We start from the raw sequence: 1153433 nt of genomic DNA, 5'->3' as shown, positions 1-1153433 counted from the left end.
AAAACCATATAGTGCAACAAGGACTGTTCCAAAGTACCATCACAAGGACAGGGTGGAATAGAGCTCCTCGTGGTGGCATAGGAGCTAGCAAAACACAAAAGACACCATATAGTACTGGATCTAAATCAGAAGAGCAAAGATCTCTCCCAATGCGTTAATTCAAGCGAAAGGTTAACAGGCTTTAGTAAAATAACACAGGCTTTCGTGGTCTCAACTGCAAGTCTCTTGTCTTCACAGAACTGCAAACATAGGGGCATATTATCAAGGGGGTTTATCTCTGCTTTTTTGGCTTTAAAAGCCAAGAAAGCGGAGATAAAATTATCTCTCTATTACCTAGCTGTCGCTAACACCAGTCAGCGACAGCTAGTAGGAGATAGCGACCATCTTGGGCCCCACTTTGCATGTCAGTCATATTTATCACTAATGACATGCAAAGTGGGCGTGCCAAGATGTTAGCGACTGGAAACAGTCGCTAACATCGCTATCTCCTATTACCAACTTTTGGAGATATTCGCGCTAAGCGCGAATATCTCCAAAAGCTAACACCTGCTCAGAGCAGTTCTTAGCCATGTTATCCAATGGTAGGTGGATAACATGGCTAAGAGCATTAGCTCGGTAATGCATGAATATCGCGGACTTTTTAGCGATATTCATGCATTGCGGCCGTTTTTTATCGCATTTGCGATAAACCTTGGTAATACCAAGGTTTATCTGCGGTAAAAATCACCGCAGCTCTGCGGTAAAAGTTTGTCTCTAACCAAGCAATAGCGATAATTAGCGATAATTATCGCTATTGCTTGGTAATATGCCCCATAATTCCCTAACCCACAATTTATCCTCTTTCTTTATATGACAAGGAGAGGAGAAGAGAGAGGATAATCTCAAAGCCTTTAATGAACTTGATAAATAACTCAGCCACGGTAGTGCACATCCACTGTACAGGTCGAGACAGTCCAAAATAATGTCTGTACAAAGCTGGGCATGAGGCTCTACCCAAACGCTGACCAGAGGAACAGTTACCCAAATGGTCTGCTGGAGTAAAAAACCTACCTGAAATTCTGCTCGACATTGAAAAATTACCCAAACTGTACATTTAATGTTACAATTTTACGTTCTCCCTGAAATTACGCGATGTGTCTAAGGGTGTAATTTAGGGAATTCCACATAAATTGCATTACACGAAATGACCAAAATGACACTAATTGCACCAGCGTAATAACAAGTTTGCCCAGGCCTACTTCAGATCTAAGGTTAGGATTGAAGGTTTTGCATATTTTGGTCTTTGCACCACGGAGGATTGCCTGTATGTGCCATCCTCGTGTTGGTTCATTGATCAAATATACAGACGCAGAATGAAGATTTCTGCCATGGTATGCTCGAAGGAGTGTGTAGAGAACCATACGTTTGATTCTAGCATCGTCTGGGAGCTAGTGGAGTGCCTTTCAGTGCAGGTTTGATCTGGTCTTGCTTGCAGGGCTTTCAGCAGAATGTAGCAGCTTTCATGGGGAGACCAGTATAGATGAACAAAGCTCTTGTCATCTCAAGCTGGTGTTCGGTTTTGAGCATGTGTAGGATTTTGCAGAAAAAGAAGATAAAGGGAGATGGAAATTGGTGCCCATGACAACTGCATTGACGTGAGGTGCGCAAAAATGCTCTGAGTCAAAGGTGTCCGTGGATATCTTAGTTTCTCAGAGGATGATGGGAGTTTTAACAACTGCGTGCTATAAAGGGTAATAATGCAAGCTCAGCTGCCCCAATGACTCAGTTTGGGCTCTTTTTATACAGAGAAAGCAATCTTTCATCCACAAGAGAGCATGGTTCAAGCAGAAGTTGAAGGTTGTGGGAAATGCCACATTGAGGTGTGAAAACGTATAACTTAAAACCTGCCTGTATCATTTTCATATACACCTAAGCAGTACAATGTTAATCACCATGTATATTATCAAGAAAGTAGGTGAAGACCCCTCGACCTATAACATTACTGGCTGATCTCTCTACTGCCGTACTGGGCACAAATACTTGAGGCACACACAGCTCATAATCTCTGTCCTCCCTTGAGGATTCAGACTTCCAAAATCCCTGCCAAACGAGCTTTCACCCGGCTCACTCTGCAGAAGCAATTATTCTTTCGGTGGTGGATGATATGCAGGAGGATGCTGACAGAGACACTACTCAAGGCCTTGTCCTCTTCGGTGATGGATGATATGCAGGAGGAGGCTGACAGAGACACTACTCAAGGCCTTGTCCTCTTCGGTGGTGGATGATATGCAGGAGGAGGCTGACGGAGACACTACTCAAGGCCTTGTCCTCTTCGGTGGTGGATGATATGCAGGAGGAGGCTGACAGACACACTTCTCAAGGCCTTGTCCTCTTCCGTGGTGGATGGTATGCAGGAGGAGGCTGACAGAGACACTACTCAAGTCCTTGTCCTCTTCGGTGGTGGATGATATGCAGGAGGAGGCTGACAGAGACACTACTCAAGTCCTTGTCCTCTTCCGTGGTGGATGATATGCAGGAGGAGGTTGACAGAAACACTACTCAAGTCCTTGTATTCTTCTGTGGTGGATGATATGCAGGAGGAGGTTGCCAGAGACACTACTCAAGTCCTTGTCCTCTTCGGTGGTGGATGATATGCTGGAGGAGGCTGACAGAGACACTACTCAAGTCCTTGTCCTCTTCCGTGGTGGATGATATGTAGGAGGAGGCTGACAGAGACACTACTCAAGTCCTTGTCCTCTTCCGTGGTGGATGATATGCAGGAGGAGGCTGACAGAGACACTACTCAAGTCCTTGTCCTCTTCCGTGGTGGATGATATGCAGGAGGAGGTTGACAGAGACACTACTCAAGTCCTTGTCCTCTTCAGTGGTGGATGATATGCAGGAGGAGGCTGACAGAGACACTACTCAAGTTCTTGTCCTCTTCGGTGGTGGATAATATGCAGGAGGCTGACAGAGACACTACTCAAGTTCTTGTCCTCTTCGGTGGTGGATAATATGCAGGAGGAGGTTGACAGAGACACTACTCAAGTCCTTGTCCTCTTCGATCTCTCAGCGGCCTTTGACATGGTTGACTATGATCTTTTGGTTGACCATGTCAGGGCCACGGGACTACTGGACTCGGCATTTAACTGGATTGCCTCTTTTTTAGAAGACAGATCTTAATTGGTCGGACTCCCTCCCTTTGTTTCTTCTATAGCATATCTGAATCGCGGGGTGCCTCAAGGTTCTTCTATTCCTCCACAACTTTTCAATCTATACATCTACCCTTTGGTTCAATCTCTCAAGAACATGAAAATTAAAATATACATTTATGCTGACAGCTTGCAGCTTCTCTTCACAATAGACAATACCCATAATTCCAAGAGGCATTTCCAAGACTGCATGCAGTTCATCCGGGATTTGATGAACAGCAACCATGTGAAACTAAACTCTGATAAAACATAGATTGTGATTTCCAAAAACAAGTCCAGTCTCTGGAATCCTTCCTATTTGCGCACTGAAATGGTTATTTCCCCCTCTATAAAAAGTATTGAATTCACTATTGACAAGGATCTCTCACTGAAACTGCAACTTGGCTCTGTAGTATCCTCCTGCTTCTTCTAACTCTGCAGAATCAAGAAGATAAATAAATTCCTGACTATGGACGCTTTGCTCCATGTTAGAATTGCATTGGTTATGTCAAGAATTGACTACACCAATGACCATTATCTGGGCCTCCCCTACTATCTGACCTAAAGGCTCCAGCTGGTTCAAAAACAAGCTGCTCGATTGATCTAACAACTCCCCAGACACTGTCAAATTTCTCAAGTGACTAAAGATCTTCACTGACTTCCAGCTGCTCAGAAAGCCACACTCAAAGCAAGCTTTACATGAAAAGTACAGCTTTTATGAAATATTGTATCCAAAAGTACACCTCCATTAGAAATCTTATATCGACTCCTTTTCACTACCTAGTGATTGATCAATCCAATAGGAAAAGGACTGGGGAACCAGATTTTCAGTCATGACCTCTAGCATTTGGAACTCCCTGCCCTTGAAACTTAAACTACTTCAAACTGTTGGAAATTCAGGCAGATGTTGAGGACCTGGCTCTTCAAGCAAGCCTATTAAACAGTACCCTGTGTTGTGTTGGGTTAGTTAACTCAGCGCCAAGAAACCGTCTGGTGTAAGCGTGCTCTACAAGATAGAGTAAAATAACATAACTTATAAGTCCCTAGTAAAGTACTACTAGATGTACCCAGGCCCTATGAATTTAATGCTGCAAGTGGGTGCGCAGGGCTTTTTGTGCCACCCACGTAAGGAGTACTTTAAACATATCTGGGGGCTGTAATTTCAGCCCGTGGGTTTAGTTTTCAACTGACATGTCAGCCTGGCCAAATAAACCTTTTGCCAGGCCCAAACCTTCTTTTTCTTAAAGATATAACATATAAGTCACTCTTAGGAGAGACCCTACACAGTCCTGAGGGCAGGGTGCAGTGTACTTAAATAGTAGGTCTTTACCTTTAAGTTTGACAGGTCCTGGTAGTGAAAACGTATAAATTAAATTTTCACTATCGCAAGGCCTACTTCTACCATAGGATAACATTTGAGTTACCTTATTACATTTAATAAGCTAGAATATCCTAGAGTGAACAGATAACCAGTTCATGTATGGTGGCTTCGGAATTGTAATAAAAAATCCTAACTTATGGTAAAGTTTGATTTCGTTTAAGAAGACCTCCTATACCTAAATATGTAAGTCTTTGGGATGTCAAACTAATCCTTGTTCTTTCAATAACTGGCCTCTTAATACTCTCCTCAATGGAAATAAAAACTGTTCCATTAAGCTGGCTACTCTACTATGCCTAATCTCATGCAGAAGGGTCTCTGATGTCAAAGCCCTGGAGATTACAAATAGATCTTTTAACATTTTCGAAGTCAAATTTGAGATTTATAGAAGAACAAAGACTATGTCTGATTCAATCTTTTACCCACATTGTGATGTATGTCCAAAACTTTGCGTTGTGGACTGCATGAGAGAGTATGATCGCAGAATGTTTGCTCTTCCCCCTCAGGATGTTAAAGAATTACTTATATCCTTTGTTAAACCCCAGAAAGGCATAACCTCAACCTCTATTGCTAGATGGGTTAAGACTGTTATGAGTTTAGCAGGTATTGACTCAAAGAAATGTCAAGCTCACTCCCTTAGAGGGGTGCTATGGCCAGTAAATCTCTCTGGTCTGGAGGTAAGTTGGACGAAAAGAAAGACAAGGGTTGGAGACCGGTGATGAATCTCAGGGAACTCAACAAATTCATTGCCTATCGGCATTTCAAGATGGAGGGCATCCATCTTCTGAGAGACCTCTTACTAGAAGGCGACTGGTTGGTCAAATTGGACCTGAAGGACGCCTACTTTACAATTCCCATGGCAAATGAACATTCACCCTTTCTTCAGTTCCTTTGGAAAAACCATCTCTTTCAAATTCTGGCTCTGCCTTTCGGCCTCTCCTCTGCCCCATGGTGTTTCACCAAGGTATTGAGAGCAGTTGTCTCATGTCTAAGAGAAAAGAGGATTCGTCTCATCATTTACTTAGACGACATCCTGATTCTTTCTCAGGATTATACTCAGATCATCAAAGATCTCAAGACGGTTATAGACCTTTTAGAAAATCTGGGTTTTATCATAAACAGAGAAAAATCCATTCTAGTTCCCTCAAAGAAGATGGAGTTCCTGGGTTTCACAGTAGACACAACAAAATGTCTTCTCCTTCTCCCTCCCAAGAAGATTGCCAAAATCAGAAAGGAGATAAGACATGTATTGAAACAAGAAAATCTCTCCCTGAGAGAACTAGCCAGACTTTTAGGCCTTCTATCTTCTTCCATTCAGGCCATTTTTCCGGGACCACTGAATTATCGAGCCCTTCAGAGAATAAAAACAAGGGCTCTCAGGTCGGGCCTTTGGTACGGAGATCGTATTTCCTTAAACCAAGAAGCGATCTTAGAACTAACTTGGTGGTTAGACAATCTAGATGCATGGAATGGGAGAGCGATTTTTGGTTCAGCACCAGATTTTATTCTAGAATCAGATGCCAGCCTTCATGGCTGGGGTGCTTGTCTTCAGAATCAGAATACGGGATGAATTTGGTTGCAGGAAGAGTCCCTGCACCACATCAATTATCTAGAATTAACTGCAGGTCTTTATGCTCTAATGAGCTTCAAACGATTTCTTCAAGGAAGGTCGGTTATACTAAAAATGGACAACATGTCTGCTGTAGCGTACATAAACCGCTTAGGAGGGACCAAGTCAGAAGACCTCTCCAATCTAGCAAAGAAGCTTTGGTTTTTCTGCCTAGAACACAGAATCTCTCTCAGAGCAGAATACCTTCCCAGGAAATCCAATCTTTGCGCAGATTGGAATTCAAGATTCATCTTGGATTACAGCGACTGGAAGCTCAACACTTCTGTTTTCAACTCGCTCAATCATTTCTGGGGCCCTTACCAAATAGACCTATTTGCAAGCAGATTAACTACCCAATTGGTTTACTATTTCAGCTGGATGCCTGATCCTGGTGCTATAGCAGTGAATGCTTTTCTCCAATCTTGGCAAGGGATCAACGCTTATGCCTTCCCTCCATTCGCAATGATTCGGAGGCTTCTTCAGAAACTGAGACAAGAACAATCCTCAATTGTCCTAGTAACTCCGTTCTGGCCATCTCAAGCGTGGTTCCCAACAGTTCTGAAACTAACGTACGATTTTCCGTTCCTAATTCCTCCTCTGAAAGATCTTCTCACAGACGCAGACGGTCAAATTCACCCTCTGATACAGACAGGGAATTTGAACCTTCTTGCCAGAAGGTGTCAGGAGATCTAACGATCTCGCAAGACTTTCGTCAACAGCTTCAACTCTCCTTGGAGAGTCGTGGGCCCCTGGGACTCATTACAGGTACAACAACATTTGGAAAGTCTGGTCACGTTGGTGCTTGAAAAGGGACTTGGATCCCGTGGAGGCACCTATTGTTGATATAGTCAATTTTCTCGGAGAAGAATTCGATAGAGGATTAAGTTACAGATCTCTCAATTGTTTTAGATCTACTATTTCTGCTGGACCTCTCAAATTAACAATAAAACGGTAGGTAAAAATCCTATTATTTGCAGAATTCTTAAGAGTATTAGACTTGGAAGACCTCCTCGACCTAGATATCAATCTTTATGGGATGTTAATTTAATTATCCAGCTTTTCTGCAGTTGGCCTGTTAATTCTCTTCTTAGTAGGAAGAATCTTTCAATTAAACTAGCTACTCTTCTTTGTTTAATTTCATGCAGGAGAGTCTCTGATGTTAAAGCTCTGGATATTTCTTACAGATCTTATGATATGTTCGGAGTTAAATTTGAAATACATAGAAGAACTAAGACTATGTCTGATTCTATTTTCTATCCTCGCTTTGATAGTTGTACTAAACTCTGTGTTGTTCAATGTATGAAAGAATATGACGTTAGAATGAATTCTCTTCGTCCTTTGGATGTTTCTCAATTACTCATTTCTTTTGTTAAACCCCACAGAGGAATTTCTTCCTCCTCTATTGCTAGATGGGTTAAGACAGTCATGAAGCTTGCTCAAAATCGATCTGAATATTTTTAAGCCGCATTCTATTAGAGGCGCAATGGCCAGTAAGTCTTTCTGGTCAAGTGGTAAGTTAGATGATATTCTTAAAGCAGCTGATTGGTCTAATTCTAGAACCTTTGCTCATCATTATTGCAAAACTGTGTCTCATATGTCTGATGTTGTGTTACATGGCTACCAACATGCATAATGGTAGCCTCCGGTCTTGTAATGAAATTGCGATTCTCCTATTACCATGACCAGAGAATCTGGATTTCATTAAAGACACGGAGGCTAACATTATCCCTCCCACCCTTTCCCTGGGTGGTTGACTAATTGATTAAATATGCTCTTTTCTTTACAGGAAAAGTTGGTTACATGCTTATTTATTTTTTGCTGACAATCTTTCCATTCGCAGAAATGTGCTTTCATAATGTTGGGATTTATTAACATCCTTTCTTTTCTTTACAGATAATCTTTCTGGATGAATTTTCCATCTTTTGGATCATTCATGGATGGATGATGTTCTCGGTGTATTCTTTCTTCTTCTTCTTCAATTTTTGATGTTACTCTGGAGTTTATTGGACTTTTCCTTTCCTTTGTCACCACATTTAAAAGAGGCTGATTGCCTAGTGATACATGCTATTGTTGGTTCTTTTGTATTCTAAGTTGGAACTTTTGCTTTGTGACATATGTGGCTGTGCTTGGACTGCATTAAAAGTTGTATGCATAATGTTAGCCTCCTTGTCTTTAATGAAATCCAGATTCTCTGGTCATGGTAATAGGAGAATCGCAATTTCAAATCACAATTTTGAAAGTGACATTCTCAGAAAGTTGGTATTTTCCTGCCTTAGCCATTCAGTGCCTGTAGCTTATTCCTGGGTCACATGTCAGAGTGTAATTGACAGATGGGCTTTGTGAATTCTCCATTATTGCATCTTTCATAGATTCACACACTTGAATCTTCCCCATCGTCATGGTGGGAGTCTTACGCCATCTTTAAATAGCAGTATAGAAAGAAGTATCAAAGAAATCAATGCAAAAGAAATAGAACTTTTGTTAACCGATTGTCCTCTTTGTAAGGACCAACTTTCAACCAATAAGATGCCAGCCCTGAGACCAGAAGCCACTGCGGAGCCACCATGCCTCAGATTTCCAACCGCACGTCGTGTGAGAAGGAGTCTCCCTCAGCTTTGCTCAGTTTTCTTCATCTAGTGAACTTTTGACCTTGATGCTTCTTGTTCAGAATTATCTGGAAAGGAAAAGGTATTGTGCTTGGCTTCATTCTTATTTCTTGAAAATGTCTGGAGGATCTAAGAAAACAAAGACTACTTTCTGAAGATCCTCATAAGGACTGCCTTTACTGCTTACATCCCAACCATGTACCAAGGCATTGTAAATACTGCCGTACTTTCTCTGCTAAAACATTAAAGGACAGAGAGGCAAGACTACTGTTAGGTTGCAGAAGAGGAAGTCCAGATCCAAGTCTGGCACTGATATTGAAGAGGGTCGCGCTACTCCTGAGCGTAAAAGGAAACATGAGCCTTCCTCCTCATATAAGGCTGATTCCAAGAAAGCAGGAGTCAGTAAAACTCCTGAAAAAGCAGCCACTTTTAAACCTTCTACAAACGCTTCTCATAAGAAGGCTTCAATTCAACTTCTTCTTCATTACCTCATACTCCTCTAAAACCTGCTTTGGCAAAAAAGACTCAGTCGACAGACCCGTTGACGACAGCCCTCTTGACGACAGCCCCCTTGAGGAGAGCAGCGAAATCTTCCTTGCCAGTGGCAGTCAGTTCTGCACTGACGTAGTCAACAACGACGGAGACGACAATGGCATAGTTGACTAGAGGACTAGCAATGATTACTTTGTCTATGGCATCATCAATGGCCGCATCGACAATCACATCATTGACGGGGGTCCCGGCGATGACATTGTCAATGGCTGTTCCAAGACAGACCACGTCAACGACCTTGTCGACGACAGTTCCGTCAACAACAATGTTTAAGTCTCCTGAATGCAGGGATCGTCGATGACTATAACGATTAACCACAATCTGCAGTCAACGAAGGGGGGGGTACATCTGTAAGAGCTGTGGATTTGGGGACAACGGAAAGTGCAAGAGGCACTAATGCACATCAATTCCTTAGAGCTGAAGGTGGTCTTCTTAGGATTTCAAGCCTTTCTACCAAGAATCCGCGATTCTCTTGTTCAATTAACAAGGGACAACACTACTACGATATTTTACCTGCTCAAGCAGGGAGGACCGAGATCGCAAATACTATCCTCACAGGCTTAAAAAATCTGGCAGTGGCTTATAAAGGACAACATTGCACTTCACATGGAGCACATTCCCGGGGTCCACAACACATGGGCAGACTCCGTCAACAGGTCCTCAAGTCAATGCCACAAATGAGAGTTGCATCACCGATGGATCTCCCAAGTCTTCAAAAAATGGGTAACCCCAAAGTTGAACCTGTTTGCAACTCAGTAAAACAAAAAATGCGAAAGGTTTGCAAGCAGATTCCTACAGAAGGGTTCGTGGGGGAATGCTCTTCAGCTTCGTTTGATAGGTATGTTTGCCTATGCATTCCCACCTTTGCCTCTCATACCAAGAGTACTACGTAAGATGAAGTCGGAGTCGTGCTGTCTGATCCTAATAGCTCCAGCATGACAGAGACACTTTTGGTTCTCAGAACTACTGCGGATATCGGTATCCCCTCACACCCAGTTCTCACCCGTTCACGACCTGATATCCATGAATGAGTGGCAGGTGGTACACCCACAGATAGACTTTCTGAATTTGTGCACCTGGAACTTCATGACCAGGAGTTTGAATCCCTGAATATTCCACAAGACTGTCAAGACATCCTGATTAATTGGAGAGCAACTACCACTGATAAAAACGTATGCAGCAAAATGGAAGAGATTCTATCATTGGTGCATAGATCACTGGATACATCATTACAGTCCGCACCGGATCACATACTATCTTATTTGCTACAATTAGCAAAAGCGGGGCTGGCCCATTCCTCATTCGAGGTGCATTTAGCAGCAATCTCGAGATACCGGAGGAAACTAGGACAGATATCGATTTGATCTTCCAGGGTGATGAAGGAATTCAAGAAGGGGCTCTTTAGAGTGTTTCCACCTATGAAGCGTCCACCGATAGTTTGGAAATGAAATACAGTTCTAGCTCAACTGATGAGCTCACCAATTGAACCGATACATAAGGGAGGCATTAAATTTGTATCCTGGAAGACTGCTCTATTGCTGGCATTGACATCAGCCAGGAGGTTAAGTGAAATACAAGCTTTCTCAATATTGGACCTGTTATCTAATTCAGAAAGAACAAAGAGGTATTGGGGACAAATTTGAAATTCATACTGAAGGTACCACATTCGTTCCATGTAAATAATCCTGTTATATTGCCAAGGTCCTTCAGAGAGCCATTATCCCTGGTGGAGAGGTCTCTCCACTCGCTATATATCAGACGCTGCTTGAGATTTAACATTGAAAGGACAAAAACCTTTTAAAAATCAAACCAATTACTCATCGCCTTTGCATCCTCCAGGAAAGGATATGCTTTGTCTACAAGTAGCATATCCCGTTGGATATCTTCAGCTATTGCATTTTGCCACTACAAGGCGGGACAACCGCTGGCATGAAGAGTGACAGCCCATTCAACAAGGAAAATAGCTACCTCCACAGCGCTATTCCTGGGAGTATCGCTCCCGGACATTTGTAGGGCAGCGACATGGTCGAATGCCCATACTTTTACCAAGCACTACTGTTTTGGATACAGCATGGAAAGGAGATTCGGCAGTTGGACAAGCAGTGCTCCGTGGACAGTTTCATTTATTTACTACTTTTCCTATTTGAATATTGTTTATGTGTTTATGCATTATCAATTATATATATATTTACATACATACATGTATAAATATACATATATGTATGTATATATACATATTTATATATTTATTGTCAAAGGGAGACACTTAAGTATATTGTTATATGCATAAAAAATTTTATGAAAGTGTTCGCTATATATTCTGTACATTGTGACATATAGACTATATATTGTTTTCCTATAATATGGGTAAGACTTTTTTACCTTAAGAAAGGAAGGTGCCCAAGTCTACAAGTACTTTCTGAATGGAGTATGTACTGCTTACTATCCTGATTCAAGCTTGTGAATATATGAAAGAATCAATACTGGAGAAAAAATAAGTTACTTGCCTGTATACTCTGGTTCTCCAGTATTGACATCTTTCATAGGTTCACATGCTGCCCGCCTGCCCCCCTGTTCACACCTGGTCACTTTTACCTCATGGCACTTAGCTGCGACTCACACTTGTGCTTGAAATCTGAGGTATGATGGCTCTGCAGGTGCTTCTGGTCTCAGGGCTGGAGTCTCATTGGTTGAAAGTTGGTCCTTATAAAGAGGACAATCGGTTAACAAAAGTTATATTCCCTTTGCATTGATTTCTATGTACTTCTTCCTATTCTGCTATTTAAAGATACTGTGAAACTCCCACCATGATGACGGGGAAGATTCAAGCATGTGAATCTATGAAAGATGTCAATGCTGGAGAACCATAGTGTACAGGTAAGTAACTTGTTTTCTCCTCCTAGGCGGCCACACACAATAGAGAGCTGAGGTGTACCCGGATGACCCTTCACTAGCAAGTTGCGAGGGCAGAGCCCTACTTACACTTGAGTAGGCAGTGTCCTGCCTCCACACAAAGGGATGCATATGCCCTGTAGTTAGTCTAGAGCCAGAACAGGGAAGACCGGATGCCTTGGGACTTCAAAGGGAAACCTTTAGAAACTTCTCCCCACTCCAAAGGCACAACTGAGAATAAATACTGGACATCAGACACCAACTTTTCAGTACACTTCTGGACCTGTGGCTACTCTGCCAGGAAGAAGGGCTGCTGCTCTGAAGGTACTGCTGCCCTGCTGTGCTGACTTGCTGCCTGCTGCCCTCTTGCCTGGGTGCGAAGGACTGGACCTGCATCTGTGGAACCCAGTACTCCAAAGTGACTCCAAGGGCTAGTTGGCTGGCCTCCTGACCATACCATCAGGGACAGAAGGCTCCAACAAGCTTAAACCCAGCACAGCACATGGACTCTGTAATCCATGAGTTGTACCCTGTCAAGTGGTGCCTTCCCAGTCCTGGACCCTTGGAAGTAGGTCTGAAGGTGCTCTGCCAGCTCATCAGTGCCACAGGGAAGTGTTGCTAGTACTAAGGACAAGTAAGGAGAATGACAGTAAGAGAATGACATGTGTCACGACTTTTAACACTCGAAGCACAGAAATAAAGAAAATTATCAATAGTCACTGGCATTTGGTGGCAGAGGAAACTGGGGTACCAGATCCACCGATGCACGCCTTCCGGAAGGGAAGGAGCGTAAGGGACTATGTGGTTCACTATTTATTACAGAAGAAAAATGCTGACAATCAAACATCCCTGTGGAATATTCCCCCTTTGGTAGGGCATTATAAGTGCGGGGCATGCAAGGCATGCTCTATGACTGCGGAGATTAAACAATGTACATACAACAATTACACCCATACTCTGCGACATCACACTAATTGCAATACCATGGGGGTGATTTATGCTATTGTTTGCCCTTGTGGCTTTATGTATATAGGCCAAACTACGCAGAAGGCAAAAACTCGCATACTGCAGCAGTGCAGTAGAATACGCTGCAAGGTACAGGGGGCACCTCTGGTGGACCACTCTATCAGATTCGACCATCATCCAGAAAGTTTCAAATGGTGGATAATTGAGAAAGTGACACAGAACCCGCGAGGAGGCAACTTTGCAAACATCCTGAGCATTCGAGAATGTAGATGGATGCATTTTTTTTATACTGTCAATAAGGGATTGTATGAGCATGAGGAAGTCACCAGACAAATGGCTTCTATACACAATGGCTAACCTTGTATATGCCTACTGGACAATCAACATTATCATTGGATACTTCCTTCTATTGAATTTGTATTTATTTGAGAACTTTGGATATATGTTTTGAATTATCCTTGTGTATGATATATCGATCACATGATTTGTTTATAACATTGTATATATTTATGTATGTCATCATTTGTTTCTGTATAGTACGAAATCCTGTTTCATCGTAGTGTCATCTCTCTACAATTTTTCTAAATGTTTTCCATCTCGGTACTAAGTCTTTAAATAGAATTTTTATAGGTACCTGTAGCCCTCTAATATTTTTTTAGAGGCAACTATTTCTCTGTATTTATAATTGTTTAATTAGTATCCTTATGCTTTGCGTTTGGATAGTGGTACTCTCCCAACCCTTCCTCGTAGGGTTGTTTGAATGGCAGAGCGTCTTTCCTTTGGTAAATAGTATTTTGTGTAGCTTGATACCGGACAGACGTCTTTTCCAGCACCACGTGACTGCACGTCACGTGCTGATCGGACGCGCTCTTTTCAACCAAAGAAGTCGGTTGCCTTTGGCGGTGCTACTAAGTTTCGTCTTGCACATAGCCAAATATTGTCACCCGTGCTACTATCTAACAGGTATTCTGGAATTTCGTTAACAAAGATTAAGTTGAATTCTGCCAACGACCTGATTTTCAAGGTCCAATTAATAGAAAATGTAATATAATCTCATGGAACGTAAACGGGCTTAGGGTGAAAAATACAAGAAACAGAATTTTAGAGTACCTAAAGACATCAGATAGTGAGGTGATCATATTACAGGAAACACATCTCTTGAAAGAAGAATGGAGCCAGATAATGAAAAATCTCAGGTGGGTGGACACATATGTATGCACGAGTCAGAACTGCAACGTAAAAGGGATTGCTATTATTTTCAAGAAATCCCTCAAAATCAAGCTCGAATCTTCTGAAGTAGATAGCAAGGGTAGATGGGCAATAGCTAGGATAAGATCTGGAAATAATTTTTACACAATAGCAGGATATTATGGCCCAAATACAGATGACTCAGAACCACTACAAAAACTGTATACCCATTTGTTGTCAGCCACCTCTCCAATAATATTAGGAGGTGACTTCAATATAATCATGGACCCTAAAGTAGATAGATCCCCTCCGGGAAGGCATACAAATCTCCCAAATATGAGAGAATGGCTTGGAATCTACAAGAGAGATCTAAACTTATTAGATATTTGGAAATTAAAAGGGGATAACAGACAACCATTCACCCTACATAATAAGAAACTTGGACATAGGTCAAGAATTGATTATTTTTTAATTGATAGAAGCCTCTCAGTAGATGTAATAAAACTAGAACATCTTCCTGCTCACTAATCAGATCATTCTGCAGTCCAGCTTACGGTGCAAGGAACGGAAACTAAAACACAAAATAGAATGACAATCGAACGGGCTATACTGCTTGACCAACAATGCATACAAGAGCTTAGGGAAGAAACAGAACTCTTCTTTGAAAATAATAAGGTAGGCACAACAAGACAGATTACATGGGATACCTACAAGGCAGTCATAAGAGGTAAATTATTAAGCCAAGGAGCATTCAGACTAAAAACAATAAAACATAAGATAAGTGATCTGGAAAACTCAATAAAACTGCTGGACACACAAATATTGATTGAGCACCGAACAGACAAAAGAGAAGAGATGGAGAAGGAAAGACAAAGACAAAAATAATGCCTGGCTGATATCTTAGAAGATAGAGTAAGAACGAAGTGGGAAGCGAGCAAATTTGGCAAACGATGAGTATGGAAAAGGCTGTGGGAAACTTTTGGCCTGGAAACTAAAGTCAGATCAAGCCAGGAATAAGATAGTAAGTATACAACAAGACACCCAGTCACCTCCATCAATCGAAGAAACAGTAATTAGGCAGGAATATATAAAATTCTTTGCAGAGTTATACTCGGAAGATGTAAACCCTACGCAAGAACAAATAGAAGGCTATTTGAATACTCTACCCACCCTTGCCCTAACAGAGGAGGAGAAAAAAGTCCTTAATGAAGAATTCTCTAAAGAGGAAGTGGAAGAAACAATAAAGGGATTGAAAAAAGGGAAAGCTGCGGGCCCAGATGCCCTTCCAAATGAACTATATATGGCGCTTAGAGAAACGCTGTCGCCACAAATCACAGACCTACTCAATCTGGTATATAAACAACACGAAAAGATCCCAGACTCTTGGAATGATGCTATTATAACAATAATCCTAAACCCCGGGAAAAAGCAAACACTATGTGAATCATATCGACCAATCTCACTGCTTAATTGTGATTATAAGATCTGCACAAAAATCATGGCAAAAAGGCTGGGGAAAGTGATGACTCATTTGATTCATACTGACCAGAGAGGATTTATCGGAGGAAGACAACTTCAAGATCTGACTCATGAGTTATTTGGGGCAATAGACGTTGCAATCACCGAAAAAAAACCTCTTACAATTCTCACTTTTGATGCCGCAAAGGCTTTCGATCGGGTGAACTGGGCTTTCTTGAACAAGGTTATGAGAAGGAATAATCTGGGTGAATCCTTTTTACATACAGTCAACGAGATCTATAGAACTCCAAGATCAAAAATACTAGTGAATGGGTGTTTAACCGATAACATACGAATTGAAAGAGGCACCAGGCAGGGCTGTCCACTCTCGCCCCTACTTTTTAATTTGTACATTGAGCCTTTAGCAAATATGTTAAGGGGAAACGAAAAAATACTCCCATTCAAACATCAGGACTGGTCTAAAAAAGTGGCCTTGTATGCCGACGATTTAATGCTCTTCACCAACGACTACCAGTCCTCCATAACTGAAATCAAAATCACTCTAGAGAACTTTGGGAAAATTTCAGGTTACTTGGTTAATCCCTCTAAAACCGAAATCATGACATGGAATACAAATCTCTCCAATCCAAGTATCAAGAAAGAAATTAAATACTTAGGAATAACATTAGTTCACGATTTGGAAAAAATACCGCAGATTAACCTAAAAAGAGTGGCAGGCGAAACAAGAAAACTCTTAAAGACCTGGACTAGCCTCCCCTTAAGTTTCATAGGCAGATCAAACATTATAAAAATGTCTATCTTACCCAAATATACTTACCTTTTCCACACAATTCCATTAGAATTTAAAAGGACCTCACTAAAAAATTTTTTTATATGGGCTTCTAAGGGAACTAGAATATCGTGGAAAAAATCAGAAGTAGAAAAGAACACGGAGGGATAGCCAGCCCCGACCTGTGGGAATACTATAGAGCCTTTTTCTTTAAAAACATGAGACCACTGCTGAGAGTCCATCATTACTACCCTGAATATCTTCAAGCAATGACCATGAAAGTTGACCATTTCCTATATAAATTTGGCCACCCAAGATTTTTCCCTAAAATAAAATTGAAGGTTCTAAAGGATGCGGCCAGAGTATGGGTCCAGATCAGAAGCACTCTAAACATTTCATACTACAGCACCCTGGCTCCAATATGGGACTCCCCAGGAACCCCAGATTGCTTAAAAGATAGCCTGGCAAACCCATTAAAAACAGCTAACATAGTGCACTGGGGTCAACTACTAATTGGGCCATCATTGATTACTTGGGAGAATCTTCAAATTATCACTAACTCTACTATTTCCAAATTTAAATACTATCAGCTATCCAGCTGGGCAAAAACTATTACACTTCAGGAAAATGACACTGAAGAACTGGAGAAAGAAATGCAGAAAATATTACCCATAAAGAAAGAGATAGCCAGATGGTATTGGGCACTAATAACATCAGAAGATGAAAATGTTCAGACTGCAGAACTAATTTGGGGGAAGAACCTACAAATTCCAGACCTTGAAGGGGTGTGGCTAAAATCAATCGAGAAATGCTGGGCTACACTAAAATCAGCAGCTCTAAAAAGGAATCATATCTTCACGATCCATAGGGCCTATTGGACCCCTAAAAAACTGTCCAAATTTAAAGGTGCTCAAATTAGGAATTGCCCGAAATGTGGAATGGAGAAAGCAGATGACATACATATCTTTAAAGAATGCCCATTTCTCGACGAGTTCTGGTCTGAAGTGGGTAAGACTTTAAGTTCAATCCTTCAACAGCAACTAACTGTAAGTACTTCTCTCGTACTTTTTGGGATTGATAGCAATATAGGAGCGGGTAAGCTAACAAAAGAGCAAGAAAACTTTTTTTTGTTTTGATTCTTCTCGCAAGAAGAGAGATATGTATAAAGTGGATTGGTCCAGTACCCCCTACGTTTGGGGAATGGATGAATTCAGTTTTGAAAATAAACAAACTAGATAGAAGGGGAAAACATACTAATAGAAACAAATTTTGGGAAATATGGGAAAGTCATTTTAACCCTAACTAGTGGTCGAGGCGGAATGAAGATCCTATGATTAAGCGATGGTAATTTCTGTTGATGGGTATAATACTCATCGAGTAGTCTATGATGGCTATCTCTCCCCCATTAACGAAAAAACTGAAAAATTAATTATGTTATGGCTCCAAAGGGGATTCCACAGCAAACCGGATTGATTGGGAAACTCCCCTTGCTCACTCGTATTTGGGGGCAGTGCTGGTACCTTCATTGCAGAGGCTGAATCCCGGGAATTCCAAAAAACATAAAATCGCAATATGAGGATAAAAAATAAAATAAAAAAAGAAGTCGGTTGCCTTTGGCGGTGCTACTAAGTTTCGTCTTGCACATAGCCAAATATTGTCACCCGTGTTACTATCTAACAGGTATTCTGGAATTTAGTTAACAAAGATTAAGTTGAATTCTGCCAACGACCTGATTTTCAAGGTCCAATTAATTTCAACAACGGTTTCGGTTTGGCTTGCAAAACGTATCGCCACCTCTTCCCCATGACCTTGCATCTTTCTGGGTGCTAACTTTGGGTAAGTGAAGTTTTCAACTTCTGCAATAGAATGCACTTACTCACCATTTCATATAAACTGTACTTAGTTCCTTTTTTTTTTTCTTCGATTTTTTTCTTATCTTTTAGATTAATATTGGAAGTTGAACCCCCCTATTTTGGTGAAAATACCTTTTAATTGAACAATTACATTGAGACACTTATCGGTCAAATACTGGGCACATTACTGATGGGTGAGTGCTCATTTAGTGACCAATAGCGGTTACTTGAGAATGTACTATTGTGCCATGTAGAGATGGGCACTTAGCCAGATTTCCTTTGTTTCTTTAGGTTGCCCTCGTTTATTGTCGGGACACGACCTTCATATATAATCTCTTGGTAAAGTACCCAACTATTTTACCAGCTTTTTTTTTTTAGTTTAAAAGATTTTTATTAGGAGTTTTGAAGATACATTACACAAGCCATATGAAATCAGATGATGAACTACATAAAATAATACATGAGGCATATAATACAAGAAAACTGTGTAGTAAAAAGACGGGAAAAAGGATAAGAGGAAAGAAGAGAAAAAGAAGAAAGGAAGGAAGGAAAGGAAAGAAAAGAAAAGGAAGGGAAAAGGAAAGAGAAAAGGAATCAAATCAAGTATGAAGGAGAGAGTTGCAAGAAAGAAGAAGAGAAAATCATCGGAAGGGAGGTTTGGAAGAAAGATAGGTAGTAAAGGGAAGCCAAAGAAGATCGGATTTAATTTTTAAAGAAACAGAAATAGAGGAAACAGTCGCAATCCTATGTTCATCACAAATAAAATTCCACCAGGTAAGGAAAGACAGTTTAGAGTTATCCTTCCAAGATGATAAAATAACTTTAAAAGCTAAAGCAATGAAAAGATCAAGTAATCTTGCATTAGAAGGTACGATATCTAAATCAGGTGATAAAGAACCTAAAAATACATTCAATAAAGATAACGAAGTGGTAAAATTAAACATTTGCATGCAAATATTTCAAACAGAGTTCCAAAAGGATAAAACAGATGAACAATCGTACAGTTGATGCTTAAGCGTGCCCATTTCTTTAGAACACGACCAACAAAGTGGGGAGGAGGTGGGTGAGAATTTACAAATACTAATGGGGGTGATAATAACTCTATGATAAATAAAAAATAAAGATTGAGTAATACAAGCAGCAGCAGAAACTTTAAACAATTTAGACCATAGTTTATCCCAAGTTACAATAGATAGGGAAACGGACAGGTCATCTTCCCAAGCAATCTCAATAGTTGACTTAGAACGAACAATAATATTAGATAACAACAACTTATATACAAGTGCAGCTTTAGGTCTCTGAGTTGAAAATAAGGGGTACAACGGAGAAGTGGGAGTAAGAGAAAGTAATGTAGATGGTAATAAAAATGTAGATAAATGAGATTGTATGGCATTAGTAATGATAGTATATTCACATAAACAGGAGTCAGGTAATAGATATGTGATTTGTAAATCATGAAAAGGAATGATGGAATAGTTGGAGAGAAATTGTTGAACAAATAGGACATCCTTTTCTCTCCAATATTTGTAATGGAACGATTTGCCTTTGTATTTAAGAAATTTATTATACAACACAATAGAAGCTAAAAGGCACTGAAGAGGTGTAAAATATTTAGAAAATGTGTTATAAAGCAATGTTTGGGAGTATTTCAAAACAGGAACTTTGGCCAAAAAAGAACAGTTTGACATAAAAACAGCATGTTGAAAGGAAAAGTCTTTTAACAATCAGCGTTCAAAAATAACCCACCTAGGCACAGGGGTTTCCAAAAAGTCAAAGGCAAGAGAGAAAGATTGTTTGATCAAAAAAGCCGAGTGGTAAATTTTAAAGTTAGGGAATCGAACACCACCCTCATTTTTGGGGCAAATCAATTTACTGAGAGCAATACGAGGGTGTTTATGGTTCCATAAGAATTTGGTGCAAATAGAGTTTAAACGAGAAGAATAAACATTAGGAATTTTTATAGGGAGCATGGAAACAGTTTATAAAACATGTGGAGCAACCATCATTGTGATAGTGTCTAGCCTACCCCACCAGGAGAGATATAAGGGAGACCAAATTTGGAGGAGTGAGTGAAGTTTTTGCATGAGGGCATTAAAGGTAAATTTGAGCGTGGCAGTTAGGGATGATGAGAACCAGATACCAAGGTATTTGATTTTAGAGGGACACCAAGAGAAATCAGTATTATTAAACATATATTGATAAAAAATAGGATTCAAGGGTAGAACTTCAGTTTTGGAAAAGTCAAGCTTATTACCGGAAATAGAAGAATATAAACTAACCTCATCCAAAAAGTGGGGCAGAGAGTCAACCGGGTTAGCCATGTAGAGCAATATGTCATCTGCATAAGCAGAAATTTTAGTTTCAACAGAGGAGAGCTTGAAACCAGAAATTCGAGAGTTAGCCCTAATGCGTTCTAAAAAAGGTTCAAGGCAAAGGATAAATAATAAAGGGGAAAGAGGACAACCTTGCCTTGTACCTCTCGACAATGAGAAAAATCTTGAGAATTGGTTATTAACAAAAATACTGGCACGGGGGAGGAGTATAAGAGTTTAACCAATGAAATAAATGAGGGGCCAAAACCAAACCATTGGAGAGTTTTGAACATAAATTGCCAATTAATACGATCAAAAGCTTTCTCAGCGTCTAAAGACAGGGCTGCAAGAGGAGCTTTGAAGTGTTTGCCATCGGAAATAATATTGGAGAACATACGAGCATTATCAGACGCTAATCTGCCTTTTACGAATCCAACTTGGTCAGTTTTAATTCAGAGGGGAATAATAGAATCAAGGCGGGAGGCAAGTATTATAGCGAAAATTTTGCAATTATAATTGATTAATGATATGGGTCGATCATTTTTGCAATGGGAATGATCTTTGTCAGGCTTGGGAATAATGACTATCAATGCGTCCATAAAGGATCCAGAGGCTCGAGCATCATGAATAAATGAGTTAAAATATTTGCAGTAATTTAGGAGCAAAAACTGAACGGAAAGTAGAGTAAAACTCGACAGGTATCCCATCAGGACCGGGGCTTTCGATTTTTTCAAAGAATTAATGGCTTGAAACACCTCTTGCATAGAAATGTCCCTTTCCAATTGTTCAAATTCATCAGGAAGTGCTGGCGGCGAGGGGAGACCACTGAAAAAAGAGTTTAAGTTCGGGGGAGAGGGATGAGTATCATCAGTGTAAAGAGATTGATAATAATCATGGAAGACCTCGGCAATTTCTTCACCCGATGAAACTAATTTATGAGTGGACTCATTAAGAAAGGGGCCAACAGATTTACGTTCTGATTTGATTTTTAAATCATTTGCTAACATTTTCGTCACTTTATTTTGACCCCCATGATATTTAGACTTTATCTTGAGTAAAGTATTACATGCGTCAGTAGTGGCAATTTTATTGAGCTCAGTTTTTGCCGAAATTAGATCATGGAGAGCAACATTGGACTTAGAGATAAAATATATATGTTCTAAATTCTTAATTGTCTGTAGTTGTTTTTCATATTTAGTTTTATTTAATTTCTTTTTTCTAGAGACATAGGAAATAGTAAAAACTCGAAATGCAGCCTTAAAAGTGTCCCAATTATCAGGAATAGAGGTGTCAAACGGGTTATTAAAACTGAAAAAGTCATTAATAAAAACAGTAGCTTCCTGTATAAAATCCTTATCAGATAAAAGAAAGGAATTGAATTTCCAACGACTAAATGAGGTAGAGGATTGGGACAAGTCCAAAACAGTATAAACAGGTGCATGGTCCGAAATAAAAATATAACCAATTTCGGATTTCTGAATAGAGGGGAGGAGAGACTTACTAACCAAAATATAGTCAATCCTAGAGCGGGTATGGTGTACATTTGAAAAAAAAGTATATTCAAGGGAGTCAGGGTTACAGGTCTTCCAAACATCAAATAACGGACGAGAGGCAATGGCCGATTGGAAAGATTTACGTGATTTATCTGGTTGAAATTTACAAAAGGAGAGTCTATCAGAAAACGGATCTAACCATTGGTTGAAGTCACCAGCAACTACAATATTGGGACAGTCAATTGAGGAGATAAATATTTTAAGATCATTCCAAAATTTGGGGTCAGGTCGAACGGGGCCATAAATGTTTAACAAAACCAATGTCTTATTCTGAATGATAATCTTAGCCATTACCCTGCGTCCATCATCATCTTTTTGGGTAGATAATATTTGAACAGATAAAGCTTTATGGAATAAAATAGCAACACCACCTTTCTTGTTAGCAGTAGGAGAAAATACAACTTGGCCTACCCATTGCCTTTTCAATTTAAGAAATTCAACATCCGTACAATGAGTCTCTTGGAGGAAAACAATTTGAGAATTAAGTTTAGATAAATGAGACAATACCTTTTGACGCTTAATAGGGTGTCCAAGACTGTGAACGTTCCATGTTACAAAATTACACACGACGAGAGGCAGGGAGGGTGGGAAACAACTGGAGTTGAAACACTGCAAGGAGACAATTACAAAAAGGAACATAATAAACAGAAATCCAACATGCAGACGCACTACCCAAAACATGCACAGGAATACAGTACATTACTTCTAATACTATATTAGAGGACAATAAGAGATGTAAAGACTAAAAAGAATAGCATAGAGATCGTTCAGGAAGAGAACAGTAGAAAAGTACATAAGGAACAAGACAGATCCAGAAGAGGAAAAAGTATAGAAGGAAGAAAGACAGAGGAGAAGATAAAAGAATAAAAAGGAAGAAATAAGTGGACAGAGCAAGGCATAAAAGCCAGATTTGAGAAGAAAGGGAAAACGGAAGCAGCGGGAGTGCAATAACATCAAAGAAGAGACGGACTCCAGCAAGTGAGAAAAGGGAGATGAAAAAGCAGAACCTCTGAAAGGAACAGAGATACTTGTTAAAGTATTACAAAGAAGACAAAAAGATTACAAAAAAAAAAGAAGGAAAGAATCCCTGCAAGGAAAAAGATACATATCAAACGTTAGTGTCCATGCCAGATGGAGAGACATTCTGTAGGTATGAGTGGAGCTTTTGTGGATCATCAAAAGACCGAGTACGTCCGTTGTGTGTAATCTTACAAAAACATGGATGAAGAATGCCATACTGGATATTCAACTGTCTTATCTGTGGACGGAGATTCAAAAATTCTTTACGTCGGGCATTTGTCGCGTTGGAGAGGTCTTGGGAGATAAAGATGTTATGTCCAGACCATATGAGACGACGTTTGAGCTTAGCAGCCCTCATCACAGACATTAGTTCAGTAAATTCAAGGAAGAGCATAATGATGCCACGGGGTTTAGAGGCATTGGAATTGAGACGTCCTAGCCGATGAGCTCTTTCAATGTTGAGAGGATGTGATGTAGATTGAAGATCCAAAAGTTCAGGGAGAAATTTCTGGAGGAAAGATATCATGTCAGGCCCCTCAATATTTTCCGGAAGGCCGTATAGGCGTAGGTTATTCCGTCGGTTGCGGTTTTCAAGGTCCTCTGCATGAAGCTTCAGCTTGTGGTTCTCTTGTTCCAATAAGGGAACCTTTGAGGAGACATCTTGAATATCACTGACACGTTGTTCCAAATGCAACACTTTACACTCCATGACAGCCCATCTCTCCTCAATTTGTTTAAGTTTTTCATTGGTTGCCGACATCAAAGGTTGCAAACCACGCACATCTTCCAGGATGGAATCCAAAACAGGATTTGGAGAGGAGATGGGCCTTTTTGACTTTGCACCAGTTGTAGAAGACTTTGAACTACTTGAGTCATGCGCCATGATGAAAATGTGTGGAAAAGAAAACAGAATAAGCACGAAACTGGTATCTAGTGAGAGGAGAAGCTCCGCAACTACAAACGCTATTGGAATTGATGACCCAGGATGCAGCAGAACAGAGAAATACCAATATAGGCGCTTGAAAAGTTGTAATCTATATTAATTTCAAAATAGCAGTCACGAATGATATGGCATGAGGAAGAGAGATCATTCTTTGAGATTAGAAGTCAAGCGCAGACACAAGAAAAATGTTCTCCATAAAAAAAAATGTAGACACAGTATGCTGCTATTGAGAGAGGAAAGTCAGACATGGAAAATAGCATACAGCAGCCAGTAAGAACCAAGGTAGTCTCTGTAAAACATCCACATTGCATGTGAGATAGTATGCATGAATAGAAAATGGCGGCCGTAGTTTATGTGAGGGAGTGAAGAGAAGCACTATGCACATATAATGACGAAAACCGGCAAAAACATTGCGTTTTACACCACATGCAAAGCACAGTATGAATACCAAGTGGACACGCGATAAATGGCCACGCTAATGAAACATAATGCCGGCAAAAATGTGCAGAGCTGGAGACAAACGCGGGTTCAGCTGCACAAAATGGCGGTCGCCCGCGTTTGTAATGACGAGAAATTTACCATCTTTAAAATGTGGAGAAACGCACGTAAAAATGAGGGAACTGTGCGTCCCTCATGTGCAGGCCATTCTCCGACGGTAGAGAGTCATCAATAGGGCTCCACAAGGTGGCTGAAGAGGTCCTTAAAACGAAGCGGAGGTCCGCAACAGAGCGGAGCTCACCAGGAAGCCGCCATCTCTCTTCGGCGTCGAAGCCACGCCCCTATTTTACCAGTTTTAATAATACATTTTTTCGTATTACTGAGGTTAATCAACTCAATTTAAATTCCTTTTAGGTGCCTTCCCCGCTCTTCCCCTCCTAGTTCTGAAGATGACCCGCAGCAGAGGCGTTTATCCTCCCTTTATTGCGCCAGGGTCGAAACGTCGACGGTTGTACCCCCAATTGTTTGAGGCCTGCACCTTAGCTTCCCTGCCCCTTCCTTGCATTTTAACCAATGTAATTTTCCTGAATGGGTAGGCCTCCTTGTTTGTTCAACTAGAAACCAATGTAGTTATCCTGAATGGGTAGGCCTCCTTGTTTGTTCAACTAGAAGTATCGCAATTGTAGTTGAATATAAACTATGGAATTTGTATTTTGAACTACTTTCCTTTCCATTTCACTTGAGCACCCCCTTTTACACTCTTACTGCATCTCGCAGTCTCTATCCCTTTTTGTTTTGATAGCTGTAAATTAATTTGAAATAATTTTGATTGATTAATTAATAAAAATTGTTTCATTTATGTAAGTTGGGTACGATCCATTTATACAGAAGTCTGGCTGTTCAAAGAATTTCATCTCCTATTCCCTTGGGATTTATTTCCCCATATGTAAAAAATAATTGATGTATTTTGCATTTTAAAGATATGTCCAGGACCAATTTGTTGCTTTATATTAATTGATACCCAGGTCCATTGACTTATTGGGTTAACCCCATTGAATTAATGGTCATCTGTGGAACCAGCAGAACTGATGCATCTCCTTTGCTCCGTGGCACAACCCCAAACAGAACTAATACATTGCATCTGCTGCAAGTTTTCTCCTGACACAAAGTACACCGCATCGACCCCGAAGCTGCAATGGAATGGCTGTCTTTGTGAAGCTTATCCGAAGTAGACCGTCAAATCCTTTGTGAACAGCATCTTGAACGACAACGCAGGTTCTCACGTTACAGCCTTACAGCTCCTTGGATCTGATGCATCGCCTTGACTGGGTGATGCTTCCTTGACATTGGATTCTGCAAAGCAAGCCCTCACCATGGGATCCTCAACGATGATGCAGGACCTCCAAAAAGACGCATTGCATCAGCTGCAAATCGCATCCTCGGCACGGAACATCGGAACGGTATGCAACTTTGACCGAAGGTACTTTTTTCAGTGGGCCTAGCTGCGTCCCTGTAGCTGGTCCACGCTCCGTCGCAAGCAGCCTGATCCTGTGACTTTGTCCTGTTCTAGTGCAACCAACCAGATAGCTACCATTAGCGCTTTGCACTTTTTGACGCTATTTTCACTGAAATCATTAAACCTGCTTATCTCTGGTTCTACTGATTTGAGTTTTGTCATTTTGGTCTTGTTTTATCTATTGAAATTGCTCAATTTTTCTAAATATGGCGTAGGATCCTTTTGTGGTGTGTTACTATTTGAAGTGTTGCACACATTCTTTACACATTGTCTCTGAGTTAAGACTCATTGCTCTGTACCACACTACCGGAGGGTTAAGCACAGGCTACTTTAGGGCTTGCTGGAGACTTCACCCTGACAACGATTGTGGCTTCTGCTTGAGTAGGGTTTCACCCCCCTCAATCAGTTGCCCAATTTCTTACACTACAGCGGTGGGATTTGGACTTAAGTTTGTGCAGTGTCATACAGTAGTTCTTGTGTTATACTACCATCCCAAATACATAATTTGAGACCATTTTGAGTTTTTAAATTGTCCTTGATTGGCTTCTTTTTATTTTTTCAAATCTACCCTCATTTCTACTACGGGAATGTCTGAAATGATACCTGCAGTAATGGGGTTTAAGCTGGTCGACTTGGAAAGCCACACTGTGGCTGAGCGTAGCAGTTCTTCAAGTAAAGGGGACTACAAAAGAAGAAGGGCACGAAAAAGTTGGATCTGCAGAAAGCTCTGAGGGCATGGACAGAGGGGCACCAGTTTATAATAACCACAGAGGAACAGGATGATGAGGAGGATGTCAATGAGCAGGATCAGGACCTGGACATCGGCCCTGACATGCAGCCTTCAGTGGAGGGTTAGGACACATTCCCTGATTCTAAACTCCCTGCCAGAACAGGAATCAGTGTCTCCTCGCTTGTCCTGTCCCCAGAGGACCTGGCAGACAGGAAGGCAGAGAGGGAGTTTCAGCTGCAGTTGGGCGAATTAAAAATGGAGAAAGAACTGGCACTTGAGGAGAAGAAACTCAGGATTGTGGATAAACTTGCTTTGGTGCATTTAACTCATGAAAGAAGCTTTAAAGAGCTGAAACTAAAATGAAAGCAAACAGATTCCAGCAACATTGGTGGCAGCACTCACTCACTGTTTGAAGGAGACAAGAAGGTCTGTTTCCGCAAAGACCTAGTGCCCAGTTAGGTGATGGGAAATGACATTCATAAATGGTTTTCAGCTAATGAGGTGATCCTGAGAGCACACAAGATCCTAGAAGAGCAATGGGAGGGTGCCCTGTGGAAACATATGCCTCCTGTGGGGAGGAACCTTTTTCTGATCCTAGAAGTAGAGGGACAAACCAGGTGCACCTCCATGAACGCCATCCTCAGAGCTAAATTTGGGCTGTTCCAGAAAAGTATTGCTAGAGTTTCAGTGATAGTCTCAAACTCTGCAATCAGTCGTGGGTAGATTTCTTGGACTACTCTAACAAGGCACTGAATAGCTGGGTGGGGAGAAGCAAAGTTAATGATTGCAATGGACTGTACAACTTGATTCTAAGGGAACACATGCTCAGTATCTGGGCAACAGAGCTGTGCCAGCACCTAGTAGACAGCAAGCTGACTGACCCCAGGTAGCTTGCTGAGGAGGCAGATCTCTGGGACACCAGGGTGTCCACAAAAGCATCTGAGGGGAATTTCAAAAGTATAGTCAGGGGGTCCAACCAATAGAAAGTTGGGGGAGAAAAACGTAAAAGTAGGGAGTTGTCAAAGGGACCCAAAATAATTTCCGAAGAACAGTGATAACCAGTCCTAATCTGAACCAATGAAGAAAGGTTTCTTTGAAAACAGACAGGAAGGTTTGTCCCCCAATGTACCAATTGTTACAAGTATGGGAACTCCAAGGGAGACCACAAATGCCCAAGAGGACACAGCCCCTCACCGGTGGGCAGTCACCTGGGTTAACGATTGTACCGCTTGGGCAGGAGCTGTTCCTAGATAGGTGTGGGGAGCAGACAGAGGAGAACCCAGTGTCGCTGTGGGAATAAGAGATGGTGACAAAAGCCCATATGCCTGCAAATACTTATACATATAGGCAGTGGGTCACCATCAATGGGCAACAGGCGGAGGCTCTGAGGGACACAGGAGCCAGAATAGCTACCGTAAGGTGTCAATTGGTGTCCTCAGATTGGGTAGTCCTAAACACATTTCACCAAGTCATAGTCGCCAACAACTGCAAGAGTCATCTACCCGGGGGCTCTGGTTCCCTTTGAGTGGGGTGGGTCTCAAGTTCTCTGAAAGTAGCTGTGGACCCTGCCATGTCTGTTAGGCAACAACATAGAGCACACTATCTGGAAGGAGGTAGAGCTCAAGTCACACTTGGAGATGTTGGGATTGCCTGAATGTATCTGCATGACTGCAAGGTCCATGGCTACCCCGGAAGGGAGTCAAGCGCTCCTGTAGCCTGGAACAATGGCCCAGACAGCTGCCAAGAGAAGTAAGGGCAAGGGGGTGGGAACCCAACCCCTGAAGTTCCTGCATTCTAGGTTGACAGTGTACCTGAGGAGATGCTTCTGAACCTACCGGGGAGAATACCTCCAACCTGGGTGACCTGCCTGAGCTTGCTGGGTGGCAAGTTGACGGTGGGACCACCAGGGTGGAATTCTCCAAGTTTGGAGAGAGTGCGCACTCTAGACAGCTTTAGGCTGCACACTGAGGCCAGTAAGCCTAAGGTTCCTGGACCCGGGGCAGGCTGCATCCTGGTGGTCCTCCCAGCATTATAGGGCCTTCCTACTGGGGTTGGCTCATGACATCCCCTGGCAGGACATCTAGGTCAAGCCAAGACCTTCTCCAGGTTTGTTGCCCCCTTCTATTGGCCCAGGATGAAGACAGCCTCAGATGCATTCTGTAGGTCCTGTTTTACCCACCAGGACAAAGGGAAGTCAGAGAAAAAGCTCAAGGCTCCCCTGACCCCATTACCGGCCCTCGGCACTCCCATTGAAAGGGTGGGCATTGACATAATTCGACCCTTGGGCCCAAGACCGCTTAGCAGCAGGTTCATCCTGGTGTTGGTGGACCACAGCACTCACTACCCAGAGGTCAGCTCTCTGAGGTTGGTGACTGCACTGATTGATATTTTTACCAGTGTGGGGTTTCCCAAAAAGGTAGTGTCTGACAGAGGCACTAACTTCAAATTCATGATAATGGGCTTACCTGAGCCCGTGAGGCGTATGTGGGACGTCCTTCTTTAATGCCTTGTGTTTGCCTACAGGGAACTGCTCTATGACCACCCTGTTAGGAGACCTCTTAACCTTGTAAGAGAGTGGTGGGAGCAAGCTCCCCGGAAGACCCCTCAGGATGTAGTCAGCTATTTGCTGGTCCTCCGCAACCAAATACATCACTTCTGGAAAAAAGTAAGAAGCAATCTTGAGGCCAGTTAAGAAGTCATGAAATTGTGGTATGACTAGAAGTCCACTCTGGTAGAGTTTCTATTAGCCAGAAGTGTGGGTTATGGAGCCTGTGGAGCTCAGAGCTCTCCAGGGTCCCTGGACAGACCCCTACAAGATGAAGGAGCAGAAGGGGGAGTCCACCTACCGGATGTATCTCCAGACCCCTATGAACCCCATAGGTTACTCCACATAAACTGCCTCAAACCACACTTGAGAAGCCTGAAGTCCGCATGTTCCTAGTGACGAATGAAGAGGTGGAAGAGGAGAGTGAGCCTCTTCCTCATCTACTGTCTGCCCATGAGCAGGATGGTTCAGTAGAGGGTTTCAACCTCACCCGACTCTGACCTCAGAACAGCAGAGTGACTGCTACCAGTTGCTAAGACAGTGTTCCTTTCTGTTCTGCCTCACCCCTGGACTCACACACCTGTGCATCCATGGCATTGACACTGGAAACAGTCCACATGTTAAAAATATGATTTACATGCTGTCAGACATGGTGAGAACCAGTGTCAAGGACGATATCTGCAAGACGCTGTTGTTAGGGTTAATTGAGCCCTCCAACAGTCTCTGGACCAGCACTGTGGAAGTTTTACCTACGCTTTCCCCACTGAGCACAACTCTAGGACTTCTAGGTTCTGCGTGTACTACAGGGAACTCAAATCTGTGACAATGACTGATGCACATCACATCCCCTGAACTGATGAGCTCATCGACAGGCTGGACTGTGCCAACTTCCTGAGCACTTTTGATCTCACCTCAGGATGCTGACAGATTGCCCTGAGTTAAGGAGACAAAAGAAAGGTCTGCATTCTCGGCCCCAGAGGGTCACTTCCAATTTAGGGTGATGCTCTTTGGCTTAAAGAATGTCCCCTGCAACCTTTCAGGTACCTAACTGGAAGGAGCCATTCTGTGCCGGCTAGCTGGACGGCATAGCTGTCTTCAGTTCCAGTTGGGAGGAAACCCTGTACCATCTCCAGGAGGTGCTTTAGGGCCTGCAGCAGGGGGGCCTGACTATAAAGGCATGTAAGTACCAAATAGGGAAGGGAACCATGGAATAACAGTTCCACAGGGTGGTCTGGGGCTAGGGCAGCCCTTCCAGGCTAAGATTGAGACTGTCCTATCCTGGCAGCCCCCTAAAACTCAGACTGAGATGAGCCTTCCTGGGCTTCACATGTTACTATAGGAGGTTTTTTAGTGATATGGCACCATTGTGGACCCCTTAACAGATCAGACTCCAAAGCAGCATCCCAGAAGGGTGATCAAGACAGAGACCTCCCAGAAAGCCTTTGATACCCTGTAGGAGGCCATGTGTACTGCACCCGTTCTCAAGGCTCCTGACTTCTGTAAGGGGTTCATAGTACAGACAGATGCTTCAGAGCATGGCTTAGGGGCTGTCTTACACAGTTAGATGAGAAGGGCCTAGACCATCCAGTAGCCTTCATTAGCAGGAGGTTGCTTCCCCAGGAACAGAGGTTGAGTGCGATTGAAAGGGAGGCCTTTGCTGTCATCTGGGCACCAAAGAAGCTGGGACCATTCTTGTTTGTGACTCACTTCCGGGTTCAGACAGACCACAGGCCCCTCAGATGTCTCATGCAAATGAGGGGTGAAAATTTCCAAACTTTTGAGGTGGTCCTTCTCTCTACAGGGAATGGACTTTACAGTGGAACACCGTCCTGGGTCAGACCACGCCAGTGTTGATGGTCTATCTAGGTTCTTCTGCCTTTGTGAACTACCCAAGAGGTTGGGTAGTTCTCCTCACTTTCAGCTGGGGGAAGGCACATGTTAGACCTGCCAGCCTTAGGGCGGTCTTCCCCCAAACTGATTGCCTTCCACCTCCATTTTTGATGACCTCATTTTTTCTGGCCTTTGAATTCTGCACACTTTACCACTGCTGACCTGAGCTGAAGTGCATGTGCTCCCTCCTCGAAACATGGTAACTTTAGCTTATCCCCAATTGGCATAATTAATTTACATATGTATATCCCTAGTAAAGTGGTTCTAATGTACCCATGGGCCTTGTTGGACGTGGCCCTTTTGGCAGGTTCACCCCAAAACTTTTTGCATTTGCCTAGCCTGTTTCTGTAACCTGGTGTTGGTGATTTTAGGCCTCTGCGCACTTTTCCCTGTGGTCCAGTGTAAAGTGCGTGCGCTTTCTGTGTATGTGTGGTGAGAGTGGCCTGCCCTCCCATAGGAATGAATGGGGAATGTGTGTGACCATGGCAGTTCCTGATGTGTGGGGAGTGCAGGGTCGAGTTTGGTATGTGCAAACTCGTGAGATTAAATGCTGTGTGATGATGTGCGCGGATTTATTGTGTCTAGTGTGGAAGTGCCACTTGTAGAAGTTGGCATGTCTGTGCAGTAAATGTGAATTGACTGTCTGGCTTGTGATTGGCTGGAGCTGGCTGGTTTGCCTGGCTCCAGGAGTCAGGATGGGTCTATACCCGGTGGTGAATGGAGAGATCTGCATGTTGATGGGAGGGAGGAGTGCACCTGGGACCTGAATAGGGCAGACCCTTCCCTCCACAATCCTGGCTCTACCCCCTGTGGTGTGTCTGATGTCCCTGACCCATCCTGTGAATAGGCAGAGGGGCTGAGCAAAACAAAGTGCTCAAGAACCAGTTGCATCTGGTCCGCCCCTTGCCTGCACCTTTGGAGACAAAGGATTTCAGTGTATAAAAAGGGTTTGTGACCCCATAAAAAATGTTCTTGTTCCTACTTGAATCTGCCAGGGGCATGCTGCTGCTGGGGCCCAGGGGAAGGATTGCCTCCCTGGGCCCTGCCTAGCCCCTGGATGCCTGATAGACTTCTTTTGGACCTTTTACTGATTGCTGGAGGACTTCTTGGATCCTTTTTGTGTTTCCATTTTGCTAGCCTTATAGATTTAGGCTGCCCTAGTGCCCTGGGAGCGCTTTGCCTTCTTCCTTTGATTTGGACTCCCCCAGAAGAAGAGAACCTGGGGGCTGCGCAGCGCTGATGCTGCAAGCCCTGGTGAAGGAACCCCTCTCATGGGGATTCCCCCGTGATGCCAGCCTTGCGGGTGCCCACCCCGCTTATTTGATTGTTTTGGGTGCGCAGGTGCCCACCTTGCGTCTTCTTGCCTGGTGGGTGCTTAGAGCGATGGGTGCCTACCCCGCATTTTGCTATCTCTATAAGGTGCCCACACTGCTGGCATGCTTCATGGTCCTAGAGGGTGCCCACCCCGCTGTTTACTTTAAAATACGGGTGCCACCCCGTTTATGCCGCCAAAGGAATCACCGCCGCAGCCCGAGCTGCTTTGTACAAATATTGCCGGGCCGCTGCCTAACGCGACCCGGAAGTAGCGTAGGTGGGAGGGGTCGATGACGCCAAACAGAGCCTCACAGGCTCCACTTCCGCTTCACCCCTGGCCGGGGAGAAGCCGCGCAGAGCCCCGCAGGCTCTGTGTTCCAGTCCCGGTAAGGGTGACCGGGTAAAGATGCGTCCATGCATACCTAGCGGGGCTCCCAGGAGTGAGGAGAGCCCCGGAGACAGAGAGCCCCGCCCGCTGCACCATCAAAGCGCCCAACACGGGAGAGCCCCAGCACATCGCAGATGGAGGAGACCAGACCCAGAGCGAGTCCCGAGGGGTCAGTGCAGTGCCTGCACAAGGCACAGCCTAGTGGTGGCATTCAGAGCAGCCCAGGATGGCAGTGGCCGCTCCAACGTGCAGATGATTGCCTGGAGGGTCCCCGCGGGGGTCACGGTGTCCGTGGCCACATCAAGGCGTATTGTCAGCGCCTGGGCGGCCCCGCTTGCGAGAGGGTCGCCCCAACGAAAGGGGGCATATTTGTTTAAGGAGCCTAGGTAGCTCTCCCGCCCCCCATTATTTTACAGAGCCAGATGGCTCCAACGAGGCCACCCGTTATCGTAGAGTCCCCATGAGGGACTTTAGGGCATAGGTTGTTCAAAGCCCCAGTTATAGGGGGGCATGTGCATCTTAAGAGCCTCGTGTGGCTCCAACCTTTTGGGGCACATTTGTCCTAGAGCCTAGAGGGCTCCAATGTGTGCAGTATTCACTTCCAGAGCCAGAGAGCTCAGACGTTTGGCGCAGTTTTGTCTCAAGGGCCAGTGAGAACCCATGTCGCATTTATGACCTTCACAGCTGTCCAGCAAGTAGTGGGCAGCTGCACCGTTTAGGCGCAGTTCCAGTGAGAGACCCTGAGAAGGACAGAAGTGGCACAGTGGTGCCAGGCCTTCCACAGCTGCGCAGCACTTAGTGTCAGCTGCAGCGTTTAGGCCCTGTTATTGCTCTCAGGTGCCCAGCAAGTAGTGGGCAGCTGCAGCGTTTAGGTTTGCGCAGATCGCGCACCCCTGACTGGCGCTGCCTTAGCAGCGCGCCCAGACATTCTGGACACAGGGCATTTGAGCCCCTTCTTGAGATGGCCAGTTGGCCAGGGGGGGCTGGTTTGTGGATAGGGCGCAAGGCCCTAAATGTGATTTATGTGCTCTAAATGTGGCGCAAGGTGATTGCCTACTGTATTTATACTGGTTAGGCCTAATGTGATTTATGCGTAATGTGCAATGCCGTTGTGCCTGTGATACCTCTAGATGTGTTTTCATGCTTAGGAGGTTGTTTTGCCTAGTATAGTTTATACTAGTGACTTTATGTGTCCCTGCGTGATCTATGCCTAAGATTTTTAGTATTGCGTTGTGTGTACCTACCTGTTACCAGTAGTTACTGGTTGTGTCCTACACTTGTTATTTTGTGCTACAATTATTCTATGTTCTAGAAGTGCTATTTCTGCTAAGTGTTGATCCTGACAGTGGCCCACGTGGCCCTGTCCTGTGTAAATAATCCCTTGTGAAAATTGACCGTGCCAGTTGGCACAATGTATATTGTGTGATTACTATCTGTTGTGTTTTGAGAATACAAAAGTTATTTTTATATAACCTTGTGTGGAGTTCCTTTTGTGGTGTGCCTGGGATGTTGTTGCTGTGTGCGTGCGCAAGTGCTTTACACATTGCCTCCGGGATAAGCCTGACTGCTCGTGCCAAGCTACCAAGGGGGTGAGCAGGGGTTATCTTTGGCGTGTAACTCCCTTGCCCTGCCTAGACTGGTGTTTCTGCCTGGCTTTGCGCAAGCCTTAGCCAACCAGAAATCCTAGTTCTAACAGGCCTGTAAATGTAATGCTACAAGTGGGCCTCCAGCTCTTTTTGTGCCACCCACCTAAGTTGCCAGCCGTGGCCCGTGCAGGTAAGAGCGGTTGGGTGATGGGGCCGGGTGGGGGTGGGGGGGGACAATGATGAGGAAAAATTAAATAAAAACTACATTTTCCCTCATTGTCTGATGAAATCCCCCAATTTTGATAAATCACGACGAGGGAAAATTAAATAAATTATTGTTTTACGGGGCAGCATACATTTTCCTTCTTCATGACAAACATTGAAAGACTCCGAACACACACAGACGTAACGTCGAATGGCCGAAAACAAACGGCTTGAAATGCATGAACGACCTAAGAGAAACCAGTCTGAGTATCACAAATTTGACTGAAAATTTACATTGTCCTGTAAATGTTTTGGAGAATGTGCGTGTTAAAATCACTTATGGATTAGGACAGATTGCAGTACATATCATGCTTCTGAAATTTGAATGAGTATATGAATTCTCTTTGGCACTGAAGAAGCCCATAACTGGGTGAAACGCTTTGGCTACTCGGAACTGTTCTTTTCATTCAGAAGACTTTGAATAAAGAATCACAAAAATCAAGGAAAAGGCCTCTTGATTAATCTATTTTTGTCGATAATGTAGCATTTTGCTGTTACTTTTGTATTCTTTGAAGTTGCCTCTCTACTATTTAAAAAAAATTGAATTATGAATTGCTTAATTTGGTGGCTAGCCATCTGAGGAGGGCAATTATTATTTTTTTAATGAAAGAAGTAATAACACACGTGGTGGCGCGGCAAACTGGTCCCATTGTCGCCAATACTTTTTCGGCATATGTAAACAGGACACACGTTCTAGCATTATAGTTAACCATGATGTGGATCTGTTATAACAGTGCCTTAAATACAAGTATTGTGTGATAAGTAAAGCCAATTGGGCAAATTGTTATGTATTAAAAACAGTGTTCTTGACTTAAAGGGAGGTCCACAATGCGAGCGGATAACTCACTAAATGATCCACTAATGTTTGCTCAGCGGTACGGGCATAAAAACGTGTGATACTTCTATATAGCGCAGCATGAGGGTCAATGTTCTACCAGTGGCATAATTAAACTTGAGGGGGCCCCCCTGCAAGGCACTTGGAGGGGGCCCCTGCTCCGTATTTAATCAGGAGCTCTCGAGCCAGAGTACTGTGCTGAGGGAGCCCCCTAGAGCTCAGGCCACCCACGCACCGCGGTGGTTGCGGGGGCCTGTATTACGCCACTGGTCAACTGCATCAGAGTGGCCCAACCGGACTAGCTGTCACTGTGCCACTTTTACAAAATGACAGCAAATTAACTAGTCAAAAACAAAAGAGGGAGGTAGAGCGAAAAGTCTGGATTCTTGCTCCACGGGAATACTTAAATAAACACAGAGAATCCAACAACAATTGGAAGGGAGGAGAGTGATCAACGTGTGTTGAAGCACTCAGTGTTTTGTAAAATACCCCTCACACACCAAAAGGCCCCTTGGTGTCATGCTTCATCATCGGGGTCTTCGCACCCCTCTATTGGGATGCGACGTGCTGCGACCTACGACTACGCGGGAGCACTAGTAGTGATGACTATGTGTGGTGTTCGGTGTGTGGGGTGTATTTAGTTTAAGTGAGTGGTGGGATGTGGTGAAAAAAATTAAAAAATACCTGGCGCATGAGTTTGAGGAAAAATGTATTCTGAACTCTGGCTGGTATTGTTAAAAGAAGTGCAATGTGAGGTCAGGGCTGTTATATTAGGGAACAGGACCTCTGGTGTGCGTTGTCGACATGTTTCGGAGCAAAGCTCCTTCTTCAGGACGGGGGCATGAACCAGCGGAGCAGCGTGTGGGGGTAGACGGTGTCCATAGCGTCCTGTCATTATTGCAATAATAGCAACACCCCAGACGTTCTTTTTGCTCATGAAGCCCACAAGCAAGCTTCATAAGTCATTGTACTTGTAGCAGACCGCTGTAGGCACACTTAGCCTATTTTTTGCCACTTTTCTGTATAATACACTTTTTATTTAAAAAAACGTGAGTAAGGTGGGGAGGTCGTGCCCCCGTCCTGAAGAAGGAGCTTTGCTCCGAAACATGTCGACAACGCACACCAGAGGTCCTGTTCCCTAATATAACAGCCCTGACCTCACATTGCACTTCTTTTAACAATACCAGCCAGAGTTCAGAAAACATTTTTCCTCAAACTCATGCGCCAGGTATTTTTTATTTTTTTCACCACATCCCACCACTCACTTAAACTAAATACACCCCACACACCGAACACCACACATAGTCATCACTACTAGTGCTCCCGCGTAGTCGTAGGTCGCAGCACGCCGCATCCCAATAGAGGGGTGCGAAGACCCCGATGATGAAGCATGACACCAAGGGGCCTTTTGGTGTGTGAGGGGTATTTTACAAAACACTGAGTGCTTCAACACACGTTGATCACTCTCCTCCCTTCCAATTTTTGTTGGATTCTCTGTGTTTATTTAAGCAAATTAACTAGAACAGTGGTTCCCAAACTGGGGTTCGCAGACCCCCAGGGGTCCATGACACATTCCCAGGGGGTCCTCAGGCAGCAGTTTTAAAAGACCGCAAAGCTCCTTTTATAATCAGCAGTTTTTGGGCAGCAATAAAAGTGTCAAGATAACTCCCGTGATTAATGTACCTGCTGGAGAGAGATGGGGGATTTGTCCAGTCTCAGCCTCGACTCATCTAAGGAAGCACAGATGGTTAATATACCTGCTGCAAAGAATGTCTACCATGCATTTTAAAAAAACAGTACTTTGTTTTGTACATATCTCTGTGGGTTCCTGCTTTTTCCACAGAGATTCTTTTGTTATTGTGCAGTTCACAAGTTACAATAGTAATCTAGAACAGTGAGCTATGAACTGTCATCAAAGAGCTACATGCAAACTTCATGGTACAAGTTAGTTTTTTCCCAGATTTTCATTATCCCGATGGTGCTATAAAGGTTTGTTTGGGTAGAAATAAATCCTTATTATTAAAGTCAACGCTAACCACTGTCTTACGTTCTGAATCCTGAGTGTTAAAAAATGCCTACCAATATGGATGACATGTGAATCCTATACCTTGTAGTTCCCTTTGCCTTATGTAACTGTTTCTATTCACTGATTTACCCATTTATTATTCATTGTCTCTGTATGTGTGTGATGTAAAGTGTTCTGACACCCTACAGTGGCATGAGAGGTGCTATAAAACAAAATAAAGACATGTGACAGTGGGGCTATGGAGAGATGAGAGGCACTGTTGGAGGGTAGTAGTGAGGGAATCATTGAAGATTGTCAATCATTGAAAATTGACAAAAGATAGTTGTATCCTGGTGCATAGTAAGGTCATTATTTACTATGCTTTAAAAGCTAATACAATTCAATATATAATGACAAATGTGTTCTAAAATGCACCATTTTCTCCCAAATTTTCTTGGGTGAGAGCCCCCCCAATCCCCTTTTGTAATGGTCAGGCTCACTCGCTGCACTTGATGTGCACTGTACGGGGGATTGGTATGACAACATTTGCCAGAGCAGCTTTAGGTTACCAGTCCAGCCTTGGCAGGAACAGGAGCCTCGGGCTGCAAAATAAAACCAAACAATGAGAAGTTAGTCGCGAGATGCAGCACCAACCTTCCCATTAAGATTATTTGGTTTTTGCAAATATTTTTAATATAAAAATACTAACATCTTTAGTAATTCAAGTCTAGTCTTTGTTTGATGTGCACATGTGTGTGTTTCTTTTTTTCGAATTTCAGTTTTAATGTTTGATATTTAAAGCATACAAATTGCTTGGGGGTCCCAGGCTTCCAGTAGTGGCTCAATGGTGGTCCTCAGGAGTAAAAAGTTTAGGAACCACTGAACTAGAAAGTTTCAATACACTGCCTCGGCGCTGTTTGCTGGAGAATCATCAGAAGCACCCATTGTACAATGTTACTCTCTTCTTTGCCCCTCAATGGTGTCTAGTAGTGCAACCCTCGCTGCCAACCCCTGCCTGTGTCCCATGTCTCCCCCAATGTCCTGTTCTGCCTCTGACTGTGAAGCTCCTTGCTCTAAGCTTCTTGCTCTTGTCTCTCACCCCCTGCCTGTCTCCTGTTCTGCCCCTGCTTGTCAGAGTCCAGCCTTCCTCTGATGTAGCTCAATTGTGTTTGTTCCACCTAATTTTGCCTCGCAAATGGCTACAGTTGTGGAGTTGTATGACCTCAACATGATCAAAATGCGGGAAAGCAGTTATTAATCTCAAGATACAACTATCAAATTCACAGTAAGAGATAGCAGTTGAAATGCAGTCTGACTTCCTCTCTTTGAACCATGCACGTGATAAGCCCATCAGTATTCATTTATTAGTGCTGCCAGTGCATTCCTGTCTCCCCCCACCTTCAGAGGTTCCTGTTCAAGCACCTTCAGAACCATTCAAGGAAAAGTAACAGCAAAACTGCTTTGGGAACAATTCATGGGGAGCACTAGTACATTTAATCTGCATATACTGCTCAAGCGACTGTTACGGAAGTTCTCTTTTGTCCCTACAGATGCAATAATTAGGGACTCCAACTTGGTCCCTCCTTCACACTAGTTTTTGCTTTTTTGTAGATGTCCCTACTATCATAGGTCCTGATGAGACCCAACATTCCAAGTGGGTTGAAACGGCGTCGACACGATTGATGAAAGCGAACCACTCACGCAGCACCTATCATTGAATAGAGTTGCTGTAGTTACTGTATGACCAAGTTCCGTAACGGTCGCTTTCCTTGAAGATATAACCTGGGAAACCTTGTAAATATTGTCACCACATGTCACTCAACTGTTAGGTTCATATGACACTTGGGACCTTTATGTCAAACAACCCTTGGTGTTTCTGGCTCTCTCTCTTTGACATCCCTACAACCCTTGTATTGCGATTACGCTTCTGAGACTAATGCATTCTACAGTATTACTCCACTGGAACCATTTTTTCTTGTGTACAAAACAACATGGCTGGGCTGGGAGTTGCTTTTTTCTCTTTTTAAAAAGACACGCTGCATAGCTTCAGGTGTTATGTACATCATGGCTAGAACTATTGATGAAGGTTCTCCTAGGCAATACCTATTCGATTTGCCAATGTTTGTTTAGATATTCCCTTTACTGTGCTTCTTGCTGATCACTCACTAATTTCTGGTCTAGGCAAACAAGTCCTGAATGGTCCAGGATGGCAAGGTAGCTCTGGCAGGCTGGTTGAATGCACAGTTGGAGTGATGAGCAGGGAATAGTGACAATCATGGCAGGGGAGTGGTTCTGCTCTCCTACAGCAACTTTCATCGTAGTATACTGTAGTATTCTTGCATGATGTTTTATTCCCTATGTTTCTCTGTCCTAGCTGTTCAGCCTGTGTGTGTGTCTTATGTATGGAATGTTGGTGAATAGACCTTGAGTAGAAAGCCTGGGTGACTGGATGAGGAGTGACATTTGGTGGATGGGGCTGAGCAGCTAGCAGGCTGATGGGGCTGCCCTACAGGACTTATATACCTGTTAATGATGCCCTACCTGTTGATAAGAACTTATTAATACTACTTGTGAATAAACCTACTTGGATTACAACTTACCAACGTGTCCTCATTACTATATTAATTTTGACGACGAGTTGGAGACCTCCCCACGCACTGCATTTGGTACAAGAAGCTGCAAGATATTTAAAGATGACTTCTACAACATGTTGGGAAGGAGCTACAACAGGGAAAAGACGACAGGTGCAGACTACAGGAACAAGACGTAAAAAGGAGGTGCCACAAGATGAAAGAAAGAAACTTAAGGAGTCACAAAAGCAACAAAAGAACCTGGTACAGCACACTCTGCAGCCCGACCAGTGTCCTACAGATCGGACAGCCTAAACACAAGCGTGCTGAACCCTGTGGCCACATCAACAAGATCTGAGTTTTCAAGTAAAGTATGCTTCTACACTTATTTTATGGATGTTGCACACATTGACAGACAAAGGGAACAGCTTGTCAACATGTGTGTTGAGTTGTCACGTCGTAGACCGATCGTATCTGCCACTAAGGGATTTTGCAGTCAGTGGAGGTGAGTTTTTCACTCAACTGTGACATTCGTTTAGACGTGCTCTTGAATTGTTTAGCACCATATGGGGCCAAGACAGGTTAGACCTGTGAGACATATTTTGTCTCTTATTGTTAGGATCACTTGAGCCATCATTTCATCAATCCCAGTAAAACTGCTTTTTGAACATTTAAAAAAACTGAGGCACGTGTCACGTTTAGCGCGCTCTTACCTTTGCAAAGATTGTCTGTTATAATCTCACGTCATTCTTGCTGGTCAGCTCGAGGATTAGCCACAAGTTCTTCTTCACCTCTGATGAAGACCAAGCCTCAAGAACCTTTTTGATGTTCCAGCCGTCCAGTGCAGCAACATTGGGCGCACGAGCAGTCCATGAAAACACCCGGTGTTGGCGTGATGCTGTGCCGCCATCTTTGGTTTGGAAGCTGCAGGGATTCATAGTATTTTTTAAATGTGCCACCACGTTTTGTGTCGTTACAATAAAGATTATTGAAAGTTTGAGCCTCTTGCTCATAAGTAGATTGGGACACGCAGCGCTCTCAGTGTTGTCTTCAATTTCATGGATGTTGATGAGCTAACATTCTAGTCTATGGGTTACGCTGTCCCATGGTTCATACCAGCATGTCGAGGTGAGCCATGGTGACTTTAGGAATTGCCTGTAACCCGGTGTTCTCTGCTCAAGTGTCCTGGAAATATGGAAGATACTTTTTCCCATGTTCTTAACAATGCCTGTACACGCTTGGATCAATTGGTCTGAAAACATTGTCTGTGGGTCACTGTAGAGCCCGACCTCAAATGTTTTCCATTATGTATACAAACAATGGTTTTATCTGCATAGTATTATAGTGTGCCTAAGGATGTACAATTCGGGTGAGAAGTCGCTCACCGGCGTTGGTTACCATTTTTATTGGTATTTATTCGGAATGGTTTCTGCATGACTTTTGAACATTTTTGTGATTCATCTTACCACAGTTGGGAGTGGGTCTTATTCCCATTTCTCTTCTTTACGCTATTGTCACAATTTTTAAGCCTTTGTACCCTTACACGAGGGGTTGGCTTTAGGAGTGTTTTCTTGTCAAGTGGGTGTTTTTTTATTTTTTTTTAGCAGAATTGCAACGATGAGAGGTCGCTCACCGGTGTATTGTTCATCACAGTTTTAAATGGCATTTAAATCAGTTTTGTAATTGCATGTCTTTGGTTATGCTTCACCTTAGTTTGCTTGACTATGAATTTGTGTACGTGATGGTCTTTGTTTTCAATATTACAGGAGGGTTAGCCTCTCCATTTACATTAGGTTTAACCCTTATACAGGGTTGGTTTGTATGGGTCCTGTCCCACTACATTTGGTTATGGGTTATGGTTCAATTTACACTAAACATGTTGCAAGGAGACACTTTCCTTGCGTGCGTAAGACACCTTGTGCCGCACAATCAATTTTGATGCAGGGTTGGGTTCCCTGTGTGCATAAGACACCTTGTGCCGCACGTTATTTGTTTGCTGTTGCAGGGTGTTATCCTTGTGTGCCTCTTCAAACGGAGAGCATATATGTTTTTATTTCAGGTTGTCCTTTGTTTATGGTGGGGGTAGGACATTGGGTTTTAGTCCCTTTAGTCCACATGGCATTTCTTCTTACATTGAGAGAATACATTTTGACGTATATTTATTTTTCTTATATGAGGGGGGGGATGGGTATTATGTATCCATATTTCCTTCTTGTCTTGGGTTCCTTTCCCTCTAGTGATGCGGTGTTCCCGTTATCCCTGGGTCTGGGCTTTTGACTCTGTTTTAAATAGTTAATTTCCACTTTATGGTATGGGTGTTGTTTCCTTCATCTTTGGGTTGTGGACTAATTGCTATTGCTGTATTTTTAAGTTTATAGTTTAATGCATTGGTTTTGTTAATTCTTCTGTTCAATAGGGAAGAGATATGTAGTATTCTTGCATGGTGTTTTATTCCCTATGTTTCTCTGTCCTAGCTGCTCAGCCTGTGTGTGTGTCTTATGTATGGAATGTTGGTGAATGGACTTTGAGTAGAATGCCTGGCTGACTGGATGAGGAGTGACAATTGGTGGATCGGGCTGAGCAGCTAGCAGGCTGCTCCTGGTTGGGCTGCCCTACAGGACTCATGTACCTGTAAATGATGACCTACCTGTTGATAAGGCCTTACTGATACTACCTGTGAATAAACATACTTGGATCACAACTTACCAACGTGTCTTTATTACTACATATACCCAGTGTGAGATCCACTCACCTACATTCATCTGCACATCTGGGTGGGAATCTCTATATCTATGCCTGTTCAGTACCACAAACTTTAAACAAAATATCTCAGAATGGACAATCAAGTAAAGTCAAAAGCTAAGAGTACTATGATAACAACAGAATACAATAAAAAGACCTACAGAGCTGCCAGATTACTGAAAACCATAAACTGTGCACCACTTTCACAATTCTTTATCCATCACACTGCTAAGGGCTGTGTCCCATAACACGATAACCGTACCTCACGCACAACACTGAAACACTTCCTACATAGGATCAAAATAAAGACAACATACTTCCAGCCACACACCCCACGTGGTGTATCATGCTACTCATAAGGGTAGTAAGCGCTATATAAACATTTCAATACAATACTAAACTCTTCTGGGTACGCTAATGCAAGTTTCTTCCTATGTAGACTGAATTCCGGTTGCCTGCTGTCATTAGGTCACGCCGGAACCACCAACCACCTGCACCATAAGGAAACATTAACATAAGAAAATTCTGCTTTCTTGGAACAAGGTTTCTTTTTCTCAAGTCTGAAGACAAATCAGTAAAAGAGGTGAGAGCAGAGTGACGAAGAGACTCGTATGCGCCACTGTGACTATGACATACCTAGCCTTGCCTATTAGGACCGATCTGCCGGGGATACAGCATTACCGCGCACTAATATCCAGGGTGAGTTTATCGGCTGCCTCCGTTTTCTTTGTAAGAATGTGAAATAATATGCAGTTTCTGTCTTCTTGGCTGATAGAAGCACACAGTATGCCACTGTATGCTTTGCTTTTCTCAAACAAATTCCTCAGTGTGTTACCTGAGGGGAATTTTCGCAGAAATGCAAGCACAATCTCTCCTAACCTCAGAAAGTAGAATCAAGCACCACAAACACCAGTTTTGCTCACCTTCACCTTTGTTGCAGTTCTTGGAATGAGACGGCTGGAGTGGGATGATTTTTAGTGGAAGACTTTAAAACTAGCTGTTATGATATAAGTCTGAGTGAGTAAAAATGTAAAGTAACATCAGTATATATATATATATATATATATATATATATATATATATATATATTACCTACTGGCGGTCGCCAGTAGGTATATATAGTTAGGATTTTTTCTCTATGGGATTTTTGAAAATTCTATGTCTAATAACTTTGGCGTTTGTGGACGGAATTGGCTGAAATTTTCAGGAAAATGGAAAATTTTGTTTCTGAGCAGCCACTGAAATTTTGTGGGGGGGGGTCGTCAAAGGGGGGCCGAGAAAAAAGGGGGGTCCCAAAACGCGTTTTTCCCATGTTAATTTCCGTAGGGCGGTTGGCCTCACTTTTAGCTTGAACGGCTGAATGGATTTGCACGAAACTTGGCAAAATTGTAGGGACTGGTAGCCCGATGTGCCTTTGCTAGGTCTCAATATATGTGCTCCAGTGGATTTTGAGAAATTAACGTTCAAAAAAACATATATATCTGTAAGCGCGCTCCGGGCAGCGCCCCGGTTCGCGTACCTGACGCTTAACGGAACTTCGCCAAGCGAAGCTGATTGGCTCTCCGGTGTCTGTCAACATTCTAAACAGTCCGGAGCGGCCGCCATCTTGTCTATCGGTATGATCGAGAGACAAGAGGAGGCCAAAACAAAGGGGGAAATGACCATAAGGGGGCATAGTAGATCCTTCCTGACCCCCTAGGTTTGATGTGGAGGCTTTAAAAGGGCCCCGCGGGGCAAAAAAATAAATAAATTTTTTTTTGTTTTTTTTTGCGTGGGGAGCGCCCGGTACGCGCACCGGGAAGCGGTCCGGGGAGCGTACTATAAGGAAAAAAGAATGATAGACTATGATATTTTGAAATATTGTATGTTTATTGATTGTTCTTTTTTTTTTTATTTTTTTTATTGAAGTAGCAGTATTAATGATTATTCAATATAAATGTATTTTTGGAATTGTGAACAGTATACTATAAGTATGAATTTACATTATAATCAATTTGGTACTAGTTTATGAATTACATATAAAAATGATTAAAGACTCAAACAATTTTTTAATATTAAATATAATTTTATTTTTCGGATTGTTTTTCAAAATTTAATAGAACGTCTAACATTTGACTGTCCGATATGTCCTCTTGTTGAGTGAACATAACTTCCCACATTTGACCGTCATCATAATGAAGTAAACAATCCACAGATTCTACACATTGTAGAAGTTCATGGTCTCGTGATTCATCCATGAATTCCAAGTCAATGGGTTCAATTATTTCCTCATTGTTCATGTCTAGGACAATTTCAAAGGAAACGTTCTGTTCTCCTTGCATTTTTGTGCTGAAATTTGAATAAAAAATAAATATATCAGTAGAGATAGGGCACTGTTGAGTTTAAGTTCAGACAGGTACTTTTGAGGCATGAAGTAGTACTATTAAAAAGTGCCTGTGAAAAAAACTATGTAAATTCATAATTATACCACAGAAACCTAAATCAATCCATAATTATAATAAACAAGCCTTTCTCAATGTCTAACTGTTACAGAGGGATAGTATATAACTATCTGAAAATGTTTTCAAATTTATAAAATAACATCTTACCTTTTAAAAACAAGTTTAAGTTGTGAGTGAAAATGATCTTGCAATGTAGTTCAGGAAGTAGTAGTCAAAATGGCTGTGTTTTTCTTTCTTTTTTTATATATATTCAGGTACATAACCAATCAAATGTCAGGTAAAAAAAGTAGAAAATGAAAGTAACATTTTAATTGGTTGTCAATTCCAACACTTCAGATGTGTTTTGTGAAGTAATTTACCTCAGGGTATTTAGAGAGGTCTACAGGCTAAATGGCTAAATGGAATTCCAACCAAATTTGTGAAAATGGTAGGGATTGGTATGTAGTATGAGTTAATCTATATTTGGTGACATTGTCTCCAGGGTTTCTTCAGTAAATTACTTTCCCACCTTTTTTAATGGGGCGCTTCCCGGTGAGCGCCCCGGTACGCGAACCGGTAGCGTTACGGGAGTCCACCATTTTGTGTTTCGGTAGAATTGAGATACAAGATGGAGGGCAAATAATGTTCAGAATGGTTAGAAGGGGGCACGGTAGACGTATCTTGACCCCCTAGGTTTTCTGAGGGTGGCTGAGGAGGCCCATATGTGCGAAAAAAAAACATTTTTTTTAAAAATTTCGCACGGTTAGCGTCCGGTGCGCGTACCGGGTAGCGCTCCGGGGAGCGTACTTTGGTGAAAATTAGTGAAAAAAGTTAGAGTAAAATAATAATTGTGAGTGATCAGATGTAGGGTAGCTCTGAAAAGAGCTTTTGGGTCCTGTGGCTGATGTAGGTACCTACAAGTAGGTACCAATGCACAGTCTTAAATTGAGGATGAAAATTCTGTTCCCCTCATCTGAGAAGTGAACTCCATCTCCTCTGTAGATATCTTGCATGTAGTAACGCAAGTTATTGTTGTAGATGGAGCCCATTCCATGGTCTGTCATGTAAGCTGAAACAGACTTATTTACATGCTTCCTCGATTTCTCAATTTGTGGACAAAATTGGTTTGACCACCTCCATTTCTGTCTTTGGCATATATTTGAATATACCAAGGCAGTTTGAGGAAAAAGTGCCATCAATTGCTCAAAGGTGTCCTTTAAAAGCATTTCCAGACCTACCCCAGTCAAAGTGCCCAAGTCATTACCTCCACAGTGCACAATTAACAGGTCAGGTTTTGGCAAATGCAAAAAGGTTTTCACCAATGGTATCAATTGGTGACATTTTAATCCTCTGTGGGCAATCCACTTGATTTCCACATTTTGTAAATTGAGGTTAGGTAAATTTCTGTTATCAGCAAACCTTTGAGCCCAGTGGATATAACTATGTCCAACAATCCAGACAGAAAACATGGTGAGAGGAGGTTCTGCTGCAGTCAGATGAAGTGTGGCAATGAAATGGGAGTTGAAAAAATAAGAGTTTAAAATGAAAAAAACTGTGGAGTTTCTGTGTTAATGAAGCAGTAGCAGTGATTGGTGGATTTTGATTGCTGAAAACAGAAAGTTAGGGTGCATGGATGAGTTCTTTGAAAGATGTAATTTGAATGGTAAAAAAAAAATCATTTTATGAAAGATTGCACTGGATATGCAGGTGTACTGAGAGTTCAGAGTTCAATTGAAACATTGTTGTGTGAACTTGCAAACATGAGAGGTCTTTCAGGAGGTGGTTGTTATGCAAAAAAGGCAGAAAGGGCAGAGGGGGAAAGGGTGTTGATTTGAAAAAAGTGAGGGAAGAGTTTTGATTGGGTGACATGAGAGATATGTGTGATGAATTACAGCTGTTCTGTGCTTTTTATAGCTGCAGACTCTGGAGTGCATACCTTTTGCTCTGCTAAAGACAATTTGGTGTGTTTCTGAGACTGTTTTGAAACTCATAAAGTATTTGCTAAGGTGAGAAAAGATTAATTTAATTTAGATAGAGAATAGTATGGTTTAGGGAGAAAATTATGAAGAAAGTTGTGTATTTAAAATGTTGCTTTGTGTCAAGTGTTTTACAAATAGATTTTGTTTCTTTGTGTTACATAGCCATGTTAAAAGTGACGCAAAAAAAGTGCAAGGGTCTTACAAAAATGCTTTCATGTGTCTTAGGGTATTTTAACTCACTTCCCCATGAATGTATGAATATAATTGCTTTACAAGATGTGTTTAAAAACGTTTTTGAAATCAATTAGGTTTCTTGATATGTACTGCTAGAGTTTCATAGGTTGCATGGGGCATATTTTCAAGGCTTTTGAGTTCCTTTGATGTAATTTTTCCCATTTTAATTTAAGACCTTTCCCCGTGGTGCAAGGTCCTTGTAAATATGCCCCCATCTGTGCTTGGCAAATTTAGATTTTAATTCTTTGACTAACATAGCCATGTTAAAAGTGACCCAAAAATGTTGCAAGGGCCTTAAAAAAACGCTTTCATGTGTCTTAGGCCATTTTAAGTCATTTCCTCTTGAATGTAGGTATATAATTGATTTAGATGATGTGTTTAAAAACGATTTTTGAAAACAATTAGGTTTCTTGATATGTTCTGCAAGAGCTTCATAGGTTGCTTGGGGCATATTTATAAGGCCTTTGAGTCTGTCTGATGTTATTTTTCCCATTTTAATTTAAGACCTTTCCCTGTGGTGCAAGGTCCTTGTAAATACGCCCCCATCTGTGCTTGGCAAATTTAGATCTTGATTATTTGACTTACATAGCCATGTTAAAACAGATCCAAAAATGGAGCAAGGGCTTAAAAAAACGCTTTCATGTGTCTTAGGGCATTTTAAGTCACTTCCCGATGAATGTAGGTATATAATTGATTTAGATGATGTGTTTTAAAACGTTTTTTGACATCAAGTAGGTTTCTGGATATGTAGTGCTAGAGTTTCATAGGTTGCTTGGGGCATATTTATAAGGCATTTGAGTCTCTCTGATGTTATTTTTCCCATTTTAATTTAAGACCTTTCCCCGTGGTGCAAGTTCCTTGTAAATATGCCCCCATCTGTGCTTGGCAAATTTAGATTTTAACTCTTTGACTAACATAGCCATGTTAAAAGCGACCCAAAAATGGTGCAAGGGCCTTAAAAAAACGCTTTCATGTGTCTTAGGCCATTTTAAGTCATTTCCCCTTGAATGTAGGTATATAATTGATTTAGATGATGTGTTTAAAAACGATTTTTGAAATCAATTAGGTTTCTTGATATGTAGTGCTAGAGTTTCATAGGTTGCTTGGGGTATATAATATACCCCAAGCAACCTATGAAACTCTAGCACTACATATCAAGAAACCTAATTGATTTCAAAAATCGTTTTTAAACACATCATCTAAATCAATTAGGTTTCTTGATATGTAGTGCTAGAGTTTCATAGGTTGCTTGGGGTATATTTAGGCTTTCCTGTTTTCAGTTTCTATTTTTGGTAAATTCTGGTGGGGTTTTTTCAGTGTTTTTAATATCTTAAAAAACAGTTGTTATCAGTGGTTGCACATTTTTGCACCACTAAAAACAACAGAAAAAGTGTTTTTCCGGTGTTTATGGAACGTTTCGCTTTTATTATTGCTTGCTTTCTGCACTGAAAGAACATGGTATATAGACAGTGTACTTATAGTGTATATGAGGTCCAAATAGATTTTTGCAAATTAATCTTATTGTAGTACACCATACAATACTTCTTCAGTGAGTCTTTGGGTCATGTGCGCTCGCTCTTTCCTTCCCATGTAAACCATCAGCTAAGGGACACAGTTGGGATAACTCTTTCTTTGATGCCACATAAAGCATGAAATGATAAATATTTGCGATTTAGTTCCTGTGCATTAGAAACCAGTGCACCAGAATGGACTAAAAAGTCAATAGCATCCGACATTAACTCTTAAGATTATAAAGATGCTTTCAGCATACCATCCAACAAGTGGCAAGGATCTACTACAGCTAATCACTTCAGCTCGGGTATCAATTTTGACAGATCATCACACAACTTTTTTATATACGTAGCTGAATCACTGCAAATACAAACAATATCACTCCAATCTTTGTTTAACTTGGAAAGAACCTTTTTTGCAGAGCATTACAAGTGACACTGTGTTCCATGTTTTCCAAAAGTCTGGTGTCATGTTTTCACCACTATCCCAGATGCTTGGTGATATATACACTTGTCACTATACCTTGCATTGGATGTTTAAAGCCTGAGGTGTTGGCAATTCACCTATTATCAATACTGACCCACTAGAAACTATGGTCTGATGTATTAAGGGGTTTTACCCATTCTCTGTGGGTAAATGTGATGGCACATATTAGGAAAGATTTGTATGAAACCAGTCATTATACCTATCGGTGAAAGAATCAAATGCAGCCAAAATATCAAATATGAGTTTGATATTTCCTGATTCTCTATAGTTTATAAAATAATTAAACTAGACCTAAAACATGAAACTAAACCCTGCATCTTTAGACCAAAGGCCACAAAACTGAAAAAGTAAAAGGAAGAAACAATATTTTAGTGGCATCCCTAAAGAATGTTAGCCAGTCTTTCTTACTGCTACTTGTATAACAAAGTTACATTGTATTGACCCCTCCAGGAAGAAAAAAAGACTTTCACTCTCTTTTTCCTTTCTTTGAATGGCATTTAGTTTGTGGTTTTCCAGGTGTTTTTTCAGTGTTTATATGTTTTCACCGGTGAGGGCTATTTTTCTTTCAGTGGGGTTTTATCAGTTATTATAGGTTTAAACCTAAAACCCCACAGCCTAAATATGACCACTAAATCTTGCCAGATTTTCTTACTCTTTGTAGGTACACCATTAACTAGAATAACTAGAAGTTCCTCTTCTACATTTTCAATACCAATTGTCTCCATATTTTTTTTAAATCAAGTGGCAAATATACAACTCTACCCTTTAATCCTCTTTGTAAATCTGAAGGATTTAATTTCCCAGTCTTAGGCTCCATACGAACAATAGCCTGAAAAGGATGTACACATTGAATCAGAATAGTCTCATAAGTATTTAAATCCTTCAGTTCCAATGGAATATTTATCAACTCAAGATTATTATAGACAGCTCTAGCAGGCATTCTATTTTCATTTAATTTATTATAACAATATTTACAAATACGTTGCTCAAAACCCAAATCAAAATAGTTTTCTACCAGCAAATAAGTCGCAAACTCTTTCCACTGAGTATTATCTTCATCTTCACTTTTTAAATATAAATCAACTAACCTAGTTGGACTTTTGTAATGAATGCGTCGACAACACACACAAGTTAAATTTGGTTTTTCACCTGCAATGACCTTAAACTTTGTTATTTCCTGTTCAAAATCTTCAGTATTAAAATGTCCAACATTTTCTGACACATTTCCTTCTGTATCTATATCAGTTTCTGCATTGTCTTCATCTCAACCAAAATAACTTACCTCAATTTCTGCACAAATATTCTTCACATCTAATGCACATCCATGCAAAAGAGCACTATTTAACTCTTTAAGTTTAAGTGCTGGACTTTTTGCATAATACAACTTCTCACTAATTTTCTCATTTTGGTATGATGCACTGCTAACATCCTGAAGTGATGAAAAACACTCTGGCATATTTTTTTAGAAAGACAAGCCAGAGAATGGCGTTCCAAACCTGTTTTTTCTCTCACTCTGCAACGATCTAATTCTTGCAACATTACAATTTTTTTTTTTGGCTTTCCTTAGTGTACTTACGTAAGAAATTGCGAAAGAAATCAATTGAATCCTGTCGTACACTGCAAATACTGCTACAATTCCAACTATAAACAGGAGCATGAACACGTCGCTCTAAAACTTCTCCACCTATTTCCCCTTCTGGATTTCTAACCTCAATTTTCTCTTTCTCAATAGGACAGCCATCCTTCACTTCATACGCTCGACCACTGGTTTCAACTGCATGCAACAAATCGTTACTTTGAAAGTAACTCTCTTCATTAAAAAATGGCTCAGAATTTGAAGTATGCATCCATTTCCCAGAAAAGACTTTACAAAAATTAGTTCTATTTATGTGTCTCATCCATTTACTCTTAGCTTTTAAAACTCTGATTGCCTTATTTAGTGTATTTATTCTATTAAGTACTAAAATGAATAATTTTTTTTGTCTCAAACGCATGATCCACAACTTCCTCTATATATTTTTTCTTCTTATAAAAAGCAGATTTCCTTTTAGAAACTTTTTCCTTTTTTAATAAATTCAAAACTACTCTCTTATGAAACATACGTTTCCTTATTTTCGCAAACCGATTAGTACGTCTTTTACTGTACATATTTTCCTCACCACGGATTTCAGACACATTTTTCTTTTTTCTTCCATTTCTCCTTGTAGATACTGAAAACTGTTTTTCCTTTTGAACATTATCCAATTGACTTTTAAAAGGCATTTGAGTCCCTTTGATGTTATTTTTCCCATTTTAATTAAAGACATTTCCCCGTGGTGGAAGGTCCTTGTAAATACACCCCCATGTGTGCTTGGCAAATTTAGATTTTGATTATTTGACTTATATAGCCATGTTCCATACAGTTCTCACCTTCTGCGTAGTCTTACATATGCTAGACTCCATCTGCACTATGAGATACCTAAGCAAAGGAAACACAGGTGATGTGATTGTGAAATGAGGAAAAGAATCTCCACATTTTTCAATTACATCACCTGTGTTTCCTAAGTTTACGAATGACATTGTGCAGATGAGGTTTAGGCCTGTCCACGGACACAGAAGAGGTCTGGCCTTTGTTCAAGAGTGAAGTGGACATTACTTACTTCATTGGTAGGCCTTCACATGTATTATCTCCTCTGTACTCTTCAACAAGCGTAAATTTCATCTGCAACCCTGAGTAGGCCTCACCTTAAACAAACCTCTGGATAGGCCACACCTTATCGTCATCCTGAATCAATCATTTAAAATGTTAGGGACAGATTTATGATAGATGTATGCCTCTTTTGCGTCACTGTGCGTCACTTTTGTGACGCAGCGGCGGTGCAAAAGATTTGCTATGTGGCGACATATTTACAACTTGATGCATCTAGGCAGATGTGTCATGCTGTAAAGTTCCGTGCCACATGAAACCGATGCAGCAGTGATGCAAAAGATGCACCATGTTGTAAGACAGGCCTCACTTCATCTCCAACAAGATAAGAAGCTGAATCTTCTGTAAATGTCAAAATTGTTGTATACACTGCTGAACTTCTGTGTACTCTTTGATATGCTAGACTCCATCTGCACTATGAGATACCTAAGCAAAGGAAACACAGGTGATGTGATTGTGAAATGAGGAAAAGAAACTCCACATTTTTCAATTACATCACCTGTGTTTTCTAAGTTTACGAATGACATTGTGCAGATGAGGTTTAGGCCTGTCCACGGACACAGAAGAGGTCTGGCCTTTGTTCAAGAGTGAAGTGCACATGACTTACTTCATTGGTAGGCCTTCACGTGTATTATCTCCTCTGTACTCTTCAACAAGCGTAAATTTCATCTGCAACCCTGAGTAGGCCTCACCTTAAACAAACCTCTGGATAGGCCACACCTTATCGTCATCCTGAATCAATCATTTAAAATGTTAGGGACAGATTTATGATAGGTGTATGCCTCTTTTGCGTCACTGTGCGTCACTTTTGTGACGCAGCGGCGGTGCAAAAGATTTGCTGTGTGGTGACATATTTACAACTTGATGCATCTAGGCAGATGTGTCATGCTGTAAAGTCCCGTGCCACATGAAACCGATGCAGCAGTGATGCAAAAGATGCACCATGTTGCAAGACAGGCCTCACTTCATCTCCAACAAGATAAGAAGCTGAATCTTCTGTAAATGTCAAAATTGTTGTATACACTGCTGAACTTCTGTGTACTCTTTCATATGCTAGACTCCATGTGCACTATGAGATACCTAACCAAAGGAAACACAGGTGATGTGATTGTGAAATGAGGAAAACAAACTCCACATTTTTCAATTACATCACCTGTGTTTTCTAACTTTACGAATGACATTGTGCAGATGAGCTTTAGGCCTGTCCACGGACACAGAAGAGGTCTGGCCTTTGTTCAAGAGTGAAGTGGACATGACTTACTTCATTGGTAGGCCTTCACATGTATTATCTCCTCTGTACTCTTCAACAAGCGTAAATTTCATCTGCAACCCTGAGTAGGGCTCACCTTAAACAAATCTCTGGATAGGCCACACCTTATCGTCATCCTGAATTAATCATTTAAAATGTTAGGGACAGATTTATGATAGGTGTATGCCTCTTTTGCGTCACTGTGCGTCACTTTTGTGACGCAGCGGCGGTGCAAAAGATTTGCTATGTGGTGACATATTTACAACTTGATGCATCTAGGCAGATGTGTCATGCTGTAAAGTCCTGTGCCACATGAAACCGATGCAGCAGTGATGCAAAAGATGCACCATGTTGCAAGACAGGCCTCACTTCATCTCCAACAAGATAAGAAGCTGAATCTTCTGTAAATGTCAAAATTGTTGTATACACTGCTGAACTTCTGTGTACTCTTTCATATGCTACACTCCATCTGCACTATGAGATACCTAACCAAAGGAAACACAGGTGATGTGATTGTGAAATGAGGAAAAGAAACTCCACATTTTTCAATTACATCACCTGTGTTTTCTAACTTTACGAATGACATTGTGCAGATGAGCTTTAGGCCTGTCCACGGACACAGAAGAGGTCTGGCCTTTGTTCAAGAGTGAAGTGGACATGACTCACTTCATTGGTAGGCCTGGACATGTATTATCTCCTCTGTATTCTTCAACAAACCTAAATTTCATCTGCAACCCTGAGTAGGCCTCACCTCAAACAAACCTCTGGATAGGCCACACCTTATCGTCATCCTGAATCAATCATTTAAAATGTTAGGGACAGATTTATGATAGGTGTGTGCCTCTTTTCCGCTGCTGTGCGTCACTTTTGTGATGCAACGGCGGTGCAAACGATTTGCTATGTGGTGACATATTTACAACTTGATGCATCTAGGCAGATGTATCATGCTGTAAAGTCCTGTGCCACATGAAACCTGCGTCAGATTTCATATAGGTGTTTTGTTGCAGGGTATGCATTTATTTGCATGAAAGCCCTGTAAAACTAACACAGTGAAATTTAGAAGATTTCACTGAGTCAGCTTTATAGCATTGCTGAATCAAATCCTTACGTCTGTTTGAAACAGGCATAAGGAGTGATGCACCATGCAATGTGAGGCTTCCTCCTGTGCATTGCAGTAGACATGTCGCGCTTACGACGTGATTCCTGCAATGTGCTGCTTTTGCAGCACAGATGCGTGACGCATCTGTGCTGTTTTTGCTCAATGGTGCTCCACATTGTAAATGCGGCACACCATGGGTGGCAGAGCAGCGGTGCACATTAACTGGTGCATCCGTGGGGATGCGCCAGTTAACATAAATCTGCCCCTTTACATTTAAGTATGAGCAGGGGACACAGAGTCGGTGAGGCTTATCCAAGGTTAAGAAGAGATGAGTCCTGTTCACTGAAAACTTGGACATAGGCCTCACCTCCTCAGCATCGCTGGATATGGCTAAATAATAGCTGCAAAATGTTACTCTTGTTAAACAATTTCACTATTATAATCTCTGAGATTTGTCTCTTACTCTGCAACATCTCATTGTTGTTCTCTTTCTTTAAAGATAACGACAACATCAACCATGAGTGATAATGAGCAATCAGTTGATTTCGACCTTATCATTGAACTTGTAATTGAAACGTCAGTGGAAGTAGATCCCTTGGATGATTTAAATCCTGAGGATGATGAAGAACATGATGAGGATGCCGATTTGTCAGAATTGTATGACATAGGGTGGGAAGCTGACCTGCTTGAGCCTATGGAACTATAAACATTTTATTTTTAAAATGTACTTGAAATGAAAAGTAAAAATGTAAACCGTTTCATTTAAAATTAAACACAACTTCAAAAACAGGTTATGTGTAGTGTCTTTAATGAAATAGTAAAATATGCTCATAAAATTAGATCAGATTCACATATAAAACAGCACAGGTAAAATGTAGAAGCATTCCATTTCTTTGCTACTATTTGTGATTTCTAAATTTGCCAATGCACTAAAAATTATTCTATGTAAAAATAACAAGTAGTGTGTTAAATTTTTGATGACTGTTATTGATTTACTGTTTGCTAATAGTGGTTAATAACATTTTTTATTATATTTTACCACAGATTCAACTGCAGATCATTTCAAAATTAAAGAATGCCTTCGAAGGACAGAAGGCGAAAGGCTACCAAACATCAAAGACAGCAGCTCCAAAAAATATTGCAGCAGACCTCTACAATAAAAACTTGTCAAGTCACCAAGAAAGGTCCGGGTAAGATAAAGAAATCATTCATAAGAAATATTTGTAGAAAAAAAAGTAGTACTACAGAAAATGTTTTAGTCCAGAAAAAGAGAAGCAATTTAAACGGAAAGGGAAGGCTAATCAAAAATGTTACTGCTAGAGCAGGAGATAACTCTGTGCATGGTAGTAGAAGGAAAAACCAGTTTAGGGACATTCGTAGACGAATGTTCCGCAACAGGATAATTGGCAATTTGTTAAAAAATATTAAGAAAGGTCAGCAGAAAGTGGTTTTTTATAAGAGAAAAAAAAAATTGAGAAAGTTATTGATCAGGCATTTGAAATTAAGCGAAAGTTATTTATTTTGATAATCAATAGAATTAGGAAGCTAAACAAGGCAATTTATGATTTCAAAAGAAATAGTAGATGGAAGAGAACAGTTAATCGTAGTAATTTTTGTGAAGTTTTTTCAGGAGAATGGATGCATAGTTCAAGTTCTGAGGCATTTTTTAATGAGGAGAGTTATTTCCAGGATAATGATTTGGTGCATGCAGTTGACATCAGTGGTCGAGCTTATGAGGTGAAAGATGGTTGTCCAGTTGAAAAAGAAAAACTTGTGACAACAGAGGCAGAAGAGGTGTTAGGTAATGAGGTTTTAGGAAGACGTCCTAAGGGACCTGTGTACACCTGGAAGTGTAGTAGTATTTGCAGTGTGCGACAGGATTCCATCAATTTGCTTTGTGATTTTGTACGGACATTTAATAAGAAAAGTTTGAAGCAGAAAATGAAGTTGTTGCAAGAATTAGATCCTTGCAGAGTGAGAGAAGTGACAGGTTTGCATTGTCATTCACTGGCTTGTCTTTCCAGGAGAGTATGCCAGAGTGTTTTTCATCATTTCAGGATGCTAGCAGTGCATCATAATAAAGTGAGGAAATTAGTTAGAATGTTGTATTATGCTAAGAGTCCAGCAGTTATGCTTAAACAATTATGCACTGCTCTTTTGCATGGTTCTGAAATAGATGTGAAGAATATTTGTGAAGAAATTGAGTTTTGTTACTTTGGAAGTAAAGAGGAGAATGTTGAAATTGACCCAGAAGAAGAGGGTAATGTGGAAGATAGTGTACAGGTTTCCAGTACAGATAATTTACAGAAGGAAATTGCCACGTTTCAGGTGAAATCAAGTGAGAGGCCTAATTTCACTTGTGTGTGTTGTTGACGCACTTATTATAAGAATCAGACTAAGTTAGTGGATTTATATGCAAAAAGTGAAAGGGAAAATAATAGTGAATGGAAGGATTTTGCAACATACTTGATGGTAGAAAACTGTTTTGATTTGGGATTGGATCAACGTGTGTGTACTTATTGTTGTAACAAATTAAATCAAAACCAGATGCCTGCTAGAGCGGTTCATAATAATCTGGAATTGGTTGAGATTCCTTCTGAATTGAAGGATTTAAATACTTATGAATCTATTTTGATTCAAAGTATCCATCCCTTTCAGGCTATTGTAAGAATGGAGCCAAAGACAGGGAAATTGCCTCCATCAGATTTACAGAGAGGATTAAAGGGAAGAGTTGTTTATTTGCCTCTAGATTTGAAGAAAAACATTAATACAATTGGAGTAGAAAAAGTGGAAGAGGAACCTCTGGTTATCTTAGTTAATGGGGTTCCGACAAAGAGTAAGAAAATATGGTAAGATTTAGTGGATGTTAGGAAAGTCAAAAAGGCAACATTGTATTTGAAAAAAAACAATAAGTACTATAAGAATGTATATGTTGCAGAAGAGGAAGTAAGTGAAGAAGAGGATAGCGATTTGTGTGCTGGTCAAATTGAGAAAGTAGAACCCTCTAAAAGTGAAGAAATATATGAACATTATAGTGTTCATCCTTTGCATTCCAAGGAAGTCATGGGGAATGCTATTGAGTTGTTTCAAATGAAACAAGCCAAAGGGAGTCCCATTAGTGTTTGGGAGGAAAGTTTGGAAGCTCGGTGTTTCCCACAGCTATTTCCAACAGGTCAAGGAGGAAGATATGATGAGCGACCTCATCAAATTCCTGCTTCTGAATACTGGACTTTACGATTGTATGCAGAAGATCCTAGGTTTCGACAATGCATTCCCTATTTGTTTCATCTCCTGTTTGAAAGCGATCTGTCTGGACTGTCATATGCAGTGAACCACATCTTGAAAAGTGGTATACAGATGCAAAACATCTCGGCAAGTGACTTTATGGATAAAGTCAATGTGCAAGACAGTATTTTGGATTCTCACCTGATTAATCTCATGGCGTGTCAGCGTGGTACTAATGAGTACTGGTACCGTCGTCATGGTGATTTAAAATGTATGCTGAGGAACTTAGGAACTCCCACATGGTTCCTCACTCTCAGCTGTGCCGAGTATGGCTGGGAAGACTTACTTGAATTTCTACGAGAGGCAAATGGAAACATTGAAAATATCAAATTCAAGACACCCGGAGAACTGTGCTCTTTGGATCCAGTGAATGTATGCAGGTACTTCAATCATAGATTTGAAGCTATGATGTCTTTCATAATGAACAAGAGAAATCCACCTCTTGGAGAGGTGTTGGATTTCTTCTGGAGAAAGGAGTACCAAGCAAGAGGTGCTCCTCATATACATATGCTGCTGTGGATCAAGGATGCACCTAAATTTGGAACAGATCCAGAAGACTTAGTGAAGAGTTTCATAGAACAGTATTCTACATGTGCTGTTCCAAACGCAAAGGAGGACAAAAGCCTAAGAGAACAAGTTCTACGCTTCCAAAGCCATCGTTGCGGAAAGTACTGTCGTCGTAAATTCAGAAACGAGGACAAGTTCTACACCAAATGTCGTTTCGCCTTTCCACGACCGGTGATTTCTAAAGGAAGAGTGAACAGTTTGATGTCTTCGCTGCGACATAATGTGATGAAGAAATCACCTAAAATCACATACAATTTGAAAAGGAACGAAGAGTCCAAGTATATCAACGACTACAACCCAGTGATTTTGTCCATGTGGAATGCTAACATGGATATACAGTTCGTGGCTGATAACTGTATGGCTGTGGCTCGGTATGTGACATCTTACATCACCAAAAAAGAAAAGACAGAATTGAAGGATATGTGGGAGGACATTTCCCATGAAAAGAGCCTCAGTAAGAAGTTGTACAGTATCAGTCTGAAGATGTTGTCGCATCGAGAAATCGGAGCTTACGAATGTTCTGACCGGTTGTCTTCAGCAAGTCTCTATGCCAAATCCAGGAGTATCGTTTGGGCGAGTCTTGGTCTTGCTGCAACGCGTAATCGAGTTCTGAAACCTGTGCGGGAAATTGAGTATTTGGCGGAAAAGGAGCCAAACAGTACTGATATTTTGAAGACCAACATGTTGGATACATATTATCCAAATAGAAGCAGACACCTCGAGAATGTTTGTCTGAATGAGGTTCTACAAAATTACATATTCAAGAGGAACATCAAAGAAGATATTGATAAAGGAGTGTATGCTGTAATTGGAAGTGAGGGATGTCTCGTCAAGCAAAGAAAATGCCACTTGGTAAACCATCGAAAATTGAGTGGCGAATCTCCTGAAAAAAAAGAGTTTTTCTATTTAGCACTTTTGCAACTTTTCAAGCCTTGGCGTGCAGAAGAGGAACTGCTTGGAGATTTCCTCTGTTACGAAGACTCTTTCAATGCCGCCAAGGAGACCATAGAATGTCCTGTTTTTCTCAAATATCTAGAAATGTTGAATGCGGAAATTGAGCAGGAAGCAACGATTGCAACCGAGATTGCTAGAGACAGTTCTCAGGACAGTCAGAGTTCTGTTTCATTGAGTCAGGATCCACTAGGAGGACCAGTTATCGAAAATGAAGCTGCCACTGCCATGATTGAAGTGGAAAAAGCCATGGCACATGCTCAGGAGGATGCGGTTAACTTAGAAGACTTGGAAAGACAACTTAACGTTGAGCAGAGGAAAATATATGACGAAGTTACCAACCAAATTGATCATGGATTAAGTCATGAGAAGAAGGAGTGCTCATGTACGTCGTTGAAACCTGTCCGACTGTACGTGAGTGGAGAAGCGGGAACTGGAAAAAGTTTCCTCATTAAAGCAATTTCATGTTATTTGCAGAAAAGGACTGAGTCATCGCTGTCTTGTGTTGTCACCGCTCCAACTGGACTGGCAGCTCATAACATTAAAGGTATTACTTTGCATCGTCTACTGATGCTGCCAGTGGAGCATGATAACAAATTACAATACCACAAGTTATCTGGAGATGCTTGTTGTGAAGTTTCAAGAGTCTTGAAGAAAATGAAACTTCTTATCATTGACGAAGTAAGCATGGTTTCCAATGTCATGCTTGCCTTTGTGCATTTGAGAATGCAAGAAGTTCTCAAAACAGAGTATGATGTGTTATTTGGTGGCATACACATCATTGTTTTTGGTGATCTTCTGCAGCTGACACCAGTGAAAGGACAACCTGTGTTCAAAATGCTCACGCATGAAGATACCAGGAAGTGCCTAGGGAGCATTGGCAACGTTAATATATGGTTAAACTTCAATTATGCTGAACTGCATGAAAATATGCGACAGGCGAAGGATGAAGATTACAAGAATATTCTACAAGATGTTAGAATCTGAAAAGTGACCGAGCATGGGAAAGAAGCTTTACATGCACGATTACTGTCAAATTTGTATCCAGAACAAGACGTTGTGCCTGAGAATATTTTTCAGAAAATTACTGAGAAAAAATCTGGAATATGTTTGATGCCAACTCTTGCAGAATGTGCCATCTTCAACAACAAAATGTTGTATTTAGAAAACCAAGATATTGTGAAACTGGAAGCTATTGACAGAGTAGAGCATATGGGATCAACAATTATTTTGTCTGGGAATTTGAAATCAAAATTGGATTCATTAGAAAAGAGTATATCTAAAACTGCGGGTTTTGAAAAGACTCTGAATGTGTGCTTAAATTGCCGTATAATTTTAAGAAGGAATTTACATGTTGAAAGAGGTCTGGTAAATGGATCAATGGGTAATGTTGTTGATTTTGTGAAATACAGAAATAGGGATGAAATTGAATTTTTAAAAATTAAATTTGATGGCATTGAGGAAGTACAGCTAATTGGTCGTTGCTCTGCTAGGTTTTTGCTTGTGAAAGACTTATATGTTCGCCGTAAGCAGTTTCCTGTTTGCTTGGCATATGCGGGACAATCCATAAATCGCAAGGTTTGAGTGTAGACAGTGCATTGGTGAATATTGGCAGTTCTGTGTTCAAGGAGGGTATGGCATATGTGGCATTGTCACGAGTCAGAACTTTATCTGGATTGTACTTGATTGAGTGTGATGTCACAAACATTTGTGCGGATCTAGACTGTGTTAAGGAATACAATAGGTTAAGAAGAGAGTATGCGCCACATTTGCCTCAATATCCTTTGTTTGAGAAACATGTGGTAGGCCGGAAACGAAGAAATGTGACCAATAGTAGGGAGGTTGTAGCAAAAAGACGAAAAGTCGATGAACCAGAAATTATAAGCAGAAAGGAAAAGGATTTTGTTGAAGATGTTGTTGGTTTTCAATTTGAAAACAGTTCTGGTGTCAACTGCTATGCTAATGTAGTGGTTACTGTTTTGTTTTCTCTAGAAACTTTAAAACAAGAGATTGTGGTCAATTCGGATCAGAGATTTTGCAGTTTGTTGAATTCTGTGTTAGAGAAATGTAGCACTGATAGAACAAAAATAGAAAGTGTGTCTGAAATTCGAAATCTGTTAGACAGATGTTCAGGTCAAACACAATTCTCTCAAAATATTCAGCAAGATTGTCAGGAGTTTTTAATGTATATGCTTGATGTATTGCATGATGAAGGTGTAGATGTAGATCAACTGTTTGGGCTTTCTTATCAATGGCAGCATGACTGCGAGAACTTTATGGTATCAAGTACTACTAGTGTAGACTCAGAAAAATTTATATATTTAACTTTGCCAGACAGTAAATCAGTGTCCTTTAGTAAGCTAGTAAAAGCAGCTGATCACAACATGGAGTGTAGCCAATGTAAGTCTGAAATGTTGTCAACATTATTTATACGAACATATGGCCAGTATGTCATTTTAATGTTCCAACGATGTAGGCCTGATGGAACAAAATTGACAACTTTGATTAAAAATTTTGTGGCTTCACAGTTGTCAATATCAGGAAGGACTTTTATAACTGCAGCAATTATATATCATGACGGTCCTTCAATAACATCAGGACATTACACAGCTTATTTAAAGTCTAGAAATGGCTGGTCATTCTGCAATGATTCTGTTTTAACTTTCAAAAAAAATTGCCTTATGACCTTAAAAATTCTTACCTGGTGTTTTTAAAACCAAAATTTTAGGGAAAGAATCTCGGGATGTGCTCTGAGGAAATTCAAGAGGTTCTAATGGCTCCTACACAATTTGGCCTTGAGGACAAGTGTAGTACAGAGTCAAAAGTTATTTTTGAGTTTTAAATAGTTCCTGGAAAAAAAGAAGGTTTTCTTACAGAAAGTGGTGGGCACGGATTAGTTAAAGGACAACAGAGTATTTCCCAAAACAAACGGTGTTCTTACCATAACACTTGACGTCATGGAAAAATAACTGCACTTTGAATGAGTTCAGAAAAACTGTTTCTTTTTATAAGCTAATTCAAGCAGCCAATAAAAACATGGAGTAGAGGTAATGTAAGTCTGCAATGCTGTCTAGATTATTTGACCAAACTTTTGGTTATAATGTCATTTTAAAATTCCAACTATATAAACCTGATGAAAGTAAGTCTTCAACTTTAATTACAAATGTTGTGGCTACATAGTCGTTTATTTTAGGAAGAACATTTTTAACTGCAGCTAATATATGACATGATGGTCCTTTGACAAGATCCGCTTATTACACAGCTTATTGAAAATGTAAAAAAAGCTGCTGTTTCGTAAATGATTCCTATTTGACTACGATACAATGTTGCCTTTTTATTGAAAAATATTCTTACTTTCTGTTTTCAGAAAAGAGAATTTAGGGTAGGTAACTGGCCTATAATGATTCTAGGGGTTGATATAATTTTATCTACTGTTTTAAATTGCTTTGTGATTAAAAGTGATGTAGAGAATTAAATAATTGTAGTAGTCATAGAGGTAGTGTAAGTCTGCTTCATAGTAAGCAGTATCAGTGTCATAGGAAATGTGGAACATGAGTGAGCAAGAAGGGTGAGATATTACTAGTACAGGATTGTGAAAGTGATCTTGAACGTTTTCTTTCTGAAAGTTGCGGAAAAAGAAAATGACGGGATTTGCTTAGAAGAATTCCAAGAGTTATAAATGGCTCTTACACGATTTGGCCTTGTGGAAACGTGCGGTAGAGAGCGAGAAGTCATTTATTGTATGTAACATATTTTTCAAAACGATGGAGCTTTTCTTTCAGAAAGTGGCGGGCTGAAAATAATAGCAGCACAACAGAGTGTAAGCTGTTCATAGGATATCCTTCGACGTCATGGAAAGTAAGTTACTTTTCAGGAGTTCTGATTTCTGATTGGTTATGTTATATGTTTTTTTTAAACACAATCATTTTGATTGTGTTTTTTTTTCCCCGCTGTTATATGATGAATACCTTCAAGTCACTATTTTTAGTGAAATTTGATAAATTCTGAGAACAGCAAAAATAAACCATTTAACATGTATAATTAATTCTGTACTTTTTGTATTTATGATATACATTTAGAACTGTGTAGGAGGCATGGAGAAGCTGAGGCTTCTGTAAGTGTCAAAGTTGTTGCATACAGTGCTCACATTCTACGTAGTCTTTCATATGATAGACTACATCTAAACAATGAGATACCTAAGCAAAGGAAACACAGGTGATGTGACTGTGGAATGAGCAAAAAAAATTGCACGTTTTTCAATTAAATTACCTGTGTTTCCTAGCATTACACATCACATTGTGTAGATGAGGTTTAGGCCTGTTCCAGGAGACAGAGGAGGTCTCACATTTGTTCAAGAGTGCAGTGGACATGACTCACTCCGTTGGTAGGCCTGCACTTGTATTATCTCCTCTATACTCTTCAACAAGCCTAAATTTCATCTGCAACCCTGAGTAGGCCTCACCTCAAACAAACCTCTGGATAGGACACACCTTATTGTCATCCTGAAACAATCATTTAAAATGTTAGGGACAGTTTTATGATGGCTGTGCACCTCTTTTGCGCTGCCGTTGCATCACTTTTGTGAGACAGCAGCAGTGCAAAAGATGCACCATGTTGCAAGATAGGCCTCACTTCATCTGCATCAAGATACTGTTAGTTTAAAATGTATATTTTTAGGACTGTGTAGGGACATGGAGAAGCAGAGGCTTCTGTAAGTGTCAAAGTTGTTGAAAAACTGTTTGTCCTTCAATCTTTTCCCTTGTCTTTTCTAATTTTTAAATACATGTTTTAATATTTTTCAAATGTTTGTTCTCTCTTTCACAGATTGAAAGTATAAAAATAACAAGTGACTAAGTTAACGACAATTATAAGGTAAATGTTTTGTACTCTTTTCGTTACATTTCTATCACATTTAACTTCTATTAGTTTCACTGCTTCATTTCTTTAACCCTCACTTTCCTGCCTTTGCTACTTTCCTCATTCCTTTCTCTATTACTTCCACTATTTTTCTCAGTCCCTCTCTTCTCATACTTCCTCACTCTTGTTCACTCACTCCGTCTCTATTACTCTCACTGTCTCTGACTGATCACTCTTTCACTACTTGTTCATTATGCTTTCTCTCTGTAGTTCAAGCACACTAAGGGGCATATTATCAACACAGGCAATAAAATCATCGCTGCTTTTATCAGCAGAAAACTGCCGCAAAAGTAGCTTTAGCGGCAGTTTTCTTCCGCAAAAGCGGCTTTAGCACCAGTTTTCTGCCGATAAAAGCAGTCATTATCGGCAGAAAACTGCTGCAAAAGCGTCTTTAGCGTCAGATTTCTGCCGATAAAAGCAGCAAAACTTTTATCGCCTATGTTGATAATATGCCCCTATGTTATTTACATTTCTTTGCTGTTTCAATCATTCCTTTTCTGTTACTTCTTCTTTTCTGCATTGTGTTTTTTCTCTCTGTTATTCCAATGTTTTAATCTTAATTTAATCATTCAGTCACATTCTCTACTCTCCTTTTTTTCTTTCACTTCCTTATCTATTTTGTTTTTCTCAATCATACCCTCTTCCATCTTTTCTTCGGTAAATAGATCTATTAAACAGTATCTTTGGTTTAGTCCCTATAGCTGTCTTTCTTTCAAAATTACTCTCTGTTTCCTTCCCTTATACTTACTCTTCTTTTTTTAAAAAAAAATATTTTTGGTTCGCTCCCGGTTCGCGTACCGGCGAGCGAACCGGGAAGCGAACCAAAAGAAATAGAGGTTGGCAGAGTGCTAAATATTCTACCAATTTTTTTATAAAGGGAAGGTAGTTCTGATAAGAACTTTTTTTTAATTGTTTTTGTTGTTTTATATTTTTTTTATTTTTTTTCTGATTTTTTTTCACTTTTTTTGTATTTTTTGAACGGTTTTATATTTTTTGGGGTTTTTTTTGGGTGGGGGAAACGAAAACGATTCATTATAAAGGGCTCAACAGGAGCAACAAAAAAAAAAGAATTTATTCTCTGGGGCGGTTCGGACAATCATGATTGTCGATAGCTCTGTTGATCAGAGTGATGCTACTTTCTCTGTAGCAAATGAATTGGTTACAACGCACGCACACTTGTTTCACTTCCCCGAACCTCATCTGTATATTTGGGACCATCTCCCTCGCCTCTGGTCCCGTCACTTCCTGTACAACTGATCTTCTGGCCATAGAAGGGGGATTATCTTGCTGGTCACGTAACTGCGCAGCACTGTAGTTGATAGGGTGCCACCTCTGCATATGGCGATGCATTGTATAATTCCCGTAACTATATTTTTTATCTGTCCCTCTGGACAGACTTTCTTTACATATAAGGCAAGTTACGTACCGGGCATTGACTTTTTTTTGGCCCCGTGGATATTTGAAAAATTGCCAAATATAATTTTCTTTGACATGAGACCTCCTGGGCTCCTCACGCAAAAACTGCCTCTCTTCCTGCTCTTCCTCTTCTTCCTCTTCTTCCTCTTCTTCCTCCTCTTGCTGAATGATAACTTCAGCAGGTGGTCCTCTCTTCCTTGGAGGTGGTGGAGGTGGTGGGGAAGCACCAGCTGAAGCTACTAATGAAGCCATTGCTCAGTGATCACAAAAGGTCTTCCTCTCACAAAGATGAAAGTCAGAGTGAGGAAAGAAAGAGGGGTTTTCATCATTTGGGAAAAACAATAGTTCTAAACCAATGAAAAGTGTTACTTTTAGGTCACATGACCTAGTCTTACATCATTATGAAACCAAGAGAGAAATGAACCAATGAAAAGTGTTATTAACAAGTCACATGACCTGTTGTGTTTACGTTACGCGCTTTGGGCCGCGTCCCGGATCGCTTCCGGGAAGCTGCGCTTCGCGCCTCGTTCGCGTACCGGTTCACTTCCGGGTACGCTAACGCGGCGCGTCATATGACGTTTCACGCGACAACGCGATACGTCACGCTGACGCGACGCGTCACGATGTTGTTTTCTAACGCGGCAGTTGCGCAAACGGAACTTTACCGGTTCGCGGACCGGGTCGCGGCACCATTTTGAGCTAACGGGAAGCGACCCGGTTCGCGGACCGGGAGCGAAACAAAAAATAAAAATAAAAAAAATACATCATTTTTTTTATTAATAAACATATAAAATATATTTTTTGATTTAAAGAAGAATACATTTTAAAGCTTTTGATATTTGCTATTAAAAAACCATTGAAATTCACAGAGAAAACCATAGGTTATAGACCATATATAGTTAGGAATTAGCATTTAAAAAACCTTGAAAATTCACTGAAAAAACCATAGGTTATAGACCATATATAGTTAGGAATTAGCATTTAAGAAACCATTTTTTTACTCACACAAAACCATTGAAATTCCATATATAGTTAGTTGTACTAACTATATATCGCGCACCCGCAATCCACTGCTGATCATGTCACATATTACATCATCCATGACATGGTCAGTGACATCACTGATGACATCACTGATGACATCTCAAATGACATCACTGATGACATCACTGATGACATCTCAATGACATCACTGATGACATCACTGATGACATCTCAAATGACATCATTGATGATATCACTGATGACATCACTGATGACATCATTGATGACATCTCAAATGACATCACCGATGACATCACTGATGACATCACTGATCACATCTCAAAAGACATCACTGATGACATCACTGATGACATTATTCATGTGATAATACGATGAATCTCTTCAGACTCTAATAAAAACTTAGATACACTCAGTGTAAACAGACACTCACAGACTGTCACTCATCCATGGAGTTACTCACACACCTAGTCAGTCATGCAAAGAATCAATCTCACATCCATTTCCTCAACTATACAGTTATACACACCTTACTTATTCAAACATATACTAACACATATTTACTCTCTTATACAATCCCTGATACAAGTTCACAATGATCCATACAGCCACTCACACATTCACTGGCTCTTATGCATAGTTATTTATATATGTCAACTCTCACATGTACTGTGTTTTACATATCTACTTACTTTCACATGTAGCACTTAGATATCCATTCACTCACCAATACACTCATGCACACAGTCAACCGCCCATACAGCTGTTTCCACATGCACTTTTGAACCCATACATCTAGTGAATCAACTGCTCACACATCTGTGCACAGAGTTATGCACCTCCCAGCCACCCACACACACACTCAGTCTCCCATACAAATACTTAGGTAATCAACCAATAACCCATATAGTTACTCATATAGCTACTGATCAACACATGCAGCAGTTTACAGAACAACAGACATAATGATGTACAAATTAAGACAGTTTAGTCACTAACCCATGCACTCAGTGAGACACATTTAATCAGTGACTCATACAGTCAGTCATGCACCTAATAAATCCTTCATCCAGACACTTATAAATTCACTCATTCTTCAATATGTAAGACATATTTTAACTTTACAGAAACATACAGTCACTGGATGTTGTCATCAGTGATGTCATCAGTGATGTCATTTGAGATGTCATCAGTGATGTCATCAGTGATGTCACTGACCATGTCATGAATGATGTAATATGTGACATGATCAGCAGTGGATTGCGGGTGCGCGATATATAGTTAGTACAACTAACTATATATGGAATTTCAATGGTTTTGTGTGAGTAAAAAAAAGGTTTCTTAAATGCTAATTCCTAACTATATATGGTCTATAACCTATGGTTTTTTCAGTGAATATATATATATATATTCACTGAAAAAACCATAGGTTATAGACCATATATAGTTAGGAATTAGCATTTACAAAACCTTATTTTACTCACACAAAACCATTGAAATTCCATATATAGTTAGTTGCACTAACTATATATCGCGCACCCGCAATCCACTGCTGATGATGTCACATATTACATCATTCATGACATGGTCAGTGACATCACTGATGACATCACTGATGACATCTCAAATGACATCACTGATGACATGACTGATAACAACATCCAGTGATTTTTTGTTTCTGTAAAGTTTAAATATGTCTTACATATTGAAGATTGAGTGGATGTGTAAGTGTCTGGACGAAGGATTTAGTAGGTGCATGACTAACTGCATGAGTGAGTGATTAAATGTGTCTCACTGAGTGCATGGGTTAGTGACTAAACTGTCTTAATTTGTGCATCATTATGTCTGTTGTTCTGTAAACTGCTGCATGTGTTGATCAGTAGCTGTATGAGTAACTATATGGGTTATTGATTGATTGCCCAAGTATTTGTATGGGAGACTGAGTGTGTGTGTGGCTGGCTGGGAGGTGTGTGACTCTGTGAAGATCAATGTGTACTTGTATCAATGATTGTATAAGAAGGTAAGTATGTGTTAGTATATGTTTGAAAATGTAAGGTGCTCTATGTTTAACTGTATAGACAAGAAAATGGAAGTGTCATTGATTCTTTACATGACTGACTAGGTGAGTGAGTAACTCCATGGATGAGTGGCAGCCTGTGACTGTCTGTATAGGTGTATGAGTGCATATGATAGTGTTGTAAAGATGAGTGATTGTATGTATGAATGATTGTATGGGTGAATGAGTGAAGGTGTGTGTAGAGGTAGGAATCAGTGAGTGCGTATGTAGTAACTAGTATTGGTGTGTCAATGGTTTCAAAAATTATACTCTGTATTTAACACTGGGTGAAACAGAGGTTATATTAAAATGTGAGGAGATGCATTGTATTGTCACATGAATGATATCATCAGTGATGTGGTCATTGATGTCAAATGAGATGTCATCAGTGATGTCATCAGTGATGTCATTTGAGATGTCATCAGTGATGTCATCAGTGATGTCACTGACCATGTCATGAATGATGTAATATGTGACATCATCAGCAGTGGATTGCGGGTGCGCGATATATAGTTAGTGCAACTAACTATATATGGAATTTCAATGGTTTTGTGTGAGTAAAATAAGGTTTTGTAAATGCTAATTCCTAACTATATATGGTCTATAACCTATGGTTTTTTCAGTGAATTTTCAAGGTTTTGTAAATGCTAATTCCTAACTATATATGGTCTATAACCTATGGTTTTTTCAGTGAATTTCATTGGTTTTTTAACAGCTAATATCTGTAGCTGTAAAATGTATTCTTCTTTAAATCCAAAAATATATTTTATATGTTTATGAATAATTTTTTTTTTAAATATTTTTTTTTCTTCGTTCCCGCTTCGCGAATCGGGAAGCTTCCCGTTAGCTGACCTTGATGCCGCGAAATAGACCGCGAGCCGGTAAACGTTTCTTTACCGCAACTGCCGCGTTAGAAAACAACATCGTGACGCCTCCCGTCTGCATGACGTTTCGCGTTGTCGCGTGATACGTCATATGACGTGCTACGTTAGCGAACTGGTACGCGAAGCGAGTCGCAAAGCGCAGGTTTCTGGAAGCAAACCGGGAGGCCCTGCAAAGCGCTTAACGTAAACACAGCAGGTCATGTGACTTGGTAATAACACTTTTCATTGGTTCATTTCACTTTTGGTTTCCTAATGATGTAAGACTAGGTCATATAATCTAAAATGAACACTTTTCATTGGTTGAGAACTCTTGTTTTTCCCAAATGATGAAAATCCCTCCTTCTTTCCTCACTCTGACTTTCATCATTGTGAGAGAAAGACCCTTTGTGATCACTGAGCAATGGCTTCTTTAGTAGCTTCAGCTGGTGCTTCCCCACCACCTCCACCACATCCAAGGAAGAGTGGACCACCTGCTCAAGTTATAATTCAACAAGAAGAGGAAGAAGAGGAACAGGACGACGAGCACGAAGAGAGGCAGTTTTTGCCTGAGCAGCCCAGGACGTCTCACCGGAAAGAAAAGTTCATTTGGCAATTTTTTAAAATTCCCAAAGGTCAGAAAAAAGTAAATGCAAGATACGTAACTTGCCTTATATGTCAAGATAGACTGTCCAGAGGAACCGAGAAAAAATACAGTTTCGGAAACTACACAATGCATCGCCATATGACTAGGTGGCATCCTAACAACTACAGTGCTGCACAGTTTCGGAACGACCTAGATAATCTCCCTATTATGGCCAGAAGATCTGTTGTACCGGAAGTAACGGGACCAGAGGGCAGGGAGATGGTGCCAAATATACAAATGAAATTTGGTGAAGTAAAACACATCTGCGTATTTTGCGATGGATTCATTTCCTACGGAGAAAGAAGCATCACTCTGATCAACAGAGCTATTGACTATCATATGCAAGTTTGTACGAAACGCCCAAAATAATAAATACTTCTTTTTTTGTTTTGTTGCTCCTGTTGAGCCCTTTACAATGAATCGTTTTCATTGCCCCCTCCAAGAAAAACCCAAAAAAATATAAAACTGTTCAGAAAAATTCAAAAAAAGTAAAAAAATGTTCCGAAAAAAAATAAAAAAAATATAAAACAACAAAAACAATAAAAAAAAAAGTTCTTTTCAGAACTACCTCCCCGTTATTAAAAAATTGGTACAATATTTGGAACTGTGCCAACCTCTATTTCTCTTAGTTCGCTTCCCAGTTCGCTCGCCGGTACGCGAACCGGAAGCGAACCAAAAACAGTAAGTATAAGGGAAGGAAACAGACACTTATGTTAAAAGAAAGACAGCTATAGGGGAGTAAACTAGAGATACTATTACCCGTAATCCACTGCTGATGATGTCACATATTACATCATTCATGACATGCTCAGTGACATCATCAGCAGAGGATTGCGGGTTTTTTGGCAACGTGCCTTATCCACGGTTTAATAACGCTGCCTTTTGCTTTATATAAGTTTTCAAATTGTATGAAATATATACCAATAGGTCGTTATGAACCTTTAGGTAGTGCTTTTCTTCATGAGGTCTGGTCGCTTCCATACACATACAGATGTTTCAAAGATGATCAAGAAGTTTATCTGAATGGAGAGGAATGCACTGAGACGCCAGATCATTCACTAATGTGTAGGCACATACAGTTACACGGTTCATGCAACAAACACCGACCAAATATGGCTTGCGTGTTGCAAGGCACGCCAGTTCCTGCTATCATCCCCACGTTCAAGTTGTTGGAAAATGGTAGTTATTTGATGCTCAATAATGAAGATTGTTCTGGGTTAATTAAAAGTATTCCTTTTATCGTAACAGTAAGTGAACGGGTTATTTGCTGCAGAAATGTTCTATTTCCTCCCACACATGAACATAGGGAGTTTTCAATCTCGCCACAAATACCAACCTTGGGAGCAGATTTCAACGGCATGGCAAGAATAAGAGCTCTTTTGTCTCAGAGAGAGGTGGCCTTGAGTTCGGCCCGTGAAACTTTCGTGCTTCACATAGCGAACACCCATACAGAGGTGCAGACCCTTTTCAATTCAGATTTGCCTTTCCATTTCAGCAAGATGGTTCGGACTATCTCTAACGCATCCTCCACAAAGGCCCTGGCGCACTTTTTTAAAGTTGTTACCAGTGGTCTCGTGACTTCATTTGAGAAAATCTTTGGAGTCATCCCTGCTTTCTTTCATTGTATTTTTTCCACTCTGCTTCGTGGATTGCCATTTTTACTTGCATTACCAGCGGACGCTCTTGTGCTTTTTTACATTTTTAAATATGGATGTCCCTCCTATGCAACCTCCCGCCCTGCAGCTGCTGACACTGTTCCGCAATCGCATGCTAGAATATTATGGCACAATGCCGTTGGCGATATTAAGCACGGCATATGGATTATCTTTTCGATTCTCCTACTTCACCTGTGTCCAGCCTGTATTTCACTGCCTGACCTGTGATTTCGATTGGGCCATTGATTTGTGTCTCTGCGGACCGGTTTCTCCTGACGTCGACTTTAATCAGCTGATGACTCCTATCATTACTCATGAGTTGGTTTGTCCTGGCGAAAGGATTATGGCTGTGGCATTGATGCATGGACTAATTGGTCCCTGGAATTTACTGGCGGCAACACAGTCTTTCTTGGAACAGAGCTTTCTTGAAAACCCACCGAGCTGTCCTCTGATGGTGATAGAGGATCCGGTGCTGGGAGAGCACGTATGTTCTTTTCCGCTTTTAAATTGGATGGCTGAACTGTTTTCGGATGAAGACGGTGACTTCCTATTGGAGGCTGTTGCAGCTTATTTTGCATACACAGTTATGTCATAGACCTTTTTCATGTTTGATATGCTGAGTACTAGCATTTCATTGACAATTCATTGACTTATTTGTCAAGTTTTTATTATTTACCTTGCCTATTGGCTTAAGACTCGATAAAGTACTTGGCTGTTTTATTTTTCTTTAGCATTAAATTTTCCTAGTTTTTAATGCTTTACCTTGCGGACCGTCCACATATAAACTTGCAATCTGCTCTCATGAGATGGCACTTCTATTATCTTATTCAGTTCGTTTCCGGATCATGGGGAGGTGTCATCTACGTCCTGGATATCTTTACACCGTGTTAAGTTAGCATGGGCTCATTACCGGTTTAAACGCCATTTTTCCTTTTTTGCAACTTCTGCACACGACACTTAGTTGTTGCTTTAGCTTTCAACCTAGTAGTTCATCGTGGTTTACATGAGAATAAAATGTTATTGCTCTACTATCTGCTTTGCTTGTTAAACTATATCTGTACAGCGAGTGCTAAAGTTTCAAGAACAACACGATACAGAATTGTTATGAGGTCTGATCTCCACGACTTCATACTCATAACATAAGTGCAACTTCTGCCAATTCTGGGCATGAGGCGGGTTTTATATTGCTTTGCCGAACACACATACACAACACTTGATGCGGTTCACATGAAGAGAGAGCTGGTGTATGCTGATGTGATTCCTTCAAATCTAAGACACTAAAGTATGGGCACGCCCTAAACCAACACAAAGAGACCTTCTTAGCAAATAATATAATATGTGTATTAGGGAGGGTGAGATATAAGCAGCCGCGGGCCGTGGAGGGAGTTACGGTGAGGCAGGGAGGCGGGGAGGGGGAGAAGCAGGGTGGAGCCCTCTCCACCCTGCCCCTCCCCCTCCCCGCCTCCCTGCCCCACCGTAACTCCCTCCACGGCCCGCGGCTGCTTATAAGTGTTGCTAACTCTTATTCATTTACAGCATGTTAACATACTGTCACCATTCGCTTTTTATGTACTAGTAACTATGCTGGTAATTTTGCTACTGATAATATGTGTACTTTTATTATCTAAGATACTACGCCTGAGAAGACGGCATTAGTAAATAAACATTTCAAATACACATGTGTTCTTCTTAACTCCATGTACTGGTTTCTAAGAAATATATAACGACCGACTGTTCATGAGTTCCACGTATCCTGAGGTACTATAAGTTCATATTCTGGATTGTCTAAACATTGAGAGTTTGTTATATCCAATGTGACACTGTACCTAGCTTGCTAAGGGGTTTTTGATTACTAAGGTGAGTTTTGGGACACCCTAATTCGCCGAGGTTCCAATCCTCTGTCCACAGTTCTGTGTGAGAACAGAAACCCTGCGACAGGGGCACCCCCGACCCTTGCTGGAGCTTCATCACACTTGCGATACAACTCCAGCAATGCGCCACCTTTACGGCACAGATACATCACGCATCTGTGCTGTTTTTGCCCCATGATGCGCCGCATTGTAAATGCAGCACACCATAGGTGACGGAACAGCGGCACAGAATGACTAACACATCCCTGGTGATGCGCCAGTCATCATAAATCTATCCCTATGCTTCTTATCTTGTTAGAGATGAACCGCCATATGTATCATCAAAGTTTTTTGCATTTCCTAAATAGCGAACTTTAAGGAATAAATAGCGATTCTTTACCATTCCTAGTTTGCGATGAGCTATTTGCTAATTACAAATTACCCATTCATTTCCTTCATTTCCATAGGGCGGTTGGACTCACTTTTAGCTCGAACGGCTGAATGGATTTGCACGAAACTTGGCAAAATTGTAGGGACTGGTAGCCCGATGTGCCTTTGCTATGTCTCAAGATATATGCTCCAGTGGTTTTTACGAATATTAACTTTGAAAAATATATATTGGGCTACATTGGCCTATATATATGTTGGAACCCAAATGTAGCCCAATGTAGCCCAATGAAGCCCAATGAAGCCCAATGTAGCCCAATGTAGCCCAAAGATGGCCGCCAGAGACGAAAAAAAACAAATGTAGCCCAAATATCAGCCAGATGTAGCCCAACTATAGCCCAGTGACAGAATGACCAATCAGCGTCGCAAACCTCCGTTACGCGAAGCGGAGCGCTGTTACAGATATATATCTTTTTTTGAACGTTAATTTCTCAAAATCCACTGGAGCACATATATTGAGACCTAGCAAAGGCACATCGGGCTACCAGTCCCTAATATTTTACCAAGTTTCGTGCAAATCCATTCAGCCGTTCGATTATTATTATTATTTTTTTTTTTTGCCCCGCGGGGCCCTTTTAAAACCTCCACATCAAACCTAGGGGGTCAGCGAGGATCTACTATTCCCCCTTATGGTCATTTGCCCCTTCGCTTTCGCCTCCTCTTGTCTCTCGATCCTACCGAGAGACAAGATGGCGGCCGCTACGGACTGTTTGGAATGTTGACAGACGCCGGAGAACCAATCAGCTTCGCTTCACAAAGCTCCGTTGCGCGAAAAGTACGCGTCCTGGAGCGCTGCCCGGTCCGCTGTTACAGATATATATCTTTTTTTAAACGTTAATTTCTCAAAATCCACTGTAGCACATATATTGAGACCTACAAAAGGCACATCGGGCTACCAGTCCCTACAATTTTGCCAAGTTTCATGCAAATCCATTCAGCCGTTCGGGCTAAAAGTGAGGCCAACCGCCCTATGGAAAACTCAATGTTAAAAACACGTTTTGGGACCCCCCTTTTTTCTCGGCCCCCCCTTGACGAACCCCCCCCAAAATTTCAAGGGCTGCTCAGAAACAAAATGTGCCATTTTCCTGAAAATTTCAGCCAATTCCGTCCACAAACGCCAAAGTTATTAGACATAGAATTTTCAAAAATCCCATAGAGAAAAAATCCTAACTATATATACCTACTGGCGACATGTGTACTTGTATTATCTAAGATACTACGCCTGAGAAGACGGCATTAGTAAATAAACATTTCAAATACACATGTGTTCTTCTTAACTCCATGTTCTGGTTTCTAAGAAATATATAACGACCGACTGTTCATGAGTTCCACGTATCCTGAGGTACTATAAGTTCATATTCTGGATTGTCTAAACATTGAGAGTTTGTTATATCCAATGTGACACTGTACCTAGCTTGCTAAGGGGTTTTTGATTACTAAGGTGAGTTTTGGGACACCCTAATTCGCCGAGGTTCCAATCCTCTGTCCACAGTTCTGTGTGAGAACAGAAACCCTGCGACAGGGGCACCCCCGACCCTTGCTGGAGCTTCATCACACTTGCGATACAACTCCAGCAATGCGCCACCTTTACGGCACAGATACATCACGCATCTGTGCTGTTTTTGCCCCATGATGCGCCGCATTGTAAATGCAGCACACCATAGGTGACGGAACAGCGGCACAGAATGACTAACACATCCCTGGTGATGCGCCAGTCATCATAAATCTATCCCTATGCTTCTTATCTTGTTAGAGATGAACCGCCATATGTATCATCAAAGTTTTTTGCATTTCCTAAATAGCGAACTTTAAGGAATAAATAGCGATTCTTTACCATTCCTAGTTTGCGATGAGCTATTTGCTAATTACAAATTACCCATTCATTTCCTTCATTTCCATAGGGCGGTTGGACTCACTTTTAGCTCGAACGGCTGAATGGATTTGCACGAAACTTGGCAAAATTGTAGGGACTGGTAGCCCGATGTGCCTTTGCTATGTCTCAAGATATATGCTCCAGTGGTTTTTATGAAAATTAACTTTGAAAAATATATATTGGGCTACATTGGCCTATATATATGTTGGAACCCAAATGTAGCCCAATGTAGCCCAATGAAGCCCAATGAAGCCCAATGTAGCCCAATGTAGCCCAAAGATGGCCGCCAGAGACGAAAAAAAACAAATGTAGCCCAAATATCAGCCAGATGTAGCCCAACTATAGCCCAGTGACAGAATGACCAATCAGCGTCGCAAACCTCCGTTACGCAAAGCGGAGCGCTGTTACAGATGTATATCTTTTTTTGAACGTTAATTTCTCAAAATCCACTGGAGCACATATATTGAGACCTAGCAAAGGCACATCGGGCTACCAGTCCCTAATATTTTGCCAAGTTTCGTGCAAATCCATTCAGCCGTTCGATTATTATTATTATTTTTTTTTTTTGCCCCGCGGGGCCCTTTTAAAACCTCCACATCAAACCTAGGGGGTCAGCGAGGATCTACTATTCCCCCTTATGGTCATTTGCCCCTTCGCTTTCGCCTCCTCTTGTCTCTCGATCCTACCGAGAGACAAGATGGCGGCCGCTACGGACTGTTTGGAATGTTGACAGACGCCGGAGAACCAATCAGCTTCGCTTCACAAAGCTCCGTTGCGCGAAAAGTACGCGTCCTGGAGCGCTGCCCGGTCCGCTGTTACAGATATATATCTTTTTTTAAACGTTAATTTCTCAAAATCCACTGTAGCACATATATTGAGACCTACAAAAGGCACATCGGGCTACCAGTCCCTACAATTTTGCCAAGTTTCATGCAAATCCATTCAGCCGTTCGGGCTAAAAGTGAGGCCAACCGCCCTATGGAAAACTCAATGTTAAAAACACGTTTTGGGACCCCCCTTTTTTCTCGGCCCCCCCTTGACGAACCCCCCCCAAATTTTCAAGGGCTGCTCAGAAACAAAATGTGCCATTTTCCTGAAAATTTCAGCCAATTCCGTCCACAAACGCCAAAGTTATTAGACATAGAATTTTAAAAAATCCCATAGAGAAAAAATCCTAACTATATATACCTACTGGCGACCGCCAGTAGGTAATATATATATATATATATATATATATATATATATATATATTTTTTTTTTTATTAAAGGGGTAGTGAATTCAAGACCCACGTGCCGATGACAAATCAGGACATGGGCTGGAAAAGACCAAGACAGAAAGGTGCAGTTGCAGAAATAAACCTGTGGAATTTTAAATGAGAGTTTTATGGTTTTTAAGCCTTCAAATATGTGCAAGTGTGTATCAGGTGTCACTTCATCTTTCTGCCGCCTTTCACATGGTGCCTCATTCTAATAATCTCTCCACACTTTAAACTTGGAGTTTGCAATTGTGTGCGTAAATGTCTCCACTCCTGTCTTACATCTATAACTTAATCAGTCTCTTTCCCCTACTTTTCACTTGGGCTCTTCTACAATTACTTGCTAGGCCCATTGCCTGCGGCGCTCCTTACAGAGCCCCAATTTATTCAATGTCTGTCTGTCCTCACTCTAAATGCTGCAGTTGCCCACAATATATATGCATTACAGTCAACCAGATATTGCAGATGTAATAAGTCCACGTTCAGCGCAGTGCTCTCCAGATCCGAATCCCCACTTTACTGTAAGTCATGAACAGTGCTTCAATAACGAACTCTGAACTGACTTAATATTTCTAAGAATAAACTTTCAACAAACTACACTGTTCGACAATAAATGCCTACACACCCTGATAAAGTCGTCCTATTGCTTGTAACTTTGCCCTTCCGGAAGATTAGTTTTTCTAAAGGTTAAGGCGAGCTCCCTCCTGCGCCTTTTTATTGTTTCTGCGGGAATCGCTGCTGATGGGCCCGGGGACTCAGCTAAATGGCCTCCTTCTCTTTCCACAAAGATGCAACGTCACAAAGTCAAAGGTGATCAAAAAAAATCACTTGCATAAAAGAGAGGTGAACGGGGGTAACCATCACAAAGTCAAAGGTGATGAAAACCCGTTGCATAACAGAGAGGTGGATGTTTTACTTTTATTGCCGGCCAGGCACCACCATGATGCTCTCCCTGATTCCAAAATATCCGATTACCACCCCGCCATGCACTGAGACTCTGACGGTCCTCACCACTGCCCACGGACCAATCCTGCCTACTAGGCTTGGACGCAGACTCAAATGACCTGAGGGCTGGGCCTAAGGGACTGCAGCTTCAGAGGTAGGTGCGAGCGAGACGAGCAGGCAGCAGAAGGCAGAGACAGGGCAAGGCTAGTCAGGAAGTGGGGTTAGTAATAAATAATTTAAATTATGGCAGGTGATGGACGTGGGACAGTCCTTCTCAGTCTCTAGCGTAGGAGCATGGCTGGGTCGTGGGATGCCACTGCCACACCTCAGTCTCATGGGCACTTTTAATTGCGCGCACTCAATGCGCATGACAAATTCAATCAGGGCCTTGGTCACCAGCCCTGCCCCTACCCCACCCACGTTACGGAGACAACTGCGTGCCACACGTACTCACCCTGACCCACCATTTAATATAAAGAGCCTCAGAGGCCGGGCCAGGCCCGCTCACCATTTAATTAATGAAGGGGCTCAGAAGCCCGGCCGGGGCCCAGGCGTGTGTGTTGTCACCGTGCGTACCATTTAATTCATGATAAAGTGAGGGGCCCCCTGGAGCGCGGGGGGGCCGCAAGGCGGGGGCTGCGGGGCCCTGTGTTACGCCCCTGTGTTTTACACAGGACCCAACAGGTATGGAATTGATGCCTTCAAGAAGTACAACAAACGTCGCTAATGGAGGGAGAATGCCCTGAAGACAATCTCACAATAATTAATCTCACGTCAAAAACCCTTTCGAAGGAAGAGGAGTATGTGCTCAAGTTGGGATTGTCCTTCTGCCCGGATAAAAGACTGGAATATGTGCAAACGAAAATAGATTTGTTCAAATTCTCACGAAAATTAAAATTGCACAAATTTTACAAATTGCGTCCAAAGAAAACAACAAGAAATACGATCACAAGAGCCTCAAATAGGATGGACATTGTACAGGTTAAAGACCTGAACGCTCTCAGAGATCTAAAAAGTCTGGAAATAGAGGGGGCAAGCCAAGACATTCCAGACAGTATAGGAATAGAACAAGAAGGAGGAAACAGTCCATTCAGACCAGCATCCACTTTTATGCCACAAATGCCTCCAGATAACATAGATGTTTTCATAGACGTGGTAAGCAAGGAGTTGCTAAAATGGAGGAAAAAAGATGGATTTGGTATTAACAGAAAGGCTAACAATCTATCATTAAAACATTGGAAAGCAATTGAAGCAATTGAAAAGGATGATAAAATAATTGTGAAACCTTCGGACAAAGGGGGCAACATCGTTTTACAAAGCTATGAGTCATACAACAAGGAAGCGTTGAGACAATTAATGCCATTGTAGAACGATTTTGATGAATTATGAATTCACACAATGCAATGGGTGTATAATGAATCACATGGTTTATTAAATGTATGTGGGTGTTGAGACAGAATATTGAGTTGGAAATGTTGACTTACACAAATATCTTGATTCAGAAATGTCGACAGCAAGAATATCGTGATAAAGAATATCGAATTCACGGTAAGAAATATTGTTTTTTTTAAATATAGAAGTCATTCATATTTTTTTCAAAAATATAGTTGTTTAAAATATCAATTTTTTAATTAGTGTTATATATTTTAGTTTATATTTTAAATGTATATAATTTCGTTTTTTATATGTATTGTTTATGTTTTGTAATATATGTGTTACATTTTTAGTGGTTATCAATTTTATTTTAATTGCATTTTTCGTTTTTTAGTTCTGTAGCTGGTTGTGGGTTTATAGGGGAATAGGGTGGGAAGTAATTTAATTATAATAAATTAATGATTTATTTATTTATTTTAGATTTTATAATGTTAATTGTGGGAAGTAATTTATTTGTAATTAATTATTAATTGGTTGTTAATTAATAATAATTATTTGATAATTAATTATGGTAATTGTGTAATTATAATTAGATGCAGGTTGTGGGGTTTATAGGGGTAAAGGGTGGGAAGTAATTCATTTTTGACTAAATAATAATTAGTTGTTAATTTATATTATTAATTGATTGAAAACTAATTATGGAAACTGTGTAATTAATTTTAGGTGTGGGTTGTGGGGTGTATAAGGGTAAAGGGTGGGAAGTAATTTATGTTTAATTAATTAATAATTATTTGTTGATTTATAATAACTAATCAATTGATAATTAATTATGGTAATTCTGTGATTTTTTTAGGTGTGGATTGTGGGGTTTATGGGGGAAAGGGTGGGAACTAATTTATTTTTGATTACTTAATAATTAGTTCTTAATTAATAATAATGAATTGATTGAAAATGTATTATGGGAATTGTGTAATTAAGTTTAGGTGCACGTTGTGGGGTTTATAGGGGTAAAGAGTGGGAAGAAATTTATGTTTGATTAATAAATAATTAGTTGATTTATATTACTAATTAATTGATAATTAATTATGTAATTGTGTGATTTTTAAGGTGAGGGTTGTGGGGTTTATGGGGTTAAGGGTGGGAAGTAATTTATTTTTAATTATTCAATAATTAGTTCTTAATTATTATTGATTAATAATTGAAAATTAAATATGGAATTTGTGTAATTAATTTTACGTGTGGGTTATGGGTTTTATAGGGGTAAAGTGTGAGAAGTAAGTTATGTTCAATTGGTTGATCATCAATGTTAATTAATTCATTGATATTTAATTTGTGTAGTTTATATTTTTTGTGTGGGGAGAAAATTAATTTTACTTACTTTATAAATCGTTTTTATATACTATTAGTTTTTAAATTGGAAATAAGTTTTAATTGTGGAATTAATTTATTTACAGTTTCATTTTACCAGTGGTTTATGGGGATTGTAGGGGGAAAGTGTGGGAAGTTTATTAATATTTTTAAAATTAATAATATTTCTTTAATCAGTAATGATTATGTTAATTATGTAAGTACATTTTTTAAATAAAGTGTAGATGTGGGTTGTGAATTGTATGGTGTTATAGGGTAGGAAATACAAAAAAGTATATTTATGTAATAATTAATGTTTTTGATTCTGTATAATTTCTAATTAAAAATATTTATTTGTTTGAAAATTATTTTTTATTTTATTTAATATAATATTTGTAGATATTTGTCATATGCATTTGATATTAAAATATGTTTTTTAAATTTGTAATATTGAATGTATTTGTATTTTAATTTGTAATATATTTCTATATGTTTTTAATTATTTTGTTTTTTAAATATTTTTGCTGTTAATATTTTATTTGTTTTTACTTTTGAACTGACTGGAGTGAGAATATTAATTTTTACCCCTTTGCAATCCAACATTTTCCCTACTGCTGCACTGATTGGAGTGCAAATAGTAAATTGTATCTTGCCACTATCCAACACTTTCCCTACTGTTGCTCTCATTGGAGTGGGAATAGTTAATTTTATCCCTGCACTATCCAACACTTTCCCTACCATTGCACTCAAAGGAGTGGGAATAGTAAGTTTTACCCCTCCGCTATCCAACACTTTCCCTACTGTTGTACTCATTGGAGTGGGAATAGTCATTTTTATCCATACGCAATCCAACACTTTCCCTATTGTTGCACTGACTGGAGTGGGAATAGTAATTTTTACCCCTCTGCTATCCAACATTTTCCCTACTATTACACTCACTGGAGTGGGAATAGTATGTTTAACCCCTCCGCTGTTGAACACTTTCCCTACTGTTGTAGGCACTGGAGTGGTAATAGCAAGTTTTACCCCTCTACTATCCAATACTTTCCCTACCGTTGTACTCATTGTAGTGGGAATAGTAATTTTTACCCCTACGCAATCCAACACTTTCCCTAGTGTGGCACTCACTAGAGTAGGGATAGTAAGTTTTACCCCTCTGCTATCCAACAATTTTCCTACTGTTGCACTCATTGGAGTGGGAATAGTAATTGTTACCCCGACGCAATCCAACACTTTTCCTACTGTTGCACTGACTGGAGTGGTAAAAGTATGTTTCACCTCTATGCTATACAACACTTTCTCTACTGTTGCTCTCACTGGAGTGGGTATAGTAAATTTTACCCCTCTCCTATCCAACACTTTCCCTGTTATACTCACTGGTGTGGGAATAGTATGTTTTACCCCTCCGCTATCCAACACTTTCCCTACTGTTGCACTCACTGGAGTGGGAATAGTAATTTTTACCTATACGCAATCCAACACTTTCCCTATTGTTGCACTGACTGGAGTGGGAATAGTAATTTTTACCACTACGCTATTCAACGCTTTCCTTACTGTTGCACTCACTGGAGTGGGAATAGTAATTTTTACCCCTCCACTGTCCAACACCTACCCTACTGTTGCACTCACTGGAGTGGGAATAGTAATTTTTACCCCTCTGCTATCCAACACTTTCCCTACTGTTACACTGACTGGAGTGGTAAATTTAAGTTTAATTTTTTTTAAATATTTTAATGTTTTAATTTATAATAGAATGCTTTAAAAAAATCGATTTTATGTTATTGGTATATATATATATATATATATATATATATATATATATATATATATATATATATATATATATATATATATATATATATGTTTGCTCCTAATACACTTACTCCACGCACTCTTTCCTTCACGGGTGCTGTTAATGCGGAAAGTGTCGCCGCAAAATATTCTGCTCCTCGCCCTCCTGCCCTTTCAAGAAGACACAGCACTCACGGGGGGGAAGTCAATGGATTTATTTCAGACTTCCAAACGCAAACGCACCAGACGCCTTCAAGAAGTACAACAAACGTCGCTAATGGAGGGAGAATGCCCTGAAGACAATCTCACAATAATTAATCTCACGTCAAAAACCCTTTCGAAGGAAGAGGAGTATGTGCTCAAGTTGGGATTGTCCTTCTGCCCGGATAAAAGACTGGAATATGTGCAAACGAAAATAGATTTGTTCAAATTCTCACGAAAATTAAAATTGCACAAATTTTACAAATTGCGTCCAAAGAAAACAACAAGAAATACGATCACAAGAGCCTCAAATAGGATGGACATTGTACAGGTTAAAGACCTGAACGCTCTCAGAGATCTAAAAAGTCTGGAAATAGAGGGGGCAAGCCAAGACATTCCAGACAGTATAGGAATAGAACAAGAAGGAGGAAACAGTCCATTCAGACCAGCATCCACTTTTATGCCACAAATGCCTCCAGATAACATAGATGTTTTCATAGACGTGGTAAGCAAGGAGTTGCTAAAATGGAGGAAAAAAGATGGATTTGGTATTAACAGAAAGGCTAACAATCTATCATTAAAACATTGGAAAGCAATTGAAGCAATTGAAAAGGATGATAAAATAATTGTGAAACCTTCGGACAAAGGGGGCAACATCGTTTTACAAAGCTATGAGTCATACAACAAGGAAGCGTTGAGACAATTAATGGACAAGACGAGCTACAAAAAGATTGGGAAAGACATTTATCTGAGAAGCATCACAGATTGTCATCAACTGCTACGTGAATGGTATGACAAAGGACAATTGGTAACGGAGGAATATTTATATCTGCGGTGCATGAATCCCGTGACACCGAGTTTCTACCACTTACCTAAAGTTCATAAAAACAGCGAGACACCCCCAGGACGTCCAATCGTGAGTGCACAAGGAAGTCTTTTAGAACATTTGTCAGTTTATATTGACTACTTTCTCACTGATTATGTAAAAAGTCTACGTAGCTATATAAAAGACACTAAAGACTTCCTGAGACATATGGAAAATGTAGTGTGGAAGGAGGGAGATTGTATGGTAGTTATGGACATAGCTAGTCTATACACAAGTATTGCCCACACAGATGGCCTAGTGGCCATAGAAAGTTTCCTAGGAACGAGATCAGCGAAGTTTACAGAACACAATAGTATGCTACTAGAACTGCTATCATTCAGTCTAAAAAATAACATTTTTCTGTATGAAGAACAACATTACCAGCAGATAACCGGAGTAGCCATGGGCACATGTTACTCCCCGAGTTTTGCGAATCTCTTTGTGGGATGGTGGGAGGAGCATGTAGCCTGGGCACAAGGGAATGGAAAATGGAAAATGGACAGAGAAAATCGTAGCCTGGTATAGGTATATTGATGATCTCTTCCTTATTTGGAGGGGATCAATGGACACGGCAACCGACTATGTAGAGAGATTGAATGCAAATGAGTACAATTTAAAATTCACTGCAGAAATCAGTTGCACAAAAGTAAACTATTTGGATTTGGAAGTAATGGTGAGGGATGGTCAAATTGCCACGATATTGTACCGTAAAAGTACGGCAGGGAACTCAGTTCTACATTTCACAAGTAGTCACCCCCCTAGGTTAATCCACAGTATTCCCTATGGGGAATTACTGTGGATTAAACGGAACTGCTCCAAAGAGGAAGATTTTCTAGTCAGTGCTGAAGCCAGCATAGCCAGATTCAGGGCCAGAGGCTATAGTAAAAAGATTCTTGAAGAAGCCTTAAATAAAGTACAAAAAATTGAGAGACAAGATCTACTAAAAGAGAAGGATGCAGGCACGAAGGAAAATGCTATGGGACTAAGAATGATAACAACTTACTCCAAGGGGGCAGATAGATTACGGGGGATTATGCGAAAGAACTGGAATCTTTTAAAAACGGACCCAGTCATAGGGACAGACCTACCATCTCGACCCATGATAACATACAGAAGGGCCAGGGCATTGAAAGACACACTAACCAGGAGTCATTTTGTAAAACCAGTGATTAAACCTTTTGGAGACCATCCGCCAGGTTTCTTCCCTTGTGGAAGGTGCAAGGCGTGCAGGAACAGCAAAAAAACATTAACATACAAAGTAGGGGATAGGGAAATGAAAATAAGCAAATTCCTTACGTGCACGACGCCATATGTAGTTTATTGTTTAACCTGTCCCTGCGGGCTGAGATACATAGGGAGCACCATTCACCAAGCGAAAATTCGCATCTTAGAGCACTTAAGAGCCATCAATAAGGGGGATGTGAATTATCCAGTAGCACGACACTATCAGAAACATCATGGTAGTAACAATGAATTGATTTCCTATTTTGCACTGGATCAAGTACCCATGAGCGTTAGAGGGGGAGACAGGCTACAGAAACTACGTAGGCTGGAATCCAGATATATAGTAGATCTCTGTACAAAGGCGCCTAACGGGTTGAACAGCCATGAGGAGCTAGCAGTACACCTGGGTTAAAGGGCTCTTTGACCTAGGAATAATATTTTTGCTTCATATGTAAATAGTTGGATGTAGTCAAAGATGTATAATTGCTAAGATCTTAGTTTGCTGTGTAAGATAAATACAATGGAAATTTTTGAAGGACAATGGGTGGAAAATTGTAAAAAATTGTAATTTTGAATTTATTATTTGGGGAGCACGTTTAGTTGTTGAAACAACGGAGGACTCATGCAACAAAAGGCCCATTCAGGGCAAGATTGTAGTAGGTTTAAGCCCATACAGGGCTAGATCGGAATTAATAGCGAAAAATGCTATGATGTGGTGTATATGAACTCACACCATTATAAGATGGCGCTGGCACAATATGTGGAAGATAAATGTTGTGTCCTTTGTTTATGTTTATTATTTACGATTGAGCACATGTGTATATAAAAAACTGAAATGGCCGCAATACCCCTGTACCACAGAGGAAGGCGATAGCCGAAACGCGTCTGGTGCGTTTGCGTTTGGAAGTCTGAAATAAATCCATTGACTTCCCCCCCGTGAGTGCTGTGTCTTCTTGAAAGGGCAGGAGGGCGAGGAGCAGAATATATATATATATATATATGATGTGTATGCTGTAAACAGAAGCACCAATATGGCGCATTCAAAGTTGAGAAAGGCAGCGAGACTGCCGAAACGCGTCGCTGTTATGTCCATGTGTCTGCTGTAACCTATGCAATAAATGAGAGAACACCCACGATGAAGTGTGCTGGCTTCTCAATCTGATACGGTTGGGTACTATGTTGTACATTTCTAAGCGCAAGCGGTAGCGTCATCTTTCAAGCACCACCAACGATCTGGGAGCACGCCAGTACATCGCAAATTGGATTTTGTATGTGAGGCAGGTGTGCCCCCACGTAAGGAGTGCGACAATGGAGAAGAGGAGAAGGCATATGTGGAGGAGAAGGTTCAAACGCTGGGAGCCTCCTTTGGCGGGGACCGAAACCCCTCCGCTTAAGAGCACATCCTCACCCTGGTATAACCGTTCCTACGATGGAGCTGGGCACCGCAATTGGCACTAGCCAAGGGAGCGGTGGTCTTGTGGGACCAGACTGTTGCTTATTTAAATTGGTTGCACTAGACACCTGGATTTGAAGTTTGATGAATTCGCCACTGTGAGTCTTCCTCCTGTGTATTTAGACATTTGTATTTCAATAGTGAGCTGTTTCCGAGTAGAGAGCTGGCTGCCCTCAGAGACGCATGCACTTTCAAGGAGTTGATGGAATATGAAGGTGGGCAATTAAGCTTGAAATAGATTCATTTTAACTTGTAAAATGCGTGTGTTTGGATTTTAAAAAGACACTACGTAGATGCCTTTATCTGCAGCTGGAGGACTTGAAAAAATCCAGTCCAGGTTTTGCATGGAACATAATAAGGCATGATGGGAGCTTTTTTTGAAATAAGAAAAGAACTGGAGGGCATAACGCTAAGGTGCACAGAGAGTAAATAATCTTTAAGCAATTTGGTTTGCAGGTTTAACGCTGTTGCAGTTTCCTTCGAGCAAATGTGATTATGCTGGCTTGAAGAACTTATCAATAGCCCACATGCTTACATTTACCCAATAGCTGCGGAGTATAGTGCTTCTTCAGTTTTTATGATGAGTATGCTTTAAATAGAAGCACCAATATGGCGCATTCAAGGTTGAGAAAGGAGCGAGACTGCCGAAACGCGTCCCTGTTATGTCCATGTGTCTGTCTGCTGTAACCTATGCAATAAATGAGAGAACACCCACGATGAAGTGTGCTGGCTTCTCAATCTAATACGGTTGGGAACTATGTTGTATGTATATATATATATATATATATATATATATATATATATATATACATATATATATATATATTTAAATATATATATATATAACAAAAAGTTGCTCGGCTTCTTCCACCGCCCCCCCCCACAACCGTGGTAGTTGTAGCGCTGTGCCAGCAAAGCTTACCGGATGTAATTTCATGTAATGAGACAAGTACGTGCTCACTCAGGAGATCAGTTATCGAGCTGAGATTTTAAAACCTGATAACACGTTTTGGAGAACCAAGTCTCCTTGTTACAATCTGTGTTACATCAGTGTCGAAAATTACATCCTTGGCATCCATTTTGTAATGGCCCTTATAGTGTATAACATTGCATCATTGGACATGTAGCATAATAGTATAGTTAATTATACACAAACTGGTGGTGAGGGTGGCAAGCAAAGTCCGCACAGGTGTCTGTTCTGGGATACTTATTCTCAAAGTTCTGATCACGCTCTACTTTATGTGGTCCCACCACCACTGGACCACCAACAATAATTACAATCTATACAAAAGGAGCATGTGATTCAGCCAAATAATGATAGCGTTCCAAGTAGTGCGCTCATATATCGTCATTCTCTGTGTATCTAACCAAGAAAATCTAAAGGGAGTCTTGTTTAATTGGCAAGCCAATTCCGAATTTAATATTCAATCCAATTTTTCAACACAAAGGTACATTATCCGATTTATCCTGCCTCATAAATTGGATAATGGCTGGATAAACATTCCAATTCATGTTTCGTTATTTTAGAAATTTGCTTGAAAGGTTAATTTTTAGTGACTTAAGCACATCCTGATGCAAGAGTCATAACATTAAATAAATATTTGTAGAATACATGTGAACACCCAGAGAGGAATTTTGGTACTACACACTTAGAGGATGAAAGCCTGAGCAAAGCCTTTGGGAGCTGATTCTGTGAACGTGGCATACAACCCCAGCTACCTGGCATAGAAGAAGAAATGTATTGTATAGTTAATTAAAAAACCTTTTCAAAAAGATAAAAAGAAAGTAACCAGATGCAGATAAAACCAAGGATAGATATCACAGATGCCAATGACGCTAGTTCTGATAGGTCTTAATGCTTCTTTTGGAGCAAGCTCCTAAGGAGAGAGATTAAGCAAAAAACAGAAAAGAAAGCCTCAGACTTTATACAGAACAATGCATGATAAGTAACCAAGGAAGGTTGACAAGATTCTTTAAAAACTTTTAAAAACCAGTGTACGGAGTTCTTTCAACATAATTGAAGCAGCAAACAGAGCACAAAGTGAGCCCGACTTGACTGAGATGCTGAAGTAGTATTCATAGATGCATTGGGGCACGGAGCCTCTACCCCCATCTTGCAATCAGCTTCACTCAGCGATGAGACTAATAGTATCCTCTATAGCAGTCACTATGGGACTTAGGTTTTTTTGTTGGTTAAAGTCTAGTTGAACTCACTTATAACTTCAGTGCCTTAGATTGCTACCAAAGTGCCAACGCTACCATCTCAATCTGCACAAAGCAATGTGTTTCTCTGTTTCCCCTGGCACCGAGCCTTGCTGCATTTTCTCTTAGGTCATTCCAGCTATCCTATCACATCCTCTATTGCATTAGGAATCTTGAATCTCCAATCGAATCTTCAGTATAAACTGCTTTACAGAGATTAAATCATAGGTTTCTGTCGAACATAGGGTGTGTGCACACTTTAGGAGAGTCGACAGGCTTCAAAGCCTATGCTGAGTCCAGATGCAATCCTTTAGGACATAAAAGATACGTTTGTAAATTTGTTGCAATCCTAGTTTGTAATTTATAGCTGATTTTTATAAATGCATTTTGTTTATTTCATTTCGCCTGTCGGGAGCTTTGTGTGGGTGTATTTAATTTGTCTTTAGTTATTGTGAATTTTATTAGAAAGGGCTAAGTTAAGTCGATCTGTGTCTTTTTTACAGATACTCATTACATAACTAGTTAGTAGACTCTCTACCTCCAGTTTCTGCGTTTTCTAAAATCCTATCTGACACTGTCTCAACAAAAGAGGAGTGAAGAGATTAGCAGTAGGCAGTGCAAAATATAGTTTTTTTGCTTTTATAAAACTTCATAAATTTAGTGTGGAAACTTTACATATTGTATTAAGTTCCGGTTTTCCTCAGATTATTTTACTCACAAAAATAGTTTTTTGTGGCTGCTAAAACTTGAATATGTTTTATGTAGTGTGACACGGGTGGCAATGTATTGGAAAAACAAGGATTCATATACATCACATAACAACTACTAAACCGTTTCTCAATATATTTTTTATAAATTCTGTTTCTCTCTGCTAATATCATGGAAAAGGTGGCAGTGGTGTTGCATCAAAAGCGATCTAATAAACAGATTAACATGGATGTATTTACAAGCATAAACACTGGGGGCCCGATTCACAGAAGTAATCTGAGACAAAATCCTAACTTTACGACTTTCGGTATTCACAGAAGGCATTTGGGAGTACCAAAGTCAGGATTTTGTCTCAATTAAACTTAAGTTTTGGTCTTAAGTTAAATTTAAGACAAACTTAATTTTAACAGGGAAAAAATCCTATTCGTAAAGTTAGGATTTTGTCTCAGTTAAACTTGTTTGTCTTAAATTTAACTTACGACCAAAATTTAAGTTTAACTGAGACAACATCCTAACTTTAGTACTCCTAATGCCTTCTGTGAATACGGAAAGTCATAAAGTTAGGATTTTGTCTCTGATTACCTTTGTCAATCGGGCCTTGGGATTCTAAATATAATTTTCTTTGTTTAATGTTTCCAATTAACTATAAAACGAAGTACAAAAACTTTCCTAAATTAAGGCATTCACTCGGAATGACAGAAATATGTGTATATAACCCACAAGCCTTTTGCAAAAAAATGAAATCAAAAGGAATGGCGAAAGAAACATAAATACATTTAACTTATTTCATTTGCAGGACGTTTCTGGAGCTAGGATTATTTTACATGGCGAGGAAGCTAGCCCCACGCATTACACTCGGATCCAGGCATGGGATCAGCTATAAAAATACCCTGAGGCTGGATAGGTCACAAACTCCGCAAGACCATGTCAAACACCACCAGGCAAGCCCTGACCTGGAGCCCTCCCGTGAAAAGGCCAAGAAACACCGGGTTTCGAGACTGACTGTAAGGAGATGTGTTTACATCTGAAGTCATATTGAAAGACATGCTTAAGACAAAGACCAAGACAAAGGGTCCTGGTTGACGGCCTGTACCCCAGAAGGGGTAGTAAGCATAACTAAGTATTTCATTTGCAGCCCACTCACACCATGACATATTTACCGTCAGCCACATAGTAGGTCTGTCGAAAGTGTGCTAGGGGCCATAATACAAGAAATGAGAATGCCCTCATCCTATGGTTTTGGTAGTAAAAACAGCTGTAATTGGGGTGCATTGGGCCCCTCAGACTCGAAGGCTAGGTGCCACTGAATTTTCTGCACTATTAATAGCTGCGCACCTGTCTACACGGAAAGCACTTTTTAATGGATCCTATTTTAAAAGTACAATATTATTTAAGTTGTTAGATTACATTTCAACAAAGCCTTCAAATATGTTCCTCGGCTCCAGTATCTCTGTCACATGGCCTTCATCAAGATAGCAAGGACATTCACAACATCCCTGCGCAATTATGGTGGAGAAATGGTGTCTATATATGATCATAAAGAACTTAAATTACTGCGAATAAGGGACTTGTCAAATAATTTCACTTCATTCTTTTCAAACGATAATTACATATTGGTCCTTCCATTCTGAAAGATTAAAAATAAAGTGATGTTAACATGAGCTTGCCATCAAAACTACCTTTCTTGCAATGGTTTCTCAAGCTTAGTGTGGTACAAAGCATACTGAAGTGTGGCCACCCGATGAGTTAACCAATCCACTGACTTGTAAGTTAAATCATGGTCTCAAGAGATTGATCCTCGGATGTTACTGGCTAAATATATCACCTGAAGATATGCTGCATGGTTTCTTTTACAATTCAAAGAGAATTTCCCGTTTGTCAAATTGTTTTGTTCGTTGGAGGACTTTACAAAAATATTCTCGTAAATCACCAATGGAAAAGTTTGTTTTTCATTAATAATTTACAGGTTGTTCTTTCCTGTCTGAATGGATGATTGATACAGGAGGAGGCACTGGCTTTACTGTATTCCACTTCCTTTTATAACCTGAAACTGTCCAGTGTTGAATTGGACATTCTTTGGATAAGGATGACTTCCCGTGTTTCACCGTTTGTCCCTTTCATTTTCACACCCAAATAGGTACAGTTTTCCTTTACTACAATGAGAATAAATGGGAACTTCTGGGACTGCATTAGGGCAGGAGACAAAAAGTTGCCTATTGTTTCTAAATGCATTGGTGGAGGATTGAAGGGAATAGACTTGGAAGCTATTTTCTTTTGTTCTGTGCGCCAATGCCAATCTATTTTCACGTCTAGACACATACTTTCCAGTTTTTCTATAATTAAGCAGAGATGAGGGACGATAGGTTGTTTATCGTTTCTATAGTTTTGTTAGCCTGCTAGGAGCCTATATTCACCAGATCTGTCATGAGGATCAACATTGGCTAAGGTTATGTATCAAGCAGAAGTCAGATAGTTGAAGAGCAAAAAAAATCCTAGTGAAGTTTGATAAATCGGCCATTTTGAAAGACTCACTGCAAGGCGGCAAGCTGAAATGTTTGAAGGTAACCATACCAGGTAGCTGGCAATGGATATCCTCGGGTCTTCAGAAAGTGTTAAGAATACAGAAACAGATATTGGTACTCTCTTGACGAGCAAACAGAGCATTTGCGAGGGTATTCACAAAGAAAAGCTACTCCCGTCAGTACTTTACACTTGTAACTTTTCTTTTTTTTACACTTTGAGTAACTTTACTACTTTTGGCTATTTATAAAATGCGAGCGTAAAATTGCTCAAAAGTGTAGAGTGAACAAGTGGGTGCAGTCCTGTGTAGGATCTTTAGCTGTACAAGTCTAAACCCCGCTCGGATCGCCCCCTCCCTTGGGTGTCTACACATCTCTGCCCAGTCTTGGTCTTCCAAAGTGCCCAAATCCTTTTCCCACCGCTCTTTCCGTGAGAAGAAGAGTGGGGAGTACTGTAGTTCGTCAGGGTCCTGTAGATCTAGGATACAGCATGCCTGCATAGCAGGCTGCCAGTACTATACATTCCAAAGGGGCCTAGTCTTGTAGGGGCTCCCTGTAGCTTGCCAGAGCATGTTTCCATTTTAAGTATCTATGATGCTGTGTGCAGGACAGCTTATACTGTTTCTGTTGTTCCTCGAACAGCATGAATTCCTTGCTCTCCCACTCATTCCCCAGCTTTGAGATCCCTATTGTGTCCCATGGTTTCCGCCCCTCTAGTTCTCTCAGGTCTGCCAGTATCCATAATTCCCATAGGGGGGAGGGGATCACTCCCTTCCCATCCTCCTAGTTGGCTTCCTCCAGATTGTGATCACCACTTATGTGGGGGTTTGCCGGCGGGTACAATCCACCAATGCTATAGAGGTGAAGTAAATAGCTCCTTGGTCCAATACTAAGCATGTCTGCCTATAGGGTTGGCTACTGCTGGGTTTCAATGACCCACCCGTTGATAACCAGCAATTGGGTCACCCAATAGTACAGCATTTGGTTCGGGAGAGCAACCATTTCCTCATATGGGCTTCTGGTAAGTGTGTACAGAGCTGTACGTGGGGCACCAATATCTCAGAGAAGCAGTCCGGTCTTTACGTCTACCTTTTGGAAGAACTTCTCTGGCACCTCATGGAGGTTGTTCTGAAGCATATAAAGTAACTTGGGTTGAGTAAGCATTTTGTACAGTGCAGCTCTGCCCATCAGTGAAAGCGGAAGCATCTGCCAGTGACTCACTTTCATTTTATTGTCATGAAGGATTCTCCCCTAAATGTACTTATGGAATTCTGCCGAAACTAATGTTAGGTATATGCTGAGGTATTTAATCATCTCTTGTGACCAGCGTTACAGGCCCTCCCACCTCATGGGGGCTGCCACAGCACCAACAGAATGCTACTGATTTATTCCAGTTAAAGCACACTACTGAGTGCTTCCTGAATGGTTTTAGTATTTCTAAGATGTGAGGTATGGATCACGACGGGTCAACGAAGTAGAGTTAGATGTAATCAGCCTAGAGTTAGGTTATGTCTTCCCACCACTAGGTCCACCTATTCTTCTGATTGAGCATCCACCGATACCCAAATGGCTAGGGATTCCACCACCAGCGCGAACAGCAAAGGAGAGAGGGGAGGCCCCTGACTGGTCCCCTGCCATTGTAAGACTCCTGGGATGTCGTCCCGTTATTCTGAAACCCCACCTGTGGCTTGGTGTAGAAGAGGTGTACCCAAGCCAGGAACCCCAGACTGAATGCCATCGTCTCAAACACCAGTAGTAGGTACCCTGTTCAATTAAATCAAAAGCCTTCTTGGCGTTAAGTCCCAGTAGGACCTCAAGCTCCCCCAGGGACCCCCGCCTTTCCAGGTACTCGAATGGCCTCCTACGTTTGTGCCTCATGGATCTATGGAACATGAATCACAATTAATCTGGATGTATTAATTTATGTATGACCTGGAGGAGATGGTTTACCTAGTGAAAAAAAGTTATAGCTAGAAAGTGTTCTAAACAATTTCTCTCCTAAAGATTACCCTTCTGTGTCTAAGATATAGACATATATAGGACAAGCACTGTACGACAACATGATAAGCAAAAAGCACTTATATTGATCAGTTTATATATTTATTCTTTTTATATAAATTATTTTTTTCTTTTTTTGAATTATACAAAGTTCATATTTCAATCGATGAAACAATGGTTCAATTGTACATTTGAGAATCAAAATGATTACATGTGAATAAGTTCATACACAGTCAAAAGTATATACAAATCCATGTGATAGACGAAAACGTTGACTCAGGCAGTGCGGCAGATGTCTACAACGCGCGTTTCGGCATACATGCCTTCATCAGGTAGCCGTCCACTACTCATGAGGAAGATGATAAACAGTGATATACTGTAGTTTCAGCTCAGTCGATATATCATGGTGAACAGAGCTCTGTACAAATGTGTAAAGATATTATTAGATAAATCGATTTCACGGTATCTGCCCTTGGATTCGTGTTAAAAGAAAGCAACAGGCCCATATAAGTTCAATGTAGATGAAGATATAAAACACTCCTCGGGTGGGAATCCTAGATGGGCGGCGGCGCCTGATTCAAAGGTTCGTTAAAAAAGGGCAACTCAGACTGATCGAGTTTCGAAACTTGAATCTTGAATGGTTGAGTCTAAACGGTCTAGAAGTTGTCGCCGAGTGTTACATGTTGCGATTAAAGGCTGCCACTTTAATCTCCATTGACGGTATTTTCCTTGGATATTCGAAGAACGGTGCAGACAGCCTTCCGTTTGGATAGTACTGGCTCCAAATCGGCTCAGCGGAAAAAGATGTGAAATGGTTTACCTGCACCTTGGCCAAGATTTTCACTTCCAATTATAACAGGGGAATTGGTCAATAGGAAGCAAATTGGTCCTCTAGCTTACCCTCCTTATGGATCATTACTAATTTTGCAGTTTGGAGATTTTGTGGGAAGGAGTCCTCTCTTTTCACTGCATAGGAAATTTCCCTTAGGAGGCTAATCAGTTTACATCTCAAGTAGTAGCCAAATTCCAATGGCAAGACATAGGGGCCGGGGGCCTTCCCACCCTATAGCCACCATAATCTCCACATCTTCTAGGCAGCCATATAGCATCTCTCTATCCTCAGCATCAAGGATAGGGGTTGTGGTGTCCACAATGAACTCATGGCACTGTCTCCACTTCAACCCCGTCCTAGATTCATACAGATTCCTCAAATATAACACAAAGGGCTCCGCAATGTACTCTGCTGTGTATACCAGGTCTTCCTCTTCATTCTTTCACAGGGTATTCATCGCCTACCCTCTGTGCCAAAAAGGCCAGTAGTTTTCCTGCCTTATTCCCCACCTCATAGTGTTTGTGCTGTTTAGTCTTGTATTGCGCCCTCACCTCCTGATCCACCAGCTGTCTATATTCATCTCTGGAATGGCTGAATTTATGCATGAGATCTGGGTCAGGATTGTCCATGTTGTCTGCCTCCCACCTACAAAGGTTTGCCTCCAAAGATGCTATCATGTTCCTTTTTATTTCCCTGCTACATGGGAGATGAGGTGCCCCTTATCCCTTGTTTCATTGCTGCCCTTAGAAACTCCTTAGTGTACTATTCAGTTAAATCCCATGGATCAAGCTTTTAGTCCTAAGGTGTCCGGCGGATTGAGGCCAACAGTCGTGTGACCAGTTGGGAATGCTTGGAGGTACCTCGGCTAGCTATCGCAGCTGAACTGTTGTCTCTGTGGTCCAGGCGCTAAAAGGTCATCTGTATGGGACATGTAGTCAACTGTGCCCCATGTATGGGAGCATTGCCTGATCTAGTGGTTTTCCTTCTTCCATAAGTTGCCTAGTCCTACCCCGTGCCTCCATGAAGGTGTGTAAGCAGGTGTTGCCCTCTGGTGCCCTTTTGCCCTGTATTACTGTGTCCCAGTCACCCTGCATTGTAAGGTTGAAGTCTCTCCGACCAGCAATGTAGATGCTTGAGTTAGGCAGACAATCCATTGCCCCACCTGTTCTAGGATTTTCGACTGTAGTCCCAGTGGGAGGTATTAACAGGCTAGGAACTCTCCCTCATAGATTCAACTGATCACTACAAAACAATCCTCCCCAGTTCTGTTCACGCTTGCATGATTTGTAGAGGAAATGAATACATGCCATGATTTCAGACCGCATGATCCCGTTGTGAATCCCAAGTTTGTAAGAGATGTGTAGTGACCCCTTCCCAGTAACACGCATTTATTCCCCACCAGGTGTGTCTCTTGTAGTAGTATTATATCAGGGTTGCGTCTGTATATGTATTTTGATACCACCTCTCTTCAATTGGTACCTTAGCTGATTGACATTCCATGAGAGCATGGTAAACCCACATGTGTGCCCCTCAACCTGTTGCTATATAGCCATATGGGTTGCTCGTTAATGTCTTGCCTGTGTGTCCTCCTGGTCTGGACGCATGTGTGTGTCACTTTAACTTTAGTGTCCCCTTGCCCCAACCAAAATTTCCCCACGTTAATCCTCAAACTGTGGGTTTAATTCCCGCACCCCCAATCAATCCTCGAGGTGCCTGTCGCCGACCAACCCCCGTATTTACTATTGATTCAATCTTTTAGGGTCCAGATCTCCTTTAGTCACCAGAGAGGAGTGTCTCCAAGATCGTAGATGTTTCATGTCTCTGTTTTTTCCATGCTTCCACCAGCACTGCCATTTGTTTTCTAGCAGTTGGCCACTGTATACGCATGGCCCAACATTCAGGCAGAGAGTCTGTGGATCATTTTCTGCATATTTATTGGTCTTCAGTAGCTGTGCCCCCCTATGTCCGCCTACAGCTCCTTGTTGACCTGCCTTCCTAGTGAAACGCTTTCCGCTCCACCGGTCGCCAGCCTTCAAGTCACTCCCAGGCTTTCATCGGGGGTGTTGCATAATTAGGAGCACCCATCCACCAGCACTATACGCCAGGAAGATCATCAATTATTGCAGATTCTGTCTCCAGAGTTCCCCCCTCAATTTGTTAAAGCAGCTGCAACTTTGACTGGACTTCTTGGGTGTAGTCTGAGAAAATCATGAGTTTTTGGTTTTTAAAGTGCAGGGGGCTCTGCATGCGGGCCGCCCAGAGGATTACGTCCTGGTTTTAGTAGTTCAGGATGCAGGCCAGAAGGGCTCTCGGTCTGGCTTGGCACGGCCCCAGGGACCTGATGTGCTCTTTCAACAAAGAAGTGGGAAGATAAATCCTCTGGTTTCACCATGCGATGCACCAGTCCTTTCATAAAGCACTCTGCCCTTGTGCCCACTGCATTTTCAGATACTCCTACAATGAATATGTTGTTGCATCTGAAGTGGCCCTTGGAGTCTTCAGCACGAGCATGGGGTCAGGTGGTTTACCTCTTGATGCACCTCAGCCTGCAGGGTGCAGATGGCCTCTGTGTGATCCATGATGGTAATCTCTGCTGCATATTCTTTCTCTGAAATTTTCACATCTGTTCAAATCAGCATTACACCCACAGCCACTGTGTTAATCATGTGCTCTATCGCAGACTGGGTGTCCTGTATGATAAGGAGCATTTCTTGAAGGGAGATGTCCCTCTTTTCCCTCCGTTGACACTCCTGGTCTTGCTGCACCCTATCTGCTTCTTCTACCTCTCAGCTGTTAAATGCGTATTTGTCCAGTTTAATTACATGTGGGAGCTTCACAGCTTTATCTCGCACGATCTTGCTGTCGTGAGGGGTTGATTTTTTGGGGAACCCCTGGTGCGCTGTCACTGGATTTTGTGAAGGCCTCTGGGCTCTGATGGCCCTTTGGTTGTCACTGGGCCCGACTCTCCCTTGGGCCTACTCTGTCTTCTCACCTGTTGGTGGCCATTAGGAACAACCCCTCACTAGGTGCTGGATGATGTGGACTGCTGGTGCACACCCCTGGACAACTCATATGTCTCTGGCCATTACTCTGGGCCCAGTTTCATTCTTGTTCTTGGCCACTACCTGGGAGTCTCCAGCAGCCACTGGGCATCCAGGATCAGGCCCTGAACTGCTTTGCTCTAGGCATGTTCTCAGGAGGGGGGTATTCAGCTCAGAGACACCGTTTAGTTTAGGTTGACTCCAGCTTCTGGATCTAGGCACCTTAGTCTTGTCCACAATGCCCCCTACTCCCGGCATCCAGCCACTGTTGCTGGCCTTACGGCTGCCATCTTGGATCCTAGTCGCAGTCACCAGGCTCTTAGAATCGGGCCATGCCACTGACTGGTGTAGCCCTCCCAGTTGCTGCTTTTTGCCCCTGACGGCCTCAGCACCTTCCGCCTCCAGGGGGTGAGAATGTGGATATCAATGGAGCCACGCATTGTCAGCCAGAGCTCCACGCGTCACCCTTCCCTGGCGTTCAGGCCACGCCCGCCCTTGCATCCTTCATCATTGCTGTAAAGTGACCCCTTTTTGGAAGTTCATCCTCCGTTTTTCATATTTTTAGAGACTTGCCTGCTGGTAATCTTGAACTGTTGTGTAGTTCCTAAATAACCTATACAGGATCTGCGAGTTTGGATAACGTAAACTGTGGGATTGGTGGCAGACTGATTCCGTGCACCCCCACCGGGTATGTTAGCCTGTCTGTATCAGCTAGCTCACAGTGCCACTAGAATCTCTTCTTATCGGGGAGAGAATAGTCCTTGGCAACCTCAGTACATGACAACTCTGATCCCTCAGAATCGTGGAACCAATATACTACCTTTCGCTCAGTCACTCATGCTCACTTAGTTTGTCTCAGAGGTACACAGAATAAACAGGCTGGGCGTTTTCAATAAGTATTTATTGGACTGTTGTTATTCTAGTGTAGAATAGATGAGCTGCAACAACTATTAGACAGTAGCAGAGATATATCATTAGAAGTTCTATGAAAGTAAAAGGATAGTACAGTTCTACCATTTTGCAGTAATCATAAATATATACAAGTACATAAAATACATGATAAAAGGTGCATACTCCTACGATGCCTCCCTAACTAGATGTCCCTCAATGTACCAAGCATCTGTGTAGGTGTTATGCCAATGATCCCTATAGGACCTAGTCAACCCCTTTACCTGACAATGAGAGAATATGGGACCCCTTCCTGGGCTCGAGTTGGACACCCTGCGAGGCATGTTAGACCACTGCGAGCTGGAGTGTCTGCAGTGTCTTGTCACACGCTTGGCTTATCTGATACATCTACGAGGACGACAGCGAGTCAGGCTGCTCCTCTGATGCACTAGCTCTTTGATTGCCGAATCCCGAGCTTCGTTCCACCACGGCTGTGTGCCGATTGAGTGGAGAGCTCATGGGGAGGTAGGCGGACCAATCAGGGACATACCAGCAAGCCGGAGGGTGGAGACAGGAGCCCGCGCCTTCCGCTATTTCAAGCCGGCATCGGTGAGCGCGCAGCCTACCACTTTGAAGTCGCTGCTGCCACTGTGCGAGCGCTAGCATTTTTTAGAGTGCTTTTAGAATCCTGATGTCTATGTTTGTATTGTGACAAGTATTTTAATCAGCTATTGCTTATTTTGCACAATCATATCCTTTGCACTGAGGACGAGTGACAAGTATTTTTAATCAGCTATTGCTTATTTTGCACAATCATATCCTTTGCACTAAGGACGACAGCGAGTTAGGCTGTTCCTCCTTTTTTATGATTGTTATTGTGTATCTTGTCACACGCTTGGCTCATCTGATACATCTACGAGGACGACAGTGAGTCAGGCTGCTCCTCTGATGCACTAGCTCTTTGGTCGCCGAATCCCGAGCTTCGTTCCACCACAGCTGTGTGCCGATTGTGTGGAAAGCTCATGGGGAGGTAGGCGGACCAATCAGGGACATACCAGCAAGGCGGAGGGCGGAGACAAGAGCCCGCGCCTCCCGTTACCCACCTATTTATCACCATGTGATAAAGAGGGCGCAGCGGGCACGACGATGGCGCACCAAAGGTGCGCCTAAGGTAAGCCCGTCTGCGCCCGTCCGCGCCGGGATCGTGCCTAGGGCCGGCCCGGCTACCCCTTTAGTTCCAGACATCTCTAGCCCATTCACCTATAGTCGTGAAATCCTGCTCTCTTTCAACCTAGGCTCGCATGTAGGTTTACAAAGGTGCCCTCCGTGCCCTGATAGGGGATGGGAATGCAAGGATTGCAACTTCCACCTCCCCCCCTCCTAACACATTTGGCGCCTAAAGCCCAGAACGAGCCTTAAATTAAGGCTGCTCTCATCAATGCCCGTTCTATGGTGAAACATGCCGATAACATCTTTGAGCTCATCGGGGACAATAATCTGGACATTCTATTCGTCACAGAAACGTGGCTTAGCGATTCCTGTGCCCCAGTGGTAGAACTGGCTGTCCCACGTGGCTACCGCTTGGCTAGGGCCGATCGCATCTTAGGTAGAGGGGGCGACACTGCTGTAGTATTTAGGGAAGCATGGGCCTTCTCCTGTGATAAATCTTTGAGTGTGTTGGAGGGAGAAGCATTCGACTTCTCCTTCATTCTCTCCCCTCACTTTACCGTAGGAGGTACTTTGATTTATAGACCGCCGGGCCGATTGGTTCCTTTCTAAGCTCCTTTCTAAGCTCCTTAGGAGACGCACTAGCGGAACGCGTGTTACGCTTTCCGAAATTTCTCCTTCTTGGAGATTTTAACATTCACTGTGACTCCCCCGGTTCCCCAGACGTGCTGGCTCTTCAAGACCTTTTAGGTATAACGCACTTAACACAGTGGGTCTCTAAACCAACGCACTCCCGTGGACATGTTTTTGACCAAGTATGTTCCAACTTTACACTGGCCCTTTAAGATCCCCAACCGGTTACCTGGTCCGACCATGCTGTAGTCAACTTCTCCTGGGCCGTGGCACTACCATCTCGCCACTCTTCTCCTCTGGCAGGCCCCCCAGGTACGGAAAATTAATATCCCTGGGCTGGCTGAAGCCCTTACGCACTCCCAGATGGCTCTCGCTAGCAATCTAGAGGGCCAAGTGGACCTCTTCAATGCCTGGGTCAGTCGAGGAATAGAGGCCACTTCCAAACCTGCCTCGCAAATCCACCGACGCGTTCTGCCCTCTCAACCCTGGTATACGCCAGCGCTTAAAGAGCTAAAAAGGTCATGTAAAAAATCTGAGCGGCTCTGGAGGGCTGCATACTCTCCACAAGACAAAGCCGACCTCCGCCTAGTCCAAAGAGAATACTATACCGCAGTTAAGACTGCGAAAGGCGCCTACTATGCGACTAGAATCTTAAAGGCGGATAACAATGATAAGGAGATCTTCGCTATAGTCCAAAGCTTTCTGTCGCCTCTAGCGGAGCAAAAAAAGATTCCGGTTTCCGCAGACTGGTGTGAGGAGATCTCCTCCTTTTTCATTAACAAGATCAAGCTTATTGAAGAGGGATTTGCCTTGAGTGTTGCTGCCGCACTTCCGTTGGCGGAGACTTCCGGTACTCTCTCGAGCGATTGCCTTGCCAAATTTACTATGGCTGATCAATCGGACATTCTTGCTCTGCTGAAATCTCTTAAATCGGGCTCCCCCACGGACCTTTGCCTGGCAAGAGTTTTGACTGGAGTAGCAGATTGTGTAGTGACAGAAGTTACAGCTATGGTAAACTGGTCACTGCAATCTGCAACGGTACCTAGGCAGTGGAAGCAAGCAAAACTTCTGCCCCTCCTAAAGAAGCCTTCAGCAGACCCCCTTATCGCAGCAAATTACCGCCCCATCTCCTTGCCCCCGGCATTGGCTAAAGTCTGCGAAAAGGTGATCTTTCGGCAGTTGAACGCCTTTGTGGAGGAGTCTGGGGCACTTCACCCAGCCCAGTCGGGCTTCAGGGCCTCCTTTAGCACGGAGACAGCCTTGGTCGAGGTGGTGGAAGCCATCAGGGAGTGTACGGACAAGGGTGGCAGAGCGGCGCTAATTTTATTGGACCTCTCTGCCGCCTTTGATACGGTCCCTCATCAACTCCTCCTGGCTCGCCTCACTGACATCGGCCTCACTGGGGCTGTATGGTCATGGCTGGAGTCCTTCCTGGACTCACGGTACCAGCAAGTTTGGATGCCCCCACACTCCTCCTCGGCCAGGCTAGTTCAGACTGGGGTCCCACAGGGCTCAACATTGAGCCCACTTATTTTCAACATCTATATGACCCCGCTGATCTACTTGGCCGAGAAGCTGGGTGCAAAAATTATGGCCTACGCCGATGACACCCAGCTCCTGTTCACCTGGGGTAACTCACAATTAGAAACGGCTGCAGCACAAAGGTGCCTGGCGGCCGTATTTACTTGGTTGGCACAGGCCAAGCTTAAATGCAACGATGGAAAATCGGAGATTATACTATATGGCCACTTCCCAAACCAATTTACTGAATTGGTTTGGCCTCCCGATTTCCCCTGTCCCCTCTCTGAGGGGGGCCCTGCCAAGAATCTGGGCATTTGGTTCAATGAAGATTTGAGATTCTCAGAGCAGATTAAAAGACTGACGGGTGCCTGCTTTGGGACTCTTAAATCCCTGGGCAGATTCTTCCCTCTACTGCCCCAGCCGGCCAAAGAAACGGTCGCTAGAGCCCTCATATTGTCCCGCCTAGATTACGCTAATGCTCTCTATCTGGGCTACCCCTCCTTTTTGCTAAACAAGCTGCAGCTCATCCAAAATGCGGCGGCGAGACTTCTGCTGGGCATCCCCAAACGCATCAGCATAAGATCACAATTGGCCACACTCCACTGGCTGCCGGTGGCCCAAAGAGTTCAATTTAAGGCTCTGGTTCTCACTCATCGAGCCCTACACGATACTGGCCCAGCTTATCTCAGGGAAAGAGTGACGTTCCATGTGCCCAGCCGACACCTCAGGTCGGCTTCCCAACGCCGGCTGGTAACACCCCGCTTTAGGCGCACCAGACTGGGCGGTCAATCATTCTCAGTCAAAGCAGCTACACTCTGGAATGCCCTTCTGTTCACTCTCAGGGACTCCAGAGACCTTAGCTGCTTTACAAAGCTTCTTAAAATTCACCTTTTCAATCAAGCTTACTAAAATAATGCTGTGTTTCTTTTCTGTGATTTCTTTGTGGTACTGCTCCGCGCCAGGATACTCAAGAGTAGTCGTGCGCGTAATAAATACCCATATAACATAACATTCAGGAACCTCAGCGTATCTGGTCAGTGTGTCAGACGGGAAGTCTAAGTCTCCTCTGTCCTTCTAAGCAAGATGTGATGTATATATGCCCATAGGTCTCCCCAGGGGTCCTACCTTGCTGTGTTACAGTGTCGGCCTAAAGGATGACGTCGGGCCTGAACTTCATACAGAGATATTATACAGGAGATGATAGTCATGTTGTGATTCCAAGAAACCTCATGCATAATGTATGAGATTTGAACTAGGGAAAAACCTGCATTCTGAATGCAGCGTCATATCTAGGTAAAAGGTCAGTCCCTAAGAATTATTATGTATGTAATGTAGGGAAGAATATAGGTGAAAGGTTGCAATGTTACCTGTGCCTATATAGGCTACCTATATGGAATATAACAGAACTCCAACAGTGTAAAATCTGCAGTGAAACCTGCCAAAATATCTCTTTTTGACAGGTAAAGACCTCCCTTTTAAATATTAGTAAGTCACCATTATTTAGGTCTTGCAGCCCGCAAGGTGGGGTGCATGGTATTTAAAAGTAGAATGTGTAGAAAATGAATGTTACCATGTCCCTACAGTGACTGGGCTCCAAAAGTTATTTTCACTCTAACAAACCTAACTGTCTAATGTAGAAAAGCTGAGTGCAGATTAAAATAGTAATACTGCTATGTCAGGTATGGGACCAGATATGTAAATAATTAAGCCACTATTTTTAATAGTTATGAAGTCAGATTTTTAATAAATATTGGAGGAAAGTAACTTTATAAAGTAAGCTTTATCTGCCTGAGCCTTCAGGAATCTGATTAGTATTAACCTCTGACAACTGGTCAGCAAGTACTTAGCATAAATAAAATGTGACTGATGTGTGAGATTTTTTCCAGAAGCTACATGATAGACCTGTTTGATTGACAGGTCAACCTGAATGGGCAGTGATGACTCCTCTGAGCTCTGAAGAATATTCAGAGAGGGTTTTGTGGGCAGCCTGTGTCACAATATTGTCAAATTTCGTCTGAGGCCTTGATTGGGTCAGCTAGGAGCAGAACACAATATATGTGCATTCTCTGTCTGACTGCTGGAGGCTCCTGCTTTTGTTTGACTAGACCTCTGTCTCCTGTTTTGTTGTTGGTCCAGGGCCTGCTTCAAACTGGATTTTAGTGCTAGATATGAAGGGACAATGGGGATTTCCCTATGACAGTACTTCCCAAACTTTTTTGAACCATGGCACAATTTTTAGAATGACAAACATTCAAGACCCATCTAGCTTTAATGGACATGAGGTGTGCAAGTTTTTTGAGTAACTAAAGTATCATGTGATATCGCTCTCCTTTACAGACAGCATATTTTCCATTGAGCTGGCTACTGCATTTGCACAGATATACAGTTTTACTGATAAAACTAAATTGCACACCAATCATAATATATGGAAATCAGGTTTTAGTGGATAATTATCATTTGTGCATCATCAAGTAAACTGTCTGATTAGTTTTAATGTTAATGAAATATTTGTTTCCATCACACTTCAGAATTACAAACAAAATGTGCTTCATTTTTGCTTTCCTTACTGCTGTGTGTGTACAGTAGGCCTAGGTTTAAAATGCCCCTCCGCTCTGGAAGTTTGCAGCTAAACTCCACGCTACTTGGAAAACTTGGAGGTCCTGCTAAGTTCCGCTTACTGCCTTGTGGCTGAATTTCTCTTCGGTTAGCGCACTCGAGCTGTGTTTTTGAACACGCTGGCAAAACACGGTGATTCTTGCCAGGGGCTTGCGGGCGCTAACAAGATTTGTTTGCTGGCCACAACCGCCTGCTAGACTTGCTGGCCCCCCGAAGGTGCTTGTGAGATTTGATGGCTGCTAGCACAGGTTTAGACTGTGCCGGTGATAATGGCACCTTTCTTTGTATGATAGCTAGTGCGGGAGAGCAACAGCAATGCAACTGCGACTTTAGTAGCAAAGAGAAAGTATGGCTTAAACTGGTAGATTGGATCCAAAAACCTACGGTCCAATGATTAAGCCAATCTAGAGCTGTTGCAACTGCATCCTCGAGCAGATGTTCTCTCGAGAAGCCCTAAATCTACTGAATTCTTTTAGAGTTAATATTTTTCTCCAACGGACTATTCGAATTGTTTTTTTAGTTTGAGGAGCCTTTTTTTATTTTACTTTTCCTTTCAACAAGGAGGAAATGCCCCAGAGACTCCAACTTCCTATTCTTGTCTAGTAGGCTCCTCCCAGTGCATTGTCCATCTCCTAGTCACTTTTCCTTTAGATTTAGAGCGGGAAGGATCACTCTCTTTGTCTGCTGCATTTATACCATTGAATTTAAGGACTTTGGGGCTTATTAACAAGCCCTGGTGCCACCGGAACATCACTTTTATGTGATGTTCCTGTGGCACATATATCTTAGCCCTATTTACAAAGCCACGTACAGCAACCCTGCATTGCTTTTCATGGCCTTGTAGCTATGGAGTGATGCAACGCAGTGCAATTCATTGTGTTTCCTCACACACGTCAGGGAGGATTGCCATGGCATTGCAGTGGGTTCTCCCACGCAACTTCCGTAGGTTTTGGCATTAACCTCATACAATATGGCATGAATCTAGGAATGCGTTAAAATGGTGCACCTCCCCAGATTGGCGTAACGTAGAGCAATAACATTATTTCTCCTTGTTTTTTCCTCTTTCCAAGTGTGCCTCAGAATAGAAAGAGAAAAACGCCTCCAGTGATTGTTTTTGTGCAGGAAGGTGTCATGCCATCAACACAGGAATCTTTGCACCCTGGTGCAGGGGTGCCTGTGCTGGCGCACGGCTGCTAATTGTGCGCCGGCGCTGGATGAAAGGACAGGAATGCACTGTATCTTGTAAATACAGTGCATTCCTACTCTTTCTAATTGGTGTAGTGCAGAGCAGCAAAATGCCTTGCGGTGCTCCCTTTGCCAATTCCTTAGAATTAACCCCTTTGTTTTTGTGATATCATATCTAAATTCAAAAACGGTTGTCCAAGTGTGTTGTTTGTTTGATAGAGGGCATGCACCAGGTTTTTTTTTGTACTTTTATTTGATTAAAAAAATGATTGTGGTGGGTGTCCTGCGGTTTCAGTGCGGGCCTAGGTATTGTTTGTTTGCATTTATTTTTTCTTCTTTCGTAAAGGAAAACTGTTGCTCTGTTCAGTGCATTTGCTCCATGTGTTTCAATACATCTGCAATATTCATTTATTTTACTATGTGCCCTAGTCTGCCAATGGGCCACCCAGCCAGGAGGCCCAGTACTTTGCATGGGTGCATGAAACAACTTTTTCTGTGGTGTCTGTTTAATTGAAACATCATTTAGGCCATGGATTGGACTGGATTAATTTAAAAAAATGTGGGTTCTTTTGGGGTATTCACTTTTTTTTAATGCAAAACATATATAGGTGGGGTCATATATATTTAACACATTTGGAGGATATGTGTAATATTTACAGCTCAGTTAATATTCTTTTTTGGCATTACTGAATTAATGCTGTTTTCTTCAGTGCTAACATGCATCCTTTATCTGGCCGGTGTGTGAGTGTGTTTGTCATAGGCCATCATTTGTCTTTGTTCTCCATGCCATGTGGCCAAGGGCCATTTTGTATAATCAGTGCCCCCAGACCTGCATGTATTCAATGTTTTCCATGCCCCCGTGCATGTTGTTTGACCATGTGGCCGGTGGGCATTTCGTGCAGCCAGCCAGTGTTCTTTTGCCATATGCCTGCATGAGTTCTTTGTTGTGGCCATGCTTCCTTACTTACTGTTGCTCTTTGACCATGTGGTCAGTGACCATTTTGTGTAGCCAGCCTGTGTGCTTTTGCCATAGGCCTCCATGAGTTTTTTTTTTTGCGGCCATGATTCCTTGCTTGATGTTGTTTGACCATGTGGTCGGTGGTCATTTTATGTAGCCAGTCAGTATGCCTTTGCCATTGGCCTGCATGTGTTCTTTGTTGTGGCTATGTCTCCTTCCTGGTTGTTGTTGTTTGACCAATGTGGCCGATGGCCATTTTATTTTGCCAGCCAATGTGCTTTTGCCATAGGCCTGCATGTGTTCTTTGTTATGGCCGTGCATCCTTGCTAGTTGTTGTTGTTTGACCATGTAGCCGGTGGCCATTTTGTGTGGCTAGCCAGTGTGCTTTTGCCATTAGCCTACTCTTTGTTGTGGCCATGCTTTCTTGCTTGCTTTTGTGTTTGACCATGTGGTCCGTAGCCATTTTGTGTAGACAGCCTGTGTGCTTTTAATGTAGACCAGCATGAGTTCCTTTTTGTGGCCATGCCTCCTTGCTGGTTGTTGTTGTTTGACCATGTGGCTAGCAGTGATTTTGTGTAGTCCCCCTTTCTCCCAGTTTTCAAAGAGAGTTTGATATGAGAGGTCTATGCCTTTTTGTATTTATTTTACTTTTCCCTGATATCAGTTTAATATTATGCTTGAGAATCATTGTAATTGTTTTATATTTATTAACAGTTTTATATTATATGCATTCTGCACTTTTCACCTGCACCCCCTTGCTTCCCGAGGGATTTATCATCGTCCCCTAGTAAACCAGCAATTAACCCATTCTGTGCTTGCCGACGCAGCCCCGCCCACTAATTAAAACTCCTGCAGCGCGGCGGAATTCGTGCCGCGGTTAAGGAGTTAATTATTGTTGTTATTTTTATTTCAATCTTTTATGTAAACATTTTTATTTACATTTTTAACTGTGTACAATCCATCCACCGCATACCCACAGTAGATGAACAACCATACACAGCATACATTGTGTAAGATTATTCCATTTTCCCCTGCCCCTGCCTTCCATAGGTGCACAACAACACACACCAGCAATCATTCTTTTAGGATTATTCAATTTTACCCTGGATCCCCTTCCTGCCTGCTATAGAGTAGACACACACCACCAGCATTCATTTTTTTAAGTATTATACAATATTCCCCTCCACCTCTCTAGCTGCCACAGGTTTCTCCCTTAGATGCATGCATTGCACACAAAGCAGTTACATCTGTATTTTGTTCTCCTGCTTGGAAATTAAATATTATACTCTAGTGATGTGGTTTGACTTTAAAATACAATGTTGTTGTTAACTACTTAGGATAATAATGATAACTTAAGTAACCACACTAAATTATATTGTCTGTACCAGTTCAAATGGCGACAATGCCACTTTTCACAAAAAAATGTTCTTGCTTGTTTGCTTTTAGGTGCACAAGACACATCATCCTCAGTACTGTCAGACAGTCATGTGAGTCTTCCAATGTCTTCCGCTTGTGCAGCTAAGTGCTACTACCAACTAACAGCTTCAAGATGGCCCCAAAGAAAGGTGCTGCCAAGAAAGCGCCCCGTGGGAGAGGGGGGCGGGGGAGGGGGAAAGAAGTTGATTTACGCCACTGGAAAGCCAGCCAGAACTTTTTTTTTACAAACTCGTGTCAGCCACAACGGCTCCTGAGCAGCACTCCCTCATCAGTGTGGAAGCTTATACAAAGGAGACTGACATTGCCCCTCCTATTCAACCTGCTCCAAGGGATGTGACACCACCACCCCCCGCCTGCACCAGCTACCATATTTGCAAGGTCCACACTAAGACCTGCATCCACCACTAGCACTATAGAAGTTCTTACTTCAGGGAGCCAATCATTGAGAACGACACCCGCTAACCTCCAGTTCTTCAGGCATTGGCAGTGGCACCAGTGGCCTACAGAAAAGGTACTCCTCCACATTTTGGGACTTCTTTGCGGTTAGCAAGCAGGAGAACAACATTGCAATATGCTCAGTTTGCAATTTCAGTGTTCATTGAGGTAAGTTTAGTACAGACTATGGTACTGGAGACAAAGCGACCCATTTTAAAAACCATCACACACACTTCCCTGGGAGATGCACCTTAATCAAATTTCTGCATGTGGTGGTCAAGGTGATGTTGGAGAGGTATAGTCTTCGGAGCCTCCAATCAGAGTGGGGGGTGTAGGTGTTTTTGTTTTTTTCCTCATTCTGCCAAATTACTTGCTGGCAATACTCCCCCCTTCCCTGGTTAACCATGCCAGGTTGGAGTCCTTCCAATCAAGAAAGAAGCCGTTTCCATTCTCCACCATTCCCGGGAGTGCCCATAGCACGGAAGGAACATAGGACCAACAGCTCTACATTGACTTAATCATTGGACCTTAGGTTTTTGGATCCAATCCACCAGTTTAAGCCATACTTTCTCTTTGCTACTAAAGTCGCACAAAAGGTCCTGCTTACTTATATATATATATATATAGTACTTTTTTTGCAGTCCAGAAAATCGGGTGGAAAATTCACCTTCCATGATTTATGAATCTCCCTTTTTCCTAAAAGAATTACATAAAAAATAAATCTTGCCCACTGATGTTGATTGTGTTATCATGCCAAATTCCAAAGAAGACCAGGACGGGACTGACCCTTACAGTGATACCTGTAACCTCTGTTAAAAATTGGCACACCTCATACCAAAACTTCTCAATTTCAGGGCAAATTAGAAACATATGGAAATCATCGGCCGCAGGATCCTTACATCTCGGGAATTCAAAATTTTCTAATTTCGCCGGGGACCAATATACCCTATATACAGAGAAGAGGTGGTTACGTTTTAAATAGGCAGGTTTCACGGTTTCTCTTATCAGTGCAAAGGAGGCCATCCACGCTTCCCTCAAATCAATATTCAAAATTTCCTCCCCCCAAAGCCTCTGAATGTCCCTTTCTATATCATCTTCTGCATTTACCAGAGATTGATACGACAGATCTACCTTCTTCTTGATAGTACCCGTTTTAATCGCTTGGACTAGACACGTGTCATCCTCCTCTTCATTCCAGTTTTGATCCCCCCACCACGCAGAGAGATGATAGTACTTAAACCTGGCTAATTTGCCCCCTGCAATTAAATTCAGAGTTTCCCAACAGGCTAACTGAGTTCCCGATTTCAAATCCCCCCAGCAAGAAATACCAGAAACCTTTAAAGGGAGACTAAATGAATCTTTCAAACAATCAGGAGTCCCTGGGTACTCCCAAATCGGAGCCCTTGATGAATAATATGGGATTCCTAACTTTTTCCGAATGTAAACCCATGCTTTCAATACTCTCAATAAAATCTTCAACCTTACATTTTTGTAGAATTTTGGGTCTCCAAACTTAAACAAAAATTGATTCTGGCCCTCCCTTAATTCTCTAAGCATTGCCCCAAACAGGATGCCTATAGCAGAACTGTCAACCCTATTTAGAAGCATTCTACAGTTCTTAAAAAGCAAAGCGTACCCATACGTTGTCAGATCCGCCTAAGCCAGCCCCCCCCTTCTCCACTCTCCTCCTTAATCTCTTCCAAGAACTGCATGAGCCCTTGGAAGCCCAAATAAAGCTTCATAGCTTCCCTTAGAGTTCAGCAATTTTCCTTCTGTCAAATAATGTCAAATAATAATGGTATAGAATTAAAGAGAAATGTTATTTTAGGTAAAATAATCATTTTGATAAGATTTACCCTACTGTACACATTTAGAGGGAGATTGGCCCATCTAACCAGCAGTTTCTCTACGTCTTGCCTAATACTGTCCCAAATTACCTTAGTAACTTCAGCCAATTTTTGCGTAATTATAACCCCGAGATAGCGCATACTCGATTTTGCCTGTGGTTGTTGTACTAGTTGATTCCATTCCATGATTTCGGTCTAATTTTTATTCACTCTATATCCTGAAACCCTCCCAAATGCTTCCGCTTTAGCCATTAATATGGGAATAGACAGTTGCCGATTCAGGGTATAGAATAGAAGGTCGTCTGCATAGAGAGCTATCTTAACCTCAAGATTCTGATATCTGAAAGGAAAAATGTTGTGATCTTTTCTGATCCAAATCGCCAGTGGTTCAATGTACATATTAAATAAAAGAGGAGACATGGGGCATCCCTGCCTAGTCCTACGCAATATATTGACCCAATCGGTTAGCTCCCAGTTAACCAACACATTTGCTCTTGGTGAATGGTACAAAAGTTGAACGGCCTTTATTAAATTTGATGGAAATCTGAATCTCTTTAGAACTTCCCACAAATATGGCCAGTGAACCTGGTCAAAAGCCTTTGCGGCATCAACAGCCACCAACGTTACAGAGAGATTGCATGTTTCCGCTAGGTCTATTACTCCCAATGTTTGAAAGGTTAACTCATTAAGCTGCCTTTGCAGGAATAAAACCTTTCTGGTCTTCATGTATTATGGCCTTAATGATCTTCGCAATTCTAGTGGCCAAAATCCCCGCAAACACCTCATAGTCCGTGTTCAACAGAGATATGGCCCTATCTGAGTCAACCAAAAGGGGATCTTTATTAGGTTTCAAATATCAATATTACTGTTGCCTCGGCCCAACTTAAAGGAGGATCTTCCCCATCTCTTAGTATTAGATTAAAAAGTTACTTAAGCTCTAAAATCACCTCATCTAAGAGGGAGAGATACATCTCGGTTGGGAGACCATCTGGCCCTGCAGCGTTCCCTCTGGCCATTTTCCTAAACTGCTGCCAAATCTCCTCTTCTGTAATTTCAGCTGACAAAGTCGCCTTCTGGTCTTCACTCAAGTTTGGAAGATCGATCTTCTTAAAGAAACCTTCAATATTATCCCTCCCAGGGGAAGTATCTTCCTTATATAGTTTACACATATGTCTAGAGACCTCCAACCAAATTTTGGCGTTAGTATCCAATATGTCTCCAGTCATATGATCTTTAAGGCATTTTATTTGGTTACGTACCCTATCGGTCTTTGCTTTCCATGCCAACAAAGCACCACTTTTCTCACCATAAGCGAAATGCTGCAAATTACTGACCTTCCATCTTTCTGTTAATGTCTTATCCAGGCTCCTTGATATTTTGCTTGCAACAGTTCTAGTTGTTTCGTAAGATGGGCCACATTACCAGGGCTCTCAAGGGAAGCCTTTTGTACCTCTTGCTCTTTATTCTTAATGGTTTCCAAAAGCCTTTCTTCTTGGATCCTTTTACTGCGCTTTTTACCGACCATAACCCCAGTACCTATAGATCTTAAAAAGGCCTTAAAAGAATCCCATATAGTTTGGAGTTTAGCTGACCCCCTGTTTGCTTCAAAGAATATCACAGAATCTTCTTTCATTTTAAGAATTACCCCCTCATCCAACAGGATTGTCCTGTCCAGGGTCCACCTAGGTATACTCCTCATAGTTGGTATTTTTAATGATAAGAAGACAACCAAATGATCCAAAAGTATAGCAGGAACATGCTTAATTATTTCAACTCCCGATACCAGCTCATAATCCAATAAAAAATAATCAATTTGGGAATGATGCCTATACTTTTTGCTAAAGAAAGTGAAATCCCTCTTCTCTCCCATCTTATGTTTCCAAATATCAATTAAATTAAACTCTTTAATCATATTTTTAACTACTGCCATGGTTTTTTGTGGCGTTACATACTTAACTTTAGAAGTTCTATCCAAGATTTTATTTAACACTAAATTAAAATCCCCTCCAATTACTACTGGAATATTAGATAGCGTTAAGCATGATTCCATTTTGATAAGTGCATCAGGGTTGTCCTCATTGGGCCCATAATAACTAACAACGGCTACAGATGTTCCTTGTATTTTTATCTTAGCTAGGGCCCACCTCCCAGAAGAATCTGTCTGTTGACTTTCTATTATAATGCCTGCATTATTCCTTATGAGAATAGCCACCCCCCTCGTGTTGCTGCTTTGATCAGAGCAAACATTATCCTGCACCCAGGACCATTTTTTAAAGGCATTTACGCATTCATGCTTTGTTAGGTGTGTCTCTTGCAATAATATAACATTAGCCTCAGTTCTCTTCAGAAATTCCATCACTCGAGCTAACTTTTTTGCAGACATCAAACCATTTACATTCCAAGATACAAAATGCACTAAATTCTTCATCTTCTGTCTATCCTTAGAACCCTTCTGGTCCCTAGTGCATCTACATCAGTCTTGTATTGAACCACCCTTTGTGTACGAACACTTATGCGCAAGTCGGCATTAACTAACATGGACGACCCATCCTGTAGCAGAAAGAGGACCATATTTTTTAAATTTCTTCCAAATGCTCCCAACCCCCCGTGTCCCAACCACCAACCCACCTGAGGAACCCCCCACCCTATCTCTAAACCAAAAGGCCTTCAAGGTCTCGCCGTGCAAAAAAGAAAGAGTAAATCAAAACTAAAAAGACAAAAAAAAAAGTAAATATCTTATGCATTATAAATTCCTATGCTTTTGATACCCAATGTTTATCTCTTGCGTGTAGTGTGCCATACTATTCAGCTATGTAAACTCTCTATATATATCTACCTAGATCTATGTACATGTTCTATCCCTATTTTGGGTTTCCCATCTGTTTTAACAAGCCATCAACCTCCACTGGGTCCCTAACAACATGCATTTTGTTGTGCCACATTATCTTTAACATGGCAGGAAATTTCATTTGGACTTGGGCCCCCCTGGAGCATAGCTCATTCATTTTAGATCCAAGCTCCCACTGTCTCTGAGAGGCCCTTTTACCCAGGTCAGAATGCATCTGATAAGTGACATCTCCATATTTTAACTCTCGTTCCTTAAGCGCTCGCCCCAACACCAATTCCTTCACAGAGAAAGTTAAGAAGTTTACTAGGATTCTCCTCGGGGCCTTTCTCCCTGGGTGGAGCCTGTAGGGGTCTCTATGGACCCTTTGGAGTTCTTTGCCCCAATCAATATTGCTCCTATCCTGAAACAGATCTCCCAAAAGTTTACATAGAAAGCCTTTAATGTCTGAGCCTTCTGCATTTTCGTAAACCCCCAAAATAGGACATTGTTACGTCTGGCGTGAAGTTCCAATCTTTCTAAATCCTCTTGTAAGATCTTATTCTCTTCCCTAAGGGCCGCAATTTCCTTTAAATTTCCTGCAGTGGCCTCGCCCAACTCCTTTACTTTCACCGCCAATACTGCCGTATGCAAAGCAATCCCGTCCACCTTTTGTTCGAGAAATCCGCATTTTTCCTGTATATCCTTCTGATTTTGCTCGGAGGTTTCAAACTTAGACAGCATGTCCTGTCTTAAACTGAATAGAAGATTTGTCACCTGGGTTATCAAAGGGGATCCCTCTGAGGCAGCATTCTCGCTCCTTGCCCTTTCTTCATTAATCCCTAGCAACCCTTCAATGCGAAGGTTCCCCCCTTGCACAGGTTGTGATGTAGGCCTCGGCGTTCACACGGGTATAGGTGTCAGCATAGACATAGACGTAGGTGCAGACGTAGGTGCAGACATATCGGAGATTTGTACAGAGGTACTCAGAGCTCCTGGGGTACTAGATATAGGTTCATTCAAGCTCTCTTCCACAGTCTCCACTAGAGGGGAAAAGCGATTCTCCAACCTCAAAGGCTCACTCAGATCTGCCCTGCCTTTGTAGCTAGAGCACCTGCCCCCTTGCTCTTATCTTCTAGAGACTTCTTTGTCCTTTCTGAACCAGCCACTTGCTCTATAATTTTAAAATATGACTTGAACGAAGGTGGCGGCTTAGACAATAGAGTTGCTGCCTCTCTCTTACACCTTCTAACTCTGCCTCCTTTAGGAGGTTTCTTAACCGGAGTTATGGCTTGGGGTGTGGTAACTTGCCTCCCGATGGAGCTCTTCGTTTCTGGGACAGAACGCAAGAGATATCTGCTCCTTCCTGATGACAGAGGCTGTGCACCATTGTGGGCCTCTTCAGAGGGTCCAGAATTCCCAGGATCTTTGCAGGTGTTTGACGCCTTTTATGTGTATTACTCCTTCCCCCGTACTTGTTCTGTGTCGGGCCCCTCAATACCTTTCAATCCCACTGCTCTCTCAGTGCTCCAAACATTGAGGGGTAAATCTCGTGGTGCAGGGTCCTTCTCCATCCACTCCTGAAATTGAATATAAACCGGCTCATATGGTGTTACTAGGGTGGAAGAGGCTGCCAGAGCCCCCCAAACAATCTCTTTTATAGCCCCCCTTGTCCAGTTTTTTCCAGTACCCTGTATTAGCCACTTACGTTTGGCTCGCACCCCAGGGGAATCACAAACCGAGGGAGCCCAAACCCTCCTCTCCACCCCTCTAAAACCACAGTGTATCCTTATCACCGCCTGCTGCACAGTCTTTGCACAAGCAGCCGCCCGAACCCAGCTTCCCTGGGGGGCAGAGTCGCTTCCTGCTAGGAGCAAACAAGCACCGAGACCCATTCATGTGAAAGAAACACCAACGATCTAATCCTCAAGAAAATAACCTCAAAACCTCAAAAAGGCAGCACCCATCACTCGCGCTGCTGACTTGCCTTACTTTGTTGCAGCAAAATCCAGAGAGTTGGCACGATTCACTCTCGATTCACTCTTCTCCCACACGGCGATCCTCTCGACCGGCGCTAGCCGCCCGCCATGTTCCCCGTCATGTGACCCTTGAGGGCCTGCCTCCTTGTGGGTGGCGGGTATAGGTGGTGATGAGGAAGACCAGGGTGACATCCTTAAGCAAAGCATTCCTGTCCCCACCAGTATCCCCGGCCTCTGTAACCTGACAATGGCACAAGAGTCAGATGGAGACAACACAGGAACAGCATACAGTAGTAGCTTCCCCAAGACGTGCATTGAGTCTCCCACCTCCCCAGAAGTCCTCTCCAGAAGTCGCCTGCATCAGTGGCACAGCCAGGAAAAAAAAGGCAGGCCACCATTATGAGCATGTTTAGGGAGAAGGGGTCCTACGACTGCAACCACCCAATGGCACCGTTGTACAATGGGAAGCTGGCTAAAATGTTAGCGCTGGACATCCTCCTTTGTCTTTTGTGGAAGAAGTGTTTTTTTAGAGTTTCTGGTGGCCATCTGCCCGAAATGGAAGGTTCCCAGCAGGACCTCTTTGCCAGAGTGGCTGTTCCAGCGCTCCATCACTGTGTGCTGGAATTGGTTGGAAAAGCTTTGCAGCAGAGTGCTGTTCAGACTATCCTTCTGATGACAGACATGTGGACCAGTTGTCAAGCCACTGCTTACATGTGTATCATTGCACACTGGATCTCTTTTGTGGGGGTTGGGAAAAACCGATTCACAGGTCTCAGCACTGAAGAAACTTTTAAGGGTGTTTAGCGGCATGCAATAGTAGCCATGTTTGCCATTGAGAAATCCCATACAGCTTCAAAATGTCTTAGAAGACTTTAACAGTAACATGTTTGAATGGCTGTGACCTAGAGGTCTCAGATCTGGATTTGTTGTTACAGATAATGACAGAAATAAAGTTAAGGCCATGGCAGATGGTGGCAATTTCCGGGACCTGTGTTTGGCACACTGTATCAACATCATTGGGCAGGACTTTCTTAAAAAAGAAAACCTAGTCAGCAACTTACTGACCATCTGCATAAGAGTCTGCACTTATTTCAGCCACTCTCTTAAAGCCCAGTAATAGTTGAAGATTATTCAGTGTCTTACTAGAGTACCAGTTAGAGCTCCCATATGGGAGGTGCCAACATGTTAGAACTCAACGTATTACATGTTAAAACGTTTTTGCGAGCAGTACAAACAGATCAATGAATATGACATGCAAAGAGGAGGGGGTTTAGCTAAAAATAACCATTGGACTGGACACATGGAAACTAGCCAAATGCCTGACATAGATGCTACTTAATTTTAAGATTTTCATATGGGAAGTCAGCATGGGGAACAATACTATGGGCCAAGGTATCCCGTTGTTGTATCTGCTAAAGAAGCAGTTAAAAAACTTGTCTGACAGATTCACAGCTGTGAGCGATGAGTACGAAGATGCGTATACCTTGATTCAGAGCGTATTCCTTTGCTTGGCTGAGAATACAAGACTGCAAAGAAACATTGTGTCATCCAAAGAGTACATTTGTACTACAATACTGGATCCATGTTACAAAAAAATACTGGCCTCTCTCATTCCTTTTTCAGAAGGCGATGTTTCAAAACACAAGAAGTGGATTGTTGAGTGAACCAGAGTTTGGGAAGTTCTGGGGTACCGCCTTCAACTTTCCGACAGGGCAGTCCTATTGTCTCACAGCTGCCAACACCAGCAACAAGAACACCAACTGCAACAAGAAAAACAATAGGACAGACGAATCATCCACAACCTCTGAACTGACTTAGAATCAAATGGCAGGGCTTAGGCACAGTGCAGTGGAGAAGACAGAACAGGTCAACAAGTGACAGCAACAATGACCATTGAGAGGATGTTCAATGAGTATCTGCATTTCCCCAAAAGAGGTATATGTGGGTCAAAACTCATTGTTGGTATCCAAAGATGAACCAATGGTCTCAACTCAGCAGGCTAGCAATAAAGTATCTGCCTGTCCGATATCCAGTGTGTCTGCTGAGCAAGTGTTGAGTTCAGCTTGCGCAGTTGTCACTGCGAGAAGGATCAGTCTCTTGCCTGAAAACATGGAGAGATTGACCATGACTAAAAGGAACCAAAATTTTACAGTACCACATTACACTGTTCCTGAAAAACCACAGTATGAGAATGAGGGTGATTGCTCAGACTCAGATCAGAACGTGTAAGCTGACCAACTTCTGGACGAGCCACCTGAGTTTGAGGACGAACACTACTTCCCTGGCTGAGTAGGCCACCAAAGAATTTTTATTGCCGAAATTGCTTTGACAAAAAAATAAATGGATATATCTTAGGGAACATTATATTATTGACTTTGTTTTATGTGTCTGACTGACTTATGCAGCCCCAACTTTTTTGGGACATGTTTGGCCAGATTGGAGTTGGACCAGTGTGCAGTGAAAAAGCCTTCCTCTCATTCCCTTGAAAGATATTGGAGAATGCATGCCTATCTTTTTTTTCATCCACTAGCAGGACTCCCCCAGAACATTTGATTCACAAAGACTGGCCCAATGTGTGTTGTGTGCATCAAAGAGGATCGATAATTGTGAACCACCATACTTGGATTGGAACAGGTAATATATTGCACAAATGAGTAATATATGAGTGATTGTGAGTGATGACTCATGTGGTGGCTGACACTGAGGGAGGGTGTTTAACTATAAATTGTAATGTTCATTGTGATGATTTGGAATGTTTGTGGCCTGATGAGTGATTATGTTTCCTAAAATTGAGTGGCCCTTCCCATTTCACACTTAGCAAAATTTGCTTGCCTGGTTCACTCCTTTTTTTGTTCTGGTTCACAAATTAATCTTCAAAGACCTTTGCAGTCCATTTATTAAAAAAACATACATCTACACAAAAATAATTACTCACTTTTTCACCTTTTGTTCATCAGCAGCAGTGCGCTACAGGACAATCTCTTTCAATTGGGTCGCAAGTCGGAACAGAGTTGGACAGATTTGTGACAAGGAGTCAGGAGGATAATAGAAGAACTCAGTGTGGGACTACCTCAACAGCAGCCAGAAAAACATCAGGCAAACCAATATGATGATGACTCTAAGAGGGCTACTCAGTTCTGTGGACTGGTGAGAGATGTGTTAATTTGTGAAATGCAATACTGCTGAGTGTGTTTGCTGGCTCAAATTTAAAACGTATTTATTATGTGGTCAAGTTAGGTGGTGGGGCCTGTTGTTTTAAGTAACTGAAGACAGAAATGTGATGTTACAACATCATATTATGCATGCACTTGGCTAAATGTTATAATGACAGTTGTGAGATTGATCAACCCCCTACATGCAGCTACTTGTCTGTGACTGGTTGTAATTTGCTCTCACTTCTCAGGTAATCGATCACATAAGAGTCATAAAATGAAAGATTGCAGCAGACTATGCACTTGCTGTGCCTCTCTGAGTCTTCTTGGTACACTCCTCATCCAGCTTACCTTCTGTTTTGTCCTTCTCCTAGACCCTACAATATTGTTTCTGTTTTACAATTCACAGGCCTTCTCTTCTCCACAAAATACAAAATCTCAATTGCACTCCTGCTTATCTTACTGGACCGCTTCAGCCAGGCACTCAAGATTGACAGACAATCCAAGAAGAATGCAGATGCACCACCCAATTTGGCACTAAAGTATCATTTTTCATTTAAGAATCATTTTTTAGAACTGTGTTGGTTCATTTCACTCCTCCATAATTTGTATACTGATTCTAAAAAACCTTGATGACAGAACATTTAGATAGTCCTTCAGCCCCATACTTTGATTAACCCTACAGTTGTAGTTCACCCATGTGGGAGTGGGACCTCACTTGTGATTTCTTCTATGCTAGCTCGCTATCCTGCTCCTACTACCACCACCATGGCACCTTGGGAAACCCTGAAGTGTGAACACTGAGCGAGATAGCAGTCCTCGCTTTATCTATTGAGATAAGAGAACTATGGAGCGTTGGTGTAATACAGGCATTGGCAATCCCACCCAGTTGCCACGAGAGTTATAGATGGTAGTAGGACAAGGGTACTATATAACTTACTGGTATACACTTTTTAAAACAGGTTTATCTAAAAGGGAGCAGTACAAAGTAAAACACACCAAACATGGTTTGAGGTATAAATAAAGTAAAATATTGATGTATTACGTTATTACCTTTTTTAACAATAACCCCTAACTCTTCTCCCCGTCCCCAATCGATGTCCAACGAAATAGTTCAAGAAACGTCCAGTTGCAACACCCATCATTCCCACACTCTCTACACACAACAAATCCCTCCCAAGCAAAACAAATCTTAAAATGGGGTTAAAGAAGAGGGCACTACATGCAGGTCAGAAGCTTTTTGAGGTAACCCTCCATGCATCTGATCTGCTTTCAAGATGCACCAGCCTCAGCAGGACGTGACGCTGGAAAATATGGTCTGAATGCGAGGGGGGGCAGCAGTGGTGGTGTGATGTCATTGTTCTTGCCGGGAGCTTGGAAGCGCTGGCAGCTGGCTGGAGCTCTGGGCAGCAGCAGCTGCCTCCTCCTCCTCCTCCTCCTCCTCCTCCTCCTCAAGGTTCACCAGCTGCTAAAATTCAGCTCTTAATCAATCAATCATAGCATTTGAAAAGCACACTACTTACCCGTGAGGGTCTCAAGGCGCTGGGGGGGTTGGGGGATGCTGCTACTACTCGAAGAGCCAGGTCTTGAGGAGCGTTCTGAAGGACAGCAGGTCTTGGGTCTGCCGTAGGTGGATGGGGAGGGTGTGCCAGGTCTTGTTGGCGAGGTGGGAGAACGATCTGCCGCTGGAGGTTGCTCTTCGGGTGCGGGGGACTGTGGCCAGGGTGAGGTAGGCAGAGCGGAGCTGGCGGGTGGGAGTGTAGAAGCTGAGTCGGCTGTTGAGGTATGCTGGTCCGGTGTTGTGAAGTGCCTTGTGTGCGTGAGTGAGGAGTTTGAAGGTTATCCTCTTATTGATGGGGAGCCAGTGCAGGTCTCTCAGGTGAGGTGTGATGTGGCTGCGGTTAGGAATGTCGAGAATCAGGCGTGTAGAGGCATTCTGGATGCATTGAAGCCGTTTCAGGAGTTTGGCCGAGGCTCCTGCGTAGAGGGCATTTCCGTAGTCCAGCCTCCTGCTGACAAGGGCCTGGGTGGCCGTTTTTTTGTTTCAGTGGGGATCCACCTGTAGCTCTTGTGGAGCATGCGTAGGGTTTTGAAGCAGGAGGAAGAGACGGTGTTGACCTGCTTGGTCATGGAGAGGGTGGAGTCGAGGATGACCCCGAGGTTGCATGCGTGGTCGGTGGGTGTTGGAGCTGTTCCCAGTGCGGTCGGCCACCAGGAGTCATTCCAGGCCGAGGGGGTGGATCCAAGGATGAGGACTTCCGTCTTGTCCGAGTTCAGCTTCAGTCGGCTGTTCCTCATCCATTCGGCGAGGGCCTTCATTCCTTTGCGGAGGTTGGTTTTGGCGGTGTGGGAGTCCTTGGTGAGGGAGAGGATCAGCTGGGTGTCGTCGGCGTAGGAGATGATGTTGAGGTCGTGCAGTCGGGCGACGTGGGCGAGAGGTGCCATGTAGACGTTGAACAGTGTTGGGCTGAGAGATGAGCCCTGGGGTACGCCGCAGATGATATCGGTGGCTTCGGATCAGAAGGGGGTAGGTGGATGCTCTGTGTTCTGCTGGTGAGGAAGGAGGTGGTCCAGTCCTACCTTCTCTAAGATCCCGGCATTGTGGAGGTGTGTTTGTAGTGTGTGGTGGCAGACTGTGTCGAAGGCGGCTGACAGGTCCAGGAGGATGAGGGATGCGGTTTCTCCATTGTCTAGCAGGGTCCTGATGTCATCGGTGGCAGTGATGAGGGCAGTTTCAGTGCTGTGGTTGCTGCGGAACCTGGACTGTGATGGGTCCAGGGTGCTCTTTTCCTTGAGATAGCGGGTCAGTTGTTTGTTGACGGTCTTCTCGGGAATTGGAGCAGGGAGATGGACCGGAAGTTCTTGAGGTACCTGGGGTCTGCCTTGGGTTTCTTGAGTAAGGCGTTAATATTGGCGTGCTTCCAGCTCTCCGGGAAGGTTGCTGTCTCGAAGAAGATGTTGATGGCTTTCCGGAGATGAGGTGCAATGGCGGTGCTGGCTTTGTTGAAGATGTGGTGTGGGCAGGGGTCTGATGGATATCCGGAGTGGATGGTGTTCATGGCCTTGATGATGTTGTCGTCGTTGATGTCGGTCCAGGAGAGTAGGTGGTTGGTGCGGATTGTGGTCGTGGGGGTTTCAGTGGGTGTCGTGGCGATTGTGTTTTTGAAGCTGTCGTGGATGTCTGTGATCTTGCGATGGAAGAAGGTGGCCAGCGTGTCGCACAGGTCTTGCAAAGGTGGGATGTCGTTGGTGTTGGAGCTGGGGTTTGTAGAGTTCCTTCACTATGTTGAAGAGCTCATTGATGCTGTGTACGTTGTTGTCTAGGTGGTCTTTGAAGGAGGCCCTTTTGTCTGATCTGATGAGGTAATAGTGTCTGCGGGTGGTGTTCTTGTGGGCTGCGTAGTTGTCCGGTGTTCATTCACTGAGCCAGTTCTTCTCCAGCTTTTGGCAGGTTTGCTTGGATGCCTGGAGGTCTTCAGTGAACCAGCTGGCTCTCTTGCTCATGTGTCTGTTGGAGGGTTTCTTGAGTGGGATGAGGATGTTGGCGCAGTCATCGATCCACTTTCTGAGGTTGTGGGCCGCAGTGTCAGCGTCCGTGGGCTCGGGGGTGGGCTCAGGCCGAGGGTGGCGGTTAGCTGGTATTCGGTGACTTTGCTCCAGCAGCGGCGAGGCATCTGTTGGGAGCCGTGGTGCGAGGTGGGTTTCCGGAAGATGAAGTGGATGCAGCGATGGTCGGTCCAGTGGAGTTCGGTGGTGTGGTTGATGGAGACGTGGGGAGTTGCGGTGAAGATGGGGTCGATAGTGTGTCTGGCGGAGTGAGTGGGTGTTGTGACGAGTTGTCTGAGTCCAAGGTTGGCTAGGTTTTCGATCAGGGTGGTGGAGTTGGTGTCGTTGTTGTTCTCAAGGTGGAAGATCAGGTCCCCGAGGAGGATGTAGTCCGTGGAGGTGAGAGCGTGTGCGCTGATGAAGTTGGCGATGGAATCGGTAAAATGTGGTCGAGGTCCGGGGTTCTGTAGACAAGGGTTCCTCTGAGGGTGGTGTTGGGGTCAGTGTGGATCTGGAAGTGCAGGTGTTCCGCGGTGCTGAGGGTGTCGTTTGAGCTGGTCGAGGTTCTGAGGGTGTTCCTGGTGACCATGGCGATTCCTCCTCCTACTCCGTTGGTGCGGTCCCTGCGGGTGATCTTGTAGCCGTCCGGGATGGCTATGGCAATGTCGGGTGCCGAGGAGGGGCTCATCCAGGTCTCTCAGGAAGGCGACGTCTGGGGAGGTTGGGTCGAGTAGGTCCCAGAGTTCGACGGCGTGTTTGTGGGCGGAGTGGGTGTTGAGGAGGATGCATCTGAGGTAGTTGCGTTCTTTCCTGGTCGGTGGGTTGACAGGTCGGATGCTGGTGTAGCTCCAGTTCCGGCAGGAGAAGGGTCCTTGTGTGCGCTTCGGGGCAGCCAGACAGCAGGTGCTTGATCGTCCACCGTTGAGTGCATGGAAGGTGCTGGAGTTGTAGCGGAGTCGGGTGTTGTGGCATTTGTGAAGGCCAGGGGTTCTAGCGCTGGGCGTGGTCCAGGTGCGGACGGGTGCAGACGGGCTTGCCTTTGGTGCCACTTCGGCGCGCCAGCGGCGCGGCCACACAGCAGCCGCCATAAGAAGGGGAGGTGGGAAGGAGGAGCAGGTGGGAGCGGGTGAATGGGATAGCAGTGGGGCGGGCCGCATGGGCCGCAGCGGCGGGAACGGGCGGGCAGAGAACAAAATGGCCAACAATGGAGAGGGCACAGTAATGGTACAGCTGGGAGGGGGAGCAAAGACCAACAGTGAACTTACAAAGCACAACAGAACTTACAGAAAGCACATAAGTCCGACGGTGAACTTACAAAAAAAGCACAGGTTACAATGAAATAAAAAACAAACCACGATCAGGAGCAGGGGGTGCCTCGAACCCCTGACAGCAGCAGCGGCACCAGGTTGGGGCATGGGCACACAGGTGGAGCTGTGCGGTGTGGGCAGCGACTGGGGTGGACTCCAATTTCCTGTCTGGTAGGTGATCGAGCAGCAGGAGTAGCTATCTCAAGAAAGAAAAAAGAAAAATTGTAAACAATGCTCTCTGCCTATATAGTAGCACAGTAGTATTACATTGTTGATAGGGCCATTTAAATTTGATGTGATTATTGTCACAACCATTTTCAACCCACACATGAAAGAATTAAGGCCAAATTACTGCAAAAACTGTTATTTTTTTTCTTGTAAAGGGTTTCCTAGTAAACAAATAAATAGACACTTTGTGTGGAAAAACAAAAATAAATGACCTCTCATTAATGAGGAAGGCATTATGCACTATGGAGTTCAAGTATTCAGGTTGTGCTCCTTTAATGGAGGCATGCTAGGTAGTGATTCGGAAGTCGGTACTTTGCTGATCTGCAGTCTGCAACTAGGACAGCTATAATGGATAATTATCTTATCCCAATGGCTCTGCTCTTCTCCAAAATGCCTTTCAATTTTACAGTGACTCCAAGGCAGAGGAATAATAATGATACAATATCAAACATGTCACGCATAAAATGTGGATATCCTGTCTGTCATAAGTAGAAGGGGGAAAATTATGTACTGCAGTACAGGGAAAAGATTAAGGAGAGGGATATATAGATTATATTTGGCACTTTTGTCACATATTATCCCATACACAAACCTCAAGGGACTTAGTCCTACTTTACTCCCTAAACCCTCCCTCCTCCTCCACAGATACATTTGCTTGGCAGAATGGATAGGAAACTTAACTTACTCTACTTCAGGGTAAATTAGGGGGATTAGGCCGGGTATGTAGACGTTTTACTACAGAATAGTTGGGTGTCACTGAGCATCATTATGTGCCTAAACTTTGGCTTAATCAGTCAAATGCTGAAAGGGAAACATTTGAACAGGTGTAAATCAGCTATGAAAGCCGTGAAATATATAAATCACTTGGCCACAAAAATGTGTCCCATACCTAAAATGGATTTTTCAATTTTTTGGACAGGCCAGGACATAATTTAGGAAAGAAAAAAGGAGGAAGTACTAGTAAGTGATTGTTTGGGCACTGGGAGTAAAGGTTAACACTTTTCTTTGGCGTTGCAATGCATTGAAAAATTTGTAAATGCCACATTCACTGAAGCAGACACACTTTGCACAGCCAACACTGCAGTGCTGATTTGAACCACACAGCAGTTTTGTCATGGGTGGCACTGGTGAAATGCCATGTAAAGGGAAATGATGGATGGGATACATATCTGCCTCACTTAACAAATACAGTGAGTCAAGGGAGTAGACAGAAATACCCCACACTTTGAACCAAAGCTTTGGGAAAACCTTTCCAAACAAGTGAAGTAACTGTGCATGCACCTCTCCAGAAGAACTCCCTTGTTTCTTCATCCAATCAATTATCCATTCATCCTTTAATTGTTCTAGTATTCTTCACCCTTTGATACCCACCATTTAAGCTTTACATTCTCTTATCCAGTCTTTCACCATTGAAAACAATCCATCCTTACATATCCTTCCATTCATTCATTCACCTACCCACCATTCTTTCACCAATACATCTATTTACCCACCCACATACCCTTTCTCCCATTCATCCTTTCACCCATCCTGATTTAACCTGATTTAACCCACCGAAAATAATTCCTTTCACCCATCAACCATTTCACCCACTTAGGCAGGCATCCTTTCGCCCATATACCGTTTCACCCATCCTTTACCATGCATCCTATCCCCCACCTACGCATCCTTTCACCCTCACTCACCCACTCATCCTTTTACTCATATAGCATTTCAGCCACACTTTCTCCTTCCATCTTTTTTTCATTTTCCATCAACCCATCATTTTAGTGGGCATGATCAGCTTTTGTCTGCTGAGTTGCAGACAGAAGAGACAACTAACTAAATCCAGCTGTAGCTGATAAAGTGGGGGGTTCACAACACCCTCACAGTAAGCGTATTGGCAATTATCCTTCTTTCCTAATTTCCTAAACCTAAGCCCTAATCCAAATATCCTAAACTTCATTTGGAACTACTAATGCATTGCAACAAATGATCTTTGCTTCTCATCTCAATCTCAATCTCAACCCCCTTTGACGCCCCAACTCTGTCTCCCTTTTTTTCAAATCACAGATGGATACTACACATCACTGGGAGATTGTTCGTGAATGTGCGAGCTACATCAAGAAAGGCACAGAGAATGCTAACTCACTGATATTGCTACTACTACCACTATCTAAGTGATAGGACTGAGGAGTTTGCATGAATTATTGGATAATAAGCCCGAGCGAGCTCCAATGTGTATGATAAGGTAGCGCAGAACACCTGGTTGGATCACATAATATTTGTAGTATAAACTTAACCTACCTCTGAGTATAAGCAGCATGCTATTTAGGAAAATAAATATTAGAAAAGAAAGAACAAAACAAATAAATAGTTACTCATCGAGCCTCGCGACATCCGTGCAAAGCAGGTCGAGCAGGTTCTGCTCCCTGTTTTGCAGTGCGTCAACTAATGCATGGTGCATTTGACCCCAGAGCTCTGGTACACACACAGGTGCACCCTTCCCACAACAGCTGATGCTCCCCAGTTTGTACCCGCTGCCATGGCTGCCGCCTGCTAGAAGCATAGAGGGGAGGTGGCGCAGCACATAAAAAACTAATGCAGCCACGCCCAACTCTGAGAAAATGACATAAGACTGCCCACCTTTGCCGTGCAGATGAGTGCAAGGTGTGTGGCTAGAAGACGCTGCCACTTCCTCTCTTGCCATGATCTGCCATAGCACTGGGTGGTCCAAAAATTAAAAGTAAGGAAGAAAAGAAAAAATAAAGGCTTCTATGAGAAAACAAAAAAAAGTGCAAAAAGTCAGGAAAACCACATAACAAAAGACAAAAACGTAAAATACATAAACACCTAAACACACACTGATACAAGGGAAAATGAGGGGTGGGTGAGCCAGATAGGGGGAGGATTGGAAAGATTAAGGCTGGGTTTAAAAACAGGCCCCAACACCATGCACAGAACAGAAAACAAAATGGCTGCACCCATGCAAACCTCATAGTGGCATTTCTGCACAATTTCAAGCGCGAGTATTGTGCTTCCGAACGTCAAAAACATAGTGCGAACGGGTACGTGGAGCTGCTCCATCTACCCGTGGAATTCCGCAGAGACTCACTGAGTTTTTGGCCCGCTCCACGGAATTCCGGGTAACATACCTTTGCGAGCTCCACCCAGGCTTAGTGTACAGTTCATTTACAAATATTTACATTATGTTGTGTGTTACAAAAAATGACATCCGACCGCCTTTCCTTTCTCACTGCCTACACCCAGCAAGTGTCACATAACTCACTTTACTTTTCTTTCTCTGACTGAAAAGTGAAAAGAGTTTGTATACATGAATCCCCATTTTGAAAAATATAAGCAGCAATTTGGCAGAAGACATAGTCTGACATTTGAAGTATGTCTCTGAAGCCCAGCAAATATGACAAAATAAATACAGAATTTGAAGGCCTCTTTATTTATTGCTTGAACTTTCCCAACTCACCAAAAATCGGCTTGCGACCCACATTTTCGGAATCACTGAACTCCAAAATTCCCATACACACCCCAGCACTCAGTGCCAACATTAAGTGAAGCTGACGACTTTGGCCATCCTAGATTTGCCCAGACACCTTGTATTTTGGTAAGGTACACAGGAACTACAGGAAAAGTAGGTAGGCCAGGGCGTAGGAACATTTGCTCAATTGTCCAGAAAGAGACTGGGAGTGTCTTAGGGTGTTCCACTTGTCAGAGAACCCTACAAAGCCGGGCCATCACCCAGCCTTCCTCACAACATTTTCTGGACCTGTAGAAGATCAGAAGAGTACTGGACCTACTGTATTTGGCCACAGAGGAGCCCCAAAGGATTGGCCTTGACTACCAGTACAGAGAAGTGGACTCTAATGATCAGTTGGCTGACCTTCAGTGTGGCTAAAGGGACACAACAAACTGCAAAAAGCATTTCATTGAAATGTCCAACTGGCCAATGGCAACTTGTCCTGGCCTGGAGTTTGCTGTTGGTCAAAAGTTCCATCGGGCATGCAGGCAAAAGTATCTGACTGGCAGTTCCACAGTGCCGGACTCAATTTTAGCTTTGCCCCACTCAAGGCTCCCAGCAGCTCAGAAAAACATACTAAGACCCATTTAACATTGGTACTTAGAAGACTTACAGCAAGAAATTTCCAAAGCTCCAGAGCTCCAGTGGGACCAACCTGCCCCAAGTATTTGGCCTTTGATTCCACAGCAGTGGTAAAGGTTTCAGTGGTGGCCTGTCCTTAGAAGATATTTATTCGCAAAAAGCAACAAAGTCAGTTTCTGCATTGGGACTTAAAAGAAACCTCAACATTTTTATTCTGAAAACTAACAAAGGCTCTTTCTGCTTTGAGACTTTCACTGAGACCAGTCTATTTAATGTATCTGAACTAGTCTCCTCCACAGTTGGTCTGAACTTGCACCTTGGTCCACAGGTCTACTGCGTTCATCGACTTACATTGGACTTTTTCTTTTTCTTGATGACATTTTTACTTAAACATTTGAAAATTCATATCTCTGATGTCACTTATTGGATTTCTTTTCATTTTGGTTATATTTTACCCATATAATTGTTCTCTGTATGTTTATTGTGGATTTTTTTCTGCTTGTGTGACTTTTTCTACTACTTAAATACTTCACACTCTGCCTTTGACTCAAGCTTTACTGCTTTTTGTCTCGTGACCGGGGACTGAGCACAAATTTATTTAAGTTAATTTGTGTGACATCTAGCAGATGGTGAGCTTATCCTTAGAGGCGAATACTTGTCAACCCCAAATGATAAACCACTTTCCTGCAATCATTCCTTATTATGATGCTTAGTGTGAAAAAAACTTTAGAAATTGGAATACAATCAATTTACATAGCATAGCCTCACATTAGAGTTATTATAGCCCTTGACGCGAAAGCCTAAGAGCAAGGTGTGTGACTGTCTAATAGTTGTTTTTTTCATGGGGCATAGCACTATCAGGGTTCATAAAGAGCTCAAATCTATCGATTTCCAATAAGGGTTTTTTGACATACATAAGCCACTTACTTTTGTGCATCCCTGCCAGCCCCAGGCAATCAGACAAAAAGGACTGGGTCAGTACGGCTTCTGGCTTCAGGTTCAGTAATTTACCATTTGTCTGCCTCCAAGCTTACCCTGTTTAGTTCACAGCCCATGAAGCATCCATTGTGCAAGCAAGTTCCAATCCATGTTTTCACTCTCACTCCCTTTCTGTGGTTTACCCAGATCCATAAGTTAGTGTTTTTTTCCCTTCACTCACTAGCGTAGGTGTTCTGAGATGAAAGGGCTTTCAATTTCTTTGTTCGCCAAGAACGTTACACTTTACTGGAACCCTGTTTAGTTTTAGGCAAATATGTAATTTTTATTATGCAAATATAATTTGCAAACATCCTGCTTCTTGGGTCAACTGTTGTTAGTACGAGAATACCTCCTCCATGGTGTACAGTCATGTTGCCCGGCTCTAAAGTGTCTGACTGCAAGTATAGGCTTTTGATTTTGGCTCTAGCCTCAAACCAATCTAGTGTGTGAGTAGACTCATTGGCCTGTCCCTTGACATGAGTGGGGTCCTGCACCTGTGCTATGAACTGGAGAGCTGCACCAAGCGTGCCATCATTGCACTGTCAGTGGAATGTCCCTGTCATGGGTAACTACATAGAGTGGTGATGTTTTGTGCATCCATAGTTGTGACCAGACCGTTTTATCTGTGTCAATTGAATAGAGGCCTGCTGACCCATTCGTGTAAAGTTCTTCTACACGCTAACCCATATCTTATTGCTGTGCATGTTTATGTATGTGGCGCTCGTGCCTCATTGTTAGAATTGGGGGTCTCTGGTTGGCACAGGTAGGTACTTGTGACAAGCAGGGACCCTCTCCTCTAGCCAGGGCAAGGGAATTACTCTCTCAAAATAACCCCTGCTCACTCTCTAGGCGGCGTGGCGCGAGCAGTGAAGGCTTATTTCAGAGGCGATGTAAGTTAAGCAGTTGTGACCACATACAGTAACCCAGTGACAACACGACAAATGGACACCACACAAGGATTTATATAAAAAATAAGTATACTTTATGTAGAGTTATCACAAGACCAATAAACGACAAAAAGAATCCACAGTACTATTAAATCTCAAGAGTTCTGGTTAAAAAGGTGTAAATCAAAGTTCTGTGCGAGTCGGTAGCCTTGTCCGGCTACAGCGTGCTGAAAGAACACAAAGTCTAACAAATCCAGCGGACCGCGGCGGTCTGGGCCCACTCAAATGTCGACAGACTCAAACACAGTACCTTTTCCTTGGGGCGGCCGGCACGGATGTGCGAGCCGGTTCCGGTGATCATCGTGGTGCGGAAAGGAAAAGTTGCTGGTCGCGTTGTCACTCGATGCGGTACAGGCAGCGGCCCGTTGACAGAGTCAGTGGATCCAAGGCTTGCGTTGCAGGGCGAGACGGGGCTTCGATGCGGTGCTTGCAGCTTGCGGTGCGGCGAACGAGCCGGAGTTCGGGAGCTGGCGTCGAGCGGTTCGACGCGAAGCATGCGAGGCCGTGCCCAACTCCGGTGCGGTCACAGGACTCGAAGTCAGCTGTAGTGACCACGCCGCTCAGACCAGTTGGATTCGGTGTAGAGAGGCTTTGCACGTTGCGGTGCAGGCTACGGCTCGTTGACGGCGCCAGGACGGAGTCGATGAGTGCACAGTTTGCGTTGTTCAAGGCGTACGTTGCTTGGTGCGGTGCCTACAGGACACCGGGCCGGCCGTGACAGTCGGTTACAGCTCCTTGCCTCTGTAGCCACTTGTTTCCAGCAGCAATTCACAAAGGCTGGTGAAGTCCACTGGTCCTGGGACTTCGGTCAGGGGGCAAGCTCTCTTCCAAGCCCTTGGAGATCTTTGCACAAGTTGAAAAGAAAAGTCCACAAAGTCTTTCTCCTCCCTTTGGCTGCAAGACAACCACTGCAGGCCAATCCCCCAAGCAGCACTTCAGCTTGGGAATAGTCTCTCCTCAGTTTTTTTCAGGTTCCTTCTCCTCAGCAGAGGTTTCGGGTTGTCAGTTCCGGGAGTGATCTAATTTCATGGGATCAGGGTCCCAATACTTATACCCCAAAATCATTTGTTCTCTGAGGGGAGAGGGGCCTGTGCCCAGTTCAAGCCAGTTCTGAAGCACTCTTTTACCAGACTTCTCCTTCCCTTTCACTGCACAGGGCAGGCACATCAGATGCCCCACAGGAGGTGGAGCCAGCATTGTGGAAGGCAAGTACAGTCCTGGAGCATTTTGTTGACAGTCTTCCTCCTCTTCTTACAGTGTGCAGGGCAGAAACATCAGACACACCACCGGGGGTGGAGCCAGCATTGTAGAGGGAAGGCCTAGCCGTATTCAGGTCCCAGGTGCACTCCTCCCTCCCATCTGGATGCAGATCTTTCTATTCACCACTGGGCTGCCCCAGCCTGTCTCCTGGAATTCCCCAGTCCTGTCACACACAAGCCCAGACAAGGAATACACAACCTAGCAGAGGCGGGCTCAAATGGTTAGGCAAGCAAAAACCTACTTTCTAAAAGTGGTATTTGCAAACACAGAATATTAAAATAAACTTTACTAAAATATGTATTTTATTATTCTGAGTCCATGAATAATAAACTCGAATTTCTACCATGTTCTCTGAGTGTTAGGATTATAGAATGTAACAATTCTAACAGCCCATTCTGGCCTATGGAGAACAGGTAGCCTTGTAATAGTGAAACAAAGAAATGGCTGTAATTCACTATTAGGACATGCCACACACATCAGGGCTTGTCCTACCTTATATTTACAATGCACCCTGCCCTTGGGCTTACCATAGGGGCGACTAATATGAAGACAAGGGAAGGTTTAGGGACTGGCAAGTGGGTGCACCTGCCCAGTCAGCATGACAGTACCAGACTGCACGCAGGCTCTGCAATGGCAGACCTTAGACACATTTTACAAGGCCGCTTCTGTGAGTGGCACAATCAGTGCTGCAAGCCCAATAGCAAGAGAACGACACAACTGCCAATACTGGACATCACTTTCTAATATTTGTGACCTTTATGAGCAAAACATACCAGTCCATTTTTTGTTTTCCGTCAGTTTATTGGTTCATTTTTTCACTAGTGGAACATTATTTCTTCATAAACATATCACCAACTTTTTTGTGCATGTACAAACAAATATAAAACACTACAATTCAATACAACAACATTTCAATATACAATACATTTACAAATTTTCAACACATCCAACCCATATTCTGGCCAATCCATTCATCCTGCCCTCATACAACAAAACAAACATTTTGGTCCTATTGTCAGCGATGAATTATCTATCCATATAGATGGTTTGCACTTCTTAATTAGCGGTCTTATTTGCTCAGAAAAGTCATTTGGAAGCAAAGCCCTGTTATCTAAACAAAATTCTCTCTTTATTCTGATTGACAATAGGCACCAAACCAGGTCGACGCGTTTCGAACCCCCAATTGCGGGGTTCTCCTCAGGACCAACAGTCTCTACAAAACAGAAAAAACGCTGATTGTAAAACCACTTCAAACAGCAGACTTGAGTACTAACACTAGCACCACCCGTCAGCACCCATCTACCATACCTTATTAATGTGGAACGCAGTCCATTAATAAAGGTGAAGTTGAGTTGACACAGATCACAAAACACTCTAAACAAAAAACATAACACAAGCCACAGTCATCAATGTGTATAAATCGCGTATCCAGTGTGAATACATACAGCTCTGAAGAGCACTCACCTATTTAGTTGTGTGGGTGCATTTCTGGGGGAGAGAGAGGAATGGACAATACACGTGTTAGTCATGCTCGAGCCTACCAACATTGTCATTATGGATGCGGAGGAGAAACTACTGAAGGGGGCCTACTGAGTCTGGGTACAGCTTGAATCAGAGCCCAGTGGTAAATTGTTTGTTGCGGCGCGGGTTTCTTGAGTCACGCCCTGCAACAGGCCCGGAATGTAACTAAGTAAAAAAATCGACATACGGCGTGAACTTAGATGTGGGAAGGCGGAGAGCCATGTTACCTTTACTTCATTTGGTCGCTCCTCTCACAGTATCAGGGAGGTGTACTGCAGACGCAATCCTGCATTTGTTTTAGCTATTGGTTCAAGTGCCGGTCACATGACCGGATTGGGGTTGCAACCGGGAAATGCTTAAAGAAACAATAATATATTGTCTTCTGAAAGCATAAAAACTTTATTGAGTCCTCAATCAACATACAAAGCTACGCACAGGGCTAGTAAAGCGCTGCCGACTCGCAAGGGGAACAACCATACACACGCTATGCCCCCCCAGTTGTTCACTGCATCTGGTAAAGCAATGATTCATGAATTCCCTTTAAAAATCTCAGAAATCTCGTTCAGACCTGTTGTTGCTGTATTGTATTTCATTATCAATAGTGCTTCCCGCTGGTTGAGTTTCCCCTCAATGTCACCTCCCCGTGGATCTTTGTCGATTTTGGAGATAATGGTCCAGCGTAAGTCCTCCTCTTTATGTTTATTTGACAGCCAATGTTGTACCAGAGGAGCATTTAGTGTCTCCTTCCTTATTCTAGACTTGTGTTGCGTGATCTGCTGTTGTGCCTCCTGGGTGGTCTTTCCTATGTATAATTTGGGGCACGGACACATGATCCGATATACCACATTTTTTGTCTGACAATTTGTAAAGACTTCATGTTTCCAGTGGATCACATTAAACGTGAAGACTGCCCCTTCATTTGTCTGCGCGCAGCAAGAACAATTCCCACATCTATGGTGGCCTACTACCGGAGGTAGTTCCCATCATGCCCCTTAAAGTTGTTTTAGGAACAGGGCGCAATGCTGCCCTAACAATATTTTGCGCAACACTTTTTTCTTTTTTTAAAGGCAAAAAGTGGCGGTTCCTTGAAGTCACTGTGTAAGTCCTTAACCAGATGCCAATTTTGCATCACCAACTTGCGCAACTGGTTGGCATTGGGGCCAAACGTTGTGACACAAACAATTCTTTTTTATTCTGGTCGTATTTTCTTTTGTAGTAAAGTCTCTCTCGGTACCCACCAAGCACGTTTCAATGAGTGCATTAGCAGTTTCTTTGGGTAACCTCTTGCTAGCAATCGCTCAGCCAATTCATTTGCACGAAAAAAATATTCCTCCTTATTTGAACAGTTTCTCCTTATTCGAAGGAATTGCCCAAAGGGCAAGTTTTGTTTAAGGCTTCTAGGGTGATGGCTTGTATAATGGAGCGCTTTATTCCGGTCCGTTGTTTTCCGAAACAATGTGGTACCCAACGTGCCTTCCGATGCATACATTTTCACGTCCAGGAAAGTGATATTTTTATTGGAAGAAGTAAGGCTGAATTTGATATCTTCCATCCTTTGGTTGATCCAAGTCATAAATTCATCACATTTTTCTTGTGTCCCTGACCAAATCAAAAAAAGATCATCAATGTATCTCATATACTTTGTGATGTGTTCGGCATATGGGTTGTTGTTATAGATAAATTTGTTTTCATATAGGCCCATAAACAATACCACCAATTCCGGCGCAAAAGGGCAGCCCATGGCCACCCCCTTGGTCTGGAAAAAGAAATCCGTGTCAAACTGGAAATAATTTTTTTGTAACGCAAATTTGGCCAGTTGAGCTATGAAAGTCGTGGGGACTCTTGTTGGTCGTTCCCTTTGTTCTAAATAGAATGTAAGGGTTTCCAATGCCTGTTCCTGGGGTATCTGTGTGTATAAAGAGACTACGTCCATAGTCACTAGTAGTTGCCTTGTTTCGTCGAATTCTACCAATGTTATTTGGTTCAGGAATGCTGTTGTATCTTTTAAATGTGCCGGGATCTCTTCGACAAAGGGTTTAAGAAAAAAGTCAATGTATTTTGACACTGGTTCGATCAGTGACGCACAGCCCGAGACTATCGGGCGCCCTGGAGGGTCTATTTCGTCCTTGTGCATTTTAGGAAGGACATAGAACACTGATGTCCTTGGATGTTTGTTTTGGAGAAAAGTGAATTCTTTGGGTCCTAGGATTCCTGAGTCTAGACCTTCCTGAAGGATGGAGAAAAGCTCTTTTTGCAAATCATCCGTAGGATTTTTGTTGATCGTCCTATAACAGCTTGGGTCGTCCAGTTGGCGTCGGAATTCCTTTTTATATCTGTTAATAGCCCAAAGTACTACCGCACCACCTTTGTCCGCCTGTCTTATCACTAGCGATTTGTCATTTTTTAATGAAAAAAATAGCCTCTTTTTCTTCTTTGTATATGTTCTAGTTGACATAGCGTTTTTTATTTTCCAAGGTGGCTATTCCTGAAAGTAATGTTTTTTCAAATGTAGTTATTTCTTTGGGAGTTTTGAACCCAGGTGGACAAAAAGATGATTTATTGCGGAGTCCCGTGACCTCCATAGTTGTCTGTTCAGGTGCATCCTTAAAGAATGTTTTTAATCGGATTTTTCAGCAAAATTCCATAATTTCCAGCTTCATTTTGACAAAGTCAGTGGGTCGCACCGGGACATAGGATAGTCCTTTCTTTAAGATTGATGTTTCCGAAGCTGATAAAATTCGGTCCGACAAATTAAACAAAGGTGATTGTTCTAACTCCTGTAGTACTGGCGCCTGGTTCGCATTTCCCATGGTTGATAATTTGAGCGAGTACGTCCCCTTGTCCTTCTTTGGCCTCTGACTAAAAAAGGCTGAGGATTTTGTGGTTGGTTCTGCTGGTTTCCTCTATAATTCTGAATACTCCTTGTATCACTTGTATCTGTCTCGCCTCCCGACGACGAAGATGATGTGTCCGAGAACGTCAGATATTTATTCCGAGAGCGGCCTTGATTGTCCTGGAAGAACCGTCGTTGGGCTGGTCTCGAATAAAAGTCCGGTTGTAAATACGGGGTAGACTACCTCCAGTGAAAAGTTTTTTTGATCCTGATCGAATTTGCCCCCTTTCTGAGTCACCGTATAATCCTTAAGCTCAAGAATTTCTTTTTCTATCTTTTCCAACAGTCCTTTTGCGTCAGCAATTAGTTGGTTATTTTGAATTTCCGATTCCAAGACCGAAATCTCTGCTAGCTCTTTCAAGCAGAGTCTCTGGGCTGTTTCAACAGCAAGGACCATCAGGTCCCTGCTGCATTTGGTCTCAATCCCACTAAATCCCTTCTTATATTCCGGGTCGTCAGTGAAAACCATGGGAGTATTTCTAATTTGTAATCCAGTGGGTATTGTGCCCGACCGTAAATGTTGAAGTAAAAAGTGACCGTGCAGGTCTGTCCTAATCTGTTTTTTTCTTAACCTGATCAACCTGTCGGATTCATTTTGAGTCTTAGCTGTAAGACTTAGGGTAGTTGAAGAGAAGACCGGTGGTGCACTAATTAATTTTTGGATATGATCCTCGCTATACGAGAATGTATCCTTTTCAGACATACTATACAGGAGACAACACAGAAACACTTGACACTAGACTGAGACAAAACTTACAAACATGCACCTCACCCAAGGAACACACTGAGGGGCCGATTAGGATGGCGGACGGACTTGCGTCCGTCCGCCACCCCTGAGTAGGAGGGACCGTCCGCATGGGCAGCGGCGGTCCCTCCATGGCAATTAGGATGTGACCGCGACCCTGGCAGCCACATCCTGTATGTTTTACATTGCGGCGGGTGCTGCTTGAAGCAGCACCCGCCGCAATGTAAAAAACGAAAGCTGTGCATTTGCATGCACAAAGCGGCAGGCACCGCGCGGTGCCTGCCGCTTCGTGCACGCAAAGGCAGGGGGGTACCATAGGTACCCCCCATGTGCACACCCCACGCAACCTTCACCTAGGGGGCCCGCAACAGGCCCCCAAAGTGATTGTCCGTATGCTTTTCCACGGCGGAAAAGCCGCCGCGGAAAAGCATTACTTTCCCTACATCCTAATATGGCTGGCGGTGTCTGATAGACACCACCAGCCATGTTAGTGCTTTTCCGCCGTGGTCGCCTTCCGACCGCGGCGGAAAAGCGGCGGACACATTGTGAGACCCACCAGCCATCCTGATTTGGCGGTGGGTCTTTCAGGCCTCCTCGGCGGATTTCCCGCATACTCCGGGCCGGCGGTGGCTTCCGCCGGCCCGGAGTATGCGGAAAATCCGCCATCATAATGACCCCCTAAGTTTTGATGTCTCCCTAATTGGGAAAAGGTACACTTCTACCTCTGTAGACCTCGCGGACCAGTGCCTGCACTAGAACTAGGAAAAACAACACAGGGTCCTGGCTCTGACCCAGTAAGGCTAAGCCCAATGTAACAAGAGAACGACACAACTGCCAATACTGGACATCTCTTTCTAATATTTGTACTGACCTTTATGAGCAAAACATACCGGTCCGTTTTTTGGTTTCCGTCACTAGTTTATTGGTTCATTTTTTCACTAGTGGAACATTATTTCTTCATAAACATATCACCAACTTTTTTGTGCATGTACAAACAAACATCCATAATGACATTGTTGGTAGGCTCGAGCATGACTAACACGTGTATTGTCCATTCCTCTCTCTCCCCCAGAAATGCACCCACACAACTAAATAGGTGAGTGCTCTTCAGCGCTGTATGTATTCACACTGGATACGCGATTTATACACTTTGATGACTGTGGCTTGTGTTATGTTTTTTGTTTAGAGTGTTTTGTGACCTGTGTCAACTCAACTTCACCTTTATTAAGGGACTGCGTTCCACATTAATAAGGTATGGTAGCTGGGTGCCGACGGGTGGTGCTAGTGTTAGTACTCAAGTCTGCTGTTTGAAGTGGTTTTACAATCAGCGTTTTTTCTGTTTTGTAGAGACTGTTGGTACAGAGGAGAACCCCGCAATTGGGGGTTCGAAACGCGTCAACCTGGTTTGGTGCCTATTGTCAATCAGAATAAAGAGAGAATTTTGTTTAGATAACAGGGCTTTGCTTCCAAATGACTTTTCTGAGCAAATAAGACCGCTAATTAAGAAGTGCAAAACCATCTATATGGATAGATAATTCATCGCTGACAATAGGACCAAAAAGTTTGTTTTGTTGTATGAGGGAAGGATGAATGGATTGGCCAGAATATGGGTTGGATGTGTTGAAAATTTGTAAATGTATTGTTTATTGAAATTTTGTTGTATTGAATTGTAGTGTTTCATATTTGTTTGTACATGCACAAAAAAGTTGGTGATATGTTTATGAAGAAATAATGTTCCACTAGTGAAAAAATGAACCAATAAACTAGTGACAGAAACCAAAAAACGGACCGGTATGTTTTGCTCATAAAGGTCAGTACAAATATTAGAAAGTGATGTCCAGTATTGGCAGTTGTGTCGTTCTCTTGTTACATTGGGCTTAGCCTTACTGGGTCAGAGCCAAGACCCTGTGTTGTTTTTCCTCGCAAGCCCACTAGCAGCATTTGGATTTACACGCTCTGGGTACACTCAGTGCACTGTACTAGGGTCTGACAAGTAAACCAAATAGTCAATCATGGAATAACCAATTAGTACATCAATTTACAATAGGGAGAGCATATGCACTTTAGCACTGATCAGCAGTGGTAAAGTGCCCAGAGTCATAAAATAGCCAACAACAGGTCAGAAAAAATATTGGAGGGAGGCAAAAAGTTCAGGGATGACCCTGCAAAAAGGGCCACATCCAACACTCATGAATTGTACATATCAGAGAACCAGAGTCATGGAGGCCTGTGGGATCCATTTTGCATGCCCTGGCCTGGCCTTGTGCAGAAGTTGGAGGTGAGGTTATTGTCTCAGACGATGAAAGTACATTGCTGACATTCCTTAAGCTGGAGGGAGAGGTCTTAGACACTGAAGTGGAAAGAGAGGAGAAAAGGCTCCTTTAGAATTTCTATTAGGTCTGTTGCTGGTTAGTCTTCATGTAAAACTCCTATTTATATATAGTGGGTGTGAAGTGTGGGACTTCATTCCTAGTTGTTCACATTGAAATAGACCTCTTTTAGTCAAACCAGCCTTTTATCTTTCCTCTGATCACTGTTCAATATAGCTGATGACTGCCAGGTGCACAAAGCTTGCGCCTCTGTGACTTTGTTGTGGGTGCTGCAGTCTGGGGACCACCCTGCTGTGATAAGTAACACTCTCCACAAAGGCTGTGTCCAAAAGGATACTTGAAAAGAGAACAACATCTCCAGTATGTTTTTATTGTAGAAACATGGGAGCCACTGACCCTTGTGATGCTCCGGTTCCAACTTCTCTGTGACCTTGATAAGAAGTGCTCTGCATTGTATTCAGAGAACTGTTGTGCAATCGGAGCTGGAGTCTTCCTGATAGCCAGCTTCCTAGTAGTCAGAGGACATCACATGAAGTCTTGCTTTGCTGGAAGAAGCTGTTCATTTGACCTGAGTTGCCAAGAAGCGAACCTGTGTGCTGGGAGAGGGAAGAAGCCTGCCAACCCTGCAGAAGGTTTGGCTAGCCAGGAAGACCCAAAAGCAGTGCGTATTCAGTGCTGGTGGGGTCTGCCAGTGCCCCAGGCATTGGTGGGCATTACCCTCTTTGGGTGCTCTTCCAGAGACTGGTGATGTCCCGTTGTTCCTTTACATCATGACCAGTGTTTAGAATTGGGCTGGAGGGTGACAATGAAAATACCAACCAAGTAGGACCACCACAATTTCAGGTTATCTGTCATTCTTGGTAGATGGGCCTCAGAGGTCTGCTCCTGCTGCTGTCCCACAACCGCAGCAGAGCACAAGGAGACCATAAGTGCTTGGGAAGCAAGTTCTCTCCCAGAAGTGATAGAGAGGTGGAGTGATGTCACTGGCTGGATACAGGCCTCAGCCTATGCTTCAGTGACCCGTATCATGGTGAAATGCCAAAGACTAATAAGAACAGTGATAAACTAACTGCAGTAAATATACACAAAGGGGGTAACCTGCACCTCCATCTTGATTCATGCCAAAAGAGACATTCTTACAGATTGGAGAGAACCACATATATTAGCGAAGGAGCAGATAGTAGACAAAAGCGTGGTAGCACCAGCGCCCAGTAATTAAAGTGTGCCTGTTTGTATTCCACCAGAATATCAACTACAGCATAGAGTATTGCCAAACTATCATGGCAAAAATGTTGAGGACTACAATGCTGTGAAGCTAAGTTTATATAGGCAAGCATAGGTTTACTATACTTAACTCCCCTGATAAATATCCTAATGATACATATCATCCTGGCACATAGATGTTGAGTAACGAATAGTAAATCTATTCTTACCTTTATGCACTTTACAGTCTCAATATCTTGGTGTTTAATATTTTTGCCCCGTAATATTTTTTCATCAATAGTCTGTCATACAGCTATGCTTGTTCACTATTACTATGTGGTATACATTTTTTGTGTGTAATGACATGCTTTTCTGTTTTTAAAGTACAGAATGGATTGGACAATCAGTTTTTACACTGCTGAGTGATTGTTGAGTTCTGATCTTGAGCAACCCCACGTTGTCTACCTGAGAAGCCAGTGACTTCTTGCCATTTATTTCTATAACTGAGAATCAAGTACTGAAGGTGTAGTAATTATCCCAGTTTGCAAAGTCATATAAGACGGACCCCTGCACATCACAGGCATATGACCCCAATCCCCTCAGTAGAGCCCCAGCAGACCCTTTTTTGCCTTGTGGCTCGCTCGAACACGATCTGACACCTGTAGTGTCATAACTCCCAATTTTCTTCGCACATACACTGCTCGTGAAGCTTTCTCTCGCCAAAAAGTTGTCTTGAGCAGAAATTTATAATTAGAACTGTTGGTACAGTAATGCCCCCTACATTGTATACAGTCATCTCTACTGCCCTGCGTTCCTAACTGTGAATATCAGATTTTTTGTCTCTTCTTGATCACTGTCAGGTGTGGCTGTGATAATCAGGTTGAGACTGCTCACACTTCTTTGCACCTCTGTTGTGGTTACTCCAACCTGGCGATAACCCTGTAAAGAGCATTACTCAAGACAAAGGCTGAGTCTAGAAGACAGCCTGAAAATTACAAATGAAAGGAAAACTTGCTTAATCCGGTTCTATCTTGTGTACTTGTATAATAGTGGGAGCTGTTGATCCGCTTGGAATTGCAGTTCCAAGCTCTCCCTGGCAAAGAAGGGTATGCTCCACAGAGTATCCAGAGTGTGACTAATCAACTGCTCTTTACCTGACAGCTATCCAGTCATCACCAGCTGGATGGCGACGAGCTGCCTTAAACTAAATGAGAAGAAAAGAGAGGTCTTGGTAGTTGGAAACAACTTATTTTTATGGGACCAAAATACCTGGCCTCCACCCTTAGGAGATCGTCCACCACCCAAAACAGAAGCAAAAAGTCTAGGCGTCACTTGGACAGCCGTCTTACTATGGCCCTATAAGCGAACAGAGTAGAAGCGACATGCTTTGGCCTTCTTAGAGCCCTGAGGAAAAGAATCAAATGGCTCCCAATGGAGGTATGAAGAATAGTGGTACAGGGACTCATACTATCGTGCCTTGATTATGGCAATTCTTTGGTTTTAGGCAGTCCACTCTTAGTGGCTGACAAGCTGCAGATCATCCAGAACGCAGTGGCACAATGGTTGTTAGGTGTCCCCAGGTTCCAGTCAGCCCACCCAGCACTTGCCACACTGCACTGGCTGCCAATAAATAAAAGAATTCAATTTAAGGCATTCTATATTGCTCATCGTGTTAAAAATAAAGCTGCCCCACAGATTCTTCATCACCTTATTAACCCCTACAAGGCCAACAGAGAACTCAGGTCAACAAAGCTAGGTCTTTTCACAGTTCCAAGAATTAGGAGGGGCAGAGGAGGCAGCCGCTCCTTTTCCTACCTGGCTCGCAAACTATGAAACTCTCTCCCCATTAGCCTGAGACTTATGATAATTTGTTAACACCTTCGCTGCGGTGGCTATTCTGCCGCAGCGCTAAGGGGGCCGGTGGGCCGTGTGGCGCTCACACGCTGGTGACTGAACCGCTCGGTCACCAGCCTCGGGTGAGCTGTGCTGATGACGGAGCGGTTCCGTCATGGCCCCGCCCGCTCAATAGAACGCACCGTGCAGGCGTGAAATCAGCGCCACGCAGGCGCGTCGGGCGGGCCATGACGGAACCGCTCCGTCATTAGCACAGCGCCACTGCGGCTGATGACGGAGCGGTTCCGTCATCAGCATCGAAGAGGTTAAGTTCCAGACAGCAACTGCAAACGTACTTCTTTACATAATTGGTGTGTCTCCTGCAGGTATGGCTAATGCTGGGAAGCCCAATTCGGGTAGCCATGCGATCAATAAATGCTGTTAATAATAATATTCTTCCCAGTGGTGAGTGGATGTCACCATGAGTCTGATCTAGGAAAATAACTACCTGCCTGGTCCTGAAACGCCTCGACATTCCTGCTATTTGAGAAGGAAATGGGAAAGCAGCCATGCAGGAGGAGCTGACTGTTGGTGCGGGCACAAGCAGGTGACCCTGGTACTGGGGTCTGTCCACCAGAAATTCATGAAAGAGCATGACTGGCGTGCTTCCAGCTTGACACTGGTCATCGGACTACAAGGAAGAACCGTAGTGCTCCTCAGGGGCAGCTCCTCCGCTAAGGTGAAGAAGCGTCACCCCACAGGAAACATAAAATGATAATACCTGAATGTTATTATCATTTTATTTTTCAGTACTCCTCTGTAGTGGCGGGCTGGACAGCCCACACAGCAGGGGGAGGAATGGCGGGCACTCTCTAATGGCACATGCTGGTTTGGCCGGCCATCTTGGGCCGGCCAAACCTTCATGCGCTCTTGACATGTTCTCCACCAGGCTGTGTTGCACAGCTTGGGTGGAGAACATGCCCAGGCTCCAAGTCCCCTTCTGAGCACTGAATCACAGTGCTCAGACCAATTATGATGTTTCTCTCAGCAGCATTGTGATTGGCTAGGGGAGTCAGGAAGCCTGGCTGCTTCCTGCTCCTGCTTCCTGAGACAATAGAAGAAGAAGAGGACGGCGGAGAAGCGGCGGCCAGCAGGTCAGTTTAATTTTTGTTTACCTTCTATTTTTTTAACCCCTCTCCCACCCTCCCCCAGCACCACAGCTACTGATGCTCCATAAGGATGCCCAAACCTTTCCTGCCAACATCACCCCGGTCACAGTAGTGACACTTGTTCGAGTGTTTCTGGAGGGCCTGCCTGTCTGGACGGGATTGATATTGCACTGTGGCACCTGTTGGTGTGCCTCGAGTGACCGTTTGGCACTGGGCGAATCATGCCCTAGTGCTCTCAGCCACCAAAGAAGAATCCTGCAACCTATGGCGCCCAACCAGGCTCAGCCACTTATGCATCAAAAGTCCCCGAATCTGGCAGGTTGATGCCTGGGACCTATACCTGGAAGGAGGACTGACTTATTTCTAAATGACAGGGAAGTTCCAGCAACTGACATCAGAATTGACCAGTGCTGAGGAGGAAGTGGACCACTGTAACATCTAGGCCTAACTGATACCGATGGTATTAAGCCCAGAAAATGGCCCCTGTCTGCAGGCATCTGCCGCTGCCTCAAGGACACTGCTGCATGATCTGCATCCGCCCGAGCTGAGCGCAGCAGCTGTGTGACTCAACCATGTCTAGCATACTTCCGGTGAGCACGAGTGAATGCCACTGCCTGGAGACAGACAAGAAACTAAACTGAACTGCTACTATATTCTAAGTAGAGACCCAAAGATGCAAGAGGAAACTGCTGCTTACAACACTAATGGGCCCCAAGAATGTGGGAAAAAGGAGGAGGGGAGGAAAGAGTGAGAAGGGGCCAGCTTTTCTTGCTGTATTTGTTGTTCTGAGTAGTATTTTATCTTATAGTGTAAAATAATAATTTTCCCTTTTAAAGAAAAGCACTGCCCTGGACTATCATGTCATTGTGCTGCTGGGTGTTTGTTGACTTCTGGGCCTCTTTTATCCCCACATTAATTCCCATAAGAAGCCTGTGAATGTTTACCATCATTACCACTTAGACTCAGGTAGTAATATGGTTGTAGTTGGTTCATTAATGCAGAGTGATAGTAGGACAGATCCCAAGCAGCAGAGGCAAATGACCCGAGCCCGCGTGCCTGTGGGCCAGTAGGCCATGCCTGACCTTTACCCCTCTCCCCAAAAAAGAGGCCCTACATAAACTGTGAATCCAGATCGCTGTACATTGTTATGTTATGTTATTAAATTATTTATTAAGCGCACTAACACTGATTAGTTTCTTGGCGCTAGGTTTGATAGTAACACAACAGAGGTAGGGAAAGTAGGTTTTAAAAAGCTTGTCTGAAAAGTCATGTCTTCAGTGCTTTCCGAAAAGGTAGAAGGTCTTGACAGAGCCGAATTTCCAGTGGGAAGGTATTCCATAAGCTGGGGGCAAGTGTAGCAAACCTACGTCCACCAGAACGTTTGAGCTTGAACGGGGGAATCTGAAGAAGGCCTAAGTGGAGTGAGAGAAGGTTGCGGGGGGAACATATCTGGTAATTATTTGATTAATAAATTTGGGGCTTTTGCCATGCAGTGATTTAAAAATCATACAACCTGCCTTAAAGGCACAGCGTTGTGTGATCGGAAGCCAGTGCAGTTTAGTAAGAAGGGGGGTCGCTGCTTGCCACCTTGGTTGCTTCAATATCATCCTAGCAGCATAGTTCTGTACCATCTGGAGACGCTTGAGTAAAAAGACTGGGAGACCCAAATAGATGGAGTTCGCGTAATCCAGGTGGGACAGAACAGTGGCGATCACAACCTGGGTAGTGGCCTCTAGCGTTAGTAATCGCCAAACCTTCCTGATTTTTTTTAGTTGAAAGAAACACTTAGAAACCACCTGGCCCACTTGTGCCTTTAACGAAAGGTCACTATCCACAATGACTCCCAACGTTTTAGCCGATGGTGATGGTTGTGGAGCTTGACCCAGGTCTAAGGGCCAATAGTGAGGGCCCCAGTGTTTAGCGCTGTCCCCAGTCAATACCAGTTCTGTTTTCCCCGGGTTCAATTTCAATTGATTTTGATCCATCCAGGATTTAATAAACCTCATGGTTGACTGGAAGTGACTGACGGATTCTTCAGAGTTATCAATGGTGAAAAGTAATTGCAGATCATCTGCGTAGTTAAAAACTCTCACCTGTTTGTCCCTCAAAGTTTGTATCAGGGGGAGTATATATATATTGAATTCACTGTTCACTGTGTTATTTACAGAAAGTGGGCAGAAGACAATCAGAAGGGAAAGATAAGTAAGAGCACATTCATACTCTGAAGTGATGGTGAAAGGAGAGACCATATGAGGAAAAGTATTGTGAAGTTTGCTTTTCACACAGATGCCACCCTCAGCACATACAATACCCAACGTTCTTCAGAGAAAAATGATTTGCCATTTTCCTCCCCCCCAGTCAGTTTATCAGATGAGTTAATCTTAGTTTCATATTGTATGCCTCAGTGATATTCCTTACATAAGTCAGTACTAGGCCTTCATGATGAAGTGTTTTGTATGAAGCGTAATTCATGCCCACTGCCGCCTCACTCACATTCTCATAACAACTGGGAGCTCATTATGTGTTCAAGAGAGTTTTTGCCTTGCGTTACACACCAGTTCCATATGTGGGGCTTTCTAATTTCTACGAGGTCTAAACCTCACACCCTGTTCATGTCCACATGTTTAACCAGTTTCAATATACAGTAGGAAATCTGGGTCCAGAAGCAAATTATGACCAATATTTTTTTCGACCATTAAGGATTTTTGCTAACCAACCTATATAATAATATGTGGGTTTGTAAAATTCCTCAATGAGGTGGGTCACAATCCAACTTACCTCTGAAATATTAGGATGTAAGTTGCAAATGGCGATTCACTGTGATTAGAGGCCATTGCTGGAATGGTGGCCTGGTGGTGTCACCATGTCTGCGATCGCTTTTAAATTAAGCAGCATTTAATGCAGCCCATTTTCCATAAAGGAAAAAAGGATGCATTTAAAAACAAAAAAAAATTGTTCGATAGAAGACAGTGTTTCTGTGGATCACTGTCAATAGTGCCAATATTGGCAATACACCCCACCCGCAAACACAGCAATCTCCCCGTAAATAAACACACCAGACACCTTGTTTGTGGAGAAACATTGCTACAGGCTTACTTGCATAACAGGATATGCCAACATGGTGTGTCAACTTACGGGCGATCCATGGGCAGGCAGCGAAGACACCCCTAAGCTGCCCTGCCCACCTGAAGAGCCAAATGGCACCGTGGCCCAAACCAATCAGTGTTCACCGTTTTAGGGGATTACCCCTTACCACATGTGGACCACCAGTCCCCCCACTTACTCATGCCCCTTGAAGGGGTGGAGCATATCCAGCCAAGCCCCCGGTTGCTTAGGTTTACAACCGCCTGCAGGACTAACTGGGCACCGTTGTTCCTCCATGGTCCTGCCGTAAGGACTTCCCGGGCTATTTGGCATTTGCACCCTTGTTGTGCTCCTGAAGAGGGTACCCCTATGTACCATTCAGCCTCTGAATTGCCCTGTAACTCTGCCACAGCTTTGGGTGTTGCCCTGTCATACCAAGGGACCCCCACCAAAGCAGGCATAATTACTTACACCCAGCAGATTCTAGGGAGTCACCAAGGTCTAACAAGAACAGATCCAAGCCCACTCTTGACAGGTGGTGTTGTATAACTCCTATATATCCCTATATCGTGTTAAGTTAGCATAGGTACGTTTGAGATTTAAACGCCATTTTTCCTTTCGTGCAACTTCTGCACACGACCCTCATTTGTTGACTTAGCTTTCAACCTAGTAGTTTGCCGTGGTGAATGTGAGAATAATATGTTATTGCTCTGATATCTGCTTTGTTTAATAAAACATGTCTGCACGGAGAGTGCTGAAGTTTCAGGAGCAACACGATATGGAATTGTTATGAGGTCTGATCTCCACGCCTTCATAGTCATAACACAAGTGCAGCCTTTGCCAACTTGGGCTTGAGGCGGGATTGATATTGCTTTGCACGAGAATTGTTAACACACTTGATGCGGTGCACATGCAGAGAGAGCTGGTGTATGCTGATGTGATTCCTTCATGCTAGGACACTAAGGTATGGGCCCGCCCTAAAACAACCCAAAGAGACCTTCTTAGATAATAATATAATATATGTGTTAGGGAGGGTGAGATATAAGTGTTGTTAACTCTTATTCATTACAGCATGTTAACATGCTGTCACCATTCGCTTTTTATGTCTTAGTAACTATGCTGATAATTTTGCTACTGATAATAAGTATACTTGTATTATCAAAGATACTGCGCCTGAGAAGACGGCATTAGTAAATAAACATTTCAAATGCACATGTGTCTTCTTTACTCCATGTTCTGGTTTGTAATGATAATATAACGAAAGAGTGTTCATGAGTCCCACGTACCCTGAGGTACTGTAAGTTCATGTTCTGGTTTGTCTAAACATTGGGTGTTTGATATGTCCAATGAGACACTGTAGCTAGCTCGGTAAGGGGTGAGTTGGTTGCTAAGGTAAGTTTTGGGACATCCTAATTTGCCGAGGTTCCACTCCTCTGTGCACAGTTCTGTGTGAGTACAGAAACCCTGCAACATGGCGCCCAACGGTTTCGGTGGTCTTATATCATGACACTCGAGTAGTTTATCATTCATGCCTTAACCCCTTCACATCCGTTTCCGGAAAACGGGGTGTTGGTGAAACCTACCTATTTTTTGAAATAGGTCTTTATTCAAGCTTGATTCTTACTTAAACGGTTTCTTTGAATTACTACCCAGTTGTGCTACAAAGTATTCTTTGTGTTTTCTTGTTTCCAATTCTGTGATGGCGGCAGCGGTGGCTATTGCGCAGCATAGTCGCGTAGCGATACGCAACCATCTTCAGACGTACCAGGTCCCAGTAGATGGGATGGCTGTGATTTTCGTGGTGAGTGCGGATCCGGCGTTTCCTTACGAGTTGTTTTACTCTTGGGTTACGTTTCCGGCTGTGGACGCTAATTCTGGTTTGTACCACTCCTACACCGCCTCGGATGTCCCGGCTGAATATACGCCATACAGGGCATTGGAAATACCTATTGATCATTGGCAGCATCGAGTTTGGTTTGATGGCGCCCTCCCCCACTCTATGTCCCGTGCGAGGTTAGGTCCACTCTCGATTCCAGGTACTAATTGGCCTGCGTTGGGTGGCTTTACCCCGCACCCGAATCACGGGGCTTGTACCCTGGCAGAAATTCGCAGGCTACATGTAGTTTCCATTTCCGTGATTCGTGCTTTAGTGCAATACATCGGTCGACATCTTCCTGGTGGTCCCCAGGGGGGTGCGGCCGCTCCCTTGGAACGAGGCGGAATGCGTCTCAATCCGGTGATGGTAAATTCGGTTTTTGGTGCGCGTCCTGTTGACAACGATGACTTCCCATTCTGGCTAGCAGAGAAGTTTGATCAACTGGAAGCGGTTTTTCCGAATTCCACTCCTGCTGATAAACATAGAATGTTGACGATTACTCTCCCGAAGGATATTACTCCTGAACTTGCTGACTGTGACAGCTGGGGAAAAACATTTGCGGCAGTTTATACAAGGTGCTTCGGCACCCCGTCTATGACTGCCCTGCCTGAAATCGTTCGACGTGTTCAGAATGATCACGGTCCAGAGGCAGCGGTTGAATTGGGTATGCGCCTGTGTGGTTCATTTGAGATTGTAAGTGATCTCATTCTCTCCAATGTTAAAGGAGATGCAGTTAACTTTCAGGTGTCGAATGCTTTGGCTGCCCTGCCCGATGCCGACAAACCCCGCCAGTTAGCAAAGATTGTGGTGGCCGCTTATAAAACAATTGGCCGCACAAGTAGAGGTCTGAAATATTTTCCAGTGAAGGAGAAAAAACAACCACAGGGGCAATCTGCAGTGACAGATGCCCAGCCAAAGTCCAAGAAACAAAATTGGCCTAAAAAACAGACACAGGGGAAGCAGACAATGCAGACTCAGGGTTCTTTTCCTGCAATTGAAGCTCCTGCGCCATCCGAGAAAGTTTATGATTTGCGCGACCGCGCGATGATTAAATCACCTGATCGTTTTCAGGTTTCTGATCAACGCTCTCCTCGTTCCTTTCAGGACACATCGGCCCAGAAAACCGGTGGAGGAGGAGGGGGTGGACGTGGACGTGGTGGCCAACAAGGACGTGGTCAGTCCCGCCAGACGGACGGCGCAGTGAAGCAAGAGGATTCTACGCCTAGGCGTCCGCAGTTTGCGAAAAAGAAAGTCGCAGCCTTAACAGCGCATCGATATGCCACAGATAGTGAGAACGCGGCTTCGGAATCTGACGTGGGCTCTGACCTTGCTGGACAGCGCGGCGGAGATAACAATAGTCAGAGAGGCGCTGCGTCCACTACTGAGGGTGACAGCGACTGATGTCTACGTTGTGATAGAAACAGCGGATACGAGACTTGCTCCCCCTGAAAGACTATATGAAATCGTCCTGTTAATTGAAGGTGACATACAGCGTACCGTTAAAGGTGTATTTTGGGAGAATCTGTCTTCCACATATGATATTTTACTTTCGGAGGCTGACTGGCCCCCACCTTTTGTGCTCGCGGCGCCGCGAGGGGAGGAGGTAATCCTACCCAGTTTCGCGAACACTGTCTCGAAGGAGCATGCGCAGCATTTTGCAGAAGAGTGGGCTCGGGCTCTCGCGCCGGCTCTGTACCGTAACCAATGTGGTTGGGATAAATTGTCGCCTTGCCACGAAATTCCGTTGCGGTCTCAGCCGCAGCCTCAACCTCAATATCCCATTCGACGTGAAGCAAAATCTTCCGTCGCAGAAATCCTTGAACAATTGGAATATCAGGGAGTTATTGAAACGTGTGTGTCACCGATGAATAATCCCCTTTTTACTGTGAATAAACCTGACGGATCATATCGTTTGGTTTTGGATTACCGGCATTTGAACTCGCATTGCCGTAACTGTGCAGTACAGAATACCCACGGCTCTGCCCTAGTGGATAGTCTCGTGCGTAAGCGTTTCAAGACAACGCTTGACATATCCAATGGTTTTTATGCCCACAGATTGGACAGCTTTAGCTCCCAATGGACCAGTTTTACAAGCGCTGGAGTCCAAAAGCAATTCCGGCGTCTTCCAATGGGCTACAAGAATAGTCCTGGAGTATTTACCGCTCGAATTGTCTCTATTCTGGAGGCACTCGACCCTGATGCTTTTTCGTATGTGGATGACATATATCTCACAGACGACGATATTTGGGAGCATCTGTGTCGTGTGAATTCTCTTGTTTGCAACTTCGCAGACATGGGTTACAAATTCAACTTTGCAAAATCGCACATTGCTGAACATACAGTGTTGTTTTTGGGCTATGAGCTCAACAATGAAGGTAGAGGTTTGGCTCCTCACTTCTTGGAGAAGTGCGCACAATTGCGCGCACCAACAACACTGAAGAAATTACAATCCTTACTGGGCTTTTTGAATTTCGGCAGAACTTACATTCCGGAATATGCCCAGCGTGTCAAGCCTCTGTATGCTTTGATACAACCAACTTTCTCAAAATCATGCTGGCTGCCTGAGCATTCAGCCATTTTGCAATCCTTGCAGGCTGATCTGCTCGCTTCTAAATATTTACTGACTCGTGATAACCACACCAACCTGGTAATAAGAATAATTCCTGGGACGGTGGGTTTCACCTACCTTACTTTTAATGAAGGTGACACAGTACCTATTGCTTACAAGTCACACTTGTACACCTCGGCTGAGATGCGGTTTCCCACCATAGAAAAGGTTTTAACTGCTGTACAGATGGCAATTCTAAAAGAACGTGCTCTGTCACAGGGGAAACGCATGCTAGTGGTAACACCCTGTCCTCATTTGGAGGCAGTCACGAAAGCCAGTGTACCAAATTCAAAGGCTTTGCACCCTCGGTGGATTCAGTGGGCTGCCTCATTGTCTTCCGCAGATGTCATGTTTATTTTTGACGCCTCCTTACGGTCACAAGAGTACTTGCAGTATGAATTCGTTCATCCTGCTCCTCTGGCGATGCGACCTTTGGAGGACTTCCATTGCATCATTTACACTGATGGGTCGGCGCAGGTTGCGCATGGCTCTAAACATGCCTACGTTTCCGCATGCGCCATTGTGGTCGGTGCTATGTTGAATGACGAGTTCATTTCCAGGGAGGTACACACGTTGCCCCTGGGCGATTGCACTGCACAATTAGCAGAGCTTCGTGCTCTATTACTAGCTTTGGAGTACGCAGATCCAAGTGTTACTACTCTAATTGTAAGTGATTCTTACTACTGTGTCCAGTCTTACAATGAAAACTTGTTCTTTTGGATTCAAAATGACTTTCGTGATTCCAAGGGTAGCACAATAAAACATAAAATGATCTGGGTTCGAGTGGCAGAGCTTAAGGCTATGTTGCCGCTCGTTTATGTGATTCATACTCTCGGTCATCAGCGCGTGGGAGTACACGCTCTTGGCAACTCGCTTGCTGATGAAGCGGCGAAATCAGCAGTATCTACATACTTAGTTGCAGCAGTTACTAGGTCTAAAACCAAGATTGATAGCGACATCTTGGCAGCGGTTGCTGCCTCTGAGAAGGGAAGTACACATCCTTCGGGATTCCCTTCGAAGTATATATACCGCTTAAGTCCCGAAAAGGTTCCTTTTGTGACAATTCCTGATGTTGGGGAACGGCTGATTCCCAACTCGGATCGCAGAACAGACTTGATTACAGCGGCTCATGAAGGTGTGGCGTCTGCGCATGCGGGCGTCTCAGCCACTGTAACGCAACTACAACAACGTTTCTGGTGGCGGGGACTGTACAAACAGACGCGTGATTATGTCCTTCTTTGTGACATATGCCAGCAGATTAAACCTTCAACTGCTACGCGTCCGCCTCAGACTCAGTTGTACATTTCTAATAAACCACTAGGCTGTGTTTATTTAGATCACTGCGGTCCATTTTCATCTGATACTGCGTATAAATACATCTTAGTAGCAGTTGACTCATGCACACGCTTTGTGTGGTTATGGCCACATCGCAGCGCTGATTCCCGGACTGTCATCAGAGATTTGCGTATCTTTATAGGGATTTTTGCCTGTGGTACCTTCCATTCGGATCAGGGTCCGGCTTTCGCCTCTAAGGCGTATAAGGATGCCATGACTTCGATGGGGGTCCAAGTCAAGTTTTCGTCACCCTACAGACCCGAGGGTAATAGTGTAGTTGAACGAATGAACCGTGATTTAAAGCAATCTTTGACAGCCCGAGTTATAGGCACTGGCAGAAACTGGCTGGCCCACCTCTATGGCGTGCAGCGTGCTCTTAATAATCTCCCTAGAAGGTCTCTGGGTGGGCGGACCCCATACGAAATGCTCTTTGGCATCAAGATGTTCGTCCCTGACCTTGACGGTCTAGACTCGGTGGTTCGCGCCACTTCCTTTGACGCAGATGAACATTGCAATGTTTTACAGAATCTACAAAAGACGAGAGACACTCTTGCAAAGGAACATTTGCCCTCCACATCGGATGATGCGTTGCAGATCCCGGTAGTTGGCTGGCTACCCCAAGTTGGAGAACTGGTTCGAGAGAAGATCGACAACAAGAAAGAGTTTGGTCCCTCCTATCGAGCTCCAGTCCCAGTGCTTGGAGTGAAGGGCACAAGAACAGTCATTCTACCACCACTTCCAGGTCGTAAGGAAAACAGGTTTATTTCTATTGACAATGTCAAGATACACAGAGTGGCCGATTCTTCTTAGCATGACACCGGCTGTTTCCTGTCCTTCCATTGTGAGAAATTCAATTATGCCCACTGCTTCTAATAATGAACCTGAGGTGGCCATCGAATTACCTGCTATTTCCAGTCCATTATTGAATAACTTACCAGGAACTACCCTTGATGAGACAGACTATACATACCCCACTGATTTGTCCATGCCTGACCTGCAAGCTCGTTTAGCCACGGAATCCAGATTTTCATTTGACTCTGCTTCCCTTGCCTCGAAAAAACCCTCTAAAATTGCAGTATATGCCAGCCTGTTTAAAAAACATTTTTTGATACCTCCTTGGATATACATTTGGTTGGTCCTTTTTTCAGTTTACCTTTTTATGTCAATTGGTTTTGTGTTTTATTTTTTTCGGATTATGAATGGACACTATGTCGAGGAGAGAACTTGCATTACTCATTTGAATGGAACTTTGGCCCCACTTTCCTCTTCACATTCTACACACAGATTAAAAAGAGACTTGACTTTGGTTAACATCACAGCATGGCCTGTTCTGGATGGAATCGCGTGGGATGCAGTTCGTTTTCAGATTCATGGTCCAACGGAAGTCGTTAATGTCCCTAATGTACTAAGAGTTAATATGGGGGATGTGGTGAAACAAAACATTCGTTCTGATGATTGGGATGTTAATGCTGTGGAAAGTTTGTTTTCTGATTTGAAATATTATGCTGCTTTTGATGCTGAGGATTTATATTTAGAATCTGCTAATTATGGTGAATTGTTCTGTTACCAACATTATGGCAATCACTTCTTACACAAGACATCTTCCCGAAGGGATGCGGTTAATTTTACTCAGTGGGAACATTGCCCAGCACCAAAACAAGGAAGTTCAGAAACGTTTCTTAAAAAGTATACTTATTTCACTGACTTTAATCAGTCCAATCCCGAGTCATTTTATTTTAAATTTAACAAACAGCCACTGTCCAAGGTTCGACTTACAAATACAAAATTGTTATATTCAAAGGCCTTCCTGGATAAATTAGTTACTGGAGGGTATGAGTTATGGAAGGATACCATAGACCTTAAAGCAGTTTGGGGCTCAAGGGCCTGGCAGGTACAAGGCACTGAGGCTTTGCACCGTGCATGTCTCATCCCAAATCATATGTGGTTTTTAAATGAAACCATTTCCCAGACCACGTGCTTTGGATTGGCTACATCTAAAAGGTTAAACACCCCGTCTCTCCCGGAGTTGGAGGAATATGAGAATTGGAGTAATTTTACTAAATTGTCCATTAGAGAAATACAGGCTCTGCTTCTGAATTCCTCCTTTAACATTTCCAGTATGAACCCCAAGGGTTGGCTGCTTTGGCACCGTAGTGCTGATTCTTGCCAAAAGAGATTTTTAAATATGACTGACGGTTTTAGGGCTGTTAGATCTGATCCCCGTTTTGATTTGAGTCATACTGTCACCTCTTACTCTGTGGGCAAGTTGTGTCAAGCTTGGCTGAAACATTCAACTTTACCTGCGGTTAAATATCACCTTTCCAAACTGAATGCAGATGTGGATTTGAATGATTTCATTAAGGGCCCAGCTAGTGGCAGGTCGAAACGCTGGTTATATGGTGTTTACAATGAAATTTGGAAACTCTCACAAATTGAGGCTGCTTCACGCCTTAGGGCAATTGATCAGGCAAATCTTGAGAAAGTTCTTGCAGTTGTGGACAATAGCATTAACGTACTTTCCTCTAGAATTTACACATTAGATAATATTGTGTCGTCTGTTGTTGATATTGTGCATGATGAGGTGTCTGTATTATACCATGGTCAAAATCAATTACGTTCAATCATGCAGTTTGCATGGACACTACAGACTCTAAAAATGGGTAAAGTTCCTTGGGGATACATGAACGTTTCCTCTTTATTTGCACCGTTTAATTTGACAGACAAACAACGCTTGCTTTCAATGCGTGATGCTTCCTTTTCTATGCTACATATTGAAAGATTGGAATCTTTACCTTTCTCTGTGGCAGAGACCACTGCTGCTACGTGGCTTATCCACGGTTTAATAACGCTGCCTTTTGCTTTATATAAGTTTTCAAATTGTATGAAATATGTGCCAATAGGTCGTTTTGAACCCTTAGGTAGCGGTTTTCTTCATGAGGTCTGGTCACTCCCATACACATACAGATGTTTCAAGGATGAACAAGAGGTTTATCTAACAGGGGATGAGTGTACTGAGACGCCAGATCATTCTTTAATGTGCAGACACATACAGTTACACGGTTCATGTAACAAGGACCGACCGAATATGGCTTGCGTTTTACAGGGCACGCCAGTTCCTGCTATCATCCCCACGTTTAAATTGTTAGAGAATGGTAGTTATTTAATGCTCAATAATGAAAACTGCTGTGGTTTAATTAAAGGTATAGCTTTCATAGTAACGGTTAGTGAGCGAGTTATTTGCTGCAGAAATGTTCTTTATCCTCCCACGCGTGAACATAGGGAGTCTTCCATTTGGCCACAGATACCGACCTTGGGAGCAGAATTCAGCGGCATGGCTAGAATAAGAGCTCTATTGTCCCAGAAAGAGGTGGCCTTGAGCTCGGCCCGTGAAACTTTCGTGCTTCACATTGCTAACACCCGTACGGAGGTTCAGGCTCTTTTAAACACTGATTTGCCCTTGCATTTCGGAGCCATGGTCCGTTCAATCTTTAACGCATCCTCCACAACGGGCCTAGCACATTTTTTTAAAGTTGTTAGCGGTGGTCTCGTGACTTCCTTTGAGAAGATTTTTGGAGTCATCCCTGCTTTCTTCCATTCTATTTTTTCATCCTTGTTTGGAGGGTTCCCGTTTTTGCTTGCATTAGCGGCTGGCGCATTGGTGGTTTTCTGCCTTTTTAAATATGGATGCCCTTCATGTGCAAGACCACGCACAGCTACTACTGACGCGGTTTCGCAACCGCATGCTTGATTATTATGGCACACTGCCGTTAGCGACTCTAAGCACGGCGTTTGGATTATCTTTTCGGTTCTCCTATTTCACCTGTGTCCAGCCTGTATTTCGCTGTCTGACCTGTGATTTCCTTTGGGCCATTGATTTGTGTCTCTGCGGACCAGCATCTTCTGACGTCGATTTTGATCAACTGATGAGTCCTATCATTGCTCACGAGTTGGTTTGTTCTGACGAAAGGGTTATGGCCTTGGCGGTGGCACATGGACTAATGGGTCCCTGGGATGTGTTGTCGGCAGCGCAAAATTTCTTGGAACTAAGTTTTCTTGAGAACCCACCGAGCTGTCCTCTGATGGTTATAGAGGATCCGGTGCTGGAAGATCACGTATGTTCCTTTCATCTTTTAAATTGGATGGCTGAACTGTTTTCGGATGAGGACAGTGACTTCCTCCTGGAGGCTGTTGCAGCTTACTTTTCATATACGGTCTTATCATAGACACTGCCTCAAATTGACATGCTGATTGATAGCATTTCCTTGATTTTATTGACTTTTGGTCAAGACATTTTATTTTTTGCTTGCCTATTGGCTATTTTTTTTAGCATTAATTTTTATATTCATGCTCGCTTATAAATGGATTCTGCTCTCATGTGATGGCACTTCTGTTACCTTATTTAGTCCGTTCTCGGATCATGGGGGGGTGTTGTATAACTCCTATATATCCCTATATCGTGTTAAGTTAGCATAGGTACGTTTGAGATTTAAACGCCATTTTTCCTTTCGTGCAACTTCTGCACACGACCCTCATTTGTTGACTTAGCTTTCAACCTAGTAGTTTGCCGTGGTGAATGTGAGAATAATATGTTATTGCTCTGATATCTGCTTTGTTTAATAAAACATGTCTGCACGGAGAGTGCTGAAGTTTCAGGAGCAACACGATATGGAATTGTTATGAGGTCTGATCTCCACGCCTTCATAGTCATAACACAAGTGCAGCCTTTGCCAACTTGGGCTTGAGGCGGGATTGATATTGCTTTGCACGAGAATTGTTAACACACTTGATGCGGTGCACATGCAGAGAGAGCTGGTGTATGCTGATGTGATTCCTTCATGCTAGGACACTAAGGTATGGGCCCGCCCTAAAACAACCCAAAGAGACCTTCTTAGATAATAATATAATATATGTGTTAGGGAGGGTGAGATATAAGTGTTGTTAACTCTTATTCATTACAGCATGTTAACATGCTGTCACCATTCGCTTTTTATGTCTTAGTAACTATGCTGATAATTTTGCTACTGATAATAAGTATACTTGTATTATCAAAGATACTGCGCCTGAGAAGACGGCATTAGTAAATAAACATTTCAAATGCACATGTGTCTTCTTTACTCCATGTTCTGGTTTGTAATGATAATATAACGAAAGAGTGTTCATGAGTCCCACGTACCCTGAGGTACTGTAAGTTCATGTTCTGGTTTGTCTAAACATTGGGTGTTTGATATGTCCAATGAGACACTGTAGCTAGCTCGGTAAGGGGTGAGTTGGTTGCTAAGGTAAGTTTTGGGACATCCTAATTTGCCGAGGTTCCACTCCTCTGTGCACAGTTCTGTGTGAGTACAGAAACCCTGCAACAGTGGACATAATCCTCATCAAAACACCCAGTGGATTTTGCATGCAACAGGCCATGCCTAATAACACCAAAACCCCTCTGCTCAGTGGATTTGCGCATGGCACTGTTTACTCTCCTGCACGAGATTTCTACAGCCTCACCCGACCTCGCCCCTTGCCAAACTAAAGGTGGACCACCAAAATGTGCATGCCCCCAATTGGTTGCCTATCTTACACATGTCTGATTTCATCTCTTGCAGCAGGGCCTTCCTACCCAAAATAGTCAAATCATTGCCTCCCAAGTGTAAGACCAGAATGTTGGGAGGGGATTTGCCTCCTGCTAGTCTGTGCCGCAGCTTCCTTAGCAAGCTATGCCAGCACATGCCTGGGAACCCCAACCAGACTATCTCGGTGAGGGTAAACCCATGCCTCCACTTCCTGCTTTCCAACCATCGCACCACTCTCGAGATGTAAGAATGGCCAATCACCCAGACCTTTGATCCTGTCAAATATAAAGAAATGCAAGGTTGTCAAACACATTTATTGAAGCACGGCACACAATTCTATAAAACAACTCAAAATTGCACATAGTTTACACAAATTCCATACTGCACCCCACAAAAAGTATGTTGCTGCACAAGGTTGCAGTTGGTATACTCATGCTTCCAGCGCACTCCCCATGGTGGTCTATGGGCAGATATAATGCTTGAAACACTGGGATTCCCATCTCCTAACATGCATGATGCGGTCCTCTGACATGTCCACCTTAAACACTGAAGTATCTGCCCCTATCCTGAAAGAGTGACTGCAAAAGCGCTTGCCCGGACATGCATTGCCTGATAGTATTAAGCACGACTTCATGGCCTGCTCAACTTGAAATTTAGTAAGGGGTGTGCGGTCATCATGAATTAGTAAGTGGCCCTCCCCAGAAGGGCCAGGTAGACAATACAAGTATTGCCCACTAGGCGATACCTCTTATCCCCGAGTTGGTGCAACCAGATCATCTTCCCCTTCCCAACCTGGTCCGTTTTGAATCTTTTAACCAGGATTCTAAGGGATGCACCAGTTACCAATGTGTCCTGTCCCTATAATGCTGCTCCCGATGTATCTGTCTTGGACCTAGCCACTAATTTGCTGATCCTCAGGGCCCCAAAAAATGCCAGACTGACTGTTGCTAAGAAGTGAGCGGCTTCAAAAGAAGAAAAGGTTGCCTTGTGTACAATATCAATCATATCCTGCAATGTCCTAAACTCGATGGGGTACCTGGTGTCTGGAACCCGAGGTTCTCCCCGAGCCCAACCCTTTAGTTCCACCCTGATAAGGAATGACTTAGTGGGATCAGGCTGGCCACTCAACTTAGTGTAATGACTCACTGCTGGCCTGAGATCCAGGAGTGGCTCTTGCCCTGGTCCTTAGCCCACACTATAAAGGTCTAGACCTTGCGCTCCAAGGATGTGGACCCTTCCTCCCAGGCCCCCACCACCTTGCAGAACATGACAACACAAGCCTTGTAACGCTTCCCGATCCCTGGTGCTAAGGAAAGCTTGGCTAGTTCCCTCAGTTGTTGTTCCACTTGAGAAGGAACCAGAGGCGCAGTGGGAAAGGGGTAATCTCTCTCGCTCTCGGCCACACCTCCCGGAAACGGCGCCACTGAAAACGAGAGAGAGTATCAGCTGCTATGTTCTGCGCCCCCTGAATACGTCTTGCCCTGCATTCCACATTGCTGTATAGGCAAGCCCGCATCAGTTCCCTCAACAAGCGTAGCACCAAGGGACAATTTGCCATTAGCATATTTATAGCCTGCACCACCGCCATGCTATCTGACCAGAAAAGCACCCATTTGGCTGACAGTACCTTAGGCCAGAGATGGAGAGCTACAACTATTGGAAATAGTTCCAAAACAGTCACATTGGCCGCGATCTTTTTCTTGTGCCATGCATTCGGCCAACTTTCAGCACACCACTCACTCCCCAAAATTGCACCAAAGCCCTCCCTGCCCGCTGCATCCGTGAACAGGCATAGATCAGGGCTGCCAACCCAGGGGGCTCTCCAAATGACTGATCCATTCAAATTGGCTAAGAACTCTGCCCACATGGTGAGGTCTTTCCTCATTCCTTTGCTCATCTTAACAAGTGGTATTTCTTCTTGACTTTGACCGTGGCTCTGGCTCACCTCCTTGCAAAGTCGCTACCAGCTGGTATCACTCTTGCTGCAAGGTTCAATTTCCCTAACAGGCTCTGGATTGGTCCCAAGGTAACCTTGTCTTGTACCAGGGCTGCCTGAATATCCTGAGCTAACTCCTGAACCTTGTCTGCCGGCAGCCTAGACTCACCCGCAATTGTGTCCAATTCCATACCCAGGAATTTCAGGACCTGCGCCGGGCCCTCAGTCTTCCCTGGTGCCAGAGGTATCCCCAAATGTTTGGATAACCTTTCAAAATCCTAGAGAGCTTTCTTACATTACTGTGTGCCTTGCCCCCAATGAAAAGGAAATCATCAAGGTAGTGGGTAACCCCTTTCACATTGTAGGTCACATGGAGCGCCCATTGCAGGAAGCAGCTGAAAGCCTCTAAATACGCACAGGAGTCTGCGCAACCCATCGGCATTCATCTCTCATAGTAGTACCTGCCCTCCAATTTGAAGCCTAGTAGATGCTGGCCACTCGAGTGGACGGGCAGTAAGCGGAACGCAGATTCAATATCTGCTTTCGCTAATCAAGCCCCCTTCCGTGCCCTCCTGACTAAATCCAATGCTACATCAAGGGTGCAGTAAGACACAGAGCAGGTGCCCTCCTCCCGACAATTATTCACCAATTCACCTTCCGAGTAGGACAGGTGGTGGATCAACCTGAAAGCCTCTAGGTCCTTTTTGGGTACCACCCCCAGGGGGGAGAAAACAAAGTTATCCAGCGGGGGGCAGGGAAGGGGCCAGCCACCCTACTTAGCCCCTGTTCTTTTTCCACCTTGACGTGCACTACTGCTGGATGCTCCTTCCCAGACCTGAGGTTGTCTGCTTCATGGCTTGTCAGTGGGCCGATATAGGGGATCCTAAATCCTTAAGGAAAACCAGCCCACAGGAGCTGACCATCCTGCTTGTTGGTGTATTGGCTGAGTAATGGCATGAGTTTGTCCAGGGCTACCAGAGACAGGCCCTTGACTGCATACCAGGATGCTGCGATGCTGCCTGAGTGGGGAGGGGGGGTCATCCTGAATACGGGGGGAGGGAAAACAGGGAAAGAGCCGAGCAATGGCGCCAGGGGAGGTGGAGGTGGTGCGTGGGATGAGCACTCAACTCTCCTGCTTGAACTTGCCGGTTGGCTGCTGCTCATGCTTGCTATAACAGGACCCTGCCGGGTGGGGAGCCCCACATTTGTTGCAGGTGTGTATGAACTTACATGTATTGTCCCGGCTGCAGGATCCGGCATTAAACAACCTAAAAGTCCCTGACAACTTGTGTTTAAAACCACCCGTCTGGCTCCCTCCCCCGCACGTGCCCCGAAAGGACTGTTTGAAGTTGCGCCTCCCCACCTGAAACAAACGCCTTCCTGCTGAGTGCCCACCCTGGTATTTGGTGTGGTGATCCTTGCTCTGTGGAGCCCATATATTCCATTCAGTTGCCCATATGTTCCATCCAGAGTTGAACCTCTTTCTGGTCCGAACCCTTCTCAGAGCACATGGCCATCTTTTTTTTAAACTCCCTGTCGTAATTATACCAGCCCATGCCTCCCCAGTTGAGGGCCTCATTTTGAATGGTCCTAGAATACTGAAACAAACCTGGGCCCAATGCTGGGTGTTTCTCCATTGTAACCGCTGACAGTATGGAGAAAGCCTCTAGTCAGTTTTCAATTGTTTTGTCCGGCCAGGTTTGGTACTTAACCTTCTTTACCTAATCTTTCCCACCCATTTTCCTTGTATCCAGTCCATCCTGCCAATGCATTAAGAGAGTAAAGATATCGATTAAGTCCCACCGCCAAATCCCTTCCTTGGTGGCGGGGGGTCCTGCCATGCTAGGGAACGAGGACCAGACAACAGGGGTGCGACAGTGATGGGATGAGGGGTGATCGGTGGCGGCAGCGGTCCCTGCTGTTGGACCCCGGGGCGGCAGGGGGTGCAGAGCCCTGAGCAAGAATAGCAATGATTGCCGCAGAAGGGGGGGCGGCGTACCCTCAGTTGCTGCCGTTTGACCTAGAAGGGGTACTCGGGTGGGGCACTGGTGGGAGGTGGTACACTACTTTGCGCTCCTGTAGCTACTGTTGGTAACAACTGCCCCATTTGCTTGGCCCCATTTGCTTGACCCCATCTGTAGGATTTGCCGGATAGCCTCTGCTGGGACAACACCTAGTGTCTGGGGTTCGCTTGCCTGGTTCACCCACACTTCAGCAATTGCTTGTCCCCCCTCCCCACCAATGATTGGGCTGCTGCGAATTGGCAGGGGGCTGTGCCCTGCAATACTGGATTTAACTTCTGCCCTGAAATGCATCATTGTGTCCACGTTATAGCATCCGACCTCCGCGCCTCAGTATGGACGTTAAGGCACCGAGGTCGGATGCTATGACGTCGCTGCTACACACAGCGTGTCACTGACTGGCAAAATACGCCATTTTACTAGGACTCACGATACAACACATACGTATATGTGTCGGATCCGATAAGGACTAAGAAGCGGTGACTCTTCTAAAACAATTTCCCAGCCATATTAGGGCCAGGACGGAATTATAACCGGCCATAAGGCTCAACACATCTTCCTGAACACATAAAGCCCTGAGGAAGTTGCGGGTCTTATTCCCGATCGACTAAACACGTGTTGGCTGGAGAGACAACAAGAAAACATTAAATCCACCTATATTGGTCGTACTTGTTTACCTTGTCATAAGTTATTAACTACTTATATGTAAATACTGTCTGTATGTGTGCCAGGGCCTGATACGAATACCTGTCTCACCCACCAATGGTGCGCCGGAAATGACGCGGGATGCGCCGGACCCAGAGAGGGTCCCAAACACTGAAAAGTGCGTTGTGTGCCTTCATGTGGCACTGTGGTGGCCACCCTCCTATAGGGGCTCCCTGCGTGGGCTGCGGGCAGACACATTCCCCAACAAACTTTCTGTTTAATACGCAAAGGAGAAGGGTTACCAAAGGGAACCTCCCCTTTTGAGAATGGGTTCCCACCTCCTTTAAGGTATAAGTAACTTTTAATGCTTGAAAAGAAAATGTGGCCGCAAAATATTGATATATAGCATACAGATTCAGTATTTGGAAGGGGCGCCTACAACAGGCCCCTGCCAGATACCAAATTTGTGTCCAATCGCAATCCCATTTTAGGAGTCGGAAAAGCTATCAGTACATCTGAAAAAAACATTTTTACAGTTGCAAATACCAAATCAGAATATTTGCAATCACGTAAAAATCTAGTACTTCTGCCTCATTGTTTTTGGAAAAGGTGTCCTTTGATACATTGCATAGGTGTGTGAGGCAAAATGGGCTATTCGTTGCTCTCACTTGACACCCTTTAGAGACTTGACTGCGCCTCTCTGTTTAACCTGCTTACCATCTGTACGAAATCTACTGCTAAAGTGCTGCTAGTAAAATCATTTATATGGTATTATAGTCTCTTCCTGGAGATTTGTGGATCTATCATGAAACTTTCATCTGGGAAGGTCTGTGGGTGGTCTTCTGTGTTTTGGTAGCCAAATACTGGAACCTTTTCCTTATCAGTGTATTGTTAAAACCCAGATTCATGAAAGCCATAACTTCTGTGGGAATCATAAAAAGTTGTATATTGTGCTGTTTGAACATTAAAAAATAAAATCTTCCGAACCATAGTTTGCAACTTATTAGGTTTTGTTATACCACGGGCATCATTTTGAAATGACACATTAAATCAACAGAGATCATGATGAGCCTGGCTGTAGATGAACATCACCACGTCTAAGAGTGCGCTCTGGGGAACACAATGATCCACTAAGGAAGGAGGTGAAGAAAGTTCATCTAGGTCATTCCGAGGTCGCCTGTTGTTTAGAGAGGATTCGAACATCTCCTCAGATTAGAGTGACCAATGGAGTTGAAGGCTTTTAACGAAATAGGTAGTAGTAGTAAAGTTAAAATACTTTTATTCGGGATGTGCAGGAGAAATCCAACAATGCTGTTTAATTTCCCTTGTTGGATCAAAAACTAGGTTGCCACTCTTCAAGCCTATGGATACTTTCTGGGTGTTGTTGCAGCTATCGCTAGAACCTTCACCAAGAATAACTTTCAGTAGAGAGTTCTTAGGCCCAGCCATATCCAATGAAGTTTCTTAACCCCTTCGCTGCGGCGGCAATTCCGCCGCAGCGCTAGGGGACTGGGGGGGCCGTGCGGCGCTCCCATGCTCGTGACAGAACCGCTCCATCATGAGCCTCGGGTGCGCTGTGCTGATGACGGAGCGGTTCCGTCACGGCCCCGCCCGCTCATCAGGACGTCCAGCGCAGGCGCGGAATCCATGCCGCGCAGGCGCGCCAAGCGGGCCGTGACGGAACCGCTCCGTAATCAGGACAGCGCGTCCGTGGCTGGTGACGGAGCAGTTCCATCACCAGCATGGGAAGGGTTAAAAAAGGACTTGGTCCAGGCCACTGTCAGTTTGCTTGTGCCTGTCCAAAATTAGAGTTCATGGGAGTAGCATTGTGAAGCTAGTTTATGGATATTATAAGAATCTTGCTCTGACACGAATTGCTTCCAAGTTTCTATTTTAAGGTATTTTTTATCTGACGAGCCACAAAAGGTACTTAAGGACCTACTAAATTTCCAAATTACATTGGCTCAAACAGTATGGCAAATAAACATGTAGGAGCTTGCTTTATAAATCTTTGTCTGTGAGTAGTTGTACCCTAGTTCAGCCTTAATTAGAGATTACTCCCTAAAATTTCAGGACTGAATCACAAAGCTTTTTCCATGAGTAGCTGCATCTTTTGCAGAATTATATTTGTCTTATTGATGCATTTTCTGTATTAATAGATGCAAAGACATACTGCAACATGCTCGTCCTGAACCGATGTCTTTAGATGAGCTTCTCCCACAATCACACATGTGTTGTGAGCTGTCAGAGCAGGAATGATGGTATACGTGTTGCTGTGGTCTCAGTTAGAAGGGATTTCCACATTCATTGATTTTGGAGACTTAGCACTTTATTAGTATTTCTTGTGGAATGATTTCTCACAGTTAGATTGCCTTGAACTGTGATTCGTCATTGTTACCATGTATTGCTGCAGTGTAGCAGGTGACAAAAGTTTCACTCGGGGTTTCAATAAGCCCTTGAGCTTTTTCAAGGTGGCAGTGTTGTGTTTAGAAAGTATGCCGGATCAATTTTTAAATATCATGAATGACAAGCCTTGGAATAACTTATTCCATCTGTTATTCAGTCATCAGTGGTCATCCCTACGGTTCAGGGATAGTCTAAGGACTTTCCAGGCATTATTCATAACATTTAGGATTCTTCATGACATTATACTTTGTACTGGACATACTTTCTAGACTGCTGTTTTCTATAAGGGGCGTTGCTACGGCTAATAGGCAAAAGTTCCTCCATGTAGCTCCTCGGAGTTGCTTGTTACAAGTTATCTAACTGAGTATCTTTACCTGTCTTTACCCTCTCCTTGAAGGAACCATTTACACCAGAAGAAGGTCGCTGGTTTCCAAACCTCTCGACATGTAGGGTTACATACATTCAACAATATCGCAGTCATGGAGTTATATGATGAATTAATTCACTTTTTAACACACCTAAGGTGATCCACTGTTGGGCTGTCATGATGAGCCCACCACTCCTCGTGTCACTTGTAGGTGCAGGAACCTCACCCTGCCAACCTAATGGGAATCACTGTAGGAACTGTGGCAGAATGACATCCTGGAAGAGTGAATGGACAGCTGTGGGTAGAAAGTACAGGCAATCCTCAGTCTGTCAATTGCAGAGGTCGCACAAGATGTTGTAGTGACACAAGAATCAACAGAATACCATGGTGCCATGTTCGCTGGGTGCTGGGCTCCCTCTGTTGTGTCCACTTCTTAAATGCAGTGGAGCACAAGAGGAGATGACTATATCTTGCTTCACAACCTACAAATCCCTGAATAATGTTCTGAGGTGTCATCATACCAGTTTAAGAGATCACATTGCCAGAGGGACCACAACTTGTACAATATGGGCATCCAACATCTGAGTCTTAATGATGGCAGCCACGTTGAAACAAAAATGGCCATTTGCATATGTCACTACTCAACGGTCATTAATCTTCAGTTACCTTCCAAAACCGAAAATCAATTTTGCACCTAGTGATTTCAATTATTTATGTGCAAATAAAATATCGCTAGTTATAACAAAGACATTGCCTGGAACTATGAAGATTGGGCTTTGGGTCAGTCCTCTTCAATCATCACTCAGTTTTTCTCAATTCCTTTCACAATTTCATGAATAGAGTGTACTTCACATTTGGACCAGCCAGTATTAAGCAACTTAGTTGGTGGTCGATCAAAAAACAAGTATGTCTTTTGGATCTCCTATTAAAAAAACACAAATGGTGCAGTCATTTAATTAATGGCACATAAAGAAAATATTATGGGTGTGCAAAATGTGCATTTTTTGTGTTTGGGTTATTATGCAAATTAAAAAAATATGCATATTGAAGCATATTGCTTCTCTGACACAATGGGTTAAAAAATTATGCAGAGATGCATTTTGCATTAAAAAAATAGCATGAAACAGCAAAAAGTGTTGCTCAAGTGTGCTGTCATGTTGTTCAGTCTAGCTTGCTCCTGCCTAGTTATACCTTGTGTTCCTCTATTTCCTAGGACCATCCATCTCCATTTCCCCCGTTCGTGTTCACCTCAGCCCTTTTTTCAACCTTATTTTCATTTTATTTGCTTTTTGACTGCTCCTATGTGTTTATTTCTCATGTTTTGTCCTCTGGTGTGTCTATTTGTGTGTTATCATCCCTTTTCTTCTAGTTATGCCTATCCCCAGCTGCTATGGTAGAGACGGGCAGTGCTGTCATGCCCTCCGGGACTCCCTGTGGTTGACCACAGCACAAAGAAGTAATGCCAACCATATTTTGAATGAGTTGGCAGCACTAATCTTTTTTGCGCAGCACCACATCCCCCTCCCATGCTGATAGCAATTTGTAGGCTAGAAAATGAGTACATCTTGACTGAGCACGAGCTGTAGTGGGGGAGAGTGTAACACATCATGCACCACAACATAAAGGTCTCCTCAACCGTTGGGCTTGTTCCATAAATTACATCTTTGGCGCAGTTCTACAAGGTTTGCTTTTCCACCCATCGGTGGCACAAGTGAACTTAGTTCAATGCACCAGCGCTCAATGTGAAAAACTGGTTATTATAGCCCCACATAACCCTATCTAATCTATTGTTGAAGTAGAGTGAATGCTTTTGGCTTACTAACAATCTCTACGATGGGATCTGGGACACTGTGGTAACAGAAACAAACCCATTTCATTTTTCACTATATCACAAACACTGAAGAATAGACACTGTTAAATAAAAGCAAGTATTATGACAGGAATAACCTGTTTCTTTTAACGTCCGGTAGACCAACTGTACAGATATACCAATATAATTTATACTTATTTTCTTAAAAAGCCTCAGAACGGATTTACACCAAATCACAAAAAGAATGCTTTCTGCCAAATTTGGTTTAATTATGTTCAGCTTTGTTTTGCAGTAGTTCTGCCTAAAAACTCTATTGAATATGTGTGGGGAAATTTGGTTTTGCGACCCCCCTTTTTTCTCGGCCCACACTTGTTGGATCACTCCGAAACTATGTTTTTAATAGTTTAAAATGTTATACTTTACCTGACATTTTTACCTAACCATAATATTATCTTTCAGTCCCCTGCAGTTGCCAGCAAGCATTGGAATGCTAGCAGTGCATTGCAGACTGTAATGCTGCCACAGCTTTGAATTTACTTTTATACCCCTCGCTCCTTTACAGTACAGGCATGACACTCTGAAGCTTGCTTTTCAAATTCATAATTGTAACAGTGCTGAGGTGCAAAGTTGTTTCTATCGTTTAATCTCACTGCCATCTGTTCTTGTTCTCCCTCATGAAATCCACCAGATAAAGTTATTTCAAGTAACTATAACTCGTATTCTAAAGTAAGTATAACTCACAACTTTGCCATGCACAATGTTGTTATGAATGATAACATTTAAGATTGCATTAGGGATGTTATCAATGCAGTCATTCAGCATTTCAGACTATTAAACATAACTGATAATCTGGTTTTGGTTTATTGTAAAAGATTGGCTGATCGAGTGCGTTCCGTCTCTCACCAGGTTGGAAAAGGCGCAAAGGCCAGGCAGCTGGATCAAGCACATGATCTAAATTCAGAAGACTGGGAGGTGGTGAAGAATCACACCCGAGAGACGTGCTAGGCCCCCAGGTGGAGTACCCCAAAACAGGTTATACTGGTGACAACAACAGCAGTGAAATGTGCAGTGCAGAATTGCCTAACTGGATAAACACCAGCCATACCAAAAGAGTACCAGCTCCCGATATAAAAAAACAACAACAAGAAATCAAAGTTGAGGGTGCAGAAGGTTATGCAGTTGAAAAGTCTAGAATAACAAACTCCGGAGTAGCTGATCAAGAACAACCAATTCCCTAGTCAGGAGGATTGGGTACCAGAAATTGACATACCTGATGTGGAAATAAGAACCAGAAGCAAAACAAAATTAGAGAAGCTAGAAACTAGTAAGGACCAGACAGGTATAGAAGGTCAAGCTCAGGAAACAGAATACGAGATTGTTGAACCTGGGCAGGAACAGATGGGAATGAGGAGATCCTTCCTACTTAGACCCTGAGTTTCGTTAAATGCCTCATTAATGGTTTTAACTGGATACCCTCTATCTAAAAATCTCTTTTTGCTCTGCTGTTGGGCTTGAATCAAGTCTTCTTGGTTGCTACAAATTCTCTTTAAACGTAGCATCTCACCGTAAGGGATACTGTGCACGAGATGGCGTGGGTGAAAACTAGAAAAGTGTAACACCGAATTCCCTGCAGTTTCATTTCTGTACAACTTTGTCTCCAATTTGTCTTTGTTTACATAAACCACCACATCAAGAAAATTGATCTTACAGTTGCTAATGGTGGAAGTAAAGTTGAGATTAACATTATTTTCATTGATAAGTTCAACAAAGTTTATAGCTTGTTCCCACGAACCATCCCACAAAATAAACAAATAGTCAATGTATCTAAAATACAATTTTACATGATCATTGTAGATATTGCTGTGCGTGCCTCTGGGAACCAGCTCCTCCCACCAGCCCATGAATAGACAGGCGTAGCTGGGGGAGAAGCTGGCTCCCATTGCAACTCCCCGCATTTGTTGATAAAACATCTGGTTAAACAAAACAATATTGTTATTCAAGCAGAAGCTGATCCTATTCAATAGCATAGCATCATGTTGAGGGCAAGTTGTCTTATTTTTGTTAAAAAAGAATTCTACCGCCCGGAGGCCATATATATATATATATATGAATCACAAAGCCTTTTCCATGAGTAGCGAACAAGGGTACCTGTTACCCGAAACGCGTCTGACGGTGGCGGCTATTGAAATAAAGACCTGCTGAACCACAAACTGCTACGGAGTCCGTTCCCCATTTTTTCCTTGACGGGGAACGCTGAAAGAAGGGCGGGAGATTTCAAAAACATATATATATGAATAAAATGCTCTTGAGCAGCAAGAAGGCACACAGCAGTTCACCCACCATCCAGATACCGGATGGTGGGTGAACTGCTGTGTGCCTTCTTGCTGCTCAAGGGCGTTTTGTTCATTCATATATATATATATATATATATAAATATATATATATATATATATTCACTGAAAAAACCATAGGTTATAGACCATATATAGTTAGGATTTAGCATTTAGAAAACCTTATTTTACTCACACAAAACCATTGAAATTCCATATATAGTTAGTTGCACTAACTATATATCGCGCACCCGCAATCCACTGCTGATGATGTCACATATTACATCATTCATGACATGGTCAGTGACATCACTGATGACATCACTGATGACATCTCAAATGACATCATCTAGTGTCTGTGTGTTTTTGTAAAGTTTAAATACGTTTTACATATTGAAGAATGACTGGATGTATGGAAGACTGAGTGTGTGTGTGGCTGGCTGGGAGGTGTGTGACTCTGTGCATATCAATGTGTACTTGTATCAGTGATTGTATAAGAGAGTAAGTATGTGTTAGTATATGTGTGAAAAGTATGGTGTTCTGTGTTTAACTATAGATGAGGAAATCGAAGTGTGATTGATTCTTCACAGGACTGACTAGGTGTATGAGTGCATATGATAGTGTTGTAATAATGAGTGACTGTATGTATGAGTGATTGTATGGGTGAATGAGTGAATGTGTGTGTAGACGTAGGAATCAGTGAGTGCGTATGTAGTAACTGGTATTGGTGTGTCATGATGTCATCAGTGATGTCATTTGAGATGTCATCAGTGATGTCATATCAGATGTCATTAGTGATGTCATCAGTGATGTCACTGAAGTATGGTGTTCTGTGTTTAACTGTATAGATGAGGAAATGGAAGTGTGATTGATTCTTTACAGGACTGACTTGGTGTGTGAGTAACTCCATGGATGAGTGGCAGTGTGTGACTGTCTGCATAGGTGTATGAGTGCATATGATAGTGTTGTAATAATGAGTGACTGTATGTATGAGTGATTGTATGGGTGAATGAGTGAATGTGTGTGTAGACGTAGGAATCAGTGAGTGCGTATGTAGTAACTGGTATTGGTGTGTCATGATGTCATCAGTGATGTCATTTGAGATGTCATCAGTGATGTCATCAGTGATGTCATTTGAGATGTCATCAGTGATGTCATCAGTGATGTCACTGACCATGTCATGAATGATGTAATATGTGACATCATCAGCAGTGGATTGCGGGTGCGCGATATATAGTTAGTGCAACTAACTATATATGGAATTTCAATGGTTTCGTGTGAGTAAAATAAGGTTTTCTAAATGCTAATTCCTAACTATATATGGTCTATAACCTATGGTTTTTTCAGTGAATTTTCAAGGTTTTGTAAATGCTAATTCCTAACTATATATGGTCTATAACCTATGGTTTTTTCAGTGAATTTCATTGGTTTTTTAACAGCTAATATCTGTAGCTGTAAAATGTATTCTTCTTTAAATCCAAAAATATATTTTATATGTTTATTAATAATTTTTTGTTTTAATATTTTTTTTTCTTCGTTCCCGCTTCGCGAATCGGGAAGCTTCCCGTTAGCTGACCTTGATGCCGCGAAATAGACCGCGAGCCGGTAAACGTTCCTTTACCGCAACTGCCGCGTTAGAAAACAACATCATGATGCCTCCCGTCCGCATGACGTTTCGCGTTGTCGCGTGATACGTCATATGACGTGCTACGTTAGCGAACTGGTACGCTTACCGAGGCGCAAAGCGCAGGTTTCTGGAAGCAAACCGGGAGGCCCTGCAAAGCGCGTAACGTAAACACAGCAGGTCATGTGACTTGGTAATTACACTTTTCATTGGTTCATTTCACTTTTGGTTTCCTAATGATGTAAGACTAGGTCATATAATCTAAAATGAACACTTTTCATTGGTTGAGAACTATTGTTTTTCCCAAATGATGAAAATCCCTCCTTCTTTCCTCACTCTGACTTTCATCATTGTGAGAGAAAGACCCTTTGTTACCAGTGAGCAATGGCTTCTTTAGTAGCTTCAGCTGGTGCTTCCCCACCACCTCCACCACATCCAAGGAAGAGTGGACCACCTGCTGAAGTTATAATTCAGCAAGAAGACGAAGAAGAGGAACAGGAGGAAGAGCACGAAGAGAGGCACTTTTTGCCTGAGGAGCCCAGGACGTCTCACCGGAAAGAAAACTTCATTTGGCAATTTTTTAAAATTCCCAAAGGTCAGAAAAAAGTAAATGCAAGATACGTAACTTGCCTTATATGTCAAGATAGACTGTCCAGAGGGACCGACAAAAAATACAGTTTTGGAAACTACACAATGCATCGCCATATGACTAGGTGGCATCCTAACAACTACAGTGCTGCACAGTTTCGTAACGACCTAGATAATCTCCCTATTATGGCCAGAAGATCTGTTGTACCGGAAGTAACGGGACCAGAGGGCAGGGAGATGGTGCCAAATATACAAACGAGATTTCGTGAAGTAAAACAAGTCTGCGTACATTGCAGTGGATTCATTTGCTACGGAGAAAGTAGCATCACTCTGATCAACAGAGCTATTGACTATCATATGCAAGTTTGTACGAAACGCCCCAAATAATAAATTCTTTTTTTTTTTTTTGCTCCTGTTGAGCCCTTTACAATGAATCGTTTTCGTTGCCCCCTCCGAAAAAAAACCAAAAAAAATATAAAACTGTTCAGAAAAATTCAAAAAAAGTAAAAAAATGTTCAGAAAAATAATAAAAAAAATATAAAACAACAAAAACAATAAAAAAAAGTTCTTTTCAGAACTACCTCCCCGTTATTAAAAAATTGGTACAATATTTGGAACTGTGCCAACCTCTATTTCTCTTAGTTCGCTTCCCAGTTCGCTCCCCGGTACGCGAACCGGAAGCGAACCCCAAAATTTTTTTTTTCAAAAAGAACAGTAAGTATAAGGGAAGGAAACAGACAGTTATGTTAAAAGAAAGACAGCTATAGGGGAGTAAACTAGAGATACTATTACCCGTAATCCACTGCTGATGATGTCACATATTACATCATTCATGACATGCTCAGTGACATCATCAGCAGAGGATTGCGGGTAACAGTATCCCTAGTTTATTCCCTATAGCTGTCTTTCTTTTAACATGACTGTCTGTTTCCTTCCCTTATACTTACTGTTCTTTTTAAAAAAAAAAATTAGATCAGTCAGAAACAGTGAAAGTAATGAAATATAAAAGACTACGTAGAATATGAGCACTGTATGCAACAACTTTGACACTTACAGAAGCCTCACCTTCTCCATGCCTCCTACACAGTTCTACATGTACATCATAAATGCAAACAGAACAGAATTAATTATACATGTTAAATGGTTTATTTTTGCTGTTCTCAGAATGTATCAAATTTCACTAAAACAGTGACTTGAAGGTATTCATCATATAACAGCGGGGAAAAAAAAACACAATCAAAATGATTGTGTTTAAAAAACCCATACAACATAACAAATCAGAATTCAGAACTCCTTAAAGTTAACTTACTTTCCATGACGGCCAAGGATGTCCTATGAACAGCTTACACTCTGTTGTGCTTATATTACTTTCAACCCGCCACTTTCTGAAAGAAAACCTCCATCGTTTTCAAAAACATGTTACATACAATAAATGACTTCTCGCTCTCTACCACACGTTTCCACAAGGCCAAATCGTGTCTGAGCCATTTATAACTCTTAGAATTCTTTTAAGCCAATCCCGTCATGTTGTATTTCCGCAACTTTCACAATTAAAATGTTGAAGATCATTTTCACAATCCTGGACTAGTAATATCTTCCCCTTCTTGCTCAATCATGTTCTACATTTCCTATCACACTGATACTGCTTACTATGAAGCAGACTTACACTACCTTTATGACTAGTACAATTATTTAATTCTCTACATCACTTTTAATCACAAAGCAATGTAAAACAGTAGACAGCATTGCAGACTTACATTCCCTCTACTCCATGTTTTGATTGGCTGCTTCAATTAGCTTATAAAAAGAAACAGTTTTTCTGAACTCATTCAAAGTGCACGTATTTCTCCATGACGTCCAGTGTTATGGTAAGAAGTTATGTCTCTGTACTACACTTATCCTCAAGGCCAAATCGTGTAGGAGCCATTAGAACTTCTTGAAATTCCTCAGAGCACATCCCGAGATTCTTTCCCTAAAATTTTGGTTTTAAAAACACCAGGTAAGAGTTTTTAAGGTCATACGGCAATTTTTTTTGGAAAATTAAAACAGAATCATTGCAGAATGACCAGCCATTTCTACACTTTAAATAAGCTGTGTAATGTCCTGATGTTATTGAAGGACCATCATGATATATAATTGCTACAGTTACAAAAGTCCTTCCTGATATTGACAACTGTGAAGCCACAAAATTTTTAATTAAAGTTGTCAATTTTGTTCCATCAGGCCTACATCGTTGGAACATTAAAATGACATACTGGCCATATGTTCGTATAAATAATGTGGACATCATTTCAGATTTACATTGGCTACACTCCATGTTGTGATCAGCTGCTTTTACTAGCTTATTAAAAGAGACTGATTTACTGTCTGGCAAAGTTAAATATATAAATCTTTCTGAGTCTACACTAGTAGTACTTATACCCTACAGTTCTCGCAGTCATGCTGCCATTGATAAGAAAGCCCAAACAGGTGATCTACATCTACACCTTCATCATGCAATACATCAAGCATATACATTAAAAACTCCTGACAATCTTGCTGACTATTTTGAGAGAATTGTGTTTGGCCTGAACATCTGTCTAACAGATTTCGAATTTCAGACACACTTTCTATGTTTGTTCTATCAGTGCTACATTTCTCTAACACCGAATTTAACAAACTACAAAATCTTTGATCAGAATTGACCACAATCTCTTCTTTTACATTTTCTAGAGAAAACAAAACATTAACCACTACATTAGCATAGCAGTTGACACCAGAACTGTTTTCAAATTGAAAACCAACAACATCTTCAACAGAATCCTTTTTGTTTCTGCTTATAATTTCAGGTTCATCGACTTTTCGTCTTTTTGCTACAACCTCTTCAGTATTGGTCACATTTCTTCGTTTCCGGCCTACCACACGTTTCTCAAACAAAGGATACTGAGGCAAATGTGGCGCATACTCTCTTCTTAACCTATTGTATTCCTTAACACAATCTAGATCCGCACAAATGTTTGTGACATCACACTCAATCAAGTACAATCCCGATAAAGTTCTAACTCGTGACAATGCCACATATGCCATACCCTCCTTGAACACAGAACTGCCAATATTCACCAATGCACAGTCTACACTTAAACCTTGCGATTTATGGATTGTCACCGCATATGCCAAGCAAACAGGAAACTGCTTACGACGAACATATAAGTCTTTTACAAGCAAAAATCTAGCAGAACAACGACCAATTAGCTGTACTTCCTCAATGCCATCAAATTTAATTTTTAAAAATTCAATTCCATCTCTATTTCTGTATTTCACAAAATCAACAACATTACCCATTGATCCATTTACCAGACCTCTTTCAACATGTAAATTCCTTCTTAAAATTATACGGCAGTTCAAGCACATATTCAGAGTCTTTTCAAAACCTGCAGTTTTAGATATACTCTTCTCTAATGAATCCAATTTTGTTTTCAGATTCTCAGACAAAATAATTGTTGATCCCATATGCTCTACTCTGTCAATAGCTTCCAGTTTCACAATCTCTTGCTTTTCTAAATGCAACATTTTGTTGTTGAATTTGGCACATTCTGCAAGAGTTGGCATCAAACATATTCCAGATTTTTTCTCAGTAATTTTCTGAAAAATATTCTCAGGCACAACATCTTCGTCTGGATATAAATTTGTCAGTAATCGTGCATGTAAAGCTTCTTTCCCATGCTCGGTCACTTTTCCAATTCTAACATCTTGTAGAATAGTCTTGTAAACTTCATCCTTTGCCTGACGCATATTTTCATGCAGTTCAGCATAATTGAAGTTTAACCATATATTGACGTTGCCAATGCTCCCTAAGCACTTCCTGGTATCTTCATGCGTGAGCATTTTGAACACAGGTTGCCCTTTCACTGGTGTCAGCTGCAGAAGATCTCCGAAAACAATGATGTGTTTGCCACCAAATAACACATCATACTCTGTTTTGAGAACTTCTTGCATTCTCAAATGCACAAAGGCAAGCATGACATTGGAAACCATGCTTACTTCGTCAATGATAAGAAGTTTCATTTTCCTCAAGACTCTTGAAACTTCAAAACAAGCATCTCCAGATAGCTTGTGATATTCTAATTTGTTATCATGCTCCACTGGCAGCATCAGTAAACGATGTAAAGTAATCCCTTTAATGTTATGTGCTGCCAGTCCAGTTGGAGCGGTGACAACACAAGACAGCGATGACTCTGTCCTTTCCTGCAAATAAGATGAAATTGCTTTAATAAGGAAACTTTTTCCAGTTCACGCTTCTCCACTCACGTACAGTCGGACAGGCTTCAACGACGTACATGAGCACTCTTTCTTGTCATGACTTAATCCATGATCAATTTGCATGGTAAGTTCGTCATATATTTTCCTCTGCTCAACGTTGAGTTGTCTTTCCAACTCTTCTAAGTTAACCGCATCCTCCTGAGCATGTGCCATGGCTCTTTCCACTTCATTCATAGCAGTGGCAGCTTCATTTTCGATAAGAGGTCCTCCTAGTGGATCCTGACTCAATGAAGCAGAACTCTGACTGTCCTGAGAACTGTCTCTGGCAATCTCGGCTGCAATCGTTGCTTCCTGCTCAATTTCCACATTCAACATTTCTACATATTTGGGAAAAGCAGGACATTCTATGGTCTCCTTGGCAGCATTGAATGAATCTTCGTAACAAAGGATATCTCCAAGCAGTTCCTCTTCTGCACGCCAAGGCTTAAAAAGTTGCAAAAGTGCTAAATAGAAAAACTCCTTTTTTTCAGGAGATTCGCCACTCAATTTTCGATGGTTTATCAAGTGGCATTTTCTTTGCTTGACCAGACATCCCTCACTTCCTATTACAGCATACACTCCTTTCTCAGTATCTTCTTTGATGTTCCTCTTGAATATGTAATTTTGCAGAACCTCATACAGACAAACATTCTCGAGGTGACTGCTTCGATTTGGATAATATGTATCCAACATGTTGGTCTTCAAAATGTCGGTACTGTTTGGCTCCTTTTCCGCCAAATACTCAATTTCCCGCACAGGTTTGAGAACTCGATTACGCGTTGCAGCAAGACCAACACTCGCCCAAACGATACTCCTGGACTTGGCATAGAGACTTGCTGAAGACAACCGGTCAGAACATTCGTAAGCTCCAATTTCTCGATGCGACAACATCTTCAGACTGAAACTGTACAACTTCTTGCTGAGGCTCTTTTCATGGGAAATGTCCTCCCACATATCCTTCAATTCTGTCTTCTCTTTTTTGGTGATGTAAGATGTCACATACCGAGCCACAGCCATACAGTTATCAGCCACAAACCGTATATCCATGTTAGCATTCCACATGGACAAAATCACCGGGTTGTAGTCGTTGATGTACTTAGACTCTTCGTTCCTCTTCAAATTGTATGTGTTTTTAGGTGATTTCTTCATCACATAATGTCGCAGCGAAGACATCAAACTGTTCACTCTTCCTTTAGAAATCACCGGTCGTGGAAAGCCGAAACGACATTTGGTGTAGAACTTGTCTTTGTTCCGGAATTTACGACGACAGTACTTTCCACATCGATGGCTTTGGAAACGTAGAACTTTTTCTCTTAGGCTTTTTTTCTCCTTTGCGTTTGGAACAGCACACGTAGAATACTGTTCTATGAAACTCATCACTGAGTCTTCTGCATCCATTCCAAATTTAGGTGCATCCTTGATCCACAGCAACATATGTATATGAGGAGCACCTCTTGCTTGGTACTCCTTCCTCCAGAAGAAATCCAACACCTCTCCAAGAGGTGGATTCTTCTTATTCATGATGAAAGACATCATACCTTCAAATCTATGATTGAAGTACCTACATACATTGACTGGATCCAAAGAGCACAGTTCTCCGGGTGTCTTGAATTCGATGTTTTCTACGTTAGCATTTGCCTCTCGTAGAAATTCAAGTAAGTCTTCCCAGCCATACTCAGCACAGCCCAAAGTGAGGAACCATGTGGGAGTTCCTAAGTTCCTCAGCATACATTTTAAATCACCATGACAACGGTACCAGTACTCATTAGTACCACGCTGACACGCCATGAGATTAATCAGGTGAGAATCCAAAATTCTGTCTTGGACATTGACTTTATCCATAAAGTCACTTGCCGAGATGTTTTGCATGTGTATACCACTTTTCAAGATGTGGTTCACTGCATATGACAGTCCAGACAGATCGCTTTCAAACAGGAGATGAAACAAATAAGGAATGCATTGTCGAAACCTAGGATCTCCTGCATACAATCGCAAAGTCCGGTATTCAGAAGCAGGAATTTGATGAGGTCGCTCATCATATCTTCCTCCCTGACCTGTTGGAAAAAGCTGTGGGAAACACCGAGCTTCCAAACTTTCCTCCCAAACACTAATGGGACTCCCTTTCGCTTGTTTCATTTGAAACAACTCAATAGCATTCCCCATGACTTCCTTGGAATGCAAAGGATGAACACTATAATGTTCATATATTTCTTCACTAGTACAGGGTTCTACTTTCTCAATTTGACCAGCACACAAATCGCTATCCTCTTCCTCACTTACTTCCTCTTCTGCAACATATACATTTTTATAGTATTTATTATATTTTTTCAAATACAATGTTGCCCTTTTGACTTTCCTAACATCTACTAAATCTTGCCATATTTTCTTATTCTTTGTCGGAACCCCATTAACTAAGATAACAAGAGGTTCCTCTTCCACTTTTTCTACTCCAATTGTGTTAATGTTTTTCTTCAAATCTAGAGGCAAATAAACAACTCTTCCCTTTAATCCTCTCTGTAAATCTGATGGAGGCAATTTCCCTGTCTTTGGCTCCATTCTTACAATAGCCTGAACGGGATGGATACTTTGAATCAAAATAGATTCATAAGTATTTAAATCCTTCAATTCAGAAGGAATCTCAACCAATTCCAGATTATTATGAACTGCTCTAGCAGGCATCTGGTTTTGATTTAATTTGTTACAACAATAAGTACACACACGTTGATCTAATCCCAAATCAAAACAATTTTCTACCATCAAGTATGTTGTAAAATCCTTCCATTCACTATTATTTTCCCTTTCACTTTTTCCATATAAATCCACTAACTTAGTCTGATTCTTATAATAAGTGCGTCGACAACAGACACAAGTGAAATTTGGCCTCTCACTTGATTTCACCTCAAACGTCGCAATTTCCCTCTGGAAATTATCTGTACTGGAAACCTGTACACTATCTTCCACATTACTCTCTTCTTCTTGGTCAATTTCAACATTCTCCTCTTTACTTCCAAAGTAACAAAACTCAATTTCTTCACATATATTCTTCACATCTATTTCAGAACCATGCAAAAGAGCAGCGCATAATTGTTTAAGCATAATTGCTGGACTCTTAGCATAATACAACATTCTAACTAATTTCCTCACTTTATTATGATGCACTGCTAGCATCCTGAAATGATGAAAAACACTCTGGCATACTCTCCTGGAAAGACAAGCCAGTGAATGACCATGCAAACCTATCACTTCTCTCACTCTGCAAGGATCTAATTCTTGCAACAACTTCATTTTCTGCTTCAAACTTTTCTTATTAAATGACCGTATAAAATCACAAAGCAAATTGATGGAATCCTGTCGTACACTGCAAATACTACTACACTTCCAGGTGTACACAGGACCCTTAGGACGTCTCCCTAAAACCTCATTACCTAACACCTCTTCTATCTCTGTTGTCACAAGTTTTTCTTTTTCAACTGGACAACCATCTTTCACTTCATAAGCTCGACCACTGGTGTCAACTGCATGCACCAAATCATTATCCTGGAAATAACCCTCCTCATTAAAAAATGCCTCAGAGCTTGAACTATGCATCCATTCTCCAGAAAAAACTTCACAAAAATTACTACGATTAACTATTCTCTTCCATCTACTATTTCTTTTGAAATCATAAATTGCCTTGTTTAGCTTCCTAATTCTATTGATTGTCAAAATAAATAACTTACGTTTAATTTCAAATGCCTGATCAATAACTTTCTCAACTATTTTTTTTCTCTTATAAAAAACCACTTTCTGTTGACCTTTCTTAATATTTTTTAACAAATTGCCAATTATCCTGTTGCGGAACATTCGTTTACGAATGTCCCTAAACTGTTGTTTCCTTCTACTTTCATGCATAGAGTTATCTCTTACTCTAGCAGTAACATTTCTCACTGGCCTTTCCTTACCGTTTGAATTGCTTCTCCTTTTCTGGACTGAAACATTTTCTGTAGTAATATTTTTTTTACTACACATATTTCTTATGAATGTTTTTGTACTCTTACCCGGTGCTTTCTTGGTGACTTGACAAATCTTTTTGTTAGAGGACTGCTGCTTTTTTTCATTCACCTGCTGTCTTTGACGTTTTGCAGCCTTTCTCACTCTTTCTTTGCTTGGCATCCTGAAATCTTGAAATAATCTGCAGTTGAATCTGTGGTAAAATATAATAAAAAATGTTATTAACCACTATTACCCAACAGTAAATTAATAACAGTCATCAAAAACTTAACACACTACTTAACATTTTTACATAGAAGAATTTTTTGTACATGGCAAATTTAGAATACAGAAATAGCAGAAAAGAAATGGAATTTATATTCATTTTACCTGTGCTGTTTTATATATGAATCTGATCTAATTTTATGACCATATATTAATATTTTATTGAAGACACTACACATAACCTGTTTTTGAAGGTGTCTTTATTTTTAAATTAAACGGTTTACATATTTACTTTTTATTTATTATAAATTCATAAAATACATGTTTATAGTTCCATAGGCTCAAGCACGTCAGCTTCCCATCCTATGTCATACAATTCTGACAAATCTGCATCCTCATCACGTTCTTCTTCATCCTCAGGATTGAAATCATCCAAGGGATCAACATCCACTGATGTTTCAATTACGAGTTCAATGATGAGGTCGAAATCAACTGATTGCTGATTGTCGCTCATGTTGATGTTGTCTTTATCTTTAAAGAAAGATAACAACAATGAGATGTTGCAGAGTAAGAGACAAATCTCAGAGATTATAATAGTAAAATTGTTTAACAAGAGTAACATTTTGCAGCTATTATTTAACCATGTCCAACGATGCTGAGGAGGCAGCCGCGGGCCGTGGAGGGAGTTACGGTGGGGCAGGGAGGCGGGGAGGGGGAGGGGCAGGGTGGAGGGACCTAAAAACTGGCATATGAATAATTGCAGGTAAGTACACAATTTAATTATTCAAACGAATTTCGTAGCGCGCACAGCATCGCAAAATGCGATGCTGTGCGCGCTACGAATTTCGTTTAAATAATTAAATTGTGTACTTACCTGCAATTATCCATATGCCAGTTTTTAGGTCCCTCCACCCTGCCCCTCCCCCTCCCCGCCTCCCTGCCCCACCGTAACTCCCTCCACGGCCCGCGGCTGGAAGCAGGCATAGATCTTGACGCAGGTAGGCTGAAAGCTAAAGCAACAACTAAGTGTCGTGTGCAGAAGTTGCAAAAAAGGAAAAATGGCGTTTAAACCAGTAATGAGCCCATGCTAACTTAACACAGTGTAAAAATATCCAGGATTTACATCAGTTTGGGGTTCACGAACCTGGCAGGTACAAGGCACTGAGGCTTTGCACCGTGCATGTCTCATCCCAAATCATATGTTGTTTGTGAATGAAACAATTTCCCAGACCAAATGCTTTGGATTGGCTACTTCTAAAAAATTAAACACCCCTACTATCCCGGAGTTAGAGGAATATGATGGTTGGAGTAATTTTACTCGGTTGTCCAATAAAGATTTACAGGCCCTACTCCGTAATTCTTCCTTTAACATTTCCAGTATAAATCCAAAAGGTTGGCTGCTTTGGCAACGTGCCTTATCCACGGTTTAATAACGCTGCCTTTTGCTTTATATAAGTTTTCAAATTGTATGAAATATATACCAATAGGTCGTTATGAACGTTTAGGTAGTGGTTTTCTTCATGAGGTCTGGTCGCTTCCATACACATACAGATTTTCAAAGATGATCAAGAAGTTTATCTGAATGGAGAGGAATGCACTAAGACGCCAGATCATTCACTAATGTGTAGGCACATACAGTTACACGGTTCATGCAACAAACACCGACCAAATATGGCTTGCGTGTTGCAAGGCACGCCAGTTCCTGCTATCATCCCCACGTTCAAGTTGTTGGAAAATGGTAGTTATTTGATGCTCAATAATGAAGATTGTTCTGGGTTAATTACAAGTATTCCTTTTATCGTAACAGTAAGTGAACGGGTTATTTGCTGCAGAAATGTTCTATTTCCTCCCACACATGAACATAGGGAGTTTTTAATCTGGCCACAAATACCAACCTTGGGAACAGATTTCAACGGCATGGCAAGAATAAGAGCTCTTTTGTCTCAGAGAGAGGTGGCCTTGAGTTCGGCCCGTGAAACTTTCGTGCTTCACATAGCGAACACCCGTACAGAGGTGCAGACCCTTTTAAATACTGATTCGCCTTTGCATTTCAGCGACATGGTTCGGACTATCTTTAACGCGTCCTCCACAAAGGGCCTGGCGCACTTTTTTAAAGTTGTTACCAGTGGTCTCGTGACTTCATTTGAGAAAATCTTTGGAGTCATCCCTGCTTTCTTTCATTCTATTTTTTCCACTGTGCTTGGTGGATTCCCATTTTTACTTGCATTACCAGTGGACGCTCTTGTGCTTTTTTACAATTTTTAAATATGGATGTCCCTCCTGTGCAAGCTCCCGCCCTGCAGCTGCTGACCCTGTTCCGCAATCGCATGCTTGAATATTATGGCACAATGCCGTTGGCGATATTAAGCACGGCATATGGATTATCTTTTCGATTCTCCTACTTCACCTGTGTCCAGCCTGTATTTCACTGCCTGACCTGTGATTTCGATTGGGCCATTGATTTGTGTCTCTGCGGACCGGTTTCTCCTGACGTCGACTTTAATCAGCTGATGACTCCTATCATTACTCACGAGTTGGTTTGTCCTGGCGAAAGGATTATGGCTGTGGCATTGATGCATGGACTAATTGGTCCCTGGAATTTACTGGCGGCAACACAGTCTTTCTTGGAACACAGCTTTCTTGAAAACCCACAGAGCTGTCCTCTGATGGTGATAGAGGATCCGGTGCTGGGAGAGCACGTATGTTCTTTTCCGCTTTTAAATTGGATGGCTGAACTCTTTTCGGATTAAGACGGTGACTTCCTATTAGAGGCTGTTGCAGCTTATTTTGCATACACAGTTATGTCATAGACCTTTTTCATGTTTGATATGCTGAGTACTAGCATTTCATTGACAATTCATTGACTTATTTGTCAAGTTTTTATTATTTAGCTTGCCTATTGGCTTAAGCCTCGATAAAGTAGTTGGCTGTTTTATTTTTCTTTACCATTAAATTTTCCTAGTTTTTAATGTTTTACCTTGCGGACCGTCCACATATAAAGTTGCAATCTGCTCTCATGAGATGGCACTTCTATTATCTTATTCAGTTCGTTTCCGGATCATGGGGAGGTGTCATCTAGATCCTGGATATCTTTACACCGTGTTAAGTTAGCATGCGCTCATTACCGGTTTAAACGCCATTTTTCCTTTTTTGCAACTTCTGCACACGACACTTAGTTGTTGCTTTAGCTTTCAACCTAATAGTTCATCGTGGTTTACATGAGAATAATATGTTATTGCTCTACTATCTGCTTTACTTGTTAAACTATATCTGTACAGCGAGTGCTGAAGTTTCAAGAACAACACGATACAGAATTGTTATGAGGTCTGATCTCCACGACTTCATACTCATAACATAAGTGCAGCTTCTGCCAATTCTGGGCATGAGGCGGGTTTTATATTGCTTTGCCGAACACACATACACAACACTTGATGCGGTTCACATGAAGAGAGAGCTGGTGTATGCTGATGTGATTCCTTCAAATCTAAGACACTAAAGTATGGGCACGCCCTAAACCAACACAAAGAGACCTTCTTAGCAAATAATATAATATGTCATGTCATGTCATAAGCTTTTATTCGATATGCAAGATATCTTATAAGCACATTTGCAGTATAATCATTACAGTGTACAAAAAAAACATTGCTTTAAGAAGTCAGTATAAAATACATTTAAAAGGGATAAAAGGACATGAAGTGTCCATTAATAAATTAGCTAAAAAAGAGAATTAAACCACTACTGACAGTCTCTTGCTACGAATAAGCCAAAACTGTTTTAAAAATTTTGCTGTTCCACACACAATAGGGGGGGAAGTGTCTGTAATTAGGATGCGCAGGGCTACTAGGTGGCTACGTATACCCATATTTCGGAAGAGAGGTTTCAACCAGAAGCTCCTGGGCCTTGCATAGTCCGGGCATTCAATAGGACATGAGCAATGGATTCAACCTTGTGCGGACAACAAGCACAGTTAGGGGAAGATCGGGCCGCTGATGTCCACTTCGATACCACAGCACCTAGCGGGAGAGATCCAACTCTAAATTTAAAATAAAGAGCTCGGTCAAGGGGGAGGGTGATCAGGTCCAGGTAGGGTTCAAAGGCCACAAAGTCTTTAATTTGTAGGAAGGAGACAGTGGACTTACAGTGGTTCGAGTTTGTAATTAGGCGCTCCGCCGTCCATTTCCAGTAAAGCGTCTTGACCACTTCTTTTGGTGGGGCTGAACGCGATGACCAACAGTCCCCTAGACCAATCTTCTCCAAGAGCTTTTTAGTTTCCCTTAACCATCTGATCTTAGCCCAACCCCCCAGACTCATTATTTCCCCCAGACCCTCAGCGTAGGATTTTAATTCTTCACCCCTCCAGATAATATAATATGTGTATTAGGGAGGGTGAGATATAAGCAGCCGTGGGCCGTGGAGGGAGTTACGGTGGGGCAGGGAGGCGGAGAGGGGCAGGGTGGAGCCCTCTCCACCCTGCCCCTCCCCCTCCCCCTCCCCGCCTCCCTGCCCCACCGTAACTCCCTCCACGGCCCGCGGCTGCTTATAAGTGTTGCTAACTCTTATTCATTTACAGCATGTTAACATACTGTCACCATTCGCTTTTTATGTACTAGTAACTATGCTGGTAATTTTGCTACTGATAATATGTGTACTTGTATTATCTAAGATACTACGCCTGAGAAGACGGCATTAGTAAATAAACATTTCAAATACACATGTGTTCTTCTTAACTCCATGTTCTGGTTTCTAAGAAATATATAACGACTGAGTGTTCATGAGTTCCACGTATCCTGAGGTACTATAAGTTCATATTCTGGATTGTCTAAACATTGAGAGTTTGTTATATCCAATGTGACACTGTACCTAGCTTGCTAAGGGGTTTTTGATTACTAAGGTGAGTTTTGGGGCACCCTAATTCGCCGAGGTTCCAATCCTCTGTCCACAGTTCTGTGTGAGAACAGAAACCCTGCGACAGGAGCACCCCTGACCCTTGCTGGAGCTTCATCACACTTGCGATACAACTCCAGCATGGCGCCACCTTTACGGCACAGATACGTCACGCATCTGTGCTGTTTTTGCCCCATGATGCGCTGCATTGTAAATGCAGCACACCATAGGTGGCGGAACAGCGGCACAGAATGACTAACACATCCCTGGTGATGCGCCAGTCATCATAAATCTATCCCTATGCTTCTTATCTTGTTAGAGATGAACCGCCATATGTATCATCAAAGTTTTTTGCATTTCCTAAATAGCGAACTTTAAGGAATAAATAGCGATTCTTTACCATTCCTAGTTTGCGATGAGCTATTTGCTAATTACAAATTACCCATTCATTTCCATGGGCCAGGAGGCCCATAGGAATGAAGGTGCAATTTGCGATTAGCAATTACCTCATCGCAAATTACGAATTTTTCCGAGGGTGCAGGGGTGTCTCAAGAACACCCTGCTGCACCCCTGAAAAAGAAATTTGGGGGCATATGGCGCACATAAATTTTGAAAACATTCCTTTACCTCAAAAACGATTTTCAACTCATAATTTGAAAACACTGCACATGGGGAAATGACTTAAAATGTCCTTAAGACACATAAAAGCGTTTTTTGATTGCCTTTGCAGCATGTTTCGGTCACCTTTAACATGCCTATGTAACGCAAACATTCAAAATCTAAATTTGCCATGCACAGGTGGGAGCATATTTACAAGCAATTTGCTCCACAGACAAACTTGTTACATTGAAATGGGAAAAATAACATCAGAGACTCTCAATTACCTTATAAAGAAGCAGACACCATTATGTCCTTGTCATCAATATTAAAACCATTGCTTTTCCTCAAAAACGATTTACAAGTCATAATTTGAAAACACTCCACAGCTCCTATGCACATAAAAACCCTGTCAGTACTAATACTTCACATTTTCTCCAATTACAATTTCTCAAAGAAACAAAATCTATTTGTAAAACACTTGAGACAAACCAACATTTGAAAAACACAACTTTCTTCATAATTTTCTCCTTAAAGCACACTATTTTCTATCTAAATTAAAGAAATCTTTTCTCACCTTAGCAAATACTTTGAGTTTCAAAACAGTCTCAGAAACACACCAATTTGTCTTCAGCAGAGCAAAAGGTATGCACTCCAGAGTCTGCAGCTATCAAAAGCACAGAAATGCTGTAATTCTTCACACATATCTCTCATGTCACCCAATCAAAACTCTTCCCTCACTTTTTTTCAAATCAAAACCCTTCCCCCCTCTGCCCCCTCTCTGCTTTTTCTGCATAGCAACCACCTCTTGCAAGACCTCTGGTGTTTCCAAGTTCACACAACAATGTTGCAATTGAACTCTGAACTCTCAGTGCACCTGCATATCCAGTGCAATCTTTCATTTAATGATTTTTTCTTCGCCACTCAAAATACATCTTTCAACGAACTCATCCATGCACCCTAACTTTCTGTTTTCAGCAATCAAAATCCACCAATCACTCTTACTGCTTCATTAACACAGAAACTCCTCAGTTTTTTTCATTTTACACTCTCATTTTTTCAACTGCCATTTCATTGCCACACTTCATCTGACTGCAGGAGAACCTTCTCTCGCCATGTTTTCTGTCTGGATTGTTGGACATAGTTACATCTATTGGGCTCAGAGGTACGCTGAAAACAGGAATTTACCTAACCTCAATTTACAAGATGTGGAAATTAAGTGGTTTGGCCACAGAGGATTAAAATGTCACCAATTGATACCATTGGTGAAAACCTTTATGCATTTGCCAAAACCTGACCTGTTACTTGTGCACTGTGGAGGTAATGATTTGGGCACTTTGACTGGGGTAGGTCTGGAAATGCTTTTAAAGGACACCTTTGAGCAATTGATGGCACTTTTTCCTCAGACTGCCTTGGTATATTCAAATATATGCCAAAGACAAAAATGGAGGTGGTCGAACCAATTTTGTCCACAAATTGAGAAATCGAGGAAGCATGTAAACAAATCTGTTTCAGCTTACATGAGAGACCATGGAATGGGCTCCCTGTACAACAATAACTTGCGTTACTACATGCAAGATATCTACAGAGGAGATGGAGTTCACTTCTCAGATGAGGGCAACATAATTTTCACTCTGAATTTAAGACTGTGCATTGGTACCTACTTATAAGTACCTAAATGTACCATAAACCCAAAAGCTCTTCTCAGAGCTACCCTACATCTGATCACTCACAATTATTATTTTACTCTAACTTTTTTCACTAATTTTCAAGAAAGTACGCTCCCCAGAACGCTTCCCGGTTCGCGAACCGGGCGCACTCCACGCAAAAAAACTAAAAAAAGATATTTTTTTTTTTTGCCCTGCGAGACCCTTTTAAAGCCTCCACATCAAACCTAGGGGGTCAGGGAGGATCTACTATGCCCCCTTATGGTCATTTGCCCCTTCGCTTTGGCCTCCTCTTGTCTCTCGATCCTACCGAGAGACAAGATGGCGGCCACTACGGACTGTTTGGAATGTTTACAGACGCCGAAGAACCAATCAGCTTCGCAAAGCTCCGTAACGCGAAAAGTACGCGAAGCGGAGCGCTGTTACAGATATATATCTTTTTTTGAACATTTATTTCTCAAAATCCACTGGAACACATATATTGAGACCTAGCAAAGGCACATCGGGCTACCAGTCCCTACAATTTTGCCAATTTCGTGCAAATCCATTCAGCCGTTCCATTATTATTATTATTATTTTTTTTTTTGCCCCGAGGGGCCCTTTTAAAACCTCCACATCAAACCTAGAGGGTCAGGGAGGATCTACTATGCCCCCTTATGGTCATTTGCCCCTTCGGTTTGGCCTCCGCTTGTCTCTCGATCCTACCGAGAGACAAGATGGCGGCCGCTACGGACTGTTTGGAATGTTTACAGACGCCGGAGAACCAATCAGCTTCGCTTCACAAAGCTCCGTACCGCGTAAAGTCCGTGAACCGGAGCGCTGCCCGGTCCGCTGTTACAGATATATATCTTTTTTTGAACGTTAATTTCTCAAAATCCACTGAAGCACATATATTGAGACCTACAAAAGGCACATCGGGCTACCAGTCCCTACAATTTTGCCAAGTTTCGTGCAAATCCATTCAGCCGTTCGGGCTAAAAGTGAGGCCAACCGCCCTATGGAAAACTCAATGTTAAAAACACGTTTTGGGACCCCCCTTTTTTCTCGGCCCCCCCTTGACGAACCCCCCCCAAATTTTCAGGGGCTGCTCAGAAACAAAATGTGCCATTTTCCTGAAAATTTCAGCCAATTCCGTCCACAAACGCCAAAGTTATTAGACATAGAATTTTCAAAAATCCCATAGAGAAAAAATCCTAACTATATATACCTACTGGCGACCGCCAGTAGGTAATATATATATATATATATATATATATATATATATATATATATATATATATACACATATATATATATACACACACACACACATATATATATATAAATATAAATATATATATTACCTACTGGCGGTCGCCAGTAGGTATATATAGTTAGGATTTTTTCCCTATGGGTTTTTTGAAAATTCTATGTCTAATAACTTTGGCGTTTGTGGACGGAATTGGCTGAAATTTTCAGGAAAATGGCACATTTTGTTTCTGAGCAGCCCCTGAAAATTTGGGGGGGTTTCGTCAAGGGGGGGCCGAGAAAAAAGGGGGGTCCCAAAACGTGTTTTTAACATTGATTTTTCCATAGGGCGGTTAGCCTCACTTTTAGCCCGAACGGCTGAATAGATTTGCACGAAACTTGGCAAAATTGTAGGGACTGGTAGCCCGATGTGCCTTTTGTAGGTCTCAATATATGTGCTCCAGTGGATTTTGAGAAATTAACGTTTAAAAAAAGATATATATCTGTAGCAGCGGACCGGGCAGCGCTCCAGGACGCGTACCTTTCGCGCAACGGAGCTTTGTGAAGCGAAGCTGATTGGTTCTCTGGCGTCTGTCAACATTCCAAAAAGTCCGTAGCTGCCGCCATCTTGTCTCTCGGTAGGATCGAGAGACAAGAGGAGGCCAAAACAAAGGGGCAAATAACCATAAGGGGGCATAGTAGATCCTCCCTGACCCCCTAGGTTTAATGTGGAGGCTTTAAAACGGCCCCGCGGGGCAAAAAAAAATAATTTTTTTTTTGTTTTTTTGCGTGGGTAGCGCCCGGTCCGGGAACCGGGAAGCTTTCTGGGCAGCGTACTGCAATGAAAAATGAATGATAGACTTTTATTTTTTAAGGATTGTTTATTGTGTTTAATAATTTATTAAACTTTCTAACGCGGCGCGTCATATGACGCATTACGCGACAACGCAGGTCCAGAATATAGTGAAAATGTCTCCACCAACCAGCGGACGGCACACAACCCCTTTCAGCAGGCTAAATAGTTCTGTTAAATGACAACAGAAGGGACAGGCAACAAGAACCATCAGTCAAAGAGGGGAGGGCAAGTTCTTCTCTACCGGGTCACGTTGGAGCGCTACCGGAACTGATCGAATTGGTAGTCTACAGTGTTTCTGGATGTTTCAGACTGAAGCTGGCGTTAGCATGAGAGCACCACCATTTCGTAGCTCCGTCGTGGCCATTCCACGAGCAATCATGCTAGGCGCTCCCCACCAGAAGCCTGCGGGAGTCGGGGGCCCCCCAAGACTTTTGTAGAATCTTCAAGGATGAGGGGACGCTTTCGAGAATGGAGCCCAAGCTCTAGCAGACAAGCGTCCGAGTTCCAAGGTGTCGCAGGCCCATTTTAGTGGACCACGCCCAAATCTGAAGAGATGGCCGCCATTTTGAGAGTCCTGTGGCAGCCGCCTATCGCTGCGCCGCAAGAGCGGGAGCAACTCAAGTACATGGTGAGCGAGACGCTGTAGTCGAAAGAGCGGGCGGTAAACAGCTGAATAGCGGAAGAGGCACAGTGTAGCAAAAGCGGGCTGAATGGCAAATGAAACGGAAAAGGGGTGCCCCACTACAGCGTGTCTTTAGGTGAAACGGATTGTGGGACAAGGTGAAGAATGGAAGAGTCACCAAAAGGAAAAAAGTTCCGCTTGACCCCGGGAGCCGGCCACCTATGTCGGGGGCGATCTCAGGCCACACCAGGGCAACACGACTTGGGGAGGGGGCCGGAGCCAAGCGCCCCCTCCGAGTCCGCGACATGACACCGTCCCTCGGGGGCCTCCGTCAAGCGGTTCAGGGTGGCACCGCATCACAACAGCCCCCACTTACTTTAAGAATAGTGAAGATGAAGCAATTGCAAATAGGCTTCAGACAATGTTACAAGCACTCCTCAAAACTTTGAACTTTCAGAGTGCATGAGTTGGGACAGCGAGGGGTGATTTGGTTTCTCGGATTTGGTTTCTCGGACTGTTTTTCTGGTCTCTCACCACTGGCATAGTTTAACGTTTTCTTGTTTCTAGGACATTAATAGGTTTTATCATTACGTTATGTTATCGTTTCTTTGTTTGTTGTTTAATAAAAGTTCATGTTCATCAGTGGCCTACTGATTTTCGTTTTCCTATTTTTTTCTTTCCAGGTTGTTTCATGGTAAAGTTTCTGTTAACAGGATACAGTGATCACTTCGTTATTATTGCATATGTCCTTTTCACTAGGGGTGCTCTCTGGTCGGGCCAGATGACGTATCTCTAGTAAATGGTCCGGGTGAAAAAGGTGCATCAATCAGTGGGGAGTAGATAGGCATGACAGATTACAACGGGGGAGAAAGGTCCGCATTACGTACCCTTTCACTACTTGCAAAGATTTTCCTACGTTTATATGCAAACAGGGAATACCTCCAAAAATAACTAATTCCCAAACAGTCAATGTTCGGACAATCAATCAATCAATGAGGAATGAAATAGGTACGACGTGTTAAAGGCTTGCGTTACCTACCCTTCACTATCTGCAAAGGGAGAGAGAATATTCCTATTCTTCCTCGTTTGCAGGTAGAGAAGATCCTTAAGAGAATTAACTTCGAACAATTCAATGCTCGATTGATACAATCAACAAGGGGTACTGTGAACACAAATGAACGCCGCTTATGTACATACGCATTGCTATTTTCAACAGGTTGTTCCTAATGTTTCTATTTTAGCGAGGTCAAAAAGAGATCCCATTAGTGGCCTACTGATTTTGCTCGATTCCTTTTGTTTTTTTACACGATTTTTCGCTATCTGCAAAGACTAAACAGAGTATTGCGACTCTGTGCTTGTTTGTAAATAGAGAATGAACCAAAGAGAACAATCAATCAAATGGAGAGAGAAGCAGGCACGACGTATTACAAAGGGGGCAAAGGGCTGCGTTAACTACCCTTCACTATCTGCAAAGAGAGAGTACTCCTAATAGAAATGAGGGGTGGGGGGCAGTATTCAAAGCAGATCAGTGTGCATAAACACGAAAATGTTTTTACTTACCACGTACTTGACATTCGACAGCTTATGATATTTGCTATTAAAAAACCATTGAAATTCACTGAAAAAACCATAGGTTATAGACTATATATAGTTAGGAATTAGCATTTACAAAACCTTGAAAATTCACTGAAAAAACCATAGGTTATACACCATATATAGTTAGGAATTAGCATTTAAAAAACCTTATTTTACTCACACAAAACCATTGAAATTCCATATATAGTTAGTTGCACTAACTATATATCGCGCACCCGCAATCCACTGCTGATCATGTCACATATTACATCATTCATGACATGGTCAGTGACATCACTGATGACATCACTGATGACATCTCAAATGACATCACTGATGACATCACTGATGACATCTCATTTGACATCATTCTTGTGCTAATACGATAAACCTCTTCAGACTCTAATATAACCTTAGATACACTCAGTGTAAACAGACACTCACACACTGCCACTCATCCATGGAGTTACTCACACACCCAGTCAGTCATGCAAAGAAACAATCTCACCTCCATTTCTTCAACTATACAGTTAAACACACCTTACTTATTGAAACATATACTAACACATATTTACTCTCTTATACAATCCCTGATACAAGTTCACAATGATCGATACAACCACTCACTCATTCAGTGGCTCTCATGCACAGTTATTTATATATGCCAACTCTCACATGTACTGTGTTTTACATATGTACTTACTATGACATGTAGCATTGAGATATCCATTCACTCATCAATACACTCATGCACACAGTCAACTGCCCATGTAGCTGTTTCCACATGCACTCTTGAACTCATACACCTAGTGAATAAACTGCTCACACATCTATGCATAGAGTCACACACCTTCCAGCCACCCCCACACAAACTCAATCTCCCATAGAAATACTTGGGCAACCAATTAATAACACATATAGCCTCTCGTATAGCTAATGATCAACACATGCAGCAGTTTACAGAACAACAGACATAATGATGCACAAATTAAGACAGTTTAGTCACTAACCCATGCATTCAGTGAGACACATTTAATCACTCACTCATACAGTCAGTCATGCACCTACTAAATCCTTCATCCAGACACTTATACATCCACTCAAGACATATTTTAACTTTACAGAAAAATACAGTCACTGCATGTTGTCATCAGTGATGTCATTTGAGATGTCATCAGTGATGTCATCAGTGATGTCACTGACCATGTCATGAATGATGTAATATGTGACATGATCAGCAGTGGATTGCGGGTGCGCGATATATAGTTAGTGCAACTAACTATATATGGAATTTCAATGGTTTTGTGTGAGTAAAATAAGGTTTTTTAAATGCTAATTCCTAACTATATATGGTGTATAACCTATGGTTTTTTCAGTGAATTTTCAAGGTTTTGTAAATGCTAATTCCTAACTATATATAGTCTATAACCTATGGTTTTTTCAGTGAATATATATATATATATATATATATATAATACACACACACACACACCAAGGTGTATTGAAGTATAAGTGGGTGTATAAGTGTCTGAGTGGATGATTTAGTAGGTGTGTGACTGTATAAGTGAGTGATTACATGTGTTTTACTGAATGCATGGGTTAGTGACTAAACTGTGTGAATATCTTTATTAGTCTGTTAGTTGGTGTGTAAGGGGCTGCATGGCTTGGTGAGTAGCTACATGAGTGTCTATATGGGTTATTTACTGGTTGTCTGAGTATCTGTATGGGTGCCTGAGTGTCTTTGTGGGTGGGTGGGGGATCTGTGACTCTGTGCATAGATATGTGAGTGGTTGTTTCACTGGGTGCATAGGTTCAAGAGTACATATGGAAACAGCTGTATGGGTGGGTGAGTATGTGTATAGGTGTTTTGGTGAGTGAATGGATGTCTCAGTGGTGCAGGTGTGAGTAACTACATAGGTTTTAAAGCAGTATATGTGAGCGTTGGAGTATATAAATGACTATATGTAAGAGTGAGTGATTGCAAGAATATCTGTATGGATGAGTTTGTGTTTCTATGAGTGAATGTGTAAGAGAGTAAGTATGTGTTAGTATCTATATAAATAAGTGTGGTGGTGTGCGTACGACTGTATAAACAAGGAAATGGGTGTGTGATAGTTTCTTTGCATGACTGACCAGGTGTATGAGTAACTCTGTGGGTTAGTGACAGTGTGTGAGTGTCTATATGGGTGTATGAGTGGATATATCAGTGGCTATATAGATGAATGACTGTGTGTATGAGTGACTGTATGTGTTAGTGGGTAGATGTGTGTGTAGACTTATGAATCACTGAGCCGGTATGTACTAACTGCTATTGGTTTGTCTATGGTTTTGATATTGGTGGTCAGTATTTTAGAGTTGGTGTATCAAAGGTTTTATTAGGGTATGAGGAGGTGCATCAGATGATCATGTGGATTATGTCTTCAGTGATGTCATTTGAGATGTCATCAGTGATGTCACTGAGCATGTCATGAGGGATGTAATATGTGACATCATCAGCAGTGCATTGCGGGGGCGCGAGTTATAGTAGGGTCTACTAACTATAACGGCTGAATTTCTATAGTTTTGTACGAGTGAAATCTCCAACTAACTATAATGTCCCTGTAACCTATGCTTTTTTCAGTGAATTTATAAGGTTTTTTTAAATGCTAATTTGTAGCTATAACTTCCCTGAAACCTATGTTTTTTTCAGTGAATTTCAAAGGTTTTTTAAATGCTAATTTCTAACTACGCCTACAAAGGTAGGATATGTGAAGAAAGAGGAAGAAAAGCGCAGAAAGAAGCAAGACAAATGCAGAAAGAGGCAACAGAAGTCCAGAAAGAAGAAGAAAAGTGCAGGAATAAGAAGAGATGTGCAGAAAGAACCAACAGAGCAGCAGAAAGTTCTCCTGTGCCCCATTCTTTTTACTGATGGGTACTGGTGGTAACTGACTCTGACTAAACAGGCCTAGAGCCAGTGCTATGCTAAAAGACACTTAGAATACAGTGAAAACACCTACATACACTAGGATACACAATGCATTGGGGCACCCCTGTGATTAGCATAACCTCCTCTGTATTTGCCATGAGTTAATGCCTGGGTCATTGCATGAGTACCTGAGTAGTGACTGGGTGATTAGAATGCTACAAGGAGAGTGCATGGTGAATTTATAAGTGCTTATGTTTTGGTGGAGTGATTAGATAAGTACATGGTGCTGGCTGGGTAATGGGTACTGACAGGGCGATAGCTGGACTGCATGGGTAGTGCTCAGGGTAATGTAGCAGTGCATGTGTTAGTGACTAGTAACACATGAGTACATGGGTTTTGAGTGGATAATTAGGGTATTGTAGCAGCGCATGTATTAGTGCATGGGTCATTGCATAAGTGCATGGGTACTGACTGGATGATTAGAGTACTGCAAGGAGAGTGCATGGTGAATTTATAAGGGCTTGGGTTTTGGCGGAGTGATTGGATAGGTTCACACATGTCACATCAGTCCCGCCCCCTCCCTTCACCACTGTGCAAACGCACCCCCTGGCAGGTTTTAAGTTGGGGGATTAATTCCCCTTGAATCCGGAGGGTCCCTGGGGGCCAACTAGCCCACCAGGTACCTTCAGTAAGCGCCACAGAGTTGCGTTGCAGAGAGGTGGTTCAAGACACACCCCTTTTACACCTCTCTGCAATGCAGCTCCCTTGCACTTCCTGTAGGTACCTGGTGGGCTAGTTAGCCCCCAGGGACCCTCAGGATTCAAGGGGACTTAACCCCCTAACTTAAAATGCACCAAGGGGTGTGTTTGCACATGTCACACCAGGCCCCGCCCCCTCCCTTCACCACTGTGAAAACGTGCCCCGTGGCCCCCTTCTCTGCCCATTTTTGAGGCCCTGGGGACCCCATCCCCCAGGGCCTGACTCCTATTTTTAAAAATAAAAAAAAACGAGAAGGGGCCACGTGGACCCCCTTCAGAGGCCAATTTCAGCCTGGGGGCCTCTTTTTTTGTTATTCAGGGACTGGGCCACGTGGCCCACCGCCCAGGCCACTCATGGCCCCGGGGACCCCATCTCCCGGAGCATGGCCTTTCCGTTGGGGACGGTGGCGGTACCCCAATTCCCCCACGGTCCCACCGGCTCCCCACCTCCTGTGGGAGCTGGCATTGCTTTTCCACACAGGGAGCTGCTGACATGCAGCTCCCCTTGTGGAAAAGCAATCTGGTTTGGATTTTGTAAGCGAGAGCAGGGAAGAGAGCAGGATCTCTGCTCTCGCTTATAAAATCCAAACCAGTGTTTGCTATGACAGGGTGGGAGCTGCACGGCTCCCGCCCTGCCATAGCAAACAGCAGTGTCCCGGGGGTGGGCACCCCAGGACACTGCAGGAGCCGGCCCTGGGGGTGGGGGTCCCCAGGGACATCAAGGGCTCCAGGAGGGTTCATATTATCAATAGGTAATTCTCCCTGTTGCACCACCTGTGTTGTTGGCATCACTTGCTGTCTCAGAGATGCATTCATGAGAAAATGTTTCTTCAATTTTAGCATCCGTATATATTTAAAGTCTATTCTTGTCTGCACGTAATACAAGTCTGCCTCCGGGCAGAATGATAGTCACAGGCTAAGATTTTTTTTTCTTTTTCTGTGAGGACAACCTTGGTAAGATTGATGATAGGGGTTTTATTCCCATCCTCTAATCTTTGTTTCCTCTCTTTCTGCCCGGAGGCAGACTTGGATTACGTGTAGACAAGAATAGACTTGTTTAAATTTGAACAGATGCTAAAATATTAATCTGATGTTAGAATTAAGAGAACTAGATATTGAGAGCACCATGGATGGAGCTGTAGATGATGCGTCAACACTAGCTCAAGAGCAAGGCATTGATATAAGTGAGGAAGTGCCGACGAGTTTTGGACCCAACTCAAGATTTATTCCAGTGACAGCAAGGGATGTCACAGATGTGTACTGTGATTTAGTCATCAATGAACTTAAAAATGTATGTTCTCACATTAGCAAGAATAAAAACAGAAATAAGAAGTCAATCTGCACGAAGCAACAAAAAGCTTATCTTGTTCTGATTAAGAAATTGAATGAGAATGATGATTGCATAGTGAGAAATGCAGATAAAGGGGGCAATGTAGTCCTCTGGGAGACACAATTGTATCTGGTTGAGGCATATAAACAGCTGAACAACAGATTGTGCTATGTTAAAACCAAGGAGAACATAATGTTATCATGTTAAAAAAATTATAACATTGTATTGAAACAATGGTATGATCAATGTCCCTTGAACCATGACGAATATCTGTTTTTAAAAATTGCTAATCCAGTCACACCTGTTTTTTATTTAATCCCAAAAGTCCATAAGAATGCGGGAAATCCCCCAGGGCGCTCAATTATTTCAGCCATAGGGAGTGTGTTTGAACATACTTCTAAATAAGTGGATTCATTCTTGAGTAAAATGGTACAGTCACACCCCTCATATATACAAGATTCAGGAGAATGTATGATATGGGCGGAAAATTATTTACTAGTTACTATTGATGTGTCCACATTGTACACAAGCATTAGACATACTGACGGACTCATAGCTGTAAAACATTTTTTAGGAGGATGACCGATAAGATTGTGGGCATACACAGAGATGATTTTGAAGATGGTGGAAGTATGTTTGACAGGCAACTTCTTCTTATTTAATGAAGTTCTTTATCATCTGGTATGCGGTACTGCTATGGGCACCTGAATCACCCCCAGCTATGCAAATTTGCATATGGGCTGGTGGGAGGAGTAGGTGATCCGGATGCAGTACCAAGTGGAATGGGATGAGCATATTATGCACTGGAGTTGTTTCATAGACGATTTATCCGTGGTATGGAAGGGCTCAGAGGAGCAAGTGAGGATGTTCATTAATAAAATCCCAAAAAGTGAATTGAATTTAACCTTCACCAGTGATGTGAGCAAATCCAGTGTTAACTTTCATGACCTGACAATATACATTAAGGAGCACAAAATTGAAACAAAACTTACAGAAAACCATCTTCAGCTAATACGTTGCTTCAAGCTACAAGTTTCCATCTGACCAATTTAAAGCAGGGTATACCATTTAGAGAATGTCTAAGAGCCAAGCGAAACTGTAGTGAGGAGGTGGAAACTTAGATAGAACTTGATCATCTTACACAAAGGTTTCAAAGTCTGGGATACCCTGATGAGTGGATTAACACGGCAGTCTGGAAGGCATCCAAAAAGAAAAGAGAAAAAATTATATTTGGGAAAGACAAAACGAGAGCTAGAGACACAAGTACTCAGTGTCGAATGATATCGAAATTTCGCATACGACAAGATAAGTTGAAAAGCATCCTTAACAAATATTGGCATGTGATCAAGAATGACCCAGTCCTGGGAAGAGCGATAACACGGAGACCACAAGTAACTTTTAGGCTTGTCCGATCATTTAAACAGGCGTTTGTTAGGAACACTTTGAGGAAATGGCCAGTTAAGGAGACATGGGTGAGTAAGAAACCGGGGTTCCTTAAGTGCTCCAAGTGCAAGGCATGACTACACGGAACCAATACTGATCAATATAGATTGGGATTGTCCAATAAAATGAGAAAAATCAAAGGTAAATTTAATTGTAAGACAGATTTTGCTGTGTATGTGCTACAGTGCCCTTGTGGCCTGTGGTACCTGGGCAGGGCAATCCTAGAAGCTCGTAAAATAATTTTGCAATTTTAATTATGTTTTAGATCACAGTAGGGTGAACATAGCAGACAAAGTAGTGGTAGAGAAAATTCTCAATGTGAACAATGTGAGTAGATTCATTGTGGCAGGAATGATAAATTGTCAAATTATGTAACTTAATAAGGGTGAATAAACGCCCACTAGGGCTTGATTATAAGGAGTAGGATAATTGAAATATGCCTGGGCAAAATTCTGGAGCATTGGTGATTTTGATTTTGAATGTTAAAAGATGGTATAAACAGTGTCTTTAATAATGTAATTTAACATTGAATTTATGACATGAATTAAAATTTTGTCACTGATTTTAAATACGAAAATGGTCAAAATACATTATGCCTAATGAAATTTATTATGATGCCAACTGTTAGACGGGGACCCTGAGGGTCGGCCGGATACCGAGGGAGAGATCCCCGAGGGGGACCGTCTCCGGCGATCGTACAGACAAGTTACCTCCCTCCCCACAAACAGGCACCACACCAAGTCGAGTTCAAGGCTTTATATAAGGTTCTTAAGGCAAGGATATCAGCGATACAGGATATCTTGGACCCGGGGGTCCTCTCACTTCTAGTCTCTGTAGGGAAAGGGGGTAGCGGGACAGTCTTGGTACCGGATCGGTACAGGTAGTGGTAAAAAGGCGAGCTCACAATCCTCGAGCTGGAGTGTCTGTGGATCGGGCCGCGGCAGCGCCAGCAGGCCAAGGTGATAGTCTCATAAAGCAGAGGGCCGCGGCAGCGCCAGCAGGCCAAGACGATGGTTTCACGAGGCAGAGGGCCGCGGCAGCGCCAGCAGGCCAAGACGATGGTTTCACGAGGCAGAGGGCCGCGGCAGCGCCAGCAGGCCAAGACGATGGTTTCATGAGGCAGAGGGCCGCGGCAGCGCCAGCAGGCCAAGACGATGGTTTCACGAGGCAGAGGGCCGCGGCAGCGCCAGCAGGCCAAGACGATGGTTTCACGAGGCAGAGGGCCGCGGCAGCGCCAGCAGGCCAAGACGATGGTTTCACGAGGCAGAGGGCCGCGGCAGCGCCAGCAGGCCAAGTCACGGATGAGTTCTTCTCGGGTCTCTCGACTCCAGGATACAACTGCCTTCCTGGTCTGGTCCGGCCCCAGTTATAGGTCTGGTCCCCTTTGATGTCCGGACCCTCGCGCCTGGGGGCCGGGAGGTCGGGGATGAGGGAGTCCAGACACCCAGCAGGGGGGTGGAGCCAGCGCCCAGGCGGCCTGGGGTGATCGACACCTGGCGGGGGAGAGCCGTTGACGATTCCTTCTCCCATTGACTCGCCAAGTGGTCACTCTGCCTCCTGGGAGGATGGTGGGGCCTCGATGTCGGGGCTGGCCGGGCCCGGGGTTAGGGTCGAGTTGAGTCCACGCGGCCTCGTGCTGCAGTGCCCCAAGATGGCGGCCGGGTCGATGTCGTGGGGTAGATGGTGACCCGGGCCAGCTGGGTCCGGAGCTGGTGTCTTGTAGTGGAGGGATTGCAGGGTACTTCGGGTGGTCGTTTGTGGGCTCTGGCTGGGGATGCAGGGAGAGCCAGGGTCCTGGTCCCATTGCGGGGAGGGGGGACAGCTCGAACATGCGGCCTGTCCAACATGCGTCCCCCCCAGCTGAAGGCGGGGAGAGTCAGCCATCTTCCTGGGGACTCTCCTCGCTGAGGCGGAAAAAGCGTGACAGGCCGTCGGCGTTGGCGTGGTCCTGGCCTGGACGATGTTCCACCGTGAAGTCCATCCCCTGCAGGGAGATGGACCAGCGCAACAGCTTCGGGTTCTCCCCCCGCATTTGCATCAGCCATTGCAGGGGTCGGTGGTCTGTTTGCACCCGGAAGTGGGTGCCGAAGAGGTATGGCCGGAGCTTCTTGAGTGCCCAGACTACGGCGAAGGCCTCCCTCTCAATGGTGCTCCAGCGCTGTTCTCGGGGCAAGAGGCGTCTGCTGATGAAGACCACCGGATGGTCGACCCCTTCGGCGTTGAGTTGGGAGAGGACGGCCCCCACACCATGATCGGAGGCGTCCGTCTGCACAATGAATTCCCGGCTGTAGTTGGGAGCCTGGAGCACGGGGGCCGTGCACATGGCGGTCTTTAGCTTCTCGAAGGCTGATTGGCAGTCCGGGGTCCAGTTGACGGTTTTGGGGCTCTTTTTGGAGGTGAGCTCTGTGAGGGGCCCCACGATGCTGCCATAGTCCTTCACGAACCGCCGGTAGTATCCGGTGAGCCCCAGGAAGGCCCGGACCTCCGTTTGGCTCGTAGGGGGTTGCCAGGCCTGGATGGCAGCAATCTTGAGTTGGAGAGGGGCCACCAGCCCGCTTCCCACTTGGTGTCCCAGGTAGGTCACGGACCCTTGGCCAACCTGGCACTTGCTGGCCTTGATGGTGAGCCCGGCTTGCTGGAGGGCGTGTAGAACCTCCCGCAGGTGGCGGAGGTGGTCGGTCCACTGGTGGCTGTACACCGCAATGTCGTCCAGGTAGGCGGCGCTGAAGTCTTCCAGGCCCGCCAGTACCTGGGTTACCAGCCGTTGGAACGTTGCCGGGGCGTTTTTCATGCCGAAGGGCATGACTTTAAAGTGGTAGTGCCCGTCTGGGGTAGAGAAGGCGGATCGTTCTTGGGCCCTAGGGGTGAGGCCGATCTGCCAGTAGCCCGCTGTTAGGTCGAAGATGCTCAGGTAGCGGGCGGCCCCCATCCGGTCAATTAGCTCGTCTGCCCGGGGGATGGGATGAGCGTCGGTCCGGGTAACTGCATTCAGCCCTCGATAGTCCACGCAGAACCGGAGCTCAGGGGCAACGCCCGGGGCAGCTGCCTTGGGAACCAGGACGACTGGGCTCGCCCAGGGACTGTCTGAGGGTTCGATCACTCCTAGGGTCAGCATCTTGGACACCTCGGTCTGGATGCAGGCTCGTACCCGGTCTGGTACGCGGTATGCTCGGTGTCGAATAGGAGGGCTGTCCCCGGTGTCCACATCGTGGAGGCACCAGGGGGTGACTCCGGGGGTGAGGGAGAACAGGGAGGCGAACTGCCTCAGGAGCGTTTGGCAGTCTTGGCGTTGCTCCGGGGACAGGGCCTCGGAGAGCTGGACCCCTTCCACTGAGCCATCCTGCTCGAGGGCCCTCAGTAAGTCCGGAAGGGGTTCGGAGTCTTCTTCTGTCCCAGTATCGGTAGCCATCAGGAGGCTGAGTTCGGATCGCAAAAAAATGGGGTTTGAGCCTGTTGGCATGGAGGACCCGTAGGGGGTTCCGGGCAGTCTCCATGTCGATTAAATAGGTGACGGGCCCCTTGCGTTCGATTACCTTGAAGGGCCCGGACCATCTGTCTTGGAGGGCACAGGGCTCAACCGGGGACATCACCCAGACCTGTTGTCCAGGTTCGAACTCAATGGAGGACGTGTGCTGATCGTACCACCTCTTCATGTCCTCCTGACTGGCCTCGAGGTTGGCTTTGGCGGTGTCTCGGAACCGCCGGGTCTGGTTGCGGAGAGCCAGGAGATACCGGTAGATGTCCGGGGGAGTTTTCTGGGGAGGCTGCTCCCAACCTTCCTTGACTAGGCTGAGGGGGCCCCGGACGGGGTGTCCGTACAGTAGTTCAAAGGGGCTGAAGCCGAGGGACTTCTGCGGGACCTCCCGATAGGCAAACAGGAGGCATGGCAGCAGTACGTCCCACTGGCGTCGAAGGGGTTCTTCTAGACCCATAATCATCCCCTTGAGGGTGCGGTTGAATCTCTCGACCAGTCCGTTTCCTTGCGGGTGATAGGGGGTCGTGAATTTGTAGGTGACCCCGCATTGCTGCCAGAGGGACTTCATATATCTGGAGATAAAGTTCGTGCCCCTGTCACTGACGACCTCCCGGGGGAACCCCACCCGGGAGAAGATCCCCATCAGGGCCCGGCCCACCACGGGGGCCGTCACAGTCCGAAGAGGGATGGCCTCGGGATAGCGGGTGGCGTGGTCTACAAGGACCAGGATGAACCGGTGTCCTTGGGCTGTTCGAGGGTCGAGGGGCCCCACAATGTCTATTCCCACTCGTTCAAACGGGGTGGTGACGACAGGAAAGGGTTGTAATGGTGCTTTGATTTTTCGGCCACTTTTTCCGCTGGCCTGGCAGGTGGGGCAGGCCTTGCAGTGGTTGGTGACATCCTTCCGCATGTGGGGCCAGAAAAAATGGGTCACCAGGCGGTCGTAGGTTTTATCCTGCCCCAGGTGTCCGGCAAGGGGGACATCGTGGGCTAAGTTCAGGAGAAAGTCTCGGAAGCGAAGGGGCACCACCAGCACCCGACTGGCCCCTAGTTCTGCAATTTTCTGCTCGCTGTAGAGCAGGTCTTGGTCCCAGTAGATCCAGTGGGCCCCCGAGGTATCCCCGGTGCTCTGGGCCAGGGCTTGCTGCCGGAGTCCTTCGAGAGAAGGACAGGTTTTTTGCTCGGCCCGGAATTGTTCCTGCGTGGGGCCTCCCTCCTGCCGCCATTGTGCCAGGTCAGGGACGTCCCGAAGCTGGTCGGGTCCTTCTTCGGTTTGGGTCAAGGGAATGGCTTCTGGGGCGGCCTCCTCTGGGATGAGCGCGGGAGGAGGTTCTGGCCACTCGGGCTCTTCTGGGCTGGGGACCGCGCGGGCGGTCATGGACCGGGTCGTGACGCAGACCCATTCGGGGAGGCCAAGCATCCCCAGGTGCTCCCTCCGTTCGACAGCTGCCCAGGGAGAGCTTTCAAGGTCGTTTCCTAGGAGGCAGTCCACGGGGGCATCATCGCGGACAGTTACTTTTAACATCCCTGTTACTCCTCCCGACTCGAAGGGGACGTAGGCCATGTGGCATAGGCTTTCGGAGTTGTCGGCTGATCGAACAGGGCAAAGAATGTTCGGCAAGATTTGGTCTGGAGTGACGAGGTGGCGTCGGACCGCCGTTACACTGGCCCCGGTGTCGCGGAGGGCTTCCGCCCGGCGGCCATTGATGTTGACCCATTGACCGTACTTCTGTGTGTTGGCGGGAAGGGGGGCCCGCGGAATCATGTCTCTCTCCCCTAAGCAGACCAGTGCCATGGCGGCGGGTGCCCATTCAGAGGGATCAGTCTCGTACTCCTCTTGGTCTTCCGGGATTATTTCTTCCCCTAGGGCCGCCGCTGCAACTTGGCGGGGAGTAGTGTTCGGATTCTTTGGGCAGTTGGGATCACTGGCGTAGTGGCCGGGTCGCTGGCACCTGTGGCACGTAATGTTGGCCCGGAAACCGGCCCGGACGGCAGGGCTTCCCCGGCCAACCGGGGTCGAGGGGTTTCTGGGGGGTGACGAGGGGCCGGGGTCTCTCCCCCGACCCTGACTTCCTCCTCCCCCTCGGGGGCGATACGATCTGGATACTTCGCTGGGTGCGCTCCGGCCAACTCGGGTGCTTTCCCACCGGTCGGCTTCGGCGGCGAGTTGTCGAGGGTCGGTTAGCTTGCTGTCCAGGAGGTGTTGCCGGAGCTCCACGAAGCAGTTGTTCGACAGGTGTTCCCATACGATAAGGTCAAAGAGTTGTTCGTAGGTGGTTACTTTGTTGCCCTTGATCCACCCCTCGAAGGCTCGGCTAAAAAAGTTCACGTACTCCACCCAAGTTGTACCCGGAATCCGTTTGCAGTCGCGGAACCGTTGGCGGTACATCTCAGGTGTGAGCCCGTATCGAGTGAGGAGGGCGGCCTTCATGTGGTCGTAGGAGGTCATCAGTTGGTCCGGGAGTTGCAGCAGGGCGTCCCGCCCTTCGTTGACAAACCTCCCCCATAATCCGGCTCCCCAATCGCTTCGGGGAATCCGGTGGGAGGTCATTGCCACCTCATAGGCTTTAAACCACTGCTGGATATCATCGTTCTTGTGGTATTCCCGGATGACATCTTTGGGGATGTGAACCTTGGGTTCGGTCGAGGCAGACGGGGTCGGTCGTTCGGGGAGCCCGAGGTCTTTATTCTGTTTCTGGATCTCCAGTGCTTTGAGATTGCGCTCATGTTCGTACTCTAGTCTCTTTTCCTCTAGCTCCCTCTGTCTTTGCTTGTCTTCCCGCTCTTCCCTGAGCCGTAAGTGTTCCAGGGTTATTTTTTGTTCTGCCAGCTTGAGTTCCCCATCCAAGCGAAGTCGGGCAAGTTCTAATTCGTGGAGTCTGGTTTTTTCTCTTTCTCGGATCTCTTCCAGGGAGAGATCCGCTCTTTCTTTAGTTGGTGCGGGGCTCGTCTCGGTTGTTTGTGTTCGGGGTACGGCCGTACCCGTTTCCGCCCAAGCTTCTAGGGCTCGTTTGAAGTCTTCCTTTGTGCTAAGACCTGTGGTTGGAAGTCCAAGTTCTATGCAATATTGCTTCAGTTCCCGGTGGTTGTAGTCTTCCAATTTTTCCATCTGAAATTTTTTCGTTGTTCCGCTCTCTATTGACATGGTTGTTGTGTGTGGTGGGGCGAGTGACTTTCTGTACGATTATGCGTAGGTTCGGATCCCGTCGCTGGCCACCAATGTTAGACGGGGACCCTGAGGGTCGGCCGGATACCGAGGGAGAGATCCCCGAGGGGGACCGTCTCCGGCGATCGTACAGACAAGTTACCTCCCTCCCCACAAACAGGCACCACACCAAGTCGAGTTCAAGGCTTTATATAAGGTTCTTAAGGCAAGGATATCAGCGATACAGGATATCTTGGACCCGGGGGTCCTCTCACTTCTAGTCTCTGTAGGGAAAGGGGGTAGCGGGACAGTCTTGGTACCGGATCGGTACAGGTAGTGGTAAAAAGGCGAGCTCACAATCCTCGAGCTGGAGTGTCTGTGGATCGGGCCGCGGCAGCGCCAGCAGGCCAAGGTGATAGTCTCATAAAGCAGAGGGCCGCGGCAGCGCCAGCAGGCCAAGACGATGGTTTCACGAGGCAGAGGGCCGCGGCAGCGCCAGCAGGCCAAGACGATGGTTTCACGAGGCAGAGGGCCGCGGCAGCGCCAGCAGGCCAAGACGATGGTTTCACGAGGCAGAGGGCCGCGGCAGCGCCAGCAGGCCAAGACGATGGTTTCACGAGGCAGAGGGCCGCGGCAGCGCCAGCAGGCCAAGACGATGGTTTCACGAGGCAGAGGGCCGCGGCAGCGCCAGCAGGCCAAGACGATGGTTTCACGAGGCAGAGGGCCGCGGCAGCGCCAGCAGGCCAAGACGATGGTTTCACGAGGCAGAGGGCCGCGGCAGCGCCAGCAGGCCAAGACGATGGTTTCACGAGGCAGAGGGCCGCGGCAGCGCCAGCAGGCCAAGACGATGGTTTCACGAGGCAGAGGGCCGCGGCAGCGCCAGCAGGCCAAGACGATGGTTTCACGAGGCAGAGGGCCGCGGCAGCGCCAGCAGGCCAAGACGATGGTTTCACGAGGCAGAGGGCCGCGGCAGCGCCAGCAGGCCAAGTCACGGATGAGTTCTTCTCGGGTCTCTCGACTCCAGGATACAACTGCCTTCCTGGTCTGGTCCGGCCCCAGTTATAGGTCTGGTCCCCTTTGATGTCCGGACCCTCGCGCCTGGGGGCCGGGAGGTCGGGGATGAGGGAGTCCAGACACCCAGCAGGGGGGTGGAGCCAGCGCCCAGGCGGCCTGGGCTGATCGACACCTGGCGGGGGAGAGCCGTTGACGATTCCTTCTCCCATTGACTCGCCAAGTGGTCACTCTGCCTCCTGGGAGGATGGTGGGGCCTCGATGTCGGGGCTGGCCGGGCCCGGGGTTAGGGTCGAGTTGAGTCCACGCGGCCTCGTGCTGCAGTGCCCCAAGATGGCGGCCGGGTCGATGTCGTGGGGTAGATGGTGACCCGGGCCAGCTGGGTCCGGAGCTGGTGTCTTGTAGTGGAGGGATTGCAGGGTACTTCGGGTGGTCGTTTGTGGGCTCTGGCTGGGGATGCAGGGAGAGCCAGGGTCCTGGTCCCATTGCGGGGAGGGGGGACAGCTCGAACATGCGGCCTGTCCAACACCAACTGTGGAGATTATTATCAAACTTTACTCTCATCATGAGTGGAAAATGTTGAAAAAAACTACGAGTCTGTTTTCACTTTTCTTTATTTGTAGTTTTGGATGTGACAAGTAACGAGCACACATTTTGTGTTAAAAATGGCCGATCACACTGCTTCTATTTATCGTGAGCAAGGCTGCTGGGCAGCCGAAACGTGTTAGATGTAGGCTGAACAAAGTAATTCTACACAAAGAGTTGTCAGCCTTGTATGAGAGGATTTTTTGTGTGGAATATATATATATATATATATATATATATATATATATATATATATATATATATTCACTGAAAAAACCATAGGTTTGACACCAGTTATAGTTAGCTGGAAATTTTACTCGCATAAAACCAATGAAATTCCCACGTTATAGTTAGTTGGACTCACTATAACTTGCGCGTGCAATGCACTGCTGATGACGTCACATATTACATCACTCATGACATGGTCAGTGACATCAGTCATGACATCACTGATGATACTATACAGTGAATGTGTGTCTTTTTAAAAAATAAATATGTGTTATTTATGTATATGTAAAAGTTGATGGAAGAATAAATGTTTAAATAAGTGATTACTTGGATGTTTTTTTTTAATTGATTGGTTAACTGGTTTATTAAGTGTATCTTAGTGAATACATATATTAGAGAGTAATGTTTAAATATTTAAATATATGTATTAGTGTTTCACTTTGTGTATAAGTGGTTGCATGGGTTGGTGAGTAGCTACATGTGTATGGGTTATTAGATGTTTTTGTTAGTATCAGTATGAGTGTTTGTATGGTTTGGTGGGGGTATTACTTAAAACATAGATGCATGAATGACTGACTCTCTCTTTGTATGTGTTTTAAAGACAGCATATGTGCAGGACTGTATGGGTGGAAGAGTGTGTATATGTGTGTGTTAGTGAGTGAATGACTGTCTCACTAGTGTCTTTATCAGTAACTACATATGTTTTAATCTAATATATGTGAATATTGATGTATATAAGTGAGTATATGTGAGAGAAAGAGATTGTAAGAGTTCCTGTTTAGATAAGTATGTGTTTCTATAAGTGATTGTTTAAGAGAGTAAGTATGTGTAAGTTTCCATAGAAGTAAGGTGGTTGTGTGTGTATAGCTGTATATGCAAATAAATGGATGTTCAATAGTTTATTTGCATGTGTGAATATGTGTGAGAGTATCTTTTGGATGACTGTCGGTGTGTAACAGAATGTATAGGTGTATCACTACATATCATGAGTGAGTATATGTATGAGTGACTATATAGAACTGTTGATCAATGAGTGGATGTGTATATAGATGGTGGAATTATTGAATTGGTTGTTGTAACTGGTATGGGTATCTCCATTTTTTTTGAAAATTTTAGTTTCTATTTTTGAATATGTGTTTCAAGGGTTACATTACAGTGAAAAGAGGTCTTTCACTCTGTCACAAGGATGGTGTCATCAGTGATGTCATGACTGATGTCACTGACCATGTCATGAGTGATGTAATATGTGACGTCATCAGCAGTGCATTGCACGCGCAAGTTATAGTGAGTCCAACTAACTATAACGTGGGAATTTCATTGGTTTTATGCGAGTAAAATTTCCAGCTAACTATAACTGGTGTCAAACCTATGGTTTTTTCAGTGAATTTCATAGGTTTTGTAAATGCTATTTCCTAACTATAACGTGTAAAACCTATGTTTTTTTTAGTGAATTTCATAGGTTTTTTAAATGCTACTTCCTAACTATAACGTGTTTAAAACCTATGGTTTTTTCAGTGAATATATATATATATATATATATATATATATATATATATATATATATATATATATATATATATATATATATATATATATATATATATATATATATATATATATATAAAATTTCTATGGCAAAATGAAACCCCTCATTTTGTTCCTTTTCAAATTAAATGTATTAAGTGTTACCACTTTATTCCAATCAAGATGACTTCAGGTGTGCCATACTTTTGTCATAAGTAAGACTGTTAGCGTTCTAGTTGTTCTTTAGAACACTCTGGGACATTCTGTCATTGGGCTATAGTTGGGCTACATCTGGCTGATATTTGGGCTACATTTGGGCTCTTTTGTCTCTGGTGGCCATCTTGGGAGACTGCATATCAGAATTTTTTTAATGAAATATAAGAGGATTTGAGAAGTCACTCAAAATGTGCCCTAATTTTTCTTTCTTCAGCACTAATCATAATTTCTATGGCAAAATGAACCCCCTCATTTTGATCCTTTGCAAATTAAATGTTTCAAGTGTTAACACTTTATTCCAATCAAGATGACTTCAGGTGTGCCATACTTTTGTCATAAGTAAGACTGTAAGCGCTCTAGTTGTTCTTTAGAACACTCTGGGACATTCTGTCATTGGGCTATAGTTGGGCTACATCTGGCTGATATTTGGGCTACATTCATTTTTTTTTGTCTCTGGTGGCCATCTTTGGGCTACATTGGGCTACATTGGGCTATATTTGGGCTCTAACATATATATAGCCCAATGTAGCCCAATATATATTCTTTCAAAGTTAATTTTCTCAGCAACTACTGAACAGATTTACACCATTCAAAGAAAAGCGTATTCTGCGAGCCGGACTCTACCTTCCTACCAAATTTCTTATAAATCCATTCAGCCGTTCGAGCTGTAGCCGTGTCTAAACGTCCCTATGGAAAATAACATGGGGAAAACACGTTTTGGGACCCCCTTTTATCTCAGCCCCCACTTGACAAATCCCCCCCAAACTTTCAGGGAAGGAGCGGAGCGGAGCAGGCCATCTTCTTTGAGGAATTCACAAAGATTCGTCCACCGGCGCCAAAGTTATTCTCAATAGAATGTCGCAGATTTCCTATGGAAACTAGGTCCTAACTACTGTCATTGGGCTATAGTTGGGCTACATCTGGCTGATATTTGGGCTACATTTGGGCTCTTTTGTCTCTGGTGGCCATCTTGGGAGACTGCATATCAGAATTTTTTAAATGAAATATAAGAGGATTTGAGAAGTCACTCAAAATGTGCCCTAATTTTTCTTTCTTCAGCACTAATCATAATTTCTATGGCAAAATGAACCCCCTCATTTTGTTCCTTTGCAAATTAAATGTTTCAAGTGTTAACACTTTATTCCAATCAAGATGACTTCAGGTGTGCCATACTTTTGTCATAAGTAAGACTGTTAGCGCTCTAGTTGTTCTTTAGAACACTCTGGGACATTCTGTCATTGGGCTATAGTTGGGCTACATCTGGCTGATATTTGGGCTACATTAATTTTTTTTGTCTCTGGTGGCCATCTTTGGGCTACATTGGGCTACATTGGGCTATATTTGGGCTCTAACATATATATAGCCCAATGTAGCCCAATATATATTTTTTCAAAGTTAATTTTCTCAGCAACTACTGAACAGATTTACACCATTCAAAGAAAAGCGTAATCTGCGAGCCGGACTCTACCTTCCTACCAAATTTCTTATAAATCCATTCAGCCATTCGAGCTGTAGCCGTGTCTAAACGTCCCTATGGAAAATAACATGGGGAAAACACGTTTTGGGACCCCCCTTTTATCTCAGCCCCCACTTGACAAATCCCCCCCAAACTTTCAGGGAAGGAGCGGAGCGGAGCAGGCCATCTTCTTTGAGAAATTCACAAAGATTCGTCCACCGGCGCCAAAGTTATTCTCAATAGAATGTCGCAGATTTCCTATGGAAACTAGGTCCTAACTACTGTCATTGGGCTATAGTTGGGCTACATCTGGCTGATATTTGGGCTACATTTGGGCTCTTTTGTCTCTGGTGGCCATCTTGGGAGACTGCATATCAGAATTTTTTTAATGAAATATAAGAGGATTTGAGAAGTCACTCAAAATGTGCCCTAATTTTTCTTTCTTCAGCACTAATCATAATTTCTATGGCAAAATGAACCCCCTCATTTTGATCCTTTGCAAATTAAATGTTTCAAGTGTTAACACTTTATTCCAATCAAGATGACTTCAGGTGTGCCATACTTTTGTCATAAGTAAGACTGTAAGCGCTCTAGTTGTTCTTTAGAACACTCTGGGACATTCTGTCATTGGGCTATAGTTGGGCTACATCTGGCTGATATTTGGGCTACATTCATTTTTTTTTGTCTCTGGTGGCCATCTTTGGGCTACATTGGGCTACATTGGGCTATATTTGGGCTCTAACATATATATAGCCCAATGTAGCCCAATATATATTCTTTCAAAGTTAATTTTCTCAGCAACTACTGAACAGATTTACACCATTCAAAGAAAAGCGTATTCTGCGAGCCGGACTCTACCTTCCTACCAAATTTCTTATAAATCCATTCAGCCGTTCGAGCTGTAGCCGTGTCTAAACGTCCCTATGGAAAATAACATGGGGAAAACACGTTTTGGGACCCCCTTTTATCTCAGCCCCCACTTGACAAATCCCCCCCAAACTTTCAGGGAAGGAGCGGAGCGGAGCAGGCCATCTTCTTTGAGGAATTCACAAAGATTCGTCCACCGGCGCCAAAGTTATTCTCAATAGAATGTCGCAGATTTCCTATGGAAACTAGGTCCTAACTACTGTCATTGGGCTATAGTTGGGCTACATCTGGCTGATATTTGGGCTACATTTGGGCTCTTTTGTCTCTGGTGGCCATCTTGGGAGACTGCATATCAGAATTTTTTAAATGAAATATAAGAGGATTTGAGAAGTCACTCAAAATGTGCCCTAATTTTTCTTTCTTCAGCACTAATCATAATTTCTATGGCAAAATGAACCCCCTCATTTTGTTCCTTTGCAAATTAAATGTTTCAAGTGTTAACACTTTATTCCAATCAAGATGACTTCAGGTGTGCCATACTTTTGTCATAAGTAAGACTGTTAGCGCTCTAGTTGTTCTTTAGAACACTCTGGGACATTCTGTCATTGGGCTATAGTTGGGCTACATCTGGCTGATATTTGGGCTACATTCATTTTTTTTGTCTCTGGTGGCCATCTTTGGGCTACATTGGGCTACATTGGGCTATATTTGGGCTCTAACATATATATAGCCCAATGTAGCCCAATATATATTTTTTCAAAGTTAATTTTCTCAGCAACTACTGAACAGATTTACACCATTCAAAGAAAAGCGTAATCTGCGAGCCGGACTCTACCTTCCTACCAAATTTTTTATAAATCCATTCAGCCGTTCGAGCTGTAGCCGTGTCTAAACGTCCCTATGGAAAATAACATGGGGAAAACATGTTTTGGGACCCCCTTTTATCTCAGCCCCCACTTGACGAATCCCCCCCAAACTTTCAGGGAAGGAGCGGAGCGGAGAAGGCCATCTTCTTTGAGAAATTCGCAAAGATTCGCCCACCGGCGCCAAAGTTATTCTCAATAGAATGTTGTGGATTTCCTATGGAAACTAGGTCCTAACTATAACTACCTACTGGCGACCGCCAGTAGGTAATATATATATATATATATATATTACCTACTGGCGGTCGCCAGTAGGTATATATAGTTAGGATTTTTTCTCTATGGGATTTTTGAAAATTCTATGTCTAATAACTTTGGCGTTTGTGGACGGAAGTGGCTGAAAGTTTCAGGAAAATGGCACATTTTGTTTCTGAGCAGCCCTTGAAAATTTGGGGGGAGTTCGTCAAGGGGGGGCCGAGAAAAAAGGGGGGTCCCAAAACGTGTTTTTAACATTGAGTTTTCCATAGGGCGGTTGGCCTCACTTTTAGCCCGAACGGCTGAATGGATTTGCACGAAACTTGGCAAAATTGTAGGGACTGGTAGCCCGATGTGCCTTTTGTAGGTCTCAATATATGTGCTACAGTGGATTTTGAGAAATTAACGTTTAAAAAAAGATATATATCTGTAACAGCGGACCGGGCAGCGCTCCAGTACGCGTACTTTTCGCGCAACGGAGCTTTGTGAAGCAAAGCTGATTGGTTCTCCGGCGTCTGTAAACATTCCAAACAGTCCGTAGCGGCCGCCATCTTGTCTCTCGGTAGGATCGAGAGACAAGAGGAGGCCAAAGCGAAGGGGCAAATGACCATAAGGGGGCAAAGTAGATCCTCGCTGACCCCCTAGGTTTGATGTGGAGGTTTTAAAAGGGCCCCGCGGGGCAAAAAAAAAAAATAATAATAATAATCGAACGGCTGAATGGATTTGCACGAAACTTGGTAAAATATTAGGGACTGGTAGCCCGATGTGCCTTTGCTAGGTCTCAATATATGTGCTCCAGTGGATTTTGAGAAATTAACGTTCAAAAAAATATATATATCTGTAACAGCGCTCCGCGTCGCGTAACGGAGGTTTGCGAAGCTGATTGGTCATTCTGTCACTGGGCTATAGTTGGGCTACATCTGGCTGATATTTGGGCTACATTTGTTTTTTTTGTCTCTGGCGGCCATCTTTGGGCTACATTGGGCTACATTGGGCTTCATTGGGCTTCATTGGGCTACATTGGGCTACATTTGGGCTCCAACATATATATAGGCCAATGTAGCCCAATATATATTTTTCAAAGTTAATTTTCGTAAAAACCACTGGAGCATATATCTTGAGACATAGCAAAGGCACATCGGGCTACCAGTCCCTACAATTTTGCCAAGTTTCGTGGAAATCCATTCAGCCGTTCGAGCTAAAAGTGAGTCCAACCGCCCTATGGAAATGAAGGAAATTAATGGGTAATTTGTAATTAGCAAATAGCTCATCGCAAACTAGGAATGGTAAAGAATCGCTATTTATTCCTTAAAGTTCGCTATTTAGGAAATGCAAAAAACTTTGATGATACATATGGCGGTTCATCTCTAACAAGATAAGAAGCATAGGGATAGATTTATGATGACTGGCGCATCACCAGGGATGTGTTAGTCATTCTGTGCCGCTGTTCCGTCACCTATGGTGTGCTGCATTTACAATGCGGCGCATCATGGGGCAAAAACAGCACAGATGCGTGATGTATCTGTGCCGTAAAGGTGGCGCATTGCTGGAGTTGTATCGCAAGTGTGATGAAGCTCCAGCAAGGGTCGGGGGTGCCCCTGTCGCAGGGTTTCTGTTCTCACACAGAACTGTGGACAGAGGATTGGAACCTCGGCGAATTAGGGTGTCCCAAAACTCACCTTAGTAATCAAAAACCCCTTAGCAAGCTAGGTACAGTGTCATATTGGATATAACAAACTCTCAATGTTTAGACAATCCAGAATATGAACTTATAGTACCTCAGGATACGTGGAACTCATGAACAGTCGGTCGTTATATATTTTTTAGAAACCAGAACATGGAGTTAAGAAGAACACATGTGTATTTGAAATGTTTATTTACTAATGCCGTCTTCTCAGGCGTAGTATCTTAGATAATACAAGTACACATATTATCAGTAGCAAAATTACCAGCATAGTTACTAGTACATAAAAAGCGAATGGTGACAGTATGTTAACATGCTGTAAATGAATAAGAGTTAGCAACACTTATAAGCAGCCACGGGCCGTGGAGAGAGTTACGGTGGGGCAGGGAGGCGGGGAGGGGCAGGGTGGAGAGGGCTCCACCCTGCCCCTCCCCCTCCCCACCTCCCTGCCCCACCGTAACTCCCTCCACGGCCCGCGGCTGCTTATATCTCACCCTCCCTAATACACATATTATATTATTTGCTAAGAAGGTCTGTTTGTGTTGGTTTAGGGCGTGCCCATACTTTAGTGTCTTAGATTTGAAGGAATCACATCAGCATACACCAGCTCTCTCTTCATGTGAACCGCATCAACTGTTGTGTATGTGTGTTCGGCAAAGCAATATAAAACCCGCCTCATGCCCAGAATTGGCAGAAGCTGCACTTATGTTATGAGTATGAAGTCGTGGAGATCAGACCTCATAACAATTCTGTATCGTGTTGTTCTTGAAACTTCAGCACTCGCTGTACAGATATAGTTTAACAAGCAAAGCAGATAGTAGAGCAATAACATATTATTCTCATGTAAACCACGATGAACTACTAGGTTGAAAGCTAAAGCAACAACTAAGTGTCGTGTGCAGAAGTTGCAAAAAAGGAAAAATGGCGTTTAAACCGGTAATGAGCCCATGCTAACTTAACACGGTGTAAAGATATCCAGGACCTAGATGACACCTCCCCATGATCCGGAAACGAACTGAATAAGATAATAGAAGTGCCATCTCATGAGAGCAGATTGCAACTTTATATGTGGACGGTCCGCAAGGTAAAACATTAAAAACTAGAAAAATTTAATGCTAAAGAAAAATAAAACAGCCAAGTACTTTAACGAGTGTTAAGCCAATAGGCAAGCTAAATAATAAAAACTTGACAAATAAGTCAATGAATTGTCAATGAAATGCTAGTACTCAGCATATCAAACATGAAAAAGGTCTATGACATAACTGTGTATGCAAAATAAGCTGCAACAGCCTCCAATAGGAAGTCAACGTCTTCATCCGAAAAGAGTTCAGCCATCCAATTTAAAAGCGGAAAAGAACATACGTGCTCTCCCAGCACCGGATCCTCTATCACCATCAGAGGACAGCTCGGTGGGTTTTCAAGAAAGCTCTGTTCCAAGAAAGACTGTGTTGCCGCCAGTAAATTCCAGGGACCAATTAGTCCATGCATCAATGCCACAGCCATAATCCTTTCGCCAGGACAAACCAACTCGTGAGTAATGATAGGAGTCATCAGCTGATTAAAGTCGACGTCAGGAGAAACCGGTCCGCAGAGACACAAATCAATGGCCCAATCGAAATCACAGGTCAGGCAGTGAAATACAGGCTGGACACAGGTGAAGTAGGAGAATCGAAAAGATAATCCATATGCCGTGCTTAATATCGCCAACGGCATTGTGCCATAATATTCTAGCATGCGATTGCGGAACAGTGTCAGCAGCTGTAGGGCGGGAGCTTGCACAGGAGGGACATCCATATTTAAAAATGTAAAAAAGCACAAGAGCGTCCGCTGGTAATGCAAGTAAAAATGGGAATCCACGAAGCAGAGTGGAAAAAATAGAATGAAAGAAAGCAGGGATGACTCCAAAGATTTTCTCAAATGAAGTCACGAGACCACTGGTAACAACTTTAAAAAAGTGCGCCAGGGCCTTTGTGGAGGACGCGTTAAAGATAGTCCGAACCATCTTGCTGAAATGGAAAGGCAAATCTGTATTGAAAAGGGTCTGCACCTCTGTACGGGTGTTCGCTATGTGAAGCACGAAAGTTTCACGGGCCGAACTCAAGGCCACCTCTCTCTGAGACAAAAGAGCTCTTATTCTTGCCATGCCGTTGAAATGTGCTCCCAAGGTTGGTATTTGTGGCGAGATTGAAAACTCCCTATGTTCATGTGTGGGAGGAAATAGAACATTTCTGCAGCAAATAACCCGTTCACTTACTGTTACGATAAAAGGAATACTTTTAATTAACCCAGAACAATCTTCATTATTGAGCATCAAATAACTACCATTTTCCAACAACTTGAACGTGGGGATGATAGCAGGAACTGGCGTGCCTTGCAACACGCAAGCCATATTTGGTCGGTGTTTGTTGCATGAACCGTGTAACTGTATGTGCCTACACATTAGTGAATGATCTGGCGTCTCAGTGCATTCCTCTCCATTCAGATAAACTTCTTGATCATCTTTGAAACATCTGTATGTGTATGGAAGCGACCAGACCTCATGAAGAAAAGCACTACCTAAAGGTTCATAACAACCTATTGGCATATATTTCATACAATTTGAAAACTTATATAAAGCAAAAGGCAGCGTTATTAAACCGTGGATAAGGCACGTTGCCAAAAAACCCGCAATCCTCTGCTGATGATGTCACTGAGCATGTCATGAATGATGTAATATGTGACATCATCAGCAGTGGATTACGGGTAATAGTATCTCTAGTTTACTCCCCTATAGCTGTCTTTCTTTTAACATAAGTGTCTGTTTCCTTCACTTATACTTACTGTTCTTTTTTTAAAAACTAATTTTTGGTTCACTTCCGGTTCGCGTACCAGCGAGCGAACTGGGAAGCGAACTACGAGAAATAGAGGTTGGCACAGTTCCAAATATTGTACCAATTTTTTAATAACGGGGAGGTAGTTCTGAAAAGAACTTTTTTTTATTGTTTTTGTTGTTTTATATTTTTTTTATTATTTTTCTGAACTTTTTTTACTTTTTTTGAATTTTTCTGAACAGTTTTATATTTTTTGGGGTTTTTCTTGGAGGGGGCAATGAAAACGATTCATTGTAAAGGGCTCAACAGGAGCAACAAAATAAAAAAAAAGTATTTATTATTTGGGGCGTTTCGTACAAACTTGCATATGATTGTCAATAGCTCTGTTGATCAGAGTGATGCTACTTTCTCTGTAGCAAATGAATCCATTGCAATGTACGCAGACTTGTTTTACTTCACCAAATCTCATTTGTATATTTGGCACCATCTCCCTGCCCTCTGGTCCCGTTACTTCCGGTACAACAGATCTTCTGGCCATAATAGGGAGATTATCTAGGTCGTTCCGAAAATGTGCAGCACTGTAGTTGTTAGGATGCCACCTAGTCATATGGCGATGCATTGTGTAGTTTCCGAAACTGTATTTTTTGTCGGTCCCTCTGGACAGTCTATCTTGACATATAAGGCAAGTTACGTATCTTGCATTTACTTTTTTCTGACCTTTGGGAATTTAAAAAAATTGCCAAATGAAGTTTTCTTTCCGGTGAGACGTCCTGGGCTCCTCAGGCAAAAACTGCCTCTCTTCGTGCTCGTCGTCCTGTTCCTCTTCTTCCTCTTCTTGTTGAATTATAACTTGAGCAGGTGGTCCACTCTTCCTTGGATGTGGTGGAGGTGGTGGGGAAGCACCAGCTGAAGCTACTAAAGAAGCCATTGCTCACTGGTAACAAAGGGTCTTTCTCTCACAATGATGAAAGTCAGAGTGAGGAAAGAAGGAGGGATTTTCATCATTTGGGAAAAACAAGAGTTCTCAACCAATGAAAAGTGTTCATTTTAGATTATATGACCTAGTCTTACATCATTAGGAAACCAAAAGTGAAATGAACCAATGAAAAGTGTTATTACCAAGTCACATGACCTGCTGTGTTTACGTTAAGCGCTTTGCAGGGCCTCCCGGTTTGCTTCCAGAAACCTGCGCTTTGCGACTCGCTTCGCGTACCAGTTCGCTAACGTAGCACGTCATATGACGTATCACGCGACAACGTGAAACGTCATGCGGACGGGAGGCGTCACGATGTTGTTTTCTAACGCGGCAGTTGCGGTAAAGAAACGTTTACCGGCTCGGGTCTATTTCGCGGCATCAAGGTCAGCTAACGGGAAGCTTCCCGATTCGCGAAGCGGGAACGAAGAAAAAAAAATATTTAAAAAAAAAATTATTCATAAACATATAAAATATATTTTTGGATTTAAAGAAGAATACATTTTACAGCTACAGATATTAGCTGTTAAAAAACCAATGAAATTCACTGAAAAAACCATAGGTTATAGACCATATATAGTTAGGAATTAGCATTTACAAAACCTTGAAAATTCACTGAAAAAACCATAGGTTATAGACCATATATAGTTAGGAATTAGCATTTAAAAAACCTTATTTTACTCACACAAAACCATTGAAATTCCATATATAGTTAGTTGCACTAACTATATATCGCGCACCCGCAATCCACTGCTGATGATGTCACATATTACATCATTCATGACATGGTCAGTGACATCACTGATGACATCACTGATGACATCTCAAATGACATCACTGATGACATCACTGATGACATCACTGATGACAACATCCAGTGACTGTATGTTTCTGTAAAGTTAAAATGTGTCTTACATATTGAAGAATGAGTGGAAGTATAAGTGTCTGGACAAAGGATTTAGTAGGTGCATGACTGAATGTATGAGTGAGTGATTAAATGTGTCTCACTGAGTGCATGGGTTAGTGACTAAACTGTCTTAATTTGTGCATCATTATGTCTGTTGTTCTGTAAACTGCTGCATGTGTTGATCAGTAGCTATATGATTAACTATATGGGTTACTGATTGATTGTCCAAGTATTTGTATGGGAGACTGAGTGTGTGTGTGGCTGGCTGGGAGGTGTGTGACTCTGTGCAGATCAATGTGTACTTGTATCAATGATTGTATAAGAAGGTAAGTATGTGTTAGTATATGTTTGAAAATGTAAGGTGCTCTATGTTTAACTGTATAGACAAGAAAATGGAAGTGTCATTGATTCTTTACAGGACTGACTAGGTGTGTGAGTAACTCCATGGATGAGTGGCAGACTGTGAGTGTCTGTATAGGTGTATGAGTGCATATGATAGTGTTGTAAAGATGAGTGATTGTATGTATGAATGATTGTATGGGTGAATGAGTGAATGTGTGTGTAGACATAGGAATCAGTGAGTGCGTATGTAGTAACTAGTATTGGTGTGTCAATGGTTTCAAAAATTATACTCTGTATTTAACACTGGGTGAAACAGAGGTTATATTAAAATGTGAGGAGATGCATTGTATTGTCACATGAATGATATCATCAGTGATGTGGTCATTGATGTCAAATGAGATGTCATCAGTGATGTCATCAGTGATGTCATTTGAGATGTCATCAGTGATGTCATCAGTGATGTCACTGACCATGTCATGAATGATGTAATATGTGACATCATCAGCAGTGGATTGCGGGTGCGCGATATATAGTTAGTGCAACTAACTATATATGGAATTTCAATGGTTTTGTGTGAGTAAAATAAGGTTTTTTAAATGCTAATTCCTAACTATATATGGTCTATAACCTATGGTTTTTTCAGTGAATATATATATATATATATATATATATATATATATATATATATATATATATATATATATCTCCAAAGCACAGTTTGCCTGCAATGGAGGACCCACGAGCAAGGTGAGTTTTGGCTTCAAATCTTTATTGGGAGCAGCTGCGAAATGGATGCAAAAAATACAGCAATAGCATGTTCAGTCCAGCCTTACGCGTTTCGTGCATATCACTTCCTCAGAGGCGCGGACTTCAAATCAAAGGCACAGCAGTTTGTTGGCTTTAACATAGCAATTAAGCCCCCGGCTCAGTGGGCGTGGCCACCCCAGTGGCCTGATGGTACCTGTAGTGACATCTCTTCCTTCAGTGAGTTGTGTGCCTTTAAGAGTATTAGTCGATCATAAAACCACAGTGGGGTTTGCTGCAAAACACCTCACAACGTAGCTGTCTTTACCTTCCAACAAAAGCCCCTTGCTCCCAATGTCGGTGGCGTTGTAAAGCGTCTCCGTTGGTGGGCTGACACAGCCCCAGGGCTGACTCCGCGGCTCAGGCAGGCCGCAAACATCCAAAGCACAATTTGCCTGCAATGGAAGACCCACGAGCAAGGTGAGTTTTGGCTTCAAATCTTTATTGGGAGCAGCTGCGAAATGGATGCAAATACAGCAACAGCATGTTCAGTCAAGCCTTACGCGTTTCGTGCATATCACTTCCTCAGAGGCACGGACTTCAAATCAAAGGCACAGCAGTTTGTTGGCTTTAACATAGCAATTAAGCCCCCGCCTCAGTGGGGGCGGCCACCCCAGTGGCCTGATGGTATCTGTAGCGCCATCTCTTCCTTCAATGAGTTGTGTGCCTTTAAGAGTCTTAATTGATAACAAAACCACAGTGGGGTTTGCTGCAAAACACCTCACAACGTAGCTGTCTTAACCTTCCGACAGTAGCCCCTTGCTCCCAATGTCGATGGTGTTGTAAAGCGTATCCGTTGGCCGGTAAGACAATTCTTACCTTTCTCATGGGCCCCTCTATAACAGGCAAACTGTGTTTTTGGATATATATATATATATATATATATATATATATATATATATATATATATATATATATATATATATATATATATATATATATATTCCTTAGGCAAAGAACGGACCCAGCCGGGCTCCAGTACGCAGCCAAGCAGTCCAGATACACCACAGCACAAACGGGATCCAAAACGCAGTTTCTTCAAGTAAGTGTAATTTTTATTTTACAACACCATTTCGTGCAAACAAGGAGGACGGTCAACGCGTTTCGGCGATTGCCTTCAACTGGACCATAGAGTCCCGCAGTCCAAACAGTCCATTTAAAGTGATAAGTGCAGGGTTGCGTCCTGGCCCCCACCTTATTCTCTCTCTACATCAATGGCATAGTAGATTTCTTAAAGCAATCTCCGACTGATGCCCCAGAACTAAACGGGGAGCGGGTCCCAGTATTAATGTTTGCTGATGACACTTTACTGGTCTCGCGGACCCCAAGTGGTTTACAAAAGACAATCAACGCCTTTGGAGATTTTTGCCGGATTCTGGGCTTGGAACTAAATACGACAAAGACTACGTTTATGAACTTGAATCCAGCAAAGCAATTTAAGGGAAAAATGTATTTTAATGGGTCCATTTTGGAGGAAGTGAATGCTTTCACTTATCTAGGTATTTCTTTACAGGCCAACATGAACTGGAAATCTCATATGGACTCTGTGGTGTTAAAGTTCAACCAATTGGCTGGGGCTATAGCACAAAAACATAAATCTTCATTTGCAAAACATATCCAGCCTATAATGGAGATTTATAGCATGAAAGTGTTGGGCGCTTGCCTCTACGGATCAGAGCTATGGGGCTTCTCCAACTTGAACACTTTGGTTACTTCAGAAAACAAATTTCTCCGCAGATTGGTTGGTGCCCCACAGAGCACTCCCTCGATTCCGCTCCTTTATGACCTTGGGAGAAAGAAAATCGAGGATATGGCTAGACTGCGCCCTCTCTTATATTGGAAGCGCGTGAAGACTACCCCTGAATTGGGCCACTACGCATCTGCTCTCAAGGACATTATTAGCTCTGACCGGTTTCATAAAATAGCCTGGCTCAAAGAAATTAGGACTTTGCTCCAAAAAATGCACCTAGAACACTTATGGACTGTAGTTGAGCCTCATGCCTTTCCATCTAAGACACTATTGAAAAAGATGTATTGGGACATGATATACAATACTGCTCTGACTACTAGTCAACCGTCCATGTTGGCATCCCAGTTCCTGGATTCAAAAGTAATACCTAAATGTGAACAGTACTGGGATTCGATCACTAAACCCCTAGATAGAAAGCTGTATTTCCAGTTCAGAATTGGTTCCCTACCACTTAATGCTTTTACTGCTAAATGGTCCCCAGGCAACGTAAACACATGCTGTTATTGTAAAGATCATGTTGAGGACATCCCTCATTTCCTGTTTGCATGCCCGTTATATGCTGCCCTGAGAACTTTGGCGTTTGTGGAAGGAAGTGGCTGAAAGTTTCAGGAAAATGGCACATTTTGTTTCTGAGCAGCCCTTGAAAATTTGGGGGGGGGGTTCGTCAAGGGGGGGCCGAGAAAAAAGGGGGGTCCCAAAACGTGTTTTTAACATTGAGTTTTCCATAGGGCGGTTGGCCTCACTTTTAGCCCGAACGGCTGAATGGATTTGCACGAAACTTGGCAAAATTGTAGGGACTGGTAGCCCGATGTGCCTTTTGTAGGTCTCAATATATGTGCTACAGTGGATTTTGAGAAATTAACGTTTAAAAAAAGATATATATCTGTAACAGCGGACCGGGCAGCGCTCCAGTACGCGTACTTTTCGCGCAACGGAGCTTTGTGAAGCGAAGCTGATTGGTTCTCCGGCGTCTGTAAACATTCCAAACAGTCCGTAGCGGCCGCCATCTTGTCTCTCGGTAGGATCGAGAGACAAGAGGAGGCCAAAGCGAAGGGGCAAATGACCATAAGGGGGCATAGTAGATCCTCGCTGACCCCCTAGGTTTGATGTGGAGGTTTTAAAAGGGCCCCGCGGGGCAAAAAAAATAAATAATAATAATAATCGAACGGCTGAATGGATTTGCACGAAACTTGGTAAAATATTAGGGACTGGTAGCCCGATGTGCCTTTGCTAGGTCTCAATATATGTGCTCCAGTGGATTTTGAGAAATTAACGTTCAAAAAAATATATATATCTGTAACAGCGCTCCGCTTCGCGTAACGGAGGTTTGCGAAGCTGATTGGTCATTCTGTCACTGGGCTATAGTTGGGCTACATCTGGCTGATATTTGGGCTACATTTGTTTTTTTTGTCTCTGGCGGCCATCTTTGGGCTACATTGGGCTACATTGGGCTTCATTGGGCTTCATTGGGCTACATTGGGCTACATTTGGGCTCCAACATATATATAGGCCAATGTAGCCCAATATATATTTTTCAAAGTTAATTTTCGTAAAAACCACTGGAGCATATATCTTGAGACATAGCAAAGGCACATCGGGCTACCAGTCCCTACAATTTTGCCAAGTTTCGTGGAAATCCATTCAGCCGTTCGAGCTAAAAGTGAGTCCAACCGCCCTATGGAAATGAAGGAAATGAATGGGTAATTTGTAATTAGCAAATAGCTCATCGCAAACTAGGAATGGTAAAGAATCGCTATTTATTCCTTAAAGTTCGCTATTTAGGAAATGCAAAAAACTTTGATGATACATATGGCGGTTCATCTCTAACAAGATAAGAAGCATAGGGATAGATTTATGATGACTGGCGCATCACCAGGGATGTGTTAGTCATTCTGTGCCGCTGTTCCGTCACCTATGGTGTGCTGCATTTACAATGCGGCGCATCATGGGGCAAAAACAGCACAGATGCGTGATGTATCTGTGCCGTAAAGGTGGCGCATTGCTGGAGTTGTATCGCAAGTGTGATGAAGCTCCAGCAAGGGTCGGGGGTGCCCCTGTCGCAGGGTTTCTGTTCTCACACAGAACTGTGGACAGAGGATTGGAACCTCGGCGAATTAGGGTGTCCCAAAACTCACCTTAGTAATCAAAAACCCCTTAGCAAGCTAGGTACAGTGTCATATTGGATATAACAAACTCTCAATGTTTAGACAATCCAGAATATGAACTTATAGTACCTCAGGATACGTGGAACTCATGAACAGTCGGTCGTTATATATTTTTTAGAAACCAGAACATGGAGTTAAGAAGAACACATGTGTATTTGAAATGTTTATTTACTAATGCCGTCTTCTCAGGCGTAGTATCTTAGATAATACAAGTACACATATTATCAGTAGCAAAATTACCAGCATAGTTACTAGTACATAAAAAGCGAATGGTGACAGTATGTTAACATGCTGTAAATGAATAAGAGTTAGCAACACTTATAAGCAGCCACGGGCCGTGGAGGGAGTTACGGTGGGGCAGGGAGGCGGGGAGGGGGAGGGGCAGGGTGGAGAGGGCTCCACCCTGCCCCTCCCCGCCTCCCTGCCCCACCGTAACTCCCTCCACGGCCCGCGGCTGCTTATATCTCACCCTCCCTAATACACATATTATATTATTTGCTAAGAAGGTCTGTTTGTGTTGGTTTAGGGCGTGCCCATACTTTAGTGTCTTAGATTTGAAGGAATCACATCAGCATACACCAGCTCTCTCTTCATGTGAACCGCATCAACTGTTGTGTATGTGTGTTCGGCAAAGCAATATAAAACCCGCCTCATGCCCAGAATTGGCAGAAGCTGCACTTATGTTATGAGTATGAAGTCGTGGAGATCAGACCTCATAACAATTCTGTATCGTGTTGTTCTTGAAACTTCAGCACTCGCTGTACAGATATAGTTTAACAAGCAAAGCAGATAGTAGAGCAATAACATATTATTCTCATGTAAACCACGATGAACTACTAGGTTGAAAGCTAAAGCAACAACTAAGTGTCGTGTGCAGAAGTTGCAAAAAAGGAAAAATGGCGTTTAAACCGGTAATGAGCCCATGCTAACTTAACACGGTGTAAAGATATCCAGGACCTAGATGACACCTCCCCATGATCCGGAAACGAACTGAATAAGATAATAGAAGTGCCATCTCATGAGAGCAGATTGCAACTTTATATGTGGACGGTCCGCAAGGTAAAACATTAAAAACTAGAAAAATTTAATGCTAAAGAAAAATAAAACAGCCAAGTACTTTATCGAGTGTTAAGCCAATAGGCAAGCTAAATAATAAAAACTTGACAAATAAGTCAATGAATTGTCAATGAAATGCTAGTACTCAGCATATCAAACATGAAAAAGGTCTATGACATAACTGTGTATGCAAAATAAGCTGCAACAGCCTCCAATAGGAAGTCAACGTCTTCATCCGAAAAGAGTTCAGCCATCCAATTTAAAAGCGGAAAAGAACATACGTGCTCTCCCAGCACCGGATCCTCTATCACCATCAGAGGACAGCTCGGTGGGTTTTCAAGAAAGCTCTGTTCCAAGAAAGACTGTGTTGCCGCCAGTAAATTCCAGGGACCAATTAGTCCATGCATCAATGCCACAGCCATAATCCTTTCGCCAGGACAAACCAACTCGTGAGTAATGATAGGAGTCATCAGCTGATTAAAGTCGACGTCAGGAGAAACCGGTCCGCAGAGACACAAATCAATGGCCCAATCGAAATCACAGGTCAGGCAGTGAAATACAGGCTGGACACAGGTGAAGTAGGAGAATCGAAAAGATAATCCATATGCCGTGCTTAATATCGCCAACGGCATTGTGCCATAATATTCTAGCATGCGATTGCGGAACAGTGTCAGCAGCTGCAGGGCGGGAGCTTGCACAGGAGGGACATCCATATTTAAAAATGTAAAAAAGCACAAGAGCGTCCGCTGGTAATGCAAGTAAAAATGGGAATCCACGAAGCAGAGTGGAAAAAATAGAATGAAAGAAAGCAGGGATGACTCCAAAGATTTTCTCAAATGAAGTCACGAGACCACTGGTAACAACTTTAAAAAAGTGCGCCAGGGCCTTTGTGGAGGACGCGTTAAAGATAGTCCGAACCATCTTGCTGAAATGGAAAGGCAAATCTGTATTGAAAAGGGTCTGCACCTCTGTACGGGTGTTCGCTATGTGAAGCACGAAAGTTTCACGGGCCGAACTCAAGGCCACCTCTCTCTGAGACAAAAGAGCTCTTATTCTTGCCATGCCGTTGAAATGTGCTCCCAAGGTTGGTATTTGTGGCGAGATTGAAAACTCCCTATGTTCATGTGTGGGAGGAAATAGAACATTTCTGCAGCAAATAACCCGTTCACTTACTGTTACGATAAAAGGAATACTTTTAATTAACCCAGAACAATCTTCATTATTGAGCATCAAATAACTACCATTTTCCAACAACTTGAACGTGGGGATGATAGCAGGAACTGGCGTGCCTTGCAACACGCAAGCCATATTTGGTCGGTGTTTGTTGCATGAACCGTGTAACTGTATGTGCCTACACATTAGTGAATGATCTGGCGTCTCAGTGCATTCCTCTCCATTCAGATAAACTTCTTGATCATCTTTGAAACATCTGTATGTGTATGGAAGCGACCAGACCTCATGAAGAAAAGCACTACCTAAAGGTTCATAACAACCTATTGGTATATATTTCATACAATTTGAAAACTTATATAAAGCAAAAGGCAGCGTTATTAAACCGTGGATAAGGCACGTTGCCAAAAAACCCGCAATCCTCTGCTGATGATGTCACTGAGCATGTCATGAATGATGTAATATGTGACATCATCAGCAGTGGATTACGGGTAATAGTATCTCTAGTTTACTCCCCTATAGCTGTCTTTCTTTTAACATAAGTGTCTGTTTCCTTCACTTATACTTACTGTTCTTTTTTTTAAAAAAAAATGTTGGTTCACTTCCGGTTCGCGTACCAGCGAGCGAACTGGGAAGCGAACTACGAGAAATAGAGGTTGGCACAGTTCCAAATATTGTACCAATTTTTTAATAACGGGGAGGTAGTTCTGAAAAGAACTTTTTTTTAATTGTTTTTGTTGTTTTATATTTTTTTTATTATTTTTCTGAACTTTTTTTACTTTTTTTGAATTTTTCTGAACAGTTTTATATTTTTTTGGGTTTTTCTTGGAGGGGGCAATGAAAACGATTCATTGTAAAGGGCTCAACAGGAGCAACAAAATAAAAAAAAAGTATTTATTATTTGGGGCGTTTCGTACAAACTTGCATATGATTGTCAATAGCTCTGTTGATCAGAGTGATGCTACTTTCTCTGTAGCAAATGAATCCATTGCAATGTACGCAGACTTGTTTTACTTCACCAAATCTCATTTGTATATTTGGCACCATCTCCCTGCCCTCTGGTCCCGTTACTTCCGGTACAACAGATCTTCTGGCCATAATAGGGAGATTATCTAGGTCGTTCCGAAAATGTGCAGCACTGTAGTTGTTAGGATGCCACCTAGTCATATGGCGATGCATTGTGTAGTTTCCGAAACTGTATTTTTTGTCGGTCCCTCTGGACAGTCTATCTTGACATATAAGGCAAGTTACGTATCTTGCATTTACTTTTTTCTGACCTTTGGGAATTAAAAAAAATTGCCAAATGAAGTTTTCTTTCCGGTGAGACGTCCTGGGCTCCTCAGGCAAAAACTGCCTCTCTTCGTGCTCGTCGTCCTGTTCCTCTTCTTCCTCTTCTTGTTGAATTATAACTTGAGCAGGTGGTCCACTCTTCCTTGGATGTGGTGGAGGTGGTGGGGAAGCACCAGCTGAAGCTACTAAAGAAGCCATTGCTCACTGGTAACAAAGGGTCTTTCTCTCACAATGATGAAAGTCAGAGTGAGGAAAGAAGGAGGGATTTTCATCATTTGGGAAAAACAAGAGTTCTCAACCAATGAAAAGTGTTCATTTTAGATTATATGACCTAGTCTTACATCATTAGGAAACCAAAAGTGAAATGAACCAATGAAAAGTGTTATTACCAAGTCACATGACCTGCTGTGTTTACGTTAAGCGCTTTGCAGGGCCTCCCGGTTTGCTTCCAGAAACCTGCGCTTTGCGACTCGCTTCGCGTACCAGTTCGCTAACGTAGCACGTCATATGACGTATCACGCGACAACGTGAAACGTCATGCGGACGGGAGGCGTCACGATGTTGTTTTCTAACGCGGCAGTTGCGGTAAAGAAACGTTTACCGGCTCGCGGTCTATTTCGCGGCATCAAGGTCAGCTAACGGGAAGCTTCCCGATTCGCGAAGCGGGAACGAAGAAAAAAAAATATTTTAAAAAAAATTATTCATAAACATATAAAATATATTTTTGGATTTAAAGAAGAATACATTTTACAGCTACAGATATTAGCTGTTAAAAAACCAATGAAATTCACTGAAAAAACCATAGGTTATAGACCATATATAGTTAGGAATTAGCATTTACAAAACCTTGAAAATTCACTGAAAAAACCATAGGTTATAGACCATATATAGTTAGGAATTAGCATTTAAAAAACCTTATTTTACTCACACAAAACCATTGAAATTCCATATATAGTTAGTTGCACTAACTATATATCGCGCACCCGCAATCCACTGCTGATGATGTCACATATTACATCATTCATGACATGGTCAGTGACATCACTGATGACATCACTGATGACATCTCAAATGACATCACTGATGACATCACTGATGACATCACTGATGACAACATCCAGTGACTGTATGTTTCTGTAAAGTTAAAATGTGTCTTACATATTGAAGAATGAGTGGAAGTATAAGTGTCTGGACAAAGGATTTAGTAGGTGCATGACTGAATGTATGAGTGAGTGATTAAATGTGTCTCACTGAGTGCATGGGTTAGTGACTAAACTGTCTTAATTTGTGCATCATTATGTCTGTTGTTCTGTAAACTGCTGCATGTGTTGATCAGTAGCTATATGATTAACTATATGGGTTACTGATTGATTGTCCAAGTATTTGTATGGGAGACTGAGTGTGTGTGTGGCTGGCTGGGAGGTGTGTGACTCTGTGCAGATCAATGTGTACTTGTATCAATGATTGTATAAGAAGGTAAGTATGTGTTAGTATATGTTTGAAAATGTAAGGTGCTCTATGTTTAACTGTATAGACAAGAAAATGGAAGTGTCATTGATTCTTTACAGGACTGACTAGGTGTGTGAGTAACTCCATGGATGAGTGGCAGACTGTGAGTGTCTGTATAGGTGTATGAGTGCATATGATAGTGTTGTAAAGATGAGTGATTGTATGTATGAATGATTGTATGGGTGAATGAGTGAATGTGTGTGTAGACATAGGAATCAGTGAGTGCGTATGTAGTAACTAGTATTGGTGTGTCAATGGTTTCAAAAATTATACTCTGTATTTAACACTGGGTGAAACAGAGGTTATATTAAAATGTGAGGAGATGCATTGTATTGTCACATGAATGATATCATCAGTGATGTGGTCATTGATGTCAAATGAGATGTCATCAGTGATGTCATCAGTGATGTCATTTGAGATGTCATCAGTGATGTCATCAGTGATGTCACTGACCATGTCATGAATGATGTAATATGTGACATCATCAGCAGTGGATTGCGGGTGCGCGATATATAGTTAGTGCAACTAACTATATATGGAATTTCAATGGTTTTGTGTGAGTAAAATAAGGTTTTTTAAATGCTAATTCCTAACTATATATGGTCTATAACCTATGGTTTTTTCAGTGAATATATATATATATATATATATATATATATATATATATATATATATATATATATATATATATATATATATATATATATATCTCCAAAGCACAGTTTGCGCGCAATGGAGGACCCACGAGCAAGGTGAGTTTTGGCTTCAAATCTTTATTGGGAGCAGCTGCGAAATGGATGCAAAAAATACAGAAACAGCATGTTCAGTCCAGCCTTACGCGTTTCGTGCATATCACTTCCTCAGAGGCGCGGACTTCAAATCAAAGGCACAGCAGTTTGTTGGCTTTAACATAGCAATTAAGCCCCCGGCTCAGTGGGCGTGGCCACCCCAGTGGCCTGATGGTACCTGTAGTGACATCTCTTCCTTCAGTGAGTTGTGTGCCTTTAAGAGTATTAGTCGATCATAAAACCACAGTGGGGTTTGCTGCAAAACACCTCACAACGTAGCTGTCTTTACCTTCCAACAAAAGCCCCTTGCTCCCAATGTCGGTGGCGTTGTAAAGCGTCTCCGTTGGTGGGCTGACACAGCCCCTGGGCTGACTCCGCGGCTCAGGCAGGCCGCAAACATCCAAAGCACAATTTGCCTGCAATGGAAGACCCACGAGCAAGGTGAGTTTTGGCTTCAAATCTTTATTGGGAGCAGCTGCGAAATGGATGCAAATACAGCAACAGCATGTTCAGTCAAGCCTTACGCGTTTCGTGCATATCACTTCCTCAGAGGCACGGACTTCAAATCAAAGGCACAGCAGTTTGTTGGCTTTAACATAGCAATTAAGCCCCCGCCTCAGTGGGGGCGGCCACCCCAGTGGCCTGATGGTATCTGTAGCGCCATCTCTTCCTTCAATGAGTTGTGTGCCTTTAAGAGTCTTAATTGATAACAAAACCACAGTGGGGTTTGCTGCAAAACACCTCACAACGTAGCTGTCTTAACCTTCCGACAGTAGCCCCTTGCTCCCAATGTCGATGGTGTTGTAAAGCGTATCCGTTGGCCGGTAAGACAATTCTTACCTTTCTCATGGGCCCCTCTATAACAGGCAAACTGTGTTTTTGGATATATATATATATATATATATATATATATATATATATATATATATATATATATATATATATATATATATATATATATATATATATTCCTTAGGCAAAGAACGGACCCAGCCGGGCTCCAGTACGCAGCCAAGCAGTCCAGATACACCACAGCACAAACGGGATCCAAAACGCAGTTTCTTCAAGTAAGTGTAATTTTTATTTTACAACACCATTTCGTGCAAACAAGGAGGACGGTCAACGCGTTTCGGCGATTGCCTTCAACTGGACCATAGAGTCCCGCAGTCCAAACAGTCCATTTAAAGTGATAAGTGCAGGGTTGCGTCCTGGCCCCCACCTTATTCTCTCTCTACATCAATGGCATAGTAGATTTCTTAAAGCAATCTCCGACTGATGGCCCAGAACTAAACGGGGAGCGGGTCCCAGTATTAATGTTTGCTGATGACACTTTACTGGTCTCGCGGACCCCAAGTGGTTTACAAAAGACAATCAACGCCTTTGGAGATTTTTGCCGGATTCGGGGCTTGGAACTAAATACGACAAAGACTACGTTTATGAACTTGAATCCAGCAAAGCAATTTAAGGGAAAAATGTATTTTAATGGGTCCATTTTGGAGGAAGTGAATGCTTTCACTTATCTAGGTATTTCTTTACAGGCCAACATGAACTGGAAATCTCATATGGACTCTGTGGTGTTAAAGTTCAACCAATTGGCTGGGGCTATAGCACAAAAACATAAATCTTCATTTGCAAAACATATCCAGCCTATAATGGAGATTTATAGCATGAAAGTGTTGGGCGCTTGCCTCTACGGATCAGAGCTATGGGGCTTCTCCAACTTGAACACTTTGGTTACTGCAGAAAACAAATTTCTCCGCAGATTGGTTGGTGCCCCACAGAGCACTCTCTCGATTCCGCTCCTTTATGACCTTGGGAGAAAGAAAATCGAGGATATGGCTAGACTGCGCCCTCTCTTATATTGGAAGCGCGTGAAGACTACCCCTGAATTGGGCCACTACGCATCTGCTCTCAAGGACATTATTAGCTCTGACCGGTTTCATAAAATAGCCTGGCTCAAAGAAATTAGGACTTTGCTCCAAAAAATGCACCTAGAACACTTATGGACTGTAGTTGAGCCTCATGCCTTTCCATCTAAGACACTATTGAAAAAGATGTATTGGGACATGATATACAATACTGCTCTGACTACTAGTCAACCGTCCATGTTGGCATCCCAGTTCCTGGATTCAAAAGTAATACCTAAATGTGAACAGTACTGGGATTCGATCACTAAACCCCTAGATAGAAAGCTGTATTTCCAGTTCAGAATTGGTTCCCTACCACTTAATGCTTTTACTGCTAAATGGTCCCCAGGCAACGTAAACACATGCTGTTATTGTAAAGATCATGTTGAGGACATCCCTCATTTCCTGTTTGCATGCCCGTTATATGCTGCCCCGAGAACAAGATGGCTAAAACCGATCTGCAGGAATCTGGGGATTAGGAAATATCTAGAGGCACTAAGAATATTAAGATCAAACTGTGCCCCCAACCTTGCGATCGCTACAGCCAAATACCTGGGATGGGCCTGGATAATACGCACGCGCACTTTAAAATGTAACTAAATTATGTAAATTGAACTGCATAACCATGGGCACCACCTTAATTAGATAAGTCTCTGCACTGTGACTCAGAATTTTAAAAATATATGAATTTTTATAAATTGTAGTATTCGTCAGCGAATTGTAATTTGATGATGTTTAATATGTATTTTAAGTTGATCTTAAAAATTTAGAATAGTATTTATAATGTTTAGGATAGGGTAACATGCTTTTATGACAATGCTGTCGAATAAAGTACTTAAACTTGAACTTGATAAGTGCATTAGTCCCTTCTTCATTTCCTTTAAAAATAGACTAGACTGATAACCCCACTAATCTGCTCTTGTTCAGTGGCCATTTAAGACATACATTTTTATGGTAACTTTCTGAGGCAGAGAAACATAATGGTAAAGTACCCTATGTCATGAAAGGCAATTTAAAAGTGATTTTAACTTTCTCACAATCAATATAAAAAACATGTTTTAAAATTGCATGTGATTAAACATATCATAACATTTCTCATAAAATTTCATAAAAACAGAATTATGGGAAAGATGTCCAATGTGCAATCTTCATTTATCATAGGATGGAATGATGAAATTTATAACAAAAAGGAGAGGATAGGGAAGGATACGGAAGGAAAAGGAAGGGGAGAATGGGGGAAGGAAAGAATAACAATACTCTATCAGATGGATCAAAAAACAATTTTGCTAATAAAGTGCCATGTGCTTTGTGCAAAATACCATGTGTAAACATTTTATGTGCAAATATCTTTTATGTGAAAACATGCATTAATTGTTTTGATTTCTTAGAACCATCCTACAACCTTTTCCTTACAAAACCCATCCTTTCTATATATATATATATATATATATATGAGAATTTGCCATCTCCCTGTGTTCAATCATGCTAAAGTAGACGTTCAAGAAATAAACACAGAGAGTAACAAGTTTGATGGTTTTGAAACAAAAGAGTAATAAGTAAATAAACTTCCTTCAATCCTTCTATAAGCATAACCCCAACACAATGTTTTAACTCTATCTACACATCTTATGTTCCTATTTTCATCTTCCTAATTGCTTTTTTAATTTTAAATTATTATTAGATTTATCATAAGGGTATTATTACATGCTACATCTTATTTAGTTCAATTCCCATCTATTAACCATGTTCTTCTAGTGAAATCCAAAAAGAAAAGGTTTTTTTTCTTCTACAAGTGCACATGTAACTCAGCATCCAAATTATGTCCAAAAGGACTCTCTGTACCCAAAGCCAGAATGAACCTTGATTCTTCTCTTCTTAAGTCTAAGGTTCTATCTCCTCCTCTTTCATTTGGTTTTACCAATTTTGCACCAAAGAATTTAAGTTCCTGGTTCTTACTTGAATGTTTCTCCAGAAAGTGTTTGGGCATTGGATAAGAGAGGTCCTGATTCTTGATTGCCCTTAGATGTTGTAATATACGGAGTTTAAGTTTGTTTATTGAGCTTCCAACGTATAATTTGTGACATGGGCATTGCAGAACATATATTACAAATTTGGATTCACATGTTATATGGTCAATGATATTTTCCCTTTTTCCGTTTTGTAATTGACATGAGAGAGTATTATGGCCGTGCTCGCAGGCTTTACATTTCGAGCATTTCCAAAAGCCAGGTGTTGTTAGCCATGATTTTTTGCCTTTCTCATTGTTTGGATTACAGGTGGATAGATGACTTTGTGTGAGGATGTCACCCAACGAAGCTGTCTTTCTGTATGTTATTTGGGGGTTGGGTGGAAGTGTTTTTTTCAATGAGTCATCCAACATTAAGATTTTCCAATTTTTCTTTATGATTTTTTTCAGACTTCGGTTTTCTGAATTGAAGTCCATGATCATACGAGTTGTTTCTTCATTGTCCACCCTCTCCTATGTTTCCAGTAGTGTGGATCGTGGCCTTTCTTTGATTTTCATTTTTGCCTCTTCAAAAACCTCCATGGGATATCCTCTAGCCAAGAATCTTAAACTCGTGTCTTCAATGATCTGTTCAATATCCTTATCTTCCGAGCAGGTTCTTTTTACGCGGAGCATCTCTCCATATGGGATGCTCCACTTTAGATGTTCCGGGTGTCCGCTGCTGGCGTGAAGAACACTGTTGGTGGCAGTGGGTTTCCTATGTATTTTCGTACAGAGCCGTTGATTTTTAACAAAGACCTCCACATCCAAATAAGTCACTCTGGTTTTGCTACTTGACGATGTAAATGTTAAGTTTTGGTCATTGTGGTTTAGATCGTTTATAAATTCTGCCAAACAATGTTGGTCTCCTTCCCACAAGACAAGTAAATCGTCAATATACCTTATCCAGGTTTTTATATTGGACTTGTACCTACTCTGTAGTATTTTTTCTTCCCATACAGACATAAAGAGATTGGCGTATGTGGGAGCAACAGATGCCCCCATCGCAGTGCCCTGCTTTTGGAGATAAATCTCCCCATTAAAAAGAAAAACATTATGAGTAAGGCAGTAGTTCAACATTTCCATTAGCATTTCAGAGTGTTCAAGGAAACTTAGTGATCGCATGTCCAAAAATGTCCTCACAGCTGACAGTCCATTTTGATGTAGGATAGACGTGTACAGTGAGTTCACGTCTATTGTTACCATGATTAGATTCTCACTCTAAGTCATATTTTTCACTCTGTTAAGGAAGGCTGTTGTGTCCTTAAGATAAGATGGAAGACATTTCACATATTCCATTAAGAACACGTCTACAAAATGTGAGGTTTTCTCAAGTAGTGAACCCATAGAACTAACTCTGGGTCTACCTGGTGGATCAATGAGGGACTTATGTACTTTCGGTAGAAAATAAATTGTTGCTGTTATAGGGTTCTCCACCTTCAGATACATATATTCCTCAAAGTTTATGAGTCCTCTGTCTTTCCAGTTTAGAAGTAGCGTATGATATTCTTTAGTCCAGCGTTCTGTGGGATTAACCTCTAACTTTGTATAATGTTCTTGATTATTCAATTGTCGATAGGCCTCAGAGATATATTGCTCTCGATTTTGCATAACAATATTTCTGCCTTTATCTGCGGCCTTTATAATGATGTTTTGATTTTCTCTCAGTTCTTTCATGGCCTTTTGCTCTCCTATCGTGAGGTTCCATGATGTTTTATCATATTTTTTTTTCTTCTTTGTTAGATGGTTCATTTCCTCTACAACAATTTCGTGGAATAGATCTATTTTGTTGCCAGGCGGTAGTTGTGGGCAAAATTTTGATTGTGACTTAAGCCCACTATCTCCACCTTTATTAGTCTTGATGCCTTCCCTCTGGCAAATGTCGATGTCAGTTTCGTTTTCAGTGGACTCAAGAGAATTATTTCCTGTGGTGTCAGTCTGTAGATTTGACATTACCCGTAAGGCTGGTAATTCCTTTCGAGTCAGCAGGGATGTTTCAGTTGGTGTCATACGTAAGTTGGGTTTGGGGGGTCTCTCCTCAAAATGTTTCTTTAGTTTGGCTTTGCGACAGAATTTGTACAAATCAATGCGGAGGTTCGGGATATCCATTTTTGTATTGGGGCAGAAGGAAAGTCCTTTATTCAGGAGACTGATGTGATCCTTGTTCAAAATCATACTCGAGAGGTTTATCACCAAATCCTTATTTAGTGCAATTTTTTTTATTGTTGTTTTTTCTTTTCTTCTCCTCTTTTGGGCCTTGTTTCTTCTTTTGCTGCATCTGGTTGCGAGGGATTTGATCCCCTCACCCTTCCCCATGTCGTTCCTCGAGCTCTTCCTCTTTGTCGCGTCTCCATTTGGGCTAGCCTCATTTCCCCGCAAAAATCCAACTTTGCGATATCTGAGTCTTCATCTGTTGAGCTTGGGTCAGAGCTATCATAGACACCCAGATTATCATGACTGATACATCTATCCATAGCTGCTCTGTTTCTTAATGAGTCATATTTCCTGGCGAAGGTGTATATTCTGCCATTTGCATAATCTATGTGGTCTCGATTGAACTTACTCGCTTTCCTTTTTTCAACATCGGTTTCATGTTTGAGAATCTTTTTCTCCATGGTTTCCAACAATTCTTTTTTCTCCTCATTGTTGGGATATTTATCCAGCTCTTTTTCAAGTTTTTGAATTTTCTCTAGTACTCCCTCTAGCTTACGTTCAGCATGTATGATCAATGTTTTCATGAGCTTTAATGAGCATTGGTTGGTATCCATTTGCCAATGTTTAATTAAGTCCATGTCTAGGTCATTGAGGGTCGGCATGATTAAAATTCTCAAACCCCTCGGGACTCTTTTAAATTCAATATATTTTTCTAGGGTTGTTTTCTCCCACCACTTATTGACCTCCACAATTTTGGCCTGTTGTAGCTCTTTAATGATACTCAGAATTGATTTCTTTTTTGTGTCTGAAACTGTTGATGTACTTGTTGAGCTTTGGGGAGCTTGGGCCACCATATTATCATCCAACAATTCATTAGCTCTCTGCACACGATTTGTTATCCTTTCAGCCATTATTTCAATCTGGTTCTGTTATTTTAGGGTTAAAATGTTCTTAAGTGTTTGCACTCCGTGTTGTTGTATCTTTTTTTCCGTTTTTTTATCGTGTTTTCCTTTTTTCCGTATTGCTTCCGCTTTCTTGGCTTACTCGTCTTATAACTACGAGCAAGCCGGTCCGACGTAATGCCACTCGTCAGTTTCTCAATGCTCAGTAATCAGTCACGAAAACCACGGGAGTAATTTGGCTTCGTGTACCTCTCGAGCGGCTACTCGCACAGGCGGCTTTCAAGGGCTAACGGGTTCAACCCAGGCAACACACCCACCTTTGCTGCGCGAACAGCGAGATAGGCGGTTACACCACGCCTCCCACCGCTGCCCCGTACTCACCGCCCGGTTTTCGCAGCTCGTCGTTCCGATCACTATTTCGTCGGGTCTCCGGCTCTCACAGTTATCCTTTTCCTGCAAAAATTCACCGGGGACCGTGCAACTTCTACTGTGGCAGAAGCGTCAGCTTCAAACTTCCCTCTCTCGATCCGGGGCTGAAACAAGGCTGTGTAGCTGTATCGCCTCAGGTGCGAAGTGCTCGTGGAGTGCAGATCAACTGCTGCACCAATATTCCTTAGGCAAAGAACGGACCCAGCTGGGCTCCAGTATGCAGCCAAGCAGTCCAGATACACCACATCACAAACGGGATCCAAAACGCAGTTTCTTCAAGTAAGTGTAATTTTTATTTTACAACACCATTTCGTGCAAACAAGGAGGACGGTCGACACGTTTCGGCGATTGCCTTCAACTGGACCATAGAGTCCCGCAGTCCAAACAGTCCATTTAAAGTGATAAGTGCATTAGTCCCTTCTTCATTTCCTTTAAAAATAGACTAGACTGATAACCCTACTAATCTGCTCTTGTTCAGTGGCCATTTAAGACATACATTTTTATGGTAACTTTCTGAGGCAGAGAAACATAATGGTAAAGTACCCTATGTCAAGAAAGGCAATTTAAAATTGATTTTAACTTTCTCACAATCAATATAAAAAACATGTTTTAAAATTGCATATAATTAAACATATCATAAAATTTCTCATAAAATTTCATAAAAACGGAATTATGGGAAAGATGTCCAATGTGCAATCTTCATTTATCATAGGATGGAATGATGAAATTTATAACAAAAAAGAGAGGATAGGGAAGGATACGCAAGAAAAAGGAAGGGGAGAATGGGGGAAGGAAAGAATAACATTACTCTATCAGATGGATCAAAAAACAATTTTGCTAATAAAGTGCCATGTGCTTTGTGCAAAATACCATGTGTAAACATTTTATGTGCAAATATCTTTTATGTGCAAGAATGCATTAATTTCCTTACAAAACCCATGCTTTCTATATATATATATATAAGAGAGTTTGCCATCTCCCTGTGTTCAATCATGCTAAAGTAGACGTTCAAGAAATAAACACAGAGAGTAACAAGTTTGATGGTTTTGAAACAAAAGAGTAATAAGTAAATAAACTTCCTTCAATCCTTCTATAAGCATAATCCCAACACAGTGTTTTAACTCTATCTACACATCTTATGTTCCTATTTTCATCTTCCTAATTGCTTTTTAATTTTAAATTATTATTAGATTTATCATAAGGGTATTATCACATGGTACATCTTATTTAGTTCAATTCCCATCAATTAACCATGTTCTTCTAGTGAAATCCAAAAAGAAAAGTTTTTTTTTTCTTCTACAAGTGCACATGTAACCCAGCATCCAAATTATGTCCAAAAGGACTCTCTGTACCCAACGCCAGAATGAACCTTGATTCTGCTCTTCTTAAGTCTAAGGTTCTATCTCCTCCTCTTTCATTTGGTTTTACCAATTTTGCACCAAAGAATTTAAGTTCCTGGTTGTTATTTGAATGTTTCTCCAGAAAGTGTTTCGCCATTGGATAAGAGAGGTCCTGATTCTTGATTGCCCTTAGATGTTGTAATATACGGAGTTTAAGTTTGTTTATTGTGCTCCCAAAATATAATTTGTGACATGGGCATTGCAGAACATATATTACAAATTTGGATTCACATGTTATATACATTCATTTTGTCCAGAAGCTAACCTGGAATATGTACAAACTCGAATAGATCTTTTTAAGTTCATCCGAATGTTGAAATTGAGGAAGCACTTTTTGATGAACCCGGTATCTAGACAAAGTAGAATTTTGGGTGGTGAACTACATCAAAAAGGAGGTCTAGTGGTGGACGACATGGATTAATGTTGGAACTGAGAGCTATGGACAGGGAGACTCGTGATGAAGGTGCAGTTGTTAATGCTAGCAATGTTGCCCAGGGTGAGAACAGTGACATTTATCATGATGCACCAACGGGTTTCAGACCGAGTTCTAGGTTTACACCAATAGCGGCAAGGAACAACCGATGTGTATAATGACTTGGTACTAAATGAATTGAAGAAATTGGGCAAAGAATCACATCAAAATTGTAATAAATTGAGTAACAGCAAACAAAAAACTTATCATGCTTTGGTTAAGAAACTGTCTGAGTGTGACAACTGTATAGTTAGCAGCGCAGACAAAGGGGGTAATGTTGTCCTGTGGTACAGAGATAAATACCTAGTTGAAGCGTACAAACAGCTCAAAAACAAGAAATTTTATATAAGGGTTGATGAAAAACTGATGGTAGAGCGCAATAGCCAATTCAACAAGGAGCTGAAAGAATGGTATAATCAAACCCTCCTGAGTCATGATGAGTTTATATATTTAAAAATTGACCAACCAGTTACTGCGGTGTTTTATCTTATCCCTAAAGTCCATAAAGATGTCAATAATCCTCCTGGGCGTCCAATTATCTCCGCAATTGGCAGTGCTCTCAAACATATGTCAAAATATGTCGATTCTTTCCTAAACCCTCTGGTTAGAACACTTCCATCCTTTATACAAGACGCCGGAGACTTCCTTAGGAGAGTATAGGATATCCCTTGGAAAGATGATTATTTGTTGATAACGATTGATGTGGCTACCTTATATACGAGTATAAGGCACGTAGGTGGTCTCCGGGAGGTGAGGCATTTTCTAGGCACAAGGTCAATTAGTTTATGGTCACAAACCCAGATGATTCTCCGTATGGTAGAGAAATGTCTAATTAACAATTTTTTCTTATTCGAAAGTCAACTCTTCCATCAAACCTGCGGTACTGCTATGGGCACCTGCTTCGCCCCCAGCTATGCGAATTTGCATATGGGCTGGTGGGAGGAGAAGGTGATCCGGACACAGTACCAAAGGGAATGGGGCAACCGCATAGTACACTGGAGTCGTTTTATTGACGATTTGTTCCTATTGTGGAAGGAAACGGAATGTGGAGCAAAATCTTTCATCAGCAAACTACAAAAGAATGATCTAAATCTGTCCTTCACCAGTGAAATAAGCAGCGAAAGTGTAAGCTTTCTTGATGTGACAGTTTATGGAGAGGATGGGAAAATTCAAACTAAATTGTATAGAAAACCGACGTGTGGTAATAATCTCCTGCACGCTCAGAGCTTTCACCCTTTAAAATTAAAAAGAAGTATTCCATATGGGGAAAGTTTAAGGGTTAGATGTAATTGCAGTGTACCTGAGGAGACAAAGAAAGAATTGGGTGTTTTAAAGAGAAGGTTCAGGGACAGAGGATACCCTGAAGATTGGATCGATCATGGTATCAACAAGGCATTAAAGAAGAAAAGGGAGGAAATCCTGTTTGATGCCAGAGTGCAGAATGAGAAAAAAGATGAGAACCAGTGTAGGTTTATAACAACTTTTAGTAAACAGCAGTTGAGGTGAGAAGAATACTCAACAGGCACTGGCATATCATCAAAAATGACCCTGTGCTGGGCAAAAAGGTTACCAAGAGACCACAGATTACTTTTAGGAAAGCTAGATCTTTCAGAGAATCCCTGGTGAGCAATGTGCTAATAAAACCACGACCTAAAACAACATGGTTAAACAAGAAGGATGGGTTTGTCAAATGCTCCAGATGCAAGGCATGTATGCATGGAATTAACTGTGACAAGTATAAGATAGGCCTATCAAATAAGATGGAAAAGATCAGAGGAAAATACACCTGCAAAATGGACTTTGCCGTGTACATGCTGCAGTGCCCTTGTGGCCTGCGGTACATAGGGAGCACTATCCATGAGGTACATAAGCGCATCTTGCAGCACCTGAGAGCAATAAAGAATGGGGACAGATCATATCTGGTGGCAAGGCACTTTGAGCAAGTACACAATAAGGATACTAAAGGTCTCACTTACTATGTGATCGACTCAGTGTTGGTGAACATAAGAGGTGGGAACCGTTTGAAAAAACGGAGGAAACTTGAATCTCGCTATATTATTAAATTAGATTCTAAGCAACCAGGGGGTTTGAATGTGGAAGAGGACCTACACACACATTTATAAAATTTCTTGGAGCACTGCCGACGGTATATTGTACAGAAAAATAATGCGCATGGAAGTTTTGGAACAGACTATCAGAAATTGGGCAGAGGAAGTTACATTAGGTTTGGGGTTTGCTTTGCCCACTTGGGCGGTATGGAAAAGGAAAAATGTTGCAATGCCTTAATATGGTTGTAAGCTTTGTCCTGTTTAATATATCAGTATAAGCGCGGTTTCTCATTTAAATGAATGAGATGGAAGGCCCATAAGAATATTGGAAATTTGGGTCGAGCTTTGCTCACATGAGCTATATTTAAGACGCGAGAACAAATGAATAAGAAAATGTCAATAAAGTTGTATTGCGATTTTGCTCACTTGAGCTGTATTCAAGATGTGGAAACTAGCGCCGTATTAATTGCTTGACCAAATAGCTTTAATGAAATACTATGTGGGCGACTACTAATCTGAACACATTGTTTTAGAATTTAAACAAAGAGTGTATTTATTAGCACAACGATATTTTGAATATTTATTATGTATTAAGTATGAAATTGCAATGTTAATTTCCGAAAAGTTGTTATAAACTACGAGTCTGTTCTTTATGTTTATGGATGTGTAGTTGCAGGTACACGTCAAGGAATGTTTTAAAATGGCCGCTCTTTAAAATCCGTTTGTCCAGTGAGCAAGACTGCTTGGCAGTCGAAACGCGTTTGGCAGCGGCAAAATAAAGGTTTAAATATTGTACCCAGCATCGTCATTTTTGTATTTATATATATATATATTTTATTTTTTTTGTTCACCTTCAGCCGAAAATACGATAATATGACCAGGAAGGGAGTACAGGCCACTCTTGACAAAGTACATGCAGGCGCGGAATCGGAGGAAGAAGTTGCTGAAAGTGATGTCTCTGAGGACGGCCAAACACCAGTGACAAACAAGCCTGGAAAACCGACAAATTTTTGGCAGGAATTCAAACTAATGAATCAAACGGCACAACAACAGCACTGGCAAATAGACAGAGGCCGTGGAAAGGGCAAAGGATTCAGAGGAAGAGGCAGAGGCAGAGGAAATCTTGGAGAAGAAACCCCCAAACCAAGTCACAAACAAGGCGGGGCGGATGGAGCAAAAGGAAACACAACCCCAATGGGAGTGGAAACACGGGGTCAGAAAAGAAGAGAAAAATGAATATCAAGAACGTGGTAAATTTATCTTCACGTACTCTTTCTAAAAGTGAACATGATGTGTTACAATTTGGCTTGTCGTTCTGCCCCACCTCTAACTTTGTTTATTCGCAGGAACGCATAGACCTTTTTAAATTCACCCGTAAACTTCGTTTACACAAATGGAATAAACTTAAGGTGAAAAATACTGACAAAAATATTGAACAGAGTACATCAAATATCAGACTTGAGAACATAAGCATCAATGAAGTAGAATCATTGATAGCCCTTGACAGTTTGGAGCATGGCACTCCGGAGGGCGGATCAGGGAATGCGACATCTTTGGGTTATATCACCAATCTGAACTGTCCTAACCCTTTTAAGCCCAAATCAACATTTAATCCCTCCCTACCTACATGTAGCATTGATACATTTGAGTCTTTGGTCATTGCTGACTTTAAGGATTTGGCCAAACAGAGTTATTAGCCGAATGACAACTTGCTAAAATCCGAAAGACTTGCTATTAAATCTTTGGCGGACGATCACTCCATTGTCATAAGACCGTCGGACAAAGGGGGCAATGTTGTCTTAATGAATGTACATGACTATTTAGAGGAGGGTATGCGCCAATTGAATTGCATAGAATGTTATGAAGTGTCCTCATTACCTACTATTGAGAGAACTAATGAAATCTACTTCGAGCTCCTCAAGGAATGGAGGAGTAAGGGAATCATTGAGTGGAATGAATATGCTTATCTACTCAATAGAAATCCGAAGGTAGCGACAGTATACCTCCTGCCGAAACTGCACAAAAATGCCACCTCCCCACCAGGACGACCCATTGTGTCTTCTATGGGTTCTCTACTCGAGAACACATCGAAGTATATCGACTTCTTTTTACGTCCTTTTGTGGAAGGAGCCCCCTCCTATCTTAAAGATAGCAGGGATTTCATCAACAAAATACAGAAGTTTGTTTGGCTGGAAAGTTATCTGCTGATTACTCTTGACATATGTAGTCTATATACGTCAATAAGACGCAATGATGGAATCGATGCATGTACCAGGTTCCTTAAGACCAGATCCATTTCCTATCTAGAACACACAGAAATGATTATCCAGATGATGACTTTTTGCCTAGAAAAAAACTTTTTTGTTTTCAACGAGACCTACTATCGCCAAAAACAGGGGACGGCGATGGGAACTTGTTTTGCTCCCAGCTTTGCTAATTTGTTCATGGCTAGCTGGGAGAAACAAGTAGCGAGGACCCATCACCTATACCGCAGCCATGTGAAAATATGGTTGCGATATATAGATGATTTATTCATTGTGTGGGATGGCCCTAGAGAACAAGCTGAATCATTTATACGAGATCTGAATGATAATACTCTCAATCTGAGACTAGAAGGAAAAATCAGTAGCTCTGAAGCTACTTTTCTAGATTTATCCGTCGAGGTGGTCAACAAAACCTTGACGACAAAACTTTTCCGCAAAGAGACAGCCGGGAATACTCTGCTTCATGCAGATAGCGGACACCCTAAAACACTGATCCGCAGTATTCCATACGGCGAGTTCCTCCGAGCTCGGAGGAACTGTAGTCAGGATCAAGACTTTGCCAAAGAAAGAAAATGCATGAAGGAAAGATTTGAAGAGAGAGGTTATCATCCTAGAGTCATCGAAGAGGCATTTCAGAAGGCTAATAAGATCAGCCATGAATCTCTATTGAACCCTGAAAGAAAAGATAAAGGGCAGGATAAGGAAATCATCAGGTATATATCAACCTACCACTCCAAATCATGGAAAGTCCAAAAAAGTCTTGTCAGACACTGGAACGTGCTCAAAACAGAATCAGCTTTGTCTGACGTTTTGGGTGACAATCCCAATATGACATACCGGAAGGCAGACTCATTAAGAACTAAAGTGAGTCATAATGAAATTAGCACGATAAGATCTAAGACCAGTAACATCCAAGGTTTCTTTACATGTATGAAATGTAAAGCGTGCAAGTATAGCTCTAACGTGAAAAAGGTATTTTTCCCAGTAGAGGAGAAAGACAAGAACATCGGGAAACATCTAACATGTCTCTCTGAATATTGTGTATATATTCTGGTATGCCCTTGTCCCAAAAAATAAGTTGGGAGCACAATGTTCCCAGCCAAAATACGAGTCCTTCAACATATGAGGGCTATCCAGAATAAAGATCAAACCTCCCCTGTGGCTCGTCATTTTGAGGAGTATCACAAAAGCAATCGTGATCTCCTAAAATTCTTTGTCATTGACAAACTTCCGCCAATGCCAAGGGGAGGGGATAAAATCCGCAAACTGAGACAGTTGGAAAATAGATATATTATCAATCTAGATACCTTGATCCCTGGAGGCCTCAATTCTGAAGAGGAAATGATATGGCATCTGGGAGACACGTAGACTTTGCCTGACCATGTAGGATTTTTCAGTATTTGTCTGTTTATATCTCTTTCTGCATCATGTCTTCTGTATATAATGTAAATAGACTTACTTGAGTCTTCTGCGAGAACTTGTTTTTAAACATTTATCAATTGATTTATTGTTTTTCCCATGTTTAATTCATTTGGGGAAAGAATAGGGCACTGTTAGAAAGTCAATTTAAGTCACATTATAGGTGTTATGCACAGACATTAGCATTGACAGGCATATTTGCTTTGTCTTTTCCCCTTTTCTGCAGATAGCTGTGGAGGAGTTTGATTGCTGAGAGACATTCTTAAAGTTTGATTAATTTGGACATTGGCTATTACACCTTCCCACTGGGGCCGCAGGATGTTCTCAGACTCACTTCTTGTGGTCTGCTCAGATGTTTCTCTTTTTTCTTTAAATTTACAATTGGAGTTTATGATTTGCCTTGTTACCTAATCCACTGGGAATTTAAGCGATTTACACATATACATTGGCACTTGCGCTATAAAAATTGGTTGTAGATGCTAGGCATTTCAAGAGATTAGCTAATCTTGCATGGTATTTTGTATTTTTTATTTTTGAACAATATGACCAACTGGATAAATTAATGTGTATATAACGTTAATTTTTGAACTCATATAGATATTGTCTCCCATGAATTTCAGGTTCTGCAGCTAACCGGGGGCAAATACTACAGCAATTGAAATATTTATTTTCTTGAGCAAGTAAACACAGTATGGTTGACATTTTCTTTACATGTGTTTCAATAACATTTTACTATGCCTAAACACCACTATAAGATGGCCACCGCAATTTGACTTTTGTCCTTTGTCAATGTCTTCACTGAAGTAATCACGTGTGCATTAGTGTTTTTTTTTTAAACTTTATTTATATGTGTTTTGAACATCACTCAACTACCCGTGATCAGGGCGACTGGTTCGCTGAAACGTGTTGGGCTGTTTCATGTTTCTGTGTGTGGAACCGATGTAAAATAAATATCATCTTTGCAAGTACACCCGACTGCTCGAGTGATTGACGTGCCACCTGAATGGAGTGCATCGGCACAGCTGTTACTGTGCTTTGTGAACCACAAAATGTATGTATGTAGGTATGTATGTATATATATATATATATTCACTGAAATAACCATAGGTTATAGACCATATATAGTTAGGAATTAGCATTTACAAAACCTTATTTTACTCACACAAAACCATTGAAATTCCATATATAGTTAGTTGTACTAACTATATATCGCGCACCCGCAATCCACTGCTGATCATGTCACATATTACATCATTCATGACATGGTCAGTGACATCACTGATGACATCACTGATGACATCTCAAATGACATCACTGATGACATCACTGATGACATCTCAAATGACATCACTGATGACATCACTGATGACATCTCAAATGACATCACTGATGACATCACTGATGACATCTCATTTGACATTACTGATCACATCACTGATGACATCATTCATGTGATAATACGATGAACCTCTTCAGACTCTAATATAACTTTAGATATACTCAGTGTAAACAGACACTCACAGACTGTCACTCATCCATGGAGTTACTCACACACCTAGTCAGTCATGCAAAGAATCAATCATACCTCCATTTCCTCAACTATACAGTTATACACACCTTACTTATTCAAACATATACTAACACATATTTACTCTCTTTTACAATGCCTGATACAAGTTCACAATGATCCATACAGCCACTCACACATTCACTGGCTCTTATGCACAGTTATTTATATATGTCAACTGTCACATGTACTGTGTTTTACATATGTACTTACTTTGACATGTAGCACTGAGATATCCATTCACTCACCAATGCACTCAGTCAACCGCACATACAGGTGTTTCTACATGCACTTTTGAACCCATACATCTAGTGAATCAACTGCTCACACATCTATGCACAGAGTCATACACCTCCCAGCCACCCACACATACACACTCAGTCTCCCATACAAATACTTGGGCAACCAAACAATAACCCATATACTTACTCATATAGCTACTGATCAACACATGCAGCAGTTTACAGAACAACAGACATAATGATGCACAAATTAAGACAGTTTAGTCACTAACCCATGCACTCAGTGACACACATTTATTCACTCACTCATACAGTCAGTCATGCACCTACTAAATCCTTCATCCAGACACTTATACATCCACTCATTCTTCAATATGTAAGACATATTTTAACTTTACAGAAACATACAGTCACTGGATGTTGTCATCAGTGATGTCATCAGTGATGTCATTTGAGATGTCATCAGTGATGTCATCAGTGATGTCATTTGAGATGTCATTAGTGATGTCATCAGTGATGTCACTGACCATGTCATGAATGATGTAATATGTGACATGATCAGCAGTGGATTGCGGGTGCGCGATATATAGTTAGTACAACTAACTATATATGGAATTTCAATGGTTTTGTGTGAGTAAAATAAGGTTTTGTAAATGCTAATTCCTAACTATATATGGTCTATAACCTATGGTTTTTTCAGTGAATTTTCAAGGTTTTGTAAATGCTAATTCCTAACTATATATGGTCTATAACCTATGTTTTTTTCTGTGAATTTCATTGGTTTTTTAAAAGCTAATATCTATAGCTGTAAAATGTATTCTTCTTTAAATCAAAATTTTTTTTTTATATGTTTATTAATAATTTTTTTTATTTTTTTTTTTGTTTCGCTCCCGGTCCGCGAACCGGGTCGCTTCCCGTTAGCTCAAAATGGTGCCGCGACCCGGTCCGCGAACCGGTAAACGTTCCGTTTGCGCAACTGCCGCGTTAGAAAACAACATCGTGACGCGTCGCGTCAGCGTGACGTATCGCGTTGTCGCGTGAAACGTCATATGACGCGCCGCGTTTGCGTACCCGGAAGTGAACCGGTACGCGAACGAGGCGCGAAGCGCAGCTTCCCGGAAGCGATCCGGGACGCGGCGCAAAGCGCGTAACGTAAACACAATAGGTCATGTGACTTGTTAATAACACTTTTCATTGGTTCATTTCACTTTTGGTTTCCTAATGATGTAAGACTAGGTCATGTGACCTAAAAGTAACACTTTTCATTGGTTTAGAAGTATTGTTTTTCCCAAATGATGAAAACCCCTCCTTCTTTCCTCACTCTGACTTTCATCTTTGTGAGAGGAAGACCCTTTGTGATCACTGAGCAATGGCTTCATTAGTAGCTTCAGCTGGTGCACCCCCACCACCTCCACCACCTTCAAGGAAGAGAGGACCACCTGCTGAAGTTATCATTCAGCAAGAGGAGGAAGAAGAAGAAGAAGAGGAACAGCAGGAAGAGAGGCATTTTTTGCCTGAGGAGCCCAGGAGGTCTCATCTGAAAGAAAACTTTATTTGGCAATTTTTTAAATATCCTCGGGGCCAAAAAAAAGTCAATGCACGGTACGTAACTTGCCTGATCTGTAAGAAGGATTTGTCCAGAGGGACAGATAAGAAGTACAGTTACGGGAATTATACTATGCATCGCCATATGGAGAGATGGCATCCTATCAACTACAGTGCTGCACAGTTACGTGACCAGCAAGATAATCCCCCTTCTATGGCCAGAAGATCAGTTGTACAGGAAGTGACGGGACCAGAGGCGAGGGAGACGGTCCCAAATATACAGATGAGGTTCGGGGAAGTGAAACAAGTGTGCGTGCGTTGTAACCAATTAATTTGCTACAGAGAAAGTAGCATCACTCTGATCAACAGAGCTATCGACAATCATGATTCTCCAAAACGCCCCAGAGAATAAATTCTTTTTTTTGTTGTTGCTCCTGTTGAGCCCTTTACAATGAATCGTTTTCATTTCCCCCCCAAAAAAACAAAAAAATATATAAAACCGTTCAAAAAATACAAAAAAAGTAAAAAAAGTTCAGAAAAATAATAAAAAAAATATAAAACAACAAAAACAATTAAAAAAAAGTTCTTATCAGAACTACCTCCCCTTTATAAAAAAATTGGTAGAATATTTAGCAATCTGCCAACATCTATTTCTTTTGGTTCGCTTCCCGGTTCGCTCCCCGGTACGCGAACCGGGAGCGAACCAAAAAAAAATGTTTTTAAAAAAAGAAGAGTAAGTATAAGGGAAGTAAACAGAGAGTAATGTTAAAAGAAAGACAGCTATAGGGACTAAACCAGAGATACTGTTTAATAGATTTATTTACCGAAGAAAAGATGGAAGAGGATATAATTGTGAAAAACAAAATAGATAAGGAAGTGAAAGAAAAAAAGGAGAGTAGAAGAATAACAAAGAAGAGTTTCTTAGAGAATGTGAGTGAATGTTCAAAATAAGATTAAAACATGTGGAATAACAGAGAGAAAAAACAGAAAGCAGAAAAGAAGAAGTAACAGAAAAAGAATAATTGAAACAGCAAAGAAATCTAAATAACATAGGGGCATATTATCAACATAGGCAATACAAGTTTTGAAGCTTTTATCGGCAGAAATGTGTCGCTAAAGCCGCTTTTGCGGCAGAAAACTGCCGCTAAAACCGCTTTTGCAGCAGTTTTCTGCCGATAAAAACAGCAATAATTTTATTGGCTGTGTTCATAATATGCCCCTTATTGTTCTTCAACTACACAGAGAAAGCATAATGAACAAGTAGTGAAAGAGTGATCAGTCAGAGACACTAAGAGTAATAGAGACGGAGTGAGTGAACAAGAGTGAGGAACTATGAGAAGAGAGGGACTGAGAAAAGGAGTGGAAGTAGTAGAGTAAGTAAGTAATAGAGAAAGGAATGAGGGAAGTAGCAAAGGCAGGAAAGTGATGGTTAAAGAAATGAAGCAGTGGAACTAATAGTAGTTAAATGTGATAGAAATGTAACGAAAAGAGTACAAAACATTTACCTTATAATTGTCGTTAACTTAGTCACTTGTTATTTTTATACTTTCAATCTGTGAAAGAGAGAACAAACATTTGAAAAATATTAAAACATGTATTTAAAAATTAGAAAAGACAAGGGAAAAGATTGAAGGACAAACAGTTTTCAACAACTTTGACACTTACAGAAGCTTCTGCTTATCCAGGCCCCCTACACAGTCCTAAAGATATACATTTTAAACTAACAGTATCTTGATGCAGATGAAGTGAGGCCTATCTTGGAACATGGTGCATCTTTTGCACTGCTGCTGTCTCACAAAAGTGACGCAACGGCAGCGCAAAAGAGGTGCACAATCATCATAAAACTGTTCCTAACATTTTAAATGATTGTTTCAGGATGCCAATAAGGTGTGTCCTATCCAGACGTTGGTTTCAGGTGAGGCCTACTCAGGGTTGCAGATGAAATTTAGGCTTGTTGAAGAGTATAGAGGAGATAATACATGTGCAGGCCTAATAACGAAGTGAGTCATGTCCACTGCACTCTTGAACAAATATCAGACCTCCTCTGTCTCCTGGAACAGGCCTAAACCTCATCTACACAATGTGATGTGTAATGTTAGGAAACACAGGTAATATAATTGAAAAACGTGCAATTTTTTTTGCTCATTCCACAATCACATCACCTGTGTTTCCTTAGCTTCGGTATCTCATTGTGGAAATGTAGTCTATCATATGAAAGACTATGTAGAATGTGAGCACTGTATGCAACAATTTTGACACTTACAGAAGCCTCAGCTTCTCCATGTCTACTACACATTTCTAAATGTAGATCATAAGTACAAAAAGTACAGAATTAATTATACATGTTAAATGGTTTATTTTTGCTGTTCTCAGAATTTATCAAATTTCACTAAAAACAGTGACTTGAAGGTATTCATCATACAACAGCGGGGAAAAAAAACCACAATCAAAATGATTGTGTTTAAAAAACCCATATAACATAACCAATCAGAAATCAGAACTCCTCAAAAGTAACTTACTTTCCATGACGTCGAAGGATGTCCTATGAACAGCTTACACTCGGTTGTGCTGTTTTTATTTTCAGCCCGCCACTTTCTGAAAGAAAACCTCCATCGTTTTGAAAAATATGTTACATACAATAAATGAGTTCTCGCTCTCTACCACAAGTTTCCACAAGGCCAAATCATGTAAGAGCCATTTATAACTCTTGGAATTCTTGTAAGCAAATCCCGTCATTTTGTATTTCCGCAACTTTCAGAAAGAAAACGTTCAAGATCACTTTCACAATCCTGGACTAGTAATATCTTACCCTTCTTGCTCACTCATGTTCTACATTTCCTATGACACTGATACTGCTTACTATGAAGCAGACTTACACTACCTCTATGACTACTACAATTATTTAATTCTCTACATCACTTTTAATCACAAAGCAATATAAAACAGTAGATAAAATTATATCAACCCCTAGAATCATTATACGCCAGTTACCTACCCTAAATTCTCTTTTCTGAAAACAGAAAGTAAGAATATTTTTAAATAAAAAGGCAACATTGTATCGTAGTCAAATGGGAATAATTTCCGAAACAGCAAATTTTTTTACATTTTCAATAAGCTGTGTAATACGCGGATCTTGTCAAATGACCATCATGCCATATAATAGCTGCAGTTACAAATGTTCTTCCTAAAATCAACGACTGTGTAGCCACAACATTTGTAATTAAAGTTGAAGACTTACTTTCATCAGGTTTATATAGTTGGATTTTTAAAATGACATTATAATCAAAAGTTTGGACCAATAATCTAGACAGCATTGCAGACTTACATTCCCTCTACTCCATGTTTTGATTGGCTGCTTGAATTAGCTTATAAAAAGAAACAGTTTTTCTGAACTCATTCAAAGTGCAGTTATTTTTCCATGACGTCAAGTGTTATGGTAAGAACACCGTTTGCTTTGGGAAATACTCTGTTGTCCTTTAACTAATCCGTGCCCACCACTTTCTGTAAGAAAACCTTCTTTTTTTCCAGGAACTATTTAAAACTCAAAAATAACTTTTGACTCTGTACTACACTTATCCTCAAGGCCAAATCGTGTAGGAGCCATTAGAACCTCTTGAAATTCCTCAGAGCAAATCCTGAGATTCCTTCCCTAAAATTTTGGTTTTAAAAACACCAGGTAAGAATTTTTATGGTCAAAAGGCAATTTTTTTTTTAAAGTTAAAACAGAATCATTGCAGAATGACCAGCCATTTCTAGACTTTAAATAAGCTGTGTAATGTCCTGATGTTATTGAAGGACCGTCATGATATATAATTGCTGCAGTTACAAAAGTCCTTCCTGATATTGACAACTGTGAAGCCACAAATTTTTTTATTAAAGTTGTCAATTTTGTTCCATCAGGCCTACATCGTTGGAACATTAAAATGACATACTGGCCATATGTTCGTATAAATAATGTTGACAACATTTCAGACTTACATTGGCTACACTCCATTTTTTGATCAGCTGCTTTTACTAGCTTATTAAAGGACACTGATTTACTGTCTGGCAAAGTTAAATATATAAATCTTTCTGAGTCTACACTAGTAGTACTTGATACCCTACAGTTCTCGCAGTCATGCTGCCATTGATAAGAAAGCCCAAACAGGTGATCTACATCTACACCTTCAGCATGCAATACATCAAGCATATACATTAAAAACTCCTGACAATCTTGCTGAATATTTTGAGAGAATTGTGTTTGACCTGAACATCTGTCTAACAGATTTCGAATTTCAGACACACTTTCTATTTTTGTTCTATCAGTGCTACATTTCTCTAACACAGAATTTAACAAACTGCAAAATCTTTGATCAGAATTGACCACAATCTCTTCTTTTACATTTTCTAGAGAAAACAAAACATTAACCACTACATTAGCATAGCAGTTGACACCAGAACTGTTTTCAAATTGAAAACCAACAACATCTTCAACAGAATCCTTTTTCTTTCTGCTTATAATTTCAGGTTCATCGACTTTTCGTCTTTTTGCTACAACCTCCCTACTATTGGTCACATTTCTTCGTTTCCGGCCTACCACAGGTTTCTCAAACAAAGGATATTGAGGCAAATGTGGCGCATACTCTCTTCTTAACCTATTGTATTCCTTAACACAATCTAGATCCGCACAAATGTTTGTGACATCACACTCAATCAAGTACAATCCTGATAAAGTTCTAACTCGTGACAATGCCACATATGCCATACCCTCCTTGAACACAGAACTGCCAATATTCACCAATGCACTGTCTACACTTAAACCTTGCGATTTATGGATTGTCACCGCATATGCCAAGCAAACAGGAAACTGCTTACGGCGAACATATAAGTCTTTTACAAGCAAAAACCTAGCAGAGCAACGACCAATTAGCTGTACTTCCTCAATGCCATCAAATTTAATTTTTAAAAATTCAATTCCATCTCTATTTCTGTATTTCACAAAATCAACAACATTACCCATTGATCCATTTACCAGACCTCTTTCAAAATGTAAATTCCTTCTTAAAATTATACGGCAGTTTAAGCACACATTCAGAGTCTTTTCAAAACCTGCAGTTTTAGATATAGTCTTCTCTAATGAATCCAATTTTGTTTTCAAATTCTCAGACAAAATAATTGTTGATCCCATATGCTCTACTCTGTCAATAGCTTCCAGTTTCACAATCTCTTGGTTTTCTAAATGCAACATTTTGTTATTGAAGATGGCGCATTTTGCAAGAGTTGGCATCAAACATATTCCAGATTTCTTCTCAGTAATTTTCTGAAAAATATTCTCAGGCACAACGTCTTGTTCTGGATATAAATTTGACAGTAATCGTGCATGTAAAGCTTCTTTCCCATGCTCGGTCACTTTTCCAATTCTAACATCTTGTAGAATATTCTCGTAATGTTCATCCTTTGCCTGACGCATATTTTCATGCAGTTCAGCATAATTGAAGTTTAACCATATATTGACGTTGCCAATGCTCCCTAGGCACTTCCTGGTATCTTCATGCGTGAGCATTTTGAACACAGGTTGTCCTTTCACTGGTGTCAGCTGCAGAAGATCTCCGAAAACAATGATGTGTTTGCCACCAAATAACACATCACACTCTGTTTTAAGAACTTCTTGCATTCTCAAATGCACAAAGGCAAGCATGACATTAGAAACCATGCTTACTTCGTCAATGATAAGAAGTTTCATTTTCCTCAAGACTCTTGAAACTTCACAACAAGCATCTCCAGATAACTTGTGGTATTGTAATTTGTTATCATGCTCCACTGGCAGCATCAATAGACGATGCAAAGTAATACCTTTAATGTTATGTGCTGCCAGTCCAGTTGGAGCGGTGACAACACAAGACAGCGATGACTCAGTCCTTTCCTGCAAATAACATGAAATTGCTTTAATGAGGAAACTTTTTCCAGTTCCCGCTTCTCCACTCACGTACAGTCGGACAGGCTTCAACGACGTACATGAGCACTCTTTCTTCTCATGACTTAATCCATGATCAATTTGCTTGGTAACTTCGTCATATATTTTCCTCTGCTCAACGTTGAGTTGTCTTTCCAAGTCTTTTAAGTTAACCACATCCTCCTGAGCATGTGCCATGGCTCTTTCCACTTCATTCATGGCAGTGGCAGCTTCATTTTCGATAACAGGTCCTCCTAGTGGATCCTGACTCAATGAAACAGAACTCTGACTGTCCTGAGAACTGTCTCTGGCAATCTCGGCTGCAATCGTTGCTTCCTGCTCGATTTCCGCATTCAACATTTCAAGATATTTGGGAAAAGCAGGACATTCTATGGTCTCCTTGGCGGCAGTGAAAGAGTCTTCGTAACAGAGGAAATCTCCAAGCAGTTCCTCTTCTGCACGCCAAGGCTTAAAAAGTTGCAAAAGTGCTAAATAGAAAAACTCCTTTCTTTCAGGAGATTCGCCACTCAATTTTCGATGGTTTACCAAGTGGCATTTTCTTTTCTTGACCAGACATCCCTCACTTCCAATTACAGCATACACTCCTTTATCAATATCTTCGTTGATGTTCCTCTTGAATATGTAATTTTGTAGAACCTCATACAGACAAACATTCTCGAGGTGACTGCTTCGATTTGGATAATATGTATCCAACATGTTGGTCTTCAAAATATCGGTACTGTTTGGCTCCTTTTCCGCCAAATACTCAATTTCCCGCACAGGTTTCAGAACTCGATTACGCGTTGCAGCAAGACCAAGACTCGCCCAAACGATACTCCTAGATTTGGCATAGAGACTTGCTGAAGACAACCGGTCAGAACATTCGTAAGCTCCGATTTCTCGATGCGACAACATCTTCAGACTGAAACTGTACAACTTCTTACTGAGGCTCTTTTCATGGGAAATGTCCTCCCACATATCCTTCAATTCTGTCTTTTCTTTTTTGGTGATGTAAGATGTCACATACCGAGCCACAGCCATACAGTTATCAGCCACAAACTGTATATCCATGTTAGCATCCACATGGACAAAATCACTGGGTTGTAGTCGTTGATGTACTTGGAGTCTTCGTTCCTTTTCAAATTGTATGTGTTTTTAGGTGATATCTTCATCACATTATGTCGCAGCGAAGACATCAAACTGTTTACTCTTCCTTTAGAAATCACCGGTCGTGGAAAGCCGAAACGACATTTGGTGTAGAACTTGTCCTTGTTTCTGAATTTACAACGGCAGTACTTTCCACAACGATGGCTTTGGAAACGTAGAACTTGTTCTCTTAGGCTTTTCTTCTCCTTTGCGTTTGGAACAGCACACGTAGAATACTGTTGTATGAAACTCATCACTAAGTCTTCTGGATCTGTTCCAAATTTAGGTGCATCCTTGATCCACAGCAGCATATGTATATGAGGAGCACCTCTTGCTTGGTACTCCTTTCGCCAGAAGAAATCCAACACCTCTCCAAGAGGTGGATTCTTCTTATTCATGATGAAAGACATCATAGCTTCAAATCTATGATTGAAGTACCTGCATACATTCACTGGATCCAAAGAGCACAGTTCTCCGGGTGTCGGCACAGCTCGGAGTGAGGAACCATGTGGGAGTTCCTAAGTTTCTCAGCATACATTTTAAATCACCATGACGACGGTACCAGTACTCATTAGTACCACGCTGACACGCCATGAGATTAATCAGGTGACAATCCAAAATACTGTCTTGGACATTGACTTTATCCATAAAGTCACTTGCCGTGATGTTTTGCATCTGTATACCACTTTTCAAGATGTGGTTCACTGCATATGACAGTCCAGACAGATCGCTTTCAAACAGGAGATGAAACAAATAGGGAATGCATTGTCGAAACCTAGCATCTTCTGCATACAATTGTAAAGTCCGGTATTCAGAAGCAGGAATTTGATAAGGTCGCTCATCATATCTTCCTCCTTGACCTGTTGGAAATAGCTGTGGGAAACACCGAGCTTCCAAACTTTCCTCCCAAACACTAATGGGACTCCCTTTGGCTTGTTTCATTTGAAACAACTCAATAGCATTGCCCATGACTTCCTTGGAATGCAAAGGATGAACACTATAATGTTCATATATTTCTTCACTTTTAGAGGGTTCTACTTTCTCAATTTGACCAGCACACAAATCGCTATCCTCTTCCTCACTTACTTCCTCTTCTGGAACATATACATTCTTATAGTACTTATTATTTTTTTTCAAATACAATGTTGCCTTTTTGACTTTCCTAACATCCACTAAATCTTGCCATATTTTCTTATTCTTTGTCGGAACCCCATTAACTAAGATAACCAGAGGTTCCTCTTCCACTTTTTCTACTCCAATCGTGTTAATGTTTTTCTTCAAATCTAGAGGCAAATAAACAACTCTTCCCTTTAATCCTCTCTGTAAATCTGATGGAGGCAATTTCCCTGTCTTTGGCTCCATTCTTACAATAGCCTGAAAGGGATGGATACTTTGAATCAAAATAGATTCATAAGTATTTGAATCCTTCAATTCAGAAGGAATCTCAACCAATTCCAGATTATTATGAACCGCTCTAGCAGGCATCTGGTTTTGATTTAATTTATTACAACAATAAGTACACACACGTTGATCCAATCCCAAATCAAAACAATTTTCTACCATCAAGTATGTTGCAAAATCCTTCCATTCACTATTATTTTCCCTTTCACTTTTTGCATATAAATCCACTAACTTAGTCTGATTCTTATAATAAGTGCGTCGACAACACACACAAGTGAAATTAGGCCTCTCACTTGATTTCACCTGAAACGTGGCAATTTCCTTCTGAAAATTATCTGTACTGGAAACCTGTACACTATCTTCCACATTACCCTCTTCTTGTGGGTCAATTTTAACATTCTCCTCTTTACTTCCAAAGTAACAAAACTCAATTTCTTCACACATATTCTTCACATCTATTTCAGAACCATGCAAAAGAGCAGCGCATAATTGTTTAAGCATAACTGCTGGACTCTTAGCATAATACAACATTCTAACTAATTTCCTCACTTTATTATGATGCACTGCTAGCATCCTGAAATGATGAAAAACACTCTGGCATACTCTCCTGGAAAGACAAGCCAGTGAATGACCATGCAAACCTGTCACTTCTCTCACTCTGCAAGGATCTAATTCTTGCAACAACTTCATTTTCTGCTTCAAACTTTTCTTATTGAATGTCCGTACAAAATCACAAAGCAAATTGATGGAATCCTGTCGCACACTGCAATACTACTACACTTCCAGGTGTACACAGGTTCCTTAGGACGTCTTCCTAAAACCTCATTACCTAACATCTCTTCTGCCTCTGTTGTCACAAGTTTTTCTTTTTTAACTGGACAACCATCTTTCACCTCATAAGCTCGACCACTGGTGTCAACTGCATGCACCAAATCATTATCCTGGAAATAACTCTCCTCATTAAAAAATGCCTCAGAACTTGAACTATGCATCCATTCTCCTGAAAAAACTTCACAAAAATTACTACGATTAACTGTTCTCTTCCATCTACTATTTGTTTTGAAATCATAAATTGCCTTGTTTAGCTTCCTAATTCTATTGATTATCAAAATAAATAACTTTCGCTTAATTTCGAATGCCTGATCAATAATTTTCTCAACTTTTTTTTTTCTCTTATAAAAAACCACTTTCTGTTGACCTTTCTTAATATTTTTTAACAAATTGCCAATTATCCTGTTGCGGAACATTCGTTTACGAATGTCCCTAAACTGTTGTTTCCTTCTACTATCATGCACAGAGTTATCTCTTGCTCTAGCAGTAACATTTTGGATTGGCCTTTCCTTTCCGTTTAAATTGCTTCTCTTTTTCTGGACTAAAACATTTTCTGTGGTACTACTTTTTTTTTACAAATGTTTCTTATGAATGCTTTCGTTCTCTTACCCGGTGCTTTCTTGGTGACTTGACGATTTTTTATTGTAGAGGACTGCTGCAGTAATTGTAGAACCTGCTGTCTTTGACGTTTTGTAGCCTTTCTGATTCTATCCTTAGACGGCATTCTCAAATTTTGAAATGATCTGCAGTTCAATCTGTGGTAAAATATAATAAAAAAATTTATTAACCACTATTACCAAACAGTAAATCAATAACAGTCATCAAAAACTTAACACACTACTTGTCATTTTTACTTAGAATAATTTTTAGTGCATTGGCAAATTTAGTATTCACAAATAGTAGTAAAGAAATTGAATGCTTCTACATTTTACCTGTGCTGTTGTATATGTGAATCTGATCTAATTTTATGAGCATATTTTAATATTTTATTGAAGACACTACACATAACCTGTTTTTGAAGGTGTGTTTAATTTTAAATGAAACGGTTTACATTTTTACTTTTCATTTCTTCTAAATTTTAAAAATAAATGTTTATAGTTCCATAGGCTCAAGCAGGTCAGCTTCCCAACCTATGTCATATAATTCTGACATATCGGCATCCTCATCATAGTGTTCATCATCCTCAGGATTTAAATCATCTAAGGGATCCACTTCCACTGACGTTTCAATCACAAGTTCAACGATAAGATCAAGATCAACTGATTGCTCATTATCACTCATGCTTGATGTTGTCGTTATCTTTAAAAAAAGAGAACAACAATGAGATGTTGCAGAGTAAGGCACAAATCTCAGAGACTATAATAGTAAAATTGTTTAACAAGAGTAACATTTTGCAGCTATTATTTAGCCATGTCCAGCGATGCTGAAGAGGTGAGACCTATGTCCACGTTTTCAGTAAACAGGACTCATCTCTTCTTAACCTTGGATAAGCCTCACCGACTCTGTGTCCCCTGCACATATTTAAATGTAAAGGGGCAAATTTATGTTAACTGGCACATCCCCAGGGATGCACCAGTTAACGTGCACCGCTGCTCTGCCACCCATGGTGTGCCGCATTTACAATGTGGAGCACCATTGAGTAAAAACAGCACAGATGCGTCATGCATCTGTGCCGCAAAAGCAGCACATTGCACGAATCACGTCGTAAACACGACATGTCTACTGCAATGCACAGGAGGAAGCCACACATTGCATGGTGCTTCACTCCTTATGCCTGTTTCAAACAGGCGTAAGGATTTGATTCAGCAATGCTATAAAGCTGACTCAGTGAAATCTTCTAAATTTCACTGTGTTAGTTTTACAGGGCTTTCATGCAAATGAATACCCACCCTGCAACAAAACACCTATATGAAACCTGACGCAGGTTTCATGTGGCACAGGACTTTACAGCATGACACATCTGCCTAGATGCATCAAGTTGTAAATATGTCGCCACATAGCAAATCTTTTGCACCGCCGCTGCGTCACAAAAGTGACGCACAGTGACGCAAAACAGGCATACACCTATCATAAATCTGTCCCTAACATTTTAAATGATTGATTCAAGATGACGATAAGGTGTGGCCTATCCAGAGGTTTGTTTAAGGTGAGGCCTACTCAGGGTTGCAGATGAAATTTACGCTTGTTGAAGAGTACAGAGGAGATAATACATGTGAAAGCCTACCAATGAAGTAAGTCATGTCCACTTCACTCTTGAACAAAGTCCAAACCTCTTCTGTGTCCGTGGACAGTTCTAAACCTCATCTGCACAATGTCATTCGTAAACTTAGGAAACACAGGTGATGTAATTGAAAAATGTGGAGTTTCTTTTCCTCATTTCACAATCACATCACCTATGTTTCCTTTGCTTAGGTATCTCATAGTGCAGATGGACTCTAGCATATCAAAGAGTACACATAAGTTGAGCAGTGTATACAACAATTTTCACATTTACAGAAGATTCAGCTTCTTATCTTGTTGGAGATGAAATGAGGCCTGTCTTGCAACATGGTGCATGTTTTGCATCACTGCTGCATCGGTTTCATGTGGCACAGGACTTTACAGCATGACACATCTGCCTAGATGCATCAAGTTGTAAATATGTCGCCACATAGCAAATCTTTTGCACCGCCGCTGCGTCACAAAAGTCACGCACAGTGACGCAAAATAAGCTTACACCTATCATAAATCTGTCCCTAACATTTTAAATGATTGATTCAGGATGACGATAAAGTGTGGCCTATCCAGAGGTTTGTTTGAGGTGAGGCCTACTCAGGGTTGCAGATGAAATGTACGCTTGTTGAAGAGTACAGAGGAGATAATACATGTGAAAGCCTACCAATGAAGTAAGTCATGTCCACTTCACTCTTGAACAAAGGCCAGACCTTTTCTGTGTCCGTGGACAGACCTAAACCTCATCTGCACAATGTCATTCGTAAACTTAGGAAACACATGTGATGTAATTGAAAAATGTGTAGTTTCTTTTCCTCATTTCACAATCACATCACCTGTGTTTCCTTTGCTTAGGTATCTCATAGTGCAGATGGAGTTTAGCATATCAAAGACTACGCAGAAGGTTAGAACTGTATGGAACATGGCTATGTAAGTCAAATAATCAAAATCTAAATTTGCCAAGCACACATGGGGGCGTATTTACAAGGACCTTGCACCACAGGGAAAGGTCTTAAATTAAAATGGGAAAAATAACATCAGAGAGACTCAAAGGCCTTATAAATATGCCCCAAGCAACCTATGAAGCTCTAGCATTACATATCAAGAAACCTAATTGATTTCAAAAATCGTTTTTAAACACATCATCTAAATAAATTATATACCTACATTCATCGGGAAGTGACTTAAAATGCCCTAAGACACATGAAAGCGTTTTTTTAAGCCCTTGCTCCATTTTTAGATCACTTTTAACATGGCTATGTAAGTCAAATAATCAAGATCTAAATTTGCCAAGCACAGATGGGGGCGTATTTACAAGGACCTTGCACCACAGGGAAAGGTCTTAAATTAAAATGGGAAAAATAACATCAGAGAGACACAAAGGCCTTATAAATATGCCCCAAGCAACCTATGAAGCTCCAGCATTACATATCAAGAAACCTAATTGATTTCAAAAAACGTTTTTAAACACAACTTGTAAAGCAATTATATTCATACATTCATGGGAAAGTTAGTTGAAATACCCTAAGACACATGAAAGCGTTTTTGTTAAGCCCTTGCTCCATTTTTAGATCACTTTTAACATGGCTATGTAAGTCAAATAATCAAGATCTAAATTTGCCAAGCACAGATGGGGGCGTATTTACAAGGACCTTGCACCACAGGGAAAGGTCTTAAATTAAAATGGGAAAAATAACATCAGAGAGACACAAAGGCCTTATAAATATGCCCCAAGCAACCTATGAAGCTCTAGCAGTACATATCAAGAAACCTAATTGATTTCAAAAAATGTTTTTAAACACAACTTGTAAAGCAATTATATTCATATATTCATGGGGAAGTGAGTTAAAATACCCTAAGACACATGAAAGCATTTTTGTAAGACCCTTGCACTTTTTTTGCATCACTTTTAACATGGCTATGTAACACAAAGAAACAAAATCTATTTGTAAAACACTTGACACAAAGCAACATTTTAAATACACAACTTTCTTCATAATGTTCTCCCTAAACCATACTATTCTCTATCTAAATTAAATGAATCTTTTCTCACCTTAGTAAATACTTTATGAGTTTCAAAACAGTCTCAGAAACACACCAAATTGTCTTTAGCAGAGCAAAAGGTATGCACTCCAGAGTCTGCAGCCATAAAAAGCACAGAAAAGCTGTAATTCATCACACATATCTCTCATGTCACCCAATCAAAACTCTTCCCTCACTTTTTTCAAATCAACACCCTTCCCCCCTCTGCCCTTTCTGCCTTTTTTGCATAGCAACCACCTCCTGAAAGACCTCTCATGTTTGCAAGTTCAAACAACAATGTTTCAATTGAACTCTGAACTCTCAGTACACCTGCGTATCCAGTGCAATCTTTCATAAAATGATTTTTTCTTGACCAGCTTTCTGTTTTCAGCAATCAAAATCCACCAATCACTGCTACTGCTTCATTAACACAGAAACTCCACAGTTTTTTTCATTTTAAACTCTTATTTTTTCAACTGCCATTTCATTGCCACACTTCATCTGACTGCAGCAGAACCTTCTCTCACCAAGTTTTCTGTCTGGATTGTTGGACATAGTTACATCTACTGGGCTCAGAGGTATGCTGATAACAGAAATTTACCTAACCTCAATTTACAAGATGTGGAAATTAAGTGGTTTGGCCACAGAGGATTAAAATGTCACCAATTGATACCATTGGTGAAAACCTTTATGCATTTGCCTAAACCTGACCTGTTAATTGTGCACTGTGGAGGAAATGACTTGGGCACTTTGACTGGGGTAGGTCTGGAAATGCTTTTAAAGGACACCTTTGAGCAATTGATGGCACTTTTTCCTCAAACTGCCTTGGTATATTCAAATATATGCCAAAGACAGAAATGGAGGTGGTCAAACCAATTTTGTCCACAAATTGAGAAATCGAGGAAGCATGTAAACAAATCTGTTTCAGCTTACATGAGAGACCATGGAATGGGCTCCATCTACAACAATAACTTACGTTACTACATGCAAGATATCTACAGAGGAGATGGAGTTCACTTCTCAGATGAAGGGAACAGAGTTTTCATTCTGAATTTAAAACTGTGCATTGGTACCTACTTATAAGTACCTAAATGTACCATAAACCCAAAAGCTCTTTTCAGAGCTACCCTACATCTGATCACTCACAATTATTATTTTACTCTAACTTTTTTCACTAATTTTCAACAAAGTACGCTCCCTGGAGCGCTACCCGGTACGCGCACCGGACGCTAACCCGCGAAAATTGGAAAAAAAATGGGTTTTTTTCGCACATATGGACCTCCTCAGCCACCCTCGGAAAACCTAGGGGGTCAGGATACGTCTACCGTGCCCCCTTCCACCCATTCTGAACATTATTTGCCCTCCATCTTGTATCTTTATTCGACCGAAACACAAAATGGTGGACTCCCGTTACGCTGCCGGTTCGCGTACCGGGGCGCTCACCGGGAAGCGCTCCATTAAAAAAGGTGGGAAAGTAATTTACAGAAGAAACCCTGGAGACACTTTCACCAAATATAGATTAGCTCATACTACATACCAATCCCTACCAATTTCAGAAATTTGGTTGGAATTCCATTTAGCCATTTAGCCTGTAGACCTCTCTAAATACCCTGAGGTAAATTACTTCACAAAACACATCTGAAGTGTTAGAATTGACAACCAATTAAAATGTTACTTTCATTTTCTACTTTTTTTACCTGACATTTGATTGGTTATGTACCTGAATATATATAAAAAAAGTGAGAGAAACACAGCCATTTTGACTACTACTTCCTGAACTACATTGCAAGATCATTTTCACTCACAACTTAAACTTGTTTTTAAAAGGTAAGATATTATTTTATAAATTTGAAAACATTTTCAGATAGTTATATACTATCCCTCTGTAAGAGTTAGACATTGAGAAAGGCTCGTTTATTATAATTATGGATTGATTTAGGTTTCTGTGGTATTATTATGAATTTACATAGGCTTTCTCACAGGCACTTTTTAATAAGTCTCAAATAAGTCTCATGCCTCAAAAGTACCTGTCTGAACTTAAACCCAACAGTGCCCTATCTCTACTGATATATTTATTTTTTATTCAAATTTCAGCACAAAAATGCAAGGAGAACAGAACGTTTCCTTTGAAATTGTCCTAGACATGAATAATGAGGAAATAATTGAACCCATTGACTTGGAATTCATGGATGAATCACGAGACCATGAACTTCTACAATGTGTAGAATCTGTGGATTATTTACTTCATTATGATGACGGTCAAATGTGGGAAGTTATGTTCACTCAACAAGAGGACATATCGGACAGTCAAATGTTAGACGTTCTATTAAATTTTGAAAAAGAATCAGAAAAATAAAATTATATTTAATATTTAAAAATTGTTTGAGTCTTTAATCATTTTTATATGTAATTCATAAACTAGTACCAAATTGATTATAATGTAAAGTCAGACTTATAGTATACTGTGCACAATTTCAAAAATACATTTATATTTAATAATCATTAATACTGCTACTTAAATAAAAAAAAAACAACAAAAAGAACAATCAATAAACATACAATATTTCAAAATATCATAGTCTATCATTCTTTTTTCCTTATAGTACGCTCCCCGGACCGCTTCCCGGTGCGTGTACCGGGCGCTACCCACGCTTTTAAAGCCTCCACATCAAACCTAGGGGGTCAGGAAGGATCTACTATGCCCCCTTATGGTCATTTCCCCCTTTCTTTTGGCCTCCTCTTGTCTCTCGATCCTACCGAGAGACAAGATGGCGGCCGCTCCGGACTGTTTAGAATGTTGACAGACACCGGAGAGCCAATCAGCTTCACTTCGCGAAGTTCCGTTACGCGTCAAGTACGCGAACCGGGGCGCTGCCCGGAGCGCGCTTACAGATATATATATTTTTTTGAACGTTAATTTCTCAAAATCCACTGGAGCACATATCTTGAGACCTAGCAAAGGCACATCGGGTTAACAGTCCCTACAATTTTGCCAAGTTTTGTGCAAATCCATTCAGCCATTCGGGCTAAAAGTGAGGCCAACCGCCCTATGGAAATTAACATGGGAAAAACGCGTTTTGGGACCCCCCCTTTTTCAGTGGCTGCTCAGAAACAAAATGTTCCATTTTCCTGAAAATTTCAGCCAATTCCGTCCACAAACGCCAAAGTTATTAGACATAGAATTTTCAAAAATCCCATAGAAAAAAAATCCTAACTATATGTACCTACTGGCGACCGCCACATATATATGGAACCCAGTATACACTTGTGGGCTTGGGAAAATAAGTGTCAGGTAATAGTACCAACAAGGAGATATATATAGAGATGTGTTTAAATAAAAGTAACAATTGCTTTATAGATTTCAATTAATGATATTCACAAGTGGAATGCATACAGGGATCCCCGAGTTGGGTTGAGGCCATTACCTCTCTAAAATTCATCAATATGGATTCTTTAGTGCACCTATGTAAGTAAATTCTGTAACTTTTCTCCATTAACATTTCCTGCTTATTCATTCTGATTCTCTATCCAGGAGTCTTGGATCTTCATTTCAAACATCTTGTCCTGAATATGGTCTCATAGATTCACTCCAGAAGAGACATAAACGTCAACGCCCTAACGCAATTTCCTTTTAGTTTCTGTTAAGAACCTACTAAGGAGAATTTGATCCCATGTTTAAGACAGTCTCCATGTTGTTTGCTTTTGGTATTAGGTTTATGTGCATTGATGACTAGTGAAATCTAAGTGTTAAAGATTTGTTGTGATTTGTTATCAATGCCTTTGGTATATGTTCTTAATGTTGAGGCCAAAATGAAATCTTGTCTCTTTGAATACAAATAAATGAATTAAGAAATACACCGCTCTGTATTGTTTCATTCTTTTACTTGAATATATATACTCAGTGCTTTGTTTTTCATTAATTGTGGATGTCAATAATTGATATCGTTCAAGTAATTGTTAATTTTTTTAAAACACATTTCTAAATATAACCCTGGTTGGCACTATTACCATACACTTTTATGACTCCAAGGGATAGCAGGTTGGCCTCCTGATTAGAAGTCTTGGGGGCATAAGAGTCTTCCAACCTACCTGCTTTGGCACCTGGACTATGCGATCTGTGAGTCTGTCCTGCCAAGTGGTGCCACCCCAGTCCTGGACCCTTGGAAGAGGGCCTACGGTGCTTGCTCCAGCAAAACCCATGCATCATCGGTTGAATAGACACATTGTCACTGTTGTGTGGATCAGAACTGGCACATTGCTCCTGTTGCATGTATCAGAACCGGTGCATCGCTTCTGTTGCACGGACCAGAAATGGTGCATTACCTCTGCTGCTTGGATTGGCCTTGGTGCATTGCATTCAGAACTACCACTGCGCTACGCTCTTCCTGGCGCAAGGCCTTCACATCCCTGTAAATGGCATCCTCACTTCTGAGTATCTGCATCACAGATCTTCGCTCATCAGAGCCGAAGCATCGCCACAGCTACACGGATCAGGGTAGGTGCAATGTTGCAAGTGCAAGGATCAACACCGACGCATCGCTTCAGCTGCATGCCGTACATTCGACGTCGACGCAGTCAGAATTAAGGTAAATTTGTTCATTGGGCCTCTGTATCCGGCCAGTGCTCCATCGTGGTCGGCCTGAACTTTTGACTTTGTCTCAGTCCGGCGTGACCATATTTCCAAGTAAGCGATTTTTGCTTCCAAGTGCTATTTTCTAGTTTATTCTTTAAAAAAATCATATTTCCAGTTGATTTTGTTCTATTTATTAAATTAGGTTATATTTTTCTAACCTGGTTTGGAATTTTTTTGTGTGGTGTTTTCACTGTTTTATTGTTTGAAGTGTTGCACAAACACTTTACACATTGCCTATAAGTTAACCCTGACTGCTCTGTTCCAAGCTACCAGAGGGTGAGCACAGGTTAATTTAAGGTTTGCCTGCACCTTACCCTGACCAGGATTGTGGTTGCTACTTGATTAGGCCCCACACCCCAGTCAACCCACGACCCAATTTCTAACACCCCCTTTCCTTCCTCCAACTTAGCACTCCCCTTGATATTATTATATATTTCAATTGCTTTACAGCATATGATATTTGTTTCATTCATATCCTCATCAGTAGTTTTATTGCATACTATGCTATGCATTTCATATTTTTAACTTTTGGTATACTTCGTTATTATTTCTTTTAGTACTATCAGTTGTTGTTACCTATTCTAAATAAACTCAAACTTAAAAAAAATCTTCACATAATAGAAAGTTGGAGTGTTTAGAGGGCCTCACAAGCTATGATAACTCTGAAGACTGCGCATCACTGTCTCTCACATTTTACTCTCACAGTACGACCCATAAAGGCTGTCTTGTCTTCTGCACTTTGTTATATCTCACTGACCCGCGGCTCATCTCTTCAATCTCTAAGGAATTGGCCCAGACGCTGCGTTCTGCCGTTGGTTAGCCGTTAAAAACTTGCCTTGACACATACCGTTCGCCTGCTAAAGGGCGGCATATTACCTCTAATTCACTCGCGTTTTCAATGTGACACTTGTCAGTTCGCTTTCTCTCTCACCTCCCTCTGTGGCGCACTTTTGTTTCCAGCCTTTAATTCTCAGTTTCTCGGGGAGAGAGGTGGGCGAGGCGAATATATTGCTTTTATAGCTCGTTTGAGCAGCGAGGGCTTTTGTCTACTGCACTAATTAAGGCTTGCAGTTCCAGGAAGGTTACCGGGTGGGAACAGCTCGGCGCTAAATGTGAGAAATAATTGAAGTCACATCCCCGGCTGTACTTTGCGGCTCTCATTCGATGACATGAAAGGCCCGTGCTGCTGGTGAGACCCACTTAATCGTCCAAAGAGCAGACAGTGTTGTAGACGCTGTTCACATTTTCCAGGCGAGTAGGAAATGGCCGTCTGCATTTCACATGACACCGGGTACACTGGGAACGAACGGAGAAATAACTGCAGGCCGGCGTGGTTTGCCCGTGTGTGGACGATGCTGTACCTGGAAGGATTAATAAATAGCGTTTTATGTACCTACCGGCCTCATCTTTAACAATTGGCCAAGAAAGAGCTTGGAATTTGGAACAGGATGTAATCGAATTCCATTATCTGCCAATACGCATTTTAATTAAACATAAAGGGGATATCTGTGCACGTTCATTGTTAACACACCGTGTAAGTACCTCAGTAAGACCATTTTTCAGGAGAATGGCACGAGAGATATATTTCCAGATAGGCAATTTTCGTTAAGTGTTTTCGGGTTTGATCTACTGTGCCACAAAAGGAGCAGACGTTTTTCAGGGATTTATTGTATTATGATTATCTCATAGGAAGACGAGGTAGACGATGCAGGCAAGGGACTTTGTATTTCCTTTGGGGAGCAGCAAACAGTGCGATACTGTTGTGTGAATATCCGCTCCTCACTCACTTTCGCTTTTATATCAGTAGTGCAACTGCCTTGCAGTCTCATATCGCTGCAAATTAAATCGATATATATTAGCCAATAAACAGCATTCATCTTACCACCATTGGTACTATGAACACGGCTAGTCTAATTAACCCGCTGCTATTGAAACACACATTTTGCTACAGATAGAGCAGGTGCATTTACCTACTGAGCTGTCTTATGCAACACTGCCATCTGACAGGCATGCACAGGAAACAGGGTTGAGAAAGATTTGAGAGCGTTAGTAGGAGGGAACATCGGCATAACCCCAAATGAGCAGCCCTCACCCTATGCAACAAGCATTTGCAATACAATCGGTCTCGCCTTTGGGACCTTATATGTCTTTAGCTATGCAGCACATTAGCCTGGGTGCTGAAACATCTACTGTTCTTCAACATGGAAGGACAGTAAGCACCAAACTGCGTGACACACCAGGTATGGGAACACGTGGGGAGAAATATTGCCTTTCAGCGGGAAATTGTATAGTCTAAAGCTCTGTAGTACATATATTAAATTACTCCTAAAAGGGTAATCAACTGAAGTATACGCTGCAGCTTTATATGCACATTGCTCACACTGTGTGTCACACACTTCTAATATCTCTTTGCTAAGAAAGCAGAGCAGCTACTGAAGAACAAGTAAGGGGCACTGATTAATATTGTAAGAAGCTTGCTGGATCTATTCAACAATGATTCTGACTATTCTGCTGCTGGGCTATTACTAATTCCTAAATCAACGGTTGGCACACCGACACTTCTTCGAGACCTTCAAGTCCGCCCCTCTACACACACCAGAGTGCTCTCACTGGTTGCACACTTGGTTCAGTGATGCTTCATGATTCTGATTATTCGGCTGCGGCGCTATTACTAATTCCTAAATCAACAGTTAGCACACATTCACTTCTTCGAGAACTTCAAGTCCGCCCCCCTACACACACCAGAGTGCTCTCTTCTGCAGTTAGCACTACCCTCTGGTTCTTCTACTTTCCTGTTTTAGCCAGGTTTAGCAGATTGTCTGATCTACAGTAGATTTATATAGTCTGGTCCAATTGTATTAGGTATTATTTCCCCACCCTCCTTCAGCATGCCTACTTTCCTATCCAGTATCCAGTAGAGGTTTATTTTCTACCCACCCCTGCCACACCACCCAGCCTGCTATTATCTACCCACAAGCACCTCCTCAATGATTGTCGCTACCACGCCACCCAGCCCACTTCTTCCTACCCACAATCCCCTCTGCAGTGACTGTCTCCACATCTCACAGCCTGGTCCACATCCAGGTCCACTGTGACTCTTCCGTCTACAACTTCTCCAGGGACTGCCCTCGCTCCTCCGCACCGACCCTCCTCTTCCCACTCCTCCCTCATACCACTTTCCCCTTCAAGGCTCACACTCTCTTCACATATCTCCTTTTACCATCTCTCCTATTGTGCTGCCCTTATAATGGAACCCGCAGGCACACACTCCTACAACATCATTTACCCCTCTGACCTCACAAAAAAATCAGCCAAACGATTCAAACATAATTTCATAAAACGGCACCCCGAAACATTCTTTGCCGATCCTTATTTTTCAACACACAACAGGACTACAACCACAGACCTTATTCTCCATACAAAACGAAGAGCCCGATGGAGGAAAGCATTCCTCACTTCTCTCTCGATCTCTTCCTCGAGGAATACCGCGCATGGCATTAGCTTATATATTGCGCCCTCCCACTTGTTCCAAGCGACAGCAACCATTACCATTTACAATAACGGCATTATCCTTATCCAAGCCACATACCACAATCTTTCTCTTATTGGACAACATATTCCCTACCATCAATAACCTAGTGTCCAAACCTCATGTGGGTTCCCCATCTCTACTTCAATCTCCTTCCTGTACCCTCACACATGGAGCTTCCTCACTCAACCACTCTGACATCTTAGACCTCCAACCCCCCCGTCCCCTTCAGTCATGTCATTCCCGTCCACCTCTGGCGTCTGACTCTTACGTTATCCTCACCCAGGCGACCCCCTCTAACCTCACACTCCACAATACCCCAACAATCCCACTCATTCAGTCCCCTGATGCGACCGATTCAGCACTTGTCCCATCAACAGATACTGAACCCCTACATTACAAGACGATAGCTACCCCCCACCCTAACGCCAACACCTCTCTTAGCTCGACTCACTTGCGCTTTATTGCCACCCCTCCCAAGCTCTCACCCCGTATCAGCCTTCCCATGCAAAGCCATGCTTTGCCACATGTCCTGACTTCACAGGAACTTAACGTTAACTCACTATCTTCTGAGCTCCCCATGCCCTCATCTAACCTCACCACTCCTACATTACAGCCAGCCACCCCATCTTCTCAGCCACCTACATCCTCCAACATCCCGCCGGTCTCGGCACCGCTACCCTATATTGATTCTCATCACACGTATTTTCCCCTCAACATCCACCCCCTTCGAAGTCCTAATTCGCCACAGGTCATGTCCTCACACTACCGCGATGAGAATACACTACCGGACGATCACGCCCCGCCCCCTACTTCACCCTCCCCACCCACCATTCAACCACCCATCCCTTCAACTCAGACCGTTACAGCCCCCTCTCTCACAATATTACATCCAACTTCATCCTTACCAGCACCTTTGCAGCCATCCACATGCAGACCACAGACTCCTACCCCAGTCATAACTGACCCCGACCTTAGATTTGAGGAAATAATGTTGGCGCTTCTCCATATTAAAAAAGGAACTCCAATCTTTCAAGGATCTGATAGCCAACCAACCTTGGCGTAACTTTTCCTCAAGAGCCTCTAACCGGAATTATGTGTTGTGATCGGTAATTCCCAAACGGTGAACAACCTTTACAACAAAACTTTTACAACGCACTACCATTACAACGCGTCATTACAACGCAAACTATTACAACGCATTGCTCTGGGGGGCGCTCTAGGATAGGGAATAGGTTAATTTACTATCCAATAACCTTCCCTATTGTCCACGGGGACTGGAGTTGGAATAGTAAATTAAACTATTCACTATCCAGCACCCCAAAGCGCTATGCGTTGTAATGGACTGCGATGTAAAAACCGCGTTGTAAAGGCATGCGATGTAAAAGCATGCGTTGTAATGTCATACATCCTTCCCAAACCCCTAAACTTCTTCCACCCAATCGGAATTCAGTTCCCCTCCTCAATAGGCGTTCTCGTACTAAGCGAAGCGTCAATCCATTCTCTGATAGTGATAAACTATCTCTTCTTCAATCCTATGAACCCTCTCCCACTAATTGCATTGCCACAACTCAGTCGACCATCCCTACTCTCCACCCTAACCCACTCAGAGGGGCCAGACACAACAATAGAGGGATCGTCGAGAGCAACCTTAGCAACGTCCCTCGCACCCAAGACCCTCCTGCTCCCTCCTTACTCCCCGTCTCAAATACACACTCCTAAACTGTAGATCTGCTTCCAGACATGCTGCGGATATAGCTGAGCTCATCATCTCACAAGAACTAGACTTGCTATTGTTAACGGAAATCTGGCTAACTGATTCCTCCAACCCACTGATGGACATTCTAGTTCCCCCGAACTACGACATCATCAGATTAGATGTTATTAAAGTGATTAAAAAAATAACAGAACTCCTTCATCAAATTGAGAGAACATACCTGGTTTAACATGGGTTGAATTTTGGATTGGATTAGGTGTACTTTTTCTTCTGCTATGGCTCATTCTTGTTTTGAGTTTGGGACAAATGATAGATGGAAAATACAGTACAATGGACATAGCAAGTAAGAACATCAACTTGCTCCTTCAACCTTACAAGTCATCTCATCGTGAGCGAAGAGACCTGTCAACAGTGAACATCACAGCAGTTCCTATACCTGGTGGTATAGCATGGGACACAACTGAATATGACATGTATGGCCTGGTGGAATTGTTGAAAATTCCACACCAGTTTAAGGTTTCTTTAAGCGATTTTGTTTCATCAAGCACTTTTTCTGATGATTGGGACTTTGAAACTGTTAATAATATGATGTCAGACTTAGAAATGTCAGCAAAGTTTCAAAAACATGAACACCTAGAAGGTTCAACAAGTTATGAAGAACTGTATTGTTATAATCATTTTGGTCACAATTATTTGCACAAATCTATAAATCCTAGAAATGTTTTTACTTACAATCAATGGGAACATTGTCCAACGCCACCAAAAGGCAGCTCTAAAACATTTTGAGAAATTTCAATACTTTACAGGTTTTAATGTGACAAATCCAGAAACGTTTTATTTTAAAAATATAAAGAAGACAGGAATGAAAAACATGTTGACCAATACTAAACAAATTTATTCTGCGAACTTTTATGCTCAGCTGTCTACATTAGGGTTTAACTTTCGGAAAGACAACATTGAGACAAACACTGTCTGGGGCACACAAGACTGGCAGGTGCAGGGTTTAGAAGCCTTGTTCAGAGCCTGCATTATCCCAGAACAAATTATATTTTTAAATGATACTTTTCAACAAACATCATGTCTTGGCATAGCTAAGATAAAAGATTTAAACAAACCGTCAATACCTAAGCCCACGCCTGACAGTAATAACACTTCAGATGAGGAGGTAGACGTGAAACACAATAGAACCAATCCTGATTGGAAACAATGGTTAATCTGGCCCATAGACACGAACAACTGTCAAGATAGATTCATGAACAGAACACATGGGTTCCAAATGAATAGGCCAGATCCGAGATATTCCCAGAGACAACATCCAGGGATAGTAACAACATACAGTGTAGGAAAACTATGCCTTGACTGACTACAGAAATCCACACTTCCAGAAATTAAACAACACTTGACTTTACTTAAAGAAGGCGTTGAATTACAAGACTTCTTACTTGGGCCTCGTAAACAACGTAAAAAATGTTTCATATACGCCGGAATATACGAAGCGTACAACGAAGCTTGGAAAATAACACAAATGGAAACTGCTGAAAAAATACGTGAAATTGATCGTATTAATTTAGAGAAAGTACTCTCTGTAGTGGACAATGGGTTAATGACTCTATCCTCCAGAATTTATTCTTTGGACCTTTTGGCTATTCTTGAAATAGTTTGGCTTGTGCACACATATCTGAAATGACTTGTGTCTGCATACAGAGGAGCGTCAGTTGTGCATAGAGAGGATGATGCCCCTCAGGGCTTAGGCATCCAAAGATGTGCTCTGGACAGTCAGGAAGAATAGAAGCGATAGTGCCTGTGTACTTTTAAACTGATTTTGCAACCAGAGATGAATGAGCCTGTGCACAGAGGCTGACTTACCGTGATACAATGGTGCTACATTTCTCTACATACTGTTCTAGTCTGTGAGAGTTATGTCCAAATACCTTTTTCTAGTTTCCATTTTCTACGAGTGAGATTGTATGTGTTTATTTGTTTACGGCATCTACCTCTTTGATCACAATGGAACAACTCCCTCATGACCTCCTAATTTTTCAGGATTTAACCTCCAATTACATGGGCATAACCATACTGCAATAACACATTCATTTTTCTTTCTCATTTTTTTATTGAAATAATTTTCTCATTATACATTTTTTTATATCATTTTCAGTTTTAAAAGAATGTTCTCACCACAAAATACATTATCAGCAATACATCATAATACAAAATTCATTATTCCTACACCAATACATATACTAATACACATATCACCACACGTTTTGTTGATTTTCCTTCTATTGCCCAATATATAACCACTATAAGTGAAATCACACTAATTATAGTGGTTATATATTGGGCAATAGACAGAAAATCAACAAAACATGTTAACGAGCCCGGATATAAGAAGTTGTGATAGTGTATGAGTGAGAGAGAGTGTTGTGTTTGGTTTAGTTCTCTACCTGGTGATATGTGCATTAGTATTAGTCCCTTTTGTACCGCTTTTGGCCGCCATAAGTGTGGCAGGGTATGCTCAGACGTGAGTCCCTTGCTCACTTTGCCACTGGATTCAAGCAAGTCGGGCTGAAGACGGCTGTAATGCCAGAAACCGGTCCTCGGAAGCTTGTTTCCGGTCCAGGGAAGGCATGGCTTGGCAGTTCGGGCTGGACTGTTCCCATGAGGCACAGAGTCAGACTGATTTGCATATAGCCATGTCTGAACTGGGGTGGCAGAGTGGGCTAAAGAACGGTGATGGATTAAACCCAGATCTTTTGACTGGGTGTGAGTGCTTGATTGATTCAGATGCTCCGTCCATCACATCCCCTTTTGTACCGCTTTTGGCCGCCATAAGTGTGGCAGGATATGCTCAGACGTGAGTCCCTTGCTCACTTTGCCACTGGATTCAAGCAAGCCGGGCTGAAGACGGCTGGAATGCCAGAAACCGGTCCTCGGAAGCTTGTTTCCGGTCCAAGGAAGGCATGGCTTGGCAGTTCGGGCTGGACTGTTCCCATGAGGCACAGGGTCAGACTGATTTGCATATAGCCATGTCTGAACTGGGGTGGCAGAGTGGGCTAAAGAACGGTGATGGATTAAACCCAGATCTTTTGACTGGGTGTGAGTGTTTGATTGATTCAGATGCTCCGTCCATCACCACCCCCTTTTGTACCGCTTTTGGCCGCCATAAGTGTGGCAGGGTATGCTCAGACGTGAGTCCCTTGCTCACTTTGACACTGGATTCAAGCAAACCGGGCTGAAGACAGCTGGAATGCCAGAAACCGGTCCTCGGAAGCTTGTTTCCGGTCCAGGGAAGGCATGGCTTGGCAGTTCGGGCTGAACTGTTCCCATGAGGCACAGGGTTCGACTGATTTGCATATAGCCATGTCTGACCTGGGGTGGCAGAGTGGGCTAAAGAACGGTGATGGATTAAACCCAGATATTTTGACTGGGTGTGAGTGTTTGATTGATTCAAATGCTCCGTCCATCACCACCCCCTTTTGTAACGCTTTTGGCCGCCATAAGTGTGGCAGAGTATGCTCAGACGTGAGTCCCTTGCTCACTTTGCCACTGGATTCAAGCAAGCCGGGCTGAAAATGGCTGGAATGCCAGAAACCGGTCCTCGGAAGCTTGTTTCCGGTCCAGGGAAGGCATGGCTTGGCAGTTCGGGCTGGACTGTTCCCATGAGGCACAGGGTCAGACTAATTTGCATATAGCCATGTCTGAACTGGGGAGGCAGAGTGGGCTAAAGAACGGTGATGAATTAAAGGGTCTCAGCAACGCGGAGGGGACTTCGTCGCACCACGTCGTATCTCTAGGGTCGCTGTTGCAAGATAGTGCAATCTATCTACAGATTATCTACTTACGGGAGGCATTTTCACCGCTTTTAAAAAGATTAGGAAGTAACAGAAGCAAACTCCAACGTTGACCGCATCTCTCTGAGACCTTCTCCTTGATTACACGAAACAAAAGGCATACTTTATTTGGAATTCCCACCAAAACGGACACTTCACGACCGCCTTGTATCTACATGGAACATAGCGTCTTATCCATTAGATGAAGTTCTGAGGCTTATGAATTCAATACTGAATGGCGTGATGGATGCAGTGCACCTGATGTGATCTTTTTCTTGATCACAATTAGAACACGCTTTAGTGATAGGTGATCTCTTACATTGCCACTTTTGTTGTTTGATCCCCTGGTTTCTGCACAATACGATGAACAAGGTCCTGATGAAGGTGGCTTGATCCACCGAAACGCGCGTAGACCCGCTACAAGGGCCAACAATTACATCTTGGTGCCCTTGCATTACATTAGCTTTGTTACCTTGCTAATTGGAATCCAGTTCCTTCTTTCATCTATGTATGTGGTGTGTATGTAGTATGACTGGTAGCACGTGAGTGAGTTGCTTAGTATGATTGCTTTCCAGGGGTATTCTTTATTTGTTGTATTTTTATGATTCTCTTGTGTTTCTTATGAATTTTCTCAATTAACAGATGTATTGTCTATTGAATTTTTTGATTTACAACAGTATTTATATGAATGTATATTTATAAAAAAGAAAAATTAAATATTTTTTGAATAAACTTTGTTTATACTTTATCTCTTTCTGTCACTGCTTTTGGATACTTATAGATGTATACACACAATTGAAGTATATGGCCACTGTAGGAACTTCTTTCCTCTCGGTGATGAATTAAACCCAGATCTTTTGGCTGGGTGTGAGTGTTTCATTGATTCAGATGCTCCGTCCATCACCACCCCCTTTTGTACTACAGTCTGTGAACTGCCATGTCCTCCTGGTCAGTGTCCCCACTGACTAGGCCTAACCCTTTCCTTTCTGTAAACATTGGTCACCCCTATGGAAGGCCCGAGGGACCCCCTTGGGCAGGATGCAGTGTATGTGAAAGGTAGAGCATGTACTAGTGCAGGTGACATGCTCTGGTAGTGAATTACAGCCATTTTCGTTTTTCATTACTGTAAGGCTATCTTGCCCATAGGCTATCATGGGGAATGCTGGCTACAGTGGTTACCTGCATATCTTGACAAGGGACGGTCATGGCGCTAGCTTGCACGCATCTACTTACAAACAGAGCCACAATTTGATTATCAAAGAAGGGAAGGTGTGCACTTACAAAAGTAACTTTCTTGCTTCGCAAATTCGTCTAAAATGTGAGTTGCACCCCACTTGATTTAAAAGTTTGAAAAATAAGTCGTTGAAAAATTATCTCCCCGAAACTGCATTATAATCTCAGAGCTAGAGCAGACTGGTGACAACATGATTAACTATGGACTTCATACATGATCTGATCGAAAAAGAAATTCATTAGTGGGAAATGCGTTGCTTTTTTATCATTTTTTTATATTCTTTCACAACTATGATACGTTTATGCAAGCTGCGAGGATTTGTAACATTTTGTGTTCAATGTTTATTCATTGATTGTGACCGTGGATTCTGGGATGTTGTTATTTTCAGTTTAGCGCACAGGTTTCAATCATTGTAATAGTGGGTTATGGGAGAGTTCGTTTTTGCTTGACGAGCATTGTGAATGTAAGAGGTCACGGGGTTTGGAGACAATTAAGGGTTTTATTTAGTACACATGAGCGCGTGAGATCTAAGAAGAGTGTGGTGGTCGGTTTTTTTAATCACTTCAGCTACACATGCAAGAAGACACGTATATTTGAAGCCACTGGGTTTGGCAGCAAGGTAAAGGGAATATCATCGCATTCTGAAATATGTTAGAACAGCATGGGGAAAGGGGAGAGCATTAGGACAACATTGTGTCTTTTTTCTGTACAAAACACTGGGAGGGCAAATAGGACGCATTAGTGGGAAAAGTTGTTGACTTTATGTTTTTAGAGCATGAGGGTTAGGGTGAGGATTTCACATCTTTTCGTTTAATCACACATGGGAGTTGATCAGGGGAGTACAGTAGAGGGTGGGTCAGGCTAATGATTTTATTATTATTACTTTTTCATGATGATGGTTATTTATATTTGGATTATAATTTGTGCTTCAGTCTGATTGTTTATACAGTACTTTTTGATTCATTACAGTGCCCCTGAGGAAGAACCTATAAGAGTTCGAAATGCATTGGGCTTTTACTGTGCTGGATCGAAGGAATGTTAAAAGCACGTATCATTGTTTCAGCACGTTTGGCGACACATGATATTTGAAAACGCAGAATAAACATTCTCGTACCATCAGACTGTCTACGGAGTGAATTGATAAACTGGGATTACTTGGAACACTTTACTGGCTTACTTTGGAGTAAAATTGATTACTGGAAGAGACATGGTTTACGTTGGAAAAAAGTTTCCTCATTACCGCTGTGCAGCAGCGGGGGCATAAATGTTGCCCCTTTTGGAAATATTACCTGCATTTCTTCCCATAGGAACAAGATAGGACATAAAAGTCTGATATCCCTGAACTCAGACTTTAATAACACGCTTTTAGGAAAGGTGGTTTTTAAATCCTGTGTTTGAGAACAGCACTTTTAGAAAGTGGCTGTTCTCTTGTCTGACCTTTCTGTGTGCCTTCACCTGTTTGTGAATTGACTGTCTGGTTTGTGAGTGGCAGGGGCTGGGTGGCTCCCAGAGACTGAGTGGGCCATCCCTGGGCTGAATAGCTCTATCTGCATCTAGAGTGGTGGGAGGGGGTAGCACCTGGGCCTGAATAGGGCTGTGCCTGCCTCCCACAATGCTGGCTCCACCTCCTGCTGGGCGGCTGACGGCCCTGCCCCTCTCTCTGAAAGGAAAGGAGAGGCCAGGAAAACAAAGTGCTCAAGGAACACCCAGAACTGGTTCCGACCGGGCTCAGAGCCCTCCTGCACAAAGGGAACAAGGACTTTAAGGGGTATAAGTACAGGAGCCCTGACTGCAGAAAATTAGATCATCCTGGAATCAAGAAGGAACCTCTGCCAAGGAGAAAGCTGGAACACTGAAGAAGAAAGACTTTCCTGCTGTTGCTTTGCTGGACTGACCTGCAGTTGCTTTGCTGACAGGGAGAGGGGAAGGACTTTGCTTTGTGCTGTGTCCCCTTGCTTGAAGGAATCTCCAAGGGCCTGAAGAAGAGCCGGCTCCCTGTAAAGAAGTCCCAGGAACCAAAGGACATCACCCCCAGCTTCCCTGAACTCTGCTGAGAGAGTTCTGTCCTTCCTAGAGTGCTTGGGCCAGTTGTGGTGCGTCTGGAAGTTGTACCTGTGTTGGGAAGCTGGAAATCAAAATTTTAAAGACTTTCTGCAATTTTTAACGGATCTCTTGCTTGCGGAGCGCATCCCCGTCAGTACGAGGAAATTCCCGCTGCTACGAAGGCCGAGATCGTCGCAGAGCCTATTGCCGCTGCCAGAGTCATCGCATCCTTTGTTTGCAGGACGCACCAGTCCAGTGCGGGAAGATTACCATTGCTGCGAGTATCGTCGCAGAGCCTGTCGTCACTGGGTGAGATCGTCGCACCGCTTGCTTGCGGACCGCATCACGTCGCTGCGAGAGTCGTCGCAGAGCCATCGCATCGAGGGGCTGCGAGAGGAGAAGATCGCCTCTGAGCCGCGCATCATCACTGCACCGGAGATCGTCGCCGCCCCGAAGATCGTCGCAGTGTACCTTTTGCGAGCCGCTTCCATCGAAGCCTGTGCACCGGAATCCACGCAAGGTATTGCATCCCTCCCCATACAGATCTGAGTCACCGCAACATGCCCGCTACGTCCAGCGAGGTTTTTGCATCGCCTCCCCAGGGTCTCAGGAGTAACGCATCGCTTGCTTTTCAACGCTACAGCTTTCAATTGGAAATCTTTTGTCGCATCTAAAGGTACTGTTGGCTAAAATGTGACGCAACTGTGGATTATTTTAACGCAATCTTAAAAACTCATTTGAAACCATATTCTTGAAGTATGTATGTTGTATTTTTGTCATTTTGATCTTGTGTAGTTTAGATTAAATAGGGAGTGGGACACAGACTTGTGGCCCTAGCCATAGTACAGTGACCATTGCTCGAGGGAGGAATGGACGCATCTAATTTTGAGTTATATTATGCAGCAGTGCAGATGCTATGGCTGCTACGCAGGCTGGACGTGAATCCGGGTGCTGAACAAGCTGCTATCTGGTCGAGGCTGGACAGGATGAGTGTCCTCACCTGTCTGACTGATCGTACCTGTCCACCAAAAAAGAGTATCGAGTCTGATGATGACAGTGTTGGTTTTCTGACATTGGTTAGTGCACAGTTGGAACCCCATCCTCCCATACTCCCCATTATTCACCTTGGAACAACTGCCGCACATGTGAGAGATGGCTGACCAACTTGACCTGACACTGTGGAAAACGGTAGGTATTGACAACTTGGGTGATGAAATTCATGTCTTTCACGGACATAACGGACACATATACAATGGGTGTGGGCCACTTTCTAACCTATCATGCTGTAGTGTAGTTCCTATATTCTCAATAGGCTCTGCGCATTGGAATAATATATTCAGCAGTGTAGACGTAGGACTGAGGTTATCTAGGTCTCTACTGACTATATTAGACTTAAGGTTTGCCAGCTAGCTCAGAGGTCACTAGAAACTTTCTCGAATAAACGAGGAGGAGTTTAACCTCCCTGGATAGACAAGAAGGGATTAGCTTCTGACAACCATAAAACATGACAACTTTGCTCTCCCAGAATAAGAGTATATATCTAGAGTCGTGTGAAAACAAAAGACAGCTATTTCACTCAGTCAAATGTGTGCGTACTTAGTTTCACCAGAATGCAGAGAAAAGAGAGACGGGCGTTTTCAATAAAAGGTGTTATTTATTGAGCAGTCTTCTTCCTCATACAAGAGAAATGAATTGCCACGATTGTAATGCTCATGGTAAAGTAAAGTGTGTACAGTAAAAGGAGGATTATAAAATAATACTGTAAAAGCATTGATATGGTTTCTTAGCCATATGATACTTTAAAAAAGATAAAATATATACATACATATATACATTGACTAATCATACTCAACTGGTGCTTCTAAATACGCCTACCCCGGTGTACCTGACCTAAGCCTAATACGTGGGAGGGAGTAAGTAAGTAGCAGTTTAAGTTAAGTTTGTTTTGCCAAGAATCTGACTCTAGAATTCTCTGTAAGGGTTTAGTCAGTTCCGTACCTGGGTAATAGAAAGCAGGAGGTCTGGTATCTCTCTCTCAGGACTCGATATCCAAGCAACCCACAAGGGTAGGCTGGAAACGCCGGAGCTGGATTTCTCGGCAGGAGAAAAGACAGCGTCTTTCTCAGCGCGTCAAGGAGGAGGGGCAGCGTCCGTGGGCTCTCGCATCAGCTAGGCTTTCGGAAGTAGATAGCTGCTCTGCTCCAGAATTACCACTGTGTGTTTGCTTAAGGCAACGTTGGTATATTTATACCTGAAAGGTGCCTGGGTTTGACGTAAGGTTGGACATAAGACGTCAATAAAGATGTCACTAAGAACTGGCCGTTCTTACAGTGCTTTACTGGAGTTCTAGGACGAAATCAAAACAAAGGCAAGGGGGATTTCCCAGGTTGCTGGAGGCTTGGTTTTGTTTAGAGAACTCGGTGTGCTTACTAGGGGGCCGGAGAAGTAGCCTTGCTTACTGTGACAGCATGTGCTACGACTGAATTATGGATATGGTTATTATGCCGTTGTATGGATATTATTGATTATAACCGGACAAGGGCATAAAATAGGAATATCGATTAAGGTTTCCTAGATAACACACTACACCCACTCCATGAATTAATGTCCATCATTACTAAAACTTAAGCAATAGTAAACATAAAAGGTGCACGTGTATACCAACCCACCCCAAAATACATTTTTGCATTTGAAATGGTGTATGCGAAATACATGAAAATGATTATAGGTACTGTACGCTTTTCAAGCAGTGTAATCATTCATTAAAAAGTATGCATATATATATATATCAGCATGAATGATTTGCGAAATGTACACAAGAAATGGCTCTTAATACAGAAAAAAGGTGCATATAAATACAGTTGCTGTAAATGTGCTAGACATGATATATTGTCCTTAGAGTTCCTAAAATAGAAGTTCTGTTCTCTAAGAATAGTTCTACTTCGAGCAGAGTACATGTGCCAAAAAAAAGGTAAATATTTTGGAATCGGGGAAAAAAATAATTTCGCTTTCAGGAGAGAGAGAAACAATTATAGTTCCAAATATGTTCAGTAGCTTTTGTTTATCAAAGCCGAAGGCCGAATTCAGAGTTCAGGGAACGCTGTGTACTAGTTTGCTTTAAAGTTATTCTTTTTGTTCGGGGGAAAACAACATTTCAGACAGACTTTCAAAAAAGTGGTTTACTGCTTCAGGTGAAAGTTCGACCAAGTTGGAAAATGCCGCAACTGTGCAGTCGTGAGCATGATTGTTATCATCGATGACAGGATCAGCAGTGCTCACAGAAGGTCGTACCTGGGTGATGTTGCTCTCATCTCGTACTTCACTACCCTTTAATCGTAGTGGTGAAGTCTCAACGAATGCCCCCATCAGGATGGGTAACCGCTGGGGACAACACTATGCATGAGCCGTTACAGGACTTAGCAAAGTATCTGTATCCAATGGTACTTCTGATTGTAGTGTAAGACAGACGTCCAACACGCATTCCTCTCCGCATAGCATACATCAAAGCACAGGTAAGATACAATTCTGCCAGATGGGTCTGAATGAAAGAAACCAGGTCATATTCAGATCTCTTAGCCGGGCTAATCCAAGGACTTTAGTTATGCGGTCCCAATAGCGTATAGCTAGGATCGTTTCTTCCATTGTTGCAGGAGTCTTGTCTGCGTTTTGGCTTGCCATAACGAAGCAGGAGAATCAAAAATAAAATGCCTGCTACGAGTGCCAACAGGAGTGGTAGGCCACCAAAGACAGAATGGAGAAAATTAGGAAAAATGCCCAGAACTGTTGTGAAGGGCGTTAACAGTCCCGAAAAAATTGTCTTAAATACATGCGGGATACCTCCAGTATCGGACATATTTAGGATTTGGCTTAACATTTCTGCGAAATGTAGGGGGCAATTTGCTGATAAAAGGCTATGTATCTCTGCCGTTGTCCTTGCGACTTGCAGATCATACGTTTCGTTTGATGACGTCAAGGGCACAGTTGTCTGCAAAAGGACAGACTTTATTCTGCTTAAAGTATCAATTCGAATAGAAGAGATATTCAAAAATGGCCAAATATTTTCCTCCCTGTCTGGAGTGCTGTTTGGAAACAATACTTGCATACAGCAAGTGACCATGGAACTAACGCTAACTAGATAAGCTTTTCCTGGCAGCATATCACAACATCTGTGGTCCACTATTAGAATATAGCTCCCGTTAGAAAGCCGTCTAAAGAATGGATCTATTCGAGTTGCAGGTGTGCCATGCTGGTGACATGAAAGGTTATTTGAAGTCCCCTCACAGGCCCCATGCAGGTTAATACCTTAACACAGAAGTATACCACTTAGTTATCTTTTACAATTATTACCACTAAGAAATACATTTTGTTCCTTTTCACTATAACATGTGTGTGTGTAAGGTAATTTCCATGATGACTTAATGTACCCTTTACCCAACCTTTCATACTGGCCTGCTGGTATATATTCTTGACAGAATTTAAATTTGAAAGTTGTTATCGGAATAGTTATTATTCCGTGTATTATCCATTCAATGACAGGTCGTTCTGACATTGTCAATGGTAATCTCTCTAGTTTTTCAATGCTCAGAATTGTATATTCCGCTCCTTTCTGTGCCAAGCTGATTTGTGTATCAGTAAGGTTAAAGATAGAGAATAATGACGTTATGTTGATTAAACGCCAAGGCACGTAGCCTGAACGCAGATTTTGTAACGTCCAGCCAAGCTGTACAATAGAACGTAATTGCGACTGACCATGTTGTAACATTAACAAGTCCTGTTCTATTATATCTATAGCAGATGATACAATGCTGTCCAGTGAATATATTCTGGAAGACAGAGTCATTAACCCATTGTCCACAACAGAAAGTGATTTTTCCAAATTTATACGGTCAATTTCCCGTATTTCTTCTGCTGTTTCAATTTGCATTATTTTCCAAGCTTCGTTGTAAGCTGCATATATACCGGCCGCTATGAAACGTTTTTGACGCTGTTTGCGTGGTCCCATCATAAAATCACGCAAGTCAGCACCGTCTTTAAGTAAAGTCAAGTGTTGCTTAATTTCTGGCAGTGTGGATTTCTGTAGCCATTCGAGGCAGAGTTTTCCTACACTGTATGTTGTTACTATCCCTGGATGTTGTCTCTGGGAGTATCTAGGGTCTGGCCTGGTCAATTTGAACCCCTGTATTTTGTTCAGGAATCTATTTTGACAGTTATTTGTGTCTGTGGGCCAGATCAACCATTTCTTCCAATCAGGATGTGTTCTGTTTTGGTTAAAAATATGGGATACGTCTATCTCAACATCTGTAGTGCTATTACTGTCAGGTGTTGGCTTTGGAATAGACGGTTTGTTCAAGTCTTTAATTTTGGCTATGCCAAGACAGGTTGTCTGTTGAATGGTATCATTCAAGAATATAATTTGTTCTGGGATCATGCAGGCTCTAAATAAAGATTCTATACCTTGGACCTGCCAATCTTTGGCACCCCAGATTGTTTTTGTTTCAATATTGTTTTTCCAAAAATCAAAACCAAATGTAGTCATTTTTTCATAAAATGCTTCTGAATAGATTAATTTAGTGTTTGTCAGCATTGTTTTCATCCCTGTCTTATTTAACATTTTGAAATAAAAGGCTTCTGCTTCACTTGTGTTAAACCCTGAGAAGTATGGGAATTTCTCATAAAATGTTTTTGAACTACCTTTTGGTGGAGTTGCACAATGTTCCCATTGATTATAATTTAAAACATTTCTAGGTTGAGCAGATTTATGCAAATAGTGATGTGCAAAATGGTTGTAGCAGTACAATTCGTCATAATTAGATGAACCCTGCAAGTAATCATGTTCTGTAAATTTTGCTGACATTACTAAATCTGACATCATATCATTAATACTTTCAAAGTCCCAATCATCAGAGAATGTGCTCGGCTTTACAAAGTCACTCAATGAAATTTTGAACTGGTGTGGATACTTCAAGAGCTTGACCGGGCCATAAATATCGTAATCTGTTTTATCCCAAGCTACCCCACCGGGTATTGGATTGGCTGTGACATTCACGGATGATAGTTCTCTTTTCTCGATGTAAGATGACTTGTGTGGCTTTAGGACCAAGTTGATGTTCTGACTTGCTGTGTCCATTGTACTATATTTTCCCTCAATGAATTTTCCCAAACAAAGGACCATGATGAGCGAAAGCAGGAGGAAAAGTACACCTAACACAATCCAAAATTCAATCCATGCTGGGGTCTACATTTTAAGTGAATCTAGTCTTAAATAATATACATAGGGACGCATGTTTCCTGTTTAATCATGCGTATAGATAGCCTTATGCTTTCTACTAGGTGTTCTGGCACTACTTCGGCCGGTTCGCCACTGCGATCTCTGTTGCAGTTTTCACAATTCTTTGCAAATTTGTGATTATCCAAGCTCATTCCCGGCCACCAGTATTCTGATTGTAATTCTGTCAGAGATTCTTTGATCATCTGATGCCTTAGACCTAATCCCATATGTGCTTCTTGTATTAAGAAGATTCTCCTGTTCGTGTTTTGGAATTACTCTATCCCCCACTCCAGGGATTCGAGCAAAAGGAATGGAGTTTGCATTGATTATGTATGTATAATTGAGTGGATAGTTCACGGGTAATGCTGCACAGTCGCCTTTTGAAGACGTTTTTACCGCCAGCATGGTTTCCCCGTCTATGTATTTTTCTGAACGCTTTGTGGCTACGGAAGCCGGTTTAGTTGCTTCCGCTGTGGCTGTTTCAGCCAATGAATTCCCTGCAGCGTGAACGCCATCACGCTGGTGACTCAGTGTATGTATCACGTGAGTCTTTTGTAGTTCTTTCTTTACAAGAACTACTTGTTCCCAAAGCGATTTTTGCTTAATTGTGGCACCTGTGTCATCTTTGTAACCGTTTTCAACCCATTTCTGAAAGTCTTCATTGTATGATTTGGCGCAGGAATGTGAATCGCACACTATTAGTGTTGGGAATTCACGATTGGCAATGTCGAGCACCATATTTAAAGCTATTAATTCAGTTTGTTGACCTGAATTGTCTTTTACAGATTGTGACATTGTGACCAGTGGCATCAATTTACGTCCGCGCCACCGGCATTTGACAACCTCGCACGTAGCGTTATAAACTTGTTTCCCCAAACTGAGGGTTCTGCATAACTGTTTGTGTATATTACGCAGGCGTAAAGTTGTATGGGCAGAATGTCGTTAGGCAGAGGATATTCTCTTTTATATGTTAAATATTTTAAATTTTTCATTTCCGGGTCAAAATAGTATTTTACTTTTTCTGTAGCAAGAGAATTTTCCCATTGTATCCATTTTGGATCTAATGCCACGGTAGGTAAATTACATGGGCTTGTTAATGCCTCGAAGGCTGATTCTGCTGTTAACACAGTAATCCGTCTGCCTTGGGCCTGGGCTCTTTCTTTTGCTACAGCTGTTTGAACCGCATTTACAACATTTTTCGCAAGACTGAATGTTTTTTCAGCTTGTGAGTACAAGTGTGATTTGTATGCTATTGGTACCTTTTCTCCCTCATTAGAGGTCAGGTACGTGAATCCGCATCTTCCTGGGATGACTCGGATTACAAGGTTGCGTGTATTATCGCGAGTTTGCAATTTTGTTTTTGCTAACATGTCTGTTTGCAATGATCTCAAAATTTCTGTGTGTTTTTGAGTCCAATTGATTGGTCTAAAATCTGGTTTTATTAATTCATAGAGAGGTTTAACCCTCTCTGCATAATTTAGAATGTATGTTCTTCCGAAATTCAGGAAACCTAGTATTGATTGTAAGTTCCTCAGCGTTTTTGGTGCTTGGAGTACAGCACACTTTTCTAAGAAGTTGTCTGCTAGGCTTTTGCCTTCACTTGATAATTCATATCCTAAAAACAGGACAGTCAGATGGGCAATTCGTGACTTTTTGAAGTTGAATTTATAACCCTCTGCTGCGAACCCAAGTATTATGGTGTTCACTCTTTTCAAGTGAGTATCCAAGTCATCATCTGTTAGATAGATGTCATCGACATAAGATAATGCCTCATCATCATATATTTGTAGTAACTCTGTTACTCTCGCTGAGAATAATCCTGGGCTGTTCTTGAACCCCTGTGGGAGTCGACAGAAATTTTTCTGCGAGCCCATTATTGAGAAAGCGGTCAAATACCTGCTTTCAGGTGCAATGTTTTGACAAAAGAATCCATTAGAGATGTCTAATGTTGTTTTGTATTTTTTGCGCACGATGTTATTCATTAGTGCCGCACTGTGTGAGTTTTGTACTGCAAATGTCTTGCAACATGAGTTAAGGTGTCTGTAGTCCAAAACTAGACGATATGAATCGTCTGGCTTGGAGACAGGAAACAAAGGATTGTTCATTTGTGAGGTGCATGTTTCAATCACCCCCTGGTATTCAAGTTGATCTAAGGTCTCCCTGACTTGTTTTTTAGCTTCTTGCTTAATTGGGTACTGCCTTTTTGCAGTTGGTTGACATTTTAATTGGATTTTGTGAGGAGGAGAGTCCTCATCCCATCCTACATGATTTTTATATAAAGCAGGAGCTTGGGCTACTGCCCACTTTCTTGCAAGTGTATATTTTTTATGAATTGGAATGTGATTTGAGAAGGCAGGCATAATCATTTCTTCGCCACGAGGGCACTCCCTGACAAACTCTGGTGGCCAGTCCTTTTCAGCTAAAAGGATGTCAGAGCCTTTGGAAAGGTTATCCCAAAATAGACCCCTTACTTTCCTAGTCTTATCTGCCTCTATACGTAATGTTATCTCGTATATTTTATGAGGTTTGCTAACTCTGCTGTCTGCAGTTCCACTTGAATGTATTCATTCGTGTCCACTGTCTCCAGATGATTCATCAGGATCTTGCGAGCTATGGTCACTTCTGCTGCGCTGTCTAGCACTGTCTGGGCCCACTCTCTGTTTTTCAGCTGTGTCCTCAGTATCCTCGGCATGTTTTACTATTTTCCGATTTCTGCGAGGAAGTCTGAAAAGATCGAGAGGGACGTGTATCAATATCTTGATATCTATCAGGTTTCTTTAGATTATCCCTATTTCTAAGGTTGTATCTTTTCTCAGAGGGCTCCCTCTGGGGAGACTTGTGTCCTTGGTCCGGAGATCTTTCTCTCCGCCGAGGAGACTTTCCTCTGGACTGGAATCTTTTTTCTTTGGGAGTGGATTGTTTATTTCCATCCCAGCTCTTTTTTGGAGTGTTTAGATTATTTTTAATAAATATTTTTTCAGGATTTTCAGTTAGTTGGGGTTTTACGGGTTTCCCACCCAAACTATCTCTTCCTAGTTCTTCATAGGATCTTTCTATGATTCTGGCAAGTTCAAATGGTTGTTCTGCTATATCTGTTTCTTTCAATTTCTGGCGGATCGCCACAGATGCTGCTTCCCCTTTTATGTTGGCTAATAATATAGCCGAGATCTGCTTGAAGTCTTTTAGTAATTTCATACCCAGAATTAAAGCAGGTTCTGGACCATATTCATTTTGAATCTGTCTTAGCACATCTGGTATTACCGCCATGGACGGAACACCATGTGTTTTTGTGTAAATGGAGGCAAAGACTGTGCCCCAAGTGTCACAGTCCTCTACATGTGGTGCGATCCCCATTGGAAGACAGATAGTCAGAATTCTGTGTTTCTCGGTAGGGGTAGTATCCGGAAATACTGCCTCTATTTGAGTTATTTTTTGTGCTAACCAGAATGGAATTTGTTCCTATTTTGCGGGTACTTTACCCAGACATGATTGTATGTTCTGTGGTGTAATTTTGTTTGTGTTCCCCTGATGAGGGGTCAGCTGTGGAATGTTAATAGCTGGTTGGACTGTTGAAGTCCGCATTACATATTGGACTAATTGTCTATGTATTTTAATCAGTTGTTTTAGCTGTGCTAAAAGTTCTGGTATTGACATTTTTTCAATGTCTGGATGTGGTGTGTAGCTGGCTAGAACCGGCCACGTTGCTCCTGGTCTACCTAGTGGACCGAGCCTGGTGATGTGATTATTATGTTTTAGGGCGCCTTTAAACCAGAGCAGGTGCTCTTGGTATTTTAATGGGATTTCCACCTCCTCGAAAGGAGTGTACTCATCCGGTGGTTCCTCTATTTTGTAATAGTGGAACTCGTGTGTGACAGCGTTGGCTGCTGGAAAGTTTATCCATGAATAGAATACCTCTGTCTGCCGATATTCATGTGCCTCAATTACGAATACAACTATACCACCTCTCGATGTTAGTCCATTCTCTATTAGTTTAAGAGTTATAGTTTCTCTTATGTTGACCGGAATGAGTATAGCATTCGGGTCGGTCTGTAGGAGACTTGTGTCTTCCTCTAGGAGTTGAGCTGCTATTCTAGCTGCCTTCCTTTCTTCTTCACTTTCTGCCATTTTTACTGACAGAAAGGTTTTTGTTGCAGATCAGGTTTCAAGGAAATAAAGATTAGGTGCACAATATTTTTGGAACACTGTATCCTTCAATGTTGACTAAACCAGAAACTATACATAGAAATCTCCTCCTACTAAGTTCCGGCGGATTTTTAACCTTTTATCCACTCCAGACGTCTTTTGGAGTATTTACGGGAAAAAGGGTCTGTGTGAAAAAGCACGACTGAGTTACTCTAACGTCTTGCGTTAGATTTATCGCCTTACCAAACGTTGGGCGCCATGTAGTGTAGTTCCTATATTCCCAATAGGCTCTGCGCATCGGAATAATATATTCAGCAGTGTAGACGTAGGACTGAGGTTATCTAGGTCTCTACTGACTATATTAGACTTAAGGTTTGCCAGCTAGCTCAGAGGTCACTAGAAACTTTCTCGAATAAACGAGGAGGAGTTTAACCTCCCTGGATAGACAAGAAGGGATTAGCTTCTGACAACCATAAAACATGACAACTTTGCTCTCCCAGAATAAGAGTATATCTCTAGAGTTGTGTGAAAACAAAAGACAGCTATTTCACTCAGTCAAATGTGTGCGTACTTAGTTTCACCAAAATGCAGAGAAAAGAGAGACAGGCGTTTTCAATAAAAGGAGTTATTTATTGAGCAGTCTTCTTCCTCATACAAGAGAAATGAATTGCCACGATTGTAATGCCCATGGTAAAGTAAAGTGCGTACAGTAAAAGGAGGATTATAAAATAATACTGTAAAAGCATTGATATGGTTTCTTAGCCATATGATACTTTAAAATAGATAAAATATATACATACATATATACATTGACTAATCGTACTCAACTGGTGCTTCTAAATACGCCTACCCCGGTGTACCTGACCTAAGCCTAATACGTGGGAGGGAGTAAGTAAGTAGCAGTTTAAGTTAAGTTTGTTTTGCCAAGAATCTGACATAAGAATTCTCTGTAAGGGTTTAGTCAGTTCCGTACCTGGGTAATAGAAAGCAGGAGGTCTGGTATCTCTCTCTCAGGACTTGATATCCCAGCAACCCGCAAGGGTAGGCTGGAAACGCCGGAGCTGGATTTCTCGGCAGGAGAAAAGACAGCGTCTTTCTCAGCGCGTCAAGGAGGAGGGGCAGCGTCCGTGGGCTCTCGCATCAGCTGGGCTTTCGGAAGTAGATAGCTACTCTGCTCCAGAATTACCACTGTGTGTTTGCTTAAGGCAACGTTGGTATATTTATACCTGAAAGGTGCCTGGGTTTGACGGTAGGTTGGACATAAGATGTCAATAAAGATGTCACTAAGAACTGGCCGTTCTTACAGTGCTTTACTGGAGTTCTAGGACGAAATCAAAACAAAGGCAAGAGGGATTTCCCAGGTTGCTGGAGGCTTGGTTTTGTTTAGAGAACTCGGCGTGCTTACTAGGGGGCCGGAGAAGTAGCCTTGCTTAATGTGACGATTCAGAAAAGGGGGTGGTGATGAACAGAGTGTCTGAATTAAGCAGACCACTCTTACCCAGTCCAAAGATCAGGGCTTGATCCATCACCGTTATTTAGCTCACTGCCCCATCCCAGCTCAGAACCTGGCTACATGCAAATTAGTCTGTCCCTGGCCCAGTGCATCATGGGAACAGGGCAGACCAAACTACCAAGCCAATTCTTCACCAGAAAGGAGACAAGCTTCCGGGGACCGGTTTCTGCCATTTCAGGCGTCGTCGGCCCGGCTTGCTTGAATCCTGATGGAGCAGTGAGCAAGGGACTCATGTCTGAGTATACCCTGCCACACCTATAGTGGCCAAAAACGATTCAGAAAAGGGGGTGGTGATGAACAGAGTGTCTGAATTAAGCAGACCACTCTTACCCAGTCCAAAGATCAGGGCTTGATCCATCACCGTTATTTAGCTCACTGCCCCATCCCAGCTCAGAACCTGGCTATATGCAAATTAGTCTGTCCCTGGACCAGTGCATCATGGGAACAGGGCAGACCAAACTACCAAGCCAATTCTTCACCAGAAAGGAGACAAGCTTCCGGGGACCGGTTTCTGCCATTTCAGGCGTCGTCGGCCCGGCTTGCTTGAATCCTGATGGAGCAGTGAGCAAGGGACTCATGTCTGAGTATACCCTGCCACACCTATAGTGGCCAAAAACGATTCAGAAAAGGGGGTGGTGATGAACAGAGTGTCTGAATTAAGCAGACCACTCTTACCCAGTCCAAAGATCAGGGCTTGATCCATCACCGTTATTTAGCTCACTGCCCCATCCCAGCTCAGAACCTGGCTATATGCAAATTAGTCTGTCCCTGGCCCAGTGCATCATGGGAACAGGGCAGACCAAACTACCAAGCCAATTCTTCACCAGAAAGGAGACAAGCTTCCGGGGACCGGTTTCTGCCATTTCAGGCGTCGTCGGCCCGGCTTGCTTGAATCCTGATGGAGCAGTGAGCAAGGGACTCATGTCTGAGTATACCCTGCCACACCTATAGTGGCCAAAAACGATTCAGATGTGAGTCCCTTGCTCACTGCACCATCAGGATTCAAGCAAGCCGGGCCGAAGACGGCTGTAATGCCAGAAACCGGTCCCCGGAAGCTTGTTTCCTTTCCAGTAAAGAATTGGCTTGGTAGTTTGGTCTGCCCTGTTCCCATGATGCACTGGGCCAGGGCCAGACTAATTTGCATGTGGCCAGGTTCTGAACTGGGATGGTGCAGTGAGCTAAAAAACGGTGATGGATCAAGCCCTGACCTTTTGACTGGGTAGGAGTGTTCTGCTTAATTCAGATACTCTGTCCATCACCACCCCCTTTTTGAATCGTTTTAGCCACCACAAGTGTGGAAGGGTATGCTCAGATGTGAGTCCCTTGCTCACTGCACCATCAGGATTCAAGCAAGCCGGGCCAAAGACGGCTGTAATGCCAGAAACCGGTCCCCGGAAGCTTGTTTCCTTTCCAGTAAAGAATTGACTTGGTAGTTTGGTCTGCCCTGTTCCCATGATGCACTGGGCCAGGGCCAGACTAATTTGCATGTGGCCAGGTTCTGAACTGGGATGGTGCAGTGAGCTAAAAAACGGTGATGGATCAAGCCCTGATCTTTTGACTGGGTAGGAGTGTTCTGCTTAATTCAGAGACTCTGTCCATCACCACCCCCTTTTTTAATCGTTTTAGCCACCACAAGTGTGGAAGGGTATGCTCAGATGTGAGTCCCTTGCTCACTGCACCATCAGGATTCAAGCAAGCCGGGCCGAAGACGGCTGTAATGCCAGAAACCGGTCCCCGGAAGCTTGTTTAATTTCCCGTAAAGAATTGGCTTGGTAGTTTGGTCTGCCCTGTTCCCATGATGCACTGGGCCAGGGCCAGACTAATTTGCATGTGGCCAGGTTCTGAACTGGGATGGTGCAGTGAGCTAAAAAACGGTGATGGATCATGCCCTGATCTTTTGATTGGGTAGGAGTGTTCTGCTTAATTCAGAGACTCTGTCCATCACCACCCCCTTTTTGAATCGTTTTAGCCACCACAAGTGTGGAAGGGTTTGCTCAGATGTGAGTCCCTTGCTCACTGCACCATCAGGATTCAAGCAAGCCGGGCCGAAGACGGCTGTAATGCCAGAAACCGGTCCCCGGAAGCTTGTTTCCTTTCCAGTAAAGAATTGGCTTGGTAGTTTGGTCTGCCCTGTTCCCATGATGCACTGGGCCAGGGCCAGACTAATTTGCATGTAGCCAGGTTCTGAACTGGGATAGTGCAGTGAGCTAAAAAACGGTGATGGATCAAGCCCTGATCTTTTGACTGGGTAGGAGTGTTCTGCTTAATTCAGATACTATGTCCATCACCACCCACCTTTTGAATCGTTTTAGCCAACACAAGTGTGGAAGGGTATGCTCAGATGTGAGTCCCTTGCTCACTGCACCATCAGGATTCAAGCAAGCCGGGCCGAAGACGGCTGTAATGCCAGAAACCGGTCCCCGGAAGCTTGTTTCCTTTCCAGTAAAGAATTGGCTTGGTAGTTTGGTCTGCCCTGTTCCCATGATGCACTGGGCCAGGGCCAGACTAATTTGCATGTGGCCAGGTTCTGAACTGGGATGGTGCAGTGAGCTAAAAAACGGTGATGGATCAAGCCCTGATCTTTTGACTGGGTAGGAGTGTTCTGCTTAATTCAGATACTCTGTCCATCACCACCCCCTTTTTGAATCGTTTTAGCCACCACAAGTGTGGAAGGGTATGCTCAGATGTGAGTCCCTTGCTCACTGCACCATCAGGATTCAAGCAAGCCGGGCCAAAGACGGCTGTAATGCCAGAAACCGGTCCCCGGAAGCTTGTTTCCTTTCCAGTAAAGAATTGGCTTGGTAGTTTGGTCTGCCCTGTTCCCATGATGCACTGGGCCAGGGCCAGACTAATTTGCATGTGGCCAGGTTCTGAACTGGAATGGTGCAGTGAGCTAAAAAACGGTGATGGATCAAGCCCTGATCTTTTGACTGGGTAGGAGTGTTCTGTTTAATTCAGAGACTCTGTCAATCACCACCCCCTTTTTGAATCGTTTTAGCCACCACAAGTGTGGAAGGGTATGCTCAGATGTGAGTCCCTTGCTCACTGCACCATCAGGATTCAAGCAAGCCGGGCCGAAGACGGCTGTAATGCCAGAAACCGGTCCCCGGAAGCTTGTTTAATTTCCAGTAAAGAATTGGCTTGGTAGTTTGGTCTGCCCTGTTCCCATGATGCACTGGGCCAGGGCCAGACTAATTTGCATGTGGCCAGGTTCTGAACTGGGATGGTGCAGTGAGCTAAAAAACGGTGATGGATCATGCCCTGATCTTTTGACTGGGTAGGAGTGTTCTGCTTAATTCAGAGACTCTGTCCATCACCACCCCCTTTTTGAATCGTTTTAGCCACCACAAGTGTGGAAGGGTATGCTCAGATGTGAGTCCCTTGCTCACTGCACCATCAGGATTCAAGCAAGCCGGGCCGAAGATGGCTGTAATGCCAGAAACCGGTCCCCGGAAGCTTGTTTCCTTTCCAGTAAAGAATTGGCTTGGTAGTTTGGTCTGCCCTGTTCCCATGATGCACTGGGCCAGGGCCAGACTAATTTGCATGTGGCCAGGTTCTGAACTGGGATAGTGCAGTGAGCTAAAAAACGGTGATGGATCAAGCCCTGATCTTTTGACTGGGTAGGAGTGTTTTGCTTAATTCAGATACTCTGTCCATCACCACCCCCCTTTTGAATCGTTTTAGCCACCACAAGTGTGGAAGGGTATGCTCAGATGTGAGTCCCTTGCTCACTGCACCATCAGGATTCAAGCAAGCCGGCCCGAAGACGGCTGTAATGCCAGAAACCGGTCCCCGGAAGCTTGTTTCCTTTCCAGTAAAGAATTGGCTTGGTAGTTTGGTCTGCCCTGTTCCCATGATGCACTGGGCCAGGGCCAGACTAATTTGCATGTGGCCAGGTTCTGAACTGGGATAGTGCAGTGAGCTAAAAAACGGTGATGGATCAAGCCCTGATCTTTTGACTGGGTAGGAGTGTTCTGCTTAATTCAGATACTCTGTCCATCACCACCCCCTTTTTGAATCGGTTTAGCCACCACAAGTGTGGAAGGGTATGCTCAGATGTGTTTCCCTTGCTCACTGCACCATCAGGATTCAAGCAAGCCGGGCTGAAGGCGGCTGTAATGCCAGAAACCGGTCCCCGGAAGCTTGTTTCCTTTCCAGTAAAGAATTGGCTTGGTAGTTTGGTCTGCCCTGTTCCCATGATGCACTGGGCCAGGGCCAGACTAATTTGCATGTGGCCAGGTTCTGAACTGGGATGGTGCAGTGAGCTAAAAAACGGTGATGGATCAAGCCCTGATCTTTTGACTGGGTAGGAGTGTTCTGCTTAATTCAGATACTCTGTCCATCACCACCCCCTTTTTGAATCGTTTTAGCCACCACAAGTGTGGAAGGGTATGCTCAGAAGTGAGTCCCTTGCTCACTGCACCATCAGGATTCAAGCAAGCCGGGCAGAAGACGGCTGTAATGCCAGAAACCGGTCCCCGGAAGCGTGTTTCCTTTCCAGTAAAGAATTGGCTTGGTAGTTTGGTCTGCCCTGTTCCCATGATGCACTGGGCCTAGGCCAGACTAATTTGCATGTGGCCAGGTTCTGAACTGGGATGGTGCAGTGAGCTAAAAAACGGTGATGGATTAAGCCCTGATCTTTTGACTGGGTAGGAGTGTTCTGCTTAATTCAGATACTCTGTCCATCACCACCCCCTTTTTGAATCGTTTTAGCCACCACAAGTGTGGAAGGGTATGCTCAGATGTGAGTCCCTTGCTCACTGCACCATCAGGATTCAAGCAAGCCGGGCCGAAGATGGCTGTAATGCCAGAAACCGGTCCCCGGAAGCTTGTTTCCTTTCCAGTAAAGAATTGGCTTGGTAGTTTGGTCTGCCCTGTTCCCATGATGCACTGGGCCAGGGCCAGACTAATTTGCATGTGGCCAGGTTCTGAACTGGGATGGTGCAGTGAGCTAAAAAACGGTGATGGATCAAGCCCTGACCTTTTGACTGGGTAGGAGTGTTCTGCTTAATTCAGATACTCTGTCCATCACCACCACCTTTTTGAATCGTTTTAGCCACCACAAGTGTGGAAGGGTATGCTCAGATGTGAGTCCCTTGCTCACTGCACCATCAGGATTCAAGCAAGCCGGGCCAAAGACGGCTGTAATGCCAGAAACCGGTCCCCGGAAGCTTGTTTCCTTTCCAGTAAAGAATTGACTTGGTAGTTTGGTCTGCCCTGTTCCCATGATGCACTGGGCCAGGGCCAGACTAATTTGCATGTGGCCAGGTTCTGAACTGGGATGGTGCAGTGAGCTAAAAAACGGTGATGGATCAAGCCCTGATCTTTTGACTGGGTAGGAGTGTTCTGCTTAATTCAGAGACTCTGTCCATCACCACCCCCTTTTTGAATCGTTTTAGCCACCACAAGTGTGGAAGGGTATGCTCAGATGTGAGTCCCTTGCTCACTGCACCATCAGGATTCAAGCAAGCCGGGCCGAAGACGGCTGTAATGCCAGAAACCGGTCCCCGGAAGCTTGTTTAATTTCCCGTAAAGAATTGGCTTGGTAGTTTGGTCTGCCCTGTTCCCATGATGCACTGGGCCAGGGCCAGACTAATTTGCATGTGGCCAGGTTCTGAACTGGGATGGTGCAGTGAGCTAAAAAACGGTGATGGATCATGCCCTGATCTTTTGACTGGGTAGGAGTGTTCTGCTTAATTCAGAGACTCTGTCCATCACCACCCCCTTTTTGAATCGTTTTAGCCACCACAAGTGTGGAAGGGTATGCTCAGATGTGAGTCCCTTGCTCACTGCACCATCAGGATTCAAGCAAGCCGGGCCGAAGACGGCTGTAATGCCAGAAACCGGTCCCCGGAAGCTTGTTTCCTTTCCAGTAAAGAATTGGCTTGGTAGTTTGGTCTGCCCTGTTCCCATGATGCACTGGGCCAGGGCCAGACTAATTTGCATGTAGCCAGGTTCTGAACTGGGATAGTGCAGTGAGCTAAAAAACGGTGATGGATCAAGCCCTGATCTTTTGACTGGGTAGGAGTGTTCTGCTTAATTCAGATACTATGTCCATCACCACCCACCTTTTGAATCGTTTTAGCCAACACAAGTGTGGAAGGGTATGCTCAGATGTGAGTCCCTTGCTCACTGCACCATCAGGATTCAAGCAAGCCGGGCCGAAGACGGCTGTAATGCCAGAAACCGGTCCCCGGAAGCTTGTTTCCTTTCCAGTAAAGAATTGGCTTGGTAGTTTGGTCTGCCCTGGTCCCATGATGCACTGGGCCAGGGCCAGACTAATTTGCATGTGGCCAGGTTCTGAACTGGGATGGTGCAGTGAGCTAAAAAACGGTGATGGATCAAGCCCTGATCTTTTGACTGGGTAGGAGTGTTCTGCTTAATTCAGATACTCTGTCCATCACCACCCCCTTTTTGAATCGTTTTAGCCACCACAAGTGTGGAAGGGTATGCTCAGATGTGAGTCCCTTGCTCACTGCACCATCAGGATTCAAGCAAGCCGGGCCAAAGACGGCTGTAATGCCAGAAACCGGTCCCCGGAAGCTTGTTTCCTTTCCAGTAAAGAATTGGCTTGGTAGTTTGGTCTGCCCTGTTCCCATGATGCACTGGGCTAGGGCCAGACTAATTTGCATGTGGCCAGGTTCTGAACTGGAATGGTGCAGTGAGCTAAAAAACGGTGATGGATCAAGCCCTGATCTTTTGACTGGGTAGGAGGGTTCTGCTTAATTCAGATACTCTGTCCATCACCACCCCCTTTTTGAATCGTTTTAGCCACCACAAGTGTGGAAGGGTATGCTCAGATGTGAGTCCCTTGCTCACTGCACCATCAGGATTCAAGCAAGCCGGGCCGAAGACGGCTGTAATGCCAGAAACCGGTCCCCGGAAGCTTGTTTCCTTTCCAGTAAAGAATTGGCTTGGTAGTTTGGTCTGCCCTGTTCCCATGATGCACTGGGCCAGGGCCAGACTAATTTGCATGTGGCTAGGTTCTGAACTGGGATGGTGCAGTGAGCTAAAAAACGGTGATGGATCAAGCCCTGATCTTTTGACTGGGTAGGAGTGTTCTGTTTAATTCAGAGACTCTGTCCATCACCACCCCCTTTTTGAATCGTTTTAGCCACCACAAGTGTGGAAGGGTATGCTCAGATGTGAGTCCCTTGCTCACTGCACCATCAGGATTCAAGCAAGCCGGGCCGAAGACGGCTGTAATGCCAGAAACCGGTCCCCGGAAGCTTGTTTAATTTCCAGTAAAGAATTGGCTTGGTAGTTTGGTCTGCCCTGTTCCCATGATGCACTGGGCCAGGGCCAGACTAATTTGCATGTGGCCAGGTTCTGAACTGGGATGGTGCAGTGAGCTAAAAAACGGTGATGGATCATGCCCTGATCTTTTGACTGGGTAGGAGTGTTCTGCTTAATTCAGAGACTCTGTCCATCACCACCCCCTTTTTGAATCGTTTTAGCCACCACAAGTGTGGAAGGGTATGCTCAGATGTGAGTCCCTTGCTCACTGCACCATCAGGATTCAAGCAAGCCGGGCCGAAGATGGCTGTAATGCCAGAAACCGGTCCCCGGAAGCTTGTTTCCTTTCCAGTAAAGAATTGGCTTGGTAGTTTGGTCTGCCCTGTTCCCATGATGCACTGGGCCAGGGCCAGACTAATTTGCATGTGGCCAGGTTCTGAACTGGGATAGTGCAGTGAGCTAAAAAACGGTGATGGATCAAGCCCTGATCTTTTGACTGGGTAGGAGTGTTCTGGTTAATTTAGATACTCTGTCCATCACCACCCCCCTTTTGAATCGTTTTAGCCACCACAAGTGTGGAAGGGTATGCTTAGATGTGAGTCCCTTGCTCACTGCACCATCAGGATTCAAGCAAGCCGGCCCGAAGACGGCTGTAATGCCAGAAACCGGTCCCCGGAAGCTTGTTTCCTTTCCAGTAAAGAATTGGCTTGGTAGTTTGGTCTGCCCTGTTCCCATGATGCACTGGGCCAGGGCCAGACTAATTTGCATGTGGCCAGGTTCTGAACTGGGATAGTGCAGTGAGCTAAAAAACGGTGATGGATCAAGCCCTGATCTTTTGACTGGGTAGGAGTGTTCTGCTTAATTCAGATACTCTGTCCATCACCACCCCCTTTTTGAATCGTTTTAGCCACCACAAGTGTGGAAGGGTATGCTCAGATGTGTGTCCCTTGCTCACTGCACCATCAGGATTCAAGCAAGCCGGGCTGAAGGCGGCTGTAATGCCAGAAACCGGTCCCCGGAAGCTTGTTTCCTTTCCAGTAAAGAATTGGCTTGGTAGTTTGGTCTGCCCTGTTCCCATGATGCACTGGGCCAGGGCCAGACTAATTTGCATGTGGCCAGGTTCTGAACTGGGATGGTGCAGTGAGCTAAAAAACGGTGATGGAACAAGCCCTGATCTTTTGACTGGGTAGGAGTGTTCTGCTTAATTCAGATACTCTGTCCATCACCACCCCCTTTTTGAATCGTTTTAGCCACCACAAGTGTGGAAGGGTATGCTCAGAAGTGAGTCCCTTGCTCACTGCACCATCAGGATTCAAGCAAGCTGGGCAGAAGACGGCTGTAATGCCAGAAACCGGTCCCCGGAAGCGTGTTTCCTTTCCAGTAAAGAATTGGCTTGGTAGTTTGGTCTGCCCTGTTCCCATGATGCACTGGGCCAGGGCCAGACTAATTTGCATGTGGCCAGGTTCTGAACTGGGATGGTGCAGTGAGCTAAAAAACTGTGATGGATCAAGCCCTGATCTTTTGACTGGGTAGGAGTGTTCTGCTTAATTCAGATACTCTGTCCATCACCACCCCCTTTTTGAATCGTTTTAGCCACCACAAGTGTGGAAGGGTATGCTCAGATGTGAGTCCCTTGCTCACTGCACCATCAGGATTCAAGCAAGCCGGGCCGAAGATGGCTGTAATGCCAGAAACCGGTCCCCGGAAGCTTGTTTCCTTTCCAGTAAAGAATTGGCTTGGTAGTTTGGTCTGCCCTGTTCCCATGATGCACTGGGCCAGGGCCAGACTAATTTGCATGTGGCCAGGTTCTGAACTGGGATGGTGCAGTGAGCTAAAAAACGGTGATGGATCAAGCCCTGATCTTTTGACTGGGTAGGAATGTTCTGCTTAATTCAGATACTCTGTCCATCACCACCCCCTTTTTGAATTGCTTAATGTGACAGCATGTGCTACGACTGAATTATGGATATGGTTATTATGCCGTTGTATGGATATTATTGATTATAACCGGACAAGGGCATAAAATAGGAATATCGATTCAGGTTTCCTAGATAACACACTACAATGCATTTGGCACACAGTGAGAACAACATGGGGAGCTGGAGACGTGAAACAGTCTCAGTCGCCCATCCTACAGGTACTCCTCACACACGGCGGAACACATCGACCTATCTTAACCCTATATGTGGCACTGACAACTAGTGGTCTGTTGAATGTGAGGCAGGCACTGACCCAGTGGAACAAAGTTCTTCCTCAACCGATGGAAAAGGCCTGGGCACAAGCTCTTCAACACGTAAAGGAGATGCCCAGAAATCCCTGATTCCACTTTGCACAATCAATCATTCAAGCAGTATTTGTATAGCGCAGCTAATCACCCCAGTTGTAAGGGGGGCATATCCAAGCGCTGTGCTGCAGATATCAGTTGAAGAGCCAGGTCGTGAGTCTCTTCCTGAAGTGGTTCAGTGATAGGATGCTGAGATCGCAGTTCATGTTCCCTACACTACACATCCTGATAGTATCAGCCACTTGCACACAATCCTTGCTTAACTTTTAGGTTAATAGTTCTTTCTTTATAGGCTCTGTTTTTTAGGTCTAGATTTTCACAGTACAGTTGCCAATCAAACATATTGCTTGCTACTGAGAGTGGGTTAGAGTCCCTCACTGCCTCCTCTTTGTAGTCCCCTTTTGTTCTGCTTGTAACATCTTGTAACTTTGGTGATGCTGGTGGAAATACCATTGAAAATTAATTTTTCACAATTTTGCGAAACATTTTGTAAAAAAAAGTGAGCATAATGGCACTGGCACACCACGCCTTCATACATCCTTCCCACAACCCTCTGCTCCTGTGGGCTCTTCATTCTGCCACACACCACCATGTCATATCTCACTCCTGACCCTCTCTCTTCTGTTTGTACCTTGTTCCCCTGTCCACCTCCCCCCGACGGCTTCTCTTAAGAGCCGCGAGGAGTGGGTATTTTTATTTTTGTTTTATAGAAATGAATAGAAGGCTGTAATGCAATTTCCCTTTCTTTCAACACTGTCCTCGTTTTGTATCTATCTTGTACTTCTACTCTTTCTATGTCATAATAACTAAAGAAGGATTATAATTACCTTAGCATCTGACCTTTCTTTACAATGCAAAGAAAAAGGAGGCTTATTAAAGCCAAAGTTGCTTTTAACACTGGACAACTTTCATTTATTTTCTGGCTTTAATGTGCTTGCACTGCATGTGGTATCACATTTAATCGGTACCTATTTGCTTTGTCAATACTTGTTTTCTAGTCATAGGGAAATAAATCCACCGCAGCCTTTCTTGTAAATAAATTGCCTTTTAACTGTTTCTTTCTTATTGTGAATTTATTTTATATTCAAACCGATTGCAGAAATCAGTGCTGCAATAGAAAATACCAAAGCAGAGAAGAAACCAAAGGATCAGTTTAAATCACGTACTTTACTATTTTCGATCACCAAGATCCACCTTCTACTCAGTCTGAGCTTTTTCAGTTACACAAATTCTCTCCACTCTAAGATTCTACATCATCTAGTATGTGACACAATTGTAGGAATGCCCCCCACTTTTTGCCTGATGATGATATACTTTGACTGATTGTGCCCTGGGTTCCTGCCTATGTTCTTTCCCTAAACTTTACTGTTGCAAAACCAAATTGGCAACTCTCTGGCCACATGTAAGTCCCTTGTAAAAGGTTCCAAAGGCACTGTGACCAGGGAAGGCCTCTAAGGGCTGAAGCACTTATTGTGCCTCCCTTAGAGGCCCTGTACCTTTACACACACACACACTGCCACTGCCCTGGCATAGGTAAGCCACCCTTCAAGCTGGGTGCCCCATACCAGTGGTGAGGGTACAGGTGTGTCTAAGTCCATTCTTAGACATTATAGGTGACGTCATGCCATAAAGAGTGTATGGTCTGGGAGTTTGTCCTTACAGACTTCACATCTCCATAATGGCTTTACTGAAAACTGGAAATTTGCTATCAAACTTCACAGCACATTAAACCCACACTGATGCCAGTGTGTGTGGGATTTAAGGAAAAATGCACTTAGAGGGCATCTTAGAGGTGCAGCCTAAGGAACAACCTAACTCCAGTGTCCTGGCTGAGTGGCTGGTCACCCGCTGCTACCACCAGACAGGGTATTTGACCCCTGGGTGGAGAACCTGCCGCTCTCGGGATCCTGAAACAAAGCACATCTTGGGTCAAGGTGCCAAGCCTCCTCCCCCAGAATAGGTTGGGTCCAAGAAAGGGAAGCGTCAAAGGCTTGCTGCTTTTGTGAGCTACCCCAGCCATTTTCTGTTTCAAGCCAAGTTAGGAGGAAAGGTGTGCCCACCTTTGCCAACCCCAACCCTCAGGTCGGGGAGGCGGGGTGAAGCACAACTCTCAGTCCCCACCATCTTGCAGATGGAGGGACCCAGCCAAACAGAATGAGGCTTATGCCCCCTCACACTGTAGGGTGGCATAATAGGGGGTGTATCACACAACAAGAAGCTAAACTGACTCAGTGTCGGATTCTTTTTGAAGGATGAGGCACACAATGCCGGTAAACTAAGTGGTGTTGGGCATCTCAAAAAAATGTATGGACTGTCCTCACACACCACCTGGTGTCATGCTTCATCATCGCAGTCCTCGCTCATTAACAACTACGTTTGATAAAGAGCAGACCTCTACCTGGAGACAGGGAGGCACTTTTATAACTAAGTGGGGGCCCATGCTAAGAAAAGTGAGTGAGTGAGTGATTTTAAAAAGCAATGCAAAATACTGCGTGAAATTTTAATTGCGCAGAACGTGCTTGATATTAAAACTTAACGTGGGGACTAGCGGGTTTAGTAACCCATCCCCATCTATGTTGCCAACATGTTTCTGCCTAAACGGCCAGGAGGGTCCATAGCATTCATCAGGGCGTGGGTGCAAAAAGGGGGTCCTATCTCGTCTCTAAGAGACAAAGATAAATCCACTTTTGTAGGTTGGCTCTGGTCCAACTCTACCATGAAATTTTCAAAAAAACCTGTAAAGAAAACGTATTACAGCATGAGTGAACATTTTGACTCATGCTGGCAAGGAAAGAAACAGACTTAGAAGCATGCACAAGGTACATTGAAGTGCATGTTGTTGTGAGCACACGTGTCACTTCATACGTGGTGCTCAAAGATAAAAACAGTAGTGAGACCAGCTCACACTCTTACCCTAGATTAGAGATAGGGATGTTCCATAGGAAGGGAGGATTTGAGGGACCCCTGTAGTCACACCAAGGGCCAGATGTAGGTGTCCAAATAGCGAGCCCTAACGCTGAAATTCGCTATTTGGCTGCGAGCAATGTAGGTGATTTTAAACCTACTAGCAAAATAGGGAATAGCAAAATTGCGATTCCTTATTTTGCTCTTGCATTTAAGGAATCGCAATTTGCAATTCCTTAAATGCAATGCAAGTAGCACAAAAGAAAGTGCACTTTAGCCTTAAGGAATCGCTAATTACCACCCATTTCAAGTTGGTGGTAATTAGCGACTTCCATAAAAAAGCACTTTTTTGCTTTTTTTAAAGTGCCATGTGGCACACACTCATGCCCTTAGGGCATGTATGTGCTCCACATGTGCACACATACACATTTCAAGAGTGCAACAGGGTTTCCTTTTGACACGCTGGCACCTTTGAAATAGCGCCCGCTATTTGTGATTCTCTAATAGCGAATTGCAAATAGTGAATATCTTCCCATTCATTCCTATGGGCTTTCTAGCCCATAGGAATGAATGGTTAGGTATTCCTTATTAGTGAATCTCAATTTGTGATTCGCTATTAAGGACTATTAAGGATTCGCTACTATTTTAGCGAATCCTACCTACATTCAATTTTGCAAGTCCTTAATAGCGAATCGGTAAAATTCGCTATTAAGGATTCGCAAATTTGATTTTGTCTACATCTGGCCCCAAGTTTTTATTTTTTGGAGAGATCCAAACATGAGATACTGATAGTAAGAAAAAAGTTTTTTTCAAAGGTTTCAACAATGCATTCCCTCATATTAGCATTGGAGGCTAGCTCCATAAGTATTTAAAAGGCATCCATTCAACCCACTTACTACCTCAAGGTGTGTCCCTTGTGGTGCTCCTATGATCCGTCCCCGTTGCTTCCCTGCTGGTAATTGATTGGGGGAGGAAGCACAGTATATGTACAAGAGCAGAAAGGTAATTGATTGATTAGGTTGTGGGTGGGCACCACCCGAGTGGTTCACAAGTTGCACCTGGGGTTAATTGCTAATATAACGCGCCCACGTCACATGAGGCTGTATTTGCTCAACTCATCTCCGTTGTTCCAATCTTAGCCCGGTCTGTCATAAGTGCGCGGCTGATGAACAGAACCACTGTCTTGTGTGTTTGGCAGTGGGGAGGGGGCTTAGCAGACATGCGAGTCTGCTCGCAGTAGAGCTGTCTTTGTGTTCTGGTTTCCGCGCATGCGCAGTGCGGGAGAAGGCGGAAACACCTCCTTCATAGTGTCAATGACCGTGTTTGCAGTCACATAAATTTTTTCCCAAAATATGGTGGTCGGCTAGGGAGAACAAAATACAAATAATAATAGAAAACTCAAGTGGATTATTAAGTGGCATTTTCTAGCTCCCGGGCATTTTCGAGTGCGAGTGTAAATCCAGCCATAACTAGTGTGGGAATTACTATTTGGAGCATTCTATAAGTGATGTAAAATGCGAAATGGTTGCAATGCTTGTGGTTGGGCAAATGTAAGGGTCCGTATGCAATGGCACTATAGACAAAGGTGTTTTTTGTCATAGACACCAGTGTTGGTTGTCATACTTAATTTGCTATTCAGCGGAAGGACAATACTTGGCACATATTCCAGTGAGTATTCGATCAAGATGTGTCTTTATCTTTCTTTTGGTTTGACAGCGGTAATCCCCTTAAATAAGTTTGTCATATGGAGCCATGGTATCTCATTGCTCAGGCCATGGTCCCATGATTTAAGGCGATACACCGATGTATGTTTGGGATGCCAGGGTGCATCTTCCCCAAGACGACCCATTCCAGTTCTTTATCGCAATGTCCTTGTTCCAAGAAATGTCATGTTAGTTTAGTGTTATTCTTTTTGCACCTGATGGTGCTCCGGTGCTCATTAATTCTAACTTTGACTTTTCGAAGTGTCATGCCCATTTAAAGAAGGTTGCAGAGGCACCTAATCAGATATACCACATTTTCGCTGTTGCAATCTGTCAGGTTCTTCAGGACCCACGGTCTGTCTATGTTTAAGTCAACCTCGTTAGTTTGATGGGCGCACTGACATGCCACGCAGTTTCCAAAGGGGTCCCACTGAATCGATTGTGTCTGTGTTTCTTTTGGTGATATTTTGGATAGCACTAGTTTGTCCCGTATGTTTAAGTTTCTTTTAAAAGCTAAAATTGGTGCGGTCCATTATTTTCCTGCTCCATTCTGTATACGCCAGTGTTTTGGGATGATGTTCTGGACTTTGTTGGAGATTGGGGTGTATGTGGTAACACATACTATCTTGTCACTCTCTTGTTTCTCATGGTGCTCCAGTAACGCCTCATGGTAATTGTTCCAGGCTCTTTTCTTTGCCCTCTTGACAATTTTTCATGGGTAGTAGCATTGGATAGACTTGTCTTCCAGAGACTGGGGTTGGTTGTTGTGTGTTTCAAGTGATGAGCTGCTCCTCCTCATGTGGAGAAACTGACCCACCGGGAGATTCTGTATCAGTGCTCTTGGGTAAAACCTCTCGTATATGAGAAGACTGTTTTTGTCAGTTAGTTTGTTATGAACCTTAGTTCGCAATCCTTCTTCATCTAGGGAGATCACAAGGTCCAAGAAGACGGCTTAGTTCTTGCTGATATTGTATGTGAATTTAAGGTGCACGTCCATTGTGTTGACCTATTCGCAGAAATTGGTGGCTTGTTGATGATTTCCATGCCAGATTATGAAGATATCATCAATGTACCTGCACCATAACTTCAGTCGTTGTTTGAACGGATTGCCTTGGCTGTAAATGAAGTCTTCCTCGAACTGATGTACATAGAGGCATGCCATACTGGGAGCAAAGGTGCTTCCCATGGATGTGCCCCTGATCTGTTGGTAGATGGTGTCGTTATACTCAAAGACGTTTTCTGTCAGAGCCATCTCTGCGCATTCCATGATGAAACACGAGGTTTGAGGAAATCCCACTACTTTTCTTGAAAGATGTGTTCCACTACCGCCAGGGTGCCTCTCTGCGGGATGCTTGTGTATAGTGCTTTTATGTCCATCGTGATCAACCAGTCTTCTCTGGGGTCAATATCCATGTCTCTGAGGAGTACATCCTTGGTGTCCTTAAGGTATGATGCTGATGTTTGAACAATGGGTTTAAAAACCCAGTCGCTGAACTGTGATAAGGGTTTGAGTACCGAGCCGATACTAGACACAATAGGTCTTCCTGGTGGTGGATCTTTGTTCTTGTAGATTTTTGGTAGGGTATCAAATCTAGGTGTGCGTCGGAAATCACCAACAAGAAATTCGGACTTGTGTATCGTGATCCAGTGATTATCGATACCCTCCTCAACCATAGTTTTGATCTTGGTAGTGAGTCTTGGTGTCTGGTCTATTGCGACAACTTCATAGCTGTCCTGGTCTAATAGGAGACGCATGCACTCTGCATGGTATTTGTCTTGGTCCATTACGACAATTGCTCCTCCATTATCAGCAGAATTACCAGGAAGGTGTTTTTCTCCAGGTTCTCAAGTGCTGTCCTTTCTCTGCGACTCAGATTTTGAAAACCTTTGTTTTGTGAGCAGTTGGTGTTTACTTATTTCAGAACTGCTTGTTCAAAAGCATGGATGTGGCAAGGAACAGACTGTGCGGGGGTACAAAAGTGGACTTTTTTCTCAAGCCAGTGCTGTTCATAGTTTTTTCTTTGTCGTGATCTTTCCCTTTTTCTTAGGGGTGGGCACAAACCCTAACCCTTTTACGAGAAAATTCTCTTTGTCTTGAATCAAGGTGTGGTTACTGAGGTTCACGAGGTTCGGTGCTATTTGCTCGTTGATGGTCCCTGTTCTCTTGTAGTGTAGTTCCTATATTCCCAAGAGGCTCTGCGTATTGGAATAATATATCCTATAGATTTGACGTAGGACTTATGTCTACTATGTCTCTATCGAATATATTAAACTTAATTGTGAGTGCCAGCTAGCTCAGAGGTCACTGGAAACTTTCTCAAATAAACAAGAAGGGATTCGTTTCTGACAAGCGCATAAACATGACAACTTTGTTTCCCCAAGAAAAAATGTATCTTCAGAGTCGTGGAAACAATAGATAGATATTTTACTCAGTCAATCGTGCATGCTTTGTTTCATCAGAGGTGCAGAGAAATAGAGAGACGGGCATTTTCAATAAAAAAGATTTATTGAACAGTCTTCTTTCTCATGCAAGTAAAATGATCTGCTACAATCATAATACAGGCTGCAAAGTATAATGCGTACAGTGTGAAGAGTATTATAAAATAATACTGTAAAATCATTGTATGGTTTCTAAACCATAGATAAATACATACATGAATAACAAAGGCTAAAAGTACTCAACTGGTGCTTCTAAAATACGCCTACCCCGATGTACCTAACCTAAGTCTACTAAGCGTAGGTTTCGTTTATTTGCCAAGAATCTATCCAAGATTTCTCTTTAGGGTCTAATCAGTTCCATACAATAGTTTAGAATGAAGGAGGTCTGGTATCTCTGTCTTGGGACTCGATTTCCCAGCACCCTGCGAGGGGAACTTGGAAACACTGAAGCTGGATTCTCACCGAAAGAAAGGCAGCCTTTCCGATCAGTGCGTCAGCTGGAGGGTCGGCTTCCTTCGGTACTTGCTGTAGCGAGCTGCATCGGGCAAGTAGATAGTCAAGCTGCTCCGAACCACAGTCTGTTTGCTAGAGCAAGTGAAGGCATATTTATACCTTGAAGGTGCCTAGTTTGACGTAAAGTCGGGCATAATAATGTCAGTAAAGAACCCCGAGGGAATGGTAGTTTTTTGTAAACTCCATGAGTTCTTGGACAAATCAATATTCAAGCAAGGGGATGTCCCTGACTGCTGAAGCCGATTATCCAAGAAATCGTTGTGGCTTTTTGGTACGGGTGGAAGTAGCCATGCCTGTATTTGGACTGCATGGGCTATGTCTAAATATGGGTATGATTTCTATGCCTATATTAGAGCAATGTGAATTGTACCTTTATAAGGGAATGAATCTGGAAATTTCGCTCGGATCCTAAAGCCATACAACGCCCACTCCACTTTATTATGTTCGACATTACTAATTTCTAAGCATTTAAAACATATCTAAAGCATGATGTGTAAAAACCCACCCAAAATACATCAAATGCATTTGAAATAGTTGTACACGAAAAATGAGCATTTGTGTTGTACGCATTTTAAAAGCAATGTTTTCATTCAAAGCATATAGTATGACATTGGAAATGCTATCCAAATGAATCATGAAAGTACATTCATGAAATGGCTCTTAAATACAGAAGAAAAAAAGTCGAGACCATTCCATGACAGAATATATAAATTGTTTTAGTTGTAGACAAGTTCAAATATTGTCTCTTGGAAGTATTCAAAGATTTATTGTTCTCTATGAATAGTTCTACTTTAAGCAGATTACTTTGTGCCCAAAAAAAATTCAATTTTGGAAAAAGTCAAATCGTAGAAAAATGGAGTTCTAAAGTTAGAAGTTTTGTTTTGAAAAGTGAAGGTCGAAAACAGAGTCCCATAGAACGCTGTGTGCTAATTTCAAAAGTCAGTCTCATTGTTTGGAGAAAACATCAAATCTTCTAAGCTGGTAAAGAATTCATCTACCACAGTAGGTGAAAGTTGGACCACTTCGTTAAGTAGACCGATTGCACAAAAATGCAAAGTATCGCCGTCAGCGTTAGCCGCTTTAGCAATGTTCAATGTTCAATGGAGATGGTACCTGTGTGCCTGTTGATCCATGTATCTCACCGTCAGCAGATTGCGTCTGTGAGACCTCAATGAATGCCGTCATCAGGATTGGCAGCTGCTGGGGACAACACAATGCATGGGCCGTTACTGAACCAAGCAAAGTATCAACATCGGTTAGCAGGACTGATGGGAATTTTAGACAGATGTCCAACACGCATTCTTCTCCACATAGCAGGCATCGTAGAACAGGTAAGATGTAATCTTGCCAGATTGGTCGGAATAATAGAAACCACTTGGTATTCAGATCTCTTAAATGAGCCAAGCCCAGAATCTGTATCATGCACTCACGACACTTCATTGCCAGGAGAGTGTTCTCTATGGTAATCTGGGTGTCGCTGGTGACCGGATTTGCCATATCGGAGCAGAAGGAACAAGAATAGTATTCCTGCTACGAGCCCCAAAATGAGAGGAAGGCCGCCAAACACAGAGTGCATGAAGTTTGGAAATATGCCGAGGACTGCTTCAAAGGGTGATAACAGTCCCGAAAAAACTGTCTTAAATACATGTATGATACCACTGGTATCAGACATGTTTAAGATACGACCTAACATTTCCTGGAAATGTACAGGGCAGTTTGACGATAAAAGGGCATGTATCTCTACAGAGGACCTTGCAACTTCTAGTTCATACGTCTCTTTGGACGAGGTCAGTGGCACCGTTTTTTGTAAAAGAATAGCTTTCATTCTGCTTAAAGGATCAATTCGTATAGAAAAGATGTTCAGTGTAGGCCATAACGGCGACTCCCTGCCTGTCTTAGTTTTAGGAAACAATACTCTCATACAACAAGTGACCCTGGCTGACACAGTTACGAGATAGGCTATTCCTGGCAACATGCCACAGCAGCTGTGATCATTCAACATAATATAGCTTCCATTAGAAAACTGCCTAAAAATTGGATCTGTCACGGTAGCTGGAGAACCTTGCTGGTGGCAGGATAAGTTGGTCGAAGAACCGTCACAGGCTCCATGTAAATTAATACCCTGACATAAAAGTGTACCGATTAGTGCGCTTTTGCAGATTGTACGACTAAGAAATACTTCTTTTCCCCCACTCCAACATGTGTGTATATAGTAATTCCCAGGTTGACTTAATGTATTCTTTACCCAACCTTTCATACACGCCAGCTGGTATATGTTTCAAACAATACTGAAAATGGAAAATTGTGACAGGCAGAGTGATTGTTCCGTGTATTAGCCATTCTGTTGCAGGTTTTTCTGAAACAGTTAATGGTAATCTTTCCAGCTTCTCAATGCTCAGCACCGTATAGTCTGCTCGCTCCTCTTTGTGCCAAAGTGATTTGTTTATCTGTAAGGTTAAATACAGAAAACAATGACGTGGTGTTGATTAGACGCCATGGCACATATCCACAATGAAGATTTTGTAACGTCCAGCCTAAAAGCATTATAGACCGCAAGTGTGACTGTCCATGCTGTTGCATGAGCAAGTCCTGTTCCATTATGTCTATGGCAGAGGATACTATGCTGTCCAAAGAATACATTCTGAATGACAGAGTTGTTAACCCATTGTCAACTACAGAGAGAGCTTTCTCTAAATTAATACGATCAATTTCTCGTATTCGTTCTGCAGTCTCTGCTTGTGTCGCCTTTCAAGCTTCATTATAAATGGTATATATACCAGCGTATATAAAATGTTTATGATGCCGTTTCGCAGGACCTTGTAAGAAGTCCCTTAAGACAACGCCATCTTTAAGTAAAGATACGTGTTGTTTTACCTCTGTTAGTTTGGATTTTTGTAGCCACTCAAGGCACAGTTTTCCTACACTGTATGTTGTTACTATCCCTGGATGTTGTCTCTGGACATATCTTGGATCTGGCCTAGTAAATCTAAACCCTTGTGTCTTATTCAGGAATCTATCTTGACAGTTGTTTGTGTCTGTGGGCCAGATTAACCATTTCTTTCAATCAGGATCAGTACTGTTTTTATGTAAAATTGTTTTTACATTGACCACCCCCTCTGTTTGTTCTTACTATCCGGTGTAGGTGTAGGTATGGACGGTTTGTTTAAATCTTTTATCTTAGCTAGGCCAAGACAGAATGTCGGTTGTACAGTGTCATTCAAAAACATTATTTGTTCAGAGATAATGCAGGCGCGAAATAAAGCTTCTATTCCCTGCACCTGCCAGTCTTTTGTGCCCCAGACAGTTTTTGTTTCAATGTTGTCGCTCCAAAAGATAAAACCTAATGAGGACAGCTGGGCATAAAAGGCTGCAGAATAAATTGGCTTAGTATTAGTCAACATACTTTTCATTTCTGTCTTATTAATATTTTTAAAGTAAAATGTTTCCGGACTTGAGACATTAAAACCTGAGAAGTATGGACATTTTTCATATAATGTTTATGAACTACCCTTTGGTGGTGTTGGACAGTGTTCCCATTGATTGAAAGTATAAACATTTCTAGAGTTTGCAGATTTGTGCAAATAATGATGACCATAGTGATTACAACAGTACATTTGTTCATAATCTGATGAACCTTCTAAGTATTCATGTTTTGTACATTTTGCAGACATCTCTAAGTCTGACATCATAATATTAACAGTTTCAAAGTCCCAATCATCAGAAAATGTGCTAGGTGAAACAAAGTCACTCAAGGAAACCTTGAATTGGTGTTGAATCTTCAACAGCTCTGCAGGACCAAAGATGTCATCATCAGTTCTGTCCCAAGCTGTACCACCAGGTATAGGAACAGCTGTGACTTTCACTGATGTCAAGTCTCTTTTTTCACGATGAGATGATTTGTGTGGCTTGAGGAGTAAGTTGATGTTCTTACTTTCTGTGTCCATTTTACTATATCTTCCATTTATCAGCATTCCCAAACTTAATACAAGAATTAGCCAAAGTAGGAGAAAAAGTACGCCTAGCACAATCCAAAGTTCAACCCATGGTGAAGCCAGATAAGTTTTTTCAAGTTGCTGAAAAAGTTCCATTACTTGTTCTTTAAAAGTTTTATTTGCTGGCGTCATTTCAGGCTCACTGGGATCCTCGGAAAACGTATCAAAGTTAATAAAATAGCCAGAGGCAGTTCTGTCAATGGTAGGTTTTGCATCAGGATTACTTGAAATCACTGGAGCTTCTGGATCCTTTGTCATATTAGTATAGTCCGATGCTACATCATTGTAGACAGGAGTGTCTTGACGAACTGTTATTTAGGTCTCAAAAGGCACAAGTTCCTTTGCTTTATTGCATCGTCCTTCTTTTCGCACTGCAGATTCCTCAAAGGTGATGATCTTTCAGTTTGAACATCTTGGATAGTAGCAAAATTTGGTTGTCTGCTACATCTTTGGAGTCCACTGGGACTACTACTTATGATTGGTCACAAGGTGTGGTTTTACCAGGTCGATAGACACAAACCTGTTCTCCTTTCTTCCAGCAAGGGGCGGCAGTAACACTATTCTTGATCCGTGGATTGCTACCACAGGTACTGGTTGTCTGTAAGAAGGCTCAAATACCTTCTTATCCGCGATCTTTTCTCGGAGTAGATACCCAATCTTTGGAATCCAGGCAGGCCTTGCTGGGACGGTTGGTTCCCCTTCAATGGTCGTTGGCTTCTGTAATGTGTTGCTTTGACTTCTTGTTTCATTTAAGTCCTGCAAAACGGCCAAACGGTCTTTAATATCAAAAGGTTGTTGTTCTACCACTGAAGTGTGACGATCAAGGTCCTGGATAATCATTCTAGTACCAAAAAGGATTTCATATGGAGTGATTCCACCCAGAGAATTTCTTGACAGATACTATGTTGGACACTTATTAGATGTTTGACCCACCCCTCACCCAAGCCTAATACCCTAGCTGTTATAGATTACTTTATGTCCCGGTTTTTTCTCTCCACTACAGAATTTCCCTCAGGATGGAATGGACTAGAATACCGCAGTGCAACCCCCAGATTGGCCATGGCCTCCTTGTAGGCTTTGGAGCTAAACGCAGGACCCTGGTCAGAATGTAGCGTGCCGACAGCGTATGTGCCGATAAAGACTCGCAAATCTTTTATAACAGTCCGGGCGTGAGCCGAGCGCTGAGGCCACATCCAAATGAATCTTGAGCATGAATCCACTGTGACCATGATATATTTATAGTTACAATCCCTCTGTGGTCCAGTTAAAAGGATGCTTATCTGAAATTAAAAGGGGCGTCTGCGCTGGGCGTTTCACTGTTGAAACCTTCATTTTCTGGCAGATTTCACATTCCAAAACATAGTTTCTGGTCTGTTTCCTCATGCGTGGCTACCAGTATCTTTGTTTTAATAATGACACTGTGGCGGAAACATCTGCATGTGCAGAGGCGAGCCCTTCATGTGCTGCTAAGATTAGTCCTAATCTATGTTCCATGTTTGGAATTACTCTATCCCTCACTCCAGGGATTCGAGCAAAAGGAACATTATTTGCATCAGTTATATATGAGTATTTGAGTGGAAAGCCTTTTGGTATCGTTTTACCGCTGTCTTTGTTGGAAGCGGCGACAGCCTGAATTATTTCGCTGTTTATTTTTGTTTTTGAAAGAGTGATTGCAACTACTGAAGCCGTTTGTACAGCTGCCTTTGCGGCTTCATCAGCCAATGAATTACCTGCAATGTGAACACCATCACATGTATGGATCACATGAGTCTTTTGTAGTTCTTTCTGTAATTGAACTACTTGTTCCCAAAGCAACGTATGCTTGATTGTGCCACCTTTTGCATCTTTGAAACCGTTTTGAATCCAATTCTGCAAGTATTCATTGTAAGATTGAACGCAGTAATACGAATCGTAGACTATGAGTGTGGGATATTCGCGATCAGTATTTTCAAGCGCCATCTTGAATGCCTGTAGTTCAGCTCGCTGAGCTGTACAATCTCCGAGAGATTGCGTTTTTGTGACCATAGGTTTGAATTTACCATCGTGCCAGCGACCTTTGACGATCCTGCACGCAGCACTATAAGCTTTTTTACCCCCAATTGCGGGCTGTGCTGATCCGTCTGTATAAATTATACATTCATATATATAGGCAGAATCTCAGTGGGCAGAGGACATTCTTGTTTGTATTGTAGAAATTCTTGTGTTTTCAAATAGGGGTCAAAAACGCATTCAACGTCTGTTGCAGCAAGAGCGTTAACCCATTGTATCCATCTTGGATGTAAAGCCTTTGCATTCGGAATGCTTGCTTTTGTCACTGCCTCTAAGGCAGGTACAGGAGCAACGACCATTATTCGTTTTCCCTGTGTGAGGGCTCTCTCTTTTGCTACTGCAGTTTGAACCGCTGTCAGAATTTGTTCTGTAGAAGTGAATTTAATTTCAGCTTGTGTGTACAAGTGAGATTTATAAGCAATTGGTCCTTTTTCACCTTTATTAAAGGTTAAGTACGTGAATCCGCATCTTCCTGGGATTATTCTGATTACCAGGTTGCGTACGTTTACGCGTGTCTGTAAATGTGTTGTTGCTAACATGTCTGTTTGCACTGAACGCAAAATTTTTGTGTGTTTTTGAGTCCAATTAGTAGTTTTGAAATCAGGTTTGATTTATTCGTAGAGAGGTTTAACCCTTTCTGCGTAGTTTAGAATGTAAGGTCTTCCGAAATTTAGGAAACCTAGAATTGAGTGTAAGTTTTTGAGAGGTTTTTGAGGTTGGAGCAGCGCACACTTTTCTAAAAAAATTGGCTGCTAGGCTTTTGCCTTCACTGGATAACTTGTATCCTAGAAAAAGGACGTTGAGGTGGGAAATTCTTGATTTCTTAAAGTTGAATTTATACCCTTCAGAGGCGAATCCAAGTATAATGGTATTCACTCTGTTTAAGTGCCTGTCCAAGTCATCGTCTGTTAGATAGATGTCATCAACATAAGATAATGCCTCATCATCATACGTTTGTAGTAACTCTGTTACTTTAGCTGAAAATAACCCCGGACTATCCTTGAATCCCCGGGGGAGACGACAGAAGTGACTCTGTGTCCCCATAATTGAGAAAGCGGTCAAGTACCTTCTTTCAGGTGCAATGTTTTGATAGAAGAAACCATTAGAAATATCTAATGTGGTTTTATATTTTTTACGCACAATGTTATTCATTAGTGCTGCACTGTGTGCGTTTTGTACTGCAAAGGTTTTGCAACAAGAGTTTAAATGTCTGTAGTCCAAAACTAGATGATATATATTGTCTGGTTTGGAGACAGGAAACAAAGGATTGTTCATTGCCGAGGTGCATGTTTCAATCACCCCTTGGTATTCAAGTTGATCTAATATCTCCCTGACCTGTTTTTTAGCTTCTTGCTTTACTGGATACTGTCTTTGTGCAGTTGGTTGAGTTTTTAACTGGATTGAATGGTGAGGTGAATCCTCATCCCATCCTACATGCTTTTTATATAATGCTGGAGCCTGGGCTACAGCCCATTTTCTGCCATAGGTGTATTTTAAGTGAATTGGAATGTGATAGGAGAAGGCTGGGATAATGATGTCTTCGCCATGTAGGCACTCCCTGACAAATTTTGGTGGCCAGTCTTTTTCAGCTAGAAGAATGTCATAACCCTCAGAGAGCTTCTCCCAAAAGAGTGCTCTTATTTTCCTAGTTATGTCCCCCTCCATCCGGAGCGTTACTTCATATAACTTATGGGGTACACTAACCCTGGTATTGGCAGTTTCAACTTGGATGTACTCATTCAAGTCCACTGTCTCCAGATGATCCTTCAAGATCTTGCGAGCTATGGTGAATTCTGCTGTGCTGTCCAGCATTGTCTGGGCCCAATCCCCGTTCTTGAGTTGTGTCCTCAAGATCCTCGCATTTGTCTGATTTTTAGACCTGCTACCTTCTTTTTGGTGAATTGGGCTTTCTTATTTTTTGGAACGTGTTGATCGTCTTTGGACTTCACGCGTTCTTCCTTGTGTTCTGACCGTCCTCTTCTTTCCGATTTCTGTGAGGAAGTCTGAAAGGTATGAGAGGAATGTGTATCAGTATCTTGATATCTATCAGGTTTTTTCAAGTTATCCCTGTTCCTGAGGCTAGACCTCTTTTCAGAGGGCTCCTTTAGAGGAGAGCTTCCTCGGGACTGAGAACGCTTCTCTTTAGAAGTTTGTTTAGTATTCTCCCACTACTTTTTGGGAGTAGTGAGAGTGTTTTTAATAAAGACCTTTTCAGGACTTTCTGTTAGTTGGGGCTTGACTGGTTTCCCTACCTCTACCTAGTTCTTCATATAATTTTTCAATTATTCTGGCCAGTTCATATGGTTGCTCAGTTACATCAAATTCTCTTAATTTTTGGCGGAATGCCAAGGGTGCTGCCTCACCTTTATTATTAGCTAGTATTATAGCGAAGACCTGTTTGAAATCTCTCAGTAATTTCATACCCAGATTTAAAGCAGGCTCTGCCCCGTATTCATTTTGAATCTGTTTCAGGACATCTGGCATAACCGCCATATGTTTTTGTGTAGATTGCAGCAAAGACTGTATCCCAAGTCTCACAGTCCTCCAGGTGTGGTGCGTTCCCCATTGGTAAACAGATTGTTAAAATTCTGTGTTTCTCATGAGGGGTAGTATCGGGAAATACAGCTTCGATTTGAGTAACTTTTTGAGCAATCCAGAATGGAATTTGTTCCCTGTTTGCGTGCAATTTACCAATGACTGATTGTATAGTTGTGTTCCCCTGGTGAGGGGTTTGTTATGGAATCCTTATAGGAGGTTGAACTGTTAGAGTCCGCATGACATATTGAACCAATTGTCTATGTATTTTGATTAGTTGTTTTAGTTGAACTATTAGTTCCGCACCCATCATTTCTTCAATGGCAGGGTGTGGTGTATAGCTGGCTAGTACTGGCCATGTTGCTCCTGGTCTACCTAGTGGACCGAGCCTGGTAATGTGATTTTGATGTTGTAGGGCGCCTTTAAACCAGAGCGCATGCTCTTGGTAAGTTAGTGGAATTTCAACATCCTCGAAAGGAGTGTATTCCGTTGGAGGATCCTCTTCTTTGTAGAAGTGAAACACATGTGTTACCGAATTTGCTTCAGGGAAGTAAATCCATGAATAGAATACCTGTGTCTGCCGATATTCATGTGCCTCTATGACAAAAATTACCCTACCACCTCTTGGTGATAGGCCATTTGTTCTACGCTCTTTAGTGATGGTTTTCCATAAGTTGTCTGGGATGATTATAGCAGCCGGGTCGTCTTGTTGGAAACCTGTAATGTCTAAGCCCGCTTGAGTTGCAGTTGCTGCAGCTCCACCGGTTGCGTTATTGCCGTCGTTATTCGACATTGTTTAATGAAAGTTGCAGAGCAAGTTTCAAGGAAACTAAGATAAGGTGCACAATATTTTGGAACACTGTATCCTTCAATGTTGCACAAACCAAAAACTAATACATAGGATTTTCATCCTACTCAGTTATGGTGGATATTTTATCCTTTTACCCACTCCAGACGTCTATTGGAGTATTTTACGGGAAAAAGGGGTCTCTGTGAAAAGCACAACTGAGTTACTCTAGTCTAGTATCTAGCGTTAAATTAGTGCCTTATCAAACGTTGGGCACCATGTAGTGTAGTTGCCATATTCTCAATAGGCTCTGCGCATTGGAATAATATATCCTATGGATTTGACTTAGGACTTATGTCTACTAGGTCTCTATCGAATATATTAAACTTAATTGTGAGTGCCAGCTAGCTCAGAGGTCACTAGAAACGTTCTTGAATAAACAAGAAGGGATTAGTTTCTGACAACCGCATACATGACAACTTTGTTTCCCCAAGAAAAAATGTATCTTCAGAGTCGCGGAACAATAGATAAGTATTTTACTCAGTCAATCGTGCATGCTTCGTTTCATCAGAGGTGCAGAGAAATAGAGAGACGGGCGTTATCAATAAAAAGGATTTATTGAACAGTCTTCTTTCTCATGCAAGTAAAGTGAACTAGTACAATCGTAATACAAGCTGCAAAGTATAATGCGTACAGCGTGAAGAGTATTATAAAATAATACTGTAAAGGCATTGTATGGTTTCTAAACCATAGATAAATACATCCATAAATAACAAAGGCTAAAAGTACTCAGCTGATGCTTCTAAAATACGCCTACCCCGATGTACCTAACCTAAGTCTAGTACGAGGGAAGAAGTAAGTGTGGTGTAGCATAGGTTTAGGTTCTTTGCCAAGAATCTATCCAAGATTTCTCTTTAGGGTCTAATCAGCTCCATACCTTAGTTTAGAATAAAGGAGGTCTGGTATCTCCGTCTCGGGACTCGATTTCCCAACACCCCACGAGGGGAGCTTGGAAACACTGGAGCTGGATTCTCGCCGAGAGAAAGGCAGCATTTCGGATCAGTGCGTCAGCTGGAGGTACGACTTCCCTCGGTACTTGCTGTAGCGAGCTGCGTCGGGCAAGTAGATAGTCGAGCTGTTCCGAACCACAGTGTGTTTGCTAGAGCAAGTGAAGGCATATTTATACCTTGAAGGTGCCTAGTTTAACGTAAAGTCGGGCATAATAACATCAGTAAAGAACCTCAAGGGAATGATAGTTCTTTGTAAACTCCATGAGTTCTTGGACAAATCAATATTCAAGCAAGTGGATGTCCCTGACTGCTTAAGCCGATTTTCCAAGAAATCGTTGTAGCTTTTTGGTACGGGTGGAAGTAGCCATGCCTGTATTTGTACTGCATGGGCAATGTCTAAATATTGGTATGATTTCTTTGCCTGTATTAGGGCAATGTGAATTGTACCTAATTAAGGGCATGAATCTGGACATTTCGCTCGGATCCTAAAACGCCATACAACACTCTATCCCTTGCTTCTTGTCACCACTATGTTGGACGTTTGGTCTACCGAGTGTACTCGGGCTCCTTGTCTTTGGTTCTTTTGTCGTACTCTGCTGTGGTTTTGGCCTCTACATAAAAAGGCAGTTTGCCCCGTTGGTACAGGAAACCTTGTGGGTAAAAGGGTTGCTGCCAGTAGCTGAAGTGTGGCTTTGAGGTGGTAGTTGTGGTTCTTGCTAGAATTGCCTCTGTCCTCTCATTCATGTTCCTTTGTCTCCACTCTCAATGCTGCTCCTCTCATCCATGGAGCTGAAGGTCCAATCCATCGGGGTAGGTCTGGATCTCGGTTGTCTCTTGTTTGTTGTCTGATTCTGTGATCTCTCATAATACTCATCCGCCACATATGGGTATGTGGTCTCATGGCTGAATTTCTATACATCCTTCTTCAGTTTTGTCAATTTGGACAGAGTCAAATAATCCTTGTATTTGCTATGTTGGTTGCTGATTTCTTCCAACTTCTTCTTGAAGACCGATATGTGTACAGTTGTCTTCAAATTCTTTTCACTGGTTTGGATGTCCACTAATAGTAGGTCAGCTAGTTTCCTGGCCGTATTGATGATAAGTACGAGACAGTCTTTTATGTACTTCCATGCAATATATGAGAAGTTCTTCCTAAACTCTTTGTTGGTGAGAAAGATATGCGGTTCGTTGGGAACTATCAATCCCCTGGGTGCGCTGTTCTTTCTTAGATACTCGGTCATGAAGGTGCCATTGAGGTGGTGTGTGAGGACACTAAGTGAGTGTAGCTACTTGTTGTTTGATACATGTCACTGAAGGCCAGCTCACCCTGACCGCCCCATAGCCTCCTGTTCCCTCCCCTTTTGACTAAAAGGTTTTTGTGTGTATATATAATAGGGGGGTGTACCCACCCCAAGGAAGAGACCCATTATTCCCAACCGGTACCTACCGGTAACACCCCTAAATTTAGTATTTAGGGACAACCCTGAACCTTGCCTCCTCAGATAAGAAGAAGGACTGAACAGCTGCGCTGAAAGATGAAGAGGAGGTCACCCACTGACTTGGACCCAGCCCTACCGGCCTCTCCCAACCTCAGACTCTTCCAGCAAAACATTGGTGTGTCCTGCAGCTAGCAGCCCTCAAGACCCCAGAGGACCTGCCCCGCCTTCGACATCTAAAGACTTGTATCCCTTGAGCACCGGACTTGCTCACAACCAACCAACACTCACTCCGGCCGACTCCGTGAGTCTCCCACCACTCAGCCCCCGGCACCTGGAGCCCGAACTCGAGTGTACCAACACCCCAAGGAAGTCCACCCGGTAGACCTAGCCTGAGCTACAGTGACTCCTGAACCCCCGTATGCTTCTAACCCGAGCCTGCAGCCATATTCTGGGAGGTCCCCTCCAACCACATCCGAAGGTGACACCCCGACCGTCTCTGTGACCAAAGTGGTCCAAGGAGCCCAACTGCGATCGCCCGACTGACTCCGTCTGCGAGCAATTGCAGTTCCAAGGCTTCAATTCCCCAAGATCCGATTCGTCCACCCGGTCGCTGATGGCCTTCTAGGAATCCCCAACTTAATCTGCCGCTTGGACCAAGCCCTAAGCTCTCTACTGAGAAATCATGGGATCCCCGATGACCGCATCCTACACTGGGCTGCCTCTGTGCAGCTGGTGCTGTAGTTCTTGTGCCGGCCATTGGGACCTTCAGTGCTAACCCCGACACCAGGAGCTTTTTGTGTTCCATCAAACAGGTGGCCTGCTCGACCGCAGTCCTTGAACCAATGACTTTGCTTAGCCTGTTGGCTAATATTGGGTCCCTGTACTTGGCATCCGGCTGCCTCTGTGCTGCTGACGGTGTGAGCAGAGTGTCCATTTGACCGAATCCTACACACAGACCATAAGCTTGTTTTGTTCTTTCAGGACTAAAAAGGGTCTTGTGAGTAATTCTTAAAAAATTTACTTGTATTATAAAACTATATTTACTTGCCTTTATTTAGGAAGTGTCTCAGTGTGGCATCTAGGTATACCACGCTGTGTCAGAAAAGTAACCTACAAAGTGATATAAACAATGCTCACAAAGTATTTATAAGGTATATGTACAGTAATTCAACAGTTGCTTTTTACAAGTGATTTATCTGTAACCAAAATCAAGTATATAAAACGGCATTTAACTGTATGGCTTCTGCAATGTATCATTTCACTTACCTGTACCAGGCCTGGATTGGTTCTAGGAAATAAGTACAACTTAATAATATTTTTATACAAAACAAATTGGTCAGAGTTCAGTCCTTGAGTGTGTGAAAACATTTCTTGCCGGAGTGTGTACAACAAATGACTAACCCTGCCCTCCGATGAGGCCCACACTACCACAAATAGAGAGTAAGGTACCATCTACTTTTACCTCTGCCTACCTTTGGTGATCCACTGTACTCTGTGCACACTATACCTCACTTTGGTATAATATATACAGAGTCAGCTTCTTACAGCTATGGACCTCCATTTGGACACAGCTTTAAGACAGTCAGCCTCTGAGAGGATTGATCTCTATGTAACATTGCGTTGGCTTTGCCCAATTTCTCACCAAATGTTTTAGAAGGAAATGTTCTTCTATCTGACCCTATGGATCCTGACTTGTATACCGCTTCAAAACAGCCACCATTTAAGGGCTGAGCGCTATAAAATTGTGTGGTGCTTTTTAAGTGCACCGCACTTTATAGAACTGAGTGACACCAGTTTCTCACAAGTCGTTTTAAGTTTAAGGGGGAGCTTTTCCCTTCCAGAATATTTTGAGAGCTATTAAGCCAAATAATGTAATGTAGACTTCTATTTAAAAAATGCAGAAAAGTGACAGGTTTTATGTGCAGTTCTCAAAGAATAAAACTGTGATACTATAATGGTGTGCTAAGCAAATTTGATTCTCCACAAACACATGGTTGAAATGACATGGGTTTAACAGTCCGTTCAGATAAATTGAATATGTATTCTGACAAGACCTCCCATTCTCTTTAGGTTTTGCCTGTACAGCGCTTGCGGTTGAGAAATCTATTGTTTTTAATATAAACTTAAAAGGGACTTACATCCAGCCTCCTCTCTCCTGACTTCTCATTGGTTCCTATGTGTGCTGCTTTCTTTTCCTCCATTTCTATTGGTTGTAGCATATTTTCCTGCATTTACCAATGCTTTTTCCTCGTCAGCTTCTCTTATCTGTTTCCCATTACTAATCCATTTTGCGGGAACTATTTTCCCATAAAATATTGCCTCTTTTTGCTTTTGCCGCATATTTACATAACACAATTTATCACCAGAGAGATTAAGTGATTTGCATAGAATCCCAGGATGTTGCATCACTGAGACTCGACCGGGCTCCCCAGGTATCCAGTCAGCAGCTCTGTCCACTGTGCCACATTCTCCCCACTTATGTATTATTTGTCAAGGAGCTCTGTCCTTCTCCCGAACAATGACTGATCAAACAAGCATTTTCAATGCAATAGGTCTCGCATTTGTAAGAGTTTAAGCTATTGGCATTGTAAATGACAATGCCTTTCATTTATGTTTCAAAAACCAACACGTAAATAAAAGGCATTGCCATTTACAATGCCAATAGCTCCAACTCACACAACTGCAAGACCTATTGCATTGCAAATGCTTGTTTTTGCTAGGCGTGGGGAGATTAAGTAATTGGTCCAGGATGGTTGGGCCTCCCTGCCGAGAGTCGAACCGGGTTTCCTAGTTTTGAGGTCGGCCGCTCTAGACTTTAGGACACATCTTCCTCCATCGATTGACTTGCAAGTTGCAAGTAGGGCTACAGATAGCACACATCACAATAACTACATCACCAAGGAGCGTTTCCTAGGGAATGAGTTAATTGTAAGGATACGAGATGCAGAGATATGAGGAGTTGGCGTCCAGCTCAGGCAGACTCCAGTTCCCCGCCCCCCTTTTCAGGACTGCAGTTAAGACATCAACAAGTAAGTAAGCGGGCTAAACCTTTTACGTTTCATCAACACTTCTTGGTGGGGGGGGGTGTCTCCAGCTCGAAAGTGTTTAGAGTCATGCCAGTGCACACGGGGTAAACACAGCAGCAATCTGTCACTTGGGAAAAAGCACGTTTGTAACTCGGACACTAACACCAAAAGATCTGAGTCCATATGATCACTGACTCATGACTTGACGTGGGTAGGGACAGGACACGTGTTTTTCACAAAGTAAAATGTCCAAGATGAGGAAGGGGTACGGGTTCTGCAAACTAAGAATACACACTGAATTCATCATTATTTTTTGGTTATCTAGGGAACTATGGGGCATATTACCAAGGGCTATTATCGCCACATTAGCGGGACTTTTAACCGCTAATGCGGCGATAATTTTATCGCCCTATTACCAAGCTGTCGCTAACACCAGTTAGCGACAGCTTGTAGGAGATAGCGGCATTTAGGGGCCCACTTTGCATGCCAGCGATAATGATCTCTAATGACATGCAAAGTGGGCGTGCCAAAATGTCAGCGACTGAAAACAGTCGCTGCAATCGCTATCGCCTATGATCAACACAGGCGTTGTTTTGGAAATATTCGCGCTAAGCGCGAATATCTCCAAAAGCTAACGCCTGCCCTGACCAGTTCTTAGCCATGTTATCCAATGAGAGGTGGATAACATGGCTAAGAGCATTGTCGAATATCACTGTATTGACAGCGATATTCACGCATTTCGCCTGTTTTTTATCGCTCCTGAGATAAACCTTGCTTATAGCAAGGTATCTCAGCGATAAAAACAGGTGAAGGGCGGCGATAGAAATGTTCCCGCTAAGCCAACACAGCGATAATTATCGCTAGTTGTTGGTAATATGCCCCAATGACTCTAATGTAACAGGTACGAACCACGATGTGCACATAGGACATATGTTTTTATTTCAGCTTTTTAGCTGTCTTTGTCAGGCATAAGCAGTAGGTACTACATTGGCGCAAACATTTTCCTCTTTGCAGACAATTCTGTTTGCTTTGGCTTTCTTTGCCTAAATCAACAGCGTTACTATTAAGTGTGTACGTTTTTGCCTTTGCTCGCTTATGTGCACAGAATATGTGTATATAGGGACTCCTTAGGAAGAGCCTCTGGGACGAGATGCAGTGGGACCACTATAGTAAAAGGACATTGAATACATATTGTTTGACAAAGCATGACACAAGAGCTGGAACAAATATGTAAACAAGCCATAGTTGCTGCTTATTTATCTTTTGCAACTAACAACCATTGACAAAGCCAACAGTCCTGACTTCTTGTAGGTATGATGTTACTTGTTGTACCATATATCTGGATGTAATGACAGAAACAGCAAAACACAAGTAGGGCGCCACACTATGCTAAGCACAGGTTTTTAGCGTGCATGTTTTTAAGCCAACCCCTTAATTACATTGGCCATGAGTCTTTGAGAGACCCCCAGTTTTTTCATCCCACTTAAAGCCCTGAGATTAGGTAAGTCCATTTGAGTATCAGCCACAAAACTAAGGCCACACTCCTGCAGTCTCAACTCTTGCCTCATTACTGCTCCACGGATTTATTGCAGGAGGGCTCTAAAAGGTTTTTAGTTTAGTTTGTTTCTCGTGCTTCGACTGAGCTCATCAGCTTAGACGTCAGCAGGGTTTTCTGGCTCTGTTAAATTTGTGGTATGTATTATCACGCTTTATAAAAGACAGTGTTATACAGTGGAGTGAAATTCTCTTGAAATGCATACGGATATTGCGGTCCATTATGTGCGATGCCAACAAAATGGGTCTAGCATGACTGTAGCAAATGCGAAAAAGACTGTTTCAGCGTTGATTTCAGTTCCAAATGTGAGTGCATAGCTGGATTTTAAGAGCAGATCGAGTCTTGTTTGACAGAGCGTGAAGCCGGTACCCGTTCGCGTGGAAATGCTGAATGGAAACGCAAGGTTTCTTGCATGCTTTGTTTATTCTGAAGAGGGAGTCAGAGTGGGCACACCCTATATTTCTTATCGGATATATGTTCTTTTTCGTGACCCATCTGTGCTCCCGCCTCCTCGGCTCTGTGTAATTGCTAGAGGGCCTGCACCTCCTTGGATCCTGTTTACGCGCTCAGGTACCGTGAGATTCAGCCAGGAATGCGGCTGTGGGAGCCACGATGTTTATTTTGAGCGGGCGAAATCGGCGAACCGTAGGTTCGTGCTCGTCAAATAGCTAAAGAGAGGGCAGTGCATTAAGCATTTTTTTTAAAACAAGCATTCGCGATCGGTATTGTAAACAAGCGGGCAGGGAAGCAAAATGAAAGCGCGCGGCACAATAGCTACTCGTGCACACACGCTTATGTACTGAGCATGCGTGCTGCAAACCTTGCCTGGGACATGGGCGGGGATGGAGCGTGCAGCAGTGTCCGGGGCTACTGTGAGCTGAGGGAGCCCTGCGTGTTGCACCCTGCAGATTGAAGATCCACGGAAGCCCACCCCGCCTGGTAAGTGAGGCATGCTGTATGTGTGGAGCACGCAACCATTTAAAAAAATGCAATTGCAGGAGGCTGAATTGCCTCGGAAGCGGGACGTGAGACGTGCACACTGCGTGGCTCTACGTGCGGGTGCACCTGCTCAAATCGCCTATCGCTCTGCGCGTGCCCATCTCCTGTCCCACTTCTAAGGCAAGTCCACAACAATAGAGCTCGATGGCGACAGTGCATTGCGCTGCGTACGCCAGGCTAGACCTCACAGCTCTTTATTCATCACATAGGTGAACTTGATGCATTACCAATGTTTGTTTAATATGCACAATGCATCTGACTTCAATTTACTTTCATTTTAGCATATTGCCTTTTCGAAGTTGTCATAATTCCCCACTAGTTTGCCATCATCTCCAAATAATTATTGATGTCCTCAAATGCCAGGTTTCCTTTTCAAGCTGATCATTACTCGTCTGTAATTTCCGACAAGTGATTTGGAATGGGTTAGGGTGGAAAAATTAAACATTACACAGATGTCAGAGTCCCAAGCTATATGTTATGTTATTTCTACTTGGTATAGTGCAACACATCCTACACAGAAGTATATCTCTGCACTGAGCCAGCACAGAAACACCACAACAGTTAGAACAACCAAGTCTTCAACAGTTTTTTAAACTTGGCAAAGTCCGAAAGGTAGCGCAGATCGTACGCAAGTTGATTCGAGGCCACATGGCCAAAAAAGGAGAAAGGGCTACTGCCCTGTCTGGTGGCTCCTTACTGCTTGATCTAAGTGTTCTTGTAGGATGGTAGTAACTCATTTTGTTCTTTAGATAGGAGGGGGCACAACCCATCAGAGCCTTATGTGTAAGACAGAAGGCCTTGAAAATAATGCGGTTTCTGACCAGAAGCTAGTGCAAGGATCTTAGAGTAGGCTCCGGCGGAGGGAACCTGCTTGCAGATTGCAGACCAGCCAAACTGTAGTATTCTGCACTGTCTGGAGTTTGGTCAGTAAGATTTCATTAGTGGCCTTAAGCAAGGAGTTACCATAGTCAAGTCGACTTATAATCAAGGCCTGGTCCAAGGTTTTCCTTGCAGAAGATGGTAGACAGGGGAAGACTTTCCACAGTAGCCGCATGGTAGAAAAGCAAGCTCCACAGATTACAGATATGTGATCCTTCATGGACAATGTCTGTTCTAATGTGACTCTTAGGGCCTCATTTATGAAGTTTTGACTTAGGGCAGCTCCACAAGGAATCTTGCTGCACTGCCCTACGTCAAAACTAAAGGGCAGGAATACGTTGTATCTAAGTGATACACGCATTCCTGTCCTTTTCCCAGTGCCAGCGCAAAATGGGCTGCCATGTGCCAACGCACATGGTGCAAGGGTGCCTGCTTTCTGGGACTGATTGATTATCGGCAGGAATGGTCACCTTCCTGCACGAAATCAACCAATTCAGGCGATTTCCTTTTTGGGTCTCGCTGGAGCTAGCATCCGAAGGATGCGTCCAGCTAGGAGACCTATAGCCGCCCGTCTCGGGGGAATTAGGGACAAGAGGGTGTTACGAGCTTCTTTTGCAGATTTGGCTGGATTTGGCTGCGTGCACGCGCTTTTGTTTCCAGCTTTCCGGAGCTGTTGTGTTAGTGTGCTTTCAGTTTCGTTTACTGTCAGAGTACTTTTCACCCCATTCACTTACTTCTCTTCTGTACTTATTTATTTGGGCACAACAAGATTTCAGCTGCGTACTCCCCCTTTCACTTACTTTCCTTATGTACTTATTGATTTAGGCACAACAAGATTTCAGCTGCGTACTCCCAACTTACACTTACTTCCCTTATGTACTTATTTATTTAGACACAACGGGATCTCAGCTGCGTGCTCCCGACTTTCACTAACTTTACTTATGTCCTTTTGTATTTATGTAGGCCTTTAAATATACTGCACACTTTACCTGAACACGTTAGAGCGCTTCACAATAGGAACGAAAATGATACATGCTAAGAGCATTACACGAGAACTGATTACAAAAGCATACGTTCAGTTACATGGAAACGGGGGTACTAACAAGGGTACTATGGCCTCCTGGGCGTCGATGCAACTGCACTTGCTGCGCTATCGATGCTCACTGAGCGTCTGTGTACTGTTGTGCGTGTTTCTGGGCCCCCATCCTCCCCATGCCCCCTCCCAAGGTCGATCGAACACCCAGAGCGCGTCTAAGCAATATCATAAACTGCCACCGCCTTACCCCCTCCTAATTCTTTACGCTCAAATACATGCTGCACCCTACCTTCTCATCCCATCTTAACAAAGCAGACGTTAAGTTACCTGAAAACGTGGGTACTACTGCCTCTTGAGCCTCGGTACAACTGCACAACACCCAAAAGCTCGTCTGAGAAACATACAAAAAACAACTGGATTTTAGCTGCGTGCTCCCAACAATCACTTACTTCCCTTATGTACGTATTAATTTATTTTGGCACAACAGGATCTCAGCTGCATGCTCCCGGCTTTCACTAACTTTACTTCTGTACTTATTTATTTCAGCACAACGGGATTTCGGCTGCGTGCTCCCAACTTTCACTTACTTCCCTTATGTACTTATTTATTTAGGCACAACGGGATTTCAGCTGCGTACTCCCGACTTTCACTTACTTCCCTTATGTACTTATTTATTTAGGCATTTTTATATAGCGCGGACTTTACCCAAAGGCGTTAGAGTGCTGTACAATAGAAACAAAAAAAAATACATGCCAAGAGCATTACACAAGAACACATTACAAAAAAACAGACGTTAAGTTACATGAAAACGGGGGTACTATGGCCTTTTGAACTTTGGTGCACAGCTTTCCCCCAGCTTGCAGCCATTTACGGTAAGACTTCCTTTTTAGACCACATATTTCTACGTGCTTTTTACCCCATTTCTACGTTTGTATTAGTTTGCTTTCAACACAGCTTTCTCAAGCCTGCAGCCATTTACTTGCATTTAGGCAGTTCACGACAGCTTTCCCCCAACTCTGCATGCTATCAACACGGTTTACTCTTTCATTAGGTGCAGACTGTTACAAAGCACATGGACACTTCAAATGATGCTTAGAGGGCGCCTCCATGTCTGCTTTAAGTTTTATGTAATATTTGACCATATAGTAATGGCATGCATGTATAGAGTGCGCTTTCATACAAACAACATCAGTATATATTGCATTTACTTTTATTTTGATGCAACCGAAACTTACGTACGTTTCTCAGCATTTAATAGCATTACAAGAAACGAAACTGCTCCGACACTAACAGTCACCTTTGCCCTTTTCGTTTACATTGAAAAGAACCAGACATGCCTCTTCACACTTAGCTTATTTTCTCACTATCCCGATGTATTTCTTTGTCCTGTGAACGTTGCATTTTATTGCCTTTAATCTTTGCTATCTGATCTCAAACCATACTTAGGCAGGAAGGTTTACCAGTTGCTACACACATCTTTGCTTGCTGTGAACATCAACGAACGTTTGGATTTACTCTTTCGTGATTTCTCTACATAATTGACATTTATTTCAAAAAGGTAAGCTTGCTTTTTTCTTTCTCTGTCCCTAAAGGACATTCAATACACCTTACATTTCATATTAATCTGCTGCCTTTAGCTTACAGCTTTTATAATGCGTATGTTGCCATGTACGTTATTTTTGAAAGAATTTCTATTTAAATCAGTTAGTAAAATACCATACCACAAAACACTTACAAATACGCTACAAACAGTTACAAAAAGACTCTTTTAAAACACGCTTACTTTAAGCTTGTTACATGCAACTGCCTCGTACAGCACAAATATATTTGCGGTATTATAATTGATGCATTCTATCATTGCGTTTTCGTAATACAGTATTATTTGTAACATTACGAATATGTTATATTGCCCACAAAATAATCGTTTGAAACATTTATTTACAGCGTTCATTCCTTTCTTACAACACTGAACCGTTTATTTCAGCAGTCAACAAAGAAGACTGTAACCAATAAACTTCTGCAACAACAACGTAAGTGCACATAAATGTTTTTAGGTCTCGCGTCAGCGAAAGACCTATTGCTGCCGGCTTGCCGGGAATGTTGGACAGGGGATGTGCATGACCAAGCCCTCGGAGATTTCATCGCCTGCACGCGCACGTCCAGCACGGCGCCGTGCAAATCCCCTGTCCCACATTTAGAGCAAGTCAGACTTTTGACATCGCGCGCACACGCACACAGAGACAGACACACACACACATGCACATGCACAGCTACACACACGCACACACACACACAGCACGCACAGCTAAACACACGCACACACGCACAGCTACACACCACACACGCACCCCCCCACCACCACCACTCAGGCTCACACACATATCCCCCCCTCCACTCACCGGGCTCTTTTGTGTTTTCTCCGCCGCCTCACCACACGTGGGGCTTCCCTCACGCCTGGGAGCCCCGCGTCATCGTAGCTCTCCGTGGGACGGGCTTCGCGCAAAAATCGGAAGTCCTGCCCCACGACGTGACGCTCCCGAACTTCCGGTTTTAGCCAGCCAGAAGGTGAGACAGCAACTACGCAGGGAGCAGCTCAGACGAAGACGATATTTATTTATTTATTTATCCTGCCATTTGTGAGACAGTGATGACACCAGGGTTTAATTTCCTCTGTTGACTTCAGGGCACCGGTGCCACTACAGCCGTTTTCACCATAATCGTAACAATACTTGTGAAGGAAGGGAGGGGGGAGTTCCAGCCCGACCCATACAATTGTTGGCCTCCGTGCCAAAACTGCCGATAACAACCTCAACAGTCTAACACAAAAAGCAACCGGTTTGATCTCGCCCTACCCCAGCTCACAGAGAGGGCTTGCAGATACCAAACCCGTAGATGGAATTCGGGGCACTCTGGGGCCCGGGCCGAAGGTGCACTCACTGTCCTAACATACTCCGAGGCCCAGCCTTCGCTACGGCTGAATGCCCCCCCAGAGCTGGCAGCAGGTCCTGCGGGACCGCCAGGGATGGTCGGCGCGCGGAACAACCGCCATCTCTCCCCCCCACCCACCCCGCTCTCAGATCTGTAATAACCCATTAATACTCTGCCCAGAATCACCGGGTGTTGTTCAGCCACGCCAAGATCTAAACATTATTCCCAGGCTCCAACGTCGGCAGTTTTGAACACAGGGCCCCTCCGCTTCTGCATCCAACCACCAAATACCAAGCCAATGCTCCCGCAGCAGCCCCCCTACCCTCTAGAGCCAACCTTGCATGCCCAACCACGCTCCAGGCCCGTGAAAAAGCACCACAAGACCCGTCCTCCCCAACCCCAGGGTGCGCACCTTCCCACACATATCTCCTGCAATACTCTCCCTCCGTGCCCAGCAAGCCCACCACGAATTGCAAACTTCCACCACCAGGCCAGCACCAACACTCCAGCCCCTCCATGTCCATTAGCCCCACATGTTATTATTTTGCAAATCCTACTCTAAACTACACTCTATACTACTCACTTACATGCAGCACAATTCCACTTTATATATACACTCTCTCCTGCGACTTATACATATGCACGCGTTCCCCTCCACCCACCATATATCCTGCATGTGTAGCTAAAGCCGGGCCGCTGCTTGGATCCGCCTTCACTGTGGGCGGCCAAGGGAGCACAAACCACCCTGGCAGCAACACAGAGTGTAACATGCAGGAGAGCAAACAAACCAGCCTCCAACCGGACACACTGCCAGGGGAGACAACAACTATAGAGTCTGCAGGCTGCATCCCGTGCCTAGGGCACACTGACAGAGACTGCACCTCTGCCAATACCCCCCTCAGCATCCCAGGGTACCCTCCTGCGGACTGCCCCTTAGACACATTGCGCCACCCTCAGCATGTCAGGGTACCCTCCTGCGGACTGCCCATAGCAAGCCTATGCCACCCTCAGCATGCCAGGGTACCCTCCTTCAGATGCCCCTTAGCCAGCCTATGCCACCCTTAGCATGCCAGGGCAACCTACTTCAGACTGCCCCTAGGGCACACTGTGCAACCCTCAGCATGCCAAGGTACCCTCCTGCAGACTATACCACCCTCAGCATTCCTTCCTGCCAGTCTGCACGTCCAAGGTCCTCAACTGGTGCCCACCTCCAGGTCACCCGCAGCATTCCCAGGTTACCCCGAGTGAATGTGTAGATGTGCGCCCACCCTCTATATGTACCACCCATCGACGTGAACCATCGGGCCATAGAAGAACGCCACCCACACGCGGACTACATGGGAACAACGCGGATTACATAGTATTTAGAGACCGAAAAACCCAAGCACAGAAAAGAGGCGCAACGGGCACTCCTTTCATCGACTCATTAATGGTGAAAGGCTGAGCCCAGCACCCCCCCCCTGCATCTTTCCACAGCTCTCACACAAACCAGTATGCAGTTTTCCAAACCCTCCCTCGAGCCAATAAAGAAATCTAGTCTCTAGATGTCCCCTCCCCCACAAAGAAAAGACATCTGATGTGATAAAGTTTAATGAACAGGAAGCAAACGATGTGCTGTGAGCATGAGAGAGACGCTGCCCGGGGGGGGCATGAGACAGACACTGCAGGCAGCGAGGCTTTCATGCCCGGGGGAGGGGGGGGGAGACATGAGAGAGACGCTGTCGGGCAGTGAGGCTCTCCTGCCCCTCACTGCGGGGGGGGGGGGTATGAGAGATACACTGCCCCTCACTGCCCGGGGGGGGCATAAGAGAGACACTGCCCCTCACTGCCCTCGGGGGCTAGGTGCATGAGAGACACTGCCACTCACTGCCCTGGGGGGCATGAGAGAGACACTGCAGGGCAGTGAGGCTTTCCTGACCCTCACTGCCCTCGGGGGCGGGTAGCATGAGTGAGAAATTGCAGGGCAGTGAGTGAGTCTTTCCTGCCCCTCATTACCCCCGGGGCAGAGAGCACGAGACACTGCAGGGCATTGGGCGTTCCTGCCCCTCACTGCCCTGGGGGGTAGGGGTAACGGGAGAGACACTGCAGGGCAGTGAGGTTTTCCTGCCCCTCGTTGCCCTCGGGGCTTGGTGCAACCTCTCACCCCCTCGCAACCCCTCACGCTCGCACACCCTCACCTACCCTCTCACCTCACACACCCTCTCACCGTCACACCCTCTCACCGTCACACACCCTTTCCCTCACCCTCACACCCCTTCGCCCTCACACACCCTCACACCCCCTCACCCTCACACCCCGTCACACACCTCTCACCCTCACCCTCACACCCCCTCACCCTCACACCCCCTCACCCTCACACCCCCTACGACCCCTCACTCCCTCACACAACCCTCACACACCCCTCACCCTCACACCCCCTCACCCTCACACCCCTCACCCTCTCACACCCCCACACCCTCACACCCCCACTCCTCACACACCCCTCACCCTCACACACCCCTCATCCCCCCACACACTCACACACCCTCACACACCCCCTCACCCTCACACCCCCTCACACCCCCTCACCATCACACACACCCTCACCATCACACACCCCCTCACCATCACACACCCCTCAACCTCACACTCACACCCCCTCACACTCACACACCCCCTCAACTCACACCCCCTCACACTCACACCCCCTAACCCTCACACCCCTTCACACACCCACACACTCCCTCACTCACCCTCACACCCATCACCCTAACACCCCCTCACCCACCCTCACACCCTCTCACCCACCCTCACTCACTCACCCTCACCCTCATACCCTCACTCACCCTCACACACCCTCACCCCCCTCACCCTCACACACCATCACCCTCACACACCCTTACCCTCACACACCGTCACTCACCCACCGTCACTCACCCACCCTCACACACACACCCTCACCAGCATAGCATAACAAAACATAGCATAGCATAACAAAACACAGCATAGCATAGCATAACAAAAAAAGCATAGCATAACAAAACATAGCATAGCATAACAAAACAAAGCATAGCAAAACTCAACAATACATAGCATAACAAAACATAGCATAACAAAACATAGCATAACAAAACATAGCATAACAAAACAAAGCATAACATAACAAAGCATAGCAAAAGAAAACATAGCATATTATAACAAAGCATAGCGTAACAAAACGTAGCATAGCATAATAAAACACAACAAAACATAGCATACATAACAAAACATAGCATAGCAAAACATAACAGCACACCAAAACACAACATAACATAGCATAACATAACATAGCATAACATAACATAGCGTAGCATAACAAAACACAACATAGCATAGCATAACAAAACAAAACATAGTATAGCATAACAAAACAAAGCTTAGCATAACAAAACAAAGCATAGCATAACAAAACAGCATAGCAAAACAAAGCATAACATAATAAACTACAACAAAACATAGCATATCATAACAAAACAGCATATCGTAAAAAAACAGCATAGCATAACAAAGCATAGCAAAACAGCATAGCATAACAAAACACAGCATAGCATAGCATAACAAATCAAAGCATAGGATAGCAAAACATAGCATAGCATAACAAAGCATAGGATAGCAAAACAAAACAGCATAACATAACAAAACAGCAAAACACAACAAAACATAGCATAGCCCAAAAAACACAACAAAACATAGCATACATAATAAAACATAGCATAGCAAAGCATAGCAAAACATAGCATAGAATAACAAAACACAACATAGCATAGCATAACAAAACAAAACATAGTATAGCATAACAAAACAAAGCATAGCATAACAAAACAAAGCATAGCATAACAAAACAGCATAGCAAAACAAAGCATAACATAATAAACTACAACAAAACATAGCATATCATAACAAAACAGCATATCGTAAAAAAACAGCATAGCATAACAAAGCATAGCAAAACAGCATAGCATAACAAAACACAGCATAGCATAGCATAACAAATCAAAGCATAGGATAGCAAAACATAGCATAGCATAACAAAGCATAGGATAGCAAAACAAAACAGCATAAGATAACAAAACAGCAAAACACAACAAAACATAGCATAGCCCAAAAAACACAACAAAACATAGCATACATAATAAAACATAGCATAACAAAACATAGCAAAACACAACGAAACATAGCATAGCTTAACAAAACATAGCATAGCAAAACAAAACATAATAGCATAGCAAAAGTTTTAGACGCACCGTTAGAGGTGGCTAGCAAGCCAGTTAATGAGGAACAAAGCCGAGAAACAACAGCGGCAAGCAGGCAAAAAGGTCAAGTCTGGACAAAGCACAAGTATGCAATGTCAGGAGTCAAAGGCAAAGAGACACATTTCGTTTTATTTTGAGCGCCTCATGTTACCCTTCCTCTCCGCTGAAATACTTCAGTCATCCCCTTTCCTCCCCTTAGCCAAACCGAGTCTTGAGGAAATATCCATTAAGTAGGCAGACTTGACGTAGATTTCTGCATGGGAAACTTTTTAAGTCCAGATTCTGTACCAATACACATATGCCAGCGAGCCATTGTGAAATAAATCCTAAATATCTCACAGATCTAGATTCGTAAAACAATCTTAACACTGGCATTGATTATCATCCTTTGGGTGATTCTCGTACCTACTCACAAGATTCAATCATTCCAGGGGATACCAGAACACAGTAAAAATATCACAATGCATTGTACTATGGTTACCCGAGGTAACATGAAGCTGATTGCCTACTCTTAGTACCAACATTGCTCAACAGGACCTGAGCATCTTACCACTTCCATTAAGTGTACCTACTATATGAAAGGCATTAGCATAAATGAAGTGTTAAAACTTAAAAAAAGGACCATTACATACGTTTTTCGGGAGATCTAACCAGCTGATTATATTTAATTTTCGAGATCCACCCCCCATCTCGGTCGGAAATACGGGTCGACTGATATTGAGTCTCATAGCTCCAATCTTCTTCACCTCAGCAGGCTTGCTTGCTTCCTCCTTCTGCGCTCCACTGTGGGACCACAGCCGGTCCGCGCCACCTCTGTTTGCTCCCCTTGGCGCCTTCACGATTCGAACGACACTGGAGTGGACTGGCAGGTGGCAACCCCTCTCAGCCAATCCTGGTGCTGCCAGTAGTGCCAGGATTGGCTAAGGGCACAGTTACTACTCGCCCGCCTGCCCATTAGGAGACCGAGGTTTGAGCCTTTGCTCATCCCTCGCTCTCCTAATGGGCATGCGCCAGCAGAGCAGACTCTAATGCGCATGAGCGGGCTCTGTGCAAAAATGGGCCCTCCGTCCCCACTCATGCGCACTTGTGCTGCTGCCTGTTGCTCCTGCCTCCTGGTCTGACAATCATGTCAGTCAACATGACGTCGGACTGCCCACTCCCTTCAGACTCTGAAGGAGGTGGGCGGTCTGACGTCATGCTGACTGACATGATTGTCAGTTAGTTCTGCCTCGGGCCGGGCGTCTTTGAACTTAAGTAAACTGATTCAGTTTACTTAAGTTCAGAGACGCCAACGCTGTGGGCGGGGGGGCTATGCCCCACACCCCAATGGACGCACCGCGCCTGCTCTGATATTCCTTCTCTGTTCCTTTGTCCAACTACTTTTCTTAAACTCGTTTCCTTTCGAGTTAACTTTTACTAACTGAATAGCATTATCTTTGTTCTCACGTTTAGTAATAATATCCACACATTTCAAAGAATGTTCAATCTGTTTAGCAATGGATATTACCCCCTCAATAGTGGGTTCATCTTTTTGCCATAGATTACAACATGCTACTGGCAGACGGTGGGGAAAACGTCAACAGAGCCACTGGGTGGACTATATAGCTTACAATAAAACAGGTACTGATGAGGCTGATCCCATCTCCTACTAAAAAGAAACTTAGAAGAAAGTTAGTTCTACTTAGCCTACTTTTAGCAAAACATTGCATAGCTATAAAATGGTTGCTGGTGGTTCCTCAAGACATTCAGACTGGCATAGAGATGTTTCTGAATGGGCAACTGCTGAGGCGATATGTGTGTAGCATGTCTTCAGGGATAAAAAAAATTGTGAGCTGATTTGAGGGCATGGTCTGGTTTAAGAGAACCGCAGGAGAATGCCACCACAGGGGAGCCCACAGTATGATACACACAGGAGTCACACTATCACTATGGCAGAAGAGAGGGTGCAGGGTCCTGTTACGGGCAAGGTTGTCCCTAAAGATTAGTCACAGAATGTTAGTACGCAATACACCTTAGTATGTTTTTAGGGCCTGGCAAAAGACCAGTGGGGGTGGGGGGGGACTGTTGGGGATTTGTTTACCTGATCGTATTGAGGATTGCATCAAAATGTTGGAATGTAAATCTGTTGATTATTACAGCTGCATGTTGTATCCTATGGAACCTCAATAAAGATCACATAATTTAAAAAAGAGGAAACCAGTATGCAGCAAATACTCTCAAAATGGGCCTTATTGCAAGGTGAAAATAAGGTGTCAGTTCCCACACTGAAATATATCCTGTAGCTGGTGGCTATGGAAATATATACACCTGAGCTGGCTGGCACCAAAGATACCTATCCTTATCAAGAGAGCACGTTCTCAATTGGTATGGACCCTAAACTTCCAGCTTATTCCAGAGGCAGCCTTTCACTGTAGCATTAAAGCACCCTGATGAGGGAGAGTGAACCTACATTAAAGGAAGTGTTCAGTTGCGTGTGAGGGAAGTGTGCACTGGAATGTGCATGCGCTACCCCTCGAAAGAGAGTCTTGAGCTATGGTTGAGGACGCGTGGGTTACCATGTAAGAGAAGGTTGCATTCTCTCTCAAGAGAGGCTTCACAACAATAAAAGGTACGTGTTCACTAGTGAGTAAACAAAGCATGCAGAGGCACCTGCCGAACCTTGGGTTACGTGGCTACGCAAAGCAATTAAATCATTTTCTAGCAACGTGAAACCAGCACCTTTCACTCTTCCCAGACTCTGTTTACACAGGGAGGTGCAGGAGTACAGCTCTGGATTCTGGGTCAGGGGTTAGAGGAGCAGGTGGGTGGAGCCAGGCCTATTTTCTTCAGGGAGGCGCCCGATCTACAGGTTCCTGAGGCCAACCATGCTGCACTGGCACTAGGTACATCAGCGGTTCCCAACCTGTGGTTCGCAGACCGGTAACTGGGCATAATATCGACTTCAAAATATCGAATGGACAAAATATCGAGTCAAAAATATCGTTTGTATAGAAATATCGAAAGAAATTATATAGATGTAAAAAATATCGTTATAGTTTTCACTAACTAAATATCGAAGTAAAAAATATCGAATTAAAAATATCGTGTACTGTTAATATCGAATAGTTAGTGTAGTTTAAAATATCAAAATAATATATATAGAATGTAAATAATATAGAAAAAAACAATAGATAGGCAAAAATATCGAAAAATGTATATAATGTTAATAAAAAAAATATTAAGTGTCAATATTGTAGAATGTCTAAATTTTTTCTAATATTTTAAATTTAATAATTAATTTAGTTGTGTATTTTATGTTTATTTTTTGGAGCGGGATGTTGGGTTAATAGGGATAAGGGTGGGGAGTGTTTTAAAATAATAATAATAAAATATTAATAATTTTTTTTTAGAAAATTTAAGAATTTAATTTAAAATGTTTAAAATAATTTATTAAAAGTTTTATCAATTTTAGGAGCGGGATGTTGGGTTAGTAGGGGATAAGGGTGGGGAGTGTTAATATTGTTTTAATATTATGTTTATTATGTTTTAAAAAATATTTTAATTATATGCAAAATTTAAGTTTTAAATTGACATTAATTAAAAAAAAAATTAAAAAAAAAGAAATTATGGGGATAATTGTGTTTAAAGGTGATTATTGACCTGCAGAATATTTTCTTGTAGTAAATTTATAAATTTTACTCGAAATTTTACTAAATTTAAAAATGTGATTTTTTTTTAAATTTTGCTAAAAAAAGTATACATTTGAAATACATTTTTTAAATAAAAAAAATAGAAATGTAATTAAAAATTTAAGAAATTTTAATTATTTAATTTATAATGTAAAATAGAATTAACATTTATGATAATATAAAAAAAATCTTGGAATTTCAAATAATTACATTTTTTTAAAAATAAAATAATATAATACATCATTGTGAGGTTTGTTTAATATGGGTTATTAGATATAGATTGAGACTTTTTTTTTAAAGTACACTTATGGTATTAGGATTAGTAAAGTTGATATGATTATTATTCTGCACCATCTCAGAATTTAATTTGACTGGAGTGGAAATAGTAATTTATAATCTGTTTGTGTTCAGCACATTACTTGAATTTTACAATATTGGAGTGTGAATATTACATTAAATAGGGTTACTGTACAGCACCTTCCCTGACATTTATCAGGCTGGAGTTTGAATAGTAAATTATATATGGTCAGTGTCCAGCACCTTCCCTGTTTTTATGTAATTGGAATTGGAATAGCAAATTGTATATGGTCAGTGTCCAGCACCTTCCCTGTATTTCACCTGATTGGATTTGGAATAGTAAATTGTATATGGTTAGTGTCCAGCACCTTCCCTGTTTTTCAACTGACTGGAGTTGGAATAGTAAATTATATTGGATCACTGTCCAGCACCTTCTCTGTTTTTCACTTGACTGGAGTTAGAATAGTAAATCATATATGGTCAGTGTCCAGCACCTTCCCTGTCTTTCATCTGACTGGAGTTGGAATAGTACATTATATTGGGTCACTGTCCAGCACCTTCCCTGTTTTTCAGTTGATTGGAGTTGGAATAGTAAATTATATTGGGTCACTGTCCAGCACCTTCCCTGTATTTCACTTGACAGGAGTTAGAATAGTAAATTATATATGGTCAGTGTCCAGCACCTTCCATGTTTTTATCCTGACTGGAGTTGGAATAGTAAATTATATTGGGTCACTGTCCAGCACCTTCCCTGTTTTTCACCTGATTGGAGTTGGAATAGTAAATTATATTGGATCACTGTCCAGCACCTTCCCTGTTTTTCACTTGACTGGAGTTAGAATAGTAAATTATATATGGTCAGTGTCCAGCACCTTAACTGTTTTTCACCAGACTGGATTTGGAATAATAAATTATATTGGGTCACTGTCCAGCACCTTCCCAGTTTTTCACCTGATTGGAGTTGGAATAGTAAATTATATTGGGTCACTGTCCAGCACCTTCACTGAGTTTCACCTGATTAGAGTTGGAATAGTAAATTGTATATGGTCAGTGTCCACCACCTTCCCTGTTTTTCACCTGACTTGATTTGGAATAGTAAATTGTATATGGTTAGTGTCCAGCACCTTCCCTGTTTTTCACTTGACTGGATTTGGAATAGTAAATTATATAGGATCACTGTCCAGCACCTTCCCTGTTTTTCACATGACTGGAGTTGGAATAGTAAATAATATATGGTCAGTGTCCAGCACCTTCCCTGTTTTTATGTAATTGGAGTTGGAATAGCAAATTGTATATGGTTAGTGTCCAGCACCTTCCCTGTTTTTCACTTGACTGGATTTGGAATAGTAAATTATATAGGATCACTGTCCAGCACCTTCCCTGTTTTTCACATGACTGGAGTTGGAATAGTAAATAATATATGGTCAGTGTCCAGCACCTTCTCTGTTTTTCACCTGACTGGAGTTGGAATAGTAAATTATATATGGTCAGTGTCCAGCACCTTCTCTCTTTTTCACCTGACTGGAGTTGGAATAGTAAATTATATATGGTCAGTGTCCAGCACCTTCCCTGTTTTTCACCTGACTGGAGTTTGAATAGTAAATTATATTGGGTCACTGTCCAGCACCTTCTCTGTTTTTCACCTGAATGGAGTTGGAATAGTAAATTATATATGGTCAGTGTCCAGCACCTTCCCTGTTTTTCACCCGACTGGAGTTGGAATAGTAAATTGTATATGGTTAGTGTCCAGCACCTTCCCTGTTTTTCACCTGACTGGAGTTGGAATAGTAAATTATATTGGATCACTGTCCAGCACCTTCCCTGTTTTTCATTTGACTGGAGTTGGAATAGTAAATTATATATGGTCAGTGTCCAGCACCTTCCCTGTTTTTCACCTGACTGGAGTTGGAATAGTAAACTATATATGGTCAGTGTCCAGCACCTTCCCTGTTTTTATCCTGACTGGAGTTGGAATAGTAAATTATATTGGGTCACTGTCCAGCACCTTCCCTGTTTTTCACCTGATTGGAGTTGGAATAGTAAATTATATTGGATCACTGTCCAGCACCTTCCCTGTTTTTCACTTGACTGGAGTTAGAATAGTAAATTATATATGGTCAGTGTCCAGCACCTTAACTGTTTTTCACCAGACTGGATTTGGAATAGTAAATTATATTGGGTCACTGTCCAGCACCTTCACTGAGTTTCACCTGATTTGTGAGAAGTTGGCCTGATGTGCAGTGTTCACTATTCTAGTGATCACTATATATCAGTCCAAACAACCCTTATTGATGATTGGTTGTAAGTCAACCTTATAGACCAGCTATCCTAGTAGCGTGGATACGAGCAGTCTAAGGCTAAGACTCTAGAGGGCGTGTTAAGCCAGCTGTTTTACCATCACATTACCCCTTGAACACCCAGTGAAAGGACACCACACAAGTGTTATGAAAATAAACAGTGTATTTATTAGAATCACAACAACCCTGTACTCTTTATGAGGACAGGGTGCTAGGCACACAACAAAACTCTTACGAAAATACTTAAGTTAGCACGTTATACACAAATGCCCGAGGGGCACGAAAAACCATATACTTAAAAAGTGGAATGCGAATTACTAGCAGGTAAGTAACAGTTCTAATAGGCTTTGGAATCGCTAGGACTGGACTAGGGAATCGTTAGATTACTACTAGGAGGCCCAGGGGACTCGGGTGCAGAGTGTGCACTCTCACGCGGGATGCGGGACAAAGTCTATGGAAGCTAGAATTCACAAAGTTAGTGTTCACGGGCGAACCCGACCTGGTAGGTAGAAAACGACAGTGGATCCTGACCCTAGGATAGTGAGGCTATGCTGGGACACCGAAGTGCCGAAGTTACCTAGCCCAGGGGCTGCAGCTGCATAGGTCTGAAAAGACGTCGGGGATCTCGTTGCCGGACCAGGAGCCTGGAAGGAAGAAGTTGCTGGCAGGCGACCAGTGAAGGAAAGTTCGATGGATCCAAGCCTGGATCAAGGAAGAAGAAAACCTGAAAGCAGAGGGGACCAAGTTCTTGAATCACTAGCCAGTGATTAAGTGGGCACCAGGATGGCACCGGGCGAAGTCACCGCAGTCAGGTGAGTGGGCGCTGCTGGGCTCTGCAGTCTCTCGGACCAGGAGGCGTTGTCGGCGACCAGGATGTAGGTGCGAGCTGTCCCACGAAGGTTCTTGCTGTCGACGTCGCTGGACCCAGGATTGGGCAACAAGTCTTGGCAAATGCAAGGCCCACGCGGTGGACCTAAAATGGCGTCTTGAGTGGACCAGGAGGGTCCAGGGTACTTCTCCGATGGAGGGAAGCAAGGGCCAGTCTGGAGCAACCAGACCAGCAGCAGAAATGTCGTCGAGCGTCGTCAGGAAGGCCACAAGCCAGCGGGCTAGTAGCCAAACAACGCGGTGAGCAGTAAAAAGCAGAAGGGCCCCACGCAGATCGTGGAGATGCTGGGGGGCTGCTCTTCGGTGCTGGAGCTGCTCAGGGTGGGGGCTTCTCGGACCCCAAAGCACTCACCAGGAATTCACTCGGCGGGCTTGCTGGAAAGAAGTCGTGCAGTCTTGCAGATGGCCGGTCCCTTGAGGTCTCGTCGCACCCACGGTTCTCAGCTGGGCTGTAGAGGTGGGTAGAGGTCAGAGGTGCCAGGGAAGCCGGTTCTCGTCGAGCTGGGCAGTCGGATTCCGGAGGAAGGACTTACAGCAGACCGCAGTGTTCTTAGATGGTGCCTGCGGGTGCAGGGTGACTACTCCTTAGTCACAAGGGAGAAATCTTAGGAAGAAGTCTTGAGTTCCTTTCGCAGAAAGTAGTTTCAGGATCTGATTTGGAAGGGGGCCAGTCTCTACCTTTATCCTGTAAAAAGGGGCTGGCACGCGACTAAGTCCTGCCCTATGGGTGGGACTAGGAGGGGGGTGGTTACACCCACTTCCTTGGCGGGCTTTTCCCCAGCACAGGGTCTGGAGTGACCCTGGAACCGGTTCCAGCCAGCCTATGCACAGTGAGCACCGGGGTGCCACTTGCAGTCACCTTCCTCTAAAGCCCTGCCTACCTACAATACACAAAACCCTGTCTGGGACGGTGCTGGCACCGCCCCTGGCAGGAAACCCTTTGTCCTTATCTCCTGCTCTGGGAGGACTCCCAGCAGCAGGAGGGCAGACTTGTGTCTCGGTGGCAGCATCCATTTTGTGGATGCTAAGGCTCTGTCTGACTTTAACCGGGGTTAGGGGTTACATACATGTCGTGTCCCTCTAGAAGGGTGGAATGCTAACCCCGTCGCCAGAATTGGCGAGGGGTTAGTATTCCAATTCGTATGACACCTTACTCGACATGTTTTGATAAAGCGATACCAGAGTTGGCACATAACCGCGAGGATTATAATGCACTTAAGAGTATATGGTATGCGATATCATGGAAACGGCTAAGGGATGGATCCCGAACGCCGCAGACAGGCTCAGCTCATGCCAGATCACCATCTCACACGATTCCAAGCACTCTGCCTTCAGGATTGTTAAGGCCTGCCATAGGAGTGACTGATAGGAGATCTGTGTGTCCATTTTAGGGTTAGATATAGGTATACTATATCTAAAGCAAAGGGTGAGTACACCACCTTGCCCCAGCTGTCGTGCAGCCAGTTGTGTCAGTTTTAGTTAGTCAATCCAGGGGTGGCACAATACATGCTTCAGCCCCTGGGAGACTTCTGGGTGCACCTCAGCCCTGGGTACAGGGACTTGGAGAGGGCCCAGGGCCAATTCAGTACCTGAGTACAATTTGGATAGAGAGAACAGCTAGGCTGTGGGTCTGATTAGCAGGCCCACAGCCAGGGAAAGTCGTAAACCAGTGCAGCAAAAAGCAAAAATCTGGGTGATCATAGGATTGCAGACCCTACTCTCCTACATGACCCCCCCCCCAAACTTTGGGACAATAAACTAACCTTGACCAGGTGAGTCTTCTTGCTCTAAGTGGAAATACCTGGAGAGCCCATCAGCATTGCTGTGATCAGTCCCAGGTCTATGCTCCACTGTAAAATCCATCCCCTGTAGGGAAATGGACCACCTAAGCAGTTTGGGGTTTTCACCCTTCATCTGATTTAGCCACAAGAGGGGCTTATGGTCTGTCTGAATGGTGAAGTGAGTGCCAAACAAGTAGGCCCTCAGCTTCTTCAGGGCCCAGACCACAGCAAAGGCCTCCCTCTCAATAGCTGACCAATTTTTCTCTCTGGGTGTCAACCTTCTACTAATGAAAGCAATAGGCTGATCATTACCATCAAAATTCAGTTGAGACAGAACAGCTCCCACACCCAACTCAGAAGCATCTGTTTGGACAATGAATGGCTTGGAGTAATCTGGACTCTTGAGGATAGGTGCTGTGCACATGGCCTGCTTTAGGTCATTGAATGCTTTCTGACAGCTTGCTGTCCACTGAACTTTCTTTGGCATCTTCTTGCTTGTCAGGTCATTAAGGGGGGTCACTATGGACCCATAATTTCTGACAAACTTCCTATAGTACCCAGTCAGGCCCAAGAAAGCTCGAACCTGAGTCTGGGTGATTGGAGGAGTCCAGTCCTTGATGGCCTGTATCTTACTCTCCAGTGGCTGAACCTGGCCTCCACCTACAAGGTGGCCCAGGTATACAACCTGTGACTGCCCTATCTGGCACTTTGTGGCCTTGATAGTGAGGCCTGCCTTTTGCAGGGCCTCTAACACTTTCCTCAGGTGGACCAGGTGATCCTCCCAGGTGGAGCTAAAGACAGCAATATCGTCAAGATAAGCTGCACAGAAGTCATCCAGCCCAGTGAGGACTTGATTCACCAACCTTTGGAAGGTGGCAGGTGCATTTTTCAGTCCAAAGGGCATTACCACAAATTGATAATGCCCTCCAGGGGTAGAAAATGCTGTTTTAGGTTTGGCTTCCTCAGCTAACCTGATTTGCCAATACCCAGCTGTCAAATCAAATGTGCTTAAGAAGTTGGCAGAAGCCAATCTATCTATAAGCTCATCTGCTCTCGGTATTGGGTGGGCATCAGTCTTAGTGACTGCATTGAGGCCTCTGTAGTCTACGCAAAACCTCATCTCTCTCTTACCACCCTGGGTGTGAGGCTTTGGCACTAGAACTACTGGGCTAGCCCAAGGGCTATCTGAGGGCTCAATGACTCCCAGTTCCAACATTTTCTGCACTTCAGTTTTGATGCAGTCTCTAACATGATCAGGCTGTCTGTAGATTTTACTCTTGACAGGCAGACTGTCTCCAGTGTCAACATCATGGGTACACCAATCAGTTTGGCTGGGTGTCAGAGAGAACATATGTCGAAAGGATTGCAGAACTTGCCTGCAATCCTGTTGCTGATGTTCAGTGAGGCTGCCACAAAAGACAACACCATCAACTGACCCATCATCAGGATTCTGAGTGAGCAGGTCTGGGAGAGGGTCACTCTCTTCCTCCTGTCCCTCATCTGTGGCCATGAGCAAGCTCATGTCCTTCCTGTCAACATATGCCTTGAGCCTGTTAACATGGAGCACTCTGAGAGGGCTCCTGGGAGTTCCAAGGTCCACCAAGTAGGTAACCTCTCCCTTTTGCTCAATGATGGTGTGGGGCCCAGACCATTTGTCTTTCAGAGCTGCTGGGGCCACTGGCTCCAGCACCCACACCTTCTGTCCTGGCTGGTACACAGTCAGTACAGCCTTTTGGTCATGCCAAGCTTTTTGAAGTTCCTGGCTGGCCTCAAGGTTTTTGGATGCCTTTTCCATATACTCAGCCATCCTGGAGCGGAGACCAAGTACATAGTCCACTATGTTGGTTGCAGGCTTTTTGAGAGGTCTCTCCCATCCTTCCTTCACCAAACACAGGGGTCCTCTTACAGGATGCCCATACAGAAGCTCAAAAGGGCTGTAGCCAACCCCCTTCTGTGGGACCTCTCTGTAAGCAAACAAGAGGCAGGGGATCAGGACATCCCATCTTCTCCTAAGAGGTTCAGGTAGTCCATGAATCATCCCTTTCAGGGTCCTGTTGAATCTCTCAACAAGCCCATTGCATTGTGGATGATAGGGTGTGGTGAACTTGTAGTTCACACCACACTCTTTCCACATGGCAGTCAGATATCCTGACATGAAGTTTGTACCTCTGTCAGAAACGACCTCCTTAGGGAAACCCACTCTGGAGAACACTCCAACTAGGGCTCTTGCCACTACAGGGGCTGTAGTGGTCCTAAGGGGAATAGCCTCAGGATACCTGGTGGCATGGTCCACCACCACCAGTATAAACTTGTGTCCTGATGCTGTCTGGGGTTCCATTGGACCAACAATGTCAATCCCCACTCTTTCAAAGGGAACCCCCACCACAGGTAGTGGTATGAGGGGGGCCTTTGTTGTGCCACCTGACTTACCACTGGCTTGGCAAGTGACACATGAGCGACAAAACTCCTTGGTATTCTCATTCATATGGGGCCAGTGAAAGTGTGAGACAAGCCTGTCCCAAGTCTTTGTCTGACCTAAATGACCTGCAAGGGGAATCTCATGGGCCAAGGTGAGAAGGAAACCTCTCAGAGACAAGGGGATGACCAGCCTCCTGGTTGCACCAGGCTTGGGGTCTCTTGACTCAGAGTACAGGAGTCCATCTTCCCAGTATACCCTGTGGGCACCTGTGGCATTCCCTGCAGCCTCAGCAGCAGCCTGCTGTCTGAGGGGTTCAAGGGAAGGGCAGCTCAACTGTTCCTTCCCCAGGTCTGCTCTGGAGGGTCCCCCTGAGCCCAGAAACTCAACTTGATCAAGTTCAAGCTCTTTAGGCTCAGTTTCCCTCAGCTCTTCTAGATCAGCCTCCTCAGAGACTTGATCCTCAACCTGGGGCAAGGGAGAAGGCAAAGCCTTACCCTTACTGCTCTTCTTCTTGGGAGGTGTCTGGTCCATAATTTCAGGATCCAGCACCTGTTCAGTGGGGCATCTTCTGGCCTGTGACCTAGTCACAGCAAGCACATGTGCTGGCAAGCCTAACATCTCCATGTGAGTCCTCTGCTCCACTTCTGACCATTGTGATGACTCCAAATCATTGCCCAACAAACAATCAACTGGGAGGTCTGAACTGACTACAACTTTCTTTTGTCCCTTCACTCCACCCCAGGAGAAAGCCACAATTGCCACACTATGACTAGTAGTGACATTGCTGGCATTGGTCACCAGGAAATCAGTACCTGGCATGATCTGTCCAGGGTCCACAAAGTTAGGTGTCACCATGGTGACACTGGCACAAGTGTCCCTATAGGCCTGAGCCATCTTGCCATTAATCAAAGGTGTCTGCCTGTATTTGCCCAAAGTATTGGGACTTATTTCAGGGGACATATCCATATCCCCTGTACAGACAAGGACAGCCTGAGTGAGTGTGCCAACTAAGTTGTCAGACCCCTCAGTACCCAAGGTTAACCCAACTAATGCCTTGGGAGTGACACTACCACTACTGACTGTACTAGGGGGTGCAGTTGCTTTAGGAGCTGTAGTGGCAGGAGTTTGTCCTCCTCCTCTTTTGGTGCAGTCACTAAACCAGTGAGATTTACTTTCGCAGTACTGGCACCACCTTTTTGACTGGCCTTCTTGAGTCTTCTTCTTCTGGGAAGCCTGACCCCCACCCTCTTTGGTTTGTTGGGGACCTGGTGAAGACTTCTGGTCATTTTGCTCATTCTTAACATTACCCTTCTGGTCTGCTTTCTTCTGACCACCCTGGTTCTGGTTCTGGTTCTGCTTGATCCTTGTCCTGACCCATTTGTCTGCCTTCTTTCCCAATTCTTGGGGAGAGGTCAGATCTGAATCAACAAGGTGCTGGTGCAGCAACTGGTTCTGACAATTGTTCAAAATTTGTTCTCTCATCATTAGATTATACAATCCTGTGTAATCTGTAACCTTGCTACCCAGCAACCAGCCCTCCAAAGCCTTAGTGGCACAATCCACAAAATCAGACCAGTCCTGAGACTGAGTTTTCTGGGTGTCTCTGAACAGCAACCTGTACTGCTCAGTGGTTAAACCAAACCCATCAACCAGTGTATTCTTCAGGACCTGGTAATTGTTAGCATCCTCCACTCTTGTAGTGAGGAGCTTATCTCTACCTTTACCATCAAAGGAGAGCCACAGTATAGCTGCCCACTGACTCTGGGGAATGCCCTGCACAGTGCAGGCCCTCTCCAGAGCAGCCATCCATTTCTGGATATCATCCCCTTGCTTAAAGGGGGGCACTATTTTAGTCAGGTGTTTAGTATCTAAACCCTTCTCTCTATCTCTTGGGAGATTGCTGCCACCAGTGGGAGCTAGCCCACTCATCTGCTGCTCTCTTGCCAGGGCAAGCTTCTCTTTGGCCAGGGCAATTTCTTCCCTTTCAATCCTCAGTTCAGCTTGTCTCATCCTAGCTTCATGCTCCCTTCTCTGAGGGGAAGTAAACCTCCTCTGTGGAGGATTCCTCCTTCCCTGAGAAGAGGCATTAGAGTGCAGAGATCTATTGGAGTCCCTAGAAAGAGATCTATCTCTCCTAACTCCAAGGTTAGGCCCACTTCGGGTTAGTACTGGGGGGCCCCCAGATCCTAGCCCAAGTAAGTCTAAGTTGGTCCTGGTTAGCCTTCTGACTACCTCAAGACCTTTGTCTACCTCATCCCCAGAGAGTACCTCCTGATCCTCCTCCTCAACTGCTGAATCAGTGTTGGGGAGATCTGGATCCCCAGAGGTTCCCTCTAAGGCTGGCATGTTCTCATGTAACTGAGAAAGCTTTCTGGCATCATATGTCTCTAAGAGACCTATCAGAAAGGGAGTGGTGGGGTTAGACCCCTGCTTCAGTTTTCTGGAGACACAGATTTGTCTCATCTCCTGGAAACTGAGAGCTGCATATCTTGAAGTGACCTGTGGAGGGTCAACACTGACCAGGGGAGTCTCAGTAGATTCTCCCTGGGTAGACATGCTTTTCTAGTGAGGTGTAAGTGGTGCACTTACCTACACTATATGTTTGCCTACTGATCCCTTGCTAGAGTTGTAGTTTAGGGTGTGCTAGGCCCTAGGAGCTACAACAGCTGGTTCAGTAGAACTCAGAGTATTCTAAGCTAAGTTATATGTACCTTTAGTACTTATGTGATCTTTCACAAGATATTCTTAGGGCATGTGTGGTAAAACAACAGCAAGCTCAAATCCCAACCGCTGCTCACCAATGTGAGAAGTTGGCCTGATGTGCAGTGTTCACTATTCTAGTGATCACTATATATCAGTCCAAACAACCCTTATTGATGATTGGTTGTAAGTCAACCTTATAGACCAGCTATCCTAGTAGCGTGGATACGAGCAGTCTAAGGCTAAGACTCTAGAGGGCGTGTTAAGCCAGCTGTTTTACCATCACATTACCCCTTGAACACCCAGTGAAAGGACACCACACAAGTGTTATGAAAATAAACAGTGTATTTATTAGAATCACAACAACCCTGTACTCTTTATGAGGACAGGGTGCTAGGCACACAACAAAACTCTTACGAAAATACTTAAGTTAGCACGTTATACACAAATGCCCGAGGGGCACGAAAAACCATATACTTAAAAAGTGGAATGCGAATTACTAGCAGGTAAGTAACAGTTCTAATAGGCTTTGGAATCGCTAGGACTGGACTAGGGAATCGTTAGATTACTACTAGGAGGCCCAGGGGACTCGGGTGCAGAGTGTGCACTCTCACGCGGGATGCGGGACAAAGTCTATGGAAGCTAGAATTCACAAAGTTAGTGTTCACGGGCGAACCCGACCTGGTAGGGAGAAAACGACAGTGGATCCTGACGCTAGGATAGTGAGGCTATGCTGGGACACCGAAGTGCCGAAGTTACCTAGCCCAGGGGCTGCAGCTGCATAGGTCTGAAAAGACGTCGGGGATCTCGTTGCCGGACCAGGAGCCTGGAAGGAAGAAGTTGCTGGCAGGCGACCAGTGAAGGAAAGTTCGATGGATCCAAGCCTGGATCAAGGAAGAAGAAAACCTGAAAGCAGAGGGGACCAAGTTCTTGAATCACTAGCCAGTGATTAAGTGGGCACCAGGATGGCACCGGGCGAAGTCACCGCAGTCAGGTGAGTGGGCGCTGCTGGGCTCTGCAGTCTCTCGGACCAGGAGGCGTTGTCGGCGACCAGGATGTAGGTGCGAGCTGTCCCACGAAGGTTCTTGCTGTCGACGTCGCTGGACCCAGGATTGGGCAACAAGTCTTGGCAAATGCAAGGCCCACGCGGTGGACCTAAAATGGCGTCTTGAGTGGACCAGGAGGGTCCAGGGTACTTCTCCGATGGAGGGAAGCAAGGGCCAGTCTGGAGCAACCAGACCAGCAGCAGAAATGTCGTCGAGCGTCGTCAGGAAGGCCACAAGCCAGCGGGCTAGTAGCCAAACAACGCGGTGAGCAGTAAAAAGCAGAAGGGCCCCACGCAGATCGTGGAGATGCTGGGGGGCTGCTCTTCGGTGCTGGAGCTGCTCAGGGTGGGGGCTTCTCGGACCCCAAAGCACTCACCAGGAATTCACTCGGCGGGCTTGCTGGAAAGAAGTCGTGCAGTCTTGCAGATGGCCGGTCCCTTGAGGTCTCGTCGCACCCACGGTTCTCAGCTGGGCTGTAGAGGTGGGTAGAGGTCAGAGGTGCCAGGGAAGCCGGTTCTCGTCGAGCTGGGCAGTCGGATTCCGGAGGAAGGACTTACAGCAGACCGCAGTGTTCTTAGATGGTGCCTGCGGGTGCAGGGTGACTACTCCTTAGTCACAAGGGAGAAATCTTAGGAAGAAGTCTTGAGTTCCTTTCGCAGAAAGTAGTTTCAGGATTCAAAGATGATCTGATTTGGAAGGGGGCCAGTCTCTACCTTTATCCTGTAAAAAGGGGCTGGCACGCGACTAAGTCCTGCCCTATGGGTGGGACTAGGAGGGGGGTGGTTACACCCACTTCCTTGGCGGGCTTTTCCCCAGCACAGGGTCTGGAGTGACCCTGGAACCGGTTCCAGCCAGCCTATGCACAGTGAGCACCGGGGTGCCACTTGCAGTCACCTTCCTCTAAAGCCCTGCCTACCTACAATACACAAAACCCTGTCTGGGACGGTGCTGGCACCGCCCCTGGCAGGAAACCCTTTGTCCTTATCTCCTGCTCTGGGAGGACTCCCAGCAGCAGGAGGGCAGACTTGTGTCTCGGTGGCAGCATCCATTTTGTGGATGCTAAGGCTCTGTCTGACTTTAACCGGGGTTAGGGGTTACATACATGTCGTGTCCCTCTAGAAGGGTGGAATGCTAACCCCGTCACCAGAATTGGCGAGGGGTTAGTATTCCAATTCGTATGACACCTTACTCGACATGTTTTGATAAAGCGATACCAGAGTTGGCACATAACCGCGAGGATTATAATGCACTTAAGAGTATATGGTATGCGATATCATGGAAACGGCTAAGGGATGGATCCCGAACGCCGCAGACAGGCTCAGCTCATGCCAGAGCACCATCTCACACGATTCCAAGCACTCTGCCTTCAGGATTGTTAAGGCCTGCCATAGGAGTGACTGATAGGAGATCTGTGTGTCCATTTTAGGGTTAGATATAGGTATACTATATCTAAAGCAAAGGGTGAGTACACCACCTTGCCCCAGCTGTCCTGCAGCCAGTTGTGTCAGTTTTAGTTAGTCAATCCAGGGGTGGCACAATACATGCTTCAGCCCCTGGGAGACTTCTGGGTGCACCTCAGCCCTGGGTACAGGGACTTGGAGAGGGCCCAGGGCCAATTCAGTACCTGAGTACAATTTGGATAGAGAGAACAGCTAGGCTGTGGGTCTGATTAGCAGGCCCACAGCCAGGGAAAGTCGTAAACCAGTGCAGCAAAAAGCAAAAATCTGGGTGATCATAGGATTGCAGACCCTGCTCTCCTACATGATTAGAGTTGGAATAGTAAATTGTATATGGTCAGTGTCCACCACCTTCCCTGTTTTTCACCTGACTTGATTTGGAACAGTAAATTGTATATGGTTAGTGTCCAGCACCTTCCCTGTTTTTCACTTGACTGGATTTGGAATAGTAAATTATATAGGATCACTGTCCAGCACCTTCCCTGTTTTTCACATGACTGGAGTTGGAATAGTAAATAATATATGGTCAGTGTCCAGCACCTTCTCTGTTTTTCACCTGACTGGAGTTGGAATAGTAAATTATATATGGTCAGTGTCCAGCACCTTCTCTCTTTTTCACCTGACTGGAGTTGGAATAGTAAATTATATATGGTCAGTGTCCAGCACCTTCCCTGTTTTTCACCTGACTGGAGTTGGAATAGTAAATTATATTGGGTCACTGTTGTGGTTCCCAAAATCCGGACCCTGTGGTTTTCCCGATATCGAGGTCCAATACCCGTGTCACGAAACCTCAACGTACCGAGAAGATTTTGGTGTCTACGCACCGATAATGATTAGGACATCATTCCTATGTATTTGCGTTACAATCGAGGGTTGCCAACACCCCTAAATCACAGTTTCCGTCCCATCCCTTAAACTCCATTTTGTGAACGGCATCCATCTTGCATCTTGCCCTCATGATAAGTCAATTAAAGGTCGAGCTTGATCCAAATAGACACGTCCACCTTTCGTGACTTTCCCCTGACCTGTCCCAACTGACTCCACTGTCTTCGGCCAAACCTGTTTAGGCAGCTCCTTGCCCAGTGGCCGAATACGATAGCATCTACGCATAACATTCCACGAACCATTCACTACATACAGCCCATGTTTCCTTCAAACACGCACCTGTCCCCGTATCTTGTTTATGGCCCTTTTATGGCTGGGTTGTACCTTCCTTTATTGGTGGTTCATCTATATCTGATGGGAGTTCCCGATCCAACTGGGTAATCTATCAGCAAACTGGACATCTAAAATATGGGCTTGCTTACATGACTTCGCTCTTTGTATTGTTGTAGAAATATGTGTGTTGCCATACCATAAACTCAAGAATTCTTGCTTGAAGCCATATATTTGATATATAAGGAGACGGCTGGTTCTGTAAAAACGAACAGTCTCCCAAGAACCTACTCTCTGTGTGGTGTACTTCTGGGACACGTGTTACTTGGTAGCTACCAATAAAACTTGATCTTTGACTGCGACTAGAAGACTACGTGTTTCTGTGGTCCGGAACAAGGGAACTCAGAGGTCTTCGGGTGTTATCCCCTGACACCAGCGGGTTCCTAAAAACCCGTTACCTCAGTTGGCGCCCAACTCGGGGCGATATCAAGCGGTGACGGTCCAAGCCAGATGTTCGTGAGGAGCTTCGTGTGAAAATTCCAGAGGACGGCCAGCCACTTCAGCGACCCCTGTATGTCGACGTGGTTCCGAAGGTCTTTGCTGCGAGGTTCCCCGCGTCCCGACGGCTACGAAGGACTGCTGCCCTGACTATCGCCTTGTTTTGGACCCAGTGATCCTTGGTAGAGCGAAACGATAGACGAGTCTTCTAGCGACGTCATCGATCTTCAAATACTTCAGTTAAGTATAAGTGGAGCGTCTCCTAGTCCTTAGTTTGTTCTTAGTTTTTGGTATCCTTGAGATACGACTTGATTTGGAACTTGCAAGCCCCAAAGCCGAAGGACTCGTGTATTCACGAGAAATATCGTAACAGATAATCCTTTGAAGTTTGAAGCTAGACCAGTGAGCGAAGATGCCTGGTTTTAGCAAACTTGGAAACTTGTTTTGTCTTGGTTGTAGTAAGGACTCCCAGTTGGAAGATTCTTGTCCGGTTCCTCCAATTGGAACTCCAATGTATGAACTCTATGTGAAGCACGGCGTAGGTCCTATCACATATAACGAGGTATGGATAAAATACACCCGCAAGGATGGTGTTTTAAAATGGCCCCAATATGGTAGTTTCGACCAAGAAATATTAGATAACTTAGAGGTCAAATTGTTCAAGAAGAAAGCCCGGCCGGCAATGTTTGACTCTTTCCGCTTATGGCGCAAGGAAGCCAAACAGAAAGAAATAAGACTAGCAAAAAAGAATAAAAGAGGTATGTCAATGGTGCAAGCTGCCGTTGCATACAGAGATAACGAGGAAGAGCAGGAGAGCGAACAGATGTGTAGGAGCAAGAAACTAGCGATAGATAAATGTTACCCAATGCTGCCAAATAGAGGAAAAGGTCAACAGCAAGGATCCGAGAAAGATCCATTGATGTTCCACCTATTAAATTCTCCGCCACCCTATGCACAAAATGCCACAGCACCTCCGCAACCTTTCGTTGCACCTTTGGTAGCTGTAATACAGGCTCCTTTACCGCACTCACCAGCTACTCTTCAGCTGGCTCCTGTTTCTTTGGCACAGCCTCCTCAAGGCTCACCGATCACATCTATTTCTCCTACCGTTCCTTCTAAAATTTCGCCTAGCGCACCTTCTAGTCTCTCTGATACTCGTTCTACGAACATTTCTGTTTCTGCTTTGCGTGACTCTGTTCTACTACCAGCTATTCCTCCACTTTCACCTTTCGTCTGGCACAAAACGGCCAGCATTGTTACTAACTTTCCTTCACCACTTTTTCGGTCGCCTAAAACGACCCCTAACACGGAACGAAGACAATTGCGAAGCCAAATGCCTGATTATCAGGAAAGGGAAACATTGAATAAGTTAGCATGAAATTGGGCTATGGATACAGCGAGATATGATGTAGAGTCTGTCATGAACGTTTTCCGTCAATGGGATGAACCAACGCAAAGATACGTCTTTGAGCAGATGTGTGTTTTCCTGTGTGAGGATTTGGAAGATAATGGTCAGAAGAGCAACCTGCAGGAGTTGTGTAGGTTACGATTTAAATTTGGGGAGGGTATGATAGTTGGTCCCGACGTTGAAAGAGCAGTAGAGATATTATTATCACATCGAAGTACAGGTGGTAATTCTGGGTCATCCTCTGACAGTGGTACGTATAGTAGGAAAAGAGCGAGACAGTACCCCATGAGAGAGGTTCCTCCGGTCTGGAGGGAAGGTGACGCAACTGCAGTTCCACCGGTTCTGCCCCATTTCCAGCGTGTATGGGTACATGTCCCCTGGAAAAGATCTGAAGTTCTAGCACTCAAGCAGACACTACCCGATCCCCGTAAAAACCCGACTGGGTATTATAAGGAGTTGTCCCAAACTGCAAGCTCATGTATAATGAATTTAGCGGATATAGACATGTTGTTTGGGAACATTGTTCCACATCCTTTATGGAGTAAGATACGTCATACGGATCATGACCAAGAATTAGGTGACTCATGGGCAAACATTGCGACTACAGATGCTAGACAAATCGGTGGTTTCAAGCCTGAGCCGTTAATAGCTGCACTTCCTGGTAGAATTATCGCATACATGAAGACAATTATGCCTGAAGTACGTGTAAACTGGGACAAGCTATCCGCGTGCAAGCAGAAGAAAGACGAGAATGTGTCTGACTTCTTCACGAGATTTGAGGAAACCTTCACTGACCATAGTGGTCAGGATATGGCTACCGAGGGTGGCCAAAGACTGTTTGTAGACAAGTTTGTACACAATTTGCTTCCTGAATTGTGTGCTAAACTAAAAGACTCAGAAAGTGCTTGGGCTGTTTCTACGTCAGCGCAGATTCTAGCAACAGCCCAGTACTATGAAAATAGGCGTAAAGACGAGTTAGACAAGGCAGACAAAAAGACGAAAGATTTGAAAACTAAAGTTCTTCTCCAACAGGCCTATCAGCCTCGTATGGCTAGCCAGCCTAATTATCAACAGAATCTGCAGTACTCTAGAGACGCGCAAGGAAACGAGCTTTCCCATCAGCGTCCTACGTATGGCCTGAATCAATGTGCGTATTGCAAAGAAGAGGGCCATTTTAGGAATAATTGTCCGGCTCTTGCACGACGTTTAAACGGTGCACAAGGTGTAAGGGAAAGAGGTGTTCAGCATGCCTCTAGAGGAAGAGGCCGTGGAAATTTCACTCAGAATATAACTTCTTTTCCACCTCAGAAATCAATGAATAGCTTTGATCAACAGGGTAATTCATCGTCCAAGTCAGCTCAGTACTATGCTGACGACTATTACACCGAACACGACAATGAGGGTAACGATCGCTAGGACAGCCATGGACAAAGAGAGGGAGTTGTTTCAATTCCAGTAGATCAGGATGGACCTTATGTCGAGGTAATTACCTCAGGAGTGTCAGAGCCATTTCTGCTGGATACTGGTGCTACAAAAAGTTCTATTATGCACTCAAAACTTCCTGGCGCACCTTTGTCTGGCGAAATGAATGTCTCAGTAGGCTTCTCTGGCGCCCCTGTTAGAAACCCGATCTCTAGTCCTGTTTCCGTTTCTGTTGGCCCCTGTGAATTAGAAGCACCCCTCATTCTTACAACAGGTTGCGGTGAAAATTTGTTAGGATTGGATTTGCTAAAGAGGTTGTACGCGACTTTGTACTGTTCTCCCTCGGGAGTACAGCTTACTTTAGGGAGAAAAGTCATTTCTCCAATGTACTTGTCCAAAGAAGGTATCCCAACCGAATTGTCATCACTTCCAGATATACTATGGGCTAATGGTTCCAACGATGTAGGTCGTTTAGAGATAGCACCGTATGTCATAACTTTGAAAGCAAACGTCAGATTGCCACGTATTCCCCGATACAAAATTTCTAACGACTGCGAACAGGCATTGTTAACGATCGTTTATGATTTGGTCGATAAAGATGTTATCGAGGAAACAACAGGAAACATTTGTAACAGTCCAGTTTTACCGGTCTTGAAACGTACTGATCCTTCACAGCCCCCTGTGTATAGGTTTGTGATTGACCTCCGAGAAGTAAACAAGGTAGTTATACCACAGTTTCCAGTCGTCCCCGACATTACTGCTTTATTGACAATGGTTCCAGCTTCAGCAGCTTGGTTCTCGGTGATTGACCTGAAGAACGCTTTCTTCAGCATCCCGATCGCCGAAGAGAGTAGAGACCTTTTCGGCTTCAATTTAGGAGGACGAAGCTTCCGCTTCAAATGCGCTCCTCAAGGCTACTGCGAAAGTCCATCAATATTCAGTCAGGCTTTGAAAACACAACTAGACACAATTGTACTGCCAGATGGGTTAACATTGATTCAGTACGTAGACGATCTACTGATCGCTGCAGACACTGAAGAGATTTGCAAGGAAGCTACGTTGTCGCTATTACGTCACCTATGTGACATGAAGCACAAAGTCTCCCTTTCAAAACTGCAATTTTGTCGACAAGAAGTAACCTACCTAGGTCACATCTTGTCGAAGGAGGGAAGGAGACTGACACCAGAAAGAATACAGGCAATCACAGAACTAAGTGCCCCAAGGACACTGAGAGGTGTCCGAGCTTTTTTGGGCATTACATCGTATTGTAGACAATGGATACCGAATTTCTCACTACTAGCCAAACCCTTACTGTCACTACTCCGCAAAGACACGCCTAAACCTATGCCTTGGTCTGAAGATTGTCAGACGAGTTTCCGCGAGTTGCGCGATGCATTGTGTTCGGCTCCTGTGTTGGGAAACCCCAACTACAGTAAGCCTTTTACATTGTATGTCCACGAAAAAGAAGGTTGTGCATTATCAGTCTTAATGCAACTCTTTGGGGACAAACAGCGCCCATGCGCGTATTTTTCGGCAACTCTGGATCCAGTGGCTAAGGCACTGCCAAGTTGTCTAAGAGCAACAGCCGCAGCAGCTGTCTGCATTCGACAGTCTGCTGGATTAGTCATGAATAACACTCTGATCGTTATGGTTCCGCATGCAGTAGACATTTTACTAAATAGGACAAAGACACAACACCTTACTAGCGCTCGACTATCCAGTTACGAACTTACCCTGCTAGCAAGTCACATCCATATAAAGAGGTGTGATACACTCAATCCCGCTACGCTATTACCCATCCCGACAGAGACAGACAAGATTGACAAGCATGACTGCTGTTTCAGGACAGAGGAAGAGACAAAAGGGAGAGTAGACTTACAGGACACTCCCCTTCCCGAATGCAATGATACTCTATGGGTTGATGGTTCATGTTTCAAGTTGCAGAATGGTGATACGACTACAGCATATGCCGTAACGACGTTACACACCATTGTAGAGACTGCACGCATTCCCCACAGTTCTGCACAAGCTGCAGAGTTGATAGCGCTTACTAGAGCATGTGTGCTGGCGAAAGGAAAGCGAGTGAATGTGTACACTGACAGCCAATATGCCTTTGGTGTGGCTCACAGTTTTGGAGATTATGGCGTGAACGTGGGTTCCTTACGTCCCATGGTGCAAAGATACAACATGGCCAGCTAGTTAATGAGCTCCTTGAGTCACTCACCTTGCCCCTACAAGTCGCCATTATAAAATGTAGTGCACACAGAAAGATTCAGGATGATGTTGGCCGCGGAAATGCATTTGCAGATGAGGTTGCGAAAGGAACTGCAAGGAACACAATGAATCGGATGTATGTCATGGGTCCCGCTAGATGGACTGCTGATGTAGGAATGTGTGAGGACACCATTGAAAGCGTAAAATCAATACAAGCCGAGGCCACTGAGAACGAGATGAATGAATGGAGAGAAAGCACAGGTAGATTAGATGCGAATGGTTGTTGGGTCGAACTATCGGAACACCAGCGATGGTTACTACCTAATGCATACGTACTTGCAGTGGTAACGATGGCTCATGGAATGGCACACATCAATTCGAGAGGAATATGTAAACTATTGGCCCCAGTATGGCAGAATAGCAATATCCCAAAGTACGCAGAAAACGTGGTCAGAAAGTGTATGGTATGTTTGAAGTACAATCCCGGTAGGGGAACGCCAACTCCAGCTGGTCATTTTGCGCCTCCAACGTACCCGTTCGAGGTTTTGCAGCTAGATTTCATCCACATGGAGAGGTGCAACAACCTGAAATACGTTCTCGTTGTTGTTTGCGCCTTTTCAAGGTGGGTAGAAGCGTACCCCCTTAAGGACAACACCGCCTTATCGACTGCCAAAGCCCTTGTCAAAGAGTTCTTCCCTAGATTCGGTATGCCTAGAATTGTCTGGAGTGATAACGGAAGTGAATTCGTAGGATGCGTGATGAAGAGAGTGTGTGAGTGTCTAGGCATACACCAAAAATTCCACTCTGCGAATCATCCCCAATCGGCTGGATTAGTAGAATGCTACAACGGCACTCTGAAACTCAAACTAGCCAAAATCCAAGCCAGTACAGGTCTTAAATGGCCTGATGCCTTGCCTCTAGCACTTTTGTCAACCAGGACGACTGTCCACTCCAGGTTAGGACTTAGCCCCCATGAAATCGTGTTTGGCCGCCCAGCCAACGTCTGGGGAGTGCCAAGACCCAAGAAACTGAGCGAGATAGAGCACCCCGTACTGCTTGACTATTTGTGCGAATTGACAACTAAATTGCGTGTTTTACACCAACAGGTTCACAGTTCTTCTCCACCAGCCTCTGACGATCCAGGTCACCTCATCGAACCCGGTTCGTGGGTTCTGTTGCGGAATTTTCAGCGCACCAACAACGGACAACCGAGGTGGACCGGACCGCACCTGGTACTACTTTCAACAAGATCTGCTGTTCGGGTTGAAGGCAAGAAGAACTGGGTACATGGGACCCACTGCAAACGGGTCCCTCTACCCCTTCCATACGACCGGTGGGTCAACAAAGGACTTGCTGACTCTGAGACAGAATCCGTACCTCGCTTCATCCCTTTCAGCGATGCCCGTTTGAAAGAAACTAGCACCGAAAAGAAGAGTGATCATATTTTGCAAGGACTTGTGTCACCATCTATGCAATTGGACACTACTGACCCTGAAACGCTGTTTGAAGATCACACCGTACCTGGGAAACGACGATACAACCTGCGGTCTAGACAAAAGAACTAATAAAAGCTTGATCTCATGTAATTTCCTCTTCTCCCCTAAGAACTATTTTTGAATTTTCAGCTCTCTCGTCCCAAGGGATCTAGCTCATTTTTGATTTTTCGAACCGCCATCCGGTTCTGCTGCTAGGGTCGCGGTTGAAGTCTGGGGAGTGCAACTGGGAAGTTCTAGGTCCACGGTTCTGATTGGTCCACGGGAGTTACCCCGGACTGAGCAGAGCGCGCTCCCTGGGAGAATCAATCAACCACCGCGGGCAGCAACTAGAGGATGGAGTTTCCAAGGGTAGAGAGACCTGTCAGACTCACGAACTTCGAAAAACAGTTATGCACGATACTGTCCAGAAGAAGATTCCTGATATTATGTGTTTTAATGTTATGTAGCATACTTGTGTTTTTTATTGGTTATACCTTGTTCGTATTTAAAGTTACCTTTTCGAATGACACCCAGAGACCACCTCCTCCCACTATTTCCCCACACTACTTTCACCCTTTACCTGAACACGAGTCTGCCCGAAGACTCGAATTTGTAAACAACTCTTTCATCCAGCTTCTACACCAACACCAGTCCATAATGAACACGTCAAACTGTTGGATATGCGGACTTATGCCACACACAACCGATAAGGGTATCCCATACTTCGTTTTGCCATTTAGCTACTATGGTTCTCTGTGGGCTTTCCAGACCATGTTCCTATTCGCCCTAGAACCATACCCGACCCGTTCCGCTGCGAGCGACTCCAGTAACAAGGCACTAATTGCAGGGATAAGGAACATGAGTAGGGATATCGACACCTATCTGACAATCCCCAAAGATGAACTGAGTCCCTACACCCGTTGGAACGTGACCAAACATGGGGTTTACTTGGTCAAGAGCCAGGCAGCACAGAAATCTCGCCCAGTTTGGATAGTTCCCCACCGAGGTCACTTATGCTTACAGGGTATTGGTAGGAACCCCACAGCACAGTTAGGAAAGAGCATTTGCACGGAAACATATGTATTTGCTTCCCGAACTTCCCCGATACTCTTGGCAGCTAAAGGCACGTATTTCGTTTGCCACGACCAAGCCTACACGTGGTTGCCCCCTGATTTCTCAGGTATATGTTTCATTTCATTTCTGCTGCCTCCTACCTACACGGCCCGAGCAGATTACCACCGGACAAGGACAGCTAGAGGTGTCGTGAGTAAAGACGACACCGCGGGTCAGGAATTCGCTGACTTCGCAAAGGGTTTTCTGCCATTTTGGGGGCCTATGGTGAACAGCAGGAATATTCGCCAGTTAGCGAGGATAGTTGAATCCGCCGTGACCACAACGGCCGGAGCACTTGGCAATTTGACAACAGAGCTTCAGTCGGATCGACTTATGACCCTTCAGAACCGAATTGCCTTAGACATTATACTCGCCGATCGTGGTGGTGTGTGTAGAGTCATCCAATCCAGTTGCTGCATTTTCATCCCTGATAACGCACCAACAGTATACCAGGCCATCTCCAAACTACACGAAATATCTGGTTCCCTTCACATTGAAAAAGGGGATTGGTCCCTGCTGGGGTGGTTCTGGGAACTGATCACTGCCTGGGGATGGAAAACTTTGATTTTCATTGGGATGATCTTGGCACTTCTGTTCATGTTTTGCTTGTGTATACAGTGTGCTCCTGCACTATGTGGCCTCTGTGCTACCTCGTGTGTACGGAAGCCTGTGTCACAGGACGAGCTGAGTAGCAGAATGATGCTCCAGCAACATCTCCACGAATTTCTTCATACCGATTTGGACTCAGATTAGCATGAGTTATTGCCTTATATGAGGGCAAAAGGAGGGTCTGTGGTTCCCAAAATCCGGACCCTGTGGTTTTCCCGATATCGAGGTCCAATACCCGTGTCACGAAACCTCAACGTACCGAGACGATTTTGGTGTCTACGCACCGATAATGATTAGGACATCATTCCTATGTATTTGCGTTACAATCGAGGGTTGCCAACACCCCTAAATCACAGTTTCCGTCCCATCCCTTAAACTCCATTTTGTGAACGGCATCCATCTTGCATCTTGCCCTCATGATAAGTCAATTAAAGGTCGAGCTTGATCCAAATAGACACGTCCACCTTTCGTGACTTTCCCCTGACCTGTCCCAACTGACTCCACTGTCTTCGGCCAAACCTGTTTAGGCAGCTCCTCGCCCAGTGGCCGAATACGATAGCATCTACGCATAACATTCCACGAACCATTCACTACATACAGCCCATGTTTCCTTCAAACACGCACCTGTCCCCGTATCTTGTTTATGGCCCTTTTATGGCTGGGTTGTACCTTCCTTTATTGGTGGTTCATCTATATCTGATGGGAGTTCCCGATCCAACTGGGTAATCTATCAGCAAACTGGACATCTAAAATATGGGCTTGCTTACATGACTTCGCTCTTTGTATTGTTGTAGAAATATGTGTGTTGCCATACCATAAACTCAAGAATTCTTGCTTGAAGCCATATATTTGATATATAAGGAGACGGCTGGTTCTGTAAAAACGAACAGTCTCCCAAGAACCTACTCTCTGTGTGGTGTACTTCTGGGACACGTGTTACTTGGTAGCTACCAATAAAACTTGATCTTTGACTGCGACTAGAAGACTACGTGTTTCTGTGGTCCGGAACAAGGGAACTCAGAGGTCTTCGGGTGTTATCCCCTGACACCAGCGGGTTCCTAAAAACCCGTTACCTCACTGTCCAGCACCTTCTCTGTTTTTCACCTGAATGGAGTTGGAATAGTAAATTGTATATGGTTAGTGTCCAGCACCTTCCCTGTTTTTCACCTGACTGGAGTTGGAATAGTAAATTATATTGGGTCACTGTCCAGCACCTTCCCTGTATTTCACTTGACAGGAGTTAGAATAGTAAATTATATATGGTCAGTGTCCAGCACCTTCCCTGTTTTTATCCTGACTGGAGTTGGAATAGTAAATTATATTGGGTCACTGTCCAGCACCTTCCCTGTTTTTCACCTGATTGGAGTTGGAATAGTAAATTATATTGGATCACTGTCCAGCACCTTCCCTGTTTTTCACTTGACTGGAGTTAGAATAGTAAATTATATATGGTCAGTGTCCAGCACCTTAACTGTTTTTCACCAGACTGGATTTGGAATAATAAATTATATTGGGTCACTGTCCAGCACCTTCCCAGTTTTTCACCTGATTGGAGTTGGAATAGTAAATTATATTGGGTCACTGTCCAGCACCTTCACTGAGTTTCACCTGATTAGAGTTGGAATAGTAAATTGTCTATGGTCAGTGTCCACCACCTTCCCTGTTATTCACCTGACTTGATTTGGAATAGTAAATTGTACATGGTTAGTGTCCAGCACCTTCCCTGTTTTTCACTTGACTGGATTTGGAATAGTAAATTATATAGGATCACTGTCCAGCACCTTCCCTGTTTTTCACATGACTGGAGTTGGAATAGTAAATAATATATGGTCAGTGTCCAGCACCTTCTCTGTTTTTCACCTGACTGGAGTTGGAATAGTAAATTATATATGGTCAGTGTCCAGCACCTTCTCTCTTTTTCACCTGACTGGAGTTGGAATAGTAAATTATATATGGTCAGTGTCCAGCACCTTCCCTGTTTTTCACCTGACTGGAGTTGGAATAGTAAATTATATTGGGTCACTGTCCAGCACCTTCTCTGTTTTTCACCTGAATGGAGTTGGAATAGTAAATTATATATGGTCAGTGTCCAGCATCTTCCCTGTTTTTCACCCGACTGGAGTTGGAATAGTAAATTGTATATGGTTAGTGTCCAGCACCTTCCCTGTTTTTCACCTGACTGGAGTTGGAATAGTAAATTATATTGGATCACTGTCCAGCACCTTCCCTGTTTTTCATTTGACTGGAGTTGGAATAGTAAATTATATATGGTCAGTGTCCAGCACCTTCCCTGTTTTTCACCTGACTGGAGTTGGAATAGTAAATTATATATGGTCAGTGTTCAGCCCCTTCCCTGTTTTTCACCTGACTGGAGTTGGAATAGTAAATTATATTGGATCACTGTCCAGCACCTTCCCTGTTTTTCCCATGAGTGGAGTTGGAATAGTAAATTAAATATGGTCAGTGTCCAGCACCTTCCCTGTTTTTCACCAGACTGGAGTTGGAATAGTAAATTATATATGGTCAGTGTCCAGCACCTTTCCTGTTTTCCACTTGACTGGAGTTGGAATAGTAAGTTATATATGGTCAGTGTCCAGCACCTTCCCTGTTTGTAACTTTACTGGAGTTGGAATAGTAAATTGTATATGGTCAGTGTCCACCACATTCCCTGTTTTTTACCTGACTGGAGTTGGAATAGTAAATGATATTGGGTCACTGTCCAACACCTTCCTTTTTTTCACTTGACTGGAGTTGGAATAGTAAATTGTATATGGTCAGTGTCCACCACCTTCCTTGTTTTTCACCTGACTGGAGTTTGAATAGTAAATTATATTGGGTCAGTGTACAGCACCTTACTTAATTGTTATTTAAACGGAGTGGGAATATTAAGATATATATGTTTTAAATGTTTTCAATCAAAAGTAATGTAAATAACATATGAGGTAGTATTATAATAGTAGAATAAATATTTGTAATGCAAAAAGGTAGATGTAAATATAAAAATAATATTATTATAATCACAATTTAAAAATAAAATTTTATTCTTAATTTTAAAATAAGTAGACATGCAGTTTTTGAAATTTTTTATTGACAGATTGTATTTATAATATTTACAGTACGGTATACAAATGATGTAAGCTTTTTTATAAACAGTTAGATACATTGAATGTATTACATTACATTTATTTATATTCATAAATGTTTTACATTTCACATAAAAAAAATTTTTAACAGTATTTTTCAAAAAATATATACAGTCTTGTTTATGAATTTTTATAAGCTTTGTCAACAATTTTTAACATTTTATTCTTTTTTTGTAAACTTTTTTATTAAATGTCCATTAAATATTTAATTAATAATGTTAATATTTAATATATTAATTTTATTAATTAAATATTAAAATATTTACATGAACAGAAAATAATAAACAGGTAAGTATATATTTGCTACATTTACATGCTAAATATATATTTTGAATATTATTTATACATATTAAATACAATGTTCTTAATAATAATTAATATTTGTAATTCATTATTATTAAGTATATACTCAGCTTTTAAATACAAAAATAATCTTAATACAATATAAAATAGTAAATTAATTATATAGTTGCATACAATGTTTGGTATGTATTTTTAAATTATTTACATACATACATACTATTATTAATAATAATAAATAATATATTAGATTAATTATTATTATTATTAATTTACAAATGTAAATTAATTATTAAATATTTTAACAAATAACATAAACACATTTTGGAAATAATCACTTAAGTGTAAAATCGGATTAGTATTTATTTACAATATGTATACATAAATATGATTAATAATAAGAATAAATAATATTTATTATTTATTATTATTATTCATTTACAAATGTAACATATTTGTATAGTAACTTTAAAAATAAAACATAAATGTAAATAATATATAAACTCAAGTTTTATTTGTTATATGTATTTATTACAATGTTAATATATTAAATTAAGTATTAATAATAATTAATAATACGTTATTATTTATTATTAATTTACTAAGGAGATTTAATGTAAGATTATTTTTATAAGTGTTAGAATTTTTTTTATAACATTTGAAGTCTAGTAGTATATTTTATTTTTACTTAGAACATTATATTTAATATGTTTAAGTTTCTATTATTGTTTAAATGGGACTACTTTTTTAACCACGTAAGTTTATTTTGCTTCATTCAGGACTGGAGAAGCTCGCGGTTGGATGCTGCGTCGCGTTGCGAAAGGTAAGGTGAATTTTTATATTATATGTTATAGAGTAGTAGTGTTTGAGTGTATTTTGGAGCTGTGTAGTGTTACTGTGTGTGTTTAGTTGTGGCTTTGGTATGTTTTAGGTGTTACTTGGCTTTTACGGAGGTGTCAGAGTTTGATGTTAAAATATCTGTATTTTAATGTTGTATAGTAATGTTTAGGTATATTTGGAAATGTTTGGGGGCTTTGTGTGGGTGGTTTAGTTTTTGATATTTTTTATAGGTTCCCGGATTTCGCCGTTTCATTCCGGAGAAGGATGCGTTTTTTTTTTTTAGAAGAGATTGTATTACTTTATTAAAGTATTGTTTTTATACTCTCTCTCCTTTTCTCAAGGGTTCATGGAGCGATTTTTACTCTTTTTTACTATTTTTCGGGTTTTTAAGGGTTTCGATTTGGATTGGGAGAAGACCATGCGTTTTTTTTAAAGAAAAGTGTGTGTATGTTATTTTTATGAATAAACTTACCACACTTTGTTTTTCGGGATTTAATGGAGCAATTTTTAAATTTTTAATCTAATTTTCTGGATTACATAGATTTGGATTCGGGGAAGATTATGCGTTTTATTTTTAATAAAAGTGTGTGTATGGAACTTAAATTAATAAAGTTACCATACTTTCTTTTTTCTAGATTTCCTGGAGCGTTTTCCTATTTTTACTTGTTTTCGGGTTTTTGAGGGTTTCACTAATTGGATTTGTAATGGATTACCAGTGGAGTACACGAATTACAAGTGGTTGGATTACGTATTCTTCAGCAACATGAATTGTAAGTTTTTTAATGTTATGTTATTTCGGTGGGAAATGTGATTGTTATTATTATTGTTATATTTTATATTATATTAAATATTGCTTAATTGTCTACAATTCTTTTTTGGTACATACATATGTTTGACAATTATGGAATATTTATTATGATATAACATTTTTATGCTACTTATCACAGTTTTATTACATAAATGAGAGTATTGTTATTTGTGTGTAGATAATTCATAGTAGGCTTTTAGCTATTAAGGATAGATAGTCTAGGCCTCTTGTATAAAGATTTAGGGTGACTTGGCTTTGGAGTAGTCTAAACATTTGTTTTGTTTGTTTAGTTAGTTTTGGTCCTATTTGGGTTACTGATTGTTGTATACATAGCTCTTGGTAGCTCTGTTCTTTTTGTAAAGCTTCTACTAGTTTTTGGACAGTGAGTTTTCCTCTGCTAGTAGTAGCTTGAAATGCATTGTGCCATCCTTCGACACTGTTGTTAGTTTTAGCTTCTTGATTCAGTGTACTTAAATATACATTCCACCAAGCTATGTGAAATTTAGGTTGGCGTCTGTGTCCCGATCTATGTAGCCTTCCCACCCATGTATCTTCAAAGTAGTCTAGGAGTGATGCTAGGTTTTCCTCATATTTTTTGTAATATGGGCTATCGATTAGGATGTTATAATGTTCTGCTACGTCTGTAACAGGGACATATGATAGGGCAATTAATTTTTTGATTTGGTATGGAAAGGTGCTGTCTGTAGCATATTGTATGCTTAATGTAGATTTTTGGAGATGTCTCCAAATAGTTTGATTAAAATGATAATAGCAACCTTGTATTGCTGTGTGAGGAAAAGCTTTTAATATACTATTGATCATAGCTAGTTCGAAATCAATAATTATTTTCTGTGGAAAATAATTATTTGTTTCCTGTTTTATTGTGTTTAGGACTTCTGTGTAAGTATTTTGTTGTTTGTTGGGCAACAAGCAGTAAATAAATGGGATGTTAGAATGATGGTACAACCCATGTATGCTGTAGAGTTGGTAAAATGGTTTAGGACATGTTTTAAAAGTCCCATCCATCATCCAATGTTGGCATTCTTGTAATTGTCTTAGATTGTTAGCAGTACCAAACATTATAATTCGGTTGGTAGGGCATTTGTTGTCAAATAGTAAGAATGGTTCCTTATTATGTGTTATACTCAGTTCTGGGGAATAACACTTCTTCTAATGTTTTGGGGTTAGGTTGAGTAGTTGTTGTGACTCTTTTTTGTCTTGCAATTGTGCGTTTTAGGGAGTCAATTGAGGGGAGTTGGCCAGAAGCATGTTGAGGAACTTTTAAGAGTTCCTCTTTTAATATTTAGGTTGTTGGTTTGTCAGTCCCTGTACTTGCTTCTTTTATACTTTCAAGGGCATCCCTGACCTCAATTTCAGTTATATTAGGGGGTGATTGTGTTCCTTGGTAGATAGTACATTAGCTTTTTCTGTTGTAGCCCTACCATAACATTTATTAGAGTAGTATTTCCTACATTTCCAAAAAACGTTGCGTCCTGACTGTTTTTCCTGGGTATAAACATACCCCATATAACATAGTAAAAGCTTGTTTTTCTGTGACATATCAAACTCTGCACCTTCAGTCATATTTCTATTTGTAGTGCTAGGAAAGGTTAGAAAGAAATATATATTAAGTTTAAATACTGCTATACATGTTTTTAATGCATTCATATTTCTATGATTATACTTACATTTGTTCTTTGTTGTAAATCGAAATGTTGAGAAGGTGTTTTCAAGCTTTTTCTTGTATTTCCTTGTTATATTTCTGTTAGTAGAAAATGAAAATAATTAGATAATCTATCATTTATTTACATTTTGAGCGGTTTCTAGGGGAAGCTGTCTTGTAGTTAGCATTTTAGGCTTTTTAAATAATGCACAAAATATACTTACATTTTTAATTTGTGTAGTCTTCAGGTTTAATGGAGTAATTTTTTGGATGTCTTCGAAATTTCTGTTAAGAAGGTAGAATAAAGATAAAATGTGTATTAGAAATTTGGGTTTAATAAATGCAGTTGGTGTGTTAGAGAACAGTTAAAAATACTTACAATAAGGATTTTGTAGTAAGTAATCAGTTCAACTTTTATTGCTGTGTTTTGGAGATGTCTGTAGAAGAAATGTAAAAGGTAAAAAAAATATGTTATTTAAACTGTTTAGAGAAATTGTGACACTTTTAGCCTAGTAATTTGGCTTTATTTAAAAATTAGTTTAACTTACTTTAAGTATTTCTGTAGGAGTCTTGTCTGGAAAAGTAGTCTGCTCAGGAAACAGTTGGTCAGTGTCACCTTCTTTCTTTAGAGTTAGAAGCAGGAAATAGCAGTAGCAAATTAATCCTTTTATAGTGTGTATTTGATTAGTTACTTCATTTGATTGGATTATTTCAGAATGGGGCCTTTTCATTGGTTGGTTTGAATTTTTTAAAATTTAATTGCTATGTTTGGTGTTGTGGTAATGCAATTTACTTAATACTTTTGCAGTAAACCAGGTTTTTTTTTCTTCTATTTAAAATGTATGTAATAATATTTTGCACATTTATGTTAAAAGTATCCTATTTATTTATACATTCACTGCAATGTTTGGATGATATATTTTAAAAAGTTTTATTTTTATAGTATGTGTTTTAAAAAATATTTATTATTTGTATTATATATATTGTGGAGTGTATTATATATTTAAAATATATAGTTGTATTGTATTGTATTTAAAACGTTTTAGGTATTTTTTATTGAGTCGATATTCCTTTTTTTTCTCAATATTAGTGTCATCGATATATTTTGTTTCGATATTTTTGTTGTGTACTGTTTAACTTTTTAATAGACGATATTTGTTTATTCGATATTTAGTTTTTCGATATTAGTGATGTCGATAATTATTATATTCGATAATTAGTAGTCGATATTTTTGTAGTTTCTTAAATAAGTATTGGATGTCGATATGATGGTAGTCGATATTATGTCGCCGATATTTTTGTAACTCGATATTGTGATCGACGATAATATGTCAGTGATCCTCGCAGACCGTTAGGGGTCTGTGACACATTCCCAGAGTGTTCGCAGACAGAAGTTTTAAAAGCACTGAAAAGTTCCTTGTATAACCAGTAGTTTTTGGGCAACAATAAAAGAGTCAAGATAACTCTAGTGATTAATGTACCTGCTGGAGAGAGATGGGTGTTTTGTTTAGTGGCAGCTTTGACTCATCTATGGTAGCGCACATGCTTAATATACCTGCTGCAAAGATTGTGTACCATGCATTTTAAAGAACAGTCTTTTATGTGCCACGCTCAGTGGGTTCCTGCTTTTGTCAAAGAGATTATTTTGTTACTGTGCAGTTCATAAGTTACAAATGTAATCTAGCACAGTGAGCTATGAGCTGCCATTAAAGAGCTGCATGCAAACCGCATGGTATAGTTTAGAAAGTTATGTTTTTTCTTTCTTTATCCTAATGTTGCTTAAAAGGTTTGTGTGGGTAGAAATGCATTCTTATTAAAGTCAACTCTAATTACTGTGTTCTGTTCTGAATCCTGAGTTTGTGCTTCTCAAGACCAAGCACTTTCTTAAAAAACCTACAGGTATGGATGACATGTGAATCCTACACATTGTAGTCCCCTTTGCCTATGTAACATTTTCTATACACTGATTTACATCCGTATGATTCATTGACACTGTGTGTGATATAAAGTGCTCCGACACCCTACACTGGTATAAGAAGTGCTATAAAACAAATGAAATACATGTGACAGACAGGCTATGGAGAGATGAGAGGCACTGCTGGAGGGTGATAGTGAGGGAATCGTTGAAGAGCCCCAACGAAGATTGTCCTATCCTGGAGTATAGTAAGGCCATCATTCACTACGCTTTAAAAGCTAATAGGATTGACTATATAATGACAAATGTGTTGTAGAATGCACCATTTTCCCCCATATTTCCTTGGGGGCACAGCCTCCCAAAGCCCCCCTTTGCATATTTTTTCAAAATAAAATAATAAAATCTTTAGTAATTCGAGTATTTGTTTGGTGTGTACTCGTTTGTGTTTTTTTGAGAATGACTGCTTTAATGTTTGAAACATAAATCATACAAATTGCTTGGGGGTCCTGGCTTCCTATAGTGACCCAGTGGGGGTCTTCAGGAGTCAAAAGGTTGGGAACCAATGCTCTACATCATGTGACAGTGTCTGAGAGCCGTCTCACTGCTCTCTCGCCACTGAGGTCACAAGGAGTCATACTGAGACCATCACTGCTTATCTAAGGGGCTCTGAGCCTGGTGCCCGGGTCCCATCACGCCCACCATATTACAGCTCTCGAGTCCCTGCCTATAGCTAGGGCCACTAAAATTATGCAGCAGGGGAAGACAGAGTTATACAGCAGGGTTGACTAAATTAAGCAGCAAGAAAAGGCAACTCATGCAGCGTGATGCGGCCCATTTTATGATAGTATTTCTTCACAATTTTGTCATTTTAACTTATGGAGACACTGCCTGCAAAATATTTCACCTTATTAGCACCATTCAATCTAAAGTAGCAATTAGCAACTGATAGGGAACAAGTCAACCTTTGAGAAGGGACGTAAGCTGCGCAACAACACACGTTACCTAGTTTTAGTAACTTCTGATCGGTTGGAGCTAGGAAAAAATGTTTTACTTCAAATCTGCAGATTGTGCAGTAGATGATGATCGATTATGTGGCAAACACATACTAATCCCAAAACGCCACATCATCTCATTATTCCAGTGGACCTGCCTATAACTCACATTGGGCGGTTAATCGTAGAGACTGCACTCCCAGCCCCTATCTCTAACCACATCCCTTCCTCATGAAATCTTCCCAAGCGCAGTCCATTGCACCTTGATTTCTGATCCCATTATTTCAAACATGATAGCTCTTAAACATAGAAACCTGGTAGCGGTACCACCAGGGGCCCCAACCATTGAGCTTTTAGTGCTGCCTTGGTAACAGCGCCATAGAGGTGCCCTCTTGCTGCTAAATATTCAATATTTGTCCATTGGTCTCATGAACCTTATCCAAGTTGAGCCTAGAGGTCTAATTCAAGACCTCCCTCCCAGGCTCCCCACCGCCACCACCAATGAACCTTGAATTCTGACCCATTACACCTACAACAGGAGAGTCGGCATGCAACTACATATCAAAGCCTGCCCCGGTCCCATAAACCTATCAAATCGGAGACTCTAGTCTCCCCTCATCCCCTTCGAACCTTGACCCTGGGTAACTCAGTAGGTCCCCTTCACCCAAGAATTGATCTCATTATAGTTACCTTAGTAGCTCACTCCATTCACCTAGCCTCTCTGATCCCTAGTACAATTGCACGTACCTCGTTGGAACCCCGAGAGCATTGAGGCCCAATCCACATGCAACAAACATGTAACTTACCTCAGTGGACCCAAAAGGCACCAACTTATCGAACCTGACGCATTACACTACCTTATTCGACCATCAAGCACCACCCATGTAACGCCCACACTCCGGGTCCCGCACTTACCAGAGCACCGCTGCTGTACCCATCACAAGAGAGTGTACAATGGACACGGTGAGGTTCAGCCAGTGCCAGGTATGAGTCCGGTCTTTCTCCACCAGTTTGAGCATCGGAAGAGCACGGAGGAGCCTGCTAATGAGCAGGAAAGTCACAGCGGAGCCCAGCACCAACAGTGTGGGGGACTGAGCGAGAGACATGCTGCCCTAGCACCAGCCTGAAGGCAGCTAGCCGCTCACACGGGACACTCCCACTCAAGTCTCTACTCCTGACCACTCCTTTAGGACCCTGCTCCACTGTCACCTGCCCATCCCTCAGGTCTCTTCTTCCGCCCCAAGGTCACCCCACCCACTGAATGAGTCCCCGTTAGGACCAGGGACCCTCGTGTGGCTGTGGGACCGGGGATGCCGTGCTCACGTCCCTCGCTGTGAACTTATCGCTAGGATGGAGCTGTGGCACGCCCTTGTCCTCACAGGGGTTGGAATTGGCCGCGTGCTCCCGCCACTGCCGCGCCTCATGCTCCCGCCCGCTGCCGCGCCTCACGCTTTTGTGGTGCGGTTGCTGATCGCTCTCTGGGCTACAGTTCAGGGCTCTGCCCACTTCTGATATTTGTCTTCTTTGTCCATCGGATCGATCCTCCCACTCACAGAAGTCATTCTATTATTGCACACAATGTTTTTGGGGCTGCCAAACCCTTTTCAGCCACGCCTTCGGTTCTCCCAGCAGCTTTTAATCGAGAGAGGCTGGTTTGGCCTCCTTCTCACAGTACCAAAACACTGCGCAGCCTACGCCTACCGAAATCACATCCAGGTTTCATCGTATACTGTAAGTAGAAATCATCGTACTTCAACTTTTCTGGTGGCAATCTGATCTCCATGGCTGTACCACAGCTAATCACAAAGTCATACGTTTTTTGTACGGTGAAAAGTGTTTCCCAATATTCGTCGGGATATGACAGGTAAAGTACAGATAGCAGCAGTATGGAAAACAAATACAGCCAGCCCTTTAAGTGTAAATATTGAAGTGTAGGTATTCACTGTTCCAGAGTACCAGTGTGTTCCTGAGAAGTACCAAAAATCTCCCATTAAATGTATTGCAGAAGTGCTGAGAAGTCCAGTGACCCTCCCTTTAAATTTTATGAAGTGCGTACATTTCTCCACGTTGCCCCTCCCTAACGCTACCCCTGGGATGGCTTTAGATTCTGACACCTTCCCAGTTTACAATTTCTACTAAATCTGGGAATGTGTCCAATTCCATTGGAATACCCACAGCAACACCCATGTAACGTCCCTTTCAAGCAGTTTTAAGTGTGTAAGGGGCACATATTTATAAGGCCATGAAAAGCCACACAAAGTGGCTTTACGTGGTCTTATAAATATATGCCGTACCACATTGCGCCACCAGAACATCAAAAAAGTGGCATTCTGGAGGTGCAAAAGTGCTGGTAGGTTTTGAAGCCTAGATTTTTCACGATCAGCTTGGGGAAAGGGGCTGCACGAAGGTCTTGAGGCCACCACTCGGGGGGCCAAAGATCCTGGGCTTTGCCAAGTAGCAATATTTCTGTCTTATCAGACAGTTCGCTGTCATCAAGGTCTAAATAGTTCTAATGGTTCCCTTTCATTTCACTTATGTCTTTTCGCTACTTTAGAGCGGTGCCTCACTTTACCTGCGCTGTAGCCAGGTGAGGTGGGTCTTTCTCTCCTGCCAGTTAGGTAAGTGAGCAACTACAAATTTGGTGTTGTAAATAGAGATGTGTTATACGCACGCATAGGCGACCACATCTGACAAGCATTGATTATGACAAAAGGTTGTCTGTTTTTGTGCACTTACATTGTGGTCTGCACTTATAAATGTTAGTTTTTCTTCTGTTTTCTTTCTCTACATATATGTTTTTTGAATGGACCTGCTTTTGGCATATGAACACTATCAGCCAGTAGAAAGATGGTATCGCTACTTTGCAGGTGATATCCATTTACCTTTTTGTTTTCCCACTTATTCTTTGCACAAGCAGTAGCGTAATTTGGTCCTGAGGAAGCAGCTGGATACTGTTTGATCTGATAAGTCTGCAGAAACATGTCGACCTTTTTTCCAACGGTGGTTATTTGTTCAAACCACCACGCACTCCTTTCTTTTAATATTTAGGGAAGAAGCGAACTCTAATAAATTTCCTCTCTGCTTCTTTACCTAATTTTATAACCAGTTTTCACTATTCACTGTGCACTTCACGTTTTTTGCACTTAAAGCACTGCTTCAAGTCACCACCAAAATACCTATGTTCTCCCTCTCGTTGGTCCGCCACATGTAGGATTAGGCATTTAGACATCTGCCAATCCACTGTGGGTCTATACATCTGTGGCTTAGAGGGTGCAGGATCCCAGATGATGAAGGGCGGATCCGAGTGGTGACTGATGGGAATTCCCCCCTAGTGACAGGAGACCCTAGGTGTGATTTAATTGACACTCCTTTATATTTTGTTCTGTTTTTTCCTGTCTGTCTTCTTGTTCCGTTCAAGTGTCGTAGAGATTGAATTCAGTTAGAACTTTTGTCTTGACCCCTTACTATCTTGTGTTGTACTAAATAGTTCTTATACACTCCATGAAAAATGGAGCCTAACTCCTTCATAGTCTTGCTGGGTGTCATCTACATATGAGAGGACATCAAGCTCTAACATCAGCTATTGATATCATATGTTTCCCAGAGCTAGATAGAGCTCACAGGCATACACACAAGAGCTATAACTCAGATTATAGAAACCTTGCAGTTCCAGAACTCACACACCTCTCTTAGGTTAAACCGATCTTACAAGCGTAGGTGTAACATAGCAATCGTGAAGATAAATAATATCATGCAGCAATACACCCCTGCATAGATGATGAAATGCTTCAACTTGAGTTATGAAATAACAGCCATAGCGACAAGTGCTTTCTGACTCCAAGGCAAAAACTTCAGCAGCAAGGGTTCACATCTCAGTATGAATCATTGCTCAAATGTCAACTTTAAGTATATCTTGACAATGCATTACTTTGCCCAAAAATCACATTACCACTGCATTACAATGCACAACTTTCCAGCTTTTCAATTGGGTTAAATAAAAAAAATCCCTGAACAATAGCTTGTTATTTTATAAGTATACATGTATACAAGTAAAGAAAACCACTCTCTAAAAGCATGTCATTGCGTGTAAATATCCCTTTTTCTCCTGAAATGTCAGATTTGATTTCAGTAATTACAGGTTTTACCTCCAAACATCAGCTTGCCACACATTGAGAGAGTTACATTCCCTTGCATCACCATCACATGCCAGTGACTTCCACCATGAGCCAGGAGTATACACCAGATGTCAGAGATGGTAGGGCTGCCAGCAGAAGCTAGAAATGACCACCATATGCTGTGGATATTATTTTCTAAGATGGACACCAGTATGCTTTGGATGCCCAAAATGTATTCAAACTGTAGCCTCATACATGCCATTCATGGCTGCCCTTTGCCACGGTCATAAATATGCTTTGGATAACATCAATATAATTCGGACAGCCATCTTTCTGCCAAGGATGCCCACAATATTATTAGTACAATTTAGACCAGGGGGCTGGCTACAATTATACCCATAATGCAAAGAATGGCCAAAATATGACAAAGATTCCCACAATATACCAGGCATGCCCCTATGTCAGTGGCGGCCACCAGTTTACTAGGGATCTATCAAGTTGCGTAACGATAGCAGAATAGGGTGTTTTATTCAGTGCCAAGATCAGTCTCAGCACTATAATCTATAGCTCAGGAACATGGGTAGTTTGTTCAGAGATGCCCGTAATTCACTCTGTCTGGCAACGTTTTACTGATGTCCAAAGAGATGTGCCTGGAAATCCTATTTAGCTTTGAAGAGTGCACCATTTTATCAGAATGCACTAACGTGAATTCTAGATCCAATGGGGGCCGTTAACTTTTCTGCACTTCTCTTAATTTACAGCCAACCATACACAATACGAATATATTGGTTTGCAGCACTACCAGGGAAAGGTGAATGTGATAATAGATAAAACAGAGACACTGGATATCACCACTCTGACACTTTGCTGGTCGCTGAAGCGTACTCTGCTGGGCACTGACATCTACCGTGCCATAGTGGCTAGCCAACGACAAGAGTGAGATATATATTTTTGCTGTACAGAATCATGTACCAGAATATCTGTCTCTCAAATGGACTGTTTTATTGGTGAAACTCTGGCACTTCCTGACAGGGTAACGAAGAACATTTCTATTTTGTGAGTGCAGGCTACCTGTTTCTTATGCTAGCTTAACAATGTTACTTACATTTCTGATATAACCAAACATTCATCAGAATTATACAGATTAAATAGGTGAAGTACAATATATGTATTGTGGGTAAATATCCAGTTTTTAAAGAGATGAGGATCCTTTCCATCACTCAACTAATCAAGGGGCCGATTAGGATGGCGGACGGATTGCCACCGCCGGGCTGGCGGTAGCCACCCCCGGCCCGGCGGGGGCAATCCGTCCGCCATCCTCACTCAAATGACCCCCCGCCACATCAGGGAGAAGGGGGTGCACATCGTTTCAAATTACAACATGGCAGGCACCGCGCGGTGCCTGTCATGTTGTGCTTTGAAACGCACAACATGCATTTTTAGCATTGCGGCGGACGGTGCTTTCAGCACCACCCGCCGCAATGTTAAAAATGCGGGATGCACTCGCCACTGTGGCGGGTGCATCCTAATTCGACGCACGGGACCTCCGCCATTATGGCGGACGGTCCCTTGCCACGACCGTCCGCCATCCTAATCGACCCCCTAATGTCCAAATATGCGGCATGAATTTATACTTCACAAGTGCCATCTCTGAAGCAGCATGTTGAAGCATTAATGTTTGCTTCCACAATACGATTACATTTCTTTGAACACATCTCTAAATTCGGATTTGACATGCTTTCAAAATGTGAAAAGTGATCTTCAAGATATTCACTAGTTCTGGTAAAAAGTTCACTCTGAAACACAAGGAACTATCGGCCACATGCATCAAACGATTTTGGAGTCGCAAACGGTGCGAATCGGAAAATTCGGCCGTTTGCGAATCCAAAATCTCTTTTTGGTATGCATGAAACTATTTTTAATAAACCGCAATTTTTTGCATTTCCTAAAAATGCGATTGCATTTAAGGAATCGCATTTGTGCGATTCCTTAAATGCAATGCATGAATGTTTTAAAAAATGCGAATTTGCAAATAGGAGGTGCAAATTAACACGAGGTTGACCCTCGTGTTAATTTGCGAAATCTTTAAAAAATGCTCAAAAGGCATTTTTGAAAGTGGCATGTTACACACACACATGTCCTCTGGACCCCCCTCAGCACCCTTGAAATGCATCAACAACTTGTCATTCGCAAAATAAAATTCGCAAAAAGGCATTGATTCCTATGGGCCTCTAGGCCCATAGGAATCAATGTAATGCCATTCCTTAATTGCGATTCGCAATTAAGGAATCGCAAATACAGAAAATTAAGAAATCCTAAAAACGTTTAAGATTTCTTGATGCATAGGATTTTGCAATTCCTAAATTGCGATTCCTTGTTTTTCGCAATTTAGGAATTGCAAAATCCTACAATGATGCATGTAGCCGTAAGTTCGATAGCTTAAAAATGGCTGCTGTCATTTCCAAACAGTATGAGGTTTGTGTGGGTTTCATGGAAAATGTGGGGGCATATTTACAATAAAATGGTGAGCTGAGAAGGCTAACAAAACGCTTAGTCACTTTAGAAACACAGGGCAGCACCATATTTGCTAGAATATGGTGCAGCCCTGCGTTTCCGCCTGCACTGATGCTAGCTTTAGCTACTTAGCGCCAATGCAGGTACCCTTGCACCATAGACCAAAGGTGCCTGTGTTGAGGAAAAGATTGTTTATGTGCAGGAAGGTCCCCTTTCCTGCACATAAACAATCTTTAAATACCGTTTTGTAACTTCTCCTTAATGCAGCACACATGAAGTTTCAAAACAGCATTTGGACACAGCAAAAACAAAGATAAATAAAGACTTTCCCTTGTTTCTCACCTGTTTAAGACCAGGTTTTCCCTGATCCTAATTTTGGTGCTGCCTCCTATTTACGTTGCTCTTGTGAATAGGGGGCATCGTAAAAATCAATGGGTGTTGCAGTGAAACGCACACTGCAAAACACATTACCCTCCCCTTTCACGCTAAATACAGCGTGAAAGGGTGCCTTATTTAAAAGGCAGGATTGAGCCACGTTAAGTGGCTTAACATTGTCTTATAAATAAGGCGAGACCCCTATCGCCATCGCCATTACAATGTTACTGAAAGTGGTGTTGTGGTGGCAATATGGGCTTGTAAATGTGCCTCGTAGTTTTCTGAGCTGCACTCAGGCATCTTGTGTAGTAAATCCTCCAAAGATGCAAAACCTTTTGCCATGGTACCAATGTTCCAAGGGCGCTTCAAGTCATTCCTTCCTCTGAATAAGTGTCCCACTTGTGAATTTAGAGTATTGCACTTAATCACTTGCTGAGCGCAGAAAGTGTACTCATAGATCATGACATATTTCACCTATATCTCCCCAAAGTGATATCCTAATATAGACTATTACACAAAATTAACTTTTGCCTCCCATTACACAGCATCTTTAAAGAGAAATACGTAGTGATAGTATATAATTTCTAACTCTTTAAAGACCCGATGTAAGGAAACAGACTTTTTGCAGGTTTATCCCTCCCCCACTTTTTGCCCCCATTATAACTGCTAGGTATTGGTGTAATGGCTCTGAAAAGCCCTGAACCCTCCTAAACTGAACTCAGCGCATGTGTTTTGACCCTTAAAATTGTGCATGTTTAATTGGCTTGTTCTCAAATGTCATAGCCTAACATACTTATAAGTCCCTTGTATATGTTACCAGGAGTACGCAGGGCATACAAGTTAGAGTGCCTCCTTGGGACTGCAGCACTTGTTGTGCCATCCTGAGTGAGGCAGGGTAAAACATGGCTCCCATTCTGCCACTGCAGACTAGAAGGGCATTTTGTAAACTGCTAACTCGTCTTTGCAATTTAAAGTAATGGCAACGTTCAAGCTTCATTTTTTAATGTATGTGAGTCACCCCAATAGCAGGCCTAACAAGCCCTAAGGCAGGTTGTTGTATGTTAAAGGTGGTATTCTATGTTAAAAGGTGGAACATGTACTTTTCACATATTACAGCAGTAAAAACCCAAAATGTTGTTTTTACTGGAATATGCCCCTGCTGTTGCGGGCCAGGGTCCATGTTCTATCGCCCAGAGCAGGGAAGCCCATCAGGGTAGTGATTGGTCTCCTCTGCGTTTTGGCTGGAAGGGAGTTGTGATAGACTTGGTCCATTTTGCAGGGTCATCCCTGAACTTTTTGCCTTCCTCCTGTATTTTGCCTGACCTGTTTTTGTTGGGTTTTTGACTCTGGGCACTTTACCACTGCTGATCAGTGCTAAAGTGCATATGCTCTCCCTATGGTAAATTGATATATTGATTAGTGACTCCATGATTGGCTTATGTGGTTTACTTGTCGGACCCTAATACAGTGCACTGCATTTGCCCAGGGCTTGTAAATCATATGCAGCTGGTGGGCTTACAACACTGATTGTGCCACCCACCAGAGGAGCTTGCAAAGTGTGTCTCAGGCCTGCCATTGCAGAGCCTGTGTGCAGTCTGGTACTGCCATGTTGACTGGCAAGAGCACCCACTTGCCAGCCCCTAAACCTTCCCTTTTCTGCATAGTAGTCACCCCTATGGTAGGTCCAAGGGCAGGGTGCATTGTAGGTAAAAGGTAGGACAGGCCCTGATATGTGTGGCATGTCCTGATAGTGAATTACAGCAATTTTCGTTTTTTACTATTGCAAGCTATCTGTTTCCCATAGGCCAGAATGGGCAGTTTGATTATAACATCTTATAATCCTAACTGACCCAGGGAACATGGTTGAAATTCGGGTTTACTTTGCCTGAACTCAGAATGACAAAATACATCTTTTAGTGAAGTTGGTTTTAACATTCTGTGTTTGAAAATACCACTTTTAGAAAGTAGGTATTTTCTTGCCTAACTATCCAAGCCTGCCTCTGCTAGGTTGTGTATTCCTTTTCTGGAGTTTGAGTGACAGGGGCTGGGGGATTCCCGGAGACAGAATGAGTCAACACAGGGCTGAATAGAGCTATTCACATGTAGATGGGTGGGAGAAGTTGCCCCTGGGACCTGAATAGGGCTGTGCCTGCCTTCTACAATGCTGACTCCACCTCCTGTGGTGTGTCTGATGTCCCTGGCCCACACTGTCAAAGGAAAGAAGGAGTCTTATCAACAAAGTGCTCCAGGACTGCACAGTACTGGTTTGGACTGGGTACGGGACCCTCTGCCTTCAGAGGTCAAAGGATTTGCTAACATAAATATGGGGACCTATACCTCAGAACTTTAGATCACTTTTGGGAAACAAGAAGAAACCTTTGCTGAGGAGAGGAACCAGAGGAACTGATAAAGAGACTATCCCTAAGCTGAGTGCTGTCTGGGGGATTGGCCTGCAGTGGTTGCCTGACTGCCAAAAAAAGGAGAAAGGACTTTGTGCTACTTTCATTCAACTTGTGAAGGATCTCCAAGGCCTTGAGATAGAGCTTGCCTCCTGCTGAAGTCTCAGGGACAACAGACTTCACCCACCAGCTCCCCAAGAGTTCTTTTGAAGTGCCTGCTGTTGTGTTGGGCCTTCTGAGGGACTGCATGTCGCAAGGAGCTGGAAGCGCGACTCGCGAAGGAGAAGCGTGTCGCTCTAACAAAATCCAAAGACACCATGTAGGAAACTGGCTCTATACATACTACAACAAAATGGTAACTAGTCACAATATAGACAAAAAAATATCAACTGGACAGAATATCGAGTTTTTTATATAAAATGGACAGAATATCGAATTGGAAAAATATAGTGGTGCAGAATATCGAAATTCAGGTAAGAAATATCGATTTTCATAATATCGAAGTTAGTAATATTGACAGTCTTAATATATTTGTTAAAAATATTGCATTTTTTATAGTGTTTTAAGTGTTCGTATATGTGTTAAAACTATGTATTATTTTTGTAATGTATGTTTGAATTTTATTAAAGTAATGAATTTTATGTTATTTAATTTTTGTGTAATTTGATTCCGTACCGGGTTTGGGGTTTAAAGGGGAATAGTTATAGTAAATTAAATATACATTTTTCGGAATTATTAATTATTTTTAATTTAATTTTGCATTTTAGTTCTGTAGCGGGTTGTGGGTTTATAGGGGAATAGGGTGGGAACTAATTTAATTGTAATTAAGTAATTATTTATTTTTATTTATTGGTACTGATAATTAATTTATTGTTAATTAATAGGGCTCTGCCCTGAGCCCCACGCTATTTAATCTATATATGGCCCCTTTAGCAGAGATAGTGCAGGGGCATGGAGTTGGGGTCGTCTCTTACGCAGACGACACCCAGCTGCTGGTCTCCCTATCTCAAGCTCCGGAGTGTGCTGCATCCAACTTTAAAATCTGTATGCAGGATCTTGCCATTTGGATGAATGAGCACTGCCTCAAATTGAACGGTAGTAAAACTGAGGTTTTGGTGGTAGGGGGAAGTAGCAACAGCTGGTCGGCGGAGTGGTGGCCGTCGAGTCTTGGTCCAACCCCCATTCCTTGTAAGGAGGCCAAAAATCTGGGGGTATGGGTGGACCCAGCACTTTCCTATGAAGGACACATAGGTAAGGTGGCCGGCAAATGTTTCGGAGTGCTAAAGTCCCTGCGAGAGACCCTAGACTTGCTCCCGTTAGAGGCTCGCAAGACCATGGTTCATGCGCTTGTAACGTCGCGCCTCGATTACGCCAATATTCTATACTTAGGGGCCACTGAACATAGTCTTAATCGATTACACGTTCTGCAAAACTCGGCGGCGCGGCTTGTGCTGAATCAACCTAGGAGGGCGGCTTCTAAGAAAGCCCTTACCTCCCTGGACTGGCTACCCGTCAGACAAAGGATTATTTTTAAGTCTCTCTGTACCTGCCATCGCATTCTTAACAACGCTAGCCCGGACTGCTTAAGTGACTTGGTCACCAGATATGTGCCCCAAAGATCGTTACGGTCTGTCGGAACCAGAATGGTGGTCATTCCCAAGGTCAAGAAAGCCAGGATGGGTGGTCGCTCATTTAGATTCCGGGCTGCGCAGCATTGGAATAAGCTCCCTCTGAATCTCAGGCTGGAGGGCTCTGAACGGAATTTTAGAAGGTTGCTGAAAACTCACCTGTTCTCGTGCAGCAGATAGTTGCGTAAGGAATAGCTTTGTCTACCGTCAACTCACCCAGCACGAGGACACGCCGAGATGGTGGAACCATTGCGCTTTATAAATGCTTTGTTATTATTATAATTGGTAATTAATTTTTAGTAATTGGTAATTAATTTTGATTAATTGATTAATTGACAATTATATTAATTGTATTAATTTATTATTCGGGTCCCAGTTGTGGGTTTATAGGGGAATATGGTGGGAAGTAATTTAATTGTAATTAATTAATTATTGAAATTATTTTTGTGTATTGATAATCAATTTGTTGTTAATTAATTATTGATTGGTATTTTTATTATGAATTAATTGTTGGTATTGAACATTAATTTGTTCATTAATTGTTAATGGGTAATTAATTTTTAATAAATAATATTTATTGGTATTTATACATGATTAATTATTAAATATTGTGTAATTGATAATTGATTTTTTAAATTTGAAAATTAAATCATTAATTTCCCTACTGTTGCACTTACTGGAGTGGGAATAGTAATTTCTACCCCTACGCTATTCAACACTTTCCCTACTGTTGCACTCTCTGGAGTGGGAATAGTCATTTTTACCCCTACGCTATCCAACACTTTCCCTACTGTTGCACTCACTGGAGTGGAAATAGTAATTTTTACCCTACGTTATCCAACACTTCACCTACTGTTGCACTCGCTGGAGTGGGAATAGTAATTTTTGCCCTCCCGCTATCCATTGCTTTCCCTACTATTACACTCATTGGAGTGGGAAAAGTAATTTTTACCCTCCCGCTATCCAACGCTTTCCCTACTGTTGCACTCACTGGAGTGGGAATAGTAATTTTTACCCCTTCTCTATCCAACACTTTCCCTACTGTTGCACTCACTGGAGTGGGAATAGTAATTTTTACCCTCCCGCTAGCCAACCCTTTCTCCACTGCTGCACTCACTGGAGAGGGAATGGTAAGTTTTACCCCTACGCTATCCAACACTATCCCTACTGTTGCACACACTGGAGTGGAAATAGTAATTTTTACCCTCCCGCTATCCAACGCTTTCCCTACTGTTGCACTCACTGGAGTGGGAATAGTAATTTTTACCTTTCCGCTATCCAACGATTTCCCTACTGTTGCACTCACTGGAGTATGAATAGTAATTTTTATCCTTCCGCTATCCAACGCTTTCCCTACTGTTGCACTCACTGGAGTGGGAATAGTAAATTTTATACTCCCGCCATCCAACACTAAAAATATTGAATATTTTAAAATATTATTAAGTTAACATATAAATGTATTAAAAAATAAAAACGCATGCTTCTTTTTTTATTTACATTAATTATTTATGAATTTTAAGGTTAAGTATTTTTAAGTATGTTTTACTTAATTATATTAATTATTTCATTAGTTTACATTACTTTTAAGACATTTAAAAAATTCGATATTTTAACAAACTATATTATTTCTATATTTTGTCAGCGATATTCTGGCAGGTCGATATTTTCAGCGTCAATATTCTGTCAGTGATTCCACCAAAATTTGGTATATTGTGTATAGAGCACAGGTGACCCCAGAGGTAGGCAAAGTTAGTTCAAGTTAGATAGAACCTTACTCTCTATTTGTGGTAGAGTGGTCAAGCAGTAAGGCAGTATCAGAGGACAGTGTTAAGCATTTGTTGTACACCCTCAGTCAGCAAATGAATTCACACATTCAAAGCCTGAACTTGAGACCAATTGTTTTGGTACAAAAATAATATTCTTTTAGTTATTTTATTTCTAGAACCAAGCAAGCCTGGAACAGGTAAGCAATAAATACTTTACAGTAATAAATGCTGAATGTAAGACAGTTCATATGCAATTGTCAATGTACTATGGTTTGACTTATAGTATTGTTTCACAGAAATGCCATCACTTATAAATACAGTACATAGACTTGAATGGGATTTTCAGTAAAATAGCAGGTAAGTTACTTGTGGATTACTTTTCTTACTCAGTGCTGTACGCCTGGATGCAGCACTGGGACATTTCCTGTAAACAGGTGAGTGAAAGCATTTTTGTTAAATCGTACAATGTTAAAGAATTTCTTTAGGTTTCAAAACTCCACACTTAGAAATTTTTCAGGAAAAAGTGTCAATGTTTTCCTATGGAGGAAAATATGGTTATCCGTTTTTAGGTAAGTAATCGGTCTTTGGAGTTGAGGTTCTGGGGTTAGAACAAGGGTTCCCTCAGCGTCAAGGATGCACTCTTGTTACACCCTCAGCGGCACTAGGGCGGCCGGGTGCAGAGTGCTGAGGCTTAAAATGATCCAATGGGGGATAGGGGGCCTCCGGTTGGTGGCTGCTGGCAAGCATGCCACTGGGTTGTGGGAGCAAAGCTCCTGGACTTTAGCTCAGAGCAAATGTGGAAACAAATTAGCACCAAAGGTGCACCCTCATCGGCACTAGGGCGGCCGGGTGCAGGGTGCTGTTTCGAGGTCGGATGCCCTGTTCCCAATGGAGAACCTCCAGTTTGCAAAAGCGAGAGGTACGTTGCGAAGTTCGGTGTTGGTTAGGCACCATTGGTTTGGGCACACAAGGCCGTGGGGCGTCAGGTGCAGGGGTGCCTTTTGGGGATGGATCTTCTTACCAGCTTCTGGTTGCGGTTGAGGGGGTCTTCTGGATTTATACTGCAGGCGTCAGCTGGAAGTGAAGGCAGGAAGGTCTTTGAGGTTGCTGGCTGCAGGACACACCAGGATTTTGCAGGAGCAGGTTAGAGGGGGAGACAGACCAGTAGGGTTGGAGCCAAGTCAGTGGGTGTCTTCCTCTTGTTAGCTGCTGCACAGCTTTTTGGTCCTTCTTCTTCTTTTCTTCTTCTTTCTTGTCTGGATCTGAGGAAGCAAGGTACAGGGTGTCCCCTAAATACTAGATTTAGGGGTGTTACAGATAGGTAGAGGACAGGGACCAACGGGTCCCTTCCCTGGGGTGGGTATACCCGCTCTTGTGCCACCCTCCAGTGGGATGGGAGCAGGAGCCTGTCCCTGGTTGGTTGGGTTCCCCTATCCTCAAGATGGTGGTGACTCAGAGTTGTGCTTCACCTCGCCTCCCCCACCTGAGGGGTGGAGTTGGCAGAGGTGGGCACGCCTCTCTCCCTCAATTGTTTTTCCCGCCGGTTCTCCCACCCAAAGTGGGGGGCAAACCATTGGGGACCGGTTGCTGAAATGGGGAAGCTCACAAAGGCGGCACGCGTTTGAAGTACCCCCTCGTGAACCCTTCCCATCCTGGGGGAGGAGGCTTGGCACCTCGTCCCAGGATGTGCATTGTTTCAGGCCCCCGAGAGCAGCAGGCTCTCAACCCAGGGGTCCAGAAACATGTCAGGTGATGGCAGCTGAAAGCAGCCACTCAGCCTGGACACTAGTGGTGGATTAGTTTTCAGGGGGCATCCCTGAGATGCCCTCTGTGTACATTTTTCATTAAATCCCACACTGGCATCAGTGTGGGTTTATTGTGTTGAGAAGTTTGATACCAAACTTCTCAGTTTTCAGTGTAGCCATTATGGTGCTGTGGAGTTTGTAGTGATAAACTCCCAGCACCATATACTTTTAGAGGCAGCACTGCACTTACAATGTCTAAGAAAGGACTTAGACACTGTAGGGGTACAGGGCTCTTGCACCCGTATCCTCACCACTGGTATAGTGCACCCAGCTAGAGGGGTGACTGACCTATGCCAGGGCAGTGGTTTGTAGGCATGGCACACAGGGATGTGTGCCATGTCGACTCTTCACTTTGTTCTGCACCAACACATGCAGCCTGCAAAGGCAGTGTCTGATTGTGAGGGTACAGAACCTCTAAGGGTGGCACAATAAGTGCTGCAGCCCTTAGAGACCTTCTCTGGTCACAGTGCCCTGGGTACCTATGGTACCAGTTACCAGGGGTTGACCTGTGGCCAGAGATGCCAATTGGGTTAGTTTTGGGGAAAGAACCCAGGCCCTGGGAACCTGATTGGCAGGGACCCAGGGCACACCAAGTTAAAGTGCATCAGTAGTCTGGCAAAAAGTAGGGGGGTTACTGCAACAGAAACCCACTTTCCTACTCATCAGAAATGAACTGGTTACCTATTCCCATTTGCAGGTTAGAGCATCTTAAATGTAATAAGGTAATTTGAATGTTATCCTACATGAGAGACAGGCAAAAATGGCTAGGGGGTTGATAGTATTTTCGTCCAAAGTTCCACTTTGTAAATACATTGCACCCTGTCACCTGGGCGGTCCAGGGCCTACCCTAGGGATGACTTATATGTGTTAAAAAAGAAGGGTTGGGCCTGGTAAAAGGTTTATTTTTACAGATCAAAATAAGGTTTATTTTGCCAGATAGGTCAAAATGGCAGTTCAAAACTAGACACACAAGCTGCAATGGCAGACCTGAAACATGTTTAAATGGCTACTTAAGTGAGTGGTACAATCATTGCTGTCAGCCCACTAATAATATTTAATTTACAGGCCCTGGGCACATGTAGTTCCACCCTACTAGGGATGTATAGGCAAATGAAATATGCCAATTTGGAGATACGCCAATGTTGCCACATTTTAAGAGGTCGAACATGCACTATAGCATGGGTTAGCAGTAGCAAAGTGTGCAAAGTCCTATTGTCAGCAAAAACAAGATCAGCAAAAGTAAGAGGGGTGAAGGCAAAAGGTTTGAGGGAAGACCACCATAAAGTTGCCAGGTCATACATGTGTCCCACCAGCTGAAAGTGGGGAGAACTACCCAACCTCTTGGTAATTCTCATTACTAAGACGGAAAAACCCAGAGAGACCAGCAGCAATAGCTTGTTAGGATGGTGTTCCACCATAAAGTCCTCCCCCTCACGGAGATGGACCACCTCAACACTTTAGGATTCTCCCCCCTCATCTGTATCAATCATCTGAGGGGGCTGTGGTCTGTTTGAACCAGGAAATGAGTCACAAAAAGGTATGGTCGCAGCTTCTGCTGTGCCCAAACCACAGAAAAGGCTTCTCTCTTGATAGCACTCCACCTCTGTTCCCCCGGGAAGTAACCTTCTACTAATGAAGGCTAAAGGTTGGTCTACGACCTCCTCATTTGGCTGTGACAATACTGCACCTATGCCATGCTCTGCAGCATCAGTTTGCACACTAAATTCCTTGGAAAAGTCAGGGGCCTTGAGTTCAGGCGCTGTACACATGGGCTGTCATGCTGTTTAAAGATGTCAATGTCTGACAAGCCTCTGTCCAATTCACCTTCCTTGGCTGCTTCTTCGAAGTCAGCTTAGTCAAAGCTGCAACAATGGTGCCACACCCTTTGACAATCCTCCTGTAGTAACAGCAAGGCCCAGGAATGCACTAACTTTTGTCTGTGTTTGGGGGGGGGGGTCCCAGTCCAGGATGGTTTCTCTCTTGGCATGGAGGGGCTGCACCTTACTCCCACCCACCAGGTGTCCCAAGTGCACCATAGACCATTGCCTTATCTGACACTTACTGACCTTGATTGTTAGGCCTCCCTATGGCAGATCCTGAAGCCATTCCTGAAGATGAAAGGGGTGGTCCTTCCAGCTGCTTCTGAAGACAGTTTTGTCATCCACATAAGCAGCTCTGAAGACCTCCATTTCAGGACTGGGTCACCAGCCCCAGGAAGATGGCAGGAGCCTTTTGTAAGGCCAAAGGGCATTACCTTGAATTGGACCTGGCCCTCTGGCATGAAAAATGCAGACCTCTCTTTAGCCCCCTCAGTTAGGGCAATTTGCCAGTACCCTGAAGCCGGGTCAAAAGTACTCATGAACTTGGCAGTGCCCAACTGATCAATGAACTCATCAGCTCAGTGGAAGAGGTGATCATCAGTCTTTGTAACTAAATAGAGCCCACTCTAGTCCACACTGAACTAGAGTTCTGGTGTGGGGATGTATGACATTACAACGCATGCTTTTACATCGCATGCCTTTACAACGCTGTTTTTACAACGCATGCCTTTACAACGCATAGTGCTTTGGGGTGCTGGATAGTGAATAGTTTAATTTACTATTCCAACTCCAGTCCCCGTGGATAGTAGGGGAGGTGTTGGGTAGTAAATTAAATCTATTCCCTATCCTAGAGCGCCCCCCAGCGCAATGCGTTGTAATGGTTTGCATTGTAAATACCGCGTTGTAAAGGCACTGCGTTGTAAAAGTTGCGTTGTAAAGGTTGTTTACCCTGGTGTGGTGCCCAGTTGAACAACTGTTAGGACCAGCCCCGCTGGGCTGTACCAGGGACTATTGGAGTGCCCAATCACTCCCAAATTTAGCATTTTGGAGACTTCTTCCTTGAGGCGGCCCCCACCTTCTCTAACAGTTTTTTGATATTGTTTTTGACATGGGGACTATCATTAGTGTCAGTATCATAGGTACACAAATGTGTAAGCCCAGAGGGTGAGAGAGAAAAGAGAGGCGCACTGTTACAATAGCTGATAACAGTCCCTCAGCTGCTTTGGGGTCAGAATAGGGAAGAGGTTGACACCCTCCATTGATCCATATTTCTCCTTGCATAACAAGAGAGCAGTGAGAGGTTCATTTTCCTCCTGGGCTCCATTATCCGTCACTAACAGCATGGTGATCTCAGACCTCTCATAGTGGGTCTTCAGGCGATTGAGGTGGAGGACCCGTAGGGGGTTTGTGAAGGTCTTAAGGTCCACCAGGTAAGTGACCTAACCCTTCCTCTCAAACATCTTATGCCCAATGATCTTGATGGCTGCCAAACTAAGTGAATGAGAGCTAGATGCCGAGTCACAGCTTTTTCAAGGAAAGCGAGCGCAAACAATAAGGATTGAGGAAAGCGGTGCCCACATGGTCAGAAAGCGTTTACCGCTGCAACCGATTAGAACACGAACAGCCCAAGCGAGGAATCCCTCAGAGCAGGCTGTAATACAAGACTGAAAATTAACTCCCATTTGGTGGAAACGTAGGATCACGAGCATGATCCAGTAAGATCCCGAAAAGAAAAGAAACTCAGTCAGAACTAATACCTTACCCTTGACCGGCGGCTGCTGGTTCAACAGATATCCCGTATTAAGACAGAGCCCTGATGAGAATCCGTAGAGTTGACATACCGGATTCGAAACGCGTTGGCGTAAAAAGATTAGCCATTTATTGGTTGAATGGACTGAATGAATTTATTTGGAGTCTATTTTTCCTTATTTGAACTGCCTACATTCAGCTGTAGTTCATTGATTTATGATTGTCATCAAGTTTATACTTTTGACTCTGGTCTTTATGGAATTACGGATGATTTTTTCTTCATAGTATGAATATTTGAGTGTATATATATCAGAGCAATTCACTTTGTATAATACAACTAGTTATGTGTATGTGTATGTGTTTGTGTTGTAAATAATCGCGAATTGTAAATAATTGTATATAAGGTGTACAAACGATAAGGTGTCCCTTTCATACATCAATACTTTAAAAAAAAGACAAAAAATAAATAAATAATAAAAGGGTTTGAGTGATATACCCGAACGAACCAGGAAGTCTCTTATGGTTTGTTCCCTCAAAAATAGAGGATTTGAGTAAGTGTGTGGCTGGCAATTTGTGTACTTACAATGATCTTGGAGGGCACTTGGTTCAACAGGCTCTATCACACAATTCTTCTGGCCAGGCTGAAACTCGACCAGAGTGGTCTTCCGGTCAGGCCATTGCTTCATTACCTGCTGGCTAGCTTCTAACTTTGAGCTTCTTTCCTATCTTCTCATAAGCTTGGCAGGTAATATAAGTCCTACAGAAAGCATCTGAGGCTCTCCTTATCTGTGGGCCAATAAAAGTGGGTGGCGACTTGTCATAGGTCTTGTCCTACGCAAGATGTCCTGCTAATGGTATCTCGTTAGCCAGATCCAGTAGGAAGGCCCTTAAACACTGGGGTACTACTAGTACATGTGCTGCCCCATGAACATGTGCCTTAGGTTCACAGTATACGAGGTTGTTTTCCCTGTAAGTAAGGTGATCTCCAGAGGTGTCACCAGCTGTCTGGGCTTTGGCCTGCTACCTCAGCCCCTCTAGGGATGGGTACTCCCTCTGCACCTTGCAGAAAAACTCCCTGATGGGCCCACCCTCTACTTGCCACCCAGCAAGTTCAGACAGGCCACCTTGAGAGGCAATCTCCTCCCCAGTCGGCTCCGAAGCCGCCTCCTCTGGTGCCAGCAGACCAATGGAGGTTCATGGGGGGGTTGCCCATGCCTCCTAACTTTCTATTTTCTTGCAGCTGCTTGGCTATTCTTCCAGGCTGTCTTGGATCTCCTCCCGGGCAGTCAGGGACCAAGTGGTCGCACAGACCCACTGAGGAAACCCAAACATATCCAGGTGTGATCTGAGCTCCACTTTTTTTCCAGGCAGTGTGCTCCAAGTCATCCTCTAGCAAACAATTCACAGTTATGGCAGCTCTCACAGCTACCTTAAGAGAACCTGAGTGTGATGAGTTATAACGGGGTAGACCCTACAAACTATCTGACCTGGGTCAGTTGAACAGGTACGTATAAAGTGGTCAGAGTCTATTGCTTTACTAAACATCAAATGTCACAAATAAACATAGCATAACTTGAATTGTAATAGTTCATAGATCCAGTGCGTATTTTATTTTCATACATGGTTAACTGGATACTTAATATCAATCAATGGGTACCCAAAGTTATTGAGTTACACAGTCATATAAACAAGCATATCAATTATTTCATTGAATCAAATAGTCTTATAAGCATAAATGGAAAACAATTCATTTGTGATTCCTCATAAAGATAGCTTGAGATTGTCAAGAAACATCACATATTATTCACATGGTAATTTGACAATGCGCTCAAAGTGAACAGAGAAAAGGAGGTAGTTAGAAGGGATAGGTGTGATGGAATGAGGTGGGGACTGGGTAAAGGTGTTGTGATCATATAACAATCACAGTGAAATTCAGTGCAACCTTTACAGTCTAATTTAGATCAATAGTTCCATAAAACTCTTCAACATAGGATCCGTATTACTCCATAGTTTTCTCCTATGTTTAGAGAAGTGGCGTGGTCTGGTCGTCTACGTTTCGACCCCTGGTGTAAGGGTTAATGGAAACCTCCTGCTGGGGTCTTCATCAGGACACAAAAAGAACAGGAGCGCCTATGAATAATATAATTAAAATTAATATATCGAACTAATACCCTAATTCATTAGTTCAGTAGGGCTGGGCTAGGAATCAAATGCATACTTTACATAAGGCCATCCAGTGGCTCATCAGGGGTTCCTGTGTGGGAAGATATACCTGCAATTAATCAGAAGGATCGGTTTTAGACTGAGGTGGAGGGGGAACCTCCCCTGGATACATATGGATGGGAATGTTGACAGGGGGGACACTTACTGGGTCGTTGGAGCTTTCCAGTGTCTGTGTCTTTTATTAGCAAATTCGTCGCGTTCACACGATGGCCAAAAGGGTGCGCCGGACGTCACACTCGCACTGAATTTCACTGTGATTGTTATATGATCACAACACCTTTACCCAGTCCCCACCTCATTCCATCACACCTATCCCTTCTAACTACCTCCTTTTCTCTGTTCACTTTGAGCGCATTGTCAAATTACCATGTGAATAATATGTGATGTTTCTTGACAATCTCAAGCTATCTTTATGAGGAATCACAAATGAATTGTTTTTCATTTATGCTTATAAGACTATTTGATTCAATGAAATAATTGATATACTTGTTTATATGACTGTGTAACTCAATAACTTTGGGTACCCATTGATTGATATTAAGTATCCAGTTAACCATGTATGAAAATAAAATACGCACTGGATCTATGAACTATTACAATTCAAGTTATGCTATGTTTATTTGTGACATTTGATGTTTAGTAAAGCAATAGACTCTGACCACTTTAAGAGAACCTGAGGCATTCCCCCTATTGACAGGGAACCAGAGCCACAGGGTAGTGGCGTACACGGTTGTCTGCTGCTACAACCTGGTGAAATGTTGACTTGCTCCGAGGACACCATGTGACAACTGGCAGTAGTCATATTAGCTTCCATGTCTTTCAGAACCTCCGCCCTCTGCCCATTGAAGGTGACCTGCTGCCTATAAATGGAAGAATTGGTAGGCATATGTGGCTTAGGTACCATATCTCCATCATCCAGGGACACTAAGGTAACCTCAGCTGACGCCCCACACACATACTGGGACCATCTCCCCCCAAGAGCTACACCGGCCAACCCCTTGGACTGCCCACCCCAGTGGGGCTGTGCCCTCTAGGAGCACTTAGCATCTCCCTTGATTTGCCCATACTCGTAGCAAGTCAAGCAAGCTTTATTCGACGATTGTCATAAAAGCATATTCCATATGATAAAACCAGTTTTAAAATCAAGATTATAAAAATTCATAAAATACATAAATAAAGACATTCCATTAATATTACAAATATGGGAGATATTACTTCACAAATATTAACAAGGATACTTGGCCTACGAGGTTAGCTAATGTATTATGCTTTCAGGAGTCTGGCTCTAACGTCCATGCCCAACCTAGAAATTTCGCCACCACTATGTACACAAACATGTTAGGACTGGTGCAAATGATTCTGACTGCAATCATTCCTCTCCTCGTTCCCAGTAACTTACACATCGGTCGTAACCACTTTCGTCTCGGTGCTGCATACATTGGGCACTCAAACAGAAGATGGCCAATGGTTTCAGGAACTTCTGAGCAAGCCGGACAAGCCACCTTGCCCCCACTAGTCCATCTATTAGAGAATGCCCTTACCGGTAGGCTTCCCACTCTTAGCTGGAAGTAGAGCTTGTGGTCAAGGGGCTTTGTGATGACATCCCAGAATTCCTCAAGTTTGGGACAATCTTTGATTTCTAAAAATAGACCAACAAGAGAGTGTGAACGGGCGGTACTAAAGACCTTTGTAGCCACCAAGTTCCAGTACAAGTTCTTGAGTACCTTCTTTGGGGGGAACCTGGCATGCAATGGATCTTACCACAATTCCCCTAGGCCTAAATCAATCAAGAGATTCCGGATATGTCCCAACCATTTGACTTTCCAGGAACCGTCACTATTAACTACATCCAGCAGCCCCCTGGTGTATGTATCCAGTTACCGTGTAGTCCAAATCCGCCGCCAATATAGAATTGGGCGCAAGGATGCAATTAGAGCTATTGGTGTTATGCCCAGGTCATAAAATAGGGGATTCAGTGGGGTGCTTTGGGGTAACCTTATTAGTTTTCTAAGAAATGTATTTTCGGAAACAGCCATCCCCTTTAGTTTTTCATTTCCCCACATTTCCACACCATACAGAGTAGAACTAACTACCTTGCCATTATAAACCGATAACACCGGAGTTATTGGTCTAGTCAAGGACTTAGAATGCTCTAAGGTCAATGCTCCTGAGAGCTGACGATGCTTCAGGGTGGCCAAATCAATCTGCTGTCTCCAGGACAAGTCCTGTTGGATGCAGACGCCCAGATAGCTAAATGCCTGTACCCTCTCAAGTGGTAAAATTCTCCTGGTGAAGCTTTCTAATTAAAGACAAGAGTTCCCCAGGCATACCCATATCATTAAGCACTTTCCACAACATTTGGCGCGGGACCAAGTCAAATGCTGTCCTTACTCGTAGCACTTACAGCACTTCGGGACAAACTTACCAATATGTTTGTCTATGAAGCCTTTTTACTGGTGGCCAGATTGGTGTTAGGACCCCTTCCCCTGTGCACTATTTTGTGGGCCTTGTGGGAACTCTTTTTTGTTTTCATCTACACCTCCTTTTTTGATGGAGACCTTCATCTAGTGGACCTTTTGGGAGTACCCCCAGGTGCCTTCTTGGACACCCAGGTACTGACCCAGATGCCCTCCTCCTGAGTAAGCTTCCTGGGATCAATCAGCTTGCTATTAACCAGGTGCTGGCTCAGTTCTGTAAAGCAAACATTAAGCATGTGCTCCCTTAGAGTCAGATTGTACAGCGCATCATAATCATTAACTTTGCTGCCCCTCACCCCACCATTCAGTGCCTTACTAGAGTATTCTACGTAGTCTAGCCATGACTGGTTTGGAATTTTGTGACTGTCCCTGAACCTCTGGCAATATTTCTCAATGGTCTGCTCAATTTTTGATTCAATGATTGCTCTCAGGTGGGCATACTTGGTCGGGTCATCTACCTCTAGTGTGAGTAGTGTATCCCTCCCCACTTTAGGCATATGCTTCCAAAGCCAACCACTAGTGTTCCTCAGGGATATTGTGCACTTTCAGGGCTACCTCATATGCAGCAAGCCACTTGTCAATATCATCCCCCACCTCATAGTTGCGCACCAGGTCTTTGGGTATGCAGACCTTCTTGTCACCTTAAGACACTATGGGTAAGCTGCCACCATTGCTTTTGGATTGGGTGGTTTGTCTCACCTTAATACCCAGTTCCTCAGCCTTCTCTCACGCTCCAGCAGCAATTTTATTTTGTTTAGGTTACTCTCTGTGTAGCCTGAACTCCCTTTCTGCTTTCCTGTCTGCAAACTCATCTGGGAACAAATTACAAGCGGACACACTGCTTCCTGCCCTCATACTTTGCTCTCTGTCAGTGGGTATAGGACCGCCCTTCTCTGGGAGCTCTTGCTCAGGGTGCACAGCCAAGTCATCCTCCATTCCCAAATGAAGTCACCCCTCATCAGCGTCCTTAACATTAAGATCCTCATTGTCAGAACCCTCAGGCTGGGATTGTATCATAGTGACTTCATCGTAGCCATGGAGGGCTACTTGAATGTCCAGCTTTGTGGCATTCTTGCATGTAGCCCCCTATCCTTGCTAGGTTTCTGCTGCTCAGCCATGCTGCACTTATCCACACTGAGGGGGATATACTCACGAACGCGTGATAACTATTGCAAAATTAGCTTAATGCAACTTTCAACATCACAGTCTATTGCAGGAAAATTACACTGTGCTAACTAAGTATTCACAACACGGGGTAACATGCGATAGTCTCACGATAACGTGTCAAATGACAGCGTTATAACCAACGTGACGCTGCAAAAATGCAAAATACGAAATTAAAAAAAGTGGCAATGAGGCCAATTGCGTTGCAAAAATCAGCGAAAACCAGTGACAGACCTGCAATTCACACGTCAGGTGGGAAAAATCACCATAAAAGTAGAACAAAAACAGACTAACAAATGCCAAACAACAGCGTAGCACACTAGATTTTGCCGGAGCAAGTACGGAGGACAACCAGAACCCCACAAGAACCACGGAGGACCTGCCTGGCACCTCGGTGACAGGGAAGGCCAAGGAGAAGAAGGGTAGGAAGAAGGGGTTTAGTCCACAGGAAAACAGGAGCCTGATAACGGAGGTGTTAGAACACCATCAACAACTGTTCGTCAACTCCACTGTGTCATTGGCAACCAAAATGGACAATGGCAGTCCATCGTGGACAAGGTGAATGCAGTGAAAGTGCTGAAGAGGACAATGGAAGCAGTCAAGAGGTGCTGGAATGATGTCAAGTGCAAAACCAAGCTGAAACTCGCCAACAACCGGAAGGCAGCAATGCAGACTGGAGGTGGGAGTCCTGCGCCACAGGAAGAGCTGGACAATATGGTGTCCACAGTCATCAGTGGGGAGACGGTAGCAGGAGTTGGGATCGGACACTGCGCAACATGACCGGACATGACAGCACCAGGGTGAGTAACAACCAGGGACTGGGGGAGACAGTGGGAGATGGGCACAATGGCACACATGCACACATGTACAATTGAGATGAGCACATCTGTGGACAAACCATGCCCCAGTTCCCAACTCCCACCAAGAGACCAATGTACTCAAGTATGCAACATCTCAGCACTGAATAAGCACAGATGTCAAAGGCACACCACATAAAATAGAGAAGGGGCAGCAAAATCAGAGCTGCAGGGGCGACTGTCGGGTGAGGCCCGGTTTTTAGCCAGATTCCACAGGAGCGAAGCCAAATACCCCTAACTTCCAATAAACAGAAACAAGAATGCAATATATAACACACTCTTAGTAGCTGTTCTCTAAAATTATGGGGGAATAAACTAGGGAGTGTCCATCACTCTCCCCATACGTGGATGAATGCGCTGGTGGGAGGGGGTCTGTCAGGAGCAACAGGTACTGTAAGGAAATAGTTGGTATGGTAACAATAATACACAGTATTTTTAAAACACACTATACTCTATTATACATTGACATGTGTTCAGTTCTCATGCTCCAGTTACCACAAAGGTAGTCCTTCCAAGTCTTAAATGTCAGTAGCCACTGAAGATGTAACTCTGGCTGAAGTCTTCAGTTGTGGACACAAAAATAGGGGACTATCGAGAGAAGGTACACTCACACACCAACCACACCAGGGGAATGTAAGTGAAAGGGACAACTGAAATGAGGGATTTTTACTAAAGCAGAAAGTAGAAGTGAAACTCCCCAAAAGAGAATACTAAAATTGTCTCTGAGGGCAACTGGCGAGACAAAAAGGGAAAGGGAAGGGAATTGAAGTGTTCCGACCGGCTCCCAGAGGACTATGAGAGCGGAGCAGACACACACTCAAGAGGTGTGCCGTCCGGCTCTGGAGGGAACAGAGCGGAACAGCAGCACACTCGAAAACGGGCTACGAGGAGTTCCATCCGGCTCTGGGAAAACAGAGCGGAACTGACACAAACTCGTGGGGGGGTCAGGCAGGGCAGAAGACCTTACGGTCAATTGACAGAAATAATGCCACTAAGAAAGTTACGGAGCTCTGTCTTTTCTGTCTAAAAAAGGAAAGCAAATGCGGGGAAGAAATAAGCAACAAGCAGTAAGTAATGCGGCCAAATACCGGAGAAAAAGGAGTAAAGCCGAAGAGCCAAGATTCCTTGCAAACAGGAAAGCGTGAGGAGGCTCCGTAGAGGAAACACCACACGGGACAAAACCAGGAAGCAAGAAGGGGGCTTGGTCACAACAGGATCAGTAAGCCAAGCAACAGCTTGCGATGAGAGGCATCCCTTTAGGTGAATTAGGGAGCATCTCAAAATTACATTTTACAAAGGGAAGCCCGACTCTGAACACATGTCAATGTCTTCTCTGACATTGACGATCCCTACAGCGACTCCACCGAAATGCAGCACACACACATAACATGCAGAGCACATCAACACTAACACAATGTGGTACAAACTACAACACATCCACAACAGAACACAGGATACAACAGGTGCCTCTTTTGTGTAGACACTGGCCAATCACATTTGGCATTGCAGGGAAATGTGAGTTGACAATGTACTGTAGTGTAGTTCCTATATTCCCAATAAGCTCTGCGCATTGGAATAATATATCCTATAGATGTGACATAGGTCTGAGGTCAGTATGTCTCTCTCGAATACACTAAACTTAATTGTGAGTGCCAGCTAGCTCAGAGGTCACTAGAAACTTTCTCGAATACACAAGAAGGGATTAGTTTCTGACAACCACATAAACATGACAACTTTGTTTCCCTAGGACTGGAACAAATATCTTCAGAGATGTGGACAATAGATAACTATTTTACTCAGTCAATCGTGCATGCTTTGTTTCTACAGAGTTGCAGAGAAATAGTGAGACAGGCATTTTCAATAAAAGGATTTATTGACAGTCTTCTTTCTCATGCAAGAGAGGTGAACTGCTACAATCGTTAGACAGAATGCAAAGTATAATGCGTACAGTGAGAATAGTATTATAAAACAATACTGTAATAGCATTGTCTAGTGCTATGACATATAAAAATACATACATAAATAACACAGGTTAAAATACTCAACTGGTGCTTCTAAAATACGCCTACCCCAATGTACCTAACCTAGGTCTAGTACGAGGGAAGAAGTAAGTATTTGTCTTTAGCATAGGTTTTAATTTTTGCCAAGAATTGCCAAAGGTTTCTCTAGGTTCTAATGAGCTCCAACCTTTAGAATAAAAGAGGTTGGTATCTCTGTCTCGGACTCGATTTCCCAACACCCCGCAAGGGGAGTCAGAAACACTGGAGCTGGATTCTCGGCAGGAGGATGACAGCTTCTTGATCAGTGCGTCAGCTGGACAGTCGGCTTCCTTCGGCACTTGCTGTAGCGAGCTGCGTCTGGCAAGTAGGTAGTCGAACTGCACCGAACCACACCGTGCTTTTGCCATAGCAAGTGAAGGTATGTTCATACCTTGAAGGTGTTTAGGAATGCCAGCTTTGATGTAAAGTCGGGCATATGAACGTCATGGATGAACCCCTAAGGAATAATTGTTCATGCATAATAAATGAATTATTGGAGAAATCAATATCCAAACACGGGGAAGTACCTTACAGCTTAAGAGCCTGGCTTTCCAAGAAATCGTTCTGACGTAGATGATTGGATGGAAGTACCAATGCGTGTATTTGGGTAGCATGGGCTATGCCTAAATAGGGACTGGATTTCTATGCCTATATAAGGGCAGCGCGAATTGTACCTATATGAGGACATGAATCGGGAACATGCATTCGGAATCTAAAACGCCAAACAACACCCACTCCACATTCTTATGTATGACATTACTAAAATTCTAAACATCTTTAACATATCTAAAACATATCTACACATGAAGTGTGAAAAACCCACCCAAAATACATAAAAATGCAATGGTACTGGTTGTACACAAAAGAGCATTGTTGCTGTATGCATTTAAAGCAATGTTTCATTCTAAGCATATATGTTGACATTTGTAAATGCTGTCTGAATGAATCACGAAAATAATCATTTATGAAATGGCTTGTAAATACAGAAGAAAAAGGGCCAAAACCATTTCATGTCAGATTACATTAAACAGTTTGTGTAAGTGGACAAGTTCAAATATTGTCTCTGGAAGTGTTTTCAAAGAATTCTTGTTCTCTATGAATATTTCTACTTCAAGCGGATTTACTTGTGCCAAAAAAGAAAAATACAAATTTGGAGAAAAAAAATTAATCACAGGAAAAGAGTCCCAAAGTTAGGACTGTTTTTGAAAAATGAAAGTCAAATTCAAAGTCTCTCAGCACACTGTGTGCCAAGTCTGTAAAAAAGTCATCTATCATTGTAGGTGAAAGTTGGATTGCCTCGTTTAGAAGATTAACCGCACAGAGATGTGAAGCATCGCCGTCAGCATTGGTCGCATTAGCAATGTTCGTATTGGATGGTACCTACGCGCCTGTTCCTCTCGTACCTCACCGTCAGCAATTTACGTCTGTGAGATCTCAATGAATGCCGTCATCAGAATTGGTAGTCGTGGGGATAACACAGTGCATGGGCCGTTACTGGTTCAAGCAAAGTATTAACATCCGCTAGAATGACTGATGGGAGTGTGAGACATGAGTCTAACACACATTTTTCTCCACATAGCAGGCAGCGTAGAACAGGTAAGATGCAATCTTGCCAGATTGTTCTGAATGACAGAAACCATGTGGTATTTAATTCTCGTAGACGAGATAGTCCCAAAATGCGCTCACAACACTTCATCGCCAGTAGAGTTGTCTCCAAGGAGAACTAGGTGTCGGTGGTGAATTGGCTTGCCATATCGCAGCAGTAGGAGCTAAAATACAATGCCTGCAATGATTCCCAAAATGAGAGGCAGTCCGCCAAACACAGAGTGCACGAAGTTTGGAAATATTCCTAGGACTGCTTCAAAAGGTGCTAACAGTCCAGAAAATATGGTCTTAAATACATGTACAATACCGCTCGTATCAGACATGTTTAAGATACGACTTTGGCAGTTTGTAGTTAAGAGGGCATGTATCTTGGCAGAAGTCCTTGCGACTTGGAGATCATATGTCTCTTTGGCCGAGGTCAATGGCGCAGTTTGTTGCAAAAGAATGGCTTTCATTCTGCGTAACGTATCAATTCTTATCGAAGAGATGTTCAGTGAAGGCCATAACGGTGACTCCCTGTCTGTCTTGGTCTTTGGAAACACTACTTGCATGTAGCAAGTGACCCTGGCTGACACAGTTACTATATATGGTATACCTGGCAACATGCCACAGCAGCTGTGATAGTTCAACATGAGGTAACTTCTATTTGAAAGTTGTCCAAAAATTGGATCAATCACTGCTGCCAGAGAACCTTGCAGGTGGCAGGATAAGTTGGTAGAGGAACCATCCCAGGCCCCGTGTAAATTAATACCTTCACAAAGGAGAGAACCGCTTAGTGGGTTTTTATAATTTTTTACCACTAAGAAACACTTCCTGTCCCCCACTCCAACATCTGTGTGTGTACGGTAATTCCCAGGATGACTTGATGTATTCTTTACCCAACCTTTCATATGTGCCTGCTGGTATATGTTTTAGGCAATTCTGAAAGTGGAAAATTGTATCAGGCAGAGTGATTGTACCATGTATAATCCATTCAGTAGAATGGACAATCTTTCCAGTTTTTCAATGCTCAGCACCGTATTGTCTGCTCACCTTTCTGCCAATTTGATCTGTTTATCAGTGAGATTAGATTCTGAAAACAGTGACGTAGTATTGATTAAACGCCAAGTCACATAGCCTGAATGTAGGTTTTGCAACGTCTAGCCTAATAGCATGATAGAGCGTAATTGCGACTGACCATTGCGCAACATGACCAAGTCCTGTTCCATGATGTCTATGGCAGAAGACACTATGCTGTCCAAAGAATATATCCTGGACGACAGAGTCGATAACCCATTGTCAACTACAGAGAGAGTTTTCTGTAAATTAATACAATCAATTTCTCGTATTCTTTCTGCAGTCTCTGTTTGCGTAATCTTCCATGCTTCATTATAAGCAGCATAGATACTGGCCCATAGAAAATGTTTATGACGCGGTGTTCTTGGTCCTAGCAAAAATTCCCTAGAATCAGCACCATCTTTAAGTAAAGATAAGTGTTGTTTTACATCCTTGAGTGTAGATCTATGTAACCATTCAAAGCACAGTTTCCCTACACTGTATGTTGTTACTATTCCTGGATGCTGTCTTTGAACATATCTTGGGTCTAGCCTAGTGAATGTGAAACCCTGTGTTTTGTTCAGGAATCTATCTTGACAGTTGTTTGTGTCTGTGGGCCAGATTAACCATTTTTTCCAATCTGGATCTGTTCTGTTGTGATGCAAAATAATAGTATGTAGGTCGCCCTCCCCTCTGAAGTGTTACTGCTATCAGGTGTAGGTGTAGGTATGGACGGATTGTTCAGGTCTTTTATCTTGGCTATCCCAAGACAAGACATCTGTTGGACAGTGTCATTCAAAAACATAATTTGCTCAGGGATGATACAGGCTCTAAACATAGCTTCTATCCCCTGCACCTGACAATCTTTTGTGCCCCAGACAGTTTTCGTGTCAATGTTGTCTTTCCAAAAGTCAAAACCTACTTTAGACGTTTGAGCGTAAAAGGCTGCAGAATAAATCTTTTTGGTATTTGTCAACATACTTTTCATGCCTGTCCTGTTTACATTCCTAAAGTAAAACGATTCAGCATTGGATACATTGAACCCTGAAAAATATGGCATTTTCTTGCACATGTTTTTGAGCTACCCTTTAGTGGCGTAGGACAATGTTCCCATTGGTTATACATTAATTCATTTCTAGGACTTGCAGATTTGTGCAAGAAGTGATGACCATAATGATTATAACAATACATTTGTTCATAGTCTGGTAAACCTTCTAAATATTCATGAATTGTGAATACTGCAGACATCTCTAAGTCTGACATCATATTATTAACTGTCTCGAAGTCCCAATCATCAGAAAAGGTACTAGATGAAACAAAGTCACTTAATGAAATCTTAAATAAGTGTAGAATCTTCAACAGCTCAGACGGGCCAAAAATGTCATAGTCAGTTCTGTCCCAAGCTATACCACCAGGTATAGGAACAGCTGTGATGTTCACTGATGACAAGTCTCTTTGTTCACAATGGGATGATTTGTGTCGCCTGAGTAGTAAGTTGATGTTCTTACTTGCTGTGTACATTTTGACATATCTTCCATTTATCAGCATTCCCAAGGTTATTACCAGAGTCAACCAAAGTAAAAGAAAAAGTACACCCAACACATTCAAAAGTTCAATCCATGGTGAAACCAGATACGTCTTTTCCAGGTGATGAAAAAGGTCTGTTGCTTGTTCTTTCAAAGTTCTTTTTACTGGCATTGTTTCAGGTTCACTGGGATCCTCAGAAAAACAATCAAAGTTAATGAAATAGCCAGAGGCAGTTCTGTCAATTGTTGGGCGTGCATCAGGATTCGTTAAAATCGCTGGAACCACTTGATCACTTGTTACATTTGTGTAGTAAGATGCTACTTAATTGTAGGCAGGTGTTTCTTGACGAACTGTTATTTGGGTTTTAAGAGGTACAAGTTCCATAGCTTTGTTGCATAGTCCTTCATTTCGCACTGCAGAATCCTCAAAGGTGAGGTGTCTCTCAGTTTGAACCTCTTGGATAGTAGCTAGATTATGGCGACTGCTACATTGGCGGAGTCCACTGGGCCTACTGTTTATTATCGGCCACATGATGTGGTTTGACCAGGTCGATTGATACAAACCTGTTCTCCTTTTTACCAGCATGGGGTGGTAGTAATACTGTTCTTGATCCGTGGATTGCTAGGACAGGTACTGGTTGCCTGTAAGAAGGCCCAAATTCCTTCTTGTCTGCGATCTTCTCTCTGGCTAGATCCCCACGCTTAGGAATCCAGAAAGTCCTTGCTGGAACGGTCGGTTTTTTTTCAGTAGTGGCTGGCTTCAGGAATACGTTACTTTATTTCGTTCTTATTTTATTTAAGACCTGTATAACAGCTAAACGGTCTTTGATATCAAAATGTTTTTAGTCTACCTCTGAAGTCTGACAATCGAGGCCCGCTACTAACATTCTGTTCCCAAAAATGACTTTTTATGGAGTGATTCTCTTTAGAGAACGTCTTGGCAGATTTTTAAGCCTACGTTGGACACTTGTTAGATGTTTGAACCAGCCGTCACCCGAACCTAATTCCTTAGCTGTTATAGATTGCTTTATGTCCCGTTTTTTTCTCTCCACAACTGAATTTCCCTCAGGATGGAATGGACTAGAGTACTGCAATGCGGCGCCAAATTTGGCCATGGCCTCATTGTAAGCTCGAGAGCTAAACGCAGGACCCTGGTTCGAATGTAGCGTGCCAACTGCGTATGTGCCAATAAAGACTTGCAAATCTTTTATAACAGTTCGAACGTCAGCCGAGCGCTGAGGCCACATTCAAATGAATCTTGAACACGAATCCACTGCGACCATGATATATTTATAGTACCATCCCTCTGTAAGGACCGCAGTGGTCCAGGTAAAGGGAAGCTAATGATTTATCTGAAATTAACAGGGGTATCTGCGCAGGACGTTTCACAGTAGAGACTTTAATCTTTTGGCATATTTCACAGTCCAAAACATAGTTTCTGGTTTGTTTCCTCATGCGTGGCCACCAGTATCTCTGTTTTAATAATGATACTGTTGAGGAAGCACCTGCATGTGCAGAGGCGAGCCTTTATGTGCTGCTAAAATTAGTCCTAATCTATGTTCCATGTTTGGAATTACCCTTCCCCCCACTTCAGGGATTGGAGCAAATGGAACATTGGTCGCATTAGTTATGTACGAGTATTTGAGTGGAAAACCTTTCGGTAATGTTTTACCACTGTCTTTGCTTGAAGCATTGACAGCTAGCATTATTTCGCCGTCTATTTTCATTTTTGAACGAGTGATTGTAGCTATGGAAGCCGTTTGCACAGCTGCCTTCGCGACTTCATCAGCCTTCATCAGCCAATTAATTCCCTGCAACGTGAATCCCATCACATTGATAACTCAGCGTATGTATCACGTGAGTGTTTTGTAGTCCTTGTCGTAACTGAACTACTTGTGCCCAAAGCATTTTATGCTTGATTGTGCCACCTTTTGCAAATTTGTAACCGTTTTGAAGCCAGTTTTGCAAATATTCATTGTAATATTGAACACAATAATACGGATCGCACACTATGAGTGTGGGGAATTCGCGATTTGTGTTTTTTAGGTGCCATCTTGAATGCTTGTAGTTCAGCTCGCTGAGCTGTACAATCTCATAGAGATTGAGTTTTAGTGACCATTGGTCTGAATATGCCATCGCGCCAGCGACCTTTAACGATTGCGCACATCGCACTATAGGCTTGTTTACCCCATAGTGGGTTGAGCTGATCTGTCAGTATAAATTATACATTCATACTGCTCTAGAGGCAGAATTTCAGTAGGCAGAGGACATTCTTGTTCGTATTGTAGAAATGCTTGTGTTTTTAAATAAGGATCAAAAACGTGTTCAACATCAGTTGCAGCAAGAGAATTAACCCATTGTATCCATCTCTGATGTAAAGCTTTAGCGTTTTGAATGCTCGCTTTCATCACTGCTTCTAAGGCAGGTACAGGTGTAACGACCATAATGCGCTTACCCTGTGCGAGGGCTCTCTCTTTTGCTACAGCAGTTAGAACAGCTGTCAAAAATTTTTCTGTAGAAGTGAATTTCATTTCTGCTTGTGTGTACAAGTGTGATTTGTAAGTATTGATACTTTTTCACCTTCGTTAAAAGTTAAGTACGTGGATCCGCATTGTCTTGGAATGATTCAGATCACTAAGTTGCATATGTTTACGTTTTTGAGTCTAATTAACTGTTTTAAAATCAGGTTTGATTAATTCGTAGAGAGGTTTAACCCTTTCTGCGTAGTTTAGAATCTATGTTCCTCTGAAATTCAGGAAACCTAGAATCGACTGTAAGGTTTTCGTGTTTTTGGAGGTTGGAGCAGCGCACAATTCTCTAGAAAGTTTGCTGCCAGGCTTTTGCCTTCACTTGAAAATTTGTATCCTAGAAAAAGACGGTGCGATGGGCAATTCTCGATTTTTTTAATTTTAATTTATAACCCTCAGAGGCGAATCCAACTATAATGGTATTCACCCTGTTCAAGTGCCTACCCAAGTCATCGTCTGTCAGATGAATGTCATTGACATATGACAATGCTTCGTCATCATACGTCTGTAGTAACTCTGTAACCCTTTCTGAAAATAACACAGGACTATTCTTAAATCCCTGTGGGAGACAACAAAAGTGACGCTGTGTCCCCATAATTGAGAAAGCGGTCAGATACCTAATTTCTGGTGCAATGTTTTGACAGAAGAGACCGTTAGAAATATCTAATGTTGTTTTATATTTTTTACACACAATGTTATTCATTAATGCTGTACTGTGTGCATTTAGCGCAGCATATGTTTTGCAACAAGTGTTTAAATCTCTGTAATCCAATACTAGTCGATATGTATTGTCTGGTTTGGAGACAGGAAACAAAGGATTGTTCATTGACGATGTGCAAGTTTCAATCACCCCTTGGTATTCAAGTTGATCTAAGATCTCCCTGACCTGTTTTTTAGCTTCTTGCTTAACTGGGTACTGCCTTTGTACAGTTGGTTGATTTTCCAACTGGATCTTATGGTGAGAAGAGTCCTCATCCCATCCTACATGATTTATATATAATGCAGGAGCCTGGGCAACTGCCCATTTCCTGGCATAAGTATATTTTAAATGAATTGGAATGTGGTTCGAGAAGGCTGGCATAATGATGTCTTCACCATGTGGGCACTCCCTGACAAATTCTGGTGGCCAGTCTTGTTCAGCTAGAAGAATGTCATAACCCTTAGAGAGTCGCTCCCAGAAGAGTGCTCTTATTTTTTTTCTTGGTATTTCTCCCTCCATCCGGAGTGTTATTTCATATAGCTTATGTGGAGAACTAACCCTGGTATCTGCAGTTTCAACTTGAATGAATTCATTCAAGTCCACTATCTCAAGATGATCCTTCAAGTTCTTGCGAGTTATGATGACTTCTGCTGCGCTGCCCAACATTGTCTCAGCCCATTCCTTGTTCTTGAGTTGTGTCCTCAAGATCCTCGGCATGTCTGATCCTTAGACCTGCTACCTTCTTTTTGGTAAATTGAGGTTTCTTGTTTTTCCGAATGTGTTGATCATCTTTGGACTTCAGGCGTTCTTCCTTGTGTTCTTACCATCCTCTTCTTTCGTATTTCAGTGACGAAGTCTGAAAGATACGAGAGGAACGTGTATCAGTATCTTGATATCTATCAGGTTTTCTCAAGTCATCCCTATTCCTGAGGTTATACCTCCTTTCAGAGGGCTCCTTTTGAGGAGATCTACTTCTGGAATGAGAACGCTTCTCTTTAGAAGTTTGTTTAGTGTTTTCCCACTTCCTTTTAGAAGGAGTAGGAGTGTTTTTAGTAAAGACCTTTTCAGGACTTTCAGACAGTTGTGGCTTAACTGGTTTCCCACCCAAACTGTATCTGCCTAATTCTACATAGGATTTTTCAATTATTCTGGCTAGTTCTTGTGGTTGCTCAGTTACATCAAATTCCCTTAATTTCTGGCGGATCGCCAATGATGCTGCTTCACCTTTAATATTAGCTAATAATATTTTCGAGACCTGTTTGAAATCTTTTAGTAGTTTCATACCTAAATTTAAATCAGGCTCTGCCCCGTATTCATTTTGAATCTGTTTCAGGACCCAGGTATTATCGCCATAGACAGAACACCATGTGTTTTAGTGTAGATTGCAGCAAAGACTGTGGGCCCATGTGATGCACTCCTCCACATGTGGTGTGATCCCCATAGGTAAACAGACTGTTAAAATGATGTGTTTTTCATGAGGGTTAGTAGTGGGAAATACTGCTTCGATTTGAGTAATTATTTGAGCTATCCAGAATGGAATTTGTTCCCGCTTTGCAGGTAATTTACCAATGACTGAGTGTAAAGTCTGTGGTGCTATTTTTAGTGTGTTCCCCTGGTGAGGGAAATGTTGAGGAATCATTATTGCAGGTTGGACTGTAAGAGTCCGCATGACATATTGAACCAATTGTGGTGAGTGGACAGTGGCAGTGTCCCTGCTGCTTGGACAGCGCGAGTACTAGCGCGTTTTGTGGTGCAATTTTAAGTTGTTTTAATAGCGAGGGGCATTGGGAGGAGAGCGATTATGCTCCCTCCGTGTGTTGTTTAATTTCACTGTGGCACTGTAGGACTGTCGAGGTCTCCTGGCAGCTACCCTGCTCGCTGATTTGTAACGTTCACTGGGGGCATTGTGTACTGCTGAGGTCTCCTACCTGAAGGCAGTGGCAGCAACATCGCGCAGGAGGGCTGGGCTTGTTTTCTTCCTTCCCGCCCCGTTCTGACGCCGGTGACTAGCACCGTTCGAGCAGAAGGCGTGGAAGGTCCGAGCCAGCCACTTCCGGTGCGCGGGGGAGGACGGGCAGCGCTCTAGTCTTTCAGACGCTGGGGGGGTTAAAAGGCAGATGCCTACTCGGCAGCGCAGCGGGCGCGCCGATGGCGCGCTGAAGGCTTTCCAAAGGCGAGCCCATCTGCGGCCGGGCGCGGGCCAGGGCCCGAACCCCTGGTCAGACGGGAGGCCAAGTACGCTGGAGCAGAGACCAACTCCGGACTCTCCGCATTAACACCCCAAGCGTTTGCTTGCATAGCGTGAGAGTAGAGAAGGATGCGGGCTGCAGGCACTGTCAGTTTGCCTGCAACACGAGATGTGAGGGTAAACGGGAGCACACCAACCTAATCTGCGGGTTGCTCAATGTGAGATCCTTACGCAGACATAGACTGGATGTCCATGATTTGCTTACAGAGAATCATTTTGATCTTCTGTTCCTCACGGAAACATTGCTGGATGGGGACTCTGCCCCAGACGTAATCGAGGCATTACCAGTAGGTTACCTCATGGTCAGGCAAGCCAGACCAATGGGTAGAGGTGGGGGCATAGCCATCGTATTTAAGCACCCGCTATGTTGCCAATTGGAGCAAACGGCGATTACCGACAGTGAGGCAGGTGCTTTCACCATTAAAGTGAACGGTGGCAGCACAGTGAAGGGCTTCCTGATCTACAGACCTCCGGGTTCCCATGCAGGGTTTGCGGATAGTCTGGTAGAGGGCGTCACTGAGGCGGATCTACGCAGAGATAAGTTCCTCGTGCTAGGGGATCTAAATATGCATCTAGAGGATCCCATGGATAGAGGGGCTGTGGATTTTTGTCAGGCATTACAGGCCTTTCAGTTGGACCAAAGAGTAAAGACCCTCACCCATCAGATGGGCCACTTATTGGACCCGATATTTGCCAACTGGGGGGAAGTGGAGGTTAAAACCGCCATCCCGGTCCCCTGGTCGGATCACTTCCTTGTGCCCTTTGCGGTGCGGATTCCGGGTATTAGAGCACCGGAACAGGCACCTCTTAATTACCTTGGCCGGAAGTGGGCAAAATTTTCTCGAAAAAAATTCAATGAGGCACTCATAATAGGATGGAGGCCGGGGGGAGGATGTGGAAACAGCCAGTAGCAATCTGACTAAACGCATTACACCGCCCCACTATGCCGGACGAAGGCGGGTTGCCGCACACAGAGAACGGCCCCGTGGTATAATGATGAGCTACGGACGGCAAAGGCGGAGTTCAAACGCTCTGAGAGGCAGTGGCGGGTGGTTTTTAGAAGCCAGGCTAAACGGGAGTATTTAGTAAAGAGGCGGACTTACCATGGAATGATTAGGAAGGCTAAAGCAGCCTACTATGCTGACAGGATCAAGGAGGCGGAGAACTCCGCGAAAGAATTGTTCCAAATCTACAAAACTCTCTCGGTAGGGAAGTCCTCCGCTGTACTAGGGGATTGCTCGGTGGACTCTTGCAATCGTATTGCGGATTTCTTTGCGGAAAAAGTTGCAAAAATGTATTCTTCCTTCCCAGGCCAACTAATAACAGGATCCGAGTTTGTCGAAGCTCCGAGGGAAGTTGGGGGCCAGCATGTGCTGGCAAATTTTATTACCCCTTCCCCAGACGTGCTTATACAGATATGCAGGTCAGTAAAGTCGGGCTCCCCCAGGGACCCCACATCGCCTAAGCGTTTAGCCGACAGCCTTGTGATCTTGGAGCCCTACATTAGACATCTATTAGATGTCTCCTTTGGGACCCACACTGTACCCAGAGACTGTAAACAGGCGGTGGTGCTCCCCCTTCAAAAGAAGCCGAACATCAACTTCGAGAACCTGGAGAACCTCCGCCCAATTTCTCTTTTGCCCTATATGGCCAAAGTGGCGGAGAAGGCCGTGAATATCCAGCTGATGGAATTTGTGGAGGAAGCAAGCCTCCTTCACGACACTCAGTTTGGATTCCGGCCCCGCCACTCCACCGAGTCAGCCCTACTTATGGCAGTCGAAACCATGAGACAGGGGGTGGATGAGGGCCAAACCATGGCCTTGATCCTTCTGGACCTAAGCGCAGCATTCGACACTGTAGCTCATGCCACCTTGCTACAGTGTCTGAATCAAGGTGGGATATCCGGCGCTGCATTGAAGTGGATCCAGTCCTTCCTGATAGATAGAGGCTTTCAGGTTAGGCAGGGGGACTACTACTCGAGAGTGGTTCACTTGGGTCAGGGCGTGCCCCAGGGGTCGTCCCTGAGCCCAACCCTATTTAACCTATACGTCTCCTCGGTGGCGACCATAGTTAAAGGCCATGGGCTCCGCATGGTGTCCTATGCCGACGACACGCAGCTGGTCATTTCCCTATCGCGCGCGCCCGGTCTTGCTGCGGAGAGATTCAGAGCTTGCATGCAGGAGCTGGCAGCCTGGATGTCTGCCAACTGCCTGAGACTAAATGGCAGCAAGACAGAGGTGCTCCTGGTGGGGGGGGGTGTCGGTGTGGTCATCGGCATGGTGGCCAACCTGTTTGGGGTTGGCACCAACACCATGTCAGGAAGTCAAAAATCTTGGAGTATGGCTTGACGCTGACCTTACTTTTGGACCCCAAATTAGCCGGGTGGTAGGGGTGTGCTTCGGTGTCCTGAAAAGCCTACGGAAGATTCTTGACTTGCTTCCTACGGTGGCCCGAAGGACGCTGGTGCATGCCCTGGTAACAGCACGATTAGACTATGGTAATCTTCTCTATCTGGGGGCCACAGGAAAGAGCATCAGCCGCCTTCAGGTGTTACAGAATGCCGCGGCCCGCTTGGTCCTGAGACTACCCAGAAGGTCAGCTTCGAAGACAGTGCTCCAGGCACTCCACTGGTTGCCAGTGAGAAGCAGGATAGAGTATAAGGCACTGTGCACGTGCAACCGCATTATGGGCGGTAAGGCGTCTATACCATTACAGGACCTGATCACTCGCTATGAGCCACCTCGTCCCCTGCGTTCCACAGGTGCTGGGCTGCTGAAAATCCCTAAAATAAAAAAGGCTTGTATGGTGGGTAGGTCCTTTAGATATTTGGCAGCTAGAAGCTGGAATGGACTGCCGTTGGAACTACGCCTTGAGCCATCTAAGTCCAGATTCAGGGGTAAACTTAAAACTCACCTCTTTACCCGGTAGACTGGTACTGATGTTGGCTGCTCGATTCTGTCACTCCCTCTTGTCATAGCGCGGGGACACGCCGGTACGCGTAACCAGGCGCTCTATAAATTTCCCTATTATTATTATTTTGTCTATACATTTTGATTAACTTTTTTAGTTGAGTTCGTAATTCTACATCTGTCATTTCATTGTGATGTGGTGTATAGCTGGCTAAGACTGGCCATGTGCTCCTGGTCTACCTAGTGGACCGAGCCTTGTGATGTGATTTAAATGTTTTAGGGCGCCTTTAAACCAGAGCTCATGCTCCTGGTATGTAAGCGGAATTTCAATATCCTCGAAAGGAATGTATTCCTCTGGTGGTTCATCTTCTTTGTAGAAGTAAAACACATGTGTTGCTATCCATGAATAGAATACCTCTGTCTGGTGATATTCATGTGCCTCTTTCACAAAAACTGTTCTACCACCTCTCGATGTTAGGCCATGTTTTATAAGTTTTATAGTGATGGCTTTCCTTAAATTTGGAGGAATGGATGTAGCATCCTCATCGGTTTCATTAAAACCTGTATTGTTAAAAGCTGCTGGATCAGCCGCAGCTCCACCGTTCTCGGTGCTGTTGTCGTTATCCGGTATTTGTTGACTGAAAGTTTGATCAGTGCGTCAGCTGGAGAGTCGGCTTCCTTCGGCACTTGCTGTAGCGAGCTGCATCGGGGAAGTAGGTAGTCGAACTGCACCGAACCACACCGTGCTTTGCCATGGCAAGTGAAGGTATATTTATACCTTGAAGGTGTTTAGGAATGCCAGCTTTGACGTAAAGTCGGGCATATGAACATCATGGATGAACCCCTAAGGAATAGTTGTTCATGCATAATAAATGAGCTCTTGGAGAAATCAATATCCAAGCAAAGGGAAGTCCCTTACAGCTTAAGAGCCTGGTTTTCCAAGAAATCGTTGTGACGTAGATGAATGGATGGAAGTAGCTATGCCTGTATTTGGGTAGCATGGGCTATGCCTAAATAAGGATTGGATTTCTATGCCTATATAAGGGCTACGCGAATTGTAACTATATAAGGGCATAAATCGTGAAAAATCATTGGGAATCTAAAACGCTATACAACAGTACAAGTACAAACACACATCCATTATGTTGTCAAAATGTCCACTGAACCTCCATCAAATAGGCAGCTCCTCCCAAACAGCTTCAATGTGCACAGTCATGCAGTCTGTATGAAAACATGTACAATGCGACAACATTCATGTGGACACATTGTTAAACTGCATCTCCCCTTCACATTGCAGAGGGAGAATCAACACCTCCTGCAGAGCAGCCCGAACCTCTCTTCTCTGTTGATGAAGAGGACCACCACAGCTTCGAATCCGACGCCCTCCAACAGCTCGTGGAGAGCCTCCACAGCCCACCTCCAGGAGCAGGGCAGCCCAGCTCCTATGAGGAGACCCCACTCCCTGCACAGACCACACAGCAGGCAGCACACACCACCACAGCTGCCTCCCAGGACCCCCACTAAGAACACATGGCCTTTCAATTCCGTGTGTTGGGGTGCCAAGAGAATCTGGCTGAACAAATGTGTGTGGGCTTTGTCTGCATGGCAGCCAAACTAGATGCCATACATGAGTGTCTAAGTCCCATTAGGACCCACAGTCCGCTCCATGCTCTCCAACAGGCGATGGCTGACATCGCTGGAGCCCTGACTCAGAGAATAGAACAACTGTCCAGTCAGAGTGGCTCTAGCGATGTCACACGGGAGTTGGGAAACAAGCGGAGGTTAATGGAGACCATGGAGCGGGCGAATGCGGAAAGACCGGCTGCCACAGCTTCACATTAGCTAGTGGTAGCTGGATTCCTCAATGACCTCAAGACCATCCTCATGGCATTGCTGCCACAAGGCCTGGTGCTGATGCATGCTGCTGCTACCACTACATCCACATCTCTGGCCCCTGAAGTGTCAGTGCCACACAGTGCTGGAGAAAGGCCAGCACCACCCACACTTGAGGCACATGAAAGAGCAGTGGACGAAGATGCGGATGATTCTGCCTTAGTGGTAAGAAGGACACAGTAGCATTCATCTCTGCCATTGGCCTGTTTCTGCTTGGTTCTGCCGTCTGCATCATCACCTTCCACTGTCCCCTGATGCACTCTGTGACACTCACCTTGGACCTCGACATGGACTGCCATATTCTGTTTGATCGCCAATGACACAGCAGTCAGACTGCGGACTGAACTCTTCCTCTTCCTTTGGGCTTGTCATTCCCTGAAGGACTTTGGCTGGCTTTCCACGGGCCAACATTGTAATGTGGGGTTTGCAATGCGCTGTACTGCTCCAGATGCAACACTCCTCTGAATGTGCATTAAACATTCCTAATCGCACAGATGTGTCATGTCTACAGTCTTTCACGTGTGGAAGTATGGATGAATGTAGGCGCAGTGAATTCCTCTTACACCCATGTTGCTCATGTCGTTGAGCTTGGGTTACAGGGTGACACATTGCTGAATGCGGTCTGGGTGGCGCAGATTAAGCATGGGCGGATCTAGCGGATCTCGCGTACGCGAAATTGCGGATTTACGGATTCGCAATCCGCGAAGATACGCGAACTCTCGCGGATTTGCGGATTTTCCCGTTTTTTGTGTTGGCGAGCGTTCGCGCCGATTTTGGGACAATTTCGCAATTGCGAACTTACTTTTCGGCACGCAACGGCCACGACTATGTTGTTTCTACGTCTGGTTTATCATCACATGTTCACAGCACCCTCTGTTTCACCACTGCCACCCTCTGGGACACCCATGCCACCCTCTGGTACATCCTCACTGCCACCCATTAGGTTTGTTTATCACTGTAGTTTATGGGGGGTGAAAAAAGCAAGCACACCTCCCCTACTTCAACTGCCATGAATTAATTGGGGGTTGATTAATGTGTCAGTTATTTAGAAAGTTCCAGTCTGGCTGGCACCTGCTTCCTTCCTTATCTGTAATTTGCTTTCTGTTGCAGTGAATTTTTTTTTCACAGGACCTTTATGGTCTACTTGTAGCTATTCTATGAGCCTGCTGTTTGGGTCATAGCAGGGTCATAGAATAGTTGCAAACTCTGGAGGGGCCCCTCAGGAAGCACTACAGTGAATGTTACAAATGTTAAGTTTGAACTTTTGCACCTGCTCATTGCTTTCAGTTTAGCAAAAATCGTTTTTTCTGCAATTTCGCGCGTTTTTTGGGGCGCGAATCCGTGCGAGATCGATTTCGGGAGCCGCGAATGCTTGCGAATACACGTATTTTTTTTTTGCGACGTGTATGTTCGCGTGCTTTTGCGCGTGTTCGCGAGGCGCTTGTAGCTATACGTTTGCCAAGTTACCCTAGCGGTCGTACACGGGCGCGGCAATCTTGTTTGCGTGACGTAATTCCGTTTCCGGCCGCTATGTGTAATCTCGCAAACTGTGCTGCTCGCTAGTACAATTTCGCGCGTGCTCGCGAGGAAAATCTCGCGCGAACTTACCCACGCGGTCGTGAACGGGCGCGGCCATCTTGTTTCTCATTCATTGCTATGGTTCTGGGCATGCTTTCTGTATCCTCTCTGAATCTCTGCCATCCTTTGCTTGTTTGAAGTTTATTTAATCTATTTTACTTATTATCTATCCCTCTATTTTTCTAGCTGTATATTTTTGTGTTTTCTGCTACTTTTAGTTACTTTTAAACTACTTTTTTAAACTCTTTTCTTTTCTTCTTCACTATTCTATTTCTTCTTTATCATTTAAGTTTATTTCTGCCCAGACCATGGTAAAGGGAGCCGGGAAGCACCCTGAGAAGGGGAAGGGTCCCGCACCCCGTGCCCGGCTCCCGTGCGGGTGTTTGAGGGGGGAGCAAGTGGTGCCGCGGGAGATCTTCAGCGCGGAGGAAGTGGCGGCACTCATCTTCCACGTCCAGCGCCGCCTCCCCAAGACGATCCTGGGAGGCGGCAAGATCGCAACTGGCTATGGCATCCGGGAGCGCCGGAAGCGGTGGGAGAAGGTGTGCCGGGCCATGTATAAGCTCTCTGGGGTCCGGCGCACATATAACCAGGCCACCCACCGCTGGACCGATGTCATGGACCGGGAACGGGACTTGCTGGACGCGCTCGGCGTAGAGGTCCCCGGGCTTGGTGAGTAGTAGTAGCTATTCATCACTACTCTGTTTTATCCGGCTCTGTTATTTGCAAATCTTTGTTCTTTACCAAGAGCAATAATGCTGCCGATTACATTGTAGGTAAATTATATTTGAAAATCTTCTATGCATTTCAGGTGCACTGCTCTCCTTCTCAGTAGCCTTGCTTGCTACTATGCTTATTTGTTTTGTACATTGTGTTCATTTCATTGGCCTGAGAAATTATGTATGAGTGTAGTGTAAAGATAAGAACTGCGTAATGCTAGACACTAAGGGTCATATTTTCAATTACCGGCGCATCCCTGCAAAGTAGCAGGGATGCGGCAGTAATTGTGTGCCATGCCACCACCACCCATTGGCCCAAAACGTCACAGAAGCCTTACGCATCTGTGCCGTAAAGGCGGCGCATTGCTGGAGTTGCGTGCCAACGATGGCGCAGCTCCAGCAATGCTCTGGGGTACCCTATCTCCCCAATGCTGCATCAAGCCGTACGTCGGCTTCAAGCGCGCAGGGTTTGACTCATGCATCATTGTCTTAAAAGTGACTGATTGACATCTTGTAGATTTCCCTCAGCCACTTTTAGGATTCGTCCCTGCGCAGGTACGCCCTCCCTTGCGCCGGAACGCCCCCTGATGGCGCAGGGCTTTACAACATGATGCATCGCCCATAATTTCTTTTTTTTTAATATATACGCCGCACCAACACCATGGCGAGTCTTTTGTTCTGCCGCTGCGTCACAAAAGTCACGCAACAATGGAGGAAAATGAGCCGCATGGGACTTCTAAATCAGCCCCAACAGACTGAAGTCCACTCCTTCCTTTAGACACATGGCTATAAGAAGAAATAGTGGTGGTGGTGGGTGGATTGATAGTTTGAGTATTCACTGATCTGCAAGCAGGATGGACTTTGTCTGTCACTTCGCGTGCTGCGGACTGCTGCCTGCAGTGCCAGGCCTAGGCAAACCTCTTTAGTAGTCTGTTTATTGAGTTACATAGGAACTTTCTAAGTCAACGGTCCGCAAATCAGGCAATACGAATAACGTAGTATACCACATGAGATAGATCCCGTGGAATAGTTGTCTATCTATTTGCTATTTCTCCAAAAAATGTTGTTATTGTTCTTTTGAAATGGTTGATTTGGTTGACAAATCTCATCCATGTTTTCTGGTCTTTCTTTCTTTCATGTTGTACATCAGCTCCCCCCAAGGGCAAGAGGACACAGGAGGAGGAGGGTGCTGTTCAGGATGCAGGCCAGGATCGGGCAGGCGAGGGCTCCTTTGCTGGCCCCAGTAAGTTTTAATTGTAATAAAGAGTACCTATTTTTTCCTAGCGTTCCTCATTCGATTTTTTCTAAATCGTCTTTGATCTTCTTGTAGACTGGATATAAATTCTTATCCTGGCTCTAATATGACTCCCTGTGGTATTACTAGATTATTCTTATTAGTCTGTCTGTGTAGCTAACTAAGATTGGACATTTGGCAATTCCATTGGACTCCCATTCTATTCAGCAATAGCTCTATGCACTGTCTCCTTACTGACTAGATAGTGTGGCAGAGTCATTCAGCTCCCGAAGTCACCGATTATTGATCCCCAATTATCTCTAGATTATCGTACGCAGGACAAGAGAGTACGGAGTCACAGCACAGTCAAGAAGTGTCAGAGGCACTACTCATGCTTGCAAAAATTCCAAAACCTTTAGCTCATCCACTCTAGTCTGGAGGACCAAAAACCACAGAGTCTATTTAAGTTTAAAAGCTTTATTAAAAGTAAACACATTTATTAAAATCTACTTTGTCATAAAACTATTTCACTGAAAACGGAAAAGTGGTTAGTGCTGACGATTAATTGGACACATTTCTTGTGGTCGAGCCGAGCTCTCACCTGGTTTGAACTTGATCCTGGTCGTGTTCTTAGGAGTCAAGCTTCTGTCTGTTAGGAGAAAAAGTGGTGCGTGTTAAAAATAAAAAGCAAGCATTCATCAGTTGTGCATAAAAGTGCAGCAAGACAACAGCCTTCCCTGGAAAAAGGGACATTTTTACTTTAGAGTAGACAGTCACAAATTATTACATTGTATTCTGTTTTTTTAACATTTCTCCTAGACCAAATATTATATAGTAGTGAGTGGTGTATTCTAACATTCTTAAATGTACTTTGTAGGTGTAACATCTGGTGACGGGGCCAGCGCGGAGGTGGCGGTGTTGGGCGAGGACTCGGAGGACTCTGGGGAGGAGGCGGTGCAAGAGCCGGCGGACGGTCCTGTGCGGGTTCAAACGGTGGTGGCGGAAACAGGTAAGCTATATATTCCTTACTTATTGAGATTGAAGACTGCATAGTGTGCTTTCTGCACGGGTGTATTACAAATCAACCAGGTAGTAGCCTCCTCGAAATGTACTTCGACTTAGCTGTGAAGTTTTTGGTGAGAAGAATCCCAATAAGTTCTTAGACGAACGTGATGGATGGGATGAACGAAAAGCGAAAGAAGGGTGTAAGTAAGTGGGACGCGAAATTGTATGATGGCTGGCAAAGAAGAACGATATGTGTTTGCTTGGCCCCCGAGGTGGCTGGGAAGGAAAGAATATGGTATGGTGCATGGCTGGGTCAATGATGAAGCAAGGATGGGTGGAAGGACAGCAGCCTGGGTGGGTGAAACAGAAACTGTATGTGTGCGTATACTTTGAATGAATGGATGCCTGGAGCATGGTATTCTCTGACTCTTAGATAGCACATGTGTATCTAGAGAGAGTAGATGGTCGCTGGATGAACTAAGTGTTACCTTGAAGAGCATGTACCACCGCACCCGCACGTCCGTTCCAGTGCAGGGAAGGCAAGGAAAAGAAATTGTAAATGTGTCCAATACTACCATGAATAGTAGCAGTACTTTGTATTGCGACTGCAATCACAGCATATATCTGGTTATTACGGTGGACACTCCGTACCTCTCTTAATAACTTTAGTTTACTTGTAGTACGTCATTCATGTGTGGGTGTATCACTGTTCACTCAATATTAAGCAAAGCACCTAAAGTCATCCCATATGTCATCAAATACGTCCCATGTGAAGTGATAGATAATCAAATTAGTTAGCTTCTTCATTTTCCTTTTCTAGTACCTATTTGCACTGTAGGGTGAAAGGTAAATTAATTAAGCAGTAGCCCTTGTAACAGAGTATTCTCAGTGCCACCCGTAATAGAAAAGTAATAGCTTCACCACCTGCATGTACTGGACCGGTACAGTAACGCAAGTCTGTCTCACTCATCATGGTGTGCAACTGTTTTTCTTGGGTGCAAGTTCACTGTGCTGTCAATGTCAATCTGCCGGCTTGCATAAGATAACGTACCAATTTTCCTAAACAAGAGAGAAGAAGAAGAATAAGACTGGTGTACTGTCATAGTCGACTGTAATGGAAGTCCATAGTGGTCGTAGAATTTGTTCATTAAACTACCACTAATGTTAGAGCAAGGATGCAGAAGTGGGAGGTTACATAGATACTGTCCTCAATAGTTATGTACTGTGCTTTCAATTTGCTACTTGTACTGTGACCCAACTTTCGGCTCAATCACTTTGTGTTATTAATGCTAAGGAGCATTGGTTACAGACTATGTCTTTCTTTCTTCATATAGTTGCTCCTTCCAAATCAACATCACGGAGGGAGCAGGCTAGAATGGCCCGGCAATGGAGGCTGGATGCCACTGTCGCCGAATATCGGCGGCTGGTGGCCCTGGAGGAGGAGGAGGACACGCAGTCGACCGGTGCAACAACAACATCCTCGACTGGGACCGCTGCATCCTCCTCCGTGACCCCACGGGACGCCAGCATGCGCAGTGCTCCAGCGGGACCGAGCCGGGCTAACAAAGCCAACCGCCACCGCCAAGCAACAGAAACACCAGCTGCCCCCCACAGGAGCTGCAAGGCACGCCAACGCCGCCTAGGAGTCCGAATGTCCTACCTGGAGCAGGAGGTCCAGAACTATAAGAACTTGGTGAAGGGCCTCCGCTCCGAGCTTGCCACCCTCCGCAAGGAGTATGATGCCCATGCCGCAAAATGCACCAGCACCCTCCAGTAGTGGAGTGTCCCTTGCCCTTTTTTTATAGACTTTTGGGGGGTGGGATTTGGGAGTTGGGATCGTTTTGGGACGTTTCAAAGACAATCGTTGGGGTTAGGGTGGGTCTTGAGGGAGATTATTTTGTTAGGGATACATAAATATACATTTTTAAACTTTATCTGACCATACCTGTTTTTTACTGCTTTTCAGTCTGGTGGGTGGGGGACGGGGGTGTAACAGTAACTTTGTTTTCCTGAACAGTCGTAGGACTTTAGTAGTACAACCGTCAATCTCTCGTCTACTCCTAAATAATACTCCATTATACTACCTCCCACCAAACGCTTATCTTACCTGTAATTTGTGTTAGAAATTAGGGCTAGGCCCAGGGCTGGCTCCACGTGAAATGGGGATTAACGTTGGCAATCCTGGGCGGGTGAAATTTCCTCATTGCGGTGGTACTAGTGGTGTGACACAGTGGCAGTTGCATGCCTATGGAAAAAAAGAAAACGAAACCTGGTTTGTCCTTACTGTAGCATTACAACGGTTACGGTACGATCGAGAATATAGCAGGTGACAGTACACTAGAACAGTGCCATAATGTAGCCTAACAAATGGTAAAGTATTTGCTTGCAAGTATAACTAGTACTTGCGTTGAATTTATTTGACATTGGCTCCTACTACTAAAAGATATAGTACTGAAGCTGAGTAAGTCTAGAAGATATCCTCGTATTCCTTCACCAGCCTGTTGCTATGACCTTATCCTCCCCAGCAAGTGTGTGGAATTATTGATGTCATTTTAGTCAGACATCAAGCAAAACAACACAGCCCGGGGGAAGAGGGTTAGGGTTTGGAAAATGGATGGGAATGGGGGTTTCTTTTTGGGTAGGTTTTGTTGAGAAAAAAAAAAAAGAAAAGCACAGCATGGACAAACAATAATTGAAGATAAAGAGAATTTTTGGGTACAAACTAAGGCTAAGCACATGCAGTCACACTCATAGAATAAAACAATGGATACTGTATCTGTATTGCGTATGTTGTTGGAGTTGTCCTGTTGAATTTGGTAAGTAAGTTGCATGCAGCAAACAATTCCTCTTATTGGCGGCAGTCCTCCATTCCAGCTGACGCTTCGTCCATCAATGTTGGTGACCACTGACAGAAGACACCCTGTCCACTGCCTGCCTGGCGGATGTTGACTGAAACCCGGCCTGTAATTATTGAACGGAAAACAGGAAGTGCTATTACAATACCACTGATAAATAAATAAAAGGTATGTACGCTGTGTGGTTCAAAAAGTGACACTTTGATTTCCCTAATAGACAGTACAATATTTTTGAAATTGCGTGCTCTGTCTGAGTCACCTTTTTAAGGATAAATAAGTATGGCCAAAATATTATAGCGGATCTTTCCCCTCAAGGTAGGTGTACTGTAAACTGTGTTTTAGAACAAAATTTGACCTTCCCAGCAATGCTCCCACCAAGACCCTTACTAAAGCCAGTCGCAAAAATGTAGAAGAACCCCAATCAGATCTCCAAAAACGATGCCTAGCAGAAAAATGGTGACAAAACGTACTTTGAAAGTAACAGTAGGCCCAAATACAGACCGTGGATTGTATTCAAACCACTTGCAAGCAAGCAAAAGTATCCATAGCCAGCATCGCTCCAACAGTGCTCTAAAACACCAGAACTGCGTTGCAATAGAACCCCCCGAAACACATGCAATCCTGCTGCTAGGGCTAACCCTAACGAACCCTAACTTACAAAAAGTGCCAAAACTGGTGTTTCCTTATGGATTTTGTCCAAAACACTTCTAGCCGGTATTAGACCTTCCCAGGAATGCCCCAGGCAAGACCCGCCAACCCACCCGGAAAAAAACCCCCGACAACACCCCCAAACAGCGAAAAAGCTAAATCTCATACTTACAATATCTCTCGGCCTTCGGTCCAAACGCGGCACTGTGCAGCTAGGTCATCATTCATCATCAATCATCATAACTCCTGTTTTCCAGCACGGATTTCCTGAAAAGCAAATGCAATCAAGATTAGATTGTCGCAGCAGTGCTTCGACAGAGACCCCGGCCGCAATCCACCCACGAACAGCAGGAAGCCCCCCAAAACGCTACATTGAGCAAGACGACAGAAGAAATAGCAAAAAAAAGGCTGTTCCTTAAGGATTTTGTCCAAAACACTTCTATCCGGTATTAGACCTTCCCAGGAATGCCCCAGGCAAGACCCGCCAACCCACCCGGAAAAAACCACCCGACAACACCCCCGAACAGCGAAAAAGCTAAATCTCATACTTTTAATATCTCTCGGCCTTCGGTCCAAACGCGGCGCTGTGCAGCTAGGTCATCATTCATCATCAATCATCATAACTCCTGTTTTCCAGCACGGATTTCCTGAAAAGCAAATGCAATCAAGATTAGATTGTCGCAGCAGTGCTTCGACAGAGACCCCGGCCGCAACCCACCCACGAACAGCAGGAAGCCCCCCAAAACGCTACATTGAGCAAGATGACAGAAGAAATAGCAAAAAAAAGGCTGTTCCTTAAGGATTTTGTCCAAAACACTTCTATCCGGTATTAGACCTTCCCAGGAATGCCCCAGGCAAGACCCGCCAACCCACCCAGAAAAAAACACCCGACAACACCCCCAAACAGCGAAAAAGCTAAATCTCATACTTACAATATCTCTCGGCCTTCGGTCCAAACGCGGCGCTGTGCAGCTAGGTCATCATCATCAATCATCATAACTCCTGTTTTCCACCACGGATTTCCTGAAAAGCAAATGCAATCAAGATTAGACTGTCGCAGCAGTGCTCCCAGACACCAAAAATCACCCACAAACACCCGGAACCCCGCCAAAGAGCACCCCAAAGGCAAGCAAGTCAGCAAAAACTGCAAGAAATTTCCACCTCATATTTGGTCCAAAACACTTTTGTCCATTATTAGAGCTTCACAGCAATGGGCCCAAATCCGTCAACTCACCCGCAAAGAAGTACAACACCCCCACAAGTGCTGAGTCTTTCTTCATTGGGCGTAATCCAGCACTCTGCTTTGAGGGAAATCGCAGTCTGGAGGAGGAGGATAGAGGAGCATGTTCTTCAGAACTTGTGAACCTGAGGAATGTAGACTGCGGCACCTTCAAATCAATAAGCAAACAAGTGAAGACAGTTCTGCTGATGGTCTTGTTTTTGGGATTAGGTGATTAAAGTTTGAATTAAATTAACTGTGCAAAACAAAGAAAGAGAGACAAACAGGAATAAAAGTGAATAAGGACGAAAAAGAAAGTTATTGATTCATTGTCTCATTTTCAGGCCTCGGTGTCAGGGAATAAGAAGAAGATTTCGTCATCATACTCTGCGAATTCAGGCAGGATGAGGTCAGTGCCACCGAACAGAGAACAAATCCCCTCATCTACGTTGCCGTCCTCCTCGTCTTCATGCGGCGTGCTTTCTCGTACTTTGTAATCTGGTGGTATGAGGTGCTGATTCATCTTGATCATTGTCAGCCGCTCCACATTTTTGGGCGAGAGGCGGCTCCGTTTGGGAGTTACAATGCCACCAGCAGCACTGAAAACACGTTCTGAAGACACACTTGCAAGTGGGCAAGACAAATAGTTTATAGCCAGGTTGGAGAGCTGTGGCCACAATTGTTTTTTGCCATGCCAATACTGCAATGGCTCATCATTAAGAAAGACCTCTGTTGAGTCATTCAGATAGTCCTGCACCATCGACTCAAGGTCATCAACGGTTCCTCCACTTTGCTTACTTTTTGCTGTGCCTGTGACATTTTTTCGAGAACCATACCCAAGCAAACTTAGCCAATCCTCCACAGCTGCCACTGTTAGTGTTGTGTGTGGTGCAGATGATCCACTTGCCGGTGTCTTTAACGGCTGAGAGGTCACTTGTGCCCCAGCCACAGGTGCAGAAGTGGATTCTTGTGACTGGGGATGGCCCGCTGATGGTGATGCTGATGTACTGCCTTCTCCTTCAATAACCTGCCGTTCTTTTTCAAACCTCTTGGCTGACCAGGCTAGCCAATGTTTGTAATTTTGAACATCTTCATCAGCAAAAGGAAAGAATGCTTCGCCTGCCAGCGCCTTTTTGTAGCGTGGATCCAGAATAGTAGCACAAATGTAATGCTGTTCTGACTTGATCTTTTGAAGACGTTCATCACCACGTAGGCGCTCTAATAATTTCTCAGACAAAATAAAATGGTCTTTTTTTTGTACATCTTTTTCAAACTCAGAAGACACCGCCATCAGTTGGTGCTCCAGCATGCACAACAATGGGATAGCTTTTCCCAAATTACAGTCCTCCTGGCTGACTGCACGCGTGAAGAACTCAAAAGGACGAAGCATGTCTGTCAGGCTTTTAACTATGTCCCATTGCGCCGCACTCATCCGCAGGTCCTCCTTCTGAGATGTACCCTCTGTGAAGAAATAGTGATCGAGTACCGTATACTGCTCATACAGACGCTCAAGCATGTAGAAGGTTGAGATCCAACGTGTTGCCACCTCCTGGATGAGTGCTTTCACTGGTATTCGACTTTGAAGTAGCAGCCTCCTCAGATGCTTCCGGGCCTTAAAAGAATGGCTGAAATGGTTGCACATTTTGCGGCAGGTGGCCATTACCGCGAACGCTGCACTGTCTCTATCACTCAAGAATTTTTGAACTACCAGGTTGATACAGTGCGCCAAACATGGCACTCTGAAATAGCCACCCTGCGACATGGCCTTAACTACATTGGCGCCATTATCCGTGGAAACATAACCAATCTTGCGTTTTTTGGGGGATAGCATTTTCAAGACCTTTTTGTCAAACTCTTTCCAAAATGTTTTCTGCTGTGTGACTTTTCTCCAAGCCAAACATGGCTAGTGTTGCATGTTTCCGAGCAGCTTTGAAAACTTTGTCCGGGTCAACACCTGCGTTTAGCTTTGCTTTAACACCTGAAAAAGAGACCCAGTGTGCAGTGATGCACATGTAATCAGCGCCTGCGCCACTGGTCCACATGTCTGTTGTCAGATGTATTGTGTGAACAGCACTCTTCTGCAAAGCTGCCCCAATCGCCTCCAGCACATCTTCATGTAGTGCTGGAACCGCAACTCTGGCAAAATAGAACCGGCTAGGAACCTTCCATTTAGGGCAGAGCGTTGCCACTAATTCTAGAAAACCTACCGCTTCTACAAAAGAAAAAGGGAGAAGGTCCACAGCTAGCATTTTAGCCAGCTTAGTGTTATACAGACGCGTCAGTGGGTGGTTGCGTTCATATGGCACGTCTGAAGTAAGCATTGTTCTAATGTTGCCCTGGACCAAGCATTTACGGGCTGATAATGACTTCGTTGACCCAATTTTGCTCGCTGGTGAACTTTTGTGCGTTGGTGTCTCACTCGCTCCAACACTCTTAGTGTGCCTCACATTGGGTGTGCTGCTGACAGGGGTACTGGGTGTAAGGGAAGTGTTTGACACGTCTTCTTCCTCCTCGTCATCATCAGATGAAACATCAACGTTTCCTTGAATTCGGCCTTTCTTGATCGCATCTAGGTGCACAAACCATTTGACAGTGTGCTGTCTCCTAAGATGACCTCTCTGGCCTCCGGTACCATAGTTGGTACCTGGCTTACCACGACTAACTGCAACCTTAGAAAGGGTACAAATGGCAAACTTTGGATTTTTTTGACAAACAGTAAAGAAGTCCCAAACTGGGGACTTCAAGTGTCTGTGGGACCTGGAGGAGGCGGCGATACTGGTGGTGGTGGTCATGAAGCTAATGCCAGATGAAGTGGAGGATCTGGATTGCCCAACTTTTGTACGTTGTGCACTTTCACCGCCACTAATTAAGGTCGAGGTGGATGGAGGTCTCTTCTTGCCAGAAAGAAATATGGAAGCGGGACGAGTTGGTGTACTACTTAACTCCAATGATTGTGGTGTTTCCACTGCCTCCTCATCGACAACATCATCATCATCATCACGCTCAGCAGCTCTTCGGGCTAGGGTCAAAATGTCTGTTTGCTGCATGCCCGCTGGGGCTGCAGTGACCTTTATGATGACTGGGTCGTCGTTGGCAGAGTCTTCATCAGCAGCAGTATCCGCCACTTCTTGTTGAGCCTCATCACACTCCATAACTCTGAGACTTTGGACGAGCTTCCTTTTACGCTTAACTACCTTTGTCGGATCACGGTGTGCCTCACTCTCAGACGGCTGTGGTGCTGGTTCCCAAGTTTGATCCGTATCATCAGAAGGAGGTGTGCTTGAAGAAGATGTAGACAACACCCTTGATCTCTTCCTTGCTAGGGGTGTGGAAGACAATGAAGGATCATCAGGAGGAGTGGCTTCCTCAAATGATACCTCGCCTTGATTGTCGATTTCCTGATGTGCCCCTACTTCGGGAGGAACAACTATTGTGGGCACTTGTGACCCTCCATGCACCTCTGCTTGCGCATCTCCTTGCGCTGCCTCTCCTTCCACATGTACTTGGGCTTGTACTTGCACATGTGATTGTTGTTGCGGCTGTGGTTGTTCAACACTCGTCAGATGAGCTACAACAACCTGTGTTGATTGAGGGACATTGCTGCTGCTTTCTTGCGATGAGCCAACATCACTGGTCGATGGTGATTGAAGAACTATACTGGCTGCCTCTGCAGCACTCAAGGCCTTGAACTTAAGTTGGCCTGGTGGTGGTGGTGGCACTGAGCCCAATGGAGCGGGGGTGCTGCTGCCAGCTTGGTCCCCAGCAGATCCCGCTGCTGCTGCAGGCATACTTTTTTTTTTACTCCTAAAAAAAGGGACGGGCGGCACACCAGTGTCCTTGGTAACTTGCTTCTTCTGCTCCTTACTGGCACCTTTCTTGCTAGAGGAGCTACGGGTTACTTTTTTTGGGGCCATCTTCTTCAGAGCAGGTCAGCAGGCAGCAGTTGCACGAGTTGCAGAGGGTTCTGTGTCCAGACGTGACGTCGCGTGACGTTATGCTGCACACACACACCGCTGCAGGACTTCTTCCTGGCACTGGTGGTTCTCTTGAGTCTTCTTGTGCACCTAAAAGCAATGGAAGACAGAGGAACATCAGTTCAGTTATACACCCCAAAAAATCGACAAAACACAGAAAAATGAGCACAATCCCATGCCATCCATGATGTTTACATTGAAGACACCCCACAGAAAGACTAGGGACATGCAAGTATGCAACACTCACTACCCCTGGGCATAATGGATGAAAAGTAGGCAAAATAAGTGCATGCCTCAGACACTGCCTCTCTTCAAAATGGCCCCTTACACCCCAAGCACATGTTGCCTGTACCAGCCAGCACTCAAGATGGCCACCACCACCACCCACATGGCCAGTCCACATCAACAGTACACCCCCAAAAACAGAAAAACAGCCAGAAATCACCACAATCCAATGCCATCCATGATGTTTACATTAAAGAGAGTGAGACCACACCACAGGCACACTCAGTCCATGCACCACCACCCCTGGGCAAAAGGCCACACCAGCAGCCCCCAAAAAACGACAAAAAACAATAAAATAAGCACAATCCCAGCCCATCCATGGCCTCAATTATGTTTAAATTCAAGAAGACACCCCACAGAAAGACTAGGCCCATGCAACACTCACCACCCCTGGGCAAAGGGCCCCACCAGCAGGCCCAAAAAAACGACCAAAAACAATAAAATCAGCACAAGCCCAGCCCATCCATGGCCTCAATGGTGTTTAAATTCAAGAAGACACCCCTGAGAAAGACTAGGCCCATGCAACACTCACCACCCCTGGGCAAAGGGCCCCACCAGCAGGCCCAAAAAAACGACAAAAAACAATAAAAACAGCACAATCCCAGCCCATCCATGGCCTCAATGGTGTTTAAATTCAAGAAGACACCCCTCAGAAACACTAGGCCCATGCAACACTCACTACCCCTGGGCATAATGGATGAAAAGTAGGCAAAATAAGTGCATGCCTCAGACACTGCCTCTCTTCAAAATGGCCCCTTACACCCCAAGCACATGTTGCCTGTACCAGCCAGCACTCAAGATGGCCACCACCACCCACATGGCCAGTCCACATCAACAGTACACCCCCAAAAAACAGAAAAACAGCCAGAAATCACCACAATCCAATGCCATCCATGATGTTTACATTAAAGAGAGTGAGACCACACCACAGGCACACTCAGTCCATGCACCACCACCCCTGGGCAAAAGGCCACACCAGCAGCCCCCAAAAACGACAAAAAACAATAAAATAAGCACAATCCCAGCCCATCCATGGCCTCAATTATGTTTAAATTCAAGAAGACACCCCACAGAAAGACTAGGCCCATGCAACACTCACCACCCCTGGGCAAAGGGCCCCACCAGCAGGCCCAAAAAAACGACAAAAAACAATAAAATCAGCACAATCCCAGCCCATCCATGGCCTCAATGGTGTTTAAATTCAAGAAGACACCCCTCAGAAACACTAGGCCCATGCAACACTCACTACCCCTGGGCATAATGGATGAAAAGTAGGCAAAATAAGTGCAGGCCTCAGACACTGCCTCTCCTCAAAATGGCCCCTTACACCCCAAGCACATGTTGCTGCCTGTACCAGCCAGCACTCAAGATGGCCACCACCACCACCCACATGGCCAGTCCACATCAACAGTACACCCCCAAAAAACAGAAAAACAGCCAGAAATCACCACAATCCAATGCCATCCATGATGTTTACATTAAAGAGAGTGAGACCACACCACAGGCACACTCAGTCCATCCACCACCACCCCTGGGCAAAAGGCCACACCAGCAGCCCCCAAAAAACGACAAAAAACAATAAAATAAGCACAATCCCAGCCCATCCATGGCCTCAATTATGTTTAAATTCAAGAAGACACCCCACAGAAAGACTAGGCCCATGCAACACTCACCACCCCTGGGCAAAGGGCCCCACCAGCAGGCCCAAAAAAACGACCAAAAACAATAAAATCAGCACAAGCCCAGCCCATCCATGGCCTCAATGGTGTTTAAATTCAAGAAGACACCCCTCAGAAAGACTAGGCCCATGCAACACTCACCTCACCACCACCCCTGGGCAAAGGGCCCCACCAGCAGGCCCAAAACAACAACAGAAAACAATAAAATCAGCACAATCCCAGCCCATCCATGGCCTCAATGGTGTTTAAATTCAAGAAGACACCCCTCAGAAACACTAGGCCCATGCAACACTCACTACCCTTGGGCATAATGGATGAAAAGTAGGCAAAATAAGTGCAGGCCTCAGACACTGCCTCTCCTCAAAATGGCCCCTTACACCCCAAGCACATGTTGCCTGTACCAGCCAGCACTCAAGATGGCCACCACCACCACCCACATGGCCAGTCCACATCAACAGTACACCCCCAAAAAACAGAAAAACTGCCAGAAATCACCACAATCCAATGCCATCCATGATGTTTACATTAAAGAGAGTGAGACCACACTACAGGCACACTCAGTCCATGCACCACTACTACCCCTGGGCAAAGGGCCCCACCAGCAGCCCCAAAAAAACGACAAAAAACAATAAAATAAGCACAATCCCAGCCCATCCATGGCCTCAATTATGTTTAAATTCAAGAAGACACCCCACAGAAAGACTAGGCCCATGCAACACTCACCACCCCTGGGCAAAGGGCCACACCAGCAGGCCCAAAAAAACGACAAAAATCAGCACAATCCCAGCCCATCCATGGCCTCAATGGTGTTTAAATTCAACAAAACAGTTGTATCATGCACCCCTAACCAACCCTGGTCCTACTGGATACTGTGGCTACCCACAATATAATTTATTTAATGTTCTGAAAAAGTTCCAAAATTGTACTTGCAGCAACTGTAATGCCCCAAACAAACTTACTTGTGAAAGTTGATTTCTAATCCAAAAGTGATCCAAAGACAGTCAAAAAGGCCGTAAATCCAAATATCCAGCAGCACCCACAAAAAGTAATCCTTCCAGCTCCAGATCCAAATGAAAGTGACCAGGAGATGGACAAAGCACTGGGAGGAGCCTGCTGGACAGGAACAGGAAGTTGGAGACTGTGGGGCACTTCCTTCCTCCCCCCCCCCCAAAAATGGACTCCTTGCAAAAAAAAGGCCATGCAAATGTCAACCTGAGGAGTGATTCTGATAAAAATCATAATTTTCTGAAGGTTTATCCTGTTTGCTGGTGATTTTCTTGTGCAGAATTGCAAAAGCTCTATTTCGCGAGTGCGAGATTGTTCCTTTCCGCCGCAACTACGTGTTCGCAATTGCGAACTCTCGCGAGGTGTGCTGTGCAAGGTGGCAAGCCGCGATTACGTATTCGCGGGCGCCAAACTCCCGCGGGATCACGCAGCAAGATCCAAAATGGCGCGGCACTCGCAAAGAAAAACAACTCGGCAAACGCTAAATGACGGAAAGTGAACGCCGTGCACCACGCCGCGCGCCGCAACCAAGCAAAAAATCCGCCGCGAGCGGATTCACGGATTTTCGACTAATTCGCGAGAGTTCGCGGATTGCGAATTTGCCGAAAATCCGAAAAAATCCGCGAGCGGAGCGGATTTTACGCCCATGCTTAGCGCAGATACAATAACAGGGACACACGCAATAGTTACTTCCTTGTCCAGCCCAGGACGGAAGCACGCCCAGAGCCCCGGGGTCATTGTTTAGACCCTTACGCTCGACTGGCATATGCCAGGTCGGCCCACTCCACTTAGGCTCAAAGGGGGGAACGACAACACTACATGTGCCAAGTCTTCCCTTTAGTGTTCGGCTGGTCAAAGGTCTAGTTGTCAGCATGCACAGCCACTCCCTCTCATCTGGTGTACACCCACACCACACCCATCCAGCACACGTGTCACAGAACATGTGACCCTGCCAATAAAAAGGGCTGGGCGCAGGTGCTCAACGCCATTTCCACTATCTATTTGGGTGTATCTGTGTGGTGTTCATGTAGGCATGAGGGCCTAGGGCCCTGCCACATCACATTCCCCGAGGCCAGAGGTGATATGCTGTCGTCCGCACCATGATATTCAATCATACAGGGTCCATGTCTTGAGGGGCACAGACTTGGTGGCACCAGATACACTGCGGCCGGCACAGGCACACTGCCACGGGATGGTGACATTCGGTGCACTGAGGTAGGGACACCTTAAGTGCTCAGCTGGTGTGCAGCCTGCGATGATGCCCCGTCCTCACGGTCCGGACTGCCCAGGATTTGTGTGCCCTGCTGGACCGCAGTGTAGGCCAGAGCCAGTGGGCAGCATGTGCCTACCACCACATGGCAACGCCTCCCGGATCACAGAGTTAGTGGCACCTCAAGGGCTGAGCGGGTGTGCAGCCTGCGATGATGCCTGGTGCACTGGTATGTCCTCTGCAATGGTGAAATCAAGACCCAGAATCAAATGCGAGACCTGGTGGCCCGCGGAGCGGGGCTGCATGATGTGGAGGGTGCCATGTCCGCGAGCCCCGGACTTGGGGCTTGCACCGGCATGTGGTAGGCCCTCATTGTGACACACCGGTGGTGGACGGTGAGCAGTGAGGCCTGGGTGCGCAGAGGTGGCATGCACCGCTGGGCGGCGGGAGGGGCTGGGGTGCAGCTACCTGGGTGTGCAGGGGCAGGCATGCACCGCTGGATGGCGGGAGGCGCTGGGGTGCAGCTGCCTGGGTGCGCAGCGGCAGACAGGTGATGATGTGATGTGCAAATGTATGTACTTTGTCATTCTTGTATCTGTACTCTGTTTCAGATGGGGGATCTATTTAAGATGAGGGACCTTGTGAACTGCACTACATACCGGCATGTGGTTGGAGACACTCCGGTGGCAGCAGGTGAGCAGTGAGGTTTGGGTGCGCATTGTTGCCACTCTCTCTCCCTGTCCCTCTCTTCTTTTCCCTGTGTCTCTCTCTCCCTCTCTTTCCGTCTTCCTCTCCCTCCCTCTCTTTCTGTCTTCCTCTCTCTCCCTCTCTTTCCGTCATCCTCTCCCTCTCTCTCTCTCTCTCCCTCTCTTTCTGTCTTCCCCTCTCTCTCCCTCTCTTTCTCTCTCTCTGTATCTCTCCCTCTCCTTCATTCTCTCTCTGTCCTTTGATGACCGTATGACACACCTTCTCATCTGGATTTTTGTCTTGCAGGCTGTGTCATACAGATTGTCCAGAGGAGAGCCGCCATGAGTCTTCATTGATGTTGTTTTGAGTTATTTTGAATACATTTTTTCTGGTACTTCTAAGGTGAATGTGTGATGCTCCTTTTTGTGATGACACGTGCATGTTACATGTGATTGTGTGACATCATTTGGATTTTTTGTACATGATTTCGTGGAGTTGATGTGAATGCCCGGGGGGGTTGTGGGGGTGGTGGCAGTGGGTGTTGTGGCCCCATTGAGGCTTCCGCTGCATGATCAGTGGTTCTATGGCGTCTGTTGCCCTTCAGGTGTGACTCTGGGTTGGGCTCCCTTTTGTGTAGTGCAGGCTGTCGTCCGACTTTACACCAGGTCAGAGCTGGTGTTGATATTCTGCTGCTAACACACCTTATCGCCTGTTATGTGATCTTATCGTCGATCTGGATGGTTGTTGAGAATGTTGCAGAGTGGTGTTGCGGCTTTTGGCATTGGAACGCCTACTCTACATCTCATTAGCGATAGTTGTGGGGGTCATCTGTGGCAATGTTTTTTGCGGCTGATATTGCAGGTAAACTGGTGACATGGGCTGTTAGCACCAGCTTGTGAATGGGGCGATACATTTATCGCCACTTTGGCTGCGATAAAGGGCTGTTAACTCTGCGATAAGTCCTTGAGAATATGCTCCTGAGTCTCTCTGCTTCTATTTCATGAGACAAGGAAGTAAGGAACTTAAATTTAGAATAAAGGAAAAATTGACAATCCGCAAACTAGGGACATTTTTTAAAATCTCAAATTGATCTCAAATGATCTATATTGGGTGGTCGTGTAACACAAAATAACTGTATGGCACTGCAAAATACAAGTCCAAGTTCTCACTGCTGATCACCAGTACAATAAATAGGGTTGCTGCTTGAGGGGGCTGAAACCCTGCTCAAGCAGAAACCACAATCCTTCTCAAGGTGACGTCACAAGCAAACCCTAAATTAACCTGTGCTTAATACCACTGGTAGCTTGGCACAGAGCAGTCAGGCTTAACTTAGAACTAAAGTATGTGTAAAATATTTGTGCAACACTTTAAACAGTAACACAGTGAAAACACACTACAAAATGATCGGAAACCAGATTTAGAAAACTAGAATAATCTTTAATAAATAAAACAAGACCAACCCGATAAAAATCCAATCAGTAGAACAGGAGATATGCAAGTTTAAAGGTTTCAGTGAAAATAGCGGCAAAAAGCACCAAGGGGCCGATTCACAGAACTAATCCTAAACTTACTACTTTTGGTATTCACATAAAACATTTAGTAGTAGTAAAGTTAGGACAGTTAGGATTACTGTAGATATCTGGTTGCGCTGGACCCGGAAAAATTCACAAGTTCAGGCCAACCACGATCGAGTGTGTGCTGGCTACAGGGTCCCAAGGAGAAGAGTACCATAAATCCTAGTTTCAGACCGCTTCAAAGTTCTGCATCAGGGATGCTTCGCCCAGCTGGGGCAGTGCATTGGTTCTACTGAGCTACAAAGCTGTGATGCAAAGTCCTTGGTAGTCGTGGAGCCTATCGATGAGGGTTGGCAATGTGAAGTCTGGAGTCAAGGGTGTGTCGTGCAGTCGAGGTGATGCTTCAGTTCTGAGGCACTGCAAGGCCGCAATAAAAGAACCTACGTCATTGTCGAGGTTGCAGTCAATGAGGGATCTGAGATGCAAGGGCCTGCGTCAGGGAAGCTTTCCAACACTGGGTGGTTAATATGCAAGCTGCGAGGTTGATGCGGAGTCCTTATCCTGAGAGAATTCTCAAAGCAGAGGCGATGCATCGGTTCGCCTCAGGATTGAGCTGCTAGGCAGAGGGAAGGCATTGGTTCTGCTGGGTCCACAGAGGGGCAGGCAAAGCACCTTTAGGTGCTCCTCCAAGGGTGCCGGACTCGGATGGCACAATTTGGCAGAGTAGGACTCACAGCTGGCATAGTCCAGGTGCTGAGTTCAAGGTTGTTGGAGCATTCTGTACATGAAGCACTATATCCAGCCACTTATCCCTTGGCGTTTTCCTGGGGTCTTGGGTTCAACAGGTGAAGGTCCAGTCGTTCTCACCCAGACAAAAGGGCAGCAGGTAAGCACAGTAAGACAGCAGGCCTGTAGAGCAGCAGGCCAGCAGCTGACACTCCTTTCAGCAGCATAGCAGTCCTCTTTCCTGGCAGAGTGTCGACAGGTCTAGAAGTGTACGGAAGTGGTGGTGTTTGATGTCTAGCATAAATAACCAGTTGTGCCTTTGAAGTGGGGAGAAACGTAGAGGCATTCCCTGCCCTGGCTCCAGACTAACTACAGGAGGTATGCAGCCCGTTGTGTGGAGACAGGAAACAGCCTATTCAAGTGTAAGCTCCTCCCTCCAATCCCACTAGTGATGACCCATCCAGGCACACCTAAGCTCCCCATTGTGTGTGGCTGTCTAGGAGGAATATACAAAGCCCAACTGTTAACCACATCCAGTCATGACACAGAGACAGACTGCATGCACTAAATGGCTAATGAAGGAAAAGGTCAAATTTCTAAAAGGGGCATTTTCAAATTTGTAATTTAAATTCCGACTTGAACATGAGCTAGGGTTGTTCATTACAGTTCAAAAGACACCCAACTGGAACTGGTTACCTACTTCAATTCACAAATTGCACATATTTAGGGGCTCATTACGATGTCGTGTATAAAGCATCTGCCCGACACCAACTCAGAATCGGGACCGATCGACTTGCGGTTAGCAGTTCTGACCGCCAGATTACGATGCAACCGAACACTGTCCAGTTGGAGTCCCATTAGTCCCTATGCGAGCTCGTGTTCTGCCCGAAAACCGTCCATAACACAGGTTCCTAAGGGGAAATTGGGTGTTTGCGCAAAGCCCTGCACCCTGTTGCAGACACCCCATGGTGCCTGCCACACAGTGCAGGGTTTTACATGGGGGTCCCTTTGGTACCTCCTATGCCATCAACTATAGGCCACAGGGCCAATGGGATTCTGCTAGGAGCCCCCAAAGTCACATTCTGACAGCCTTTCCGTGTTGTACAGGCCGATGAGGAAATGCCATTGGAAATCGACATCATAATCCAGAGTGCGGGGAGGCTGTCCATAGGGTCGTACGATGCAGTTCCGACTAATACAAATACTCTGCATGTCGCTCAAAACTAATTCAGAATGACCAAGCAGTTTAAATTCCGACTGCAAACATCATAATTGGGTGGTCAGATGTAAACAGACCGAGTCGGTTGGAAGGGCTCCGACACGGTCAAGGAGATTCTGACTATCAGGAGGAGGCTTTCCGCCTGACATCGTAATGAGCCTCAAAATGTAATAAGGAAACTCCAGTGTTATCGAATAGGAGAGGTAGACCTTGCTTTAGTGAAAAACAAATTTAGGAGTGTTTCACTTCTAGGACATGTAAAACTTAAACGTACATGTCCAACTTGTTACATACACTGAACCGTGCGCTCTGGGCTGACTTGTCTGTATTAAAAAGGAAGGTATGGGCCTGGTAAAAGGTTTTTTTGCCAGGTCAAAATGGCAGTTTAAAGTTGCACACACAGTGGGCACATAATCAACGCTGCAGGCCCACTAGTAGCATTTAATTTACTGGCCCTGGGTACAGGTAGTGCCACTTTACTAGGAACTTACAGGTAAATTAAATGTGCCAATTGGGTATAAGCCAATATAACCATTTTTTAAGCAGAAAGCACAAGTACTTTAGCACTGTTTAGCAGTGGTAGAGTGTGCAGAGTGCTAAAACCAGCAAAAACAAGTCAGAAAACAGGAGGGTTGAAGGCAATAAAATAATGGGAAAACCATGACAAGTCTAACAAAGTGGACCAGCTTTGTAATCAACTAGGATGACCCCCTCCTACAGCAACCTTTAAAGAGGTATGAAAGACTCCCTTGTTTACAGCTCTTCATTAACTCCGCAAAGTTGGTCAATCAGCGAAGGCCCAAACATCCAAATACCATCATATGGAAGGCAGAGATGCTGTCAAAAAGGTAAGGATGGGAGTTGCTGACATGAGCAGCAGTCATGCATCTTTTTTAAAGGCAGGGATGTTGCAAACTGTGTGCAAATCCACCTCATGAATAAGGGAAGAAGTGGAAGAACACTTAAGATTGTCAAGCCGAGCAGAAACTACTTTATCTTCAACAAGGCCAGATTTCACATACTCCTGCTAAACCGAGAGAGACTAAAGTTTTGAGCAGAGGTTTTCATACCCAGCGCCCGTCTAATGCCCTCCAAAATTCCAGCAGGCTCCCAAAGGCAGATAAGAACTAGTTGGTTAAGCACTAATTGGGTCATGACTTGTACCATAGCTAGATTGACACTCTGCACATGCAAGGGTGAGTGATAAAGCCCTTGGTAAGTTGCTGACCTGACCTGGGCTCGACTAGCTATTTTGCTCATTGGGTATTTCCTGAAAGAACATGGCTTGAGCAACTAGAGCTCCAGTTCTGAAGGCATACTACCAGTATTAGCACCTCTGGCTCTCTCTCCAGGGCATTTTCAGCAGGCTGGGCATGGTCATAAGTAGAGAAAGAGACATGGAGGGGAGGGAAAAAGAGTTAGAGATGAGGGAAAAAGGAAGAAAAGAAAGCGAGAGGCTGGAGAAGATGGAGAGGGTTCAGAAGGAGAGAAGAGAGAAAGGGGAAAGAAGGAGAGGATTGTACAACTGATATATGATGAGAAAGAGAGAGAGAGAGAGAGAGAGAGAGAGCCATGGATGATTTTGGGTCCTAGTCTGGCCCTGTCCCTGATAGCGCAAGAGCACAATGTCCTGTCCTGTCTTAACGTCCTGTCCTGCTCCTCCAGGTGAGTCCAATTATTCTCTTTAGATCTCATCGACCCTTGCTCATTCTAGTCTTCATGAGAAGACATTCTCCTGTCGTTTCAGAAAGGCCACTTTTTGCATGATCATCCCCAAAGTTTTGGACTGATGATGCTGGTGTTTCTACTCTGAGAGTGCCAGTGTTCTAACACCAAAATATGTATGTTTGATTGGCTAATACCCAATTGACATAAGTTAACTTACTCGTAAGTCCCTAGTACATTTAACATGGGATACCCAGGGACTGTAAGTAAAGCAGCAGTTATTGTACCACCCTAAGAGTGACAAAGTAAAACATGTCTCCCAGTCTGTCTGTGCAGACTGGTAGAGCAGATTAAACAGCTAACTCGAATTTGCCAATTAAAATAACATCAAAGTGTAGACCTCCCTTTTTAATATAGATAAGTAAACCCTACATCAGGCAAAATGAGTCCTAAAGCAGGGTGCTGTACATTGAAAAGCAGGACATATATTTTCTAATGTCCTAGCAGTAGAAACCCAAAGTTTCTTTTTTGCATGGAAACGCTGGTAGCCCCATTGGTGAGAACAGGGTTACATGCTCAAAACTCAGCTGTGCTAACTCCTGAATGGGATTGCTAAAGTTGATACTTCAAGGTATCAAAATAATCCTTATATTAAACCCGACTTGATGACAAAGTCATGTTTAATGTACCTGATGATAAAAGCAAATTTGAGAAAGTTGACACTCTGTTGCCCAGAGAAGTGTGATTGACTCCCAGGAAAGTAAACCATAGAGGCCTGCCTGACTTGATATATCGGGTGGCGGAGATGACATCTGTCACACTTGCACTTCAGAGACACAGCCTCAGCTCACACTCAAAGGGTTTCCCACAATTCTACGTGACCACAGACAATCTGGGGTCAAGGCAGGGAGGAAAGAAATTCTAGACCCATCTATGGAGGAGAGGGGTAAAGTCTAGAAGCTTCTCATACTTCAAAAGCTGGCACCAAGTATAAATATTGGATCCTCAGAACCAACTCTTCAGATCACTTCTGTATCTGTGGAAGACTCAGAAGAATGACTGCTTCACTGCCCTGAGGATGGAAGAATTGTCCTGCTACCCACTGCAAGAAGGACTGCCCTGATGCGATGTGGCCTGAGGAAGGCGGACTGAACCTTCACCTTGAACTTGGACCATCAAAGTGACTCTGAGGACTAGTTGTCTGGTATCCTGTTCTAGGCTACAGGGGAATAACACGCTCCAATGCCCTTGAACCCTACACCTGGACTCTGCCTGCAGTGAGTCCTGACCCCCAAATGGCACCCCCAGTTCTGGATCCTTGGGGCTAAAGGTTCTGTACCAGCCTAACAGTGGTCTCCATCAAAACCAATACAGAGTGATGCAACTCGATGCAGGACCTCACAACTCATCGGAACCGATGCCGTTCAACACAACTCAATGCAGGACCTCAGATCACAGCCCATGCAGGGCCTCAATGAAACCAATGCACCACAATGCTCTGCATCAAAGAAATAAACTACAAATCTCATGGGAACTAACCTGGTCACTGTTTCCAGCCCCTGCTCCTCCTCAGTTGACCTACATTTGTGACTTTGGCCCCGTCTGGCAAGACCAGATAACTACAGTTGGCTCGTTCTGCTTTTAGGCACAATTTTTACCTAAACCTTTAAAATTGCATATCTCCCATACATCCATTTGTATTTTTGTCATTTTATTTATTAAACTTTACTCTATTTTTCTGAATTGGTATGGGATGTGCCTTGTGTTGTGCTTTTGCTTTAATACTGTTTCTGTGCTACATAAATAATTTATACACTGCCTCTAAATTAAGACTGGCTGCTTTTGTACCAAGCTACCAGAGGGTTAAGCACTAGTTAATTTAGTGACTTTTGTGGTTCACCCTGACAATAATTGTTTCTGTGCTTGAGAACGCCTCACCCAGCCAACAACCAACAACTCAGTTTCTCACATAGATGGTGTTAGAAACCGGACCCCCGGCCGGCCAAGGCTCACGCCAAAGTCAGTCAGGGATCGCCATTTCTAAGGTCAGGGCAAGGGAGTTACACACCAAGATAACCCCTGCTCACCCTCTAGGTAACGTGGCGCGAGCAGCAAGGCTAATCTCAGAGGCGATGTGTAAAGCGTTTGCGCGCGCACCCCAGCGACAACAACCAAAGGCCCACCACAAAGGAAACTCCACACAAGGTTATATCAAAAATAGCCTTTGTATTATAATAATAAAAACACATTAGAAAACACACACACTTTACAATGTGCCAACAGGCACGGGCAAGATTTACAAGGGATTATGTACAAGACAGGGCCACCTGGACCACTGTCAGGGGAATGCACTTTTAGAAATAGCACTTGTAGGTATAACACTTTAGCACATAAACAGAATGAATGTAGCACACAAAATAGTTATATGTAGCATACAACCAGTAACTACTAGTAAAGGGAAAATACCTCCTACGCCACCCTAAACACTGTAGGGAAATCACGCAGGGAACAAGGACCTTATCATCAGGACCTATGGAAGGAAAACCTATCACCTAAGCAAGTCACATTTAGCAAAGGGAAGGAAACCTAAAATAATCACCTAGGCAAGTAACATTTAGCAAAGGCAATAAAACATCAACATTCCTCTAAGCAGGTCACTTTTAGCAAAGGGGAATAAAAACACAAGGCATTACCTAAGCAGGTCACTTTTAGCAAAGGTAATGACATAAACAATCCTCTAAGCAGGTCACTTTTAGCAAAGGGGAATAAAACATAAAGAATCACCTAAGCAGGTCACTTTTAGCAAAGGTAATAACAAACAATTGCACATGAAACATTAAAACACATTCAGAGGTGCAGGTAGAATATTTGCGCAGAAATCAAATAAGCAGGAATCATAAATTGCGCAGGGTGCAAATGGCACAACACTAGAATTGTCCCCCAGGCCAACTGGCCTCGAAAGGGCTGGAATGCCCTGAGTCTCAATGTCAGGGGAGGCTGCGCAGCCAGCACAGAACAAAGCCTAAACGTAGCAACTGTCCACTAAGTGCTGGACAGTTGTAAATACAGATGCACAACGTTGGAGCCTCGTGGGCTCAAGAACAAAGGTGAACAAGGAGCCTCTCAGGGGCTCGCAAAGCAAATGCGCAATCTAGAGCTTCAGCGCTCTCAAAATAATGAATTGCCCCCAGAGCCTCTCTCAGGGCTCTAAATCAATATGGGCGTGGAGCCTCTCAGGGCTCGTAAACCAACTGCCTGGGGCTCCTAATCACAAATTTGGGCTACAGTGGAGTCCCTCACGGGGGACTCAAAAACAGGTAATGCCCCCAGGAGCCTATCGAGGCTCCACACAACAGTGCGCGCGAGATCGCGCTACGGGGGAGGGGCGGACACCGGCAATGTGTCCCGCGGCCCCTCTCCCTCCTCGGCACTCACCGGGTGTCTCGTGGCTGGCGGGGCTCCTCTTCACACGGGGAGCCTCCTAGTAGCGTGGGGCTCCTCTCCACGGGGAGCCTCGCGGACACGGCCGGCTGCTTGCTCCGTCTCCCGCCTGGCCTTGTCTCGCCGTACTCTGCCTGACTTCTGCTGGGGCCGCCAATGGCAGCGCGGCCCTGGGGGTCAGGAGGCGGGACTTCCGTGTCGCGGTAGGCAGCGACCCGGCAACGATTTACAGTGCTCCCGGGCTGCGGCGGTGATCTCCTGGGCAATGCCGGGCGGGCACCGGATTTAATTAATAAAATCTCAACGGGGCAATGCCGGGTGGGCACCGGACTCTAATTAAAATAGAAAGCGAGGTGGGCACTCGCTCGCCAAAAAATCGGCAAATCGGCTCCAATGCCGGGTGGGCACCGGCAATGTCAATAAAGCGCTCCCAAGCGCTCTGGGAGCAAAGGAGAAGCGCGCTCAGCGCTTCAAGGAAATAAAAGCGCGCCTAGCGCTATAAATCAAAATCAGAGTGCCTCCAGGCACAGCAAAGCTCCAGCAGGGTCTGGAGGCAGGCAAAGGGGCAAGGCAGGGCCAGAGCCAGCACACTGGGTCTCCAGGCAGGGAGACAAGCCAAGCGGCGGTCCTCCTGGCCCCAGCAGCAGCAACAGCCCCCTCTGGCAAGGTCCAAAGCAGAACAGAGAACCCCTTCTCTGGGGACACAGCCCCATTTTTATACCATGAATTCCTTTGTCTTCAGGGTGCAGGTTGGGGGGAAACCAGTTGCAGCTGGCTTGGGAGTACCCTTGATGGCCCAACCACCCCTTTCATTCACTGGGGAGGCTTGGGTCATTAGACAAACCACAGGGGGGCAGAGCCAGCATTGTGTGGGGAAAACCCAGCCCATCCAGGACCCAGGTGCACTCCTCCCACACATCACTCATGCTGATCTCACACTCACCACCGGGCAGACCCATCCAGACTTCCTGGAGCCTGGCAAGCCAGCCAGCTCCAGCCAATCACGCTCCAGTATCCTCATGCACACATACATCAATGTCCAGAAGTAGCACTTCCCTTCTAGACACATACAAGCCGCACATACCATTGCGCAGCATTCATTCTCACGAGTTCATACATACTAAACTCGAGCCTGCACTCCCCACGCATCAGGAACTAACATGGACCCACACATTCTCCATGCATTCCTATGGGAGGGCAGGCCAGCCATACTACACGCACGCACTTTACTCTGGGACACAGGGAAAAAGTGCGCCAAGACCCAAAAATCACTACACAGGGTCACAAATAAAAGCAAAAAGATTAGGGGTGTACCTGCCCTAAGGCCCAAGTCCAACACGACCCCCTTCCAGCCAAAACGCAGGGCAGGCCAATCACCACTGTGATGGACTTCCCTGCTTGGGGCGATAAAACACGGACGCGGGCCCACAACTGCAGGGACACCCTCCTGTTTTACGCCACGGTGAACCCCTGGGGCTCTTTCTAAAACTACTGTAGGGACTAACTGGGCTACCCCACTGGTACTCTCCAGCTGCCCTCGGCCAGGACCAGGCCCTAGGCCACCCAGGTACCACTGGATCCTGCCTACTCACAAAGTGGGGGGTAGTAACCCCTGGCACATAATAGCCATTCTCCACCCTTCCTGTCTGCAAGACAGGGCTAGACTGCCACTGGTTCTCCAACCTAGGGTCTCCAACCTCAGGCGGACCAGGAGTCTCAGGGAAGGCTCTCCTCCCCCTACCTCTTCTTCTCGGGTTCCTCCTCCTCCTGCGAGGGGTACCCTCTAAACACCATCCTCCCAACCTAGGGTTTAACCCCTAGGTTGCACCGGGGTCAGAGGTGGGCTCTCCCACGCTCTGCACCCCTTCCAGAGTCCTGCTCCCTCCCAATCGGGGCGGTACCTCTGGATGAAGAACTGGTCAGGACACTGATTACAGTAGTCCCACCCTTCAGGTCAGGCGGATACTTAACCTGGCCTTCCAACCTCTGGTCTAGAACCTTTGGTGGAACCAATGCCTGGCACTCCAGGACTTCTGGGGACTCACATACTATCCCCCAATCACTCCTTTCGCTGGACTCCTGTACCCTCCCTACTGGAGCGGTACTGCCAGACTCTAGAACCATAGAAGCTCCGCTTACAGATGCTCTAGGTTCTCTACCCACTAGGAGATCTCCCTCAAGTGAACTAACAGGCAAGCCTAGGTTCCCATCCTGGTGTTCCCTAAAGAAACCATCCAGGCTCTGTGACAGGGCTTCGGGCGTCTGGGGACTCTCGGTCACACACTCACTCCTGCTCCACTGAGACAGGCAGTCAGCCCCTACACCCTCCTCACTAACCTGGGACCTAGCTGGGCTACTCTCACCCTCCTCCACCATGCTGGGCTGGAGGACACCTGACCCACTATTGTTGGAATCACTCACTAGTGACTCTAAAGAACCTCTCGCACTGTCCCAGCGCTCTGCTTCCTTTGCAAGGTCCCAAGGACAAAAACATTTCAACTTCAGCAGGTGCTGGCGTAACTCTGGACACACAACACTGAGCAACTGCTCTTTGAGGAACATATTCACCACTTCGTCCACCTCATTGTCTGAGTTAGCCCTCAGCCAATCCCACATTGCATCAGAACAGTCATCCATAAAATACCCCCACTCCTGGTGAGGTGGTTTCCTAAGGTTCCTGAACTTTAACCTGTTCACCTCCTCTTTGGAAACAGGTACCATACTCGGGGAACTGGGAGTGGGACTGTCTACACTTATATTTAAAAAGCTGCCACCACTGGACTCCACCCTCCCTGGGGAATCCAGACAATTACAACTGTGCGCAAGGAAGAGTCTATCCTCTAGGGCTGCTCTCTCACGGATGATGGCCCTTCTCTCCACCTCTATCCTCTCCTGCGCTAAGAATCTTTCGATCTCTAGCTGCGCCATAGCCTGGGCATGCTCTAACATGAGCTGTTCCATCGCTAGCTGATGCTCCCGTTCTTTCTCCCTATCTTCCCACTCTTCTGGGGACAGGACAAGGGATGGGGCGCTGGTACTGACACTGGGCCCAGCAAGGGACTCCCTACCTATGGGGTCCTCACTATCTGCTGGTGCCCTCCCACTGTCATCATCTTCTTCATCAGAATCTTCAGGGCTCCCCACAGACTCACCACCGTCCTGGCGTGAGGCCCGGGCCCTATCTTTCTCACTGTGCTCAAGATCCCTTTGATCCATATACCATTGAACCAGGTGGTTCCTAAGTTGATTCTGAGTATCTGACTCATCCACCCCTATGTCTCTCTCCCTACAGAACCTTTCCAACTCCTGCATACTGTACCAAACTAGATCACTGAGATCAAAAGCAGGCTCCATTTTGGCTGACGTTCTCAAGAAGAGTTTGACACAGGGAACCTGGGGGTCTGAGCTTACACAGGAGTATACAATTACACAATTCAGCAAGATTCCTATCTCAGAGAACTTGCACTCCACTGTCCAGTGTAACACACCACTCATTCACACACAACCCTCCCCTCGGACCGGTAAGGCAGTTTCTACCACCCCTGATTTTCTCAACCTGACCACAAGTGACACAGGTACCAAACTCTGGAAGCAGGGCGGGGAACAAATGTACTGGACACAAATCACAAAATGACACCTTTCAGGAGAAGCAAAACTGAACTTCCCTAAAAAACAATAATCCCCAAAATGTGGTTATCTAAAATTGCAGAGTTTTGAAGTGTGGCCTGTCGCCACTGTGGTACAGCGCAAACGCAAGTCCAATCCGCACCGCTAGCCACCAATGTTAGAAACGGGACCCCCGGCCGGCCAAGGCTCACGCCAAAGTCAGTCAGGGGTCGCCATTTCTAAGGTCAGGGCAAGTAGGTTACACACCAAGATAACCCCTGCTCACCCTCTAGGTAACGTGGCGCGAGCAGCAAGGCTAATCTCAGAGGCGATGTGTAAAGCGTTTGCGCGCGCACCCCAGCGACAACAACCAAAGGCCCACCACAAAGGAAACTCCACACAAGGTTATATCAAAAATAGCCTTTGTATTATAATAATAAAAACACATTAGATAACACACACACTTTACAATGTGCCAACAGGCACGGGCAAGATTTACAAGGGATTATGTACAAGACAGGGCCACCTGGACCACTGTCAGGGGAATGCACTTTTAGAAATAGCACTTGTAGGTATAACACTTTAGCACATAAACAGAATGAATGTAGCACACAAAATAGTTATATGTAGCATACAACCAGTAACTACTGGTAAAGGGAAAATACCTCCTACGCCACCCTAAACACTGTAGGGAAATCACGCAGGGAACTAGGACCTTATCATCAGGACCTATGGAAGGAAAACCTATCACCTAAGCAAGTCACATTTAGCAAAGGGAAGGAAACCTAAAATAATCACCTAGGCAAGTAACATTTAGCAAAGGCAATAAAACATCAACATTCCTCTAAGCAGGTCACTTTTATCAAAGGGGAATAAAAACACAAGGCATTACCTAAGCAGGTCACTTTTAGCAAAGGTAATGACATAAACAATCCTCTAAGCAGGTCACTTTTAGCACAGGGGAATAAAACATAAAGAATCACCTAAGCAGGTCACTTTTAGCAAAGGTAATAACAAACAATTGCACATGAAACATTAAAACACATTCAGAGGTGCAGGTAGAATATTTGCGCAGAAATCAAATAAGCAGGAATCATAAATTGCGCAGGGTGCACATGGCACAACACTAGAATTGTCCCCCAGGCCAACTGGCCTCGAAAGGGCTGGAATGCCCTGAGTCTCAATGTCAGGGGAGGCTGCGCAGGCAGCACAGAACAAAGCCTAAACGTAGCAACTGTCCACTAAGTGCTGGACAGTTGTAAATACAGATGCACAACGTTGGAGCCTCGTGGGCTCAAGAACAAAGGTGAACAAGGAGCCTCTCAGGGGCTCGCAAAGCAAATGCGCAATCTAGAGCTTCAGCGCTCTCAAAATAATGAATTGCCCCCAGAGCCTCTCTCAGGGCTCTAAATCAATATGGGCGAGGAGCCTCTCAGGGCTCGTAAACCAACTGCCCCCTCGAGCCTCGGGGCTCGTGAATACAATTGCGCTGTGAGCCTCGCAAGGCTCGAAGTAAGGAATGCCCTGAGCCACTCGGGCTCGAAATATACAAATTGGCCCCAGGAGCCTCGGGGCTCCTAATCACAAATTTGGGCTACGGTGGAGTCCCTCACGGGGGACTCAAAAACAGGTAATGCCCCCAGGAGCCTATCGAGGCTCCACACAACAGTGCGCGCGAGATCGCGCTACGGGGGAGGGGCGGACACCGGCAATGTGTCCCGCGGCCCCTCTCCCTCCTCGGCACTCACCGGGTGTCTCGTGGCGGGCGGGGCTCCTCTTCACACGGGGAGCCTCCTAGTAGCGCGGGGCTCCTCTCCACACGGGGAGCCTCGCGGACACGGCCGGCTGCTTGCTCCGTCTCCCGCCTGGCCTTGTCTCGCCGTACTCTGCCTGACTTCCGCTGGGGCCGCCAATGGCAGCCCGGCCCTGGGGGTCAGGAGGCGGGACTTCCGGGTCGCGGTAGGCAGCGGCCCGGCAACGATTTACAGTGCTCCCGGGCTGCAGCGGTGATCTCCTGCACCGGATTTAATTAATAAAATCTCAACGGGGCAATGCCGGGTGGGCACCGGCCTCTAATTAAAATAGAAAGCGAGGTGGGCACTCGCTCGCCAAAAAATCGGCAAATCGGCTCCAATGCCGGGTGGGCACCGGCAATGTCAATAAAGCGCTCCCAAGCGCTCTGGGAGCAAAGGAGAAGAGCGCTCAGCGCTTCAAGGAAATAAAAGCGCGCCTAGCGCTATAAATCAAAATCAGAGTGCCTCCAGGCACAGCAAAGCTCCAGCAGGGTCTGGAGGCAGGCAAAGGGGCAAGGCAGGGCCAGAGCCAGCACACTGGGTCTCCACGCAGGTAGACAAGCCAAGTGGCGGTCCTCCTGGCCCCAGCAGCAGCAACAGCCCCCTCTGGCAAGGTCCAAAGCAGAACAGAGAACCCCTTCTGTGGGGACACAGCCCCATTTTTATACCATGAATTCCTTTGTCTTCAGGGTGCAGGGTGGGGGGAAACCAGTTGCAGCTGGCTTGGGAGTACCCTTGATGGCCCAACCACCCCTTTCATTCACTGGGGAGGCTTGGGTCATTAGACAAACTACAGGGGGGCGGAGCCAGCATTGTGTGGGGAAAACCCAGCCCATCCAGGACCCAGGTGCACTCCTCCCACACATGACTCATGCTGATCTCACACTCACCACCGGGCAGACCCATCCAGACTTCCTGGAGCCTGGCAAGCCAGCCAGCTCCAGCCAATCACGCTCCAGTATCCTCACTGCACACATACATCAATGTCCAGAAGTAGCACTTCCCTTCTAGACACATACTAGCCGCACATACCATTGCGCAGCATTCATTCTCACGAGTTCATACATACTAAACTCGAGCCTGCACTCCCCACGCATCAGGAACTAACATGGACCCACACATTCTCCATGCATTCCTATGGGAGGGCAGGCCAGCCATACTACACGCATGCACTTTACTCTGGGACACAGGGAAAAAGTGCGCCAAGACCCAAAAATCACTACACAGGGTCACAAATAAAAGCAAAAAGATTAGGGGTGAACCTGCCCTAAGGCCCAAGTCCAACACGACCCCCTTCCAGCCAAAACGCAGGGCAGGCCAATCACCACCGTGATGGACTTCCCTGCTTGGGGCGATAAAACACAGACGCGGGCCCACAACTGCAGGGACACCCTCCTGTTTTACGCCACGGTGAACCCCTGGGGTTCTTTCTAAAACTACTGTAGGGACTAACTGGGCTACCCCACTGGTACTCTCCAGCTGCCCTCGGCGAGGACCAGGCCCTAGGCCATCCAGGTACCACTGGATCCTGCCTACTCACAAAGTGGGGGGTAGTAACCCCTGGCACATAATAGCCATGCTCCACCCTTCCTGTCTGCAAGACAGGGCTAGACTGCCACTGGTTCTCTAACCTAGGGTCTACAACCTCAGGCGGACCAGGAGTCTCAGGGAAGGCTCTCCTCCCCCTACCTCTTCTTCTCGGGTTCCTCCTCCTCCTGCGAGGGGTACCCTCTAAACACCATCCTCCCAACCTAGGGTTTAACCCCTCAGGTTGCACCGGGGTCAGAGGTGGGCTCTCCCACGCTCTGCACCCCCTTCCAGAGTCCTGCTCCCTCCCAACCGGGGCGGTACCTCTGGATGAAGAACTGGTCAGGACACTGATTACAGTAGTCCCACCCTTCAGGTCAGGCGGATCCTGAACCTGGCCTTCCAACCTCTGGTCTAGAACCTTTGGTGGAACCAATGCCTGGCACTCCAGGACTTCTGGGGACTCACATACTATCCCCCAATCACTCCTTTCGCTGGACTCCTGTACCCTCCCTACTGGAGCGGTACTGCCAGACTCTAGAACCATAGAAGCTCCGCTTACAGATGCTCTAGGTTCTCTACCCACTAGGAGATCTCCCTCAAGTGAACTAACAGGCAAGCCTAGGTTCCCATCCTGGTGTTCCCTAAAGAAACCATCCAGGCTCTGTGACAGGGCTTCGGGCGTCTGGGGACTCTCGGTCACACACTCACTCCTGCTCCACTGAGACAGGCAGTCTGCCCCTACACCCTCCTCACTAACCTGGGACCTAGCTGGGCTACTCTCACCCTCCTCCACCACGCTGGGCTGGAGGACACCTGACCCACTATTGTTGGAATCACTCACTAGTGACTCTAAAGAACCTCTCGCACTGTCCCAGCGCTCTGCTTCCTTTGCAAGGTCCCAAGGACAAAAACATTTCAACTTCAGCAGGTGCTGGCGCAACTCTGGACACACAACACTGAGCAACTGCTCTTTGAGGAACATATTCACCACTTTGTCCACCTCATTGTCTGAGTTAGCCCTCAGCCAATCCTACATTGCATCAGAACAGTCATCCATAAAATACCCCCACTCCTGGTGAGGTGGTTTCCTAAGGTTCCTGAACTTTAACCTGTTCTCCTCCTCTTTGGAAACAGGTACCATACTCGGGGAACTGGGAGTGGGACTGTCTACACTTATATTTAAAAAGCTGCCACCACTGGACTCCACCCTCCCTGGGGAATCCAGACAATTACAACTGTGCGCAGGGAAGAGTCTATCCTCTAGGGCTGCTCTCTCACGGATGATGGCCCTTCTCTCCACCTCTATCCTCTCCTGCGCTAAGAGTCTTTCGATCTCTAGCTGCGCCATAGCCTGGGCATGCTCTAACATGAGCTGTTCCATCGCTAGCTGATGCTCCCGTTCTTTCTCCCTATCTTCCCACTCTTCTGGGGATAGGACAAGGGATGGGGCGCTGGTACTGACACTGGGCCCAGCAAGGGACTCCCTACCTATGGGGTCCTCACTATCTGCTGGTGCCCTCCCACTGTCATCATCTTCTTCATCAGAATCTTCAGGGCTCCCCACAGACTCACCACCGTCCTGGCGTGAGGCCCGGGCCCTATCTCTCTCACTGTGCTCAAGATCCCTTTGATCCATATACCATTGAACCAGGTGGTTCCTAAGTTGATTCTGAGTATCTGACTCATCCACCCCTATGTCTCTCTCTCTACAGAACCTTTCCAACTCCTGCATACTGTACCAAACTAGATCACTGAGATCAAAAGCAGGCTCCATTTTGGCGGACATTCTCAAGAAGAGTTTGACACAGGGAACCTGGGGGTCTGAGCTTACACAGGAGTATACAATTACACAATTCAGCAAGATTCCTATCTCAGAGAACTTGCACTCCACTGTCCAGTGTAACACACCACTCATTCACACACAACCCTCCCCTCGGACCGGTAAGGCAGTTTCTACCACCCCTGATTTTCTCAACCTGACCACAAGTGACACAGGTACCAAACTCTGGAAGCAGGGCGGGGAACAAATGTACTGGACACAAATCACAAAATGACACCTTTCAGGAGAAGCAAAACTGAACTTCCCTAAAAAACAATAATCCCCAAAATGTGGTTATCTAAAATTGCAGAGTTTTGAAGTGTGGCCTGTCGCCACTGTGGTACAGCGCAAACGCAAGTCCAATCCGCACCGCTAGCCACCAATGTTAGAAACGGGACCCCCGGCCGGCCAAGGCTCACGCCAAAGTCAGTCAGGGATCGCCATTTCTAAGGTCAGGGCAAGGGAGTTACACACCAAGATAACCCCTGCTCACCCTCTAGGTAACGTGGCGCGAGCAGCAAGGCTAATCTCAGAGGCGATGTGTAAAGCGTTTGCGCGCGCACCCCAGCGACAACAACCAAAGGCCCACCACAAAGGAAACTCCACACAAGGTTATATCAAAAATAGCCTTTGTATTATAATAATAAAAACACATTAGATAACACACACACTTTACAATGTGCCAACAGGCAAGGGCAAGATTTACAAGGGATTATGTAGAAGACAGGGCCACCTGGACCACTGTCAGAGGAATGCACTTTTAGAAATAGCACTTGTAGGTATAACACTTTAGCACATAAACAGAATGAATGTAGCACACAAAATAGTTATATGTAGCATACAACCAGTAACTACTGGTAAAGGGAAAATACCTCCTATGCCACCCTAAACACTGTAGGGAAATCACGCAGGGAACTAGGACCTTATCATCATGACCTATGGAAGGAAAACCTATCACCTAAGCAAGTCACATTTAGCAAAGGGAAGGAAACCTAAAATAATCACCTAGGCAAGTAACATTTAGCAAAGGCAATAAAACATCAACATTCCTCTAAGCAGGTCACTTTTAGCAAAGGGGAATAAAAACACAAGGCATTACCTAAGCAGGTCACTTATAGCAAAGGTAATGACATAAACAATCCTCTAAGCAGGTCACTTTTAGCAAAGGGGAATAAAACATAAAGAATCACCTAAGCAGGTCACTTTTAGCAAAGGTAATAACAAACAATTGCACATGAAACATTAAAACACATTCAGAGGTGCAGGTAGAATATTTGCGCAGAAATCAAATAAGCAGGAATCATAAATTGCGCAGGGTGCACATGGCACAACACTAGAATTGTCCCCCAGGCCAACTGGCCTCGAAAGGGCTGGAATGCCCTGAGTCTCAATGTCAGGGGAGGCTGCGCAGGCAGCACAGAACAAAGCCTAAACGTAGCAACTGTCCACTAAGTGCTGGACAGTTGTAAATACAGATGCTCAACGTTGGAGCCTCGTGGGCTCAAGAACAAAGGTGAACAAGGAGCCTCTCAGGGGCTCGCAAAGCAAATGCGCAATCTAGAGCTTCAGCGCTCTCAAAATAATGAATTGCCCCCAGAGCCTCTCTCAGGGCTCTAAATCAATATGGGCGAGGAGCCTCTCAGGGCTCGTAAACCAACTGCCCCCTCGAGCCTCGGGGCTCGTGAATACAATTGCGCTGTGAGCCTCGCAAGGCTCGAAGTAAGGAATGCCCTGAGCCACTCGGGCTCGAAATATACAAATTGGCCCCAGGAGCCTCGGGGCTCCTAATCACAAATTTGGGCTACGGTGGAGTCCCTCACGGGGGACTCAAAAACAGGTAATGCCCCCAGGAGCCTATCGAGGCTCCACACAACAGTGCGCGCGAGATCGCGCTACGGGGGAGGGGCGGACACCGGCAATGTGTCCCGCGGCCCCTCTCCCTCCTCGGCACTCACCGGGTGTCTCGTGGCGGGCGGGGCTCCTCTTCACACGGGGAGCCTCCTAGTAGCGCGGGGCTCCTCTCCACACGGGGAGCCTCGCGGACACGGCCGGCTGCTTGCTCCGTCTCCCGCCTGGCCTTGTCTCGCCGTACTCTGCCTGACTTCCGCTGGGGCCGCCAATGGCAGCGCGGCCCTGGGGGTCAGGAGGCGGGACTTCCGGGTCGCGGTAGGCAGCGGCCCGGCAACGATTTACAGTGCTCCCGGGCTGCGGCGGTGATCTCCTGGGCAATGCCGGGTGGGCACCGGATTTAATTAATAAAATCTCAACGGGGCAATGCCGGGTGGGCACCGGCCTCTAATTAAAATAGAAAGCGAGGTGGGCACTCGTTCGCCAAAAAATCGGCAAATAGGCTCCAATGCCGGGTGGGCACCGGCAATGTCAATAAAGCGCTCCCAAGCGCTCTGGGAGCAAAGGAGAAGCGCGCTCAGCGCTTCAAGGAAATAAAAGGGCGCCTAGCGCTATAAATCAAAATCAGAGTGCCTCCAGGCACAGCAAAGCTCCAGCAGGGTCTGGAGGCAGGCAAAGGGGCAAGGCAGGGCCAGAGCCAGCACACTGGGTCTCCAGGTAGGGAGACAAGCCAAGTGGCGGTCCTCCTGGCCCCAGCAGCAGCAACAGCCCCCTCTGGCAAGGTCCAAAGCAGAACAGAGAACCCCTTCTGTGGGGACACAGCCCCATTTTTATACCATGAATTCCTTTGTCTTCAGGGTGCTGGCTTGGGAGTACCCTTGATGGCCCAACCACCCCTTTCATTCACTGGGGAGGCTTGGGTCATTAGACAAACCACAGGGGGGCGGAGCCAGCATTGTGTGGGGAAAACCCAGCCCATCCAGGACCCAGGTGCACTCCTCCCACACATCACTCATGCTGATCTCACACTCACCACCGGGCAGACCCATCCAGACTTCCTAGAGCCTGGCAAGCCAGCCAGCTCCAGCCAATCACGCTCCAGTATCCTCACTGCACACATACATCAATGTCCAGAAGTAGCACTTCCCTTCTAGACACATACTAGCCGCACATACCATTGCGCAGCATTCATTCTCACGAGTTCATACATACTAAACTCGAGCCTGCACTCCCCACGCATCAGGAACTAACATGGACCCACACATTCTCCATGCATTCCTATGGGAGGGCAGGCCAGCCATACTACACGCACGCACTTTACTCTGGGACACAGGGAAAAAGTGCGCCAAGACCCAAAAATCACTACACAGGGTCACAAATAAAAGCAAAAAGATTAGGGGTGAACCTGCCCTAAGGCCCAAGTCCAACAGATGTGCTGGGGAGTGGACCGAAGGAGGACTGCCCGGCTGTTCCTTAAAACTGGCAAGGAGAGGCTGACCCAAAGATTCGACTGCAACTGCTGCTCCTGGGGACTCTACCTGTGGTGTACTGCTTGAGGAAAAGTCTCCCGAGATTCGTACAGACATGGTGAACACTAAGAGTCAGTTGTCTGACTTCCTGCTCCAGCTTTAGGGCTAGAGAAGCTGAAGAAGCCTTCCTTGACAAGCCAGTAGCCACAATCGCTTGATCACCACAAACTACTGACATCCTGCCTTGGAGACGAAGTCGTGACACACAAGAAAAAGTTGCACCTAGTCTGCTGGACCTGGAAGAGGAGCCGTAGTGCAATTTGGTCACCCAAGATTGACAATAGCCTACACCAAAGGGAATCTCTGGTTTTGCTGTGACTGGAGAAGTAGTCCAATGGCAACTAGATTTTGCTTGACCCAACAGGACTTCAAGGGACATACACCCCTGTGACCAAAGGTTGGTGCACCAAAACCATGGACCGAGGAGTAGCATTCTTAGCATCTTAAGACGTTTTCAGCATCCTGTATTTGTACATCAGTCCACTCCATTGAAGTCAAAGACAGTTCACCCATAGAGCTTGGACCTGGACTTGAGACTGCTTTGGTGACAAGGTAACTGTAATTCAAATGCCTACTGGCCCCCCTTGACCTGCTCCCTGGTGAGGTTGTTGCCTAAGGCAGACCAGAGTAACCAAACACTACATTCTGAAAAAATTAACAAGGTTTCCGCTAACCTTAGTAGTTGACAAGGCTTGTTTTTTTTGTCTAAACATTCATAATTGTGGAGTGGAGAAGTGTGGCTCAGGGGTTAGAGGCAGCAGACCCGGAAGCTGAGATTGGTCCTGGACCAGGGTTCAATTCCCCGCCTTGGCGGGTCTTGGGCTAAAAATTCCACGGACTCGATAATTCTCGCCCCGGTGCCTCCTCGACTCACGGGTTCACACTCTGCGACTCTGGGCAATAGCTTGCTTAATCTCCACAACGGCCCCTCGCGGCGGGATGCCTGACTTTCACCTTGTGGATACCCTGCTATCTCACAGGGGAATATTAGGACGGGTTCCCTAAGCAAGCGCCGGGAAACCCACTGCGGGTAGCTGTGCGCTATATAAGCTCAACTACATTTACATAACAAAAAGATTTATTTTTGTAAATTGGTGTTGGATTTCTTCGTGTTGTGTGACTTTTTATTGAATTGTTTTGATACCTCTAAATTCTTTTGTAGAAATGGGGCTCTCTAGTTAGCATAGGTAAGCACCTTGTCCAAGTAGAGACCCTTCTTTGTAGTCAGCATAAGGGAGTTACACTCTTCAGATAGCCGTTAGATAGCCGTTGCTCCCCTCCCCCGATAGCTTGGCACAAGATGACAGGCATATCCCAAAGGCAACGTATAAAGTTTTGCAACTAGACACACAGCACCACTGTGCAAACACTACAAATGGACACCACACAAGTTTAGAAAAAGAAAGTATCTTTACCTAAACTAACGACAAAAGTCCAACATACCTTACATACCTAATACAAAATATGACCTTTAAAAGGTTTCAAGAAACTCTGTTCATAGAAATCAGTGGATGTGTGATTTTACACAATGTATCTTTAGGTGTGTCAAAATTCACAATGCCAAACAGCCGCAGAGAAGGGAAGCATAAAAAACACAGCAATGTGTCAGTTCCTCAGTCCTTAGGGAGGTGATGTGACAGTTCAGCTGCATGCAGGAGAAGTGATGCGTCGAATCTGGACTGTAGGGGGAAGTGATGAGTTTATTCCAAGATGGGTCTGATCTGTGCGTGATGCATTAGAAAACTTGCCACACAAGTGCGATGCGCGGAAATCTGGGACTCGCTGGAGGTCAATGCGCCGGGGGCAAACAGGAGCTGCATCAGTTTCTTCTGCTGAGGTGCACGATGCATCGATTCTTCCAGCTGGACAGCAGGGCCTGCATCAAAGTCGTGCGGTGATTTTCGGACTCAGCATACTGCAGATTTTTCATCCGCTAGTAGGCGCTGCGCTGATTCATCAACCGCACGGCGGTGGAGCATGGAAATTTCTCCTGCTCGTCCGCGCTGCATCAGAAAAACAGGTGCTGGAATGATGTGTCGATTTTCTTAGTTTCTTCAAGCTTTTTCAGCTCCCAGCAACAGGAACGACCTCCAGAGGCCCAGAACTCGAATAGGCCCTCCTGGCAGGTCAGAACTCCCAAGTTCTGACCTGTAGGTTGGTGGTGAAGTCTTTGTGTCCCTGAGACTTCAGAACAGGAGGCAAGCACACACACGTCCTTGGAGATTCTTCTGAAAACAGGTTCATAGCAGAGTTCCAGTCTTTGTTCCCTCCTTGGCAGAAGCAGCACCTGCAGGCCAACCCAGCAACGCAACACCAGCAAAGGGGCACTACTCCTCCTCACAGCTCTTCAGCTCTTCTCTTTGGCAGAGGTTCCTCTTGATTCCAGAAGTGATCTAAAGTTTTGGGGTCTCTGAGCTCAGTAAAACCAGTTCTGTCCTCCCTGATCCAGCTTCACTACAGGAGGGGGATATAGCATTATGCAGAGCAGACACAGCCTATTCAGGTGCTAGTGAAAACTCCTACCATCTCTCTGAATGCATAAAGGTCTATTCAGCCTGGCTGTGAATCACCCAGGAAAGGCAGGACACACTTCAACACCCCTTGTGACTGTCTAAAATGAATGCACATCCCCAGCTCCTGTCACTCCAAAACCAGATGGTGAATACACAAACAGACAGAGGCACACAGGATGGTTAAACAAGAAAATTACCACTTTCTAAAAAGTGGCATTTTAAAACACAGAATTTAAATACCACTGTCACTAAAAGTGTGTTATTAAATTCTGGGTTCAGAGAGCCTAAACTCTAAATCTCTAGCTTTTCCCAATTGAAAGCAGCACATGTAAAATATTATAGTGCAACCCCAATTATAGCCATATGGGAGAGCTAGTCTTAGTGAAAAATAAAATACACAGTATTTCACTATCAGGAAATATAAAACACACCACTACATGTCCCACTTTCAACATACACTGCGCCCTGCCCATTGGGATACCTTGGGGTTGTTTTATATTTAAGAAAAGGGAAGGTTAGGGCCTGGTAAGTGAGTGCACTTGCCAGGTCGACATGGCAGTCTAAGACTGTGTGTGCAGACACTGCAATGGCAGGTCTGAGACACATTTACAGGGCTACTAAGGTGGATGGCACAACCAGTGCTTCAAGCCCACTAGTAGCATTTGATGTACAGGCCCTGAGCAGACACAGTGCATATTACTAGGGACTTACCAGTAAATCAAATATGCCAATCATGGATAACCCATCATGATCACAATTTACACAGGGAACACTTGCACTTTGACACTGATCAGCAGGGGCAAAGTGCCCAAAGCATCTAAACCAGCAAAAATCTAAACCCAGTACACAGTCAAAAATGCAGGAGGTAGAGACAGAAAGTCAGGAGAAACCACACCAAGGATGCCAAGTCTAATAGCTTTATAATTGTTCCTTTGTTTAAGCCTGACTACTTGAAGCCACAGATACCCATGGTTGAGCTAAGGTCATCACAAGAGTATTACATGGTGAGGACGCTCAGCCATACCATATAATATACTGTTTTCCTCACAGTGTCCTACTTGAATTTCCTGCCAGACAACTTGGTCTCCGAAAATAATTGATGAGGAAAAAGAAGTGCTGGTTGACAAAAGTGAGTACCAGTATACACCACTAGCAACTACTGACTCAAGAAAGCAATGAACAGAAATACTGCCCAGGTCACACTGGTCTAGCAGGTAGAGTTTAAAGACAGCATATTGTTTGCTCTTCCACAGAGGTTCTTGCATGTATTGCATTGTATTGTACTCCAACTACTGACCAAATGTCACAGAAAATCAGCGGGATAAAGAGGGCTTCAACAGCCCAGAGAACTAACTGTATTTTCTACAGAATCCCATTGAGCATTCCAGGGAAACACAACCTCCTTTCAAGGCCTCCACTTCCAGAATTTACGCAGCCAATTACATGCAGTCTGATGTGAACTCCAGTGATTTTGCCATTGTTTGGTGATATACCAAAGCAGGAGCTGTGGCCCAATACATACAGATGAATCAGGGGCTATATCACCATCCATGTAAAACAAATGTAAGACCCGGTCCTTTCTTTAGGGTCTCCTCAGCTTTTTCCCTTCCTTTGTCGAGCTTGTTTTTGTTGGCTTTAGGTGTCTGCACACTTTACTCCTGCTAATCAATGGTATGTGCTTGAGCTCTCCTTCATAAAACATGGAAACATTGGTCCATTTAATATACTTATCAGTCTCTTGTAAATGGTGCTACTTGTACCCAGAGCCTGTAAATTAAATGCTATTAATAGGCTGCAGCACCCATTGTGCACCCACTACAGTAACACTGCAAAACATTTCTCAGGCTTGCCATTGCAACCTGTAGTACAGTTTTAAAGTGCCATTTCGACCTGGCAAACTTAACCTTATGCCAGGCCAAAGCCTTATTTTCTATTACATATAAGTTCCCCCTAAGGTAGGCCCTAAAGGTTCACTGGGCAAGGTGCATGGTATTTAAAGTGTAGGGCTTGAATACTCGAGTTTTTACATGTGCTTGGAGTTAAAAAGTCCAAAAGTCGTGTTTCACTGTAGTAAGGCTAGCTCTCCCATAGACTAAATCTGAGTTACCTTATTACATCTAATACGTGTTAAGTTCAGTATGGGAGCAGATAGAGAAATACTTATCCCCTACGATTCAATTGTAGTTTAAAACCCTCTTAAATGGTAAAGTTGGATTTTAAGTTGTGATTCGGAAAATGCCACTTTTAGAAAGTTGGTATTTTTATGTCTAAACCAAATATGCCTTTCTGCCAGTGTGCAGTTCTGTGATATGATGCACATTCCTTTGAGCCAGGGGACAAAAGGCCTTGGGTGTGGAGAAGGGTGTTCCTCTCCTGAGCAAGATGGCCTGGAGAGTTGTAGTCAGCCCTTCCTGAGCTTAAAAAAGGTAGACTGTGGGCTGCTACCACCCCTTTCCAGATTTCTGAGGCTGCCTGCCCTGTCACTGGCAAATGAAGCTCACCCATGGGTCTGCCTGCCCTTTGTTACCATAGACAGGTTGGAGCCAAACCCAGGGAAAAGGGAAGAGCTGACTAGAACCAGCTCAGGGTTAGACTCTGCCACAAAGGCTGGTGTAGTAAATACTATCTTCACTGTTCCTCTCTGGCTAGACAGTACAACTATATCTATGACATCATAGAATGCCAGGCTGTCACTCTATCTCACTGTACCTTTCTATTACCTGTTATGGCAGTTGGTCACCTGAGGCTGAGCTACCAACAGCGAGCTCCTGGTGGGGTTTTCTATCTATCTACTTACAATCTTAACCTGTCCGTCTAACCTGGAAAGAATCTACAATAAAGGATCTTACTACTAAGTGGACTTGACATCCTTCAATTACCACAGTTTGGCGACGATTTTAACAGGATGAATTACGCGTGAATTAAGGAGAAAGGACGACTAAGCAACTAAAAGACAAGGTACTATAGACTTTTTGACTTTCAAACGTCAAATGGTAACCCAAAGTGAACGCCCCAGCTAACCCCACCAGTGTCCTGTACCATCTGGACAGCCTACAATCTGGGCGTAGATTACTTGATGAGCCTGCTGTCACCCTGCTGCTGTCTGGATAAAGTCTTTCCAGCAACGCTCTTCCCTGAGGCCTGTGGTATTTATCTAATGATTTGGCCTTCATTCTGACTGGGAAGAATCTTGGTTTCACAGTTGGTTCTATCTACTTCATGGGAACAGTAACTGCGTGTTTTCCCTGCAGTATCTGTACTGAGTTTTTGGTGTTATTGTGCTCCAGAGCGCAGCAATGTGGCTCACGGATTTGAACTGTACACACGAGTGTCATTCTTGGTGAGCCGACGAGCGTGGTTAAGGAGGCTGGACAGGGGGAGAGTTTTGCCGGTCAATGGGAAGCACTACTAATTGGCTGTTCAACCATTGTGAGCCCCGCACGTGCTCTCCATGCACAGAGTCTTACCTGGCTCGTGCTGTCTGCATCGTCGACCGTTGGTCACAAGCGATCTTCCCTTCTTCTTGCCTGCTGTCCATCTGATGACGTCCATGGAATCCTTCTGGAGTTGGTGAAGTCAGATTCTCCTATGACGCCTGTGTTGTCTTTGGAGACACGCTCCTTACGTCGCTACGACCGACGAGGCGGCCATTTTGGGTTTGTTGGGTTGCCACGGCAACAGCGTGCTGTGAGCTACTCTGCGCTGCGTGAGGCAGCGTGCCGTCATCAGCGTTTGACATTAGCGTTTAATCTTGAAGGTTGACTGTGGTAAACGTGCTTTGCCCAAACTGCTGTGTTTTAGCAAGTTCAGTGTTGGAGTTTCCTTCGAGCATACTTGGAACAAAACTTTATTTTCGCCGAAGTGCGATGCCAAGGTGTCCGGTGTTCCTGGTCTTTCTTGCTCCTTATCACCATGCTCCTGTCGAAGTTCGAATTTTGTTGCCTATGTGAACAGTGGCAAAGACTTTGCCTCTCGAGGTGCCATGACTGCGCGGACAGCGTTACCAACACTACATCGACCTGCAAGTCTTCTACTGGGACACAGCAAGTTGACTTTTCGCATGTCCTGTTTACCTTATGGTCTGAATGCATGGATCCCGGGTGAGAGGTCGCTCACCGGAGCAAGTTTTATTTATTTATTTATTTATTCATGACAACTAATTACCATCGCACATTGTTGATTGTAGCTTTATTTTGTGGTGGTGTGGTGTGGTGTATCGCAAAATGTCATTATCTGTTAATTTGGGTTATGATGCATCTCGTGGTGTATCCTATTTGAAGCTTGGTGTTGTTCAGTTATCAGTGAAGTAGTGTCATTTGGGTAGTCCATGCCCAAACCAGTTCACAAAGTGTGTGTCATTTGGGTAGTCCATGCCCAAACCAGTTCACAAAATGTGTCTTCTACTACTCCTTGTAAGTTATTTACAAATGACACATTCCCTTGTCCCAGAGTTATAGTGTTAATCCTGCGGTGTACCCTAGTCTGGGGATGTTGGTGTTAGTGGGTAGTCCATACCCATCTCTTGTCCCAGGGTTATAGTCTTTACTCTACACTGTACCCTCTCAAGGGGACGTTAGTATCTGTGGTTGTTCATTGGTTGTTCAAACATGTTGATGGGTAGTCAACGCCCATAGTATATTTTATAAGTATTAATGGCTACTCCATGCCTTTGTTCCCAGAGATATTTAGTCTGCTCTGCGGTGTACCCTTTTTCAGGGGAGGTAAAGTGTTCTTTTTGGGTAGTCAACGCCCATAGTGTTTTATAAGTTTTAATGGCTACTCCATGCTTTTGTTCCCAGAGATATTTAGTCTACTCTGCGGTGTACCCTTTTTCAGGGGAGGTAAAGTGTTCTTTTTGGGTAGTCAACGCCCATAGTGTGTTTTATAAGTTTTAATGGTTACTCCATGCCTTTGTTCCCAGAGATATTTAGTCTGCTCTGTAGCGTACCCTTTTCAGGGGAAACTTTGTGTTTTTTTTGGGTAGTCAACGCCCATGCTCTCCTGCAGCGTACCCTTTTTAGGAGAGGTTCAATGTCTCCTCTTATTGTTAGAGATAATGTTTGTACACTGTGTTTTATCTGAGTCTACCTTCTTGTAGCTACTGGCCAGGGCTTCTTTTAGGTGAGATTTTGAGTTCTATTTTATCTTACATCTAGTGTCATCATATCCTCATCAAGAGTTGTGTTAAGGGTAGTCTTGTTTTGTTTCAAATCCTCACTCTTTTGTTAAGGAGAGGGGATGTGGCATATTATGTCATAATGCTGATGTCTTAATGATGAATCTTTGTTCTTTTCTTAAATAATAGTACCTCATGTTAAAGTCAAATTATTGTTGTACACTACTACTTTTAGTTATTCTAAAATGTGTACTTCCTTGCTGTCTGAGGCATATGAGGTATTGTTGCTGATTAATCCTTTGTTCTGCTATTACTCCATAAAAAGAGAGGATGTGTAGTAAATACTATCTTCATTGTTCCTCTCTGGCTAGACAGTACAACTATATCTATGACATCATAGAATGCCAGGCTGTCACTCTATCTCACTGTACCTTTCTATTACCTGTTATGGCAGTTGGTCACCTGAGGCTGAGCTACCAACAGCGAGCTCCTGGTGGGGTTTTCTATCTATCTACTTACAATCTTAACCTGTCTGTCTAACCTGGAAAGAATCTACAATAAAGGATCTTACTACTAAGTGGACTTGACATCCTTCAATTACCACAGCTGGCACTGGTATAAAAGTGGCACCCTCAGAACCTGTTATCAGAACATTCCTGGACCTGGGGTGAATAAGAAGAAGGACTGCCCTGTTGTCGGAAGCCTGGAGGATGACTTGAGCTGCTTACCTTGATTCCAGGACCCCCGAAGTGACTCCAAGGGTAGGTTGGGTGACCTGTTTGAGCTACAGGGACACTTCAAGCTACCAGAGGCCTTCCCTGAAACTGTCCAGCTAACCTGCACCAACTGGACTTGCCTGGACCTTGCTGCTGGTATTTGCCTCCAAGAGGTGCCTCCCCAGGTCCTGGACTCTTGTCTTTTTTCAAAGTGTACTCTTCCTACCTCAAAACCACAAGAACTCAATCAATCAGGGGGTTTGTAAAGCATGCTACTCACCCATGAGGGTCTCAAGGCAAGGGGGTGGTGGTTAAGCAGCTCTTTCCAGGTCTTGGCTGCAATGTAGGAGAAGGATCTTTCACCTGTTCTGGCTCTGTGGCTGCACAGGGTTTTGGTGAGGGTGAGGTCAGTGGATCGGAGGTTTCTCTTGGGTACGTGAAAGGAGATTCTGTTGTTGAGGTATTGGGGTCCAGTGTTGTGGTTACTCTCTTCTCAATGGGGAGCCAGTGGAGGTACCCCAAGTGTTGGGTGGTGTGATAGTGTTGAGGAATGCCGAGGAGGAGGATGGCTGCGGTGCTCTGAATGGTCTGGAGTTTGCAGAGCAAAGACTTTTTGAACCAGTCGTAGAGGGTTTTCCGTAGTCCAGTCTGCTGGTTATGAGTATGTGGGTGACGGTTTTCCTAGATTTGGAGGGGATCCATTTGAAGGTCTATTGGAGGATGTGGAGAGTGCAGAAACAGCTGGAGGTGATGGCGTTTACCTGTCAGGTCATGGAGAGGGAGGAGTTGAGTTTGATGTTGAGGTTTCGGGCATGGTTCATGGGGGTGGGTGGGCTTCCATGGGAGGTGAGCCACCATGTGTTGTCCCAACTGGACTAAAGGTGAATAGCCAGAAGTTCTGGGCTCACAGCTTCAGAAAAGAGGGCATCCCACCTGTCTGTGATTTATGACTGGGTATTCTCAGACATTACAGAACCTTTCTATAGGGTAGACAGACAGGCCATGGGTATGCTGGGATACTCGACGTTACTTTATAGCAGGGGAAGGGAGCATGAGCTGCCGCCACACAGGCAGGAAAAGATTTGAGCTTGGAGGGCAGACACCAGATTCCTAAGGTGGGAAACCAGGCTGACTGGGGCAACCACCTGTGGGGCAGCAATAGCCTACATGAGGCCTGAAACCTGCAGGGCTTCTCCAAATGGAAATTAATAGGAACCAAGAAATCTGGTGATATGTGGAGGGGGCAAGCTTACATCACATTTGAGACCCTGCAACAAGAGTATAAAATGGCTGACACTGAACGCTTTAAGTATCTACAGCTGGGCCATGCTCTATGGTGTCCTATACGGGAAGGGGAGATGCTAGCGAATGCAGCACTGTTAGAAGACTGCTTGTTGTTGGATCCCATGACGGAAAAAGCAGTTTCCTTCACTTACGCCAAACTCTGAACAATTACCCAGATCCATTGGTAAAGCTGAGGACATGGTAGGAGGAGGACCTGGGCCCCTCGGAAGTTGACGATTGGACAGAAGCTATACTAAGTTCCATAGAAATGGCAATAAAAGCTTGGTTCCGCCTTATCCAGCTGACTGGGGAGGAGCAACAGTGCTCTCTGTCTTGGGGGGTGCTGAGAAACGGGATCCTTTTATCACATGCTTGAGGAGTGCCCGGAGATACAAAGGTTTTGGAGCAGGGTGATATGAATTTTGACAATGGTCACAGGTCGAAAGGTGCCTCTAGAGGCCAGGTGGCACATTCTGTGTATATACAGAGAAGAGGAGTGGGCTAAATATCAGACAATAGGGCTCAGGCTGGCATCTAGACTCGCTGAAAAAAATATAGCCCGAGCATGGGGGAAAAGAGACCGCACGGGTTTTAGATTGGGGTACAAATGTAGACTGCTGTCAGAGAACCGAACCAGTGGTCTACTAGAGATGGGGATGCCCTAAGAATTGGGAGAAAATATGGAAGAGGTGACATAGATATAGAGAGGGGGTTGAGGGGTAGGGCGGGGAAAGGAGTTTGAATCCCCTTCCTCTAGATAGTAACACAGGAAATCTAATGCTAAGTACAGGTGTGGTCCTGCTCCGATGCTGTTCTTCCATGCTTTATGGTGACAGTCATGTGTATGTTGTTATGCTTAACAATGCAGTCACTTGCTGGGTGTAAAAGTGTTCATGCTTCTTGTATACTAATCAACAGTTTAATAAAAAGATTTAAAAAAAGAAAAGCTGAGAAAAGGACCCTCCTTTTTCTCCTTGTGAATACATGGAGACTTTACTGAGTCCAGCACGGGACCTGCATCCAACTGTTGACGTGAGCTCCCTGGCTACAGACATTGGACTTCACCCCCATGGTGCTCTAAACGCCAGCAGCCACTGCCCTGCATTTCCCACCAATGCAAAGGTCCGATCGACGACCAGCTCTTTCTGCCAATAACTATCTCCTCATGATCTTGCCTTGGCCAGTGAATAGTTCTTCACACCAATAATGATCCCCTCACGGTCCCCCACCAACACGAAGCTCAGACTGAGGCTCCTTGCATGAAACTGGCCTAAGTTAGAATATAACCTTTTCAACTAGATGAACCAGGTCTCTGTATGTGACCTGTGCTTTGTTGCATTCATCCTGAACTTTTGACTTTGAACTGGTCCAGTGCTTTATCTTTGTTGGTGCATTTTTACCTAAAACTTTCAAATTCATATCTTCTTTTCTACATACTGGATTTTCATCATTTTGATTAACCCTGGGCGTAGTTTGCAAAGTAGCGCTACGCGTAGCTACGCGAAGTGCACTTTGCACTACGCGAGCTACGCGTAGCACTATGTGAACTGCGTAGTAGCCTGTTCGCACTGTGCAAGATGCCGTTTTCAATGATTGCACAGTGCGGACAAGCATCCGGCACTGTGCAATCATTGAAAACGGCATCTTGCACAGTGCGAGCTGTAGTTTTCTGCCGCTTGAGTAGATTTTTACTCGAGTGGCAGCTTTCTCAACGCGGACTGATAGTTTCTCATTGCGAGCGGTCACAAGCATACACGACCACTCACAATGAGAAACCTGACCTCCCCGCGTTGAGAATCTCGCCGGGAGGTTTATTTTCCACGCTCGCGAACGGCAACTTGATGTTGCTGATCGCGAACGAGGAAAAAGTCTCACCGGGATGTCATTTTGCTTGCTCGCGGTCGCCAACTTGACGCTGAGGAACGCGAGCAAGCAAAAAATGACCGCTGCACTACGTTACGCGTGCTTGCACTGTGCTATGTGCAAGTCGCGTAGTGCGAAGTAGCGGAAACTTCGCAAACTACGCGAGCGTAGCGTAGTGCTTTGTCCAGGGTTAATTTTGATGTCATTTTATTTATACGCATTTACTTTAATTTCCTAAATTGGTTTTGGATTTTTTGGGTGTTGCGTTTTTGCTTTATTACTGTTTGAGTGCTGCATAAATACTTTAGACATTGCCTCTAAGATAAACCTGACTGTTTTGTTACCAAGTTACCAGAGGTTTAAACAAAGGTTTATTTAGTGATGTTGGTGGTTCACCCTGACAGGGATTAGGTTTATTATTTGAGTGAAGTTCTCACCTAATCACCCAATTCCTTATATTTAATATCTGCAAATTTTGTAGGTCTGGTCTTGGCAGACAAACTGTTGCAATAGTTATTTTGTGTTATTTACAAACATATAGCACGAAAGTAAAAACTAAGAAAAAATATGTCAGCCTTATGCTGAAGATAAAAATGTTAAATTAAAAAAAAAATACCCGTTGATTATCATTTTAATAGACCAGTACGGGCTCTTCATAGGAGATAGGCATACTTAAACCTGTAAGAAAACCCATTTTTCATTTTAGTACACATCACAGGAAAATATGACTTTTACTGACACAAAGAAAGAAAAGGTACTACTGGATTTCAAATACTTTTATCTGGAAACATAGTTTAAACGTAGAAGGATGACTAAAAAAATAAACAAGCATTGGCGACGCCAATAGACCACACCTTTGATACTAATTGGCTTTGCCAATGACTATTGGTGAAACTCTATAGCATTGGCAAGATGCTGTACGGTATGGCCAAAATAAAAAGCAAAAAAAGGTGCAATGGCGTTGCTGCAGCTGTCTCATCATTTTGCACACCGTATGCACGCACAAACATGACGCCACATGTACATGTATGTATCATTATGCATTTTTGCCGGCTACAATATCCCACTAACACCATTTATCTAAATTTGCCAATCAAAGAGGAGTTGGTAAAATAAAATAAATTAAATAAAGGTAGCGCTAAAGCACTTTTTTTCAGACAGAGGGTTCGGCAGCATTGTATTACCTAGCCCTGCCCCAAAAAATCAAATATTTAAAATAAAATGCTTGTGGTGTGGGTAGGAAGCAACAGAGGGGAAGCTGTAGGGTGGCAAAAGAGAATGGGAGGCGAAGGGGCAAAGAAGCAAAGTAGGGAAGAGCAATATTGGGGCAGGACGAGAAGCATATTAGCGAGAAGGCAACAAAAGAGAGAGCCTGTAACATGAGGCTGACAGTAACAAGGAGCATGGGGCTAATATTTGGGGGGATGAGCACATAAGGGAGAGAACTGGAAAACACCTGCACTCTCATTGAGTGCTTAAGGAAAAGTTAGCAATGGAAGGATACAAGTGTCCGAGCAAATGGGTTGTAAAGAGGGGGAGCAACAAATATGAAATAGATGGAACAAGATGGACAAGGAAAGCGATCATATAAGATGCTAGCTAAAGTTACAATAAAGCCAACCAATCGTAAACAAGGGGCAGGCTGTAAGGCCACATTACGTTTTTGGAAGCCAACAATAGGTGTATTCCAAGCACACAGCTTGTGCTGTCTGGTAGGCAATACCTAAAAAGGCAAAAAAAGAATGAAAATGTCATTGCAAATTAAAGTATCGGCTCACCAGCCCTTTGAGCCTTAGGCCTATGTAAGTAAGCATGATAAAATTCTAACATGCGAATGGCAAGTGAGCCACTGGCTGAAGTAGGTTATTTGATTGTCCCATGCTGTATACTGTGGTGAGAAGAAGGAATATGTGAATGACGTCTGAACAGACCAATGGATAAAGAGAACTTCCAGAAAGATCCTCCATGGAAGCATGCATCACAGGAGGCTGGTGAAACAGTGAAAGTGAGAACAGGAACTGGGCTATTAAGCATAAGGATTTTTTTGGTAATGATTAGGGAAGCATTTTACATATATGACCAGTGCTAGCCAGCAGGCTATTCTGACCCTCTTAAGTTTATCTCTCAGGATTTGGTGCCGTTTCTAAGACCTGTTTCTCTCCAGATTTTGTAAGTCCCATGTGGTATTTATTTCCACTGATCGCGCTTATCCTTCTACAATTGGGTGTGCTTTGATTTATTTTGCTGGTGTTTGGTGTATCTTTGTACCTCTGTGATTTGTCAACGAGAGCTGCCGTTTACGAGCACAGCTGCCTCCGTGGTATGTGCTGGCAGGCGCTGTTAGAGTTATGTGAAGCAATAACTCAGGGGCGGCCTTAGGCATGTGCAAGCTGTGCACCTGCACAGGGCCACCAAACCCCAGGGGCCACCACGCCAATATATGTCCTTAATATAATAATCCTCTGAGGATCGATACATATTTCCGTGGCGGCCCCTGGCAGGGATTTGGCGGCCTCCGGCTCTGTTCCACTTCCAAACACCCTCACCCCTCCCTCTTCACGGGCCTCCACGCTGTGCCCCGCCCGGAACCCCTCTTCCGGGGCCCCCTACCTATGCTCCCTGCACAGGGACCTCATGAGCCTAGAGCCGCCCCTGAATAACTGTATACCATTTGGTTATGTACACGTTCTCTTTGTGTTTCGTATGTCTCCCATGCGCGGTTGCCATGTGGTTACTGTTGGCTAATTGTGTATAAATGCCGAATAGCATGAAAACTGATAATTGTTTAAGCAAAGTTGACGAAACTGGGGTACCACCTTACTCTACATCAATACTTCGCTCGAGTCCTGAAAGCTTTACCTACAAATCATTGATTTCTGTAGTTAATCTAATCTGGACGTCCAGGACTGATAACAGTGCTCCGAATGGTCAGTCGGAGGGAGGTCACCCTAATGTAAACATAAATTCGTGCACTAAGTGATACAGTCCTAGCCATATTTTTTTTGCTGCACATAGCACACAAAAACAGAATTATGAGCTAGTGATACTTTATTCAGAAAACATAGAAGTTCGAATTGCTGTCAAATTACAAGTTTTAGTTTTTATTTTCAAAGGCTATATTCATATTCAAAGCCTATTTGTAAATGGAAAATCTATACTTTGAACAGTGGTATGCAAACTAGCGCAAACGCTTCCTAAGTGCTCTTTCGAAAAACATAGCATGACCTTTAACTTCAAACTCCCTGTGCTAGAATACCAGTCTTTATGATCTGTCATGTGACGAGCATGTTGTAAACCATGCTTCCCTTTGATGCTGTCTTTTTAATGGTTCCCTCAAAAAAGCCTATCACCTTTACACCAGCCGCCACCCCTCATTCATGTAGTTCTGCTCTTGCTTAAGCTTTTACTGCCTTTGCCACTGTAACAGGGCCCTGGTATTCCAAGTATTTGAAGCACATTATTTTATATGTTCTACTATTTTATTCCATGCCTGTGACTTTTACTGTGTGAAGTAAGATTCCCAGTGCACAAATGGAAATATAGGAGTGCGTTCGACTTCTCTAGTTATTTGGTAATTAACAATAACTGTGTAAAATGTCTCCTCCACTGTCATGCTAATTCATTCTGTAAGATACCAAACAGCTGTATTTGATTAACTTTGATGAACGTTTCCTGTTTTTGTATTTGTGAAGGGCTGCTGTTTAATGGACCTTAATTCGGCCCCCCAGCTGAAAATGTGTTCCAGGTGGGACTATTTACATCCCATTGGAGGATGCTAAGACTCCCCTGGTGAATGCACCAGTCGGCCCCGAGCAGCCCAAAGGGTACACTTTGTGACCGTAACTCGACTTTCCGTTCTTTTTCGTCAATAAGCTGAAGACCAAATACTCTGAACTATAATAAGGACTAACTTTTTTCAGTGAGCTACATTTGTATACAGATATTTTCAGCATATCACAGAACTTTTTCTGGTGGCTGTCCCATGACTCTTGCACTCCTGCAGTCTTCCACTCAAGTCTCCTAGGGCATTACAATAAGCATAGAGTTCAGAAAGTGTTGCTTTGGCTCACGTTCGTATGATGTCAGGCTCTACATGATTAATTTGATTTTCCAAAGTGATTTTGTGCCGAAAGTTGATGTGAGAGGTAAAGCAAACGAGTGCCCAGTAAAACTGGATCAAAAAAATGAGTAGAATGAAAGCAGGTGCAAACATTTCACACCGTTTTTGGGCCAACTTAAAAGATGCAGGAAACTACCCCCCCTAACCAGAAAAGCAACAATGGAGGGTAAGAATGAGCCAAGAGCAACTGGTCACAATGACCACGGCAGAAGGCTGCACAGGAAAACAAATCTACAAATTTAGGGTAATACGCTCTTGCAAATTTGAGCAGATCAAACAACAATATAGATCTTTAGAGGGAGATTCCTTGAAAAAAAAAGCCATCCTCCCTTTTGCCTACAGTAATAGGTCACATGCAAAACCAGCTTGTGTAAAATTACTTGCGCTGCTATACCTACTGGCATCAGACTCCTTCCAAAGAGGTGCAGAAGTCGCTGCAGTGTCACAAAGCTCTCTTCATTCATGCCATATGTGGAGGCACCTTTAACTATCACACACCAGCACATCAGGTCCTCCAAATCAAGGCCTAATTAGGAAGATAAGCTATTACAGCACACCCATCATCAATATAAACAGGTCCAAAAACAAGAAACAGTGTAGATGGACCTATATTCAACCAAATTCAATTAATCAATCCAAACCATCTTCAATTTATAAATGGCAGTCCAATATGGCCCAGGAGATGCTGAGTAGTCTACAAAACTTCTGTAGAAAACATTATTTTTATTGATTTTCAGACAAATTTCCAGTGTAAAAAAACAGCCAACCTCTGTACTGTCTGTACTAATCAGTATTCAGACTTTCCCATGGCTGAAAAAATAGACATGTATACAGTTAATAAAATCCATATATAAATAAAGCATCTCATTATTTATGTGTACATGAGAAACATATTACACTAATGAAACCATCCAGGGATCTCACAGCTAGAAATGCTCACCAGAACGCGTGCTACATCACAATATCGTGGTGAGAGAAATGTGACAAAGTGAATATAGGATGGAAGAGAGCACCAAGCGAAACATGAAAAAGAGAAAAGAACAAAAGTAAAGACCCCATGGTACCATAGCCACCAATGTGAAAGCATGTAAGAGCTTGAATAGTGCCAATGATCCCTACCAAAGCTCAATACTGTAACGAGCAAAGAGAAGAGCCGTGAACACTAAGGGGTGAAGAAACCGCAGGATAACAAGGTGGAAACAGAAACCCACCTATCGATTGGTTCTTTTTAAATCCGAAGTAGAAGACTATTGTTAGGGTTGTTTTTCCTATACTATGGATTTTTGCAGTATAGCCTTCATCTGCATGCTTGCTGATAGTTTCTCTCATGTGGCACGGGTGATTTATGTCTCTTATCCTAGCCATGGATATTATAATAGTTTTTATTTTTATTACACGTGCAAGCAATATATGTATTTTTCATTAAGTGTTGTAAGTGTTGTCTGTTTTACATTTGATTCGTGGAGTATATTACATATTTACTCATGTATTATCATGTAACTTTTTTTGCTCTTCTTTAATCCACGACAGCCATCCTCTTATTTATAGAATATTAGGCTGTACTTTAAGCTCACCACAGTCTTCTACTGTTGGTGGTGAGTGATTTATAAGCCTTTTTGCATGTTGTGTCTATATAGATATCACTTCTAGGTCTTATTTTTTAGCTAGTCACGAACCATTGCTCAGTTATTTTTAGTGGGCATTAGCGTTTTTACTACTTCTTTGGACCTCTATCAGAGAGCCTCATGTCTTTTTGTTTATTACTATTTTAGCAAGTCTGCAGACTAGTCTATTCTCGTGTATTTGACTATTACTAATTTGTAATAGCTTTGCATATTCATATGACACCACCAATATCTACTTAATCTTTGTTTTTTCCTTTGATGTTTTTCGATACATTGTCCAGACTTGTAGTCTATACTTAGTGTGGTTCTTCTGTTTTCCGCCACTTTATCTCTTCATCAATTTTTGATTTTGTCTTAGGATTTACAAAGAACCAATAGATAGGTGGGTTTCTGTTTCCACCTTGTTATCCTGCGGTTTATTCACCCCTTAGTGTTCACCGCTCCTCTCTTTGCTCGTTACAGTATTGAGCTTTGGTAGGGATCATTGGCACTATTCAAGCTCTTTAATGCTTTCACATTGGTGGTTATGGTAACATGGGGTCTTTACTTTTGTTCTTTTCTCTTTTTCTTGTTTCGCTGTGATGTAGCAGGCTTTCTGGTGAACATTTCTAGCTGTGAGATCCCTGGATGTTTTCATTGGTGTAATATGTTTCTCAAGTACAGATAAATAATGAGATGCTTTATTTCTATATGGATCTTATCGACTGTTTACATGTCTATTTTCTCAGCCTTGAGAAAGTCTGAATACTGATTAGTACAGACGAAACACGTGTTGGCTGTTTTTTATACTGGAAATTTGTCTGAAAATCAATAAAAATAACATTTTCTACAGAAGTTTGGTGGACTACTCAGCATGTCCTGGGCTGTATTGGACTGCCATGTATAATTTGAAGATTGTTTTGATTGATTAATTGAATTTGGTTGAATATAGATCCATCTATACTGTTTCTTGTTTTTGGACCCGTTTATATTGATGATGGGTGTGCTGTATTAGCTTATTTTCCTAATATTTAAGTTGCAGGTTGTTTATTCAACTTGCAAAATAGCACTCTAGGGTGGTGGGTGCTCTTAGCTAGCAAACCACCCCGCTGTACTTATAGTAAATACTTGTATTATTCATGCCATCGACTGCGTCTACACGATACCTGTTCATTTTGATGTGCGGTTCTTCCCTTTTAGTCAACACTACTACCCTCTTTTGTAATTGTTTCCTATTCAGAAAGCCCGGATTCTGTGGCTGTCATATTCAGGAAATAACCGTAGTCCACTTCCCATGTGAGATTCATTGGATTACAAACCTGGTGCAGAGCAGGAATATCGACGGAGAAATATCGTCTGACATAAATATCCCCGCAGAAATATCGATTTGAAGAAATATCGACAACAAAAATATAGTTTGACCAGAATATCGACTGACAGGTAAGTAATATCGATAATATAGTTGTAATAAATATCGTTTACAAAAATATAGTTTACAAAAATATCGATTTATTAATAATGTTATGTATTTTAGTGTTTTTAATGAGAATTGTTTGTCATTTTATTATATGTTGTAGAATTCTATTAGTTATTAATGTATATTATGTTGAATTTTGCGTTATTAGTTCCGTAGCGGGTTGTGGGTTTATAGGGGAATAGGGTGGGTAGTAATTTAAATATATAAAATTAATTGATTAATTAATTTGTTAATTTATTAATAATTGTTTAATAATTATTTGTTAATTAATTTCAATTAGTCAATTATTAATTCATTATGTTAATTAATTATGGTAATTAATTATGTTAATTGTTTAATTAATTTTAGGTGTGTGTAGTGGAGTTTATATGTGTTAATGGTGTGAAGTAATTAAAATATTATTGATTAATTATTAAATACTTTATAAATTAATTACCATTAATTAATTAGTAATTATTAATTGTAAATGTGTAATTAATTTTAGGTATGTGTTGTGGTGTTTATAAGTGTATATGGTGTGAAAGCTGTCAATTAAATAATTAATTAATTAATTAAAAAATACTTTAATTTTCATTAATTAATTAGTAAATATTAAATGTAATTGTGTAATTAATTTTAGGTGTGTGGCGGATATTATAGTGTTAAATAATGTGTAATTAAATATGTTTTTATTATCTTTGTTAATAATAATATATTTAAATGTATATATTAATTATGTTTATATTGGAAATTAAATTTAATAAAAAATGTGATAGTTTGTGTTTTTTATTGTTTTGGGTTCCAGCGCTTTCCCTACTGTTGTACCCTGTGGAGTGGGAATAGTAATTTTCACCCCTACGCTATCCAATGCTTTACCTACTGTTCAACTCACTGGAGTTGGAATAGTAATTTTTACCCCTACGCTATCCAGCGCTTTCCCTACTGTTGCACCCTTTGGAGTGGGAATAGTAATTTTTACCTCTACGCTATCCAACGCTTTACCTACTGTTGCACTCACTGGAGTTGGAATAGTAATTTTTACCCCTACGCTATCCAACGCTTTCCCTACTGTAGCACCCTTTGGAGTGGGAATAGTAATTTTTACCCCTACGCTATCCAATGCTTTCCCTACTGTTGCACCCTCTGGAGTGGGAATAGTAATTTTTACCCCTACGCTATCCAACGCTTTCCCTACGGTTGCACCCTCTGGAGTGGGAATAGTAATTGTTACCCCTACGCTATCCAGCGTTTTCCCTACTGTTGCACCCTTTGGAGTGGGAATAGTAATTTTTACCCCTACGCTATCCAACGCTTTCCCTACTGTTGCACTCACTGGAGTTGGAATGGTAATTTTTACCCCTACGCTATCCAACGCTTTCCCTACTGTTGCACACTCTGGAGTGGGAATAGTAATTTTTACCCCTACGCTATCCAATGCTTTCCCTACTGTTGCACCCTCTGGTGTGGGAATAGTAATTTTTACCCCTACGCTATCCAGCGCTTTCCCTACTGTTGCACCCTTTGGAGTGGAAATAGTATTTTTTACCCCAACGCTATCCAACGCTTTCCCTACTGTTGCACCCTCTGGAGTGGGAATAGTAATTTTTACCCCTACGCTATCCAGCGCTTTCCCTACTGTTGCACCCTTTGGAGTGGGAATAGTAATTTTTACCCCTACGCTATCCAACGCTTTCCCTACTGTTGCACTCACTGGAGTCGGAATAGTAATTTTTACCCCTACGCTATCCAACGCTTTCCCTACTGTTGCACCGTCTGGAGTGGGAATAGTAATTTTTACCCCTACGCTATCCAATGCTTTCTCTACTGTTTCACCCTCTGGAGTGGGAATAGTAATTTTTACCCCTACGCTATCCAACGCTTTCTCTACTGTTGCACCCTCTGGAGTGGGAATAGTAATTTTTACCCCTACGCTATCCAGCGCTTTCCCTACTGTTGCACCCTTTGGAGTGTGAATAGTAATTTTTACCCCTTCGCTATCAAATGTTTTAACTACTAATGTTTTAAATGTGTTATTAAATGTATGTATTATTATTTTTAAATACTTTTATGTGTTAATTAAATATAGAAAATCTATTTTATTCAAAATGTTTTATATATGTATTTATTTTATTTTTAAATAATTATTAAAGTTTGTAAATTAAATAAAGATAATAATAAAATGTATTTAAGAAAATATATGTATATGTACACATTTATTAAGTTTATATTGATTAAATTAAGTTTATTTGTTATAAACAGTTAAAATATAAATGTAATGTAATTTATTTTGTTAATAATATTAATATTATTTAATTATTTAATTTAAGTTATAATATTTTTTAAAGTCGATATTTTTTACATCTATATTTTTTACATCTATATTTTTGAGTCGATATTATTATACTTACCTGTTTAAGTATAGGGAGTCGATATTTTTGTAATCGATATTTTTACATCTATATTTTTGTAAACTATATTTTTGTAATCGATATTTAAACATGGAACCTACAAACCTAGCTTTCCATGAAAGTACTGGACATGGAATAACAAAACATTAGTTAGGGCACTTTGCAGAGGGACAAAGTAATAGCCCTCAACTTGGGCCTAACACAGGGTCTGATTTAAATGTTGGGGGAGAGGAAACTCCAATGCAACAGTGATGGAGTTGCCTCCCACCAATACAGTGGTTCACCCGCCTGATTTAAAAGGGGCACACCATATATTTAGCTGCGGCGGTGACTACTATGTCACCATTGTAGCCAAATTTTTCTGATGGCCTGAAAGAGTAAGGTGCGTCTGAGTATTAGCTATATGTCCATCCACTCACTCAGGATGGGAGGACAAATGGCCGGCTTTTTTACTGTTCATCACCACCAGGCAAACACTTTATGTGCATTGCTGTTACTGTTTTACATGAACAAGCAACATCATTTTGTATATTGCTCCACACACAAGTATATTATTTCACCTATCTTATTATCTTCTTTGTAAGAAATAGGATTATTAATTGGGTCAGGTGACTATCCAATTCAAGAAATAGTCACAACCCTTGTGAGTGTGGATCTTGAAAGTCACTATATTAACTGGAGCTCAACCACTGGTAGCCATGTCACAGAGCAGAAACGCTTTACCTAGAACAATGCTTAAAATATTTATGCAGTACAAAACAGTAATGTATATTTATGCAGTACTACAAAAGTAGTAACGTTGAGATCCAACCCAATAAAAATTCCAAAATGAATGAGAAAATAGAGTATAATGTAACAAACAAAATAACACTATAATACAAAAATTAAGTAGGAATAGTACTAATGCAATCCAGTGTTTTCCTATGTAACAGCCAGCCATTTTGCCTGTGAAAATAGCTTTTGTGGGCGTTTTCTCTGCAACCACATGTTTGACATTAAATTCTTACATTTCCTCTTTTTAAATACCATGCACCCTGCCTTGTGGGCAGTAGGCCTACACAGGGGTGACTTATGTATATTTAAAAGCTCAGTGTTAACCTGTCAACATGGGTTACTTTGACAGGTTGAATTTGTATTTTAAAACAAAAACAGCCAGGCTACAAATGGTTGACCTGCAGCCATGCTTGCACTGTCACTATAGTGGGCTGCAGTCCAGTATTAACATTTAACTTACAGGCACTGGATAATATGCCCATTAGGAATATGCCAATTCAACCATGCTTAATGATGGGGGAGCACAGGCACTTTACCACTGGTCAGCAGAGTTAAAATACACAGAGGTGCCAGCAAATGTATAGCAGTCAACAAATGCTCAATTTCCTACATTTCTCCAATAACTTTTTAATTGATTGACAGTTTGCTGACCATTTCCTTCTCATTTTGAATAAGTTGAACTTCCTCATACAATTTAACTAATGCCTGGAATTTCCACTCTGAGGGGTCAGTCGCACCCTCTGGATAAACTAGTGCCATCTTATTACCAGTTGTTTTAAACAGTTTAGCTTTTCCTTCATTTCTACTTCTTAGGAGTTATTAAAGATAGCAATCTCCCAAGATAGGCCTTGAATGCATCTAAGAAACCTGAACCTTCAGTGCAGTTTAAAGCTTATTTGCAGACGTACCTCAGCTTTGATAAAATAAACTGAGTCTGACCCGTGCTTTTGAGTGTATAGGCCTCATCTATGTGTCGGAAGAGCTTACTCTGGGTATACCAACAACAGAAATTGAACAATGAGCTGATAAAGCAGGTGACATAATGGCAGAATCTAACCAGTTTAGTAGTCCTCTAAAATGGGTCATGAATGCCTCCCACAATATACCTTCTGCTGTACTCTCCTTGTAGTTGAAATATTCTTTTATCGCTTACTGGCTTAACTTATCTACCTTATCACGTTCAACCAAGAGTGACTTGTGCTCTCCAGCATATATGTGGGAGATTTCTACTCCGACAAGCCATATATGTTGGTTAATAATCAAAAAACAGGTGGCATAATGCCACATTCTGACCAGGTTAATTACCCATGGAAGAAAAAAAACAGGCTGTCTGTACTTTTATTGAAATAGGTGTAACAGGAAAGATCTGAATGTGCCACCCTCCAAACATTCACTAACTCTAAGCTCTGCTGAAGAGTCAACAGTCTTACCATCATTATGTCCCTCTTCAAAATAAGTTTTATCCTGAAGAGGCATTGAAAATCGATCTAATGGATTTAAAGCTGCCTTAAACTCTTCTCCGATAATAACGGGGAAGGAAATGCAACAAGCTCCAGTATCAGCTCTTCCAAAGGTCACATGTCATCTATTTGTAGGACCACAAATTACTGTGCCACCTGTGATATTAAAATATGTAGTTGTTTTCCTATTATGAATGAATAAATGAATAAATGAAGACTTTTATATAGCGCACAGCTTCTCAATAAGAGTGTGCCGGTGCTAAACAGACCTCCTCAACTATCTAACTGATGCCCCCCGCAGCGGGAAACTATGTTTAACGTGCTTCTAGAGGTTGGCAGATCAATGACAGAATAGCCAAGTCTTAAGCTGTTTCTTAACAAGCATTTACAATGCATCAGTCTCGCCTTTGCAAAAGTTAGAGCTATTGGCATTGTAAATGACAAAATGTTTATTTATGTGTTAGTTTTGAAAACAGATAAATAAATGGCATTTTCATTAACAATGCGAATAGCTTAATCTCTTGCAAATGCGAGGCCTTTTGTATTTGTACCCACACACACAAAAAGCCACACACACACACAGAGCCATACACACACACAGAGCCAAACACACACACAGAGCCACACACACACAGAGTCACACACACACAGAGCCACACACAGAGCCACACACACAGCCACACACAGAGCCACACACACAGAGCCACACACACAGCCACACACACACACACACAGCCACACAGCCACACACACACACACAGAGCCACATACACAGATCCACACACAGAGCCACACACACACAGAGCCACACACACACAGAGCCATACACACACAGAGCCACACACACACACACACACACAGAGCCACACACACACACAGAGCCACACACACAGAGCAACACACACACACAGGGGCTCCCTGGGACGCGGCACAGCTGAGGCTCTGACGCAAGCAGGACATCTGCTTAGGGGTGGACCTGCATCCGCCCAGTACAGTAGTGTGGCAGCGGGGCACGCCACTGAGCAGCATATCTGGGACAGGCAGGACTTCACCACAAGCATATAGGGGAGCCCACTAGTAATGCGCGCAGAGGGGGGTGTTTAGCACAGCGGGGAGAGCACTAGTAATACGTGGCATTGGGCGGGAGCATGTTTAAGTCAGCTCTTGGGGAAAAGTGCTGGTGTTTTGGAAAAGTAACAGCATTCTTTAGCCACTTCATGCAGCTGTGGTGGATGCTTTCTGCTTCGTAGCACCTCACCACACTCTTCAAAACCTAAACCGAGTTACCTTCCATTCTCCGGCTGTCCCTGTGGATCACACCCCCTTCCCCTGTAGCGGGTGTCCGGGTGACACCGCCTTTGCCCCTCCTCTTCAGCCCTATACCTACCAATCACCGCCCGCGAAGGCTGTACCCGGATATGGCGTGTTGCCCTCCAAGGGAGTCGGCTGCCCGTGGGCGTCTCCCCCCGCCCCCGCACGCCCCCAGCACGGCATTCCGAGCCTCTACTGGCAGGGCTGTAGCGGCCGTGCGGATGAGTGACACCCCCGGGGGTCGTTTTGCGAAGTGTTCAGGCAAAGAGTTTGATGCACCGGGTGAGCGCCGTGATTATCGGGTGCAGCCTGAGACTAGGGTGGGTTGCGGAGGGACCTGTGACAGGTGGTGTTTGGGCCGGAGATGGAGGGGGGGTTTATCTAATAGAGGGGTCTCCAGGGAGTGCATCGTTGTGAGCCTCTGAACGGGTTCCTGGCAGGAGGGACATTGATTGGGTCAGTCCTCTGTTCCCGGCTTTTGGGCGTCTCTCCATTGCATGCAGACTGACAGCAAACTCAGCTAATCAGAGGCCCGTCAGTCCAACCCCGCATCGTAAGACTGCAGTTCTTCTCACAAACTACAAGAAACATCGTAGTCAAGGCTTGACTACGGAAATGTTCTCTACGTGGGTTCAAACAAACCCGTAATCCACGGATTACAGATGGCACAAAATGCTGCAGTTAGACTACTATGCAGAGTCCCCAAAATGGCTTTGATCTCAATATATCGACGTAAACTACACTGGCTGAAAATAGAGAGACGACTAAAATTTAAGACTCTCACTTACATGCACAAAATCAAATCAGGAACGGCCCCTAGCTACCTTTGCGCCTTGGCTAAACCCTACATTCCGTCCCTGAATCTAAGATCATCCTCTCAAGGAAGATTTGTCATCCCCAAATTTAAACTGGCCCGAATGGGGGGAAAATCATTCGCTTTTTTAGGGCTCTCACTTTGGAATTCACTCCCAGTAACACTCCGAAATGAGACTAATTACATCACTTTCCACAAGTTACTAAAAACTTGATAAATAAAAACTGTTGGATTTTACCAGCTTGGCTTCTCTGTCTGCGCCAGGAAACAGTTCTTGGGTAGCTGTCGCGCAATACAAATTTTAAAAACTACCTAACTAAACTAAGGGGCCATGCGTTGCTAGCTTCCACATACAACACCCCTGGAAACTCTGCTGTTTACTTTTGCTCTTTTATTAAAGGAACCCCTCACAGTGCCCAGACTGAAGTGGATGACCGAGGTTCACTTACAGCCTGGAGAAGCGAGCTCCGTCCCCGCACTCTCAGTCTCTGTCAGACCAGCCCACACACGCACGGCTCCAGCGACCTGCAGAGGCAAACACGGCAGGCTTTAAAAAACAAGCGCTCGAGATGACGTCAACTTTACGCTTTTAGCCCCGTCCTTTTCAGACTGGGCGCCCTGATTTCCTGCTGGGGTAAAAGGTTCCTTATCCTCTTTTATGGGGCCATCTGGACCCATAAAGAAGATAAGAAACCTTTTACTTCAGCAGTAAGTCAAGGAACCCAATCTGAAAAGGACGGGTCGTGAAGAGAAAGAAGAACGTTACTAGGACCTCTTCTCCAATGGCTGGCCACCGTTTAGGAGGCCAGCCAATGGAGAAGAGGGGCTGGGCTTAACCTCGCTAGTGATATTCTCCCTATCTCATTAAATCTCGCCAGCGAGACTGCGCATGTCTGCGCAGCCATCGCAGGCTGAGACCTAAAAATGGCTAACTCAGTCACAGTTCTCAGTGACACAGGTAGCAAATTCCATGCTTGTGCTCCCAGGAACCTGAAGGAAGTGCTGCCTGACCCAGTACGGTAAATTCTGGGAACAGAGGCTAGGCTCATGGAGGAAGATCTCAAGGTTCTTTGTGGCACCTATTGGGTTACTATCCTTCTGAGGTAGCCCGCGCAATTTCTGTGAAGGGTCTTGAAGAATAGCACCAGAGCTTTAAAGCTGATCCTCTTTTTTACTGGAAGCCAGCGAAGAGCCTTGAGGTGCGGGAACATGTGGTTCCTTGGCTTGAGCATAAGAACCGCTCTGGCAGCTGCGTTTTGGACCACCTGCAAATGACTGTGCAGGCATTCAGGAAGGCCCAGGTACAAGACATTCACATAATCAAGTCTTGAAGTAACCAGTGCCTGGACCACGATCGTCCTACAATCAAATGGCAGAAGTGGAAGAAATGTCCTCAACATACGCAAGAGGCCAAAGCAAGTGCCCACTACTGACTGGACTTGGGCTCTCATTGAGAGCGTGTCATCTATCATGGTGCCCAGATTTTTTACCATCTGTTTTGCAGAGAGAGGAGGTGACATATCTTCAGGCCACCAGCGTCTCCATTTGTCCAGAGGTGGTGAGCTAATTTCTGACTTCTCCGGATTACACTTCTCAGCCACGTAAACAGGCAGATTCTAATCTTCCCACCCTCAAAGTGTGCTCCCCTATCACAGGTAAAAAGGAGCTAGGTGTCGTTGGCGAGTGAAATAATTTTAGCACCATATGCTTTGGCCAGTGGCGCAAGAGCAGACTATATAGATTAAACAGCGTGGGGCTTAATATAGAGCCCTGCGGAACACCAACTTTCAGACTGAGGATAGTGGCCACATGGGGGGGGGAGTCCATGCCTCCTGACCTCTATCCTCCAAGAAGGAAGAGAGATATTTTAATGCAAAGCCTTCAATTCGGAGTCCAGGAGCAGATCATGGGGAAAAGTATCAAAAGATGCTGACAGATCTAACAGAATCAGGATAGCTTTCACTCCCAAGTCAAGCTTCTCCTTGATATGTTCCAAAACCTCCAGTAAAACGGATTCCATGCTATAGTTTGCTCTAAAGCCAGACTGGCTGATGTGCTGTAGGTTATTCTTTTCAGCATTGTCCGAAATACCTGTATTCACGGATTTTTCCAAGACCTTGTGTAGTGAATACACTTAAGCTAGTTAATTGAAATAAGTATTTATTTTATAACTTAACCGGACGCCACCACACGTGTGTCGCACCACGGCATGCAAAGAAAATAACTGTCCATCACAACGCTCATACTTTAAAAATTCACAAAACAGTTGTGTGCAGCACGAGGTAAACAAAGCGCAAGTATAACATTTTAAAAGGAAACACCATCTGGTTTCTGCTAGTCCTCGTGCTCTGTCCAGCCGGTCGAGTCACGCGAACAAGCGTAACACTACACATCTCCTCCCTTGCAACACAAAACAATAATTATTCACATACAAAGTGGTTCAATGTTGCAGGACGTCTAGTAACTCTTCTTTCTCTGATGACTTGATGTTTAATAGGAGATGAAGTCTGTTCGGTGTCAATTTCATCTTGAATAATCAGGAAAGATTGCGATCCATTTTTTGTAGATAAACAATTTTCACAATGTCTAATAACATTTTTTTTAGAAGGAGGAGCATTACACAGTGCCACTCTTTTAAGGTTCCAACACTTCCCATCTTCTAAAATACCACAGCATTTTTTTCAAGGCAATGATGCGTTGAGGATCACTGAATCTGCTCACAACTTTCTTAATAAAACCAGGTATTTAATTTTGACCCATTGCCCAACTCCTACTTTCACATCCTTAGTAGAATGTTTGGCATCATAGAATTTTTTATATTTGTCATGCTTGAGAGATAAATAGTTTTTTACTGCTGTAGAAGACCAGTAAACTTCACTATACTCTTTAAGCCATCCAGGATAAGATTTAGACCTGGGTTTTCTCCCTCTCAGTAGTTCAAACGGAGAAAACTTAGTGGAATCCGTTAAAGCAACCCTGTAATCCCATAAAGTTTTCATGATTTGAGTTTCCCAAGACACATTGTTTTTACAAGCTAATTGGATCGCTCCCTTAAGAACTCTATTATACCTCTCAAGTAAACCATTTCCACTAGGGTTATACAAGGAAGTAGTTTTATGAGTGACTCTACATTTCGCCAAATAACGCACCATAGTATCGGAAGTAAATTGCACACCATTGTCACTAATTATAGTTGCAGGTGTACCTTCTGAGATGAAAACTATGTCAAAAAATGCAATGATAGTGTTTGTATCAAATTTTTTGATAACCTGAAGAACAGGCCACTTTAAAAAAACATCCATCATAGATATGACAAACTTCTCCGAACTACCTACTGGACCCATTATATCTACCGCAACACACTCCCAAGGAGCATTAGGACATACAAAATCAGCCATCGGAGGCCTGAGGGTTTTTAGAGTTTTGTCAGATGAAGAACACAGATTACAATCCCTGACCATTCTCTCTACTGAAATGTCTACACCTGGCCACCAAATTCTACTCTTAACTATACATTTAGGCTTGAAAATCCCTAAATGTCCTTCATGACATAAGGCAAGTATTTTTTCCCTCAAGGCTGAAGTTGGTACCAACTTATCACCCCTCATGAGATTTCCATCAACAACTGACAGCTCATGTCTGAGCTCCCAAAAAGGTTTACCTTCACTCATATCAAATTTACGAGGCCAACCATTCTTGACAAATTATTGTACACTGTTTAAGCCTCTATCCTTAGTCACAGAATCCTGCCATTCCTCTTTTGTAAAAGATTCAATACCATGGTCCCAAACCCATGCCACATGGACAACATCCATCAAATCATCGTGATTCTCGACCATTTGAACAGGTAACCTAGAAAGAAAATCAGCCACTGCATTTTACCTTCCGGGTAAGTATTCAATATTAGATAAGAAATGAAGAAGTCTCATTGAAATACGCGCCAACCTAGCCAACACATTTATCATACCCACATTGGACAGAACTTTAACAAGGGGTTTGTGATCTGTTCTGATGATGACCTCAGAGCCCCAAACAAAAGTGTGGAAATGTTCCAGTGCCCAAGCACATGCTAGTGCTTCCCGTTCAATAACCGCATAGCGCGATTCAGCTGGGGATAGAGATCTGGAGGCATAAGCAACAATGGACTCATTACCATTAGCATCAATTTGCCAAAACACATCACCCATGCCTGTGCCACTTGCATCTGTGGTGATGATGTTTTTTCCTTGGGTATCAAAGCCTTGAAGTGCTGGTGCAGAAATAATGGCCTTCTTAATGTCTGTAAATTCCTGTTCACAAACCTCTGACCATGTAAATTTGCTCTTAGATTTCAGTAATTCTCTTATATTGAAAGTTCTACTTGAAAAATTCTCTACAAATTTTGAAACGAACTCCACTAACCCTAAAACAGATTTAGCCTCATCTTTGTTTTTTGGGCTGGGAGCATCAGAAATAGTAGATACTATATTCTTTTTAGGGTGAATTCCAGCAGCACTAATTTCATGTCCTAAGTAGGTAACTCTAACAGCCACGAACTTACACTTTGAGGGTTCATTGGTTAATCCAAACTTGCTCAATAAGGCCATAACATGAAGTAGTTTCTCTCTATGGTCTTGACAATTTTTTCCCATTACGAGGATATTATCTTGAAATATTAATACATATTTTAAATCACCAAAAATATTATGCATTAAACGATGGATTACCGCGGCCGCTGAGGCAAGGCCAAACGGCATCCTAGTGTATCAAAAACAGCCAACATGAGAAATAAAAGTAGTTAAATCTTTGCAGGAATCCTCTAGGGGAATTTGATGGTATGCCTGTGATAAGTCAATTGGAGAGAATACCTCCATTCCCTTGTTTTTTGTAATCATTCCGTTAATCTTAGGTAAAGGGAATTGATCTACCAATGTATTCTCATTTAAATGTCTTAAACCGATGCATAATCTATGTTTGCCATTGGCTTTTCTGGTTGCGACCAATGGAGAAACCCATTGTGAAGCTTCTACATGTTCAATGACACCCTTTTTCACTAGATTCAATAACTCTTTTTAAACATCATCTCTTACAGAGAAAGAAATGTTACGTAACTTGTGAACGTTTGGAGAAGCATCAGGTTTAAGGCAAATGGGATGTTTAAAACCATCAATCTTATCCAACTTGCCCGAAAATACATTAGGAAACCTTTCACATACTATTTTGTACAAAGATTCTCCTTGATTCAAAACTAGAACTTGCTCAATGCCATTAGGGTCTAAAATAATGTTCAGTTTCCTTTGGTCTTTCCAACCAAAAACAGATGGACCTTTTTTTGAGATGTACAGTTTACAATGAGCACTTCTATTTTTAAATCTGAAGATCAGATTCCTGTACCCAAGGAGATCTATAGATTCCCCATTATACCTCAGAGGTGCAATGTCAGGTTGTATTAATTCTTGTCCTAGTTTCATAACAAATTTATTTACCCAAACTGACTCATTTACAAAGGTGAACGGAGAACCTGAATCAGCAGCGATATGTATGTTGACACCGCCAATAGTAATATCACACATTGGCTTACTCGAGTCATTATTATGTAGAATGTTGAGAACCCCCTTATTCAATCAGTCAAGGGGATTCATCATCAGTGTCCTCATTATTGGAGGAAACTTAACCTTCTTCAATGCGTTTGACTTTATCTTTCTTAAAGTTCCTAGCATGGCATACTTTAGAGAAATTACCTACTTTTTTGCAAATGGAACATCTTTGTCTCAAAGCCGGACAACTTCTATCATTTGCCAAATTACTCTTATTATCACATCGAAAACATCTGAACGTTTTATCATTATAGGAAGCTTTTTTCTTGGAAAAATTCTTAGAAGATTTTTCTTTACTCTGGTTTGACACAATCCTAGCTACAGTATCCTGTTGACTATCTTCAGAATTCTCTTTTGTAAGAACTTTAGCACATCTACCAGAAAGTTCTGCTTTTCTAGCCACTGCCAAAACTCCTTTTAAAGCATTGTCTCCATTGATCCACAACCTATCTTGGATTGAAGTGTCATAGGTCTGCATTACAACTTGGTCCCTAATTAATTCTTCTTCCAGGGAACCAAATTTACAATCAAGGGCTAATTTTTGGAGGGCGGTTACAAAGTCATCAAAGACCTCATTTTGTAAGCTGTTTCCTTTGAAATAATTTGTAACGGGTGACTCCAATAGAAACCTTAGAAGAGAAATAATTATTGAGTTGTCTTATGGCTTGATTGAATACATTATCATCCCCAGAAATAGTATCTTTGCTTAATTTATTGTAGACTCTTAAACCTTCAGGACCTAAACTATACATCAATAAACCTTTTTTCCTATCAGCAGATAACTTGTTCGCATGGTCAATGGTGATTAAGTAGTTAATAAAGTATTCTTTCCATTGTAACCATGGAACTGGAGGATCTCCTGAGACACATAAGAATTCTTTAGGTGGATTAACGGTAATTTTTGTTACAGGTGCAGACATAGTTGTGAAAGTTTAAGATAAAATGTGCTAATTTAATATGCCAAAAAACTGTTAATGTACCTATAGAAGAAAACTAGAGTCCTGTGGAAGAAATCTGTTAGAGTCTAAAGGATAAGAAACACAACTAATAGTACAGTTACAATTTTTGCTTAAATAATAATGACCAACAGTCAGTGCAAAACAAATGAAAAATTTGCAAACCCTCTTGAATATAAATGCGAAAGAAATTGAGAGAAAAACGCGCAGCAAAATTGAAATAAATAAACTGTGCGAGTCAGTGATAACTTGCAATGGAATGGACTAGTGGAGTGGTGTGGCTCACTGGTTAGAGGCGGCAGACCTGTAAGCAGAGAACGGCCCGGGACCAGGGTTCAATTCCCGACGCGGCAGGGTCGTGGACCAGGGTCAAATCGGACTCGATAATTCTCGCCTCGGTGCCTACTCTAACCAGGGAACACACTCGGCAACTCTGGGCATTAAGCTTGCCTCATCTCTACAACGGCCCCCCACAGACGCCGGGGATCCCTGGTTTCACCTTGGAGATACCCAGAAAGGGACCATCTCACAGGGAAAACCTGGACGGGTTCCCCAGCGGTCTTCAGCGCCAGGATACTCCATGGAGTCGCAGTGCGCTTTACAAGTACACCCACATTCACATTCATTCACTTGTAAAAGTGCAGGTGAATTAGATACCGATATTGAACAGTAGAGGGCATCGGTGTATGATAAATCTTCCTTGAACAAAGATTGCCAGAAGCCAGAAGAAGTGACGAAAGTCAAATGCAAAAGATAATATAGTGGCAAAATTGAGGTCGAAATCCATAAAATGGAACAACCGTACCAGAAATGTAAAGTCAAACAGAGAACAAAAGTTCCATGAAACGAGGTACCCAAAGCGAAAAGAAAAATGCTGACGAGTTTATGATAAGATTTCTATAATATCCAGCACAGCGTAATCAGTAATTGTCTCACCTCTCAATGGTCAACTGCACAAAAATTACCGCTGCCCCAGTTCACAGAATTAATAACCGCTGCCCAAGTTCAAAGAAAAAGGCTCCTCTTACCGCTCAAGGACCGCTGCCCAAATTCAAGGAAGGAAGGTTTGTGTGGCCAGAAGAGATTAAAGCCGCTAAGATGGGCCACAGCCAATATTTGGAGGGAGCGTCAGAATGAGCCAATGAGCACAGCAGGATGCGGAAGAAATCCTTATTGGGCGTTCCTAGCCGAAGAGGTGTGAAATAGGCAGAGGAAGGCTCCGGAACAAATCCTCATTGGGCAGGCTCAATGGATGAAGGCAGAGGAAACCAATTAAAGGGTGACTCGATGAGAAGGTATCCACAACCATCGACGAAGGAAGGGAAAAAAAATGAAGAATCCAGAAATTGAAAGAAATCAGCGTGGCCTCAATCTGGTTAAGATCCTTGTCACCATAAATGTAAGTGTAGTGAATACACTTAGGCTAGTTAATTGAAATAAGTTTTTATTTTATAACTTAACCGGACACCACCACCTGCGTGTCGCACCACGGCAAAATAACTGCCCATCACAACGTTCATACTTTAAACATTCACAAAACAGTTGTGTGCAGCGCAAGGTAAACAGAGCGTGAGTACAATTATTTTAAAAGGAAACGTCGTCTGGTTTCTGCTTGTCCTCATGCTCTGCTCTGCACAACCGGTCGAGTCAAGCAAACAAGCAGAACACTACACCTTGGAGAAGGCTGGCAGCAGTGAAATGGGCCTTTAGTTCACTGACACTTTTGGGTCAGCTGAGGGCTCCTTAAGCAGTGGCAGGATTTTAGCATATTTCGACAGGGAGGGCATTTGGCCAGTGGCTAACGAGGAATTAAGCATCCTGTTTACCACAGGATTTAAAGCCATGGCGGCCAGCAATTTTGCAGGACAACGGTCGGCAGGGGAGCCTGACTTTAGACCCTTAATAATATCAAGGGATACTTTAGGTTGCAGCCAAGGAAACTGCAGGAGTGAGGAAAAGTGTTCTTCTGATCGGCATCATTTGTACCGGGACTCCATTGCTTTTTCATTGCCATCTCTTGTCAAACACTTCCACACGACCCACCTGGTCATTTCTGCTGATGCCGGAGGAAAATTCTAACTGACACAACAAAAACCATCTTGCAGCCTGCATTTCTGCCCAGGAACTGTCGCACACCCAACCCCCCCTGTTCTTTGCAGTTCAACTGAAAGCCATGAGACACTCACACCCTGAGTAGATGATTTATTTTCCATCTCCTGCTCCCAGCCTGGTAAACATCCTTGACACCGTGATCAGGTTATCTGGACAATGGTCTGACCGCTGGCCCTTGATCAAGGTGATTAAACAATGACTTGAAAGACAAGGCTTTGATCAAGGCAATTGAACAATGACCTAAAAGATTGAGCCTTGATCAAAGCTGAGTGAACAATGATTTGTGTACCAAGCCTTGACCAGGTCACTATCTACAAACATCGTCTGGATCTGGTTATCAACTGCAAACACTGCCCTGATTAAACAATGAACTAACAGCCAAAAGACTGGGATGAAAAAGTATAAAAGGCTTGTAAGCTGCAGAGTGAAGCAGCAGCCTCCTCTGTCTTATCTCTGACTAGCTTGGGACTCTGTTCCATAGCCCGGGCTATTGAATAAATCTGGGTTCCTCCTGCAGATGAAGGCTCCTGTGTCTCCTTTTACTACGTGTGAAGGGTATGGAAGATTTGGACGGTTACCCCGCCGTCGAGACTCAGTAAGTGGGTTATTCCGGTTCTTCAAATGGCGCCCAAACAGGGACTCCACAAGCACGAAGGTCAGGCCCGGTGGATGTGAGGGGGTGCACGGAGAGACTCCGACGGAGGTACCCTACCCGAGGGATTCTTGCAATCCGGTAAGCCGAATGACTCGCCCGCTGTTCCTCCACAACCGGTCTGGGTCACTTGACCGCGTTCTCGCCGGAATCCCCTAGCAAATAAATTCTGGAGCAGGACACAGCCCAACGTCTGCAGAAGAGAACAACCCATGTAAGGGAACGGTGGACTTATCACCCACCTAGTCTGTAAGATTCTGGTATTGACTTTCGCAAAAGCCAAGTTATTATTGACTTTTTCCAAAGCCAAGCAAGCGAGGTGAGTTTTAAAAACCCACTGGTGTCTGTTCTGTGTGATTCTGCTGTTATTGACTTTTGCAAAAGCCAAGCAAGCGAGGTGAGTTTTAAAACCCGCTGGTGTCTGTTATCTGTTTTTAAGCATGCCAGCAGTAGTAAGTTCAAGAGATTATGTTGTTGTATGTGTACACAGGACTACCAGCTGGAGGCGGCTTGTTCGCTTCCTCCAGAAGGGACCCCATGCCATACGATGTATGTTAAACATGGGCCTTCTGCCATAATGTTTTCCTCATTCTGGGTAAAATATACAAAACAAAGTAATGCAGAATTACAGTGGCCACTTTATGGCTCCTTTAATTCCCAAGTTCTCGCCAACTTAGAGGAACAATTAATGAAAAGAAAAATGCGCCCGTCTATGTTTGAATCTGTCCGATTTTGGAGGAAAGAGATAGAGCAGAGAGCTAGAAAGCAGAAGGTTCAAAAAAGAAAACAGGAACGTATGTCAATTGCCGACCACGCCAGAGAAAATTTACAAAATCAAATGACAAAGTCAGTAGAAATAGCCGATAGGGAGCATGGGGCCCGGGTACAAAAATGTTATCCAGCTCATGAGGAGAAAGGAAAGGGCCATATGGAAGGGGGAGAAGAAGGTGATTCTTTGTTTGATACCATGCTACAAAGCCCTCCTGCATATGCCCCAATGTACCCTGCCCTGACGCATCACACCCCGCATGTCCCGCCACCACAGCCCACTCCTGCCCCCACTGCCCCTTTTACTGTTCTCCCTGTCACACCAACCCTCCCGATTTTTCCTATGACACAGACCACGCCCGCTAACCTTGTTCTCGCTGCGGGAATGACAACAAGTCTACATCCGCTCAACCCCTGCGGCTTTACCCCTACACGCCCTTTTCCTGCTTCCCCGTGGTCTACAGTTAAGCAGGATTTATATAAATTGTTGAATTCCCCCCGACTGGCCTCCTTGCGCTCTGCAGTCAGCTTTTCATCCCTTCGAGAAAATGACCTACAGAAGCAACAGTGTGAATGTTGGATAAATAACGGGAATATTTATGCCTTTAAAGAAATATGGTCCACCTTTTCCCAGTGGACGATTATGGAGCAGACCACCTGGGCTGAGACCCAGACCGCCTGGGTACATGTGTACCCTGGTCATGCAAAGATTTGAGAATGAGCTTATGCAGATACCAACCGGATTAATGGACCTTAGGTCGCAAATAAAAAGAGGCGATGTTCAGGGAGAGGGGATGTTTGGCACTATGTCTGCTTTAATGGCTTATCGTGATATGACCGGTTTTCCCAACACCCCCCTAGAAACAGCTATGCCAATGAGAGAGGTGGCCCCTGTCTTTGTTAACACACTTACTGATGCCCAAAATAATGGTCGAGGGGCTGTTGAGGCACACTGGTGCAGGCTTTGGGTTCATGTTGCTTGGAAAAGGTCAGAAGTAATGCAGTTAAAAGGACAATTACCAGATCCCCGGAAGAATCCAGCTGCCTTTTACAGAGAATTAGGTCAGAATATATCTGCAGGTACTCTCGTTCTTGAGGATATAGATTTACCTTTTCGTACAGTTGTCCCCACTGAAATTTAGGATAAAATTCGACATACTGACCATGAAGTGGCGTTGGGAGGTAAATGGGCTGACCTAGAGGCTATAGAAGAAGCAAGGGTAGGGGGGACTAAACCAGAAGCTGCCACCCTGACTTTGCCCGGTAAAATAATGCCGTTTATGAAAACACTTTTACCGGAAACTGTCATTAACTAGGATAAAATGAACGCCTGTAGGCAGCGAAAAAAAGAGAATGTGGCTGACTTCTTTACCCGTTTTGAGACACAATACAAGGGACAATATGGTTTAGATCCCGGACGATAAGTTTGATAGCAACTTGCTTCCTGAGATTGAAAGAAAGTTGAAAGTACGTGGTCTGCCCAAACTATTACTAGTATCTTGGCTACAGCACAATATCACAAGAATAGGGAGAATGATGATAGAGACAAGGAGAGTAAGAAGGTTAGGGATCTTTAGACTGAGGCACTTCTGCAGCAGGCTTACCCTCCCCGAGGTCCCGATGCCTGCGGGAATTTCAGACCTCAACCCCAACCCCCTCCGAGGGCTCGCCAGTCTACCCCCTCCAGCCCTCAACGTACGGGAGCCCTCCAAACAGATCAGTGTGCTTATTGTAAGGGGTACGGCCATTGGATAGATGAGTGTCCTGTGTTAGCTGAAAACATCCGATCAGGGAAGACTCAGCCTCGCGCTGCCAGGGAGGGGAGGCCGACAAGGGACCATGGCCCGCCCCATCCACAGGATAAAGAACGCAGGCCCTGGGATGACGCTCCCATCCGGCAGTACCCGGCCAATAGGTTTGATGGGTACGAAGCAACACACACTTATTACAATGATGATTATGATGAAGTTGATGAGACAGGGTCCTACCAAGCATAGGACAGCCAGGAAAGGGGTATTACCAGAGTGCAAATTCCAGTGGATCAAAGGGGCCCGTATGTTCAAATGTCAGTTGTGCGGAACTATCAGAATTTTCTTTTGATACTGGGGCTACCAGGTATTCTATTGCACGTCTGTCTGTCCCGGAGGCACCCCTTTCTGGCAATATGAATGTCTCCGTGGGTTTTACAGGAACACCTGTGACCAGCCCTGTCTCTGAACCCCTTTCTCTCGATATTGGCCCTGCACATATTGACGCTCCCTTGGTCCTTACTACAGGTTGCAGTGAAAACGTGTTAGGCATGGATTTACTGAAAGCTCTGTATGTGATCATATCATGTAGTCCCCAAGATGTATCCCTAACAATTTCCCCCACCGCAGCTTCCTATATGTATCTATCAGGTCCCCTTCCGCCAGAGTTGCAGTCTTTACCTTCCTCCCTCTGGGCATCATCAGACACTGATGTAGGGTGTCTCAACATATCCAGGTGCACTTCTCCCCCGCCTCGGGCAGTATCTACTTCCCGCGGAAGGAGAAATGGCCCTTTTAACAATTATATCTGAATTAATGGACAAGGGCGTAGTGGAGGAGACATGTGACAATATCTGTAAAAGTCCCATTATTCCTTTATTAAAAAGACCAATGGAAATGCTCTCTCCCCTAAAATATACAGATTTGTAAATGACCTTAGAGCCCTTAACAAAATAACAATCTCCCAATATCCTGTTGTCCCCGACATTACAGACGTGGTCCCTTCTGATGCAACGCACTTCTCTGTCATAGACCTGAAGAATGCTTTTTTCAGCATTCCTATACATACTGACAGCAGACTTTTTTTCGGTTTCTCCCTTGGTGGGCGGAGCTTTAGATTTTGCTGCGCCCCTTAAGGTTTTACCGAGAGCCCCAGTATCTATAGTCAAGCCCTAAAAAGTCAACTAGATTCCTTGGAACTACCTGATAATTCCACACTATTACAATATGTAGATGACCTCCTCATTGCTGCAAATTCTGCCCCAGTATGTAAAGAAGCTACTCTCTGTTTGTTATGCCACCTTGCCCTCCATAATCACAAAGTCTCTGAAAAAGCTTCAGTTTTGTCAAGAGAAGGTGGCCTATTTAGGTAATCTCCTCTCGAAGGAGGGAAGGCAGTTCACCGCTGATCGTGTAGCCATTATCAATGCTATGACGGCCCCACGAACACAAAAGCAGGTGCGATCCTTCATAGGCCTAACCTGTAGACCGTGGATTTCCAATTTTTCGGCCATGGTCAAACCTCTTCTTGCCCTCACCACTAAAGACACATCAGACAGTTCCTTTCCATGGACTAGAGAGCATGCATAAGCCTTCCAAGATTTAAAAAAGGCTCTGTGTACTGCTCCAGTCCTCAGTACTCGATTATAACAAACAGTTTTTTCTTTTTGTACATGCGCTGTCTTGACCCAGATGTTCGAAGGTCACCATCGGCCATGTGCCTATTTTTCAGCCACCTTAGATCCTGTTGCAAGGGTTCTCCCAGGATGCCTACGGGCGACCGCTGCGGCCGCCCTCATGGTGCGTCAGAGTGCGGGGATCGTCATGAACTCCCCCCTGACTCTGATGGTCCCCCATTCTGTAGATACCCTCCTTAATAACACCAAGACACAGTATCTCACTAGCGCATGACTCACAGGATATGAACAGACACTCTTTGCCAGCCACATTAATATCAAAATATGCACTGTACTAAACCCCGCCACATTACTCCCACTGGATACTCATGATGCCCGCTTAGACCCACATGACTGCATATTAAGGACAGAGGAGGAGACAAAGGGACGGGTTGACTTACAGGATACCCCGATAGCAGAACCAGAAGGTACACTGTATGTAGACAGATCATGTCTCAGAGGGCCAGATGGTAATACCTCAGCTGCATACGCTCTCACGACATTAGGGCGAGTGGTAGAAACAGCTCAGAGTCCGCAGTGCTCTGCTCAAGCAGCAGAATTAGTGGCCCTCACTAGAGCTTGTGAGTTAAGCAAAGGGATGACAGTAAATATTTATACTGACAGTCAATATTCCTTCGGGGTGGACCACAACTTCGGGAGGTTGTGGAAAGAAAGTAATTTCTTTACTTCCCATGGGACCAAAATTCAACATGGCCCCCTAATTCACCGACTGTTAGACTCCCTGACACTCCCCAGAAAGGTGGCCTTTATAAAATGTAAGGCCCATAGGAAAGTGACAGATGATGTTGGGAAAGGCAATGCCCTGGCTGACCAGACGGCTAGACAAACAGCTCTTAGAAAAAGGGAAGGAATGTATGTAGGAGGTCCCGCTAGGTAGGTGGCAGACGAGGGCATGGTTGAAAACACAGTAAAGAGTGTGATTGATATTCAGTCCTTTACTACTCCTGGGGAAATAAGGGTGTGGAAGGAGCAATTAGAAAAGGAGGGAATTGATGGTTGTTGGGTCCGTACGACAATAGAAAGACAATGGATGTTACCTGACAGTCACGTTCTACCAGTAGTTACGATGGCCCATGGTCCTGCTCACATCAGTGCAAAAGGGATATGTAAACTGTTGGAACCTACATGGTACAACTATAAGATACCAGCATATGCTGACAAGCTGGTTAGAACATGCATGATTTGCCTAGTGTATAACCCAGGAAAAGGCACAGTTACTCCTAAGGGAGGATTCTCTCCTCCTACCTTCCCTTTTGAAGTCCTCCAAATGGATTACTTTCAGATGGACAGATGTAACAATTTGAAATATGTCCTGGTAGTGGTCTGTACCTTCAGCCGATGGGTGGAGGCCTACCCCGTCAAAGACTACACCGCTATCACTACCACCAAAGTACTATTAAAGGAGTACCTCCCACGATTCGGTTTACCCCGCTTGGTCTGGAGTGACAATGGGACACACTTTACAGCCCAAATTATGGAATATGTCTGTACAGCATTGGGTATAAATCAAAAATTTCATGCAGCTAACCACCCCCAGTCAGCAGGTCTAGTGGAGGTGTACAATGGCATCCTAAAAACTAAAATTGCCAAAATAGTAGCCGTGACAGGTGTCACTTGGGTTGATGCTCTGCCCTTAGCCCTACTGTCCACAAGAACAACTGCCCACACCAGAATAGGGCTGTTCCCACATGAAATTGTGTTTGGGAGGCCTGCCAATGTATGGGATGTCCCGCGGCCTAAGAAACTGTCTGACGTTGAATACCCTGTATTAACTGATTATCTGTACAGTCTAACTAATACCTTTCGTACTCTTTATCACCAGGTGCATGAGGCCATACCTGACAAAAGCGAGGGCCTGGGACACGTTATCCAACCTGGTGACTGGGTCCTGATCCGTAATTTTCAACGGACTAAAAGCCTCGAGCCCCGCTGGACACAACCCCGTCAGGTGTTACAAGCCACCTGCACCGCCGTGAAAGTAGAAGGTCGGAAGAATTGGGTGCTTTCATCGCACTGCAGGTGTGTGCCTCTGCTGCTCCCCTATGATCAGTGGGGGAGGAATGGACTAGGAGACTCAGAAACAGAAACAGTCCCGACGTTTGTCCCATTCAGCGATGCCAGACTGCATTCTACATCTACGGAAGCAGAGAGTGACAGCATACTGAAAGGAAGGGTGGACCCCTCCCTTAACTCTGCTCAACACCAAGAACAATTGTTTCCCGACCATACTGTCCCTACTTCCGACCGATATAACTTGTGCCCCCGAGGGAAGGCTTGCCCTTGACTTCGCCAAGTACCTATAGGCTGTGCCCAGTGAAGCAACCACCAATCACAGACAGCCACTAGAGGTCCCTGGCTTAGCACAATGGCCGCCATCCAAAACACCCAATTCAGGAAACAAGATGTCAGCCTCCGACATAGTAAATGCTTCATGGTCACCGTGGTGACGCTGTTTGTCTCCCTCATCCTGTCTATCCTTGGTTGGCTGCTACTAATCTACCATCCTGTTACCTCACCAACTCCTACCCCGACTCCTGCAGAACACCAGTATTACACGTTACCAGCCCACGAGTTGCCATGCAGAATTCTTCAACAACACCTTCATCCAAATGTTGCATCATCACCAGCTGATCATGAACACTTCCAACTGCTGGGTGTGTGGACTGATGCCGCATTCCATGATACACCCTGTCCCATTCTTTCCCTGCCCCTTTTCCATCTCTAGGTCTTGTCTTGCATGGTGGACGTTGATGCAGGAGGCATACACTGTCAATGGTACTGCCAATTCTGCCTTTGGAACATTTTGGGATGACTTCTGGCGGGACAGATCTGGCCATGCCAATGCTCCTTTTTGCCCGACCAACTCATCCACAACGCTTCTATCACCAGATGAACTCGGTGAGATGGTAGTTTTCAACTCAACTAATCGACGAACATGTTCCAGATTCCGCACACGCAGGATACTGTCTGATGAACGAGACACTGTGAATGTCATAAATGTGCAAGGCCGTGTCTGCATTCATTGCCTAGGGATTAAGAAAGTTGGTACTAGTATGTGTGATATCACAAAAATTTTAAACTCTACATCTCCTCCGAAGCTGGTGGCATCCCCCAACACCTATTTCATCTGTGGCACTGCCGCCTACACTTGACTCCCCCGTAACTGGTCTGGTACCTGCTATCTGGCCTTCCTTCTTCCCCCAACTTATTTCACCCAGGGAGGTTACCACCTGTCAATGAAGGCCGCTCTGCGCCGCTCACGGAGGGGCGTCATATCAGCCGAGGATACCACAGGCCAGGAAACCGGGGACTTCTTTAAAGGTTTTCTTCCTTTCTGGGGCCCCTTGGCCAACAGTCGGGCTGTACGAGGACTGACCAGGGTCCTTGAAGCCACCATCACAGTAACAGCTGGTGCCCTATCCAACATCACTGCAGAGCTACAGGAGGACCACCTCATAACGCTTCAGAACAGAATGGTCCTAGACATCATCCTTGCTGATCGTGGTGGTGTGTGTAAATTGATCGGCTCCAGCTGCTGCGTGTACATCCCAGACAACGCAACTACAGTGTACGATGCCATCCAGTGTCTGCATCACCTTTCTTCCGAAATTCATCTGGATGAAGGCAACTGGTCCCCCACAGGCTGGATCTGAGGCCTCCATTCCCAGTGGGGGTGGAAGATCCTCATCTTCTTTGCCTTGGGAGTAACTGTCCTGGTCTCCTGCTGTTTGTGCTTTCAGTGTCTGCCAGTGCTCTGTACAATGGGTGTCCAGACCATCGAACCTCCATCCTCTAACATTCACAACACCACTATGATGATGATGCTCCAACAAGAAACCGATGGCCTTATGAACATTGACATTTCTTAAAGTATTTGCCACTCAATGGCAAAAGGAGGGTCTGAGGAAAAGTGTTCTTCTGATCTGCATCATTTGTACAGGGACTCCATTGATTTTTCATTGCCATCTCGTGTCGAACACTTCCACAAGACCCACCTGGTCAAGATCAAAAAGTACTTTATTCGGTTATAAAAGCAATAACCATAAAAGCAACAGAAAATCACAGTTCATTTACAATTTTGAATAGTGCAGCAATTTACAAGGAAAATATTAATATAGTACATAGTATTTACACTGTTACAATTCGTTTAAACAAATTGATTTCCGATATTTAAAAACCTGTTTAAAATACTCAGATAACGAGGCAACAGTAAAAACATTGTCCATTTTTTGCAATTCTAAAAACGCTGGGCGACATCTGTACAAATTCATCTCCTTTAGGATAGGGACGATCATTTTTCTGCGGGGCAGTGTGTAAAATTTACAGAAAAATAAAACATGCATGTTAGATTGTACAGATTTTTCATCGCAGGGGCATTCTGGCAATTCATTGGACCACGAGTTCATTTCAGGGATGGTAAATAATCTAAAAACAATATTGGATCTGAAACGTGTTAAAAGGAATCTGTCATAATTGGACATATGTAGGCTTAAGTATGGCTGTAGTTTGTCTCTGGTTAAAATTAACTGATGTGAAGTCACAGAATTTTTCTTAGTTTCTTCAAGCAGTTTTTTTCACTAAGGCAATCCATACACAATTTTTTCAGTGCTTTTCTGGGGATATGTGCCATAGTAGACGGATCGTCATAGTATTGTGAACGGTCAATATCCTTCAGGAATGTTCTAATATAGTTTAGCCATTCGACTCCGTTTACTCTACCAAGTTTTAGAACATCCTGTAATATAGCACGATTTAATACACATTCATTCACAGTCCAGACTCTGTGCCAGAGGAGAATGGGTTGTACTCTAATTGTATCTGAAATATACGGCAACCCCAGCTCAGCATGGCAAATAAAAGTCGCTGTACTTTCTGGTAGTGATAAGATGTGCCGTAGAAACTTATTTTCAACTGTTTGGAGTGCTTTTGTGTTAGAATAACCCCAGAGCCCAGCTCCATATATTGCCACAGATACACACGTTGCATTATAAATAGTTAAAATTTCCCTGATCGGTTTCATTCCCAGTTTTCTTATAAAGCTCTTCAGTGCCATAATTGTCTTGGAGAACAAGAGCGTTCTTGCCTTCACCGCACTTGTCCAGGAGCCGGTCTCGTGGAACAAGATTCCAAGGTAGGGGAAGGTGGATGTTCTTTCTAAAGGGGTGTTATTTATGTACATCAATTTCATTTGTTTTTTAATGCGTGTGCCACATTTCATAGAGAAAGTCTTACTGCAATTTATTTTTAAATCAAGGCTGAGCATAAACCGGTTAAAAGATGTTATCAGTTTTTGCAGGGCCATAGGGGTACGAGGCTTTAAGACGGCGTCATCTGCATACAGCAGTGCAGGGATGAACCTTTTTCCAATCTTAGGCATATCCCCACACTCTTGCAACAGATGATTCTCCAGGCCATTTATATAGATAAGGAATAAAAAGGGCGCAAGGACGCACCCCTGGCGCACTCCGCGCCCTATTCCAAAAGACCTACTGCATTCCCCCCCTTTGCCATAACGCACAACAGCAGTGACTCCTGAATATAACTCCCTTAAAAATTGAATTATCGACTTTTCCACGCCCAGCCGTGACATCAGGTCCCATAGTTTAGAGTGAGACACGCAATCGAAAACCGATGTAAGATCAACGAATATAAAATACAGACGCTCCCTTTTTATCATAGTGTATTTCTGCTGGATCAAAAATAAATTTAAACCCTGCTCTGTTGTTCCTATACCCTTTTGGAATCCAAATTGTAAATCACTGATTGCCCCAAACTCCTCTGCCCAGTTTTGCAATTTAGCTAAAATCACTCTGCCAAGGATCTTTATTGATGAATCAAGGAGGGATATTGGCCTATAACAGGCACAGTCTTGTCTGTTTCCCTTCTTATAGATGGGTACAAAAATTGATGTGAACCAGGAAGGACTCAATCCCCTCACCAAAGCTGCATTAAAAAGTTGTACAAGTATTGGGCCCCAGAATTCACTATTTGCCTTGTACAAATCTGCCGGGATTCCATCTGGGCCAGCCGCCTTGCTGCCCTTTGTGGCTTCTAGACTTAATAGGATCTCGGGTAGTGTTACCTTCAGTTTATTTTCCTCCTCTACTAATTCGCCTTCCATGTTTAGGCCTGTATTTTCCACCTCATCTATGGGCATATACAGAGTGGAAAAATGCACAACCCAATCCTCCTCATTAATAGCAATTTCCATCCGGGCTTTAGTGGTTTCATATGGAAGAGGGGCGTTTACCACCCTCCAGAAGGCGGATATGTCTTTTGTTTGTGAGGCTGTACATAATTCTTCCCATACTCCCTTTTTAATGGCATTTCTTCTATCTTTTAGGGCCTGATTGTAGCCTTTCCTTAAATTTCTTATCTGAATGATGTCACGTGGGTCCTTATGTATTGCATGCTTAAGCTCTGTGAGGGCCTTAGTGCAAGTCCTGTCAAACCATCTTGTGCCTTTCTTTGGTCCATTTTTTGACGCTAAATTCAGATTCTTTTTGATAGTGGATGCAATGATGTTAAAATTGGCTATTATACTTTCACTATCGGAATCTACATCTAAGCAGATTTTAAAATTACCGGCACAAGTGTTTACCAACTTTTTGAGAAAATCTTCCGGTACCACCTTACTCCACTTGAGAGTGTACCCGTTCTGCCTCCCTAGCATAACGTCTGGGGCAACCTGTACATGATCATTACCACGAGCCAAAAAAAGGTTCTCAATCTCAAGTATTTGGGGTAAGTGGTCACTCATTGGTGCATCCAGAATTTTAAAACTACCTATCTTGTGACCATAACCGTTTGAACATAGGCTAAAGTCTATAGTAGTGGATGCTCCCCTCCCAATTAAGGTTGGTGCAAAAGGTGCTGGTTGCGGAGTCATTTCATTGACAAAACCCAAATCATAATCAAACAATAATTCATTCAATAAGTCCCCGGTCTGTGTATGTTTAAAATGTGAAAGATTAATGTCCTGCTCCAACAATAAACCACAGTTGCCTTTACATCCTTTTGTGCATAATGGACAATTAAAATCACCCCCCCATAAAATCATTACTTCCTTTTCCTTGCTGTCTAATTCACATTGTAAGTCATTAGCTAACATTTTCAAAATGTTTCGTGACATATTGCCTGGAATATTGTTATAAAAGTTTATAATTACAAGGCACAATCCAATTTTAGTATCTATTGCTAATTTATGGTAAAAATCAGATTTAGAATAAAAACGTACCCTCTCATACCCTAATACGTTCGAGACGTACGTGATTAGACCACCCTTAGGTCTTCCATGTGTACCACCTATTGCTGAAGTACAAAATGTTTTATAACCATTTAAATGTATCTGGTCTATAACCCAGGTTTCTTGGAAGGCCATAATGTCCAAACCATTTGTAACAGTCTCCAAGGAAGGATTAGTAATTTTTGTTTTCAATCCTGCCACATTCCAAAACATCATGGTACATATATCTTTGTTTAAGTCTGTACCACCATTATTCCTGGTATCTGCTCCATTGGGTTTTTTATTTTCCTTCTCCAAGATATTAAACACATTTAAGGTATCATTTGTATTTAATGAATTTTTTCCGGTTTCCTGCCTTATGCTCATGTCGGGTGGTGAAACATTTCCAGCACTATCCATTGGCTTACTGAGGGTGGGTGAAAATAAGGAGGATTGTGATGCCTCGTTGTCTGACTGTCAATCTACTGCCTCCAAATTGCTGAACCGATTGAAGCAGGGGATGGAAAACGGAACATATTGTGGATCCCTCCATTCTGTGTGTCGATTTTGGTCTGCATAATGTGTTCTCCCCCTCCTTCACTGAATTGTAGTCCATCCATCATTTGCCCCTTCTCCCCATGTGTTGTGGGCTGGATCCCCACGCATTTCATGACCCCACCCTCCCCGAGGATCATTTGAGCCCCTCATCCAACTCCATCTATTATCCGTGGTCTGTACTGGCATATAGAAAAAAGAGAGTGGTCTTGCCACAATTGTTGCTCCATTATTTCTCTTAGCCCTTAGACAAATATGATCCACTGATCTGGGGTCATCAAAGGTTATCACCACACAGTCACTGAAAAAACAACTGTTATAGAAGGGTCAAGGGGACAATTTTTACCGACCTCTCAAGTCCACACCCCCAACTGAATCATAAGTAACAACAGAAAGAACTAGGAGGTCTGTTGGGTGAAAGAGAAGTGACCACGAGAAACTGACACACACCACTGTCACGACTAACAGTGAGGGTCCATCAGTAATGAAAGAGTCCTATCAGCCCACCCATTTGGCGGAACCTCGTCATCTAGGACCTTATCAGCAGGTACTCATATGGCCAAGCTCAATTGTACTCGCTTGGTACCAATAGTTCCCATACTGAAAGAAGATGAGTCCTCACTGCGAGTGGTACTGATAGGGTGCAGTGCTCAAGAAAAAGTGCCTGGTTAAAATGGCGGTCAAGGTAGAATTTTTTTTATTGATATCTCCCTGGACGTCAGATTAAAACAGATGTGAAAACAGTGTGACAATATCACTGTAGAGTAAGCATCTAAGAATTAGGCCAACATGTTTCTGCCTTTAGTGTATTATTTTACAGGCATTCGTCAGGGCCAAGCTATAAAACACGGCTACTGCAACATCTATTGTATTCAATATGTGGAAGAATAGAAAATCAAAACAAACAGTATGGCATGGTTTTGAGGTAAGTTGAATCATGTGGCTAGGTCAGCCACCCTACCGTATCTGGAAGATAAACCATGCAGAGACCAATCCTTTCCTGTGAAAGATAAAAAGAAAAGACTAATCTTGCAAACAATGTACAAACTTATGTATCAAAAAGGTGTGGAAATCAAGTTCTCGTGGTGTTGAATCACTTCTAGCGACAGCTCAGTGTGAGCCAGTCAGAAAAGTTACTTAGATGAAGTCATGATCAGATAATCTGAGTAATAGAATATTTAAGGAGAAGAAAAAAACTCACCCAGCGCTGTGTGGGAATCAAGCCTCACCTCACCCGGCAACGGCTCGGATAGAGAGGCCCCGCTCTGTGAGACATACGGAGAAGGACAGATTCCGAATTGATAAATGTCAGACTCTGTGTATGTGATGATATCTTAAAAAACAATCATAAAACTTGGCAGGGCAAGTGTGCACCGTCGGGCTTAATTGTGACCAACACACCGAGACTTTTTCTCACTGATAAAGAGTTCCTACGGAACTGGTCACTAATAGCCTGGCGCTGCACGCGAGATTGGTTGATCTTAATAATTAAGACGGCTAAAAAATCAGCCGATGCGGTGCTGATTGAAATCCAAGTTCTTGAAGGCCAGATCAATGCCGCAATCAGACCTGTGATTTTCAAGAAGCACATGGATGAGACCAACAAAACTAACAAGGATTATAGAGATAACATCTTAATGAGTAAAATTGACAAATTCAAGAAGGATTTGGCTCGTTTCTCTATGGAAGTAGCCTATCCTTATACTAGCGACTCTTATGTGGCTCCAGATTTCAACCCTAGAGGCAAAAGATACGGCTCTAACTATTCCTCTTCTGGTTCAGACTCAGATTCGAGTGATGCAAACAACACAAACACAGGGACGCCTGGTAGAGGGAGAGGGAGGAGCAACCAAAGGAGATCCAACAGAGGGCGAGGGATTAATACGTTTGTCCCAAATGCCGGCAATGGTGGCCCCCTGCCCCTTGGGGATACCATCAACCACCCATGGGTCCACCTCCAATGGGTTATCCCATGCCCAATTTCCCACAATTCTACCCAGATCAGTCTTTTTTATGGCAGGGCCGTGGCAGGACCCGCGGGAGAAGGAGAGGACAACAGGGAGTACATTGGGCATCAGAAACCAATCCAGTACACACAGGGCAACCACAGACAAACCCATCGAGAACAGGGACAGCAACCTAGTGGTCAATTTGAGTACTCGCACACTAACAACAAATGAGAAATCCGTCCTTAATAAAGGATTAGGTTTTGTTCCTACCAACAATTGTGACCCATTCACACTAAGACGAGAATTGGAGCACTTCTACAGGAAGATACGTCTCCACTTCTTTTTCAACACCAATCAAGAGGCGGAGAACACCGAACCCTCGGATCGCAATACTGGCCTTAGACCCAAATCCACATATACACTTATGAGTCATCAAGTTCCAGCACGAGTGATTGCTTTTGAACAAGCAGTAACTCATGACATTAATAATCTTAATCAACAGATGCGGAGCCCTTATCAGAATGTTACGAGAGCTGAGAAAACTGCCCTGATGGATTTGGCTAAAGATGCATCCTTGACAGTCAAACCTGCTGACAAGGGTGGGGCAATTGTGCTGATGGATACAGAGGCCTATCGAACTGAGTGTCGCAGACAGCTTAATGATACAAGAGCTTACCGCCGACTCACTGAGGATCCCACGACAAGGTTATCCAATGAGATCAAATGTCTCATTGAAGAAGCATCGAGTGAAGGCTGGGTCACACCCCTAGAGGCGAGATATTTGAATACCCCATATCCTGTAACACCTTACTTCTACTGCCTACCTAAAATACACAAAGAGAAGAGGCCACCCCCAGGACGACCAATTATATCAGGAATAGGCTCCCTTCTAGAGCCTTTATCCACCTTCGTGGATTTCTTTCTGAAACCAATTGTCGCAGAGACTCCGACCTATCTGAAGGACACCAGTGACGTTTTGAGATTACTGTCAGAAGTGGAATTCGACATTGAGACTGACCTCCTGGTCAGTTTCGATGTCGAGTCTTTGTATACATGCATTCCGCAGCAGGAGACACTAGATTGCATAAGGGCACTCCTAGAATCGAGAGAACTGAACACAATTACACCAGTGGGTTTCATCATGGAATGCGCTAGGTTGGCAATGACGGAGAATTTTTTCCAATATGAAGATGAACTTTTTCTACAGGTCTCTGGGACCTCGATGGGGAGTGTGTTTGCCCCTAGTTTAGCCAACCTATATATGCACCAGTTCGAGCAAGATTATGTTCTCCACCAGAGTAACCCTTTTCTCCATCGTGTGCTACTTTGGAAAAGATATATCGATGACGTTTTAGTCATCTGGAGTGGCTCCACCAATGAAGTAGGACTGTTCCACACGTGGCTCAACTCACGGAATCAATTTCTGAATTTTACAATGGATTCAAGCAATGAAAAACTTCCATTTTTGGACATTTTGATCCAGGCAGGAATAGGAGGCCTGCATAGTGAACTTTACCGCAAACCTATGTCATGTAACTCTTTGCTGTCCTACCACAGTTTCCATCCTCAGGCACTTCGAGATAACCTCCCAGTAGGCCAGTTTTTAAGAGTCAGAAGGAACTGTTCCTCCAAGACCCTTTACCAACAGCATGCTAAAGATCTGACAGCCCAGCTAAAAGAACGACACTACCCCAACCACCTGGTCCGGCGTGCCTGTAAAAGAGCTGCCAACAATAATCGAGAGGCGCTTTTAGAACCTAAGTGCATACAGACACCTACCGACCGTATGACCATGGTACATACGTTCAATACCCGTTCCAATGAAGTGAAGAAAATCATCCTCAGACATTGGAAGATACTGAACACAGCAACGGGGGCTATCCCGCGCCCCCTTTTCGCCTTCAAACGAGGCTCTAACATTCGGGATAACCTGGTACATACGAGGCCCAGGCACTATCCGAAAAAAGATACAAATGCCCTTTGGAACACCGAACCAGTACGAGGCCATTACCCGTGCGGAGGATGCGCGGTCTGCCCCCAAACATGCAAAACTTTGACAGTAGACATAGGAACAGCAAGGCCGTGGCGCTTAAACACCCACACTAACTGTAACTCAGATAAATTGATTTATATGATTACATGCCCCTGTAAACTGATTTACATCGGACACACTACCAGGAAGATTAAGCTCCGTATAAGTGAGCATAAGAGCACCATCCGGTGCAATAAACAATCTACTCGCTTAACGAATCATTTCCTGGAACACAAACACAAGGCTGATGAAATGAAATGGGTTGTCCTTGAGCGACCATTCATTCCACCACACGTGACGGATGTATCACATTTCCTTTTCTTCAGAGAGCAACGTTGGATTTACAAACTTAAGACAGACGTCTTGGGCCTGAACGATAACATACCCTGGGTCTCACTATGAATCACACCCATCCAGCCACATTGGTGACAGAGCTGGGATACCACACTGGCAATGGTAGTTGTTCATTAGGAGATGTGCCACACCATCTGCTTTGTTCCACTCCACATACCCTGTCCATTTCCATAGAAACCATTTTCAATCCATCCATAGAATAAGCAATATTCAGGAGCATATTGGTATATCGACATGATGCATAAGACACTTTGTAGACATTAATTTTGAGTCTAACTTCGTGTCGGTGTATTCCAAAGAAGTGTGTACTGAGATTTTCCATTAATTTTTTATGGTTAGATACATTGGGCTGCCTCATTCTAAATGAGATTTAAGATGGTTATATATTTGTAACAACATGCTCACATATCAGTGGAGCGAATATCTTGGACACATTAACACTTTAGGCAGTTACACGCCTTTTCAGTATATACATTTACTGGTTGTGTTTGTCTACTTTGCTTTCACTCGACTCCAATTGGGTATACAAAGGTATACATTTAATCAATTACAATCACGCCTCTGTTACCCCTTATCTGAGTAGCCACATTGGAGTTTATTTGCGCAGGCGCTTGGGTGTTTGCCATTTTTTCGAGATGCTAAGATCGGCCTCGATTGATTCCGGCAGTGCCTCCTGAATTGCGCAAGCGCGGTGTTTCCTTATCCACAGAGATCAGTGGTGCAATGTTTTGCTTCCACCACGCATGCGTTAGAGATTACACGCTTCACTACATGCTCACGCATGCGCGAAGCCTTGCCAGCGTAGTGACCCGGGCATGAAGGTACCGGCCCTTGGTCCTAGTGCGCATGCGCGAGCCAGTTACACTTTTCTCTCGCGTCATGCGTTGAATTGCCAGATACGCACTGCGCCTGTGCTTCGAATGTACCGCAGGTGTGTTTTATTAGCGATACAATCACCAATTTACGTGGGTATTTAAGCTCCGTGTTTCCTGTCCGTCGGCGCCTCCCCTTCGGTTCCGGTCACACTTGGAGGTACCGACGGACAGGTAAGGACATCCCCTTGTGGTCGTGTTTCCTTGTGCTGTGGTTAATTCGTGTGCTGTTTTCACGCGGTCACGTTTCCTTTAGGGACACTCGCTTCCCATTCAGGTATGACTGAGCAGAGCAGACTTCTTGCGCTGCATAATTATCAGTTGTAGTTGGAGGGTGTAGGGCATTGCTTGTCCCTCCCTCACCTTGGCTTTTATCACAACCGGGCTGGGAGCAAGGTGGACTGTGTTAGCCCCCCCCGTTTTTCTTTATTATATATTCGTCCACAAACTCTATTTTAAGTCGCTGTCTACCAGCATATTTATCCTAGGTATTTAACATCAAATGCCATAGTCGAGGGTGACCCTACCGTTTCACGCCTTCGCTTTGTTTGGACATGGAGCCTTTAAATGAAAAACCAAGTTTTATGATTGTTTTTTAAGATATCATCACATACACAGAGTCTGACATTTATCAATTCTGAATCTGTCCTTCTCCGTATGTCTCACAGAGCGGGGCCTCTCTATCCGAGCCGTTGCCGGGTGAGGTGAGGCTTGATTCCCACACAGCGCTGGGTGAGTTTTTTTCTTCTCCTTAAATATTCTATTACTCAGATTATCTGATCATGACTTCATCTAAGTCACTTTTCTGACTGGCTCACACTGAGCTGTCGCTAGAAGTGATTCAACACCATGAGAACTTGATTTCCACACCTTTTTGATACATAAGTTTGTACATTGTTTGCAAGATGAGTCTTTTCTTTTTATCTTTCACAGGAAAGGATTGGTCTCTGCATGGTTTATCTTCCAGATACGGTAGGGTGGCTGACCTAGCCACATGATTCAACTTACCTCAAAACCATGCCATACAGTTTGTTTTGATTTTCTATTCTTCCACATATTGAATACAATAGATGTTGCAGTAGCCGTGTTTTATAGCTTGGCCCTGACGAATGCCTGTAAAATAATACACTAAAGGCAGAAACATGTTGGCCTAATTCTTAGATGCTTACTCTACAGTGATATTGTCACACTGTTTTCACATCTGTTTTAATCTGACGTCCAGGGAGATATCAATAAAAAAAATAATTCTACCTTGACCGCCATTTTAACCACGCACTTTTTCTTGAGCACTGCACCCTATCAGTACCACTCGCAGTGAGGACTCATCTTCTTTCAGTATGGGAACTATTGGTACCAAGCGAGTACAATTGAGCTTGGCCATATGAGTACCTGCTGATAAGGTCCTAGATGACGAGGTTCCGCCAAATGGGTGGGCTGATAGGACTCTTTCATTACTGATGGACCCTCACCGTTAGTCGTGACAGTGGTGTGTGTCAGTTTCTCGTGGTCACTTCTCTTTCACCCAACAGACCTCCTAGTTCTTTCTGTTGTTACTTATCACCACACAGTCTCCTCGTAATCTCTTTTTAGTTTTCCCCACCCAAGGAACCCGCTGCACCATTAAAATATTACTGGTTATATTCGGTGGGAGGGGGTGGTTAGAATTCAACCAGTGGAACACTTTATTTTTAAGTGCCCAAAATGATTCTGTGATCTGGGCGGCTAATTCGGGAACCCCAGTTAGGATTACCACGTATGGACAGGCATCTGGTGGTAAATTGATCCCTCTACGTTTTTCCATCTTGTCTTGGGGAGGTATCTCAGCAGTGTGGATAGAGGTATTTAAGATCTATGGCTTGTTTTTGTTAACCTCAGTCGTTGGGGTAGGTTTAGCTGGGTTTTTACTTGTCACTAGAGGGCAAGAATTTTGCAGAGGTGTTTTAGGGGCTGGTTTTGTGATTTCAGCTAAAGGTTTATTTGTTATTTGTAGTTTATTTACAGGGAGGGTTAGATGAGCTAATTTTTTAGTCTGATTCGGACGCAGGGCTTCTATATCCTTATGCAGAACATTTAGTTGAGTTTCTATTGCCAGGAGCTTATTTTCCAAAGGAGACAACAAGAATTTAATGATGGTTTTTAATGTCGATATGAAAGGATCTTCCCTATCTATATTAGTGGCTGTACTATTGGGTGTGGAGCTATTATTAAAGATATCCGCCAGAGTATCATCTAGGGTAGAGTCATCAATAGTCAAAGGCATCGTTAAAGGGCCAACTACTTCTTTCCTAGTGTCCTCTCTGGAAGTTCCCCTCGTTTGCTCTATGCTGTTTACGGGTCCCAATTTGTTTGCGTTTGTCACGTTTTTCTTTTTAAGGATGGGAATGTTTTTAGTGTGCCTGTTCTTTGGGATTGCTCCCTCCCTTTTCCCTTGTAGCTCAGTATTACTTCTTTCCACCTGGGGATCTATTTGTGTAGAAATCAAGATGTTCCCAGATGGTGCCAAATACTGTGAATCAGAAGGAATAGAGTCCCGGAGTTCTGGCTGGGTAGTCATATTGTTATGAACCTCAACAAGTATCTGCTCAGAGATGATCTGGCCCGCAGTGTTTTCAGGGCTGCGAGCCTCAGCAATATGACCCATAGAGGACCTCTTAGCAAATGCTAGATCCTGGGACACCCTTCTCTCCATAAGCACAATTCCCTGATCTATCAGTGTGTTTGTGCGTATGATGAAGTCATCGAGGGTCCCAATCAGCTTTGTCCCTCCAGCTGCAGCCTTACTTCTGGTTTCACTAGGCATAGTATAGGATTTAATACATTTGAAATAGTGATCCTATAGTCAGGAGCAAAATGTCATGGAAAACAATGTAAACTAGTTCGTAAATAAATGCGTACCGGACCGCGATACAGCAGGCAAAATGTGCAGAGTTTTGGGCCCAGCCCAGCCTACTCCGGCCTCTGACGGCCTAAGACGGCCCGCCCTCTGCCCGGGCTCAGCCCGGCGCTGGCCCGCGCGCGATCCCGCGACGCGGGGAGTGCGCGCAATTTCAAGCGCCTCCGGTGGCGGGAAATGGCGATGGTGGCTCCTGCCGCAATGCCCCCAGGGAGTTGTAGTTCTCCTCGCTGTGGCCGCTGAGATGGTGCGCGGCGACAAGGGAACCAGCGACAGCGATGGCAGACTCTGCTGAGTCTCTGGCAGCAGGACCACAGGCTCCTAGATTCCGCCCCAACAACAAGGTAAGCAGGCTTCCACCCGCTCCACCGGGAGTGCGCGCAATTTCAAGCGCCTCCGGTGGTGGGAAATGGCGATGGCGGCTCCTGCCGCAATGCCCCCAGGGAGTTGTAGTTCTCCTCGCTGTGGCCGCTGAGATGCTGCGCGGCGGCGAGGGAACCAGCGGCAGCGATGGCAGACTCTGCTGAGTCTCTGGCAGCAGGACCACGGGCTCCTAGATTCCGCCCCAACAACAAGGTAAGCAGGCTTCCACCCGCTCCACCGGGAGTGCGCGCAATTTCAAGCGCCTCCGGTGGCGGGAAATGGCGATGGCGGCTCCTGCCGCAAAGCCCCCAGGGAGTTGTAGTTCTCCTCGCTGTGGCCGCTGAGATGGTGCGCGGCGGCGAGGGAACCAGCGGCAGCGATGGCAGACTCTGCTGAGTCTCTGGCAGCAGGACCACGGGCTCCTAGATTCCGCCCCAACAACAAAGTAAGCAGGCTTCCACCCGCTCCACCGGGAGTGCGCGCAATTTCAAGCGCCTCCGGTGGCGGGAAATGGCGATGGCGGCTCCTGCCGCAATGCCCCCAGGGAGTTGTAGTTCTCCTCGCTTCGGCCGCTGAGATGGTGCGCGGCGACAAGGGAACCAGCGACAGCGATGGCAGACTCTGCTGAGTCTCTGGCAGCAGGACCACAGGCTCCTAGATTCCGCCCCAACAACAAGGTAAGCAGGCTTCCACCCGCTCCACCGGGAGTGCGCGCAATTTCAAGCGCCTCCGGTGGTGGGAAATGGCGATGGCGGCTCCTGCCGCAATGCCCCCAGGGAGTTGTAGTTCTCCTCGCTGTGGCCGCTGAGATGCTGCGCGGCGGCGAGGGAACCAGCGGCAGCGATGGCAGACTCTGCTGAGTCTCTGGCAGCAGGACCACGGGCTCCTAGATTCCGCCCCAACAACAAGGTAAGCAGGCTTCCACCCGCTCCACCGGGAGTGCGCGCAATTTCAAGCGCCTCCGGTGGCGGGAAATGGCGATGGCGGCTCCTGCCGCAAAGCCCCCAGGGAGTTGTAGTTCTCCTCGCTGTGGCCGCTGAGATGGTGCGCGGCGGCGAGGGAACCAGCGGCAGCGATGGCAGACTCTGCTGAGTCTCTGGCAGCAGGACCACGGGCTCCTAGATTCCGCCCCAACAACAAAGTAAGCAGGCTTCCACCCGCTCCACCGGGAGTGCGCGCAATTTCAAGCGCCTCCGGTGGCGGGAAATGGCGATGGCGGCTCCTGCCGCAATGCCCCCAGGGAGTTGTAGTTCTCCTCGCTTCGGCCGCTGAGATGGTGCGCGGCGGCGAGGGAACCAGCGGCAGCGATGGCAGACTCTGCTGAGTCTCTGGCAGCAGGACCACGGGCTCCTAGATTCCGCCCCAACATCAAGGTAAGCAGGCTTCCACAAGACCCACCTGGTCATTTCTGCTGATGCCTGAGGAAAATTCTAACTGACACGACAAAAACCATCTTGCAGCCTGCATTTCTGCCCAGGAACTGTCGCACACCCAACCCCCCCCTGTTCTTTGCAGTTCAACTGAAAGCCACAAGGCACTCACACCCTGAGTAGATGATTTATTTTCCATCTCCTGCTGCCAGCCTGGTAAACATCCTTGACACCGTGATCAGGTTAACTGGACAATGGTCTGACTGCTGGTCCTTGATCAGGGTGATCAACCAATGACTTGAAAGACCAGGCTTTGATCAAGGCAATTGAACAATGACCTAAAAGACTGAGCCTTGATCAAATCCGAGTGAACAATGATTTGTGTACCAAGCCTTGACCAGGTCACTATCTACAAACATCGTCTGGATCTGGTTATCAACTGCAAACACTGCCCTGATTAAACAATGAACTAACAGCCAAAAGACTGGGATGAAAAAGTATAAAAGGCTTGTAAGCTGCAGAGTGAAGCAGCAGCCTCCTCTGTCTTGTCTCTGACTAGCTTGGGACTCTGTTCCATAGCCCGGGCTATTGAATAAATCTGGGTTCCTCTTGCAGACGAAGGCTCCTGTGTCTCCCTTTACTACGTATGAAGGGTATGGAAGATTTGGGCGGTTCCCCCGCAGCCGAGACCCATTAAGTGGGTTATTCTGGTTCTTCAGGAGGACAGTAATTTCTCTGCAGTAAGGGCTTCATGTTCATCTGGAGGCCACCTAGTGAAAGACTCCTGAATAGTCATGATTTTTTCATGAAAAAAATTGCTAGTATGTGTGTCAATTCCGAAGAGAGTGGGAGAACCCTAGCCACAGATGATGAGGCTGTAAAGGCTTTTACAATTTTAATTTAAAACATCTCCTTGCTTTCATTGCTGAATGACTCAATTTTGATTTTCAGATAGCTTTTTTTTGCCTCATAAACTTTAGTATAATGGGACTTCAGAGCTAGTTTATACTCATGTTTATCATCAGGATCAAAGTTCTTCCTCCATTTCCTTTCTAAGCGTTTACAGGCGCTCTTGCTTGTTCTCAGCGCGTCATTAAACCAAGTTGCTGAACATCTGACTTTCTTAAGAGTAAGAGACAGCAGTGGGGCTACTTCATGTGCGCTATGCCGTACCCAAGCGTCAAGAAGGAGTGCATCACTCTTGGGGTTTCCCCTGATAGCAGGGGGTGAGGATTCCAGCACCTCCCCTATCGCAGAGGATGAAATTCGGTGGAAAGGTCTGAACTTGCTGTCCATTTTATTAGTAGGAGGCTGACAGCCCCCTCCCAAACTAGATACCCTGTAGCTGATGAGGCAATGATCAGACCATGTCTTAGGTAGGGGAAATTCCACCTCTAGCTCTACATTAGGAAAGATCTGGTTGAGGGTGTGGCCGTATTGTGTGTAGGTTGAAACATATAGGGAGAAAGGTTGAGGACTGAGAGAGATTCAGACAAGGAAATAGCTTTGGGCTCTGTGGGTATGTCCATATGAATGTTAAGATCACCCAACACCATGAAGTGACTGTATCGGAGGACCTGAGGTGCAATCACCTCATTGATGGAGTTCAAAAGAGAGCCTGCCGGGCCCGGGGGTTTGTATATCAGAACACCTGCTAAGAATTGTTGCGCTGATAGGGAGCAGTGAAAGCCTAGGCATTCAGAGCCCTCCAACTCTCCTAACGAAATATTGTTGCATACATAGTCTTGCTTAAAAATAATAGCTACTCTCCCTCCTTTGCTGATCTGGAGGTCCCTCCTAAGAACCTTATAACCCGGGGAAGTAGCTGCTGCTAGGGTGGGGTTCAAGATTGCGTAAGCTAAGTTTCCGTGAGAAACATTAGGTCAGGAAGTGAGTCTTGCAAGAGGTCAGAGATCTGGGACTCGTGTTTCTGCAAGGAACATGTGTTTAGCAACAGAGCCTTGAAATCCCCTCCCGGACAAGACTTGTCACGACCCCCAGCATTCTGAGCTACCTTCATAGGAGGCCTCTTGTCGCCAGGAGTTACAGCCCAACTGCAACTCGCACATTTAAAAGCAACTCCCACCGCCAGATCTGGGACATTACATGTGCAATTCCTAGTCACACCAAGGCTGAGAAGAGTAGCACCATCATACTGAATGCTCTGCTCAAGAGCCCCAGTCAAATGGCAGCATGGACAGTGCCGGACGCTGACGGGTGCAGATGGGCTTGTCTTCGGCGCGCTAGCGGCATGCCTGCTGCACACGTCTGCTGCGTATCTGCGCAGAGCCACCGTTTTTTAAGCATGGAGAACTAGAGCGCGCCCAATCAGAAATGGTGTCACTCGACATGCAGATCGAGTGGAGAGAACCCGGAAATACCAGTCCCCACCTCCCAGCTAACATCAGATTCATAAAACAGTAGGAAACCAATGCACTGGCAATTAAAAATACTAAATTATGGGCGAAAGGCTAAAATAAAGTATTGTCTAGAAGCAGGTAAAAAACCAAATCTAGCAGCGAGCAGTGCAAGTAAGAGATTAGACAGAGGCCAACTGCGTCTGAGCAGTGCCTCGGTTTTTAAGTATGTAGAACTAGAGCGTGCCCAAACAGAAATGGTGTCGCACGACGTGCAGATCGAGTGGAGAGAACCCGGAAATGCCAGTTCCCACCATCCAGCTCCCAGGCAACTCAATAACTCAGTTGCTGGGATATGAAAATATTCCTTCTAGAACCCTGATTACCCAGATTACACCATGTATTTGAAGGGTAACTGAGGTTGCTGTGTAATGAGGATGAGTCTATTGTATTAGAACTAGATCTGATGTTGACTGTTCAAAAATGGCATTTAGCCTTTCCTCCTCAGTGACAGCCAGTTGACATTAGACAAGAATCTTTTGAAACGAAGCATGTACAAACATTAGGTTTTGTTAGGAATCCTTTTAAATAACCATTGTTTGCCTTTACACATGTGACCTTTCTTTCTTTATTTATAACTGCACACCCCTACCACTCTGTCCAATCCTGTTGCCATCCCACTACCCAGTCCCCAAACTCCCTTTCAATGCCTTGCTCCCAGGTGAATGTAGAGCAGCGAACTTCCCTCATTCATCTTGTTGTCACTCTTAGATGTTATAGCCGCCTGCTTGAAGGTGTGATGGTGATGGATTGACAGGGATGACCCCCCCACCCCCTTAAAACTTTACCTATCAAGTTAGGTTGTGACTCAAAAACATACATATTAACATTACCTTATTCAGGGTCATATATAGTCAAATAGAGTTTTCTTAACATTGACCCTTGTCATCTCCACACTAACAGATCCCCTTCTACTGCCTTTCCAATGCTCAATCAGCCATGAGATTTCCCCTCCCATTCAGTTTTGCCTACCTCAAACTTTCTGTAAAAAAAGATTCTTTCTTTTCATCCTTTCAAAAAACAGAAAATCTCCTTTTCAAAGGACATTCAATGTAGGTTGTTGAATCAATTGCCAGTGGGCACCAGCTTGATTGCACAAAGGTATAAGATTTCACTTTTTTCTCTTTTTGATGTTTGCAATGATACATCTGGAGTGATATGGGGGGTGGGGACAAGTGAGTGACAAAATAGACCTAATTGCATAAGCTTTCTTTAGAATGAGTTCTGTCATCCTATAGCCCTGAAAGAATACTATGGTTGTTCTAGTTGGGCCTCTTTCATTAGAGCTATGACAAGGGATTGTATGGACCCTCGAAGCAGGCACATCCGTCTGACCTTCTAGAGAGCTCAATAATACAGCTCTTCTAATCAGATGAGTGCTGAACTCTTCCATAGCTAAGTTGCCCACTGCTCCCTCAGGTACTTTAACCAATCACATGTTTGACAGACATTTTCTTGCAGTCTTAGGTCCTGCAGGGTAGATTGCACACAATTTCTTTTGATGCCTTTTGTTGGGAATTAAAATTATCTTCCCAGAAGTCCATCTTCTGCCCAACCTCCATGACATCATTAGAGACGATTTTTGATCCCTCGTCTATGTTTTACAATTGAGTATTTATTTTCTCCAGTTGATTAGTACTTGCCTGCAGTTCGTTGGTTCTTTGTACTTTTGCTAGTATAGCATGTCAAAAATCGTGAGAGGACTTGTGTGCTTTTTTCTTGTTTATAATGTTATCCTTTGGATGCATTGCCTCTCCACTATTGCCTGTTATACTTACCTGATTTAGGGGTTTATTTAGAGTGGGATGGATGAAGGATATCTGCCAAAATGTGGTGAATGTCTAGTCTGACCCCTTTAGAGTGTATACCCAAGTATACAGCGCCAGGATACTCCTCGCAGAGTGACAGATGAGCTTTACAAGGACCGAATTACATTAAAAGTACCCATGTACTCATGTATAATCTAAATAGGGCAGAAGGGACAGTCCATATTATTTGGTGGATGTCCTACATCCACTAAATAATCAATAAAATACTTTATAATTGGTTCTGTTGGATCTGGTACTTTTCGCAGGGTTATCCCCCAACTTTTTGTGTTCCTCCGCCTATCTTTCTGATCTTTATTTTGATGGCTTTAGGACTGTGGGCACTTTACCACTACTAATTAGTGCTAAGGTGCATATGCTTTCTTTAAACATGGTATAATTGGTTTACACCTGTTTGGCATATTCGGTTTACCTAAGTACCCCTTGTAAAGTGATATCTCCTATACCCAAGGCCTGTAAATTAAATACAACTAGTGGGCCTGCAGCATTGCTTATGCCACTCACAGAAGTAGCCTTTCGAACCTATCTCAGCCCTGCCACTGCAGGGCCTACGTGCGCAGTTTACTGCCACTTTGACTTGGCATTTAAATTACTTACCAAACCTTAAATTCCCTTTTATTCCCAATTGGTCACCCCTAAGGTAGGCCCTAGGAAGCTCTATGGGCACGGTGCTGTGCAGGTAAAAGGTTGAACTGTGCCTTTATGTGTGGCATGTCCTGGTAGTGACAAATATCCTAGTTTGTTTCTAACTGCTGTGAGGCCTACACCTTTCATAGACTAGCATTGGGAAGTCCCTTACACATTTTAAGTGGTAATTCGTGTTAGTCCTGGCCCCTTGGCGTGGGTCTCCCTTCCATTTTTTGCTGTTGCCTCATGTGTTTTTGCTGGGTATAGATGCTTTGGGCACTGTGCCACTGCTATCCAGTGCCACAGTGCAAGTGCTCCCTATGGTAAATTGATGTATGGATTAGTGATTCCACTGTAACATAGTCATGACAGCGGGAGGGAGAAGAGTTAGATGGGAGAAGATTGCGCTGGCGCCTGAGAGGTTGGCAGAATTATACCAACTCATTGCAAGTTCTCTGACGGAGGTCTGCAACCTCCTGGGTGCTTCTATTGATCCACTCCCTTCTTATTCCCAGGGGCTGCAACTTATACACAACAACCTTTTTGGCTCCCTGGCCTGCTTCTTTTACTCTGCGGATGCTAGGAGCGGTGGGACAAAGAAGCGGGATCACTGGTTCAATAAAGCATGCAGAGATGCTTGATCAGGGAGGTCAAATCGGGTTCAACTCCCAGCATTAGAAAGGCGAGGGAGGTGTATAAAAGTGCGATCAAGGAGGCAAGGGCTGAGTGGGAAGCCACAAGGTGGGATAATATCCGAGCGGCATTGGGAACCCGTGATTTTAGGTCTTTCTGGAATCTTGTGCAAGTTGGGTCGGCCGAGGGGAAGTCTGCCATCATCCCTAATCTTAGTGAAGATGCTTGGCTTGACCATTTTGAGCCACTGTATTCATTTGGCCATAGTGATCACCAAGTGGAGGCCGTAATGCAAACTTGCTATCCAGAACTGGCTTTTCCGGAAGTTCAGGCCCTGGTCTGCCCACCTTGTTCGGTTCATGAAGTCCGGGTGGCCCATGGAAGCCTGAAACTAGAGAAAGCCGCGGGCTTGGACAGGATCCCTGGCGACCTTTACTACAGCGAACAAAAGGTCTGGGCCCCTTATATTTGTGTTTACTTCAACGCCATCCTTCAGGGTTTGGAGATCCCTGTAACCTGGTTGGGAGCCGAAATAATCCCCATCCACAAGAAAGCTTCCCCCCCTCGACCCAGACAACTACCGCCCCATAAGTTTGATAGATGTCCTCAAGAAAATCTTTGCCCGCCTTTTGTTATCAAGGTTGCAGAGTTGGATGGATGACCAACACATTCTAACCTCCCTTCAGGCGGGCTTTCGCGCAAATGTATCCACCATAGACCAACTGTTTAGACTACAGTTGGTCTACTGGAAGACGGTCCCTATTGGGGCGGGTAGTTTGTTTTTGATTTTTGTGGACCTTCGGTCCGCCTTCGACCTGGTCCATAGGGATAAGCTGTGGGCTCTACTTCTGGGGATGGGTGCGCCACCCTATCTGTTCCGCTTATTTAAACGACTGCACCAGGGCACATACACTAGGGTGAGGTATGGGAGGAGTGGGGAGTTGTCGGCCCCCTTTCCGGTTGAGAGGGGAGTAAAACAGGGGTGCGTTTTGGCCCCTACCCTTTTCTCCCTTTTTCTTAATGGGCTAATAGACCATCTCTCTGGAGCAAAAGATCTGGACTCTCCGAGTTTAGCGGGGAGACGGATACCTGCCCTAATGTTCGCTGACGATACTCTCCTGGTGTCAAAATTATCAGGGGGTATACAGCGCGCATTAGAGGCTTTCTGCTCCTTCTGCCCCTGAGAAATCTGGAGATTAATATCTCCAAAACAAAGTTCATGGTCTACAATAACAAATCGGGCAATTGCCCACGGCCGCATATGAATGTAACGGTGCTGGACCGAGTGTCCACCTTTGAGTACCTGGGGGTTACTCTCAATGACAAGATGGATTGGGGGTCCCACAAGGCGAGGGCCAACCTAAAGTTGGCACAATCTTCGGGCGGGATCTTAAAGGTTTTTAAGTACACCTCATCGAAACCTCTTAGCCCACCCCTCGAGATTTATAAGGCCCAGGCAAGAGGGGGTGCGCTCTATGGCGTAGAGCTTTGGGGCCATACATCAGCTGCCCCTCTGATGCTCACGGAAAATAGTTTTATTAGGCGCCTCTTCTGTTTACCTATGAGCTCGCCCCTGATTCCGCTGCGGGGCTTGGCACCTATCCAGGAGATTGTAGCAAACCGCCCCCTCCTGTATTGGAGGCGTCTTTGTGCAACCCCTGAGCTTTTGAGATATAGGGAGGACCTGAGAGACATCCTGCGGAGAGGAACTGCGGGGAAAATACCCTGGTTGAACTACATTAAGCACCGCTGCCACGCTTTAGGTAGAGGAGATATGTGGTCGTCTCCCCAAGACTCCTGCCCACTGCTTTCCAAAAAATAACTGAATCTCGCTTTAAGGAGGTACCATCTGGAGTCCACAACAAGTAATCCTTCGATGGGTAGGCTAACAGACATGTTTTTGAATATCAAGGCTTATCCCTTCTTTGAAGTCTTTCTGGATGATATCCAGCCCTCCTTGGCTAAGAAACTCTTCATCCAGTTCAGACACAGTTCATTGCCACTGAGGGCGGTAACGCACAAATGGCGGAACCCCCCCCCAACGGCGAGCAATTGCCCGGGGTGTTCGAGCGGCAGAGAGACAGATCTACACGTTCTGCTCTTCTGCCCCACCTACGCCAGGGCAAGGGAGAAAGGGATTTTGCAGCTATGTAGGGCTAGGGGCTTTAGGGATTACAGGGAGGTTTTTAGGATTCTTAAATATGACACTACCGCCGCCCTGATAGTGTTTGCCACGGCAAGATTTCTCCAATCTATGTGGTATACGAGATGTGCAATACTTAAGCTGGAAGCTCATACCCCGCCCTAAGGGGCACTTTTTAGGAGGTCCTACACCTTTTTTACAATTTTTATACAATTTTAGCAAATTTTTATATACTGACTTGTGGTGTTTTAATCGATGTTTTAATATCTCCAGGAACTGTTTATATGAGTTTTTTAACATAGTATTACCAGTTTTATTTTGTTATCCTGATGTGTTTATCTGTGTATGTACGGCCTTTTTATGGTATGTTACCGAAATAAAGTACTTTGACTGACTGACTGACTGATTCCATGATTGGTTGGTTTTGGTTTACTTGTCAGATCCTAGTACAGTGCACTGAGTGTGCCCAGGGCTAGTAAACCTAATGCTGCTGGTGGGCTTGCAGCACTGGTCGTGCCACCCACAGAAGCAGCCTGTAAAAGTGTGCCTCAGGTCTGCCATTGCAGAGACTGTGTGCAGGCTGGCACTTCCATGTTGACTGTGCAAGTGCACCCACTTGCCAGTCCCTAAACCTTCCCTTTTCTGCATATTAGTCAACCCTATGGTAGGCCCAAGGGCAAGGTGCATTGTAGGTAAAAGGTAGGACATGTACTGGTGTGTGTGGTTACAGCCATTTTCGTTTTTCACTATTGCAAGGCTACCTGGTCCCCATAGACCAGAATGGGCAGTTTCGAAATTACAGCTTATAATCCTAAGTGACTCAGGGAACTAGGCAGAAATTCGAGTTTAGTATGCCTGAACTCAGAATGATAAAATACATCTTTTAGTGAAGTTGGTTTTAACATTCTTTGTTTGAAAATACTATTTTAGAAAGTAGGTATTTTCTTGTCTAACCATCCAAGCCTGCCTCTGCTAGGTTGTGTATTCCTTGTCTGGAGTTTGAGTGACAGGGGTATTCCAGGAGACAGGGTGATTCAGCACAGGGCTGAACAGAGAGATCTGCATGCAGATGGGAGGGAGGAGTTGCACCTGGGACCTGAATAGGGCCGTGCCATCCCTGCACAATGCTGGCTCCACCTACTGTGGTGATTCTGATGTCCCTGGCCTGCACTGTGAAAGGAGAGAAGGAGACTTGTCAACAAAGTGCTCCAGTACTGACCAGAACTGGTTTGGACTAGGCAAAGGCCTCTCTGTCTTCAGAGAACAAAGGGGAAATGACTATAAAAAGGGGGACCCTGACCCCAGAACTTTATATCACTTTTGGGAAACAACAAGAAACATTTTCTGAGGAGAGGAACCAGAGAGACTGAGGAGAGACTATCCTTAAGTGTGAGGGATTGGCCTGCAGTGGTTACCTGACTCCAAAAGAGAGGAGAAAGGACTTTGTGCTACTTTCATTCAACTTGTGAAGTATTTCCAAGGGCTTGAGATAGAGCTTGCCTCCTGCTGAAGTCGCAGGGACAACAGACTTCACCCACCAGCTCCTCAAGAGTTCTTTGGAAGTGCCTGCAGTTGTGTTGGGCTTTCTGAGGGACTGCGTGTCGCAAGGAGCTGTAAGCGCGACTCACGGAGAAGAAGCGTGTCGCCGAACTGCCGCTGTTGCTTCACAATGCGAAAGCGCCTCGCCGGAGAAGAGGATCGACGGCGCACCAGATGCCGCCGCATCTTCGGAGAAGCGTGTCACCGCCGCAGCTGCTATTGTCGCATCGCTGGCAAAGCGTGTCGGGCTGCAGCTGTCGCATCGTTGCCGAAGTGCCTCGCATCACCGGAGAAGAGGATCGACATTGCACCAGACGCCTCCGCATCACCGGGAAGCGTGTTGCGGGGCCTGTCGCAGCTCAGAAGAATCGCTGAGTCACCGCACGGCCGTCAGGCTAGCCCGCATTGTGTCGCATCAAGGAGAAGATGCCATTTTTTGTTTCATTGGACCGGATTTTCATCGCATCACGACATTGCTGGTCGCATTGCCACGGAAGCACAGTAAGAAACTGATGCATCACCTCCCCACTTTCGTTGTATAGCGTTACACATCCAAAGGTACATTGAACTCAAAGTGTCGCATTTTACATCTTAAAAGAACTACACTTATTCTACCATTCTTAAAGAACAGTATTGTGGATTTTAGTCATTTGTGGTCTTGTCTTAAGTCTATATAAAAATACTTATTTTTATACTACAACTTGTGTGGTGTCCATCTGTAGCGTTGTCACTGGGTTACTGTATGTGTTCACAAATGCTTTACAAACTGCCTCTGAGATAAGCCAGGCTGTTCGTGCCAAGCTACCAAAGGGGTCAGCAGGGGTTATTTTAGGAGTGTACCCCCTTACCCTGACTAGACACAGGGGTCCCTATTTGGTCAAAGGTACCTACCTCTGCCAACTAGAGACCCCCAAATCTAACAATTCCCAATCTGAAAGAAGTCGTGTTGCCATGTTTGGTATGTTTATAATGGTGGTGATAAATCCTGCTTACTGGTGTAGTTGGATTTTACATTAATATTTTAGAAATGCCACTTTTTAAAAGTGAGTATTTCTCTGTGCTTTTGACTCTTTGTGCTTCGGAGTCTGACTTCAATCCACATCTGACCTGGGTGACAGCTACAGTCGGTGCATACTTTCCAGACAGCCACAACATAGGAAGGGCTGGATGTGACAGCAGGTACATCTGCATTCATCTGCATGCTGATGGTCTTCCTCGGCTGGGAGAGGGAAAGGGCGTTCACACTTTACATTTGCATTGGTTGTATCTTGACCTCACACAAAGGGCTAATTTACCCCCTACTGAAGTCCGGAGCCAGGGCTGGGTTGAAAGAGGATTGTTGTGCAGTCAAAAGGGTTCCTTTTAAGTCTCCCTTTGAACAAAGGCAATTCTGAGTATAGGCACAGGGGCTCTAACCCCATGATTTTAACACTGCATGAATTTGTAACCAGATGATGCTGGCTCTACATGCCTCACATTGCCAGAGGATTGCTATGCTGCCAGGAGGGACCATCATTGGGACTTTTGATTTGCTGTGTTGGCCTGCTCACTGCTGGGCTGCAAGAGAGACTGCCACTTTGCAACCTGCCTTATGTGCTGGCCTGCTGCCTGCCTACTTGTTCATTGTGTGCCCCAGTGCTCTCCAGGGGTGGTTCACCACCACCTGTACTTGTAAGGGTTTACAGGGTTATCATAGGATTCCAGGAGACAACTTAGCAAATGGCGGTAATATATTAATTTTATTATTAGCACTTAGTGAGCACTGGTATGTGCTTCTTCTGACTTCATGCGGGCAGCGTCTGCCAAATTCCCCAAGTGCTGATGTACAATTTTGGTGGGCTGAGGTATTGCCCTAAGTGCATCGCTGCCCCGCATGCATTGCTGATTGCTCTGTGGATCCCCGGTTAGAGCAGATCATGTTGGGAACCTCATCCATGCAGATAACTGTATGTGGGTTCCACCTGCATGGCTCCCCAGCCAGGGAAACTGTGATGTGCAACCTCTCTGTGCCGAGTGCAGTGCAAGGGCTACTGGTATTCTCGTCACTGCCTTGTGGGCATCCCCCTGTGAGCCACCCTCCACTTGGGAGCCACAGCACCGAGGAGAGGACACTGCACTTCAAGTTTCTATTAACAACTCTCTCCCCCGCAGCAGCTCGCCGATGGCCTCGTCTTGTTGGGGAGTAGAGCAACATGGGCATAAGTCACTCAATCCACGGAGTGGGTCCCCAGGGATGTGAGGAACACTTGAAAGGTACTGTACCTCGAGGTGGAAGCTCACAGGTCCCCTGTGGCTGCTGGGCCCCACACAGCATCCCATGGTCGCATCATGACACTGTGGGAGCCATGTCATTCTACAGCAGCACTGTGATGTCTCCCTGTTGAATCCTGACGTGTGGTTGTCCCCACTTCCTTTCTTGAGGATGCACCGAGGGGGCACTTAATCAAGGTGGCAAAACAGGGTAAACACCCAGAAGGAGGCCCCCGTTTTGATTATTTAGGAACTTGCCTGTAATACCCTAGTCCCTGCAGTAGGTGCACAGGTGTTCCTGTGCCCTACATCCGGTTCCAGATTTTCAAATAAGATTTAATAGGAGTGCAGGTGCGCTGCGCCCTATGGGCTTATGATGATATCATGGGATTCATGTACTTATTGTGACATATTGTGATTCATTTGCTTTTTGTTCTTAACTACACTGCTGCATTTCATGCCCTGATGTCATAATGTATGTCATTTTAATTCTTGCATTATCAGGATAACAAGTACTATCTCATTGTTTTCGTAATATGGACAGTATTTATGATTCATGTCGTTTTGGTCTGAGTTTGTATAATATAGAAGCATATTTTTATATAATCCTGTGTGGAGTCTCTTTTGTGGTGTATTCATTGTGCTAATGTGAGAGTGACGCTTTACATATTGCCTCTGATGATAAGCCTGCCTGCTCTATGCCATGCTTCCAGAGGGTGAGCACAGGCTATCTTTGGTGTGTAACTTACTTGCCCTGACAACAGTGGTGGGTTCTGCTTGGTTTAGGTGCATACCCTAGCTAACCAGAAACCCCAATTGTAACATGCTCCCATCCTTGTTGCATGTTCTGTGTAGGGCTGGGCAGTATACTCTGCTCCGCTGGTGGAGTGTGCAGAGTTTTACTACTCCACACTCCACTTGGAGTGCGGAGTTCGGCAACAACTCCACCAACCCCTGGTGGAGCGGATTTTACCTGTACGATGCCGCTCACATGATTCAGAAGGACACCCATCCCTTCCTATAGCAGCTCCTGCAGCACCATTTTAGCTTTTTTCTCGCACTGAGACACAACTCCTGCCCACTTGTTCATCACTTCTGCCCTCACTGATGCCAGATTCTATGTAGGGACCGGGTATTTATGCCTTAAAAAAATCCCCAAGCAAGACACTCCAACATAATGAGTTTACGCTCATCTGGGCCCTAGTCGTTCTTGTGGTGGTGGAGCAATAGGAGAGTTGATATGTAAGGTTTCCCTATAAACCATGCCTGGCAGTTAGAATGTTGTTTGACATGATGCCCCATGCCACCAGGCCTGGTCAGGACCAAGGTGCAGTTGATCTGTGATTTTCCATTCATGACCTGAAACTGGAGGGTTCTCTCTTTATAGCTGGGTGATGGAATGGAAGTGGGAACAACAACAACGAGTGGTGAGAACCAATTGCCCAAACCTATTTGGTCTTTCTGAGGCCTTCGTCCAACAGAGGGATGGGGGAATCTGACCAAGAGGTTTGGAACTCTATGCTTGAGTTCTAGCCAAGAAGCAAGAGAGGGCATGGGCTGTATCAACTGTTCATGCTCTTATGACCTCTGATGGGACGTAGATTTCTGTATCTGAATTTTCGTGTGTAATCATTAAATAAAGCCCGGTACTGGTCGTATGGACCTTTGTTCGGTGAAAAGGAGTAATCATCTACATCAAAGTCCCTGTAAGCAATAAAATCATTAAAGACTTTAGACAGTCAATAAAGAAATTTTGTGTGAGGTAAAGTGTTTTATTAAACTATTCCTTTCATTATTTATTCAGTAAGTATTACTCTTTTGAGCATCAGCATCAGAAATCAATATAATCCAGTAATCAATATTTGAATATAAGGAAAAATATAATATTGGTAAGTACAACAGTTAAAATTTAAATAATACATCAAACGCGTTCAATAAAAGAATTTCCCTAATCTAAATTAAATTAGAATGGAATAGAATAAGGTGTCAGCTCAGGAACCCAATAAAGAGTTCTGATGAGAGATTAAATGCATACGCATGAAGCCTTTGCAATTCAAATAAAAGAAAGAATTAAATTGGAAAATATTCTCCATTATAAATCAGCAGCCATGTAATAAAACTGTGAATATATATGTAATTCTCACCTGAGGTTTCAGCAGGGGCGAGATGCAAGTTCCAAAGCAAGGTCCCAACTTCCTTCACCCACCAAGAATGCCCAACAATGTCAAAGCAAGAAATTGTGAGATGGGGAAGAGCAAAACAAGGGAAGAGAAAAGAGAATCATTTCATTGCGTACTCAGGGATGAATGGTAAGATTCAGAATCTTTCTAGTGACTCCTATTTAATTTCCCTCTTCCATTTATGATGTAGTGGAGGCAGATACAGAATCAGATCACAATCTAAAATTGTGGTATAGCAGGGAATCAATGAAAGCCCTAAAAACATAAAACCAGGCATAAAGGGGGAGAGGATAGTTCCCCAACTTGAATTATTCCTCTTACCCAAAAGAAAGAAATCACACAAAAATGTGCAGGGCTAGAAATATGGATTAGTTCCTTAACCTCAGAAATGAACTAATCCCTTGTTTGTAAATTAAACAGCTTCAACAGGAATGCACAACAGGAAATAGAATTGACAGTCGCCATGGGATTAATCCTCAGATAAGTAAAAATAAAAATACTTTATTAGCGCAGAGCATATCACCGCTGTAATTGTAGACGTTGATTCTTTAAAGGTCCTTTATGTTTCTTTTCCAGGTTTTAAAAGAAAAGCTGAGCGTAACTGAAGCAGCATGGAGAACTGAATCCGAATCCGAGAGGGAAGAAGAACTGCTGCACTGCAGCCCGTCGAAGATGCTGATCTCAATGTGTGGTGACCACGGAAGCAGAAGGTAAGTGAAGGGCAGGGCAGAAGACATGTGCGCATCAACTAGAACGTGAAGCACTCTTCTGCCCGCACTGGATGAATTTATGATAGAACTGCTCTGCCTCCTCTGCACACTCGACCGGATGCGGAGCAAGCATGACACAATAAGCTCAAAAATAATCTGTTATGAAGAGAGATATGGTCTCAAGAAACCCAGGGATGGATCTCCAGAAATGTGAGTGAGAGAGAACCCCCTCTACTCTAGGAACACACACTAATAACACACAATAAATTGTAAATTGAAACAAGTATCACATTGTTCATTCATAGCAACCAATAAGATGTCAGTAAACCCTTTGGGTATAAGTAAACTCCCCAGTTTCTCACGTCTTCACAATGGAATGGGCCAGAGACACCAGTCTTTGAAAAGATCTTATAAACATTTTGCGGTTCAGGCAGTTCTTCCCAAGGATCATCTTCCTGTTGTCTCCTCTCCTCCTGGTGACAACCTCTCTATCAGTTGTATAATACATACAAACAAATGCCTATTCACTAACTAACAGAGGGTTTCTGGAAAGTTACAGCATCTGCAGTGGGTGAGAAAACATCTTGTGCAAAACAACAGTTCAAAGTGGAAAACAGGTCTTTTAATGCTAGTGTATAAATGGTGGTTAATATGGCATCGCCAGTTAGGTTAACGTATATGAGTAGATTATTATTTCTTACAATACGTTGGATAGTTCGCATAAACTTCTGCACATTTATCATAAAAGTAGTTTTGTTTAAAATAAATGAAGAAACTTGCTTTAGCGCCTCCTTCTGACATTTGATTGCAAGTTCCTATAGAGGAAGCATTGGACTGAATTACTTAATGCTGATCTTTGTAAAGGTATCCAAGACAGCCCTCTATTTTTTTTACAAAAACACGAACCCAAAGGACATTTACAAATAAATCCCAAATTCTAAATCATGGATTGCAAAGCCCTTTTATGGCTAATATTTTTTGTAATGCCTAACCCTCCTTTATCACACTATTGCAGTGATCTCAACATAGTCAATTTCCTTTCAAATGATTGTAAACTTCTCTGTCTACTGTATGATCACTTTCAACTTGAAAAGCTGGCGTGTGGTAGCCGGGCAAAGTGTTCTCCTGAAACAACTTATTTCTAAATAAAATTTTAAAAACACAAGCACTGGCAAAGCTAATAGTTCTGCCTGGTGTTGGCAGGCAGCCTTTCGGTTTTGTCAATGCTTGTTTTGTTTTGTTAGGGTTTTTGCAAAACTTTATTGTTTGGGAAACTGTTGTGTTCTCACCAATCAAAAAAAACATTTGCTAAAAGCATACATGTTGTTTGGTATCAAAGAGAACACATTGCTGTAGTTGTCCCTGTTAGTTAAGGGAACGCCTTTGTGTTTATAAGTACTTCTTGTGAAACTACACAATGTTGTCACTCACAGTGAAGTTAGACAATTGTTGAAGTGGGCTGGCCCATTGCCCCATGCTATATGCTGGAGCAGGCGGAGGAAAAACCTGAATGACACAATAACAGACCAATGGATCAAAAGGGCTAGCTGAAAGGCCCTATAAATTAGTATATGATTCATATAATGTTATTAGGTAGGGCTAAACATCATTCAATCTGTTTTCTGCCCACTGGCATTTTTTGATGTGAACAGTGCCATAGGCTTCGAGTTAAAAGCCTATCGTGAAAATATGGTGCTCGGTATGTTTCTGCTATTTCCATCAATCACAGGCGTTTATGCAGGGTACTCAAGGGAGGGCCCCTACTGAGGCGTTGAGAAACCTGCTGATACAACACTCGCCCGTACTTTATATTACAATGCATCGATCGAAGATTCGCATGAAGAGACGTCAGGTTCCGCACTTGTAAAGAACATCTGTCGACCAGCACGTTTAGGAATGTTCCTGTGCCCCGCGTGCTTCCATCCATTGATCAAACATATCCCGGGGTGGGCGATTTGCATCCAGCTGTAGATCTGCAGGTAGAACTTCGAACTCTTCTCTTTAATCCTAGATCGCGCTAGGGCATTCATCATTTATTGATACCAGGGACATGTATTCAGTGTCGCAGCAGCAGAAAACCGTGCTAGGGAATATTGAATATTTCTGCCAATGTAAGCCACATGTGACTACTTTCTGTGTATCATCTGTGACGCAGCACTCACAGCAAACAAACTGATACAGGACAATAAAACTGACTTGTAGGAAAAAAACATTTTATTGATAACAACAACCTATTCTGGTGCTGCTCCTCTGAAGCATTGGGTGTCTTACAGATAATCGTTTTCGTTAATAGTACATTGACTCATGTTACGTGTTCTCCGTCTTTTTAAAAGTCAAAGCAACTGTCGCTGCAGCATTTAGAATTAACTTTAATAGGTGGTCAATCCAATAAATTGCAATGGCTAGACTACAACTTGGCACCACCGTTTCCTGGGCTCAATAGAATGCAGAGGTGCAGTTTTACCGTTAGATGTGCCTGACTGTCCGGTGCTAAACGCTATTTTGCACTTGTTGTCAGTAGGAAGCAGGGTCACCAGCCATTATCCTTACTGGGCAATGTACCTTAGGCCGCTCGAAGTATCACAGACCACTCCTGGGTTCAAATGTTGTTTTCACATTTTCGAAATAGCACACGTGTTGGTGTAAAATTGCATCAACACCAGTGGAATTTATTTATTTTATCTAATTCATAATCTTCGAGAACCGGTCCCTGACAGACGAATGACCTTAACCAAGGTGCTTCAAAGTGGTGCCTGCTGCAGAACGAGCTTTACCTTTAAAGTCTCATTTGCATTAAGGGAGCGATTATGACTTTTGACACTGCCAAGAGTTACCATCGCCCGTCTGCCAGATTACAACTTAAATTTGGTCTTTCGGGCAGGTGGCGTGGCGGTCCCACTGCGGTGCCCTTTTCAAAGGCGGTGGTCCCTCTGAAAACGGCACCACAATGAGACCGCACAACAAGGTTCCAGCACAGCATGGACTCAAAAGTCCATGTTGTGCACAAACTGGTGTGCATGCACACAGGTGGGCACTTGTTATGCCCCCCTGTGTGCATCCACATGAGGAGGAGGCACAGGTGGTCTTATAGGGCCCCTTTGTTTCCTCCCTGCCACGGTGTACATGGAGCTAGAACCTCCATGACACTGCCAGTGGAAAGGAAACTTGTAATATGCTTGGCAGGACCCAAGCGGTCCTGCCAAGCATATTGTGGTCTATGACTGCTGCAACACCGCCAGGGAACGGCGATTCTTTGGTGGCAGCAGCAAATCGTAATGGGGCTGCCACGGCTACGCCCCCATGAGTCTGGCGATCCTCAGACCGCTAGACTCCTAATCAGGGCCTTTAATCTAATTATAGTTTTATATTTATGACATTTGAGAGTAGATTGGCCACAATGGAGGGCCAGACTATGAGACAGCATCTATGTTCCACATACTTCCACCAACATGATATACTTCCACTGTGCAAGTGGATTCTTGTTTACAAATTTGAAATAGCCTCAGTTCATTCTTTGATAACAATAAGGCAGCCTCTCCAAATATTCGTATTTGCTTCTTCACTGCTTACAATTTACTACTCATTTAAATAGAATTAATATGATATATAGAAAACATAGCCCACTTATTTGCAAGCACAAACATGGTATATTGCCTTAAGTACAACGCCAACCTCAACATAACGTCATTTGTATATTGTGATGATAACAAATATATATATATATATATATATATATATATATATATATAAATACGTGTAAAATGTGTAAGGTTTCTCAATCCCGCAACGTGGCAGACTGCGCTACACCCGCCCTAACATACGTGCAACCCACCAGTTGCACGGCATGATTATTCGACAGATCACGCGCCCGCTTCCATAACAATAGGGGTAGGGGTAGAAGCCAAGCAAGGGTTCACAGACGCGCTGGCAGTATCTCTGTCCGCGACGGCAGTGCATGCAGCAGAACCCACGGTGGTCCAACATAGGGTCCAGTTCCAGTCCAACTTCCCTCTGCATGACAAAAAAGAACAAAAATATAATTAGGAGGTAGGGAAAAAAATACCCAAAGAAAGCACCCATACTTAACCGCTTTGAAGACATCTTTAACATTGCAAATAAAAAACAAGCATTGGCATAGCCAAAAGTTCTCACCTTTGGGACCTTATAAGTGTTTAGGCATGCAGTACATTATCCTGGATAGTTCAATTCAAGCCTAATTTCTGAATATGTGTAAGGCAATATCAAGCCCAAATTGTATCCACTTATAAAAAAATTAATAAACTGCACAGAAAATAAAAAGTGCAAGCCAAATTGCAGGTACAGGGTGTGTGAAGCAAAGTAAAACAAGTGGCATTTGTTTGCTCCGAAGAGCGAAACTGATAAAAATACAAAACCAATAAAGGCGGAAGAGGTGGTTTATTAACACTAACGTGCACAACCTCATGCCACAACCAATCCACCAGAAGAGTCGGTTCAATTGTCACTGACACTTTGGAATGCGTTATGATAAGAATGGAAGAGGAAAGGGGAACATACCAAAAGCTAAACACAACAATTGATAAATATATTATTGAGTAAAGAGGAATATTCCTCAAGTTTACCAGTATGACAAAATATACAAATTACAATATAAGCAAGACTGTCTATCTAGACACTTACATCCTCCATTCAAATGGATGTCTAAGTTTACACTGCTCCTAGAAGCCTGTAAAGATTGTAGAGTTGACTCCTGAATGCACTAAACACAACTGGATGTCCTTGCGTGCCTGCTTGTGTATGAGTGTGTTTAGTTAAATTGTTGATGCGTGTATTTAAAAGTATAATCTCTAGCAAATAGAATGTATGCTTGTCGCCTATCTTTAATACCCACTAGGTACTTTTTTATATTCACATATTACACAACTGCATGGGAAATATATGGATGGACAGAGGTGGGTGTTGGGAGGGTAAATGGATGGAGAGATGTGGTTGATTGTTGGAAGGATAGTGTGTGGGAGGACCAATGGAGGGATTTCAGTGTTTGAAGGACAGTGGGACGGTGGATGGACAGAAGGCCGGAGGTGTTTGTTGGAAGGGCATTGAGAGGGTAGACAGACAGGAGAAGGTGGTTGCTGGAAGGACAGAGTGTGGGTGGATGGATGATGGGCAAATGAAGGGATAACAAATGCAGCAAATTGTAACATAAAGCAGGTGTGTATGCGTGTGTCTCAATATATACATCATTGGGAAGGCGAGGGCCAATTTGACAACCTTTTGTTGCACATCACATCATATCACTGCCTCTATTTCACTTCCATGTGCTGTTTCGAGTTATTGTACCGGCTTCTCATGCTAGTATGGTCCATACCCACGATAGTGTGTACACTATATACATTAGATGCTGAGAGGAGAATGCACTTATGAGGTATTAATTTAAATAGCACCATTTGCTTATCAGTGTGCTGGCTCTGCAGACTCCTTGCTGCAGGGAGTGGAGATGTATGCTCTGTGTATACATATTGCACTATTACATACCGTTCTGTCTTCAGGTCCCTCTGACCCATGACATGGACCTTGTAAACCAATGCAGAAGCCTATCTTCTGTACTGTCACTTGCTAAGCATCTACAATCATTGTACCAAAGTGCTGGGGTACAAGACGGCGTAACTTCACAAATGTATAGAGAAAGGTACAAAACAAGAGGGGAGAACTAGTCAAAAAAGAAATATATAATGATAAAAAACAAGAACATATAAAAAATGCAAAGGGGGAGGAGGCAGACAGAGTGCTAATAAAATGTCAAGTAAAGTAGAAAAGAAAGAAGGTGTGCAGATAGAAAATAGGAAAAGATGGGCAGAGAAGGTGAAAAGAGACAGAGTGGTCAAGTGCCACAAAAGGTAGGCAGAAAAGATTAAGATGGATAGTAAATGAGAAAAGACAGAAAGAAAGAAAGGTAACAAGGAAGACCCACAGATAAAAAGTGAAAATGACAGCAAGGAGACAGTTACTGTGAGCAATGGCTAAACTGGTGGTAGGCTGATACAAAATGAACAAGCAATGTACAGTCCTGTTTTTGCAAACATATGAAAGCGACATTAAAAGGAATAAATGGTAAAACTGTAACTACTCCAAGGTAGTGACCAAATGTTTGCAGACAAAATAAATAATTTTAAAAAAACGAAAAAAAACATGACCCATCAGGTGGGTTTGGACATGTAAAACAGTCACTGATAGAGAAGATGGCCTCTGGCTCACAAGGGCGAACCTTTTGCTTCATACTGCGAGCAATATGGGCAGAATATGAATAGCAAGTCAAAAGACCAATGGATGAAGAGTACTGGACTACAAGACTCTTAGACCTACATGGATTTTAAATGTCGCTATGTTTTTTGGAACACACAAAGCAGGCAAGACAGCTACAGCGGTCTGTAAACTAGATCTAAACAAGCATTGGCATAGCCAATAGGTCTCGCCTTTGGGTCCTTATAAGTGTTTAGCCATGCAACAGTTGATGTTGTTGCACCAAGGATATTGTGCTGCATAACTAAATAATTCTAAGGTCCCAAAAGCGAGACCTATTGGTGTGGTATATTTATATAAAACCTTTAATTAAACCAGGACAGGACTGGAGGCTAAATAACGGGTGCAACTGCAAACAAATGGCATAGAATGAATTAAAGTTTTTATTGCATAAATTACTTAAAACCAATTGCAATATTTCTGACATCGATAAAAGCATAATTGAAATTCTAGAACGATAGCACACTAAAATTATGTAATTTTCTTATCTTATAAAGGTATCTTTTGAGCAGCATTGATTGAAAGTGAATCCCTGTTCCCTGTCTTTAGGCCCTCATGCGGCAAGATGGAAAAAAGATGATGGAATCTATATAAACCACCGGGTTTTCTAACCGCCTCAAGTTGAAAGTGCCCAAATGCCTTGTGCTGCATAAAAAAAATGATTACTGGGATTACATGGTGAATCTCTTCACTGCATGCTTAATTATTGTTTGTGCAAAGCACACTAGTGTCATCAGATCCCTCTTACTCAGAGAGCAGAGCATGCACATCTAACACATACTTCCTAAATTTGGCCAATTCCGTTGGTGCAGTGCAAGAGAACAAAGCATATACTGCTTCTTTGCATGTCCGAACCCCTTTAGAGAGACATCGGATTTAACAACTTCTGCTGTGGTAGTAGCAGACCACAACAACACCACACCAAATGCATTTGAGACTCCTTCCTGTACTTGCAGATTCTGCACCCAGTCATTGGAGCTGGGATTTCCATCCGGTATTTAGTTCTTTTATTGGAAGGGGTACAAGCCTGACTCATTGAATATTCTTTAAACACATTTTCCCCAGTGCTTAATTTAGATACCGTTGTATTCAATACTCTTTGCATGATGTAATCAATCTGGAAAGGCCTCCTCTGGCTGTATAGTGTAATAAGTGCATTTTTGATTGCCACATTACTTAGCCCTTCCTGGCCCCAACTTTGTGTTGCCAGGACAAGTGTTCACACCACGTTTTGCATATATATTTTCTATTGGTTAGTTGTCCCTTTATAGATGGGTTTAAGCATATTCTTCACGCTTCCAATGGGTGTTTACAGAACTTGGCAGTAGTATTTTGCCTGCATTCCCAGGCATTCATAGTTTTGCTGCACCAGGCTGTTGCAGGTATCCTTTGGTAACTGACATTGTGATTTTTCAAGCAGGCTGTCCATTTTGCCTGGGAATGCCCACCGTGCATAACCTGCTACTACCCATATTTTACATTGTATGACCATTCTTATTGGTACTCAATGGGCATAGGTTCTAGTGACTATCCGACATTGGCTCCCAATGCGGCAGTGTTGTGGAACACAGTATTCATTGTCGAAAGCAGGTGGAAAACTTGGAATCTCTAAGTCAGAATGCAGTCAAAGTGGAACCAAGCTTTCAATATGCAATCAAGACACACAACATCAATCTTGAATGAAGAACCTTAGCAGACTGAGCCAGCTTTTGAATGCAATGGGTAACAACATTTACTGCTAAGATGCATCAGTCTATGTGGGCCCCCTTCTCCGTAGTACATACAATAAATTGCTCCTAATTGGGTAATCAACAGAAGTATACACCACAGCTTTATAAGCACATTGCTCATAATGTGTCTCACAGGTTTCTAATATCCATTTGCTAAGCAGAGCAGCTACTGAAGAACACGTTAGGGGGACAGATTATTATTGTAAGAAGCTCGCTGGCTCTATGCAACAACATGGAAGGGACTATGATTCAATTTATATTTAGACTTGGATTTTTAACACTATGAGTTGCTTCAATGGTACTAGATCATCACAAATACTAACTTCAGGTGTGACAAGACAATACCTACAACCCAATGGTATAGAAGTATCATGCACAAGACTAAATGACCTCCGAGTGTCTATATTTATTTAGACGTTTTACAAAGCGGGGGCACGATTCTTCGGGGATACTTTGCAGATTTGGAAAGGGAAATTAAGCGGGGAAATTAAGCAGGGAAAGGGACATCAGGTTTTTGAGTAGCCACGGGAGGTTGTCCATCCGGTCGGTGGAATCATCGTCAGCCTCGCGATTGCCAAGAAGAAAGGAAGGTCCACAAGGTTGATTATGTTAACTTCATCATCAATAGGGAAAGGAGCAGCAAACATCATGTGAATTTCCTTCCTGTAAGCCTTTCACAGACCGCTTCTGAGCGTAAATCGTAATTTTGGGACGGCATTAGACTTTCAAACAGATAGATTTTCCATGATACCATATAAGCAACTTTCGTAAACAAACACACACATAATTATCACTCGCAGAAAAGCGAAACTACGAAAAAGTATTTGGACATAACGCTCACAGACAAGGGCAATACGTAGAGAAAACGTAGCACCATTGTATCGCGGTAAGTCAGCCTCTGTGCACAGGCTCATTCATCACTGGTTGCAAAATCAGTTTAAAAGTTCACAGGTACATCTCTCTTCTACTCTTCCCCAACTGTCCAGAGCACATCTTTGGAAGCCCAAGCCCTGAGGGGCTTCATCCTCTCTATGCACAACTGACGCTCTGTATGCAGACACAAGTCATTTCATATGTGTGTTCACAAGCCAAACTATTTCAAGAATAGTAAATTCACATCCATGCTCTTGCTATAAAAAAAGTCCTCATCAATACCCTGGACACTGGTACCTCAACGGTACCTCGCCGACTGTCTAAACATATATGCAAGGCCCTACTGCACTCTTAGGACACCCCACCTTCGGTCACCCTGCAGCAGCAGCACCTCCTCCACCACAACTTTCAAAATGCCGCCCGCTCGCTCCATGGACGACGTCACCGCAGGGTGGGGGACACAGGGTGGAGGTCACGCGCAAGAAGTGAGCTCGCATCCGTCCGGCCTCCTTTCCGCCCACGTTCACGCTCAACAGACTGGGAACAAACATAGGCCGCACACGTGCCTCATGCTTAAAGTTTTTTAAAAAAACAAGCCCTGGAGTTGTGCGTGCGCACGCTCGCTACAAGCAGGGGGGAGGGGGGCCTGCGAGATTTACTTGCGGGAGCGATAATTGCTACCATATGGGGGCGCTTGCTCCCGCAAGTAAATCACCTCACGTGCACAGGTTGCCATTAAAGGCATTGGGACGCGTTCACGTGTTTGGCTGAAAAGCCATGGCGATGGGAAAAGGTAATTTTTGCCTAATGCAGCGCATGCACGCTGCGTAGGCAAGATCTTAAAAGACTTGTACAGCACAAGCCTGGCTAGAAAGCAATGCAGCGCTATACCGAGGGGTGACAACAGCCAGTGGGGCAGGACGGACAGGAGGGTTGAGGGGGCAACATCATGGAACAGAAGACAAGAGGGGGGTGGAGGGGGCTCTGTTTAACCAAAGTCTGGGAGTTTTACAATAACTTCATTTTAGTTTGAGAGCTTTGCACTCTTCATCCTGGTCTAGTCTTCATCACGAGTTCCCATCCCCTGCTTCACCTCCCCCCAAGAAATCCACATACCACGACCCTTAAACGTATTCACATCCAACACCCAAGTTACGGCATTATTTTTTTTTGCTAAGACGAACATCCGAGACCATCTGCGACAATTCAGTCGGCCTAATAAAATGTTAACAAACTGAACTGCCTTTATTGACCAAACAAATTAAAAAATATACAACAATAAACTGACTAGTGTGCAAGGACTGGTGGCTGAGGCAGCAGTTCAAGTAGACGACTCACCCCTTCATTTTATTGGACACTTAAGGATTTGCCTGCATTTAACATGACTGAGCCAATACCTGAAAGCGAATGTGCGGTCCAGCTTTTCAGAGGGGGCTTGGTGAAAAGAAAAACAGTGCTATAATGGAGTGTACTTAAAAATGAAACTGCACCAAAGCGTAATAAGTACACGAGCAACGGGAAGCATCAAGGTCGAGACTATGATGAGATGCGACTGCTCGCTGCGCTCATGAACATAAGCCGAACCCTGCTAGTTGTAGTCGGCGGTTTAAGAACAGAGCCACGCTAATTCAACTTTTTGTGTGGTGCCATACAAAAACTATCCTTTGAGACTATTTCCTCTTTACGTGTGTGAAGTAGAATGCAGCACACAAAGAAAGAGGAAAACACAAGGAAAAATAAAGATATTCCAAATCTACTTGTCAGCCTCGGATAGGTGCACCATTTTAGCACAAACCTATGTTTACAATTCTTTATAGATATGGGTTTGCATCAACATTCATGGATGGATGCATGGGCACGGCCAAGCTCTGCCCATGTAATGCCTCCTTAATCACAAGCTAACGGTTGTGTTACTTTATTTTTTCAACGCCACTTAAAGCCATACACATCGGGCTTTGTATGGCTTTGTAAATCCCAAAAGAGATTTTGTGTCTGGTCTTTACTAAAAAAATGACCCAACCCAATGCAAAATCTTAGAAAAACAGGGACCAATGATTTTAGAGGGTTTCCTTCCTTTCTTCTTTTTTTCTATATTTCCTTTTCTTTCTTTCTCTTTTATCACCTACCTACTTTTTGCTCTCATCTCTCTCTGTCTCCCTCCCTCGCTGCCAATTTTTTATAACTTACCCTTCCCTGTTTTGATCACCGTAGCTGTACTCGGGTGCGGAGGATTGTCGGATACGAAATAAAGCGTGTCAGAAGTGGAATGGTGGACAGGCGGCGGTGTTGATATACGGTTTGGGATGCCGAGAGTTGAATTTGACAGACAGTGTGGAGCTAATTTAGCGGGTGATAGAAAAGATACAGCAGATTTACATTACATTCACACCGCACCCTAGTGATAAAGTAGAAGATTAAGACGGATGCAAATTCATTCATACTACAAGAATCTCTGATGCACTCTATGGTATTGAGTGATGATACACCTTATAAGAGGAATTCAATACTGGCAGTCTTGAGCTCAAGAGCTTAATGGATTATTGTAATATTCTCATGTTGAATAATTTTCCGATTGGATTGTGATAATTGGTGTGCTCCAAATTCTGTATGAATTCTGTAATCATGTTAGGTGATAAACCGGTGTATAGAGAATTGCAGTAGTTTAGGTGTAAATTACCAGGTGCCCATATAATTAGTCCATTATATTTAATTTGAAAGTAAGGGGCGATGCAGGATAATTAATTGTTTTAGTTGGAAAATGTGCTTTTTTTATCCCAATTAGAATTAGACGGTCATGTCTCACTCCAAGTAAAGCCCCAAACGTTTGACCTTGAAGGCAAATCCGAGGATTTGACCCTGTAGGTCAGGAGGATTGATTTTCGGAATCAGTGGTCTTCCTCTAAATTAAAAAAAGATGTTCTCAGTTTTGGAACTTTTATATATTTCTAACTGACATCTTATCCTGGAGACCTACCAGACATTCTTATAGATCCATAAAGAACGTAGGGTTTCATGTAACCTGAATTAATGTCTACATGTCGTCCATGTTTTATTGTATCCCTACATTGAATTTACTTAATACCTCAAACAGCAAGAATAGCTCAATATGAATTATTAGTGTAGAGAGGCAGTGTATCGGGTAAATAAAAGTGAGGTTATCAACTATAAAGTGGTCGCGATCGTGGTAGTGAAACAGCTGAGAGTTCCAGAAGGACCAGGAAAGCAACATGTCCTTTATCAACCCACTCTAGGATCTTGTTAGACTAGGCCCTTTCTACCGGGTCACCCCAGATTTTTGCCTTCCTTTGCTGAACCCTTTTTCGTTGGCTTTTAGGCCTTTGTGCACTTTACTGCTGTTAAACAGTGGTAAAGTACGTGTGATCTCCCTTCAAAATAGAGCAAAATTGTCTTACACAAAATTGGTAAATTTATTTTATGTACATATAACTTGTAAATGGTACTGCATATACCCAAGGCCTGTAAATTAAATGCTACTAGTAGATTGCCATAGACGTAATTTGAAGCTACTTAGGGGTCACAGCTGCAACTGCTTACTAGCTTCCTGCTAGTCCTGGCGCTTCCTTTGCAAGTCCTGGCCTCAGAGAGAGCAACATTTTTACCTCCTCTGAGGCCAGGGGTCGCAAAGGAAGTGCCAGGAGTATCAGGAAGCGGGTAACAGCCATCACAACGCGGTTTGTACCACGCTGTGCAATTACATCGCATGTGTTACAAAGCATGTGATGTTACTACGCGTAGCCATTACTACGCATACCATTATATTGCATGCACTGTTACAACGCATGCATTGTAATGCCGATCCACTTCGTTGTGAGGAAACAGAGGCTCTTCCGTTTCCTCACAACGACGTGCACCGCCTATCGACATGAAGCAGGAACCAGGAGCAGAGACGGCGACGCTGGAGAGGAACCACGAGGAAAGAGAGGTAAGGGTGATTGTGCTTGGGGTGGAAGTAGTGTGGGTAGTGGTTTAGGGTAGTGTTTTAGTGTCATAGTGTTTTAGGGTTAGGGGTAGTGTAGGAGTGGGAGTAGTGTGGGTAGTGGTTTAGGGTAGTGTTGTAGTGTCGTAGTGTTTTAGGGTTAGTGGTGTTTGGGTAGTGTAGGGGGTCGTGCTAGGGGTAGTGTTTTAGGGTTAGGGGTAGTGTAGTGGTAGAAGTAGTGTGGGTAGTGGTTTAGGGTAGTGTTGTAGTGTTGTAGCGTTTTAGGGTTTAGGGTAGTGTAGGGTTCGGAGTAGTGTGGGTAGTGGTTTAGGGTAGTGTAGTAGTGTTTGTGTAGTGGTTTAGGGTTTAGTGTAGTGTTGTAATGTTTGTGTAAAGTAGTGTAGTGTTTTTGGGTTTAGGGTAGAGTTGTAGTGTTTGTATAGTGTTTTAGGTTTTAGGGTAGTGTTGTAGTGTTTGTGAAGTGTAGTGTCTTAGGGTTTAGGGTAGTGTTGTAGTGTTTGTGTAGTTTTTAAGGTTTTAGGGTAGTGTTGTAGTGTTTGTGTACAGTAGTGTTTCAGGGTTTAGTGTATGGTAGTGTTTTAGGGTTGAGGGTAGTGTTGTAGTGTTTTAGGGTTTTGGGTAGTGTTGTGGTCTTGGTGTAGTGTAGTGTTTTATGGTTAGGGTAGTGTTGTAGTGTTTGTGTAGTGTAGTGGTTTAGGGTAGTGTTGTAGTGTTTGTGTAGTGTAGTGTTTTAGGGTTTAGTGTAGTGCTGTAGTGTTTGTGTAGTGTAGTGTTTTAGGGTAGTGTTGTAGTGTTTGTGTAGTGTAGTGTAGTGTTTTAGGGTTTAGGGTATTGTTGTAGTGTTTGTGTAGTGTAGTGTTTTGTGGTTTAGGGTAGTGTTGTAGTGTTTGTGTAGTGTTTTAGGGGTTAAGGTAGTGTTGCGTGGTAAAAGCATAGTAGTGGTATCATTTTGCGATGAAATGGCATGTCGTTGTCATTGACATCGCGTAGTAATATCCGCGTTGTAATGGCACGCATTGTATTGGCATGCGATGTAATGGCATACATCCCAGGGAGCGAGTCAAAGGTCGCAGCTGCGACTCCTAACTAGCCTCAAATAAAATCCATGTGGACTGCAGCAATCATTGTGTTACCTACTTATGAAGCTTGTTAAAACATGTCTCAGGCCTACAACTGAAGATTGTAGTGCAGTTTAAAACTGCCATTTAACTTGACAAAATGCCTAAACCTTCCTTTTTAATACTTATAAGTCACTCCTAAGGTACTCCCTAACTGCTCCCAAGGCAGGGTGCATGGTATTTAAAAGGTGGGACATTTGTAATTAAGTATGACATGTTCTGACAGAGAAAATCTTCTAAAGTCGTTTTTCACTGTTATAAGGCAATCTCTCAAGCAGACTAACACTGATTTACCTTATTATACATAATAAGTGATAACTTCAGCTTGGGAACTGATAGGGAAACGCTTCTTTCATTCATTTGAATTGTAATTTAAAACCCTCTTTAATGGTAAAGTCGGATTTTACGTGACTATTCTGAAAATGAAACTTTTAGAATTTTGCCAGTTTTCTGCCTAAACCAAATGTGCCTTTCTGCTAGTGTCCAGGGTCGCATGACAATGAATGTCTCTCCTGAAGTGTTTTGTGTATTCCTTCCCAACATGGGGACAAAAGGGGAAGGGTGTGAGGTATGGTGTTACTCTCCTGAGCAGGATGTTCTGGGAGTTGTGCTCAACATTACTGAGCTTGAAAGGGTTGCCTCAGGGCTTTGCTCATCCCTTCCTGACTTCTAAGGGCTGCCTGCTCTGACACTAACAAATGTAGCTCACACATAGGCAGGCCTGCCTGTTGTTACCCTGGATAGTTTGGCACCAAACCTAGGAAAGAGGGAAGGGAAGACAAAGGGAACAGTCCACTCCAACAGGATGGCAAGTTTATAAGCAGCACCTTCACAACCTCTCATCAGAACACTCCGGGACCTGTGGAAGATTCAGAAGGGCTGACCTACTGTCTGAATAAGGAGACTGCTTGCCTTGATCCCAGGCTCCCCAGAAGTGACTCCATGGGTCAGTTGGCAGATCTCCTGTTTCAGCTACAGGGACACAAACTCTTCCAGAGCATCCTTACAGTTGCTCAGCCACCAACTTGACCTGCCTGGGTCTGCCTGAGCCCTGCTGTTGGCCTTTGCTAGAGGGAATCCTGATCTCCAAGAGGTGCCCGCTAGGGCCTGGACCCTTGCTGCATCGGATTGCACTCCTGCGGAACTAAAGATGAAAATCCTGAAGTTTTGGTCTCCTCATGGCCAGGAAATGACCTCTATGCATCAAACAAAAACTGTCTGAGACCCCTGCCAATGTGATTCTCCAGCAACAACTGCTCTTTGCATCAGCCACAATAGACCACTTCAGCAGTGACAGTTTGCGTCAACCGGCAATGTGACGCTCCGGCACCAACCAGCTCTTTGCACCCAGCAGCATCATTTGCGAAGCCAGACCTACTCTTCCCACCAGCAATGACCTCCTCGCTGGTCCTGCCAATGTGAACATCACCTGTGGCTCCTCATGTGGACTTTGACTTGAGAAGGTACACTCTTTGGCAGGACAAACCTGATCCCTGTATCCGACCGGCACTTCATCACGGTCGGCCTGAATTTGTGACTTTACCCTGGTCGGCTGTGATCAGATAACTACAGTTGACGCTTTGTCCTATTTGGTGCTGTTTTCACCTGAAAGCTATGAAAATTCATAACTCCAATTCTTCTGATTGGATGTTTGTTGTTATGAAGTTATTTTCTTTATTAAAATTAAATCTATTCATCTAAATTGGTTTGGGGTTTTTCTTGTGTTATGTTTTCACTTTTCTTTACTGTTGGTTACTGCATACATACTTTACATATTGCCTCTAAATTAAGCCTGGCTGCTTTTATACCAAGCAACCAGAGGGTTAAACACAAGTCAATTGAGTGACTTTTGTGATTCAGTCTGACAAGGCATGTTTTTATTATTTGAGTAGAACTTTCACCTATCTGAACTAATATCCCAGTTACTTACAGACTAGCAGTGCTATCTAACCAGATGTAAATGGGAATACGCTAGTCTGGGGTCCAGAAAAAGCTGTATTTGGCCTTCCACAAACATCTCCATAATGTTCATCAAAGCAGGTACTCCAGGAGTGCGTCTGGCATTGCTTGCTATTAAAGGATCCAACTAGGGCTTTTCAAGAAGGGAGTCAGCAGTAAACCTTTTTTAACTCAGTAGAAACTACAAATTCCCACATCTCTGAATCATTAGAATTAGTTCTGATGGATGCAAGTCACTCTTTCATGAGGGCCTTGGTCTTCTCTGCACCAGTTTCTTTTAAGCCTTTGCCACAATTTATAGGGCATGCCGATTCCTTCTTGCAACATGCCCTCTTGGTCCAAGATTTCTTCGCCAACCCTTTGAGAACTGCTTTTAGAAACTTGTGTACAAGGAAGGGCAGGATGCAAGGTATTAGTCTTGTCTTGGAGGCTGACAACAGACAGATTTCCACTTCTTCATCTTCTTCGATATCTTCTTCTGCTCCTTTTCTTGAAGTCCAGTAGTGTTCTGAGAGTAGGTGGTGAGAGATCAAAGAGCTAATAGTAATTCATCTAGGGTGAATGAAGCACCCTCTGTCTAAACATTGTAGGTCCCCACAAATAACCTTTTTTTGAATTTTATTGCAAACTTAAGGCATCATACAATCAAATATTATGCATAGTGACACCCATTGGCACAATTACCTTCGCCATCACTTATGGTTTTACTACTCGTGACAACAGGAACAATCCTATTAACATTGCAGTACAACTATATCATTACCCCACCCCTGTCCCTTTTAATCTGAAATATGATCAGTCTCTATGCTTGGAGGTTCGCAAATAAACCCTCTGAACTTATTCCAATCTCCCCAAACTCTTCCCCATTTTTTAGGACATCCCTTATGCACATACGCCGCCCACACCGCCACCATAGCTTGATCCATGTCTTTGCACCACTCTCGCAACAAAGGCGAGTTTCCTGAACCCCATTTCCTTGCAATATTCCGCTTAGAGAACATCATCCCAGCGTCACCCAATCCTGCGCTGGTTGGCTCAAATTATTCGGTTCCCACATATTTAGCAAGCATCTTTTGGGTTCTGGAATCAATGACCCCTCCACAGTTTGTTCTCATTATTTTTACCCAGTACGCCATAATCTTCGGGAACTCCCATATAGTGTGATAGAAGGCACCCACTTCCCCACAATCTCGCAAACAGAAGTGATGTGAAGCTGTCCCTATTTTATGGAGGGTCACTCTAGTGCAATGTGTGCGGTGGAGTATTTTGAGTTGCACCAACCTCAGCCATGAAGATATTCCAACCTACCGAGGGGATGACAGTGCTCCCTGCCACTCTGAGTCATCAAAGTCTCCTAAATCCATGGACCACTTCTGTCAAAGTGCCAACATGGGAACCGGCAAATTGTTCACTAACTTACGATAGATGAGGGAGGTGGCCTTTTTCTGCATATGTTCGGTCAACAATCTGTCTTCCTGAAGAGTGGCCTCCGGCAAGATGGTGCCTGAATCTATTACCGCCTGAAGTGCATGTCTAATTTGTATGTATCTAAAATATTCTGAAGGGGCAAGTTCATATTGAGCCCTTAGGTGTTCAAACTGGAACACTGCGCCCTTCCTCCAGAGATCCTTCACAGTTGATATGCCTATTGCATCCCATTTGTCAAATCCTTTACTATTTCTGAGTCACCCAAGTCATTGCGAATTCCAGAGAGGCGTCTTTTGTGTGATGACCCCCTGCCAACACAATCGGGCATGTGCCTCATACCATATGTCAACTGTGTGTGCTGTTGGCCCAATCTCTAGTCTGGATCTGCTCCTGGTATATAGCGCTGACATGACCCATCCCTCTCCTAGCCCTTGCCTATCTGCCTGAAACGCCGGGTCCGTCTGGAGTTCAAGCATCCAGCAATTGACTACTTTTAATTGAGTTGCCCAATAGTACAATTGTATATTTGGGAGGGCAATACCACCATCATACCAGCTCCTGACCAACTTATCCTGAGCAATACGAGCCAGTTACCTCCCCCATAGCAGACTGGAGACTTCTGTCGCTATTGTTTTGAAGTAGCTCAGCGGAACCCTAAACGGGGTATTCTCCAAAACATACAAAAAGTGTGGGAGCGCCATCATTTTAAAAAGTGCTGCCTTTCCCAGCAGTGTCAGTGGTAAAGTGCGCCAGACCGCTGTGTCTCGTCGAAACCGTTCCATGGGGGGCCCAAGATTCCTCCGAAAAAAGTCATCAGGCTTGGGCGTTACATGAATGCCTAAATACTTGAAGGCACCCTCAGAAGCATCGGCGGTGGGCCATGCAGTATAAATTGTATTGATTTGGACCAATTATTGGCGTAACCAGACACCCGACCAAAAATATTGCAAATGTTCTGTAGTACCAAAATGGACAGTCTGGGAGATGTTAGATATAACAATACATCATCCGCATAAAGGGAGATGCGATCTTCCCTGTTCGGTGCCCACCTGAGCCCACGAATCATTGGTTCACACCTGATCCATGTTGCCAATGGTTCCAACACAAGCGCAAAGAGTAACGGGGATAGTGGGCACCCCTGGTGTGTTCCACGCTTCCGCGGAAATCTCTTGATATATGTCCATTGACCACTACGTGTGCCAGAGGCTTAGTGTACAGCAGCTGTACCCATGCACAGAATTATGGACCAAAGCCTAAGTGTCTACGGACTGCAAAAAGATACGGCCACTCCACCATGTCAAACGCCATCCGTGCATCGAGGGAAAGGACGCCCGCTGGTTCCTGAATATACAGCATACGAGCCAACACTCCATTTAACCGCTGCAAGTTGAGAGCCGTGTTCCTATTGGGCATAAACCCGACTGATCCGGGTGAATTACTGCCGCAAGATGGGGTGTCAATTGTGTCGCTAGGAGTTTGGCTAATATTTTGGCCTCAGCATTAATTAAGGACATTGGGCGGTAGGAAGTGCATTCCTCAAGGGGCTTGCCAGGCTTTAAGATCGTCACTATGGTGGCCATACGCTGATCATGTGGGAGCTCCCCCACTTCCAGACTCTCGAGATACATATTTAAAAGATATGGGGCAGTCGTGTTGGCCGTCTTTTTATAGTGTTCAATGGGTAAACCATTAGGCCCCACCGCCTTCCCCGACTGCAACGCACCGATGGCCACCTGCACTTCCTCGATCGTTAGGTCAGCCTCTAGTGTGAGGGCCTCCTCTGGGGACAGCTTAGGCATAGCAATAGACTTAATATAAGTTTGAGCCTCATCCGTCGCTATAGCCGTCTGCGACATGTACACTCGCTCAAAATACCCGGCTAGTGTATTCACTATTTCTTCCGGTGCAGCCACCAGTGAGCCATTCGGAGTGTGCTATCGTCTGCTGCGCACGTTCCTTTTTATCAAGCCAGGCTAAAAGCTTACTTGCCTTATCGCCTATTTCATACACCTTATGCCGCGTAGCCGGTAGCAGAGCCTTAGTCACTTTCGGGTTCCGTGCATGTTGGGCAGTAGCGCTATCCATTTCAGATTCTATAGCGTTTAGCTCAGCTTGCTTCTCCCTCTTGTGACCTACAATAGAAGAGATGGCCAGACCACGGACCACCATTTTATACGCCTCCCAAAGAGTACTAGGGGATTGAACCGAGGAGGCGTTCTCCTGAAAGTATTGACGCGTTGCCGTAACAATGTCTTTTGAGATCTTAGGGACAAGCAGGTACCCAGGATACACAGGATAGGCACGTTGCCTTGCTTTGTGATGGGTCGTGTATGGTAAAGTTAGCGGAGAGATATCCGAAATACCTCTAGGGCAGAGCTCAACGTTTACCACATTTGCGAGGGCATCTGCAGCTGTCAAAAAATAATCGATTCGGGAGAGACTATTGTGGACTTCTGATTGAAAAGTATATTGCTTCACTGCTGGATGTCTATACCTCCACGTATCTGTAAGCCCAAGGGCGTCCAAAAATCCATCAATAGTGGTAGTCCCTGCCGTGTTTAGTTTGGGGGGATACCGATCCCGGGTCCCATCAATTATAGCATTGAAGTCCCCGTCTAATAGTGTTACTCCTGCTGGGAGGTCCAATAGAAATGCGCTAAGTGCTGGGAGGGCCACTGAATGGAGGGCTGGAGGGATGTATACCGACACTATATTGAGCAGTTTCCCTTCCCATTGACAAGTAATAGCTACAAATCGACCCTGGCCATCTGTCTGAGTGTGTAGTATTACTAAGGGAAAGTGTTTACGTACTAGAATACCCACCCCCATTGAGCCAGAAGAGAATTCAGAGTGCACCACCATTTGAAACCCCCAGCGGTCCATTGCCTTGCAGGCCGAGCCTACGAAATATGTCTCTTACAACATGGCCACCGCCAGAGCACATCTCTATAAATATTGGAGAACCAGACCCTCTTTATCTTATCACCCAGCCCATGTACGTTCCATGTAAGCAGCATCAAAGGAGTTATTGGGCACACCGGGGGCGTCTGCGAACTAGACTCTTGTTGTGCCTGCATCATCCCTTCTTGCCACGTACAGCATGCATTGTAATAGGATCAGTTCCACAGCATAACAAAAAAGCAATCTCAGATAGGTAGTACGCCATTTTCACCCTTGTGAACTAACATTTCCCCTCCAACCACCCACCTCCCTGCCCCCCTATTTGAAGAAGTCAAACAATTAGTTATGAATGCGCGGTCATCATGGTGTCGTTTGTGGTGCCCATGGACATCTACATAGTGTATTGTCCTCTGTGTGTGCATTTCCATAGTTATCTCAATTTGTGCAGCCAGCAAAAAGTAGGAAAGAACACAAAAAGCCAACAATGAAAAACAGCACCCCTCTACCACCCCCCTTCCTGCTCCCCTGCCAGATGGATCCCCAACTATCCGCTACCCCAACATAGCAGAGTGCTTCAATCCCCTTAACAGTACTTGCGTGTGTGGGGTGAGAAGTCCTTAGAGTGCCGTAGTGGACCCCCTCCTCAAAGACAGTCCATCAACAATGGCTTGTTGCATCTTATCGAGAAATCCTGCTGCTCTGGTCCTTTGCTTGCCCCCACCCAGGGGGGAGGATCAGATTCTCTGATTCCCGGCTGTTTATAATGTCCCTTTCTCATGCATGCTCAAGCCATGCAAACGTCTCTCAGGTCGGGCGAGCCCTGACTGTGCACTGTCACTGTTCATCATTCCTCTGCCTCAGACCGCTGTGTTTAGTTATCCTCCTGCTCTGTTCTGTGCTCCCTGGAGTCGTCTTCCTCTCTCCGGCGCTGCAGGCATCTCTCCGACTGTCTGGATCCCTCCACTCGTCGCCACCCCTCGAGCCAGTCGTGGGCTACCTCAGGTGTTTCAAAAAAACAGGTTTTGCCATCCGCCACTACATTCAGTTTTGCCGGAAACAGCATGGAATAAGATAGTTCCCTGCGTCTAAGTTCTTTTTTTACCTCCAGGAAGCTCCTGCAACGCTTAGTAACTGCCGCTGTGTAGTCTGGGAAAAAGGACACCACCGAGTTTTGAATGCGTAACGGCGGAGCCACTCTTGCTGTTTGCAATATGGCATCTCTGTCGCGGAAGTTGAAAATGCGGGCCAGGACGGGCCTGGGGGGTGCCCCGGGCTTGGGTTTACTCCCCGGCACCCTGTGCCCTCTTTCCACGGAGAAGAAAGTCGAGAGTCCTCTGGGTTGTAGCCTGGTTTTTATGAGATCTTCGACATAAAGGTCCATGGCCGGACTCCCTTCGCTTTCCAGAATGCCCATAATTCTGATGTTGTTGCGTCGGGCGCGCCCCTCCTGGTCATCCAGCTTTGCCGCCATGAGTCTATTTTCTGCTTCTAAAGGGTTGACCTTTTGGAGCAGTGTGGCGGTGACTTTAGATAGGGATTTTGTTACGTGTTCCACCTCCGTGACCTTGGCGGTCATCTTTTGAAAGTCAGCCCTCAGGAAGGAGACATCCGTAGAGATTGAACCCACCGGCGATTGGAAACTAGTGAGAGCAGTCATGATATCCTCCAGCATCACTTTAGCCGCTCCCTCCCCTTCTGGAGCCGTATTTGATATATCTTTGCGCTCCGGCAGAGCAGGAAAGTCTCTTGCATAGTTGTATTTAACCAGCTTGACCTGAGAGGTCATGCGTGGGCCTCTGCCACCCATCCTTGTCCGATTAATGCAGCGCTGGCCGGTAGTCACCGCCGCCTGCCGCGGGACCTCACTCCACGCGTGGCCTGTCGGTTTTCCTGCAGCGCCACTAACTTGAGAGTTATGGGGCGTTTGACCAGCAATGCACGACCAGCAAGGGTACACTTATTCACCAGGGACACACTTTCAGCCTGCGCACCTTCTGCTGAACTCTTAGGGTCTTTAGTTAGCTGACCCTCACTTATTCACAGCCGTGGCCCGGGGCAATATTGTTCAAAGATGTATTACCGCTGCAGGTGCCGGGGATGTCTTTAGGAGCACTATAGGGGCCCCCTGTGGCACTATTTATTTCCTTTTATGCCTGAAGACAGTTGCTCATCGGGTAATCCGTTGCCGTCCCGGGCGCTGATCCACTTCCCAGGTCCCTTAATAAAGGTGTGGCTCTGAAGTCCTCCGCCGCGACGAGGCCTCGATTGTAGGCTTTCCTGGCGCCCGGTGTCTAATCGCCTCCGACAGGCCTTTGCCGTAATTGAGGCCCCGGCCTCATCCGGGTGTCCAGGTCGCACCCCGTACCAGGGCGAACGAGTAGCTTATCAGGCCCGAAGCCAGGCCACGCTCGCCTCTAGTTGGGTACAGACACACTTGGGGCCCCGGCTTCAGCCACGTATTCAGGCCGCTCCCTCCCCTACTTGCGCCCGGGCACACTGCGTATTAATGCAGGCCGGAACTGTCACCATGGGCATCCCTTGCACTCCGCGCACTACGCTTATCACCAGGGAGCAAAATCATGTACCGGATGCTGTACGACAGGGTTAGGGGTAGGGGTAGGCTTTGTTCGCTCTCGTCTGCTACTGTCCTCCAAATCGCCCGCCTCGCTGTCTGCTGTCCGCCGGGTCTCGCACTCTCCCAGTGGGCCTCAGCTGTAAGGAAGTCCCCGGCTGCGGTCGCGTGGTTAGGCCGCTTCCTTCCTCATGTACCCCTCGGCGCGCTGGTAGTCGTTTATGGCCAGATGCCCCGCGTTCTCAGCTCATTGTGAGTGTCTTTGGGGACGGATAAGTGGTCAGATAATGTGCCGGATTGTCTGGGGAACCTACGCCTCCCTCGGAACTTCACTAAGCTGCGGCCATCTTGATCGGCTGCAAACCACGGCCCCTCAAATAACCCTTTTTAACATTGTATCTGTTTGCTTGATATTGGGTCAAAGCAATTCCAGAACACCTTATTTCAGAGGCTAACAAGAATGACAGGAGACTATTTCAGCTGCTGCTCCTTTTTCCCACTGGTGAATCAAATCAAACTGGTTTTGTTCCTCTGTAATGCCCTTGAGGGTGTGGGCCCAGTCTAGCTGCTAACGGGCAAACTTCAAAGGCCCTACACGATATTGCTTCTGTCAGACAAACAAAATAGCTTTCAGAGATCATTCCTTTGCTTTTGTATAGACAGTTGGAGTCCTTTTCTCTTCCCTCAACTTACTCAGATAGGGTTCTTTTTGATGGTCCTGTGATTAAAACTTCCTCTATCCTCATGCCAGGGATCTTCAGCAGGTTGGCTGCCCCAATAGCCCTTTGCTCTCCAAGCAAATCTAATGAGGGCAATATGCACCTAATCTAGGTCAATTCTGGACTGGAGAAAATCTATTATGGCACTGTAAGAAGGGACACCCCGACCATCCCAGTTTGTGATGCTCCCATGGCTCAAGCAAAAGGGATACACTAATCTTGAAATGATCTCTGTGTCATTCATATCAAAAGTATAAGAACAGCAATGAGTGTAATCTTTAATAGCTAACCGAATGCATAAATATGCATTGTTTATGTTTGCCTAACCCTTACTAGAGTAACATTATTTATATACTTTAAGCACACATTTGGAAAGGAGAAAGCCTAGACACTAAGATGTCTTTTTTAAATCTTCAGAGACATGCCAACCTCATCGGGTTCCTATTCTACACATTATGTATCTAAACCTTGTGTGCTTCAGGGAACATGTTATGGGATACATGACAGAAAGGTTTATCCTGGTATATACCTGATGCAGCCTTTCGTCTACTGCAGCTTAGGGCTGTAGTGACAGGTAAGAAACCATGGTTTAAATGAAGCCATCCGAGTGGTGTAATGCCATGCTTTGGTCCCTAAGCAATACTTGAGTATTATGTCACTTCTGTCGTTTTTGCACATTTGGAGGCCCATAGACAATACTTGAGTATTTTGTCACTTGTGTAGTTTGTATACCGCAGCTTCACCTATAAGTAAAATGCATCAATTGAGTTTTGTCGATTATTTGTCATATTTCAGGGTCAGATCACCAAGAAATGTAAACGATGCTGAAGTTATTTCACTGTAAAATACGAAATCCAAGAGTGGTGTGCTCAATGAGATAATTTGGTTAGAAAATGAAGTGGCTTTAAAAAATAATGTAGTAATTGTCAGTGCTACATAAATACCATGCAATAGCAAAGCCAATAGATCTGGCGTTTTGTTAGTGGAAGATGTTGTTGTATTCGAGTAGCACTGTGTGTGTTTCCCTTAGGTGCCCTAAAGAGAAAATCCCGTAATGAGGCAAAAACATGGCGTAGAACAGTATAGAAGCTGGAGTAGAGCCTCAGTGCTTAATTGATTGCATCAGCAGAGCTAAACTATACTGTAAAAGAGCTTTGTTATGAAAATCAGTCAGAACATCAAGTTTCAATTGAAGTGAACTTAAAAGGCACAGGCAGTAAAATATTACATGCTAGAATATTCGACAAAAGGCAGACTTTTCTTTGCATCCTTAAGAATGCCTTTGTACATGCATGTTTCTCATTTGTGAACAGAAAATGCTGTAAATCCAACAGCACGTACTCATGACAACAAAGTAAAACAAATGAAAGAGCATGGGTGATTAGCGAAAAGTACTGTGTCAATACTACAGAGGTATTCAGCCAGGGTACACAGACACCCTAAACAAAAAGGCATACATTGACAATTAATTGCCATGTTTAATTCTGTATTAATTGATTTTAATATGTATTAATTGTTTTAAATATTGTCTAGAATACTTTTATGATTTTAACTAATCGAATAAAGTGGTTTTGACTGACTGACTGACAATTAAAATGTTGTTGTGTAAGTACCTCACACAACACGCATGGGATTTCAAATAACAGCTATGTATAGCATTTGAAGTGTAGTGATAAACATTGGCAAAGACAATGAGTCTCGCCTATTCAAGAAATGTTGGCTTTGCGCATGTGTTTTAGCCATGCTGTACACCAGTTTGGCTGCTGTTCAGCATGGCTAAAACTTAGTAGCATAGAGGACAGTGGTGTGGAGTTTCATAGAGTGCAATGGCGAACAGTAGAGTAGAGTGTATTAGAGTGAAGTGGCATAGAGGGTTGTGTATTGTAGTGGCATAGAGAGGAGTTTTGTATAGTGGTGTACTGTGTAGTAGCGTAAAGTTAACTGGTGTAGATTTCACTGGAGTAGCATGTTGCAGAGTATAGTGGCATAGAGTACAGTGGTGTACAGTGCTACAACATACAATTCAGCAGCATACAATGCAGCATTGTGGAAGGCAGTGGCATAGATTAGAGAGTTGCATAGTAGAGTGAAGTGGCAAAAAGTGGTGAAGAGTGGAGTGGGGCAGAGCACAGTAGCATGGCATAGAATACAGTGGCATGAAGTGCAGTGGTTCAGAGTAGAGTAGAGTGGCATAGAGTGCAGTGGCGTAGAGTGGTGCAGAGTAGAGTGGCATAGGCTGGTGCGTAGTAGAGTGGCATAGAGTGATGTAGAGTACTGTGTTGTAGAGTGCAGTGGCATAAAGTGCAGTGGTGCAGTGATGCAGAGGAGAGTGCAGTATTGTAGAGTGCTTTGGTATAGAATGTAGTAGTGCAGAGTAGAGTGCCGTAGAGTTCAGTGGTTAAGAGAGCAGTGTTGCAGAGTAGAGTGCAGTCGTGTAGAGTGCAGTGGTGTAGAGTGATGCAGAGTACAGTGAATTTGCATAGAGTGCAGTAGTGTAGAGTAGAGTGCCATAGAATGCAGTAGCGGTGAGTACAGTGGTGCAGAGCAGAGTGCAGTCACGTAGAGCGCAGTGACTTAGATTGCAGTGGTGTAGCGTGCATTGGCATCGAGTGCAGTGGCATAGAGTAGAATGGTGTGGAGTGCAATGGCAAAGAGTGCAGTGGCAGAGTGTCATGCAGTGGCATGGCGTAGAGTGGACTGGTGTAGAGTGCATATGTGTATAGTGTTGCAGAGTATAGTGGTATAGACTTCAATGGTGTAGAGTGCAGCGGCACAGAATTCAGCTGCGTAAAAGCAGCATTGTAGGATGCAGTGGTGTAGATTTCAGTGGTACATAGTAGAGAGCAGTGGTAAAGAGTGCAGTGGCACGGAGTGAAGTGGTGCAGAGTGGAGTGGCATAGAGTGCAGTGGTGTAGAGTGGTGTAGAGTAGAGTTGCGTTTAGTACAGCGGCATAGAGTGCTAGAGTGGTGCAGAGTTGAGTATAGTGATGTTGAGTGGAGTGGTGTAGAATGCAGTGTTGTAGAGTGCAGTGTTGCTAAATAGAGTGGTGTAGAGTGGATTGGCATAAAGTGCAGTAGTGCAGAGAAGAGTTGTGTAGAGTTCAGTGGAGGAGAGTGAAGTCGAGAGTAGAGTGTTGTAGAGTGCAATGGTGTTGACTAGTGTAGAATGCATTGGCGTAGAGTGCAGTGCCATAGAGTAGAGTGGTGTAGAGTAGAGTGGCATAAAGTGCTGTGGCATAGAGAGTAGTGGTGCAGAGTGCCATATAGTGCAGTAGCATAGAGTGCAGTGGCATATAGTAGATTGTTTCAGATTAGAGGGAAGAGGTGTAGAGTGGAGTGGTGCAGGATAGAGTACAGTGGCTTAGAGAAGAGTGATGTAGAGTGCAGTGGCATAGAGTGCATGCTTCAGAGTACGTTAGAGTAGCATAGAGTGTATTGGCGTGGAGTGCAGTGGCATAGAGTGAGGTGTTGCAGAGTAGAATGCATTTGTATAGAGTGGATTGGCCTGGAGTGCAGTGTTGCACAGTGGCATAGAGTGGAGTTGTGCAGAGTAGAGTGGAGTGGCCTAGACTGGAATGGTGTAGAGTGCAGTGGCGAAGAATGCAGTGTTGTAGAGTAGAGTGGCATAGCGTGCATTGGCATAGAGTAGAGTGGTGCAGAGGAGAGTAGAGAGGTGTAGAGTGAAGTGGCGTAGAGTGCAGTGGTGTAGAGGGGAGTAGAGTGCAGTGGCACAGAGTGTAGTGGTGTAGAGTGCTGTAAAGTGGAGTGGTGCAGAGTACAGTGCAGTGGAATGGAGTGGTGTAGAGAAGAGTGGTGTAGAATGGAGTGTGCATGGTGTGGTACCACATTGCCATTACAGACAACACATTTTCAGTTGAAATGACCAATATATTCGTACAGACATACAGTTTTACTAATACAATTATTCAGCACACAAACGATAATGTGTGGAAATTGCATCACCTAGTGTATTGATTAGTTTTGATTGTATGCAAATATCAGTTTTCAGCATACTTTGGAATTACAAAACAATTTGTTTTATTTACTAAATTGTTTACTTACCTTCAATTATCCATACTCCGGTTTTTAGCACCCCGTAAACCTGCACCTCCCCCGCCCCGCCTCTCCACCCCACCATAATTCCCTCCACGGACCGTGGCTGTGTAAAACTTGTTCTTATCTTGCCACATTTGCTGTACATTCAAAGATAGAGGTCAAATGTAAGGCTCTGTCTTCTAAGGGAGCTTGATGTTTACTTATCTTTCTCTGACTTTAAAGTGAAAACATGTATGCAACAATCTTGCTGGGCACTGGGAGAGGATATGATTTTTCTGGCATGCGACAAAATTTAATTGAACTGTGCACGCATTTCAGAAAATATCTAAATTCGGAAAGCACAAATTAAATACATTTCGTAGCGCACCCTGCATCGCATTTTGTGATGCAGGGCACCCTACGAAATTCGTTTTATTAATTAAATTGTTTACTTACCTTCAATTATCCATACTCCGGTTTTTAGCACCCCCATCCTGCCCCTCCCCCGCCCCGCCTCTCCGCCCCACCGAAACTCCCTCCGCGGGCCGCGGCTGGTTTTACAGGCCTGTTTATAGAAAGGAGCCCTTGCAGAAGAATACAAGGAGAGGTACTGTGAAAAAGTTTTGCTTTTACAGAGGGACAAACTGAACCTAGACAGCCTAAAACAAACAAAGCCAGCAAATAGAAAGCCAGAAAGTGTGAGTCACAAAGCCAATGGTAAGCAACAGGCCCTTACTGAATGTCCCCAAGATGCCTTTAGCAAATCAGACAGCTGCGCTGTCTGGAAGGATTCGACCTAATTGGAGTAATGTCATGGCCTTGATGGACACATTAGCTAAGTAATGGCAAATTATTAAAACACCTTAAAACTGATGGCAGAAGGCGACTTATCCAAAGCCTACTCTCTCTCTCCAGCATTTCATATTGTACTTTTATGAAGAATTAATACCATGTGGTCAGCGACGGCGGTCACTAAACCTATAAACAACCATCTTTAGTTTTAATTTTAAATGCTGCAAAACCTGTTTTGCATTTTACTTAAGTATGAGTTTGTCTTTCAAAGCTACACATCAAACATCTTGTGTTTAGATTTAGAGTGGGGCTAAAAGGTAAAATACTTTGATTTCTGAATGCAAAGATAAATAAGGAGCAGAGTTCACCAGTGAGGCCTTTGCCACGCTATCTCTAAAGTGGAGGGTATTTCTGAGGTTTAGGTCATCTCAGGTTGAGCTCTCTCACACTCCCTTGCATCAGCATTGAGGCACTGTCATACCGTTGTAGCGAGAGACAGGCCAGTATCCTCATTCATATGTAGGTAAAACTACTAAAACCTGCCGCTAGCCCCCACGTGATTTATAGGGCTGCCCTTCCCTCATCCGAATGAAACGCTGCCCTTATGAATGGTTTATTAGGGTTTTTCTGAACTCCTGCACTGGGATCAAAAGGAGATTAATACTTTTGCATTTGGATTGCAGATGTTGTCCTATTATTTTGAACAAGCAGTGTACAAACCACATAACGGCACACTTAGGGGAAGGTTATCTGTTTGGACACTCACAAAAAAGAACAGATGTCCAAAAAGAACGTTCGTAAAAGGGCAGGAGAACTGACTGATGAAGTGGACCCAAAAGGCATGATAGGAATGGGCCATATGGGGCCACATTTGTGTTGCTGGTACACAGCCTGGTGGTGTTAATTTTCAAAACACACACACGCACGTTTTGTTTTCCCACGTTTTCTTAATAAAAGTCAACCGATTGAAGTGAGGTTTGTACAGTTAATGTGAAAACAAAATAAAAATATATTGCCAAGTTTTTATTTCATTTTTGGCATGATAAAAAGCACAGTGGATTGCACTGATTAGCGTTTCTATTTTACCTGAAATAACCTCATGAAATTACTCATAGTTAATATTTTAGACATAATCAAAATTCAATTGCACACTTTTCCCGTTTATTTGTTTCCTCTTCTCTTTGGATTACCATCTATGTTTATTTTCTTTTATGTAAAAAAGAACAAAAATAATTGAAGGACAAGTTCATGCAATTATAATAATCACTGATTAATTTCAGAATATTGCATAGTGACACATTTTGCCTTTAGGTACATCAAACCCCTCAATACCATTCTCTAATTTGCATGCGAAATTGACGGAATATTAATATCTCATTAAGGACATTGAGGCATGCGACAAAGGTGAAAGTCATTTGGCTTTTGCATTTTTTCAATCTCTCTTCGAGTATTCTGCTAGAGATCTCGAAAACACACGGAATATTTATTAAAAAAAAGACTGGAAGTGTTTTGTTTCAAGATCTGTACAACCAGGTTTCAAATTCATAACAGCAGAATCGTGTTTTAATTAGTGCTTGACGCGGCATTCTTTGCAATTTCTAAGCTTTATAAATGGCAGGAACTAATATTACTTAATTTTATGACATTTAAAAGGATGTAAAGATGAAAGGGTGCGATCACCTTGCTAGGATTCTATTAAAAAACCAGTAGATTGAACTAAATAACAACTGTGAGCACGTACCTCGTTGATCCACCTCATGTTTAGGATAGTAATAATATGTTATTTATTGTTTCTATGTGTTGTCATGAATTAGCTTTCGTGTTCAGATTTTGTTTTGCTGGGCTGGGTCAGTTGCTTGGAAAAGTGAGTTGTCGATGGAAGGTAATGGCGTCTTGTGCCTGCAGATAAATACGTTTAACCACTGAAAAATCCTAAGATATTAATGTGTGAAACGCAGCTCTACAGTATACGAATCACCACTCATGAAGGCCCTGCGTCATTGTAAACTATCAGGAATCACATCTCATTACTCCTGACTGTCCAGGTTCAGCACAGTTTCTCTCCAAGTCCAGATCTACAAACATACACACATACATAATGATTTAAGGTGTGGCCGTATAACGAAAGGAGTTGTGGGTGTTTCTCAAGTGAATACAGATAGAAGCTTCACATGGTGCAACTAGTAACAGGATTATGGGCCTGGCTTATAACTGTAAATGCAAGCCAAAGGTATTGGTTTTGCCAATGCTAGTTAAAGTGCAGCGGCTCACGACGCTGTATGTGACGTTTGCGGATTGAAAGGATATACTTGAGAGGAGAGGATTGAACCTCGGTTGATAGAGCTCATATCTGTGTTATGCTTAGAGGGCAGCCATTAACCCTTACAATATCAATTGGTTTAAAAATTCTCAATACTGGGCTTTTGGTTTGTTTCATCCGGATTCCCACTGATGCCTGCACGCACCAGCCTTACTTCTGATAGTGCGGAGCCACTGGACCCACTGATTATTTATTATGAATTGAATTATTTAAGAGCTGGGGGATAACGGAGCATGGAAACTGTGCAGAGCTGCATTGCTTCAACATAGATACGATAGACATATTTTCGGCCATCTAGGAGGAGTGAGTTAGTGTCTTTCTCATGACAAGATAGCGGAATGCCAATTATTGCGGGTGCGTTGGGGGTGTGACAAGATGTCTGTTACATGAGTCAGTGGGAGTGAGTGAGAGTGGGCTTTCCTTGTTTTCGGAAGTGCTCCAAGGGTTGCTGGAACTCCATACCCAGTGACACCATGAAGCAATGAGAGGGTGAAGGAGGCTTCATCTTGGTGATGAGGACACAAAAACATTGTGGAGAAGGATGACATTACCAAAGGACAAAAAAGTGTTTGTGTTCATGAAAAATAATAATAGTGCCAAAAGGCAAGAATAAAAAAATGAAAAGATCTACTTTTTACTCCTTCACCAATTCAACATAGAACTTCAGAAAAAAATTAACACATTTGTGAAATGCAATAGGCTGACATCAAGGCGTGGCAAACAGCCCAGGAGGCCAGTGCCTAAAGGGCCACAACCAATCAAAGCATCAAAGGTGGCCGATGAGTGCCTCACAGCTAGAGGTGTATCTTTGGATGAACAGCACAAGTAGAGATTAGTATTGTGGGCCTGGGTTAAGTCCATCCCAATTGGTTTGCAAAATGCTTGTTATTATTACCCACTGAACACATCACTTAACACACCTATTGTATTGGACGTACAAACAAATGTAGCTAATACATTATTATTGTTCCCGATATCAGACCAGCTAACTTCAGATATTTGTTTTTGTTTTTTTTTTATTTGAAAAGGCTTTTATTGGCATCAGCAAGAATAAAAGAAACATACAAAAATATATATATAGGTGGAGTATACATTGGCGTTTTTTATATCTACAGTCCATTTGTGGATGCGCGCTCTTTTCGTTTGTTTTCCCCCAGTTTAGAGGAGGGAAAGAAAAGAAAAAAAGGAGAGAAAGGAAGAAGAAGGGGGGGGGGGGTCTCACACTTGTTGTTGTCCTTTACTGGGTCTTCCTCAGGTGCTCGTCGAGTGGGCCCCACATGTGTACTTTGGCGTTGTGTTCTTTCGAGAAGTTGCCTGTGATGTTGTCTGCTCCTCTCAGGAAGGTGACCCAATTAATCCATGTTTTAAAGTTTGCTTTGGCTGTGTTCTTCCAGTTTGTCAGGATTATTTTTAGGGCCGCTGTGAGGAGCAGGTCTAGTAGTTCTCTCTCTTCTCTACTTTTTAAGTTCGTGGTCAGGTGTTCTGTTGCTAGGCTTACGAAGCTGATTGTTAGGTCAGCTTTGAGCATGTCGTTTATGAAGGTGTTGATCTGTGCCCAGAACCTCTTGACTTTCACGCAGTTGAAAATGAGGTGCTCGAGGGTGCCTTCTTCTTTCTGGCAGTTCCAGCAGCTGCCCGACTCTGCGATGCCGACCTTGTGGAGCTTGGACGGTGTCCAGTAGGCCCTGTGGAGGAGCCAAAACTTTGTTTGCGCTAGTTGTGGGGTAACTTTGTTTGTTGTCGCTGAGCTCCACATTTTTGCCCGTTCTTTTTCATTTAGTTGTCTGCCCAGGAGCGTTTCCCATGTGTTGGTTATTTTCTTGTTCTGCGCCAGTGTGGAGGGGCTCAGGAGCTTGTAGATCTTTGCAGTTTGGTGGCCTGCTGAGTTGAGGATTTGCATGTATTTGATGATGCTTGGTTCCTCTTTATGTAAGTTCGCTTTCGTTATAGCTGTCTTGATCTTGAGGAAGTTGTAGAGCTCTTGGTTCGGGAGGTCGTGTAGCTGCTGTAAGTTTTGGAACGTCAGCGGTCCTCGCTTGGTTTCCATCTGTTTGGGGAGGCTAATTCCTTTCTCGATCCATATGTCGTTGTGCATTGTCGCTCCGTGATAAGTTACTTTTGTATTGAACCAGATAGATTCCCATGCTGTACATTTCAACTTCTGCGTCATGCGTCTGTCTATTTTCATCAGCGCTTCCCTCGTGTGTTTCAGTATGGGGTTGGTCCTTTGGGGATGTCTGTTTGCTGTTAGAAGGGCTACTGGCTTGAGCCCCCCCAGGATGTCCTTCTCTACCTCTAGCCAGACTGGTTTGTATGTTTGTGTGTCGTCTATCCAGGCTATACCCTGTCTCGCCAGGCAGACCGTTTGGTATGTTTTGAAGTTTGCCAGATTGAGGCCTCCAAGGTCCTTAATCAGTCTCAGTTTATGTAGGCTTATTCTGGGTTTTTTGTTTTTCCATAGGAAGACGTTGATAAGTTTGTCTAGTTTCTTGTGGAAGGCTTCTGTCATTGGGAGTGGTAGCATTGTTAGCGTGTAGTTTATCGCCGGCGTTATCATCATTTTGATGGTCTCTATCCTTCCCCACCAGCTTATGTATTTTGGCGACCATAGTTCTAGCCTTTCTTTTATTTTTTTCAGTGTGAGGTCCTCATTGTGCTGGAGCGTTGATGTGAGGTCCCTTCCAAAGTGCAGTCCTAAGTATTTTAGTGGTTTCGTCTGCCATGCCAGTCCGGAATCTCCTAGGACCTCTCTTGTGGTGTGGACATTCATTGGCTTGCACTCCGATTTATCTTTGTTGAGTTTGTAGCCTGAGGCTCCCGCGTACTCTCCTATTGTGACCATGAGCGCTTTTATTGACGGAGATGGGTTTGTTGTTGTGATTAGGATGTCATCTGCATACGCCGCTAGTTTGACTGTCTTCTCTTTGATCTTGACGCCTGATATACCTGTGTTGTCTCTAATTCTGGCTAGAAGGGGTTCCAGAGCCAGCAGGAAGAGGCCGGGGGATAGGGGACATCCTTGTCTGGTGCCTCTTCCCAGCGTGAGCGTTTCGGATGCACTTCCGTTCACCACTATTTTTGCTTTTGGTTTGTTGTAGAGGGCCATAACCATTGCTATGTATTTTTCCCCCAGTCCGAATTTTCCCATGCAGTTTCTTAGGAAGGGCCACGAGACTCTGTCAAAGGCTTTTTCCGCATCCAGCGCTATCATGACTGCTTGTTCACTGCTCCGTGTTGTGTGATTGATCAGGTGGCACAGTAGCCTTGTGTTGTCCTGCGATAGCCTGCTTTTGATGTATCCCACTTGTGAAGTGTGGATGATGTCTGGGAGAACTCTGTTTAGTCTATTGGCCAGAATCTTTGCCTAGACTTTGCAGTCAACATTTATTAACGAGATGGGTCTGAAGTTCTGGGGATATTGTGGGTCTTTCCCCTCCTTGGGGATTATGGTGATGTTGGCTTCGCTCATGGACTCCGTCATCCTACCGTTCTGTATGCATGCCGAGTATGTTTGTGCCAGTAGCGTTTTTATGTGGTGGCCGAAAGTTTTGTAGAACGTTGTGGAGTATCCATCTGGCCCTGGCGCTTTGTTCTGTTTTAGCTGGCTTATTGCTGTTTCAATCTCTTTTTCTGTTATATCGGCTTCGAGCGACGCCCTCTCCTCCTCTTTGAGTTCTGGCAGATTGGTGTCATTGAGCAGAGTTAGTCCTGCGTCTTTGCTCAGGTTCTTATCCTCGGCGTATAGTTCTTGGTAGAACTGTCTGAAGACTTCTAGTATTCCTTTGTTCGTTGTTTGGGACTTGTTCGTTCGGTCTGTTATCGCTGCGATCGTGTGCTGCCTTTGTTTTGCCTTTAGGTAGGATGCCAGCTGTTCCCCTGCTTTCTTTGCTGCGCACAAGTTGACTGATTTGAATTTTGTTAACCAGGACCCTGCTCTCTCGCTTAAAATCTTGTTCAGTTCGTATTTCTTTTTCGTGAGCAGGGTGAGTGTGTTCTTATCTGTTATGTTTGCGCAGTGACCTCTCTCCAGTGCTATTATCTCCTCCTCTATTTCGGAGATTTTCTTGTTTCTGCCTCTGTTCATCCTGGATTTGATGTTGATTAGTTTCCCCCTTAGTGTCGCTTTGAGGGCGTCCCATATGATGCCCTTCCCTACTTCGCCATTGTCATTGTGCTTGAGGTAGTCTTTAATTGCGTCTTCAATTTCTTTCACGTTTTCTCTGTTCTGGAGGATGTCGTCGTTAAGTCGCCATCTTCTCGTTGGGTTTTCGTTGTGTTTGCCGCTTAGAGTGAGTGTTATGTGAGCGTGGTCCGAGATAGTTATTGGAGCTATCTCCGTTTCTTCTATAAGGTGCGTGTGGGTATTGGACACCAGTATGTAGTCAATCCTACTGTAGGAGTTGTGTGGGTGTGAGTAGAACGTGTACTCACGCGCCGTTGGGTGCTGTAGCCTCCATGGGTCTGCTAGATGCTGTTTGATGCACAGGTCTTTCAGGGTGTTGTTGTTGTTGTTGGAGTTATGGCTTGGTCTGTTTGGGTGTCTGTCTGTTGCCTGGTCCATCGTCTTGTTCATGTCCCCTGCTATGATCAGGAGGTCTTCTTGGGGTAAGCCGGATAGTTTGCTGTCCACTTCCTGCCAGAATTGTTTATTTTCAGAGTTTGGGCCGTATATGTTGACCACATGTATTCTGTCGCTCCCTCTCTGGACGCTTGTTATTAGCATGCGTCCATCCTCGTCTGCGTCCGTTTTTTGTGTTATTAGGTTGGCCCTCTTGCTCAGGATCGTTATTACTCCTCTTTTCTTCCCTTTTGCCGGTGAGCAGAGTACTTCCCCTATCCATCTTGCTTGGAGTTGCTTTGCTTCTTCCTCTGAGAGTTTGGTCTCTTGCAGCGTGTATACGTCCCCCTTTAGTTTGGCCAGGTGCTCCAATATTTTCCTACGTTTGACCGGATGGTTCAGTCCTTTAACGTTCATGGATACCACCTTCAGGTCAGTAGACAGGCCAGCTTTTGTTGGGTCTGTCACGGTGGGGCGGTGTTATCGCTGATGCTTTTTTTTTCCGTACATTTTGGCGCTGGCCTGTCTGTCCGTTCTCCGTGGTGCGTCTTGTGGCCCCCCCAGGGGTTTGGAATGCACGGTGTGGGATGAGAAATGAGAGATGAAAAAGGTAGGGGATGTGAAAAGAAAAATGAAAAAGGAAAGGGAATTTTTTTGTTACACAAATGATAGCTGTATTATCTACCGTCTTGTCCACCTGCCCCGCTTCCCCCCTCTGTCCGCCCCCCTCCCACCCTCCCCCCCTCCCCCCGTCAGTAGAAAACCGGGTGTGCGACAGCAAGGGTCCTCACACTCCCCCCCAAGTCCTTGCATAGTCTCTACTGTTGAGTTGGGCACATGCCATAAGGGTCCATCCGTAGAGATGGGAGAGGCCAGGGAATAAGACGTTAAAATAAAAGGATATGGCTGTTGTTGTTCTCCCTCTTCTTCCCGTAGTTGTGGTGGCACTGCTGAGGTAGCTGCGGTTGCTCTTGTGTGTGTTTGTCTGAGGTAGATTAGTTTGTTTAAGTTCGAGTTTTGTACGTGTACGTTAAAACGATTCCCCTTCCTATTCCTCCCCTTCGTTTGTTTCATCCGAGGATGCTCTTCGCTTTGCCCCCGGGCTTGGTAGCTCCATTTCTTCTGGTGCCGGGCCTTGTAGGTATCTGTGTAGGTCGTTGGGGTCGTCGAAGATTCTGCTTCCGTGCCTGTCTGTTACTCTCATTTTGGAAGGACCCGCAAAAGTGAAGGCAATGTTCTTTTTGCGCAGATGTTCTCTCTGGGCTAGGAAGCCTTTCCTCACCTCGACTGTTAGCCTGGAGAAGTCTTGGGTGATTGTTACCTTGCTCCCGTTTATCAGCATCGGGCGGCCCTTCCTGGCTACGGAGAAGATCGCGTCGGTGTGATTGTCTCTTAACGGTTTGCATATTATAGGTCTGGGGGCGTTACTATTCGCTTGCTTTCTGGCAGGTATGCGATATGCTTTGGTGATTTCGAGCGGTTTGTCGAAGCTGAGTCCAGTAAGTTTGGGTATTAGAGTTTCCAGCATTAGGGCGCATGCCCCAGGTGTGTCTTCTTCCTCCTCGGGCACTCCCAAGAGTCTTATATTGCCTTTGCGGCTTCTGTCCTCCTGCTCCGCCATGGTTTTTTGTAGTGCTGTGGTTCTCTTTATCACCAACCCCAGGTCTTTGTGTGTTATATTGGCATTGTCCTCCAGCTGGCCTATCCTTTTCTCTGCCTCGTCAATTCTGCCATTGGCTTTGCTTTGCTCTGCTCTAATCGCTATTAGTTCCATCTGGATGCTGTCCACTGTTTTTTTCGTGGCCTTTGCTAGCTCGTTCCTTCCGTTATTTTCCTCAGGAGAGTGTCAAGTGTGATAGTCCCGTCACCTTGGCTGCTGCGCTCCTTGGCCGGTGAGGCGGGGGAGTCATTCTTGCTTTTTTTCAGGTCGTTTGTGCCTTGTTTGCCATCTCTCCCTGCCATGGCGTCGGAACCTCTTCTGACCTGGTGCGTCTGGGGTTTCCCTTCTATTAGCTGTTGTTTCATGGCGGCCTTTTTTTGCCCCTTTTCTTCTGTGTTTCTCAGGGTGTTTATTGCCGTTAGGGGGCTATCCCTGAACCTGGGTGGCCACTTGACCACTCTAGTTTTTGTCCTGTACTCCGCCAGCCTCTTGCGGTGCCCCCCCTTTGTCTTGCCTTTTTTCCACTCTTTCAGGCTCTGTTACTTGTCGCTCTGCTCCTTCTGCTGCCTCTGCTGGGGGTGTCGACTGGTTGGCCGGGGAAGTGGGCCTTTGCTCTGGTTTGATATTTCACGACTTGTGGCAGTTCTGCTTCTCTAAGACACCTAAGTTCTTCCCACCCTGCCCGGGTCTGGCCTGCTGCTCTTTGTGCTTACGGCATGTGGTTTATTTCGGCGTGCGTCTTGTTTTGGCTGCCCCCTTTCGCACCTTGTTTCCGTGCTTGCTGCCTTGCGACTGCTGCCTGCACGCTACCCCTGCCGTTTTGGGGTTGGCCACTCTCTGGGTAGCTCTGCTCTAAGTTGGTGCCCCCGCGCTGCTGCTTCCTCCAGATGGCAGCGCGCTTGTCTAGTGCCTTCCCTGAGATGGCCGCCCTTCCTTCTGTGCTTCCCAGGGTGGGTGCGTGGTGTTGCCGTCACTGCTTGCACACTTGGGTGTACACGCTGCCTCTGCTCGCTCAGGTTTGTTTACTCTCCGCTTCTCCTTCTCCAAAATGGCCGCTTGCTCGCATCAGTACCTCTCCTAAGATGGCCGCCCCCTTCTGTGCCTCTCCCAGGTAGACGCCTCGTACTTCGAGTGAGCGTTTTTTGTTTTTCCTCTTCCTTTATTTATTTTATTTATTTTTCCCCTCTGCTGCGCGTCGGCACTTGCCTTCCGCTGGCATGCCGTTTCAGCCTAGAGCGCTCTTACTTGCAGGCGACTTGATGGTGAGCTCTGTGCCTCCCGGATGCCGCTTCCTCTCGGACCTCTTGCGCCCCTCTGTCTTGTTTTGTACTTTGTCTCTGCCGATCGCGCTATCGCCTTGTAGTTCCCCCTTTGCGCCCTGGCGTCTGTGTTCCGCTCGGGTGTACGAGCCCACCTTATGGTGTTACTAAGATGGCCGCCCCTCGCCTCTTTCCTCACCCAAGATGGCCGCCTTGTCTGCCTCGTCGTCGGTCGGCGGGGGGGGGTTGCTCACCGCTTCACATGCGGGTTCGAGAGGGGGATGCTTCTACCCCTTCTATGGGCCTCTGGGGGGGTCTGCGCCTAAGTTCGGGTGCTCTTACTTGGTGGCTCAGTGGTCGCGTTTTCGTTTATCCCCTCTCGGGTCCCTCCGCCATCTTGCGCCTCCTCTTTCCTCCTTCCCAGCTCGCTTCTTTCCTCTTTTTCCCGCTTCTTGGTGGACGCAGCTCGACTTGAATCAGCTCTGGTGATGCCCCTTGTGTTCATGCACCTCCTCTTTCGACTGTTGTCGCGTTTCTCCGCGTTTCGCCTCTCCTGCTCGCCATTCTTTGACTTGGGGGTCGGGAGCTCCGGACTTAGGTCTGCTTCCTCCTTGCCATCCAAGCCACGCCCCCAACTTCAGATATTTGTAACTGTACTATCCTTTATCAGACTGGAGCAAGCAGGCTGAGTAAGCGAGCAGAGGGTAGGCTATTTGATGTGCTTGCTGACTGATGGGTCTTATTGTTGCAGGTGCCAAGGCAACACTCATACAGACCGGCCTCAGTATTAGAAATATTCTTCACTACCATCGGCCTAGGCTAAGCCAGTTTGCACCACTGTGCACAGCACTACATTTTCATCTATGTCTTTGAACAAGTCTACCTGCAACTGGCAGGGGAGTTCCATGTCATTGGAATGCATAAAAACACTGTACAGTTTTAGTCAGTACACAGTGTCCCCATACAAGGCGGCAAGTCGGTGGCGGCTGGTTTGTACCAAGGGTGGCGGACCGGGTGCGATCAGGGGGCCACAAAAAATTAAATTAAATCCTCCCTCGGGTGTCTTCCAGGAAGCTCCCGTTGCAGAAAACTGCACTACTCAATCCTGACGCTGCTTTCACAGCATGAAAGCTTTCCTGGATTCGATAGAGCAGGCTCTCCCAGCGCTCCTAAGAGCACTGGAGGCCTGCGCTTTCTCTAAGCCAGCTGTCTTAGACAGCTAGGTTAGAGAACTTTGAAATGCGCGTGTTGGCTCGCCAAACAGATATGCACATTTTAAAGCGCACACCTCCCTCCTGCTGCCACTCAGCAGTGCTGGCCACGCCCTATCCTGACACTTAGTTGGGGATGGGTTACTGAAAAATAAAACGGTAATAAATAAACGTTATTACTGTTTTATTTTTCAGCTCTGGGGCTTGTGAGGCGACGCTCCTCCGCTCAATTGGAGGAGCATCCCCTGCTGCAAATGTGGTCTGTGAAAAACTTCCCAGCTCAACGATTGTTACCCGTGTGACACTGTCTCGCCTTGTGTCTGGATGAAGAATGGCAATTCTGTGTGGCAAGCTGCAGTATGGTGCGGGTTGCCAGCTCTTTGATAGTTTAGCATTCTGTAGTACATTTAGTAGTACAACAATAGTACTGCTAACAGACTACAAAATGCTATTTGCCTACAGAAGTGCGGAGGTCTCTGCCTATTCTGTCTGTTAGATGTGGAGATCTCTGCCCCAGCTGCAGTGATCCCTGTACACATAGGTATTCGTTTTAGTGGTAAATGTAGGCGGGACAAAGGTAAGTGGCAGGAAAATGTGGCCTACTCACTTCTAAAGGGAAGGAGTTAGAGAAGGAGCATAGAGAAGTTCAGGAAGAGTTAGGAAAGGGTTTGGGGTGGACAGTCACCCACCTGCAAAAGAGTAGGCCATTTTCTATTCAAAACCTTCCCTTCTATAGTTACTACATACAAAAAAGACCCAAAATAATTGTAATGTACTCCAGCTCAGAGCTGGAGTAAGTCCAGCACCACCCATGACGGCTAATACATACTGCACCAACTCCCCAAGAAAATAAATGGGTAGGGACTTTAAATAGAACCCCCACAGAAACTTATGCTATCATAAATGTAATTATTTAAACTATTTACAGCTATAATTGAATTGTATTTATTGTTAAAAAGCCTAAAAATAAAGAAAATTAATTATTTATTAAAAATATTTTATTAACCTTTTTTAATATGAAAATGAATGTCACATTTATATGTATTAAAAATAAATACAATACTGTTTATTGTGTACATTACGTTTAATCATGTTAAATGCACTATATATAGATATAATTATATATATAGAGAGATAGCTATATATGTTTATTTCTACTTTAGTTTTTTAAATTAAACTTCAGAAAACTATTTGTATTTTATATTCAAAATAAAACTTCAGAAAACTATTTGTATTTTATATTCAAAATATGAATATTTTATTTAAAATTCAGGTAATGATTCTGTAACTTTTTTTATATTAGTCTACATTTAAAGAGAATATGAAATGAATTGATATTATTATTAAACACATAAATATGTTTTCTATTGTTTTTTTAAACTTTAAGAAACCTTTGAACTTTTTCTATATTTTACCATATGGAGAACTTTACCTATGTGTGAAAGGTTTTAAGTAGGAAGTAGGAAGTTTGCAATTGCAAATTAAGCTCTCCTGAAGTCAGAGGTGCAGACATTTAAGTCTACACTTTTGAGTAAATTTACAATCATAAATGGCGAAAAGTCTAAAGTAGTAAAGTTATTCAAAAGTGTAAAAGTAAACTTACACATGTAGATTTACTCACATGTAAGTTTACCTCTGTGAATAGGCTTTGTGGTCTCTCGTGTCCAGAACCTTGACCTTCATCTGATCAAAGACAAGTATCAAAATGGTTTGTTTACCTCTCTTTCACACCTGGGACACAGGAATCTGTGTCAGGGCCATGCAGACACTAAAGAGCCATCTAAACCTTACATTGCATGTGCATGGGCTGAAAGAACAGGAAGGCAGAAACTCCATAGCACTGCATTCATATTGCTATGTTTTTTAGGACTAACTTTGGGCAAATACATTACAAAAGTATATGCGTATGTACAAAGAACGGCTTTCAGTTAGCCCTCTTAATCCATTGGTCAGTTCTGCTGTCATTCACATTTTGCTTCCACTCACCGCAGCATACAGCAGAGGGGTAGCAATCAGTCCACTTCAGAAATGGTGTTGTTTCACTGTGACTACACTGGCCTTCTGTTCAACCGGCACATTTGCCAGAAAAGTAACTCACTACAGTGCCAGGGCCAGGTGGGTCAAATTGTCTTTTTTTTTAAACCTTTTTTTCTTTTCTTTCGCCCTCACCGATTGTTTCTTTTGCCGAGCGGATCTCACGTGCAGGTGTCGAGCCTATACACTCACACTGGACAGGAGGACTCTGCTTTGAAGTTCAGTCTGCAGGCACTGTTGTTGCCGCTAGATGTCACTGCAGTTGGCCTGGCATTTCTGTGTGTTTTGGGTGAGACGCTCAGACCACCAGCACACTCCCTGACATTAAGCGATGTACACCTGAGAAGAAGGTTGAGTAATGCGGAGTCTCAAAGTGAGCACTGCACAGTAAGAATACATATCTGTGATTGTCAAAGGTTTAAAATTTGGTTTTTGTATCGTTACGAAGTGTTCAACAAAGTATGCCTTATACTGTTTTACTGATACCAGCAGCACGCTGAGAAAACATTATTTTTATAGCGCCTGTGTGTCTTCATGCAATTGTCAATGAGTTATTATGACTTCAGTGGTGGGTAGTTTCGAATCAAAGCTCGCCTTACATTATCTCATTATTACTCATTATTAGAAAGTTTTAATGGGAAATTAAACACTCGTATTTGCCATCAGTTAGTTGCAGGCGGCGTCCCATTTTCTTTGTAGTGCACAGAGAGAGAGTAAAATGAAAACGGGCTCCTAGCAGGAACTTCGCAATAGATTCCAATCCTTAAATTAGATGGATTAGCTGACATTTTAAATGTTACGTTTTCTACGTGAACGAAACTGTATATCATATATCTGTTAAGTGTGCAGTAAGCAGAGTTCATCATGTTCTTGTCCATGGAGGACATGGGATTAAAGGAAGTAAGGGGTGATTCTGGTTCACGTTATAACTTGAGCTGGGCAAGACGAATTATTCCCTTAACATTGAGGGCAACTATACCTTAAATATTCAAAATTATAGCTAAAGATATTTTTACTTCTGCTCATGTCATTTTGCTGATGATTGCTTGCCATACTCTCTGTTATTTGTTTCAGAAATGCACACATTTCCACTTGTTTGATTTGCTCCAACAGTGGCTGCTTTATCCAGATTTTGTGACTCCTCCACCCTTCATCCCTGAAGTGACTGTGTGTCCTAACCCCCTTCTTTAATTACAGAGGTGGTTCCATGTGTTGCTGTTTTCCCTCAGTGGATGGAGACTCTCCAATCCCCACTTCTTCACCCAGAGATAGCCATATATTATTGTTCATATTTTATTCACATCAAAGATGTAGTCATGTTCCAGCCACATTTGTTTTACATGTTCTGTTTGTCCCTTGTTAGGTGCATGTGTCTACATGCTTCCAGGTCCCTCGTTCATGCACCTCGGATTGTGATCTCTTTTTTTGCCCCATATGTGTGTGTAGGAAAGTGCCCCTTATTGCATAGGTACCACCCCACTTTTTTTCCTGACATCTGATGCAACCTGACTTAATGTGCCCTGGGTCCCTGCCAAACAGGCTCCCAGGTCCTGTGTTCTTTCCCAAAACTGTAGCTTTGTGCCCACAATTGGCAGATCTCTGGCCACAAGTAAGCCCCTTGTAAAAGGTACCATGGGTACCAAGGGCACTGTGACCAGAGAATGCCTCTAAGGGCTGCAGCACCTATTGTGCCACCCTTGGATGCCCTGTAACTTAAGACACACACACAGCCAGTGTTTCCGTGCAGAGAAAAGTGAGTCAACATTTCACACATCCCTATGTGCCATGCCTACAACTCACTGCCTGAGGCCTAGGTAAGCCACCCCTCTGGCAGGATGCAGTAGGCCTAAGGTGAGGGTATAGTGGTATGAGCCCTGAACGCCTACAGCGTCTAAGCCCATTCTTTGACATTGTAAGTGTAGTAAAGCCAGTGATGCCAGTGTGGGATTTAATGTAAAATGCACTCAGAGGGCATCTTAGAGATACCCCATGAAAAACAACCAGCCCTATTGTGGTTCCTGAATGACTGCCGTCCTTTGTCACCACCAGACACGTTTCTGGATCCGTGGGTAGAAAGCCTCTGCTCTCTGGGTCCAGAAACAAACTCTATCCTGAACAGAGTTGTCATGTTTCGTCCCCCAGGATGGGCTGGGTCCACGAAGAAGAAGCTTCAAAGGCCTGCCGCCTTCTTAAGCTGTACCTGTCTTTTGCTGCCCCCAGCAACTCCACTGGTTCTGCTCCCCCTATAGGAAGGTAGGATCCTTCTGCATGGTTACCCCCACTTTTTGCCTGGTGCTATGCTGGTTTTTGACTAGTCTGACTGGGATCCTGCTGATCAGGACCCTAGTATATCTGCTTACTCCCTAAATTGTTGTGTTCAGTACTTAAGTAGATACCAGATTAGATTCTGGGGTACCCTTATAAGTCCTGAGTATATGGTACACATATACCCAGGGCATAGTTTCCAGAGGCCTCCCATGGGCTGAAGCATGTATTATGCCATCCATGAGAGACCATTCATAATGGAACTACAGGGCTGCCATTGCAGCCTGTGTAAGTTGGTGCTTGCACCACTTACTAAAGATAAAGGTTTACTATATCTAAGGGTCACTGCACTTTAAACCTATAAGTCACCCCTATAGAAGGCCTTCGCAATCCTAAAAGCAGGTTCTCAGTGAGTGGGTGCCCCTGCATGAGCAGGACACCCCTGCAGCCTACGGAGTCCATTCTACCGGGTTGAGAGTGAATTAGCCAAATACTATATAGAGGGGCACCACGTAATTATGCGATGACCATCTCGAAAACGGCTGCAACGAATCCTATCATGTTTGGTATCAAACATTTCAGAATCTTACCCCCACACCGTAAATGGTGTGGGAGGTATGATTCCAAGCACTGGAAGAGCCCTCTGTTAGGCTCTCAGTGTTCCCGGTACCGGCCTTTTAGTCCCGGACAGCACAAAACAGAGAAACATTTCTGCTCTCCTTTTGCTGAGCCAAGCTCGAGCAGAGAAAAGCAGCACAATAGGTATATTGTCACAGGGAAGTGTGACCACCTCCCAGACAGGATTTAGTGTATTAGGGCTAAGTCGGTGCACTTGCCAGCGCCAGAAAGTCTGCACGAGGGGCACATTTGGTGTTCCTGTTCATAGTCCAGTACCAACCAGTCCTGGGAGACGATGGCTCCAACTCTGGCGCAAAACTGGGCAAAGGACATGGGAGAAACCTCCCCCCTGTCCAGACCCTCCCCTGGGAGGGTCGCCTGAATCGTCCTAAATCTTTCCCTGGGTTACTTAAGTGCTTACCTGGGTGTAGGTCCCTAGATTCGCCGTGGGATTAGATTCAGATCAGACACCATTGCACTTCTACCGTCTGGGCACTCTGGACTTCTCTGGACTTAGTTTTGGCCTGACTTCATCTCTCTTCCAGTCTGCTGCATCGTCTGTGCCGGTGCATCGTACAGAAACCTTCTAAGACCTGTGAAGTATCAAAGACACCTGAAGTAATCTCCCTTGGAGTGAAGGAGTAACTCCTCTGCATTTGCAGGCACTGCAACTAAGTCAACCGTGTCTGAAGATCCTGTGCTTCTCTAGACTCCATGGGCTCTGCAACACAGGTGGTGTTTTTCCACAGCTCCTGCGGCCTGCCCTGCCCTCTCATCAAGTTTGAGGCCAGTATCCCTTGAGGGTCTTGCAATAACCGCTTGCACCGCATCCAACCTGCAGTTGCAAAGGCTTGTTAGCTTCTTTGCAAGAAGACCTTCCGCTCCAAGTAGCCCCAACCTCGAGCACCTCCAGTGACCAGAATCTTCAGCCACACCACATCGTGTGCATCATGGCCTGGATCTTTTGATGAGCTGCTTGAGGTACTCTCACAACTCCAGTGCCTCCAGCCTGTGGGTCCACTTGAGGGTCACACTTGTTTCTTTTGGGCTCCCCTGGTTGCTCAGGGCCTACTCTGGCTCAGGGCCTACTCTGAGTCCACTGGACCTTACTGGTCCCAACTTTGCACCTTCTCGACTTCGTGAGTGGGTTGCATTTGCCGAGGCTTGTCAGTGCTTCCGTCAGACACCGACCCCTCAGCACTCGACATCTTTCGTGGGACAGGTTATACTTGGGTCCTGGTCTTCCTCAGCATTGTCTGGTCCTCGCAGCTGCAGAGTAAAGTTCATCGTCCTCTTCACTGAAGCACCCGACATCGGAGGGCATTCACCATCCAAGTCTCCTGGTCACTTCTGAGGGGCATAGACTCTGTCCCCTCTGCTTTCAGGTTCTCGTCTGCAAGAATCCACGTTTGGATTCCCACGGACACTTTCTCCTCTTCCAGCAGTGGCGCTTTCCTGAAGTCCTCCATTGGGTTCGACTGCGGTTTCCAACACCACTTCACACGTATGCCCCAGGCTTCCCTGGTGTAGGTAACATGGGTACTAGGGTATCCACGCGTGTGGTGGCTCTCCAACCTTCTGTCTTCCAAGGGGTTCCTTCAGGGTCCACTGGGAAGGGTCCCTAATCTTTAAAAATCCAACCACGACTTCCAGACAGACTTGTACGGAGCACGAGGTCATGTTGACACACTGCACACGCTCTCCATGGGGTCCCCATCGACTTACCTTGGGTGGTTCTATCGGTCCTCAGCCATTATACATCCTCTTGACTTCGCCATGACTCGAGTTATAGTTCTCATACCACTTTCTTAGTATATGATTTGGTTCCCCCATGTGGCCACTGTTTATGTCGTGCTATTTACTGTGTTAATTTGCTGAAGTATTGTGTGCATTGTGTTTATCTCTGTGTTGGAGATACTGGAACGTACTAGAGAGTATTATATAATAAATACATATTTTTATAAATACTTGCTGTGGATATCTTACATTTAATCTATGCTATAGGATTTAATTCTGGTAAAACAAGCTGCTTTACACTCCTTCAAGGCTAAGTCTGAAGGCTGCTCACCACATCTACCACTTAAAGAGCTATCTAAGGTTGTCTAAGACTTCTTAAATAACCATAAGGGTTTTCTGGACCGGTGCAAGGTGCCCACTTCCATTAGTGGACATCATATAAAAGGCCAGCTTCTCACACCCACACTTTGGGTGGGAGAATCGACAGGAAAACCAAGCTAGGAGGAGAGGTGTGCCCACCTTTGCCAGCCCCACCCCTCAGCTTGAAGATGAGGGGACCCAACCAATCAGGAACAGGTCATGCCCCCTTCCCACTGGAGGATGGCATAAAAGGGAGTGTTCCCCCCCCCAAAGAAGGGACCTATTGGTCCTGACCTGCACACCCCTTTTAATGCCCCTAAATGTAGTATTTAGGGGCCACACTGAACCTTGCCTGCTCAGATTCGTGGAAGAAAGAAGGACCGAAGAACAGTGCTGACCCAGGTAGAAGAGGACACCTACTGCTTTGGCTACAGCCCTACCGGCCTGTACGCCCGACCTGCCTACAAAGAAGAACCTGGTGTTTCCATCAGCCAGCAGCCCCCAGAGTCTGAAGGACTTGCCTGCAACCATCTTAAATACTCTGTCTCCCGTGAGCACCGGATTTGCTCAAGCCAAGACCTACCCACAGAATCTGGATTCCTGTGATTCAGCAATTTTGCACCACTCTGTACCTGATGCCCAAGTTCCAGTGGGCCAACACCATGAGGAGGGTTCCCTAGCGATCCTGACCCTGGATCTGTTGAACCCAAAAACGAATCTTGCAGCCTCAACCTGAAGGATCCCCGGGACCACGACCAGAGCTGGTAAGAAAACAAAACGCCAGAAGCCTCCCCTGCACCCTCCACCCCACGCCCTTTGGTGGCCCAACCAACGGTGTCCAGGCATCCTCCAAGAATCCAACTTACCTCTCCAGCCATGGGTCGCCTTCAGTATGACTCCTTCCCAAGCCTACAGCAACTTTGGTGAACCAAAGGCCTCCATTGAAAACCGCAGGGTCCCTGACATCCTCTTGGCACACTGCACATGGCCGCCTCTGTGCCGTTGTTGGTGCTGCTCCTGTTCTGATTGTTGGTCCCTGCAGTGATGACTTATCTCCAGGAGATAACACTGGACTCTGCACCCGGCCGTCCCAGTGCCGCTGGTGGTGCAACGCCAGCACATTGATACGCTACCACAGAGTACAAAGGATACCCAGAGGACTAAGAATACCCTTAAAATCAACCTTGTGCAAAATTAACACACGTTTTACTGAGCGATGGTATGGAATTTTAAACAAATGTTCGCTTGACTTAATTCTTTTAATAGTGGAGGAACTATCTAAAGCATTAGAAGAATTGGAGAAAGAAGTCTCACAACTTTAACAAGAAATCAGTGAGAAACAATCAGCAGAAGAGTGGAATAAAACTCTAGAGGACATCAATTCTCAACTAGACAAATATACCACAGAATTAAATTAAAGGAAACTACGAAAATTTAAGCGGGACACCGTAGATTATAAACTGGGAGAGGTCTACAGCTGGGCTGAAGTGTATGCCTCTCGAAGACAGCAGAGACCTTTTGGTAATCGGTTTTCAGATGAAACATCGGATGAATCCCAACCCAAAACACAACAAAGAGGACCGCCACCCAGGGAAAGCGATAACAGACCAACTACATCAAGTACAGGGAATAGAGTTCCGGCTCCTTTTTAGGTCTCGGACCGTCGCACTGCGTAGCAGTGGGCGGGGCCCGAGATTTAATGTTTCTTAGAGGGGGCTTGGAACCCGCCTCTCTTCTCCATTGGCTGGCTTCCTAAATGGAGGCCAGCCATTGGAGGAGAGGGGCATCACTCCCTTTAAGCCCCGTCTTTTTCGGATTCGGGGTCGTGTTTTTTAGGTTCTTTCTATCTGTGACGTCATCCGTCATTCAGCCAAAAACACGCCCCGATTCCGAAAATTTCGGAGCTTTGCGGCAGCCATTTTTTTGTTGTTGTTGTTCTATGGCCCCATTTTGGTGTTCTGCTAAATGTGTTTCACTTTTAGAGGTAAGGGGCTGCTGGTGGGCTCGGGAATGCTCAGATGTTGATGTGTGCGAGAGTGTCTGCGAAGTTTTTACGTGTTTATGATGAGCCTGTTGCTGCAATGTATTCCCTTTGCGTGAGACCTTTTCCGACCTTCTCGGCGTTTAGTTTAGGGAGCGACGGCACTTCAATTAGGCGAACATCAAGCAGGTAAGCCCCTGTAGTAAAAGAAATCACTTTCCTTTCAACGTTTCACTTTGAGCGATTTATGCTCCGAGGTTGGATAAGCTATTAAGAAGGAGGGAGGCGTGTGTGACTGTGCGCGCTTTAACAACACCGACGTCGCCTGCAAAAGTTGCTGCCTTAGGCGTACGCTTGTTTGTGTAGCAGCAGGAACGCGGCCTAAACAAACATTGAATAATAGCAGTCGTTCGACTTTTGTACACTGAAAAGCAGTTTGTAAGCGTCAATAAAGCACATTTAGCACTGGAGTACCAGGTGTGGTTTCTTATTTATGCATACAGGAGAATTGTATACTACTGCATTACATGTACTCGGTATGAATTTTTTTGTGGCGTATGGGGCGGGGATTTTTGCTCTGCCACTATTATCATGTGGTGGAACCGGGTGGTACTTCAGGATGCAAATGCGTAGGCACGGAAGTGGTGCGCAGGCCTGGGTTTATTTATCTATGGTGCAACGCCACGCTTCCAACGGTGTATTGGTACATTTGGTACATTTGGTACATTTGGTACATTTACTCATGGTTAATAAATTGAGGGGGCTGGACCAGTGCCCCATTGCAATATTTTCTAACGGTCTATGACTGATAACAGTAACGGAAGTTAAGGGCAGAGGTTGCACGGGGTGGGAGTAAAGGTTGCAGAGGGATCACAAAACCTAAACTTCCTTTGCACGTAGAACAGGTACAGTTGAGAGAGCAGAAGTTCATGGTTCACTTACTCACAAACACACACAACAAGTTATCACATGGGGCGCAGCAATGCAAGCTTATCTCACACAGAACTGTAGAGCACACACGGCCGGACCGTGCCATGTAAACAGCAGTAATTGCTCTCAATCGACACACAACCCGAGCATGACGGTGCAAGCTTCTTTACACACTGAGCAAATACTGCAATGGCAGCCACAGTGCAAGCGTAGCCCACAATAGGTGTCACAAAGGAATCAGTTAAGCAAGCAGTAGTGCAAGCTTCTCCCCTTGTACAAGTGCAAGATCACGTCCACTTATGTACACACACATGCATGCATGCATAGACAGTACAACCCACTCAACAAGCATACTTCTCACATAGAACAGAGGTCATGTGCAGCAGCGCAATCTTCTTGCATGGTCAACAGCAGTCCAAGCCTCAGAAAAGATACAGACATAACAGTGGGGAGAGTGCAAGGGTCCTACGCCCCATAAAATGCAGGCAAAGGCATAACACAGGGAACTGTGCAAGAGTCCTATGCCCCACAAATGGGCACAACAAAGGGAACTGTGCAAACATATGTATAACACAGGGAAAAGTGCCAGGGTCCTACACCCAATAAAATGCAGACATAGGTATAACATAGGGAACAGTGCAAGAGTCCTATGCCACGCAAAATACAGCCAGCATAAGTGCAAGCTTCCTTCATACACACAATTGGACAGGTGCAGTGTGGGGTTTTCTCACACATGCCCATAGATGCACAGAGCATGCAACAGCAGTGCAAGGTACAAACCCAGGAATAGGACCGTCCTAAGCAGGGCAAGCGTCCCGTAAACAAAGCACAACCTCTGCAGTAGTCATGCTGGGTTCCCAGAAAGTGGACATGCAGCACACCCTGTTGGGAAGAGTCAACAACAGCTGCACTCACAATGGTGAGGGTACTGTTAGCAGCCATCTTTTTCTGGTGTAAGGATGTGTGATTGATCCAGTCACTCCTAGCTGAGGGTCAGTTTCTTGAAAGAGGTTTGAAAGCACCACTGCACCAACATTTAACAAGGGAGTGAGATTTGCACGTTCCAGGTCTTTTGTGGTACCCCACAGCACACAGTAGAGAAGTATATATAATCTGCAGAACTGAGATGTTTATGTCAGGTAGACACTAGCAGTGAAGAGGTTTGGAGCAGAAAGAGCTTTATTCATAAATGGAACAGAAGACATTAGACAGTTGGAAGTAGAGTGTCCGGCGCTGGGAACCAGGTTTGAGTCTCGGCATTGGCTCAACATCCTGTGTTTCTGGGCAAATCACTTAATCGTCTCGTGCCTACCATAAATGAATGTGTCCTTGACTGGTGCTCATGAAGAGCACCCGTGTAGATGATATGTCGTCTCTGCTGGTAGAGCACTGGGCAGCTGTCTAGTTTTGCCCTTGCATAGAGATGTGGAGGTGACATGCACTGAGACAGTGCGTGGCCATGGTGCCTTGCAAGTGTCAGTTACACATATATGTTATTTACTTTTTCACAGGCACTAGGATTTTTATTAAAAGGGAACTAACATGGATTGCCAGATATTATCAAGGTTTAGTTAAGCCACTGAACTTCCCCTGCAGTCTCATCCAATAGGTGTTGACTAAGACACACATGCACTGCAGACACTTCAAGAACTGCTTCTTGCTTTCTCAAATATGCTTGAAAATGCACCATTTGCCCGTTATGTTTTCAAACTTTTCTCAGGGGAAGAACCCACCCCCAAAATCCCTTTATGATGGTGTGCTCACAATGCTCGCTTGCCACCAGGCGCTCACTCGATCTTTTATGCCCCACCACTTTCAAATGTCACCAGCCACCACTGTGTAGCTCTGTGTGTGTGTGTGGCTCTGTGTGGATAGCTTTTTTGTAGGTGGCTCTATGTGTGGGTGGCTCTGTCTGTGTGAGGGTGGCTCTGTGTAGGTGGCTCTGTGTGTGTGGGTGGCTCTATGTGAATGACTGTGTGGGTGGCTCTGTGTGGGTGGCTCTGTATGTGTGTGTGGGTGGCTTTGTGTGTGTGGCTCTGTGTGGGTGTAAATGCAGTAGGTCATGCATTTGTGAGCGATTACGCTATTGGCAATGTAAATGACAATGCCATTTATTTACGATTTAAAAAAAAAAACACCCCCCAAAAAAATGTCATGAGCAATGCCAATAGCTCTACCTTTAATAATGCCGAGACCATTGCATTGTAAATGCTTGTTTAGGGAGAGGCCAAGAAACAGTCGCCGAACCAGGAGGGCGAAATTTAACAGGACCAGATCTTCCAATAGCCAAATCTACCAGAAGCCAGAGAGTTTAGTCATCAACATTTCACGAACTAATTTGTCGACCTTTCAAACCAAAACATTACAAAAAGGCTTATGTCTTATGTTGCTACGTATGAGTTTAGTGAGTTGGAAACACAGATCTGTTTTTTCAAGTTGATGAGGAGTCTTCTTCATAAATGTGATTACATCTAAACCCATTGAAGATAAAGGGACACTTTTGGACCTAAACCCCAAAAGCACGTTCCAAGCTCCTATGAGTCATAAGGTACTTGAATCATTTGAGACGGTAGTATTGAAGGAACTACAGGATAAATTCAAAACTAGCACAATTAGCAGACATAATGTAACACTGAAAGAACGTAAAGCCATCTCAAGTTTGGCTAATAATGACAACATTATGTGCTGTGAAGCAGACAAGGGTGGATCACTAGTTATCCTGGACACAGACTTCTATCAGAATACCGTTCAAGCCCATGTTGATGACAATTCTATTTACATGAAGTTGAATTCAAACCCCACTCGAGAATTCATTAGAGTATTAACCACCATTATCAACCTGACCTTAAACATGGGGACCATCAATGAATGAGACAAAAGGTATTTAATTAAAGACAACCCAAGTACACCTTACCTGTATATGCTCCCTAAAATACACAAAAATATAGATAAACCCCCATTCAGACCTATCGTGAGTACCAGAAATTCCATACATGAGCCTATAAGGAAATATATAGACCGACATCTCCAGCCTTGTGTCCAAAAAATGTCAACTTACCTGCAAGACACAACTGATTTCCTGGTGAAACTTTAAAAGGTGAGGTTGAGCAATGATGAAGAGAGTCCAATCTTGTGCACCATCGACATAAAGTCGCTATACACTTCGATACCACAAGATTTGGGCCTAGAAGCCATGGAATCCTTTCTTCTTGAGAATGACAAACCTGAAGACCTAAAAGTTTTTTTACTTGAATTGATGCACTTCACCCTGTATCGTAGTTACTTCACTTGGCAAGATCAATTCTACACCCAACTGTCTGGTACATCCATGGGGAATTGCGCAGCACCTGCATGTGCTAATCTTTTTATGCACCGGTTCGAGTTAGACAATATTTTGTCGAAAACTAACTGGATGGAAAATCTCATTACTTATCATCGGTACATAGATGACATATTCCTAATTTGGAAAGGGACTGAAAGCAACCTGCTACAGGCCTTTGGCGAGATTCACAACATTAATGAACGCATACAGTTCACACATACCATGGACAGAAAAATGACTTTGTTTTTAGATGTGGAAATCGCGATACAAGATCGCAAAATAGTGACATCAGTATTTACCAAATCCACCAATCGGAACAACTTTTTACACTTCCATAGCTGTTCCCAAATGAGTTTGAAAAAACACTTTCCATACTCTCAACTGTTGAGGGTAAGACAGATAACATAATCGGAAGTTCTATACAATGAAAACAAAGAAAAAAAATTGTTGGAATTCAAGCAAAGAGAATATCCAGAAACCATTTTGGAACAAGCAGAGGAAAGGGCTAAACAGAAAGAAAGAGCGAATGTACTCAAACCCAAAAGAAGAAAGAACAGTATTTGTGTCTTAATATTCCGGTAAAAATTAGAGAGAGACCCCTTACACCCAGGGGATTCGAGTACTAGCGTATAGTGAAAAAATATATAATCCCATGGGGACACAAACTCTCATATCACATAGGTTTAGCCCATATATTAGAAATGGAATTTCGATACTAGATAATGAATTATATAATTCTTCTGTATTTTTTTGTTAAAAACATTTCATAAAGCTAAAAACAGTACATTATAAATGCAACAACATACATATTATCACCACATAGCATATTTTTTTTTTTTATATTAAAAACCCACAGTTCTTTTCTGGAAGAAATTCCTGGTACAAAGAAAGTCATACAGAGGAAAGAAAAAAGGAGAGAACAAAATAGACAATCCTATCTGTCATATGGATACATATCAGGGAACTTAGAATGTAAGAAGGTACTCCAGGATACAAATTGATTTTGGTATCTACGGAGTAAACTGTGTCCCTTGATTATGTGAAACTGGGCGTCGACGCGTTTCGATGGGCTAATTACATTTGACCATCTTTTTCAAGACCGAATAGATATGTCTCTCCTATATCAGGCACTGGATGGTTGCCAATTTTGAGGAATCCCTTATATCATATTCATCGTATTTATTTCGTTCACTTTTCTATTTTGCATTTCTTTTGTTTTAGGTCATTCACCTTTTTTATTTTTAGTTTTCCCTCTAGGATTTTGATGAGCAGTGTTACAGTACTACAGTTCCTTGCCGCTTTTTTCTTTTTGGGTTTTGTTACTGTTCCCAAAACGATCCTCCTAGATGTTGGTTTCTCTGTCCCCTTTTAAAACAATTTCAATTTCATGTGCTCTGCACCTTTCTATTTCTCAATTAAAGATTGGAGGTAGGAGAACTCCTCCCTTGTGGTTATAGTCGCCAGTTAATCTGGACCGTTGCTAGTCCGTCCTAGGATGGTCTCTAATACACGTCTGGCGTTGGCTCCCAAAACCGGTCTCCGTCCTCCCTTGAGGCAAATCTTTCGGCAACGAAACTGGCTGATTAATATTCCACCAAAAGTGTGAAAATTAAACAAATCATTCGAAAATATTGGCCTTTATTACAGGCAGAAGTAGACTTCAAAGGCATATTTTAGGATTATATAACACACAAAAGAGTAGAACAGGTCTAGGTGTGGTGTGCTTCTGTACAAGCGACTGTGAGACAATTGGATCTATGCAAGGGCGAACAAAGACTGTTCAGTCACTGAGGTTGGAAGAATCCCATCAGACCACCCATTTGGCGGAGTTTCATCACATGGGACTAGATAAATATCCAAAACCTCACCCGACCTTGTAGTGCCGGGAAAACAAACAATACTTTATGTATAACGTTCCTCAGCATACTAGCGTTAATAAAGTGCAGTGCTCAAGTGATGGTGTAAAGTAAAATTGACTACTGAGACTCAAGATACTTTCAGATAGAAGTCTGAGTGTCAAAGGTTTAAAAATCCGCCGGGTAGTAAAATGTTGATACTACCCTATGGCGCTAAGCAAGATGGTCGACATGTTTCAGCCTCTAGGGGAACTACCCCGGCTTTCTTCAGGACCTTTCATTTATATTTGCTACTACAACTAACAGTAATTTGTGATATGAGGAACAAAAATTGTGTATGCTAAAAGAAAGTCACATATCTACCAGAAACTATGCGCTCCAATGTTCACTGGAGGAGAAAAGACAAGACTTCTTCCTAAAGAGACAAAAGATAACACAACAAAACAGGATAAGGTCACCCACATACACCCGCATGAATACACAGACACAGTACAGACTAACACACCTGCGTAAATAATTTCTATTCCGCATTACCAAGCATAATAGCTACATCACTCAGAGGCATTTCCTCAAGGTGATACTCACCCAGCTTTGTGTGGGTGACGACCTCACCTCACCCGGCAACCGCTCGGGAGAATGAGGCCCTGCTCTACAGTGTAGAAAAGAAGGCATAGTAAGTGCACATCATCTTCTATGCCCAGCCAAATAGCTCTACACAAAACCCAACAAACGTGTGATGAATACCCTAGTATCAGGCCACTAAGTTGTCTAACGGGAGTTGATAATAAGACAATCAGAGGATCCAAGTCCCAAGTCGTTTAAATGTGTTTCTGATCGCCATGTTGGCGCCAGAGAAGTTCTGTAGGTTGCCACTTAACAAAACCCTATCAAGTCACTCAGTCAATACTGCTAAATAATTTAGTGTTGAAACGTTCTACCTTATAAAAGCATATAGTAGAAGACACAAGATATATTAGGTGTAGAAACGATCTCAGCTGAAAACACCTAATCTTAAACCGAAGGTGGATGATACAAATGAGCCATCCACTTGAAGGAACATGTTCAGTATCCCTTGTTAGAAAGAATGGTATCTATGATGAAAAAAACAATTTAGGCTAGTTACAAACATAGTAACTGCCAAGTAAAACCCAGTAAACGCAGCTAGGACATCTTGCATATTACCTGTCCGTCGGTGCCCCTTGTGTAGACCGAGCGGAAGTGGAGGTGTTTCTCAATACGCCCGCCTTCTCTTTGTAGAGGGACGATAATTGGTTTAATTAGTCACATGGGACTAGTACCGCGCTAACCCCTCATAGTACATAGCTCTAATGATCCAGAATTTTTAGATAATAACTAATATGAGGGCATGTGATGTGAAAAATATAGAAACGCGCCGCTGCGCTGGATCAAGACACCGAAGTACGGGTCCTGACGTAACTGCGCATGTGCCCAGCGATAGTCGCCGTCCCTTCGCGCTTGCGCAATAACATCAGGGCTGCAATGCCGTGAACACTGTATTTTCTTTCAGAGCCCTTCTTTCAAAGCACTACGTAGTGCTAGAAATGGTAAAAAATGAACGATACTCGCAGAAAGAGCTGTGTCTATATCAAATCGTGCATATAAAACTAGATACATTTATTAGTCTCGTTGGTAATAATATTGCGCACGCATGCCCAAGCTATAAACACTATTCCCCGAATGTATATACATTGCGAGGTCGAAGAACTCGCGTATGGGGAAAACTGTGTTGCAAATATATCGCCAATAACTATGTCTCAAGAGCAGAAACTAGTTCCTAAATCTGCAGATGCCGGGAACACTGTGTATTAGAGTACTGAGTGATACTTGTATTTCATGCAAATGTCAATCCAGCATGAATGTATGTGATTGGCTGACTCAATCTCGATGACTATATAAAAAAAGGTTTTTCAGTATTGTGATTCATGTCATGTAACTGTCAAGCAGAAAAGGTTAGACATGGTCTGTGCAGGGTGATCATCACAATTAGGTTGGGTGAGCTGTAATTGTAAACAAGAGATGCGTTTACATAATAATATGACCCGCAACTGGAAGCTGCTCAAAACACTCAAAAAACAAAGGTGTGGAGGGTCAGGGGGAATATTTACAGACCTGTCTACTCAATCCCCCTATTCTAAATATATAACACACAAAAGAGTAGAACAGGTCTAGGTGTGGTGTGCTTCTGTACAAGCGACTGTGAGACAATTGGATCCATGCAAGGGCGAACAAAGACTGTTCAATCACTGAGGTTGGAAGAATCCCATCAGACCACCCATTTGGCGGAGTTTCATCACATGGGACTAGATAAATATCCAAAACCTCACCCGACCTTGTAGTGCCGGGAAAACAAACAATACTTTATGTATAACGCTCCTCAGCATACTAGCGTTAATAAAGTGCAGTGCTCAAGTGATGGTGTAAAGTAAAATTGACTACTGAGACTCAAGATACTTTCAGATAGAAGTCTGAGTGTCAAAGGTTTAAAAATCCGCCGGGTAGTAAAATGTTGATACTACCCTATGGCGCTAAGCAAGATGGTCGACATGTTTCAGCCTCTAGGGGAACTACCCCGGCTTTCTTCAGGACCTTTCATTTATAATTGCTACTACAACTAACAGTAATTTGTGATATGAGGAACAAAAATTGTGTATGCTAAAAGAAAGTCACATATCTACCAGAAACTATGCGCTCCAATGTTCACTGGAGGAGAAAAGACAAGACTTCTTCCTAAAGAGACAAAAGATAACACAACAAAACAGGATAAGGTCACCCACATACACCCGCATGAATACACAGACACAGTACAGACTAACACACCTGCGTAAATAATTTCTATTCCGCATTACCAAGCATAATAGCTACATCACTCAGAGGCATTTCCTCAAGGTGATACTCACCCAGCTTTGTGTGGGTGACGACCTCACCTCACCCGGCAACCGCTCGGGAGAATGAGGCCCCGCTCTATAGTGTAGAAAAGAAGGCATAGTAAGTGCACATCATCTTCTATGCCCAGCCAAATAGCTCTACACAATAATAGAATAGAAATTATTTACGCAGGTGTGTTCGTCTGTACTGTGTCTGTGTATTCATGCGGGTGTATGTGGGTGACCTTATCCTGTTTTGTTGTGTTATCTTTTGTCTCTTTAGGAAGAAGTCTTGTCTTTTCTCCTCCAGTGAACATTGGAGCGCATAGTTTCTGGTAGATATGTGACTTTCTTTTAGCATACACAATTTTTGTTCCTCATATCACAAATTACTGTTAGTTGTAGTAGCAATTATAAATGAAAGGTCCTGAAGAAAGCCGGGGTAGTTCCCCTAGAGGCTGAAACATGTCGACCATCTTGCTTAGCGCCATAGGGTAGTATCAACATTTTACTACCCGGCGGATTTTTAAACCTTTGACACTCAGACTTCTATCTGAAAGTATCTTGAGTCTCAGTAGTCAATTTTACTTTACACCATCACTTGAGCACTGCACTTTATTAACGCTAGTATGCTGAGGAACGTTATACATAAAGTATTGTTTGTTTTCCCGGCACTACAAGGTCGGGTGAGGTTTTGGATATTTATCTAGTCCCATGTGATGAAACTCCGCCAAATGGGTGGTCTGATGGGATTCTTCCAACCTCAGTGACTGAACAGTCTTTGTTCGCCCTTGCATAGATCCAATTGTCTCACAGTCGCTTGTACAGAAGCACACCACACCTAGACCTGTTCTACTCTTTTGTGTGTTATATATTTAGAATAGGGGGATTGAGTAGACAGGTCTGTAAATATTCCCCCTGACCCTCCACACCTTTGTTTTTTGAGTATTTTGAGCAGCTTCCAGTTGCGGGTCATATTATTATGTAAACGCATCTCTTGTTTACAATTACAGCTCACCCAACCTAATTGTGATGATCACCCTGCACAGACCATGTCTAACCTTTTCTGCTTGACAGTTACATGACATGAATCACAATACTGAAAAACCTTTTTTTATATAGTCATCGAGATTGAGTCAGCCAACCACATACATTCATGCTGGATTGACATTTGCATGAAATACAAGTATCACTCAGTACTCTAATACACAGTGTTCCCGGCATCTGCAGCTTTAGGAACTAGCTTCTGTTCTTGAGACATAGTTATTGGCGATATATTTGCAACACAGTTTTCCCCATACGCGAGTTCTTCGACCTCACAATGTATATACATTCAGGGAATAGTGTTTATAGCTTGGGCATGCGTGCGCAATATTAATACCAACGAGACTAATACATTTATCTAGTTTTATATGCACGATTTGATATAGACACAGCTCTTCCTGCGAGTATCGTTCATTTTTTACCATTTCTAGCACTACGTAGTGCTTTGAAAGAAGGGCTCTGAAAGAAAATACAGTGTTCACGGCATTGAAGCCCTGATGTTATTGCGCAAGCGCGAAGGGACGGCGACTATCGCTGGGCACATGCGCAGTTACGTCAGGACCCGTACTTCGGTGTCTTGATCCAGCGCAGCGGCGCGTTTCTATATTTTTCACATCACATGCCCTCATATTAGTTATTATCTAAAAATTCTAGATAATTAGAGCTATGTACTATGAGGGGTTAGCGCGGTACTAGTCCCATGTGACTAATTAAACCAATTATCGTCCCTCTACAAAGAGAAGGCGGGCGTATTGAGAAACACCTCCACTTCCGCTCGGTCTACACAAGGGGCACCGACGGACAGGTAATATGCAAGATGTCCTAGCTGCGTTTACTGGGTTTTACTTGGCAGTTACTATGTTTGTAACTAGCCTAAATTGTTTTTTTCATCATAGATACCATTCTTTCTAACAAGGGATACTGAACATGTTCCTTCAAGTGGATGGCTCATTTGTATCATCCACCTTCGGTTTAAGATTAGGTGTTTTCAGCTGAGATCGTTTCTACACCTAATATATCTTGTGTCTTCTACTATATGCTTTTATAAGGTAGAACGTTTCAACACTAAATTATTTAGCAGTATTGACTGAGTGACTTGATAGGGTTTTGTTAAGTGGCAACCTACAGAACTTCTCTGGCGCCAACATGGCGATCAGAAACACATTTAAACGACTTGGGACTTGGATGCTCTGATTGTCTTATTATCAACTCCCGTTAGACAACTTAGTGGCCTGATACTAGGGTATTCATCACACGTTTGTTGGGTTTTGTGTAGAGCTATTTGGCTGGGCATAGAAGATGATGTGCACTTACTATGCCTTCTTTTCTACACTGTAGAGCGGGGCCTCATTCTCCCGAGCGGTTGCCGGGTGAGGTGAGGTCGTCACCCACACAAAGCTGGGTGAGTATCACCTTGAGGAAATGCCTCTGAGTGATGTAGCTATTATGCTTGGTAATGCGGAATAGAAATTATTTACGCAGGTGTGTTAGTCTGTACTGTGTCTGTGTATTCATGCGGGTGTATGTGGGTGACCTTATCCTGTTTTGTTGTGTTATCTTTTGTCTCTTTAGGAAGAAGTCTTGTCTTTTCTCCTCCAGTGAACATTGGAGCGCATAGTTTCTGGTAGATATGTGACTTTCTTTTAGCATACACAATTTTTGTTCCTCATATCACAAATTACTGTTAGTTGTAGTAGCAATTATAAATGAAAGGTCCTGAAGAAAGCCGGGGTAGTTCCCCTAGAGGCTGAAACATGTCGACCATCTTGCTTAGCGCCATAGGGTAGTATCAACATTTTACTACCCGGCGGATTTTTAAACCTTTGACACTCAGACTTCTATCTGAAAGTATCTTGAGTCTCAGCAGTCAATTTTACTTTACACCATCACTTGAGCACTGCACTTTATTAACGCTAGTATGCTGAGGAACGTTATACATAAAGTATTGTTTGTTTTCCCGGCACTACAAGGTCGGGTGAGGTTTTGGATATTTATCTAGTCCCATGTGATGAAACTCCGCTAAATGGGTGGTCTGATGGGATTCTTCCAACCTCAGTGACTGAACAGTGTTTGTTCGCCCTTGCATAGATCCAATTGTCTCACAGTCGCTTGTACAGAAGCACACCACACCTAGACCTGTTCTACTCTTTTGTGTGTTATATATTTAGAATAGGGGGATTGAGTAGACAGGTCTGTAAATATTCCCCCTGACCCTTCACACCTTTGTTTTTTGAGTATTTTGAGCAGCTTCCAGTTGCGGGTCATATTATTATGTAAACGCATCTCTTGTTTACAATTACAGCTCACCCAACCTAATTGTGATGATCACCCTGCACAGACCATGTCTAACCTTTTCTGCTTGACAGTTACATGACATGAATCACAATACTGAAAAACCTTTTTTTATATAGTCATCGAGATTGAGTCAGCCAATCACATACATTCATGCTGGATTGACATTTGCATGAAATACAAGTATCACTCAGTACTCTAATACACAGTGTTCCCGGCATCTGCAGCTTTAGGAACTAGTTTCTGCTCTTGAGACATAGTTATTGGCGATATATTTGCAACACAGTTTTCCCCATACGCGAGTTCTTCGACCTCGCAATGTATATACATTCAGGGAATAGTGTTTATAGCTTGGGCATGCGGGCGCAATATTAATACCAACGAGACTAATAAATGTATCTAGTTTTATATGCACAATTTGATATAGACACAGCTCTTTCTGCGAGTATCGTTCATTTTTTACCATTTCTAGCACTACGTAGTGCTTTGAAAGAAGGGCTCTGAAAGAAAATACAGTGTTCACGGCATTGCAGCCCTGATGTTATTGCACAAGCGCAAAAGGACGGCGACTATCGCTGGGCACATGCGCAGTTACGTCAGTACCCGTACTTCGGTGTCTTGATCCAGCACAGCGGCGCGTTTCTATATTTTTCACATCACATGCCCTCATATTAGTTATTATCTAAAAATTCTGGATAATTAGAGCTATGTACTATGAGGGGTTAGCGCGGTACTAGTCCCATGTGACTAATTAAACCTATTATCGTCCCTCTACAAAGAGAAGGCGGGCGTATTGAGAAACACCTCCACTTCCGCTCGGTCTACACAAGGGGCACCGACGGACAGGTAATATGCAAGATGTCCTAGCTGCGTTTACTGGGTTTTACTTGGCAGTTACTATGTTTGTAACTAGCCTAAATTGTTTTTTTCATCATAGATACCATTCTTTCTAACAAGGGATACTGAACATGTTCCTTCAAGTGGATGGCTCATTTGTATCATCCACCTTCGGTTTAAGATTAGGTGTTTTCAGCTGAGATCGTTTCTACACCTAATATATCTTGTGTCTTCTACTATATGCTTTTATAAGGTAGAACGTTTCAACACTAAATTATTTAGCAGTATTGACTGAGTGACTTGATAGGGTTTTGTTAAGTGGCAACCTACAGAACTTCTCTGGCGCCAACATGGCGATCAGAAACACATTTAAACGACTTGGGACTTGGATCCTCTGATTGTCTTATTATCAACTCCCGTTAGACAACTTAGTGGCCTGATACTAGGGTATTCATCACACGTTTGTTGGGTTTTGTGTAGAGCTATTTGGCTGGGCATAGAAGATGATGTGCACTTACTATGCCTTCTTCTCTACACTGTAGAGCGGGGCCTCATTCTCCCGAGCGGTTGCCGTGTGAGGTGAGGTCGTCACCCACACAAAGCTGGGTGAGTATCACCTTGAGGAAATGCCTCTGAGTGATGTAGCTATTATGCTTGATAATGCGGAATAGAAATTATTTACGCAGGTGTGTTAGTCTGTACTGTGTCTGTGTATTCATGCGGGTGTATGTGGGTGACCTTATCCTGTTTTGTTGTGTTATCTTTTGTCTCTTTAGGAAGAAGTCTTGTCTTTTCTCCTCCAGTGAACATTGGAGCGCATAGTTTCTGGTAGATATGTGACTTTCTTTTAGCATACACAATTTTTGTTCCTCATATCACAAATTACTGTTAGTTGTAGTAGCAATTATAAATGAAAGGTCCTGAAGAAAGCCGGGGTAGTTCCCCTAGAGGCTGAAACATGTCGACCATCTTGCTTAGCGCCATAGGGTAGTATCAACATTTTACTACCCGGCGGATTTTTAAACCTTTGACACTCAGACTTCTATCTGAAAGTATCTTGAGTCTCAGTAGTCAATTTTACTTTACACCATCACTTGAGCACTGCACTTTATTAACGCTAGTATGCTGAGGAACGTTATACATAAAGTATTGTTTGTTTTCCCGGCACTACAAGGTCGGGTGAGGTTTTGGATATTTATCTAGTCCCATGTGATGAAACTCCGCCAAATGGGTGGTCTGATGGGATTCTTCCAACCTCAGTGACTGAACAGTCTTTGTTCGCCCCTGCATAGATCCAATTGTCTCACAGTCGCTTGTACAGAAGCACACCACACCTAGACCTGTTCTACTCTTTTGTGTGTTATATATTTAGAATAGGGGGATTGAGTAGACAGGTCTGTAAATATTCCCCCTGACCCTCCACACCTTTGTTTTTTGAATATTTCAGGATTACCCAATTTTTGCGTATCAACGCACGAAAAATCTGCAACAATTATTGCAACAAAAGAAACCACCTACTGATGTTATTTCTACAGGCACGACCCCTTGCTATAACTGCAGAAGTTGTAATAACATGATAAGAGGCACTACACTGATGCACCCTACCCAAGGCACTCCCATCAAATTGCTAGTATCAGCTACCTGTGAATCTATCAACGTAGTATATTTGTTGAAATGCCCATGCGGGTTACCTTATGTAGGAAAGATGAAAAGGAAAATTAAAACCCGCATGGTTGAACACAAAAGTAACATACGACTAAAGAACACCAAATCTACAGTTGCAGTACACTATTTGGACAACAAACACAATAATAGCCAATTGCGGAATTTAATCTTGGAGCAAGTAGAGATAAGAGAAGGAAGAGACAATAAGAACTACTTGTTACAACGGAAACAGTATTGGATTCACAAACTCCATTCATTAAACCCGAGGGGTCTGAATGAACTATTGGAATTTAGTTGTTACCTGTAGTACCGCCCGTGTCAGGTTTTGTTATAATGGTTATTGAAGCACCATGTTTGAATGTCATTAGAGCATACACATATTTTAAAGCAAACCTATTCGTATCAATGTACTGGTGCCCTTAAAATTGCAAAGACAGAAGGTGTTTTTATTTTTGCATATAATGCGATCGCAATCCTATTATGACTGAGTAACATACACGGACTTACTGTGTCCTTCAAAATATTAGTTTTATTTCCTACACAGGTTTTTATTATTAGTTTTTTGCACATAGTGTGACGACACACACATTAGATCTACTGTATTCCACTAGAGTCAGCTTATTCCGAGCCAATGATGCGGTCTAGTCTTTTGAAACAGCAAGCACGCCACTGATACTCACTTCCGGGACACTGCATTATTTACTTCTGGCTTGTATAGCTGATTTTCACAAACCACGCGGAAGCCGTTTTTTCTGATTACGCTCTATTACAGAGCACTCACAGGTATGAGGCTTTATGTATTTTTACAATTCTAGCATGGACTAACTGAGCACTTACTAGTTTTATAGTCACCAACATACCATCACATTTAATTAATCACCGACGTATCACTTTTGAGCGCCACGGTTAGACTCGTACTTTCACCGTCATTTGAGTGTGTAAATAAGTGTACATCATGAAACCATTCTGTTAATTCTCTGTTCACAAATTTGTAGGTACAGTGCTACCTTTCAAGCACTCTGCATGAATAATAGTTTTATTCATTAGTTTGACCCTTTTCACGAGCACAGTTCCTTTGAATCCACGTGCTGTGGTCTGACCGTTTTACTCTCACGAGCACTATTTAATTGCTGAAGGCACAGAATTCAAGATGAGGGACACTTGATTTAATTTAATTCCATATGTCACCGAAAGTGTTTGCTATCATTATTTTAAGATTATCGCCTAAGGACCTTAGGTAAATGGGTATATTTCTGTTCAAATTAAAAGGGAGAACCCCCCGAAGAAGGGCTGGACCCGAAATGCATCGGGGATTTGTTACACCGGTGAACCAAATAACGGCTGTTTTGGAACAATGGATTATTTAAAAGCATCCATGAGAGAATATATATGATTGAATATATATGAAATGAAGGAAATTTCACAATTGGTATATAAAGATGAATAGACCATAGTGAACCAAGCTGAATGGATTGATGATTGTGTAAAGCGATTTTTTCGCGACAGAGTGCTCATAGGAGATTGCCCTTCCAGCGGTGAAGGACTTGACTAAGCAACTCGAGTGTCAACATAGACCTTGGGGAACCTTGGCCCTAACACCCCAAAACGCCCACTTGTAAGACGCTTACTTACCAGTGAAATCGATAACCGTTTTTCCCCCAGGAACCTATGTTATAAGATTTTGTTCCTAAAATGTTCGAAGTGTTGAACTGTTGCTTTGTATGGGAAAAGAGTACCTTTAACTCAGGTCGAGAAAAGTCTTTTTTACCTTGTATTATGAGATCTGTGTGTGTGTGATATCTAGGCATACCACCCCATTACTCACAGTAATCTAAAAGTAACTAAAAAGTATTCTAAAAGTAATTATTGTGTAATGTAAACTGCGTTTCGACTCAATACCAGCCCGTAACTCTTGAAAATTCAACCACAACTGCATTTTCTAGTGAAGTCCTACATTTAAGAATATATTTTACTTACCTGTGCCAAGTCCTGCTTGGTTCTAAAAATAAAACATAAGTATACACTTTTTATACTTACTCAATTGGTCTGGATTCAGTCTCTGAGTGTTTGCCATCAGTCTTGATTGAGTGAATACAATAAATGCTTAAGACATCCTCTGGGTTAGCCTACTTGCTCGCCCACACTAACACAAAAAGAGCTGTTGGTACTTACCTAATTTAACCTCACCTAAACCTCTGGGGACTCCATGGACTAGGGGCACACTATACCTTACTTTGGTATAGTATACACAAGGCCAGCTTCCTGCAAGGTGTGTGAAATCTGATGCCTTATTTTACCTTTCTGTGAGTAGAGTGTTACAACCTCACTCTTTCACCCCATTTGATCTACATTTTCAAACCCTGCATGTCAAAATCCTCTTTTCTGCCAACCAGCTGTGGCTGTGTCCAAATCCTACCTGTCTTTCACATGAGAGTTATCTGTATGCCCCAATAATGTTTTCTACCACGTAGAAATGTCTGAATATTATTAACACACCTTTTTTCACCAGAGGGTGGATGCATCTTCCACTCAATAGTGTGCTGCATACACACCTCCCTGTCTTTCTGACAACTCAGAGCTGTCAGCATGCCACAGTCCCTATTTCTCACTGCACTGGTGGCCAGATTGTTAACTTCTATTTTCTTACACCCCAGAGGTAGCTGAATTTTTCAATCCCATCTTTTTTTTTATCCTGATGGTAGCAGAATGTCCTAGTTCCTTTTCCTTTCACTGCTGCAAAAGTAACATATCCAAATTACCCCTGTTGCTTCCACGTCACTGATTGTGATGCCATTTCCATACCTTCCTAAAAGTATCTTGCTTCAAAAGATTATTATTATTCTTTTTTTGCAGTTTTTTAAGGTGCAAACTCGGTCCGAAAGTATCTGAGCACTTTACATTACACGAGGCATTCATTAATTTTTGGTTTAAGGCATGGAGTTATCAAATGATTTGCCCAGAAATACTACCTACTTAGGCCATGCCAAGGCTGCTAAGAGTTATTGTTTTACTTCTTACCTCACACTATTGGAGCTGTGGGGTTCCGTCTGTACTGGAGGGAAGCTCCTTCAACTTGGAGATGCCTACTTTAAAGTTTAATCATAGGGGACGACCCTCTGGGCGTAACGGAGGGAATTGCTTCAGCGATCTCTGTTATTAGTCAATAAATTATGTCCTAATCATTTGACGATAATACTCTTGATGAACATAAATCATTTATTTTGATTCATAAATGCATTTGTTTATGCTTTGTTTCAAACATCGTTTTCAATCATCTTATTTCAAACTGATTTGAAAGAATATTCCCAATGCATTTTGTGCACTACTGTGCACTTCTACATGGGGAAATCTAAATAAAACCAAAATTAACTAAATGAGGGTCCACTCTCGAACAATTTATATGGTCATTTACAAATTCTCCAAAGAAAATATTATTTATGTAAGCTGTTGACTTTCAATGGCATGCGTGTAAATTAGTGTCTCCATAGAACGGAGTCTTACTAGAGGTGTGGTTCGGTTAAGCGGTGTGATTAAAGAAAGAAAGCAACGTGCACAGAAATGGGGCCCAGGGGGATTCCGGTGTCAGCCGGTGTCCCCCTGGGATGATTCGCGCGATTGGAACAATCAACGCGCAAGGGATTGTGGGTAGGTCAGGGCTCGCGGGCGGGGGCAATCAGGAGACGTGTGCAGAGGCTGAGGAGAGCGGCGCTGTGAAGGCTGGTGCGCAGCTTGTTGTTTTCATGCGTTTTCACGAATTTTGGTGAACTTTGTGGCGCAGTAGGGTTACTTTTAACCCTTAATACCGGCGTATTTGCCGTTTTCGGCAGAATGACGGCGGAGGGCATGCAAGAGGAGGTCCGGCGCAATTTACAAGGGCATGAGGCACCTGTGGCAGTCCTGTCAGGTGCGCAGAGGCCGAAGAGGATGGCGTCTGATGGTGTCCTGGACGCGGTGACAGCCTGCAGAACATTCCAGGGACGCCAGTCCAGCTCATCGGTCCCCCCCCATTCAGGCAAGTCCAGTGGTCGCAGGGGAAGGGCAGTAAGGAGAAGCCCTGCCAGCAGGCTGGTGTCCAGGAGTTGTCCAGCTGTACCTGTAGCTACTAGGAGGCGTCTGGGGGGAGCACAGGTTTTGCAAGTCAGCAGGCCTATGAGGCAGTCGAAAGGAAAGGGGGCTGCACGTGTCATTGTGGGGGCCCCTGATAAGCTGCTTAGTGGGGGGGCGTTTGGCATCTCTCTTTCACCCCACGTGGCTGGTGGTCCCAGTATGCAAAGTCAGCAGTGGTTGGGTGCTGGTGCCTTGCGGCCGCAGGTCCTGTCTAAAGGGGTTCGGCCCCATGTGGATTTGGCCCCCCCGGTTCCTGCAGCAGTTTTGGCTGCCCCTCTGGTGGATTATGCTGTTGATAGCGATGAGGAGGAGGAGTTGGAGTTGGTAGACTTTTCATGCAGCAATCAGACTGCGCTGGGGGATTTCTATGAAGAGGAATGCGAGGAATGCCAGGTGTTGGAGTTTCCTACAGCGGGGTCTTTCACTCAGAGAGGTACTCAGAGAGCCGGCAGGCTGGCAAGGCGGTCGCAGATGCGGCAATATGTTTTGTGTGACTTGACTGCCGCTGACAGGGTCCAGTTTTCGCCCAGGCCACAGCCTTCGAGGAATGTTTCTGGCGTTGCCACGGTTCCGGATGCTGAGGAACAGTTGCATGGGTCAGCGGATGTAGCGCCTGTAGTTCCTATGTCTTGCACATCTTCTTTTCCTCCACAGGTCTCATTTGAATCGCCTTTGGGGCCGCAGAGCGGTCAATGGGTATGGGTGGAGCACTCTGCCCCTCTGCAGACTGTGGTGGGTATTCGTGGGCAAGTTCCGGCTGTTCTTTCTGGTAAGTCCACGGCTTCTGTCACGAGCGGACGGAGGTTGACGCAGCGTTTGCGAGACACGGCGACGCCTGGCACCTCGGGAGTTTTGAGGTCGGAACAGGTGTTTGCTCCTGCAGAACTATCTTGTCCAGGCGAATCAGGTGCGGATTTTAGGGCAACGGCCAGGTTGACCGACCTATTACCTGTGACCAATTGGGAGACATATGATGGGGGAGTTGGGGATGGAGTGAGAACGGGTACCAGCAAGGACATTTTGCAGTTGAATGTGGACAAGGATTATTAAGACGATGCTTTAGACTATGTTGCTGATGATCTGGTGGTGGGAAATGTATTGGAAGGTAATGAGGGTTCTTTGTTGCAGGTTCGGGGTCGCCCAGCAAAGGGCGGGGTTTCCAATAATTGTTCTAGTTTGTTGCAGGAGTCAAGAACGGGCTCCTCAACGGTTCTTGAGCGGAATCCGAGTTTTCAGCGACGGGATGACCTTCCAGAGTTCTCCAAGCGGGCGGCCCAATTAACTTCAGGTGAGCCTTGTTGGTGGGCTGCTTGGTCTGAACCAGCAGTGGGTCCTCAGGTGGGGGGTGGGGGGAGGAGTCGGGTGGGTACGGACAAGTCCGGCAATGCCAGAAAGGGGTCTGTTTTGGATGTTCCACGGGTAATTTCGGGTGGGAGAGATTCCGTCATACCGCCTTCTCGGAGCGACACAGTTCTCTCATCTAATGTGTCGGTCTCTAGTGGTGGACAGAAGAAGTTGCCTTATATGGGTTTGGCCATGCCGCTTGGTATACACCTTTCCGACATGACTAGACAGCGTATTTGGCGACACAAATTTGTGGATGTTTTCAAACTTTTGCATAGGGACATTCAAGCTAAAGAGGGTTCCAAGGAGGAGGAGTGGGAGATTGCCCGTAGGCCACGGGTTCCTCGTTCTATTGATAACTGGACTGCTGCATTTTTAATTTATGCTAGTGTGTACTGTGAAAAATACCAAGACAGGGCGGTGTCCTTATTTAAATATATGGATACCATACGCAAAGCTTATTTGCAGTTTGGAGGATATGCATGGCTGAACTACGATGAGGAGTTTAGGGCGCGGGTGGGGTTGTTTCACGATAAGCCATGGGGGGAGGTGGATCAGGAACTTTGGCTCCAGTGGATGTCGGTGTCACAGCTTAATCCTACTCTTCACACTGCAAGTGGTTTGCCTATTACTTATCGGCCCTTTCTACAGCGTCCCGCCCACGCAGGGGCGGGTTTGGTGGGGAGGGGACAGCTGCCTCCCTTGGGTGCCTGCTGGAACTTTAACAGAGGGTCTTGCATTAGACAGTTCTGTAGGTTTAAACATGAGTGCTCCCAATGTGGTGGAAAGCATGCCGTTACTCAATGTTTTGCCCACCGCACTTATGGAGGAACAGGGAATCCCCAAAGAGGGGGAGGGGGTGCTTTTCCAGCAATTATGCCAAAGGGTTCCTACACCCATTAGATTACAGGCTTTGTTACCATGGTTGGAGCTTTACCCGGATTATGAGGCCGCATCAAAGCTATTTTGTTTTTTTTTGGAAGGTTTCAGAATTGGTTACCAAGGGCCGCGATCTTTGCGATGGTCGGACAATCTGAGATCTGCCAAGGAGCTCCCTCATGTTGTTCAGAAGAAGCTGTTGAGTGAGTTACAAGCTGGTAGGATAGCAGGACCGTTTACGCATTGTCCTTTGGCCAATTTGATTGTGTCACCTTTGGGGGTGGTGCCCAAAAAATCGGCTGGTGAGTCCAGATTAATCCATCATTTATCATGGCCTGAGGGGCAATCTGTCAATGACTATATTTCTTCTTCTGATTCCAATGTTTCATATGCGTCTGTTGATGATGCACTCCGGATGGTGAGAGGGGCTGGTGTTGGGGCTGAATTGGCTAAGTGTGATGTGCAGTCCGCTTTTCGTTTGATCCCGATACACCCCACAGATTTTGAGCTTTTGGGAATGTATTTTGATGGCGCCTTCTATGTTGATAGAGTACTTCCCATGGGTTGCTCGATTTCTTGTGCTCTTTTTGAGATATTCAGTACTTTCTTACAATGGTGTTTTGTACAAATCAGTGGTCATCAGTCGGTTTGTCACTATTTGGATGATTTTTTCTTCATTGGCGAGGCACACTCAGGTCAGTGTGGCAAGGCTATGCAGTCTTTTCAAGGTTTGGCAGAGGTTTTTGGTGTACCGCTGGCTCTTGATAAAACGGAAGGGCCTTGCACTCAACTCACCTTTTTGGGGATTGAGATTGATACCTCTGCCATGGTGGCCCGCTTGCCGCGTGACAAGCTTTTGGAGATCCGTTCTTTTTTGCTGGAAATCCTGGAAAAGACAAAAATTGAGCTCCGGCAGATTCAGCGTCTGCTGGGCTATCTCAATTTTGCTTGTCGGGTGGTGCGGGCAGGGAGGACTTTCTGTCGGAGGACTTTCTGTCGGAGGCTTGGCATGGCGATGTCTGGGGCCACCCTTCCGCATCATCGCGTTCGGCTTTCTAAAGCGGTCAAAGAAGATCTTCAGGTATGGTTGAGATTTTTGGAGGATTTTAATGGAGTTTCAATCTTTTTTCTGGAAGACGACACGATTTGGCAGATACAGATTTTCTCAGATGCTTCTGGTGAGAATGGTTTTGGCATTTTTTGGGAAGGGCGTTGGTGTGCGGAGCCTTGGCCGAGCAGTTGGTTACAGCAAGGTCGCAGCATTGCCTTTTTGGAACTGTTTCCTTTGGTGGTGGCTATGTTGGTTTGGGGGAAGGAAATGCGTGACAGGAGTGTGTTGTTTCACGTCGACAATTTGGCTGTGGTTTACCTTATCAATAATCAAAGGGCAAAAGACCTGCGGGTGCTTCAGCTGTTACGACATTTTATGCTTCAGAGTTTGCAGTACAATATTGTTTTCAGGGCCAAGCACATCCCAGGGATCAATAACTCAATAGCAGATGCTTTGTCTCGTTTTATTTGGCAGAAGTTCCGGGAGTTGGCGCCAGGAGCGGATCTATGCAAGACTGCCATTCCGCAAGACATCTGGGTCCTGGGGCACTCCGAATAACCGACCTGGTTGAGAACTCTATTGCGCCTTCCACCAGACGTAGTTATCGTCAAGCCAGGTTTGAATATTTATCTTTTGCTGACTCTCACAGAAGTTCGGGGCTAGTTCCTGGGGGCAGATCTTTTATTTTGCAGTTTGTCTTACATTTGATGAATAAAGGTCTGTCTCATACTACTATTGCAGGGAAATTGACTGGGGTTTCTTTTTATGGTCAGTTGTTTTTGGGGCAGGATTTGGTTTCTGATGTTCTCCTGAAGCGAATGTTACAAGGTTTTAAGAAGGAGCATTTTTGCCCAGCGAGTGTGCGGGAACCAATCACTTTTGACCTGTTATGTGTGTTATTGGGGCATTTGCCTGTTTGTTGCTATGATGCCTGGGAAGTTTCTCGTTTTCGTCTTTGCATGATTTGGTTGTTTTTGGTGCTTTTAGGGTTTCGGAGTTGCTGGGGCTTACAGGTCAACCGGGGATACCTTCCAGTGCCATTCAGATTCAAGAAGGTGTTTTACAGATATGGTTATGTCGTTCTAAGACGGATCAAATGGGTAAAGGGACTTTGATTTCTTTGCACGCCAGTGGTCGGGAGGGGTGTTGTCCACTTGCAGAGTGGTCCTCTTTGCTTCGCTAGCCTCATTTTAGGGTTGGGCCTATTTTTATTCACCGGGCAGGGGATAACATTGCCAGTTTCCAGTTTTTGTCGGTGTTGCGAAAAACATTGTCATTAGCTGGGAAGGACCCTTTGCTTTTTGGGACGCATTCTTTTCGTATTGGGGCAGCGACTGAGGCTTACAATTTGGGTTTCGGTTTGGGAAGGTATCCAGAGGATTGGTAGGTGGAAATCGGGGTGCTGCGCTCGTTATGTTCGCTGCTGCTGCTGCTGCTGCTGCTGCATGCTGTTTTAAGTGCCTTTTCTAACATTCCTTTTTCTGTTTAGGTCGTGTTTACCATTCCTTGTCCAGGGGAAAAAACACCACATGGCTCGGTCTTCCTAGCAAACGCCATGAACTTTTATGGAATGGACAAGGTGGGATGAAATGGTCTCAATTGTTCCGATTGTTATCAAAGTTATCTTCCGTCAGAGGCATTCCAAATCTCCTTATAATTCATTTAGGTGAAAATGACCTGGTACAACTCTCTGGTTTGTCCCTCTTGAAACAAATGCAACTTGATTTAGCGGTTATCACTGAAAATTGGGCAGGTACTACGGTGGTGTGGACGGAGTTTGTTTACCGGAACCATTGGGTGGGAGCACGAAATCAGGCTGCACTAGAAAAATCTCGTAGAAAACTGAACAGGGCAATGAAGTGTTACTGCAATAACATGGGGATCAAGGTTTTGTGCCATGCAACTATTTCAGGTAAGGATATGGATCTGTTCCGTCAGGATGGGGTTCATCTCTCTGACCTGGGTCAAGCCTATTATTTGTTGGAGGTGAGGGAGTTTTTGTCTGCTTTCTGGGGTGACAATCTTTGGTGCTCTGCTAAACGTGAGATTTAATTCTACTGTTTGCTGCTCTTTTTCGGGGATGGGGGGTTGGGGACCAGGAAAACTCGTTGGTTTTCCTGGGTGGCGCTTTTTTGGGGGATAGGATGGTCAGGAGCGGGCTCATCCTTCCCTAGGGGGTGGGGGGGGGACGAGAAATTGGAAGGAGGAAATAAACTAGGGCATGGTTCTGTTCATTTGGGGAAATTGCTGATGCAAGGTTTGTGGGGAAGTTTTAAATGTTTGATATTTAAAGGTTTTACATAAAAGAATGTTTTAAGGTACAATGTCGCATGGCTATACTGTTTACCTGTCTTAAATAAAGTGACCTTTTATGCTAAGAAAACTTACAGAGTGTGGGTTGTTCTTGTTGCGCGATGAATCCTCGATTTGTGATAAATCGAGAGGTGACAGAGGTTTACAAAATAGCGATCTTAGCTACCCAGCATGGGTCTTACCTCGCATATCAGTTTATCGCGCTTACGGCGGTGTTGCTAAAACTTCTTGAGTACAAGCTCGAATAACCGACTGGCATAATAAGTGTCAGTGGATACTGAAAGCGGAATACTGATCATGTGGTCCGGTGCATTGTGGGATGAAGGGTGCCATCTTAGAGTGTGTTTGGTGAATAGAGGATAGTGAAAATGATGTCGGTGAATTAACGTCAGTGTGGTGAAGTATTGTTAAAATGATTGAACCGCAGTGGGTGTAACAGTGGGTGCCGATGGAATCATGTGATTTATAAGCTGTGGTTGCTAAAACATAAAGTTAACAATGAAGTTAACAATAATGTTAACAATAAAGTTGACAATATCCTGAAAGAATTTAGGACTGTCAAATAAAAGAGCATTGAAACCTGACAGGTGCACAACGGTCTTTAAATCGATTGTAGCTCCATGTTTTCAGATATTCTTTTAACTCTGTAGAGTTGCGAGAGGGGTAAATGGTTTTTCAATGGAGTCTGATGAAAGCTTTTGTAGTGCAATAGGAAATATCGTGAATCGATTTAAAGACCGTGGATATCCATATAAGATACTTCAACAAGCGGTAACCAAGTGTTCTCAAAAAAATTGCAGAGAATTACTGCAACCCACAACTAAAACAGAACAACCCAGGATTTTAGTAATATCAAGATATTCCACCCTGAGTTACCGATACAAACAGGTTATTCGCACACACTGGCCTCTATTGGCATGTGAACCAGACTTTAAAGGTATCTTTAACAATGAACCCATATTTGCTTATACTAGAAGTCAAAACATACAGGAGCTCCTGAAACCAACTGGTCAACCTGAGAGAATACAACACAAGGGGACCATGCCCTGCCATAATTGCAGCAATTGCCATAACATCATAAAAGGAAACACCATTACGCACCCAATGAGAGGCACTCCAATAAAACTGCATGCAGCAGTTACCTGTGATACCCCAAACGTAATTTATCTTCTAAAATGCCCTTGTGGCTTAGTCTATGTTGGTAAAACCATCAGAAAAATTAAGACTCGCATATTGGAACATAAAAGTAACAACAGAACTAAGAACACCAAGTCCACAGTAGCTACCCATTTCAACAAGAGATCGCATAATATTGCACAATTAAAATTTACCATCTTGGAGGTTGTGGTGAAAGTTGAAGGTAAGACAACAACAAGATCCTCTTACAGAGGGAGAACACCTGGATATACAAAATGGACTCTATGAAACTGAAAGGACTCAATGACTGCTTGGAATCAGCTTGTTACCTGTGAAGCAGCAATTTATTTGCCATATAGTTTTATTTGCCATTGATATAACAACACCTTTTTTTTAGCTCATTATTGCTCATGTCACCATGGACAAAGATCATGATTTTCACCTTTGTTGATCAGTTGTGCACCCGTCAGGTTTCAATGCTCTTTTATTTCACAGTCCTCAATTCTTTCAGGATATTGTCAACTTTATTGTTAACTTTATTGTTAACATTATTGTTAACTTCATTGTTAACTTCATGCAACCACAGCTTATAAATCACATGATTCCATCGGCACCCACTGCTACACCCACTGCGGTTCAATCATTTTAACTATATCTCACTACACTGACGTTAATTCTCCAACATCATTTTCACTATCATCTATTCACCAAACACACTCTAAGATGGCACCCGTCATCCCACAATGCACCGGACCACATGATCAGTAGTCGGCTTTCAGTATCCACTGACACTTATTATGCCCGTCGGTTATTCAAGCTTGTACTCGAGACGTTTTAGCAACACCGCCGTAAGCGCGATAAACTGAAATGCGAGGTAAGACCCATGCTGGGTAGCTAAGATCACTATTTTGTAAACCTCTGTCACCTCTCGATTTATCACGAATCGAGGATTACTTTCTGTGCACGTTGCTTTCTTTCTTTAATTATACCGCTTAGTCGAACCGCACCTCTAGTAAGACTCCGTTCTATGGAGTCAAGGTCGTCAACAGTGACATGACTTTAGTTCACCGGCAACATTAGATCACCTACTAAGTAAATTTTTCACTTTGACTCCGTCCGCACCACTTGAGAACCTTCGGGCCTCACCCGAAGACGTTTTACAATCGGCTAACCGAGCTATTGAATCCTTTTCTCACCGCAACCGGCTCCTCGCACCCGGGACACATGAACTTTATCCGGCACAAGATATTTCTAATGTATGGTTTGACTTCGGCACATCAACATGGCACCAACCAACAGGATTTTTATGGTGAATTATGAGCCACTAATTTACACGCATGCCATTGAAAGTCAACAGCTTATATAAATAATATTTTCTTTGGAGAATTTGTAAATGACCATATAAATTGTTGAGGAGTGGACCCTCATTTAGTTAATTTTGGTTTTATTTAAATTTGCCCTGAAGAAGTGCACAGTCGTGCACGAAATGCATTGGGAATATTCTTTCAAATCAGTTTGAAAGAAAATGATGAAAACGAAATTTTCAAACAATGCATAAACAAATGCATTTATGAATCAAAATAAACGATTTATGTTCATCAAGAGTATTATCGTCAAATGATTGAGGACATCATTTATTGACTAATAACAGAGATCGCCGAAGTGATTCCCACTGTTGCGCCCAGAGGGTCGTCCCCTATAATTAGAGGACGCTTGCACAGTTACATAAATAACACTCCAGAAGTCAGAGAGCGATACCTCCGTGGCATACGACAAAAGTTCAAAGTGAGTACAGTTTTGATAACTTGTGCACAGTCAACCCCCTTTAAAGTTTAGGCAGACACGTGCACCACCTTTGCTCCACACCATGAGGCTGCTGGCTCGCAATGAAACTCCAGAGCTTAATGGCATCCTTTATTCATTGAAGCGCCGGAGGCAGCCACCTCAAGTTTGTGAAGTGTATCTTCAAAAGTGCTGATGACAGATTGCACATACTCAATTTCTCAGCTTCCAGTCTGGCTGCCCACCTTTCTTCAACTAATCACAAGGTGGGATCCAACCCCCTGTGACGAGTTGGGAAAGGGTGGGGTGACCATGATCTCCTCTCCCTGATTGACATGAAACCCCAACCCTACAGGGTTTCTGTCTAATACACCCAGCTTAATTTTAACCCCATGTCGTAATGGGGAGACTGGCCCTTCAGGCTGTGTCTTTGCTGAGCCTATGACCTCACAGACCTCAGAGATATGAGACTGTCAGCCCAGGAATATACTCTAGACTTTGGGTTCACTCACAGGCAGCAGTTTTAGTGAATGTGAATGTCACTAACTCATCCAACATCAAGCACAGTGAGTGGCCCTGTGCAGAAGGCTGCAGCATTAGCCCCTAGCAAGGCAGAAACAGTATGTGCCTGTGTATTTTCTGAAAAAAGAACAGTTTACCATTAACAATTTCTTTCATTTTGACATGCCCTGGGGCGTGAAAGTAAAGGGGATGGAGCCCCGACGTCCTCAAGGTGGCAGCTTTATGTTCCAGTGTGCCACAGCATGGCTTCAATGCCAAGTCTGAGTGTCACAGTTTCAGTTTTTATTCAAAAGAGTTTGCTTTTTTGATACCTAACAGTCTTCTACAGGAGGGAGCCTTAAGCTCATTAAGCAACATTCCTAAGAAAAAATGTATAGGCATGCTATATGTTAGACCTGGCCCTTTTGGCAGGGTTATCCCCAAACTTTTCCTTCTTCCTCCTATTTTTCTGACCTGATTTTGTTGGCTTTAGGACTTTGGGCACTTTACCACTGCGAAGAAGTGCTAACATGCATATGCTCTCTGTCTAGATTGTATTGGTGATTGGTTTATCAATGATTGGCATTTTTGATTTGCTAGTAAGTCCCTAGTAAAGTGCACCAGATGTGCCAAGGGCCTATAAATCAAATGCTACTAGTCTGCCTACAGCACTGATTGTGCCACCCACATGAGTACCCCTGAAAACATGTCTCGGGCCTGCCACTGCAGTGTCTGTGAGTACAGTTTTAAACTGCCATTTCGACCTGGCAAGTACCCCCACTTGCCAGGCCCAAACCTTCCCTTTTACTACATATAAGTCGCCCCTAAGGTAGGCCCAAGGCAGCTCCATGGGCAGGGTGAAGTGTATTGAAAAGGTAGGACATATACTGGTATATTTTACATGTCCTAATAATGAAATACTTCTAATTACGTTTTTCAGTATTGCAAGGACTCTCTCCCCCATAAGGTAACTTGTAGAGTGCCTTGAAATATCTCTTAAGCATAATCCCCCCTTGGGAGAAGATAGAGATTTGAAGTTTGGGATCTCTGAACTCACAATTTAAAAACACATCTTTTGGTGAAGTTGTTTTTTAAATTGCGTGTTTGAAAATGTAGCTTTTAGAAACTGGGCATTTTATTACTTAACCATTCTGTGCTTCTGCCTGTCTGTTGAATTCACGATGAGGTCGCTGACAGTCACTCAAAGGGAGCTGAGGTGTGTCTTGCATATCCTGATGGCCTATCACCAGGAGTTGTCATTGACACCTGAATAGGACTGTGTCTGTCCTCACACAAAGCTGTCTTCACCCCCTTGTCGTGTGTCTGGAACCACTTTAGGGAAAAGCAGGGTCTTGTGCACTACAAAGACTTTCCTTTTAATATTGCCTACTTCAAAGGCAGAAAGGAGATAGTGCTCTTAGCCTGTCTCCAAATACAAGTGCATACACCTGAGTCCTCAACTGAACTCCCGTTGGCTGGTCTCCCCCTTCTTCTTGCTTCTCTCCTTTCCCTTTCAGCTATAAGGCTTTGTACACTGTGAGGCGAACATTGAACCGCATCAAGCATACTGTGAAATCTTAGCATTGCTCACCATAGTCTGTATTCCACAGTGAATGTCTTTCTAAATGTTGCCTTCTCTCCTCTGCGATAGATGTCAATTCTCGACACTGTAACATGTTTGCTAATTGGATGTATTTCATATAAAAAAAGTTTATAACCAGACTTTTTAAAAAAAAAGGAAGAAAGGAGTAAAAGTATTGGACCTCTGCAACCCAAAATCAGAACAGTTCTGGACTGAGGACATTCTGCCGGGAAGGAAAGTTGGATGCAGTAGGAGGGACTGCCTGTTGCTTTGTTGTGCTGGCCTGCTGTTTGCTGCTTCTGTCCTAGGAGTGAATGGACTAGACTTTGTTTTCTACATCCTGCTTCCAAGGTTCTCCAACGGCTTGTGCGTTCTTTCCTCCTGTTAAGACATTTCAGGGCCATCAAAGACTTCACCTGTCAGTGCCTTGGCTCTTCTGCTGAGAGCCCTTACATGCCAAGTGGTGCTAAATCCAGTGCCTGTGCCCTTGGAAGTGTAACCTTGTGATCTTAAGGAGAAAATCCATGATTTAACTGCCAGCACCTGTATTTTTTGGCACATTGTTGCTAAAGAGCAACGCATAGCTACTGCCTGCACCAAAGCATGATTCCTGCTGGAAGCATCGACCAAAGCTTTCACAGCAGACGCCAGCTTGCTGTCGCAACGTGTCAGCAAAATCACCACAGCGTGAGTCCCGGGCGTCATGTCACCAACGTCCGTGGAACCCGCTATAACTCCAATGAAGCACCCGCGTGTGACTGAAGAAGCGGATGCAGCTCCTGCATCGATGCAGCATGTCTGGATTTTAAACTCATTGCCCTTTGACACCAAATCTTCATTGACACCACACCGCAGTGAGGAACGGAGGCTGCTTGTCTGGAAATTGACGCATCACCTCCTTTGCCAGTAAGGAACCAACGCATCAGTTCCCCTGTCAGTAAGAAACCAACACATCACCTCCTCTGCCTAGCACTAAGCAATCAATACTTCACCTCCCCTGTCAGTAAGGAACCAACGCATCACCTCCCCTGCGTAGTAAGAAACCAACGCATTACTTTGTTTTTCTGGCGCCTCACCTCCCCTGTTCCTTTCACCGTATTTGATTTTTGGTGCATCTAAGGTATTTTGGGCCATATGTATCAACATTCCGCTTTGCGATTCCTAAATAGCGATTTTTAAGGAATCGCTATTTAGAAATCGCAAAATGGTATGTATGTAGGAATTGGCTATTGTTTAGCAATTCCTTAAAATTCCTTAATTGCGATTAGCAAATTGCTAATCGCAATTAAGGAATAATTTCCTATTCATTTCTATGGGCCAGGAGGCCCATAGGAATGAATGTGAAATTATTCTCAATTTGCGAATCGCAATTTGCTAATCGCAAATTGAGAATAATTTCAAGGGTGCAGGGGTGTCTCAAGAACACCCTGCTGCACCCCTGAAAATGACATGTGTGAGCATATGGCGCAGATACATGCCCTAAGGGCCTGTATGAGCGTCACATGGCACCTTTGGTTTAAAAAAAAAAAAAAGCTTTTTTAAAAGAATTCGCAACTTACCACCAAGTAGAAGTTGGTGGTAATTTGCGATTCCTTAGGGCATTTTGGAATTTCTTTTTTCCTTGATACATTGCTTTTAAGGAATCGCAACATTTGCAATTCCTTAAATGCAATCGCAAAATAAGGAATGGCAAATTTTGCAATTCCTTATTTTGCACCCAAATTGTTTAATACATACCATTTTGCGAAAATGGGTTAGCAAACTCCGAAATTCTGCGAATTTCGGCGTTTGCGAACCTATTTGGCCTTCATACATATGGCCCTTTGTGCTTAAACAAACGCATCCATTGATTTCTATGGACTAAATTTACTTAATCTTTGAAAAGTGATATTTTGACTTGTGTATGTTGGATTTTTTTCATTTTGGTCTTGTTTTATTCAGATAAATATTGGCTATTTTTCTAAATTTGTGTGGACTCCATCGGTAGTGTTTTCCTTGTTTTACTATGTATGTCGTTACAAATGCTTTACAAATTGGCTCTGAGATAGGCCTGACTGCTCGTGCCAAGCTACCAAGGGTGTGAACAGGAGTTATCTTAGCTGTGTACTAGAGTTAGGATCCCCACTTGGGCATGGTGCAAACCACTGCCAATGAAATACCCCATTTCTAACACCATTGCTTTAAGGCTGGCATGAGCTTTCAGTTTACCTTTGTGAGGAAGTTCTTAAGCAACCTTCCATATGCCCTATTAAAATGACTAACATTTGATATCGCTTAGCTTCTTTGGTTTTACAATGAGAAAAAAAGTGACGAATGGAATGCTTGAATGAATTTCAGGCACTGTCAACTCTTGTCCTGTTGTTACTAACTGTGACACCGCAGTCAGGGACTTAACTTATGCAAGTCAGCCTTTGTCCTGCTCCAGTAGGAACATTGAAACCTGAATTGCCAGGGCACATCCCTTCTTAACAGGAACAGAAAAAACCCAAGAGAGATATCAGCCTTATTAGGCATGATTAGTGAGGTGCAACTTAAGTACTGTGGCACGCTAAGCATGAGACCTGTACCTATCCTTGACTGATGCTCTAAGCCCATCTCACTAACAAAAACAAACAAGGATTTACAAAGTCGATATTTCTGGTGTTATTGTTCTAAAGTATGCAAACAGAATTTGTGTTAGGCTGGTGTTCATGCTCTAACACAGTGGTTCCCAAACTTTTGACTCCTGAGGACCCCCACTGAATCACTACTGGAAGGCGGGGACCCCCAAGCAATTTGTATGTTATAAAATAAATTTCGGAAATTACAACAGTAATTTGCAAAAAATACGCAAACTGAATCACTACTGGAAGGCGGGGACCCCCAAGCAATTTGTATGTTGTAAAAAAAAAATTCGGAAATTACAACAGTAATTTGCAAAAAAAATACGCAAACAAGTACACACCAAGCAAATACTCAAATTACTGAAGCTTTTATTATTTTATTTTGAAAAAAATAGCGAAAATCAAAACATTTCAATGGGAAGGATGGCGCTGCATCTCAGCGACTAACTTTTCAGTGTTTGGTTTTATATAGGGAAGTTGAATCCTCAGGTCTGATTCTCCCTTTTTTAAACGGTTTCTGTATTTATTTTTTACATACATAACATCTATAAAGCTTTTTCACATAAATAGATGGCATGGTGAGCAACAAAACGATGGATTTAGGCCCAGATCTCCGTACTGGGGGGAATGTATGACCTTGTTCTGCATTCTGTTCATCAATTGTTGTTTTTGCATTTGTTACCCAGAGTGGGATGGGTATGCCCAGATGTGGGTCCCGTGTTCTCCATGCCACTGGAGCCAAGCTATCTTGGCTGATGAGGGTTGCAAGCCCGAAACTGGTCCTAGGATGCTTATTTCCAGTCCAAGGAGGACCTGGCCTGGCAGTTCGGACTGGACCGTTCCCATTGGGCGTAGGGTCAAGACTGATTTGCATATGGCTGGGTCCAAACTGGATTGGCAAGGTGAGCAAAAAAACGATGGATTTATCCCCAGATCTCTGTATGGGGGTGAATGTATGACATTGTTCTGCATTCTGTCCATCAATTGTTGTCTTTCCCTCAGTCATAGCAGCACCTCTACATTCTCATTTCAGAGCCTAGGGGGGGGGGGGGGGGTGAACCCTCCTTGCACAAACTGGTTGAATGACTTTGCATTATTAGCTGATGTTACTCTATTCACTGTTAAAGGAGTGTTACAAATATTATACATTTAAGAAGAATTTAAGCATGAAGTCATACCCCACAAAACAACATATAAATAGGCAGAATGTGAAAAAGTATGTAATATAAACATTAATTCTAACAAGGTAGTTAAGTGCACAAAGCGATAAGTTCTGTGTATATGGAGCAAATTTAAGGAGTTTGTCATGAGAGTGTAAGAGACGGCATAATGGTAACTGCACAGGAGGAATATTGTTTGAGCGAGGTCATGATGAAATGGAACAAAGCTATTCCGATTATATGCAATTTAACAAAGCCCTAGGGATGACAAGACTTCATTATTGGCACCATTGTATCAAGTTTTTCTACCATACTGGGAATACATATTTATAATATATAATTATTCCAATTTACCAAACAAGAGCTTCTTAAAACACATCAGAATTTTCAGACAGCAACACTTTGACATTCATTTAGCTTCTATCACAGTAATTACCATAAACACCTGTTAGACATAATCTTTAGCCACATCAGTGCAACATTTTACCATCAAAGGGTGAACACTGCATTGAAGTCATATTTCAGAGAGCCATCGCATGGCACCTGATACAACCCTCTCCTGTTAGGAAGTCCACTGCCTCTGTCCCCTGCCAACAACAAACCACAAAGGCTACAAATAATAGCTTGATATGTCCAACTATTAAAGCTCGACAGCACATATACTTCAAGGGTTTATGGAAAGTGAGCAAACGGACAGCAGCATGAAAACTCTACTGTTGATCCTGGCTGCATCTTTTTCCCCCTCCTGCCAAGTAACGTTAACTGACACTCTGAACATGTGTCTTTCCCCTGCAGCAGCCATAAACCCAAAAAGAACAAAATTCAGCCATGATGCACCATGTTCTTGCTCACGTCCTTAGGTGAGAAGCCACATCCGAAATGAAGCACTTTCATCTTCTTGAGATCGGACACAGGTTCCGTGTAGTGCAGCATGTTAAGTTATTTTAAGTGCATTTGTGTACCCGTAAATTAAAATAATGCAAGTAATACAGATTAGTAAACCAGATGACAGTTCTTCAGTCGTAAAAGGAGGCACTTACATTCATTCCTGGTAGGCCAAGCACTTGGCATTAGTATCATGCCTTGGGTTCCTACCTATTCAAGGAGCAGCATACATATTTTTATTTCATGAGCTATAAATGACAATTATTCTGGAATGGCAAATCAAACTCACTGACTGAGTCACCCATAGCGAACAAAATAAAAAAATGTGTGCAGCCCCTTCAAGTCATATATTTTATTTATTCAGCAGTAGGGCGGGCGGAGCAGGGGGTAGATCAACAAGACCCTGAATAACTGTGTTTATTCAGACACACTTCTAGAAAAAAAAAATTGGATTTTTATAGCGCTGTTCTCTTTCACTTCCATGAGGCTGATAACATAAATAAAAAGGAAACACTTTTTAAATGTGTGTGTGCGCTTTTACCATATGCATATTTCATCAAGGCAGGGTTTTGTGTCGGGGGCGTATTTAGTTTATGATGTGATGACAATTACGGTGCACCTGCGTCGGGTAAATACAGTTTTCAGAATAAGGATTAAATCATTACATACATTGATTGCATAATGTGACATGAATAAACCAAGTTAAAATAAATTCAATAATTTGGACTACACTTGCAGCCACACTTTTAATGAAAGCACCCTTAACGGCAGGAATAAACCATGATGTCACTGCCACCAGCACACAACAAGCTGATCACTCGTCACACACGAGAAGAATCTTCAAAAGCCTGCTGCGAATTCCCCTGGTCTACGCTTGTATAGCCACAAATTAAAACGCTCACATGCTTATCTGTGCATTCCATCGGGTGAACTTAGTGCCCTCCTGCTGGCCGAGGTGCCGGAATGCTGTTTAGCATTGAAACAAGAGGCACAGCAGTACTCCGTATTCAGGGCAGAAAGTGGAGACACAACATTGGGTGGCAAAATGCTCTGAGGCTGGCCGCAAATGTAAGGGAACACGCACTGCTGTGCGAGCGCTAATAATTAAATAATAAAACAAGGCAATTACCCTTCAGCCTGCACCTAAAGCTGAATGGTGATTAGCCCGATTTAATTGTGGTGATTTTGTTGTGATCCCGCCACCCCTGCGCTGTCATTATCAGGGCTTGTTGCGCATGGTCATTTCAGTAAAGCTGACGGAAGGCACTGGAGTCTGGCGGACCCCCTGGGAATGTGTCACGGACCCCTGGGGGTCCGCGGACCACAGTTTGGGAAACGCTGCTCTAACACATTAAAGTCAAATATATTGTGTCTGGCATTGCTTCTTTGTTTTTAATACTCAAAACATTGATGTTTTTGGAGGGCATTAAGCTAAGTTTGTGTAAGAAATTAGGTCTATTGGTTTAGGGGTTTTGGGGTTGGAAGCCCCACAGCCCCAGTCAGTTAATGACTACGATTCTTGTCAGGGTGAACCACAACATTCACCAAATTAATCTATGCTTAACCCTTTGGTAGCTTGGCACAAAGCAAATAGGCTTTATTTAGAGGCATAGAGACATGGCGACCTTTGACCCGGCTCGCAGGCAGGTCGCTCCCCACGCTGCTGCCCGGCTCTGCCTGCATTGTTTTTGCCTAATCTTGTATGTTTCCCCTGTGCCTAACTTGTTTTCTTGCCCAGATTTGTTTTTATTCCTCTGTGCGTGTACTTGCTTTCTTGCTCAGACTTGTTTTTATTCCTCTGTGCCTGTACTTGTTTTCTTGCCTAAACTTGTTTTTCCTTCCTGTGCCCAGTTCTCCATTGGCCCCCGCCCGTTTTTCCCACCGCTGCGTCCCTGCGGCCCCGACCCCCTGCAATCTCATTCGCCGCCCCGCCTCCCAGCTGCTCCTCCCTCCCACATCCCCTAATATGGAGGCCGCACAGCGGATGCGCGTAGCGGGCACGCTGCTGGCGCGCTGAAGGCGCCTATGGCGAGCCCGTCTGTGCCTGTCCGTGCCTGGACTGCGCCCAGTGCCATGACCCCTGGACCCTGCGAACGCCGCAACACCCAACACCACTACGATGCCAGTACCCTCCACGCACTCAACACCAGACGATCACACACCTGCTTCCAGGCCGCCCCGAGGCACACCCATGGAGCTTTCACCTGTCGGAACTGCAGCTTCACAAGCATCCACCCCACCATGCTGCCGACCAGGAAAGAACCCAATCACCTCAGATGCATCCTTCTCAACACCCGCTCTGCCCGCAAACACGCCGTTGAACTCTGGGACCTACTCGACTCAACCTCCCCAGACGTCGCCTTCCTGACGGAGACCTGGCTGAACCTCACCTTGGCACCCGACATGGCCATGTCCCAGAAGGCTACGAGATCACCCGCAGGGAGCGCACCAATGGAGCAGGAGGAGGAATCGCCATCGTCCACAAGAACACTCTCAGAGTCTCGACCAACACCGACGACACCCTCAGCACCACCGAACACCTGCACTTCCAGATCCACACCGACCCCAACACCACCCTCAGAGGAACCCTCATCTACAGACCCCCCGGACCCTGACCACAGTTCAGCGACTCCATCGCCAACTTCGTCTGCACACATGCCCTCGCCTCCACGGACTACATCCTCCTCGGGGACCTGAACTTCCACCTCGAGAACAACAACGACACCAACTCCACCACCCTGATCGACAACCTAGCCAACCTCGGACTCAGACAACTCGTCACAACACCCACCCACTCCGCCGTCACACACTTCATCCCATCTTCTCCCGCAAGCCCCCACATCTCCTTCAACCACACCACCGAACTCCACTGGACCGACCATCGCTGCATCCACTTCACCTTCAAGAAACCCACCGCGCACCACCGCACCCAACAGATGCCTCGCTGCTGCTGGAGCGAAGTCACCGAAGACCAGCTAACCACCACCCACGCCCAGAGCCTACCCGCTGACCCCACCGACACCGCCCCCCACAAACTCAGACAGTGGATCAACGACTGCGCCAACATCCTTGCCCCGATCAAGAAACCCTCCAACAGTCACACCAACAAGAAAGCCAGCTGGTTCACTGAAGATCTCTGGGCCTCCAAGCAAGCCTGCCGAAAGCTGGAAAGGAATATGCTACTTACCAGTATGCATCTGTTCTTGGCATGTAGGGCTGCTGACATTCATATCTGTGCATAGATTGCCGCCTAGTGTTGGGTCTGGATGATTGCACATTGTTTTCTTGGAAAAGTCTTCGAAGTATCACGAGATAGGTGGCTCCTCCTTCGGACTACAGTGCGCATGGGCATCCTCTCCATCCCCAGATCTGGCTCCGTGAACGAACACCGGACAGCCAAGCAGCCCACAAGAACACCACCCGCAGGCACCATCACCTCATCAGATCTGCCAAAAGGGCCTCCTTCAAAGACCGCCTAGACAACAACGCGCACAACAGTAAAGAGCCCTTCAACATCGTGAAGGAACTCTCCTACCCCAGCTCCAACACCAACGACGTCCCACCCTTGCAAGACCTGTGCGACTCGCTGGCCACCTTCTTCCACTGCAAGATCGCAGACATCCACGACAGCTTCAATGCCACGACCCCGACAACCACTGAGACCTCTGCCCCCAAGACCACCATCCGCACCAACCGCCGGCTCTTCTGGACCAACATCAACAATGACGACACCATCAAGATCATGAACACCATCCACTCCGGATCTTCGTCACCCCCATGCCCACACCACATCTTCAACAAAGCCAGCACAGCCATCGCACCCCATCTTTGGAAAGTCATCAACACCTCCTTCGAGACAGCAACCTTCCCGGAGAGCTGGAAGCACGCAGAGATTAACGCCTTACTCAAGAAACCCAAGGCGGACCCCAAGGACCTCAAGAACATCCGGCCCATCTCCCTGGTCCCGTTCCCGGCAAAGGTCATCGAGAAGACCGTCAACGAACAACTGACCCGCTACCTTGAGGAGAACAACATCCTGGACCATTTCCAGTCCCGGTTCCGCAGCAACCACAGCACCGAGGTCGCCCTCATCGCCTCCACCGATGACATCAAGTCCCTGCAGGACAACGGAGAAATGGCGGCCCTCATCCACCTGGACCTGCCAGCCGCCTTCGACACGGTCTGCCACCACACACTACGAACACGCCTCCACAACACCGGGATTCAAGAGAGGGCCCTGGACTGGACCACCTTCTTCCTCTCCAGCAGAACATAGAGCGTCCGCCTTCCCCCCTTCCGCTCCGAAGCCACTGAGATCATCTGCGGCGTACCCCAGGGCTCATCCCTCAGCCCAACTCTGTTTAACATCTACATGGCACAGCTCACCCACGTCACCCGTTGGCATGACCTCAACATCATCTACTATGCCAATGATACCTAGCTGATCCTCTCCCTCACCAAGGACCCCCACACCACCAAAACCAACCTTCATGAAGGAATGAAGGCCGTCGCTGAATGGATGAGGAACAGCCGACTGAAGCTGAACTCAGACACGACAGAGTTCCTCATCCTCGGATCCACCCCTTCGGCCTGGGACGACTCCTGGTGGCCGACCGCACTGGGAACCGCCCCAACACCCACCGACCATGCATGCAACCTAGGGGTCATCCTCGACTCCACCCTCTCCATGACTAAACAAGTCAACGCTGTCTCCTCCTCCTGCTTCAACACCCTCCGCATGCTCCGCATGATCTACAAGTGGATCCCCACTGAAACGAGAAGAACGGTCACCCAGGCCCTCGTCAGGAGCAGGTTGGACTACGAAAACGCCCTCTACGCAGGAGCCTCGGCCAAACTCCTGGGACAGCTCCAACGCATCCAGAACGCCTCTGCACGCCTGATCCTCGACATCTCTCGCCCCAGCCACATCACACCCCACCTGAGAGACCTGCACTGGCTCCCGGTCAACAAGAGGATAATCTTCAAGCTCCTCACCCACGCACACAAGGCACTCCACAACACCGGACCAACGTACCTCAACAGATGACTCAGCTTCTACACCCCCACCCACCAGCTCCGCTCCGCCGACCTCGCCCTCGCCACAGTCCCCCGCTTCTGAAGAGAGACCCTCCGGCGGCAGATCGTTCTCCCACCTCACCGCCAAGACCTGGAACACCCTCCCCATCCACCTACGGCAGACCCAAGACCTGCTGACCTTCAGAAAACTCCTCAAGACCTGGCTTTTTGAGTAGTAGCAGCATTCCCCAACCCAGCGCCTTGAGACCCTCATGGGTGAGTAGTGCGCGTTACAAATGATATGATTGATTGAAAGTATTTAAGCAACACACAAACTGTAGTGAAGCATAAACACAACACAAAAAGAATCCCAAACCAATTCAGAAAAATCGAGTAAACATTTGACGCTGTACTACATCAAATGATTAACTTGCTGTTTCATTCTCTGCTGGAAAAAACATTTATTAGGTTCCACAGTGCAAGCCAAATACTTTAATGAATGTTCTGAATGAATTGTAATTTGCCACGGTTGACTTTAGCCATCTCAGGCTAAATAACATATTAATTAACCATTTGTGTCTTCATGTAGTAGACAATCGTAACACAGAATCCCATGTAGTTTAATAGTGAGAAAAGCGTCTAATGTATTCTGTTGCAAATGTTTCTTTTCACTTGATTTCTATTTTGTTAAACAGCATGAGAACCCTGTACTAATGCTGTGAATGTATGAACCTTTTGTCTAATGTTAATTTTGAGGAGAAAAGAGGAGTAAATACCCCACTATTAAAAGAAGAATCTCGGTCAGTTTTTGTCCTGAAATCTCATGAGTTCAGGACCCTACTTTGACTCTTATTTGATTTTATGGAATTATCCCTTGTGTCTTGATTAATTTTTAGTTAATCTAGGGGGGAGCATAAAGACCAGATGGAAGTGCGAGTGCACAGCGGACGATTGAATTGATGAATGCTGCCGACATATTAATGTTTTTTTAACTGTTGACCTGATTTTAAGCAAATCGCCGCATATTTCCTGATTTATTTTAACCTTTGCTTAGCCCTTTATTGTCTTAGCCTGTGATTTACTGTAAAAACACTCTACCTGTCTAGTTGCATCCTCCGGTCTGCCGCGACTTTCCGTTTGCGCGGAGAGGGTGTTAGAAATCCAGATTGCTCGGGGACTCTCGCTGGGAAGGCTGCCATCTTGGTGGTAGTTGGCGGTCCAGCTGGGGAAACTCACTCACTTCCGGGTGGGGGGAGCATAAAGGCTACATGGAAGTGTGAGCGTGCCGCAGGCGCACCAAAGGCAAGCCCGTCAGCGCCCGTCCCATTTTGTTCACTATTCGTCTGCTGACTTTAATTCCCTTCAGGGAGACTGGGACCTTGACCCTCACACCCAGAACATGTTGGAAAATTTGGGGATCTTAAGCTTGAAGGGTGCTGACTGTAAACACATCACTAAACTGCTCATTCAGGAACCCCTTCGTAAGCATAGCGAACCCTTAAGGTCTCCAAACGGTCCTGCTCGTCTGGGACAGGAGAAATTGTCAATCTGTTATTGAAACACCCGATCGATGATAAAACACCAACTTGAGATTTTCTACCTCCTTGACACCGACAAACCAGATATACTTCTCTTATCCGAAACTTGGTTGAAGGCTGAGTCTAGTCCTGTCCTTCTAGCAGCAATCCCAGATAACTATTACATCCTCCAATCCAATAGGCCAGATAACAGAGCCGTGATATCACAAAAGCACAAATTCACCTCCCTTGTTACAATACGAATCCCACTAGTTGGCTACCTCTTGCTTAAACTTGAATCCAACCACTTTTCCTTTGTCTGTGCCGTATTCTACAGGCCCCCTGTCACTATGCCTACATTTTCGCAGCTGCTGAATTGGCCATAAATCATGCCAAAGTATTGATTGTTGGCGATTTCAGCTACTGGCCGGATTTACTGACCTGTTGACAGGTATGAACTACATCCAGCACATCAAAATAGCCACTCACATTAAGAGACACATCCTAGATCAGGTCTGGTCCGCCAATCTAGAGATAGCCGACCTTCAAATTTCCACATGCTCATGGTCGGACCATCAATTTATTACCTTCACCATCCCGAGTATTCCTATCCCCAAAGCTTTGTCCTCAGTTACTATCATGGCCAGGAATTGGAGTCGGGTTGATACTAAAGAATTTGGCACCTTACTAGCTGCATCTAAACCCTCTGGTTTGATTGATTCCCATCTGCCTGAGACAGTCTTGCTCCTTTGAAGACAATTAAAAACAAGAGGCCCCACAACGCACAGTGTTGGTTCTCTGATGATTTGAAGGCAATGAAATTAGCCTTGCGACAAACTGAACGGAAGTGGAGACAGGACTATTGCCCTCATAAAAAGACCATCTTTATGGCAACTCTTAAAGACTACAAAAGCGCCATTCTCAGGACTAAATCTGAATACTTTTCTTCTAAAATCCTGGAATCCACTAATAAGGCCAAGGACATTTTTACGATAGTAGATGAACTTGTCAAACCTGATCGCGTTACACAAAGTCTACTCCGTCACAACTCTTATGTGATTCCCTCAATACTTACTTTATTGAAAAAATTGCTAACATCAAATCCAGTATTCCACAGTCCTCGGTACTATCAGATCCCCAAGGCTCACACACTAATTTTTACCATCTGGATCAATTCCCTCTCATCACCCAAGAGGTTTTTGTCTCTTTACTTAAGAAGGTTTGCTCTGGCTCCCCCACGAACAGCTGCCCTCGACATTGTCCTGAGCCCCCTATGTCGCTTCTTAATAATTCCCTTACTAAGGGCATTGTCCCCAACCTTTTTAAGAGTGCGGAAGTTGTACCTATTTTTAAAAAACTAGGCTCTGATCCTTCTATCCCCAGCAACTTTCATCTTATCTCACTGCTGCCCTTCTTCAGAAAAATCTTGGAAGCCCTCATGGCCAACTGCCTCCGCACTTTTGTTGAGCAGTCACACTATCTAGACCCACACCAAGCTAATTCCCTGTATACCGGCATTCCAGCCTAGCAATTATGTCCGCTTCAACTGGTACAGAACCTTTGCTGAAAAACTTACATTGGCTTCCTGTGACCCAACGCTGTCTCTTTAAATTAGGCTGCATAATCTACAAAGCCCTTTCGGGTCGTGGTCCGGCCTTCATCGCGTCTAAAGTACTGCGCTATGTCCCCTCCCGCATCTTAGGCTCTGTAACCATGAACCTGCTGACCCCTTGTTCATTCAAACGTAAAAAACACAGGGGTCTAAGATTCTGTGCTAGACTGAGGGAAAGTTGCAAGTTCAGGCCAATCACATTGGGGCTTGGGCTGGATGCAGGGAGTAGTTTAGTCCAGCTGAAAAAAGTTCTCTCTCCACGTTGATGGTTGTCGCTGTAGTGAGAAGGTTGGAGTTCATTGGAAATTCACATTGGCAGTTGTCATAGGTGGCAGAGTCTGACCACTAACAGGCACGTTCGCAAAGAGCCCAAAACTTCAGGTTTTCACCTTTCTTTAAAGAGACATGCACTCTAGTGCCACCAAGGGTCCAGATCCTGGGGAGGCTCCTTTTGGGGATCAGGGACATACTCTATCAGAGGCCAGGATGGCTCAGGTATGTCCAGTTACAGGTCCAGACAAGTCCAGAGCCCTGGGCATTTGCATGGAGGCCTCCGGAGCTAGTTGTGTCCTTGTAGCTCACAACAGGAGGTCAGCCAACTGACCCTTGTTGTCACCTGGATGAAGGGAGCAGGTCCATTCTCACTTTTCAGGGATCAGGGCAGGCTTCAAGCATAAAAGCAGTCCTATGGGGGACAAGGCAGTCCTTCTTCTTGTAATATCTGCAGGTCCAGATGTATACTCAAGAGTGGCAGTGGGGATCCAACATGTATACCTGGTGCCATCCTTCAAAGTGGTGAGATTCCCTGAAAAGTTCTTCTCTTCCTCTAGAAAGACTCCAAGAAGTCTGAGGTGACAAAAGACTAGTGTTAGGTTCAGTGGTCGAAGTGGGAAAACAAAAGTAGGGGAACTGTGGGTGGAGAATCAGGGGGCGGGAATAACCGAAGATTGAATCAGTGGGCGGAGTCAGGGGTGTGGCTAGAAATAGCAAACCATACCAATTTTTAGTACGTTTAGCATTTCACTGACTAGTTACAGCTTATAACATTATTTAATTAAAAGAATGGATAAACATGTTTATTTGAGGTTTAATTCAGGAAAAAGCAAACACGCATAGGGAATGCAGGTTTATGTAAAGCGTGTGAAATATAAGCAGGAACAACATGTTGCCTTAATGCTTTTACTCTCATTGTTCAGAAATCCATGATTATTTTTTGTCCCAAACATTGAGGTCATGAATACAGGGCTCCTCCTGTACACATGTGTTAAGCAGGGCTCAGAAGAGAAAGGGACTCTTCAGGAGAATCTAGACTCACGGAAACCCACAAAGGCTCCTTCATATTCATGTCAGCCAGCTAGCTTCTCAATCATAATATAGCAAAAAGAACAACTGGTGGACAGAATCCAGAACAATATCATACATTCACTCTGAGATCTGGGCCTAAATCCATTGTTTCTTTGCTCACCATGCCATTCCAGTTTGGACCCAGCCATGCAAATCAGTCTTGATACTGCACCCAATGAGAACAGTCCAGCCCGAACTGCCAGGCCAGGTCCTCCCTGGACCGGATTCAAACATCCTAGGACCGGTTTCAGGCTTTCAGCCCTCATCAACCAGGATAGCTTGATTCCAGTGGCATGGAGAGCACGGGCATCACGTCTGAGCATACCCGACCCACTCGGGGTGACAAATGCAAAAAGAACAATTGATGCACAGAAGGCAAAACAATGTCATACATTCACCCTAGTTCAGAGATCTAGGCTTAAATCCATCGTTTTTTGCTCACCATGCCATTCCAGTTTGGACCGAGCCATATGCAAATCAGTCTTGATCCTGCGCCCAATGTGAACAGTCCAGCCCGAACTGCCAGGCCATATGTATTCAAGTGTCCTCTCATTTGGGAAGTGAAAACAAAGCAGTACCCCCTGAACTATGCACATAACATATTGCTCTTTGATAAGCATGGTACATGCTCTTTGCAGGAGGCATATTACCCCTCTGCGCTACCTTAGGTGAGTAAAACAGCCACCAGACAAAACATTCTCCCATCTCTCTCCAGCAGGTACATTGATCACCAAAGTTATCTTGGCACTTGTATTGTTGACCGAAACCTGCTGAATATACAAAGAACTTTGCAGTGTTTTTAAAACTCCTGCACTTGTACAAAACCGGTCCCCCCAAACTAAACTGGCCCCCTACCCTTCCAGTTGCTCTGGGAAACGCCTGCTCCTGCCCTTTCACTACTCCAGTCAAGTCAGTACTCCTGCTCATGCTCGATCAACACTCCTGCTTCGTCAATTCCCCTGCCCCCTCCCTTCTCCTGGCCCCTCCCTTCTCCTGGCCCGTCACTTCTCCTGGCCTGTTCCCTTCTCCTGGCCTGTTCCCTTCTCCTGGCCTGTTCTCTTCTCCTGCCCTGTTCCCTTCTCCTGCCCTGTTCAACGCTCCTGCCCTGTTCACCGCTCCTGCCCTGTTCACCGCTCCTGCCATGTTCACCGATCCTGGCCTGTTCACCGCTTCTGCCCTGTTCACCGCTTCTGTCCTTTCACCGCTCCTGCCCTGTTCACCGCTCCTGCCCTGTTCACCGCTCCTGCCCTGTTCACCGCTCCTGCCCTGTTCACCGCTCCAGCCCTGTTCACCGCTCCTGCCCTGTTCACCGCTTCTGTCCTTTCACCGCTCCTGTCCTTTCACCGCTCCTGCCCTGTTCACCGCTTCTGTCCTTTCACCGCTCCTGTCCTTTCACCGCTCACGCCCGGTTACTGCTCTAGCTCATGCCCCGTCACTTCTCCTGCCCCGTCACCTCTCCTGCCCCGTCACCTCTCCTGCCCTGTCACCTCTCCTGCCCCGTCACCTCTCCTGCCCCGTCACCTCTCCTCCCCGTCACCTCTCCTCCCCGTCACCTCTCCTGCCCGTCACCTCTCCTGCCCGTAACCTCTCCTGCCCGTCATGTCTCCTGCCTGTCATGTCACCTGCCCGTCACTTCTTGTGCCCGGTCACCTCTCCTGCCCTGTTGCATCTCCTTCCACGTCTCCTCTCCTGCCCTGTCGCCTCTCCTGCCCCATCACTGCTCCTGCCCCGTCACTGCTCCTGCCCGTTCACTGCTCCTGCCCCGTTCACTGCTCCTGCCCCGTTCACTGCTCCTGCCCCGTTCACTGCTCCTGCCCCGTTCACTGCTCCTGCCCCGTTCACCGCTTCTGTCCTTTCACCGCTCCTGCCCCGTTCACCGCTTCTGTCCTTTCACCGCTCCTGTCCTTTCATCGCTCACACCCCGTTACTGCTCTAGCTCATGCCCGTCACCTCTCCTGCCCCGTCACCTCCCCTGCCCCGTCACCTCCCCTGCCCCGTCACCTCCCCTGCCCCGTCACCTCTCCTGCCCGTCACCTCTCTTGCCCCGTCACTGCTCCTGCCTCGTTCACTGCTCCTGCCTCGTTCACTGCTCCTGCCTCGTTCACTGCTCCTGCCCCGTTCACTGCTCCTGTCCCGTTCACTGCTCCTGCCCCGTTCACTGCTCCTGTCCTGTTCACTGCTCCTGCCCCATTCACTGCCCCTTTACTTTCACCGCTCCTGTTCTTTCACCGCTCATGCCCGGTTACTGCTCTAGCTCATGCCACGTCACCTCTCCTGCCCCGTCACCTCTCCTGCCCCGTCACCTCTCCTGCCCCGTCACCTCTCCTGCCTGTCAACGCTCCTGTCCATTCACCACTTCTGTCCTTTCACCGCTCCTGTCCTTTCACCGCTCACGCCCCGTTACTGCTCTAGCTCATGCCCCGTCACCTCCCCTGCCCCGTCACCTCCCCTGCCCCGTCACCTCCCCTGCCACGTCACCTCTCCTGCCCCGTCACCTCTCCTGCCCCGTCACCTCTCCTGCCCCGTCACCTCTCCTGCCCGTCACCCCTCCTGTCCTTTCACCGCTTCTGTCCTTTCAGCGCTCCTGTCCTTTCACCGCTCACGCCCCGTTACTGCTCTAGCTCATGCCCCGTCACCTCCCCTGCCCCGTCACCTCCCCTGCCCCGTCATCTCCCCTGCCCCGTCACCTCTTCTGCCCCGTTGCCTCTCCTGCCCCGTCGCCTCTCCTATCACGTCTCCTCTCCTGCCCCGTCTCCTCTCCTGCCCCGTCGCCTCTCCTGCACGGTCGCCTCTCATATCACGTCTCCTCTGCTGCCCCGTCTCCTCTCCTGCCCCGTCGCCTCTCCTGCCCCGTCGCTTCTCCTGCCCAGTCGCTTCTCCTGCCCAGTCACTGCTCCTGCCCAGTCACTGCTCCTGCCCCGTTCACTGCTCCTGCCCCGTCGCCTCTTCTGCCCCGTCTCCTCTCCTGCCCCGTCTCCTCTCCTGCCCCGTCTCCTCTCCTGCCCCGTCTCCTCTCCTGCCCCGTCGCCTCTCCTGCCCAGTCGCTTCTCTTGCCCAGTGACTGCTCCTGCCCAGTCACTGCTCCTGCCCCGTTCACTGCTCCTGCCCCGTTCACTGCTCCTGCCCCGTTCCCTGCTCCTGTCCCATTCCCTGCTCCTGTCCCGTTCCCTGCTCCTGTCCCGTTCCCTGCTCCTGTCCTGTTCCCTGCTCCTGTCCTGTTCCCTGCTCCTGTCCTGTTCCCTGCTCCTGTCCTGTTCCCTGCTCCTGTCCTGTTCCCTGCTCCTGTCCTGTTCTCTGCTCCTGTCCTGTTCACTGCTCCTACCCCGTTCACCGCTTCTGTCCTGTTCACCGCTCCTGGTCCTTTCACCGCCCCTGGTCCTTTCACCGCTCCTGTCCTTTCACCGCTCCTGTTCTTTCACCGCTCCTGTCCTTTCACCGCTCACGCCCGGTTACTGCTCTAGCTCATGCCCGTCACCTCCCCTGCCCCGTCACCTCCCCTGCCCCGTCACCTCCCTTGCCCCGTCACCTCCCGTGCCCCGTCACCTCTCCTGCCCCGTCACCTCTCCTGCCCCGTCACCTCCCCTGCCCCGTCACCTCTCCTGCCCCGTCACCTCCCCTGCCCCGTCACCTCTCCTGCCCCGTCACCTCCCCTGCCCCGTCACCTCCCCTGCCCCGTCACCTCCCCTGCCCCGTCACCTCTCCTGCCCCGTCACCTCCCCTGCCCATCACCTCTCCTGCCCCGTCACTTCTCCTGCCCCGTCACCTCCCCTGCCCCGTCACCTCCCCTGCCCCGTCACCTCTCCTGCCCCGTCACCTCTTCTGCCCCGACACCTCTCCTGGCGCCTCTTCTGTCCGGTCACTGTGGTCACTGCTCCTGCCCATTCACTTCACTCAGTGTATAACATTGACAAAGGTGTCAAGTTCCCCAAGTACTCTGCTTGGGCAAAGCTCCTCTCTAATCAGCAACACCGATCTCAGGGGCACTTGATATGTTAAAGGCAGAGGGCGGGCGCATTGTCATTCTAAAGGGGATAATCAGCCTCAATCGGAATGACAATGGCCTGCCCTCGGTCTGTGTGAGCTCAGGGGCGGTGGGGGCTGCTGCAGCCTCTGAAGTACAACAGAGAAGTGCGAGCAGCCCCTGGAAGCGGAATGAAAAAAGTAATCTTTTTAAAGTTGGACTATTCTTGCCGTCCCGGGACGCTTTTTTGAAAGCAAGAAGTAGGGGAACGGACTGAACAATTTTTTAGAAGTAGGGGCACGCCGTGCCCTTCCGTCCCCGCCCACTTCTATCACTGGTTAGGTTCCTTTGTATGTGCAGGAGGCAAAGCACTTTGAAATGCAAGTGAGGCTGGACACAGCTCCACCCACAACCATCCTGGCAGGATGGCCCATCCTGTCCATCTCCTTTGTCTCACTGTCTGGCAGGAATACACAAACCTCAACAACAAAGCCATTCACAGTAATGTGACCCAGGACACTGGCAGAAGGCACAAATGGCAATGAAAAAAATGCCAATTTTCTAAAAATAGCATTTTCTGAATTGTGACTTAAAAATACACATTTAGGATTAAAGAGGATTTTAAATTATAATTCATTTTTGTGGAAAAAACATATTTCTATTGTTAGAAATGTGATTTCTGATTGGCTAGGGCAAGCACCTAAGCAAGGCAGAAACCACCACTCAAGTCAGGACAAGGGAGTTACACACCAAAGATAACCCCTGCTCACCCCCTTGGTAGCTTGGCAGTTCAGTCAGGCTTATCACAGAGGCAATGTGTAGAGTGTTTGCGCAACACACTCACACAGCGGTGATACACTAGGCGCACCACAAAAGAAACTCCACACAAGGTTATATCAAAAATAGCCTTTGCATTAGTCATAAAGCCTATTAGAGCATAAACACGTATATACACTGCGCCACCTGGCACTAGGTATTACTTTACTGAAGATGATATACATCACAGGGCCAATCGGGCCACTGTCATAACCATTAGATCTCACAAGTAGTGGAATCCAAAACAACCAGTAATTACTAGCAATATTACACTCATTATAAACCCATTATGCATACATCTGCAGTAGTGCACCAATGTCCCCACTTTTAGAGGGTACACATGAGGCAAGAACTTAGTACAGTGTGGCGTGAACACCAACTGCAGTGCACGTAGCAAACATCATTAGTGAAAACAACCAGAACCTACTGGCAAATCTGCCTCTAGCAAAAATACATTAGGCATGACCCCTCATCAGCAGTACACTAAAGTACCCACCTATAGCTGGGCACACGAGACAATAACCCCGTACAGGATGGCATCAATACCAACAGTATTGTATGTAACAAACATTATTAGTGGGCACATGTCATACATTCCTCCTGCCCACCTTAGGCAACTGCCTCACTCCTAGGCACCTGTCCTGTACCCCAATATTAGGGCACAAATACAGCAGTTCGAGAGGGAGGGTAACCACGTGCCTCTCTTGTGACTACCACTGAATGTCTCTGCCACCCCTGTGTCACCAGAAATGGGGTCGGGGTGCAGCTCACACGTTCTCACTTACGGGGGCGTCCTTGGTGCTGCAATGCAAATGCAGCTCCCCATGATCCTGTGGTGCAGCTGCGATCAGGGCAAAAATGGGGAAGCAATTTTACCCAGGGGCCTCCTTTAAGGTGTCACCCTAGGCTCCCCTCTCCTGCCCAGGTTTTCGAGGACACTCACCCGGGTCCCGGGTGAATTAGGATTTTTGGTTGAACAGCCTGGTCTCGGCCTCCGATGGCTTGGCCGTGCCGTTCCTCCTTCGGCTCACCTCCGGCAGCGTCGTTCACTGGCTTTCACTGGCTGACTGCCGGCCTCGGAATGAGCCGTCTGCATATGGAGCAAAGTCTCCTTCGACTTGGCTCCCTCCCGCTTCCCCACCACAGTAATCATCATCCAGGAGAGGGAGAGCACCTTCTTTCTCACAGTCCGGCAGAGAAGACACGCAGGGCTCAACTCGATAAAACAGGAGCCCCGCCCACAACCAGGCATCCTTCGTCTGACTTCCAGGACTGCTCTGCGCTGCGCTCATGGGCCCTGCCCACAATCATGCCCAAACGCTGCCTGACTTCCTTCACGGCCGCAGCGCTCGCTATGAGCACAATTGGAGCCCCTTCTGAGGCTCAAGCAATAAAATTAAAGCGCCCAACATATGCTGCAAGGGGGCACGCCAGCACGTTCAATATGCTGGCTGGGGGTCTGAACCGCCCTCTCTCCCCTCAGGGTACAGCAATCCCGGAGTGCTTTCCACGCCGCCAGGGGCACAAGGCCCTTCTGAGGCCCTCCAGGACACAGGAACTCGGAGCACTCACCACGCACTGGGTTTAGAGGGCAGGTCAAAAGAAAAGTCCAGCGCTCAGCCCATCTCCCACCCAGAGACACCACCAGGGTGCAGACAGAGCTTCCTTGCCAGACCTCCACAAGGCTATAGCTGGGCACAGGTAGGCCAGCACACAGGGCCTCCCAGTAGAGGGCAGCCCCTCAGGCAGCAACTGGGTCCCATAGCGGTTCCTCCTGGCCGTCCAGCAGCCCGTCCGACACAAGTAAGCACCAAGCAGCACACAGCCTATTTCATGGGGTCTCAGCCCCAATATGTATACCAGTATTGTTCTTTGTTCTGCCCTGGCACAGGGCTTGGGGACTCAGTTCAAACCAGTTATGGGGGGCACTTAACAAGTGCACAACAGTCCCCATTGACTGTGTAGGTCCTGGCCCCAGACACACCACATGGAGTCAGAGCCAGCATTGTGTAGTGCAGGCACAGTCCTATTCAGGCCCAGGTGCTACTCCTCCCACTACTCCAAATACAGATCTGCCTATTCAGCCTAGCGCTGACTCACACAGCCCCCTGGAACCACTGCACCTCCCCAGCCCCTGTCACTCCAGAGCCAGACATGCAATACACATCAGGCAGGCCCAAAGGCATTTAGCACACAGAAATGCCCACTTCTAAAAGTGGCATTTCTAAAATAGTGATAATAAATCTGCGCACACCATTATGCAGCATTTATTACCACTATTCCAAACAAACCAAACTTGATCCCGCTACTCCTCTCAGATCAGGAATTACCACTGAAACACATACCAGGGAATACCCAATCCATTCCTATGAGAGGGCAGCCTCACAGTAGTGATAAACCAAAATGGATGTTTTTTCACTACCAGGACATGCCACACAATTAAGCACATGTCCTACATTTTACCTACAGCGCACCCTGCCCATAGGGCTAGCTAGGGCCTACCTTAGCGGTGACTGATATATAGTAAAAGGGGAGTTACAGACGTGGCACCCATTTTATGTGCCACGTCACAGCGGCAGTAAACTGTGCACACATGCTCTGCAATGGCAGAGGCCTGAGACAGGTTTGAAAGGCTACTTTGGTGGGTGGCACAAGCAGCGCTGCAAGCCCACCGGTAGCATTTAATTTACTGGCCCTGGGTACCTGAGATACCACTTTACAAGGGACTGATAGGTAAATTAAATACACCAAACAGGTGAAGCCCAATCATACCATGTTTTACCATAGAGAGCATATGCAGTGCACAATGGACAGCAGTGACAAAGTGCCCAGAGTCCTAAAACCACGAACACGAGGTCAGAAAAAGTACCAGGAGGAAGGCAAAAAGTTCAGGGATGACCCTGCAAAAAGGGCCACATCCAACATCCATTTTCTCCCAATCAGAAGGTAGCACATATTGAATGAAATAGGGTAACCCCATGTTAGTCAATGGGGGAGATAGGCCTTACAGTAGTGAAAAACAACTTCAGGAGTTTTTCGCTACCAAGACATTTAAAATGTAAACCCACATGGCCTACTTTTTAAACACAAGGCACCCAGCCATATGAGCCTTTAGGGCCTACCTTAGTGGTGACTTATATCTATTAAAAAAGAAGGTTTAGGCCCGCAAAATGATTTATTTTGCCCGGTCGAAATGGCAGATTAAAATTGTACTACAGGCTGCTGTGGCAGGCATGAGACATGCTTTAAAAGGCTACTTTAGTGGGTGGCACCATGAGTGCTGCAGACCCAATAGAAGTATTTAATTTAAAGGTCCCTGATACAAGTAGTACCATTTACTAAGGACATTCAAGTAAATTAAATGTGCCAATTAGGTGTACGCCAATGTTACCATGTTTTAGGGAAAGACCCCAAGCACTTTAGCAATGGTTAGCAGTGGTAAACTGCACTAAGTCCTAAAGGCAACAAAAACGAATTTAGCGAACAGGAGGATTGAAGGCAAAAGATTTGGGGGACTATCAGGCCCAGGAAGTCGGGTCTAATCGTCTGCTAAAACACTTCTTAGTATCTTGATGTCTTTTACGCTGGCTAAAAGAGTGGAGAAGTTGTAGGTCCTGATTTCTTACCTTCATGCTTTCCAGAGGGTGAGGGATACATGATAGTCTTGTTCTAGTCAAAAAGGTGTTCCACAGTGATTAAGAAGCCTTTCATGTGTTTCTTTGCTTTTTTCTTTTCTACAGCAGCAGCATAGGGTAATGGGTCAGCCCACTTCATGTATTGGTCAACTTATCTGTGAGTGACAGCATTCTGCCATCTCACAAGGAGCATATCCACACCCAAAATAGTTCCTCTAAATGCAAGTAATACAATGACATTGTGTGTTTTTGAGCCCAAAGAATATTTTCCTTTTAGCCAATGTGTAATATTTTTGACTGATGAGGAACCTACTACAGCTTCCCCCAAAATCTTTTTTGTAAAACCCATGTGAAAACAAAAAAAAACAACACAAGCATTGACAAAGCCAAAAGGCTGGCAGCTAACACCAGACCCACTGGCTTTGTCAATGCTTGTTTCATAAAGCAAGCTGTGCTAGGGCATAAAAAAGTAATCATCTGTTATAGAAAGTAGGCAACTCACAACGTAGAGAGTGCCAATGCTCTATCAAAGTTGAGTCTTGTTATGAAGCCTCTGGTCATCTGTTAGAAATGTTTTTCTGTTGCAGCTTTTGGAACAGTAATGGGTGATTGCCTCTGCCCTCCCATGCACTACATAGGTGTGGCTTCCTCTGGGGGTACGACATAGTGTAGCAAAATGGCGGAGTTCTGCAGTCAGAGTGGGAGCAGTGCTGACGTGCTGTGACTGCAAAGTGGTTTGTGCTCCTGCTCAGATGAAAATGAACTATAGAACTACAGTACATGGCCGCGAGTAGCAATCCGGGAAAGTGTAATTAAGAAGCAACCGAAATGGAGCTTCTGGGTTTTTATAAGGGAGGATTAGATTTAGAAACTGCCATAAAAACAGACAGAGACCTGGTGGGATGGAACGACTCAGCTCTTTCCTTGGCCATTAAGCCTCGGATTTGCTCATAAAAATTGACAAAAGCTAAAGCTGTTCACAGGCCATCGCAGACCTGACCAGCCATCAATGACTCAGACCAACCGGTGCCCACGTTATTGTTTCTAACAGGAAAAAAGGCTATTCTTTTCGGAGATTCTCACAAAGTGAGCTATAAAAGTCAGCGCCCTGTCTGCAGTAGGTCATTACGGGTCCCCTGGCACCAGCAGAAGGGGAAGGTGTTGCCCGCACTGTCCTGCCTGATTCACAAACGGCCCCCTCCCTCCTCCTCCCCCTCCCTGAGTGCTGCACTGCTTATTCTGTCCTATTGCTGGGTCAGTCTGCAGGAGGGAGAGCAGAAGCCAGGCAGTCTATGGAGACACATTGAAACAGGATACTGCAAAACAACAAATGCAGGATGGATGAAACATTAGGACCAAGCAGACGACTAGGAACGGCGGAAGTGAAGGGAGGGAGGGGGCTGAGGGTACTGGAAAGAGGAGCTCGAGATGCGCCTCTCCACGTGATCAGTGGCTGCAGAGTGCTAGCTGCTTGCTCTCTGTGAGGCTGCTGAGTTTCACAGCAGACTGGGCGACGCTCATAGCATAGCACTTTAGAGGCCCAGGCAAATGCACTGGATAGATGGAGCGTGCTATGAGTGCGTGCGTACATACGTTTCTCATTCAAATTATGGGGCATATTATCAAGAAATTGCGTTAAAATTATCGCCGCTTTAGCGTCAGGAAACTGCAGCTAAAGCAGCGATAATGGGCTTGATAATATGCCCTTGTGAATTCCCATAGAAGCCCATGTTCTGGTGTGAACATCGGCTTCTATTGGAATTTTCAAGGGCATATTATCAAGCCCATTATCGGAGCTTTAGCGGCAGTTATTTTAACGCCGTTCTTGATAATATCCCCCTACGTTTTTTGCCAATTGAGAAGATTCTATCACGAGCCCACAAGTTCGAAAATAGGCACCTCTGAGTGTCTTAGGTTCTGGTTTCAACTGAGTCATAATTATGAGTCATATGGAATTTACCATACCAGAAGCGATAACGTTTGCACCCTGCATATATGGACAGGCGAACACTGCATATATTTATAGGGGGGGAAATGCCTTCGAAATTACCAGGCCTTGAGGATTTTGGTGCAAAACCTACCAAAATCTGCACTTCATGCCCCCTTTTGAAGGGCGTGCTGTGTCATTTTATAGGGTAAGATAAATAATGCATCTTTCACTGTGTCAATAGTGATCAGGGCCTGTTGTGCTGATTGCACAACAGGCTGGAACCAGGCACTCACTTCCCATTTTTTCCATTGGGCATTTCCCTGGGGTGGCTGGAACCATTGGAGACCGGTTGGCCCCTCTGCCTCTTTCTCCACCTGACCGAAGTAATACAACAGGTGCTTTAGACGAGAGAGAAGAAAATGTGAGAGGGGAGAGAGAGAAATGCCAAAAGGAGGAAGAGAATGGTCTGGATTGAACATTTTTGCCAGGGTTGCTGTTGGCTCCCAGTCCGGTCTGGTACATTCCAACCCCTACAGGGTCGGTCTGGGACAATAAAGAGGCCCTTGCACCAAAATAAAAGTGGCCCTGGTTAGCTAAACAGATAGCTAAAAAAGTGGCCAACATTAGCAAATCAGGCCAGTTGTGAACTTGTAAAGACATGTTGTATATGTATTTTCTGAAGTATGGGAGATTGCATGCATTTGTGCTTTCTACAGCCAATACTTGTGGTAATATTAAGGAAACGAACAGAAAAAACCCACCCACCTAGCCATACAACAGGCCCACCAACTGCTAAAAAACAAATTAAAATGCTGATCTGTTAGAACACTCCAATGGCAACTGCCTATTTGCCCTACAGGTCAGTCCAACCCTAAACCCGTATGTAAACCCGTTTTCACAAAGGTTGAATTATATATTGTGAAGAATGTACTAGTCACAGGGTGCAATAATACACACATCATGTCATTTTCCCCGGGTACATTTCATGCACATCTGCAGGTCATACCTTCCTCTTGTTACGGTGGGAAAACTCCCTGAAAATACCAGGACATCCAGATATTGCTCCCCAAATCAGCCTGTTATTCCCAATTTTTAAGAGCTTCACTTGCAATTTCCATATTTACTGCACCTAATAAATACCCCAATTTTGTCGGGTGCGATAAATATCGCATTTTCCACGAGGCACTCGAAATTAGGGCCTGAGTCAAACATTAGGTATCACGTCTTGCACATGACTCGGTGAGTAGCTGCTTCTAGAGATTCCAATGTTCTCAGTTCATTCAGCATAGAAAACAAGTATCCACATGCTATTGAACAGTAAATATGCCTCTGTGTTGTTGAAGAATACAGAAGTGCTAATAAATTATGTACGAGCAAAAGAATCTTTAAGTCATGCCACCTTTTTATATAACACTTAGTATGGCTCTATGTAAGCAAATTAATGACTGTCCAGATGGCTTTTACATTTCACAGAAGGAGAGTTTTTTTGAGAGACGTTTTGCAACATTGATGAATTTCCTACAGTTTCTTTGCTAGACATATGGCTGGATTGCTTCTGCAAGTTACTTAGCACATGTGGCATAATTAGAAACAAAAGATGTGGCTCTGCACGAATGTCATGCAAAACTTTAGGCCAATTGTCTCAGGCGAGGAGATGCTTGCACAACAGAACACCATGGATGGATTTTTGCACATTGTTTGTAGATACCGTCACAAAAAAAACAGCACTTCTAAATACTCCTAATTTGCACATTAGAGAAACCTCAAGCAATGTGAGATAAGCTGAGTATTAAGGTTTCTATTACTTAAATGGTATTAAATGTTCAATTGTAGAATATTTCTTAGACTCAAAAGGACAGTGACAATTAATGGTCAGTCTTTGGTTAAAAGAGCCTGTTTCATGTAGATCTAATTGGGTTGTGAACACCGTAAAGACACCCATGATAACTTCAGGGACTGTATCATAATTGTGTGCACTAATGCAGGGCATAGCTGTGTATTTGTTTAAGCACCTGCACTGAATTTCTCCAAGTTCCTGTATGAGCAGCAGACAGCACAGTACGACAACAGCGAACAGTGGTTGCCTCTGTCGCTTCCTGTTTAAACTCCTGTCCATTCTCGATAGCACTGACCCCTACTATTGGTCAGGCTTAGAGCACTTGTGAAGGGATGGCATGCTGTCCCTTAGGAATGCTGTGGATGGGGGAGAGTGTGTCTGTCAGGTGTCTGTATGGTACTTCAGTGTTGTGCTTGAGGATCCGAATTGCACTCTTGTTGTGCTTTGTCGCAGCGCCTACCTGTGAATTTGAAACCAAGTGAGTAAGAGATAACAATAAATGCTAGAGCATGGATGGATACAGATGATTGAGTGGAGGGCGGGCTATGAGGGAAGTCTTCTGGCACCCCATGTGTATGGAAGAGACTACTCAGACTGTGTTGCTGAAGGAGTGTGGCTGCATCTATGCAAGGGGGGAAGTCAGAAAAGATACAGTATGAATATGTATACTTGCCAGCCCTGTATCATATAGTTTAAACCACATTGAATATAGCCTACGAAGTACCTAAGGTTGAAGGTTGATATCTTGGCAGGTGCAATCATGCATCAGCTTAAGTATATACACTGGTGTTGACGATGGCGTGTTAGAGAAGCAACCCAGAGGAATAGACGCTATGCACCAGCCATTGTATATGCTCTGAACAGTGCACCCAAGAAAGAGACACAGTGCAACCCATAACAATTAGCCATACTATAGAGAGTGCAGAGTACTTACATGAGCACCAAAGGTGCACCGTGACATTTTCATAGCCAGGAGATGAGAGTGGATCAGGGCAGAGGTCATCTTTTATAGTTGCTACGGCAGTTTCCATCTTCTCTCGTCCTGCTATGTGGTGTTCCACCCACAAGCGATAGAAAGCAACCCATTTGATGGGGATTGCTAGAACTAGCTCTGCTGTAGAGAGCGCTTCATCAGGAGGATCTCTGGAGCAGCAGCGGAGAACCCGTAACACTGGATATTATACAAATACACATCCTATGTGATCTAAGGAATCTTCTCCAGGGTACTAGAGTAGCAAAGTGGTCTGGGGTTTGCTTATGTTCCTATTAAAAAGGGGTCTAGCTTGGCAGGTCAAACTGGGAAGTTCGTATTGGAGCCGGACCAAGGCTGAATTGTATAAAGCTTGTCTCTGTCTGAAGTGACATAGTGAATGAAAAATTATAGACTGGAATGTTGCCCGAGCAATTGCCAGCACCGGCATCATCCCACTCGTCATCTTTGTGTTTTAAATTATACAGTCAACCATGATATATGGTTTACTTAGTTCTCTTCAGGCGCAGTGATAGAGAAGACAATGGGAATTTTCAGAACACAGCTGGCCATTGCATATTTATTGAGAATCCAGAAAGGGTGGTAGAGAGCAGCATAATGAAATTAGCATTACACAGTCATCTACATAAATGCATTTAGGTTAGTGAAAAAAAGAGGGTGTTTGGTTGAGTAAAGCATGGGTGGTAGCCATAGGTCCTTATATATTTGAGCAGGGATGACAGCACAGGAAAACATCCTTTACCTCTCTGCTGTTTACCTGAATGCCCTGGTGAGAGATTACATCTGGAAGGTGAGAAAGACTGCTGGCTGATTCAAATATTCCTGAAGGTCTTGGCATCTGGCACTATACTAGTAGCTCTTGAATTTCTGGCTTCTTGCTCTGATGGAATAGAGCAGTTAGATAAGGAAGGAAGGAAAAGATGAGACAAATGGCCTATCTGGAGCAGAGATGGGACATGCTGAGATTCCAAATGAGGATGACAACACAAAGACTTGTCTTATAATGTATTTTAAAATAATATAACAGCCTGATTGTTACAATATCTGAAGGTCATCCCCCCAATGTTACTGATCAAGCAACGCCCCTGATCACCATTAGGTGATGTCTGTTGTCAAGAGGACTGAAGAAGTCAACAGCAATTCTTTCCCATGCATGCGTTGGCAACTCTGACATGTTTAAGGGGTGTTGAGTGATTTTTGATGACAAGCAATTTCATAGATGTCAGGCATTTAATTCTCTTTCAACACTCGTCAAGATGTGGCAACATGACTCGGTCTCAGCGAGCTCGTTTAGTGGCAACAATTCCACAATGTCCTTCATGAGCCACTTCAAATATTTGTGGTTACACTCTCTGGAATTACAATTTTCGAACCTCGGAGAATAGTACCTTCCTGAATAACGAACAGTTCATCTTTGACATTTTTAAACTTCTTATATTCACTGTCACTGTTAAGAGGTTGAGGGTGCTGGTCTCAAGTCTTATGGGTAATAATGTCATTCCATTTTAGCATGTCAATACCTTGACTCGTGGCTGTGACAAATTTTTCCAAGGAAATGGAAGGAAATTTCACTATTAAATTTATGTAAGCTTCAGCCATCTTAGAATGGCTGCCAGGGCATTGTAGAGCACTGGGGAGAAGTAGTTGGCAAGGTTCTGATCTTTCCTCGACAATGCATGGTAGTGTAGTTTTATTCTTGCACTCGCAGACTCCAACATTCAATGCGAGGAGGCATTTTTGCCTTTGGATTGCCAAAGTAATTCAGCACTGCTTGATGATCTCTCACAAGCTTGAAGGGCTTCCCATACAAGAATATGTGAAAATGTTCACAAGCCCACGCCACTGCTAATCTTTCTTTCTCAAGTTGTGAAGAAGTATGTTCAGTTTGGGACAAACTTTGGCTTGCATATGCCACAATACATCTTCAAGCATTTTGGTGTCTGCTGTGCTGTGCAAGAGTGGCCCCAAACCCAACAGGGCTAGCATCAACATCAACCTCAGTATGCAGCTTTGGATCAAAGTATGCCATTTCAGTAGCGTTCTCAATAGCTTGTTCGATTTTCTGGAAGCTTTGCTCGCATTCATGTGACCAAGGAAAAGAAGCATTCTTTTTCATCAAGTCTTTGAATGATGCACTGACAGTGTCAAAGTCTTGTATGTATCTAAAGCAATAGCTGGTGATGCTGAGGAATGAACATAATACGGAAACATCTTGTGGGGGACGGGCAGTTGACAGTGTTTGCACTTTAGCTGGATTGGGTGCCATGCCCCATAAGGAAAGATATGACCTAAAGAACTTTAACTTGGTCATATGCAACTCACGTTTCTCGGCTTTCAAAGTTAAACTGGCATCAGCGAGCAACGGACACACTTGCGTGAGACCTTTGTCGTGTTCTTTCTGTGGGGTCCGAAAACCAAAATGTCATCACTTTAAATGAAAACATTCATGACAGGCTGTATGATATGCTGAATGACCTCTTGGAATAACTCCGCAGCTCATGACACACCAAAACTTAATCTTATGTAACAGAACAGACTAACATGGGTAGAAAAGGCTTTAATGTACCTGCAATTCTCATTGAGTTCCAACTGATGAGATCCTTAATTCCAATCCGCACCATTCAATTGCGTTATAATGTTGGCAATGTGCGGACCTGGATGTCGTTCTCTTTCAATTGCCTTGTTCACTTGACGCATATTCTCTCAGATGCGTACAGCTCCGTCACTGTCCTTTCAGGGTGCTACCACCATGGACGAAACGGATAGAGTTGAACCAGCGGAACGCTCAACTATATCCTTCAACTATGTCCTGTTCAAGTTCTTTTTCAACAGCCTCCTGTAAGTGAAAAGCAATTCACCTGTATCTGAGCAATAGGACAGACATCCTCATTAATGTGTAAATGGAATTTCATAGTCTTGATTTTTCCTAACCCATTAAACAACAAAGGAATTGACTTACTATTTCATGATAAACATTCATGGATATCAGTCCGATACCAGCAGCTGTGCTGAAGCTGAGTAAACAGGTGCTTGACGCGTACCTTAAAGTACATAAATGGGTGATGGACTTTTGTTTTCTTATGCTTCATCGCTGCTACAAATGAACCTTGACTTTTTAGTGGTGTCGATGCAGCCCATCTAGACTCTTTAGTTTTCAATGGCGTAATTCGGTCAATGTAGACATTTCATTATATTTCTCCTCAGGAATAATATTTATTGATGCACCAGCATCTATAATGAAAGTTATTGAACAACCATTGGCTTTTAGTGTGATTGTTGGACAAAGTTTGAATGACTTGGGTGAATTAGCATTTCAACTTCTCTTGGATCTGTATTTTTCCTCGCAGGTGGCCAGTCCAACTTGCGCACATTTCTCTGAGGTAAACATCTTCATGGCTCAACCAACTTCTTCACTTTCACTTGACATGGATATGGAAGAACTGTATGACGAAGATTTAGATGTCACTTAACTTCATTTGGCGTTGATATGCCTCAGCTGATGTGGTCATTTGGCCTTCTGGGCAGGCGTCGAATGTCGTTTCTGGAGAGCCCAGGCAGCCATTTTTTCTTCACCCAATGACACACTTACTTTTTCCTTCACCTTGAAAACAATTACAACATGGTTCTCCTTTTCAAAGCCTTTGCAGATTTGCCCAATGGCGGGACATTTAACTTCATGTGGAAACGAAAAACCACACTGTAAGAAGGTGGAATCTGACTATATGGTTACCCCCACTGTTTTCCTGGTGTTTTGCTGGTTTTTTGACTTAGTTGGCCTGGGACCCTGCTATTCAGGGCCCCAGTCTATCTGCATTCTCTATAAAATGGACTCCATGTACTCCAGGTACATACCAGATTGGTTACTGGGTCACCCTTGTGAGCGCCTTTATAGTGTAACATAGGTACCCAGGGCATAGGTGCACCTTGGGCCTACCAGGGGCTGCAGCATGTATTGTGCCACCCCTGGTTTGCCTTCAAAACTGACACCACAGGTCTGTTCACACAGCCTGGGTAAGGTGGTGTAATCACCCCTTACTTAGACATAGTATACCTATATCTACCTTTATATATAGACACATATACACCTATAAGCCACTCCTATGATAGGCCGCGACAAGCCTGGAGGCAGAGTGCTTGGTTTTATGTGAGAGGGTGCCCTAGCATGATCTGACCTCCTGCTGCAGCTTTCAGAACCATCTCCTTATAGCTGTTATATGATATAGCCATACTATATACTCATAAGTGCATTATAATCCTTGCGGGTAATGCTAACTTTGGTTTGGCGTTATCAAAACATGTTGTGTAAGGTGTCAAAAACTTTGGAATACTACCCCCCCGCCAATTCTGGCAGAGGGGGTAGCATTCCACCCTTCTAGAGGGAAAAGACATGTAGCTTACTTCTTTACTCGGTTAAAGTTAAACAGAGCCTCAGCATCACAAAATGGATGCTGCTGCCACAGACACAAGTCTGACCTCCTGTTGCTGGACGAAACTCCGGCAGGGAAGGCCTGGACAATAGGTTTCTTGTCCAGGGAGGTGCTGGCACCTCCCCAGACAGGGTTTTTTTGTATTGGGGCAGGGAGGGCTGCATTCAGTGAATGCATCTAGACACTGCCAGTGGCACACAAGGTGCTCCATGCATAGCCCGGTTCAAACCAGTTGCTGGGGCACTCCAGCCCCATCTCTGGCGCGAAACTGGACAAAGAGAAAGTGGTGTTACCACCCCCTTCTCAGGTCCACCCATAGGAGGGACCTAGTTAGGTAATCCAGCCCCCTTTCTTAGTATAGGTATAGGAGCTGTGTCCCTGGGACTTTAGATTATCCTGGATGATTCTTTGAAAGATATATCTTGGACCTTCGACATTCCATTCTGACTGGAAGACGGAAGACATCTCCTTTGTGGTCAAGGAGTGACCACCCTGTGCAAACAGGCACCAACAGCACCTTCGCCAGTCTGCAGTTTCAAGGCTCCTGTCGGAACCCAAAGACTCTGTGACTCAAGAACTAGACTTCCAGACTTCTCTGACCACGATCCACATCCACAACAAAGCTGAGACCCGTGGCGGACACAAGAGACGTGGGACCGGGCATCTTGGATATCCTGCATTTTGCTACCAGCACTCCTTTCCTGAAGCCTCAGTAAGTTGTGCATTGGGTTACAAGAAGCTCCCGCCCCGCGCACCATTTGTACTGAAGCCCAGGCCCCCACACTCCGCGAGAGTCCCATGGGCCCCGCCTTTGCAGTTGAGCTTGATGCGTCTTTCCAGTTACTTGCCCATTGGCTAGTGTGCCCCCTGAAGACGCCATCTTACATTTACTTTGTTTTCCTAGTTGCTCCAGGCTTGTTCCAGCTATCCTGAAAAGGAGAAGTACCACAGACCTTGCTGGTCTGCAACAGAGCCAATCTTGACATCCTGAGTGGGTTGCGGTTGCCAAGATGTATTGGGTCCAATCCAGATACTGACACTGCAGTCATCTAGATCCATTGTGGGACAGCTCGAATCCAGCGCCTAGTCATCATCGATGCCTCCTGGATCTTGTGGCTGAAGAGACCATCTCATGTTCTTCACCTTCAAGCACCCGACTTCGCCTGGTTCCTTCCTGGTACCTTTTTGGTCACTGGCTAGTGACCCAGACTCTGTCCCCTCTGCTTTCAGGTTCTTCACATCCCCGATCCACCCTTGGATCCACCCGGACACTTTTCCTCTGGTCGCCTACAGCCCATCTTTGCAGCTCTCTATAAAAAACGGGGTTGTGCTTAGATTAAATACATATATATTTGATATATACCCTGTGTGGTGTCCTTTCATTTGGTATTCAAGGGATTATATATGGTAAAACAACTTGCTTAACTCGCCTACTGAAGTCTTAGCCTGAAGACTGCTGGTTCATGCTACCACTAGGATAGCTTTCTATAAGGTTGACTTTACAACCACCATCAATAAGGGTAGATTAGACTGGTGCAAGGTGCCCACAAGAACTAGTGGACATCATATGCCAGGCTAACTTCTCACACACACCTGAAGAGCACCTTTTTTTTCTGTGGAGAATTCACTCTGCATCCCTCATCCTTGTGCTTTGGGTTACTTTTCACATTCATTCAGTGCACCTCCGGCCTCCATGTCTGCACCATGTCGATCAGCCCACTCTTCCACTCTGGCGGCTATGAGAACTTGCTCTAGGATAAGAGGGTCTATCAGCAAATGTGACAAGCATTCATTAGTCACTCTGAGGTGGATAGTTTCCTTGTCATTAAATTAACTGAATTTACAGTGATGAGCATATCAGGTCTCTCAACTAATTCCCCAATGGTCTCACTGGCTTTTGTCATTCTTGACTGAAGATGTACCTTTCGTAATCTACATTTGCCATTGGATTGAATTTGAGATTCAAGCCTGCTTTGATTTGACTGTATATTATTTTGTTAGCTCTTGGCATTTCCTTTATAACTTCTTTTACAATGATGTTGGATGGATTCAACCCAGATTTGTGACTGGAGGTGAGTGTCTGAAAAGTTTCAGCGCTCCGTCAATCATCTCCTTTTGTTTGCTTCTTTTACACGTTCACCAGCAAGATTCTTAAGGTACTTAATAATCTTCTTGTTATATATTTCTTCAATCACATCAATGAAATCATCAAATGCCTCTATCCAGGTAGTTGACATGTTGCCAATATTCATGCTTTTAGCAGTATCGAATGGCGGTGGGGTTTTTCAAGTATGTGATTGGCTGACACAGAGGGTGGAATACTTTCAGACACAGCCTGCTAGAATCTGCCTCATCCATACCATCTCTAAGGCCCTGTGCTGCGCTTGGCGTCTGGGTTACCCTGGAAAATCCATGGAACCATGACCTCCCTCTTGGTCTCTATGGGAAGAGCAAACTTTCACGATTCCAATCACCACTCTCGGCTTTTAGAAGTTTGGAGGCCTTTGGAGTTGTTCTCAGTGGCGTAGCAAGGTCAGGTGGTACCCTGTGCGGAAAATTTCTTGTCGCCCACTGCCCAGATTGAAATTATTAAAATAAGGAAAAAAAGAGAGGTACACACATTTTTGCCATTTTTTCACCCCCCTTCAGTGATGACACCCGGGGCGGCCTGCACCCTCCGCACCTCCCTTCCTACACCACTGGTTGTTCTGAGCCCCACTCTGCAGCTTTGGTGGTGTGCCACGTGGCATGATAACTCTCTTTAATCAGTAATGGTAAGCAGATGACCATTTCTTGTATTATTTTGCCTTTGGGTGTCTCTTTGTGCTGTCTGACACCTGGTTGATCAGTGCCTTCCAGCGCTTTTGTTTCCAGTGTTATCTTGCAATTTGCTGCTCTTCCCAAACCTGGCTGCATGTGCCTATAGCATTATCACTCTGTATGATGTACGGATTTGAATTGCATAGTAGCTCAGTACCTCTCTTTGTGGTCTTCCCAGCAGGTTCTCGGCCAATGATGTGTAAACGTCTTAGTGAAGCTTTCGTTATCGTCAAATGATTTACACGGACTGGAGCTGCACTTTGACTCCAGATATGCCAAACGTCTATTTCACACTTCGACGGAGGCACATGTGGCATGCACGAGCAGTTAGCTGGACAACAGCAAACTCTCTGGGAGAGCACTGTTGATCTTAGGTTTACTTATCCCAACCTCGCCGCCAGTTGGAGCGTCCTCCCCAGCCCGGGTGCTCGCCAATGACTATGCCACACATTCAGCTTAGTTTAGCACATCTTTATTCTTCTGCGTAAAACTGCAAACTCAACCTTCAACATTGTAAACCTGCATTCACTTTACTATGCTCTGATGCTTATGTCAAAGTTCTATGGAGTCCATCAGAAGCCACACGGGTTCTGTCATTACATACTCACCCGACACCACATATCACACTTCAAGATGTAGATGCTTCCCAAGCTATGTCTGCAGTATTTTTGTTCTATTTTCTCTTTTCCCAATACATTTTTTCCTTTGTTTCAACATTTGTTTTCTTTAAAATTCCTTACATAACTAATTGGGATGCATTGCAGCATGCTGAACACGATATGTTATATCTCCTGGGTACTGCCTGTGTGAATGCAGACGTGCAAATCCTGCCTGTGTTTAAATTGAGCTCCATTGAACGGGCCGGTAATGCACTTTACGATATTTTGGAAGCCAAACTTGAGCACAAGTTAAACATCATTCGCTGTACACACTACTTTAAATAAACGAGCTTGGATCTCAAATCCCATTTGGGATTCCTTTATTTTTAATGAGTGGCATATTATTGTCCTTTAATGAATTATAGGGAAGCTTTGACCCTCATACTTTTAATAAATCATTTTTGTGCATAGGCATATCTGCCAACGTCTCTTGTTTATTTTCTGGAGACAAGTATGGCTGTTATATTTCTCACTACACTTTCTCATGTTATTATCTTGAACTTTGCAGGGTACTGCACAGACCCATCTTTAAAATTATTATGAAGCCACCTTTTTAATTCAGTGGTGAGTCTTTAGCTACATATAGTTATTAGCAGTTGTACTTTACTTTTACAAGAACGTTTTTTCAAACTCTGTAAGGAAGCTATGTGACCCCCTTTCAAATATTGGCTGAAGGCAACAGTTTGCGCCATTTGTTGGCCTATTGAAATTACTTAGAGGTGAAGTATTTTTCCCCATTCCATAGCAGTCATTATCTATCTTCAAAATTGATTTTCCGCACTACTTATCAAAGTATTTCTATATTTAAATCATTCAATAGGATGTATCTATGTCTTTGGTTGTGATCAAGACCTTGTGTACTTAATTTGCAGTCCAACTTGTGAAACTTCGATGCTTTTTTTGCATATATGCTTGGATGATGATAATTATGATACAGCAAAACTACTAATCTCAGTGTTTGCTTTCCATCCATGGAGAAGTGTGGCTCAGGGGTTAGAGGCGGCAGACCCGGAATCTGAGATCGGTCCTGGACCAGGGTTCAATTCCCCGCCCCGGCGGGTCTTGGGCTAAAAATTCCACGGACTCGATAATTCTCACCCCGGTGCCTCCTCGACTCACGGGTTCACACTCTGGGCAACAGCTTGCTTAATCTCCACAACGGCCCCTCGTGGCGGGATGCCTGACTTTCACCTTGTGGATACCCTGCTATCTCACAGGGGAATATCAGGAAGGGTTCCCTAAGCAAGCGCCGGGACACCTGCTTTGCGGGTAGCTGTGCGCTATATAAGCTCAACTACATTTACATCGATAATATTATATATTTTGAGCCAGGCATTTCTATTTTCCTTGTATTTTTGCACACAATGTTATTCACATTCCTAGGCACCTATTACTTTTAAGGACCATCTATATATGTATTGTTTGATATTGTGAAGACCTCATTAGCCCCCTACTAAAATATTAAAGGTTGTTTGAACAAATGCAACAGTCTTCTGTCAAGACATAAAAAAAGATGGTAACATCTGTCATGAGCCTCACGCCAAACTTTTTTGTTTTTTCAGAAACAAACTCCCAAAGTGATAGATACCAAGAATGAAGACTTCCTAAATTCAGCAAGAGTAAAATTCAATCTTTTAAAATGGCAACTTTGAGTGAAAAAAAGAACTTGGGAATATGATCATTGACAACTTACTATTTTTATATTGAGGGAATTTTTGTAAAATCAGTGCAAATACATTCTGCTGTGTGTGTTATGCACTTTGTAACTTTTTATATTTATGATGACCATTTGAATGTGTTTTTTAAGTTTGATGATGTCTTTTGTATCTTTTATGTGTTAAGAATGTGAGTACCCCACACCATAAATCCTGATCTAATTTATAAGAAGATACTTAATATTATTTACTAAAAATTTTTAGCACTCTGCACCCACACATCAACGTTTAATGTGACTCTATGCTTCTTCACTTTACATGAGGCAATGAAAGTACATGGCACATATATAAAGGTACTTTTGACTTAGTTAGTTGTCTTTGCTTCAGGTACCACCAGTAATGCATTCTGTGCAACAAACAACATATACACATTTATAAGAATCTATTTGCATAAACATCACAGTGAAAGGAATATATATACACAACATACAACTTTGTAACATAATGAAACAGTGATATAACATTTATAAGTTTCCAACATTTAGAATCACAATTAGTGTGCACTGTGAGAAAGTGTCCAACATTGCAAACCAATGAAGGTTACATGTTTCCATAAACTAGGGACATATCATAGCCCTCAGAAATTAGATCCAAGAGGCATCAAGTAGCACCTAGTGGTCGGAGGACATTCTAACTACCATAGAGGTATCACTGCTCTCTTTGCCTTCTCATATATGTTACTTCTGTTCATGTTAAAGAATGACTGTCTCCTAACCATTTTAATGTGTAAACTGACACGTTTCGACATTCTTGTGGTGCATGGTTATTTTTAGCGAACTGTGCATATGAGGGACATATTCAAAGCGAGCCACATTGAGAGGCTCCACCTTCTAGGTGTGTAGGCTGGGCAGGACGCATTTCCGTTAGTGCATGTACGTTTGGCGCGTTCAATAGCTCCTTCTTTTTGCTTGGATGGATCAAAGGAGTTTCATTGTCCTTATTAAGGTGTGGGTTTTAAATTGAGGAGCATAGCCATGACTTAGCTTGTGTCCTCGCATTAAATCATCTTGTATTGATCCCCGGTAGGTTCTCTTACGGCATACTAGCCAAATAAAGACTTTTTTTTACTTTGGTTTTAACAACTTACCATTTCACAATTACAAAAAAACTCCTGCTTTCGGAGCAGCTATAGAGCCGCTGGCATTGTGAGTTATTGAAACAGGGGAAGCTGCATGCTTTTCATGGTGTTCTGTTTGTAATTTGTGTTCGAGCGTGATTGTTTCAGGGTTTATTTTAATTATGTTCCCCAATCCCAACTCCTGCTTTCTGCTAGAAGTCTACAAAGAGAAGTTTATGAATGGTGGCATAAAGCCCCAACTGCTGGTCATTCAGAAGTATTAAAAACTCTAATCCTAGTGCAAAGGCATTTTTGTGGCCTACATTGCATAAAGACATTACCAAAGCATTATAAACCTGCCACCCAACAAGTCACCTAAAAAACCTTCTATACCGGTGGATCCCGGAAATAGGGGATTGGGGAACATAATTAAAATAAACCCCGAAAAAATCACGCTCGAACACAAATTACAAACAGAACACCATGAAAAGTATGCAGCTTCCCCTGTTTCAATAACTCACAATGCCAGCGGCTCTATAGCTGCTCCGTTACCAACTCCCACACATAGCCCACAGAGCCAGGCCAAACAGATTATGGGAAACTATTGAAAAATCCCCAGTTAGAACAGCCAACTATATTCCAACATTTTCCAAAACAACCAAAATTACACAACAGTAAATGCACGGAGGATGGTTGGTCCCAAGTTAAAATGTCACACAATCGGTCAATCCAAACAGCTCTGAGTATAACAACTAGTGACCAAGCTGAGAGCCATACTAAAATAGTAGAGCTGTCAGTAACAATTCTGGCCCAAAATCCAATTGAAATAAATCCATCACAGAAGTAAACAAATTTAACAGAACCCAGTTTGCCTGCACACTTACGGTGCAGAGATGCAACCAATCAGTGAAGTACACACATCACCAGAAGGGCCATTAATATTAGAAATTATTCCCCATTATATTTCAAGACGACGCACAACATACTCAACCGCAGCGCAATATTAAAACTTGCTAGCTCTAATGAAACACTAAAGTTTCTTAATATTAATCATATTGACAGTGTAAAATTCATAATGAATTCAGAAGCAAAAGAAATTACTGTGGTAACCTGGAGCAACCCGAAGATCGCAATGGAAGTCTGGCGCCATATGGATCTCTTTTTAAAATGGGGAATCGAATTAAAAATAACTGAAACAGAATGGTACCCTGGTCCCTTATGTCCTACCACAAAAGCCAGGATGACAACTGTCAGTGGGCTAAATCGGGGGGCCACAGGGTCAGCCGATGGTGCCCTGGAGAGGTTGTCCAACTTACGCAGTACCCATTACGCCCCATCAGGAGCAGCCTGTCAGAAAAGACAAGTCTCCATCCCAACAGCTTGGGGTGCTGCTTTCAGAAAGAGAGAGGCATTAGTACGCAAGCTGGCTCTCCAGGGAAAAAGTCATCTAAAGCTCAGCTCTTGGAATATCAGACAGAGGAGGTCGGCTCATTACCTTCCCCCAAGAATTTGATATTTTGTTATTCCTGAAGACCTGGGGTATTGCACCAACACCGATCACCGGCTTTAAAGCGTTTCATCAAACAACCATTATGAGAAAAAACTCAGGCAGAGTATCCGGTGAACTATCAACTTACATTTCCACTGACTTACGGTGGAAATCTGAATCAATTGATCCAGGCTAAACTTGAATTTAATGTATTAAAAGGTCCTCACTGCAAGATCCCAACAGAGAATCTTTGTTCAAATACCATAATGACTCATAATTAATCTGCAACGTGTATATCCACCCGGCATTAAAGGAAAAACCAGAGAAAATTGAGTCCCTAATCACCCGGCTAAAATCGTTGCAATTCACCTATCTGCAAGCCTGCATTTTGTTGACAAGTGACTTTAACATGTTCTTACTACAATCTTGCTTACTTCAAGAAAAACAAAACCTCATACCTAACAGGAAAACATTTCTTTAGTATTGCGTGTCTCATCATTAGCCTACATAAGGATGTTCACATTAAATGGCTGCCTACCACAAAACCAACCGCGGCACCGTCCAGAATATCAAAGCAAGCTAATTCCATTCTAGATTACACAATAGTTGACAAGGAGCTATTTCAAATGAGTTATCAAATCACCCCTTGATTAGAGAGTGACCATAGTCCCCAGCTCATTGGACTTCTCATTTTTCGCCCAAGAGCAGCAGCAAGTGATGACCTGCTGGAAGTCCCAAGCTCTTATAACCTAAACAGGCTAGCATGGAATGGAAAAAATGCACTTGAATTAATGAATTTTATAAAAAAACTAATGGCAACTGAGCCAGTCACGAACTGGCACGTGTCATAGAAAATTTGGGAACACATGATAATGATTCTCATCTCTCAATTCTCTTCACACCATATGTAATACAATAACAGAACCAGGAAAGAAACACCTGGGTTATTCTACTGATTAACATGGAAAAAAGGATGCTGCACATGGAGATAAGAAGACTCCAGAGACACACATCAACAATCGGAGAAAAGTGAATCTTCAAATGCAACCTGTCAAGGTGTCAATACAATAAAGAAGTATGGACTGAAAAGAAACTATACCAATCAAGCATTCGGTTAAAGCTGTTGCAAGCAAGCAATTCAAACAACAACAACAAGTTTTGGGCGGAAATAAAAGCATGGCAAACCGCTCTTTTCGACATCACTACTCAAACATTTCTGAGGCCGACTGGATAGCACTTCTGAACATTTCAGACAAACAAGCTGCAGTGGAAGAACGCCATCAAGCTCTGAACCAACTGAAAAGTGAGCTTTTAGAAAATCAGTCTGAAGGAAAGTGGCTTCAAACGACTCCAGTTGAGAAAGTCCTAAAATAACCTCAGTTAACAAATGGCTTGCCAAACACACTATTTGTTTGACCATCGTTACTGGGCTGATCATCTCATTCCGATGTTTAAACACCCGTTTCAATAGAATACTATACCAGCATCATGGAGAGGTAGTATCTTTCACCCAATATTTAAAGCTGGCAACAGATCAGATTCGGCAAACTATAGATTGATCGCGCTCATAGATATAGAAGCCAAACTACATGCCTCAAATCTAGTCGTTGATCTGGAAGATTGGGTCATTTCCAGCAAGATCCTCCCAATCCCACAAACAGGCTTGTACACCTGTTTCGTGGATTTAAAAGCAGCGTTTGATTTGGTATCCAGAGAGCTCCTCTGGAAAAAGATGGAAAAATGCGGTACCCCACCAAAGTTATTAAATGCCAGGTAAAGCTAGGAGTTGGAGAGAGAACCACAGCAAAGAGTCCAATGCATAGAGGCTTAACAAGGGTGTGTGCTATCTCCCAGTTTATTTAACATCCTCCTAAGCTAGCTAACCGCCAATTTAGAAGTCTACAATATGCTGATGATATTGTTCTATGCCGCCAGACCCCCATTGGCCTACAACATTTGATAATGAAACTATTGGAATACACACAGGCACTTGGATTATCGCTAAACTTCAACAATACAAAGGTCATCTGTTTCTCTGCAAACATCAGCAGCCGCGCCCAAAAATATAAATGGTTTGCATCAGGGAACAGCCTAGAACAGGTTCGCTCATACAAATATCTAGGAGTGGTGGTAGACTTCAAATTCACACTCCCAAGATCATCTAATTAAAAATGAGCCCAGGTGAACAAAGTGCGTTCTGCACTAAAAACACTAAGATCTAAATGAATGTGCCCTTCAAATAACCATCTTTTACAAGTAATTGTTGCTAAGTTTCTTCCAATGCTTATTTATGGCTCTGAATTACTCAAAGGCAAAGACGCAAATATTTTGACTCTCCAACAATCCCGTCTTTTTAAACACATTTTCACATTCCACAATTTTTAGGCACAGGTTCGCTCGAAATTTAGACTATTCAACCAACTCCCGGTAAGATCAGCAGCAATACTTAAATTGTGCTGGGAGATGTGAGCAGCTCATGAAGAATACCTCTTGGGTCTCTGCTGTACGGTTTTAAAGAACCAGCCCAAAAGTAAGAGAGACTGGCCTACCGCACTTGAGCAAGCGTTAACCATCCTCGACATGCACAAAGTATAGGGCACCAACAACAGCATCCCCGGTTACTGGATAAAGCAACGCTTTCAATGAAGAAACGCAAATGAATGGTCTTATCCTCATATGGGGTCCGGTCGCCACAGCCATAGCTCGTACATCATATATCTCCAACAATACTGCACTTACTGCTTATGACTCAAATGGAAGCTTTTTGCTAATTAGATGAAGTCCCAACATGGAAACAAACATGGCCGACTACCCTGTGCTGACTCTGTGAAAATGAGGGTGAGTCAGTTTTACACTTATTGTGCATTTGCCCAGCCCTCAGTCAATGGAGACGGCACGTCCTACTTCCAGCCCTTCTATCTCTTCGGATAAGATCATGCTGACCCGCTGTGATGGCATTACTAAATAGTGAGTCACTACAGCTTTCATGCAGGACAACAACGTTTTTGCAACAAGTCAGCAAATTGCTACAAACTACATCAAATCCACTTTGCTGACTACAGACTATAGTCTTGAAGCTGCTCTAAACTGCATAGTGCAACTCTATAATAAACGAAAAAGTGGACAGTGGACGTCAAGCTTATTTATTTACATAGATCTATCTGTATTGTTTTGAGATGTAAACATGCACTTTTCCTTATTTTAAGATTGTTATATGAATTTTCACTTTTGCACATTAATTCCAGTCTCGCAGCAGCCATACACTGCATAGTGCTTGTTCATAAATAATTGCAATGTAGGACAGTGGACATTTGCTATACACTTGTAAACAGTTTGTCTCTCCACGGATTTTAGATGTCACATGTATATTGCCTCATTTTAAGATCTGCGTTTGAAATTGAAATTATGTATTAGCAGGTACCCTCTTAATTCCGAAAAGGTAATTTTCATACATCTAGGGGGATACTCTCAAGAACGTGCGATAATCATCGCCAAATTCGGTTAACGCAATCTTCCACATCGACGTCTATCGTGGGAAAATAACTCTGTGTTAACGTCCTATTCACAACATGGCGGTAACACTCCATAGTCTCCCGATAACTCGTCAAATGTCTGTGACAAAATCAGCAGGATGGCGGTAAAAATCTGAACCCGAATGTGAAACATTTGCGATGGGCCCAACTGCGATAAAAAATGCAGTGATAAGCAGCGCCACGCCTGCAAGTCCCACAAGTCAGGTGGGAAAAATCGCTATAAAAGCACAAACCAAACACATACAACTGCGGAGCACCATGGAGGTTGCCGGAGCAAGTACAGAGGACAACCAGAACCCCACAACCCCTATGGAGGACCAGCCTGGGACCATCACTGGGGAGATGGTGGCAGGAGTTGAGGGACCGGACACTGCACAAAATGACCTGAGCCAACAGCAACAGGGTGAGTAACAACCAGCGACTGGGGGGACGGGGGAGATGGACACAATGGCACACATGCACAAGTAAGTATAGCACATCTGCGGACAAACCATGCCCAATAGTCACAACTCTGACCAAGAGCCCAATTTACGCAAGTCTGCAACATCTCAGCACGGTATGAGCACAGAAGTGAAAGACACAACACCTGAAAGGGATAAGGGCCAGCCAAATCAGAGCCGTAGGGGCAACTCACCGACAATGCAGCACATACACCTAAGATTACCCCTACATTGACAACAATGTGGTACAAACTGCAACACTTTCACAACAGAACAGAGGACACAACTGCTGCCGCTTGTGTTTAGAACATGGCCATTCACATTTTGCATAGCAGGAAACTGTGAAATTACAATGTACAACTACAACCTCACATACCTGATTGTGTAAAAATGCAAAGTGTCGCGCTTCAAATAGGCGTCTCCTCATAAACAGTCACAATGTACATTGCCATGCGGTCTGACAGTAAACTTGCACAATGCGTGAACATACATGTGAACACAATGTCAATCTGTAATTCCCCCTCACATTGCAGAGGGAGAATCAACACCTCCTGCAGAGCAGACCCAACAACTCAGCACTGATGGTGAAGATGACCTCTCCAACATCTACACCGACTCACTCCAACAGCTCAGGGACAGCTCCGGCACCCCACCTCCAGGAGCAGGATAGCCCAGCTGCATCCATGAGACCCCAGCCCCTGCACAGACCACACAGCAGTATGCACCCACCACCACTGCTGTCTCCCAGGACCCCCGTGACCAACACATGGCCTTCCAAAGCTGTGTGTTAGGGAGCCAGGAAGAGATGTTGGACCAGCTCCAGATTGGGTATGAGCTCATTGCAGTCAAACTAGATGACATACGTGGGTGTCTAAGTCCCATCAGGGACCACTCAGTCCTTAACGGGCCCCCATTGTCCATTCCTTGCCCTACAACAAGCCATGGCTGACATCTCTGGAGTCATGACTATGTGCCAAGAACAACTGTCTAGTCAGTGTGGCCCCAGGGATGTCAGCAAGGAGTTGCGTCACATTGGAATGATCATGGAGAACATGGAGCAGATGCAAGCCTCACAAATTGCTGCCACAGCTGCACACCAGTTAGATGTAGCTGTGATCTTCCATGCCCTGCATATCCTCGTTATGGCATTGCCACCACAAGGCCTGGCACGGATGGATGCTGGTGCTACCACTCCATCCTCATCACCTCCCCCTGAAGTGTCACTGCCACACAGTACGGCAGACATTCCACCTCCGGACCCTCATGTGTCACTGCCCCACAGTAATGCAGACAAAACACCACCACCCGCCTTTGAGGCACCTGACACATCAGAGGACGAAGATGATGAATATGGCTTTGTGGTAAGAATGAAGTGGTGGCATTCATCTCCGCCATATGGAGCTTGGTTCTGCCCTCTGCATCATGCCCTGGAGTAACACCTCCCACTGCCCCCCTATACATTGAGAGACACTCACCTTGGACCTTGACATGGGCTGCCATATTTCATTTGGTTACCAATGACACAGCAATCACACTGCGGACTGTAGTCTTCCACTCCCTATGAACTTATCAATCCCGAAAGGACTCTGGCTGGCCCTCCACGGGCCAACATTGTAAAGTGTGGTCTGCATGGCCCTGTACTGGTCAAGCTTCAACACTCCACTGAATGTGAATAAAACATTCCAATTTACACAGATGTGTCATGGCCATGATCAATCAAGAATGAAAGTATGGATGAATGTAGGGACAGTGATTCCACAAAATGGTACTCCCTGGGTAATGCTATTAATGCGCAGGTATGGGCATGACCCAGATAGGCATTGAGAGATACATTGTCATTCAAATCAACACTCATCACAGTTGAATACAAGTGACGGTGCGTAGACTTTATTAGCATACATGTGTCAGTACGGGCAGGATAAGTGCCACTACATGCAGACCAATGCAGCAGTATGTCAGAATGAGGAACGTTGGCAAGTGCCACTGTTCACTCCGGGGGGGGGGGGTGCCTCACCTTTCACGGGTGTGTGTCAAGCTGCGTTATTGTCTGCACATGGATTCGGAGTCCAGGCGAATGCAGTCATGTCCACTGTTGTCGTGAGATATGCGACCAGATCTCCAAGCTGCAACAAGGTGTTGGGACATGTGCAATGTGTTCCAATCTGTTGTGGCTGCAGGTACATAGTTACTCGTTCATAAAAGCGATTGCAGCTTGGTAGGCTAATATTTCCAACATGAGGTCGTTGTCGACTTCATCAAACAGGACGGAAGTCCATCCATTAGCCGGTCCGGACAGATGTGCTGCGTCCACCCCCTTTCACCAACTTGCACTACAGCCCAATAGGGGAGCGGTTCAATGTGGTCACTGCACACGAGGATTTGTGCAATCTCCCAGGTCCAGCTGCCAGCATGTATGCCAAGTATCAAGGCATCCCATAAAGGGGTATCACGGTGACACTCCTGGTCATGTGCCAAAAGGGGGCGCACACACATGTCAAAATCCAGTTAATCCACCGTCCTGTTGGATAGGCAGACATCCATGCACCACTCTAATCTGCACGATCGACAATGCAACACAGGATGAACGCAGGTGACATTGGCAAGGCAGAAGCTTAGCCGGTAACTGATCCGCATCACTGCCAATGGCAGTACCCCCAGTAAATGCAGCATACGTGCATGGTACAGTTCCACGTGACAATGGTTTTGCATATGTCCGAGATGTTCTGCCATTGCGTCAGTGGCTCTGGATAAAGTGATTGCATCACTTGCACTCCTACGGCACAGTATTATCATGCCTGTCTACGACACTGTGATGTTGGCCGTTGAAGGTGGTGGGCACGTGAGTATAGGCCTATGGTAAGGATAGGGCAAACATACCTGGCTGAACTGTTCCTGCTAATGTGGCTAGGCATTTGGCTCATGCTGCGGCAATACAGATACACACAACACTTGACATGTATGATCCTGGACGACGAGCGGTCTTGCGCTCCTTCATTACTCTGGGTGCAACATTGTCTCTTACCGAGAGGATGACTTACCTACATGTCCAAGCACTTACCCACTGCCTGAGGTGACATGGTGACGTCCGCTGTCCAAAGCACAATGCAATGTGGTAGGGCCCGGGGCCATCATTCATACATAATGATACATAATACATAATGATCACACGGACACACTTGGATAGGTAGTGGAACTGGCTACGGCACGTGCGCCCGGCCCCTTTTTATTACCAGGATCACGTCTCCGGTGACGCCTGTGCTGGATGGGTGTGGAGAGAGTGTGAGCCAGACCTCAGGGAGTGGTTGGTGCTGGCAACAACTTGAACAGTGATCACTATAAAAGCGGAAACAGAAAACACCAACATAACACAACAACTGCACAGCATCATGGAGGTAGCAGGAGCAAGTATACAGGTCATCCAATATTCAAGCAGAAGGGGCCAGGACTTGTGGTGCACTGAGGTAGGGGCACCAGAGCTGAGTGTGCTCATGTGAAGAAATTGTCAATAATTGTGTCCCTTCAGGATATTCCTGCTGCAGCGACAGTGGGGTGTGTTACACCTGCCTCATCTTCATCATCATCACCCCACGTCTTCCACACTGCCTGAGGTGACATTGTTGCATCCGCAGTACGTAACTCAATCATAAAGGGTTCAATTGTTGTGGTGCACAGAGTTAGTGGCACATGTGGCGCTCAGCGGGGGCGCAGCCTGCGATGATGCGTCATCCTTGAAGGTCAGGAATGGATTGCATCTATGTGAGCCCTGCTGACCACGGTGTAGGCATGAGGAAGAGGTCAGCAGGGGCTCACAGCCACGTGATGTTGACTTGTGATGCACAGAGTTAGTGGCACCTATGGCGCTCAGGGGGTGCGCAGCCAGCGATGATACGTCATCCGTGAAGGTCAGAAAAGGATTACATGTGTGTGAGCCCTGCTGACCACAGTGAAGGCCGGAGGCAGAGGTCAGCAGGGGCCCACAGCCAAGTGGCGCTGACTTGTAGTGCACTGAGTCAGTGGACTGTGTCATCTGCAATCGCAACTCAATCTGAATAGGGTGCCCTGCTGACCGCAGTGTAGGTTGAAGGCAGTAGTCAGCACAGACCTAACTCTGCGGTGCTGTGCTGTAGCGTTTGCTGGGGGCCTGTGTCAAAGAGGCCGGCGCTCACAGCGGTGGCCTCGTGGCAGGGTGAAGGCCGCCGCCCTGGCAAATGCATAGGCCTTCCCGGAAGTGAACCGTGCCCAGAGCCCCGGACTATTTAGTCACACTCCTATGCTGGACTGTTGTATGCCGGACCAGCCCACTCCACTTACGCTTATAGGGGGGGACGACACAGCTACATGACCGAGGTCTTCCCCACTGCCTGAGGTAACATGGTTGCGTCCACTGTCCACAACACTATGAACACCAGCAGTATATGTACACATGGACAGGTCTGTGCTCTGCATACTGATGTCTGTCCAGCACATCACCGCCACACTTGGCATTGTGTGCATTCTTATTCATGGGTGACTTGCCTCCTTCACATTTACTTGGCTCCCACCTCTCCCCACATTCTGCTATTATGTGGCTGAGGGGCCATGCCGTTTGCGGAACGTTCTCTGTCAGGTTCCGTGCAACCTCTGTAGTAGTCGGGGGTGGTCCGGGGGGGCATGGGGGTGGGGGTGGTGGGTTTGTGGCCCTCTTGGGTCTCCGAGCTGCATGATCGGTGTCTCCATGACTTGTGTTTGTCTTCAGATGTTGCTCTGGTCTGGGCTCCCTTTCATACTGCAGGTAGTCATCCTGCTTAACACCAGTAAAAGGCAGATGTTAAATCCCTGCTGCTAATGCACCTTATCGCCTGTTTTTGGATCGCATCGCAGATCTGGCTGGTCGTTGAGAATATCGCAAAGTGGTGTTTTCATGGTTTTTTGCACGGGAACGCCTACTCTGCATATCATTAGCGGTAGTTGTCGCTCTCATGCGTGGCGATATTTTTTGCGGAATCTATCACTGATAAACTGGCTATATCAGCAGTTTACACCAGCTTGAGAATGGGGCAATAATTATTTCGCAACTTTTGCTGCTCTAAAGTGCCGATAACTCTGCAATAAGTCCTTGAGAATGGCAGATCCAAATTGCACAGAGCATTCTTACAATCTTTTAAAATAAGGTCAGTGAACACTTTGCACATTTTGCACACAAATGTGTCGTCTTGGTTCTCAGGCGTAAAATGCTCAACGTCCCATTTTAGGAAGGTCAAATGAATTTGTGATTTTGTTCATTAAATGCTTGTCTTGACGCAGCCACAATATGACCAAAGGTCGCATCCACAAAAAGCGATGACAGCAGGCAGCTCGCACAGGGCTGTATACAGACCACACTTATCTGCTTCAGCCAAAAAATGTCTAAAGTCTTATTTAAGATATTTGCTTGCAAATATTTTAGCATCGGTCTTGACCACACCATCTGTCATTTCTAAATATTTTAGCCGTGTGGAATACCACAACATAAGGAAAATGCCTCATGCAATGCTAAGCAAGGTCAAAGTGTGAATAAGAATGCTGTTGTACTTGGTGTATGTTATACTAAATTGTAATGGTTTTAATTAACTACACAATACAGTTGTTTTTTAATGCCTTAATGCTGTGAAACCTGTACGTGAGCCAAATCAGTTCGCGCAAGACCTCCAGGTCTGTTGTTATCATTGCCCACTCTGTCAAACCCATGGGAATCCTTCTCCCTATAATTCATCACTGCACTCCCAAAGGTTCAACATAAATATACCGTTCTAGTGCTCATAAACAGCCTGACCAAAATGGCTCATTTTATCCCCTGTCAGTGTTTTCCCACTGCAACCCAATTAACCAGAATACTCTTTAGCTGAGGTAATACATCTACCTGTAATGCCCCGGACCATGCTTCAAGACAGGGGAACATAGTTTACATTACAATTTTGGAAATCCTGCTGTTCTGCCTTCCAAGTTAAATCAAAATTATCAACCAGTTATCCTCCTCAGTCCAAGGGACGGACTGAACAAGCTAATCAAAACCTCAAAGTACTTATTCTGTAATTTTGCTACTTAGTGGGGTCTTAGCTGGATCGATTTTGGCAGGCAGAAGTTCCCTATAATAATGCAAAACATCTCTCCACAGGCTACTCTCCATTACATGGTACTTATAGATGACACCTCTGGTTCCTCCCATTCACACAACCCATAATATCAGCTGCAATATCTTCGGTATTGGACAGAAAGAGAGAAGTTCAAAGAAATGTGTTCAAAAGACAACAAAATCTTCAAGCAAAAAGAAACTATACGTTACAAGACAATAAAAAAGAATAGGGAGCCCAGACTATAAACCAGTGAATTATGCTTGGCTTGCTACACACAATCTCTGAGATTCAGGAGCCAAAATCCTTTCTATCCACAATTTATCTGGCCATATCAGATAGAGAATAAAACCCAGTGGTGTTCAAATTGATATTGCAAACAATATGCAAATTGACCTGATGTTTTACACTTCATTGCTAAGTTCGAAGTCATTAAAAAACTGGGCTTAAGACTTTGTGGGGGTTATCTTTGGTACTTGTTAGCCTGGAATGCTACAGTGTTGAAGACATTCCTGTGAACCAGTGATTAATATCTTGCTTCTATAACACTGAAAAGATCTCATGCTCAACATCCACAAAAACTCGGCTTAATGAAGTGTCAGTTTAAATGGAGAGCCTCACTCAACTAGCATAAGCTCCATGAATGATTAGGGAATTCATCAGCAATATTATCATTTGCAAGATAGGAAAAAGCTACCACTTCACTGAAACAGGTACCACCGATATTTGGATTACAAGGCCAAGAATTCTTTGGCAGCAGCCATCTTGGGTGCTGTCCTACTTTAAAAGGGGGCCGGACCCATAAGCACAATGTTCAGTATAGAGAATCCTCCAGCATGTGTGCTCTAGTGTGAAACGCTCCTGTCCAGAAGTTGAAAACTGGAGGAATCCTGTAGAAGGAAATTCTCCTTTCAGAAATCCTAACTGCATGGTGGGTGTGCTGATGAACAAGGTAATTTCTTTTAAAGTTAAAGAAGAGTTCTTTGTTACTTAGAGAGTGCCTGGTTGCGCTAAGTGTTTTCTGATGATATCTACAATGATTAACCTTATTAGCGGCCTTGATAAAAACCTATATTTTAGAGTTGTTTTTAAGAAACCACTCAACAAACTGAAAGATAACTATCTGAAAAGTGTTTTCTGCAATTTCAAAGGGTAGATATTATGTTAAATCTTGGACAGTTCGATTTGAGAAAACAAAAGACTCAACTGGAGTGGTGACTCTAAGATATTATGAAGAGAAACAATAACTTAACCAGCTTGAATTATCAATCTCCAAAGTAATCAGGCTCAGAGAAGGTATTTGCACAGACAGACGGTGAAAAAGACTAGTACGCCATATAAAAGGTGTGTATATGTGAATACTCGCCCTAAATCAAATTATCTACAGATAAAGGTGTTGTGAAGTTAATGTGATGCCAATGCTCCGTGTTTCATATGTTTTAATAGTTCTTATCACAGATAAAAATACCTCTTAAGATCTTCTGATCATCTCACTGGTGTTCAACGGCGTTGAGTATTAAGAATATGAGGTCATACCTACCTGATGAAATCAGGAAAGCATAGATAATACAAACAACTATAGACATTGAGCTTCATAGTATGAAAGTTGAGCTGAGAGTAACAAACATATTCTTATTGTCAAGTCAAGTCAAGTCAGAAGATTTATATAGCGCACTACATACCCAGAGGGTTTCAAGGCGCTTAGGAGGGGGAGGAGGATTATTTGTCAAATATCCACGTTTTAAGCTGTTTTCTGAATGCTAGGTGGTTCTGGGTGAGACGGAGGTAAGCGGGGAGTGAGTTCCATGTTTTAGCAGCTAGGTATGAAAAGGACCTGCCTCCCATGGTGGTCTTGTTGATGCGAGGTATAGTGGCTAGGGCTAGGCTGGAAGAGCGAAGTTGGCGGGAGGGGGTGTAGAAGGACAGTCGAGAGTTGAGGCAATCTGGTCCGATGTCGTAGAGTGATTTGTGTGCGTGGGTAAGCAGTCGGAAAGTGATTCTCTTGTTGACGGGTAGCCAGTGGAGGTCTTTAAGGTGGCCAGAGATGTGTTCGTTGCGTGGGATGTCTAATATGAGTCTGGCTGAGGCGTTTTGGATTCGTTGGAGTTTCTTCTGGAGTTTAGCGGTGGTACCTGCGTAGAGGGTGTTTCCGTAGTCCAGTCGGCTCGTGACCAGAGCGTGGGTGACTGTTTTCCTTGTTTCGGAGGGGATCCAGCGAAATGTTTTTCTGAGCATGCGAAGAATGTTGAAGCAGGAAGAGGATACGGCGTTGACTTGTCTGTTCATTGAGAGTGAAGAATCTAGGATGATGCCAAGGTTCCGTGCGTGGTCTGTCGGGATGGGTGCTTTTCCGAGGGCTTCCGGCCACCAGGAGTCGTCCCAAGCAGAGGGGGATGTGCCTAAGATGAGGACTTCTGTTTTGTCTGAGTTCAGTTTCAGACGGCTTTGTTTCATCCATTCGGCAACTTCTTTCATTCCTTCGTGTAGGTTAGTTTTGGCGGTGCTGGGGTCATTGGTGAGAGAAAGGATCAGTTGAGTGTCGTCCGCGTAAGAGATGATGTTGAGGTTGTGTCGGCGTGCGATGGCCGCGAGGGGGCTCATGTATACGTTGAAGAGGGTGGGGCTGAGTGAGGATCCTTGAGGTACGCCGCAGATGACTTCAGAGGCCTCGGACTTGAATGGAGGAAGGCGGACTCTCTGGGTTCTTCCGGTGAGGAACGAAGTGATCCATTCAAGTGCTTTTCCTTGAATTCCGATATTATTGAGGCGTTGTAGAAGGGTGCTGTGGCAGACTGTATCGAATGCTGCAGAGAGGTCGAGGAGGATGAGGGCGACTGTGTCTCCATTATCCAGTAGGGTTCGAATGTCGTCTGTTGCTGCGATGAGGGCGGTCTCAGTGCTGTGTTTTGCTCGGAAGCCAGATTGTGAGGGGTCGAGGGATTTGTTGGCTTCGAGGAAGGCGGCGAGCTGGTTGTTGACGGCTTTCTCGATGACTTTGGCCGGGAATGGAAGAAGCGAGATGGGGCGGTAATTTTTGAGTTCGGTGGGGTCCGCTGTTGGTTTTTTCAGAAGGGCGGTGAGTTCAGCGTGTTTCCATACTTCTGGGAAGGTAGCGGAGTTGAAGGAGCAGTTGATGACGTCTCGGAGGTGCGGTGCTATGACGGAGTCTGCTTTGTTGAAGATGTGGTGAGGGCATGGGTCTGAGGGGGATCCTGAGTGGATGGAGTTCATCAGGCGGATGGTGTCCTCTGTGGAGATTGGGTTCCAGGCGTTAAGGGTGTTCACGGGGGAAGATGGTCAGCAGATGGTGGGGTGGGTTGGTTTCCGGGTTGGTTGTCAAAGCTGTTGTGGATGTCTGCAATCTTGTTGTGGAAGAATGAGGCTAGGGAGTCGCAGAGGGCTTGAGAAGGGGTGATGTCGTTGGAATTGGCCGAGGGATTGGAAAATTCCTTGACGATGTTGAAAAGTTCCTTGCTGTTGTGGGCGTTGTTGTCAAGTCGATCCTTGAATGCTGTTTTCTTCGCTTTTCGGATCAGTTGGTGGTGAGTGCGGGTGGCGCTTTTGAAGGTGTCCTTGGTGCTGGTGGTTGGGTCTTTTTTCCAGGCCTTTTCAAGGGAGCGGCAGAGTTTCTTGGACTTCTTGAGATCGTCGTTGAACCATGATGCCTTCTTGCTGCCAGGTTTGCTTTGTCGTTTTTTCAGTGGTGCTAAGGTGTCGGCGGTGTTGGATAACCATAGGGTGAGGTTGGCGGCGGCTTCGTTAGCGTTAGAAGAGAGGGCTGGGGTGTTTCGAAGAAGCGATGCGGAAATCTGGTCGATGGTGATTTTGTTCCAGTTTCTTTGCAGGGTAGGTTGGGAGTGGTTGATGGGTTTCTGCTTGTTGTAGGTGAAGTGAACGCAGCTGTGGTCAGTCCAGAGGAGATCCGTAGTGTGGCTGAAGGAGACATGATTGCTGGATGTGAAGATGGGGTCGAGTGTGTGACCTGCGATGTGGGTGGGGGAAGTGACTAGTTGTTTAAGTCCGAGGTTGGCGAGGTTGTCTAAGAGGGTGGCGGTGTTGCGGTCGTTGATCTTTTCAAGGTGAAAGTTAAGGTCTCCCAGAAGGATGTAGTCTTTGGAGGGGAGCGCGTGTGGGGTGATGAAGTCTGTGATGTCATCACTGAATTTAGTGCGGGGTCCTGGTGGTCTGTAGAGGAGGGTGCCTCTGAGTGTGGTCTTGGGGTCGATGTGGATCTGGAAGTGGAGGTGTTCGGAGTTGGCGAGGTTGGCGTCAGAGCTGGTTGAGATGCGGATAGATTTCTTATGGACGATTGCGATTCCTCCTCCTGTGTGGCTGGTACGGTCTTTGTGAGTGATCTTATAGTCTTCAGGGATGGCAATGGTGATGTCAGGTGCGGAGGAAGCATTCATCCATGTTTCTGTCAGGAAGGCGATGTCCGGAGAAATGGTGTCTAGTAGATTCCAAAGGTCAATGGCGTGTCTGTGGACCGAGCGGGTGTTGAGAAGGATGCATTGTATGTGGTTGGGGTCGGGGATCTGTGCTGTGGGCGTAGCGGAGATGTTGACAGTGCCGATGAATTTGCAGGAGTAGCATGAGAAAGGTCCGTGGGTGTGTCCAGGAGCGGCTTGGACGCAGTTGGGGGCGCGACCGGGGTTAAGGGCTAGGAGGGAGGCGGCATCGTAGGTAATGCGGGGGGGCTGGGCAGCGCGAGGGGCAGGGGGTCTGGCGCTGGGCGCGGTCCAGGCGCGGACGGGCGTAGACGGGCTTACCTTTGGCGCACCTTCGGCGCGGATTGGGCGCGGACGCTGCGCGTGAACGCTGCGCGCGGGAACTCCTGTCATATATGGAGAGTGGAGGGGGAGGGGCGAGGGCGGCTCAGCTGGGGGGGCGTGGCGGGCTCAAGGGACGGAGCACAACAACAACAACAAGAAGCTCAAAATGGAGGGCAGGGCAGAGCAGGGCGCCGGGGGATCTCACCGATAATGCACCGGTTTACCTGAAATGACCGAGTAAAGTCAAGTAAATGCACACCTTTTCACAGCGCCAAAACAGTGCAGCTCACAAATAACAATGCGCAGGACTAATAGAAATGAACGAGCAATGGCAGGTAAATGCTTTTCACAGCGCTAAATAGTGCAGCTAACAGATAACAATGCGCAGGACTAATAAAAATGAGCGAGCAGTGGTAGGTAAATGCACACGCCTTCACAATGCCAAACAGTGCAGCTTAAGAATAACGATACCAAATGTTACACAGAGCGCAGGCAGGGGAGCGATCTCTCGAGGAGGAAGCGACGAGAGAATCACAGCGCTGCGTGGTCAGAGGGCGCGTTATATTGCTAGTGGGAGGGCGGCTCAGCTGGGGGGGCGTGGCGGGCTCAAGGGACGGAGCACAACAACAACAACAAGAAGCTCAAAATGGAGGGCAGGGCAGAGCAGGGCGCCGGGGGATCTCACCGATAATGCACCGGTTTACCTGAAATGACCGAGTAAAGTCAAGTAAATGCACACCTTTTCACAGCGCCAAAACAGTGCAGCTCACAAATAACAATGCGCAGGACTAATAGAAATGAACGAGCAATGGCAGGTAAATGCTTTTCACAGCGCTAAATAGTGCAGCTAACAGATAACAATGCGCAGGACTAATAAAAATGAGCGAGCAGTGGTAGGTAAATGCACACGCCTTCACAATGCCAAACAGTGCAGCTTAAGAATAACCATACCAAATGTTACACAGAGCGCAGGCAGGGGAGCGATCTCTCGAGGAGGAAGCGACGAGAGAATCACAGCGCTGCGTGGTCAGAGGGCGCGTTATATTGCTAGTGGGAGGGCGGCTCAGCTGGGGGAGCGTGGCGGGCTCAAGGGACGGAGCACAACAACAACAACAAAAGCTCAAAATGGAGGGCAGGGCAGAGCAGGGCGCCGGGGGATCTCACCGATAATGCACCGGTTTACCTGAAATGACCGAGTAAAGTCAAGTAAATGCACACCTTTTCACAGCGCCAAAACAGTGCAGCTCACAAATAACAATGCGCAGGACTAATAGAAATGAACGAGCAATGGCAGGTAAATGCTTTTCACAGCGCTAAATAGTGCAGCTAACAGATAACAATGCGCAGGACTAATAAAAATGAGCGAGCAGTGGTAGGTAAATGCACACGCCTTCACAATGCCAAACAGTGCAGCTTAAGAATAACGATACCAAATGTTACACAGAGCGCAGGCAGGGGAGCGATCTCTCGAGGAGGAAGCGACGACTTGTTGAACCACTTCCTACCTGTGCGTAATTACTGGGCTTAGAACAACAACAGTTTACTATGCGTAGGCTACAATATTGCGCTCATTTGTGTTCACAAGAGTTCTTATGTAAGCAATCCAGTGCCCCTTGCCCAACTGCACCGGAGTGGTCTTGTTGCAAAAGGTGAGCACTAGTGGCAAATAGACCCAGTGCACTTACTGTGAAATTACTGCTAGTGAGACTCACCCACAGTAAATATACATAAACCGGATGATTAAAAAGCTAAAAATCCTAGTGGGCTAAATGGGCAGAACCCAATTGCAAACATAGCCTGTCTTCAAAACATGTATTACTTATACCGTCAGAAGTTATTAAAAGTTGATATGGCTTCTATGACATATGAAAACTTTCCGCCCAACATGATGGTAATGAAAGCTGTAGTACTAGCCCCAGCAAATTATCTAACTTTGAGTCACTTAGAGAGGGTGAACCAAAAGAGTTCTACATAACATACCCAATGAGAGGATGTGTGTAAGGGTCTATATATATGCCTTTTATAGAGAGGTTATTGGTTCTCAATGGCTTTTTGTTGGGACACAAATTCCTCTGAATGGTTCAGTATTGCCTTGTTGCTCTGTGCTGTGCAATTTTTAAATTTGCCATGTTTTCTTGGCCATTACCGGAACCTACTGATGGTAGCTAGTTACTTGACCATGAGATCCTAAAGCCAGGCTCTGCTATCAAGCGGGGCAACCAAGTATACACTCTTTTAGAGAGTGGTTACTCTTTTCTCTGCCTGGTCTACGGTAGAATGGCAATTGTGCCAGCTTCCTTGCAGTCAATTGGCATGAATGTTTACCTGTCTGATTTGGGAGTACATGTCTACTGAACTCCTATGGTTAAAAGGTCCATTTTCTTCCCCTTATCTGGGGTTATTAACCTCCATTATGTCTTGAACATGTATGAAGAAAATGAGTACGAAAATGAGTACATGTTTGTGTGTGTGCTTGCATTGAGCTCCATTAGTATGTGGCATTCAAAATAGTGGCTGACTTTCTGTGAAGGCTGCCTAGATCTCTGCTGACATGAGAACCTGCACATTTTCCTTCCAATCTCACCTGCCTCCAGTACGTTACTTCTTGTTGGATGGTAGGCTACTAAGTCATTCAGGGAGATGTGTGGTGCCGCAGCTAGGGTAGCTGACTGTGGAACGCGGGGTTCATGGTTTGATCCCTAGCCCCGGAAAAGCCAAGCTCAGCTCCATGTGACTCAGGCAATAGCTCATTTAGTCTCCCTGAGCCCCCCCCCAGCACCTGGATACCGTTAGGGGTATTATTCAAATAGCAGCAGCGCCGCTTCCGTAATGCTACCATTGTTTTCTTTTTGCCTGGGTTTCTATCTCTGATTAATCTGGCCACATGTCTGGGCTAATACACATTCTACCTAGGTTGGTGTCAACCATTTCAGTAGGAGATTCAGCTGAAAATGATCCCTGTATGCCTCAGTCATGCAGTGTGTCAGGCCACTCCGAGACTGGAGGAGCTGCTCAAGATTCGAAGGTTACAGATCATCTCATTGGATAATTACTGGGTTTGTTGACTACTACCTTGCTCCAGGCTGTTTCATCTTCTAAGGAGGTGTTACATTCAAATGTCACTTAGAAGACCCTGTGTTCCAGTGATAGGTTTCTGCTGGTTTATATGTCGCCCACTAAGCTGGTACCAAGCCTGGACCAAAGACTTGAGAGGAAGCACTGCTCTCACAGTTCAATGTGAGGTCAGCTTAATATCTGTGTAGAAGACATTGGATTGCATTTTTCACGGAGAATGCCTGCATGCCAATTAGGTCTGCTGCCCAGCTGACTCAGCAGACATGTAGGAGCTGTTGTGGGATAGTGTCAGTGAAAGCACATGAAGTCCCATACAAGCCACATACTTGAGAAATTGCCAACAGCGTCTTCTGCACTATCTGGTCCAATTGGAAAAGCCACTGTCTTCTGCTACCATAATGGTAAGACTCCTTCATCTATGGCTTTTTTCGTTCTACAGGAATGTCTGTGTGCAACGTCCAGTTGCCTTCAGAGGGAAGAGGGGTAACTTCAACTTCACCCCCTGGTCTGGGAATAGAGAGAGGTGCTGAATCCCCAGTTCCAGAGTTATGGGCATTTGAACCATGGTCCCTACTTCAAAGGGTACATTGTGTGCAAATTTGTCCTTGCTGCATGAGTGCCCACTCACCCGGCACCTCTGGTGCTGACATTTCTTGACTGCAACTTGTGAATCTTTAAATAAAGGCTCTTTAAACCTTTTACCATCAGCAAATGTGCATTCCAGTGTTCTGGTACTGGAAGGTGCTGTTCACCAAACAGGCTTGTATGTTGTGTTCGTGGATCTAAAAACGGCTTTCAATTCAATAGACCGTACCCAACCCTGTGTCAGCCCTTAGAGACCTAGGACTCCCTACACACATACCCAAAATCTTGATTCGCCTGCACCATGATAACTACGCTAAAGTTAGGTAAACCTAAATGGCAGTTTATCAAATGATATTTCTGTTTGTAAGGGAGTACAACAGGGTTGTGTTCTCGTCCCAACACTATTTACCATGTACATAAACGGGTTAATAGGAGAGCCGTACGATTGCAGAGGTGATCCCCCAAAATTAGCAGGTAGCCCTATGCCCTCCCTGCTCTTCGCAAACGACACGCTGCTTACTGCTAGGACGCCAAAGGGGATCCAAAACATTCTGAATACATTTGCTAAAGCTTGCAAGGATAGGGGATTAGAAATTAACTGCTCTAAGACAAAATATATAATGTTTAACGCCTATAAATCCAATAAGGGTAAATTGATGTTGGGCTCGCAAGCCTTGGAGCAGGTTAAGGCATTTGAATACCTGGGAGTACGAATCAGTGACAGGCTAGTCTGGACACCCCAAATCGAAAAGAGTATTTTAACTCTCCAGCATGCCGACTGTGCAATAGCGGGGAGGGCTTGGGGGTCTACATTTCGACCCCTCTCTCCAATTTTAGAACTACATAGGGCAAAAGGACTAGGAGCGGTCCTATTTGGGGCCGAGTTATGGGGGCTGGAGAACATTACAGGCTTAGTCCCTGCTGAGAAAAAATTCATTAGGGCGATTCTCAATCTTCCAGTGAATACTCCCCTTCTACCGCTAAGAATTGAACTTGGTCTTAAATCCATTAATAACTTTCTAATTTCTAATTTAAAACATTTGTACAGCGCAGCGTACACCTTGCGGTTTCTTGGCGCTAGTGGTCAGTTCGACACCTGAGGAAAATCCGACCTGTAGTGGGTAACAAAGGGCAATTTATACAGGGAAAGCTTGGTTGAAGAGAAAAGTTTTTAAATCTTTGCGAAAAGAAAGATAATGGGTTGCGTAGCGAAGATGATCGGGAAGGGAATTCCAGAAAGTGGGGGCAAGAGTAGCGAAGTTGGTGCCGCCCCACTTTTTACGTTTAAAACGTGGGGTTTGGAGAAGGGATTTGGAGGAGGAACGAAGCTCTCTGGTGGGGACGTATTCCTTTAATAACGAGGAAATGAAGACAGGGGCAGTGCCTTGTCGAGCCTGAAAAACCATACAACCGGTCTTAAACAGGGAACGTTCTCTGACAGGGAGCCAGTGAAGCTCTTTAAGGAGGGGTGTAGAGTGATGGTACCGTGGGAGACCATAGACCAGGCGAGCCGCCTGGTTCTGAACCAACTGGAGTCTCCGCAGGCTATATGCTGGGATGCCGTTGTAGATGGCGTTGGCATAATCTAGCCTCGAGATCACCAGTGCGGCCATGATCAACTTAAGTGCCTGTGGGGAAAAGAAACGGGAAACAGAGCGGATGGTGTGGAGGGTGAGAAAGCAGGAGGAGACAACGGAACTGATTTGTGAGTGAAGAGTGAGCTGGTTGTTGATTTTAACCCCCAGTGTTTTAACTGTAGGTGAGGGAGTGGGGGGGGGGCAAGAGAGGGGGGCCATTCTTAAGGCACTTTTGTTCTGGGTAAGGATATGGACCAGTAGCACACAGGTCCTGGTGAAGGAGACCTTGGAAGAGCTACTGATCCTTCAACATCAAACTGCCCGCCTTGCTTGGTTTAACAAGATCAAGGAATGGTTCTTTAAACTAAGGTTGAGGCCCATGTGGGAGGGCACGGGGTCTAGCACGACAATAATGGTTCCTCTCCTCAAAAAAAGGTTCTTTGAGCACATGGATACATAATGTATTGATGGCAATGCATATGGCACTTTAACTTCTAGTTTTATAAATGTAAAAGGACGGTTTGATTTTGAAATGTTTATGGACGATATCGAACTTCCCCAGGAGGGCGCTCTGTACATAAATTCTAGGAAAAGCACCTGGGACAACGCATCTGTAACATCCATGTGCCTGACCTGTCATTCTTTTTCTGACACCCTTGAACATTTAGTTTTTTCCTGTCCTTCTTATGCTGATCTCCGGAAAACTTGGTTAATCCCTCCCTGCCGTCTGCTTTCTTTTTCACGACCCGCCGATGCTTTACGCATTTTCAGGTCGGATACCACAAGTTGGCTAGTATTCAAAGCTTCGAGATATATATGCTCTATGCTTGGTGGAAGAGGTTAAAAGTGATTAATCATGACTTTGTGAAATCAAAATGAACATGTAAGCCACCTGGTTATGGGGCTTCCAATGGATTACTGGGGTATAGAATCATGGAACTTTTTAACATAGATTCTCTGAAATGTTGAATTGATCTCTTTTAAATATCTTTGGAAAACTTGGAATCTTTTGTAAAATGTTAATACTGCCAGAGGTATGTGATGCCCTGTTTTTTTAATTATTTTATTTATAATGTAATGAAATATTATACGATGTAAATTCTCATATTATTGATCGAAAAAATAAATATACAACTAAAAATAAAATCACAGAAACGTAAACAGAGGCACCATTCACTACTGTAAATGTGTAAGAGAGACTGTCCCTTTGAATCATACCTTTATGAGACTGAGAGTTAAGCTACTGTTTGTTGGTAGGTCTTTGTAAAGTCAGAAGTTGCAAACACACTCTTGAACTCGTCCCCATTGAACAACAAATGGTCCCCATCCCCGTGTTAAAATCTAAACTGTAGCCAGTGCTTAATTTATTTTTTAAAAAGGGAGTTCCAGGGCACTTCTTAGGAAATCACAGGAGGCCACTGCAGCTTGCACCTCCCATTGCAACTGCCAGAGCTGCAATGACAGTACAAACCACACTACTAAACATCACACTCCTACAAGAGTGACTATTCAGATTCGCCTTTGGAAGGACGTGGGTGGCATGTACTATTCGAATGTAATGTATATTTGAATATTAAACACTGTTGTTGTGCTCATCTCAAAGTTAGACAGACTGCGCCGCCAGTTTTTGGTTCCTGTGCAAATAATGGTTTGAAATATATTTTCCTTAGGTGCATTAAAGTAGCTTTCTTTATAAACCAAAGCATGTACTGGGCAGTCATTAAGGGATCAGAAAGTATACTCATTTATTCCTAATGTCATGTCCAATATTACCAGCTTGGGCTGCTCTGCTTGGTACCCTGCAAAAGTCAAGTGCTGAAATGGAGTGATTTGTTATTCACTTTGGCGTCCAGCAGTACTGTGGCACCATGACAGCAGTGGTAAATGACTCTAACATTTCCCAATTGGAGCCGAGTGATCTCTGACTGCCGCAGAAAGCAGGTTCTCATGCTTTTTAGGGGGACCTCTTGTATATACTTTTGTATATACTAATATGTGTATGTACTCTGTGGGCTCTTGAGATCAGCCCCAGGACTTGTCTGCTTCCGCTTAGGGACTTTTTTCTGTTCAACTGCCTCGATTTAACTGTCTTAATAGACAAGGACGAGTAGAGGTCAGTAAAACACCGGAATTGCTTTCTGCTGAGGGACTTTTTTTTCCTCCATTTTTCTGGCAACTGCCTATTTTAACTCAAAAAGGATCCTAACCAGGCAAGAGCATCTCCGGAGACTCCCAGTCCGGACAGTCGCTGTAGTAGAGTTTTATGGCATACCGTGTCAAACGCGGCGCTGAGATTGAGGCGAACTACTGCCACTGATCCCCCTCGATCCAAGATCCTCCTGGATTCCTCCATTACAGCCAGAAGAGCAGTTTCTGTGCCATGTTTTGGACGTAATCCTATTTGGGTAACGTCCAGTAGAAGGTTTTCTTCAAGGAATTTTGTAAGATAGGAGTTGACATGTTTCTCCAGAATTTTACTTGCCCAGGGTAACAAGGAAATGGGACGATAGTTGTTAGGGTCATTAGGGTTAAGGCTGGGTTTTTTTTTTAATGCTTTTACCATTGCCTGTTTCCAGGTGGGAGGTACAACTCCCTTTTGCATTGAGCTGTTCAATAGCTCCATGAGAGTAGGGAGGATGGCTTGACTTGCCATGATCATTGTACGGGGGGGTGCTGGATCAGAGGGAGAACCAGATTTTATCTGTAGTGCAAGGGAATGAAGTGATTCTAGGTCTAGTGGTGGAAGGTTGCTCATAGTTACTCGGGGGAAGATCTTTGGCGGTTGAAGGCTGGGGCTCCTAATACTGGTCTCGGGGGCAGGGGTCACGAAGGATGAGTATATGTTGTTGATTTTTTGATTAAAAAAATCGGCTAAGTCGTTGCAGCGAGCCGTGGGCTTGTTGGTTAACACTGCACGGGGGGACATTTTTGAAAGGGTTTTGACAATTTGGTAGATCTCTCTAGGCTTGGATCTGGAGGACCTGATTTTATCTTTATAGTAGATGGATTGGGCTGTGGTAATTCCAAGTTTATATGCTTTTATGGATTCCCTGTATCTGGTTTTATCAGTGGAGGTATATTTCAGGCGCCATTTCCTTTCAAACCTTCTGCACTGACGTTTTAGTTCCCTCAGTTCTTCCGAGTACCAGGGGGCGGTCTTTTGTGGCCTTTTTAGCATTGTTTTCCTGCTAGGAAGAATGGACTCGAGAGAGTCTTCAATCCATTTGTTGAATTTACCGCTATCGGGTAGGGGATCCTGGGAGAGTGAGGGTTTCGTGGCGTCAGTAGGTTCCCCCACTGCTCTAGGGGGAGTTTTGACCAGTTTCTCATTTTTCGGGGGTGGGGGTAGGGAGAGTGACTTTATGGGTGGACCAGGTGAGGGGAATAAGGAAGTGATCAGTCCAGGGAAGGTGAGTGATGGTACCGACCAAGAGGTTGGGGCAGTTGCTAAAGACAGGGTCGATCGAGTAGATGGCCTTTGTAGTCGGTAGGGGACCTAATTAGTTGCTCGAGTTGGATGGCGGCCAAACTGGAGACTAACTCATTAGCTGTATTGTCAGTGCAGATGTCAAAATGCATATTAAAATCGCCAAGTACCGTAAAGTTGGAAGAGGACATGGCAGCTTCGGCCGCTTGCGAGGGTAGAGAGGAATGAAAATGGTTCAAAGGGCCTGGGGGGGCGATACACGAGAATCCCTGTTAGGCTGTCGTTGGGGGTGAATTTGAGACAGAACGAAATGCTTTCACAGTCTGCAATGGGGTCCGGCGTACACTGATACTGGTATAGCGACTTGTGGATGATTGCAAGACCTCCTCCTTTTCCCCGGGTGCGGTCCCTGCGAGTGATCTGGTAGCCAGGGGGGAAGGGCTTGAATTACGTCTGGATCGCATTCAGGGGTTAGCCAGGTCTCAGTTAGTAAAACGGCGTCCGGATTCCGCTCGTCAATTAATAGGAAGATTTCTGCACTGTACTTAGGCAGAGACCTGCACTTAGCAATCACTTTAGCATTCTCTAGATTCCAGCCCATAGAAATTGTCCTCCACGAGCACCCGTAGAAAATATTATATTTTTCAAATCTTGATATGACCACCGAAGGCCCTGATTAATAATAAAACAGAGCTTTGGACTATACAAGTTCCTGCCGAAAGGCATAGTTCTCTCCATGTGTTCCCATACCTGGCGTGTATCACACACAAAGGGTCAAGAAGAAGTGTATAACACCATTAAGCTAACGTACACATTTCTAATTAAATGCAACTCACACTATGTGTTGGACAGCATGACTAAATGTGAAGAAAAGGAAGCACGCAGTTTGGTGCTTACATTCCCTGTATGTTAAAGAACAGTATATTTTTCAGCACCCAGGCTAATGTGCTGCATAGCTAAATATTTATGAGGTCCCAAAGGCGAGACCGATTACAGTGCAAATGCTTGTTCACTTTGATTTTGCAGAGGGTGAAAACAAGAATGAAATTCTTTGAAGAAAGTAGAAGCTTCCAAAGGTCATTCCTAATAATCAAATAAGTTGTAGTAATATGGAAAATGTAGATCCCTTGTCCTATGATGCTCTCACTATCAGTGACCAGGACCCGCCTACACAAATAATACCCTACTGCTTAAGTCTGCCACAAAAAGTTGGAGCTCAATTTTATTTTTCATAAACATTAAACTCTACTTTGGCAATCAACCCTCTTAATGAGAGGTTCACACCAGAGTTACCTGGAATTTGCTCGAAAATAAAGGATGAAATAGACCACTTGAAGGAGCATACGCAGTGCTCTTCCCTCAACTCTTTAAATAACTGACCTACTAGAAACTTTAACTCGTGACCCCACTTCTAGACGCTTCTACGGCCCATGTGCGCAGTTTTGGCTGGGATTGTTATTCTGTCATCTCTTTTGGTTTTGCTCTTTTGTGCACTGACAGTAACAGCTTTGTAACTTCAATAGTCCATCCTCAAGCAGGTGCATTGTAGCCTGCTAAACCTACAAATCAACACAAAGAATAATAGTTAACATATGTGTAATGGTCTCTTATGAAAATTCATAAGGCCGCATGGTGCACTGTAATTTAAAGTGCATACCATAATCTGCGCATAGTATGCACTGTGCTGTGAGAGACTGCTGGCTAGAATTGCACAGCCAGACTCTGAGACGAGCTGAATTGATCAGAAATCAATGTTTAAGACAGAGAATTATTTACAAGAGAGCAGAGGAACTGCTGCAGGCACTTAATGTTTTCTAAAGCAGTTTACAGCCCATGAAAGCATAGGAGGGAGAAGACCCAGACAGCCCGATTGACGGATGAGGACTCCAGGGTTCCTGTCAACGTGATGGGATCTCTTTAGTGTGTCCCATGCTACATATCTTATGTAAAATCAACCTCACGATTCATTTTGAACTCCTGCATGTATACATATACAGCTGTAAGGCAGACGGTCAGCCATTCTTTCTTAAAAGTTCATATTTTCGTTGGATTATTATCACATTCAATTGGAACAGGAAAGCTAAAAATATATCTTACTACACACTTACAGAAGTAACTACTACCACGAGTTATTTTGAACTAATTGTTAAATATTCTTGCAACATGTGTTTCCGTCCATGTCAAAAAATTTACTTTTCAAAATGGACTATTTTAGGTGTCCACATTTTTAATTGGATCTGTTTCTATTAGGGAAAATGTAGTGGTAACCTAAGATGTGTTCTAATATTAGTAGGAACAGTGTGTGACCTTGGCCTATATAGCTTATGCAAGGGTAGCTCTTTACGAAGCACTGTATGTGGTCATGGGGGTATTGCATCACATGTAGGTTGTAAGGACTATTCTCTTATCCACAGCTTTAGACAGGCTGATTAGGCTAAGACTGCTGCCAATTGTAGTGGAGAAGGTTCCAATACAACAATAATCCCACTACACCAAGACAAGCACACACTCATCAACAAGAGAGATCATTGAATGGGACCCAGCTCCAGGAAAGAGTCTGGATTTATGGAGGGCGAATATGCTGCTAAGTTTCCCTTGAAGATTTGCATAAAGGGAGAAGGGAATAGCTGCTGGCTCGGAATTAGTCTCCAGGGGTTTGGGGTCTAGTGACCGCAATGAATTATTCTGGAAAGCAAAGGCTGACCCCACCTCGGAGACTGATGGCCTTCTGTCCTCACTGTTTTTCCCTGCCTCTGCGAAGGCCCACCTGCCTCTACCTAATTTTTCAACTTATGCCACATTGTGCACACCTTGTACAGTTCCTCCTTGCTTCACGGGGGCTTGCTGGCCTGCATATGTAATATCTCCGTTCCTAAAGTCCACTTGACAGCTCCTTTGTCACTGCACAATGGATCAAGTTACTCTTCTCAACTTTGCAGCTTTTCAGGGACACAGCCACTGTTAATGACCACAAACTACACAACCTACCTTCAGTTCACCTCATGTTTCAGGAACCATTAGCTTTTCTACAAGAGCGCCCCCCTGTGATAACCAACGTGCCTCTCACTTGAGCCAGCAAGCTGGCGAGCTTTGGAGATGCACCTGTGTGCCTATGAGTGGTACTGTGACCTGGGAGGAACTTGGCAGCATTTCCAGCAACCCCAGATGATGTTTCTTTGCTCTCTAAAACTGCTGCTCTCTACTGATGAAGGGCTCAACCCAGAAACTCGTGTCTAGAGATATACAGCAATGTCTGCACCAACTTTGGTGAAAAACTCCAGCTATTTTTGAAGTAGGTTTGAACTGTGTACTGCATTTACCAGGATGCAAAGGGGCGAACTGTGCTGGGACTGTGAGGCAGTGTGCTCCCAACCCCCATTCTGTTTAATAGGCTCCCTTGAGCCAGCAAGCTGACGAGCTTTGGAGATGCACCTGTGTGCCTGTGAGTGGTACTGTGACCTAAGAGGAACTTGGCAGCATTTCCAGCAGCCCCAGATGATTTTTCTTTGCTCTCTAAAACTGCTGCTCTCTACTGATGAAGGGCTCAACCCAGAACCACGTGTCTAGAGATATACAGCAATGTCTGCACCAACTTTGCTGAAAAACTCCAGCTATGTTTGTAAGTTTGAACTGTGTACTGCATTTTCCAGGATGCAAAGGGGCGAACTAAGCTGGGACTGTGAGGCAGTGTGCTCGCAACCCCCATTCTGCCTCTACACTGGAAACTGATGCACTTCTGGGGGAGAATTGGAGGGGCAGATGCTTTTGGCCTTGTATATAATTTGTACAGTTGTGAATTAAATCTAGGCAAGCAGGTCTTTATGTAGTTTTGCTTGGTAGACAACTCCTTCTCTCCAGTCTTCAATTGCCCCCTCCACTTTTGTCACTAGGATATAGTTTGCTGGGCTGTTGCTCTATCCATAGCCACCCCTCAAGTGGTGACAATATATCCTGTACATTTGTTCCATGCATGTGTTCTCCGTTTTGGTTTTCCTGTATCTCTCACCCTGATCTTTTTTCCACAGATATGGTCCATGCTACTTGCCATCCATTCCATCTGCCCATTGATTCGTTAGTCCTGATCTATCTAAATGAACAGTATTTTTTACAGTGAGGCACACTGTCCTCACTCATCCAACACCAGCATGGGGAACCCATCATAAACTTCCTCAGAGGCCACAATTCATGTTTTCCTTCCACGGCTCAGAGCACCTGCTCCTAACAGGACCTAAGCTATCGCTGAACAACTGTGTGGCAGTTCCTGTGCAACAATGGTCAGAGCTAATCTGGTATCTATAAGTTTGTACGTCAGGGTCCATGATAAGGCACGCAACAAAATTTTCATTTGTTTTTAAATTGACATAGCCCATGTTAAATCCTATTTAAAGAATGCCATAAATACCATAGATCCTATCATCCATTGATTGCATGCACAATTTAGAATCTGACATTTAACTACATTAGTCTTGACAAAGCGAATTTGATGCGCCTGGCCTTTTTGCGGGTAACCAGTGGTAAAGTTTTTGTACTCTCTCCCTAAAACATGGTACACTTGGCATATACCTAATTGGTACATTTTAATTTCCTTGTAAGCCCCTAGTAAATGGTACTAACTGTATCCAGGGCTTATAAATTACATGTCACTAGTGGGCAACAGCACCCATTGTGCTATCCACTAAAGTATCACTGTAAAACATGTCTCTAGTCTGCCACTCTAGCCTGTAGTGCAGTTTTAAACTGCCATTTTGACCTGGCTAAATACAGCTTTTTCCAGGCCTAAACCATCATTTCAATTACTTATATGCCACCCCTAAGTTAAGCCTTAAAGGTTCAAGGGGCAAGGTGCATTGTATTTCAAAAAGTAGGACGTGTACTTAAGTTGCTCCATTTGCCACTGGTTTCAAGCTAGCCTGGTTGATATGGGGTGATACCCTCAAACCAGTCCCAGGATGCTTGTTTCTGGTTTAGGGAAGACCTGGCTTGGCAGTTTGGGCTGGACTGTTCCCATGAGGCACAGGGTCAAGACTGATTTGCATATAGCTGGGTCTGAACTGAGGTGGCAAAGTGAGCTAAAGAATGATGGTGGATTCAACTCAGATCTGTGACTGTGGGTGAATGTCTGAAAAGTTTCAACACTCCGTCCATCATCTCCTTGTATTTGCTGTGTACTTAAGTTAACATGCCATGCAGAGTAAAAACTCCCAGAATAATTTTTCCCTGTTGTAAGGCCTATCTCTCCCATTGACTAACACTGGGTTACTTTGTCACATTTAATAAGTGCTAACTTTGGATTGGAAATTGTGTAACAATGGGGCAACCCAAAAATTACCCAAAACACCTGGGTAGGTACCGATATGTAACAACAGTGGTCCAATCTGAAAGATACACTCTGTGGATAAGATTTTAATGAATACACTTATCCCAAATGTTTCTCAATAGACCCAACCCATATAACCAAATACAGAACAATTCATGCATTCAAATATGTTTTCTATGTGGTTAAAAAGAGTACCTACGCCCACCTCTAACTTATATGGGTTGGGTCCATTGAGAAACTTTGGATTTGACACGGATATAGAAAAGCTGTTTACACTCAAATTAATTGTAATTTAAAATCCTTTTAAATGGTAATGCCAGATTTTAAGTTAAAATTCTGAAACCAATTGTGCCTTTCTTACAGTGTCCAATGTCACATGACTGTGAATGTCTCTGCTGTTGAGGTTTGTGTATTACTTCCAGACTCTGACACAAGGGGGCTTATGTGTGGACAGGATGGACCATCCTGACAGGATGGCTTGGGAGGAGCTGTACGCAGCCTCACTTACACTTCAAAGGGCTTTACCTACAACACACACAAAGGAACCTAACACCAGGCCTGCCATGCCTTTTGTCACCCCAGACAGTTTGGGGCCTCGGCCAGGGGAAGGGAAGGAACTCTCCAGAAACATGTTATTGGGGTGGGACAGGGAGCCCTCCCACACAAAGGATGGCGCCAGGTATGAATATTGGAGCTTCAGAGCCACTCTTCAGAACACTCCTGGTTCTGTGGAAGATTCAGAAGAAGGTCTGCCTTGCAGCCAGAGGACTGCCCTGGTGCCTGGAGAATGAAGAATGGACTTGCTTCCCCGATCCCCAACTATCCAGAGTGACTCAAGGGGTCAGTTAGCTGACCTCCTTTGAGAGCTACAAGGGTACAACAAGCTTCAGAGACCTCCATGCTACTGCCCAGCTGCCCAGGTGCAACTAGACCTGCCGGGCCCTGGTAGCTAGCTTCTTCTGGTGTGAGTCCTGATCCCCAAGAGGTGCGCCCTAGATTCTTGACCCTTATTTGGCATACGTGGAAGCTCCTCCAAGAAGAAAAGGTGAAAATCCTAAAGTTTAGGCTCCTCAAGTCTGCAAACAGGTCCATTCATGCCAAAAATCTGCCAATGGCAACGATCACCAATGCAAATCTCCAGGGTGACCTGCTCACCAGGCTGACAGTGACTGGCAACGCAAGACCTGCACGTTGCACTATAGCAATGACAGCCTGCCATGACTGCCAAAGTGAAACTCAAGCTCCAGCGATTGACAGATCTTTGTGCTACAGAAATGAAAGCCTCCTCCAACGTGTACTGAACTCTTCATGCCAGACATTAGAAGGTAACTTTTCAGCAGGACTTACTTGGTCCCTGTATCCGACCCATGACCCATCACGGTATGCCTCAAGTTGTGACTTTCCCCCAGTCTGGCATGACCAGATGACCGCAAGTGGCACTTTGTGCTTTTAGGTGCTTTTTTCACTATGGTGGCATGTGAGCAAAAGAACGATGGATTCAACCCAGATCTTTTGAACTGGGGGTCAATGTTTGATTTGCGCTGCATTCCATCCATCATCTTTGTGTCTTTTGCTTTCTTACCCTAAGATATGGGTCCACAGTTCATTGTGCATTTAGCCGTGAAAAAGTCCAAAGGATGAAACACGTGTTGGCTGCTTCTGTTGTCTGTTTGTCTCAAGAATTGGAAATGTTTAAAGAATAAAAACCACTTATGAAAAAAGATTTGATATGGAGAGCACACACTTATTTATTTTGAAACCATAATATTTGTGTTAATTCAACTTTACTACTATTGTGTGCTTGGGTACTTATTGTTGTATAGTTTTGGCCTGGAGTTGCTCGAGGCAATTGTGCACCCCAGGTGGCGGGGTAGCCAGTACCACGATAGCACCACCAGCTCAGATTACTATTGTTTGTTCTATTACTATATCCTGTACTCTAAGAAGCAGATGTGCAAATTGTTTGCTTGGCAGAGCCACCAATTGTTTATGCTGTTACATTTATTAAAGGTACTCTATTTTCCTAAATACTAATATATCTGGCTTCCTTGAGAACTAGCTAGCTGCAGCTTCCCTTCTTGCTCTTTTGACTTCCAAGAAACTGAAAAGCAAATCTATCTGATCCACACCATGACGTTGGTGGCTATGAAATCAATGTTTGGTCTACTAAGAGCTTTTCGTATGAAAATAAACAGTTTCAGCAAGAGCTCAACAACAATGTACCTGAAATCGAGGGACCCTCGCCAGCAAAAGCTATGGACCCTGCCCAACTGGAAGATTGTGAGAATTGTTAATTACATATCAGAGACGAAAGGCCTGCTTTAGAGTTTGGCGGATGGGATACTCGCTCTGAAATGTGACGGATATTCCATTTGCCTTATTACAAACGCCATGGGATATAATTTACTTGTCATACATTGGATGGGATATGTGATGGAATATGCCATCTGCCAAACTCTAAATCAGGTAAAAGCTTACAGGAGTGTGACCCATATACCTGATTAGGACTGGGTAAGGAAGGTATAATCAAAAGACAATGTCCCAATAGGTCAAAATATATACAGTCAATTAATTAAGCATGCGCATCGCATTGCTCGCAAGGAGAAAGGAGAACACTCATTGGTTTAAGACAAGATATTCAATCATCTTATTTTATGGTGTATATTCATGGTCGGTAGTATACAGTTAAACGCAGCACTGCATAAACTCAATTTAGTGACAACCATATAGAACTTGGTGCTCTGTAAAAAGTGACTGTGGTGAAGGTGGCGACGCAAGTGCAATGGTGAACAGCCTGAACGGCGCACTGTGAATAAGGTGCAAGTAATCTACAGTGGGTGGCTCAAATCATGTGACTGAGTGATATCACAGATTAAAATCATTTATTTTCATTGTTTGAACCACATTAGAAAAGTACGCCTGTTAATAAGCTGTAAAGTCGACGGCGTTTCGATCCATGTAAGTCAGGATCGTCATCAGGACTAGGTTGTCTGACTTGGGGCGTGCTGCAAGGGAACAAGGGAACAAGAATGTATCAGGGAGGGGAAGCCTAGTGTGAGGAGGCGAATGGTGGAAAATGAGCAAAATTTACCTGGGGTAGAGCGTTGTTTGAAGCGACCAAGAGTGGTCATCAGATTTAATTTCAAGCCTGCATGAGGGCACTATAATTGAAAAATAAGGGTGATAAGGGTAGTGGTGAAATGATACTGATAAACTATACGAGCATGAGGAATTAAACAGTTAACTATGCATTCAAGGGATCGGGTGTTACTAACCGGCAAGGAAACACCAGGCGGCCGTGTTCAGTTCGCCGGTGGCCGGCACGAGTCCTATGAAGAGGGAAACACGAACGAAGCGGTCAATATTATGGATGTCCGCTTTGTAAGTTAATGGGGGTGGAAGGGGCAGCGTCAGAGTAGAGAGCTTGGAAATAATTACCTTAGCGATCTACGTGCCGCGCATTGAACAAATCCTGTAGTCTGGTGTACGGAGCCGTTAGGGAGAGGATGGTTACTTCCGCGTGTGGGTGGAGAGTGGGCGGGGTCTGAATGAGTGACGCCTGGGGCGGGGGGCGTGGTTAGGACTGGGACCAAACTGGTCTATAGGGAAATGGCAAAGGAAGAAACACTTAGGGTTATCCGATAGGACCGTAACTATGGTATTCAAGGACACTAAATGTAATCCAATAGGGCCCTAATATCAAACCGTACACAGGGTATCAATACTTATTAGTTGCATCGCGTTAGTACACAGAAGTAATTATAATTTATAAAGCCGCGTCTACATATTCAATGTATACACGCAGACTATACATTGATGCAGCATGGTAATTTGACACTGTATGTCACGTTTTGATACACGAACTAGTTAAACAAGTAAAACCATACAAAGGCAGTGAAGTCGATGTTTCAGGCACAAAACTCATAATGGTTAATACCTGGGGCTAATACAGTAAGGGATCGATTGATGTGGGACAATCAAAAGACAGATCATAAGTACAGTTTATAAGACAAGTACTGTTATTCATAACATTCTATGGTAACACATAATCACATAGTGAGAATGTTTAGCTATATAAGGGTGTGGGCGGTTACAGGAGGTGTGAAGCAGTCGATCAACAGTTATTATAAACAAATACACAAATAACGTTATTTATCACACCCTTATAGCAACCATGTACATTGGAGAGCCTGGAGGGGGCAGGCAGGAGGCTAAATGAATAGGCGGGGAAACCAGGGGAACGAAGGTGGGGCGGGGGGGCGGGAGGGAGAAAGGGGGGGGAAATGGTTAGGAGTGATAGTCTTATGCTTCAGGTGGTAACAGTGCTGTTCCACTCATCGATTGTATTGAGGCCATTGTTAACCGAGTCACAAATGGTCATCCATTTGCACTCAGCTTTGTTGAGTAGGGATTTAATATTCCCTCCACGAATCGGTACGGTGGGTCTCTCCACCACTTGCCACAGAATGTCTGTATCTAGGTGTCCCAATTCTAGATAGTGTGCCACTAGAGGTGTGCTGTCAGTGTTTTACGATTGATCCTGCTTTTGTGCTGGATGATGCGATCTTTAATCATCTGTGTCGTTTGGCCAATGTAGAGGAGCTCGCAAGGGCATTTAATCGTGTAGATGACATTTTGCGATCTGCAGTTCGTGTGGTTTTTCAGTTTATGTGAGCGGTCTTTGTGTTTGAATTCTTTTGTATTGAGGGTCAAGCTGCAAACGCTGCAATTTTGGCATTTGTAGTGTCCCACAATCGGGTCAAGGCCCCATATTTGAACGAGGAATTCTTCAATACTCCATATATTCCCCCGAGAACACGCAACTGGGGTCGATTCAGGAACAACCAACGAGTAACATTCTCAGATTCATCCAATACCTCAGCAGAGGACTCTGACTCAGACAACCGTCCAGGAACTTCGACGGCACCCAACCGACCCCAACCATTACTCCCACCCGGTATTTTAGGACAGGGCCGCGGACGCGGTCAACCTCCACCACCGAACCGCGGAACAAGAAATCGACAATACCAACCACAATTGCCGGGCGAGCGACAAACACGCAATCGATACTACCAATGGGGACAACAGCAGTAAATGAAATTACTCCGATCCCAGCCATGGATCTACAAATACCTATCTTCAACCTTTCGGATTACATCTTCAATCATGATGAGACTGCCCTCTTATCCCGAGGTCTAACTTTTGTACCGACCGAACGAACCAACTTTCTTGATCTCCAGTCTAGTTTACTCAAATTCTTTAGGAGGATCAGACTGAGACATTTCTTTTTGGATAAACCAGACTGCAATGCCATCACCCAGTCTCCTTTCCGTCCACCATCCACCTTTAACCCCCGTCACACACTATGCCACCAGAAATTTTGGTATTTGAACGGCTGGTATTAAGAGATATAATGGACCTAAAAAATTGCTCCATTTTCATCCTCTACAGCCTACCGATGTCAGAAAGACAGGCCTTGAAAACTTTAGCAAACAATGATGATATCATTATCAAGCCGGCCGACAAAGGGGGCGGAATAGTGATTATGGATACTACTAAATATGATCTGGAAATCCAAAGACAACTGTCGAACCGACAACACTACCGTCCCCTCCCCAAGGATCCTCTGGAAGATATCCGCATCAAAATACGCACTGTCACCAACGAGGACAGAGACAGAGATATTATCACCAAGAAGGAATTTGAATTTCTAAACAACCCCAGCCCTCTCACACCGGTACTATACGTCTTGCCCAAGATTCACAAAAACAGTCAACAGCCACCGGACAGACCTATTGTCTCTGGGTGCGGGTCCATATTAGAACCCCTGGGCAAATATATTGACTCAATCATCAAGGAATTTGTCCCTGAAACAGACACCTACATCCGGGATACAATGGACCTCATCAATACAATAGAGGACCTACCATTCGACAATCACCACTCAAGTTATGGCAGGACTGGATATAGAGTCCCTCTATACAAATATTCCGCATGACGAGGGGCTGCAAGTAATTCAGACTCTGCTGCTGTCCAGACCCCAACCCACCAATACAAACAGTGACTTTATTTGCGCTTTAATTTTTTCGTGGTACTCCTTGCCCTAAAATCTAAAAATTCATATCTCAACCTATTTTATTTGCCTTGGTGTCTTTTTGTTCATTACTTTTTATGTCTCGCCTGGCGAAAGCAGCGCCTGCGCTGCCCTCGCCATTGCGAGTACCTTTAGGAATCAATTCTGGGAGGTCTCTCATGCATGTGTCTGCAATGGACAAATATGGCTGCTCTCCCATTTGTCCATTGCAAACAGCATGCGCGTGTCCGTGGGGACTGTGCCATAATTTAATTTAATTTAATTTAATTTAATTTAATTTAATTTAATTTAATTTAATTTAAAAAACATTTGTAAAGCGCAGCGTTCACCATACGGTTTCTTGGCGCTATAGTAGTAAGACTAGCAAGGTCGGAGTAACCAAGCGCAAAAGGAAATGGGCGGTTACAAGGGAAAAGCCTGTCGAAATAAGAACGTTTTTATTTATTTATTTATTTATTTATTTTACATGTTTATACCGCGCTAGGATCACCTCCCGAAGGAGTATCTCCGCGCCTTTGGCATCTGAAAACAAGTAGCGGGGCTTGACCATGAGTATGAATCAATATTGAAAAAGGAAGGTTTTTAATAGTTTCCTAAAAGGAAAGTGGTCCTTGCACAGTCTCAGAGATAGTGGGAGGCTGTTCCACAAAGTGGGACCCGCAACAGCAAGAGCTCTTCCCCCTTGCCTTACTTTTCTAAATCTTGGGACCTGTAACAAGGCCTGCTCACTCGATCTCAAAGAGCGTGTCGGTGTCGGTGTATACCAAGAGAATTTGTTAGTCAAGTATGCTGGACCCTTCCCCTGTAAACACTTATGCATTAAGTCTCTGCGGAACGATGAACGATGAATATTGTGTGGCCAAGCGTAGGTGATCAGGGAGGGAATTCCAGAAAGTGGGAGCCAGAGTTGAAAAATTGGCTCCACCCCACTTTTTACGCTTAAAACGTGGAATTTGCAGAAAGGATTTAGAGGAGGAGCGGAGCTCTCTGGTCGGGACATAGTCTTGGATCAGAGAGGAAATAAAAGCGGGGGCAGTGCCCTGGCGAGCCTGAAAAACCATACAGCCGGTTTTAAAAAGGGAGCGTTCCTTAACAGGAAGCCAATGAAGCTCCTTTAGGAGGGGTGTGGAGTGGTGAAAGCGGGGGAGACCATATACCAACCGGGCCGCTTGGTTCTGAATCATCTGGAGCTTCCGCAGGCTGTATGCAGGGATGCCGTTGTAAATGGCATTGGCATAGTCCAGCCGCGAGATCACCAGTGCGGACATGATCAGCTTAAGTGCTTGGGGAGAAAAGAAACGGGAGACAGTACGGATAGTTCGAAGAGTAAGAAAACAGGAAGAAACAACTGAACTGATATGTGAGTGTAGAGTGAGTTGGTTATTGATTTTAACACCCAGGGTTTTAACTGTGAAAGAAGGAGTGGGGGAAGTGCCAAAAGAGGAGGGCCAGAAGAGAGAATTCCAGGGACTGGAAGAACCACCAGTGAGAACCAACTCGGTTTTATCTGGGTTCAGTTTGAGATGGTTGTGGTTCATCCAGTCCCTGATGAAAATCATAATAGATTGGAAATTTAAGATAGAACAAGGTGAGGAGGAGAGAGTAAAGATGAGCTGGAGGTCATCCGCGTAATTGTACACGGTGACCTCCAGCTGCTGAAGTGCAAAGATTAGAGGAGAAATATAAAGATTAAACAATAAGGGAGAGAGAGAAGAACCCTGGGGGACACCACAAGTGACTGGTAGAGGTGTGGTAGTGAAATCCCCCAGCCGAACCGCCTGGGTGCGGCCCCTCAGGAAGGAGGAAAGCCAGACCAGGGCTGAGCCCTCTATTCTCGCCGCCCTGACACGTGAAAGTAGGATGGTATGGTCCACCGTGTCAAAGGCGGCGGAGAGGTCGAGAAGCACCAGCGCCTGACGATTGTCGTAATCCATACCCTCCCTGAGGTTGTCCAGGACCGACACCACGATCGATTTGGTAGAGTGCCTGGGACCGAAGCCGGCCTGGCGAGAAGCTAAGCCTCCATTTGCTTCTACGTGGGCGCTGAGTACCGAGGTGACATGGCGCTCAAGCACCTTGCCCAGGTAGGGTAGCAAAGAGATGGGGCGATAGTTTGCTGAGATAGAGGGGTCAGCACCGGGCTTCTTTAAAATGGGCACTATTGTGGCTGATTTAAGAGCGGGAGTCACCACTCCCTGAGTAAGGGAGCTATTGAGGAAGGTGGTGGGGAGCTGGGGACAAGCAGAATAAATCTGTTGTAGGATTCTTGCCGGGCAGATATCTGCCGGAGAGCCCGACTTGACTTTCGAGAGTATCCCTAAGAATGCTTCCTCAGTAATGGGGGGAATGACAGTAAGATGGTTTAAAACAGTGGGGGAGGGAGGATCAACAAAAGTAGAGGAGGGGAGGGGGATGTTGGCTTTGATGGTTACAATTTTGTCCACAAAATAGGTATTTAATTGATCACAAAGGGACTGGGTAGGGGGAATTTGGGGTGAGACTCTATCGGAAAAAGCTAGGTCGTTCACTATGCCAAAAATCTCCCTAGGTTTATTTTCAGCTGTCATTATTTTTGTTGAAAAATAGATGGTTTTGGCAGCTATAATAGCTTTTTTATACTCCGTAAGGGATGTTAAATAGTGAGTTTTTAATGAGGGACAGTAATTTCACCTCCATTGCCTCTCTGCCTGCCGTACGGTCAGTTTTAGATCTTTTAGGTGGTCAGTAAACCACCTGTTGGAATCCTTAGGTCGACGGGTGGAAATACGGCGCAAAGGAGCAACCGAATCACAACCTCCAGCCAGCCAGGTATTAATAGCGATGGCTTGTGAGTTGGATGAAAGACCAGAGAGGGTCGGACAGGTATTCCGAAGCCGGGAGGTCAAGGAGGGAAGATCAACTCGGTTCCAATTCCGCGCCCAGGTGTTTTTGGCATGTGGAACCTTGGACACCGAGTTGAGAAAGATGGAAAAGGAGATAAAGGCATGATCGGACCAAGGACAGGGGGATACAGACACCAGGGAGACAGGAAGATTGAGGGACCAGACCTGGTCAAGTATATGACCGTGAAAATGTGTAGGGACGGAAATGTGAGGAACAAAGTTAAGGGAAGAGAGTGATTCGGTAAATTCTTTAGATGCGGTGCATTCTAAAGGGTCCGAAGGCCAGTAGTTAAAATCGCCTAGCACCAAGACCGAGGCGTAGTTTACCGCCAGAGTGGCTAGTAGGTCTTGGAATGCTGGCAAAAACAGAGATGAAGGCTGGGGTGGACGATACATCAAAAGGCATGTGATGGGAGGGGAAAAAGAAAGGGAACGGACTACAAGGAATTCGGTAGGGGGGATAGGAGGGAAGGAAAGAAATTGAAAATTAAAATCAGACCGAGCAATTAAAGCCACCCCACCACCTATCCTGCCTGCAGGGCGGTCGGCGCGCAGAGCAACATAGGAAGGGGGGAGAGCAGCCAACAATGCGGGAAGGGAAGAATCACAAAACCAGGTTTCGGTCAGGAGAAGTATGTCAGGCTTCTCGGAATCAAGGAGGACAAACAGCTCTTGGTGGTGTTTGACTGCCGACCTGGTGTTGAGCAAGAGGACAGATAATGAGGGAACAGGGGAAGAGGGGTCAGGCGTAAGAGAGCATGGCGGCATAGAGGCCGATGGGGATATCGTCGGTGTAGGCGTGAGTTGAGGGACAAGCCCTAGTGAGGCAATGTGACTGCGGACAGGCTCAGAAAGTGGCCAGTGGCCCTGGAGGGAGGTGAGCTCCTCAGAGGAGTACGATGTGAGTTTGGCATGAAGACGTGCCCCTCGCCCCGTCCGGCCGCGGACGGGCGCGGACGGGCTTAACTCTGGCGCAACTCCGGCGCGTATACGGCGCGCCCGCTGCGCTCGTCCGCTGCGCTGACACATGGGGGACGTATAAATAGGCTGTGATGCGGTAGGTGGGAGGAGTCAGGAGGGCGGGATAGGAGGGGAGTGAATTAAAATAAAAGTTACCGTCCGCCGCTCATACTCAGCGGGACGGGCAGGGTGTAGGGCTGCTCGTCTTCAGCAGCAAAGAGAAAGGTAAGTTTAAAATAATTCTGCGCTCAGCGCGCGAGCCCTCTGCCCTCTGCCACAGGGCTTCAAGTCTTTGCACGGAGGAAAGTGGGCGGAGCCTAAATAGGCTGTGACGCGGTAGGTGGGAGGAGTCAGGAGGGCGGGATAGGAGGGGAGTGAATTAAAATAAAAGTTACCGTCCGCCGCTCGTACTCAGCGGGACGGGCAGGGTGTAGGGCTGCTCGTATTCAGCAGCAAAGAGTAAGGTAAGTTTAAAATAATTCTGCGCTCAGCGCGCGAGCCCTCTGCCCTCTGCCACAGGGCTTCAAGTCTTTGCACGGAGGAAAGTGGGCGGAGCCTAAATAGGCTGTGACGCGGTAGGTGGGAGGAGTCAGGAGGGCGGGATAGGAGGGGAGTGAATTAAAATAAAAGTTACCGTCCGCCGCTCGTACTCAGAGGGACGGGCAGGGTGTAGGGCTGCTCGTATTCAGCAGCAAAGAGAAAGGTAAGTTTAAAATAATTCTGCGCTCAGCGCGCGAGCCCTCTGCCCTCTGCCACAGAGCTTCAAGTCTTTGCACGGAGGAAAGTGGGCGGAGCCTAAATAGGCTGTGACGCGGTAGGTGGGAGGAGTCAGGAGGGCGGGATAGGAGGGGAGTGAATTAAAATAAAAGTTACCGTCCGCCGCTCGTACTCAGCGGGACGGGCAGGGTGTAGGGCTGCTCGTATTCAGCAGCAAAGAGAAAGGTAAGTTTAAAATAATTCTGCGCTCAGCACGCGAGCCTTCTGCCCTCTGCCACAGGGCTTCAAGTCTTTGCACGGAGGAAAGTGGGCGGAGCCTAAATAGGCTGTGACGCAGTAGGTGGGAGGAGTCAGGAGGGCGGGATAGGAGGGGAGTGAATTAAAATAAAAGTTGCCGCTCGTACTCAGCGGGACGGGCAGGGTGTAGGGCTGCTCGTATTCAGCAGCAAAGAGAAAGGTAAGTTTAAAATAATTCTGCGCTCAGCGCGCGAGCCCTCTGCCCTCTGCCACAGGGCTTCAAGTCTTCATAGCATCAAAATTGTCGCTTCGCCTGTGCTTTTAATTAGCGTCGCTTTCACTTTCGCGGCCACTTGACGTTATGCCCAGTCCTCTTTCTCTGTTTGTTGTTTGAGTGTTCCTTGCCTGAGCCAGAGCCCACTGAAAGGCAGCTGCTCTGCTAGGGAGCGCGCCACTGGTCACCATACCCTCTTTGTCTTGGAAGAGCCTCCTCGCTCCACGGAATGAATGTGATCCGCGGACTGCCGCAGCCCTGTCCTCTTCCCAGCTAAGACCCGATGGCTGACCCCGCCAAGTCACGTGTAGTACACAGCAGGAAACAGCTGCTGACCCCCGTCACACCGGCCCTCACAGCTATCAATGTGGCGCTTTTATCACAATCTCCAAGAAGAAGAAGAAGAAAAAGCATAAATCGCCACTGATTGATAACTTAGGAGAATCTTATGTTTTAACCCAAAATTAACAAAATGAGGCACACTCGCGCCGTGGTCCAACAATCAATCCATGCATCCAGGCAGCCTTCATGCACTCTCATTCTCACTTGTGACGTGTCTATAATCTGTGCACTCACTAACAATTCAGGGTCAAAGGATGAAAGATGTTTAAAACGTGGACTGATGTTTTTCAGCACATACACAATCTAAAAGTGGGAAGCAGAGCGGCGGATATAGCGAACGACTGGTGTGCCAAAAGGTATGTGAATAGCTGAATGAATGGGTGAATTAAGTTGAACTACAGGCACTGGTGCTGACTGGCCGTTAGTTACTCTGGTACCCGAATGTGCAAGGATGTGTAGAGTGCACTATTTGGGTAAGTAAAGTCCATGTCACCTTTACTTGACCGGAACCCTTGGGCACTGCATGCCTGGGGTGTGAGGAGAGCCTCGGAGGGTAGTGCGCGGTGTGAGGCAGTGAAGGGACCGGGGATGCAGGGTGTGGAGAAGAGCAGAGACAGCACTTCGCGCTGGTACTTGAACTGACTGGCTGCCGTCAGGTTCCTCCCCCAGGCTCCGATGTGCTGCAGGACCTCTCGCACCACCTCCTTCTGCTCGGACAGCCGGTACACGAGGAAGATGTAGACTAGAGCCAGCACAGGATGACGACGCATGAAGTGGAAGAGTATCAGCATTTGGTATTTGGCAACTCAGACATTTCTTAGTGCGGGCGTCAAGCTCCACGAAACACATTGTGCCCCTGATTCATTTATTCGCTTTTATTTGTTATTTATTTATTCAATCTTGTTACCGATTAAACTCTGGGCATCTGTACACTCCTGTCGGCAATCATGAAACTTCTGTTGTTTTTCGCAAGTCCTGTCCCATGTAATGTCGCGATAGGTGACGATTCCGTCACGTCATGACGTGCGGGTCATGTGACCCGAAGTTAATAAATGAAGGGGTGTGCTCACGTCGGCCAGTTTGCGACAGAGACGATACCCACTAGTTGCACCTAACATTTGCTTCCTGTATTCATCGTGTTCTAGGCCCCCAACCCCCATATACCACTTTGAGCCCCTCACGTGTCGGTGCTACCCCATTGCGCCCAACACAACATTTGGCGACAAGGGTGGGCATGCCCTCGTATTTTGGTGTGGCGGCCGTGAGCTTGTCCTGGAGCTCGCGGCGCTCGTGCCCCTCTGCCGGCGTGCCCCGGTCTGGCGCCCAGTGCTCCGGCCCCCACGTGGAGCTGATCATCGCCCGTGAAGAGGCCCGACGTGGCCGTCAGGTGAGCTTGCTGCCTGCGACGCCCCAGGGTGCCGCTGGCCGCAAGCGCGGCCCCGGCGGCTGTGTGCGGAGTGCCTGCTGTGCCCCATGTGGTGCTGGCTCGGCCGGCGCGGCCCTGCCCCCTCCCACTTACCGCGCGGCTCGCTCCGCGAGGCCGAGGAGCGCACGGTAGGCTGCCCATTGCACAGAGAGTGTTGTGGTCTCGTGGGAGAGACCGAAGACGGCAGAGTGCCTGGCCCGCCCCCTACAGGCTCCCAGCGCTGCAAAGGAGCGCCGCGTGAGGCAGCGACCGACCCGCTTCACGGCCCCAAGGTGCCCAGCCCGGGCGGGGGAGGGGAATACAGCGCAGTCACCACGTGGCACAGCAGGAAGGCATCTCTGGCCTTGCTGATTGAAGGAGGGGACAACAGCACGAACACCACGAGGCAGAGCAGGAAAGCTTCCCAAAATTAACAAACAAAGGGAATTAACATATCACATACAGGGAACTGTGGAAAAAAACACACGTCTCCAGGAAATATCATCGCAATTGGCAACCTTGGTGCACAGGTGAGGCAGCACCTCAGCTGAGTTGCGACCCTACCCTAACATCTCAGAAGGCAGTTGCTACCTACACCCAAGGTACGTCGCCCGTCCTGGCCTGCAAGTCAGCGCAGGAAGGTCCATCTACCGGTAGCGCGCAGGAAGGATCCAGGCGCACGTGCGTGTCTCCACATCATGTCGCAAATACCTCCGATAGAGCCCTTCATATTTATTTATTTATTTATTTATTTTTTAGATTTGTACAGCTCGTACAATTGCCCGAACAGTCTCGGCACTAGAAACTGTGAATGTGTTCCCAAGGTTAGGCCGGTAACTATTCTTGATCAAACAGCCAGGTCTTTATCTTTCTGCGGAAATGCATCAGGGATGGGCTGTCTTTGATGGAAGCTGGCAGGGAGTTCCATAATCTGGGAGCTGCCACTAAAAAGCGTCTATCGCCCCAGTTGACTGTTTTTGTTCGTGGTATTTGTAGGATTTTAAGGTTGTTAGATCGGAGCGATCTTATGGAGGACTGGTATCTGAGTTGGGATTTCAGGAAATGTGGACCAGGATTGTGCAATGCTTTATAGAGTATGCACAGCGCTTTAAACTTGATCCTGTTTCGAATCTTGAGCCAGTGCAGGTCCCTTATAGTATCAGAGATTGGTGAGAACTTTGGGATTCCAGACAGGAGACGGGCTGCAGCATTCTGAATAGTCTGCATTTTGTTAGTTACTCTTGCTTGGGCATTGGTGAATAAGCCGTTACAATAGTCAAGAGATGACAACACGAGGGCGCTTACCAGCGTCTTACCTGCTGAGGTTGGTAGAAACGGCATGATTTTCTTGATCAGCCTGAGTTTATGATGGGCTGTTGCTGCTATTTTATTTGAGTGGGCCATGAAATTTTGTTTATCGTCAAAAGTCACCCCCAGATTTCTGACGGTGATGGCTGGTGTAGGTGGTGGTCCGTGCGTAGGGGGCCACCAGGTGTTTGATCATCCAGGGGAGAGATGTCCAAATATGACGACCTCCGTTTTTTCAGCATTTAACTTTAGGCAGTTAGAGGCCATCCACTCACGGATCGCCTGCATGCCCTCTTGGAAATTTTCAGCTACCTTGTCTCCATTCCCGTTGATGGCCAGCACAAGCTGAGTGTCATCCGCGTATGAAGTAAGGCTCATCCCATAGGCCTTGATGACAGAGGCCAGGTCTGACACATAGATATTGAATAGTGTCGGACTGAGGGATGAGCCTTGAGGAACCCCACACGGTAGTGACAGCTTGTGCGATTGGAGGGGCCCCAGTGTGACCACCTGAGATCTCCCTGCCAGGAAGGAGTAAAGCAGATTTTTAGCCATGTGGCGGATGCCCAGGTTTTCGGCACGGTCGACCAAGATCTTGTGGTCGACCGTGTAGAAGGCTGCCGACAGATCGAGCAATACGAGTATTGCTGTACCTCCCTGGTCCCGGATCACTCTTATGTCCTCTGTAGCTTTTATTAAGGCAGTTTCGGTTCCATGGAACTTGCAGAAACCAAATTGAGTGTTGACCAGTAGATGGTGTTTTTCTATGAACTCTGAGAGTTGTAAGTTCATAGCCTTTTCCGCCACCTTGGCTAAAAAGGGAAGACTGGCTATGGGGCGGTAGTTTTTTGGTTGGTCCTTGTCCAGATTAGCTTTCTTAAGTAAGGGTTTGACCAAGGTGTTTTTAAGGGAGTCTGGGTATGTCCCAGTTCTGAACATTGTGTTGCATATTGATACAATGTCAGGGGAGAGATAGTCCATGATAGGAGGGATGACTTTAAGAGGACAGGGGTCTAAAGCTGAGCCTGATTTAATTGTGGCCGTTATTTCCTTGATTTGTGTTTCTCCAAGGTCTAAGAACTGAGATAGTTCGATATTATTGGTCCCGTTGTTAGATGTGGGGGAACTGATTACTGTTTTCGTGGAGAATGCTTGATATATATCATTCACCTTTGTGAAGAAGAAATCGGCCAAAGAATCACAAAACACTTGGGATTGTGGAGGATTCAGGTCTGGTGCGTTACCCGCTAAGACCTTAGTTATCTCAAAAAGTTTTTTACTTGAGTTTTTAGCAGAATTGATTTGTTCAGTGAAGAGGGATTTTTTTGTCTCGACAATAAGGGCTTTGTATTGTCCAAGTGCTTCCTTATAACTGGTCTTGCTTTCAGCGCTGTAGGATCTGCGCCAGTATCTCTCCCTGTTTCTACAGAATTGCCTCCTAATACGTAGCTCCTCTGTAAACCACGGGGCTGATGGCGTTGCTCTATTTCTTGAGAGTTTTTTGGTTGGGGCTAAGGAGTCGGTGGCAGTACCTATCCACTCCTGAAATTGTCGAGTGGCCAAGTTTGGTTCAAATGTTGAATCAGGCCGGGTTTTTTCGAGTAAGGTCGTTAGCTCAGCTTGATCGATGTCCTTCCAAACTTTGATGGTTTGTGGTTTCGATACCGAGTGGGGTCTGAGTCTATTTAATTTGACTGATATTTTTATTAAAATGGCAAAGTGGTCGGTCCATGGCATTGGTAAGGTGTCTATTATTTTAACGCCTTGCATGTTAGTAAAGATGCCGTCTAACGTGTGACCGGCTATATGGGTAGGGGTGGTTACCAGTTGCCGAAGACTCATAGTGTGCATGTCTGATATCAAGGAACAAGTGTCCTTGTCGGATGCATTCTCAAGATGGAAGTTCAAGTCGCCCAATACTGTAAATGAGTCTTCCAGCGATGGAGCTTCTAGTATTGCACCCAAATTTGCTAGAAAGTTGGTGCGAGAGCCTGGTGGTCGATATAGGAGGATGCCTTTAAAATGAAACGATGGGGTGAGTTTAAGATCGAAAAGAAGAGCTTCGCAGGAGGTGGAGGGGATAGGAGATATTCTGATCGTTATGTGGTCGCGGGCGATGATGGCTAGTCCTCCTCCGCGCTGCCCTACTCTATCTAGGCGATAGGCGCTATAGGCTGGGGGGGTCGCAACTGCCATGTCAGGGTCGGATGCTCCGTCCGTCCATGTCTCCGTGAGAAAGAGACAATCAAGGTTGTTGTTGATAATGAGATCATGTATTTCTTGCCGGTGCTTGACAAGGGATTGTGCATTGATTAGTGCAGCGGTGATGTCGGTAGATATAGATGCAGTGACAGCATGTATTTTGATTTTTTCATTGGTTATCTGTAACTTAACGTTGCAGTGAGAACATGTAAATTTTGTAGTGGAAGGATCGCCGTCCTACCTTGCGCCCAAATGGAAAGACTGGGTGGACCGCCTGCAGATCTTCTTCGAGGCCACCAAGGTACACAAGGATCAAAAAAGAGCGATGCTGCTCCATCTCGGAGGGAAGGACATACACAACATCGCCAAAACGATCGTGGAAGCGACTCCAAAGAACCACCACACCCTGATAAATGCGCTCAATGCTCACTTCGAGCCAATGGCCAACCAGGACTACAAGCGATTTATTGTTCGTCAGGCACGGCAACTTCCGGAGGAATCTTTGGACACCTACCATGCACGGCTAAAAAATTTGGCCTCAACATGTGGGTTCCTAGACGAAACGGAAGAAATAAGGGGACAGGTAATACAAGGGTGTGCTTCCACCAAACTTAGGGAACAGATCCTCGAGGAGTCTGGTAAACCCTGGCCGAAATCTTGACTCTAGGGCGTACCAAGTAGCAGTCCAAAGCTTGGGCAGCCCACATGGAGGAGGCCCTTTAAGCCTCTGTAAAGACGGAGCCGGTTAATGCAGTAACCACAAAGCCTGCGAAGAAATGGTAAAGGAAAGGGCCACGCAACGCCCCAGCGGCACCAGCCACTACGTGTGGATATTGTGGTGGACCACCACACCAGCAAGCCGACTGCCCCGCAAAAGGAAAAAGGTGCTCAGGCTGCGGGCGCTTTAATTACTTTGAAAAAGTGTGCAGGGTCAAGAAATACCGTAAGCCACGACAGAGGGTCAACGCGGTGCCTGAGGGTAACAAATCACCCAGCGACATGGATAATGATGAGGAGGAAGAGAGAGTGGTGCATAAGGTGCACATGATTGGTGCTACCACCCGCAAAGCGCGACGCCTGACCCAATGCAACATCCAGGTGGGGGACCAAGAAGTCATGGCGGTGGTAGACACTGGGGCCACCATTAACATCATGGCTGCGACCCTACACTGCACATTGCGACCTGCACCCCCACTGCAGCCCTCAGCAATCGTAGTGTTTGCATATGGTCAGAACACGCCGTTGAAGAATACTGGGGCACTTTAAAACGTCGGTGACCCATGGAGAACGAATGGTCCATACCAACATCTATGCCGCCGAAGATGGCCAAGGCATGCTCCTAGGGTGTCGGGCTGCCGAAGACCTAGGGGTCGTCTCATTTGCCTTTAGTGTGCATCAGGAGTCCATACAACACTTGTTGGAGGAATTCTCTGAGGTATTCGAGGGCATTGGAAGGTTCAAGGGAAAAGAAGTACATCTTCATATAGACCCTACAGTTCAACCTGTTGCATTGCGACATCGAAGAATTGTTTTCCATTTGAAACCACAGGTCGAGCAGGAGCTGAAGAAACTGGAGGCTGCTGGGATTATTGAAAAAGGTCCCAGGTGCCACGCCATGGGTCTCCCCCATCGTAGTCACGTGAAAGCCCAAGCAGCCTGGTGCAGTGCGCATCTGTGTCGACATGCGCCTCCCCAATGCCGCCATAAAACGTGAGCGCCACATCGCCCCGGCCATCGACGACCTAATTGGAGAGATGGCGGGAGCTTGCTGGTTCTCCAAGCTCGACCTACGATCTGGTTACCATCAACTGGTCCTTGATGAGGTGTCACCAAACATAACCACATTCTCAACTCATGTAGGGTTACGACGTTACACCCGGCTAAGCTTCGGGGTTTCCAGCGCCGCGGAGGTGTTCCAAAATGTGATACAGGAGCTAATTGCAGACATCCCCGTCAGTGATGACATAATGATCCAAGCCTAGTCGCTGCCGGAACACAATGCCCGTCTCACGCAAGTACTGCGAAGACTACGAGACGCTGGTCTTACGTTGCATCGTGAGAAATGTGAATTCCTAAGGACCAAGCTACAGTTTTTTGGCTATAAATTTTCCACAGAGGGAGTAATCCCAGATCCTGATAAGGTGCGAGACATTAAGAGTGCTGTCTCCCCTGCCAGCGTGACTGAAGTTTGTAGTTTTCTAGGAATGGTCAACTATTGTGGTAGATTCATCAAAGACCTGACCACGCTCACATTGCCGCTAAGAGAATTGACCAAAGACTCTGTCCCCTGGAAATGGGGTCTGCTTCAGGAAAAGGCCTTCAAGGATATAAAAAATGCTCTCTCGGAAGCCACAACGTTGGTCTTCCTCGATCCGGAGAAAATGACCCAAATCACCATGGATGCAGGCCCGGTGGGCCTAGGCGCTGCCCTCTTACAAAAACGACGACAGGAGGAAGACTGGCTCCAGTGGCATTCGCAAGCAGATCATTTACAATAACTGAACAGCAGTATTCTTAACCACTTGGATGCTAAGGTGTTTTATGGCTTTCAATGTAATTTCCATTGAAATCAATGGAAACTCCATGACGAGCTGGGCTCGTCATGAGCGTCGAAGGGGTTAAATAGAGAAAGAGGCCATCCCATCCATTGGGGGTGTCGCCATTTTCACTTATATGTTTATGGGAAACCGTTCGTGGACACAACTGATCACAAGCCCCTAGTGGCCTTATTTGCAGGGACATCCACAAAACCTCCGCCACAAATTGAGAAATGGATGTTACAACTTCAAGACTACAATTGTTGTGTGGAGTATCAACCTGGATTCCGTAATCCTGCAGATTATTTATCACAACATCCTCGAGCAGCCACTGATAAAGAAATGGAGGACGCCGCTGACACCGAAGAATATGTTAAATGTATCACCGCCCGGCCCTGTCCTATTCCTCTGTCTATGCAGGATCTATCCGAGGCTACTGCCAGAGATGAGTGTCTCCAAAGGGCCAAGCAAATTCTCCAGCATGGCAATTGGCACAAGGCCAAAGAAGACTGGAAGATTCTAACCATTGAGGCTCAGAGAATCATGGAGAGTCTGCATCACGTGAAGGATGAACTCACTGAAGACCCTACTGGGTGTCTATTGAGAGGGCATCGTCTGGTTATCCCCACGGCGCTCACAGATCGATGTGTACAGTTGGCCCACGTGGGACATCAGTTCATGGTCAAGACCAAATCACATCTTCGCACCAAGGTGTGGTTTCCCCTCATGGACGAACTGGTGGAGAGTATGGTTCGGTCGTGTCCTGCATGTCAAGCTACTGAGGACTTGCCTCACCCCGCCCCGGTCATCACGGAGCCATGACAGCAGTCACCTTGGTCTTGCGTGAGCATGGATTTTGGCAGCCTACCGGATGGTCAACACACGCTAGTAGCCATCGATGACTATTCCAAATATCCGGAGGTGGAAATTGTAGGGTCCCCCAGTGCTGCCGAGGTGATACCCAAGATAGAAAAGATAATGGCAACCCACGGATTGATACAAGAGTTGCGCACAGATAATGGGCCCCCGTTTCAGGGACAAGAGCTATCTGAATACCTTACAGCCCTGGGTGTCCAACATTGTCGAATCACGCCCCGTTGGCCTCAAGCCAATGGTTAGGTGGAACGATTCATGAGGACTCGCAACAAGGTCATTCGAATTGCCCATGACAAGAGACAATCCATTGAATTGGCCATCTTCACGTTCCTTCGTAGTTACAGGCAGACCCCGCATACCACCACTGGGGTAGCCCCTGCTCACCTGCTGATGGGTCGGGTCATCACCGATTCATACCCCATCATCCCCAATGGCAGCCGAAGGACCCTGATGACCCTCGGATTGATGCTCGACGGAAAAAGGCCCACGCCTATGTAAGCCACAGACGGCATGCCAAGGAGAGCCGGATTAAGGAAGGGGACTTAGTCCTGTTAAGAAATCGCTGTCCTGCTGGCAAATTCCAACTCCCCTATGAGAAATCGCCCTGGACAGTAGTGAAGGTCAAAGGAACCAGAATCATCACCACTCGGGGACGGGAGACCGTGACCCGCAACGTGTCTCATTTCAAACCGTTTTATGTTGAACCAATGACTCCTGCCACCCTTGCTGATGCGCCTTCAGGATTGGAGTATGGTGGCCGAGAAGCCATGGTCCCTTATCCTGCCAGTGGTGCGTCTGGGAATGCTGACCTGGATGAGTCTGGGGTCGGCGGTACTGATGATGAAAACAGTGCTGACACTCCAAGTCTGCGGGATGATCGTCCGTTCGAGGTGGTTCCAGAAGTGGCATTTCCTTCGTCTTCTGGTCGAGGTCTGTCTCAATATCACCTGTGAAGAAATCCCGAGCCATCATCCAGACTGAGGGACTATATCACGTAAGACTGTTCTATGTGTGTTATGGTGTATGCTGAGTACCCGTACCCTGGTGGTGTGGAGGGTTTCAAGCTGGACTACGACAAGTTGATTAGTTGCTGATAAAGCTTTGAATGTTATATTGTTTTAAACCTTGTTGGGAAGGAATGTAATGTCGCGATAGGTGACGATTCCGTCACGTCACGACGTGCGGGTCATGTGACCCGAAGTTAATAAATGAAGGGGCGTGCTCACGTCGGCCAGTTGGCGACGGAGAAGATTCCCACTACTTGCACCTAACATTTGCCTCCTGTATTTATTATGTTTAGGCCCCCAGCCTCCAAATACCACTTTGAGCCCCTCACGTGTCGGCGCTACCCCATTGCGCCCGACAACATCCCACGCTCACTTCCGCCGTATATCAAATACTTCTGTTGAATTGTGAAAACATTCGAGATTTGAGATTTGCTGATCTTTGCTTTAAACATTTCCGTAAACAATCGAAACTCTCTACTTAGTACCAAGTCTGAACTACCCGGCCTTTTTTTAGGTGAAAAAAAAAACTCGGCATGGAAATTGCGCAAAGAAAGTCATGTAAAATAAGATAAAGGCTTTTTAAAATTTAAGACAAAACCATTAACAATTGTTTTCAAATTTACAATATTAAATTATAATCACATCACTGAGTTGTACTTACTAAAAGTACTGGTTTCTAAACTTGAACTTAGAAACATTAAAGAAAACTTGAATGCCCTGACAAAGATGCCTTTAGTGAACCAATAGATGTTGGTTTGTTATGTGCAACTTTTGTTATTATATACGAAAAACACCGGGGTCTATTAAAACATGGAGTCAGGTTTTATGTGTAGCAAAGATCCTGAACCGAATTACTTCAGGGTGCTCTGAGTTTACTGGACTTGCACTTTGAAGACAGCCAAGGTGCCTTGTCAGCTGTCCCACCGCTCTTGTCAGCTGTCCCACCCGCTCTTTCACACGAGCACAAATGAGACGAAGAAGGGTGAACTGCTAGCAATTGGGAACAGGGCAGTGGTGCAGCTGTCAGGTGTCCCGGACCGCTTCCTGCGTGCAAAAAAGAGGGGCCAAGACTGCTGACAGCGGCCTTACTTCGCTGTTGACAATTTGCAGACAGCTGGCAACTGTCTCAGGCCTCCTCCACCGCTGTAAATACAAGGGTGGAAGGAGGCCCAGGTATGAAGTCATGCTACCCTGTTCAGGCCGGAGAAGACAGTAGTGGGATAACCCTGCTGTCTCATACCTCCAACATTTCCACTTTTGCAAGGATGACCATGAGGCCCTTGAGAGTTGTCCCGCTGCCCTATTCTAACAAACATTGGTAACAGGTTTCGCCTGTGCGAGTTCTATTGGCTTTATCAATGTGACATGGCTTAAAATAAAGAAAAAAAGCTCTATGAGACGGCTTGTGTGGACATTCAATAGCGCCCCCTTTCTGTCATACAAGTGTAGATAAAACATACCCCAGTAGGTGAGGGGAGTACAAAATAACTGTAAACACAGGGGCTTATTCACAAGCCCCTTGCGCCGTGGTGCGTCTCTTTTAATATGGGGAAAAGTGACCTAATGATGGCGCAAGGGGCTTGTGAATAGTCCCCACAGTTTTCAAAAATCTCTCCTGGTATTTGTATATAATAACACTGATTACAAATTAAAGATTTTCCCAGGGCAGCTGTGCCAACGACTGCGAGCACGAGACAGGTGTCTGTCCCAGGCCTCCTCCACCCTAAAACAAGCATTGGCATAGCCAATAGGTCTCGCCTTTGGGACCTTATAAATGTTTAGACATGCAACAGTTGATGTTGTTGCACCAAGGATATTGTACTAAATAACTAAATACTTATAAGGTTCCAAAGGCAAGACCTATTGGCTATGCCAATGCTTGTTTTCTCCATTCATCGCATTGAGAATTTCATTGTTTTGCGTTCTTTGCTTAAAATGTTTGCTACTGTTTGAAATTATCATGCGCTTGTCTGGTGATTGCCTGCTGCTTGTATCATAGCTACCAGGTGGTGAGCAGAGATTCCTTCTGAACTGTGTTTTTACCTAACCAGAGTCGATGTATTAAGGACTACCAAATTATTAACTTCATTCCTGGAAGTGCGGGAATTTATTTTTTTAAGCTGTTTAACAAGGACTGATGCTGGTGGAAATACCTTCAGGGTAGGTGTCAAATTTAGGGTTTGCCGAGCAACACCATACCTACTGGCATCTACTCCATTAGGAACAGCCATGTTGAAAATTACAGTCATAGACATAGAAGGCTCACAAATGAGACATCCCTCCTCCACACACGCACACTTGTTAAAAATTCCAGTGCATGATGGGTATTAATTGTGTTTTTCCCAAAGCAGTGCCATGTTTTGGGGCTCTGTCTTCAGAAGAAACTAAAGGGCCAACAGGTTTGCACTTTCACCATCGCTTGGAGGCCTAGCTGTCACTCTTATTTTCCTTGAAAAAGCCACCTGCACGGTGGAGGAAAAATGACAAGCAGCCCAGAGGTGCACTCTTGATTTGCCATGCTGGCTCTCGCTGGAGTTGCTGGGGTGGTGTCTTTGTTGTCCAAGCTGTAGGTAATTGGTTGCATAACTATATTCTCAGCTTGATCCCACTACGAATTCAAGAAAAAATCTTGAAAAAGAAATTTCTGAGGCTTAGGTACTTATGGAGGAGTAGAAGGCAACAAACTGAATTAACATGCCTGATGTATGATCTTAAAAAGATCATCCTTTACATAGCAAATTTAACATAGGTAGGCCACTCACAAAGTTGGTGCAAATAGCAGTAGAAGAGGTTGAAAAAGAGACTTTACTAAGCTGCCAAACATGCAAGGCTTCCTCTTGAAATCATTGCATACCATCAAATGAGAAAGACAGGGTGTGGAGTGTCGAGTTTTTCTAATCTGATATTTGACCATTTGAAAGAAAAATGTCCCACAATGCACTTTAAAGCTAGTCTTGCTTTATTGTTTGAGAGTGCCATTTTAAGACAATCGAAGAAATCCAGAATACTTTTGGGCTAGCAAAGACAATGCTTATGTGACCTACGCGAGGGCCCCCAAGGGAGCGACGGTCCGACAGCAGGGTCACCACCCACTAACAAAATAAACCTTGGAAAAGCCAAAATATCAACAGCCAAAGCCTGGCCAAATGGCTTTGCCAGTGCTGGCTCATATTGTTAGTTCGATTTAAGGAGGTTAAACACACTCTTCCAGTGCTCAAATTGCCAATTTGTGAATAACGGAATATAAATGGCATTGATCCATTGCAATAGTATTTATACATTTTTTATTGGAAAATAAAATAAATTCAATTCTACATATAGCATAGGCTACTTCTGTAAGTCAAAATTAACCAAATCGGTTTCTGGGTATTCTAAAAATCTTGCCAAGAGGTGAGTTAGATTAGACCTCCTTGCCTGGACGTCACGTGAGCAGAGGACCCTCAGATCAAGACCATGGGGCTTATTCACAAGCCTCTTGCGCCGCCAATACTTCACTTTTCCCCATGTTAGAAGTGACACACCGGCTGCGCGAGAGGCTTGTTAATAAGCCCCCATATACGAAAAACCTTCGCACATTGTTAGAAATGGGAAGCAGGTTTGGACTCTCATCCTGTGCAACGTGACATCCCCCAGCAATGATGCCCCCTATAAAGATTAACTGGCACTACTGCAACCAAACTGGAGCATTATTAAAATGTGTGACATATGATGAATTCTGATCCCCATCTGTCGTTTGCTCCCGCTAACTTTTCTCCGAGACAGATTTCCATTAATCGTTTTTTCCCTAATGTTTTATTCTGCTCATAGTTTGCGGTAACGACAATTTTGAGGTCTCAGGAGGCCGTTCCTAACACCCACATGAAACGTTTTTTTTTTTTTTTAAATGTTGATCTTTTTAAATATTAAATTTGGGCACAGTTTGTCGATGCTTGTTAAAAACAGGCTCCTCTCCTAATTACTGGAGTTAATAAGACACGGACGGGCCTTTTAATAGTCCAATAGATGTTTAAAATCAAAAGGTGTTGTTCTGATCTCGCTACAGCAACTTGTGAAAGCTTCGCATTGATTTGGAGAAAGCGTCTGCGTTAAGCAGCTGGGCCCAAACTTTTTATCTTCACAGCTTTGGCTCAACTCGCTTGGCTGTAACGAAGGGTGCAGTTATATAGTACACTATAAAACAATGCCTCATACTTACTAAAAAAATGGAAGCCCTCCAGCCAAAGGTTCTATTCTATTTATATATTATTTATATTTTCACACCAGAAGAATTTCACGAAATTTGTGGAAACTTTGGGGCATATTCACAAGGAAAGTGGCGAAGCATGTCATTAAGCCAAGAAGGCTAACAACACGTTCTGTCACTGTAGAAACGCGGGGCTGCATATTTGCAAGAATATGGTGCAGCCTCTTCATCCCCCCCCCTGCGCTGGTGCTCAATTTAGCTGCCTAGCATTTAGATACCTTAGTGCAAGGGTATCTGCGTTGAGGGTAGTGACTGCTTATGTGCAGGAACGTGTCCCTTCCTACACATAAACAATCTGAAATGGTGATTTGACACTTCTATGTGTGCTGCTTAAGGCACCACACATAGAAGTTGCAAAACGTCTTTTTTTATGATTGTTCGTGTGCAGGAAGGGACTTCTTCCCGCACATAAACAATCAAAGGCGTTTTGCTGTTTCCATGTGTGCTGCACAGTGCAGCACACATAGTAACAGCAAAGCATTTCTCATAGTTTCGCCTGGGTAAGACCAGCTTTTCCCTGGTCCTAATTTTGGCGCTGCCCCATATTTACACCATGCTTGTAAATAGGGGGCAGCGTCAAAATCAATGGGTGTTGCGGTGGAACGCCCGCTAGAACACCCATTGACTTCCCATTTCACGCTAAGTGGTGCGTGAAAATGTGCCTTATTGACAAGGCGGCATTAAACCACGTTTAGTGGCTAAATACTGCCTAGTAAATAAAGCGAATCCCGTATCGCCGTTCACAACGTGTTTAAAAGTGACGTTGTGGTGCAGATAGGGGCTTGTAAATATGCCCCATTGTGCTTTGGTGCAGGGGACTGATAGACAATGATTCATTTGTGGAAAAAAACATAAGTCCTCTTCAGGCGGCTGTTTCCTCTTGCACCACTAATTGCCACTGTCAGCGCTGCCAACTACAGTAAAAATGCAACTACTAATTATCACACTCCAGCAAGTGGGACAGTTGTGACTTTTCCAGTCCCCAAAGCTACAAGAATGGCTTTGGCGGCAGGTATTATCCATTTTTAATGTATATTAAATTACTAAAAGACTGTTGACGTGTTCCTCTCTAAAATAGACAAACACCACCACCATGTGGCAGACTATCATAAGTGCTGGTGTTGACAATTAAGTGGCGGTGCAGAGCACGGAAACGACCGGCTCAAGTTAAGCACTACTAATACAGCAGAAAATGTTTAGGGGGTGATCATTTCTAGCAGAAAGTCTCTGGTGAGAGATCAGTTCGAGCAGAAAAGGTCTTTAACGAAACATGTTTTTGCTTGAGTTAGGAATTTTTTATCCCAACGGATAGTCTCAACATTTTCACTCCAGAGACCCAGTACATTGAGTGGAATGTAGAGGTTGGGGCGGGGTTTCTAAAAGAAGCGTGGATTCCATAAGGCATGACCTTTGAAATGAAGGACGTTGCTTCGATATGTATACTAAAATGCCTTGCTTCTCATAATGTATCACCTGACCAGTATTTGTGAGATTTCTGCTATTGCTTCCAGATGTGACACAACAGCCAACATCTGCATACACCTAACAGGCCCCAAAAAAATCACTGTGTTTTGGCTATTTCTCATAAATGAATAACAATATGGATTTTTCCTTGAATAATTCGAATTGAAAATGTTTGAATTTTAATAATATGGACTAAAGATGACTAAGATCCCTATTTGTCAGTCAGAATAACTTTATTCGGCTTACTCAAAAGCCATACAAAGCAGGAAAATAAAATACATTTCATATAAAATTATCCTAATTACACAAAAAAACGTTAAAGGAGTGGCAATTTAACATACAATTAAAAAGTATATCATTTACACATGAGTATAAAGAAGAAAAAACATTTTACTCTAAAACTAATCTTGACAGACAGCTTTCGCCCTTGAGGCGGCTACCAGAAAACTAGCAATGCAAAAAGTAACATGGGGGTTGGGTAATAATTGTAAATAAAACAAAGCCGGTCTTACTTGGGTGAAGCCGGCCTTTTTGAGTATGGGCAGCAAATATTTTTTCCGGGGTTCTGAAAAAAGCCCGCAAAACATAACAAAATGCATCGTGTCCTGCACTGAGAACTGGTCACAGCTACAGGGCGGAGCTAATTCTGGTTTCTGCCAATTTTTAAAAGAACCTAGATAAAAATGTAACAAATTAAATTAATTAATATATTTATGTATGTAGCCTAAACGTCACAACAGTTTCCGAATTCGATACAATAAGACTTGAGGATTACAATGGTAGTGGAAATCGATGTGTATACATTTGCGAATATATACAGGGTAATGAGGGAGTTGCAGGCTTGCACTGATAAGACAAGGAAAATGTGGGTTCCTTTATGCCATGGTTTGATAGTATAAGACAGCCTTAAACCATGCGGACCCGGTGCCACTGCATCTGCTGAACTATTGATAGCTCTGCCCCTAAGCATGCAATAGTCACAAAAGGACTCAATTACAGTTTATAAAAATAATATCCAAATAAAAAAAAGAATGCAGAGCTGTATAGCAGCTTTACTGTATTAAATGTGGTCACAGCCAACCGCGCAGCAGTGTTACAAGGCAAGAAGCAATAATAATTGCTGTCATTCTGAAAGGTTAGTAAGACACGTATCAGTTGACCATGCAAGACACTAAACAATAAAATAGGAATATTTTGGCATTGATAGTGGAGTTACAAAAGGGTGAGGAGAGTCTATCAGCATTGAAAACGTAGGTGTTTAAACATCTACTGTAGATTATAAGGATATGCAAGTCACTGAGCGAGGCTGAGTACCTTTAGAAGTGTTATGGAAGTCTGAGATGACTTACAATACTCTTATTATGCTCAGTACAACATTTTTAGGTTTCGCCTGCAGAACGCTTGCACTTGCTTGTGAACTCTATTGTTACTATAAATCTTAAATTGGGCTTACATCTCGCCTTTGCTTTTCATTGGTTGGTGTGCTTGCCACTTACTTCTCCTTCATTTCTATTGGTTGAAGCATGCTATTTCCTGTTGTTCTTCGTGTGTTCTTCATATTAGTATCCCATGGCCCAAGTACTCCTTTTCATCCGCATAAAACGTCTTTCTGAGCAAGAGTGTCAGCACCACTGTGTGTCCCCTCCTCCCCTGACCTCTTCCCCAGGTGCAGCAGCGTGACCTGTGCCGCTCCTCCCAGAGATTCTTATCTCCGTACAGGTAAGCTTATTTGTGTAGAGCAATCCCTATGGGAGAAATTTTCATGAACACCACAGACAAAAAGCAACATGTTTGAGCACCCATAAGTCACCCCAGAACAGCTTGTTTGACTCAACAAGTAAAAGGTAACCCTCAAGTTTAACCTTGAATCTTCTTTTTGAATATGTGCACAATCCTACATGCAAAGGACTCTTTACCCACAGTCAAACCCCTATCCTGTTTGTGCTCCAACATGCTTCTGAAACCAAAACCAAACCACTTCCTTTGAACTGTGAGCATGTTCAAACCTATTTTTACAGTCATTTACACTCACTATGGTTACTCCAACGGTGCTTCCTAAGAAGCTCCCTTTGATCACTTCATTTCTCACTAATTGGAGACAGGTGGTACAGTGTGACATAGCACTCTAAAATGGCTTTCCATGGAACACAGAGCACATGCATTTCTCCATTTACATGCCACTGACTCTATGATGCACTCCTGCTGCCTGCTCATGAAATGGCCTCCATGGAACACACTTGCATTTCACACACTGCAACAACACTGATTTTACTGCCCCATTTAAAGCTGCTTTAATATCGGTGTTTTCCGTCGTTACGCTGCTTTTGTCACCCTTTGCCACCTCAGTGCACTTTATGCTCCCCTGACTACCCTCACCTCACGGCCGAACAGGACGAAACATCAGCTGGATGAACACACACCAAAGGGCAATTATTCTTAGACCATTAAGGTGCTCCACACACTCTTCCAAAAAGTATCCCAACCTCATTTGCCAGTGTGAAGAAGAAATAATGACACTTCAAACCATGGAGTAAGTCATCCTCCTTTTTCCCACATTTCAACCCCAACATTCCTTATTCGACATTTTCCTTCTTGTGCTCACCTACCATGACATGTCACATCACAAGCTATGCACTAGAGGAGACTACCAAAACATGCATTCTGAAACACGTGGCTGGACGCTCTGAGCACGCTGTTCAACCCATCTGATTCCTAGAAAGGCAAGAGTTGTATAGTGTGCTAAATACAGAAAGTCCCCAAAAGCATTCTCTGTACCCGATCACGCTGTTTTATAGCGGACAAAATTCCCGTGCACCACCCTCCCTCGCTTCTTTTCTTTAACCCCTTCGATGCTGGCCCGTTTCCGCCGCTGTGCGGTAAACAAACGAACAGGGCGGGGCCGTGACGAACCCCAGCCGTCATCTGCACACGAGCACCGCGGAGCGTGACGGCTGGAGTTCGTCACCAGCATGCAAGGGGTTAATCTGGCATCCGTGGGAAACAAATATAACTATATTAAAAATCCCCTTATTTTTAGGGAACATCAAAGGTATCGGAGGCATCCTCAAATTAGTGATTCCTAATGCAAAGCACCTCTATGTTGAAAAATTATGTTTTCGTTTTTAAACAATGTATAGAATTAGTACCTTTAATGGGTTTTATTTGAAGGACTCCCACAGCCTCAATTTCACTGTGCGTAGACTGTGCTTCAAGTAAACAGATGAGGCTGGGCATAGTTCTCTGTGATACTGAATACCCTATGGCATGGTATTTAATTTGTAAGTTACCAACACAGAAATACTTGGGTCTTTTTCCCCTTTTTTTCGCTTTTGCCTGCACAGCGCTTCTGCTGTGTTTATTGGGTTTCACCTCAACAGTGCTTGTGCTGTACTTGTTAGGTTTCACCTGCACAGCACTTGCGCTGTGCTTGTAAAATCTATTCTATTTATTATAAATCTTAAAAGGGGCTTCAGTAACCTATTTTGCACAACTGCTCACCAAGCTACAGCTTATAACAAGATTCAGCTTATTAATAATCACATTGTCATGTAGTTCCTACAAATCTATTTAGGATATGCGTGCGTAGACAACATAATTAAGGGATTGGTTTCCAGACACCCCCAAAGGATATGTTAGTCTGTTAGTCCAGCTAACTCACAGTGCCACTACTAGCCCCTCTTACCAAGGAGCGAATAGCTTCTGGTAACTATCAAACATGACAACCCTGACCACTCAGGGATCATGGAAACAGTACAGTACTTTTTTTACTCAGTCACTCGTGCTCACTTTGTTGCAGAGAGATACTCAGAATAAACAATGGGGACGTTTTCAATAAGTATTTATTGAACCAGCGTCATTCTAGTATATAATTTGTGTGCTGTAATAACCATGAGACAGAAACAGATATATATGGTCATAAGCACCAGCCAAGTAAAGAAAAGGTAGAGTTGTACAATAGTGCTAAAACAATGAATATTAGTAAGCATATGGATACATGATGGTAATAATGAGTACTCCTATGATGCAACCCTAACTGGATGTAAATAAATGTATCTAGCATGTATGTAGGTGTATAGCCAAAGATCCCCTTAGGGTAAAGCCAACCCCACTACCTGATGTAAGAGAGGGAAGGACCCCGTCTTGGTCTTAAGATGGACAACATGCAAGGGATGTCAGATCACTGCGTGCTGGAGTGTCTGTGTGCAGGAACCTCAGCGTCTCTTGCGTCAGTGTGTCAGCATGGAAGTCTTTTTCCTCCTCTGGTTTGCCCAGCGGAGATGTGGTGCTTATAAACCCTAAAGGTACCCTCAGGGGTTCTACCTACATGTGTTATGGTACTGTGGGCATGTCGGGCATGGATGACGATAGAGGTGACCCTTATACAGAGGTATTATGCAGAAGATGGTAATCCTGCTGTGATGCTGAGAATCCTCATGCACAATAAATTAGGCTAGTTTTCAGAGAAAGCCACACTACATTTATGCAGCACCTAACTAGGTAAAAGGTTGTCACCAAATCCATTATGTAGAGCATTGGTAGGATGAATATAGGTAAAGGTTGTATAACTACCAAGGCCTACATTGGGGTACATAACAACATAGGCAAAATCTATTGCATTTACCATACTTGCTTATATTCCTTATTGTACATTGTCACACATTACTCTTTCCTAAAACTCTTACATTCCTGTTGGAAAATGAGGCAGTATCTGTGAGGCCTGCACAAAGAACATGACTACATTTGTCCTACACTGGGAACCAAACACCCCATTGTAGCGCTTGACTCTCAGAAGGTAGCGTTGCAGAGCAGCCTAAGGCTTACTCAAGGGAGGTGATGTGGGCCAGTAATTGCCATTTACCGGTACACAGAAATAACACTCAATAATTGATTGTCCAGTCTATACTTTGCTTTATAAAAGGAAGTGAACATTTATTAAACACACACACTACTCAATACTATGCAACAATTTATGAATATACATAAGCTGTTGAAATTACTTTGTGACACTGCACAACATTCCCACCCCTCCCGCAGTGGGGGTGGGACCTAGTACCACCCCTTCAATGTATGCACACCATCGTGCCCCCAAGGCAGTAGGTTGACCATAACCCGGAGTGCGGGCCTTGCCACTGGCACCATCCCAGTGGCGACCTATCCCCTTTATCTCCACAACCATTAAAAATGGGCACACCTGCCATGGTGACACATAACCCCGACTTAGCATCTCATTCTGATCCTACAGTGTACATCTCTACATCTTAGGGGCTAACAATCTGGGTTGTTCTTCCCCTAATGCAGCTGCAAGAATACGTGTTTAAGCATCACTTAAAATGACAGTACTTATCAGGGCTGCTAACAGTTATAATGCATTGCAATTACAGCCCCTAAAAGGCATCAGAGTGATAATCACAGGATTAAGCATATATCACCAGACACCCTAGCAGGAATGTCCAGCAACATAACCCCACTTTGCTTATGGCTTCACATTACACATGTGACTTTCAGTCCCTCAATAGAAATAACATTGGTAAATGCACTTCTCGTGAAATTGCACCTCTTCACCCCCAGAGGATGCCTTCTCCAAACATCCCCCAGCTCAGCTCTTCACACCCTGGTGCAATCCTCAAACACACCTCAGGCTGAAGAAGAAAAGTTCCAGCCCCAGAGGGGTTTTTTACATGGAGTCCCCAGAGACTTAGGGAGGGACTTTCCATCTTTGGGGGAGACTGCGTGGCTACTGCAGCTCCCCCTGCACGTTTTCACCCACTGGAGTGTCCATTTTGTTCTGCCCGCTCCAACGGGCAGACACGGAGGCAGCTTCTCCCTTGGCGGGTCCTCGGGGAGTGCAACGGCACTCCCCCACCTTCATGCTGCTGTGGGCGAGTGCGGCAGCACTCCCCCCTCCTCCTCCAACACACGGGGGCCCGGAGTTGGGGATCCCAGGCCCCCATGGGCCATCTTCACGGGAAGAGCGATGATGCTCCACAACTTCTGCCTTCTTGTCTGCGCCCGGAGTTGGGGTCCTGGGCAACTGGAAAATCTTCATGGGGAGCACTACGGCACTCCCCGGCTTCCAACTTAGCTACGGGGCCCGGAGTTGGGGGTCTCAGGTCCCTGATACTTCTTCACGGGGAGTGCAACGGTGCTCCCCGACTTCCCTTCTTGGCGTCGGGGCCCGGACTCAATTGTCACCGGGGGGCCATGGTGGGCTCCTGGCACCCCTTTTGGGCCTCGTCAAAGGGAGCGCGACGACACTCCCTGACTTTGCTTCATGTGGGGGCAGCCCCCGGTACCTGACACACCCCGAGGGCACATCTTGGACCGGCGGCAGAGCCCCACGTGCTTCTTTGTTGGTCCTCCCTGAGGTCAAAGGTCGCCTACCTTCTGGGGGGCGTATCTCGGACCCCGGCAGCCGATTTGCTCCATTTTGGCCTCTTCTTGCTCCTGGTGCCACGTCCCAGCCACTAGGATCACTTTCTCTCACCCTACTGGTCTCAAGGAGGGTGAATTCATCAAGGAGCTGTCTTTACTTGCTCTCTGCGCCAGCCTTTCACCTGGCTCTCCTCCTGGGCCTCTATTCTCCTTGTGCAGAGGTCCAGGCTTCGGCTCCCTTGCTTGGACTCCCCTCCTGGCGCAATTCAGGGTCCTGGGACAGTCAAGGGGTTCTTCCTTCCAACTGCCCATGGCGCCAGGCTCCAGCACCAGTCTTCTTCAGCAGACCACACCCCAGAGACAGCTCTCTCTCCTGTGCAAGACCTTTTAAAATAATTTGGAGGGGGCTAGCAGGGGGCTCCGCTGCCCTATCCTGCAGCAACACCTCACCTCTCTGCCCTGCTCCCTCCTTCCTGCCCAGGTCTCTGGGATTGGTCAAATGGTGTCGTCCAGGGGTCTCATCCCACATGGTGTCTGAAAAACCCCCTTCCCCCCTTGCTGTCTTCTCTCCAGAGCAGATAGGTGTTTGGTACCAGGTAACAGCTGGTTATGGATAACCTGCAGCTCCACTCACCTTCTCTCCCTTTTGGAGAGGAGACCTTTGCTCTTGGAATGCTTGCCGTGAAGGGCTAGGCCTCTGATGCTTCAGTTTGGGGAGGAAGGTCATCAACCCAGCCTGGCGGGGTCAGACCCAGCCAGGCTCTGGTTATGAGCTGAGTGAGAAGAATATGAAATGTTTCTGGATGATCCATAAGCAGTACATATATGGTTTTGGACTCAGTTGAATACTTATTTTCACACAAGTTACAGTGTACGTTGGTGCGTGTCTGGAGTTTGTAGGTCCTAGAAAAGTGAAACTATACCATGGGATCGCCATCCTCAGAGGAGAATAAAGGAGTGGTCATTCAGTGAAAACAGTAAAGTACATTGACTTTCCCTTACATGTTTCTTCCATTTGTATAAAGCCTATTCCATGTCACCACCCAGCTCTGCATAATTCCTGCCACACCATTCTGTCTGTACCTGCTCCTGGGCTACACGTGTGCACAAGCATGTACACACATGTCTGCATGTAACTAGCCCAGTGCCCCTTACTACGGCTGCAGTGCAGCGGCCTACTCTAACCAGCGGAACACAGGTAAAATCTACATACAGTCTGTTTCATTATGAGTTCACTGTGGGTGAGTCCCAACTTATGAGGCTCTCCCACAGTAAAAGCTCAATAAATAGGTATTCAAAAAGCGAACAATCTGAGCGGCTCAGGTGGTCAGAACCACCTTCTAAAATGTCCTGTTTTTTGTTCCTTCCTGTGGGAGGTAGAATGCAAAAATGGTAGCAAATATGTATAATAAATGCAGAATATGTGGTGTGACGCTATACCAATATGCAGCTAATAATTTGTTGCAAAACACGTTGCTATAATTCATAATGTGTGGTAACTTGCAAAGAGATTCCTGCCTTTGTGTAACGAATAATATGTGCAAACATAAACATGCTGTCATAAATATATCTTTTCATCTGCAGACCAATTATTAGCAAACACCGGCATGAATTAAGCACAGGCCCTGAGACTTTATTAACATTTTTGTCCTGGCTGTGCGTATGACTCAAACCTCTGTTCTCAGATTCAGAGTTCAGCAAAGAGTTGATTTCTTGTTTTGGTATATGAGACCCACTACAGCCAATAAGAGAGGCTGTTCAGGTGCCAGCCAGCATGTGCAGCTGCGTCTGTGTCCCATTGGTGAGAGGCCTCAGATGGCTATGGAAGGTGGGCTAAGCAGACAACACAGACTGCTAAACCAAAGTGAAAGAAGGGCGAGTTGCACCGCTTGCAGGACCAGACATGAAAACCCACCGATGCCAAAGAGGAGCCCCTTAATTAGTACATGAGGAGGGTGCCAGCTTCAGGAAGAACCTACGATGCCAAAACGTAAGTAATGCATGGCCCAAACTAGTGACTACCCCTGTCCACCACAGATTGCCCTGCAAGTGAGATTGTGGAGGGGAGAGTATAGCCCTTTTATCTAAGGTTGCACATAAACAAGCACCATGACATCACCAATCAGTTGTAATAAGGTATTACAAGCAGTCAGTGGTGTAATTTGAACTCTATAGGTGTACAATGATGTCAGAACAAGCCCGTGATAAGAAAATAATGAGCACCCTTTTAAAGGAGTGCTACCAAATCCCATGTGTCATATTATACAATATTATGGAACAGTAAAGACTAGAAACACAAGCGTGAGAAAGGTAGGAGGGAAAGGCAGTGGGAAGGGCAATAGGGATGCATAGTGCATGACATGGCACTTTAGTTTATAGAAGAGAACCATTACTACTTTCCCGACAGAGTGACATATGATATGGTGTGAAGTAAACAACTACAGGCGGACAGCAAAGTAACAGAAGACGTGGATCACCTTGGAGTCGGAGGATAGAGGGGAAGGAGTTGCAATGTCAAGCTAGGTAGATTTGGTGTGATTAAGCATTCACATATAGCCGTTCCCTACAGACACTTGAAAACACAGATCCTTCTTGATACATCGAGGGAGTGTATTCACAATTCTGGGAGCTTGACTGGAGAAGGATCCTGTAAAGCATTTCTTCTAAGAAGGGTAGCAGTAAGAGATCTTCTACCTATGAGAGATATCTGAGAGTGTGGATGTTTAAAGCCTTGTCCGTGAGGCATGTAGTTTTCATGGCATAGTATGCCTCATTTGGGCTCCATTAGAGGTAGGCAACGGCAAGGGTTATATGGTCCATATTTTTAGCAATGGTGAGAAAATGGGCACAGAATGAAGAACAGCTGTTAACTAGGGAGGTTTCTGTTTTGGTAGGCTGGTAAGGAGTGCAAAGCCAAAGTCGATTTGATAGCTAAATATGGCCAGTACTATTAGCATCAGACCCTGAGGTAGGATAATGTTTTTGAACCCTTGAGTTTATCAAAATGGAATCTGGCAAGCATGGCCATAATATTCATGTAGTCCTTGAGGTTGAGGCTTTTGGCAGGAAGGTAACCCAGTGATTTAGCAATGGTAACCACTTTGAGAGCAATGTCAGAAAATGTAGGGTTTCAATTCAGAAAAGGTTGGTTGCAGTGACAGGTTTTTTGGTTAGAAGAAGAAACATGTGTCCATATTTACTACTCTTGGCACAAAAAAGCATGTTAAACAAGTGCATTCTGATTATGTCACTGGCTGCCTTCACCCTATCGGAGTGTCCCACCAATGAACATATGCCCTCTCATGCATCTAAAGGCATATTTGAAGAGTGACAAAGAATTAATCCAACACCATATGTCTTGTGCATGTCCTCTGATTGGACCGGCCCAAACAATACCCATGGCCCATCATGTTTGCTCATTTAGGTAAAGAAAGGGAAGCAAGCTTAGCTGTCCGTCTATTCATGGGTACAGTTTCAGCATACACTGCAAAGCAGTTTCACCTCCTGAGCCATGCAAAAATTGTGCAGGCATGATGGAGAATTATGCCAGATGACTAGTGGCGACATACAGCCTAAGAGATTACTCCCTGTTAGGGGGTAGTATGACACGCTATATGTCTCAATAGGATGACTATCAGACAGCTTACTGTCTGCTTGCAAAAAACTGATGGGCTTATTTACAAGCCTATTGCACGGCTGGTGGGTCTTTTTTTTTTTTTTCGCCTTGGCTGCACCAGCAGCACTGAGTGCAGATCCATATATACAAGGCCACGCAAAGTCACCCTGGGTGACTTTTCATGGCCTTGTAAACATGGGCTCCTTTTACACATTACTCTGCATGAAAGGTCGCTCCATGGGTGTTGCTGTGGGTGTTCCTATGCAATATTCATGGAACCTGACACATTCCCAAACTTACAAAGTGTTGTGAACCTGTGACTGCATCAGAATTCAATGCCTCCCCTGAAGGAGCGGCTCTCCGCTATGGCAGAGGAGCATTGCCCCACTGCTTTCTCTTTAACTTTTAGTTATTACCATTTTATGTTTGTGTTGCGGATGGGCAGGTGGGCGGGGCTGCTCTGCTCTCTGGGTACTCCAGAGTGTGAAAAGACTGTTTGGTCGGCCCTCTCGGGCCCGCCAAACCAGTTATGCGCACTCTGCGCTTCTCCATGCATAGCAGCCTGCATGGAGAACATGCCCACCCCATAAGCCCCTGGCTGGCTGCCGTCCCGACCAATCACAACGCTGCTTGCTGCGTTGTGATTGGCTTAGGGGAGGGAGTCTGGCTGCCCGCTTCCTGTTCCTGTCAGAAGCAGGAGAGCAGGATCCGAGAAGACACAGGATCCGGCCTCAAGGTAAGTTTAAATGATGCTTTTTAAAAAATATTAAACCCCGCAACACTTCCCTTATGACCCCCCTCCACGCATGACTCCCCGTGCCCGCTCCCCGGTGAGCCATGCCGGTCTCGACTTCTCTTCTGGTGTAGGATTGGTGCAACAAGAAGAAATACTTTTATTTCTCCTCGGTTTTTGCTCTTTCTATGTGTGCTGCATTTTGCAGCACACAAAGAAGGAGCAAAAAGCCATGAATGATTGTTTTTGTGCAGGAAGGTGTTCCTTCCTGCAAAATATCAATCATCCCTGTAACAAAGGCATCCTTGCACCATGGCACAAGGGTGTCTGTTTTAACACACAGCTGCTGTTTGTGCACAGGCGCAGGAGTGAAAGACCGGAATGTCCGTTTCTTGTACATATACGTAATTCCTGCCATTTTATTTTGATGCACAGCAGGAAGGCTTACTGAGCTGCCCTGCATCAAAATATAGTAAATGAGGCCCATATTGAGGGCTTACCAAGAAGATACAGGGGTTTGGAGCATACCAATTACTTACTATTGGTTGGCCATTCTGCTAATCCCATTTGCATGTCTTAACAATGCATGCGTTTACAACACATCTTTTAACCACACAGCCATTACCACATAATGCTTTTACTACACATTGCCTTTACAACACAAGCTTTTACCATGCATATGCCTCTACCCCTACCCACCCCGTACCATGTTATATCCCTAATCATCTCTGAATCCTAAAAACATCTTTATCACCGAATACCCTTATCTACACCTAAACTCTAAAAACACCCTTACCACCCAATTCTCCTAACTAAAAACATTGTTACCACAACACCACCCCTCCCCACTCCTAAACCTTGAGAATACCCTTACCAACCAATACCCCCGCCCAACACTAGACCCTTAAAACACCTGCACCGCCTAATACCCCTAGACATTCCTAAACCCTAAAAGCACCCTCACCACCCAATACCCGTACCTTCCCCTAAACCCTAAGAACACCCTTACTACCCAACACCCCTTTCCACCCCTAAACCTTAAAAACAGGCTTACCACCCAATATATATATATATATATATATATATATATTAGCTACTGGCGGTCGCAGGTAGGTAGTTATAGTTCAAACCTAGTTTCCATAGGAAAAGTGTTTTTTGACTTGCCAATAACTTTGGGGCCATATGACGAATCTTCACAACATTTTCAAAACTAATTGTTCGCTCAGTTTAGCTCCTGTGTTGAAAGTATGGGGGTGATTCATTAAGGGGGGGGGCTGAGAAAAAAGGGGGGTCCAAAACGTGTTTTCTCATGCTAATTTCCATAGGAAACTTTAGAAATGGCTACAGCCTGAACTGCTGAACTGAATTACACCACATTTTGCAGAGAGATAGCTCTTGGTCCAGAAATCACGCCTTTTTAAAAATGGTGTTCATCCGTGAAGCAGTTTTTGAGATATTCAAAGATTTACAGATATCGACATTTGAAAATTGTGAGATCTGATTGGCTGAGCCCTCCTGAGTACAAGCTTGCCTTTTATTGGCTGCCAACACTTCAAACGAGGAAGTGTTTGCAGCCATCTTGTGATTCAGTATGGAGGGAGAAGGAAAAGGTGAGAAATGCATTCAAAACAAGAAAAGGGGGCAGGGTAAAAACACCCTGACACCCCAGGCCTGCTCAGGGGGTCCCCAAAAAGCTTTTTTTTCTTTTATTTTTTGGGCGGAGTTGCGCCGGTGCACAAATCTGTCAGAAAATTTTTAAAAACGAATCGTGGGCTCCTGCGCTTCGTTTTTTCAAAGCTCCAGGGTGGCCAGGTCCTGAGGGCAATTTCATTTATGTAGCAGGGGACCGCGCAGTCCCGGGGACCGCCACCTCCCCGGAGCTTTATTTAAATAAGAGTGGGGGGCCATGTGGGACCCCAAACCCCTAGGACAGCCACCTCCCCGGGGCTTCATTTAAATAAGGGCGGGGGTCTAATGGGCCCCCCAAGCCCTGGGGAACGCCACCTCCCCTGGCTGTAATTAATAATTAGTGTGGGGGGCTTGAGCCCCCCCAATCTGCCCCGTGGACCAGCACCTCCCCGGGGCACTCTATATTTAAATACAGTGGTCAGTTATGGACCCCCAGGCCCAGGGAACCACCAACTTCCCAGGACTTTGCAAACATTGGGAGGGGGGGGCCCTCCTGGAGCCCTTGATGGCCCTGGGGACCGCCACCACGCGGGGCAGGCTCCTGCAATGTCCCACCCCCAGGACATTGCTGTTTGCAATGACAGGGCAGGAGCACGGCTGTTATTGCAAACTCTGCTTTGCTTCATTGAAGCAAGAGCAGAAAACCCGCTCTTGCTTCAACAAAGCAAAGCAGGATTGCTTTTGAGCGAGGGGGGCTGCATGTCAGTAGCTCCCCTTGCTCAAAAGCAATGCCGGATCCCACAGGAGGCGGGGAGCCGGAGGGACCATGGGGGCATTTGGGCTCCCCAACGGTCCCCAAAGGAAAGGGCCATCCTGGGGGATGGGATCCGCGGGGTGCAAATTGGCCCATGGATGGGGCGCCATGCGGCCCACTTCCCTATAAATTAAATAAAAAAAGGGCCAGCCCCGGGGTAAGGGTTCCCCGGGGCCAGAAGTGGCCAGAGAGAGGGGCCCTCCTTCCATATGAATACATTTTAAAAAGGAGGCTATGCCCCGGGGGATGGAGTCCCCGGGCCCGAAATTGGCCCAGGGAAGGGGGGCCACGCTGCCCTCCTTCCCAATAAATGAAATTATAAAAAGGAGGCCATACCCCAGGGGATAGGGTCCCAAGGGCCAAAATTTACTTTGGGTGGGGTGGCTCCACCGCCCCCTTTCCATTTCTTCTAACTTATTTTTTTTTAAGGGGTCAGGCCTTGGGGGATGGGGTCCACAGGGCCCCAAAAAAACTTAAATAAGGGGGTCCACACAGCGCCCCTTTAAAAAAAAAAAAAAAGCTGACATCTCCCTTTAGGCCTGCCCCCTCCCTGCACCACTCTGCAGACGAGCCCCCTGGCATGTTGTAAATTGGGGAATTAATTCCCCTTGAATACTGAGGGTCCTTGGGGCCAACTATCCCACCAGATACCTCCAGTAAGCTCCACAGAGCTGGATTGCTGAGAGGTGGTCCGAGGACACGCCCCTTTTCCCACCACTCTGCAAACGTGCCTGTTGGCGCACTGCTGTTTGGGCAATGAGGTCCTCTTGTGACCTGAGGACCTCAGGACACAAGTGGACTTCATCCTCCGAGCAGCAATGAGCTAGGAGCCGCATTTGCAGAGTGGTAGGGAAAGGGGCGTGGTCTCGGACCGCCTCTCTGTAATCCAGCTCTGTGGCAGTTACCAGCTAGTTGGCCCCCAGGGGCCCTCAGGATTCAAGGCGACCTAATACCCCAACCCAAAACGCACCAGGAGGTGCGTCTGCAGAGTGTTGGAGAAAGAGGGCGTGACCTGGTGTAAGAAGTTAGCAATCCTGCTGTGTGGGACTTACTGGAGGTAACAGGAGGGGTAGTTGGCCCCCAAGGTTGACGTTGGGGGCTAACTACACCTCCTGACATAAGCACACACTTATCCATGCAGCCACTGTCACAATCATTTGCTGTCACATATAGTCACGTATATACTCCAACACTTACAAATACTGCCTTTCACAGATGTAGTTATTTACACATATACCACAAACACATCCATTCACTCACCAACACAGCTATACTTACACTCACTCACCCATACACTACCTAACATACACACTCATAAACAAATACACCCAGTGAATCACCAACTCACATATCCATGCAGGGAGTCACCTCCCCCCCACCCACACAGACACTCAGGCACCCATACAGGTTCTCAGACAACCAATAATTCTTCAATATACATTTGCATATATAGATATAAAATTTTTGAACTTTTTAGAAACAATCAGTCACTGGATGATGTCATCAGTGATGTAATCAGTGATGTGATTTGATATGTCATCAGTGATGTCACTGAGAATGTCATGAGTGATGAAATATATGACGTCATCAGCACTGCATTACGGGGGCGAGAGCTATAGTTAGCTCTACTAACTATAACAGCCAAATTTCTCTGGTTTTATACAATTGAGATGTCCAACTAACTATAACATCCCTAAAACCCATGTTTTTTTCAGTGAAAAAAAAAATATATATATATATAAACACACTTACCTTAGATATACTTACCTACGTTGCGATGTAAAGTCATGTATTAAGGATAAAGGCTTGCGTTGAAGATGCAATGCGTGGTAAAGGACTTGCGTGGTAATGGATTAGTGATAAAGGAATTGCTTTGCAATGCCTGTGTTGTAAAAGCTGTTTACCCTCCTTTGCCTGCTCTTGATTCATGTTTAAGCTTGTTTGTATTGCATTTGTTAAAATAGAAACTGTGCTAACAAATGACTAACATCACATGCATCCACATACAAGACACATGCCACATGAAAACACTGTGGGTATAGCAGTACCATCTAGAGAAAGTTACAAAAGTTTATTTAAATGACTTACATAATCATTCACTGGCAAGTCTTCCTCAGTGAGGCTACGACCATGGCGCTTACTCCCTGGCTTGACTCGGTCTTGAGTATGCATTTCATGGTCGGTATTCACTTTCAGTGGAATGTGATCGGCTGCTTCAGGTCCTTCCTCAAAGTCCATAAATTCAGCAACTAAAGAAGCCAAAATGAACACGGAACAATCAGCTCTTTTGATGATACAAGCAGAAAGCTAAATAGTCATTTTTGCATCATAAATCTTCACCCATTTTATGTGACTCAGTGCAACGTCATTTTATGTTGCTTTGCGTATGTTATTCTGCAATGTTCTGCTGCTTACTTTAGATATGTTGACAAATGCTGCTATATTTCCAGCCAAAAAGAGCACATGCCAGGAAATATCCTGCAACAAAACATTATCACTACCTAACTATGGCAAAAACTGGGTCTAAACTTAGCACTCACAGTACTCAATATCAAGGGTTAAGCACAGGTTCACTTATTTATTTATTTATTTATAAAGTTTTATATAGCGCGAACGTGACCCACGAGGGTATCAGAGTGCTTTACAATATAGTAACATAAATGGATGAGGTGTTTTACATACATTCAAAAGTGTTAATTTGTGCAAAAGAAATATAAAATATAAGAATAACAAACATAGAGGACCATGAAACAGCAGGACGTAGTACAATAGACAGTTAATGAACATTAGGTGATTGTGCTAACATCTATAACGCAGTTAAATTCTAAGAATGAACGCAAGAGGTATATTCATGTCACTGTTGCTTTACCTTTTTAGCATCTTACAGGGATGGCTGGTGTTAACTTATCCCGCAAAAAGGGTTATAAAATCCTAGCCATATGTTCAACAATAAAGATACCTGTTTTATACATGTCAGCGAGTGAAGGAGGGTTCCTCGCAAGCTCACATGTGTATGGTGTTGTTTTACTTTGATAAGAGTAGGATTCTTACATGATGGGACACACGCTCATTTCTCCCTGTAGTGAGTTTTGTTGTTCACCCTGACAAGAATTGTGTTAATTATTTGAGTTGGAATTTTGCCACTCCCTACTAATAACCCATTTTCTTACAAGTTGATTGCCATAATGGTAGAAAAGAAGATGTAGACTGAATTTGCAAAAATATGGATTTCCAGTGACTTCCAGTAACCAATGTCTCAATTTTACATGAATTCCATTTGAACCAATGACTACTCATCCACACCTCTATTAAGAATGGTTTTAAAGTGTAAAGCTGATAGTAATGGTCAGGGGGTCAGAATCCTCTTCAAATGGAGGAGTATCTGGGTGTCATCTGTATTGTTAAAGAAATGTAGGCCATAGGATTGGATGAGTCTAACCAGAGGTACATTAGAGTCACTGCCCAAGCATACACAATGGCACTGAGGTATGGGAAGAATTACCACCCTTCAGTCACAATCTGTAAAAACCAGGAGTAGAATAATTTTATCACCAAGCTATACATGCCATGGTCTGTCAGTGCTGTTTGTTCCCCATTGTGGCTACTGTTTGTTAGTAGGGCAAGTGCCGTGTATTCTTCTGTGCACTTTTCACTGTTTTCTGGTTGGCCAGGTGTCATGTCTTCTGCCAGGCACTTTTCATTGTTTTCTAGTTGGGCAGTGTGGTATCTGTCTCTTGCTTATGTCATTTGGGAGTTCTATATTCTATGTTCTGTAGTTGGGAGACTGAGGGAGCTGGAGAGGAGAGACAGTTGGAGGCGGGAGTACTTACTTTGGAATAAAGCTCATTTATTTTTCTTCACTTCTACTCTGCGTTTCTTATTTGGAGCTTACCACAAATAAGTGATGACTGATGACCCTTACACTTTTGGGGACTTCATCTCCTACACTGATGGATTTATGACGCATTTTCCGGTTTGTGTCTCCAGAGGAGAGGTAGTGTATTATTTGACATATCTCCTACAACTATCCTTCTTGAGAATACACTTCTTCTGTATTGAAATATAATTTTTAGTGGGTAAGGATTCTTGGACATTTAACATCTGCAGTCCAATTAATTATGGATTTTTGCCATTTCTTTTGTTCCCTGCCAATTTCCTTATTTTTTTTGTTTGTCTAACTAAAAAATGTTACTGGACGGCATGCACCCAGGGCCCACGACTGTACTGTGGGCCCTGACGCTAGCTTCTCCGCATGCTCAGTCATTGCATGCTTGCGTCATCTTCATTGAAATTTCTATGCGTGGCAGTGGTGTGCACAACTGACATACTTGTGTGCACGCACAGCTCCAAATGCACTACGACTCTCACAGCGAGCTCAGCTTCGTGACATGCATTCAGTGATAATAAAGTGGATGCTGTTCCTTTTTCATTCAAGGTGAAGAGCATTCCCTATAGTGTTAGGGAAGCTGTCAAATGGGAATTGGATAGGTTGTGTGGTGAACCAGTCATTGAAAAGGTGGATGCAACGGAGTGGTTGGCTCCCATCGTGCTTGCTTGGAAGCCCAATAATGAAATCAGGTTGTGTATTGATTTGAGAGAACTTAATAAGAGAGTGGTTGAAAACAAATTTCCTATTCCCAACATAATAGAAAGGTAACTCTTTTTGGTGAAAGGTGGTACACTACCCTGGATCTCACCTGGGTATATCATCAGGTCAAACTCCCAGATCGGTATAAGGATTTCACTTCGTTTATCAACGACTTTTGGTATGTATCGATTCAATCGCATGCCTTTTGGTCTTAGTTCCGCTGCCTCTGTGTCTCAGAGGCTGATGACAAGAATGTTTGGCAAAATGGAGGGAGTTCTATTTTTTCAGGATAATATTTTGATATTAAGATGTGACAAATAGCAACATTTGGGTAGGATCATGAAAGTGCTTGACATTTTAAGTGAGGATGGTTAAAAAGTGTGAGTTTACCCAGGGGGAAATAGAGCATTTTGGACATGTCATTTCGGTCAATGGGGTTAAGCCTAAGGATGATCCTGTGAATGCAACATGAATTTATCGAGACCAGAAAGAAAGGAAGATGTCCAAACATTTTTAGGGATGATAGAATTTTTACTTTGGATTTGTGCTGAATTTTGCAAGTAGGAATTGTGCCTTGAGAGGACTGTTGAGAAAAGGGTGGATTTTGAATGGATTGAACAATGTGAGGAGGAATTTTTGGATGTTAAAGTAAGTTATAAGGAAGCTCAAAAATTGAGTAGTTTGGTAGCAGGTTTTTTATGCTCCGTCTCTACTGATGCCAGTGATAAGAGTGTTGGGGTGGTATTGAAACAGGTGCAAGGTGATTGTACAGTCATCGTATCTTTTGACTCCAGGGCGCTGAAAGGACCAGAGTCTAGTTATTCCACTATTATTACGGAGGCTCAGGCAGTATATTGAGCTATAAGAAAATGTAACAAGTTTTTATGGGGCAAAGGTTAAATGTGTACACCGATCACAAACCTTTGTATATAATTTTTGAAAAAAAGTGATTAGATTCCATATCCAGTCGCACTTGCAAGTGCATTGAGTCATTGCAGGATTTCTAGTTTAATGTGAAGTATGTGCCAGGAGTTTCAAATAAAACAGCAGACTGCCTTTCGAGAATGGTGATGTCAGTTGGTAGTGATGCCAAGACTGAGGATTGGTTGGTGGATGAGGACATCAAAGTATGTAAAGTCACTGAAGAGAGCATTTTCGGAAACTCGATAGTTAGATGAGTTGAGTGAGGACAGTATATTCTGTGGTGTGCGAGAGCTAATACTCAAGGGAGGAGCGTGTGTTGCGTCCAGTGATGCAAAGTATGTGATGATTGTAAGTAAACAATGGGTTGGTCATGAGAAACCTAAGGTTGGTACGTCCGGAGGTATTGAGAAGGCAATTAATAGACTTAACACATGCTGGACTTCTTGGCATGAAAAAAACTAAAGAAAGGTTGAGAAGTGATTATTGGTGGAGAAGGATGGATGCACACATTAAACAAATTATAAGAGAATGCGTTGAATGTTCTTTAAGTGACAAAACAAAGAAGGTGAGAACGCTCCCCATGGTATATAAAGATGTTCCATTAGTACCATTGCCCTAGACATTAGGGGTCCTTTAAGTGAGGGATCCATGTCAACTTATCTATTTGTGCTAATTGATCTGTTCTCTAGATTGCCTGAAGTGGCGGTTGTATCAGACATTACCACAGTGTCAGTGATTAGATTTTTAGAGAAAAGTTTCCTCAGCAAGATACTGAATGATAATGGAGTTCAATTTACATCTTATGCTATGGAAAGGTTCCTGAATGATTGTTGTATTTTGCACGAGAAATGTTCACTCTATTATCCCCAAACCAATGGTATGGCGGAAAATTTCAATAGACCTTTGAAAGAAAACTTGCAACTGGCGAAAGTGTGAGTTGTGGAGAAGGACTGAAAGCTTACAGGTTCACGATTCTTGCAACAACTGGCCAAACTCCATTTGAATAATTTCACAGGAGAAGGCCTAGTACTATAGTCTGTCTCTTTTGGATGAATCAGAATGGTGGTCAAAATATGTTTGAGTGGTTAGAACTCATCCACAAGATCTTGGATGATTATGTATTGATGGAAAAAGACAAACACGTTTAAAAAATGAATATATGACTTGAGCAAATGGGTTTTGAATGACAAAGCGGGAATTGGAGAGTGTGTTGCTGTAAAGCTTTCTATTAGTTGCCTTAATCATTCTAAATTTACCAAGCATCTCAAAGTTGTTAAATTGTGTAAAAACACGGTCAAATTGGAAGATGGACACAATTGCAATCTGAAACTTATTGCTGTATTTGTCTAATGAGAGTATGTGTTTTGTGGTGGTTATCACAATGTCATTTTGTTGTTCCGTCATTTGTGGTAATGTGTTGTTGCCTCTGCCTTTGTCCTATTGTTGGAAATCGGGCTTCTTAGCAGATGCTCCCCATTTTTTGCCCAATTTTGGACTGCTAGATGTAGTTTTTTTACTCTGTGCCCTGGACCTGCTAACCAGGCCACAGTGCCTGTGCTCTTTTTCCTAAAAGTTATGTGAATTGTGTTATGTCAATTGGCAAGGTACTTTGCTCCCATATACGCCCCTAGTATATGGTACCAGTGGTACCCAGTGCAAGGGTGGTAAAGGGGTCACCAGGGTTGCTGCACTTGTTTTGCCACCCTCTGTGACCCAAGTAAAGGTGTGTCTGTAGGCCTACCATTGCAGACCTGCATGAGCAGATTGTCTGCTCTAGAGTGACTCTTTACACACCATGTGCTGCAGACACTCACCACTATCTTAATGTAAGTAAGTCACTCTTAAGGTGGTCCTCCTAATCCCAGGAGGTTGAGTGCATTACATTAAAGGTGTGGATATATATGTTTATGCATATATATCCCTACAGCAACTGTAAAGGTTTTCCTGCAAGTGATCATCAGTCCATAGAGTAGCATGGGCTGGCTACCGAGAAAACTCGAGGTAGCCAGCTCCATCATGGAACAACTGAATTGTGTGAAATGTTGGTGTCAAACACAGTGCTTTTTCACCCCAACATGATTCTCATGTCGATTGTGAGCTGGTATGCATAGGAGTATCCCCATAAGTGGGTTCCCTCCTAGGAGACAGTGACACAGTGCCTTAATTGGCTTTCCGGAGCCATTTACCACCAAAACAAGAACCTGCCCTCCTGGCGGGATGTGCTATCACTTCCCCAGTAAGGAGACAAAAGCCTGCACAGGAAGAAGGTCATACCTCCTCCCTCCCAGGATGGTTAGTGTTTGCAGTCAACAAGACAGCAGGCCCCTAAGACTTTCACTGCCCTTGATGTGTAATATTTTGTCTTCCTCTCAAGTACAAAGCCCTTAAGTCACCTTGTCCAGTCTGACAGGTGGAAACATTATTCAGGCAGGGTATACCTCCAAAAGAGTAGCCACACCTTTAGGGTGGACTAGAAGGTCTGTACAGCCAAGGAAGGGTTCTGCCATGTTGGAAGATCCGAAATAAGAGGACTCTGAGTAGATATATGACGTACACCCACAGGATGTTGTCACTTCAATGGCGGATTAGCCGCAGGGGCCAGTAGCTCCTTGACCACTGTCCCTCATGCCCTTAACACTCCCTAAACTTGGATTTAAGAGGCTCCTTTGACACCAGAACCTCAGTTCTAACTTTGAATGCGAGAAGGGGCACAAAGAAGACACAATCATCGACAACCGGACATTGGACCCTGCCGCAGCAAAAAGAGAGGACAGTTAAGTGCCCTGAAGAGACCATATTCTGTAACCCCGTGTTCAACATGAGTCCGTGGCAAAAGCTCATTGCTCCCAGCAAGAGGGACTCCAGTGGACACCAGACAATGAAGCAGACATCCCTGTATTAGTGGGGCCAGTCCCCTGCAAGTTTCAGGAAAATTGATGTGCTGCTTGACAAGAAATGCAACCCGCTGGCTGTGTCGAGAGTAAGCCCAAAGAGAAGTGGTGTCCTGCAAGCCCAGAGTGGTAGTTAAGCTTCCACCAAGTTTCAAGCCGCTACTCCACTACTGTCAACCTCCAGCTGCCTAAGTAACTGTTGACTACATGTGCTGCAGCCAAGGCTTGGTGATTGCCAGTTGGGTGATCGACTCTTTAAGTGACATCTCCAGCCTGAGAGCAACTCGCAGCCACCGACGTCGGAAATGACCCCACTGCTGTGTTTCTGCATCCTGAAGTTGGAGCTGTCAAGTGTGGGGTCAAGCATCTTTGCTGCGACCTTCCCCCTTGATTGACAGCTGCCCGCTACCTCTGCACCCGGAGCTATGCAGTAAGGTAGAAGAAATCCAGCTGTTGAACCTGGGTCCTAGGACCCAAGACAACTCTACTCTCCGTGGGTAGAGTGGAACCCCATCTCCAAGTGTGGTTGGTGTCAAGTGTTGCTAGTTTGCCAGTTCCCGTGTATAGCGTTCTGTACCACCTCTGTAACCGGACTACCAGAGCAAGGTAACAAAGTAATAACTGTTGGAACTTGGGCTAGGGACCTGCATGACCTTATCCACAAGAAGCTTTGTTTTAACTGACCACGCAAGTGACCGAGTTTCACCTGTGTTTTCTCACATTCAGTTCAATGGGGCCAGTTTGAAAGATCTACTGCATTTATTTTTGAACACTTCAAAAATCCAAAACTGACACAAAGTTCATTCTGGTGTCTACATTCATATAAAAATAAGCTCTATTTTTATAAATTGGTGTTGATTTTCTTTCAAGTTGTCTCAATAACTTATGCACCATAATGGTACTGTAAAATGTTTTATACATGTTCCCCCAGTGATGCCTAACTGCTCTTTGCCACACTACCAGGACTGTTGTTGCTGAATCCAAAGATCAGCTCTGTGTATTGTGAGACTATTGTATGGTAAGTCCTCCCTGCCATACCACCTAATATTCCACTTTGCAACACCGAAGTGCGGAAATAAAGTACTTGTAAATGCCCTTTGTGAATTCCCAAAGTAATAAACTTAGACCAAACATCTAAGTTTACCTTTGTGAATCGATCCCATAGAGTTTTAAGAAAGCTTTAAAGGAAGCGAGGAAGATTATTATTTGTGGGAAATGAGGTGGGGAATGAGGTGGTTGTTACTGATACACAGGTCATGGGACAGATTTATTAAACATTGGTACAATGCAGGGCAGCAGTCACAGTTGCTGCACTGTCTAAGAGAAAGAGAACTGGACAGCATCATATCTACAAAGAGTTGGTGCCGCTGCTCTCTTCTCAACTGCTGGCACTGCCTTGTGCCACAGACACACCTTTTCACCACAGTTCAAAGCTGTGTGCCTGATGTCCCGCATAGGTCTGTTCTGGACAAAACTTCCAGTACAAAATACTATGTTCAGACATATTTTAAAACTTTTCCTAATTTATGTGCTTTACAGGGCAACACAAATGCAAAGTTTCAAAGGTTTGAAGATAAAAAATACTTCTACTTAGCACCTGCCTCAAAGAGGTATATTTATTTGGCACTAATCCCTGTCTTCCAATGATAATAGATAGGGCTTTGGGGAAAAAACCATGAGTGGTAGCCTGGGAAAACCCGCAGAATGTCCTTTTGATGTAAAATAACGCATCATGGTGCTTAGCATCTTTCCAGTGCCAATTAAATTTTGCTGTGGCAATTAAATAAGAAGTCAACACTTTGCATAGACTTTCGCCACTTTTGGTGAATCTGCACCTGTAAAAAGAATTGATACATCTGGCCTTAAATGTCTGAAAAGGTGATGGACAGGCTGCAAGAAAGCAACAACAACAAAATGGCCTATTACAGGGATACAGCTGCAGCTTCGGAAACAGGAAGCGAAGTTTAGCAAAGGTATGAGCTGCAACACTGAAGCCGCCTCACTGCTGCTCTTTGAACATGAGGGTTCTCGCCAGCCAGTCTTCCTAGATTTTCACAGCAGTCTAGGCGAGATCTCTAATTTTCACCCTGGATTCATTATTGCCCTTGAAAAACCATGTCTATTCCATTGCTAAGTCTGACAATTGCCAACGTGTTCTGCTATTTTAAAAGCTTATGCTATATACACGGTGCCCAAGCCACGGTGATCTCTCCCCTAGGGGCAGGAAATTCAGATATGGCTGGTCCAAGTGAGTTCCCCTTCTCGCCGTCAATTACATGAAATATAATGACAGAGGATCTAATTTGTCTTTCATACTTCCAATGTGAGCTAATGAGAACATTTGAGTTTAAATGATTGTGTATTATAGTGCCTCGTAGCTGTACATGGAACCTTCTTCTAACGCTCTAGTCAAACATTCACGAATTCATGCAGAGTAGGGTGGTAACAAGAGCCTCCAAAAATAGTGGACTCTTCTTCCATGTCTTTGGCAGTCAGAGTACTCCATTTAGAGCCACCCTGAAGACAGACATTCAGGAGGTGAAGATACCACTTTCTTGACCATCATGTTTGCTAAGATGCTGTGGCAACTACCAGGAATGGAGGTGAAGCAAGTTCTCAGTCTGTAGTGACGTCTCTAACACCATGTCAAGCTTATTTTTCTCCGGGATCTAGAAACTATTTTCTAAACTTGGAAATTATGCAGAAGGTTGTGGAATATGTGGCGTGTGCGACAAATGCATAATTAGACTGAAATGAGACAACCACTCAATTGTATTTTACAGTCAGTGCTCCTACCAGAGTCTTGTGCCCTCCTTCAGTACCAATGTTGCTTCCTGTTTGGTGAGGCGATAACTACTTGACACTGCGCTTCTCATTTCCTTTCCTTTTGAGTCCCCTCCGTGTTTTTCCAGTTGCCAGCGGCCTCAGCGACCGGCTGCAAGCACTATTCATGGCGCTGCTTGACCTCTTCCGGGGGCCCTGGGACTGGACCCTGCCCCTGGACAGTACCGAGGACGACAGGAGTCAGGGGCCCTGCAGGGAGCTGCTCAGGGGCCATATGCCCCTTGCACATGGAGCGTAACTCAGGGCCCTGCAAGGACACCACGGATGGGAGCGAGTACTGTGCTGCGCTGCTCTCTGGGTTCGCCGTGGATGGTGCAGCTTGGAAGCCACGAGACAGGTTCTGCTGCAGGCTTGGACGGCCCCACGATCTCCACCTCACTATGCTGTTGCAATTGAGCAGCAGCACTGCTGGGCAAGAGAGAAGATCCTCCCTCTGCAGTAGACGCCCAAGCGCCGACCACTCCATTTAGCACAACTCTTCCAGAGACACCATGTTTATCTTGAGCAACCTCGATCGGACATCTGGCACCCGTCAGTCCTCTCCAAGTATGGGGGTGCAGTGGTGGTGAATCTATTCGGCACTGCCTGCGGTGCGACGCTCCCGGGCTTTTCCATACCATTCTGAGCCTGGGAGGCACGCCTGCCCCCTCCCCCCCAACCTCGTGGCTGCCTCCCTTTTCGCCAAGGCTACTCACTAACTCCCATGCTCACTTCCCAGGACCTCCTTCTTGCGGATCGTGGACACCGATACCCCCGTGGTCCAGAGCCTGTGCATTCATCTTACAACCTTCCTTTGGTTTTGTGGCTGCATCCCCCTTCTGACTCTACTCAACGGAATCCTGGTCTCTGGGTTCCTCTTCTGGATTCTTGACTTTGGTGACTTTTGTGCATCCCGCCATTTTTAGAGATGTTCTCCATCTATACCCCGACCCGGACCCCCCATTTTGTTTGACTTTGTTCCGTTCCTTCTTCCCTCCCCACTCCTCCTGATGACCTTCAATAGTTTTTCTCTTTTTGCTGGACTGCCTTAAATATATATATATATGTATATATATATGTATTATATAATTGTCCACGCCCAATCGCTGTTAAAATGTAATCCTGTGTGAATTTACTATTTGTATATATAGAACTCTAACCACTAGTATATGTAGTAGACCTTTGTACTTACTATGTTAATTTAGAGTTTATCTGTTTGTATCTTTCCTTGAGTGACTTTACAACTTGTACATGTGAATTTTTTCCCGGTTTATATCTCTTCTTTGAGTGACTTTAAACATGGTACATTTGCAAAAAAATTTCTGTTTGTATCTCTTATGTAACTCATGTAATCCAAAGTCCTTATGTATCGCAACTGGTTCTTTTGTAAAGCTCTCTGACACCTTCGGATAATGTTCGCACTATATAAAATCGCATTAAATAAATAAAATAAAATAAGCGTTATCCGTAGTGCTCTTTCACGCTGCCATAATGTCTAGGAAATGCCCAGAGTGATGAATAAGAAAATGTAGGGCAGTAAAGCTAATCTGTACACTGATGTCAAGAACGTATCATTTGTAAATGTGACGGCATGATATTACCTCCTGCAGGTGTGGTGCAAACGTGTATTTGTTGAACCTGATAAAGGCCGTGACTCCTTTGACTGTTCGCTGCTAGAACACTATAACGGTGTGATTACATGCCTGCTCTTTTAACCTTGCAATAAAGTCTGCCTCGTTTATTACATTGTCATTAAATTGTATCAATAGCCATCTGTTTGCAATAAACCTTTTCGCATCAGTTTCACTTAACAATAACCTGCCTAGAGGTGCAGTATGAGCCCTCAAAGGACTTTTAGTACTCTGTTTTGACGTGCATGTTTGTTTTGCAGATGGCAACGCCAGTGTTCATTTTTGTGTCTTTTCTTCTCCCACATCACGGCAAAGACCTGAAACCGCCTCCTCGCGCACCTCCGGACAATCACCTCACTTCTGGAATTCCGATTGGCCCTCAAGACCTGGCTGTTCGAATAAGGCTCCGGGATCTGCAAGTGCCTGGATACCCTATCAGGTGATTAGCAGCATTTTATAAATCCTGATTAATTTATTGATTGATCTCTATCCAAGAAAGAAATTATTGTAATTAGACCTAAATGAATATTATAAATTATTGAAGTAGCCGCCTGTCCCCTGCCGAAAGGGCTGAGTGAGCCTTAGGAGGGAGGTGGGGAGAGCAGCTTCAGGATTGGCCTGAGCATCGGCAACTTGCGCTCCCAGGCAGACTGGGAGCACAGACTGGAAGCCTGTGCCTGCTCTCTCCAGCCCCAGCAACACAGCTGAAGCTGGCGAGAGCCTCACTGTGCATGAGGGATTTGGCCAGCCTGAGACGGTCGGCCAAACACCTCATGCGCAGAGAAGGGACTGCCCACCACTCACCCACCAGCAGTGTCTACCCCAGAACCCACCCCCAAGAGTCGTCAGAGTTCTGGGAGCTGGTCCAGGAGATTCAAATAAACCGATAATAAAACAGGTTTAAGACCCATTTTATTATTGTTTTATGTACTAGTGGTGGCAAGGGGAGGCGGCGCTCCTCCGCCCTAATTGGGTGGCCGATACTGAATCATTGCCCAGCCTCTCTGCCTTACATCTTTGGGTAACTACAAACCAACACGAGCACCACTATTGCCTAACTATTTCAACTTGGATCATAGCTGATCGCTCGAATTACTGAAAAAAACAGTAACTCTCAGGAATTGCCTTTTCCGGAATTAATCCAATACTTTTTATTAATTTTGCATCAGAAGGACCATATAAATGGACAAATTTTTCTTTTTATATACAAAACAGAACTCTTTTAACTCCACATCACATATATAAAGACATTTTCTTACAACATAGCAACTTACATTCAAACACTCATACACAACAGCACATTGATATATACACACACAAAATTTCTAGAACTATACAACATTATTTACAATTTCATGGTTAAGAGAACATAGCATTGGAAAAAACAAATATAAAGTTTTAATGATTCAAATTCAATCGAATATTCCTAATGCTGGGTAGAGGGGGTCTACGCGTTTCGATAACCCCTTGGTGTGGGGAAATCTCATCAGGACCATGTGCCTGTAAGTGAAGGACAAAAACAAATCAGCCCGGGGGGAAGCCAAGTCTCTGACACTACAGTGGGGGTGCGGGGGGAAGCTAATCCTACCTCTTAGGTGCTCGGTTTACTCTTGTTAGGTGAAACTGTAACAAAAACAAAGCCTCTTTAGCCTCTAATTCAGAAGGAACTTAAACTCTTTTAGATCACAGACTCGCACGTGAATACTCACATATTTTTATGCATACTGCGGTTCACCGGGTTTGAAGGAAGTGGAGATCTGAAAAGATAGAGCGGTTTGTGAGCGCATGGCCGGGTATTGCGGGCTCCTGCACTTATTTAGAAGGGAGAGGGCGAGCGACTTACTTGCTTTCAGCGTGTGAGTCGACCGGAGGATGTTTCCGGACTTTTGCGGCGGTACTTCACGCTTTTATGTAGCTGCAATTAAAGCGGAGACATGTGTCAGGTCTCTGTCTGCGCCTGGTGTGCCTCGCGTTCCAGAACTGTCATCGCGTTTGCGTTTACCTTAACAAGTCGCTTGAGCTGAGTTAATCAGGGCATCCACGCTGTCTGACCTCTGTCAATCGATACGGGGGCCAACACCAACCGGTCGGTGTTAATCTCCTCGCGTCTCTTGGTTTTACATACTTCCTGGTTCCAAGGGTTCTGGGAATTGTAGTTTTAATTGACGGTCGTCATGGAGACGATGTATTTTGACGGGATCAAGTTGAATCGGACCATATGCAGCCGACCTCACAGTCCCTGGCGGAGGCGGCAGGCATTACTTCAGAAGTGTTACGTGTTCAGTTCAGTGTCTGGGGTATTTACAAGCGGTATATCTCAGAGAGTTAATTCAAACCGTTAGTAGCCGTATCAAACTTAACAATTAACATGGCTTCATGGCGTGATAGCTTCTCTTCAATATCTCCACCTCTGGAGTCTTTTTCAATTTTAGCGATCACTGTCCATTTTAGATCTTCTAGCGTATGTTCATGGTTTTTCCAGTGATTAACTAGTGGAGCAGTCGTCACATTCTTTTTTATTCGTGATTTGTGTTGTGTGATTCGACATCTCACCTCCTGGCTCGTTTTTCCGATGTACAGTTTCTCACAAGGGCATCTTATGCCATATATGACGTACCTTGACTTACAATTCGTGAATTTTTCATGTTTCCAGAATTTTTGTTGATGTTGGAACAAGTACCCTTCCTCAGTGCTCGCACAACAAATGCAAGATCCACATTTGTGATGGCCTTGGATTGGTGGCAATCCTAGCATTGTGCCAATTGTTGCTGTTTTCTTTTTTATAACTGCTCGAACCAAGTGGTTGGCCACACTTTGGTCTTTCTTGAAGGCAAAAAGTGGCTTCTCTTTTAGTGTCTCATCAATATTTTCCACCAGGTGCCAATTTTGTAGAATAGTTTTCTTAAACAGGTTGGAATTTGAGCAGAACGTTGAAACGCATACTATCCTATTGAGAGTTGGTTTTTCTTTTTTGACTAGTAGCGTATCTCGGGGAATCCACCACACTCTCTTCATTGTTCTTCTTAATAGTTTTTTAGGGTACCCTCTTTCAGCTAAGTTGTCCGTCAAGTTGTTAGCGTGGAACATGTATTCGTCCTTAAAATGGCAATTTCTTTTAATCCGGAGGTACTGTCAAACGGGAGGTTTTCTTTTAAATTGCGTGGGTGATTGCTCTTAAAATGTAGAGCCTTGTTTCTGTCTGTCTGTTTTTTGAAAAGTGTGGTAACCAAGCCCACGTCTGTTGGATACACCTCGACATCGAGGAATGCCATTCTCACTTTTGAGAAGCTCATGCTGAACTTAATTTCCTCTGTTCTTGAGTTGAGCCACTCATGAAATTTCTGTAACTCTTCTTCATTCCCTTTCCAGGTCAAGAAAATATCGTCGATATATCGACTCCAGCTGGTGATTTGTTCGACGAATGGATTTGACTGATACACAAATCTCTCTTCATATAATGCCATATAGAGTACGGCCAGTTCAGGAGCGAAGGGACACCCCATTGCTACTCCGCTTGTCTGGTAGAAAAATTCTCCATTAAAGTTAAAATAGTTCTTCTTTAAAGCTAATGACGCTAGTTGCATTATAAAGTCAGTTGGTACTCTGGTAGGTCTGGGTCTTTGATCCAAGAAAAACTGAATGGCATCCAGACCGTCACTCTGGGGGATCTGGGTATACAATGAACAGACATCCATTGTTACTAAGAGATCTTGGTTTTGTTCAAAGGGGATGGTAGGAAGTTTATTAATAAAATCAGTTGTATCACGGAGAAATGATTTTACTTCGGACATAAAAGGTTTCAGGAAAAAGTCCACGAATTTGGAAACTGGTTCAAAAAGTGACTCACAACCGGAGACAATTGGTCTTCCGGGTGGGGCATTTATGTCCTTGTGGATTTTTGGTAAGACATAAAATAGGGGTATTCGAGGACAAGTGCATTTCAGATATTCAAACTCTTTCTTTCCGATGATCCCATCGATCAAGCCTTTCTCCAGAATAGGGTTCAATTGTTGTTGCAATTCTGTAGTAGGGTCCTTCTGTATTTTTCTATAGCACCTTGGGTTGTTGAGCTGGCTCATCACTTCTGTTATATATTTGTCAGTGTCCCATACGACAATTGACCCTCCCTTGTCCGCCTGTTTTATTGTAACTGACGTGTCCTTTTTAAGATTTTCTAGAGCACTTCTTTCTGCTTGTGTGATGTTAAATTTTGTCCAATTACGTTTGCCTTCCATTTTGGTTATGGCTGATAGAATTGTTTCTTCAAAAGTCATAATTTCTTTCGCAACTTTATTTCCTGGTGGGCAAAATGATGACTTTTTTCTCAGTCCACTGTTGGATTTAACGTTGTTTGTGTAAAGAAAGATTTCAATTTAATTTTTCGACAAAATTCCAGTGCCTCCATTTTAAGTTTCACAAAGTTAGTGTGTCGCGTGGGGACAAAAGAGAGACCTTTTTCCAAAATGCTCGTTTCTGCTGGAGTCAGGATTTTGTTTGACAAATTGAAGATCGGAGACACTACCAGTTCTTGTAGTTCTGCCTCCGAGTCGACATTTCCCATGGCTGGTTGTAACGTGGGCGTGCTCGGTTTTGTGGTTGGCCTCTTCCTAAAAAAGGCGCCGAAGATGGACCTGGTTGTTGTGCTCCTCTTTTATTAGCACCTCTCCTTTGGTTGTCACTCTCACCCTCACTACTGCTTGATGCAGATGAAGTATCTGAAAACGAGATGAACTTGTTTGTTGATCGTCCTTGATATTCTCCTAAGTATTTCCTTGAGTCAGGTCTGGAGTAAAAATCTGTTTGCAGATATGGATATGTCTTTTCCAGATTGAAATTCTTTTTATCTTTTTGGAACTGGTTTTCTTTTTGGTTTATTGTATAGTCCTTAAACTCTAAGATGTCCTTTTCAACTTTTTCAAGTAGTGTTTTTGCGTCCGTAATAAGTTGATTTTGCTGAATCTCGTTTTCCAAAGTTTTTATCTCATCCAGTTGTTGTAATGAGAGTCTTTGTGCTGTCTCTACCGTTAAGACCATGAGGTCTCGGCTATACTTGGTCTCAATAAAAGTATATCCCTTTTTATAAATCGGGTCGTCTGTGACTATCACCGGTGATATTCACAGACGACCCGATTTACTCAAGGAAATACTTAGGAGAATATCAAGGACGATCAACAAACAAGTTCAAACAAGGTCCATCTTCGGCGCCTTTTTTAGGAAGAGGCCAACCACAAAACCGAGCACGCCCACGTTACAACCAGCCATGGGAAATGTCGACTCGGAGGCAGAACTACAAGAACTGGTAGTGTCTCCGATCTTCAATTTGTCAAACAAAATCCTGACTCCAGCAGAAACGAGCATTTTGGAAAAAGGTCTCTCTTTTGTCCCCACGCGACACACTAACTTTGTGAAACTTAAAATGGAGGCACTGGAATTTTGTCGAAAAATTCAATTGAAATCTTTCTTTACACAAACAACGTTTAATCCAACAGTGGAGGTTACAGGACTGAGAAAAAAGTCATCATTTTGCCCACCAGGAAATAAAGTTGCGAAAGAAATTATGACTTTTGAAAAAACAATTCTATCAGCCATAACCAAAATGGAAGGCAAACGTAATTGGACAAAATTTAACATCACACAAGCAGAAAGAAGTGCTCTAGAAAATCTTAAAAAGGACACGTCAGTTACAATAAAACAGGCGGACAAGGGAGGGTCAATTGTCGTATGGGACACTGACAAATATATAACAGAATTGATGAGCCAGCTCAACAACCCAAGGTGCTATAGAAAAATACAGAAGGACCCCACTACAGAATTGCAACAACAATTGAACCCTATTCTGGAGAAAGGCTTGATCGATGGGATCATCGGAAAGAAAGAGTTTGAATATCTGAAATGCACTTGTCCTCGAATACCCCTATTTTATGTCTTACCAAAAATCCACAAGGACATAAATGCCCCACCCGGAAGACCAATTGTCTCCGGTTGTGAGTCACTTTTTGAACCAGTTTCCAAATTCGTGGACTTTTTCCTGAAACCTTTTATGTCCGAAGTAAAATCATTTCTCCGTGATACAACTGATTTTATTAATAAACTTCCTACCATCCCCTTCGAACAAAACCAAGATCTCTTAGTAACAATGGATGTCTGTTCATTGTATACCCAGATCCCCCAGAGTGACGGTCTGGATGCCATTCAGTTTTTCTTGGATCAAAGACCCAGACCTACCAGAGTACCAACTGACTTTATAATGCAACTAGCGTCATTAGCTTTAAAGAAGAACTATTTTAACTTTAATGGAGAATTTTTCTACCAGACAAGCGGAGTAGCAATGGGGTGTCCCTTCGCTCCTGAACTGGCCGTACTCTATATGGCATTATATGAAGAGAGATTTTTGTATCAGTCAAATCCATTCGTCGAACAAATCACCAGCTGGAGTCGATATATCGACGATATTTTCTTGACCTGGAAAGGGAATGAAGAAGAGTTACAGAAATTTCATGAGTGGCTCAACTCAAGAACAGAGGAAATTAAGTTCAGCATGAGCTTCTCAAAAGTGAGAATGGCATTCCTCGATGTCGAGGTGTATCCAACAGACGTGGGCTTGGTTACCACACTTTTCAAAAAACAGACAGACAGAAACAAGGCTCTACATTTTAAGAGCAATCACCCACGCAATTTAAAAGAAAACCTCCCATTTGGACAGTACCTCCGGATTAAAAGAAATTGCCATTTTAAGGACGAATACATGTTCCACGCTAACAACTTGACGGACAACTTAGCTGAAAGAGGGTACCCTAAAAAACTATTAAGAAGAACAATGAAGAGAGTGTGGTGGATTCCCCGAGATACGCTACTAGTCAAAAAAGAAAAACCAACTCTCAATAGGATAGTATGCGTTTCAACGTTCTGCTCAAATTCCAACCTGTTTAAGAAAACTATTCTACAAAATTGGCACCTGGTGGAAAATATTGATGAGACACTAAAAGAGAAGCCACTTTTTGCCTTCAAGAAAGACCAAAGTGTGGCCAACCACTTGGTTCGAGCAGTTATAAAAAAGAAAACAGCAACAATTGGCACAATGCTAGGATTGCCACCAATCCAAGGCCATCACAAATGTGGATCTTGCATTTGTTGTGCGAGCACTGAGGAAGGGTACTTGTTCCAACATCAACAAAAATTCTGGAAACATGAAAAATTCACGAATTGTAAGTCAAGGTACGTCATATATGACATAAGATGCCCTTGTGAGAAACTGTACATCGGAAAAATGAGCCAGGAGGTGAGATGTCGAATCACACAACACAAATCACGAATAAAAAAGAATGTGACGACTGCTCCACTAGTTAATCACTGGAAAAACCATGAACATACGCTAGAAGATCTAAAATGGACAGTGATCGCTAAAATTGAAAAAGACTCCAGAGGTGGAGATATTGAAGAGAAGCTATCACGCCATGAAGCCATGTTAATTGTTAAGTTTGATACGGCTACTAACAGTTTGAATGAACTCTCTGAGATATACCGCTTGTAAATACCCCAGACACTGAACTGAACACGTAACACTTCTGAAGTAATGCCTGCCGCCTCCGCCAGGGACTGTGAGGTCGGCTGCATATGGTCCGATTCAACTTGATCCCGTCAAAATACATCGTCTCCATGATGACCGTCAATTAAAACTACAATTCCCAGAACCCTTGGAACCAGGAAGTATGTAAAACCAAGAGACGCAAGGAGAGTAAGACCGACCGGTTGGTGTTGGCCCCCGTATCGATTGACAGAGGTCAGACAGCGTGGATGCCCTGATTAACTCAGCTCAAGCGACTTGTTAAGGTAAACGCAAACGCGATGACAGTTCTGGAACGCGAGGCACACCAGGCGCAGACAGAGACCTGACACATGTCTCCGCTTTAATTGCAGCTACATAAAAGCGTGAAGTACCGCCGCAAAAGTCCGGAAACATCCTCCGGTCGACTCACACGCTGAAAGCAAGTAAGTCGCTCGCCCTCTCCCTTCTAAATAAGTGCAGGAGCCCGCAATACCCGGCCATGCGCTCACAAACCGCTCTATCTTTTCAGATCTCCACTTCCTTCAAACCCGGTGAACCGCAGTATGCATAAAAATATGTGAGTATTCACGTGCGAGTCTGTGATCTAAAAGAGTTTAAGTTCCTTCTGAATTAGAGGCTAAAGAGGCTTTGTTTTTGTTACAGTTTCACCTAACAAGAGAAAACCGAGCACCTAAGAGGTAGGATTAGCTTCCCCCCACCCCCCACTGTAGTGTCAGAGACTTGGCTTCCCCCCGGGCTGATTTGTTTTTGTCCTTCACTTACAGGCACATGGTCCTGATGAGATTTCCCCACACCAAGGGGTTATCGAAACGCGTAGACCCCCTCTACCCAGCATTAGGAATATTCGATTGAATTTGAATCATTAAAACTTTATATTTGTTTTTTCCAATGCTATGTTCTCTTAACCATGAAATTGTAAATAATGTTGTATAGTTCTAGAAATTTTGTGTGTATATATATCTATGTGCTGTTGTGTATGAGTGTTTGAATGTAAGTTGCTATGTTGTAAGAAAATGTCTTTATATATGTGATGTGGAGTTAAAAGAGTTCTGTTTTGTATATAAAAAGAAAAATTTGTCCATTTATATGGTCCTTCTGATGCAAAATTAATAAAAAGTATTGGATTAATTCCAGAAAAGGCAATTCCTGAGAGTTACTGTTTTTTTCAGTAATTCGAGCGATCAGCTATGATCCAAGTTGAAATAGTTAGGCAATAGTGGTGCTCATGTTGGTTTGTAGTTATTGATTGTGAGGCTTGTCCTTATTGCCAGTGAGCCCAGACCCTGTCTTGGTAATGTTACATCTTTGGGAGCGCTGTGATGTAGTACAGATGACAGCTACTATACTCTTGCTCCCAACTGTCTTCTTGAAGTTCTCACAAAGAACAGATACTGTTTTGCACACCATTCTGTCCTAACTTTGATACCAGGTTCTAGTTTTATCTTGAGCTCTGCCTGGAATAACACTCAGAAGTTCTTAACTATCCTTTTGGACCCTAAGGAGTCAATTCACAAAAAATCCAGAAGTAGTATACTAGACTTACATAACTTTGTAAATAGTCCCAAAACGTCCAACTCCCTATTAATGGGTGTGCATAGATGACACTTTCTATGGGTACCTATTGCATATGAACATGACCCGAATCATCCCGTTTTTTATATTCCAAGAACTATGGGGCTAATTCAGAGAGGCATGCAAGTGTGTAAGAGTACTACAGAAGTACTCATTTACGTACACTTACATTCCTTTGTAATTCAGCCTCATAATTCAGTAGCTAATCTTGAGCGAACATGTATAGTATTCTTCAATAAAACACTGCCATACCAAGTATGGTGAACTCTCACAAAAAGATAATTACAGTGTCCCTCATCTGCTGAGAAACAGTCATGTAGTAAGGGAGGGTACGATTTATTGCCCATATTGGTAAAGATGTGAAAAATACAGATTTAGTAAATGGATAATGTTTCAGCCAGACTCTAATTTATCGTAATAGTATAGTTAAAAAATGATATCAAATACAGGAAGTTCAACCATTCTTTTAATTGCTGAAACATATGCAGCAAAAGTATCTTGCTTGTGGTACACAGACCTGTTACAACTGACAACTAGGAAAACACATAAAAACATCAGATGAAGGAAATAGATCAAATGGAACAAATCCAGTTAAACGTGGTGATATTATCGTCTATGACCTACACAGTGACATTCAGAAATATTTTGCGTAAACACCACATAGAAAGTAAAAAACGTGCCTCCACAAATGCAATAGGGAGCGGTGTGTTGTATTTCAGCAATCTAAATGTCTCTGCGCAGTGCTGTGTGCCTAGGTTTCTACGTAGCGGAAGCAACCAATGGTGCCTAGCCTTCCTATATCCAGAACAAAAAAGAATACATGTAGTTCTGTCTCCTCTGGATTGCTGCATGCGAGGCAACCTAAGGGTATAGTGCCAGCCCATTTATTGGCAAAGGTGCACAACGGGAAAGCCCCATGCCTAAATTACAAGTACAACTCCCTGGCTAGGGCAGGTTGAATGCAATCCAAAACAGGATTTAATCTATGCTGGTCTTTAAGGGTCAGGAACACTGCGGTTAAATGATCCTGTTGATGAGCCCCCCGTGTGGGTCAGCAAGTTTGCTCTCACGAAAACCCCTGACCAGTTCGTTCCTATAGGTAGAGGGGCAGACTGCCTCTGCATCACACCAATGGCCAAAAGTGTGTCCGTATCCAAGGTAGGTTTCCTGCACAATGTAGGCTCAGTACCTCCCTGAGTTCTGCCCTGTAATCAGCCAATTCTGGAGTGGCCCATAGACAACGCCAACAAATGGGGGGTCTGAGGGTGATTTCTTCAGCAATTGGCCTTAACCCAATGTCCAAGCGGAGTGTTGTAAGGGAGGAACTGGGCGGGGTGAGTCCAAATAGCTGCCTGAAAAAAATATTCTTGATCTTATTATTACTTCGTAGAGGGCTGTGCCCTCAGATTTCAGCCCTATGCAAAGAGGCAGCCCTTGCTTGCGCTTTGTAAATATCAACTAGCGGTCCAATGGGCTTATGACTAGAACTCCTAAATACCTTGATCAGTGCCCCCCATGGTCTGTGCTAGCTGTAAGCTGGCTTTATCGATTTGGGCTCCCCAGCCCATATTTTCAGGTAAAGTAACCTCAAGGTTGTCAAATACCGACACCCTCTCCAGCGGGATACCTTGTAGGCAGGGATTAGGTTGAGTTGAGCTGCCTGAATTAGAGACCATACATTTGTTCTTCTTAGTGTAAATTTCGAGCCCCCTGGATTTACAAAAGGTATTGAAGCTGTCAAGAATCCTCTGTACACTAACTGGGGACTTGGAAAGGAGAAGAGTATAGTCAGCAAACATAATTGCTAGCACTTTCCTGTTCTCTAGCTTAGGTGCATCATTGTACTTCGCCGCGTTGAGTGTCTCGACAAGTGTGTTAATAAATAAACAGAAAAGAGTTGGCGCCAGAACACAACCTAGTCGGACTCCACTGTCTATATTTATTTATTTTTTATTTATTTATTGAATTGATAAGGCGCAATAGCTACCCAAAAAGGGTTTCCCGGCGCCTATATAGATATTGGGGCAGTTAATTCTCCATACTTGCCAAATCTGATTTGGGCATAAATGTCTTCATGTAACTAATAATCGAGTTGGAGCCTAAAGATTTGAAATTCAGTGGACAGTTTTTTCCCTAAAGCCTGCTTGAAAGGGGCTCAGGATCTTTTTTTCTTTCATCCAGATCTGTAGACAGTCTAGCAGCACACAAGCAAAGATTTTCTGACTGTCATCTTATAGACTTATTGGTCTATAGTATGTGGGAAGAAGTGGTGAGCCCTATTTTATAAATTGGCAGGTTTTTTGCACCAGCCCAGGTTGAGGGGATTGGCATTCCCTGCAGTATAGCATTATACAATGACCACAAATAAGGTCCCCAGATGGAAGGATCACTCATTGCATTTTGGTGATTGTATTGTGTTGAGTTCTTGATTTCAAAATTGTGTGCACTGCGTGAATGTAATGCGTACTGCTGGTAAATGCCTGGTGCTGCTGCCTCAGTTACCAGAGGCTGAGCAGAGTTCCTCTTAGAATTGTGCATGACCAAATGAAGGTGTGCTTGTTTAGTTTGTAAGGGTTCCTTATTCCCAAAATAATGACTCTCTTTCAGACAAATTCGTACAAACATTCTGTGATGATGAGTCATCTACCACACGAAGACATGCTTGTCCATACACAATATTGTTATAACATAGTGTAAAATGGAGACTACAGAATAATCTAGACAATGAAAATGAAAGGGTTACTTGGAACCAACTAATCAAAACAGATAACTATTCAAATATTTCATCACATATCCAACCCACTTGCAACTTAACAACATTTGTTATGAGTAATGGAGTACCACACTTACAAATCACTGCTTCTCTGTATTTACAACATTACAAAACAATGGGGCAACCCAGTAGGCTGTAGGACCCGGGTAAACTTGGTACAAAAAAACAGTTAGTACCAACAGGAATTCTTCAAGTTATGTATGACTTAGTGCCTGATATCACAAATTACAAACACACTTAACGATATTGGTATTAAGTTTGTTTATATAGAATATTAGTTAATCACTTTCTAGACACATTAATTCATGTGACGCAGATACTCCACAGTGAGTGGAAAGTCAATGTAGATAAGAGTGCTAGTGAGTAGATAAGAGGAGAATAAGAATTACAAATGAAAATATATACAGTGTAAACAATGATTTCAGATAAAGACCCGCTGAGGATACTTTTTCTAATCAAATTTTCCACAAGTCATTAGATACACTTTCTGAACGCCATGTTTATCTAAATGTGGAGGAGATTTTCAGTCCAGGTCGATAGGGATAAAATGTTGACGTTTCGACTCTGAAGGGAAGTAGGGCCAATGGAACCTTGCAGTGGGGTCTTTTTCAGGACAGGAATAGAGCAATCTGAAAGAGGGGCAGGATACCAATCAATAACTCAAACCCTTATGGTAGATGGTTAGTATTAGGTACAATACATTGTGGTGCTGTTGCTCACCTTGAACCCACCGTAGAGTTACATGTGGGACGAACCTGGGATAGGGCTAGGTAGCGCTAATAAGGAAAAGGTGTGGACCTCATCAGGGTCCAGTTCAATGATGTGCTGGAAATGAATTGCTCATCTGGGATTATACATTTTAGCTCAAAAACAGATAAGGCATTTTGTACAATCAAGTGAACCAGGGTAATGGTGTGGGTAACTTACCCACACAATATCTTTAGTTCCCAGATTGAGATAATTATAGACTTAGTGCTTCAAAGTCTGAAAATCCGATCTAATCAGCTTTATTTATCCTGAAAAATAGAATCATCGCTGCTAAGGATGGTAAACACAAGATAATAGAGAGTCGGAAAGACTGGTTAAAGGACATGTGAAATTACTTTGATTTGGAAATTTACAACCGGAGCGTCTCGCATCTGTACTTAGACACCAAAACAAGGGTCCATTATGAGGTCAAGAGCGAGTGCACTACTTCATTTAGTGTAGAGAGAGGGGTAAGACATGGATGGATTTGGGCCTATTGTTTTACTTTGTACACTAACGGCCTGGGACATGTACTGTCGGATCAGTCCCTGGACTTACCAAAAATTGGACAACGCTCAATACCGGCCCTCCTCTACGCTGATCTTGCAGTGCTGATGGCACGAACCCAGTTGGGTTACAATGCCTCCTGACTAGCTTCAACACACAAATTGGGGTTGCAAGTTAATAAATAGAAGACTTTTATTATGAAGTGTGAGAAAGGGAGCTCAAAGTGTAGGGATATCTTCGTAGATGACAAAAAGATCGAATTTACAATGACATTTCCGTACCTGGGCATCCTTTTTGACCAAAACGGCTCATGGCACCAGGCAATTAAATCTAGAAACATATTGGTTATGAAAGCGGCAGCTTCTCTGGCCAACTTCTCAAGCAATTGGGCAAAAAAACTCCTGTTAAACTAATTAGAATATATAAGGCTAAATGCAAGTGGTGATCAAATGATTTTGACTTCCTATAATATGCAGCCTTATTTACAATTTATGGAAGGGATGCAGGATAGATTTGTCTTAATTTGCTTCAGGTTAGGCAGATTTCATCGCCTTACAAGATTTCCTGAAGTAAATGATTGGTGTAGTAGGCAGTGTAACTGTCCATGTGATGGTAACTCACCGCAGACAACACTCCATGTAGTGCTCATTTGTAAATTCTATGTAAATCAAAGAAAGGCCTGGATTATACTGATTTTAAGGACCTATGGCCTTAGGCAATGTCGTTTATATCACTTCAGTCGTTAGGCGACGTGTACACTACACAATTTATGGCAATGTTTTTGAAGAAGGTGATTAGACGCAGGAACATTATCAAACTTTGATTTTTCACGATGTAAATATGTCTGTACTTTATGACACATTAAGCAATGGTGACTATTGTCGAAGGTTTTACATTTTAAGTAAGACTGTTCTATGCTAAATGAACTTTTAACTTGTAAACAGTAACTGCATTTTATATACATGAATATTGCCACTCAACCACTTTAGTTATTAAACGACAAGTATATCACACAATCTATGGCAATGCTTTAAAGAAGGTGACTAGATGCAGGAATGATATCAAGTTTTGATTTACTAATGATGTAAATATGTCGGTTTTTTATGGTACATTTCTTAGCAAGGGTGATTATTGAAGGTTTTAATTTCTAAGTTAAACAACTTTATGCTTAACTAATGTTTAACTTGTAAACAGTAACTTCATTTTATGTACATTAATTTTCTGCTTTGTGGTTTCCAATGATGAAATCGAATAAAGCGTATCGTATCGAATTGAATTGAATTGCATATGCTATAAGGAATACACATCACTGAAGAAAGAAGTGCACTGAGGTGTTAGCAAGTGTCATTATGATGTGGTAACATCATTTTTAAGAATGTGTCAGAGTAATCAACTAATGAGCTTCTTTCATCATCCACACTACAGATGGTCGTGTCAACTATGCTCGCGTCCATACTGGACTATGTCAATGCCATATATATTGGTCTCCCAGAGAAACTGATCAAAAAGCTGCAGGTGACCATGAATGACGCAGCTAGACTGATCTTCGGGCTTCCGAGGCGAGCTCAAGCTACCCCCTGCTGTAACAGCTGCACTGGCTCCCCATTAAACAGAGAGCTAAGTTCAAAGGCCCCTGCATCGCCCACAAAGCTGTTCATGGCCAGGCCCCGGCTTACATCAAGGAGTGTCTAGGGCACTACGTGCCAGGACGTATACTTCGGTCATCCGAGGCAGGCCTCCTGGTCCATCCCTGGTTCAAAACCACATCTAATGGTGGTAGAGCCTTCTCTATTTTAATTCCTTAACTATGGAATCGTCTGCCTGAAAATCTTCACAAGGAACCCGCACTCCTCCCTTTCAGGGACCAACTCAAGATGCTGCTGTTTAGGGAGGCTCTGGACACAGCATAAAATCCCGCTAAGTGTTGCTTCTGTAACTTCTGGTGGGTTTGGCTACCTTCTCAAGGCGCTAAGAGACCTGCTGGTGATTATGCGCTATGAAAATCCAAGCTAACATAACATAAAATAATGGAACAGTAAGGGAGCATATGGAACTCAAAACTCTATTATAAAATATATGTGTTATGATGTGCACAATACTGTATGTAGGCAATGCAGAAAATACATGGTATTAAGTATTTAGTCTGAGTTTTGACAGTGAAATGCAAAGCCGAAGGTATGGAGGGTGAGCACTGTACTATATTGGCACTTGTACCTTAATATGTGCATGACTCAATGAATTCACTGATGCTCAGGGAATCCTAATGGCAGGTCACTGAGGGTGTGCCATTATTTTAAATGCACTTGTAGTTTAGTATGTGCATCACTGATTTCACAGGCACCGTGCTTCTAGCACCGGCTTACATCTGGAACTGGTTATGCATGTCCCCATGGTAGAGCAACTAAAAATGCTGGTACACACCAGGTGACGTGATGACAAAATACAGGACTATGGCAGTTTCTTGCATTCCACAGGATTCATTGATGGATGCATATCCTAGGGTCTTCACCGGTAATCCAAAGACTGAGTCCATGTCGGAGCAGAGAAACACTGTAGATTTGGGGAAGGCTGTCTCCTCAACTGCGCAGACCTTAGGAGCCTTGGTGCTCGTTCCATGGTGTGTCTGTCACAGAAGGAGGCATGCACGTAGCCTGAAGAGGAAATCACTCACATGGCGCGATGGCTCAGCTGCAACTCACCAGATGAAAAGATCCCAGAGACACTAAGCAAGGTAATGAAGAGTTTACTTTGCACCAGCAGAGTGCGACCAGTAGAGCCAAAGGGTGAAGAGAAGTTGCCACAGCTTGGCCCAATGTTGCAGAATGCAAAGAAATACGTTAGGACCCACAGGCACGTGACTAAGTAAACACAGCTAAACCCACCATCCTAGTATTCAGAGCTAAGCTTACAGAGCTGCTGTAATGTAGCCATGAGAGCTGCTGTAACACAATCATGTTTTTATTATCCCGTTGTGCACTCAAACATGCCCTCACCTCCGAGAACTACATTCTACTGGGAGACCTCAACTTCCACTTGGAAAAGACTAATGACATCAACACCACCACCCTTCTGGACAACCTGGCCAATCTCGGACTCAAACAACTTGTTGACACCCCTACCCACTTAGCCGGACACACGCTCGACCCTATCTTCACCTCCAGCAAACACATCTCCTTCGATCACACCACAGCTCCCCATTGGACGGACCACAGCTGCGTTCACTTCAGCTACAAAAAGACCACGACCCACATCCCACCACTACCAATTCCTCGAAGAAACTGGAACAAAATCACCACCGACCAACTCTTCACATCGCTTAACCAAAACCCCCCCGACACATCATCGGACCCAAACCAAGCTGCCACCAAACTCACACAATGGATCACCCACAGCGCTGACAAATTAGCGCCCTTGAAAAACCACCACCCCAAACAAGGTAGCAAAAAGGCCCCCTGGTTCAACGATGACCTTAAGAAGTCGAAGAAGTTATGTCGTACCCTCGAGAAAACCTGGAGAAAAAACCCAACCACTAACAACATGACCACCTTCAAGGACGCCACCCGCAAACACCACCAATTGATCCGATCCACCAAGAAATCAGCATTCCAGGATCGACTCGACAACAACACCCACAACAGTAAAGAATTATATAACATCGTCAAAGAATTTACCAACCCCACCGCCGGCACCAACGACATCACCCCTCACAAGACCTCTGCGACTCTCTATCCTCTTTCTTCCACAACAAAATCGCCGACATTCATAACAGCTTTGGAAACCTGTCCGAAGAACAACCCACTCCACCCACCTCCGAACGAAAACAGCACTCTCATAACCTCTGCACCTGGAACCCAATCTCGACTGAAGACACCATCCGCCTGATGAACTCCATCCACTCAGGATCGCCAACCGACCCATGTCCCCACCACATTTTCAACAAAGCAGACTCCATCATCGCACCCCATCTTCGCGACGTCATCAACTGCTCCTTCAACTCCGCTACCTTCCCATAAAGCTGGAAACATGCCGAACTCACCGCCCTTTTGAAGAAACCCACAGCGGAACCATCCGAACTTAAGAACTACCGCCCCATATCACTCCTCCCCTTCCCGGCCAAAGTCATCGAGAAAGCCGTCAATAGTCAGCTAGCCACCTTCCTTGAATCCAACAATTCACTTGACCCCTCACAATCCGGCTTCTGAGCCAAACACAGCACCGAAACCGCCCTCATCGCTGCTACAGACGACATCCGAACACTACTGGACAACGGAGAAACAGTTGCCCTCATCCTACTTGACCTCTCCGCCGCATTCGACACAGTCTGTCATAAAACCCTCATACAACGCCTCAGCAACGTCGGAATACAAGGAAAAGCGTTAGACTGGATCATCTCGTTCCTCGCCGGAAGAACCCAGAGAGTCCGCCTCCCCCCATTTAAATCAGAGGCAACCGAAGTCATCTGCGGCATACCGCAAGGTTCATCACTCAGTCCCACCCTCTTCAACGTGTACATGAGTCCCCTCGCATCCATCGCGCGACAACACAACCTCAACATCATCTCCTATGCTGACGACACCCAGCTGATCCTCTCCCTCACCAAAGACCCTAACACCGCCAAAACCAATCTACACGAAGGAATGAAAGAAGTAGCCGAATGGATGAAGAACAGTCGCTTAAAACTTAACTTGGACAAAACGGAAGTCCTCATCTTAGGATCATCCCCCTCTGCATGGGACAACTCATGGTGGCCACCGGCTCTGGGCACAGCACCCATACCCTCAGATCACGCACGTAACCTGGGCTTCATCCTAGACTCCTCACTATCGATGACCAGACAAGTCAACGCCGTTTCATCATCTTGCTTCAACATCCTACGCATACTCAAAAAAATCTTCCGCTGGATCCCCACCGATACAAGAAAGACAGTCACCCACGCACTAGTTACTAGCCGACTAGACTATGGAAACACCCTCTACGCCGGAACCACAGCCAAATTACAGAAAAAACTCCAACGCATCCAAAACACCTCAGCCAGACTCATACTGGACATCCCCCGTCAAGCTCACATTTCCGATCACCTGAAGGATCTCCACTGGCTTCCCATCAACAAAAGAGTAACGTTCCGTCTCCTGACCCACGCACACAAGGCCCTCTACGACCTAGGACCCGAATGCCTTAGCAAACGACTGTCCTTCTACACACCCACCCGCCAACTACGCTCATCCAATCAAGCTCTCGCCACTATCCCGCGCATCAATAGATCCACCGTGGGAGGAAGATCTTTCTCCTATCTAGCGGCCAAAACCTGGAATTCTCTCCCCACTCACCTCCGCCTCACACAGAACCACCTCTCCTTCAGAAAACAGCTAAAAACCTGGCTATTCGATAAATAATGCACCCACCCTCACTCAAGCGCCTTGAAACCCTCTGGGTGAGTAGTGCGCTATACAAATTACTGAACTTGAACTTGAACTTGAACTCTCTAGACCTTGTGTCTGCTCCATTGCAGGAGAGAAAGGATTCACCATAGCATGGTTATTTGTAGGTTGAGGCCAGAGAACATGCCAATGATTGTAGACATTTTGGATTTGCATGTATCATACCCCTAGATATTCCTAAGTGGGTGTAATTGGAATGTGAATAAGGGTGATGGGTTAGAACCTTATGTTGGGCATTGTTATAATTGGGTTAGCCAATTCTACGGGGGGTAGCATGGAGCAGAGCGGGCAGGCCAGACTCCTGAGTACATGTGTGAAGCATCCACGCAGTACCCACAGACGACACACCAGGCACACCACCAAAGAGACACGACACCACTTTGGATGGAAAAGAATAACTTTAGTATGGTACTAAAGATGCAACCGTAAAACACAGTAATCACAATGGGGCGCCAACTGGCGCCAGGGCAATGTATACCAGGGGGGATTATTTACAGGGGTAAGGGAAAAAGAAGGTAATAGGTAAGTTCATTAGTTTCCAGGCTGAAATAAAAAGAACGTTCTCAATTGACATGTAACACAGCACTGTCACTATGAGGGAAAGAAACACTAGGCATCCGCCTCTGGGCAGGTCAGCATAGGGTAAAACATTGGCGTCTCCTGCAAAAAGGAACAATAGGCGCATAACACATTAGGTACATCAGTGTAACCCACGGCGGGGAGCCTCACCAGGAGCTCAACTTAACTTTATCAGTGTAAGCACTAGACCAGCACATATCACCCCAGACCTAAACCTGCGAACCTGGTGCAGGTAAGTACACCATCAAATAAAACATTAGGCGTAAAATTCACTATGGGCACAACCATATCAACGTGGGACCTCAGTCTGAGTCGCTGGGGCATAGGCACGAGTACCGGGTATCAGCCATGATCCTAGGATCCGTTCTGTATAGGCTCAAACAGGAGACAGTATCCTGATCAATATAACTGGGTCTCACTACATTAGGCGCAAAACCAGGCATTAATACTTAACCAGTATATAACCGTAGCAGAGTCACCGCTGGCGCCACTGTGCAGTCACAAAAAGGGGGGGGGGTCTTCAGATCAAATGCTCCCTCAACACCGTGGCCCCCAACAATGGCGACTGCCCTTTGTCCAGCGGGGCAGTCAGATAGAGTCAGTCCTGGCCCGTGGGGAGCCCCTTCTCTGGAAGTTCACCTGGCCTAATGTCGCAGGTGCACCTGTAATTGCAGCAATGCCACTGGGGGATGGGCACCGACTCTGTGCCCCGACACCGCCCCCAACATGCCAGCAGTCCCCCCCGTAGCCCCACACACACCAGGGGCTCCTTCGAGCAGCCTCCTTCGCGCAGACGCCTTTGAGCAGACTCCTTTGAGCAGGGGACAGGCACCGGTATGTGCCCCGACCGTCCCCGGCTCTCCCTGAACCTCTCCTGTCCGTTCTGTGGTTCTGGCGGCAGGCGCGGGGCTTCCCTCCGCACCACGGGGGCCCTGCCTCTTTCCACAGCCCTCAGCACTTCACCCGCCCCCCCCCCCAACCCCTAGGGACCCGGGGCTTCAGGGATGTTCCCGCTCCTTCCCGGGGCTCTTCTCCACACGCGGAGAGCCCCGCCCACTTCCGGCCGACTCGGGCGAAGACCCGATTCCTTCCGGGTTGCTGCAGGGTGTGTCGGGGCACAGGGTCGGTGCCCGCCCCCGGGACTAGTGTTTTTTTTGTGGAGGGGCTCCAGTGGGACCCGGAACTAATCTAGCTGGACACCACTGCCCCGCTGGACAGAGGGCAGTGGCAACAATAGGGTCACATAGTGTTGGGACGTGAGAGGCCTAGAGGGGGAAGGAAAGGGTAGTATAGGCCTCCCGAACTGGGCTGAAGAGCTGCTTATAGCTGGTTGTGTGGTGCCTAGAGAGGACCCGCTGGAGTTACATAAATGTGTTGATGTTTCCCCTAAGGTGCACCTTGAGGTAAAGCCTGATGTCCTATGCCATTTCTTTGTGCTCAGGTGTTTCCTGCCCCATGATGCCTGCCTAGGCCTGATGTTAATATTGCGTGCCTATGGTTCCCTTTTGCAGGAGGTGCTAATGCAAGTCATGCTGTGTTTATGACTAATGTTTTATTTTATGCCTAAAGCCTACTGCTAAGGTTATGCCAAGGATTAATGCCTGCGTTTTCCCTGCAAAACTGACCCTGACGTTTCATGCCAATTGATAACGCTCTTTTTATTTCAGCCTGGAAACTAATGGACTCACCTTTTACTTGCTTTTCCCATTACCCCTGTAAATAATCCCCCTTGCATACATTGCCCTGGCACCCGTCGGCGCCCCATTGTGATTACTGTGTCTTACTTTTGCAGGTTGGAGACAATACATGAGTTATTCTTTTACATCCAAACCGGTGTTGTGTCTCTTTTTGTGCTGTGCCTGGTGTGTCGTCTGTGGGTACTGCATGGATGCTTCACACGTCCTCTGGAGTTTGGCCTGCCCGCTCTGCTCCATGCTAGCCCCTGTAGAATTGGCAAACCCCATTTCTAACACGCATGTACACATTTGGCAGCATAATTGTCCACAGCATGATACCTACAACTGACCTCTACCATTCATGTGTAGGCTGCACTATTGGCAAGGGGAAATAATGTATCACAAAATTGAGGTCAAAATATCAGGTTCACAAAAAATGTAATAAACAGTGCCTGTAATCAGGAATAACATCAAAAATAGTTTCCAAAATGGAAACCTGTTATTTGGAGTTGTGAATGTACAGTTATGTCAAGGTAATAGGGCCTGTTGAATGTCAGTTACAGTTAGGATGAATTCATTGAGTTGAACAAGTGCGAATTTAATTATAAATAGTGGCAAGGGGCGAGTATGATTAGACCATTATTTATTGACATCATGAATGCTTTTTTAATTCTTTGGGCTAATGACGACTATGTGTGCTTTTTAACAAGACAGGTGATTTCTGAATAGTGATCCCATTATTAAGTGAATATTAAATATACTGAATATTTTTGGACAAATTAATTTGCTTATAAGACTTTTAAAGTGCCTGCTGGCTTGAAAATGACAGGGGCATATTATCAAAGGCCAGCGATAATTATCGCTGGCCTTTTTTAGTGATAATTTTATTATCGCAAGCTATCTCTGGAATTTAATGGTAGCGCATTATTAACAACGCGTTACTCCAAGGCGATAACATTTCCAGAGATAGGGAGGTTAGCGCCCTTTTGCAGGGAACATTGCTGGTTTTTCAGCGATGTTCCCTGCAAAAGGGCGACAACCTTGCTGATATGACCCACAGGGTCGTATCAGCATAATCCACCCCATATGTTAGGGATGGCTAAGTCAGGATTTTAGCAGACGTTAGGTTTTGGTGAAAACTGTCGTTTTTGCCAAAATCTAATGTGTGCTAAAATCATGTGGGCTGCCCTGTAAATATCGCGATGTAAACATCAGCGATATTTGCAAGGTAGTCCATCTTGAGTATGCCCAGTAATGCCCAAAGGGAAGCATTGGGAAAAAGGGTGCTAACATGAGATTATGCATGTTAGCACTCTCTTGTATATAGGGCGCTGGTTTTATCTCTGCTTTTTTGGTTTTGTAAGCCAAAAAAGCGGAGATAAAGCCCTTGTAAATATGCCCCGAAAATCTTAAGAGATATAAAGAGGGAACAGATGAAGACCCCCTTCACAGAATATGCTACTAGTTCTTGACAAGAAAAATTAGGTACATTTTGAATTTCACATGTGAAAGTTGTTTTTATCGAAGAGAGGTGGACAATGAAGGAACAGGATGTCAAGAGGCCTGTCACTCCATCCACTATAATTTTCGAGAGTTTAATAACGTTTTCAATTTCAATAGCGAATAAAAGGACAATGGTGTTCGTAATGATTAGGTATCCCTCATTTAGGTACTTATTGTAGAACTACTACTGGTGCATGTTTTTACAAAAACATAAGGTATATTATGATTCAGGGGTTATTTGTTTTATTTTGGAATGCGCTATTTAGTGAATTTCAGGCAGGAGTTTACTCCTCCACATGTGTGGTACCTTTGAAAGAAATTCTTTGTAGCCGATTCACTAGACCATTTATGAGCATGGGACCTAGTGCTACAGGAGTACTCTATCATGTACTCTTATATGCCTTTGTGAATTGGCCCTGAAGACACCCAAATACTTTTAGTAAAAGTGGAAAGAAGGCAGAGTTCTTTCTATTTATACTAAGGACCATATTTACTAAGAGTTTACGCAATGCAGCACAGCAAGCAAGATGCTGAGCTGCATTGTGTGAATTGGAGAGAACAGAACTGCTCCAAATCTAAAAAGACACAAAGACATGGGGCAGGTCTGCTCTCAACATGCACTGGCGCATTTTGTGCTACCGAGAGCAAATGCAGGCACCCCTGCGCTGTAGTGCAAGTGTGTCTGCGTTGTGGTCAGGATAGTTTTGTACAGGAAGGTGTCTCTCCCTGCACAAAGACTAACCTCTTAGGCTTTTTCCTCTTTCTATGTGTACTGCAACATACTGCAGACATGCAAAGAGGAAATAATTAAGAGAATTAAAGATGTTCCTCCTTGTTGCGCCAGCATTAGTAAAACGCATCCTTTTGTCACAAACGCATCCCTACATCTTGTTGTAATATGGGTGTGTATCAAAATTCATGGGTGGATGCATGGGAACGCCCATGGACCACCTATGGAACGCGCATGCACCACCCAAGATCCAAAATAACGCAAATCAACATTTGCATGACTTTGTAAATACCAAAAAGGATTTTGCATTGTGTTGTGTCAATAAAGTGATGTAATCCAGATGCAAAATGTTTTGAAATTTGGGTCCTAATGTACATGAATATGCTCATTTTAATCCCATGTTAGACATTGGGCCCAACTCGCAAAGGCATGTGATGGTAATCAAAATATTATTACAGGTGTACCACTTTACATACTCCAAAATACCTTTGTGAATAGCTCCACGTTATCGCGAACACCAACTGGATATTGAAACTGAAGGGCAGATGTCACAGAGCAATTGCATCTTAATATTAATTAAAATATGGTGAAATATAATATCTGATGTAAGATATCTAGGATTTAATAAAAAAAGAACCTTGATTCACAATGAGCAGTATATTTGAACACTTGTGACTTTGAAAAGTGGCAATGCAAGCAGAACCAAAGTTTGCTAACTCATATGTCAAAGGCATTCAGCTTATTGTATTAAAAGGTTTTGTAGAACCTTCATAGTGCTTTCCTATTGCTTATCTCTTAACATAGCATCTTCTGATCGGTCATGTAAACAGCTAGGCTGTTGAGCATGGTCATGGATGGGTGCTGGTGGAGGTGTCATCTATGAGTTTTGTATTTTGATGTTGTTCCTGAGGACTGGAGAATGTGGAGAAGGTGTGTCACGGGCATGTCTCGAAGTATCTTACACATGCATTGCCGGGTCTAGGGTGGTGTGACCCATGCAGCAGCACCTTGCGCTGACCTGTGGGGGTGCCTTGTTTAGAAAAACCTTATGGGTTTGAGAGCCCCTCATGCAGATGTCCTTGTGTGTTGGACAATTTCCAGGCAGCAATAAAAATGTCAAGATAACTTGTGATTCACGTTCCTGCTGGAGGGAGTTTGAGTTATGTCAAGTGACAGTTCTGGCTCATCCTAATGTAGTGCAGAGGGCTAATGTTCCTCCTGAAAAGAATCTGCACCATGTGGATCACTAATTGTAGTTCATAAGATACAATCCTAATATATGTCCTAGAAACTGTCATCCAAGAGCCACATGCAAAGTGCATGGTAGAAGTAAGAACGTTGGGCCTTATTTACAAAGTCATCACGCCGCCGGTGTGTCACTTTTTTTTATGCACCGGCGGTGCAGTGTGCATGCCCATATTTACAAAGCCACATAAAGTTACCATGAGTGACTTTTAATGGCTTGTAAATATGGACCCTTTTGTGGTAAATAAATAAATAATACCTCTATTTTTGAATGAATATATGAATAACAGATAGCTCAATAAATAAGAGTCAAGATTCGAGGTAGTAGGAGTTTGCAGGTTTAATACAGCATAAAGGACAGGAACAGGACAACCTGCACGGACAAGATCTGGGATGGCTAGCTAGCACAACTTTAATAACAGTGCACAAGTATATATACTAAAACAATTGCATTACAGTGAATTACAGTAGGCGGAGCAGTGGGTGTGATCAATAGCAGTCGAGAAAGATAAGGGTGAAAGTGGGTGTAACAAGAGGCGTATACATAGACATGTGATGTAAACGTAACAGAATATGTCATAAATGGGGCGGAAACATGGAGGGGGCTACCTAAGGAGCCGGGACCTCTAACCTAATGGTGCGCGCAAACTGACAATGACGTGTTACTAGGAGAAGCTGGGGGCTATGAACTCTGCGCTAGGAGTAGAGACTGATGTCTGGAGAGTCAGGGCGACATGTACCTAAACCCTATCTAGTATCTAATGTTTAGAGAACATGTTGATATAAACTAGAAGTCAGGAGGGGAAAGGCTAACAGACTCTAAGACTGGAGCATGCATTATTCTACATGTAGTGCGTTGAAGAATATTAAATGACCATTAAATGCAGTATTTCTCTTACATGGAGACGTAAAGGCTAGACAATGACGGAAACTATTGATGCGATTCAGTAGCTTAGGAATGCAGAGAAGGAGAGCTGGACTGATAACTAGAATCATAACATACTCTTGGCAGACTCATAGGCAGAGCCAGGCCGAGCCGGGCACTGCGAGGCAGGAAGTAAGTGAAGGGTCGAGGATACAGGTGGGGGCTGTATCGCTCCTCAGCGAGGGTTCAGGAGACAGGAGCTGAATCTGGTGTCCGGGCCCCTTTTGAGGCCTAGAAACGGGGACTTTACAATGAAATAACGTGCACACTGAGAAACGTGGCAACGTAACTTTACATAGGCCTAATACTCGTAGCTTTCACGAGAACTGGAAACTAGCATACTAGAGATGAACACAACTGTAATTGCGTCTTTAATCAAACATGGGGAATACATATGCATATTAATCATGCACACATAACATAAGATGGGGGACACGTAGGGACACAGAACATGGCAAAATTTACTTTTCCACATTCCCTCCTTGTAACTACGTTTCCATCAGGAAACATCAATATTCATGATACCATCTATCATTTCATACAGTATCATTTGCTCGTCTCGAATTTTCTTGGAACTGGATTTAGAACGGGACTTGGGACTAGGAATACAAGAGGTAGCACAAATGCCGCAAATCGCAGGGCCACATTGTAAACAGAGGCAGCAACTGAATATGATCGCTACTGCAATACCTAGAAATGACAATACTTTCCATCCCCAGGCGGAAATTATATTCCAGAACCAACCGGACCATGTCCAGGTGCCTGGATCTTGGTGTAACATATGGGCAATATTATGGAGTCTGGTAATAGCTGAATAAACAGACGGTGCGTTATTAGGAATGAAAATGCAGCAACTAGATCCGATGACTCTACATGCCCCGCCCCTATCGGCCAGTATGACGTCAAGGACGAGACGATTCTGGAGCACGACAATTCTCATAAAGGATTGTTCCTCGGTTAAATTACCTAGAGCAGAAGTAGTCTCAATCACTACTGCTTCAAGGGTTCTCGTTAATCTACGTATCAGTTTACTATTCACGACAGTACCTAAATAGGGGAAGACACCTTTATTGATATCTATGTATTGCTCTAGAGCAGTTTCAGTATAATCGACAATCGGGAGGTCTCTCTTGTGTCTCGTATGTACTAGGTGGGAATTCCTATGATAGTCAGGTGGGGCTAGGAAGACTGGTGGCAGTAGGAAGGCAATGTAACAGGTTCCCTCCCAATCGAGGGGCAGACGAACATATGCGGTCTGACCACAAACAAAATAAGAATGACGTGAAGCTTTGAGAATAGATTTCCCACTGTCACTATACTTGACAACAGTAGTACAATCACTATGTCCTACATGTATGGAACCATTATTTCGGACACATAATTCGCCTTTTACTGGTAATACTGACATAGCAGGTAAGTCTGGAGTAGTATCAGACTGAACATTCAGGACCATGAAATTCGAAGAATAATTACCCAAATTATAAACTTCATTTTCTAGATCTAGCCCTGTTCTGTGGGGAAGACCTTGCTTGTCTGGAAAACATGTACTGTTAAGTAGGGACATATCATTTGAGGATGACGTTAACGTGGACCATGCTCCACACGAACCATTATGTGAAAATGGATAAGGAAAGAGTGGCAGAACTCCCTTCGGTGTCTGGAAAGGGGGGAGTCGACCACACACCCAACAATTAGTGGCATTGCTGGTCTGGTGTGAATAATGTAACATGCGGATAAAGGAATTATTACGCATAGCAAGACGATAAGATAGTTCATGAGGAGGCAGATCACTAAACGTGTGCTCTACTGTAGCATTAGAAGACTTATTTACATTAGACACTGGGAAACACAAATAAAATGCATAACATGTGCAGGTAAACATAAGGCTGAGATATAGCAGAAAACATAAAATAATAGTGCAACTTTTAGAGTTCTCACTAACTCTCTCTCTGTGGGGGTCTATTATATACATGTCAGAAACCGGTCTAACCGTTTCACCTAGGGGAGGACTTAGACAATCAAACTGGCTGACTTATTTTACTAGACCTTAATTTTTTCTTATACTCCTGCTGCGGAGTTTTCTCTAACAGGGAGGAATCTGTATCATTGTCTTTTGCGGGACAGTCCTTAAGAATAGTACTTTGGCAATCCTTAAAATCCTCGGAAATGTTCTTTGAAACAGTCTTTAGTCCGTAAAATCTTTTCACATGAGACAGGTGGACCCAGCCCTTCCTGCCTTCCAGCTTGACGGCAGTACGGGTGGCCAGGAGGACCTGTTTGGGTTCCTTCCAGTGAGGCTCCAGCGGACTTGAACGATCAAAATTCCGGACAAGAACCATGCATCCGGGAACGATTTCATGCGGTGCCACCTTGGTATTGTCTGGAAATGCGGCGGCAACCTGTGAACGAAAAGAGTGTAGGGCAGACATCAAGGAAGCTAGGTAATCTGTCAGCATATTACTTGAAACATCGGTAATACTTCGGGGTCTAGGTGTACCCCACATGTTAGGGGGGCGGCCGAATACGACCTCGTACGGGGACAGACCTGATCTGGAATGTGCGACCATGCGCATATAAAACAAAGCGACTGGCAGAGCTACTAGCCAGTCCACACCTTTCTCTTTACATACTTTTGCAATGCGTATTTTCAGGGTCTGATTATGTCTCTCTACGAGACCGGCTGCTTCAGGATGGCGTACACAATGAAACTTCCACTGGTACCCTAACAAAAGGGAAATATGTTTCATGAGCTCAGATGAGAATGGTTGGCCGTTGTCAGAATATACGACTCTAGGGAGTCCATAACGGGGGAAGAATTCACGAACCAACTGCTTGGCAGTGGTCGCGGCTGTGTAATCTGGGACTGGATATGCTTCTGTCCACCTGGACAAAGCGCATACAACTACAAGGACATACTTGAAACCTCGACATCGCTCCATCTGAATATAATCCATTTGGAGGACTTCAAAAGGGTGGTCAGGGGGCTGGAATCCACCTTGTTCCACCGGGACACTTTAACCTGGATTAAACTGGCAACATATCATACAGGTACGGACTTTCTGCTTGGCTGCAGCTCGTAAATGCTTATTGGACCAAATGTTCTGGATACTGTCTAACATAGCTTTTTCTCCTAAATGTGCTGGACTATGTGCGGTATTGATAATGACTTGAACCATAGAGTCGGGGAGAAACCATGTGGCTTTTCCCTTCGTCACCCATCCCTGATCTGTCTGGACCCCTCCTTGTTCGGACCATTTCTTGATTTCATCGGGAGTAGCATGTAACTGGATATCTATGACATCTTGAGTGGGGTCCTTAACTGTCATACAGGCAGTCGGATCTGGAGTATGTGTCTGTGTCGGATTAACTGGAATGTCTGGAGTCTGTGCTGTAAGCTTGGCTGTGCGATCTGCTAGATCATTACCTTGAGAAATAGTGTCAGTAACTTTCGTATGTGCTTTGCATTTCATAATAGCGATAGATGTCGGTAAGTGTATGGCATCTAACAGAGCTTGAATAAGGAGACCATGCTGAATCTTGGTTCCATGAGAAGTCATGAAACCTCTCTCCTGCCAGAGTACTCCAAAGTCGTGGACGACTCCGAATGCGTAGCGTGAATCTGTGTAAACATTAACTTTCTGGTTCTTGGCGTGTATGCAGGCTTGTGTCAGAGCAACTAGCTCTGCTGCTTGAGCGGACAGGGTGTCAATACGATGTGTCTCTATAACTTCAGTGTCAGTAGTCACTGCATACGCGGCTACTAATTCTCCTGTACTTGTTCTCATACATGAACCATCCACATATGTCGGGATCTGGTAATGGAATATCTGTCAGATCTTGTCTTGGCTTAGTCATAGTGTTAACTACTTCCACACAGTCGTGTGTGGCAGGATTCGAATTAACTGATGGTAACAGTGTAGCTGGATTTAGAACGTTGCAGCGTCTGATTTCTATGTGTGGCTGGAACAGTGTCAGTTCATAACCTGTTAAACGTGCAATTGTCAAGTGCTGAGTCTGTGTTCGGTTTAAAAGAACTTCCACGGAGTGTGGAACTTGTACTGTCAAGGAATGTCCTAATACTATGGAATCACTTTGTCTGATAGCTAGTGCTGTGGCTGCAACTGACTTGAGGCACGCAGGCAGAGCCTGGGCTACAGGATCTAGTGTGCTCGAAAAATAAGCACAGGGCTTGTACTGTCCTGCTTGATCTTGTGTGAGAACCGATAATGCTGTACCTTCACGTTCAGTGACGAAAAGTGTAAAAGGCTTACTGTAGTTCGGTGTAGCTAGAACTGGAGCTTTGCATAAAGCTTTCTTTAACTCATTGAAACTAAGTGTATGTTCAGATGTCCAAGGGAGGACAGTCGATACGGCTGCCTCCTGTGTCGTTAACTGTATCAGTGGCTTAGCTAGAAATGCATACTGAGGAATCCATTGTCTGCAATAAGAAGTAAGGCCGATAAAAGCACGTACCTCCTTCTGGGTCTTGGGCTGAGGAAGACTCGCTATTAACTGGATACGGTCAGGTGTCAACTGCCTACCCCTCTTGGACAGCAAGTGGCCTAAATAGATCACTTGCTGGACACAGAATTGAAGCTTCGAAGGGGACACCTTGTGCCCCATCTCGGCGAGGAAATACAAGACTGTAAGTGATGCTCGCTCGCAAGCACGTTCAGAACGGGCTGTGATCAGTAGATCATCGACATACTGGAGCAGGGCAGTGTCAGTTGGCATGTGAATATTGTCTAGTTGTCTCTTAAGTGCTTGACTGTAAATACTAGGACTTTCTGTGAAACCTTGAGGAGCTCGTGTAAACATATAGCTCCTTCCATTTAAACAAAAACCGAAAAGAAACTGGCTGTCTGGATGAATGGGGACACTGAAAAATGCGTTGTTGAGGTCTATGACTGTAAAAAATGTGGCTTCAGAATCAATGGCTGTCAATAGGGAAGAGATATCTGGGACAACTGGGTACTGAGGAATAATACATTTATTGAGTTCTCGAAGATCAATCACTAATCGATATACTGGGGGTGCATTTGCATCAGTACGTTTCATGACTGGAATGATCGGAGAATTACATACATTGGAGTCAGTTTCTACAACTACTCCTTGAGCGATGAGCTCGTCAATAATTTTGGATAAGGCTGTTACAGCCTCAGGTGGCAATCTGTACTGTCTGATTCGTGGCAGGACTACACCTGGCTTGAGAGTCACACGATGGGGTGTGATTTGCATATAACCTACATCAGTTGGACCTTGCGCCCATAAATGCTGCGGAACATTGGACAATCTCGGATCAAAATCTCGTAATACATAGTGACCCTTGAAGTCACGTAGAAACAGTCGTATTCCCTCGGGGGAACAACATATGACTGCACCTAATTCTTTCAGTGTTTTAATACCTAACAGATTTTCTGGACATGACTTCGTAAGTAACAGATCAGTAGTGCGGGACAATGGACCTACTTCTAGAGTAACTGGCTTAGATATCTCGTTTACAATAGGCTTTCCTGAAAATCCAAGGGAAACATTTCTAGAGCCTGAGAGCGGAGCCCCTGGAACCTCGTCGTGACTGATGGTCGTCCTACTTGCCCCTGTATCAATCAGAAACTTTCTGTCTTTCCCTAATACTTGACTGTGAACATAGGGACCTTCTTGATCTACAGGTATCTCGATGAGAGGCAAGCCTACCTCCCTCTCTAGGCTGTTTCATGAATATGGCTGATACTCTGGATACTCGGACTGTGCATACTGGTACATCTGCTGTGTAACATGCTGTGTTGCAGCAATAGGCTGCGGTGCTGGAACTGTCTGTTGTGCATTCTGTGGCTGAGAAGTCTGTGAAACTTGTTCTTGTCTAGGCGGACGTGGTCTTTCTTTAGTCTTACCGGTAGCTATGTTGTGTTTCAGAACTGCACACTCGTTTATATAGTGACCTGGCTGTTTACAATAATTGCAGGTCCCTTTAACGGGAGCTGCAGGATGACTGGCTTGATTCGTACCCCTCTTCTGACTGTCTTGTGGAATAGATTGTGCAACTAATACTTTCATTTTTGTGTCTTTCATACGTTTTCTTTCATGATCTTGCTCTTCTCTGATTCTATTCTGGTGATACTGGAGCATCTGTAACATCTGGGACGGGGTATTAGCTTGCCATGTACTTTCGACTTTCAAAACTCGGTTCTTAACTTGTGGACTTGAATTCTCGACTAGTTTAGTAACAAAAAGATGAGGGTATGACTCGCTACTTGTCTTGAGGCCACTGTTAATACTAAAGCATTTCTCAAATCTAGAATAAAAATCACTAGTGTCTTCGTCTTGTTTCTGTTTACAGGCTGAGATTGCATCCCAGTCTTCCTTTTTAGTGGCTAACAATCTGGGCAAAACTTGTGTTAGCAGTTCAGGTAATTCTTTACATTTCTCTCCAAGACCGGTACCTGGTACTCGTATCTTATCTTCAGCTTCTAGAGCTGCCCAATCGATCTTTTTCTCTCCCACCTCCCATTCTTTTTCCTTGAGTTTTTCATATACCCCTGCGGGCAACAGGACTTTTAACATTTTAATTATATCTGGATACGTGTATTCTCCCATACGGAGCATGTCTTTTAATTCTCGGTGGAACCCTGCTGGATCTTTGTCATGACAGGGAATTAATTTCTTCATCTCTAAGAGTTCCATCTTTGTAATCGGAGTGTAAACAAACACTAGTTGCATTTCACCATCTGCTGTCCTAACTGGGTGTACTTCTCGTAACGGATTCTGTCTGTCTATGTAAAAGGGTTTACTTTCTGGGGGTGAGACATGAACAAAATGCGGGTTCAAAAACGTTCTATATTTGTGGCGCTGTTCTAGAATAACACTAATTAAATCGGTACCTAGACCTTTCCATCTATACTGGAGTAACTCGTTCAGGACATCGTGTAACGGACCTGGATCAGAGTGCTGACCCTCATACAGAGTAATGAGGTGCTGGACCATATACATACCCACCAGTCGTTGCTCGGCTGGGGGCAGTTTCAGAAACATTTGTGCCACTATTTCATCTGGAAAAGTGGTAGAATCAGTAGTCCATCGGACTGCTGATCGGGCTAGTTCTTGTTCATGCATAGTACTTAACTCACTGTAACCGATTCGTGATTTCAGAATGTGATCGGTAGCTTGAAATACTTGTTCTAGAGAACCTTGTTCTGGTGCTGGATGAGGAACAGTTTTCTTGTGTTCTAGGCGTAAATGGCGGTCTGGAAATCTAGATTTTCCTACATACGCTATTCTGGCGGGATTCTCGTCCTCTACCTCTTCAGTAGAAGAGTCATTCTCTTTCTCGCTTACCTGTGCTGCTTTACGTTGTTCGTGTAACCTTATTATTTCTTTACGAATTTTCTTGTACATACTCTCTATACTACTGATGGTTCTGTGCTTACCCTCGGCTATATTATCACTCCACCTTGTCAGGATTCTCATTTCGGCCGGATCTTTAGTCGGGTAATCTTGTTCTCTTATTAAACAATTAATCAGAAACTTTAATAACATGAGCTGGATCTCAGCTTTCCTTTGAGACATGGCTTCGCCAATACTTCCTGGATCATCCCCTGTACGGATGAAACGATAAATTCTGTCTAGATCTTCTTTCATATTCGGTAGGGTGTCCAAATACCCGGTCACCCGTCTTACACGGATGGAATATATAACTGTACTATCATCACCTGCAACTGGATCATAGCGGCATTCCGTAAGGGCTCGTCGGATTTCTGCAACGGACTTATATTTGGGCGTACGCTGTAACGCACGTTCATGTAACTCGACTAACGTTACACGTTGGTGTGGCGGCGGGGTACCAGGAGGACCTCCTCCTGCGGCCCCTAAACTAGAATCGTCGACCGATACTCTTCGTGCTGGCGCGGCGGGAAATTGTAATGTGGGCTGGACCGGGGGTACCGTAGCAGGTACTCCGGTGACTGGAGGAGCAGGATTTACATTATTTACAGGAGCTGGCGGAACAGGATTTGCATATTCTGGGACTGTGTCGTCCAAATAGGACGAAATAAAAATATCAGCTGCGGTCGGTTTGTGACGTAGCTTGCTCGGAACTAATGGTGGCGGGAAATTACTGGATGCCTCCGGGGTCGCTTTTGGCAAGCCCTCGGCAAGAAGAGGGTACATACCCTTAATGAGGGCATTCCTCTGTCTGTCCGACTGTTCGGTTTTAACTCGTTCACCTATCTCGATTAATTCCCTTTCTTGGGCTCGTTCTAAGGATTCTCTACTTAGTTCTGACTTTCTGATTTCTTTTTCGGTTCTTTTATGAGATTCTTTGCGCCATAACTCGATGGCATCTTTCTGTGACTGTCTGGCTTTCTTTTTCCATAATGCTTCTTCTACTCGCATGATGCACTCGGCATCCCATGTACCTGATACGGGCCATCTATACTTTTCTTCTAACTGTTTGGTATACTCTACCCATAAATCTAGATATAATATGGCACTTATGCCATGCTTCTGATACATAAAATGACCTGGACTGTCCCTAGGCGGGACAGGAACTGCTGCTTCTAACAGACCTTTTCTAGTTTTCAACTGACGTAATTTAGAAAATAAGGGCATGACTGAACTGTAATCTAGACACAATACAATACACAATGAACACGATAACTACACCACTCTCATACCACGACATTAAAAATACATGAAGAACATTTAAAATAACAGTTCGAACAGAATACTACCTGGAATACTGAGAACAGAATACATGAATTTTCTCGAGAACAGAACTGACTAGAACAGAAACTAGATGCACTGCTAAAACAGTACGAAACTTACCGGTCTCATAAAGAGACACGTCAGGACCCGCATCCACCGAAGTGGACACTTCGTTTTGGGTCTGTGTACCACCAAAACCCACGGACCAGAGTCAATTAGATTGACCCTGTCTAGATACTACCCCAGCAACGGTACTCACCGGGCAGCAAGAACGGAAGGCCTCGGACTGGACTGGACTGCTTCGACGCCGGACGGACGAACTTCGGACTTCAGTTACGGGTGGGCCTCCGGATACCTCGGACCTTGGACTCTCGGCTTGGGCTCTGGTCGGGACTCGCCGCGTTCCTCCACCGCCTCGTCTGGATGCTGGACCGCCACCTCCGTCTCCTCCGTGGGCCTGAGGGATACTTGAAGCAGAAATATCTGCCGGTGCACGGTATGGTTCCGTCACGGCTGCAGAGGGTCAGGGGGCCGGCGTGGCTTCACCGGCGCGTGGGGAAAGGGCAAGTCCCTATTCGGGCGCCATTATGTGGTAAATAAATAAATAATACCTCTATTTTTGAATGAATATATGAATAACAGATAGCTCAATAAATAAGAGTCAAGATTCGAGGTAGTAGGAGTTTGCAGGTTTAATACAGCATAAAGGACAGGAACAGGACAACCTGCACGGACAAGATCTGGGATGGCTAGCTAGCACAACTTTAATAACAGTGCACAAGTATATATACTAAAACAATTGCATTACAGTGAATTACAGTAGGCGGAGCAGTGGGTGTGATCAATAGCAGTCGCGAAAGATAAGGGTGAAAGTGGGTGTAACAAGAGGCGTATACATAGACATGTGATGTAAACGTAACAGAATATGTCATAAATGGGGCGGAAACATGGAGGGGGCTACCTAAGGAGCCGGGACCTCTAACCTAATGGTGCGCGCAAACTGACAATGACGTGTTACTAGGAGAAGCTGGGGGCTATGAACTCTGCGCTACCTGTAGAGACTAATGTCTGGAGAGTCAGGGCGACATGTACCTAAACCCTATCTAGTATCTAATGTTTAGAGAACATGTTGATATAAACTAGAAGTCAGGAGGGGAAAGGCTAACAGACTCTAAGACTGGAGCATGCATTATTCTACATGTAGTGCGTTGAAGAATATTAAATGACCATTAAATGCAGTATTTCTCTTACATGGAGACGTAAAGGCTAGACAATGACGGAAACTATTGATGCGATTCAGTAGCTTAGGAATGCAGAGAAGGAGAGCTGGACTGATAACTAGAATCATAACATACTCTTGGCAGACTCATAGGCAGAGCCAGGCCGAGCCGGGCACTGCGAGGCAGGAAGTAAGTGAAGGGTCGAGGATACAGGTGGGGGCTGTATCGCTCCTCAGCGAGGGTTCAGGAGACAGGAGCTGAATCTGGTGTCCGGGCCCCTTTTGAGGCCTAGAAACGGGGACTTTACAATGAAATAACGTGCACACTGAGAAACGTGGCAACGTAACTTTACATAGGCCTAATACTCGTAGCTTTCACGAGAACTGGAAACTAGCATACTAGAGATGAACACAACTGTAATTGCGTCTTTAATCAAACATGGGGAATACATATGCATATTAATCATGCACACATAACATAAGATGGGGGACACGTAGGGACACAGAACATGGCAAAATTTACTTTTCCACACTTTCACGCATTACTCTGCGTGAAAGGGGCATTCCATGGGTGTTGCTGTGGGTGTTGCCACGCAACATCCATGGACCCTGGTACATTCCCTGATTCACAAAGTTTTGTAAAGCTGGGAATGCCTCAGAATCCTTCACCTCTCCAGGGGAGGTGTAGGAGGGGTGCAATGCATAGAAATACTTTCATTTCTCCTAGTTGTTTCCTCTTTATATATGTGCTGCATTCTGCTGCATGCATAGAAAGGGAAAAATGGCATCAATGGCAACCTTGCACAAAAACAATCATCCCTGCAATGCAGGCACCCTTGCAACCTGACTCCTGGGTACCTGCGCTGGCGCACACAGCAGTAAATTGTGTGCAGGGAAAGGAACACAGGGTTGCGTCGCATTGTTGTTAATATGACGTATCCCTGTGCTTTTAAAGTGACACAGCTTGGCGCAGCAAAATGTCTTGCGAAGTCCCACTCTGTTAATTTTTAGTGCTCGGCTTACCTCACCACTTCGTCAGAAGTGGGGCGGAGCTCCGAGCCGTATTGTTAAGGGACTCAGAAAATGCTCCGAAAAAATTCCTTAGTGCGCGAGAATTTTTCGTGGTGTTGTGTGCCATCTGCATGGCAATTGGTCCTCTCACTGCTGTGTTTTTGTAAGGCATCACGCAATAGGCCCTAGTAATTTTGCTCTCTCCACTTCCTGCATATTACGTGCTAACACGCGCATGAGAATGCCATAAATTCCCAATTACCAGATGTCAGGGTCCGTTCGCGCATTCACGACTCTGTAGTTTTCTTGAGCTGTGTGTGCGCGCATGCTGTCTCCCCATCCAGGAGAATGCCATAAATTCTCAATTACCAGCTGTCAGAGGTGCCGGTAATTGAAGGCAGATGCTTGTAGCGTGTTCACTGCTGTGCTTTTATTTTTCTTCAGCTCTGTGTGCGCGCATGGTGGCTCCCGAGTTTTCATTCAGATTCACCAATTTGCACAGCCTGATGGCATTTTTTTTTTTGCTTTTTAAGAAGAATTCACCTAAACATTTGCCTAACTAGAACTATGTCGGGGAATGTTCCAATGTTTTCTTTAGCTTTATTTCGAGCCCCGCGATACAATGGCCTGTTCAGTGAAGGCCAGTTTATTTCTATTGAAACCGAATTACGCAGATTATCTTGAATTTCGTATAGACATGCTTTAACAAAATTCAACAAGACTTGAGCATAAAAAGAATGCGAAGTGATTTGACCAAATATGTAGTATTACATGATGTATGTATACTGCGCTTCTGTCAGTAGTGTTGCTCCATTTCACAGTATGCAAACTTGTTTGTTTTGGCGCAGACCGAAGTATCCATACACGGACGTGTGTGGTTGCAGTGTGGCCGATAAAGAAATATTTTGGTATGAAGGAGGAAGTTATTTGGGGTTGTTTTTATCGTGCACAGTGATACTCTGCTTAGGTGTGAAAATGTCAGGAATAGTGTGAGGAAAATAGTGCATTCATTCTTACTTTCTTTTAGAGTAGTGTAGAGTGCTGTGTGCTGTAGAGTGCTGTGTGCTGTAGAGTGCTGTGTGCTGTAGAGTGCTGTGTGCTGTAGAGTGCAGTGTGCTGTAGAGTGCTGTGTGCTGAAAAGTGCTGTGTGCTGAGAAGTGCTGTAGAGTGCTGTGTGCTGTTAATTGCAGAGTGCTGTGTGCAGAGTGATGTGTGCTGTAGAGTGCTGTGTGCTGTAGAGTGCTGTGTTGTGTAGAGTGCTGTGTCCTGAGAAGTGCTGTGTGCTGTAGAGTGCTGTGTGCTGTAGAGTGCTGTGTGCTGAGAAGTGCTGTGTGCTGAGAAGTGCTGTGTACTGAGAAGTGCTGTAGAGTGCTGTGTGCTGTAGAGTGCTGTGTGCTGTAGAGTGATGTGTGCTGTTGATTCCAGAGTGCTGTGTGCTGTTGATTCCAGAGTGGTGTGTGCAGTTGTGTGCTGTAGGGTGCTGTGTGCTGTAGAGTGCTGTGTGCTGTAGAGTGCTGTGTGCTGAAGAGTGCTGTGTGCTGAAGAGTGCTGTGTGCTGTAGAGTGCTGTGTGCTGTAGAGTGCTGTGTGTAGATAAATACCAACAGTCAAAATGAGAGTGAATGCTGAGTGAGAGTAAATGCAGAGTGAGAGTGAGTGTAGAGTGAGAGTAAGTGCAGTTTGAGACTGAGTGCAGAGTGAGAGTGAGTGCAGAGTGTGAGTTAGTGCAGAATGACAGAAGTGAGTGCAGAATAAGTGCAAAGGTAAAGTAGAACTACTGCAAAATGAGAGTGAGTGAGTACAGAGTGTGAGTTAGTGCAGAGTGCATGCAGAATGAGTGCAGAGTGACAGTGAGTGAGTGCTGAATGTGATTTACTGCAGAGCGCATGCTTAATGAGTGCAGAGTGACAGTGAGTGCAGAGTGCTGAGTGCAGAGTGAGTGCACAGTGAGTGCAGGGGCAAAGTGAATGCAGTTGCAGAGTGAGTGCAGGGTGAGTGCAGGTGCACAGTGAGTGAGTGCAAAGTGAGAGCAGGTGCAGAGTGCAGAGAAAGTGAGTGCAGAAAGAGTGAGTGCAGAGTGATTGCAAGTGCAGAATGACTGCAGAGTGAGTGTGACTGCAGAGTGAGTGCAGTGAGTGTGACTGCATAGTGACTGCAGAGTGAGTGTGATTGGAGAGTGAGTGTAGAGTGATTGCAGTTGCAAAGTGAGTGCAGAGTGAGATCAGGTACAGAGTGAGTGCAGAGTTAGTGCGAGTCCAGAATGACTGCAGAGTAAGTGTGACTCCAGAGTTACTGCAGTGTGAGTGTCACTGCAGAGTGACTGCCGAGTGACTGCAGAGTGAGTGTGACTGCAGAGTAACAGAGACTGCAGAGTGACAGTGACTGCAGCTGTGAGTGTGCAAGGTAAACAGTGTGTGAGTATGTGAGTATGCAGGGTGAACAGTGTGTAAGTGTGCAGGGTGCAAAGTGTGTGAGTGTCCAGGATGAACAGTGTGTGACTATGCGAATGAACAGTGTGGATGTGCAGAGTGAGCAGTGTATGTGTGTAGGGGCACTGTCTGAGTGTGCGGGAGACAAACACTAAAACTAAGTTCACTACACACATACATAGGACCACATACAAACCCACACACCACACACACCACATACACATACACCACACACACATACCACACCCACACACACTAAACACACACCAGCCACTCACCAGCACACACTCATCACTACACACAAAAAAAACACACAAAACAACCTCCAGCCGTCAGTGCATACTTTCACCAGGCACAAATACCAACAGCCATCAATGCACGCTTTCACCAAACACAAACACGACAATGCATCAGTGCTGCAAATCCACCACACACACAACACACAATGTCAGTACATGCTTTCACCAAACACACACACACACACCAGCAGCTGTCACTGCACACTTTCATCAGTCACACACAACACCACCAAAGTTCACTCTTTCAGTAAGCACACTCATCAACAGCTGTCAGTGCACTCTTTTACAAAGCACACGCATTACCATCCATCTCTGTACGCTTCACAGCCACACAAGCACACACGCCACCAGCCATCACTGCACAATTCCTACAGGCACACACATCCACCACCCATCAATGCACCTATCAATTGTTAATGCATCCACCATAAAATATTGTAGCAATCGCTCTATGCTACACTTTACCTTTTCAAGATAATGCGTTAAAGCACAGCACGCCACCATTGCTAATATTCAAATGCAAAACACATTTTTCCAACACACACCACATGCTCACACTCCAAGACACATGCCTAAAATACATTGCCATTTACAAGGCCATTTTCTCTAACTCAAAAAAACCCGAGACCTATTGCATTTCTAATGCTTGTTTGTAAATGCAGCCCATTATGTTTTTCCCCAATCTTTCATTATTTTAAAGTTGCTAACAAGGGTTTCATTTAGTGGAAATACATTCTTATTAGTAAAGCCAACCCCAAGCACTGTGGTACATTTAACGTCTTATGTTTGTGCTTCTCCAGAACAAACACTCTTAAACTATCCTGCCTACCAGTATGGATAGCATTTTACTAATAAATCTTGTAATCCTCGTATGTCTTTTTGTAACATTTCCTATAGACTGATTTACAAACGTAGGATTCATTGTCTTTATATAAAGTGCAAGGATGCCCTACACTGTTATGAGTAGCGCTATAAACAAATGAAATGCATGTGTGAGAGGAGTGTGGAGAGATGTGGGGCACTGTTAGAGGGTGGTGGGGAGGGAATCAGGGAGGAGGTCATGAAGGTAGGGCTGTCAAAAAAGATTGTCGCACCGGGCGCCACTAACGCTAAAGCCGGCCCTGTACACATGGCGAGGAATGCAAGAGGAGTGTGGGGCAGCTTTTCATGCAGCAAGTATAAACCAACGAGACTTGTAATTGGATAGGCAGTGAAGTCCCGATTTTATGAGCAGCCACTTCTTTATTTCAGTAGAATCCTTTTGTACATTGAATTCGATCCAATTGAATGCAGTAGATGTTCGTTTTAAAGAGTTTGTTTTAAATCTGTGTCAGAGAAACCTTTTTGTTCTCAAAATATTCTGTTATGATATAAGTGCATTTCATAGCGCTTACGTGCTATTACTATGCAATAAATATTTTTTTAAGTGGAAATAGTATACCTTGTTTTCTTTTTTGGCCCTGATAAATGATGTGCAGCAAAGCTCAGTGGCCCTGTTAGGGTTGCTAGCAATTGCAGAACAAACTCATGCAACATACTGTGATTGTCATTTCTGTAGATTTTATCAGGATTCATTGTTATGTCAATTCGTATGATTTCAAAAGAGTGTGAAACGGTGTGTAATGTCACTTTCACCATCATTGTGATTTTACTAAATTCACAGAAATAGCTGGTCATGATTAAATTGGGCCTTGTGAATATAGTGGCCGACTATAGTTCGGAAATTACAACTACGTTCAGTACACTTTCACTAGTTGCAAACTTTGGTCGGGCGTACTCTAAGGGATTTAAAGAAGATAAGGAATACATATCCATTGATTGCTGGCCTAGCTGTCAGTGTCAATTACATGTGTGCTAAAGGACCTAGGGTAATAGAGCCCCTGGAGATCCCCATCTTGTGTAAAACATCGAGAAGGGGCGTTAAAAATTCACTCCAGTGCAAATTGCTTAATTTTCCACTTAAACAAAGACAAACATTGAAATTTTCACACTTGACATCAATAGCAATTGAAATTATATTCATCATCCACGGCAATACCCCAGTAAGCCTCTTTGGGCCATATGTTTAAGGCATTTTACATTTCCTAATGGAGTAAATCTCTTTTTTAGGGCATTAGTAAATGAGAAATGGCGTTTTGGTATGTATCAAGAAATTTTGGGGAAATCGCAAATTGTTAATTTGATATTGCGAGTCACCAACACTATGTACAAAGGATTTCCTAATAGAGATTAGTTGCAAAATGACCAATTAGGAAATGCAATTACCATCAATGTGTATCAGATGGTAACCACGTGCAAATTATGAAGTCACCCAAAATGCATCAAGCTCTTTCAGAATGGCGGCTCTGTATGTCCTGGCTAGGAGGATTAGGATTTTGGCTGGTAGGCAGAGAAAGAGGAGGCGACCATAGAGAATATTTAGGGTGAATGTCACCTTGTTTGAGCAGACTGAGAAGGAGATTTATGAGAAATATAGACTGAGTAGTGAGGTAATTTGGGATTTTATAGTGGAGTTACATCCTTTGCTATAAACCCCATCAGTCAGAAGCAACTGAATCCCACCACATATGCACCTATTGTGTTGTCCACATCCTTTAGCTTCTGGCAGTTACTAGGAAGTGGCGGGGGAGTGTCACAAAGTGCATTTTTAGGCTTTTTAATTTGTTTTTGGACATTATGGTTAGCAAGTGAACCAATATGTTTTGTTCCAAACACTCCCCAAGATATACAACACACAAAACTAATGTTTTATTGGGTAGCACAGTTTCCTAACATTATTGATTGTGCTGATGGCATACATATTGCCATATGTCCCACCCTGCAAATTAATTCATTCATAGAAACAGGCAGAGCACCCATTCACTCATGTACAGATAGTGCATGATGTCTCATGCATCATAACTGACCTTGTAGCCAGATTCCCAGGCAGCACACATAACTCCTTTATGTCCCGCCATGGTGATAACTTTTTACTAGGCAAGAGGATTGCAAACTCAATTCATACAGTTTTCAAAAGTATGTTTGTTAAATAATCTAATAGTTTTTCCTTCTCATGGTATTTAAGGAGACAGTGCATTTGCCTTGCATCATTGGATATTGACTCCGTACTTGCATCCAAGAACCAGAAGTGAACTGCAGTACAATAGGAGACATAAAACAATGTAATCAATAATTGAACACACTTATGGCATGCTCAAATCACGTTTTGATGCCTCCGAAGACAGGTGAAGCACTACTCTACAGACCAGAAACCTGTTGCAAAATCATTGCCACATATGCCATTCTCCACAACATAGCCATGAGGAAGGATTTTCACAACGTCAACATGGAGCCAGAATCAGACTCAGAAGATGACCTACCACCACTTCAAAATCAGCAAGATGGGACACATGCAACAGAGGGTCGAGTACAACACACAGAGATCACAAACAACTATAAGGTAAGAATGATGACAGAATCTAAGAAATAGTCACATGCTTTAGAAAGTCTGTCATCAAAAGAAGTTGCCATGTGACCCCTGAACTTTAGATGGCAAGTCCCTTAGAATGCAAATCTGTGCATTTATGTTCATGCACTGTGTTACACTTTGTTGCAGGTATTGGTCTCAGTACAGTGCTTAATTTGTTACAAATAATTGCTAAGTCCCTTGTCAGGAGGCCATTGAAACTTGCACCACCCATTGCCCCTGGCAGTACTGCCAATGATGTTACCAACACACTCCTACAAGAGTGACAATTCAGACTATTCCAGGCCCCAAAAGCTATACGAATGACTTGGGCAGCAGGTGTTAGTCATTTCTAATGTATATTTAATTGATAAACAGCTGTTGTTGTGCTTGTCTAAATTAGACAAACAGCACCAACATGTGGCAGAATGTCATAAATTAACAATTAAGTGCAGGTGCTGAGCTCCAGAAACTACAGGCTCAAATTAAGCACTGGCTCAGTGGACACTTAGAGGTCCTTTAACCCCTTGAATGCTGGTGACGGAACCACTCCGTCAACAGCCACGGGTGGGCTGTGCTAATGACGGAGTGGTTCCGTCACGGCCCGGCGGCATTAATTTTGCGCCTGTGCGACGCGTTCTATTAGGTGGGAGAGGCCGTGACAGAACCACTCCGTCACAATCACAGCGCGTCCGTGGCGGATGACGGAGTGGTTCCGTCACATGCATGGCAGTGCCGTGCGGCGCCCCACCCCCCCAGCACCACGGCGGAATTACCGCCACGGCCAAGGGGTTAAACTATCACTAGGACCATCCTTTTTCAGATGCAGTGTGATGAATAACCTCATCAGCACTGGTACACAGCTTGGGAACTAACGTTGGATTGGAGGGAGAAGCAAGATGCTTAACATCATTTCCTCACGGAAGAGCAGGGAGGTAAACATCTAGGGAGTCATTTCCTTTAGCAACAATGTTGCATTCACTTTGCCTGCCATATCCTTTAAGTAGATCATACATTAACAAAGTGTTTAACATTGCAATTAATTATGATCCCAAAGGAAATTAAAATGCTTGTTCATTACTTTTAGTTTGAAAATTGTCATCTACTTTTAATGTAGATGCTTCTACTCTTGAAACATGGGAATCTGAGATAAGAGATTTTCTAATCTGTTACGACTTTTCCATGCTGTCAGACAAGAGGGTTCACCACGCATTGTGAATTATATGATGATGCAATTTGGAAACTGCTCATTAACTCCGTTTTGCAAAGACAAGTACATTTGAATTAATTGCCATGATTAAAAAAGTGCGAGTACGCGACTTGCCAATTGTCTGACATGAGAAAGCGCAAGTGAAGTCTCATCTCTAATTGAAAATGAGCCAATTTAATATTGTCTTGAAGTTACTATTATCATTGATATTTTAGGTCATGTTCATTAATCTGACAATTCTTTCCGTGATGTGTGTATTAAGAAATTAGGTAACAAGAACACTAGAGAGAATTCTGTGGTTGGAAAACCATTTCTCCCCATAGCCCGTCCCGAGATGGACGAAGGATTCTGACTTTGAGCCTGTTAAAGGGTGAACACGCACCCACCTGCACAGTGACAACCATACATGCTTCTTATGTTTTTAGTTAATCGTCACGGGTGAAATTTGCATATGTTTCCTGCTAGTAAGGTGTGGGGTAACCCAAGACTATTTGCTGTGGCATACGAACATCTTTGCAATGTTTATTAATATTACTGTTAGAAATAACTAGCCACACATACACTAAAGAATTTTAGTGCTAGGAGCAGAAAAAAGTGAAAGATGAGAAAATAAGAAAACAAGACAGCCCAACCGAGGACTGAAACCTATGAATGAACAAAAAGGTGAGGTTTTTCTGCATTCACTACAAGTTTGAGAAGTTGAAAATGCCACAATGTCATTATGAGAGCTCATTCCCAAGCTTAGGCCCCATCACCAGGAATGCTCCACTACCGGATTGCAAATGTTTGACCTGGGTTATTTGTAAGATGAGGGAGGCTCTATAGCCTTATAGCCCGCTGCCAAGGGCCATACTGGTTGTTAAAGGTCCTGAAACTATGGCTTGAGCCTATCACAAGGGAGAGGGCTCTTAACAGCCAGTGTAGGACCAAAGGCAGAAGGGCTATAAGGCTATTAGAATCTTCTTCCAACTGAGAGAAGAATGTTCTAATTTGAAAACAAAGAAATAATAAGACAATCATTAGAATGTTAGCCATTATTTGTCGGAGGCATTTAATTCTCTTCAATATGGCTCCCGCATTCCAATGCTCTAATATAGCCATATAGCGCGTCATAAAAGGCTATACTGGTCATTGAAGGTCCACTTCAGTGCTAAAGGCCCTTGTATAGCCCAGCTATGGTGGGTGTTAAGGCTATTAGAAAATGTTGCCACCTGAGGGCAGAATGTTCTAACAAATAAAAGGCCTCAGTGAGCCCGAGGGGATTTAGATCCTCTCTGGCTCCTTGAGGCCTTTGTTCACAGCAACACCTGTGAAAGACAAAGATTGGAATGTTGGAGCACCAGGCTTCTACCAGCCATTAGAAGCCTGGAGCACTCTACTGTCTTCAATGGAGCTCCCAACATTGCAATATTCTAATAAATCAAATAGATTGAATGGGTCTACAGGGAATCACAAGGCTAGTCAGAATGCTCCGTTTATCGATTCGATTCAATTCAAAACTTTATTTCACCACTAAAAACATAATCTGTAAAATAAAAATTCTTGAAATGCAATACATCATAAAACAATATAAAACATTAAAATATACATCCAAGGCTCAGCATCACACAGAAACAATGGTGCTAAAATTAATCAGCAATCCTTTTCCTAGCACCTATTGCCTTCCAGATATAAGACGCAACACTGAAACATACAGCAGAGGACTGTATAGTGGACAAAGAAAGGCATTGCCAAATTGTGGTCCCTGATATTGTGTGCAATACAAATTGGGTTTGAAAAGTACTTTCTTACGTCCAAATAGAATTGGAAAAAAAAGTATAAAGCACTGCGTGCTCTGTTTTAAGATTCCATCGCTTGGGCATTGAACAGACACTCGTTGCCACTGGTTAATGATCAGGAAAATGACGAGGTGATGTAAAATGCCTATCAAAAAAATAAATCAAAAGAGAATGAACCATGTATCTTGAAAAAGCCAGGGTCTATAAGTGTTCTACAAAGGCCCTCATACACTGTAACCAGTGGGCAGCGGTATATCTTGGTTCTCCGCTTGTAAAGGTTAGGTGATTGTTTTTATCATTGGATCCTTTTCTGCCTGAGTTTCCCTTCCCCAGGCAGTCAACCTTCCTCCACCTGGAGGGAGGCTATCTGGTTCTTTGACGATCGTGATTTCGATAATGTTAGCGGAAAAAAGTGATAAATTAGAAATACCTCCTATCCTGTACTCTTGTTTTATTCATCAGGATGGGGTAAGATTAAAAACAGTGTGTGGTGATCTGGTGGGTGTGTGAATGGTCCTCCGGACCTATATAATGATGATTTCAGTGGTCGACATGTTTCAGTCCATGGGTGTCTCTAAAGATCGGACGACTTTCTTTAGGACCTTAGTCATAGCGATATGAATTCTAGACAGCTCCTGACAACCACAGGATTCGAAAAACGTAATCTAACATTAAACAGTCCTGTATGATTGCTGTAGTAAGTTCTGTCATGGGTTTGGCCCATATTGAACGTGCTAGCAAAACTGGTTTAAGTAACAATATGTCTTCCAAAAAAGTTAACTTCTCTTCCTTATGAATAATGGAAGACAACAATGAAGGGGAAGTACACAAATGGCACTTTTAAAAGGCATTTTCCCCAGCCTGCAAAGGGCTACTACACGTGTGACCCCAGAAACCCCCACCATAATTAGAGGCTCCTCGTGCTCTCACTTTGTAGATGGCAATCATGTCTGTAATAGAGTGGCAGCCAAGTATAGAAGAGAACCTAAACACACTCTCCCACACACTATTCATCTTGAAACGGGAATTCTGTATGTGTTGGCCCCAAGAGCCTAAACTAGGAAAGAGAATGCCCAGATAACAGAAAGAAATCACCTGTGCAATGGGTGTACCCTCCTTGATAAAGGACCTAACCTTCTGTGGAGTTTTCCCACAGACATTACAAATGTCTTGGATTTTTTATCTTTAATTTTATTGGATGCCATGAATCCCACAAAGGTGTCCATTAATTGCTGCAGCCAGACAGCGGTCCTAGGCAGTAGGACTGTGCCATCTGCATACAGGAAGACGGGAATCGGGCGGCCAGCAACGGTTGTTGCCACAGTCTGCAAGGACCGAAGAGTATTATCTACACCATTTACAGAAAGTGAAAATAAATATGGGGCCAACACACACCCCTGTCTCATGCCCAACCTAATCCTAAAAGATGGGAATAATTCCCCGTTGGAACTGTATCGTATCATGGCTGTGAAATTCTCATACAACCGAGAAAGAAGACAAACAAGATCTTCAGGAGCCCCATGTCAAAGCAGGGTATGCCACAGAATTGAGTGGTCTACTGGATCAAAAGCACTGCTAAGGTCGAGAAGGTCAAGATTTACACATTGTTCCACTGTCTGAAGTCCCTTCCTGACTCCATACTGGACCACCAACAAAATGGAAATATTGGTTGCCCAGTCTCTGCCAGGCAACCCTACACAGGAGTTTTGCGGGTGAATTCAGGAGGGGAATGAGGTGGTAGCACTTTGGGTCAGCCCTGCCCCCCTTCTTAAAGAAGGCGACAATAATGTAATTAACCCAGTTAGAGGGTACTGAACCCATTGCCACTGCTTGGAAAACTCTATTTAAGATTGGGCCACATAGCTCAACCATACCAATCAAAACATCAACTGGGACCCCGTCAGGACACAGGTTCTCGTCAACAAAACTTTCCACAGTCCCAAATGGGACAATTGTTTTCAGCATCTTTAGTTGAGTGAAAACCTGTTGATCCTTTGGGTTTGTGGTAGAAAATCAATTTTTGGTCAAACAGGGTGCCCGGGTTACAAAGTGCCTTACGAAAGAAAGCACAAAATAAATAACACACGTTTGTCTGCTTCAATCTGAGTCTGAATTACTCTTGTACAATTATTTACTGTACTAGAATTTAACTATACAGATAACACTGTTGCTGTCAGTTGATGTCCAGCTTTCTATCTTACCTTCTAAAACACTGACCTCTGCACCCCAGGCACAATGGCTGAAGCAGCTATCCTTAATGCTGGCATACCTACACTTGGCACACTTGTTCATGCCTGGCCAAGCAGCCGAATAAATGAACCAGAAATGGAATAGGAGGACGCACTCTAAGTGCATCAGTATGGTTTAAGTCTGAACAAGGTAGGTCGAGTGAATAAGTAAATAATTTGATGCTTGTTTGAAAAATTCTTTATAATAATTTTATTAAATGCTTCCAAAAGTTTATTTTGAAACATCAAACGTTATTCCTGCATAACGGTGATTATCATGTGGTAGTCACAAGTTAATTTCATATTTATTCTTGTGCCCAAAGCATTAGGAGCAATAGCCCTTCTTCAGGGGATTAATGTCTGTCACATAGAAGAAATGAAAGGAGCAGTACCAGAAATGGTGCTAACGCCAAGTCAATGAAGTTTTGAATAGGTGCGGTGAAAAGTGACTTTGTCCATGTCAAAAAGAAATTGTGTCAAAGATAGTGCCACAAAGGTTCACAAGCTAGAGTTGCCTCAGGAGGATTTACCAGTTTGCACAAGTGCAAGTTGGAGACGCCCCTCAGTGCGTGAGGGCAGCGCTTTCAGATTTTGTTCATCCTCATACTCAGGAGGATTTGCCAATTTTCACCAGTGCAAGTTGGAGATGCCCCTCAGTGCGTGAGGACAGCGCTTTCAGATTTTGGTCATCCTCATACTCAGGAGGATTTGCCAATTTGCACCAATGCAAGTTGGAGATGCCCCTCAGTGCGTGAGGACAGCGCTTTCCGATTTTGTTCATCCTCATACTCAGGAGGATTTGCCAATTTGCACCAATGGAAGTTGGAGATGCCCCTCAGTGATTGAGGACAGCGCTTTCAGATTTTGTTCATCCTCATACTCAGGAGGATTTGCCAATTTGCACCAATGCAAGTTGGAGATGCCCCTCAGTGCGTGAGGACAGCGCTTTCCGATTTTGTTCATCCTCATACTCAGGAGGATTTGCCAATTTGCACCAATGGAAGTTGGAGATGCCCCTCAGTGCGTGAGGACAGCGCTTTCAGATTTTGTTCAAGCAGCTGAATAGCCATTTTTCCAGAACACTATTGGACTGATTAAAAAGCCTTGCTAACCTCCTTCACCTCCTCTTGCCCTGTTCTACTACTTCTGAACCCAATAGCCATAAACAGGGCACAATGATTTTGCAATTCTCCAAACTTGCGACCATAAAGGTCTTTCGTACATCATTCCTTATATTTCATATAATTGATTCCTAGTATCAATGGCTCAACTCACTCATAACTAAGATTCTAGGAAGAGGGTTGTTGATGTCAAATAATAAAGTCGTAGTTTCAGAGAAAGCATTCACATATTGATTCAACGTGCTCAAAACAGAATATTAATATGTTTTCATTTAAATCCGATTGAAAATAATGATCTATATCCAGGCATGCTAGTTGATCAAGTTATTGCAGTAAAATCTGGATTATTTCACGTCGCTATAACATAAACACATTATATAATTTCAAGCTCGGTAAGCAGAATGCACATTTGAAGAGTTGCGGTCATACCCACAATAAAAATTCTTCTTCTTTGGAAAGCTTCTGAATTAACACGATTGTATAATTTATTGCCTCCTGGGGCCTCCTTGAGGTTTGGAAATAGCACATTTGGCAGCAACCGCTCACATATTCCATCTTGTCCAAAATGTATCAGAATTCCAACAAAATGAGCACATTGCAACATAATATACAGAAAGCACAGCACCTTTGTACACTTGCCAAAAATGTAATTGTACACTCTGTGTGGTAGACAGTAGACACTGGAGCACCGCGTCCGTGCAGCCACTAAGTGCACAATATTCTAAAATGAAACATACACCACATTGATGCATTTAGCAGACATTCATGTGACCACTGAAGCTGGCCTCTGGTACTGTCACATCATAGAGTTTGCCGCCAATGGAATGCAGTCTGACAACGCGCTGAATCTGTCACACCAGTAGCAATTTGCTGAAGCTCGCTTGCCACTGGCAGCAAGAGAAAAGCATTGCTCGGTTTCGTTGGTATCCTGGCCTTGGCCCAATTACTTTCAGGAGCTTACTTTGGAAATATTGTATTTTTCTTTTGTCACCAGACTTTCAGTTCGTTGAACCTCACAGTCTTGCAGAAATAAAGAAGGTAAATAACGTCAAGCTTGAATTTGTTGCCTCTTATTATAGGGCGACTGACTTATAGATGTGGCTACTGGTTCTATGAATAATGCAAATAAAATTGGAGCTATGTAGTGGCACCACTGGAGAAGAGCCACATGCGCTGATGCCTCACCTGTAGCTGCCCTACCTCCCCCCCACCCTCCCCAAACCCAACCCCAGCTGTCCCAGCACACAGCTGGCACACAGCTTCCCAGACTGGGAAGAGCATTGTTGTTAATGTTTACTTATCATTGTATTCCCAAAGAGTATTTGCTTTTTCTAGGATGTGTGTTGCGATAGTTGTTTTCATGCAACTTATTGCTCATCTTAAGTGTCTATTGTGAAAAGAGTCACCTCTTCGTATCTATTTGAGTTCAGATTGTGGGCGGGTATTTATAATGTTCCACGATTACAACTAACACATCTGACCATTGCTCTGTGCACTCTGCCGAGAGGCCAAGGAATGTATGAGCATATGTTCTGAACTCCTACTTGACCCACTAACGGGAACTGTGAGAAATTCGCACTGCTTTTGGCCTGAAATCCAAATCTCTCAATTGAGATTCTATGTGAAAGTGTGTGAAGGGAGTACACAGCTGTTGAAATATTTACAGTGCGAAATGCAGTGCTTACAAGTGAGTGATGCATTATGTTTGTGTAGGAGTGATTCAGAGATAAAAGGAAGTAAGCATAGGAGAGAATGAAAAGAGGGCCCTGAAGAGGAAAGATATTTTATTAAACATGCAGATGGAGTGTGTCAGAAATATATGGATAAAAACAGCATCAATGTCTAACTAAGAGACTGCAGATGAAAGTGGTGTAAAGAAAAGAACAGGGATAATTGAGACACTCCAAAGACCACTTTCCTTCGAAAGCTCTTAGAAATATTTTAATTCATACACTGCTTAAAATGTTGAAATTATTTTGTATGAATATATATATATATATATATATATATATATATATATATATATATATATATATATATATATATATATATATATGTATAATAAGGGTACTTTTTTTAGTTTCATGCCTATATTCTGTAAGAGTGTATGTGTTTTCCTTCTCCCACTGTTGATAGTGTGGCTTGGTGTATCTCGCTGTTGGTGCCCACCTCATCCCCTTCCCACCCTCCTTGTGCTGGTAATTGCGCCTGCCATCGGCTCCCATGGTCAAGTGCCACCCTCGTTGTTTCCCCTGTTCACTGATCCCGGTCGCTACTTTTCCCAACTCTGGGCCTGCGCTTGTTTTATGAAAACTCCGCCAGTGTGGGCCATAGTCCATAGGGGGAAACATTTATTTTTGAGGTAGGGGCTGCGCATAGTCCCTCTCCACAGTCAATTTGGTCCTGGGGACACCATACGCTGAACATTTTTGGCCCTGGGAACCCCTTGCCCCGGGGTCTGGTGCATTACTCGAGGGAAAGGGCATGCAGTGCCAAACACAAGGCTGATTTCAGCTTTGGGGACCAAATCCCCCAAGGTACAGCTCCCCGAGACAACAAGCTATCACCCCTCAGAAGAAAAGTTGAACACTCTGCTAATATACTATCAGGGCGCACAGAAAATCATTCCGATCATCATTACATCCTACTTCAAAAACCAGATACACAACCCACTATAAGTCAATCACAACAACTTGATCTTGATTGCAACAAACACAATATCCACCACAGTTACCAATAAAACAGTAACAAACCTGAAATGCATGCTTTTCAATTGCAGATCGGCTGCAAAACACGTAATGGATGTAGCAGATGTGACCTTAGCACATGATCTGAACATGCTCTTCCTAACTGAATCCTTTCTCAAACCAATGGCAGCCCTAACACTGGACCTTCCCATCTCACCAGACTTCACCATCCTACGTCTAGACCACACATTGGCACAGAGGGGAGGTCTTGCCATAATTTATAGGAACTCTCTAACCGTAAACTCACTCCCATTAAAAGATACATCATCGTTTGAACTTTTGGGAGCTGAAATTAAGCTTGAAAAGAAACTGTTAGCAAAAACACTCCATGTATACCATCCGCCCGGTAACAACATAGTCTTCCTGGAGCAACTTATTGAAATGATCACAATCTATGCCTCCTCACCCTCTAATACAATATTATTAGGAGTCTTCAACCTTCATTGGAACAAAGACAAAGACCCCCAAAGTGGCTGCACTCAGTAACCTGCTACCAGGACCTCAACATGATTCAAGCATGCAATGGACCAATACACAACAAAGGTGTCACACTGGACCTCATCATCGCTAAACTGGGATCAGTAAACATTCTCGACATCACCCCAACAGACTGATCAGACCACCATCAAATTATTTTCCAAATAGCTGCACAAAAAAACGAAATCAAGGGACAAACAAGAAGGGAAAAAACATGAATGATGGATTACAGCCACGTAAACAAAACTGAATTGGGGGGGTCAAACCTCTTTGGAGCCTCGAACAGACCAAACATCGGTGAAGACTGTTGCACATCTACAACAGCAGTATGACCGACATAGTTCAGAAGGCTGCTCCATTACGAATATGCCTCCTTTTCATGCATGCCTTCACTCCGCATGCGAATACAATGCAGTTGTTACAATGGCCGCGTTGTAACAACGCTTACCATTACCTCGCAAGTCGGAACAACGACTTGCGGAAGGGGGCCCTGGATGGTGGATTAGTATAATTTGCTATTCCAACTCCAGGCTGTGCGGACAGTAGGGAAGGTGTTGGATTTTAAATCCAACACCTTCTCCCCCCTCCGCAAGTTGTTTCGACTTGTGGGGTAATGGTATGCGTTGTCACAACGCGGTTGTTGTGACAACGGCGTTGTAATTGCATGTGAGGTGATGGCTTCGTTGTGAGGGCTGTTTACCCTCCATTACGTCTAAAAAGACAAAGGGAACTATCATTGGCATAGCTAATAGGTCTTGCCTTTGGGACCTTGTAAGTGGTTAGCCATGCACCTTTGAAGTCATTTCTGCTTAAGCACTGTTTCACAACTCGTCTTTCCAACAGAACTGTGGAGGAAAGGTATAGCGAAGCCTTTATCAAAAACAACACAATTTTAAAATATCCAATGGCATGGAATGTTTTTCAGAAAATAAAGCTTTGGCTATGAAAATAAACATGTTATAATTATGAATTTGATGTTTGCCCTTGTGGACTGTTGAACACTCATTACGTACAAGAAGTGAAGGGATTAGTATGTCCTGTTTACATTCTTAATTTCCATGAGAGGGTAGTGTTCATAGTGGACCAAAAGAGCAGGCCTTATGCATCAGATCATCGAAGGGGTGGGAGGAGGAGGATGAGCAGCAACACCTGAAAGCGTGAAATGGAAGAAGGAAGTTTTTTACGCAATATCGGAACATTGGAGGATGATGGAGAGAGAGGGGCAAGCAAGAAGAACGGAAGGCGAGATGGGGCATTAAAATAAACAACTTTGAAAGTGTGCACACAAAACCAATGTTTCCCCCCAAAAAAGGTTGAACTAAGAAAATGATGAACTCCATAAACGCATTTGTTGTCATTGCTTGCACGAAGTTGAGAGCATGCGTTACTAATACAACAATTAATGTTTCTCCTTTCCCAAGATACAACTGAAGTTTCTGTTACAAGGCCTGTTGTTTGCAAAGCAAAGTCGTTTGTGGCTTAGCACTGAATAACAACTCGCCTTTACAACGGAAAGACAAAACCAGAGGTAAAATGCACAGCATACTACCACTCCTGTTGAGTCAGCGCTGTTTTTATGCACTCCCAGACCAGCTGCACAGAGAGGCTGCATGCAGCGTTTTTTAGGTTTCGTCCTGGCCGTAGCAACTGCGTAGCAGTTGCTCCGCCCAGGGCGAAATCTTATGTCCTACATATGGGGCTTTGGTCCCGCCTCTGTCTTTCATTGGCTATCTCCATAAATGGAGGCTAGCCATTGGAAGACATCAGCGTCAATCACTTTCTCCCGGTCAGAACGCGAATCATGGGCGTTTCTGACTCTTTTTTTAAGTCCCGCCCCTTGATGCCGTGTGTCCCGGGCCGCGCTGTGATTGGCTGCCGGCCCGGGACACCCCCGTGACGTCATTCCCCGGGCCGCGCTGTGATTGGCTGCCGGGCCGGGACACCCCCCTGACGTCATTTCCCGGGCCGCGCTGCGATTGGCTGCCGGCCCGGGACCTGACTTGTCTATCCGTGGCTGCCAGCTGGTAATTGCAGGATTTTGACAGGTTAGTATTGGTTCTCTGGGGTTGTAGAAAGCACCGGGTATAGAGGTATAGAGGGTACCGTAGCGAAGCAGAGCATCCCCGAGAGGGAAGCAGGAGGCGGGAGGTGGGAGGCGTGGTGCAAGATATGACTGAAGAGTAAGGGCTCAGACTCGGGCTGGAGTTAGGGGCGAATAGCGAAGAAGCCGTACTCACAGTTGCTCCCGGCCGCCCCCAGCCTCTCCAGTCTCAGGTCCGGTTTCCTAAATCGCTGTTCAAGGCACCCAGAGTTCTCATTTACTAGCCGTTGTGTTCCGCTTGGTACGGCACTCCTGTGACTGCGACTATGAATCGATGAGGCTGTCCGTGGCCCTTTTTCACCCTCCCACCAGCCAGAGCACCTTCACATCCGAACGCTCCTCTTGCCCGTTGTCCGTGGCCCTCTCCCTCCCGCCCGCACACTGTCCGTGGCCCTCTCCCTCCCGCCCGCACACTGTCCGTGACCCTCTACCTCCCGCCCGCACACTGTCCGTGGCCCTCTACCTCCCACCCGCACACTGTCCGTGGCCCTCACCCTCCCGCCCGCACACTGTCCGTGGCCCTCTCCCTCCCACCCGCACACTGTCCGTGGCCCTCTCCCTCCCGCCCGCACACTGTCCGTGACCCTTTTTCACCCTCCCACCCGCCCTATCCCAACCCCAGCCAGAGCACCTTCACATCAAACGCTCCTCTCGCCCGTTGTCCATGGCCCTCTCCCTCCCACCTGCCCACTGTCCGTGGCCCTCTCCCTCCCACCCGCACACTGTCCGTGACCCTTTTTCACCCTCCCACCCGCCCTATCCCAACCCCAGCCAGAGCACCTTCACATCAAACGCTCCTCTCGCCCGTTGTCCGTGGCCCTCTCCCTCCCGCCCGCACACTGTCCGTGGCCCTCTACCTCCCGCCCGCACACTGTCCGTGGCCCTCTACCTCCCGCCCGCACACTGTCCGTGGCCCTCTACCTCCCTCCCGCATACTGTCCGTGGCCCTCTCCCTCCCGCCCGCACACTGTCCGTGACCCTTTTTCACCCTCCCACCCGCCCTATCCCAACCCCAGCCAGAGCACCTTCACATCAAATGCTCCTCTCGCCGGTTGTCCGTGGCCCTCTCCCTCCCACCCGCACACTGTCCGTGGCCCTCTCCCTCCTGCCCGCCCACTGTCCGGGGCCCTCTCCCTCCCGCCCGCCCACTGTCCGTGGCCCTCTCCCTCCCGCCCGCACACTGTCCGTGGCCCTTTTTCACCCTCCCACCCGCACACTGTCCGTGGCCCTCTACCTCCCGCCCGCACACTGTCCGTGGCTCTCTACCTCCCGCCTGCCCACTGTCCGTGGCCCTCTCCCTCCTGCCCGCACACTGTCCGTGGCCCTCTCCCTCCCGCCCGCACACTGTCCGTGGCCCTCTACCTCCCGCCCGCACACTGTCCATGGCCCTCTACCTCCCGCCCGCACACTGTCTGTGGCCCTCTCCCTCCCGCCCGCCCACTGTCCGTGGCCCTCTCCCTCCCGCCCGCACACTGTCCGTGGCCCTCTACCTCCCGCCCGCACACTGTCCGTGGCCCTCTACCTCCCGCCCGCCCACTGTCCGTGGCCCTCTCCCTCCTGCCCGCACACTGTCCGTGACCCTTTTACACCCTCCCACCACCCTATCCCAACCCCAGCCAGAGCACCTTCACATCAAACGCTCCTCTCGCCCACTGTCCGTGGCCCTCTCCCTCCGCCCGCACACTGTCCGTGGCCCTCTACCTCCCGCCCACACACTGTCCGTGGCCCTCTACCTCCCACCCGCACACTGTCCGTGGCCCTCTACCTCCCGCCCGCCCACTGTCCGTGGCCCTCTCCCTCCCGCCCGCACACTGTCCGTGGCCCTCTCCCTCCCGCCCGCACTCTGTCCGTGACCCTTTTTCACCCTCCCACCCGCCCTATCCCAACCCCAGCCAGAGCACCTTCACATCAAACGCTCCTCTCGCCCACTGTCCGTGGCCCTCTCCCTCCCGCCCGCACACTGTGCGTGGCCCTCTAGCTCCCGCCCGCACACTGTCTGTGGCCCTCTCCCTCCCGCCCGCACACTGTCCGTGGCCCTCTACCTCCCGCCCGCACACTGTCCGTGGCCCTCTACCTCCCGCCCGCCCACTGTCCGTGGCCCTCTCCTTCCCGCCCGCACACTGTCCGTGACCCTTTTTCACCCTCCCACCCGCCCTATCCCAACCCCAGCCAGAGCACCTTCACATCAAACGCTGCCTTATCTGGGTTTAAAATGCGGCAGGACAGCGGCCGGCGGCCTTTGTCACGGAAATCAATGTTTATATTGGGATAATTCATTTAAATAAAATTGGACTGCATGTAGGATCATTATTTCAAGAGTGGCATTAATAAAGCATTGTTTTTTATAAACTGTTATGTCGTCTAGCATATTTTTGCATAGAAATAAAAAATGAGTGTGGTGGTCAAAAGGCTCACTGTGCAGCGGAGTCAGAACTCTCCTGTGCCATTTGTGTATGCAATTCTTTGACCAGATGTATTTTAATTTATTATGAAAAGGACTCTATATATTTTGAAAATCTTATTTTCGTAGTGAATATGCCACTGATAGCGTGTATAGGCACGGAGTGCCAGGGAGTCCTCAGCCCCACATTTCAAGAAATTGCTTCTAACCTAAATAGTCTAATGTTCTCTTCCAAAAGTAGTTTTCTAATCCCCAAAGCTACCTGAAAGCAGAACGCTGCAAAGACAACAGTAAGAGATGATAGCGGAGCTTATCACATGCCTTACAGCCTCCTTGGAAGGTATTAAATGCAGAGAATCCACGCACTTGTGTGGTCCTGAGTCAGTTGCCTTTTTCCTCCTCATGCCACGTGTTACCAATGCTTGCATTATATCCCTGGGAGATTCCGAAGAGATTTTCCTGGAAACTGCCTACTGTCAGAGCATGTCTTCCTGAGGTTTGGGTTTCTTATGTTTAGATTTTGCAGAAAGTTCAGAAAAATTGTTACTAAAGCTCCTTGAAGCGCTTTCTTCCCAGTGGGCGAATACCACGCAGCTCCTTCAAGCCGGTGCTGCAGGAATAGCCCAGGCCACTGAGGCTCCTCGAAGATCGTGCACAGGCCGTTCAGCTCGTTCACGCCTATGCTGACCCAGGGCACAGACAGTACAGCGCCTTGAAGCCAGACAGAGAACACAGGCAGCTGCTACTCATTGAATCCATTACTGCTTAGAAATCAAATCACCTGCCGCCACCGGGCAGCACAGGTCGCTGAAGCCCCCTGAAGCCCTTGCGACCAGGAGAGCACAAACCACTACAGCTCATTGATGCCCTTGCTGTCTAAAGTGCTTTACCACCTAGAAATCGCCCGCCCCGGCCGGACAGCGCAGGCCATGCAGCTCCTTGAAGTCTACCAGGAGGGCACACACGATAACAGCTCCTTGTAGCCCTGCCTGCCTAGATAATTTTTGGTCTGAACCCCCTTCTAGCCCTTATGCCAGAAACAGCACATGCCTCTGTGACACTTTAAAGCCGCGCTGTAAAGGAAGAAAAGGCGTCCCAAAGCGTACATGATGCTGCAGCTCCTTGAAGCCAGAATGCCTAGAGAACATAGTGCTGCTGAACAACGAGTAGCTTAGAGCACACAGGCCATCTGCTGTCTTTGAAGGTCCAGCGGCCTAGTGAGCACCGGCTGCAGCAGCTCCTTGATCCCTGTACTGCTCATTGACACCCGTTGCCGCCTTCTAAACTCAGGACCCGTAGCTCATTGAACCCCCTGCTGCCTAGAGCGCTTCAGGCCGCCGCATCTCATTGAAGCTGCTGCCACACAATGAAGGTAGGCCGCTCCAGCTCTTCCACTCCTCCAGAGGCCCTGTGAATAAATGCAGGCTGCGGCAGCACTTTGTAGCAGACACTGCCTGCCTACAGAACACAGGGCGCTTGCTGCAGCGCCTTGAAGTCCCCGCTGGCCAAATAGAACTTCTGTAGCTCTTCCGCTCTTGGATGGCTCAACAGCACAGACGGCTAAGACCGGTCCATCCCGCGGTGAACCGGAGCAAAAGAGCTATGCTTTAGCACCTTGAAGCCTGTTGCTCGTGGTGCTCCTCCCACTGTGTATCTGGATTCTGGGACCAGCCTTCAGTTTTTGGCTCGGGAACAGCCCGAACCTGCACCGCCGGCCGCCCCGAAGCCTCGCACGGCTATAATTATGCCGGTAATTACAGGGGTGAATTAAACCTTCACTTCTGTTCTTTCATATGATAGGTCTGAGAGCGGAAACTTATCTGGGGGGGGGATCGCAGTGTGTGGGAGGGCTCTGTGTGGGGGGGCTCGCAGTGTGTGGGGGGGCTCTGTGTGGGTGTGTGTGGGGGAGGGGCTCTGTGTGGGTGTGTGGGGGGGGCTCTGTGTGGGTGTGTGGGAGGGGCTCGCAGTGTGTGGGGGGGTTCTGTGTGGGTGTGTGGGGGGGCTCGCAGTGTGTGGGGGGCTCTGTGTGGGTGTGTGGGGTGGATCTGTGGGGGGGCTCTGTGTGGGTGTGTGTGTGTGGGGGGGCTCTGTGTGTGTGGGGGGGCTCTCTGTGGGTGTGTGTGTGGCATTTGCGAGAGATTAAGCTATTGGCATTGTAAATGACAATGCCATTTATTTATCTGTTTTCAAAACCAACACATAAATAAAAATGTTGTCATTTACAATGCCAATAGCTCTAACTTTTGCAAAGGCGAAAACGTTGCATTGTAAATGCTTGTTTGTTGTTGTGGTTATAAGCAGCAAGCGGATGTGCTCACAGTACTGCAGTGAACAAACTATCCGTCTGCTGCGCAGAGTGCCTACTTCACCCACCAATGCTTCACCCATTGAGGCATGGGCTCCATGTTTTATGAATATTCTTAATGCCAGGAATGGTCTGTGGGCCTCAGTGCACACAGCAGCAAGAGCTGTGGCTTCCGGCTGCAAAGGACAGCAGCGCTCCACCGCTGCGGTAAAGTTTAACCATCTAATATGGTAGGCGACGCGAGCAACAATTGGTTAAGTAAGGTTAGGGAAATTTGTGCCATGCAGTCTTTTCTCCATCTAAAGCACTGGAATGCCTAATGCGCTCCATAGAAACCTGGTTGAACAGGGAGAGGGTGTAGCATAATGAAGAGAACTGCCGACTATGGAACTGAGGAACCCGGTTCGAGACTTGGTGTCGGCTCAACATCCTGTGATTCTGAGCAAATCACTGTGCCCACAATAACTGAATATTTGTCCTTGTATAATGTAAGTGGTGCTTATGTAAAGTCTCCAACACCTTCAGGTGGATTGCAAACTTAAAATAAGCAGCATTGGTGGGGGAGAGGACGGGTGAAGCTGCGAATCGGAAGGGGTTGCGCAGCGCGTCGATGGAAGACAGCAGTGAAGACTATAATTAGAGAGCTGTGCAGAGATTGCAGAAACGCATGTCATGCCAGCAGTAGGAGAAACGCATTAAAGAAAGTAGTGCTTACAAACGAAAGTAAAATGGCCAGTCCTCATGGGAGCTTACGAATACAGACAAGGCAGTACTAAGGAGGGACCAACAAGCCTTTTACCAAATCAGAAGCCAGTATTTACGAAGGACAATGACACAAGCCAATGGAAAATATGGGTGGAGAGTGGGCGGAGCTTCAAGTCTTCACTCCAATACTGTATGCTTTGCATGCACTCGCCCTAAAAAGGATACATTAGATATTTCAAGACCTTACCAGGTATGCACCAGAGCGTTATGATGAAAGACTCAAAGATTTTAACCTGTACAGTGTGGTGGAGAGAAAGGTGCTGGGGCCTGTACATTGTGGAGGAGAAGGAAAATAAGGATCTGAACCTGTGTCACGTGGAGGTGATGATGTAGGGCGCTGAACTGTACAGTGTGGAGGAGATGATGCAGGGAGTTAATCCTGCACAGCGGCATAGCAAAGATGCCATGGGCCCAGGTGCATGCAAGGAAAATGGCCCATTTTATTGTTGTTGGGGTAGTAAAATGAAGCGATTAGCAGGGCTCAGTGGGTCCCGGTGCACTGCACCTGCTGTACCTAGGATAGCTACGCCCCTGATTCTGAACTGTGGGAAGGAGAGGACGGATATAAATGTTACATATATTTAAATATCTTGTGAGTAGTGTGTATGGAAGCACTGGAGGAGACGAACGTACTCCATTTGCCGTTGTTTGTGTACAAATCTGTTGTCAACCTATCTAGCAAGGGCCTTTTGCACATTCAGCTCCAGAACGGGAAAGGGGACAATGCTCACACACAGACGTTTTAAGGCATGAGCAAAGTGGCAAATTGCCCAGGGCCCCCAAGGGGAAACTGAACTTTCTCTCTAGCTTTACTTGTATTTGTGTATCTTTATCTTTAATGTATAATTTAATATGGTTAGGCAACATAGAGCCTGAATTACCACATAATGGGTAATACAATTTAAAGTTATTGCAAACAGGAGCCCCCAAAATGTTTCTTGCCCGAGGCCCCCCAAATTCGTGAGATGACACTGGGGTCACACGAAAACTTACTTAAAGCAGAACTGCTCTATTACCTACCGGTAATCTTCATTACTCCCGGTCCCGTTGTCCTCGTCCCATTCATAACTATGTGGAGATAACCATCTCCCGACAGAAAAAACAATAAAAAGAATGCTGGGACACTAACCTCGCCCCTCCCACCGGGAGTACATAAGGGGTACTTACCCAGCAGTCTCCCTGAATAACCAAGCCCCAAAACAGGAAGGCCGGCCGTCCGGGAGGGAGGGCGGGGCATATGAATGGGACAAGGACAACGGGACCCGGGGTAATGAAGCATTACCCCCAGGTCCCTTACGTCCTCGTCCCATTCATAACTATGTGGACAATACCAAAGCAGAAAAACCGGCCTTCCCAAACCAAACAGAAGCCAACTCAGGAAACACCCCAAGGCAGCAACCCCAGGAAGCAAAAGGAAGAACCGGTGAACCCCAAGCAGGGCCCCAGACAAGGAGGAGCCCACCCAACCAGGATGCACCCAACCAAAACAACGGAAGAGCATCCAGAGGACCAAAACTACCACAGAGGACAACCAGGCCAAGCAGGAACACCCCACCGCCAACCAGAGAAGGGGAGAGGAAGGACACCCAAGCCAACCAAGGCCAGAAGAAACAACAGCGAGGAGGCCACCCCAAGAAGAAAAAGGACAAGAACCACTAGGCCAGGAAGCCAGAAACGGGCAACAGAAGCCAAACATAGGCACAGAGAGCGCAAGCCAGCCAAAACCCGTCCCCAGGAAGAAAAAGAAACACCCAGGGGACAAGAGGGCCAGAGGAATGCAAAGACTTAACCAACAACAACAAAGTCGGCCCCAGTAAGAGGGGACCGAGAAGCCCACCAAGGGATGGACCAAACCAGAACAGAAGGGAAGCACAAGACACAACCCCAGAGAGACCAGAGGAAGAAAAAAAACGGAAACTCCCAAAGAGCAGCAGGCCGAACAAAAAAGGGCCTGCAACAGCAGCCAGACCACCAGCACCCAACTCAGAAGGCGAGACAGAGCCCATGGACAGGAAAAGAGGGAAACCCAAGGCCACAAGGGACCTAGTACCACCAGGAAACCCAAGCAGCAAAAAACAACAAGGGCTACCGACCAGGACGAAGAGACCCGGAACTCCCAGGAGGAAAAGGGAACAGGAGGAACCACAGGAACCCAAGAACACAGCCCCAGCCAAACTGGAGGAAACCGGAGCAGGAAGCAACAGCCCGAAGAAGGCACACCCCAAACAGCAGAGAAGGAGAGCACCCAGATGGAGAAAGGACCCAGTGAACCCAAGACAAGCAAGGGAACCCAAAGGGGGCCAACACCAACCACAGCCAAGCCCAACAAAAGACAGGGCAGGCAGAGAAGACCCTAAACAGCTGAAGAAGAGGGCCAGGGCAAAAACACAGAGGGCAGCGAGACCCAGGGCCAACAACCCCCAGAGGACCCAAAGGAACGGGACAGGGCCAAACAGCACAGCACGGAGCCCCAACCCAACAGGGGAGAGGGAACACAGGAGCAAACCGAAGCCAGCGAGGAAGCCCAGCATGACCCAAGGCCGGGCACGCGCAGGGGACGAAACCCCAGGGCAAAAAACGTCAACCTAGGACACAACCCGGAAGCCACAGCCAAGGCCAAGCAACCCGCAGGACCCGAAGGCCAAAACCCAAAACCGTGGGAAGGCTCAAAGAAAGGAAGGCCCCAGCAGAGCACAGGCCAGAGAGCAAACAGCCCCGGCGGAGCCCAAACGAAACCTACGAGGAGGCAAGCAGGGAAACAGGAGCAAGAAGCCAGAAGCAGAACCAAGACGCCACAATGGCAGGAACACACCACACCCACAAGGGCCCGGAACCCGAAAGCAGAGGGACCAGACACCCCGCAGGCAGGCAAGGCACCCACCAAGATTTGCCAGGCCACCCAACAAACCAAAACAGTCCAAACAGGCAGGCCAGGACAACAGAAAAACGCAACCAGGCAATCCCAAGCAGGTCGCCCCGAAGACCAGCCAAGAACAGGAGCCAACAGGGAGCAAAAGCAACCGCAAGCCCGCAGACCAGGAAGACCGAAACACGGCCCCCGGAACAGGAGTACACGGAAAGCAGAGGCACAACTCCGGAAAAAGGACCACCAGAAAGGGAAGGGACACCACCCGCCCCACCATAGTGAGCCAAGCCAGAGAAAAAACAACGCAGGCCAAAAAGACCCAGCGGAGGCCAACCGCACCAATGGAATCCACCCAGGGAGCAAACAAGGCCCTCCCAGCAGCAACACGGACCCCAAACGAGACCCGAAGAAGCAGGGAAGAAAGGCCACAGGCAGAAGCCCCGCCAAAAGCCAAGAAGTCAACACAAGACACCCCAGGGGAAGCCAAAATCCATCAAGGCAGCAGAGCAGACGAGCCTCCCAGAACACCACGCAGCAGCAAGGACCAGATAGGAGCGACCAGCGCAACACCAGCACACCGGCAAGGGAGACAGGTCCCGAAAGGAGGCCAGACCAGCAACACAGCTCCAGAGGAGCCCGGGAAAGGAACAAGCTCACCGGAAGCCCATGCGGGAGACCCCACCTAGGAGAGACGGCAACCGCAGGGAGGAAAGGCCACAGGCAACAACCCACGAAAGCCAGACCGCAACACCAAGCCCAGGGCAAGGGCAAGGAGCACCCGCATCAAGCCAGAACGACAGGGCCAGAGGACAAACAGGGCGAAAAGCAGCACAAACAAGCATGACCGGAAGCACTATGCAGATGCGCAGGCAAGGCAACACGGAAAAGGACCAGGAGAGGCAGAACAGCAGCAGGAAGACCGAAACAACAACCTGGCACCGCCGTCCCAGGCCCCACAATCCAGCAAAGCCACAGGCAGAAACCCACCGAGGCACAGGAGTCCAGAGCAGCAACCCAGAGATACAGGCATGGCCAAGGCCAGGCCAGGCGCAAGAAAACCAGAGAGGGACCGCAGCAAAAAAGGAGAAAGGGAGCCACAAAGACACCCCCCCGCCCCAGAAACGGGGAAACATAGACCATCCACCAGAGCAAGACGGCCACAGCCCCCGAAACCCAGAGAGCAGGATGGGCCACCACCAAGAACAAGGCCCCCATCCGACAGAGAGCCACAGGAAGGCAAGAAGGCAACGCCAGAGCAGAGAAGAAAGAGCACAGCCCCGAAGCACAAGGAGAAGATCGCAGTGCAGAACCACCAAGCAACAGTACCCCAGACAAAAAAGGCACAAGGAAGGCAGAAACCAGGACCAGAGTCGCAAAACACGACCAGGGAACCAAGATAGACCGCACAAAGCGCAAACCTCACAGGCCAGCACACACGGCACCCAAGTAGCACCGAAGGGCGCAACGGAGCAAAAGTGGGAGCTACCACCGTCATGGAGCACACGAAGACACATCACACCAAACTGGAAGGCAGAAACATGAGAGATGCCCATAGCAAAGGTGGGGAGAACAACAAGGAACCCCTGGCTCCAAAAACAGACAGCAACAAGAAGCACAACCCCAACGGAGTGACCAGAACACAGCGACAACCAGGAGGTCACGTCACAAGTACAGCACCAGAAGAGAGCAGGAAAAAGGCACCCAGGAGGCCCCGGGGCCAAGTCCATTTCGGCACCCCAGACCAAATGCCACGCACATACCACAAAGAGGCATAAAAAGGAGAGAGCTGTCACAAAGGCCAGGAACCACAGGAGTCGTCGTGAGTCCCAACGCCCCTCCGCCCCAAGGGTCCCCCGAAAAGTATCTCAAGGTAACCCCTGTAGCAGGGGGGAAAGGGGAAGTGGATAAAAAGAGAGAGACAGCCCGCAGTTGACAGCTGATGGCAGCCTTCAGTAGACTGCTGTCGTCATCACCTTGGGTTCTTGCTGGCGTATTAGTTGACACCTGAAGGCAAACAGAGCATGTAACCTCATTTCCACTACTCTTCTATTACACTGAATCTTAATTAAGAAACTCTTACCCTCAGAAACTGGGCTAAGGCTTCTCCATCGCAGTTGCTGCTTTTGTTATGTTAATCCGCCTGAACCTGCATAACACAGTATCGTTAGCTCACTATACAACAGTTTTAAGACCTCTAGTGACTACTTTTATCTCTAGTTGCCTTTTACTGGCAGGCGCTAACTGGAATATTATTCAACTGATTTGAACCGGGAAATCTTCTGAACTCCTGGACTCTAGGAATACCTAACTATGCGTAAACTAAAAGGAAGCTAGAATGAACCCTTAGATAGTTCAGTCACTATCGAGTTCTGAAGAGAACAATAATTTTCCTCTGAACGTGACGTGCAAGGAGCACCCAAATGTCAAACAATAATTATCAAAAAAGCATGGTGTGTCTAGCAGCCGCTAAACAGTCTTTACACCGGGATACCTTGTCTTTAATTGTCCCACGTTGCGCATGCGATTTGTTCTTCACCGGCGAGCACTTGAACAGGGATTTTTAGCAAGACTTGAGCCGCCTGAAAAAACGTGGGGAACACCGGAGCTGGACAGTTGAAGTGCGCAGTTCGTTAGATGAGCGTGTGCTTTGTTACGGCCACTGTCCGCGTGGCCCAAAAGACTAGACCGGCTTTTTGTCTTTAGCTGCGTCAATCTTTGACGGCCATTGTTCAATGACAGACCACCCATCTCGGACAAACATTGTTTAACAATCAACTATGTAACTCGACGATTCCTCCTCCACTGCGGATATTTGGACTTGATTTTAAAATGTCGATTCTTCTTGTTTTGCTTCCTGAATGAACTGACAATGGTGACGGAGGTCTTGACAGTACCTCCCTCCAAAAGGGGTCCCCCAACTTGGGCTTTTTTGGATGTGTTTTATGGAATTTCTGACCCAATCTTGGGGCATGAACATGGGAAGAAGGTTCCCAAGATCTCTCCTCTGGACCAATCCCCTTCCATTCAACCAAATAGAATAGTTTGTTTTTTGTCACTCTTAAATCCAAAATTCTGCTAACCTCAAATTCCTCTCCTGACTCTACCATTACTGATTGAGGAGTTGGCTTGAACCTAACATTCTCTGGATTCTTTTTTAGTAAGGGTACATGAAATGTGGGATGGATTTTTAATGATTATGGCAATTGGATTTTTACTACCACCGGGTTTATGACCTTCAAGATTTTAAATGGGCCAACGAACCTAGGTTGGAATTTCCTGTTTCCTTTCAACCGTAAATGTTTGGTGGACAACCACACCTGCTCTCCCACTTTAAATTCGACCCCTATTCTTCTTTTCTTGTCTGCCTGGGCCTTGTATGATGCCTTAGCTTTACTCAGGTTTTCTAAAGCCCTCTCATAAGACCTTCTCAATTCTTTCAACTCACTAGTAACGGCGGGTACATCTTCATTCTGGTTACCCATAATCATTTTTGGATGACGGCCTGAATTCAAATAGAAAGGTGTGTAATGTATCCCGTGGAACTATGCACTGCATTGTTATAAGCAAACTCCGCGGTCCACAATAAGTCAGACCAGTTCCCATCCTGTTCCAACAAATAGAGGCACAGGTATTGCTCCAATTCTTGGTTCAGCCTCTCTGTTTGACCATCGGTCTCAGGATGATAACTGATTGAATATCGTGAATCGACACCTAAATTAGGCATGAATATTTTCCGAAATTTTGACATAAATTGGGTACCCCGATCAGATATGATTACCTGAGGAATCCCATGAACCCGAATTATGTGTTGGTTGAATGCTTGTACTAACTGCAAGGCTGTGGGTACTGATTTGAAAGGGATAAAATGGCCCATTTTTGAAAACGAGTCCACCAGCACCAAGATCACCGTGTTACCCTGACTAGATGGCAAGTTGACAATTAAATCTAAGGATACTGTGTGCCAGGGGGAAGGGGCGTTTGGCAAGGGTTGTAGCAATCCTTGAGGAGCTTGACGGCTAGGTTTCCCCTTAATGCATAATTCGCACGTCGATACATACTGCCCTATGTGAGCTGCCATGCCAGGCCACCAGAAATGCTGCTTGATCAAATCAGTAGTTTTCTTCACTCCCTTATGACCTGCCAACCGGTAGTCATGACAACCTCTCATTGCCTTATCTTGCAACTCTTTGGTTGGCAGGTACAGCTTCCCCTCATAGTAAGGCAGGCCATTGACAAGAGTCTTTTTATCCTCTGAACCAGTCCACGCTTTTAACTCATCTGAGGAACAAGTTTCTTGTATTTCCTTTGCAAATTTTTCCAAATGGATGGTTCCTATAATGTTATTCAATGGCACGATTGGCTCCGGCGCCGGAACTCGAACTTCATCAAATGAATTCATTCGCGACAGAGCATCGGCCTTGCCATTTTTTGCACCAGGTTTGTATGTTATCACAAAATCGTACTCCGAAAAGTACAGCGACAACCTCAATTGCCGTGGGGTAAGTGTTTTTGCAGATTTCAAAAATTGCAAGTTGCGATGATCCGTAAACACCGTCACTGTATGTTTCGCCCCTAGGAGATAATGTCACCAGTCTTGAAATGCTTCCTTGACCGCTAACAGTTCTTTGTCTGCAATGGAATAGTTGTATTCGGGTTCCGACAGCTTCCTGGATCGAATTATCCATCGATACTCCATCGGCAGACAGAACGAACCCAAGAAACTCCACCTTCTCCGCATGGAATGAACACTTCTCAAGCTTAACAAAAAGGTGGTTTTCAAGCAATCTCTGCAGAATGGCCCTCACATGCTTGACATGATCCTCCAGACAGTCTGAGTATATCAGAATGTCATCGATATACACCACGGCTAGGCGGTCCAGAAATTCCCAGAGGACATCGTTGACAAAATTCTGGAACACTGCGGGAGCGTTGCTCAACCCGTATGGCATGACCTGATATTCAATTAATCCGTATTTCGTCCGGAAGGCCGTTTTCCACTCGTCACCCTCAGCAACTCTTACCAAGTGGTAGGCCCCTTGTAAGTCTAGCTTCATATACATTTTGGCCCCTTTTACCTGATCCAACAATTGAGAGATAAGTGGCAAAGGGTATCGGTTTTTGACAGTAACCTGGTTTAAGGCTCTGTAGTCGATGCATGAGCGCAAGGTTCCATCTTTCTTGGGTCGAAAAAATAGAGGCGACGACACTGGTGACTGAGACGGCCGTATAAATCCTATCTTGGAGTATTCATCCAAATATTCCTTTAGGTAAGTGTTCTCGGCCTCTGTTAGCGCATATATGCGACTACATGGTAAAACCGCCCCAGCCTCCAAATCAATCTTGCAGTCGTACTCCCTGTGAGGAGGAAGCTTTTCTGCATTCTTCTTGTCAAATACACTTGCGAGATCTTGATACTCCTTAGGAATTTCCTGCGTGTCAACAACGCAAATGTTCACTGGAAACTGAGCTAATTCCGTAGCTGGAGATCCTACAGACTTTGGTTTTAACCTGGAATAGCAATTTTCTCGACTATATTTTGAGGTAATTTTAACTGTTCTTCTCTCCCACTCAATGACAGGATTATGCTCCGTCAACCACGGCAATCCCAGAATCAATTGGAATTGTGGTGCGTCGATCAAATTAAATCTGATAAATTCTCGATGTCCCTGTAATCCTTCCAATTCCAAAGTTTCAGTTTCCTCGACTATTGGGCCTGAAGTTAAATTGGCTCCATCGACAGCCTTCACAACCTCCATGTGCTTCTTTCGAATGGCCTTGACTCTTGAGCGTACTTCATGTCGCAAAAATTGCCAGTAGCACCGGAGTCAATCATGACGGAGACTTCCTTGATTTCTTGCATACCAAACTTTACAGAGAAGGAAACAGTCAAATGAGGGGCTGCCGACTGTAGCGTGTTGACCAACTGTTGTTGTTCTTGAGTTGACTCTTCAGAACATCCCACCAGGGCAACTCCATTTACTGATGGGATTTGTCTTTTAACCCTTGATTCATTTTCGGCTTTTTTGGACATTCCCTTACAAAGTGTCCAGAACCACCACAGTACATACACAAATGATTGGTTCTCCGCTTCTCTTTCTCTTCTTTAGAAAGTGGGCCTCTAATAGAACCAATTTGCATGGGTTCGTCCCCGGTGCTGACTTCAGACTTACTCCCTTCGGACTTGATTCGATCTAGACGTGGTATAAACGATCTGTATTCCTTCTTCTTCTCCGACCGCCTCTCAAACTGCCGATGTTCAATTTGCAGAACCAAATCTATCAACTCAGAGATATCCTGTGGCCGCTTGGGAATTTGCGCTAATGCATCCTTTAATTCATCCTTAAGCCCCCGATAGAATATTGCTGAGCGTTTATTATCTGGCCAATCGGTCCCTAAAATTAGCTTGTTGAATTGAGCAATATAGGCCACTAACTCCCGATTCCCTTGTTTTAGGTCCAATAATTCGTTATCGGTGGCTTGGTTGGCGGTTCTTCTGTCAAATATCCTTAAGAACTCTTTTTTAAAAAGTTCAAAATCGTATAATGCGGCATCATTACGGGAGACTAATGGCATGGACCAGGCGGCAGCATCACCGCTCAAATAGGACAGCATGAAGGCGACTTTGGCTTGGTCCTCCTTAAAGACCACTGGCCTGCACAAAAAGTGTAAAGCGCATTGGGTGATAAAAATCTGGGCATTGTGAGGATCGCCGCTTAATCTTTCTGGGTTTGCTAAGGGAGCTACAGAATGCACTACCTGGGTTGCAACCTCTGTCGCTGAACTATGTGTTGGAGCATGAGTCGGCTAAGTAGTTGTCCCTGCGAGAAATTGTTCCAATTTTTGCTGCAAATGATGTGTTTGTTGCTGGGATTTTTTTACCTGTTCTCTAAGGACTCTATTTTCCTCTGCTGTCTGCGTGAGTTGACTCTGCAACCCGTCTAAGATTCCCGCTAAGGAATTAAGGTCTATACCCTCTGCCATGTCAACTCAGGTGGTTAAGGGCACTTAAATCTGTCACGAAGGCCAGGAACCACAGGAGTCAACGTGAGTCCCAACGCCCCTCCGCCCCAAGGGTAACCCCTGTAGCAGGAGGGAAAGGGGAAGTGGATAAAAAGAGAGAGACAGCCCGCAGTTGACAGCTGATGGCAGCCTTCAGTAGACTGCTGTCGTCATCACCTTGGGTTCTTGCTGGCATATTAGTTGACACCTGTAGGCAAACAGAGCATGTAACCACAATTCCACTACTCTTCTATTACACTGAATCTTAATTAAGAAACTCTTACCCTCAGAACCTGGGCTAAGGCTTCTCCTTTTGTTATGTTAATCCGCCTGAACCTGCATAACACAGTATTGTTAACTCACTATACAACAGTTTTAAGACCTCTAGTGACTACTTTGTATCTCTAGTTACCTTTTACTGGCAGGCGCTAACTGGAATATTATTCAACTGATTTGAACCGGGAAATCTTCTGAACTCCTGGACTCTAGGAATACCTAACTATGCGTAAACTAAAAGGAAGCTAGAATGAACCCTTAGATAGTTCAGTCACTATCGAGTTCTGAAGAGAACAATAATTTTCCTCTGAACGTGACGTGTAAGGAGCACCCAAATGTCAAACAATAATTCTCAAAAAAGCCCGGTGTGTCTAGCAGCCGCTAAACAGTCTTTACACCGGGATACCTTGTCTTTAATTGTGCCACGTTGCGCATGCGATTTGTTCTTCACCGACGAGCACTTGAACAGGGATTTTCAGCAAGACTTGAGCCGCCTGAAAAAACGTGGCGAACTCCGGAGCTGGACAGTTGAAGTGCGCAGTTCGTTAGATAAACGTGCGCTTTGTTACGGCCACTGTTCGCGTGGCCCAAAAGACTAGACCGGCTTTTTGTCTTTGGCCGCGTCAATCTTTGACGGCCATTGTTCAATGACAGACCACCCATCTCGGACAAACATCGTTTAACAAACAACGATGTAACTCGATGATTCCTCCGCCACTGCGGATATTTGGACTTGATTTTAAAATGTCGATTCTTCTTGTTTTGCTTCCTGAATGAACTGACAATGGTGACGGAGGTCTTGACAAGACCTCATCACACGTATTAAACTACCAATGTAGCCTACAAACCACTGACGTGGTGCCTTGCACGATATGCAAGACGGCATATCAAGGAACGTGTACACGGAGCATCGCATAGGATATGAGAAATTCGGCAATGGGAAGAGTCGCGCACATCCCAAAAAGAAGGAAAGACTTGTCTCCAAGGGCTGCCAGTACTCAGAGTCCAACATATACCACAAGCGAAATGGGTCATGAAAAGCCAAGCAGCCGCTCTAGGAGAGGCCCAATCACAGAACCTCGGCATGGCACAGGGCTAGTACAGCAGTATAAGGACCACGCGCTAACTTCCAAACATGCATATAATGTGACATCAGTAAGCGGCCCTGAGCTGTCACAGAGCTCACACAATTTGTGCGATCTTTCAACACCGGTAACAGAATTGACTTATTTCAATCCGCGGAGACGCTGGGGATTGAACCCGGGGGCTCATACACGCAAAGCAAGCGTTCTACCACAGAGCAACATCCCCTACCGGTGCAACATATGCCAGTGAACCAGCGTGTGTAGGTGTCACGCCGCCCCAATGGAGCGAGGCACAGAGACCCCAGACACCCGACAGGGGCAACGCCTGAGGCAGAGCAACACACGTCCGAGCTGCAAGGGGACAAAAACAAGGCAGGCAGCAGGACAAAGACAGGCAGGGAGAGCACAAAACCTCTGCTATGAGGTACTCACCCAGAGCGGGGGCCGGAACACCCCCAGGAACGAGGCCCCCACTCCAATCATCCGGCTTCGGAATCCCAGAAAGAGAAAGCGCAGCCCGTCTTCCACCCGGCCAGGCCACAGGAAGACGCGCTCAGTGACCCGGAAGGAACCCTCGGGAGGCGGCGCACCAGCCGCAAAGGGCCGGCCAGCAGGATTTCCAGCCAGGAACAGTCCTGACACCGTGCAAGCCCGGCAGGCCAGGTGGCAGACCAAGGGAATACCCCTCCGCCCGCGAAGCCAGGCAGCCAGGCGGGGGGGGGGGAGATGAGAAGAAATGCACGCCACCGCAGCCCAGCAGGAGCAAGAGCAGTACCAGCATCCAGTCCAAACTCTCGACAGACAGAAAAATAGGACAGGGAGACTGCTGGGTAAGTACCCCTTATGTACTCCCGGTGGGAGGGGCGGGGTTAGTGTCCCAGCATTCTTTCTATTGTTTTTTCTGTCGGGAGATGGTTATCTCCACATAGTTATGAATGGGACGAGTACATAAGGGACCTGGGGGTATTGCTCCCCAAATGTGGTTTTTGCCATGCTTGCTACGATGTGTTTGTATGCCCACATCAAGGATCCCTAAAAGCAGACACAGTTTAATACAGTCTACTTCACTGGATTACACGTTTTATTTCCCTTCAATCCACGATGGATCGCGGTTATGGCAATCTAGCGGGCCTCCCCCAACTCTGTCTGGCCTTTGACAAGACAAGGATGCTTCCATCTAAACTAGCAAATGAGCATTTGTGACTGCATCCTTACACCCTTGGAAACTCCACTGGTCACCACTGAAAAGTGGCATGGAGATGGAACTACAATGCAGTGCATCACAATGAAAGTCCACATTTTAAAATTAAAACCCATATACAGAAAACTTTGCAAACTACGAGTGATAATAGTATTTGTGAGAAAAGCAGAATGTTTGTAAGAGGAAAACTAAGCACAGCTCTATTGTAAAATCGAAATGCATACTTTAAATAGGTTAAGAGCCTGACAGTACCCATTGCGCCCTGTACCCCCTACTTCTTATACCGTCTGTAATCTGCTGGTGGGTTTTATGTTAGACACTCGAATATCTATCAGTTTTTACCTATCAGTGAAAAACACAAATATTTTCTATTTCTAAACCATGCTCTAGGCGCTAGAACTAGGGAAACTATGCGTAAGCCCAAAGAACTCTTAAACTTCGAAGTTTGATCTCCTTCTATCTTTGACATGAAATCGGTATCATTTGTACTTTGTGACAGAAGCATGTCAACGCTGACTGGGCTATCGGTAGGCATCAAATATGACAAAAATGTTAGGAAGCAGGTCACACAGAATCCGTGCGTTGCATTCTCCGACTTCCCTCCCTACCCTTCACTTTTGTGAGAGAGCGCAATCTGTCTTGTGCGATTCCAGCTCTGCATGCAACAGGGAGGGCAGGCTACAAGGAAGTATTCCGGGGCATGCGGCGAGGTTAGTAACAAGTGCCTTGTCACCTGCCAATAGAACAGACACGCTGCCCATGTGGAAAGCCATGATGTCACCGGCAGGGCAAAACAATCACTCCTTTCATGGAGCGGAGGAATAACAAGCATTGAAAATGCAATAGGTCTCGCCTTTGATTGAGTTAAAGCCATTTGCTTTGCTAATTGTAATGTATGGCCAAGCAAATGGCTTGAACTTAATAAAAGACGAGACCTATTGCATTTTCAATGCTTGTTGAATATGCAGCAGAAACTCCTGAACACACTTCAGCGCTTGCAGGCTGCAGCAGCAGGCTACTGCTGGGGATTCCTGGGCACCATCCAGCCTCACAGGCTTCAGTTGAACTACACACTCCTGAACACACTTCAGCGCTTGCAGGCCGCAGCATCTGGCTACTGCTGGGATTCCTGGGCACCATCCAGCCTCACAGGCTGCAGTTGGACTATGCAGGCTGCCTATAAAGAAGCGCCTCAAGCTTAAAGCTCTGTGCATTGTTGTTGCATTCAGTAAAATAAGGATGATGGGTCCTAGTTGTAATGTTCAAGTAGTATATTTATTCTTGGGATTGGATGGCCAGGTACAGCATTAAAGTAGAAATGTAGTCTGGTAAGCAACCCCACCGGGAGCATATAACCTCCTGCTCAGCCTCCAGGTAACTGATAAATCCCTTGAACAGCAACAGGTAGAATCATGGATGACATCACAGAGACATGACATAGACAAGCAGACACTAACACTAAGGAGGGACAAAGAGGGAAGAAGAGCAGAATGTAACAATTGCCTTTAAAGGGCTGCATGATTCTGGCCGAGACTACCCAAAACACAAGTTCACCGAGTGCACGCCCTCCAGGACGCTGCGCTCCTCTACAGCCGAGAACCTCATGTGCCAAAGGTCACAAGGTCTGCATTAGGCCGCAGAAGCTTCACAGCCTGCACCGCCAGATTCTGGAAGACTCCCCCTCCTGTCTGAAGGACGCCCGAGGCATCCTTCTTTCAGAAAAGCCTGGGGCTATTCTGCAAAGAACCCTTAGAGCTTCTCTGGTTAAACCTTTATACAGCAGCAGCGCGCCAAGACGCCTCTGCACATGCCAGCGCTTTATAAAAATGAAACTTTATTGGGGGTCCTCAGCTGCAACCTCTGATGCCTGATGGGGTGTATTAGGGGCGCGGCAGGAAGGAGGGGTCTACACATCACCAGCCCCTTTACAAATATTTAATCTGGAATCGGTGAACACTCAAGCATGTCTTCCATTTTACTCTCACACCAGGCAGGAGCAGAGGACACAAGTCGTGGGCGCACACAAGAGAGGGCGCGTCACAGGACAGGAAGCGAGTGTTGGCGCTTGTGCAGGAATCCCTGGGTGTTTTCACGGTAGCGCCTTGACTCTGAGGGCAGAATGCGCTTTCAAGGCCTCAGTGAGGAGGTGCTGCGAGCCCTCCTGGGGAGGGCGGTGGATCTCCCCCAGAGTCCTCCAGGGTGGTCCGCGTTTTCATCAGCTCCACCTTTGCAGGTACACGTCACCTGGTATTTATACAGCGCTTCACAGAGCATTTTATATAGAATTAGTACCTGGTTGAAGTATTGGTATTCATTTTATGAACTTAAGGTGGAACAAAGGCCAAGTTGACCCTGCCATGTCCTCTGACCTTCAAACCATACACAGACCTCCGCGGTAAGCGCTCAGTCGGATGAACTGCCCTGGAATAGACGCGAGGCATCTCGTCGGGTTTGGGGACCTGCTGCAGAGGGTCTGTGAGGAGCATGCAGGTCACAGACTGTAATTCCACGCGTGTTGTATATTCCATCAAATGTCCAAGTGGACTCCTATATATCGGAAAGACGGACAGTAAAATGAAGATTCGACTGTCTGAACACAAAAGTCGAATAAGGAACAAAAATATAACCTCTTATTTAGCATTACATTGGGAAGAAGCTCACCACAATATTGCCCAAGTAAAATTTCAAATTATTGAGCATGTCCCCCCAAGGGACGGAGTAGACAACTCTAAATTACTTCTACAGAGGGAAATTTACTGGATCAAGAAACCTAACACAATGATGCCGCAAGGCCTCAATGACAAGCTAGAAATGTCTTGTTTCTTATAACATTTCATAACAGAAAAATAAGGAATCCAGAAAATACTGCAGTAGCTATACAAACACTTTTTTTTATAAACCACCCAAAACATTTAATGTAGACATACACATTATGTTTTTTTAATTTTCATTTAATGCATAGGGAGACCCTTAGCACAGACGTTAATAACATGCACAATTAAATATCTAAATCTCGACGTCAATGGAAATCATGTAAAGAGGAATAAAAATATGAATTTGGTAAAGGCCATTCAATAGATCACATAATGTTATACTGTATGTTGATTGTTAACTGTGGAAGAGTCGTAAACATGTCAGAAGTCCTTTAGTTAATGGGGAGAATAATAGATACTGCACACTAACATGGATACAAATAATAGAAAATATGAAAAGTAAAATATACCATATGGTGCATCTAGACTAGAAACTTATAATCTGAGGTCAACCCAAACATAAGTCATGACAGTTAGCTCTAAAAATTCTGCTTAGGGCATCAACATAACGTCCCATTACAAGATACACCAATACACTATAGAAAATATGAAAAATAAATTATACCATATGGTGCATCTAGACTAGAAACTTATATTCTGTAGTCAATCCAAATATAAGTCACAACAGTTATCTCTAAAAATTCTGCTTAGGGCATTGACGTGACGTCTCATTCTAAAATACATCAATACATTAGATAACAAACAGTTTGCGATCTAGGTACGCTTAAGTATAACAATATTGTTTTACTTTAGGTTTTTCGAGAATATCAAACATTAACATAATGGAGTTTATAATTTCCATGGAATGTACGACTTCCTACATCATGACCTAGAGGACAGCTCATCATCACGGGTTCCATTCAGCTCCGGTAATTACTAACATCAGTCCATTTTAAGATGGCATACAATGTCAGAGAACACTCATGAGTGGTTGAGATACCATAGTTTAGCTTTCATTAAGCCCCACTCCTGTTTGTCACAAGGTTTTTAATATTGAGTTATGCTGATTTCATAGTTCCGTGTATTATACTAGTTCACTTTAAGATGTAGCAACGTAAACACGATAGACTGTGATATCATAGTTTTATTAAAGTATAACATCATCTCCAAATTTGCCATAAGGTTATTCCTAAATTAAAGAACATGCGTTATCCATACGGAGTCCATCTAGCTCCGTGAATTACCAATACAAGGACACTTTAATATGGCGCTCCGTAATCCAAACATATTAAATCAGTGAGAATCATTCTTCACTGATCGTGAGCTCTCACCAATATACCAATAAAGTTTCAAATCATATTAGTCCACCCTAAGATGGCGCCCAGGTTTGATAGAACACTCTCGAGAGATCGCGATAACATTACTTGGTCACGGCATGATGTATCCAAACAAGATTTGGCGGACAATTAAACCTTCGAATTCACGAAAGGACCATGGGATAGCACGGGAACCGGAGGAAGGTAAGATTTGTGGCTTGCTAAACGCAGGGTTCGTGAATTGTTGAAAAGGGCCACTCGTAATCAGTGACTATGTTTATGACACAGATAACATAGAGAAACACAGGTCATATGAGAAAGAATACACCATCGCCATAACCCCTTCACTCGCAGCATAACTAAAACCGGAATAATAGAAGATTACATACCAGTAAAACCCGACAATGTTTTCAGAAATTACCAGAACTAGCCCTTAGGACCGATATGAGGCTGACATTCCATACTTTATACAGGTATTTAGTGGAAATCACACAAGCACGAAAGCAACAGAACCAGCCAGAAATACACTGGTAAGATTTTAAATAATCACTGGCAGAGGACAATACATTGACACGTAGATCCTTTCGGATCATATGTGTACATTTTATATTTTTCAGCTTTTCTATGTCCCTTAACCCTAACACTATGGTCTGAATAACGAAAGACAAGCAGTACTGAGTTGGACACAGCTCAGTAAGTAAAGCAACTCATTATCTTCTAGCCACGGAAGGGGCATCTGGGTTCAATGGTGCAATGATGAAACACTATAAAACAACAATAGCAGCACAGTTAAATAGCACGATATTAGACTTCTGACATGTATAGCGCACTGCAGTGTGAATTCTGGAAATCTTTATGAGCAGCATTTTCAAATGAAGAAAGCTAGGTGCTTTTACCTTATGAATGTTACCTTAATCTGTTAAGATAAACTCTGGATACGACAATAATCAAAGTCTAAAAATGTCATGTATTAGATGATTGCTCTGTACATGTACTTCGCAAAGCAGGATATTGTCAATAATGTATATATTTTTTCACAGGCTTAATCCTGACGAAGGGACCGCCAGTTCCGAAATGCATTGGGCTGGATTACGAATCCCCAATCGCCGTACAATGATGTATAGTGATGATTAAATGTAAGTAGTTATTGAGCAACTGATTTACATAAAAGATACAGGGCCAGATCTAGGTCGCCAAATACCGGTCGGTAACGGCCGATTTCGGCCGTTACCGACTGGTATTTGGGATTTGACATGTAGGTGGCCTGAATTGTACCGATTCGGTAAATTTACCGATTCGGTAAAATACCGAATCGTTAAAGTTACTGAATCTGTAAATCAAGATGTAGGTGGCACTTTAAACAGTGCCACAGGCCATTACCGATTCATAATTTACCACCAAATAAGATTTGGTGGTAAATTATGAATTTCTGTATACATACACATCTGTGCATGTACACCGGTGCCATGTGGCACACATACATGCCCTAAGGGCATGTATGTGTGTCGCATTGCACACAAGCCAGATTCTGGGGTGCAACAGGGTGTCAAAGTGACACCCTGTCCCCCTTGTAAATTCGGTAATTTTACCGAATCGGTATTTACCAATTCGGTAATTGCCATGGATTCCAATGGGCCTCAAGGCCCATAGGAATCCATGGCAATTACCGAATCTGTAAATACCGATTCGGTAATTACCAATTTTTACCGATTCGGTAAAAATACCTACATCCCGATTGCCAGTTCTTAAATACCGAATTGGTATGATTCGGTATTTAAGAATCGGTAATCTGGGATTACCTACATCGTGCCCACAATATTGAAATAATGCCAATCATGCAATGAGGAATAAATTGCCAAATTGAGAATGTGAAAATCTTCTGTTTAATTTGTTAGCAACGAGTGGACAATAGGAAAATCAAGACAGTATTTAACCACACAGATGTGCACGTTTGAGTTCAGGTTGCCTGAGTGGGACCTACTGAGTTACAATACATGCCAGGCAGGCATAGGCAAGCGTAGCACGCCATAAAGTATAACGTGAGAAATAAAGTTCTCTTTTAAAAAACAAAAGAAGGTGTGTACAACCCACTCTTTCACTAGGAAAGACTTTGACATAATAAAACAATAATTAGAACAGCTTGTAGATCCCACAATTGCAAACAACTCAACGGACACCTGTCACACTTTCTCCACTTTCTTTAAAGATACAGTCGCAACCATAGGCAACTCTATTCCCAGCACTGCTAGTTCACAATATAGTGAATACATCAACACCACTCCTACAGCACACAGCAAGAATACTAACCAAAAATCCCCAAAGGTCCAAAATAAAAATCGAGCCCTCTTCAATAGATTCAGATTTCTGTCCCAGAGGGAAATCGAGAAAACTATTACGATAATGAAACATATCACACATGTCGACAATCCCATTCCCTCACTCCTACTGAGAAGAGATTCTCCAATCTGTCACTCCCTTATGGACAACATTTTTTAACCCATCTCTCCAAAAAGGATCACTCTCAGAATGTCTGAAGATGGGCAAATTATCTCCTGTACTAAAAAAAACCAGGAACCAACCAGAAGGACTTAAACAACTGATAACCAGTATCCAGTCTGCATTTCCCGGCTAAATTGGTAGACAAATGTGCTCACGATCAGCTATGCGAACACATGAAGAAATTCGACCTTCTAGATAAACACCAATCAGGATTAAGGCCCAGACACAAAATCGAGGTTGCCATTCAAAACAACCTTGATGACCTACAAATATCACTAGACCAAAACAAATCCAGTGTCCTATTACTTCTAGATCTATCAGCCGTATTCAACATGGTCAGCCAAAATTGCCTCAGAGAAACTATTGAATTCAGAATGGCAATGTCAGGAGCCATCCTTAACTGGTTCACCTGCTTCTTACAAAGCCGACAACAAAGAGTCAAAATAGGCACCACCCTATCTGATGTAGCAGACATTGACAGGAGAGTTCTACATGGATCTATAATCTAAACAATGCTCTTCAATCTCTACTTGGAACCACTCATTAAAATTCTTCAACAATTAAAAATCTCATACCATATGTATCCTGATGATACTCAGCTCTACATCAAATTTCCGCTCAAGAGGTTATCTGGAGACAGTATGACTCCCTGAGGTAAACACAGGGCTGGCTGGCACACAACCATCTAAAACTTAACCTGCTAAAAACCAAATTAATTCTTTTCTCCCTCCCATTAAATTCAAACAACTGCTGACTCGGACTCTTAACTTGAAACAGCTACACTGCATCCCAGCTGTATGCAAATCCACTAAACTCAAATTTAAATATGCAAGCTCACATACAAGACGCTACCAGAAGTGCTACCCAACATCTGCACCTTCTAAAGAAAAACTAAAGCACTTCACACCGCCAGTAGTCCTAAAAACAGCGGTTCAATCTCTAGTGCTCTTAAGGCCGGACTTATGGAATGCCACACTCATAGGTCTACCTAAAGCCAGCCTAGCCCAATGAAAGTCTCAATAAATGCAGCAGCAAGAACTTTAACAGGGACATGTCACTACGATCGCATCTCTTCATCACTCAGCCTTCAACTGGCTCCCATTTGATTCTAGGATCCAACTGAAGGTTGCATGTATAACTTACAAAGCCCTTCACAATTCTAGTCCTAAATACATGGCGAATTGGATCAAGCTATCAAGAGGTGGAAGAGATTCTAGAAGTACTAAATCCCTCATACTTGAACCACCCAGATTCAAAAAAGGAAAACTCATGTCCACGCTTTCACTGGCTCTGCAAAAATGTTGAACTCCGTCCCACCCTCAATGAGAGCAATTACCACATTCAAGCTTTTCAAGAAGGAAGTCAAAGCTGTACTATTAGAAAGACATTTTGCATAAAATAACTATTTCAAAACTTTTATCGTCTTGTGTTATACCTTGCTCTTCGAATTCTATGTACAGCATATCTTAAGTTGCAGGTGTTCTTTCTGCACTGCAACCCTCATCAGCTCTCTCTCTGCACAGCACTCTGATACTGTGATGCTCATGTTCGAGCTTTGATTGGATGTCTAGGTTTTCAAATGTGTCCCAATACATTATTAGCATGTTCTAAATCCAACTTATTTTTCGCTCCTAAGGATATCCTAATTGTATTTTCTTCCAAACCACCTCGTACACTTCGTCTACCTCCACTTTGACGTAGAGGAAAGTGAATATTTTTAGAGAATCATTCTCAGCATTGATGCCCCTACCTCTACTATGTGTACTGATATACTGAAATCCTAACTTTGTTCTCAGGTGAATGAACTCTCTCATTTACAAGGCCACTTTGAATTTAAGTTTTGCTACCCCTGACATTATTACCAAAATCTCGGTTATATCTGTGGCTGGTTCAGATCAATTCACTAAATGCTTTATCCAGAATCATCATCATTCTTTATTATGTTTGGGTAAAACTTTAAAAGATGCATTACATAGCTACAATAAAAGCCATCTGTAAAAAACTGGTTTACTGGTTGAGAGGATGAAACCTTACTCAAGCGCAGCAACCCGAATCCTTGTCAGGGTGAAGTCACAGCGAACCCCAAATTAAGAAAATTCTCAACCTTCTGGTAGCATGGCACAAAGCAGTCAGGCTTAATTTACAGTCAACGTGTAAAGTATTTAGGCAGCACTTCAACCACTAGTAAAGTGAAAACACAACACATGAAATATCCCACTCCAATTTAGTAAAGCAGAGTAGAATCTAATAAATAATTAGACACGAGAATGACAAAGATTCAATCAGTAGAACTGAAGTTATTAATTTTTAATGACTTGGCGAAAATAGCACCTAAAAGCACAAAATGCAATAAACGGCTGTTGGACCTGGCCCTTTTGGCAGGTTCACCCCGAAACTTTTTGCTTTTTCCTAGCCTGTTTCTGTAACATGGTGTTGGTGATTTTAGGCCTCTGCGCACTTTTTCACTGTGGTAGAGTGTAAAGTGCGTGAGCTCTCTGTGTATGTGTGGTGAGTGGCCTGCCCTCCCATAGGAATGCATGGGGAATATGTGTGACCATGGTAGTTCCTGATGTGTGTGGAGTGCAGGGTCGAGTTTGGTATGTGCGAACTCGTGAGATTGAATGCTGCGCAATGATGTATGCGGCATGATTGTGTCAAGTGTGGAAGTGCCACTTCTAGAAGTTGGCTTGTTAGTGTAATTTGTGTCTGGCGTGTGATTGGCTGGAGCTGGCTGGTGAGCCTGGCTCCAGGAGTCAGGATGGGTCTGCCCCGGTGGTGAATGGCCAGATTAGCATGCTGATGTGAGGGAGGGGTACACCTGGGATCTGAATAGGGCTGGTCCTTCCCTCCACAATGCTGGCTCCACCCCCTGTGGTGCGTCTGATGTCCCTAGCCTGGCCAGTGAAAGGGTGTTCCCCATAACCAGTTGTAGCTGGTTCTCCCTTGCCTGCATCTTTTACAACAAAGGATTTTGCTGTATAAAAAGGGGGCTGAGACCCCATGTCAGTGTTCTTGTTTTTAACTGGAATTTACCAGTGGCGTGCTGCTGCTGGGGCCCAGGGGAAGGCTTGCCTCCCTGGGCCCTGCCCAGCCTCTGGATTATTGGAGGACTTCTTCCTGTGGACCCTTCTACCTGACCTGAGGATGATGGGGAGATTCTTCCTTACCCCAGGAACTTTGTCCTGTGTGTCTGGGACCCTTCCGATGGTAGGGGTCATTCCTGGGGCCTGTGGGCTTGCCTATGCCCCTAGCACCTTGAGAGCGCTTTATTCTATTTTCATGGGCAGAGTGCTGTCGTTTTCCCTCTGAGGGAAGCGCTCCTGCCCTTCGTATGCCCCAGGGTGCACAGGTGCCCACCCTGCGTCTTATGCGGTGATTTAAAATTCCTTACGGGTGCTACCCCATGTATGGCGCCCTTAGCGGGTGCCCAACCCGCATGCTGGAATTATTTTTTAAATCGAGGGTGCCCACCCCTCATTTTCCGCTGTTTTAATCACCGCCGCAGCACCGGGATTGAGGATGCCGGCAAAACAGGAAGTCAGGCGATGTTTTGCCCGATGGCGGGCGGGACTTCCGGTTTTGCGAGGAAAGTCTCGTGCCCGCCGCCGGCACCAGAGTGGAGGAGGAAAAAGCCGGCCGAAAAGATGGCTGCATGCTGGCCAGGGCTCCCGTGAGCTGTTGGGAGCCCCGGTAATCCAGCGGAGAGCGGGAGTCCCCGAGAGGAGGAGAGGACTCCCCCGGTCGACACCCGCTGGAACCGCCGCACCGAGAGAAGAGAACGCAGCGCGAAGCTGCTGCCCCGCCACACAACAAAGAGCTTAGACCGGAGCACGAGGAGTCCAGAGAGTCTCCAGAGTCCGGTGAGTGAGGGCTTCCGTCATTGTTGTGGAGGCTCTCGAAGCACCCCGTGGGTGCTTGCATGTGCTAGGGGGACATTTAGGGCAGCCCCGGATGGCAGTGGGCCGCCCCAACGGTTGGCGAGCTATCTCCCGAGCCCGGCGGGATACAACGAAGGGGGTACCCCAGGCACCGTGGTGCCAGGTCGTTATATGGGGCATGATGATTGTAGGAGCTTGTGAGCTCCACAGTGGCAAGGGTACATACAGGGTGGCCCCGGATGGCAGTGGGCCGCCCCAACGTTTTGTTAATGGTTCCTGAGCCCCGTGGCTCCCAAGTCTGGGGGCATGTTTGTTTAAGGAGCCGAGGTTGCTCCCTTCCCCCCATTAGTTTTAGAGCCATAGAGCTCCAATTTGGGGCACTTTTTATTTGTTTAGAGAGCCTGTGTGGCTCTGACTCAGAGCGCAGAGGGCTCCACCCTGCGGCGCAGGTGTTTTGCTCTGAGGGCCAGTGAGAGCCCATGCTGCAGTGTTGCTGCCAGCAAGTAGTGGGCAGCTGCACCGTTTAGGCGAAAATTGGAGAGAGAGTCCCTGAGATGGACAGAAGTAGCACGGAGGTGCCAGGCCTTTCACAGCTGCGCAGCACTTAGTGCCAGCTGCAGCGTTTAGGCCCTTGTGTTTGTTCTCAGCTGCCCAGCAAGTAGTGGGCAGCTGCAACGTTTAGGTTTGCGCCGGTGGCGCACCCCTGACTGGCGCTGCATGGCAGCGCGCCCTGACATTCTGGACCCAGGGCATTTGAGCCCCATCTTGAGATGGCCAGTTGGCCAGGGGGCTGGCATATGGATAGGGTGCAAGGCCCTAAGGTGATTTTTGAGCAAGGTGATTACCCAATATGTTTGTGATGATAATTGACGATATGTGATTTATGCGCTAAGCTGATTTAAATGTGATATGTGCTTTAAATGTGGTGCTAGGAAATGTAATGCATCTAGTATGTTTTACGCACCCTGTGTTGATACCTCTAAAACTTTGGGTTTATGATTATGAGGTTGTTTTACCTATGTACATTTATGCTATTGAGATGTTTTCACTCTGTGAGTTACACCCCTAAATGTGATTGATTCTTAGGAGGCAGAGTCTAATGTGTTTAGACTAGTGAGAGGTTGCCTACTGTAGTTCTACTGGTTAGGCCTAAATGTGATTGATGGGTAATGTGCAATGCCATTATGCCTGTGATACCTCTAGATGTACTTTCATGCTGAGGAGGTTGTTTTGCCTAGTATAGTTTATACTAGAGAGGGTATAGGTCCATGCGTGATCAATGCCTATGGTTATTAGTATTGCGTAGTGTGTACCTACCTGTTACCAGTGGTTACTGGTTGTGGTCTATAATTGTTATTTTGTGCTACACTTATTCTATGTTCTAGAAGTGCTATTTCTGCTAAGTGTTGATTCTGACAGTGGCCCATGTGGCCCTGTCCTGGTGTAAATAATCCCTTGTGAATATTGCCCATGCCAGTTGGCACAATGTATATTGTGTGATTACTATCTGATGTGTTTTGACAATACAAAAGTTATTTTTATATAACCTTGTGTGGAGTTCCTTTTGTGGTGTGCCTAGGATGTTATTGCTGTTGTGTCCGTGCGCAAATGCTTTACACATTGCCTCCGGGATAAGCCTGTCTGCTCGTGCCAAGCTACCAAGGGGGTGAGCAGGGGTTTATCTTGGCGTGTGACCCCCTTGCCCTGACTAGAATGGTGGTTTCTGCCTGGCTTTGGCGTAAGCCTTAGCCAACCAGAAATCCAGTTCTAACAAGGACTAGATGGTTGTGCGAGACCAGGAAAAAGTCACAAGTTCAGGACAACCGTGCTGGAGCACGGGTCAGATACTAGGACCAGGTTAGTCCAGATGAAAGAGTTACCTTCTCAGTCCAGTGCTAAGAGTATCGTTTGCAGTGGAAGAGGCTGTGGGGAGCAGGTACAGCGTCGCAGTTGTCTGTCGGAGCACTGTAAAGAGCCTGTCGAGTGTCACAGACGGTTGTTGCTGTAGCACAAAGATCCTGGATGTAGCAGGGACAGTTGGAGCTCGAGCTTTGCATTAGTGGTCACCACCGCTGTCTGTGTTGTAGTTAGAAGACTTGCTTCACCGGACCTTTGCATTGGTTATAAGCAAGGTTTTTGCACCAACAGGCCTGTTCATGGTTGTGAAGAGCCTAAAAACTTATTGACTTCAGGGGATCTTTACTGAGCCACACCAAGGGTCCTTCTCTGAGGGGCGCCAATATGAGCTCAGGAACTGACTCCAGCAGAGGCCAGCCGGACTCAGGCAGATGTAGTTGGAGGTCCAGGCAGCAGGTCAGCTGGGCATTTGCAGGGATCCTTTGGAGCTTGCTATGTCCCTTTAGCTCAGAACAGTAAGTCAGCTGGCTGACCCTTGGAGCCACTTCAGCCTGGGATGTAGGGTGCAGGTTCAATCTTCCTTCACAGCCAGCAGGGCAGCTGGTGGCAGAGCAGCAGAGCAGCAGGGCACAGAGTGGCAGTCCTTCTGGCAGCAAAGCAGATGTCCAGGAGTGTATTGAAGAGTTGTCGCCTGAGGTTCAATATTTATACTTGCTCTTTCCTTTGAAGTGGAAGAAGCTTCTATAGCGTTCCCCCTTTGAAGAGCACATGTTTTCTACCTCCCCTGCCATGGTTCCAGATTAACAATAGGAGATATGCAATCCTTTGTGTGAAGGCAGGACACAGCCTATTCAAGTGTAAGTGGGCTACGCCTAACTTCACCCTACAATCCTGCCAGTGGTGGCACATTCAGTCACACGTAAGCTTGTTATTGTGTGTGACTGTCTTGGAGGAATACACAAAGTCTAACTGCCGACTACATTCAGTAATATGACCCAAAGACAGGCTGCAGGCACTAACTGCCAACTTTCTTAAAGTGTCATTTCAAAATTGTACTCACCATAAATGAGGATTTTTCGTTACTATTCCAGAGACTCAAAACATAAACAGTTTATCTGTTCCCATTTGGATGTTATAGTTTATCAAATGTAGTAAGGTAACTCCCATGTTATCCTATGGGAGAGATAGGCCTAGTAATAGTGAAAAATTGAAGGGTTTTCACTTTTATGAGATATAAAACTTAAAAGTACATTTTCTACTTGTTTAATAAATTGCATCCTGGTCTCTGGACTGCTCAGTGCCTCCTTTAGGAATGCCTTCTATGTACTAAAAAGGAAGGTTTGGACTTGGCAAAAGGTTTATTTTGCCAGGTGGAAATGATAGTTTAAAACTGCACACATAGGCTACAGTGGCAGGCCTGAGACATACTTGAGTGGGTGGCACAATCAGTGCTGCTGATCCACTGAAAGCATTACATTTAAAGTCCCTGGGTACATATAGTGCCACTTTACTAGGGACTGACATGTAAATTAAACACGCCAATTGGGTATTATCCAATTTGACCATGTTTAGCGGAAAGAGCCCAAGCAGTTTAGCACTGGGTAGCAGTGGGAAAGTGCACAGAGTTGTAAGGCCAGCAAAACAGGCTCAGAAAACAGGAGGGTGATAGCAAAATGTTTGGGAGATGACCTTGCGCCTGCACGGCCCCGCCCGCTCAATAGAACGCGCCGTGCAGGCGCAAAATCAGTGCAGCGTAGGCACGGCAGCCGGGCCGTGACGGAACCACTTCGTCACCAGCACAGCGCGTCCGTGGCTGGTGACGGAGTGGTTCCGTCACCAGCACGCCAGGTGTTAAAGAAGTGTCCTTACTGTTTACTAAACTGGAGCAGGTTTCAGGCAGTTATGGGGCAGATCTGATTTTTACAGGAATGTTATTCCAGATCCTAGTGCATAGGTGATGAAGGCCTGTTGCCCTGCTTTATTCTTTTTTGCACTTCATATCTAGTCTGATGGTTTCCCGACTATGGGTGTTTCCAGAGCCACAGGTTGTGGTGAGTTTGTCTGTCACATGGGCTGGAGAGACAGTTTGAAACAGCTTTGTATTGATGCGGCTGGTTTGAAGATACTGCAGGCTGGTAAAGAAAGCCCATGGAGTTCACTCAAGGTAATTGTGATGTGGTCACTATTTTGTAGATTATTTATGAGGCATGCTGGGGCACGTAGGATACACAGAAAGGGGGACAGTGTGGAATCTGGGAGGCCATGTAGCACAATGTTGCCACCATCCAGATTTGTGAGTATGGGAGCTTGAACAGCAGCTCTGAACTTTCTTTCTGCTAAAATGAATTTCTCTTCAGTAAAAATAGAGCTGACTAACCAGGCCATCTAGATTTCCCTGGCAATATTTTCTTGAGGATGAGGTCAATGTCCAGAGCAAACCCAAATGAGTGACTTGCGCATTGGGTGAAAGTTGAGGTTCAAGTCCATCCAGGTTCTCATCATTGAGCAAGGTTGATACTGTATCTTGTTTGCTCTTCTTGCAAATGTACAAATTCTGTTTTGGTGCGATGAGCTTCAGGTAGGTGCTAACGTTGAAATAGGTACCGTAATGGGAATGTCAAAGGCAGTACCTGCATGGCATGGGCTTGTGCAGTCCATGCAATGTAGGTACTGGTGTGCACACACAGACGGGGGCACAACATGTGCATGCACACCATGACCCAGAGGCAACAGGGTGCCATGTAGTGTCGCCTTTGTTTCCTCTCTGCCACGATTTTCATGGAGGAGGAACTGCCATGAAAACTGCGGTGAAGAGGAGACTCTTAATATGCTTAGCGGGACGGAGGCAGTACCGCCAAGCATATCAGGCCTCAAGACCACTGCGCCACCACCAAGGATTTCTGATCATTGTCGGTTGCGGTGGTGCAATGGCGGTCCGAATGTCCTAGTTATAATCGTAACAACAAGAAATACATTGGCAAGGTAGGTTGATTATAACGACAAAGTCTGGTCACACTTACCCAATTGATCTAAGTAGACACACTTTTCATTCAGTATTTTTCACTCTTTTTCTTTTTTCACACAATTCATTTGTATATGTCAAAAGAAAGATACGGTTTCAATAACACAAGTTCACATGAAATTACACTTTCCACAACATAAATTAGACAATCACTGTGAATAAAGCATATTTACATTTACACAATATATACACAGTATATACATGAAACACAGACAAAAAAATGCCTATTATCAATCAATGTGTAAGGCACCAGTCCTAATATACAACCTATAAACAACAAGAGGTACTAGATAATTTTGCTAGCCTGCTTGTTTGTTTGTACTGGAACAATAGCAAATGATAGGGTCACAAAACAGGTGGAAAAAAGTCCATAATCACTATCCTGATGTTCCCTTCCTGAATCTTGTTCCAGTAAAATGTCAACGCGTTTCGATCCCGCGTATCATTGAGGGGCTCTCCTCAGGACCTGGACTGGAAGATGTCCTATACTGAAGTGTCAGTTGTGTAGTACAACACGGTTCTCCTTGAAGCGCTCTGAGACTGTGTATCTCAGATAGGTGACCTTTGTGTGAAATCCCTTGCTTCTATCTGTGGTACTCGGCGTTATTTACTCATGAATGGGCGGTAGAGCAGGATTTTCATACTTTCTGCATTTTTACGGGAGTGAAGTTCTTCAAAGATCCGCTGTGATTCCGGCACTCCGTCTTTCACATCGCCTTCGAGTTATAATCGGGCAGTCAGAAGACAGCCACCGCTGCTCCCCCCCAGACTGGTGTTAAAATCTAGATTGCGGCATCAACATTATCGGCGCCACCTTGTCCCTTTTCCGACTCATACGTGCGCGTAAGCAGCAGCCATTTTGTATGCCATGGCCTCTCTGCCCACTGCCGATAGCCAGCGCGTCTCTCCCCCTCACTCCCCGGCCTCGCAAGCATCCCCCCCGCGCCCTGACAGCCCCCGGCCTCTCCTGCTTGGGCCATAAACGCACCTCCAGCGCGACCCTTCCTCCGAGCCACATCCCGTGCTGAACCCCCACACTCTTTCATCTCATTCATAGAACAAGCTCCTTTGATAACCTCTTCCTCCCTGTCCGATTGTCCGACCTGTTCCCAGGCCACCACCTAGCCCAGCAGATACAGTTTACTGCCCCTACAGTAGGACCCCGCCTCACATCAAAGGAGCGGGGATTAATCAATGCCTTCACACCCCCAGATCCGACCGATCGCCCGCATTCCTGTTCCCAGCGGAATGTCCAGCTGCACGATAGCCATCATGCTGAGATTGGGGTGGGGACTCCTACTGTAGATATGTGTGGGAACTGGCCTGAACAGGGGATTCCAAAGATGCCTTTTCCATGCTTCAAAGCAATGCCACGGATGTCATAAATGTAATAAAGCAATAAACCTGTGTATAAGAGGCCAGGCCTCAGAGATGCGGTTAGAGCACCTCGAGAAGATACTCTGTTGTCTGATTTGACGTGCTCTGCTCCGTCGGAATAAACTCCTGTTTCCTGCCTTCTGTCTCCAGCGCCTGCCTCTTTGTTTGGTAAATCTCGAATGGTATGAGAGGCGGCTAACGCCGGGCAAATACTGAAGGACTCTCGGTCGACATCGACCCTACCTTTTTAACACTGGCAGTCCTTGGACTCCCAGACTCGTAATCAGGTCCTAAATGTACAGAGCGAATATATTTTTATTTGTGAATTTTGATGTTTGACTAACAGGAGAAAGAAGAGGGAACGCTGGGGGTTGGAATGATACCTCATTATGAGATGCAGGCACCCTGCTCCTCATCATATCCCATACCACATCATGAGAATACACTGGACACCATATCATAAATAAATGCCTTCTGTGCTGTATGGAAAGTCATAACTTCTCATGTACGTGACCACACAATAATTAAAGACAAGAATTTCTGTAACATCAGTGTAATCCACCTCACCAAAAAGAACGCCGATTTCACACACGTAGCAACCAACATGTCCTACAGAACCCACTTTACCTACTTTAGCTGTAACTTTTATACCAACTTCAGCATGTAGTTTCTGTATGATGCTAACCTCTTCTCTACATATTCAAAAGATTCTGTACTTTTTTACAAAAAAAAAAGGTTCTGTATTTCATGCCATGTCTGAGCCATCATGGACAGTAGATATGTCTCAGAAAGAGTGTAAAGATCAGGGTACCAGAACTGTCTGCTTCTATGAGAGGCTACCACATAGCCAAACATTTTGCACGACCTCTAAACAATACCCCACTCACTCAGATTGCTTAAAAAATATATTTCATAGCAAATATCTCTGCAGATTCGACTGATGATATTCTGCCTCAGCCCAGTAAACAGAGAAGAGGTACACCAGGGCACATATCTAGACACAATAACAATCTAGCTGGCCATTGGGGAACCCAAACATGGTTTACTGTGCCTGTATGAGAGCATCTGTCTGAGCCAAGTGGAGGAACTGAAGGCAAGGGGCATTCCGTAGACATACCTGAGGAGTCAGAAAATCACCATCAGCAGACAATTCCCACTCTAGATGACCACAAACAAAACATATCAGTTTTCTACTATTAACAGAATAGAAAGATCAGGCATTGCTATGGCAAGTATACCCTCAAACAGCTAGTAAGTACAGCTGAAAGACACTATTCTAATGGATGATCAGGTGAGAGATACAAAAGCACCATAGAGCTTTTTCAGCTGTTCAGGGAGTAGTTAGAAACCTCTGGAATCCTCTGACTACTTTTAGCTGCTTGCATAGAATGCACATTCATAGTTTTGCATCCCATCCGAGACCCTTGCCACCACATCTACCTCACTAAGTATACCCTCTGCAGCCTGCATAGGGATGGGAGGATACAAGAACAGATGCAATGGTCAAATGGCTGCTCTAACCTGCAGCTACTCCAGTAAGTAGAGGGAGAAGCGTGCTGGTGCTGAGCTGATATCTGCACCATAGAAGCTGAAGCATCTCCAATGGCCTTCACGTTGCAATCACACAAATCACCAGAGTTTGTCACCGTAACAGACAAAGAGGTGGGCAGTGTCAAAATGTTTTAGCTAACAGACTGACACCTACTTGAACCATCATAATCAATATCCAGGGATCCAGGGGGTGTAACTGCTAACCATGAGACTTGCTCATGCTCAAGTCTCCATCCTGCGGCCTGCTCTAAACAATCTCCTGTTGCAGAACACCAAATATTATCTCCTGCCAAAACACACTATACTGTTGTCCCCACCAACAATGTATGTAGAGCCACTATTTAACAAGACTCCCTTATTTTCTAATCTATTTAGAGCTGTACTCTTGCAAGATGGACCACTTCTACTGCCTAATCTACTTGTCATTTCAATGTTCAAACCCTGTCCTCTTGGGACTACTTAGGGACCCCCATCTTAAGTGGTAGATTACCCTGTTTGTCAGATTGACAGTTCATCTGTAGAAATTAGTAGACCCTCGTGTTTCTTTGCGGTGGAAATCTTAGACAAATAGCCTGGTGGAGTCCTTCTATATTGCCTTCAAACTGTTCATGACTAGTCTTATTTGATTTTACCTGTAGGAACCATCTCACTTATGAGCAACCTCACTGGGGGGATCTTCTCATTATGAGTCAGGTAGTAAATTGGTGCTCAAGACATTTCACTTCTTTCGATTATGACTGTGCAAGGCACAAGATTAATGCCACATGCCTATTTGGTTGCATGGACGTATGCTCATGAATGTCAATTCACCAAAAGGCCAGGGGTAGGGGAAATGACATCACATGGCATTTGACCTTTACATTCACTCACACACACACTTGCACTTACACACACAGTCACACACTCAAATTCCAGCTAATTCCACTCCGTTTTTTATCACATTACTAGTGAATAATATGTTATAATTCACTAGTAGTATAATACAAAAAAATGACAAAAAAAAAGAAATGAGATCCCCAGCTGATGTCTATAAGGACGAGCTGCCTGTGCGTTCCTCGCACCTATTCTTCTGCCTTTGAGACCACGGGTCGAAATGCACTGCCAGGGTTCGCATGGGGCAAGCCAGGAGTCACAGCTGCGGCCCCAGTGGTAACCCCTAAATGACGTCCATGCCCCTCCTCTATGTATTTTGAGACACGGTCTGCATACTGCCATATGTAGAGATGAATTCCAATCAAAAATGTAATAGTACAGTAAGTTTAGTTACAAGAATAAATTCCGCTTTTTTTTCAAAAGCTTAAGAAAGGTCTTTCAAATGAAGACTGTACAGCACAAGCACAAGTGGGAAGATCGCACTGAAGAAATGAAACCCTTTCTTAATAAAATGCAGTTGTTTCGGAAAGACTTCATCTTACCAGATGGAAAACTTGGATGAATCCAGTGCACCGGAACATTCTTGCAAAGGTCGAATATTTTTGAATTTCTTAAAAACTCCTTGTCTTCTATCGGTTTCTCCATTGGAATCCACACCATCGATTGCTCAATGTATGTTTCTGTTATTTCATCCCCTTCCTATAAATTTCCATACAAATAAAATAATTGGTGTTTCCAAGAGTAAACATGCTGGATGAGATCACACAAACATGAAGGTAGCTGATTAAGAAAACTGTCACAGCTAATCGTTTCTCTTCAAAAGGCAGTTTAGCAAGTATTTTTTTAAAACATCGCTTTATTTACATTTTGATAGATTTGGAGTAAATCAATAATTTTCATACTAACCAAAGACATAGAAAAACAAGACTAGTGCACAATGGAATTGAAGATTTCATTAGAGAGTCAACTGATCATGCAAGGTTAAGGCAACCTTTCTACGCATTCTGTATGCCCTCAAAGATCAATATAGGATAGAATTTGTTAAGGCAAAAATGTTATTACTTCTCACTTGCATCAAAATGCACCATCTAGAAGTACTGTAATCAATTATTAGTTCATTGTTATAAGCCATACTCTTGCTGGATGACTCAGGACTCTTTGTTCTTTACATTGTAAGTAATCCTAGAAGGAGGTTTATACCCTTATGAATCTTTTAAGTTCTCTTTGTATGCCGGGAGAGATCGTCCATACTGTCCCTACAGTCTAATGTTTGTGCCATCACAAGTCTATAACAGGTGTATCCTGTGTCTGCAAATTTTGGGTGACTACAGTAACTATCTTTTAATACATTTACCCTCCTTTTGTGCCTTTTTCCCTTTTGTGGCCTTTCCACTCCCCATGCCACAGACTTACCTACTTTCTTGTTGCTTGCTCCAGCACCATCCAACCTGCCTGTGTCCCCATATCTTCTCCTCTTTCGCAGACCTACTTAATGTTGGGTGCAGCACTGAAGCAAAGCAGATGCATGCAGCGGGCATGCCCCTGGAATGCCAAACGTACGCTAAAGGCAAGCCCATGCCCGTACCACTGCACCCAACGCCCTGAACCCTGGTCGTTCTTCCACCCACCGCAAACTCAGATGCTTACAGGACACTGACCTCTGCACCCTAAATACTGGACGACCCTCAGCTCACAGTTGCGCTTCCCCTTCAATACGGAAGGTGTGTTCAGCTGCTGCTTTTACTGCGCTTTCCATCAGCAAACTCTGTCAGCCCCACCTCACCCAATGCTCATGATTGCACCTTGCACAACTACCCTGCTCACACCAGACAATCTAACCTGACCTGCCTCCTCCTCAGATTCCTTTATCTTAACAGACAGGCCATTAAAGTTTGGGACTTCCTACACAACCTCCCTTCCGACCTTCTCTTCCTGACCAAAACTGGCCTCTCCCCAAATTCTGGCCCGACATTGCAGTAGCTATTTTCTCCAGCTTCAAGATCATAAAACAGCACAGAACCTGCAAACCTTGAAGATGACTATTATTTACAAAGAAAATATCAACTGCTTCATCCACAAAATCCAGCGATCTCCCGGAATACCTCGCCTTTAAGCTTTACATTTCTGACAACATCAATCTGCGAGGATTCCTGCTCTAGCATCCTTATTGCCAAGAACTCATTTCAGAAACACAGTTAGACTTCATCGCCCCACTTGTGATCCTCTGTTCCTCCTCCTAAATGAACTTAAATGAACTTAACTTCCTCCTGGAAGACCACACGGACCAAAACACCAACAAGCTGCTGAAATAATTAAACACACTCTGATTCACCCAACGAATGATGGACCCCACCCACACTGCTGTACAACTACTCAACTCAATCTTAACCAACATTTCCAGCATCATGGGGCACCTGGGGCAACCACTACCTCATCCACTTCGACCTGCTCCTCCCCACCTATGTTGAACTGCACACGTCAAGACCATCTGAGGCAGCTGGAACTGGATCCCCGACATGAGAACGTGGTCCATAAAGCTCCAAACCAACCGCCCGTTGCACCAAGACCAAAACCTCTCCCAGTGAATCACCGACTTTTATGTCTGGATCCCCTCCTGTGCAGACTATCTGGCCCTGAGTAAGACCATCACCATCACCAGGTCCACACCTCAAGCCATCTGGTACACAGTAAAATTCCACCAGCTCTTTAAACACCACTGCAAGCAACTAGAACTCTCACAGAGACACACCCAAAAAATAAAACAACAATAATTTCTATCACCAGCAACACAGATTAACGAAATGCTCAATGCTGACTGAAGGTATTGAGAAGAGGGCCAACAGTGGCAAAGAGCTTTTTCCCATTGTAAAGGACGTCACCTCGCCCTATGCCACTTCCGCAACTTCAACCCCATCCCAGGAGCTCTGCATCCAGCTTTCCCACGACTTCAGCAGCAAAATCCACACTATTTACCACAACGTTGCCCATACCACCGGGTCTATCAACCCTAATTACTCTCCAGCCCAATGAGATGAACATCCCAGAAACTATGACAACCTGCTGGTCCACCATCACCCAGACAGCACCGCCACCACATGTGCTATATCCATTCAGGAGGCCCATTGAACCCATGTCCTCCCTTCATTTTCACCAAAGAACTCAACTCCATCTGCACTGAACTCACCCTGAAACTCAATGACTCCCTCACATCAGCCACCTTCCTGGACACCCTGATAACACGCTAACATATTTCCGCATCTGAAGAAACCCTCAAAAGACCCGAAGACTCTGGTTAACTACCAACCAATCTTATTACTTCCCTACTTATTCAAGATTCTGGATAAAACTTGTAAACAAACTACTGGCCAACCACCTCAACCTGCACCACCTCTTAACCTCCTCTCAGTCCAGATTCAGGCCCAATCACAGCACCGAGACCGCCTTCTTCATCGCAATCTGCATGATCATGGACTGGGGAGACACAACAGAACTAATCCTGCTCAACCTCTCAGCTGCTTTCAACACCATCTCCCATCTCCCATCCTCATCCAACGCATCTAAGAAACTGGAAAACAAGAACCCACCCTCCAAAGTTTCAGCTCCTTCCTCTCTGGACCCACCCAATCCATCACCTTGGTACCATACACCTTTGCTGCCACCAAACTAATCTGCAGAGTCCCCCAAGGATCTTTGCTCAACCTCTCCCTGTTCAATGTTATGTTATGTTATGTTAATATGTATTTCTTAAGCGCTCGTACGCCCGTAGGCTTCATGGCGCTATCGGGGTGGGAAACACAACACAATTCTCTATGGGTAAGCCTGCTTGAATAGCCACGTCTTGAGGGAATGTCTAAAGGTAAGAAGGTCTTCACACTGTCTTAAAGACAGTGGTAGAGAGTTCCAGAGGGTAGCTGCTAGCAGATGGAAACAGCTACCGCCTTGGCGTTTCTTCTTGAACAGGGGGACAACTAGCAGATCTTTGTGAGCAGAACGGAGGTTGCGTGAGGAGGCATACTTAAGTACCATTTTCCTGATGAATGTGGGGCCTTTCCTCTGCAAGGCTTTGAAGGCAATGCATCCAACCTTGAACGCAACCCTCTTGGCCACAGGTAGCCAATGCAATTTTTCCAAACCAGGTCTAATGGACTGCCATTTAGGTTGTTTACAGATAAGTCTGGCCGCCTGGTTCTGAACGAATTGTAATCTTTTTAGCTGACCTGCTGGGAGTACTAAGTAGAGGCTATTAGAAAAGTCCAATCGAGACAGGACAAGGGCAATGATTACTTGGATAAGTGCAGAGTGTGTTAATAGGTGAGCAATTTTTTAAATCTTTCTAAGTTGAAAGAAGCTTGAGGATATTACCGCTCCTACCTGACCTTTGAGTGATAGGTCTGCGCTAAGCGTGACCCCTAGGCTCTTGACCATGAGGGATTTAGTGGGCGGAACCCCCATGTCAGGTGGCCAAAAGTGGGTACCCCAGCTGAGTTCGCTTTTCCCGCCAAGATCAGTTCTGTCTTGCCCGGGTTGGGTTTGAGGTGGTTCAGGTTCATCCACCTCTGTATGTGAGTCATGGTGTTCTGAAATTCAGTCACAGAATCTGCGGAATTTAAGGGAAAAACCAGTTGGAGATCACCCGCGTAATCAAAAATAGTGACTTTGTATTTTTTTAAAGAGTGTAATAATGGGCGAAGGTACAAATTAAACAATAATGGGGACAAAGAAGATCCCTGGGGGACCCCACAGGTGGAAGGGGTTCTGGGAGCCGTAAAGGTACCAAGTCTCACTGATTGCGTTCGTCCAGCAAGGAAGGAGGTTATCCAACTCAAGGCGGAGCCCCTGAGGCCGGCCTGCTTGACACGGTTGATAAGAATGGAATAGTCAACCGTGTCGAACGCGGCCGACAGATCAAGGAGCACAAGGGCCTGATGTACGTCCTTGTCCGCGTTAGATCTAAGAGTATTTTGAACTGCAAGAATCACGGTCTCTGTGGAATGACATGGGCGGAATCCTGCCTGATTTGGCTCCAAGTAATCAGAGCTTTCAATAAAGTTCGACAGACAGCTAGAGACGTAGGCCTCCAAGATTTTGGACAGGTAAGGTAATAGGGAGATCAGCCTATAATTAGTCAGAACAAGTGGATCAATACCGGGTTTCTTTACCAATGGGATTAGCAGTGCATTCTTAAAGCTGCTGGGTACTTTGCCCTGCACGAGTGACTCGTTTAGAAAAGGAAGGATGCCTTGTGGGATAGCTAGGCCTAGCGCTCTGAAGATGTAAGGAGGGCAAATATCATCGGGTGATCCAGACTTGACGCGAGAAAGGAGTTCTGAAAAGATTTTTGCGTCAATAAGAGGGAGAGTGTCTAATGTAGTGGGATTATAAAAAATATCGTCTAACGGGGCCGGGGTAAGGGAGTTGATTTTGCTCTGTTTTATCGTGAGGATTTTGTCAATAAAGACATAATTTAAAGAATCACAAAGCTTTTGTGTGGAGGTTACAAGAGGAACAGTTCTATCGCTGTTGCAAAGGTCATTTACTATGTTAAAAACGTCTTTTGATTTAGTCTGTGAATTTAAATTTTTTGCAGAGAAGTAGGTAGTTATATGTTTAAGAATGATCTTTTGATAGTTCTTTTGAGCGGAACAGTAGATCTCTTTACTTTGTGGTAGGTATTTAGTTCTCCATTTTCTTTCTTTTTGGCGTATCTCAAGCTTTAACTTTTTTAGTTCTAGGGTACACCATTTATGGGCATCATTGCTGCGAGATCGGGGAAAGCTCACAAAGGGTGCATGAGCATCCTCAGCCTGTTGGAGCCATTGTAAAGTCGTCTCCTCAATGCCGACCTGATACCACTTGCCAAATTCATCCCCGCTCACAAAATCAGCATCATCTCATGTGCTAACAACACCCAACTCATCCTGTCCCTCTCAGATGACTACCCCAACGCCTGGATAACATTCACCACTTACATGTCTGAAGTCGCCATCTGGTTTAAAACCAACTGTCTAAAGCTCAAAAAAGACAAAAGTGGTACTGTTCAATAAGGACACCTCAATGTGGACCTCAGTTGAGTGGCCGGCCAAACTGGGGCTGTGAGAAATTGGGTTGTTGGTTGAGCTGGGTGTTAACCCAGCTCAAGCAACAGCCACAATCCCTGTCAGGGTGAACAAGTAAAGTCATTTAATTAGCGTGTGCTTAACCCTCTGGTGGTTTGGCACAAAAGCAGTTAGGCTTAACATAGAGGCAATGTGTTAAGTATATTTGGAGCACATGAACAGTAATTAAGTGAGGACACAACACAAGAAAATGCCCACTCCAATAAAAAAAATAGAGTACACTTTAAAAATCTAATCAGTAGAACCGGAGTTATGAATTTTTAAAGTTTACAGTAAAAAACAGCGACTACAAGATCCACTGGACGAAGTCATTGTGAATATTTCCATATTAAGACTTAGACTCTTTTTTGAAAGTCAAAAAGATCCAGCAGGACGAAGCAAGACGGTGTAGCCATGAGGGCTCCAAGAGGCCAGGTACCCCTTCTATGAAGGACTACTTAAAAGCAATTGCTGCTCCAAAAATAATGTAGCTGTGGCTGCCATGAAGTGAGGTCAACCGGTAATGCACCTTGGGCAATCAAACATGTAGGTCCCAGTTTCCTCTCGGTTCAATGAGCAGTTTCGAGCAAAAAAATGTAAAATCCCAAGTTTTGGATTTTGTCTGGTTGGGTATCTTTAGTTCTACTTCCAAGGGTCCAGGACTCAGGAGGCACCGCCTGGAGGATTTGGGCTCACTCTGACTGGATCCAGGTGCGGGTTCAAAATGGTTGAAGCCTTCTCTGTCTCCTTAAGCCTCTGATCAGGAGGCCAGCCAACAATCCCTTGGACTCACTATGGTAGTCCTAATTTTGAGCAGAGGAACGGGATTCAAGCAGTAGGGCAGACCTCTTAGGGGTTAAGGCAGGTTTTAGGCAGCAGAACAGTGCTTCCAGGTGCAGCCAAGCAGTCCTCTGAAGTACACAGCAGGCAACAGCAGTAGGCATACATCTGAGACTTCTTCTGCAGGCCCAGAAAGTGACCTGAACAGAAGGTCTGAGGTCCCTATTGTTATATTTGAAGCCCTATTTGAAGTTGAAGTTTCTAGAGAATTTCCTTTGGAGTGCTTGGAGTTTCATGCCTTTCCTACTCTGGCTACGGCCTGGCTAACTGAACAATGAGGTAGTGTAAAGTCCTTTGTGTGAAGGCAGGAGACAGCCTATCAACCTTTAAGTGGAGCTGTACCCAGTTCCACCTCTCATCCTGCCAGTGATGGCTCATCCAGGCATGAATAATCCCTCTATTGTGTGACTTTCTGGGATGAGTAAAAAAACTCCCACTGCCAACTACACAATGTCATGTGACCCAATAACCGGCGGCAGGTATAAAATAGCTAGGGCAGGAAAATGCCAACTTCCTTAAAACTTTAAGGGAAGAGTGGTTCTGCCACTTAATAGCTTCAAAGGAGCATCTAGCTTATATTCAATTAGTGTCCCTCTCTCTTAGTAGGGCTAACATTTAATGAAAATACTAGTGTCCGTTAATTACATCCAAACCAAAAATTAAAATCGAAAGAAAACCTGTGGTTCTTAGAGATTTATCTACAAAATGTATGTAAATTATGTAATCACAAAATGATCCAAAAAAAATATATATATATACACACACACAGATCAACACTATACAGTTACATCCAAATGACGTGAAGTGAACACAAAAATTTACATATATCACAACACAATACACAAATAACACATCATTATAAATCCAAACATAACATTTAGACAAAGCGTGAAGTGTTTTGACTATGTATCGTCCCAGTTTTGAAATTAATCTAGTTTTTTCAATTGGTCTGGGTGATCATTTGCACTTAATATTTAGCGTTGATGTTTCGACCCCTGGAAATATTGCGAGTGTGTTCAGGAATCCCTGATCTCAGAAGGCATATTCACACGCTGGAGTTTTCAAAGGCAAATACTTAGGGGTCGATTCCGCTCGATAGCCGTTCGAAGCGTTTTTCCCATACGAATCGTACCCTGCAATGTCCCCCATACGTACGACGAAGTACGATTCGTACCAGGAGCTGTACTCCGTACGAGTCGTACAAGACACCGTACGACTCTAATCTCCGTACGATTCTCCCTCGGAACCCACTGTAGGCAACATCTGTACAGTTCGCGGCTGTTTTTTTTTTACGACCCAGCAAGTACGATACGTGTCGGGTACGCACCGTACGACCCTTTTTCTACGGGAGCTGAAAACAGCCGTAAAAGCAGAGTTTGCGCCAAAACAGGTACGGAACGGCCCCCCGGGTGCGGTGCGTACCCCCATGATCGCAGGGGTACGCACTGTACCCCTGCGATCATGAGGTGTACGAGCCGTACCCGCATTGTACGATGGGTGTACGAGCCGTACCCTCATTGTACGATGGGTGTATGAGCCGTACCCCCATTGTACGATGTGTGTACAAGCCGTACCCCCATTGTACGATGGGTGTATGAGCCGTAACCCCATTGTATGATGGGTGTACGAGCCGTACCCCCATTGTACGATGGGGGTACGGCTCATACACCGATCGTACAATGGGGGTACGGCTCGTACACCGATCGTACAATGGGGGTACGGCTCGTACACCCCATGATCGCAAGGGTACGGTGCGTACCCCTGCGATCATGGGGGGTACGGACCGTACGGTGTGTATGTGTTTGTGTGCTTTTCCGTATGACTCACCCTTACCTGACGTGGACCGTATGAATTGCATCCTCATACCCCGGTCCGGATCGTACTCGTCGGGTCGTACGGCATGTGTACGAGTCATACGGTATGTGTATGAGTCGTACGGTTCACGGTTTCAGCCATGCAATACGTACGGATCGCGACGATTCGGACGGATTCACGGAATACGGATCGTACTTCGTGACTCGGACGGACGGGTACGATTCATACGGAGAGGGCTCTGGATACAAATCGTACGGACATTTTTTTTCCCGAATCGGAATCGACCCCTTAGTGTTAGATCTGGGGGTCTCTAGTTGGCAGAGGTAGGTACCACTGTCCAAATAGGGACCCTTGCTTCTAGTCAGGGGAAGGGGGATACACTCTTTAGATAACCCCTGCTCCCCCCCTTCGTAGCTTGGCATGAGCAGACAGGCTTATTAAAGGCAATGTGTAAAGTATTTGTACCAACACTTACAGTAACACAGTGAAAACACCACAAATGGACTCCACACCAGTTTAAAAAAATAAAGTATCTTTATCTAAACTACAATAGACCAAAACGAAAAAAATCCAACATACACAGTTCAAGAATATGATTTTCAAAGAGTTCTAGGGTTTGCGTCAAAATAATCCAGAGTTGCGCCACGTTTAGCCCAAAGTACCTGTAGATGCGACAAAAGTTCCAAATGGAAGCGGCAGCGTTGAAAAACAAGAGATGCGTCACTCCTGAGACCCTGGGGAAGAAATGCGACAGCACCACTGGATGCAGCAGGCGTGTTACAACGAATCCGATCTGTATGGGGAGGGATGCGATACCTTGTATGGATTCCGGTGCGCAGGTTTGGTAGGAAGTGTCCCGCACAGGCACGATGTGATGATCTTCGGGACGCCAATGATCTCGGATGTGGCGGCGATGCGCATTGCAGCATCGATCTTCTCCTCTCGCGGCCCCTCGATGTGATGGCTGTGCGATGATATTCGCAGCGACGTGATGTGGTACGCAAGCAAGGGGTGCGACGATCTCACCCTGTGAAGACAGGCTCTGCGACGATACTCGTAGCAACAGGAAACTTCCTGCACCGGGGTGATGCGTTCCGCAAGTGAATGATGCGTCAGTTCTTGCAGCGACAACAGGCGCTATGACGATCTCGATCTTCGCGGCGGTGGGAGTTTCCTTGCACTGTCGGGGATGCGCTCAGCAGGCACAACTTCCAGAGGCTCCACAATTGGATCAAGCACTCTAGGAAGGGCAGAATTCATACAGCAGAGTTCAGGGGGAAGCTGGGGTTGAAGTCCTTTTGTTCCTGGGACTTCAGGCCCTTGGAGATCTCTTCAAGCAAGGGGACACAGCACACAGCAAAGTCCTTCCCCTCTCCTTGGCAGTAAAGCAACTGCAGGTCAGTTCACAAGCACACAGCAGGACAGTACTTCCTCTTCAGTCTTCCAGCTTTCTCCTTGGCAGAGGTTCCTTCTTGATTCCAGGATGATCTAATTTTCTGTAGTCTGGGTAGCCCATTTTATACCAGTCTTTCCTTTGTTCTCTGGAGTCAGAGAGTCCTTGGCTTAGTCAGAACCAGTTCTGGTCAGTCCTGGAGCACTTTGTTTTCCTGACTTCTTCTTTCCTTTCAGAGAGAGGGGCAGGGGCGTCAGCCGCTCATCAGGAGGTGGAGCCAGCATTGTGGAAGGCAGGCACAGCCCTATTCAGGCCCAGGTGCTATCCCCTCCCACCACTCAAGATGCAGATGCAGCTATTCAGCCTAGGGCTGACTCATCCAGCTTCCTGGGGGCTCCCCAGCCCCTGTCACTCACAAACCAGACAGTCAATTTACAAACAGGCCAAGGCACACAGAAAGGTCAGACATTAGAACAGCCACCTTCTAAAAGTGCTGTTCTCAAACACAGGATTTAAAAAACATCCTTCCTAAAAGATAGGTTATTAAATTCTGAGTTCAGGGATACCAGACTTTAATGTTCTATGTTGCTCCTATGGGAAGATATGCAGGTAAACATTATACACAGCATTCCCCATTATAGCCTATGGGCAAGATAGCCTTACAATAGTGAACAACAAAAATGGCTGTAATTCACTACCAGAGCATGTCACACCCACTAGTACACCCTCTACCCTGCTCAGGGGGGGGGGTACCGAGGGCCTTCCATAGGGGTATCCAATGTGTACAGAAAGGGAAGGGTTAGGCCTGGCCTGTGTGGACACTGGCCAGGTCAGTATGGCAGTTAGCAACTGCCCACAGGCACTGCGGTGGCAGGCCTGAGACACCATTTTAGGGCTACTCCTGTGGGTGGCATAACCAGTGCTGCAAGCCCACTAGTAGCATTTGAATCACCAGCCCTGGCACACTTAGTGCACTTTACTTGGGACTTCCTGGTAACACAAATATGCCAATTATGAATAACCAACCACAATAACAATTTACCTAGGGAGCACTTGCAGTTTGACACTGATCAGCAGTGGCAAAGTGCCCAAAGCATCTAAACCATAAAAAAACGAAATCCAGCACAGAGTGAAAAATACAGGAGGTAGAGGCAAAAAGTCAGGGGAAACCATGCCAAGGATGCCAGGTCTAACACTTAGTCTTCAGCCTGTAGAAGAAAGAAAACAGCCCAGTTTCTTTTAAGGATATTAGGCCACCTTAAAAAAAGTTTTCAGTTTTGAAAGCCAAAAACAGACATGGTCAGCTGCTACCGTTGCAGGTAAGAGCAGTGGGGGCGGTGGAGCCGGGTGGGGGGATTTCGAGAGATGACCCCAAGGGAAAATTATTTATTTATATCATTTTCCCTTGTGGTCGTCTCTCGAAATTCCCCTGCCGCCACCCAGCTCCATGGCCCCAACCGCTCTCACCGCCCCACCGGTCTTACATGCAGCGGCAGCAGCCTGGAGATGGTGTTATGCTCCCCCTTGTAAGTCACCATTCCTGTATTTGCAGTCAATCGGTGAGTCACAATTAGCAATCCGCCTAAATATTATTCATTAGTCCAGTCATTCTGCGATGGCCTTGAAATCTAAGGGGACTGAAAAAGGGGGTGAGGCCCAATCGACAGGACCCATGAAGGGCCTTTTAACATTAAGTTTAACAAGAAAACCTGGAGTCCTATTCATTTATTTGAAAGAAACCACACTATATGCTTTTAGTGGTTAGGGTTATTTATTTTACCCTTCATTCACTATTTTAAAAATTGATTTTGTGGAAATTCTCTTTTTTCAGAGAAACACATATATTCAACAAAAGAAAAATTCAACATTCAACATTTATGACATTATTATATTCAGACGGTATACAACATTAATACTTTCTCATAAACTCAAGGTCCACAACATGTAGAAAAAATGAAAGACAAATTAGACCCATATGTATCACATATATATGTATATCACAACTGCACATCAATTTTTCTTAGTGCATGTGTATATTTACGAACAAATATTCAATGTCAAAATATTCATTAAATCCTGATTTCTAAGAAACAATTTATTTGTATTCATTCAAAGGCATAAATTGATATGTCTGCCGACGCGTTTATAGCCACGTTTTTTCAGTTACGGGCTTTCATCAGGGCTTATTACTGTGATTCATATTGGTCATGTCTACAAAAACAAAAAAACAATAAATTGTCGCTTTATATCCTCTCAAATTTCTAGTTCATTTGAGGCAATTCCATCTGGTAGTGAAACCTACCTATTGTCTTAGCTTTTGTCTTCTCTCAACCCAAATGCTGCCAGCAAGGTGTTAATATGTGCTCTCTCTTAAGGAATTTTTCTGCCAGACCGTGGGTTTCCTTTAACTTCCCGCGCAATCTCTTTTAGACCATGGCTCTACCTGGGGAAATTTAACTGTATGTCAGTTTCGTATCCTGATTTCTTGCAAACCCCTAGTTGCCTTATTGTCAATCTAAGGGGCATATTATCAAGGAACAGCATTAAAATTATCGCCGCTTTAGCGACAGGAAACTGCCGCTAAAACGGCGATAATGGGTTTGATAATATGCCGTAGAGAATTCCAATAGAAGCCCATGTCAACACCAGGACCTGGGCTTCTATTGGAATTCTCAAGGGCATATTATCAAGCCCATTATCACCGCATTAGGTGCAGTTTCCTGCCGCTAATGCGGCGATCATTTTAACGCCGTAATTTGATAACATGCCCCTTAATTTTATTACCCGAACTAGTAGTACATATGTCTGTTCTCAAAAGAATTTAGTGGATGCAAAAAGTTGTGAAAGTTTTTTGAGACCACAGTTTTCTTATGTACACTGCCTTTTTCATTTTCCCCTCAGCTTTGTTCGTACTGCAATATGTAAAGGCAGTGAAGATATTAAAGCGGAGGGAGTTGCCAATTGTGGGTCTAGATTTGAACCAAAGGAAATACCATCAAGGCTTATATTTTGAATTTCCACTTTACAGAAAGGGCAAATTACTCATATGACCAGCTTTCAGCAGGTGCAATCAATCACAGCCATGATCAAAATTTAGCAAAGTCAATAGATGTGGGTTTTATGTACTAATGCAGACAAACATTGTGTTAGTGCAATAAAGCTAGACAAGACACATGTGAGAAATCACAGCCATAATATATCACAATCTTCATTTCCTTTTCTGCAGTTCTATATTGGTTTCTTTGTAAAATGAAGAGCGGGTGGCATGGCGGCCTTCATTATATTCCTTCGTTTGTATTTATAACATATAAAGTAATGAAAGATGAAGGATCCCTTGCAGCCCAATCGTCATTTCATGCGGAAACTCAAACAGGACTAAAATGAAGGTGAGGGATCCTTAAAAACAGACCAGCTTTCGATTCTGTGAAATACGTAGCTGGGCTAGCAAGAGAGGCGTGCTTCTTCCTCTAAGATATTAAAAGAGGAATGCAATAAAGGCTTTCTTGGCATTCAGTGGCAGCTTCCTTGGTCCAGTGGCTCTGATGAGAAATCCTTTGGAGGTATAATGAACAAATCAAGGGTAAGGGCGATAGGCTTTGGGGGGCAGGGAGAGGGAGGGGCACGAGGAGTTGGGAGCTGTTACACAGGAGTAAGGCCTCATTTGAAATGCAAGCATTCCATTAGAGGTCGAAGGTTACACTAATTAACCTATATTATGAGGTGAGAAGGAATGCTCCCCTAGGCTGAATCAAAAGGTGAGAGACAAAGTATTTACCCAATACGGAAAGAGACTGGTCCAATAAAGCCAATCGTATGATGTGGCACCCAGAACCCACTCTGCATAAAAGAAATGGATCTGGTTGGTGCTACAAAATACACACAAAGATGGATCCCATGCAAATTCTGCTGTCTTGCAGCAGCCAAGGACATGTGCAGACTATACTTTGATTTTACAAAAACTCAGATGCCTCCAATTCTTACATCTTCACTGAGTTTAGAGTAATTGAAAAATGTGCTTTTAATGGAACATATATTTTTGCCTTAACCATGTCTGCCTCTGTGACATTGCCTATGCACAGATAAAGCCATTGCCTAGGGCTGATAGACAAAACCGACAGACTGATAGCCAGTTATGTTTCGAGTCAATAATAAAATGATCATGGCGATGGCAGCTATGCCACCTCTTAAAGTTCTTTAACAATTGACAAAGAAGTTCCAATCAAATTTTTAACTGGCTTCTTTTTATTAACCTCGTTCCTTTGCCCATGAGTAATTTAGACAAAATCCTGACAGCAATACAAAAACTATCTTTAAGATGATTTCTACTCCAGGCCTCCAGGAGAGCCTCTTTCCTCATGTCTTTGGTGCAGTCAGTTACAAAGTCAGGTTTTCTGCTTCCTTGTATCTCCTGCAGGGGGGGAACATCCTTTACAACGCAACTTTTACAACGCACTACCATTACGACGCAACTTTTACAACGCAAGGTATTACAATGCATTGCGCTGGAGGGTGCTCTAGGATAGGGAATAGTTTAATTACTATCCAACACCTTCCCTACTATCCATGGGGACTGGAGTTGGAATAGTAAATTAAACTATTCACTATCCAGCGCCCCCCCAACGCAAGTCGTTACAACGACTTGCATTGTAAAACCTGAGTCGTAATGGCATGCGTTGTAAAAGCATGTGTTGAAACGTCATACATCCCCTGCAGGGCAACTACTGCCATAGCATTGATCCATTTTCAACATTAAATGGATGGAACACAGCGACTGGCAAAAAGGATGTAATATGTTAAAGAGACTGCAGATTTTAAACTTTATTCAGCTGAAGGAGAGTGAGTCACTGGTAGTAAGCACAAGCTGGTCTGCTCATGCTGGTGATCTGCACCATCACAGTTGCACAGTTGCACTGATAGTATTGTTCTCAGACTGGTGACTATGCAAGCACATGAAGCTTGATCAGGACAATTTATGACAAGCTGGAAAACTCACTCCAAGACCCAGGTTGGTGCCAATTACACTCCTTTGTTTTAGCCCTCTCTTCTGAGTAGTCCCACAATCAGGGCACTCTGGTTTGACTGTTCCTTCTTAGGCAGTCATATCACTGCCGGGTCAGGCACTCTTTCCCTCTCTCTGCGGGCCAGACCAGCTCCCGGAAACCAAAGGTCTCCCAGCAAGATGGCAGGGACTCTGGGAAACGAGCTGTCAAGGACACAAGCCTGGATTTGAATAGTCTTTTAATACTTTGTGGCTCTTGGCCATTAATAACTTTTAACCGAAACCAAGTTGAACAGTTTGGGTTTCCACTCCTATAGTTACTTCCCAACAGAGGAGGTTGATTCCGATGAATGTTTTCTGGGATCAATTTTATAGCTTTTTTCTTTTAAAATTACTTTTTCTTTCTGTAGAGGAGACAGAGTCTTTGTGAAACCTGATGGCTCCCACAGCAGGTAGTGTTGAAGCTACATTCAAACTGGAGCAGGGGCAACATAAGCACAATGAAGTGTGAGGACTAAACGTTTGGGAAGGACAAAGGTGAAGTCCATGCCTAGAAGATTTCCGCTGCATAACTTCTCATCAACCCATACCCACCATCAGCCAAATGGAATTGCTCTAGAAGGGATTACTAGTAAATCTTTGCTAACAAAGGCCACTGAGGCATTTCTAAGCGCCACTATGTCCATCCTCCCAAACTTCAGTGTCTGAATTACACAAAAATTATCTGAGATTAAGTGGAGTTAGGTGAGAAGAGTAATTCTGCATTTAGCACTAATAAATAGCACTACATGCAACAGAAACGGAATGGCAAGTGGGAGCAGCCGTTCATGCTTGCTAAATGTGCTCTTGTAGCAGGCTTTTCCCCCCAAAATTATTCTTAATTATGCGAGTGGGTGCAATTGTGTTATTTTCATTATATCCATGTTGCAGAGTTCCGCGGAATTACCAAAATTACTCTGATTACTCCTGCGTGATTGAAATTCCGGCCAGGCCTACTAAATGCTACAGAATACATTTTGTGAATATGATCCTTCAGTGGGTGCTACACGCCCCTCTCTCCAGTGATATGTTTTACTGGGGAGACTCGTCTAGTTTTAGATGGGTCAGCAAGTGCGTTTCTGGCTGTTGTGGCCTTCCTAGGCTGATAGTCTCTCTAGCAGCGTTTCGGAGTCTCATGCTGTCAGCAGCAGTACCAAATCACAGCCCACAGTAGCTGCCGGGGAAATATGTGGATTGTGGAATTTGAGCATTTTTTACATACAGTTCTCAAGGAGAATGTTGGAGAGAAATGGGGAGACACCCTCACAACATTGGTCACTCTTGGCTTCGTTATCTAACGCTGTCTACGTTCTCTGGGTGTTCTGCATGCTGGGAACATGCTGGGCATTTTCTCCTGGACAGAATTCCCTGTAGCAGGGGCATGCAGACTCCTTTCTTCTTTCTGCAGGCTGGCTTCTGGGCACTAGGCAGATCCTCAGCTCCTACAACTGAAAGTTCACCAAATGATCCATCAGAACCTGTTTGGGTTTGTTCTCTTTCCATGTGCCCATCACATTTTACTTTCCAGAAACAGCCTTTGTGTAAAGTGATGTATCTCATAACAGGTAGTACTGGATCTGTCTCCAAGCAGGAGGACCAACAACATTGGCACAATAAAGGTCGAGTTTTCTTCATCTAGCTGTCATCCACCTTTCTTAAGCATCAATCAGGCAGAGGGAGAAGGGCAGGCCTAACCTAGAAACTTTCTCACCATGGACAACAGAAACTGTTGTCCCACCCCTAACCTTATTGTCAATCAAATGGCAGTGCTCAAGAAGAACTAATAAGCAACTGCTTAATAACAACGTCTTACTGGAATACAATTTCTAACTGTAGGCATGTCTCCATCCTTCTTCATACTTCTCACATTGCCTAGATTTCTCCCATCTAGCCACAGAAATATAGGCAAGACATTTCCGCACTCTGGGAAAGCTGTTCCCATTGTCCATTCTATGTGGCTGTTTACACACACACACACACACACACACACACACAAACATACACACTTACTATTACAAATGTACTGCAAGCATATTATATACACACTCCATATTCATGCAGGATGTCAGCGCAAAGCTCTAGATTTGACATAACAGCAGACATTTACACAAAAGGGTTCTGTAGGCCACACTTTCACTGACACAGATAAAAAAGGTCTAGTAACTATAAGAGCACAAACATGGTGTGCTCTCACCACCACTTTATGTGCTAAACCCAGTATATGGACAGTTGTCCTCTGTCCATTTTGAGGGCACACTTAGTACACCCCTCCGGGTCACAGGACAGGCCGTGGACCAAATATTGTCAGGGACGGACCTAGACCTTTGCTTATATGTTTGAGTAGTGTGTCACTAGGGCCAAAATAAAAAGCCACAATACTATTTTCACATACAGTCAAGCACTTATGATAGGGGCCCAAGCCAGTTCAGCAGGAAGGGGACATTCCCATCCCAACAGTACTGGCGATGGAAGCACACTGAAGACATTCCAGAGGACTAACCTTCCGACTCAAAGGAGTAATGGAATATCTGTGACTGAGACTAGATATGAAACGTTTATTTTGGGGGTCATACAAGTTGGTTCATAAAAATACGTAATAAGCCACATCTTCACACTATTCATCTAGACTTTAATATTCTACCTTGAATCAGGTGTATGTAAGAAGGTAACATGAACTTTTATGTAAAAATTGTCTGCAACATGGTCCCAGGAAAGCCTCCTTGGTCTTAATATAAACTCTTGTCTTGGGAAGAAACTATTTAGGTGAAAAGATAAGCAGAAACGTATTTCTCTGGGATCAATTGAACCAATACCAGGGAAAAAGAGCCTGATATGTACAGCGAACTATAGTGACTAGAAGTAGAGATATTCAGTACCACAACTAAGAAGTAATGATGCATCTTGGTCAAATGACTACTCACGTTAATGTTCTCTTTAGTGGGTAACAGAAGTTACCAAACAAATTGGGAATTTGAAGGTTTGCACGAAAATTGCTGTTTGAAACAGGGTCTCTAGTTGGCGTAGGTAGGTACCTTTGTCCAAATAGGCACCCTTGCTTCTAGCCAGGGTAAGGGGGATACACACATTAGATAATCTCTGCTCACCCCCTTGGTAGCTTGGCACAAGCAGACAGGCTTATCCCAAAGGCAATGTGTAAAGTATTTGTACCAACACTCACAGTAACACAGGGATAACAACACACATGGACTCCACACCGGTTTAGAAAAATAAAGTACCTTTACCTAAACCTAACAAGACTAAACCACAAAAATCCAACATACAAGTATTAAGAAAAATTACTGAGTCCATAGGAAACAATGGATGCTTGATTGCTTGCGAAGTACTTGTTGTTGCAACTAAGTTCACCAAGCCAAACAGCCACAGCGATGAGAAGCGTAGAAAAATAAAGAGATGCGTCGTTCCTGAGACCTTCGTGGATGCGATGCCACATTTCTGCTGTACACAGGGGAGCAATGCGTCGGGTCCGGTCTTTAGGGGGAATCTATGCGTCGATTTTGGGATAACTCTGATCCTCGGGTGATGCGTTGGGGAAAACTTGCCGCAAAGGGAGGATGCATGGAAATCTGGAATGCGGTGGCGAATGAAGCGGTGGTGCTGCATTAACCTTTTAAGCCGCGATCCCTCAATGCATCGCTTCTTGCAGCGGCGGCAGGCACTGCAGCGGTTTCAGCAGCACGCGGCGGTGCGGGGAGATTCTTCTCGCACCATAGAGTTGCGTCAGAAAAACTGTTGCAAGAAGAGCAATGTGTCGATTTCCTTGGTGTTGAATTGCTTTCTAGCTCCCAGCAGCAGGACCAACGCCCAGAGGCCCCACACAGTCACAGGCACTCCTGGCAGGTCAGAACTCCCAGCAAGGAAGTTCAGGGGAGCGGGGGGTGAATACTTTGTGTTCCTGAGACTTCAAAACAGGAGGCAAGTTCTACTCAAGCCCTTGGAGACTTTCCGCAAGCAGGCGACACAGCAGGCAGCAAAGTCCTTCTCCTTTCTTTGGCAGAAACAGCAACTGCAGGCCAACCCCAGACACACAGCAAGGGCAGCACTTCTACTCAGTTTCTCCAGCTCTTCTCCTCAGCAAAGGTTCCTCTTTATTCCAGAAGTAGTATACATTTCAGGGGTTTTAAGTCTAATACTTATACCCACAATTTCTTTGTTCTCTCTGTGCAAGGGTCTCTGAGCCCAGTCCAAACCAGTTCTGTCCTCTCTGGTGCAGCTGCCCGGCAGGAGGTGGAGACAGCATTGTGTAAGGCAGACATGCCCTATTCAGGTGCAAGGGAAATCTCCTCCCACCACTCTAAATGTAGCCAGGTATATTTAGCTCAGCCCTGACTCATTGAGGAAAGGCAGGACACACATCAACCCCCCCCCCAGTGGCTGTCTGAGAGAATGCACCTCCCCAGCCCCTGTCACTCCAAAACCAGACAGTTAATACACAAACAGGTGGAGGCACACAGAATGATTAAACAAGAAAACGCCTACTTTCTAAAAGTGGCATTTTCAAACACACAATTTAAAAACCATCTTTAGTAAAAGATGTGTTATTAAATTCTGAGTTCATAGACCCTAAACTTTATTTTTCTATCTTATCCCTATTGGAAGATATACTTGTAAAATTTTACAAAGCATTCCCCATTCTGTCCTATGGAGAAAGATAGCCTTTCAATGGTGAAAAACAAAATTGGCAGTATTTCACTATCAGGGCATGTTAAACACATCAGTTCATGTCCTACCTTTCACATACACTGCACCCTGCCCAGGGGGGTACCTTGGCCTACCATAGGGGTGTCCTATATGTATGAAAAGGGAAGGTTTGGGCCTGGCAAGTGGGTGCACTTACTAACAAAAACAGGGAGTGGAGGGTCTAAGGGAGTTTAAAGACCTGCCCAGGCTATCATCCCCTAATTACTATACTGAAAATACAAAGAACCTGGGGGTCTAAGATAAAGGAAAATGAGCCAAATGTTTACTCTCTTACTGTCTGAGAGTACACATTTGGCTCATTTCAAGTGGGTGCACTTGCCAAGTCGACATGGCAGTTAGCAAACTGCGCATAGGCACTGCAGTGGCAGGCCTGAGACTTCCTTTCAGGGCTACTCATGTGGGTGGCACAATCAGTGCTGCAGGCCCACTAGTAGCATTTGGTTTATCAGCCATGACACACTTAGTGCACTTTACTAGGGACCTACTAGTACATCAAATATGCCAATCAGCGAGAATCAATCATAATAACAATTTGCTCAGAGAGCATATGCACTTTAGCACTAATCAGCAGTTTTAAAGTGCCCAAAGTCCTAAAACCAACAAACACAGGTCAGGAAAAAATAGGACGAAGAAGCAAAAAGTTTGGGGATAACCCTGCAAAAGGGGCCAAGTCCAACAATTGCAGTTTACGTTTTCCTTTCACTTGGCGTTTTCACTTGTTAAAAGATGACAAAATATGCAGGGGAAAACAGACCTGGTGATGGGGAAAGACTTGCTGAAATATATGCAAGTTCACTCATTCCTGCAATTAATCCTCATTTATATTTATTGGTTCTTCCGGCAGTGGAAACAATGATATCATCAAATAAAATTGGGCCTTCAGTGTTAAACATGGTGTGAAATGCATGAAAAATACAAAGCCTTTCACAATACTTCTGAGAAAAAAACCCTCATTAGTCAACATTATGAACAGGCCCAGGTCATTGTCCAATAGTAAAATATTAGCACACAGTGATTCACATCAGTGCAACAGAAGTACTAACATTGCATTGAATTATCAAAGTTCATCACCGACAATATCACAATCAGTAATTTGTTACACCTAAACATAGATGTCCATGCATAGTAAGCACAAGGAAACACACAGCTGTGCCATGTATGTAAAAGCTACATAAAGTAGGTACGAAATTAAAGAAGTTATTTGCAAGTGGGCATTTTCATGAAAATGTCGTATTTTCTGTGCTTTTAGTCGCCATATTTTTTTATGCAGAGTTATTGTGGCTTACATTTCCTTTGCAAATGTCGACTCACAGCAAAGAAACGTAAGGCAGGATCTGCACTCGCACACAAAATGCCAATCTTAATGTTCTCATATAAATATTTTGAGAATAGGAAATTACAGAATTCTTGTGTTATTTGTTGCATGTTGTATTGCATGCCTGAGTTTCAAGTGCAGCAGGGAAGATAGATACTTGGTCACAGAGGGAAGGGAAAGCAGGAAACTACACAAACTATGTTATAGTCGATATTCTGATAGTACGGAAAACTATGCTGTGATTATCAACATTTTGCACACCCCTTTTATGAACCACATTTCTCTTCGAATATCGAGACTATTAAAGAGATTTTCAGTTTTACTGGTCAAGGAGTTGTCTTTTATTTTTTCGAAATGCATACAGAGTATTTGTGGAGACTAAGGGGCATATTATCAAGCAGGGCGTTAACAATTATCGCCGTTTTAGTGGCAGAAAACTGCCGCTAAAGCAGCGATAATGGGCTTGATAATATGGCCTTGTGAATTCCAATAGAACCCATGTTCTGGTGTGAACATGGGCTTCTATTGGAATTCTCCAGGGCATAGTCAGCATAGTATCCTACGCAGACAACACCCAGCTGATCCTCTCCCTAACAAAGGAACCCAACATCACCAGACTCAGCTTCCAAGAAGGAATGAAAGACGTCGCATCCTGGATGGGCAGCAGCTGCCTGAAGCTCAACTGAGAGAAAACAGAAGTCCTCATCCTGGGGCCCACCCTCCCGCATGGGTCAAGACCTGGTGGCCCACTGCTCTCGGTAACCCCTCTAGTCCCACGGACCATGCACGGAACCTGAGCATCATACTCGATTCCTCCCTCACCATGACCCGGCAGATCCTCCACGTGCTTCAACACCCTCTGCATCCTCCACAAGACCTTCAAATGGATCCCCTGAAGCCACAAAGACTGTCACCTACGCACTCATAACCAGAAGATTGTACCACAGAAAAGCCCTCTACACCGGAATCAACAAATCCCTGCTCTGGAAACTCCATCCCATCCAGAGCCCCACTGCCAGACTCATCTTCGGCATCCTACGACAAGACTGCATCACCAAGCACTACAAAACCTCCACTGGCTCCCCGTCGAGAAGAGCATGACCTTCAAGCTACTCACTCATGCTTACAAATCCCTTCACAACACCGGACCCTAATACCTCAACAAAAGAGTCTCCTTCTATGCACCCAAGAGTAGCCTCCGATCCACTGACCTCGCCCTTGCCAAAACCCCTCGCATCTGCAGAGCCAGAATGGGTGGAAGACCCTACTCATGCATCACAGCAAAGACCTGGAATGAACTCCCTCTCAGATGTTCCCCCCACTCTGCATGCCTTCAGGAAGAGCCTCGAGGCCTGGCTCTTTGGGTGAGACTGAGCTGCACAATCCCCCCCACAGCGCCTTGAGACTTTCACGGGCGAGTAGAGCGATTCATAAATCCCTGATTGGTGGCGAGCAGTGTGGTCAGGTTGGCCACTTGAAGGACTGCAGGAGAATCTGCAGCCACAAGCTGGACCTTAGCATGCAATCTTGGTTTCTGGCCAGACTGTGTCTGTGAGGCCTACCTGGTGAAGTACATTGGTGCCAGGAGATCAATCGGCAAGACATCTGGGGCCCTGTAGTCACAGGAGTGTGTCATGGAGCAGCGCCACTTCCTACCTTTCCTGACAAAACTGGTAGCTCAGTGGGGTCATGGAGGAGACACCAACGAGGGACAATGTTGCCTCAGTGGAACTCACTTCGCCGCCTACGAGGGGGGTGACAGCCAGGCCCTCCTTCAAGATATGAGGAAGGATATTGCAGTCAATCAAACCACCTTTGTCAAGGGAATATGGCACGTTAGACAGCATGCGTTTACAACGCATGCCATTACACCGCGTCGTTATAAGGACTGCATTGTTACATCGCATACCATTACAACGCAAGTCAGAACAACGACTTGCTGTAGGGGCGCTGGATATTGGAAAAGTATAATTTACTATTCCAACTCCAGTCTGTGCAACAGTAGGGAAGGTGTTGGATTTTAAATCTAAAACCTTCTGCCCCTTAACGCAAGTCGCTGTTCCGACTTGCGCTGTAAAGGTATCCGATGTAACCACACAGTCAGTGTAAAAACTGCGCTGTAATGGCATGCATTGTGTCACATGCATGGTAAATGCTGTTTACCTTGCCAAGGCTCTCACATAGCTTAATCAATCAGTGAAGGGAGAGGAGTGGAGACCTACATGGACATGGTTGAGGAGGCAGTGGGGCAGCAGGATCAGGAGCAGGACGAGCTGGCCAAGTGGGTCAAGGCACTGGAAACTCACTAGCAAACCTTATCCGATTCCCTGGAGGATTATGAAAACTGCTCCCGCTACAATAATATTCAGAACATGAGTCCCATCACCACAAATTCCAAGCTCGAAACCCATGGGCGAGCCATGTTCCACTATATCCTCATTGACACTTCAGGTCAGGATCTCACTCTAGACTGCACACATTGGGGATTCTCCTCCTACCAGCAGAAAAATAATCTTGCTCCGGAAGTCCTAACCAGGGTCAACGATATAAGGCCAAGGAAGCAATACCGAAAGCAGTCAGAAAGTTGGACACTATAACATTTCAAGGCAACACGGTCTCATTATTACAAGACATCTCTGTTCAAACTTTAGCTAAATGGTGCTACTTCAGAGTTGTGCTGCGTATTCTACATGAGATGAAAAATCCTCTATTACTGGGGCTTTCTCTTGCGGCAGAACTTACGCAAGTCGCCACAAGGACGTCAGATGAAGCTCAACTTTTACTGCATATGACCCCCCTGCCACAGATTGCAGGAACTCACTGGAGGCTCTGAGTTCCCTAAATATGAACAGATGGCAGAAAACCCTGCAGAAAACAACCCAAAGTTCACGCAAGTCAACCACACAATGAAGTGATCAATGAGCGGATTTGCCCTGACTGATGATATGGCCAACATTTTTGCTTAGTTGGGGCAAGCTAGAGGCTTCTGGAAATATTTTCTCTGGTCTGCATAGGTCATATTTCTACAGTTAGTTTTGCTCCTGGGTGGCAAGGTCTAGCCACAAGTAACATTTTCTTCAGGCTTCTTGGCTTCTAAATTTGGCTTTTACTGCTCCCATTGCTGACCCTTTACTCTGTCTGGGCTCCTGGCACCTGCCTTCACCCGACAGCTTCTTCCACAGCTCCTATGCAATCCACCGGCAGGACCAATGGCTTTGGCCATCTTGCAGGGCCCCTATGAACAGCAGAGTCAATGGAGCCCCTTCCTACCCTGGTAGGGATCACCTAGCTGCTGGACCTGTCCCCAAAATGATCTTCCAGGGCCTCCCATGTAGGTCTATCCCTCTACTGTCCCTCAGAGGGTGTAAGGTGGTCACTGGCCTTGGAGAAATACTCGTAGTCCAGGGTCAGGTGGCTTGTCCTTCCAGCTAGGCATTCTTTCATGATTGATGCTTCCAACTCTAGTGAGTTCTCAACTGTCTCTCCCTTGTGTTGGGATTTTTAAGTAAGGCTGAAAAGATCTGTGAGGTAGGCACCTCTGCCCAATCCTAGGGTGCCAATTCATCCATCCAAGGATGGCCAAATGCTCCTGGAAAGCATTCTGGGACATTTAAACATGGCAGATTTAAGTGGTTTAGGGAAAGCCCTTCCCTGCAAGCTTCAGCCCTTCCCTATCGGACAAGGTTGCCCGATCTTTTTCCAAAACAACTTCAAAGCGGAGCCCCTCCTGTGTTTGGCTCCAAAGGTATGGACTTCCTCTTTTGTTGCTGTAGACTTGGGATTCTTACATAGGCCAGGAGCACCTGCAAACTCCCTCCAACCCCTTTCCTTTCCCAGGAACTGAGCAAAGCACTGGCAAATGGCTCTGTTCTGTGCGGTGGCCTTTAATTCTCCAGCTGGCAAGCAAAGTAAATACCATAACCTAGTGGGGGTAATGGCCTTGAATATTACTATGAGCTGAGCCAGGAAAATATGATAATTCTCCAAGTGTCATAAGTAGTACAGATATCATTATAGTGATTGTGGATCTGTACTCGGAGTCCAATTTTATCTAAGGCTTGATACCTGACTGGCGTCTTTAGGCCTAACTAGGATGAAACTGGGCTGTGGCTAAGATTTTGCCCATAATGTGTGACTCAGTAAAGCACCCATACCTTTCAGTAATCATTACAGATGTGCACAATGAGTGATAACTCACCTCTTTATCATGTGTTCGCCTTTAACTAGCCGAGAGACTCATACCCCAGCTGGGTTGCCGCAGCCTCATCTTAAATGGTGGAAACTGGCAGTTAGCACTGTCACTTTCCACAGCATTTACCATGAGTGAGATTCAGGTAGTGAGACTCAAGCAGAATAAAAATTCCAAACTTGGTAGCCAGAAAGCAAAAAATTCACGCAGAGTAAATGGGTGGAACTCATTTACTACAGCACCTATTACTAACTAAAGTACTGTAATAACAATAGCTGCTATTTTGCGTTGCTAGCATTACTTTGCCTGAGACCAAGACTGCCCCTATTTTAGGAAAGACCTCTGCAAGAAACATTGCCTAGCCTTGTAATTTGAATTAATGGGTCATTATTGCCCTTCATGACATAAAATCTCTAGAATGGTTAGAGCAGTCACATATAAGGGTACTCCTTTTAATGGACAGAAAAGCTCAGAAAGAGAGCGGTCAATTTTGCTGGAACGACAAAAGCACATTATACATCAGCCTCACATCTATTTCTATATTTCTTATCGTGTTCTGTCTTGTAAAATCTATAAAGTGTACTTTTTTGACTGGGCGTGGGCTATGCGCTTCATGCACTTTTCAAGCGAAATCCATCACTTTTACCTCTGATTGATTTCACATTGTCTTGTATAATAAAAACTGGATATGTCTGGTTGTTATCAGAAGCTCCCAGGGCTCTGCGGTAAGTTATTTATGATTCATTAAGTGTAGAAAAGAATACTGCTGTAAATGCTTTGCAGAGAGCCCAGTGATCTGGATTTCCACACATTAAAATACTCCGCTGGTGCCAAGAGCTGACAGGTTAATGTATGTTTTTAATTTGCCTCTCCATACCGTGCAACTTAAGCCCCCTGCCTCGCAAAGCCGATAATCACACCCCTCTATACAGCTGATGATCCAGCTGTGAGCAATCACACTTTGGTTCAGAGTCTTAGCCACATCCTAAATAGAATCATCCCTGTGCAGCTTCGAATGACTGACTGCAGGTCTGGTCTGTCTGTCCAGAGCAGCTGCTGCTACTGTACATGCTACCGACACATTTCTGAAGGCGAAGGAGCACGATTAAGACACTTAATCATTCAGAGCATATGAACACAAGTCGTCAGTCTGTCCGTGAATCAATATTTTCTCTTTTGGGTACCAGATCTTGAGAAAAAAGAGAAGAATAGTGAATAGTTATTACTTGGAGATTTCTCGCAATTCTTCTAATTTTCTTTCTGCAGGAAACACTGGGCTTCCTTTCCAGCATAGTTGTAAACTAGAACAATGGAAAGGAATCTATGGAGGCAAACATTATAAAAAAAATAGATAAAGATATGGTCATCTAAAGTACTAGTTTGAAACTGTTCACTCTTTTTAGCACCTCTTCTAGCTACCCAGAGATCAGATGGACTCGCCCACATTAAAAGATCTCATTAGGAATTTACAACTATTGTTTAATTTCTAAAGTCGACCGCCCCCTGCAACCATCAATAAATATTTGATTTGGAACATTATGTTAACTTAACAAATTATGTCATCCTAATAAATAGAAGGCTTGAAAGCAAGAAAGTCACAATGCAATGTACAAGGAGCAGCGTAGTAATTTTGAAATCTTCTATTTACATATCGATTTGTATCATGGGATCTTGATGCAGACTTGTATGACATAGAAATATGTCCCTCCTGGAACCTATCAAGGGCCCTACACGTTAAAGGGGATGGACGAAGGTGAAAAACAAACAACGACTAATGATAAGGAAGGGGGTTCTGAAACTCACAGAGGACCCGAAAGAGTCTACACCTGACTACACTGGATCATTCAGTGATGTCCCTTAGTTGAGAAATGAGAAGGGAGGAAGACCCTTTTCTTATTATAGCCCTCACTCACTCTAATAGTGATATGCTGCATCATTGGGCTCCCCCCTGGCTCCTAAAGGTCAGGGTGGGCTCGACCATGTTTCAGGGAGCACTTATGAAGATATTTTGGTATGGGGGCGTAACATTGTGATAAAATTGCTCCCCAAATCCTAAAGTATCCTTTTTAGTGGAGTGGGGGGGAAGGGATAAAAAGACTATGGTAGGGTGGGAGGATGCAATGGTCCTATGACACTAACTAAACACCAACATGTTGCAGCCCTAATGCTGGCCTATTCATGGTCCTAGACTTTGATCAGGGTGGGATGCGAAGAGGTCACTTCCCCCAAAGACGTGAATGCCGAATTATCATGCAATTAACAGTTGACAATTATAATATTTTATATGTTGGTTTTTTTTTTGTCCTCATTCGCCACAAATCTCACTTCGAATACACGCTCAAGCAGTCCGTACCCACAATCAGCAAGCTGAGAGGCATAGATGGCTAAAGATTGAGAAAGCCCACCTACCGGCACCTAGACTTGCTTATGTGTACGCAAAGACACCCCCTGAGATAACTCTATTTACGAGCTCTAAGAGCTAGATGGCCTTTGTCTTAAGAATTCCAGCATTATACTAGGAATCTCCGACCTGGCCCATAGAGTATTAAGGCAGCATAATCATAGGACCCGGTAAAGAGAAGAAAAAAAAAAAAAGAAAAAAAAACTATACAATCAACTCCAGGTCCCATCTTGCTTTGAGTATATTCCAAAATGTTCCCTTCTTTTTGCTGCTTGTTCTCAATAAATCCAACTTGGAAGTCGCCAGAACGGAAGATTGCCAGTCAAAAAAGGAGGGAGGGTGTGAGGAGTTCAATGATGGGGAAGACCAAAATTGCGACGAAACAGGACAAAACCTATACCCGACAGGAAGAGCGGTCTGCGGTCTAGCGGTTCTGGAGAGGAGGGCAGAAGCGGTCCTGATGCCACCCACATGAGCCAAACAAAGAGAGGGAGATCGGGAAAGAGGGCTGGCCAATGGTGGAAGGAGCGGAACGGAGGAATCCAGGACAGAGGCAACGGTGCGGGAAGAAGTGAGCGGAGCGACGGAGGAGTGCGAGGAGACAACAGAGATGAGGGAAGAAGAGCCGCCGATACCGCAAACCAGCCCGGCGGCCAAGAGGAGAGGGAAGACACCCCAGGTCCCTACGCCACGGCCCGGAGCAAGGGTCATGGCTGCAGGCGAGTACCCTTGGGAGGGGCACTCTGTTGGGGGTGGTAGGAAGGTGCGGGGTCCCAAAACACATTCACAGTTGAAATGAAAACCAGATCCCTCCTTAATGCACCTGAGTCTTCTCCCCCCCACAGCGACTGGTGATGGTGGCACATAACAAATGTGTATTATTTATATTCCCCTCCCTTTTTGCCTCTGAGTGCCTGAGTGCCCTAGAAGACAGAGCGACTCGACCAGTACCTAGGACCCGACAAGTCTGATAGGACAGCCAAGAGGAAGCCATATAACAGCCCCTTGTTCCATTCATGTAGTTATATGCCTGATACAAAGGACTGTTTCTTGTGTTTTGTTTATATTCCTGACTTAAAGGAACATTTTTTGTGTTTTGTTAAAACATATGGGATTGAGATACCAAAAGTCCGGAAGCCAGTGTCACAGAAAATAATACAATTCCCAAACTCCCTATATAATATACGAGTAGCATATCCTTCAACTACCTGTGTCCCCATATCGTCTACAAAGTGGTGTCAGAAGTGGGATTTACCACCTGTGCCTGTGTGTCGCACCATGACACAACCCATGCCTGTTGAGGATGTCGTGGCCCAACTAGCTGAAGGGCAGCGACACCTCCAGTTAGTCATGGAACAATAGTTCCAGACAGCATGAATGGACCGAGAAGCCCTACAAGGGGCTCTTAGAAACCAGGTTGACTTAATAGCTACTAACCAACAGGTGCAAGACACAGCAATCTTGCGCCTTATGGGCGCCATTGTTAGTACCCGAGTTGGCCCTAATGTTCTCAGCACGGTCCTTCAAAAATTCCAAAAAGGAGACGATTCGGACTATTTCTTTTTAAACTTCGAGAGGGTGGCTACTACAGCAGCCTGGCCCCAAGAAAAGTGGAGACAGTATATTGCCCCGCTCCTCTCTGGCGAGTTACAAGCCACTTATCAAGCGGCAAATCCTGCGGGTACCACACCCTATGAGGACGTGAAAAAGGCCATCCTCGAGCAGTTGGGATGCGACCCAGAACACTACAGGAGTGGATTTCGAAAAGAGAAATGGGTAGTAGGAGATAATCCTTGCGCCTTGTATTATCGGATCAGGGACCTTTGGTTGACTCTCCATACTTCTTCGATAGATGAAGTAGTAGAGAAAATATATTTGAAATTTTTTTGAAGCCCTACCCCCCAGTACCCGGTCATGGGTAAAGCAACACCCCAACCTTTCCTCCGCGTCAGTAGTGGAAATTATCTGTGCCTACCATAGGTCGCATGATTTTAAAGCTGGAATAGCATGACCCCAGTACAACCCAAACCCAAAAGGTGGTCCTAAACACGAGGATAAGCCCCAGTCGCCTTCCCAGTTGCCTTCCCGCCCAGTCCCCAGACCTGTATACTCACCCCCTATTCAAAGCGGACAGGGGCCACAGTGTTACCATTGCGCAGAATGGGGACATATAGCCCGACAGTGACCTCACCGTACCCCTACAGCTGAACTGATGGAGGTTGGGTACTCCCGAAGCCGTATATATGTAACAGGGAAGGGCCCTCATCAATTCAGGAAGCAAGTCTTGCTTAATGGGAAAGACAACAAGCCCTGTTAGACACCGGATGTCACGTAACGGTAGTAGACGGCTCTTTGGTTTCCTCATCCCAAATAAAAGACACAGAACAGGTGAGGATCACAAGTGTACACGGAGATACCAAAGGCTACCCAGTGGCCGAGGTGTTGTTAGAAGTAGATTCCGATCCCCAGCTACGAAGAGTAGGGGTGATTCCCACACTACCTAAAGCGGTTATTATTGGGACAGATCATCCTAAATTTCAGGAATACCTAGACGATACAAAAGGGGACCACAGGACTTGGCTACAGGAGTCCCCTTTTTGTGGTATTGAGTTAGAGGCCCCTAGTTCCAAATCAAGAAAAAGTAAACATGAGACATGAAAGGAGAAGAGACGTTTTATCCTTTCACAGCTATCACGCCTTGCCTTTCCTCTCTCCCTTACAGATGCTGACAGAGAAAAAACTACTAGCTTCCGTATGGCTCAACGGGAGGACAACACCCTTACTCATGCTTGGGAGCAGGTTCGCGAACAATAACCAGAGCAGGTAGGACCATATTTTTTGTAAAAAGGGGACTGCTGTATAGAGCTGTTATAGGGGAAACAAAGACGTTTACACAATTAATCGTACCAACACCCTTCAGGGAACACGTACTTCTCTTGGCCCATAACATGATAGGGGGAGGACATTATGGCAAGGAAAACACATTAAAATGCCTTTTAGAAAAGTTTTATTGGCCCGGGGTATATAGGAATGTAGCCAAACACTGCACTGCCTGTGTACGCTGCCAATGCATCAATCCTGGGGGGGTGGTGAAGGCCCCGTTACAACCAGTACCCATCATCGACGTCCCTTTTTAGACAGGTGGGGATGGACTTGGTGGGACCCCTGCCTCCCTCTGCCAGAGGACATCGATATATCGTAGTCATAGTGGACTATGCCAGTAGATACCCTGAGGCCTTCCCATTATCAAGTATGACCATGCCTGCAATAGCCCAAGGCATGATATCATTCTTTTCAAGTGTGGGGTTTCCAGCGGAAATAGTAACCGATCAGGGGACTCCCTTCATGTCTCGTCTTATGACTCAAATATGTAGGGTACTGGGTATTGATAATATATGAACTTCAGTTTACCACCCCTAAACAGATGGCCTTGTGGAGCAATATAATAAGACAACCAAGAGCATGCTCCGCAAAGTCGTCTCAGATTCCGGGAGAGATTGGGATAAAAAATTACCCTTGGTCTTTTTTGTGTTGCGGACTCACGAACAACGGTCCACAGGGTTTTCTCCTTTCGAACTGGTGTTTGGACGAAAACCAAGGACCTTATTAGATATGGTGGCAGAACAATGGGAAGAGGAAGATGAAGAGGGGAAACCTCTGTCACATTATGTCGCCAACCTCCAGTCTTCCCTCACCCAGGTATGGAATTTAGTGCACGAAAACATGGAAAAGGCCTAAGGGGCCCAAAAATGATACTACGACCGAAACAGTCGTCTATGTACCTTCTCCCCTGGTGACATGGTCCTGCTGTTGCTTCCTTCTACGGAGGATAAATTACTGACAAAGTGGCAAGGACCGTATGTCATAGAAAGACAGGGAACTCCAGTCACGTACAGCGTGTTGTTGCCCCAACGCGTCGGGGGGAGACAGATATATCATGTCAACCTGTTAAAAAAATGGGAAGACCCCCTACCATCCCGCCACACGGGCACCCCCGCTCACCTCGCCTGTACAAACAAACCCTTGGAGTTACCTTTCTTGACGGTCAAGGAAACCATAGACCAACCGGTACCTACGGGTGAGTGTCTGTCATCCACTCAAACTCATCAGCTAATGTCACTACTAGAGACCTTTCCAGGTCTCTTTTCAACCAAACCAGGATTAACCAACCTGGTCCACCACCACATCGTGTCCCTAGACAAAAAGATTGTACAACAGAAACCCTATTGTATCCCACCAGCAAGTAGAGAAGTGGTAGAGAAAGAGATTTCAGACATGCTTGAGTCCAACATTATCAAACCCTCCCAGAGTTACTGGTGCTCCCCCGAAGGTACTTGTACCGAAACCAGATGGGAGTCTACGCTTTTGCATTGATTTCAGACAGGTGAACGCCATCATGACATTTGATACTTACCACATGCCAAGAATAGATGCGATGATCGAGAACCTGGGAAAAGCCAGATATATGTCAACCCTTGATATCACAAAAGGGTATTGGCAAATCCCTTTATCCCCCGACTCCAAGGAATAGACAGCTTTCACGACTCCCTCCGGTTTGTATCAATTTAAAGTGCTCCCCTTTGGGTTTCATAGGGCCCCAGCGGTGTTCCAATGATTGATGGATCACATCTTAAAACCCCACAGAGGATACGCCGCAGCGTATCTTGACGATATCATCATATACAGTCCAACGTGGGAGGAACATATACAACACAGAGAGGCTGTATTCAGAGCAATTAAGGGGGCAGGTCTCTCCATCAACCCAAAGAAATCATTGCTAGGACCAACACGATCCAGTATTTGGGGTACACTATCAAGGAAGAGCAGATATTTTCCCAGGTAGACAAAGTAGAGGCTATCAAAGCACTTCCGAGACCTACAACCAAAAGAGAAGTCCGTTTGTTTTTAGGATTTATAGGCTACTACCGCAGATTTATACCTAAGTTTTCCTCCCTAGCCAGCCCTCTAACCGATCCCCGGAAGAAAACCCAATCATCCTGCATACATACCTGGACACCAGAACACAAGACCAGCTTCATCACCCTAAAACAAACCATTTGCGCAGCACCAGTATTACACTGTCCTAATTTTGATAGCACATTTGTTCTCCAGACCGATGCTTCAAGCCTCGGTCTGGGGGCCGTGCTATACCAACCTGACCATAACAATGACCTAAAACCAATACTATACATTAGCCGGAAACTCTTTATACATGAGGTGAACTACTCAATGATTGAAAAAGAATGCCTTGCCATAAAATGGGCCATAGAGGCCCTACAGTATTACCTAATGCGACGAATAGTTCTCACTGATCATGCCCCACATTCCTGGCTCGCAAGTAACAAAGACACCAATCCTCATATCCTAAGGTGTTTTCTTGCTCTACAATCCTTCTCTTTTCAGACTATCCACAACCCAGGAACAAGACAGATTGGTGCAGATTACCTGTCGCGACACCCGTTTCTTGAATGGCCCCAACGACCATTCCAGAGGTAGGAGATGTGTAAGTAGCTCAAGGATGGGGAAGACCAAAAACGCGACGAAACTGGACAAAACCTATACCCGACAGGAAGAGCGGTCAGCGGTCTAGCGGTTCTGGAGAGGAGGGCGGAAGCGGTCCTGACGTCACCCGCAGGAGACAAACAAAGAGATGGAGATCAGGAGAGATGGCCGGCCAATGGTGGAAGGAGCGGAAAGGAGGAATCCAGGACAGAAGCAGCGGTGAGGGAAGAAGTGAGCGAAGCGACGGAGGAGTGCGAGGTAGCAGGAGACAACAGAGACGAGGGAAGAAGAGCAGCCAATACCATGAACCAGCCCGGCGGCCCAGAGGAGAGGGAGGACACCTGGGTCCCTATGCCACGGCCCGGAGCAAGGGTCATGGCTGCAGGCGAGTACCCTTGGGAGGGGCACTCTGGTGTGGGTGGTGGGAAGGTGCAGGGTCTCAAAACACATTCACAGGTGAAACAAAAACCGGATCCCTCCTTATTGCACCTGATTCTTCATCCCCACCCCCCACAGCGGCTGGTGATGGTGACACATAACAAATGAAAGTAGGATATATTAACACTAAAGCATGTGTATTATTTATTTTTCCCTCCCTTTTTGCCTCTGAGTGCCTGAGTGCCCTAGAAGACAGAGCGACTCGACCAGTACCCAGGACCCGAAAAGCCTGAGAGGACAGCCAAGAGGAAGTCATATAACAGCCCCTTGTTCCATTCATGGGGTTATATCCCTGATACAAAGGACTGTTTCTTGTGTTTTGTTTATATTCCTGACTTAAAGAAACATTGCTTGTGTTTTGTTTATAACATATGGGACTGAGATACCAAAAAGTCTGGAAGCCAGTGTCACGGAAAAGAGTAAAATTCCTAAACTCCCTATATAATATACGAGTAGCGTATCCTTCAACTACCTGTGTCCCCACATCGTCTACAGAGGGGTAGATTCTGTCTATTTTATACATATTTGTCTCCTAGACAGTAGCATGGCATAAAAAAGTAACGACCTTGCAGGGCCTTTGATGTTATCCTGTAAGCCAAAAATGACCAAAGGCAAGTAAATAATAATAGGACTTCCTATTGTATCCGACAAAAATTTCCTTATGCTGTCCTAAAAAGAAGTCAGAGCTGGACCCTCTTGAAACATATGAATGTCGGAAGCCGAGGCCAGTCCACATTTCTTACAGCATACAGGCGACTCTTTATTGATTTTAGAAAGCCTCAGTGGGGTGAAATAAGCCCTGTGAATGGTGAAAAGGTGGTTCCTTTTTAATCATGCCGGTTTTACAATTTCATATAAGAGTTTACACAAACACTGCCACAATGTGTCACAGTCTTGAGCTGGTAAAGAGTTTCCATACAATTCCTTGGCAAGTTTAAAATCACCATCCACTTCCTCCAAGATTGCCTGATACCAAAAGGAAATTATCTTCTTCCCTCGGGGTCTAGTCACAAGATTACATTCCAGATCATTGCCTCCCCCTAATAAGCTTTCATAAGTTGTTTCTGAATGTGACTGAGCCCAACTGGCCAACTGGAGATATTTAAATTTAGAAAGGCCGGCCCCAACCCTTTCCCTAAGTTGTTTCCATGTTACTAGGGTACCGTCTGAGATCAGATCCCCTAAAACTGCCAAACCGCTTTATTTTATTTTTTTTGCAGAGTTTTATATAGCGCGAACTAGACCCGAACCAAATCAGGTATCAGAGCGCTTTACATATTTTCCAGTTACGTTACATGAGGACACACTTTCATTTTAGGCACGGGGAGATTAAGTGATTTGCCCAGAATCACAGGAGGTTTTGGCGTCGTTACCGAGACTCGAACCCAGATCCCCAGGTCCGAGGTCGAGCACCCTAGCCTTCCCTCAGAGGAGCCGCCAAGCTATCCCTCAGACACTCTGGACCACCTGGAGAATCACATAAGGGCACCATGCTAGAGAACTATCCAAGGGCAACCGACATCCTCAAATCTGCCCATCTTTTACCCAGGCCCTGCAAAACCTTAAGCCTAACTTTTTTGAAAACCTTAGCATCCCCAAATTTAAACAAAAAACCCTCCACCGGTAAGTGTGCCCCCTGAAGCATGGCTAAAACATCCCTCCTGCTCCGGTGTTGACCGGCATTTTCAATAACATATGTGCATGGGAAAGTTGGAAGGTCCAAGCATAAAGCTGGATATCTGGCAAGGCAAGGCCCCCCTTCTCTCTCCTATGTCTGAGCTTTTTCCAAGCTATCCTCGAGAATTTGTATACCCAAACAAAGGAGTTAATATCCCTCTGAATTTTATCAATTTGTGATTTCTCAAAGTGAAGAGGAATACAGTTAAAAAAAGGTAATCTTTGGGAAGATTGACATTTTAACTAAGTTGACTCTACCAATGATGGGCTTGGGTAATAACAGCTGGAAATGCCATATCTAAATCAGCAGTAAAAATGAAAATATCATCTGCATATAGGGCTACCTTCCTCTCCCGCTCTCCATACTTGAAAGGCTGAATGTTGGAATGCTCTCTAAGCCGTTGAGCGAATGGCTTGATATATAAATCAAAAAGGAGAGGGGAGAGTGGGCAGCCATGCCTAGTGCTTCTAGATGTATTAAAGGGATCCGTGATACTGCCATTTACCAAAAATCTAGCCAAAGGTCTCCTATAGATAGATTGTATTGTACGACGGAACTTCTCACCAAGATTGAATTTTTCCAAGACCTTCGACAGGTATATCCAATTCACCCTGTCGAAGGCCTTTGTGGCGTCTAAGGTCATAGCTGCTAGGGGGATGGAATATGTGGAGGCCCGATCAATCACCCCAATTAGATCATATGTTAGGTGCGATAGCTGGAGACCCTTTATTAAGCCCTTCTGGTCGGAATGCAGAATGTCCCCTGCCACTATGCCCAATCTTGCTGCCAATATTGAGGTAAAGATTTTATAGTTGGCATTCAGTAAAGATATGGGTCTATAAGACCCACAATTAGATGCCGCTTTCCCTGGTTTCAGGATCAGGACTATAGTGGCATGATTCCATGAATCTGGCGGGATCAGACCTCCTTGCAAGATATGATTAAAAAGGTTAGTCATGATGGGAATAACCTGATCCCTATTACTCTATAAATTACGGCTGGTAACCCATCCGGCCCTGCAGCCTTCCCATTCTTGCCATTGAAGATAGCATCCCTTACCTCGACACAGGTAAAGGCCCTGTCTAGATATTGCTCTTGTTCTGGACTAAGGGTGGGGAGCGGAATATCCCCAAGCCACCTTTTAGCACTGTGGTTATATACGCTGCCATCCTCCTGGTAAATTGATTGAAAAAAGGCCTGAAAGGCGTCCTGAATTTTCTCATCAGTAACTGAAGTACCCTTCTCATTTCTGATCTCCTTAATATAACTCCTTGCTTGGTCCGATTTACTCTTCCAAGCAAGGAGTTGTCCCGCTCCATCTCCATACTCGAAGTGGGAGATCTTACTGGCTCCCATCTTCGAGTAAGCCTGATGTTCAAAATATTTTCAAGCTGGGCTTTTAATCCGCTGACCTTATCTCACTTCTTTTGCAAGATTTCGGGGGGTACTGAGCCTGAGAGATCTACCTCTACGCCTTTCAGCCTACCTTCAATATCCATGATCTCTTTCTTATATTTTTTGTTCCTATAACAGGACCTGCTACTAATTTGGCCGTATAAAAAGGCTTTCAAAGAGTCCCATACTGAAGGTATTGAGGCTGTACCAGCGTTCACCTCCAAAAACCATTCCACTTCTTGTGAGAGAAAGGAGATTTCTTCCTCCTCCAAGAGTATGGCTCGATTAAAGAACCAAGTCCAACTGGGAGAAAGTCAAACAAACCCACTGAAGATCCTTTGTCTGGGACAAGCACCTGAGCAGCGTGTGTGCTGAGCAGAGCAGCCCACACAAGGCTTGGAGGTAACTGGGTGCTTCAGCCAGCTCTTATGGACACGTCCCTTGCAGAGCGAAATGTGTTATGAACAACTAGGCAATTCTTGGAAAAATCTATAAAGCATACGATTTATTATTGTAAAACAGAAGAACATTTTTCGGGCTGTAAAAATCACAGGTATTTGTTATTTTGTCAGATTCGGTTTTGGCTAGTCTATGCTCACTGAGAGATTTAAAAATCCTAAATAAACCCTTAAATAGTGTGTTGTGACAATTAACATCTGGTAACATTCTGTCCACATTTCATTTGGAATTACAGAAGTATAGGAGAAAGTGATTGCTGTAACAATGTTCATATTAAAGAAGCAAGCAATCAAAGAGATGTCTCCCAGGGGCGTCTGTGAGAGGGTGAAAATAAAGCATTCCGTTCAGGACAGATGATCTGATTAGAGTTAATTACAACAGGGAGCGAGGCAGGGACACCGGTTTCTTCCTCCAGCTTTTCAGCATTAGGGGAGGGCATTGCAAGCTATCAGCACAGTCCTTCCTCTCTATCTGCATGGCTCCCCTGCTCTTCTGTGAGGCAGGCCAGGCTGAAGCCCCATGACTGATTGGAATGGGAGGGAGAGCAGAAAAAATAAACATGAATGAAAGCGAAACCAGCAGCATGGGATGATAAAGTATGCCCACAATTATCAAAACAAACAACCAAGTGGGAGCCTTGGTGGGGTAGGCAGCAGTAAAAAATGCAATAGCTACACAACTGTGGTATTAAGAGGAGGTGGGAGGGAGGAATGCTATTTTTAAATGTAGGCAGCTAGGGCTCTGAAACTAAACACAGACCACAGTACCCAAGCAGGAAACCAAGAAAAAAAAGAGCCCTCCTGAGACAGATAAACAACCATAGAGAAATGAGACAGTGCTAAGTCCCTGCTCTGTGTAAGGAACAGAAGAGAGAAAGGAGGGACAGAGAGGCAGGACTGACCACTAGCAAGCAGGGATTTTTGAAGCATATTGACATAGACAAATGAAAAGCAATAGCAAGAAACAGGATGGACTGTATGCCCACAGACTGATTACAGCAAGTCTCGAAGAGACAGCTGCGCTGTCTAGCTCGACCTAAAATGGGGTGACCCATACCCAAAAGCAAATAAAATATGTATACATATATACATAGAAGAATATCAGACATTACAACAGCATTACAGGGTACTGGCAAGCGTTATAAAGCTCTGTGTGGTATTGCCATGCATTGTAAAGGTTAATGCACTGTAACATCCTTGGGGTAAATGCATGCTGGGTAAAGACCTGTGTTGTAAAGTCAGATAGTCTTGCATTGCCCTGGTGCAGCTATATTGCCCTTGAAGTTATCAAAATATACAAAGAAAGGGTGTGTGGCTCGACACCAATTGAAGATGGAACTATCTCTGCGGTGGCTCGGAGAGATGTGGATTTCTTCGGCAGACCCTTTTCTTGCAGTTGCACCTCGTTGACGATTTCTGAGAGGCGAAACATGCAGGCATTATCTGCTGTCTTTTTTTTGTGCCGGTGAGCTTCCTTTCTCCCTCAAAATACGGCCGGCGCTTTCCCCTCATGAAGCGCTCCCGGCATTTTATCGTCCTATGCTCACGCTCACCCTGTCTCCTCATTAGCGGTATGCTGGTCTTCTCACATAGAGCAGAAAACCGAATTTTTACACGCAGTTCAAGGTACTGAGGTGACAATAAGGCATGGCATTTTCAAACCTGGATAAAAGGCAAACCTCATTCTATATATATTAAGCATATTAGATCTGTTGCCAGCAGAGAGAAATATTTATTTAAAACAACTGGAAAATTAACTTTTAATCTGCCTTGGATAGGGCCTAATACATCCTATGTCTGGGTAATAAAACACCCACTTGGTGTACTACAACCAGTCAAGTGACCTCTTTAAACCAAATGACTAAATATTTAATTTGTTTGAGCTCTCATTCTCAACAGGTGAATACTACTAACACGCAGTTACGCTGTTGCATTTTGATGTCCTGTGCTCACCCTACCTTCTCATCAGTGATGTACCAGTTTTCTCAAATTATAATTTCCCACTCCAGCAGTCTCATCTTTGTTTAGGTCATTGTTCTTTATATATTCACCAAATGAAACTCTCCTGCTACAACAAACTTTTATCTGTCTATTACACTTTGATATGCCGTGTTTGAGCTGCAGAAACTGATAATTCAATTTTTCACTCATTTCATCTGGGCAGCTGTGGTTTGGTAGTGATTATCATTGCTTATTCCATTTGTGCTGCAATTACTCGAAATATTTCTGCTGTGTTCTTATGAGGTCTATCTCTATTTATGGTTACAAGTGGGATGCTATTGGAGGTACACTGTAGTGTTGCTTGACAGAGCAAAGACTATAATATTGATGCTCTTGAAAATATCTTCGGAACATCAGTATCTAGAAAACCCTGTCAGCGCATTTTTATTTTATGGGGAGAAAGAAATCTTCTCGTCATGTCACTAGTTCCCTTATACCGCTTTCATCTTTGGCAGACCATAACCCCTATTCTATTATTTTATCGAATATGGAAAACTCTGAAAGTATGGCGTCAACTCCCGTCACGGAACCTTCGGCAACTCCATCCAATATTCCGCTGCCTACCAACAAACTTGAGCCTAAGCTGACCACTCATCCATCACGTTGTCTGGCAAACGCCTCAAAAAAGATCCTCCTTCCCCAACTGCATCTCCTCCATCGATACTTTGTCAGTGCTTCTGGAAGAAATAAGAGCTCTTCGCCCCTATATGGAGGAAACAATTACAAGACTTCAAACTTTGGATGACAAGTGGTCTACTATGGAAACTAGAGTTATGCAGATTGAACACCAAGTAAGTTCTGTTCAAGCTGTGATGAATCAGGCTCCTTCAATGAAATCCAAAATTGTGCAATTCAAAAAGCATGTGGAAAATTTGGAAAATTGCAACAGACATAATAACTTGTGCATTTATGGTTTTGCAGAAGGTTTGGAAGGCTCCAATTCCATTTCCTTCTTTAAATCCTCCATTCCACAAGTACTTGGTTTGCCCAGCTCTAAACATTCAAAGAACTCATCGTCTAGGTCGTCCTCTAACCCTGGCATCTTCTTCAACCAAATCCCTAGGAGTTAATCTATACTTTTTGGAGTATACAGATTTATTGAACATTTTACACACAGCCAAGCACATATTTCATGGCAAGGTTCCAATCTTTTCTTTGCACAGGATTATGCTAAAAACACAGTGGATCGCAGAAAGAAATTCCTAGATATGAGACCGGCACTATGTTGTATCAGTGCCAGATTTGGTTTCTTTCATCCCTGTCTATTCAAAGTTACTTATAAAAATAGAACAACTAACTATGAAGATCGTGCTTCATTACAACAATTTTTGGACCAATGTAGAGAAGAAAACAACGCCGTATCCAGATATGCTACTGTTTAATTTCATTCTGTTTTATATGTTCTGCTGGTCATGTTCTGTTATCTCCGTTCTATTTTAGCTTTGTCTCTTATACTTCCCTATGTTTAAAGTGAATGGGAATAGGAATAAGACCATGAACTATTATGATCCTGCATTACTATGACCAGTTTTTACAGAACAATGTGGAAAAAGAGGACACAAGCTTGTCCCAACTTGTTAATGTTTGCTCTCATGTTGTCACTCATTTAATATTTTCTGTTATTTGCAACAGTGTTGTGTTCTATTTGTCTACTGAAATTTCTTGGTTCCCCGCATATTGTATATTGTTTTCATGTGATACTCACCTTGTTGTGTTTTTCCTCTCTTATTAGATGCGGAATTGTCTGTATTTTTTTCGTGCGCCCTGTTTTATCCCTGGTCCGCTTCAATGATGTCCTTCTTCCACGATCCGCCCTGAGTTGCCTGGTTAGTTGTGCCATTTTCCTTGTGTGGCTTCTCCTCCCTCATTTTGTTCATGTTAATGTTTTCGGTCATTGGTCATTATGTTAATGGATTCTATAATGTCTGTTTGTTGTCTGTTATCTTTATCATGTTTTACCTTCTCTGCTCTGCTTACTCTTTTCCAGATTATTTCCCTTTCTCAACTGCAAGTTTCTCTTTCTCCCAAACACTTTTTCTTTATGTTCTTTCTACATCTTTTCCTTTTATTCCTTTGACTTTCATAAATATTCATCTATTCCTATACAAGCTTCCTCTTTTTGTCTGGTCAGTTCAATCATTCTTCTTCAGTAGATTTCTCATCTTTACCTTGCTCATACATCTCACAACTGTTTTCTTTGATATTTCAGGAATGTATAGCATGTATTTTTTATTTATTTAACTTATTTTTTCTCTATTTCATCATCTCTTCTACTCGTTTTCAGTCACCTTTTCTTTTTTCATACTCTCTTTCCTATCCTATTTTTACCTATTTTTTCTCTTTATCAACTGCTTATACCTCTAACCTTCATTCTTTCTTTCTGCATAATCACTCATTTCCTATTTTTGCTCTGTATTCTAGTTATTGTGATATTAAAAAATGTATACTGATTATTATCATATATAGATTATTCTTGAATTTTAAGCAATGTATTATTTCTACATGGACGCTATATTTAATTGTTTATTCGTAGATGACTTTGAGAGTTTTTTCATGGAATGTTAAAGGTTTGGGTTCTCTTATCTAATTTAAAATGTTATATAGCATTTTGGCAAGAAATTCATGTTTTAGAAAAAGAAATAGCTAAGCTCAAACAACAATGGGTTGGTCAGGTTTTAGCTTCCCCAGGTACAGGTAGTCGTAATGGTGTAGTTATTTTATGTCAAAAACGCCTTGATTTGAAGATTCTCTCACAAGACTCTGATGATGTGGGTAGATGGGTTGCTCATTCATTGTTACTAAATAATATTCCCTTAACTTTTCTTAATTTATATGCACCTACTGCCCCAGATGTTGCCTTTTGGCCCATAATATTATCTACATTTATGTCTTTTCATGATAATTATCTGTTGGTTGGTGGGGATTGTAATTTAGTTATGAATCCTATTATAGACCGCAACTCCTGTTCTAAATTCACTCCCTCGCCTATACACTCTCAACTCACATCCACTATTCAACAAAGATCTCTAGTAGATACCTGGCGATTATGTAATCCCACACTCCGAGAATATTCTTTCTTTTCTCCAGGACACTCCTCTCAATCTCGCTTAGACTGCTTATTCACCTCAAAAGCACTTGCACAACATATTATTCAGTCAGATATTGGTTCAATATTAATTTCTGATCACGCCCCCGTCTCTCTGGATCTCGACCTTCTTCCTCCTGTTCATGGTACTCGTAGATGGAGATTCAAAAATTCCCTTTTGTTGGATTCTAACTTTACCCAACAATTTAGTTCTTTTATTACCACCTTTTTCAGTGAAAATGAGACTCCTGATATGTCTCCACAGATTATCTGGAATACGTTTAAGGCAGCCTCTAGGGATTTTATGATCTCCTTTGTCTCCCAACGGAAAAAATCCTCTTTACTTACTTTGCAAACACTTCCGACACATATCAAACAATTAGAATATTCTCTTTCCCAGATACATTCCAAATCATGCTTGGATCAACTAATCGAAGCAAAATTTAAATTGAATAAATTATTAACATGCAATGCCAACTAATTTTTGCTTAAATCCTCAGCTAAATACCATGGAGGTCAAAACAAAGCAGGGAAACTTTTAGCTACTATCTCAAAGTTAAAAAAGAGCGCACCAAAACTAGTTCTAACATGTCCTCTAATAATCACTCCCAGCCAGATTAATCAAGCACAAAACGGCACGCAAAGGGCCAGATTCTGAGAATCCGGCCCTTTGCGAGCGCAGTTTTTGCATTTGGGATTCATCATCCCAAATGCAAAAATCGCAAATTGCAAAATCGCTAAATTGCGAGGAATTGCATTTAAGGAATCTCTATTTGAGATTCCTTAAATGCAATTCATGAACCAATTTAGAATTGCGAAATCGCAATTTTTTTCCCGCTATTTACCGCGAAGTCTGACTTCGTGGTAAATAGTGAAAACTTAGAAAAATGCACTTTAGTGCATTTTTCTAAGTTGTATGTTACACACACACATGTCCTTTGGACATGTGTGTGCGCAACATCAGTCTACATTTTCATTTCAGGAGTGCTACAGGGTGTCCTTTGGACACCCCAGGCACCCTTGAAATCGCATCCTTATTTGCGATTAGCAATTTACTAATCGCAAATAAGGAAGCTGTAGAAATCGCAAATAATATTGCGATTTCTACATGAATCCCGTTTTGCGAGTCTTTAATAGCGATTCCTTAATAATCGCTATTAAGGACTCGCAAAACAGGAAAATGATGAATCTGGGAGTTAGTCTTCAAAAATGAAGAAATCATGTCAGAATTTCCCAATTCTTTCAAACTTTTCGTACTATTAAAGGAGTTAAAGGCCCAGGTCCTGACGGTTTCACGATTTTATCTTATTCTCTTATCCCAAAATTACACCTTGTATTCTCTTCTTTAATTCCTCCAAGATGTCTCATGGTTCCTTTCAAGAAGCTCTAATTTGCCTTCTTCCCATAGAGGGTAAAGATTATAATCTTTGTAAAAATGATAGACCGATCTCCCTAATTAACTTGGACTATAACATTTTTGCAAAGATTTTAGCCTCCCGCCTAGAGATACTTTTGCCTCATCTAATTGGAAAAGAACCGTGTGGTTTTATTAAAGGGAGACATCTTTTGGACAACACTAGACTCTTCTTCAATGTTCTTACTAAGGCCAAGCTTTGTACAGACTCTTTAGCAGCTATATCTCTAGATGCTGAAAAAGCTTTTGATAGAGTTGGTGGGCCCTTTATCTTTTCCACATTGTCCTGGTTTGGCTTTGGTCACAAGTTTATAAATTATGTTTCTTTACATTACTCCTCCCCTGTTTCCTCCATTTTAGCTACCTGTCTTCTGTCTCCCTCTTTTCCTTTACATCGTGGGGTAAGGCAGGGCTGTCCTCTTTCTCCTCTTCTTTTTATGTTAGCTCTTGAACCCTTTTTGATTCAGATCCGTTCAAATCCTAATATAATTGGTTTTAAATATGGCTCTAATCAATTCAAACTTTCTGTTTACGCGGATGATACTTAGCTTTTCCTTTCACAACCTCATTCCTGTTTACCGTCCTTCCTGTCGGAAGTTTAGTCCTTTGCCGCGGTAACTTGTTATAAACCTAATTTCGACAAATTTTAAATCCTTCTATTAAATATATTATGTTTTTCCGTACACTATCTCTCTTCTGGTTTCCGTTGGTATTCAGATAAAATAAATAACCTAGGTCTATGTTTTATATCCTCCATTAAATAATCAGTTGCAATAAACTTAAAAGAATTACACACACAATTAAAAAACGCCACTTCCAGGTGGAATCCCTTATTTTTATCTTGTTGGGGTCGTCATGATGCAATAAAGATGATGTTAGTTCCTATAATACTCTTTTATATCTCCAATCTTCCCAATCATCCCTAACTCACACTTTAGGACAATTTATTCTATATTATTGACATTTCTGTGGAATAATACGAAACCGTGCATGTCTTTATTCAAACTTAAAAGAACAAAACAATTAGGGGATGTCAATTTCCCAGATTTTCAAACCTATCATACTGCATTGTTCCTTAAACAAACTTCTCTTTTATTTCAAGAAGACAATAAAGATTCATTATTACCTTTGTGGACTGCTATTGACAAGCAATTTCTTCATCCTTTCTCCTTCCAAGAATCCTTATCTTTTACTCATCATCCTTCCTCTCTCTCTTCCTATTTTCAATAATAGTTGTTAAACTTTTCAACCTTTATATATTGATCACCTTTCTCCTAGAGACCGTTTTATGCAATCTTCTCTATGGTATAATAAACGTAGTAGAGTCAATTTTGGAAAGAGTGGCATTCTAAGGGACTTCATTGGGTTAATCAACTTTTTCAGAATGGAACATGCATATCACTTTCAGATGCTCAAACACGTTTTTCTCTATCTAATTCCCGTTTTCTAAATATACATCTCTGACTACATTAATTTAGTCAACGTACAATAGTTTGTCATCCAATACTCCATCCCCTGCTCCCCTTACACCATCCATCCGCTCTCATTTCTTTCTCCATCTGCATCCCAACATTTTTTATCTTTTCCAGGGATCCGTGATAAAACCGAGGTAGAACTTCTATGGGAAACAGATCTCAAATTGTCCTTTACTATTTCTACTTTGAATGAGATTTGGATCAAGATCAGAAAATCCTCTAGACCTGCCAATATCACCCAAACATTATTTTATATTTATAATAGAATATTACTAACTCCTACTTCTTTACACAAAATAAATTCTACTCTTTCTCCTTCTTGTTGGTCTTGTAACACTGTTTCTGCTGATTTATATCACAAGTTATTCACCTGTCCCCTTGTTCATAATTTTTGGTTACAGGTCTGGAATCAGATTAACAAGATTTTTCATACACACATACCCTTCACTTTTCTTAACATATTTTTAGGTAGTGTATCTTTGGCATGGGAATCCTATCCCAATACTTTTCATATTGTAGATCTACTCATGCGGTTGCATTTCAACAAATTACTAGAGCATGGAAAAACACCACTAATATTTCCTATCAAGCCTGGTGGTATGGAGTCCATAGGTTAGACACAGCTTATGTCCATCCCATATCCCTTGCTATAAAACAAGAATGCAACCCTCGCATTGAAGAAGTTCCTAAACCTCCATGAATTATTTTTTATAATCTCTTATTCTCTCATTCTTTTATACTTATGTTTTATGCTAAGTAATTATGTTTTTCACAGCGTATTGTTACTATTTATATAAGTGGTTATGCTAAGAATAATATTTTATAAGTATCATTTTCCTCCCCTTTCCTCCCTCCTCTTTTCAAATTCATTAGCAAATTATACAGTTAAGATTGTATCTTCTATTCTTTGTATTTAATGTATTAATATATAGTACTTCAATAACATTTTCTTTTTCAACTAAAAAATATACAAAGAAAAAATATTTTATTTTTATTTTAATTTTTATTTTATTTAACACCTTGAGTGCTACAGCAATTCCCGCTGGTTGCTGGTCTCTCTTAAATCCCATTGTTCATGACGAGCTCAGATCGTCATGAGCACACGAGCAGTGTACTGCATGACGAGCTGAGCTCGTCATGAGCATGGAAGGGGTTAAACTTATATGTCAGCTCAACAGCTACCCAAGAAGGGGTTTCCAGTGCTGTGACGGAACAGCAGAGGAAAGGGAGAAACCTACTGGCTGAAAAGCCAAGTCCTAAGGGACTTACAGAACAGTAGGAGATTGCGTGCGGAGAGATAGAGGCAGAACATTCCAAAAATCAGGGCCCAGATATGAAAAAGAGGGACCACCCATGCAGGAAAGTCTAACCTTTGGGACGTGGAATGTAGCTTGTGTGGATGACCGAAGAGTGCGCGAGGGAACATAAAGACAGGCTAAGTGTTGCAGGTAGCGGGGGGATCTGTCGTGCTTGATACGAAACATGTGGGTAAGGGCCTTAAACATGACCCGTTTCTCCACTGAGAACCAGTGAAGGTTCCCCAGCAGGCTGGAGATCGATGGGGTTCTGGTGACATCCACACGATCTTCCTCAATCATTTCAAAATGGTGAAACATGTGGCGGCAACCTTGGTAACTTGTTGGCGCATGGATAATGGATCGTCGATGATAAAGCCAAGGTTGCGCACCTGAGTGGAGGGTTGCGGGAATGCACCCATTTCTTTGGGACAATGGTTGGGGCCCCAAAGACCTCTATCTTTGCCCAGAACCAGAACCTCTGTTTTATCGCCATCAAGTTTTAGAAAATTTGCGTGCATCCAGGACGCAACTTTGTTAAGGCCCGTCCTAAGAGCAGAAGGCTCTAAGGACTTACCCGCTGAAAGAGAGAAAATATTCTGGGTGTCGTCAGGTAATGAGAATAGCGACAACCCAGATTCCTCAACAATAGCTGCCAGGGGTCTGACGTAAATGTTAAATAACAGGGGGCTGAGAATGGAACCCTGTGGGACCCCATAAGGTGCAGAATAGGTCTTGGATTTGGAGGTAGATGAAAACACCTGAAAGGTGCGGTTCAAAAAGAAAGGAGATAAGCCAACTCAGGGCCGAGCCGGTGACCCCAGTTGGTTGGAGGGCCTTTATGAGTACAGTATAGGAGACCGTATCAAAGGCCGCACTTAGATCAAGTAGTACCAGGGCCATCGTGTCACCTGCATCCAGGTTCTGTCGCAGCATTTCAGTAACACCTAAAAGTGTAGACTCAGTAGAATAGCCGGTCCTAAAGCTGGACTGGGAAGGATGACGAAGCCCGTTAGTTTAGATTAAATTAGATAGATAGCTGTTGATGTGTCTTTCCAAAATTTTTGAGGGATCAGGAAGCAGCGAGATTGAGCAATAGTAGCTTTTTTCAATAGTGGAACAACCATTGCATGTTTCCAGTCTGAAGGAAAGAGAGACTGCGTTAGGGATGCATTGAGAAGTTCGAGGATGTATCGAAGTGATGGTTGTTCAAGCTGCTGTAGTACTGTAATAGGTACAAGTCTCAAGGGGATCCCGATTTAATCTTGCTAAGATATAGTGTAAGTGTCGCCATATCTAAGGGAGGCCAAGTATCAAGTATATTCATATGGTCTGAAGCGGATAATATATGGCATTCGGATGGGGACCGGGTTGATCAAAAGTCGTGGTGGGCGGAGAAATAAAAGGAGGGGTATTATTAGCCAGTGCTGAATATATTGTTTCCACTTTATTTAAAAAGAATTGGGCAAGATCCTCACATTGCGTTACGTTCAGACTGGGGGAAGCCTGCGCGGTTGCTGAACCGGAGAGTTCTTTAACCTCTTAAATAGAGTTTTAGGACAGTTTTTAGCCTGAGTAATGGTTGAGGAAACATAGTTGGTTCGTGCGGACCTGCAGTGGGAATGATAAGCCCTTTTAATAATAAGATACGCGTTTTTAGCTTCTGGCGCATATGTCTTGCGCCACAGTCGTTCCAAGTTTTTATATTTGGTTTTCTCCTTTTTTAGCTCTTCGGAGAACCACGGGGCAGGGGGGGGGGTGATTATCTAACTTCCTGGCCGAAACAGGAAGGCAAGTTTCCAGTGCAGACTGGATCCAGTCTTGAAAAGCCACAAGGTCCTAGACAAAGTTGTTTTTAAAGATGGGGGCATTAGTAAAAGGGAAATGATTAAAATTAGCATTGTCCAGATTTTTCCAGTTTCTGGTTGGTTTGGCATACAACCTACTTTTCATTGTTAACGGAATTCATAAAGTATTGTTTTATTTAATTCTTGATTGTTATTCATAATTTTAAATGATATGGTTTTATTATTCTATATATGTTCTTCTTAATTAAAATTTACTGTCTGTTTGTCAATTGATGCACTTGTCTATGTTTACATTTTATGAATTATAAAATAGTCTGTACAATAAAAAGAAGTTTTTTAATTGGAAGCTGTTCAGTTCTAGTCTCTGTCCTACCACCATTGAGTGGGCAATCATAAGTTACCGCCTAGGTTGTTTTCTCCATTGTGGTTTGGCAACACTGTCACTCACTACATGGGAAAGACGTGAAGCCTCAAAACTGTAACCCACTGAAAAATGGTCAGTCCAGCACAGGAGGGTGGCTGCGGAACACTTTAGAAAGGGTAGATTAGACAAAATAGGGTCGAGCAGATGGCCTGCTTTATGAGTAGGCCGCGTGTTATGGAGCAGGATGTTCATGGCAGCCAAATCAGAAATAAAAGTGTTACTCATAGTACATGCGGGGTCCTCTAGATAGAGGTTGAGATCTCCTAAAATTGTAAACTTAGCCAAATTAAACAGAAAAGGGATGACAAGGTCAGGGAAGTTTGTAGCCCATGAGCCAGCTGGCCTGGAGGGGCAATACACCAGCATCACGGAAAAGGTGAAATGAGGGGTCAGGGTCAATTTAAACACTGCTGATTCGCAGCCGGGGATCAGTAATTCATCGAACTTGCAACTAAATGTGTTTTTAAAAATTATGGCGATCCCTCCGCCCAGCCTATCTTCTCTGTCTTTCCTGATAATAGCGTAGTTAGATGGTAAAGCTCTGGCTACATCAGGACCAGCAGGGGCGTAATGCCCCCGCAGCCCCACTCTAAAGTACATAAAGGGGGTCCCCTCAGCTCTTTGGTGAGAGCTGTGAGAGAGGCTTGTGCTGAAGCAAGCCTCTCTCCCTCTAAAGCACGTGCAGGCTGTCTCCAATGTTGAGAATGTGGGCGTGCGCCTGTGCACTGCCAGGGACCTGGCCAAAGAGGGCAAGAAAGAGCTGAAAATGGAAAATAAATTCAAAGCTGTACAGCACAGGGGCCCCCCCAATATGTTTGGCCCATGACCCCAAATGCTTAAGATGTCCGTAGATGGGAGATATTGGAAACAGGGGTGTAAGCGGTGCATTGTGGCCCCCAGGCTTCCCTACACTTGAAGGGGCCTGGGCCCCCCCCCCCTCGGCCCCACACTGAAGAGAGTGCTGAAGCACAGGCCTGAGCAAGGCACACCAGTTCTATTAAGCTGCAGCCTTTCTTAGGGCAGGTAGCAGAGTTCTGAAGATCTGGGGCACAAAAAAATACTGTTGCAATTCATAGGTTTTGTTTCTTGCTTGTGTACAGATGCCTGGAAGGGAAGGCACCCCAGAACGTATCTGTGAATCTCAGGGATGGAGTGCAGAAAGAAACAGTCTACAGAGCAGCAACAAGGTCAAAGTCAAAAGGAAGTTCAAAGGAAGAAGAAATGCTGAGAGGGAGAGACAGATGATAGAACTCTGTGTGTGAATGTGTGTGCACACAAAGGTGCTTAACGCCCCTGTTGGACCTGGCCCTTTTTGGCAGGTTCACCCCGAAACTTTTTGCTTTTGACTAGCCTGTTTCTGCGCACTTTTTCACTGTGGTACAGTGTAAAGTGCGTGAGCTCTTTGTGTATGTGTGTGAGTGACCTGCCCTCCCATAGGAATGCATGGGGAATAAGTGTGACCATGGTAGTTCCTGATGTGTGGGGAGTGCAGGGTCGAGTTTGGTATGTGCGAATGATGTATGCGGTATGCTGCGTAATGATGTATGCGGCATAAATGTGTCTAGTGTCGAAGTGCCACTTCTAGACATGAGTGTGCATGTGCAGTGAGTCTGCTGGCACGTGATTGGCTGGAGCCTGGCTCCAGGAAGTCTGGATGGGTCTGCCCAGTGGTGAGTGCTGAGATTAGCATGCTGATGTGAGGGGAGGGGTGCACCTGGGTCCTGAATATGGCTGGGATTTCCCCACACAATGCTGGCTCCGCCCCCTGTGGTGCGACTGAGGACCCTGTCCTGACTAGTGAATGGAAAGGGTGGCTGGGGAAAACAAAGTACTCCAAAACCAGCTGCGACTGGTTTCTCCCCCACCCTGCACCTTTAGACAAAGGTTACTGTATAAAAAGGGGCTGTGTCCCGTTACAAATGTTCTTGTTCTCAACTTGAATCCTGCCAGGGGCGTGCTGCTGCTTGGGCCCAGGGGAAGGCTTGCCTCCCTGGGCCCTGCCCACCCCCTGGACTCCTGAAGGACTTTTCTGGACTTGTTGTTCCCTGTGGCGCTTGGGAGCGCTCTGCCTTGTCCCTAGCGCTGGGAGCACTTTGCTTTCACCCCTAGCGCCTGGTGGTGCTTTATTTCTGCCTTCAGCGCTGGGAGTGCTTTATTTTGCTGTTCTAGCGCTTGGGAGCGCTTCATTTCTGCCCTAGCGCAGAGAGCGCTTTGGTTGCCAAGCCGGTGCCCACCCGGCATTTGCCCCGTCATATGAAGGGTTCCTGGACCCCCAGCGAGTGCCTACCTCGCTGTATTTCTTATTTAAATGATTCTCGAGGGAGCCTACCCCTCATCATCCCCCGAGTTCACCGCCGCAAGCCCGAGTTTCCCTGACCCCCGAGAAGCGCTGCCCAGCAACGTCACGAGCCGCGCTGCGCTGGGATTGGACCCCGCGTCAGCGCCACGCTCTGATTGGCTGGGGACAAGCGAGGAAGCAGGAAGCAGCCTGCGGTGTCCTGCCCGAGGCTCCCGTGCGAAGGGAGAGCCCCGGGAAGAGAGAAGAGCCGCCCGCAGCATCGGAGAGTCCCGAGGAGCGGGAGATCTCCTCCCATGGCCGCCACCAGAGACGGTGAGTGCAGGAGGGCTGGGGCCTCCCAATTGAAAGCAGAGTGGCCCCGGTTGATAGTGGGCCGCTCCACTGACAGGGGCATTGTTTCAGTAGAGCCCACGAGAAGGCTCCAGGGGCCATTTGTAGTTAGAGGGGGCATCGGGGCACATTACCGGTGCCCGCCCCCTCCTGCCAGTGAGAGCACCAAGCCAAGAGCGGCCCCGGGTGGTGAGTGGGCCGCTCCTACAATTGGGGGCATTTCTATTTACGCTCCCCGAGGGAGCAGATGGAGTTTGGTGGTGTCGGTGCACGGCACTGAGTTAGAGCGGCCCCGTCTGGCAGCGGGCCGCTCCACCGATGGAGAAGTTATTTTTTGAGCCCGGGGGGCTCCGGGGAAATTTTAGAAGATTCTAAGTCCCCAGAGAGGGGACTCCAACGATGGGGGGCCCGCCCCCCTTATTTTGAGAGGAGCCAGGGTGCTCCAAGGCCCACAGTGATTGTAGAGTCCCCATGAGGGACTTGGGGGACATATGTTGCTTAAAGCCCCTATCGCTCCACGTTGAGACATAATTACTTTGGGGGCACTATGTTGTGAGGAGCCAGAGGGCTCCAGAGGGCCCATGTGTTGCGTCAGAGCCTGTGTGGCTCCAACGTGCGCAGTTTCAGAGCCTGTGGGGCTCCAACAGATGGCGCTGATTTGTTCTAGGGGCTTGTGAGAGCCCCTGTCGCAATGTTGTCTCCCAGCTGCCCAGCAATTAGGGGGCAGCTGCACCGTTTAGGCGTCAAGGGAGACAGAGTCCCTGTGTGGGACAGAGATGGCACAGAGGTTCCAGGCCTTCTACAGCTGCGCAGTACTTAGTGCCAGCTACAACGTTTAGGTTTGCGCCAGTAGGCGCACCCCTGACTGGCGCTGCGTGGCAGCGCACCCTGACTTTCTGGACACAGGGCTTTTTGAGTCCCCTTGTTGGATGGCCAGTTGGCCAGGGGGCTGGTATGTGGGTAGGGCGCATGGCCCTGATGTGATTTTTGCGCAATGTGATTTTGCTATGTTTATGATAGTAATTGCCTAAGGTGATGTTTGCGCAATGTGACTATGAGGTTATTTTACCTATGTGAGTTTATGTCAGTGAGAGTTTTCTTCACTGTGAGTTATGCCCCCTAAATGTGATTTATTCTTAGGAGGCAGAGTCTAATGTGTTTAGACTAGTGAGGAGATTGCCTACTGTATTTTTACCGGTTAGGCCCAAATGTAAGTTATGCGTAATGTGCTATGCCATTATGCCTGTGACACCTCTGACTGTGTTTTATGCATTATGTGTCTTACCTACACCTCTGAATGTTTTTATGCATCATGTGTTTTCCTGTGCTGCACCTCTGAATGTGTTCTGATGCATCATGTGTAATGTGTTCTTACCTATAATTGTTCTTTTGTGCTACAGTATTCTAAGTTCTAGAAGTGCTACTTCTGCTAAGTGTTGATTCTGACAGTGACCCATGTGGCCCTGTCTTGTACATAATCCCTTGTGAATATTGCCCTGCCAGTTGGCACAATGTATATTGTGTGATTACTATCTGATGTGTTTTGACAATACAGAAGTTATTTTTATATAACCTTGTGTGGAGTTCCTTTTGTGGTGTGCCTAGGATGTTGTTGCTGTTGTGTGCGTGCGCAAATGCTTTACAAATTGCCTCCGGGATAAGCCTGTCTGCTCGTGCCAAGCTACCAAGGGGGTGAGCAGGGGTTATCTTGGCGTGTGACCCCCTTGCCCTGACTAGAATGGTGGTTTTTGCCTGGCTTTGGCGTAAGCCTTAGCCAACCAGAAAATCCCAGTTCTAACATTGTTGGTCAGCGGTGAGGATTAGGACTTGTGTTTGCGCAGTGCCACAGCGACAACTGGCTACATTACAAAAGTCTGCATTTTAGATAGTCACATGTTTGGGATTATTGTTATGATTTTGTTTTTCCTCAAGAGGGTCATTTTCAAATGGTGTTCCTGCGCTTTTATGTTTAGTGGCAGATGAGAGAAAATGACAGGGCGGGACGCCAGTAGAGGGGGAGGTTCCCATAGATAAGGAATCCCTTCCTGGGTCCAGTGCCCGATCCCTGTTCCTGTCCCTGTGTGGGTAGATGGAAGAGAGGGAGTGTGGAGGAGAAATGGCTTGCTTGGGAGGGTGGTTATCCCCTGAGTGTAGTGTGTGTGTGTCTGGATTCCCCAGTATGGTAGGATCCAGTGTTGGCAGCTAAAATGTGTGCAGTGCGTTAAGTCCCATTCCCAGTTCCCAGAGTATGGTGCCTGGTGCTCAGTAAGAGGGGTACAGGTTGAGAGTCAGGGGCAGTGAGGAACTGTCTCGCCAGTCTGGAGAGGGAGTGTGTGGATGAGTGGTGTGTTGAACTAGAGGAGTTGGTGTGAGTTTTTTTAAAAGAGCTTTCACAGGAGGTGTACCTCTGGTGGTGTGCAGGAGGTCTTGCAGAGACACTGGACAAGAAGGTGGACGTCTGGCGGTGTGCTAGATGTCTTGCAGAGGCTTTAGGGAGTGATTCTAAAAGTAGTGGTTTGTGTATCTGATGATCCTGTGTAGGGGAAGAGGTTCATGTGTAGCCCAGCTAGGTCCCAGTAGGATGGTAGGGGTGTAGGGACTCATGTCCTGTCTCAGTGGAGGCGGAGTGAGTGTGGGACGGTGTGTCCCACGTTGGCCCGAAACCCTGTCTCAGGGCCTGCAGGGTTCCCTAAGGGAGCGCCAGGTCAGGGGCCTAGGCTGTACTTACAGGTCATTTGGGGAGGATCTTCCTGTGTCTAGAGGACGGGGAGTGTCTGTAACCAGAACTCCGGTGGTCCTGGTGTTGGGCAGCACCGCTCCTAAATGGAGGGTGCAGAAGTCCTGGTTCGCTGGGCATTTGACCGTCCAGAGTGCTTGAACATTTTTGGGGCCTCTGGAGGTCGTTCCCCGAGGAGGGGGGAGGCCAGGTTCAGGTTCAGCCTGACCTGGAGGGAAGGGCATCTGTAATCAGTGTCCTGACCGGTTTGGCTTACAGGGGTACCGCTTTAAGGTGGGAGGGTGCAGAACTCTGGAAGGGGGTGCAGAGGGACGGTGTCCTTGTCTCTGACCCGGGTGCAACCTGAGGGTTTAGATCCTAGGTTGGGAGATTAGGAAACTTCCAGGTCAAGCAGGAATCTCTGCCAAGGTAGATCAGCTGAAGAGACTGAGGGGGCTGCCCTTGCTGTGTGATCTGGGGCTCACCTGCAGTTTGTTGTTTCTACTAAGGTAGAGGAAAGGGGACTTTGCTGTGTGCTGTGTCCCCCCACCTGCTTGAAGAGGGACTGTGCTGTGTGCTTTGTACCTCCGAAGTGAAATAGTTTCCAGATCCCAGGTGGTAGTGGTAGACCAGTGATGGAGTGAGGTCCTGAACTGGTAGGAGAGTTGTGTTCTGGTGGGTGCTTCCCTGGGAGGGTGCGGAACCCCAGAAGTAGAGGTAGGGTAGGGCATTCTTGCCCGTGACCTCTGGTCTGCCTGGGGGTGCGGACCCTAGGTTCAAGGATCAGTGGTAGTTGTAGCTACACTGAGAGGGAGAGTAGAGAATGGCTATTGTGTGCCAGGGGTTACTGCCCCCCACTCTGTGGATTGGTCAGGACCTGTGACATTTGGATGGCCTAGGGCCTGTTCCTGGCCGTGGATGACTAGAAGAGTACCAGTGGGGTATCCTAGTTGTGCCAGAGAACTCTTGTTGAGAGAAATCCATGTGGGTTCAGAGTGGCGCAAAACCGGAGGGTGTCCCTGCCGTGCGGGCCCATGTCCGTGTTTTGTCGCCCAAAGCAGCGAAGCCCATCAAGGGAATGATTAGTCTACCCTGCGTTTTGGCTGGAAGGGGGTTGTGTTGGACCTGGCCCTTTTTGGCAGGTTCACCCCGAAACTTTTTGCTTTTGACTAGCCTATTTCTGCGCACTTTTTCACTGTGGTACAGTGTAAAGTGCGTGAGCTCTCTGTGTATGTGTGTGAGTGACCTGCCCTCCCATAGGAATGCATGGGGAATAAGTGTGACCATGGTAGTTCCTGATGTGTGGGGAGTGCAGGGTCGAGTTTGGTAGGTGCGAATGATGTATGCGGTATGCTGCGTAATGATGTATGCGGCATGAATGTGTCTAGTGTGGAAGTGCCACTTCTAGACATGAGTGTGCATGTGCAGTGAGTCTGCTGGCACATGATTGGCTGGAGCCTGGCTCCAGGAAGTCTGGATGGGTCTGCCCAGTGGTGAGTGTTGAGATTAGCATGCTGATGTGAGGGGAGGGGTGCACCTGGGTCCTGAATATGGCTGGGCTTTCCCCACACAATGCTGGTTCCGCCCCCTGTGGTGCGACTGAGGACCCTGTCCTGACTAGTGAATGGAAAGGGTGGCTGGGGAAAACAAAGTACTCCAAAACCAGCTGCAACTGGTTTCTCCCCCACCCTGCACCTTTAGACAAAGGTTTTTGCTGTATAAAAAGGGGTTGTTCTTGTTCTTAACTTGAATCCTGCCAGGGGCGTGCTGCTGCTTGGGCCCAGGGGAAGGCTTGCCTCCCTGGGCCCTGCCCACCCCCTGGACTCCTGAAGGACTTTGCTGGACTTGTTGTTCCCTGTGGCACTTGGGAGCGCTCTGCCTTGTCCCTAGCGCTGGGATCGCTTTGCTTTCACCCCTAGCGCCTGGTGGCGCTTTATTTCTGCCTTTAGTGCTGGGAGCGCTTTATGTTGCTTTTCTAACGCTTGGGAGCGCTTCATTTCTGCTCTAGCGCTGAGAGCGCTTTGGTTGCTAAGCCTGTGCCCACCCGGCATTTGTCCCGTCATATGAAGGTTTCCTGGACCCCCAGCAAGTGCCTACCTCACTGTATTTCTTATTTAAATGATTCTCGAGGGCGCCTACCCCTCATCCTCCCCCGAGTTCACCGCCGCAAGCCCGAGTTTCCCTGACCCCCGAGAAGCCTGCCCGCAGCGTCACGAGCCGCGCCGGGATTGGACCCCGCGTCAGCGCCGCACTCTGATTGGCTGGGGACAAGCGAGGAAGCAGGAAGCAGCCTGCGGTGTCCTGCCCGAGGCTCCTGAGCGAAGGGAGAGCCCCGGGAAGAGAGAAGAGCCGCCCGCAGCATCGGAGAGTCCCGAGGAGTGGGAGATCTCCTCCCACGGCCGCCGCCAGAGCCGGTGAGTGCAGGAGGGCTGGGGCCTCCCAATTGAAAGCAGAGCGGCTCCGGTTGATAGCGGGCCGCTCCACCGACAGGGGCATTGTTTCAGTAGAGCCCACGAGAAGGCTCCGGGGGCCATTTGTAGTTAGAGGGGGCGTCGGGGCACATTGCCGGTGCCCGCTCCCTCCTGCCAGTGAGAGCACCAAGCCAAGAGCGGCCCCGGGTGGTGAGTGGGCCGCTCCTACAATTGGGGGCATTTCTATTTACGCTCCCCGAGGGAGCAGATGGAGTTTGGTGGTGCCGGTGCACAGCACTGAGTTAGAGCGGCCCCGTCTGGCAGCGGGCCGCTCCACCGATGGAGAAGTTGTTTTTCGAGCCCGAGGGGCTCCAGGGGAATTTTGGAAGATTCTGAGTCCCCAGAGAGGGGACTCCAACGATGGGGGGCCCGCCCCCCTTATTTTGAGAGGAGCCAGGGTGCTCTAAGGCCCACAGTGATTGCAGAGTCCCCACGAGGGACTTGGGGGACATGTGTTGCTTAAAACCCATATCACTCCACGTTGGGACATAATTACTTTGGCGACACTATGTTGTTGAGGAGCCAGAGGGCTCCAGATGGCCCATGTTTTGTGTCAGAGCCTGTGTGGCTCCAAGGTGCGCAGTTTCAGAGCCTGTGGGGCTCCATACAGATGGCGCTGATTTGTTCTAGGGGCTAGTGAGAGCCCCTGTCGCAATGTTGTCTCCCAGCTGCCCAGCAATTAGTGGGCAGCTGCACCGTTTAGGCGCCAAGGGAGAGAGAGTCCCTGTGTGGGACAGAGATGGCACAGAGGTGCCAGGCCTTCTACAGCGGTGCAGCACTTAGTGCCAGCTGCAACGTTTAGGTTTGTGCCGGTAGGCGCACCCCTGACTGGTGCTGCGTGGCAGCGCGCCCTGACATTCTGGACCCAGGGCTTTTTGATTCCCCTTGTTGGATGGCCAGTTGGTATGTGGGTAGGGCGCAAGGCCCTGATGTGATTTTTGCGCAATGTGATTTTGCTATGTTTATGATAGTAATTGCCTAAGGTGATTATTGCGCAATGTGACTATGAGGTTATTTTACCTATGTGAGTTTATGTCAGTGAGAGTTTACTTCACTGTAAGTTATGCCCCCTAAATGTGATTTATTCTTAGGAGTCAGAGTCTAATGTGTTTAGACTAGTGAGGAGATTGCCTACTGTATTTTTACCGGTTAGGCCCAAATGTGAGTTATGCGTAATGTGCTATGCCATTATGCCTGTGACACCTCTGAATGTGTTTTATGCATTATGTGTCTTACCTACGCCTCTGAATGTTTTTATGTATCATGTGTTTTCCTGTGCTGCACCTCTGAATGTGTTCTGATGCATCATGTGCCTTGGTCTTACACCGCTGAATGTATGTTTATGCATCATGTGTTTTCCTTCCCTACACCTCTGAATGTGTGATGCATCATGTGTAATGTGTTCTTACCTATAATTGTTCTTTTGTGCTGCAGTATTCTAAGTTCTAGAAGTGCTACTTCTGCTAAGTGTTGATTCTGACAGTGGCCCATGTGGCCCTGTCTTGTACATAATCCCTTGTGAATATTGCCCGTGCCAGTTGGCACAATGTATATTGTGTGATTACTATCTGATGTGTTTTGACAATACAGAAGTTATTTTTATATAACCTTGTGTGGAGTACCTTTTGTGGTGTGCCTAGGATGTTGTTGCTGTTGTGTGCGTGCTCAAATGCTTTACACATTGCCTCCGGGATAAGCCTGTCTGCTTGTGCCAAGCTACCAAGGGGGTGAGCAGGGGTTATCTTGGCGTGTGACCACCTTGCCTTGACTAGAATGGTGGTTTCTGCCTGGCTTTGGCGTAAGCCTTAGCCAACCAGAAAATCCCAGTTCTAACAGCCCCCCAGGTGCAGGAGGCCCTGGCACCCCTCAGCCATGCACCTTGCTTGTCCTGATATTCAGCAGACAGCAACTTGCTCTGTTCTTTTTTGCAGAAAAGTGCAATAGGTTGACACTGCTCTGAAGAAATGTAAGTAACACTTTATTGTTACATTTTAGGAAGCCACTGATTCTACAGGAAGCCAGCCATGGTTTTTTAATTGCAGGAGAGCGTGATGGACTCTTGCAGAAGGCCTGGATGGATGACTAAAGCAGGATTCAGTGATTGTCTGTGGACCCGCCCACAACCACCCTGAGTCCATTATCAGAGTCAGACTACAGAGGTGGCAAGCTGCAAAGAGTAACAGGGTCTCATGCGTCCTGCAGCAGCCTTCTCCCGGCCATGCTGGCATCCTTCAGCTGCAGAAGGGCTGTGATTCCTAGGGATTAAAGAAGTAGTGAGGCCAGCGCTGGACTAACTGGGGTCACCCAAACAGGTGAGTCCACCAACAGCCCTTTTTTTCTACCTTGATGTAATAAAGGGAGGCATGGAGTAACTGGCAGGCCCTGGGGGTATTGGGCTGATATCATAGCAACCATTATGCCTCACCACGTTGTCACACAAGACTTAACAAAACCCCAAAAGCCCCCACTGCAAGTACTGAACAAAGGCAACTGTTTTAACAATGCCTGACAGCGGATAGAATCTGGGTATGATTGACTCCTTGCATTACTTGGTCTGGCTTTTCAGAGGTAGGTTCTGCTGCCCCCCCCCCCCCAAAAAAAGCGAGATCTGACCAAGTAAATGCACTTACTTTAGGATTTACAACATTTAGCGCAGATGTGGATTGCACGTGTTGCTCTGGGATGGAGACGAGAGCCAAGCCAGGTTCACATCCGGGGACTCTGGCAGTGGCGCTGTCGGCTCAGACGGTCAGTATTTAGGTATTGTAGCAGGGTGGCCCTATGGCTCAGAGCCGTGGCCTGCAGCTCCATCCCAATGATCCTCTGAATAGTGGACATTGCTCCTTTTACATGTATGTTTTCCCTCCATAAATATTGAAAGCTGGGTGAGAAAGATGGGACAGCTTTTCTGTTTTTTAAACTGCACTAAAATGAGTGCACTGCACTTCCTTAAAATGTATGCTTTTCGTGCTGTAGGAAAGCACTAAAAACTTGTATAAAAGCTCCCAGAGCTCGGCTACTCGAAATAACGCAAACAGTCATGGTGCATTAAAGGGACTTATTTCTTGTGTTTTTCCATCCCCTTTCAAATCTATATCTCCAACACAACATCCCTCTTTTTCCCTGTTGGTTGCCTCACTTTTTATTCTGTGGTTTACTTGATCTCCGTTATTTCCTAACGTGTAGTTTTCATCCTGCTTTCTTTCCTTCCCTCTCTCTAGCTTCTACTATGACGTACTTTTCTTCTGTGCCTCATTCTTTCATATAGTCCCCTTCATGCAATTTGAGTGACCCTCATTTTAGGTAATCTTACTCTCTAGACAGCATCTGCTCAGAGGTGGTCACTCTTGAGCCTCCATATCCCCATTCTCTTTCTAGCTGTTTTGATTCTTTCTCTGTTTTTCCCTTTCTTGTTTTCTTCTCTTTCCCATAAATGTCCCTCCTTTTTACCCTTACCTCTCTGACCTATTTCTCTCACTCATTCCTTTATCTCTTTGCCAACTGTCCTGACTTTCTAAGTAGTCTTTCTCTCTCTTTATCCCTAACTCTTTCACTTACTCTCTCTCGTACACATTATTTAAGAGCGCTCCTTCATTACTCACTAACTGTCTATACCCATTTTTTGTAATGACTGTCCTTCTTGATCTCCTTTTCGTTCTCTTTCCTTGACTGTATCATCTTGCATCCTCTTTCAGTCTCTCTTTCCTCTTATACATCCATTATGGCCTGCTGTCTCCCGCTATTTGACCGCTCTTATTTTCTTGCTGCTTCTTTCCTACTGTATTGTTTCTCGTCAATGACGGTCACTCTCTTCTGGCAGTCTCCACCTCCTACAGCAGCTTCCTCTTTATGAAAGTGTTTGGTCTAACTATGATTCTAACACATGCTCTGCAATACATCTTTCATTATGTTACCTTGATTGTTCATTTTTGTTTCCCCCCTCCACTCTATTCCATTGCATTAGTTCCTTGGCCTCATCTGATTGGTGTTTGGAGCGTTGCAGAATAAATGATTGTGCCAGTTAACTGTCACTGTGCTTAATGGCAGGGGCATAAGAATAGCTCCCACAGCCCCTACAGCGCAGGAGGCCCTGAGCTTCAGGGCCCCCCTCTGGAACTGTGCACGTGCAGTGGGCCCCTGCTCTGAGACAGGCCCAGACTGGCATTACATGGGGTTTCCTGGGGCTGGTTTTGTTATGGGTGGTGATTTTCTTATTGGGGTTCTATATTACATCAAGCCACCTGACCCATCCAAGGTGTTTGGCACTGCCCAAATTCCAGCTTTAGAAGTAGCAGCACTGGTGTTAAACTAAATGTTGTTGTTCCTCTTTTATTTCCAAGTCAGTCATCAGGGAAATAAAAGAAAGACAACGTTGCTGTGGTTCTGAAATTCTGGACCCTACCATTGTCCCGGTATCGAGGTCCAATACCCGTGTCCCGAAACATCAACGTACCATGACGAATTTGGTGTCGACGAACCGATAATGATTAGGACATCATTCCTATGCATTTGCGTCATGATCGAGGCATGCTAACACCCCTGAATCGTAGTTTCCGTCCCGACCCCCCAGACTCCATTTTGTAAACGGTATCCATCTTGTGTCTTGCCCTCATGATAAGTCAATTAAAGGTCGAGCTTGATCTAAAAGGACACGTCCACCTTCCCTGACTTCCCCCTGACCTGTCCCAACTGACTCCCTTGCCTCCAGCCAAACCTGTTTAGGCAGCTCCTCGCCCAGTGGCCAAACACGATAGCATCAATGCACAACATACCACAAACCATTCACCACATACAGATCATGTTTTCTACATACATACACACCTGTCCACGCTCCCTGTTTATGGCCACTTTTATGACTAGGAGGTGCCTTCTTTTATTGGGGCTTCACCGATATCTGATGGGAATTTCGGGCCTGGCTAGGTAATCTATCACGAATTGGATATCTAAAATACGGGCTTGCCTACATGACTTCGCTCTTTTGTATTATTGTAGAAATATGTATATAGCCATATCATAAACTCAAGAATTCTTGCTTGCAGCTATTATTTTTGTATATAAGGAGAAGGCTGGTTCTGTAAAAACGAACAGTCTCCTGAGAACACATGACCCGTGCTTGTCGTGCTTCTAGGACACCTGTTACTTGGTAGCTATCAATAAAACTTGATCTCTGACTGCGACTAGAAGACTCCGTGTTTCTGTGGTCCGAAACAAGGGGGAACTCAGAGGTCTTCGGGTGTTATCCCCTGACACCACCGGGTTCTTAAAAACCCGGCACCTCAGTTGGCGCCCAACGTGGGGCCGTATCAAGCGGCGACGGTCCAAGCCAGATGTTCGTGAGGAGCTTCGTGTGAAAATTCCGGAGGACGGCCAGCCACTTCAGCGACCCCTGTATGTCGACGTGGTTCCGAAGGTCTTTGCTGCGAGGTTCCCCGCGTCCCGACGGCTACGAAGGACTGCTGCCCTGACTATCGCCTTGTTTTGGACCCAGTGATCCTTGGTAGAGCGAAACGATAGACGAGTCTTCTAGCGACGTCACCGATCTTCAAATACTTCAGTTAAGTATAAGTGGAGCGTCTCCCAGTCCTTAGTTTGTCCTTAGTTTTTGGTATCCTTGAGATACCATTTGATTTGGTACTTGCAAGCCCCAAAGCCGAAGGACTTGTGTATTCACGAGAAATATCGTAACAGATAATCCTTTGAAGTTTGAAGCTAGACTAGTGAGCAAAGATGCCTGGTTTTAGCAGACTTGGAAACTTGTTTTGTCTTGGTTATAGTAAGGACTCCCGATTAGAGGATTCCTGTCCGGTTCCTCCGATTGGAACTCCAACATATGAGCTCTATGTAAAGCACGGCGTAGGTCCTATCACATATAATGAAGTGTGGATAAAATGCACCCGCAAGGATGGTGTTTTAAAATGGCCCCAATATGGTAGTTTCGACTCAGAAATATTAGATAACCTAGAGGTCAAATCATTCAAGAGAAAAGCCCGGCCGGCGATGTTTGACTCTTTCCGCTTATGGCGCAAAGAAGCCAAACAGAAAGAAATAAAATTAGCAAAAAAGAATAAAAGAGGTATGTCAATGGTGCAAGCTGCCGTTGCATACAGGGATAACGAGGAAGAGCAGGAAAACGAACAAATACTTCGGAGCAAGAAACTAGCAGTAGATAAATGCTACCCGATGTTACCAAATAAGGGACAAGGTCAAGAGGAGAGATCCGAAAAAGATGCATTAATGTCCCACTTATTAAGCTCACCTCCACCGTATGCGTTAGACGCTACTACAACGCCAAAGCGTTTTTCTATACCACGCCCCGGCGCACGAAACACAGCTCTTGCACACACGCCAGCTACTCTTCAGCTGGTTCCTACTTCTCCGGCGCAGCCTTCTCAAAGGCCGCCATCTTTGCTACATACTCCATCTACTTCTACGACTTTGCCTACAACTCCAGCTATTGTCTATGATACTACGTCTGCGACTACTTCAACTTCCTCTACTATTGCCTCTACTTCTTCTTTGCCTCAGCCTGTTTTTTCTGATGCGTTTGCCCCTCCGCAAGCTTCTCCTTCTATTAGACAAAGAGTGACAGGTACCGTCACTGGTCTGCTTTCACCTTTCTTCGGGTCGCCTAAAACGACCCCTAAAACAGAACATAGACAGTTACGTAGTCAACTGCCTGATTACGAGGAAAGAAAAGTGCTGAATGAACTAGCCCGTAAATGGATTACGGATACTGTTAGATATGATGTTCAGTCTGTTATGGAAGTTTTCCGTCAATGGAATGCACCCACTCAGAGATACGTATTCGAAGAAATGTGTGTATATCTGGGCGAAGATGTGAAGACAAATGATCCCACATACACAATGAACGAACTATGGCGTACACGCTTTAAGTTCTATGAAGGTATGATTATAGGTGCAGATGTTGAGAAAGCGATAGAGTTATTGCTCTCTTATAGGAGTAAGGGAAACGTCTCTAGATCATGTCACGAAGACGATGCATCAGGCGGGAAAAGAGCGAGACAGTACCCCATGAGAGAGGTTCCTCCGGTTTGGAGGGAAGGTGATGCGAATGCGAATCCGCCAATTTTGCCTCATTTCCAGCGTGTATGGGTACATGTCCCCTGGAAAAGATCCGATGTCTTAGCACTCAAGCAGACATTACCTGATCCTCGTAAAAACCCGACTGGGTATTATAAGGAGTTATCGCAAACTGCAAGCTCATGTATAATGAATTTAGCGGATATAGACATGCTGTTTGGGAACGTAGTTCCACACCCTCTATGGAGCAAAATACGTCATACGAACCATGACCAAGAACTAGGTGACTCATGGGCGAACATTGCCGCTATAGATGCTAGACAAATTGGTGGTTCTAAACCTGAGCCGTTAATAGCTGAACTTCCCGGTAGAATTATCGCGTACATGAAAACGATAATGCCTGAAGTACGCGTAAACTGGGACAAGCTATCTGCGTGCAAGCAGAAGAAAGATGAGAATGTGTCTGACATTTTCACAAGATTTGAGGAGACTTTCACCGATCATAGTGGTCAGGATATGGCTACCAAGGGTGGTCAAAGATTGTTTGTAGACAAATTCGTACATAATTTAATACCTGAACTGTGTAATAAACTGAAAGATTCAGAGAGTGCTTGGGCTGTCTCTACGTCAGCTCAAATTTTAGCTACAGCCCAGTACTATGAAAATAGGCGCAAAGACGAGCTAGATAAAGTCGACAAAAAGACAAAAGATTTAAAAACTAAAGTTCTTCTCCAGCAAGCTTATCCGCCTCGTACGGCTAGTCAGCCCAATTATCAACCACAACAGCAGTATTCGAGAAACGCGCAAGGAAACGAGTTTTCCCATCAGCGTATTGCTTATGGCCCGAATCAATGTGCGTATTGCAAGGAAGAGGGTCACTTTAAAGGTAATTGTCCGGCTCTTGCGCGACGTTTGAGCGGTGCTTCAGGTGTAAGGGGAAGAGGTGTTCAACATGCCCCTAGAGGTAGGGGCCGTGTAAATTTCACCCAGAATACCACTCCTTTTCCGCCTCAGAATTCGATGAACAGCTTTGACCAACAGAATAATGCGTCGTCCAGGTCAGCTCAGTACTATACTGACGACTATTACCCCGAACACGAAAATGAGGGTAACGATTGCTAGGACAGCCATGGACAAAGAGAGGGAGTTGTTTCAGTTCCAGTAGATCAGAATGGACCTTATGTCAAGGTAATTACGTCAGGAGTGTCAGAGCCATTTCTGCTGGATACTGGTGCTACAAAAAGTTCTATCATGCACTCGAAACTTCCTGGCGCACCTTTGTCTGGCGAAATGAATGTTTCAGTAGGTTTCTCTGGCGCCCCTGTTAGAAACCCGATCTCCAGTCCTGTATCTCTTTCTATTGGCCCATGCGAATTAGAAGCACCCCTCATTTTGACAACAGGTTGCGGTGAAAATTTGTTAGGCTTGGATTTGCTAAAAAGGTTATATGCGACTTTGTACTGTTCACCATTGGGAGTACAGCTTACTTTAGGTAAGAAAGTCATTTCTCCAATGTATGTGCCAAAAGAAAATATTGCAACTGAATTGTCGTGTCTTCCTGATGTACTCTGGGCAAACAGTTCTAATGATGTAGGTCGTTTGGAGATAGCACCGTATGTCATAACATTGAAAGCCAACGTTAGGTTGCCACGCATTCCCCAATACAAAATATCTAGCGAATGTGAAAAGGCGTTATTGACGATTGTTTATGACCTGATTGATAAGGACGTCATTGAAGAAACGACAGGAAATGTTTGTAACAGTCCAGTCTTACCGGTTTTAAAGCGTACGGATCCTTCACAGCCCCCTGTGTATAGGTTCGTGATCGACCTAAGAGAAGTAAACAAGATAGTTATCCCACAGTTTCCAGTTGTCCCCGACATTACTGCTTTATTGACGATGGTTCCAGCTTCAGTAAATTGGTTCTCGGTGATTGACCTGAAGAACGCTTTCTTCAGCATCCCGATTGCTGAGGAGAGTAGAGATATTTTTGGATTTAATTTAGGAGGACGAAGTTTCCGCTTCAAGTGCGCTCCTCAAGGCTACTGCGAAAGCCCATCAATATTCAGTCAGGCCCTGAAAACACAACTAGACACGATTGTTCTACCGAATGGTTCAACTCTGATTCAGTACGTAGATGATCTGCTGATCGCTGCAGACACTGAAGAGATTTGCAAGAAAGCTACGTTATCATTATTACGTAACTTATGTGACATGAAGCACAAAGTCTCTCTTTCCAAACTACAATTTTGCCGACAAGAAGTAACCTACTTAGGTCACATCTTGTCGAAGGAGGGAAGGAGACTGACACCAGAAAGAATACAGGCAATTGCAGAACTGAGTGCCCCAAGAACACAGAGAGAGGTTCGAGCCTTCTTGGGCATTACTTCGTACTGTAGACAATGGATACCGAATTTCTCACTACTAGCTAAACCCTTGCTGGCACTACTCTGTAAAGACACGCCAAATCCTATGCCTTGGTCTGAAGATTGCCAGACGAGTTTCCACGAGTTGCGTGATGCATTGTGTTCGGCTCCTGTGTTGGGAAACCCCAACTACAGTAAGCCTTTTACATTATATGTCCATGAGAAGGAAGGTTGTGCCTTATCAGTTTTAACACAACATTTTGGGGACAGACAGCGCCCATACGCGTATTTTTCGGCAACTCTAGACCCTGTGGCTAAAGCCCTACCAAGTTGTCTGAGGGCAGCAGCTGTCTGCATCCGACAATCCGCTGGATTAGTCATGAATAATACTCTGATCGTTATGGTTCCGCATGCAGTAGACATTTTACTAAACAGGACGAAGACACAACACCTTACCAGCGCTCGACTATCCAGTTACGAACTTACGCTGCTAGCAAGTCACATCCACATAAAGAGGTGCGATACACTGAATCCCGCAACGTTATTACCCACTCCGACAGAAACAGACAAGATTGATAACCATGACTGCTGTTTTCGGACAGAAGAAGAGACAAAAGGGAGAGTAGACTTACAGGACACTCCCCTTCCTGAATGCAACAATACTTTATGGGTTGATGGTTCATGTTTCAAGCTGCCGAATGGTGATACGACTGCAGCATATGCCGTAATGACATTACACACCATTATAGAGACCGCGCGCATTTCCCATAATTCTGCACAAGCTGCAGAGCTAATTGCGCTTACCAGAGCATGTGTGTTAGCGAAAGGAAAGCGAGTGAATGTGTACACTGACAGCCAATACGCCTTTGGTGTGGCTCACAGTTTTGGGAGACTGTGGCGTGAACGTGGGTTTCTTACGTCACATGGTGCAAAGATACAACATGGTCAGCTAGTTAATGAGCTCCTCCAGTCACTGACCTTGCCACTACAAGTTGCCATTGTAAAATGCAGTGCACACAAAAAGATTCAGGATGATGTTGGCCGCGGGAATGCATTTGCAGACGAGGTTGCAAAAGAGACTGCAAGGAACACAATGAGTCGAATGTATGTTGTAGGTCCCGCTAGATGGATTACTGATGTAGGAATGTGTGAGGACACCATTGAAAGCGTGAAATCTATACAAGCCGAGGCAACTGAGAAAGAGGTGAATGAATGGAGAGAAAGTAAGGGTAGGTTAGATGCGAATGGTTGTTGGGTCGAATTGTCAGAACACCAGCGATGGCTATTACCTAACGCATATGTACTTGCAGTAGTAACAATGGCTCATGGATTTGCGCACATCAGTTCGAAAGGAATCTGTAAAGTATTGGCCCCAGTATGGCAAAACAGCAATATCCCGAAATATGCAGAGAATGTGGTCAGAAACTGTATGGTGTGTTTGAAGTACAATCCCGGTAGGGGAACCCCAACTCCAGCTGGTCATTTTGAGCCTCCAACGTATCCGTTCGAGGTTTTGCAGCTCGATTTCATTCACATGGAGAGATGCAACAATCTGAAGTATGTGCTCGTTGTTGTTTGCGCTTTCTCCAGGTGGGTGGAAGCGTACCCCCTTAAAGACAATACTGCCTTGTCAACTGCCAAAGCCCTTGTCAAAGAGTTCTTCCCGAGATTTGGCATGCCTAGAATCGTCTGGAGTGATAATGGAAGTGAATTCGTAGGACGCGTGATGAAGAGAGTGTGTGAATGTTTAGGCATACAACAAAAATTCCACTCTGCGAATCACCCCCAATCAGCTGGATTGGTAGAGTGCTACAATGGCACTTTAAAGCTCAAATTAGCCAAGATCCAAGCCTGTACAGGTCTTAAATGGCCTGACGCCTTGCCCCTAGCACTCTTGTCAACCAGAATGACAGTCCATTCCAGGTTAGGACTTAGCCCCCATGAGATAGTGTTTGGCCGCCCAGCCAACGTCTGGGGCGTGCCAAGGCCAAACAAACTCAGCGAAATAATGCACCCCGTACTGCTTGACTATTTGCGCGAATTGACAACTAAATTGCGTGTTTTACACCAACAGGTTCACAGTTCCTCTCCACCAGCCTCTGACGATCCAGGTCACTCCATCACACCCGGCACGTGGGTCTTGGTGCGGAATTTCCAGCGCACAAACAACGGACAGCCGAGGTGGACCGGACCTTACCTGGTACTTCTTTCCATGAGATCAGCGGTTCGGGTGTAAGGCAAAAAGAACTGGGTGCACGGGACCCATTGTAAACGGGTCCCTCTGCCCCTTCCATACGACCGGTGGGTCAACGAAGGAATTGCCGACTCCAAGACAGAATCCATACCTCGTTTCATCCCTTTCAGCGATGCACGTTTAAAAGAAACTGGTACCGAAAAGGAGAGTGATCATATTTTACAAGGATTTGTGCCACAGTCTATGCAGTTGGACACTACCGAACCTGAGACATTGTTTGAAGACCACACCGTACCTGGGAAACAACAATATAATCTAAGGTCAAGACAAAGAGACTAATAAAAAAAAAAAAACGAATGTGATTTTCCCTTCCCCCAAGAACTATTTTTGATTTTTCAGCTCTCTCACTCTCAGGAAACTTGCTCATTTTTGATTTTCGAACCGCCATCCGGTTCTGCTGCTAGGGTCGCGGTTGAAGGCTGGGGAGTGCAACTGGGGACGTTTAGGTCAACGGTTCTGGTTGGTCCAAGGGAGTTACCCCGGACTGAACAGAGCGCACTCCCTGGCAGAACCAACCTACCACCGCGGGCAGCAACTAGAGGATGGAGTTTCCTAGGGTAAAGAGACCTACCACACTCACGAACGTTGAAAGACAACTATGCACTGTACTGGCCAAAAGAAAGTTTTTGATAACATGTATTTTAATGTTGTGTAGCATAACGATGTTTTTGACTGGTTATACTCTATTCGTATTCCAAGTTACCTTTTCAAATGACACCCGGCCACAACCTCCTCCTACTATCTCTCCACACTACTTTCACCCTCTACCTGAACACGAATCTGCCAGAAGACTCGAATTTGTAAATAACTCATTCATTCAACTCCTACACCAACACCAGTCCATCATGAACACATCGAACTGTTGGATATGTGGACTCATGCCACACACAACGGATAAGGGTATCCATACTTCATCCTGCCTTTCAGTTATTATGGTTCTCTGTGGGCTTTCCAGACCATGTTCCTATTCGCCCTAGAACCATACCCGACACGTTCTACTGAAAGTGATTCCAGTAACAAGGCACTAATAGCAGGGATAAGAAATATGAGTAGAGAGTTCGACACCTATCTTACGATTCCCAAAGATGAACTCACTCCGTACACTCGTTGGAACGTAACTAAATATGGGGTTTACCTGAGTAAGAGCCAGACAGCAAAGAAATCCCGCCCAGTTTGGATAGTACCCAACCGAGGTCACTTATGTTTACAAGGTATCGGCAGGGATCCCAAAGCACAATTAGGAAAGAGTATATGCACGGAAACGTATGTGTTCGCTTCCCGAACTTCCCCTGTACTATTAGCAGCCAAAGGCACGTATTTCGTCTGCCATGACCAAGCTTACACCTGGTTACCCCCTGACTTCTCAGGTACATGCTTTATCGCATTTCTGCTGCCTCCCACCTACACGGCCAGAGCAGATTACCATCGGACGAGGACAGCTAGAGGTGTCGTGAGTAAAGACGACACCGCGGGTCAGGAATTCGCTGACTTCGCAAAGGGTTTTCTGCCATTCTGGGGGCCTATGGTGAACAGCAGGAATATTCGCCAGTTATCGAGGATAGTTGAATCCGCCGTGATTACAACAGCCGGAGCTCTTGGCAATTTGACGACCGAACTTCAGTCGGATCGACTTATGACCCTTCAGAACCGAGTTGCCCTAGATATCATACTCGCCGATCGTGGTGGTGTGTGTAGAGTGATCCAATCCAGTTGTTGCATTTTCATCCCTGATAACGCACCAACGGTGTACCAGGCCATCTCTAAGTTACACGAGATATCTGGTTCCCTTCACGTAGAAAAAGGGGACTGGTCCTTGCTAGGGTGGTTCTGGGGACTGATCGCTACATGGGGATGGAAAACATTGATCTTTATTGGGATGATCTTAGCACTTCTGTTTATGTTTTGCCTGTGTGTACAGTGCGCTCCTGCACTATGTGGCCTCTGTGCTACCTCATGTGTACGGAAGCCTGTGTCAAGGGACGAACTGAGCAACAGAATGATGCTACAACAGCATCTCCACGAATTCCTTCATACAGATTTAGACTCGGATTAACATGAATTATTGCCTTATATGAGGGCAAAAGGAGGGTCTGTGGTTCTGAAATTCTGGACCCTACCATTGTCCCGGTATCGAGGTCCAATACCCGTGTCCCGAAACATCAACGTACCATGACGAATTTGGTGTCGACGAACCGATAATGATTAGGACATCATTCCTATGCATTTGCGTCATGATCGAGGCATGCTAACACCCCTGAATCGTAGTTTCCGTCCCGACCCCCCAGACTCCATTTTGTAAACGGTATCCATCTTGTGTCTTGCCCTCATGATAAGTCAATTAAAGGTCGAGCTTGATCTAAAAGGACACGTCCACCTTCCCTGACTTCCCCCTGACCTGTCCCAACTGACTCCCTTGCCTCCAGCCAAACCTGTTTAGGCAGCTCCTCGCCCAGTGGCCAAACACGATAGCATCAATGCACAACATACCACAAACCATTCACCACATACAGATCATGTTTTCTACACACATACACACCTGTCCACGCTCCCTGTTTATGGCCAGTTTTATGACTAGGAGGTGCCTTCTTTTATTGGGGCTTCACCGATATCTGATGGGAATTCCGGGCCTGGCTAGGTAATCTATCACGAATTGGACATCTAAAATACGGGCTTGCCTACATGACTTCGCTCTTTTGTATTATTGTAGAAATATGTATATAGCCATATCATAAACTCAAGAATTCTTGCTTGCAGCTATTATTTTTGTATATAAGGAGAAGGCTGGTTCTGTAAAAACGAACAGTCTCCTGAGAACACATGACCCGTGCTTGTCGTGCTTCTAGGACACCTGTTACTTGGTAGCTATCAATAAAACTTGATCTCTGACTGCGACTAGAAGACTCCGTGTTTCTGTGGTCCGAAACAAGGGGGAACTCAGAGGTCTTCGGGTGTTATCCCCTGACACCACCGGGTTCTTAAAAACCCGGCACCTCATCGCTCTGCGCTCACTCACAAGATAGTAGATGGCCCAGCCTGTAGCGGAGCAGAGCGCCAATCTGATCCTGAAAAGGGTTTGTTGTGCTTGTTGGATTTGCAGGATGAAAAGTGTTTAGTAGGCTGCCTCAGTAGAAGTTCTTGAGTCGGACTTAGTGAATGGGCATGCACTGCAAGGCAGGAGTGAGCACCAGGACGGCTGGGCCTTGTGTCATCATAACAGCAAAAGGTCAGCAGTTCCAGTTACTTATATGCAGAAGTTTAGCGTGCATCCGCACAGAGTTAGACCTGTTAAGCATTACAAGCACATTTTTAAGGCCAGGAGAGCACTCAGATGCAGCCTTATCATCTGTAGTTTAAACATGCTAATATGTACATCATTGTTTGTCGGAGGCCACAATAAGTCAGCCAGCGTCTTATGTTGTCAAAGCAGTTGGCATGCGCGTTTCTTCCAAAAAGACTTCATGCCTTTCAGGATAATAGAGACTTGCTGCAAAGGGCGGCAGTTTGAAGACAGTCGTCTTAGTATGTTTTACTTTTTGAGTAACATTATTGTGTCATAGGCCATAACATTAAGCTGAATAAAGATTCAGATGAAACCACTATTCAATGAGTGCAACGTCCACTGTATGAGTTGGATGTATTTGCTATTTCAGCCGCTGATGTATGCCTTTAGTGGTGAGAGCCTGTCTGCTACATCCTTTCACTGATCTGGCACTGGCTGGATCATCTAACTGTATTTTCTATACCTAAGGTGGAGGATGAACCTGGGGTAGAGACCCCTGCTTCCGCACTTCTGCCGCTCTTCTGTGCAGTATGAGACCATGATCCTTCATCCAAGACCCAGCCGCACTATAACCAAGTGACACGCCAGTGTTGACTGCTCAGTGTTTAGGAGTCGACTCCTGTGAGCAAGTCTACCTGTCCAGGGCAAATCTCTGCGACTCTGCTCTACTGCTTGTCCTCACCACACGCCCTCGGCGCCTTTGCTAATTGTTATCTGCCTTCATCAGATTGCCCAGTAGTGCACACACTTCAAATAAAAAATAAAAAAACTATTTAAATCAATCTTTACAATGCAGGAGAACATCTCCTTTCAACTTGAGAGAACTCAAGGTCATCATCTCAGTACAGGAACAATTATTTTTTTAACAAAATGTGTACATTGTTTTGATGAAATAAAAAAAATATTTAAAAACGTAGGTACGTCTTCCAAGATAGATCCCCGCTCCCCTCTTAGACTCTGAAATGAACAAATAGACTTAGATTACACAAAAAGAGTGTATCTGCAGGCAGAAAAGTGCCTCCAGCACTTTCCACTAACTTTTGTGTAGGCTGCCACCTTCACTAATGACCTTTTATCGACTTGGGCTGCACTCCCCTGGTGCAGACTGGTTTTTCAAATGTCCATGTATCTTCTTTTTAGCCTAGGTTTTCTGTGCGTCTGTCCATGGTGGTCATTTGGCACTGTAGCCGATTTACTTTTAGAACTGTCAGCTCTAAAATCTACACTTGTTAAAATTCAGCAGCCACTTAAAATACAAAGCTTCTCTTGCTACTTTTTCTTTCTGTTCCTCCTCGGAAAGAAATGCAAATGTTGAGTCTCTCAGGAGTGTCCAACATAGGTCTAGGAGAACCAGATCCATGCAAGATATTCAGCTATCCATGTGCTATGTAAACTAATGCAATTGAGAGTCATTTTATGTGGGTGCCTTCTATTTGGATATCTTAAATATTTGGCAAGGGTCTGGCCCTCCTAGACCTACCTTGTATGCCCCTGTATTTTCTACAGCGCAATGTCTACTTTTCCGTCATAACGCAGTCTTGAAGTGGTGCTTGTCATTGCTAAGGTGCAAAGGATTAAATAATACACAATTTAGCTATTTTGAGAACAACTGACTAAGGATGCTATGGTTTGCTACCAAGTTGGTAATATGTCAGTTCAAATACGCCAGTCACTACTGACTGTAATATTTATTAAAAAGAAATACTTTCTCCAGCATGTGTGTGTTCTTGGCACCGCATTGCCAGTGCAGCCCATGCCATTGACAGGAAGTGTGGGTGGGCATATTTATGATATAGATTCACAGTGGCTGAAAGTATTAATAATGTGGTCATAATAATAAGAAGTATATCAGTAAGATGAATGTTATTGACATCATATTTGATTAAAAAAAAATTAAAAACATGTGACCATTTTTCAGAAAAGCTGTTTTTTCAAAATCCTGACTGTAATGCCCTGGGTTGCATGGGTGAGGCTGACTTATGTATTAGTTAGGTTGGCAGGGCTGTAGGAGGCCTGATTTCTTGGATGACCCCATTAGGGGCAGGACTCCCTATTTAAGTGCATGCCTCAGATTAGTCCTTATTGAGGTTGCACCATTGTTGTTTTAACACAAGACAGAGTGTAGTAGATTGTTTGATGAAAGTGCAACTCTAAAGATGATTTTGAAAACATTAAAAATCTGTGATCCTGCTGTTTTAAATGAAAGGTTATATTAAACATAAAACTATGTGAGCAACATTGTAAGAATCGGACCACCTTATAAGCGCTGCTATGTCATGTATGTTGGCTTATGGTATAATGAAATTGCATGATATGTTATGTTGTTAAATAGTATGGTGTGCCACGTTTTTCTATGTGTTATGTTGCTAAGCTTTTATATTGTATTATGTTACTGGGCTGTGATACGTCGTACCATTGCTGATTTAAAGAGTGTTGCAGGCAGATAGAGGTCTACTTAAGTGAACTAAGACACACGAAGGAAGGGGGTGGGATCAAGAAGGTTTATACAGCCTCTCCCTTGCGTGGGTGACGGGCACCATCCAGCAGTTTTCCAGCTGCATCGCCTCAGTATTTGTGGGCAGTACCAGCTCCTCTGAGGCATATTTCCCCCTGAGCAGGAAGTGAATTCAGAACCTCTTTGCATTCTTCCTCTTTGGGGGTTCTGTATTTCTCTTCTCAGGGAGAGGTGGTGGGAAAGCGTTGCTTCTATTGGGATGTTTACAGTGTCTGGCAGCCCCAAGTTGCGCAGGCTGCTTTCCAAATGAGGCTTGGTGGGAGGTAGGCTCAGCCTGGCCTGTTTCCTCTCTCCTGATATCCTGCTTCCAACTGGGTGATGGGCCTTGACCAGCTCCGACACAGCAGGTTGATCGGACCCTTCGTGCAGATGATTGCTCTGGCTCGGCTCTTCTTGGTCGGATCCTCAAGACCAAAATGAGGCAGACTTCCATGTGGCTTCAGTCTGCCACCCACACTCTCCCCTCAGGTGCCAAACATTACAGATAAAGCAGTGACCTTTGATGGAAAACATGCAGAAGAAAGTCATACATATTTAGTGGTGCTTCTCTGGTCTATCTTCTATGTTCTATGTAAGAATGTGGGTATGACTGGGTATCACAATGCACTGTAAGGTCATCATTTACTATGTTTTAAAAGTTAATATATTTCAATATACATTGCAAAATATGTTGTATAATGCACAGCTTTTGCCATAAAAAAAAAGATTATTGGGGGAGAACCCCCCCTCCCCAGCCCACTTGCAAGACTCAGGCTGGCTCGCTATGTACCATAGAGAGACTGGTCTGACAAAATATACCAGGGCTGCTTTGGGTTCCAAGTCCGGCCCTGGCCTGAGAGCGCCTGACTGGATCCAGAGCATGAGGGGCCCCCTCCATGTACTTTGCAGGGGGGGCCTCAAGTTTCGTTACACCACTGAGGACCAGATCTGGTGTTTAGTCATGTCTCGGTCAGGAAGATAGTGTCTGGTTGTTGATCCACCAAAAGATCGAAGACGTCAGCCTGATGTTTTAGGAGGGAGCGACACTTGCTAATTTAGAAAGAAAAGTTATTGGGAAGAGATTGCTTAGATTTCATGTTGCATTGTATGTGCTGAGGAGCTATAGTAGTGGATACTGACACATTACCTAGGCCATGTGGATCAGTGTTCAGGGCCGGACTGGCTGTAGTGGGCACCGGGCAATCCCCCGGTGTGCCGCACGGTTGGGGGCCGGTTTGGGGCCCCTGGGGGCCGTTTTTGTTACAGGGCCATTTTTGCAGCATAGCTGCAAAATCGGCCCTGTGACAAAATCGGCCGAAAACCGGCCCTGGCAAAGAGCTTGGTGGCACCCCCAACCCCCGGGGGAACGGGGGCCGGCCGAGCACTTTGCCTGGGCCGGTTTTGGTTCCCAGTCCGGCCCTGTCAGAGTTCACTGTAAATATAGATTTTTTTCTGGGCAAAACGTACTGACTAATGGAAAAACAAGTGGAACAACGTATTACACTCTTATATTACTCAATAACATGGTGCTGTATAGCACATCAGTGCAAATATACACCACCTGGACAGTCTAGGTTGTTTGGCCCCTGAAAATCTATCTTCTTTGAGCATAGATAAACTAGGTATCTGTCATGAGGACATGGCCACTGTGAGAAAGGACATTCTCCCCCGACAAACAAAGAATCCAGAAGATCACCTTTGCAATGCAAGTATTGTAAAATTCAGGCTGATTCTTGGATTCCGTTTTAAGCATCCTTGTCCATTTAAAGACTTGGCTGTCGTGATACAAAAATATGAGCATTCATTTGATCCTTAGAGCATGTTTGTTGTGGAAGTGTTACAAATGCCAACAATGACGTATCTTGCCAGAAGATATTAAAACTGAGTTTTGAAACATATTGCATTTTAAAGCAATGCATGTATTTTGCATGCAATTAATATATCATCGTACTTGCCATTTTCTATTAAAATTCTCTGCCTGTTATGTAAAACGAATGTAACCCTGGGTTAGCTAAATTGAATTTTTTAAAAGAAATCTTTGTGTTATATTAAAGGGTACTGCAAACGTGTGATGTGAGCATTTCATTAAAATGATTCGGATATTTTCAATTTGAAGATAACTAGCCTCGGGTTCTCTGTGGGTCACATCCAAAAAATATTGATTGGTTTTCATTGCTATCAAAATAATGCCACTCTCATGCTGCTTGCATTTAATTAACACCGTGCCTCTGTGTGACAGATGCCGTTTATTCTGGAAACGTTCATTTTTGGATGGGTTGACTCAGATCAGAAAGAAGCCTTTCTTGCCAGGGATGCGTGTTTTATTCTGTGTTACATAAATAAAACGAATTTGATGCAGCGTGGGCAACTAAATTCGTTTTATTTAGTTTTATCAGTACTTACCTCTAATGGTCCATATCCCGCATTTTACAACCCACCACCCTGACCCTCCCCTGCCTGACGTCACCACCCCAGTATAACGCCCGGCACGGGCCGTGCCTGACGTTTTGGCATCTCTGGAGTGGGGTGCAATGCACTTCCCTTGAGGCTACAATTTACATTGCATTTTGATTTTTTGATAGACATTATTTACAACTTATTAGGTATAGTTTAGATTTTTTTTATGAAGCGTTAATGTGACCTAATGGCATTAGACTACAGAGGTTTACACGAGAACCTTATAATGCTACCAGGTTTTTTAAAAATGAGGAGATTAGATGATTTTCCCAGAATCACAGGCTGTTGAGCCAAGTCTCTATGATTAGATATTTGGGACCTGTGTCCTAGATAAGCTTTCCTCCTGTAAATACAAACCAAACGAGTCACACAATCAAATGAGCAAACTTGACATTTGACGTTTACATAACCCACATGGACTATATTCACCACCTATGACAACCAATTCAATACTCTCACCATAAAAGGTTGCCTTCTCAATTGCAACTCACTGGTCTCACAGGCTTCTACCCCAAAAATTGAGCCCATAGTGATCTCTGACCATGCCTGTTTATCCTTTGATCTTAATAACTCTAAACCACAGAAAAAAATTGCTTCTGGAGAATGAAAAAATCCTTGATGATCCAGGAAAAAAGTACCTCATAATTATTTCAATGATCAACTTCTCTACAGAAAATAAGTCTTCAGATCTCCCCCTAGAAACTATTTGGTATGCAATGAAAGCTACCAGTAGATGAGTAATTATACCTATTATGGTAAAGAAAAACAAAGCGATAAATAAAAAGTTAGACTCCCTAGGATCACAAATCAAACTTCTAGAAGCAGAAAGATCACATACTCATGAACATTAGATCACAACAAAAAAAAACACCTTAAGTAAGAATTCAATAAGATTCTGAGAAAAAGAGCCCATGCATTTATAAATACCATCAAAGTTAAAGTCTGTTAGAACGAAACAAGGCAGGGAGAACCCGATCCCTTCTGTTGAAAAACAAAAAGATCTCTGGATTTCTGCAATAAAAGACAACCATGGCGCCTTACAATCGGACTCAATCAATATTATAGAACCTTACTTGCTTTCTACACTGACCTTTACAATCCCAAGAAATCATGAAACAGTGATCTTTGTCAAAAATCCCTTGACTCCTGGACACTACCTACACTTACTGAGGAGACACTAGTAATGCACTCAACAAAATGAGCGAAAGCTCAGAAATAAAAAGGGATTTTGAATCACTGAAATGAGTCAAGGATCTTTGGCCAGATGGCTTCCCTACAACGTTCCACCAAACCTTCAAAAACACACTGTTAAGCCACATTCAGTGCTTCCTGTGCATTCTGATTTACTTGGTGAAGGATGAGCCTCTCTTTTCTTCCTTCTTGGATCTATTGATTGAGATATATGATTTCTAAAGATTCCACTCTCTCTTTCACAATGTAAGATTTTATAACCTGGAAAGAAGTGTAAGTAGATCATGGTAAATGATTGCTGGTAGCTGTAAACCTAAAATGGCACATGCTGTTAGTCAGAGTGCAGTAATGTCCAATCGTGGTACATATGACAAGGAGGGTCATTGGAACAATCTGAGATTTCGGCATTAGCTGGTTTAATAATAACTTCACTCTTGACTAACAAGCTAAAGAACAGAATGTGGGATATGTGGGTTTCCAGAGTCATGTCAACAATAATTATATGAGCCTACAGATTGAGAGGTCATATTGGCAAGGAAGGGCACCTGCTCTTACTAAGTCTGTTCATTTAGTTCTTATAAGTAGTACCTTTATCTTACTCCCATTGTCTTTGATGCAAGTATCTATTTAAAGATCACTAACAGAGAACCCATATAAGCATTATCAACAGGTCCTGACCCAGAATTGACATGTAGGTGCATTTAGGTTTACTCAACCTACAGTGAATTTGGTGTTTGACAATTATGATGTTTCTTCACAGCAGTCCATAATGGCTAATGTACATTAAGAGCAGGAAATAGAGACAAACCTTATAGAATGGCCCAAAAGATGGCTTATTGTAAGCAAAAGGTCGCTGATGTCACTACCTTCTTGTAATTATGAGCGGTATGAAAGATATCATGCAACATGCATTGCATCGTCCAACTTGCCATCGTAGAAGTATACATTGCCTTCAATACTTTCAACATGTCTTAATGCCACTATTGGCTTTGCCAATGCCGAAGAAGTTTAAAAGCCTCCAGTATTGGCAAACCAATAGAAGATACAACCATGTGAGGGGCAACATACTGGGCCTCAAAGAGATCGCTTTCTGGCAGACAGTTCACCACGAAGAAGTGGAGGACGGCACCCAGGACATGAACTAGGCTGACAAGTGGTGCCTGCCCCATCGCTGAGACTCACCGAAAAGGAAGGATAGAGATGGGGAGAGTCAGGGATGAAAGTAAAGTATAAGCGCTCTCTGAAAACCAAAACGTGCACACCATGGAGTGCTAAACAAGTAATGACATTAAAAAAACACAAAAGTAGTTCCATACCATCAGCAGTGGAAGTCTTCAGCATAGTCTTTCAAAAACGTGGGCAAAAGAGTTAAACTCCAAGCCCTGAACAAATACAGAAAAGGAAGAAAAGTAACCAGTAGAAATCAGTGAACTGAAACTGACAAGATAGCCATCGAATTATGAGCAAGAGTTGATTCTGTACAGTGCTGTACACAGTGCTTGTTGTGAGACCTAAAAAACAGTGTTGCTAATTTATCATCAAATTATAGTTTAATCAGCCTAGTTGATATTTTCAAAAAAGTTTATTCAAAGGTAATATTACAATATCTGATTATTGGATTGCAGATATCAAACAAATCCTTATAGAAAAGGGCACTTTTAGGGACGACCACTCAATGAGAAACCAAGGTTTTGCTTTGTGGCCAATTGCATGGAAGGCAGTGGAACATGTGGGGAGTTTGAGCTGCTGCTTTGTTGGCGTCTGTTCAGCTTTTGATTTGTGGATTGGAACACCCTGTGGAAGAAACTATCAGTGATGTATCAGGGTTCATTTCCATCCTTCAACTTTTATATTTGTCCAAGTGGGCATCAGTAGAGGTTAATCAAAAAGTAAGTTTTTTGTTAATAATGGTTTTAAGCTGTCTGCGTCTTAGCTCCACCCACATTGCTCTCTATCTACGTATCATCCTAAAAAGCTTTTGGAGACTGATTTGTTTCCATCAAAATAGAAACACTTCACTTACCCTGCTTACTCTATGCATCCTACATTGTTTTATTGGATTGGTCAGCCATTGACCTACAGAGAAAATTGCCAAGTGTAGAAAGTATTTTTGGGTGCATAAGTGGCAATACAGAGGAAGAAGCTGAATCCTATAAATATTAGGTCTAAACTTTTGTAACACCTTGAAATGGATAGATAAATTAGAATGAGCAGCATTGAGGATTCTGGCACCAATAAGGATATTGCTAAAATTAATGTAGACTTTGGTGATCCTTCATTGCTGCAACCCCGTGCAGAGGAACTATTCGTATTAGCATTCACTATTGTGCTAGAAGCACAATAACATTTCAAGATTAGCTGGCTTGGAATGAGCTACAAAGAATTGAACATAGATCACTTGCTTCACTAATGAAGATAAAAGCATTAAACGCCACCATACAAACAGTTACTATAGACTCTGAAATCAGACTCATTTTCCACAAAGTGAGAGATGAAAAAGGTAGCAAAACAAATCGCCAATAGGAGAGTAAATACAGGGACTATATGGAAAAGAGGTTTTCCATTTCCATCAAGTTTATTGGAAGTTGAGGATAACTTTCCATACATCTCTAAACGAACAGATCCAATAATAGAACAAAGGGGCTCGTTACGATAGCGTAACGATCGCCACAGAAAAGTCTGTCCGTAGCTTTTCCGCCAGTCTGCAATCGTTCTGATTGCCAGCCTGCCGGTGCTGGGCCAGTAATATGGTGGTGGTGCTCAGCAGGCACCGTCAGCCATATTACGATGTAGGTTTCATAAAGCCCTTCCATGGCGGGGATTGGCTTAGGGGGGCCCGTCACTAATAGTAAATCGCAATTTGAGATTCACTAATAGGGAATCTGTAGGAATCGCTATTTATTCTGCGAAACCTACATGCATAAGGAATTGCAATTCCTTAATAGCGATTCCTTATTAATCGCTATTAAGGAATCGCAAATCCTTTGCTTGCTGCATGTACCCCCATAGTCCTATGTTAATAAAGACACACATGCAATTATCCGGAGAGAAAAGATGTCCAAAAGTGATTGCATTAAATATTGTCAATGACCACTGTAGGATGTTTCACATTGGGATTAAACAGATACATAATTTGTTTCACAGTAATGCAGACTAAAACGCAGGCACGTCAGGTAAACAAAATATTTTCATATTTTGAGAGAAGAAGCATTGTGCATAATCAGTCTTCAATGTACACAAGTCACTAAGGGCCCGATTACGAGTTTGGCGCAACAGCGCAACAGCGTCAACTCCGCAAAGGGAGCAATAAATAAAGACTGTAGCCATATACACGATAAACCTGCCACACACCTCAAATAACACAAGTGGGTACTCTCTGACTGTCCCAAAACACACTCCATTTCTTGCAAAAGGTGAAATCTCATAAGTGTGATTAAAGAGCACTAGTAACTTAAAAGCTGTGTCAATACAAGGGTCACTCTTCATAATATTGCACACTCGGAGCAAGACTCTGGCTTAGACTGCCTTAAGGCAAACGTCTATAACCTGGATGGTAGGGAAAATTCATATGTTCATGAGAAGGGAAGGTGTAATTGGGTGCACGGGAGTCCATGATAGGGAGCTTTTGGGGTTTACTGTCAGTGGAAGGTAAAGTAAAATCCGTGTTACTGTTTCCGAGGCTGTTCTTGACATGGTCCCTACCAATTGTATAGGGATTACGGAAGATTACAGCAGGAGAACACATTTTTGCTTCTAGAATGAAACATGCATTGGCACAGCCAATATTTGCCTTTGTTGCAGGGTACTCACAGTCAGACAAAACTCCTTGTACATATAGAGAGCATACATACTGGCCCGCAGATAGAAATGTACAGACAGCCACACATGTTCATTAATGCAGACATAAACACACAAACATCAAAAATTTATCAATTATTTTGTCTTGTGTATTTTGGAAAAAATTAACTATGGTAAGTTCATCTGTCTGTAATGCAGGGCTAGAGAGAAGAAAGGAAGATTTTGGTCAACATCCATTTAATGCTGCTTTTGTTTGTTTCCTGTAGGCATTTTAGATGTGGCCCATCACGTGCAATGTTTTAGTTCGATACAAAGAGGTCAGAACATATGTAAGCTTTGAGATTTTGTTGTTGTGGTGTTAAGTCTTGTATGCAGGTGCATTTATATGGATTTATTCCCCATACCTCAAGTTGCACATTGTCGGTATCCAGGACTTCAGGGATATCCTTAATCTGAGTTCTGATGAAACACTTTTGGAGTTCAACCAAGAATATTCCAGTGAGTCCCTATAGAGCAAAAACACAAATAAAGAGCTGAAATATGATGGCTCACTTTTTAAACCGTGGTTGATGCTAAGTTTTCAGCTTACAGAGATTCAATTCACAGGTAACTTCCTGAAACATTTAGCTTTATAGCGATGGGATTTGCTTCAAGGTGAAACTACTTTATAGACATTATTTACAACAACAAAGTCCTTGCTCAAAAATAACACCATATATTTCGAATTTGTCAGCCTTTGCTCTGGAAAGTAAATAGCTTCAGGTAAACCTGCCCTGCAGGGTGATGTACCATAGAAATTGTAGGACTGTGCTTTTTTACAGCTCACTTTCATCAAAAGATTGTTTGGTTGTTTAAGATATGGTACATTTAACAAGAAAATGAAAACAATTCACAATGGACAGAACGCAAAGATATACAGGAATAAAGAAAAGCATGAGAATCAGGCGGTCAGTGGTGATGGTCTGTTTAATGCACTGCCCTACAGATGTTGGAGCAGTGGAACGAATGTGACTGAAGAAAGCGAAAATAAGAGTTATTAAGGGCTTCCAAGAGCGTTAGGCCTGGCACATAGCAGTAGTGGAGAAATCATAGTTTGTTTATGTGCACTGTACAGTATCAAAGGAAATCAGTGATCATAAAAAGGAGAAGGAAAAGGCTGTGGATGGATGTGAAGTCAGCCATGATGATGCAAGAAAACTCTTCCATTTACATGTTTTCTTTTTTTAAATGTTTGGACGAAGAACATGAGTGGACATGTAGACAGTCAAGTGTTTGTTCATATTCTTTGAGTAACCCTTGGCGATCCGCTACGGATGAAACTTCAGTGCAACTATGCAACATCTAAAATATTCAATAAGGATGAAAAGATGCTATGGCAGCCTGATGGCGGGGCTCTAAGGGCGAGTTAGCTGTAATATGCATACAGATGCGGGTAATGGGAAAGAACAGAACAGCTTGGCAACAGCAGAGCATCCTGGGGCTGAAGTGCGAGACAATATACTGATCCTGGCATGTGAGACACAGTAGCCTCGCATATCTAAAACATAGCACAATACAGAAATCCCTGGTAAGGTGAGGAATGGCAGTGTTTGACTATTAGTCTCTGGCAAAAGTGAGAAGTCTCTGGGGCATATTATCAAGGGGGTTTATCTCCGCTTTTTTGGCTTTAAAAGCCAAGAAAGCGGAGATAAAATTATCTCCCTATTACCTAGCTGTCGCTAACACCAGTTAGCGACAGCTAGTAGGACATAGCGACCATCTTGGGCCCCGCTTTGCATGTCAGTGATATTTATCACTAATGACATGCAAAGTGGGCGTGCCAAGATGTTAGCGACTGGAAACAGTCGCTAACATCGCTATCTCCTATTACCAACTTTTGGAGATATTCGTGCTAAGCGTGAATATCTCCAAAAGCTAACACCTGCCCCATAGCAGTTCTTAGCCATGTTATCCAATGGTAGGTGGATAACATGGCTAAGAGCATTAGCTCGGTAATGCATTAATATCGCTGACTTTTCAGCGATATTCATGCATTTCGACCGATTTTTATCGCTTAGGAGATAAACCTTGATAATAGCAAGGTTCCAAAGCGATAAAAAACGCCGCAGCTCGGCGATAAAAAAATCGCCGCTAAACCAACATAGCGATAATTATCGCTAGTTGTTGGTAATATGCCCCTCTGTTCCTTAGGTTAGTTAGCTGTTTCACATAGCTAACAAAAAGAAATGCAAGCTCTAGGAAACTATAAGGCTATAGCATGTTATAGCTTATCTTTTCCTCACAGTGCACAGTACAGTACAGTACAGATTGTTTGGTAATGAGTATTGTAGCCATCTTCGAAAGGGGTCTCAGAATTTTGAGACAGCCCACCTTCTTAGCTCGTTGCTTTAGAAGAACTACAAACATATATTCATGGGGAGGTGGGCCTCACTCATGCTGTAAGTAGGGAACTTCGCTATTCTGTTGCCTGAATATGAATTTAACGCCATAACCGCAGCAGCAATTTTGCCACAGTGGGGGCGTTCTAAAGGGTGGGGGGGGCTGCGTCGGCCAACGGTCGTTCGCAGCACTAGGGAGGGAGTGCTCCCGTCGGCCAACGGAACTGGTTAACCCTGAAGAAAGTACATTTGCAGTGTGTTGTTTCTCTCTGAATGAACACTAGGGGCCATATAACAAAGCTGGAGAACTGTCCCTCTTTGCACTATGGCACACCTTTAAATAGGTGCGCAGGGTGCCAACAGGGGCTGTACACCTCATTACAAGTAATGCACTGCCTCCAGGTCAGACAAGAGCGTGTGCTGCCACCAGGGCAGTGCATTAGTAAAATAAAGGGCGGTTGTTTGAATCAGCCGCCCTACCTTTCTCGTGTCAGGCAGCACCCACCTGCACTTTAAAGAGGGGGGTAGAGATCCCAAGCAGGCAGGTGCAGTGTCTGCATTCACCTCTAAGAGGGATTATGGGGGATGCATGGGACCCCCTTTGCCGCAGTCGCACTCAGTGGGAGCACTGACTGTGCACCAGTTTTTGTGGAGCACAGTCAGTACGCCTCATGATGGACTCTTTGCCTTTCCTCCTGCATCTTTATTAGGGTGCACTTCAGAGGTAAACTTGTTTCAATCGTTAGCATGGGGCCATACCGGCATTCTAATGAGGGAATGACCTCTGAAAAAAGGGTTGATGAGCTATGTACACTACACAGGCATTATCTGTTTTACAGAAGAGGGCTCATAAGCTCATGCTTCTAGTTTTGTGAAACTATAGTGACCAGGGGGCACAGAAAACAGGTGCTTATTCCTGTTGTGCCACCAGGGCACTGCTTGTAATATTACCCTAGAAGTCAGTAGGCATGGAGATCAAAACAAAGAGGAAGGCTTCACATTTGCCTTTTCAATATCATCCACTTTACACTTAGACATTGAAAGAAACAGGACTCTTAAAGGTCCATCATTTTGTATTAAAATGAAAAAAAAAAAAAATAAGTGCCACAAAAATGAATAACGTAGTATTGCAATTATCACATTTCCATTATAGGGCCATAGTCTTCAACAGTTTGGAGAACATTTAATTCTGAAGATCATGAAACACAAGGAACTCATGAACATCTTCACAGTGGAAAGAGCGTATTGTGAAATGATAGCCATTCCAATACCGGGAGTCCCAACTAAGACATTTATTGCATGAATCTTCTATAAACGTAATAGAAACATAGGGGCTCATTATGATGGCGAGTGAACAAGGGGCCTTAACTCTGAGGAAGGTTATCGAGGGTCTGGCCAAATTCCGCTCTAAAGTCAGTTATAAACCTGTCCTGGTCTGTAAAAGTGGTTTTACTATTAAATGGGCTAAGGTGGATAATACTAACTTCCTTTCATCTGTTATTCATCATAAGTATCTTGAGGTTGCTACCTGCCTTGATACCCACACCGAGGACAATGAGGTCAGGTCAGCATTTATAGATATCACGGCAATCATTAGACAGTCAGCAGACCCCTTCTATAAAAGCCATGTAGTTGGTTCAATAGTACACAGAAGGAGAGGGAGGTAGAGGGTATGTCAACTAGGTCCGCCCTCCTTAATTTATGCTGAAAAAGAAAACCCTAGGTCATGGGTTTGAGGACCTAGTCGAAGGAAAAGGCTCCAAATCACATAGTCTTCTACTAGAAGTGCTCCTACGTATTCTCCGCAAGTCGTTGCACGCCCAAGTTCGTAGAGAACTGGGATGGCCCCAATGATGAAGCATAAGCATATCACCATTGGGAAACCCTGGTGAGTGAGGGGACTCAAGAAATACATTTTTCTTTCCTGAAGGCAATCTCTGATCATATCGATTGGGAGCCTCTTCCTTCGACTAGGTCCTCAAACCCGTGACCTGGGGTTTTCTTTTTCAGTTGGTTTGATAGTGCCTGCACTAAAGCCCACACGGACCTCCACGCTGTACTCCAAGTTAAACCCCATGCTAGGGAGATAATCAATAATACATGTGAGCTTTATAAGTCAGCATTGGCAGCCAGGAAAAAGCAGATAAAGGAGGACACCTGGCACGCTCTCCATTTGGCTAGCCTGCAAAAAGATAGAGTGACAATAGTGCGTCGATAGAGAATCGATAGCACTGCTGTTGGACTTGGCCCTTTTTTGCAGGGTCATCCCTGAAATTTTTGCCTTCCTCCTATATTTTGTCTGACCTGTTGTTGGCTGTTTTATGACTCTGGGCACTTTACCACTGCTGATCAGTGCTAAAGTGCATATGCTCTCCCTATTGTAAATTGATGTATGGATTAGTAATTCCATGATTAGCTGATTTGGTTTACTTGTCAAACCCTAGTACACTGCACTGAGTGTGCCTAGGGCTTGTAAACCAAATGCTGCTGGTGGGCTTGCAGCACTGGTTGTGCCACCCACAGCAAGCAGCCTGTAAAAGTGTGTCTCAGGCCTGCCATTGCAGAGTCTGTATGCAGTCTGGTACTGCCATGTTGACTGGGCACATGCACCCACTTGCCAGTCCCTAAACCTTCCCTTTTCTTCACGTCAGACCAAGGGCAGGGTGGACTGTAAGTATAAGGTAGGACACGCCCTGAAGTGTGTGGCATGTCCTAATAGTGAATTACAGCCATTTTAGTTTTTCACTATTGCACGGCTACCTATTCCCCATGGGCCAGAATGGGCAGTTAGATTATTACATCTTATAATGCTAACTGACTCAAGGAACTAGGTAGAAATTAAAGTTTAGTATGCCTGAACTGAGAATGATCAATTGCATCTTTTAGTGCAGTTGGTTTTAACATTCTGTGTTTGAAAATACCACTTTTAGAAAGTAGGTATTTTATTGTCTAACTATCCAAGCCTGCCTCTGCTAGGTTGTGTATTCCTTATCTGGAGTTTGAGTAACAGGGGCTGGGGGATTCCAGGAGACAGGGTGAGTCTGCCCAGTGGTGAATAGAGAGATCTGCATCTAGATGGGAGGGAGGAGTTGCACCTGGGACCTGAATAGGACTGTGTCTTCCCTCCACAATGCTGGCTCCACTCCTGTGGTGCGTCTGATGTCTCTGCCCTGCACTGTGAAAGGAAAGAAGGAGTCATGTAAACAGAGTGCTCCAGGACTGACCAGAACTGGTTTGGACAAGGCAAAGGCACCTCTGCCATCAGAGGATAAAGGATTTTGGGGTATAAGTATTGGGACCCTGATCCCAAGAAATTAGATCACTTTTGGACAACAAGAATAAACCTTTGCTGAAGAGACGAACCTGAAGAAACTGAGGAGAGACTATCCCTAAGCTGAAGTGCTGCTTTGGGGATGGGCCTGCAGTGGTTGCCTGACTGCCAAAGAAAGATGAAAGGACTTTGTGTGCTTTATTCAACTTGTGAAGGATCTCCAAGGGCTTGAGAAAAGAGCTTGCCTCCTGTTGAAGTCTCAGGGACAACGGACTTCAACCACCAGCTCCCCAAGATTTCTTTGGAAGTGCCTGCAGCTGTTTCTGGGTCTTTTGAGGGACTGTGTGTCGCAAGGAGCTGGAAGCGTGACTCACAAAAAAGAAGCATGTCGCAGTCGCAGCCGCTACCGCTGCCGTCGCATCATGTAGATGTCGCCGCTGTAGCTGTCCCATTGCACCGCATCTCAAGAAACATCTTGCAACGTCTCGCAACCTCGAAGAAGCGTGTCGCAGCCGCTGCCGTCGCATCACTGAGCAAGGGTGTCACCGGTGTAGCTGTCCCATTGCACCGCAGAAGCACCTCGCATCCATGGAGAAGCGTGCCGCCTTCGCAGCTGCTGTTGTCGCATCACTGAACAAGGGTGTCGCCGCTGCAGTTGTCGCATCGAGTGGAAGCGTCTCTCATCGTCGGGGAAGAGTGTCGGCGCCAAAGCCGCCGTTGTCGCATCACGGAACAAGGGCGTCGCCGCTGCAGCTGTCGCATCAAGTCGATACATCTCGCAACAACAGAGGAGTGTGCTGCATCAAGAAGAAGACGCCATCTTTGTTTCTTTGCACCGGATCTTCAATGCATCACCGTCTTTGCGTGTACGGAACTACTGCATTTCCATCCCTGCAACACTTTCATTGTTGAAGCGTTTCGCATCTTAAGGTACATTGACTCAAACTGTCACATTTTAAGATCGAAAGAGAACTAAGCTAATTCTACCATTGGAAGCACAGTATTGTCGATTTTTGTCGTTTGTGGTCTTGCGTTAAATCTATGTAAAGAATACCTATTTTTAATATGCAACTTGTGTGGTGTCCATCTGTAGTGTTGTCTCTTGATTACTGTATGTGTTCACAAATGCTTTACACACTGACTCTGAGAAAAGCCTGTCTGCTTGTGCCAAGCTACCAAGGGTGTGAGCAGGGGTTATTTTAGGAGTGTCCCCCTTACTCTGACTAGACACATGGGTCCCTATTTGTCCCAGGTACCTAGAGGCCCCCAAATCTAACAACTGCCTTTTAGCAGGTGGTTAATGCCCCTTATTTTAGTGATACAATGACCCCTCCACTGAAGTCCATATTTAGCAACATCAGTAGGTAGAAAAGTTTTTCAATATTTATACCACTCAGAAATCCCTAACGGACCAAGAAGCTGAAGGGTAAAGGGATTTCACAGAGACCACCAGCATTCCCTTGGTTTTTGCGTATACCGAAACCCAAAGTGCAAAGCACCAGGTCCAGATGGGGTGCCTTTGATGTATTTACAGATAGGATCTGTGGTCCGTCTGCTCACTACTGTTTTAATGCAGTTGCTATGGTGTACCCTCAGCCGACAAGGAACAGTTCAGTGATGATACCTATTTACTAACAAGTACTGGCATAGCCAATAGGTCTCGCCTTTCTACAGCCTCATGGTAAGAGACATAGAAAACAGACAAATAGTCCAAAACTACGATGGGAGACTTCATCACACAGCAGCCATTTTATGCTGTATCAGTTTTGTTTAGGAGTTCTTGTATCTGTAGTTACCCCCGACTCACCCTGATTCAACTCAAGTAAGAGGCAGCAAGCTGGTCCTTTGCAATTGCAAATAACTCACCTTGCGCCTCTTTCAAAAGTTTTGAAGGCTGATAAATATCACAATTTTAGGTCAGCAAAGCTATTTGAGGCAGAAACAGATTTACTAAGGGAACAGTCTTGCCCAAATGCGTTCCTGGGACGGCCGTACAGTTGTTAACGCACGCAATTGTAATGAGCAAGGGCACTGTGTACAAGGGGGGCGCAGGTAACGGTGAAAGGAAATGACAGAGGCGGAACAGAGGGCGTAGCAAATGTATATGGCAGCAGATTAGAAGAAATGGGAGAGTAAAACACAAAGAGTGTGGAGAGGTGTGGCGCCGCGGCCAGGGCGACTGACGCTGGAATCTGGGGATCACGGTTCGATCCCCGGCTCCGGCGGCAGGTTAGCCCAGCACCATGCGACTCTGGGCAATAGCTTGCTTCATCTTCCCGACGGCCCCCAGCGCCTAGAGACCCTAACGGGTGATTGTGCGCTATACAAATGTGGATTATTATTATTATTATTAAGTAGCGAAGAGTTGAAGCGGAAATAAAAATTGGCCACACAGAGAAAGTAAGAGGCACTAACAGCGTGAGGGGAAAACTGCTCGAAAGAGCAGGGAGGAGAGGGAATAGGCAAGACAGGTGAAGATCGGAGAATGAAACCCTGAAGCAAGCAGATACAGAATACCGGCTGCGGTCTGTGGAGGGCATTACAGCTCTTTTGAGATTAGATGGGCAGTACAGGGAGGAGGAGCTTTCAGGGGAGACGGTGAGCATGAGATTGAACATAGCAGCATTAGGAAGAAGAGGGCGGAGTTCTATGCGAGCAATCCAGAGGGGCCGTACTTTGAGTGAGGTTTGAGGCGGACTGGACGGTGTCCGTCTGGGAGAGAAAAGAAAGAACGGGCAGATAAGAGATAGGGACAGTTGAAAAACTAGAGTAAGGAGAAGTAGGAGAAGAGAGCAACGGGCAGGCCATAGAGGAAAAAAGAAAGAGCTGGAAAGAAAGGCACGACAATGGAAAGGGTAACAAGCCAGAGAGTGGTGTGTGCGTGCAGCCTGCTCATTTTCAAGCACTACATTCGTGCTTGTGGCGTGCCCCTGCTTGCTCGTGCAAGGTGTATGCTGCCACAAGCACGAGTATGTGCTTCCAAAAAGAGCAGAGCGACTGCAAAAGGTCCTCCTATGTAGCACATGCGCGCTGCGTAGGCGAGACCTAAAAAGGGGATACAGCCCAGCCTAAGAATTACAGACCTATACCACTCTTAGATACCACTGTTAAGGTTATGGGGCATATTCTGTTAGATAAGCTGGAGGACTGGGTAGACGAGAATGACATTTTATCCGATACTCAATATGGCTTTAAGAAAGGCTTGGGCACTGCAGATCAATGCCTCAATCTGACTTTAGTTATAAGCAAGTATACTGCAGCTAAAAATGGGTGTATTCATTTGTTGTTTATGGACCTTACAGCAGTCTTTGACTGCGTGTCACATACCAAACTTTGGTCTAATATGAATGAGTTGGTGATGGAGCAGGGCATAACTTTATTTATTTGACAACTTTACAAGGATGCTTCTGCCTGCGTCTGCTTTGGTAAGGTCAGAGAGTGCCGTGACAATTTTATTATTAAAAGGGGTGTAAGACAAGGTTCTGTCCTTGCCCCATTTTAATTTTCCTTCTATATCAATATAGTTGATGAATTTTTAAAGTTAAGAGTAAAGGACATACCCTACATTCGGACCTGCCCTCTCCACATTCTTCTGTACACAGATGATGCGGTCTTGGTGGCCACAATGGGGAGAAGGCTCCAAAGTTTAATTGATGATTTTATAGTTTTCGTGCATGAACCAAACTTGAAAGCTAATGAGGGTAAAATATTTACAATGATTTGTGGTGCAAGACCGACCAAAGAACCTTCCCAATTCATTAACAACACCAAGATTACGGCGGTTGCCTCCTTTTCCTCTTTAGATATACGATTTGATGACAAACATAAATAGAAACTTATGATATTAAATAGGACAGCCAACTTTGAAAAATTAACCACTGGTTTGCATGGCTTCTGTTAAAAGCTAGGCTCTAGACTAGTGAAAGAGATACCTGCATTGTACCTAAGCAAAAGTGTGGCTATTGCTACTTATGGGGCAGGTATTTGCGGCATGATAGATGCAAACATGATCCAACAAATAGAAAATAATTTCTTGAAAAACCTTTTGGCAGTCCCTCAAAGTTTTGCCAATGCCATCTGCAAGGCTAAATGGGTATCCCCAACATACAGGACAGAATCAAATTATCTCTTTTATTAAGGAACTCTATTTGGGTAAGGGAAGAGACCGCCTTTAATAAAAATGTTGTAAAAGATTGTCTTTGAATACACTATGTCGTCTTAGGTATTCCATGGCTTGCATGGCTTGCTTATGTGAGGCCAGCATTTGAGATGATTGGGCTATCGGGCATATTTGCCATGCAGGGCCGTGCCATTTTCTTGAAAAGGGCAGATTAAAGCAACTTTTCTATGAAAAGGTCTCGCTGAAGAGACCAACCTTTGACAATCTTAAACCGATGGTGCACACATATATTCTGGTACACATTCACGAGGGCCTTCAATAGTATCTTCTTTTTATACATAATAGACAACAGTGCTTTGTTGAATCATTTAACCCTTTTGGTGAGGTTTCCTGCTAATACTTGCACCTTATTGGATTTGAGCCCCTGTCACTGCGATGGGAACATATTGTGTTCTTCTGCTCATTTTATCATATGTCTAGAAGAAAGTTTTTATTGCCACTTTTAAAAGATTTTAGACTTAGTCAATGTAGACCTGCCCTGCTGTTTCTTCAACACATACATAGCTCTTTGATATGCTGCTCAGTAACTTATTTTATATGCCAGATAGTAAAATTAAGGAAATGTGCAATTATGTGATGTTTGTATGTGTTTGCACAGCTGCATTAGTAGTCTTGGATGGATTGTTATTTATTTTGCTAGTATGCGCTCTGTTTTTATGCTTTTATGCTAAAGAAAGGTGGAGAATATTGACATACTTGACTTGACTGACCATACTGACCACTGACTGCTGAGTGAAATACATATATTTAATGTTCTACTTATTCAAGTTTAGATTAGTACATCAAAACTACAAAAAAAAACTTAAATAAATAAATACACCATGGTCCTTGTTAGACCTGGCATCATTGGTGTGAGTCTCCCTTCCATTTTGACGGATTGCCTCCTCTGTTTTGATGTGTTTTTGCTGGTTATATGCTTTGGGCACTGTGCCACTGCTATTCAGTGCCACACTGCAAGTGTTCCTAGGTTAAATTGATGTACTAATTGGTGATTCCATGATTGGGTTATTTGATTTACCTGTCAGCCCCTAGTAAAGTGCACCATATGTGCCTAGAGCTTGTAAATCAAATGCTAATGGTGGGCTTGCAGCACTGGTTGTGCCACCCACAGAAGCAGCTTGTAAAGTGTGTCTCAGGCCTGCCATTGCAAGGCCTGTGTGCAGTCTAGTACTGCCATGTCAACTTGGCAAGTGCACCCACTTGCCAGTCCCTAAACCTTCCCTTTGCTTCATATTAGACATCCCTATGGCAGGCCCAAGGGCAGGGTGCGTTGTAAGTATAAGGTAGGACATGCCCTGGTGTGTGTAAAATGCCCTAATAGTGAATTACAGCCATTTTTGTTTTTCACTATTGAAGGCTATCTATTCTCGATAGGCTAGAATGGGCAGTTAGATTATTACATTCTTATAATCCTAACTGACTCAAGGAACATGGTAGAGATTCAAATTTAGTATGCCTGAACTCAGAATAATAAAATACATATTTTAGTAAAGTTGGTTTTAATATTCTGTGTTTGAAAAAAACACTTTTAGAAAGTAGGTATTTTCTTGCCTAACTGTCCAGGCCTGCCTCTGCTAGGTTGTGTATTCCTTGTCTGGGTTTGTAAGTGACAGGGCTGGGGGATTCCAGGAGACAGGCTGGGGCAGGCCAGTGGTGAATAGAGAGATCTGCATAGGGCTGGGCCTTCCCTCTACAATGCTGGCTCCACCCCATGTGGCTTGTCTGTTGTCTCTGCCCGGCACTGTGAAAGGAGAGGAGGAATCATGTCAACAAAGTGCTCCAGAGCTGTATCTTCCCTTCCCTGTGCTGGCTCTACCTCCTGTGGGGTGGCTGATGTCTCTGCCCTGCACAGTGAAAGGAAGAAGAGAGTCATGTAATCAGAGTGCTCAGGAACTGGTTTGGACTAGGCAGAGACCCCTCTGCTTTCAGAGAACAAAGGATTTTGGGGTATAAATATTGGGACCCTGATCCCAAGAAATTAGATCACTTCTGGAACAAGAAACCTTTTGCCAAGGAGAAGAACAAAGGAAGCTGCAGAAGTTTGACTGCCCCTCTGCGAGTGTGCTGTTTGCTAGGCTGGCCTGCAGTGGTTGCTTCATTGCCAAGGAAAGGGGAAGAAACTTTTTAAAGACTTTCATCATCTACAAAATATTCTCCAAGGGCTTGAACTGTGCTTGCCTCCTGCTGAAGTCCCAGACTTCATCTCCAGCTCCCCTCTGAATTTCCTTGCTGGAAATTCTGACTCCATATATTTGCATGTCGCTGGGAGCTGGAAGCGCGATGCATCAAGAGGAAGCGTGTCGCCGCTGCAGCTGAAATCGTCGCATCGCCGGAGAAGCGAGCCTTCGCCGCATCTCCCTGGAAGCGTGTGTTCATCGAAGCTGCCTGCTGTCGCATCACCGGAGAAGCGTGATACCATCGAGAGAGTCGCCATCGCATCACCGGAGAAGCGTGTCGCAGGGCCTGTCGTGGTTCCAAAGTACCGAGTCGTCACAAGGCTGCCAGGGCGCCTATGTATCATCATCGCCGTATCAAGGGCGCCATCTTCTCGCATCGCAACCGGATCATCGCATCGCGGCGCCATCTTGCACAGCGAAACAGGCCTGCAGGCTGAGAATCTACGCATCACCTCCGCACCGGTAAGGATTATGACGCATCCCCTACTCTGCGCAAGCATTGAGGCACGACTCATCATTTCCCCCAGATCACGGAACCAACACATCTCCCCTTTTGCGAGCCTTTTGTCTACTTTGCGTTACGCATGCAGGTACTTTATTGAGAACTTTGTCGCATTTATCATCAACTTGAACTAAGTAACTTTTATCATCTTTAAAGCAATCTTAAGTGTAGTTTTGTGGATTTTTGTCATTTGTGGTCTTGTGTTAAGTCTATATAAAGAATACTTATTTTTATAAAACCTGTGTTGTGTCCATCTGTAGTGTTTTCACTGTATTACTGTGTATATTCAGAAATGCTTAACACACTGTCTCTGGGATAAGCCTGTCTGCTCGTGCCAAGCTATCAAGGGGGTGAGCAGGGGTTATTAAGTGTAATCCCCTTATCCTGACTTAGAAGTAAGGGTCCCTATTTGGAAAAAGGTGAATACCATTGCCAACTAGAGACTCCCAGATCTAACAGTCCTCATTACAAGTGGCCTCTTAATTCTGATGGAGTTTCATTGACACTTTTAGCAAAATATAAATCACATCGACCAACAACTGCATTAAATCTATTTTGTCATTGTAATCTCTTGGAGCACTTACATTTGACAGCAGTGTTCTAGAGTGGATGTACAAGTGCACTAAGTCACAGCAGGTGGAGTCCTTAAGGATTTAAATGGTAATATCACTTTAAAAAGAATAAGATCTATAATACATTTGTACCCCCATGCCCAAAAGATTTTAGATACTAGTAGAGCAAAACGCAAGACCAGTGGGACAAGGATGTACACAGATCCTACTAAGTTCGATAGCAATGTCTTACTCTCAACCAGGAGTCAGCCTTTGGAACTGTTATGTGACAGCACATGCTATTTTATATACAACATCTCCCATTATTTCACAGCTAAGCACCCTCACTAAACTGTTTCACAGAGTTTACAGATCTGCAATTTCAGCAGGGCACCAGAAGGTGAACATCCTATGGTGTGCAGTTTGTTCAAAAAGTATTAGGCATGAGAATCGTCTTATTCTAAGCTGTTAATATGGTTTTGCAACTCTTCCAGTCTTCGCATACAATAAGAAGCTGTTCCTCAAGTGCATGACAGCTCAGATGATGACATAATACAAATAATAATAATAATAATACTACTACTAATATTAATAATAATAATAATAATAATAATAATAATAATAATAATAATAATAAGAAGAAGAAGAATAAGAAGAAGAAGAAGAAGACGAATAGTAGTAGTTTGATTTCTAAAGTGCATAGCTACCTTATTTGAGATGTCCCAGCACTAGGTACAGGTATCCACCAGCCTCAATAACATTATCAAACCAATAGGCCTTCTGTGTGGGCCTGGCGAACTGCTAAAGGCAGAGCATTCCACAAGTTAGGCACCAGGTAACCAAACTTGTTCCCGCCCATGCGTTTCTTCTTAAATCTGGGGACCATTGCCAGCATCTCCCCTGCTAATCTAAGGTTCCTCGGTGGTACATAGGGTCTAATAAATGGTTGCAATTATCATAGACCTTTGTTATTCAAAGCTTTGCAACAGTAAGACAAGGCTTTGAAGGAGGACCTGTGTCTCACAGGAAGCCAATGGAGCTGCTTAAGCGCAGCCTCCGTTGACCCAAGCTTAGGCAGATTCAGTATAAGCTGGGCTGCAGCATTGTGCAGTCTTTGTCTGCTGTTAATCCTGCCCTGTGATACTCCAATATATGACATTACAGTTCTCCAGTCTTAACACTGTCAAGGCCTGAACTACTGTCCTTCTTGCTGCATCAGGCAGGAAGCACTACATTTTCCTCAGCATTTTAAGGATTCTTAAACATTTCCCTACAAAATCTGTAATTTGGTTGTCAAATGAAAGTTTTTCGTCCAGTCAAATGCCGACATTCTTGACCTTGGTTTTGGATTTGGGAGCTGGACCAAGCTCATTTGGTCACCATGAAGTTGAACAGAATGGTTGCCCAAGGTCAGAACCTCCATTTATCCAACGTTGAGCTTAAGACAATTTGAGTCCATCCATTGGGCCCCCTCTGCTAAGTGGAGAAGCGGCCATATGATTGAATTTTTTAGACATCGTAATGATGAGCTGTGTGTTATCTCAACATGACATGACCATGACTTCATAGCTCTCAATTACATCCACCAATTGTGCGCATAGACATTGAACAGGGTTCGGCTCAAAGAAGAGCCCTGGGGCACCTCTTGCTTCAGTGGGAGCACTTTTGACTGGTGGGGCTTCTGAACAGCTGAAGGGTGCAACCTTGCAAAAATGAAGCAGCCCATAACAACGCTTTATGTCCTACCCTGCACTTTCAGAGTCTTTCTTGAACTATATTGTGGGACACAGTGTCAAACTTGGCACTGAGACCCAACAACAACTGTTTTGGATGTTTGGTTTCTTTCAGAAGAGTGTCTGATGTTAGGGCTTTGGGTGTATCTTCAATGCATTTTTCTCCAGCTGGGGTGCAGTTTACAATTACACGGCACACAAATAATTATTTTGCATGTATTGAGTTTCCTTATTTTAAAATTGAATCCACACCCCTACTCCTTAAAGTGTGCATGGTACGATGTATTCAACAGTTTATACAGTTAACAGAGGAGTGGAGGTCACCAGCTCCTTAAATGTAAATGTATTTATATAGGGCACTTCTACCCAGAGGTCTCGTAGCGCTGTATTCATACCGCTGTGGAACCCATCCTGGCTTTCCTGTGAAATGTCCACTCCTGGGCACCCCCAAGTTGAAGCCAGGCATCCAAGGCGCTGCTGGGGCCGTTGTGGAGATTAAGTAAGCTATTGCCCAGAGTGGGACCCATGATTAGAATAGGCACCGAGGCGAGAATTATCAGGTCTGGGGAAATTGAGTCCAAGAGCCGCCGAGGCAGGAATTGAACCCTGGTACCGGACCAGACCTCTGCATCAGGGTCTGCTGCTCTAAGCATTGAGCCACACTTCTCCTTAGTTACTTGTAGCATTGTGGAAAGCTTTTGCACCAGTACCCTCAATTGCTTTGAGTAGAAGGGTGAAGGGAATATGGCTTTGGCTCAGATAGACACAGGTCACTTTGGTGAACATTCAATGTGGGAGGCGAAGACTTCTATTGCCTTTTAGGCCGGTGCCAGGCTGAAAGATATTCTAAAAGCAGCGGATAGTTGAAGGGGTGTCTACAATAAAAACATTTTATTGTAAGCCAGGCCCATTCAGCATGCTGCAAGAATGTGGTGGTGACAATTTAAACTTGCATAATAGAGCCTCCTATCGATTAATAAAATTGCAGATTCCTCTAGATAATAGTGAAGAAGAGTCCTGATTTTATTAAATACAAAGAAGGAGAATATTATCGAGCCACTAAGTATGCGAATATCTGCTTCTGGCCCTAGGGGGCTTATTTTTAATACGCTTTTTGACTGTTTGCAGTTTCAAGTTCAACCAGCAAATGTCACTGGAGTGTTCGAGTCTGAACACAGTAATAATAAAGCATGACAATTGCAAGACGGAGTTTTACATTGATGACTGTGACCAAAGGAAGGAGAAATTACTTTGGCTCCTGCTCAGATTTTATTTGATATGTTTATACTCATCTAAGGTGTGTAATCCTGGCACATCAAGAACAGAGGACGTTTCTTTGTGGCCACATCTATTTATAGCGTTGGTTGTATTTCTTTTATGTTCATTTTTCCTGACTGAGATTGCGGGATAGTGAGAAACGTAGTGTTCCTTTGCATGCTCTTTGTAAATAAAGCAGGAAAAGAGGTTGCAAAGTATTCATTTCCTTTGTATTTGCTAAAATGAGGACACTCCGTACTGTTTGCTAGGAGAATCTCTGCTAATGCATCAAAGTGTTTCGTAAATTGTATGTATTCAAAACAAGCACAAAAAGGTATGGCAGACCACAGGTTACTGGACTAGAGTAAATATTTAAATAACGTAAATTAAACTCAGGTCTTGGCTATGATTGTAATGTATTGCATTCTGCTCAGAATAGTGTCATTGTGTCTGATTGCAATGCTATTGTATGCAAAGGAATGTTCTGTGGGCAAACGCAGTTAATATGGTGAAAGTGTTGCAATTGAATAAGTCAAATGCAAATGAGTCTACAAGAAGAACACTCAACATTAATCTTATGCAGAGTCAGTAATGTTTTCTCAAATGACAAGATGAAATCACTGACAGAAAACTGCGGTTACAGTCACCAGCCAAATCACAACAGAGTGTGTAGCAATACTGCTAAATATTCACTGCTGTGTGATAAATATGCATTTTGAGTATATAGTGTCTATGAATAGACAGTTCAACAACAAATGTTAACCAGCGCAATGCTGTTAGAAATTCAAAAATCTTTATTTACAAGCTAACAGATCTGTGAAGCACTAAACTGCACCTGTGAGCACACAATTCAGGGGTCACTGACTCTGTTTTTTTTTGTATGTCTGAGTGCTGCAGGCCTACTGGTCCTGGGGAGGACATGCCCTTTCTCTTCGAGACATGCTGTGTCTACTTAATGGGCTTTCACCACGCCCATCGTTTTTCATTGGTTGTTTCATGTGCCTTAAGAAATTCCTTAGTTTTCAGTGATAAATTGTGGCCATTCGTCCCTCCTTTTGGTGTGTTGTTAACTTCCATGGCTACTGGCCCTGTTACATGTGTTATTTCACTTCTTGCCATTTAGATTAGTTATAGCGCACTATTTCTTTAGATTGCCCCAGCTCATGTGCTTGTAATGTTGTGTTTGTTGGCTTTCAGATGCAGACCCATGCCACACCCCATATCTTATGTTTCTTCCCACAGGCCGCGGCTCACTATAATCACTTAAAAAAAGCTGTGTGCACGGAATATGAGGCTCTCAACAAAAGGTTGTTATTCCACCGGATTTGTCCATGAGGCATACTATTTTCCAGAGTGTGCACACTGGTGTAAGGGCTCTGAAAGCACGTAGTAGTCTTAATAACAGTACTTTGTGAGAGACTGACCTTGTGTCACATATGCCGACTGCCATCAGACTTGGAATCCGGTATCTTTTTGCCACCTCTTCCCACTGTTCGTAATTCAAGTTGGTACGTTCTGGGTTTCCTCTACAATATCTTATGCTAATTGAGTGACATCAGCACTAAATATACAGTGAGTAGCTGCTGATTAAATTACACCCCAGCAGGAAGGGTGGGGGAGGTGTGCGCTGGGAGCTCTGGGGAGAGAGCATGACTCCAAGGTAGACACGCCTCTCATCAGCATGCTATAGAAGCTTTTCTTATGTATGTGCATATTATTTATTTTTGTATTACTACATGGTTCCCCCCGACTCGACTGTGAAGAGCCTGCTGCAGCAGCATTGACTGATTTGCATAAAACTCGCCTCCCAGTATCACTTTTTGAACCTTAGGCAATATTTGGAGAAGTCTGAAGATTCTCCCCGGGGAGCGTCCGGGGAGCCGGTGGCCATATGCTGTGAACAGCTTGTTTCATTTGTGTGTACTTGACTGAAACCTGTCTCCCTTTTTGGTTTTAATGTGTTTATAGAGTATTAGTTTGTGATGCTTTAAACCCCGCTTCCATCCCGCCACCCCAAAACTTTGCCTGTCTCTCTCTTCTAAAGTGTCTCCTCTTCCTCAAGCCCAAACTCTGCTTGCCTCTGTTTGCAAAACTCTCTCTTACCCTCAAATGCACACTCCCCCAGCTTGTCCACCCACCTCAAACTCTGTCCGTCACTCTCTTTCAAACTGAGTCCTCTCCTGATTCCATTTGTGGTGAACTATCTGCATGAAAGGGTGTAGGGGCTTCAGAGTAAGAGCAGTGGGATAGTTGCATTTTAGTTGTTTTGTAGAGAACTGGAGCTTTTCTCTACATCACAGTACTAAAAGAGCTAAAAAAAAGAATAGTCAGATTTATTGGAACACTTTTCTATATGGGACGGGTTGCAGGGGCACTTAAACTCTCCCTAAGGTTGGGAGCAAGTGGTTCGTGACTGTCACTGGAGCCCCAAAATAGCAGTTTAGGAAGAGACAATGTATGGGTTGCATGCGTTACTATTGTCAAAAGTACATGTAGTCAAATGCCACTATTTCAAGAATTATCAAAAACTGTTTTGTAATTGTGCTAAAAAAAAACAGGTGTTTCGAATTTTATAATAATATTGTTATTAATATGATACCTACCCTTTGGGCCGTGCTTCAAACTGAACTATCTCTTGGTGGTTAAATAAGAGCCGTCATTAATATATACTTTAATGGTACTCGTTTTATCTTCCCATATAGATGAAAGTAGGAGGGATTCATTCGAGCATGTGTTGTCTTTTAACACTGAATTCTCTGAAGTAGTCACTCAACCTGAGGATCTATCTTAACCTCGGGGAAGAAGGACCATCACCAGAAACAATGTTAGACATTTTATGTAACTTGCTATTCAGATAGCGCTGTATACCATGTCTTGTGGCTTCCGAGTGCTGTGGCTAACACGTTATGTTTCTTATTTTTATGGGTGTGCAGTGGATAAGGCTACTCGGTTACTGAAAAGTTGGGGAGTTTGCAGGATTCGTATCGGCTGGCCAAACTGCTGGGTGAGTGTACAGAGCTTGCAGCCCGCATGAAAGTTGAGGCTGGTGAATACCTGGGTTGGGGAAGGTACAAGATAGGAGAAGCTGATTGCATTCTGTGCCATTGGCACTGAGGCCTTGAACTGCCACATCTCAGTGGTATTTTGTCTTTGTTTCCTGGTGCCTCAATTCCCCCTTTTCCAAGCAATTCAAGTATCAGAATGTAATGCAAGATTAATTTTCTCACACTTGATTTGGGACTGAGTGAGCTCTCCGCATGAACTGAATTATCACCTGCTTGAATACTCAATGTACTCACTAACTCACTAACTCAAAATATTAAAGTACTCCCTCACCCAAAATTTTGCAGGTCATAGGACATACTATTTTAAAAAACACAGGTCCTACGGTGAATATTTGCAACATACAATAAAATTATAGTCTGGAATCAGTCCTATATATCATTTTCCAATACCCAGCCGGGTAAGGAAGTTTTATTCAGTATATAAAGCGATTTCAATGACCACAAGGGTCAAGTATAAAAATGGATAGGGTACAAGCCTGTACCTAACCAAGAAAACGCAAACAAATAGTAAGAGGGAAGATAGAAATCAGACAAAGAGAAACAATAACAGGCAAAAGAACATGGGAGCCAATTGTCTCTTGCACAGTCAATACATAATAACGCAAGTTCAGACACACAACAACTGTAAAGATTTGTCACAATAGATATATTACAGAGTTGGTTAAACAGTCGACGTTTCGGTCCCCTGGCTCCTAATGAACCGGGACCATCATCAGGACTTAAAAGTTAAGTTGCCTTTTTAGTAACAACGCTCCTGTGGAGAAAGGATTAAAGAAACAAGTGGAGAAGTCAACATTTGTGAACAGAGTTCATAATTATAGAAAACATAAATATAGAGAACGTACTGCATTTATCATGTCATGCTCTTTGAAATAGTGCCCCCTCATGCTGGAGTACAGTGCACTATAATGTATTCATTCCATCCTTTTTATCATTTGACAAGGCTAGGTCCTATAGCGTTATACTGTGAAGTGAGTTGAATTGTGATTAATGCATGCAAAATACGTAATGAGTAGTGTCAATGGCGTGGTAATTTGTGGTGAATCTAACAAAAGGGGCGTGTGGGTAACTTGAACATGAGTGCTAATTCTATCAGGTAACTGGGGGCAGTCGGGTGATGTGGATTTGACCACAGATGCTGCTCATGTTGGCGCAGTGCTCGTGAACATAAGTGCAGGGACTGACTGACCTGGCGGTTTCCAAGATGTTACAAAGAATCGTAAATGGCAGGATTGTTGACCGTGTAATGTCCCTGGTCAACGTCAGTAGTGCCTAGAAAATTGAGGGCATAATCAGATAAAGCTCCCTGGCTGGGAGTAGCATAAGGGAGCCCCCGTTTTCGGGATTGCGGTTTTACCTCGTTTGTCCGTGTTGGGACACAAGTGGCTTGAGGGCAAGAGTTGCTTTGAAATTCAGTACTCCTTTGGTGGATTATTCACGGTATAAAGTGCCAGCGTGGGGCAGTGAAAATTCCTCGGTTTGCCGAAAGAAATAATGGGGGGATCAGGGGAGGCACCACAGGGCATATGGGAACGAGCTACATGGCATATATTCGTCCCATCGCTTACCTGCGATAAGTTGTCGGTAGTGCGCCACAGTGGGGCTCTAACATGCGGGTCGCCGTTGGACACAATGGTACCGGTACACGACGACGCGGAAATCCGTGCGGGAGTGTCAGAGAAGTCGGAAGTATAAGCCGGCTGGTGATCTGTGGAAAGCGAAAGGGGACTATCGAATAGAGTCCGTAGCGGCCATTTTGGGATGGGATCAAATTGTGAACTGCATTGTAGTGATAAATAACGTGCCTATAGAAACTGTCAAAAGGTCAGCGGAGTGACGTGAATAACATGCGAATTACTCGTGGTACCCCAGTGAGGCATGGCAACAACAGATACTCAACTTTCTTATATATTGCGTACGGTTAAACAAAAAATGGCATTAAATTTGGACAGCTGGGTCAACATTAAACAGCATTAAGGTTTACAATTACACCCATTTGAGTCACCCAAGCTACCATCCTTTAGGTGAATCATGGGTAATGGGATCAATAGTCAATCAGAGCAAGGCAGCCCAGTCCTCTGTGCGGTTTAGCCCATTTTGAATTGAGTCCAGCAAAATTATACATTTCAGTTCCTCCTTGTTAAGTAATTGTGCCATATTTCCGCCTCTTGGTGGCAGTTTCAGGGCTTTCAGTACTGTCCAGCGAATATCCGTTTCATTGTGGTTAGCCTGGATGTAATGTTCCACGAGCGGGGCATTGGGAGTCTGGCAGCGAATTCGGCTTCTATGTTGGCAGATGCGTGTCTTGACTTTTTGTGATGTTTGACCAACATAGGTTTTTCTGCAAGGGCATTCGATCAAATATATAACATTGCATGTGTTACAATTGGAGAGGGTGTTACTTTTAAAGGTTACATTATTAAAGGTCATGCATTTACCTTCGATGGTCAACTCACACACACTACATCCACCACACTTCACATGTCCAACAACGGGGGACAGACCCCATACTGCTTCAAGTGTGGAAGGATTAGCCGGGCTCGGGAGAGCAGCCCTAATCAAATGATCCTTTAGGTTTTTGCTTTTTTTAAAAGCAAACAAGGGCCGTTCTATTTCCACCGTCCCTGCATTGATAATTGGCCAATGATGAAGTATCATTTTCCTGATCTGATTAGAAACTGGGGAGAAAGTTGTAACACAAGCTATTCTGTCCTGATCTTTCTTGGATGTGGGGGTTAGTAAGGTCTCACGTGGTCTGTACCAAGCCCGCTTGAGGGCGTTTTTCACAATTTTTCTGGGGTAACCTCGTATACCGGTACCATTGTGTCCAACGGCGACCCGCATGTTAGAGCCCCAATGTGGCGCACTACCGACAACTGATCGCAGGTAAGCGATGGGACGAATATATGCCATGTAGCTCGTTCCCATATGCCCTGTGGTGCCTCCCCTGATCCCCCGCATTATTTCTTTCAGCAAACCAAGGAATTTTCACTGCCCCACGCTGGCACTTTATACCGTGAATAATCCACCAAAGGAGTACTGAATTTCAAAGCAACTCTTGCCCTCAAGCCACTTGTGTCCCAACACGGACAAACGAGGTAAAACCGCAATCCCGAAAACGGGGGCTCCCTTATGCTACTCCCAGCCAGGGAGCTTTATCTGATTATGCCCTCAATTTTCTAGGCACTACTGACGTTGACCAGGGACATTACACGGTCAACAATCCTGCCATTTACGATTCTTTGTAACATCTTGGAAACCGCCAGGTCAGTCAGTCCCTGCACTTATGTTCACGAGCACTGCGCCAACATGAGCAGCATCTGTGGTCAAATCCACATCACCCGACTGCCCCCAGTTACCTGATAGAATTAGCACTCATGTTCAAGTTACCCACACGCCCCTTTTGTTAGATTCACCACAAATTACCACGCCATTGACACTCCTCATTATGTATTTTGCATGCATTAATCACAATTCAACTCACTTCACAGTATAACGCTATAGGACCTAGCCTTGTCAAATGATAAAAAGGATGGAATGAATACATTATAGTGCACTGTACTCCAGCATGAGGGGGCACTATTTCAAAGAGCATGACATGATAAATGCAGTACGTTCTCTATATTTATGTTTTCTATAATTATGAACTCTGTTCACAAATGTTGACTTCTCCACTTGTTTCTTTAATCCTTTCTCCACAGGAGCGTTGTTACTAAAAAGGCAACTTAACTTTTAAGTCCTGATGATGGTCCCGGTTCATTAGGAGCCAGGGGACCGAAACGTCGACTGTTTAACCAACTCTGTAATATATCTATTGTGACCAATCTTTACAGTTGTTGTGTGTCTGAACTTGCGTTATTATGTATTGACTGTGCAAGAGACAATTGGCTCCCATGTTCTTTTGCCTGTTATTGTTTCTCTTTGTCTGATTTCTATCTTCCCTCTTACTATTTGTTTGCGTTTTCTTGGTTAGGTACAGGCTTGTACCCTATCCATTTTTATACTTGACCCTTGTGGTCATTGAAATCGCTTTATATACTGAATAAAACTTCCTTACCCGGCTGGGTATTGGAAAATGATATATAGGACTGATTCCAGACTATAATTTTATTGTATGTTGCAAATATTCACCGTAGGACCTGTGTTTTCTAAAATAGATTGTTCGCCCATGGTCCTTTGGTATCCATCGGGTGCCCTTGTTATAACTTAAAGGTCATAGGACATACAACATGGTTATTTATCTAACACTCTGTGAGCCTCATTTATGAAAAGTGACCTATCGCTGCGTGAAAACAGCGATGTGTCACTTTTCATTGCGACACCAATGATGCGTCATATTTACAGTATGACGCATCATTGCACAAGGAGTTACAGATACGTCAGTGTTTCTGACGTATCTGTATGGCGCAAAAGTAACGCATTGCTGGAGAGTTTCACAAAAGTGACGCAACTCCAGCAATGTGTCCTTTCACATGGGGCAAGCCCCATGTGAAAGGGCCTGCATCAGTCTTACGCCTGCTGTGAGGCAGGCGTAAGAAATTGACGCATTTGCGTCCTAGAAGTGGCGCAGTGAAATCTTGTAGATTTCACTGCGTCACTTCTATGCCCTTTTCTTGCGTCAGAACGCCCCCCTGCATACTTATACAAGGCGCAGGTATAATGTAGCGCAGGGGTTACAAAGTGACGCATCTACCTAGATTCGTCACTTTGTAAATTTGGTGCAACAAGGCACATTTTTTACGCTGCTGGTGCGTCACAAAAAGTGACGTACCGGCGGCGTAAAAGTGACGCACGGCCCCATAAATGAGGCCCTAAGAGTTTCCATCCCAGGAATGAGTGTTCCTGGCATACCATGTGTTGGGCACTCTATAATGACTTGGTACCCGTGTGTTGGTATTGGTCTGATCTGTGGAGCAGGTGCTCTTAATCAACAATGTCACACTGAAGTCTTGCATCTGGGGCTAGTGTGTAAACATACCTAATGAGGCCTATCAGTCAGTACGCCATTCTTCTTCGTGTACACCAGAAGTCAGTTTAGGCTCCAGCACAGCCTTTGTTATCACAGTCTAGAGGAGTGTTTACAGATGTCTCGTGTGTGTGGATGGGTGAGGCACACTGTCATCATAACCCCAGCCACACTGACCAGTCTTCCTCTTTTAAAGGAGTCACCCTTATCTTCAATTAAAATGTTGCTGCATTGTGTCATTTCATGTTTATATTCCCAAAGCATCTCTTAATCCCGAGTTTACTCCGATCTCATTTAATTTGTCACTGGTCTCTCTCTCTCTCCCACCCTCACAGCCCTCATTTCCTTTCTTCCCCTCTGTAGCGTTTTGACACAACTTTGGGGCATTTAAGTGCTGGTGAATCACCTACCTTTACATAATACCATGTACCCACCTCCCATCTGATGTACACTCTCCCTATGTTTAGTGTCATTGTGCCATCTCATGTCATACTCTATCTTGTGTTCCCTGTCATGGCTTTATAGCAGACTATAGAAGCAGTATAGAAAAACAATATGACATAAATGACCGCTCTCTCTCTTCACTATATAGTAGGATAATGTGCTGCATGGTTACACAATTTTCCAAAAGGCGAGACCTATTGGCTATGCCAATGCTTGTTTCTTTTGATGACTTTCATGAGTACCCCTTCTATTATTTAGAATACTAGTAGGTCACGCAGACATTTGAATTAAAAAACTCTGTAAATGCAGACAAGTTCACAGAATAATTGGAATATGACCAGGTTGCAATGCCCTCCTGCAATGTATTATTTATTTATATCTAACAAGACATGATTGTGTGATTATTGGGATGTAATCTGCTGTGTTGGTAATCCCTAAACCGTTTTAGGTTTGGCCTGCATATCGTTTGCACTTTGCTTGTGAAATCTCTTGTATTTACTATATCTTAAAAGGGGCTTCTATCAGCTCCCATACCGAATGAATGTGTTCATCTGCTTTTGTATGGAACTTTTTTTTGTTAACGTTTATGATGCGACTACTAAAGCTGGTCACACTCTTTAAGCCCCATTCACCAGGGCAAAGTCAAAAGCTGACGCTTACCGCGATGAAGCACAGGCAGGATACAAGGGGTGGATTGGTCCAGGTTTCGGCTTACCTTCAGACATGGAAACTTTGTAGAAGAAAAATCCAGGAGAAGTTCAGTGGGGAAAGGCAGAACGCTGTTTCGAAGAGGAGTCATTGTCACAGGGAGCCTCTGGATGAAGTCTCAGTGAAGCCATTGACAAAGGCGAGAAAGAGCTCAGAGTGGGAGTAGATGAATTTTACAGGACAATGAGGTTGTCGTCATTGATGGGGAGCTGGTTGCTGTCGAGCCCGGTGAACATTTTTACCCTCAGACTTAGACAATGTTTTGGAAGTTAAAAAACCTCCAGCGGGACGAAAATGCATGCTATAGCTGAAGAGGGTTCCACAAGACTGGATACCATTGACAAGAGGTCTCACTGAACAGGACTTATTGCTGCAGAGAAGAATATAGTGGGAGCTACTGCATAGTAAAGCCTGCCGGGGATCAAATTGGCTGGTAGGTTGGTCCCGACCCAGTCTTTTGCTTGTTCTCCAGGAACTTTTGGGTAAATATTTTATTAAGTCCAACATTGTAGGATTAGGCAGGAGTAATAATAATAATAATAAACTTCTTTATTCGGCTTGTTCGCAGAGGAAAAACCATAAAAGAGACAATTCACACATTACAGTTTTACATGAATAAAACAGGAAAAACACACAGTTTCATTAAAATCGTACAAAAAAGTGATAAGAATAAAAAAGAATTGGTTATCATAAATTTCATCTGAAATCAACTCAAAATTTCGTAAATGAGGGCATTTATACATTTTTCCTGTGTTTCATGATGCATTTTAAAAAGTTACTCACAAAATAACAGACACTTTCAGTTTCCAGCATTTGTTGTCTAAGAAAAGCGGGCCTGCATTGTCTCAGTCCCCAGCTCCTCAATATTGGTAGTAACCAGATTTTTCTATGCGGATGATGGTATTTACAAAGCATAATCACATGTAGATTGGATTGTATTGATAGTCCGTCACACGGACAAGGTGGCAAAATAACTTCCCAGCAGTTTTTCGATGGGAACGTAACCAATCTAAAAAAAGTGTTTAACCTAAATCTGGTCATTAACATTCTCTCATATGTTGGAATTTGGAGTGTCAGATACGGATGAATGCCATGGGCTATTTGTACCATATTTGCAAGTACTACCGCAGTTTTTAATGATTCAGATGCCAGTCTTAGAGACTCCAAGTGTCTTAATGCTAATTGTTTGAGATCTCTCTTCGAGATGTCCATTATGGATTCTGGTTCAAGGAAGTAGTTCTCTAACCCTAGATCCTTGAAAAAATCTCCTACATAGGAAAGCCATTTTACTTTAGCGGATTTATCTAGGGCCATTGAGTCAGCAATGATGGACTGGGTCAGCGCATTTTTGTCAGATGTCCAGATGCGCCGCCACAGCATCACTGGTTCGGTTTTAATTAAGTCCTCCATATAGGGTATTCCTAATTCCAAGTGCATGGCGTAAATTGAGGTTCCTTTCGGGGTGGCTAGGAGAAATCTAAGAAATGCATTTTCAGCCTTCTGAATGGAGCTAGTGTCGATGTATCCCCAGACTCCCGCACCATATAGTGCGATGGCCTGGCATTTAGCGTTATAAATTTTCAATAGCTCCACTGGGGGCCTTTTTCCTAATCTCTGTGAGAAGCTCGTTAGTGCGGCTATTGATCTCTTAAAGAGATGACCTCTTGTGTCTACTGCTGGCTTCCATGTCAGTTTTTCATCTATCATGATGCCCAGATAGGGGTATTGTGGGGTGTCCTCAAGCTTTTGGTTATCGAGGTAAATGGCCTTTGTGCTTTTTTTTCCCCTACCTACTGTCATGACAAAAGTTTTCTTCACATTCACTTGCAAATCCAGGTTGCCCATGTAGGTCGTATACCTATTCAATGAGAGCTGTAGCTCACGTGGTGTGCGCGCCAGAATGACGGCGTCGTCCGCGTAGAGCAGGGCGGGAATCAGGCGTTGGTTAATGCGTGGGAGATCCTGAGCCCCCCTCAACATCTCACCCTCCAGGCCATTAGTATAAAGTGAGAAGAGGAAGGGGGCCAGGACACATCCCTGCCTGACTCCGCGCCCTACACTAAACGGAGCTGTCAGCTCGCCATTCAGGCTAAATCGCACTCTGGCCGTTGCACCGGAATAGAGTTCCCTCAGAAAGTCCAAAAGAGATGGTTCTACTCCCATTTGGCCTAGGACCGTCCACAGTTTTGCATGCGATACGCAGTCAAACGCTGCGGACAGGTCGACAAAGACCATATAGATCTTAGTTGCCTTGGTCTGTGTGTATTTTCCCAATATTAAGGTGAGGTTGAGGGCCTGTTCCACTGTTCCGAAACCCTCACGGAAGCCGAATTGGATATCGGAGATAATGCCTCGATCCTCACTCCACTGCTGGAGACGCTCTAGGATAACTCTCCCCACTACCTTCCCGAGCGAGTCCAGCAGTGAGATGGGCCGATAGCACTTCACATCTTGACGGTCCCCCTTTTTAAAAATGGGGACCATTATTGACTTGGTCCAGGAACTTAGAACTCCCTCATTCGCCGCCGCTATACACACTCTTGTTAGAATGGGGGCCCAGAGGTCTAGGTTATTTTTTAAAAAGTCCACTGGAACCCCGTCCGGGCCTGGAGCTTTGCCCAGTTTGCTTTTCTGTAGTGCTTCCAAAAAATCGGGAATATCAAACAAAAGCGGGATGGGGTACTGTACTTTTGAGGGTGATAGGTCCATGGGTGAGCTACTTTTAAAGATCTTAGAAAAGTGTGCGACCCATGTATGCTCATCTATGGCAACTTCTATTCTGGGGGTGCCAGTGTTAGAGAGATATGGGGCTCTGCCTGTGCGCCAGAAGAGCTCACTATTTTTTGATGAAGCACTCTTATGAAGATCGTCCCAGAGTTTCTGCTTTAGTTGTGCAGTTCTCAGTTTTCGTTCCCTTATGTATTGACGCCTTAGAAGTTGGATTTGGGCTGCGTCCCTCGGTTTATTATGGAGCGCAGATTTTAGTTTAGTTAAAGCGGTTGTACAGTTATGGCTAAACCACCCTTTCTTTACGGGGGGGTTTGTTCTGGGTTTTGAGGAGAGTAAGTCCTTAATATGGTCTAAAATTTGTTTGAAGTTCGTTAGAACTTCCTCATGGCTTGAAGAGAGATCCAGACATTTTGAAATGTTTGGGTACGCCTGGATTATCAGTTTTTTTGTAATTTCGGTAGGATTAATTTTCCCCCATTTGATTGTGTAACCGTTCTGTTTACCAATCTCTAGTGCAGAGGTCTCAAACTTTTGATGCCGAGACCCCCTTGTAAAACCTTTTTAGGCGTAAGGACCCCCTTACGACAAAAGATTCTAGAAACTGGTACTCCTCATCATCAACTATCGACAACCATAAATGCGCCTGTTAGACCTCATCACATCCATCCATCATTCATCCACCCACACTTTCACACATCCATCCTTCATCCATCCACCCTTTCATCCTTCCATCCATACGTCCATCCTTTACCTATCCACCCATCTATTCATCCACCCACCTTTTCACACATCCATCATTCATCCATGCAACCTTTTACCCATCCATCCATACATCCATCCTTCATCCATCCACCATTTCACCTATCCATCCTTCATCCATCCACCCTTTCATTATTCCATCCATACATCCATCCACCCTTTCATCCATACATCCATCCTTCATCCACCTACCCTTTCATCCATCCATCCACCCATCATTCATCCCCCCACCTTTTCACACATCCATCCATGCATCCATCATTCATCCATCCATGCAACCTTTTATCCACCAATACATCCATCCTTCATCCATCTACCTTTTTGTCCTTCCATCCATACATACATCCTTCATCCATCCACCCTTTCATCCATCCATCCTTCATCCATCCACCTACCCTTTCATCCACCCATCATTCATCCCCCACCTTTTCACACCTCCATCCATTCACCCATCATTCATCCACCCACCTTTTCACACATCCATCATTCATCCATGCAACCTTTTTATCCATCCATACATCCATCCTTCATCCATCTACCTTTTTGTCCTTCCATCCATACATACATCCTTCATCCATCCACCCTTTCATCCATCCATCCACCCACCCTTTCATCCATCCATCCATCATTCATCCATGCAACCTTGTATCCATCCATACATCCATCCTTCATCCATCTACCCTTTTGTCCATCCATCCATACATCCTTCATCCATCCACCCTTTCATGCATCCATCCACCCACCTTTTCACACATCCATCCTTCATCCATCCACCCTTTCATCTTTACATCCCTCCACTCATCATTCATCCACCCACCTTTTCACACATCCATCTATTCATCCTTACATCCACCCATCCATCCTTCATCCTTCCTTCCATCCATCCATCCATCCACCCACCCTTCATCCTTCCATCCACACATACATTCATCCTTCATCCACCCACCTTTTCTGTGCCTCTCTCATGGGGGTGGGGTCAGTATCTCTCTGCGTCTTCTTCCTTCTTCCTCTCTCATGGGAGGGCATCTCTGTGCTTCCCTGCTGGGGGGGGGGAGCAGACAGGCTGTATAAACACCTCACCGTGAAGAACAGTCTCAGGCACATTTCTCCTGCACAGGCGCCAGGTATGAGGGCTCGTGGGACTTGAACCAATGACTCTAATCTCCTTCTGCTGTTTACTATGTGTGTTTGTAAAGCGCTCTGATACCTACGGGTTAAGCTAGCGCTATATAAAACGTACAAAATAAAAATAAACCCCACAGCTAAGTCCATTGATTGAACTCAAAGGGCTACAGCCTCCTCCCCAGACCCACTCCCCAGCACGTGTAAGTGAGCCCGGCTGAAACAGCTTCGGGACACACAGAAAGGCACACCCGAGTACTTCACAGGTCTTCAGAAGACCTTTACTTGTTAATGAGGCGTGAATTAGGCCTCCGCCGTTATCACCCGGCCTCAATCAGCCTGACGCCAGGAACTGCTGCACGCTCCAACAAAATCTGCGACCCCCTTCCCAGGACTCCACGACCCCCCTGGGGGTCGCGCCCCACAGATTGAAGACCTCTGCTCTAGTGTATTCTGTACAAGCATATTTGCTATGTCCAAACTTTGGGGTTTAAGATCAGGTAAATAAAGATTTATCGTTAAGGCTGAATGGTCACTAAGTGAATTACAAATAGTCCAAAAATCCTTAGCTATGCCGATCAGGCCAGGTGATAAGAAGATATAATCGACTGTTGTGTAATGGCCTCTGCCCACATAGGTCGGATTGAGTGAGTTGGAATCTGCATTTCGGTGGTTAGCAATTTGCAGATCCAAATCAGAGAGGACAGCATTTAGGGTGTTCCTCACTTTATTGTGTGTAAAATGTACTAATGGGGCCTCATATTCATCCACCAACCCACAGCAGAGTGGGTTAGTCGTTAGACATGGGTGGAGATTGAAGTCTCCTCCCCATATTAGGTGGGTTACCCCCTGACTAATTCTCCATTGAAAAGATTGTTTTAATCTCTCGTGTACATTGCTGAGGAGATTTATTAATTGGTCGTCATCAAGGTTATTATATAGATTAGTTAAGAAGATAGTCTCCTTGTTAGAGAAGGAGAGAGAAAGGATTTGATAGTTAGAATCCTGAAACACACTACCCACTTTTAGGTGGGGTACGGTGTTCGCTATATAGATTACTAACCCACCTTTGTGTCTTCCCATTATACTACTTGCTGCTGGAACAGCGTAGGTTTTATAGTCTTGTATATGAAGCTCTTTGGTCTGCAGCCAATGCTGTGCCTTGTTTTTTAAAGACCAGCCAGGTTCCGAGTTAGGATCTATTAGCTCAGGAACACCGGCCATGACCACTACATATGGTGAGGCCTCAGGTGGAAAATCTACTGGAGCTCTTGACTGCCCTAAATTTTTGGCAGTATTTCTCCTGGCCCTGAGCGACGAGTGGTTTAAAGCTGAAATCTGAGGAACCGGGGTTTTAGTATATGATTTGTTTGTAGTTTTATTGGCAGTTTTTTTGGGAGTTTTATTAGATGCCTCTACATTTTGGGCGGAAGTGATTGATGATCCTGGCAAAGTCTGTAAAGTAGTGTTTATTGGGATGTTAAGTATAGTCGGCGTAGTAGTTGAATGTGATATGTTGGGTGAGTTCGGTGGATTATTAAAGGTGGGTACACTGGGGATCGTTATCTGAAGTGTCTTCTTTTGGGGATTAGACATGTTCGGATTTACATTTGTTGTCTTTATGGGATGTGATTTTTTAGTGTTATTTCCCACTATTTTTTGTTGCCCTGAAGGATGATTGGGTTGTTGTATTTTTGCGAGTTTTAATATCTGTGACTCCAACTGCGCTAATCGTTGTTCTAGGGGTTGTAAAGATTGTTTAAATATATTAGCTATCTTATTTAGTAATAGCTGGGAATCCTCCATATCGAACAAGCCATTATGGGTTTGTGCGATGATTGGAGAATCCAGGATTACCGGGATAGGTGTTTCGTTCTCTGTGTGATGGACTAACGCTGAGACTCCTATTTGTTCTACTCTATCCGTTCGATCTTTTGGGGCGCTAGATATATGGGTCGGATTGTTTGATATTGGATGATTAGGGGGAACCCTTTTCTTACTTATCGCCCCCTCCCTCCTTCCCCTTGCTATGATTTTTTCTATAGAGCAGCTTTGTGGGGAGGTTTGCGGGGCTAGGTCCGGTGTTTTTTCAAGGTCAAAACTAAGCTGTGAATCTTCGGGCTGGGACACTGATAAATCAACTGTGTTAGGCAAACTACGTCTCTCACGGCTCGGGTTTACCTCAGCAATTGTGACTCCTGTGGCTGGTGATCTAGCCTGCGCCAAATTCCCCAGAGAGGATCTTTTGGCGAATGCCAGGTCCAAGGAAACCCTTTCTTCTATTAATGATAAGCTTTGGTCTATGAACGTATTCGCCTTCGTGATGAAATCGTCCATAGGACCAAGCAATTTTTTTCCCACGCTACCCGGAGCTTTGGTTTTATTCCCCCTAGTAAGAACCATTTTAACTAAACAATGAAACTAATTATGGCGAGATGAAGGGGAATAAAACCTAGTGGGGGAGAAAGAAAGGTGGCCCAGTCCAGTCTCTTAAGTCCTCGAACGGCCTCAAACGGCCCGCTCTTTGCCCGGTCTTCGCCCCGGGCTACGACCCGCGCGTGTCCCGCGATGCGCGCTACTGGGCTGCTTAAGAACTATTTGGGAGCGAGGAGGCGTGGCACTGGGAGGGGGCGCGGCTCACGCGGGAAGAGGACCCAGCTGTAGGTGGTGAATGCTGGTCCTCGCAGTCCCGGGTGCCACGCCTCTCGCCTCCACTGCGGCCACAAAGCTGGTCTGTACCTCGCTGGAAACAAAAGGGCAGCAGACAGTCTTTGTAGCTACTCCTGTAGCTAAGGGCAGGACACACGATCAAAAAACCTCTAAGCGAGCGGCACCCGCGTAGCGGGGGCCACGAGAGGTAAAGAGTGTTTCACTGGAGGCATGGCACTGGGAGGGGGCGCGGCTCACGCGGGAAGAGGACCCAGCTGTAGGTGGTGAATGCTGGTCCTCGCAGTCCCGGGTGCCGCGCCTGTCGCCTCCACTGCGGCCACAAAGCTGGTCTGTACCTCGCTGGAAACAAAAGGGCAGCAGACAGTCTTTGGAGCTACTCCTGTAGCTAAGGGCAGGACACACGATCAAAAAACCTCTAAGCGAGCGGCACGTCACGTCTGAGCATACCCGTCCCACTCGGGGTGACAATTGCAAAAACAACAGTTGATGGACAGGGGTGAATGTATGACATTGTTCTGCTTTCTGTCCATCAACTGTTGTTTTTGCATTTGTCACCCCTAGTGGGACGGGTATGCTCAGACGTGAGTCCCGTGCTCTCCACGCCACTGGAGTCAAGCTAGCCTGGTTGATGACGGCTGATAGCCAGAAACCGGTCCTAGGATGCTTGATTCCGGTCCAGGGAAGACATGGCTTGGCAGTTCGGGCTGGACTGTTCCCATGAGGCACAGGGACAAGGCTGATTTGCATATGGCCATGTCTGAACTGGGGTGGCTTGGTGAGCAAAAAAACGATGGATTTAGGCACAGATTTCTGTACTGGGGTTAATATATGACATTGTTCTGCATTCTGTCCATCAACTGTTGTTTTTGCATTTGTCACCCCGAGTGGGACGGGTATGCTCAGACGTGAGTCCCGTGCTCCTCACGCCTCTGGAGTCACGCTATCCTGGCTGATGACGGCTGATAGCCAGAAACCGGTCCTAGGATGCTTGATTCCGGTCTAGGGAAGACATGGCTTGGCAGTTCGGGCTGGACTGTTACCATGAGGCACAGGGTCAAGGCTGATTTGCATATGGCCATGTCTGAACTGGGATGGCTTGGTGAGCAAAAAAACGATGGATTTAGGCCCAGATCTCTGTACTGGGGTGAATGTATGACATTGTTCAGCATTCTGTCCATCAACCGTTGTTTTTGCACCCAATCAAAAGTTAGCACTTATATGTAAAAAGGTAACCCAATGTAAGTCTGTAGGAGAGGAAGGCCATCCAGCAGTGAAAAACAAATTTAGGAGTTTTTCACTACTGGCACATGTACAAATTAAAACCCAGATGTCCTACTTTTTAAATACAATGCACCATGCCATTTAGGCCTGGCAAAAGATGTATTTTCCAGGTCAAAATGGCTGTTTAGAACCAGATAACAGGGGCAATGACTGTCCTGACACATGTATCACTTTTGTGGGTTGCAAAATGGGTGCTGCAGGTCCACTGGTAGCATTTAATTTACAGGCCCTAAGTACACGTAGTACCATATGCTAGGGACTTATAAATAAACTAAATGTGCCAATCAGACGTAGACCAATTTTACCAGGTTTTATGGAGAGATCACAAGCACTTTAGCAGTGGCTAGCAGTGGTAACGTGCACAAGGTCCTAATGCCAACAAAACAAATTCAGAAAGCTGGAGTAGTGAAGGAGAAAATACAATTGGAGTGAATACCACAAAAAGAAAGTCAGGTCTAACACTATGTCAGACGTTGCAAAAGTTCTTCCTTGGTTCTTCCAGTGCTCCCAAACTTCCAGGAGCCCTATTACACATAGGACGCACCTTCCCAGTTTGCGCCACGGGGCACCTTAAAACAGGTGAGCCGGGTGCAAACAGGCAAAGTGCACCTTATTACATTGAATGTGCTGCCCCCAGGACTGCCAAGAACTCACGCAGCCCCCATGGCAGCACATTTAAGTGAAATATGGAGCAGCTTTGAAACAGCCGCTATGTTTCTCTTTGCAGACGGCAATTCGCCCGCACTTTTAAGAGGGGCAAGAGATCCCCTTACAGGTGGGTGCAGTGAGTGACTGCATCTGCCTTCAAGGAGATGTCTGAGGGACCCCCTCTACCCCATCTAGAGGGCTAGATAGCGCATTGTAAGTGTGCCTCCTGACAGCTCCTTGCCTTTGCACCAGTGCCTATAATTCGTCACAGGAGTCGACGCAAAGAGATTCTTGGCCCCATGCAAATGAGGGCATGCCCTGTTGCAAAATCGCTGGTGCTACATGTGCACTGGCGATTTCAGAAGGTGCCGCACAAGTGTCTGCAGCCCCTTCTGTAATACCAACGTGCATCTGGGGCGCACAAAACAGGTGCACATGCCCATTGTGCACCTGGGGCATGTTCAACAATACAGCCCCAGGAGTTCCAACTCACAGGTTAAAGGGCAGCACAAACATTCTCTGGCTGTTCATTTTAGACTCCATCTAAATCATATGCCAATTTGCCTATTGACTCCTTATTTCAAGATACAGGATTTTCCTGTTGAGCACACGAGGCCAGCCTCCCTGGTCCTGTGAAACCTGCTTCCATAGTGAGAAAAGAATGCAAGTCCCACATTCTTCTCCCAACCAGACAGAAGGCAGTCTTCTATTCCTTATCCTTACAGTGTTCTCTATGTCCATTAGCATTCTGAGTGGCAGGTGATTGGAGCCCCAATTGATATAGTAATACTGCAGTGGGTGGCTTAGGATCATTAGTTTATCCCTAATACGTTCTCTTATTAATCCCTTCCAAACGTTGTGGCATTTCTTCTGACTTCCAGTCATACCAATCACAGGAAAGCTTTATTCAATATGTTTTCAAGATAGTCGATGCTGAAGATCTGATTGCCCACAATGTGCTGGTCTATTAAAATGGAAGGCCCTCTCTCCTGACCATGGTGTCTCTGCTATGTCCTGGGAGACTATTGCCAGCCTGTCAGGAGACAGATAACTTTAAAGGCAGGTATATACTAAATCTCTGTTTTCAAATAAACAACGTAGCTTACAGAGTTGCTGATTGAGCTTTAGCGTGGCCATTTGAGGTCCTCTTTTCTCCCCTCCCCTCATATTACTCAGATATCATGTGGTCATTGATGTTACTGTGAATAATGTCCCCTCTCTTCCAAAGAGAGAAAACCCAGCAGGGTATCTGTTCCAGATGGCCTGTACTCTAGAATGATCTTGACGGTGTTCATTAACACCTAATTTAAGTTGGCTCTGGACTAAAGAAATTAATTACTGTCGCTGCGGAAGAAGAAAGCCTGGCAGGTCATTTTTTTTAGGCTTTCCAGATTCAGGCAGAACTCGATACATTTTCCAGAAATCATCTATTTGGCATTGACATAAAAAATCTAAGTTCATACATGAATTAAACTTTTAATAAGTATAAGAATGGTACAGATGTAGGGGCAGAGTTACAAGCTCTGTCAGCCTGTGCAGTACAAAAACACTTTTGAATTGAATTACTTGAGAGACATGATAGCCATGTATATAGTTGTTCACTCTTCTTGACATTTTTTACTTTCTGACTTTGCGTAGTCCAAGGTATTTCTCACAGGTGACTTAATTGATGTTAGCGGAAATTTTTTATTTTGATCTGCTTGTTGCAGGTTTTCTATTGCAGTAGTCTGGGCCTCAGTGGCAGCTCTGGTGCCATGTTTTTAAATTCCTGTGTGAGTGGTACAATGCCACACTGCAGCGAAGATAAGATTTTTGACTTTTATGCCACATGAGTCATATTTTAACATTTTCACAGTGCATTCAAGATGCAGATGGTGAGTAAAATGATACATGTCTGTATCCAAAATAGTGTCAATAAACAAAAGCTACCACCGCCTTAACAGACTTGAAAGTCCCATGACAACAAGCAAAGTCAGGAGGTTTGTATACTCTTCTGCCAAAAGGGGAGCTCATTTTCATTAGGTGAAAATATGTGTTTAAGGCTTAAGTAAATGGTGCTAGAGATGAAGGAAACCCTAAAGACACAATGACTATTTCCATACAACACAATATTACGTTTAGCGCCAAACAAACATAGCACTTCACAATTACAATATACAATTGGCATCTAATAACCCATATTCATTTTGAAATGGCTTATGTGGACATTAGAAGCCAGACAGATGAGGTATTTGGGATCACGGATTGGGAAAGCTGGTATACATATCTGTTAGATAATTGAGAGATAAACAAGGACCCCCTGGGTATCACAAATACACAGATTCCTAGGGCAGGGTAAAAACCAATGTGAGTTCAAAATCCTAGGCCATCCACAGAATAAGTGACCATACACGCTGGGACCAATGGAGAAAAAGAATTGTCGGGAGATAATGTGTATATTAAAAAATATATATATTTAATTAAACATAAGTAAAAATCATATAGAGACTTAAGTAATAAGTCAAACTATATGATACAATAAAACAATGACAATAAATTCTTGAACACAATACATCAAATACATTCATTAAAAAGCAAATACATCATAATAACGGCGTAAATCCTGGCTAGTTTTAACAATTATATACAAAAGGAGGTGTTTACTGAAACAACAATTGCACTTATTAGAAAATTATTCAATGGACTCGACGCGCGTTTCGGCAGTAGAAGAACTGCCTTCTTCAGGAGTCGTTGATTGAACTCTGTAAAGAATATTATAGGAAACAATGTTATACATAACAGTGCATATGTCCTTTTACAATTTTATTACATTTATCTACTCACATACCTATTAACTCATCACAAAATGAAGACTTCTTAACAATTCTTTATCTAACCTAGAGGTCCAGACATATTGATTGGTCACTTAACGTCATATAATAGACTGATATATGTACAACAGTAGTGCAGTACTCAGCTCAACATAAAGAACCGTGATATAGGTACAGTTAATTGTCATAAGCAACATTCCTAGATGATTTCCTAATTAGAGACTCATACTTTAGACTGGTCATACATGATGTATTGTGATCTCACTTCTGGATACATACATATCAAATCACTTACATGGCACAAGAATCGATGATAACTTCCTTGGTATTTTAGAAGGGAATGCCAAAACAGAATACAGGGCCACTTGATAGAGTTGATACCTGATTTTAAACAGAAATTGTGATGAGATAAACTGCATGGTGGAAAGGGGCAGAGAACACCTTGAACACAATGGGTCAGTTCAAAAACGGTTGCCTAGTGCAACAATGTAGTCTCTGATGGGAGGGGGCGACTGGCACATAGGCTTCAAACACCTGCAGTTATCTAAGAAAGTATCAATCTGTTGATTTGGTCATTGCACGTTACATTCTTTATTTATCCAGAATAAGGCTAATCCTGTAACTGAAAATTTTGATACGGATGGAGCAATTCCCCGTAAGTAGATGATATTGTTGGGATTAAAAGTATACAGATAGTTGATCACTGTGTTTATGGTAACATATATATAACAGGAAACAAATTAATGGGGGGGATTTTCAACCCTTACAGACAATGATATAGGACCCGTTGTTAATTGGGTAGCATCTTTGGTAAATAAATAAATGGATTTCCATCAAAAGAAGAGAGAATTACCTATTATTATCACTGCCAGGATATGGTGGCTCACTGTTGCGAGGTAATTCCCTTCATGATAATGTTCAGTAGATGGTAAGTGGCAATCACTATAGATAAGTATATAGACAAAATATATAAACCGATGATAGATCGTTCCTATGTTTGTCAGTTATACAATGATAACTTTTATAGTGAAACTATTAAGGCTAAAAGTGCTCAAAAAGTTGTAAGCTAGAGGGGAAAGAGAATTACCTCTAAGTTTGTAGTTGTTTATATTCCAATCGTGGTTGTCGTAATGAATTTAAAAATGCCCGGGGCATTGGAAAGGCTGAAAAATATAAATAGAGGGGTAGCGAGCGTTAGTTGTTACCTTAAAAAACACTGGGTCAGTGGATAACAAACACGGAATTGTAATGGAAACCATCCTGTGATTCGAAACGCTAAGCGTCGAAGAGATGGAGCTGTGGCTAATGAACAATTAAATTTACTGCTCAATTTGATAGTAACCAGGTAGAATTTTTGGACATTATCATTAAGCATCAGAACAACAGATTGGCAGTTGATCTTTACGTCAAGCCCACGGCGAGGAATACCCTCTTACATTTTAAAAGCTTTCATCCCCGCTGTCAGAGAGAGAGCATCCCATTCTCCCAGTTCCTTCGGGTGAGAAGAAATTGTTCTAACTTAGCAGACTTTGACCTTCAAGCAAACATCATGCGGCAGAAGTTTCTCAATAGAGGCTATCCCCATAGACTAGTCAGGGATTCATATAAGCGGGCCCGATACTATGATCGGGACTCACTACTTAAACCTAAGTTACCTTCAGAAAATAAAAAACTGGTCTGCATCACCAAACACTCCACCTTAGACAATACTGTTCGCCAGATCATAAACTCCAATTGGCACATACTTAACTCTAATCCAACCAACGCCAAACTGGAAAAACCTTTGTTCGCACACAAAAGGAACAAGAATCTCAAAGACTTGATTGTGCACTCTCGTTTTTCCTCTAAAGAAGTCCATTCTGAATTTATCCAAAGGTCAATCGATAATAACTTCCCAGTGAAAGGAACTGTTAGATGCTCCTCATGTAAATCATGTAACAACATTATTCCAGGAGAATCCTTTGAACACAATGGCTGTCAGTTTAACGCTACAGGTATGTGGAATTGTAGAACAGCCAACTGTATATATCTGATCCTTTGTCCCTGCCAACTTGGATATGTTGGCGAGACCTCTAGACCGATACAAACCAGACTCACAGAGCATCGCTCAGCCATTCGCACCAACAAAATTCTAGCACCTCTAGTCAAACATTTCAGAGAGAACAATCATGGTCCAGAAGATTTTAGATGGTGCATCTTAGAAAAAATTAGGCTCCCAGACAGCAAAGGCGACGAAAAAATTAGAAAGAAAAGAGAAGTATTTTGGATCTTTTCTCTGGGAACTTTCAAAAAAGGATTAAACGCCGAGATCCCATGGGAGAACGCCATCACGTAATAATATGTCAGTTATGGCCCGGGAACTTTTTAAACTATTTCTTCTATAACAGCTATAACAGCTATTCTGGCCCCCCTTGAATTATGTACCTTACCTTACATGTTTAACATTTAGCCTCCGAGGCAATCCATTACGGAACTAGGTTTTTTGCCTTATTAATAATATAGCCCCTAAAAAAATATATCACCATATTAATATAATAACATTGCCGTCCTTCTTTGACGACTTCCAAATACAACTCATTTTGATAACTATATAGAATGTCTCTGCCTCATCACTGGGGACTAGATGCTATATTCAGTACCATCTTGGAATGGAGTCCCCCACAAACTAACAAGAGCGAAATAGTCCTCATTATGTTTTCTTGCCTATATAAGATATATCTTACAGACATTTCGAGGGTCTGTCCGTAATATTGATTCACCCTGCTTGTAAGCAAATGTTGCCTTTAGCATCATACAACATGCAGGATTATCTATTGGTTATTTAGCGCAATTAGTGAATGCTGTTCCTACACATAAGACTCTATTGAGACATGCTCTTTTCCCCTTCTCTCATCATAACGCATAAAGTTTGTGCCCTTAGAATTAGGCTGCGTATGTAAACATCTCTCGTCTTTTTAGCGCCATCTTTAAGAGGTAATTACACACTCGAGACTCTAATGAAAGACGTAAGATTGTCCTTTTACTCTCTTTATTAAACCCCGACCTGATTGAGCTTTTCGCGCCTAATTTACACTTTAAAAGAGTAGTCATTAGCAGAGCGCACATCCATTGACCCCGGCGAAGCTGTCCCGCTTTCTGGCCGCCTGGAACTGCACCATCCTGCAGCCCGCGATACTTCTCTTTTATCAAGGTGAGAATAATGTCCGCTTTAAATATCTGGAACCACGCAATTTTCTAGATGTGGCTCTTTACTTAATCTCAGCCTATTTGATGTTTATCTGCAGAAACCCTACAACTTTCGGAATTAAACCGCGTTACAACCAGCAAATATTCCGACTCGTTTTACTAAGCGGAACAGCACCATCTTGCTGCCGGCAACTAGATATCTCCTTAAAGGTAATTGTTCATTAGCCACAGCTCCATCTCTTCGACGCTTAGCGTTTCGAATCACAGGATGGTTTCCATTACAATTCCGTGTTTGTTATCCACTGACCCAGCGTTTTTTAAGGTAACAACTAACGCTCGCTACCCCTCTTTTTATATTTTTCAGCCTTTCCAATGCCCCGGGCATTTTTAAATTCATTACGACAACCACGATTGGAATATAAACAACTACAAACTTAGAGGTAATTCTCTTTCCCCTCTAGCTTACAACTTTTTGAGCACTTTTAGCCTTAATAGTTTCACTATAAAAGTTATCATTGTATAACTGACAAACATAGGAACGATCTATCATCGGTTTATATATTTTGTCTATATACTTATCTATAGTGATTGCCACTTACCATCTACTGAACATTATCATGAAGGGAATTACCTCGCAACAGTGAGCCACCATATCCTGGCAGTGATAATAATAGGTAATTCTCTCTTCTTTTGATGGAAATCCATTTATTTATTTACCAAAGATGCTACCCAATTAACAACGGGTCCTATATCATTGTCTGTAAGGGTTGAAAATCCCCCCCATTAATTTGTTTCCTGTTATATATATGTTACCATAAACACAGTGATCAACTATCTGTATACTTTTAATCCCAACAATATCATCTACTTACGGGGAATTGCTCCATCCGTATCAAAATTTTCAGTTACAGGATTAGCCTTATTCTGGATAAATAAAGAATGTAACGTGCAATGACCAAATCAACAGATTGATACTTTCTTAGATAACTGCAGGTGTTTGAAGCCTATGTGCCAGTCGCCCCCTCCCATCAGAGACTACATTGTTGCACTAGGCAACCGTTTTTGAACTGACCCATTGTGTTCAAGGTGTTCTCTGCCCCTTTCCACCATGCAGTTTATCTCATTACAATTTCTGTTTAAAATCAGGTATCAACTCTATCAAGTGGCCCTGTATTCTGTTTTGGCATTCCCTTCTAAAATACCAAGGAAGTTATCATCGATTCTTGTGCCATGTAAGTGATTTGATATGTATGTATCCAGAAGTGAGATCACAATACATCATGTATGACCAGTCTAAAGTATGAGTCTCTAATTAGGAAATCATCTAGGAATGTTGCTTATGACAATTAACTGTACCTATATCACGGTTCTTTATGTTGAGCTGAGTACTGCACTACTGTTGTACATATATCAGTCTATTATATGACGTTAAGTGACCAATCAATATGTCTGGACCTCTAGGTTAGATAAAGAATTGTTAAGAAGTCTTCATTTTGTGATGAGTTAATAGGTATGTGAGTAGATAAATGTAATAAAATTGTAAAAGGACATATGCACTGTTATGTATAACATTGTTTCCTATAATATTCTTTACAGAGTTCAATCAACGACTCCTGAAGAAGGCAGTTCTTCTACTGCCGAAACGCGCGTCGAGTCCATTGAATAATTTTCTAATAAGTGCAATTGTTGTTTCAGTAAACACCTCCTTTTGTATATAATTGTTAAAACTAGCCAGGATTTACGCCGTTATTATGATGTATTTGCTTTTTAATGAATGTATTTGATGTATTGTGTTCAAGAATTTATTGTCATTGTTTTATTGTATCATATAGTTTGACTTATTACTTAAGTCTCTATATGATTTTTACTTATGTTTAATTAAATATATATATTTTTTAATATACACATTATCTCCCGACAATTCTTTTTCTCCATTGGTCCCAGCGTGTATGGTCACTTATTCTGTGGATGGCCTAGGATTTTGAACTCACATTGATACATATCTGTTAGACCGGGCACCTTGGCATGGGTCTCCCTTCCACTTTTGCTGCTGCCTCGCGTGTTTTTGCTGGGGTTAGATGCTTTGGGCACTGTGCCACTGCTGTCCAGTGCACAAGTGCTCCCTATTGTATATTCATGTATGGATTAGTGATTCCATGATTGGCTGGTTTGGTTTACCTGTCAGACCTAGTACAGTGCACCAGGAGTGTCCAGGGCTGGTAATCCAAATGCTGCTAGTGGGCCTGCAAAGTGATACAAAAGGGGATGATGGACGGAGCGTTTGAGCAAATCAAACACTCACCCCCAGTCAACTGATCTGGGTTTAATCCATCACCATTCTTTAGCCCACTCAGCCACCCCAATGCAGACATGGCTATATGCAAATCAGTCTGACCCTGTGCCTCATGGGAACAGTCCAGCCCGAACTGCCAAGCCATGTCTTCCATGGACCGGAAACAAGCATCCTGGGACAGGTTTCGGATTCATAATCCTCATCAGCCGGGCTGTCTTGAATCCAGTGGCCAAGTGAGCAAGGGACTCACGTCTGAGCATACCCTGCCACACTTAGGGCAAACAAAGCGATACAAAAGGGGATGATGGACAGAGCGTTTGAGCAAATCAAACACTCACCCCCAGTCAACTGATCTGGCTAGTGGGCCTGCAGCACTGGTTGTGCCACCCACAGAAGCAGCCTGTAAAAGTGTGTCTAATGCCTGCCATTGCAGAGCCTATGTGCAGTCTGGTACTGCCATGCTGACTGGGCAAGTGCACCCACTTGCCAGTCCCTAAACCTTCCCTTTTCTTCATATCAGACACCCCTATGGTAGGCCCAAGGGCAGGGTGCATTGTAAGTATAAGGTAGGGCATCCCTTGGTGTGTGTGGCATGTCCTAATAGTAAATAACAACCATTTTCGTTTTTCACTATTGCAAGGCTACCTGTTCTCCATAGTCCAGAATGGGCAGTTAGATTATTACATTTTATAATCCTAACTGACTCAGGGAACATGGTAGAAATTCGAGTTTAGTATGCCTGAACTCAGAATGATAAAATACATCTTTTAGTGAAGTTGATTTTAACATTCTGTGTTTGAAAATATCACTTTTAGAAAGGCAAATACTACTTACCAGTATGCATCTGTTCTTGGCATGTAGGATTGCTGACATTCATATCGTAGCATAGATCACCGCCTAGTGTTGGGTCCGGATGTTTGCACCTTGTTGTCTTGAAAGAGTCTTCGAAGTATCACGAGATAGGTGACTCCTCCCCTGGACTACAGTGCACATGGGCATCTTCTTCATCTTCAGATTGTTTTTCGCCTTTGTGGCAAAGATGGAGTGTAGGAAAGTAGGAGATGACCATGTAAATGTATGTACGGGAGATAACCATGCAGCTGTGACAAGCACCAGGGAGGAGGGTGGGTATATGAATGTCAGCAGCCCTACATGTTATGTTATGTTATGTTATTAGGGGTACTTTATAGCGCACGGCTACTCCGAGGAGGGTCCCGGCGCTAAAGACAGTCACCGACCCAGAGTGGAAGGCAGAAAGGGAGGGGAACTGAGAGCAAAATGAAAAGAATCACTGCGTGAACAGCAGAGTCTTCAGATCCTTCCTGAAAGCCAGAAGATTGGTGTTGGATCTGGGAGACCGCGGGAGAGCGTTCCATAACCGGGGGGCAAGATGTTTAAAAGACCGCCCCCCGCAGCGCGCACGTCGGATCACCGGGTTAACAGCCCTTGCCTGTGTAGCAGATCGCAAAGTACCGTGAAGGGCTTTAAAGGTAATGGTCAGGGCCGTAAAGGTGATTCGCTTCTTGATGGGCAACCAGTGAAGTGTTCTAAGAAGATCACTGGCCCTGGCTCTCCTAGAGAGTCCGAAAATGGCCCGGGCTGCAGAGTTTTGCACTACCTGAAGACGCGCTAGCAGGAAGTCCGGGAGGCCTAGTTATAGTATATTAGAATAATCTAGGCGCGAGCCTATCAGGGCCTGAACCGTGATTCTTCTATGCTCTAGAGAAAGAAGAGGCAGAAACTTCCTCAGCATCTTCAAGATCGCAAAACACCTGCCAGCCAGACCAGCCACCTGAGTTTTAAAAGAGAGGCTGTTATCAATCTGGATGCCCAGATTTTTGGCAACCCCTGAGTCGCTGGTGGGAGGGAACATGGCAGGAGGCCACCACTCCTTCCATCCAGGAACCACGGGGCAGCCAAAAAAAAGTACTTCGGATTTGAGGCAATTATGACTAAACCAGTCAAACCCTGCCCCAAGGCAACCCTGAATGGATGTCCCGTCAAAGTCGCAGCCCTTATCGCACGTGAACAGAAGTTGTGTATCGTCCGCGTACGACACGATCTGGGCTCCACAGCCTTCCGCCAATGCTGCCAGAGGGGTCATATAGATGTTAAAAAGCAACGGGCTCAAAATTGAGCCCTGCGGTACTCCGACCTCCAAAGGCGGCATCTCAGCAGAGTAGGGGGGGCCCAGACCGTTTGCTGGCGGTTCGAGAGGAAAGACCTAAACCACCTGAACACCTTCCTCCTTAGACCAATCTCCCAGAATCTAGAAAGGAGACGGTCATGGGGGACGAAGTCAAAGGCCGCAGAGAGGTCAAGCATGACCAACATGGCCTTGCCTCCTCTGTCCAAGGTTTCTTTAATGGCCTCGGTGACCTCGAGCAGTGCTGTTTCCGTGCTAAGATTGGAGCGACAACCGGACTGCGACTTATGGAGTATACCATTCGTCTCTAGAAAGTGGGACAAGGTGGCATGAACGTGCTTCTCAACCACCTTTGCGAGCGCTGGCAGGAGGGAGATTGGTCTATAATTGGCGTGAGAGTCCGGATTCAGGTTAGGTTTCTTAAGTAGTGGCAGAATAAGGGCCTGTTTCCAAGGTTGGGGAACCTCACCAGTACTGAGGGAGAGATTGAGTATCGGGTTGATGAGATGGTTAAGGCTAGGAGCCATTGACACAAAGAATTTAGCCGGACAGGGGTCCAAAGAGGAGGCAGATTTCAATTTGGAAAGGAGGTCCAAGGAAGCCAGTAAGGTCAACAATGGAAAGTTCCAGAGGGCGGGGCCAACAAAGTTCGAGGAAGGGAGGGGAGGTTGCCAATTAGAGATGGCAGGCGAGTCCGCCTTTCTGCAGGAGGCCTGGATGGTCTGAATCTTGCTGGCGAAAAAGTCCGCAAGTTCGGTGATCCAGGACTCTGAGTGCATGGTACTGGGAGTACACCATGGGGGGGAGATGAAGTCCTTAACTATCCTGAAGATTTCTTTACAGGAACTGGAGGCCTCTTCGATACTACATGCCAGATAAGACTTTTTACCAGCTGTGATGTCGCGATGGTAGTCTCTGACCATGGCCTTATAGGTTTCCTTCGAGCTGGCGTCGTAGTGCTTGCGCCACACCCTTTCGGCTTTTTTACATTGCCGTCGCTTCTCGGCTAAAGCCAGCGAGAACCAAGGGGCGAAACCCTTAACTGAGACTGTCCTGTGGGGTCGGGGGGGGGGGGCTAAAACAGCTAACCGTTGAGTCAGCCAGAGCTGTAAGAGCTCGATGTCTGATTCCAGGGTGCCCGTTAGCGGGCATGGGTGGGTGTCAAGAGCCTGCATTAGCATGGCAGGGGAAACCCGGTGAAAGGCTCTGGAGGGGCGTGCTTCACGCCACTGTCCACTGTGGATGCCCTTCTCAGTACAGGGGATCTCAAAGTCCGCTAAGAAGTGGTCAGTCCACAGAACAGGAGCCAAAGAGGCCAGGACTACAGGGACAGTAGAAAATACCTGGTCCAACGTGTGACCCGTACAATGGGTGGAAGACCGAAGGTAGGGGATAAGCCCCAAGGATGAGGTAATATCTTTGAGCTTAATGCTGTCAGGGTCAGTCACACTGTCCATGTGGATGTTAAAGTCGCCTAGGAGCAGACAGTGTTTAGACCTGAGGCATAGTGTGGAAATAGCCGAATAGAGCTCTTCAAAGAACGTACCCAAGGGGCCCGGAGGCCTATAAACCAAGAGTCCCATGCATGATTGATGGGATGAGAAGGAAAGGGAAAAGGCAAGAACCTCACAACCATGAATGTTGTTCGAGGGAAGAATGGAACATGTGATGCGCCTATCAACGACCAAGGCGACACCACCCCCTTTCCCGCCGGCTCTGTCCTTTCTGAAGATAACATGGCTCGGGGGAATGGCAGTGGCAATATCAGGTCCTGCACCCTCCCCCAGCCATGTTTCTGTGAGGAACAGACAGTCAGCTTTGGAGTCCATCAGGAGGTGGTGAACATCAACCGCATGTTTTCCCAGGGACCTGGTGTTGAGCAGCAAGCATCTTCTGCTGTTAAGGGGGGGACTAAGAGAAGAGACAAGTCCCTTCCCTGGTAGCCAGCCACACGCCGGACATCTATTAATGCCTCGCGGAGGTTTGGGGAACACCCTATGACAAATGTTATGGGTGCTCCTCAGGGAGAGCAGAGCATCCCTTGTATAGACCGTCATCCTAACTCACCTGCCCAGCCCGGCCCGCGCCCGGCCGCCTCCGAGACACTGACAGGCGCAGACAGGCTTTCCTTTGGCGCTCCTTAGGCGCCTCCGCAGCGCGCGTCCGCTGCGCGGAGAGAGGGCACCTAGTTTTAAGCATCGCGGGCGGCGCAAATCTGCACCACTAGACTGCCGCCTCGCGAGCTAACCTACCCCCAAGATGGCCGCCACAGAACAGCGCGCCCGCAGGTCCCCGAATACCCTTCAGCACCTCGATGTACCGGCTGAATGGGTAGGGAGACTGCGGGTCGAGCAGCGCGACACACACAGAGGTGAGTAGGAGTAAGGAGAGACTCAAAGTGCAGAGAGGCCTAAGGTCACCCGGCTTTCCGCCTCAGGTGCCTGCAATGAAGATAAAGTGCAAAGTGCCAAGGATATAGCAGCAGAGGAAAGAGCTAGGAATCAGCTCCTAAAATAATTTATCAGCAGCAACAATTAAAAACAATACATCAAGTTATTTTTAAAATCAATGTTTCAGGATTTTGCTCGTAATCAGCGCAATGTTCCACACTCTCCCCCACCCGGCATCCGCCACGAGTGATATTAGGGAAGTGAAGATCTGACCAGAGTTGAGGAAATGCACAGTTTTAAGGCGTCGCAAATCAGCACCATGCCAAGAACAGATGAATACTGGAAAGTAGCATTTGCCGTTCAAGGCATGTGGGCTGCCGAATTCATATCATAGCAAAGACTGTATGGCAGTTTCTCCTCTAGCGGTGGTCGCCTGTATCAGCTGCAGTGGTTTGAAAAAGAGTTTTAAGGACAGCCTGGCCTACAGCAGGATGTTGCTTAGCTTGCACGTCAACACAGTAGTGTTTGGTGAAAGTGTGTATGGTACAACATGTAGCTGCCCTACATATGTCTTCAAAAGGAATATTTCCTAGGAAAGCCATGGATGCCCCCATTTTACGCGTTGAGTGTGCTTTTGGGGGAACTGTTAAAGTGCGCTATGCCTTTTGATAGCATACTTGAATGCATTTAACTATCCACCTGGCTATTCCTGCTTTGGAAATGGGATTACCCTTATGTTGTGGTGAAAAAGCGACAAATAGTTGCTTTGTCTTTCTGAATGATATTGTTCTGTCAACATAATATAACAGAGCTCTTTTAACGTCTAGTGTGTGAAGAGCTCTTTCAGCCACAGATTGCGGGTTTTGAAAGAAAACTGGCAGTTCTATGGACTGATTGATGTGGAAAGTGGATATAACTTTTGGCATAAATTTAGGGTTTGTACGAAGCACTACTTTATTGTGGTGTATTTGCATGAAAGGTTCTTGAATGGTTAGCGCCTGTAGCTCACTCACTCGCCTGAGGGAGGTAATAGCAATTAAAAATGCCACCTTCCATGTTAAGAATTGTAGTTCACATGAATGACTGGTTCGAAGGGGGTCCCATGAGTCTGGTAAGTACTATGTTTAAGTTCCAGACTAAAGAAGGTGGATGCTTTGGAGGGATAATTCTTTTACGTCCTTCCATAAAAGCTTTGATAGGTGGGATTCTGAATAGGGACACATGTTGTCTGTTTTGAAGATATGCTGCTATAGCAGCAAGGTGTAGCCTTATGGATGAGTATGCTAGATTACATCTTTGAAGATGTATCAGGTAACATACTACATTTTGGATGGAGTCATCCAAAGGATTGATTTGGTTATTATTACAGTAAATAACAAATCTTTTCCATTTAGCTGCATAGCATGCTCTGGTAGTAGGACGCCTTGCCTCCTTGATAATGTTCATTCAGTCCACAGCAAGTTTAGATATCCGAACTCTAAGACCTCAGAAGCCAGATCGCTAGGTTAAACTGATTGGGATCTGGGTGCCTGATTTCTCCATGGTTCTGTGTTAGCAGTTGTGGCGAGAGGCGCAGTCTTTGGTGAGGCACCACTGAGAGTTCTAGGAGCGTCGTGTACCATGGCTGTCTTGCCCATGTGGGAGCAGCCAGGATCATTGTGAGTGACTGTTGCCTTAGTTTGCGTGCCACTAATGGAATCATTGGGGTTGGTGGAAAAGCGTACGCAAATCTGCCTGACCAGTTCATCCATATCGCATTGCCTTGTGACAACGGGTGTGGGAACCTGGCGGCGAAGGACCGGCATTTTGAGTTTTCGTTTGTGGCAAACAGATCTATGTCTGGATGTCCCCACTTTTGGAAGAATGGTTGGAGAACTTGAGGATGAATCTCCCATTTGTGTACTTGCTGACTGTGTCGGCTTAGTACGTCTGCTATCTGGTTGTCCATCCCTGGGAGGTGTTCTGCCAGGAGATAAATGTTTTGTGGAATTTCTCATCTCCATATGCTCTGTGCTAGGTGAGACAGTTGTAGGGAGTGTGTCCCTCCCTGTTTCTAGATGTAGTACATGGCTGTCATGTTGTCCATCCGGATTAACACAGCCTTGTTGCGTAAGTATTTTTGAAAGGCTCTCATTGCTAGCAATATCGCTAGTAATTCAAAGTGGTTTATATGTAGTGTCTTTTGTTTGGCTGTCCAGAGACCTTGGACTGTATATTGAAGGAGAAGGGCTCCCCAACCTGTCAGTGATGCATCCACTGTTAGTACTACCTGTAGAACCGGCTCCTGGAACAGTCGCCCCTTGGAAAGGTTTTGTGGGTTCCACCACTGCAGAGAGCGGTAAGTGCGACTGTCTACCAACACTAGGTCTTTTAGTTGTCCTTGAGCTTGGTTCCACTGGCGTGCTAGGCATTCCTGTAAGGGGCGCATTTGAAGCCGAGTATGAGGGACGATGAATATGCAGGAGGCCATCATGCCTATAAGCTGCATGAATACTCAAGCTGGTAGGGAGTGTTGTGGCTGAAATTTTTGATTGAGAGTTTGTATGTTGGCTATCCTGGCTGGAGTTTTATATGCTTTTGCTACTGAGGTGTATATTGCTGCTCCCAGATATTGCTGAAGGTGGGAGGGTTGTAGATGAGATTTTGGATAATTTATTGAAAATCCTAGACTGTGCAGTAGTTGAATTGTTTGTGAGGTGTGGCTGGCACACTGTGCGTATGAGTTTGCTTTTATGAGCCAATCGTCGAGGTAGGTGAACACATGGATGTGTTACCTTCTGAGGTGTGGCTCTACTACTGCTAGGCATTTTGTCAAATCCCTTGGTGCTGTGGTTACCCCAAAGGGGAGAACTTTGAATTGATAGTGCTGACCCTCTATTGTGAACCTGAGGTATCTCCTGTGAGCTGGATGTATGGGGATGTGAAAGTATGCATCCTTGAGGTCTAGTGTGGCGAGAAAGTCGCCTTGCTGGATTAGTGGGAGTACCTGTTGTAAAGTGATCATATGGATATGATCTGAGAGTATGTATTGGTTCAAAGGTCTGAGGTCTAATATTGGTCTGAGTGAGCCATCTTTTTTGGGAATAAGGAAGTATAGAGAGTATACCCCTGTCCTTTGATGTTGTAATGGGACTGGCTCTATGGCACCCTTTTCTAGCATGGATAGCACCTCCTGTCGTGGATCTAACTTCGGTCGGAGGCGGAGGCTGCGTGTGATGGGGATTAGGAAACTTCTACAATCTGTAAAAGCATTTATATCCTGAAGACATATAGAACCTAGGTGGTGTACAGGACACATTACGCGTATTGTTAAAGATTATTTGAGAATGTGGCGTCCCCTCTACATATATATGAAGAGTCAGTCTAATCTAGACTTCTGAAAAGCTGACCTCGGCCCCGATCTGCCCTCCATGTAATAGCTACAGCATATAACTGCTCTGCACTGTGACAAGAGGAGTATAAATACGGTTTCCCCTGACATTTCACATACTCAGTAAATATCTTCAGATCGCGCTGTTGAGGAATGTAATCCAGCAGGATCATGAATAATTCCATGAGATATTTTTGGCACTTTTTAAAAAGATTTGAATGTGAGGTTTAGAGATCCTATACCGAATTGTTTCTGTCTGGTCCTGAAGAAGGTGGTGTCTACTGCTGTGTTTTCCACCGAAACGCGTCGACCAATTTCCTTCACCTTTAGATCTAATGACTTTGGTCACATATTGGACAACAGATACAATGTTATAGGATGTTTTATGTTTGTTTTGAATTGGAATGTATGTTTAGGAAGTATGCATGAGTATGTGTGTGTGGTTCTCTACCTGGTTTTGTACAATTGATTTTGTTTTTTTTGTATGAATTTGAATAATTAATGAAATGTACGTATGGCTCCAGTGTGTTGAAAGAATTTCTCCTGGAGTTTTTTGAATAATGACCATTTTTATAACTGTAGTATCAAGAAAAAAATGATATAAAAGAAAAAAAGTTTTTTACAGAAAAATGAAATAAAATGAGTAAAATTCAAACATAAGTGTAGACATTTTTGTGTTATGCCCTGTGATCGAGAGGTATTACCCGTGGTAAAAGTATTTATAGGTCAAGAGGGATTTTTCTAGTCGTTTTGGTATTTCTTTTCCCCTCTACTCCCTGAACTGAAATAATCCTCAAGAGGGGGTCCCCTTTCTATTCTATTTAGTATAGAGAGTATACCCCTGTCCTTTGATGTTGTAATGGGACTGGCTCTATGGCACCCTTTTCTAGCATGGATAGCACCTCCTGTTGTAACAGCGTGATGTGTTCTTTGGACATTGGACGGTGTTTGGGTGGTATGTTGGGTGGAGTAGAAGTGAGTTCCAGACAGTAACCATACTGGATAATTTGTCTCACCTACCTGTCTGTAGTGATAGTGTTCCAGACTGGTAGGAATTGTGTTATTCTTCCTCCGACTGGTGTTAAGTGGTCTGGAGGGAGTGTGAAAAAGTCACTGTTTGGTGTTGCTATTACCACGTCCTCTGCCTTTGTTATTGTTCCCTCTATAACCTCCTCTATTGGAGCCTCTACTAAAGGTGCCTTGCGTAGTGCTCTTGAATGTTGAAGAAGTTTGGGATGTGTTGCCTCTGCCTGAGCCTCGAAAGGAGGAGCGGCGAAAAGAGCTCCTAGATTGTTGAAATTGAAGTTCACCCATGGACTTAGCGGTGTCAGCATCTTTTTTCATCTTTTGTAAGATGGTATCAACCGCAGGTCCAAATCCTGATTAATAGGTTGATTCAGTATGGTAGATTGCACTTCATTTTTAAATCCGGAAATGCGGAGCCAGGCATGCTGGCGTAGCAATATACTAATGTTGACAGACCTAGCGGCTGTATCAGCTACATCCAGGGCGCATTTTATGGATGCGTTAGTGATGAATTTCCCTTCCTGTATTAGGTCATTTGTTTATGCTTTATCGGGTTCTGGTAGGTGTTGTAATAATCCCTATAGTTGGTCATAATGTGCTCTGTCATAGTGTGCTATGAGAGCTTGGGTATTGGCAATCCTCCAGGTGTTCGCTGCCTGAGGAGCCACTCTCTTCCCTGATGCTTCCAAAATCTTTGACTCCTTATCAGGAGGGAGGGCATCACCTGTTGTTTGTGAATTAGCTCTCTTCCTAGCATTGGATACAACTAGGGAGTCTAGTGGTAGCTGAGATCTGATATAAGCGGGGTCTGTAGGGGCAGGTTTATATTTTTTCTCAATTCTTGGATTGAGGACACGCGCTCTGGCTGGGTCTTTAAAGATGTCTGGTGCGTGTTTTAGTACTCCTTTTAGCATAGGTAATACACGTACACTCTTCTCTGATGTTGGGAAGGTGTTAAATAGAAAGTCCTCTTCTATAGGGTCAGTGTGCATATGTACACCATGATACTGAGCTGCTCTGCCCACTAGTTGGTTAAAAGGGACAGTGTCATCAGTAGGAGATGGCTTTGTGGGGTATGTAGAGGGATCGGGTATGGGTTGTGTATAGTCTGTGTCATCAGGATCATTATGGTCACTCCATGTGTCATCTGGGTTTCCTTGATCGTCAGGTTCTATAAAGTCATCCTGAGGATCTCCACCCATGTCTTCTTCCTCATCATAATCTACAGGTGGAGGAGAATATGGAACGTAAGGCATGTTAGGAGTGAAAGGAGGAGGTGTGAAAGGTCTTGAAGGGGATGTGCCAAAGTCCTTTTTCTTAGAAGGAACAGGAGAAAGGGCTTCAGTGTCCAGTCTTCTTTTCTTCTTATTGTAGACTGTTATATGTCATGTGTCAGGGTCTATATACAGTCTTTGTTGTTCTGGGTACACTGGATCTGGATGGAAAAGCTCTTCCTCTACTGTCCGTGGCTTCGGCGCCGAGAATTTTGGGTCGGTCGCCTGCTTGTCTTTATTTTTTGTTTTCGGGTTGAGTGTCTGTTTAGGCTGGACGTCTTTAGTATGATGGGCAGCCTTCTTTGTCTTGACGGCCTTTTTTGGCTCGACGGCTTTTTTCGGCTCAACGGTCTTCTTCGGCTCGACGGCCTTCTTCGGCTCGACAAGCTTTTTCGGTTCGACGACCTTCTTCGGCTCGACGACCTTCCTCGGCTCGACGACCTTTTTCGGCTCAACGGCTTTTTCGGCTCGACGCCCTTCTTCGCCTCGACGGCAGTCTTCGGATTAACGACCTTCTTGTGATCGACGGTCTTTTTTGGATCAGCGACCTTTTTAGGGTCGACGGCCTTCTTCGGATCGACGACCTTGTTGGTGTCGACGGGCGTCTTTGGGTCAACGGCCTTTTTATGGTCGACAACTTTTTTGGGTTGAGTGTCTTTGGCCACTTTGGGAACTGTTTTGCTTGTTCCCGGGGTACTGGAAGGCTTGGATGTGGTCTTCGGAGCCGGAAGGCGGGGCTTCTGAAGCGGTGTTTCGGTCGCGGCTAAGGCTTTTAGTCGATGCTTTGACCGGAGCCTTGTGTGGAGGTGGAGGCGGGAGAGGGGCTTTGGTACTCACGGTTTGCCCCGGTCTGATCTGGTCATCGGAGTCCGATTGGTCCTCTACGGTGACTATTTCCAGATCTTCAGAGCCCTGCGCCTTTGGGAGTTCATGTTCGTCGTCGAAAATGTTGTCTGGTTCTGGTGCCTGCCGCTGCATCTCTCGTTGAGCAGCTCTTCGGTGCCGGATAGTTTTCTTTGACCGGAACAGAGCACAAGCTGGACAGTGTTCTTCGTTGTGCTCCGGAGATAGGCACCTGTTGCATACTCTATGCTTGTCGCTGTGTGGAAATTTGGATCAACACTCTGGGCATTTTTTAAACGGGCCCTTTCCATTAGCAGGAGGCCCACGTGGCGCCATAAAGGCCCAATGGCCCGTTTCGACGACTGGATAGAAGTGGAAGTGTTGTCCAGTCGAGGGATACCGAGCGGAAACAGTACAGTCGAATGTAGAAGGTTTTGGCCTTAGAAAGTTGGAAAACTTCGGTCCCGAAGTTGGAGCTGTCAAAGTACATCCGAATCCAATGGCGGAAAAAAAACAATCTGAAGTTGGAGAAGATGCCCATGCGCACTGTAGTCCAGGGGAGGAGTCACCTATCTTGTGATACTTCGAAGACTCTTCCAAGACAACAAGGTGCAAACATCCGGACCCAACACTAGTCGGCGATTTATGCTACGGTATGAATTGAGCAGCCCACATGCCTCGAACATAGGTATTTTCTTGTCTAACTATCCAAGCCTGCCTCTGCTAGGTTGTGTATTCCTTGTCTGGAGTTTGAGTGACAAGGCTGGGGGATTCCAAGAGACAGGATGAGTCAGCCCAGTGGTGAATAGAGAGATCTGCATCTAGATGGGAGAGAGGAGTTGCACCTGGGACCTGATTAGGGCGTAGCCTTCCCTCCACAATGTTGGGTCCACCTCATGTGGTGCGTCTGATGTCTCTGCGCTGCACTGTGAACGGAGAGAAAGAATCATGTCAACAAAGTGCTCCAGGGCTGTGCCTTTCCTCCAAAATGCTGGCTCCACCTATTGTGGGGCGTCTGATGTTTCTGCCCTGCACTGTGAAAGGAAAGAAGGAGTCATGTAAACAGAGTGTTCCAGAACTGGTTTGGACTGGGCAAAGGCACCTCTGCCCTCAGAGGACAAAGGATTTTGGGGTATACGTATTGGGACGTATCTTGATCCCAAGAATTTAGATCACTTTTGGCCTACAAGAAGAAACCTTTCCTGAGGAGAGGAACCTGAAGAAACTGAGGAGAGACTATCCCTAAGCTAAAGTGTTGCTTGGGGGATTGGCCTGCAGTAGTTGCATGACTGCCAAAGAAATGAGAAAGGACTTTGTGTGCACTTTATTCAACATGTGAAGGATCTCCAAGGGCTTGAGAAAAGTCTCAGGGACGACAGACTTCAACCCCCAGGTCCCCAGAGTTCTTTGGAAGTGCCTGCTGCTGTTTTGGGCCTTCTGAGGGACTGCGTGTCGCAAGGAGCTGGAAGCACGACTCAAGAGCAAGAAGCGTGTCGCCGTCGCTGCTGCTGCCGGCGCATCGTGGATGTCGCCGCTGTAGCTGTCGTATTGCACCTCATCGAGAGAAGCATCTCGCAACGAAGAGGAAGCATGTCCCCGCTGCTGCTGCTGCCGTCGCATCTTGTATGTTGCCGATGTAGCTGCCATATTACACCGCATCGAGAGAAGCGTCTCACAACGAAGAGGAAGCGTGTCACCGTCGCTGCTGCTGCCGTCGCATCTTGGATGTCGCCGCTGTAGCTGTCGTATTGCACGGGTCCATATTTGTCACAAGTACGTACCTGTGCCAACTAGAGACCCCCAAATCTAACATTGATGGTCAGGGGTGAGGATTCTGGACTTGAATTTGTGACTCATTTACAGTGATTGGTGAACACTACTAGTGAGTGCAGACCAAAACGCAACCACATACTTTTGGTAGATTTCTTTTAGGGATTTTCTATTTTTGAGAACTGACAAGTTTAACCATCATGGAGAGAGCAGAATCCATAGCCTCTGTTGATAGTGATTGGCAAAAGGAGAAACTAGAAAGCTACAAAATAACACAGATGAAGTAGTTCTGCAAGAAATTCAATGTTTCCATCATTGGGCTCACCAAGAAGGAAGAGTTCTACAAGGCGCTGAGGGCCTGGGTAGAAGCAAGGAAGACCCCTGAGAATGAGGAAGGGGGAGAATGCAGATGTGCAGCTGGAAGGACCAATGGGTTCAGGAGGAAGGAGAGCACCTTCCTCCACAGGTAGGAGTGTTTCTGCCAAGAGTCTGTCTCCAGAGGAGCTGGAGGACAGAGAGAGATGTAGGAGGCATGAGATGGAGCTGACAAAGCTTAAGTTAAATGGACAGTTGGAATTGGAAGTACAAACCAGGAAGTTAGCCCTGGAAGAAAAGAAATTGCAGTTTAAACATGAAAAGATTTTGAGGGAGTTGGAATTGAAGGCCAAGAGCTTAGAGATGACTCCCTGTGGTGGCAGCACACCCGTCATTGCCTTTGGAAGCTAGAGTGTATATTCCTAAGTATGTGGTAAAAGAATTTTATAAGAATGATGATATTGGGCAGTGGTTCAGAGCCTATGAGGTGGCCATGTCTTCCCACCAGGTCCCTGAGAGAGATTGGGGAGCGGGGTTGTGGGGGAGGTTCCTTAGTGAGGGGGGGACACACTGTTAGATTTGCCTTCTGAAGTCCATCATTCTTAAAGCCACATGAAAGATGCATTAATGACTAGGTATGGTTTGACCCCTGAACTCTATAGGTAGAGGTTCAGGAATTGCAGGAAGATAGAGAGCAGTACCTGGGTGGAATATGTCGCTTCCTTTTGCAGAGCATTGGATGGTTGGGTGAAGGGCAGCAAAGTTAATGATTATCAAGGTCTCTTTGATTTGATTGCATGGGAGCACTTGTCCAGTAATTGTTTTCCAGAGCTGCGCCAGCACCTGATTGATAGCAGGCTGACTAACCCTAGGAAGCTTGCTGAGGAGGCTGACCGCTGGGTAAGCACCAGGGTCCACAAGGGTCACATGGGATACTCAGCCAATGGTGGGCAGGGCCCCCAACAGAAGAGTGGGGGGGGGGACAAGGGTAAACAGAAGGAGTTCCATAAAGGGCCCCAAAGTAATTCCCAAGGGAACCAAGGTTAAGGTTCTGAGCCTCCCACTGAGAGAAAGCAAGGGGCCCGACAGGTAATCCTGTTCACCAGGGACCCTGAGGTGTTACAAATGTGGGGACCTGGGTCATAAGGCGAATGACCCCAGGTACCGCCTATTTGGAAAAGCAGCACCCCGGCAGATGGCGAGTGTAGCCTTGGGCGAGGAGATTGGTGTCCAAGGTGGGTAGGGTCCCACAAAGATGTCCCTTGTCTCTTTAGGAGACTGTGAGGTAGTCCCAGGGACCCAGCTACGAACAACAATAAGAAATATGGGCAGTGGGTAACTATCAATGGCCACAAGGTGGAGGCTCTCATAGATAGATGAGCCAGTGTGACAGCTGTCAAGTGTCACCTGGTGTCTCAAGAGCAGATTGTCCCTCATGCAGTTTGCCGAGTTGTTGCCGCCGACAACACAGAGAGCCATTGTGCAATGGCTCAGGTTCCCTTTGAGTGGGCGGGGGGTCTCTGGTACTCTTCAGGTAGCTGTGAGGCCCGCCATGCCTGTTGACTGTTTGTTGGGGAACGATTTGGAGATCTCACCTTGGAGAAAGGTGGAGCGGAGAACTCACTTGGAGATGGTGGGTCTGCCTGACTGAGTGTGTGTGACCACCCGGTCACTGGCAGCCCATAGGGGTGCTCAAGAGGACCTGGAGCCTGACTGGGAGGACCAGGAACCTGCCTTAGAAAGAAGAGGCAGGGGTGCGGCAAACTGGACCCCTGAGTTCCCACAGCCCAGGGGGAGGTAGACCCTAAGGGAGAAGCCCTGGAGCCTACCGGGGATCAGGTAGCTGAACTCGGGGACCTGCCTGAGCTGACCCATTGGCAGCAGGGAGGAGGCCCCTCCAGGGAAGACTTCTGCCAGAGCAGAGAGAATGCCCTTCTCTTGATGGTTTGCAGCAACAGGCTACAAGCCAGGCAGCAGTTATTCAGTCTGGATCATATTGGATCTACTGGGAGAACGGTCTCCTGTATAGTGAGCTTAAGGTTGTTGAGCATGGGTCATCCCATGTGCTGGTGGTACCCCAGCGCTTCAGAGCCTTCCTACTGGGGCTGGCTCATGATGTGCCATTGGCAGGACATTTGGGGCAGGACAAGACCTTTGAGAGGCATGTCACCCACTTTCATTGGCCCCAAATGCACAAGAATTCAGAAACCCATTGCAGGACGTCAGACTTGCCAGGCAAGTGGAAAGAGTGGGAGGAAGCAGAAGGCTCCTCTCCAGCCATTCCCTGTGGTCAGCACCCCCTTTGAGCAGGTGGGTATTGACATTGTGGGGCCACTGGACCCCAGGACAGCCATGGGCAACAGGTTCATCCTGGTCTTGGTGGACCATGCCACCAGGTACCCAGAAGCCATACCTTTGAGGACAGTGACAGCCCCCGTGGTGGGACAAGCTCTGATGGGAATTTTCTCACGAGAAGGATTCCCTCGCGAGGTAGTGTCTGACCGGGAAACCAACTTCATCTCTAAGCATATGAAGTCCCTGTGGCAGGAGGGTGGTGTAACTTACAAGTTTACCACTCATTACCACCCTCAAGTAAATGGGTTGGTTGAAAGGTTTAACCGAACCCTGAAAGGCATGATTATGGGTCTTGAGTAACCCATGAGGCATAAGTGGGATGTCCTCTTACCATGCCTTCCCTTTGCCTACTGTGAGGTGCCACAAAATTCTCTAGGGTTCTGTCCCTTTGAGCTTCTCTATGGACACCCAGTCAGAGGACCTCTGAGTATGGTCAAGGAAGGCTGGGAGCAATCTCCCAGGAAACCTCCCCAGCATGTATATAGCTACATGCTGGCCTTCAGGAACCAGACTAGGCGTTTCAGGCAACTCACTGAGGCGAATCTGGAATCCAGCCAAGAGGAGATGAAGCTGTGATACGACCAGAATGCCACTGTGGTAGAGCTTCAGCCTGGTCATAAAGTATGGGTCATGGCCCCAGTGGAGCCTTGCGCTCTCCAGGATAAGTGGACCGGACCATTTGAGGTTGTGGAGCGCAAGAGTCCTGTTCACTACTTGGTGGACTTGCGGTCTCCTAGGAACCCCTTGCGGGTCCTGCATGTCAACCACCTTAAGCCCCACTTGGAGAGGTCTGAAGTGGGTATGCTCTTTTCTTTGTTCGCCCTAAGTTGGCAGGGTATGCTCAGACGTGAGTCCCTTGCTCACTTTGCCACTGGAGTCGAGCAAGCCCGGCTGAAGACGGCTGTAATGCCAGAAACTGGTCCTGGGAAGCTTGATTCCGGTCCAGGGAAGGCATGGATTGGCAGTTCGGGATGGGCTGTTCCCATGAGGCACAGGGTCAGACTGATTTGCATATGGCCAGGTCTGAACTGGGGTGGCGGAGTGAGCTAAAGAACGGTGATGGATTAAACCCAGATCAGTTGACTGGGGGTGAGTGTTTGTATTGTCAACGCTCCGTCCATCATCACCTTTGGTTTTTCTTTGTTCGCCCTAAGTTGGCAGGGTATGCTCAGACGTGAGTCCCTTGTTCACTTTGCCACTGGAGTCAAGCAAGCCCGGCTGAAGACGGCTGTAATGCCAGAAACCGGTCCTGGGAAGCTTGATTCCGGTCCAGGGAAGGCATGGCTTGGCAGTTTGGGCTGGACTGTTCCCATGAGGCACAGGGTCAGACTGATTTGCATATGGCCATGTCTGAACTGGGGTGGCGGAGTGAGCTAAAGAACGGTGATAGGTTAAACCCAGATCAGTTGACTGGGGGTCTGTGTATTGTCAACGCTCCGTCCATCATCACCTTTGGTTTTTCCCCGTGGGTATGCTCTTAGCCACATATGCTGAAATGGAGGAGGAGACTGAGCCTCTTTCTGACCTCCTGTGTGCAACAGAACAAGATGGGTAAGTGGATGGTGTAAACCTCTCTTCTACCCTGACTCCTGAGCAACAGAATGACTGCCGCCTGTTGCTGGGACAGCTTTCTGATCTGTTCTCCCTGGTTCCTGGTGTCACAGATTGCTGCATCCATGATGTGGACACAGGAGACAGCTTACCTGTGAAGCACAAATATTACAGGGTGACTGACAGGGTAAGAGTTTGCATCAAAGAGGAGGTCTCAAAGATGCTTGTGTTAGGGGTGATTGAGCCCTCTCACTGTCCTTGGGCCAGCCCAGTGGTCTTGGTCCCAAAGGCTGCCGCACCGGGTGCCACACCAGAACTCTGGTTCTGTGTGGACTACAGAGGGCTCAATTCAGTCACGAGGACTGACACGCACCCGATCCCCAGAGCTGATGAGCTCATTGAACGGATAGGGGCTGCACGGTACCTCAGCACGTTTGACCTAACAGCTGGGTACTGGCAGATCGCCTTGACCGATGGGGCAAGAGAGGTCAGCATTCTCCACAACAGATGGACACTTTCAGTTTCGGGTTATGCCCTTTGGGATGAAGAATGCCCCTGCCACCTTTCAGAGGTTGGTCAATCAGATGTTAGCTGGACTGGATGAGTTCAGTGCCGCATACCTGGATGACATCGCAGTGTTCAGCGCCAGTTGGGAAGAACATCTGCGTCACCTCTGGGAAGTGTTGTTGGCACTGCGGAAGGCAGGCCTCGCGATCAAGGCAAGTAAGTGCTAGATCGGGCAGGGTTCTGTGGTGGACTTGGGACACCAGGTGGGGAACGGCCAGGTGGCGCCCCTGCAGTCCAAGATTGAAACCATCCTGGCTTGAGAGCCCCCCTAGACCCAGATAGAGGTGAGAGCCTTTTTAGGACTCACTGGGTACTACAGGAGGTTTGTCAAGGGGTATGGCAACATTGTTGCACCCTTGACAGAGCTGACTTCCAGGAAGCAGTCCAAGAAAGTGATTTGGACTGACACCTGTGAAAGCTTTTGAGGCCCTGAAAGCTGCCATGTGCACGCCACCCGTGCTCCTGGCACCCAACTTCTCCAGAGAGCTTATGGTTCAGACAGATGCTTCAGAGCATGGTGTGGGGACTGTTTTGTCACAGATGAATGAGGAGGGCCTAGATCAACCTGTAGCCTTCATCAGTAAGAGGTGACTTCTAGGGGAACAGTGGTGGAGTGCTATTGAACCTGAGGCATTTGCTCTGGTCTGGGCACTGAAGAAGCTGAGACTATACCTGTTTGGGACTCACTTCCGGGTTCGGACAGACCACAGGTTAATGGTTAATGCAGATGAGGGGTGAGAATTCAAAGCTGTTGAGGTGGTCCATTTCCCTTCAGGGGATGTACTTCACGGTGTTAGATGCTTTGGGCACTGTGCCACTGTTGTCCAGTGCCATTGCGCAAGTGCGCCATATTGTAAATTAATGTATGGATTAGTGATTCCATGATTGGCTGATTTGGTTTACCTGTCAGACCCCAGTACAGTGCACCAGGAGTGCCCAAGGATGGTGATTCAAATGCTGCTAGTGGGCTTGCAGCACTGGTTGTGCCACCCACAGAAGCAGCCTGTAAAAGTGTGTCTAAGGCCTGCCATTGCAGAGCCTGGGTGCAGTCTGGTACTGCCATGCTGAATGGGCAGGTGCACCCACTTGCCAGTCCCTAAACCTTCCCTTTTCTTTATATCAGACACCCCTATGGTAGGCCCAAGGGCAGGGTGCATTGTAAGTATAAGGTAGGACATATCCTGGTGTGTGGCATGTCCTAATAGTGAACTACAGCCATTTTCGTTTTTCACTATTGCTAGGCTACCTGTTCTCCATAGGCAAGAATGGGCAGTTATATTATTGCATCGTATAATCCTAACTGACTCAGGAAACATGGTAGAAATTTGAGTTTAGTATGCCTGAACTCAGAATGATAAAATACATCTTTTAGTGAAGTTGATTTTAACATTCTGTGTTTGAAAATACCACTTTTAGAAAATAGGTATTTTCTTGTCTAACTATCCCAGCCTGTCTCTGCTAGGTTGTGTATTTCTTGTCTGGAGTTTGAGTGACAGGGTTGGGGGATTCCAAGAGCCAGGATGAGTCTGCCCAGTGGTGAATAGAGAGATATGCATCTAGATGGGAGGGAGGAGTAGCACCTGGTCCCTGAATAGGGCTGTGCCTTACCTCCACAATAGTGGCTCCACCTCCTGTGGTGCGTCTGATGTCTCTGCCCTTCACTGTGAAAGGAGAGAAGGAATCATGCCAACAAAGTGCTCCAGGGCTGTGCCTTTCCTCCACAATGCTGGCTCCACCTCCTGTGTTGCGTCTGATGTCTCTGCCCTGCACTGTGAAAGGAAAGAAGGAGTCATGTAAACAGAGTGCTCCAGAACTGGTTTGGACTGGGCAAAGGCCCCTATGCCCTCAGAGGACAAAGGATTTGGGGGTATAATTATTGGGACCCTGATCCCAAGAATTTAGATCAGTTTTGGACTACAAGAAGAAACCTTTGCTGAGGAGAGGAACCTGAAGAAACTGAGGAGAGACTATCCCTAAGCTAAAGTGCTGCTTGCGGGATTGGCCTGCAGTGATTGCATGACTGCAAAAGAAAGGAGAAAGGACTTTGTGTGCACATTATTCAACTTGTGAAGGATCTCCAAGGGCTTGAGAAAAGAGCTTGCCTCCTGCTGTAGTCTCAGAGGCAGCAGACTTCAACCCCCAGCTCCCCAGAGCTCTTCGGAAGTGCCTGCTGCTGTTTTGGGCCTTCTGAGGGACTGCATGTCGCAAGGAGCTGGAAGCGCGACTCAAGAGGAAGAAGCGTGTCGCCGTCGCTGCTGCTGCCGGCGTATCGTGGATGTCGCCGCTGTAGCTATTGTATTGCACTGCATCGAGAGAAGCGTCTCACAACAAAGAGGAAGCGTGTCGCTACTGCCGTCGCATCTTGGATGTCGCCGCTGTAGCTGTCGTATTGCACCACATCGAGCGAAGCGTCTCGCAACGAAGAGTTAGCGTGTCGCTGCTGCTTACGTCGCATCTTGGATGTCGCCACTGTAGCTGTTGGATTGCACAGCATCAAGAAAAGCGCCTCGCTTCCACGGAGAATCGTGCCGCCATCGGAGCTGCTGCCGTCGCATCTTGAATGGCGCCGCTGTAGTTGTCCTATTGTGAGGAAGCGTCACACAACGTCGGAGAAGAGTGTGGCAGCCGAAGCTGTTATCGCCGCATCGCGGAACAAGGGGGTCGCCGCTGCAGCTGATGCATCGAATCAAGACTTCTCACATCATCGGAGAAGCATGCCGCATCTGGAAGATCTTCAAGTATTTATTTTTTTGTACTGGAACTTAACCGTATTTCCGTCGCTTTGTTGTGGAAGAGTAACGCATCGTAAGGTACATTGACTCAAAGTGTTGCATTTTAAGAACCGAACAGAACTAAGCTAAAACTGCCATTTTAAGTACAATATTGTGGATTTTATTCATTTATGGTGTTAAATCTATATAAAGAATACTTATTTTTTATATAAAACCTGTGTGATGTCCATCTGTAGTGTTGTCACTTGATTACTGTATGTGGTCACAAATGCTTTACACACTGCCTCTGAGATAAGCCGGCCTGCTCGTGCCAAGCTACCAAGGGGGTGAGAAGGGGTTATTTTAGGAGTGTACCCCCTTACTCTGACTAGAGGCAAGGGTCCTTATTTGTCATAAGTACCTATCTGTGCCAGCTAGAGACGCCCAAATCTAACAATATCCTTATCAGCTGTGGTTCCAGTTTGTATCAAAGATGAGATTGGTAATGCACCAAAGTCTGCCACGTTGTGGTTAGCCAGCCACAACTCTTTACCACCTAAGGGCCTGATTATGAGATTGGTGGTGAGGATGCAAACTTCCGCACCGCCAAACTCGTGTGCACACTGCCTGCCAGTTTATGACTTTTTCAGTCACTGGTGGGAGGATCTTTGGTATTCCTACGGCAGTACCTATGAAATAGGCACCACAGTGGGAACCTCAAAGGCAGTACCTGCATGGCATGGACTGGTGATGTCCATCATTTTCTAGTAATGGGGTGCATGCCCACAGGTAAAAACAACATGTGCCCCCTGCATGCACCCCATGGCCTAGATGCAACAGGGTGCCCTGTAGGGCCCCCTTTGTTTCCTCACCGCCGAGGTTTTCAGGGAGGAGGAACCACCATAAAAACCGTGGCTGGGAGGAAACTTTTAATATGTTTAGCAGGACTGCGACAGTCTCGCCAAGCATATTATGGCCTCAAGACTGCTGTGCCACCGCCAGGGATCTCTGATTCCTGGCCGTTGCAGTGGTGCAATGGTGGTCCGACCACCCTAGTTGTAATAGAGAGATCAGAAGACCACCACCGCCGCACCCCCATGAGTCTGGTTGTCTATGGACCGCCAGCCTCTTAATCAGGCCCTAAATAGGGGATCACTGACAGATTATCGGAACCAAAAATTGTGTGTGGAGAGAATATTGCATCAAAAATATCAAAGAGCAAAATATCGAGAAGGTAAGAGAAAATAGGTGAGTGTAGATTTACTATTCTCAACTCCACATATACATACCTTGAAGATATATATATATATATATCGTCAACAGTGCTTAATTTGAGTCTGTGGTATCCAGTGCTTGGCACCAGTACTTAATTGTCAGCATCTGCGCCAGTTACAGTCTGCCAAATGGTGGTGCTATCTGGCGAATTTAGTGATGACCACAACAACAGTTAATTGTTGATGCAATATACATAAACAGTGATTATTAACTGCTGTAGAAGCCATTCTTAAAGCTTAGGGGGCCGAAATAGTCTCAATTGTCATACTTGTAGGAGTGTGATGGTGTAGATGCATTGTTACTATCCTTGGCATCACTGGCAGGGGGAATGTGTGTTGCAAGCTGCAGTGGCCTCCTGATGAGAGCCCTGGCACTTAATGTATTACAAATTAAGTACTGATAGTCAAGGTACATATCTGTGGAGCTATGTATAGTAAACATTTTCTTACCTATAGAAACTTACCTTCACAATATTTTTATCCTCGATATTTTTGACACAATATTTTGGGACAAAATATTTTTTTGTTCCGATATTCTATTTAAACACTCTTTGTTTTTTGGCATAACTTCTCCACGTTTCATCTAGCTTGTTTATTACTTTACACACATTTCCTTTGTTCTGAAGTAGAAACGTGTTTTAAAGCACTTTGCTGAGGACAACGACTCTACTCCTAAAAGAATACCATAATCGAATAATTTTATACAGTGTTCTGAAACTAATAACTTCTAAGTATGCTAGCAGAGATTTCCAAACAGTTTGTCTGGTGTTTGGCATGATTATACATAAACAGTAGAACCGAATTCCCTAGCTGCGAGTTCTGCCTCCCACTAAGCTGCATGTAACGATCTTCACAAGTCTGAGCTCCATTTTTTGCATTTTACATTTTAATCAGCCTAAATAAAGTAGGTAAAATGTGCTCCTTTGAGTCTGCTTGTACATTGTGCATTTTATCAATTAAGGATTTGCGGTTTGGAGTTTTTTGCTTGAGTTGCAGTACTCTTCCATGCTTTGAAATTAAATCTTTCAGACATTCTTGTTGAAACACTCCAAATTGTAAACATGTGGCAGCCGAAGTCCATTTCTAAATAAAAATAATTTGAGGCAAATGTTTTCTAGTTGTTGTATGCACAATGTCGTAATGGGAGAGAGCCATTTTGACCCATTTAGCAACAGAGTTATGATCAACAAGTGTTTCCTATTTGGTGCACAAATTGGAAACATGTCCTTCCCCATTTACAGCTTCTGAAACCAAAGGAAAAGTAGAGAATTTGAGTGATTTACAGCAATGCATACAGATAGTAAGTTGTGCATGTGTTTGACAGTAAGCACTGACAATGTTTATAGGTTTGACTTTTATATAGTGCATTTACACCAAGGCACACACGTTGTGAGCACATGTGCACACTCACCGCACGTACCTATCCCACCCACCTCCAGATAGCGATTAACAGAGAACAAAGACCATACAGACATTTATGAAGGAAATTCAGCAATCATACGGTCATCCATATTCAGACGACCAGTAATGGTTAACGTTTTGCAGCAGGGAACACAGGATGATGTAATCAGGAGGATGCAAGACAACATGCAACACAAGTCATATGGTGACATGCAACAGGGGAGCATGATGTGCACAGGTTGCGTGGAGTGGCATGCAGCATGTGAGCAGCGTATGATGCTTCCCAGGATTGCTGTGAGCCATGTGCCTCAGGTGAGCCCTGGATATTGTGTCTCAGGGGATCCCTGAGAGCTATAAATCAGGGTCACATATGAATATGTACATCAGAAGGGAGAAGGCGGTGTGCATTCAGCAACGTTTGGGATGATGTGCAGCCAGGGTGCAAACGTGATGTACATCATGGGGGCAGAGGATGATGTGCAGCAGGGAATGGAAACACTAAGTTGTGTGAATGGGAGTTCCTTCTCAGGGGCACACTTGATGCTGTGCATTGAGGTCTCATGTGTTGGTAGGCACCAGGGTGCATTTGTTGATAAAGACTTTAGGGACACAACCTTTTTGTACACTGGCGAATGGGAGGGAAGCATGGACAATTGTGCACTGATTGAGAAGGCAGTCTACAAGGACAGAGGTGGCCCAATGAAATATCAGAGACGTTGGTCTATGTGGATAGAGCACCAGGAGGCCTGATGTGTCCAGCCAGGGAGTAGGGAGAGGTCAGGAAGCTGTTAGAGGATTGTCTTTCTGGAGTTCATCTAGGCTCTATGGTAGGTGGGGAGACGGTTTGTAAACTTATTCTTAATTGTGGTTATGGACGTGTACAGGTACTATTACTGACAATACAATTTGTTGATATACAGTTTTAAATTATAATAAAATGTTTTATCAAGAACATTGTGTACCATACGGGCTTTTGGAGATGCACAGCTTGAAGGACAATGTGATATTCTGCAGGCGTGCAGGGTGGTGTGTAGCATAGACACTGATGCTTTCTTAGTTTTCTAGTACTTGTTGTGTTTTCAGATTACAACTGATGGATGTCAGAGGGTGACTCACCAACTTAGTAGACACAAAAGAATGAAGTAATATGTGAGGTCATAAGCAGTGCATAGCAGGGACAGAAGTGATAGTTAGCTCAGGTAACTGCTGAATTTCTATGGTTCTGTGCGAGTGCAATCTGAGACTAATTATAACGTCCCTTTAACCTTTGTTTCTTTCAGTGAAAACAAATAAAATGTATATATATACACATATTTATCGGCAATGTGATCCTTTAGCTTAATGAGAGCGCTCCGCAGCGTGTGCTCGGCCCAGGGGTCGGATCCTGACCCAAATACTAATATCTACTTATTATTTATACATATTTTAACTTAAAAATTAATATATATTTATATATAAATATGTATATCTTTAAACGAAAGAGGCGGCACAACCGGATACTTTTAGAAGCCTTTAATTCAACGTTTCACCCCACCAACACGTTTCAGCCAGACAAGGCTTCGATCACGGTCAGTAAGTCCCTCTACTGTTTCCATATTTATCGGCAATGTGATCTTTTAGCTTAATGAGAGCGCTCCGCAGCGTGTGCTCGGCCCAGGGGTCGGATCCTGACCCAAATACTAATATCTACTTACTATTTATACATATTTTAACATAAAAATTAATATATATTTATATATAAATATGTATATCTTTAAACGAAAGAGGCGGCACAACCGGATACTTTTAGAAGCCTTTAATTCAACGTTTCATCCCACCAACGCGTTTCAGCCAGACAAGGCTTTGATCACGGTCAGTAAGTCCCTCTACTGTTTCCATATTTATACTAGCCCATATTAGCCATTAAGCGGCATTATGGGATATGTAGTTTGGAACATTTAATTAAAATTAAAAGAAAAAGAAGGACAAGTGCGCTTTACTTTACAGTCATATAGTATGAGGCGTCGAATGTAAATTCACATTGGCAGAGTTATTTTCAATTGTTAAACGTCGTGGGTTTGGTACCCCTGTTTACAGATTCTCTTAGTATTGGGTTAGTCCCCCATTCCAGTTCGGAAGTTCATTGGCACATTTATTCCAGATGTATATAAAGTTCTTCTCCAAAATTAATGCCTCTTAGGCTCTTGGTTCGTAGTCTGATTATGAGGCGCGATTCCATTTGACGCAATTTTCGAACAGTCTTCCCCTCTTTCCATTTTTGGCAACATTCTGATCCCATAGAAAGTAATAGCTCTCCAATCTCCATTTTGGCATGTGCTGATGTGTTTGGCAGTTGCATATAGCATGTTCAAGTTCTTCACCGCACGGATATGTTCAAGAATTCTTTTCTTCAGCATACACGTGGTAATGCCTATGTATTTCTTTCCACATCTGCACTCTATCATGTACACTACATTTTTTGAGGTGCATGTGATATACTGCTCGATATGCATGATTCTCCCATCTGGTTCTTCAATGTTCCTCATGCTTTTTCTGATTTTGCAGGCCTTACAAGATGTACATGGTTGGAATCCTTTCCGTTGTTGTGTTAGCCAATCTGGTTTTTGTTTCATTTGAAAATGGCTTTTCACAAGGAGATCTTGTAGAGATGTATTTTTTCTATAGGTTATTGAAGGTTGATTTCCAACAATTTCTCCTATATCAGGGTCCCCTGATATTAGGTGCCAAAATTTCCTCATTTTTTTTCGCAATACTACCACTTTCTTTGCTATAGGTAGTGATGAATCTGGGGGGATCTTTGTCCTGAGTGATTTTCGGTTTCTCTATCAGGGTTTCAGCCCTCGTCTTCTGGTCCGCTTTTTTCTTGCAGTTATTTAGGACACGTTGTCTGTACCCTCTCGATTCAAACTTTTTTTACTCTCCTGAATTTTGATTTCAGCATCATCTTCCTTAGAACAATTTCTCTTCAATTGTATGAACACACCATACGGTATGCTGTTTAACAGGGCTTTAGGGTGGATATGCAGATTTAGTCACATGTAGGTGTAACTTTATGAATACACCCCTCTGTCTCTGCCTAAGAGGCGAGGATCTTGTGTACATTTCTGATAACTATATTTGTGTACCTAGATGTCTTCTTTCTCCTTTTCATCAATCAAAAAAGGTAAGTCTGTGGCATCCTGAACAGCATAGTGTCCATTTATAACACAAACGAGAATGAATGAAACAGTCCCACATCTCTGCTTCAAATATTGACATTCAGCAGAAGGTATCTAATATGTATAAACATATTTGTCAATTATTTTCACTAGTGAGGCCTGACAAGTGCCAGGGAAAAAAGGTTTAATCCTTAACAGGTTTGAGATATTCACATTCATGCCAGCAAGGCAAGGACATAAGAAACAAGCATTGGCATAGCCAAGAGGTCTCACTTTTGGGACCTTATGTGTTTATCCTGAAGTTTTGGCTATGTTGTAGAGCATTGTGGCTGATGTGCATTAGGTTTAAAAGTTATAATAAAAAGTGTTAAGCATTGTTGTTACCTTTATAAAAACTAAGACGACATTATATACAACTGAAGAACCTGATTAAAAAATATTTTAATATAAAAATGTATTTTAAATTTTTTGTACTTATGTGGCATTGTGGTATTATGTGGAGTGTAATTGCTGCATTGAATAGAGTGTAATTGTGACGTGTGATTATGTGGTACTGAGCGGTATTTTGTGGCGTGTATTTATGTTGCATTGAGTAGAGTGTAATTAAGTGGTGTGTAATTATGTGGTACTGAGTGGTTTTATGTAGAGTGTATTTATACTGTATTGAGTAGAATGTAATTTTGTGGCCTGTTATTACGTGGCACTGAGTGATATTATGTGGATTATATTTATGTTGCATTGAGTGGAGTGTAAATACGTGACATGTCATTATGTGGCACGGAGTGGTATCATGTGGAGTGTATGGTACATTTAGTCAAGTATAAGTACGTGGTGTAATTATGTGGTATTTTGTTGTGCTATGTGGAGTGTATTTATATTGTATTCAGTAGAGTGTAAGTATGTGGCGTGCCCCGCCCACTCTCCACATTTAAATGAGTACATGCACTACTTTTTTCCCATTTAAAGCACCTGGTACATCCTTAGGTGTCTGTCAGCCTCGTGGGGCAGCTCAGGCCATGGAGGGGGTGAGGCAGATGACCCAAAGGGGTAAGGGGTGTGATACAGGGAGGATGGTCAGGATGTGTGTGATAATATGCCCAAGAGAGGGGTCAGGTAAAGAGTGGAGTCATGAACCAGGAACTGGTTCCGGACTCCTTCAAAGAGTAGTGAATGCTTGTATGGTGTTCTGCAAGGGTCAGCCGCCCTGGGAAGTCCCTGCACTGTGACCCATGTCCCTAAAGAGAGATCAAGGGCCGCAAAGCCACAAACACTGACAAATTGTGAATGTGACTCCAGGGGTTAGGCTATGCATTCCAGGGTCTGTGACCGCAAAGAAAGTCACGAAGCACTGGCCCCGGAGTAGCAGGGCCCCTGTGAACGCCCCCCTCTGCCCTGTGAATTAAATGGTTCGCAATGTGCACTTTTTGCCTCAACCCTGGTACCTTCTTTCTGATTTGAAAATGAAGTAAAACCAGTTTGCTGTGCTCGAGACTGTTACCTGAGGGGGGGGTCACGTGCGCTCACAAATACCTGTACACCTGTACAATGACGATGATTATCTAATAAACTATGTTAGGCAGCAGTAAACGAGGGCCATGCCCTGATGTTTTAATTAATGAAGGCAGTCGGGATGGGAGCTGTTATTTTGTGCATAAACAACAGGATTAATTAGCACTAATTACATAAACGAGCTGTTTTCCAGATTGTTGTCACCCGTCGTTTACTGGTGGAATGGTCATTGCTTTTCTGTGATGTTGTTATGCGGAATTGGGTACCACATTACAGGAAATAAGTGGAAATCTAGTTATGAATGTGTCATAATTCTGATCGGGTTTGTCAGTAATGACCTTGAGGCCAAACTTCACTCGGGGCCAGCTTGATGCCTCTGCCCTCGCAGCCAGAAGTGATGCGCAGTGCCGGTTTCAAGCATTAAACAATATGTACTTCAGGGGAAGAGAAAACATGGCATCTGGCGCCACCTAGTGATCTCAGCCACGGAATCTGATTTAGAATGAAAATTACAGGCATGCTCCCATTTAAAAACAAGCGCCCGTGGCAGCAGGGGGAGGGGAGAGAGGAGGGGGCCTGCGCGATTCCTTTCCGGGAGCGAGCAGCAAGGCGCGATAATTGATAACATATGGTGCGAGTTGTTCGCTCCCGCAAGGGAATCTCCAAACGTGCACGTGTTGCCATTGGAAGCAATGCAACGCGTGCACGTTTTTGGCCTCAAAACTGTCTCCATTACTAAAGGTATTTTTCCTATGTAGCGCATGCATAGGCGAGACCTAAAAAGAAGTGGAGAAAGTGGGTTGGGTCAAACCCTCACCTGCATCTTCAAAGTAATGCATCACAGACAGGCCCTTGGGGCTTCCTGACAGTGAATATACCACGGATATAATCTTGCAAAAGCAGAACCAGGTAAAACATGGCTGCCAAATTTGGAAAATCAAAAATCATGTTTAGAAAGAACCAATTACCTCGCAGATCAACATGACTGCCTGGCTTGGAAGTAAACAAAAACAGTGAGGCGTTTGGTGGGTATCCAGCATAATGCTCTTCTCAGGGGAAACTGTGCACATTTTACTTTGACTGGGAGAAATAAGAATCTGTGGGGTATATTTACAAGGGGATTGGGCCACCGGAACATCACTTTTTTTTTACGTTGCGGTGGGTCAATGCCCTGCACCATATTAACAAGCTTCAAAATATGCTGCAGCTATGTGCTGTGCCATTTCCCAGTAAATATACCCCCATATTTCTAGTTCTTTAATTCTGCATCAACTATTTTGGATGACAATATATAAAACAAGCAGTGAAAATGCAATAGGTCTCGCCTTTGATTAAGTTAAAGCCATTTGCTTTGCTAATGGTATTGTATAGCAAAGCAAGTGGCTTTAACTTAATGAAAGGTGAGACCTTTTGCATTTTAATGCTTGTTTTTGTTGTTGAAGTTTTATCCTTACATTATATAATCACTGCATCTGTTAACTAGAGAGCCGGGATCCGGGTTGCCATAGCGTTACCACATCAGTATTGCTACGGCCTGTGATCTTAAAGGGGCTGGTGCCCCTGTATGCTGAGAGCCAGTGGCATTGCCCTTCACCATCCTTAGCAAGTGCATAGTGCTTTAACAATAAGGTCACTGGGTCCGGTGCCGCTGAACTGTTACCAGCTAAGCCTCTTGGATAATAATCCACTTTTTCTGTAGTGATGTAGCTGGCAACACTATCATTCACAAGGGAGATTTTTTTTTAACCCGGTCCATGTCCGTCAGCCAACTACACAAAGTATGCTGGAACTTGTAGTTTCAGTTGCTGCTATGAACATCCGCTGAAACTGAATCAAACGTTGGGGTATTACAACAGCCAAGACTGAAAAGTATGTTGTTTATGCATTTCAATGCATCATTTTTTATCAGCAGCTGTCTGCGTGAATGGGGGATCGGCACGCGGCCTTGACAAGTGAGGACGACTTCAGAGGTAAAATCAAAGACTACCTAGAGAAATCAATTGCTGGATGAAAACTGCGAGACAGTCTGCATAGCACTTGGCTGAATCTGATGTGTAGGTACCTAGTGGGCTGGCAAAGCACGAACCCTGCAAAGACAGCAGATGTTAGGTGTCCTAAATATCTCATTTATTTATGAAGCAGAACACCCTTGGAACACACTGAATCCAACGATGGGTTAAGATATTTCCAAGTCCGACCAGAATTAGGAAATACTTGTCTATTTAGTACCCACCTGCACCGGTTTTTCAAAACTAAGAACTTCTACTACACTCTTCGAAAGAACCGCATATATTGATACGGTCTCTGAAGCCCGGTAAAAATTTGCAAAAATGGTACTTGTTCCGACTCAAGGCCTGTAGAGCGTACTCCTGAGTGATGCCGTCAGGACACAAACCACAGGCACATTTGGCGATAACATGTAGGGTTAACTCCCGCCATCTCTAACTGAGGTTGTTGTGTGTCTAGTCCCATAATGCATTCTGGGTGTCGAAATCTTGTTTGCTTTGAATAAACCAATTGCACAAACATCCCCAATAACAATGGAATCAGGGAGTCTTGACAACATATTACTAACATAACATATCACGCTGTTAATTGAAGTGGGTGTTAGTTGTTTTGTCTTTCTCTGGCGGTTCCTTCAACAAAGGGGCCTAAAATCTCTCAAGCTTCCCAGGGCAAACAGTGATCATTTGATGTGTTTTTTTTTTTTGCATTGTAGGACTAGTAGTTTTGCTGATGCCAATATTTAATCAGGACTAAATATAAGCAAATCCAGGACTGGACGGGGTACTCACACATGGGCCTGGGAAACCTGAGAGCGCTGACAGGGTGGTTTGGGGGAGGATTCTCAGCACATACCACTCACTGGGACAGGTGGGAGTGCAGAGCCCCTCCCCAGTGTCTGTAGCTCCCCACTCCCCTCGAACACCAGCGGCTCCCTCGGGTGCTCCCGTGGAAGGTTCGCGGGAAGCCCCGGCTCTAGGTGTGTGCCAGTATCACGAGGGACAGAGAGGTGTCTGGGCCCTCCTCGGAGACCTGGCACCAGTGAGATGCAGCGCCAGATAACCGCACACTGTAAAGACATGGCCAGGGGGCTCTGCTTTCGTCAAGTGCACCGCTATTTTTGTAATCTTATTGTATATTGTTAACACTTGTTTATCCTGCCCGAAAATGAATTACAATTACTAACTTAACAGGGACAGTTCGCCCGAAGTATTTGTTTTTCTCAACCTGGGCGGGAGCAGGAATAAAACAAAAACACAGCATCTGTCCATAACCCCCCATTCTCAGCAGTGGATCATTACAGTACAGTGGTCCCAATGGCATCTAGTTTTATGGATGGAAGACTCCACTCTGCTGCACCTACGCCTTTTCTGCAAGAGTAGGGTGCAGCCTATTAAGGTGACATCGGAGGAAGCGATTGTCTCTCTGACTTACCTGAAGATCAGTGAAGCTCTTGTGTATTGCAAACGCTTGTTTACATCACGCAATCTCCGTGCTGAAAAAACAAAGTGCCTACACGGAGTAATGAAGAACAGAGTGTCATGCCGCCAGTAAAAGATGCAATCCTGGTGGGCGGGGCTAAAAGTGGACAGAGCGGCAACAAGAAGGGATTAAAAAGCCTCCTTCACCATAGAAGGCTGCGTTTAGCATAAGCTATGATGCAAGCCAAAGGAAAGACGGGGCGGGGCTTCAAGCCCCAATCAGAAACTGTATTGATTCCAAGAGGCCCTCGCACAGCAAGAGCAGCTCATGCGTGCTGCTAACGGCAGGCGAGACCTAAAAAGGATGAAAGTACAGGTTAAGAGTTTTTTCCAGCATGGTTTGATTTTAAATCAGTAAAAGTCATAGGAATACCCTCAGGTATTAGTATTAGATTAAAGTACCTAAACACAACAAGCACAAAGAATAATATTTCACAAGTTCTGACACAGAGATAGGTGCATGCAAAATATTTCCTAAATCTGGCATTCATATCAAACTGGGAAGCACATTTCCCTGAGACATGATATTCCTCAAGGGTGATTTAGAGAACATAGTTTATTTTTATTTGTGTGGGATTCCAGTTTGTATTGTCCCACTTAATGTCAGAGAAAGACGTTTAAGCAATCTGCAAATCACATTTTGAGACCTGTTCTTTGATGGCTCATTTACTTGCCTGGAGAAGTGCTTGAGTGCAATGAAGGTGTGTTTGTTTTCTTTATATAGTGCGAACTCGACCCACAGGGATCAGGGCGCTTTAAATGCACACCAGATTATATTACACAATGTGAACTGATTTTATATAGTTTGGCGCACAAATATATTAAGTTATTTGCCCAGAATCACAGAATGTTGACTGTGGTTCCCCGGTTTCAAAGCCTCGAGGCTACATCTCCTCCCCTAAGTGACAGAGAGGACGGACGACGAGAGGCGTAACTGCGAGGAAGCTCTACTCTGTCAGGCTGTCCGGGGTCCAGGCAGGGGACCCTCCTAACAGGGCGGCCGCCTTAGTGCCACAGGAAGGCACACGAGTTAGCCTGTTAGGGTCCCCGGTCTAGGGACCAGAAGGTCAGTCGGCCGCATCACTTCAGGCTGTGGTGCGGGAGGACAGGGATACTAATACCTTCCCCCGCCCATGGTGCAGCCTCTTGCCTGCTGCCCATTTCGCTGTTTCAGACATGTGTGCTGTGGATGCCGACCTTTAGAGCACGAGGTTAGTCCTGCACCCCAGCCCACCCCCTACCCATGGCACAATATGCGGGCCAGGCCAAGGTGGGACTTTGTCCCATGTACAGATGCCCCGGCCCCCGCGAGGTCCGCTAACGCCGGCACCAGTGTGGCGGGGGCCAGGGAGTGGGACGGGGGTTTGGGCAAAAGGGGTGTTTGGCCTAGGAGGCGGCAGCCGGGCAGTCCTGCATGGCATTCCCTGTTAGCACAGCCCTTGATGTGGGGGTAATATTTTTCCCAGCACGGCCACCTAATTCGCTGTAGTGGACCCGCCAAGGCACCACGTGACATCAGGCGATCAGGCGTGATGTTAGGTGTGGGGGAGCCCCCAGCGGGTAGCCCATCGGGGTAGAGAGCAGCCTACCCCGGCATCAGCGCCGCGAGTTGGTGGTATTCTTATGGGAAGCTAGGCCAGTGGGACACCCAACATGTTGTGGGGTGAGGGGGCGGAGAGTCACATCGCCCCCTCGGTTTGCACAATGGTGAATAGGCAGCCGACCAACGGCATCAGCGCCGAGCGTCGGGGATGTTATAGCAGAGCCAGGCCCACCTGTGGAGGGGGGTGGTGAGTCGAGTGGCCCCCCCACATTGTGTACAGGTGAGCCCCCAGCAACAGCGCCATGGGGCGGGGAGTTCAATGCGGAGCCAAGCTTGGGGACAACCGACACGTGTGAGGCAGGGGGGAGCAGCGAGTCGTGTTGCCTCCCACGCTGCACCTGGGCGGCAAAGCGCAGCTCTCCAACAAAAATGTCCTTCATTATAACGCTGCGGTTTCTTCGGCTTTATTTGTAATCGAATATTTTGTGCCTCTCTCCTGCTTAAATGATTAGCTTAAAATGTGAGCCTCCCAGTGTTAGGAGAGGATGAGGTCTGATGGCTACAATAACCCCAGTGACTCGATGGATTCAGGTAATGCAAAAAAGCAAACTAGAGCGAGAGAGCACAGGGGCAAGCACATTTTGAAGGGAGAGGGGCAGGCGAGAATCCGTGATCAAAGCACAGTATCACTATCCTTCAGACGACGCTCACAAAGAATGGTACCCTGTTGGTAGTCTCTGCTGAGAGGCCGAAGATTAAATGGGCAGTGTGAAGTGCTTGTATGCTTGCGATGCTCTTGCCAATAATCACACGTTGTATGATTAAACTAAACTTGGGGAGAGAGGCAAGATTTTTATCATGTTTGCTGCTCACAGGAGGATGGGGCTCCGGGGTGATGTTGAGCGGGCAGTTGGTATGCCGATGCCCTCGTGGTCGGGGACAGTGCGGGCCTGTCAGGCTACGTAGGGTGTGCAGATTTCCCTGTAAGTGCCTCTCTCGCAGGCTGATGAGGAGACAGGCTCATGGTCGCGTCCACAGCCTGGGACTCTGGGCAAATCACTGAATCTCCCTGTGCCTGTTCATTATAAAGGTGGCACAGTGTGGGGCAGAGATTTGAGCCACCGGTATTTTGCGGCGTGAGTTCGGCCACTTGGTGGTGTATGCAGAGGCATGGCTTGTGTCCCCTCCCCCACGCACCCTTACCAGGAACGTTCTGTCTTTTCTACTGGTGGTTCGGCACCGCGCAGCTCTCGTGCACTGCTAGCCGGCCAGGGGGATACGTGGCGGAACGGATTTGTACAACCACGATTTGACGTGACCTTAGGGAGCAGCTGAAACTTATATTGACAAGGTGAGTGGATAAGCCTTACGGTTAGAGCAGTCGACCTCAAAGATGGGGGAACCGGGTTTGAGTCCCTGCAAAGACGCTCAACATATTGTGATTCGGGGCTAATCAATTATCTCCCAGTGCCTTGCAAATGAATGTGCTCTCTTGTAACGGAACTGGTGCTCATGTTAGAGCTCTGATACCCGACATCTCGGTTTAGTTTGCCCTATATAATTCTTAGTTCAGCCCTGAAGGCATGCTAGGATCCAGGGACCGGATCGTACGTGGTAATTGACCACATCATACCAACACAGGTACCCCATTGTAGACAGCGCCATGCGGCCGAGGGCGCTTTTTTTCACCCTGGGGTATCAAACTCTTGTGCATGGGGAAGCCCTCCGATGAACACCGTATCGCCTCCCCATACCAGGGCCTAACAGTGCTGTCAAGTTGCCCATATTGCTTCAGTTTTCACAGTGATATGGAGGTAACTCTGATTGGAAGGTTGGGAAGGGGGAGTTTTCCTCGAAAAAACACAGGCTGAGGGTCTGTGACTGAAGCGATAATGTCCTCGCTTGTTTCTCAACTGGCAAGTAAACAAGGGCACATCACAGTCTATTGTCACAGGCCCCTTCTTTAAGGCATATTTACGGTGCAGATTCCCAGTTACGCTGGCATAGTATGTTGTGTGTTTCCAGGCATAGGGTACTGCGCGTAAAGCATCATGATCACAATCTCGAAGAGGTATAGGAGTCCCACAGGCCGGACCTTTGTCATGGAAGGGGGGCTGAGGTTTCAGTCCCGGCTCCAGCTAATTAATATTCCTTCACCCAAATCTAGATGGGCCAAGTCCATGCCAGACAATAACCTAAATCACCTCCCTGACAGGCTCAGGCTTATGTGTTTATGACTGTCTTTGGTGTGGGTGAGCGTATTGGCACTGGACTGCATGGGGGCGACGGCCTCACCCCTCCATCGTTTTCAGGTGCTGGTAGTCCTTGCACAGATTTTATTTCGTAGGAGCACACGGCGAGCTTTGCCAGGGACCCGAGGTCCACTCCTCGCAAGGGGACGAGGCCCAGAAAGTTAGTCGGAGGGTGTTATATTCCAAATACATCAGGCTGGAAGCAGGTGGAAGATTTGTAATAGTTTAATCTTCAAGAAGGATCTCATCCACCAGCAAGGACAAGACAGTCTTCAACTGAACCACAGTCTTCCAATTTATCACTATGACATACCTACATTCTAATCATAGAAGGATGACAGGGAGGACATAGGATGATAGAGACTTGGGAAAGATGTACATGCGAAGTGAGAATAAATATACAGGATATCACACATCTCCCTTCATAACAAATAAACATAAACACTATATACATTTTCTTTAAAGATTATAAATTGGATCTAATCATCAAGATGAAAACTGATAATATACAATTTCAATAAACATTTACGATTGAAGATAGTCATCTAAATACTTACATACAGATTGTCTGAGAGATCGTCGCAAACCACCACCATCCCTCATATTGTCTTTTTAGACTATTGGACACAGTATTGGAGAATTTATGAACATTATCATTCAACACTGCAACTCTATTCAGGTTAAAAACCCTATGATCATGAGTTTTCGCTGCATTTGTAAACACCTTTATGACTCTCATAGGTTTGAAATACTTTAGATTGGCACCCATTCCAGGTTGTTTAATAGCAACCCAATCACCAACTTTTACCACAGTTTTACTAGTTGACCTCTTGTAATCAAAATGCATTTTCCTTTTCACAGCTTTACTCTCCTCTCTATCATGCACCTCACTATAATTTGCTTGACACTTACCCTTTTCCAAGGAATATTTATTGACCCACGACGGCTCAAGATTAGTATTAGGTACTCTGCCTCTAAAAAGCAAGAAAGGAGTTTTCCCCGTGGTGGAATGTGGAGTCAACCTATATTCATCAATTTTTTCCACAGCTTTTTTTATCAAGCCAAAAACATGGCTTTAGACAACAAAATGGTCTCTTTTAAAACTCTATTGAGCCTCTCGACCATTCCATTGGCCTCTGGATGGTGGCGAGCACACAACTTATGAGAGATACCATTAGAGGACAGAATTTTTCCATTTCCTTTGAAGTCAATTGTACTCCATTATCTGTAAGAATAGAGGTTGGAATACCCTCTCTAGAAAACAAACTTCGAAAACACTTAATAACATTGCTGGAATCAATGCTGTTCAAAAAGAAAACTTACGGCCAACGTGAATACATATCCATTAAAACTAGCAAAAACACCTGAGAACCTTTTTCATTATTGGGACCTAAAATGTCCAGAGCAACATCCTCCCAGCGACGTGATGGTCTTCTTCTTACCAACATAGGTTGAACTCTAGGAGTCTTTGACTTATCACTCATAATACATGGCATGCATTCACAAATCTCTTTTTCCACCATTTTTTCCAGTCCAGGCTACCAATAACACAAACGTAACCTTTCCTTAGTTTTCGTTATGCCTGGATGAGAGACGTGAGTTAAATTTATCAACTCATTTCTCAAACTTTTAGGAGGAATACGTTTCGATCCTCGAAATAGAATACCATTGTCCACAGACAGTTCGTGTCTCACATGCCAAAATGGTTTGCTCTCCTCAGACCCTAACTTAGCACTTGACCAAGATCCCTGCAATAAAGACATTACATTTTTAATCACTTCATCCATGCCAATAGCATCACTCCACTTTTCTTCACTAATGTGACCTCGATCAATAACACACACACAATCATTGATACAGCTCAGATCATCATTGCAACAATCAGGATCCTCAGAGGAAACAAGGCGAGAAAGAGCATCATCAATGCTGTTTTCCACGCCTGGAATATATTTAATTGAGAAGGAATAATCTTGGAGCCCAATTACCCATTTGGTAATACGACTAGAAATCATGTCAATTCCTTTTTTTTCAAAAATCTCAATAAAAGGATTATGGTCTGTTCGGACTTCAAACTGTATGCCCCATAAAAACTTCTTTAATTTCTTTATGGCCCAAAATAGAGCGAGCAATTCACGTTCCACATCAGAATATCTAGCCTCAGGATCCTTCAAGCTTCGAGACAAAAACATAATTGTTTTTAACCCAGATGGACCTAATTGCTGTAGAACTGCTCCTAGATCCTTTTCACTAGCATCTGTACTGAGAATGCATTTACATTTTGGATCAAAACTCTCAAGAAATGTAGCATTATTCAAGCATGCTTTAATATCTGAAAACTCTTTCTCACATTTTGCAGACCAATTGAAGTTCACACCCTTACACAATAAAGATCTCATGTCAATTGTACGATCTACAAAGTTTTAAACAAACTTTGAATAGTATTCCACCATTCCCAAAAACTTCATTAACTCCTCTTTATTTGACGGAGAAGACATGTTCATAATGTTGTTGACAAGTTCTTGTTTTGGTTTAATACCACTACCACAAATATGATGTCCAAGATAATTCAATGCATTGACCCTAAATTTACATTTCTCCACCTTTATGGTTAACTTGTGTTCACAGTGTTTCAACAGAACAGACCTCAATATACTATCATAATCTTTTTACTTTTAGCAAATATCAACAAATCATCCTGATAGATGCACACGCCTTTTATATTTTTTAAAACATTTTCCATAGCCCACTGGAAAGCAGAAGAAGCTGAAATAAGTCCAAATGGCATACAAACAAATCTAAAAGTTCCAAAAGGCGTGATAAATGCTGTAAGATCTCTAGAAGAAGGTTCCAACTTGATCTGATGATATGCAGATGTCAGATCTAAGGTGCTAAACACCTTTGCACCACCTAATAAAGTTACCAATTCATGTATATTTGGAAGAGGGTATCTGTCAACCACAACATTCTTGTTCAATTGGCGCAAATCAATACATAAACGTAGATCGCCATTAGGTTTCCTTACTGCGACCACCGGAGCCAACCATTCCGTTCCCTCCACCTCCTCAATTATACTCTTTAGTTTTTCAATTTCCGTTTGCATATCAGATCTAACTGATAGGGGAACATTCCTAACTTTACAGTAAACAAGAAGGGAACCAGCTTTCAACTTTATTCCATGCTGGTAACCCTTCAAGCAACCTAGCCCTTTTTTAAACACATCAGGGAAATCCTTCATAAGATCCTTCACATAATCCTCATCATTAGATTTTTCAATATGAGACACATTCTCCTAAATCTCCTTGATGTAACCAATTTATAATGCTATCATTCTGCCTTTATACTCTTTCACCCCCATGAAATAGCCATGCTATTGGCTCGCCCCCATAAGCCACAGGAATAATGTCTGGTTTCAACAACTTAACTCTTTCTTCAAGTATGTTCATGTAGAACGCATTTGACACTATTGTAATCTTAGCCCCAGAGTCAAATAGAACATTAGTGGATTGACCTTCTACTATATTTTCATCAGTAGGAGAAGGCTTACCGGAAGATGATGCCTGAACCTGCACAATAACTTGACCAGATTCAACACCTTCAGAACTTATATCAGAATCATTACCTTCGAAAATAGCAACCTTTTTTATCCTAGGTCTGGGTTTCGTTTTACACACTACAGAAAAATGACCTTTCTTTTTGCATTCAGAACAAACGTGATCAAGAGCTGGACCCCTCTTGTCATTAGCAAGGTGTCTAGGATTGTCACACATAAAACACTTAAAACGTGTAACATTTTCATTCATTTTTTTTGCATTCAACCTTTTGCTTACCTTTAACTTTTTCATCATTAACCAATTGAACTTTAGCTTCCTTCGTAGACTCTTTTTTAATTACTTCAACACATTTTAATGAATGTTCAATTCTTTTAGCAATAGAGATACCCTCATCTAAACTAGGTTCATCCCTTAGCCAAAGTTCTTCCCTACCTTTTTCCTTATTGCATCCCAGCATAAACTGGTCTCTAATGTGCTCATCAGTTACATTTTCAAATTTACAAGATGAGGCAAGCTTTCTCAAAACAGTAACATACGTCTCAACACTTTCCTCTTCCTTCTGAGTTCTTTTACCAAAGTTATATCTTTCTAGAATCATACTAACTCTAAGTAGATTGTGCTTATCTAATTTTAGAATAGCAATTTCATAATCATTTACGCCATTGGACTCATCCTCTGATAAATCAGGCAGGTGATCATACACATCTTGTCCTTCAGCACCCAGGCAATGCAGAAGAAGAGATGTCTTTCTCTCAGCGCTCAAGGAAGCTCCACACACCCTAGCGTAGCGCTCAATCACACTCTTCCATTTTTTCCATTTAATAGGTGGCTCACCAGGGTTGGCTAGAAAGAAAGGAGCAGCCATAACGTTCTGCATGGCCCCAAACATAAGCAACAAACATAATTATAATGACAAAAAAAACAATATATATATATATATAAATTTTAGTAAATAAAAATGGATATAACCTCATAAACTAAACATACTTGAGCATACAAGAGTACACTAAGTGTATAATCTACAGAAGTAGAATCCATAAGCAAGGAGCATCATGACACTAAAGAAACCTTAATAAAGCCTAAAAATATGTGTATAATATGAAGTGACACATCAACTTGTGATCAGAAATGGCTGCAGAAATTCCCTCATACCATCATGAATGTGAAGAGAGTTAATAAGACACAGAGCGTGTGAATCGCTGAAAAGATCCGCTTCCTTTGATCCCCTCAAAAGTTTGGCATAGCGTGCGAATCGCTGAAACAATCCGCTACGTTGAACCACTGTAATGTAAGGCTTAGCGTGCAAATCGCTGTTACAGTTTGTCCGCTGTAATGTAAGGCTTAGTGTGCGAATCGCTGGAAACAATCCGTAACAATTGGAAAGTTCAAGAGTTTGACTCAGCGTGCAAATCGCTGAAGTGAAGTCCGCCTTTTTATTATGCAAAAGCCGAAATAATAAGCTGATGTTACAACACTAAAGCAAACACGAAGCTAGAATGTCAACAAAGATGAAGGCTTGCCCCTTTGAACAAAGTGCAAACGTCATTGGATCACACTACATGTTCCGGTCGCCGATGAAAGAAGGAAAAAAATACTTCCATGATGGCACCTCACGTAGTGTAATAACGTAGTTTGGTTAAATCTCTCGATAGATACGGTGTGCGCTCCAGTTTCCAAGAGACAAACGTCATAAGACCACAGCATTGGAACAGAGACCCACAACATTCCCCAAGTACTTTTTTTTAAAATTAAATAAACGCTCAAGACCACTTAATGTCGTTGGACCTGCAGTAAACAATGTACAGAAAACGCTTAATTCGTTTTGAGAAAATGTACAATATGTGCAGATTCTGCAGGAAATCCTGTACGTTACAATATGTGCCGATTCTGCAGGAAATCCTTAATCTTGGATAACAAAATATCACAGCATTATCGCATATCATGTACGATTCCCAAACTTTCTGCTATCATCTTCCCATTCAAATAAGCGTCATAGAAGATCGAATAGTTACCACAGTCAAGGGAGCGAGGAACGTTAAAATTAGAAAAAACTTTAAACTTCAATGACGATTTCCTTAATACTTGTAAAAATTAGTGTAGACTTTCCATTTATATTATATATCTGTTGGGATACTTCCAGACTGCCGACTACGCCAGTCTAATATTCCAAATAAATCAGGCTGGAAGCAGGTGGAAGATTTGTAATAGTTTAATCTTCAAGAAGGATCCCATCCACCAGCAAGGACAAGACAGTCTTCAACTGAACCACAGTCTTCCAGTTTATCACAGCATACTATGACATACCTAAATTCTAATCATAGATAAGCACTCTAAATCTAGAAGGATGACAGGGAGGACATAGGATGATAGAGACTTGGGAAAGATGTACATGAGAAGTGTGAATAAATATACAGGATATCACACAGGTTCTCTGTACAAACTTGCCCGGTAGAACCTTGAATGCGCAGGCGTGCTGATAGCGCCAGTTGTAGCTGGGCAACAGCTGCCTGAGTGGTTACCCTTGAATGAGTGTTTCTCGTCATGCTCTGTCCTTCGCCGAAGTGCGTCCAGATGGTTTAATTTACTTGCAGTCTTGTATAGCACGGACTTGGCCCGACGGCTGTAAGTGTACTGTGTGTTAGTTACAATGATTTAACACAGCTGCCAAGGCAGAACGCTATGTGCGACATGCTCAAAACTTCAGTGTAATAATGTGACATTTCAACGACTAAGGGTGACACTTCCACCGTTACAACAGGGGCGTGCATGATTGGTTAGCAGCCCGGGCCTCTTCAGTTTGTTCGCCAAATTGGTTCCGCCCATGGTTTAGGAATTGGCTTCCGGTGTAGGTGCGGTGACACCGGAAGTGAATTTTGATTAGCATGTTGCTGGCAGTGTGGTGCCTGGAGAATAGTCTGGTCGTATTTGCTCCCCTTTACTCATTGAGCGCCTGGTTTTGACAGCCAGCATGCTGGAGCTCACTGTGGAGAGGCACGTGATGTGTTTTCATGGGTAGTATTGCAGTGCTTGGTGTAATAGCAAACACAAGCAAACGGTTATTATGGTTTCGGGGGCGTTTATTGTTACAAGCGTTATTGTGTTGTCTGTGGGTAAACGCAACCCGAGATCGGAAGCAAAAACGAAGTCCCTTTGTTTTCAAAGGAAAGAATGTATTAGCCTATTTGGAGTGACAGTAGAGAGTGTTGTAGCCAGCGTTTTGTATGTTTGGGTATCCAAGTACAAGGCGTACATCAGGGCCACATGCTTCGAATCATGCTTGTAATTGCATTGATAGGGTATTTAAATGTTATTGGTACCAGCACGGTTTACAAAAGAAGGCAAAGGTTACAGCACAGGAACTCTGTTTCATCCAGAATGCAGGGTCATTAGTCTTGCAGTTCCTTCATTGCAGAACATAAGAATGTTAAACATTTTTCAAGGAAGCCATTATTAGCAGGAAGGTATTGAATCATGGGGAGCCAATGGTTGTGTGTTTCTTGCACAACAGTAGTAATGGAATTACATTTACTTTTGATAGGCCCAAGCACACACACTAGTAATTGAGTTTAGCCGTGACTTCAGCCAGCTGAGCTCATTACGAGTTTCAGAGGCTGAGGGGTTGTTCCCTCTGCAGGGGTAGGTCAATGATTGTGGTGCTTAGTTGGGTTCCCAAAACTGCAGCGGTTGTTGCACTTCCAGGGGAAGGGATAGGTTAGACACCCAATAGCTCACCGAGCCTAAGCTCTTCTGAGGGTTGAGCCCATATGTTGGTAGCAGGAAAAACATGCTTTGCAGCACCAAGTTACCTTTCAGGAGGGTATACGCAGGAAATACGCAAGTTGGGAGTGACACAGGCAATGTCTAGCACAATATACCAACACAGAGTACTCCCTCAGTATTGACATCGGAGATCCCCACTCATTTAAATTCCACAAGGATGTGTGCTCTGGAATTGAGGGCATGTTACAGGGTTGGAGTTTCGCATAACATTTCCCACCCATAGAGCCATGCTGCGCGGGGGTGGAAGCTGTTATCCATAAGTGGGCTGTTGTCCCAAATCCTGGTGAAAGAATGGGTTGAAGCATTAAAGTCAACCATGTATTGAGAACAATTGTCATTTCCATTTCAAGATACGGCAGTTATATGCACAGATTGTTCCCCCCTGCTCCCACCCACTTGTCTGGTCCATGGTACACATTAGCAGATGTGCATGACTTTCTCGGGGAGACGACAGCAGTGGGGCTGCACAGTGAGGAGACATGAAGTTAGGTACGGCAGAGCTTATAACGTGCACAGGGCTGCAGCTTTAAGCTCAAGTGGCAACTGGGGGATTTCCATCTAATAGCAGCAGCAGATGCAACTGGGGGATCCTCTCATTTATGTCAGATCCTGCTTATTTGTGGTTTCCACAGAGTTGTTGGGCAGGTTAACAGGCTGCATCTTGTCTCTGTGGGTATGATGTGTGGTCGGGTCAATTGACCGAGCACAGCCATTATCGCTGGGTATATTTGGGCATGAAGGAATGCCAGGCAAGATTCTAGCAAAGGCAAGTAGCGTTACTTATGGGGTATGTGATGTATTATCTCACTGGCAGGCTGCCATGCAAGGGAACCATGCACCCAGGTCACACACATCAGGCATAGGTGCCCAGTGGAAGCATGAGGGGGACTGCACAGAACAGGACACTGCACAGGTTAGATGCTGGCGAATTGTGGCGGCACTACTGCACATGGAAAAGTAAACCTGGACTGATTCACATGCGGGGTGTGGTGGTGGTGGTCCCTATCTCATTTCACAAGATCACTCCCTGTTGGGTCTATATGACGATCATCTTAATGGGCTTTATATTTACACCCTCCCTTGTCTCTGCCAGACATAGTACAGCATCTAGTTTACCGGTGCTATTTGGACCAGCATTACCGCCAGCAGCGGCTCAGATGGGTAGCAGTAAAGCTTTGTTTCTTTTCGCCCAGGATAGGGACTGGCAATGTCATCAAGCTTTGCAGCCAGAAACTGAATAGGCAAAGACACACCTGTGATTGTGCAATGCGCACTCTGCAGTAAAGCTAGCTACGTTTCAACATAATCCTGGTATACCGTCAGTAAAAAATGTAAGGTTAGGGGCTACACACGAATAGGCACTTTCTGTCAGCTGGGGCTTGAGTGTGCCATTCCAAGAGGGTGCGGATTGCCTTGGTAGTGCTGATATGGAGGGGGTGGAGCACTAATACGGACAACTACCAGAGCACATTTTGCCGTCATAGTTAAGATTAATTGATTGCATGTTACCAGTTGCTTGAGCTAAACAAATTTTCCTTGTGAGTTGTCAGCTAACATTGAGACTGCAATTTTGGTGGTCAGCCGGTTGGCAGGCCTTTTAGAAGAGGGTTTATAGCTCAGGCATGCCCAAGTAAGGGTTAAGAGGCCATAAGTCAGCACTGGGATACACGATTACACGATTACAGGCCTGGGGAGGGGCAGAACTGAAAGAGGGTTGTGTTCGAGCTCTTGGTCACAGGTTCAGATCCTGGTAGGTCCTCTTAGCATTTCATCCTTCGGAAGTCGATACAACGAATACCATTGAGTGGAGCAACAATAAACATGTGTAAATGTTCCCGCCCTATAACCTTGGTTGGCAGCCATGCAGGTTGTGGATATTGTCATCCAACAAGTGTGCTATGGTCGAAAGATTTGGGAATCTCTGGGTTAAGCACAAATGGGCTACTAACTAACACTTGGCATTCCCAGTATTCTAAAAAAGGGCAGGTATTTATACAGATTGCCCCTCCTGTTCACACTGTCTCCCTGGGATACTACAGACGTTTGGGAGGGCAATGTGTCATCTAGGGTGGTGACTGGCTTAATTCGATGGACATGCTCCAACAAGCGCTATACACAGATAACTGGGTGAGAGGAAGTAAGGCAGGCTTGATATCGCTTACTTCTACCCGCATTGGCACATCTTATCAGGAGTTGCTTGTTAAGGTATTGTTCTTCAACCAGGCAATGTTAACATCTAGCCAACAACCAACTAATTATTTTGGGTTATCCTGGGCGCATATACACTCGCTGGTGTAGGGACACCAGTGTGGCAACACAGGACGGGTTGGCAGCTGCCATTATACTCTATGGGGGCGCAGGTCGAACCTACTATGTCTCGCCTTTTCAGGGCAGCACTGAAGGACTAGGCGAGGCGAGTGCCCTGGATACTGGGTCCCCCTTCGAGTTCAAGACTCTGCAGGACATGCTTGCAGGTGGGGTGATGGGAATCCCATGGCGTTAAAGAGTACAGCTGACCGTACGTCACCCTGGGGAGGGGTAGTGTTATGGTGCAGGCACTGGAACAGCTTCTGTAGAAGCAGCGGCAAGGGTGGGGGATTGTATCTCCCCTCTCACCACTGTGGTCTGACACTTGGGAGCAATGATTTGACTTTCCAGGATAGGAGGGTCCTGCTGCCAGAATTGAATTCTACCTGGTGTAAGTTATGTAACCATTGGTGTGCATGTGTGTTTGATAGTCTAAGATACCCCAAAGTGGTATGGGAGGGGCCAGGCCAGGGGTTGCCATGGAAACCTCACGCAGGGTAAATCAAGAGTGCCAGGTGTAGAGGCCCTGAACAGAGGGGTCTTGGTTTTATCAGGCATGCCGACCATGTGCTAAAGTCCAAAGGGAGTTTAAAAAAGGATGGGGGCCCCTGTCCAGAAGGGGCATGTTGGCCTCCGGTCGAGTATGGGCTTGGACTGGTTTTGGCTGGACCTGGGAGAGGCCCAGGAATCAACAGGATGTAGGTAAATATGCCGCCCTTGGTGGGGGTCCCTGGTTGTGACGGTGGCCACCCCAGAGCTGTGGAGGAGTTTCAAGGCAATCCAGAGTCTGCAAGGTACAGAAGGGTACTATATGCCGCAGCACAACAAGGGTGCAAAGCCAGGTATAGCCAGGGTTGTCTTAGCGTTGTCCCCTGGAAGAGCGACGGTGCCATGTTAGTCCTATGGGCGGTTGTGGGCCTGAGCAACCGGGGGCTGCCTGGAACGCTCCGTCCCCCTTTTGGGGGGCATGAGTAAGTGCGTGGACTGGTGGTCTACTGATGGGAGGGATGGCCCCTCCTAAAATTGGTAACCACCGATTGGCGATGGCCACGGTGTCATTTGGCTCATCAGGCAGGCAGGCGCATAGGGACTGGCCTGCCCTTGGATCGCCCATAAGATAACCCTCCATGTTGGCATATTTGTTATGCAAATAAACCTGCAGCAATTTTCTCCACTAACAAGGTGACTGAGAAGGTGTCTTGTGGTTTATTTATGTATGTTGCTGTATGAGAACTGAGAAGTGTTGCCGATATCGGCACCATGACTGTTGGGGATTCCGATGTGTTTCCACGGGCATTGTGGGGAGGGGGAAATGATTGGAGAGAAGGTTGTGAATAGCTTGACTGCGGCACCCCTTGCGATGCGCATGGAGCTGGCCGCCCAGGCCCCTGACGCAGTCATGAGATCAACCAACACACGTGCAGAGTGCCTGAGTGTGCCTCCATGGAACTCAGGAGCACTCCACCCCCGCAATGTGGGAGATACGGTGACTGTTGTTATGCCACTCGACTACGCCAGTCGGCTTTGACTGACTGGAAGCACATTTACTCTGACGAAAATATTAATATTTGTGTTTGTAAATCTTTTTACGACTTTAAAAACACCTGTGATTTACAAAAGTACACTTATATTCATTTAAAAATCCACGTGCACTCTTCACTTGCAAGTGCAATATAGATTTTTGAATTGGGCTCTCAACCGCCATCGTGGCAAATGTGTCAGATGCGCCATTGTAGACATGCAGGATTCCTTTATCAGTCACAAGCAAGTATTCGGCCCGCACACCTACACGTTACTGTATCTTAGTTTCCGAAGTTCTGCAGGTGATGCATAAAGCTTTGCAGCACTGACAACTATTCCCATCTGAAATATTACTGGGTGTGCAGTTATGACCGTGTCAGCTACATTCCACTAACAATCATGATTTATTGCAACGTACTCTGCACAACTGAGAAAAAAAAGTACTTAAAGCAAATTCCAGAGGTGGCTTGCATCTGGAAAAGAATGCACATCTCTTAACTAAGACACAAGGCAGTAGTAAATCTCACTGAAATACCCATGTCCCTCAAAAATAACAGGAAACAAAATATTTTCTCAATGCTCACGCTCTTAAAGTCGTGTATCTCTATCATTTCATCCGTGCCGGTGCCATTAGCTGTCCAAAAAGTCTCTGTTCTGTTTTTAGGATCAATTTCCATAAGCACGGTTGCTTTCTTCTCCCCTTGGTTTAGGATTGTATATTCTGCATCATAGATCTGAAATTAAAAAAAAAAGGAAAGTGACATGTCATTGGGCTGCAAGAACAAGAAAGAAAAGAACGCATCGAAGCAATCTGCAAATTAATTGGATCTTCTTCAATTGCCCTGTGGGCACCGAAATGTGAATGTTGTATCAAGAGAAAAGCACTAATAAGTGCATCAACCCACTGGTCCAGGATCAGTTTCGTTTTTGAAAGTGTTGGGGTGTAAATACATGCTCGAATTTAATGTAACCAATTAGCCCGACCTCGAGTGTCAGGATTTGGGCAGGCTCGCCCCCGAGAAAATGCCATGGTCAAAGAGGGCAATGGGCATCATAGTTTTCACGTGAATTGGCTGAAAATCCAGACATTCAGCGGGGCAATATTTTAATATTTCAATACGTTTGTTGTATGCTAGGCAAGCCTAGTTCACCCAAGAAAACGTTTAAAAATGGTGGAAAGACATAATCAAATGTTATGCAAATTTCAGCATCAGAGGCTTTGTACTAAAGACCTGGAAAATTCTTAAAGGCTTAAAAAAGTAATGCTACTGCTAAATTAGGTAGATCTTCTATTATATGTTAGCAGACTGTTTACACAGTCTTACAGGCTTATATTTCAGATAGCAGTAGTGATAATATCATAGACAAATACAGATGAAGAAACGACTCAAAACTAGTCATGCAGTAAGCCCACACAGGTAGTAAGTAGGTGTGGGCAATTGTGTTAATCTGCAGTAAGCAAATGCAAAGCCTCCGGAAATTATTTAAATTTTCCTAGGTTTTGCATCGGCGTACCCCATCTTAAAAATAATAGCAGAATACAGACAGAATGCCCTGCGCCACCAGTATTCCTTGCTCGCCTCAGTGAGGAATTTTAGGCTAGAAGAAAACTTGTGCAGTCCAGCCCTGTCTGGAACCGAGCAATATAATTACGTTAAGAGTAGTTCCATTAAATTTATCACACTGAATAGGCCCCTCACAGTGCTTGAAGGTATGTTCCCAGCAGGGAAGTCTGTGTGAGGTGCTGGCCTGCTAGCGTGCCAGGAGGGCCCCGCAGGAAGGCGCTACATACGGCTTCCCTGCTGGAGAGGCTGCGTTCACGAGAGCATACCACCACAATATCATGGACTAAATGTCGCTTGACAAATATATTTTTTACTAAATATTGTTTGCAAACATATCCTCCCATTGCATTTAATAATACTAAAATCCACAGACTATGTGATAATATTTTTAAATCAACATTTAGGACACAATACTTATGTCATAGCATAATTTTTGTCAAGGCTACTCTGATGACATTTAACATTTTAAGAGCACTGTCAGGGATTTGGTCAATGTACTTACTTTAATGCAATTTGCCTCGAAAATTCCCCCCTTTAGCAAGGGGGAAGAAACAACATGTCTCCTAACATTCACATGCATTTCATGAATGATACATGTAGTTTTTATAATATTTATTTTAGACACACGTACATTTTTGTCCTAAACATCAATTTACAAGTTTCTGAAAATATAGACTTGCCACCATTTAATATAAAACTTACCATTTTCATAGGTAAACGTATTTCTGCCAAAAAGAAGATTTTCAGTTCACAGAAAATAATAGGTTTACATTTTTAGAAAATATATGGTTGGTCCAAAAACATCTGCGTGTTATTATAACGTACCACTAACGCGAACCTATGTCACTCAAGGACAGATCCTCCCTTTCATGCTCATTTAGCATCAATAAATACCAGTGAAGCTCAGCGTGTGGAAGGGATTTTCACCGCTAATATTCTAAGAATTGTCAGAATTGTGTCATGAACAGCCACATAAATTCAAGGATAGCAACTATTGTGCCCGTTCAATTGATGACCACTGTGTTGCCAGAAACATCTAGAGTATATCAAGGGTGACTACTATTATGCCAAGGATAGCTAGAATGTTGACCAAAATGCTTACAATATGCCAGGCAATTGTCACATTTATGCAAGCTTTACCAATAATGCCGCCCTGATTGTCCACATTTCATTATGGCTGAGCCATATTATGCAAGAAATAGCCAGAATGACCCAAGAATGCCCACAGCATTTTATGATATAGGACCCTATTGTGCATGGGATAGCAAGATTGCTGCACCAAATGGTCACTGTATGTGATCGAAAAGCCTCTATTGTGTAAGGGATAGACAGAATGCAACCATGAATGGCTACTCTGTGTCATGCAATGGACCCTAACATGCCTAAGAGAGCTAGAAACAGAAGGTCACGATAAATGTTCACAGTGTCTTATGGATGGGCAGTTTATATGCCTGGGGTAGCCTGACTGGCGACAGTGTGTCATTGATGGGTCCCGATTAGGCTTGGGATAATTGGAGTGTTGCCCTGAATGTCCACAAAAGGTAACAGAAGGACCCTTTCCTACACAAGATACAGTAGCTAAAAGCTATTATTCCTGTGATAGCCAGTTTCTCACTCTGGATGCCTTCAGTCATTTAAGAGCTCCTATTTTCTGAAGGATACCCAAAATATCACCAGGAATGCCCACAATATGCCAGAAATTGACCCTTATTTTCCATGGGATTGCCAAAATGTCACACTGAATGCCAACATTATGTCAATGGTGGACCACTAGTAGGTACATGATAGCTGGACTATAGTCAAGAATGCCCCATTATGTTCAGGATGGGCCACAATTATGTGTGAGATAGCTAGATTGTGCTCAGGAATGCTGACAATATGCAAGTGATGGACACAGATTATATGAAGGATAGCCAGAAGGTTGCTATAATGCCTATGGTATGTCATGGATAAGACTTATTCGGCAAAGTTAGACAGAAGGTACATGAATGCCCACTTTAACTGAAGGATGGGCCTCTGCTATGTCTAGGATATTTAGAATTTATATTGATGCTCACCGTATTCCCACAATATGCCATTGATGGGCCCCTACTATGCCTGCACAAGTCACAATTTTACCCTGTATGCATACAGTATGCCAACAATAAGCCAGTATTGTGCTTGGAATAGAGAGTTTATCACCTTAAAGGCTCACAGTATATCATGGAGTGATCTCTGTTTTGTGAGGGACTGCCAGAATACCACAGAGAATGCCTACATTAATCAGTGGTGGACTATTATCATGCATGGCCCCTGTTAGAAATGGGGGTCTCTAGTTGGCGAAAGCTTGCACCTTCGTCCAAGTAGGGACCCTTCTTCCTAGTCAAGGTTAGGGGGGTACACTTCTAAAATTACTCTTGCTCGCCCCCTTGGTAGCTTGGCAGGAGCAGATAGGCTTATCTCAGAGGTAGTATGTAAAGCATTTGTGCACACATACTGTAATGCTACAAATGTACACCACACCAGTTTAGAAAAATATGTAATCTTTAACTAAACCAAACAAGACCAAAATGACAAAAATCCACAATACGGTAATCAAAATATGATTTTTAAAAGGTAGAAGACAGTTCTGTCCAAAGCAAACTATAGTTGTGACACTTTCAACACCAAGCACCTTGGATGCATCATAGTCACAAACAAAAACAGCCACAGGGAAGGTGATGCGTCAGTTTCTTACTTCAGACGAGGTGATGTGTAGGTTCCTTACTGCCACGTAGGGGAAGTGATGCGTCGATTCCTTACTAAATGGGAGGTGATGCGTCAATTTTCTACTGTATAAGGAGGTGATGTATCAGTTTCTTACTGTGGCCCCAGCGTTCTCATAGACTTGGTGCTCCGGTGCGATGCGTGACGATCAGTGATGTGTCTGTTCTCGATGAGGCAACGGCGCTTCGTTGGTTTCTTCAGCTGCGGTCTCACCATGCGTTGGTTCTTGCAGCTGCACAGCACAGCCTGCGCCGGAATTTGTGCAGTGATCTCGGACTTCGTAGATCGATGCACCCGATGCGGCGTGCAGCGTTATCTCCCACCACGGGCAGGCGCTGCGTCGGTTTCTTCAGCGAAGCGTCGGAAACAGATGCGGATGCGTCACACTTTTTGAAGTTGTGTTTTTTTCCAGCTCTAAATTGCAGTAACAACCTCCAGAGGCCCAATTCAGCAACAGGCACCTCCTGGTAGGTCAGAATTCACAGCAAGGACGTTCAGGGGAGCTGGTGGTGAAGTCTTTGTATCCCTGAGACTTTAAAACAGGAGGCAAGCTCTACTTCAAGCCCTTGGAGATCTTCCTCAAGCAGGATACACAGCACACAGCAACGTCTTTATCCTCTCCTTGGCAGAAACAGCTACTGCAGGCCAACCCCAAACAGCACACAGCAAAGGGACAGTACTTCTCTTTCAGTTTCTCCAGCTCTTCTCATTGGCAAATGTTCCTCTTGAATTCCAGAAGCAATCTAAAGTTCAAGGGTCTGGTCCCCACTTTTTATAGCACAAAATCCTTTGCTCTCTAGAGGCAGAGAGTGTCTGTGCTCAGCTCAAACCAGTTCTGTCCTCTCTGGGTCAGCTTCTGGGTGAGTCAGGGCTGGTTCAGTCCAGCCCTGACTCACCCTGGAAAGGCAGGACACACCTTACCCCCCCCCCACCCAAGTGGCTGTCTGAACAGAATGCACATCCCCAGCCCCTGTCACTCCAAAGCCAGATAGTCAGTGCACAAACCTAGCAGAGGCACACAGGACTGCTAAGCAAGAAAATACCTACTTTCTAATAGTGGTATTTTCAAATCCAGAAAACTTAAAAACATCCTTACTAAAAGATGCATCTTCAGATTTTGAGTTCTGGAATACTAAACTCCATTTTCCTATGTTCCCATGGGCAGATTTACTTATAAGATGTTATAAGTAAACTGCCCATACTATCCTAGGGGCATAGACTTTCAATAGTGAAAAAGTAACTGGGCAGTATTTCACTATCAGGGCATATCACACACATTAGGATATGTCCTACCTTTCACATAAACAGCACCCTGTCCACAGGGGTAAGTTAGGCCTACCTTAGGGGTGATTCACATGTAACAAAGGGGAAGGTTAGGGCCTGGCAAGTGGTGCACTTGCCAGGCCAACATGGCAGTACTAGACTGCACACAGGCACTGCAATGGCAGACCTGAGAACCTTTTGCAAGGTCGCTTGTGTGGGTGGCTCAATACGTGCTGTACCCCCACTAGCAGCATTTGGTTTATAGGCCCATGGCACACACAGTGCACTGTACTCGGGACTTAACAGTAAACCAAATAAGCTAATTGTGGAAACACTAATCCATGACAACAATTTACAGGGAGAGCATATGCACTTTAGCACTGATCAGCAGTGGCAAAGTGCCCAGAGTCATAAAACCAACAAAAACAGGGTCCAAACCAGGAGGCCAAAAAGCAAAAAGTCTGGTGATAAACCTGTTGGAAAAGCCAGGTCTAATAGCCCTTATTATGCCAGAGACAGTGACAATATTATTGTGAATGCTCACATTGTGTCTAAAATCGGCTGCAACGATGCCCTGTTAGACAGAATGACTTGAATGACACTGCTAATGTACAAATGTAAGTCATGAATAGGGCCCTATTGTGCACTCGATCGTGAGAATGTCCACATGAATGCCACTTGTTTGCCAAGGATGACTCCTATGATAGTTAGGATTGCCAAAATGCGATCATGAATGCTCACAGTTTGCCCGACATGGCCCTGTTATATGGCCGGTATCAAGAATGTACCCTACATACTCACAGTACATCATGATTGGGTGCCTGTTATGTGAGGGGTAACCTGAATGTCGCCCTGAAAGCACACATTATGTCATTGATGGACGGCTACTATTCCTCGGATAGCCAGATTGTCATCTCGAATGCCCACTGTTTGTCAAGTATGGAACCCTATTACGTAAGGGATTTTCAGTATTTGCCTAGGTTGGGTACAAGTAATTTTAGCAAGAATGTCAGCCGGAATACCCACATCATACCATGGCTTGGTCCCTATGAAGTGTTCAATTGCCTCAACGTTACCCTCCATGCCCTCAGTCTGTAATGGATCAGCTGTTACCCTGATTGGAGTAGCTAGAATGTCATCCTAAATGCTCACATAATATAATAGATTGCCATATATTATGCAAGGGATACTAGAATGGCAAACTAAAGGCTTATGTTATGTCCCCACCTGGGTACAATCTCCTGCTTATTCTCTACCAGAGCTCTGTGCTATCTATCTATCTATCTATCTATCTATCTATCTATCTATCTATCTATCTATCTATCTATCTATCTATCTATCTATCTATCTATCTATCTATCTATCTATCTATCTATCTATCTATCTATCTATCTATCTATCTATCTATCTATCTATTTATCTATCTGTCTGTCTATCCATCTCTTAATATGTACATATCTCCCTTGATTATTACTTATATGGCCGACTGTTGTTCGTCCATTGACTATATTGACTTTATGCTTGTTTTTTAGGTCGAGCATTCAAGACCTCTTGTATATACTTCAGTGTATACTTTAGTATATACTTTAGTATGTGTATGTACTTTGTAGGCTCTGCAGATCAGCCCTAGGACTTGTCTGCTTCCGATTAGGGACTTTTTTTTCTGTTCAACTGCCTCTATTTAACTGTCTTGATAAAAAACGACCAGCAGAGGTCAGTAAAATGCCAGTATCACTTTAGAATTCTCTAGATTTCAGTCCATAGAAATTGTCTTCTACGATCACCCGTAGACAATAATATTTTTTCCAATCTTGTATTTTCAGTGAAATGACCTCTGAAGGCCCTGCTTTTATATAAAAAACAGAGCTTTGGACTGTACCATTTCCCACTGAAAGGCAATATTTCCCTCCATGTGTTCCCATACCTGGCGTGTCATGCAGTTTGGTGCTTACTTTCCCTCCATGTCAAAGGAACAGCAGATGTTTCAGCACCCAGGCTAATGTGCTGGATAGCTAAATATATATGGTCCCTAAGGCGAGGCCGATTGCAGTGCAAATGCTTGTCTATCCACTGAAACCTGTTGGGTTCTTGTCTATGCTTGACAACATCTCATAAACAAGCAAATCTGGTTCCACTGTGTTTGTGAATTCTGAATTATCAAACTAGATGTGAAGGTTAAATACAATCAATCAATCAAATACAAGTTATTCAATCACAACTCATTTAATTGAGACAAGCAGATCGCGTGGATCAATTACAAGCAAGGGGCTATCAAAGAGACTGAGAGATCACTTTCAAAAGTGAACGTTCCAACACAGTATGCTAAAGCTATTACTCTTAATACTTCTGTGCTATTTCAGTGTAGTATTCTCTCAGGAGACGCACGATAAAGTAGTCAAAACATTTTGCCTTTATGCATGTTCTCAAGGGCATTATAAAAAGTGCCAAAATGTACATTTTATGTTCTGTGTCATAAAAATAAAATTTACAAATATGTGACGGGATATTTTAACCCACAAAATAATATTTCACAGACAGTGGTCACATGATCCTAGAATGCCTTATCCGAGCCACATTTGGCTGAGAAATGGAATGACACACATCAGCCACAAACATCGTGATTCCTTTATCTGATAACCGTTTCTGAAGCAGAGTTCAGAAATTGATAGAAAAAGACAAGTTACAGTCACTGGATGTGAGCACTTATAAAATAGGAAAAACCACAAGCAGGAAATTATGTCAAGTGAAGTGAGAAACAGATAAGAATAGGCAGAAGTGCTGGTGACAGGACGCTGAGGTGACTGACTGCTGGGGCTGCTGCTGCTGAAACGGTGTTGGATCAAATGTAGTCGAGTGCCAAGTTTTAAGCAATCCTCCTGCGGTGGACGATGTGTTAAATATATGTCAGCTGCCAAAAATAGAGGGGCATATTATCAAGGACCGGTGTTAGAATTATCGCCGTTTTATCGGCAGGAAACTGCCGATAAAACGGCGATAGTGGGCTTGATAATACGCCCTTGTTAATTCACATAGAAGCCCATGTTTTGATGTTAACATGGGCCTCTATGGGAATTAACAAGGGTGTATTATCAAGCCCATTATCGCCGTTTATCAGCAGTTTCCTGCCGATTAAACAGCGATAATTCTAACACCGGTCCTTGATAATATGCCCCATAATTAGTATACTATTACTCTATATCCTCAAGCTACACAATTCTTTTCCAGGAGGGATTTTAGTGTAGACTGCTACCTTCAGCAAGTTACATTTATTACATAGCATAATTCCTAGAAACAAAACATAACATACATGGGAGGTTAAAGAAGAAAATACATTCTAATTCACTGTGCGTGCAAAGCGGGTTGTTAGTTAACAGATAAGATGGAAACCAGGTTTCCGGGGCCTGAGTTGCACAAACTTTGAAAATGCTGCAAAAATAGGTTGAATCAATTTTCTTAAAAGTTACCTGTATGTGTAATGTGGAATAAGCCAACTGGTATTTGCACCGGGGAAGTGCTAGAACAAAAGAGGTGTCTCTCTATTTTTCGCACTATTTTATAAGCAGAAAGTAAGGAAATGCGGGGCATATTACCAACAAGTAGCGATAATTATCGCTAAATAGGCTTAGCGACGATTTTTTTATCGCTGCCTATCGCTGGATATGTTAGCGGAGAAAACATGCTATTAGCAACGTTTTTCTCCATTGTGCTAAAATATCCAGCGATAGTGGCGAAATGCGTGAATATCGCTGAGAATACAGCGATATTCACGCATTAGCGACGAAATGCTCTTAGCCATGTTATCCACCTCCCATTGGATAACATGGCTAAGAACTGGTCTGAGCAGGCGTTGGTTTTTGGCGATAGCGGGAATATTTCCATCGCTACGCCTGCCTTGCTAATAGGTGATAGCTACGTTAGCGACTGCTTTCAGTCGCTAACAGGTTGGGTACGCCCACTTTGCATGTCATTAGCGATAAAAATCGCTGACATGCAAAGCGGGCCCCAAACCGCTCGCTATCACCTAAAAGCTGTCGCTAACATCAGTTAGCGACAGCTTGCTAATAGAGCGATAGAATTATTGCCGCTTTCGGCCGCTAAACCGGCGATAATTGCCTATCGCCACTCTTGGTAATATGCCCATGCGTGTTTTGCACTTTCCAACTTTGAAAAATACGACTAACCCCGAGGCAAAAGCATTTAACTCTACTATGTTACATAATTATCAGTAGCGTTGAAAAATCTATTTGCTCTATTAATTCATTAACTATAATATCCATGTTTACCCTAATTTATAACTTCTTTTGTGATATGGACTGGGGCAACATTTGCCTGCCGTATCCTGTATTTTGAAATTAAAGAAAGTTCCACAAATAAATTTGCGATGTGTCAATTCTGAAAAGTCTCTTGTTTATTTTCAATAGTAAGTCATCATAATGATACTTCTCATGTATGACTGTACATAGTTTCAGCGTATTCTTGGTATCTCAATATTTTGTGTAGACCATCCCAATGCATTTCGGGTCGAAAACCCTTCATCAGGGTTCTGTATATCCTATAAAGGAATAATTTGAAATCAAAATCAAGAGAAGAAGCCTTCTGATGTGTACAAGCTGGAATAACATAAATGTATAGCCTGCATAGTAACAAAGAACCATGCTCTTCAATGATTTATTTCGGATAGATACAATAAGATTTTCGGATAGATACAATAAGGATCAAACTTAAATGAACATCATGCACGTAAGATTGTGCAAGAAGTTTTGAAAGCTGTGCATGAGAGTAAGGTGAAGAAATGCATGTCACACTTAAGGTACAGAAAGAAAACAAACCGGAGTGTCCAAGAGTATATGGTCTGGCTGCATCACAGAACAGCCCTGGAGAATAGATTCCGAAGGCTGCAGAGGGGCCCTGCCCGTGCATGGGCACCGTCTCACACAAAACCCTGCAAACTGCCTTCAGGATTGATAAGGCCTGCCATAGGGGTGACTGATAAGTTTATATGTGTAGTGATATAAGGTAGATAGAGGGAACCTATATCTAAGTAAGGGGTGCATACACCACCTTACACAGGCTGCTGTAGCAGACCTGTTTTGTCATTTTGGAAGGCTGCTCAGGGGTGGCATAATACATGCTGCAGCCCTTGGTAGGCCTCTGGCGTACCGATGCCCTGGGTACATGGTGTACCATATACTAGGGACTTATAAGGGTACCCCAGTAACCAAACAATAGTGTACCTAAAGTACATGGAATCATTTTAGAGAGGAAGCAGCTCGACTGTGGTCCTGGATAGCATGGCCCTAGCCAGACTAAATTTGAAAAACTGTGAAACATCAGCTAAAAGTGGGGTTAATTATAAGAAGCAGATCCTAATCTCCTACAATGATGTTAAGCCTGTGCAATCTGATGGTGTCAGATAGGGGGTCTTGTAGGTGTTGATGAGGGTGGGGCTGAGGGACAATTCTTGGGGCACTCCTCTTATGATCTTCTTGGGCTCTGAGGTGAACGATGAAAGACGGATCCTCTGGGTTCTACCAGTGAGGTATGAGGTAATCCTTTTGAAGGCATCTCCTTGTATCTCAATGTGGTGGAGTCTATTGATCAGGGTGTGATGGAAGAGGGTGTCAAACATGGCTGACAGGTCCAGGAGGATGAGGGCTGCCGTTTCTCAGTGGTCCAGGAGAGCCCTGATGTCGTTGGTGGCCGCAATCAGGGATGTCTTGGTGATGTGGTTAGCTTGAAATATGGATGGGGAGGGGTCCAGAAGGTTGTGGTAGTCTAAGTTATGTTATGTTATGTTATGCGTTTTTATTTGGCGCACAGATGCTCCAGCTAAGGAGCGTCCTGGCGCCCGACAAGGCAGCTGCACAACACAACTAAACAATAAACAGACAGTGTAAACAAACTAAGGGAATAAAAAGGTTTTCACCGCACGGCGAAAGGAAAGCAAATCCCTCATAGCGCGGATCGCCGGGGGCAGGGAGTGTCGGGTGTTGCTGGTTGATCGCTTTCTTGAGGACCCTTGCTGGATAGGGGAGCAGAAAGATGGACTGGTTGTTCTTTAGTTTGGATAGGTCAGCAGATGGCTTTTCAGGAGGGGCCTCACTTGTGTGTGTTTCCAGTCCCCAGGGAAGGAGGCTGACGTGATGGTGGTGTTGAGGATTTTCCTGAGCTCATCGCAAATTCTCTTGCTTCTGAGGTTGGAGACATGGTGGGAGCAGCGGTCTGTGGGTACCCCGGAGGGCAAAGAGTTCATGAATAGATATCGTATCTTGCTTGTTGAGGAGGTCCCAGTGGGTGAGCAGGTGTTTGCAGTTTGTGTTTGTGAGCTGGTTGATAATGTCAACGGTGGAGGGTTGGCGTTCAAACCAGTCAGAGAAGTCAGCAAGGTTGTCACACAGTTCCTGGGGGTGTAATGTTGTTCGCTATGACAGCTGGGTTGGAGAACTCTTTAATGATTGCAAAGAGTTCCTTGCTGTTGTTTGTGGTGACTTCAATGCGTTTTGCTAGGACATTTTCCTTAGTCTCTTTCAGGTGGCGGTGGTACTGGTTGAGAGCTGTTCTGAAGGTGGTGCTGTCTTCTGTCTGTGTGCTGGTGTGACACTACCTTTCTAGTTTTTGGCATTTGCACTTGGGAGATTGCAGCTCCTCGGTGAACCAGCTGGCTCTTTTGTTTGGCCCTTTGGCCTTGGCTGTCTTGGCAGGAGCGATTTTGTCAGCGCATTCTGTGATCCACTGGGAGAAGTTTTAAGATGCTTGTTCTGGGTCGGGTGTAGAGTCTGAGAGGTGGGAGCACAGGTCGTTGTTCTACTGGTCTTCTGATATCTTTTTCCAGCTTCTACATGTGGCTGGGTGGGGCACAGTGCCAGAGTTAGTGGTTCCTTAGTTGGTGAAATGGACGCTGTAGTGTCCGGACCAGGTGAGTTGTGTGGCGTGGCTGAATTTGACTCTGTCACTGGAGGTGAAAATGGGGATGAGCATGTGTCCTGCGATGTGGGTGGGTGTAGTTGACAAGCTTTTTGAGGCCCATGTTGCTCATGCTCTCCAAGGGGTCGGTGGGGCTGGCATCGCTAGGGTCATCAAGGTGGAAGTTGAGTTTCCCTAGGAAGATGTATTGCTGGAAGTCGATTATGATTGGAGTGATGAGGGCAGGGAAGGCATTGCAGAACCTGGGGCTTGGTCATGGTGGTCTGTAGGCAAGAGTGCCTCTGATGGTGCTTTTTCTGCCTGTGTGGGGTTGGAAGTTGAGGTGTTCCCTTATCGGGGTGGGTCGTCTGTTAGTGTTGTGCAGCGGATGGTGTCCTTGCAGATAATGGCAATTCCTCCTCTTGTTTATTGGTTCAGTCCCAGTGTGTTATCTTGTAGCCTTGGAGTATGGCCATAGTGATGTCTGGTGCGGAGGCGGGGTTCATCCAAGTCTCTGTGAGGAAGATGATGTTCGAGGTGAGGGATGAGATCAAGCTCTAGATCTCCGTGGCGTGTTTGCAGAGAGAATGTGCATTGAGTAGAATGCACTGGATGCCGTGGAGACCTCGGTCGACCTGGTGAAATGAACTAATTCGCGTTGTTTGTAATGTCAGTTGCTTCAGTGCTGCAGGTGAAGCAGCAGTGTTGGCAGGAAAATAGTCCTCTAGTAGTGCATGGGGATGTGCGGCAGCAGTGGGTGTTGGTGCATCCAGGGTCCATGGCTTGGATGTCTGGGGCAGTGCAGCTTAGTGGGCTGGAAGAGCCAGGGGTCCTGGCAATGGGCACGGTCCAATCTTTGACGAGGGCCGATAGGCTTGCCTTTGGTATACCTTCGTCAAGCCGGCAGTGAGTCCACTGCATGTACCTGTGGTATGGGCGTGGTGCAGCCTCAATTAAGTAGGTCCTGGGAGAGGGCGGAGCGCTGGGTGGTGGGAGCGCTAATTGGGCAGGAGAGGAGCTGGCAGCATGGCAACTCTTCTCACTAGAACGGTGCGGTCCATAAAGCAAAAACAGATAGACATGCTGCACACACATCGCACAAATGAGGCAGACTAACTTACGAAGGGCACAAAATACAGAAGTGGGCAGTGTAGTACAGAAAAGTTAAAGGTTAAATGTGGCTCAGCTAATGTGGCGAAAGTTACACTTTACAGCTGGCTAACTCACTACTGACACGGAGGGTACTGGGGCAGTTGTGCGATGAACAGATCAGGTCTCTGGCAGCAGTAGTGGCGAGGGCAGAGTCAAGGAGACCTGCAGTACTGGGGGAGTTTATCAAGGATCTGCTTAATGTGGTTGTGCTATGGCCTCCATTAAATAGGTCCTCAGAGGGGAGCGGGACTCCGGGTGGCGGGAACAGTGAATCGGGGGGGGAGTAGCTAATGGCGCGGCAACTCCTTTCATCAGAACGTCACAGTACTGAAAGCAAAAACAGATTGACAGGCTGCACAAACAGACTACAAATGAGGTTCACTAACTTACTAAGGGTATAAAATACAGAAATGGGCAGTAGAAAACAGGAAAGTTAAAGGTTAAATGCGGCTAAGCAAATGCAGCGAAAGTACACTTTTCAGCTGCCTAACTCACTACTGACATGGGGGCTCTGGGGAGCCAAACGAAGCACAGATCAGGTCGCTGACAAGTATTTACTCTTCAAAAGAATCAGATCCCCATAATAAAACTTCAAAGACTCACACCCTAAACCACATTTGGTGTCTGAAAAAGGACTACAAGAAGGATAGGTTGAGATCCCAAAATTTGGCATCTGCCAAGCAGCTGTGTGAGAAGGGGTTGCTTTGTGAGACTTCTGCCTGTGACCAGGACTAAGGACAAAGGCCTGCTAGTCTTCCTGCTGGATGAGGGGACATCACCCAGGGAAAACCAAGATAACCTGCCCTGGAGCCTAAAGCATCAGCACCATCCTGCTTGCCAAGACCAGTGTGCCCTGTGATGAAGAGTAGAACTTTGGAGGGAAAAATGTCTAGTGGGAAGCCCGCTGAGAAGACTCCCTGAGCGAGGTGTGAGGGAACGGTTGTGCACTGATCGGGTCATTGCCCTTGTGCTGAAGCGATCCAGTAACCTCCGTATGCCAGGAGAGGGCCAAGGTGAATTGACCAGTGTTATGAACACCATGCAGAGAGTGCCAAGCCTGCACTGATTCGCTGTGGTGACCCTGTATGCAAAGGAGCCCACCCTTGAACTATTTGTTGGCAGGAGAATAAAGACTTGTTACCGACTTAATCGCAAAGCCATGAATGCCAAGAGGGATCACTATGGTGACGGCGAGTGCAGCGGAGTCGTCAGACCCTCTGCGGAGAGTATTGTGACAACACTGAATGCCAGAAGGGGCTGCCGGTACTCACATGTCCAGAAGTTCATTTAGTCAACCGGATGGGACATTGCGGCTGTAACCAGTGAGTTCAATCCTCACACCAAGGCCCGCTCCTAACTGAATCCCCATAGGACCACGAAGGGTGCCTGCCTGACACGTCGCACCCTTGCTGGTCTCCAGTCAGAGGCCGGAGGATGAAATCCCTCCTCACCACCCCCACATGAGGGGAAGAGTGACTTCCCTCACCTTCGAGGGGCAGATGCAGCTCCAATTGCTGGAACAAGCCTGTGCCCCCCTGGGGTGCTGCCAAATGCACTCCAGGCAGCCTGACATTGCTGTACAGTATCAGTTTTTGCCCATGGTACTGCAGTACCATAAATACTTTTGATTCATTCTAGAATCAAAGGGGAACGCCTTAGTATGGCCTTCAGTAAGCATTCCCTGGATGCGGTCACCAGTGATTAGGAAATGTTATAAACAGGAGGGTGAGACAGGGTTTCGCCTGTCAACTACTAGAGCCACGAACTCAGGGGGATTGCGTTATTGTTTGTAAATGTAGTTATTCCTTTGAATGTGTAGAGTTAGAAATAAAATATGTATTTTTGTTATAATTATTGGACAGTACATTGATTTATTGTTCAAACTGTGTGCACTTTGAGTTATGAGTTGTATTAATTTACCTTTATCTACACTTCCCCTAAAGGAAGCCTTTGACTGCTTGTCCACAGTTACCCTGAACATCTGGTACAATGCCTTGCGACATAGATGAATTATTAAGTTTCTTCCAGAAAGGTTCAAAGGTTGAGCTTAATTCTTTCAAAATGAAGCTGGTGATGAGATCAAAGAAGTGAGAGGCAGCTTTCAGTTGGGACAGTTTTCCATAGGTCAGCTTGTGAAACATCTTTGATTTCTGACCTGAAGAGAGCAGCTTTTTTTACTAAGATCACTACTGGCAAACGCAGGGTAAGAATCAATGAAGGGAAGCTCAATTTTGTTGTTTTTGTTTTAAAAAAATAAGTTGAATTTATCACTGATTGTGTCAGGGTTGTCTTTTGGAAGGGTGATTTGTGAAGGCTATGTAGATTGTCTAACTATGTCAAATAGATTTCCAGATCCATTTTTGCATGGTCAATTCCTGTTGTATGTTTGAGGCTTTGGCTTCAAGTAGATTTTGCTTGTATTTCTTTTTTCAGTTAGAAGGTTCTCTAGTTTGATAATGGTGGGATGTTGTTTTCATATTTATTTAACAGTCTTACATTCTTGCTGTTAAGATTCATTTGCTTGGTTAACCATTTGAGGCGGCCTTAGACATGAGATGCTTCCGTTTTAAAGGAGCCTCCACATTGAGGATTGTGGATAAAAGGGTCAGATACTGAGTAGACATGTTTTCTACCACTTGAGAGGATGATATTATATTTAAGACATAAATACAGATGTTGGACGTAATAGTTAAATCAGCAAATATTCTGGTGAAGAAAATCTTGCACTACACATCTGTATGCCAAGCTTCACTGAAGGTCAGTTTGTCTTCTGAAAATAACTTGAGAAGAGGAAAAGCAAACTCCCTCTGCCTTCTGGAACTGTTGCTGCTCCACAACTTTGCTTCCCACTCACCAAGGATAACATTTACAGAGAGGTTGGCATTCTTCAGACCAATGGGAAACCTTATACTGATGGAGTGTATGCACCTCGATTGTGGGTTCCAACAGGGTCAGACTGGAGCAGGCTCATGCTCAGCAGGCTCACATTCCTCTAACTCACTCTTTCATTCCTCTAGTGCTCACACTTCCAACACCCTCACTCCTCACCAGAACCCCTTCACACTTCAATGTCACACTAATACCACTCACACCCTTATGACTCACTGTCATCCTCTCATCCTAACACCACTCTTCAGCATATTGCTCTCCCTCAGAGCCTTCTTCCTCACACCCCCGGCACCAGTACGTACATATCCCACATTCTGAAATTCCCCATTACAAACCTTCCTCTTATAGTCTTTCCCTCCTCTTAGTTCTCCCCTATCATTAAGTCAGTTCCAAGACATTACTCAATGTTGAATAAATAAGTATCTTGGCATTGGTTGGTATCACTGTAATTATGACTGTAAGAAATTGGGTTATTGGTTGAGGGGGTGGAAGCCCTACTGAGGCAACCAACACAATCCTTGTCAAGGTGAACCACAAAAGTCACTAAATTAACCTGTACTTAGCCCTCCGGTAGCTTTGCAGGTTTAACTTAGAGGCAAGGTGTAAAGTATTTATGCAGCACATAATCAGTAATAAAGTGAAAACAAAACACAGGCATAATCTTGGAGTAGGTAAAGTTCAGTGGTGCAAGGCTGCAGGAAGTGTCCAAGGAGGAGACTTTGACGCAGGGTAGCCGCTAGACGAAGTCTCAGTGAAGCTGTTGATGGTAGGAAAAAGCTCAAAGTAGGAACAGCTGAATTTCCAGGACGAGGAGGTCATCATCTTTGATGGAAAGCTGTTCATTGTTGAGCCTGGTGAAGATTTCTACCTTCGGACTTAGACAACTTTTTGGAAGTTCAAAATCTCCTGCGGGATGAAGCTGCAGGTTGTAGCGGAAGAAGGCTCCGTGAGGCCAGACACACTCACTGGGAAGTAGAACTCAACTGGATTTGATGCTACAGAGCATGGTGGATCGACTGGCAGTTAGGCCCAGGTCTTTCATTGGTTCTCCAGGAATATTTGGGAAAAAAAGTTCTAAGTCCCAGGTTTGGAGAAGCACCACCAACACCACTACCAAGTGTCCAGTGTCTGGGGGTACCACTTGGGGGGTTAGGACTCACTCGAGCAGAGGCCACCAGCAGTGTTCAAAGTGTCAGGAGCTGTTTATGTCTCTGTAGCTCACACAGGAGGCCAGCAAACTAGCCCTTGGGGCCACTTCTGACAGTCTTGGTTTCAAGCAAATGGTCCAGTACTTCTTCAAGAAGCAAGGCAGTCTTTCAAGCAGCAGGGCAGTTATCTGGTGGCAACAGGGCAGTTTTGAAGTCTTCCACAGGTTCAGAAATATTCTGAAAAGTTGTTCTGAGGGTCCAATATTATACCAACATTTAAAGTGACGGATTCCCTATCCTATCGCAACATCTGGTTCTGGAAGGTCCTCCCTTCCCTTGTCAAGGCAAGTTCGAGGTTCTTTGGTGTGTGATGGAGGCAAGCTCTTTACAATTTAAGTGGGGCAAGGAATAGCTCTGTCCAGCCATCCTGGGAGGAAGGCCATCCTGCCCACATATACGGGCACATGCATCATTGTCAATTGCATTTGCAAACGGTGCTAATCGCAATTTTCGGCCGTTTGCGAATGCAATTGACAAAATTGGGATGCATCATGTTTTTCGCAAATTTAGAAATCGCAATCATGTTGCGATTTCTAAAATTGCGATTGCATTTAAGAAATCGCAATTTGCGATTTCTTAAATGCAATGCATGAACATTTTAAATTTGCGAATTCACAAATAGGGAGAGGTAAATTACCATGAAGTCGACCTTCATGGTAATTTGTGAAAACTTTCAAAAATGCACAAAAGTGCATTTTTTTAAAGTTTAATTTTACACACACACATGCCCTTGGGGCATGTGTGTGTGAAAAATGCACTTAAAGTTATATTTCAGGGGTGCAGGGGGGTCCTTGAAATTGCATTCTCAATTTGCGATTCGCAAATTGCGAATCGCAAATTGAAAATGACTTCCCATTCATTCCTATGGGCCTCTAGGCCCATAGGAATCAATGGGAAGGGATTCCTTAATTGCGATTCGCAAATTGTGAATTGCAATATAAGGAATTTTAAGAAATCGCAAAAAAAGTTGCGACTTCTTGATGCATAGCCTTTTGCGATTTCTTAATTGCGATTCCTTAATTTTCGCAATTAAGAAATCACAAACGGCAACAATGATGCATGTGGCCGATAGTCCTCTATGTGCCTCTGTCTGGGAGAAAAATACAGATCCCAACGGCAGAGCCAGTCAAAGCTATGTCACCCAGGAACCTGGCCGAAGGCATAAATAGCTAGGACAGGAAAATGGCAATTTTCTAAAAGTGCCATTTTCAGAACTGTGACTTAAAATCTGACTTTACCATTACAATTGAGTCTAAACATGACCTCTCTACCTGCTCCCAATCCAAAGTTAATAAGGTATCCCAGTGCTAGTCTATGGGAGATGTCGACCTTACAGTAGTGAAAAACAACTTTAGGAGTTTTTCACTACCAGGACATGTAAAACGTAAACCCACAGGTCCTACTTCTTAAATGCAATGTATCCTGCCCTACTTACATGCATTATAAAGTAATTTTTAGGCTTGGTAAAAGGTTTATTTTGCCAGGTCGAAATGGCAGTTTAAAACTACAAAACAAGCTGCAACGGCAGGCCTGAGACATGTTTTCAAGTGCTACTTACAGTGAGTGCTGAAGGCCTACTTGTAGCATATCATTTATAGGACATGGGTACATATGCCAGGTACTTTAAGTTAATTAAATGTACCAATCAGGTGTAGGCCAATTTTACAATGTTTTAGGGGGAGGGCACAAGCATTTCTGCACTGGTTAGCAGTGGTAAAGAGCACAGAGTCACAATGCCAACAAAAACAAATTTAGAAAACAGAAAAGGCGAAGGCACAATGTTTGGGAGACAACCATGCCAAGGATGTCAGTCTCACAATGGCACATACACAGTAAGGAAACTCATACCCTGCCTTCAGAAAGGCAGACAACACAGAGCTCTATGCCTCCGACCCTAGTAAGGTTCTAGGAAGGATGGTGTTTGAAGGCCTTTTTACCTTAGTTTGGAAATCTGGGTTACAAAGTACTCAACAACCTGCCTGTGAAGGATGGTACTTAGTACCAATGATCCGGATACCTATCTAGTCCAATGAACGAATCAAGACTTTGTGGCAGAAGAGGATGAGAAGGAGTAGGAGGAAAGAGGGGGTGGGAGCATAGAAAGGAAAGAGCAGGGAGGAGGTGACAAATTAGGAGAAGGACCTTTAAAAGAGATAGAAGTTGGAGAAAAAAAGTGAAAGAGAGGGAGGATGATGGGGAGAGAAGAAAGAGAAGATATGATTGAGTAAGAGCAAGGGAAGAAAGAAAGGAAGATAAAGGAAAGAAGTGAAAGAAGAAATTTGATACAGAGGAAAGTAGACAAACAAGCAAGGTCAACAGTGAGATGACCCAGGGGACTGATTGGAGGGAAAGCGTAGAGGAAGGGCAGATGCCATCAATCTCTGACAACACACTTCTTGCCCCTACCAAAGCAACTCATCTCGGTAGTCAAGTCACGCTGGTCTCTTGATAGCAAGTGAGTCTCCAAGACAGTGTTTACTTACTGCTAAGATTTGGCCTACAGCTCTGAGAAGCCTGTTCCAGTTCCTTGTTCGATATCTACACCCAGGAGCTAGACTAGATCAAAGAAAGAACTGGGACATGTCCAACATTAAGAGATGAATACATGCTTGAAAACCCAGACAAAAGAAATCCTCAGGATGCAGGGGTTCCAGAAACAGAACGAAGACTGCATGTGCTGATATGATACCTTGACATTTCATGGTAGGGGAAAGAGGTTCAATGAAGGACTGTCTACCTAATATGTTGAGCTGAATCAAATCAATAACTGGCCTTCAAAACCCATATGGCCTCTTAATGCTTGTTGAGGTTAATAGTGTCAGAGGCAGTTGTTAGATCAAATAAAATCAGAAGACATGAATCACTCTTATCAAGGTGTTGCAATGTAGCATTATCATTAATTACTTGTAGAGGAAGTATTCCGGTGCTGCTCCAAGCTGTTAACACCAGATTGTTTTTTTTAACTTTTCTATAAAAAACAAAGTCGTTAGTTCTTTGTATTTAATGTCAGGGTCTTTCACTTTGAAATTTGTGGCGGAATTGGTAACTGATTTAACAGGTTTTTGTAGGTGAAGTGTCGTGATTGGTGGCACACGCTCACCCCTTCCTTCTCAAGAAGAGCGTGAGATAATCCAAACTGTCAGGCATTGTATATGTTTCTTGTGGCCCAGAGTTTCCTTCCTAGGCAATCGAGAAACACTGTAACAGTAGCCAAGATATTGTTGCCAAAGTTATGGAATGCCTTGGAGACTTATAATATAAATGTATATTCTCTTATTAACTTTGCTTGCCTACATGAACAATGGGAAGATGCCTCATCACTTCAGTGATTTTGATATATTTTTCTTTTTATGCACATATTAAATAACTTTTATGAATAAAACAACCTTGAATGTATTTTCAAATCAGGAAGCATGATCTCCTAAAACAGATGATAGTTATCTATAATATAAAGTTTGACGGTTTCGAAAACTTTTGACATCTGTTTTAGAGATAATATTTATTTTTCAGTTCTTAGGAAAGTTAGAATTCCACAAATAACTAAAGCGTCGAACACACAATTTTCTGGAGGTAGATCTTTAGTAATAGAAAGTATTAGATAGTGTAGCAAGATTGGTATTATACTGATATACTAAACATAACTTTCTTATCTTCACATGTCAGCAGTAAACCAGTTGAGGACAGTGTCCAGCTGAATGTTGAGTCACAGTGGCAAAGTCTTTTGTTTTCTCTTTTATCCCATTGCCCTTTCTCCAGGTCAACTGTTAACTAAAATATTATGGTGGTTATTTACTTAGGGTTTCTCAGGCATTTGTACAACATTTTGTGTTTCATCTTCAGGCTTTTATAATGGTAAGTAAATCGGTACAATGCGTTGAGTCGCTTTGTGCTGCTTGCATTTCATTGTGCCAATGCCAATCCTTATTAAATAACCCATTCTATCATGTATAGATAGCTCTGTTGAAGAGGTGCGGAACCATTCAGTGCTCAAGTTGGATATAAACTACAAGGCCAGTGCTTTCTGACAGATTGTCTAACCTCCATTATTTTTCCATCCTGACTGCGAACTTCTGATAGTACCTCATGCCAAATCTTAGATATAATAACAAAGTTACAAACATAGATCAGTTCAGTAGCTTCCGAAAATAAGGCCTCACAATCACAATTAATTTTGGTCAAACAAGAAATAGGTTTCATGCTTCTGTGTACATGGATGGACACATAAATGCACCAATATATGGGTGCCAGTGTGCCTAGACACATGTTTTTATGTCTCGCTTTGGCAAAAGCGCGCGAAAGCGCGCTCTCGCAGCGAGGACTATAGCTGTCGGCTCAGCCGACAACGAGTGGAGACAAGAGCTGGCCAAGCGCCCAGCATCGTCAATGGAAGAGGGAGAGACAAGAGCTGGCCACGCGCGCATGGGATTGGGTCGCGCGTGTGAGTCAGTGTCGGAGCTGCCGATGTGCACGCTCACGGCGACGTCTCCGCCGCGCGCCACATCCCCATGATGGTGGTGACGTCAGTGGACGCTCGCCGTCTCCGTCGGCTGCTGCGCGCGGGCCCGGCCGGCGGCCGCTGCTCCTGGACTGCTGGCCCTCGCTGGACTTAATTCGCTCCAGCGCCTTGTTCCTGCATGGGTTTGCGACGAGCTTTATATGTCTATTTCTATGCATTTGGTGGCTCTTATCTCCTTTTGCACATCCCTCTGCGTTGTTCAGGGTGCATTGAAGAGCACGGCTATTGACAATTATTCGATTAGCACGTTCCACAGAAAAATACACAGTTTGAGATAGCTGCTGCTTCTGTGAAGTGCAGTGTAGAACGAGAGAACACATGCGTGTGTCCCTCCATTTAAGGCTGCTCCATTGAGCTGCGTTCGCGTTTAACATTCAGTATCGACCACCGTAGAAGCACTTTGCGCGTTTGTCTGCTTGAAGTGCAAAGAATGCTGTTGCCACGCTCACACTTTATTTTCTTCTCAGTTGGCTTTACTGTTCTGCCTATTAATGAGGCAGTAGTGCATAACCGGAAAACCTAGGCAAGATATTGTCGACTAGCTAGTTTCAGTATTACCTTCTACGTTAACTTTTTAACATCGGTTATTAACTTACTAAGATTTCAACGGATAGTGATGGGCACTGTACTTCAGTTAAACTTTGGTTAAACCGCTGCTTATTTTCATATTCTGAACCTTATTTAAAGGGATATTAGCTTTGTTCCTTTCTTCCTGTTTGTAGCCACCCATTGTAGACGAGGAGTCTGGTTATAAATCCTGCAAACGGTGTCTGGAATTCTTTAAAAACTGTGCAGAATTGGTTTGGAGGCAGACCACCCTCGAAGAAAGTCTCGCCATGTGGAAAGCTTTTCCAAGATAGTATTCAGTTTCAAAATCCCATTTGTTGGAGGTCGTTAACACCATTCATTGTGTAGAAAAAGACCTGGGCCACCTACCGAGTCCCGTTTTGTGCTGTAATGTATTCATCTGTGCAGTGAATATGTAACCGAAGGAGGCACCCTATCCGTTTAAGAAGCACAACTAACACCAAACAGTACTTTCAGTTCTAGCCTGTTAAAGTAGAATGCAAATGCTGTGTTTATAACTAGAAAATTGTTAACAATGTAGTGGTTTGTGTTCGGGGCGGTATAGGTGCAAGGGGGGTGGGAGGCATGCAAGGAATGCAGGGTCTTGTAGCTGGTATGGCAGCTCTGGCTGAGGGCTGGAGGTCTCTTGGCTCACTCGGGTAGCTGACAATGGAGCAGATCCACTTCTGTCTTTGTCCTGATGCGGGAGGGGGGGGGCTCGCAATTAAGGGTAACAAAGGTTTTGGTAAAATAAGTACGGGACGAGGCGGCGTCTGGCGGGACAGTGGCGCGCGTCAGAATGGGGGCAGAGGTGCCACGGTGCTCAACGCAACATCAATAGCAGCGGAGGGGAGGTGGGGGCGATGAAAAGGAGATCAGGTGCGAAGGATGGCCTGGGCGGGCACAGGGGAAGACCTAGGGCGCAGGGAGGGATGCATGGGTAGGGTTGGCTGGTTGCAGTTGGTTGGGGGCTCAGCTGAGGGTTTGGATGCAGGGATGGGGCTGGCAGCACAGGGTGTGGCTGGGCAGGACAGTGGCGGCGTGTCTTCCACGGGGCGGATCGGTGGCGCTCAGGGCACCTGAAGGAACCGTCTGCAGCACGCATGGTGGAGTGGCAAAGGAATAACGGGGGGGAGCAAGGACACAAAGAGGGTGGAGGGTACTGCTGGCCTGGTGGTGGCGGTTGAAAGGTTCAGGAATTAATGTATGCTAATCCTGAGCCAAGAGTACTTCTGTGAGAGGTACACTGTAGCCGTCAAGAGTGCTCAGGGGCACCACTCCCGGGCACCACCACATCTCTCGGGGACACCACCACATCACTCGGGGACACCACCACATCACTCAGGGGCACCACTCGGGGGTACCACCACATCACTCAGGGACACCACCATATCACTCAGGGGCACAACCACATCACTCAGGGGCCCCACCACATCACTCAGGGGACCACCACATCACTCGGGGACACCACCACATCGCACCGAGGAAACCACCACATCACTCGGGGACACAACCGCATCACTAGGGGACACCACCGCATTACTCGGGGACACCACCACATTACTCGGGGACACCACCACATCACTCAGGGACACCACCACATCACTCGGGGACACCACCACATCACTCGGGGACACCACCACATCACTCGGGGACACCACCACATCACTCTGGGACACCACAAATAAAACAATTACAGTTAATTGCGTTTGTGCCTGGGTGTTAATGGATTTTATTGTCTATGGCCTGGCAGCCCCATTCCTAGAAGGAGATGGTGAATGGTCTTTTCTTTTTGCACGTTATTTATGGTCTGGTGGACGGGGTACAGGTAGGCTTTTTTCATTTATTTATTAGTTTTCACTTTTATATGGCGCAAACTTTACGCGCAGGTATCAGAGTGCTTTAAATCAGCATGCTTATAACAAGCAAGACTAGCACTCTATATGACTGCCAACGTTTCTTAGCATAAGCAACAGCTAACCATTCACAAACAATGTTTACATACCAATTGCAAATTAAAGAAAAAAAATTAATGCAAAGCATTGTCATTTACAATGCAATTTATTTATTTATTTATTTATTTCATTTATAGGGCGCACAGCTACCCAACACAGGGTTTCCCGGCGCAACAGATCCCGATATGATAAGCTATGGCATGCTAGATATTGAATAGCCATGTTTTTATGGCCTTCCTGAATTTTACGTAGTTCAGCTCTGTTCTCAATGTCGGTGGCATTGAGTTCCAGAGAGATGGTCCAAGAACTGAGAAGGACTTACCACCCATGCGCGCCAGTTTGAATTTTGGAATTACAAAATGATTGGCCGTGGAGGACCGCAGAGTCCTGGTGGGGCGATGGGGGCGCACCAGGTTCTGCAGGTATTTAGGGGCAGTGTTAGTGGAAATTCTATGCATAAAACATAACGTTTTGAATTTGACTCTGTTCTCAACCTTTAACCAATGAAGTTTCCTGATATATTTGGTAGTAGGTGTAGAGAATGGAATTTTACATAACAGTCGTGCTGCTGCACTCTGTACAGTCTGTAGTCTGCGGACAGTGGCCTTGTTTGCCCCCAGGTACAAGACATTACCGTAGTCGAGCCTTGATGTCACTAAAGCATTGACTACGTTTTTTTTAGAATTTTCCGGTAGCATCCAGCATATCTTTTTTAGCCACTTTAAGATGGCAAAACAAGTGGCAGCGGTTTTTATCGCTTGTTGGTGAAGGTTGAGCGAGTCATCAATAATGACTCCCAGATTGCGGGCATTTGTGACCGGTATGGGGGGAGTACCCGTTTTTCCGCTGTTTAATTTAAAAAAAAAATTCTTCATCCAATTCGAGATGTTTCTGAGTCCAAGTTGCAGAGCGGAGGGAGTGCTTGCATCTGCTGATGAAAGAGAAAAGAGCAACTGAGAATCATCAGCGTATGTGAACATCAAAAGTCCTGTTTCCTCCACTAATTTAGCTAAGGGGCTCATGTAAATATTAAAGAGTAACGGGCTCAGAATTGAGCCCTGAGGTACTCCATGTATGAATGACTTGATGTCTGAACTGGCGGTTTGTGAAAAGATTTGAAATGTTCGATCTTTTAGTAGTGATTTAATCCAATCGAGAGCCCTACCTCGAATGCCTATAGAATGGAGTGTCTGGGCAAGGATAGCGTGTGAAACGGTATCAAATGCCGCGCTGTGGTCGAGCAGCACAAGTGCTACCGTTTCACCCTGGTCCACCATGCGGCGAATGTTTTGAGTAACGCCCAGCAGGGTGGTCTCAGTGGAGAATCCTGAACGGAAACCAGATTGATGAGAGGGAAGTAAGTCATGAGTAGAAATAAAATCAGTAAGGCATCGATGCACATGCTTTTCCAGTATTTTAGCAAAGGTGGGCAAGTAGGTGCAAGTAACTCAAACTTTAATGCTGCGAGACCTATTGCATTGCAAATGCTTGTTTTCCTTGTATGGACACGGGCAGTCACAGCAGATGTAATACAACCCCCTCTGGAGAAACAGGTAAGTAACGTATTAATCCATCCATGACAGGCAATTTGAATATTGGAGTCCTCCAGAAGTGATAAGGAGTGTGAAAAATTGGATTATTGGTTGAGGTGGATGTGAGCCATTTTCAAGCAACAGCAGCAATCCTTGTCAGGGTAAATAACAAAAGTCACTAAAATAACCTGTGCGTGACTCTCTGATTGCTTGGCACAAAAGCAATCAGGATGAACTTAAAGGCAATGTGTAAAGTGTTTACCGAGTGTCGCAGGCGAGGCAGTACGAGAGGCAAATACCAGTACTATTACTTAGGAGAACGACACATCAGCCGCAAGTTCTACGAATGGGGCCCTCCACAATAAGCACTCCCAATCTCCATTCAGAGCCAGATCTGAAGACAATATCCATTTTCAACCTCTCAGAACACGACTTATCCTCCCAAGAAATCACTCTTAAGTAAAAATCTCTCCTTCGTCCCTCCTTACTGCAGTAACTTCTTTGCTCTGCAGGAAAGCTTGCTCCAGTTCATTAGACGAATCAGATTCAAACATTTTTTGGAAGACAAACCTTCCTGTGACCATATACCTTACTCTCATTTCATCTACCTTCCACCTTTCATCCACCAACTGCCATCATGCCCCCGGAAATATTGACATTTGAGAGACTAGTTCTTCATGAATTTGCAGAAATTGAGAAGGAATTTGAATTTATACCATACAACTTGACCCTTGTTGAGAAACAGGCACCCCTTAATCTTAAGGAAAATACATAATTAAGCCGGCTGACAAAGGCAGAGGGATTGTTGTCATGGACACCCCCTACCAGATATCAGATCCAAAATACAAATTGTTACCAACCTTGCCAGAACTCAAAACATTACAACGGAAGAAAGAACTGGCCTTCCTAAACAATCCTCCTCCACGTACTCCAGGCATTTATGTAATGCCCACAAATACATAAAGATGCCATCAATCCCCCAGGCTGACCAATAGTCTCTGGCTGTGGCTCCATACTCGAACAACTCAGCAAAAACATTGATGCTGTGATCAAGGAATTTGTCCCTAATACCGATACCTTTGTTCGAGACAGCATGGATCCAACTGTGTGGAAGACAGACCATTCAACACCGAGTCCGACTTAATGGTAGGTCTCAATATTGAATCTCTTTACATTAACATTCCTCATGATGAAGGCCTATTGATCCTTAAGAACCTACTCAATGCCAGACACCAACCCACCCGCATCCCGACTGAATTTGTTATGGATCAACTACAAATTGTCCTTAGGAGTAACTACTTTTTATATAAAGACAGGTTTTATTTACAAATCAAGGGTGTGTCTATGGGAGCATGTTTTGCCCCCGATTATGCTATCCTATATGTGCATACCCTCGAGAAAACTCATATCTTGATGCCCACCAATCCTTTCTTTCAACAAATAGAATTTTGGCGGAGTTATATTGATGACATCCTCCTACTTTAGCGTGGTAATATTTGGCACTCTATATTCCTTCACTGAATGGCTTAACAACTGCCAACAACACCTTAAGTTTTTGTTGTATCACAAAGAAAACGATCTCCCATTCCTGGACCTCACCTTCCATGTTGATGAGGGTAAGATAAAGACCTCTCTATTTTGCAAACCCACCGAGCGGAACACTCTTTTACTCTACACAAGCTTTCAATCTCATGGCCTTCGTGATGGCCTTCTATTCGGACATTTCCTACGCATCCAAAGGAAATGTTAATGGAAAACGGCTACTTTTGTGAAGCTGCCATACTCACAGAGAAACTCATTCAATGTGGCTATCCCCACCGTTTTGTTACAAAGGCCAGCAAACATGTGTTGTACAATCACAGAGACATTCTACTTATACCCAAGGAGAAACATGTGAACAAACGTTTTCCCTTTGTCTCCACCTTCGGTCCTTCCAGCAACAAAGTGAGTAGAATCATTTAGAAAAACTGGAACACCCTGCATATACTCAAACCTTTCCAACAACCATCATTATTCTCCTACAAAAGAAGTGAAAATCTGGCCGATCACTTAGTACATGCCATTACATGACCCAAAAAACTTGCCAATACCGGATCCATCACATCAGCATGGAGCCTGTCTCCCGTCTTGGGCTATTACAAATGCCAGAACTGCATGGTCTGCCCTTCTGACGATCAATACCAAAGAGTTCAAAGTGAACGAACATTCCTACTACCTTAGGAGCTTTAACAATAGTGGCTCTACCAATGTGATTCATGCCATACGCTGCCCATGTAACCTTCTATGCATAGGCCAGACTACCCAGATGATCAAACAACCTATCATCCAACACGAGAGCCACATCCATTGTAAAGTGGAAGAAGACTCACCTCTTGTTTCACACTTCCTTGAGAAAGGCCATAATGAAACTGACTTTACATGGCAGGTCATTGACCAACCTACACTACCCCTACATGGCATTAACTTTTCATCAACTCTTGAATAGGTGTGAATGTAGATGGATTTCCCGTTGTAACTCAGTAGACCACAGACTCAACAACCTAGACGGATGGAACAACTCCATAAATGTCCAAAGAGTCCCCTATCCCGGGCCTCACAAATGCACACTAATACACACATACATAATTGCGTCCATACTTTTTGACCTTTTTCCACCATTGTTGGAATAATGATTCCAATACTGGGGTTGCACGACTAATTCATGTACACATGCAGCCCCTTACTGCACTTGACAAACCGTCCCAGTGACTGATCCCCCTTGCTCCACCTGTCCCAATAGTCTCAACGTGGGATTATAGGGAACCCTAGTACTGTAATTTCTTACAAGCTTATCTGTGAACCTATCTATACTGTGTTTTTACTTTTACTTTGACCAATCCCACCGATTCACATTGTGTTTCATGTTTCCATTAAACAGCTATCAATGTATGTATATACACCTGTTATTTTATTTATTGTCCAAATATTTTAATGTTATGACTCATTATAAAATAGCACTGCTGTATAGTAATGACCATCCTTAACATTATGGCCCTTAATTCGATATCCCTGAACTAACACAGCATTTGACAAGCTGTCTGCTATGTGAAGTATTCTCTAATTTCCATTTATACTCACATTTTTTTCCTTTCCTCTGAAACCTTTTTTGTTTTCCTTGTAATTGTCATGTACTGAATCTATCACAATTGTTTGCCTTCCATGCCAAATTATCTACTATTTCCCTTGTTGTAGCTACATTTCTATTCTTGAGCTCTTTAGTATGCATCAATGGAAGTTGTTTAGTTGCCCACAATATCTCAAAGTACCGTGAATTCAATGGGATTATGTACACACACACTCTGTACTTCTTGCCCCTTTCTCATTCCTTCATTTCTGTCATCCCGGCCTGTGAGAAAGTGGCTCTATATATACTTGACTAGAAGGAAGTACAGTGTGTATAGAGTCCACCAACCCCAGAGGTATAACAGAGGTTAAAGTCAGAACTGACCTTACTCTCCCAAGTGGTAGCTTGGTCGAGAAGTAAGGCAGCACCAGACGACAGTGTAAAGCATTTGATGTACACACTCAGACAGCAAAAGGTTTCACACACTCAAGGACTGAACTCCAGGCCAATTGTTAGCATATCCAGAGATATTGGTGCTTTATTTTTAGAACCGTAATTGTAAACACAACAATGATGGACAGAATGTGGATCAATGTCACACATTCACCCCAGTCCAAAGATCTGGGCCCAAATCCATCGTTTTTCCACTCCACACCACCCTGGGTTAGACAATGGCGATATGCAAATCAGCGCTGACCCTGTGCCCCATGGGAACAGTCCAGTCCGAACTACAAAAGCCATGTCCTTCCCAGAACGGAAACAAGCATCCGAGGACCGGCCCGGTTTCGAGGTAACACCTCTCATCAGCCCGGCTAGCTTGATTCCAGTGGTGTGGAGTGCCTGGGACTCACGTCTGAGCATCCCCAGTACACTTAGAGCGGTAATTGTAAACACAACAATGATGGACAGAATGTGGATCAATGTCACACATTCACCCCAGTCCAAAGATCTGGGCCCAAATCCATCGTTTTTCCACTCCACACCACCCTGGGTTAGACAATGGCGATATGCAAATCAGCGCTGACCCTGTGCCCCATGGGAACAGTCCAGTCCGAACTACAAAAGCCATGTCCTTCCCAGAACGGAAACAAGCATCCGAGGACCGGCCCGGTTTCGAGGTAACACCTCTCATCAGCCCGGCTAGCTTGATTCCAGTGGTGTGGAGTGCCTGGGACTCACGTCTGAGCATCCCCAGTACACTTAGAGCGGTAATTGTAAACACAACAATGATGGACAGAATGTGGATCAATGTCACACATTCACCCCAGTCCAAAGATCTGGGCCCAAATCCATCGTTTTTCCACTCCACACCACCCTGGGTTAGACAATGGCGATATGCAAATCAGCGCTGACCCTGTGCCCCATGGGAACAGTCCAGTCCGAACTACAAAAGCCATGTCCTTCCCAGAACGGAAACAAGCATCCGAGGACCGGCCCGGTTTCGAGGTAACACCTCTCATCAGCCCGGCTAGCTTGATTCCAGTGGTGTGGAGTGCCTGGGACTCACGTCTGAGCATCCCCAGTACACTTAGAGCGGTAATTGTAAACACAACAATGATGGACAGAATGTGGATCAATGTCACACATTCACCCCAGTCCAAAGATCTGGGCCCAAATCCATCGTTTTTCCACTCCACACCACCCTGGGTTAGACAATGGCGATATGCAAATCAGCGCTGACCCTGTGCCCCATGGGAACAGTCCAGTCCGAACTACAAAAGCCATGTCCTTCCCAGAACGGAAACAAGCATCCGAGGACTGGCCCGGTTTCGAGGTAACACCTCTCATCAGCCCGGCTAGCTTGATTCCAGTGGTGTGGAGTGCCTGGGACTCACGTCTGAGCATCCCCAGTACACTTAGAGCGGTAATTGTAAACACAACAATGATGGACAGAATGTGGATCAATGTCACACATTCACCCCAGTCCAAAGATCTGGGCCCAAATCCATCGTTTTTCCACTCCACACCACCCTGGGTTAGACAATGGCGATATGCAAATCAGCGCTGACCCTGTGCCCCATGGGAACAGTCCAGTCCGAACTACAAAAGCCATGTCCTTCCCAGAACGGAAACAAGCATCCGAGGACCGGCCCGGTTTCGAGGTAACACCTCTCATCAGCCCGGCTAGCTTGATTCCAGTGGTGTGGAGTGCCTGGGACTCACGTCTGAGCATCCCCAGTACACTTAGAGCGGTAATTGTAAACACAACAATGATGGACAGAATGTGGATCAATGTCACACATTCACCCCAGTCCAAAGATCTGGGCCCAAATCCATCGTTTTTCCACTCCACACCACCCTGGGTTAGACAATGGCGATATGCAAATCAGCGCTGACCCTGTGCCCCATGGGAACAGTCCAGTCCGAACTACAAAAGCCATGTCCTTCCCAGAACGGAAACAAGCATCCGAGGACCGGCCCGGTTTCGAGGTAACACCTCTCATCAGCCCGGCTAGCTTGATTCCAGTGGTGTGGAGTGCCTGGGACTCACGTCTGAGCATCCCCAGTACACTTAGAGCGGTAATTGTAAACACAACAATGATGGACAGAATGTGGATCAATGTCACACATTCACCCCAGTCCAAAGATCTGGGCCCAAATCCATCGTTTTTCCACTCCACACCACCCTGGGTTAGACAATGGCGATATGCAAATCAGCGCTGACCCTGTGCCCCATGGGAACAGTCCAGTCCGAACTACAAAAGCCATGTCCTTCCCAGAACGGAAACAAGCATCCGAGGACCGGCCCGGTTTCGAGGTAACACCTCTCATCAGCCCGGCTAGCTTGATTCCAGTGGTGTGGAGTGCCTGGGACTCACGTCTGAGCATCCCCAGTACACTTAGAGCGGTAATTGTAAACACAACAATGATGTGACATTGATCCACATTCTGTCCATCATTGTTGTGTTTGCAGTTACCGCTCTAAGTGTACTGGGGATGCTCAGACGTGAGTCCCAGACACTCCACACCACTGGAATCAAGCTAGCCGGGCTGATGAGAGGTGTTACCTCGAAACCGGGCCGGTCCTCGGATGCTTGTTTCCGTTCTGGGAAGGACATGGCTTTTGTAGTTCGGACTGGACTGTTCCCATGGGGCAACAGGGTCAGCGCTGATTTGCATATCGCCATTGTCTAACCCAGGGTGGTGTGGAGTGGAAAAACGATGGATTTGGGCCCAGATCTTTTGACTGGGGTGAATGTGTGACATTGATCCACATTCTGTCCATCATTGTTGTGTTTGCAGTTACCGCTCTAAGTGTACTGGGGATGCTCAGACGTGAGTCCCAGACACTCCACACCACTGGAATCAAGCTAGCCGGGCTGATGAGAGGTGTTACCTCGAAACCGGGCCGGTCCTCGGATGCTTGTTTCCGTTCTGGGAAGGACATGGCTTTTGTAGTTCGGACTGGACTGTTCCCATGGGGCAACAGGGTCAGCGCTGATTTGCATTTTGCCATTGTCTAACCCAGGGTGGTGTGGAGTGGAAAAACGATGGATTTGGGCCCAGATCTTTTGACTGGGGTGAATGTGTGACATTGATCCACATTCTGTCCATCATTGTTGTGTTTGCAGTTACCGCTCTAAGTGTACTGGGGATGCTCAGACGTGAGTCCCAGACACTCCACACCACTGGAATCAAGCTAGCCGGGCTGATGAGAGGTGTTACCTCGAAACCGGGCCGGTCCTCGGATGCTTGTTTCCGTTCTGGGAAGGACATGGCTTTTGTAGTTCGGACTGGACTGTTCCCATGGGGCAACAGGGTCAGCGCTGATTTGCATATCGCCATTGTCTAACCCAGGGTGGTGTGGAGTGGAAAAACGATGGATTTGGGCCCAGATCTTTTGACTGGGGTGAATGTGTGACATTGATCCACATTCTGTCCATCATTGTTGTGTTTGCAGTTACCGCTCTAAGTGTACTGGGGATGCTCAGACGTGAGTCCCAGACACTCCACACCACTGGAATCAAGCTAGCCGGGCTGATGAGAGGTGTTACCTCGAAACCGGGCCGGTCCTCGGATGCTTGTTTCCGTTCTGGGAAGGACATGGCTTTTGTAGTTCGGACTGGACTGTTCCCATGGGGCAACAGGGTCAGCGCTGATTTGCATATCGCCATTGTCTAACCCAGGGTGGTGTGGAGTGGAAAAACGATGGATTTGGGCCCAGATCTTTTGACTGGGGTGAATGTGTGACATTGATCCACATTCTGTCCATCATTGTTGTGTTTGCAGTTACCGCTCTAAGTGTACTGGGGATGCTCAGACGTGAGTCCCAGACACTCCACACCACTGGAATCAAGCTAGCCGGGCTGATGAGAGGTGTTACCTCGAAACCGGGCCGGTCCTCGGATGCTTGTTTCCGTTCTGGGAAGGACATGGCTTTTGTAGTTCGGACTGGACTGTTCCCATGGGGCAACAGGGTCAGCGCTGATTTGCATATCGCCATTGTCTAACCCAGGGTGGTGTGGAGTGGAAAAACGATGGATTTGGGCCCAGATCTTTTGACTGGGGTGAATGTGTGACATTGATCCACATTCTGTCCATCATTGTTGTGTTTGCAGTTACCGCTCTAAGTGTACTGGGGATGCTCAGACGTGAGTCCCAGACACTCCACACCACTGGAATCAAGCTAGCCGGGCTGATGAGAGGTATTACCTCGAAACCGGGCCGGTCCTCGGATGCTTGTTTCCGTTCTGGGAAGGACATGGCTTTTGTAGTTCGGACTGGACTGTTCCCATGGGGCAACAGGGTCAGCGCTGATTTGCATATCGCCATTGTCTAACCCAGGGTGGTGTGGAGTGGAAAAACGATGGATTTGGGCCCAGATCTTTTGACTGGGGTGAATGTGTGACATTGATCCACATTCTGTCCATCATTGTTGTGTTTGCAGTTACCGCTCTAAGTGTACTGGGGATGCTCAGACGTGAGTCCCAGACACTCCACACCACTGGAATCAAGCTAGCCGGGCTGATGAGAGGTGTTACCTCAAAACCGGGCCGGTCCTCGGATGCTTGTTTCCGTTCTGGGAAGGACATGGCTTTTGTAGTTCGGACTGGACTGTTCCCATGGGGCAACAGGGTCAGCGCTGATTTGCATATCGCCATTGTCTAACCCAGGGTGGTGTGGAGTGGAAAAACGATGGATTTGGGCCCAGATCTTTTGACTGGGGTGAATGTGTGACATTGATCCACATTCTGTCCATCATTGTTGTGTTTGCAGTTACCGCTCTAAGTGTACTGGGGATGCTCAGACGTGAGTCCCAGACACTCCACACCACTGGAATCAAGCTAGCCGGGCTGATGAGAGGTGTTACCTCGAAACCGGGCCGGTCCTCGGATGCTTGTTTCCGTTCTGGGAAGGACATGGCTTTTGTAGTTCGGACTGGACTGTTCCCATGGGGCAACAGGGTCAGCGCTGATTTGCATATCGCCATTGTCTAACCCAGGGTGGTGTGGAGTGGAAAAACGATGGATTTGGGCCCAGATCTTTTGACTGGGTTGAATGTGTGACATTGATCCACATTCTGTCCATCATTGTTGTGTTTGCAGTTACCGCTCTAAGTGTACTGGGGATGCTCAGACGTGAGTCCCAGACACTCCACACCACTGGAATCAAGCTAGCCGGGCTGATGAGAGGTGTTACCTCGAAACCGGGCCGGTCCTCGGATGCTTGTTTCCGTTCTGGGAAGGACATGGCTTTTGTAGTTCGGACTGGACTGTTCCCATGGGGCAACAGGGTCAGCGCTGATTTGCATATCGCCATTGTCTAACCCAGGGTGGTGTGGAGTGGAAAAACGATGGATTTGGGCCCAGATCTTTTGACTGGGGTGAATGTGTGACATTGATCCACATTCTGTCCATCATTGTTGTGTTTGCACTTATTTTTAGAACCAACAGTTATAAAAATTTACTTTTCACATTACGAGTACTCTCATGTAAATACTTTGCAGAGGAGCAATAAATTTGTATACACATTAATCACAGGTTAGCTAATAAGCAATACAGTTCTAAAACACACTCTGGCATTGAGCTCAATGGGTTTTCATAGGAAAGTACAGTTGATAAATTTAGGGATTACTTTGGTAGGCCCAGGACTAGATCTTGGATTCAGTCCTGGGGTCTAAGCTGAAACCAGATAAACAAAAACGTTTTAGTCACAGTGATGATTTTTCCTGAATATAAAGCTGTTTTAAAAGTTCACACTTAGAAACTTTTCGAGGTGATTCTCTCAATGTTATTCAATGGGAGGAAATTCAGGTTACAGGTAAAGGACGATCGCGTTACTTTTGTAACCCAGCACTAGTCTCCTATGGCCAGCACTGGAAGCTTAACTCAAAACAGGCAGGTAAATGCGTTTCAGTATTTCGTACGATTTTTAAAGAATATTTACAGTTTTCAAAAGTAGACAGAAGAATTTTCATAGAAAAGCAGACAATGGGTTCCTATGGAGAAAATGCAGGTTACTAGTAAACCCGCTAGGGATTACTGTTGCGGTTCAGTACTGGGCTGAACGGTACAGTACTTGCTTCTCTCCTGATCACAGGTGAGTATTTTCGAATTCGGACTTTGGCTGATTTTATAGGAATATTTTCAGTTTTCAAAACTTCACACTTAGAACATTTTCGAGTCAAAAATGGGTCAATGTTATCCAATGGCAGGTAAGTGGTTTATCAGTTTCCAGGTGATTACTTGGTTGGTGAAGTTAGGGTTCTGGGCATAGACTCAGGGGTCCCCCAGGGTCAGGTGAGTACAGTTGGTTCAGTCCCAGTGGCGCAGGGGTGGCCGGGTGCAGAGGTAGGTAGGCCCAATGTTATTCAATGAGGGAAAGGGGGCCTTTCGTTGGTGGCTGCTGGCTAGCAGGCCATGCGGCTCTGGCAGCTGGGCTCCTGGTCACTTGCTCTGGGTAAGGGGGGAAGTAGGATAGGGCAAAGAGGTCACAGCCAGCAGCACTCGGGCGGCTGGGTGCAGGGTGTTTTTGAGCCGTCGGGTGCTCAATGTTATCCAATGAGGATTTTGAAAAAGGAACAAAGGCTGCAGGCTCGGGGGCGGTGACTCTCCAGGGGCGACCAGCACTTCGAGAGGTAAATTGGGATGTCAGAGCACAGGTAGGTACCCCAAAGGGAGGCACAGGGGCTGTAGGGCGCCGGGTGCAGAGGTGTCTTTGGGTGTCGAAAAGCTTACCCTCGGCTGGTCGCGGTTGGGGTGGCCCCTGGTTCTGAGTCTCCAGGCATCGGCTGGTTCGTTGAGGATGGTCTTTGGGCACTGGACTTTGGGTCCTGTTGTTAGCAGCTGCGCGGCGGGTCGTCTTCTTCTTGATCTTCTGTCTTCTTTTTTGATATCGGGATCTGAGGAAGGAAGGTTCAGGGAGCCCCTAAATACTGAATTTAGGGGCGTTGCAGGTAGGGCAAGGGTAGGGAACAATGGGTCCCCGTCCTGGGGTGAGTACACCCCCTTGCCTGCTCCTCTCCTGTGGGAGGGGGGCAGAAGCGTAGCTGGGATTGGGCAGGACTCCCCATCTACAAGATGGCCGGAGCCCGGGGTCGTGCTTCACCTCGCCTCCTCCACCTGAGGGGTGGAGTTGGCACCCCCCCCTTCCTGACGCAATTTTTCCCGCCAGTCTTCCCACCAGAGTGGGAGTAGGACTGGTGGGGGGCTGGTTGCTGGGTACAGCAAATTGTCTGGGGAAGCTCTCAGAGGCGGTATGCCTTTGAAGCTTCCCCCTGTCCCTCCTGGGGTAGGAGACATAGCACCTCGCCCAGGATGTGCTTTGTTGCAGACCCAGGAGAGCGGGGGGCTCTCCACCCAGGGGTACAGCAACATGTCTGCTGGGTGGCAGCCTCTGCAGCCACTCAGCCCAGACGTGGATTGTAGGTTCGGGTTTTTGGAGGGCATCTCTAAGATGCCCTCTCGAGCATGTTATATTAAATCCCACACTGGCATCAGTGCGTGTTCAATGTGCTGAGAAGTTTGGTACCAAACTTGTCAGTCTTCAGTGAAGCCATTATGGTGCTGTGGAGTTCGTGGATGACAACCTCCCAGGACCATATACTCTTAAATGGCAACACTGCACTTACAGTACCCAGGAATGGCCCTGGGCACTGTAGGGGCACAGGGCTCATGCACCTGGGCCCTCACCTCTGGCTTAGGGCACCCAGCTAGATGGGTGACTGTAGAATGCCAGGGCAGTGGGTTCTGTGGGCATGGCACACAGGGATGTGTGCCATGTCGACTCTTGCTTTGGTTCTGTACTTAGGCACTCAGCCTGCAAAGTCAGTGTGTGGGAGCCAGGGTAGAGGGCCCCTGAGGGTGGCACAATAAGTGCTGCAGCCCTCAGGGGTCTTTTCTGGTCACCATGCCCTGGGTACCTAGGGTACCATTTACTAGGGGCCGACAGGGGCCAGAGATGCCAATTGGGTATTTTGTTTCAGCATAGCTTTTCTTTATAGGGAAGGAACACAGGCCCTGGGTCCCTGATTGGCAGGGACCCAGGGCACACTCAGTCAAAGTACATCAGCAGTTCAAAAAAAAGTGGGGGTATACCAAGGCAAGAAAGATGGCACTTTCTCACACGGCCCCTTTAATTTTTCCCTTTACCTGCAATGCCCCATGTCATCATGCATGCTTGCAGCAATGACGTTGCCCTGGCTGCCCGGTTTTTTCTCCCAGAGCAGACGGTTTCTGATCCTCGCTACGGACTCCCGATGTTGCTAATGAGGCACACAAGAAGGACCTGTCCAACTTTGGCAGACCTCTCAACTACCATTATCCGCTCAGACCGCGCGTACAAGTCAGAGCCATAACCCTTGACCAGCAAACCCTCTTTATGCCTATTCCATTCCAAGCAGCACGTCCCGAATTTGACGTCGATGCCATCCACCTAAAAATGTGGCATTTCCCTCTGAGGAACCGAACAATGCGACTAATGAGTCATGCCCCTCACCTACACTACCCTCCTACTTCTACTTCAGCTGATCACTTTATCCGGTGAGTCCCCTCAATGCCTTCAGTGCTCCTTCAGCGAACCCTGTCTGCCTGTCAAAGATGTCTCAACCCTGGTTCGACGAATCTCTTAGAATCATCAAACAGGACTGTTGAAGACAAGCGTGCAAATGGCGTACCTAATATCAGGTAGAAGAGAGGGAAAAATATAAAATCTGCTCAGGAAGTGATAAAAAATAAATCCTTGCAGCTAAATCTAAATACTACACAGAACAATTAAAAACAGCTAATGACGCAAACAAAACTCTTATTCAAACTGTAAAAAATTCATCATCCCCATAGTAAATAATATAGCTGTCAATAATCAAGAATTTGGTGATTCGCTAGCTTGTTTCTTCCATGAAAAAGTTATGAACAACTTAAAAAAATTCACCAGCAGCAGCTCTGATATTATACCTACAAAACTAAGAACTAAGTCTATTAGTTTTGGACATTTTACAGCCCTTCCAGCTTTGCAGATTGCAGAATGTATTCCAACGATCAAAGCAGGATCTCTCCACGACTCGTGTCGACTGAATATTGTCTACCTGGTTCCGGAAGTCATAGCACATCATCTATTTGTCATTTTTACTACCATGTTTAATACAGGGATTTCCCCTGTTTCCTGGAAATCAGCCTCAGTGCTTCTTCTTGAAAAGAAGCCCAATCTCAATATTCTGGTTCCGAATAGCAATATAGCTTGGCTTCCATACCCGGCCAAACTAGTAGAAAAAATCATGAATCTTCAACTTTCCTCATTTATTGTAGATATTCATCTTTTGGATGACACACAGTTCAGTTTTAGAGAAAATCATAGTACTGAAAATGCTTTGATTAAAGCCACAGAGGGACTCTTGACAGTGGGGGCAATGTGGTTCTCATTCTGCTGGATCTTTCAGCGGCTTTGGATACGGTTTACTATGAGATATTGGTTGAACATAAGCAGGATCTTGGGATTAGAGACACAGCCATGGCCTTACTTAAATCTTTTCTCTCTGGATGCCGACAAGTGGTGTTGCTGGGTGAATTTAATTCAGATCCATTCTTCTTACCCTGTGCGGTCCCACAGGGCTCCTCCCTATCCCATTCCCTATTTAATCATTATGTTACACCTCTTGCCTCCCATATAAATTCAATTGGCTTGTCACTGGCACCATATGACGATGATAAATAATAGTCTCAACTGCAAAAAATGAACATTATTCTAGTTGCACTGTCAACTGCATGAGTGCAGTCAGCAGATGGATGGATCGTAATTGCATGAAGCTTAACTCTACAAATACAGAGGTTATCCTGTTCGGCAATTATTTGTCCATTTGGTCTTTAAACTGGTGGCCATCGGACCTTGTAACCCCACCAATGCCAACTCCAGATCATTTGAAATCTGTAGTTATTGCTTTAGCTTTATCACGACTGGACTACTGTAATGGTCTTTATGTGGACCTTCCAAAACTTCCCCTTAAAAATACTACAGACCCTTCAAAATGTGGCTGCACGGTTTCTTCACAGAATTGCAAAATTTCAATTGGCTGGATCAGCCATTAGACAATTGCATTGGTTCCCGGTTAGCCCTCGCATCACCTTTCCAGCACATTGTCTAGCCTAAAAGACACTCTACGGGAAAGCCCCAGACTACTTTAAGAAAAAACTAGAGTGGTACATACCTGGTAGAACTCTCCATTCCAGTGCAGCTAGACTTATAAAGGTTTCTACTTTCAAACTTGCTACCTGGGGGGGCAAGAAGCTTTTTCAGAGCTAAGGCTCTACAATGGAACTGTGTGCCACCTGAATTGAAAACAGCTCCTTCACTCCCTGTCTTTAGGAAACAACTTAAAACCTGGCTTTTCAATCAGTGATCCCATAATATCCCTACTTAGGACACTGATGGCTCTTCTCGGCTCCACATAGCGCCAAGACACTCCCGGGCATTCATGCACTTTGAAAGATACATCATTCATGCATTCAGGGCCGGCTTTAGTACTGGTGGCGCCCTGTGCAACAATGTTTCTTTAGCGCCCCCCCCCATGACCACCTCGCCATACATTTTCTCACTACCACCATTTGACAACGCCCCTCACATCTGCATAACCACTGTCTCTTAGATTCATTTAGTTTTATAGCATCACTCATGCCAGTTTAAGGTGTCAGAACACTCACACATACCTTGCACGGAGACAATCATCATACATGTGTAAATCAGTGTATAGGAAATGTTACATCAGACAGAGGCCTACAAAGTGTAGGAGTCACATGTCATCCATACTGGTAGGCAGTATAGTTTAAGAGTCCATGGTCTGGAAAAGCAAAAATTCTGAATTTAAAATGTAACACCATTGTTAGGGGTTTTCTTTAATAATAAGAATCGATTTCTACCGACATGAACCCTTATTGCAGTATTAGGCTAAGAAAAGACTAGGTCAAAAAACATGTAGCTGCAATGTATTCCTTGCAGTATGCATGCATCTCTTTGACAACAGTTAATAGCTCACTGCTCTATATTAGGGTTTTCACATTTAAACTGCAAGTAACAAAAGGATTTCTCTAACTAAAGTGATAACTCATTGACCTATTTATAGTGTATGCACTTTGTGATCTGAATGGGACACGTTCTTTACAGCAGGCATATTAACCTTCTGCGCAATGATAAGTCAAAACTTCCTGTACCAGACAAAGCTCCAATCTCCCTCCAGAAAGAAAATTAATCACCTGAGTCATTGTGCCATTTTTATTGATGCTTGAAAATTTGCTGGGATAAGGAATATGGCATCTGAGGCTTTTAAAACAATAAACATAGTGCCCCCACCCCAAGTCAGCGCCTGGTGCGGTGGCACCAATCGCACCACCCTAGAGCCGGCCCTGCATTAATTTATTGGATATATCACTTGGCGACCACATGTTGCCTGGTCGACATGCTTTTTAGATACCAGATTGCATATTATTGCCGGCTGGATGCTTTTAATAGCCCTTTCTTCCCCCCACAGGTGGCCTTCAGCCCTCACCTCCCCTTGCCCCCTTTGGATTCCACCCTCCATCTCAGCAACCCATGACTTTGTTTTTTCCCATCCTGGAATTGACGTCCGGTATTCATGCAGGTAATTTTTCCCTTCCTTCTTCTCTCTCCCCCCCACTTCCCGTGAAGAATAGTGGCTCCTTCACCCCTATCGCTTCTTTCCTTCCCTCTGCTGGACCCTTTCCCTACTCTTACACCTTCCTCCCTTTCCTTCTATGCAGCACTCCTTAATTCGTAACCGGGTCCTGAAGATGACCTGAATTGAACACAGGTCAAAACGCGTTGACTCCTTAGCGCTATTCTTTGCGCAACTTTTGTGATTCATCCAAATGACTTTCCCTCTCTAACTTAGTTCTAATGAATTGGAACCACTATAAAGTCCTCAGTATAAATTAACTATTTTTGTTCTCTTTTGCGCCACCTTTTTCACAATTTTTGTCACTTGCGCCATTCACCTTGTTTTTCACGAGCACAAATGTGCAGAAGTTCATACAGATTACATGTACATTCAATGTAATAGTGTGCCGTCATTATTGCCTTTCTACTTTGTTGACTTTATTTCACATACAGACTAGACTTTGTATTTATTGCTATAACCATTAACATCTCTCTGTCTCCTCCTTTTGCAATTCATGTGCATGTTTTCTTAAAATGTCATTTAATAATTACCTGTTAAGACATTGTATTTATGCATAATTTAAATATTAATAAAGTGAAACTATGACAGAAAAAAAACTCCCACACTAAGGGCCCGATTAGGATTGCGGTGAATCCGCAACCTCCAGGCCGGCGGAAGCCACCGCCGGCCCGGAGGATGCGGATTCACCGCGGCGGACACAGAAAAGACCTCCCGCCAGATTAGGATGGCTGGGGGGGGTCATTTTTCCGTCCGCCGCTTTTCCGCCGCGGTCGCCTTCCGATCGCGGCGGAAAAGCTCTAATATGGTGGCGGTGTCTATCAGACACCGCCAGCCATATTAGGATGCCGGCGGAGACATGCTTTTCCACGGCGGGTTTTCTGCCGTAGAAAAGCATGTGGAGTTTGAGTATGGGAGCCCGTTGCGGGCCCCCAGGGGTGTTGGTAGGTGGGGGGTGCACGTGGGGTGGTACCTATGGTACCCCCCTGCCTTTGCACGCACGAAGTGGCAGGCACCACGCGGTGCATGCCGCTTCGTGCATGCAAAGGAAAACATGCACATTTAACCTTGCGGCGGGTGCTGCTTGAAGCAGCATCCGCCGCAATGTTAAATATAGGGGATGTGACCGCCAGGGTGGCGGTCACATCCTAATTCCGAGGGAGGGAACGCCGCAGCCCCTGCGGACTGTCCCTCCACCTCGGGGGTGGCGGACGGAAGCTGGTCTGTCCGCCATCCTAATCGGGCCCTAAGTTTGAAAAACAGAGTAAAATGTAATAGATGATTTACACCAAAATGACAAAAATCCAATCAGTAGAAGCAGAGATATTAAATTTTAAAGATTTTAGGTAAGTCTAGTAACTAAAAGCTCGATGTGTCACTCGCAGTCATCTGGTCATGCTAGACTGGGGAAAGTCACAAGTACAAGCTGACTGCGGTGAAGCACGGGCTAGAAACAGTGACCAGGTTAGTTCCACTGAAAAAGGTACCTTCTCAAAGTCTGGCCCGAAGTGCCAGTTCATGGTGGAGGACGCTGTGAGGAGCAGGGAGAACATCGTTGATGGTCGTAGCAGTAGTGCGAAGGTCAGGCCACGTGGTGTGGACGGGAATCCGGTGTGGACATTTGTTACTGTAACACCAAGATTCAGTCAGGTGTCTCAAATGGTTGTTCCCGGAGATGCACATTGCCGATCACTGTGAGCTGTTGATGCTGTCGTATAACGTGCAGTTCTCACATTGCCAGTCATCACTGGTGAACGGTGTAGCACCGGAGCTTTGCATTGGTGGTCACCGCAGTTGGTGAGATCTTGGCGTGAATGTGCCCATTTGCTGTCATGAAGTGCCCAAAACTTCACAATGTCTCCATTTATTCCTGGAGGAGCTCAACTCAATGGAGAAAAGCGTTCCTCACCCTACTCACCGTCTCCACCACCAGGAAAACAGCTCATGGCCTAACTCTCTCCGTCACACCATCCCAACTCTTCCCTGGCAGAACCACCATTACTATCTACAATAACGGGATTGTCCTAATTCAATCCACAGACAACAACCTGGAACTATTAGACAACCTGTTCCCCAAGTTCAAAGAGCACCTTTCCAACCCTCGGACCCCCACCCATAACTCATCTCGCGCTATCACTCATGACGTCACAGCCCCCACCCACAACCCCTCTAACCTGGCACAGCATCAGAACGACACGCACCTCACCTCTACCCCCAGCACCCTAGTCAATCAACCACCTGCTGTTACCACCCCACATTCCTCAATCACAGCCACAAATCTCTCCTCCTCATACACTAGCCGCCCCTCTAACACCAACCCTTGGACCCCCACACATACCACTCCCATTCCCCCCTCCCCTGACATCACAACTTCCACCTACAACTCCTCTAACCTAGATCAGCACCAGAATGACACGCACAACGACAAATCCTACCCTTTGTCCCCCCCTCTCTCAGTCCCCACTACCATCCGCTAACTAACAATGCAGAGCACACCACATCTATTATTATAACTCCCCCTCCCCACGACAGGACCGTGTCCATCTCCAACACCATTTCCCCCCCTACTCTCAGCCCTCACTACCCTTCAGGCTCCCCCATCACCATCATCATACACTCCATTCCCACCCCGCTCTCTCCGCCTGCCGCGAATTCCCTCCTCTACACCACCAACCTTCTCCGTACTTCATCCACTCCCATCGCCCCATTCCCTCTCTCCTCCCTAACACCAACCCGTACGCCTACAACACAGAGCCCTGCATGAACACCAACCCACTCCCCCACCCGCACGATAACTTCCAGGGCAGCCACTCACCCATGACTCTCACCCCCAGCACTAACACTTATCCCACACTGGACAAGATCATGTCCTCTCTCCTCCAACTCAAAGAAGACATTCACACCATCAAAGAAGACATTCACACCATCAAAGAGTTACTCATCACACCACCTAGACTCACCTCACTCACCACCACGCCCCCTCTCAACTTGCTCTCCACCCGTCCTGATGACGCGCCCAAGCTACATCCCTCACACAGGACTGCGATCTATGCCCACAATCGCAACAACCGCACCCGCCGCACATACTGGACCGCGATCCCTGCCCACAATCTCAACAACCGCCCCCGTCGCACATGCAACCCTCTTTCGGATCTCGACACTCTCACCCTCCTCCGCTCCTACGACCCAGCTCCCCTAAACAACACAACCGCCTCGCACCTCCCCATTCCCACGATACACTCGAATCCCCGTAGACCCTCCACACTAAACAACAGAATCTCCGTCCCGAGTAACCTTAGAAAAGTCCCCCTCTCTCTAGTACCCTCTACCTCCCCTGACACACCCCGTCTCAAATGCACTCTCCTAAACTGCAGATCGGCTTCTAGACACTCCTCCGCCATCGCTGATCTCATCCTAGCATTGGACCTTGACCTAATCATCTTGACTGAAACCTGGCTAACCGAATCTTCTACACCTATATTGGACATTCTGGTTCCCCCCAACTACCACATCATTAGGCTTGACAGGTCTGGCAAGATAGGTGGTGGAATCGCATGCATATACAGGAACAGCCTTTCTGTTCTGAAAGTCTCCGTACCTTCCCTACCCTCCCCAAATTCCTATGAATACATCTGCCTCGATATTATCAGTGATGGCAAACCGATATGCTCTCTTCACAGCATTTACCACCCACCCAGAGACAACCTCACATTCGCCCAACAAATCATGGACATGATTTCAACCAACGCCGGAAGACAGCTCACCCAAATATACCTTGGTGACTTCAACCTCCACTGGAACGATCACAATGATGCGGTGGTAAATAGCCTTAAAAGCTTCCTCAACGCCCTGGACCTCACACAATTATGCGATAGCCCGACCCACGAGAAAGGTTCTATCCTCGACCTTATCATCGCCAAAGAGGACGCTATTCAACTTGAGTCTATCCAACCCTGTGACTGGTCAGACCATCATATTGTCACATTCCACATCAATGAAAAAGTCAAACTCAACACGGTTCAATCCTCCAGACCTAAAGTCTGGAAAAGAGACCTGAAAAAACGAAACCCATACTCCCTACCTCCGAACAGCCGCGACCTCCTGCTCCCTCCTGCGTGCGCGACAGATGTCCAATCCTTAACTGACCACTACCTCAACGCCATGACCTCAATAATTAATGAGGCTGCTCCCATGCAGCTAAAAAGAGTCTCCGCTAAAATCTCCAATCCATGGTACGACGGGAGTCTCAATGAAGATAGACGAGCCATGCGAATGGCAGAGCGCACCTGGGGGACAGCTCCCTCTGCACTGCACCTGAAAACCCTGAAGAAAAAGAGAAACGCCTACTTCAGGAAAATAAAGCACTCAAAAGCAAATTTCTTCAGCCTCCAGCTCGACCAAGCAAAAAACCGTCCAAGAAAACTGTTTGAGCTAATCAGAACACAAGCCAAGGAACAACCCCAACCTCTCAGTACCCTGTGCGAAGCACCCTCCTGTGAAGACTTCGCCGCTTTCTTTACCCAAAAAACTGACAACATAAAGAGTGATCTCCGCACTGACGCAAGCCTCTACACCACACACAACTTCATAACACCCACCGAACCTAAAAACAATGCAACATGGTCATCCTTTGAAACGTACTCCGAAGAAGAAATAGGCAAACTGCTCAGCACCTTGAAACCTTCCAATCGCCTCACGGATCCCCTCCCTGCTAATGCTGTCAAAGATTTCGCCCCATTGCTCCTTTCACTCTGGACTAAAATTATCAACAGCTCGCTCCAAGAAGGAACAATCCCTGACTCCCTCAAAGTTGGACACGTCACACCTTTGCTAAAGAAACCTACTGCCGACCCATCCGACCTAAACAACTACCGTCCCATTACCAATATTCCCACTCTCGCCAAACTATTGGAAAAATGCGCACAACTACAACTGGCTAAACACATTGATCAGTTTGATCTCCTCAACCCTCACCAATCAGGCTTTCGAGCAGGACACAGTACTGAAACTGCGATGACCCACATGATTGACGACGCCCTTCAAATCCTAGATCAAAATGATACCTGCCTCCTCATCCTTCTTGATCTCTCTTCAGCATTTGACACTGTCAAACATGAGAATTTACTCGATCTCTTGAACACAAGAATGGGTCTATCTGGGACTGTGCTCAAGTGGTTCACCTCCGTTTTACACAACAGATCGCAGAAATTCAAGAGTAACAACCTGATGTCAACGCCAATACCTGTTTCGTTAGGCGTCCCCCAAGGATCCTACCTATCACCAACTTTGTTCAACCTAGTTATGGAACCGCTCACCTCCCTGCTACAAGCATCCAATATACTTTTTCACATGTACGCAGATGACACCCAACTTTATCTCAAATTACAATCCCCTAATGACATTTTACTCCTGAACTCAACGATCAGAAGCACCCAATCCTGGCTTGCTGAAAATCACCTCAAACTCAATGCTCTGAAAACAGAATTCCTTCTGATCTCACCTCCCGCGAAGATCTCTACCACTCAAACCTGGCTTAAACAGCTAACTGCACTCATTGTCCAACCCTCCATAGTGGATTCAGCAAAATCCCTAGGCATAACTCTCGACTCCAATCTCAACATGCAGCATCACATCAGCAAGGCTACTAAGGGAGCGGACTTCCAAGTCAATACCCTGAGGAAAATTAAACCCTTCCTACCAGCCAAAGACTTTCAAAATGCAGTACAAGCACTAGTAATCCCGCGAATTGAATACGGCAGCATCGCCCTCTGCGGTCTCCCGTTAACCACTACTGCACCCCTAGGAGCTTCTCTATACGCTGCAGCGAGACTCATCACTGGGTCAAAAAAACACTCGCATATCTCCCCTGACTTGAAATCCTTGAATTGGCTGCCTTTTGAAGCCAGAATACACCTGAAAATCGCCTGCATGACACACAAGGCTGTACACCTGAGCTCTCCCGGATACCTCACTCAGAAGCTGTCAATCTCTGGCGGCTCTAGAATCACTAGAGGCACAAACAATCTTCTGCTAAAACCTCGAAGATTCCGGAAGGAAAAAAATTATAAACGCTCCTTCTCTGGAATGGCACCCAGAATCTGGAACTCACTTCCTCCTGAAACCAGGCTCATCTCCTCCATCACACTTTTTAAGAAAGAAGTAAAAGCTATTCTCATGGCCAAATACACTTGACCTATTATCGTGGAGCTGTAAAGACTCTACACCGATCTGTATTATTTTGTTTGAACTCTACGACTATGTGTCTCACCTGTATTATAGACTTACCTGACTATCTATGCACACATGTAGTTGTAATATTTGCATTATTGATGTACCTGTTCTACTTTGCTCCCTCACGTACCTACCCATCTCACTTATTATGTTTAATTTCGCTACACCTAATGACCTGATACTCACTCTCTTGTTGTATTCCCGGCTTTGTAAAGCGCTCTGATATCTGCAAAGATCTTGTTCGCGCTATATAAAACTTTAAAAAAAAAAAAAAAAACTGAAGGGAAACACCTCCTGGGGATCAGGAACTCACTCCAGCAGAGGCTAACAGGGCTCAAGCAGGTCCAGTTGTAGGTCCAGGCAGGTCCAGGCAGGTCCAGTGCAGCAGGTGAGTTCGGCAGTTGCATGGAGGCCTTTGGAGCTTGTCATGTCCCTGTAGCTCTGAACAGGAGGTCAGTCAGCTGACCCTTGGAGTCACACAGGTAACCTGGGATGAAGGGAGAAGGTCCAGACTCCCTTTTCAAACAGTCAGGCAGGCATGACTCAAGAAGCAAGGTAGTTCTTCCCTGTAGTATGCACAGGTCCAGGAGCCTGAGGGTCCAATATTTATACCTGATGCCAGCTTAGAAGTGGAAGTAACTTGTAAACTTCCCCCACACATCTGGTTCTTGTATTTCCTTTCTACCTGATGTGGCCACAGGATGTATGGAGTCATAAAAGGCTATTGCAAAGGTTTTTTTGTATATGCTGAGGCAGCTCCTTTGAGGTATAAGTGTGGTAGGTGACAGCTCTGCCCCTTCCATCAGGTCAGGATGGCCATCCTGCCAATAACCAGTCGGCCTTTGTGGAAATGTCTGGAAGGAATACACAGAATACAACTCCCACCTACACCTAGCCATGTGACCCAGGATACAGGCTGCAGGCACCAAATGGTTAAGTCAAGAAACATCCACTTTCTAAAAGTGACATTTTCCGAATTGCGACTTAAAATCCGATTTTTCCATGAATGAGGGTTTTAAATTACAATGTCTTAGACACCAAACACGATATTTCTACCTGTTGCCAAACAAAAGTTATCACTTAATAAATGTAATAGGGTAACACAATGTTGTCCTGTGGGAGATGTAGCCTTTCCGTAGTGAAAACTGAACTCAAATTGTATTTACTACCGAGACATGTAAAACTTGAAGGTATATGCCCAACTTAATAAATGCAACACGCCTTTGCCTATTTGCTGTTTAGGGTGTAATGGCAGTTTAAACTAGCACACAGACTGCAATGGCAGGCCTGAGATATGTTTTAAGAGGATATTTAAGTGGGTGGCACAATAAGTGCTGAACGCCCGTTCATTAGTATTAAATTTACAGTACCCGGGAATATGTCGTACCACTTTACTAGGAACATTTAAGTAAATGCAATATGCCAATTGGGTGTAAGCGAATTTTACCATATTTTAACGGAGAGAGCACAAGCACTTTAGCACTGGTTAGCAGTGGTAATGGGCACAGAGTCCTAAAAGCCAAAAAAAACTGCTTCAGGCAAATGGTTTGGGAGTGACCCTGCAGAGAGGGCCAAGTCCAGCAAAGAGTATCCAATAGGCCTATATAGGAGAGGCACAGGCAAAGTAAATACTCTTTAGATACTAGGTATGGAACAGAGGAGTGACCAAAAGGCTCGAGTTACAGGCAACCAGAGTAAAATCAGCTGTGTCCAACCAGGGATGCAAGGAGGACAACCCATGGGCATGATCTCTTTACAGGGGCCTGCATAAATGTTATGTAGGTTCCACCCAGGAGCAACAGAGCCTCAAGCTCACAGGCAATTAACATACATGGTCTAACTTGTCAGATATCATATATTAATATTGGACAATATGTTAAAGGAGGTAATGTTATCCAATCATTGTTCAATAAAGGAGTTATTCTCCTGGCTATTGCTAAATAAAATGTATTCTGGTGGTCTTGGAAGTGGCTCTTCACAGACAATCGAAAGTGACGTAGGATTCAGATTTTACATGCGCATATGTAAGGTTACCTCGTTTTCTCGATGAAACTGAAAAGCAGAATAAAAAGGTGGATTAGTTGGATTGTTTGTGTCTGTCGGATCTGATATTTGGGAAAAGAGCAATTACAACATTAGAGCTCTTTGACTACAAATGTCAAAGAACGGAGGATGGAAAGTTGTAATGTGTGAGCTGAAAGAATTTGGCAGCCTCTAATGCAAAGTATTTCGACTGATCTTTCTTCTAAGTGAAAAAACGTTTATTTTGTGGAAAAAACTACTGTGCGCTTGAAATCCAGACACACTGTAGACGTCCTCAGACTGTTGTCCTTCCTGAAATAATGGAAAGGACGTGGTGCTGGCGTTGCGCTCGAGCACTGTTTTGCTCCAAGTATTCTCTGTGAGCCAATTGGGCTCTGGCCCTTTGTGTGGTTCAGATATAGAGGCAGATGGCCTGATTCATAAAGGTAAACTTACATTTTTGTGTAAAGTTTACTAATTTTTTTCAGTGTTCACTATTTGTTGAATTTTACTAATAGTAATTTTAAAACTGCAGAGAGTTCGCAGTTGTTGCAGAGAACTCTGCACATAAAAGACAGAACAGGCCTATCTCTTTATGTATTGAGTCTCAGCAATCATAAAATTACTATTAGTAAGATTAAACTTGTACTCCCAGATTTACAAACATTTTGTGCTGTGCTTATGTCACAAGAGTGATGCAAATCAGTGGAAAATGTTTTTTTGTTATTACTTAAAGTTGCCTAAATGTAATGCAAAGCAGTGTGAAGCACTACTTTGTGCTACTTAGCGTCAAGGGGGCTGTTACATGGGTGGTATATTGGCGTTCCTATGCAATCACCCATGCTTTTTGAAGCAAAGCCCTATCTATAACAGTAGTGGACAGGGTTTTTCATCAAACATTAACACCACTTGAAAGGAGGCGCGAAAAGGAGAAATGTTTGCATTTCGTCTTTCTTTTCCGATTTGGCATGTGTGCTGCACTGTACCGCACACATACAAGGTTGAAAAGGTTTCAAAAGTAGTCTAGGCTTAGTATTTTGTAGTACAAAACCTATCTTAGACTATGTACACATTCTTACACTATGGCACAAATGTTTGTTTGTGGCGCTCGGCAGCAACATTCTGTGGCAATGCCAGGGAGAGGGGAGGAAGTGCCATATTTCTGTAGGTATGGTGCTCTTCTATTTTCTCCCTGTCACTCAACATTAGCATTTTGGGCTGCTGGACTGCGTTGGGTGACACTTTTGTAAATCTGGTCTATAGTTTGTGAATACTAAAGAAATAGTAAACTTAGACAAAAGTGTATGTTTACTTTTGTGAATCAGACCCTGCATGTTTGTGTGTGCGCGTGCTTGTGCACTTGTGTGCGCATATAAGCATATGCTCCTGAATGAAACCTCGTGCGTCTGAGTATATTTGGATAGGCAGGTGGAGAACTCTGTAGGCCAAGGAGAAGTTGAGACATTTCTTCACGGCAATGGGCCCGATTCACAGAATGAACTTAAGACTAAATCCTAAACTTACTACTATTTGGTATTCACAGAATGCACTTACTACTTTCGGGATTCACAGAGTGAACTTACTACTTTCGGGATTCACAGAATGAACTTACTTCTTTCGGTATTCACGGAATAGATTTAAGACTACTAACTTTAAGTCCGAACTCGTGCCGTAAATTCCGGCCCGGAGGCAGAGCTTCCGGCTTGGGGCGTGGCTGAAATCTCCACCTCTGGGCCGGAAGCTCTGCCTCCAAGACGCAAGCTCCGCCTCCGGGCCAGAAGCTCCGCCTCTGGGCCGCAAGCTCCACCCCCAAGCCGGCAGCTCCGCCTCCAGGCCGGAATTTACGGCCCGAGTTCGGACTTAAAGTTAGTAGTCTTAAATCTATTCTGTGAATACCGAAAGTAGTAAGTTCATTCTGTGAATCCCGAAAGTAGTAAGTGCATTCTGTGAATACCAAATAGTAGTCAGTTTAGGATTTAGTCTTAAGTGCATTCTGTGAATCGGGCCCAATGAGTCTGACTCTGCCAGTACATCCTCCTTTTATTAAAGTGGCAAAGAGAAGGTTAGATGTAGGCAGGGCCGGACTGGCAGTAGCAGGCATCAGGCTTTCCCCCTGGAGGCTCAAGGGCGTGGACCAAATTCGTTACTGGGGGCCAGTTCTGCAGAACTGCTACAATATTGGCCCTCAGTAACAAAAGCAGCAATACTTTACACTTGCAATGGGCGGGGGAGGGAGGGAGAGTGAGGGGGGGGAGTCTTGGGGACGCTCCGACAAAATTACCAGGTTTGCTTTGTGTTCCCAGTCCGGGCCTGCAAGTAGGGGAGACCCTTAGTGCTTTCTTCTCAAAAAGTACTTGATGAGTACTCCAGCCTCTCAGCAAGAGCGAGTGTGCTCGTCACAGCGAGTTGGAGAGCAGCCCACTTTCACAAAAGAAATGCAGGCGGCATTTTCAATCAGTCGCCGAAGAAATGTAAACGTCAACCTAGAAATATCTCTGCATCATGTGTTCAATGATTTAAATTCTACACTATGTTCGGGTAGGACTTTCATGTGTGGTTTTCCCATCATTTTTTTTCCATTTAGCTCAGGCACATTTCTAAGATTTTGAAGAATGAATAACGTTGTGCTTTGACAGTTACACAATCGAGAATTGAAAAAACAATTATTCCTTCATAAATGTTAATTTTAACACAGTGTTTATGAAACCTTTGTTGTAGGTTGTCATTACTACATTGAGGTATTCATTTTCTATCTTAGTATCCTTTACAGGCTGTTGCTGGAGTCGTGGTTTTGATTTGTGGACCTGGCATTTAACTGCAGCTCATTCCATGGCTGGTTGTAAAGAAGACACCAGAGCACAGTCATTCGAACGCAATAACGCCGAACTAGACAAAATGGCGAGGAAGATAAAGGGGCGCATTAAAAATCACCCCGGGATGCAGGGGAGGCATTTCATTCTAAACAGAAAACCTCACTTTACAAAAAATGTCTCCATCCCAAGGTCACTCAATATCTGCTTCAGTGGATATCTTTCAATCTGCCCCTTTACTCATTTAAAGTTTGTCCTATACCCCAGAGGTACGTGTAAATGACAAGTGTAAACTAAAATGTTAAACAAGCTTCTGAAATATTATATTTTTTATCATATCTAGACTGCAGATATTGGCAAGTGGGGAGTGATTATTTTATTCATTTTGTTGATAGTTTAGATGGCACGGTCTGTTTTCAGAGCGCTGAACAATGAACTTCGGAAGGAGATGCAAACAGAAAGGTGACCTATTTAAAGTCCAGCTAATATAAAATGTAAGGGCCACATTAATGACCCGGTTTGTGTCTCTCTTGCACCGTGCAACGTGGTGGAAGAGTGACACAAACTTTAAGTCATATGTTTTAAGCTACTCAGAGCCACTTTGTGTGGCTCCAAAAATTTGGAGCAATACAAAGCAGCGCAAATCGCTGTGTTGCGTTACTCTGCCCAGGGTAGGCGTTCCATGAGTGTTGCACGTAACTTGCATGGTTTTTGACACCTTCTCAGATTTACAAGACCTTGTAAACATAGGAATGCGACAAAAAGATATGCCTCCCCAGGAGAGGCATAACGAGGAGAAACATCTTCATAGAAAGAGGAAAAAGCCTCTCAAGATTGTTTTTGTGCAGGGAGGTGTCCCTTCCTGCACAGGTAAGCTAAAATATCAACAGAACATCATGAAATATAGGGTGTCCTGTGGAGACACATTATCGCAGCCGCAGGGACCCAAGGTACCCGATGAGCTCCATCCACTAGGAGAAGCTGGAGAATAATGAAACATATTACATCTGAATCTGGTCAACAAAAAGCGGGCCCTATCGTCAGTCACAATGGATAAATATGGTTCCATAAACTGGACTATTTTTTAAAAGTATATGGTCCTGAACAGTAGGTTTCAACAGTTTTTTCTGCTCTCTATATGATGCCGTCGTTTCCAAAAACTGGTCCCTCACCCATTTCAGCTCCAAGGAGCACATCGACTGGGGCGTTGTGAAAAAGTCCTCCCTATCCAGACTGTTAAAAGTGGCCTTAGCGTATGCAATACACGGTTTCTTGTCCACATGATTAAATGCCAGACATTCAGTGAGGATCAACCTGTTCAGCTGGGACTATTCCCTAGTCCAGACCTTGATCCAACATAAAAGTGGTCTGAGATCGATCATATCTTCTATGTATTTTACTCTTAGCTCGTCATGCACGCTATAAGCGGAGAAACTTTTGGGGACCTGCAGCACATGCCTTAAAACCTTATTTTCAACAGTCTGAATATTGTTAACTGACTTTTATCTCCATACCTTGCTCCCATATAGGGTCTTGGAAACACATTTTGCCTGACCTTATTTAATGTTTTGGCGGCCTGGACACTAACAACTGGACTAAACCAGACACAGCGCCCGTAGCCTTGATTAGCTCCACTTTCTTGGTATCAAGCAGGGGATTCCAGTTTATATTTGAATCAAACAAAACCCAGAGGTAATAAAAGACTGCACCTCTAACCATGATCTGGTTTCCCACCTAAAGGGGCATATTTTCAAGCCCTTTGCGCCACCAGAGCGTCACTTTTTCTGATGCCCTGGTGGCACAAATCACAAAATTATATCTATGAGTCTATGCAAAGCCATTATGTGTGGCTTTGAATGGCCTCTTAGACATGGAGTAAGGCAAGGCAGTACAAATCGTTGCATTGCCTTACTCTGCGCTCGGAAGGTGTTCCATGGACATTGGTGTGGGTTTTCCCGTGCAACACCCATGGATTTTAACACTTCCTCAGATCTACAAGAGCATGCAAACATGGGAAAGTGCCAAAACCTTAGGCCTCTTAGGTTGAGATGTAACAAGGAGAAATAACTTTATTATATGCATCTTGAGCCCAGGACCACTACAGTCACTCCAATGGAAAGTTGGCTGCTCTCCTGTTAAGCCCTGAGGAAGTCACAGTTGTATGCCAAATAGAATGAAACACGTGTTGGCTTTATGGCTAAGAATGAAAAATTGGACAACAAACAGAGAGAGCAAATAATTCACGTGTTGATTTTTTTTACACTACCTTTGCATGACCTATTTATACTGTATGTTAGCGTGTGCTAGAGGCTGATAAGCACTTGTGAGCAGGATTGTTTTTTGTGCAGGAAGGCACACATAGCAAGAGGAAAATGCATCTTAAGATTGTTTCTGGGGGGCGTGGCTTGGACGTCGGCTAAGATGGCGGCGTAGACCGAGCGCTCCGCTGCCGACCGCACTTCATCTCTTCACGAAGGGCATTATGTCGGTGAGCTCTTCACTTCCAGACGCAGCCCCGTGCATCGGAACCTGAGCGGAACCTGGCGCTCTCTTTATCTCCGCTTTCTGCAGCCCGACGAGGGACTTTTTCGAAGGCTTTTGTTTCGCGGCTGTCGCCGCCATTTTCAACACCGGCCGCGGAGCACGGCGGCTGCCGGCTACTCGACAACTCTCTTCACCTGGCAGTTTCCTCGGCCAAAACGGCAGATGCTGCGCCTCAATTTTGAAAGCGCTCCTCGGTAAGCTTTATGCTTTAACAGCCTGCTTTTCAAGCGCTTTCCTCACAAACTTTGCCAGCATTGAGTAGTGACGCACTTTAATTATTTGCACATGTGACCCCCAGAGCACCTCAGGAGAGTATTACCTGTATTTCTAATGTACATTCTCCTCATCACTCCTTCAGGAGATCTCTCAACTGCGCTGCAATGTAAGATGCGTCACGGCTTGTATCTTTACCAATTGCCGGTTACTGCTCAGGTTCTATGAGGCCCTGTGTTCACTCTTTTGACGCCGAGTGCACATCATTGGTGTCCTTTACAACGAACGCTAATGTCCTATTCAACAAGGGCTGCTTCTCCTATGTTCACCTACGCTCCTATACAATGTTCACCTTCATGATATTACTTTTTTAGTTTTTCTAAGATGCCTTCTTTTCTTCAGTGCTGCCAGTCACATTTTTGATTCATATCTGGAATTAGGTGCCTCACCTCCACCTCAGCGACTCCTCCTTCATAGACTCTGCCACTTATTTTCCTTATGCAGCGCTTTTTCTCATTATTTGGCGCTTCTGTTCTCTCCATGTTTTGACATTTTTGACAGAATTTTCCTCTTCCCAGATACCTCTGTTCCTGCGTTCTTGTTTGAATGTCTATGGATTGTTTCTTCTAAGCAGTGGGATCACTATTCACCGCTATTAACTGACTTTGCGAGGTTTCTCCTATTTTTCCTTTTCTATTGGTGCTTGATTGCCTTTTATGGGGAAACTCCGTACCTTGAAGCTCACTTCTTTGCCGAAACTACCATCTGGATCTGATTCTGATTCTCCAACCCACGGAATGGAAGAAGGCAAATCTTCGAAATCTGACTCGGCCCATGGAGCTATCCCTAAAGCCCACATAGGAGGAAAGGCACAACCTTCTTTGACCTCATCTAAACGACTGAAGAAAGATCCGCCTTCGCCTGGGAGTAATTCTTCTTCTTCCTCCATGGACCTCATTCTGGAGGAACTTCGAGCCTTCAAACCCTTTATGGAAGCCACCACAAAAAATATGCAGGCTATGCAGGAGAAATGGACATCTTTGGACTCTCGAGTCGCAACTTTGGAGCAATCCTCAGACTCTTTACATTGTTCATGCTCCCGCATTCCTTCCATAGAGGCTGAACTTCTTCTCCTCAGGCGTCAAACTGAGGATTTGGAAAATAGAAACCGCAGAAGCAACCTTCGCCTGTACGGCCTTCCGGAACTTTCAGAAGGGTCCAATCCTACTGTCTTCTTCCAATCCTTTCTTGCGAAGATACTAGACACTCCGGCTCTATTCTCCATAAATATCCAGAGAGCGCACCGTCTCGGCCCCAGGGTTGCTACCAAGCCTAGAGGTGTTATCATGCAATTCTTACAGTATACAGACCTCCTGCAGGTCCTCTCAGCTGCCAAACTCAAGAAGCAAATCATTTGGGAGGGTCACCGTCTTTATCTTTCGCAAGATGTTTCCAGGGCCACTGCTGATCGAAGGAAAAGGTTTTTGGACTTGAGACCTCAGTTACGAGCTATAAATGCCAGATACAGTCTCTTACACCCTTGCCTCTTCAAGGTCACGTATAAAGACAAAACCACCACTTATGATGATCCTGCGGTTCTGCAAGCCTTTCTTCGCCAACTGAATCCGGATGTTATGGATACCTCCAAACCTGGTTGAGGACACTTGTGCTATTGTTCGCTGTATTTGCATGTTCTCGTCTGATTGTGTTTCTACTTGCTCTTCTTCACTGTTGATTATTCGATGTTAATTGTTTCTCTCTTATTCTATTACTTATTTTGTTAATTCTTTTTACTGTTTTCTATACTGTGCTATTTCATCGAGTCATGTTTTCATTGTGACTTCTTATATTACTCTCTAATGTGTATCTCCTTCCTTTAGATGTTCCCCTCGCCGACCCCACTTGATGCTTTCTAATGTCTTTTGTCTTGCCCATTGGATCTACGTATCACTGGTTGGTTGCTCGCTCTGGTTGTTGACGTAGTCATCTCCCGCAACCACCACCCCCATTCCTGTTCGAGTTTTTCCATTCTCATAAGTATGTCCTTCAGTCGTTCACTTCGAACTTGTACTGTCTCTATGTTCATCTCTGTCCCCTTTCTCTTTCCCCTTCTCTTTTCTTGCTTTCTCTTCTCCTTCTTCCCTAGACTCTTCTTCATTTCTCTCTCTTTATTTTCTACTTTTCTCATTTCTTCTCAATTGTATTTTTATGCATTATCAAGCATGTTGTTTATAGCTGTTTTCTAATTTGTTTCATTCCATGTAACGACATGGAACGTTAAGGGTTTAAATAACCCCATTAAAAGGCAGAGGGTTCTCTCGCACTCAGCAAGACTTAAAACTGATGTTGCCCTCCTTCAAGAAACTCATCTTTCTGAACCGGAGGCTTTGAAACTTAAACGTTGCTGGGTGGTTCATGTTCTTTGTTCACCTACTACTACTAGAAAGAATGGAGTTGTACTCTTGTTACACAAAAAGTTAAATGTTTCCTCGATTACTCATGAATGTGATACTGATGGCCGTTGGCTTATTGTTAATTTGCTCATTCAAACATTCCTCTCACCCTTTTTAATGTGTACGCTCCTACTGCAATTGATAAATCTTTCTGGCCTGCTATTTCTACCAAAGTGTCTTCCCTTACTGGAGAGTATATACTATTTGCTGGAGATTGTAATCAGATTGTGGATCCTTTCCATGATAGACACTCAAGAGTTAAATTTACCCCCTCTAGAATGCACACGCAATTTCTCCACTCATTTCATAATAATGCCCTTGTGGATATTTGGAGACTTTGTAACCCTGACCTTCGTGAATATAGCTTCTTTTCCCCTCCTCACCAATCCCAATCTCGTATTGATCATATATTTCTCAGTAAACCCTTATCCCAACACGCTATCCGCTCAGAGATTGGCTCCATTCGGCTCTCCGACCATGCCCCTGTTTTTGTAGACCTAGACTTACTTCCATTCTCCCCTCACTCTGGCAGATGGCGTTTTAATAATGCTTTACTTACAGACCCCACTTTTAACGCTGAATTTGCTGCTTTTGCTAAGGAATTCTTTCTTTTAAATCAAACCCCTGATTCTTCCTTTGTTATGGTTTGGGACTCATTTAAAGCAGCTGCTAGGGGTTTTATTATTAATTTTGTGTCCCGACGGAAAAAATTACACGCGGCCAAATCGGAGAAAATTCTAGCCGACATTAAGACCTTAGAACAAGCCTATTTCACTTCTAAATCTGACTCCTCCCTTAAAGCTCCTATTGATGCCAAAACCTCTTTTAACAAATTTACAACAGAAGCTGCTTCCAATATTCTTCTCAAATGTAACTCTAGGTATTACGGTGGTAAGAATAAAATGGGGAAACTCCTGGCCAACTATCTAAAGATTCGTAAAGAACGCACAAAAATTCAGTCTATTAAAACATCTTCTGGTGAATCCACATTTAAAGATGAAGAAATTCTTGCGGAATTCGCTAAATTCTATGATACGCTTTATACTCCTGAGCAAACTCCTACTCCTGATTATCTTCTTGCTTATTTTCAATCCCTACCTTCTCCCTCAACCTCACATGTTGATTTTCACACTTTAGAACGTGATATTTCTCTTTCTGAAATTTCCCATGCTGTTTCTAAACTTCATCATGGTAAATCCCCGGGCCCCGATGGTTTTACAATTGAGTTTTACAGTCACTTCGCTTCTCTTCTCCTCCCCAAACTCGTACTTTTATTTCAATCCTTTTCCGATTCCGGCTCTTCTAGCGGTTCCTTCCAACAAGCCTTAATTTGCTTAATTCCAAAAGATGATAAAGACCATTCCGTATGCAAAAATTATAGACCAATATCTTTGGTTAATACTGATTATAAAATCCTAGCAAAAATATTAGCCCTTCGTATGGATTCTCTTTTACCGGAAATCATCGGACCTGAACAATCTGGTTTTGTAAAAGGACGTCTTTCCTCAGATAATTCCCGAGTTTTTCTTAACATACTTGGTAAATCTTCTTCACTTACTCTTCCTTTTGCAGCTATCTCCCTTGATGCGGAGAAGGCTTTCGATCGCATTGGTTGGGATTTCATGTTTCAGGCTTTACGTTGGATTGGCATCCCTCCTAAATTCATTTCTGTTATCTCCTTACTTTATTCTAATCCTCAAGCTTCTATTTTTGTTAATGGCATGTCTTCGGACTATTTCTCCCTCCATAGAGGAGTCCGACAAGGCTGCCCACTATCTCCCTTACTTTTTATTTTGGCTTTGGAACCCTTCCTTACAAAAATTCGTTTAGATGACACTATCTCTGGTTTTCCTTTTGGTCCCCAGCAAGTCAAGCTCTCGGTCTATGCCGATGATATTCTTTTTTACTGCTATGACCCTGCTACTTCCATTCCCTCTTTTCTTCAACAAGTCTCTTCATTTTCTGCGGTCTCCGGATATCGTTTGAATGCTGAAGTGTGAGATTCTACCTTTAAATCCTCTTTGTCAGAAGCACTTTTTCTCTTCTACAGGTTTTTCATGGCAACCTTCCAAAATTAAATATTTGGGGGTTTGGTTTGCTCCTTTATTATCTGATACTCTCAAGCTAAACTTTGATTATGTATATAAGAAAATGGATGCAGCTATCACCCGTTGGCATCCACTCTTTTTATCCTGGTGGGGTCGCCTTAATTCTATAAAAATGATGCTATCTCCTCTACTTCTTTATACTATTTCCATGCTCCCTTTGCACATCCCTCTCTCTTTCTTTAAGAAAATTGATTCCCTACTACTGAAATTCCTCTGGAATGGTAAAAGATCCCGAATAGCCCTTGCTTCATTACGTAAAGATAAAACTAACTCTGGAGTCCGCTTTCCTGATTTCAAACTTTATCATCGCGCTTTTTCTCTGAAGCAAACAACTCGCTGGTTATCATCTGATTTATCTCATTATCCCCCTGTCTGGTTAAGCATGGAATCCTCTTTCATTTCTCCTTTCACCTTTCAAGAATTCTTATCCTTTACATCCTCTGTAACTCGTCTTCGTTTCCCTATTCTTTCACATTCTCGTACTCTCCTTTCCCCTTATGTCTCGTCCTCTTATTCATCTCTTCTCTCTCTTCATGAACAACCGATTTGGAATAATGCTCTTCTTAAAATAAAAAACCGTACCATATATTGGAAAACTTGGCATTCTCGAGGTCTTTCCTGGATATCTCAATTATTATCTCAAGGTAAACCTATTTCATTTCAACACCTTCAATCTCTTTTCTCTTTACCTGTTTCTGCCCGAACTCAATACGACGCCCTTTATCCAGCCTTACTTTCATATATTCAAGCTCTTCCTTCCTCTAACGAAATTCCGGCAACTTGCAAACCCACTTCCCTTTTATTGAACGCGTCTCCTTCTGCTTCCGCCTTATATAATTCTTTTCGTCTTACCAATGATAGATTAAAATCTCACACTGAACTAGCTTGGGAACTGGACTTTTCTCAGACATGGCCGGTTCCTCTTTGGGACGAAATTTGGACTAAACTCCATAAGACCTCCAGAGCTGCTAACACTACCCAGACTTTATTTTTTATTTACCATAGAATTTTATTTACCCCACTCGCCCTATCCCGTTTCGCACTAGACACTCCCTCCTCCTGTTGGTCCTGTTCATTCCCCTCTGCTGATCTCAAACATATGTTGTTCGACTGCCCCCCTATTTCCCAGTTCTGGCAGTTGGTCTGGAAGCAAGTTCAAAAGATTTTTCAATTCCAGATCCCCTTTCGCCTCTACTAGTTTTTCTAGGTTCCCTCTCGTCGGAACTTCCCCACCCTTCCAGTCATTACTCTTTACTTGACCTCTTCCTTGCTATAGCTTTTCATATCATTACCTCTAATTGGAAACAAGCTGCGAATGTTACCTATCAATCCTGGTGGAATGCAATTTGTTTTAATCACCGTTTAGACACCAATTACGTATCTCCCATCTCCTTAGCTATTAAACGGGACCTACTTTGGCTCCCTTTGGTAACATATCTCTCTCCTTCTGCTTCTGTTCCTCCCTCTCCCGCTCCAGACACAGTTGAAGTCCGTAAACCCCCAGGACTTCCTCATTACTTGATAATTTATACTTGTATTTGATTATTATTGTTATTATATTCATATGCATTATGCTTTCTCATGCTTGTGATGCTTATTTTATGATGTTTTCATTTTTAATGTTTATTTCTGCCATTTGCTTATTGTAACTCTTCTCTTTCCCTCCCTTTCCCTTCATTTTCCCCTTTTTTATTCCTCAATAAATCAAACTTAAAAAAAAAAAAAAAAGATTATTTCTGTGCAGGAAGGTGCGCCTTCCTGCACAAAAAACAATCCCGCTGACAAGTGCTTATCAGCCTCCAGCACCCGCTTACAAATTCAATATTCCAATTGGTTGTAAGCCAATTTTGCCATATTTAAAGGTGAAAGCAGAAGCACTTTAGCACTGGGTAGCAGGGATAAAGTGTTTAGAGTCCTAGGGCCAGCAGAAACAAACTCCGCAAAAGCATGAATCTGGTAGGCAAAAAGCTGCAAAAACCATACCAAGGATGTCAGTTACAAAGGTGGACATTAAAGGTAATCCAATGTTCAAGAGCCCTGACTCTGATGATAACCCCGTAGCCAATCTCAATCTATGGGGTGTAGTGCTCACTAAGATTTTATATGTGCCTGTCTGGATTTTTCACAAACATGAGGGTCCTGTGTTATCTGTCGCTTATTGAAGAAATAACCCAGTGCAGTGTCTAAACATATGAACATAAAAAAGATCTACGTTGCGCAAAATGAAAATACAAGGAATATAAACAAAAAGTGTATGACATGATCAAGAAATTAGATGAAAGCAACAGAAACAAGTAATGACATACCCAATCAAATAATTGAGGCAGACCTAATCAAAAGAAACAACTGAAAGTTCAAGAGGGATCAATTGATTTATCAAATAGAAAGAGTTTATAGATGTGCTAAAAAGTATGATAGACAATACAGAACATCATCAGCTAAAACAAATCGTATTATACCCTCTGCATCAGACACAGACACACCAAAGAGCAAAGTAGAGGAAGTATCAACAACTAGAATCTCATATCTGAGAAGTAGAAACATCCAAAATAGGCAATACTAAAACCATTGAACAACAGATTAGACCACACAATATCGGAATCAAGAAAATGTGAATACTATGAGAAGGGAATCAGAAGAGATTAAGGGAGCACAGCAACATTTAAGGACCTGGAACGTAGAAGCAAAATAATCAGAAGAGATTAAGGGAGCCTGGCAACATGTAAGGACCTGGAACTTAGAAGCAAAATAATTCATCATTGTTTAATCTGTTATACACGCACTCAACTGTGCACTGATGGTGATTATAGAAAAGGGTCTCTCATTTTACCCTACTACTGAAGGGGAACCAGTTCAAACTAATGTTTAGTGATTTAAATCTGATTTCAAACTCACACTTCTTGTTTTCTTTAAAGGCAAACCTATACCCCCTCCAGAACCGTGAACGCCTATGTACACTACCCTGAGTAATTAAGAGTTAGAAGATGTAAACGTCTCAATAATTCTTCTAAAATGGATAGCACCACTGGGTTAGCCAGCTTTGCACAAGAACTGCGAATTAATATTTTACATATTGTAGGGAAGTGCTCTTTTTGTATGGTCACCCCCACATTTTTTTTCTCCAGTGCTGATGGTTTTGACTCTGGAAGTGCACTGGAGCCTCAGCCTCTGTGCCAGTGCTCTCTCCCTAAAATACCATGCATGTGAATTGGTAAACCCAACTGGCAAGGACTTTAACACCATTATAGATCCCTGGTAAGTGAAACCAGTGGTAACTAGGGCATGAGAATTAAGGGGGTCACCAGGGCCTGAAGCACTGATTGTGCCGTCCTGAAAGACCCAAGTAAAAAGATGACAGCAGTCCTGTCATTGCAGACTATAAAACTTTTTACATTTTTATTATTAACTGTACAATTAATTAAAATCATTAGTAAGTAAAAGGTGCTCATCATATTGCAGCTAGAACAAATAATTAAAAAACTGTTGCTGGAACAAATAATTAAAAACTGTTGCTAGAACAAATAATTAAAAACTGTTTTGCTAGAACAAATAATTAAAAACAGTATGACTGTATTGGCAGTACAAACTCCCCAAACTCGACTTTGCCTTCACCATGAGTGACACGGTCACAGCACTATCTTTGATATGTGCCAGTCACCGCTAAGGTAGGCCTCCTGAGCCCAGGAGGGAGGGTGCATTATATTAAACGTGTGGACCTATAAGTGCAAGCTTATTTGTCCCTATAGAAGCCTCCTTCCATTTGGGGCCACTATAAGTGGTCAGGGGGCCATAGGATAACATGGGCCGGCACCCGGACACCCCCAGATTGCCAGCTCTATTATGGTCCCACTGAAAAGTGTCATTATGGTATCAAACAACTTGTCTCACGCAAAACTGACTTTTTCTCAAAGTCCGATTTAATGTGACATTCAATCAGGTGGCTACCTTAGAAGTTGGATAAATATTCAAATTGTTGGCTAGCGCACAACCTGTTGTGTGGATGACTGTTTCTCAGTTCTCAATGTTTCTGAAATAATTTTACTACTTTTCTGGGTGCTCCTTGGGGTGACGTTTCCGTCCTATAAGTAACGTCTTGTAACTTAATCACAACTAGTGCTCCCAAGAATCTTGGCTGCATCCCCCTTTGGGCACTCCATTTAAATCCCTAAGGTTTGAAAGTTCATTTCAGTAATTAAAACAATACTCTTTATAGTTCTTTGGTGGTTTATTCATTCTATTCCATTGAAATTATTTGCATTTCAAAGGTTCATTCTTCTTAGTACATTGCTTTTTCAAAGACACTCTTGGTACTTAATACACTCCAATGCATTTCGAGCATGAGTGCTCTTCATCAGGGAGTAGAATCTACAAATTAAATCATAATGCATTGTAACAGCAGGACTTATTCATTCTATTGTCTACCCTTTTTTCATGCTTAATAACATGCATATTGAAATAATACTCATCATGCGAACTTGTGGGTGTGATATTGTGACTGCAAAAACGTGCCTTATGTGCTCGTGTTTCTTCTAAGTGCTCAAAGTACAATGTATTAGTAGGACTACTCACGTTCAGTACCTGGTGTGTATGCTCCACAAAGTGCTGTGAAAAAAATAATAATCGCGAAAGATATGTCAATGTTAAAAAAAGGGTATTTGGAAAAGAAAGTTATCCGTAACGCTTAAAAAAATGCAAACGTTCAACACGTGTCAAATACTGTGAACTGCTGTTACATCACGCTAAACGAAAGCCCTTTAGTTCTCTGTTCTAAACTTACTTGTATCGAGATACTCCCAAGCATTTCAAACAAACTGGCTTCACTATTACCTGCAGTCCGTTCAGCGGCAGAATGTTAGAGATTCATTTGCCGCGATATGTTAGTAAACAGTACCGTGCTTATCAGTGGCGGTGCGTCCATTGGGGGCGTTGGAGCGTTGCCCCACTAGCCATGGACAACCGTCACGCTGAGGCAGGATTAAAAATGTACATATTCATATTATAATTAAATCTGAGCATGACTGCGTGAGCATGCACTCACAAACTTCTCTGCGGCAACCCTAGCTCAATTACCGTGACAAGGCTGACATCGCGGAAGGTGTGGGGGCGGGGCTGTGGCAGTGATTGACAATGACAGCACAGTAGCAGTCTGCAAAAACAGCACAGCTGCAGTTTGCGCATGTCAATGTATGGAGACTCATTTTTTGGACTTGCCCGCGCATGCGCTCATGGTACAGTCACTTCCCCTCCCTCCCCAACAGCGACTCATACGGCGAGGGACCCGGACCCCCGGGGTCTCATAAGGGCAGGCACTAACCCTGCTCTCAGCCAATCCTGGCGCAGTGGTGCTGCTAAGCACCAGGATTGGCTGAGATTCCACCGCGCAGCCTGGTGCATTTCAAACAACTGCACTCGAGTCTCTGAGGCGGCGGTATGGCGCGTGATTCGGTCCGGGGTGTGGAGAAGGACCCGAGGTCCGGAGGAAGGTAAGTTAGTTTTCTTTATTACTGTTTATTACCCTTGCCGGCCCCTGCGCAACACTCCTGTCCCCCCCTCAGCTCTCACCCGCCTGTCTTGGGGGTGTGGAAAAGTAAATTTTGCCATGTTCTGTGTCCCTACGTGTCCTCCATCTTATGTTATGTGTGCATGATTAAATATGCATATGTATCCCCCATGTTTGATTAAAGACGCAATTACAGTTGTGTCCATCACTAGTATGCCAGTCTCCAGTTCTCGTGAAAGCTACGAGTATCAGGCCTATGTAAAGTTATGTTGCCACGTTTCTCAGTGTGCACGTTATTTCATTGTAAAGTCCCCGTTTCTAGGCCTCAAAAGGGCCCGGACACCAGATTCAGCTCCTGTCTTCTGAGTCCTCGCTGAGGAGCGATACAGCCCCCACCTGTATCCTCGACCCTTCACTTACTTCCTGCCTCACAGTGCCCGGCTCAGCCTGGCTCTGCCTCTGAGTCTGCCAAGAGTATGTTATGATTCTAGTTATCAGTCCAGCCCACCTTCTCTGCATTCCTAAGCTACTGAATCGCATCAATAGTTTCCGTCATTGTCTAGCCTTTACGTCTCCATGTAAGAGAAATACTGCATTTAATGGTCATTTAATATTCTTCATCACGCACTACATGTAGAATAATGCATGCTCCAGTCTTAGAGTCCGTTAGCCTTTACCCCGATAACTTTTGGATTCTATCAACATGTTCTCTAAACATCAGATACTAGATACTGTTTAGGTACATGTCGCCCTGACTCTCCAGACTTCAGTCTCTGCTCCTAGCACAGAGTTCATAGCCCCCAGCTTCTCCTAGTAACACGTCATTGTCAGTTTGCGCGCACCATTAGGTTAGAGGTCCCGGCTCCTTAGGTAGCCCCCTCCATGTTTCCGCCCCATTTATGACATATTCTGTTACGTTTACATCACATTTCTATGTATACGCCCCTGTTACACCCATTTTCACCCTTATCTTTCGCGACTGCTATTGACCACACCCACTGCTCCGCCTACTGTAATTCATTGTAATGTAACTGTTTTAGTATATATATTTGTGCAATGTTATTAAATGTTACGCCGATTCTGATCCTGCCCCCGGCAGCGCTGCCATCCCGTTCCGGTTGTCCTGTTCCTGTCCTTTATGCTGTATTAAAACCTGCAAACTCCTACTACCTCGAATCTTGACTCTTATTTATTGAGCTATCTGTTATTGCTATGTCCAGACAAACCTAGATCCGGTATTATTTATTTATATACCACATAATGGCGCCCGAATAGGGACTTGCCCTTTCCCCACGCGCCGGTGAAGCCACGCCGGCCCCCTGACCCTCTGCAGCCGTGACGGAACCATACCGTGCACGTGCAGATATTTCTGCTTCAAGTATCCATCAGGCCCACGGAGGAGACGGAGGTGGCGGTCCAGCATCCAGACGAGGCGGTGGAGGAACGCGGCGAGTCCCGACCAGAGCCCAAGCCGAGAGTCCAAGGTCCGAGGTATCCGGAGGCCCACCCGTAACAGAAGTCCGAAGTTCGTCCGTCCGGCGTCGAAGCAGTCCAGTCCAGTCCGAGGCCTTCCATTCTTGCTGCCCGGTGAGTACCATTGCTGGGGTAGTATCTAGACAGGGTCAGTCTAATTGACTCTGGTCCGTGGGTTGGTGGTACACAGACCCAAAACGAAGTGTCCACTTCGGTGGATGCGGGTCCTGACGTGTCTCTTTATGAGACCGGTAAGTTTCGTACTGTTTCAGCAGTGCATCTAGTTTCTGTTCTAGTCAGTTCTGTTCTCGAGAAAAGTCATGTATTCTGTTTTCAGTATTCCAGGTAGTATTCTGTTCGAACTGTTATTTTAAATGTTCTTCATGTATTTTTAATGTCGTGGTATGAAAGTGGTGTAGTTATCGTGTTCGTTGTGTATTGTATTGTGTCTAGATTACAGTTCAGTCATGCCTTTATTTTCTAAATTACGTCAGTTAAAAACCAGAAAAGGTCTGCTAGAAGCAGCAGTTCCTGTCCCGCCTAGGGACAGTCCAGGTCATTCTATGTATCAAAAGCATGGCATAAGTGCCATATTATATCTAGATTTATGGGTAGAGTATACCAAAGAGTTAGAGGAAAAGTATAGATGGCCCGTATCAGGTACGTGGGATGCCGAGTGCATCATGAGAGTAGAAGAAGCATTATGGAAAAAGAAAGCCAGACAGTCACAGAAGGATGCCATCGAGTTATGGCGCAAAGAATCTCATAAAAGAACCGAAAAAGAAATCAGAAAGTCAGAACTAAGTAGAGAATCCTTAGAACGAGCCCAAGAAAGGGAACTAATCGAGATAGGTGAACGAGTTAAAACAGAACAGTCAGACAGACAGAGGAATGCCCTCATCAAGGGTATGTATCCTCTTCTTGCCGAGGGCTTGCCAAAAGCGACCCCGGAGGCATCCAGTAATTTTCCGCCACCACTAGTTCCGACTAAGCTACGTCACAAACCGACCGCAGCTGATATTTTCATCTCGTCCTATTTGGACGACACAGTCCCAGAATATGCAAATCCTGTTCCGCCAGCTCCTGTAAATAATGTAAATCCTGCTCCTCCAGTCACCGGAGTACCCGCTACGGTACCCCCGGTCCAGCCTACATTACAATTTCCCGCCGCGCTAGTACGAAGAGTATCAGTCGACGATTCCAGTTTAGGGGCCGCAGGAGGAGGTCCTCCTGGTACCCCGCCACCACACCAACGTAGAACGTTGGCCGAGTTACATGAATGTGCGTTACAGCGTACGCCCAAATATAAGTCCGTTGCAGACATCCGACGAGCTCTCACTGAATGCCGCTATGATCCAGTGGCAGGTGATGATAGTACAGTAATATATTCCATCCGTGTAAGACGGGTGACCGGGTATTTGGACACCCTACCAGATATGAAAGGAGATCTAGACAGAATATATCGTTTCATCCGTACAGGGGAGGATCCAGAAAGTATTGGCGAAGCCATGTCTCAAAGGAAAGCTGAGATCCAGCTCATGTTATTAAAGTTTCTGATTAATTGTCTAATAAGAGAACAAGATTCCCCGACTAAAGATCCGGCCGAAATGAAAATTCTGACAAGGTGGAGTGATAATATAGCCGAGGGTAAACACAAGACTATCAGTAGTATAGAGAGTATGTACAAGAAAATTCGTAAGGAAATACTAAAGTTACACGAACAACGTAAAGCAGCACAAGTAAGCGAGAAAGAAAATGACTCTACTGAAGAGGTAGAGGACGAGAATCCCACTAGAATAGCGTATGTAGGAAAATCTAGATTTCCAGATCGCCATTTGCGCCTAGAACACAAGTCAGTTTTACATCATCCAGCACCAGAACAAGGTTCTCTGGAACAAGTATTTCAAGCTACCGATCACATTCTGAAATCACGAATCGGTTACAGTGAGTTAAGTACTATGCATGAACAAGAACTAGCCCGATCAGCAGTCCGATGGATTACTGATTCTACCACTTTTCCAGACGAAATAGTGGCACAAATGTTTCTGAAACTGCCTCCAGCCGAGCAACGACTGGTGGGTATGTATATGATCCAGCACCTCATTACTCTGTATGAGGGTCAACATTCTGATCCCGGTCCGTTACACGATGTCCTGAACGAGTTACTCCAGTATAGATGGAAAGGTCTAGGTACCGATTTAATTAGTGTCATCCTAGAACAGCGCCACAAATATAGAACGTTTTTGAACCCGCATTTTGTTCATGTCTCACCCCCAGAAAGTAAACCCTTTTACATAGATAGACAGAACCCGTTACGAGAAGTACACCCAGTCAGGACAACAGATGGTGAAATGCAACGAGTGTTTGTTTACACCCCGATTACAAAGATGGAACTCTTAGAGATGAAGAAATTAATTCCCTGTCATGACAAAGATCCAGCAGGGTTCCACCGAGAATTAAAAGACATGCTCCGTATGGGAGAATACACGTATCCAGATATAATTAAAATGTTAAAGGTCCTGTTGCCCGCAGGGGTATATGAAAAACTCAAGGAAAAAGATTGGGAGGTGGGAGAGAAAAAGATCGATTGGGCAGTTCTCGAAGCTGAAGATAAGATACGAGTACCAGGTACCGGTCTAGGAGAGAAATGTAAAGAATTACCAGAACTGTTAATACAAGTTTTGCCAAGGTTATTAGCCACTAAAAAGGAAGACTGGGATGCAATCTCAGCCTGTAAACAGAAACAAGACGAAGACACTAGTGATTTTTATTCTAGATTCGAGAAATGCTTTAGTATCAACAGTGGCCTCAAGACAAGTAGCGAGTCATACCCTCATCTTTTCGTTACTAAATTAGTCGAGAATTCAAGTCCACAAGTTAAGAATCGAGTTTTGAAGGTCGAAAGTACCTGGCAAGCTAATACCCCATCCCAGATGTTACAGATGCTTCAATACCACCAGAATAGAATCAGAGAAGAACAAGATCATGAAAGGAAACGTATGAAAGACACGAAAATGAAAGTACTAGTTGCACAATCTGTTCCTCAAGACAGTCAGAAGAGGGGTACGAATCAAGCCAGTCATCCTGCAGTTCCCGTTAAAGGGACCTGCAATTATTGTAAACAGCCAGGTCATTTTATAAACGAGTGTGCAGTTCTGAAACACAATATAGCTACTGGTAAGACTAAAGAAAGACCACGTCCGCCTAGACAAGAACAAGTTTCACAGACTTCTCAGCCACAGAATGCACAACAGACAGTTCCAGCACCGCAGCCTATTGCTGCAACACAGCATGTTACACAGCAGATGTACCAGTATGCGCAGTCTGAGTATCCAGAGTATCAGCCATATTCATGAAACAGCCTAGAGAGGGAGGTAGGCTTGCCTCTCATCGAGATACCTGTAGATCAAGAGGGTCCCTATGTTCATAGTCAAGTATTAGGGAAAGACAGAAAGTTTTTGATTGATACAGGGGCAAGTAGGACCACCATCAGTCACGCCGAAGTTCCAGGGGCTCCGCTCTCAGGCTCTAGAAATGTTTCCCTTGGATTTTCAGGAAAGCCTATTGTAAACGAGATATCTAAGCCAGTTACTCTAGAAGTAGGTCCATTGTCCCGTACTACTGATCTGTTACTTACGAAGTCATGTCCAGAAAATTTGTTAGGCATTAAAACACTGAAAGAATTAGGTGCAGTTATTTGCTGTTCCCCAGAGGGAATACGACTGTTCTTACGTGACTTCAAGGGTCACAATGTATTACGAGATTTTGATCCGAGATTGTCCAATGTTCCGCAGCATTTATGGGCACAAGGTCCAACTGATGTTGGTTATATGCAAATCACACCCCATCGTGTGACTCTCAAGCCAGGTGTAGTGTTACCACGAATCAGACAGTACAGATTGCCACCTGAGGCTGTAGCAGCCTTATCCAAAATTATTGACGAGCTCATGGCTCATGGAGTAGTTGTAGAAACTGACTCCAATGTATGTAATTCTCCGATCATTCCAGTCATGAAACGTACTGATCCAAATGCACCCCCAGTATATCGATTAGTGATTGACCTCCGAGAGCTTAACAAATGTATTATTCCCCAGTACCCAGTTGTCCCAGATATCTCTTCCCTATTGACAGCCATTGATTCTGAAGCCTCATTTTTCTCAGTCATAGACCTCAAGAACGCATTTTTTAGTGTCCCCATTAATCCAGACAGCCAGTTCCTTTTCGGATTTTGTTTAAATGGAAGGAGCTATATGTTCACACGAGCTCCTCAAGGTTTCACAGAAAGTCCTAGTATTTACAGTCAAGCACTTAAGAGACAACTAGACAACATTCACATGCCAACTGACACTGCCCTGCTCCAGTATGTCGATGACCTACTGATCACAGCCCGTTCTGAACGTGCTTGCGAGCGAGCATCTCTTACAGTCTTGTATTTCCTTGCCGAGATGGGGCACAAGGTGTCCCCTTCTAAGCTTCAATTCTGTGTCCAGCAAGTGATCTACTTAGGCCACTTACTGTCCAAGAGGGGTAGGCAGTTGACACCTGACCGTATCCAGTTAATAGCGAGTCTTCCTCAGCCCAAGACACAGAAGGAGGTACGTGCTTTTATTGGCCTCATTTCTTACTGCAGACAATGGATTCCTCAGTATGCATTTCTAGCCAAGCCACTGATACAGTTAACGACACAGGAGGCAGCCGTATCGACTGTCCTCCCTTGGACATCTGAACATACACTTAGTTTTAATGAATTAAAGAAAGCTCTATGCCAAGCTCCAGTTCTAGCTACACCGAACTACAGTAAGCCTTTTTCACTTTTCGTCACTGAACGTGAAGGTACAGCATTATCTGTTCTCACACAAGATCAAGCAGGACAATACAAGCCCTGTGCTTATTTTTCGAGCACATTAGATCCAGTAGCCCAGGCTCTGCCTGCGTGCCTCAAGTCAGTTGCAGCCACAGCACTAGCTATCAGACAAAGTGATTCCATAGTATTAGGACATTCCTTGACAGTACAAGTCCCACACTCCGTGGAAGTTCTTTTAAACCGAACACAGACTCAGCACTTGACAATTGCACGTTTAACAGGTTATGAATTGACACTGTTCCAGCCACACATAGAAATCCGACGCTGCAACGTTTTAAATCCTGCTACCCTGTTACCGTCAGTTACTTCAAATCCTGCCACACATGACTGTGTGGAAGTAGTTAACACTACGACAAAGCCAAGACAAGATCTGACAGATATTCCATTACCAGATCCCGACCTGACACTTTATGTGGATGGTTCATGTATGAGAACAAGTACAGGAGAACTAGTAGCCGCGTATACAGTGACTACTGACACTGAAGTTATTGAAACACACCGTATTGACACCTTGTCTGCTCAAGCAGCAGAGCTAGTTGCTCTGACACAAGCCTGCATACACGCCAAGAACCTGAAAGTTAATGTTTACACAGATTCACGTTATGCATTTGGAGTCGTACACGACTTTGGAGTGCTCTGGCAGGAGAGAGGTTTCATGACTTCTCATGGAACCAAGATTCAGCATGGTCTCCTTATTCAAGCTCTGTTAGATGCCATACACTTACCGACATCTATTGCTATTATGAAATGCAAAGCACATACGAAAGTTACTGACACTATTTCTCAAGGTAATGATCTAGCAGATCGCACAGCCAAGCTTACAGCACAGACGCCAGACATTCCAGTTAATAAGACACCGACATACACTCCAGATCCGACTACCTGTATGACAGTTAAGGACCCTACTCAAGATGTCATAGATATCCAGTTACATGCTACTCCCGATGAAATCAAGAAATGGTCCGAACAAGGAGGGGTCCAGACAGATCAGGGATGGGTGACGAAGGGTAAAGCCACATGGTTTCTCCCCGACTCTATGGTTCAAGTCATTATCAATACCGCACATAGTCCAGCACATTTAGGAGAAAAAGCTATGTTAGATAGTATCCAGAACATTTGGTTCAACAAGCATTTACGAGCTGCAGCCAAGCAGAAAGTCCGTACCTGTATGATATGTTGTCAGTTTAATCCAGGTAAAAGTGTTCCGGTGGAACAAGATGGATTCCAGCCTCCTGACCACCCTTTTGAAGTCCTCCAGATGGATTATATTCAGATGGAGCGATGTCGAGGTTTCAAGTATGTCCTTGTAGTTGTATGCGCTTTGTCCAGGTGGACAGAAGCATATCCAGTCCCAGATTACACAGCCGCGACCACTGCCAAGCAGTTGGTTCGTGAATTCTTCCCCCGTTATGGACTCCCTAGAGTCGTATATTCTGATAACGGCCAGCCATTCTCATCCGAGCTTATGAAACATATTTCCCTGTTGTTAGGGTACCAGTGGAAGTTCCATTGTGTACGCCATCCAGAAGCAGCCGGTCTCGTAGAGAGACATAATCAGACCCTGAAAATCCAAATTGCAAAAGTATGTAAAGAGAAAGGTGTGGACTGGCTGGTAGCTCTGCCAGTTGCCTTGTTTTATATGCGCATGGTCGCACATTCCAGATCAGGTCTGTCCCCTTATGAGGTCGTATTCGGCCGCCCCCCTAACATGTGGGGTACACCTAGACCTCAAAGTATTACCGATGTTTCAAGTAATATGCTGACAGATTACCTAGCTTCCTTGATGTCTGCCCTCAACTCTTGTCGTTCACAGGTTGCTGCCGCATTTCCAGACAATACCGAGGTGGCACCGCATGAAATCGTTCCCGGATCCATGGTTCTTGTCCGGAATTTTGATCGTTCAAGTCCGCTGGAGCCTCGCTGGAAGGAACCCCGACAGGTCCTCCTCACCACCCGTACTGCCGTCAAGTTGGAAGGCAGGAAGGGCTGGGTCCATTTGTCACATGTGAAAAGATTTTTTGGACTGAAACCTGTTTCAAAGAACATTTCCGAGGATTTTAAGGATTGCCAAAGTACTATTCTTAAGGACTGTCCCGCAAAAGACATTGCTACGAACCCTTCCCTGTTAGAGAAAACTCCGCAACAGGAGTATAAGCTTAAACTAAGGTCTAGTAAAATAAGTCAGCCAGTTTGATTGTCTAAGTCCTCCCCTAGGTGAAACGGTTAGACCGGTTTCTGACATGTATATAATAGACCCCCACAGAGAGAGAGTTAGTGAGAACTCTAGAAGTTGCACTATTATTTTATGTTTTCTGCTATATTTTAGCATTATGATTTCCTGCACCAGTTATGCATTTTATTTGTATTTTCCAGTTTCTCATGTAAATAAGTCTGCTAATGTTACAGTAGAGCACACGTTTAGTGATCTGCCTCCTCATGAACTCTCTTATCGTCTTGCTATGCGTAATAATTCTTTTGTCCGCATGTTACATTATTCACACCAGACCAGCAATGCCACAAATTGTTGGGTGTGTGGTCGACTCCCCCCTTTCCAGACACCGAAGGGAGTTCTGCCACTCTTTCCTTATCCATTCTCACATAACGGTTCGTGTGGAGCATGGTCCACGTTAACGTCATCCTCAACAGATATGTCTTTTCTGAACAGTACATGTTTCCCAGACAAGCAAGGTCTTCCCCACAGAACAGGGTTAGATCTAGAAAATGAAGTTTATAATTTGGGTAATTATTCTTCGAATTTTATGGTCCTGAATGTTCAGTCTGATTCTACTCCAGACTTACCTGCTATGTCAGTACTACCAGTCAAAGGTGAATTATGTGTCCGAAATAATGGTTCCGTACATGTAGGCCATAGTGATTGTACTACTATTGTCAAGTATAGTGACAGTAGGAAATCTATTTTCAAAGCTTCACGTCATTCTTATTTTGTTTGTGGTCAGACCGCATATGTTCGTCTGCCCCTTGATTGGGATGGTACATGTTACATTGCCTTCCTACTGCCACCAGTTTTCCTAGCCCCACCTGACTATCATAGGAATTCCCACCTAGTACATACTAGACACAAGAGAAATCTCCCGATTGTCGATTATACTGAAACTGCTCTAGAACAATACATAGATATCAATAAAGGTGTCTTCCCCTACTTAGGTACTGTTGTAAATAGTAAACTGATACGTAGATTAACCAGAACACTTGAAGCAGTAGTGATCGAGACTACTTCTGCTCTAGGTAACTTAACCGAAGAACAATCCTTTATGAGAATTGTCGTGCTCCAGAATCGTCTCGTCCTTGACGTCATACTGGCCGATAGGGGCGGGGCATGTAGAGTCATCGGATCTAGTTGCTGCATTTTCATTCCTAATAACGCACCGTCTGTTTATTCAGCTATTACCAGACTCCATAAAATTGCCCATATGTTACACCAAGATCCAGGCACCTGGACATGGTCCGGTTGGTTCTGGAATATAATTTCCGCCTGGGGATGGAAAGTATTGTCATTTCTGGGTATTGCAGTAGCGATCATATTCAGTTGCTGCCTCTGTTTACAATGTGGCCCTGCGATTTGCGGCATTTGTGCTACATCTTGTATTCCTAGTCCCAAGTCCCGTCCTAAATCCCGTTCCAAGAAAATTCGAGACGAGCAAATGATACTGTATGAAATGATAGATGGTATCATGAATATTGATGTTTCCTGATGGAAACGTAGTGACAAGGAGGGAATGTGGAAAAGTAAATTTTGCCATGTTCTGTGTCCCTACGTGTCCTCCATCTTATGTTATGTGTGCATGATTAAATATGCATATGTATCCCCCATGTTTGATTAAAGACGCAATTACAGTTGTGTCCATCACTAGTATGCCAGTCTCCAGTTCTCGTGAAAGCTACGAGTATCAGGCCTATGTAAAGTTACGTTGCCACGTTTCTCAGTGTGCACGTTATTTCATTGTAAAGTCCCCGTTTCTAGGCCTCAAAAGGGCCCGGACACCAGATTCAGCTCCTGTCTTCTGAGTCCTCGCTGAGGAGCGATACAGCCCCCACCTGTATCCTCGACCCTTCACTTACTTCCTGCCTCACAGTGCCCGGCTCAGCCTGGCTCTGCCTCTGAGTCTGCCAAGAGTATGTTATGATTCTAGTTATCAGTCCAGCCCACCTTCTCTGCATTCCTAAGCTACTGAATCGCATCAATAGTTTCCGTCATTGTCTAGCCTTTACGTCTCCATGTAAGAGAAATACTGCATTTAATGGTCATTTAATATTCTTCATCACGCACTACATGTAGAATAATGCATGCTCCAGTCTTAGAGTCCGTTAGCCTTTACCCCGATAACTTTTGGATTCTATCAACATGTTCTCTAAACATCAGATACTAGATACTGTTTAGGTACATGTCGCCCTGACTCTCCAGACTTCAGTCTCTGCTCCTAGCACAGAGTTCATAGCCCCCAGCTTCTCCTAGTAACACGTCATTGTCAGTTTGCGCGCACCATTAGGTTAGAGGTCCCGGCTCCTTAGGTAGCCCCCTCCATGTTTCCGCCCCATTTATGACATATTCTGTTACGTTTACATCACATGTCTATGTATACGCCCCTGTTACACCCATTTTCACCCTTATCTTTCGCGACTGCTATTGACCACACCCACTGCTCCGCCTACTGTAATTCATTGTAATGTAACTGTTTTAGTATATATATTTGTGCAATGTTATTAAATGTTACGCCGATTCTGATCCTGCCCCCGGCAGCGCTGCCATCCCGTTCCCGTGCAGGTTGTCCTGTTCCTGTCCTTTATGCTGTATTAAAACCTGCAAACTCCTACTACCTCGAATCTTGACTCTTATTTATTGAGCTATCTGTTATTGCTATGTCCAGACAAACCTAGATCCGGTATTATTTATTTATATACCACAGGGGCCACAACTGCTTGCTTCAGAAAGTGTCGAAATTACATTTGTGCACCAACGTCGTGTTACTCTCTACACACTCCATGGGCTGAAACCTTTCTGTTGGCTATTTCGTCGAAATAGCCAACAGAAAGGTTTCAGCCCATGGAGTGTGTAGAGAGTAACACGACGTTGGTGCACAAATGGCCCAGGGCCAGGGGTTGAATTAACAAGTCTGCGCTAATCACACTTAGGCCAGGCCTGGGAACCTCACTCAGGCTTCTCTGCACGTCGAGCGGCGCGCGGTGGAAAAGGCTGGCATTGGCTGTCCCGTAGCAATCAGTACTGTTTCGGCCTGGTGGATTTATATGTACAAGAGAATTTGTAAAGTGTTTTGTGCACGATTGAATTATAGATTTTGTTTTGTTAATTAGAGAGGGCGTAATTAAAGGTGTGTTTCCGTTTTACCGTCCCTCCGGGCAGACTACTATCACGATGCAGGCGGTGTGACAAAGTCATGATTTTGTATGTGATGTGTTTGTTTGTAGATTGTACAGAACAACTGTGTCCTGGAGTGCGCAAATAAAAAGAAGGAACAATCCTGCATTTTGTGTGACATTGTCTTTACTTCTTCCCGGTGATGGAGGTGTGGGGCTCGAGATGTACAAGAAGTGCCTATAATGTTTAAACTGTATAACTTGGAAGTTTCAGTTACAAGTAATTTAACCGGGGGGGGGGGGGTTTGTTCTGATCACTTATTTACCTGCCGAACCCCCGTGAACAAGCAGGGCCTGAAATCTCCCTTTTAATACCCCGGTTTGTATTTTCGGCTTGATAGCAGCACAACGGACTCTATGAAATGCAAGCTGCAGAGACCACATTCCATGTCCGCTGGAGCGCCCACGGAGGCACCAGGGTTGATTGTACACTGATTGCTCTATTTGTGCCACTGGTGATTCTTCGGGGGCACCAAAACACACAGGTGTTGAGGAGGGAATACTGTCAGGAATCGTGCATGGACCAAGGTGACAGTTACAATTCATTCGTATTTATTCGTACTCAAACTAATGATATCGGAAGAATGAGTTTGTCCTGCATGGATTCGAACAGGTTACCAGCTAATTAAACTCACATGTTAGCAGCGAATATTTAACTTACTGAGCTACTATGCCTGCCTGTATAGATGGTTTAAATTAATTTGTAATACGGTTGTTGTGGGTTTCCTACAGTGCTACTTGACTCATGCATGCAGCTTAAATAACAGAAAACAGTGTTATGTCAGCTTTAACTCACAACAAATAAGATGCTTTTGTTTAGCTACTGAATTGCTCATTCATGTGTTTTCTGAATGACATTGAACAGCTTTTGTATGCTTAAATAAATAAATATATGTTTGTCAAAGGACGACACCGATTTAGTATAAGGATCGTTGTTCTCTTAAGCAGTGCATCTCCCAGATACATCACTGCCATTGTACTTACTATTACAAGTGTTTGGACGGAAGCTCCTCAGTTTAGAAAACTATGCTTATCCTGTCTACGTCAGGCTGTGAATAGTTGCTGAATTCTTGTCATAGCAGCTCCATAGTATTGCATATAACTGTGGCCTAAAAAGAATTCGCAATGTGTCAATTATCTGCCTGGCTGAGAATAGACCCATATACTGAATCAGTCAGGAAGAAAGAAAAGCATTTATGTAGCAAAGCTTAATGCAGAATTCAATAAACTATTACCAGATTATCTGGAAGATTTATTTTAATGAATATGAAGGTTACGTCTTCAATATGTTCTTTATAAATTATATTAACCCCCCCATTTTTTTACGCCCTACCACTATCAAATGTCACCAGCCGCCACTGGTGATAATGCGTAGTGACGCTAGTTTAGGGACGTAAAAAGTGCACACAGACTGGAAGCGAGCTGTGCATTGTGGCGGACATGTTTGTGTGAATAAGTATATAAATTGCAAAAAACTAAATAACTTGTATGTATAAACAGCATGACATAGAAATGATATGTTACATTGTGTTCTGAAATAAATTCTTTAGTGATCTTTTTATGAGTCCAAATAATCTGAATGATATATACAACATGAAAATTGACTTTTTGTTAAGCTACTGTTACAGTTCCTAGGAACAAAACAGTAGCCTGTTACTCAAAGGTAGCAGGCATTTTCAATTTGTTCATTAAGGCCATATGGTTTGTAAGATTGTAATTTCATTATCCAATGAAGTTGCCCACTTGGTTTTCCCAGCCCTTCCTGTACTCATGGATGATGGCCTGCAGCTGCTGCCACAAAGACAGGAATATGACCCTCTGCCGGGAGGTGTGAACACTCCCAGGAGTCAGAAATAAAGGCCTGTTTGGATGGGAGGTATCACCTCCCACCCTGACACGATGGCTAGTGAAGTTGCACATGAAGGTGGTGTACTTTAAAGCTCCCACTGCCTCAGATATGCAGCCAGGCTTTCTCCCAGAAGAAGAACGAGTCAGCCCTCTGCCCCAGGAACATTTGCAACCCAGGTGTGATAGAGAGCATCCTATCACCCAGGCTACCGGGGACTTCAAGATGGTGTCCAGTGGTCCACCTCAACCAGTGGTATCAAGCGGTCTAGTCTACGGAGCAAGGGAGGAACAGAAACCCAGACAAGAGTTAAAAGAGAGCTGTTGGCTCAGCTGTGGGCCGTCAGGTTATTGGACATCCGGAGGGGAGGCAGCTGCGACGGACAACGGCAGGGGAGGAGGCGAAACTACGCAGGACGGAGCACGTGGAGACGGAGTGAAGAGTCAAGACGCTGGAAACACGGAGTCGACGAATCGACGGAGCGGCGGAGCTGACCCACGGGATGTTTCCCCAGCACACACCGCGCTCGTATCCGGCTGTCCCTCCGAGAAACAGGACAGCGCGATACCCATTGCTACGGTCATGTAGCCCCAGGCAAGTGACGTGGGGAGAACGGTTGAGGAGGATGTTGGAGGGCACAGGACTGTTGGGCTTGTGGCATAAATAAAGTTGTGCAAGCTGAATGCGAACACTCTTTTTCTTCCCTTCCCTATTCCTCGTCACCCCGACCCTTCCTCCTACTGAAGAAATACCCCTAACCTCGGTGACCCCACGGTATTGGTGACGGGTGCATGCATAGAGCTTTAAGAATCTATACAGTTCGTGACGGTAGTGTTCTTCTGTTTGCCTTTTGGGAAACGCCGGTACGAGTGACTTGCGAGGAAGAGTGACCAAGAAAGAGAGAGACCGAGAACTGCTTCCCTGAACTCCAAAGACCGCGCCCGGCACACTTTGTTATTTACAACCAAGTATTCTGGACGATTTATCCTTTTGACGCGTGAATAAAATGCTCATTTTGCTACTGTCAATACCTGTGTGAAAGAGTTAATTAAAGACAAAGTATGGAAACGCTTACAGTGGTGTCAGAAGTGGGATACTGTCATTTGATACAAAATGACGCAACCAGTGACTGTGCAAGATATGATAACGCAGCTGGCAGAAGGTCAGAGACATTTGCAATTAGTGTTTGAGCAACAGAATAAGAATGCCCAAAAAGAAAGAGAGGCGTTTCAAGAGGCTTTGAGAGAGCAAGCAACGTTGTTAACAAGTAACCAGAAAGTTCAAGATACAGCTATTCTCCGTCTTACAGATGCAATTTCTAATGCCCGGGTCCACCCTAATATTCCCGGTAGTGTGTTACAAAAGTTCCAAGAAGGAGAAGATCCTGACTTCTTCTTCACCAATTTTGAAAGAGTTGCTACCACCGCTACTTGGCCTGCAGAAAGGTGGGGACAATATGTAGCGCCGTTATTATCTGGGGAGCTACAGGCGGCGTACCAAGTGGCTAACCCAGCTGGAGTAACTCCCTATCCAGAGACAATCCTCAAGAGATTAGGGTGTGACCAAGAGTATTATAGGGCACGTTTTCGTAAGGAGAAGTGGGTTACAGGTGACAATCCCCGAGCATTGTTTTACAGGGTCAGAGACTTGGGAAACAGGTGGCTGCAGCCCCATACTGCCACCATGGAAGAGGTTACAGAACAAGTTTTTCTAGAACAGTATCTGGAGGCTTTACCTGCCAATACTAGAGCCTGGTTAAAGCAACATCCTGGATTAACGTCCCAATCTGCTATCGAGCTAGCTTGTGCTTATCCTAGGTCTCCAGACTTCAAAAACCCTACTGGGAGAACCCCCGTTATATTTCCTAAACCTGCACCCCGAGCTCCCAATGACAGTGTAGAGAAACGTTCTTTTCCTACCCCTAGACCCACACCAAAACCCTTCCCAAAACCCAACTCCCCTGTTCAGGTAGGACCTCAATGCTTTAGATGTGCAGAGTGGGGGCATATATCACGAAACTGTCCCTTAAACAATGACGGCTCCGAACCAGTGGAAGTGGGTTGGTCCCGAGGATGAGTCTTAGTCACGGGTCCATATAGAAAGACGTACAAGAAAGCCATCCGATTAAATGGGAAACCTATTGAGGCTTTACTAGACACAGGATGCCACCATATAGTAGTAGTACTACACTTGATACCCCTGAACTCTCTATGTGAGGGAGCAACTGTTCTAGTGTCCTGTGTTCATGAAGATGTTAAGGAATATCCTTTAGCCAAAGTCCTACTTGAAATAGACGGATATCCACAAGTCCAGAGAGTGGGGGTAGTTCCCCAACTTCCTGAGAATATTTTGTGAGGAACGGACCTGCCCAAATTTCATGACTATTTAATGGAAGCCTCGGAGCAAGAAGCCAGAGCAGAATGGCTACAGGAGGCTCCGTTTTGTAGTGAAAACCTAGTTCAGCCCAGAGACCGGGAGCACAAATCAAAAAATGAGAAAACGAAGAGACAAAGAGAGGTATAACAGTGCCTGTCAGTCTTTTGCTTCATGTTTACTTTCTTCCGCCAAGGCGTGGAGATACTCCTGCAGGAAGTTTCCGTACAGCTCAGAAAGATGACAGCACCCTCACAAATGCCTGGAATCAAGTGCAAGAGAATGACTCAGAGAAGGTAGGACCCTATTTTTGAATAAAACAAGGGTTACTGTATCGAGTAGGTGAAGGGACAACTGGAAGGGTAGAACAATTATTGGTACCAGTAGCCTTTCGAGAACAAGCTTTGCAATTAGCACACAACCAGACAGGTGGGGGTCATTACGGACAGGAACTAACTCTGAAATATTTACTGGATCGATTTTACTGGCCGGGGGTGTATCGAGAAACTGCTAGGTTCTGTGCCACATGCCCAAAATGTCAGTTGATAAATCCCTCAAAAGACAAGAAAGTACCCCTCTGTCCTTTACCCATTATTGATGTGCCATTTCAGCGTGTAGGGATGGACTTGGTAGGTCCGTTAATTCCTTCAGCCAGAGGGCATCAATATATCTTAGTGCTAGTGGACTATGCAACAAGATATCCGGAGGCTATACCTCTGACAAGCATGACTACGCTAACTGTGGCTCAGGCTATGATATCTTTCTTCTCCCAAGTAGGATTTCCGTTGGAATTGTTGACAGATCAGGGAACCTCTTTTATGGCAAAACTCATGAAGGAAGTATGTTCCCTTTTGGGGGTCCAACAAATTAGAACAGCAGTCTATTACCCCTGACCGACGGTTTGGTAGAAAGATATAACCGAACGATTAAGACAACCCTGAAGAAGCTGATAAGCGAGACAGGGAAGGATTGGGACAGGAAGTTACCTCTAGTACTCTTTGCTATTAGAACACATGAGCAGAAATCCACGGGATTCTCCCCATTTAAGTTGCTCTTTGGGAGGAAACCCCGTACTTTACTCGACATGGCTGCCGAGCAGTGGACTGAGGAAGAGGATGAGGGGAAACCACTGTTAGGATATATGCAGACCCTTAAAGAAACCTTAGCCACACTATGGGATACTGTCCACCAAAACATGGACAAAGCACAAAATAGAAAAAAAAGGAGTATGATAAGACAAGCCAGTTGAGGGAACTGAGGGTGGGAGACAAGGTACTGATTCTACTCCCTTCTTCGGATGAGAAATTATTGGCTACATGGCAAGGACCATATACCATTACACAGAAAGTTACACCCGTTTCATATAGAGTAGCAGTACCATACACTAACAAGGTGGGACAAACATACCACATTAACTTACTAAAGAAATGGGAGGAACCAAGTACAGGATCCCAAGAGGCCAAGGTAGTACAATCCATAAATCATGTAACCATCACCCCACTAGAGTTACCTCAGGAGATGGGGAGGGGTGAACAGGAGGAACGACCAGCCATGGGTCCCCGGTTATCGGTAGAGGAAAAACGGCAGTTAGAACGTTTACTTGACCAGTACCCCGAAATTAGTTCAGGAAAGCCGGGAAAGACGTCCTTGGTAGCCCATGATATTGTTATCTCACCAGGAAGAGTGGTGAATGTGAGACCCTATCGAAAACCTGAGGCTAGGAGAGAGGCGGTAGAACAGGAAATAGAAAAGATGCTACAGGCAGGTATCATTGAACCTTCCAAGAGTAATTGGCGCTCCCCTATAGTTTTAGAGCCGAAACTGGATGGCAGCATCTGTTTCTGCATTGACTTCCGCCAAGTAAATGCACATTCAAAATTTGACAATTATCCAATGCCTCGAGTAGACGAGCTAATTGAGAAACTAGGGGAGGCTAGGGTGATGTCCACCATTGACTTAACCAAGGGCTATTGGCAAATACCCTTGACGGAGACAGCTCAAGAGAAGACAGCTTTCTCTACCCCCTCGGGGCTATACCAATTCAAAGTGATGCCATTTGGGCTACATGGAGCACCGGCCACCTTTCAGAGACTTATGGACATATTACTATAAACCCATCACAATTATGCAGTTGCTTAATTGGATGACATTGTTGTGTATAGCCCTGATTGGAAAACACATCTAGAACACCTAAAAACGTATTTGAGACCTTGGCTCAGGCAGGATTAACTATGAATCCAAAGAAGACCACTCTGGGCACCCATCAAATAAACTATTTAGGTTACACCATAAGTGAAGGGACCTTAAAACCCCAAGTTGACAAACTGGAAGCTATCAAAAATATTCCCAGACCAACCACCAGAAAAGAAGTACAAGCTTTCCAAGGGCTAGTCGGATATTATCGAAGATTCATTCCCCAGTTATCTTACGTGGCCAGCCCTCTCACAGACTTATTGAGAGGAAACCCTTAAGAGCCAAAATCGAGTGGGGTCCAACACAAGAGAGAAGCTTTGAAACCCTAAAGACTATACTGTGCCAAGCTCCAATTCTGACTTGTCCCAACTACAAAAAGACATTTGTTTTGTAAACAGACGCCTCAGATAAAGGACTGGGAGCTGTATTATCTCAACCAGATAATCAAGGATTGCTTAAACCAGTGCTGTTTCTGAGTCGCAAACTATTCCCGAGGGAGACACGCTATGCCACCATGGAGAAAGAATGTTTGGCCATCAAGTGGGCCATGGAATCTTTACAGTACTATTTGTTGGGAAGGACTTTCTTTTTAGTTACAGATCATGCTCCCCTAACCTGGCTAGCAACCAATAAGGAAACCAATGCTAAAGTATTAAGATGGTTTTTAGCCTTACAGCCTTTTTCATTTCAGACTCTGCATATGCCGGGAAAGTTCCATGGGAATGTAGATTATCTCTCCAGATTTCCGACAGCTGAATGGCCCGATCGTCCATCTCCAGAAGAGAGGCAATGTGTTAGAGAGCCTCCTATCACCCAGGCTACCGGGGACTTCAAGATGGTGTCCAGTGGTCCACCTCAACCAGAGGCATCAAGCGGTCTAGTCTACGGAGCAAGGGAGGAACAGAAGCCCGGACAAGAGTTAAAAGAGAGCCGTTGGCTCAGCTGTGGGCCGTCGGGTGATTGGAGATCCGGAGGGGAGGCAGCTGCGATGGACAACGGCAAGGGAGGAGGCAAAACTACGCAGGATGGAGCACCGGATGACGGAGTGAAGAGTCAAGAAACTGGAAACACGGAGTCGACGAATCGACGGAGCGTGGAGCTGACCCACGGGAGGTTTCACCAACACACACCGCGCTCATACCCGGGTGTCCCTCCGAGCAACAGGACACCACGATACCCATTGCTACGGTCACCGGGGACCGTAGCCCAAGGCAAGTGATGTGGGGAGAACGGTGGAGGAGGAGGTTGGAGGGCACAGGACTGTTGCGCTTGTGGCATAAATAAAGTTGTGCACGCTGAATGCGAACACTCTTTTTCTTCCCTTCCCCATTCCTCGTCACCCCGGCCCTTCCTCCTACTGAAGAAATACCCCTAACCTCGGTGACCCCAAGATATTGGTGACGGGTGCATGCATAGAGCTTTAAGAATCTATACAGTTCATGACGGTAGTGTTCTTCTGTTTGCCTTTTGGGAAACGCCGGTACGAGTGACTTGCGAGGAAGAGTGACCAAGAAAGAGAGACACCGAGAACTGCTTCCCTGAACTCCAAAGACCGCGCCCGGCACACTTTGTTATTTACTACCAAGTATTCTGAATGATTTATCCTTTTGACGCATGAATAAAACGCTTATTTTGCTACTGTCAATGACTGTGTGAAAGAGTTAATTAAAGACAAAGTATCGAAACGCTTACACCAGGCAGGTGGGCAAAGTAGATAGTCAGGCGATGTACACCTATAGAAGGCTAGCCACACCCCTAAGGTGGGCAACCTGGTCTGTACAGCCAAAGAAGGATTCTGCTGTTTTTAAATGTGGCAGAATAGAGACTCCTGGGTAGAAGAGGTGCCAGACTCACCAAGAAGTGGTCACCTCAGGGGAAGAGCAACTGCTGGGGCTAGTAGCACAGATAACCCTGCCCACTAAAACCTTGGATTGCCAACTCATTTAGAGTGTGACAGACCTTAAGTATTTCCTAGACAGAGCCCCCATCGGCAGATGAAGTAGGGGCTCTCAGAGGAAGGAGATTGCACTGTCTGCCCTATTTAGGGTGGAAAATGCAATGTCTTCTTTCCTGTCCATCGCTGGTTTGAATGGATAGGGAAAACTGTAATAATGCCCTGCACACCCTAGGTTTGGGGTTTATTAGTTTTTTAAAAACAAACTCCCACTTTGGGAGTTTGATTTTGAAAAAAAAAATAAGTGTGTACTTTTGTGTTCAAAACCAATGGCTGACGTACATCAAACATTTGGTACATTGAAAGGCACCAGTGTAACAAAGGTACCGTTCAAAATGCAGATATATTCACAGGGCAGAGGATAACTCTAAATTTGCTAGGCAAAATCCTCTTGGGATGGCAGAGGTAATGTCCTCCACCATCCTAACAATCACCAAACTAAAAATTAGGCCTCCTGTCTTTAGAACAAAGACTTCTCTGAGCACAAACTTCATGTAATATACAGAGGTAGATACAATTATAATATGTTTCTGCTACGGCAGAGACATGCAGAAAAAGTTAGGAAGTACATCAATAAAATGAGCATCTGTGACTTCAATATTAGCCTAAAATATCACATTTGCAAATACCAAGTATAACTTCTGCTCTTGGTAGTTTATTTCAAAGAGAAACAAGTACACCTGATATTACACAGAGGGGACACCTTGGCGAACTCCATCTTACATGGACAAACACAGAGTCTCCTTACTGACACAAAAAATAGAAGAAGCTGAAAGGATCACAAAACATTATTTACTACTAAATTCCATGAAGGTCACCACTTAATCCAGAACATTTTGAGGAAAAATTGGCACTTCTACCAAACAACTTTGTGCTTGGTGACCCATAACAGCTTCACCACAAATGTCATTCTAAAAGGAAACTTACCTCAAAATAGTGTTCTATAATTCCAAATTCAAGGATGAGAGCTACAAGTCTACCCCTTAATTACCCAGCCCACTGGAGTTCTACAAATGCCATCCATTTTGTTCCACATGTAAACTAATTTATAAAAAAATTGAGTTCAAATACTAAGGAGGTAAATTCAACAAAATTAATGATTGACAGGCCTGCAATACCACAGATATGTTACACGTTGTCAGGTACCATACATAAGCAGCACAAAAATGGCCTCTAAAACAAGAATATAGGAACAGTGTCACAAACTCCCATGAGAATGACTGCATTGTTTACACACAGCATGAACAACGAAGAAAATGCATATGTTGAGAAGAAGAGCTGTGGGGAAACCACAAGCTTTCTTATTAGACACAGGGATAGCGCTTGAATTAGTGGCTAGTCAGGTCAAGCATGACCTTTATAAAGAGGCAGAACTGCATTACTAGTTATAAATGAAATTCATCACCTTTCAAGCTCCCTGATTACCTTGCTTCCCCCATCAACACATTTGGCATGGATTTGCACATTCTTCTCCCAACTTCCTCCAAGATTGTCTGAATCTATGTTTTCTATGGTTATAATGATAATGTGAATCAGTGTACAATAATAATTAATGATTGTGTAAATTATTGTACAACATTTACGAGGAACCTTACATATTTCCTGATGTGACAACCTCTATGTACACTATGCGTGTGTATATCCCTTCATGCCATTCTGTTTCATAATAGCAGAATGCACAATCATCAATATAGCACTTGGTCATCTAGACAGTCTTTTATCATCTTTACTGAGCTCTTTGAACGTCACGCTATAACTCTTGACACCACCCTCCTTATGTGAATCATACTCTTTTCTTCCAGTATGGCCTCCCCCAAGATGGGTCTAACTATTCAGTCCTCCTTACAGACTTAGGGGCCGATTAGGATGGAGGATTTTCCGCCTCCTCCGGGCCGGCGGAAGCCACCGCCGGCGCGGAGGGGGCAGAAAATCCTCTGCGGAGTCACCAAAGACCCACCGCCGCATTACGATGGCTGGTGGGTCTTGGTTTCTGTCCACTGCATTTCCGCCGCGGTCGAATTACAACCGCGGCGGAAAAGCTCTCATTTGGCTGGCAGTGTCTATCAGACACCGCCAGCCAAATTAGGATGCATTAGTAAACATGCTTTTCCGCGGCGGTTTTTCCGCCGTGGAAAAGCATGTGTACTTTTGATTTTGGGGGCCCGTTGCGGGCCCCCAGGGTGTAGGTGGGTGGGGGGTGCACATGGGGGGTACCTATGGTACCCCCCAGTATTTACATGCACAAAGCGGCAGGCACCGCGCGGTGCCTGCCGCTTTGTGCATGTAAATGTAAAACATGCACTTTTAACATTGCGGCGGGAGCGGCTTGAAGCAGCACCCGCCGCAATGTTAAATATCCAGGATGTGACCGCCAGGGTGGCGGTCACATCCTAATTGCCATGGAGGGACCGCCGCTGCCCATGCGGACGGTCCCTCCTACTCAGGGGTGACGGACAGACGCAAGTCCGTCCGCCATCCTAATCGGCCCCATAATTTCTGACACATCTTAGAGAGTTCCAAAATGTAAAAGCAGACTTCTGGACCACTATTGCACTAAAACTTCACACAGGATGGTAGAATATAGGGGCATATTATCAAGAATGGCGATAAAATCATCGCTGCTTTAGCAGCAGGAAACTTCCGCTAAAGCAGAGATAATGGGCTTGTTAATAAGCCCTTGTGAATTCCCATAGCAGCCCAGGTTCTGGTGTTAACCTGGACTTCTATGGGAATTAACAAGGGCAGTTTCCTGCCGCTAAAGCGGCGATAATTTTATCGCCGTTCTTGATAATATGCCCCATATTTTCATTATGAGATTAGTTGTGTTATGTGGGTGTGTGGGCGGAGAGGCAACTGAGCCTAAGGTGAAGGTTAAAATGCAGTAAGAGGTACCGGAAACTATTTTATTCTGGTGGTCCCCCTATTGCAGTTAAAATCGTGAAAACGAGCTCACTCAGTGTCACCTCGTTAGGTAGAGTGACCTATGTGGAGCTCTGAAAAACAACAAGTGGTCAACATGTTTCTCGCAAATGGATTACTATCCTGCGATTCATCAGAACCTTAAAACGTGAAAAATAATGAAGAAAATTAACTCAATAACATGCTAGTGTCATGTATATGGTGTGGTATGGGTATACAGTTTACCTCAATGGAAAGTCCTATGCCTAAGGGTTAAGGGCTAAATACCACATGAGTGGTCGGCGGAGATGGGTAGGTGATCCCACGCGGACACGGGCAGAGTGAGCCAAATCTGAAGGCTTACCCCGATGTACTGACCCGCCGACCACTCGATGAATCGCAGGATAGTAATCCATTTGCGAGAAACATGTTGACCACCTTAGGCTCAGTTGCCTCTCCGCCCACACACCCACACTTCACCATAGGGCAGTTGGATACAAAAGATCTCCGCCAAAGTGCCCCTCTTTGAGGTGTGCCCGTCGGGGATTGCACCGCCCCCCCGACGAGGAGCAACCGCCGATGAGGAAGCATGACATCCTTCGGGGTGTGTGAGGCAAATACATCCAACAAAAGGGATGCCCACAGGTGTTACATTTACACCTCTGGTCACGCCAGTTTTTGCATAGTCCTCCTTAGTCTTCCTCTTCTCTTCCCACTCCTTGCAGGAACAGTTCAGCCCCCCGCTTTGTTAGTGAAGACCACTCACGGACACATGCTGTAACTGGACCTTCCACTCCCCTAAGTGGTAACTAGTGTCCGTTGATCTATTGATCTCCCTCCCTCCTTTTGATAAAGATTAGTTGTGTTATGTATTGTTATGGAATAGTTGTTGGTCATGAATTGTTAGAATAATTTATTTTTACCTTCTTTTCATGATCGTTTGCTGACTTTATTCTTGTGTATGTACTCCTTTTGAACTAGTCGCTGAGGGTCACTTCGACGGAGAGGGATCACGTCGCACCACTGCGAACCACAAGGGTCGCTGGTGCTGGAAATTACATTCTATCTATGGAATGCATTCTTACCGTATATAGAAATCACGAAGTAACAGAACTTAGTTCCTTCGCCGTCCGCATTAATTTGAGATCCTCTCTTTGATAAACACGACAGAAATGTGTATACTGTGAAGCTTTACCAACACGGACATCCTGCGACCACTTTGCCATTAATACGGAACACAGCGACTACCCAATCCATTATATGAAGCTCTGAAGCTTATCTGTTTTCTGTTTCCATCGTGAGTGGCGCCATTGAAGCTGCATACCTGATTTCATCTTACTCTGGACTTCACTGATAATACTTACAAATGAAAAGATATTCTTATGTTACACTGCAATTCTTCTTTGTTTGATCCCCTGGTATCTGCACTATATGATGAATAAGGTCCTGATGAAGGTGGCTTGAACCACCGAAACGCGCGTAGACCTGCTTCAAGGGCCGACTATTACATCTTGGATCCCTTGAATAATATTAGCTTTGTTATCTAGCTAATTGTATTCCAGTTCCTTCTTTCCATCTGAGTATGTGGTATGGTTGTAGTATGACTGGTAGCACGTGAGCAAGTTGTTTGGTATGATTGTCACCAAGGGGTATTATTCTTGTTGCCTATTTTTATGATTCTATTGTGCGATTTGTGAATTTTTGTAACTAATAGATGGATTTTCTATGTAATTTTCTGATTTAAAACAGTATTTATATGAATTTATATGTATAAAAAAGAAAAATAAATACAATTTTTGAATAATTATTGTCCATAATTAACTTGTTGCTGTCACTCTATCTGGACACTTATAGATGCATACACACAATTGATGTATATGGCCACTGAAGGAACTTCTCCTACATTTTGTTTATCTCCTTTTGAACTACTACTTTATATAAATAACTTTGTACTTCTAACAGTTTAGGACCTGCCGTGTTTTTTGTGCTGATCAGTTTCATTGAGTGAAGTTGTCTTATGACACATGGGGGTTTGTTCCAGATGGACTAATCCTACAAGTAATTCCATACTCAACTAAGTCTTTTGCAAATAAATTCCTTGCAGGCACCTATTACCTTTTTATCAAAGAGGGAGCAGGCAGCGCTCTCTCCAGTAATCACAATGGTCAGAGCACTAGGTAATTTCCCAGAGTAGAGCTCCCCACCAAGTTCACAGTGCTTACTCAGCGTTGCTTTCAATGGACCCAGGGCCAGTCCCGCAGCTCTAGTAATTCCCTGGGCCAGAGGACAGGGCACAGGCAGGCCAGCACACAGGGCCCCTGAGCAGTGTGACTGTCCCACAAGTAGGTGGTCCCAGATGGTTCCTCCTGGCACACAGCAGCCCTCTGGCAGTCCACGCAGTGTCTTCTTCCCCAGTCTTCTTGACATGGGTCTCAGCCCAGATATTTATAGTACCAAGTGTCTTTGTTCTCCCTTGGTCCAGGGCTCTGAGCCAGTTCAAACAAGTTCTGGGGGGCACTTTTGCAAGAGCACAACAACCCCCATTGTAAGTGTAAGCCCTGGCCCCAGACACACCACAGGGGGCGGAGCCATCATTGTGGAAGGCAGGCACAGCCCTATTCAGGTGCAGGTGCTCCCACCACTCCAGATGCAGACCAGGTCTGTTAAGCCTAGCGCTGACTCATCCAGACTCCATGGAGCCACTGCACCTCCCCAGCCCCTGTCACCCCAAAGCTAGACAGTCAATACACAACAGGCAGGTACAAAGACACATAGCATACAGAAAGACCTATTTCTAAAAGTGGCATTTCTAAAATGATGATAATAAATACTCAAATACCATTGCACAACATTTATCACCACTATTCCAAACATACCAATCGTGATCACGCTACTCCTCTCATGTAAGGAGTTACCACTGTGGCACATATCAGGGAATCCCAAATGCATCCCTATGAGAGGGCAACCTCACAGTAGTGAGAAACCAAATAGGCTGTTTGTCACTACCAGGACATGCCACACAGTTAAGGCCCATATCCTACCTTTTACCTACACTGCACCCTGTCCATAGGGCTAGCTATGGCCTCCCCTAGGGGTGACTGATGTGTAGTAAAAGGGGAGTCACAGATGTAGCAACCATTTTATGTGCCACGTCACAGTAGCAGTTAACTGTACACGCAGACCCTGCAGTCGTAGAGGCCTGAGACAGGTTTGAAAGGCTACTTTGGTGAGTGACGCAAGCAGCGCTGCAAGCCCACCAGTAGCATTTAATTTACAGCCCCTGGGTATATGAGATACTATTGCACAAGGGACTGGCAGGTAAAGTAATTATGCCAAACAGGTGTAGACCATTCTTACCAAGTTTACCATAGAGAGCACATATACTTTAGCACTGATCAGCAGTGATAAAGTGCCCAGATTCCTAAAACCACCAACAACAAGTCAGAAAAAATACCGGAGGAAGTCAAAAAGTTCTAGGATGACCCTGCAAAAAGGGCCAAGTCCAGCACTCCCCAAGATCTCTGCAACAACCTCAACACTTTCTTCCAAAGCAAGATTAAGGAGATTTATGACAGCTTCAACTACCTCGATACACAACTCGCAGCCACCGCACCCAACGACACCAGACCCAAGCAGACCCTGATCAGTTGGACTCCCCTCACCACTGATGACACCCTCAAGATCATGAAGATCATCCACTCAGGATCACTCTTAGAACCCTGCCCGTACCACATCATCAACAGAGACGGCACCTCCATCGCCACCAAACTCTGCCACACCATCAACTGCTCAATCAACTCTGCCACATTCCCAAAAGTCTGGAAACACACAGAGTTCAACCCCTTGCTGAAGAAACCATCTGATGACCCGAAGGACCTCAAGAACTTCAGACCCATCTCTCTACTCCCTTTTCCAGCCAAGGTCATTGAGAAGGCAATTAACGCCCAACTTTGATAGTTCATTGAGGCGAATCACATCCTGGACCCGTCTTAATCCGGCTTCCGAAGCAATCAGAGTACGGAGACAGCATCCTCCTCGACTGAGGGGAAACTGCAGCCCTCATCCTCCTGGACCTCTTGACCGCCTTCGACACCGCCTCCCACCACACCCTATGCACAAGACTCCACAACTACGGCATCCGCAAACATGCCCTTAATGATTCCGATTCTTCCTCACAGGCCGAACACAGGGAGTCAGACCACAACTGTTCCACTCTGAACCCATGGAAATCAGCTACAGAGTGCCTAAGGGCTCCTCCCTGAGCCCCACTCTCTTCAACATCTACATGGGCCGCTCGCATCCATCGTCAGGAAGCACAGACTCAACATCGTCTCCTATGTTGATGACACCCAGCTGACCCTCTCCCTCATCAATGACCCCAAAGACGTCAAGAGCAACTTACATGATTGGATGAAGGCCGTCACCACCTGGATGAAGGGCAGCTGCCTCAAGCTAAAGTCAGAGAAGACTGAAGTCCTCATCTTGGGCTCCACCCTCTCCACTTAGGACGACTCCTGGTGGCCAGCAGATCTTGGACCCCCCGCCCCCCGCCCCCCACCCACAGACCATGCAAGAAATCTCAGCATCATCTTAGACACCTCACTCCCCATTACCGCCAGATCAACGCCGTCTTATCATGCTGCTTCCACATGCTACGCCTGTTCCGAAATATTTTCAAGTGGATCCCCACTGAATCCAGAAAGATGGTCACAAACGCACTAATCAGCAGCAGACTCAACTACGGCAATGCACTCAATGCCAGCATCATCCAGAAACTCCTACAGAGCATTCAGAAGACATGCACCAGACTCATCTTCAACCTCCCCCACCGCAGCCACATCACCAGGCACCTGAGAGACCCCCACTGGCTCCCAGTCAACAAAAGAATCACCTTCAAGCTCCTCAAACATGCCGACAAAGCCCTACATGACACAGAGCATACATACCTCAATCACCACTTCTCGTTCCACGAACCTACCAGAGACCTACGCTCCCCTCAACTGGCCCTGGCCGACATCCCACGTATCCGCAAGACCATGGCTTGGGGGAACATCCTTCTCCTACCTTGAAGCACAGACCTGGAACACCCTGCCTCTCCCCCTAAGGCAATGGAACCCTGCCCCACTTCAGGAAGGACTTCAAGACATGGCTCTTCCGCTTAACCACAGTACCTTGCGACAGATATGGAGTAGCCCCCCAACCCTCAGCCCTTTGAGACCCATACGGGTGAGTCGTCTGCTTTACAAGCCACTTGATTGATTGATTGAGGTGTGTTATTGAGGAGTTTCCGATATGTAATGGAGATTGCTTTGCATTTCACATGGTTATCGAGAAGTCGAAAGTCTAAGGGGGAAATTTCGGGCAGTTCTTTGCCCCTGGGCAGTGTTGTTTAAAGCGCATGTCTAACTTGCAAATATCGGTAAGTCTGTGAAGGAAATGACTGATTCCTGTTCCCATAGATCCCCAATCTTGGAAAACCCAAACAGGTCTCATTTATCAAACCCCAGCAGTGTGCACAGAGTACCCAACGCCGCTGAATCCCACAGAGGTGTAGATAGTGCTAATCTATTTTTTTATCCCAAAGCCGCCTGGGCAGTATGCCACAGATTGACCGTAACGGCCACTTGGCCTTGCAGTGTTTTATGGGGGGCAGAGTATAGGGCCACAGGTACCCATCAGGCTGCATAGTTAGATGATCCATGTGGAGTGACAGTTCATCTTCTGGTAGGTGGACCCGCTGGTTGATTGTGGCGAGCAGAGCCACCCAATAATACTTCTGCATGTTGGGCAATGTTATTCCACAATCGCTCCTCGTAAGTTTGCTCAGAGCAATTCATGCTGTCTAGAGTAATGTGGAGGGCATACAAAAACTAGGAAGTGCCACCATATTGAAAAGCCCCGCCTTCCCAAGTAGGGAGATAGGCAGATACCTCCAATGATGATCGTCTATCTTTAGCCTGTCTAGGGAAGGTAACAGCTTTTTCTCGTTGAAGAGATCTGGGTCAGTGGTGGCAATATTCCCAGATATGTGAAAACCTTCATGGTCAGCCAGACCCCACAGTCCTGAGGCAGCTCAGGTGATTGACCGTGCAGCACATAGATCAATGATTTCATCCAATTAATCGTATATCCAGAATAACGTCTAAATATAGCGAGTATGTGCATTAACCTGTTCGAGGAGGATTTGGGATTTGCCACGTACAACGTACGTAAAGTGCGATTCTGTCCTCCCATTGATCTTACCAGTGAAGTACCCAAATTAGAAGGATCTATTTGGATCCGAGCAGCCAGGGGTACCAACATTATGGCAAAGAGGAGAGGGAAGAGCAGGCATCCCTGTTGGGTGCCTTGTTGTAAGGGTAATATTAGCAAGATTCCTCCATTAACCACCACATGGGCCAGGGGCTCAGTGTATAAAAGGCAGATCCAGCCCATAAATCTAGAGCCAAAGCCCAGTTTTGCCAGCACATTAAAGAGATAATGCCATTCAACCTTATTAAAGGCCATGTGGGCATCAACTGATAGGAAAATGGCATCTTCTTGAATATATCTCGCCTGGCTCAATACGCTGTGTAATCTTAAATTAAGCGCTGTACTGCGCCCCGGCATACATCCAGATTGGTCTGGATAGACTAGCTTCTTAATGACCTGTATTAACTGGGATGCAAAGAGTTTAGCCCATATTTTAATTTCAGCATTGAGGAGGGAGATTGGCCTGTATGAGGCACACCCGTCTGGTGGTTTTCCCTCCTAATGTATGACGATAATGGCTGCTACTCGCTGGTCCCTGTAGAAAATCTCCTGATCTCTGCTTTCTTTAAACATCCGTAATAAGTGAAGGGCACAATTTTCGTAGCAGTGGGTTTTTAAAGTTTGATGGGTATCCCATTTGGGCCCAACGCCTTGCCAGCATTTAGATGTTGTATTGCACGAAAGATCTGTTCTTCTGCTAAATCAGGGCTCCATCTTCAGTAAGGCTCTATCTTCAGTAGTGAGGTAAGGGAGCGGCAGGTCTGCAAGGAATAAACGATTGTCCTCCACTGTCACAGCACAAGAGGGCAAGTACAGCTGAGAATAGAAAGTGGTAAAAACTTGAGCGATACCTAGATAGGGTAAACAAGAGTCTAATCCCAAAGCACTAAGATCAGCCTTCTCTTTCCAGAGATGTCTATTCTCAGTCCTCCACTTAAAAGATGGAATATCTCTCAATGTACAGCAAGCAGTTTTCAAACTTCTCATCATACAGTCTGCTGTCTAGCCTTAGAGTGCTCTGCAACAGCTCTTTAACGTTTAATGCAGCTATGATTGGGGATATTCTCTAGAAGAATCTATCTACAGTCCCCACATATTTTTTTTACTCTTTATCTCTTTTACTGAACTATTCCCCGGCTTTTGTTTCCCAAAGCAGACCAATTTCCAAAAGAAAAATCCACAATGATTTGTTCTCCAGTTTCACACAATGGCAAGACTAAGCATTACGTAACTTCACACTTTGGCCTCCAGATTGAGGAAAAGTGTTCTTCTGATCGGCATCATTTGTACCGGGACTCCATTGCTTTTTCATTGCCATCTCGTGTCAAACGCTTCCAAACGACCCACCTGGTAATTTCTGCTGATGCCTGAAGATACATGACAAAAAAACATCTTCCAGTCTGCATTTCTGCCTAGGAACTGTCATACACTAACCCCGCCTGTTCTTTGCAGTTCACCAGAAAGCCACGAGACACTCAAACCCTGTGTAAATGATTTGTTTTCCATCTCCTGCTCCCAGCCTGGAAAACATCCTTGACACCGTGATCGGGTTATCTGGACAATGGTCTGACTGCTGGGCCTTGATCAGTGTGATTGAACAATGACCTGAAAAACTGAACCTTGATCAAGCCGAGTGAACAATGATTTATGTACCAAGCCTTGACCAGGTCACCACCTACAAACATTGTCTGGATCTGGTTATCAACTGGAAACACTGCCCTGATTGAACAATGAACTAACAGCCAAAAGGTCAGGATGAAAAAGTATAAAAGGCTTGTAAGCTGTGGAGTAAAGCAGCAGCCTCCTCTGTCTTGTTTCTGACGAGCTTGGGACTCTGTTCCATAGCCCGGGCTATTTGAATAAATCTGGGTTCCTCCTGCAGACGAAGTTCCTTTGTCTCCTTTTACTACGTATGAAGGGTGTGGAAGGCTTGGCCGGTTCCCCGCCGCCGAGACCCAGTAAGTGGTTTATTCCGGTTCTTCAAGATTATCGGAGCAAAATCCAAACCTTTTAGGCACATATGTAGCCCTCCCATATGGCGAAAAGCTCCTCTTTGTCAGTTACATGTCCTGTATTCAAAGCATTGATTGTTCAGAGAAGGCTTGATAGTTGTCATTTAGCTTCCCTGCGAGGGGATTACATTTACCAGAACAGACTGGGCAGCTGAGCCATGAAAATGTGGCAACTATAGAAAAGTTCCCAGGCAGCATCTTCAATAAGGATCCATTATGACTAAGAGTTTTTGTTTTACCTTAATGACTTTATCTATCAAGAAGTATGTTTCTACATATTTCCTGACACTAGTAAGTCAAAATAGGTTTTTAGCTAACTCAGGGGCATATTATGAACAACTAGCGATATTTATCGCTAAATAAGCTTAGCAACATTTTTTTTATCGCTGCGCATCGCCGGATTTTATCGCAGAGATAACGTGCTATTAGCAAAGTTTATCTCCAAAGCGATAAAATATCCGGCGATAGCGGCGAATATCGCTGGAAATCCAGCGATATTCAGGCATTATCGCTAATTGGGACTTAGCCTGAATATCCACCTCCCATTGAATATACAGGCTAAGAACTGGTCTGAGCAGGCGTTAGTTTTCAGCGATATTCGCGCTTAGCGCAAAAAATTTTGTTGCTACGCCTGCGTTGATAATAGGCGATAGCGATGTTAGCGACTGCTTTCAGTCGCTAACAGGTTGGGTACTCCCACTTTGCATGTCATTAGCGATAAATATCGCTGACATACAAAGCGGGCCCCAAACCGCTCGCTATCACCTAAAAGCTGTCGCTAACTGATGTTAGCGGCTGCTTGCTAATAGGGCGATTAAATTATCGCCGCTTTGCGGCCGAAAACAGCCACAAAAGCGGCGATAATTTTATTTCTCCTGCCTTGTTAATATGCCCCTCAGTCATTTTAAAAGCGTGCAGCTTACCTTTCTAAATGTAAGTGTAGGCCCAGCACAGACTATGTTTCATGAATCATATGTATGCACCGAACCGCTGGGCCTAACTCTACGAGGCACAATATAAAATATCCTAGCGTTTGTAATGGAACGTTTAACTTCTATAAAGGACAACAAGGTGAGAATTATGCTTTACTTTTTTCACTTTATTTCACAACAGCCCTGTTAAACATTATCAGGCTACAAATTCAATGAGCACTTGGGAAAATAGTTAATCACAGTTCATCCAGTCAGGTGCACATATCCCCTTTACAGACCTCTATTCATGTTGCCTCCTCGTCTTTCTTTTTGCAAAAATCTGCCAGTCATTCTTTAATCCTGCTTGTTCGAATCATTCCCTGTGAGTGTGAAACGATATTGAGAACACATCCTTAATGTCCAGAAAAAATCACGTGCGACCACCTAACTTGGTAGCTGTTTACTGACATCTGGTACTATAAAAGGGAAAATACATTGTATTACAAGGGCCTGCAATCATAAAGATATTACTTATTCCAAGTATGTACATTATTAACAACAGTGGGAGTGAAGCAGTCAGTCCTCAACCCCGGGCGGGATAATCGTTGCCTCTGTGTCCTTAATAGAATTGAAACTTTCCATTCCGAAAGCTAGGAAATGTTACATTCTATATCAAGACTGGAGGCGAGAATTATGCTAGTTCAAAGCTAATCCACCACCAGGGCTGCCACATTAGGAAGTGGTTTAAAATGGAAACACTTGAACATTGAGTCTGATGACAAATCTGCTGCCTTCATGATGACTTCCAAGCGTGCCCCCAGTGAGAATGCTTTAGAACAATAGAAGCCATTGCTCCCATGATAGAACGTGCCTCAAACATTTTCGTATTGACCCTGCTTCTTGCATGGCCCATCTAAAACATCTAGTGATGGTAGGAGAGGACACAGCTCGGTGTGGTTTTCTGAGATCAGAGCTATTATTGTACAGGGAGACGGAGATTATCTGTCATGGTTTCAGAAGCATTAATTAATCTTGCTATTCACTGTTTTGTGAGCCAAGTTTTGGGTTGCCAGTGCAGCTAAACAAATCAGGATACTGACTATTCCTGTCCTAACGGGAGTCTTATATGGCACCAACCCATCCATCTGGACCAAGTCGATCAAAATCTCTCAATACTGCTACCTGCCCAAAGCCTTGGAGTGCAGGTCTGCAGCCTGGAGTGACATGCCATTGTCCCCGGTAATCCTCCATGCCATAAGCTGCAGCTAATCGTCCAGAACCAGATGGTGGGGATCCTTGAGGAGAGTTGGGAAAAGGGGTAGACAGACTGAAGAATCCCAAGAAAGTTTCATCAGAATTGAAAACCACACATGAGACCTTCAGAAGGGGGTTATTACCACCACAGTCGCCCGTTGTCTCCTGACTTGGTTGGAGAGTAGTATTATCATGGAGAATGGAAAATGAATATCTCTTCTCCACATCCCAGTTTTGCTAGGAGGCATCTGTCATGTTGCCGAAGGATCCGGTCTCCAATCAATGTATTTGACCACTTGGTAGTCAAAACAGGTCCACCAAGAAGGGACCCCATCTTCATTCTATCACCCGGAACACTGATGGATCTGGTTTCCAAAGACTGAGGTTGCCAAAGGTACCTTGATTGCCTATCCACCATTTGTTTGGCCAAGCCTGGGAGGTGTTCTGCCGAGATCTGGTTCTTGAGGTAGTATTCCAGAAAGCTACGGGCCAAGTCCGATAAAGGTTTGGACTTTGTCCACCCCAGATGGTTGATTGTTTGGACTGCCGCCACATTGTCCATCTTGAGGTGGACACAACATTGAACCTTCTCTTTCATCCAACACTGCAAACGAGCCGGCCATGAGTTCTAGACACGTGATATGCTGAGCACTCTCTTGTTCTGATCATTTGCCTCTGGTGGAGAATTCTCCACAGCACAGCATGCCCCCCAACCAATGTCACAGGCATCTGATTCTATCACCAGGTCCCGTTGTGATGCGATGATGGCACAGCAATTTAACATCTCCATTTGGGCTAGCCAACAGTGTAGTTCTGCTTTCTCATAGTCTGTAAGAGGTACACTCTGAGATTATGTCAGACTCTTGTGGAGTTGTGAGATCTTGAGCTGTTGAAGGGCTCTGGGAGCTGGGAAAGATGGCCTGAATGGAGGAGGAGAGGAGTCCTACCACCCCCCAATCTGTCTCAAGGACGTGAGCGGTCTGGAAAGTCTGTGAGTCAATTTGTGTCTGATCTTGGTTTTCTTCTGGGACGAAAGGCTCAGGGTGGCTTGGACCGGGTCCCCTACAAAACCTAGAAACACACGGGACTGTGTCAGGGATAAGACCGATTTTTTCTTATTGATGAGAAACCCCAGAGATTGAAGGAGAAAGACCATCAGCTAAAGATGGGCTTGCAATGTCTGTGGGATTTAATTTCTCAGCAGGATAACGTCCAGCTACACAATTAGGTGAATGTCTCTGGCCAGAAGGTGCTCCACTGCGGGCTTGAGAACTTTGTTGAAGCACCAAGGGGCCAAATATAGCCCAAATGTGAGCATTTTGAATTCATATGTGGCCTGACACAAATGTAATTGCAGGAAGTGCCTGAGAGGCGGGAAGATCGGACCGTTATGTATGTGTCTTTGAGGTCGAGTTGTGCTAACCAGTCGTTGATAAACCCATAGGGGTGGGGATGTGTCTGGACTATGGCCACTTTTAAAAGGAGGTTTCGGACCTCAGATTCGACCGAGGAGGTCTCCTCATCAGAGAATCACATGGGGTGGTGGAGGCAGGAGGCGGGGGCAGGGTTTAGAGGGGGGCTGTAAAACTCTATCTGGTACCCCTTGATGTTTTGCAAGACCCATGCATCAGATTTCAGGGATTTCCAGTTGTGGACAAAATCTGCCAACCTGTCCCCACAGCTCTATGTGGGAAAAAGGGATCACACTGAACTTGAGAGGCATCTTGCTGGTGGCCTCCTCTGGGTCCTCCTCTTGAGCCCCTGTGTCGAGGATATCCGTGGGTGGGGTAGATTCCCCAAAACCTGGATTGATTCTGCCTTTGCCCACAACTAGAGGCTTGGCTCCGGAATCAGGCCTGGTGCTCCAGGCAGCCGCCCATGTGCCCCCTTCCACGGCTGGCCTCAGTGAAATATCTTTTTAATGGACGACTGAGCCTTAGCCAAAGAATTTACTGTGTCAACACAGTTGCTTAGCTCTATAATAAAGGGATCACCGAACAGGCCTCATTTGATTGGGCTCAGTTGGCATTGCCAAGGAATATAATAGACCTCTGTGCCCAGACTGACAGGGCTTCTAGGTAGATAAGGGATCCAGAGGATTTGGCATCCTATGCCATATCTAATATCTTGGTAAGGGGTGTGGCAATGTCAAGGAGCTTATCTTGACAGGATTGCCAGGAGAGGGCAATGCCTTTCTTACTGTCACAAATGTACTTGGCGAGGAAAGTCACCATCTGAGGGTCTATTTCTGGGTTGAGGGCAACTTTATCTGCCAGAGATGGGCGGGAACACATCATCTTGAGGTGGTTACGAACTTCCTTATCGAGAGATTTATGCAATCTCTCTGCCACATACGTGGCCACCTTGTCCGCAGAGTCGCAATCAAATCAGGTCCTCCAGGTCAAACATATCTGAGTTTAAACCAGGCATGTGCTTGCTGTTGTCAGACTGTTTAGGTTTGGAAGAGGGGCGCTAGGGCCTGCCTGGCTCTGTATCACCATCCAGTGTGTGGGAGCCAGGAGATATCAGCGGGTTAAGCTGGGTTTTTGTGGTATAGAGAGGAGGGGAATACACACTAGCTTGGGAGAATACTATGGCCCAGAAAGGCACGCTTCAACTGGTTGAAGGTATCCAACTCAACCCCTGGGTCGTTGACGTGCTACTGTCCTGTAGGTTCAAGGGTGGATGACCCTTTGGGTTCTTCCCTTTGATTGAGGGGTCATGGGCACTGTGCTACTAGACTGAAGAGTTTTTGCTCCAGGAGGGTCATTGCATCTGAGACTGCTCTCTCTGTGGAGGCATCCATGACCTCACAAAAATCATCATCAAATGGGCGATAAGCAACCCACTCTTACTCCACGTAAGAATCATGCATGTCCTGCATGTTAGGGGCACTTTATTCTGGATGAACAAGTTCAATCAAGGTACCCTGTGACAGCACAATAAGGTTGCACTATTGTACACCAATGCCCTTGTATACACTGGGCCAAATAATAGTATTGATATTAGTATAGTTTGTATACTGTAATACTCTTAATGGTATGTAAGGTGCCTGGTTGCAGTGACCTAATACCCTCTTGAGGAGCCAGTGTGTATTCACATGGAGCGCTCAAAGAATTATAATTAAAGAGGCTCGCTGGCCTCGAATACGGACCCCTATACGTTCAACAACTCGTGGTGTTTGTGCAAGAGAAAAAGCAGCCCAAAGGCCAAATTCAGATCCCGTTTAGGGCCATTCCACTCCAAGCACTTGAGGCACGAGAGAGGCGGGAGGCCGGTCGTAGGTAAGGAATTCTGGCATCTGGGTGAAACCAGGCGGGAGGCCGGTCGAGCTGTTCTGATCGATGTCCTTTTTGGAAAGATGCCTGAATATCGCGATCTTGTTACCAGGTGCCACTGGATTCGATTATCATTGGGGGGCAGCAATCATGACATTTGGGTGCATGTACTGAAAAAATACATATAAATATTGCCTTCAGTCAGCACCTCAGGTCAGATAGGTTTATCCCCTCAGGACTAGATGATGAGATTACCAGTTTGGAGTCTCACTTCTCCTAGGTCATAACCAGGGTGTCTCTAGAGAAGACTAGTGGGCCTATTTACAAAAGCATTTATGTGTATGGAAAGTAGTTCTAAAGGACGTAGTTCTAAAGAAGAAGTCTTTGATTATTCCTACTCGCCTTTGTGAATAATTCATGGTCTCCAAGCATCCACCTCCCTAGTAGTAAATATCCAGAGAGGGCACAGTCCTTTTCTATTTGAACTAATTGTATATAAATATCCCAAGAAAATTCTCATTTTATTCTGATTATGTTTTAGGGCCGATTCATAAAGGCATGTAAGAGTGCATAAGAGGACTACAGGAGGACCACCGTACGTACTCCAAAAAATATCTGGGAATAGGCCTCAATGTTTTTAGTTAGGGTACCCCTTGAAATGAAACCCTCTCAAATGTCTGCTAAAAAGAAATATGTACGGCCTGTTCAGGAGCAAAAGAAACTATAGTGGGATAGGATAGTTGATAGAGCCATCTACTGACTTTTCTCCTTTCACTCAAACAGATCTGGCAATCTCTTCTCCTGATGTTCTCGATTAGGCAAGATAGACAGACTGACAATTAGCGACCAGACATCCAGCACCTCATGCAATTGGGCAACCAGTCTCCAGAATACAAGGAACAGAAACACACACTATTTTTATGCCATTTTATGATATTTTGTGCCAGTGATGGAGAGATAGGTGGTAACTAACAGGTAAAGAGACATCTGTAGTTGGAGGTGATATGAAGCAGGTTGAGGCTCAGCAGAAGCTGCAGGAGATGCGAGAGAAGGAGCCACGCCCCAACATTGCAATGCATGCAGGGAATCTTTATGGGGAACTGGCACCCACTAATCCCCCCATTCGTGGCTGCACCCAAAATATCAGGTATGGGAATACAAGTATTTCATTCTTCTACTCTGGAGTTTACTCCCTGGGAAAGTTAGCAGCACCATCCAAAAAAGAATGCAGCAAACATTCACTGTCGATCAGACACATCAAAGTATCATAAAACATGTAATAGCTTTTAGGGTAAATTCCTTCAAACGGTATTTTCTTACGCTTCAATTAATAAAAATCCTTATTAGATATCCTTAAAGTGTATCCACTCTTGTCCTTGAAGATGAAAGACCCAATAACAGCCAATGCTGTGAGTGTTGCATAGCATGGCCAGCGGCCAGATCTGCAGCAGTGGGGCGGGCAGGGGGAACTAAGGGGCCCGGTCTTCAATGTTACGACATCCAGATGTGCATCAGTGCTCTTAAAATGTGGAGTTAGATGGATATCTCTGCGGATTTAGACTGCCTAACGAGCTGCAGATTTACCTACAACAATCAGGAGATAATGTCACTTAAAGAGAAACAACCCTCACAACCGGGATTGAAGACAGTTGGAAATAAGCCTTCAGCCATAAACTTAAATACAAAACCTAAAGCTGGAATGTGTGCAACCCATGAGCCCATTCTTAATGTGTTTAGCTACCTCTCGCCACTAACCCGGACAATTCTGAGAGTATGTAGTGATACAATTGAAAATAGAACCTTCCACTACTGACCCATCAAAAGTAAATTGAATCCAGACTGGCACTTAGGGTCTCATTTATGGTAGTTTGGCACATGGCTTGAGCTGTCCTATGCCACTGTGAAAAAGCAGGAGTGCACCATATTTAACCAATACTGTGCATTCCTGTATTTTCTGCATGCGCTAGCATTGTTTCGTCAGCTCTGTGCCAACATCTGCATCCTTGCACCATAGTGGAAGGGTGCCTCCGTTGCAGGCAGGATTGTTTTTGTGCAGGAAGGGGTACCCCCCCCTGCACAAAAATAATCCCACGAGGTGTTTTCCACTGTCTATGTGTGCTTGGGAATGCAGCAGACATGGAAGGAGACAAAAACGAGGAGAAAAAATACATTCTCCACATTACGCCTCACTTCGGAAGGAGTACTGATTTGTCACTTCCCCAGGTTCTGGGGCGGGTCAACTTCCATGGGTGTTGCATGGGAAAACCCACTGAAATGCCCATGGATCACCTCCCGGGTGCAGAGTAAGGAGACCGGTCGATTTGCACTGCACCACTTTACTCATGATTTATAAAGCCACACAAAGCCACACAAGGTGGCTTTGTGTGGCTTCATAAACCTTTATGAGAGGCCCACATCCCGCATGCACCACTATATGTGGTGCAAAAGTGATGCAGGGTGCTCATAATAGGTCCCTTAGTAATTGCAAAGAAAAAGAGCATAGAGTATATTTCATATTCTTCGTCCAATTGTATGGGCATAGGATCCAGGTCTGCTAATTTCCCATGGTGCTTGTAATACATATCTTGGCCAATTATTAGCATTTTCCCATAACATGTGTGGCCTCCCACACGGTGACATTTTGTCAGTAGTTGGCAGGTTCGACGTTGGGTCCCAAAGAGTTATCAGAGAGCAGTAAGATACTTTTTCATTTTTTTAAGAAACAAGGATGTCTAACAGTATTTTTTTTAATTGTGTATACTTTATCTGTTTAATTATGCACTTTGGGGGCTTTATCCCGAGGAGCTGCCCTGGTTCAGCACAACGCTGTGCGCCTGCTTTTTTGAGTTTGAGGTGCCTGATGTTCCTACATTTAACTTAGAATTTCTGAGAGCTACTGAAGAAACTTTAGAAAGAGCAAGCCCGAAACAGTGAGAGGCAAACCTTGCCTACTGTTTCTGGTTGCATTTTATGCATTAACTGAGAGAAATTCTGAGTTATATCTAAGAAATGTAGACACCTCAAACGCAAAAAAACAGGCACTTGTCGATATGGCCTGGACTGGCTTTTGGCTCGGGCATGTTGGGCCCAGATCCAAGGGACAATCTTCAGAGGGCCCCATCGATTTGTCAACATTAAGATCATGCCAGCAGCAAAGCCCCATTTCACCTAGCTGCCGTGAATCCATTTAAAGTGATTTAAATACATTTTTTAACATGATTCAGCCCCCTTTCTTGCTCTCCCACCTCCCTCTCACCCATGTCACCACACAACAACAACCTTCCCCCGAACAAATAACTTGGTACAAACATGACTGAGCTCAGCTGTCAGTTATCCAGGTGAGTTGGGAGAGGTGTGTAGATGTTTGTGTTTAGAGAGGCCAGTCCCTGCTCTAATGCCGTCCTCCAGAGACCTGCCTGCGATGACAAAGGGGGCTGCTTGTTACCTCATTTTATTCACCTGCAGAAGCAGCAAGGGCAGCACATTTCTTTCCTCTCAGGGCACTATACTTGTCAAATCTGGCTCTGGATAGGGCCGCATGGGCTATATCATGAAGGGCGGCACACTCAGCGCAAAGCAAAGAGCCTGTTTTTGAGCACCGCCAATGGACAATGTGAATTAATATATCCCAACATTTCTCTGAGAAAAAGAAAGAGACAACCCATGCTCACTGTTTCCGAGCTGTGCCATACAAAAATCAAGCTGTAACACCTTAAAATCAAGCTGTAACAGTTGTACCACCTTATAATCAAGCTGTAACAGCTGTACCAACTTAAAATCAAGCTGTAACAGCTGTACCAACTTAAAATCAAGCTGTAACAGCTGTACCAGCTTAAAATCAAGCTGTGACTCAGAGAAATGCCTGGTTAAATGAATTCTCTTTACAAACTGCAACAAGTGATCGTATCTGCAGCGAGCCAGCCCAGCCCTTTATGATATGGCTAAAGGTCTTAGTTGTAAAGGCCTATATTTTTGACAATCTAATTTTTTTACGTAAGTACACTGCACCCATGGAAGCCCCACTTTGCCCCTTTGCACAGGTTGCCTCTGCATGAAAGGACCAAGCATATGCCTAGGCCTTTATGGCTTGTTTGCAATGCTCAAAGAATTGACTACTTCTGCATAGAGTCTATGCAGAAGTAGTCAATTCTTTGACTCCTACAAATTTGCTTCCTACTAGCCAAGCTACGCCTCTAGTCCTCTGAAGCTCAACATTTCTGCAAAATCCAAGACGGCTGTTGTCATGAAGGGTGCTGTACTTGGAATATAGTGCCAGAGGCAATACAAACCAGATTCAGAATAGGGAATCAAAAGCAGCCCTGGCTAAAATGCTCAAACCAGCCCATTTTCTTTTATATCCTTGTGCAATCTCTCTCTGTAGATCCATTAACTCTCTCCCTTCTCTATTCTTCCTCTTCACCCTCTATGATTGCTGACTCTCTATCTTCACCCTCCCCCTTCTCTCTCAAAGCCTTCCCATGCCTGCTGCAGTTAACCTCAGGGAGCTGGGCAAAGTGACAAAGGCACCAGGAGCAACCCTGGTCTCTCAAAACCAGCCTTCAGGGGCAATGCCCAGTGTGAAAGTTTTATATGTATACTAAATGTTTTGCATTACCATGACATTAACACATTGTCACACTGATGCTGTTAGAGAGAAACTATGTTAATTCACATTTCGTTTTATTATAGCTGATGTATACCTGAATTTCAAAATGAGTTTCATCTTTATAAATGCATGGGAACATACTGTGCATGGAAAGGAAAAGCAGAAAAGAGAAATAAAATCCATAGTTGGATGGAGTCAAAATGGAACGCAAGACACCAGTGGTGGCGACTCGGCGAGACAGTGTCCTTGAGCGTTTGGTTGCATTTCTTGCGATTTCAAAGAAGGAGACAGCAGGGAAAAAAATCACAAGAAAGAGGTTGGAATGTCAAAAGAGAACCTGAGACTGACTGACAGCGACACAGATGATGAGGTCTTGGATTCTGAATTTCTGACCATCTCCATATAATGTTGTACCTAATCCTGTTGATCAACCTCTACTTCAGTTGGGGGTAGGAGATGTGGGGTGGACCTTGTAGAAAGTATGGGTGCAAGTTTACACCCTGCCACATTGGGTCCAACTCTGGAAGTCTCTAGTACATCTGTTATTACTACAGCTTTAGTTTAGTTATGTGAACATTATATTTCTAGTGAAGTTCAAAATCAAATTATGTTGAAAACGATGCTCTTGTCCTTGTTTATCATGTGAAGCAATGTTTTATTTCCTTTGCATTTTCCATGGATTGTTTTCTGAATGAATAACGCATTCAAGAGAACCCAGCAGTGTGCAGGCTAGTCCATGTATCTTATCTTGTTACACAGATAGTGTACGTTTGAAGGACATAGAGAGAATCTTGTATTGAAAGAAACCTTGGGAACCTATCGAGTATCTATTGTATCAATGTGCTTTAGCCTGATTTGACAGTTTTTTTGTCAACTGCGTTTAGTTGGGTAAAATGTTAAGAGTTTGTGTGTCTTCGAAGCAGAACAGAATGGGAGATTTTAGAGTGCTCTCTCAGAGAAAGGATAGACATTTCCTTTGTTCTTCTCTTTGAGGTGACCCTATTCTGGTTCGTCCACTGTGTCATTAGATTTGATCCAATTTGATATCCGAATAATTGAAGCATAAGCATCCAGATTATAAACGGCTTCTAACTTAATTTTTCCATTCTGCAGACCATTAACTTTTTAATAAACCTTCATGGTTTGATGTTAAAATATTCTCTATCCTTTTTGTGAAGCCTAATGTGCTTCGCATGATTTTGAATATTGATTTGTTGACCAGTGTCAGGTGTAGAGCTCCAATATCCTTAAGGGATTAACACCACTGCTGGTCCATCCAGAGAAGCACTTTTTGGTTCTCAGATTTGCATAAAGGCGAGTGCTCACAGGTGGACTAAAAAGCTTGTTTGACTGTTATAAACGCAGAATTACTGAATAGAAAATGTAATGAAATTAAAATTCTGGCTCACCATGTGTGATAGAAGGCCAACATAAGTGGTGTGAGTACTCTGCGATCTAGGCTGGTTTAAGGTACCTTGTTAATTTTGTATTTCACCCAATATCTGTTTCATCTTTTTGTCCTGTGACCTCAGGATGAAGATTACTGGTTTTGTTGTAAAAGAAACCATCCATTCACGGCCCCATCAAATGGTCTGTGGGAGAAGATTCATTCCTGAGCACAAAACCAACTTTTCTCAATTTCAAAATTGGTTTTGCACGTGTGAATCAAGCTAGTTGGGTGTATACATCGGTTTTTTATACACATAAGAGATTTGCGAATTAGGCTCAATGATTCCAAAGATGCGCTGTTGCTTTCTGTCAGAGCAAAATCTTCTTCAATGGAATCTTGTTTGGCCAATGGGTGCGTCTGGTGCTAAGGTTCCACCTCAAACCTCTTCTGTACAGATCAGATGCCTCCTTTGCCGGGACAGGAATTGAAAAGCTTTGAAATCTCATCTTTGACCTTTTTCTGCCTCACTTACTGATGTTCCCAATACTCTATTGCTTTCTCTTTCTTTTTCTGTATGGAGAACCACCACAACTCCCCTACTTGTCACCTTGTGACGTGGTCAGAGCTAGTCCCACGTCTGAGCCAGAAGGATATTTCTTAACTTTCTTCCTAGGTTCTACTCAAAGTGTATAGCTTCCTACTTTCTGCTATGGAGTTCCATTATATGAAGACTTAAGGCAAAAGGGAACAACTATTCTGGGCTCATCAACCTCTTGAACAGGGAAAAGAGAGATGGTAGCCTCCATCCTTATCTACATTATGTAGGACTTACTTAGGTGTTTCTTCCTGAAGCCAGTTGCCTGTGAAAAGAGCATCCCAAAGACATCCTGTCACAGTCCTTGGAAGTAATTACCACAGTAGTTTAGTCTAAGCAACTCTATCAGAAGAATATGCTGTCCAGTTTTTCCTTGACAGTTCTTTATCTTTTTACCGTCTGGTTATTTGACCGCTGCCCTAGCCTAAGGTCTAATGACAGAACCTCACACATAATAGGTGGTGGAAAAATGCCTTTCCTTCATTTCACAGTCCATCCTGTGTTACATAATGTGGCCTAACCTTTTGTCTGGTCACTAAACTGACACTGCACATTAGAACTCAAATGATATGTTGGTGCAAAGCAGCGCGGTTTTCCCAGTGTCAAGGCGTTGAATGAGCAAGGACTATTTCTGCATTAGCTTCACAAATGAATAAAGTGTCCCCTTTAAAAATAAAGGGAAGAACGTGTTGACTAAGCTTCGACATCACCATAGCCATACCCCAAAAGGTGAATGATTGTACTGCTGAATTTAGACTCCCAGAATGTCAAGTACAAGAATAATGAGGACAAAATATCGAAATGTAAAATATCACAAGGTAAGGGCTTATAGGGAAGTATACATTTACTGTTCCTAACTCAACATCTACGTATCTACGTACCTTGAAGATACATGTACCACATTGGTATATATTAGAAATTGGGGTCTCTAGTTGGCAGAGGTAGGTACCTTTGTCCAAATAAGGACCCTTGCTTCTAGTCAGGGTAAGGGGATACACACTTTAGATATCCTCTTGGTAGCTTGGCAGGAGCAGACAGGCCTACCCCAAAGGCAATGTGTAAAGTATTGGTATTTTTACTCAAAAGTCCCAGTAATACAGTAATTACACCACAAATTGACACCACACCAGTTTAAAAAATTAAATTATCTTTATCTAAACTCACAAAGACCAAAACGACAAAAACTCCAACATACAAGTATTAACTATATGACTGAAAAAAAGTTTTTAAGCAACTGGTTCGAAAGAAATCTATGGATGCAGGATCTCTCTCAAAGTACCTGTAGTTGTAACAAAATTCACAAGGCCAAACCACCGCAGAGATGGGACGCGTCAGTTCCTGAGACCGTGGGGAGGCGATGTGACAGTTCTGCTGCACACAGGAGTAGTGATGCATCTTGTCCGGTCTGTAGGGGGAAGTGATGCGTTGACTCCAAGACGATTCTGGTACGCAGGTGATGCATCGGGAAAACTTGCCGCACAGGTACTCTGCGTGGAAATCTGGGATGTGTCGCGATCGATGTGGTGGCATCGAGCGGGGCGGGTCGATTTCTTCAGCTATGATCCCTCGATGCTTCGGTTCTTGCGGGGGTGGAAGGCGCTGCGTCGTTTTCAGCAGTGGTACGGCAATGAGTGGTGATTCTTTTCGCATCACAGTGCTGCGTAGGGTAAAACTGCCGCAAGAAGAGCAATGCGTCAATTTTCTCATAGGTGCATTGCTTTTCCAGCTCCCAACAGTAGGAACAACGTCCAGAGGCCCAGCACAGTCACAGGCACCTCTTATCAGGTCAGAACTCCCATCAAGGAAGTTCAGGGGAGCTGGGGGCGAAGTCTTTGTGTTCCTGAGACTTCTGAGCAGGAGGCAAGCTCTAATCAAGCCCTTGGAGATCTTCCACAAACAGGGGGGACACAGTCCTTTCCTTGGCATAAACAGCTACTGCAGGCCAACCCCAGACAGCACACAGCAAAGGGGCAGTACTCCTCCAGTTTCTCGAGCTCTTCTCCTTGGCAAAGGTTTCTCTTGATTCCAGAAGTGGTCTAAAGTTCAGGGGTCTGGGCCTCACATTTTATAGCAAAAATTCCCTTTTTCTCTGATGGCAGAGAAGATCATTGCCAGCCAAAACCAGTTCCATCCTCTCTGGTGCAGCTACCGGAGGTGGAGGCCGCATTGTCCAAGGCAGACCAGTTACACATTCAGGTGTGAAAATGTAAATGTAAATGTCCAGTATTTGTAAAGCGCGAACAATTACCCGAAGGTGTCAAGGCGCTGGGGGCCGTCGTGAAGATTAAGCGGACTATTGCCCAGAGTCACATGGTGCTAGGCAGACCCCTGCCACCGGAGCCAGGGATCGAACCGTGATCCCCAGTGCGCCACACCTCTTCCACCTCCTCCCCCTACTCTAAATGCAGCCCAGGTCTATTCATACCAGGCCTGACTCATCCAAAAAAAGGCAGAACACACATCAACCCCCTCCCCCTTTCCCGGTGCCCTCTGAGAGAATGCACATCCTCAGCCCCTGTCATTTAAAAGCCAGACAGTCAATCCACAAACCAGCAGAGGCACACAGGATGGCTGAGAAAGAAAAAACCCACTTTCTAAAATTGTTTTTTTCAAACACACAGTATACAAATCATCTTTACTAAAAGATGCATCTTTATATTCTGAGTTCAGGTATACTAAACTTTGGAAAGTTATATTTATAAGATGCTACAGATTAACTCCCATGTTATCCTATGAGGCAAGATGGCCTTTCAATGGTGAAAAACGAAATTGGCAGTCTTTTACTATCAGGACATGTCACACACGCCAGTACATGTCCTACCTTTCACATACACTGCACCATGCCCAGGGGGGTACCTTGGGCCTACCATAGGGGTGCCTTAAATTTAGGAAAAGGGAAGGTTAGGGCCTGGCAAGAGGGTACACTTACCAGGTCGACATGGCAGTGAAATACTGTGCACAGACACTGAAGTGGCAGGTCTGAGATACCTTTTCAACGCTGCTTATGTGGGTAACACAATAATTGCTGCAGCCCCACTAGTAGCATTTGATTTACAGGCCCTGGCACACTTCAGTGCACTTTACTAGGGACTTACCAGTAAATCAAATATGATAATCAGGGAGAACCAATTGTAACAATAATTTACACAGAGAGCATATGCACTTTAGCACTGATTAGCAGTGGTAAAGTGCCTGGAGTCCTACAGCTAGCAGCAACGGGTTGGGAAAAAATAGGAGGAAGAAGCAAAAAGTTTGGGGAGAATCCTGCAAAAAGGGCCAAGTCCAACAGTATGTATATTTAGAGCTAGGTATTGAAAATCTAGGGGCATATTTACTAACATTTCATGCAATGTAGCAGAGCAATTGAAGTTGCTGCACTGTGTTGAGTTGCTTTGAAAAAGAAAGAGCAGAACAGCACTATATTTTCAAAGATATGGCTCAGTTCTGCTCTCTCCTCGCACTGGCGCAATTGTGGCTGCCTAGCGCAAATGCAGGCACCCTTGCATCATGGCGCAAGTGTGCCTGTGTTGTGTCAGGATAGTTTTGTGCAGGAAGGGATACCTTAAGATTATTTCTGCTTTGTACGCATGCTGCAGATACCACCACACATGCAAAGAGGAAATAACCGGGAGAAATACAAATATTTATCCTCATTATGCCAGCCTCAGTCTTTGTAAATATGAGTTTGTGTCAAAATACATGGGTCAACATATGGGAACACCCATGCACCACACATGTAACGCCTACCTGATGCATGGTAACACAAGGCAGCACAAATTACTTTTTTTACAAAGCCATGCAGAGCCATGCAAATTGGGATTTGAGTGGCTTTGTAAATCCCAAAATGGATTTTGCTTTGGGGCTGTGTCAAAGAAGTGAAGCAACCTGACACAAAATCTTAGTAAATTTGGTCCTTAGACTTGCTAACCTGTCAAGTTTTTATTTAGATATTATCAGGTACATGCATCAAAGGATTTAGGAATCGCAAACGGTGCGATTCGCAGAAATTGGCCGTTTGCAATTCCTAAATCGCTTTTTGGGATGCATCATCTATTTCAATAGAAATCGCTATTTATTGCGACTTCTTAAAATGGGATTGCATTTAAGGAATCGCATTTTTGCGATTCCTTAAATGCAATGCATGAATGTTTAAAGAATTGCGATTTTTTAATTAGAGGGAGCAAATTAACACGAGGTTGGACCTCGTAATAAATTGTGAAAAATTACAAAAATGCACAAAAATGCATTTATTAACCTTCATGTTACACACACACGTGTCCTTGGGACATGTGTGTGTGTAACTTATACTTACAAATACATTTCAGGGGTGCAGGGGGGGTCCTTTGGACCCCCCCTGCACCCTTGAAATTCATTACCAAATTGCGATTCGCAAAAAGAAAATCGCAATTTGTAAATGCCTTCCCATTGATTCCTATGGGCCTCTTGGCCCATAGGAATCAATGGAAAGGTTTTCCTTAATTGCGATTCGCAAATTGTGAATCGCAATTAAGGAAAATTACCGATTCGCAAATAATTATGCGATTTTTTAATGCATAGGCATTTGCGATTCCTTAATTGCGATTCCTTAATAATCGCAATTAAGGAATCGCAAATGCCGAGAATGATGCATGTGGCTGATAGTCTTTGACATTCTGTCTCATCGACACTCTGGGGTCGATATCCAGGGTGCACCCCAGGTAAGTGTGTCCTCGCTGTTTCTCTTCACTGCAGTCATGATGGTAAGCTCCAGGATCATGTATGGTATCATGTGTATATTAATACGATGCCTTCTAATCTTTTCACTGTGTGTGAAGAGAGAGAGGAAAAAGAGGGCATTTCGGTAGCTGCTGCCCTGAGGGATACCTCAGTCGTCTGGCTGAATGTGCCCATCTAGAGGCCCTGGGTAAAGGAAAGATGTTGTGCTGCTAGATTTCCAGGTAAGGGGTAAGATGTCCAGCCTTGTATGCTAGATGGGGAAGTTCTATAAGTGCTTAATGATTTTAATTCTGAAACCTTGTAATTAGGATTAGGGCAGCTCCATAGTATGTGTCAGTCCGAATGGAAGAAGGCCGTGTAGGAGATGGAAGTTGAATTACTACAGAATAGACATGAAAAAAATTGTTTTTGAGAAAACATGATATGTGCATACCTTTTACGGGTGGGGTGCTGTAGGTAGACTACGGCCACAAGAAAGGTTGGTATGCAAGTCATTCATTGTGAATTTGTAATGCATGCAATTTAAAGGGCGACTTGGTGGAGAACAGAAGTGTGTTCACAGTTAGGTGGTCTTGTGCCGTGAACAGGCCTTCGGCCATGACGTCTACCATGCTGATCCTGTTTCGTTCCAAAAAGGAAAACCTCTAATAGAGAAATGACTCTGAATTGTTGCAAGGGATACATCCGGATTGATAGGGCTATCATAAATCTTCGTGTGGTCAGACATGTCGACACAAAGGGTCTGAAAGAGAGGAAGTAGTCATCACAAGGCCCAGGAAAGAGATGTTCTGACTAACTGAGGATTGTAGAGGCAGTTTGGGGTATTATCTATCTTAAACGGGGTGAAATATTTAACACTGGCGCACAGCAAGGTTGTTTTCCTGGCATTGGGTGCTGTATAAAATAAACAAACACGGATGGAAGAGGTGAAACATTTTAAGGAATATAACCAAAGAAGGAGTCAGAGAGGCCACCATTTGGTGTGATGGGCCATCCGGGGTACTGGGTGTGACTGGTGAATGCTGGGAAAGGGATATAGAGAGTGAGGTGGCCAGAAAAGGGGATGGGTAGAGTGAGCAAAAGGAACATTTAGTGTAGGGAAACAAACAAACTCCTCTTTTTTGGTAGCAATATTTGGGGAGACATCACAGTGAAATATTTTAAGCTATTGCTATGAATAAAATGGAGTGCAAATAAATGCGGTCTTTGAAGCCTGTGTTTCCAACAATTTCCCATTCCCACCTGGTAGTAGAAAGTCCCAATAGACCAGCCACTGCCCCTTGTCTTTCCCATATGTACAACCAAAGCAGATAACTATAGCCATGTTCACAAAAAGTCCTACTCAAAAAATTCTGGCACGGCTTACGCTTGTCTACTCCTGAATCCCAGGACCAAGCCAGGTGTTCTCCTGGTTTACTTCTGAAATTCATGAAAAGCCCGGTCACAACAAGAATAGGTCACACCGGCTCACACCTAGACGTTTGTGATTTGGGCCCAAAGAGTTTGGGGTGACTTACACTTGCAGGCTTACTTGGTTACTCGAGAATTGCTGGAGAAAACCCTGAGTGTGTCAGGATTACCCCTGGCTTACTCCTGAAATTCAGGCTATGCAAGCCTAGCAGTAAATCCCCCACATTGGAGAGATAGGACCTCCTAGGCGTGGGTCTGTGCTTGTCCTCTCGCATTAGCATTTATGAGTATTTAGGGTACCCATGTACTACTGCACCTATTCGTAAATGCCTTTCATGAATTGTCCCAAAATGTACGTTTAACAATGAACTCCTCTGGGCTTATTTACGAGCATCTTGCGCCACCGCTACGTCTGTTTACTCATATTAAAAGCGACACACTGGCGGCGCCAGGGCTTGTAAATAAGCCCCCTCCTATTCAAGAAATGGAGCCTTACTCCTCTTATGCTATATGCATATTCCCCAGTACGGAACTTATTAGCAGCCAGGGACAATTGGCTGCGGCAAGTTCTTCCACTTCTAATAACCTGCAGAGAAAAACGAACATCGGCTGGTGTGGCTGGTATAAAAATAATTGCCTCAGCGGCCATGTTGTATCTGGAAGACAGTTCAAAGTCAGGACCAAAAGAAACTTTTCAATAGGTGAAAGTTGAAAATAAAGGGAGAAAAGGGAAAACAGAAGAGTTTCAACAGTTTTGTTTGGGGATAAGTGTAACCTTTTTCTATTTCAAACGACCTCGACGTCATTTAAAGGTAGCAGACCTGTATCAAAATAGTATGTGTGCAGAATAGACTTTTCCTGGCTAATCTTCGGTTTACGGAGACAACTGGTGTTTTATATTTAACCCCAAAGGCATCACTATATGGTGGCTTAGATGTGTCAAGTTTGAATGCTCGAGTGAATGTTCTAAGGAGGAGCGGCCGTCTCGTTAATCATATTTGACTCCCAGCTGTAGTGCTGCGTGCGGCGGCTCCCCCCCAGTGCCTTGGCATCCAGATTTCACATTGCCTGCGAGAATGCGCACTCAAGCCAACTTTCCACAAACACTCCCACTGCCTCCTCTTCCCAGGAGCTAAATAATTAGGATATAAAATTCACCTTGTCTGCTATTGCATGAAACAGACGACAGATTTCTTCACATGAGGAATTCCACAAACCAATTCCAGGTTTAAAGACTCAGTCGTTAGGAGACTCTATTAAATCGTTAATAATAAATTACATTTATGCAGAGGACGGATTTCCTCATTTTTGTCATTCCTAAGAGCTGTGAGCGACTGTTACCCATATATTAACCCTCGGGTATCGACTTTAGAAGGATAATACGCAGAGTTGACCCTGTTACCATTCGAACCTGTGTCCTACAGCCAGTGACCTGAGGTCCCATCATATGTCTGCAGCAGGCACTTCGATCGCAGAGCTATCTTCTGGTTTTATAGTAAGTACTAAGAATTCCAAATTGTCACCGGCACCTGTAATATGAGTTTTGTAATCTTCATTGTGTAAGCTATGAGCTCTCAGTGTGCCCTTATAAAGAAATACGTTCATCCCTATTATGTGTTTGAATCGGCTCTCGTTCAGTTAAGGCATGGTTTGTTCGCGGTTTCACGCAGACGACAGCATTTTGCATTTGATAATTGTCCTGATATTGTGCTCATATTCTAACAGCGTGGTCAATACTGGCCACCTCGATTGCATAAATATTCACCAAGACTGTAATTGCATCATAAATTCCGGCGCATGCGCATTCCCCCTTTTAGTGTGCTGTTCCTATTTCCTATTGGTCCAAATAAATAGATGGCGGCACTTGAATGTGTTAGAAGAACTGGCGCTGCCCATGCTATATTGCGCTTTTTCTGAAAGTCAGACTCAGTTTCAGATGATTCTTCTGCCACTTCTAAAAGTACCTTTAAATCAGTACAGAAATATCCACTCTACCTAAGTTACAAAGAAATGTTTACATTAATATACAGCTACATTTGACCCCTTTCATATGATGTTAGGTAGTTCACGTCTATGCAACCGCAAAATGCGCTCGCACTGTCTTGTCATGTTGTTCTTTGGTATGTTATGACGTAAACATAATTGATTATGTCGCCTATCACGGCAGTGCGTCTGACTGACGTCAGGATGCCGCGAAGTTGAGTTCCTTTCGCTAGGTCAGATAATGATTTACTGACATAGTGACAGTAAAGGGGAACACAGCCATTCACCCTGCTGGTATAGTGGCACGGAGGGCCACACCGTTCCCTTCCCATAAATCGCCCTCAGTTAGATGCGTGGAGTGGAGAAACCTACATCTGCCCACCTGAAATCGTTTTTGAGTGCTGCTTTGGCTGAGTCGTTTTTTTGTTGAAAGGTTAAAGCGGCGTGGCAGAAAGTGCCTAGGGCTGGCCTGCCATTGACTGGGCAGGATGGAGTTTAAAATTTACAGTGCAGCACATTCCTCAGATCGGAGGCTGGAACTGAATCCCCTGGGTTCCATGCGTCCTTTTTTTTTTACACTGTGGGCCTCATTACGATGTCGGTCTGAGTTGCATTTGACCGACACCGTCTCGGTGTGTGAACTGCCCTTGGATAGGTCGGCGGTTCTGACTACTGAATTAGGATGCGACCGCACATGGTGCAGTCACAAACTCCCATTTCTCTGTGGGAGCTTGTTCGCGGGGCAGAAACCACCCGCAGCACAAGCTCCCATTGAGAAATGGGAGTTTGCAAAAATCTGTGCACCGTGCGACAGGCACCTTGAGGTGCAGGGATATTTGCGTCCCAGGGCCACATCTGGAGGGCCAGGTGGGAAGGGGACCCTGCTAGGGGCCCCAAAGTCGCTTTCTGACAGCCTTTCCATGTCAGATAGGCCAACATGGAAAGGCTGTTGGAAACTGACATCATAATCCAGACGACGAAAACGCTGTCCTTAAGGGATTATGGGCCCGATGTAGGTGGCCATTTACCGACCGGTAAATGGGTATTTGTGATGTAGGGGCCCTATTTTACCGATTCGGTAAAATTACCGAATCGGTAAATTTACCGAATCGGTAAAATACCAAATCGGTATTTTTACCGATTCGCTAACTTCCTGATGTAGGTGGGACTCTTCTGAGTCCCAAAGGCCTTAAGATTCGGTATTTTACCACCCAATCCAATTGGGTGGTAAAATACCGAATCCAGGTGTGCGTGCACATGTCTGCATGCACACCTATGCCATGTGACAGACATGTGTGCCACATGGCACACATGCCTGTATTTGGGGTGCTAAAGGGTGTCAAAGTGACACCCCCTGCACCCTTGCTGAAATCGGTATTTACCGAATCGGTAAATATCGATTCGGTATTGCCCATTGATTCCTATGGGCTTCAAGGCCCATAGGAATCAATGGGCAATACCGAATCGGTATTTACCGATTCGGTAAATACCAATATTTACAGATTCTGTAATTCAATTACCGATTCTTCCTAAATCTCCCTCCTTCATATTTACCGATTCATAAATACCGAATCGGTAACATTCGGTATTTATGATTCGGTAAAAACAATTTTCCTACATCTGGCCCTATGAGCCCATTCTGACTGGCAGACGGGCTCCTTGAGCTCGTCAGAACCAAGTCGGTTTCCCTGGCCGGTTTAAACTTCGACCGCCAACATTGTAATTCGATGGTTGGGGTGTAAACCTACCATATCAATTTGAAAGCCTCTGACCAGTGGTCAGAGGCTTTCTGACCAACATTGTAATGAGGCCCAATTTCTTCTACTCTCTTTTTGGGTAGAATCAGTGCTTCACGCCTACGGTGGCTTGTGTGATGACAGGTAGTGGTCTAAAGATCCCCACATGGTCGAATGATCTCAAGAGTACGGAATGCCACCCCCCCCCCTTTTTTCTTTTTCTCTTTTCTCTCTTTTTTCTCTCTTCTCTTCTTTCCTCTCATGTATAAGCCTCTTCCCTGTATGTAAAATTATATTTTTATATATACAATAAAGAATTTCGGAAATAAAAAAAAAAAAAGAATCAGTGCTTTAAATAAGCTGGTACCGTCCGGTACTGAGTACAGACACTTTTTAAATTTGGAAACAGAGAGTACCTGCACTTCTCAAGAGAGATGTAGTGCTCTTAATTGGAGAGTACCAGCACAGAAACAAGCAGGTATTATAGTTCAGAGTACCTGCACTTTTATTTCTCCATTTCAAGCACTGGGTAGAATGAACAATACCTTGCACCAGCCATGCCTGAGAATATCCAGGGTTGGACTGGGACAGAAAATAGGCCTGGGCAGCAAAATAAAAGTGCCCACCCTAAGTGAATTAGAAAGCTAAAAAAGTGGCCCCAGTTTGTTGGGGAAGTTTTGAACTTGTAAAGACAGACTGTATAATTGTTTTGCAAGGTATGGCAGACTGCAAACATTTGAGATTGCTGCAGGCAAAGTTTATTTAAATAGTAGAGAAATCAACAGTAAAAACCTGCCAATCACACCATAAACAAGGCCAACAAACAGTCAAAAAACTTGCCCACACTCTGACCTGTCAGACCAGCCCTCAGGCACGGTTTGATTGCCCTAACGGCCAGCCCGACCCTTAGAATATCTCCATTTGGTAAAGAACTTTACAACAAATAGCATACATTACTCGACGATGCCTCACACCCTCTGCACAGCTCCTCAATGCAATGTGGGAGATAGCCTGCGCTGTCCACACACTCATGCCCCACGTCTTTACCAACTCTGTTTCTTTCGAAGAGGCCTTTAAATATGCCACAGCACATTCTAGTTGAGCGCGCTATCTCTGGTCCATACAGGCACTGAAAGGACAGCACTGTAGCTTCCTTCGCCTGCACAGGTGTGTCTCCTCCCTATGAGTGCAGTGGCCTCCATGCAGATAGACAGTACTGCAGCTTCCTTCGCTTGCACAGGCCTGTCGCCTCCCTAAGAGTGCAGTGGCCTCTGTGCAGATAGACAGTACTGCAGCTTCCAATGCCTGCACAGGCGTGTCGCCTCTCTAGGCGTGCAGTGGCCTCTGTGCAGATAGACAGCACTGCAGCTTCCTATGCCTGCACAGGCGTGTCGCCTCTCTAGGCGTGCAGTGGCCTCTGTGCAGATAGACAGCACTGCAGCTTCCTATGCCTGCACAGGCGTGTCGCCTCTCTAGGCGTGCAGGGGGCTCTGTGCAGATAGACAGTACTGCAGCTTCCTATGCCTGCACAGGCGTGTCGCCTCTCTAGGCGTGCAGGGGGCTCTTTGCAGATAGACAGTACTGCAGCTTCCTATGCCTGCACAGGCGTGTCGCCTCTCTAGGCGTGCAGGGGGCTCTGTGCAGATAGACAGCACTGCAGCTTCCTATGCCTGCACAGGTGTGTCGCCTCTCTAGGCGTGCAGGGGGCTCTGTGCATATAGACAGCACTGCAGCTTCCTATGCCTGCACAGGTGTGTCGCCTCTCTAGGCGTGCAGGGGGCTCTGTGCAGATAGACAGTACTGCAGCTTCCTTCACCTGCACAGGCGTGTCGCCTCTCTAGGCGTGCAGGGGGCTCTGTGCATATAGACAGCACTGCAGCTTCCTATGCCTGCACAGGTGTGTCGCCTCTCTAGGCGTGCAGGGGGCTCTGTGCAGATAGACAGCACTGCAGCTTCCTATGCCTGCACAGGTGTGTCGCCTCTCTAGGCGTGCAGGGGGCTCTGTGCAGATAGACAGTACTGCAGCTTCCTATGCCTGCACAGGCGTGTTGCCTCTCTAGGCGCGCAGGGGGCTCTGTGCAGATGGGCAGTACTGCAGCTTCCTTCACCTGCACAGGCTTGTCGCCTCCCCATGAGTGCAGTGGCCTCTGTGCAGGTAGACAGGACTACAGCTTCCTATGCCTGCACGGGCGTGTCGCCTCTCTAGGCGTGCAGTGGCCTCTGTGCAGATAGACAGTACTGCAGCTTCCTATGCCTGCACAGGCGTGTCGCCTCTCTAGGCGTGCAGTGGCCTCTGTGCAGATAGACTGTACCGCAGCTTCCTATGCCTGCACAGGCGTGTCGCCTCTCTAGGCGTGCAGTGGCCTCTGTGCAGATAGACAGGACTGCAGCTTCCTATGCCTGCACAGGTGTGTCACCTCTCTAGGCGTGCAGTGGCCTCTGTGCAGATAGACAGTACTGCAGCTTCCTATGCCTGCACAGGCTCGTCGCCTCTTTAGGACTGCAGGGGGCTTTGGAAGGGGCCCGAATCTGCAACTCCTTTTCTGGGTCTATGCACAGTTTATGCATTAAAGAAGAAATTAAACCCATAAAAATAAATCACCAGCCCTTCCTCTCCCAACGTGGCAGTTCAATTATTTTTCTACGAGCTTCTGGCAAGATAATTGAGGGGCTGGAAAAAAGCTTGATCCCACTTGCAGTAAAATGTCATTCACTTGCTGGGGAAACCTGAGCGGACTCGACTAGAAGAATGCACATGGTTCCCATGCAGACAATAAAAGAAATGGGCATTGTGGCATGCATCTAGAAGAAATTATTTATGTTGATTTTAACGACGTGTATGTATAAGCACAGACACACACGTGCACGAATCGAGGTACACATGTGCCCACATCCATGCACATATAAACAGGCAGACATGTATGCACACACACACAGACACACCCAAGCACCCATATGCATAGGTGCATTTGCACGCAGGCTCACAAACAAACACACAAACATCCAGACACACACACACACGTTTACACGCATCCACACTTGAAAATGCATGCACATATTAACAGCCAGGCATGCATACACACACACAATCAGAGCTGCATATGCATGCAGGCTCCCTCACACACACAAACGCATGCACATACAGTCAGACATGCATGTGCACACACACATGCACACACATGCATAGGTGCATATGTACGCAGGCTCACAAACACACAAGCATCCAGACACACGTTTACACACATCCACATGTGAAGATGCATGCACAGATTCACTGCCAGACATGCATGCACACACACAATAATAGCTGCATATGCATGCAGGTTCACTCACACACACACAATCACAGATACATGTGCATGCTGGCTCACAAACCAACACACAGACGCATCCAGACACACTCATGCATGCTGACACAAATGTATGCACATAGAGACACGAGCATGCTGGCACACACATATACACACGCACACAGGTGTGCCCTGTTTTCTGTGCGTGTGCACAGTATAACTGAAAGATTATATATTTAGCAATTTCGGTCTATGGCCCATTTGATCACTCGCTAGTAGATGAGATATTGAGGTGAGAACATTTACAGCTGAAACACAATAAGACCTAGAGCAGTGTTAACAGCGGCTCAAAGGTTAGCATTTCCGATTTTTTTTGGCGGCAATAACTTACTTTTTCTGGTGCCTGTTTCCAAAAATGTTTGATGCCGAAACACAAAAGCAGAGACAGTGCCAGCAAGAGACAGACCGACAGTGTCACAATAGTGTATCTTCTTGCATTCTTCTTTTTAACTTTTGATGATTCTGCCTATGTAAATTAAAGTAAAGAAAATGCCACTGTAAGTGCACAGGTTTACCTGCAAACTCCCCACTACGGAGAGTGCAAGAAAGTCCACAAGATATTACAAATTCGCAGGAAGGCATCCCTACTCACGTCCTGGAATAAGATGTGCTCCTTGGCTGTTTGAGAATTTTTCTCCATTGTTGCTGCTCCTGTGGTGGGCTCCCACGGCTGCGGAGCTGAGGCAAACAGCGGACTACCTGTTGAGGCAAACAGCAGACCACCAGTTGAGGCAGACAGCAGACCACCAGTTGAGGCAGACAGGAGACCACCAGTTGAGGCAGACAGCAGACCACCAGTGGCAGAGGCTCGGATCAGACTGAGCTGGACTTCAGGCACTGTGAGACGAAGCTGCGCTCCATCCTAGCCTCAGGGATCTTTTGTACCCAACTTTTTTATGTTGTGGGAGTTGCTGCAGAAATACCTCTTTTCTGAAACTATAAAATAGCAGACAGATGTCTTTAGTAAAGGGATATTAAATTGCAGGAGTCAGGGTGGTGGACGTTCTATTGAAATGTGGTTTGTCTAATATGTTTAAGCATACGAAGCTCACATTTTTTTCAATGAAATGTATGATATTGCTAAATATTTCGCGTTTCCAGGGGGTTATAAACCAGGGACTAACTATGAAATGTTTTTCTTTAAGACTTTGGAGAATGGAGGGTATTTTTAAAAACCTATTACCACCTCTAACTTAGTCGGCTGTGATTTCAGTTGAAATAAAGAGTGATAAAATATAAAAACGCCGATATTAGTCAAACTGTTGGCCAGATCATCAGTATTGGTTGCTTTCATGACGTGATGCAGGCAGCACTCACCTAAATGCCTTTGTAAACGTCCAATACCATGCAGCATTGCTCGATGGCAACCAGGCTGCTGTCCTAACACACAACTTATAACCGAAAATGAGTGCAGCTTCTAATATTTATTAGGCCTAATGTCTTATGTAATTACTGTGTAATGATGGGAGCCCACACAAGATGGCGCCATAATCAGGTAATCTATTAGTCTCTGGCGGGGAGCAACTAGACCCTAATTTAGGGGGTGGGGAGCGGGTGGGAGGTGAGGGGGGTGAGGAGGAGAGGGTTAATATATCAAACATTGTGGCAGGTTCAAACTCAGAACTGTAGGGTGTTCTGTCAAGTGTGTGATACACAGCTCAATATCAGGAGTCTTTTTTGGCGAATGTATGACAATTAGTATATTTAAAAGCACTCTGGCCCAGTAACATGGGTTTCAGCATCACAGATTTTAACAAATGATATAGTTGTTTTAAGGTTCTTCTGGGAATTTTAGCAAAATAAACAGTTTATGTTGCATTGTAATACACATTGTTAGACCTGTCAGTCTTCGGGTGGTCTTCCCCCAAACTTTATGCCTGCTTGCCTCCAATTTTGATGAACTCTTTTTTTGGCCTTGGTACTCTGCACTTTCTACCACTGTCAATCACTGCTAAAGTGCATGTGATTGCTTCCCTAAACATGCTTTGATTGACTTATCCACAATTGGCATATTTAATTTACCTGTAGCTCCTTAGTAGAGTGCACTACATATGCCCAGGGCATGTAAATTAAATGCTACTAGTGGCCTGCAACACTGATTGTGCCACCCACACAAATAACACTTTAAAGATGTCTCTGGCCTGCCACTTTAGAGCCCACAAGTGCAGTTTACACTGCCGTGTCAGATTGATATTTAAAACCTTTGCCAATCCTTAAGCTCTTCTTTTATTATATATAATTCACCCCTAAGGTAGTCCCTAGTTAGCCCAAAGGGCAGGATGCTGTCTAATCAAAATCTAGGATATGTACTTTTAAGTTTTGCATGTCCTGATAGGGAAAAACACCCTAATTCATTTTCCCCTACTATGAGCCCGACTCCTCTCATAGTTTAACATTGGGACTTCCTTATTACACGTTCACGCTGTAATTACTGATTTCAAAGGACTAGAGCTATCATGTTTCATAGCATTTGAATGGAAACGATAAATCCTCTTTGCTGGTAAACTCAAAGTTGTCATTACCCTTTTAATAGTGCCACTTTTTGAAATTTAGCATTTTTCTGCTCATATCCCTGTGTGCCAGCAGCCTGTTTCTAATACACACCTGGGGTTGATGACAGCTGGACTTTGTGTATTCCCCCTAGGCAACCACACAGAAAGGGAGCTTTGATGTGACTGAGTGGCCATCCACATCCTGATAGGTCATCCTGGGCAGGAAGGGAGGGAGGAGAAGACACTAACACCTGAATAGGTTGTGTCCTGTCCTCAGACAAAAAGCTGCATAGCTCCGTGGAGTGAGTCTGGATTTAGAGCTGGGAGGGAGGACCTTAGTGCACTTCCAAGCCACCACCAATTCAAGGCATCACTGGATATAAGAACTGGACGTCTGACCCTACCACTTCAGTGCACTACTGGACTTGTGAAGAACTCCGTTAGAAGGAAGAACTGCTGTGCTGCTACAAGGACTGCCCCTCTGCTGAACTGCTGTTCTGGAAGGGCTGATTTTCTGCTGTGCTGCCCTGCTCACTGCTACCCTCTGGCCTGACTGAGGATGGACCGGATACATTTCACTTGAACCCAGAGTGACTCCAAGGCCATGCTGGCCTGCCTCATGTTCTAAGTCTCAGGGACATCAAAGACTTCAACTTATCCTGCAACAGCACCTGGACTTTGCTTGCTGGAAGTCTTGCCCTGCTAAATGGTGCTAGTCCAGTCCTGGGCCCTTATAAGTGCTGCTATACCCAGAACCCACACATCAACGCCATTGCGCCAATCGGAACCAGCCCATCGCTCTCAACACCGACGCATCACCACTGCTGGAAGGACAGTGGACACTGCATCGCTGACTGCTCAGTGCATCGTCTCTTGTTTTTGAAGCCTTTCCAACTTTGCACATCTCAGCGCCGACGTGTCACCTTCAATCCTGTGCTTCAATGACGACGCATCGCCTTTTTTTTCCTGCATCTCGGTTCCGTCGATGACGCATCTAAGGTACTTTTCAGCAGGCCAAGGCTGGATCCTGTATCCGACCCACACTCCATCGTGATCAGCTTGAACCTTTAGATTTACCCCAGTCTAGTGCAACCAGATAGCCCCAGGTGGCGCTTTAAACTTTTAACCCCTTCAGCGCTAATGACAAAGCCAGCTTGTCATGGGCGTTACCTGCGCTACGCGGATGACGAGCTGGCTTTGTCATAAACAAGCCATTTTTAAAATTTCAGCGCACAGCGGGAAAACGCAGTAGCGCGGTAGGGGTTAAGCACTACAATTTTATTTAATCTTTAAAAATCAAAAACTCCGGTTTTACTTATTAGATTTTTGATGTTATGGTCTTGTTTTGTTCATAAAAATAGAAATTATTTTTCTAAACTGGTTTGGAGTCTTTTTTATAGTGTTTTCACTGTGCTGCTGTTTGAAGTGTTGCACAAATTCTTTACACATTGCCTCTTACGTTAAGCCTGCCTGGTGTGTGCCAAGGTACCAGAGGTTGAGCACAGATTAGTGTATGGTGTGTATTTGACCTACCCTGACTAGGATTGTGGTTCCCGCTTGGACAGGGTGCATACCTCTGCCAACCGGAAACCCTTTTTCTAGCTCACATTTAATGCATTTATCTTTTACGATGTGGTATTTCTGTTTCAGATTCTTGTGTTTTGTACAATAATTGGCAAATTATACATTATAAAACACGCTGGGCCAGTTGCATCCAAAATTCCTTTTCAAGATATTTGGACTTCTTCTTTCAATCCCTCCCCAAAGTGTTTTGGAAAGTGGGTCTAATGGTGCAGTTCAAGCACATTTCTTCAGTTATTGTTCAATTTAATTGATTGAAATAATATATGGAATACACTGCTACCCTAACAAAGTGTCCTGGTGTTAAGGGATAACGAAAAAAAGTAGAGGTTGTACTAATGTGGGAACAAACAAGTTTATTTTTTTTTGGGGGGGGGGAGGACAGAAGATTGAAGTCACACTAGAGCTCAGAAGGGAAAGCGTTTTGGTGAGTCACCAAGAAGTGTGCTCTTAATTTTAAATTGGCGAAAGAGGTTGGCTTTCATAGAGTGTAGGGTTCTAAAAGAAAATTGAGGAGTGATATAATGTTGAAGAAAGCCAGTACCTATTTAATGCAGTGCACAATGACACACACACAAAGTTTTGAATGTATATAATTTGGTAGCCAATGGAGAGCATACATTCAAGAGGAAATGACAGAGCGAGATGGCAGTCCTCAGATAGAACATGTAACAGAATCTTAAATGATTTGAAGGTGGTGAATGCAATATGTTGTAAGCCCAAAATACAATTTGCAGAATCTAGCCTTGAGGAGGTAATTACATTTAGAACAGTCATAAAATAGAGACATGTGAGAAAAAGTGATGATTTGCACTATCTATGGATGTAGTGAAAGCCAGCGGAAGAAACACGCTACACCAGCTCAAAGCAGGAGAGAAGATGGTGTAATATGAATCCAATATTTTTTGCTGACTCAACAGCGGTGGGTAATTGATCTAGCGCCACTGAATCATACTAACAGAACACTATATGTAAGACGAGACAATAAAGATGAGGTCCTCTGTTCTGGTTTGTTGTTATTGGGTTTCGATTAGTCTGTATCCAGCTATCATTCAAGACCAAAATGTTGCTTGGGCTGAGCCAACATCATCATTAAAGGAAATAATAATTTGAGTATCTGCATAGGACACAAAGCTAACTTGATATCAAAAGATACTATAACATAGGGCTCAGGGATGAGCCGTCGGGGCTTCACAATTGGAGGATTTAGAACATGAAAGAAGATGGTCTCATTGGGATCTCTCAAATAGAAAAGGGGTAAACCACTTCAGAGTAGTACCTTGAATCCTAAGTGTTCCGGTTGATTGAGAATCATCAGAGGCAAAATGAAACACTGCTCTACCTTTTGATAATTACTCAGGCTTAATCATCTGACACAACAAAAAAAGCTCCTTACATTCCATGAAGTGGTGGAATCCAGCTAAAGCATGGTCAAGAAGTGAAATACTTTTGCCAAAGGAGGAGATTTGGCAGTTGCCTTCTTTTTCGGAGATTTTACTGGGAAAAAGCATCAAAGTCATAGGTATGAAGTTGCTAAGATGCTTGGAGTCCACTGCATATATTTTTTTAACAGAGGAATGGTAACGGATTTTTCCCACTCTGTAGGAAGTGATGCTGATGCAAGGAAGGTCGGGAGAGAACTATGATGTCTAGAAGTCTAATCAGGACACAAGGAGGACATGGATCCACAGGGACCCACATTTAATTCAAAGAACAAGAGGCGTAATAGGGAACATGGAGAGTAGACTGAAGTTTGTCTGAACCCCAAAGGGTTGGTCAAGATCACAATCTTGAATGAAAGATGTTACAGCTCGGCAGAAGACTCAAAGGACTTTGCAGTAAATGCTGCTCGAAAGAGATTGTTTTTTCTTTTTTTTTAAACCAGAAAAGGATTACTCACGGATTCAATTCTAAAAACAAAGTTGATAGTTTTCATTGTGTTTTTCAGTCCTTAGTGGCCAGGTTACAAGTGACTTTTGCAAAGACCGTAGGCCTGACACCATATTTTTTCAAGAGAATTTCATTGCTAGAACACATTTGCCAGTTCTTTGAAATAGCATAGGATGGAAGGTGTGGTTCTTGAACGACAGGAACAATTCAGGTGGCAACACTATTAAGAGCAGATTCCAAACACATGCTAATTGGGTACTACAACACCATATCATTGCTTAAAAAGGTTTGGACTGGTTTGTGGTAAGGACCTTATGGAATGTAGGAGTAACTTTAGTTTTTGATCTGCAGTGGAAAGACCAGGGCTGAGGGATAACCTGCTTCATCTGACTTGGGCGAGTGAGTATCAAGGAGACACCAACGTGGTCAGTCCATGCTTAGGAGAATCATGGCAGCTGAAACTACGCTATTTGAAGTAACAGCTTGATAACCAGGGAAGCAGCCTCCACATCTTGGTTGGGTTGCCTTTTCCAAAAGTTTCATTTACAAGAGTGATGGGTCATAGTTTAACACAGCAGATTTGCTGGAGATGAATTGCTTTCAGTTTTTTAAGAAGGACAGAAGATTAGAGTCACTTAGGAGTACAGGACGCAGAGAGTTCCAGTGCTTCTCAGACAAAAAGGAGAGGGAGAAGTCTCCATATTTCAGCTTTTTCTTACTTATTTTACTAAAAACATAATTGAAGGTGAGCCCTACGAAGCCACCGCTCATGGCTTGGGCATCTGAAGTCATGATTGGGTAATATTACACCACCAGCTGCTGAGGATCAATGGGTAAGCAAAAGACATACAAATGATGGACGGAATGTGGAAGATCGGAGAGCAAATTAAGTCAATTTACCCTCTACAGCACAGACCGCATCTGATGAATCTGACTGCTATCCCAAAAGTAAGATTGCTGTCAACCTTGACAATGGGTTATTAGACAGAAGGCGAAACCTTCAAATTTTACAGTAGACACCTGAATGTACCCATACAGTGTAGTCCTAAAAATGCCCTGCCATCACACCTAGCCCAACTGGAGAAGGATCACCAGCTGAAGAACAGAGTGGGGCACTAGTTTACTATTACTTGGGTGCATTAGCAGTGGTGCACTTTCTAAAGCTATAATAGACGCTCGCATAGTCCGATGGTTTGGAAAAAGCCCAAAGAAGGGAACATGTGACTGTATCATAACAAATTATTGTGATGCAAAACTGGTAGGGCTCATTTTGTATAGGCTCTTCAGTCCCCAAGGGTCCTTACATGGGATTCAGCCAGAGCTGTTGGGATTCTTTTACAGACCCACTCTAGAAGAACGTCTCGATAAGCCAAACTGAATTCTAGAAGGTAACACGATATTTACAATCCTAACAAACAATCACTTTGCTGCCCTTGAAGAGATCAATTGACTGCCCCATGACCATGTAGAAAATGTCCGCCTTGGAATACTTGTTGAACCAGCTGGTTCCTCTGAAGTACTTTTCTCTGCAACTGCCCAGGTCAAGTTGTTGTCTGCCTACAGTAGTGGGACTCTGAAGGTGTGACATGCTCACTCTTTTTCATTATCTGGTGTAAGAGAGAAGGCAATGGGAATTCTAGTCACCCACTCCACCTTACTACCAATACTGAGGGCGAATTCCCATACAACTTTGTTTCCACATCTGATAGGCCTGAAGATTCTGTGCAAACCCCAAACAAAGACCTGTCTCCCCGGGAGAAGCAAACATTGGCCTCTTAACTCACGGACTGAGTCTACTCTTCTGGAACGTTGAAGCTGAGGAGTCTGTTGGCAAAAAGGGCACTGATGCAAGGATTGTGCAATTACTTTTGCAGCTTCATGAGGATGTGAAGGTTAGCGTAAGGTTTGGGCCAAATGGGTAGTGTTTATCAGCCATAATAATGAGAATAGAGTACAAGCAAGGTGCATTCTGGCCCCCTTCCTTTTTAGCTTCTATATTAATGGCCTTGATGGTTTTCTGACTGAGGTGGTGGCAAACTCCCCTAGGGTAGAAACTTTAGCAGTAACAGTGCTTATGTATGCTGATGACTGCGCCCTCATAGCAAGAACAGGGCAGGGACTTCAGGAGCTCTTAGTTAGACCTGTGGCTTTTATGACCCCAAGGCAGTGGACCTTAGCTGTTATGGAAGATCTTATGGTTGCTGCCCTCCGGCTAAGGCCAGGGCCAGGAGGTCATTGGTTAGGGGTCTTATTACGTGCCTTGGTGCGTTAGGTGGTGCCCTCCTCTACCCTCCTGCGGTAGGGCACCAATCTCGATTCCCCTCTCCTGCTTGGTCTCCTTGCTGTCTGGCCACTCATCCAAACATTACGTTAAGTTGGCTGAGCCAGTGGATTACGTTGTTTTTCTTTATTAATGTTAGGCTATTGTTTGCCATTGGTTGCTGCTGCACTGAGCCATGTGTTCAGGGGTGAGCAACCCCTCCGGCCTGGGTGAAGGGTTACCTTGAGCTGCTGCTGTTATTGCATGGTGGCGAATTTCCAAATGCGGTGAGAAGGGTTCTCAAGCCCCCCCCCATGAGCTACACTCAGTGCAAGCCGGGCCGCCTCCGCAGGGAGCCTGAGGCTCATACTCGCCTCAGCCTCTACTGCCACCGCCTCTTGCCTCCTTCTGCTGCCTGCCCAGGGCACAATTACAACAAGTTGGGTATTTGCCCTGCGACTGCCCAATTGCCCAGTTTCTGCGGACTGTCTGCGAGGGTACATCAGGGGGCTGCTAAGTACAGCACACAGGGTGAGCCATAGCCCATGTATTGCCACCTCCCACCACTGGCCAGTAAATGTAGCAGTGCCAAACACTGTGCCTCCCCTTCGCTTACCACCATCCCCTGTTGTTTTGGTTAGCGCTTGGCAGGACTTCTAGTGGGTAAGGTGCAGCAGGGGACCACACCCAGCAACTACTGTGCAGCAGCCTCTTTGATCCTGATCTTGCGGTTTCCAGCGGCTACGGTCAGCGGCCGCACAGCCTATCCTGCACAGTGACCTTGCTCCACCTCACGCCGCACTGCTCTGCTCTGCCGGAAACCGGAACCAGTAAAGTACACCATGTACGTCCACAGCGTCCCTGTGGTTGACATTGCAGAGGTTGATGTTGGCAGTGATCAATGTTCTTCCATGGGCACGTTTACACATGTACCCCCTGATCAATCATCTGCTGGTGAATTGGTCCCAATGCTCTAACATTTACAGTGTACCAGGGACAGTGTCTTTGCAGATCAGGAGTGCCTTGGAGTGGTGGTTGGATGATGATAATCTGGCTGCGGGACTTCCATGTCGTGTGACTCCATCTTGCGTGGTTACTACGGATGCCAGCAAGCTGGGATGGGGGAAACCTTGGACTCTTGGTCTGTACCATGGAAATGGGACCATCTGCAGGCTGGTTGCTCCTCGAACTACAGGGAACTGAAGGCAGTCCAACTGGCCAGACTGGAGTATGAGTCTTGCCTCAAGGGCCACTATGTTCAGGTTCGAACAGACAATCAGGTGGTGACAGGGTATTTAAACCACCAGTGGTGTTGCAGGGTTCAGTCTCTGTGGCTTCTAACTCCGGAGAAAATGTCATGGGTGGAGAGCAATCTGTTGTCCCTGAGGGAGATGTATCTACCAGGAAGTGAGAATTGGGCTGCAGACCTCCTCAGCAGAGTGTTTCACCCAAAGAGTGTGATTTCATTGAGGAGAGACGCGTTCTAACTGTTGCAGATGAGGTTTGGGTGTCAGACTGTAGATCTGTGTGCAGACAAGGCCAATGCTCTCTTTCCACGCTTCTGCACAATTATTCCTTGTGCAGAGGCATGGAGGACTGATGCAATGTCTTTCAGGTGGACTGGGGAACTGTTATATGCATCCCTACTAATTCAGATGATTGTCAGAGTATAGCTGAAGATAAGACAGGACAATTCCTTTGTGCTGTTGGTGGTACCGGGGTGGATCAAACAACTTTGCTATCCTCTTCTGAGAACTCACATGATACAGGTACATTGTGCAATTACAGACCATCCCTATCCACTGAAGATGCCTCCTATTCCCACAGAGGTACTGCAGAGATTACACCTTCAAACCTGGCTGTGTGTGGAGAGGGTGAATCTGTTTGCTTGGGGTTGTTCTGCGGAATTAGTGGACTTGATTCAGAACTCTCCGTGACCGGCAACTCAGCGTTCTTACGCTAGACATTGGGGTTCCTTTATTAGGTGGTGGATGGGGAAGGGTCTGAACTCTGGGTCAGTTGAATCTGTGAGGGTGCTCGATTTTCTGTCGGATGGCTTCACAGTAGGGTTGGCTCCTTCTCCCGTGAAGCAGCACTGCGGCGGCCATCTTGGGTTGGGGGGGGCTGCTCAGAGAAGCTGCGCACGGTCTAGTCGTCGCAAGGACGCTAGACCGGTATTTAAAACGGGCCATGCTGACGCGCAGCGGGCACGCGCTGCGGGCTCGCCGGAGCATCGCCGGAGTCACGCCAGAGTCCAGCCCGTCTGCGCCCGTGGGCGCAGGGGCTGGGACGGCTGGTCGGCATCGCATGTACTCCCCCGAGGAGCTTAAATCCTTGAATAGAGGTGAGCCCATGGTGGACCAGGCGGTCTTAATGCTGCTTAAAAACCACGGTATATCCCGGAATGGTAGGTGTACACCTGCCTTGGGTAAACATTCCACCTTAAAAATAGCTAGTCTTAATACCCGCTCGCTTCATTGCCACCATCTGGAGGTATATAACATGCTTCAGGACAGTGATATCGATGTCCTGACTCTCTCAGAGACCTGGACAGATGAGAACTCGCTGCCGGATATCATTGCCGCTGTTCCAAGCGGATATGATATAATGTGGCACAACCGCCCAGGGGGCTCACGGGGGGGCGGGGTAGCTATCCTCTACAGGAAGACCATGACAGTGGAAAAGATATTAACAGAGACGATTGACCTAGCCGATCTGCTCGGGGTAAAGGTCACTGTACACAATGTGTGTTGGGTGATTTTGTCTGTCTATCGCCCGCCTAAGGCAACCCCAACCTTCTTTGACCTATTTTGTCCTATTATATCTGACTTTAGGTCAAGATATACAAAAATCCTGGTAACAGGGGATTTTAATCTACACTGGGACAAGCCCAACTGGGACCCACCCACGCGTCAGTTAGACACTCTAATGTCTGCACTGGGTTTTAAACAGGTGGTGGATGCTCCAACGCATGTAAAAGGCCACACTCTCGACCTTATGTGGACCACAGATGCTACTCTAATATTTAGTGAGGCAGCGCCCTGTGTTTGGTCGGATCACTATTTGGTCTCGTGTGAGGTCCCCCTTAACAGTGGGATTGTTCGCAACTCACATGGTTCTAGAAAATCCCGGAAATGGGCAGAAGTCAACTTGATGTCTTTGACCAAGGCACATCTGGAACCTCCCCAGGCCTCTGAGTTGGGTTGTAATCTGGACCGAGAATACTCTGATCTAACGAGATGTATGACTCGGGCCATCGATCAGATAGCGCCAGTGAGAACACAGCAAATAAAGGGATCAGGGAAAGCTCTCTGGTTTACACCACTCTTAAGGGAAACTAAAACAAAGCTAAGGAGACTAGAAAGGTTGTGGAGGAAATCTAAGCAGGATATAGATAGGAATATCTATAAGGCCTCCCTCCACCAATACAAAAAACTTATGATCCAAGCTAAAGCGGATTATCTTGAGTCGCGCCTAAGCAAGGCCACTAACATCCAGAAAGAAACCTTTAAAGTATTGGCCGAGCTGAGTAAAAAGCCTGACAATGCTAAGGCCCCTTTTGATTGTAACACCTTCCAGATCTACTTTCTGGAGAAGGTGAAGATCATTGTCCAAGAGATAGAGAGTGTGGCGGCAACAGGGACTGCTATGGTCCCAACATCTAAAAATGCGAGTGATTGCTCTCTTGATGTGTTCCCAGAGATGGATGCACTAATTTTGGAACGGCTGATGGGCAAAATTAAATCTGGCTCCCCAGCTGATCCGTGTCCACCTGAGATCTTTCGCATCGCGCGTCCTCTATTAGAGGAGTATATCATCTCTTTCCTCAACAGATCGCTAGACATGGGATATCTGCCGAGCGAACTTAAGGAGGCGCGGGTAAGACCCTTATTGAAAAAACTGGGGTCGGATCCTGCTGTGTTAAAGAACTACAGACCCATTTCCCAGCTCCCCTTTCTCTCAAAAATCCTTGAGCAGCATGTTCTTCAGTCCCTGTCTTGCTATCTGGAATCTTACCACCTACTCCATGATAGACAGGCAGGGTTTCGAGCTCATCACAGCACCGAGTTGGTGATGCTCTCGGTGCTGGACGACCTAAGAGGTAGAGCTGACTGTAAGAAAGCGAGCGCCCTGATATTATTAGATCTATCAGCGGCGTTCGATACTGTTAGCCACACCCTACTCTTGGATAGACTGAAGAACTTTGGGATTAAGGGCTTGGCCTTTCAGTGGTTGGAATCCTTCCTTATAGGAAGGACCCAAAAGATACAACTGGGGGATGAAACATCTGAGGTGGGGTTCTTAGAGTGTGGGGTACCGCAGGGGTCTGCCCTGTCCCCGCTTCTATTTAACCTATACCTGCAACCACTGATTGCTTCGCTAGCTGCGATGGACTGTAAAGTCTTTAACTATGCGGATGATACGCAGTTGCTGCTAAGTATAAATGACACCACGGCTGCGCAACTTCAATCCCAGAACATCTTGAGGTTCACGGTGCAATGGATGACGGATAACCTTTTAAAAGTCAATCCTGACAAAACGGAGATCTTGGTTATCCCATCCACTTCCTCACCTTGGAGTGACCTCTACTGGCCTATGGAGCTGGGCCCTGCCCCAAAACCAAGCCTGGCTGTGAAAAGCTTAGGGATTAGGTTGGACGCTGACCTGTCGATGGCTCCTCAGATCGCGTCGGTGGTAGGCAGCTGTATTAATATCATTCGGCAACTGCGGAAGTTATCCCCTATCCTCTCAGAGCCCATGATGCGATCAATAGTGACTGCCACTATCATTTCCAGAATCGATTATGGGAATGTCCTCTATCTTGGCCTACCGAAAACCCTTACCAACAGGCTCCAAGTTTTGATGAATGATGCTGCCCGATTGATCTTTAGACTCCCCAGGAGGTCTAAAGCCACCCCTCTATTACAAAACCTACATTGGCTTCCAATTAAAGAGAGAGTGGAATTTAAGAGTTTGTGTACAGCTCATAAGGCAATTTACGGTAAGGCTCCGGCCTATATCAAGGAGCGCCTACAACTGTACTGTCCGGTGAGAACACTTCGGTCTTCGGATTCGCAGCTGTTGACCTGTTCTCGCTACAGGCTAGCGACGAAGGGAGGGAGAGCCTTTTCAGTACTGGTTCCCCAGTTGTGGAACAGTTTGCCTGGAGGGCTGCGCGAGGAAGGAAACCTCCTAAGATTTCGAAAGAGCTTAAAAACGCTATTGTTTAGGAGAAGCCTGAGCATGGCATAATCCAATGCTGCTCTTTGCTCTGATTCCGCTGTGTTATTGTCCTGTACCATCTTTTCCTGGCGCTTAGAGACCTGTAGGTGATTAGGCGCGGTATAAAATTAAAATAACAATAACAATAACAATAACAATAACAATAAGGGCACAATGAGCAGCTTTGAAGGCTTTCAGAAGACCATGTTTATATTATTTGGATCTCTTGGTGTCTAGATTGATGCAAAGCTTCTTTCTACAATGGCCTAGAGTAGTGTGCCCGGCCACGGCGAAGGATCTTCCCATGATGTTGAGTACATTTCAAGCTTCACCGTTTGAGCCATTGGCTGATGTGAACCTTAAGTTCTTGACTGTGAAGTTGTTTTGTCTTGTGGCCATTGTATGAGCACGGAGAATAGGTAAGTTGGGTTTGTTTCTTAGGTCTACACCTTTTTTTCAAAGGTTTTTGTTGTAACATGATGTTGTTTTACTGCATCCTTTCCATGGCTCCTAAGTTCCCAGCTGCTCAGTCAGTGTCTGTGTAATGCAATGGAATGTTGATGAGTGCCTGAGCTGTAAGACTGTTAGTTTACCTATAACCTGTAACTTTAGAGGTAACTTCTACAATAAATCCACATCATATAATCTATTTCACCTGGCTACAAGACCACTACTTACAAGAAGGTATCCTGCATCTACAACACTGGGGACAACTGGAAAAGGAACCTCGTATGAAAGGAAATTAAGGATAAAGTCTGCTGTAGATGAAGAAACAGAAAAGAAAGAGAGAAGAAAAGAGAAACACCCCACCAGTGTCTTTTACACCAGAGAACTTGCGGTAGTGTAAGGGCATTGGACTTGATGATGTATGCAGATTGATGATGACTGATGGTCCTGTAATCTTAGCCCAAAGAGTGTGAGTTGGTTTAGTCATAATTTCGAGAGTGGATTAGCAGCAAGTTTCACTGTACCAGTGATGAATGTATGAATTAAGACACTCTGAGGGCACAGTAACATTAACTGTTGAGAGCAGCATGTAATTCTTAACTTGGGATATTGGCTCTTGTAGCATGCTATGAGCACTAAGACTGTGAGTTACATTTAATTCATTGAGAGCCCCGGCGTGAGAGACTTTTTATACCGTTCCGGAGAAGTCTTTATCTGGGGCATGAGTGTTTATGAATTTATGCGCATGTATCTGTGTGAACTGTGGGGGAGCTGTCATTATCCAGTGAATGGAAGTAGATTTTTTAACTTTATCATTGCTCGACTGGCGCACGAGCAGAGTGCTATGCTGAATGAGGGCAGTGCGTGCAGTGTAGAGGCGATGAGTACAGCAAGAGGCATTGCGAGCAACGACGGTGACGATTCTGGATATTACACTATTGAGTGATGCATTTCTATTGCACATGAAATGAGGAATACTATTGACTCATCATAGCAGCCAAGTGATTGGACCCTCTGATTTGGAAGTGGGTGATTAGCTATGCCCATTGAATGATGAAGCTCACTGCTCAGGCTGGAGTGTGCACAGCGGTGGAAGGTTACCAAGCATGTTTCCAATTGGATCTCTGGGCCATCCTGAGAACTGTGAGCATTTTTTTTAGCAATTCTGGGAACCCGACACCGGTCCTAGGATACTTGTTTTCAGCCCATGGAGGACCTGGTCAGGCAGTTCGGGCTGGACTCTTCCCATTGGGCGGAGGGTCAAGACTGATTTGCATATGGCTGGGTTCAAACTGGAATGACATGGGGAGCAAAAAACGATGGATTTAGGACCAGATCTCTGTACTGAGGTGAAAGTATGACATTGTTCTGCATTCTGTCCATCAATTGTTATTTTTTCATTTTTCACCCCAAGTGGGACGGGTATGCCCAGACGTGGGTCCCCTGCTCTTGCTGGAGGCAAGCTATCCTGGCTTATGAGGGGTGAAACACCCAAACCGGTCCTAGAGTGCTTGTTTCCAGTTCAGGGAGGCCCTGGCCTGGCAGTTCGGGCTGGACTGTTCCCATTGGGCACAGGGACAACACTGATTTGCATATGGGTGGGTTCAAATTAGAATGGCACGAGGAGCAAAAAAACTATGGATTTGGGGTGAATGTATGACATTGTTCTGCATTCTGTCCATCAATTGTTCTTTTTGCATCCTGGGAACTATGAGCATTCAAGTGAGGTGTGTCTATTTTGGCCTCACACAAAGCGAGAAACGGAACGATTTCGTATCTTCAGACAGTTTGCAATGTGTTTGGGTGGGGAGTCGCTCACCAGAGTGAAGAACGAGTTACCTGCCAGAGAGAGAATTTTTAATTTTGTGATCTTTAGATATGCTGTCAAGTGTAAGGTTGCTATAGTGAATATGCTATGCTGGGAGCTATGCTGGATGTTTAAGTTTAGTGCTGTGCTCAGCTGAACACATTTTGTGTAATGCATACATACTCCTGGTCTCATTGAGACTAAGCAGAAGGGGGGTATACCCTTTAGCATGCAAGTGTTATGCAGTAAAGTGTGGGTGTGTGGATGTTGCTTCTCACCCAGGGGTTGAGAAGTTGTTGTAGGGTCATGTTGAGTTCACCCTAATTTGTTGATACCTTCCAAAGGGGTTAAGGATTAGGGGTGTATGGCCAGGGACTGCCGGAGGACCCCAACCCTTCCATTAACCAACATTATTAACCGGACATGAGAGGGATTTTTTTGGAAGGCGGGGGGTCTTTTGACCCCCTGGCCGTATTTATTAAAGCATACAAAATAAACAATATTTACACAATTACGCAGAGAACGTTACAATTGATATATACAGATATCAGATGGCTAACCTTAACATACTTCTAGTACAAGGTATTTCCTATCCGAAACTAACATATCAATCACATTATACAATATTTATTTTCTGCGTACCTATTTGGGCCTACGGTAAGGTCAATAACTGGTGTCAGATCCTTATCACTAAACCACGCCCTCCTGAAGGAGTGCGCATGCGCAGAGGGCTCGTTTACCGTGGAGGTACACCCCCTCCCCGGTTACCCCTGCACGCCCTATTAACCACGCCCTCCTGTTGGAGTGCGCATGCGCAGAGGGCCCGTTTACCGTGGGGTACACCCCCTCCCCAGTTACCCCCGTACGCCCTATTAACCACGCCCTTCCATCGAAGTGTGCATGCGCAGAGGTCCCGCTTACCGTGAGGGTACTTTGGCCCCCCGGTTACCCCCGTATGCTCTATTAACTCCATTAAAGGGGGCCCTTGCATCTCTGTGCCGTTTACTGGTGTCATTGTGCACGTGCGGGGTGGCCAACCAGCCTAGAGAAAGCGTGACTCTCCCCTCCCCCGCACCCATGTAGCCAACAGGCTGTAACTGCCCCTGGAGTTCTAGGAGAGACCACTTGTCCCTCCCTTTGGGCGACCCTATTCGAGAATGGCATCGCCCCCTAAGGACCTTAAATTAACTGCTCACCAATCATGACCTTAGCGCCACAGGCCAGCGTAGTTGACCGACTATCTGGCCCACCTACCCTCCTACACTGAAAGGTCATGCCCTGCCTCAAAAATTCCCCTAACCAAGCCATTATATGTTTTAGCCCAACTATCAGGCCCTACCAACTCACTGCAAGGTCATGCCATGTCCCTATATGCGCGTAACTAGGCAGGAAGATCCCCTGCGACGGCTTCATCCCCGGTGTGAACAAATAGACACAGTCTTCTTAAGAAGCACGGTTCCCCCCAGATCCACCACTGCGCTATAGTCTGTAAGTGTCAAGCCCTAGCTAGCCTCAGCAGTTTGTTACTAGGTATGTTTCCAAAGGCCCAATGGCATCACAGACTCGCTTCCTCCCATTGGAGGCTTTGGAATGTCTGGGTGTACCCTGGTGCACCAACAGGTCGCCCCACTATACACCACTTACTGGGCCTAAAGATCTTTCTGAAGGTTTCATTCCCTACTCTGGATGGACAGACACCATCTTTGGAATCCCTGGAGTCACTGTGACAGGGCGTATCTTGGCCCTAGACGTGTAAAACCAACCTAGTTCAGCTTTCCTGACCACCCAATCCGGCTCAAGTTGCAGGGTCAAAACGCTGGGGCTGGCCTACTCATAGGAACTTGACTCACCCTCTTGGAGCCACTACCTGGCTTCCGCCATCAGCATCATGGTGCACCGGATATTCACGCCTCCCCTGTCAATGCTATTGTTGTTGGTGCAACTATACCATTGTAAGGCTAAGCTCTGTGCAAGCCTACCTTCCTACTACGGAGCCTCCTAACACCACGCAGTGTCAATTATGAAGGCGCCCGCAAGCACAGGCGCTGTCATAGCAGTAACCTTTTCACAGCAAGGGTGTTGTTGTGACGCCTCCTCCGTAATACTTGTGCTCCTGGTCAAGCTGTGACGGTATACACCTTTAATGCAGTGCACTTCCCATTTCCCACAACTGGAAACACACATGGGTGACAATTACACACTTCACTATAATGCATGGGTAGCACGTTCTCATGCTGGCACCGCTTGAGCCGTTGAATTGATCGCCCATCACACTTGATGCCGTTACTTGAGACTCCCGTTCCGGGTGTACAGGCCCCCTAGGCTGTCCACCTCTTGCAGTTGTTGCGGTGTGGAGCATTTCCCAGGTATCCGCCATGGATCCGGTCATACATTAAAGAAAAAAACAAACACAAACGATTAGTGTTTCTGGCTTCCTGATGAAAGATCCAGTACACATGCCCGTATTACATTGCTGTCACATGCTAAGCCTTAGCTAAGATTAGCACCAGATGAATTCCCATCAAACTTGCAACTGCGAGTGTTTAGCATAGCATCAGTTTGTGTCACATGCGGAGCATTTAAATTAGTGTTCCAGTGAGGGTGCCTGGTAGAATGACATTCATTAAGGAATAGACCTGGAGTCTGCAGTGAATGCCATAGCACTTAAGGACAGTACAAAGTGTGAAGTGCATTGAAATAGCACATTCATGGTTACTAAAAGGTATGCTGCCGCCAAGCACATTTCTTGCCAGGCCGATGCTATTGGTATTCCCGAAGTCCGTCTCACATATGTGTATGAGCGCATCTGTGTGACACGACACCCCCCAAATGCTTACTTGTCCCCGTACATGGTGCCTACGGTTTTAGACACAAGCCCCAAATTCCTATGTACCGCCGCAACTGTGTGCGGGGATACCCTTGAAGGTATGACAACAGGGCCCAGGGTGTACTGTTTTGACCTCATCAGTGTTGAGAGTGTACCTGAGTGACCCTCCCGAGGCCAAGTAGGCCTGACCTCCCCACCATGTAAAGAAATCGCTGTAATATGCTAAGCATACCTCCCTCAGTAAGTAACGACCCCTGTTGAAACCTGGAGCCCGCCCCAGAGGTAACCTATATGTAAAGAAAAGAAGATTTGGGCCAATTTATTGGCAATTCACTAACTTCGTGAGCTGACCCTACAGTGATAGGTCTGAAAACACCTTTTTTTTCTTTAGGAAACCCCTGCGGGTCGAATCAATAGCACCTTCATGGTTACTTAAGCAAGGTATGGAGTATAAACTGGAGCTCTTTCAGTGCCTTATTAAAGATTCCCCCCGCTAAGGCCAGACCCATTTTTCTTGCATGAGTTAACATTGACGTCTCATTTTCAAATGAGAGGGCTTTCAATTAGTGTAGCAATGCATCGGCTCTTTTCAGGGCTGGTTGACCTGAAGATAAGGAACTCGGAGCATTGTAAACCCAGCATAGTTGAAATAAGACATGATGTTGAGAGCCCATAACATATCCTAAGCGCATAACATGAGCACACATTTGAATGTGTTTAAGCATTGGGAGATTAAGAGGTCTCCTGCCTTACTCTTGCGTATCATGTGATGTAGTCATGCCAGACGACCATGATCAATTGTGTTAGATCCCCCTTGGTAACACACATTTTGTACCACGTGTTAACGCCCATGTGTTAAACCTACCTGGTAATACCCCCTAAAGGCCATGTGGTATGATCACTGCAGCCACCTCCATGCAGTATAGCAGTCACATTGCACATGGTGCATAGCACCTTTGACCTGCAAACCAAGCCAGCCATGAAAATGGCTGCATGCTAACTGTTGATTACAATTCACAGCACAAAGGCCAGAAGGTATGAGCAACGTGCATAGCACCTTTGACTTGGAAACCAAGCCAGCAGTGAAAATGGCTGCATCCTATCTGATGATTAGAAGTCACAGCACACCAGGATTTGCGCTCAGGTATCCATAGCCTAACACAGCTGAAACTCCCTCACTGATGTGCTTGTACTCCCCCCCCTATAACGCACATCACAACTTATATTCACTATCCCTAATTGTGAACCATTTCAGATTCGAAAACACTGTGTAAAAAGGGGAACATAGGTCAAATGTAGATCACGTGCAAATTGAATAATCGGTCTAGCCAAGGTTACACTGCTCAAAGGCGAGGCCTTAAAAATTCCTCAACATGTATCCCCTTATGTATTTTACTCTGGTATCGCTCCTGCTTTAATGAACCACAAAATGTACAATGACATGTTACTTCCGGCCCCCCCTTCTGACAAGAAGAGTGGATCCTCATAAAAATTCCAGTAAATAAGATCTTTCATATGAAAATCAGCTCTGCTTAAAATAGGCCTGTGAATGTCACATTTAAGATTAAAGGTCCTTCACTTTCCAGAAAAGGGTCAAGAGGACGCGGGCATGTGGCCTCTGTCTAACACAGCACACATATGGTAAAGTGCTTACCGACAACAGTGCTAAATCTCATATGAACCCAGCTGCTGGTACTTATTTATTGATGTAAAGGCTTACTTCCTGCAGATATACATCACACTGAATTCATTACTAGGCCCACAACGGTGTTATTTGCCTTTGGATTAAATATTATCATCCCTTAATGGCTTTCTGCTGCAGTAACAACTAAAGGTTAAGGAGGTGCAGCGACAGTAAACCACAAAAACTGGGGTCTAGCCTAGTGTGCCGCACACTTGTAGTTTTTTCTGTCATTACCCCAAGCTATATATTACAAGTATCATACCTATAACTCAGGACTATTGGCTTTGTGAGTGGCTGTTGGTTGCCTAAGATAAATAAGCAACAAACATGGCTTGTATATAATATTGAAAAAGCTTTCATTTGAAGCCCTGGGGATACCACAACAATATTGCTGCTCCTAGGTTTCAAAAAGAAAGTGGAAATCCGGAGAGAAAATTACTCTTTAACGGATTTCCCTCCCCCTACAACGCTCAGTGTGTTAATGCACATGTTGCAGATCACAAGATGAAATCCCCCCGGTGACAGCTCAACCACCCAGCCAGGGAAATAAGTGGCATTGATGATGGAAACATTAACACCTGTCAATCACATCAACATGTAGTGGCAAGAGGGGAAATGCTATGCAAAACCAGTGTTTCCAGATATTGCTGCCCCCCCTGCCCGGGCGGTATTGCCCCGCATGATTATTTCGGTGTCTGCATGTCACTGCGTGGCTAACGCCCAAGCACGGATCTATACATCTCCTCCCGCAAAGGTGAAAAGTGCACTCCGAAATCCCCGGTGACATTTCACGGTGCCCCAGCCCGCATTCCTGCACACCGCGGGACAATGAATTTGACAAATTGCTTCCCTACGCGGTGGCCAACCCCATCCGTAAATAAGCAACCCCACAATGGTCAATGCAATGCAGCTTGGAGAATGCATGGACCGATCCTGCTACCTCTCGCATGCTGAAAGGGCGGTGGTGCCTCACTGCTGCCCGTTTGTACCCTACACATACCCACACCCACACATTTACATGTGCCCACACACCCACGCGGTGTCCAACCCCATCTGTAAATGAGCAACCCTCACAATGTTCAATGCAATGCAGCTTGGAGAATGCATGCACCGATCCCGCTACCTCTCGCATGCTGAAAGAGCGGTGGTGCGTGACAGCTGTGCCAATTCATACCTTACACGTACCCGCACCCCCACATTCACATGTCACCACACACCCACGCGGTGGCCAACCCCATCTGTAAATGAGCATCCCTCACAATGTTCAAATGCAATGCAGCTTGGAGAATGCATGCACCGATCCTGCTACCTCTCGCAGGTGGTGTGTGACTGCTGTGCCAATTTGTACCTTACACATACCCGCACCCAAGCATTCACATGTGCCCACACTCCCACACGGTGGCCAACCCCTTCTATAAATGAAAGAGACCAAGCACCTAGGCCCACAAAAGAGACAATCACATCAATGTGGAATAATCCTTGATCTAAAAAAACCCTCTTTCGAGTTTATTGACCCATCTGTAGATAAGCCACCCTCACAATGTTATATGCACTGCAGCTTGGAGAATGCGTGCACCGATCCCGGGCAACAAGCCTTACTTCCCAGTCCCTAGTCTGCAGCTCTTGCAGTTTGGCCTTCCGCCTCTGATAATTACTTTTAAATCACATGACTAGTCATGTACAGATAACAAACTCACTTGCAATCAGTATGGCTTAAATGTCCTACGTGCAGAATCCTTGCCTCCATCTCTACTGATAATTACTGGCCCCAGAGGCCTGCGTTCACCGCAAATCGAGTTTATACTTCGTTTACGATTGAGGGAAACATCAAACATTAAGGGCTGCACAATGCCACACCAGTTCTCTTCACACCTACCAAGCCACTCTGCAGCGTGCCGGAAATCTTGCTACTCGGGCGGCGCAGCTGGTCCGATTACCGCGGCACACGATAACAGCTGAGCCTCTTCTTCAATGCCGCTCTTGCCCGCCGCCATTGCGCACACCCTGGTCCCGCGCTGCCTGTAACTTGATGTGGACTCTTGACGCTGATTCCTCCATGCACCTGAAAGAGAAAAGAGAAAATAATTACAGCCTCCTAGAGGCTGGAGGGGCAGGCCGTGGCACGCCGGAGTCAAAGAGGCAGACTCTCACGGTCCACGGCCTTTTAACCCCTCATCGGCCAGGCTGGATCTAACCGGCCTTTCCTTTGTTCCCTTCGTGACCTGGAAGTGAGTCCTTCCTAAGAGGTTAAAGTTTGTCATAGTTGAAATGCATTGGTTGTGATGAATCTAATTTGCATCGTCCTCCCTCAAGGGTGGTGAGATGTTAGTGGAGTCATGTTGTGTTGCACCATACGTTGAGAATCCTTCCTCAAGGGTAAAGGATTGTCATGGTTGAGATGCATCTGGTCTGTATTGTCCTCCCTCTGGGGCTGAGGTGAAGTTAGTGGGGTCATGTTGTGTTGCACCCTAAGTTTGAGAGTACTTCCTCTCGGGTTAAGGTTTGTTAGGATTGTGTTGTGTTGCAATCTTAGCTTGTAAACTCAAGAGAGAGTACCCCACTGACACCAGGTAACAGGGTACAGTGACAACTTAGTCAAAGGGAAATCCCTGGGTGTACGTTATGGCAAATGCATATTGTGTTACTCTATAAATTCAATTCAGTCATGCACATTGTGCGTCTACACAAATCAGGAATAATTACAAAATATATAAATAGAAATAGATTTCCACACTAAAAATGAACGTTCACAATCTTTTATTATTATTCTAAAACGTGAAGACTCCTCTTCACACAAACATATGTTAAAATTTCAAAGAAAAATCTTTGAACAAATATTATAAAACAGCACTTTATGAATCAATTACCATAAAGTTACATCAACAGTAAATAACAAATCATCAAATACTATATAAACATAACAATATCACATACATTTATTGAAATTATTTGACAAAAAATGAAGGTTAAAAAAAGAGAGCAAATAATCAATACAAGTACAATACAAAATACTATTCAATCCTTTTCACAAACCCCCTACCACTGTGGCCTTAGGATTCTCCCACCGCTATTTATCTAGATCCAATGGTCTTTCTTTTATATTAGTAGTGCAAAGAACAGTAACAGTAATATACGGATATCTGTTGCTTCCTTGACCTTATTTGGATTCTAAAACACTTAAAAATGCGTCGACGCGTTTCGGTGTTGTATCCCTTGATGTTGTAACACCTTCAACAGAACATGCCGTCTCTTTGTGGTCACCGGCTTCTAGACTTATTGTTTAAAATCTCTGTATTGGATATATAGGGAGAGAAACAATATCACTATTACGGGGATATTTTGTCAATTAATCAGTGTACAATATACTCTTTCTTGCCCCCAAGCAGTACATTCCAACTTATCCTTATGTTTGTGTGTGTGGCTGTGTGTGTGTGTGTGTGTGTGTGTGTGGCTCTGTGTGGATAGCTTTATTTGTAGGTGGCTCTATGTGTGGGTGGCTCTGTCTGTGTGAGGGTGGCTCTGTGTAGGTGGCTCTATGTGAATGACTCTGTGTGGGTGGCTCTGTATGTGTGTGTGGGTGGCTTTGTGTGTGTGGCTCTGTGTGGGTGTAAATGCAATAAGTCATGCATATGCGAGCAATTAAACTGTTGGCATTGTAAATGACAATGACATTTATTTAACGATTAAGCTATTGGCAATGTAAATGACATTGCCATTTCTTTATGATTTAAAAAAAAAAATGTCATGAGCAATGCCAATAGCTCTACCTTTAATAATGCCGAGACCATTGCATTGTAAATGCTTGTTTCAGCTTCTTGCTCTGTGAGTCTTGGGAAAGTAACAGGGAGTGGGGTGGGTGGAGCCTACTTTTATAGTTAGGGTTAGAGGTAAAGGAAGTTGGCCATATTGGGGAAGGCTTAAGCGCTAATATTTCTTGAAGGGTTCTGTGGGCGAACTGAAGCTCACTGTGTTATTATTGTGGCAAGGAAGACTAGACTCGAAGTAATTTAGATTACCAGTAAGTAATCTGGGTATTATTTTATATGTTGTTACTTGGAGGTAAAAGACCGAAAAAAATAACAAATATTTTGGTTTTTTGGCCACACTTTTGATCCCGCCCCCATTGGGTTAAGCATCCTAGTTTTTTTTAATGTACTTCGAACCCCTGGGTATAGGCATTCAAATTGAAGTTACCTACCAATAGTTTTGACTGGTTCTGTTGGTGCCTGCGAGCCTTGCCCCATTGGTGCTCTCATCTCCTTTTGTGCCACTTCTGCTGAAGGCTGTCTTCCTGTAAACATAGAAACCTATGTGGGACAGTCGGCCATTGAATACAGGGAGAAGAGGTGCTTTCCTACTGCTTTTGTCTGTTTTCATTTTATTAGACATGTTCAGCAGCGCAAATAATTTCAACGTTTGTTGTTATATGTGGTGCTTCCAGTACAGTTTTTAGTTAAATGTGATGCTTTCAGCGCACTTGTATATTTCCGTCATGAAATACAGATGGCTGAGCGGTGTAATAAAATTAAATGAAAAGAAATTAGTTGGCAGGAGCCTTATCTCCCTGAAACCGTAGCCGTAAAGTCCACCAAAGGCATAATTTGCAGTGGAAAAACAGACGGAAAATGGAAATACGGAGTATACATTTTCATATGTGTCACTTTCAGAAACGTTTTTGTGGTGGTAAATTACTTTCATGACTGCATGAACAAATACGGATGGTCGCAAATCACACATCTTTATTCACAAACGCAGGCTTTTTCTAACCATAATTCATACCTATAAAAGCAGGAAATTTGAAAGCCTGCGGGGGCGGTTTTGAGATAGCAGCACGTTAAGCATTTTGGGAGGTTAGGGGTGGGGGCATTGGAGAAATCCAGTAATAAAGTGGTGAAAGCCAGCAAAATCATATCCCTCTAGGCATTCACACAATTTTTCTTCACACTTATTCTGACTCTCTGCACGCATGTTTAAGGGGTGTTGTGGAAGTGATTTTTCTTCCCAAAAAAGATTTCCTTAGTGGAGAGAAAATAGAGACTGTAAGAAATATTTCCTCCAATGGACTTTCCGCATGAGAAATCATGGTGAAAACATGGACATCCATGATCTGCATAGACTTTCATTCGTATTGGGGGGAGGTAGTAATTATTCCAAAATTAAAATTTTCTCCTTTATTCGTAACAGAAATCTTACAATGAGTAGATTTGTAAATTGTATACAAAGTTAGTTAACTAGCCATTTCGTGCACAAGTCTCTCTGTCATGATATGTAGTTTGACAAGTTTTATTCTAACATATACTGCATTCCAAAAAATATGGTTGTAAACATCAGGCGACCAAATGTGCTTTGTGCTAGCTAATCTCACACATCTCCAATTTACCTAGGAACCGACCCTCTTCCCTGTTCCGTTGGACCACTGCTCATAAACAAAAAATGTGGTATAGTACTAAAACCTCAAGCCTTGCTGCTATCAATGAAATCCAGGTGTGAGCTAAACTTCAAGTGAAATATTTTACTAAAAGGCAAAATAGCCTCCAGAGAGGACTTGAACAAACGAGTCATGTAGCCCCGAGTGCTAATTCAAAAACGCGCACCAAAAAGTTTAAAAAAAACAACAAAAAACCCCAGCAATAATGCCAAAAGCAGGTGGAAAAAATATTTGTGTGTGCTACTCCTTTTTAACAGCAGTCATATCAGGTTAACAAAAACGCACCTGGTACACGGTAGATATCGTGTTTGAACCTGGATGCTTTTTGTAGCTTGCAGCTGGTTCTAGGGTGTCAATACCCCCTTTATAGGATAGTTGAACTGTTTGGATGGATGAGTGGATAATAAAGTGAGAAATTATGGCCATAACTAAGCAGGCACAGCTGCTAACGTGGGTCCTCACCTCAGATTACTGGATTCGGTGCTAATATGTCCCACCCGTTGCAGGATGGGGGCTCCAGCACCCTGGGACACTGGGGGGGAGCACATGCCCTGGCCCAGGCCCAGCTTCTGAACCCTAGGCAGGCCCAGGAGAGCCTCCTCGGCCCCAGTGTACCCCGTCCCCAGTGCTCGGACCCTTGGCTGGCTCGCAGGATTGGGGGTTCCTGCACCCTGGGACACTGGGACGGAGCACAAGCCCCGGACCCGGTCCTAGCTTTCGAACCCTAGCCAGGCCGGGGAGAGCCTCTCTGGGCTCCGGTGGACCCCTTCTCAGCGCCCAGACCCTCGGCTGGCTTGCAGGACCGGGTGCTTCCGCACCCTGGGACACTGAGACGGAGCAAAGGCCCCGGGCGCAGCTTCTGAACCCTAGCCAGGCCGGGGAGAGCTTTCACGGGCCCCGGTGGAACCCCGTCCCCAGCGCCCAGACCCTCGGCTGGCTTGCAGGATGGGGGGCTCCTGCACCCTAGGACACTGGGACGGAGCACAAGCCCCGGGCCCCGGTCCAGCTTCCGAACCCTAGCCAGGCCGGGGAGAGCCACCCCGGGCCCCGGTGGACCCCCGTCCCCAGCACCTGGACCCTAGGCTGGCTTTTAGGTGTGAGGCTCCCACGCCCTGGGACTAAAGGGATGGAGCACAAGCCCAAGGCCCAGTCCCAGTTTCCGAACCATAGCCAGGCCGGGACGAGCCTCCCCAGGCCCTGGTGGACCCCTGTCCTCAGCACCTGGACCCTCGGCTAGCTTGCAGGGCGGGGGGCTCCCGCAGCCTGGGACACTGGGATGGAGCGCAAGCCCTGGGCCCTGTCCCAGCTTCTAAAACCTAGCCAGACTGGGGAGATCCTCCCCGGGACCTGGTGGACCCCCGTCCCCAGCACCCGGACCCTCGACTGGCTTGCAGGATGGGGGCTCCCGCACCCTGGGACACTGGGACGGAGCACATGCCCCGGGCCCAGTTTCCGAACCCTAGCCAGGTCGGGGAGAGACTCCCCGGGCCCTGGTGGACCCCCATCCCTAGCACCCAAACCCTGGGCTGGCTAACAGGATGGGGGCTCCTGCACCCTGGGATGGAGCACGAGCCCCGGGACCGGTCCCAGCCTCCGAACCCTAGCCAGGCTGGGGAGAGCCTCCCCAGGCGCTGGTGGACCCCTGTCCCCAGCACCCAGACCCTCGGCTGGCTTGCAGGACGGGGGCTTCCGCACCCTGGAATACTGGGATGGAGTCAAGTCCCGGGCCCGGGCCCAGCTTTTGAACCCAAGCCAGGCCGGGGAGAGCCTCCCCGGGCCCCGTTGGACCCCTGTCCCCAGCGCCTGCTCCCTCGGCTGGCTTGCAGGACAGGGGTGCCCGCACCCTGTGACACTGGGATGGAGCACAAGCCCCAGGTCCCGTCCCAGCTTCCGAACCCTAGCCAGGCTGGGGAGAGCCTCCTCGGGCCCTGGTGGACCCCCATCCCCAGCGCCCGGATCCTAGGCTGGCTTGCAGGACGGGGGGCTCCCTCACCCTGGGATGGAGCACGAGCCCCCGTCCCAGCCTCCGAACCCTAGAATGGCTGGGGATAGCCTCCCCGGGCCCTGGTGTACCCCTGTCCCAAGCGCCCGGAACCTCAGCCAGCTTGCAGGACAGGAGGCTCCTGCACTCTGGGATGGAGCACAAGCCCTGGTCCCAGCCTCCGAATCCTAGCCTGGCTGGGGATAGCCTCCCTGGACCCCGGTGGACCCCCGTCCCCTGTGCCCTTACCCTCGGCTGGCTTACAGGACAGGGGGCTCCCACACCCTGGGACACTGGGACGGAGCACAAGCCCCGGGCCCAGCTTCCGAACCCTAGCTAGGCCGGGGAGAGCTTCCATGGGTGGACCCCCGTCCCCAGCGCCCGAACCCTCGGACACTGTGACAGAGCACAAGCCCCGGACTTGGTCCCAGCTTCCGAACCCTAGCCAGGCTGGGGAGAGCCTCCCCGGTCCCTGGTGGACCCCTGTCCCCAGTACCCGGACCCTCGGCTGGTTTGCAGGACGTGGGCTCCCGCACCCTGGGATGGGGCACGAGCCCGGGCCCGGTCCTAGCTTCTGAACCCTATCCAGGCTGGGGAGAGCCTCCCGGGCCCCGGTGGACTCCCATCCCCAGCACCTTGGACCCTCGGCTGGCTTGCAGGATGGGGGTTCCTGCACCCTGGGACACTGGGACTGAGCACAAGACCCGGGCCCGGGCCCAACTTCCGAACCCTAGATAGGCCAGGGAGAGCCTCCCCGGTCCCCGGTGTACCCCCGTCCCCAGCGCCCAGACCCTTGGCTGGCTTGCAGGATGGGGGGCTCCCACACCCTAGGACACTGGGACAGAACACAAGCACCGAGCCCGGTCCCAGCTTCCGAACCCTAGCCAGGCCGGGGAGAGCCTCCCCAGGCCCTGGTGGACCCCCGTCCCCTGCGCTTGTACCCTCAACTGGCTTGCAGGATGGGGGGCTCCCGCACCCTGGGACTGAGCACAAGACCCGGGCCCGGGCCCTTCTTCCGAACCCTAGACAGGCCGGGGAGAGCCTCAACGGGCTCCGGTGGACCCCCGTCCCCAGCGCCCAGACCCTTGGCTGGCTTGCAGGATGGGGGGCTCCCGCACCCTCGGTCACTGGGACGGAGCACATGCCCCAGGCCCGGTCCCAGCTTCCGAACCCTAGCCAAGCCGGGGAGAGCCTCCCAGACCCTGGTGGACCCCCGTCCCCAGTGCCCGGACCCTCGGATGGCTTGCAGGACGGGGGGCTCCCACACCCTGGGATGGACAATGAGCCCCAGGCCCAGTCACAGCTTCGGAACCCTAGCCTTGCGACCAGATGGCCGAGGGGAAAGGTGTGACCAGATGGCCATGACCGAAAGGACTCCCATCTGCCAACCCAAGCCTTTGCGGTAGGGCTCCCACCTGCCCACGCAGTGCTCGGGGGCCCCGGCTGGGCCTCAGGCACGAGGAGGACCACCGGTGCTCTCGGGCCCGGACGCCCAGGGAAGGACTGCGCTGGACCCATGGAGCCTGTCTCGGGCACTTTGGCACACCCTGGGCCGGCGGAGGCAGCCCCCAGAAGGAGGGGAGGTGTTGTCCGGGCATAGACCATCTGTTCGCCAGCAAAGAACTGCCAGCCCGGGGGCTGGTGTTCCAGCATACCCTGCCCCTACTAATCCGGAGGAAAGCGACCCCTCTTTCTGGGAACCTGTGCGCACCGAGAGACTCAGAGGACCCTAGGCCCAGATGTGCCCAACCTCCTGGAGCCCTGGCTGGGATCAGGGAGGCGAATGAGCCCCCATCGCAGCTTCCAGGGCAGCCCGGCCATCTGGTTGCCCCATTGGAAAGCACTGCGTGCGACCAGATGGCCGAGGGGAAAGGTGCGACCAGATGGCCGGGAACGAAAGGACTCTCATCTGCCCGCCTGAGCCGAGCCATAGCAGTAGGGCTCCTGCCTGCTCACGCTGGGCTTGTGGGCTCAGTGTCCCGGGGGGAGCTCTGGGAACCCGGCTGGGCCTCGGGCCCAGGGAGGACCACAGGAGCTCTCGGGCCCGGAGGAGGACTTCCCGGCACCCATGGAGCCCGTCCCGGGCACTTTGGCGCACCATGGGCCAGGGGAGAGAGCCCCCGGATGGAGGGGAGGAGTTGTCTGGGCATAGCCCATCTGGTCCCCAGCAAAGAACCGCGAGACCGGGGGCTGGTGTTCCGGCATACCCTGCCCCTAGTAATCCAGAGGAAAGCTACCCTTTTTTCTGGGAACCTGTGCGTACCGCGAGACTCAGGGGACCCTAGGTCCAGACGTGCCCGACCTCCTGGAGGCCTGGCTGGGATCAGGAAGGCGAATGAGCCCCCATTGGGACTTCCAGGGTGGCCCGGTCATCTGTCCGTCCCATTGGAAAGCATTGCATGTGACCTGATGGCCGAGGGGAAAGATGCGACCAGATGGCAGGGACCAAAAGGACTCCCTTCTGCCCTCTCTGAGCCGAGTCATAGTGGTAAGGCTCCCGCCTGCCCTTGCAGGGCTCCCGGGCTCTGCACCAGCGACCCTTGTTCCGGGCAGATGGACAGTTGGCAGGCAGCAAGACAGGGGTTCCCACACCCCAGGCAATGACCGAAACCCAGGCCCCAGGGACGGTCCTTGCTTCTCAACACAGCCAGGCTGGGGAGATCAGGGAGCCTTCCTGGGCATGAGGGACCCCTGTCCCGGGCACACGGACCCTCAGGACGTGCGCTCGTTTTCCTCACATTCTTTTCTCCAAAATTCCTCTTAGAGGCCTTACACTAATTCCGCCCAGCCCTAGTGCAATGTCCCATTATAGCCACCAAAAGAACATTTGAGAATCTCGGGTCACAAGTCCAATTAAATTTAATTTACAAAGAAAAAGAAGACGGCAACCACACTTGAGATTTATTTATTTATTTATTTATTTCTTACACGTTAAAATGTCCTTGGATTCCTCCCGTCCATATTCCGCTTGGACAGTAATGCTCTCTTTCTTTGGTAATTTTTTTTTATCTTTGCCAAGAGATACTCCTTGGAGCTTCACAATCTCCTCCACACAATGTGCCTTTCTTTGACCATGAGATCAGTAGTATCCTGCATTTGTTAATGTAATGTAATTTACTCCTCCTGCTCAGCCAGTGTTTGTGCTGTGTGCTCAATAGGATGTTGGAGTCATGATGTGCCTCGGAATTTTGGGAGACTGAGAGGTGAAGTGACAGTTGAGCATGGGCTGAGTAGCAAGAGGCTGCTCCTGGTGGGGCTCCCCTTCACAACTCAACTACCTGTTGTCTGGAAATAGTCAACATGTTACCTGCTTGAATAAAACATCTTTAATTACATCCTACCTGCAGGGACCTTCCTACTACAAGATTATTAACTGTAACTGCAAAGAAGAAAAAAACATTGCATGCAGAACAAGCATTCAAATTAAAAGGAAACGTGAAATCCAAAAGCTTAAGAACTTTGGTCAACTTTGCTACTGCAAGCATTTTTTAAATATATGATTGCAAATGTATAAATAGTTATAATATAGGTGTAAAACACAATTTGAACAGGCACCATTTCATTTATTTAATAAATGGAGAGCAATAGAGAGCATTATTTAAAGAAATACGTAAACTTGTGAGAAATACAATGTCTTTCAAACCACAAAATATATATATATATATATATATATATATATGCACATATATATATATATATATATATATATATATATATATATATATATATATATATATATATATATATATATATATATATATATATATATATATATGAGAACTGCAATTCGTTGCTACTGTAAAAGAAATGTTAATACACACTCATATAAGATGCACTTTCTGTAACTGTTCAAGGGCATTAGGCTATCATTAAGGTTACATCACACGAGTACATTAGGCCATACATAAACATATATGTGGCTTAGTTGAACGTAAAAGGGTGGAGCTGAAATCATGCTGCTTCACTTTTAAATCAGACTGTTCCTTCGATCTCATAGAGGCCTACCTTGTTTCTTGCTGGCCTTCGGAACAAGCTATGTTCTTGGGTTCGTTTTGCGGGGTTTGCAGTGGGAGAAATAGGGCCTTTAACTTATTTGTGTTTCTGGCGCACTGTAGGTTTGAACTCTGTTTTTTTTAGTGTTGTTGCAAATCGTGGTGCAAGGTGGGGCGCTGCTAATAACAGAATTGCAAGAATCAGCCATCGCCACGCATGGGTTGCTCGCTAATGGTATCAAAGTGGTGTGCAGTACATCTTCCGCCTTGGACAAATGAGGATTCATAATTACACTCTCTATGGAAGCAAACACGTTCGCCACCTCACTCACCTCCCTCTACACTTTCGACCTGTGAATCCATCAGCCCTATGGCAATTGTCAGGTAGGGTTTTATGGAAACACTTACTCATCGCTCCTTAAAGTTGGTGTATGCTGGTATTTTCTCTTGCCTGTGTTACTCCGAGTTCCTTCTACACTGCAAAGGTTTAAAAAAAATGAAGGGGGGTGGAGGGGGTGGGGGCAGCCCAGCGTCCGTCAGACCCTGAGAGGCTCAGATGGGCTCAGCAGCAGCGAGGAGTCTTCGCTCTCCAACAAGGAGCAAAACAAACTACAAGAGTAAAAACAAATACTTCAGCTAACCATACATATATAAAGACACCAAATTGTAATTACAATTCCCTTTGTTGGTTGTGGTAGTGGTGGTGGTGGGGCTTATAACCCGATAACCTGATCGCATCTCCCTCCCCGGGAAGGGAAGATTATGAAAATTAAATATGCGTCCATGGTGGGATGACCTACCAAATTCATGGTTTGGGCAAATCTTTTTGGTTGTGGAATCTGCCGAGCACTTGTTGGTTTAAAAACAAATTGGTTAAAAGGAAAAATATGTGGCCTGACCCATTCATTGCCCGATGCTGTATTTTGAAGTGGACTAAAAACACAGCTTAATTACATGACAATAGTACAATAGATGAAAAACCCTGTAATAAACATATAGATTGCTGTAGATGACAATGAAGTTAGCCAGTGGCTGAAGTGGGCTGACCCTCTATCCCATGCTGCATGATGTAGTGGACCAACACAAAAAACACAAATAAATGTTACGGGGGGCGTGGATCCAATGCTGAGGAGCAAGAGGCCCATTCTGAAGTTAATTGTTGTATCCTACTGGACACATATTGTAGTTAGATAGATGAGTGGATCAATTCATATACTGCAGGGTACTCTGTGTAACTTGTATGCCATAGGTTCCAAACCTAGAGAGATAGCGCCCTCCCAGAAGAGTTGCATGGTTAAAAAGTATAAACTTAAAACAAAAGAAATGTACATAGCTGCTGCCAGCATTTTCCATTGTTGCAGCAATGCCCATTTCAAAATCTGCCCACCTTCAGACCTGCCCATATTCCTTAAGCAACTTAACCAAAGTGTACAGGCAGAATGCAAAACTGTATTGCTTCTTAAACCGTGTATGGGCAGACATGCGCAAGTTGCTCATGTGTTGTAAGTGCAACTCAGACTGCACGTGACCATGCAGGGCAAGACAAGCCTAAGAAATCTCCCTCTGGGAGTGAGTCGGATGCCAAATGGCAGTAGGGAGTGGGAATGGGTGGGGCTATTGGCCTGTGAATGTACATTGTGTTATGTGCGAGGACGGGAAAGATACTGGCCCGGGGAATGGCTAGCATTAGTGCTAGAAAGCAGTAGACACACAGATGATGGACAGAATATAGAACAATTCAAAACATTCACCCCCAGTCAAGAGATCTGGGTTAAATCCATCATTCGTTTGCTCACCATGCCAACCCAGTTTAGTCCTGGTCATAAGCAAATCAGTCTTGACCCTGTCTCTCATGGGAACAGTCCAGCCCGAATTGCCAAGCCAGGTCCCCCCCAGACTGGAAACAAGCATCTTAGGACCGGTTTCGGGGTTTCACCCCTCATCTGCCAGGATAGCTTGAATCCAGTGGCACAGTGAGCCTAGGACTCACATCTGTGCCTACCAGGCGCACTTAGGGTTAGAAAGCAAAAGACACACAGTTGATGGATGGAATGCAGAACAAATCAAAACATTCACTGCCAGTCAAGAGATCTGGGTTAAATTCAACATTCTTTTGCTCACCATGCCACCCCAGTTTAGAACTGGCCATATGCAAATCATTCTTGACCCTGTTCCTCATGGGAAGAGTCCAGCCCGAACTGCCAAGCCAGGTCCTCCCCAGACAGGAAACAAGCATCGTAGGGCCGGGGTTTCACCCCTCATCAGCCAGGATAGCTTAAATCCAATGGCACAGTCAGCCTGGGACCCACGTCTGGGCATACCCGGCGCACTTAGGGTGAGAAAGCAAAAGACATACAGTTGATGGACGGAATGCAGAACGGGCTGGACTGTTCCCATTGGGAGCAGGGTCAAGACTGATTTGCATATGGCTGGGTCCACACTGGAATGGCTTGGTGAGCACAAAAAAGATGAATTTAGGCCCAGATCTCTGTACTGGGGGGAATGTATGACATTGTTCTACATTCTGTCCATCAATTGTTCTTTTTGCATTAGGCACCCCGAGTGGGACGGGCATGCCCAGACGTATGTCCCGTGCTCTCCATACCACTGGAGTCAGGCTAACCTGGCTGATGAGGGCTGCAAGCCCGAAACCGATCTTGGGATGCTTGTTTCCAGTCCTTGGAGGACCTGGCCTGGCAGTGCGGGCTGGAGTATTCCCATTGGGCGCAGGGTCAAGACTGATTTGCAAATGGCTGGGTCCAAACTGGAATGGCATGGTGAGAAAAAAACAAAGGATTTAGGCCCAGATCTCTGTACTGGGGGAATGTATAACATTGTTCTGCATTCTGTCCATCATTGTTCTTTAGGTCTCACGCAGCGAGACTTCATGTAGGGGCTTCAGGGGCTTCTGAAAGCTGACCACACGCTTGTGCATGTGCTTTTGTGTGCGTCTTTTTAAAAAAAGACAGCACGCATTTGGCCAAAGGCAGGTGTATTGCTTCTCCCATGGCCTATTGGTGTCTGTTACACGCAGCAGCTGCATCTGTTTGCAATTATCGTGCACAGAGGCGTGCGTGATAATAGGAAACAGATGTCTCAGTGTGGCACATGCACACGCACCACTCGTTTAAAAAGTTATCGCCTAATTCCTTGTTGTTCCCGCTCCTATTCTGAAAATATGCCCCTCGTTTCACTTACTAACAATTCACCTTCACGTATATGAACATGTATCCATACTGTAAGTGGCTTTTTAAAGGGGAGCCATTCCGAAAACAAGTGATATGCGTGGTGTAGCATTAAAGAATAAGCATTCGCAGACTGTTGCTCATTGGAAGAAAACTCTTTATTTTGGGGCCAACATGCACCATGTTTCTTTTCTTGTGCTACTTTTTGTAACATTAGCAATTCTCACATCCGGTCTTTGTCGTTTAGACTTTTAATTATTAAGCAAAAATATTACAATAAAAAAATACAGAGGAGTCATATGCTTTCCAGCACCCAGATTGTGATTCCACTAAAGCAGTGGTTCCCAAAGTGTGCGCCGCAGCGCCCCGGTGCGCCGTGATGAGAAGCCAGGGGCGCCGCGCGCCGAGCAGGATGTGGGGGACTTGAAAGAAATGCACCGAAATATATTCTGTGATAGTGGGGAAAGGGGCTTCCGGGTCCGGAGAAGCAGTTATGACTAAACCCCGTCTGTAAATTACCCTGGAAATTGAACGTCGATCCTGTCAGGGTGGCCGGCGGGAGGGAGGGGCAAGATGCATTTACATTAAGGAGTACTCAATGCAGGAACTCGAGGTGTCAGGCAACAGCCGTAATCCTGGCCTGAGATTTCCTTTGTAGCCCTCCACGTGTGTGGGGGGTGGGGGTGATCATCATTAGCCCTGGGAAATAGAAGAAGACAATCCCAGTGAAGGGCGCACAGCGTTCCTGGGGCCTGGATGGCATGTGAGCAAGCCAGCCAGGCGGGTGCCTAGCGAGCACTTCCGATTCAGACAATGCAACAATTTACCAAAATAAAATAAAAAACAATGAAGAAGGTTTCTTGGAACTCGCAATTTTGCCATTCACTGTACTCCTTCCTCCCTCTCAGCTTTTGAGTTTGCTCCCCATGTGCCATGGGCATTTATTTTTTATGACTGGGTGAATCTTGGAGGCCTGGAGGAAAAAAAAAGTCATGGAATGTCTTATCTGAAAAAATCACGTTTGTTTGCTGGAGGCATGGCAACTAATAAAGACTGCCATTATTTCATAAGCACACTATTCCACCACTTCACATTTACTTGCATGTTTCACTATACTTATTCATCACTAATCCTCTATGGGTCTCGGAATAGCGCCTTGTGAGAGGTAGTAAGCGCTATACAAATGCAATTACAATACAATTCCTTTTCATGCTCTGGCCAATTTAGGATAACAGTAAGTATTTCCACCATTTATTTTTGTTTCTGCAAGGGAACATTTGTAATGGCATTTCAGATTATCAGTGGATTGATTAGTTTGTTATGACTATCTCAGCAGCCAGCAGAGAAAGAGTTTCTGGCCTCAAATAGGAGACATTGACACCCTGACACTGAAAGACTACTTTGTGTGCGGGTGTGTTCCTTGTGAAAGAACAGAATGCTGTCACTCACAGTGGAATGAGCCAATAGCTGACGTGGACTATCTACAGTGGTTCCCAAAGTGTGCGCCGCAGCACCCCGGTGCGCCGTGATGAGAAGCCAGGGGTGCCGTGGCGCAGTGCGCTGCCTGACCCACCGGCAAAAAAATGGTGGGGAGCCACGACCAACCGCCAACCCAGTCAAGGGAGCCACAGGTCAAAAAAGTTTGGGAACCACTGCACTAAAGACTGTCCCGGAGCGCCAAGCAGAGTGGCTCACGAGCCCCGACTGCCCAGGAGCGGGCAGAAAAACAGCAGTGGCAACGAGGAGGGCAGACGGTTGAGCGGGTCGCAGTGTACATTGGCTGAGCCTGAGAGATACGCACCCTGCCCATGCCCAGCGCTGCACAACCAGACACAGAAGGCAGGCATTTCAGCTGGTAAGTGGAAGCCTACCGCGAGACCCGGCCCTGCACTGAGATTGTAGAGAAAGCGCCCGGGGTCTTGATCAGCGGTAAGGCACTCGCCGCTGCAGATTGAGCTCCTCCTTTGTCTTTCTAAGCACTGCATTCATGGGAGTGCCCCTTTAAAAGGGGAAAGACCTAAAAATACCGAGTGTCACCCAGAATGGCCTTGAAAATTGCTAATAGTGATGCAGTACTAGAGAGCCCATGCTGATCTATGATTGCCTGATATAATGCGTGGAACTGTGAGGGACCCTCGTCCAAGGGTCGCTTGTGGAAAGAGAGACATAAATCCCCAGCTGGCCGGTCAGTGGAGGGCTGCATCAGCCACCGCGGGTGCCAGAGCACCATTTAGTCAGTAAATGCGTTCCGCAGCAGGTCGTGCCTGGGCCATGAATGGGCACGTCTGTGCTGGGCTGTTCCGGCTCCCATTGGTTCTAATCTAAACTGTAATGGATTTGCACAGAAAATTCGATCTTGGCTAGATACTTTCCATTTTACTCATGACTTTATGCAGTTCTGTTAAACGGGGAGATGAAAGACACCAGGAGCCCCTGCAGGAAAGAAGCATTTTCCTTTCTTTCAGTCTCCATCTCTTTTCCTTTTTCTCGTTCTTTCTATTTTTTTCTTCCTTTATATCTTCCTGGCTGGTACAGAAGGCTTAGTGGGGGATTAGGTTTTGCCCGTGTGCGAGCCCCTGAAGTTTGATTTACAGTAAGAGCTGCTCTGCTTGGCCCGGAACCAGAAGCCTCTTTTGTCACTGCAGTACGTGCCGCAAAACTCCCTGGAAATCCATGCCTAGAGTGAGGCGAGCGGAATACGGTCAGCCTGGCACAGATAGTCATCTGATGTCCGTGTGTTCAGGGGCACCTCCAGGCCATTGTGTCTTCTCCCTGGACTTTCTGCCACTCACTGGCCTCCATTCTGGCTTCCTCTGACTGCTTGCCGGTGATCCCAAGGCACTGGTGGCTGTAATGTTGTGGGGCCCTAGGCCCACATGCTGTAAGAAGTGCGACACTGACACCAGGGATATAGTGGGTTAGTGAGTCTCGAGCACGTGCGCTCGGCTCCTTTTATTGACTGTGTCACGTGATGTCGTGACATCAGTGGTGGGTGGGTGTTTAGTGTAAGCATACACAGTTAACCCTTAACAGTGTCAGCTAGGACACTACATTCCTCCCAAACTTTAATAAAAATTAAGGAAAGGCAAAAAGTCCGAGCCTGTGGGAGGAAGTACATAAATATACAGTAATTACAAATTTACAGTGAGTCTCTTCAGCTGCTTGCTTGATGACGGTGATGGAAATTGCTGCTGAGACTTTATTGATTCTTGGCTCGACGTCCTGGTTCTCGGTGGGCGTGTTTTTCTTTGCTTGCGCCGTGGACGTGTGGTGGTCAGTCCACGGAGATCTTACTTTTGAGGATGACGTCAAACAGGATGACCAGAAGTTAGACTTGGGTGGGGTTGTCTTCAGCTGGTCCGTCGGTTTCTTCACTGTAGGCAGCTTGGCTTCACTTTTCAAAGGGTGGAGTGTTCGAAGGACATTCTTCTCACTAGGACGCCCCTCTCGCGGGTGTTCTCCTGCCACGAGATATCACCGGAGGCCCTTTTACCAGGTTTCCACTGGGCCGGGTATTATTCCACAGCGTTGCTCCAACTCCACAGTCTGCGTGTGAATGGAGGAGTCGATGGGGTACTACCTCGCAAAGTCCGTGGCTCCACCTGAAGGGTAGTTGTTGACTCTTGCCTTTGCGCACAAGTTCCTCATCTTCCTGGGACGTGCAGGTTAGACGGCGATGGACTCATCTCTCGTGTTGGGACCCTCTGCCACCGGTGTCCCTGAGGCCTTTGCCCCTTGGATCTCCACGGGCTGGTGTGGATTGGTCAGTGCTCCTTGTTCAGGACATCTGAGCTCCTTCAGCTTCCAGACTGCCGCTCAATCCCAAAGGTGGGTGTTGCCAATGGTCCGGCCTGTGCTCTCCTACCGTCCACGGGTCGTCGGGGTCTTGTGAATAGGTGCCTGTTCTGTTCTTGGTGCTATCAGTGATCTCCAGGACGTGCGGGTCACTGTACACGATGTTGTAGTGTGTCACCTCTTCTTCTTGTGGGTGTGTGGACTTGTTACACCTCTCTTCACCTTTTCCAGAAGTTGTTGATGATGGCGTCGTGCCACATGACTTCTTGCTTCAGTTCTCTTCTTCATGGCATCGTGCCACTCTTCTCCTTTTCACGATACAGTGCGGTCACCTTTCTTCCTTCGTCTTGCTGACCAGGCTTCTTCAAGCAGCGTGCACTCCGCCTGTTTCCTTCTGGTCTTGTCCTGTCTTTAGGACACTGTCTTCTCTCCACTCTTCGGTGACTGGACCGGTCATTACGATCTTCTCTCTTGCTTCCTGTTACTTCTAGTTTCTCTGTTGGTGTTGCGTCCGTCTCTCCGGGACTTCTGATCTCTCAGTTCACGGACGTCTTCTGGCAGGATATATTCATCCTGACTTGGCAGAATTTCTTCTTTCATCTTTGGCGATCATTTGGGGTGATCGGCTTTTGTTTGGGTGCCCCTCTGGCTTGTCGGATCATCCTTTTGTTTTGGGCGATCGCTTTGCTTGCAGATGGGGTGGACAGCTTCCTCTTCGTGAGTCTTCTCGCTATCCGCGACCGTTGGGATCGCTGTTAGTTCTGCTGCAGTGCTTTTGCGTTGGCGCAGTTTCTCCTGCGCTCTTCGTGTGCTCTGCTTTTCCGGAGGGTTAGCTTCACCTCTCCCTGGATCTTCTCCGGTGGATGCACTTCTCGTGCTCGCTTCCGGTGAGGCTCTGTAGCTTCTTGGGGCGTTCACCTTGCTTGGTTGTTGCGCCTCCTTTTGGCTGCGGGGTAGCTTTGCGTTACTCTTCCGGTGCACGTCAGTGTGCAGTGTAGTGGCAAGTTCTTGCTTCACTTGGTACCGTCGTGATACGTCTTCAGTGTAGCTTTGTTCCTTGCGGTTCCTTTGATTCTTTGGCGTTGTCGCTCTTCCACTTGCGTGTCACACTTTTCTTCTTCACACTTGGGTACTTGCCTCGCACGTCGTGTGGTGCTTTGGGTGTGGCTTCCTTACTTTCAGGCGCTGTCTGGTACTGTCCGCGTCCGGGGTACACTTGAGCTCTTCCAGTCGGTTGCCTTTGGATCTTGCTGCTTGCGGTAGACGTTTCCGACTTTCCCTCGACGTCCAGCGTGAGGTTGTCTTCTTCTGCGATTACGGTGAGCACCTGTGGCCACAGGCGTCACTCTTGCAGTGATGATTGGTCTCCGTCTTCGGCTGCGTCGCTGCAGGCTTGCTTTACCTCTGTAGGCTGTCCCTTGTGCTTACTTGTGCTTGTTGGGTTCTTGTGGTTTCTTTTGGGGTGCACTGCTCACCAAAGTCCACTAGATGGCAGTGTATGCTGTTGGCTTTCTTTCAGTGGCTGCTGGCCCCTTCTTGGTGATTTTCTTCCTTGAAGTCCCGGGCTTGCTGTCTTCCCTGGAGTGTGCATGAGAGGAGGGGGCTGGAGTCACTGCCGACTGCAGGTAAGTCCTTTTTCATAGTGTTTGGGGCTATGGGGCACATCAGTGTTTATGGTGCACTGATGTTATGCACTTCGTGCTTATTTATTTGTTCTTGAGCAGCGCTGGCTGTTTGCAGATTGTCATTCTTCTTGCGAGGACCCAGAAGGTGGAGCACATGTCTCTTCGCCCTCCCTGTGGTGAGGTTTCTTTCTCTTTGTGGCCTCTTTGAAGGTGGGGGCTGCAAAGTGCTTTTCCTTTCTGCGGGCTGCCCAGCGGAGGTGCTTATCATGCTCCGTGTTGTGCCCAACGCCCGGCAGGCAGCTCTTCACACGCTGCCGGTCGCGCTCGGACTTTTCTGCCCCTTCGCTCTCTCTTCCCCCTGTAGCAGCTTTATCACTTAGGCGCTGCACGGGGTAGGAGAGGGTCGCGCTGTCCCGTGGCCTGTTGCTTCTCTTTCTGTCCCTTGCCGCTACCGCTTCACTCTCACATGCGGTGCGGCGGGGACAGGGTGTCGGCTCCTTCATGCGGGTATGTTCCGCTTTATGTTCGGGGACCGGCAGCTCTCCCAGGTATTTTCCTCACCCCGCCGCCGTACTTCATTCACTCTGTGCGGCGGGGGACGCTGGAAGCAGGCCGCGGGTGGGCACCGCGAGTCGTGCTGTATTACGGGCTAGTTTTCCAATAGCGGGTAGGCTCCGCTTGCAGTCACCGGCGCCCCGCAGCTCTTCACACGCTGCGGGCGCTCTCTCTATAAAGTTAAGTCCCTCGCCGCTGCAGCCTCACTTCCCCACAGTGCGCAGCAGGGGATGGGGGACACTGCGAACAGGCCGCGGGTAGGCTCCGCTGGCCTACTTTCACTTTCCCCGCTTCATGCGCTTCATCGGGCGGGGAGCGATCCAGGCAGGCTGCGGGTGGGCTCCGCCGGCGCTGCTTAGTTTTACAGTCTTTCACCCTCGCCGCGGCCGCCTCTCATCACTCATGCGGCGCGGCGGGGGACGGCAGACGCTGCTGGCAGGCCGCGGGTAGGCTCCGCTGGCACTGCTGAGCTTAAAGTTTATTTGCGGCCGTCTCGTGCTCTGGCCATGCGGGTGAGCTCCGCTTATGGGCAAAAGATGAGGGGGGTCGCTTCTGGCATACGCGACCCCTCCGGGCCATGCACCGCTCGTCGGCTCACCTCCGGCCTACGGGCCTTGCAGTCGGGCTCCGGCCGCGGCGGGTGGGCTCCGTCCGGTCGCTCCTCACCGGGGCAGTCGCGGCTGGTGCGGGTGGGCACCGCACGGTCCGCTTGGCGCAGGAACGCCTCCCTCAGCACGGCAGCAGTTGGCGGGGCCAGAGAGGTGCGGGGTCAGCTCCCGATCACCTCCTTATCACAGGCTAGGCCCGGGGCACGGTGCACGCCTCGTGGGCACTCGGCGGCCGGCGCTGCTTCCTCCGGGGGTGCCCTTCGCTCGGGCAGGATTCTCTCCCCCTTTTTAGCAGTGGCTGCGTTGCGTGGAGTTCGAACCACTCCCTCGTCGCCATTGTAATGTTGTGGGGCCCTAGGCCCACATGCTGTAAGAAGTGCGACACTGACACCAGGGATATAGTGGGTTAGTGAGTCTCGAGCACGTGCGCTCGGCTCCTTTTATTGACTGTGTCACGTGATGTCGTGACATCAGTGGTGGGTGGGTGTTTAGTGTAAGCATACACAGTTAACCCTTAACAGTGTCAGCTAGGACACTACAGTGGCGGCGGCGCACCACGACAGTGTGAGCCCGCTGCTGTGTGTTAAAGACATGGCTGAAACAAAGGCCGAGTGCTCCCGGGCTGGAAGTCCATCTGTGAAATGCCACGCTGAGCACAGAGTTAAAACACCACCCTCTGCCTTTACAGATAATCTTTGTGTTTCTACAAAATTTCAGCACTTTGCATGGGGCAGTAAGCGCTATATAAATGTAACAACAGTAGCATAATATCCATAAAACCGCAATGTATGGCTAGGGCGCCAATCTTGGGGCTATGGATTGGCACTGTTGATCTTTCCTGGCTCCTTGGTGCTCCTTAAAGGCAGGAGGGCGCATTAACCACCTGAGCGTTATTAGTCACTTTATATCTACTAGGCGCTATAATGTTGGCCGACAGAGGGATACCGCGAACGCAGGTTAGATTGTCTTTGTGATGTCATGTCACATTTGAGCTTTAATGATCCCCTGGCTTCAGAATGGCAATCTTAAACTGAAAGCCCTCTTCTCCTCCCTGCTCAGCCCCCCCTCCTAGCGCCCGAAACAGCAGAACAACACATGCCCTGGTGTGGAGCCCATAGAGGCTTTCACCATATGCGCCGCAGTTGAATCAGATCTGAATCCAAGGGTGCCTAGATCGGTGGTCAGCGACTGTAGGCACACATATGCATTTTATGTCCTCTGCAATTGTGTAGGCTAAACGCCTGCTCCTGATCAGAGCGGACAAAGGTGTATAAATAGCTAAATGTGTGTGCGTATGTATGTATATGCAAAGCAAGTGATCGAGTACTGTCAGTTTATTGTGCCACCAGCCTTTGTAAAGGTCAGCAGACCCCGACGTGGCAGTGTAGGAACAGAACAAACACTACCAGTTTACTTTTAAATTTGACATTTTTTCAGGTCGTACGCTTGGATGCATTTTATTTATGTGTTGGTTTTCAAAACCAATAAATTAAAGGCATTGTCATTTACAATGCCATAGCTTACACTCTCGCAAATGCGAGACCTATTGCATTGCAAATGCTTGCTTTGCATTTAGCATTAGTGCTAGGCATACAGGGATATTGAGGATGCTGCACACTTAGGGTCCGATTCCAATTCGGTAAACTAATCCGTACGACTAATCGAATCCGTAGCCCTTTCTGTACGAATCGTACAATTCCGTACGAATCACGTAGTACGATTTGTAGGAAAAATATACGACCGAATCGTTGCGAACTGTATGAAAAGCAAGGGAAAATCCGTACAATACAGACCCTCAAAATTAACCGTACAAATTGTAAACATGCTGTACGACCCGACAAGTACGATCCGGACCGGGGAATGAGAACGCGATTCATACGGAAAACGTCACGTATGAACAACTCGTACGGAGAGCCACACAATCATACATGCACCGTACCCCTGCAATCATGGGGTGTACACACCGTACCCCTATACACCATATCCCTACGCACCGTACCCCTATGCACCGTACCCCTATGCACCATACCCCTATGCACCGTACCCTTATGCATTGTACCCCTACGCACCGTACCCCTATGCACCGTACCCCTATGCACCGTACCCCTATGCACCGTACCCCTATGCCACCATACCCCTACGCACCGTACCCCCGCAATCATGGGGTGTACGCACCGTACCCGGGGGGTCTGTTTCGTACGTGGTTCGAGTCGAAATCTGCTTTTCCGGATGTTTTGAGCTCAGGTAGAAAAAGAGTTGTACGGAGTGTTGACAAAACGAAACGTACTTGCTGGGTCGGAAAATGCTGCTTCGATCCGTACGGACGTTGCGTACTGCGTGTTCCAAATGCGATTTGCACGGATTTTTAAGTCGTATGGTCTTTCGTACGATTCGTATGGAGATCTGCTTTGGGCCCGAATCGTACTTCAGTGTACGTACGGGGACGTTTAAGGGTACGATTCGTACGGGAATTGTGCTCCGTACGGCTATTTGTAAGGGATTTTACCGAATCGGAATCTGCCCCTTAGTGGAAAGCCCTATAACATACTAAGGCGTTGTTGTCTCTGACCCAAGGATGCAGCATTATACAGGTGGATTTTGAGACACTGGCATGGTATTTTTAATTTATCAAACAGGACATTATGAGTACTGACCTGGGGATAGTGCATTACATACTGTGACATTTAGGGGACCTATCTGGGCATAACTCTTTGCATACTGGGTAATATGAATAATGGCCCAGGAATGGTGCTTTAGGAATTGTAGAGGCTGTACCAGCGTTGGCGCTTTATTTACTGTGACGTTATGGAAACTTACTTAGCTATGGTATGATGCTTTATATTGTGGGGCCCCATGGAAGCCCTCTTTGGAAATGGTGCAGCAAATAATAAAGCAAGTCTGGTCTGACTATTGTGCAGTACCTGCTGGGGAAATGTTGGTCCGGATTTGGTGCTTTTTATGACAGGGATTGTGGAAACTGGTCTTTCTCTGATGGATTACTTACAGGGATATTGTGGAAATTGGAGGGACAGGGGTGCTTTGCCTCCAAGGACACAAGGTTGTGAGAATTGTGCTTTACATGCTGGTGCAATCTGGCACTAGCCTGGCTATGGTGCTGTTTCAAAAGTTGTTCTTCAAGATTGCATGTCAAATCTATTGCTTCAAAACATATGTATTTAATAAGTTGTGCTCTATATATATTGCTAGGCTCCATTTGTTCCAGATTTTTCGTAGGTGGAGTAATGCTTCCAGACCACCCAAAAGAGGGTCGAGCTTAATCATTAATTAATTAAGCTCGACCCTGGTGCAATCCCTGCCATTTGTGTCTCTTAATGCACCTTCCAATCCTATTTCACATTTCCAGTCTTTCCCTGATTTCTACATGTTGGGACTAGGCCAATCTTTTATCGTAAATAAAACTATTGGACAATACAGTGTTTTATATCATATGACGTTGTATATTTAAGTTCAGATATATAGGTCAGCGAGACCCAAAAAAAACCTTGAAAAGAGTGGCAAAGGCCCACTCCGAAAATCACAACAAAAGTCCTGTGCACACGTTGGGTATGATCAATACATTTGTCTTAATCGGACACACAATAATGTTTGAACAAGAAATAAAACAAGGTCGACACAAATGGAAGTAATCTTTGGTGAAATCTATTGGGAATTTTTTTCTTCAAAGGAATGCCTGCCGACACGGGTTTCATCAGTCGGGCAGTAACCCGTGACTCACTCATAAACTCCCACTTGAGATTTACAAAATGGCATATATATTGTCTGCTAAATGTTTGGAGATTGATGAGATAAGACAGCCCAAGAGCACTCTGGGCATACAGAGTTGCTGTCAATGGGTGAGTGTCAAGCTTTAACCCCATCAATCTGCACAATATGTGCAGGCTACAGAGTCAGATAGGTCTCTAGTACATGAACGGTATGCCTGCTGCAAAGTTATGCAAGTGCGTACAGTCTCTGGCAAATACACCACATTAAGCTTTTAATATATGCCCAGTATATTCACCAGGTTCTGATATCTGGAAACAGTGCACAACCTCTGTCTTATAGACAATATGTAGGCTTTAATCATGTATCAGTTGTCTGATAAATGTGTTGTCCTTGCCTCAGATGGTGTCTGTATGAAATACATATAGAAAATAAAATGGCATTGTGATTTAGCGCTCATCCTTGACATCTGTTGTGATCTGCAGGGGACGAATTTGAATCTGGCATGGCCAAGTCAATCTCCCATTTGTCTGAGTTCAATCAAGTGACTGTCAGTAACTTGAGTAACAGGTGTACCTGTTATTTACAGTAAGTAGCCTCTTTAGAATAGGGGTATGAAACACCATATAAGAGTAAGATATTATTATTATTTCACATGAGAGCACTAGCCATATATGACAGGCATTCATGTTGTTGTGTATCTGAGGATTACATATTAAGAGTATATCAGATGACTGCATACTGTGCATATATGCAAGCATTTATGCAAGACTGGTTCACTACACACACACTCACACACACAGACACACCCACACACAAATATCGTTCATACAAGAATATGCTGGAATACTATCCATATACCCGAATCCAAAACTCCAATATATACACATTGCATATGCATATTCAACTGTAGGAAAAAAGTATTTGAAATAATAGCAAAAAACAGATTCTTCCCTAAATAGCGGGAACAAGCCCTTCGGACAGACATAGAGGAACGAGTATTACATACATTCACTGTCTAAAAAATGCACATTGTATTAAAGTCTAGATTTTGCTAACTTGATTGTTCAATTACACATTTAAAATGTTGTAATTCTTGCCACTTGAATCTGTAGACGTTGGTGTCACATTCTAATGCAGGCACCAACAGCAGGCATCTGTCATAATGGCTTTAAGACCGCCTACATCAAGCCGATCACTAGCAACCAATCTGCAACAGGCCATTCTTGGCATGGGTTCTGACCTATAAGATCTTGGTGTTCATGGGAACTTCCTAGAATGGATCTGATCTTATCTCTCCAATTCATGAAGCATCGTCTCGTACCCACTGTATTCTTCAACTCCTTTCTGCACTGACATGGCAGCTCGGCTCCACCGACCTCGCCCTCGTCACAGTCCCCCGCATCCGAAGAATGATCTCAGGCGGCAGATCGTTCTCCTACCTCGCCTCCAAGACCTGGAACACCCTCCCCATCCACCTACGACAGACCCAAGACCTGCTGACCTTCAGAAGACTCCTCAAGATCTGGCTTTTCGAACAGTAGCATCATTCCCCCACCCCCCCCCAACGCCTTGAGACCCTCACGGGTAAGTAGTGCACTTTATAAATACTGATTGATTGATTGATTGATTGATTGATGCCCATGATATTTCATCAGCTCTCCACACGTCTGCCAACTCCTGGAACTCATCTGATTCTTCAATCTGACCTATATCAACCATGCATATAACACCTGTAGAATTCTGAAGCTCAAAAACTTGACCTATTTTCCTATGTCCGAGAGAATTGCCTCATAGCCATGGATGGAGAATACTGATCAACCGCCTGAAATCAATCTCATCAAAAATGGTGGAAAATTGGACAATTACCACCATATGATCATCTGGCCTCAGGAACTGGATCACTTCCAATGACATGCAAGAAACCTGAGAGTTTCCATGGATATAAAGTGATCTAGTTGCTGGACGGAGAACAAAAAGTAGCAAACAAGGACTTCTTAAGCAGACAGTAATTTCTTTATTAGATGCATGACCTGATGACAGCTGTAAACATCCACCTCTCGCTTCTCCCTCGCTTTTGTCTCAACATTCTCCTTGTCATAGCTGATTACAAGGCGAAGTTCCACAAAGGGTTACTCAAACCAATCATCACACATCTCCCCCTTTCACACAATTTTACAACAACAATAAATTGAACACAAGACAAAAAACGTATTGGGCAAGCACTGATAACATGAACATAAATCTAAAACCAAAAGTAAGAATTTAAGAAAAACAGATATGCATATGGAAACAGTTAAACTGGAAAACACACATCAGTCCAACAATTTTCTAGGACATTCCCTTACTCTGGTACTACGACGAAGAGACTCACTATGGTCACCCCCAGAAATCTAAGATCAAGAAAGTTACCAGAATTAGGTGTAACTGAATTTCCAGGTCTAACCCTAGCTAGCCTTCCAACATGCCACCATTGCCCTCCTTTCACCTTTGCTGCAATCCCTCTTAACTCAAAAATGTTCACTGTCTCAACAAGGGTGCCTTAACTATGACCCAACTGCCCACAGTTGGACAGTAGCCAACACACTTTTTTTTTTATAAATCTTTTTATTGAAATCAGGGTATGACATCCAAGAAAAAAACACAATTTGCACAAATAATGGCAACTAATTTTGGTACAGGGAGAAGCAAAACACAATACTTGCAAGCCAGCTGTTAAATAATCACAGTTATTACATGGCAAAATCTTGTGTGGTCCCGTCATCTCTTGTCAGCAGGGGCACACATATTGCTCTTCTATAATTGTTCTACTCTTATAGCCAAAACTCTTACCGTCCCTATACCCATCATGTTTGGTTAGCTGCAAATCTAAAATAAGTTTGGCAGAAGTCCAAATGTCTGAAATAGGTACATATCTTTTGGACATATTTACACCATCCATTTAGGATATAGTTCAGAAGAAGCTTTCGTTCCTCGCATTACCTCAAAAGGAGATAACCCAGTTGATATATGAGGAGTTGCGCAGTGGGGCCACAAATAGCATCTCACAGCATTGCAAACATCCTTTCTAGACCGGTAAGCACCCTGCGCACACTCAACCAGCACTTTGTTAAAGCGTTCGACTAACCCATTGCTTTCAAGTGTATATAATGGTATTCTGTAGGGTTTAACCCTAGATTGGTCAATAAAATAACATAGGATTTGTGAGGTGAACTGAACACCGTTGTCAGTAAGTAATATATCTTAGCAAAAATGTCGTGAAGAAAAACACGAACAGTGTCAGCTGTGGGTTGGCGAACAAATTTGACTTCAACCCGATGGGATAAGTGATCAACAAGAACTAAGATGTACCTGTAAGGTCTTGTAGTTCCTACCAATCTGTAGGAACTGATGCCAGACACCCCACAAGCTATGTTGGCCCATAGACCAGCTAGCTCACAGTGCCACTGCAAGGCCCCCCCTAACTTACCAAGGAGCGAACAACTTCTTGCAACCACTGAACATGACAACCCTACGTCCTCAGGAATCGTGGAAACAGTACAAAACCTTTCGCTCAGTTACTCGTGCTCTCTAGTGCTCAGGGAAGTATACAAAGAATACACAGTGGGACATTTAAATAATATTTATTGAACCAACGTTATTCTTGCATAAAATACATGTGCTGCAATGATTGGAAGACAAGCAAATAAAGGAAATTACAAGCACCAAGAGAGTAAACAGTAGATACATTTCTGCCATGGTGCTGAAGCAATGAATATATACAGGCATATATACAAAGTGGTAATCTAAGGTACTCCTACGATGCAAACCCTTCACTAATTGCACCTAGAGTGTGTATGGGTGTAGAGCCAAGAATCCCCACAAGGGACAATCCAACCCATTACCTGATAGGAGAGAGTAAAGGACCATGTCTTGGTCTCAAGTTGCTACTAACAGGAGGGGGGAGAGAGAGAGTCAGTGGATTCAGTCTCCCGAGTCATATACATAAACAAAGTGGAATCCACTCAGGTGATAGTGATCCCTAAGGTGATGGGGAACACACAGTGTTGTTTAAATGCCCCTCACACACCAACAGGCCCCTTGGTGTCATGCTTCATCATCGGGGCCTTCGCACCCCTCTACGGGATGCGGCGTGCTACGACTCGCGAATACGCAGGAGCACTTGACGTGAACTATGTGTGGGGGTGTGTGTTTTTAACAAGGATGTGAGTGAGGTGAGGTGGTTAAAAAATACCTGGCACGTGGGAAGAAAAAAACTTTATTAAATCCCCGGCTGGTATTATTAAAATTTAAAGTGCAGGGCGTGGTTATAAAAAGATACGTATTAGGGTATCAAACCACTGTATTAAAAGTCAACATGTTTCGGAGGTCAGAGCCCCCTTCTTCAGGACAAGGGTGTATGCACTTACCCTCCCCTTACTCACATGTAAAATGTAAAAGTGAAAAATAAAATTACCACAATGTGTAATGTTCCTCACAATGTTATATGTAAGTGAGTGTAGTTGCGCCCAGTTGGCGTAAGAACCTGTGGAAACAAAATCATATATAAACAGGCAGTTTATCACAGTTTTAGAGGAGAAGGATAATGCTTCTCTGAAAAAACATCAGGTGAAACCAAAAAATAATTGGAACCTGGAAGAAGAAAGAAAAAAGACACTACACACATATACACACGCATACCAACACAAATTGCTGCTCAGATGGAATATGAGCAGAACAAAGAGAACAAAAGATCTTACTTAAAGTTCACAACTAGAGGACTTCATGAGCCTTTAACGTATATTGGGGAATCCTTTCCTAATCAGAAACCTAGGAAATCAAAGGTTCAGCAAATCAGTGGAAGAACTCAAGCATCTAAGCGCCACATGAACAATGTACAACTGCTTCTCAAGGTGGTCTCATAACTCACGGTTACAGCAACAACAAATCGCCTGCCATCCCTCAACGCGGCTCCGATGAAGTGAGCAGCAGAGGGATTCGGGCCTTTAAATACGCTTGTCTGGGGGTAATTAGTGAGGGTTAATTGATTAATGCAAAACGGTACAAGCCCAAATACGGAGAGATATCACCAAATACCCGGTAATGCGCTAACGTCCTACACTGATCCTTCGTGCATGCGCACAACAGAGTACAGCCGGCGCATGCGCGATAGACTGATCTAATGCGCATGCGCACATGCAAACGCTTTGTACAAGACGCGAAGCTAGCGGTATCATATTGAAATGCTTGGAAGTGGATGGCAAGATCTAATGCGCATGCGCACCTGCAAATGCTTCGTGAAGGACGCGAGGCTAGCGGTATATATTGGAATGCTTGGAAATGAATGGAAAATGGCCTGTTTAAACCCAAAAAGAAAAATAAGGCAGGGATAAGGTGTTATGGCCAGTAGACAAAAAGACGATTACCCTATTTCAGGGGTGTGCCTACCATTTCCGTAGTTGCTCTCACGGGTGTATTTCACATATAATAATTCTTAAGAGGAAATTTTTAAGAAAGACTGTGGTGAGAGAGGTCAGCTCCAGAAAGGGTTCAACATCCATCAAAAATCGATGGTACCGCGTTGAGCTGATGTGTATAACCCTATTGGTCCACAAACAATTATTAAGTAACCATATGAGTATATTGACCAAAGCTCATTGTAAAGGGTGTTTATCTAAGAAGGTTCCATGGAATGGAATCATTCAGTCCAGTGGTGTCGGTCCCCAACCGAAACACCCACCGTTGTTCTTTTTCCAGCAGACCTGTCTCTGAGGGCAATTGTTCAATAACTGTCCACTGCAGCTCATTCACACAGTGTTGATTTTCAATATAATGGGTTGACATTTTGGTAGTTTGTTTCTTGCACCTGATGTTGCTCTTGTGTTCATTTAACCTGACCCTAACAGGTCTGGTGGTCATGCCCACATATTCCTTTCCACATGGGCAGGTAATTAAGTAAACTACATTTTTGCTGTTACAGTTAGTAAATGCCCGCTGTTCCCATGCGGTGCCATTGGAAAAGATTAGGTTCTGCGTCTTTTTCGTGAGGTGGCAGTTATTACAGTTTCCACATGGGTAGTGCCCATGTATGCCTTGCAACCTCGTCTGATCCTTGACCGGGGGGGGCGGTCGAGTGTGGACAAGTATGTCCCTCAAGTTCCTACCTCTTCTGTGTGCAAAGAGGGGTTTCTCCAAAGACAAGCCACCACTCGTTAAAGTGCGCCAATGTTTGTGGACCAATTTAGTCACTTGGTTGCTGACCGGGCTGTACGTGGTAACACAAACCGTCCTATTGGCGGCTTCCTCCCTTGGTGGATTGTCCTCCAAAAGGGCATCCCGGTTGTTGTTACGTGCTCTGGTACAGGCTTTTTGGATCACCCTTTCCGGATATTTTCTCTGTCTTAACTTTGCACTCAGATCTTTGGCTTGAGTTTTGTATCTGGCTACATCGGTACAGTTCCGCCGTAGGCGGAGGAACTGCCCATAAGGGAGGTTCTCTCTCAGATGACGAGGGTGAAAACTGTCAAATCTGAGGAGACAGTTCTTAGCCGTTGGTTTAAAATGTGTTTCAGTTTTTAACATGCCTGCTTCGTGGTAGATATTCAAATCTAAGAAAACCATGTTGGTATTGGATGCCTGGTAAGTGA

At 44.6% G+C, this 1153433-nt stretch overlaps 1 protein-coding gene and 1 long non-coding RNA gene across 2 annotated transcripts; one reads left to right on the top strand and one right to left on the bottom strand.

Annotated features, from left to right (window-relative positions):
• Positions 1-326727: 326727 nt before the first annotated feature.
• On the top strand, positions 326728-428523 carry LOC144829364 (uncharacterized). Its single transcript, XR_013610640.1, has 4 exons — positions 326728-326911; positions 327298-327383; positions 428058-428139; positions 428440-428523. It is a non-coding gene; the product is annotated as an uncharacterized LOC144829364 (long non-coding RNA).
• Positions 428524-521911: 93388 nt separating this feature from the next.
• On the bottom strand, positions 521912-1102569 carry TNMD (tenomodulin). The gene is made up of 7 exons (XM_078688431.1): positions 1102297-1102569; positions 1102036-1102170; positions 980401-980550; positions 891391-891492; positions 810054-810210; positions 707693-707853; positions 521912-523720 (listed from the first exon to the last, which is right to left on the bottom strand). Exons 1-7 carry the CDS (start codon positions 1102342-1102344, stop codon positions 523511-523513), a joined length of 963 nt encoding a protein of 320 aa, XP_078544557.1. The 5' UTR covers positions 1102345-1102569; the 3' UTR covers positions 521912-523510.
• Between the last annotated feature and the right edge of the window lie 50864 nt (positions 1102570-1153433).

Source organism: Lissotriton helveticus, chromosome 4_1 (genome assembly GCF_964261635.1).
Source record: "Lissotriton helveticus chromosome 4_1, aLisHel1.1, whole genome shotgun sequence".
In the NCBI taxonomy this organism is placed as follows: Eukaryota; Metazoa; Chordata; class Amphibia; order Caudata; family Salamandridae; genus Lissotriton; species Lissotriton helveticus.
The sequence above is the reverse complement of the archived record's forward strand: the minus strand, read 5'-3'. Positions and strand labels throughout refer to the sequence as shown.

Bases quoted from the DNA above. Each gene is read 5' to 3' on its own strand.
- TNMD (XM_078688431.1), bottom strand. From the start codon at position 1,102,344: ATGGAGAAAAATTCTCAAACAGCCAAGGAGCACATCTTATTCCAGGAC. The intron at 980,551-1,102,035 runs GTAAGTTATTGC...TTTTAATTTCAG, and splicing joins GGAAACAGGCACCAGAAAAA to ATCTATGATGCAGAATATAC. The intron at 707,854-810,053 runs GTAAGATGAAGT...TGGCTTCTTTAG, and splicing joins TCATCCAAGTTTTCCATCTG to TTGCTGAATTTATGGACTTT.